A 1,005,331-nucleotide genomic window follows, 5' to 3' on the forward strand; every position below is an offset into this window, starting at 1 on the left:
GCATCTTTCTTCACGGCTCCATAGAGAACAACGACGAACCCCGACACACTTTGGCACCTATGCACCCGCAGCCCGTGGGTGAGGTAACGCGAGTACTTCGGTGCTCCAGTAGGGATTGAGTATCCTAGTGTCCAGATTTCCTAGTTGTTTTCTCCTAGCTAGACCGGAAGTGTCCTAAATCTTCATTTACTTACCTTCTAAGTTCCCATTGACTTAACATTGACTCTCGCGTGAGTGTACTGACACTGCACGCGCCGCCTGTGGGCCTCCCACTCCTAACCTAAGGGTCAGATAGTGTAGCCCCAGCGATTCCCAAGGCCCTAGGCCTTCTCCTTTACCGAGTCGTGGTCCTTATACCACTTACTTAGTATATGGTTTTACGCGCCCCTAGGGCCTAACTGTAAATTGTGCTATTTAAAGTATTTCTAAGTATAACTTGTTATGTGCTTTTGCCTCTGATCTCATAAAGAGTTCAGAGGAGTGTGTTAGTGAATAAATACATATATATTTTATATATATCCTGTGTGGTGTCCTTTCATTTGGTATTCAAGGGGTTACATGTGGTAAAACAGCTGGCTTTACACGCCCTCAAGAGTCTTTTAGCCTAAGACTGTTCTGTCCACGCTACCTCTAGGATAGCTGGTCTATAAGGTTGACTTACAACCATCACCATAAGGGTTGTTTGGACTGGTGCAAGGTAATCACTAGAACTAGTGAGTACCATATATCAGGCCAACTTCTCACAGCGTTGACCTGTTTTGTCATGGAGAGAGTAGAGTCAAGGATGAACCCAAGGTTGCGTGCGTGGCCGGGTAATGTTGGGGCTGTTCCCAGTGCGGTCGGCCACCAGGAATCGTCCCAGGCCGAGGGGGTGGAGCCAAGGAGGAGGACTTCCGTATTGTGCAAGTTTAGCTTCAGTCGGGTTCTTCATCCATTCTGCGACGGCTTTTATTTCTTCGTGAAGGTTGGTTTTGGCGGTGAGGGGGTCCTTGGTGAGGGACAGGAACGGCTGGGTGTCGTCGGCACAGGAGATGATGTTGAGGTCATGCAGTCGGGCGACGTGGGCGAGTGGTGCCATGTAGATGTTGAACAATGTTGGGCTGAGGGATGAGCCCTGGGGTACGAGGCAGATCAACTTGGTGGCTTCAGGGCAGAAAAGGGGGAGGCGGAGGCTCTGGGTTCTGCCGGAGAGGAAGGAGGTGGTCCAGTCAAGAGCCTTGTCTTGGATCCCAGCATTGTGGAGGCGTGTGCGTAGGGTGCACTGGCAGACAGTGTCGAAGGCGGCTGACAGGTCCAGGAGGATGAGGGCCGCGGTTTCTCCGTTGTCCAGCACGGTCCTGATGTCATCGGTGGCGGCAATGAGGGCCGTTTCGGTGCTGTGGTTGCTGCGGAACCCGGACTGGGATGGGTCCAGGATGCTGTTCTCCTCCAGGTAGCGAGTCAGTTGTCTGTTGACGGTCTTCTCAATGATCTTCGCCGGGAACGGGAGCAGGGAGATGGGCCGGAAGTTCTTGAGGTCCTTGGGGTCCGCCTTGTTTTTTTTTAGCAAGGAGTTGATCTCGGCGTGCTTCCAGCTCTCTGGGAAGGTTGCTGTCTCGAAGGAGATGTTGATGGCTTTCCGGAGATGGGGTGCGATGGTGGTGATGGCTTTGTTGAAGATGTGGTGTGGGCATGGGTCTGACAGAGATCCGGAGTGGATGGTGTTAATGATTTTGATGGTGTCGTTGTCTTTTATGTTGGTCCAGGAGAGCAGGGGGTCGGTGCGGATTGTGGCCGTGGGGACGGAGGTCTCGGTGGATTTTGTGGCAGTCGTGATGTTGAAGCTGTTGTGGATGTCTGCGATCTTGCGATGGAAGAGAGTGGCAAGGGAGTCGCACATGTATTGCGAAGGTGGGATGTCGTTGGTGTTGGAGCTGGGGTTGGAGAGTTCCTTCACGATGTTGAAGAGCTCTTTGCTGTTGTGTGCGTTGTTGTCTAGGCGGTCTTTGAATGAGGCCCTTTTGGCGGATCTGATGAGGTGATGGTGTCTGCGGGTGGCGTTCTTGTGTTCAAAATGCGGAAAGGGGCAACGTTGGAGCTATATTTTTGATAACAGTTCTAAATTTCTATTACTTCCTTTAAATATGTTAACACTATTTTCTCTCTTGCATAGAAGAAACCATGTTGACTGCCCAGAATACCACTTAATAAATACCAAACATGATCTTTACATTTCAGCCGTATACATATGCCCCTCTTAACCTCTAAACTACATCTGAAATTAGGCTTTGTGATGGTTGCTTTTATGACACAGTCAGTGGCTGGGTTCCAATTATATGTGGTACTCTTGCACAAGCCACCTAATCTAGAATATATTCATACCTACGTTTTCTCCAGGGACTATAGAGCCAACATTCGGCTATAAAGGCGAATGTTTCACCTGCACATTTAACTACCTGACATAATCCATCATGGCATCCGTTCATTTTCTCAAAGATGAGAATGGAATAGAGTCTTAGATTTTTACAGCTTGGAATGACACCTGCAAAATGGTTTGCAACCGTATGCCTGGTCCAGCTGGTCTTCTGTGCTGCTGCATAATCTCGATTCAGAAAAGGGGGTGGTGATGAACAGAGTGTCTGAATTAAGCAGACCACTCTTACCCAGTCCAAAGATCAGGGCTTGATCCATCACCGTTATTTATCTCACTGCCCCATCCCAGCTCAGAACCTGGCTATATGCAAATTAGTCTGTCCCTGGCCCAGTGCATCATGGGAACAGGGCAGACCAAACTACCAAGCCAATTCTTCACCAGAAAGGAGACAAGCTACCGGGGGCTGCATAATCTCAACATAATGGGCTAGTTTACAAAAATTCTTAAATTGTGTCAAATATTCTTAATTCTATGACTTACATTTGTAATAGTAAAGGTGTACATTTGATTAATTTCAGTGGACTTCCATCCGCCACAAGTATGTCAATACTTTATGTAGAATTTGAGGTAGCACATGCAAACATGCCAAGAGTAATGTGTTAATTTTAAAGTGCTGCTATTGCACAATGTAATAATAATCAGTTTTCGACTTCAGAAAGATGAAAGTCTGAGTCATCGGAGCCAGCATTTTACATTTTGACACGCAGGTCACAACAGATATCAGTGAGAGGTTTCCTCACTAAACCAAGATGAATTTACATATTGCTCATCCCTAATTTCTTTCTGCCTGTCGTTTTTGCTAGCTTTGCATTCTGTAACTTTTTTAATGAAAATGTGCTTTAATATCCTTAAAAGGCTTAACAAATTAATGCAAATACGTACAGAAGTGTAGTGAAAGTTGTTATAAGCATGCTGTTTTTTTTTATTAATTGTCATATTTTTCTATTATGTGTAGAACAACCCGCAGTGACATGTCTAATTAACGTTAAATCAAAACCAACAACCTAGGCCTGAGAAATTATTGGATACATAGATTCTCAATATGACATCAATTCTATACACATAATTCCAGTTCACACCATGCCACATAACTTCTCTAAACAAATCCACGCCACACCACTCAATTCCACAACTAACAATTCCAATACAACCCACATAATTACACTTCACACCACATACAATACACTCCATAAAACATGTTTGTTTTTGTGTACCCTTCATTTTAAGTCTCCTGTTTATCTATGTAATGTTCTATTCTGTAACACTTTTCTCTTGTAACGTAACTGGTGCTATTGTACAGCGCTCTGACACCTTCGGGTAATGTCCGCGCTTTATAAAAATGCACTAACTAAAAATAAATAAAACATGGTTAAAAGACACTGTTATTTACAACACCAATAGCTCTAATTCAAGCAAACGCGAGACCGGTTGCATTTCCAAAACTTGTTTGAGCTGGGGAGTGGATACAACGTTGTGTCGCCATGCATAATCACAACAGGGGTATTACAGGTTTTTCGAAACAAACTCCAGAACTTTGCATTAGATAAAAGGAGCAATGTCTGAAATGCACACGTTTATACGGACGCGACTAACTTATTCAACCTATGCTAAACGAAGGCATGCTGCCACTAAAGGCATTCAAATATCAGACATAAGCAAAAAGAAGACAAATGAAAACCCGGACGAAAGTTGGACAACCCTTCTATTGTTATTCAATGTTGCTTTCTGTAATGCTCCTCTAACTCTAAGCAGATATTCTCCGCTCTCTTTGCAGTCTACTCCCATACTTTATTCCCCACTTTAGTTTACACTGACTGCAACCCATGGCAGAACGAAACATGGGGATGGGCGTGGCTGGGAAGGTGGTCAAAGAGCGGAAGCATAATCTTCTTTCAAGCTCTTGCATGAGCGTCAGCCATCTTGGAATTGTGTTCGTGTAGCTTTTACTCGCAAAAAAGTTTCGACAGGAACTTTAATTATAGAACTTTTTCCCAGTAACTAAACAACAACAAATTAATATATATATATATATATGCTATATCGTTTTTGGAATCTGTTTATTTTTGAGACGTGTACCTGTTTAATTTTATTTAAGAAATGCTTCGAATTTCAACAGTGAAAGTGTTCTTCTAAAATATCGTTGCAACGTTTTAAAGACGTGGAATTTTGCATCGCTGTGCACTTTACCATTGAAATGAATCGTGAGTATAACAGAGACGCTGCATTGTAACATGGCCGCCATATTAAAATGCTCCTCTGCTTCTTTGCCAGGCATGAGACACTTTCAGTTTCAGAGCGGAACCTTCTGTCTGTTTCTTGCTGTCCTGTTAGGAATTGGTTTACGTGTTTGACCCACGTGTTGCTTTGCACCTTATGCCTAGTTTATGTTTCCTTGCTGACTATCTGCTATTTGTGGATGTTGATGTCCCAGGATGGATGTTTTAGCCGCTGAGTTCGGGAACCTGACTGCAGAGCAGATCGTAGCTCCTATAGATACTGTGGAGGTGAGAAACAATCTACAGTTCATTCTGAGCTGGGAGAACAGTATGAAATTATCAAATTTCCATTTACATGCTGTCCCATTTTTGTCATGGATAATTTCTTAGGTGTGTCGTATAACCCCACCACCCCAGTAAGAACCCGTGTCACTCCAAGTACTTGCATTGCAAAACTCTGTCATTTTACAAGGAAGGTTTATGTGCTTTATGATTGGGCCAGTGTGGCATTGAAGGACCCTTGCAGAAGGGATGTCTAAATTATGAAACAAGACGATACAAGGTGTGTGTTACATATTAAGTACCCGTCTTACAGAGGCAAAATAAATGTGAACTGTTTAATATTCCGGTGATTTATTTAAATATTTGCCGCGTTTAGAACATACTGTGAAATAACTACTGCTTTGAGAACAGTGTTTCTTGTGTTTACTCACAATTTAGATTTAACTATATGAAGTGTTTCGTTCCTATTGCTGACACAAGCCTATTTCCCAGTCCTTTCAGTTGGGAATGTTAACAACATCAAGGCGAAGTTGTCACTTCTTAAAATGTCTAAAAACGCAGTGAACAGCTAAAGTCCAACTCGAGGGCGCTGTTTTAAGGGACTGCAGTTATCTAGGCACCACAGATCGCGGAGAAGGCATTAAGGAACAGAGGGTGGCTACAACCTGTGGTGTTTTCCAAACTAAAAACAGATGCTTTGGGCAGCTGTTCTTGTGGTGTTTGAAGCTGTGAGTGACCGCCGGGGCGATTAACCACCACACTGGTGTCATGGGTGCCAGGTTCTGCGGATGCACAGAAACTACATATAGTGGAAGTAGCCAGTCAGCGGTCCGCATAACACGGTAGTAGAGGGTTTCTATGGACTTTGCAAAGGAGAAGAGTGCTGGTAAAGTGAGGTACAGAGGAAAGGAATTAATAATTTGTGGGGCGGCTGCCATGGTCATCTTGGTTGGAGGACAATCAACGTGGGGCCGCAGGAAGTCCGGCTGAGTGGAGAACATTATGACCAGATGTTGGGGGTGAAAAGGGAGAGGAAGGAAGAAGACAACCAGTCCACAATTCTACAACAGAGGGCCAGAGAAGTGCCAATTATGTATTTTAGTAAAAGGGTGAGTGAAGCAGACCATCGAGGAAAAGGACCAGACAAAGGGGGGAATGGTAAATACCCTTCGGTCTCTCTATTGGAAACTCTATGAGGAGAGTACAAGGGATTAGGCGATAAGGGCGAAGGGAGATCGGCCAGAGCAACACGGGGAATATTAGCTGATGGTCTTTCTGTCTCTCCACAGGCAAATGGAAATTACATTGTCACTGCTAGAGCTGCCATCGGATCACAAGGCAATCTTCCAAAAAACTCAGGTTGCTTTAAATAAAATAAACCTGTACCTATAGAGATCACCACCACTGAGTACTATCTATGTGTGAAGGAGGACCATTCAGTGCACCCCTAATATTAGTTATCTTCATCGTACCAAGTTATTTTCGGTGAAAAACACATAAAACGTACTGTAGGAATGTTATAACAATCATTAAAATGTAATCAGGCATATAAAAATATATTGTATACATAGCATTTCACCATGTGGAGCCATGCGGAGATATTCTACCCGTAAACATCTGTTAACAATATATTTTGTATCTTGGAATGAGTGCAATGCTGTACAATTATACAGCTCTATGCTGCCTTTTAGCCAGGTTTGTGCTATAGAAATACCATATACATATGTATAGGAAACACTAGTCTTTGGTGTGCATATTTATAACGCATCACATCTTTCAGAGATTAACTGAATGCTTAACTAGTTAACCTATAAATAAGCTTTGATAATGTAGGGAACTGAGTTTTTGTTGCAGAACCCCCCACAGTTTGCCTGGTATTTGGTGCAACGTTGGCAGAATTGTACTGGGTTCCTGCTAACATGGTCCCCAGTACCAGTGTTCTTTCCCTAAAAACTGTGCAATTGGTCCCCCAATTGGCAAAACCTTTACCCCCCTCTGCGAGTCCCTAGTAAATAGTACCCTGGAACCTAGGGCTTAAGGTACTAAGGCGGGTCCCTAAGGGCTTCAGCATGAATTGTGCAACTCTAAGGGACCCCTCACAAAGCACATGCAAGACTTCCATTGCAGGCCGCGTATCTTGGTGCAGCCAAACGTGAAAACACAAGATGTCACTCATCCACACTCTAAGCCTGATAGAGTATTCATTTTGTAATCATATTGAGTGCTCCCTTGTGTGTGGACACAGCTATGTCTCTCTGGCGAGCTCTAATAGGAGTAAAACTCGTGCCAGTGACTGCTTTTATTTATTGCAGGTTGGCTTGGATAGTATTTTACCAATCCCAAGCTGTAATATTGTACCTGGAGTGGTAAAAGGCTTTTGTCAATTTTCAGCTCAGTGTGCATGGCACTAGCTAATTCTATACTTAAAGACTTTGCTGCAAAAATGTCAAAGGACTTTGTCACTTTTCTGGGTCAGTGTGGATGACACTCTGATAATCCAATGCTTAAAAACAATGTTAGAAAAATAGACATGAGAAGTTTTACAGTGTCGGCGGGGGTGTACAGGGTTCCAAAAAAAGGAAGCTGCTCTCCAACCTAAATCTTGGGAACTACGCAGAGTTCCTTACCTAATTTTTTTTGTGTGTGTATATTATATATGTGTGTATATGTCTTGCATTGTGTGACAGTGACTTTATAACACTTTTGTTCTTTTGAACTTTTTGTTAACAAAGCTGCATTTACATACTGTTAGCTATGGCAGGACTTCCACTCTGTAGCTCCTCACCCCCACTATGTCTCCCCTCTGCGGTGTAACCTCCTCCTGTGCTGTCTGAAAGAAAACAATAAATTACTTAAATTGTTTCAGACTTTATAGGCGCATGTGGAAACTAGAACATGCCCTTTAGGGAGAGGATGTAGCCTTACGGCTAGAGAGGTCAACCTCAAAACTGGGGAACTGGGTTTGAGTCTCTTCAACAACGCTCAACTTCCTGTGATTCTGGGCAAATCACTTAATCTCCCTGTGCCTAACAAAAGCTAATGTGTCCACCTGTAACGAAACTGGTGCTCATGTAAAGTGCTCTGACACCTGATGTCTCGTGTCTAGTTCGTGCTATATAAAATTCCCTCCTCCCCACTCCCCCAAATATAACTTTCAAATTTTGCTTTGCAGGATGACTTGACCTTTGTTCAATTAATCAAGACATGTAGTTAAAATTTAGAAAAATGATGGGTCACTAAGACCGTCTTCTGGACCAGGGGACTGTCCAGGGAAATCCGGGATGTGTGGTAACCCTAAGTAGAATTCTATATTTTATCCAATAAATTAATGCTTCAATACTGATCTTATAGTTGACAGTCTTGTCGAAGTCAATGTAAATTGGTAGGGTTGGGGTGTACTTTGAAGAATCTGTTCATAAGCAGGGGTGTGGAATTTAATAAAATATCTACTTGTCCATGGAGCAGGCTGCTTAATAAATCTATTTGTTCTGTAACAAAATCCACTTGTCCCCTTTGTGCCATGTAATGTGGCAACAAATTACACAGCTATCTCATTATATAAGAGTTCTGATATAGCCTCTCTGATTATGCCATGGTACATATCATAGTAGTGTTTGAATACTAGCAATTCCCTTATGCTGCTATGTTTCTACAGGTATACATCGGGGGCTGAAGGTAGTGGTAAGCAATAGTTCCAGGGTTGGAATGCCCTTTTTAGTCTGTGCAAACCTACTAATGTGCGTGTTTTAAGGGTTTTCGACAATTCTTCTCTAATCATTTCCCATACTGAGAATGGTTGGAAATTTACTACTGACAGTGGCAGAATTAAAACTTCTTCCAGGGTTGGGAAAAAAGTGGTTGGAGGAAAAGTGAACTTGAAAACTTTCAGATTTTCACATAAGCAAATCTACACCTACATATTTGCTCATGCTAAAATGCAGTTCACAAATATTTTCTGGGAGTACTATTTCTTGGCCTACTTCTGTAAATTCTTGTGAATTCTGTACATATGCACTTAATGCAAGGTTATATACCATTGATGCACTTTTGAGAATTTCTTTAACAATTGGGCCTCTAATTAGGCCTGGCATTAACCATGGCCTTTTGTTTTGTTTTTTATTCTGTCTCTCTCTATCTGTCTGTCAGCTGGCGTCCCTGTAAGTGACAGTATTCTGCTCTTTTAGAAGAAGCCTATTGGCACACAAAGTAGTTTTGTTCAGTGCCCAGAACCGCTGTGGCAATGTGTGCTGAGACCAACATTTTTTTTTGCTTTTGCCAATGCTTGTTAGAATGGTGAGGACCCAGCAGCTCCCACACTGTTAAGGTTTTACAAAAACCATGCCTAAACAAGTCACGCCTTGACAAAACCAAAAGGCTGACCACCAATTTCAGACCCACAAGCTTTGCCAATGCTTGTTTATTTTTGTTTAACATATTTGTATTTAAACTGGTTACACAGATTTTCCATTCTGAATATTTTTGGGAAATACTATCATACATCAACATGTTACTAAATGATGCTGCAAAGTTACGGTACCTAAAATCTTACAGTAGTTTAGCTAAATGTTTTCTTTTCTACATGCATTTCTTTGTGAACGTTTTATTTTGAAAGCAAAGAATCATCACTCTTGCTTTCAAGCTTCTGCTAATATTTGCATATAATCAGAGAGCATTCTGGGTGCATTATACAGAGCCTCATATTACTAAACTTTGAAAGTGTGTGTATACTTTTATACTGGAACCACCGTCAGTAGTGTAGGCTGAGCTTAAAACATTTACTTTTAGTGCTCACCCTAATAATGAAGGCTTTGCGTTAATGTACCATATATACAAGTTTGAACAGCAGTAACACACATATTACATATAACACAAATTTTACCTTAATTGTTGAGAATGTCCTTCCCTGATCCACAATGTGCTACTGTAAACTGGCAGCAAAGGGTTTGTGCTGCAGGGGGTTGGGCCTACTTGTCCCAAGGACAAAATGCACATTAAAAAACTTGTTGCCCTTGACCCCAAACAATATGTCCCGGAGTCGGGCTATAGGAATTCCACATCCCTGATAAGTATATTTAATTTGGTAGCTGATATATCCCCTCTTTAGTGTTCCCCATATCTTCACACTATATATTGCTGCACTAACTACCTTTGCGTTGAAGCCCTGTTAGCATACCTTGCCAAATATCTTCTGAAAGCACTGCATCTCTGGCATACAATTGTCACACTCTTGCTAAGCTCCCTATACCATTTTGGGTCTTCCATCATATAAACAGCAAAATAATCACATTTGAGACCTGCTTCTGATTTGTGGAATCTAGAGAAATGTTCTTCTTAAAAGTCTGTGGGGATTTATGCCCACATGCATCAAGCGTTTTTGCATTCGCAAACGGTGCCAATCGCAAAATTCGGCCGTTTGCGAATGCAAAAACCTTTTTTGGGATGCATAATTTTTTTCTCCATTTTTCGCATTTCAGGAATCGCAATTTTTTGCGATTTCTTAAATTGCTATAGCATTTAAGAAATCGCAAATTTTGCTATTTCTTAAATGCTATACATGATTTTTTTTAAATTGCGATTCGCAATTAGGAAGGGGAAAATTACCATGAAGTAAACCTTCATGGTAATTTGCGAAAATATCGAAACGTGCCCTCGAGGTGAGATCCCGGGTCAACGGTCCCTTCACTGAACGCGTAAAGGCAGGATTTACCCGCGTTTACTCGGAGTCCCGAGACATCAGCAAACGTGTGCAGTAGCTGGGCTAGCTGCTCCGGTATGCGCCCCACATCCCTCACAAACACCAACAGGTCGTCTGCGTAAAGCGATACCTGATGGACGGGGTCTCCCATCGGGATGCCATCACCGAGAGTCTGCCGTATGGCCACAACCAGGGGCTCGATGGCCAACGCGAACAGTAGTGGGGACAGAGGGCACCCCTGCTGGGTGCCTCGGCTCACCACTACCGCCTCTGAGATGTAAGGGCCCAAGCGCACTCGAACTACGGGGTTCCAGTATAAAAGATCAACCATGTGCAGGAATTCCATGTCAAACCCATAGCGCCGCAGCACTGCCGACAGGTAACCCCATTCTAGGCAATCGAACGCCTTCTCCAGGTCTAATATCAGGCACCCTGCCCTAGACTACTCCCGCGAGGCCTCAGCCGCCACCCTAAAGTATCTCCTAAGGTTTAAGGACGTGGTTCTTGCTGGTACAAACCCATTTTGGTCTGTGTGTATTAAATGGGGGACCACCGGTGCCAACCGTTCCGCGAGCACCTTAGCGAAGACCTTATAGTCCACGTTAAGCATCGCCAATGGCCTATATGAGCCCAGGGCTGTGGGGTCCCTATCGGCTTAGGCGTGGAAACCAGAAACGCCTCCCGCATAGAGAGTGGCAATGAGCCGTCCTCTACCGCTGTAATGTACAACTTGTGAAGTAATGGTGTCAGGATTTCCCTGTGCGCTTTATAGTATTCAGCAGGCAGGCCATCCGGCCCCAGAGTCTTCTCGGATGCCATAGACTGAATCGCCTCTCCGACCTCTTCCAATGAGAGAGGCACACAGAGTGTCTCCCTCTGCTCTTCGGAGGCCACGGGTAAGTGGACAGAGTCCAGGTATCCCTCCAAAACGTGCCTTGGGCCGACGCCCCGGGCCCTGTACAGCTGCGTATAAAGATCAGTCAAGGCATGGTGAATTTCGCGCTGCGTGTACACCATTTCTCCCCTTGCCGTGCGGAGAGCTCCTATTCAGACCCTCCAGCATTTCGCGATTTCGCGATTTTACCGCGAAATCGGCTAAGGAGAGCAATGACCGCAATATTTCCCAATATGGCCGCGAAAAATGCTCTCTTAGCAGATAGCAAAACACGAGGAGTGCCTATTGGCAGTAAGTACACACGTCATTACGTGCGGCAGTACAGCCTTAATAGCAGCTCCCTGAAACATTACAGCCAATAACAACTAAAGTACACGTACTTTGAACATGAGTTTGTGATGTATAAGGATGTTGTTAGAATACAAAAAGAAGGGCCCAAAGGGAAGCTGAGGCGAAAGAAGGGGCAGAGTGGGTACGAAAAACACGTCTCCCCTGTCCAGGTGTTTCTCAGGCATGTCTTGGGCGCGGAAGAGTTTGAGACCTTTAAATAAAAGGGTCAGTGCGCACGCGTTCATCAGCAAACCCAGGCTGTGAGAATGTGAATGGGAGAGGGAAGGGGCAGGGAGGAGGCCTCGAATCGTCACAGACGAGCGCTTACATTTTCTTATCACGTCCTACCGGTGCTTGTATTTTGGGTCTTTTTTTTAGGGCGGGGGAGGGGGGGTCGACTTTCTTTATATTTCTCTGGCCATCTGCCCTATCGGTCCAATTTGTTACAGCATAAAACCACAACAACACATAAAACGAGCAAACACATGACCACCACCTGAAAATGCAATACGAAATGTGAAAATATTCTATCCACACATTGCTACCCCCACAAATCTTCTTTGCTTATGCGGTGGTAAAATGTGCTCGCACCAAGCACTGCTTTACCTCAAGGATTTGGAATAGAGCCAGACTCGTTTTTTTGTGATCTGCCCCTTTTCTCTTAGCACACACCAACAGGTGGTGTATCTGCACTGCACAAACCAGCACATATAATATTTTATTTCTATTGCCCACAGCCGTAAAATAAGCAGGGTATCCCACCGCAAAAGGAGCTTTTCTTTCTTCCAGGTGGTCTATTGTTTTAATAAACATTTATATTGCGTTGTCCTTTTTAGGATCAGTGTGCATTTTTATGATCGTTTAAGTTCCCTTTGACATCTTGATGCTGGAGCAAGCTGGCATTCATTCTTTAAAACTTGTTGCCTCTCTCTATTTTTGCTCATATCTATCAGGGTGATATGGTGTGCCATTGCTCCAGTACCACAGCGCTAGCACCAGGCAGCAGATTAAGGGCCTGATTACTGATGGACCGCAAAATGCAGATGCAAATTGTACACCTGTTAATTTGAGTTATCTCGGGGTGCACATATTAGTGAGTGTGCAGTTTGCTTCCAATTAAAGTTTGCATTTTCAGGATTGTGGATTAGCATACAGTTTGTACAAGATTCTAACAATTAGTGGGTGTGCTAAGTGTCATTTTTGAGAAATCTGCTCCTGCAGTCTATACCATTCTTATCCTGATGCAAATTGCAGACACAAACTCTTGAGTTGAATGCGATTAGTCCCTAATTTATAATTGCATTTTGGGTGCAAACATAAGTCCCCCCCCAAAAGAGGATTTTAAGCATGATCGTGATCGGATCCTCCATAGGTGGTGTTCCTAACTTTTTTTATTCCACTGGTAGTTCCAAACTGCCATAGGTACAATGTGTGATACTCCACAAGTATGGGTGTGACACAAAATGAACGTAAATGTCTGAATCATTATGTTTAAAAAGCACTCTCAGATACTTTATACATACCTATTTCAAAGTTAAATACTCTGTTAAATCAGTTTACATTGACTTAAGGCTGAAAAGTAATGATTAAGAGTAAAATAAAGTGCCGCAATAATGCCGCAAAATTTCAATTTTTGTGCCGCTAAATTTCTAATTTTGTGCCGCAAAATTTGCAACTCTATGCCGCAATATCCTGGGGGGTCTGCCTATTGGAGCACCGCGACCCTCCCGCTGTATCAACCAGACCAGTAGTCGGCCTGCTCTGTCCGCCCTGGCATGAGTTTTGGCCGTGTACGCTGCGTAGATGTGACACCTCAACCTCTCCAAAAGCACTGCATGCCTGGCGCGAAGGTCTCCCAGCCTGTGCGAGTGCCCTCCCTCACCTTCCCCCTCCCACTCATATTGTAAGAGCTCAGCCTCCAGGCGCACCAGAGAGGTGGAGAGCGTTCTGCGTATATTCCACGTGGCACCCATACAGTGCCCCTGTACAGCCACTTTGTGTGCATCCCACTCTACCATTGCATTACTCGCAGTCCCTTCATTGGCATCAAAGTATGTGAGGATGGCTGTGCCCAGCGATGAGCGGAACTCCGCATCCTCCAGCGCAGCAGGCTGTAGCCTCCACATAGGGACAAGTGGGCGGTCCGCCTCCCAGCTAATCTGGAACCACAGGGGGTTATGATCGGAGTGGGTTCTCCCCAGATACTCTGATTTTGCAATAAGTGGGAGCAGAGACTGGGAGCCCACCATCCTATCTAACCGGACATGCAAGGTCCTTTATCGCCCAGTGGGATAGCCAGTTCTGGAACGCTTGCGCATTGGATGCTACCGCTGCAGCTCGGACGGGGGGAAAAGATCGGTCCAGGTGTACATTCAGCACCACATTGAAGTCCCCGCCAAGCAGCCAGGGGAGGCCAGCATACGGGTGGAGGACCTGGGTCAACTGCGCTAGGAAGGAGGGTTGGTCGATGTTCGGGGCGTAAAGTGATTCTAGGAGGACCTCCTGGCCATTCAGCTGCCCCCCCACTAGGGAGTACCTGCTGTCCTGGTCCACCCTCGTTTCCTTGCAAATGAAGGGGACTCCCACCCTTACCCATATCAGGGTGCAGCGTGCATGTGCAGAGAAGACCGTATCGTATATTTGCCCCCTGCGAGTTTATCAAGTTCTGTCTGGGTCATGTGGGTCTCCTGCAGGAGGGCAATCCCAACCGCGTGCCTCTGTAGGTAGGAAAAGGCAGAGTAGCGTTTTGATGGTGTGTGCATACCACGTATGTAAATGTAAATGTAAATGTAGTTGAGCTTATATAGCGCACAGCTACCCGCAGTGGGTTTCCCGGCGCTTGCTTAGGGAACCCTTCCTGGTATTCCCCTGTGAGATAGCAGGGTATCCACAAGGTGAAAGTCAGGCATCCCGCCGCGAGGGGCCGTTGTGGAGATTAAGCAAGCTATTGCCCAGAGTCGCAGAGTGTGAACCCGTGAGTCGAGGAGGCACCGGGGCGAGAATTATCGAGTCCGTGGAATTTTTAGCCCAAGACCCCGCCAAGGCGGGGAATTGAACCCTGGTCCAGGACCGATCTCAGCTTCCGGGTCTGCTGCCTCTAACCCCTGAGCCACACTTCTCCACAGTTCCAAGTCACTATGTTAGTGTGTGTCTGGATGCGTCGCACTAGCACAGGTCAGAGGGGTCGCCTGGGGGAGGGGGGCAGTAAGTGCTGTCCAAGGGGGGAGTATCAGTGTGCCGCAACTTAAACATAACAACAACTGCAAATAATGCAACTAGTGGGGCGAATCCCTGAAGGGGCATACGTCCAAACCTCAAAGTGAACCACTAATGGTGAAGTGCTAGTCCAGTGTAGTAGCTAGTGGGGTGCGTGTAATGTCAGCAACTAATCTACACTACGCCCCTATCTCAAGCCTCCTGTGCTCTCGAGGTGTGCAGTGAATCACAGGCTGGTCAATCGCGCAGGTTCGGTGCGGACCACAGCTGCGGGAGCTTGCGAGCGCAACATCTGCGCGGCGCATCCCACCCTCTGACCAGAAAGGCAAGGCTCAGAAATTCACATGCAGCACATCAAATAACAGAAAACGCACTCCGCATATGACACAATTCAACAGCGTGTGCGTAGACACATTAAAGAGATACGATGTACGGAGCACCCTGGGGCATGGGCCATGAGAGGGCGTATCACATGATCTGGTCCGCCGTTTGAGGCGTCACTACTGGCATGTTCAAGTCTTCGGAGAACACGGTGGATGGGGACGACGAACCACTGGTTCCTGGGTCGCTGCGTGCCTGGATCTCCAGGTGGGTATTATTGTTTGCTGTCCCAAGGGTCGCCACTGCCTCAAGAGCTTCCTGTCGTTCCATTCTTATCTTTTCTGGACTAGGCGCAACTGGGCCGAGGCCTGTGTCCCGGCGAGCCCCCCGCCCTCTGCGTCGCCTCGATCTCCTCTCCTGCCAGCCACCTTCCTGTGGGTCTTGTTCCTTTCCATTGCCCCGTCTCCTCCAGCCAGTCCCAAAACATCCAATGGGGCATCGAAGGTACCCTCCTTCGAGACCACACAGAGGCAAGAGGGGAACAACAGAGAGTAAGGCAGCTCTAGCTCCCGCAATTGTCGTTTCACCGCCATGTAGGTGCCCCTCCGTCTCTGAACCACTGCTGTATAGTCTGGGAAGAACATCACCCGACCATTTCCCACCGTGAAGTCGCCCAGGTTCCTGGTTTCGCGGAGCACCACGTCGCGATCTCGATAATTAGGGAGTTTGAAGAGGAACGGGCGAGGCCGAGCCCCCGGCCGAGGCTTCTGCGCTGGCACTCTGTGCGCCCTCTCCACCACAAATAGTGGCTCCAGCACCCCATGAGGCAGGAGTTCGTTCTCAATGTACTGCTCCGGGTTTTTGCTCTCCTCGCCCTCCGGAAGGCCCACCACACAGACATTGTTTGCGCCGAGAGCGCCCTTCCGCGTCCTCTATGCGGTCTTCAAGCACGTGGACCCGGTCAATCATGTCCTGGAGCGCTACAGTGTGGTGTTGCACCACGGGCTGGAGCTCTTGGAGTGTTTGACTCTGCACGGCAACCAAATCCGCTAACTTACGATGGTCGGCATGGAGGAGAGTGAAGTCCGACGTGACTTTGTCAATCCGTGCCTCTAAGGACACTTTTGTTTGCTCCAGGGTGGTGCCGATCCGCTCCACCGCCGCCAGCACAGAGTCCATCTTGACCGCAAGGGCCGCCGCCTGAGGCTCCATGTTGTCACTCTGGTGCCCCATGGGAGGGCCAAGACCATCAGCTTTCTGTTGTCTATTTTGTGATTTGTATTTGTCCCTTAACCGGCCCATCACCAGTTGTTGCGCTGTAGGCATCCGCAGAAGTTCGTTGAGTTGGGCAAGCGCAGCCAGCCACAGGCCCCCTGGTTCCAGGCCTCCTCTCAAAGGCTGAGGAGTGAGGGGTTGGCCTAACGGCTAAGGCGCTCGACCTCGGACCTGGGGATCTGGGTTCGAGTCTCGGTAACGACGCCAAAAACCCCCTGTGATTCTGGGCAAATCACTTAATCTCCCCGTGCCTAAAATGAAAGTGTGTCCTCATGTAACGTAACTGGTGCTATGTAAAGCGCTCTGATAACTGATTCAGTTCGGTTCTAGTTCGCGCTATATACAACTCCGCAAAAAAAAAAAAAAAAAAAAAAAAAGTCTCTGCACCAGTCCTATGGCAACGCCAGCAGCAGGAGGGGAACCCCATCCTCCCTGGAGTTGTCGCCGCTGCTGTCAGGGGTCTTGTTGCGATTTGTTAGTTGCCGACTCTGGGGATAGCTTAGGTTGCGGCCCTTCTTCTCGGCACAGCACAGTGGTTTTCACTTCCTCCGCCGTCACTAGGCGCTACCCCTCTGGTTTCACCTCATCGTTAAACACCTTCCTACCCCCCCACTGGCGCCTCCAATCAGTGAGCGCTTCAGTTCCGCAGAAGGATGAGCTCAACACGCCCAAGGATACCTTCGGCCGCCCAGTGCCCCCACTACATGCAGTGCAGTTCTCGCACTAGGGGATATGTCGCTCCCTCTACAGTTTGTCCAAGATGGTGCTGTCTCCAAGATGGCGCCCAGGTCCCAATGTACCAGGTCACAGCCACTCAATCCTTGCCAGCAGGCCTCACCCCAGCACCTCCGAGTACTATCCACACATCAGAGTCTCAATCCCTTGCACTAGCATGCTGCCCCTTCAATCACAGCTCCAGGCGCAGTACGACGCCTCGCTTACGTGCCTGCCATTAGAGCCCCTAACTGCTTCCAGCTTGTGAGGGCAGCCGCCGCAGTCTTTCCCAGTCACCAGCTCGGTCTCTCTCCGCAGCTCCACCGCGTCATCCACCAGCAGCGGCAGCAGTCACAGGCCGCATCTCCACATCGGGCTAGGTCAGATTCTAGACCCGAGCTGCCTTCAAGCTGGCTGGCGCCGGGACCTCAGACAGCGGGAGTAGCAGCCACGCCCTGTGTCCCCAAGCTCACCACCGCTGCTCGCTTCGTTCGTCGCCCCAGGCCACAGCACTGCACCGTCCGACCGACTGCAGAGTGTTGTAGTTCTATCTAGGACTCTAAATTCGATAGTCCTGATTTATGCCCTTATGTGGTTATAATAAATAATATCCTTATAAAGGCATAAGAATCATATCCATATTTAGTCCTAGCCCATGCTGTCCAAATTAAGCAAGGCTACTTCCCCAGGCTCCTAGAAAGTACAACGAGTTCTGTAAACAAACCAAACCTCCAGCAACCTGGGAATTCCCCATTGCTTTTGTTTTGATTTCGTCCTAGAACTCCTGTGAGCACTCTAAGAACGGCCAGTTCTTAGTGACATCTTCATTGATGTCTTATGTCCAACCTTACGTCAAAACCCGGCACCTTTCAGGTATAAATATACCAACGTTGCCTTAAGCAAAGACACGGTGGTGGTTTTGGAGCAGAGCGGCTATCTACTTGCCCGAGAGCCCAGCTGATGCGAGAGCCCACGGAAGCCGCCCCTCCTCTTTGACGCACTGAGAGAGACGCTGTCTTTTCTCCTGCCGAGAAATCCAGCTCCGGTGTTTCCAGATACCCTCGCGGGTTACTGGGATATCGAGTCCTGAGAGAGAGATACCAGACCTCCTGCTTTCTAATATCCAGGTACGGAGCTGACTATACCCTTAAAGAGAATTCTTGATTCAGATTCCTTGGCAAAACCAACTTAACTTAAACTGCTACTTACTTACTCCTTCCCACGTATTAGGCTTAGGTCAGGTACACCGGGGTAGGCGTATTTAGAAGCACCAGTTGAGTAATGTATATTTGTATGTATATATTTTATCCATTTTAAAGAAACATATGGCTAAGAAACCATATCAATGCTTTTACAGTATTATTTTATAATACTCCTTTTACTGTACGCACTTTACTTTATGCTAAGTATTGCAATTATGGCAATTCATTTCTCTTGCATGAGAAAGAAGACTGCTCAATAAATAACACCTTTTATTGAAAACGCCCGTCTCTCTTTTCTCTGCACTCTGGTGAAACTAAGTATGCACACTTGACTGAGTGAAATAGCTGTCTATTGTTTTCACACAACTCTAGAGATACTCTCTTATTCTGAGGGAGCAAAGTTGTCATGTTATATGGTTGTCAGAAGCTAATCCCTTCTTGTCTATCCAGGGAGGTTAAACTCCTCCTCGTTTATTCGAGAAAGTTCCTAGTGACCTCTGAGCTAGCTGGCAAACCTTAAGTCTAATATAGTCAGTAGAGACCTAGGCGACCTCAGTCCTACGTCTACACTGCTGAATATATCATTCCAATGCGCAGAGCCTATTGGGAATATAGGAACTACACTACATGGCGCCCAACGTTTGGTAAGGCGATAAATCTAACGCAAGACGTTAGAGTAACTCAGTCGTGCTTTTTCACACAGACCCCTTTTCCCGTAAATACTCCAAAAGACGTCTGGAGTGGGTAAAAGGTTAAAATCCGCCGGAACTTAGTAGGAAGAGATTCCTATGTAAAGTTTTTGGTTTAGTTAACGTTGAAGGATACAGTGTTCCAAAATATTGTGCACCTAATCTTTGTTTCCTTGAAGCCTGATCTGCAACAAAAAAACTTTGTCAGTAAAATGCCTGACGGAGACGAAGAAAGAGATGCTACAGCGTCTCACCAGTTGTTGGATGACACAACTATCCAACAGAATGACCCGGATACTATAATCATCCCGACAAATATAAGAAGAACTATAACTCTTAAACTTATAGAAAATGGACTAACATCACAAGGTGGTATAGTCATATTCGTGATAGTGGCCCATGAATATCGGCAGACAGAGGTATTCTATTCATGGATACACTTTCCAGAAGCAAAGGCTGTAACACACGACTTCCACTATTACAAAATAGAGGAACCTCCGGATGAATACACTCCTTTCGAGGAGTTTGAAATCCCACTAATTTACCAAGAGCACCTGCTCTGGTTTAAAGGCGCCCTAAAACATAACAATCACATCACCAGGCTCGGTCCACTAGGCAGACCAGGAGCAACGTGGCCGGTTCTAGCCAGCTACACACCACATCCAGACATCGAAAAAATGTCAGTACCAGAACTTTTAGCACAGCTAAAACAACTGATTAAAATACATAGACAATTAGTCCAATATGTAATGTGGACTACAACAGTCCAACCAGCAATTAACATTCCACAGCTGACCCCTCATCAGGGGAACACAAACAAAATTACACCACAAAACATACAATCATGTCTTGGTAAAACACCCGCAAAACGGGAACAAATTCCATTCTGGTTAGCACAAAAAATCACTCAAATAGAGGCAGTATTTCCTGATACTACACCTACTGAGAAACACAGAATTCTGACTATCTGTCTTCCAATGGGGATCGCACCACATGTGGAGGACTGTGACATTTGGGGCTCAGTCTTTGCTTCCATTTACACAAAAACACGTGGTGTTCAGTCCATGGCGGTAATACCAGATGTGCTAAGACAGATTCAAAATGAATACGGTCCAGAACCTGCTTTGTCTCTGGGTATGAAATTACTGAAAGACTTCAAGCAGGTCTCGGCTATATTATTAGCCAACATAAAAGGTGAAGCAGCATCTGCGGCGGTCCGCCAGAAATTGAAAGAAACAGATATAGCAGAACAGCCATTTGAACTAGCCAGAATGATAGAAAAATCCCATGAAGAACTAGGTAGAGATAGTTTGGGTGGGAAACCAGTAAAACCCCAACTAACTGAAAATCCTGAAAAGATATTTATTAAAAATAATCTAAACACTCCAAAAAAGAGTTGGGATGGAAATAAACAATCCACTCCCAAAGAAAAAAGATTCCAGTCCAGAGGAAGGTCTCCTCAACGAAGAGAAAGATCTCCGGAACGAGGAAACAAGTCTCCCCAGAGGGAGCCCTCTGAGAAAAGATATAACCTTAGAGATAGGGATAAATTAAGAAAACCTGACAGATATCAAGATATTGATACACGTCCCTCTCGATCTTTTCAGACTTCCTCGCAGAAATCGGAAAGAAGAGGACGGTCAGAACACAGGGAAGAGCACGTCAAGTCCAAAGACAAGGAACCTGCTCATCAAAGTAAAAAATTACAATTTCCAAGAAAGAAGGTAGCCAGTATTAAAATAATTAAACATGCCGAGGATACTGAGGACACAACTGAAAAACGGAGAGTGGGCTCAGGCAATGCTAGACAGCGCAGCAGAAGTGACCATAGCTTGCAAGATCTTGATGAATCTTCTGGAGACAGTGGACACGAATTAATACATTCAGGTGGAAACTGCAGATACCAGGGTTCGCAAACCTCATAAAATATACGAAATAACTTTACGTATAGAGGGAGATAAGACTAGGAAAGTAAGAGGTCTCTTTTGGGATAACCTTTCAAAAGCCTATGACATCCTTTTAGCTGAGAAAGACTGGCCACCAGAGTTTGTCAGGGAGTGCCCTCATGGCGAAGAAATGATTATGCCTGCCTTCTCAAATCATATTCCAATTCATAGAAAATATACATATGCAAGAAAATGGGCAGTAGCCCAAGCTCCTGCATTATATAAAAATCATGTAGGATGGGATGAGGACTCTCCTCCTCACAAAATCCAGTTAAAATGTCAACCAACTGCACAAAGTCAGTACCCAATTAAAAAAGAAGCTAAAAAGCAAGTCAGGGAGGTCTTAGACCAACTTGAATACCAGGGGGTGATTAAAACATGCACCTCTCAAATGAACAATCCTTTGTTTCCTGTTTCCAAGCCAGACGATTCATATTGTCTAGTTTTGGACTACAGACACCTTAACTCATGTTGCAAAACATTTGCAGTACAAAACTCACACAGTGCGGCACTAATGAATAACATTGTGCGCAAAAAATACAAAACGACATTAGACATCTCTAATGGATTCTTTTGTCAAAACATAGCACCTGAAAGCAGGTATTTGACCGCTTTCTCAATAATGGGGTCACAGAAAAATTTCTGTCGACTCCCACAGGGAATCAAGAATAGCCTAGGATTATTATCAGCAAGAGTAACAGAGTTACTACAAATATATGATGATGAGGCATTATCCTATGTTGATGACATCTATCTCACAGATGATGACCTGGATACTCACTTGAAAAGAGTGAACACCATAATACTTGGGTTCGCAGCTGAGGGTTACAAATTCAACTTTAAAAAGTCACGAATTGCCTATCTAACTGTCCTGTTTTTAGGATATGAATTATCAAGTGAAGGCAAAAGCCTAGCAGACAACGTCTTAGAGAAGTGCGCTGTACTCCAAGCACCAAAAACGCTGAAGAACTTACAATCAATACTAGGTTTCCTGAATTTCGGAAAAACATACATTCTAAATTATGCAGAGAGGGTTAAACCTCTCTATGAATTAATAAAACCTGATTTCAAACCAATCAATTGGACTCAGAAACACACAGAAATTTTAAGATCATTGCAAACAGACATGTTAGCTAAAACAAAATTACAAACTCGCGAAAACATAGGCAACCTTGTAATCCGAATCATCCCAGGAAGATGCGGATCCACGTACCTAACCTCTAATGAGGGAGAAACGGTACCAATAGCATACAAATCACACTTGTACACACAAGCTGAAAAGAAATTCAGTCTTACTGAAAATATTGTAAATGCGGTTCAAACTGCTGTAGCAAAAGAAAGAGCCCAAGCCCAAGAGAGAAGGATAACTGTTTTTACAGCAGAATCGGCCTTTGAGGCATTAACAAGCCCACGCAATTTGACTAATGTGGCATTAGATCCAAAATGGATACAATGGGAAAATTCTCTTGCTGCAGAAGACGTGAAATACTATTTTGACCCGGAAGTGAAAAAATTAAAAAATATAAAATATGAATTAGAATATCCTCTGCCAATCGAGATTCTGCCTCTACAACATTACGCCTGTGTAATATATACAGACGGATCAGCACAACCCGCAGTTGGGGGTAACCAAGCTTACAGTGCTGCGTGCGCAGTTGTTAAATGCCGGTGGCACGAAGGAAAATTGAGACCACTGGTAACTATGACTCAACCTGTAAAAGATAGTTCGGCTCAACAAACTGAACTACTAGCTTTAAAGATGGCGCTCGATATTGCCGATCGCGAATTCCCCGCACTAATAGTGTGCGATTCGCATTACTGCGTCAAATCTTACAATAATGACTTGCAGAACTGGGTTCAAAACGATTACAAAGATGACACAGGTGCCACAATAAAGCATAAAAAGCTTTGGGAACAAGTAGTTCTTTTGCAGAAAGAACTACAAAAGACTCACGTGATACATACACTGAGTCATCAACGTGATGGCGTTCACGTTGCAGGGAATTCATTGGCTCACAGAGCCACAGCGGAAGCAACTAATCCGGCTTCCGTAGCCACAAAAAAGCGTTCAGAAAAATACATAGACGGGAAACAATGCTGGCGGTAAAAACGTCGTCAAAAGGCGAATGTGCAGCATTACCTCTGAACTATCCACTCAATTATACATACATAATTGATGCAAACTCCGTTCCTTTTGCTCAAATCCCTGGAGTGGGGGATAGAGTAATTCCAAACACGAACAGGAGAGTCTTACTAATAGCAGACACACACATGGGTGAAGGTCTAGGGCATCGAGAGATCTTGAAATCTCTAAAAGAATTACAATCAGAATACTGGTGGCCGGGGATGAGCCTGCATAACTACAAATTTGCAATGGACTGTCCAGACTGCAACAGAGATCGCAGTGGCGAACCGACCGGAGTATTGCCAGGACCCTTCTTTTAGAAAGCATAAGGCTATCTATACGCAAAAATCAAGCAGGAGAAATGCGTCCCATTAATGTTTAAGACTAGATTCACTTAAAATGCAGACACCAGCGCTCGGCTGACGCCAGAACTGTTATAAAAGATTTGCGAGTCTTTATCGGCACATACGCAATTGGCATGCTACATTCTGACCAGGGGCCTGCTTTTAGCTCTCGAGTTTATAAGTAGGCAATGACCAGCATGGGCATTGCATTGCGGTACTCTTGTCCCTTCCATCCTGAAGGAAATGGGATAGTGGAAAGAAAAAACCGGGACATAAAGCAATCTATAACGGCGAGGGTATTAGGTTCGGGTGATGGGTGGGTCCAACATTTAACAAGTGTCCAACGTAGTCTTAATAATCTGCCAAGAAATTCTCTGAAAGGTTTCAGTCCGTACGAACTATTGTTCGGGACTAGAATGCATATTCAGGACCTCGATAGTCAGACTTCAGTGGTAGAAGAAAAATGCTTTGATATCAAAGTTCGTTTGGCTATTTTACAGGACTTAAATGAAACAAGAAAAGGCCTGAGCAACGTAAAGTTAAAACGGCAGCCTACAGCCACTGAAGATAAACCACCTGTCCCAGCAAGGCCTGCCTGGATTCCAAAGATTGGGGATCTGGTCAGAGAGAAGATCGCGGTGAAGAAGGAATTTGGGCCTTCTTACAGAAAAGCAGTACCTGTCTTAGCTGTCAGCGGAACAAGATCAGTTGTACTACCGCCTCTTGCTGGCAAAAAGGAGAACCGAGTTGTATCCATCGACCTGGTAAAACCACAATCATGTGGCCAATAAGAAGTAGTAGGCACAGTGGACTCCCAAGAAATAGCAGAAGACCAAATCTTGCTACAATCCAAGAGGTTCAAACTGAGAGACTAATCACTTTTGATAAACCTGCAGTGAATAAAAAAGGACTATGCAACAAAGCCATGAAACTTATGCCTCTTGAACCCCAAATTGCAACAGTTCGTCAAGAAACACCTGTCTACAATGATGTAGCCTCAGACTATGCTAATGAAACAAAAAATGCAAAAGCAACTGAAAATCCGGAAGCAATTCCAACAATTGACAGAACTGCATCTGGCTACTTCATCAATTTTGATAACTTTTCTGAAGATCCAAGCAAACCTGAAGAAACGCCAGCAACAAAAACTTTCAAAGATAAAGTAACAGAACTTCTACATCAACTCAAAGAAACCTACCTGATTTCTCCATGGATTGAATTTTGGATTGTGTTAGGTGTACTTTTCCTCCTGCTTTGGCTCACCATGGTTCTTTGTTTGGGAAAATTCATTGAAGGAAAATATAGTACAATGGACACAGCAAGTCAGAACATCAACTTGGTCCTAAAGCCACACAAGTCATCTCACATCGAGAAAAGAGAACTATCAGTGAATGTCACAGCCAATCCAATACCCGGTGGGGTAGCATGGGACAAAACGGATTATGAAATCTATGGCCCGGTTGAGCTCTTGAAATATCCACATCAGTTCAAGGTTTCATTAAGTGACTTTGTAAAACCGAGTACATTCTCTGATGATTGGGATTTTGAAAGTATTAATGATATGATGTCAGATTTAGTAATGTCAGCAAAATTTACAGAACATGATTACTTACAGGGTTCATCAAATTATGAAGAAATGTATTGTTACAATCACTTTGCACATCACTATTTGCATAAATCTGCTCAACCTAGAAATATTTTTAATTATAATCAATGGGAACATTGTGCAACTCCACCTAAAAGCAGTTCGAAAACATTTTACGAGAAATTCCCATATTTCTCAGGGTTTAACACAAGTGATGCAGAAACGTTTTATTTCAAACTGTTAAATAAGACGGGTAAAAACAATGCTGACAAATACTAAATTGATCTATTCGGAAACATTTTATGAAAAAATTATTACGTTTGGTTTTGATTTCTGGAAAAACAACATTGAAACAAAAACCATCTGGGGTCCCAAAGATTGGCAGGTACAAGGTTTAGAAGCATTATTTAGAGCCTGCATGATCCCCGAACAAATAATATTCTTGAATGATACCATTCAACAGACTACTTGTCTTGGCCTAGCCAAGATAAAAGATTTAAACAAACTGTCTATTCCAAAGCCAACACCTGACAGTAATAGCACTACAGATGTTGAGATAGACGTATCCCATATTTTTAACCAAAACAGAACACATCCTGATTGGAAAAAATGGTTGATCTGGCCCACAGACACAAATAACTGTCAAGATAGATTCCTGAACAAATTACAGGGGTTAAAAATGACCAGGCCAGACCCTAGATACTCCCAGAGACAACATCCAGGGATAGTTACAACATACAGTGTAGGCAAACTATGCCTTGAGTGGCTACAAAAATCCACACTGGCTGAAATTAAGCAACACTTGACTTTACTTAAAGACGGTGCTGACTTGCGTGATTTTATAATGGGACCACGCAAACAGCATCAAAAACGTTTCATAGCGGCCGGTATATACGCTGCGTACAACGAAGCTTGGAAAGTAATGCAAATTGAAACAGCAGAAAAAATATGAGAAATTGATCGTATTAATTTGGAAAAATCACTTTCTGTTGTGGACAATGGGTTAATGACTCTGGACTCACTGGACAGGATTGTATCATCTGCTATTGATATAATCGAGCAGGACTTACTAATGTTACAACACGGTCAGTCCCAATTACGTTCTATTGTACAGCTTGGCTGGATGTTGCAAAATATGCGTTCATGCTACGTGCCCTGGCGTTTAATCAACACAACGTCATTATTCTCTATCTTTAACCTTACTGATAAACAAATCAGTTTGGCACAAAAAGGAGCAGACTATACGATTCTGAGCATTGAAAAACTTGAGAGATTACCATTGACAATGTCCGAAAGACCTGTCATTGAATGGATAATACTCTGAATAATTACAATTCCGATAACAACTTTCCAATTTGAATACTGCCAAGAGTATATACCAGCGGGCCAGTATGAAAGGTTGGGTAAAGGGTACATCAAGTCATCATGGAAATGACCTTACACACACACGTTACAGTGAAAAGAAACAGAATGTATTTCTTAGTGGTAACAATTGTAAACGATCACTAAGCGGTATACTTCTGTGTCAAGGTATTAACCTGCATGGGGCCTGTGAGGGGACTTCAAATAACCTTTCATGTCACCAACACGGCACACCTGCAACACGAATAGAGCCATTCTTTAGACGGCTTTCTAACGGGAGCTATATTCTAATAGTGGACCACAGCTGTTGTGGCATGATGCCAGGGAAAGCCTATCTCGTCAGCGTGAGTTCCATGGTCACTTGCTGTATGCAAGTATTGTATCCAAACAGCACTCCAGATACGGAGGCAACAATTTGGCATTCTTTGAATATCTCTTCTATCCGAATTGATACTTTAAGCAGAATAAAGTCTGTTCTTTTACAGACAACTTTGCCCTTAACGTCATCAAAAGAAACGTATGATCTGCAAGTTGCAAGGACACCGGCAGAGATACATAGCCTTTTATCAACAAATTGCCCCGTGCATTTCGCAGAAATGCTAAGTCAAATCCTAAATATGTCAGATACCAGTGGCATCCCACATGTATTTAAGACAATTTTTTCGGGACTGTTAACACCCTTCAAAACAGTTCTGGGCATTTTTCCTAATTTTGTCCATTCTGTCTTTGGCGGCCTACCACTTCTTTTGGGACTCGTAGCAGGAATTCTATTTTTGATCCTTCTGCTCCGATATGGCAAGCCAAGTCGCAGACAAGACTCCAGCAACAATGGAAGAAACGATCCTAGCTATACGCTATCGGGACCGCATAACTAAAGTCCTTGGATTAGCCCGGCTAAGAGATCTGAATATGACCTGGTTTCTTTCATTCAGACCCATCTGGCAGAATTGCATCTTACCTGTGCTTCGATGTATGCTATGCGGAGAAGAATGCGTGTTGGACGTCTGTCTTACACTACCATCAGCAGTACCATTGGATACAGATACTTTGCTAAATCCTGGAACGGCTCATGCATCGTGTTGTCCCCAGCGGCTACCCATTCTGATGACGGCATTTGTTGAGACTTCACCACTACGATTAGGGGGTAGTGAAGTACGAGATGAGAGCAGTATCACCCAGGTACGACCTTCTGTGGGCATTGCTGATCCTGACATCGATGATGGCGATCATTCTCACGACTGTACTGTTGCGGCATTTTCAAACTTGGTCGAACTTTCACCTGAAGCCGTAGACCAATTTTTTGAAATGATGTTCTCCCCTGAACAGAAAGAATAACTTTTTTAAGCAACGAGCACACAGCGTTCCCTGAACTCTGAATTCGGCCTTCAGCTTTGATAAACAAAAGCTACTGAAAATATTTGGAACTGTTTTTTCCCGTGAAAGCAAAAGTATTTTTTCTCACTTCCAAAATATTTACTTTTTTTAGGCACAAAGTACTCTGCTTAAAGTAGAACTATTCTTAGAGAACATAGCTTCTATTTTAGGAACTCTAGAGACAATATATTACCTCAGCCTCTAGCATATTTACAGAATTTGTATTATTATGTGATGGAATGGTCTCGACCTTCTTTTCTGTATTAAGAGCCATTTCATGGGTACAGTACCACTACTCATTCTCGTGTATTACCATATACCATTTCAATATGCAAATTTATGTTTTTTGGGGTGGGTTGGAAAACACATGCATCATTATATGTTTATATGTTTACTATTGCTTAGTTTTAAGTAATGTGGGACATTAGATCGTGGAGTGGGTGTTGTAGTTCTATTTAGGACCCTAAATTCGATAGTCCTGATCTATGCCCTTATGTGGTTATAATAAATAATATCCTTATAAAGGCATAAGAATCATATCCATATTTAGTCATAGCCCATGCTGTCCAAATTAAGCAAGGCTACTTCCCCAGGCTCCTAGAAAGTACAACGAGTTCTGTAAACAAACCAAACCTCCAGCGACCTGGGAATTCCCCATTGCTTTTGTTTTGATTTCGTCCTAGAACTCCTGTGAGCACTCTAAGAACGGCCAGTTCTTAGTGACATCTTCATTGATGTCTTATGTCCAACCTTACGTCAAAACGCGGCACCTTTCAGGTATAAATATACCAACGTTGCCGTAAGCAAAGACACGGTGGTGGTTTTGGAGCAGAGCGGCTATCTACTTGCCCGAGAGCCCAGCTGATGCGAGAGCCCACGGAAGCCGCCCCTCCTCTTTGACGCACTGAGAGAGACGCTGTCGTTTCTCCTGCCGAGAAATCCAGCTCCGGTGTTTCCGGATACCCTCGCGGGTTACTGGGATATCGAGTCCAGAGAGAGAGATACCAGACCTCCTGCTTTCTAATATCCAGGTACGGAGCTGACTAAACCCTTAAAGAGAATTCTTGATTCAGATTCCTTGGCAAAACCAACTTAACTTAAACTGCTACTTACTTACTCCTTCCCACGTATTAGGCTTAGGTCAGGTGCACCGGGGTAGGCGTATTTAGAAGCACCAGTTGAGTACGTTAGTCAATGTATATTTGTATGTATATATTTTATCCATTTTAAAGAAACATATGGCTAAGAAACCATATCAATGCTTTTACAGTATTATTTTATAATACTCCTTTTACTGTACACACTTTACTTTATGCTAAGTATTGCAATTATGGCAATTCATTTCTCTTGCATGAGAAAGAAGACTGCTCAATAAATAACACCTTTTATTGAAAACGCCCGTCTCTCTTTTCTCTGCACTCTGGTGAAACTAAGTATGCACACTTGACTGAGTGAAATAGCTGTCTATTGTTTTCACACGACTCTAGAGATACACTCTTATTCTGAGGGAGCAAAGTTGTCATGTTATATGGTTGTCAGAAGCTAATCCCTTCTTGTCTATCCAGGGAGGTTAAACTCCTCCTCGTTTATTCGAGAAAGCTCCTAGTGACCTCTGAGCTAGCTGGCAAACCTTAAGTCTAATATAGTCAGTAGAGACCTAGTCGACCTCAGTCCTACGTCTACACTGCTGAATATATTATTCCAATGCGGAGAGCCTATTGGGAATATAGGAACTACACTACAAGAGGGCCTCCTTGCTCCACCGCAGCTGTCGCAGGCCTCGTGGGTCGCCAACCGAGACGCCTCCCCCAGCGCCTCGGCACCTCCGCAGGCCCTTCTTCTTCGCCCCGGGTCCCGCTCCTCACCGTGGGGTACAGGCACTGCAGCAGATAGGGCGGGCCCGTGGGTCCCAGCGGGTCGCAGGCCTCCAGCGATGCAGGGCCCAGTCCTCGGTGAGTTTCGAGGGCCGCCGTGTCCTTTACCGGCACCTTCCTGCTCTCCTACACTGCTCCTTGGGTTCCCTTGTAGCGATTTGCGTCAGTCCGCCCAGGCCGCAGGTCCTGGCCTCTTCAGTGGCACTCTGCTGCCTTCTCGCGTCAGCCTCCTGCTTCGGGCCGCGCCTCGTCCCACAGTGCCCGGCGGCAGCCGTAAGTAGCTCAGGACTGCGGAGTCCGCCGATCCCAGAGGGGGCACCACTCGATTAGGCTCACAGGGGCGCCAGACTCCAGGGCCCCGCCCGGCGCCTTCAGCAGTGTCCCGGCCTCACTATGGGCCGCGTCAACGGTCGTCGGGTCCTTGGGTACTTTTTGCGCCTTCTCCCTTCAGAGCCGCTCTGCCGCAGCCGGCCCTCGGTCTCCGCTGCCACAACACCGATCCAGGAACCACCGAGCCCCACAGGCTCCACGCTGCGCCCTCTCACCGTTCCCGCACAGTGTAGGTACGGAAGACACCTCAGAAGGATATACTGCAGGAGAATTAGGGGTCTGAGGACAGAGCGTTAGCAGATCGCGTCCGCCATGATGGCTGGCTGGCCACGCCCCCTCTCTTGTGCACTTTTAGAGTGTCAACTAATTCAAAATATAGGACTGAGGGCAAACGTGTGTATATATAGATAAAATAAGACTAGTGCTGGCACCAGTATTGCCAGAGTCCACTTAGGACTTGAACGCCCATAGTGGTTTATTTACCAGGATCCCACCAGCCCTAGCATGGTTGTCTTTATAAACCACTTTGATTACCTCAAGTTGGACTTGAGCACCAATATGCCGTAAAAAAGCCTTTAGCTTTAATTTTGGTACACTATCGAAGGCATACTTGATATTAAAAATGCAGAATAAATGGATTCCTTCCCTAAACTGCAATATTTATCTGAGCGAGTTTACCTGAAAACCTGGTCGACAACTATTTTATTCTGAAAGCCTGCATGGGAAAGGGGTGATACAATCATTGTCCCTCACCAATTCCTCTAGTGTGCTAAGGAGGAGCATGCATACTTTTTTTGTAATAGTCGTTCAGGCCAGTTGGGCAATAATTTGCCTTACTGTTGATGTTCCCTGCTTAAAAACCTGAACTATCTCAGTTCCACACAATGCAGGCATAGAGTCTAAGGAATCGACCAAATGTTACCTCTTCTACACTTTGTTGGCCGTTTTTCTGCTGTGTGCAGCATTTTCATGAGCTTGTGATCCATTTGCGCTAGAAACACTTTTTTTGTTGAAATGTACAAATTCATTTATGTAGCAAGAACTGCAAAGCCATGTGTATGAGAAAATATAATGACTGCAGAAAGGCATAATGCCTTCAGTTGTTTGATGGTACAGTGCACAAACATTAGTATTATCTGTCATGGGTTACTATGTCTAGAGTCTGCAGCATTGCTGTCTTTCAAGTCTATGGTGTTATAATTAGCCTTTTCTTGTGGCAGGAGGGGTTAGTTATGTTTGTGACAAATAATTAATTAATATCAAGGAGCCCCCACCCCCTTGTGGCTACGTTTGGGAGTTTGAAACGCTTGTTGCTCTAGAACGAGTGGAAATTCTCTTTTATGTGAGATTCTCTATGCTTAAAATTTTGTTAAGTTAGTGAAATTATCAGCATACCACTTTGCAGTTAACCATGTCTAGACCAAAAACTCACCTGTAGGTGATTGGGACAAACTGACAAATATAAAGACTGACAAAAGCAAAACACAAGATGATATTGGATGGTTTGGCGTAAAGACCGATCTCCCACTTGGAGCCTATGTGTGCCATCATGTAGAGAAATTGCCTACTATGTTAGTCCACAGTTCTTTTCTGCCATCGCCATCTATTTATTTTATTTATTCAAAGTTTTATATAGCGCGAACAAGATCCTTACAGATATCAGAGCGCTTCACAGAGACAGGGGTAGGGGCAGCAGGAATGAACAGAGATAATGGGAGCAGTATAATAGTCACTAACATAAAAGGATAACAGTAACGTACAGAAAACATATCAATATACAATCAGGTAAACAAGTAATATAAGACGGCAGAAGTCATTGATCCCACTACAGAAGGGTTCAGGTAAACCTTGGATGTGTGGATGGCTTATACCAATTTCTTAGGATAGAGAGAACACTGGGTGGGGGCATCGGGAGGGTGATTCAATAAACCAAAGTGTATCATATATTGGTCGGTAGTAAGAGAGTAGCGTAGTAATGTCACCATCAAGTAGGAGTATAGTGCCAAAGGACAAGGTGATCAGTGATACAAAGCAATGCAGAGTCTCTGATCCAGCACCTATAAAGTTCAGGAGATCTTGGCCAGAAGGATGGTTTTCACCTCTTTCTTGAAGAGTGCAGTGGAGGAGATAAGCCTGGTTTCAGGAGGGAGCGCATTCCAGATCCTGGGTGCCATTCCTGAGAAGGAGCGTTTGTATGTTTTTTCTTTCCGGAATCTACGAGGTTTCAGGAGTAGATTTTTTGTACTTCTATTGGATCTCGAACCTCCTGATATAGACAACTTTTGAGCGAGGTAGTTGGGTGCATTGTGGTGCACGGCCGAGTGTGTCATAACTGCAATTTTTAGCTGTATTCTGGCTTCAAAAGGCAGCCATTTTAGAGACTTTAAGTCTGGGGATATATGCGAATGTTTTCTTGAGCCAGTAATGAGTCTCGCGGCAGCGTTCAGGGAGGCTCTTAGGGGTGCTGTTGTGGATAGCGGGAGTCCGCTGAGGGCCACAATTCCGTAGTCTATGCGAGGGATGACTAAAGCTTGTACAGCAGTTTGGAAGTCTTTGGCAGGGAGGAAGGGTTTAAGTTTCCTCAGTGTGTTGATTTGCAAATTAGCTCCTTTTGTGGCTTTGCTAACGTGCTGTTGCATGTTGAGCTTGGCGTCGAGTGTGATGCCTAGGGATTTCGCAGAATCCACGATGGTAGGTTGGACATTGAGTGCTGTTAGGTTATTGAGCCAGGTTTGGGTGGTGGAAATTTTCGCCGGGGGTGAGATGAGTAGGAACTCAGTTTTCAGAGCATTTAGTTTGAGGTGATTATCGGCCAACCAAGATTGAGTGTTACTAAGTGTGTAATTCAGAAGTTTGATATCTTCCGGGGATTGTAGCTTTAGGTAAAGTTGTGTGTCATCGGCGTACATATGGAATTGAACATTGGATGCTTGGAGCAAGGTGGCGAGCGGTTCCATGACGAGGTTGAACAGTGTGGGGGAGAGGGAGGATCCTTGTGGAACACCTAGATCTGCAGGCACAGGTGTAGATAGCACATTGTCGATCTTGAACTTCTGAGACCGGTTATGAAGGAAGGAAGAAAACCATTTGAGAACAGTTCCCGATAGACCCATTCTAGTGCTTAGCAACTCCAGTAAGTTCTCATGTTTGACCGTGTCAAATGCTGAAGAGAGGTCAAGAAGGATGAGGAGGCAGGACTCATTGCGATCAAGAATTTGGAGGGCGTCATCAATTAGGTGTGTCATAGCTGTTTCCGTGCTATGTTTCGCTCGGAAGCCTGATTGATGAGGGTTGAGGAGGTCAAATTGGTCAATGTGTTTTGTTAGTTGGAGTTGGACACATTTCTCCAGCAGTTTGGCCAGGGTGGGGATATTGGTGATAGGACGGTAATTGTTCAGGTCAGATGGGTCAGCTGTAGGTTTCTTGAGTATAGGCGTGACTTGCCCCACCTTGAGGGAGTCTGGAATGAGACCTTGTTGAAGGGAGCTGTTGATGATTTTGGTCCAAAGAGGGAGGAGCAAGGGGACGAAGTCTTTTACAGCATTAGCAGGTAGGGGGTCTATGAGGTGATTAGAGGGCTTCAAGGTGCAGAGCAGTTTGTGTATTGCTTCTTCCGAGTAGGTGTCGAAGTACAGCCATGATGCCTTGTTTTTAGGTTGAGTGTTAGACATTCTAGTGTGGTTGGGGAATCGGCTTACATCCATGATGAGGTCATTTCTTATGTTGTCGGTCTTTAGCTTAAAGAAAGCAGAGAAGGCTTCACAGTGTGGGGTGTCGCTTGTTGTGCTGTTTGATTGTAAGGGTTGTGTCTTTGTTTGAGTCTTGATTAGTTCGAACAGCTTTCTTGGCCTGTTTTTTGCTTGGTCCAACTGGCGGCTAAAGAAGTCCGACTTTGTGCGCTTTATTTTCCTAAAGTAGGCATTTCTCTTGTTCTTAAGCGTTTTGAGATGCAGTGATGAGGGGTCAGATCTCCAGGTACGCTCTGCCATTCGCATAGTACGCCTGTCGTCATTGAGTCTGCCGTCATACCAGGGGTTAGAAGTTTTGGTGGAGACTCTCTTCAGTTGCAATGGGGCGACTTCATTGACTATTGAATTCATAGAGTCAAGGTAGTGGTCGGTCAGTGATTGAACATCCGAGGCACCTTAAGGGGGAAGGAGGAGACTGCCGATGTGGGGAGGCAGGGTAGTGGGGTTAAGATTCTTCATGTCCCTTTTCCAGGTTTTGGATTTGGTTGGTTGAGCCGGGTTAGATTTAACTTTTTCGTTGATAAAGAAGGTGATAATGTGGTGATCTGACCAGTCGCAGGGTTGGATCGCCTCCAGTTGGGTAGAGTCCTCTTTGGCGATGATGAGATCAAGTATCAAGCCTTTGTCGTGTGTTGGTCTATCGCATATTTGGGTGAGGTCAAGCGCATTAAGGAAAGTTTTGAGACTATTCACCACTGTGTCAATCTGATCGTTCCAGTGGAGATTAAAGTCACCCAGGTAGACTTGGGTGGTCTGCCGACCGTCATTTGATGTGATCGTGTCCATGAGTTGTTGGGTGAATATGAGGTTGTCACCAGGCGGGTGATAGATGAGATGTAAAGCACAAACTTGTTTGCCCTCGCTGGTGATATCGAGGCAGAGGAGTTCACAGGAAGTAAGGGAGGGGGAGGTGGCTTTAGTAACGGAGAGGTTGCTCCTAAAAATGCATGCAATTCCCCCGCCCGTCTTGCCAGGCCTGTCCAGTCTAATGATGTGATAATTGGGGGGAACTAGTATGTCCATTATCGGGGTAGAGGCTTCAGTAAGCCACGTTTCAGTCAGAATGGCTAGGTCCAGATCCATTGCTGAGACGAGATCAGCGATGTCGGAGGAGTGTCTCTGGGCAGATCTGCAATTGAGTAGGATGCATTTGAGTTTGGGAGTGAGAAGGGTGGTCGAGCCTTCTAGAGAGAGGGGGACTTTTCTGAGGTTGTTAGGGACGGAACCTCTGTTGCTAAGGGTTGGGAGCCTCAGAGGATTTGTGAGAATTGTGGGTATGGGGATGTGTGTGTTGGATATGTGTTTTACCGGACCTGGGCCATAAGAGCGTAGGAGAGAGCATAGGTCGCGGTCCGACAGTGAGTTGAGGACACGACGGGGGCGGTGGGAGTTATTGCGAACGGGGATAGTCGGCCAGCGCGGGGGTCGTTGGAGGCGAGGGTATGTAGGGAGGGTGCGTCGTTTGTAGTGTAGTGGGATGGTGGGAGGTAGACTGGGCTGTGAGAAGAGAAGGTCTTTGATTGCGTGGAGATCTTTTTTGATTTGTAGGAGATCCTCTTTGACTTGTTGGAGGGTGGATAAAGTCAGGTCAGGAGGTGGATTGGAGATGGGGTTGGTGGTGAGAGCCATTGGTGAATGGTTGAGTAGTGAGCTGGAAAGCGGGCAGGGTATCGAGGGGGGGGATATGCTAGCGTTGTTGGAAGGTTCTACGGTGATAATGAGTGGGATGGCATTCGAAGTGTGGGCGGGTTTGTGGGCGAGGGGTGTGGGTGAAGTAGGGGGAGGGTGGGAGGCATAGGTAGTGACGTCAGTGGGAGACGGTGCCAGTGAGTTGAAGAGTGAGTGAAGGCTAAAGACAGTGGGGGTGGCAGGAAGGTAGTGGGGGCTGAGAATGGGAGGGGAGAGAGGGGGGATGCTAAGGTAAGGGAGGCAGTATGTTCTGTGGGACTGGTTGGGAGGGTGGGAGTGTCGTGAGTGAGAGTGGGGAGGGAGCTGTGGAGGGAGAGGGATCTGCCGTGGGGGGGAGGCAAGGGGGGGAGATAAACTCCGGACGGTGGTGTGTTCAGAAGCGTTCGTGGGGGGTGTAGCGTGGGGGGAAGGGGGTGTGGGGGTATCGAGGATGTGGGTGTATCGAGGATGTATGGGGGGAGTGTACTCACATGGGGACTGAGAGTGGGGGGGAACAAAGGGTGGGATTTGTCATTGTGCGTGCCGTTCTGGTGCTGATCTAGGTAGGAGGTGTTGTGGGTGGGAGTTGTCAGGGGAGATAGGGATGGGAGAGGTATGAGTGGGGGTCAAAGGGGTAGTGTTAGAGGGGCGGCTAGTGTATGAGGGGGAGAGATTTGTGTCTGCGCTTGGGGAGTGTGGGGCGGTAACAGCAGGTGGGCGATTGACTAGGGTGCTGGGGGTAGAGGTGAGGTGCGTGTGGATCCGACGCTGAGCTATGTTATAAGTGTTGTGGGTGGGGGCTGCGACGTCAGGGGTGATAGTGCTGGTGAAGTTCTGGGTGGAGGTCTGCAGCTTGGAAAGGTGCCCTTTGAACTTGGGGAACAGGTTGTCTAGTAGTTCCAGGTTCTTGTCCGTGGATTGATTTAGGACAATCCCGTTATTGTAGATAGTAATGGTGGTTCTGCCAGGGAAGAGTTGGGAAGGTGTGATAGAAAGAGCTAGGCCATGAGCTGTTTTCCTGGTGGTGGAGACGGTGAGTAGGGTTAGGAACGCTTTTCTCCATTGGGCTCTGCGTGAGGTGTGGAAGATGATATCAATGTTCAGGGCTCCATTGCCCGGTGAGAAGTAGGTGTCGGCAAAGGGTGTTTCAGGGTGCGACCTCAAGAAGTTAAGTTTAAAGCGTTTAGCGGCTTTTTTGGTGAGAGTGGAAGGGTAGTTGATTCTATATGTGTGCTTACTGATGAGATCCATGTTAGGATGGCTGTAACGTTGGGTGTGGGAGAAAAGACGACAATAAAACTGTCAGCCGTTGGTTACAGGGCACAGGAGTGACACTAGAGAGTGACCAAAAGTAGCCAAAAATATAAGAGGTAGCAGTCGGTGCAATCCAGGAACAAACAGTGCGTAGGTGCAGCTTACACAATGTACAATATATGAGAGGTAGCAATCAGCTTACACCATGTAAAATATATGAGAGGTAGCAACCAGTTAGGTGGAGCCAAATTGACACATCATAATGTAAGAGGTAGTAACGGTGTAATCCAGGTGTAGAAAGTGGCTGGGTGCAGCTTACATGACTAAACGAAGTAAATGAGGTAGTAATCAGTGCATCATAGTGGTAAAGTGAGATGGAAGTAGCTTACAATAATGAACCAAATAAATGAGGTAGCGATCAGTGAATGAAAGGGATAAAAGTGAGATAGGTGCAGCTTACAACATATACAGTATACAAATAGGGCTAAACTACTAATGAATTACTAGATCCAATATAGGTGCAAACAAATTACTGCAATAACAAGTATGGCACTAGTGAGCAGCCGGTAAAATATGAGGTAGCAATCAGTGCACTGTCGGTGAGGAAAAGTGAAAATGGGTGTAGGTTACATAAGGTGTAGAATACCAATAGTAATATAATACTGCAGTAAAAGGCAGACACTTAAGCACACCAAGAACACCAGGTTACATAAAGTGTAAAATACCAATAGTAATATAATACTGCAGTAAAAGGCAGACACTTATTTAAATACAGAGCTATGTAAAGTATGTGGTACCGATAGTAAATAGTAGTCAGAAAGACTAGTCCATGATGGCCGCCGAAGAGAGAAAGAGTAGTCTAAAAATGGCCGCCAAGTAGGGAGGATAGAATCATTAGTCCTCTTTTAGTTGTTGCTGTTTTCATAGCAGGGAGGAGCAGTTTCAGATTCTATTCCGGCTGGCTCAGGATCTTGCATGCCATGGGGAGTCTTATCTCAGTTTTGTTATCTTAAGTGGAGCTGCTGAGGGGCCTCGTGGGTTCAGGCGGTACAGGAGGGGATTAAGTGCTCAGTTTATGTCTCCGGCCATTTTGAACAAAAGAGGTTTTTTTCAAAACGAAAACGAGTGGGGCAAAATAAGTAACTTATCCAGCAAAAACGATTGGGGCACAGTAAATACCTTTATCAACCTTCACTTCAGCATGCGTTCTGCAGACCCAGCCTCAGGGGCAAATACGATCTTTTGCCAGCGTTTGCATATCACGGTGGCAGTGGCGCCCAGATCGACAGGCTCACCTCCGAGCCGAAGGGGGCCGCCTCTGCTCCTGTGTATTACAACTGTGCATCACATCCCAAAAAGAAACGTGAGCGCGCGCAGGATCGTGCAGTCCAGGGCAAACCATTCCCAGGGCAAACCATTTCTTCTTGCCGGGCTCACCCCCAGAAGTTGGATGTTCGGCGTGTGAAAAACCGTGGCAGACCCCTCAACCCTCTCCTCCACTCCTAGAACGACGGCGGCTGCAGGCGGAGGACGAGCTGCCAGGCACACAGCCCACCCGGCCGGGCAGGACGCGCCGAGCCCAGCCCGCAGTGATCAACCAGGCGGGGAAGCCCTCACTTGCCCGCACTCCGCCAGTCCGCCACGTCCCACGCCTCCTCCGGCTCCACTACCTCCGGGCGCCCACCTCCCCTGGTGTCGTCGCAGTGAGGCGCAGGAGTCAGACCGGAGCAAGCAGCCAGGCGCAGAGCCCAGCGGACGAGACAGGGTGCACAGCTCCCAGCAGGACAACGGAGGTCCCAGCAGCAACCACCGGCGGGCAGCACCACTCCGCAACAACGTGTCCGTCGCACTCCAGGCGCCAGCAACGGTCCAGGTCCACTTCAGCGACGTCCCGCAGGCAACCACCGACCCCGCCAGGCACACCAGGCAGCAGGCATCCGCAAGTTGGTCAGCGGGGAGCCCAAGGTCCGAGGAGGAAGGCGGGAGTGTCTCTGGAGTGTCTCGGTCACAGTCCTCGGTCAGATCGGGGATCCTCAGCAGACTTCATCCAGCAGGTAAGGAAATCCAGTTACTTGTTGTAATCCTGTTACTTGTAGCTCCAGTTACTTTAGCGTTGCTCCAGACGGTGCAGCTCGGAGCTAATGGGGATAAAAACCAAAAAAACTGGATCCCCAGCACAGGAGCTCTTACAGGGAGCTCTTATCCGGCGGCCATCTTGGAGGCCTGTTTATTATTTCCTCAGATTCAGTGTTCATTAGTTAATATTGTGAAATTGGTTAATATTGTGAAATTGGTTTTGAGTGACTTTATCATTACGTTGGGATGGAAAAGTCCTCTGCATGGTTATGGACATGCATCCCTTTCCTAAGTGCCCCAACAGTACTGATGTCTGGGTCCTTAATGCTGATTTTGTTGTCGTAGGCTAGCATGGATCATCTGTGCGTTAATTATGACTTATGCCTTTCTCATGGATTGCAGTCTTGTTGGACTGGAGTGGGTGCACCTAAAGCGCTACCCTCATAGTGGTGAAGGTCACTGTGGTGAAGGCCACAGCCTTTACCAGGAGTTAAGCAGCACAAGTGGGGTTGCAGCATAAAGTGTAGTGATCAGTCGAAGTGAACAGGTCCTTGTTAACCTGTGTCACTGTAGTGAGCCCTGCAGCCTCACTCATTCAAAGTTCTGCTGCTGTTTGCTTACCTCACATGTTGGTCTACATTGGGTTGTTGCACAGTGCTGTGCAGCACCAGAGTGGTGTATCTGCTCTGGGTGTAAATGTGCCTGGGAAGGGCACAATACATTGATAATGCAGTACTGTCAGCGAGACCCATAAACCAGGGCGGGCTACTGGACAGGCATCTGCTGTGCTGAGAGGGTCTATGGCTGTGTATAGCAAAGGTGTGGTGACCCTGTATGTCGGGGGAGGGGGCACTGGATCTGGTAATAGATGCAACCTGAGCAGGAGCGTCGCTGGAGGAGTGAGATCGTCGTGGGATCCCCCCATGCACCTACATCCACATGAGGGACCGGCATTTAAAACTTTGCATCACATTCTCTCAATCAAGGGAAGGACTGAAAGACTTAACCTGCCAGGAGGAGCTGTGAGAAACCTCTGGTCTCTGTGGAAGCTCGACCATGTATGAGGAGCTCAGTGTTTGCTGAATGCAGCCTGTCTGGGCCGCATGCAGCAAGCTCACTTGAAAGAGCCATTATTACTCTGGCGCCTGCCGAGGGGGCATTCTCAGGAACTCTGAAGGCTCTGATGCTGCAGGTGTGGGTAAGACTAAATTCAGGCACGATTACCCTGGGGAACTTGCTTGCTAGGTAGCGCTTTGGCAATGGAATACTTTTAACTTTACCATAGAGTCGGAGTGGACTCTTGAGACTCAGACTACAAGTGGGGTTTACTCTGGATGTTGCCTAAAGTGAATGGGGAATAACCATGATCGCTAGTGCGAGGAGGGAGTGGGACACATGAATTTGCCTACGAAACATTAGAAACCTGACCTGAGGGACACGTTGTAGTTGTTTGTGAACGTTTGTGTCAGTAGGGGTAAAATAAAATAGCTCTTTTTTTCCTTTTCATAAAAGTTAGTATTTGGCTGGACAATAATTGATTGCTGCTGCTATGTGTATTTTGAGTTCTGAGCCTGTGTTCTCACCCTCTATCTACCATCCTCCCCTACAAGGGAATCTTGGACTGTTCAAATCACGCTAACCCTGAGAGTGAAGTGCTGAATGGGTACTTGGCCCATTTGATCAGAATCCATAGTAAGTTACACACCCGGACATCAGGAGTAAAATACTTCCACCCCGCTTAGTTGTGTCAAGGTCCGAGAAATTTTAAGGCATGGACAAAGTGGGCTCTGGCCCCACCTTTCACGGGGCCCCCTCTTTTAGTGATGGCAAAAGGCCTGCCTTTCATTTAAAACCAATTTTACTTCTTGCTTTATATCATTTTTTTGCTTATCATTCTTATCAGCCAATGCCTCTCTTATCCTTGTAAAAATGCACAGCACGGGTTACTGAGAACGTTGTTAAAGTAGCAGTCATGTCGTGGGTGGCTGGGCATGCACATTGAGCTTCAGTTGGGCATGCCCAACCCAATTACATTTGCCTGTTCAATCTAAAGACAGCAGAATCAGTTAATGAAGGAGGGGACTATTACCTTGCTGTATGGTGTCTTGTGCATCCAACACATGCCAGTACAATCTCTCTGGGAGTACATAAATGAATGACCACTGTTAGAAGGGGTGATCCCAGAGGGACAGGATATGCTCTCCCGACCACTCCGTGACCCACCTCTCCCAAGAATACTGCAGAGTCTTAACGTGAGGTCCCCGCCGGGGAGGACTTCGGGTCTAGGATCGTACACACTGAGCTCACACCACACTTATGAACGGACACCACACCGTGGATTTCAGTAAACCAGTTCTATATCAACAGTAAAGATTTAAGCAAAAGGAACACGTATTTACAAGCGATCGAGGGATCGTAAAGTCTCAGTGGTAAGGAGGAGGTAAGCGGGACAGTCTCAGTATTAGGCCAGTACGAAGCGTACCCTGCGCACAACTCTCAATCCTCGAGCCGGGGGATACGGAAGATGGAGGTCGTACTGGCTGCTCCACTCACTGCTTCTTGAACAAGGTCGTGTTGGTAGCGTCGATGGTCCAGCCGGACCAGAGTACTCCTCCAGCCGCGACGAGGTCAGCAGGGCTCGATCCGGAGCGAACAGAGTGTCTGTCAGTTCTGAGGAGCCGCGACCACGTCCGCAGGGCTCAGGATGTTCAACGATGTCCATAGAGTTTCAAGGATGAGCCGCGACGAGGTCAGCAGGGCTCCGAGGTTCCAGTTCCTTCTCCACGAGGATGAGCGGCGACCGCGTCAGCAGGGCTCAGGGTGTTTCAACGAATGTTCCTTGGCTCTCAAGGACGAGCCGCAACGAGGTCAGCAGGGCTCCGAGGTTCCAGTTTCTTCACGAGGATGAGCCGCAATCAGATCAGCAGGGCTCTCTTGTCCAGGATACAACTGCCCGCTAGTTCTTGGGCGGGCCTTGATATAGTGCAGTGGCCCTTTGATGTCCGGACCCTCGCAGGCGGAGATCTCATGCCTCGGGGCTGGTCGTCGGAGTGTTTCGTCGGCTGGCCCTTTGATCCTTTAGAAGATGCGTCTGGGAATTCCCAGACGCCCAGCAGGGTCTGGAGCCAGCTCTCGGGGAGGCCAGCGGTGCGATCGAAACCAGCCCACAGGGGAAGGCCAGAGGTGTGAGAGAAACCAGTCTCCCAGGGGAGGCCTGAGGGCAATCGAAACACTTTGGTCTTATCTCCCTCAGGAAGCTATCTACCCCCCAGCCGGGCATGGCGCGTCTGGAGCCTAAGTTTCGCTGGGGCCGGGGTCAGGCAAGGCCTAGGGAGTCAGGGACCTCGGGAAGGGTAATGGCGGCTGGTGGCTCTGTGGGGCGATGCAGGTTCTGGGTGCCCGGGGCCGGGAAGTGGGATGGCGGAATGCGGGGATGGTTGTCCGTTGGTAGGGTCATGTAGGGAGCGGGGCGGACAGAGGACGGGACGACCAGGTGTTTCTGGGTGCAGGGCTGTGCTAACTGGGTGCGGAGGAAAGGGGAGAACCACGCCACGAGGCCAGGTCCAACACGCGTCCCCCCCCCCCCCAGCTGAAAGGCAGAGAGAACTACCCATCCCCTTGGGGGGTTCTCTTTACTGAGGCGGAAGAACCGGGACAGGCCATCCGCGTTGGCGTGGTCAGCACCAGGCCGGTGTTCAACAGTGAAATCCATCCCCTGGAGGGAGATGGACCATCGTAACAGTTTGGGGTTCTCCCCTCTCATCTGCATTAGCCACCGGAGGGGCCGGTGGTCAGTTTGGACCCAGAAGTAAGTACCGAACAGGTAGGGCCTCAACTTCTTCAGGGCCCAAACCACCGCGAAGGCCTCCCGCTTGATGGTGCTCCACCTTTGTTCTCGAGGGAGTAACCTCCGGATAATGAAGGCCCCTGGCTGGTCTAGGCCCTTTTCATTCATCTGAGTCAGGACTGCTCTGATGCCATGCTCGGACGCGTCCGTTTGGACCACAAACTCTCGGAAGTAGTCGGAGGCCTGCAGCACGGGGGCAGTGCACATGGCGCCTTTCAAGGCTTCAAACGCCTCCTGGCAGGCGGGGGTCCAGCTAACTCTCTTTGGCTGCTTTTTGGAGGTCAATTCTGTGAGGGGGACTACGATGCTGCTATACCCCTTTATGAATCTTCGGTAGTACTCCGTGAACCCCAGGAAAGCCCTAATTTCCGTCTGGGTCGTGGGGGCCTCCCAGGCAACGATGGCATCGATTTTGGGTTGGAGGGGGGCCACTAGGCCGCTCCCGACTTGGTGCCCCAGGTAGATCATGGACCCTTGTCCGATCTCACATTTACTGGCTTTGATGGTGAGGCCCTCTCAACGCAGGGCCGTCAACACCTCCCAGAGGTGTTGGAGGTGCTCGGTCCAGTGGGAGCTGAATACCGCGATATCGTCCAGATAGGCGGCGCTGAACCCCTCCAACCCAGCCAGTACCTGGTTAACCAGCCTCTGGAAGGTGGCGGGGGCATTTTTCATTCCGAAGGGCATCACCCGGAAGTGGTAGTGGCCATCCGGGGTGGAGAAAGCGGACCTCTCATTGGCCCACTCCGTGAGCGCAATTTGCCAGTACCCGCAGGTCAAGTCGAAGGTGCTGAGATAGAGACCCGGTCAATAAGCTCGTCTGCTCGGGGAATGGGGTGTGCGTCGGTTCTAGTGACTGCGTTGAGCCCGCGGTAGTCCACACAGAACCTCAGCTCGGGTACAGCGCCGGGGGCGGCCGCCTTCGGAACCAGGACCACGGGGCTGGCCCATGGGCTGTCAGAGGCGTCAACCACTCCCATGGCTAGCATCTTGGAGTCTTCGGCCTTGATGCAGGCACGGACTCGGTCAGGGACGCGGTAGGCTCTGTGCCGTACCGGAGGGCTGTCCCCGGTGTCCACATCGTGGACGCACCATCCGGTGACGCCGGGGACGAGAGAGAAAAGATCAGAGAACTGTCCCAGTAATTGGCGACAGTCTTCGCGCTGCTCGGGGGTGAGGGAGGAGGAGAGACTCACTCCTTCTACGGAGCCATCTTTTTCCTTCGCACACAGGAGATCGGGGAGAGGACCGCACGAAATGGGGTTTGAGGCGGTTCACATGGAGGACCCTCAAGTGGTTCCTGGGGGACTGCACATCTATGAGATAGGTAACTTGGCTCTTGCGTTCCACCACTTTGAAGGGCCCGGTCCACTTGTCCTGAAGGGCACAAGGTTCCACCGGGGCCATCACCCAAACCTGCTGGCCGGGCTGAAACTCGACCAGAGTGGCATTCTGGTCATACCAACGTTTCATTTCTTCTTGGCTCGCCTCGAGGTTTGCCTCGGCAAGCACGCGGAACTTCAGAGTCTGGTTCCGGAGTGCCAGAATGTATCGAAACACATCTGGGGGTGGATCCTGGGGTGCCTCTTCCCAACCTTCCTTGACCATGTTGAGGTGTCCCCGGACGGGGTGCCCATAGAGCAGCTCGAAGGGGCTGAACCCCAAGGATTTCTGGGGGACTTCTCGGTAGGCGAACAGGAGGCAGGGTAGGAGGATGTCCCACTTGCGCCTCAGGGGCTCCTCGAGACCCATGATCATTCCCTTGAGGGTACGGTTGAATCGCTCAACCAGGCCGTTACCTTGAGGGTGGTATGGGGTGGTGAACTTGTACGTCACCCCACACTGTTGCCATAGGGACTTCATGTACTAGGAGATAAAGTTCGTTCCTCGGTCGCTCACCACTTCTCGCAGGAATCCCACCCGGGAGAAGATCCCCATGAGGGCCCGCCCCACTACGGGGGCCGTCACCGTTCGGAGGGGAATGGCCTTGGGGTACCGGGTGGCATGATCTACCAGGGCGAGGATGAACCGGTGGCCTAAGGAGGTCCGGGGGTCTAGAGGCCCCACAATGTCTATTCCCACTCGTTCAAAGGGGGTACTGACAACGGGGAAGGGTTGGAGCAGAGCCATGCGCTTCCCGCCGCTCTTCCCGCTGGCCTGGCACGTGGGGCAGGACTTGCAGTGGGTCTCCACATCTGCACGCATACGGGGCCAATAGAAATGAGTGACTAGGCGGTGATAGGTTTTGTCTTGTCCCAGGTGTCCCGCCAGGGGCACATCATGGGCCAGGTTCAGGAGGAAGCCGCGGGCTGACCCTAGTTTGGCGGACTTCTGTTCACTATATAAAAGGCCGTTTTCCCAATAGATAAAGTGGGAGCCGGACTGGTCACCGGCAGCCTGGGCGGCGGCCTTCTGCCGCGGTCCGACTAGAGAAGGACAGGAGGTCTGTTCCAGGCAGAATTCCTCTCGGGAAGGTCCTCCTGCCTGGCGCCACTGGGCTAACTCAGGGAGGTCGTGCAAGTCTGGGGTCTGCTCGACGGGAGGGCCTAGGGGACCTGCGTCGGGGTCAATTTCTCCGCTGGGGGGTAGTTCGAGGACCTCGGGTCGCTCGCTACCTTCCGGGTCTTCAGAGACCGGCCTAGGGGTCTCTGGTTCCACCCCACCGGGGGCGGACATTCGGGCAGTCATGGCTCGGGTGCTCACGCAGGCCCATTCGGGCAGGCCCACCATCTCTAGGTGAGTCCTTCGCTCCACCTGCTTCCACGGGGAGCTCTCTACATCGTTGCCCAGGAGACAGTCCACGGGCATGTCGGTGCGGACTGCTACCCGCAAGTCACCGGAGACTCCCTCTTACTCAAACGGAACCTGAGCTATTCGGCAGGTGCGGACGGAATTGTCGGCTGAGATCACCCGGCAGGAGGCGTGGGATATAATTTGGTCATCTGTGACCAGGTGACAGCGCACTGCGGTGATGCTGGCTCCTGTGTCTCGGAGGGCCCCTCTGCGGTGCCCGTTGACGGTCACCTGTTGTCGGTACTTCTCAGTGTTGTCGGGCAGGGGGGCTCCCAGGACCATTTCCCTATCCCCAAGGGAGACTAATGACATGGCTGCTGGCTCCCACCCCTCTGTGTCTTCTATCTCTTCCTCTTCTAGGGCCACTGTAGCTATCGGGCGTGCGGGGGGACCCGCAGCAGCGGATTTCCTGTTCAGGGGACACTGGGGATCACTGGCATAATGCCCTGGTTGCTGACATCTGTAGCAGGCTGTGCTGACTCTGGGTCCCTGTCTACCTGAGGGGGGCCCTGCTCTAGTCATGGGAGGAGAGCTTCCGGACTGGTTTCGGGGGGGGGGCTACGCTGGGGCCCGGACTAGGACCCTCGCTGCCTCCCTTGACCTCCCCTTCCTCTCTGGCGGGAGGATTCTTGTTCGTGTCGGCCATATTCTCCCACGGGCCCCCGAGGGACTCGGGTGGCCACCCAATGATCTGCCTCGACAGCCAGCTTCCGGGGGTCGGCCAATTTGCTATCCAGAAGGTGCTGTCTCAGTTCCACAAAGCAGTTTGTGGATAGGTGTTCATAGGCGATGAGGTCTAATAGTCCTTCAAAGGTGGTCACCTGGCTGCCCTTGATCCACCCTTCCAAAGCCCGGCTGTAGAAATTCACGTATTCTACCCATGTGGTGCCGGGGAGCTTTTTGCAGTCTCGGAACCGCTGCTGAAACATCTCCGGAGTGAGCCCATATCGGGATAGCAGAGCGTCCTTCAGATGGGTGTAGGAATTCATGACGGTGGAGGGCAGGTCCAGCATGGTGTCTCTTCGTTCACTGAGGAAGCGCCCCCACAATCCGGCCCCCCAATCTTTCTCGGGCACCCGGTGGGAGGTCATGGATGGCGACCTCGTACGCTTTGAACCATTGTTGGATGTCGTCTCCCTTGTAGTACTCTTTCACCACATCCTTGGGGATGTGTACCCGGGCCTCCACCGGGGAAGGGGCTTCTCGGTTCCCCGGGGGTCGGGTCTCTTCACTTCTTGCTTTCAGTTCAAGTTCCTTTAAGCTGCACTCATGCTCGAGCTGGAGTTTCTTTCCTTCATGCTCCCTCTGGAGCTTCTTTTCTTCGATTTCCCCTTGTACCCGTAATTGTTTCGACGGCCAACTTTTTCTCGGCCAGCTTGAGCTCTCCTTCTATCTTGAGGCGCGCTAGCTCTAGCTCGTGGATTCGGGTTCGCTCTCGGTCTGTCATCTCCTCTTGCGACAGACCCCTTTCCGTGCTGGGACTCCGTGCCAGGGAGTCGTTTCTCTCACCTTCCTGGGCGCTTGGTTCGGTCTGCGGTTCTCCCTCTCCGCCGTCTCCTTCTGGTGGGGGGAGGGAGGCCCCGGAGTCTACCCAGGCTGTCGGGGCTTCCTGGAAGTCTTCTTTGGTGCTTAAACCAGTGGTAGCGATGTGAAGCTCTTTGCAGAATTGTTTCAGTTCTCTGTGGGTATAATCCCCCAAAAGATCCTTTTGGAATGTGGGTTTCTCGCTCGTTCCGGTGGAACTCATGCTTGCTCTTTTCTTCTGTTGTTCTTGTGTCTTCGTTCAGGTAGTGTGTCAGTTGTTTTACTGTACGATCTCTAGACGTGGACTCTTATCCCGTTGCTTGCCACCAATGTTAGAAGGGGCGATCCCAGAGGGACAGGATATGCTCTCCCGACCACTCCGTGACCCACCTCTCCCAAGAATACTGCAGAGTCTTAACGTGAGGTCCCTGCTGGGGAGGATTTCGGGTCTAGGATCGTACACACTGAGCTCACACCACATTTATGAACGGACACCACACCGTGGATTTCAGTAAAGCAGTTCTTTATCAACAGTAAAGATTTAAGCAAAAGGAACACGTATTTACAAGCGATCAAGGGATCGTAAAGTCTCAGTGGTAAGGAGGAGGGAAGCGGGACAGTCTCAGTATTAGGCCAGTACGAAGTGTACCCTGCGCACAACTCTCAATCCTCGAGCCGGGGGATACGGAAGATGGAGGTCGTACTGGCTGCTCCACTCACTGCTTCTCGAACCAGGTCGTGTTGGTAGCGTCGATGGTCCAGCCGGACCAGAGTACTCCTCGAGCCGCGACGAGGTCAGCAGGGCTCGATCCGGAGCGAACAGAGTGTCTGTCAGGTCTTGAGGAGCCGCGACCACGTCAGCAGGGCTCAGGATGTTCAACGATGTCCTTAGAGTTTCAAGGATGAGCCGCGACGAGGTCAGCAGGGCTCCGAGGTTCCAGTTCCTTCTCCACGAGGATGAGCCGCGACAGCGTCAGCAGGGCTCAGGGTGTTTCAACGTATGTTCCTTAGCGTTACGTTACGTTAAAAATATTTGTACCGCGCACGTTCACCAACGGTTTCATGGCGCTCTTGACATAAACGGTTACCAGGAAGGAAGGGTTAATCGAAAGCTGACTGGAATACCAGAGTTTTTAGCAATGTGCGAAAGCAGGCATAGCGATTCACTGAGAGGCTGCTAGTTGAGCGCTCGTTGTTTTAGCTTGAAAAACTGTCTTAATTTTTCCTTTGTGTCCGATTCCCCCCCCCTGCATTTGCACTACATTTTAGGACTTAAGATACGGAATTTTAAAAATATCTTTTAGAATCTTTTTACTGAACGCTCCTACCCTCGTTTGGGCTGAGAATTCATTAAGGCATTTCCCTCGGTCCCCGATCCCTGGGTTCTGTATTTCGATCAGGTCTCGGACTCGAGCCGGTTTTGGCGGCCATCTTAGGTGGGGGCACATTCGCCGAGCGGTCTAGTCGCCCTATAAAAGGAGGGCCTAGCGACCAGACCAGGAGATAGAGATTCACTGAGAGGCTGCTAGTTGAGCGCTCAGTCGTTGTTTTAGCTTGAAAAACTGTCTTGATTTTTCCTTTGTGTCCGATCCCCCCCCCTGCATTTGCACTACATTTTAGGACTTAAGATACGGAATTTTAAAAATATCTTTTAGAATCTTTTTACTGAACGCTCCTACCCTCGTTTGGGCTGAGAATTCATTAAGGCATTTCCCTCGGTCCACGATCCCTGGGTGCTGTATTTCGATCTGGTCCCGGGCTCGAGCCGGTTTTGGCGGCCATCTTAGGTGGGGGCACATTCGCCGAGCGGTCTAGTCGCCCTATAAAAACAGTCCCTTATGGCTCCGCGCAGCGGACGCGGGCAGCGGACGCACCGGGTTCGCGCCGGAGTTTCGCCAGAGTCAAGCCCGTCTGTGCCCGTCTGTGCCCGTCTGTGCCCGTCTGTGCCCGTCCGGGCCCAGACGGGACCAGGGCCAGTTGCTATGCCCGATGCGAGTCCCCAACAAGCTACTAGGATCAGGTACACGAAGGATGAGCTTTTATCTTATAGAATACCGACGTATGACACATGCTGCTATATTGCCAAAGGGGGAAAGCGCTTTAGGGGATGTAGAGTTTGTCAACCAGAACTAGGAGAAACTACCCCCACCACCCTGCGTCGTCTCGCACTGCTGAATTGCAGGTCTCTCCCCTGCCATGCTACGGAGATTAACTCCCTACTCCTGGACCACAAGCTTGATGCCTTGCTTCTCACTGAGACTTGGCTATCTGACACCTCGGGCCCGGACGTGGTTACAGCGTTGGCACCGGGATATTTGATTTACCATCTTGATAGAGGCGTAGGGAGGGGGGGGTCTGGCCATTATTTATAGGGAGTCACTGGGCTATAAGGCACGGGAGGCAGGTGTCAAAGACTGTGAGAGCTGCCAATTCTCCCTTCAATTCTCCCCTACCTGCACGCTGACAGGCCTCCTAGTCTACCGGCCACCTGGGAGTGTGGGTGATTTTTCATCTTCACTAATGGAAATTACCACGCTCCTGCCCTCGGCCTCGTCAAATTTCCTTCTGTTGGGAGATCTCAACTGCCATTTTGATGAAGCAACTGACCCACTGGCAACTAATTTGATGAGCGAGTTGAGCGCCCTGCAGATGAAATTGATAAACACTGGGGCCACACATGTTAAAGGTCATCTTTTGGACCCCTTCTTCGCGAATATGGCGGGTATATCAGCTATGGCCCCCCTCGCTCTTCCTTGGTCCGACCACTCATTGATCATGGCTAATTGGGAGGTAAAGTGTGATGACACTCTCCCACTCAGGAAATTCAGAATAGACAGGGCATGGTCAAGGCTCCATGTAGAGGCCTGGAGTGCCCGGTTGGAGGGCACCCAGCCTGAGAAGGGTCGGGATCCGGTGACTGCAGATGCTAAGGTGAGGAACTGGCTGACCAACGCAGTGGACCATGTGCTTCCACTCAAGAAGATGCTTATCAGGGATAAGAGAGTGGGGTCCGCCCCATGGTATACCCTAGAGCTCAGAACCTTAAGAAAGAATTGTAAACGGGCGGAGAGATTATGGAGGAGGAATTTGGAGACAGATAGCAGGGAAAAATATCGGATGGAATTAAGGACATACAAACTTGCAATACGTGCTGCAAAGGCCTCCTTTTACGGGGAGAGAGTGAAGCACGCTGCGTCCTCATCCAGGGAAGCCTTTCTAGTGATGAAGGAGCTTCTTAAACTGCCTGATCCCATTTTTGTCCATGACAGACCACAGGAAAAATGTCTGGAATTGGCCACTTACTTTAAAGATAAAATTGATATCATTGTTAGTTCTCTCCCCCCGGTGATGGGGACCTTGGTCTTCTTGGAGGACTTGAGCATCTTGGAAAAACTATTAACGTCATTTGGCCCGGTAACCCCAGGCAAAGTACTGAAGGTCCTCGGGAGCTTGAAAAGTGGCTCACCTCGGGACCCAGTCCCAATGCGGTACTTAAAGCAGGCCGCCTTGTCGATAGGAGAGCCCCTGACCGATCTGGTCAATCTCTCCTTCGCTCATGGGACTGGGCCGCCGGACTGGAAAAGGGCGGTTGTTAAAGCGCTTCTGAAGAAGCCTGGCTTGGACCCGCAGAACCTGGCCAATTTCAGGCCCATTTCCTTGCTACCAGGGGTTAGTAAGGTTGCCGAGAGGTTGGTAAACCGTCAGCTATCCAACTTTCTTGAGGAGAATGGCCGGTTGAGGGACTCCCAGACGGGATTCCGACCGGGTCATGGAACTGACACGGCTCTGCTAGCAGTGGTAGAGGAGGCCAGAAGCACTTTGGACGCGGGGGGGGGTCAGTGGCAGTGATCCTCCTGGACCTTAGTGCGGCCTTCGATACCGTCAATCATGGAGTGCTGATACAACGTCTAGCTGAGTCGGGTGTCACAGGAGTGGCCCTGGAATGGTTGGCCTCTTTCCTGAAGGGGCGTACCTTCGAGGTTTGGGAAGGAAACGCAAAATCCCCTCACCTCCCACTTCATTGCGGGGTGCCCCAGGGCTCATCCCTGAGCCCCACGTTATTTAACGTGTATATGGCACCCCTGGAGGGTGTGGTGTCTCCGTTTGGCTTTAAGACCATAAGCTATGCGGATGACACCCAGCTAGTGGTGGGTCTGACACAGCTGGAGAAACAGCCCGAGACTCTCCATTCATGCTTGAGAGAGGTGTTTGACTGGATGTCCAGGTCATCGCTCAAATTGAATGGCTCAAAAACTGAGCTGATGATCTTGGGCCAGTCAAGTTTTGCCCTCTCGCCGAGCAGCTGGCCCAATTGCATGGGCACCCCGCCCGACCCAAAGAAGGAGATTAAGAGCCTGGGGGTCTGGCTGGAGCCGGATTTGTCCTTTAGGACACACGCCAAGAAGACCGCTGGCGTGTGTTATGGAATGCTCCGGTCGGCCCGTAAGGTTCTTCCCCTGTTACCAGAACTCTCCCGGAAGCTGTTAGTCCAAGGTCTAATCATCTCACGCCTGGACTACAGTAATGCGCTCTTTCTCGGAGCCCCGGAGTCAACGTTCAAGATCCTGCAACAAGTGCAGAACGCGGCAGCAAGGCTGCTGCGGAACGTTCCGGCCAGGCAGTCAGCCAGGCCCGCGCTAAAAGCACTCCACTGGCTCCCCGTCAGAGAGAGAGAGTGACCTTCAAGGCTCTCTGCATTGCCCATAAGAGCATACAGGGGAAAGGACCAGCCATTCTGAAGGACATGATTTGGCCCTACAAGCCCACAAGAGCTTTACGCTCTTGACAACAAACACCTCCTTCAGACAAAGAGAATTAGGAGAGCCCGTTCAGGTGGCAGGAGTTTTTCCATCCATACAGCGCGCGCCTGGAACTCTCTCCCATTCTCACTACGTTCTGAATCAAATCTTCTTAGGTTCCGGAAACTTCTGAAAACTCACCTATTTCCAGAATAAGTGTAGCTCTTTCTGCTCTGTTTTAGCAGCTTGCTCTAGGTCTCTATAGGCGCTGGGATGCCCCTGGGTAACCGTGCGCGGTACAAAATGTGTTAATAATAATAATAATAATAATAATAATAATAGCTGGGGCAGAGACGAAGAGCCATTGGGAGAGTATTCCAAGTGGAGGAGGCCAAATAAGAGAAGCTCAGTCCTCCGTGCTTTTTCCGTCTGTATTTGGGTACCTCAAGGTAATTGAGAGAGGTGGAACGGAGAGCTCTGTGGGGGATGTATCGTGTCAAGCAAGATGAGATGAAGGCAGGGGCTGAGTCGGAGAGGGCCTTGAAGACGGTACATCCAAGTTTAAAAATACAGCGTTTGGGGACGGGGAGCCAGTGAAGATTGCGGAGAAGGGGAGTAACGTGCTGATGTTTAGGCTGACGAAAAATCAGGCGAGCGGCCTGATTCTGCACTAGTTGCAACCGGTGAAGGTTGTAGGCCGGAATCCCTGCATACAGAATGTTAGCATAATCGAGTCTGGAGGTGATGAGAGCGATGATGACAAGAATCAGGGCCTCTCTGGAGAGAAACCTACTGATCTTGCGAATCCGCCTGAGGTGAAAAAAACAGGATGAGGTGACAGAGTTAATTTGTGGTCTCATTGACAGATCTTCAGAGATGACCACCCCCAGACTCTTCACTGTGCTCACAGGAGTGGGTGCCGTCCCAAGAGATGGAGGCCAAAAGGCGGAGTTCCACGGATTAGTGGAGCTACCCACCAATACTAGCTCTGTTTTTGTAGGGTTCAATTTCAATTGACTATGATACATCCATTCTGCAATGGCCAACATGGTGGACTGAAAATTAAGACAGGAGGAGGGAAGGGAGTCAATGGGGAACATTAACTGAAGATCATCTGCATAATTAAAGATTGTAACCGGGGTATTTCGGAGGGAAGCTAATAGGGGTTGCAGATACAAATTAAATAATAAAGGTGACAGCGCAGAGCCCTGAGGGACCCCGCAGGTTAGAGATAAAAGGGGTGCAGCAAAAGTGGATAAATGAACTGCCTGAGAGCGGTTGTCTAGGAAAGATCCAAGCCAATCGAGGGCTACCCCCTGGATGCCAGCGTTGTTGACACGGTCGATCAGAATCACATGATCGACCGTGTCAAATGCTGCCGACAGGTCCAACAGGACAAGGGCCTGAGAGATGTTTTTGTCGGCACCTTTCCTGAGGGAATCCATGACGGCTACTATGACCGCCTCGGTGGAGTGGAGGGGTCTGAAACCAGCTTGTTGGGCATTCAGGAAGGAGGAGCTCTCGATGAATGTACTAAGGCAGCGGGTGACATACGTCTCCAGGATCTTTCCTAGATAGGGAAGAAGGGAGATGGGTCTGTAATTACTTAAAATAGTAGGATCTGCATTAGTCTTTTTCAAGATAGGCAGAACCGCTGCCTGTTTAAAGGAGCGGGGTACTTCTCCAGTGGCTATGGAGTTATTGAGCAAGGCTAGTGGGGGACCAGGGCAGGCCAAAAAGGCCTCTCTCAGAATCTGAGGGGGACATACGTCATTGGGAGAGCCTGAGCTGACTTTGTGGAGCAAAGAAGAGAATTCTTGTAGTGATATTGGCGGAAACTCTGTCAGCCGGCTGGTGTTCATAGGGGGAAGAGGAAGGGGTAAAGGGGATGAAGGAGGAGGAATATTCTTCTTGATGAGAGCAATTTTTTCAGAAAAGTAAGCGTTAAGGGAATCGCATAAGAATTGGGTTGGTTGGGGTTGGGGTGTAACCCTATCAGGGAGGGAGAGCTCATTGACAATGGCAAAGATGTCTTTAGTTTTATTCTTAGAAGCCATTATCTTATGAGAGAAATAGGCGGTTTTTGCTGCCAGAATCGAATTTTTGTAAGAATTAAGAGAGTCTACAAAAAAGATTCTAAGCTGGGAATCGTAATTGCGTCTCCAGCGGCGCTCAGCTTGACGGAGAGCCAGTTTATCCGCTTTAAGTTGGTCAGAGAACCATCGCTGGGCGTCGTGAGGACGCTTAGCTTTAATTGTTTTAAGAGGGGCAACTTTGTCACATGCACAAAGTAGCCATTCTTCGAGATGAGCCGCCTGATCGGCTATCAAGGTCGAAGGGGTAGGTGGAGAAGAGGCAAGTGCAGCGTGAAAGTCAGCCGGATTTGCTCTTTTCCAGTTGCGAGCCACAAGATTCTTGACCGGGGGGGGAAGGCAAACAATATGAAGATAAAGATGAAAGGAGATGGAACAATGATCGGACCAGGAACAGGGAAGGACGGAGGGAGGGGAAAGGTCAAGGTTAGACGTCCAAATTTGGTCCAAGATGTGACCCTTGTGATGAGTGGGAGTATGAACGTGCTGGAAAAAGTTCATACTGGTTAGAAGCTCAGTAAACTCCGTAGAGGGCAGACTTTCGCGGGCATCAGATGGCCAGTAGTTAAAATCGCCAACAATCATAATGTGAGCATGATTAATGGCGAGTTGTGAGATAAAATCACCGAATAGTTTAGGAAAAAGAGGCATGTGTTCAGGAGGCCTGTAAACGAGAACACACACAAAAGCTGATTTAGCTGAAGAAAATTTGAGAGAGAGGCAGTCCGTTTTGGGGAGAAGAGTCGCAGACAGCTCTGTGAATTTAAATTCAGAGCGGATAATGGCCGCCACACCTCCACCGGTATTTCCGGCAGGGCGGTTGGCCTGCATGATGTAATATCCAGCGGGAATTGCTGCGAGGATGTCGGGGCAGAGTCCTCTGTAATCCACGTTTCAGTAAGGAGGAGAATATCAATAGCACTCTGGTGTAATAGTTGGAAAATCTCCAACTGATGGCGTACTAAGGAGCGAGTATTCAGGTAGTGCACTGATAGTGAACAGGATTTCTGAGAGGGAGAGGGGGAAGGGACTGGGAAGGAATCGTGGAGGGGAAGGGTATCTGGAACAAGGGTGACAGAAGGGATCTCAAGATGCCACAATCGTGGGCAGCCCTCGCAGTGCGGGCAGGAATAGGCCGTGAGGAGTTAAATCTCTTAAGGTCGGCGGAAGAATAAGATAAGAAATGGGCATTACGACAGGGCCCTGGGCCTGGTCGGCCGCGGACGGGCGCAGACGGGCTTGACTTGTGCGCGACTTTGGCGCGAAGTCGGCGCTCCCGCTGCGCTCGTCCGCTGCGCTCGTCCGCTGCGCTTCCGCCATGCCGCCATTATATACTAGTGGTGAGGAAACACTAGACCGCTCACCTGCAATGAGTAGGTGCAGGGCGGAAGTGTTGTCGCCAGCAGGAAGTGACGCTCCTCGAACTGACCCTCCGCACAAACTGCACAAGCCGGGGCGGAACGGGGCCACGAGCGAGTAAAGTGCAGGTAGGAATGCGCTTGCAATAGTCGCAGCGTAACACAGCAAATAAAGTTTTAAAAATGACGATTTCCAAAGTGCTCTTAAATCAACATTTTGTTTTTAAAATTCAACAGCATCCTGTTTTAAAAAGACGATTTTCAAAGTGCTCTTAGATCAGCAATTTGTTTTTAAGATTCAGCAGCACCCTTACACACACACATCCGCAGCCTAGATAGGCGCGTTTGTCCACGTGTAGCGTTCAAGGATGAGCCGCGACGAGGTCAGCAGGGCTCCGAGGTTCCAGTTTCTTCACGAGGATGAGCCGCGATCAGATCAGCAGGGCTCTCTTGTCCAGGATACAACTGCCCACTAGTTCTTGGGCGGGCCTTGATATAGTGCAGTGGCCCTTTGATGTCCGGACCCTCGCAGGCGGAGATCTCATGCCTCGGGGCTGGTCGTCGGAGTGTTCCGTCGGCTGGCCCTTTGATCCTTTAGAAGATGTGTCCGGGAATTCCCAGACGCCCAGCAGGGTCTGGAGCCAGCTCTCGGGGAGGCCGGAGGTGCTATAGAAACCAGCCCACAGGGGAAGGCCAGAGGTGTGAGAGAAACCAGTCTCCCAGGGGAGGCCGGAGGGCAATCGGAACTCTTTGGTCTTATCTCCCTCAGGAAGCTCTCTACCCCCCAGCCGGGCATGGCGCGTCTGGAGCCTAAGTTTCGCTGGGGCCGGGGTCAGGCAAGGCCTAGGGAGTCAGGGACCTCGGGAAGGGTAATGGTGGCTCTGTGGGGCGATGCAGGTTCTGGGCGCCCGGGGCCGGGAAGTGGGATGGCGGAATGCGGGGATGGTTGTCCGTTGGTAGGGTCGTGTAGGGAGCGGGGCGGACAGGGGACGGGACGTCCAGGGGTTTCTGGGTGCAGGGCTGTGCTAATGGGGTGCGGAGGAACGGGGAGTACCACGCCACAAGGCCAGGTCCAACAACCACACATAATTCTCCTTTCATATTTATACTATACTTAAAACAAGTTTGCCTACATCCCTTCACTTCCCTCCCCCCAAATCCATTGGAAAATTCCTTCCAGCTATACATACAAAAAGAATAGCTAACCACACTACATATTTAAGATAAGGGATCACAAGCCATTGCTTAATTGCAAATTGAATGGAAAAAGATCAGCATGACTTTCCATCTGAGAAACACAAATGATTAACAAAGTGTAATTATTCTAACAGCCACTCTGTACTTTTCCGAGGAAACAGAGAGAAAAAAATGAAAGAATGTACAATGTCAGAAGTGCTTGGAAAATTCCTCAAACAATCGTACAAAGTCAGGTTGATTTAAAAAAATGTCTGCACTCGTGTTCATATTATATAAACTTTTCTTCATATGGTCCTAGAACATGAGTTAAACATTTACCAATTGCCTTCTATCAGTAATAGATAATTTAATTTGGCCCCTCATGTTATGACAGTACTTCATTTTCAGATGTTCAATATTATAGGATTGTTAACAGAGAAAATAGGAAACATGGGTTTTTGTAAGAAAGCTAATCTGTAAGGGCACTAACACTAATGTTCATTCAATCCCATATTTCTGCTTCTCGCATCATAAACGTATTCTGTTGTGGAACAGAAACTGAATGGGGCTTGCAGGCTGAAAGGAGCATACTGCAACACATGGGTAGACAACTGACCCATAGACAGCACCCTAAAATAATCCCTCCTATAACCAAGGCTATCACTAATAGTTTCCACCCCATGTGAGCAGTACTTCTCTAAACCAATCTGACCAAGTCCAGTATCCTGATGTATTTCAGCAGCAATTTTGTGAAGTTTTTAAATGGTCAAATTCAGATTTGGAGCGTTATCTGGAATATATACGCAGCAGGAACTGCCAATCAATTTGCATACCCACCCATTCTCTGCTAAAAGAATGTCTAATACAATCCGGTTTTGAAGGGGAAACACGGTGGGTAGCTTTAATTTCTACTGTAATGTTACTGAGTGCACCGGTAGTCTCATTAATAACAGCTTCAACTACTCTGATCAATTGGCGCACCTGTACACTATTGGCCATAGGACCCCAAAAAGACACTATATCCTTCATTGCATCAATAATTTGCTGCAGCATGGTATCTGTCTGGTCAACCTGTACTTCCTGTTGATTAAGTTGATGTGTCCTGTGATAATCAGATGGTGGAAGGTAAGTGGGAGGAAGAATAAATACAATATAGATCTACCTGACCATCCTTTAGGGAGCCAGACATATGCCTGATGACCGCAAACAAAAAAGGTGTTTTGTGAAGCCACAAATGATGGCGAACTAGTGCAATTTAATATCATTGTATGGGAGCAAACACTATTCCCAACAGCAAGGGGCCCTTCACCTTGAACACAAAAGGGGGCGTTATGGTCATGCACAGGTATGGGGATCATTGCCAACTTGGAGAGTTTGCTCTCATTAAAGGATAATAACATAGAAGAGTTATCATAGCCTTTAAATTCCTCCTTCTCCTCCATAGTGCCATAGATTATAATAGATACTAACAGCATCTGGCCAGCATAGATAATAAAGGTGATCCCTAAGCTGACTCAGTACTGCGTTATTAGTAACTTTGATCTAAGAAGCAAATTTCAATTCCCACCAGGCACTACAAGACCCATTATAGGATAACGGTAGATGAATAAGAGGTGACTTCCTTTTGACTTGAAGATCGCAGAAAACCACAAATCCAACAATCTGTAGCATTATATCCAAGATGGGCTTTATGTAAAACCTGAATGAATGTATTATTCAGATATTGCAAGCGGTGTGCTTGTTTATGAGGGGCAAGAGTTGTGTACTCATGCTCTGGTACTGGTGTGGTGACTGATGTCACTGATTTAGAGACTGGGTGGTTTTCTTCTAACCATGAGAACAATCCTAGCATTCCTACTGTTATTATTAAAAGACACAGAAGCACAATAATTGTCACCTTCTTGTTCCAAAATTGTTGTATACCAGACACTGGAGTCATTTCCTCAGAAATCAGAGGGTGATTTCCCAAACGGTCTCAGTTCAATACTCCTAGTCTTACCCACATTGCATTATTTGTGTGTTATGTACAAATACTTGTTCTTGATGAGTATAGCTTCTCTTAATATGTTGTCTTTATGCTAAAACCATTCTCCTTTTCTTTCTCTTCTTTTCCAAAAAGAGATCCAAATCAAAAACACCTAACCGCCAAAAGCAAAGTAACGTGGCTAAGACCTCCTAAAAACAAAATCCTTATCTATTCTACCAAAGAACATCAAAAGTTCCCAGTGTCCTTTACTTCAAAGCCTCACTGGCAAGTTTATGTACAAGTCCAGACATTGGCGGTCTTGACCACCGGCATGGGTTGCTATCTCTCCAGAGATAGTTTTTTCATTCAAATTCTATCATTTGTGACAGTTCCGGGTCTCAAAATATACCTAGGCGAATCACAATCCGGATGCTCAAATAGAGGTATTGGTATCAATTTGGGCTCCACAGGAGTGAAGTTGACCAGTGGATGTTCTACTGCTCCTTCTTCAATCAATAAACGATACTTGCTGTGGAATTTGTTCATTTTCCAATTTTGAGGTTTCTTGCATCACACATTGATCATAAAACAAAGCTGATGGAGCTTTCTTAACATGGTGGGCATGCAGCCAATGTTTGTGTCCCATGCACTTTACAGCAGTCTGAGTGGCAAGGAGCACTTGCACTGGTCCTTTCCAGCGTGGCTCAAGACTGGATTTCCTCTGAAAGTGACGGGTTAAGACCCAGGCTTCAAATTATGACCTGAACCTTCAAGATGAAGAGGGAGACTGGCCTTAACCTGTGAATGAATCAAACACAATTCTTTAGTCAATTGGTCATAATAATCAACAAGCAGATGATATTCAATTTCACTAAATTTCCTAGGTCTAGGTACACCCCATACATTTGCAGGCCTCCCCATTACTACTTCGAATGGGGGATAAACCCATTTTCGAGTGTTCAGTATTTTTTATTGACAACAAAGCTATGGGCAAAGCATCAGGCCATTTTAGTTTTGTTTCAGCACATATCTTTCCCAGTTTTCCTTTCAAGATACCATTGTATCTTTCCACTAGACCTGCAGCCTGTGGATGGTGGGCAGCATGACACTTTTGCCTTATCTGCTAGCCTTTGCAGACCAGATTCATCACTTGGCCAATGAAGTGTGACTCATTGTTGCTCCAGAGCACTCTGGGCATACCAAATCTTGAGAAGTACTCCTTTAGGAGTATTTTTGCATTACTTAGGGCTGAGTTCTCTCGTAGAGGGTAAGCCTCCACCCACCTACTAAAGATGCAAACCACCACTAAGACATACTTAAGCTTGCCCACTCGTTCCATTTGTATGAAATCCATTTGCAGGACCTCAAAGGGCAAATCTGGAGGTGCAAAATGCCTGTTGGGACTGGATTATAAATAGCACACATCATGCATCTTTTGACATGGGACTCTGCCACCCTGGGAATCAGTTTGTTGAACCATACATGGTCTAATGTTGCCACATTTCCTTTGGCACCAATGTGAGCTGGGCTATGTGCCATAGTAACAATAGCGTTAACATAACTATTAGGAAGCATCCATCTTTGTCTCTTTCTGACAGATCTAGCCAACATCCATTATCATCTAACCTACCATACATCTGCCATGCCTCTTTCACTTCCATGGTAGCTTCCTGTTGTATCTCTCTAACACTTGCTAAGGTATTGTTAAACATTGGTACTTCAGAGACCCTCTAGCTGGTCCTGTAACATACATTAAACTATATTCAGTTCAGGCTGTTTTCTTGGCTGGTTCATCTGCAAAACAATTTCCCTGACCTACCTCATCAATAACTTTTTTATTGGCACTGCATTTAACAATGGCAAATCTTTTTGGTAACATCAGAGCATCCAATAATTTTACTATTACCTCCCCATATTTTATCTTACTACCATGTGAGGTAAAAAAGCCTCTTTCTTTCCATAATCGCCCAAATGAGTGGGCAACGCCAAAGGCATACTGATTATCCGTATAAATATTTACACTCAGATCTTTACTCAATTCACATGCCCGCGTAAGCGCAATTACTTCTGGTGCTTGTGCTGATATTTGCGGTATTTTACCTGACTCTACCACTGTTTTCAAAGTGGTGATGGCATATGCAGCAGTGTTTGTACCATCTGGTAATTTGAAACATAAACCATCCACAAACATCTCTCCCTGTGGGTCAGATATGGGAGTATCTGTTAGGTCTACCCATCCCTTGGTCTCTTCTTCAGTGGTGAACACACAATCATGGTGTTCTTCCCCCTGAATCACTGGGGAGGGGTGCATTGTGGCTGGGTTCAAAACATTGCAACGTTTCAGAATGATATTTGGAGCAAAAAGTGTTAACTCATACCCTGTTAAACGTGCACTGGTCAGGTGCTGGGTCTAAGTTTTGTTTAGTAGCACATCCACAGCGTGCGGTACCATAACCGTCAAATTGTAACCTAGAAAGTATATTTCAGATTGTTTGTCTGCAACAGCAGCAGCTGCTACTGAGCGCAAACAATTTGGCAAAGCCTTAGATACTGGATCCAATGTGGAGGAAAAATAAGCACAGGGTTTATTCCTCCCCTCATGTGATTGTGTTAAAACCGATAGACCACAGCCATCTTTCTCATGGACAAACAAAAAAATATCCTTACAATAATCAGGGTTACCCAAAGCAGGAGCATTACATAAAGCGTTTTTTAGTTGTTAAAAAGCATGTTCACACTCATCTGTCCTAGGGAGTGGCTTACTAATATTCTTACATGTTAGTGCAATCAAAGGTTTTGCAATTAAAGAGAAATTAGGTATCCACTGCCTGCAAAAGGAAGTCATACCTATAAAGGCGCGGACATCAGATTGAGTCTGGGGACGTTTCATTTTCTGTTCCAAATCAATTCTTTGTCGGTGCAGTCTTCTACCACCTTTTGACAGGAGGTGACCTAAATAGCCAACCTTCTGTTGACAATATTGCTTTTCAGATAATTACACTTTATGTTCTAGGAGTACTAAATGATGTAACAAATTAACTGTTGTTTCCTTACAACCTTCCTCTGTGTCTAAGGCAATTAATAGATCATCAATGGTAAAACCTGCAAGAAAAATAATTTCTAGTCATAAAAACAGGCTAACACATCAGACCAAAATTCATTTTAACACATTTGTTTTTATGCCAAAATATAACAATATTATCAAATGCCTATTATAGTCTACAGTAAGCCTGATGACAAAAGCGTTGAAGCATTTCGGCGGATGTTGCCGCTTGAGCACCACCTTCTTCAAGACTAAAGACGATATCTCCCAATAAACAATGTTTTGAATCTGTACACAATTACATAGACAAAGACATAATGAAATGTGGTCTGATGGGTTAGCCTGTTTTTATGACGAGAAATTATTTTTCTTGCAGGTTCTCCCATTGTTGTGTATATCTGTGTAGTTTTTAACTTTGGGACAACAGCTGTCCTTGTTGGTTTTTAATGTGTTTCTCGCTTTTTATATTTCAATAAAATACCCAAGTATTGATTGAGCACTTGACCTTTGATAGTGTTCATATCATGTTCTGGTGATGTAACTAAAATTCGGAGTGTATGTGGTATGGTTCTGCTTTCAAAGTAAACCAAAGAGGAACTCTTTTTTTACCCTGGTCTATTTGGTGCCGTACCCCTTTGGGACTAAGGGGCCCCTCTCTGTTTTTGTACAAAAATAGAATTGATGTCAGGAACAACAGGATATTGAGGTACTACAATTTTATTTATAGCTCAAAGATCAGTCACTAATCTATATTTATGAGGGGTTCCCTCTGTAGTTTTTTTAAGAACAGGAAGTATAGGACTATTACATGGACCGCCTTCTGGTTCTTTTATTATCCCCTTATGTATTAAATCGGAGATAACCTCTTTGAGACCTTGCTATCACTCCGGGACATTTTGTACTGAGGAATGTGAGGTAAGGGAACACCTTTTTTTAACAGTGATTACTATGGGATCTATGTCCATTTTACCAACATCCTTATTGCCTGATGCCCAGACTGTTCCATCAATTACCTGTCATTCAGGTGGTAGGTGAGTAACATCTATCATTGTAAAACATTTGCTAAAATTATCAGAAGCTATTGATATAAAGACACCATCAGGCGAACAATAAATGTTGTCTTTCAGTCTTTTTAATAGGTCCAGACCTAATTAGTTCTCAGCACAATTTTTGGTAAGCACAAATGGGAAAGAGGTGGTGAAGGGACATAAAGTAACATCTAGGGGTTTGGAGCTGGGGCTATGGATGGGGATACATGAGAATCCCACTGATGTATTCATTCTGCTGGAGAGGGGAGCCCCTGGAAATTGGTCATGAGCCACAGAGGTGCGAGTGGCACCTGTATCAACAAGGCAGTCGCGTACTTCCCCTTCTATATCCATGATATATGGACCTGCTTAATTAACTGGAATCATAAACCTATTTCCACCCTTTCCATTGCTGTCCTATTGTGAATACTCAAAGGTATTGAAATCAATGTCCGCAAAATCTTCAGTATAAAAACTTCTGTTAACTTGTTGACTATCAAAATTATTCTAACGTCTGTCATTCTGACGCTGGATGAAAATTGTGCCACCTCTCCCTGTACCCCTTCGCTCTGAACTACCTCTTGCCACAGTTGCTTGGCCCTTGTATCCTAGGGCATTCATTCTTCCAGTGAGCCTCTTGAAAGCAATAAGCACACTGATTTTGGCCTAATCCTGCGCTGTGTTGCTGCGCAAGAGTTGATGAGGCTCTGCCAGCCCTTCTTCCACGTCCACCTCCCCTCACATTTCCCTACCCCTTTATCTTCCACTGTTTGGGAATGCTTGCTGTAGCAAAACCTTTGTCTTTAATTCGTTCAGTTTCTTATCAATCTTTTCTTTAACTATTTTCTGGTAATTCTCATAATATGTAGCCATTACCAAAAGATCTGCAGGTTCTTTTGTTGGCCAGGTGCTCTCTGATACTTTAATCAACTCTCCTAATTATTTCATCAAAATTGTCAGTAAACGAGGGGCGTGGCTGGCCGGGCAGCGGAATGGCCGCTTAGACAGCGAGCTCTGCTGCCCGCATCGTTCATCCTGTTTAAATCCTGCCTGCTCCCGCTCGCACAGGCTCGTGGATGACACGACACGACACCGGATGATCTGGGGCATGACTGACGGCAACTCCGGTGTCCTGGCATAAGCGGGAACCCCGTCTTGGACTCCTCCCTGCCCGGGCCGTGGCGGAGTCGGGCTGCGTGCGGAGGTGCTGGAGGTCGGCGCCGGCTGCCGCTGCTAAGTGAGGACGTGGCGGTGCGGGCCTGAACGATTGCCAGACGGAACTGCGAGGGACGGCGCTGTACCCGCGCTGGTGGAGGTGGGGTAAGAGCGCTGTCCCGGCCACGGCTGATATACTTCGGGAATCCCCCGTTGTGCGCCCGCACGATTTTCTCCTGTTTTTCGATTCGGCTGGTGTGGATCGGTAGAGAAAAGGGGCCGCCATATTGGGCTGGGCACGGCGCCACCGTTAATGTCGGACTTGGAACAGACTTGTGAACCCTGCCTCTCCAGTTAACAGTGCAGCGGAGGTTATTGATTTTACACGCGCTTGGAGGGTTCACCACTTAAACAGTCTCCTGTGCCACTCGGCGCAACTTTTGCCAGCGCCTCGCATAAGGCGTCCGGGACTGTGTGGTCTGTGCATGTTCATGGTGGCTATGGCAGCTTGCCCTTATTTCTCTAGGATAGTGACGGCCCCTGCCTAATGGATCTACCGTGGTTTGCCTACCAGCTGCAATTGACCGGGCCTCTGATGCCGTTCTGAGTGAGGAGCTGCACCCCGAGAGACAGAGAGTGTCCCAGAAACACATGATGGAGCCCACGGTTCGTGACCTCTTTGTTGTTCTTGGCTCCCTCCATGCTGCCTGGGTGGGAGGAGTCGGAGTGCTTGGACTAAAGCTGGACGCCATTGTTGCCCCTCCGACCGATGGGAGTCAAGATGATCCTGTGATTGTTCGTGCCGCTCGCGACTTTGCGCCAACACCAGGGTTTACTGTTGCCCGCCTAGAGATGGTTAATTGTGGGGCTCCGTCAGGTGTGGAATATGCGTCCCGCACGGCCGATTACATGAGTGGCGCTGGGGGGCCTGGAACTACACTACGGGCGGAACACTTCCACGGAACAGCATCTTTGCCCATTCGTGATGCACCGCCTTTGCGCCCGGCGGAAATGCCCTTCTATTCTTTATTGCCCTGGCGGCATCGTGACTTGGAAGGCTGGCTTGGTACTTTGTTGCTGCACTCAGACGATCGTTGGTTGTGTCTTGATGGTTTCCTGATGCAGGACTCTCGCATGGTGTTGGCTTTGCCTTGCTTGCCTGTTAACTCTGATCATTGGACATTGTACTGTGGGGCGGATGTTCGGTTGCCACGCGCCAACGGGCGTGTTAAAGCGGGGCAGGGTTGAATTTTTTCGTGTGATGTGGAACGGATTCCCCGGCCAGCTATTGATAGGGAGTTGCTTTAATGCTCTGTCTTTCTAATGCCACATTCGATTGTCAGTTCGTGGACCTGCTTGTATTCGATTTTATGCTGCTTTGTGCGAGCGGGGCGGGGGAAGTTGCATTCTCCTCCATCTTTTTCCCTTCCTTGGGGTGTAGTTTAGGGGGCGACAGACATACTGCTAGTGGGGTTGGGTCGTAGCCATCGGCAGGGATGTAGGGTGGGGGGGGGGGGGTTTATTTTTCTTTGTTATTTTCTATGGCCTTCTATTCCCCTTTCCTCTCTTCACAAGAGCTGTTGCGTACTCTCCTGATTCTTGTTTATAGCATATTCGGGTGTCCATGTTTGCCTTGTGTATCCTGTACATCTGGTGGGCGGGTGTAGGTGGGTGGTGATTGCTGTCATTACTCTCTACTTGCTTATTTTTGATTCTCGCTACATTTAGATCACTGTGGCTTATTCTGTGTATTGAAGAAAAAAAAAAATTGTCAGTAAACATTCTTTTCCCCATCACAGTTGCCAAATCCTGACCACTATGAGCCCTGAATAATTCCTCCATCCTAGTAAAATAGTCTGAGACGTCTTTTGTATGTTTTTGTTTACAAGCTGCTATTTTATCCCAATTTACATCTTCCCTTGGTATCATTTGTAGCAATTTAGCAATAATAAGATCAGGTAAATCAAGTATAAGTTGATCTGGTCTGTCGCCTGGTCTTCTCTGTATGTCAATATTTTCAAAATGTATCCAAGCATGTCTAAAGTGCGCTACATGATATTCTCTACGTATTCCATTCCATATTTCTCTGGGGAGTAAGGCATCAAAAAAATAGATCCAAGTCCTTGAATGTCATACACGTAATTTAGTGGCTGATTCTAAGGTTTCATAAAACCCCGTTGGGTTTTTCCTAAAGTCTGGCAAATATTTCTTTATTGACATTAATTCATACCTACTATGAAAACTTGAGGAATGGGGTTCTGAACAGGAACACCTACAGCAGTAGGGGGTGCAGGAAGGGGGTGTATTTCCCTCATGGGATATTCCCCATTCATTTTGTGATATTTTCTTCTAACCTTAACACCCCAATGCAAACAATTTTCAACAGCCCATTGAACATATGGGGAAGGGATCATATGACCTTGTGCATCATGCCACAATTGTAACACCTCTTGTGGGGTATTTTTATTACACCATGTCCACCAGTCCTCTATCCTTTCAGTCATATATTGAATGAGTAATGTTTTCTGAAAAACATCAAACCTATTTACATTTGGCATAACAGTATTCATGGTGGCATTATTTATGTCATCCATCCATCTATGGGCTATCCTTTTGAACCCTTCTGGATCAGCTCTCTGTGATCCATATCTAGTATTACGTCTGTCCCTCCAATTCCCACTCCTATTTCTCAAATTACCACTATGCTTGTGAACCAAAAGTGGGGTACCTGCAGGCGTATTTCCAGCAGTTTAGGCTACAGAAGGGGTTTGTCCAGTCACCATACTTGGTAAACAATGTACCTGAGGAGTAGTCGATATATGCTGCTTGCCCTGCTTGTGACTGCTGTTGAACAGCAGACGGATTAAGTATTGGTCTGGGCAGGAAAGGTATTTGCTGACCTGGCAATGGTGCAGGAAGGATTGGTACATTTAAAATGGGTACTAGAGGTGCATGTCCCTGCTGACCCATCTGTAGTGGTTTATTTTGTGCCTGTGCGGCAGGTGTGGGAACCTGTGGGACATATGGTGGGGGATTCTCCAATAGTCTCTATAATACTTCATCCTTGTCCACATGTTTTTTTCTTTTGTGTCACGTATGTCTTGTTAGTTATGTTATATAAATTTATGGCGTGCACAGCTACTCGGAGTGTCCCGGCGCGAACCTAACCAGGTCGAGGGGTACTGCTTAAAATAGATAAGTTTTTAACTTTTTCTTAAAAGTCCCAGAATCGAGAATGCTGCGTAAGGCCAACGGCAAGGTGTTCCACGCCAAGGAGGCAGTCCGAACAAGGGAGCTTCTGCCCAGCCTTTGGCGGGTAAACCGCAAAGGCAGGGCCAGAAGTTGGGAGGAGGAGCACAGTTGTCTCGCCGGAACGTAGAAGGAAAAACTCCTCTGTAAGTAGTACGTCCCCAAACCGTAAAGAGCGCAGTGGGCAATAGTCAAGATCTTGAATTTTACCCGCGTCTCAACAGGGAGCCAATGCAACAATCGCAAGAGCGGGTGCACGTTACTTCTCCTTGGGAGATCAGCACAAGCCTGGCTGCTGAATTTTGCACTACCTGGAGCTTTCTCTGAAGATAACTCTGAATACCAGCGTACAGTGCATTTGCATAATCCAGTCGAGAAAGGATCAGAGCGCGGATGACTGTTTCCTTCGCAGATTTTGGCAAGAGACGGAGAAGCTTCCTCAGAGTTTTTAAAATACCGAAGTAGGTCCCAGGCAATTTCTTGACCTGGATGGAGAACGTTACATTCTCCTCGAACCACCCCCCCAGGTTTCTTGCACAGTTCCCCAGCGAGTTCGGCAGGGGGAAATCTGGGGGCCACATCAACTCTCTGAAATTGAATGGAAATTTGCCGTACAGAAGGATCTCAGATTTCTCCTCGTTGCACTTGAGCTGCGCATGAGCCAGCCAGTGAAAGACTGAGGTGAGACACTGTTGGGCCGCGGAGACTGAGACATCATTCTTACCCCATGTAAACGAAAGCTGGGTGTCATCCGCGTAGACTATCACCCTAGCCCCTATCTCTTCCGCTAAGTATATCAGCGGGGTAACATAGATATTAAAAAGAAGGGGGCTAAGGAACGACCCCTGCGGGACACCTGTGAGCACCGGTTGAAGTACGGAAGCACACGGAGGCAACCATACCTGCTTCAACCGACCCTCGAGAAAGGATGTAAAGCAACCCAATGCAGAACCGGAGACACCAATCTCCGAGAGGCGGGCGAGAAGCATGGAGTGGGGCACCGTATCGAATGCCGCAGAGAGGTCCAGCATAACCAAATCGCCCTCCCGCTGCCATCCAGACACTCCCGAATCAACACAGACACCTCAACTAGAGCGGACTCCGTACTATATAAAGCACGAAATCCTGACTGAGCTGGGTGCAGCAAGCCTGTGCCTTCCAAAAACTCAGTGAGTTGCCTAGTGAGCACCTTCTCACATACTTTAGCCAAACTAGGCAGGAGTGAGTTTGGGCGATAGTTTCCAGGATCCAAAGGGTCTAGTGAAGGCTTTTTCAAAAGGGGGAGAACTTCGGCCTGCTTCCACACCGCCGGAATAAAAGCGTCCTACATGGAGGCATTAACAATCCTATTAAATTCTGGATTCATGATGTCAGCAGTAGAGGCCAAAAGTCTGGCTGCACACTGGTCAGAGGGTGAGCCTGACTTAAGGCCCTTCAGAATTTTAAGAGTACTAGGCAAATCTGCTTGTGCAAAGGGAAACAGATTATGGGTAGGAGCAACTGAAGGACGGGCAGGAAATGAGAGAACCGTGGAACCAATCGTATATGAGGAAAACGACACCTGAATGAAACAGATCTTATCAAGGATAAACTTAGAAAGAACATTACACCATGTCCCAGAGGCTGGAAGCACGTGAGCCTGAGCACTGGGGGACACAAAGCTCTGAGCAATATAGAAAAGTTCTTTAGCATTATTCTTTGCCTGATCAATGCGTAAAGAAAAATAACGACTTTTAGCCACGGTTATAGCAGCGTGCTAACTTTTTTGCTTACTTCTCAATGTTTGTTTAGCCAAAGGGCCACCCCCTCTCAAATCTTACATTTGTGCTTCAATAATTTGAGCTCCGGCGAAAACCAGGGCTTAGAAGGAGACTCTCTGGCAAGCCTTTTCACAGACGGAGAAGAAAGCCCGGCTGCTGAGTCAGAAATCCACTTAGTAAACCCTGTCAGGCACCCTTCAAGATTCTGCTGGGGGGTTGGCCGAGAAGCTGCCAGAACATTATTGAACCGTAGGTGATCAATTTTGCCAAAAGCCGGAGGGTGAAGACGACAGGCCGGTCGAGCATGCTGGGTGCGCTCCCATGAGAAACAGAGAAGGAAATGCTCAGACCAAGAGACTGTGAGGGGCTGGTCAACCTGAATGGGAAATCTGGCGCAAATGGGGTCTAAAATATGACCCCCTTGGTGAGTGGGATTACAAACCCATTGGGAGTGCTGGGCCAATTGAAGCGAATCATGATAATCAAGAGAATCCTTGCCCTCTCGCTGGTCAAGATGGAGATTAACATCTCCTAGGACCAAGTAGTAGGAAAAGCGTAGAGCCTGCTCAGCCATAGCATCACCACAGGATTTAAGAAAACTGCTGTGAGGGCCGGGGGGACGATAAATGAGAGAACCACCTAGCGTGAAATGAGCAGAAAGGTGGATACTAAAATCCTAAGCCTCACAGTCGTCCAAAGGCTAGTAGCTTCATTAGTGGTCATTCTAAACATTCAATACTTTCTGTTCGTTTTAATTGATGATATGCTTTGGCTTTCTGCAATACTCCCTTTTTCTGTTCTCGTTCCTTCTCTTTTTGTTTTTATTAAAAACATTGTAGCATGTTTCTCCCATTTATAAAAACTGTCCCACATTGCTTGTCTGACCTTTTTCTCAAACCAACATTGCTGCAAATATTGAATTTTCTCTAGATCAAATGAACTGTCTATCGGCCATCTGAAATCCCTTAGTATATCAATGCCATAGACTGTTCCACAAGTTCACACCTGTCCCTAATTTTGCCATCATCTTCAATGCAGGACTACCCTCAACTGGGACTAGTTGGGACTCATCCAGGCGTGGACCCATGAAACAGCAACAACGACGCCATTAAATATATTTCATTAGTTTGCTCATTGTGCCTTAAAGTCAAAGATCATCTAAATAAGATAACTTACCAATACAATCAATACAGACCTATTTATCAGGTCCAACCTGAAACCCAACCTATATAATGCAATAAAATTCCCAATACCAATAACTAATCAATAATTCAAAACGCCTTCTACAAAATATCTCAGAACAATCTCACCAGGTATTTAGTCAAGACGTCCGGCTCTCTGTACTCTGCAATTCTGCCAATTTTCACTTGACCAGTTTGGAACCTCTGCCGGGGAGATCCTGTTGCTGAGGGACAGCAGTTCCGGATTTCAGATGGCAGCTGCGAGAAACTAGTCTCATTAGCAGCGATCCTTCTGCCTCTGTTCGTGTCACCTCAGCCACAGACATAAATGCTGTTGGATTTCCCACATAGAGGCTCCACGTTCGGGCGGCATTTGAGAAAACGCAACTCTTGTCCGCTTTACTTTAAAATGAGTATAGGAAGTTGGAGATAAAGCATTTGGTTTATTCAAGCCTGAACAGATGCACGACCCACAAGGAAAAGTTATTCAGTGTAGGTAATGAATGACCACACAGAATTCTCCTTTCATATTTATACTATACTTACAACAAGTCTGCCTACACCCCTTCACTTCCCTCCCATAACACATTGGAAAATTCCTTCTAGCTATACGTACAAAAAGAATAGCTAACCACACTACATTTTCAAGATAAGGGATCACAAGCCGTTGCTTAATTGCAAATTGAATGGAAAAAGACCAGTGTGATTTTCCATCTCAGAGAAGCACAAATGATTAACAAAGTGTAAATATTCTAACAGCCACTCTGTACTTTTCCAAGGACACAGTGAGCAAAAAATAAAAGAATGTACAATGTCAGACGTGCATGGACAATCCCTCAACCAATCATTGTACAAAGTCAGGTTGATTTAAAAAAATGTCTGTACTCATGTTCTTATTATATAAACTTTTCTTCACTTTCAATATGTGATGATGTAAGGCTGCCACCCAAGATCTACAAACTGAGATGGGTTTTCTTTACTGTGGTCAATATAGTTGGGTGTGTGCAGCGTTTTAGCTGAAAGTGGTTGTGGTGTGAGTGCCACTCAAAGCCTACTCTGATGTGTACATAATCTTATCTCCTCTGTGATTGGTGTCTTAGAGTGCTCTGAATCACTTGTAAGTAGATCTCTTTAGCATTATATAAAAGGGCAAACACAAGATTGGTGTGCAGAGTTAACACACTTTACTCTTCATGTTTAAGCCACATTAAAGCATACACTTAAAAGCAGCATTATACATTCACCTGCTTGTTGGATGTTTATTTCTCAGCTGATTGTTGTAGCTAGTCCACATCCTCATTGATTTGTGCTTTTCAGTAATTGTTAGTGAATAAAAAATGTGCCCCATTTATTCTTTTCTTATGCTTCTGCATGTACTGTCTCTTCTCTAAGTCTCCTTCACACTTTGGACCAGTCCATATGCATGGATGTGGAATTTAATAAAATACTTGTCCATGGGGCAGGTTGCTTCATAAATCTACTTGTCCTGTAACAAAATCCACTTGTCCCTTAGGTGTCATGTATTGTGGCGACAAATTAGGGCAGCAATTCCATTATACAAGAGCTCTTATTTAGCCTCTCTGCTTATGCTAGGGCTTCTACCATAGTCATGTTTGAATACATGCAATCCCCTTATGTTGCCACGTTTCTGCAGATCTGCATACTGGGGCTGAAGGTAATGGTAAGCAATTTTTCCAGGGTTAGAATGCCCTTTTGAATCTGGGCAAACCTACTAACTTGCATGTTTTAAGGGTTTTCAACAACTCTTCTCTAATGTTACTGAGAAATGTTGGAAATTTACTCCTGACAATGGCAGACATGAACCTTCTTCCAGAGTTAGGAAAAAAGTGGTTTGAGGGAAAGTGAATTTGCAAACACTCAGATTTCGCATGAGCAACTCTAGACATGCATATTTGCTCTTGCTAAAAGTAACCCTGCGCGTAGAACTATGCTACGCTCGCATAGTTTGCACAACTACGTGCTACACCAATCGCACGTAGCACAGTGCAAAAACGCGTAGCTGTCATTTTTTGCTTGCTCACGATCCTCAACGTCAAGTTGGCGACCTTGAGCGGGCAAAATAACCTTCGGGCGAGATTCTCAAAGCTGGGTGGTCAGATTTCTCATTGCAAGTGGTCGCGTATGCTTGCGAGCGCTCACAATGAGAAACTACCAGTCCGCGTTTAGATAGCTACTGCTCGAGTACAAATCTACTTGAGCGGCAGAAAATGACCGCTTGCACTGTGCAAGATGCTGTTTGCAATGAATGCACAGTGCGGACAAGCATCCGACACTATGCAATCAGTGCGAACTGCATTTTTCGCAGTTAGCGTAGTGCGAGGTGCACTTTGCGTTGTTACGCGTAGCGCTACTACGTGAGTTACGCCCAGGGGTAGATCAAATGCAGTTCCCAGATACTTTCTCGGAGTACTATTTCTTGTCCTACTTCTATACATTCTTTGGAATTCATGAAAGCCGGATAGCTGCACTTAATGCAAGGACATATATGTCATCAGTGCACTTTTGAGACTTTCTTTAATAATTGGGCCCCTAATTTGGTCAGACATTGAAAGAGACCTCTTGTGTTTACTAAAATTCTGTCTCTCTCTCTGTATCGGCTGGCTTCACTGTGAGTGACCGCATTCTGCTCTTTCACAAGGAGCATATTGGCACACAAAATAGTTTTGTTCAGTGCCAGTAACAACTGTGCCAGTGTGTGCTTTTTGAGACCAAAAACAATTTTTGCTTTTACCAATGTTTGTTATTATGGTGAGGGCCCAGCAGCGCCCACACCAATAGGGTTTTACAAAAACCATGCCAAAACAATTCACAAATTGACCAAACTAAAAAGCTGACCACCAATTTCAGACCTACTGGCTTTGCCAATGCTTGTTTATTTGTGTTCCCCATAAGCTTATTGAAACTAGTTACATTGATTTTCCATTAAGAATATTTTTAGGAAATACTAGCATGAATAAACACATGTTTCTAAATGATGCTGCAAAGAAATGGTACCTGTAATTTTACAGTAGTTTAGCAAAATGTTTTTAGGTCTCGTGAATGCGCATGCGCATTGAGAGAAGCGAGACTATAGGGCTTTAAACAAAGTTTACCTAACTGTGGCGATTTGGTGCTGTGCCCGTGGCTTTTAGGTCAATGCGCAAGCGCATTGACCTAAAATGCGCGTGCACATCACCAAATCGCCGTCTGTTCCCTCAGCCGCACTCCTCCCACACCTTTGAAGTGAAGCTTAGCTTCACTTCAAAGGCCCCGGCTGCTTCACACCCTCATGCCGCTCTCCCCGCTCCGCCCCCTCCCCTGCCCGCCGTGTGCATTTCTCCTCCCCCCCCCCTCCCCACAGCAATGCCCTCCGTCTTGTTTCCTTTCTTGTTTTTCTTTCAGGTGAGATATCTTTTCCATCATTTGCGATAATACAGTTCTCATATGCTCTAAATCACAGTTGCCATTTGACCTGTGGTTTACCAGGAATCTGGAGAAATGGACTGGGTTAATGATTAAATAACTTATTTGAAGCCATACTTTAACAAGTCAAATAATTTTCACAATGAAACAAGCAGAGGAAACACACCTCAAAGCTAGTTAAGTCTTGAAAGTTGCCTCAATGCGTTCCTGCATATAAGCTTCTGTTGCAATAATAAACTGTGTGAGCAGTGAAAGGTTGTCTATATTTAGCGCACTCTACTCAAGCACATTATACTGAGCGTGTGTGACATTCCAAGCATGCACGGAGAAAACGTCACACAACCATGACGGCACGCATTGGTACACAAATGTCTCAGGAGGCTGACGTGCACAGCTTGGAACAGCGCGCGCAATAGACTCAAGGCAGTAGGATGTGGGGTTCAAAATCTGCACATGAAGCACGTAACGATGTAGTGATTTTTTTGTTTGAATCTGTTATTTGAGTTTTTCAAGATTTCCAAAATAGTACAACATGCACATAGCTCATATAATTGTTCGAGGTTCGTGTCAGACAGTTACAGGGAAATTAACTCGTGATTCAAATACTGCTAAAAATAAAACAGAAAACTGTAATAATAAAACAAGCACTGGCATAGCCAATAGGCCTCGCCTTTGGAACCTTATATGAACCCATCTCAACCCCTCACCCTCACACCCTCAACCCCTCACCCTCACCCCCTCACCCTCAACCCCTCAACCCCTCACTCACCCCCTCACCCCCTCACCCCTCACCCCCTCACTCCCTCACTCACCCTCAACCCCTCACCCCCTCACCCCCACCCTCACACTCACTCACACTCACCCTCAACCCCTCACCCTCACTCACCCTCAACCCCTCACTCACCCTCAACCCCTCACCCTCACCCACCCTCAACCTCTCACCCTCACCCACCCTCAACCCCTCACCCACCCTCAACCCCTCACCCTCACCCTCAACCCCTCACCCTCACTCACCCTCACTCACCCTCAACCCCTCACCCTCACTCACCCTCAACCACCCTCAACCCCTCACCCTCACTCACCCTCAACCCCTCACCCTCACTCACCCTCACTCACCCTCACTCACCCTCACTCACCCTCACTCACCCTCACTCACCCTCAACCCCACTCACCCTCAACCCCTCACCCTCACCCTCACTCACCCACCCTCACCCTCACTCACCCTCACCCTCACCCTCACTCACCCTCACCCTCACCCTCACCCTCACTCACCCTCACCCTCACTCACCCTCACCCTCACCCTCACTCACCCTCACCCTCACTCACCCTCACCCTCACTCACCCTCATTCACCCTCACCCTCACCCTCACTCACCCTCAACCCCTCACCCTCACTCACCCTCACTCACCCTCACTCACCCTCACTCACCCTCACCACCCTCACTCACCCTCACTCACCCTCACTCACCCTCACTCACCCTCACCCTTACCCTCAACCCCTCACCCTCACTCACTCACCCTCACCCTTACCCTCAACCCCTCACCCTCACTCACTCACCCTCACTCACCCTCAACCCCTCACCCTCAACCCCTCACCCTCACTCACCCTCAACCCCTCACCCTCACTCACCCTCAACCCCTCACCCTCACTCACCCTCAACCCCTCACCCTCACCCCTCACCCTCACCCTCAACCCCTCACCCTCACTCACCCTCACCCCCTCACCTTCACCCTCACTCACCCTCAACCCCTCACCCTCACTCACCCTCACCCCCTCACCTTCACCCTCACTCACCCTCAACCCCTCACCCTCACTCACCCTCAACCCCTCACCCTCACTCACCCTCACCCCCTCACCCTCACTCACCCTCACCCTCACTCACCCTCACTCACCCTCAACCCCTCACCCTCACTCACCCTCAACCCCTCACCCTCACTCACCCTCAACCCCTCACCCTCACTCACCCTCACCCTCACTCACCCTCACTCACCCTCACCCTCACTCACCCTCACTCACCCTCACTCACCCTCACTCACCCTCACTCACCCTCACTCACCCTCACTCACCCTCACCCACCCTCACTCACCCTCACCCACCCTCACTCACCCTCACTCACCCTCACTCACCCTCACTCACCCTCAACCCCTCACCCTCACTCACCCTCAACCCCTCACCCTCACTCACCCTCAACCCCTCACCCTCACTCACCCTCAACCCCTCACCCTCACTCACCCTCAACCCCTCACCCTCACTCAACCTCAACCCCTCACCCTCACTCAACCTCAACCCCTCACCCTCACTCACCCTCAACCCCTCACCCTCAACCACTCACCCTCACTCACCCTCAACCCCTCACTCACCCTCAACCCCTCACCCTCAACCCCTCACCCTCACTCACCCTCACAACACATATTGTGTTACAATAGGTGTCACATTTGCGAAAGATAAAACTATTGGCATTGTAAATAACAAAGCTATTAATTTCGCTATTTTCAAAACAAGCACATAAATAAAAAATGTGTCCTTTACAATACCAATAGCTCAAACTTTCCTAATGCGAGACCTATTGCATTGCTGTGCTTCTCTCCCCTGCTGCACTCTCCTGCTCTCTAGAGATGTGGCCTAACGACCAGAGCTGCCATCTAAGTCACGTAAATACAAAACATGTTGCATTCCAAATGCTATAGGTGTCACATTCGCGAAAGTTATAACTATTGGCATTGTAAATGACAAAGCCATCAATTTAGCAATTTTAAAAACCAACAAATAAATAAAATATGTCATTTACAAGACCAATAACTCCAACTTTTCTAATGCGAGACCTATTGCATTTCCAATGCTTGTTTTTCCTGCTTTCATTTTTTTATGAACATTTTATTTTGAAAGCAAAGAATCATCAATCTTGCTTTCACACGTCTGCAAATATTTGCATCAAATCAGAAAGCATTCTGGGACCATTATACATAGTCTCATATTGCTAAACTTTGAAAACGTGTTACACATTTTTATACTGGAACCACTGTCGGTGCATTCAGAGCTTATAACATTTACTTAGAGAGCTCACCCTAATGATAAAGGCTTTCAATTAATGAACCATAAAAACAAGTTTGAACAGCATTAACATATGGCCAAAATATTACCTTAATTGCAGCCAGTGCCCTTGCCTGATCCATAATGTGATACTGCAAACTGGCAGCCAAAGGGTTTGTGCTGCAGGGGGTTCGGCCTCCTTGTCCCAAGGACAAAATACACATGAAAACATATTGCCCTTGACCCCAAACAATATGTCCTGGGCGTTGGGCTATAGGAATTCCACTACCCTGGTCCGTTTGGGTTTTAAGAAAACCTGTGGGGACATTTCTGCAGTCTGTTTTTTTTAAAAATCAATCATTTTTATTATTATGCGGAAATCAGGATCAATGTATGCAGCTTCCTGCCTACATCTCAAGGCCGGCAGAGCGAAAGATGAGCACCTGCACATAGCTTTCAAACATACCGCTCGCAGGTCTATCGCATAAAGGGCTGACGTATAGGACTTCTGTACTGACTTCCAATTTAAGGACCTTATAACAGAAGTAAATCAAATAAGGAACAACCTAAACAAACGCCCCCCCCCCTGTCCCTCCCACCTCTGCACCAGTTCCATCAATGGTTGGAGACCCTCCACCTAAGGCATCACTCCATCACACATACCGGGTATCTGCGCAGCCCACCTGCGTTTGCATGGAACCCAAGGGCTCCAGGGGCAAAAGCTTGAGAATCTGTAAATATTTCGGGCATGTTACTTCTCTCATGTCTTTTGTGAGGAGGTGTGTAAAGGGGGCCCACAGTTTCACAAAATCTTTATCTTTCCCATCCACACTTAGTGACATGCGCTCCATAACTAGGAGATGCCACAGGGGATGTATCCATGCAAGTACTTCAGGTGTCTTTGTGGTCCCCCACAAAGCCAGGATAACCTGGCGGACCGCCAGCACCGCCAGGGCAATCGGTCTTCCCCTGAGGGATCACAATTGGAAGGGCTTGGGGTGGGAGAGGCCTAGCAGAGTATATTCTGGGGAGCGAGGTAGTGTAATCTGAAATGCAGTATCAATATCGTCTAAGACAATTGTACGGTAGTGTTCCAGTTTTGGGCAGTGCCACAGTAGGTGTGCTAGGGTTCCAGTTAATCCACATCCCCTCCAGCAGAGATCAGTTTTGGTTTTATCCCAACCGTGCACGCTGGCAGGTGTGTAACACCAATACGTGGTTACTTTGAAAGCGGACTCCACCCCAGCAGTGTTATGTGCGGTATGATGTGCCCTGTTTAGGACGTGTTCCCACTCTTTGTGTTAAGGGCCTGCAAAGTTCAGTTTCCCAGCGTACCTGTGCTTTCATTCGCTGTCCCGATGGATGCGCCATAAGCATGGAATATAATTCAGAAATAAGCCGGCGGTCATCTGCCTTGCGTACTAGCCACTTTTCAAATGAGCTCAGGGGCCTTGACATGAGGGCATAGTTGGCGGGGCTAGTCACCCAGTGACCGACCTGGCCATAAGGATATGCATCCGTTGCTAAAAGATCGTAGTCCTTTAGAAGCTGACTAAATGGTATCAGCCCTTCCGTATCAAAGAGAAACCGCACCTACTTACAGCCTTCCTCTCTCCACCTCAGAAACACTGCCGACGCCTGTCCCGGCGGAAAATCAGGGTTGTCTACAATAGGGGACATGGGGGATGGGAACCATGTCCAACCTTTCTGCAACACTAACCTATCCCAGACCTTGAGGGTAGGGGCGGTGACAGGAGATGAATATAGGCCCCATTCTCTGTTTACGGGGTAACCATAGTTCCCTCCAGATATTCACCCCAGCGACTGCCTGATCCATAAAATTCCAGTGTTTACTGGATAGCGGCCTATTCCATTCCACTAAGTAATGTAGGCACGCCGCTTGGTAATATCCGCCGATAAGCGGAAGACCCAGTCCACCCTGAGCTTTTGTGCGTGTCATTTGAGCAAGAGAGAGTTGTGGCTTTTTCCCCCTCCCATACGAATCTGTTGATAAGGGACTGCAGTTTCTCGAGCGTTCCAGGTGGTGGGGTCATTGGTAACAGCTGAAAGATGTAGAGAATACGTGGGAGAACGAACATTTTTACCGCCTCTATCCTCCCAAACCAAGCCAATCGAAGACGCGACCAGGCGTCCAGCGCCTTGGTCGTATGTTCCAGCAGCCTGGCATAGTTGAGCGTGACCGTCCTCTCGATGGTCGGCACCAACTGAACCCCTAGGTATGTTATGTCCCTGTGGGTCCAATGGAACATGAAATCCCTTTGTAGGGCCTCCACATTATCAGAACAAATGGAAAGGTTCAGGATCAAACATTTCCCTAGGTTAACTTTAAAGCCCAATGCTTACCCGAAGGCAGCAATTTCATTGAGCAAAGCTGGGAAAGTTCTCTGAGGCTGAGTGAGCGCTAGGATCGCATCATCGGTGTACAGACTAATTTTAAGAATGTGTGCCGCAAATTTAAGTCCCACCACGTTTTGATTAGCCCGAATCCGTTGAGCGAAAGGCTCGATATATAGCGCAAATAAAAGCGGGGACAGGGGGCATCCCTGCCGTGTCCCCCGCGCAATGGAAAAAAAGGCCGACCTGCATCCATTGACCCGCATAAATGCCTTAGGTATATGATATGTGCACCTAATCCAGTTCAGGAAGTTATCCCGAACCCATAGCAGCGCAACACCGCGAATAAATAGCCCCAGCTTATGCGATCAAAGGCCTTTTCGGCGTCTATGGCTAAAAGAAAGGCCTGTCGTCGTGACCACCATGTGCTGTCAATGAGGTGTAACAGTCGTTTGGTGTTGTCCCCTCCCTGTCTGGATGGAATAAACCCCGATTGGTCCGGGTCAACGATGTCCGCCATAAGGGGGTTAAGTCGCACCGCCAAAATTCCCGCATAGAGCTTTGCGTCAATGTTAAGAAGCGAAATGATGGGCCTGTAGGACCCGCATGCCTGTGCATCTTTACCAGGTTTCAAAATAACCGAAATCCCGGCTTCCGACATAGAGGGCGTCACCCTCCCTGTCTCAAGGAAAAAATTAAATAGTCGAGTTAAAAATGGAGCCAGCTCCACACAGAACGTTTTGTAAAAGGACGCCGGGAATCCATCCGACCCCGGTGCCTTGGCTGACTTCAATCTGGAGATAGCTGATATCACTTCTTCGATGCAAATTGACGAATCAAGTTCCTCTGCTACGGCTCTAGGAAGAGGTGTTATGCCACAGGAGTTTAGATATGCACTGGGGTCTGTCGGTGATGGGACCTGCTCAGAATAAAGAAGTTGATAAAAACTGTGGAAGGCGGCAACAATCTGCTCATCTGCTGTCTGGACTACCCCTGCGTGATCCCAGACCACCTGAATCAAGGACGACTGGGTCTTGGCACGCAGCCTCTGGGCCAACATCTTCCTGCACCTATCACTGCTAAGATAAAATTTGTGTTGCAGGCTTAGGAGGGTATGCTCCGCTCTGTCCAGGTCTAAGTGCTTCAGCGCGCGCCTGCGATTCTCTAGCTTGCGCCACACCCTTGGGGCCCCCGTTTGCTTTATATTTATTTTTATTTTTTTAAATATAAACAATGGTTCTGTCGGGTATGAACCTAGTTGCCTTAAATCATGTATAAATCTGAAATCTCTTAAAACCAGTGCTTCATCATATTTTGCATCAGATGAGATTATTTACATAAACTAGTACATACAAATCCAAACAAGAACAAGCATTTACAATGCAATGGTCTCGGCATTGTTAATGTTAAAGCTATTGGCATTGCTCATGACATTTTTTTTATTAATGTTTTTTTTTCAAAACATAAATAAATGGCATTGTCATCGGTGCCTGGCCACGAGCTCCGAGCCGCGCGCACAGATACGAGTGCCTTGCCTGGCCACGAGCCCTTCACGAGATCCAAGCCTCGCGCGAAGTACGAGTGGCTGCCCTCGGCACGAGCCCCTTCAGCGCTCCACGCCGTGCGCGCAGCTACCAGTGACTGCCCTTTAGAACTAGTGCTGAAAGACTATCAGTCGCCCAGCCAGTGCTGCGGGAGGAGGAGACGTCATCTGGTAACACGGGGCTGCAGACAAACAGCCTCTGACAGAACTTGGATGCAAAGGGAAAATCATGCTAACTCTTTATTGGCTGAGCCAGACACAGCATCTGAAATGACAGCAACTAATTGGAAAATACACTTACAAAGCGGACTTCTCATTTAAAAAAAGGAAAAAATTAGGTTGCATGTGCAAACCTCCCACGCGACTGCATGCATACAAGGGAGTATCGAACAACAGAAAAAAATGACAGGATAAGATGAAGAGATTTACTCTTGTTAAATTATATTCACTAGAGAAGGCATGCATTACAAACATTGAAAGAAATGTGAGTGATTCTGAATGTGAAGCGATGGTTAAAAAGGGGTTTCCATTGAGAACAGTGTGAAGGAGGAGCATAGGCGCATGCACTCAGCCTCACCGGAAGTCAGGCAAAGTCGCCTGAGAAGGGGGAGGGGCTTCGTCTGGACCGGAAAAGAAGGCAGGCGGAGTGAAAGGGTCTCGCGACGCCAGAAGGAGAGCGGAGTCCCTCTAAATTGACCTGGTAAGTTGAAAAGGGCTTGTGTGTTTGTGTGTGTATGCATGTGTGCGACGGCGGGGGAGATGGGTGGTGCACTCGTGTGTGTGTGCGCACGTGTGTGTATGTGTGGGGGGGTGGTCGTCTCTGTATGTATGTGCGTGCGTGGGCGCTTGTGTGTGTGTCTGTGTGTGTGTGTATGCGCATGTGTATGTGGTGTTTTGAGCTTCCTAGGAGACAGCGCCTGGCCACAGCGCTCGTTCGCGTGCGCATGTGAGTTTGAAATCGCCTCCAAGGCGATGCGCGCGGCCAGGATTGTCTCCTGGGAAGCTCACACGCCGACAAAAGGTTCTCGGTGGAGACGCGCTTCGCGCGGCTAGCCGAGACCTAAAAAGGAGGGTCATAGAGGTTTTAATCACCAAGTCTACTTATTCATAAATTATTTCTTGTCAAGACCCAATATAACTGCATAGAAAAGTCAATCTTCACATGTTACTTTACAATAAACGGCGCAAGTGAGTGAATTGTGACAATTTGTGCATAGGTGATACAAAAATAGGTGATTTATATACAAGTGAGTGAAAATGGGAGTGAGGGTAGAAAGCAATTCAATAGGCCAGCTATTTCCTAAGTTCAAAAATCATGTAGTCCAGTGTGCTAAGTTATTTAGCTTTTGTATCCTGGATTCAATCTACTGGTCCTATAGTCTAATATCGTCGACGTTTCGACCCTATTGACGCCTGATTTGCAGGTCTGTGCGGGTCTTTCTCAGGACAGGAACATGGGTAGGGGTGTAGGCGCCTATTAATCCAGTGGTGGATTAATATTCAGACCGTGTCTATCGAGTTGTCATCAAACCAGAAGATTAATCCTGAATGATTATTTCCAAAGAATCAAGCTCGCGTTAGTTGGCATGATTCGCCGTATAAGTAGGCACTTGGAATTATTGGGGGAGAGCCGATCGCTTTTTATCTGGCCTTCGAATCCCTCTCGGTGTCTGTTAGCATATCGCTAGTTATGGATCAGCCGCATTGTATTCGGCGATCGATTCAGGTAATTTTTTCGACCGCTAGTGAGCCCACTCGCGGTCAAGGTCCATCGAGGTCTCCGGCTATGATTAAAGACCCGGTAGTCTGAAAGCCGGTATATACCAGCCGAACCAGCCCGTTCGCTTATGGATAGCCTCAAGCTCCCCTACCTCCCTCTCTAACTCAGCACGTTTTTCCCTATGGATAGAGTTGTAGGTTGCCGCAATGGCGATAAACTCCCCGCGCCCCACCAGCTTCAGGGCCTCCCACACCGATGATAATGACATAGTCCCCACATCGTTCACCTGGAGGTAGTGTGCTATAGTGTCTCGCATGCGCATTACCACATCCTCAGAATGCAACAGATTCTCCCTAAGCTGCCAACCCGGAAGACTTGTTTGTGTTCTCTTCGCGGGCAAAAGGACAGAATTGAGGGCGTGATCAGAAAGAGAACAGGGAGTAATGGCAGAGGAATGGAGTCTAGGAATGAGTGAGGTGGAGGCCAAAAAATGGTCAAGGTGCATGTATGTTTTATGCGCGGCAGATCGCTCGGTGGGATGCTTAGCCAGCCACACATATGGAGACCACTATCAACCAGCCTGTCCCTGCCCGCCGGTGAAAGAGCTCTTGCTTGGTGCCTGCGCTGCCCTGATCTGTCCATCCCTCCATCCATCACCAGGTTCATATCCCCTCCCAGTAGAATCGCTGCATCTGTAGAAGCGAGGACGTCCGAGAGGGCGGTGAGAAGGAAGGGTTCTTGTTTCCCATTTGGCGCATAGAGAGACCCAATAGTGTTCCCCACTCCCCCCACTGCACCCTAATTACTAACAAGCTTCCCTTTATTTCCGCCGCAGTTGAGAGTATCTTACAGGGGCAACGGGCTCCCAGCAAGATAGCCACCTCATTCCTCTTGGACGGCCCTGCTGACCCCACCTGTTGCGGGAACCGCCTATCATCTTTGGAGAGCAGATACGTCTCCTGGAGGAGGCCAATATCGCTATCGGCGTTTTCAAGGAGGGAAAGTACTGCAGCCCGTTTTACCGGATTATTTAGCCGGCGTACATTCAGACTTACCACCTTAAAATCTCTACCCATGTAACCACCAGGACTGCGCTCTGCGTGGCAGGCTCCGGTATCTGCCCCTTAAACGGGTCCTAGCAGAAACCCTGAGTCACCTCTTGACAGGTCACCTTGGTGCAAGAACTGGTGCAGAGGACCCCAACTGTATGCCAAATAAACCCCAACTCCACAAAAACAAAGACAGATTTGCAGCTAATGAAGAAAAGGTTAACAAGAAAAACATGAAAAAAGTTTGTCACTTTAAAGTTCAGGGGATCTTGGCTGCAACTAACGTCCAGCCTGAGGAAAGTTCGACCAGTGTCCACCTAGACGATGAAAAGTTGACAAAACAATGAACCGGACCCTGCTCCCCGTCTCCCCGATGCCCCTCTGTGATCCACTCCCGTACCATCCGGTGTCCTCTTCATGGGGTGACTGAGTGATCTGTAGCCTGTGATATGGAAGAAAGCGCTGCCTCTTTCTCTTGGTCTCTCGTGGCCTGGTCAGGTTTATTGATGGGAGAGGATCTGCACACCCGCTGCCATTCAGAAGTGCGACGTGCACGCCGCAAACTCGGTTGCTCTGCGCCATCCGTAGGAGCGGTATGTTCAAGGCCCAGGTTCCCCAGTGCTTCCTCCAGCGATCTGAGCTGCAGCAACTGGCCCTGATGCTTGAATACCAGGCAGAATGGGTGGCCCCATGAGTATGGTATATTGTTCTCCCGCAGGTGCGTGGTCACAGGCTTGAAAGCCCGTCTCTTTATAAGAGTGGGGCCGCCAGGTCCTGAAAGATAGCTGGTTGATGTCCCCGAAATTGTATGGTTTGGGCCTCACGTGCTTTCGGTGTAATGCTCTCCTTTCATTGAAAATCGTGCACGCACACTAGTATGTCCGCAGGAGGTTCTTTATTACCTCGAGTGTGGCCCACCGTATGGACCCGCTCCATTTGAATGTCCGAGATCTCCTTGTCCTCTAGGATTTGCTGAAATAGCGCAGTGACATAGGCCCTGAGATCGTCACCTTCCTCCTTCCATGGGACTGCCCTGATTCTCACATTGTTCCACCTGGAGCGGTTCTCCAGGTCCTCTGCATGGGCCTGGAGGTCTACGTTCTGCTCTCTGAGGCGCAGCATATCTTGTTGTAGGTGGTGGAGCTCTAGGTCCCTGTTAAGGTCGTGCTCCTCGAGGGTCTCCACCCGCTCCCCGATCTCATCACGCCGAACCTCTTTTAAATCCGAGGCCAATTGGGATCTTAGGTCTTGTATGTCCTCTTTTATGGCTGAGAAGAGTTCCACCATGAAGGCTTTGGTTGCGGGGGAAACATCGCCCTCCAGTGTGCTGGCGCCTCTGCCCCCTTGGGGCATGGAGTTTCCGGACTGCTTCAGTAGAAACTCCTTTAGAGATGTTTCTTTGCGCGCTCGTGCTGCAGCCAAGGCGTGCACCTCTCCTCCCAAGCCCAGCAGATCACAGCAACCACTCATAGTCGCAGCGTCGATGTCAGTGCACAGACCGCTGAGTCTCAACTCAGGGCCCCTTCCTCTACAGTTAAGAGAGCACCACAGCGTTCACTCACCACTGTGTCTGTGCTTTGTCTCTTGGGAGCCGAGACCACCGCATGCAGAGCTCCAGACTATCACGACTAACAGGCTTGCCTCCCAGGCGCGCGCTGTCTGCCGATCCGCGGACCGACCAGGCCCGCCCCAGACCCGGCCTTGCTCTGGTGTGTCTCCATTGCTGCCGCACTCTATCGAGGCCTCCCACACGGAGCGCTCTTTGCCGGGGCTCCCCTCAAATTACCACCTGGAAGACTCTTGCCCCCCTCCCCGAATCACTGCACCACCAGATGAGCACAAGGGAGCACCAGGTCCGCATGCTCCACAGTCTACGCTGAGTCCCTGAACAGCGTACTCTCAGCCCGCAGCACTACCAGACCTCAATGCACTCAGAATCTCAGCCGGGGAAGGAGGGGGCCTCCTCCTTTCGCTGGTGAACAGGCACACCATGCAGTTAGGCCCCCTGCGGCTCACGGAAGCACAGCAGTCCAAACACAGCAGGGGGGACCTCCAATAACAGCCCCTCTGTCGCCTCTGGTGCAACTCCTCAGCCCCAGCTGTATTCAGGTGCGCAGACCGCTCCGCCCTCCAGCGCTCACCGTCCGCCGACCTGCAGACCGGGAGCGGCTCCAGAAAGCTGCGCCGTGCCCACTAGGCCCGCTCGCCTCTCACCTCCGTCTCCTTGGGTTGTCGGTGATCTCCCCCATCTTGTCGTGGTCCGGGTCTGAGCTCGGCACCACCACTGCTTCTGTGCCCACAGGGGTCTGCATCGCTCTCTGCAGCTGGGGAGTCGATCAAGAGCAGGCCCCTCACTCCGCTCTGGCCCCAGCACTTCTACACCGCATCCCGCCCCGAACGCAGACAGCGGCAGGAGAGCCCCAAGATGGCGTCGGTGCGGTTCTCCTCACCACTGCGGCAACACCGGCTGCGTTGTCTTCCCTCTTCTAGACCGCTTATAGGAGGGCACCCCACTGGTCCGCGACCCAGATCGCACCACAGGGCAGCACTTCCAGGAAGCTGCTAAGAGAGCTCCGACGGGGCCGCGCACATCCACAGGCCCGATAGTCCGCTGCGACACCTCACCGCAGAAGACCGCATATAGAAGGTTGCGGCTGGAAAGAATCGGCCCGTTGGCGCAGGACCGGCTGCCAGGGTCACCCCGTCTCTGTAGATCGTCGGATGGCACCAGAAGTGGGTGATATGCCAAAGCTAAAACTTGGCGGCACCGGAGAGACAGGATTCCACGTCCTATCTTGCTGCCATCTTAGCCACGCCCCCAGTCTGTTTTTTTATAAATGCTGGGAGGGTAAAGTTAAAGTCAGTTTAATATCAGGCTTTTCTAAGTTGCACCTGTCGACTATTCACCATTCCGATCTGCTTTTGAGGAAAATCACATCTGTGGGAAAATCTCCTATAGGAATAGGCCAGCACACCTCTGTATTTAATGTTTCTGGCTGTTCACTGGAAACTGCACTAACCTTGTCCACCTCGCTACACATGTGAAAAACATTTCCTTCTTGTCAAAAATACCATTTGCACTCCAGAGACTGAATCTTCTCATTGAGGGCTTGTACGATTTAATTATTAATACTCCAAATCAAAAATAGTAACAATTGTTGGAAAAAAGAAAGTGAAAATATATTATTTCATTCTGACGAATGGATAGTCACGTTTCATGGCTATTTGGAGAGTTCCGTTAAGCCCACCTTTGGAGAGAATGCTTGTAAGTACAATAGATTTGCGAGACAACTGTGCAGCAAAACACTAATGCATAAACCTAGATTAAGGAAAAAGGTGTGGTAGCCCAGGCTCATGTTTTGCTAGAAACTGATATGAAGGTATGAGAGGTTAAATATTTAATGCAAAAAAAGGTTTTGCAGAATCGGTTTATAGAGTCAAACATTGCCTAGAAAATACTCAATATAGATGTGTTGTATTTTATGTACATAGGATCTGAAGCGGGATGTAGTAGAATAACAGCTTTATTGCAATACAGAGTAGACAGGTCTAACCCCTGCCTGGCCAGAGCTCCAACTGCCAACAGGGCAGAAGGAAACTCCAGAACAAGGAACGCCATGGTGTTCTAGAGCACAGGTCAGGGAAGCATATCAAGGAAGCAGAAGAAGTACTGTACAACATATCTACCCCCCTTAGCTAATAAAACACAGAGCAATGAACTTAATACAGCACAGCAAAGAATAAACATGTGTAATCGTCAAAAGAATCAATGTATATAATCATCTAAGTAAGTGGGTGGGCGCCGAGGGCGAGAACTCCTTCCAGAGATCTCTCTGGAAGGCGTCCAAGAAATAGAAGAAGGAACCACACCACTCAGGACATCTCCACGTACTGACATGGAAGCCGGAGCATCGCCACCACCCACCTCCTCCCCTCCAACAGAAACAGAAGGGAGAACAGACCTACCATCAGGAGCTAACAAATAGCCATTACAGCTCCCAGAACTTTCACCCTCTGGACACACAGGAGAATCACCCTCCTTTCTTTGAAACAAAGCCACCCTCCTGTAGTTCCAAGTTTCCCCATTGTCTAATACAACATAATGTGAGGAAGCTTTCTTGACTCTAAAATGACCTCTAAATTTGTTAAGACCCTTGGAAAACCTTCCCGGTTTGACCTTGACCAAATCACCTGCCGCAATGGGCAGGGGATCATCGGAAGAAGGTAAAACCACACTTCCTTCACGTCTCAACCATGCAGGAGTCAACTTTGAAATAGGTGTGCGTCCACGCATCAATTCGAATGGAGATTTCTCTCCATTTCTATGAGGTGTTGATCGGTAGGCCCACACTAGCTCTTGTACCCGTTCATGTGAAAAACAACCACTTTGCACAAACATCTGAATCACCCCCTTCACCAGACGATTCACCCTCTCGCAGAGGCCATTCCCTTGTGGGTTGTATAAACTTGTCTTCTGATGCCTGATACCGCAATCCCGCATAAACGATGCCATCTTCATAGACGTCAATTGCGTGCCGTTGTCAGAAATGAGAATAGATGGATAACCTTCATTTAAAAACACACTCTTCAAAAAACTAATGGTGGTATCAGTATCAATCTCTTTCACAAATTGCACACAGAGCCATTTAGAGAAACAATCAATCACCACAATGGCGAAGCGTTGATTCACAGGCAACTCATTCATGGGACCTATGAAATCTAGGCAAATGCTATGCCAAGGTAAGTTCTCAAATCCAATATTTTGAGGTGAATGTGATCCCACAACTTTCAATCGTTTTTCTCCCTCCTTGCAGTAAGTGCACCTCACCACACAGTCTACAGCATCATTGTCTATTGTTGGCCACCAAAAATTTTCCTTGACACGACGCTGCGTGAGCGTTTGACCCAAATGGCCCTCATGAGCCAACTTGAGGATTCTACTCCGCAAAGAACTGGGAGGAATAAAACGGTCACCTCGCACTAACACATTCTCACTCTCTAGAGAAATCTCATCTAAAATTCTCAGAAAAGGTCTAACAGCAGGCAAAACAGTGCTCTCTCTTCTAGTTCCTTTAGAGATTAAATCAACAACAGACTGCAATACTCGATCTTCTTGCATACCCTTTATCCAATCATCACGGGTGAAAGAGCCATCTCCTATGGACAGTACATCTTCCATTATCAAGGCTACAGGATAATCATCCAAAACCACACCATCTTTTTTGTTACATTCTTTGGAATGTGCTGGAAGTCGGGACAAGCAATCTGCCTGGATGTTCTTCCAACCATGGACAAATTCAATTTCGTATTGGTAATCTTGCAAACGAGAAGCTAGCCTCGCCAACCTGGGAGACCCCTTCCCAGTGCCACCCGGGGCCAACACATTAACCAGTGGTTTATGATCGGTGCGCAGAATGAATTTGTAACCCCATAAATATGTTCGAAAATAGTTTGTGCCCCAAACTGCTGCAAGAGCTTCACGTTCTATGACTGAATAATTAGACTCAGAAATAGACAGGGGTCTGGAAGCAAACGCTATAGTCTTCTCTTCCCCCCCATGTTTTTGTAATAACACTGCACCAAGTCCCACACCGCTCGCATCAACCATCAGCACAGATGATCGACCGGTATCAAAAGGAGCTAACACACCAGCAGACTTCAGTTCCTTTTTTATCAGATTAATGCACGACTCATGCTCAGCAGTCCAAGTAAATCTGACACCTTTTTTCAACAAACATCTCAAAGGTGCAGTCTTAGATGAGAAATCTCTCACAAATTTTGAATAAAATTCAACTAAGCCCATGAAGGACCGAAGTTGATCCTTGTCAACTGGTGAGGGAGCCAATTCTATAGCTTCCAGTAGATTCCTTTTAGGCTTTATGCCCTTCTCGGACAAAGAAAACCCCAAATATTCAATCTCCTCCAAAAGGAAAGCACACTTTTCTTTCCTCAATGTGAGTCCAGCATCATCAATTCTACGCAATACACTTTGCAATATACTATTATGTTCTTCAAGTGAAACCCCATAAATTAAGACATCATCTTGAAAATACAAGACTTTGGTTAGACCCTTAAATACCTCCGAAACCAGTCTCTGGAACACGCTGGCTGCCGAGACTAGGCCGAACGGTAAACGTGTGAACTGGAATGTTCCTTCGCTAGTGATGAAGGCAGTTAAGGGTTTTGAGTCATCATCGAGACATATCTGATGGTAAGCGTGTTTTAGGTCCAATTTGCTAAAGTATTTTGCCCCTTTAAGTGTTGACACCAGTTCGCCGATATTTGGCAGTGGAAACACATCCGCCACTACGCATTTATTCAGTGAACGCAGGTCTACACAAAACCTAATCTTATTATCAGGTTTCTGAGAAATCACCACAGGCGAAATCCAAGGAGACGCCTCAATAGGCTCGATGACACCTCCCTGGAGCATTTCTTCCAATGTGGCTTTAACTTCTTCTCTCAACGCGAAAGGGACACGTCTGACTTTGTGTTGGACGGGTGTACTGCCTTCCTTGAGAATTATGTGGTGGGAGTAGCCTACTAGTTCTCCTAACTGATCCCTAAAAACATTTTTGAAACTCTCCAGAATTTCATGTATTGAAGAATTCTCAACAATTGCAATGGGATCATTCGCTCTGGGATTGACAACTATATGTAGGTCGTATTGTTGATAGCGTCCTAGAATGGCTGGTCCCTCAGTGGATATATATATCTTGCCTAATGCAGACCTATTTCCAAATTCAATTTTCCCGTCAAAATAGCCCAACAGATTTATTTTTTTCGCCCTGGTAGCCAGAGGGAAAAATGTCACATTTGCTCAAAGTCCTGTCACCCCACACACTCTTCATCAAGGACTTAGGGACTATGGTCCACTTAGAACCTGTATCAACCATTAGATTGACTGACCTTCCATCTATGGTAAAGTTTGCTTTCAAAATCTTTCCTCTCCGTTCTTCACACGTACATATGGAGTCACACAAAACTAAAATCTTATTTACATCCCGCCTTAGTTCACCATATTCACTAACCACTGTTACTTTTGAGTTATTTTTGTTTTTACACATTTTCGCGAAATGCCCTAGTTTGCCACAAGATAAACATTCCTTATTTTTAGCAAAACAAAATTTTGCGTCAGAATTGTGTGAATAGCTCCCACATCTCGTACACATTCTAGAGTTATTAGTTTTGCTGCTAGGTTGCATGTTCTTTTTCTGTAGTACATAACCCTTTTTCCTAACAATGGCAATGGCTGCTGCTTCTTCGTCACTATTGTCACTATTTGTGGCCTTGTTGGAGATTTCTGCAACTCTTGGTTCTAATCCACTCTTTTGTAATTCCTTCATACATTTTTCACTTTCTTCGACGACTTTGGCTAAATCTATGGCTACTTTCAATGTTGGATTCTTCGCTGCCCATAGACGTTCTTGGACTTTCCTGTTGTTAGTTTGAACAATGAGTTGATCCCTTATAAGTTCGTCAGTCATCTGACCAAAACTGCACTTTACAGACAGTTCACGTAACCTTGCCACAAAGTCATCAATACTCTCACCTTCCAACTGCTTGTTTTTATAAAACTTATATCTCTGCAAAACTAGATTTTCTTCTTTTCCAAACCTAGTTTCCAGTCTCGTTATTGCCTCTTTGAATTCATCAACTTGTGACGTGGATCCTGACGATAGGACTTATGGTATAAATTTGAACACGCGTTGTCCCTCTTTTCCTAATGTAGTCATTAGTAGGGCCTTTTTCTTTTTCGGTGAAAATTCCTCTCCGTCTAGAGCCTCTATATAATTATGGAACATGACGATCCAATCTTCCCATGCCATAGAGGGGTTCCCTGGTTCAGGAAGAAATTGGGGAGGTAGGGCAACATTGATCGGTTGTGACATGTTGGCGGTTGTTAATTATGATGAGGAAATATATGGTTTAAGTTCAATGCGTTCAATATTATTGTTGTAATATAATACGGCGGTTTATAACTTTCCTTATATAAGTTTATAAATGGCTACTCGAGAATTAACGTTCTTCCAAAGTTTACTGCGTGTCACTCTTGTCACTTATAATGCACATTGCCCAGATGAGTTTATAAATAGCTACTTCCCTCAACGCTTACCGCATGTGTCACTCTTGTCAATTATGACGCTCACTGCTCAAACGAGTGCTGCTCACTGCTCAAACGAGTGCTGATACTTCCAAGTCGTATACGCGAACAGCCGAATCATTAATTATATCGTGTTTAGGGTCGCGTCTGCTGCGCAGCAACCGTTGTTAGGGACTTACGCAAAATGGCCGACAACGTCCTGCGTCAGTGCGTCTTTATCTGTGGTGACGTTTCTGGACGTCGGCTCACCTCAGGACAGCGCGTAGTCTTGTGCTGGGTTTCTTCTACGTCACCTTATGGAACGTTACACGCTCCAGCCGCTACCGTTTCTTCATGAGGCCTTCGAGTCTTCTAAACCACAGTCATACCCTTGTTCGATGGTACTGGGGAAGATCTCGGGATTGGTCTCGTCGTGGAGTAATGACGGGTTGTAGACACACCTCGCCTCGTCTGCACGCCGCATAGGGTTCGGGTTGATGAGATCGCTGCCTCTCTGTTGTTTCTTCCTCTGCAATACTGCTAAGCTGTGGCCAAGCAAGACATCCGCGTCCAAGTCGCCAATTGTTGTATTTTATGTACATAGGATCTGAAGCGGGATGTAGTAGAATAACAGCTTTATTGCAGTACAGAGTAGACAGGTCTAACCCCTGCCTGGCCAGAGCTCCAACTGCCAACAGGGCAGAAGGAAACTCCAGAACAAGGAACGCCATGGTGTTCTAGAGCACAGGTCAGGGAAGCATATCAAGGAAGCAGAAGAAGTACTGTACAACAAGATGCTTAAAGAAGCTGCTTGAGGTTCTCCAATGTACTTAACGTAATAAGAAACAGCAGTAGATTGCCCAGGTAATGAAAACCTGTAATTGGGGTTTCTCATAAATCTGATACAGATAAGGTATTTAAAAAAATTCCAGAGGTTGACACTGTTTAATACAATCAAAAATCATTAGTAGGATTTTGTATGCTTGGTTCCATTATTCAAAACAGTGCTGAAAGGTTTAAAAGCAGTACTTGTAGGAAAATGCAACCCTCATAGGACGATGGACATTGTGTTAAAAAAGCACTGCCATAGCCAATAGCTCTCGCTTTTGGGACCTTATAAGTATTTAGTTCTGCAGCACAATATCCTTGGTGCAACAACATCAATTGTTGTATGGCTAAACACTTCTAAGGTCTTAAAGGCGAAACCTATTGGCTACGCCAATGCTTGTTTAAAAAAGTAATTCGATACGGGTCGGTCTGCGAACTGCCGACTTTTCAGAAATGTTGTGGGAAGTTTTAAAAGGACGAGTTTGGTATTTTCTGCCGGTTCGAAATGGCCAACTGCTGCCCGTACGTGGGAGAGCACCGCTCCTTCCAGAGGCAGGGGAGTGTGGCACGGACTGTGCCAGTCACACAAGGAGGGCACAGGGTGGCCTCCGAGACAGGTGGCTGCTTCTGATGAGCACCCGCTGCCGAGGGGGCACGTGCAGCTCCCAGGTCTGAACTCAGTCCGAGCCAACTCACCTTTCATCCTTTTGCCAATGATGAAATGAGTGCCGCTAAAAATAATGTACACTTGAGGGCAATGGGTCAATTCATTGGGTCTGGCTCCTGCAATAAACCATTGTGTTATTTCCCTGAAGCGCCTACATGTGCTGAAGTTCTGCAGTGTGCGTTCGGAAGGGTGGTATCCATTTATATATAAATCTCACACTAAATATAGGGTAGCATTGTGATGTGCTGTATGAAAACGAAGAAAGGGGGTGGAAAAACGGGCACAACCTAGTTGTGGACGAAAACCCTCACTCACCCGAGGGTGACATGCTTCATCATTGGGTTTCTCAAACACACTGGGACCGCATGGTACCCCGTGTGGGCTACGACTTAACCCAAGAGGGAAGGAGCTGGAGTGCAAAGCACTTGTTGGTTCTACCAACTAGACATGGTAAGGAGGGGCAGAGTGCAAACAATAAGTGTAAAAAGTATGTTTAAAAACTACCTATTTAGGGGTTACAAGTTTATTCTTCCATCCTAAGTGGTAGTGATTAAAAATGTGATTGAATGTACAGTTATGGATGTATACCCTATCTGTAGATCAACATGTTTCTGCCATAATGACAAAAAAGTTCAGGGCATTCATCAGGATCAAACAACAGTCACTCTGCTATATCAAGTGTGTAAATAAAGAGTGATACTTGGGCCTCTATTTCTTGACTGTCAAACATTTAAATTGAACACGATGATCAGTCAGTGGGCTCTAAGTGTAGTGTATGGGTGCCAACTCAACCTTCTACCAGTATCACACCTGGTCGTTGATCTGGTCGAAGTTTAAAATAGTTATGTAAGCACATAACATGATATATTGTATAGCTTACAAAAGACACCTCAGCATAACACTTCCTAGATATAGCTGTCACTTAAAAATGTAGGACACAGTTGTGATTATATATTTATAATACATGTTTAAACAATGTAATGTGCCACAGCAGTATACCTTAAGAAGAGTGTACCCCTCAATGAATTTAAATGGAGGCAACCTTCAAAAAGAACCGACCTTCGTTTGTGAGAAGCACATTGAATAAAATGAACTCAACAATAAAGACACGCAAGACCCACTACATCAGTGTCATGTGATCGCGGCCAACGGTATCCATGGTAACGGGATAAACGTATACAATTACAGTCCTGGCCGTATTTGCCTACGTTTATCTGTAATGTCACCCACCAATATTATTAGTAAACAGTATTCATCTCCCTAAAAATAGAATAAGGCTGATCAATGTAAGGTATAAATTGCAGTGATCAGTACTCTGCCCTGTATGTACACCACGTATTACGTGGTTCAAAATCTGTCTACTAATGCTGGTATCAGGAAAGTTGTCTTAAAGGCCACAGTACTTCTCGTTGTGACTGAGTCTATAATCATGTACTCTAAGAACCTATGTCAACCAGTGAGTTATTAAGGTAATCACTATTATTTAACCATGTGCCACAAAAGGACAAGTATCACAAGAGAACCACCATGCAGCACGCGTGGTGTAACATCTATTGCTTGTATAAATAGGTCTTATTGAGAGCTCACAGCACACCAGGGTGTATCGTCATTAAGGCCTTTCTGGTGGCTACCCAATCTGGACACCCATCTTAGTTCTATATGGAATAACAGGGATTCCAAGGGTCCCATGTCTCTATGATAGTAAGGAGTGTTCAATTCCACCCATTTGAGGTCTCCTTCTGTATGTACCACATCCAGGAAATGTCTAGTGAGTTTCGTGTTGGATTTTTTCCGTTTGATAGAACTCTTGTGTTCTATCATCCTGGTTTTAACTTTTCTAGTAGTCATACCTACATAGTACAACTTACAAGGGCATTGCATCAAGTATATAACTGCCTCTGAGTTGCAATTAGTATGGTTAGTTAGTACCCAGGGAGTTTTTAATCCCAGTTCTAGTTGGACTGTCCATGTGGTTAAGTGACAGACCACACACGACCCACAAGGAAAATGACCCTGGACAGGTGCCCCAGTACGTATAGTCCGTAGCTGGTTGATATTATGTACCAATCTCGGTCGAGAGTGTACCAAAATGTTGCCAAGATTACTGCTTCGTTTGAAAGCGAAAAGAGATCTCTCATTGGTTATTGTACCCTTATTTAAAATATGCCAGTTGGAATTAATGGCTTTCTTGATCGTAGTGCTGAGATGGCTGAAAGTGCTGACAAACACAAAGAGATTATTAGGAGGTTTCTCATACGTCTCTAGCAGTGCCTCACGGTTGGTATTCTTGGCTCTTTTCTTAGCATTCTGTATTAGCCGTGTAGGATATTGACGGGTGCGAAGATGTATACCAAGGGTATTCGCATGTTTGTGATACATACTAAGTTCCGTACAATTTCTCCTTAGCCGTAAAAATTGTCCTATGGGTAGATTGTCACGAAGAGCGCGAGGATGGAAGCTGGTGTAGTTGAGGAGTGCATTGCATGCCATTGTTTTTTTTTTTTATAATTCTTTTTTTTATTGAAAATATAAAAACAGCAAGGTAAGAATATATTACACAAAGTGTCAATTCAAATGGGGAAAGAATAGTCATTACAAATGAATCGGCACTCCATATACAAAAGGGGTAGGGGGGAGGACAAAAGGAAATTCAATACACATATAAATAGGCAGTAAGAATGCGTGGTCAGGGAGAAGGTGGGACATCAGTATTATTTGCAATAGGTGGTGCACAAATATCTCCACGGTTGGTATTCCAGGGTCCCCATATTCTACACCACTTCCGGGGCCGACCCCGGGCCAAATACACCGTTTTTTCTCGGAACATGCACCAGTCCATATTTTCCTTCCATAATGCGACTGTAGGTGGCTTTTGGGATCCTCACAATTGAGCTATATCGTGCTTGGCGATCATGGCCCCCAGGGTCATCATTGTGTCTGAGCTACGTTTATAATCCGTGGGTTCCCAGACATTCAATAGACATCGCTAGCCTCTGGTAAGAGGGCAACCCCCGTTACTTCCTTCATCACATCATGTACCCCACTCCAGTAGGCGGCAACCTCACGACATTCCCAGATAATATGAAGAAACGTCCCCATCTGGCCGCATCCTCGCTTGCACAAACCCTCTACAGAAAAGCCCTTGTGTACCAATCGGGGGCCCGTGACATATACCCTGTGAAGAATCTTAAGTTGAACCAGTCTGAGTCGAGCCGTTATCGCAACCTCCTTGGGAGAGGAGATCGCAGATTGCCAGTCCTCGTCATCCAGTTCAAGGCTGTCACGGGTCCACAAGTCACGAAGACGCAAAAGGAGATCCGACCTATCATTTATTAGTTTTTTTTTTAGAACCTTTATTAGCACTTCACATAAATACAAGCATGGGCCTACAACCATCCCGGCCGGCCGCTAGGCAATCCGAAAGATCAGCAAAGCAATATAAAAAGATACAGCAGCCCATAATTCGGGGTCAGATAAGCATCCAGGATATAACTCGTATTCAAGCGTACAGCGTGACAATCAGGATTCAAGAGGGTTCATTTTACAGTGAAGAAAAAATTAAAAAAGAAAAATATCAGAATAATTGCCATACGGTCATACATGGTCCTACAGTAGCAACATGAAACAGAAATCTGCAAAGAGTGCGAAAACACTTAAATACATAGGGGCAAGGCATACGAGTCAGGATAAATGTAAATAGCACATACAGGCCTTGTCGAACAGCACCCCAGCCCTTAAAACAAAACAGACTGTAGGAAACATGAAAAACGACGACACCGAAAAGAAGAAAAGACAAAGGGCCATAGAGACAAAGAAAGAACAAATAAACAACCCCCTTCCCCCTACCCCCCACCCTGCACCCCTGCAGAAGGCTACGGCCTACCCCCCCCCCCCAGCAGCGTGCCTATCGCCCTAAATGAGAACCCGAAATATCGAATAATAGAAAAAGGAAAAAGAAGGAAAAAATGAGAAGGGCCCTCGATCAAACCACCCGCCCCCCCCACCCATTGCGCACAATTACCATCATAAAAGCACGGTCAGTATAGCCACAGCCAGCAATAATTATCAATTCAATCAATGACATCCCCGTTGAATTTCCCTCTAGTCACCGTCAGCCAACAATGCGTTCCACTATGTCCTATACGGTCTCACCCCTGGCCTTTCCTATCAATAGTACCCACATGCGGCCATTCAGCAGTCTGCATACAGAGCAGTGTGGTGGGTCCAACCGATCCGGGCGGACCGGGCAGCGCCATTACGCCATGGGACTGTAGCCCCCAAAACCCAGCCGAATACGGTTGGCGAAAGTCCATCTGTGTCAGTATCGATACCGGAAACATCCCCCAGTCCGAATACAGTCTCACCAGCCAGGAAGAGAGGGTCACACAATCCGGTAATCGTTGAAACGCCGCCGGGGCAGCCCAAACTATGGATCGATGTTGTTTCTTCTGCCGCCGCACAGATAAGGGCCCCGACGAGTCACTCACACATACAACGGTGCAATTGAAAAGCGGTATCAAGGACCGGGTCTATCGGCGTCTCCACGAACGTAGGTGCAGCTGGAACATTCATCACTGACGCAGAAGCGGGCACATCGGCACTTCCTCGAGATTGAACCATGCCCATGTGGAGCGGCGGGACAACAATGGCTGCCATCCTTCTTCCCAGATCCCGAGCGTCCCGGATCAGGGTTATATGCAGAGTTGTTAATGCAGCCAATACATCTCTGGACGTGGGCTCTTTCTCGTGGCGCCAGATCCCAGGACTCTCCCGCACAACGGCTTCTCTGCCCGGATGAGGTGTACGTAAGAGGGTGCTATCCGCCATCTTAGCTGATCCGGCCTCGTCCTTCTCCACCTCACCTCTGGATCGGGCCCCACACCAGGGAGGGACAGGATTCACAGCGGGAATCTCAAATGTCAAGGCAGGGTTCTCAGCGGAGAGTCACCAAAAGGCTAAAAACTCCGCCTCTCCCCGGGGGCCGCACGTTGACTCCGGGAAAAGTCGTTAGTGTGCCCGGACACAACACCGGAATGGGGGCCAAGTACCATGCACGCCCCTCAATGCAGCTGTATCGCACTCCCCAGATGGTGCTCCTCTCGGTGGGCTGGGTCGGCACTGTCGCCATCGGCCATCAGGTCTTCAGTCCCCTCCGGCCGACTCCTCCCCATCACCAGAGGCCGCTGTTGTTGCAGTCGCGGCCGGCCGCTCTTCGCACTCAAGACCCCGGTCCCAGCGCCGTGAAGGCCGCAAAGCATTCGGGGACATTTCAACGGGTCAGCAGCAAGCAGGAGCCTCGGGAGCGAACGGTAAGTGAAAGTTATCCTTCGCCTACATAAATACTCCGTTACGGCCCAGGATAAGTGCCAGGATGTATGCGCGGGGTGAGAAGGCTCACGGAGCCGAGCGTTTACGCAGCCATCTCGGTCGCCATCTTGGCTCCTCCTCATTTATTAGTTTTTTATAGACTAAGGAAATAGTACTATCGGGCACATGACCGTCTAACAATCTATCTTCGAGCGGGGACGACTCCGGAATTACCTCTCCCACTGGAAAAACCGACCTCAAAGCATGTCGAACTTGAACGTAACGGAAGTACTCTGAATCAGCTAGTTCACACTCCTTCTTTAGTAGTTCAAACGATTTAATCTGGCCCTTCACCCAGAGGTCTCCCACCTTGCTGATACCAATGAGATCCCACTTATCAAATCCCTTGGTCTTCCACAGTTTACCCAGTTTATCAGAGCCAAAGAACGGGGTCGCCCGAGTCAAGCGGTCTGTCCACCCCATGGAACTATTTGCATCCCGCCACAAACGCACTGCTGTCTTGGTAGGTCCCGACAAGTCCTTAATCACCGAGCTAGAATATAGTGCCCTGTAGCAGTTGCCCCCAGGTAACAGCCCTCTATCCATTGCAAAGGCAGGATTCAATTCGGGACCATACGTAGCATGATTGATGGCTCCCAATTGAGACGCCCAATAGTAACGTTTTATATCGGGGAGAGCAATCCCTCCATCATACCATGGGAGCGTCAGTTTGGCAAGTGCAATACGAGGTCTACCATCCCAAATCAACTTCCTTTGAAGCCCCTCGACTGCGCGGAAATAGGTGGCCGGAACTACATCAAGAGTATTTTGGAGTGCATAGAGAAAACGAGTCCGAGACATCATTTTAAAGAGAGCCGCGCGACCCAACGGTGAAAGAGGAAGCTTACGCCAACCTGCGACATATTGTTTCAATCTAGACAAGGGAGGGAGGAGGTTATGCTCATACCGAGTCGTGGGGTCCAATGAAATGTAGATACCGAGGTATTTAAACCCCGTGTGTGCTATCTGGATGGGACAATTATTTGGGAGAAGTGGGACATCACCTGAAAGGACGTATAGATAGGATTTGGTCCAGTTAATGATTAGACCTGAGTTTCTGCCGAATGAATTCAGAACATCGCCCAATACCATCAGGGACTTCCGGGGCGAAGTCAAATACAATAAGATATCATCTGCATAAAGCGAGATGCGATCTTCAAATTCTGGGGCCCACCGAATACCCTTCATCAAGGGCTCCCACCGGATCCACGCGGCGAGGGGTTCAAGAGCTAAAGCGAACAAAAGCGGTGACAGAGGACAACCCTGACGAGTTCCCCTCCCAAGACCAAACGGAGCTGAGGCTCGGCCATTTACAACAATTTGCGCAAGGGGGTCCTCGTAGAGCAGCCGCACCCAGCCGATAAAACCGGGTCCGAACCCAAACTTAGCCAACACGGCCCATAAATACGGCCACTCCACAGTATCGAAAGCCATCGTGGCATCCAACGACGCCAAGATGGCCGGCTCACACAGCGTCGCAGCTCTCGCGAGAACACCATGAAGTCGCCGAAGATTCAGGGCAGTATTTCTATGCGGGATAAAACCGGATTGATCCGGATGTATCAAGTCGCTAATTACCGTGATCAGTCGGTTAGCCAATACTTTCGCAAGAATCTTAGGTTCCGCATTTAAAAGGGATATAGGTCGATACGACGCACACTTGTCTCTCGGCTTCCCTTCCTTATGAATCACCACAATAGTCGCTAAACGCTGATCACGGGGGAGAGAGCCACATTCCCGAGACTCCAGAAACATATCCCGGAGATAGGGAGTCATCTTGTCAGGGCGTAACTTGTAAAGTTCGATAGGCAGGCCATTGGGACCCATTGCTTTCCCTGAACGCAAGGAACGAATCGCAAGCGCCACTTCATCAGGTGTTATAGCGGCGTCCATTTGGTCTCTATCAATGTCAGAGAGACGCGGCAAAGCAATGTCTCGCAATAATAGATGTGAGTCCTCCTCTGGTCTGTCAGACACAGAGGAGTACACAGATTTAAAGTGATCTGCAAAACACTGAACTATCTCCTTAGGATCAGAGATCCGAACACCAGCATCTGTCTCAATCACAGGCACCACCCGATTAGCTCGATCTTTCTTATCCGACCACGCAATCAATTTGCCCGCTTTGTCGCCCACGTCATACAGACGTCCCTGCTGCTTCCTACTCATGGCCTTAGCCGCGTCGGTAACCAATGTCTTGTACTCAAGTTGTTTGAGTCGCAAAACATGGGTCTTAGCACGGGTGACCCCCCGCTCAAGGTCAAGCTCCATGTCAGCGATCTCTGTTTCAAGCCTAACCACATCCTCATCTCTCCGTTTCTTAGCACCCGCAATCAACGAGAGGGCCTGACCCCTAAGGACGGTCTTGAAGGCCTCCCAAAGCGATACCGCTGATGAAACAGAACCCTCGTTTTCCCAAAAATACAGTTCAAGAGATTTGACCAGGGCAGCGCGAGTCGTAGGGTTCCGGAAATACCAAGGATTAATCGGGGCAACCCGTCCCTCGGACCCGGAATCTAAATCCATCTGTAGCCATAGTGGAGAATGATCTGAAATTCCCCGAGCTAAATGCTTGACCACGGTGACAGAAGGAGCCTGCGCAGCCGGAACTAAAACATAGTCGATCCTGGAGAGGCTACCATGAGCGCCCGAATGAAACGTATACTGCCGTTGAGTAGGATGTAACAACCTCCAACAATCTACTAGACTCAAAGTGTCAAGGAATCCATGGAGCCAGTTCTGTGATCCCTTTAGATCTCTGGGCGGGTGTCGATCGAACACTCCGGAAACTACTGCGTTAAAATTACCACCCAGAAGCAGGGACCCCTCAGGGAGAGCCAGAACGATCCGCCCCAAGTCCGCGAAAGTAGTTGATTGCAGGCCAGGGGGGACATACACCAAAACCAGAGAGAGGGTGCGGCCCTCCCATCTTCCCGTAAGAGCGACGTAGCGCCCTCTATCATAAAGAACAACGGAGTCAATCTCCAGCGGGAGAGAATTCTTAATGAGGATTCCAACCCCTCTATAGCCGGAGGAAAACCCAGCATGTGCAACCAGACGATAACCCCTCCTATTCATAGCATGACAAGTATTACCAATCAAGTGTGTCTCTTGAAGAAGGACCACATCAGGGGAGAGACGTTTCAACAATTGCAACACCACCCCACGTTTTATCCTATCCCCCAGTCCATTCACATTCCAACTCATTAGTTTCAGCCCTCTACCCCCCATCCCGAAGAAGAAAGAAAACCCAACCCCAGTAAGAACTCAAGACCTCGATGAAACGATGTAAGGATACAGTACCTTGCAAAAAAACATAACACACCCCAACAGAACCTCCCCCCCCCAAACATCCCGTTACGAAGCCCCCCACCCTGCACCCCTCCGTTAGACTAAAAAGCCACCCAAACTTGCAGTGTGCCTGTCGCCCCCACATTTAACTAAACTACAAAAAGACCCTCAGAGGAGGAAAAAGACTCGCCAATAGCCCCGCAACCCCCTAAATGTACGTTTAATCACATATCAGGATTATCCAACCACAGTCCAAGGTCCACGAAAATATCCCAGGAACCAAGCAACCGGCGACTATTCTTGTTCCGCTTGTCCGCCCTCTGCTCCACCAGATCGCTCCTCCGATGGATGTTGATTAGGTAGAGTGTCCAGCCAGTTGGCCACCACCTCTGGTCGATCAAAGAAATAAGTTCGCTCAGCGTGTTCAATCCTCAATTTGGCCGGGAACAGCATGGCATATTTGAGTCCCATATCACACAGTCTTCGTTTCACCCCCAGGAAACCGAGTCGCTGCTTCTGGACAGATTGAGTGAAGTCCGGGTAGAAGCTAATATTTGTGTTTTCGTACTTTGTAGGTCCACCCAACCTTGAGGCCTGCAGGATAGCGTCTCTATCATGAAAATTAAAAATTCTCGCAATAATAAACCACGGTGGGGCACCCAGTTTCGGTTTGCCACCCGGAACTCTGTGGGCCCGTTCCACTGTAAAGAACTTACTCAATCCTTTAGGTGCGAGGTGTCCAACAATAAGGTTCTCAACAAAGAGGTCAGGTGCAGGATCCTCCGCCTTCTCCGGGACACCAATAATACGGACATTGTTCCGTCTGGCCCGTCCTTCATAATCCTCCAGACGACGTGTGAGGAGATCACTAGTGGTCTTTAGGTGACGGACCTCCGTCTGTAGGTCAGCGACATCACCCGTCAGACTAGAAGTCTTGATATCCAGTGATTTGACCTTCTCGTTAGTTTTTGCCAGGTCTGTGCGGATCAGGTTGACCTCTATGGCCACAGTATCGAGCTTATGGGCGAGAGTCTCCATTTGTTGCCCTAATGAGGATTTAATCCCGTCAATGGCGGCCATGACATCTTGCAGGGTCAGTTCATTGGCCGGAGTAGGTGGATCTCTAGTGTCCTCCTGCGACCTACCAGATCCGCCGGGAGATCCCTTAGCTTGGGCATATCGATCCATGATGTTAGTCTGGGTATAGCCACCCCACCGAGTGGTCTCAAGTTTCTGCTTTTCGCCCTCTGGTTTCCCCGTCATTGTGGGGTATAAGTTAAATTAAATAGGAGAGACGAGTCAGGAAGATGGCGGCCCCTGGTCCCCTCGGGCGGAGGCAGCCCCGGCCAGGGGGCACGAGCCAAATGTCCCCCGGATTCGGCAAGTCGACGAGAAATCACACTTGTGGGTGTCGCTGGGTGGCCGTCTTCAGGCTCAGGGGTGGGCTCGGTTCCAGTCACAGCTTACCTTGAAAGCAAAACTGAAAGTGAAAGCAACCGGATCGGACGTTCCAGCACCCTCAAGCCGATGTTGTTCAACTACGACCCGGGCACCATGCCAACTCCACAGCCGGGCATCACAGGGATGTAGGCCGCAATCTTTGAATCGCCGTAACTCCGGCTCCCAGGGTTCGATTCAAAATCTGAAAGCAGATTTCACCTCAGTCGTGGTTCGCCTTCAAAAAACATCAATGAAGGACAGGATAAACGACAGGATAGATGCGGGAGGTTGCGAGGGTCTCGGGAGCCCTAACCATCTTGGTTGCGCGCTAAGCTCCTCCCCCCCCATGCCATTGGTTTTTGATATAGTTCTGTAAATATCTTCCCGTCCTTTGGATACAATTTCAGATCAAGAAAGGGCAGGCTCTCATTACTTGCTTCACAAGTGAAATTCAAGTGTATGTTGAGGGTGTTAAGCCAACTAGAAAATTCCAGTAGCGTATTTTTGTCTCCTTCCCAGATGACTAGAATGTCATCTATATAACGCTTCCACAGGAGTAATTTGCTGTGGAAGGAATTGTCATCTGGGTAGATATAAGTAACTTCAAACCCGTGCATGAAGAGATTAGCCATACTAGGGGCACAGGTGCTGCCCATCGAAGTGCCCATTACTTGCCAATACAGTTGATCTTCATAGGGAAATAATTCTCTCTTATAGCCAAATGGCACACTTCATTACAAAAGACGTCGGCGTCTGGTCACTACGAGGATTCTCTTCTAGCAGATCTTGGATAGTCCGAAGTGTTTCTTCTTGAGGGATATTTGTATACAACGCCTCAACATAAAATGAGGCCATAAGATGAATCACCGGATAGAAATCAATTGTAGTCAAGAAGGACAAGACTTGTTTAGTGTCCTGCAGGTATGACTGCATCGTCGCCACCAAAGGTCGGAGGAACCAATCAACAAATTGTGACAATGGTTCTAAAATTGATCCAATGCCAGAAACTATTGGCTGGCCAGAAGGAGGCCTTTGATGTTTGTGTATCTTCGGCAAAATGTAAAATGCCGGGAGCTTAGGATGGGTAGGTCTCAAGAATTCTGCTTCATTTCTGGTAATCCATCCAGCTTCAAGAGCTTCTGTGACTAGAATACGAGGGTGAAGATGAGACGACGCCTGTGAGTTCGACAAACTTTTTCTGAATAGAATCACCTGAGTGTCAAAGCTTGAGATGTTTTACTGGCAGGATGAGGGAGATGGGGGTGCACAGAACACCCCCACTTCAGTAACAGTGGGGTGGATGTACGCTCTAAACTATGTGTGCGGCCCCCTTCTATCACGAGAACAATACTCTGATCACTCGCTCGTGGGTTCACGAACTAATGGGTTCATTGCACTTCTGTTGTTATTAACAAAATATGGTTCATGTTACCCTGACAATAATTGTAAAGCAGCAAAACATGGGAGAATGTTGTCAGCAGGAAGTCGAGCAAACCCGACTTCCAGTCCCAGCTTTCCCTGTTTACACAAATGCATGTTCCTGGGCAAATTGCATTCATGTACGGGCTTCATCTGCAACAATTGAGGGTGTTTAGAAACAAAGCTGGGTTCGCTGTTGAGCGCAACGTGTAACTAAAACCATTAGCTCAGCGCATAGAAGCACAGTTACTTAAAGAAGCAAGGTATGCAGGTGCTGGAATGTCCAGTGGGAATTAAATAGTCCACGCAAAATACTTGTTTCTGTTGATTTGGTAATGAATTTATGAGCGTTTCTGTAGCGCATGAGCACCATTAATTTACTCTCACGGGATACATTTTATCTGCTGCCTTTTTAAATTACGCACTGAATATGTAAGCACTGTATCTACACACATTGCAGTGTTAGTGAAGAATTTGGTTAATTTCATTAAAAGTTGGTGTGTTTGTTAAAGCGCCACTTGCCAGCGAGGCTGCTTCCGAGCGCTGAAGTGCCCTGGCACAAGTTACGGAGAGAACACCACATAGAGAAGGTGCCCATGGTGCAGAACTACCTGGCGGGCATACGCCTTTTGGTGCACAGGGATTTACATTCTTTAGGTGTATTTATTTGCGAGGGACGGGTAGTCCGCACAGCTTAGCAGCCCTTTCGGCGCTCTGGGCACATGCAGCGGGTTTGGAGAAGTGCCTTTGTCTGCTAGCCCCAAACTAGTTATAATAGGTCCTGTCCAGTGGACTACCCGCAGCAAGCAGCGGGTGCTGGTGAGATGCAGCGGTGGGCATGCCTGACACAGGAAGGGGATGGAGGAGAGCGTGGGAGAACAATGGGCATAGAGGAAGCGTCTGCACGGGGTAAGGGGGAAACAAACTTGGAGCATATTTAAAAGTTATAGGTCGACCCCCATAAAGCGGAGGCTGCGCTGAGTTGGAAAAACAAGACAGAAGAGAGCGGGAAAGTGTTTGCAATACCCGCGCTGCATAAATGAAAGTACACAAAAAAAACTAAACTTTTTAGCGCAAAGTTTATAAAGCGGGTGCCGCGCTGCAGACAGGAGGGAGTGGCAAAGAGTTTACAGTACCCGCGTGCCCAAAGGAAAGTAAACAAATAAAAAACATTATAGCGCGAATACCGCAGCGCCGTAAAGGAAAGTAAACAAACCTACAACAAACCAAGCAGAAAAGGGAAACAAGCACGGCCGCTAAAGTGAAAGCGACCGCGCTGTGTTTAATTATCCATGACGACGGAGGAATGCAGCTGCCACACCGCAGCCCGCTGTTCCCTCCCGAGACCCAAACGCCGTGGGGGTGAACGTTTAGGGAAAAGGCGGGCCATTCACCCATCTTTGGCCAATTGCGTGCTTTTATTATTGAAAGCCACACACAAAGGCCAATAGAATGTGTGGGAATTGCCAGACCCACACGGAGAAGTCTAGGGGAAAGTTTGGAGTGCTTACATGAATCCTCCCATAGAGCAGCGCATGAGCGCTGCGCTAGCTCGACCTAAAAACTGCATAGCAAGGCTTTTTCAGTTTGTTTCTAATGTAACACTAGCTTGAAAATGGACAAAATATAGATCCTGATCTTCGGAAATATGAACTCCCTTTGGGACTCCTCCTGGCAGCCACCTGACCTGGGTTCCACACCCAGCGCCTCAGACCACGCCAGAAACCTCTGCATCATCCTTGACGACAAGCTTTCTATGAACAAACCAGTCCGCTCCGTGATTGTATCCTGCTGCTACATCCTCAGTATGCTTCACAAAATCTTCAAAGGTCAGTCCGGTCGCTCCTCCTGCCGCGTGGCCACCCCGAGTGTGCCCGTTCTCCTCCCGCTGCCGCCGCCGCTGCTGAGCCGAGTCAAGACTGCCCCTGCCTTGGTTTTGCCCCTGTCCCTGACTGTCCCTGTGTTGCAAGCAGTATCTCTGCTGCCGCTTCTCGTTGTTTTCGCGTTTCCTCGGTTCTCGTGTTGCCCTGTAACTTGTATGCTGTAAGTTGTCCCTGACTGTCCCTGTGCCTGCTTGTTGTCCCTGACTGTCCCTGTGCCTGCTTGTTCCTCATTGTTTCATTTTTCTGCCGTTTCTCGCTCTCTCGTGTGTGCCCTGTAAGTTCCTGCACCATCGTCCACCGTTGTTCCCCGCCCCACCCCGCTCCCTGCCGCTGGTTCCCCGCGGCCCCACCCCCGCTCCCTCCAGCATCCCCGCCCGCTCCCCCCCACTCGCCACCCTGCTCCCGCCTCACAGCTGCTCCTCCCTCCCACTAAGGCATATAAGGAGAGCCTCACGGGTCAAGGAGCTTTACCTGACCTGACCTGGTCAGTCCGGTCGCTCCTCCTGCCGCGTGGCCACCTCGAGTGTGCCCGTTCTCCTCCCGCTGCCGCCACTGCTGCTGAGCCGAGTCAAGACTGCCCCTGCCTTGGTTTTGCCCCTGTCCCTGACTGTCCCTGTGTTGCAAGCGGTATCTCTGCTGTCGCTTCTCGTTGTTTTTGCGTTTCCTTGGTTCTCGTGTTGCCCTGTAACTAATATGCTGTAAGTTGTCCCTGACTGTCCCTGTGCCTGCTTGTTGTCCCTGACTGTCCCTGTGCCTGCTTGTTCCTCATTGTTTCATTTTACTGCCGTTTCTCGCTCTCTCGTGTGTGCCCTGTAAGTTCCTGCACCATCGTCCACCGTTGTTCCCTGCCCCACCCCGCTCCCTGCCGCTGCTCCCCCGCGGCCCCACCCCCGCTCCCTCCAGCATCCCCGCACGCTCCCCCCCCACTCGCCACCCCGCTCCCGCCTCCCAGCTGCTCCTCCCTCGCCCCGCCCCCCCCACTCTCCACTTATGGCAGAGTCCGCGCGTGCACGCAGCCGATTGTGCGCCGAAGGCGCGCCAAAGGCAAGCCCGTCTGCGCCCGTCTGCGCCTGGCCCGCGCCCAGCGCTAGGACCCCTGGCCCCCGACGGACCTACGACGCCGCCACCCTCATCGCCCTCAAACCCGACCGAACAAGAGCCTGCTACCGAGCCACCCCGAGACGCAACCATGGACCCTTCACCTGTCAAGCCTGCAAGTTCACCTGCCTCCGGACCTGCACCACAGCCACCAAGACGAGCACCAACAACAGCCACCTCAAGTGCATCCTGCTCAACACCCGCTCCATCCACAGACACGCCAATGAACTTTGGAACCTGCTCGACACAACCTCACCAGACGTCGCCTTCCTCACAGAAACCTGGATGAACGCCTCCTCCGCACCCGACTTCTCCATCGCCATCCCAGACGGATACAAGATCATCCGGAGAGACCGCGTCAACCAGACTGGAGGAGGCATCGCCATCGTACACAAGAACACCATCTACATCACGACCGACTCCAACGACACCTTCGCCACCCCTGAGCACCTCCACTTCCAGATACACACCGACCCAAAGACGACCCTCAGAGGCACCCTCGTCTACAGACCCCGGGACCACGCACACAATTCAGCGAAGACATCACGGACTTCATCAGCCCGCAAGCCCTACGCTCCGCTGACTACATCCTCCTTGGGGATCTGAACTTCCACCTGGAGAACAACAAGGACCGCAACACCGCCGCCCTGCTGGACAACTTCGCCAACCTCGGACTCAAGCAACTGGTCAACACCCCCACCCACTACGCCGGCCACACGCTTGACCCCGTCTTCTCATCCAGCAAGCACATCACCTTCAGCCACTCCACCGGACTTCACTGGACCGACCATAGCTGCGTCCACTTCAGCTTCAGAAGAACCACGACCCACCACCACCCGCAACAGGTTCCTCACAGGAGCTGGAGCAAGATCACCGCCGAGCAGCTCACCACCTCCCTCAGCCAGAACCCACCCGCCAGCACAACGAACCCCAACGAAGCAGCTCACAACCTCACGCAGTGGCTGACCGCCTGCGCCGACGACCTCGCGCCACTAAAGAACCCTCCCAGCAGACCCAGAAGCAAGAAAGCCTCCTGGTTCACGGACGAACTCAAGGACTCCGAGAAAAACTGCCGCACCCTCGAGAAAGCCTGGCTCCTGGAACAGACCACAGACAACATGACCGCCCTCAAACACGCCACCCGCAAGCACCACCAGCTTATCCGCACCACCAAGAAGGAACGACTGGACAACAACGCCCACGACAGCAAGGAATTCTTCAGCATCATCAAGGAGTTCTCCAACCCCAGCACCGGCAACGACGACATCACTCCTTCACAAGATCTCGGCGACTCTCTCGCCTCGTTCTTCCACCGCAAGATCGCCGACATCCACAACAGCTTCAGCGCACCATCCACGCACCCAACCGTCGAACCAACGCACCCCACCGCCACCCTCCGCACCTGGACCACGGTGACCACCGAAGACACAGCCCGCACGATGAACACCATCCACTCCGGATCTCCAACCGACCCCTGCCCCCACCACGTCTTCAACAAGGCCGACTCCATCATAGCACCCCAACTCCGGGACGTCATCAACACCTCCTTCAACACCGCCACCTTCCCGGAGAGCTGGAAGCATGCCGAGCTCAACGCCCTACTGAAGAAACCAACAGCGGACCCCACCGACCTCAAGAACTTCCGCCCCATCTCGCTCCTCCCTTTTCCTGCCAAAGTCATCGAGAAGACCGTCAACAGACAGCTTACAGCCTTCCTCGAGACGAACGGATCCCTCGACCCCTCGCAGTCCGGCTTCCGAGCCAACCACAGCACCGAGACCGCCCTCATCGCAGCCACCGACGACATCAGAACCCTGCTCGACAACGGGGAAACAGCGGCCCTCATCCTCCTGGACTTCTCTGCAGCGTTCGACACTGTATGCCACCGCACCCTAGTTCAACGCCTCAGCAACATCGGTATCCAAGAGAAGGCACTGGAGGGGATCATCTCGTTCCTCGCCGGAAGAACACAGAGTCCGCCTCACCCGTTTCGATCCGAGGCCACCGAAGTCATCTGTGGCGTACCGCAAGGATCATCACTCAGCCCCACCCTCTTTAACGTCTACATGAGACCTCTTGCTGCCATCGCACGCCAACACAACCTCAACATCATCTCCTATGCCGACGACACCAAACTGATCCTCTCCCTCACCAGAGACCCCGCCACCGCCAGAACGAGCCTACACGAAGGGATGAAAGACGTCGCCGAGTGGATGAAGAACAGCCGCCTGAAACTGAACTCCGACAAGACGGAAGTCCTCATCCTGGGACCATCGCCCTCCGCCTGGGACGACTCCTGGTGGCTCCCCGCCCTGGGCACCACTCCCAAGCCAACAGACCACGCACGCAACCCGGGCTTCATCCTGGACTCCTCCCTCTCGATGACCAGACCAGTCAACGCCGTCTCCTCATCATGCTTCAACACCCTACGCATGCTCCGCAAGATCTTCCGATGGATCCCGACCGAAACCAGGAAGACGGTCACCCAGGCCCTCGTCACCAGCCGACTGGACTACGGAAACACCCTCTACGCCGGAACCACAGCCAAGCTACAGAAAAGACTCCAACGCATCCAGAACGCCTCCGCCCGACTCATCCTGGACATCCCCCAGCCACATCTCCAGCCACCTGAGGGACCTGCACTGGCTCCCCGTCAGCAAGAGGATCACGTTCAGGCTCCTCACCCACGCACACAAGTCTCTCCACGACCCGGGCCCCAAGACCTCAACGACCGCCTGACCTTCTACACGCCCACCCGCCAGCTACGTTCTACAAGCCTCGCCGCCGTACCACGCATCCGAAGAGCCACCGCCGGAGGTAGATCCTTCTCCTACCTGGCGGCCAAGACATGGAACTCCCTCCCCATCCATCTCCGACTGACCCAGGACCATCTCGCCTTCAGGAGACAACTCAAGACCTGGCTGTTCGAGCAATAGCGGACCCCTTCCCCCAAGCGCCTTGAGACCCTGCCGGGTGAGTAGTGCGCTATATAAATGTTATGATTGATTGATTGATTGATTGATTGATTGATTGAAATGGCTCCCCACATACACATAAGACGCAGTACAAAGATCACCTGCCCTGGAAACATGGAGCACCAGTGCCAGCCTGCTTGCCAAGACTAGTTGGAGGAATCGAGATCCAGTGGAGAGGATTCCCTGAGCGAGGTATGAGGGAACGACTGTACACTGATCTGGTCGTTGCCCATGTGCAAGAGCGTTCTGATCACTCACCCCGTATGCAAGAAGAGGGCTGCCGTGACCTGAGTGGTGTAGCACGCTCTGTGCGGAAAGTGCCAGGCCCGCACCTCCTGGCTGCGGTAACCCCATATGCAAGAGAGGGCCACCTTTGAATTTATTGTTGCCAAAGAATAAAAACCATAAACCAGGAGCGACCGCTGTTGTGTGGACAGTTGCACTGGAGAAGCCTACACTTATGCCAGAAAGTACGCAGCAACCCTGTATGCCAGAAGAGGCTGGCTGCCGGTACCAACATTGATAGAAGTTCGGGTCGTTGCCCAGAAATATTTTGGAGTTGCTTAAGAGGGAATGAAAGGACCCAGATAAAATCATTTTGCCTTGATTCATAGTGAAACTATATACTCTTAAGGACATGCATTTGAGTTTGTCCGAGTCCATCATGATTGACTCTTTTGTTGCCAGTCTGGTGGGCAGGACCTCCTTGACTGAGACTGCCATTATCAAGGATATGACAGATTTAAAATGGTGGTCTCAGCTCTCAGAAAGGTTTATTTCTGGTTCGATTTTGGTGTTGGGTTTTATGGCTCTTATGTTTCCGAATCATTAAAACATTGTTCAGTGCAGTGGAGGATTCCTCTGAATGTTCTTCTTTGTTAGACCATATTGAACGCCCGGTTGAATTCTTGTCCGACATTGTCTTTTTAAAAAAAAAAAAAAAACTTTATTGTCAATAAGGCATATAAGACATTTACAGTCACAGCAACGATTTTCAGTTGTCCGACATTGTCTTTGATGTGGTTCGAGCCTCGGCTTCTATAGCTGCAAGGTGTAACCTTGTTCTAAAAGATTGATGCACAGATTTAGTGCAGAATGCCTCTGTGTTGAGCTCGTCTTTCCAGGGGGTCTCAGATATTTAGATCAGAGTTAGAGGAGAAGCTCTATAAGTTATTCAAAGAGAAGAAGCACTCCACTTCATTGAAGCAGTCGCATGTGAACAAACAAGGTGCCAAAAAGTTCATTTTTTCACCAGTCTTCTCGTCTTCGTCGTCAGCAACAGCCTACCCCTCAAAGTAATTTTCCCATAAGAGTTTGGGTAACAGAAGAAGGCAACATCTCCTATGAAGCCTTGCTCCTGACTATATGAACACTCCCTCAGGATTTGTGATTGGAGGCAGACTTCTCATGGGAATTAATGTTGGTGCTGAAGGTTCTGGTTTCCCATCCTTTTGAGTCCTTGGAAGCTATTGATGTCATCTTTTTTTTCTTTATTTAGAAATCTTAACGTGAAATAAACAACCTTGGACAGCCACTGTAGCCCCCACTTTTGCAAGCATAAGAAGTCCCACATCCTTGAGAATGGAGTCACATTTCCTTCCCCGCCCACATCTAACCAACAGGCGTGTCCGCACTCTCCCACCGGTACTCTGATTAGTCTACCCATCTAACCCCGATATCTCTTCCATGGGTTACATAACTTGTCCAATTTTTTGGGGCACCCCGCCCTGCATATACCTGCTTTTCTGCCAACAAGCACTTATCCATGTCCTCTATCCAGGCTTGAAAGTCTTCTGCTTCTCGCGTCCCCCAACTTCTGGCAATGTTCCTCTTCGCTACTGCAAGTCCCATCATTAGCCGCAGTTTGGTATACCACAGTGAATCTTCATTCCCCCACACATTAGGAATCAGCATTTTTGCATTATTGTCCACTTTTGTTCCAGTAGCATTTTAGACACCGTGGCCAACCGCTACTCCAGTAGGGCTGTATTCTCAAAATACCCCACTGTGTGCAGAAAGTCTCCTAACTCCCTGGATCTCCTACTGCACCCACAGGAGTCCACCCGTCCCACTTTATAAAGGAGCACCCTGGTATAGTATGCCTGTGCAACAAACTGAGTTGTATCAGACGGAACCTGGCCCTTATTTCTACCGTCCTCTGAGCCTGGAGCACCTCCTCCCACTCTGTCTTCGATGGGATCGACAGCTCTTTCCTAGTCGGTCCTTAGCTTTGTCAGCCTCTGCAGGGAATAGGACATTATTATATTAGTTATATTATATTAATGAGGGATTGATAGCTCTTTCCCAGGCGGTCCTTAGCTTTGTCAGCCTCTGCAGGGAATAGTACTTGTAGAAATTACAATGGTTTTGATGGCCTCAACGAGGTCCTGAGGGAAATATTGCAAATTATGAAGTTAATTCATAAAATTAAATCTGGAAGAAGGTCTCGGTAGAATACCATATAGGTCAATTTTATTACAGTTTAAACAAAGAATATATACACAAAATTAGCAATAACGATAATGAATTTCTTATCAGGTGCTCACATATGTGACAAAAAGTGCTCAAAGTGACTTTAGTGAATATAATAAAAAGCATTTATATACATTTATATACAAAGATGTCACCACAAGGGTATTCCCACACAAATTATATACAGTAAAAAAAGGGGGAGTTTTCCTTGAGTTTGTCGACGGCGTTTCGATCTAATTTGATTTAGATCATCATCAGGACGTGAGCTTCCCTGAAATTCGAGAGTTATCACTTTGGTTCCTAGGCGGCAAGCAAATTAATTGGGCCGATGTCGTGAAAAGTACCTTTACGTAATTTGTGCAGTAAGCGCCAGAGATTGCACAGTCTAATGTTGTTTGTATTTAGGGTCTTCGATTCCAAAACGTTATCTCTTCACGTTTAAGAGTAGAGGAGCCCGTTTATTCCCAGGGCCAGGTATAGTTTCCGTGGCAGGAAATTGTTTGCTGGATGTGAGAATTCAATTTGCTCGCATCAGTTGCTCAAGGGCTTCGTCAAAACGGGAGTTAAACACCGCTAAGTTCTGTCCCCTCCGGCACCGCAAATAGTTTCAGCTATCTGGCGTTCTTTCTGCAGGGAATAGGACATTATTTTCCTATATATTAGTGAGCTTTCCTTCTAAGTCAACAGTTCCCTCCAGTACCCTATCCTACAGGGGCGCGGAGCCCTCACATCGCCGCTAGTGATGCGACATGCCCTTGTGAGGCACATCTTCAGGTTGTGGAACACCTCTGTTTCCTCCAAGCTATATTCCTACCGAGTGAGTCCTGGTACGTCAGTCCAGCTCGTCCCAGACATTGTCCAGTGGGGATATTCCGATTGTCTCCCATGGGCTAGGGCCTACCAGTCTGGCCACCTCCTTTAGAGTGTAGCTATTCCACAATGGAGTGCGCCGGGTCAGGTTTTTCCACCAGCCTAGATGTTTCGTGGCTTGTGCCAAGGCCCTGGCGACGGTGTGTGTGTGAGCACTGTGAGAGTCGGCTCCACTGTTTATTTAGAAGTTTTATATAGTGCTAGGTAGACCCGAGGGTATCTGAGCGCTTTACATGTTATGTGAATACGATAATTTACATCCGTAGGTAGTGAGTTTCAAATCCAAAGAGCATTTCCTGAGAAAGCACATGCCAGGGATGATTTCTTCTTCATTTTTGGAGGTATGAGTAAGAGTAAGAGTGAGTTGGAGTTTCCCAGTAACCAGCCTTTTCCTGCTCTCGATCGTTTAGCTTCTAGGTATTTAGGGTTCTTTGTATGAAGGGCTTTGTGAGTGATATACACTGTCTTGAAGGTGCATCCTTCTTCAATGAGGTTCCTGTGAGGTGTCAGGCCGCTGCATTGCGAATTGCTCTTAGGGGCGCAAAAAGATTTTTGTAGTTCTCTTTGTTAAGGTCTGAGTTTGACCATGGTCTAGATTGGGTTTGCCTAAATATCTTTACTTTGAGTGGGCCACTGAGTGAAGAACATCTATCATTGCAGAGTTAGAGTGGGCGGTGTGGTCGTTTACGATGTGAGGCAGAGGATGAAATTGGTATTGGGTGCTGATCCTGGATTCCAGCTCAGTTTGTGGGATTTGTTTAATGTTCCCAGCCCAGTGCGTGAGATTCTTAGATGGAGCTGGTTCGGATCTGGGGCTGTTCCTTGAGGTTGAACAGTATTAGATAGTGGTCCGACCAGTTGATGGGCATGATGGATCAGAGGGAGATGTTGATGTCTGTAAAGCGCTACTAGGCATCCCCTGCTGCCCATTGCAGGGCTGTCAGCCTGCAATATGGGCTCTGCAAGCTGTGCATTTACCTAGTAATTTGCAACCCCCCAGCTGTGCCACCAAATAATACTACTGGACATCTGGTAGGGCTATCCCTCCATCATATGCCTGCCATATCACTTTTGCAGCGCTATATGGGGTGCCTTGCCATTCCACAACAGGAACTGCACACTCCAAACGGTGGAAGAAGGCATCCGGCACCCTGTCTGGTGTTTTCTGGAGCACATGTACCAGTCCCATCAGTGTGATCATTTTATAAATTGCCACCCTTCCCAGTCAGAAAATGGACACAGTCCTCCAGAACTTTACATCATTCCTGTACTCATCGAGGAGGCCATACAGATTATCTCTAAAGAATTGTTCCTCATTTCTCGTTACTCTGATGCCCAGGTCCCAGAAAGCCCTCAAGTGTTGTCTGAAGTGGGAGGCCTTCGGTAACTGTCCCCTCTCCACTGGACCTCAGGTAGTGGTGTTGATGGTGTGGCCAGAATACAAGCTGAAAAGCTGGAATATATGGTAGAGTTGCAGGATCGCGGAGTCCGGCTGGGCCTCGTAGAGAAGGACATCATCTGAATATATAGCGAGATTCTCTCCGCCTAAGATGCATCACACCTCAGCCCTCACACCAGTCTATCTTTCCTGATCCAGGCCGCAAGCAGCTACAGGGCTAATGTAAAAAGCATTGGTGAGAGCGGACAACCTTATCTCGTCCCCTTGTGTAGCTGAAAAGCCTCTGACTGCTGCCCATTTACTTTGACCCACGCCATGGGTTGACTATACTGTAAGCGGACCCTTTTCCGGGATTTTGGGCCAATCCCCATTCGTTATGGCATGCTGAACATGAAGGTCTACTCTAGGGAGGCAAGAGGCATTTTGCATCAAAGGAGAGCACCACCGTTGGTTCTATTGTGCTCTCCGTATAGGCTACAGAGCTGGAGATCCTGCGCAGGTTCAGTCTAGGCCACCTGTTTGGCATGAACCCTGACAGGTTGGACCAAATCTACCACCACCCATCCAATCTGTTGGCCTACAGCTTTGCCAGTATTTCTGCTGCAGCATTTAACAGTAAAATTGGGTGATAGGATCCGCATCTATGTGGTGGTTTGCTCTCCTTCTGAATAGCCTCTATAGTGACCAGCCACTGATCGAAAGGAAGGATTCCCCACTGCCCATCTTCCAGGAACATGCTTAGTAGGTGTGTGGCCACTTTCCCGCCAGCCTTTTGTACAGCTCAACCAGGAGCCCGTTCGGTCCCGCTGCTTTACAGAATTGTAGTTCCCTGATTGCCTGCTCTATCTCAACTGTGGAGAGGTTAGAGTCCAGCATTTGCCTGTCTTGTGGCGATAGCAGCCGGAGTTCTATGTCCTCCAGAAACTCTCTTATGTCTGCCGGTGATCTTCCATGGGAGGAGACTGCCATAGAACTCAGCAAAGTCTCTGCTATGTATCAATTCGTCGTGGCTTTCTCGCCAGTTTCAGATTCCACCGCCGCCACCCAAGTCCACTCATGATCCCACTGCCCCAACCAGAGTAGAAGCCTACCGGATCTGTTCCCCCTGCCTCCTTGAGCCAGCCCTGGGTGTCTAAGAAACCCATCTTGGCCTCATTTTCAGCCACAATTGATGTAAATTTCTGGACTATGAAAGTTGTCTTTAATGTGGCCATCACTGCCCCTAGGGGAATTGGGTGCTCTGTCGGTGAAGGAACCCTTTCTTTCCTTCTGTGAGGATGGAGTTGCGCTACGCTTTGAACCCCTCCATTTATTTTCTCTAAAATCTCTTCCTAATTTCACAGGAATCTAGAAATTATTCTGCCTGCCTTGGTTGGGTACAATGATTCCCTTGTTGATTTTCAGTGGTATTTGTTGGAAGTCAAGAGGATCCTTTGGGTTGATGTGAATGGGTCTAAATACTTTTGCTGCTCTGATTCTTTGTTTGTGTCCTTTTGGACTTCAAACAAAGGGGGAAAAACATAACTGTTACCCCTCAGTCGCTCGATTTAGCAGGTGATTTCTGTGGCATACTTTTTGCAAGGTGCTCCTCCTCCCTAGGGGGTGCAGAAGCGTTTCACCAGAGGTTGTGTCGGCCTCTTGGGCTGCGATTCGTGACGTTTCTGTTGCTGAAATTTGTTCAGCAGCCACTTGGGCCACGCCTAATACCTTTATTGTTGCACAATGTGTTGTGTGTTGTTTGGTGTGCTACATTCTGTCTTGTCCTTAGTCTCTCAGATTTCTTCTAAATCACTGTTGGGTGTTCATAGTTGCTTATGTCTTATTCTGTTGTGTTTAACTGCGCTTGAAGGCAAGCTTGTGTGATGCATTGGTATTCATCATAAGTGGTGAGTGGGATGAGGACAAGGGGGGGCCTAGGTGGTAATGTCTTATTGCTTACTGGGAATCTTCATTATTCCTCGTCCTCTTGTCTTCATCACAGTCACCACGGTCCTTCCTCCCTCCCTTTCTCCCTCCCTCCCTCCCTCCCCTCTCTCCCGTTGACCCAGCCTTCAGTATTGGAGACTTAGAATTTCAGGAAGGATGTTAAGTAAGTATTGCTTATATAAGCATCAGCCTTATGGGAGGGGCATATACTTCTCAAATACTTCTCGTTTTTTTTTTCTATCTTCTGGAATCACCTCATTAGTGATAAATGGGATGAGGACAACGGGATCAGTAGTAATAAAGATTATCCATAAGTAATCTGGCGTTATATATAGAATAACTGTTCATCTCTTGTATTCAGGGATAGCGGATATCCTGTTTCAAGATACGAGGCACCATTTTCATAAAGATTATACACAGCGTATACCACCATTTAACTGAAAGGATCCCGTGTGGAACTGCTTTCACACTGTAGCTGCTCTCCCGCTATCCCTGTGACCAGGAACCCTGACTTGTACCACTGACAGCGGCTGCACCCGCCCGCCAGTCTCCAGCTGCCCGGCCGCTCGAAATACCACCAAGAGCGGGGGCGCCAGGAGGAGACCGGTGAGGGGCTAAACTTCAAGAACCAGAAGCCCTTGCGTGTGTGCAGCGACGTCATTGAGCGCCAGGCGGCGCTTTAAATCACCATCAACCCCATCGAGTGGGCGATCCCGTGTGGAACTGCTTTCACACTGTAGCTGCTCTCCCGCTATCCCTGTGACCAGGAACCCTGACTTGTACCACTGACAGCGGCTGCACCCGCCCGCCAGTCTCCAGCTGCCCGGCCGCTCGAAATACCACCAAGAGCGGGGGCGCCAGGAGGAGACCGGCGAGGGGCTAAACTTCAAGAACCAGAAGGCCTTGCATGTGTGCAGCGACGTCACTGAGCGCCAGGCGGCGCTTTAAATCACCATCAAACCCGTCTCGCGGGACGCGAGCGGGACGCTGGGCGAAGCCTGGGCCAAGGGTGGGCCCGTCTTAGCCCGTCACAGACCGGAGGAGACTGGGCTGGGCCCACCCCCCTAAGATCATCTCCAAAACAAGATTCTGACCTGTAAGTAATTCGTGTACGCTAAGTCATCAATGCGTTGATCTGAAATAACTTCTTCTCTACTGCCTCTCCTGTTTATTAGCGCATAAATGTCCACTAGAGGCTCTAGGAGCAAAACCCGGAAAAACATGACATCTACTGTTGGTCCTATCGATCTTTTCATTACTAAAGTGAATCAAACCATCGACCAAACGGTAATGTTGATCGATCGATGAGTATCCTACGAATTAGACCAGGCCAGACGCTCGTCAATGGGATTAATAGCACAAGCACAAACCCCAAATGCCCCAATGCAAAAAACTACCAATTTGGAAACAAATGCGGACATCCACGTAATTCCAAACACTGTTGATCTTTCCGTATCACTACAACTCTCAGACTCACAATTGAGTCAAGGTCTGGAACGGACCCCTGACATTTTTGCTAGTCCGCAGCGAAAATCTGTTGAACTCATACAACGTGAGTCAAGAGGGATAAGGGAAGGAGCAATTTCGAAAACACAACATCACAAAGAAAAACTCCAAAAAAATTCAATTAACAAAGATGCAGTAAACTCAAACTCAGATTCACTTATTAAAACGCATGATCCAAACAACGCTCTACATTCACACAACGACAAAATTACTGTCACTTCGGACTTCAATAGTAACACCAATTCCGAGGTATTGTTAGTCGAAGACCACAATGAAAGATCTAACTCTAAACTAACTCACAAGAAGCCGGTGGCTTGTACTATTACGGAAAACGTACTTAACAACAAAACACAAGCTTCTCTACTAAAAGAAATAACTGAAATGGTCAAGCACCAGCTCCAACCGCTTCAAAAAAGCATACAAATCATAGAAAAGCAATTAGCAATCCTGGTCGAAAATTCAAAAATAATCTCTAATCCGAGAAATAAAGATCATTTAAATCTACCAGGACCTAAGGTCTCATCAAGTATTGTACAATCCACAGACAACTCAAAACAACCAGTTAGTAGTATGGTCATCATAAACAATACAAATACTAAACCAGCAGAGACAAAAAAAACAACCACTAACAATCAAATACTTTCACCAAAGAACAAGACTACTCAAGAAATTTCCAATACACTCACAGGCACTCAAAATAAATCACCAGGAAAACTCCCTAGTGCAGATAGTGCGGACAAAAAAGCTCCTCCAGTTAAAACCCCTTCTACAGTTCCCACTTCGAATACCTTTGGTTATGATCAGACACAGAGACAATTCAACAAATCAGAACGGTCGAACAAAAAACGGCCAAAACTGGTAAATCTTCCACCGGAAGCAGCACCTTTTGTTTTCATCCTAACAGGTGTTCCAGAATTAAATAATGACACAGAAGAACCAACTTGGTCATTATTTAATAAAACTCGACCTAACCATCCAAACAACATCACCAGTATCTCAACTGTGAAAAGCGTTTCATGGATAGGCCATCAACCTAAAACAATATCCGGAGACTGTATAATTGTCAATCTTGAAAATCCCAAGGCAGTGGAATACATATGCTCATGGGATCAATCAGATAATACAGGAGGAATAAAGGTTAAGCGTCTATCCTTCTTCTACCCACAACAAAATCGCCGCCCTGATGACTTCAACTGCCCCCCAGAAAGGTCCTGGAACCATCATGGTCATGAACAGAGAAACCAAAATCAGAGATACTGGGACCAAGGATACAATCAAAGAAACCGGAACCAGGGACACTGGGGCCAACTAAACAACCAGAGAAACTGGAATCAGGGAGACTGGGATCAAGGAAACAATTATCCAAGCTGGCACCAGGAAGACTGGGGCCATGACTACAACGACCGGGGCGATTGGAACAATTATGGCAGAAGGCCACGACAACCACCTCACAGAGACACGTGGGCTGGAATACCAACATCAAATAGTTATAGCTGCCTGGATATGGTCGACTGACCACCATCAAACCCCTGTACCGTGACCAACTCGCACTACATTAGAGCAAGCTTTGAAAGACCAGCTGAACACCCGGTGACCACGATCTCAAATAAAATTCAAGGTTCACCAAAAGCGAGACAACTGGAACCAAAAGTAACGACAAAATTCCTACCTATGGGAAAACAGGCTGAAGGCCCTCCGTGTATAACGAAGGCCAGTAACAGACCAACAACCTCGCAACAAACTATCCCAAGGTCACCTGTCAATTCTATTAAATACCATGACAGGAACTTAATATCCTGGAACGTGGCGGGATTAGCAACCAAAAACACGGAAAGTAGCTTCTTAGATTTGGTCCACTCAAGCGACATAGTCTGTCTACAAGAGACATGGCTAAATAATTCAATCCATCTCGTGGGGTATAGAACATACTTCTCCCAGGCAACAAAATCAATCTCTGGGAGAAGTAAAGGAGGTTTAACTACATATATCTCCAACCTTTGGCCATGTCGTGAAGTAACTCCTGTTATACTCCATCAGAATTACCAGATTATTAGCTTTAAAGGAACGAATCAGGAGGTTTTTTCCCTCATAAATTTCTACAATAACATGACCACAAGTGAACTGTCCAAAGCCTTAAATGAAATTTTAGAGGAGAGCAACGAATTAAAGAGAAAATATGCAAGAATTCCACATACAATAATATGGGCAGGTGATTTCAATCTTCATTTATGCAAATACAGCAATGCCTCCATTTGCGGGATCACAGATGAATACGGAACCCCGTTACCTCACTTTTCTCACACCCCTGAAGGTACCAACATGCAGGCCATCATGGCTGAATTAGACTTAGGGTTCGCAAATATGTTAAAAACCCCTACAACGCAGTTTCTTTCAACCTTTCATGGCAGAGGCTGTGAATCAGTAATTGATTATATTCTGATATCTAGCAGCAAAGCCAAGTGCATAAAATCATTCAAAGTGGAGAGCATTGCACTCAGCGACCACTTCCCACTCAGAATAATACTCCAAGAATTAGATCCTCAAAAGAGCTCTGAAAAGAATCTGCCTGGTTTACTTCACCAAGAAGTATTAACATTGAACAAGAAAAATGGGTACACCCTAAAATGGGGCAATCTAGATCAAGATTTTATCAATGAGAAAATAATAAAAACAAGTAAGAACGAAATTGATAAATGCTTGGACCCTCTTTCTATTGCTGTAGAGATTATGAGTAGCTACTATGCAATAGCGAACACAGTAAGCCAAGAATTAACCAGACCAAGCAAAAAAAATAATAATACCTTGAGAAATGGGTGGTTCGATACAAAATGTACAAAATCATATTCAAATTTAAAGAAAGCCCTGACAAAACAACCAAGAAACAGAGCAGAGGTAACTGGATTAAGGAAAACTTATGCACAGGCAATCAAACAAAGGAAAAAGGAGTTACAAACAAACCTTTGGACACAACTCCTGAAAAACAGTGCCCTCAAAGACAGCACAGCCTTCTGGGAAACAGTTAAAACTCCATTCCTAACTGATAACAATGCTGGCCCCTCTCTGGATGTTGCCATAATCGCAGAAGACTGGGTACAGCACTTCTCAGGGGTTTTTGGAGAGGTTGAGCCTGAAGACACAGCTTCTCAAGATTCTCTTCCGTCGGTGCAATACCCAATAAAGATACAGTTTACACTTAAAGAAACAACGTATGCCATAAAATCTGCAAAAAATGGCAAAGCACCGGGACCAGACTCTATTCCCATGGACCTTTTTAAATCCCTACCTGAATTATGGGCTCCCCTTCTGACTAAAGTGTTAAACGCAGCAAAAGAAACTGGCCTTCCTGACTCCTGGTCAACATCGATCCTGGTCCCCATTTTCAAAAAAGGGAACAGAGATAGTCCAACGTGCTACCGCCCCATATCCCTCTTGGATTCAACTGGAAAGATGCTAGGGCGCATACTTTTAAATCGACTCCAGGAGTGGTCTAAAGAGCAAGGGGTGCTCTCAGACCTCCAATATGGCTTCAGGGCCGGACTAAGCACCGTGGATCAAGTCCTAAATTTAACATTACTTGTAGGGAAATATGTAACAGCGAAGAAATCTTGCCTACACATGGTGTATGTCGATTTAACAGCGGCCTTCGACTGCGTGAAACACTCAAAGCTCTGGACAATAATGCTACAAATGGGGATAGAACCCCCTATAGTAGACATCCTCCGTGAGCTATACTCCGGTGCTACGGGAAAGGTCAGATATGGAATAACAGGACAACTAACTAACAGCTTCCCAATTCAAAAAGGGGTAAGGCAGGGGTGTGTGCTGGCTCCGTTCCTATTCACACTCTACACGAACGGCTTAGAGGCTGCACTGCTAAAAGGCGTCAAAGATCTGCCGGAAGCCGGAGGTCGACAGATTCCAGCGTTACTATACGCCGACGACGCGGTAATCCTGGCAAGAACACCCGTCCAGCTTCAGAGGGCCCTAAATAATTATTGTACCTTCATGACCAGTCTTGATCTAAAAGTGAACATAAAGAAAACTTATGTTATGCACGTCGGCAACAGAGGGAAAAAAGAGAAAAAAATCTTCGTGAATAACCTACCACTTGAAAGAGCTAACACCTATCCTTACCTTGGTATATCTATTGATGAGGCGTTTAACTGGAGAGAGGCAATCAATTCCAAAAAGTTAGCCCTCATAAGAACAGTCGGCGCCCTAAAAGCATTTTCACTCCGTTTGGGAAAAAGACCACCTAACGAAATGATTAAGATATATAATGCAAAATCCATCAGCACAGCACAGCTACCTTTGGAGCAGGAGTATGGGGCACGACGAATGTGGAGCCACTCCAAAGAATTGAAAACTCCTTCCTAAAGTTTTTATTAGCTGTTCCTAAAAGCACCACCACTTTCGGCTGTCACCTCGAACTCGGAGTACATCATATATCGGACATCATTAAGATTCAGCCAATCATGCTATGGCGTAGAATATGGGCCACGGAAGAATGCCACCTCACTAGAACAATAATAGAGGACTGTATGAAATTAGATCATATGAAAAGGATCAAATGGCTGGCATATGTAAAATCTTTTTTCATTGATATTGGCCGTCCGAGTTTCTTCGAAGATCCACCATCCGTAACAGACATCTCAAAAAAAGACTTAAAAACACTTTGTCTGTCACACCTGTCTGAAATCCGAATGTTGTGCGAAATAGGTAAACCCTCAGTACAACAATGCTTAATGATACAGCTGGTCCCATCCATCCAACCTTATTTACAGTTTGATTTGTCGCAATACGAAAAGTTACTCCTTACCCGTTTCAGGTTTAATATATATCATTTCTTGGTCTTATTTCCCACACAAAATGTATGGACTCACAACATTGTAGTGTGTCCGTGTGATTCTATGTCCCCACAGTCTACAATTCATGTCATATTTTTTTGTAAATTTTACACGCAACTACGCAGGAGGTGGATACTACCACTATTAAAAGTTCTGAACATTCGTAGATGTCGCCCTGCCTATTTAGCATTGCAATTTCTGGAAAACTTTTTGATGACAAAATCTGTGGCACAGTATCTAAAACTATGTATTAGACACCGCACAAATTTATAATGACGTAGAACAGTTTTTATAATTCTTTTACAACGAATGAATAATGACTTTTTAAATATTTTATTGTGTTTTTATGTACTTTTATGGTTTTCACATATGGAATCCGAATAAAGATATTTTGATTTGATTTGAACTGAAAGGATGCTTAAACTTTCATACAGAGCATTGGAAGTGCTGTTTCGACAAAGCACGGATGTGTTAGAAATTCTGCTTGTAAAGCGCAAATATTGTAATATACGTCGTCAATAGTTCTACCCCAGCAGCACAAACTATGCCAAAACATTTTAAAAAACAGACCCAGTTGCACACTCGACCACAACCCGTCTCCTGTGTTTGCATTGTTCTACATAAGCCACTATTGATCCTATTTGCATACCTTTAAGTGGTCTCTGCATATTGACTTAAAAGAGCAAGCATACTATCTCACCCCATACCAAAATATTGTAGCATACTGAAGTGTCCTCTTTACCAGTTCTGGAATGCTTGGCTTAGGTGTTCTGTAAGAGCATTCCATTTAGAGCGTTTGTTCAAATATTTAGTCAGTTGACTGCTGTCTTGCCCTGTGTGATCTCGCTGCTGCGCAGCACCTGCTTATGATAAGAATAAACTTCTCTTCAAGTTATCTTTGCGCGTCTTCGCAATTACTACACATACCTATTCTGGGTTATACTCATAACCCCTCCCACTAAACCAGCTCTCGAAACAAAGGGATTACCATTTGTTATTCTTAATTTGTATCTTGTCTCTTTACTCATAGAGGACAGTAGGGAAAATAAAAATGCTGCAAAAGAATCTATATATACATATGTATATTCCTAATTAAATATGATCATAACTTGACTTAACCAGGAATACACATTATTTCGCCCTGTTCTCGAGCTGCGCAGCACCTGCTTATGATAAGAATAAACTTCTCTTCAAGTTATCTTTGCGTGTCTTCGCAATTACTACATTTATTATGGCGATGATCGCAGGTGTCTGCTGAACTCACTGTGTATTGAAGGAAGAAGGAACAGTTCATACTGCTACGATCCCCACCTTGTCATCTGCAAGCGCGGAGTTGGAGTTGCGAAGGAGTTTTGCTTCACCACATTTAACTCCCATTTCTCCCGACGGAGCAAGGCTGTGAGGTACAATTTTAATTTATTCATAGCAGCAGCGAAGAGCGTCACACCGGCATACGTCGCGAGGGTTGGCGTTTCAGTTTGTTTTCAAACGCCATTTTGGACAGGTTATTTGGCAATCGTTCATTGGCTATTTGCGCTGTCACGTTCCACAACGTTGCGCGATGAACGACGCAGATGCCATTTTGTCCAACGCTGTGAGCATCTCAGAAGTTTGGGGTGATTCATGCATTACAATTGGTTGAAGCAGTGACGTCACAGCGACTGTCATTTTGGATCAGGGAAAGCAGTCGGATTCACTTCACACATTACTCATGAAGGAGTAATTTCAAGGCAGCATGAGTAATTCTTTTTTTTCCAGGAAGATTAAACGCTGTAATGATCGCTTAAACGCGATAAGAGCTGTGGAGGTATTGTTAAAATCGGAACTGTTGTGGAAGAATTGGTGAAGTTGAACGTACTTATTTTACAAGACGGTGAGGTCGTTTCCAGCATTCTTTGTAAACACGGATAGTACTGTAAAAGTCAAGCAGTTACAGCTTCATTTAGAGTATTCTGGACTGGATGGACTTCCAACATTATTTTTTTTTATTTTTTTGTCCAAGCTGCAATTGGAACTGCTTCATATTGACTTCTCTGTGTGTTAATTTTCTATGACACACGTCTCTACCGTCATTAAGACTGAATTAGTAACGTTTACATTTATTATTGGTTTTTTTTTAGGTGGTTTCAAAGGAAGTTTTAAAAAAAAATTTGTTTTCAAAATGCAGTCTGCCTCCCCACCCCCATGTTTCTTAGAAACGCCAGGAGATCCACCAATACAATGGAAAAAATGGTATGATGCTTTCATTACTTACATCGGTGCTATAGGGGGATCACGCTATAGGGCGGAAAGAAAAAAATGTCTTTTATTGAATGCATTGGGGTTTGAAGGGAGAGAGATTTTTAAACATTTACCCGCCTTAGTACGTGCAGCTGGTGATGAGGAGTTAGATGAGTTTACTGAAACTGTAAAGAAATTGGAATTACGTTTTGACTTCCAACCTAGTTTAGTAGTGTTAAGGCACACGTTCTTTAAGAGAGAACAGAAAGTAGGAGAAAAAGTAGAAGATTTTATTTCAGCATTGCGAGTATTAAGTGCTGAATGTCAATTTGAAGGTTTCAGAGATCAGCTCATAAGGGACCAGTATATTTGTAAGTGTACTGACAAGAGTGTTCAGCAAAAACTTTTGTCTTTAGGTAACCCTACTGTGGAGGAAACTATTAAGATAGCTAAGAGTATTGAACTTTCAAAGGTTTCTGTGAGAGAATTGGATGAAAAAGGATCATCCACTCCTACAAAGGAAGAGTCTATTAATGTTGTAAGATCTAAGGATCTTAAATCTTCTCCAAATTTTGGTCGTAATGAAATAAGTTTTTCAAACAAACAAATATTTGTTTTAAATGTGGAAATACACCCCATTTTAGGTCAGGACACCCATGTCCTGCTAGAAACGTCACATGCAGAATGTGTGGTAAATTTGGACATTTTTCTAAAGTTTGTCAAAATGTGAAAAAGGGTCCTTAATTTCATCAAGATTCAAAACAATTTACAAGATCCTCTTCCTCAGTTGCTAATGTGTTTGTATCTGAATCTACATGTGATGGTTTTGATAAAATTCAAGATGATTTGAAAGATATGGTGGTTGTGGTGAGTGATGTAAGTGTAGTTTCAAACCAACCTTCTGAATGCGTTGATCTGTATGTGGAAGTTGGGGTTGGAACAAAGATTTTCTGCTTGCTGGTTGATTCAGGGGCGAGAATCACTATGATTACCCAAGAAAAGTTCCATGAAGTTTGGGGTTCACGTCCATTACTACCTCTGGATAGATCTCCTGTTTCATACGAGGGAAGAACAATTGAGTTGGCAGGTTATTTTGAAGATACTTTGGAGTTTAGAGGTAGGAACATTTTGGGAAAAATATATGTGACCATCAAGGAGCTAAATATCCCTGGTTGGTTTCTTCAAGGACTTTTCGAGATTATACTTAGACCTGGCACAAAGGATCAAGTTTCTATTCTTAAATCAGAAGATTTTGTAGATATGTTGTGTTGAAGATATCCTTCTGTTTTTAGCAACAATCTTGGACAGATTAGAGGGTTCACTCATTGCATTAAGGTTAAAGCAGATGCCATACCTGTGAAACATAAACTCAGGAATGTACCTTTTAGTGTGAGAGAACAACTGGAAAAGGAACTTAAGGGTCTTTGTGAAAAGGGGATAATCGAACCGATTGAGTCTTCTCTATGGCTCAGTCCTTTGGTTGTAGTTAAAAAGATAAATGGCGAGCTTCCTGTCTGCATAGACTTACGCAGTCTAAACAAAAACATATGGATTGATTCACATCCCCCGCCAAAAATTTCAGACATGCCTTTAATTAGTGGGTCAAAGTGTTTTTCAAAATTAGATCTAGCTTCAGCATATCACCAGGTGGTGTTGGATTCATCATCAAGGCATTTGACTGCTTTTGTGTCACCCATTGGAACCTTTCAATACTGCCGCATGCCATTTGGGTTGGCCTCTGCGGCAGCGGTTTTTCAAAGATTCATGTCAAATTTACTTAAGAACATAAAGGGAGTTGTCGTTTTTCAAGATGACGTTTTGGTCCATAGTGCAACATCTGAGTCACATGATGATACGGTCTTTTGTGTTTTGGAGACTTTGCGTGAAGCGGGTGTGGTCTTAAAAAAGGAAAAATGTGTCTTCAAGGTACAAAAGATAGAGTATCTGGGTCACGTCCTATCTGAACATGGTGTGGAACCTAGACCAGGATTGGTTAAAACTATTGTTGATTCTCCAGCTCCTTGTGCTAAGGTGAGTCTCAAATCGTTCATTGGTTTGTGCGAGTTTTATTCTCGATTTTTACCGGACTATGCCTCTAGGGTTCAACCGCTTTCTAATATGCTTAAGAAAAGTGTTCCGTTCATTTGGGGCAAAGAATGCGGTGATGTTTTTAATTGGATCAAAGAGTGTTTGGTTAGTCCCACTATACTCAAGCCTTTCAATCCCAATGTAATGTGTACCATCACTGTGGACGCTAGTGGAGTGGGTTGGGGTGCAATTCTCACTCAAAATGATAAGGGACATGAACACACTTTGGGTTATGCTTCAAGAGTTTTGCATGGTTCTGAATTGAATTTTTCAGTAATTGAAAGAGAACTGCTGGCATGTTGGTGGGCCATAAGAAAATGTACTCCTTATATTTGGGGTAAACATTTTAAGTTATGCACTGATCACAACCCACTTGTTTCCATTCTGTCCGGTGATAGAATGAAAAAACATACTCCTAGAATTGCACGGTTAACAACTAAACTTTTACAATATGACTTTGAAGTTTCTTATATTCCGGGAGGCAAAAATATTAGGGCGGATTATTTCTCAAGACATCCTGTCGAATGTGAAGATCAAAATGATGAGTATGATGAGTGAAATTGTTTTGTGGCCCCTGTGTTTTTGGATGACGTGTGCAATCAGTGAAGCAGAATGGAGGGAAAAATTGGCTGCAGACATACTACTTACAGAAGTCATCAAGTGTGTGAAAAGTGGTTGGCCGAAAGAGAAGAATGCTCACCTGTCCTTGCAGACTTTTGTTAAAATAGCAAATGAAGTTTCTATTGAGGACGGTTTACTCATGCGCAGTGATAGGTTGATTTCCCCAGAGTCATTAAGGCTCAGACTAATCTAGGGTGCGCATGAAGGCCATCTAGGTAAAACTTTGACAAAGAAAAGATTGCGTGAACCCATGTGGTGGCCACAGATGGATAAAGATGTCGAAATCTTTGTGGGGGAATGTGTTGTGTGTTCTAGTTCAGAGAAAAGTTTGAAAAAACGTACACCACCTCTACAACCTATTGAATTTACAAATAAGCCGTGGGAGAAAATTGGATTTGACCTGGTGGGATCTTTTAATACCCTTCCCTCCAATGCAAGGTTTGCCATTGTGGCAATTGATTATTACTCAGTGTCCAGAGGTTCGTTTTATCAGTGAACCTAATTCCAATAATGTTATTGATTTTCTGAAAGATATTTTTTACGAGGTTTCCCGGCTACCTTTTGTAAACGATAATGGTGTACAATTTGTCAGTCAAGATTTTGAAAATTTTGTGCACCAAAGCGGGATTTTACATTTAAGAAGTGCGCTCTATCATCCACAAACCAATGGTTTGATGGAGCGTATGTTATGTTATGTTATGGGTGTCTTATATAGCGCTCGGCTACTCCGAAGAGTGTCCCGGCGCTTTCAAACCCACAACAAACTGCATAGGGCAAGCACAGGGAGAGAAAAGAGCAAATTACTGACCATAAAGCCACGTCTTCAGACCCTTTATGAACAGGGTCATAAATAATTGTGTGCAATGGGCCTTAGATGGAAAATGTAATGTTCAAAATGCTGTTAGATCCATGCTTTGGTTCTACCGTACAACACCCCATTCCTCCACGAAATTTTCCCCTTTTGAGCTTCTTCGAGGAAGGAAACCATGTTCAAAGATATGTCCTGGGTGGATGGCTAAATGGGTAAAGATGAACACTGTGAATAACACAGACAATGTTGTTAGATCTAATGTTCTACAAGCTCAATATCAACAAAAGTATTATTTTGATTCGAGGAAAAGATCTGTTTTCCAGGATATTAAAATTGGTGATATTGTTCAAGTCAAGTTGCCTACTCATGCGAAGAAAGGTTGTTCAAAATTCTCTGAACCTTTTACGGTTGACAAAGTGTGTGGTAATGCGGTAAAAGTCAATTTGAAAAATTGGTGGAATTTGTCTAGAATTGTAAAAGTCACTGGTGTTTCAAGACAGATTTCTCCTTCTTGTTCTAATGAGTCCGACAACAGGTTTCGTCCTGTTTCTCCGGGTGCAGTGGCTTTGCGGAGGAGTTTTCGTCAACGTGATATTCCAGTCAGATATCGTAACTAGAAATGTACATTATTTCTAATGTTATATTTAGCTTCATTTGTAATTGTTATATTGGTGTTTGTTTTGTTTATTTTCTTGTCTTTTATTTTTTTTGTTTATTTTGTTTTCTTTTGTTTTTTATGTTGAAAGGAGGAGGATAAGGTAGTGTCCTCTTTACCAGTTCTGGAATGCTTGGCTTAGGTGTTCTGTAAGAGCATTCCATTTAGAGCGTTTGTTCAAATATTTAGTCAGTTGACTGCTGTCTTGCCCTGTGTGATCTCGCTGCTGCGCAGCACCTGCTTATGATAAGAATAAACTTCTCTTCAAGTTATCTTTGCGCGTCTTCGCAATTACTACACATACCTATTCTGGGTTATACTCATAACCCCTCCCACCAAACCAGCTCTCGAAACAAAGGGATTACCATTTGTTATTCTTAATTTGTATCTTGTTTCTTTACTCATAGAGGACAGTAGGAAAAATAAAAATGCTGCAAAAGAATCTATATATACATATGTATATTCCTAATTAAATATGATCATAACTTGACTTAACCAGGAATACACATTATTTCGCCCTGTTCTCGAGCAACTGATTCCCATTAGAAAGAAGCAGTCAGATTACTCAATTATAATTATAACAGCAGCAGTATGAAATGCTCCATTCCGGTCAGCCCTTCACGTGTCAGTGCAACAGTTAGCTGCTTCATAACTGGGTTAGATATGGCTAGTGCATCTCTTTGCTGACATGGAAAAAATGTTTTTCAATATAACGCAATAAACACATAAAGGTCGCTAAATCTTAAATGGAGGCTGATGTTGGTGAGAGATGGGTTACCTTATAATTGTGCTGGTGGATTATCCTGTCATGCCTTAGCCCTCATTTCAGTTTCTATCACGAGTATATTTACACCAACAGGCGTTCCTTTTACCTGCAGGAAATATGGCAACCTTCCTGAGAACAGTTTTATACTACCTGTTAGCATCTTTACATGGCAGTAGTACTCCACAGCTGCCCTAGAGGCTGTATTAAAAAACAAATGCTAACCTCAAATATTTGAGCATGATGCGGTATATACACTGTTGATGGCTTCAATTATTCATGCTTTTTTACGGACCACAGGAAGGTGGTAGATTCCTTCATAAATTGACACAGTACTAATTAATCCTCCAGTGTAGATATTACTAATTGTTATGAGTGTGGAGCCAGAGGCACATCTTCAGTCACTGCCTTAGAGCAGACTGTTAGGAAGAGAGAATGGATGCACGGGTTGTCAGGCCTGGATATTTTTTTAGCTGTCAGTGGATTTTTACCTTTACTCCCAGGTCACTGCCCGAATGAGTCAGTTGCGGTAGTTGTGGCTGTTTTAGCATTATGGGGAAATTATCCAATACATTTTCTTTATAGGTTTTATTTTGATTTCCCAGAAAAGCGACAGATCAAAATTAATTGTTTCTTTTACAATTCAAAGTAAAAAACAAGGAGGAGTAAAAGGAAATAAAATGTAACATTACAATTATTTCTGATGGATATAAATGTTGAACCGTAAACTATATAGTGTCTCATCCACCATGTTCCTTTGTTCTGTCTGATTGATTCACAACTCCCTTTGATCTCCAACTCAAATCATGTAATATAATATGTGTATCCTTAACAACTGTTTCTGGTGTAACTGTGAAATGCAGTACATATATCCGATTTAAAACTCATCTGTTGTAGTGGCTCTCACTTATATAATGGTCTTGTTATTTACTTTCTTTGCATGCATTTACTTTAGCTCCGCCTCACCAAATGACTCCTTATCAGTACTAACATTAAATAGGTCCAGTAACCTAAGGGTCTGCTCTGCTGCCTTCTTGGTGTGCAGATGTTCATCCGTACACCTGACCTTTATTAGGTCGAGCCTCAGGCATTGCTTTAGCAATGCTTGTTGGCGAGATATTTAGTAAGGGGCACCAGAAAATGCTGCCAAAGACCTTTGGAATGCGGTTTAGGGCCAGTGCATGTGAGGCATGTGAGGCATTCAAGCGCGAAGCTGGCATCGGACTTGAAAGCAGCAGACTGCTTTCGCCAGCGCGTGCTCTGCCTCACTTCCTGCTCCCCCTCTTACTTTCGTTATCGCTCACACCCCATATGCTCGTTCCCTCCCACCCTTCCTTTGATGTCCGCTTTTCACTCCATGAGACTGCATGCGGTCTCCCTCGTGTGCTTTTATTCCTCCTCACTCTCAGTCCATGTTGTCTCTTCACCCCGCCCACTTCTGCAACCAGCTCAACCATTATTTTTTAAAGCGCTTCGAACAACATTTTACAACAGTGCCTTCATGCTACTTTTTAACTGTACTAATCCATCTATAAATAGAAAGACAAAACAGTGCCTTTTACAAGTGCGTGCATTGTTGTTGAACGCATGTGAGTGCTTATAAAATGACACAACAGTTGTATCATTAGGAAATTTTTTCGCCTGAGGGCACAGCATACACAATGTTGTTTAACATGGCTAAAAACATTAACAAAGCCAATAAGTCTGATATACGCGATTTGATGCTTTGCCAAGGCTTGTTTAACTAGTGCTGCTTATGCTTCCTGAGAACGGTACTGTACTCTGATATCTTAGGTGACTTGCAGAGTTCGAGGCCCATGACTTCGACACCTCTACATACTATACCTAGCAACAGCAAGGATATTTTTCTCACTGAAATGCAGATGTTTTAGTGTTTGTATGCTATTCGGGTTGTTAATTCTGTTTCAGATATGCTGGGACATAACCTTGCAATTTATTACACAGGTTGGCCAATGCTTTTAGGTACACCAGGTTCTCAATATAAAGTTTCCTTTACATTTGTTGGGGGTGGGGATTCACCAAATTGCAGTCTTCTCTAAATCTCTTCTCCGCCTCCAGTCCACTACAGGCCTTTAACTTTGTCGAAATCTTAAAAGCTCTCTAGTCCCTGGTCTCCCCTCTGCTAATGATTTAAAAAGAAAAGCCAAATAACATGCCTTTTTATTGTGCTCTAACAATGGGAAGAGCAAGCTCCAATACTCCATTATCAAGAGATCTAAAGAAGGATCTAAAGAAGGATAGACTCATTATTGGAAATGCCCTCACTCTACCGCCCTCACTCTACCACTCTACCGCCCTCACTCTACCACTCTACCACCCTCACTCTACCACTCTCACTCTACCGTCCTCACTCTACCACTCTACCGCCCTCACTCTACCACTCTACCGCCCTCACTCTACCACTCTACCGCCCTCACTCTACCGCCCTCACTCCACCACTCTACCGCCCTCACTCTACCGCCCTCATGCCCTCACTCTACCGCCCTCACTCTACCACCACCACGCCCTCACTCTACCACTCTACCGCCCTCACTCTACCGCCCTCACTCTACCACTCTACCGCCCTCACTCTACCATTATATCTAATTTACGCTCTTTTTTCGACACACTTGTGTCCTCTTGTTTGTTCTCTCTAGCATCACCCTCATCACACTCTCCTAACGAGTCTTCCTTCTCCCGCATGTGACCCTACTTGCACCCTCTTGGATCCATCTTCATTCTTTTCTGCTTTTCCCTGTTTCCGCCACACACTCCACTCCTTTGTGTCTCCTTTCTGGCCTCTTTCCTACTTAAGTTTTCATCCTTTCTCCTTTAATCCCATTTCCACCTTCTCACAACCCCTTCGAGCACTGTTATCTTAACATTTGTGTTTCTTTCTATCTTATGATGTCTGCCCTGCCACCATTTACTTCGGACCTTCACCCTCACACCTCCTCACCCTCACACCTCCTCACCCTCACACACCCTCACTCACCCTCACACCCTCACCCACCCTCACACCCTCACCCACCCTCACCCACCCTCACTCACCCTCACTCACCCTCACCCCCTCACCCTCACACACCCTCACCCCCCCTCACCCTCACACCCCCTCACCCTCACCCCCCCTCACCCTCACCCCCCCTCACCCTCACACCCCCTCACCCTCACACCCCCTCACCCTCACACCCCCTCACCCTCACACCCCCTCACCCTCCCTCACCCTCCCTCACTCACCCTCACTCACCCTCACTCACCCACCCTCACTCACCCTCACTCTCACTCACCCTCACTCACCCTCACTCACCCTCACTCACCCTCACTCACCCTCACTCACCCTCACACACCCTCACCAGCATAGCATAACAAAGCATAACAAAAAAAGCATAGGATAGCAAAACATAGCATAGCATGACAAAACAAAGCATAGGACTGCAAACCAAAACATAGCATAACAGAACAAAACATAGCATAGCAACACACAACAAAGCATAGCATAGCATAGCATAGCATAACAAAACACAACAAAACATAGCGTAGCATAACAAAACATAGCATAACAAAACATAGCATAGCATAACAAAACATAGCATAACATAACATAGCAGAACATAACAAAACAAAGCATAGCATAACAAAACATAGCAGAACATAACAAAACAAAGCATAGCATAACAAAACATAGCAGAACATAACAAAGCATAGTATATCAAAACATAGCAGAAGAAAACCTAGCATAGCATAACACAACACAACACAGCATAGCATAGCATAGCAAAACAAAGCTTAGCATAGCATAACGAAACATAGCATAACAAAACATAGCATAGCATAACAAAGCATAGCATAACAAAGCATAGCATAGCAAAACACAACAAACATAGCATTGCATAACAAAACACAACAAAACATAGCATAGCATAACAAAACGCAACAAAACATAGCATAGCATAACAAAACAAAGCATAGGATAGCAAAACAAAACATAGCATAGCATAACAAAACATAGCATAGCAAAACATAGCATAACAAAACATAGAAAAACACAACAAAACATAGCAAAACACTACACAACATAGCATAGCTTAACACCCACCCTCACACCCTCACCCTCACTCACCCTCACCCCCTCACCCTCACTCACCCTCACCCCCTCACCCTCACTCACCCTCACCCCCTCACCCTCACAACCCTCTCACCCTCACTCACCCTCTCACCCACCCTCACCCTCTCACCCACCCTCACACCCACTCACCCCCCTCACCCCCCCTCACCCTCACACCCCCTCACCCTCACACCCCCTCACCCTCACACCCCCTCACACCCCCTCACCCTCACACCCCCTACCCTCCCTTACCCTCACTCACCCTCACACACCCTCACCAGCATAGCATAACAAAGCATAGCAAAGCATAACAAAAAAAGCATAGGATAGCAAAACATAGCATAGCATGACAAAACAAAGCATAGGACTGCAAACCAAAACATAGCATACCAGAACAAAACATAGCATAGCAACACACAACAAAGCATAGCATAGCATAGCATAACAAAACACAACAAAACATAGCGTAGCATAACAAAACATAGCATAACAAAACATAGCATAGCATAACAAAACATAGCATAACATAACAAAACATAGCAGAACATAACAAAACAAAGCATAGCATAACAAAACATAGCAGAACATAACAAAACTAAGCATAGCATAACAAAACATAGCAGAACATAACAAAGCATAGTATAACAGAACATAGCAGAAGAAAACCTAGCATAGCATAACAAAACACAACACAGCATAGCATAGCATAGCAAAACAAAGCTTAGCATAGCATAACGAAACATAGCATAACAAAGCATAGCATAGCAAAACAAAGCATAGCATAATAAAACACAACAAAACATAGCATAGCATAACAAAACATAGCATAGCATAACAAAGCATAGCATAGCAAAACACAACGAAACATAGCATTGCATAACAAAACGCAACAAAACATAGCATAGCATAACAAAACGCAACAAAACATAGCATAGCATAACAAAACAAAGCATAGGATAGCAAAACAAAACATAGCATAGCATAACAAAACATAGCATAGCATAACAAAACATAGCATAACAAAACATAGAAAAACACAACAAAGCATAGCAAAACACTACACAACATAGCATAGCTTAACACAACAAAACATAGCATAGCAAAAGAAAACATATAATAGCATAGCAAAACATAGCATACCAAACACAACAAAACATAGCATAGCATAACAAAACAAAGCATAGGATAGCAAAACAAAACATAGCATAGCAAAACAAAGCATAGCAAAATAAAGCATAGCATAATAAAACACAACAAAACATAGCATAGCATAACAAAACAAACCATAGGATAGCAAAACAAAACATAGCATAACAAAACATAGCAGGACATAACAAAACATAGCATAACAAAATACAACACATAGCATAACAAAACATAGCAAAACACAACAAAGCATAGCATAGCTTAACAAAACACAACAAAACATAGCATAGCAAAACATAGCATAACCAAACATAGCATAGCATAACAAAACATAGCATAGCATAACAAAACACAGCATAGCATACAGCATCACTCAGCACTACCACAGCATCACTCAGGGGCACCACAACATCACTATGCGCTACCACAGCATCACTGAACGCCACAGCATCACTCGTTCGCCACCACAACATCACTCCGCGCCATCACAGCATCAATCTGTGCAACCATTCAACAACACCTGGTTCAAATATGTTCTCTCAATGTTTCAAGCTTTATTACAAATGTAACAAAAAGATGTTAATATTTCACTTCTGTTCTTGGATTTTCGTCACAATAAAATACACTGAACCTAATCTTCACAAAAGTTATTTACAAAAGTTTAAGATATTGCCATTATAAATTGCAATAACTTTTATTTAAGTATTAATTATTTAAAAAAATTAAAAGCCATTGTTAATTGTAATATCAATACATGTAAGTCACATAAATACAACACATATTGCATTACAAATGCTATAGGTGTCACATTTGCGAAAGTTATAACTATTGGCATTGTAAATGACAAAGCTATTAATTTTTTCAAAAACAAAACATAAATAAAAAGTGTCATTTACAATACCAATAGCTCAAACTTTCCTAATGCGAGACCTATTGCATTGCAAATGCTTGTTTATTGTATGTCTAGATTGTTCGATTTTCTTTTTCCTCGAGTAGGGAGTGATTCCAGATGTTTCAAAGATGTGAAAGCATGATATATCGCCTTAACAACTCGGTTCACATCTTTGAAAGAAGAGATTTGTTATTATTGTGCTTTGAAAGAAGAGGTTTGTTATTATTGTGCCATACAGTCCAGACCCTGCGTTTTCAAATATTTCCGAATTGGCAACATTGATATTTCTACATAGTGGCAGGCCAGGGGGGATGAGGGGGCAACGGCGTAGGATTATTTTGAGACCAGTTTGCCAGTCGGCTTTTTCTACAAATCTGAAAGATTATTTGTTTGTATTCTTCCTGGCTTTCTTGAAATGCCTTGATTCTGTTGTGCAAAAATCAGGCCGTCAGATTTGTTTATCCCTGCTATTGAGCATTCTTGGCAGTGCATTGTTCTATGCCCAACTCTTATTTTCGAGTTTCTTCAAAGAGGTGCCTAAGGGTGCATGTATGAAGTAACATAATGATTCTGAATTGAGAGTCAAACCAGGTATGTTGAATGCCTGATTGGGTTCGCCACCTCTGAAATATCTTTTGGAGAACAGAATAAAAAATGAGTCTGTTCCTGGAGTTTAATGACTTTGGGCCGGATGTAGGTCGGTCGGTAACGGCCGAAAATCGGTATTTTCGGCCGTTACCGACCGAGATTCACAAAATGGTATGTAGGGCCACATATTTTACAGATTCGGTAAATTTACCGATCGGTAAATTTACCGAATCTGTAAAATACCGAATCGGTATTTTTACCGATTCGGTAACAATGAGATGTAGGTGGGACTCTTCTGAGTCCCACAAGCCTTACAGAATCGGTATTTTACCATGAAATCCAACTTCATGGCAAAAAACCGATTCCGGTGTGCATGCACATGTGTGCATGCACACCTGTGGCATATGACAGGCAGACCTGCCCTTAGGGCAGGTATGCCTGCCACATGGCCCCCGAATCTTTTTTGGGGGTGCTAGAGGGTGTCAAAGTGACACCCCCTGCACCCTTGTCAAAATCGGTATTTACCGAATCGGTAAATACCGACCGGTAATGCCCCATTCATTCCTATGGGCTTCAAAGCCCATAGGAATGAATGGGGCATTACCGGTCGGTATTTACCGAATCGGTAAATACAGATATTTACCGATTCGGTAAAAGGAACATCTGGATGTTCCTACATATCCACCCCTTAGATTTACCGATTTTTAATTACCGAATCGGTAGGATTCGGTAATTAAAAATCGGTAAATTTATTTTACCTACATCTGGGCCTTTGTTCTCAGGTAATCTATGAGGGTGTTTGGTTGCAGTTAGGCAGCACCTTTACAATGCTGGTCAGCAGACTGTGTGCTGAGTAGCATGAGGCCTTGTGTGTTATCCAAGTCATCCCACTGATGTTTCAGCATACAACGTTGCTGCTTTTGGTCTTGATTTAGCCAAGTCCCATTCATAATGGCTAATATCTCTGTCCAGGGCATACACTTCATGAGTAGCACACTAAATATGTAGCTGAAGTTTGGGGCAGTGTTCATTTTTATGACGACTTGAACTCCTCCCCAAAATGAGTTTTAGACCAGACCATCCATGGAAATCAGCGGCCATCGTGTGCCAGAATAAATTTAGGTTATCTTGCACCTTATGTATCAAACCTGGGTAGACTAGAATATCTAGATATTTTGGTCCTGAAGTTCACCATTTAAAGTTAATGTCCTACTCAATTTTATTCTGCATCCTGAAAAGGCAGTACATCTCGAAATTATAGAAAGAAATTAGTTATTGAGGAGGCAGGCTCTTCCAGGGTAAGTAGAATATCAGTCATCAATAATTCTTCCTCTTGCTTACAGGCAACTATATTTTTTTGTTTTTGTTTGAGAACTTTATGGCAATGAATACATTTTTCACCCGTCTGCCTCGTGTGCTCCACCTTATCACTGTCTGCCCATGTGTTTCTCCTCCCACCTTCCTGCACCCGTACTGCTCTCTCTTGCCCTTCTGGTTTGCCCCAGAATCCAGGTTTCTCCCTTTTGCCCGTGTGCTTCTCCCTTCGTCCCGTATTGTTCTCTTTCTCATGTGCGTCTTCCCCCAAGCTTCCTCCCTCGTTTCCTTATTTTCCCTTCTTCACCACCCGCTACGCCCACACCCTGTTGCCGTCTCCACTACCCCTAGCTCCCCCCCTCATCCCCTTAATTCTTGGTAGCTTCTCAGCAACTTTCAGTTGTGGAAGCATATATCATTTTATGGTGCTTTTATTTCCACCTAAACACTCTGTGTCTCCTCATAAGCATCTGCAGGATTACAATGTTTCCACATTTTTATGTAAATCATGTCTAAGCCGGCATGTCAAAGAGCTTTTTTTGCCTTTTACATCATAAGCGCAAGCTTTCCCTCATCTTTGCCCTCGGTCATTTGCTGTCATACAAGATCCTTTCCACCACTCGCCCTTCTGCATTATTTTTCTCATTGCCTGCATGGCTTCTTCCTTTGACAATATTTTTATTTATTCATTAAGTATACTGATTTCGCATGCTTTATGTGCAAACATAAACATGTGCATCATTGGTTTTGTGCAAGTATGTGCGTTTCAAAGTCACTGTATTTGGAAAACGTACTGTTTCTTCTTGCGCCAGTATACCCCTCATTGCTCTTTTGATCCTTAATTTGCTCAGATTTACACAGCCTGTGTGTTACAGCCCCATCCACCACCTTCCTCATTACTGTATATGATCCTTGGTTGCTTTTCTGCAAGATTTTATTGTGAATGTGTGTGTGATTTTTGCAGGGGGGTTACTGTCCTTTTATCAATCTTGGACACTCCTTATAAGTTACTGCGCGATTATAACGATTTCATATTTTTATTATACATAAAAATAAACTCAGTTGGCATAGCAAAAGTCTTTTCCTGCCTCTTTACATGATAATCACCCTAGTTCTCTGTAGCTCTCCCTCATCCTTTAAAAACGAGCATTTTTAATGTAATAGGCCTTGCTTAACTGAAAGCTTGAACTATTGGCGTTGTACTATTATTAGCAACACCGATAATGTGAGACCTATTCCATTGCAAATGCTTGTTTAATCTTGATCTTAACTTCGGGATCCTATGATGTTCTTCAGCAGGCCAGTGGCCTGTAGGAAAGGGCATAAATGTTCCCCCTTCAGATAACAACATGGATGGACGCTGCATTTGCCATGACAGGAGGGTGTGTGAGCCAAGAGTCAAGAAATGGCCAGAGCTGGCCAACCAAAAGAATCAATTAGTGATGTCCGCTGGGAGGGAATCACGCACCGAAAGGCAGGACAGATGAACAAACTTAACCAAGGAGAGGAGGGCATTGCCTGCTCAGATGGCCGAGTATATGTGTCTATGGGCGCTCCCATCAGCAGAAGAGATATCCAGCAGTAGCGGGGGATTTATGGTATCATTCATTACCCCAAAGTAGTGGTCTTTCTCATCTAGTGAGTTTTAAATAGATTTGTTGGGAGAACGAGAGAAGGTGTAATATCTCGCCCCTTCTTTTTTGTGGATACATATTTGGCAGTATCCTGCAGTGTCTCGCTGACACCGACCCTGTAAAATAGGTCTGGACCTTGGCGGACCTCTCATGGGATCCTGAGTCGGCGACGACAGCCGCCCAGAGTGGCCGACGAGCTCATGGAAAGTGGTGGCCCAGCAGACCGGTGGTGCCATCTTGCTGCGCATGTGGAGGACGGCATGAGAGGGCCGCCGGGGTTCTGAATGACAGCTGACGCTTGTAGATGAGAAGGCGGTGTGGATGATATGCCGCGGCGGTGGGAACAGCTTACGGTGGAGAAACAAACGGTGCTTTGACATGCTTCAGAAGCGTATCCCCCAAAGAGAGTGCCAGGGGCGGAAGCCCTCCCACGGGTAGACTGCAGCTGCGGGGTGGAGCGGGCAGCGGCTCGAGAAAACTGAAGGTGCAGAGCTGGGTGGCTGGACTCCCTGCGGTTGCGCGAGCGGCATCGATTGAGGGTGAAGAGTGTCACCGAAGACCCCTCAGGCTCTCGAGGATGAGATCAGGTTAAGCAAACGGGTCTGAAAGGTAAACGGTGACTGGCCTGGAGCGTGGAGCGGGTTCCGCCCCGGGGGGGGGGGTGGGGTGTCGTGCCTCGTTGGCCCTGTGGCAGTGTGGGACCGCTGTTTCTGCCTCTATGCTGCACTGATCAATTTTTAATCCACTTTTTGTTAGCACTACCTAGAGCGAATAGTAAAATGACTCACACTGGGAATCTCCGACAGGGAAGGGAATTGACCAACTTATTAAAAAGTAAAGAAATTCCACTATTAATGGAGAAAAATCTATTTGACTCCAATAAGTCAGTGGAAGAAAACTATCATACCCTCTTTGCTCAGATAAACAAAACTCTGGATCAGAGAATACCATTAAAGAGCCTAAAGAATAGAGATAAACCGTCTGCCCCCTGGTATAGTGAGGATCTGAGAACACAGCGGAAGGAATGTAAACAGGCAGAAAGAAAATGGAGGAGGCTCTATGATGAAATAGATACAACAACCTTCAAAACTCAATTGAGCATATATGAGGAAGCAATTGCTAGATCAAAAGCCCGAATATTATGCAAAAACCATCTTGCAAGCACCAAATAGGGCTAGAACTAATTTTAACATAGTAAAGTAACTATCTAAGCCGGCATGTGTAAGTAATGAGATCACAGCTACGCAGAAGCTATGTGACGATCCGGCAATTTATTTTGATGAAAAGATCAATAAAATCATTGGCGGCCTTAATCTAAAGAACCAGATTGGGGCGGATGATGAAAACAACTTACCTATGAATGAGGAGAATGATCCATCAGCGCTAATTATGTTAGAGAAACAGGATGAGGGCATAGACAGAGACGGTCAGCCTACTCTGTAGTGGTTTCAGATTCCCACAGAGGAAATGTTCACTAAAATGGCCTTGACTGTTTCTTCTGGGTCACCGTTGGACCCCTTCCCGCAGAGGATTTGGAAGGAATCCAAGTTGGAACTCTTTCCTTGGCTGCGTCAAATCTGCTGCCAATCATTGAATAATGGAGAGGTCCCAGAATGCTGGAAACAGGCAATAGTGACCTCATTACTCAAGAAACCAACACTTGATCCTCTCTGCCCGTCTATATGTAGACCTATCTCCGATCTTGAGCGATTAGTTAGTAAATCCTTATCTCATTATTTAGAGGATAATCATCTACTGGATGAGCAGCAATTCGGGTTCTGTCCTGAGCACGGAACAGAAACCGCCCTAGTGACTGTGTTTTGACGATTTGAGAATGCGAGCTGACAATGAACAATCTGTCGTATTAGTGCTGCTGGACATGTCGGCTGCATTTGATACGATAAACCACAGCATTCTGCTAAAAGGACTTAGAAACATTGGAGGCACTATAATGTCTTCAGTCCTTTATATCGGACAGGACACAGGCAGTGAGTATTCAACCTTTCACATCCACGAAGACATCCGTCCAAAATGGGGTCCTTCAGGGATCAGCAATTAGTCTGATTTTTTTTTCTTAAAATCTTTTTATTAACATATATAAAACAAAGTCATCAGGTAACAGGCAATACAATCTCAAAAGGTACATATCCATGTATCAGAGTGGACATCCAGGATTCACTCTGGGATCATTGAGATTCCAACACTACAGTATCTTCATTTACCGTAGGAGGAGTACATATATCCCCTTGTGGTTCTGAAATTCTGGACCCTACCGTTGTCCCGGTATCGAGGTCCAATACCCGTGTCCCGAAACATCAACGTACCATGACGAATTTGGTGTCGACGAACCAATAATGATTAGGACATCATTCCTATGCATTTGCGTCATGATCGAGGCATGCTAACATCCCTGAATCGTAGTTTCCGTCCCGACCCCTCAGACTCCATTTTGTAAACGGTATCCATCTTGTGTCTTGCCCTCATGATAAGTCAATTAAAGGTCGAGCTTGATCTAAAAGGACACGTCCACCTTCCCTGACTCCCCCCTGACCTGTCCCAACTGACTCCCTTGCCTCCAGCCAAACCTGTTTGGGCAGCTCCTCGCCCAGTGGCCAAACACAATAGCATCAATGCACAACATACCACAAACCATTCACCGCGTACAGATCATGTTTTCTACACACATACACACCTGTCCACGCTCCTTGTTTATGGCCAGTTTTATGACTAGGAGGTGCCTTCTTTTATTGGGGCTTCACTGATATCTGATGGGAGTTCCGGGCCTGGCTAGGTAATCTATCACGAATTGGACATCTAAAATACGGGCTTGCCTACATGACTTCGCTCTTTTGTATTATTGTAGAAATATGTGTATAGCCATATCATAAACTCAAGAATTCTTGCTTGCAGCTATTATTTTTGTATATAAGGAGAAGGCTGGTTCTGTAAAAACGAACAGTCTCCTGAGAACACATGACCCGTGTTTGTCGTGCTTCTAGGACACCTGTTACTTGGTAGCTGCCAATAAAACTTGATCTCTGACTGCGACTAGAAGACTCCGTGTTTCTGTGGTCCGGAACAGGGAGAACTCAGAGGTCTTCGGGTGTTATCCCCTGGCACCAAACGGGTTCCTAAAAACCCGTTACCTCAGTTGGCGCCCAACTCGGGGCGGTATCAAGCGGCGACGGTCCAAGCCAGATGTTCGTGAGGAGCTTCGTGTGAAAATTCCAGAGGACGGCCAGCCACTTCAGCGACCCCTGTATGTCGACGTGGTTCCGAAGGTCTTTGCTGCGAGGTTCCCCGCGTCCCGACGGCTACGAAGGACTGCTGCCCTGACTATCGCCTTGTTTTGGACCCAGTGATCCTTGGTAGAGCGAAACGATAGACGAGTCTTCTAGCGACCTCACCGATCTTCAAATACTTCAGTTAAGTATAAGTGAAGCGTCTCCCAGTCCTTAGTTTGTCCTTAGTTTTTGGTATCCTTGAGATACGCCCCAAAGCCGAAGGACTTGTGTATTCACGAGAAATATCGTAACAGATAATCCTTTGAAGTTTGAAGCTAGACTAGTGAGCAAAGATGCCTGGTTTTAGCAGACTTGGAAACTTGTTTTGTCTTGGTTATAGTAAGGACTCCCGATTAGAGGATTCCTGTCCGGTTCCTCCGATTGGAACTCCAACATATGAGCTCTATGTAAAGGACGGCATAGGTCCTATCACATATAATGAAGTGTGGATAAAATACACCCGCAAGGATGGTGTTTTAAAATGGCCCCAATATGGTAGTTTCGACTCAGAAATATTAGATAACCTAGAGGTCAAATTATTTAAGAGAAAAGCCCGGCCGGCGATGTTTGACTCTTTCCGCTTATGGCGCAAAGAAGCCAAACAGAAAGAAATAAAATTAGCAAAAAGGAATAAAAGAGGTATGTCAATGGTGCAAGCTGCCGTTGCATACAGGGATAACGAGGAAGAGCAAGAAAGCGAACAAATACTTAGGAGCAAGAAACTAGCAGTAGATAAATGCTACCCGATGTTACCGAATAAGGGACAAGGTCAAGAGGAGAGATCCGAGAAAGATCCATTAATGTCCCACTTATTAAGCTCACCTCCACCGTATGCGTTAGACGCTACTACAACGCCAAAGCATTTTACTATACCGCGCCCCGGCGCACGTAACCCAGCTCTTGCACGAACGCCAGCTCCTCTTCAGTTGGTTTCTACTTCTCCGGCGCAGCCTTCTCAAGGGCCGCCATCTTTGCTACATACTCCATCTACTTCTACGACTTTGCCTACAGCTCCAGCTATTGTCTATGATACTACGTCTGCTACTACTTCAACTTCCTCTGCTATTGCCTCTACTTCTTCTTTGCCTCAGCCTGTTTTTTCCGATGCACTTGCTTCTCCGCAAGGTTCTCCTTCTATTAGACAAAGAGTGACAGGTACCGTCACTAGTCTGTTTTCACCTTTCTTTGGATCGCCTAAAACAACGCCAAAAACAGAACATAGACAGTCCCGAAGTCAACTGCCTGATTACGAGGAAAGAAAAGTGCTGAATGAACTAGCACGCCAATGGATTACGGATACTGTTAGATATGATGTTCAGTCTGTTATGGAAGTTTTCCGTCAATGGAATGCACCCACTGAGAGATACGTATTCGAAGAAATGTGTGTATATCTGGGCGAAGATGTGAAGACAAATGATCCCAAATACACAATGAACGAACTATGGCGTACACGCTTTAAGTTCTATGAAGGTATGATTATAGGTGCAGATGTTGAGAAAGCGATAGAGTTATTGCTCTCTTATAGGAGTAAGGGAAACGTCTCTAGATCATGTCACGAAGACGATGTATCAGACGGGAAAAGAGCGAGACAGTACCCCATGAGAGAGGTTCCTCCGGTTTGGAGGGAAGGTGATGCGAATGCGAATCCACCGATTCTGCCTCATTTCCAGCGTGTATGGGTACATGTCCCCTGGAAAAGATCCGATGTCTTAGCACTCAAGCAGACACTGCCTGATCCTCGTAAAAACCCGACTGGGTATTATAAGGAGTTATCGCAAACTGCAAGCTCATGTATAATGAATTTAGCGGATATAGACATGTTGTTTGGGAACGTTGTTCCACATCCTCTATGGAGCAAAATACGTCATACGAACCATGACCAAGAACTAGGTGACTCATGGGCGAACATTGCCGCTATAGATGCTAGACAAATTGGTGGTTCTAAACCTGAGCCGTTAATAGCTGAACTTCCCGGTAGAATTATCGCGTACATGAAAACGATAATGCCTGAAGTACGCGTAAACTGGGACAAGCTATCTGCGTGCAAGCAGAAGAAAGATGAGAATGTGTCTGACTTTTTCACAAGATTTGAGGAGACTTTCACCGATCATAGTGGTCAGGATATGGCTACCGAGGGTGGCCAAAGATTGTTTGTAGACAAATTCGTACATAATTTAATCCCTGAACTGTGTAATAAACTGAAAGATTCAGAGAGTGCTTGGGCTGTCTCTACGTCAGCTCAAATTTTAGCTACAGCCCAGTACTATGAAAATAGGCGCAAAGACGAGCTAGATAAAGTCGACAAAAAGACAAAAGATTTAAAAACTAAAGTTCTTCTCCAGCAAGCCTATCCGCCTCATACGGCTAGTCAGCCCAATTATCAACCACAACAGCAGTATTCGAGAAACGCGCAAGGAAACGAGTTTTCCCATCAGCGTATTGCTTATGGCCCGAATCAATGTGCGTATTGCAAGGAAGAGGGTCACTTTAAAGGTAATTGTCCGGCTCTTGCGTGACGTTTGAGCGGTGCTTCAGGTGTAAGGGGAAGAGGTGTTCAACATGCCCCTAGAGGTAGGGGCCGTGGAAATTTCACGCAAAATACAACTTCTTTTCCGCCTCAGAATTTGATGAACAGCTTTGACCAACAGAATAATGCGTCGTCCAGGTCAGCTCAGTACTATGCTGACGACTATTACACTGAACACGAAAATGAGGGTAACGATTGCTAGGACAGCCATGGACAAAGAGAGGGAGTTGTTTCAGTTCCAGTAGATCAGAATGGACCTTATGTCAAGGTAATTACCTCAGGAGTGTCAGAGCCATTTCTGCTGGATACTGGTGCTACAAAAAGGTCTATCATGCACTCGAAACTTCCTGGCGCACCTTTGTCTGGCGAAATGAATGTTTCAGTAGGTTTCTCTGGCGCCCCTGTTAGAAACCCGATCTCCAGTCCTATATCTCTTTCTATTGGCCCCTGCGAATTAGAAGCACCCCTCATTCTTACAACAGGTTGCGGTGAAAATTTGTTAGGCTTGGATTTGCTAAAAAGATTATATGCGACTTTATACTGTTCCCCCTTGGGAGTACAACTTACTTTAGGTAAGAAAGTCATTTCTCCAATGTATTTGTCAAAGGACAATATTCCGACTGAATTGTCATCACTTCCTGATATACTTTGGGCTAATGGCTCTAATGATGTAGGTCGTTTGGAGATAGCACCGTATGTCATAACATTGAAAGCCAACGTTAGGTTGCCACGTATTCCCCCAATACAAAATATCTAGCGAATGCGAAAATGCATTATTGACGATCGTTTATGACTTGTTTGATAAAGACGTCATCGAAGAAACAACAGGAAATGTTTGTAACAGTCCAGTTCTGCCCGTCTTAAAGCGTACTGATCCTTTACAACCGCCTGTGTACAGATTCGTGATCGACCTCAGAGAAGTGAACAAGATAGTTATCCCACAGTTTCCAGTTGTCCCCGACATTACTGCTTTATTGACGATGGTTCCAGCTTCAGCAAATTGGTTCTCGGTGATTGACCTGAAGAACGCTTTCTTCAGCATCCCGATTGCTGAGGAGAGTAGAGATATTTTTGGATTCAATTTAGGAGGACGAAGCTTCCGCTTCAAGTGCGCTCCTCAAGGCTACTGCGAAACCCCATCAGTATTCAGTCAGGCCCTAAAAACACAACTAGACACGATTGTTCTACCGAATGGTTCAACTCTGATTCAGTACGTAGACGATCTGCTGATCGCTGCAGACACTGAAGAGATTTGCAAGAAAGCTATGTTATCATTATTACGTAACTTATGTGACATGAAGCACAAAGTCTCTCTTTCCAAACTACAATTTTGCCGACAAGAAGTAACCTACTTAGGTCACATCTTGTCGAAGGAGGGAAGGAGACTGACACCAGAAAGAATACAGGCAATTGCAGAACTGAGTGCCCCAAGGACACAGAGAGAGGTTCGAGCCTTCTTGGGCATTACATCGTACTGTAGACAATGGATACCGAATTTCTCACTACTAGCCAAACCCTTGCTGGCACTACTCTGCAAAGACACGCCAAATCCTATGCCCTGGTCTGAAGGTTGTCAGACGAGTTTCCACGAGTTGCGTGATGCATTATGTTCGGCTCCTGTGTTGGGAAACCCCAACTACAGTAAGCCTTTTACATTATATGTCCATGAGAAGGAAGGTTGTGCATTATCAGTTTTAACACAACCTTTTGGGGACAGACAGCGCCCATGCGCGTATTTTTCGGCAACTCTAGACCCTGTGGCTAAAGCCCTACCAAGTTGTCTGAGGGCTACCGCCGCAGCAGCTGTCTGCATTCGACAATCCGCTGGATTAGTCATGAATAATACTCTGATCGTTATGGTTCCGCATGCAGTAGACATTTTACTAAACAGGACGAAGACACAACACCTTACTAGCGCTCGACTATCCAGTTACGAACTTACACTGCTAGCAAGTCACATCCACATAAAGAGGTGCGATACACGAATCCCGCAACGTTATTACCCATTCCGACAGAAACAGACAAGATTGATAACCATGACTGCTGTTTTAGGACAGAAGAAGAGACAAAAGGGAGAGTAGACTTACAGGACACTCCCCTTCCTGAATGCAACGATACTTTATGGGTTGATGGTTCATGTTTCAAGCTGCCGAATGGTGATACGACTGCAGCATATGCCGTAACGACATTACACACCATTATAGAGACCGCGCGCATTTCCCATAATTCTGCACAAGCTGCAGAGCTAATTGCGCTTACCAGAGCATGTGTGTTAGCGAAAGGAAAGCGAGTGAATGTGTACACTGACAGCCAATACGCCTTTGGTGTGGCTCACAGTTTTGGGAGATTCTGGCGTGAACGTGGGTTTCTTACGTCACATGGTGCAAAGATACAACATGTTCAGCTAGTTAATGAGCTCCTCCAGTCACTGACCTTGCCACTACAAGTTGCCATTGTAAAATGCAGTGCACACAAAAAGATTCAGGATGATGTTGGCCGCGGGAATGCATTTGCAGACGAGGTTGCGAAAGAGACTGCAAGGAACACAATGAGTCGGACGTATGTTGTTGGTCCCGCTAGATGGATTACTGATGTGGGAATGTGTGAGGACACCATTGAAAGCGTAAAATCTATACAAGCCGAGGCAACTGAGAAAGAGGTGAATGAATGGAGAGAAAGTAAGGGTAGGTTAGATGCGAATGGTTGTTGGGTCGAATTGTCAGAACACCAGCGATGGCTATTACGTAACGCCTATGTACTTGCAGTAGTAACAATGGCTCATGGATTTGTGCACATCAGTTCGAAAGGAATCTGTAAAATATTGGCCCCAGTATGGCAAAATAGCAATATCCCGAAATATGCAGAGAATGTGGTCAGAAACTGTATGGTGTGTTTGAAGTACAATCCCGGTAGGGGAACCCCAACTCCAGCTGGTCATTTTGCGCCTCCAACGTATCCGTTCGAGGTTTTGCAGCTCGATTTCATTCACATGGAGAGATGCAACAATCTGAAGTATGTGCTCGTTGTTGTTTGCGCTTTCTCCAGGTGGGTGGAAGCATACCCCCTTAAGGACAATACTGCCTTGTCAACTGCCAAAGCCCTTGTCAAAGAGTTCTTCCCGAGATTCGGCATGCCTAGAATCGTCTGGAGTGATAATGGAAGTGAATTCGTAGGACGCGTGATGAAGAGAGTGTGTGAGTGTTTAGGCATACAACAAAAGTTTCACTCTGCGAATCACCCCCAATCAGCTGGATTAGTAGAGTGCTACAATGGCACTTTAAAGCTCAAATTAGCCAAGATCCAAGCCTGTACAGGTCTTAAATGGCCTGACGCCTTGCCCCTAGCACTCTTGTCAACCAGAATGACAGTCCATTCCAGGTTAGGACTTAGCCCCCATGAGATAGTGTTTGGCCGCCCAGCCAACGTCTGGGGCGTGCCAAGGCCAAAGAAACTCAGCGAAATAGAGCACCCCGTACTGCTTGACTATTTGTGCGAATTGACAACTAAATTGCGTGTTTTACACCAACAGGTTCACAGCTCCTCTCCGCCAGCCTCTGACGATCCAGGTCACTCCATCGCACCCGGCACATGGGTCTTGGTGCGGAATTTCCAGCGCACAAACAACGGACAGCCGAGGTGGACCTGACCATACCTGGTACTTCTTTCCACGAGATCCGCTGTTCGGGTGGAAGGCAAAAAGAACTGGGTGCACGGGACCCATTGTAAACGGGTCCCTCTGCCCCTTCCATACGACCGGTGGGTCAACGAAGGAATTGCCGACTCCGAGACAGAATCCATACCTCGCTTCATCCCTTTCAGCAATGCACGTTTAAAAGAAACTAGTACCGAAAAGGAGAGTGATCATATTTTACAAGGACTTGTGCCACCGTCTATGCAGTTGGACACTACCGAACCTGAGACATTGTTTGAAGACCACACCGTACCTGGGAAACAACAATATAATCTAAGGTCAAGACAAAGAGACTAATAAAAAGTGAACCAATGTGATTTCCCTTCCCCCAAGAACTATTTTTGATTTTTCAGCTCTCACTCTCAGGAAACTTGCTCATTTTTGATTTTCGAACCGCCATCCGGTTCTGCTGCTAGGGTCGCGGTTGAAGTCTGGGGAGTGCAACTGGGGACGTCTAGGTCAACGGTTCTGGTCGGTCCAAGGGAGTTACCCCGGACTGAACAGAGCGCACTCCCTGGCAGAACCAACCTACCACCGCGGGCAGCAACTAGAGGATGGAGTTTCCTAGGGTAAAGAGACCTACCAGACTCCCGAACATTGAAAGACAATTATGCACTGTACTGGCCAAAAGAAGGTTTTTGATAACATGTATTTTAATGTTGTGTAGCATAACGATGTTTTTGACTGGTTATACTCTATTCGTATTCCAAGTTACTTTTTCAAATGACACCCGGCCACCGCCTCCTCCTACTATCTCTCCACACTACTTTCACCCTCTACCTGAACACGAGTCTGCCAGAAGACTCGAATTTGTAAATAACTCATTCATTCAACTTCTACACCAACACCAGTCCATAATGAACACATCGAACTGTTGGGTATGCGGACTCATGCCACACACGACTGATAAGGGTATCCCATACTTTATCCTGCCTTTCAGTTATTATGGTTCTCTGTGGGCTTTCCAGACCATGTTCCTATTCGCCAACACCAGTCCATAATGAACACATCGAACTGTTGGGTATGCGGACTCATGCCACACACGACTGATAAGGGTATCCCATACTTCATCCTGCCTTTCAGTTATTATGGTTCTCTGTGGGCTTTCCAGACCATGTTCCTATTCGCCCTAGAACCATACCCGACCCGTTCTACTGAGAGTGATTCCAGTAACAAGGCACTAGTAGCAGGGATAAGAAATATGAGTAGAGAGTTCGACACCTATCTTACGATTCCCAAAGATGAACTCACTCCGTACACTCGTTGGAACGTAACTAAATATGGGGTTTACCTGAGTAAGAGGCAGACAGCAAAGAAATCCCGCCCAGTTTGGATAGTACCCAACCGAGGTCACTTATGTTTACAAGGTATCGGCAGGGATCCCAAAGCACAATTAGGAAAAAGTATATGCACGGAAACCTATGTGTTCGCTTCCCGAACTTCCCCTATACTATTAGCAGCCAAAGGCACGTATTTCGTCTGCCATGACCAAGCTTACACCTGGTTGCCCCCTGACTTCTCAGGTACATGTTTTATCTCATTTCTGCTGCCTCCCACCTACACGGCCAGAGCAGATTACCATCGGACAAGGACAGCTAGAGGGGTCGTGAGTAAAGACGACACCGCGGGTCAGGAATTCGCTGACTTCGCAAAGGGTTTTCTGCCATTTTGGGGGCCTATGGTGAACAGCAGGAATATTCGCCAGTTATCGAGGATAGTTGAATCCGCCGTGATTACAACGGCCGGAGCCCTTGGCAATTTGACGACCGAACTTCAGTCGGATCGACTTATGACACTTCAGAACCGAGTTGCCCTAGATATCATACTCGCCGATCGTGGTGGTGTGTGTAGAGTGATCCAATCCAGTTGTTGCATTTTCATCCCTGATAACGCACCGACAGTGTACCAGGCCATCTCTAAGCTACACGAGATATCTGGTTCCCTTCACGTAGAAAAAGGGGACTGGTCTTTACTAGGGTGGTTCTGGGAACTGATCGCTACATGGGGATGGAAAACACTGATCTTCATTGGGATGATCTTAGCAGTTCTGTTTATGTTCTGCCTGTGTGTACAGTGCGCTCCTGCACTATGTGGCCTCTGTGCTACCTCATGTGTACGGAAGCCTGTGTCAAGGGACGAACTGAGCAACAGAATGATGCTACAGCAGCATCTCCACGAATTCCTTCATACAGATTTAGACTCAGATTAACATGAATTATTGCCTTATATGAGGGCAAAAGGAGGGTCTGTGGTTCTGAAATTCTGGACCCTACCGTTGTCCCGGTATCGAGGTCCAATACCCGTGTCCCGAAACATCAACGTACCATGACGAATTTGGTGTCGACGAACCGATAATGATTAGGACATCATTCCTATGCATTTGCGTCATGATTGAGGCATGCTAACACCCCTGAATCGTAGTCTCCGTCCCGACCCCTCAGACTCCATTTTGTAAACAGTATCCATCTTGTGTCTTGCCCTCATGATAAGTCAATTAAAGGTCGAGCTTGATCTAAAAGGACACGTCCACCTTCCCTGACTCCCCCCTGACCTGTCCCAACTGACTCCCTTGCCTCCAGCCAAACCTGTTTGGGCAGCTCCTCGCCCAGTGGCCAAACACGATAGCATCAATGCACAACATACCACAAACCATTCACCGCGTACAGATCATGTTTTCTACACACATACACACCTGTCCACGCTCCCTGTTTATGGCCAGTTTTATGACTAGGAGGTGCCTTCTTTTATTGGGGCTTCACCGATATCTGATGGGAGTTCCGGGCCTGGCTAGGTAATCTATCACGAATTGGACATCTAAAATACGGGCTTGCCTACATGACTTCGCTCTTTTGTATTATTGTAGAAATATGTGTATAGCCATATCATAAACTCAAGAATTCTTGCTTGCAGCTATTATTTTTGTATATAAGGAGAAGGCTGGTTCTGTAAAAACGAACAGTCTCCTGAGAACACATGACCCGCGTTTGTCGTGCTTCTAGGACACCTGTTACTTGGTAGCTGCCAATAAAACTTGATCTCTGACTGCGACTAGAAGACTCCGTGTTTCTGTGGTCCGGAACAGGGAGAACTCAGAGGTCTTCGGGTGTTATCCCCTGGCACCAAACGGGTTCCTAAAAACCCGTTACCTCACCCTCTATATCTATTCCACGCACCCCAAATTTCCCCCCACTTCTCGGGTCGACCCCTGGCCACATACACTGACCTCTCTCTGAACATGCACCAGTCTAAATCTTCCATCCATTTTCCCATCTGCGGCGCTTGACCGGCGCCCCACAGCTGTGCAATATTACGCTTAGCTATCATACATGCCAGAGTCACCCATTGCTTCCCATTCACATTCAGGTCAGTCAGCTCCCAGACATTCAGGACACAAAGTCGGGCCTCCAACAACAATTCCACTCCCATCACTTCTCAAATCTTTTCGTGGATCTTGACCCAGTAATTCTGCATTTCGGTACAGTGACATGCATAAACGTTCCAGTCTCCCCACAACCTCTCCGACACTTCTCATCCTCCGCCAAGCCCTTCCATGCAAGCCGAGGTCCTGTGATATAGGATCGGTGCAGGATCTTCAGTTGCACCAGCCTAAGTCTCATTTGGATGGCTACTACTTTCGGGGAAGAGACTGCCTCCCTCCAGTCCTCATCATCCAGTACTAGACCGTCAGCACCCCATTGTGGAAGAGGTGTGGCGCCACGGCCAGGGCGACTGACTCCGGAATCTGGGGATCACGGTTCGATCCCCAGCTCCGGCGGCAGGTTAGCCCAGCACCATGTGACTCTGGGCAATAGCTTGCTTAATCTTCCCGACGGCCCCCAGCGCCTAGAGACCCTTACGGGTGATTGTGCGCTTTACAAATGTGGATTATTATTTTATTGCTCTATAAGTATTACCAGCGGGTCCTCCGTGTGATTGATCAGTTTTTTATAGATCAGAGAAATAGTTTTGGTTGGGAGATGGCCGTCCAGCACACGGTCCTCCAGTGGGGAGGGCTCCGGGGGCACAGTACCTCGGGGAATATTTGCCAATAAAGCATGTCTGACCTGGAGATATTGGTGCCTCTCACTCTCCTGCAGCTGGTACCCTTCATGCAAGGCGTCAAACGTAAGAATTCCATCTTTCCCCCACATATCCTTGACCTGAGAGATCCCAATGAGATGCCATCTGTCAAAACCTTTTGTTTTCTACAGGCTACCCAGGCCCTCCGAACTCCACAACGGGGTAGCTAATGTAATTCTCCCGTCCCACAATTAGTCTGATTTTATCCAATATATACCTGTGTGCACTTATTCCTATCATTAAGTCCTTTGGAGTAGAATTAGTCAACTATGCTGACGATACACACCTTGTGTTTTCGCTGGAAGGGAATCAAACGATCTCCATGGATAAGTTTCATAAGTGCATTCTAAGTACTGCAAACTGGCTTGGAAATAACTTCCTCCAATTCAATGGAGATAAAACAGAAGTTGTATACTGCACTACGAGAAAAATAGCTCGCCCCCTTCCCATTGACTTCCGGCTCACATCTACAGATACACCGTTAATTCCAGCAATCTGGGGGTGTTGATGAATAACCATTTTCAACTGGACTCACAAGTAAACAAAACAGTTGGTACCTGTTTTTCTTTTATTAGAGCTCTACGAAAGATTCTCACTATTGCCAATTTCTGCCAGAATACAAGTTGTGAGGAGCGTTATTCTGAGCAGGTTGGACTACTGAACTCCCTGTATCTTGGAGCTCCAAATTCCTTGATACTGAAGCTGCAAAGAATCCAAACAATAGCACCAAAGTTAGCGTTGAACCGGCAGCGTAGGTCCTCTGCATTTCAGGCCCTAAGAGATCTTCATTGGCTGCCGATTCGGCAGAGGATACACTTTAAATCTCTCTGCATCATTTTTAAGGCATTAATGGTCTGGGTCCTAGACCACTGCAGAGAAAATGCACGTGGTATACTCCCCCAAGAAACCTTAGTTTGTCAACAGCAAACTTGGTGAACACTACAAAATTTAAAAGATCCAGGACCGGAGGGAGAACCTTTAGCTCCCCTGCCTCACAGCTGTGGAATGAACTTCCAATTGACAGCAGGCAAAGCGAGAATCTAATGCAATTCAGGAAGAGGCTGAAAACCTGGCTGTTCCCGAGGGAGGGGTAATACACAGATGTATTGTCATTGACCCATCTTGCTGTCTTATTTTGTTTCGCTCCCTCCCTTAACTTTGAACTGTATGCCTTATCTTAGGGTGGCCGATCAATTATGCTCTATAACAACAAATGTACTCTCTCAGCGCCAGGATACCCGTTGGGTGACAGCGCGCTATACAAATCTAGTTTACATTACATTACTTTACAAGGGGAACCGGGTGCAAACCAAAAAAATCCTGTACTATGTGCAGCTCTCCCCCTGCCCCCCCATCCCCCAGGGCCCGAACCGCAAGAGGCAGGTGCGAAGGAGCAGGTGGAGGGGGCACTGCAACACATGGATTCGGACCCCTCCCTAGCAGGTATACTGTGGCGATCCAGACCACCCAGGATGAAATGGTGCACAGAATAAACGCTATAGCCATTGACATCAATCTGCTGCAATGCGACCTGCATAAGGTATCTGACAGAGTGACTACCACCGAACAGAATGTGGATACATGCAAACGGAGGTCCATTCCCTCAGAGAAACAGTCATTGATCTGATGAAAAGAGTGGTGAAACTCGACGACTGAGCGGAGGATTCAGAAGAGAGATCGCAGAGAAATAATTTTAAGATTTGTGGGGTTCCCTGAGAGAGCCGAGAAGCCCTCTGCCGAACTGTTCTTGGAGGACTGGATTGCTAATTACCTAGCCCCTAAATGACACTCAAAATGTTTTAATGTGGAAAGAGCGCATAGAACGCTGGTTCCCCCCTCCTCAACCCGGTGCACTGCTGTGGGCTATTATTGCCCGTTCTTTTAAAATTTTATTTTATTTATTTAAATTATTGGGACAGAGATGTTATCCAGCTGGCCACCCGCACCAAAGGGCTGCTATTATTTGAAGGCCACCCCATAGCAATCTACCCTGACTACACACAGTGGGTACAAGACCAATGGAAAACGTTCCTGGAAGTTAAGCGACGTCTGCGAAACCTCGGTGTAAAGTGCATCCTCCTCTTCCCGGCCAAACTATGTGTCAAATACAAAGGAAAAACCCTGTTCTTTTTCTCTGCGACGGAAGTGAGCGACTGGTTGGATGCCACTGGGCAACCTGAAGCCTGCCTGGTGCCCCCTACAGAGTCTTCCCGGTCATCGACAGTGGGCGGTTCTGTCTAGGTCGAAGGCGACAGAATCAAAAGAAGCTCTGCAATGTTGATGGAAGCCTGGGGCAGATCCAGGAAATGATAAGTAGCTCCTAATCAGTTGATTACATGTTCCTGACTGAAAGATAGCGTTTAAGCTTCTGGTGTAAGTAGCTATGTCCTTTCCCCACTAAAGCTTTATGGGTAAGGAAACAGATCTTAAATGTAATTCCAATTCAGTTCGCAGGGTGTGGGTCATTTAGTTGGTTTGGAAGTTAAGAGTCTTTTTTGAACTATGCTGTCCATCTTCTCCCAGCTCACCCTGTGATTGAAAGATAGCAGATTAGCTCCATAAATGGTCTGTGGAAGTAATTTTCTCAATATTGCTTTCTTTAAAGGTTCTACTGATAAGCCTTCTTAACGTGACTTGGGTCTTTTAGGGGTATTGGCTGTCACAGTTAAAGGTTGATGAGTCCTCTAAATGCTATCCCATTTCAAGTTGTTAGGAAAATGTTACCCTTACTCGGTCTAATGGTGCATTACATAGAAACCAAACACACTTTTTGATTTTTTTTTAAAAGATCATGGACTTTGTTTTATCAGTGCTAAATATGAAACTATTTGTTTCACAGTAGTCTATCAGCGCTTTTAATTCCCGTTGTAGATCTAATGGTGTGTAGTCTAATTATACTAAATCGTTCATGTACATTAGGCAAGAGATGTGTGATTCACCAATTTTTAGTTGTAAACACATTTGTCATTGCTAATTTTTTTTAGAAGAACGGAGATGAAAATTCTGAATAACAAAGTTGCTAAGATGCAACCTTGTTTCAAACCATTATAAACTCAGAATTATTTCAGTCAGATTTCCATACCCAGATAAATTAATCGGGACCCAATTATTGGCGTGTAGCTGTTGTACCATGTTCAGAAGTGCTGGCGGCATGCTAAATGCCGCAGTTTTTTCCATAATGGCTCCCTGTCAGTTAGATCACATGCGATTCTCAAGTCCATGAAGCAGCAGCATAGTTTGCCCAATGACTTCATGACTTTCATTTCTGCCACCCATAGAACCATACATACAGTGGTTGATTATCTTGTAATTAGGGCTAAAACTGCCTTGTTCTTTTGGGATTATTCCTGGAGAAAAAGCCCAATTCTCCCGATGGAGAAGTGCATTTTTGCGTAAATCTTAGACGGTAAGTCAAATAGCAGAATTCTATACTGTGGAAAAACGTTTCAGTGGCCGCCTTCTGGATTACTGAGGCAACTAGCCTTGCATTAAATTTCACCCAAATAACCTCACACCCACTGTTCTTGGCAAACCCCACCAAAACCTTATGGAGAGGTTGTGGTGGAAAAAGTAGTTAAAAGTGTACATTGATTTAGCAGCCTAATTTTCGATTTCCTCTTTCCCTTCTTCAGAGGTTTGAAGAACAACACATCCGTGTTATTCACTTAATGCAAACTGGATCTCTGTCCTGCTTCTATACTGTCCGTGTCATCCTCCTTAACTCAGCAGGTTTTCTCCGTTGCCTTTGCGCACTTTGACCTTCTGCAAGAAGTATTATTACTTTGATGGTGCTTTAAAGGTCTCAAATCAGAGCCTGTGCAAGTTTCAGCAGATCTACAAACTCTGGGAAATAGAGTTGTTGTCGTAGACTGCCACTTTTCCCTTGGCGTTATTCGACTTTGCTGGCACCTCCTTGGACACCCTCCATTCCTCAAATAATTGGATCCTCTTCTTCTTGTCTTGACTTTGAATATCTCTTTCCTAGGGCCTTGCTTTCTGCTTTTCCCAGCTTTCTTTTTAAGAGCCCTTTATCCTGTTTCGAAAAGATTGCAGCATGCTAATTTTCTACATCTTCTGTATCTCTCAGAGATTAAAAAATATATATATATATTTTCTATACCAACGCAGGTATACAACACACTAAAACCTTTCCAGATTCTGGATTTTCAATAGGTGCATGTTGTTTTCATCTCTTCTCCACTATGGTGATCTTCCTGTAGCCCCATAGATTGCGTCATTGGCTTTTCTAAGTTACTAGTTAAAATTAACATTATAGTTTCAAGAAGAGGGATTTGTTTTGCTTTCTGAGTGTTTGACAAAATTAGGGCCTGCAAAATGCTTAAAGTGTTCTTTGAATAAGTGAAAGCATGTTCGGCATAGATAACACTGGTGAACCTTTGGCTTCAAGTCATCTAAGGAATGAACCAGGCTGAAGGCTGTTAACATGGTTTGAGAATGCATCGTTTGTCTGAAGAGCTGCAGTGAGCGAAAACAATATGTCTTCTCGTATATGCCCCATATGTAATCTAATACTAGGGGAATAATAAGGGGAGTCGATCATATGAGTAACTCAGGCACTTAATTTCTCCCAGAATCTTCTTGAGACTCCAGCTGGGTATCTGCAACTGAACTAGGAAGTTGCTCCCGAACCCCTCTCCCTCTGTATCTGCTGAATTTGATGGACCTTAATTTGCATCTATGTACTATGAACTGAACTGAGGAAGTACTCCTTTTATCACACCTGCCAAGTGGTCGTGAGAAGATAGACCCTGAATGCAAGGGCTCTGGAATGTGCTGACCCAAAACTAAAGCATCTTTAGAAGATGTATTTGACGTGGATACTGTGGGGTAAGAGAATTCGAAGTGCTTGGTAACAAAATCTCTCAAGCCAACCTTGATGCACTGGATCCAGGCAACTATAGGCCCATCTCTCGCCTTCCAGTTCCAGCAACACTGACTGAAAAGGTTATGAACAACCAGCTTAAATTAATATTTTCAAGAGCATAACCTACTGAATGAGGCACAATTTGGATTCAGGTCAGAGTACAGCCTTGAAACAGTGCTAATGAAGCCACTGATGAAATAAGAACAGTAATGGAAACTGGGGGCGCTGCAGCCCTTGTCCTGCTTGACTTGACGGCGGCCTTCGACATGGTAGACCACAAAACCTTGCTTAAAATTTTTAATTCTTTAGGCATTTCTTGAAAGGCATTGATAGCCTCCTTCCTAGAGGACAGGATACAATCGGTGGCTTTAGGTAACCCGACTTCTCCGTCCTTCACACTTCCTTGTGGAGTTCCACAGGGCTCTTCCTTTAGTCCTACACTTTTCAATGTTTATGTTATCGGAACTGGCAGCCTTTATTAGATCTTTTGGGATGTCTCTAACATCGTACGCAGATGATACCCAAATCGTGGTAACCATTAGCAAAAATACATCACCGCCAGGAAATAGATTTAGGGACTGCATGCAGCAGTTAGCTCATGGATGAGTTTGCACTGCCTCGAATTAAAATCCAGGAAAACCGAGGTGATTCTGTTAGGTAATTTTTCCCCTTCATGGTTCCAGATTTGGTGGCCAAATGACCTGGGAACAGCAACTATCCCGGTCCCATTAAGTAAAAAACCGGGGTGTGATTATAGACCAGAGACTGGACTTTGAAGCAAAGTTAAGTCAGTTTAGTCATCAAGTTTCTTTATGCTTAAAGCCTTTAAGAAAATCCTACCTCTGATTCCAACAGAAAGTAGGAAAACGGTAGTCACATCCTTAGCTCTTTCCAGACTAGATTACTGTAATGGGTTATATCTTGGCATGCTGATGAAGCAACTTCATAGGCTCCAGATGATCCAAAACGCGGCTGCAAGACTTCTCCTGGGGATTCCCAAATTTCAGTCAGTGGGAATCCAACTCCAAAGTCTGCATTGGCTGCCAATTAAAAATCTGATCAAGTTTAAAACCATGTGTATTACATACAAGGCACTTCACGGGGCCGGCCCTCAGTTCCTGAGCACTGGTACTCTCCAAATAGATGTCTGAGATCACAAGAAGCAAAAGTGATACTTTCTCAGAAAGTTTTCAAATCATACTGGGGTGGTTGAAGATTTGTGGTGGGAGCAACAAGGCTCTGGTACTCCCTCCCGTTTAACATCAGAAATCATCCCTCTCTGACTTCGTTCGGGAAAGCCATCAAGACTTGGCTGTTCTTTGATTAATGCTTCTGCTTGCTTCTCGGTTTGCTAGCGCCAAGACACAATTGGTAATTGTGCGCTGTGTAAATTTATAATATGACATAAGGCCGTGGGATGGGTAAACAAACTCGAATTCTGAGCCTGTGAAGCTCCACTTCTCTCAGATGGTCAGTCTGCCCTACACACAATTGGTGTGTTTAGAACGTACGGCCCTACTGGACTTAAAATCTTTGACATAGCTGTCAATGGCAGTAAAAGGGGTTTATACACTTGAATGAAAAAAAATGATGCCCTACAAACAAAGTGATCCCTTGGACAGCTTTCTGACTTTTTGACTATTTTATGTCTGTACAACTTTTATATATTTATAACTTAGAAGATTACGGTGCTCTACGCCATCAGGAATGGGTGGTTCAAGGAGTGCACCAAAAACAAACTATCCAACTTAGCCAATTGCCTGGTCCGCCAAGATTCTAGAACTCCGATGTGTCAACAGCTATAATGGATGCCTTCTGCCGGGAGTCTCTAGCTGGTCCTGCCCAGGGCTGCCTCACCAATTACAGGTCTCCACAAGGTCTCACACCTAAGCCATGTCCACCTCCTAGGTAACCTCAAGACCACAGGTCATCTCCCCAGCACTCACCTGGCAGAGGCTGTATGGAAGTGCAGGCCCCTCTAGTGACACAACACAGTGTTGTGTATTCTTACTTGGTGTCTGTAGTCCTTTCTTAGTGTTCCTACCTTCTCTATCTCCTAATAAACCTATCTTAATATCCTGAAGACGTGTCTTGCTGCCTACTTAACCTATTTACAACACACAGCACCTACCTTTGGCACAAGCACCCGGCCTCCTCTGCCTCGTCCATCTCTTCCTTAACCTTTCAGTAAAGGCTCCTAGTATTGGTGGCAGTAGCCAAAGCTTTTGTCTGCATTCAGAGCTGGATAAAATAATGAAAGCAGCCCCAACTGGACCGTACCGATCCAGGTAAGTCGCACCATCAGTACCAGCTGTAATCTACCACTGTACAACCCCGAGCCTCGGAACTACACACCTCATGAATACACTTCCAACGTCATGCCTGAAGTGACTCCTAAGGCACTCGGCTCTCAGCTCTTGCTTTTCCCCACCTACTCCGATCTTTTACAATCTCATGGGTTCAGCGTCTTGCATCCTCATAATCGCCATAATGTGTCCACCGCAACCTCGTCCGCTCAGCGTGATTGAAGCCCGTCCTGCTTCCTTATTAGTTTAAAATGTAAGTGTTATCCGTTAAGTAGGTGAAAAGCGGCAATCTGTTAATACCATAAATATTGCGTCTTTCCGATATACTAGTGTGATAAATATGCTGCAAAGGACACAACTTTTTTAATACATTGCAGACTTTGTTTTGAGATATATAGCTATATCTATCTCCTCCTTCTGGCCAGCCTTTTACATAAACTAACATGTTTGATTTTACATAATACGTTTACATTTCACTGCTCTTCTACCTCTGTTATCAGTACGGGTGAGTGGAACTCGCAGAGTTTAACTCTACGGAGTTACATAAAAACTCAACGAGATTCTGAGGTGTACCGCCAATAGGCGGAAAATATGCAGCTCGTGCTGCTCGCACTGCAGTTTAGCCCCAGTAGCGTTAATAGTGCTGAAAAAGCGGTGCAAATGGTATCTTGCGTTTTACAAGAGTGCGTGGCTATTCGTGTTCATCTTGCTGCCTCTTGAATACAAAACCAACTTGTGCGGCAGAATATCTACTCAAGAGGCAGCCCACTAACTGCCTGCGTTAGAAAATCACGCTTAGGAAAACCAAATCGTGCTTGCATTTATCAGCTTGCATTTTCTGGAGCCTCAAAGGAGGGAAATTCCACCAAGCGGCAATTGGTAGAATTTGGCCAGAACTCTGCGTTAAACAGTAACACAGAGTGACCAAAATGTTGCCAATTCCACGGTCGGAACGAAACATTCCATCCACCCCGAGTTATCACAAGTAACTGACAGTCTGTTAAGTTAGGTACAGTATTATTCCCTTAACCTTTAACATTAGTCTTTATAAAGCCTTAAATATTCATTAAGTATCACAAATTCACGGTTCATGTGGAAAATTGCAGATTACCTACCGCATGCCTTTGACACCACTTGTGATGCTTACGGCTGTGTGGTCCTAGTGCGCTCTGTCACGCGTTCCTTCATTAAGTTGTTCATTTGATGCCTTTCATTTTCAAACATGGCTCTTACATAGGCGTTTCAGTCTTATAACTACAAATGTTTTCACGGATGACTTCTAAAACTTTTCGGTAATCAAAGTTATGCTTTAAAGCATTTCCTATGATGTAAATGAACTTTATTGCAGGCTTTAATAAAACCTTTGCATACACAGCAAATACAAATATCACAGTATTTAATTTGTTAAAAGAACCCCGGTTCCTGTAGATAAAAGCACCCGACATCGCAATTTGTAAAACTCTCTTGTAAGTACACTGTCCATAAATCCTATAACGGTGTTCCCTTAAGGGAAAACTGTAGTCCTGGGTGAAGTAGCGCTTGAGTCCCAGTTATAGCTTGCCTGTGAGCCGCTCCCCTTCTGATGGCCATTTTGTTTTGTTTTTTTCAACAAACTGTTCATGTGCCTGACTGCCCTGCAAGAAGAGTTTGTTCAACGACTATTGCGGTGAGCCAGGGGTCCGAGTCTCAGGCAGAGGAAACGTTAAGCAATTCCCCTCTGCTAGTTTTTTTGCCGCACAGTCCATAAACCTAACCAGTGCACAATTTAGGCTGGTGTTCCGGGGATTGAAGCAGGCCAACACTGCGCCTCTACACAAACTGACCTCCTTGTCATTCCCTCCCCTCCGTAGAAGAGCCCTTCTTTCATTCAAGAGGTAAGGGCACAAACATAGTACATGCATTTCCTATGCATATTTTCACATTTTGCCAAGGGACTGTTCAGCAACATGTTTACCTTTTTTTTTTTTTTTTTTTTTTAAGCAAGCACGGTCTTAGTATTCTTCGTTATGAACACTTCAGTAGTGTGGGAGATTGATTCTAAAAGAACTTCTGTTGTGAGTCATCATAATCCATTTTTGTTTATACACTCATCCTTATTTACAGTATTGTCACTTTACACTGTGCTGCTTCATGTTTTGTGTCCTTGTGAAGAGTTAAAGTACATTCATAGGATTTCTTATGGCGATGCCTCCATTACAACGTACATTGATACATTTTTACAATGCTCTTTCGTGCATTTTTAAATTATTATTTTGTATTTATTACTCCAAGTGGTATCTGCCATATCAGAACAGGTACATTAAAAAAAGAAAAAAATGGCGGCTGCATCATGCTGTTTTAAAAGACGTAATTGTTAGGTTACGCCTGAACAGTGCTTGCGCTGTGTTTGAGAGATCTATTGTTTTTAATATAAACTTAAAAGTGACTTACTTACATCCCGCCTCCTCTTTCCTGGCTTCTCATTGGTTCTTGTGGGTGCCACTTACCTTTCCTCCATTTCTATTTGCTCGTGCATATTTTCCTGCATTTACCAATGCTTGTTTATCGTCTGCTGCCGAAATACTATTAGCATCTGCTTTAGTGGAACTATATTTTCATAAAGTTTTGCCTTTTACTCTTGCAGCATATTTATATAACAATTTATCACCCGGAGAGATTAAGTGATTTGCATAGACTCACAGGATGATGTGCGGCGCCGTCGAGACTCGAACCTGGAACGCTAGCTCTTGAGGCAGCTGCTCTGGCCTCTGCACCACATCCTCTTCAGTCAGTGATGATTGATGAAAACAGTTCTTATTACATACCAAAACCAGTGCATTACCAATGTTCTTTTATTTATTTTTTTGCCAATATTGCAGAGCATCAGCAACAATCATTGACAAAGCCAGTAGATTGAGAAGGTGAGACACATTGGCTTTGTCAATGCTTGGTTCACGAGGGTTTAATCACTCATCGAGGTACCCTTCATGAATGCCTTACCCCCTGCCCACAGTGTTTGGTCATTCACTACAGATCTTTAGCTCTCCCTGAGCTATTATGATAGCTGATCTTGTAACTTCTTTTTTTCATCTGGGTATTTGTATTGAAATGTAGTAATTTTTCCTAGTTGAACTGGCGGGCTATAAAATCTAATGAGATCTATAATCTTATGAGAAAATGGTCAAAAAGGAGCCCTTCAGTATTTACTATCCAAAATAACAGAGGAGTATCTTGGTCTCTAGGACGCGTTAGTCGCCATACATCGATTAATGCATCATCTAACCTCGTGTCCGTTCGTGTTGGTCATGTCTGGCTTGCCAAACTGATCTATCATAGCTTCTAATAGCAGGTGGAAAAATTCTGTTACGTTTCTGGAGAGCATTGAGAAAAAAACAGTCTTTGAGGCATTTGCACACAGATAGAGGCAATTATCAATGCCCCGTAGTGCAAATTAATATTCGCAAATGCCTACCTAGTGGGTCGGTCCACCTGCTGTTGATGCATACTGGTATTGATCTCTTGTTAAGAATGGCTATTCACCCTGTCTTGTATAACGTGTTACCCGTACTATACATCATGGTAGTGTTATTTGCAATAATTACTCTACCTACCCAGTCTCTCGTACATATTTCAGCTTCCCCAGGGGATCGGTGCATCTCTTGTAATACAATTACGTCTGTGTTTTTGGAAGCTAGAAAAGAAAGGGTCTATTCATCTCTTAATATAGCGTGTTAACCTATTCACATTCATTGAGATTAGCGTCATGTATCTGCTTTTATTGCAAGATATGTCATAGTTGTCATGGTAATGGGTGTCTTGTTATCCAGATTAATCTACTGCCTATTATGCATCAGGGGACACTATCCACCACAGCAGAAATTATTCCGGCGGGTTAGGCTTTGCATGTATTTTCGATGTGGTGTATTTGGGGGTTGAATGACGTTACAACGCATTCCGTTGCAACGCATGCCTTTACCACCATGCGTTACAACACGACTGCCATTACCACGCATAACCTTTACCACGAAAATGCTGGCCAGTGTCCTTTTCACAGAAGTGTCCTAATTGTTGTGGGTGTTAGCTGTACTTCCTCCAACTTTTACTTCACTGTCTAATTGATGGAAAAAACAGGGAATTTTCCTTTGAGCATTATATTTCCCTGTGCTTTTTAATCGCTATATGGTGAGCAGTAAAGTTATTTGAGTGGTTAATGAATGATGCTAGTTTAAGTCCCTTCGGTTCAGTTTTTCAAAGGCAATCTAGATTTGTCACTGCCCATACTACGACCTTGATCGCTACGTTTCGTTTATCTTCCTTTAAACTATTTCTTCAAGGCTGATTCCATTCTTTCTCTTTTATTTTTGTTGATCAGAGCCTGTGTTGTCTCCAATAGGCATGATTACAGATGTTATTGGTTCCCCAGATGTCCCTTCGGGTTAGTGACCTTTGTTTTCCATTGTAGAGCTTTCCAACTATTCCCAGAACCCCTCCAGCTCTTCTTGGTCACAAAACCTGCCTGTGTTTGCCAACCATTGTTTTGAGCAGAGAAGCTGAATCTTTCAAACCCAGTGGTCAGGTTGTAAAATAACTATTGTGAACTGACAGTAGGCTTACAGCCTGCCCATTGCTCACCATTGTTTGGTTTTATTGTCACTCTTATTTTCTTGCTTCTTATTCAGTGCTTGCTTTTGTCTGTTCCTTCTCTAGAGCATAGTCTCTTTACCATCCATTTCATTGGCTGACTTGAATCCTGCCACTGCTCACTTTTAGAGAACACCTTTTTTCAGTTTGATTAGGCATTCCATGAGAGCACATTTGTTTCCCAGTTTTTTCTCCCTCATGTGCTTCTCTCCTGCCAAATTCCAGCTCCCAAACTCTGTGTTGCTCTCTCCCTTGTATGTTGTTCTCTCTCACTCCTGGTAAACCTCTGCTCACCCATACTCCGTGTTGCTCTTTCACTCAGTCAGTCAGTCAGTCAGTCAAAAACACTTTATTCGATTATTTGAAATCATAAAAGCAAATATAAACAGTTCATACCTCAAAATCCATACAATCATAAGTGCAAATTGTCATACATTATACACAGTGTAATAAAATTCCATGATAAAAAGTTATATACTATCTTAAAAAGATAAAGATCAGACAGGGAGATTACGAGCAGCTGTACTTTTAGCATTATTCCGTACAGCAGCCACCAAGAAACTAGCAACCCCAAAAATTACACTAGTACTACTTAACAGTTGTAGATGGATGAGAGCGGGCCTAACTCTCTTAGTAATGGTACTAAAAACTTTTTCATAATATCGACGTAGTGCTCACAAAACATAATAAAGTGCATCGTGTATTGGATAGAAAAGTTATCACAACTACAAGGGATGGAAGTTTCAGGTTTGCCCCAGACTGGAAAATAACCCAGAGAGAAATGAATTATATTGAACCTAAATCTAATTAAGAGATGACGATGAAAAGGGATTGTAACAATTTTTAGGTATGGCTCATGGAGCAATGAAGTTAATAGAACATAGTTAGCTCTAACGCAAGGTTTCTTCAGCTCCAGTTCCTCACAATCCTATGATAACATACCCAAAAAGTTTTTCTTAGTCCAACTTAAATCCTCCTTTTTAATAAGATCAGGTGACAAATACATTTCTGGGCGTCCAAGTTTTAAAAACATTTCTTCGATGTAAACTAACCAGGGTACCCTATCGACCTTCTCCATGGATATACCATCTCTTAAAATAAGGTGATTCAGTGTAATCTCATGGTTCAACCAGGTTTTTATGCAGTAAATCAAAGGGGCAACTTTCAGTTGATCAATATCGTAACCCAGCCCCAGTTCGGAGTGCAAAGAAAATGTGGGGGTAGATTGGGGAACCATCAAGAGGGATCTTAAAAATTTGTTTTCTACAACCTGTATCTTTTCTTGAGGTAAGAAGCCCCATAATGAGGCACCATACGTGGCTATGGTCAGACATTTGGATTTATAAACATTTAAAAGTGCCTCCATAGGTCTCGACCCCAACCGCTTCGCAAAGCCCAATAACGCCGCCGTTGACCTAGCTACAGCGTTACATTTAATCTTCTGCTGAGGTCCCCATGTACCTCTTTCGTCAAAGAGGACCCCAAGATATGTAAAAACAGGTACCCTTGATACCTCTGCGCCATTGCATAAAAAGCGTTTTAATTTTAGGCCCCTGGGGCGTCTACCAGCAACCATGACGTGTGACTTTTTTTATTATTAATCTGCAGATCTAAGGATACCATAAAATCCCCAAAGGAATCCAGCAGCCTCTGGAGACCCAGGCCAGTTCGGGCCAATAACACTGCGTCATCCGCGTAAAGGAGAACTGGAATTACGGAATCTCCTACAAGCAGAACAACTAATGATGCCCCCTCTAAAGACTTATCTAGAACATTAATGTATAAAGTAAAAAGAAGGGGCGCCAGATGGCAACCCTGCCTAACACCACGCTTAGAGTTAAAGTGACTAGTGCATCCCCCCTCCCTTGTAACCCTGACTGATGCTAAAAGCCCCTGGTGAAGAGCAGTTAAAAAGTTTACTAAAGATGGATCAATCCCTATACTCAGTAAAATTGCCCACAGCAGCTTTTCCCGGTTAACCAGGTCAAAGGCCGATGAAAGGTCCATAAATCCCATGTAGAGCAACCCTTCCTTGGCCCGAGTATATTTACTTATTAAAAGATGCAAATTTAAGCATTGATCTAGGGAGCTTCTCTTCTCCCTGAACCCGTATTGGAGATTAGAGAGGACCCCCTCTCTCCTCCAGCCAATCCCTAAGCTTATGCAAAATGACTCTGCCCAAGATTTTAACAGCAGAGTCTATCGGAGAGATAGGTCTGTAGCAGGAGGGGTCACTCCCCAGGCCCTTTTTAAAAACTGGGATTATTATTGAAGTTGCCCAAGATGCCGGGAACCCATTTATACTAGACGCATTAAAAACGTTAGTTAAAATCTTTGCCCAGAATTTGGGTAAGGTGCCATATAGGTCCGCTGGAACACCATCCGGGCCTAGGGCTTTATTTTTGGACATCTCCAGAATCGCTCTATGAACCTCGTCCTCAATAAATTTGAGAGGTGATGCTGGTTGCGTGGGCATGTGAACAAACTCTTGGGAGGCACTACCCTCACTGCCATAGATCTCACTAAAGTGTGAGAGCCATTTTTCGTCTGGGATCACACAGTCTAGAATTGAGTTATCCTGCCCTGAGAAGAAGGGATGGTTGATGGTTGCCCAAAATTTGCTGCTATCCCTTAGAACAGGGGTACTCATAGTACGGCCCGCGGGCCTCCAGCGGCCCGGCAAGCCTTCCCTGGCGACCCGCGGACCGTCCACACATCGTACCCTTTTTAATATATATATATATATTTTAATAGTGTCAGCAAACACCCCTGCGGCAGCGCGAGTCAAGAGACTGCTGCTCTGTGGGGGCCGGGCACGGGTGATTCCGTGGAGCTGCAGGGGCCTACGAGGTGAACAAAGCCTCATTAACATGGAAATGGTCTTTTAAAGACCTGTGATTGCTCGGGTGCGGCTGTGTGTGTGTGTGCCCGGAAGCTGTCTCAGCCCAGGCACACACAGGCAGGATTTGAAGACAGAGGTGTGCATAAATCTGGTAGGCTTTGTGCTTTAATAAAGGGGAAATCTAGTTGAGATTGATGCTAGCTATACCAGCTATAGTTTGGCTTCTGAATCTAAAAACATCTATATTTGGTATTTTTGAGCAAACCGGCACCAGGGGGAGGATGGATGGCTACCTGGTCTTAAAGAGGTACCATTCATCCCCGTCTGCCAACCTATCAAATGGCGCCATTTGAAAGTCAGGGGGCACTAGGGTAGAACCAGTCACAGGTCAGCCTTGCATCTCAAAGGGAATGAGGGCTTTGGACGAGTGAGACACTGTAAGGCCCACGGGGCTGGGCCAGCGTCAGCCACACTTGTGCAGCTAAACGATGAAGAAAGACTACTAGGCTGGTCACTGCATTTTAAAAGTGCAGAAAGGCAGATGTATGCAGCAACATTATATCTAGCGTCTCACCTTTAACACCTCGGTTTTTACTGATAAATGACAACTCAGCCGCACTGTTTTTGTTATAGACATGCACGGACGATTTTCTCAGTTTAGGTCCTATCTGGAAATCAAATGAGGCGGGGCGGAGTCAGTCACGTCATGTTATTAGGTTGGCATAGAAGGGTTTGTCATTCTGTTTGTATCTGGAAGAAAATGAAACACTATTTAAAAAGGGAAAAAGTGTTCCAAGAAATGGCACACGTTTTTAAGGGAAGACAAAAGCAAATATATGTTATATTAAAATGTCTATATATGGAGAGGAATTTGAGTTTGATCCTTAGTCTAGATGGGGCTAATGAGTTTTAATTAAGGGTCTCAGTTAAGGTTTAACGGGTTGGGCACCAAACCATTGGACTGGGGCTTAGGACAGATACACACCTACTTTCCCCTGACATACACTGGGGTGAGTGTTGGGGGTGCTTAGGACAGACACACATCTCCCTCCCTGAGGGAGAGCGAGGGAGAGGCAGACAGAGGGAGAGTGAGGGAGAGGCAGACAGAGGGAGAGCGAGGGAGAGGCAGACAGAGGGAGAGCGAGGGAGAGGCAGGCAGAGGGAGAGCGAGGGAGAGGCAGACAGAGGGAGAGCGAGGGAGAGGCAGACAGAGGGAGAGCGAGGGAGAGGCAGACAGAGGGAGAGCGAGGGAGAGGCAGACAGAGGGAGAGCGAGGGAGAGGCAGACAGAGGGAGAGCGAGGGAGAGGCAGACAGAGGGAGAGCGAGGGAGAGGCAGACAGGGAGAGCAAGGGAGAGGCAGACGGAGAGGGAGAGGCAGACAGAGGGAGAGCGAGGGAGAGGCAGACAGAGGGAGAGCGAGGGAGAGGCAGACAGAGGGAGAGAGAGGGAGAGCGAGGGAGAGCACGGGAGAGTGATGGAGAGCGAGGGAGGGAGACAGAGGCAGACAGAGGGAGAGCGAGGGAGGGAGACATAGGCCGAGGGAGACAGAGGCAGACAGAGGAAGAGCGAGGGAGGGAGACAGAGGCAGACAGAGGGAGGGAGAGGCAGACAGAGGGAGAGCGAGGGAGAGGCAGACAGAGGGAGAGCGAGGGAGAGGGAGAGCACGGGAGAGTGATGGAGAGCGAGGGAGGGAGACAGAGGCAGACAGAGGGAGAGCGAGGGAGGGAGACATAGGCCGAGGGAGGGAGACAGAGGCAGACAGAGGAAGAGCGTGGGAGGAAGACAGAGGGAGACAGAGGGAGAGCGAGGGAGAGCGAGGGAGGGCGAGGGAGAGCAAGGGAGAGTAAGGGAGGGAGACAGAGTCAGAGGGAGAGCGAGGGAGGGAGGCAGAGGCAGACAGGGGGAGAGCGAGGGAGGGAGGCAGAGCGAGGGAGGGAGACGGAGCAAGGGAGGGAGACAGAGCGAGGGAGGGAGACCTCAGAGTGAGGGAGGGGGAAGGAGAGAGAGGGAGACAGAGGGAAGGAGGGAGAGGGAAATAGTGAGGAGAGGGAAACAGGGAGAGGGTAAAAGAGAGAGGGAGAGGGTAACAGGGAGAGGGAAACAGAGAGACGGAGACAGAGAGAGAGTGAGACAGTCAGAGTGAGTGAGACAGAGTGAGACAGTCAGAGTGAGTGAGACAGAGGAAGAGCGGGAGTGAGAGAAAGTGAGACAGTCAGAGTGAGTGAGACAGACGGAGACAGAGAGACAGAGGGAGAGAGAGGTAGAGAGAGGGAGGGAGAGTGAGGGAGAGGGAGGGAGACAGAAAGACAGGGAGAGAGACAGAGAGAGAGACAGAGAGAGAGAGAGAGAGAGAGAAAGAACGAGAGAGAGAGAGAGAGGTGTGTATGTCGGGTCTTGTGGCTCAGTGGACGAAGGCATCCGCTGCAGGGACCAGTGATCAACCTAACAGTTTTTTTTGTTGCGCAAGCCCCACCCCCTTCCCCACTGACCCCGCCCCCACCGGTGCGGCCCTCGGCCACAAACCACACTGTAAATTTGGCCCCCGAGAGAAAGTTTGTGAGTGCCCATGCCTTAGAACATCTGTTGACAAAAGATTGTTCCGGGCCTCAGATTTAATATCCTTTTTCCAGTTAGCAATTGCCAATTTATATGTCTTCCTTAAATTAGCGACTAGCTCTCTATCTCTAGGTTTTTGTTTTAGTGCTTGAAGGAGAGCACCGTGAGCTTTGGTGCAACTGCCATCAAACCATCTATATTGGTTATTGAATTTCTCTTTGGTTTTTACCTTTCGGTCCTTTCCAATCTGAGTGCAAATGGAGACCTAAGCACCAATGATTTCCCTACTTGGGGCAGAACTGTCTAGACGTACGGCCAGATTTACATCAGCCTTAATAAAAAGGTCCTCCATAAAGGCATCTGGGACCACCCTAGCCCAATTAAGCCTCCTTCCTTGATCTTTTGGGGTTAAGTGGTTAGTCTCTGTAGAAATCCTGTTCCTGATATCAGTAACCTCTCGTAGATCCAATTCCAGGGTTACTGGGTTATGGTCACTATACACAGAGGCAACTACTTCATAGAGGGTTGCCCTAGCTAGCACATCAGACGATACAAAAATATAATCAATGACAGTGTTGGATTCTTTGCCCTTGAATGTAGGGACCCTCCCCTCCCCCAGATCACATGCTACCTCGAAGAGGTTCATGTTAGCTAAGAGGTCCTCCAGGGCCTCTCCCTGCCTACTGTGTTCGAAATGTGGGACCACAGAGCCTGGGGGCCCTTGATGGCTATCTAAAAAACAATCCCAGCTACAGGGATAAATATTAAAATCCCCCATGAAAATAATTTCGAATAAAGTGTCATGTACTAGTTTATAATCAGTCAAGAAACCCACCAGGGAACCTAAATGTTGATTCCTCAAGTCCTTCTCACTGGCGTTATAAAAGTTAATTAATAGAATAGTAGGGAGATCTGGACCAGTCCACTCAAGAATTAATATATTATTGGAGCCAGACTCCCAACATTTCAAGGGACCACTAAGTTTTAAAGATATAAGCAAAAGTTGGCCTCCTTTTGGTCTACCCCATAAACCATGAGTTGCTCCAACAACAAAGCTAGAATACCCATCCAGACTAAAGCTTTTAGATATGTCCCATGTTTCTTGTAGGGCGATAATATCGTACTGTCTAACAAAATCAACCCAGATGTCGTCATTTCGTTTTTGTCTAATGCCAGCCACGTTCCAGCGAAGTATTTTACAAGTAAGAACACCCTGGTAGGTTCCACTAAGTGTTGATTTTTATCCTGTAGTCAATCATTATCATCCATAATGGATAATGGGGAAAAGTGATTTACCAGAGCTATATCTGTACCCCATTCAGTTAGTGGATTGCCAAAAAGACAAGGAGAAGTTGATACTAGTCCCTCCTCTCTCTGAGTGGGCTCTCTTGCTAGATTACTTTGGGAGGTATCGTAAGGCTGAATCAGGCTAGGGGCTAGGATTTTCTGTGCAGACAGTGAGGGTTGTGTATCGGCTACCGGCGGATAAAAGTAGCCCAATGGGAGTGGCCTGATACCAGAACCTCCGATATCTGAGGCATCCCAAAACAATCTATTCGCAACATTGCGCCTATTGAAATTGACCACCACACAGTCCCCCAATATGCTCTTATTACGCTTCCCGACTCACCCGACCCGTCTCGCCATAATAATATGGGATGAGATATCTAAGCCACCACTGCTAAGCTGGGTACACCAGGTTTTTGCCTTTCCAATCAGATCCTGCGTAGACTCTACCATATCGCTACTTAGGGGGGACACCCCAGTTAAAACAGCCACCAAGAGAGCAGCTCCTGGTGGGAGATCTAAGGTAAATCCCCTAAAGGGAATAAGCCTGTTACTGCTAAGGCGTGTCCTGGAAGGTTTCACCCCCCCCAGCAACCATAGTTCTTGCCTCAGCCGTATTATTTGGGTGCAGGTTTCCCTTTATCATATTAGTAACCCCCGCCCTCTCACAATTAAATGCAGTTATAGGGCGCACTTCAGGAAGGGTGATTTCAGTGGGGGCCTGATGCCTCCTCTTAGACCCATTGCAATGAAGCTCCACACATGGTTCTTTGGTCAAGCATTGTCGATCCCTATACTCTTTTTATAAATGTATCAATATGTTCACATTTCTTCAGTAAACTAGCAACGCAAGTGTTAAGTGTGTCCACAATGTCCTTGGCTATGCCTGTAAGAACAGGCTCCAGCGGTGAATCAAACATTTCTTCCACGAGAGCCGCCAGTTGAACAGGGAGACTTGAGTCAAGGGTTTGCGGGACAGCTCCTGCTTTTGGCTTTTTAGTGGTCTTCTTAGACCGCCTTCGTTTCCCCTCGATGCCCGAAAATACCTGGCCGGAGGGTTTCCCCCCTTTGTCATTAATCAAACCTTCATTTACAGCTTTACAGCTGTTAGTCACATGTGATGGATTCTTAATCACCACTACAGGATCTAGAGGGATAATAGATACCGGAACCGGCACAGGCATATTTATTGAGTCCTCACGTATAGTGGCGGGGATATCCAGGCCAAGTTCCTTCTCAGCATTGGCAATTTCAATGCTTAGAACCCCCACCGCCGATGTTAATTACGAAATAATGGACTCAGATTTCCTCGGGACCTTGGCCTTCTTACCTTCTCCTTCCCCAATTGCTGTCCTGCTTATGCTTCCCCGTCACTGGAACCAAGGGGGGTGGCCCGGCCCGGCCTCTTCTGGCCCCTGATGGCCCGCCCTTTGCCCGGGCTTAGCCCGGCGCCCGCCCACGCGCGTCCCGCGGGGCGGGAAGGGGCCTCTGAATTAATACCCCACTGGTGTCATGGGGGAGGGGCTGCTGGTCTCGCTGGCCGCCTCGTCGTGATTCTGGGCAGTGTAGTCCCCGCTGCACTGCTGCCACACGCCAAGTCCTGTGAAGCGTCTCCATGTTGCTCTTTCACTCATGCGCTTCTCCCCCATGTAGATTTGCCCGCCCCCCTGTTGCTCTATTCCCGTGTTCCACTCATTTTCTCATGGGCCCCTAAATCCCTTGCCAACCTCTTCTATGTGGTGTGGTCTCTATCATGTTTCTCTCTTTGTCTGTATTTTTTTATTTTCAATTTGCACTTTTGAGCTAAAAAACCTTTTTTAAATTTACTGATCCATGTGGCATCCACCATCTTGGATTGGCAAATAAAAAGGAAAAAAATGGCTGCCACGTCATTCTGTAGGCGCACACGTTCATATGTTAATAGAATAATGTGGCCCGTGGGATCAGTTGCACTATCTGTTTATTTTGTACAGCATCTGCAAACTGCATTGGCAAAGTCAGTGGGTCTAAAATACAAGACCTATTCGTTTGACAATGCTTGTTTCTTTTTACAATAATAGACATATGATTTGGGGTTATTGGAAGTTAACAAGCCATTCTTGTCTTTTGCTGCCGTTAGGTTTAGTTTGCTGGTGAATAAAGAAATAAGTAATAATTGGTGTTTTCTTGATTTTGATGGGTTTCATGTCTGTTATTTCATGGTTTAGAAAAAGGGGTATTGAGAAGCCCATAGGATGAACTTGTGGAGAGAGTAAATATCAGTATTTGGGCAGATTGGATAATACATGTATCTTCAGTGTGATCATGGTAGTGGGATATGTCTTTGTGTCCCCATGAATTCAGGTGATTGGGATCATTTCTTCTTTCGGCGTACTTGCGCAGGTTCTGAGTAGAAACAGTCTGAAGAAACCATCTAGCTATTAAGCTGTTTTATACTGTTAATACTTATTATATTTTTTTTACACCGTCAATACTTATTACATATTTTTTCAAATCATCTTAAATGGCATGTTTAAAAATTTCCCGTACTTGTCACTGATCAATTTAGGAGGAGGGCAGAGTATCCACTACAGATTAAGGAGTGGCATTGCTTAAAAGTATAACAGGTTGTAAAAGCATCAGAGGTATTGCAAGCGTCTACATGGGAATGGTGTTAATACACGGTTTGTTTACACACACAAATTCTATTCGCTCCAGAGATTAACGTGTCTGGGAAAAACAGGAACCATAGTCTAGAAGTTGTGACGGCATACTTTAACTTCAAACCAGGAAACTTAACTGTGGTTGAGAAGCAAGTGGGAAATGAAAACAATGAGCGATAGGTACTAATATAGAGGATTACAGATAGATGAGTGTGGCTCGGAAAGTTGATATCCGGTTGAGGTGCAGTGCCTTTGTGTAGAAGAAACTAGAGGGAATTGTTATTTCAATATGGTTGGTGTGAGTGAGGAAATTGACAGGGGAGTCAGTTAGGTGCGAAGTACCTTCATCACTAGCCACCACCTAGGAGTGTGGTCTCTACAGGGGCCCATGTTCGAGCGAGCCACAGGGGCTCAAAAAGATGATATAGAGAAATCTATAGAGGTAGAATATCGTCCTTGAATGACTCCTTAAAACTTTATAACATGCTATCCCAGTACCTAGTAGGTGGGTATTTGTGCAAGCCTTTAGCTTCCTCTCTGTGCTGGTCCTTCAAATTGGCTTCAGCCCATTTTATTACGACTTGACACCATACCCTGTTTGTTGAGGGAATGTCTTCTTTCCAGCTTATGGTTATTGTACGTTTCGCTAAGAGCAGTGAGAGGTTGGGCAGCCACCTAGTTATTTGGGTCTTCTTTATGTACCTGGGGCACAGGTTTCCCACTCATAGGTAAAGGTTGCATTCTGTATGGTAAATATTTTGTGTAAATGCTGTTTCCGATAATAAATGCCAACTACTCCAATGTCCATGTGTTCAGGTTTGACTAGTTAGGAACAATTCTGAGTTGAGTGTCCGCATTCAACGTACTTGTAACATTGAGGACTGCTTTGAGGAACACTCCCGCGTCTCGTGATATGTTCTGCTGCTGTCTCTTTGGACCGACTGCGGCTTCCTCCCCTCACTTTAGCTCCAAGAAGCAGGAACTTCTGCACACCTGACATAAGAATCTCAGGGACTTTCCCTGTAGGCTCCATTCCTGATGGCTTTGCAAAACTTGGCCAATAGTATGGGTTAGACAGGTCGGCTACCCCTCACAAAGTAAAATTTGAGTGTTGTCTGACACCCTTCTCTATTCCTGTTGTAATATCCTCAATATATTATTCCAAAACAACTTTACTCTGCATTATGTCCTTGATAGCAGTGACTGTATGAACCTATTTCTCAACACCGTCCTTAGCTTGGAAATACAATTGTCTGGGTGTCTCATTTGATTTGAGCTGTATGTAACGGAATTGCTGTCTGTTGGTCTGGTCATTGTTTCTCAACTCCTAAAGATCACTTTCTTTAGGTCTACAGTTTCGGTTGTGCCGTCAGGGTTAACAGTTTGGAAAGCTCTTTAATTAGCTCCACCTAAGAGGGGTGCTATAGTGCAATATCCAGGATCATTTCTCACTATACGTTTACAGAATATTGGATGGCATAATAGGATGTACTTTGATGGGTCAAATGATGATGGATTAAACCCAGATCAGTTGACTGGGGTGAGTGTTTGATTAGCTCAAGCGCTCCGTCCATCATCCCATTTGGTATCAAATGATATGGGCCAGCTGCACCAAAACATTTTGGTATCTTGGCATCTGATTGTTGGCAGCTTATTGGTGAGCCCCCTGTAATTGCAGGACCTGCTGGAAAGTTTGACAATTTTCTTGTGCCTGCTTCTTTATAATTGAAAGGCTTAATCAAGAAGTTGTAGTTTTTCTGTCAGTTTTCAGGTCTCTCCTGAGACCGCATGTGTGCAGTTGCTTGCGAAAGATTTGGAGAAGTGTGGCTCAATGGTTAGAAGAGGCAGACCATGAAGCAGAGGTCAGACCCGGGACCAGGGTTCAATTCCCGACGCGGCAGGGTCTTGAGCCCAAAATGTCCACGGACTCTATAATTCTCGCTTCGGTGCCTGCTCGAATCACGGGTTCACACTCTGCAACTCCGGCTATAGCTTGCTTAATCTCCACTATGGCCCCCCGCGGCGGGATGCCTGGCTTTCACCTTGGGGGTGCCCAGTACGGGTTATCTCACAGGGAAAAACCAGGACGGGTTCCCAAAGCAAGCGCTTGGAGACCGTTGGTGATAATGCGCTATATAAATATAAATTACAATTACAATTTTGTTTGCAATGAGCTTGCAGTCCAGTCAGCCCATTACTTAACATACGTAGGTAGTATTCATTGTCATTCTTATTTGCTGCTTTCTTATTTGTCCGCAAGTTCTAGCTACACTTCCTCTTTCGGTTGGAGCATGGACCATGTACTGATTGCTTCAGTGGGATTTCTGTCCTTCCACTGATCGCGCTGTGATTGAGGTACTACTTTTATTTTTACTTCTTCCCTGTCATCCTTGTTATTTGTAGCTATGTTTTATTATTCCACACACACACTTTGAAGAAACCCCTTTCTCTTCTGAAATTGAAGTTACAATAAAGGCAAATAACAACTGTTGTCACTAAAAACATCAAATGTCATGTAATTGTAAATGTATTAATATAGCACTTATCAACCCTGATGAGGCATTGAAACACTTTTTCAGTGAGTGGCACTCTACTCAAGAACCCAAGATTCTTTTTTCTTGTAAATTAGTTGTGTTTGGTTTGTTCTCTTGATTTCTTGTGTGTTTAGTAGAGTTTGAGGCAGGATAGAATGATCAGAGTGGATTTGAAAAGGTGACGTAGTAAGTTGTTTTTAGGTCAAGGCATGTTGTTTACACTCTGTGGGCTTACAGCCCGCCCATTGTTTTTTATTTGTTTAGTATGATCGTCATTAATAATTCCTTGCTTGTATGCAGTCATTCTCTTGTAAATGTCTTTCCTTTTCGGCTGTTATTCCCTCCCACAGTGCATGGTCCAATTGCTTGTAGCCTAATACAATTTTGTTTTTAGGTTTGTGTAGGAGGCTGGATCTCTATATAGTGTACTTAAAAGAAGTACACTGTGCAGAGAGGCCAATCGGTCCCAGATTGGTATACAGATAATACTAAGTCTCCATGTGTGGTAGTGTGGGCGAGCAGTTAGGCTTATCAGAGGATAGTGCTAAGCATTTGTTGTACTCACAGAGGCAATAAATGACACACACACTCAAGAATAAATCCTAGACCAATTAGCAAAAATCACACATTTTTTGTATAATTTTTATGACCAAAAACTTCATCCACAGCTAAGTATTTATTTTGTTATTAATTTTCGAAGTTCGAAAAATAATTCACTGTTGTGCGCAATTATGTGCAATTAATCTCTATGGAAAAAAATAGCAAAATGTATATAAAATCATATAGTTGGTTCTCTGGGTTGTATTTCGGGTTTTATAGTAATAGCAAGGTCAGGTCCAAATGTTCCACCAGTAGACCAATAGCATTCATTCTTAGCTCGAGCACACATATTATCTCAATCGGGGAACCGCCTGCCTCTTTTGCACACACACTATCCATTCGGTTCCCTTTGAGATAAGAAAATGTGCTTCTCACCTTTTTACTTGCGATGACACGGGTGAAGTTTTTTTTTACATGTAGTTGCATGTTACGGGGGAAATGTTTTACATGTGCACGTTAATTAATGTGCACCATAATCACATTAATTTCCAACAATTTAAATTACATTATTGCTTAAATTAAACTGTCCTTTCCACTAAACGTGATGCGTATTAAGTATCGTACCACCCATTATCCACAGTACTTATTACCTACCACTACCTATCCCATTCTCTATATTAAGCACCCCATCCCCATAAAAAAGCGCAGTGTTTGTGTTGCTCCTTTTCATATTTTAATTCAAAACTCGTACCATCCTGCATGCATTAATGAATTACAAAATAATAATGCCTCTTCCTTAGCAATTTAGAACTAAACTTTAAACATACTGTACAACCACAGTGCTGTACAGCACACCTAAAACAAAATAAACCAATAGCTCTCACAGAGGCGAACTTTTGGCTTTGCCAATGCTTGTGTAAATAGTGGGTATGCGTGCTTGTTCATTGGGTGGCATGGCTAAAAAGGAGGGCTGAAAGTTTGAAAGCGATATTTGGGAAGTCCTAGGAGGGGGTGGGGAGTATGGGAAGAACAAGGTTTGAAAAATAAATAAAATATAAATAATGTATACATATACAAGATGCTTGGTAGAGGTTTGTTTGCTTGATTAGGCTCCCTCGATATAAATACACATATATTCTTTGAAGCAGTAATATTTACATGGTCGTGTGCTGCCCACATTATCATGTGGATGTTAAACGACAAGTCATCGAGTGCTACGCACTATTGCCAAAAATGCAAGGACTGGCCACTGCACAAGACTTGGAGGCACTTGTTATCATGCACGTTTATTAACACCCACACCGATGTGTAACTAATATGCCTGCACCTGCATGTACCGACAGGCACACGTGCAAAACATTAACCTAGGCAGTGTCTTGTCCCACCATAGGCAGGCAACGTCTGTGCGCAGGAAATTAACCTTTCGCGTTTTCATTGGTTACCCGGGCGCGTGGGTGGAGGAGTCCTAAGAAATGGTTATGAAGAGGTCATGGGGTAAATAAACTCCCTTGCTCAGTGCATTGCTTTACGCTCCAGCGTGCGCTCCCGGCCCTTTACATTACCATCCACTCGGCTGAATGAATCTGAAGAGTTCTGTTACTCAGTAGAACTAACAGTAAAACCATGTAGTGATACTATATATGTTATAATCTTATATTCCTTCCTCTCATGCATGCTAAATATGGGATTGTCAGATACATATTAACAACATAATGCGTGTATGAGAGCCTGTCGTAGTGAAATGTTGGCCCTGTGGTATTGGTGGTAATTATTGTCAGCTATGTTTTTCCATTAATGATTCCCATCCCTGGTAAAATGCTGATTTTAGCACAAAAGCAGTAATTTTAGGTATACTGTGGCCAGTCATAATGGGTCCTGCACAATGTTCGACATCCATGGCACAGAGGTGTACACACCTTGTATTGTGCTGCCCTTCGTTATGGGGATCATTTGTTACATATTGTGGGCATTCGTGGCACCATGATACCCATCCCAGCATGTTAGTAGTAATTCCTCGTAATTAGTGGGCATCCACAAAGTACAAGTGAAGCATCACGCATGGACAATTTGGAACTTTGAAACTTTTGGGCATCCATGGAGCAATTGTGCCTCTCTCTGGCATCATGCTGGCCCTGGCAGAATGCTGGCCATTCTTGAAATATTACGACTATTCATCCCACAGTGGTGTTCACCTCGTGCATCATTATGACCCTGGCACTATTGTGGTAGTTCTTGGCATATCTCGGGTATCCATGACGCAATGGTTCCCACATGTGATATAATGCTGGCCTCTGGATTATGGTGGTAATTCTTGACATACTGTGGGCATGCATATCATGATGACACCCAGTCCTGGCATAATGCTGGCCGTGGTAATACCTGGCATGTTGTGTCTATATTATGGGGCCAAAGCAAGAATATAAATCATTTAGAACACATTAGAATATAAGCGGGCGCTAAAAAGAGTATGAGCATAAATTCCTTATACATTAATGTCCTTGCTTATCGAACCTCCTTTCCAAATTCCAGAACAATACGTCTTTGGTGATGCTCAGGTCGTAAATGCTTGTTTTCTAAAACGTTAATTTTTTGTTCAAGGGAAAGCCTATGTGGATTTGATTAAATGTAATGTACATTGTTTCGCCTCCTTTGTGTGCGGAGAGTACGCTTAGAAAATGAAATATCACTTTTATTTCGATGTATATTTTCCGGCTTGGGTAGTCCCTGAAGAGTATGTACACTAAGAAAGCAGTCGAAATTGAATTTGAAGGTTGAAAGTTTATACTGCAGTATCAAAATCTGCAACAAAATTGTTTTGTTCCAGCTACGTCATTTTTCTGTTTACTATGAGGGTGAAACCGTCCACATGATGGCGCTGATGGTCTACAGAAATGTACAAGATCTGCGAATAACTTGTAATGATGTGCCGTTAATCTTTCACTTTTGAGTGCCGACTGATCAAAGTTGTATTTTCGAAATTATAGTGGAGTTACCTCCGAGGCATACATTACTGAAGCCCCAGATCGACTATAATGTATTGCATTCCAAATATTATAGAACATCATGCATACATTGATACGTTAAGCCTATTTAAAGTGTTGAAATCTAGTTAAAATGCGTTCGTTTGTTTTCATTATTTACTTGAGGGACAGTTATGGTCCAATGTGATCTGTGATGCAGTATCACGCAATGGTTTAGATTGGCGACGCGTCTTCTGGTGAGTAGACTAGCTGCAATCCGAATTATCACCCATGAAACGCGACGTTGTTTGATTTTGCTGCAGCAGGAGAGGTTTCATAGGACTTGTAAGTAGACATTCTAGAAGTAAGGAGGCTTTTCCCGAGGGTTCCTATTTATCACCTAATTTATTCACCTCTTTCAAAGAACCCCTAAACAAGAACCCCCAAATATCACTCTGTCTCGCAATTTTTATTTTTAGATCTGGCGTTAGCCCAGCACGCTTGATTTTAGTAAAACTATTATACAGCAGTGCTTGCTACTGTTTTCATAGGAATAGTGTTTTTTTCTTCTCTAATAACTGTGACGCCATTTGATAAATCTGCACGAAACTAACCCCCCCAAAAAGTTCATCCACCTCTGCTCCATCATGGAAAGATTTTTGTGCCGACCCCTCAACCATGGCCTGGAAATAAAAGTGGGAAGCTGTCAAAACCATTCCCCATGTTAATTCCCATAGGGAAACTTTGCTTTTCGATACAGGAAAAAAACGGATTGAAATTACACAAATTTTTGCAGAAAGTTAGAATTGTACTCGTAAAGCACGCTTTTCGTTATCTATATATATAAAAAACAAATGTGTGTCTGTCTGTCTGTCTATCTGTTTGTCCTTTATGCATTACTACACCATTCATCCGATCGCTATGAAACTTTGGGAAGTTGTTGAGTACACTCCAGCGAAGGTTTCTGGCATAACATTTTTTTAAATATCGAAGCAAGATTAGGAGCTGTTCGAATACAAACTGATCAAGCCCGTTCTTCTCAAACGATCGACCATCGAGAATCACTCCGAAGGTGAATTCCTCTAATGTAACTACGCGCGTTGAGGGGGCCGGAGAAGCTGCCCAAACATGTCGAATCAGTCTTCGTTGTGCCGAGACGGAGTGTTGGCGAGACGGTGCGGGGTCGGGAATGAACCCGAGTCGTGATGGGGGCGCACGGTATGAGTGTGTAAGCGCTGTGCTCTTGCGCTCGCGTTCAAAAGTATACCAAATGCGATGAGGCCTGATCCGGTTCGAAATAGAACCGGAGGGGAAGTAGTATAGGGTGAAAGACACAGGGGCCAATATCGAGTGAAAGACACAAGCATCATTAGAAAGCGTACACAAACCAGAGAAAAAAGTTAAAATTTCACCTTAAAAGGCCATTCTGAGGTATTCAAAAGATATAGGCCAATCCCAGAAAACGTAGGAAACTGAGATAATTATCTTTCTGAGCAGCAGCAACATTCTTTTCTTCTGAGATCGCAGCAACATGTGACGAGTAAGCTAGTTTGGTATAAATCTGTGCAACCATTTTTTTTTTATTTGGATTTAAAGATGTTCTTGAGTTGGGTAGGTGGGGTTAAAAAGGTAGGCAAATCTGGGCAGTTAGTCCCCCTAGACCGATTTTTTTTTAATAGCCTTTGATTGACGGTGGGAGATGTTCTCCCCTCTGCCCTTTTAGTACCCCAGGAAAAAGTAGTCTTATTGACTGGCCACAACTCTGAAGAAAGTGTTGTAGCATCCATTACAGGACTCAGACTTGGTCTGCGTGCCCTGAAAACTTCCCTCTCTGGCATTTGTGGTGGGAACCCAGAGGGACCCCCCCCTCACGCCCATTTCCTTCCAGCCTGCGGGCAACATTTAAAAAAAGAAAAATGTGTGCTGAACATACCACGGTTCTCCCACTGGGACCCAGCGCAGCCCTCCATTGTGAGGTACAACAGTACTGCAGAATGAGTCATTGGTCAAGTTTCAGCCCCACAGAACTACAGTACTGTGCAAGGGGTTGCTGGCTGCCTGCAGTGGTGCTAGGCGTAGGGCTTGGTGTTTAGGTGTGCGCAGAAGGTGGTAAACTCCCCGCTGCACACAACCAAAGCGGGTTTAGTGAAGTCTTTAAGAGGGTAATTCCATTAATGTGAAATAGAATAGTGTACTGTGTTGAATTACTTTAAGTCCTCAAACCCTACAGGATGTCATCAATAATGTTATTTGTGATGTCGATGTAATCAATGATGCCATTTAATATTTCATGAGTGCTGTAAAATGTGATGTCATAAGCCGTGCTTGGCAGAGGTTCAAGTTGTATTTAGCTCACTAAACTATAACTGCATTCCAGTATCGGGTTACTTTTCCCGCCACTGTGACAGAAGCCAGACATAGCACCCCTCCTCCATTCCTCTTTCCCCTCAGCCGATCCCTTTGTTTACGAACAGTTGCTATCACTTCCTTATCTCCCTCTGCCTCTCCTCTGCCAGCCCCTGTAGTACACTCCTTTCAAGGGGGCTTCATTTCTGCCAGAGTCTGGCTGAACGCACATCACAAAATTCTACTAAAACATGACAGTTTACACAACACACAAATATAAACTGTGGTCTGTAACTTCACCTTCATGCTTCCCATCATATAATGCATACTGTATACTCTGAAATGTACAGCGCTCCGAAGCCCACTGGGTCAGTATCGCGCTTTATAAAACAAAGTTTAAATAGATAACTAAAACATACATCACCTATCATTACAACATTAGACAATAAAACATAGAATAGGATCGCTGTTAAGGACTCCTAGTCCCCTCCAGGATAACCATTTGCCCCTCGACACTGATGCACACTTTAGATTGCATGTAGTTACATCACTGCCGTCTAAATGCGTTGTGTTTCTACCACTGCCAATAGAACATCCCAAAGGCGAGACCTATTAGCTGTGCCAATGCTTGTTTTGCCCATCACACATTACAAAGATGGCTTACAGAGGCCGCTGACATTTGTCTCCCAATGACAAATCAAAAATAACAACCACCGTCCACCAGCGCCATGGTACGATGAGTCATTAAAAATAATAAAAACTAATTGCAAGATCTTGGAAAGGAAATGGAGAAGGGACTACGCCCAAGCATCCAAACAGGTCTATAAAATTGCTTTGAATTAATACCATAAATGTTGTAAACAGGCCCGAGTTAATTTTGTCAATATGACTATTTCCAATGCGACGAATTGCGCTAAAACTCTTTTTAACACAGTAAAAGAATTAGCGGGATCGGACACTTCAATGAAGTCCGGTGCACTGACTCAGTCTAAATGTGAGGAACTAGCTTCCTTTTTTATCCATAAAGTAGATAAAATCTATCAAGAGATTGTTTCGGAACAAGAAGTACAGGATACCATAACCCAACCTTCACCACTCTTTTCCAACATGTCGTACTCCTCCGCTAAGCAAGCAGAAAATCGAAACGAGTCAGATTGTCCCCTAAAAACTTAGCCCCATCTCACAACAGATAGTGTAGCCCTACTTCTAAACAACATTAAATCAGGATCGCCGAAAGATCCTCTACCGGCCACTAGTTTTAAACAGTTAAACAACTCTGTGCTATCTGGGGTAACACATCTTCTCAATACTTCAATAGATGAATCTGTTATTCCATTGACATGGAAACACGCAATGATACATCCCCTGCTGAAAAAGCCAAACGCGGACCTAGGGTTATCCAATAACTATCATCCCATATCACTACTCCCGATACTGTCGAACATTTTAGAAAAACATATTCACACGCATTTGACTCATTATGTCACAACACACCACCTACTTCATTCCTCGCAATCAGGTTTTAGAGCGGCCTTTTCAACCGAGACCACCCTCCTAGGAGTCACTGAAGGCATTCACCACCATCTCGACAATAGGGAAACAGTGGCGCTCATTCTGTTAGATTTGAGCGCCGCGTTCGATACTATATCCCAATCAATCAATCAAAGCATTTGTATAGCGCACTACTCACCCGGAGGGTCTCAAGGCGCTTAGGGGAGGGGGGTCCGCTACTGTTCGAACAGCCAGGTCTTGAGCTGCTTCCTGAAGGCGAGGTGGTCCTGGGTCAGGCGGAGGTGGGTCGGGAGGGAGTTCCAGGTCTTGGCGGCGAGGTAGGAGAAGGACCTTTCCCCTGTGGTGGCTCTTCGGATGTGGGGGACGGCGGCGAGGGCGTGGCCGGTCGATCGAAGCTGGCGTTTGGGAGCGTAGAAGTTGAGGCGGCTGTTGAGGTATCCTGGGCCATGGTTGTGCAGGGCTTTGTGTGCGTGGGTGAGGAGACGGAAGGTGATTCTCTTGTTGACCGGGAGCCAGTGCAGGTCTTTCAGGTGTCCGGAGATGTGGTTGCGACGGGGGATGTCCAGGATGAGTCGTGCTGAGGCATTCTGGATCCGCTGGAGTCTCTTCTGGAGTTTGGCGGTGGTTCCGGCGTAGAGGGAGTTGCTGTAGTCCAGTCGGCTGGTGACGAGGGCCTGGGTGACGGTCTTCCTGGTCTCGGTGGGGATCCACCGGAAGATCTTGCGTAGCATGTGTAGGGTGTTGAAGCACGACGAGGAGACGGCGTTGACTTGTCTGGTCATGGAGAGGGAGGAGTCCAGGATGAAGCCCAGGTTGCGTGCGTGGTCTGTTGGTTTGGGTGCGCTGCCTATGGCGGGGGGCCACCAGGAGTCGTCCCAGGCGGAGGATGAGGATCCCAGGATGAGGACTTCCGTCTTGTCTGAGTTTAGTTTCAGGCGGCTGTTCTTCATCCATTCGGCTACCTCTTTCATCCCTTCGTGTAGGTTGGCTCTGGCGGTGGCGGGGTCGTTGGTGAGGGAGAGGATCAGCTGGGTGTCGTCGGCGTAGAAGATGATGTTGAGGTTGTGCTGGCGTGCGATGGCTGCGAGGGGACTCATGTAGACGTTGAAGAGGGTTGGGCTGAGCGAGGAGCCTTGAGGAATGCCGCAGATGACTTCGGTGGCTTCAGATCTGAACGGGGAAGGCGGACTCTCTGTGTCCTTCCGGCGAGGAAGGAGGTGATCCACTCCAGTGCCTTCTCCTGGATCCCGACGTTGCTGAGGCGCTGTACTAGGGTACGGTGGCAGACAGTGTCGAAGGCCGCGGAGAGGTCTAGGAGGATGAGGGCCGCTGTTTCTCCGTTGTCGAGCAGGGCTCGGATGTCATCAGTTGCTGCGATCAGGGCGGTCTCGGTGCTATGGTTGGGCCGGAAGCCAGACTGCGAGAGGTCGAGGGATCCGTTCGTCTCGAGGAAGGCGGCCAGCTGCTTGTTGACGGTCTTCTCGATGACTTTTGCCGGAAACGGGAGCAGCGAGATGGGTCGGTAGTTCTTGAGGTCGGCTGATGGCTTCTTTAGTAGGGCGCTGAGTTCGGCGTGCTTCCAGCTCTCCGGGAAGGTAGCGGTGTTGAAGGAGGTGTTGATGATGTCCCACAGGTGGGGTGCAATGACAGCGTCGGACTTGTTGAAGACGTGGTGAGGGCAAGGGTCGGTCGGGGATCCAGAGTGGATGGAGTTCATCGTGCGAATGGTGTCTTCGGTGCTGATCGGGATCCATGCGCGGAGGGTGGTGGTGGGGGGCGGTGGCTCGCTCGTGGCGTGCGTTGGTTGAGTGCTGAAGCTGTTGTGTATGTCCGTGATCTTGTTGTGGAAGTAGGAGGCGAGGGCGTTGCAGAGGTCTTGCGAAGGGGTGATGTCGTTGTTTCCGGCGTTGGGGTTGGAGAGCTCTCTAACGATGTTGAAGAGTTCTTTGCTGTTGTGTGCGTTGTTGTCCAGTCGTTCCTTGAATGCAGTTTTCTTGGTGGCGTGGATCAGTTGGTGGTGTTTGCGGGTGGCGATCTTGAGGGCAGTCATGTTGTCCGGTGTTGGGTCTCTGCACCAGGCTTTCTCCAGGGCTCTGCAGTCTTTCTTGGAGCTCTTGAGTTCGTCGGTGAACCATGGGGCTTTCTTGCTGCCGGGTCTGCTAGGCGGGGTCCTCAGAGGGGCGAGGTCGTCTGCGCAGTCGCTGATCCACTTCGTGAGGTTGGTGGCCGCTTGGCTGGGGTTCGTTGCGCTGGTGGGTGGGTTCTTGCTCAGGGAAGTTGCGAGCTGGTCGGCTGTGATCTTGTTCCAGCTTCTGCGTGGAACCTGTTGCTGTTGGTGGTGGATCGTGGTCCTTTTGAAGCTGAAGTGGACGCAGCTGTGGTCCGTCCAGTGGAGTCCGGTGGCGTGGCTGAAGGCAATGTCCTTGCTGGATGAGAAGACGGGGTCGAGTGTGTGTCCGGCGTAGTGGGTGGGGGTGGTCACCAGTTGCTTGAGTCCGAGGTTGGCGAGGTTGTCCAGCAGGGTGGTGGTGTTGCGGTCGTTGTTGTTTTCCAGGTGGAAGTTGAGGTCCCTGAGGAGGATGTAGTCAGCAGAGGGGAGGGCATGCGGGCTGACGAAGTCGGCGATGTCCTCGCTGAATTGTGTGCGTGGTCCCGGGGGTCTGTAGAGGAGGGTCCCATACTGTACTCCTCAATACACTGAGCTCACAGGGTATAGGTGGAGCGGCTTTGAACTGGATAAGAGCCGTCCTCTCAAACAGAACCTTTCAAGTTTTCTCTCAGAATGCCTGTTGAAAGTCCACTCTTGTGCCCAGTGTGCCACAAGGGTCCATTCTCAGCCTGCTGTTATTCAATCTCTACGTAAGACCACTTGCTGAGTTGGCTGAGAAATCGGGACTATTTACTCTTATGCAGGCGATTTACAAATCATATTCTCGTTATCTGCTCATAACACTACTACCACCTCTGTACTCAAAACAGGACTAAATAACATAGTAGCTTGGATGCAATCTAATTTTTTGAAATTGAATGAAGAGAAAACAGAGATACTGGTACTAGGAAAACAGAACAATCTCTGGAGCCAGCAACATTGGCTGTGCAAACTGGGTGTTCTTCCATCTCCCTCATCGCAAGTACGCAATTTAGGTGTGCTAATTGATAAGACCCTCAGTATGCATTCCCAGTCAGTTAAAGTCGCGGCCACTTGTTTTACCATCATCAAATGGCTGCGAAAAGTCTGCTGGATGCTACCAGAAGCGACAAGAAAAACCGTAGTCAATGCCTTGATCACATCAAGGCTGGACTACGGTAATGTGCTTTAGGTGGGAACAAACAAATCTGTAATCCATAGATTACAGGTGGCACAAAATGCTGCAGTCAGGCTACTATGTAGAGTTCCTAAGACCTCATCTATTTCAACACACCAACGTAAACTTCACTGGCTGAAAATTGAGAGCCAAGTAAAATTTAAGACATTCACCTATATGAATAAAATAAAATCAGGAATGGCCCCTAGTTACCTTCTCGCTCAGGCTAAATCATATATCCCATCTCGTACTCTACGATCAGCCACCCAAGGAAGATTTGTCTCCCCAAATTCAAACTGGCCCGGATGGGGGGAAAATCCTTTGCACATTTAGGGCCCGCACTCTGGAATTTACTCCCGGTCACGCTCCGAAATGAGACTAATTACATCACCTTCAGCAAGTCACTTAAAACCTGGTTGTTTGATAAATCAAATTCTCTGGTTTTCTGCTGCCTCTACTATTCTGTCTGCGCCAGGAAACCCTTTTTGGGTAGCTGTCGAGCAATACAAATTCCAAAAACTAACAAACTATTCAGCACGAATGTATAACGTTACTACGACCTACATTACCATGCAGTAGGTCACAACACGAACGTTACATCGTCTGCGTTGTTACCACGCATGGCTTTAAATCGCAAGTCGTTTCTACGACTTGCACTAGATGGCGCGCTGGACTTAAGAATAGTATAAGTTACTATTTCTACTCCAGTTAGCTGAACAGTAGGGAATGTGTTGGATTTAAAATCCAACACATTCCTTGGTGTTGCTCGCCATCTAGCGCAAGTCATAGAAACGACTTGCGATGTAATGCCATGCGTGGTAACAACGCAGACGATGTAACGTCCGCGTTGTTACCTACCAGTGTGGTATTGACAGTGTTAGAAAACGCTGTTTCCCATTCAGCACAGGTGCAGGGTGAGCAAACTTCAGCCATTGGTTTATCTTGTTATCAGTGGTGGCAATGTGCACTTATTCAGAAAGAGTATTCTTAACTAATGGCACAATGCAAGCGTTTTCTTAATGCCCGAGCCTTTTTAGGTCTTGCCTACTGGACAGCGCAAGCTTTTTGATTGAGAAAGGCCTAGTATGAGCTTCGAGCCCACCTGTTGCTTACCATTGGTTGGCCTTATTGTTGATCTCTTTAGATTGCGTTTTATTTGTTTGTGTGGGCTTGCTCCCTCTTCTGCATTTGTCCCTCCCATGGAGATCGCACCAATACACGGGTCTTCGACTACTTAACCGCTGCGGTGCGGCGGAATTTGACGCGTGCGCAGAACGGACGTCCCCCTGCTGTCTGAGGCACACGCCCACCGTTGCGTCAGACAGCCGGGGGCCGTCCAACGCATCAAAGAGGTTAATGTTTGGGAATTAAATTTTTGTTTTGGTTAAGCAGTCCATGAGAGGGTCTTTGTTTTTCAGCTCTATTCCTCGTGTACTTCTCTCACCCTCCTGCTCCCCACTGTGGTCCATGTTACTTTCTCTCACCTGTGCGCTTCTCACCTTCCCCTGCTGTGTTGTGGTCATCCTCGTATACTTCTAATCCCACTTTGCTTACTCGCTCGTATGCTTCTCCCTCGAGTGCTGCTTTTCATCCATAACCCTCCCTCTCACTGTTGCTGCCCCATCCCACCACCTGTGATCTTTTAAAAAAAATATTTGCATGTATGTTTGACTATTTTGTTTTGTAGCAGACCATCCAGCAAATTGCTGCCTGCCATCAGCCTTAAAAGCGCTTATGCTCTACTTCTGTGTTCTGATTTTTTTTTTAATTTACTGAGTCTTTGCAGATCATTTAAAAAAAGAAATGGAGCCCATGTCATTTTTGAAGGTGTATATTGATATTCGAGCATGCTCTCACGCAGCCGCACATTTGTGCCTTTTTATCACCATCCTGCACAGCATTTTGCTGTTGCAGTACAGCATGGATAGTAGGCATTGGTAAAGCCAATGGGTCCTGAAGGTGAGACCTATTTGCTTTGCCATTGCTGTTTTTAGGAGTGGGTGAAGAATTCTGCTCTGCCGGCAGAGTTCATTGAGTTTTGTCCATTACACGCAGAGTTCCCAAAAACTCTGCAAAGTTACACGGAGCTGAATTTTTTTTCTCGAGGGGCTCACCAACATGGTGGTGCGCTTGCAAGAAAATATCACGCGCTAGACCTCCTTCCGGTGAGATTTCTTAACTGTGGGTTTGAGGCCGGTCACTACCGCTTGCGTTGATAAATCTGCCGCTCATGTTGAGGAACCTGCCGCTAGACTAGAATGTCTATTGCAGCAGCAGAAAGCAGCAGCGCCCTCTGGCGTAACGTATTGTGCTGTTCGTATAGATTTTTACAGCGCAGGACAAACTCCCGGAGCTGGAAATCAGTGCGAGCAGCGCAACTTGAAAGACTCTGCTTCTGGCAGAACTCCGTGGAGTAAAGCAGAGTTTTTCTGCACTTTGCAGAGTTCCGTGGAGTAAAACTCTGCAAACTCTGCTCAGGCCTACTTTTTTTCCAGTGCCTGGCTGCTGCTCCACCACTGCTACCAAGTTGCTTACATCACAAGCATAATTAAGTAATATTTCATGAAAATAAAATGTAAAATGGGTGCCTAGGAGCAATAATACATCCACACACATGGCTTATCATCTTTGATTGGTTTTTCCTTTAATAAAACACATCCAAAGATGAGGACATTTGCGTGCCCATGCAGGAACATAAGAATAAATCTTTTAGTGGTTTAAGAAAAAAACCTGAAATCATTCAAAGATGGATGCTGGTGCATGAACTTGCAGGGGCATACACATGAATAGGAAGGTATCTTAAAATAGTTTTCAGAAAACTTTATTAAATAAACATTTTAAGATGGCTGCCCCTGCATGTGCATGCATAACCAGCCATCTTTGAATACTTTTTGTAATAAACTCTGACTAAAACCGTTAACAAGCAAAACCAGCACTGGCAAAGTCAAAAGGTGAGCAGCGAATGCCAGACCTACTACCTCTGCCAAAGCTGGTTATATGTATGTGTACAACATTTGCATCCTTTAGCGATTGTGAGAGTGGGCTGAGAGGTAATGTGGATGTCATTGTTTATTAGTGAGTGCCTGTGGGGTTTGAAGTGCTTTACAGCACTATCATTGTGCAAGAAGATCCTTGCATCACCTTGGAAGAGCTAGTCTACATTAGTATGTAATATATTAATGGGGAATGGATCAATTGTACCTGACTAACCAGGGTTCTGCGTTCTTACCGTCTTACAATAGAAAACCCTCATTCACGTTTCAGGTCGTGAGGCAGTATATCTTGTTCTCCGCCCAAAGAACTTGACAGCACCATCATTGGGTTTCTTTTTTGCATGCTAACCTCCACCTGGAGGAGAAACCACTGGCTATTACAGTAGTGATCAGTTATAAAAAGTGGGGTGCTCAAGTGGTGTGAGTTCTGGTGAATTGAATTAAAAATGGCCATGTATTACCTGAACTGTACCTTTATTCAGTGCTGTAAAGCGGCAAGTAAAAACAGTGGTGTTCGTGAGAAGACATGTTAACAGTCTAGCACACTAAAGTGTCCATGTGTAAGGTCGACATGTTTCATCCCCTTTACGTTGCCCTAACGGGTCAGTGGGGCCTTTTTCAGGACCATATCGAGTAAAGGCTGCAAGTTGTAGCAGTCTCGGTGAGTTCGTTTACAATTTACCTATTATGAATGAAGGTCAAAAAGTACCTTATTGTCCGTAACTATGGACTTCCTTGGGGTGCCGGCGGGCTTTTGCGGCCTGTTTGTATGTCCGTGCTGAACAACTTGTGCTCGCTCTTCCTACGGGACCCTGGGTGGCTGACCCGTTAGGGCAACATAAAGGGGCTGAAACATGTCGACATGCCACTTTAACGCATAATTCTACTGGCCTTGCATACAGGCCAAACCACAAAGTACACCCTTCCAACCACTAAAAATACAATACACGCAGAACTCCTTACTGTCTGTAAATAAAATTCTGTGAATAATGTTAGCAATTAGCAAACCTGTGTTTAAAAAAAAGTAGTGCATTGATTTAAAATCATACTATCATTTTACCATTTACAAATTATGGAGGGCAGATATTGCTTAAGAATCTGTGCACTATTTTTTTAACAAATCTTTTTATTGAGTATAAAACTTATGCAGTATACAATACAATGACCATGGGAAATGGATGATAAAAACATGATACAGTTCAGTTTCACAAACAGTTGGTACATTAGATTGTGAAACTTACATCTCTAGCCGCACTCATGTGAAAACTCTAGCACCATCCGGCGTCAGTCCCGCCCTCTACCCTCCCTCCCCTTTCAGCTTTACAAACCCCTATAGACAATCCATTGGCTCCATACTTTCTCCCATTTCTTAGTGCAACTTCTGCCCTCATACACTACTTTTTCTGCAGTACAACACCAGTCTAAGTCAGTCTTCCATTGTTCCACCCTCTGTGGTCAGGCAGCTCCCCATGCCCGGGCTATATTTCTCTTAGCCACCATTAGCCAGAGTTTATGGTATTTCGGCCATATCTGTTCCCCCGTTACACACAGTATGTGCCATCTGACATCTATGTGAATTTCTTGTCCGAGGACCTCGGACATCACCCGTATTACCTTCCCCCAGTAATGATGTAGAAGAGGGCACTCCCAGAGGATGTGAAAAAAGGTACCCTTTCGGTTGCAGCCCCAAATGCAGAATCTGTGTGGAGGTGTCCAAGTTTGTACATGAGTGTACTCGTAGAGTAGGACCTGTGGAGGATCCGTATCTGTACAAGCCTGAATCTTACCCTGATAGCTACCTATCTCCGGCTTTGTATGGCCTCTACCCAATCATCGTCTTCCAGTAACCCAATGTTGGTTTCCCAGGCCTCCCGTAGCACCCCAAAGGGATCGGTTGAATTACTGACAACCTTTTTGTAGGTGAGGGATAATGTATTTTCCGGGATAGGGTCCTAAAGGAGCCAAACCTCCAGGGGACTAGATTCCGGAATACGTTCCCCCTCTCGGATATGTGTACAGAGTGCATGCCCTAGCTGCTTGTATCTGTATCATTCCGCTTCCGCTAGTTGGAACTCAGACTATAGGGCTTCAAACGGTCTGATCGCCGAGCCCCACCATACATCATCTAGGTGGGCTATATCTAGCAACTTTCATTTGCCAAAGCCCTGCAATTTCTAGACCTCTTCTAACATATCACTGTCCCACAGCGGAGTACGTTCGGTCAATTTATTATCCCACCCGAAGAATTTATTAGCCCCTTTCCATGCATCTAACACCACTTTTGTATGGAGGCGGGTATAGACTTCCCAACTCGTTTGCGATACAGAGCGGTTGGATAGACTCTGGTGCCCATCATAAGATGGTCAACACGATATGCTGGGTCGCTCCTATCCCCGAAGATCCAATCATTTATAGCCATCAGCTGCGACGCCCAGTAGTACTTCCTATGGTCTGGCACTGCCAGGCCTCCCTCATATACGCCTCGCTGGAGTTTGACCAGTGCTATTCTTGCACCACCCCCGTCCCATAATAACTTCCGCGATTCGCTATCGACCTCTTTAAAGAATCCATCAGGTATCTTATACGGGTGTTCAGGAGTACATATATCATTTGTGGCAGCGACATCATTTTAAACAGGACTGCTTTCCCCATCAGGGAAATTGACAACGTCCTCCAGTGCGCCACGTCTCTTTTCAGACGTTCCAGTTGGGGCAACAAATTATGGGCCATGAATTCTGCTTCCGTCTTAGTTACAATGATGCCCAGGTATTTAAAGTGATTGTGTACTTGAAGTTGTATCCCTTTGAGGAGAACAGGTGGTGGGCTGTCCGAAAGCATAAATAGAAGGGACTTATCCCAGTTGATTTGATAACCGGAGTACCCCCCGAATAAGTGAAAGATTTGCAGGAGTCTACTGATTGTAAAACAGGGTCTAGTCACATATAAGAGGACGTCGTCCGCATATAGGGACATTTTCTCTTTCCATTGCCCACCCCCTATGATACCGGAGGCCACTGGGTCTGCCCGCACCCACGCCGCGAGAGGCTCCAGAGCCAGCGTGAATAAGAATATGTGCAATGTTAATGTTCTGATTTTGACCTGATGAAACTTACATCTGGGATGAAATAAAGGGCGGTTAGTAGATACAAAATTTGAAATTCCACGTTGTGATCATGTAATGGTCTACTCCCTGCACGACTGCCTTTAAACCAGCAAAATGTAATTGTATTTATATAGTGCTTACTACCCCTGACAAGGAGTCAAAGTGCTTTTTGGTGATCAGCACACTACTCCGGAACGCAAAAGGATTGGTAGTGGATAAACATTTTTCTGGCTATCGTATCAAGAATTTTCAACTCCATTAAGGACACGGAGGCGAAGATTATCCTTCTCTTTCCTTTACTACGTAATATGCAGCAGCCAATCACATTTCACAAAGTGAAAAACTACATTTCCCATTAGCCCCAGTAGTTCCGGGTCCACCAGTCATTGGGGCATACTACATAAAAATATAATGCCATGTAACGATATTACTTCCTCTTTCTTTGATATTGGTCATCAACAGTAATTCCCAACAGTTCTTGTAACAAAACTCAACTTGAATCCTCTTGGAACCCAGATTCATATTTTCAACTTGGAACCATAGAAACTTTGAAGGTTCAACCTTTCCTTTGTTAATCCTTTGTCCTGAGCCAAAGTTTCCTCTGACCTTCAAGATGTTTTAGCCTCTGTACCTGAAACAAAAATATGAAGTGGTAATACGTGCTTCCTCATACCACAACATATTACACAAGGTGGGAAAAACATAACTATTTACACAAAATCCAACTTAATATAAAGGATGAACCTTAAATCATAATCATTAAGAAACCATCCGTTCTGATTCACAATCGGCCGGGATAATCCTCGCCTCTGTGTCCTTAATAAAATTGAAAATTCTTGACATGATAGCTAGAATTGTTTTTATTCTATGTCAGGAGACGGAGGCTTCGGATTATGATTGTTTGAAGCTGCGCCCCAATATTAGAGGCTACATCCACCACTGGTTTATGATAAAACACTTTAAAAGTGGAATCAGATGACCAGTCTGCTGCGGCCATAATGTCTTCCTGGCGAGAGCCAGTAGAGAACGCCTTAGTGGCCATGGCTAAACTGACTGAATGTGCTCCAAAACAAGACACATCAATTTTTCGCTTCCGTGAGGATCCATCTGAGCCAACAAACCAGTGTTGCAGACGTGACCCGGTGAAAAGTTTTCTGTAAAGAAATAAGTAGTTGACCTGCTTGGTCCGTTCTCAACACTTGTAACATTTTAAACATTTAACCATACATAACTTTTGATGGTGAGGGAAAGCTGGATACATAATACATTTTGAATCCATTTTCATACATTTTGATATGGAAAATGAGACCCCGAAGGAGGGAATACTCTACCTGCTATGCCCAAGGCCCTTACGTCCGATACCCTTCTACATGATACGCACAACAATATCGTAAGTTTCGCCAGCAGTGGTTTGCGCGTAAGATCTTCGTAAGCTGGCCAAGCCTTAAGAAAATGCAAGACCACATCTAAATCCCATAGAGTAGAATATTTTGACTGTGGAGGTCACACCATCCTTATACTTCTTAAAACTTTGCATACCAAGGGATGTTCCCCCACTGGTCGACCCTTCACATGAGGGTGACCTGCCGAAATAGCTAAATGGAAAATATTCAAGGTTTGGTAGGCCAAACCTTGCTTTGCCAGATTCAACAAAAAAATAATGATCATTTGGATATCGGATCCCAAGGAATCCACCTCACGTTCACTTCACCAAGCTACCCATGTATGCCATGCGCAGTCATATAGTTTGGGGGTGGAGGGGCCCAGGATTGGGATAAGAACAACATGTCCTCTGAAATTCCTGGCACCTGCTGACGTCTCCTGAAAGTCGCAACACCATGAGACACAACCGCTCCTTACTCATCAGGGGTTGGAGACAACCTACAGGGTCTCTTAAGAGGTCCGTTCGAGGTTGAGTGTGAATTGGAAGTTAGCAGGTTAATTCCATCACCATTGGAAACCGGGATTGCACTTTTAATAAAGGTGTAACCTAAAAAAGCCACCTCTACTTTTTGCCTGCTCACTTGTGCTAGGACCCTTAGAATCATTGAAAAAGGGGGAAAAGCATATGACAGGTCCCCTGAACAATTCTGTAGAAATACATCCGAACTCGATTCTCTCGGAAACGGTCTCCAGCTGTAGAACCGTGGGAGCGGAGTATTGAGTCGATATGCAAATAGATCTACTGAGCAGGGAACCCAGCGAATATTCAGGGTCTGAAAAACCTGTGGGTGTAGTTTCCAATCGCTGGAGTCCCGAAGAAAGCGGGAGTTCCAGTCTGCTCTCACATTGGCCAAACCCGGAATGTACTCCGCTGTCACTCAAATTTGGTTCTGGAGGCAAAAGTGGCAAAAGTCTTGGGTGATCTCTGCCAGAAGGCGAGACCTGGTTCCTCCCAAGTGGTTGATATAGCGAACCGCCGACACGTCCATCCTTAAGAAGATGCAACAACTCGTCTTCTGTGGTGATAGGTTCCAGACAATTGATGTGTAGTGAAAGTTCTCACGGGGCCCACCAACCTCCCCTTCCACCCTCCAACTCCACTGAGCCGCAACGGTCTCCCCAGCCCCATCGCCTGGCATCCGATTCTATCACTACTTCCGGTACTGAAGTGAAAATGCCTCTGCCATTCCAGGCGTCCATGTGGTCCAGCCACCAATTCATCTCTGTCCAGACCTCTTCTGTCAGATGAATCTGTCCAGAATTGGACAGACCTTAGCAAAGATGCAAAATTTTCAATTGTTGAAGGGCTCGATAATGTAATGGGCCCGGAACAATTGCCTGTATGGATGACGTTAGTAGGCCTAGAAGGTGAACCAAGGTCCTCAGTGATATAGTCAAAGAGGCAAGCGCTCTCATCAACTCCTTCTTGATTAACAACCTCTTCCGTAATGGTAAGTGAAGTTGGGCTCTGATGGAGTCTACCTGAAAGCCCAGAAATTCCAGAACTTGTGCTGGTACCATGTTTAGTACAAAGCCCAGGTCTTGAAGAAGGCGACCTGTCCAAGTAGGTGTAGAAGTACTGTGTCCTTGTCTTGCGCCATGACAAGAATATCGTCCAGGTAGATAATTAAACGCACCCCTCGTTCTCTTAGTTATTGAACTACCGGGTGAAGAAGTTTGGTGAAACACCAAGGGGCTGAGGACAGACCGAATGGCATGGCGGTGAATTTGTACAATCGATGACGCCATTGAAATTTCAGAAATCTGCGGTGAGGGGCAAAGATGGGAACCGCCAGTTATGCATCTTTTGAGTGTAACCAAAACCAGCTGTCATATAGCTCCTAGGAGTCCCCCCACCCCCAGGACCTGCACCTTTGGATGACCTAAACTGAGGGCTTGGTGTCCCAACCACTTACGGACACCCCCACAGGTAATGTCAGCCGTTAGACCAGCTAGCTCTACAGTGCCACTACCACCCCCCTGTTTTCTACAGTGGTGTAGGTAGTCTCTGGCAACCACTGAACATAACAACCCTGATTCCTCAGGGATCGTGGAAAACAGTCCAGTACTTTTTGCTCAGACACTCGTGCTTGCTTTCTCTCAGAAAAAGTACACAGGATGGCGTTTAGACATTTCAATAAATATTTATTGGTCGAGCGACAGTCTTGTGTAGAACATGTGTGCTGTGACAATCAGGAGACAGAGCATACGAAAGAGATTGCTAGTACCAATATAGTGAATAGTAGATACATTTCTACCATAGTGCTAATAAGATGAACAGAAACATTTCAGATACAAACAATAGCACATGCATATTCCTAAAATGCGCGCCCAAAGTAATTTGCTAAAATGTACCTAGCCTAGTGTAGGTTTGTATTTGTATAGCAATGTATCTGTTGACAAGAAACCCTCAGGGAAGAGCCAGCCCTCATCTGATTGTTTAGAACAAAGGACCCCGTCTCGGCGTCGAGGATCACAACCTGCAAGGGATGTCAGACCGCTGTGTGTCGAAGATTCAGCATACAGGACCCCTGTGTCAGCCTGGCAGGAATTCTCATCTAAATTGTAGGGGGGGGTGAGGTTCTTTTATACTAAAGTGGTCACTGCAGGCTTTTTCTAGAATCAATCTATTTTTAAAACAATCATGGATGATTTGCAAACAATCATAAATGTGTTGAAAATAATCACCAGTGCTTTTCTAAACAAGTGCGGTCATGCACAGCTGGCTGTTGGCCAAGGATGGAAAAAAGTGGCCCTTATACAGAATAAATCTGCCAAGCCTGGGGATATGTTTATGTACATCAGGTACAGGGATTCTGATAGAAGACTAAGATCCTGGTGTCGAAGAGACAGGAGCAAGCTATGAGGTAAAAGGACACCTGTTTAGAATGAATATAGTCGTGTGGATGAGATAATGTCTGTAAAATGGGGTGTACATGAGGGGACTATCCTAAAAGACATGACACAGTCAATCGCCTTCCTGGAGTAGGTCTCGTAATAAGTGTATGCCTTCCATTTTGAAGTGGCGATACACGATCCAGGCCTTGAGTTCTTTTAGATTGAGTACGAGTTGGTAACACTGGTCTGTTTTGGGAACCAAAAATATTGTACTGGTGAATCCCTTGGGGTGTAAAAATGTCAAGGTCATTGTTCCTTTGGTTATAGGTGACTGAACCTCGTTATCTATAAAGACATCTCTGCGTGGGAAAAATGGAGAGGGAACGGTTGGATGTTCTGGTAGGGAGTTAAATAAAACTCCAGGTGAAATCCCTGAACTGTCTGTAAAACCTAAGGATCCTGAGAAATTATCGCCCAGTTGTGCAAAAATAATTGAATCCACCTCTCTACCCTGACCTCTGATTGAGGCAGAAGGCTCACTTGCGTAAGTGGTATCAGCTCTGTTTTCTCCGCCTCAGTAGCCTCCACTGCGGCCACAACCCCTGCCGCCTCGATTCTTGGTAGGGTAGAAGTTTGACTGTCTTTGGGGAGGCTCCTCCCCCCCTGAGAGCGTATCCACTTGCGGCCTATTGAAAGCAGCAGCCTGTTGAAAGCCATGGCCTGGAGTCTGCCATCATAGCTTCCGGTCCTGACAAAAAGGACCCTGTTAAAGACCTTTTTCAGACATGTTTGTGCCTTGTCTAGGGCTGCAAATGTCAGCACGTACTTACCCAATTATTTGACAAATTGATCAGCAAAAAGTAGGCCATTGGCCAAAGTGCCTGCTTTGCTGGAGGCCAGATCAGCCAATTGAGGGTCTATGCGCATCAAAACTGACTTACGGCATTCAGTAGATAGAGCGCAGTTAGCGTTGCCTAGGAGGCAAAGGGTCCTCTGCGTCTACTCTAGTATCTCCCCCGGGTCCAGTTGGGTTTCAGCATCTTTAGCTTGTAGAGCCAAATCAAGGATTTTCGTGAGGGGTCTGGAAATAACTAGCACCTTGTCCTGACATCCCCCCCCATGCTCTGTCTAAACCCTTCATGGGATCATTAGAAAATGTCTTCATCAATGTGGCCATGTTCGGGTCGAGTTCCGGATTGTCCGCCGCCTTCCCTAGTAGTGAGGGGCGTGTTATGTTATGTTATAACAATTTGTAAAGCGCACTAATGCCCTTAGGTGTCTAGGCACTTATGGCCTGCATACTGTCCGAGCTAAACTAATTTTTAAAAAGCCAAATCTTAAGGTGTTTCCTAAATTCAAACAGGGATGGGATTTTCGGGAGAAAAAGCGGAAGAGAGTTCCATATCCTGATAGTACTATATCTGACTCCCCCACCCCGTTCATCCTTTTGACCTTGGAGGTGGGCATTAGGAAAGCATTGGCTGAATGTAGTGATCTGCTAGGAGAGTACCAGATAAAAGCGTGCCATAGAAATTGTTGACCTTCTCTGTAAAGTGCCTTGTTTGCGATACAAATGGCCTCGAATTTCATGCGCTGGCCAACTGGCAACCAATGTAACTCTTGAATCCCAGCCCTAATGGACTGGTGTTTAGGAACATCTAGCACTAATCTGGCGGCGGCATTCTGTACCGATTGTAATCATCTGAGTTGATTGGACTGGAAGTTTATATAGAAGGCATTACAGTAGTCCAACTGTGATAAAACCAGGGAGGTTAAAACTGTTTCTCTGGTCTTTTTAGAATTGAACGGGAGAATTTTAGGCACGATTCTGATAGTAAAAAATGCAGAAGACACCGCTTTTGAAATCTCAGATTTAAAGTTAAGCTTCTCCTCTATTATGATCGCCACATTTTTAGCTTTTACTACTGGTGTAGGAAGGGGCCCAGTGTACTTGGCCTACCTGACTGGTGACCATAGAGAAAAAAGCTTTCCAAATAGCACCACCTCGGTTTTACTTGAGTTTAACTTCAAGCAATAACTACTCATCCAACTGCTTAAGGAGACCAAACAATCATGAAGTTTGATGGAGTAGTTAACATCCTTGTCTATGGTTGAAATAACCCATTGGATGTTGTCTTCATACGAGGTCGGGATTAGATCAAAGCTTCTGATCAAAGGTGCTAATTCGGACACATAAATATTAAAAAGGGTAGGGCTCAATGAAGAGCCCTGCGGTACCCCAAAAGGCAGGATAAAAGGTGCAGGTTTAAAATCGCCTAGTTGCACTGTCTGAGTTCTATCTCCTAAAAAGGATGGAAGAGTTGTGGCGCAGTGGCCAGGGTGCCTGACTTCACGGTTCGGTCCCCGGCGCCGGCGGCAGGTCAGCCCAGCACCATGTGACTCTGGGCAATAGCTCACTTAGTCTTCCTGAGGATCCCCAGCTCCGGAAATCCACTTTGGAGGTAGCTGTGCGCTTTACAAATTCAAGGTTATATTATGTTATGTTATGATGTTAAAAGCGAAAGGGCCTTTTCTCCCAAACCTATGGTCTTTAAGCTTTCTATCAGCAAGGTGTGGTCCACGGTATCAAATGCTGCGGACAGGTCAAGGAGGATAAGAGCCGCGTTGACTTTTGGAGCTCAACGTGTTGCGTACCTACTGCTCAAAGCTTTGGCGCAGGTTTGCTTGTATATAGTGCGCCACCTCCATACACGGAACCCATTCAGTAGCCCTTCTCAATGTTTATATTGCCCGTCGGGTGTTCTCCAGGGACAGTCTTGGCTTGTCTGCTCACTCGTGCGGTCACGCTGTGAGCTGGTCGGAAGTTCCGATTTCAGCCTCACTGCTGATGCGCTGGTCGGCCGCAACGAGAGAGGACAAGGCCGAGTAGCGCATCGACCGCGCATCCCTCCCCTGCTCCGTGGCAACTAATTTGCAGGTGACAGCACCCCCGCGTACTGGTCGCTGTTGACCAAAAACTGCACCACAATCACTATATACAATCGCGTAGCAAGCACATTCAATAATAATGATGAAATTACTTAACTGCAGCAGCAAAGAAAGTGAAAGTTATATCGTTACATGGCATTATATATATGTGGTATGCCCGGATGATTGGTGGGCACTGGACTAGTGGGGCTTATGGGAAATGTAGTTTTTCACTTTGTAAAAATTTCATTGGCTGCTGTGTATAACGTAGTAAAGGAAAGAGAAGCATAATCTGAAGCCTCCGTCTCCTGACATAGAATTAGTATAGGGAAGTATTGAGTTAATATGAGCAGTGGACGTTAGTCTGTTCGTATGATTGATAAGGATAATGAAGGGATAGAAGAGGGAAGAGTATAGAGTGTTATTTGGGAGATCATAGTAGTAAGATGAGGTATGTGATTAGTAAAAAGGAGAGATGGAGGAAGGAAGAGTCTGTAGAAAGGGATGAAGGAGATCATAGTAGTAAAAGGAAGTTTGGGTTGAGTCAAGGGAGGGATACATGAGGGAAATATTAAGAAAGGGTTGTTTGGGAGATCATAGTAATAAAATGAGCTTTGGGATGATTTGAGGAGCGAAGAGTCTAGAAAGGGTTATTTTGGAGATGATAATAGTAAAACGAGGCATTTGATGATAGCCATGTTTTCACAAGAGGCAGACAGGAGTTGAAATTGTGCCAGCAGAGGCTGGGTGGAGTTCTTCTTAGGCAACTGACTCCCCCAATAACAGTTGATAAGTGCAAACAGAGCCATTAGGCCATGCTTATTAAGGGCACAGCAAACCAAGTTTGCATCACAGCACTGATCCCCGCTATGTGAAATGAGGCACTGACCACATACCTTAATGGACTTACGTTTATAAGGAACAGGGCACAACTCTTTGTTCCAGACCATGGAAAATGGATATACGGTCTATGTAAGTGATTTATAAAGCTGGACTGTTACTCCAAGGAGTGTCCTGGCGCTGTAGCATAGTAGTCGTCAGGAGGCAAAGAGTAGAGAGGGAGACTAGGTGCCTCAAAAGTTTTTTCTAGAACACCAGTGTCTCCTTGATGCACCTGACAGTCAGCGTCAGCTTGTTCCAAAGAGAGTGGCCCAGGAAGGAGAAAGATCTGCCCCCTGCCCTCGACTTTCTAATCCGTGGAACTGTGGCTAGACAGAGATCTTTAGAGCGTAGGTTTCTCTGGGGAGTGTAGGGCTTGATTTTGTCTTGAATTTAACCTGGGCCGGTACCGTAAAGTACTTTTTGGGTTAGGAGCAATATTTTAAAAGTGATCCTCTTCCTGACCCGAAGCCAGTGTAGGCTATGAAGGAGGGTAGAGACATGGAAGTAGCGTGGGAGCCCAAAGATGGTACGTGCTGCTGCATTCTGAACTAACTGCAGCCTGTCTTATCAGGTACTTGGGCATCCCTGCATATAGGTAATTTCCATAATCCAATCATGAGATTATCAAGGCCTGCGTCACCTGTTGTCTAGCCTGAAAGGAAAGGAGATAAAAAAAATCCTAAGTACACGAAGGAGGGTATAACCAGTGCCCACCACAGATTTGATTTGGGAGCGAAATGAGAGTTCCTCATCAAATTGAAAGCCTAGGGTTTTTACCACTTGACTTTTTAATACGGGCGGGGGGCATCCTTAGGCTAGAAGGTTTCCCATGACGTTTTGGCCTCTGCATCAAAGAAAAGGAATTCTGTCTTTTCCAGCATTACATTTGAGTTGGTAACCATCTGAATGTTGCTTTCAGGCACTTACTGATTTTCTCTCAAGAGAAAGCCTCTCCCTTTCCCCAGGAGAATAGTTGGGTTTCATCTGCATATGATGCTATTTTTGCACCCCAAAGTTCTACTAAAGAGACCAAAGGAGAGAAATGGATGTTACTGCCAGGTTGCCAGTTGCTATTTATTTCCAGTTTGTAAGTTGCTAAGTCTCATTGGCTGGGACAAACTTGGAAAAACTAGAAGTTCACTATAAATAAGCACCTGGACATACTTTAATATTTTAGCCAAGGTAGTTTTGATAAAGGTAATAATATCACTACAATGGTTCTAGCTTCTTTGTTAGACTGATCCTCAATGCACAGCCACGGCTGCAGTGGCGTTCACATGGCTGAGTGCAGGTCAGAAATAGATGTCTACGACATCCAGAGACAGGCGAGAGAGATCCTGTGTCTTCTTTTCCAGTTTGGGCGAGTGACAAAATCAGCATTTAAAATTTGACTGATACAATGTTGTCCCTTTACAGTTACATGACTGTGGCACCAAGCCCCTTTACCACTCATTTATACAAATATGCCTCTGGAAATACTATAAGGGCAGAGTGATAACTTTCCAGGATACCAGCGATCTATCTGTTCCATTTCTTACCTTACTGCAATTTTCAAAGCATATAAAATTCATTAAACAAGGATCCATTCTACATCTACCTTTCACAGCATTTAAAACAGGTAATTTTGAAGATGGCCATAATCCATGACATAAAACCTGGTTCACAAAAAAGACAAGGCCCTAAACACACAGCATTAATGGTCTTCCACAGAACGAGGCTCCGGCACAGAGCTCCATAACCAGACTCAAGGAGAGCAGGGTACGGGCACAAGGTGAAAAACCCATGGCCAGTTTCACAAAGGATAGAACCCTGACCCAGGGTGCAAAATAGTATTCATGGCGACCTGATGCAAGCTGAATAACTTTGCTCATAAAACAGGGCCACTGCCCATTCTGCATAACCAAGCAAACAAAGGTGTGGGCTCTCAGACACGCGACATAACCAGTATCAGAAAAAGCAGGGCCCTGGTCGAAGGTGTATAACATAGGCTCACATAGAACCAGTCCTTAATCCATACTTTAAAACCAAAAATGTATATAATAGTGCCTTGGCTATCCATGCCATATATCAGTGCTTAGCTGCATAGAACACAGATTTAATTCATGCTACAAACACTGTATGTGGGACACAAATCTGTGTCAGACACCTTAGCTCACACTCCTAAGGGGCACTGGTCCGTGCTTCATACTCTAGCTTCACCCACAGAACTGGCCTATGCTGCGTAGTAATGATCAGGGGGACAAAATAACAATAAACAGTGCCATGTTTTTTGCATCACGGTCACATAGGCAACCCTGATACTAGGAGCAGGGGCTAGTGGAGTTACAGCAAGCCAGCATCACAATACAAGAGCTTACTTTTTGCTTTCATACACACTTCTTCCAATATAAAAATCATTATTTGGGGCAGCTTCTTGACAAGTCCCAACAGCACTAGCACGGACGCTTGCCAGGCAGCAATATTTAAATACCACAGTGCATAAAATGTATCTATAACATCCCCAAGGTACCGGACACAAAACAATCTGCACTGACCTGTGATGCCTCTGCTTTGGGTTACATGGAGGAGGAGGCAAGGGCCGCAGGAGTTAACAATAAAAAAGGGGCAAGTGAAATAGACTCCATGAAGTCATCTCACCGACTCTTCTTAAGCCCTCACATGCATAGCTGTCTTGGCAACAAGAGGAATGGTACTACTGGCGCAAAATAATCTGTAACAACCTTAACTCATGTGAGCACAAGTTCCTCTTTAGCTCACTATTAGAGCACAACTTGATTTTTAGAAAAAAGTCATATCACAACCTGAAGAGGTTCAGAGTGAGCAGCCAATATTCGGTGATACATTTAGCTCGCAGGCGATCAGCAAATTGATGATATTCTAAACTGCGTGCGCTTTTCCCATGCGGACATAGATTTACAAACAAGTATGCACTTTATTATAAAAACACTTTACTCTGCCGCTTATATGTTGGGTGGCCATAATGTTTTTACGCTGCTTGCTCCTGTAGAGGGGTCTGAAATGCTCAATCAGAAATAGAAACAAGGGTTTCCTCCTATCACTCAGTGAGGTTGCATGGGAATTTCATTGACACCCATGCAATGCTTTAGTCTTCACAGCCTGTTTCCTCAGTGATGAATTTGTATTATTTTTGTCTTTGTATTATATTTGTAGAGCGCATAAATCACCCGTAGGTCTCATAGCGCTAGCAGAGCTCAGATGAGAAGACAGATAGCCAGGCAGAACTAGAAAAGCCAGGTTTTTAAGTTTCTTCGGAATTTCTGGTGGTTGGGTTCTGTCCTGATGTGCAGAGGCAGAGTATTCCAGGTTTCTGGGGCTATTTTAGGAAAGGATCTGCCGCCATTTCTAACTGTGCAGACTTTGGGAACAGTTAGGAGACGCTTGCTGGTGGAACGGAGGGTTCTGGTCGGGCGATAGTCCGTAAGATTTTTTTCTAGATATTTTGGCCCTTGACCGTTGATGGTCTTATGGACTAGACAACATAATTTGAAATTAATGCGTTTTTTTAAGGGAAGCCAGTGTATTGGCCTGCCTGTACATGGCGACCTTTAAGAAAGAGGTCATCATGAACCCCAACAATCCATACAGAGAAAACCTCAAATTGTGGAGGCGATATATAGATGATATCCTTATATTGTGGAAAGGGGACACATTGACCTGTGAGGCCTTTTGCAATTGGATTAATACACATAACTTTTTTTAAAAATTTACCATATCCAGCAGTGATTAAGAATAAGAATAAGTTTATTTAGCATAGTTAATTAAAACCACTGCACTGTAAATCATAATTTTTATTTTATTTTATTTAAAACAGCCTTTTGGTTGATAGACATTAAAAAGCCCTTATGCAAACGATTCTGTACAGTAAAACTCAAGATAATATATGGACTTAAAGGTAGCCCTCAGTGGCTTAGTGCTATAGCAGTTCGGTCACAGCCCAGTTCTTAGTCGGGGTGTAGTTCAGAGTGTATTTGCATGTTGCAAGCATTGTTCCGGTGCGGTTAGGGGTTGAGTCCGTAGAGTGGTCATTATTAGGACATGTTCCCATCAGATGTAATTTTTTGTTCGGCTATCGTTAGGAATTTTACTAGTCGGCTGTTTAGCTGGGTGTTTTCTGAGTTTAGACCGGCTAACACAGCTTGCCTCCTAGTACGAATATCCAGCAGTGACGTTCCCTTTCTGGATCTAAGGATTTGGCTTACAGACACTGCTCTGCACACTACCCTATACCAAAAGGCGACTGACAGGAACAGCCTCCTCCTTTACGACAGTCATCACCCCAAGTCACGCAGGAATAACCTGCCCTTTGGTCAGTTTCTCCGCAGTAGAAGAGACTGCTCCTCAATGGCTAATTATAGGTCAGAGGCCCAGTACTTGCAACATAACCTACGAGACAGGGGGTATCCAGCCCTACAGATCAAGCGATTTTACAAAAGGGCTATGAACACCCGAGAGAGGCGCTGCTACAAGGTAGAGTCAAAGAGGTTACTGACATGCTCACCTGTGTCACCTCCTTCACACGTAACTCGACACTCATTAAAAAAACAATAAACAAACATTGGGGTATAGTGAACATGGGGGACCTTAACATCCCATATCCCAGGTTTGCTTTCAAACGTAGGCACAACCTCAAGGACACACTAGTGCATACCTCACCTAGGACAAAGGAACCAAGTGTCCAGAGAACTCTCTGGGACTTTCCGCCGGTCATCAGCCTCAACCCGTGCAGGGGTTGCTCAGTCTGTAACCAGACTAGTATCTGCAAGGAGGTCCAACTCTCTGACACTTCACTGGGCACATCAAGAGGCACACGAACTGCAACACAGCAAGATGCAACAACCTCCTTACTTGTCCTTGTGACAAAAAGTATATAGGAATGACAATGAGACAGGTCAAACTACGGATCACTGATCATAAGGGTAATGTAGATGCATGAAGACCACCACCAAATCATATACACATTGCAAGGAGCTCCAACATAAAGCAGACAGCCTCAAGTCGATGGTGCTTGAGGCACACCTGAACATCACACAGCAAGAACTGTTCAGAATTGAGCAGCGATGGGTGCACCGCCTTGCGACGGACATGGGTGGCCTCAATGACAACATACCCTGGGCAGCCTTAACTAGTAACTAGCATCTGGAACTCACTGATACACAGATGATCCCTGAGTACATCCCACCACTGACCTCCTTGGTTTATGTTACTTACTAGTCTACATTTGGCCTGCAACTACTTCTCTCTCTCCCCCCACCCCCCAGGCACCCCTTTGTTGTGTAGTTCTACGGGGGCATTTCATCTTTACACCCCGAGATCCTGCTCTACGTTCCCCCCCTAGGGTATTTTTACTGAGGTAATTTTTCCTCTGGCCCGCCGCAAACACTGACTACTACCCGCTCCAATGCCAGGCGCCCCCCCTATGCTCCACTTAAGCACCCATCTTAGCTACTTTAAATCCCTATTTCATTGCCTTGGGATTCGTTTTTAACCGCAATGCCGTACCCTCTAAGATGGCCGCAAGCGTAGCGGGCCGCACTCTAACGCACACAGCGTCCTAACGTCATACACCATGTGACCTTTGTTTGCTTATGCATACGTCATTCCGCTGGAGATGGCGCGGATACCATTCTGTACTTATTCACTATGGCTCTGACAACGAAGTGAACCGGCTTCCCGGCTACAGCGCAGGGGGTAGTTTTCCAGCGCTCGTTCTAACGAGGACTGGTGAGTGAATGGGCATGGTCTGTTTGTTGTGCGGGAGTAGTCGGGACGATACTACGAGCATTAGGCGTTCTGCCTGTGTGCCCAGACTGCTTGCAGTTCAGCAGAGCGGGCTGTTTAACTTTCCGTCGGGTCCCCACTGATAACCTATGGAGTCAGTTACTGGGGGCCCCTTCTGTTGTTGGCATTTGGCGTGGCGGGAGTCAGAGGGTCGCGCACCTCAGGCTTTGACTGGGTGGCTCGTCATGCAGGTCTCTTGGTTCCATTCCGACACTGCATTTAGGGACATCTTCCCTAGGCTACTACAGCAGGCCATTCAGTGTGTGTACCAGGTCGACTAGTCGCCCACCTGCAGGCTGCCTCCCTCACTAGGGCCTCCACAGACCCAGACGCGGTTGCGATGGGCACTGCGGCCCCCTACACATAGTGGGCTCTATTCATTTTTTTGTCCCCCCCCCCCATTTTCCCCCTCTCCCCCCCACTCCAGGACAACCAAATTGAGGTGTCTTTTGCCGGGGAGATCGCTGAAGCAAGCGCTTTCAGGTAGTCGAGTGAGACATTTCATACCATCGTTTGTCACTTGTATTTCATTTGTGTTTTCCACCAGTCATTTGGCTATTAAACCTTTTAACCTTTTCCTCTCACATTTATTTAGAGTTTAGAGCGTGTACCTTGACCTCTCTTGCTATTGTTAGATGAACCACACTTTGTGAGTTTTCCGTGATGACATACTGACTACTTTTGCCTATGTTGGTGTTTGTGTCATCCCTTTTAGGTTCCACTAGCCTTGGCGGGACACTGTTCTCGCACACTATTTTAGTGGTGGGTAGGAACGCTCCGTCCAGACCACCAAGTGTAGATTGTTTTTTGCTCCTGATGAAATGCACTGTATCGCTTAGAACACATTGCGTGAAACATGTCGACCACTGATATAGAGAAGAGTCTTGCTCCCCTGGACCCTTGAGCCAGAGAGCCGCCACTCTTTTTGCTTTTAGTAAGGTGGATTACCACTCTATTAAAGTTCTTCTGTGGACAACACAACCTTTTTTTAACCACTCACACACATCTACACGCCCCTTCCCTAGGGCCCTCACACCCACTGTATAATACGGCAGGAACAGAAGATCTCAGCCCCTTTATGGGTGCCCGTCCGGTATTGCACCGCCGACCCGACGAGGAGCGAGCCCATATGATGAAGCATGACACCTAGCTTGCTGGGTGTGTGAGGACTCTAGTTCCAACAAGGAGTGTTCCCCTCCACTGTGCCTTCACTCACTTTGGTTCATCTGTCCTTTTTAGGTCTCGCCTAGCTATCGCGTAAGCGATCGCTATGCGAGAGATTTAGTAAGGGGCACCTGAAAATGCTCCCAAAGACCTTTGAAATGCGGTTTATGGCCAGTGCATGTGAGGCATTCAAGCGCGAAGCTGGCATCTGGCATCGGACTTGAAAGCAGCAGACTGCTTTCGCTAGCGCGCGCTCTGCCTCACTTCCTGCTCCCCCTCTTACAACAATTAACTTTCATTATCGCTCACACCCCATATGCTCGTTCCCTCCCACCCTTCCTTTGATGCCCGTTTGCTGTTTACAAACCATTGCGTTGGTTCACTCGCTCACAATTTCCGAAAACACGCACGCCCCGCATGACTGCCCTTCTTCCTGTTTTCATCTTTCATACTGTTTGTGACTTAGAACCCGAAACGCACTCACCCTGAGAATGGAACGCGCACACAGTCGCAGCAGAACGTGCGCGCACTGATACGAGAGCATGCATACTCTAGTATCAAAGCACTCACACTGCTGCACGCCTCACACTGCTGCACACCTCACACTGCTGCATTACTCACACTGCTGCACACTGCTGCACGCCTTACACTGCTGCACGCCTCACACTGCTGCACGCCTCACACTGCTGCACGCCTCACACTGCTGCACGCCTCACACTGCTGCACGCCTCACACTGCTGCACGCCTCACACTGCTGCACGCCGCACACTGCTGCACGCTGCACACTGCTGCATTCCTCACACTGCTGCACACTGCTGCACGCCTCACACTGCTGCACGCCTCACACTGCTGCATGCCTCACACTTCTGCATGCCTCACACTTCTGCACACTGCTGCATGCCACACTGCTGCACACCTCACACTGCTGCACACCTCACACCGCTGCACACCTCACACCGCTGCACACCTCACACTGCTGTACGCCTCACACTGCTGCACGCCTCACACTGCTGCACGCCTCACACTGCTGCACGCCTCACACTGCTGCACGTTGCACCCTGCTGCATTACTCACACTGCTGCACGGCACACTGCTGCATGCCTCACACTGCTGCATGCCTCACACTGCTGTATGCCTCACACTGCTGTATGCCTCACACTGCTGCATGCCTCACACTGCTGCACGCCTCACACTGCTGCACGCCTCACACTGCTGCATGCCTCACACTGCTGCACGCCTCTCACTGCTGCACGCCTCTCACTGCTGCATTACTCACACTGCCACACACCACCACATCACTCGGACACCCCCATATCACTCTCTAGGACACCCCCATATCACTCTCTAGGACACCCCCATATCACTCTCTAGGACACCCCCATATCACTCTCTAGGACACCCCCATATCACTCTAGGACACCCCCATATCACTCTAGGACACCACCATATCACTCTAGGACACCACCATATCACTCTAGGACACCACCATATCACTCTAGGGCACCACCACCTCACTCTAGGACACCACCACCTCACTCTAGGACACCACCACCTCACTCTAGGACACCACCACCTCACTCTAGGACACCACCACCTCACTCTAGGACACCACCACATCACTCTAGGACACCACCACATCACTCTAGGACACCACCACAACACCACCACATCACTCGGGGGCACCACCACATCACTCGGGGGCACCACCACATCACTCGGGGGCACCACCACATCACTCGGGGACACCAGCACATCACGACGCCACCACATCACTCTAGGACGCCACCACATCACTCGGGGGCACCACCACATCACTCGGGGGCACTACCACATCACTCGGGGGCACTACCACATCACTCGGGGGCACCACCACATCACTCGGGGGCACCACCACATCACTCGGGGGCACCACCACATCACTCGGGGGCACCACCACATCACTTGGGGGCACCACCACATCACTAAGCCCAACCACATCATCACTCCGCACCACAACAGCACTGTCCTTGCTTGCTACCAACAAGCTTTGCTATACCCAATAGGACTCGCAATAGGAAAGTGTAAGCTATTGGTTTGTGAGTAACAATGCTATTAATTTATATATTTTCAAAGCCAACACATATTAAAAAAAATTGTCATTTACAATACTAATAGCTCACACTTTCCTAATGCGAGACCTATTGCATTGCAAATGCTTGTTAAACTGGGGAACTGCGTACTCTCTTTTTGGTCTACTGAAATCAGTGTAGTGTCCTGAGGCAAGGCACAGAGAGGGTGCGGGGAGGTTGAGTACCATCCTGGCTGCGGTGTTTTGCAGGACCTGAAGCTTTTTCAAAAGGCTTTCGTTTGTGGAGGCAAGCAATGCATTGCCATAATCCATACGGCTTATGATTAAGCCTTGGTCCTTCAGTAGTAAGTCGGACGGTTAAGAGACATTTTTGGATATCTGCCTTTTAGCTGTATGGCAGTTGAGAGGGAAGAAAAGCCTCGCCTGGCGCATGCTATTATACAGTCTTGCGCCTTCAAGGTTGTACTAGCAGTGGAGAGAGAGTGGAGGACGCATTGGTCGGAGCACTTCAAGCAACATTTTTAGGTCTCGCCTAGGCAGTGCGTATGTGCAGCTCTAGGAGGAACTTTAGCCGTAGGTCTGCTCCTTTTCAAGCACACTCGTGCTTGTGCTGGCATCCACCTTGCGGGAGTGAGCAGCGGCATGCGTGGTAATTGAAAACATATTTCAACAAGGTGGCTGCCAGCACAAGCATGAGTGCATTTGCCTGCTCTTGCGGGGCCGCGCCACGCTCCCTCACGCTTGTTCTGTTAATCCTGGGTGACTACACAGGCCTCTAATGCTTAGAACCTCACGAGAAATGTAATCTTTTAATATGTAATAGAGAAGCACTACCAACAAGTGTCCAATGTGATGAACTGCACTGAGCGCAATTACTTTTACCTGATGTGACCAAAGCAGGCCGACCCTGCCACCTACAGTTTATCTCATGAAGTTTGTATGTGTAATGTACTAGCACTGTAGACGCTTTACCTACTGAGCTAAGACAAGCGTTTGCCCCACTACGTCATAACTTTAGGTTTACCTGTCCATAAAGTAATGCATTTTACACAGAAGAGGAGGATACACCGATCCTAAAACTAAGTGACCTTCCTGCTCTAGTCCAGGATGGGAGATGGTGAACCCCAACATTGCCTGAGGAAAAACCATACAGTGCTGAGCTGACCTTGTCATCAGAATTAAGTAGGTCACGATTTCACCTGTCCTGTCTGCTAATGTGCTGTATAGACTAATGAGATCTTCAGAGATAACGAGACGAACGGTAGCAGGAGGGGTCCAGCCTGAACATATATTATCATTACAGCCTGTTTGTGGCAACGTCTGATTTTTATTTCATGTTTTCAAAGTGATAACAGTGGCCGAGTACAATTTACTCGAAAGGTTGTGTTTAATGAAAAGTGTGATAGGAGCATAATTTCCTGGTATTACATGTCAGAATCAGCGTTGCCTCTTCCTTGAAAAGAAGCCAACCTGGCTGGTGTGGGAGTAACCTTTGCAGTTATTATGTTCCTGAAGTCTTATCTGACGATCTGTATGACTATCAGGAACATTGCCAAATTCCACTGATCCTTATCTCATCTGGATAACTTTATATTTCATGTTATTTTACAGAGGAGTTGCATAGTGCAGCAGTCCCCATTTTCATCAGGTTTTTGTTAGCAGCCTAGCAATGGACTGCTCCACAGGGACTATACGTCCATCAGGGATTCGGTCGTGTCATTTCTGTCTGTATTACAAATGCTTGGATTGTCTTTTCTTTACCTAGAAAGGTAGGTCTCAACAACATTTGCAAAACAAGACACTAAAGCAGTAAACAGTAGTCCGCTTATACGGTCCCAAAGGCGAGACCTATTGGCTATGCCAATGCTTGTTAAGAGTAACCACAACCCTTGAGTGCACAAATTAAATTGTCCCACAGAGGAGTTACTGATTGTAAGAAAAGTAAAAAAGATTAAGGTAAAGAGGTTAGGAAACGCTGGCTGCTGCCCCCTCTAGGAGTCTTACTTTGGTAAGCATGCCTCTTGGCTTGTGCAATTTAAAGGGTAAATTGTCTTGCGTTTGCTTTATAAATGTATTTAACTGTGCGCTTCCTCTCCTCTGCAACAGCTAAAACAAGCTTTTTAGTGGTTGCACTTATTATGTTTACCTAATGTGTGCATACGAAGGGCATGGTCTTTAGATGCGGCTGGTCTCTCCCAACGTCCGTTGCTGCCTGCTGTGGAGGAAAGAAAAGGGCTAGGAAGGAAGGAGGCAATGTGTGCGCTCAATTACTTGCAAAGTTTGTTTACACACTGATTGGCAAATGCAATCTAAACCAGAAACGTGGCAATGTGAAGAGGGCAGAAAGCAACACATCTTTTGTCAGTGAGGGGCAAAAGATGACTGTTGCAGGGGCTGTGTGTGCTTGGAGGGTGGGGGGAGGGCTTATAACCTGAAGCAGCGTGTTTGCTTAGAGTTCAGCGGGTTCAGGTTATGAATGCTGCATTTGTGTTGCAGGACAACATTGAAAATAAGCAGCGACAGGTGAAACAAGCATTTACAATGCAATGGTTTTGCCTTTGTTAAAGTTAGAGCTATTGGCATTGCTCTTGACATTATATTTATTTATGTTTTTTTAACATAAATAAATGGCATTGCCATTTACAATGCCACTAGCTTTATCTCTCGCAAATGACACACACAAACACACACAGAGCCCCCCCACACACACACCCATACAGAGCCCCCCCACACACACCCACACAGCCCCCCACACACACAGCCACACAAAGCTTCCCACACACACAGCCACACAAAGCTTCCCACACACACAGCTACACAGAGCCCTCCACACACACCCACACAGCACAAGCAGGCAACAGGGGCACACGGAGGCACAAGCAGTGGGTGCATCGGTGGAGCTGAGTGGTGGGTGCATCGGTGGAGCTGTGTCGGTGGAGCTGTGTGGTGGGTGCATCGGTGGAGCTGTGTGGTGGGTGCATCGGTGGAGCTGTGTGGTGGGTGCATCGGTGGAACTGTGTCGGTGGAGCTGTGTGGTGGGTGCATCGGTGGAGCTTGAGTGCTACCTCCTGCACCATCAGTAGCAGACATATTAAAATGGCACAGATGGTCGCTTTGGATCAGCCAATCTGTGGTGGACATTTTTGAGTTTCTTAAAGCATAAGAAAATTAATTCAAAGATAACCATCAAGGATGCGCTCGCCATCGCGGATCCATCTGGGAGAGAGAAAAAACCATTGGCAAAGTCCAACAGATTTCACAAGCAAGACCTACGGGCTTTGTCAATGCCTGTTGACAGAAATATAGGCTTTGAAGTCAAGACATGTTAAATGATGTTGGTTTATAAACCAGTTCTGAGTGTAACATACTTGACTTGGGACCACTTAGCAGAGTTGTAACTAACTGCTCCCCTACCCAACATATGTCAGAGGCAAGTTATACATCGGTAGTCTTAAATGTAATAAATACAAAGTTTGATAATGGCAATATCATACTGGAAAATGTGGACTAAATAACAATACGGATTACTAAATTAAAACACCAAAGCTTTTATTGGCAGTTTATTTCCTTGAAGTTTGTCCACATCTGATTTACTTCCTTACAAGCACTTTAAATGAACTCACCTACAAACGGTCTGGAGAAGGTCTTTAACAATAGTGCTCTCAAGGATGCAGCGTTTCTATAGGTTCAAAGGGACACAGTTACTGACAACTGAGTGAAGTAAAGACGACGGCAAGCGTTTCAACATTGACTTCATTCTGGTTGCCAATGACAAGGAAAATTTTCAAGGCCTGCCTCTGCATAATGTGATCAGGTCCTGACAACGTTTTCCATACAACTCACCATTCATAGAACGGACACACAGAGACATAAGACCAGAGGATGAGTGTAACCCGCAAAACACTTGTAAAGTGTTGTCGTGGAAATGAATGAAAGTAATTGGGCGACCAAAATAAAATAAAATACAAAGTATGTCATTGATAATGTTCTTTTGATGCGGGTTCTACCGGAATAGAAATTCTTAAGGATTTGTTGAGAGCAAGAGCACGAGGAATCTTCACAGACGGAATGTCCATTCTAAACATGCAAAGGGTGCTTCCATTAACTCCAGCACATGCTTTGCAAAACTTTAAAGCAGAAGCTCCAACTCGCAAGCATAGAGTTTCACTTTTACCTCTGCCCCTCCTTGCTCAATGACAATCAACGCTCTCTAAAGTCAGCCTGCTTAAACCGAAGTACGGCCGCCGGGGTCAGGTCTGCGGGAGGACATGACGAGCGACGAGTGAAGGTAGGAGACAGGGGGAGAGAGGTTGGGGCAGGAAGGCAGGGGAAGAGAGGAGGGAAAAAAAACCAAAAACAAATCGACTCACCTGCACCTTGCGACGGCGGCACTTCTCCGGTCTCCCTCTTCGGCATGGGAGACCGGCAACGTCGACAATCTCTCTGGCACTTCTCCGGTCTCCCTCTTCGGCATGGGAGACCGGCAACGTCCTCCGCATCTCCCGGGGTTCCCTCCAGGCCACGGGAGCCCCGCGGGCGCCGCCATACTTCTTGCCGTCTTCCTTCTTCCCCCGGGCTGCGGGGGGCGGGCACTTCCGGCCGGCCGCGCTAGGATTGGCCGGCCGGCCAGTCACGGGGCGGGAAACGGGGGAGGAGAGACGCAGAAGTGCCGGCAATGCCGGACCAGACTCGGGGGCGTTCCCGGCGTCGCGTGACGTCGGCAAAAGCCAAAGAATGTCAGGAACGCCCCCGTGTCTGGTCCGGCATTGACGGACAGGCCCCTCATCCAATGGCTAGGCTCCATTTACGGAGCCAGCCAATGAATGACGACGGCCGACCCAAAGCACACTACAGTTCTCATCAGGTTTTCGCCTGCGCGAAAAAGATGCGCAGAGCGCATCTTTTTGGCGAGGCAAAACCTAAAAACGACTGCTGCAGGGGCTGTGTGGACTCTGGGGGTGGGGGGAAGGCTTATAATGCAAAGCAGAAGGGGAATGAAAGATGTGTCCTCGGAAAGTGGTGTGCTTGGTCACCACCTAATTTCAGGCTGGGGATACCTGCCTGTGAATAGCTAGTCTGTTGGCTGGGCACAGGCTGGTCAAAGCTGCCTCAAAATGCCCCTTTACAGACTTATGATTCTCCTTCTTGCGTGAACAGTCTGTTCAACCTCTGCTCGCTGAATGAAGACACTCTGTAGAGGAGACATGTAGCGAGCCCGCATGAAATTGACATGGAATGACAGCATATGCTGAACTTAGAAATGCGTGTGTACGCGAATGTGCGCAGTGTGACGCTTTCAGGAAAGATGAACGTTTGTGGGAAGGACGAAGTTGAGCGGTGCGCGCCTGCCCACCTTTTTCAGATTCGTTGGTCACTGAAATATCGGCTTCCATGTAAGCACAAGATGATTTCATTATCACAGACCTCTCAAATTCCAAGGAATCCATTGCCTTCAATTTAAACAAAACCTCGACTCATTGCAATTTATTTTACTTCTGTTACTACAAGACTCATGAAAAACATTATCGAATATACTCAACATCAAGTTGACAAGGATGTTAAAAGCGTTTCATAAATACCGTTGACATAAATTACAAATGCAGTGCCTCTAATTTGTCATTAAAAATGGCCTCTCCTCTCCCGCACCACTGATGACTGTCCCACAGCTTTGAAATTAATCTTCCGAACGCAAAGTTAAACCACTTAAATGTTTAGCACTTAATGTTTTGCCCACGTGTGGAATGCAATAGTCTTTTATATGTTTGAAGAATATAGTTTCTTGAATACATGATGCTAGCAGTAAGTAGTGGTGTGGATGTAGCTCATTTACAGCCTGCAGTTCTGAAATGTCAGCAGGAAATAACAAGCCTAACCCCCCTTAAAAGGAAGCCCACAACCAACCGAACATCTTACCAAAAGAAACCCACCTGACATTCGACATCCAAAATTGCAAAAAAAAAGGCTAAAAATAATAAAAGCCATGGGGCAGGAGGCGGCAGTAACACCACTGTGGCATTAAGGGGCAGTGGTGGGAAGAATGCTATATTTAAATGTAATTAGCTAGGGCGCTGAAGCTGAACGCAGACAAACAGTAACGCAGAAAGCCAAGAAGAAAATAGTCCCCCCTCCCCCTCTAAGAACAGATAAAGAAGCATAGCAGAATGATACAGTACTAAGTCCCTACTCTGTGGGAGGAACAGAGGAGAGAAAAGAGAGACTAAGAGGCAGGACTGACCACTAGAAAGCTAGGATTTTTAAAATTCATTGACATAGACAAGTGAAAAGCAATGGCAAGAAGGGGGATGAACTTGAATCCCTCAGACTGATTACAGCAGGTCTTGAAGAGACCGCGCATGCGCTGTCTAGCTCGACCTAATAAGGGCCTTCATAAACTTATAGCCTGATCATTGATAACCTGAAGTTTTCTTTTAGGTGGTGACTTCTATCGCAAACATGCTGCTACAGGGTTGCCACATGGATGTCACATATAAATTGTTTGTACTGACTTAGACCACCCTGTAATACTTTTCACTTTTTTCACAAGACGTTTCTGAAGGAGGGAAACAAAAGTGATTTTGTATGAAACAAAATAAACGTGCACAATACGACTTGAGTGTATTTCACAAGCACATTATGAGCATCTTGCCCTCCAGTTATGCCAGAACCAGCTTAAATAATTGAATACCCTAAACAAAAGTCAGTTATTTGAGCTGAGATCAAATCATTATTCTGACACGAAGGCCACTCAAATATACATTTAGGGAGGTGTTTCTGTGTGTTTGTGAAGATATTTCTGCACTGTATGTACATATGTATGTTGGTACCCACACTAGAATGAGAGAGCTATTTTTTTTATATTGGCGAAAATAAATACTATCGCTAAACACAAACTCTTTGTACATATGCCACGTTATATAAGCAACCAAGCACCACTGATGGAGAAGCCTTTTACTCATGATCCCAGAAGCTTTTTGAATATTAATGAAAGTTAATCGCTGGTATATGAATATACTTTACAATTCAATACAATATTAACTAGATGCCTACACCATATACACTTCCTATTTATTTATTTTATTTAAAAAGGTTTTATATAGCGCTGGCTATCATTTGATTTAAGAAATCACATCTGTTAATGCTGTTGGGCTTTAGCAGCCAGATGCACTCCTCTTTGAAATGCTGTCCGTTACTCGTCCTTCAGTGACCATGGGGAAAGGCAACACCCTAACTATAATACAGCTTCTAGTTTACAAGTGATCTTGGCAATTTAATTACACTGTAAATACAGCACAAGCACTACAGACTAGCTCGGTTCATTCATGTTTAAGTTCCACTGTAACAAAGTTTTACTCTTATCATTTCAATTGAACATATCTATAGTTTTGTGTTATGCTTTTATATGTTAAAACAGTGGTTCACCTGGAACTAAATTAGAGTAAACTCATTTTTTTCAGTTGACTCAATCCTTGAACACGCTACACGTAGGCAAACCTCATACTGTCTGAGCCATAGAATCTCATTATTAACACATTGTCATAAATCACATACAGGTTTTATTTCCACGTATTACATTTCATGTTTGACACAGAACAGATGACTATAACAGTCTTTTTAACTCCTGTGGTCATACACGGAGAAGAGGAAGAGATGTGCCAAGAGAACATATAGAGTGTGTGTAAACCAAAACAACAACCATGGGCTATTATTTTACTACGTTTCTTGAAGCTTGGTTTAGGAATATCAGTTCTTTAGGTTTGTGTGCAATATTTTGTCGACCTTGTTTAGTTATCGTTTGGATTGTTGATGTCTCATCGAGCCTATTAAAAATATGACACACCTAAATGGAGAGATCATACCAAACAATATTAGAAATTGGTGAATGGAGAGGTATGTAGGGCTAGATGAGATGAAGGTCGGTATGCAGCTAAGTTAAACGGTTGAGCGGGCACGTGCTCAATTTGATGGCCCTTTATGATGGCTAAAATATTGTGAAAACCATAGTTACTGGATTTGTTGCAAAACCTTATACTGAAGACACATGGATTTACTACTCGACTTGCTTGGTGGGGATCAAAAGGTGTAGCACCAAGTGAGAATATTAAAATATAACTTACCCTCTTGGTTAATTACTGCAACCTGTTAGTAGAACATGTCTATTTATAACCATGAAATGATGTTAAGCCTATATGCATAAGAAAGCAAATATTTTGTGTAGTGGGTTATAGCTTTTCTAGCATGCATAAAATGTGAGGTTCACCAGTGGTAGTATTGAAACAGATCTGATGTGAATGTACATAACCTGTACTCCTAATCACACATCTAAGATAACTTGTGAATTGCTACTTATAGCAAGGTCATTTAAGTTGTGTTTTAACAGACACATGTGTAATTAGTTTTCTACAAAAACAAAAAAAGGGAATCAAAGCATAAGGTGCCAGCACTAGTCTAAAAAGTCCCTATTGGTTTTAACGAACAGAAAAGGTGCAAACAAAGGGCTGGGAGCACAATTCCCTATACTCCCTCAATTTAAGGCTGATCCAATGAACCTAACCTTCAGCAATTTAACACATAGTAGCCCAGCACACTTTAAGCACAATTTATTACCGACAATAAGTCAAAGAAAGTTTGATTTCACGAACAAGCCGATGTTTTCAGTTTCAATTGTTCTTTATTGTTCAATCTTTAAATACTTTTGACAGCATCACTTTTGGAACCGCGGTAACATCTGCATCTGCTTTCTGGTTCGCTGAGATCACACAGGTTCTGATTTCAGTCAAAGCCAAGATTGACATTATTAACTTTCAGAAAAATAAGTGGTAATTCTGCCCTACGTGAAGGTTGGTATAGCCAGCATATGAAGCTACAAGAGTACAGGCCTCAAACCACTAGTTACATGTAAGTAACCTTTTCCTACTCTTTTCCCTGTTTGCAGACATCCCCATATCCTACATGTAGGGCATGTTTACTATCTAAATGATAATTATTCTCTTTTGTTTTACAGAGAGTGCAGAGGTGAGTTGTTTGGAGCTTGCTTTAAGCTTCAAGATAATATACATTATACATCCAGGAACAATGTCAGTTGCAAGTAACATAGGTTTACCTCGCTTATCAGATTAGATGCAGTATGTCAATGGCTTAATATATCACTAGACGGAAATAAAGGTGTTGGGCACTGTGGATTGTATCCAGGAATGCATCCTCACTAATTGCAAGTAAGTAATGTCGTTGAGAAATTAACATGATCGTATACAACAAAGTGCATTAGGGATGTCACTGATGGATGGAATGGACAATGTACATATTACTGCAATTCATATGCTAATATTAATTTTGTGAACCAACTTGAAGCAAGTGCGCCATTTATAATGTACAAAAGCCTTTACGTGAGGCAGGGATTCAGATTTAGAGTGATGTGAAGATTGAGATAAATAAGCAGTCCAGCATATGGCATGCTGATGAATATCCGCACTTTAAATACAAGTCCATTTTGCATGTGAGACAATTAAGAAACAGTTTATAACTAGAAGTGTAGAAGTAGGTGTTTACATTCGAATCAGTTTTGCACTTGTTTTTATTCAAACATTGATATGATGTATACCAGTATTCTTCTACAAAGTACAATAGTGACTGTTGCTGTAGATAAAATAATATTTTAAAGAAAGGCAGCCATTTAGAAGTCTCACTTTCCTCTTGAACAAAGAGTGATATTAATGTTTTTTATTTCCTTTATCAACAGGAAAAATGGAAGCTTCTACCAGCCTTTCTAAAGGTACTATAATGATGAACTAATAGATTCTAACATTTTTTTTTAAATAGTTATTGAGCTACTTAACTTTTCCAAAAATATAATTTTGATGTTTTAGTAAGTACCTGTCCATCCAAAACTTTGTTGTTAGAATTGTTCTTTTGCTTTTCATATTGTGATTACTTGAGGGTAAATTGACTGGGAGAGCTCCTTTTAGATAATCATTAATCATCAACTCATTTTTGGGGATCTCTATTGAATTTTCCAAAAACATGTTGTTATTTTATTGTGTAGCCATCTTATTTTCTCGCCTCTTAAACATTGGTCATCCGTTGGAGGGCGTTCCCACTAAGGACTCAAATAGAACATATATACCTGCTGATGTTGGACTGTCTTACTAACCATGATCCTGAATTGTGGTTATTAAGTCATTGTTTGTTTGTGAATATAACTGTTTCTTTTGACAGCTGATTTTTTTTAATGAGGAATGATAAATGTTCTTACTGTCTAAAGCTGAATACAAGCCCAGTCACACATACTAGAACAGTACATTGGTAGAAACTCTATGCACAGTGGACCTCAGTCTAATTAATTTACTTGTGAGTAAAAGGTTTATACAGCAGTAGTAGCAAATTTCTATACGCTGCTATTAAAAGATGCTACCAGAACTCCTTTATTGAGCCTTTCCAAGCGTAATCTTTTTATGGTCAGGTTCAAGAGCACCTCTGTTCCAGACAAATATGTGAAAAGCACCAGATGAAGATCTTTGGCTCTGTCCACATGTTGTAAGCCAGGATACATGTTTTGGTTGAGCAGAAGTGTGCTTCAACATAAAGTCATCCCTTTCTTTATTTATCCAGCTGCCTGAGCATGAACTTTCAGAGACACATACATGACCTTGTAATCCTATTAAAGTGTCTTCGATAACTAGACATTTTTTTTTTCCCGGCAGCAGCAGCACAGATGATAGTCAATAACCTACATGGATTTTTAGCTCTGGTTTGACAGTGCAACTCTCGCCAGACGTTATGTGATTCACTAAAAAGAGCTTTCAGAGTTCTACTGAGATAGAGGCTTAGACTCCACTCACATGTTGATCCCCTGAGTACAGACTTTGATTGTGCCGAGTTTCTTTGCTTCCACCAAAAAGATAGCATATATTGCAATTGTTTGGCAATGTTTATACGCCATGCAGCAGGACTGAATTGGTTATGATGGCAATCCAGTGATCAAGGCCTAAAAGCCTGACCAGTTTATTATAAATGTGTATTTAATGTGAACATCATATGTTAAAGTTGATATACATTTGTAGTAACGAAATCTAGACGTGTAGAGGATCTTCAGATGTTTATTTGTAGATAGTTACTGCAGTTAAGTCCAATACAAGACCCCACCAGGAGCAGCCAGCATCCTGCTCAGCCCTTCTCAACTGACATCTGTGGCTCCCAACATTCTGTAACACATCACTCATGCGACATTCCACTGGCAGAGCAAAGTCAGACCCCCAGGATATAGCGGCATGGATTAGCAAATTTAGCGGCACAAATATGGAAATTTAGCGGCACAAATATGGAAATTTAGCGGCATTTTTGCGGCACTTTATATTACTCATAATCATTCATTTTCAGCTTTAAAACAATGGAAACTGTTTTAGCAGAGTATTCCACTTTGAAATAGACCCTGATGTGATGTTATTTCCTGTGATGTCCCTTCCACGAACTCCTAGCATTTTAGTGAATTGACGCCCATGCTCATGTTGCTGCCAAGACCTGGAACGACCTACCCCCTACCCCCTCCCCAGCTCTCTACAGCCCCCTCGCCTGCCAGACTTCAGTCTTCAATAGAGACCATGTGCCCAGATACCCCTACGGTTTACAGTGTTGTGGTTTACAAATGCTGTTTGACTGTAACTATCAGACCACATATTTGAATTCAGTCTTCGGTTAACCTAGCCTATATTCACCTACTCTCCAATTGTGTACAGATGCAGGATCGGTCTGTCTAGAAGAGCAACCTGGTGTTATGTACCAAAGTGCCCAGTGTGTAGAATATTCAGGTACAGCTCAGTTTGCGATCAGATCATGCCTCTATGTCTACTGTTAAAAGAGAGGAGTGTGAATTGGGATTTGTCAATCCACAAAACTGTGTTGCCTGAGTCCGAGCTGGTTCAACCCCCAAATCTAATCTAATCTATCTTGAATTTGGATTTATGAAAAGACGTAGCTCTTGAACTAATTACAGTCACTGTACGTGCAATTAAATATAATACTATACAATATATAATAATCTTGAGGTTGTTCTGTCCTTAAGCATTTAGGGGCATATTTACACTGAAGTGGCAAAGCACGTTGTTAGCCTCCTTGGCTTAACGCCGCGCGCTTCGCCACTTCTGGGGAACTGGACTGCACCGTATTTACAAGGATACTGTGCAGCCCTGTGTTCCCCCCTGTGCCGGCGCTACTTGCAGATGCTCAGCGCCAATGCAGGCACCCCTGCACCATAGTGCAAGAGTGCCTGGGCTGCAAGGGGAAGATTTTTTATGTGCAGGAAGGTGTCCCTTCCTGCACATAAACAATCTTTAAATGGCGTTTTGTAACTTCTATGTGGCCTGCTTAATGCAGCACACATAGAAGGTACAAAACGTCATTTTTTAAAATTATTGTTTATGTGCAGGAAGGGACACCTCCCAGCAAATAAACAATCCATTGCTTTTTGCTGTTTCTATGCGTACTGCACAACGCAGCACACATGGGAACAGCAAAAACGAGGAGAAAGTAAACATTTCTCCTTATTGCGCCAGGGTAAGACCAGGTTTTCCCTGGTCTTAATTTTGGCGCTGCCCCATCTGTACGCCATCCTTGTAAATATGGGGCAGCTTAAAAATCAATGGGTGTTGCAGTAGAACACCCAATGTAACACCCATTGCCCTCCCATTTCACGCTAAGTATAGCGTGAAAGGGTGCCTTATTTACAAGGCAGCGTTAAGCCACGTGCCTTGGAAATAAGGCGAAGCCCCTATCGTCACCACAACGTCGTGAAAAGTGAAGCTGTGGTGGCGATAGGGGCTTGTAAATAAGCCCCTTAGTTTGCAGGAAATGTCTTATCTCTGCCTAATAAATTCGAGGAGAGCTGCAAAAAAACTATTCGTCCCAACATTAGCAACAAAATGACGAAGATCATTATGGTGATTATTGTTAATATTAATAATTATTGTTCATAATCTATCAGCTCCAGGTGTTTAGCAACAAATTGTACTTTTAAAAAAAAAAAATCACAAAAGCTTTTTCTCTCCTGTGCAGTCCCACATTTACTCTTCTAATGCAGTTGTTGTCGGTCCATACCAATTCCTCTTTTGTTAAGAGTTCTCATTCAGCAGTTACTACAGAGACACTTTTATTTTAACAACAATAAATCACACGCATGATAGCAGCAGTCGATACAAATTAAGAGTTTGGGAATAAAAGTGAAAGCTTGGGTGGGGTGGGGGGCTAGAATGTAAAGGCATTGAAGGGCCATGTGAGAATACTATAATGTGACTTCTGAGGTGGGCATCTTGGTGAAGGAGTGTCCAGATGGCAGTCTTGCAAGAGATAGTGGCGCTACCTTGCTAGATGTTCAACGGCTGCTGGGGGGGCTCTCCCATGGAGATGTTAATGCCCTGAGAGCGGATTTTTTCAAAAGTGCTGATTTCGCGGGCACTTTTGAAAAAATGCCGCGATTTTTACAAAAGTGCCGATTTCGCGGGCACTTTTGTAAAAATCGCGGCATTTTTTCAAAAGTGCCGATTTCGCTGCAAATCGCGAAATCCTGGAGGGTCTGAAGAGTTTATATGAATAACATCAAAACCAGGATACTACATATCCCCTTTCCTTCCATATATAAAAAATAATTAATGAAAACAGAAAGAAAACCAAGTAAGAGGAAAGACAAAGAGTAAATCAGAACCATCGCAAATCAATGAGAAAAGAGAGCAACAAAAGAAAGTGCGGAGATATACATGAGGAAAACAGAGAAGTAACAGGTGAGGAAAACAGATAAAAAGGACGGCAAAAGGTGAGAATACCATCCTCCTTTCCAACACAGCAACAGGAACGAAAAGAGAAAACACCAACAACTACCTCAAAACATACTTGCTGGCCAGGCATGTATAAAAAGAAACAAGTCATAGCACACCACAATGACCAACAGACCAAAACCAGACACTAACAAAGAGTAGGTGAAGAAAACCTTCAATGGAAAAGAGAACACAACGGTAAGAGAAAGACAGAGAAAAACTAAGAAGAATAGAATCCAGAAGCCACAGATGACATCAATAAAAGATATCCAAAGGAAAACTGCGCTGTAACAGGAAATAGTGAGATAATTAAAATAAATCACTCATACTACCCATTAAATTAAAAATCTAATCATAATTAAAACATGACATTGAATACCAATTGGAGTGGAACATTCCACTGGCACAGCAAGAGTTTATATGAATAACATAAAAGCCAAGATACTACAGCATTTAGGTGTGTATTGTTGTTAAAGGCCTACAGATAAGTATTTTTTTGATTTGAGTAAGCAAGGGTTTTGAGGTTGGCCACTCTGACAAACCCTGGAAGGTTTCCCTGTGATGATTCTTGTTAAATCCTATAGAGGGGGGTTGCATTTTGTTTTGCAAGTTTTATTTTTTTAACATATTTCTAATTTTATAGCTGTATACATGAAGGTTGCCCGTTTATCTGTACTTGAATAGCCTGGTGTTGGGTAATGTGTAAAGGCTTCATCAGTTCATAGGGAAAACTATGCCAGATTTCATAGGTTTTTAATTATGAAAAGTTATGATAAACCGTTTAGGCCTGAATTACTTATTATTAAAGCATGCATTAAAGCCAATAGGCTCAAAGATGGTTTGTTATTACACTGTGCTAAAACCTGTGGGCAGGTTTTTTGTTTTATAGCATTTCACTGATTACTGTAGTGGGCAAGGGTTCTGCTGCTAGTGATTTATTTGAACAAACTGAGGTTAGAAGATATGCACTACTATACTGCAATCCCTAATAGCCTTTCTTAGGAGATATAGTATGCTGCTTACCAACTGCAATTTTGTTTACATTTTTAGGGTTCGGCTGAATAGAAAAATCTATTTTTTTTAAATGAGGGCCTTCTCTTTGGTTCCTGTACTTCCCACTTACCTTTCCTCCATTTCAATTTTCTGTAGCATATTTTCCTGCATTTACCAATGCTTGTTCCTGGTCTGCTTCCCTTTTCAGTTTTCTGCTGCTGAAATACTGTTAATATCTGTTTTTGGTGGAACTATAGTTTCATAAAGTTTTATCTCTTACTCTTGCAGCACATTGATACAACAATTTATCACAGGGAGAGATTAAGTGATTTGCATAGAATCACAGTATGTTGTGCGGCACAGCCGAGACTCGAACCGGAATCCCCAGCTCTCGAGCCCACACCTCTGGCTGCTGCCCCACATCCTATCCACTCCCGTGGTATCTGTCAGGGAGCTGTTTCCTTCTTCCCGACATTGATTGATGAAAACATCTGTTTATTCATTACATGGCGGCGAAACCGATGCATTACCAATGCTTGTTACTTTTATTACTATGCTGGATGGTCGCCTTGTGGGAAAGCTTATGCTCTGTACAGTAGGCTTGAATTGGTTATGGTCATAAGCTAATGATAAAAGCTATAGTATTGATTGGTGTACAGGGAAATGGTATGCCTGAAGCCATAGGAATGGCCCGTTTATTATGAAAAGTTATTATAAAGTCAGCAGGCTTCTAATAGAGGATTGTTGTCTTCTAATGTTACAGGCCATGGAGAGGCATTTGGTTTCATGTAATTTAACAAATTACCATTGTAGGCAAATGTTATGGTGTTGGTCTATCACTCTGACAAACCCTGAGAGCAAAATTTCAATATGATGATTGTATTTTGGCCCTATTGAGAGGGACTGGATATTGTTTTATAAACTGTAATTTTGCATATATTTGATTTTTTTTAATGTATGCCTGACAGGTGCCAGCTTTGGTGCCTTTCTCTAGACATGGGTTGCATATAGTTACAAGCTACTGGGGAGGGTAAGAGGCCTTATCAGTTCACTGTGCAAAGTTGTTAGATTCCCTAGGTGGGATCCGTTTTTATAATGAAAAGTTATGATAAAACAAGTAGGCCATACTTATTTATTGTGAGAAGTATGCGTTAAAGGCAAGCAGCTTTTAGGATAGGCTTGTTATTACACTGTGCTAAAGCCTGAAGGCAAGCATTTTGTTACATGGAATTTCACAGATTACTGTAACAGACAATGGGCTTTTGTGTTAGTGACTCAACTGAACAAACAATGGGGACAGCCTATTTGCACTATAGTGATCTTTATGTGGCACTATATCAGTAGGGACTATGTATTGTTTTTTTATTTTTTATATAAACAGGTTTTATTGAAATTCAAGTACATCCAGGCCAAAAAAAGGCCCACACATTGCAGTATAATTTACAGCACAGCACACCTCAATTTCCCCAAAGAACTATGCCCGTTAGGGGCGGTGTATTGTTTTGAAAACTTTATTTTTGTACATATTTGTAATTTTGGTATAGTATTCCTGATGGTTGCCTTGTGGGAAGGCTTATGAACCAATACAGGTCAATAGTTCCAAATTAGTTATGGTGACAAGTCTATGATAAACGCTATAGGCTTGATTGATTATAATGAAAAGTTACGATAAATGCAGCAGGCCTGTCAAATTGATTGAGAAAAGCTTTTGTCAAAGTCAATAGGCCTTTAAGTGCGATTGTTATTAGTCTGTATTAAAACCTATGGACCGGTATTTTTTTACATGGAACCTCACAGATTACCATAGTAGTCCAGCATTTTGATGCTGGATACCCCCTCTAACAAACTTTGGGTATAGAAGATTTGTGATTGTCAAAATCATTGCTAGATCCTCCTAGGAGGGGTAGTATTTTGCAATGACAACTGTAATTTTTTAGCTATTTAATTGTATGACTGTATGCCTGATGGTTGTCTTGTGGGAAAGCTTATGATCAATATGGGAGGCCTCCGTTGGTTATGGTGTTATAACAGCTACAGTCCTGATTGGTTCGCTAGGAAAAATATTTCCATTGCCATAGGTCTAATCTGTTTTTCATGAGAAGTTATAATAAATACATTAGGCTTGACATATTAATTGTGAGAAGCATTGGTTTAAATTAACAGGCATTTAAGGGTGGATTGTTAAAGACTGCATATAGGTATTTAATTACACAAAATGTCAAAGCACCGTTGTATGGGAATGATTTTGATGTTGGTTACTGCCTCTGACATATCCTAAGGGAAGAACATTTGCATTGCAGTATTTCGTGCTAGAATATCTTCTTAGATGTCTACCAAGATCCTGTAATACAAAAGTCATTAAAAAAATATAACCATATCTATCGATCTATCGATCTATCTATCTATCTATCTATCTATCTATCTATCTATCTATCTATCTATCTATCTATCGATCTATCGATCTATCTATCGATCTATCTATCGATCGATCTATCGATCTATCTATCGATCGATCTATCGATCTATCGATCTGTCTATCTATCGATCTATCTTTCGATCGATCTATCGATCTATCTATCTATCTATCTATCTATCGATCTATCTATCTATCTATCTATCTATCGATCTATCGATCTATCGATCTATCGATCTATCGATCTATCGATCGATCTATCGATCTATCTATCGATCGATCTATCGATCTATCTATCGATCTATCTATCGATCTATCGATCTATCTATCTATCTATCTATCTATCTATCTATCTATCTATCTATCTATCTATCTATCTATCTATCTATCTATCTATCTATCTATCTATCTATCTATCTATCTATCTATCTATCTATCTAGCTATCTAGCTATCTATCTATCTATCTATCTATCTATCTATCTATCTATCTATCTATCTCTATACAGATACATAGAGAGCATTTGAGTCCGCCCTCTTCTGCCCTTGGTCTGTCAGTCATTTACAATCTCCATCCATGACCGCAAACTGCATGGGGTAATGGTTCTGTCTGCATCAGCCATTGGCTCTTTTTCCTTTTGAATGATGGCATTTTCTGAACAATTGTGTACATCCACCATCAAATGAGTTTGCTTCAGTATCAGGGCTGGTTGGCCCATCCTTTTGAATTTTCCTTTTTTTTGTAGTACCCCTTTCGCTGCTTCTTGTTTTATTGTCATGTTTAAGCATATAATAAAGCTCTCCTGGTAGTGCTAAAGGGTTACTTGCTCACAACTCAATCTCATCTGCTGTGCCACACATTCTACGTGGCCTCTTCCTATAAACCAAAAGATCATTATGGAATGCTGTTGTCCTTAGTATATCATTGTGTTACCATTCCAAGATTGCCAACATGTTGGTTCTAAATGTGGCAGCCATGCTTGAATTTTCAAACAAAGTTAGACTAATTGCAATACCTTTGCAAGACAGACACCTGCTGTGTTTTTTTATTATTGCAAACATATACCTGCCGTGCTTAGAAGTGAGTATGCCTTCTTTTTTTCTATTTACATTCTTTTTATTTACCGTGTACATGTTGTTGAGTTTGTGTATTTGTGTCAGAGGGTGAATGAAAAGATAAGTCTGTGGATTGATGAATGAATGCATAAACGCAAATATGAGTGACTGAGTGCGTGTATGATAACATATTGAGTGTCTACACTCACAAAAGGCACATTAATTCATAAGTACCAAGAAAGAGGGGGGTGGACCAGAAACTAATGGTGGTCCAGTACCCGTGCTCCTTGTGTTAATTCAAACTAAGGGTAACTGTTCCAAATCTGGGCGCAATCGTCACCCACAAAAAGGAGAAAGGGAAAAGAAGTGGAAAGTAAGAGCCTAGGTCTAAACCCCACAGAGTAGAGGCAAGTGCAAGTCTTGTTTCTTGCTGCCCTTTCACATCCCGAGGGGTGTCATGCTTCATCATCTGGCGTTGCTCCTCGTCGGGCCGGCGCTGCAGTGCCCTACGTGTCCCCCGAAGGGTCGCTTTGGCAGAGATCTTTTATTTGTATTGCCGTATGATGAGTGAGAGTGTGAGATAAAGGGTTCTGAGAGAAGAGTGAGTGAATGATAATTCACCCTGGTATCCCTTAGCTGGTTTTAAGTTTACTATATAGGTTCTATTGCCAGGTTAAAAAATCCATAGTTTGTGTGTTACTGATGGGGCATAATGTGCCTCAGTAACTTTCGGTCAACATGTTTCGCGCCGTTTGACTGGTCAGAACGATCCCTGGCACTTCTTCAGGACCAATGAAGTGAGTAGAAAGTAGGTAACAAAAGACCGTGAGTGGGTCAAGAACCCTTATCAGAAGGAACTGTCCATCCTTGTGCACAACTACAAGGTGGCTACAGCTTTGATTGGCTGCTCCTGTTGCAGCCTAGTCTAGAACAGTTAATTGCTCCATAGGCTAGTGCATGTAATTGCCCGCACCGTAATGGAGGTTGCCGTCGGGTGCTCTGTCTGCCAGCACCTTCCCCTTACAAGCCTGCCTGCTCATTGTCTTTTTTTTTACCCACTTTTTACTCACTTCATTGGTCCAGAAGAAGTGCCAGAGATCATTCTGACCAGTCAGACAGTGCTAACATGTTGACCAAAAGTTACTGAGACACATTATGCCCCATCTGTAATATACGACCTATGGGTTTTTTAACCTGGCAAGCGAACCTATATATTAAACTTAATTCACCCTGGTATCCATTAGCTGGTTTTATCATTCACTCACTCACCCTTCTCTCAGAACCCTTTATCTCACACCCTCACTCATCATAGCAGGACCAATAAAAGATCTCCGCTAAAGCGACCCCTCGGGGGACCCGTTGGGCATTGCAGTACCGGGCCTACGAGTAGAAACGCCTGATGATGAAGCATGAGGGCATCAAGAGACAAGACTTGCGCTTGCCTCTAGTCTGTGGGGTTTAGACCTACTTTCCACTTCTTTTCCCTTTCTCTTTTTTGTGAGTGACGATTGCACCCAGATTTGGAACAGTTACCCTTTGTTTGAATTAACATTAATTCATAAGCCAGACCTATTGGCATTGCCAATACATATTTTACCTTTCCTTCAGGAAGTCAGGAGCATTTTCTTCTTGCTTGAAAAGGAGCATCCTCAAATAATTTGTCTTGTGTGGTACAACTGATAACTCTCGATCACCAGTTCAACACATTAGTTTTTATTAAATGTAAAGCTCCTCAATTGTTTCTCTTACTACAAGTCTTTGACTAGGAATAAATCTTTGTTTCCCATTTTGATCTACGTCTTCCTGACAGTTTCTTTGATACGTGCAGTTGTTTTCTGCAAGAGTTAATATTATGGTACCACCATAATTCTGACCTCATCTACGTCTATTGGTGAGGATCCTACATCCTCATTCTATTTCTATTACAAACGTAGCAGCAGTGGAGAGATGTGACCAGCACAAAAACCTTCCCACAAGTGTGATCAGTAAGAAGAGCAGTATGTAAAATGTGCTACCACAGACTGCAGCCCTGCTGCAAAGAGGTTCAGCAGAGTACACTTCTAAAGCAATGACTTTTCCAATATCCAACAAGTGTCTGGAGCACAAAACTATTACAGTGGATACAATCACAACCTAATCTAATGGCTAAGAAAGCTTATTTATTGATAACAATGTCATGACTTTAGAACATGGCAGATACGATTTTTACAGCAAATGTAGTTCAGTAGTTACGAATGTGAAGATCATGTGAGTGGTACAAATATAGTAAAGCAACAGACAATGTAACTTGTACCTGTCCCTAATACAGGATAAGGGATATCAGAATGTAACCACAAAAAACAATGGTCCAGATATGACCAGCACAGCCAACATGTGTTTCGTCTTTCAATAAGACTTCCTCGGGCTAACTGATGCATAGTATAAATGTCTACTGGCTTGCAATTAGTTCGTCCACTAATATGATGTACATAAATTATATTAAGTCCATTACATTTCCAGAGAATAGGCCACCAGTGTTGAGGAGTATGAAGTCAATCAAACGTCTGCCACAATAAATATGGAAGATGCGATCAGTTTACGGGCAATGTGCAAGAACCCCCTTAACAAGAGGTAATATTTTCGAAGTCAGGATCCACGTCCGGGGCTTGTTTGCAATTCACAAAAACACCTTCAGGAAGGCAGGAATGAACATTGTCGTCCAGCTTGAAATAGGGCACCCTCAAAAAATTTGTCTTGGGTGGTACAACTGATGACTCTTGATCACCAGTTCAACACATTAGTTTTTATTATATTTAAAGTACTTCTGGTTGATTCTCTTACTACAAGTCTGAGAATAAGAATAAATCTTTGCCTCCCATTTTGATCTCCGTCTAAGTGATTGTCTGCTTTGATATGTGCCATCTCCAGTCATTTTCTGCAAGGGTTAATATAATGGTACCACCAAAATTTTGACCTCTTATACGACTTTTGGTGAGGATCTTACAACCTCATTCTATTTACAGGGGGTGATGCATGGGAGTCATTCTCAAAAGCTCTATGAAATATCTCCCCTATTTTAGACCGTAGGTCTCTCACTCTGCCTCCGAGATCTGTAAAGCCTTTATATGTGCAGCTTTTCCCTGTGCTCAAACCTTTTTAATTCCAAGGTGCAGATCTCCATGATGGTGCAGTTTGGGAAGCTTGGGTGTTGCACTGGGTCTGGGTTGTGTAATTTGTATTCACTGTGTGTAGTGTCAATGTATTTTCTATCATTGCTATTTCTGTTGTAGGTAAACCTCACTGCCAGTCCACTGATCTCTGTGACTGCCATGATTTTGCTGTTTGAATCCTCTCTTTTGTGTAAGCTTTTCTTTATATCGTGGTTGTTTGCCTTGTAACAAATCGTTTGATAAATCTTCGTTTGAAGCCATGAACTTCCTTTTCTAATCATTTCCTTCTTGTTCTCATGCTATACAAGTACTTTATGCCTCACCGCTCCTATAGCCTATCATATTTGTTGTTTCTCTTTTGGGTTTTCCCAGAACTTTCAGCCCTGCAAGCTTCTGTCGTGTTCTATCCTTTAAGCTTCAATATTAATGTTACAACTTTGCAAGTTCCAGTGCTGTTTGTTGGCTTCTGATTAGTAATAAGAAATTAGCACTAAATCTTCTATTTACATTTGGCATTATTTACCTTTTTATGCTTTTAACGCTTAGTTACAGAGAGCACCTGTCTTGTTGGGACTGAGAGTGTCTCTCTATACATCTATAAAGCCGCAAACAGTCATTATTTCCTTAAGTACCACTGACGTCCCCCTTGGGGGGTGTGGAGGACAGGCTGGTGGTGGGAGCACCTCATGTGCTTTGTCCATTGCGTTATTGAAATCCCTACCCCCATATCACCACCTGGAGGAACAGTTACAGATATTCAAATATTTGGATAGGAGTCCGCGTCATTTACATTGGGACCATATATGTTAATAAAGGTGTCTTGTTTACCATGCAGTATGCTCTGTACAGCTGGGAATCTGCCTGTGTCGTCTTTTAACAATCTGAGTAGAGTGAAGGGGACTCCTTTTTAGGTCTCGTGGCGATTACAGCGCACAGCGCTGTCTCGCCAGAGATCTATTGTTACTGACACAGCTTTCCAGGAGACAGCACCTGGCCGCGTGCATTTCCTCTCCGAGGAGGCGATGGGAGCGGGCCACGCGCACGCGAACGCGCTCGCTGTGGCCAGCTGCTGTCTCCTGGGAAGCTCCAACACCACACACGCATGCGCATACAGAGACACACACACACGAGCGCCCATGCACGCACGCACGCACATACAGACACCCCCCCACACATGCACACACACGCGCACACACACACGAGTGCACCGCCCCCCCCGCCGTCGCACACATACACACACACACGAGTGCACCGACCCCCCCCCCCCCCAGCTCTTTTGAACTTACCGGGCCAATCTCGGGGGACTCCGCTCTCAGCACGCCGCAGGGGCAGGCACCGGGCATGTGCCTCGTTCCCCCTCCGCAGAGTTCACGCTGCGGCTCTTGCCAGCTCCTTTCCCGGGGCTCCCTCTTATTATTATTATTATGCGTTCTTATATAGCGCTCGATTACCCGTAGGCATCTCGGCGCTTGCCTTGGGAACCCGTCCTGGCTTCCCCCAAGGTGAAAGCCAGGCATCCCGCCGCAGGGGGGCCGTAGTGGAGATTAAGCAGGCTAATGCCCAGAGCTGCAGAGTGTGAACCCATGATTCGAGTAGGCACCGAAACGAGAATTATCGAGTCCGTGGATATTTGGGCTCAAGACCCTGCCGCGTCGGGAATTGAACCCTGGTCCCGGGTCTGACCTCTGCTTCAGGGTCTGCCTCCTCTAACCAGTGAGCCACACTTCTCCCACTTCTCTTGGTCAAGGGAGCCCCGCAACACTTGCGCAACCTCCTGCTGGCGGCCCCGGGTCTCTCTACCGCGCACAGGAACCCCGGGCCGCGATACGCATTTACTCCGCCTGCCTCCTCTTCCGGTCCGGACGCGGCCCCGCCCCCGTCACAGGCGACATTGCCTGACTTCCGGTGCGTGCGCGGCGGGATTCCGGGGGCATTTTCTGCCACACAAACCTTGCCAATTTTTCACTCTCTACCCCGCCCGCTGCCCACGAAGGAGGCCCGGCCCCCAGTAGCGGGACCGGGTGCCAGAGTCCCGCTGCCCTGGGAGCGGAGACGCTGCCGACGGAGCCCCGGAGCAGCACGGAGACAGAGTGAAGTCCCCAAAAGGCCCGGTGAGTGCGGGCGTCTCGAGGCGGGGGCCCCAGTGTTCTTTAGAGGCCCCGTGGGGGCCCGGGCATACTCCTGGAGCGGCCCTGGAAGGCAGCGGGCCGCTCCCCCTTTAATTCCAGCAGCTCTGCGGGCACTGTTATTTCGAGTCCCCACAAGGGGGACTCCAACGTTTGGGGCATATTGGTTCAAAGCCCCGCAGGGGCTCCTGGCGCCATTATCATTTCGAGTCCCCCGAGCGGGACTCCAGCATCACGGGGGCAGTTGTGTTTGCTTTCTTAGCCCACAAGGGCTCCGTGGGCCATCATTGTACGAGGGGTGCGTCGGGGCACATTTCCGGTGCCCGCCCCCCTCCTGCTAAAGTGGTAGTGGCATTTGGTTATTTTAGAGCCCAGAGAGGCTCACAGCCCACCGTGCCTGAGGTGCTTCATCAGAGCTGTGTGAATAATAACAGCTGTGAGCCCGTGCCTGAGGTGCATCATCAGAGCTGTGTAGAGCTGTGTGAATAATAACAGCTGTGAGAGCAAGGAAAAGTCCTCCAGCCTCCAAGTCCAGCAGGCATCCAGGCAGCCAGGGTTGCAATTAGTGTTGCAATATTTAGCAATGCCAAAAGCTCAAACTTAATTACTGCGAGACCTATTGCATTGCAAATGCTTGTTTCATTAGAAGTACCCTACGGCTTAGGTTTAGTATAACGCTGCACATCTAAACAAGGCCATCTCTTTGCAATTAACTTTCTCCTTGGTTGGGATAGGTGCGTTTTTGCAGCATAGCGATCTCTATCTTAATTCTGTCTAGATATGCCACTACTTTACGTTTTACATGTGAGTTCAATCCCCCTTACATTGCTCATACGAAATCCAGTCTCATATGCTCATATTTGTATATTGCGTTTGTATAGGGTTGTAACAATGCTATGATTTTTTTTTTAAACCTATTTTATTTGTCAAGTTGCGCATGCATCGCAGGGCTCTGCGCACCAGAGACATCTGCAGAATCAAACCATATAGACATAGAGGCAATCGCCTTTTTCGATTAAGATACCTAAAGAAAACATACGAACAATACAAAATAATATAGAAAAAACCTCCCCAATTCCCTCGTCCCTTCTCCCCCTTTGATCGGACAAAGTCAGTATAGTCCTGTCCACAGCCTATATATATAACAAAAGAATCTTAGAATACTAGAATACACCCCACCTACCCCCCTCACACAGCATCTCCACAGGCCAATTATATACAAAGAAATCACCCCAATGGATGAGCCTCTGCTACAGCTGGCGGGTCCAACCACAGGCCCGATAATCTGCCACCGTTTCCAAATTTGGTAATGCTTGCGTGGGCACCCCCTGGCTACAAAAATAGGTTGTTTTAGCCCCATACAGAAGTCTAATCCATTCTTCCATGCGGCCACTGAAGGGGCCCGCGGCGCCTTCCACGCCTTGGCGATGTCCCGTTTCGCCAGTGTGAAACCCAGTTGCATGAGGTGTCGTTTGTAGACATTACCCCCTATCCCCTCCATAACATGAAGCAGGGCCAGCTGTGGCGTACGGGGAAGCCCCCACCCCAGGACCTCTGAGAGGCCGTGCAAATACCCCCCTCCAAAAGCGATCCAGGGTAGGGCACCGCCAAACGGTATGTATGAATGTGCCCTCCTCCCGACCGCATCGAAGACATTCTGGGGGAGCGATCAGCCCCGCCCGCCATAAGCACACCCGGGTAAAGTAGACCCTGTGTAGGTACTTAAATTGGACGAGGCGGAGTCGCATCGCTATGGCCACTCCCCGTGGAGCTGCCAAGGCCTCCGTCCAGTCCTCCTCCTCCAGTGCACCCACATCCTCTTCCCAGTCCCCCTGAATCTTCTGAAGCTTGGGGGAGCAATGAGTAACCAGGGATTGATAGATTCGGGAAATTTTCTTTTCCTTCAGGACCCCCCATAAAGACTTTCGATTCCAGCGTACTAAATTCGGGGAGAGACTCCAGACCCTCTAAGCTAGGGGACATGGTATGACGAAATTGAAGGTAACGATAAACTGTGACCATGGCATAAGGAATTCCCTCTGGAGGTCTTGGAAAGACTTGAGCGTTGAGCCCCTCATAACATCCCCCAGAACTGAAATAACGATTTCGGCCCATCCTCGGAAACCCTGCAAAGCCGCCAACTGGGGTAGGCGCCCATTATTCCAGAGGGGAGTTTTCCAAGTCAGGGTATTCCACCATCCCATTCGTCGTAATGCCTGTCTCCAAATCAGGAACACTACTAGCGTGGCCAAAGGCAATGCACCCCGCAACGGCGCTGAATACAAAATTGCATGTAGCGAGTGGCACCCCATTAGTTGCCCCTCAAGCGCATATGCCGGGTCTCCCCTATCGCCATACCACCACTCATTAAGGACCAGCAGGTGCGAGGCCTGGTATTACGAGAGAATGTCAGAGGACGCAAGCCCTCCACAGTAGGTGGACAGAAAGCATGTTCATAGAGCTACTCGCACCTTTCCCCCTCTCCCACAAAAATTGCCCGTGCGCAGCATTCACCAGCCGGACCCATCAGAGCGGGATCGGGTATGGGTGATTCTGTAACTGATAGAGGAGCCGGGGAAGTGCCACCATCTTGAATATCGCCGATCTACCATACAATGTCAGGGGCATAGGGGACCAGGACTTGAGGTCTGCATGAGCCCGCTCCCACACTGGGGCCAAGTTACGCTTCCAGGAGACTGCCGGCATGTCTGAGAGAAACACGCCCAAATATTTCAGTCCCTCCACCGCCAACTGAACCGAGGAAACCCACGTGCCCATTCTCGTCCGATCCCCTAGAGCCCATAATGTGGATTTGCGGCGGTTCATGTAAAGCCCCGATGTCTCCCGAAAGATCTGAATGATGCGCAGGGGCCGTGGCCCCGTCTTGTCAACTGCTGTAAGGAAGAAGAGAACACCGTCCACGTATAACGCGATCCTGTCGGACACGCCCGGAGCCCACTCGAAACCATGGACCTGCTCATCAGTGCGCACCCATGCCGCCAACGGCTCCATGACTACTGCGAACAAATATGGAGACAGGGACAGCCCTGCCGCGTGCCCCGTCCTATAGAAAAGGTGTATGAGGTCACACCTGCTACCCGCACGGAGGCCGTCAGATCCATGTACAGGAGTGTTGGATAAGAGAGGAAGCGCGGGCCAAGGTTAAGTCTGCGCAGCAATGCAAATAAGTATACCCAGCTCAGGGAATCAAACGTCCTATCTATGTCGGCCAAGAGAAGTGCACTTGCTGCCCCCATCTGCTGAATAGCCGCCACCGCCACGTGTGCCCGCCTAATGTTGTGTCTGGTTGCCCTCTGGGGCATAAATCTAGCCTGATCGGGGTGTACGAGGGCAGAAATGTGGGGCAGAAGGCGATTGGTCAATGCTTTGGCCAAGATTTTTGCCTCTACATTTAAGGGAGAGATGGGGCGATACGATGCATGTTGCTCAGGGGGCCGGCCGGGCTTATGAAACACCACCACCTCCGCATGCCTCCAGTTTGGGGGGAGCAAACCCCTCTCTGAGCCTCTTCCACCACCGCCCGATAGTGAGGGGCCAGCTGCACAGAGTAGCATCGGAAAAATTCACTTGGGAACCCATTGGGTCCCGGCGCCTTCCCGGGATTGAGCTCTCCCAGGGCCGTGCCCAACTCCTCGTCTGTCAGAGGCAGCTCCAACTGATCCCGCATCTCAGAGGACACTGTTTTGGGTGGTAAGTCAGTTATGAATTTATCTATGGTGGGCTCTGACGAGCATTCCTGGGGGGGCATAAAGATCCGCATCATATGCGGCGAAGCTGTCTGCTATGGCCGGGGGATCCGTGATCGGCGTTCCTGCCCGGTCCAGAATACCCGGAAGGGCCTGGGAATCGAAGGTGCCCTGACAAAGTCAGTGCAGCATCTTGCTGGACTTGTCCCCACATTAGTAGACCCAGCTACGCGTCGCCAGCCAGACTTGACGGGCTTCGTCCATCAGAAGAGCCTCACAAGTCTGTTGAGCCAGGAGTAGTTGTCTCCTAAGCTGACCCCCTACCGCCTCCCGACTCCGACGCTCGAGTGCCTCTATGTCTGCTTCTGCACGATTCAGTTCCTCCCTGCGCTTCCCACGCGCTGCCGCGCACCAGGAGATGTCTACCCCCCTCAGTGTGGGTTTCAGCGCCTCCCATAGAGTCTCGACTCTAGAGACAGACCCCACATTAAACGTTAAGTAATGATCAATTGCTTCGCTTATATGTGCCCCGTAGTCATCATTCTGTAAATGCCAAACAGAGAGGCGCCTCCGGAACGGTTGCCTCCCCCTGCCTATATGGAGCTCAAGAGACACCAGGAAATGATCCGAGACGCCGCGGGGCAGAATCTCCGCCGACACCACCCTACCAACCGCCAAGAGGTAGTCGATTCTGGAAAATGACTTGTGAACCGCCAAAAGGTAGGTGAATTCCCAGCTATCACCATGAAAGCACCACCATACATCAACCCAGTCAAGACCTGTCACCAATGAATGCAGTTTCGTGAGATGGCTACTCTCGGAGCTACCCCTAGCTCTACACCTATCCCTGGCCAGATCCATAACATTATTCCAGTCCTCACCCACCACGAATAGCACATCCGGTATATCTGCCCATAGGGTGAGGAGTCTCTCTACCAGAGTCCATTGTAGGGGGGGAGCATAGACACTGCCCAACAACAGGGGGTCCTCCCCAATCTTGCCCCGGATAAACAAATAGCGCCCCTGTGTGTCGGTCCACTGTTGTACATGTGTATAGGGGACCCTGCGGTGCACCAGGATCGCTACCCCCGTGAACCCCTCCTAAAGCTGGCATGAAAGACCTGTTGAATCCCATATCGCTGCAAGCAGAGGGCCTTCGTACCCATAAGGTGTGTTTCTTGCAACATAAGGATATCGGCCCAGACCGCTTGGCCTGGTGGAGTATGGCCCACGTTTGATTTTGTCCAGAGCCCTGCGCACATTCCAGCTAAGAATGCGGAGTACCCGGGGTTATCTGTCCTCTGTTGTGCATACTAGCCATGAGGGAGCGCATCTACTAGCATAACAGGCAGTAGGCTGTGTCGGTGTATATGTGGAGAGCAACGGACCCTTAGTGGAAGTGCGACTTGTGAACATAAACAACCCCACCCAACAAACACCCCACCCCATACCTCAAGAACACTGAAGCATCTGTTGCAGCGGATCTGGCCCTCAATCCCCAACAGGGGACGGCAACCGCCCTGATCAGTGGATCCCCAACTTACAGCCCATGTCCTCTGGGCGCGTCTCCCGCCAGCATGGGCCTGGTGTAAAAATCAGCCCACATTAGGACTCCCCAGATGAACATTCAACAGTCCAAGACTCTGTTACCCTTCTGCTGCTGTCCCCGGGGACATCTCTGGGACATCTCGCTCGATGAGGAGTCAGACTCTATTCCAGGCGGCATGTGCGCCCTCACCCTTACTGTTTCATCCGTCCATTTGAAGACCTCCTCCGGGGTGTCAAAGAAGTGAGTGCAGGAACGATACACCACCCGCAGGTGGGCTGGAAACAGGAGGGCGTATGGGAGCTTGAGGTCCCTCAGGCGGGCCTTCGCAGCGATGAATGATTGGCGCTGTTGCTGCACTTGCCGCGTGTAATCAGGGAAGATGAGAATGCGTACATTGTCATAGAGCAGGGGTTCTTTGGCCCGGGCCTGCTTCAATATTGCGTCGCAATCAAGGTAATTAAAAAGTTTTGGTATAACTGGCCGCGGGCGAGCCCCCGGCGGGGGCTTCAGCATGAGCGCCCTGTGGGCCCGCTCCTCAACAAAACACCGGGACATGGCCTCCAGAGGAAGCCAGCTCTCCAGCTATTGTGTAAGGAAGGGTTCTATGTTGCCCTCCTCGCAGCCCTCCTGAAACCCAACAAATCAAAGATTATTGCATCGGGCCCGTCCCTCCGTATCCTCCACTCATAGTGCAAGCCCCTTCTGAACAGACTCAATAGTAGCCACCTTCTGCTACAATAAAATGACATCATTCTCTAGTTCAGAGATACGGGTCTCAGCTTCGGTGATGCGTGACACTGCGTTGCGCAAATCTTGCCGCAACAGCATGACGTCTGACCCCACTGCCCCAATTTTGGCATCCAACATGTTCTTGGATTGGATGATAGCAGCCATGAGCGCTGCATTGTCTGGTACAGCCCCGACTGGCCCCCGGAAGCCCCAGCCGCCGCTCCCTGACCAGTGAATTTATCTATGGAGTCTTGCTTTGTTGAGCCACTGCCACCTTTGTGCCTCATCATGACTGCCACTGGACTCCCCACGCAGACCTGGGATGAACAGGGGAAGGTGCAAGAGCGGAAATCACCCAGCGATGAGCTTTCACGGTCCGACCTGACCGCCGAACAGGAGCCTGTGAGGAGCTGCCCCGGGACCAGGGCCAGCGAGCCACCCCAGGTGCCACGCCTTGCCAGACCTCACTAGAGGCTCTCAGCAGCTCACACGCGGTCCGACTGACCAACGAAGCAACAGCGCTCTGGGTCAATATGAAGGGCCCTCACACGCCCGCGGTCCCCCAAGTCCGCGACCTCTGCGGGGCACGCTTTCCCCAGGCTGCGCACCCCGCGGCGTGTAACGAAAATCACCCGTCTCAGGGACCTGGGAGGCACCCACGCGGTCCGATCGGCCACCGATATGGACACCCCCTAAGGCCCGGGAGGATTCGGGGGGGGAGGGAAGAAAGCTCATATCCACTGAGGCCCCAGGCGGGTCTAGAGGCCCCCCAGCCAACACCCTGACACCTTGCTGCTCACTCAGCCTCCCCCCCCGCGCGGCCCGATTGTGCCGCGGATCCCCCACTGCAGTACAGGAGAGCAAATCCGGCCGTATCCAATCCACAGGCCACCCTCGCTACCGGCCGCCACCGCTGCCAAAGCACTCACCGTCGGAGCAACATGAAGTGGGCGCGTGCCAGGGGACCCGATCACGGGCCGCAGGTCCCACTCCCCAGCACAACACCTCACCTTCGCGGCCCGATCTAGCCGCCGGGCCTCCCAGTCGGGCTCCGTTGCAGGTCGCGTCTCGGAGCGGCGGTCAATTCCCCACCATCTATCTCAGCCCTTCAGATGTTTCCGGGGCACGTCGTTCCACTCTCCACACTGGTAGACAGGGCCAAGGCCGCCCCTCTCACTTCGGCCACTTCCAGCAGTCTCGAGCGCGACGTCCCGGCTCCACCGCCGGCAGCTAGGCCGCTCCCCCTCAAGGCCTCGCACCGGCCGAGGCTCGATCACTTTGTCACCAACCATCGTAGGTGCCCTAAAACTACGCAGGTGCGACACTGCGGATATCCCGATGCTGCAGAGTCGTCGCAGTGGTCACTCGAGCATGGGGGGAATCAGGATAATTGAAGGATATATGGCGGGCTGGACATAGCTCGCTCAGCACACGTCCGCCATGCTGGCTTGCCAAGCCACGCCCCACAATGCTATGATTTTGACAAAAATACACTCAGCTCATGCCTTAAATGTACACGTGTGTAATAAAGACGCATGTGTGTCTGCACATTTAACTAGTGTAGAACAGTAACAAAATTACTGTTAAGTTGCCCCTCACCTGTACTAGAATCCCGATCACGTCATAACTTATTTAGCAGAAACCCTTAACAGAGCATCAATATGACCTTTTGGGTATTTTCCTGGGGATGCAAGTCTGGGCACTCTGCCTAAGAGTACAAGGGGTCAGAAGGTTCGTTATATAGCCTGCAGTCCGTATTTTTTGGGCATAGTGACCATATAGGACATGTTGAGGGAAGCTCTCAAGTGCCTGACACAAATTGGCACTGTAACTGGCAGGGTCTTCTGTGTTTGTCAAGTAGTCTAAAACACTAGAGACCAGGGTGCCTGAATAAATATGAACACGGGAAGAATGAGTTTATGGCCTCAGTCACAAGTTCACAACAGTTCATCAGCTTTACTAAAGGAAGGAGTGTTCTTACTTCACACTGCTCAGTTGTTCAGTTGCGGAGTAAGCATTGCTGTCTCCTGACCAGTCCTATTTGAGTAGTTTCTCTTTTTTACACACTTTCCATAGTCTGCATTTTGTTTTGATTGAGATATGCTCAGTCCAGGCCTACTGTACTAGAAGTGTAAAATCTGGCAAAATGAAAATACTATTGCATTTACTTAAGAGTTCTTTATTCTCCCTTGATATCTTTAGCAAAGTATCTAGGTCACGGACGATGGCAAGGTGGGAACTTATAGGCCAGGCATGAGCTCTAACAACTACAGACCAGTGAGCTCTTTCCACTGTGCATTGGCAGGAGATATTGTATGCCTCAAATAGAGTTATTAACATTTTCTCCACATAGGACTCACGCCTACTGGTGTTTATTGATTCGTGCAGCTCAAGGATATGGAGATTATTTGGTTGTAACCTTGTTCTTGAACAGATGGAGAATTTGCTCCATGTCATACAGCTTCCCCACTTTTTCATTTCTGTCATCTGCCACATCTAATATACGCTGCACCGCATCTGTTAGGCAATGTTCCTGTTTGGCTGTTTTAGAGTTCGTGAGATCCATCCTGGTGATGACAGAATCAACTTTGGAGTCTTTGGAGGATAAATCAAATGTCAAGCGTGACCCTTAATTGAGTGACGTCCCCTAGTCACAGCAAAGTCCCAAAACTTGGGTTAACAAATTCAAAAAGTTCCAAAGAAAACGGTTCAAATTAGATGAAGATTCAAAATGCGTTTATTCGCATTATAACGTTTGTGGAATTAATTCACAACAGCATTCAAAATAATCCAATCTTTGAATTAGTACTTCATTTTCCAAATCAATACTTTGTTGTCCAATGCATTTCGGCTAGGGTAGCCTTCATCGGGGACCGGATTCTACTAATTAAATGATCACAATCAGTGTACATCAGGGACCAATTCTCAAGTGCATTCTCAAATACATTCTCAAATCAATCTCAAATTATCAGGTAAAGTTGCATTTATCAATTGAATGAATGAAATGTACATGTAGCTAAAACTAAAAAAACGAAAAAACGATGATTTTAACCCTCCACCACAGTGAACTTTCGAAATGCGTGCGCCCTCTTCTCATTGAACCCGAAAGGATTTTAATACTCACTTCGTGAAGCAATGTGTGATCTCTTAGTTAGAATCCCCGCTCACGGGCAAACACGGTATATTCAACCGGCATGTCGGAAACAGTTAGTCCTCTGTTTGGTAAACAGTGAAAGTGGACTTATGCTTATCGTGTTATGGCGGCCATATTGAAATGGTTTAAAAACGAAAAACGGATCTTAGATAACTTATGGTAGGTAATATACCTGAACGTGGTGTATTGTGTGTAACACTTGGTAATATGCAAAGGTAATTATGTGAGCTTAAAGGAGGTGGATATAATCGCAAGCCTGTGAGAAATCTATGTTGAACCTCCTGAAGTTAATGAAAAGTGAAAACAGACTAAAATGACTCTGGCTTACATTCTACTCATCTCAATTGTGTGAGGAAAGTTAAACAAAATAACAATGATAATAATAATAAAGGTAAATCATCATTCTACACATGAATAATATGTATTCAATACAAAATGTTCGAATGTGGCAAGAGAAGAAACATCATGCTCAGTATCATATGGTACTTAATAGTGTTCATCATAAGTAACAATTAAACTCAATCCGGTCATTCATCCCGGTGGGTTTTAAAGTTTCCAATTTGAAAATCCAAAAGTTCTCACGTTGCAACAGGTTCTTGTGGTTGTCAATTCCCTCTCGTTTTTTCACTATTTCTAGGACCGTGAACCTCAGTTGGCTAATGTTATGAGAAGCTTCACCAAAGTGGGAAGCAACAGTTGATTTCAATTGTTTGTTGTGAATGTTTGATTTGTGTTCGTATAATCTTGTTTTGATTTTTCTCTCAGTTTTTCCCACGTAGCCCTGACCACAGGGACATTTCAACAGATATATAACGTTCATAGAGTCACAAGTAGCTGACACACGTAGTTTTATTTTGTATCCTTTACTCGGATGGGTGATGATGTTCCCTCTGATGATACAATTACAGTGGCTGCAATTGTGGCAAGGTAATGTGCCATGGAATGTTTGTTCTGTATCATCTAACCTTTGTTTGATCATGTGTCCCAAGTTTATTCCCCTTTGGTAGGCAAATAATGGTGTCTCTTTGAAGATATTGTTAAAGTCAATTTCTTGTGATAGTATTGACCAGTGTCGTTTGATTATACTTTTGAATGTTTTACTCTTGGTCGAGTATTTTGACACAACAACCATTCTGGTGTTTTCCTTTTTAGGTGTTTGAATTAATAAATCATTCCTTTTTTTTAGGGCACATCTCTGTTTGGCTTCATCCAATATATTCTGTGGATAACCTCTGTTTTTGAATCTTAATTCCATCTCTTGTATTCTCGTTTCTAGTGTCTCAGGGGATGACACAATCCTTTTTACCCTGATCATCTGCGAGTATGGTAGATGAATTTTCAAAGAGTTATTGTGAAAGCTGTTGTGATGTAATAGGTTGTTTCGATCTGTCATTTTCCGGTAAACGTCTGTAATGAACTGTGATCCCTTTCTCTGTATTTCTACATCCAAAAATGTAATCTTGTTAGCATCGATTTCCGATGTAAATTGGATGCGCTCATCACGTCTATTGAGTTCATGTATGGCTGCTTTGAGTTCAAGTTCTGATCCAGTCCATATGATGAACATGTCATCTATATATCTCAGAATTAATTTGGTGTTAGATCTCCATGGTTCTTGGTTCAATATGTATTTAGTCTCGAAGCTCTCCATGTATATGTTTGCATAGGAAGGTGCTGCCGAATTTCCCATGGCAGTCCCAGTCAGCTGTAGGTAAAACTTATCCTTCCATTTGAAATAACTGTAGAAGAGGGTGAAATGGAGTATTTCCATCAGGAAAACTTTAAAATCCAGATCTATGTCTGTGTTGAGCAAGGTCTGTTCAATTGCCTCAATACCATCGTGATGAGGTATCGATGTGTACAATGATTTAACATCCATACTACATAGCGTAATCTGTTCGTCTTCCTCGATTTTTACCATTCTCAATTTCTCTAAAAAGTGGGTCGTGTCCTTCGTAAATGTTTTCATCCTCACCACACTGTGTTGTAGATATCTGTCCAACAGTTGACCTATTGGTTGATGTATGCTCCCGACTGTTGACACAATGGGTCGAAAAGGAGGGTGTTCCAAATCCTTATGTATTTTAGGTAACATATGTATTACCGGGCTTCTAGGATTGTTTGTAATCAAGAATTTCCTTGTCCTGTCATTGATCACTCCATCGTTATATGCTTTGTTAATGATCTCGTTGAGATCCTTTACAAATTGATCAGTTGGATTATGATCCAAAAGTTGGTAGACCTGTTCATCTCCTAGGTGATTCTCCACCTCTTGTTCATAGTGTGAAATGTTCATTATAACTATGGCTCCTCCTTTATCAGCTTTCTGACAAATGATGTGTGGGTTCTTGGCTATTTTCTGAAGATCATCCATTTGATTCTTTGTGAGATTGTTTCGCCTGGAGTTTCTTTTATAACTCAGTTTTGATAGTTCCATTTTCACAAGATTTTCAAACGTATCTAATGTCTTATGTGACATGGGTGACTCATATGTGCTATGTGGAGTTAGTCCCAACAGTTGATCCGTTTTTGTTCCACTTTTGTCGGTCACTACATTATCAAAAAAATGTCTCAAGCGTAATTTTCTCATCAGTTTATAAAAGCTGACCTCCAATTCAAGTCTATCTGTTTCAGTTGTTGGTACAAAAGCCATTCCTTTCTGTAACGTCTCCATGGAAATGTAATCCAATTTAACATCAGAGATGTTAATCACCAAGTTATTTAGGTCATGGTTTTCTTGGGTTTGTCCTTCTTCCTTTCTGCCGCTACACTCCTGGTATTTGGTGGATCTGTTTCTCTTCCCTTTGCCCCTCCTGGGTCTTCTTTTTCTCGTTGGCCCTCCTCTAAAAAAGGCTCCTCTCTATTTCTTTGTGTCAAATTTTGACCAGATCCCGAACTTTCTGGGAATTGTTCTTGTTGTGGTTGTTGTTGCCGGGGTCGGCCGGTGGTTTTTGGTCTTGTTGATTGGTCACTGCCAGTTGATGACGTATCCGTGCTTTGAGTGTATGGTTTGTTTTGTCTACGGCGGGCATACACCTCTGCCCAGGTGTATACCTCCCCGAGCTTGTAGTCCACGGTATCACGTCGAAGTTTTCTGATTTTCCTGTCGTTGACCTCCTGGGTGTGTTTGTTCAATTGAACATTGATATTGTCCAAAATCTTTTTCCAATTCTCTGGAGGTGTGTTCTTACTCAGTTCCTCGGTTACAGTTTCAATTTCTTTTTGTAACTCCTCTAAGATAGTTGACAATTCTTCTATAATTAATAGGATGAGGTCCAAAGAACATTTATTCAGGATGGCGAACCACTTATCTTTGAATTTCAGTGAATTTTTACAAAGTGAGGGCTTGAGAGCTATCCTCAAACCCCGAGGAATTCGAAGTGCTCGGTGATATTTCACCAGTGTGCTGGCATGGAGTCTTTGATTGATTGCCTTTTTCGAAAGGTAAAGTAATTGCCTGATATTTTGTTCCTTGTTCTTGGGGGAAGTAGTCTCTGATGTATCCTCTTGGATCAAAGAATAAATACGACTCGCTTCGCTGGCTGTGAAACCAAATGTTTCGGCTCGTTGATCAGTGATATTCAATATTTCATCATATTGCATTTTGTTGTAGGTGCTAAGCGAATGGATCAGGAGAATTATGAAAGCAAAATGGATTGTTTCGCTTGCACACTGTTTTGTGCTTATTAAACCAGTTGTGGCGTGCTCTAGGGTGTACCCTCCTTCAAGGTACTAGTAAATCAAATGTCAAGCGTGACCCTTAATTGAGTGACGTCCCCTTGTCACAGCAAAGTCCCAAAACTTGGGTTAACAAATTCAAAAAGTTCCAAAGAAAACGGTTCAAATTAGATGAAGATTCAAAATGCGTTTATTCGCATTATAACGTTTGTGGAATTAATTCACAACAGCATTCAAAATAATCCAATCTTTGAATTAGTACTTCATTTTCCAAATCAATACTTTGTTGTCCAATGCATTTCGGCTAGGGTAGCCTTCATCGGGGACCGGATTCTACAAATTAAATGATCACAATCAGTGTACATCAGGGACCAATTCTCAAGTGCATTCTCAAATACATTCTCAAATCAATCTCAAATTATCAGGTAAAGCACGCCACAACTGGTTTAATAAGCACAAAACAGTGTGCAAGCGAAACAATCCATTTTGTCTTTGTAGGATAAACAACTCTGCAGTGTTTTCAGGAGCGTTTTAACATTGTGATCCTTTTCCTGCAACACTGTGTCCGTATTCCCAATGCTCATCATTAGCAATCATTTATCTGTCCTCTTTGTGATTCATAGTTATCTTGGATTGCTTATTCTCATTCTTGCCCGTGTTCACTTTCGAAGTCCGGACCGGAGAAGCACGTATATTGATTTTTATCACCCCATGTGTTAGAAGAACGGTTGCGAAATTGACCCTTCCCCCGACCCCCCTCCCCCCACCACCACTTGTCTTGTCTTCCCAGGCAGGCAATATTGAGTTCTCATCCACACCAATGATGTCAGGGTCATCACCTTATACCTCCATTTTACAGGTGCTTGGGAAGATTGTGTGTCACAGTGATTTTTTTTCAGGTAATGGTGGCATGTAGCAGGGGCAGCCCATTTATTTGGAGGTGATGGAGGTCCCACCTTCATCCTCATCCTCATCCCACCTCGTGGGGGTGGGATGGGATTGTGGGAAGAGCATGTTTAAAAGCATTTACAAAATCATATAGTTTACTGTGGGAAGTGCCTTACTGTAGATCATTGTCGTATCTCACTTGAGTTGTGCTGACCTCAGTATCCTGCTACAGTGTCTCCTGTAGCCTTCTCCTCAACTCTTCCCCAGCCAGTCTCCCAGATCCATGGGTCCCCTTTCTTCGGCAGCGGGCCATAACCCCACCACTCTACAGGGCGATTGATATGGTAGCTGGCCCCTGGTCGAAGAGCCAGGTCCTGAGTCTGTCGTAGATTGGTTGGGAGAGTGTTCTTGGCGGCAAGGTAGGAGAAGGATCTTCCGCCGGCTGTGGTTTTCCGGATCCGAGGGACTGTGGCGAGGGTGAGGTTGGCGGAGCAGAGGTTTCGGGTGGGGGTGTGGAAGTTGAGTCGGTTGTTGAGGTAGGTGGGTCCGGTGTTGTGTAGTGCTTTGTGTGCATGGATGAGGAGTTTGAAGGTGATCCTCTTGTTGACGGGGAGCCAGTGCAGGCCTCTCAGGTGGGGTGTCATGTGGCTGCGGCGGGGGACGTCAAGGATCATTCGAACCGAGGCTTTCTGGATTCGTTGTAGTCGTCTCAGGAGCTTGTTTGTAGTTCCTGAGTAGAGGGCGTTCCCGTAGTCTAGTCTGCTGGTGATGAGGGCCTGGGTGACGGTTTTTCTAGTGCCGGTGGGGATCCATTTGAAGATTCTGCGGAGCATTCGGATGGTGTTGAAGCAGGACGCGGAGACGGCGCTGACTTGCCTGGTCATGGAGATGGTGGAGTCGAGGATGACCCCCAGGTTGCGTGCGTGGTCTGTGGGTTCCAGGGCTGCGCCTAGCGATGTGGGCCACCAGGAGTCGTCCCAGGCTGTTGGGGTGGGTCCGAGGATGAGGACCTCCGTCTTGTCTGAGTTCAGCTTCAGTCTGCTGTCCTTCATCCAGTCGGCTGCGGCCTTCATTCCTCTGTGGAGGTTGGCTTTGGCGGTGTGGGGGTCTTCGGTGAGGGATATGATCAGCTGGGTGTCTTCGGCGTAGATGATGTTGAGGTTATGTTGTCGTGCGATGTGGGCGAGTGGTGCCATGTAGATAATGAACAGCGTCAGGCTGTGGGAGGATCCCTGTGGGACGCCGCAGATGATCTCAGTGGATTTTGAGCGGAAGGGTGGGAGGCGGACGCTCTGGGTTCTGCCGGAGAGGAAGGATGTGGTCCAGGCCAGGGTCTTCTCTTGAATTCCGGCGTCATGGAGGCGTGCTGATACGGTGTGGTGGCAGACTGTGTCAAAGGCTGCTAATAGGTTCAGGAGGATGAGGGCGGCTGTTTCTCCTTTGTCCATCAGGATCCTGATGTCGTCAGTAGCGGCGATAAGGACGGTCTCGGTGCTGTGGTTGCTGCGAAAACTGGATTGGGAGGGGTCCAGGATGTTGTTGTCTTCGAGGTAGTAGGTTAGCTGTTTGTTGACAATCTTCTCTGTCACTTTTGCCAGGAACGGGAGCAGAGAGATGGGCCAGAAGTTCTTGAGGTCCTTGGCTTCTTCAAAAGGGTGTTGATCTCGGCGTGCTTCCAGCTTTCCAGGAAGGTTGCTGTCTCGAAGGAACTGTTGATTGTTTTTCGGAGTTGGGGCACGATGGTTGTGCTGGCTTTGTTGAAGACGTGGTGAGGGCAGAGGTCAGATGGGGATCCGGAGTGGATGGAGTTCATGGTTTTGATGGTGTCTTCGTTGCTGACGTTGGACCAGGCGGTCAGGCGGCTGGTGCGGGTGGTGGTCGCAGGGGTGGTGGACTCGGTGGTGGGTGCGGGGGTGTCGGAGTTGAAGCTGACGTGGATGTCTGTAATCTTGCGATGAAAGAAGGCAGCCAGGGAGTCGCTCAGGTCTTGTGATGGTGGGATGTCGTTAGTGTTGGAGCTGGGGCTGAAGAGCTCTTTGGTGTTGTGCACATTGTTGTCTAGGCAGTCCTTGAAGGCGGTCCTCTTGGCGGTCCTGATGAGTTGGTGGTCCTGCGGGTGGCGCTTTTGAAGGCTTTGTGGTTTTCTGGTGTTCGGTCGTGGAGCCATTTCTTCTCCAGCTTCCGACAGGTGTGCTTGGAGATCCGGAGGTCTTCGGTGAACCAGGTGACTTTCTTGTTGGTGTGGCTAGTTATGGCGGTCTTGAGAGGGGCGAGGGTGTTGGAGCAGTTGTTGATCCACTGTGTGAGGTTGGTTGCGGCGGTGTCCGGGTCGGTGGGTGGTCTCCGGGCGAGGGTGGTCGTTAGTTGGTCCTCGGTAACCTTGCCCCAGCAGCGGCGCGGCAGCAGTTGGGTGCGGTGGTGTGTGGTGGGTTTCCTGAAGGTGAAGTGGACGCATCTGTGGTCGGTCCAGTGGGGTTTGGAGGTGTAGTTGAAGGAGACGTGGGGACTTGCGGAGAAGATGGGGTCAAGTGTGTGTCCAGCGGCGTGGGTGGGTGTCGTCACGAGCTGTTTGAGTCTGAGGTTGGCGACGTTGTCGATCAGGGCGGTGGAGTTGGCGTCGTTGTTGTTCTCGAGGTGGAAGTTAGGTCCCCGAGGAGGATGTGGAGGCGAGGGCGTGGGTGCTGATGAGGTCGGTGATGGGGTCGCTGAACTGTGGCCGTGGTCCGGGAGATCTGTGGATGAGTGTTCCTCTGAGGTGGTGTTCAGCCAGGTCTCTGTCAGGAAGGCGACATCGGGGTCGGTGGAGTCTAGGAGGTCCCAGAGTTCGATGGCGTGTTTGCGAGCGGAGCGAGTGTTGAGGAGGATGCAGCGGAGGTGGTTGGGTTCTTTGGCTGGTGTTTTGGTGGGCTGGATGCTGGTGTAGCTGCAGTTCCGGCAGGCGAGGGCCCTTGGGTGCGATTCGGGGTGGCTCGGTAGCAGGGGTGGTCTCGTTCGGTGTTGAGTGCGTGGCGGGTGCTGGAGTCGTAGCGCAGTCTGGAGTTGCGGGTGGGGCGGGGTCCAGGGGTTCTGGTGCTGGGCGTGGACCAGGCGCAGACGGGCTCAGACGGGCTTGCCTTTGGCCTGCCAGCGGCGCCACCGCTGCGCGCGTCCGCTGTGCTTCCGCGCGGCGCCCTCCATAAGAGGCGAAGTGGGAGGTAGGAGCAGCTGGGAGGCGGGAGCGGGGCGGCCAATGGGCGAGGGCAGTGGGCACAGAAGTCAAAAGGGAGCGGGGCCGCAGGGGAGCAGCGGCGGAAAGCGGAGAGCCGCAAACGGAGGGGAAAAGAACAAAAAATGATACAGCTAGGAATGGGGGAGAACAGAGCAACCAACCAAAAAACAACATAACAGGTGCCAGGGGCTCACCAGCGGAGAACCCTTGGCAGCAGCAGTAGAGGGACAGTCACTGGCCACCAGGAGGAGCCGTGCAGCGTGGGGAGCGACCAGAGGTCAGGTCGCACTCACTGCCGCGCGGCGCCCTCCATAAGAGGCCAAGTGGGAGGGAGGAGCAGCTGTGAGGCAGGAGCGGGGTGGCCAATGGGCGAGGGCAGTGGGTACAGAAGGCAAAAGGGGGCGGGCCGCAGGGGGGCAGCGGTGGGAAGCGGAGGGGGCACAGGGGGCACAGGGGGCAAGGGCGAAAACGAGCGGCAAACAGAGGGGAAATGAACACAAAATTATACAGCCAGGAATGGGGGAGAACTGAGCAACAAACCAAAAAACAACAGAACAGGCGCCAGGGGCTCACCAGCGGAGAACCCTTGGCAGCAGCAGCAGAGGGGCAGTCACGGGCCACCAGGAGGAGTTGTGCGGCGTGGGGAGCGACCAGAGGTCAGATAACATAATATACACAGTGTATTTGTGCTTTAAACATTAACCTTACAATCATCTGCACAGAGACTATACTTACTATACAGGCAAGTGTTACCAATCAGTGCAGCTGTGTTGTGTGCTTATTTATTTATTTATTTCATTTATAAAGCGCTCTATCACCTAGCAGGCATCCTGGCGCTAGCATACTCAGAATACAGTTTATAAGTGTGCTGACAACCAAATTATTTAGACTTTGGGGAACAACCAAGTTTTTAGTCTCTTTCTAAAAGGAAGGAGATCGCTGACTTGTCTCAGTTCTAGTGGAAGTTCATTCCAGAGTCTGGCAGCCGCTACGCCGAAAGTTCTGCCGCCCGATTTTGCTTTCCTGACTCTCGGTATTTTCACCAGTCTCGCCGATGAGGAGCGAAGGCTTCTTGCTGGAACATACCATTCAAACTTTATCCGCATGGCAGCAGGTCCAGACCCATGCAGAGCTTTGAACACTAGACAGAGAGACTTAAACTGAATTCTCTGTCTCAGTGGAAGCCAATGCAGCTCCGCTAAGGCCGATGAGGAAGAAGAACCTCTAAGCCATCCTAGGGCAAGCTTGGCTGCCGTTGACTGAATCCTCTGAAGACTATCCAGAAGATATTTCGGAGACTCTTAACAGTAAAGCATTACAGCAGTCTAACCTGCTTAAAATGGTACTTTGTACCACTAGCACATGTGCGTGAAGAGGCAGCAGGGGGAAGATTTTTCCGTAAGGTCCTAATAATGGCAAAACAGCCTCCCACCGTTTTGGTAACCTGAGCCTCCATTGTGAGTTTGTTGTTGAACATAACGCCCAGGTTAGGAACCTTCTCTACCGGACTCACTGCCGTCAATGTATCTGGTGGCCAGAAGTTACCAGGCAGCACAGAACGAACCTTACCCAATGAGCAGTAGAGCACCTCGATCTTTCTCACATTAAACTGCAGAGAGTTTTGCCTCAACCAAAGGGCCATGGTACGCAGGCAGCCATGAAACTCTTCCAAAGATGTCGACTGATCTCCCTCTAAGGAGAGAATCAGCTGTGTGTCATCTGCATAATTTACGATGTCAGTGGCGGTTTTACCATTAGGGCGGTGGGGTGTTGCCCCACCTATTATTATTGGTACGATTTAAACTTTCAAGCTTTTTAAAAAAAGAACATATTTTAGAAGTTTGAAAGTTGAAAATATTGCCAAATTCATAAATTATTTATTTATTTATTTTTCTCGTGCGAGTCCCATGGCTGAGGCGCGTCATGTCACGTGACACGAGCTGAGCGGCGCGCACTGTCAGGAATGAGTGATTGCGGCTATGGGACGACAGCAGTGCGCATGTTGGGTTTGACCGGCTGTTGGAACCCAACATGCGCAGCAATGCTTTTCTGCCAGAAACATATTGTGACAGGGGGCTGGGCCGAAATCGCCGTCCCCAGTAGTAAGAAAATGAGCGGCGAGTTTGCCTGCTCCCACATGCCAATCCAGGCGCTCTCTAGCGTCTGTATTGGCTGCCGCTGCTCGTGTAGAGCGCAATTTAGTTACAGAGCCAGTAGGCACTGCGGGAGGGGGGAGGGCGTAACAACAGACTGCCAATAACTGTAATGGCTTAGTGTTAAGCCATTTCTTCTGTTAATGCTGGGCAAATAAGAAGTCACCCTTGACCCTAGTCTAGTCTGCCCTGGGCACGCACGAGTAGTCTAGTCTAGTCGAGACGAGACGGGAGAGAGGAGAGACTCAGACAGGCTAACTGTGAGGCACAGCCCAGGTCCGTGACACGACACGAGCCATAATCATCACCAGCAACTCGATCACCAGATCTCAGCATTTCGTACAGATAGTAGGGTACTACTACTACTCACTCAGTCAGTGCTCCAGTCCCCATTTTTATTGCGTAAGTAAGTTAGCACTCAGGTTTGTTGTGGCAGTTCATAATCTTAACAGGTGCTAGGAGGGCCTCCGATCCGATCGCTTATTAATATGCTGCTTTTAAATGCACGCGCTCCCAGAGTGAGAAAGCCACACTGTACATCCTCTAGCAGTTTATTCTGTTCCAGATGATTAGAAAGAGTACTGCTGACCACTCGTTTTACAATTTTAGCTGAAAAAGGCAAAAGGGAGATTGGCCTGTAATTTTTAGGACAGGCCGGGTCCAGTGTGGGCTTTTTTTAACAGAGGTGTCACCAATGCCTTTTTCCAGTGGAACAGGACCACTCCACTAGAAAGAGATTGATGGCAAATTAGCCGAAGTGTATGAAACAGCTCTGCCTCAAACTTCTTCCAGATTTTTTGTGGCACCGAAACTAAAGGGGTTCCGTAAGGGATGCCAAAGGCTACCCTACTAAAGTCCTCCACTGACAGTGGCACGAAATTTGTTAAATTGTTAATGGCCAAGCTCTCTAAACTGTTGATAGAGGCATTGGTACCACTCTCAACAATACCACTAGGACCCATAGTGTCTATGATCACAGACTCAGGTTGCTGATGGTCCCCACCCAGGTCATCAATAATAGTTTTAATTTTATCAAAAACCTAGCCAGGATATCACAAAGATCTTGAGATGGGGGATCTGATTCTTAGTGCAATCAGGACTAGTTAGGCTATTCAAAATGTTAAAAATACTTCTAGAACTATTGGAAGCATTAAGAATAGTGTTGGAGAAGTATTCTGCTTTGGCCCTATTAATCTATTTCTTATAACACACAATCTTGGTTTTCCAGATGTGTTTATCCTTATCCTCATACCCGCTCCTCCACTTTCTCTCCACCTGTTTACAATCAGATTTCAGGTTTTTTAGTTTATTGTTAAACCAAGGGGCCGATCGTCTAACCCTTCTTCCGTGACTTTTTTTTTTTTTTTAAGTTTGAAGTTTATTAAGGTATAAAGAGGAAATAACAGGGCATGAAGAGACAATCAGAAGTTATAAAAAGCAATAAAACTCTCTTACATCAGAAAAATATTTGATCAAAAAAGGATGTGAAACAAAACCAATGGAATTCAAAATTGCAGAAATATTGAGGGTGGGGAAAAAACATGAGAGGCATACATCATAGAAGTGATAACAAAGAAAAAGAAATTAAGATGCATTAATAAATTTACAAATATTGAGATAAAACAATTCACGGTGGTTTTTGAACTTCAACAGAACGCGGTGGAGAAAGGGGGGAGGGCCTGGTAATTCTAGATAAATATTCGGTGAGGGGAAGCCATAAAAGGTCACGTTTAATTGCTAAAGAAATAGGGGAGACAAAATTAGTGTCTAGGCGGTGATTGAAACAAACTGCGTTCCACCATGCAGAAAAAGAAACATCCTTAGCTTGTTTCCAATGTGTTGTAATATGATGGAAAGCGATGGCTATCAGGAGATCAAGTAATTTGTGTTTATGGTGGGATCCAGAAAGGTCAGGGGAAAGGGAGCCTAGGAAAATCTGAAGGACAGAATAGGGGATAGTGAGTTGAAAAAGTTTTTGTATTTGAGACCAAACTAGATGCCAGAAATGGAGAATGGGAGGGCATTCAAAGAGCATGTGTTTCAAATCAGCCAAAGGGCAGGGACAGGACCAACAAGTGGGAGAAGTGTCTGGAGAAAAAGAAGACAAAATTGCGGGAGTGTATAATGTACGATTATAGATAAAAAATAAGGTTTGGGTAGTATTGGCAGCTCTAGATGTACTTAGAATTTTAGACCAAACTTTATCCCAGAGACTAGGGGGCCATGTTTGAGACAAATCCTCCTCCCACGCCAACTCAACCTTGGATTTAGTGCGATCTATAGGTGTTTGAAGGGATTTATAAAGAAAAGATGCAGAAGGGGATTGGTCGAGAGCATTTGAAATGGAAAAATGGAGTTTAGGAATAGTGTTGGTGGCGGGGAGAGAGGAAAGATATTGGGTAAGGGAGGGAAGAAGAGATAGATATTGTTTGCGAGACGAGGAAGGTAATGAAAATTGGGTTTGAAGTAAGTGGAAGGAGAGAGGGGAGGAGTCAGAGATGAGTTGAGATATCCATTTTAAACCACGAGAGTGCCAAGATTTCCAGTAGATTGAACGATTTTTAATTTTAAGAAGTTTATTATGCCAAATAGGTTGGGAAGAAGTAGAAGAAGCGGAGGGGTAGGTGGATATTAAATATGGCTGAAGAAGAGAACGAGTATGAGAAATGATGGGAGATCGAAGAGAGGTGACGCCAGAGGAAAAGGAAAGAACTTCATTAAAGTCATAAGGGTGAAGGAAAGATGATTCCAATGTCAGCCAAAGCGGAGGATAATATGGAGTATCCGAAGAAATCCAACGTAAGGCTTGTTTCAAGGAGAAAGCAGTATGATATGATTTAAAATTGGGGAATTTGACTCCGCCTAAAGATTTGTCTTTCTTTAAAGCAGAGAGGGCTATTCTGGATTTTTTGTCTTTCCATAAAAACTTCAATAAGATAGAATCTATTGATTTAAAATGATGATTGGGGATGCGAATGGGAATCATAGAAATAGTGTATAGGACCAAAGGGGCTAGCATCATTTTTATGGAATCCAGACGACCCCACCAGGAAAGAAAGAGAGGGTTCCAACGATTGATGGAAGAAGTGAGCTTAGTAGAAAGGGATTCAAAATTAAATTTGAGGGTGTCAGAGAGACGAGGGGCGAACCAAACACCTAGGTATTTAATCTTAGAGGGTTGCCAGGAAAACCCGGAAGAATCAAATAGATGTTTAAGACATAAGGGATTCAGGGGTAGTATTTCACATTTGTCCGTGTTAAGCTTATAGCCAGATACATTAGAAAAAGCGGAGACTTGGTTTAGGAAGGAAGGTAGGGTTGTTTGAGGGTCGGAGCAGTAAAATAAAATATCGTCAGCGTACACCGATAGTTTAATTTGTTGTTGTTGGGGGCCATATTGGAAACCGGAAATGTTCTCGTCACGTCTAATTTTGGTTAAAAAGGGTTCTAAAGCTAGAATAAACAAAAGAGGAGATAGAGGGCATCCTTGACGAACTCCCCTTTGGAGGGGAAAATAATCAGAAGTGAAGCCGTTGGCAAAGATGGAGGCATGGGGACTAGAGTAAAGTAAAGAGATAAGGGAAATGAATTTAGGTGGGAAACCGAACCAACGAAGAGCTTGGAACATAAAATCCCAGTTGATTCTGTCGAAAGCCTTCTCGGCATCAAGAGAAATGGCAGCCAATGGGGAAGTAAGGGAAGAGGCTCTACTTAAAATGTTAAAGAAAACACGAGAATTGTCTGTTGACAGACGACCTTTAACGAACCCAGATTGTTCCGGACCTATAAGTTCTGGCAATAGAGGATCTAATCTAAGAGCTATGATTTTGGCAAAAATTTTATAATCTGTGTTGACCAGGGAGATAGGGCGATAATTTTTGCATAAAGTATGATCTTTGTCTGGTTTGGGTATTAAACAGATTAAGGCTTCTTGGAAAGTTCCTCGAGAGGAACCAGAATCAGCAAATGACTGAAATAACAGGAAAAGTTTAGGGAGGAGGAGGGAAGAGAAATGATTATAGAATTCAATGGTGAAACCGTCAGGACCTGGGGCTTTACCTTTACGTAGGATTGAAACGGCATGAGAGATTTCAGAGGGGGAGATGTCTAGATTTAGTGGTTGAAAGTCAACATGTGCAGATTGTGGGGAAGGAATATCTCGAAAATAAGCAAGGAGGTCATCAGGAGCAGGGATAGATTCAGGAGTGTATAGGTTTTGGTAGAAGGAGACAAATTGAGCTAATATGTCCTTATCTTTGAAGAAGGAAGTACCGGTTGGACCCTGTAATGATTCAATCTTTGTTCTTTCTTTGCGTATTTTAAGGTAATTAGCTAACAGTTTACCCATTTTGTTCTGTCCCCCGTAATAACGGGAATTACATTTAAGGAGAGTGTTTGATGCCGCATTAGTGGTAAATTTATTGAATTCAATTTTGGCAGAGATAAGTTCGTTAAGTGAGGAGTCAGAGGAAGAGTTATAGTAGGAGTATTCAAGTTTTTTAATTTTATCTAAAAGTTGAGTTGATTTGGTGATTGATTGTTTTTTCTTTTGAGAGACAAAATCAATGATAAAACCTCTAGCAGCTGCTTTGAAGGAATCCCACACCGTAACAAAGGAAGACCCAGGGAGATGATTGAGAGTAAAAAATTCAGAGGTAAAAGCTGTAAATTTAGTGGAGAAAATGGGGTCTAGGAGTAAGGAGTTATTAAATCTCCAACGTCCTGAGTGAGGAGAGAAGGGAATAAGGTCAATATCAACAAAAACGGGAGCATGGTCTGAGATTAGAATGGAACCGATGTCCGAATGTGTGACCAGTTGTGCTAGGGGTTTGCTAAGGAAAAGGTAATCAATACGGGATTGGGAATGATGGGTGGGGGAATAGAACGTGTACTCTTTAAGGTCAGGGTTACATAGTCTCCAAATGTCTACTAAAGCATAATTCTGAAGAGAGGCAATAAACTGAGAGTGCATCTTAGAGGGAATAAACTTAACTTTGGAATTCCTGTCAAGAAAGGGGTCCAGAACTTGATTGCAATCACCACCAAAAATAACATATTTCTCATTAATTGTTACTAATTTGTCAGAAATAGCAGGCCAAAATAATTTATCAATACCTGTAGGAGCATATACATTGAAGATAACAATAGGAATTTTATCAATAAGAAGGTTAGTAACAACCCAACGGCCATTGTCATCATTTTCATGGGAGACAACTGAAACATTTAACTTTTTATGACATAAAATAACAGTGCCATTTTTCTTACCTAAAGCAGGAGAATGAAAGACATGTCCTACCCAGCAACGCTTAAGTTTATTAGCCTCCTTATCAGAAAGGTGAGATTCTTGGAGGAGAGCTATATCAGCTTTGAGGCGTGTCAAGTGGGTTAGGACACGTTGACGTTTAATGGGGTTATTTAACCCCTTAACATTCCAAGTAACTACTCGGAATTTGTAACTTCAGTAGAATGGTGTGAAAGAAGATATAATGAAAAGTGAATATGAAAAGAAAGAGAACAGTAATAGGCATGTAAGAAACATGAAGTGGAAGAGAAAGAGAGCAAAAGAGAGGAAAGAGAATGGAGGAAAGAGACAGAAGAGAAAGAGGTGAAAAAGGGGAAAGAGAAAGAGAACAGTAAAGAATAGAGAACAAAGCGTGTAGAAAGAGTAATAGCATAACAGATAAAAAGAGATCAAAAAAGGACTGAGGGATGACGACGCCAGAAGAGGACGACATCAACAACGGAGACTCACATCGTCGAACACTTGAGGAACCAGCGAAGGAACGAAGTGGAGGGAAATACGAATACACCGGGATGAGGAAACACGGGAAAAGGATCTGTAAGAAGGTAAAAAAGAGGAAGAAAATATTAAAATACACATGGTAAAAGTAATAAAAAGTAACATAAGAATATGGATGAGATAGACAGGGGTGGAGAGCACTTAGTCAGACACGGGGATCAGAAACAATGAGAAAACATGGCAAAAAACAGACAAAACAGATCAAAATGGTCAGACGGGTCTTGCAGTGTCCATGCTTTCGGCTTCATAGCGACGCAGGAACTCTTCAAGGACGAGTGGATCTTCAAATGTAGTAGTTCGTTCTTTGTAGGTGACCTTGAAGAGGCATGGATGTAATAGCCCATATCTGGCGCCAAGGGCTCTCAAACGAGGTCTCAAATCCAGGAACTGCTTCCGACGGTCGGCTGTGATCTTGGCAACATCTTGAGAAAGGTATAATCTGCGGCCTTCCCACATAACTTGTTTTTTAGCCTTTACTGCAGAAAGTACTTGGAGGAGATCAGTGTATTGAAGGAACAGCATGATGACACCTCGAGGTTTATCAGAAACTTTCGGGCCAAGTCTGTGCGCACGTTGAATATTTAGAGAGGTGGAAGGAGGAAGGTCTAAGATTTTTGGTAGAAAAGTTTGAAAGAAGACTGTTGGATTAGACCCCTCTGTAAGTTCCGGAAGATTATAAAGGCGTAGGTTGTTCCTCCGGTTGCGATTTTCCAACTCCTCCGACTGTCGTTTTAGGAGGGAGACATCTTTTTCCAAGAGCGAAATTTTTGCATGTGAGGTATGAAGAGTCTCAGTCGATTGTTCCACCAAAAGAACCCTAGATTCCAACGTGGACCACTTGTCATGGAGAAATTGTAAGGTTTTAGTAGTTTCGGCCATGAAGGGTTTAAGTGCTCGAAGTTCCTCCAGAATAAGATCCATTGAAGCAGAATTTGATGATGAACCTGGAGATGGAGGATCTTTTTTTAAACGCTTCGTTGAACCAGGTTGTAAAAGCTTACTAGTTGAAGTATTTTTAGGAATAGCGCCGTGAGTAGCGTTAGGTTTGAGAGAAGTGGGATCATCCATATTAGGAGTTGTGGAATCAGAGTCTGAGGAAAGTTGTGGCTTGTTTTTTGATGCTGTGAGCTTGAGAGTACGGAGTTTCCCCATAGAAGGCAGGAGAAGTAAATACAATGTCACCACAATGTGTTGATGAGAAAAATGTTGTAAATAGGAAGCAAAAGGTGATTTTTATAATGGAAGGCACCAAAAAACGTGTATTTGCTGCACGAAAAATGAGGAAATGCAAGAAAAACAGTTAATTAGAGCAGTCAATAAAATATAGAACCTTTCCTCAGGTATAGCCAATAGATTTTCGTGGATATAAACTATCACCTCATGTCATGTCAGAAAGTTTGACAAGGAGGCGCTGAATGCAGCTGGAAAGTTCAATGAGCGTTATGCAAAGCAGCGCTCCGCCTTATTATGAGGAGATTATCATCTTCAGTCATGAGGAAACATCGATGAAAAATGAGGAGTGAAAACTGATATTAAAGCCAAGAACCAGCATGAAAGTTACAGACTGTATGTATCAGAGCAGGAAAGGGCGTTTTAAAGGTAATTGGCCGGTGTAAATAGCAACCGCATTGCACATGCTGAGGTAGAGAAGCGGCGCTCGTTGTAAAGGAAGCGCGCGGCAAGTGCAGAAAATGGCGGCCGCCGGGGAGCTGAAGAGCGTCACTTACGGAAGATATGCATTCCGTCGGAGTAGAGAAATGCTGCTCGGTTCTCCTTGTTCAGCTCACGTTCCGACGCACAAAAATATCATTTGCGCTCACCAAGGACCGGTGGGAGCGGAGAAAGTCGCCGGCTCCGGTGCTCGACTTGCGGAGCTCCGGTGCTAAGCCGCCATCTTGTGCGGCGTTCAAGCCACGCCCCCCTTCCGTGACTTTTTAATGGAGCCATAGAGTTTTAAACCGCCATAATCTTCGAGCAGAGGGATACATAGTTCTCCTCCACCTGCTTATCTACAGAAAAGCAGTCCTCTACCTGGAACATAGGGGCTAAGCCCCTCTTACGCAGGAGAGCCTTCCAATCTCTGCTAACATAGTTACTCATAATACATGCTGCCTGATTATTATGAGTAGCGATATCCACATGCACCTGATAAAAGAAGCACTCGGGTCTGTCGGGCTCATCGCAATGAGCATGGATGAAGCACTGATGCAGCATATAAGACAGCAGGGGACCCATCTTATAATAAAGAAGCTACAGAGACCAGTTCAGTAGCAGGAGCAACAGCAGAGGCCGCTAAAAGAAGAAGGGTGCAGATGAGGACCTAGGTTGATAAGAATTTGTATCAACCCATTAAACATGCCCAGTGCATACATTCTCAGAGAGTACCATTTACATGAATACTACATGTGGCCTATTGGATGCAACTTTCATTGTCTTACATGCCAACATAGCTAGCGGGCAGCTGTACCCCCAATGTAAATACCGGCTGGACTGCATATTTGTTTTCCAACTGATGGCTTTCAGGGCCCAGTTGGATCGCTGATTGCATGTCACAGTCCACATTTTGTTAAATACTAAAGCGGGTAATGGATGCTTTCCTGAGACTGGCCCCACAGTGCATTACATGTAAAAAGAAAAAAAGACAGACACGTAAACTGTGGATGCTGTGAAGGCAAAACTCTGTGCCATTTTAGGTTTTGTGAATGTCATAGGTGCAATGGATTGTGCCCGTGTGGCTTAACTTACCCATAGCAAGCAACCGATCAAGTGTAGTGCAATCACACCATGCAACACACTTTCAGTGTGCAAATGGTATGTGATGCAGACCTCCTCATCACTCAGTTGTTCCGTGCGGTTTATGGGTTCCACCCGACTCATTGAATTTAAAGCAGCAGTATCCTTCCACAAACCATGGCATAACACCACCCACCTATGACATAGTGATAGAGCGCGCGAGGCCACCCGGCCAATAGTTTTCGCCGTTTCCGGCTTCAGGGCCCATATACTTTCCAAATCACCATATACATCGATCGGGTGACTTCACGAGCTCTACCAGGTTGATGTGTGTGTGTGTTCCCTGCTACCAATTTTCGGTGCACCCGACTTACCATCCACCGATGCGAGTGCCTAATGACCACAATGAATCAGGGAGCTAGCTGTAAAGGAAAGGCAGCAAAATACAAACCCAACCAATAACATTCAAATACTGTTTAAAATGACCACGGACAACTGGAAGTTTTAAAATGTTTATCTAAATTCAATATTTTCTTGCATGAGGTACAATAAAACAAGGCAATCAATAACCAAGATAACGTAAATCACATAGGCAGAAAGAAATAATGACAGAGTAATCATCAAGGTACTAAATAAAACGTAGCGAGAAAATACTATGCAAGTCAGTATTATCTAAACAGGGATAGACTAAGTGTGGGTGACTATAGGAGAGTTTATAATGAATAGCACGCTTCACTTAAGGTGAAGGGGCCTTTGAACAATCTAGGCAACGAAGTTCTAGACCATATCAGGAAATGACACACTGCTATGCAAAATATAATTTCTAACAAATGAGAAGACATAGGAATAACTTTGCAAAATTATAAATGACTTTCAATAGTTGCAGAAAGGCATGGAAAATATCACATATGCAATGTTGAACTTTATTAAAGCAAAAGTTAGAAATTCAGAAGGTGCAAGAATTTCAAGAGGTTCAGAGCAATATTTACCTAGAAAAGTGTGGAAACCAAACCCTGGCCACGGGTCAGTTAAGGACAGGAAACCCTCAAGGAAGGATACCCCTCAAAGGACAGCAGGTGCAGAATGGACACCCAGGACAGGACAGGATACCCTCGGAAACGAATCAGGACAGGACCCTCAGGACAGGACAGCAAACCCTCAGGACAGGACCCTCTTCAGGACAGGACCGGAACCCACAGTTCGGAAGCAACGCCTGCGCTCCACCCGCTCTGCAGCTATCGATCAAGACCCCGATTGGGTTAGCGAACTCCCAGCTAAGTGCCTTGCCAGCACTTTAAGGTTCAGTAGAACCTTAGTCTATGGTCAAATTCGGACAGAGTGCTCCGCAGCGCTCTGTATCTTCAGTCACCTATTGAGTGCGTTGGGTCAGTGACAGGTCAGCTAAACCAGACAAGTCGGACGGTTCACTAGGTGAACCCAGGGTAGATATACAGTTTGGGGACAGTGTACCACCCCCCAATGTTGCAAAGTGTCAGAATCCCTCAATTTCGATTGGTCCTAAGGTAGGGTTTGGGTAACACACCAATCACAATACACGAATTGAAGCCTTCATTAACATATTTGGGTACCGCCTAGCAGGTTTGGGGTTCCCATGAGAAGTTACACGGCAAACAGTAGCGCAACATTACAATGTATCATATAAGGAGCCACATTCGCTGTTCTTGCAGGGCAGAGGTGACTTTCTCAGGAGCATCTCGCCCATCACTGCCAACTGGCTATGTTCCATCAGCCAAGGTCCCTCGTGCTGCCGAATGTCGCACAGGCGCAGAAGGGACCTCCAATATGGCTCTCCTCTCACTCAGACCCCCATTTCCCGCGGTACATGAAAAGTAAGCGAAAACAAATTAATACATAATAATGTCATTATGAAAACACATCACAGGGTTTGTACTTTTAAATCATCATCAAGAAATAAACTTATTGCATAAAATGTTAGCTACATTGACACGGACACAAGAGCAGTGGCACGAGCAGTACCACATGATAAGCACAGCTATGAATTACGCATGCGCATAACTTTCCCTCCACTTCTGCAGACGCGTCAGGACACGTGAGTGTGGCTGACGCATGCGCAGTAACTAAAATACAAGCGGCGGCCATTTTTTAGGGACACGGATTAATTCATTAGAAATACACATAGGCAAGCTTCGGGAATTTTACTTAACCCCTTTAGAGCTTGTAAACAAACCTCCCCAGTGCTGCGCTGTCCATTATCCAGTGCTGAACTGGACGTCCAACGGTCGTGCGCAGCACTGGGGAGGTAGTGGCCGTGACGACCGTTGGCCGACGGCAGCAATTAAGGGGTTAAACTAAATATAAACGTTAGTAAAACATACACGGGTTACCTTATTACACATAAACGAGGTTCTTGATTTCGGCAAGCCGCAAAATATGCGAAGCTTTGCTTCATCAATCCCCTCTTTGATGATATCTACTATCATCACAAATTATAATGGAACCAGATGCCAACTTTCTTTCACACCTTATAAAGTTCTATTTCTTCCAGCAACCGTTCTAACTTTTCTCTTTCAGTTTTAGCAGGGTGAGAAGTCTTCACCTTTTTGTATATCTGATCATTCACTTCCTCTAATTCCATCTCATCCACACTTCGTTTCACTCCTCTTGCATTTATCTCGTGCTTTTTGGTGCGCTTGCGGTATTTACAGCATAAGAAAATGGAAAGTATAATAAGACCTATAATACCAATTGGCATCAGAATTTTGAATAATAAGCTTTTACCTATGCCAGCAAGCCAATGACCTACATTTGAGAGACCATCTACCAGTCTCTTCCAGGCACTATCAACCTCGAGTGGTTTGAGTTCCTTTGCCAAATTAGTAATGTTTTTCACATATCTTTTGATCTGCACACTTTTATCCGGAATATAAGTGCAACAATGTTGCGCCTTCAACATCCGGCAGACTCCGCCCTCTTTCGCTAATAAGGTGTCAAGAGCAAGTCGATTTTGTAAAACCATTGATCTGATCGCAACCATTTCGGTATTGACCAGCAGAAATCCATGAGCTGTTTCAGTAGACAGCACATCTACTATAGTAGACAATTTGCAAATTCTGTGAGTATTCAGAACCACTCCCACTCCAGGTATCAGTGCACTGAAAATACTACCCATAATTTCACCTATACTTTCTCTTTTACTACGCACTAAGCCATTAGTATCTTCATTGCTTCCAGCTTTCCCATTCACATGGTATATTTTCGGGAAGACAATGCCAAAGTAGCAGCTTCCATACCAGTGATCCGGCAATTTGAAATAAGCCTTGTCCCCACAAATGTAATAAATTCCAGGAAACACAGGCTCTGACCCATTTTTGAAACCCCAACCTCCAATTACCTTGTAATTATGTTCGCATTCACTGGAACCAATGAAAACATTATTATAATAGCTAGTCTTCTCGCGGTGAAGACATAGCTTGCCTTTCTTTTCAAAATCCAGCAACAGAGCAGGACCCGCTCCACCAGATGAGGTGCCTTCCATGTTTTCTGCCCACTTTGGCTTTTTCTGACTTTCGTCATTAGCCTTCTTCTGAATTTTAATTCTCCTTTTCTCTGCCATGTTCAGGAACATCTTTTCCTGCTCACGCAAAGAACAAGTCAAGTTATCTCTGTGTGCGTCTGCTATGTCAATGTTCCCTATAGTCAGAAAGTAGTCTCCCATATATCTTATGGTGTCAGTTTTGGTATGTACAGGATTCAAGTTCCCACGTATAGGAAGTTCAGAAAAAATCACGTCATTGTTAGAGTAATAATACTGTAACGGTCCCCTTTTGTAAAATAAACTAGCTAAAATGCTACAGGAAATTCCATATGTCAATGGCAGATGATGGTATGTCACGCCTTCAGCCACAGAAGTAGGTAGCTTCATGCAGACATAGCAATCTTCAATTTCCATAGTCTCTACATAGTGTATTAACAAATTTGCGAAAACATTTAAATGTGTCTTGTTCTTAACTCCATGATAATGTAGTCCTCCCTCATCTGATGCTTCTAAGTTCTGTTTTGTTTGTCTCAAAGCTCTTTCATGTCTTTCTACACTCTGTGTTGTCAACTCCTCACTGTCAGTATTTACAGTTTCAGTAGGGACAATGTTAGTATCTTTACTTACAGCAAAGGGAATGAAAATTGTTAATCCTATCCAGATAACTATCAGTACTACTACACTACATATACACACCTTGCAACACGTCTTAAAACGGCTGCAACTAGGTCTACCATTCACTGACCAATCAGACATTTTGGCTCAGAAGGAGTGTTCTCACCCCTCTTTTTGGCTTTTTACACAACTAGCTTACTTTGTGCAAATTCACGGTGGTTCGTCTTCCTCTTCAGCTGAATACTCTGGGACAGGCTCCCCGTCGCTCACGTCAGTTATATCAAGATCTTCAAGTTCCTCCAAAACCAGTGTCCATTCAGGAGACTTGTACTTTTTGTTTTGCCTTTTTATTCGTTCACTCCTTCTTTTGGAAGAGTCTTCTTCTCGCTCTGCTATCCGAGCACTTCTTCTTGCCTCTGCACGTTTTTCTTCCACTGTTTTTATCCTAAGTCTCAATCTTTTTACAAACCTAGGCTCAAGGTTGTTTCTTTTCTTTAGTCTCTTAGTCGGTACTTGGACTTCACTTTCTTTTCTTATCTTTTTGTTCTCTTTATCTTGTGGTAATTCTTCTCCACTTTCTTCTCCTACTTCCCTTATCTGGCTAGTTCCAGGGCTAGCATCAAATTCTTCTGCCTGGTTGTTAATCTGGCCTTGTTCAGGAATATTTTGTTTTTGGCTTTCGATTGTCTTTATTTCTGTTTCTGTTTCCTGAACCCGTTCTTCTAACCCTCTCTGATCCTGTTCAAGCACTTCGATCTCTTGATTTTCTTCTGCTCGAACTATCACTCTTTTTCTAGTCTCTCCCTTATCTGCATCAGGTGTGCGCGGTGGTGTATCAAATACCTGCTCTGTCCCTGTCTGACCTTCTCCTTCCTCAGTTTTGATGTGAATCTCAAGCGGCTGAGGTTCTTCGCCTGTGCCTTGCTTTTCCTGACTAGTCCACTCTCTACCTTCACTAAGTCGTTCTCTTGTTCTGATAGGATCTTCGGTCAGATCAATCATCGGTATCCATTCTTCTGGCCATATGCTTGGCAGCTCGTCTTCAGCTACTCCTGGCTCAGTTTCCTGGACCTCTTCAGCAGGCTGGATTCTTGGCAGTTCGTAGTCAACTACTCCTGGGCCAACGTCTGCTGTTCCTGCAACCTGACTGGTGCTGGGCTGCTCGTTGTCAGTTGCTTCTGGTCTGGCTCCTTCAGGGTCCTCTGCTGGTTGCCCTTCTTCTTCAAATCCTCTGTCTGGCAATACCTTCTGGGTGTGTCCAGCGTGGATCCACTGAGGAACACCTGCGACCTTCACTGCAGTGGTTGTCACCAGGATTACTTGGCGTTTCTTTCCCCACCTTGGTGCCAGACAGCTTGATCGAGTGTGCTTCTTTATTTTGACCCAATCTCCTGGAACCAAGCTGTGGAGAGGAGTCGTTGGATTGAGGATGCCGTCGTCTCCAATCTGGCGAGAGATAGAACGCACTTGGTCACCCAATCTTCTGCAGTATTCAAGCACCAAATCATCAGTAATACTCAACAGTTTGCTTCCTGGCACCCATGCTTGTCTCATCACTCTTCCCATAATGATTTCATGGGGACTTAGGCCTGTCTTGCGGTCTGGAACACTTCTCAGTCCCATCAGGACCAGGGGCAGGGCCTTCACCCAGGTCATGCCAGTAGCGTCTGTCAGCTTTGCTAGTCTGTTTTTGATAGTTCCATTTACTTGTTCCACTATTCCAGAAGCCTCTGGGTGGTATGCACAATGGAGTTTCTGCCTTATTCCAAAGGCCTTACAAAGTTCAGCCAGTATGTCATTCTGGAAATGTCCACCCTTATCTGATTCAATAATGCATGGTATTCCGAACCTAGGTATCAGTTCTTTTAGTAAACACTTCGCTACTGTCAGTGCGTCACTTTGAGGAGTAGGGTAAGCTTCTACCCATTTTGAAAATACGCAAACAATGACAAGGACATATCGCTTTCCTTCACAACGGGGCATGGTGATGAAATCAATCTGTATTTTTATAAAGGGACCCCCTGATCTCCCAATCTTGCTCAGTTCAACCATTGTCCTCTTGCCTGGGTTCATCTGTTGACATGACAGGCACCTCTGGCAAAGGGACTCTGCTACCTTCCTGAACTTTTTACTGTACCAAGTCTGTTGAAATACCAGAATCATGGCATCCCTACCAATGTGTGATCCTTCATGTATTAATCTAGCCATTGTGCCAAGCAAGTGTCGGGGTAACACAGGCATACCAGTTGGGCCCAAGATGACACCATCCACACGTCTCGGTCTACATCCATCCTCCTTCCATTTCTCTCTTTCTTGCCAAGGAGCCGACTCCTGCCACTCTCTCACCTCATCCCATGTAGGCACTTCCTCAAACACCTGAAGCTGGCAGCTGGTTCCTGGCCCCCCTCGTTTTGGATTTACAATATACCGATCTTTGGCACACCATTGAGCCACTCGATCAGCATAATCGTTTCCCAGTGATACTCTGTCCATGCTCCTTTGATGAGCGGTACATTTTACCACTGCCAGTTCTTTGGGCAACTGGATGGCCTCTAAAAGGTCATGAACAACTTTTGCATTCCGAATGGGAGTACCTGAGGAAGTCATGAATTCCCTCTGTAGCCATAATTGGCCAAAGTCATGCACAACGCCATAACAGTACTGACTGTCAGTATACACTGTTATGCGTAAGTCCTTCCCAATTTTGCAAGCCATTATCATGGCTATCAATTCGGCTACTTGTGCAGACTTGATGTTATATAGGTAACCTGCTTGTTCAATTTTTGTGAAAGACACTACTGCATAAGCAGCACTCAAGCCTCCTAATTCATGTCTTAGACAGGAACCATCCACAAATAGTTCTTTATCATGCTCAGGCAATGGTACTTCTTTTATGTCTGGGCGTGGCTTAGTACTGAACTCTGTCAGGTCAATACAATCATGTTCATCATCATCCCCACCTTCCATTTCCAAGGGGTCGGGGAGTAAGGTGGCAGGGTTCAGAATACCGCACCTAACAATGCTTACATTTGCTGCACCCACAAGAATCCTCTCGTATTTAGTCAGCCGACTAGGGGTGAGATACTGTGTTTTAGTTCTGGTCAATAGAATTACCACTCCATGTGAAACATACACGGTCACAGGATGTCCCATGACAATGGACTCACTCTGTTCCAAACTTGCACAGGTAGCAGCTACTGCTTTCAGACAGCCTGGTAACCCAGCAGCTACTGGGTCCAGTGTGGCAGAGAAATAAGCCACAGGCCTTCTGGTCGTGCCATGTTCTTGAGTCAGGACAGACAATGCGCAATTATCGCGAGTGTCACAGAAAAGGGCAAACTCTTTGGAATAATCTGGCATTCCCAACGCAGGGGCTGTACACAGACAGTTTTTCAGTCTTGTGAAAGCCATTAGACTTTCATCGTCCCACTGTACAACATCTGGCATTCCTCTCGTGGTCATTTTTATCAAGGGCCTGGCTAAGGCTGCAAATCCCAGAATCCACTGCCTGCAGTACCCTAATACACCCAGGAACATTCTGACATCTTTTTGAGTACGGGGCAACTGCATTTTTTGAATTATTCTCACTCTTTCTGATGTGACTTTTCTGACACCCTTTTCTATTTGGTGTCCCAGATATTTTACAGATTTCGCACAGAACTGTAGTTTGTCAGGGGCTACTTTATGCCCTTTCTCACACAGATGATTCAGGAGGGCAATGGTGTCAACTACACAGTCCCGGTGACTTTTAGACGCCAGTAGAAGGTCGTCTATGTACTGCACTAACACAGAGTTCCCAGGTAAGATCAAAGTCTCTAGACATTTTTTCAAGATCTGATTAAAGATAGAGGGGCTCTCTGTATACCCCTGAGGGACCCTGTTCCAACAATACACGTGACCCTCGAAAGCAAATGAGAAAAGAAATTTGCTGTCGGGGTGCAGGGGTATCGAAAAGAATGCATGACACAAATCAATCACAGTGAACCATTCAGCATCCCAAGGAATCTGGTACAATATCACTGCAGGGTTTGGGACAATAGGGCAGCAAGGAACTACAATTTTGTTAACCTTTCTTAGGTCCTGCACTACCCTATACTTGCCACTAGGCTTTTTGATGCCCATAATCGGTGAGTTGCATGGGCTGCTCATCACTTCCTGTATGATGTTTCCTTCCAATAATTTTTGTATTTCCAGAGTGACACCTGCTTTCACTTCAGCATTCATTCGGTAGGGCCTAGTGTTAGGATATACTGCATTGTCCTTGATGGCTATTTGTATGGGGTCCACATCTTTCATCAACCCCACATCCTTTCCAGTGAAATCCCACACCTCTGGCTTTACAGCTTCCTGTAGTTCTTGGGGCAAGTCCTGCAGGGTCAATCTTTTAATTTCTGAGTCAGGTCTAAGCAACAATAATTTATAAATGCCGTCTTCATCTGGGGTCTGTATTTCAACACCTTTTGGTGTGCAAAAGATGGTACAGTTCATTTTGCACAGCAAATCACGTCCCAGTAGATTCACTGGACTGGTGTCACAGACGACAAATCTATGCATCTGTTTAAAATTTCCAATTGAAATCTCCATTGGTTCGGTAACAGGAGTACTAATCAATTGATTAGATACACCTACTACTTGGATATTTTCTCCCGAGAGGGGTAGGTTTGGAACGTCCACTGTTCTTACAGTAGAACGGGTAGCGCCAGTGTCCAACAGGAAGGTGACATCATTTCCGTCAACCTTTCCTTCAATATATGGTCCAGACTGGTCTACCGGCAAGGAAGCGCCAAGTACGCACTCCTCGTCCTCCCCTCTCAGGCCCCGTCAGTCCTGATCGTTACAAAGGAAGGTATCATTTAGCAGATACTGCGAAGTTGCTGTATTTCTGTTCTCCCCGCTTTCCCAAACCTCTATCTCTTCATTTTCTGCCTGTCTTCCCCTGTATACCTGCTTGGGTGCTCGAGGCACCTGAACTGTTTTTACCTGGGGTTGAGTCTTTCTTGGTCTTTCTTTCTGCGTCTGTGGAGTTAAATCAGGAGTTTTTTCATTAACATCGACTAATTGGGGACACTCGTTTCGCCAGTGTCCAATTTCGCCGCACTGATGGCAGGGAAATTTTTTCATAGCCTCTTCCCTGCTAAATTTGGGCCGGGGCTTTCCTCCACCCCCTCCCCCAGGACCTTTGTTCTCAGCATTTTTAACCATGTTACTCAATTGTTTTTCCTGTTGTTCTGCGAGCTTCACCTGAGCCCACATAACCTTCTCCTTAAGGGCCTTTTTCTTTTCTGCCATCTCGTCCTCGCAGTACTTAGCGTACCGCAGGACCTCATCCATTTTCTTAGTATGCCAACAGATTTTATTGTCTTTTATCCACTGACAAATTTCAGGTCTTAAACCATTTACAAACCTGTAAATAAAGTGCGTCATATCTTTCAGGTCGATGTTGTCAATACCACTGTATGTTTTAAATACCTGCAATAACCTTTCATAGAAGGAGTGCACTGTCTCGTCCCTTTCCTGTGTTGTTCTATCTATTTTTGTCCAATCGGTTTCCTTTGCGGGCACCTTTTCTTTCAAATGCTGAATTACCTGCTCATACTTTCGCATGACATCCTTTGATGGCTCCCCTGTTTCTTTATTTCTTGGGTATTCCTCACTCGGCCAGTCTATGTTTATTTTACACTGGGTCCATAAATCTACTGGAACCACAATGTCGAAAAACCCATCCAGGTCTTTCCACAGACATTTCTGTACCTTCACGAACCTCTCCACCTGCCTGTACCAGTCAACTGGTTTCTCTCGTAATTTTGGGAAATCGTTCGTGAAGGACACAATATCCTGCCTAGACCAGGGGACATGCACATATTTTCCCCCTGGAACTTCGCGCATGGGGCATAACTGCTCAGGCTTTTCTACCTCTCTTAAAGCAAACTCGGGAGTCACTTGTCGGGAGCGAACCTCTTCCCTCTTTTTCGCCCACCTGCTTCTCCATTTTTCCACATCTCCCCATTTCTGCAGTACCCCCATTAATTCTTTAATCTGCAACTTCTTCCCTGCCACATTCAGGTGTTCTATATCTTTGTCTGAGAAGTCTGCTCTGTACGGTTTCTGTAAGGGCTTGGATTTTGAGATATCTACCCCCATACTAACTGCTGTTTCGGTCAGTTTTTCATGGAGCACTCTGGTGTTCCTAGTAAAGCTTTTACATATGAACGACAATTCTTCCTCAGAGTAGGTATTCAATCGATCCAACCCCACATTTCCTGCCATTAATTCTTCTATTTCGACCCTCAGCTTGTAGAGGTCTAAAGGTTTTGTTTGCGGAGTCTGCTTCTCTAATTCACGACTCCAACTCTCAATTTCATCCGGAGTTACCAGAGAGACATTCCTAGTACCTGTTGCTGTCTCTAATTTAATTTCTTTTGTATTAAAAGGGTTATATCTCTGCTGCAATCCCTTTCCGGTCGGTTTGTTTGGCAAGTCCAAGAACGCAACTTCAGACTCGCACTCACTGGACTGATCATCTATGATTATCGGTTCCTGTCTCGGGGGTGCCATGACTGGGGTCATAACTGGAGTAATTGGATTTCCCTGACCATTTCCGTATAACGGGACCACCGGTCCAATAGTTACTGGAATAGTCAATGCCTCAGGACTGGTATTTAACTGGGAAATTTTCTGAATTATTTCTGTTCTTTGTCTAGCTAGAGCCTCTTGCTCCTTTTCCACTAGTACCCTTCTTAAAGTTGTGTCATGTAATATCTGTGGGGTCAATGGAGGAGTAAAACTCGGGGCAGTAGGATGCGTTTCACTTGGTCCTCCCCCATAATTTGGTTTCGGGAATAAAGTTCCAGTATTAAAGGACCTGCGCTCTTCCCCATATGGAGGTTGAACAAAAGGCAGTCCTGAATTCGATGGTTTCTCTTCGCTTTCATACAAGGGTCGGGGGAAAAAGGTTTTCGTACGTGAATATTTTTCTTCCTGGCTTGTGGGCATTTTGGGATATATATCCCTTGTTTCCGTCGGTTCGGGTTTTTCAGGATAGGGCAATACTTGACCACCCCCTCCCAGTCCCAGGGACCTGTCTTCTTCCTTTTGGAAGTGGCGTCGGGGAACATCTCCTACACTGGAAGGTCGGGTTCCCTCATTGTAAGGTGGCGGACTTCTGGTACAGATGTCATCTATTAATTCATCATCTGAATCCCCCAGGGCCCCCCAATGCTTACATTTTTCAGTACTTTTCTCACCCGCTCCAATGTTATGACATGCCGGCATCATGGGAAACAGACCCTCAACAATCATGCTCTGTCTCCACTGTTTCATCCTTTTATCCCTGGACTCCTGTTTCTGCCTGGGGTACCACTTGGTCAAACCCTTGTCCATTCGGGGTCTTTCTCTTTCAAAAGCCTCAATCTCCCATTCCTCTAATGCCTCATACTGCGTTAGTCTTGGTCTGGGATGCAGTTCATTCATTCGGGTTCTTAAATTAAATAAGATCCTACCATTGAAAGTACCATCTAACGGAAAAGCCAATACTCCGTCATCTTTTGTGTACTTCACCCAATTCTCCAACCACACACAGGTATTGTACCCTCGGTCAAACATCATGAATGAGGCGGGAGTATTGGGTGCTGGGACAAGAACACCTTCTCTAGATTTAATCGGTTTGTCCGTTTTAAAATAATTTTTCACCTTACTTACAAGGGACATTTTTCTCTTGGTTCCGTACATAATATCGTATCTGTTAGCCTTCCACTGATCCCTTTCAAACCCTAAATGCCTTGGATCAGGTCGAGTCTCTGTAGTCCGCGAGTGCCACATACGACTTCTGCGCTAACTTTGTTTACAAACTACCTCCAATCAGAACGCGCTTCAAAAAATTCGTGCAACCAATGGGTGCGCGACACAAAATAAGCTCCGCCAATGGGTGCGCGGCCCCTTCGTGAGACAGTTCCCACGCTCCGGCGCTCACCCCTCCTTTACAATTTCAGCTCCGCTACCCGCCCGCTGCTTCTACCAATCCCAGCGCGGCACAGAGTGACGTCAGAGGCGCTTCGCGACTGACTCCCTCCCTTCACAAGGTAACGGAAACTTTCTTTCTTTTAAAGTGCTCAGTGCTTGGTTATTTTACAACAAATACACATTCGCCACAGTGCTCAAGTGTCTAGACAGAAAAAGAATTCTTTTACTGCAAGTAAACTACTTCCATTTACTTTTCACTCGCTGCGGGCAGATCTCTTCCGCCTACCCTTCACTCTAGCATCGGTGAACCTGTTATTCCCCTAAACTCATCCACTTCTTTCCGGGATATATTCCGAGTTTAAGGTTTCTCAGCGGACCCCTCTGCTTTCACGCTAGCTCCGAGGAACCTGCTACTTTTCCGATGTGACCCTTACTAGGTTACGCCACTATGGGAATTTTGCCAATGAACCCCGTTACTGTCATTTATTCACACATGTATTCAGAAAACCCTAGTTAGTGCTTCCCGGTTATCCTAACCTGCACCTAACTTTCCTCGAACCTGTGACCTCAGGACAATGGATTCTATTCACCACTTGCCCTTTCAATTCCCCGGGGAGTTCGGACAACACTTAACTAAACGATTGACAATTGCATGGATTAGTACATATAACAATATAAGAACAAGAATAATGGCAATACAAAAATTCATGAATTATTTTTACAAGATATTATTCGTGCGTATTCACAAGAGATTGATCAGGTCTCTTAGAACAGCCACTCTTATAGCAGCATTAATATAATAGCAGCTTCCGACTTAACTAGTCCAACTAATCCCTGCCTTACTCTCAACTAGTCCCTAACCATCCTCTAGCTACCAGAAAACTGATAGAGCGCGCGAGGCCACCCGGCCAATAGTTTTCGCCGTTTCCGGCTTCAGGGCCCATATACTTTCCAAATCACCATATACATCGATCGGGTGACTTCACGAGCTCTACCAGGTTGATGTGTGTGTGTGTTCCCTGCTACCAATTTTCGGTGCACCCGACTTACCATCCACCGATGCGAGTGCCTAATGACCACAATGAATCAGGGAGCTAGCTGTAAAGGAAAGGCAGCAAAATACAAACCCAACCAATAACATTCAAATACTGTTTAAAATGACCACGGACAACTGGAAGTTTTAAAATGTTTATCTAAATTCAATATTTTCTTGCATGAGGTACAATAAAACAAGGCAATCAATAACCAAGATAACGTAAATCACATAGGCAGAAAGAAATAATGACAGAGTAATCATCAAGGTACTAAATAAAACGTAGCGAGAAAATACTATGCAAGTCAGTATTATCTAAACAGGGATAGACTAAGTGTGGGTGACTATAGGAGAGTTTATAATGAATAGCACGCTTCACTTAAGGTGAAGGGGCCTTTGAACAATCTAGGCAACGAAGTTCTAGACCATATCAGGAAATGACACACTGCTATGCAAAATATAATTTCTAACAAATGAGAAGACATAGGAATAACTTTGCAAAATTATAAATGACTTTCAATAGTTGCAGAAAGGCATGGAAAATATCACATATGCAATGTTGAACTTTATTAAAGCAAAAGTTAGAAATTCAGAAGGTGCAAGAATTTCAAGAGGTTCAGAGCAATATTTACCTAGAAAAGTGTGGAAACCAAACCCTGGCCACGGGTCAGTTAAGGACAGGAAACCCTCAAGGAAGGATACCCCTCAAAGGACAGCAGGTGCAGAATGGACACCCAGGACAGGACAGGATACCCTCGGAAACGAATCAGGACAGGACCCTCAGGACAGGACAGCAAACCCTCAGGACAGGACCCTCTTCAGGACAGGACCGGAACCCACAGTTCGGAAGCAACGCCTGCGCTCCACCCGCTCTGCAGCTATCGATCAAGACCCCGATTGGGTTAGCGAACTCCCAGCTAAGTGCCTTGCCAGCACTTTAAGGTTCAGTAGAACCTTAGTCTATGGTCAAATTCGGACAGAGTGCTCCGCAGCGCTCTGTATCTTCAGTCACCTATTGAGTGCGTTGGGTCAGTGACAGGTCAGCTAAACCAGACAAGTCGGACGGTTCACTAGGTGAACCCAGGGTAGATATACAGTTTGGGGACAGTGTACCACCCCCCAATGTTGCAAAGTGTCAGAATCCCTCAATTTCGATTGGTCCTAAGGTAGGGTTTGGGTAACACACCAATCACAATACACGAATTGAAGCCTTCATTAACATATTTGGGTACCGCCTAGCAGGTTTAGGGTTCCCATGAGAAGTTACACGGCAAACAGTAGCGCAACATTACAATGTATCATATAAGGAGCCACATTCGCTGTTCTTGCAGGGCAGAGGTGACTTTCTCAGGAGCATCTCGCCCATCACTGCCAACTGGCTATGTTCCATCAGCCAAGGTCCCTCGTGCTGCCGAATGTCGCACAGGCGCAGAAGGGACCTCCAATATGGCTCTCCTCTCACTCAGACCCCCATTTCCCGCGGTACATGAAAAGTAAGCGAAAACAAATTAATACATAATAATGTCATTATGAAAACACATCACAGGGTTTGTACTTTTAAATCATCATCAAGAAATAAACTTATTGCATAAAATGTTAGCTACATTGACACGGACACAAGAGCAGTGGCACGAGCAGTACCACATGATAAGCACAGCTATGAATTACGCATGCGCATAACTTTCCCTCCACTTCTGCAGACGCGTCAGGACACGTGAGTGTGGCTGACGCATGCGCAGTAACTAAAATACAAGCGGCGGCCATTTTTTAGGGACACGGATTAATTCATTAGAAATACACATAGGCAAGCTTCGGGAATTTTACTTAAACTAAATATAAACGTTAGTAAAACATACACGGGTTACCTTATTACACATAAACGAGGTTCTTGATTTCGGCAAGCCGCAAAATATGCGAAGCTTTGCTTCATCAATAGCACTTGATAAGTACAGATAATAATCACTCATTCATTTAATATTTGCATACAATGTATATCTCACTTTCCTAATTGTTGTGGGCGATTCTGAATCTCCTTTTAAGGAGTTGGCTATTAAAACCCATAACACGATGCCCAAACGCAACCTGAACTTGCATACAGTAATGCACACATTAAAATGTGAAGTCTAATAGAATGCACATTTGGATTAGTGAAAGGATGGTTCAGGTCCCTTAGTTTATGCACCTTGATAAGACTTGGAAACATTACGGTTTTGTGTCGTATATCCCGCAATTTGGCTATAAGATGTAGAGTGCCCATGTCTGTAGATATGCAGGATGCAGATGTTGATACCAGCAGATGATTGTCTGCCACATGTCCAGCTAATGCAACATAAACATGAAGGAGATGGTTCAGCCATCAGAAACCAGCTCATTCACCTTTATTTTTTAATACATCTTCTTACGCTTGTACCTTATTTTTGTATTATACTTTCGTAAAAATGTAGTTTAAAAAAAAAGTTTTATGCCAAAAATGTACTCTGTAATGGCAATACAATTGTATAATGGTAAAGAATATTTAGATTTTTCCCGATAATACAACAAAATCAAGTGCTATACTTTTCATCTTTCAAACTACAGTTTTGCAAATTTTTTATCATAAGTGGTAACAATAGTAAACTAAGTGGACCACCTTAAATGAAACCTTCACAGCCCATATATTTTATACAAGAATCACTCTGATTCAATAAATATTGAAAATACCCCTTTGTGTATTTTTTATCTATTTCTCTGAGCAAAAGAAAGCACAAGTGACTGATCGAAAGTTTGAAGTCTGTCACCAGGGTTTCTGATGAACAGAATTGTCATGTTCGATAGTTGGCAGAACTATTTGCTCCCTGTTCAGGTTTAGGGTGGCCAACTATGGCACTGCAAGCTAGCTGGTCCAAGGGATAGCATATCCTACAGGGGTCCATGGAATCAGTCTGGCACCATCTTCAGTTTGTCGCCTGCAAATGTGCAGTTCTTACTGATTGGTGGTAACTACACGACATGGCTAGCTCTGTTTCCACCACCCACATGAGGTGGGTACAATAGAGGGTGTAGACACCCCAGGTAAAGGGTCCATTGACCACTACCTGTCACGCCCTTGTAAAGCCCCTAAATCCAGTATTTACATGGCATCCGCAGACCCTGAACTTCAGTGCTGGACACCACAGAGTCTCACCAGCAGAGAAGACTGCAGAGAACTACTGAGAGCCCCAGCCATACCAGCCTGTCTACAGCCCTCAACAATCCTGCGCCAGAAGACGACTCGTCCTGCAGCCCATCGACCTCCAAAACCATGGGAGACTGCCTGCCTAAGACAAAAATCAAGATCTCCCGAGAACAGCGGATCTGTTCACCAGAGACAAGCTCCAAGTAAAAGCCTCTGTGACCTGAAGAACCATGAAACCCTGCTCCTGGTTCCACCTCTGTACCCGTGGCTCGAGTCCAAGAGTCCGTGAGATTCCCCAGCGCTCCAGAGCCCGAGTCCATCATGGGTTGACCACTTCCGAACTCCTCAACATCACCTGCAGCCTCGGCACGGAGACCTCCTCAAGCGCGACCTACTCCAGTAAGCTTTTTCTGACACCAAAAGACACCCCTGCACCCGAAGGCCCTGGGACTTGGTGAAGCAGACCAGAAGTGGTGTGGTGTGGCTCACTGGTTAGAGGCGGCAGACCCGGAAGCAGAGGACGGCCCGGAACCAGGGTTCAATTCCCGACGCGGCAGGGTCGTGGACCAGGGTCAGCGGACTCGATAATTCTCGCCTCAGTGCCTACTCTAACCAGGGATCACACTCTGCAACTCTGGGCATTAGCTTGCTTCATCTCCACAACTGCCCCCCACATAAGCTGGGGATGCCTGGTTTCACCTTGGAGATACCCAGTAGGGACCATCTCACAGGGAAAGCCAGGACGGGTTCCCCAGCAGTCTACAGCGCAGAGATACTCCTTCGGGAGTCGATTCTAGCGCTTTAGAAACCCGCAATTAAATTAAATAAGTTCTGGGTGTGATTGCCAGACCTCAGTTCAAAATCCTGGCATGGTGAATTCAGTATTTTATCCTCCTTAGGCCGCTAAAATGAGTATCCAATCCAGCTGGATAAAAAAAATTTGCATACACAAAGGTTCTATAAAACACTGGATAAAAGTGCTATATAAAGAAAACATAGACATTATAAAAGAATGTTCTTTTCTTCACTAGTTGTAAATGGGTGGTATCTTACTGATAGCTTTTCTTGTCAAGACATAAAAGAAATATATATACCCATCTACGTAATTCCCAAGTTCCACAAACTTGGTCATAAAATGTTAGGTTGCATTGCTGATGGCATTGCAGAACGGGACATCACAAGACTACTCACCTACGTTATGTCGCGGAAAGTCATGTAACGCATATAATTTCACTGTGATGCATAATAAATACTACACAAATAGATCCCTATCATCAGATTGCAATTTGATAAAAGTAGCAGAGTTGAAGACTTTCACTGTGCTGCAATGCTCCTTTGGGCAGTAGCTAACTTGATCCCTAATTTAATGGTTGCTGTCAGTTAGAGTGGTAGGGCAGAACAATGGTAACATTACCACATTATTTAGCAGATTGATCTGAAAGATGGGGAATAACCAGCTGTAACCTGGTTACTACAGGTTAATTTGTTTTACCTTTTCACCAACTTCAAATACAGTGAGGTGAACCCTTCGTCTCTTCCACCTTTACTGACACACTGCATTTCCTCCCCACATACGGCTCCATCTTTCGATATTTTCTAACGTTGATCTGTCTGTGGAGTTATGAGCACCTTGATTTTTGTAAGACCTAGTGAGTTGACCACTCCCTGTTGATATCTTTTGAAATCTGTGTTCAGACTTTGAATGCTGGCTAGGACACTCATCCTGCTGAACTGGATAGAGTAATATAACATTAGGTAATGGAAATACTTATAAAATATATCACACAATCACCCAAAATCGAATTTAGCCTGTGCTTTAAACAAGAACACACTCGCTGAAACAGGAGATGTCACTGAATTGTTTTTACTATATTACATACACTGCTAAATTTACATGTCACTGTTGTTAACTTGAATGATGAAGGTTTTCGTCTATTTGTTAAAATCGACTAGCAGCTGTTAGTACTGCATGTTTTCTGAAGGCCTTTGTATTTCAAGAGGACTGTTTTGCTTAATGCTGTGTACCTCCATCTCTCCTCAGCCTCACCTCTCCTTATCAGGGCTGCTGATTGTCCCGCAGCCATGTTTCAAACTGAACCCCCTTAGATTCTCTTTCTCCACCATTCTGAACTTCATCCTCATTCTTTTGGCCACAGCTTGCCCTCTTTCCCTCATCCTAGAGCATTCTTATCCTCAAACAGCACCAGGTATCACTCCCTTCTGCCTCACGTCTCACCATCCCAGCCTTTCTCCTCACTTCGGCCTTCCATTCTCATTCCTCTCCCATCGTCCTCCTCACAGTACTTCTTTCATACCTTATCTTTCTCTTCTGTGCCCTTTCTCGCCACTTATCTTTCACTCCTCAGTCTTCCCTCTCTGTCCTTCTCCCTACTCTACACTACAAAGCCAGTATTCTCATGTTCCTCCCTACAGTCCTTCCTCTCCCCTCGCAGCCCTTCTCTTCCCATCATCTTTCCTCCCTCTTTATCCTTCTCCCTCTTTATCATCTCTTCTCTCTCGTTCACTTTCCCTCAGCTTTATAAGTGCTCTGCTTTGAAATCTGCGCTTTACCTGAAGCTCACAAGTGGCCATCCTACCGTAGCTTCTTGACCCGTCCTGCTTCCAATATTACTATATTGAATTCTGTTACATTGGCTACTTGTAAGACTTGTTATTATTAGTGCTATAAATGGTAAACGGTGGCAGGAACCGCGAATATATTCGTTACTATCCTCCTACTCGCAGACCTTCCTCCCATTCTCCTCCGGATTCCGCCACCCATCATCCCTCTCACTCTATCTCGTTTGACATTCTTACATCAGGATGCGTCATTATTAATCTGCCCTCCGCTACTTTTCTAGTCCACATTATTTCTCTGATGTTCATCCTCTAATCTCTGAATGTCCTGTCATAATTTCTCCCTCTAATTCCTGTGGTTAGTCATTGTCTCTCTCTTTCTTCTTACCCATCCTTTTGCCCCCCTTGCAATTCTCGCCCTGTTTCCTTTAGTCACCGGTTCGCTCTACTTTTCCTTCACTGAGCGCTTCTTTTCCTCCCCTTTATTTTCTCCTTCCCTCTCCTCAGCCAGTCTCTCACCTTTTTCATTCCAGTAACCATTCTGCTTCTTTATCAAAAGCTCCGTACAAACTTTGTTTTCTGCAGGTTGGAAACTGTTCAATGTCTGAAGTTTGTGCAGTAAACGTGTGAATCTAAAGTTAAACATACATTTGAGAAGAGTTTGATGAAAACGGAAAGCACCCACAAGGCTTCATATGGGTTAGTGAAGGTTAGGCTGTGCCCAAACGCCCCTCGCATCATGTGATCAGTCAAGGATAGGTTTCTCAGTTGCATGGATGCACTCGGTTGATGTGACTTCCTGTAGTTGCTTGGTCTTCCCCTCTCTAGGGTTGGACATACTAGGTGTCTGTGTTTCATAATCTGTTGGCCTGTCCCTCGCCATGGCACTACAGCAGGAATGCCAGCTTCTTCTACGCGACCGGTGGCAGTGAAATGTTTCTTCACAGCTCCTACCACAAGCAATGTTATAGGATGCATTTGTTACTGCAACACCGCCTCTCTGGGGCCCTGCATCACCTTTGCGCATTCGGCTCAACCTCCTATCATCCTTTCAAGTTAAGACATGCGATGGCCATCCAATCTAAGTCTCCTAGGACCTTGCCACCTAACCTTCCTTTTCAATCTGACACATTGTGAGTCTGTCTGGCTCTCGTCTTCATTACTTTCACAATCAAAAGAGCAATGTGGCAAGATTCTGGCTGGCATATCCGAGAGCCTGACTGGAATACTGAAGATCCTAGGGCCCTTAGCTGAGATCCAAACTAGCATATTACTCATCGAGGCATAAAGGAGATTATCCTGGCCACTTGAATGATTTAACAATGCAGCGCACTGTGAATCCAGTCAACATGGCTAAAAATATTGATAATTTAGTGTTTTATTCTTGATGCTTAACCCACCCTAGTTCTGCATGAAAAAACACGAATTAGCATTTTGCATGAGAAGTATAGTGCTCAAAGCAGAAGAAAGCAAAAACAAAGCAGTCGAGTTTGGGTGAAGATTAGAAATCCATCCGTGAAAGATGACCAGCATTTGTTTTGATTGGATAAAGGAGGATAGGGTTGACAGCAGTCTGTTTCCCCTTCTTGTGTTAAATTAGAATTGACAAAGCATTTAGGCCTCACCTTTGAACGACAGTAGCCCATCAGAGATAATCAATGGACTGATCCAAGCCCTTAAAGTATTAGTTTTAGATACCACGTGCCTCAACTACAGATGTAGATGAGAACTAAAAAGTGTGCTTTCAAAATCGTGTTCTCTTGCCGGTGTCACACCCCCACTCACTTTCTCTCTCACCACCCCATGCCCCCTTCAAAAATCCCTTTCTCTTACACACACACACCACACCACACACACCCACCACACACACCCACCACACACACCCACCACACACACCCACCACACACACCACCCACACACAGCACCCACACACACATAAACACCACACACACACACACACACACACACCCCCTTCAACCCCATGCCACCCTTAAGAAATCCCGTTCTCTTGCTGGTTACACACACACACACACACACTCACTCACCATGCCCCCGCCACCCACTGTAACGTGCTATTTTCAGCGTCTGAAATTACCAGTTTTCTAAATATTGATATTATAATATCAAACAACTGGGAGCATGGAACTGCCAACGTGGCTGAGGAGACCGTGGCCCTGGTTGAATAATCTGTTTGACCGCGATAACAGAGATAGATGTTTTTGGCTGTGGCGACTGAGACTACAGTCTGACTTTACCGTGGCTCCTTGGGCTGGCACACCATATAATTATGCCGGCTGCCAGGGGAGATATTGCTATAATTATCCTCACTAGTATGACTAAACCCAAGTTTTTTTTAATTTTTGTAAAATATTTTTTTCCCATTTGGAAGGCTGCTCGTGCATTCTGAATCCAACCTCGATCATTCCTCTTAAGAATTACACCTCACCACACATGTACACCTCATTTTCGGTGTGTGTTTCTGTAGAGGTTTATTAAGTAATTGCACAGAAACATGGATGATGGAGTATGGCTTTGCACTTATACTTAGTAAGTCATGTTAACATAGATCATTTAAACACGCATTTTATAGGTGTATTTGCAATGGTGGTTTGGTCTCAAAATGTGAGATGTATGCAGTTATGATCTACTGCCACCTACCATGTTATTCATAGCGCATATTCATTTCTGTACATTGGATTGTGAAGTAAATAACCGATTGTGAAAATTATACGCAAACTCCTTGTAGGCCTGAACTTCTTGATGATTTACTTTTGCTGCATATTTCAGTGACAAAAATACAGCTCTTCTGCGTGACCTTGGTGTTATGTGCCTAGAAATTGAGCATTTGAGTACAGTGCTGATTACCTAATTTGCAAGGATTTTAATGTTTTCATTTTGAGAAAATGCTGAGCTTTATGTGGATTTGTATAGCCTCTGCCTCGTAAAAATCATTTTCATTTTCCTCTTTAACTTCAGGTGAAAGGTCTTGTGAAGCAGCACATAGACTCCTTCAACTATTTCATCAATGTGGAGGTATGTGTCTTTATAATCCCGCGTGTAAGGGTTAAAGGTCAGTCAGCGATTCAATTCAACCGCTTACTTCTAACAAGGTATTTTTTTCCCTTTTTAGATAAAGAAAATCATGAAAGCTAATGAAAAAGTGACCAGTGATGCCGACCCGATGTGGTATTTAAAGTACGTAGCCTTGTTTGTTCTCTGGTATTTGTTAAGGGAAATGAGTCTCAAGCTTTTCTTTCTTAGGTCTCTCCTACGCAGTGTGCATGCGTTGCATAGGAGACCTTTAGCCATCTTGCAGCTCTTTTTCAAAGCACATACTTGTGCTTGTGGCGGCAAACAGCTTGCGGGAGTGAGCAGCGGCGCGCCACAAGCCTAAGTATGTGCTTTGAAAAAAAGCAGACTGGTCTCCCCAGCGTGCGCGCACCACTCACGGGTGCACCCCTCCGCCTCTCTCTCCCGATGTAGCCTGCACGCTTTAAAAAAAACCAAAAACTTTCAGTGCGAGGCGCGCGCTTGTCTGCTTTACAATAATGATCCCTTCCTTTTCCACCGCAGTGGGAAGTCCTATCTTTGCAGTGTGTTTGAGTACCAGAGGTTGTTCCAGATATGTATTATCACTCTTTATTATAGTGGTCTGACTACAAGGTCCTGAATGCACTAGTTAGGACTCTCTTGTCTTCCATCAGTGTGCTGCACCTCTGCTATTTTTTCTCACACCGGTCTTGCTTTTAGTTTGCTTGCAAATAGGTGTCACTCTTTGTTGCCCCTACTGTCCTGACACTTCCTCAGGGACCCCACATACGATGAGTTATTTTTATCTTGTATGATTTCGTCTTAAAATAACCTCAATTCCACACTGCTCAAATTGTTCTTTTATCAATCACCAACACAATTCATGAAACATATAATTTCAGACCGGGCCACAATTACAAACTTGTACTCACACGTGTTATCTTGCACATCTTCACTATCTTACATCGCCTTCACTGGCAAATGGCCCCAAATCTTTTTTTTTTTTAAATTTGTTTTTATTGCAGATTCACTGTAAATCGGTGACTAACACTCAGATATTTCTGACGTGAGACACACGTAGTGCCTCACCCTATCGTAATGTGGACACACGGCCATTCAGCCCACATCCCGGAGGTTGGGCGGCAAAGTTTGATAAGGTGTCACTGACATGCCCCCCATACATTTCTGAGCAATCAAAGAGCATTCCAAGCCTCTGCTTTTTTCGTGAACTAAACTCCCCCCCTCCCCCCCTTAAACAGCAAGAAAACACGTTTTAACCTTCCTTCAGATTATGAACCTAGAACCGAGCAGCAGCTGCCCCTTCCCACCCACTCCCCCTCTCACCCACGCCACTAGCACACTACATTGTTCCACGTGACAAGTCTCCCTTGCCCCCTGCCGGCCCATTAACACAATAATGAATTGCAGCTTGTCAATGTTGATGTCCTGTGTACCCCAGTGGCCCATCCCGCTCCCGGCAAAGAAGGCCCACCCTCACAACCCCCCATCCAACCAGTGGTATTGTCTCCATTTGGACCAAACTCTGCGGAATTTTGTGGGACAGCCCCTGGCTTTATAAGTCACCCTTTCAGCTGCCATGTAGAGGTCAAGCCCTCTCCTCCATTCCTCAAGGGTCGGTGAGTCCGGCGCCCCCCAGTGTTTTGCGATGTCTCTTTTCGCCACCACCAATGCTAGGACCAGGAAAATGAGGAGGGGGCGCGTCAGATCTACCTCATTGGTCATGCCCAATAGCGCTAACTTGGGGTCGTGTAAGATTGAGGCCTCTAGGACCTCCTCCAGTTCTTTGAATATCTGGGTCCAATATGTTTGTATGACACTACAGGACCATATCGTGTGAAAGAAGTCGCCCACCTGGCCTTGACACCTAAGACACCCTGGATCCTCTATTTTCCCCATTCTACAAAGCCGTTGTCTGTCGTAGTAAGTTCTATGGAGTACATTGAACTGAATCAGACGTAACCGGGACTTGACCGCCACCTCCCGGGGATGCATCAGAACCGTGTCCCAGTCCAGATCCTCCATCATTCCCACATCTGCCTCCCAAGTAGCCCTCAACTTTGCTAAGTCCCCCAACATATGGTTGGTTAGTGTTTTATATGTCAGGGAGACCACCTTTTCCGACATCTGTTCCTGAAGGAGCCGCCCTTCCAGAGGGGCGTACTCGGGAATGTCTGTGAGTGAAATGTGTTGGGCATTCCATGCGTGGCGTAGTTGTATATATTTAAAGTGTTGCGTGTTATGGAGCCCAAATTCCGACTTAAGTACCTGGAACGATTTGAGCTCTCCCCTGGCAATTACGTCCCCTATCGTGGAAATGCCTATGTCGTCCCATCTCTGGAAGCCCCGTAATTTGTTGAGGTCCACTAGCCACTGGCAGTGCCACAGTGGAGTCTGTCGTGTAGGCCTTTTATCCCATCCCATACGACGGTTGGCCTTCGTCCAGGCAGCTATAGTTAAGGCTGTCGCCGGGAGGAGTGAGGTGCTACGAGAGGGTCCATATAGATATGAGAGTAAGTGTTTGAGTGACATTTTCGCTCTTTCCAGAGCGTAGGTTGGGTGATCAGCTGGGGCATGGAGCCAATCATTTATCGGTATGAGATGTTCAGCCCAGTAGTAAGCCTCTAGATTGGAAAGTGAGATCCCCCCACTGTATTGATGCCTCTGTAGCGTCGATAGGGCCACTCTAGCATGCTTGCCCAGCCAGAGGAAGGAGCGCATGTCCGCATGGATCCTACGGAAGACCGCTGCCGGTAACGGGTAATATTCATTTTGCAGAGCATATAGGTATTTCGGCAGTGTGACCATTTTAAACATGGCCGCCCTGCCTAGGAGTGTCAACGGGAGCTGCCTCCACCGATTCATATCCGCCGCTAGTATGATCCGTTCTAAATTCCTACTGAAGGAAAGAGGCTCATCCGCAGTTATATATATCCCGAGATATTGGAAACCCTCTGAGGTTGGCTGGAGAGCGGCAGGTATAGGGCCCCAGTGGTTCAGGCCCCTCGGGTCGTAGAGTACCGATTTATGCCAGTTTATTTTGTGTCCCGCCATATTACCATATCGTTCTATTTCTCGGAAGAGCTCCGGGATCGAGGTGTCCGGCTCGGTGACATAAAGCAGAACATCGTCTGCGTTGAATGAGATTTTTTCAGACTGCGGGTCCGTGGCACTGCCCATAAAGCCGTGAATTGCCACGTTATGCCGCACCCTGGCGGCAAGCACCTCTATCGTAAGGGTAAACAAGAGGGGGGACAGGGGGCATCCTTGTCGAGTGCCTCTCTGAATCTGGAACTCGCGTGATAGCGTCCCGTTCACCCGTACCCTGGCTTTCGGGGCAGTGTAGAGGAGTCGCACCCATTGGATGAAATTCGGCCCAAAGCCAAACCGGCATAGAACTGCAAAGAGGAAGGGCCAATGTACTGCGTCGAACGCCTTTTCAGCGTCCAGGGAAAGGAACCAGTGAGGGTCACTACGGCCTCTGACTAACTGGAGCCAATTATGGGTCCGTCTGAGATTCAATTTAGTGGCTCTGTCAGGTAGGAAACCCGACTGGTCCATATGTACCAGACCCGTAATAACTGTCCTCAGGCGGGCTGCCAAGATGGTGGCTAGGACCTTCACCTCCGTATTCAGGAGGGAAATCGGTCGGTATGAGGCGCATTCATCCCGAGGTCTGCCGTCTTTATAGATCGGGACAATGGTGGCCCTAGTTAAGTCTGGGGGGAGTTCTCCTTCTCCAAGGGCACCAACAAAGAGGCTCTTAAGGTGCCGCGTTAGTAGGTCCGCCGTACGCTTAAAGAATTCCGCCGGGAAACCATTGGGGCCCGGGGTTTTCCCTGGCCTCACTCTAGCGAGAGCCTCTGTAATGTCATCCACCGAAATGTCCGCCTCCAGGGCGTCCATGGATTCGGGTGGCAGGGTCGGTAGGAGCGTTCCATCGAGATACCGGAGCGCCTCTTCTGGAGTTGCAAGGTCGCGGGCTGCATAGAATGCCTCGAAATGTGTAGCGAAAGTTTCGGCTATCTCCGTGTCAGTGTTGACCTTGTCGCCCCCAAGGGTTCTAACACTATCTATCCATCTCTCCGCACTTTCGTTCCTGCTAAGCCAAGCCAGTAGCTTCCCTGACTTGTCCCCCACGTCATATAATCTGTGTAGCGTGGCGAGGGATTGGGTCTTTGCTTCGTCAGTCACTAGTTCCCTGTATTGTTTCTGTACGTCTAGAAGCCTCCTAAGGGTCTCGGTGTTTGCCCGCGCCAAGTGGTCTCTTTCCCTCTCTAGAATGTCCTGTTCCAATGCGGCCACGTCAACCTGAAGTTTCCGTCTTTCCTCACCTAACCTGGCGTTTATCCTATCCCTAAGTACCGGCTTCATGGCTTCCCATAGGGTAACGCTGGAATCCACCGTGCCCATGTTTTCGGCCAGGTATACCTTAATGTCGGCCCGTATGCCTCTGAGTATGTTCGTGTTCTGTAAGTCCCACGCCGCCAGGCGCCACGATCCAGGATGCCTACCCCGGGCCTGTCCCACACCAACGTACAGTGGAGAGTGATCCGATATACCCCTGGCTCTGTATTCTGCAATGTCGTCCGCTTTCAGGTATTGACGGGACATAAAGACGTAGTCAAGTCTCAAACACCCCATGTGCCCCAGAGTAGTGTGAGTACGCCTGTTGTGTTGGGTGGAGCCACCGCCAGACGTCCGTGAGACCTATGGCTGACATCTTGCTGCAGAGTGTAGTTTGGTGTCCGCTCCTAGCCACAGCACCAGTTCTGTCGCTACCAGTGTGCATGACATCGTTGAAGTCCCCTCCCACTATTTGTACCGTATCAGAGGTTTCTAGGAGTATATGTGTAAGCGCCGTGAGTGTATGGGGTTGTAGTTTGGGCGGTGCATAGACCGAGATAAGCGTAAAGGTACGTCTGTTCCAAGTACCCTGCACTCCCGCGTAAGTCCCCTGGGGGTCTAGCCATGTGCGTGTGACGCAGAATGGCGATGATTTTTTAGCTATGACTGCCACCCCTCTAGAGTCCGAAGTGTATCCCGCATGTGCTAACACCCTGTGCCTCCCCCGCGCGATAAAAGCACACTGAGTGCCCTTGAGGTGAGTTTCTTGCAAAAAAGTGAAGTCTGGGTCCACCCTTTTAATGTAGGCATTCACTAGGCCTCTTTTTGATTTTGGAGCCCAACCCATTGACATTCCACTTCAGGATGCTCAATCTCCTATCACCCCTTGTGGAGTGACTACGGTACTCGCCATTGGAACGCATGGGATCTACCATCGCCTGGACCCCGGCATGTATAGGTGAAGCGTGTGTTCAGTGCGTGCTGCTGGCTGCGTTCAGTGAAAACGTGTTTCCCCCAACTTTCCCCCCCTGGACCCTCGTCCCAACAAACAAGAGAACTCCCTTTCTTCCCCCCCTCCCCACCTCCCTCCCCTTCCAGTACTATCCCTATACAGGACATGACTTTCCGCAGGAGTAGGCCTGTCGCCCACCCACAAACACCTTCCCTGTCAAGTACCCAGGGAACAAAGAGTCAAATAACTAGTAAACTTGTGTAACAAAGAAGCGTGTCAACTTGCGTGCTCTCCACTCCTCTGGCCAGATGCCAATCCCACGACCCGTATACAGCATTGTTCAAAGGACTTGGCAGATAGGGGACGTCTGCGCCTCACTAGTGGCAATCACTGTTTCGTGTCCCTGTGGTTCACGATTTAGAGTCATGTGTCTCCGATTCCGGTGCGCTCAATTGTCCAGAAATGTCCTGTTCCATCACACGAATCTCCTCCACAAGCGGATGCGCGGATAAGCTTCCTCCCCCTAGGTCCTCTTCTGCAGACGTGTGGCCTGCCAGGTCGTCCTCCTCGCCGTCCTTCGATCGGGCGTGTGATCGTAGCCTCGCAGATAGGGAGTCTGTCCTGGCCGTCCCCACCGGCGAGGCCGAGCGTCCTCTTCTCGTGGGTCCCACATCCCGGCCATAGTAGGGCGTCGCCTGAAATTGCCTCCTCGACTTCCTCGCAATTCTCTGTCTTTGCGCCTTAGGAGGGTCCCATTGGGCTGCGCCATGTTGGGATCTCTCCGATACGTCTCTGCTGGCTCTTTCCCTGCTGTTCAGAATCGGATGTTCCTCCAGCTATTGCCATGCGTCTTCCGGGTGAGTGAAGAAAAGCGACTGGTCTTTATAGATCACCTTGAGCTTGGCTGGGAAAAGGAGCATATATGTGATCCGTAGATCTCTGAGCTTCGCTTTGACGGAGTCGAAGGCGCGGCGTTGTTTTTGCACCTCCTGGCTGTAGTCCGGGAAGACCATAATATGAGCGCTTTCCAATCGTATCTCTCCCATCTTTCTTGCCTCTCTGAGGATGAGGTCCCTGTCGGCGAAGTTAAGAAAGCGTGCAATGACTGGTCGTGGTCGAGCTCCCTCCGGAGGTTTCGCCAGAAGAGCCCTATGCGCCCTCTCAATGATGAAGCAGGGGGAGAATTGCACCGCAGGGAAGGTCTCCAGGAGCCACGTGCGTAGGAAGGACACCATGTCCATTTTCTCGATCCCTTCCCTAAAGCCGACGAAGCGGAGGTTGTTCCGACGTGCTCTATTTTCAGCATCATCGACCTTCCACAGTAGTTGGCGGTGAGACGCTTTCAGTTCCGCAATGTCCTTGCGTAGGGTGGTGATGGAGTCCTCCGCCTCACCTACTCGCGTCTCAGCAGAGCTGACCCTGTCAGAAAGGTTCCGAAAGTCCTGCCGCAGAAGTGTCACCTCCGAGCATACCTCCCCTATTTTCACTTCCAGTGCGGCCCTCGATTCCTGAATGTCTGTTTGGGACGCTTGAATGGCCTCCATTAGTAGCGCGGTGTCGGAGCGCGCACCAGACGTGTCGCTGGGGCCTACTGCGGCCGTACGCGGAGCTGTGAAGCTGTCCATTGTCCCCTGCTTGGGCACTTTAGGTGGTATGTCTCTTTTCCCCATGGTTTGCCGGGTCCGGTCGAATAACCTGAGGGGTTCCCGAGGCCCCACCAGTCGCAGGTCCCACCCGGCCACCGGGGGTGGTATCGTTGGTGTCCCACCCCCCCAGGAAAGTCAGGCGGCCGGCCGCGGCCTGAAGGACTGGCCGTCTACAGCGTCTTCGGTCGGTGGCCCAACTGCAGGACACAGAAGCCTGACAAAGCACGAGGACGGGCCGGCGTGCCACACCCCAGAGAGTCACCTCGGGAACCAGGAGCCCTCACTCACGCGGGGCAGTGATGCACCCAGTAGGTCTGTCCAGTGTCTCCGGTCGCTCTCCCTCCGCGCCCCCCAAGGCGTCCTCCGCCCGGTTCTTAGACTCTCCCAGCGCCTCCACTCGTTAACAGTATGTTCCCCTCTGCGCAGTGAGTGTAGGTGCCCCTCAATAGCGGCGGGGACTTCGTCTGGGCAGCAGCCGCCGAGGGGCCCACACTACCTGATGTGGATGGCCGCCATGTTAGTAAGGTCGGCGAATCACCAGGGCAGTCAGGGGGGTCCACCTCCTCAGTGTCTGCGGGCTCCAGTTGCCGCCCAGCCCTTCCTTTTCCGCGCCTCAGGATTGTCGCAGGGTGAGGGCTCTCGGCGAGCTCCGGGACAATTTTAGTCTTGCGTCTCCGGAGCCGCCGCCATCTTGGTGAAGTATCGGTATCTTCCACGGGGCTCCCTGTTCCCTCCTGCGGCCTCTGACGGGGGTCAGCTCCGTGCATGCACCCCCTCGGGCAGACTGAGGAGCCGCGCCACCGACCTGCAGGATGTCCGCGTGTCCAGGGGTAGGTCCCGGTCAGCTCCACTCGCGGCTCTGCCGTCACGCTGCCATCTTGCGGATCGCCGGGGCGCCAGGGGGGTCACTGTCCGGCCAGCGCTGCTCCGTCCACCGTGACCGGATTCGTTGTCCGGCGTGCCCGCCAAGGTCAGGGCAGTCGGGGGCACCTCCGATCTCGGTTTTGATGCCGTGTGGGTAGTTTAGTAGGTCGGATTACGAGGCATCCAGCAGGAGCTCCGGAGAAGCACGACTTAGCTCGTCATGCTGCTGGCCACGCCTCCCAAATGGCCCCAAATCTAGCTCCATTCAGAATCCAGCGTGTCTTCTCAGTACCTTTTTACTCTGTTCATGTCCCATATATTTCTTCTACCAATTGCTTGCTTAAAGACAGCTTGTAAAACTAGCATTGGCACAACCAATAGGTTTTACCTTTTCAACATCTATGGCTTAAATAAACAAACATTGGCATAGCCAATAGGTCTCGCCTTTGGGATCTTATAAGTGTTAGTTATCCAGCACAATATCCTTGGTCCAACAACAGCAACTGTTGCATGGCTAAACACTTATACGGTCCCAAAGGCGAGACCTATTGGCTATGCTAATGCTTGTTATCTCGTATACTGATTTTGTGGCAGATTTGCACGTAGATGATTATTGGTCCAAACTGAAATACAAGCTGCATTCAAGCGGATAGACCTTCAGTTGCAGACTGAGGCGTACCACAACAAATCAAATACATTTAAATAACAAGATGCACATTTGGCCCAAAAGTAATGATGCAGAGTTGAAAAAATGCAAATCATGAAAGTTTATTTGAAGATTAGTAAAGTTACAAATTCAAATCAATTGAAAATGAATAATCTGAACATGAATGTATTAATCAATATGATCCAAAGCAATCCAGAATCCCAAATACAGATACAAACCGTTTAAATAGTTCATAAAGTAAATCAAAGCAGACTCATTTTCCATGAAGGGAAGTTCCCTACCATACTAAGCTAGAGAAATCTGGAAATTGGTGAGTAGTCCGACAGAAGGTGTCGGCTAGTAAAACCTCTAAAGGCAGAATAAAAAAAATGATTTGGTCATGTAAATAAGAATGGAGTCTGCCCAGGAGTCTAGCTCATTCGGGCAAGTGCAAAGAAAGCGTCTCCTGTGTGGAGAATGGAAAGGGCACCTGAACTGACTAACTCAGCAATGCAAAATACAGTCATCTCTTCTATGATAAGTTTGACTCCCTATGATTCCCATGAAGAAAGCCAATCTGGATTAAACATAACATGTTGCATTAACAAAGTCTAGGACTTCTTCCCAGCTGCCAAATGGAGTCTCTGCGGAATAACCTTCGGCTGGATATCTTTATCAGATTGATACAGTTTGATCTGAACATTCTCACTTACAGGTGCGGGACTCATTATTCTGGCTTGTAGGTAACATACACAGATAAACATTCACACAGAAACTAAAACAATGTGATGCATTTGAATTATTGTTGATCTGTGCAGCTTGGCTCCTTTAAAGGAGAATGAGGAAAAATCCACAGCAGACAGAAAACATTACAACTAACATAAGACATTTTAGATTGAGCCCTTCATTAACTATGGTCAACTTTAACATGAATATCACAGTGTATGGAGCAGATTTTGTAAATGTTTGTGAAAAGCGTTAATGATATATCTCCACTACTGACTTTGCTTGATTGCTATTGTGTTAATTTGTGGGAAAGTGGCTGCTTGGGGACAGATAAACCTCATTTAGCTATGTCCTTTTCCAGCGTTTCTAATTTCTGTTTTGCATGCGAGGTAACTGAAGTTTGCCAATTGTACCAAAACAGTAATTGAAATATGAGCCTTTTACCACCTTGAAAGAAGTGAAATCTCTCATCATTCTGGGGTGCAAAGGGTACATGTTGAATGATGTCGCGGTTTCACACATGGTTCCCTATTGCTCATCCAACACTACATCAGCCGCGGAGGGGGGAATGTGCACTAGACTGCAGCTCTGATCCCTGTCTCTACAGCAATACAGAAATATTGGCCCTTACCCAATTCACAAGTGCCTCATGGTTATTTATTGCACACTTTGTCACTTCGGATGATTAGGTTTAGCTGGCTAAGGCAGCTACAACTCCGACTTAGGCCAGTGTCCGTTGACTAGTTGCAGCTGAGAGACCTGCAGTCCTGTGTTATCTTGCAATCCCTATTATAGTGATCCAGCTGTGCCTGTACATTTCTGACACTTCAAAACCAATTTTATGGGGTCTATTATGGACTCTATTAAGTAGAATGGTTCTGCTTTTTTAATCACCCCTCTACCAAACACTCTTTCATATTGAAAAAAGAACCAGTTGGAGTGGTAGAGTTATCTACCCTTTGAATTTTTTACCCCACCTCCTATGTTTCTTACACTCCCTGTCAGGAAATCTTGCATAAGCTCCTGTAGATCCACTGGATGAAAGGGTATTTTGTGATCAAGTAATTGGGAGTGACCCTAGCCCTCTTTATCCCCTCATCTGTCTTCAGTGTTACCTAGAGCCATCCAAAGGTCCAGTATAATCACTCTATTCTTGGAGCTCATCGGCCCTGTTTGCCATTAAATGACCAGGGAGTGTGTTAAAAGTGGCTGATCTATCCCGTAACACAAGACTATTGCTTTTGACTCTCATTCTTTTTATGGAAATATTATGTTATGCATTATGCAATGGTGGGATTGCAAACTCCTCATAAAAAGTTAAATAAAGTGCATTAAGAACTGGTAGCTCTTAGGCATTAATGCACCTCAGTCAACATGCTCCACTCCTCATGTATTCCCTGGTTGGCCTAGCCTGTTTACTTTTTTTCTGCTAAACTCTGGATTGGACCCTTTACTTGCATGCTCAGCAATTTAATTTTCTTTACATCATGATGATGAATGTATCCAGCCATCCAGACCAGGAGTAGCTGCCAAGGCCCTCCTAAGTATCCCAAGGACCGGCTTCAGGTTTTGCCTCCATACAGTGATCAACACTCCGCTCAGACTCCTTCTTAGATGCTCTTAGCACCCCTTGTGTCCAGCCCTTGTGTCACAAAGCAGTTCCCAGATTCCTCAGTGCAGACCCAGACAACATGGAACTAGTTTAATCAACAATCATCGCAATTCAACTGGGAAGCTAGACCCAATGCAGCAACCGGTTGTGACTTTGGTTTCTGCTACATCAGTTGATCAACGAGGGATGAACAATTCGCAAGGCCCTCTCTTCACAATAATGGTCACCTAGAGATGCGGGACACTTCTACAAATGCTAGTCCAGAGCGCAGTAGTGGTTACCATAAGGATCTGCACACAATGAGGTACTTGCAGTATTGTCATGGCCAAGATCTTGAGACCCCATCACCCCCAATGTATAATGAGTAAATCCATTACTTTGTTGCCTGAGACAACGCTCTCACTAAAAGTCTCACTAGTCATGCAAAGTTATGTCAAGCAGGCTCAGGAGATCTGGTGGGTACCTACCTCCTAGCTTGCCATCTAAAAGTCTCTATTTAATGTTCTTGTATAGATCACCTGGACTCTAAGGAATTAGGGGGCATCACATAAAACTTGATGATACATAAAAGCTTGTCTATGTAGTTTAACAACTAGTAGCATACAAAGTAGAATACATTAAATTATTGTATTGGAAACACAGCGAGCTTTTATCCGATGTAATGGGGCTTGTTCGGGAACTGGGAAGATGGGTGAATTTTGAGGTACTTCTTGAAGAGAAAAGGGCGAGAGTAACTGCTGTCCTCTTGCTGGTTTGAGAAATGCCCAAAGCAAAAAATTGGTTCCCTTTGGGACTGATAATGTGTACGATGTGAGGCTGGAATTAATCCACTTCTCAACAGAATCAGTTATGGTATATTTACAATACATTGATAGTATTGCCAAAAAATAAAGGACACACGTCATCCTAATTGTTATAAATCTTGTTCTTGGAATGATTTGCACATAATTATATTGTTAGAAGGGCCGATCCCCGAGGGTCAGGATATGCTCTCCCGACCACCCCGTTACCCACCACTCCCAAGAATACTGCAGAGTCTTAACGTGAGGTCCTCGCCGGGGAGGACTTCGGGTCTAGGATCGTACACACTGAGGTCACACCACACTTATGAACGGACACCACACCGTGGATTTCAATAAGCAAGTTCTTTATCACACAGTAGGGATTTAGGCAAAAGGAACACGTATTTACAAGCAATCAAGGGATCGTAAAGTCTCAGTGGTAAGGAGTAGGGAAGCGGGACAGTCTCGGTATTAGGCCAGTACGAAGCGTACCCTGCGCACAGCTCTCAATCCTCGAACCGGGGGATACGGAAGATGGAGGTCGTACTGGCTGCTCCACTCACTGCTTCTCGAACCAGGTCGTGTTGGTAGCGTCGATGGTCCAGCTGGACCAGAGTACTCCTCGAGCCGCGACGAGTTCAGCAGGGCTCGATCCGGAGTGAACAGAGTGTCTGTCAGTTCTTGAGGAGCCGCGACCACGTCAGCAGGGCTCAGGGTGTTCAACGAATGTCCTTAGAGGTCAAGGATGAGCCGCGACGAGGTCAGCAGGGCTCCGAGGTTCCAGTTCCTTCTTCACAAGGATGAGCCGCGACAGCGTCAGCAGAGATCAGGGTGTTCAACGAATGTTCTTAGAGTTCAAGGATGAGCCGGGACGAGGTCAGCAGGGCTCCGAGGTCCTAGTTTCTTCTTCACGAGGATGAGCCGCGATCAGATCAGCAGGGCTCTCTTGTCCAGGATACAACTGCCCGCTAGTTCTTGGGCGGGCCTTGATATAGTGCTGGGGCCCTTTGATGTCCGGACCCTCGCAGGCGGAGATCTCATGCCTCGGGGCTGATCATCGGAGTCTTCCGTCGGCTGGCCCTTTGATCCTTTTGAAGATGCGTCCGGGGATTCCCAGACGCCCAGCAGGGTCTGGAGCCAGCTCTCGGGGAGGCCAGGGGTGCGATCGAAACCAGTTCACAGGGGAAGGCCAGAGGTGTGAGAGAAACCAGTCTCCCAGGGGAGGCCGGAGGTGCAATCAAAACGCCTTAGTCTTATCTCACTCCGGAAACCCTCTACCCCCCAGCCGGGCATGGCGCGCCTGAAGCCTAAGTTTCGCTGGGGCCGGGGTCAGGCAAGGCCTAGGGAGTCGGGGACCTCGGAAGGGTAATGGCGGCCAGTGGCCCTGTGGGGTGATGCAGGTTCTGGGCGCTCGGTGCCGGGAAGTGGGATGGCGGAATGCGGGGATGGTCGTCCGTTTGTAGGGCCGTGTAGGGAGCGTGGCGGACAGGGGACGGGACGACCAGGGGTTTCTGGGTGCAGGGCTAGGCTAACGGGGTGCTGAGGAACGGGGGGAACCACGCCACGAGGCCAGGTCCAACACGCGTCCCCCCCCAGCTGAAAGGCAGAGAGAACTACCCACCCCCTTGGGAGTTCTCTTCACTAAGGTGGAAGAACCGGGACAGGCCGTCCGCGTTGGCGTGGTCAGCACCAGGCCGGTGCTCAACAGTGAAATCCAGAGAGGTGTGGCGCCGCGGCCAGGGCGACTGACGCTGGAATCTGGGGACCACGGTTCGATCCCCGGCTCCGGCGGCAGGGTAGCCCAGCACCATGTGACTCTGGGCAATAGCTCGCTTAATCTTCCCGACGGCCCCCAGCGCCTAGAGACCCTTACGGGTGATTGTGCGCTTTACAAATGTGGACTTTACTTTACTTTACTTTTATCCCCTGGAGGGAGATGGACCAGCGTAACAGTTTGGGGTTCTCCCCTGTCATCTGCATTAGCCACCGGAGGGGCCGGTGGTCGGTTTGGACCCAGAAGTGAGTACCGAACAGGTAGGGCCCCAACTTCATCAGGGCCCAAACCACCGCGAAGGCCTCCCGCTCGATGGTGCTCCACCTTTGCTCTCGAGGGAGTAACCTCTGGCTAATGAAGGCCACTGGCTGGTCTAGGCCCTTTTCATTCATCTGAGACAGGACTGCTCCGATGCCATGCTCGGACGCGTCCGTTTGGACCGCAAACTCTCAGGAGTAGTCGGGGGCCTGCAGTACGGGGGCAGTGCACATGGCGACTTTCAATGCTTCAAACGCCTCCTGGCAGGCGGGGGTCCAGCTAACTCTCTTGGGCTGCTCTTTGAGGTCAATTCTGTGAGGGGGACTACGATGCTGCCATTCCCCTTTATGAATTTACGGTAGTTCCCAGTGAGCCCCAGGAAAGCCCGCACTTCCGTCTGGGTCGTGGGGGCCTCCCAGGCAACGATCGCATTGATCTTGGGTTGGAGGGGCTCCCGACCTTGTGCCCCAGGTAGACCACGGACCCTTGTCCGATCTGACATTTACTGGCTTTGATGGTGAGACCCGCTCGACGCAGGGCCATCAACACCTCCCAGAGGTGTTGGAGGTGTTCGGTCCAGTGGGAGCTGAATACCGCGATATCATCTAGATAGGCGGCGCTGAATCCCTCCAACCCAGCCAGTACCTGGTTAACTAGCCTCTGGAAGGTGGCGGGGGCATTTTTCATTCCGAAGGGCATCACGCGGAAGTGGTAGTGGCCATCCGGGGTGGAGAAAGCGGATCTCTCCCTGGCCCCCTCCGTGAGGGCGATTTGCCAGTACCCGCAGGTCAAGTCGAAGGTGTTGAGCTAGTGAGCAGACCCTAGGCGGTCAATGAGCTCATCTGTGCGGGGAATGGGGTGTGCGTCGGTTCTGGTGACTGCGTTGAGCCCACGGTAGTCCACACAGAACCTCAGCTCGGGAACAGCGCCGGGGGCGGCGGCCTTCGGAACCAGGACCACGGGGCTGGTCCATGGACTGTCAGAGGCCTCGACCACTCCCAGGGCTAGCATCTTGGAGACTTCGGCCTTGATACAGGCACGAGCTCGGTCAGGGACGCGGTAGGCTCTGTGCCGTACCGGAGGCTGTCCCCGGTGTCCACATCGTGGACGCACCAACTGGTGACTCCAGGGACGAGAGAGAAAAGGTCCGAGAACTGTCCCAGTAACTGGCGGCAGTCCTCGCGTTGCTCAGGGGTGAGGGAGGAGGAGAGACTCACTCTCTACGGAGCCATCTTTTTCCTTCGCACACTGGAGATCGGGGAGAGGCTCCGTGTCCTCTTCCGCTCCGTCGTTGGTGGCGAGGAGAAAACTCAACTCGGACCACACAAACTGTGGTTTGAGGCGGTTCACATGGAGGACCCTCAAGGGGTTCCTGGGGGACTGCACATCTATGAGATAGGTAACTTGGCTCTTGCGTTCCACCACTTTGAAGGGTCTGGTCCATTTATCCTGAAGGGCACAAGGTTCCACTGGGGCCATCACCCAAACCTGCTGGCCGAGCTGAAATTCGACCAGAGTGGCATTCTGGTCATACCAACGTTTCATTTCTTCCTGGCTCGCCTCGAGGTTGGCCTCGGCAAGCTCCCGGAACCTCCAAGTCTGGTTCCGGAGGGCCAGAATGTATCGAAACACATCTGGGGGTGGATCCTGGGGTGCCGCTTCCCAACCTTCCTTGACCAGGCTGAGGGATCCCCGGACGGGGTGCCCGTAGAGCAGCTCGAATGAGCTGAACCCCAAGGATTTCTGGGGGACCTCCCGGTAGGTGAACAGAAGGCAGGGTAGGAGGATGTCCCACTTGCGCCTCAGGGGCTCCTCGAGACCCATGATCATTCCCTTGAGGGTACGCTAAAATCGCTCAACCAGGCAGTTATCTTGAGGGTGGTAGGGGGTGGTGAACTTGTACGTCACCCAACACTGTTGCCACAGGGACTTCATGTATTTGGAGATAAAGTTCGTTCCTCGGTCGCTCACCACTTCTCGCGGGAATCCCACCCGGGAGAAGATCCCCATGAGGGCCTGCCCCACTACGGGGGTCGTCACCGTTCGGAGGGGAATGGCCTCTGGGTACCGGGTGGCATGATCTACCAGGACGAGGATGAACCTGTGGCCTAAGGAGGTCCGGGGGTCCAGAGGCCCCACGATGTCTATTCCCACCCGTTCAAAGGGGGTACTGACAACGGGGAAGGATTGGAGCGGAGCCTTGAGCTTCCCTCCGCTCTTCCCGCTGGCCTGGCACGTGGGGCAGGACTTGCAGTGGGTCTCCACATGGGCGCGTATACTGGGCCAATAGAAATGAGTGACTAGACGGTGATCGGTTTTGTCTTGTCCCAGGTGTCCCTCCAGGGGCACATCACGGGCCAGGTTCAGGAGGAAGCCGTGGAAATGTAGGGGTACCACCAGCACCTGGGCTGACCCTAGTTTGGCTGACTTCTGTTCACTATATAAAAGGCCGTTTTCCCAATAGACATAGTGGGAGCCGGACTGGTCACCGGCAGCCTGGACGGCGGCCTGCCACCGCAGTCCGACTAGAGAAGGACAGGAGGTCTGTTCTAGGCAGAATTCCTCTCCGGAAGGTCCTCCTTCCTGGCGCCACTGGGCTAACTCAGGGAGGTCGTCCAAGTCTGGGGTCTGCTCGACGGGAGGGCCTAGGGGACCTGCGTCGGGGTCAATTTCTTCGCCGGGGGGTAGTTCGAGGTCCTCGGGTCGCTCGCTGCCCTCCGGGTCGTCAGAGACCGGGCTAGGGGTCTCTGGTTCCACCCCCCCGGGGGCGGACATTCTGGCGGTCGTGGCTCGTGTGCTTACGCAGGCCCATTCGGGTAGGCCCACCATCTCTAGGTGAGTCCTTCGCTCCACCTGCTTCCATGGGGAGCTCTCCAGATTGTTGCCCAGGAGACAGTCCACGGGCATGTCGGTGCGGACGGCTACCCGTAAGTCACCGGAGAATTTCCCCCCACTCAAACGGGACCTGAGCTATTCGGCAGGTGCGGACGGAATTGTCGGCTGTGATCATCCTGCAGGAGGCGTGGGGTATAATTTGGTCTTCTGTGACCAGGTGACAGCGCACTGCGGTGATGCTGGCTCCTGTGTCTCGGAGGGCCCCTATGCGGTGCCCGTTGACGGTCACCTGTTGTCGGTAGTTCTCAGTGTTGTCGGGCAGGGCGGCTCCCGGGACCATTTCCCTATCCACAAGGGAGACTAATGGCATGACTGCTGGCTCCCACCCCTCTGTGTCTTCTATCTCTTCCTCTTCTAGGGCCACTGTGGCTATCTGGCGCGCGGGGGGACTCGCAGCAGCGGGGTTCTTGTTCATGGGGCAATGGGCATCACTGGCATAATGCCCTGGTTGCTGACATCTGTAGCAGGCTGTGCTGACTCGGGGTCCCGGTCTACCTGAGGGGGGCCCTGCTCTAGTCACCGGAGGGGAACTTCCGGACTGGTTTCGGGGGGAGGGGGGGCTGCGCTGGGGCCGGACTGGGATCCCACCGCTGCCTAGTAGCACAAGAGGGGTACAAAGTTCCCCGATGAGAATGTGAAAGGACAGGTGTGTGTAACATAGAGGAAGGAAAAAAGGGAAAAGGGCATTTCCCTTTTTGGAACTAAAACCCTCACACGCCTAGCAAGCTAGATGTCATGCTTCATCATATGGGTTCTGCTCCTCGTCGGACTGGCGCTGCAATGTCTGACGGGCACCCGTAAAGGGACTCTTTATCGGAGATCTTGGGTGAGAGGGCGGGTGAAAGTGTAGTCGTGAAGTGGTGGTGAATAAAAAAGGTGGGTCAGTCCACAGGAACTTTATTAGCATGGCTGACTCCCTTGGTTAAAATAGGTGGGAGGGGAGATGTGTGCTGGGGAGATCACAGCAGAACATCTACAACCCCCAGGTCAGGTCAACATGTTTCTTGCCGACATGGAAATTCTTCAGGACCTAAGTGCTCAGTACTACACAGTGAAAAATGGAAATAAATATAAAAATTAAATGTAAAGGTGAATTACAACCTTATTCCTGGAGGTCAATAAGTAGGCAGGCCAGCAGGTCCTGCTATTGTAATGCGACCCTAAGTGAGTCCCTAAGGTGCATCGCAGTCAGCTCCCGTGAGACCTGCACAATGTGTCAGATACCCGATACGTGCGCTGTCCAAGCCGTCAACAGCTACCCCCACAAGTCTGGTCAGGACGATGGAGCGACTGGTGAGTTCTTCGCTCCACCTGCTTCCATGGGGAGCTCTCCAGATTGTTGCCCAGGAGACAGTCCACGGGCATGTCGGTGCGGACGGCTACCCGTAAGTCACCGGAGAATTCCCCCCCACTCAAACGGGACCTGAGCTATTCGGCAGGTGCGGAAGGAATTGTCGGCTGTGATCACCCTGCTGGAGGCGTGGGGTATAATTTGGTCTTCTGTGACCAGGTGACAGCGCACTGCGGTGATGCTGGCTCCTGTGTCTCGGAGGGCCCCTATGCGGTGCCCGTTGACGGACACCTGTTGTCGGTACTTCTCAGTGTTGTCGGGCAGGGCGGCTCCCGGGACCATTTCCCTATCCCCAAGGGAGACTAATGACATGGCTGCTGGCTCCCACCCCTCTGCGTCTTCTATCTCTTCCTCTTCTAGGGCCACTGTGGCTATCTGGCGCACGGGGGGACTCGCAGCAGCGGGTTTCTTGTTGATGGGGCAATGGGCATCACTGGCATAATGCCCTGGTTGCTGACATCTGTAGCAGGCTGTGCTGACTCGGGGTCCCTGTCTACCTGAGGGGGGCCCTGCTCTAGTCACGGGAGGGGAACTTCTGGACTGGTTTCGGGGGGGGGGGGCTACGCTGGGGCCCGGACTGGGATCCCACCGCTGCCACCAATGTTAGAAGGGCCAATCCCCGAGGGTCAGGATATGCTCTCCCGACCACCCCATGACCCACCACTCCCAAGAATACTGCCGAGTCTTAACGTGAGGTCCTCGCCGGGGAGGACTTTGGGTCTAGGATCGTACACACTGAGCTCACACCACACTTATGAACGGACACCACACCGTGGATTTCAATAAGTAAGTTCTTTATCACACAGTAGAGATTTAGGCAAAAGGAACACGTATTTACAAGCGATCAAGGGATCGTAAAGTCTCAGTGGTAAGGAGTAGGGAAGCGGGACACTCTCGGTATTAGGCCAGTACGAAGCGTACCCTGCGCACAGCTCTCAATCCTCGAGCCGGGGGATACGGATGATGGAGGTTGTACTGGCTGCTCCACTCACTGCTTCTCGAACCAGGTCGTGTTGGTAGCGTCGATGGTCCAGCCGGACCAGAGTATTCCTCAAGCCGCGACGAGGTCAGCAGGGCTCGATCCGGAGTGAACAGAGTGTATGTCAGTTCTTGAGGAGCCGCGACCACGTCAGCAGGGCTCAGGGTGTTCAACGAATGTCCTTAGAGGTCAAGGATGAGCTGCGATGAGGTCAGCAAGGCTCCGAGGTTCCAGTTCCTTCTTCACGAGGATGAACCGCGACAGCGTCAGCAGGGCTCAGGGTGTTCAACGAATGTTCTTAGAGTTCAAGGATGAGCCGCGACGAGGTCAGCAGGGCTCCGAGGTTCCAGTTTCTTCTTCACGAGGATGAGCCGCGATCAGATCAGCAGGGCTCTCTTGTCCAGGATACAACTGTCCGCTAGTTCTTGGGCGGGCCTTGATAAGGTGCTGGGGCCCTTTGATGTCCGGACCCTCACAGGCGGAGATCTCATGCCTCGGGGCTGGTCGTCGGAGTCTTCCGTCGGCTGGCCCTTTGATCCTTTTGAAGATGCGTCCGGGGATTCCCAGACGTCCAGCAGGGTCTGGAGCCAGCTCTCGGGGAGGCCAGGGATGCGATCGAAAAAAGTCCACAGGGGAAGGCCAGAGGTGTGAGAGAAACCAGTCTCCCAGGGGAGGCCGGAGGTGCAATCGAAACTCCTTAGTCTTATCTCACTCAGGAAACCCTCTACCCCCCAGCCAGGCATGGGGCGCCTGAAGCCTAAGTTTCGCTGGGGCCGGGGTCAGGCAAGGCCTAGCGAGTCGGGGACCTCGGGAAGGGTAATGGCGGCCGGTGGCCCTGTGGGGTGATGCGGGTTCTGGGCGCCCGGTGCCGGGAAGTGGCATGGCGGAATGCGGGGATGGTCGTCCGTTGGTAGGGCCGTGTAGGGAGCGGGGCGGACAGGGGACGGGACGACCAGGGGTTTCTGGGTGCAGGGCTAGGCTAACGGGGTGCTGAGGAATGGGGGAACCACGCCATGAGGCCAGGTCCAACATATATCTAAACAGAATATATACACTATAGGTTACTAATAAGTGCTACAAATGTGAAGAAGTGGCTCAGTGTTTGTGGTGAATCACTCATGAATGGTAGTACAAGGGAAGTAAAGATCGTAAATGTTCATGACGGTGGCTGTAAGTGGGTATTTATGAACCGGGGATGGTACTGCTATTCCCTATAGCTGTAATAGATCAGTAATGTAAGCTGTCCATGTTTTATAATATGTTACTGTTTCAACCCCTCAGAAAGGACTTAATGGGAGTGGTTGGCAAACTGAACAAATGTTAACAATAGGTTGTTCTGGGGAAACTTTGGATTTCAAAGGGAGTCAAAAGGCCGGCTTCTGCTTTGGTATGTTGGATGGGCTGCTAGGGCACAAGCATTCTGGAGGGCGAGCCCCATGCGAGTTGGGAGGCGTTCAGGGTATGTTTCTGTCCCAGGTATGGAAATCAGAAGGTACACTGGCTTGGGTCTCAGTGGGTCAGCGGATGGCAAAAGAAAGGACACAAGTAACGTTCTTCAACAGGTATACACTTGTGATGTCTGATACCTCAAATGTTGCATCAAGACTACAATGGGATCGAAAAGCAGAAACAAACAGTGCATCTTCTGCTGATTCACGGTGAAGAAGGTGGGTGCATCATATCATAGCGTCCTAGTGTAAGTGGCCGCATTAGAAGCATCCTGTCTTACGAGTAAGATGTTAGAAGAGTCTAACCAAGAGATTAACATTTTGAAGAAAATCTAATTAGAAAACCATTCTAAGATTGAAAAGAAATGTGCCCAGTTATGACAAAATATGGATGTGTCGCGTTTTATTACAGGATCGCTATGTGTAAGAAGAATAACTAGGAAAAAAACAAGTTGACATTATGGGAACGTACAAAAAGAAATGGGTTATTTTTTCGGAGAGCTCAAATAGTTTGGAAGAACAAGATGGAGAACTACCAGGGACATCTGCACATGCAGTAGAAGGAGATAGTTTTAAAGCTAATGAATACTATAGTAAAATACATTTCTTTTATAGACCCTGGGAGGAAGTGAAGAGGGATGGAGGGAGGAAAAGGAAGATGCACCTACTAGGAACTAACAAGAGAAGGAACTTAAATACAAATGTAAAATTACAAATAATAAAGCCGTGTAGCAAAATGTCGCATATTGAAGAAATGAAGGTTTCTGAGAGAGGATTGTTCTGTAGTCCAGCTTCAAATCCATTTAGATATGCAAATATTGTTCAGGAAAATATGTTTAAAGGTTTTTTTTTAAAAGGGCAAAGACAATCCTATATGTTTCTGTTGTTATTGGCTGAAGAGCTAAATCTAGATTCTAGTCTCCAAAACCAACAAGCATTGGCATAGCCAATAGGGCTCGCCTTTGGGACCTTCTAAGTATTTAGTTATGCAGCACAATATCCTTGGTGCAACAACATCAACTGTTGCGTGGCTAAACACTTATGAGGTCCCAAAGGCGAGACCTATTGGCTATGCCAATGTTTGTTATTTTTTGTTCTTGGGGAAACCGGGCTAGTGCCAGGAGAGTTAAGGGTGAGTGGCAGGGTGGTGAGGAGTGAATGCCAAGAGGGACAAGGGTGACTGTCAGGCCATGGGGGTGAAGGGTGAGTGCCAGAGAGGTGAGGAGTGAGTGCCAGGGAGATGAGACGTAAGAGTCAGGAGGGTCAAGGGTGAGTGCCAGGGAGGGGAAGGGTGAGTGCAGAGAATGGGGAAGTATGAGTGCCAGGGGTGAAGGGTAGCTGCCAGGTCAGGGGGATGAAGGGTGAGTACCAGGGAGATGAAGTTTGAGCGCCATGGAGGTGAGACGTAAGAGTCAGGAGGGTCATGGGTGAGTGCCAGGGAGTGGAAGGGTGAGTGCAAAGGGTGAAGGGTAGCTGCCAGGCCAGGGGGATGAAGGGCTCGTGCCATGGAGGTGAAGGGTGAGTGCCAAGGGGGCGAGTAGTTAATGCCAGGAGGGACATGGGTGAGTGTCAGGGAGGTGACAGTTGAGTGTCACGCTGAGTCAATGCTGAGTGGCAGAGAGGGAGAAGGGTGAGTGCCAGGTGCGAGGAGTGACTGACAGGCCTGAGGGGTGAAGGGTGAGTGCCAGGGAGGTGAGCAGTGAGTGACAGACTGCAAACAGTAGTGAGCTGGGGTCTAGAAGGAGGTGCGGAGATCACCCTGTGCCAGGCTGGGACGCACCAGTGCCAGGCCAGACTTGGGTGGATGCAAAAACCTCTGAAAGGTGGGTGCCAGGTCACTCGTAACCTTAGTAAAGGAGTGGGGTGCGCAGGAGAGAGTAACGTCTTCAAACAAGGAACTATTCAAAATCCTGGATACTGCACTTTATGGTCTTGCAACCTTATGTGGAAAATAATTAGCAAAGGAATGGGCTTCCGTAGTGGACTTTCAGCTTGTTATAGCAACTTATAGAAATAAAGTTTCCATTGCAAATAAGCCAAAGCTAACACAATTTGAATTAGTAACGGTACGATTCACAATGAACTAGAGACAAGTTAAACAAGCATTTGCAATGCAATAGGTCTCGCATTTATGTGAGTTTGAGCTATTGGCATTGTAAAGGGTAATGCCTTTTACTTATGTTTTAGTTTATTAAAACATAAATAAAAGGCATTGTCATTTACAATAGCTTAAACTTGCGTAAATGCGAGACCTATTGCATTGCAAATGCTTGTTTTCTAAAGTCACCGATGTGCATGCTGCAGAACCTACGCAAGAAATATGGAGGTTTTACAAATTGTTTCTAAAGTTACCGATATACATGGTGCAGAACCTACGCAAGAAACATGGAGGTTTCACAAATTAGCCATCCTGCTGTTTGTTTCTCTCAAGTTACTAACTGCATTTCACACATACTGCTGAAGAAAAGATATGGATCTTTACAACTAGGAGCTGTATTGCCTAACAATTCACTCGTCTTGGTTTCCTTTCGCAACTGTCGGGGGTATGGAGAATTCTAACACTAGTGCAGACATTTAGGCTCCCTTACTTTCAACAAAGCAAAGGCCACTGATTTAACTACATGAGTTAGCGTACAAACTACGTACTTAGTAACAAAATGATAAGACTATTTTTATTATTTCCATTTTGGGTAACACCAAAAATTACGAGTAACGTGGCTCCAGCTGCATTCTTAATACTTAATTGGTACATATTTAACTGCCGCGTCTCTAATTACGCGTGACTTTTAAAAACCCTTGTATTAACTCTTGCACTGTTCGAACGCTTTTATTATAATCCTGTTTGCAGGCAATTTCTACCCAGTGCCACTTTTCACTTACACGGGAGGCATTTGTTTCACTTTGGTACCCTGTTAATATTTATCGGCTATAAATGCTGTTTGTTTTGTTACTAAACAACAAATCTCACGGGAACCATGCGGGTTTAAAACGCTTATGCTTTACTTTCGTTTTTATGGCTTATTTCGTCTATGGCAATTTTCAACAATAAGGGAAGGATTTCAGTACCAAAACTTTACTATCCCATAACTATTGATCGGGTATCTATGCAGTTCACTGCTTACTCAACAGCTAATCTCACGTGAAGGGAACGATCTTGACATGCTTCAAGCCGAATCACGGGTTAAGTGCAATTGGAGCCTGGGTCGCATTTACTTAAAGTGAAGGCTTCCAGTACCAGGGCAGTGGTAACCCGTAAATATTAGTTGGCAAATTTATGTTAATACTCTGTGGTTTTTTAATGCACTTTTACAAAAAAAATTTCATCAGCCCCCATTTTGTTCTATATGGTATGTAGGTTCAGTATTCTCTCCAAAAATGTTTATTAAAGCAACATGTTTAGAAATTCATTTAACCTCTGGGCAATCCGACTGCTTTTGGGGCCCAGCGTTTTACACTACCATGAAAATGGCATGTCAAACAAGTTAACGCGGAGGGTTACAATACGAATCTAAATAAGTACCGATACCAAAAGAAGAAAAGCAGTAACCCACTTTACCCAGCTACATAAAATAAAAATTGCATAAATAAATAACGAAGACGGAAATGTACGCACCCACCGGAAGTCAGGCAATGTCGCCTGTGACGGGGGCGGGGCCGCGTCAGGACCGGAAGAGGAGGCATGCGTATCGCGGCCCGGGGCTCCTGTGAGCAGTGGAGAACCCCGGGCCCGCCAGCAGGAGGTTAGGCGACTGTTGCGGGGCTCCCTTGACCAAGAGGGAGCCCTGTGAAAGGAGCTGGCAAGAGCTGCAGCGGCGGAGTCCCCCGAGATTGCCCCGGTAAGTTAGAAAGGGCTGGGGGGTGCGGTGTGCGGTGTGCGGGGTGCGGGGGCGAGGGGGGCAGCACTCGTGTGTCTGTGTGCGTGCGCGTGTGTATGTGTGTGGGGGAGGCTGTATGTGCGTGCGTGCATGCATGGGCGCTTCTGTGTGTGTGTGCGAGAGAATGCAGCGAGCGTTCGCGTGCGCGTTTGAAATCGCCTCCAAGGCGATGCGCGCGGCCAGGAGTGTCTCCTGGAAAGGAGACACGGCCACAATAGGTTGTCGGCGGACACGCGCTTCCGCGCGTGCAGCCGAGACCTAAAAAGCACCCCAGAATTGAACCGAGGATACAGAATAATAAAAATGGGGCCAATATTGGTCTCTTTTTTATAGCTGACAGCCAAAAAAACAGGGTGTTGTGGAGGTCTCAGATTCTGGTGGAATCAGAATTTTTAAAAGTCCATTTTTCATAAAACCTTTTGTTGTGTGGGTGTGGGTGTGTGTGGTTGTGTGTGGGTGTGTGGTTCTCGGCGTGGTTGTGTGTGTGTGGTTGTGATTGTGTGTGTTTGTATGTGTGTGGTTGTGTGTGTCGTGTGCGTCGTGATTGTGTGTCGTTGTGGTTGTGTGTGGTTGTGGTTGTGTGTGTCTGGTTGTGTGTGTGGTTGGGTGTGGGTCTAATTGTGTGTGTGGTTGTGTGGTTGTGAGTGTGTGGTTGTGTTGTGTGTGTGGTTGTGTTATTGTGTGTGTGTGTGTGGTTGTGTTGTGTGTGGTTGTGTGTGTGGTTGTGTGTGTGGTTGTGTGTGTGGTTGTGTGTGTGGTTGTGTGTGTGTGGTTGTGTGTGCGTGTGTGTGTGTGGTGTGTGTGTGGGGTTGTTTGTGTGTGGTATGTGTGTGTGGTGGTGTGTGTGTATGGTTGTGTGTGTGGTTGTGTGTGTGGTGGTGTGTGTCTGGTTGTGTGTATGTGGTTGTATGGTGTGTGTGTATGTGGTTGTGTGGTGTGGGTGTATGTGGCTGTGTAGTGTGGGTGTGTGTGGTTGTGTAGTGTGGGTGTGTGTGGTTGGTTGTGTGTGTGGTTGTGTGTTGTTTGGGTGTGGTTGTGTGGGTGTGTGTCGTGTGCGTGTGTATGTGTGGGTGTGTGTGGTTGTGTGTGTGGTTGTGGTGTGTGTGTGGTTGTGGGTGTGGTTGTGTGTGTGGTTGTGTGTGTGGTGGTGTGTGTGTATGGTTGTGTGTGGGTGTGTATGGTTGGTTGTGTGTGTGGTTGTGTGGTGGTGTGTGTGTGTGGGTGTGGTTGTGTGTGTGTTTGTGTGTGGTTGTGGTGTGTGTGGTTGTGTGTGGTTGTGGTGTTGGTGTGTGTGTGGTTGTGTGTGTTGGTGGTTGTGTGTGTGGTTGTGTGTGTGGTGTGTGTGGTTGTGGTTGTGTGTGTGGTTGTGTGTGGGTGCTTGTGTGTAGTTGTGTGTGTGGTGTGTGGGTGTGGTGTGTGGTTGTGGTGTTTTGTGGTTGTGTGTGGTGTGTGGTTGTGTGATTTGTGTGTGTGGTTGTGTGTGGTGTTTGTGGTTGTGTGTGTGGTGTGTGTGGTTGTGGTTGTGTGTGGTTGTGTGTGTGGTGTGTGTATGGTTGTGTGTGGTTGTGTCTGTGTGGTTCTGTGTGGTTGTGTCTGTGTGGTTGTGCCTGTGTGGTTGTGTGTGTGTGTGTGGTTGTGTGTGTGTGGTTGTGTGTGTGTGGTTGTGTGTGTGTGGTTGTGTGTGTGTGGTTGTGTGTGTGTGGTTGTGTGTGTGTGGTTGTTTGTTTGTGTGTGTGGTGGTGTGTGGGTGTGGGTGTGGTTGTGTGTGTGTGGGGGGGTGTGGTTGTGTGGTGTGTGTGTGTGGTGGTGTGTGGGGGGTGCGGTTGTGTATGTGGTTGTGTGAGCGACCTATGACCCTGCTCGCAGGCAGGTCGCTCCCCACGCTACTGCACGGCTCTGCCTGCATTGTTTTTGCCTAATCTTGTATTTTTCCCCTGTGCCTAACTTGCTTTCTTGCCCAGACTTGTTTTTATTCCCCTGTACCTGTACTTGCTTTTTTGCCCAGACTAGTTTTTATTCCCCTGTGCCTGTACTTGCTTTCTTGCCCAGACCTGTTTTTATTCCCCTGTGCCTGTACTTGCTTTCTTGCCCAGACTTGTTTTTATTCCCCTGTGCCTAACTTGCTTTCTTGCCCAGACTTGTTTTTATTCCCCTGTACCTGTACTTGCTTTTTTGCCCAGACTAGTTTGTATTCCCCTGTGCCTGTACTTGCTTTCTTGCCCAGACCTGTTTTTATTCCCCTGTGCCTGTACTTGTTTTCTTGCCTAAACTTGTTTTTCCTTCCTGCGCCCAGTTCTCCCGCGCCCCCGCCCATTTTTCCTGCGGCTGCGTCCCTGCGGCCCCACCCACCTGCAATCCCATTCGCCGCCCCGCTCCGGCTTCCCAGCTGCTCCTCCCTCCCACATCCCCTCATATGGAAGCCACTACGCGTCCGTGCAGCGGGCGCGCTCAGCGGGTGCGCCACACCTAAGGCAAGCCCATCTGTGCCCATCCGTGCCTGGACTGCGCCCAGTGCCAGGACCCCTGGACACCACGAACGCCACAACGCCCGACACCACTACGATGCCAGACATCTCCACGCACTCAACACCGGACGATCACACACCTGCTGTCTGGCCGCCACGAAGTGCACCCACGGAGCTTTCACCTGCCGGAACTGCAGCTTCACAAGCATCCGCCCCACCATGCTGCCGACCAGGAAAGAACCCAACCACCTCAGATGCATCCTTCCCATCACCCGCTCCACCCGAAAACATGCCGTTGACTCTGGGGCCTACTCGACTCAACCTCCCCAGACGTCGCCTTCCTGACGGAGACCTGGCTGAACCCCACCTCGGCACCCGACATAGCCATAGCCGTCCCAGAAGGCTACAAGATCACCCGCAAGGACCGCACCAACAGAGCGGGAGGAGGAATCGCCATCGTCCACAGGAACACTCTCAGAGTCTCGACCAACACCGACGACACCCTCAGCACCGCCGAACACCTGCACTTCCAGATCCACACCGACCCCAACACCACCCTCAGAGGAACCCTCATCTACAGACCGCTCAGACCCCGACCACAGTTCAGCGACTCCATCGCCGACTTCGTCAGCACACACGCCCTCGCCTCCACGGACTACATTCTCCTCGGGGACCTGAACTTCCACCTCAAAAACAATGAGGACACCAACTCCACCAACCTGATCGACAACCTAGCCAACCTCGGACTCGGACAACTCGTCACAACACCCACCCACTCCGCCGGTCACACGCTTGACCCCATCTTTTCCGCAAGCCCCCACATCTCCTTCAACCATACCACCGAACTCCACTGGACCGACCACTTCTGCATCCACTTCACCTTCAAGAAACCCACCACGTACCACCGCACCCAACAGATGCCGCACCGCTGCTGGAGCAAAGTCACCGAAGACCAGCTAACCACCACCCTCGCCCAGAGCCCACCCGCCGACCATACCGACCCCAACACTGCCGCCCGCAACCTCAGACAGTGGATCAATGACTGCGCCAACACCCTCGCCCCGATCAAGAAACCCTCCAACAATCATACCTACAAGAAAGCCAGTTGGTTCACTGAAGACCTCCGGGCCTCCTAGCAAACCTGCCGAAAGCTGGAGAAGATCTGGCTCCGTGAACGAACACCGGACAGCCACGCCGCCCACAAAAATGCCACCCGCAGACACCATCACCTCATCAGATATGCCGAAAGGGCCTCCTTCAAAGACCACCTTGACAACAACCCGCACAACAGCAAAGAGCTCTTCAACATCGTGAAGGAACTCTCCAACCCCAGCCCCAACACCAACGACGTTCCACCCTCGCAAGACCTGTGCGACTCGCTGGCCACCTTCTTCCACCGCAAGATCACAGACATCCACAACAGTTTCAACGCCACAACCGCCCCAACAACCACTGAGACCTCTGCCCCCACGACCACCATCCGCACCAACCGCCTGCTCTACTGGACCAACATCGACGACGATGACACCATCAAGATCATGAACACCATCCACTCCGGATCTCCGTCAGATCCATGCCCACACCACATCTTCAACAAAGCCAGCACATCCATCGCACCCCATCTCTGGAAAGTCATCAACACCTCCTTCGAGATAGCAACCTTCCCGGACAGAGCTGGAAGCACGCCGAGATCAACGCCTTACTCAAGAAACCCAAGGCGGACCCCAAGGACCTCAAGAACTTCCGGCGCATCTCCCTGCTCCCGTTGCCGGCAAAGGTCATTGAGAAGACAGTCAACGAACAACTGACCCGCTACCTCGAGGAGAACAACATCCTGGACCCTTCCCAGTCCGGGTTCCACAGCAACCACAGCACCGAGACTGCCCTCATCGCCGCCACCGATGACATCAAGTCCCTGCTGGACAACGGAGAAACGGCGGCCCTCATCCTCCTGGACCTGTCAGCCGCCTTCGACACGGTCTGTCACCACACACTACGAACACGCCTCCACAACGCTGGGATCCAAGAGAAGGCCCTGGACTGGACCACCTCTTTCCTGTCCGGCAGATCACAGAGTGTCCGCCTTCCCCCCTTCCACTCCGAAGCCACCGAGATCATCTGCTGTGTACCCCAGGGCTCATCCGTCAGCCCAACTCTGTTTAACATCTGCATGGCACCGCTCGCCCACGTCGCCCATCGGCACAACCTCAACATCCTCTCCTACGCCGATGACACCCAGCTGATACTCTCCCTCACCAAGGACCCCCACATCGCCAAAACCAACCTTCACGAAGGAATGAAGGCCGTTGCTGAATGGATGAGGAACAGCCGACTGAAGCTGAACTCGGACAAGACGGAGGTCCTCATCCTCGGATCCAACCCTTCGGCCTGGGATGACTCCTGGTGGCCGCCCGCACTGGGAACCCACCGACCACGCACGCAACCTAGGGGTCATCCTCGACTCCACCCTCTCCATGACTAAACAGGTCAACGCCGTCTCCTTCTCCTGCTTCAACACCCTCCGTATGCTCCGTAGGATCTACAAGTGGATCCCCACTTTAACGAGAAGAACAGTCACCCAGGCCCTTTTCAGAAGCAGGTTGTACTATGGAAACGCCCTCTACGCAGGAGCCTCGGCCAAACTCCTCAGCCGGCTCCAACGCCTCCAGAACGCCTCTACACGCCTGATCCTCGACATCCCTCGCGGCAGCCACATCACACCCCACCTGAGAGACCTGCACTTGCTCCCGGTCAACAAGAGGATAATCTTCCAGCTCCTCACCCACACACACAAAGCACTCCACAACACCGGACCAACTTACCTCAACAGATGACTCAGCTTCTACACCCCCACCCGCCACCTCCGCTCTGCCGACCTCGCCCTCGCTACAGTCCCCCGCTTCCGAAGAGCGACCTCAGGCGGCAGATCGTTCTCCCACCTCGCCGCCAAGACCTGGAACACCCTCCCCATCCACCTACGGCAGACCCAAGACCTGCTGACCTTCAGAAAACTCCTCAAGACCTTGCTTTTTGAGCAGTAGCAGCATTCTTCCCCACCCCAGCACCTTGAGACCCTCACGGGTGAGTAGTGCGCTTTACAAATGATATGATTGATTGATTGTGTGTGGTGGTGTGTAGGTGTGGTTGTGTGTGTGTGTAGTTGTGTGGTGGTGGTGAGTGTGGTGGTGTGTGTGTGTGTGTGTGTGTGTGTGTCGTGCGTGGGTGTGGTTGTGTGGGTGTGGTTGTGTGTGTGTTGTTGTGTGGTTGTGTGTGTGTGTGGTTGTGTGTGTGTGTCATGCGTGTAGTTGTATGTGTGGTTATGTGTGTGGTTGTGTGTGTGGTTGGGTGTGGTTGTGTGTGTGGTTGGGTGTAATTGTGTGTGTGGTTGGGCTTGGTTGTGGTTGTGTGTGTGGTTGGGCGTGGTTGTGTGTGTGGTTGGGCTTGGTTGTGGTTGTGTGTGTGGTTGGGCGTGGTTGTGTGTGTGGTTGGGCGTGGTTGTGTGTGTGGTTGTTTGTGTGGTTATAGTTTTGCGTGTGTGTGTGATTGTGTTGTGTGTAGTTGTGGGTGGTTGTGGTTGTAGTTGTGGGTGTGGTAGTGGTTGTGGTTGTGTGTGTGGCTGTGTGTGTGTGGTTGTGTGTAATTGTGTGTGGTTGTGTAATTGTGTGTGTGGTTGAGTGTGTGGTGTGTGTGTGTGGGTGTGGGTGTAATAATGGGGGTGTGGTTGTGGTTCTGTGTGTGTGGCTGTGTGTGTGGTGGTTTGTGTGTGTGGTTCTGTGTGTGTGGTTGTGTGTAGTTGTGTGTGTGGTGGTGGTGATGTGTGGTGGTGTGTGTGTGTGTGTCATGCGTGGTTGTGTGTGTGGTTGTGTGTGTGTGTGGTTGTGTGTGTGTTGTGTGTGTGTGTGGTTGTGTGTGTGGTTGTGTGTGTGGTTGTGTGTGTGTGTGGTTGTGTGTGTGTGGGGGTGTGTGGTTGTGTGTGTGTGTGGTGTGTGGTTGTGTGGTGTGTGTATGGTTGTGTGTGGGGGTGGGGTTGTGTGTGTGGTTGTGTGTGGTGGTGTGTGTGGGGGGTGGGGTTGTGTGTATGGGGGTGTGGTGTGTGTGGGTGTGTGGTGTGTGTCTATGGTGGTGTGTGGGGGGTGGGGTTGTGTGTGTGTGGTTGTGTGTGTGTGATGGTATGTGTGTGTGGTGGTATGTGTGTGTGGTGTGTGTGCTTGGTTGTGTGTGTAGTTGTGGTTGTGTGTGGTGTGTGTGGTATATGGTTGTGAGTGTGGTTGTGTGAGTGTGTGGTTGTGTGTGTGTGGTTGTGTGTGTGTGTGTGGTTGTGTTTGTGGTGTGTGTGGTTGTGTGTGGTTGTGTGTGGTTGTGTGTGGTTGTGTGTGTGTGGGGTTGTGTGTGGGGTTGTGTGTGGGGTTGTGTGTGTGGTTGTGTGTGTGGTTGTGTCTGTGTGGTTGTGTCTGTGTGGTTGTGTGTTGTGTATGTGTGGCTGTGTGTGTGGTTGTATGTGTGTGGGTGTGTGTGTAGTTGTGTGTAGTTGTGTGTGTGGTTGTGGGTGTGTGTGGTGTGTGTGTGTATGGTTGTGTGTGTGTGGTGTGTATGGTTGTGTGTGTGTGGTGTGTATGGTTGTGTGTGTGTGGTGTGTATGTGGTTGTGTGGTGGTGTGTGTGTGGGTGGTTGTTTGTGTGGGTGGGTGTGGTTGTGTGTGGGTGTGGGGTTGTGGTTGTGTGTGTGTAGTTGTGGTGTGTGGTTGTGTGTGTGGCTGTGTGTGTGGTGTGTGTGGGTGGTTGGTTGTGTGCGTGGTATGTGTGGTTGTGTGTGTGGTTGTGGTTGTGTGTGTGGTTGTGTGTGTGTGGTTGTGTGGTGTTGTGTGTGTGGGTGGGTGTCGTGTGTGGGTGTGTGGTTGTGGTTGTTTGTGTGGTTTGTGTGGGTGTGGGTGGCTTTGTGTGGGTGGGTGTGGTGTGTGGGTGTGGTGTGTGGTTGTGGTGTGTGGGTGTGTGTGGTGTGTGTGGTGTGTGTGTATGTAGTTGTGTGTGGTTGTGTGTGTGTGTGTGATTGTGGTTGTGTGTGTCGTTGTGTGTGTGTGGTTGTGTGTGTGGTTGTGTGTGTGGTTGTGGTTGTGTGTGTGTATAGTTGGTAGGCATTGACAAGCAGAGTAAATACATGGTCGTGCATGGAAGAGAGTACAAAGGATTAGACCAATACGTTCATTCATAAGACTAATAATAATAAGACTATTTTGATGCAACTCAAAAAAGTTTTCACACCGTGGTAATTTACATTAGGATTCAAACAAAAGTGAAAGTGATTGGACGCAGAGGGGAAAGCACGGGAAATAAAAACAAGCAACTTAATGAGACCGATAGCGGCTGCGCGCGTGCACGCTCGCATGAATGCAAGCGTGTAGCAGGGCAGTAGCACTTTGAAAACTCACCTACTAAATGTCTCGGTCCGAGCAGGGCATGCGCTATATCAGGCGAGACCTAAAAACTCTGCTAATAACAAAATTGTTAAATGATGAGGGAAGGTGAGTAAGCCAAATATGAATATGAAGCCCTGAAATATGTACAACAAAATATAGATTTAACAAATGAACAGGCACTTAAAGGTGGAGCATGGGCCTTAAAGACGAATTTAAATATGAAGATGAAGTTATTAAATTGTTACAGGATACAGATAATTATGCACTACTTAGACAGGGTCCAAAAACAAGAATGAGAAAGCCCACTGAAGATCTAGTAGAGTCGGGAACAGACATTGAATGGATAAATCCACAAATTCCAACAACATATGCCCTACATAAGGCACATGAATGAATATAACATTTATAGAGCGCTAACTTAGCCCAAGGGCGTCAAGGTGCTATCAGCAGAACACTATGCAAGCAGGACGCACATTCAGGCAAACCTTTAAGGAAACAGCCAGGTCTTTAAAACCTTTCGAAAAAGAGTGTGTGATCGTTGTCCCGGAATTTCCTCAGGAAGGGAAATCTACAATTTGGACGCGGCTATTGAAAAGGCTATCCCATCCCATCTCACCCTTTTATACCTACGAACAGTAAGATGTTTGATTGCTGACCTGAGTTTCCTAGTGGGAGCATAGTGTTGAAATAAAGCTTTAATGCCATCAGGACCCAGGCCATAGTAAGCACTGTGAGTGAGGCAGAGGGTTTTAAACATAATTCTGCGGTCCATAGGGAGCCAATACAAAGAAAGAAGAGAAGCTGAGACTGAGTGGTATTTAGGCAAGTCCATCACCAGCCTGGCAGCGGCGTTCTGCACCAGCTGCAGGCGCCGCAACTGTCCCTTGTTAATGCCCAAATAATGGGTATTACAATAGGGTAATCTGGACAATATTAGCGCCACGACAACTTGTTTGCGTGAGGCAAGTGAGAGAAACTGCGAGATCTTCCTTATAAGCCTGATTAGCCCAAAACAGGTAGCCACCGTCCTGCTAATCTGCAGATTCAAAGAAAGGGAATTGTCCACCAAAACTCCCAAGTTTTTTCCATGGGAGACGAGACTTGGGAGAGTGCCCAGAGGCAGGCCATCACTCCCCAGGCCAAATGTCCAACTTGTCCCCAAAAACAAGAGCCTCCGTCTTCTCGTCATTTAATTTCAGATAGACTTGCACCATCCATGACGAGACTGCTTGCATGCAATTTTTAAAATTGCGAGTTGAGTCACTGATGTTATGAGTGATGAACACCATTATTTGCGTGTCATCCGCATACGAGAACACATCCAAACCAAAAGATTTTACCACCTTTGCCAGCGGGGCAACATAGATCTTAAATAGCGTAGGGCTCAGGGAAGAGCCCTGAGGCACTCCGCATGATAGGGGAGTTGGATCTAAATAGAAATTTCCCAATTTCACTGTTTGAGTCCGCTCACTAAGGAAAGAAGCGAGAAGCCCTAAAGCCGAGCCCCCAATCCCTATCTCCCTGAGACGCGCCACAAGTCTCAGTGGGGATAAGCTATAAAAAGCTGTGGTAAGATCAAGTAAAATTAGTAAGGTGGTATGACCTGCATCCACCTGTGTACGAATGTTGTCAAAGACCGCAGTGAGAGCAGTTTCTGTGCTATGACAGCTTCTGAACCCGTGTTGTGCACCATCAAGAATTGGTGGGAGTTCAAGTGAGAAATCTTCGCTGGGACCTGCAAGAGGGAAATGGGACGATAATTTTTCAGTTCCATCGGGTCCAGTGAGGGCTTTTTTAGAAGTGGCCTAACTACTGCCGACTTCCATATCAGGGGATATTGCCCCTCCGAGATGGCTAGGTTTAGGACAATGGTAGGATGCAGTATAATAGCATCTTTAGCACTTTTTAGGACCTTCAAGGGACAAGGATCTATAGGAGATCCAGACTTAACTCCTTCTATTAGATGGTCTATAATCACATACTCAGAAAAGCAAGTAAACTAGGCGTCACCTTCCTGCTGGAACTTTCCGTTGATGAATTACAGGGTGGGCATCTAAGTCCTTATTTAAATTTAGAGCTTCCAACTGGGCATAGATATCTGAGATCTTCGTGCAAAAGAAAGCTGAACGCCTATCGCAGAACTACTGTGAAGACTCCACTGGGTCAGTAACCGAGGGAGAGATAAGGGAGTTAACAATGTTAAAGAGCTCTTTGGAGGATTTAAACGACTGAGATTTTTACATAGTACCTTCACTTTTCCTCCATGATAGCTGCTTTGTATACTTTCAAGCATTGTTTATGCAGTTATCTGCCTGAAGGTGCTAGGTCAATGCGCCTTAGTCTTTCCTGCTTTCTACACTCCTGTCTCAACTTATGCAGTCTATCGGAGAAGCAAGGTGAAGAAAGCCTTTTTCCTGCTGAGTAATGCCATTTTGCGGGTGCTAAGGTACCCATAACTGCTAATAATGTTTTAGATAGCTCGTCTCCAGTTAAGTTACCGCTTAAATGTCCTGGAAGCTGAACATTTGTGAGAAAATTAGCGAAAGCCTCATTACTAATCAGATTAAGATTCCATTTGTCAGCCACTTTCCTATTTTCAGGTCGAATATTCCAGGATGCCGAGACCCTTAAATTAAAGGGAATAGCAAAGTGATCTGACCAGGTTAGCGGAAAGGGCTCTCCCACCCTAATACGATGATCGTTAGAAAAGATCTCATCTAGGGTGTGGCCCGCCGCATGTGTGGCGGATGTAACCAGTTGTGAAAAGTTACAGCAATTCATACTTTCCAGGAGGGTTTGTGTGTCGTGGCTTAAGCTATTATCTAAGTGAAAATTAAAATCACCAAGAAGTGTGAAGTTTGTTCTTTCTAGGTAGGGCTCCAGAAGATTACAAAAACCCTGACTGAAGGATGTCCTTGGGCCAGGTTGTCGGTAACAGAGAACACCAGAAAAACTTTCTGTAGGATGCATATTTATAGAGAAGTATAAAACCTGGTACTGGTCGAGAGGTGAGGTGAGTGGTTCAGAGCAACAGGTAAAAGAATTCCTGAACAAAATACCCAGTTTCCACCCATGTCGTCATACCCTGTCTAATCTGGTAAGGCAGTATCCCAAAATGATAGCCTCTACAAGGTCCGACCTGAGAAATCATTAGCCTATGTTTCAGTTACGAATAACCAGTCCGGTTTTCACAAAAAATCTTTAAAAGCCACTTTGTTTTTAATCGGGGATCTAGCATTAATGAGGAAGCCCTGAACTGACTTCTCAGTAACTGAGGGAGTACCTATCGCCTTAGTAATAACAGAACTCTCCTTTCCTCAACCTATAGTCAAAAAATCACAAAACACACAAGAAGACCCTTTCCTAGCAAGGGTTTCTGGATCTAAAGTGTGTTTGCAATGAGCCTTAACCTTGCACAGATCCATGAGTTCCTCTCTTGAATACCTGATCCCTACCTTTAAACCTGGCAGAGAAGAACCAGCATCCCTGGCGCCTGGCGTGGTCTTTGCGTGGACGGGCGCAGAAGGGCTTGCCTTTGGCGCGCCTTCGGCGTGCCGGCGGCGCACCCGCTGCGTACGTGCGCTGCGCGGCGGGTAGGGCATGCTGTTTTATACACATAAAAATAATCCCTCTTACTGCTCAATAATGTCGGGTATAAATTAATGACTAGAACTTTTGAAACAATATACTGATTTTATTTTAGAATGTGAAAAATTGGTTTTAATGCAAAATATTTTATGTTTAAAAATAGCAACAATAAATAGAACAAGCATTTGCAATGAAATAGGTCTCGCATTAGCAAGAGTTTAGGCTATTGGCATTGTAAGTGACAATTCCTTTTATTTATCTGTTATGAAAATTAACACATAACTAAAAGGCATTGTAATTTATAATGCTAATAGCTCTGAGGCTGTAGTAGACATTTATAGAGCATTTAAGACTATTGTTGCTAGGAATAAATGGGACCGAGGATGTTTCCCTTAATGATTATGGCCGTAGAGTTACTATTTAAAGAAGTTTCTAGAATTAATTGAGTTCCAGTGAGACTGTCTGTAGTGGAGATTTGCTGTAGCAGCACACACTTTTAATATGACAGCAGAGGATGGCACCAGGACTAACATCAGGAAATCTTTATTCTCTAATGGATTTAGTGTCACTGGATCGAATGAGACAACTGGATTCACTGACATTCCTTGTAATGCACTGTATATAGCCTGGGATTTTTGCCTTGGTACCACTGCACGCGCACACACAGAACATCACCAACCACCATGGCTCTGGGTGTGTGCCCACTCCTACTCAGGCGACAGCCTCATTATGCTCTGCGCATACAGAAGGATACCAACAGGGAGGGGCCAAGGGCTACACAGCTAATATGTAATATACTCATTGTGGATTAATTTTCCACACCAGAAACTTGTGCATAAAGTCTCTTGGTAAGACTACAATTTGGCGCCTTTCAACCATTTGAGTCTACACAGCACTGTCCAGCACACACACCTTAACTGAGAACACTTTAGACAAGCTGCCTTTTTAAGGGCAGAATTTTGGAAATACAAGACAACATGCTTCCATCAGTCTGCTAAGACACGCCCACACACACACACACACACACACAAACACACAGACTCGCACTTGGATCACCCAACTAGACACAAGAGAGAAAGAAAAAGATGACCTGCACTAAAAACATTTCAATATCTCCCCAATGACGTTCAAACTGAAACAGGCTGAGAGTATGTTCTTCGGGAGGTAGAAGCATGTACAGAAACGGAAGTTGATGTTACGGACTATGAAATCACACACAAAGACAAAGCAAGAGTAAGTTTCTGTGTGTACTTTTAAAAATGAAAGTGTAAGCGAATTATCTTGAAATGTACACTTAGTCACGTGTCATTCTTGGCACGCTGCAGCAGCGACGCGGTCTATCAACTTCTTGGCACTCACTGCACGTCTTCCTTGCCGCACCTCTAAACATGGCAGGTTGCCACATTGGGGACACGGGGTGGTAGTTTAGCGGCTTCAGATGTTGTAAAATGCTCTCTAGATGCTGAATTAATGAGAAACTGCCAAAGTGATTTACACTGTTCTCCCGTTCCACTTGTGAAATTGGGGATGGGAGGGTATTCAGTATGCAAGAGAAAGCAGCTCGTGAACAGTGCAACCCTCTCCACCTACTTTAAAACGTGAGAGCGGAGGCACTGTAAAGACGGAGTGACTCCATGTTACTCACACCCCCAGGTGAGTCCGTATCTGTGGGTACCTCGCCTGATCTATGGGCACCGGGCCAGCAGACCGTAAAAGACTGAACAATGCCAGCAAGCCAATTTAGAGGATCGAGCACCCGTTGTGTCCTGGATTCTAGCAGCAAATTGTACAAGGAGGGCTAAGCCACCACCGTTGTGTCTGGCCCTATTATTAGCAGACTCCAGTCGGACATAGACTGACTGCGCTTGTGAGGACGCCATGACACCGGCACTCCTCGCCGCTTAAGCTCTGGTAACTTCTCCAGCAATTTATCTGTTGCTAGGCTTGCACTTGTTGGAATGACGGGTTCCTCTTGGGGTGGTGGGGGTGGGAGGGAACGGGGGTGTTGAAGCAAGGAAAGGCTCACAGAGCGGCAATAACATGCATACAAAGTAAAGCTAGACGCTCGGCCGCCATAAATAAGTGTTAAAAAAAAACATTCACTCCGGAATAAATTAAATCTGAAGTTCTCCTCAGCTTCAGCTATACTCGCTTCACAAATGAAACTACTCGTGAATGCAGCGGCTTCCATGTTGCACATATGAAAGCGGGGGCCGTGCTAACATATAAGGTGCGTCGCCCGTGCATGTAAAATTTATGTACATGGTGGCCTAGGAGAAACTCAATGAAGAAAAGAGTACACCTACCGTGTAACAACCAAGTAAAGGGGCTAGTATCCATTGGAGAATACAAATGACAACATGTCCTTACAAAGGAGGGAGTAACAAGTCTATTTAGCAATCAAAAGCCAGCAGTTACAAAGGATAGAGACACAACTCATTGAAAAATATGGGCGGGGGAGTGGGCGGGGCTTCTCTGTCATACTGAACTACAAAAGATCATCGCCAGAGCAGCGCTTGCGCGCCGGCTCAGACTCGACCTGAGAAGGGAACAAGCATAGGCGCTACTTTTGCCCCCAGCATAGCTTCACTTTATGTTGCAGTTTTGTAACAGAAATATATCTAACATTACTCCAACTCTTTTGACAAATCCATACAAATTGCATTGGGTTCATAAATGATATTGTCTTTATTTTATTTATTATTTCTAATAGATTAAATTTGCAATCTATTGAATTTTTGGACTTCTGAATACATGATCATCTGGGACATCTGAAAATGCACCTTATGCAAAGGAAACTGACTATAACACATTACTCCAGTTTGATGGAGGCCATAAACATGGTCTTAAATTAAATTTACCCTATGTCCAATTTCTACGTATTTGTAGGAATTGCTCAGTGAGGTAGGAGTATGAAAAGGCGCAGAGATACTGACAATCAAACTAATCTTTAGAATGTAACCTAAAATGGTGAGGCTAGCTTACATATTTCACAAAAAATACTCTAACAAGATTGCACCAGGACAGAATGTCTGGTGGTGTGTAATCTGCAATGTTATGGGAAAGATTCCACCATGAGTGGTAGTAAAGATATTACAAACAGCCACTCGAGGCAAGAGGACCATGCTACTCATATCCGTGTGCCTAGAAGGGAAAAAACACGATTTCTTTTTAATTACCCTCACACAACCTAGTGGTGTCATGCTTCATCATTGGGTCACCCCGACTCCTAAAAGTCGGGGTGGGCACAACCACAGTGTTGGGTAGCTCTTTGAATAGATGAAGGAAGGGGGCTTAAAGATTAAAAGACCAGTCAGATCCCTGGTATCCCTTTATTCTTGGGTCTGGCTGGGTCAGTAAAATTCTAAAAAACGGGTCTTTATTGGATATTTATGGTCCTAAGACCCTGGTGCCGACATGTTTCAGTCCAAAAAGGAGCCGTAAAGGCCCAGGACTTTCTTCAGGGCTGGAAATGGACCCCCTTCTATGTGTGGGGAGATAATGGAAGGGAAGTCCCTATCCTATCCATGTAGCGAGGGAAGGCGCAGAGATACTGACAATCAAACTAATCTTTAGAATTTAACCTAAAATGGTGAGGCTAGCTTACAAACAGTTAAGCTTAACTTAGAGAACACTTACTGAAACCAGAAAACAAAGAAGTAAAAGACAGATGTAGCAGTTTTTACATTCGATCGTATAAATAACAATATCTTTATTGTTGATAACACACAGCTCAATACTGAAATATGGAGTTTCGTACGGATAAAAGACCATAGAAAATATGGCACCTGTAGTGCCTCTAAATATACATTGCACACACATGTCAAAAGTAAACAAATTTACTTCACACTTTTAATATAATTTTTTATTAGATTTTGCACTTTCAAATGTCAAAGCTTACAACGACTGCTTCTTCATCTCACATGAATTTGGTAAAAACGTATACAGCCAGACTAATGTGTAATGCTTACAATGCTTCTAATAACTTGATAATAGTGCAACAATTTTGAATTTACCAGACACTTGATTGACCATACTAATTGTAAATTGGGAAATGTAAGTTACAGGATTTTCTTCCTATCTAAGAGGATTTACATTGGCTTTAGAGAAGGACATAATGACAATCAATTTAGATGGTTAATATTAGAAAAAAATAACATTAATCCCGGATAAGATATCAGGGAAGGTCTTATGTTCATGCAAGGAAAATATTTTCACTTATCTGAAAGACATGAAACGGGACTGAATGAAGAACTTAATGGAGTATATAAGATGATGCATAACTTAATCAGTATACCACCAAATGAGGAACTGAATTGGTTTCCACTTATTATAATTTAATCACTAGTGGGGGGAATGCACAAATAAATGATTATTCTACCATTAAGTTATCTTCTTCTGATATGCTCTGTAATAATATGGAGTCACCCGAGCATACCACATAACAAATAGAAAATATGACCTGCTCTTTTACAGATGTTATGTGCTCCCCTTAATACAGCTAACAAAAATATTTTATACCAAAAAGGCTAAATCCCGCACCCAATTTGCTATCTAATAAAGAGTTATCCGAATATTGTAACAAAAATGGGATAATATAATAAAGAGGTCACAAACTTCTTCAATATATCAAACGTCAAATAAAAAGGTTTTTTTTAAGAGACCTATGTCTCCGTTATTAATGTTGGGTCAGCTGATAATCAGATTACCTGGACTGATATTATATTTAATACATTACATTTCATAAAAGTTTAACTGAAGAAACAGTTTCCTTTCATTAATACAGTGAAGTGATGAATCATTTAATAATTTACTTAATATATAAATCTAGAAATCTAAAACAGTGAACAGATTTAAATAGTCCACTTTACTTTGAATAATGATTATGGCCTATTCATTGTAACATAGACATTACTGAGTCATAACGTTGATCTAATTTATTAAGGCTATCTTACCTTAAAATTGCCTTCACTTCTAATGAACTAAATTGAAAGTGCTGAACGCAAGAATGATTTAAATTTCTTATGGGACTATATTGCTGTATAGGTTGGTCCCTCTCAGTGACAAAATAGTTTGAGCTAAGATCTCATCAGACTAGGAATTACAACAGACTATGTGTTAGTACATCTGTTTTTAGGGTAGCTGGATGGTTACAACCCCATTTTCATGAAACAATGAATCCATAAAAGTTAGTGAAGTAACCCAGAACCTTGGTTAAAACCAGGGTGGTAAGATAATTGAGAATTTAGAAAGAAAATGAATACTATTTTTTTATGATAGAAGAATCCGTAAATGTTATTATTGTACATTTTCAGAAGCATTTGTTTAGATGAATATTGTAAAACATATACAGCCACACTAATGTGTAATGATCCAATGAGGGCTACGACAAAAAACACCCAAAACTATGTGTCCTTTGTCGATAACTTCTTCAAATATTAGCTGAATGAAGAGAAGCTGGAGTACTTGAATGCATAATTGATAATGAAATAAAAGATTACATTATCTTTAGATGTTTCATTTTAGGTCTGATGGATAGAGGATGAGTGGGTAGCATGCTTGGATAGGAGTTTTTAATGCTTATATTTTTACTATGGATGTGCTATGTAATTAAACTCATTGCAAGTGATTTAGATATTGTCTGATATATATTGATAGATTAATGGGAAGTTTGAACTGCAACTTAAAAATATGATGAAGAATAGGGAATCTCTTATTAAATCTAGAGTTAAATAGTGGTATAATGTTGGTATCGATTTCATGTCATAATTGCTTTAAAGTAGTAATGTACCCCGATAGCGATTATGCCTACCCTATTTATAAAAGCATGCTACTTGGTTGTACATGATTGTTAGAGGCAGTAACAAAAATGATACGCAAGAGAGCGAACTGTGATAGCGAAAAGTCTGTCAAAGTAAACTACGGACAAATCAAAAAGTGTAAGAAACCTTTTAATAAACTGTCTTTAAATAATATAATAATAGTTATAGTTAATTTATATCGTACAGCATATATATATATATATATATATATATGTATATATATATATTTTGTTGTTGTTGTAAGGAATGGATTGTATGTCTGTGGTAAGATTGTATATCAGTGTGTCATGACACCTTATAGAATTTTGTTTTCTGAAACACATTACTATTTTAATTGATCATTTTTAGACATTAAAGTTTAAGGTCAGTTTTGTTTTATGTTTCAGATATCTCAACATATATGTTGGTGTACCAGATGTTGAAGAAAGCTTTAATGTTACAAGACCAGTAGCGCCTCATGAGGTGAACATTTTGAATATCTGATTTCTTAACATGCTTAAATATTGCATTTCTTGCTTGTTTCCTGCTCAATCACATCTAGGTTCTGAGCATCTATGGTTAAACCAGATCATTCCAGATTCCCGTTCATACAATCCATTGTTACATAGTCTAGTTGTGAGTTGAGCAGAGTTCGTCCTTTGATTAATAATAAGTCCCTAAGTTGACACTATTTCTAATATAATGTGTATATTGAAACTGAACTCCTGGGTTTACATGGGTGCTCCATTTTGTCAATTTTATGTTTTGCCTACGGAGCACATGCACTGTGCTGAGAGACGTATTGCTTACAACTTTGCAGGCTTACAGCCTGTCCACAGAAAACCAGGAGTTGTTTTCGTTAGCAATTTTTCGATAGCTTAGCTCTTGTAGGCTTCCCTTCCTTTTTAGGTCTCGGCTCGAGACAGCATGCATGCACTGTTTCGAAGAGACATGTTGTATCTACTGTTGTGGGCTTCACCCCGCCGGTAGGTTTGCCATTTGCTGGCACCCACGTTGCTTCTTTATTCCTTCTCCCTATTGGTACATGGAATGCATGCGTCATACCTCTTCCGTAGTTTAGCCCTATCTGAGAACAGCAACCAAGTACTGCTAAACATATGCAGCGTTTTTCACAAGCGCTACTGTTTTTATTCACACTTCACTATTCTTTGTTTCCTGCTCATTTTCTCATTTCTCAGATGACTGGGAAACATGAGAGTTCTTGAGAGAAGCTTAAAGTAACACTGTACTTCTAATCTTGGTTTGTTACGCTGCTTATTCTCATAGCGAAGTAATGCAAACAGCTGATTACTATTGCATATTAATGGCATTGAGCCATGCTCAAAACGCCAAGTACTGTTCTCAGAGCATGCTCAGTAACCACGGCGCATGTGCCGGCCTCGGCAGGCTGTTTCATTTATTTGCTGCTTATTCCCATCCTCTGCCCCCCAGTCCCCTCCACAACACTTTCAAAATATCACATCAGGTGCTTTGTCATATACTGCGCGACGGCTGCAGCTTTCCCACTGGCACCCACCGTGCTGCAAAGATCCGGAAATAAGGAATGCATGCGCCACCTGGTCCAAGTCTATTTTCTGCTCGCCGCCTTCCATCCCCCCCAGAAGGAAATAAGTAAAGCAAAAGCATCTAAACCAGGAAGAGAAAGAGTTGACATTAATCACAGCAACAAACGCTTTAGGCATAGTGGGGGTGTAACCCATGGCAACATTGAAGTGCAATACCCATGGCTCTGTTCAAGAACTGCATCGAAACATTAACTTGCATCGAAGTGTGGCATTTTTGAAGCAGGAGAATGCTTAACTAAAACTTGTACCTCCTTTTAAGTGGGTAACACAAATGCGAGTTGCCAGTGTTGCAGATACACAAAAGAGACTCTGTCCTAAGATTCTAGAGGGGTGTCTTATCCGTTGATATTAGATTGGAAAGGGGGGGGAGTGTCGTATGAGGGAAGCCATCCTTAATGGAAGAAGTCTCACACACATATTAGTGTCATGCTTCATCATAGACATCCTTTCCCCACCCAAGTAAGATGATACTACTAGGGCGAACTCAAACCTCCACGAAGACCACAAAGACTTGGTGGAAGGAGGGAATTCTTACATAAAAGTTCCTGGATAGAACTGGGATCCTGATACTCTAAAAAAAAATAAAAAAAATAAATAACTCCAAGTTCCTCGGTTGTCACCTTTATTCATGAGTACTTTAGATTAATTAAAAACAGATCGTGAACGGGTTACGCGGCAGGGATGCCCCCTCTCCCCGATCCTTTCCTCTCTGGCAATGGAGCCGTTCGCGTGCCTTGTCCGCAGTGACCATTCCCTGACTAGCTGGAGGTGGCCCGGCCTAGCGGAGGATAAAATCTCGTTATATGCGGATTATGTGTTGCTGTTCCTGGCGGACCCAGCCTGATCGGGACCTCGCTGCCTTCGGGCATTGGCTACTCTTGAACGAGCCTCCGGCTTGCGGCTTAACCCAGCCAAGTCCGTCCTTATCCCCTTACACTTATCACGCGAGTGCTTTGACTGGCAGTTGTCGATTCCGCTTCGGCAGCTGTCTTTCAAGTATTTGGGGACCTGGGTCTCCCTACTCCTTAGCCTTGCATGGGAACTCAATGTCATCCCGCTGACTAGGCGCGTCCGCGCCAACCTCCTTAAAAGGCGCACGTTGCCTCTCAACCCTCTGGGCAGGATTGCCCTGTACAAAATGATGATCTTGTCCCGTTTTTTGTACATGCTCCAGAACACTCACCTCTCCTTTTCCAGTTCTTGGTTCCGGGACATGGACGGCATGGCCACTAAATTCATTTGCGGGCGTCGGAGGTCCAGGCTGGCCCTGGCCCAATGCCAAGTCGAACCTTTTGACGGAGGTCTCGGAATGACGAACCTCTACCTCTACTACTTAGCGACTCGTCTCCTCATGATTCACGACTGGTTTAATGGCGGCTGGTCCGGCCCGGCGTATCGCTTGGAACTTCACATCTTTGGCTTCTCCTCTATCCAGGGGATGCTTTATGAGACCACAGTTCCCCGGGCTCTTCCCGAGGTCATGTGCGGCATATTCCTGGCATGGCATGCATCACTTCATCATACTCAATGGGCAGGCAGGCTGACTCGCTACACTCCCTTGTGGCGTGGCACTAGTCTTTGTGAAGTTGCTTTCCTGTCAGGGTTCTGGCAGTGGGATCTCATTGACCTTGTTGGACGACGTCTGGAACGGTACTCACATCCGATCCTTTCAAGACTTACAGGCCAGACACTCCCTCCATCCCTCTCAATTCTTTCGATAATTGCAACTACGCCACGCCCTTCACTCCCAAATTACAGATGGCACGTCCCTGCCCAAATATGAGGACGAGGACTGGCGGGACGCCCTGATGGCCCCACAGGACGATTGCAGTATCGGCAAGACTCTGCCTGGTCCAAGTCTATTTTCTGCTCGCCGCCTTCCTTACACCCCTGTGTCTCCACTGCACTGGGCTCTGGCCTGACGCCCACTGCCCCCGCTGCTCCCACCCCTACGCATATTTCTACCATATGGTTTGGTTGTGTACTGTGATACAGAGATATTGGGAATCTTTAACGCAAGAGATGACAGTGGTTCTGGGCTGGGAGGTGCCTCTTGATCCCATCCATGTTCTGCTGGGCGTCACCGATGGATTGGACGGCTCCAGGGTGGAGAAGCTCTTCCTCAACACGGCATTGGCGGTCGCTAAGAGTGACTTTGCTGCGCATTGGCTAGACACTGTTCCTCCCACTCTAGGACGCTGGCTCCGGGGGGTGGATTGGTGCGCTGCGCAGGAGCGGCCTCTATATGTAGCCAGGGGGTGCCCTGAGAAATTTCACCGCATGTGGGGTAAATGGGTCGGGGTACTCGATGATTGAGAAGGAGTGGTCCGCCCTTCGGATTTGTTTTTTATTTTTTATTTTTATTTTAGCAGTTTTGTATAGCGCTAGCTGGACCAAAGGGTATCAGAGCGCTTCACAACATATACAGCAAATAAAATAGTGAGCAGACTGAAAATCAAACATTCAGAATCTGATGATAGAATGTTTGTATCCAGAAGATATCATCGTCTGCGACCTTGTTGTCAGACTCGGAATTTTGGTAAAGCTAGAGTGACAGAATAGGGGGCAGTCCAGGGTCTTTCAGATCCCTCGAGTACGGTCGAGGAAGAAGTCTTTGAGGAGCCTCTTGAATTTTGAAAATGAGGAGATTGTTCTAATGTGGGGAGGAATGGAGTTCCATATTTTGGGAGCGTTACCAGCAAAAGATTTGGCTGTAGTTCTGTGCTTGCGAGATTTGGGCGGGATGAGCAGTGGAGAGCTGGAGCTCCTGAGGTTTCTGGACTGGCCTGCCCTATTGAGTTTGGCGGCCAGGTATTCTGGTTCACCTGTATGCAGGGCTTTCTGCGTGATGCAGGCTGTTCTGAAACTGGCTCGCAACTCCACTGGGAGCCATCTGAGTTCTTTGAGGGCTGGAGAGATGTGCTCAAATTTCTTAATTCCGGAGACCATTCTTGCTGCTGCGTTGAGTGTCGTCTTCAATGGGGCAAGGTGGGATTTTGCTGTCCCTGTCAAGGTCGCAATTCCATAGTCTATTCTGGAGAGGACTAGAGCCTGGGTGGCTTGTTGAAGGTCCTTGGGTGGGAGGAAGGGTTTTATTTTGTATAGTAGTTTAAGGTTGAGAAAGGCACTTTTAGCAAATCTTGAGATGTGTTTCTTCATGTCGAGTTTTGGGTCTAGGGTGATCCCTAGAGATTTCACCGAGTCTGCTAGGGAAAGGTTACCATGAGGGCATCCATGGCTTTGAGCCATTCTTTGATTTGAGGGTTATCATCTTTTTTTTTTTTAACTTTATTTTTTCAGCAAAATAAACAATACAGTCCCCCCAAAATTGGCATCAGTATAGATAGATACAGGCGTATACAGTTCACAGTCCTAGTATGGCTCCAACAGTTACAGATATAACAGGAGATGCAAGATTTAAATCCTCGGGATACAATGCTAGTATAGACACTGACAATAAGTGACTTGTGCGCAGTCAACAGGGTATTACTCCACCACCTACTCTCCCTCACCCCCTCCCACCGCCCCTTCCCCAGGTCCTGATTCCTCAGAGGAGAACAATGCTGCACTAGTTGCATCGGAGTCGCTGTCAGCCGACCCCACAGCGCACATCATACGCCATGCAAGTAAGTCCTCCGGTAACCGTTCATCTCTACGCGTATGCTGCATGTGCGTTTCTTCAGCCAATGTCCATTCCCCCACATCTCGAAGCCACAGTGTCACATCTGGCGCCCTTTGCCCCATCCAGGTAATAGCCACCCTCCTTCTAGCCAGTACCAAGAGCAGCTGTAGCATTTTATATGACAGATTCCTCTTCCTAGGTCTGGGGACCAGGGCTAACAAACAATGGAGCGGGGTTAGGTCAAGACTCAGACCTTCCGGATATGTACCACTACTACTCTCCAAAAGACTCCTACCAGTGGGCACTCCCAGGCCAAATGGAAAAATCCAGCTCCGACTGAACCACACCTAGGACAGGCATCCGATTTATCCGCAGCAATGCGGTGCAAACCAACTGGGGTTACATAAGTGCGGTGCATGAAATTAAAATGGATCAGTTTAAAAGGTGCATTACACGACACCTTCTTGGTAATCGCCCCTATCCGCTTCCGCTGTCCCGGGTCTAAGGCAACCCCTAGATCCGCCTCCCACGCCGCCCAGGACGGGGATATCGGGGGGGCCGAGTCACATCGTAATGCCGTATATAACAGCGTTATCAGTCTCCGTCCTGTGCCGGACGACAGCAGGATATTCAGAGTATGGGACACCGGGGGCGCCTCAGGAAACTGTGGCCAGGTCGCTCTTGCCATGTCCTGCAGGCCTCTATAGTGAAGGTATTGACCCCCAGTAAGACTGAAGACCTCCGTAGCTCTCTCCATGGTCACGAAGGACTCGTCTGGATACAGATCTGCCAAGGTGTCACAGCCGCCCTTACGCCATTCCCGAAATGACATGTGCTCCTCCATTAGTGTGACCAGTGCTAATATCCATACTGGTAGCTCCCTATGAAAAGGGGCCCGTCTCAGCACCCTCTCCACAACTCGTTGCCAAAGTCCCGCAGTGTGTCGGACAATGTACGGCAGCGCGTCATCCGCTCCTCTGCCACGCATTAGAGCCACTTGCAACGCCTTCTCATCCGCGCTACCAGCCAGGAGTCGCAACTCCCAATTGTCCGCCCCCGCGAACCAGCGCGCAGCAGGTAGAAGCTGGGCCGCGTAATAATATAAATCAAAGCACGGGGCTTCCAGTCCCCCCTCCTCCCAGCGTCCGACCACCGTGCGCAAGGCAACTCTGCTGCGCCTGCCCGCCCATAGCAGGGAGGTGAGCATCGTATTAAGCTTGTGCAAAATACAAGGGGGAAGAGGACAGAGGGTGTTCTGAAGGATATACAATACTCTAGGCAGCATCACCATCTTCGAGATGGCCAGCCGTCCCATGAGAGAGAGCGGAAGCGTATTCCAGAAGGCTACCGATTGTTGTAGGGAAGTAGGGACACGGTTGGCGTTCCGGGCAAGCAACTGTTCATCAGAGACTGCTACCTGGACACCCAGATAGCGGAAGGCCTCCATCTCCCACCGCAGTCCCAGGGGCGGGAAACCCACGCTGGGGTCCTCACCGCAGCCTGCAAGGGGAAAGATCAGGGACTTCTCAGGATTAAGGCGTAGCCCAGAAGCTGCACCAAAGCGCTCTAGGTGGCGTAACAGGAGCGGCAGCGACTCCCGAGGGGAGGTCAGATAGAACTGCGCATCGTCCCCGTAAAGCGAGACCAAGTGTACCCCATCTCCTACACGTATTCCCCAGGGCGCCATCTCCGCACGGAGTGACACCGCTAGGGGCTCAATCGCCAGAGCAAATAGGAGCGGAGACAGGGGACACCCCTGTCGAGTGCCCCTGCCCAACTGCCACTCCTCCGAGCGGGCCGCTCCAAGTCTGACCCTGGCTGTGGGTGCACTGTACAGAATACGGATCCAGGCGCAGAAAAGGGGCCCCACCCCCGCCAACCGGAGCACCTCCAACAGGTACCCCCAACAAACTGTATCGAAGGCTTTAGCCAGGTCTATCGAGACCAGGACCTGAGGCTCCTCCCTGTTGCGCACTTCATGTAGAACGTGGTTCAGGCGCCGGAGATTCATGGCGGTATTGCGGCCCGGGATGAACCCGCACTGATCATGATGAACTAAGCGCGCCATATGTGGCCAAGATCTTAGTAAGGATTTTCGCGTCGGTATTGATTAAAGTAATTGGCCGGTAGGCCGCGGGGTCACAGCTATCCCCACCCGGTTTCAAGAGCATGCAGACTTCACCCTGCTGCATGGTGGGCGGGAGCATGCCTCGCTCCAATGCCTCATGGTAAACCTGCTGGAGGTGAGGCGCGAGGGTATCCACAAATGCCTGGTAAAACTCCGGGGGGAAACCGTCGCCACCCGGTGTCTTAGCCCTCGGCAGGGCGGCCAACGCCACCTTGACCTCGTGAAGCGTCAGCGGAACGTCCATCTCCTCAGCATCCTCCTTAGAGAGGGCCTGAAGAGGCAAGTCACGGAGGTATGGCTGATATGATGCCTCCGTTACCAGGGGGTCGGCGGTATAGACCTTCTGTAGATGGGTACGAAGCACCACAAGGAGGTCTCGTTCCGAGTGCACCAGGTCCCCAGCGGGGTTTCTCAGTGCCACGATCCGTGCAGGGGCCGATTCCCTGCGGAGAATCCAGGCCAGCAATCGGCCCGACTTGTCCCCCTCACGGTGGAGACGTTGTCGATAGCGGCCAGGAGTGAATCTATCCAGCCGGTCCAGGATATCATGAACGCCCTCACGGGCCGTCCGTTCAGAGTCCAGGTTCAGCCCATCCGGGTCCGGTAAGGACTGGCAGCGGCTGAGGCGCTCCTCAGCACACGTGAGTTCACGGAGCAGCTGTTTGCGTACACCATATGTCAGCCCCATACATGCGCCCCGCACGACTGCCTTCAGGGCATCCCATTTGATCGCAAAAGGAACATCACCCACTCCCCAATTCAAGTCTAGATAGTTACGCAGGGACGTCTCCACATGGTCCCGGCCCACCAGATCTTGTAAAAGATCCCCTGGCATCCGCCAGGTCCTCGGACGGGAGGACCGGTCCACCCATTGTACCATACACGTCACGGGCGAGTGGTCGGATAAAAACCGGGCCTGATGCGTGACCGATAAGACAAGGGACGCACTAAGATTGGCAGCAAGGACCCTGTCGAGGCGACTATGTGTGTTGTGCGTGGGGGTATAGCAAGTGTAAATCTTCAATCCCGGGTTACTGAGGCGCCAGACATCGACAGCACCCAGATTATCCATCACCTCCCGGAGACGTGCCGTCATCCGAGGCTTCGTACCCGCGCGGGGGGGATGCCTGTCCAATAGTGGATCCAGTACACAATTAAAATCTCCAAACCAGAGGAGGGGAGCATCTAAGTCTGACACTATAAGCTCCTGCAAGCTGGTAAAGAAACCCGGGTCATCCATATTAGGTGCATAAGAGTTCACCAGCAGGAAGTCCTTCCCATCAAGCTTCACTCGTATAAGAATATATCTGCCCTCGACATCCGCCTCGACATACTGAACCGCCAGGGGAACCCCGGGCGCCACCCAAATCAGGACCCCCCTAGCATAGGTAGAGAAGGAGGAATGGAACAACTGACCCCTCCATTTCTTCGCCAACTTAAGAGCACCCTCCTCATTCATATGCGTTTCCTGCAAACACGCCACTGAAACACCATGGCGGCGAAGGAAGGACAGCACCCTGTGTCGTTTGGAGCAAGTACCCAGGCCACGCACATTCCAGGTTAAAAATTTGAATCCCATAAGCTTTGGTCCTGCCCATCCGGGCACCCAAGTTCAACCTCTGCAAGCAGCCTCCCAGGAGCGCGAACCGCAGTACACTCTATGCCAAAAACAAATCCCCCCCACAACTCACCCCAACCCCACATCGCCCCCAACCACACAACCCCTGAAAAAATCCCCCCCCTCCCCCACCCATGAGCAGGGATGGTGCAACAAGAAACCACTCTATCCCGCCTTCCCCGTGCCAACGCCATTCAAAAACAGTGGGGCTCAACACCCCGTCAGAAACAGTCCCCCCACCCCCACCCGCGAGCAAAAGGACAGCAACAACCAAAAAAGCTACCTTGCCCTCCCCCTGCCAGTGCCAGGACGTGCACAGCCACCCCATACAACCCACTCACCCCACACTCACACACAACCAACCAAAACCACCCACCCTCCCCCCCCCAACTCCCCGAGGACCCAATGTTCCAGGACAGTCTCCGGGAATGTCCATGAAAAACAGTTTCAATGCTGGGCGACGGTACTCCATAAACTCTCGGACCCAGTGTCATGTCACCCCGTCCAACGGAACATCAATCCTCTGCACAATCAACCAACCAGGGTTCCCAGCGCCGGGCAGATAGCCGTGGTCTGACAATAACCAAGAAGGGAGGCCCACCCAACCTCCGAGGGCAACAACATTTTAACAAGACAGTACCTCATGACAGAGCTCACTCAGGACGTGTTACGGAGAGGGCAGTTTCCGGGATCACCGGCGGAGCGGGGTGTGCGTCTGGGAAAGTTTCCTGCAAGGTATCCGGGACCAGCATCTCACCAGGGGCAGGCGCCTCAGGTGACTCTGGAGCGGCTTCCGCCGACGGTACTCTCACGTGAAGTGCTCCATCTTCCCCCACGGTAATCCGAGGCTCGGCAGAACCCCGAGATCCAGATCTGCGTCTCCCTCTGCCTCGTCGGCGCCTCGGGGGCCTTGTCCCCCAGGTCTCACGGGGGCCGCCTCGCTCACCAGGGGGTAGGTCGTCTCCTCGTATCTCGAGCCACTCCCACACCTCCGCCGGGGATTCGAAGAAGTGAGCGCGTCCCTGGGAGAGCACTTTGAGTTTGGCTGGGTAAAGGAGCATGTATTGGAGCTTCATGTCCCGAAGTTTCTGCTTCACTCCCAGGTAGGACTTCCGTGGTTCCTGCACCTGTTCGGTATAGTCCGGATAGATGGAAATCCGGCTATTTTCAATGGTGATGGACTCCCTTTCCCTCGCGGCCCGCAGAATACAATCACGATCTTTATAGTTCAGGATCTTTGCAATGAGGGCTCTAGGGGGGATCGCCCGGGCGTGGAGGGGGGACCAGGGCCCTGTGCGCCCTCTCAATGACAAAGACACTGGACAGGCCGGTCGGGCACAGGTGGGTTCGGATCCATGTCTCCAGGAATCGTTCAGCGTTTCCCGCCTCAAGGCGTTCCGGGACGCCCAGGACCCTGATGTTACTCCGACGGGCCCTGCCCTCCGCATCCTCAGCCCTTCTCTCCAGTGCGCGGGCAGCGGATGTCAGGTGTGTGACCGATTTTTGCAAGGAAGCCACTTCAGTCTGTAGTTGCGCGATGTTGCCCTCCGCATCCGAAACCTTGTCCGCCACCTTGCGGAGATCCGTCCGGAGGAGGTTCACATCTATCGACACAGTCTCGATCTGCCTCTCCAAGGCAGAATGGGATCCCTGGATAGCCTCCGCCCGGGAAGGCTCATGCGGGTCATCCCCCCCATCCTCCGGTCCCGTCTGCCTCGTGATCCTCTGCAACGGCAGCCGTGGAGTGGTATACTGCACAATGGTGTTGGGCTGGGAGGACTTCGCAGTCCTATCCTTGCGGGTCGTCATCGTGGCGGGCAGGACGTCAGCCCCCCCGAAGCGTCCCGGCCAGGTCACGGCGAGCCCCACCGGTCAGGTACAGGGTCCAGCGACAAAGCTAAGAAAGGACAGTTAGCAGGTGGCGGCAGGCAGACACGGTCCAGGCGGTGACTCCCACCACGAAAGAAAAAAAAGGGGGGGGGAAATGTGGACTTCAGGATGCACTCTCCGGGCCGGGTGGGAGGATCTCCGGTGATCAAGTCTAGAACAGCCAACCAACCGCTACCCCCGCAACCAGTGCAATGTTCGAGCTTCCAGGGGTAAGGCACGGGCCAGGGGCACCACAGGCCGTATGCCACTGCCACGCGGGGATGCAGCTGCCCCGGCCGCCGGGCAAGACGGTGCGTAGTCCAGAGGGTGGCACCAAGCCGTCAGGGTCCTCCGTAGGTCAGCACGGCAGACCACCGCAGGTCCCGGCCCCACCGCAGGCCCCACTTGCAAATGCCGCCACAGTCACTGTAGAGGGGGCGGAGGCCACAGACCCCACAGCCGCAAGGAAACCAGAAGTGGCGCTCCGTGCAGGCCCCAGGCCAACAGCTCCGGCCAGGCCAGCCCCGAGCCCACGGCATCCACACTGCCCCAGGACTCCAATAGTTCCGCAAAGCCCCAGGGACCAGGAAAACACTCACCCGGGGCTGCGCGCCGCAACCGGGAGCTCCGGCGCAGCGGAGGATCGATGGGGGGAGGGGCGGGCACCACAACCCCTCTCACGGGTCAGCGGGAGTCACCGGACTTCGGAGCGGCCCTCCACCAGCCTGTCTGGACACTCGCTCCTCCTCGCCAACAACCGGGGGATCAGCCGCGGACGCGATCAACCCCGGATCCGCAGGACGCCTTCTCCGAGCGGGCTGCATGCACCGCTACTCCCTCGCGCAGGCCCAGTCCGCGGTCTCGCGTAGATGCAGGCGGAGCCCCTAGATCGCCGCTTCAGTCTTCGGCGGCGTTGCCGGGTCGCCGGAGGTTCTCACTGCACTGTAGGGGTCCCAGGCTCATCAAGAGAGGATTCGGACCATCAGCACTTCTTTGGAGGGTCCAGCAAGGATCTTTAATGCAGGATTTAGTGGGTCCTCGGACGGAGCTGGTGAAGCTCACGTCCTGTCGGCCATGCTGCTTCACACAAATCCGAGGGTTATCATCTTTGTTGGAAATAAGTAGTATTTCTGTTTTATCTTGGTTCAGTTTCAAGTGATTGGTTGAGAGCCAGTCTTGTACCTCCTTGAGCGTGTTGTTTAGTTTCTGGATGTCCTCAATTAAGGTCGTTTCCAGATACAGCTCCGTGTCGTCCGCATATAGGTGAAAGGGGATGTTGGATTTTCTGAGTAGAGATGTGAGGCGTTCGATATAGATGTTGAAGAGCTCTGGGGAAGAGTACAGACCCTTGAGGAACACCGGGTGACCGGGTGGAGGTCGGATTCGAAGTTTTTGATTTTTATTCTCTGTGATCGGTTGTGGAGAAAGGAGGAGAACCGTTGAACGACTGTCTCTTGTAGACCAGCTCTTTCTTGAAGGACCCTTGGCAGTAGATTGTGGTTGACTGTATCGAATGCAGCCGATAGGTCTAGGAGGATGAGAAGGCAGCATTGATCTGAGTCGAGTGATTTGCGTAGGTCGTCTATGACGTTGAGGATTGCAGATTCAGTGCTGCATCCCTTTCTGAATCCCGGTAGTGGGGATCTAGAAGTTTGATGTTTTCAAGGTGAAGGGTTAGCTGAGGGAGAACACATCTATCCATGATTTTAGCCAAAAAAGGAAGGTTCGAGACGGTCTGTAATTGTTTAAATCTTCTGTGTCTAGACCTGGCTTCTTTAATAGTGGTGTGACTTGCCCTACCTTGAGGCAGTCTGGAACGGATCCAGAGCTCAAAGAGCTATTGAGGATCTTGCACCATATTGGAGCTAGGTCTCGCTTTAGGTCTTTGGTCAGAAGAGGCGGTAGCTGGTCCAGGGTGTGTGCTGAGGGCTTGGCTTTGGAGATTAGATTGACTATCTCTGCTTCCTGGATGGGAGTAAATGATGACCACTGTTGTGGAGATTTCATGGAAGCGTTGACATGGTTTTTGGGCGTATTGATCTCATTGAGGGAGGTGGGGGTTAAGCCCAACACTAGGTCTATCTTGACGATTTTGTCGTTAAAGAAGGTTGCGAAGCTGTCGCACCGAGCTTTGGATGCTTGAGTTAAGGGGGGTATAGGTTTGGAGGTCTGATTCCTGATGATGTTGAAAAGCTCTTTAGGCCGGTATTTTGCGTTATCTAATGCAGAGCAGACGAAAGCTGACTTTTTATTCTTGATATGATTTTTGTACATCCTGCGGGCTGCTTGGAGTATCCTGCGGGCTGCTTGGAGTTGATCAAGGTGGAGGGTTTAGGGATCATTCCTCCATGTTCTTTCTGCGGCTCTTAACCTCTTCCATGCTCATGACGAGCTGAGCTCGTCATGAGCCACCGCGCTCCGGTGCTCATGATGAGCTCAGCTCAGCTTACTAATTCTAGTAAATCAAAATGATCTGCTCATTTGTTTGCCTTCTGGAAGGCAGTCACTGCACAGTGCTGTGTAGTGTAATTTGCTGTCTCGATGTTACTGCCCCTCAGATAATAAAAAAAACTTCTAAACGCGGCAACAAAATATGCAGGAATTGAGTTGTAGGAAGCTACCTCTGTATATACTATACCAAAGTAAGGTATAGTTGCACAGAGTCCAGTGGATCCCCAGAGGCTTTACAAAGGCTAAAGTAGATAATATTAAATTCTCCCTTTTGTGGTAGTTTGGTCGAGAAGTTAGGCTTATCAGAGGGGCTGTGTTAAGCATTTGTTGTACACACTCAGGCAAGAAATGATAGCACACACACAACGAAAAAAATATATTACTTTTTGTATGTTTATTACTTATAACCAAAGATACTTAGTTGCAGCAAAATACGTTTTGTGAAGTCACAGTTTTTAAGTATAAAAAGTAGACAATTGGTGCATGGAAGGAAAACAATCATGCAATTTCACAGGTAAGTACACGACAAACAATTCCAGACTTCGTGTTTTAGGACCAGCACTGTGCAAGGGTCAGGTATATTTAGATACTACACCACCAGCGGCACTAGTGCAGCCGGGTGCAGAGGTCAACTTCGGTAGCTGGGGCTCAATATTAGTCAACGGTGACTGGGGGCACGCAAAGAGGTGCCAGTTGCAGGTAGGTAAAATCTGCGTTTGGGCTCATTCCCTGGGGGTTAGAACCAGCACTGGGGAATAGAGGGGGCACGAGGCAGCACCAAACACACACCATCAGCGGCACAGAGGCGGTATGGTGCAGAGTGCCAACACTGCGTTGGGTGCTCAATGCAAAGCAATGGAGACTGAGGATTTCCAACAAAGGCTGCAGACTTGTACCAGGAGGTGGGATGAAGGAAATCAGTGGTTCTGGAGGTAAGTTGGGATGCTGGGGACACCTGGGCACCATTGATCGGGCTCCCCAAGGCCTGGAGGCATGCGGGTCCTGGGGTGTCCTTTGAGGTCGAAAGATCCTTACCGTAGCAGGAGGCTGCAGGCGTCGTCATGGAGTCCAGGAGATGTCACTCTGGGGTAGACTCAAGCTCAGCTGGGGAACCTTCTTGGGACAAGTGGGCCACTTGGACTCTGGCCGGAGGCGTCTGGTGCAGAGGTAGGTCCGGAGGTCTGGTTGTGCGGTTCAGCAGGGCACTGAAACTGGTTTCTTTGTGGACAGGGCCGCTTTCCTCAGGAGTTCTTGCTCTTTAGGGAAGGCAGGCAGTTCTCCTAGGGTTGTGAAGGTCACTGGGCTGCAGGACGAGTTGCTTTTTGGAGCAGATTTCTTTGAGGGCTCAGACAGCCGATAGGGCTGGGGTCAAGTCAGTTGTCCTCTGGAGTCTTCACTGCTGCTCAACTCTTCGGCCCTTCTTCTTTAGGTTGTTAGGAATCTGAGAATCAAGGTTCAGGGGTGCCCCTAAATACTCAATTTAGGGCTAATACAGGTGCTGGCAGGTAGTAGCCAATTGGCTACTTACCTTTATGGTGACTACACCCTTTGTATGTCCACTCTATTTGGGGACGGGGCATACCCCTAATTCTACTGGCTAACATCCTCACAACCAATATGGAGCATTTTCAAAGGAGGTGGTCACGTCAGCTCAGGACACCTTAGGGGTGGTCCTGGCTGAGAGGGGACACACCTCTCCTTCTTACTAATTTTTCTGCTGACCTTGCTGCCAAGTGGTGCTTGGTCGGGCGAGGGTATCTCCGCTAGCTGGAGAAGCCCTGGCTAGCATAAGAAAGGAAAGGAAGCCTTTGAGGCTCACTGCCCTTTGAATGCTGTTCCTGTTTGGGGGTAGGTGTAAAGCGCCTCCACCCAGAGCTGGCTTTGTTTCTGACCCATGAGAGCACAAGGCTCTCACCTCCGGGGGTCAGTAACATGTTTCAAAGTGGCAGGCTGGTGCATACTAGTCCGCTACACTCTACCGGTTGGTTAGGTATTCAGGGGGCACCTCTGAGGTACACTCTGAGTGCATTCATTAATATCAGTGTGGGTGCATTAATCTGAGATATTTAGTACCAAATATTTTGGGATTCTGTGAAGCCATCATGGAGCTTTGGAACTCGTTCTGACAAGCTCCTAGCCCATGTACTCGGTATGGCTTCATCTTACACTTATACTGTCTAAGAATAAACTACGACCCTATAGGGGCATATCTGCTCATGCTGTTATGTCCTCACAAGAGTTACAGTACACCTTACCTCAGGGCTCTAAGGTCTGCTGTAGTGGTGACTTACCTATGCCTATGGGAGTGCTGGCAGGCCTGGCACGCAGGGAAGTGTTCCAGGTTGACTCTTGACTTTTAGTTGCACCAAAACACGCATGCTGCAGTGGCAGTGTGCATGTGTTTGGTGAGGGGTCTCTTAGGGTGGCATAATACATGCTGTAATACATGCTGTAGCCGTTAGAGACCCTCTCTGGTCATAGTGCTCTTAGTACCACTGGTACCTTTTGGAAGGGGCTTATATGTGGGCCAGAGGTGTGCCAATAGTGGAAACAAAGGTATAGTTTTAGGAAAGAACACATGCAGTGGGAACCAACTTAGCTGGGACCCAGTGCACATTCAGTCAAAGCTTCATTCAGAGTCAGGCAAAAAGTGGGGGCAACCATGCTAAAAGGAGCCCTTTCCTACATGAGTCCTTTGATTTCATGTTAAATGTTACATTTTGATTGTTCATTTTATATGTATAACATACAAATTAAGTTGAGCACGTCATCAATATACTAATAATGAATGTGCAGTTTGTTGCTAGGCTTTAGTACCCTCAATATGATGAGAAGCATACATATTTCACTGATTTGTATGTGTGTTGAAATGTGTTTCTCTTAGTGTCGCCTTCGAGACATGACCTACTCTGCTCCAATCACAGTGGATATAGAATACACCAGAGGAAGCCAGAGAATTATTCGCAATGCACTGCCAATTGGGAGGTAAGAATAGATATAGCCCCTTTGTGTTTCTAATTGTGTGCCATTTTGTTTGGCTGCAAAGAAAAGGTTGTTTACATCTAAATATGTTCTGCTTTTTAATTCACCTATAATGAATTAATAGCCTTTCAGACTTGAATGTGATAAACTTCAAATTTCACACGAATCACTGTAGTTTTAAAAAAAGTGCTACAAAGTAAACTTAGCTTGTTACCTAATCCATTACTCAATTATAACTCATTTTAAATAAGTAGTTTGAGAGTACCCTGATAAAGGCCTCAAAAAATCATGAAAATGTTATTAGACCTGCAGGTGTAGAAACTTGAATAGTCTATTCGACCTAACTGTAATGTACTTGACCCGTAAACCGGTCTCAAATTGTCTGATCCTAGGCAAATACCTTATTTTCTGGGGCCGCCTTTTTCTTCATTATCACATATCAGAGCACCATCAAATATGCAAGTTCATCATATCTGCTGTACGAAAAAACTTTTTTATTTATTTGATCGACTAAACATTTGTTCCGTGTTTAATATAAATCTGGCCCACAAATAAGGTCCACATGACCCCTGATTTGCCTCTAAGTTCACTAATAGCATTGTACTCAGGCCCGAGGCAGGAATATTTCTCAGTTCATGTTTAAAAAGTCACTTTTAATAACTATATTACTAAAGCATGATGTGGTAGTGCACGGTCATTCACAGACATTACATTTCCCTTTGAAATGGCCACAAACTTTCCCAAATGCATGCAGTTTTACTTTAAAAACTATATAGCGTATTAACAATGTTTGGCATTTGCACATCACCATGTAAAGTGTTCTGATTTGTTTTCATCTTATAAACATATTTTTTTTCATTGCAGAAGAAGATGGCCCACACCCAAGCCAATTCTTATTGCAGAATTCGCCTTGTGGTGGGGCGGGGGAATGGGGGAACATGACGAATGAGCCTTGAACACATCTGGCCATCCTTTATTTACATGTTGTGGGACAGGGAAGACATTTCACTAAATGGTTTGCCATCTCACTGCGGCATCACACATCAGTGTCACCATTGCCCCTGAGGCAAAGCTGGGAGGCAGACATGCGTCGTCCCTACACTGACAAAGAATGGGCTGCAATACTAGAAAGCACCAATCGCAACCCCCGCAACCCTCGTTTCCGCCTTGTTCAATTCTACATTTGCAGATAGCATACCTCAACCCCATACAAAATCAATAGGTACTTCCACCGCACAGATGCTGCCTGCCCAAGATGTTGTCACTGATGCTGTCTTCTTCCACATGCTGTGGGCCTGCCCGATCCTGGACATATACTGGCAGTCAGTCATCTCCGCATTATCCAACTGCACAGGGCGCACTGTGCCACACATGTGGGAATTATGTGTCCTACACCTCTTTCGTAGAAATAAACGGTAAAGTGTCACTTCCTGCTTTCTTGATCTAGGTATACTACTGGCCAAGCGATTGTTCACAAGACTGTGGAGATCACCAGAACTGCCTCACCCTGCAGACTTGCGACACTCACTACTGGTGTGTCCCAGTACTGAAAGTGTTGCATTGAGTACAGAAAACACACCGGGCCCCCGTAAAATGCCTTTAGCTGCTAATTGAGACGCTATACTGGACGATTTCCGGAACAACTGCCAATAGAACTAGAACCCCCCTGGCACCATAACCCTAACAGAGATGAGAGTAGAAGACACACGACTACTTCCTACATAACTGATGTGAAAGTGCTGAGCTTGGAGTTACGTGTTTGCCTCCCATAATAGATTTAACACCTAAAGTCCACAGTCTTGAAGATGTAAACTGCACTTACACCTGTCTTACATGAGGGCCAGGAGCATTCGAGTTGGGTCAAGATCCTCCCTTTATTACTGATTTGTCTAAATCCTTTCCCCTCCATCTCCTGTTACTCGTGAGTTAAAATGGGAATAATGTACTGCTAGTACCACACAGAGACAAACCCAAAGCATATCTACTGCCATCGCTTGCTACTCGCTATTGATATGTTTTGAAATGTTTCTGCAGTTCACTTATTCGCTATTTAAATGTTGTGTTAGAAAAAAAGCCTTTCATCTTACAGCCTTTAATTTCGCAGACTTTACACAGGCAGTTCACTTTACAAAATCGTATAAGTTCGCAGTCCGAGAAAGAAAAGTAAATGTAAGAAGACAAAATGACGTTTGACCTCTGTCTTCCAATGCAGAGCAAATGTTAGAAGATAAAAACAAGATTTAAAGGCATCTTTATTGCTCATTTGCTTTGCGATTGAACAGAACATCTTTTATTTGTCTGCTTGTCAGATTGGGCAAGTAGATTTCTCGAAGCTGGCAATGCGCATGGAGAGTTCTTTCTTTTCACTGGGGTCTTACATGCGGGTTCCGGCCAGAGGAATCTAGTGATTGTTGCCCTGGATAGGGCATATGTCATGTTAACCTGACTGCCTATTTGCAGACAGGCCAGTAAAGCCAGCTGATGCTTCAGATGTATCAATATCAACCCAGCAGTAACCCAGACTCTAAATAGAGCGGGGCAACAGCTAGTTTGGTGGGACTGGAGCATCACCGAATTACATGTGCTCCCATTCGACCGAGCTCTAAAGGAGACCAAAAGACTGTTGGTTCCTCAGATAAACTTCTCATACTATTCTGCAAAACAGGCCTTTAAGACTTTAGTCAGTCAATGAGTTATGTCTGCAGTCCTGTGTGCATATGTACCACAAGTATTACTGCCTTGACAGCCAGATCCACAGGGAGGGCCATTGTGTCTACTCAGTTCTGCAAGACATCTTGGTTTGAGTCTGCATCTCAGACCCCCAACCTTTTGATAAGTACTGCTTTGCTATCTATTCTAAAGGTGAGATACTCGATCTAACCACTGATTCCCCACCGCCGTCTCGCCTACTTGTTCTTTGGAGTGTACATCTGCACATCATATAAAGGTCCCAAGTTCTATATCGGGATGCTGTGACCAACACATTGTTTAGGCTTTTCTACGTCTCAGGATGCGAAGTAAGTGAAGAAATTGACATGTGTGCACGGGTGGCACCCAAATACAGCTTTGCTCTCTCACTTACTGGGTGGTGCGAGTTCTACATGGATGCTCATGGTGCCACAAAGAGGCACGTAGGAGTCATTACTGGGATAATTCTCTGGGTCCAATATGGTACCTGGTAATCTGTAGCTTGCACTATGCCCTAGAAGGAGTGATATTGATCTCCCCGCAGCCCCCAGGGCATGTCAACTTGTCAGGAAGATGTTTTACAATGGGAGGAAACAGAAAGAGGTGCACTCCATAGAGAAAAATAAAGAGGATTACGGATAACATCAATAGCTATGGAATGGGATGCCTTATTCAAATCCTTTAAAACCCTAGACATGCTGATCACCTAATCACCACTTGCAATGCCCCTGAGTTGGCTGGACACTATGTGGCCACCAGTAGATTATTGACGGTGTAACACCCAAATAATGCGCAATAGATATCGTATGTATATCTTTACAAAATTGGTACTACCCCGGATATTCCCATATACCATACCGTATTAAGGTTACTGTCCAAGTTTGAATCCATCAGGAGGGTACTGACAATATAACTGAGTTTGCCCATGTCCCGACTCTGAATGTTGATTGCCGACAGTGGGGGGGCGGGGATGGGAGGAAGTTTGAAGTTTACCATATTTAGGGATAATAATGTATTGTATACAAGCTCCTCACAGCACGAGTTTTGAATTCTGTACTGGTTAAATGTCTGCTATTGAACTACATTCGACATTACGCAAGATACATGTAAACAACAGAATATTTGGTCATACTGAAAGTGCAGTACCATAATCACATCTTGCATTGTATGTACTATGAAAACCCAATAAAGTTTGTGACAAAAAATAGAATGATAATGACTATATTATGCAAACACCTTTCTTTACCATAGACTTTCTAGAGTCAGTTTTTTTTTACTTGAGTAAGTTGAGTTGTCTTACAACCGTATTCATAGTTACCTAGAACTTCCTTAGATCTGTTTAGAGGTCTATATAACTTAAAGTTTACGGTTCACATTCTTATGGACTCGACTTATTTTTAAATCCATCTATATTGAATATGAAATAGAGATTTATGTAGTCCTAGGGGTTATATAAAAACACAGGCTTTTTATCATGACTTCCTAGAAGAAGCTTGTATGGGATACTATTAGGCTGAAAAAATAACTTGTGGATATGTCTGAGTGTTGTACTGTTATTTGGAATTCCGTTGGCTGTAAAAATATAATAACTGCATTCATGCTTAAATTATACTTTTTGATTATTTCTGTTTCTGTTCCAGAATGCCCATAATGCTTCGAAGTTCTAACTGTGTTCTGATGGGGAAAACTCCAGCTGAGTTTGCTAAACTTAACGAGTGCCCTTTAGATCCAGGTACAGAATTAATGTTGTGAAATGTAGTTTATTGCCGTTTAGCAATTTCATCAGTTCTATTTATTTACATTTTGAAAGGAACCTCAAAAAGATTACACAAAATTATTACTTTTGGTTTGTGTCCTTATTACTGGTTTCCATCTAACGAGCGATTTTTATTTTTTAAGATTATTAAATGCAGTGCAATTGTAGCTAAAAACAGAACATTTCTTATGCAGTTTGTAATGTCCAACCATGTACAATTATCTCCTCCACTCTGACCAGTGCGGGAAATCCTCCAGTAAGTGCCTTGTTATTTGTATTTTTTTTTTTTGGAGTGCATAGGAACACAAATGGATGTAACATATAACACAATTGCTCATTTCTTTTTCCATTGTGTTTTGAAATTAAATAACAAAACACACAAGATGATGGACGGAATGTTGCACAATGGCAAAACATTCACCCCCAGTCACAGATCTGGGTTTAATCCATTGTTATTTTGCTCACCAAGCCACCCCAGTTCAGACATATGCAAATCAGTCTTGACCCTGTGCCTCATGGGAACAGTCCAGACCGAACTGCCAAGCCATGTCTTCCCTGGACAGGAATCAAGCATCCTTTGCCCGGTTTCTGGCTATCAGCCTTCATCAGCCAGTATAGCTTGACTCCAGTGGCTTAGTGAATTTAAATAAGGCATAATTCCACCAATTAGTATGCAATTGTAAAAATGGGCCATCCAATGTTCTAAATTTGCTTGACTTGCATGAAGTGAGTCTTCATTTAATAACAGGGCACTTTACTGCTCATTGTATAGTACTATAAAATTCTGTTCACTCAAGTTTGGTGTGAAATGAAATTGTACAGTCTCAATTTAAAGATTGAGATGATTAGGAACAATTCACCCATAATTTACGCGAGCAAATTTTCGCACCTCGGCAACTATGTTCCTGCTTTTCATGATTGTAATCAAGTGAGTAACTGCGTAAGAACAGCATAGCTCTTGGTTCTGTAGGGTGCTTCAGGATGCAGGCTTGAATCGTGGTTCCAAGTCAGAAATATCGGAAGACATTAAGTGAGTTCATGTTGCCTAGTGCTTTAAACTTGGATAGAGTCCGGGTGCACATCACTCCTATGATTGAGCTAGCTGGAGATGTGCCTCTGGTTCTGATGTCAGTATATGTGTGACAGTGTGTAATATTTACTAAGAGACATTCAGGTAAGTACAGTATTGTGTCTCCAACACGTCCATACACTTCCGAAGTCTTGGGAGGAGGCTGGACAAATATTTATTTTAGACATGTGGATCCATATCCCCTCTCTCATAATCAAAATGAAGAACATATTCTGCTTGTCATTATTGTAACAGGTCTGATTTTAGATAGCCTGGAGGTCCTTCAAGCCTCTGTGCTTCTTGGTTCAATTTTTTGTAGTTCTGACAAATACATCTTTTAGGAGTCCTTTGATGTATGCACTTATTAAGCTGCTGCTTTAAAAGTTCTTCACATCTCTCCTCCACCAATGAATGTCCAGATATTCTACAAGTGGGGGTAGGTTGCTTGGAGAACTTTTCAATGAATCCTACTTACTTCTCTTAAAGCTACAACTTAAGACACCTGGCTCATAAAGTACACTTTTTACAAGTGGCTTAGCACTGTTTAGTTCGCAGCATAACATTTCTTAAGTTCTTGTTATCTGCAATATGTCTTCAGACTCACATTTTTTTTAATTTTCAGTATTTTTATCTTAACTTCATGCCACAATATTTATTGCTAGCTTGTTTTGACTTTAGTGAGGCTTGTGAATCATAACGCCTTGTCTAGTATTGTCTATGACCGCATTCATTTGAAAAACCTTTAAAACCCATTCACTTTACTATGCCTTTTCTACTGATTTCCTTGTTTTTATTTGGGCAACCTCATGAAGGTGTTTTTTATCACCTTAAATGCTCTGAAGGCCTGGCATGTGGCACGTTACAGATGTAGAAATAAAATCAGTGATTGGTTTGCCAAATTTAGCATTTGTTTTTAAACTTTTTCCTAGTTTCCTAGTTCGGTTTATGCTTTATACTTACACATATGTAGATATTTTGTAAACACTTGCTCATTCCTTTATCTTCAGACAAGTGATGATTATGGTTAAAATGATTATGACTCCCCATGCATGTATAGCATTTTGTTGCAGAATGTATGCATTACCTCGAATCACTATCAAGGCTGCATACCCATCCAATAGCGATTGTCCAACCTGACTGCCCTTTCCAAGTGCATTGTAGGATAGGTGTGGGTTTGTAGTGTGGCTTTTGTTGGAAGCATTGTGTATAGTGTGTGAGGTTAGAGAAATGGCTCCTCAAGTTGAGACAAACATTTTGTTTTTCTTAATCATCAGTTCGTGCAGAACAGTGGGAGTTAAGGCGCTGTTGAGCATGCCATGAGAGCTGAAATTTGTTTGTTTTGATGAGTTTGTATAAAAGGGAGCATCCGATATGGGTTGATGCAGGGAAAGATCTTTTTGGTTGGACCTTGTTTCCTTAGAATAGGTTTATGTTGCGGATCATGAGGTCTTTAGGATGCATTTTAATACTAGGGAGTATTTGATGATAGCTCCTGTTGGAACAGGAGTTCTGGTATAAACAAGGATGTCCTTGGATAGGTGTGCTGGTCGTGGGTATGTTGGTGAATCTGCTGCGCCTCAAGCCATGATGAGATTGGTAAGATTGTTGCTAGAAAGGTAGTTGAATGTGAAAAATCATGGTTATTTTTATGAGAAAGATTTGAGAGCTGGTGTGGGTTTGAATTTGGTTTTTTTCTTCTTTGTTTTTCGAGTTAAGGCAGTTTTTCAGATATTTGACTATTGAGATGAAATGATTTGCTAGTGTCTTGGGTAGTTTTTGGAAGTAAATGGCTCTGGATGCAATGCATTTATGCTTGTTAAATCAGGAAGTTATTCTGAAAAATGTATTTGACGTCAACTAACTCATGGGATGTGACCGGAGAATGAGTCTTTTTTTCTTTCTTTTTTGATAGTATCGATTTGTAATTAGGAGTATCCTTGGAGCAGATGATTGTAATTTGTCATTATGGTATTTGTTTTTTCTAGTGTCTCTCCAGCATTCTGGCTTCTGTTTTTAGTGGTGTGTATGTGTCAGCCTACTTGCTTTTTGCTGGCGTTTTATATTTGAGCATTACCTGAATGAGATAATGTTGTCGAGGGCAGTTGGGTGCCACACGTGGAACTGTTTGGCTGTTGTCCCGGCGATAGTAAGAAGTAGAGATGAAAGGGTAAGTAGAGCTAGTTTCTTTTGAGAACTTTTGTGAATTTTGGGGATTTTAAAATTTGATTGGATTGTATTTGGAAGGATGGACGGAAAGGTGAAGTGGAAGTACATAATGTGACGGTCTGTCAAAAGGGTGTCAAGCAAAAAGTCAGTGATGCCAGGCTTATACAATGAAGGTCTGTAAATCAGTAAGAAAAAACATGTAATGATAGGAGATGTATGCATAAGGATTCACATTGTAAGGCAGTGAATGTTGTATGATTGTGGTTGGAAGAAAGTTTTTGAAGACCATGGGATGTGAGGCTGTATATAGAGGGTGAAGAAGAGAGATTAAAGGGAGGGTTGAAGGAATAGTAGCGTGACGGTTACATTCCTACATACAGAGCAGTGCCTTCACATAGATGGTCAGAGAGGGTTGGGAGAGGTAAATAGGTTAGTAGCAGAGCTAATGGAGATCCTACAAAGCTCGTATAAGATTAAAATGACATATGGTAACACCGGAGATTTTTATCACCAACCTTATCTGTACAAATATGTTCGATTTCCTGACATGTCTTTCATTAGGTGTGGAACCACAAAACAATACATAAGTTGAAATAATATTAGTGCATCAGCCCGAGAATTAATAACCACGAAACTACATACAGTTGAGATGAAGCCTTTTAGACCGTTTGATTCTGACTGCACAGCTGCTCGCATACAGTTAAAGGCTGCCATTCACACTAATCTTAGATACCCGTCAGAGGTTAAACAAGCCTGCAGCAACTTCAAAGCTGTTTTGATGGTGCGTAAGGCCAAATCTGAAGGAGACACATTAGTGATAGATTCCTTACCTTAGAATTACCCCCAGACGTCAGACTGGATCTAGAAAGTTTTCGTCAGAAAGTACCCCTGCGTGTCAGAAGTGGCGTAGTGCAGCTCCGTGTACGTTGTAGGCGTTGTGATCGCCGGGATGACGTTGCGGCAGCTACTTAGACGCCGCCCTCGGGCGCTGACGTCAGTTCTTTCTTTTTCCGCGCCAGCAAGCGCAGATCCGGAGATAGCATTACCTCCAGTCAATTTTTGACCGAGTTTTTTGGGACTTTTGTATCTGTCTTTTTGAGTCTTTGACTCCTGGTGTTATAGGGATGTCCGGTTTCAAGTCTTGCGAGGTTTGTCTCTGCATGATGTCAGTGACGAACCCGCACCACGAGTATCTCTATTGCCTGGGGCACAACCACAATCTCACGTCGTGCCCTGACTACCGGGCCATGGCTCCCAAAACTTTGCGAGAACTGTCCCGAAAGTTGCTTGAGGCCTGGGAGTCGGCTCCGGGTCGTTCAAGGTCCTGGTCCCGTGGGAGGTCGAGGGACCGGTCGTGGAGCCGCCACCATCGTTCAACGAAGTCTTCGCACTTGGGGTCAGGTAAGACGAAGCACAATAAGTCGAAGAAGTGGCGTCGCTCTTTGCCTTCCCTTAGCCTGTCACGTGACATGGCTGAGGTTGCGGGTGGTGCCACTCCGTGGCTCCGACGGAGCCTACGCTATTGCCGGCGGCCTACCCGCCTTTCCTGGGTCAGTTGGCGACTCCGGCGCAGCTGCAGGAATTCCTGTCAGCCATGGCCCTCCTCTTTGGCCCGTCGGGCCCCGCGGGTCCGATTGGGGGTCCTCGCCCTTCTTCGTCGATGGCTCCGGTCCCTACGTCGTCGATGGCTCTGGCCTCGGCGCCGCGGGACCCCCATGGATCCATGCATGGATCCAAGCCGATGTCGGTTGACCTCGTACGACCTCCACCGACGTCTATGGCACCGCCGCCGGCAATGGCCGGCTCCCGGGCCGATGTCGCCCCCGGCTTCCACCCTGACATGGAGACGGTGCCGAACCGGTGTCGATCGATGCTGATTCCGACGCCGATGGGGAATTTTGATCCCTTTCTCCATCCTCCTCCTTTCCCACCTGCCCAGCATGTTACGGAGGATGTGCAGGACTGGGAGGGGTCTGAAGACCCTCTTGCAGTCCAATGTGAGGTAGACCTGGACTGGGCAGAGGATTTTGAGGACGCCGGTGATATGGGTTTCTCTCCTGAACCTGGCGCACTGTCTCCTTCTACTGTGGCTATGGAGGAGGGTGGTACTTATTCAGTGGTGTTGCGTTGGGCAGCAGAGGCTCTCCACCTCAAGCTCTCTACAGTGGCCGTCATGACTAACCTCCTGACAGAAGAACTTGAGGCCTGGACCGTGCTCTCCCAAGTTATTACTGAGGGAAGAGATGCAGCCAAGTTCACTATTTGTTGTTGCCTTGGCACACCGGACTAGGAAGGTTTGGAGGCAGTGGTGGCAGGGGAGGTGGTGGACTGACCCACCTTGGCAGGTCCCACATCTGCGGCTGCGCTGAGACTGTTGCTATGCAGGCCTGTGGCTCTGAAACTAATGTGTTTGGGCGCCCCCTCCTTGACCACGAAAGGAGCGAAAAGCAGAAGTCGAAGGAATGCGCGTGGCCGAAAGGTCCAAGGACTTGACCATAGCCCACGCGTCCTTAATGCGCTCCAACGCACTATCTGCCTTGTCGCCAAAAAGGTGAGTACTGTCAGGAAACACAGTGTTGCTAGCATTTGCGCTCCCAAGTGGAAATCCAGATCACGAACATTTGTAAAACCCAGCCGGGTTAATATTTGGTATCCTTCATATTAAGTTATCTTTACCTCCTAAGATGGCCGCCGAAGTTGCCATCAGGTTCTCTTAATGGTCAGCGGCAGTCTAGTGTAGGAAGGAAGTGCGCAGCTTTAGAACTGCGCACTTCAACGACGTTCGTTCAAGAGAAGCACCTGAGTTTCGCCGCTCCGCGTCTCTTTGTCCTGACGGGAGTCGGCATTAGTTAGCGGTTAGAAAGTTCCGAGTTTATTCACTCCACGTCTATTATCCAGACGGGAGTAACGTATTTCCCTGTAAATTTAATATTTCAGTCAGAAAGGACTTATTAAGGTTCACAGTCTTTCCTTTAGTATTCTGTACCTGTGTAGTCCAAAGAGTGAAGTAGCTGGTTCCAGGACAGCAGAGAGTTGGATATCGTCCGAAGCGGAGAGAAGCATCTTCATTCTAGACTTGGAGTCCTCCGTCGACGGTTGAGAGTTTGAAGCCGTACAGACAGTAAGACAATTATCCAGCAGTTGTTCAGCAGCGTTTGATGGCCTCATCTTCCTTCCCTTTGCGCTTGCCCTTTTGCTTTCCTTTTACCCCTGTTCCTCCCTTGTACCTTTTTGCGCGCTGCCAGGAGGTCTCCTGTCCCTGCTGCGAACTGTAAAACCAGGACAGTACTTTTGTGCATCGGACCTTCACTGAACCCCATTATAAGTTGGCTACAGGAAGTCTATCAGGTACTTATAGTAGGGATAGTTAAAGGTTTTAGAGGTAGAACGAGGTGGGCATAAAATTAATCGCATTATCTCTTTCCTCAGTAAGAAAGCTTCCTGCAACAGCATTATCCAACACTGAAACGTAGCAATACTTCTGGAAGCAGCTGGTAGGATAAGCTTTAATTAAGTCCATAGAGTCAAGTAGAAAAGTAGGTCTGTTGTTTATTTCTTCCCTCTCCACCTGTGCATTAGGTACCCTCAGGAAGTACGGAAGAATTCTGCAGAAGATTCCTACCATCTAGAGGGTTGACCAGCAGCTTTCGGAGTGTCTCTTCTTTTATCCACTTCCCCTTTTCCCCCTTTCTGGTTACTCAGCTCGTGTAGCGGAGTCACTGGAGAGGTGGAGATTGGGACTAGCATCATCCTGCCTCTGCGAAGGGACTGGAGCCTTCTGACAGTTTGAAGTGCCCAAGAATTTACTTCGCCCAGGCAGAATGGCTGAGGGGATGGATCTTAAGGCCTTAGGTGCAATATTAGAAGGAATTCAAATGGATATCGGGGCTGTCCGAGAGGAGAATAAGAGTTTAAAACAGGAATTAGTGGCCTCCGTCAAGAGACGAGAGTACTCCCTCTCAAGGTTGATGGTCTTGCCATGGGAAACCCTGTCCTGAGTACCCCAACTTCTAGTACCAGTACTCCAAGTGTAGACCCCAAGGCAGTTGCGCAGGTTATCCATTCGGTCTCTCCCTTAATTCCCTTAGCAGCCCCTGAAAGATTTTTAGGAGACCCACAAAAGGCGCAAAATTTCTTAATGCAGTTTTCTTTACATTTCATGTGCAGTCCCACACTCTTCCCTGATGCTCAGTCCCGAGTAGCCTTTATATTATCTTATCTAGGTGGGGATGCGGCCAATTGGGCTATGCCATTAGTCACAGAAGATGATCCCTTACTTTCTGATTTTGCCCGGTTTAAGAGTGAGTGTCTCAGAATTTTTGACAGGAGAAGGATTTCTCAGGCTACCGACAATGAGTTGCTAGAACTACGCCAAGGGTCCAAAGACTCAATTACTTATCTCACTCAATTCAATAAATTAATTATCGAAACGAATTGGCCTGAAGAGAAAAGAGCAGCGCTGTTCTATCGAGGATTGGCAGATGACATCAAAGACCCCTTAGCGCAAGTTCCTAACCGTCCTAAAGAGTTAACTGCTTTGGTGGAAAAAGAAGATAAGTTGACTCCAGAAACACATTTGATTTTAAATACCCTACAGTCTATGACCCCGCATGTGATTCTACATATGACCTTAAAGTTTCGAGATCATAAGATTCTGGGAGTTGCAATCATGCTTGACTCTGGAGCTACGGGGAATTTTTGCGATATTAAATACGCTCAGAGAATGGGTATTTAAGCCATCCGAAAAGAAAGAAAAGAACCAGTTCGTGCTGTGGATGGAACTAATTTGTCTTCAGGACCAATCACCTGTCATACGGAAGTTTTGGAGCTTATTCAGTCTGATGGCCGTCGAGAGGCGTTACAATTTAACTTAATCGATGCCCCACAATTTCAATTGATTTTGGGACTTCCATGGTTATATACACACAATCCAGTCATTGATTGGGAGAATCGTACCGTGAAGATGCAGTCTTCTTATTGCTTAGAACATTGTTACTGCACTGACGATAGATTGGAAGAACCTTCTCAAGCGTCATTCCTTTCATTGGGAAGTCAGTCTATAGGAGTCATAGATTCCGGGTGTGTACATACTGAATATCAGGATTTTGAGACCGTGTTCAGTGAACAAGAAGCAGAACTGCTGCCGCCTCATCGTACTTATGATTGTACTATTGATTTGGAGCCTGGGGCAGTTCTTCCTTGCAGCCACATTTATGCACTAACTGAAGCAGAGAATGACCATCTCAAGGATTACATAGACCGCTATCTAGCCAATGGGTTCATCAGGCCGTCGCAGTCTCCAGTATCCTTTCCCCTGTTTTTCCTACTGAAGAAGCAGGAAGGCAGTTTGAGGACTTGTATCGATTATCGAGCCTTGAATCAGATAACTATTAAGAACCGTTACCCACTGCCCTTGATCTCGGTATTGTTGGATCAAATCAAGGAAGCTCAGATTTATACCAAACTTGATTTGCGGGGAGCTTATCACCTTAGTCGCATGAAAGAAGGTCATGAATGGAAAACAGCCTTCCGCACCAAGTTTGGCCTTTTTGAATATTGTGTCATGCCTTTTGGGTTGTGAAATGCACCAGCAGTGTTTCAACATTTCATTAATGATGTTATGGGAGATCTAATCGACCAGATAGCCATCATTTACTTGGATGACATTTTGAATTACTCCAAGAACCCCCAAGAGCATACTGTACATGTTCGTTTGCTTTTGGAACGATTAAGGGCCCACCGGTTGTTCCTCAATCTGGAGAAGTGTGTCTTCAATGCGACAAAAGTGGAATTTTTGGGCTTCGTCATTTCCTCTCAAGGAATCACAATGGATCCAGGGAAGGTGCAAGCGGTGGAGAATTGGCCTGCTCCTCGAACTATCAAGGAAATTCAAAGATTTTTGGGGTTCGCCAATTTCTACAGGCGTTTTATTCAGGGGTTCTCACAGCTAATTGCTCCAATTACTAGACTGCTGAAGAAAGGAGTTAAGTTTAATTGGTCAACTGATGCAGAACAAGCTTTTCTTGTTCTTAAAAGTAAATTTGTCTCTGCCCCCATACTGTTGCATGCGGATCCAGCTGAACCTTTCTTCGTGGAAGCAGATGCATCTGATCAAGCTATAGGTGGGGTACTCTCGCAACGACATCAGCAGACCGGGCAACTTCATCCGGTGGCTTACCGCTCCAGGAAACTAAACTCTGCAGAGTTGAACTACACCATAGCCGAAAAGGAACTGTTGGCGGTGAAAGACGCTTTTGAAGATTGGAGGCATTACCTGTTGGGAGCCAAACATACTGTCACCGTCTTCTCAGACCATAGGAATCTTCAATTTTTGAAGTCCGCAAAGACTCTGACACCTCGGCAGTTGCGATGGTCCCTATACTTTGCAGATTTTGATTTTGAGATCACTTATCGTCCTGGTGCAAGAAACGGGAAAGCAGATGCGCTATCCTGTCTGAATACTGAAGAAGAAGAAGAACACCTTGTGAACCCGCAGCCAATTATTCCTAAACAAAGATTATCTGTACAATTTCCCTAGATAATTTCCAAGAAGAAGTTTTGAAGAGTTTGTCCAAAGAAGAGATTCAAGAGTGGGTGGCTCAAGGAGAAGAAAGACGAGTACTTCAGCAACTACCTTATTACAAAGACGCCTTATACCTTCCCACGTCAACTCTCCAACAGAGGGCTTTGCAAAGTTGTCATGACCACCCATTGGCAGGTCATAAAGGAATCTCTAAGACCCTGGATTTGGTGCAACGTTATTTCTGGTGGCCTGGGTTGTCCTCATGTCAAACAATATGTGCAGTCTTGTGAGTTATGTGCCCGAGAAAAGCCAAGTAGACAAGCTCCACAGGGGTTGTTACAACCACTCCCCACTCCGACTCATCCATGGCATACCATGTCTATGGATTTAATTGTGGATCTTCCCATCAGCAGAGGTTTTGATACTATTTTGGTGATGGTGGATCTGTTCACCAAGATGAGTCATTTCATTCCAATGACAGGTACCCCTACTACCCCTGAGTTAGCGCGAGCATTTGGTGAAAATATAGTGAAGATTCACGGAGTCCCTAAGGTAGTGGTTTCTGATCGGGGCCCTCAGTTTATCTCACACTTCTGGCAGGCTTATCTTCGAGGTTTGGGAATTGAGAGCAGACTGTCCACCAGTTACCATCCTGAATCCGATGGTCAAACGGAGAGAATTAATCAGGAACTTGAACAGTACCTCCGTTTGTTTCTCATTGATCAGGGTGGTGAATGGTCAGATCGATTATGGATGGCTGAGTTTGCTTGTAACAATGCAAAGAGTACCTCTACAGGTTACTCCCCATTTTACTTGAATTTCGGACGCCATCCTAATCTCTTTCAAACTCAGGAAGATTTGGAAGTACCTGCAGTCAGGGATTTGATGAAAGATATAGCCTCCTTACACAAATCTGCAGAACAGAATTTACTCAAGGCCAAAAAGTATTACAAAAAGTGTGCAGACAAACATAGACAACCTGCTCCTCCTTATCAGGTAGGGGATTTGGTATGGCTTTCTACCAAGAATTTACGTTTAAAGGGGAATAGAAAGTTCCAACCAAGGTTTGTGGGCCCTATCCAGTTGAGAAAGTAATGGGACCAGTTACAGTGAAATTGAAGTTACCAGCTAAGGTTAAGATTCACCCAGTCTTCCATGTGTCGTTATTAAAGAAAATCAAGCCACAATTGAGATTGAGTAGACCACCAGAACCACTTGACATTCAAGGTCATTCAGAGTATGAAGTAAAAGACCTCTTAGACTCTAAATTCAAGAAGGGGAAACTCTATTATCTTGTGGATTGGAAGGGGTATGGCCCAGAAGAAAGATCTTGGGAACCTGTGACTAACATTCATGCTCCACAATTGTTAAGGCGCTTTCATGCATCTAAACCATTCAAACCAGGACCGATAAATCGGTCATTGAGAGGAGGTCTTGTCAGGAAACACAGTGTTGCTAGCATTTGCGCTCCCAAGTGGAAATCCAGATCACGAACATTTGTAAAACCCAGCCGGGTTAATATTTGGTATCCTTCATATTAAGTTATCTTTACCTCCTAAGATGGCCGCCGAAGTTGCCATCAGGTTCTCTTAATGGTCAGCGGCAGTCTAGTGTAGGAAGGAAGTGCGCAGCTTTAGAACTGCGCACTTCAACGACGTTCGTTCAAGAGAAGCACCCGAGTTTCGCCGCTCCGCGTCTATTTGTCCTGACGGGAGTCGGCATTAGTTAGCGGTTAGAAAGTTCCGAGTTTATTCACTCCGCGTCTATTATCCAGACGGGAGTAACGTATTTCCCTGTAAATTTAATATTTCAGTCAGAAAGGACTTATTTAGGTTCACAGTCTTTCCTTTAGTATTCTGTACCTGCGTAGTCCAAAGAGTGAAGTAGCTGGTTCCAGGACAGCAGAGAGTTGGATATCGTCAGAAGCGGAGAGAAGCATCTTCATTCTAGACTTGGAGTCTACCGTCGACGGTTGAGAGTTTGAAGCCGTACAGACAGTAAGACAATTATCCAGCAGTTGTTCAGCAGCGTTTGATGGCCTCATCTTCCTTCCCTTTGCGCTTGCCCTTTTGCTTTCCTTTTCCTCCTGTTCCTCCCTTGTACCTTTTTGCGCGCTGCCAGGAGGTCTCCTGTCCCTGCTGCGAACTGTAAAACCAGGACAGTACTTTTGTGCATCGGACCTTCACTGAACCCCATTATAAGTTGGCTACAGGAAGTCTATCAGGTACTTATAGTAGGGATAGTTAAGAAAGGTTTTAGAGGTAGAAAGAGGTGGACATAAAATTAATCGCATTATCTCTTTCCTCAGTAAGAAAGCTTCCTGCAACAGCTTTATCCAACACTGAAGAGTAGCAATACTTCTGGAAGCAGCTGGTAGGATAAGCTTTAATTAAGTCCATAGAGTCAAGTAGAAAAGTAGTTCTGTTGTTTATTCCTTCCCTCTCCACCTGTGCATTAGGTACCCTCAGGAAGTACGGAAGAATTCTGCAGAAGATTCCTACCATCTAGAGGGTTGACCAGCAGCTTTCGAAGTGTCTCTTCTTTTATCCACTTCCCCTTTTCCCCCTTTCTGGTTACTCAGCTCCTGTAGCGGAGTCACTGGAGAGGTGGAGATTGGGACTAGCATCATCCTGCCTCTGCGAAGGGACTGGAGCCTTCAGACAAGTACCATCAAAAAGCATGTCCATCATAGTGTTCTGGACATCACCTGAAAAGCCTGTCGTCCTCAGCCAGGCGTCCTAGCGTAGCGCCACTGTCATGGAAACCGCTCTGCCCAGCGAGTCAGCGGTTTCAGGCCCATCAAATGTCAGTGGGTGGCAGGATTTGTCATCACCTCCCCCACTGGCTCACCATCACTTCGGACAGGTGGGTTTTACAGATAGTCCGAAGGGGCTACTCCCTCCCCTTCGAGACTACCCCTCAAGCCATGCCACCTCAGTACCACCGCATGTCAGGGGATCACTTACACTTCTCCAGCAGGAAGTTGTGGCCCTCTTGGCCAAGGGGGTCATCGAGCGCGTTCCGACGCCAGAAGTAGGTCGTGGTTGTTACTCCCACTACTTCCTGGTTCCAAAGAAGGACAAGGGCCTGCGTCCTATCTTAGACCTTCGGAACGCCAATCTCTTCCTCCTGAAGGAGAGGTTCAAGATGCTCACACTTGCTCAGGTCTTGTCTGCCCTAGACCAGCAAGACTGGATGGTAGCGTTAGACTTGCAGGACGTTTACTGTCATATCCCTGTCCTGCCGGCCCACCGGTGTTACCTGTGATTCACGGTAGGCCACGACCACTTTCAGTTCACTGTGCTCCCTTTTGGCCTTACCAGCGCCTCTCGGGTGTTCATGAAAGTGATGGCGGTGGTTGCAGCTCATCTGCCGAAGTCACACCTGATCCCCTCTCAGAAGCTCTTCTTCATCGGAGCGGTTCTGGACACGGCGTACTTTCGGGTCTATCCTCCCAAGCAGCAAGTCCGGGACATTCGTGCTATGATTCAGATCTTTCAGCCCTTGTCCTGGGTTTCATTTAGGATAACCTTGAGGCTGCTGGGCCTCATGGCCTCCTGCATCAAGCTGATCAATAATGCCAGATGGCATATTCGGGCTCTACAGTGGGACTTGAAGTTCCAGTGAGCGCAGCATCAGGGGAACCTGTCCGAGTACGTCCAGATCTCGGAGGGCACTGCACGACAATTGCAGTGGTGGCTCAGGAACCAGCATTGGGTCAGATGCACATCCCTCTCCCTTCCCCAACCAGAGCACACAGTGGTGACGGATGCGTCCCTCCTGGGATGGGGCGGCCACATGGGAGAGGCGGAGATCAGAGGCTTCTGGTCTCCGGCGGAGTCCAGGCTCCATATCAACCTTCTGGAGCTCCGGGTGATCCTACTTGCACTGAAGGCATTCCTTCCCTGTGTCAAGGGGAGAGTAGTGCAGGTGTTCACAGACAACACCACCGCCATGTGGTATTGCAATAAGCAAGGCGGGGTGGGGTCGTGGACCCTTTGTCAGGAGGCTCTGCGCCTCTGGACGTGGCTGGAACAACAGGGCATATTCCTGGTGGTTCAACTCTTGGCGGGTTCTTTGAACACCAGGGCGGACAAACTCAGCTGCAGGTGCCTGATGGATCACAAATGGCATCTGAACTCGGAGGTGGCGCAAGGTCTCTCTCAACAGTGGGGAGAGCCTTGGTTACATCTATTTGCCACTGAAGAGAACGCGCAATGTCAGCGGTTCTGCACGTTGGAATTTCCAAGGTGTCACTAGCTCGGCGACACTTTTCGTCGCGAGTGGAGTTGCGGTCTATTGTACGCCTTTGCGCCTATACCACTTCTACCCAGAGTGCTGAAGATCAAGCGCGACCTGGCCCAAGTCATTCTTGTGGCTCCGGACTCGGCTTGAAGGGTTTGGTATCCCAAGCTACTCAGTATCCACGTGGATCCCCCGATCCTATTGCCTCTTCGGGAGGATCTTCTGTTGCAGCAGCAGGGGACGGTCCTCCACCCGAATCTGTCGAGCTTCTACCTCCTTGCGTGGAGATTGAGGGCCAACAGTTGATTCCATTTGATTTGCCTCCTGAAGTCTGTGATATCATTCTGGCAGCCAGGCGTCCATCCACTAAATCGGTATACGCATGCAGGTGGAACAAATTTGTGGCATGGTGCACAGCAAAGGCTGTGGATACCCTTTTTGCCCCTCTTTCAGAAGTACTTTTGTTCCTTCTTTATTTAGACCAGCAGGGCTCTGCTCTGAGCACTATTAAGAGCTACCTTTCTGCAATTTCAGCCTTTCTCAGGCTCCCTGATAAGCCCTCTCTTTTCAAGTCCCCAGTTGTAAATTGATTTCTCAAAGGCATTAGTCCCCTTTTCCCTCCTATTCGGTTTGTGATGCCGCAGTGGGACTTGAATCTGGTTCTTACTTATTGGATGTGAGCTCCTTTTGAGCCGCTTCACAACTGTCCTCTTCGTTTACTGACTTTAAAGACTGCTTTCCTTGTTGCCATCACCTCCGCTAGGCGCGTGAGTGAGCTCCAGGCTCTTTCCTGTAAACCTCCTTTTCTGTCTGTTCATCCAGACAAAGTTGTGCTCTGCACTCGTCCGTCCTTCTTGCCAGAGGTTGTTACTGCCTTCCACTTCGGGCAAACTGTCACCCTGCCCACTTTCTTTCCGCCTCCGCACCCTTCGGGAGAGGAAGAGTAGCTCCATCGTCTGGACCCAAAACGTGCGCTCTCATTTTACCTGAATCGCACACAACAGTTCTGGGTGAATGACCAGCTCTTTGTTGGGAACGTAGGCGACAAGAAAGGCCGGGCTGTACACAAGAGGACTATCCCCTGCTTAGTCATCTTGTGTATTAAAGCCTGCTATTCTTTGGCTAGAAAGGAACCTCCGGTGGGTGCCCCCCTGCAAGGCATCTGTCAGACAGCCACATGGGCCTCGCTGCACACTTTTACTAAGCATTATTGCCTCAACAGCCAAGTCCAGAGAGACAGCTTCTTTGGCCGTTCTCCGTGACTTTCTGGTGTGATCTTCGTTCGCAAACCCACCACTGGTGTTGGTATTGCTGGGGTATTTAGTCTAAGGTAAGGAATCTATCACTAACATGTCTCTTTCAGATGCACAAGTTACTTTCCTTTGGTAATGCTATATCTGTAAGTTAGTTAGTGATAGATTCCTTACCGCCCCACCCATCCTCCTCGTTCTGCACACTGAGTTCTAGGGTTAAGGTCATTCCTTTCAGGGCCCTAGTTTCAATGCGCCAGTGGTCAGTATCTTGCATGGCTCTGCGTTCCTGGCGCGGAAAGTCGTGTACAGAACTAACGTCTGCGCACGAGGGTGGCGTCTAAGTAGCTGCTGAGACGTCATCCCGGCGATCACGACGCCTACTATGGACACGGAGCCGCACGACGCCACCTTCCGACACGCAGGAGTACTGCTGACGAAAACTTTCCTGATCCAGTCTGACACCTGGGGGTAATTCTAAGGTAAGGAATCCATCACTAACTTATGTTTCTTACAGATATATCGTTACCGAAGGAAAGTAACTTGTGCTACAAGACAAAAGCCCTGAAGAACTTTGTGGAAGGCGGTAGAATGAAAGACTGTAGAAATTTTTAGAAGGTAGTGAACTGCCCATTTTTTGCAGACTCTGATGTGTCTAAGATGGTGTTCCTGATCCCTGACGTCATCTGTGTTCACCATTATACTAATGTCTTCCACATGGAGGAGGAAGATCTAATTCTAAAAGTTATGGAGATACCTTTAGTGGCAGATGTGAGAGTCCTTAGTGACAATATATGTGGAGGAATTGCGAGAGGCGATATCCAGGAGTGCCGCAGGGAAGGCACCTGGGCCCGATGGGGGTCCCTGTGAATCTTTATGAATCCAATATACCTCTTCGGGCTCTGCTTTAGTTAATGTATTTAAATCCATCATATTGGAACAACTCCCTGAATCTTGGAATAATGCTATCATACCAGTTTTCAAGAAGGGCTACAGAAGTCAGCGCACCTGTTACCACCAAATTTCTTTATTAGATTCTAGTGTTAAGATCCTTAGGCAGGTTATTTTGGCACTGCTTGAAACATGGTTAGAAGAAAAAGATTGTTTCAGAAGTCCAGTTTCGTGTACAATGTTTAATTTTGTACCTTGTGGTGGGGAAATACATGTATGCAAAGAATGGCGCGCTCCACTAAACATTTATGGACCTTTCAAGCTCCTTTGGCCTGGTAAATTGAACAAAGTTTTGGGACATATTGGCTCACTTGGGGCTAGAAATAGATCTCCTAATACTAATAAAACAATTGCATGCTGACAAAGTGCTGCAGAAGAGCTAACCTCACCCATTAGGACCCATAGAGGAGTTTGACAGGGATGTATTATAGCACCTTTCCTTTTCCTATTATACATAAATAATGAAAGCTAATATCTGCTCGAGAAGGGCACTGATATGCCGGAAATTGGCTATCGCTTCATCCCAATTTTGTTACACCCCGATGATGCTGTGCTCATCTCGAGAACAGCGAATGGCAATCAGTTTTTATTAGATTACTTTTGTGTCATTTATGATGGGTAGATGTAGAAGTAAACTTCCCTAAATCCTTGTTATTGACGTGGGTCATCTTAAACAAAAATTAGGAATCACTGGTTAGAAAGGACGACCTTGGGCAGAACAAATACTTTTTATTATTAGGGATTTTATGTAATTCCTCCTTGCCTTGGTCACCCATGATAACGCTAAGAAACCAAAAATGTAATAAATCAAATGACGTAGTGTTTAGATTTGCTCACAAACTCCGACAGAAACCATTTAATGAAATAATTACTATTTATAAAAGTAAGCCTTTATCTGTGGGGACTTATGGGGCAGGAATCTAGGGTTACTCAAACTCAGACATTTAGCAACGCACGGAAAATAGTTTTATTTAAAGATTATCTGAACCACGAAATACTGCATCTATTATTGGGCATGAAAATTAGGTCCAGTTTATATGGCGGATATGCTTAAGCTGACACCTTTGATTTTATGGACAAAATGCTTGCCCAAGCAGGAAGCAGGCTTGTTTGGATCCTTTTTAGCAGACTGTCTCTCATTAGACAATGTGCGTTATATTCCATGGCTTGCATATATTAAGAAAGCGTTTTATCAAGTGCGAATGACAGAAATGTTTGATAATTCAGGGGCAGTTGACTTGATCTGTAAGGAAAAAATGTAACTATTATTTTTAGAAGCACGCATAGAGTCAAGTAGGGAATGAGCACTAACTATGCCTCGTGTTGCTGAATATGCTCTTGTTTGCATAACTATAGGCCCTGAACCTTATTTATCACATGTAACGGATTGTAGCCAGCGTTTCTATTTGACCCTTTTTAGAAAGATTTAAGACTCCAACTGCTGGTTGAGAATACCACATCCTGTGATCTGCTCTCCTCCCTCTGGTTGGGCAAACAGTTAATTATGGATAATTTCGTCACAGTTTCCAAGTTATCACTCTCACCCCTTCCCTTCAATGTATTGCCATTGATGAGAGATCTTAACTTCTTGTTTAACATGTGCCATGTGACAATTGGGAAAAAGACTAAATGCTGCTTTACCCACAAAACCCGCCATGTCTTTTATCTACTTGCTTTTCTATCTTGAATGACACTTAGTCTGGATTTATAACTGAAAACGACTCATGTAAACGGTGCATAATTGTTAGCATTTTGACATGGCAGAGGCACGGCAATTTGAAAAGCTTTATCACGGTTATTTGTTGAATCCTTTTACCATTGCAGTGTTAAAAAACAAATACATCTGAAGTTTGATTGGCGTGCGTAAAGTACTGGATTTAGAAATGGACCGGTACTATTTTTCACCAGTTTACATATGCTTAATAATAAAACACTTGATTTGGAATGTAAAAGGTTTGTTGATAGTGCTTACTTAAACATTTTTAAAGAAGTTTTTTTTTTTTAATTGGTTTTCATAATTAAGAAAGAGAAATACAATACATACATTTGAATCCAAATAAAGAGGAAAAGAAGAAAAATAAAAAGGGTAAAAGATTACATCAGAAAAACAGTAACCGCGATCATGAATGTACATCACTTTTCGTTACTGGGAGGGCATTTCATCAAACACTGATAATCAAATATAGGAGACCTTTGTATATGCTTCAAACTAATTTAAAACTAGATAACCCGCCAATAAGTTCCCTCATTTCTGGGTTTCTAAGTAGCTTTTATATAAGCTCCAGAAGTTTCAAGGACGGCTCCTAGGGGAAATCTGTTCACTGTATGATTCAGTTTGCGTATTGCAAAACAGCATATCTCTAGACCAGTGTTTCCCAAACTGGGGTCCGCAGACCCCCAGGGGTCCTTGACTCTTTCCAAGGGGGTCCGTAGGCAGCAGTTTTAAAAGCACAGCAAAGTTTCTTGTATAATTAGCAGCTTTCAAGCAACAATAAAGGTGTCAAGATAATGCCAGTGATTAATGTACCTGCTAGGCAAAGAGGAGAGTTTTGTTCAGTGGCTGCTTTGACTTAACTAATATAGCACAGATGTTAATGTGCCTACTGCAAAGAACGTGTAACATGCATTTTAAAAAGCAGTATTTTATTTGCATAGGTCCGTGGTTACTGCTTTTGTCACAGAGATTCTTTTGTTACTGTGCACTTCATAAGTGACAATCGTAATCTAGCAGTGGGACCTATAAACTGTCCTCAAAGAGCTGCTTGCAAACTGCATGGTACCAGTTAGTAACTTATGTTTTTCCCCAGTCATTCATTATCCTGATGCTGCTAAAAAGATGTATTTGGGTGGAAAAACATTTTTAATGTTAGTCAGTGCTAGCCACTGTTATGTTCTGAATCCTGAGTTTGTGCTTTCCCAGACCAAGCACTCTTTAAAAATACTTACCAGTATGAATGACATGTGAATACTGCACCTTGTAGTCCCCTTTACCCTATGTAACATTTTCTATACACTGATTTACATGTATGATTCATTGTGTGTGATGTAAAGTGCTCTGACATCCTACAATGGTATGAGAGATGCTATAAAACAAATGAAACATGTGACAGAGGGGCTATTCCTTCAATATAAAATACTAAGGGCCAGATGTACGACCCGCTTTTATATGCGCAAACGGGTTCTCGAACCCGTTTGCGCAAGAAAAAACCTATTGAGCCATGTGCATAGCCTATTTTGCGAGTCGCAATTATTTTGCGACTCGCTAAATAGGTTTTGCAACTTGCTATTTTGAGGGGGCATTCCCTTCCAAATAGCAAGTCTCAAAACCATGTACAAATGTTTTGTGATTGCAATTGCGGTCACAAAACACTCGCAATTACCACCTACTTCAAGTAGATAGTAATGCATTCGCAAACGGGAAGGGTTCCCCAGGGGACCCCTTCCCCTTTGCAAATGCATGCAAATTTATTTTTTAAGGGCAGGCAATGGTCCAAGGGACCACTGCCTGCCCTTACAAAATGAAACGAAAATGTTGCATTTTCTTTTTTTTTAAATGCATGGAAAACGGCTGCATTTAAAAAAAAAAATATATGCTTTATTTAAAAGCAGTCCCAGACATGGTGGTCTGCTGAGCCTAGCAGGCCACCATCGCTGGGAGGGTTGGCATTTCCAATGGGCTCGCAAATTGCGAGAGGCTCATTAATATTCATGAGCCTCGCAATTTGCGACCCCATTGGGAATCCCAAACAGTGTTAAACACATTTCGTTTAGCGACTCGCAATTTGCCTTTCGCAATGGGTCACCAATTGCAAGGCGCTAAATGAAATGGTCGTACATCTGGCTCCAAAATCCTTAGTACTTTGAGTATTTGTTTTGTGTGCACACATGAGTTTTTTTTCGAATTACTGTTTTAATATTTGAAATTTAACTCATACAAATTGTTTGGGGGTCCCCGGCTTCCAGTGGTGACTCAATGGGGATCCTCAGGAGTCAAAAGTTTGGGAACCACTGCTCTAGACCATTGAGTCAGTGTGGGTGGGGGCCCGCGCGCCCAATGCATTGCCACCACTCGTTTTGCTATCAGGAGGCCCATGTCAAATAGGCGCATTTTTAAAGACGTTCTTTGCCACACTGCTTGCTTTTCTGAGTATAGCCACTCATTCATACTTGTGGGAGCTTTATACCATAGTCAATTCTGGGCTTGAAAATACTGATGTCACAAATGAGAACAAGTTACCAAGTTATGCATAGGATATTCTAAATGGGTACATTTCCAAACTCTCTCTCTCTCTCGCTTCTTTGTTTTTGAATATCCCAGGGACATAAATGCTTCTTTATCATTTTTTCACAGGTGGCTACTTCATTGTTAAAGGTGTTGAAAAAGTAATTCTCATCCAAGAGCAGTTATCTAAAAACAGAATTATTGTGGAAGCTGATCGGAAAGGCGCAGTAGGAGCATCAGTGACGAGGTATGGAAAAGGTGTTTTATGAAAAGCTTTTTTGATATCCAAGGAGCTGCAACTCCCTCTCCCCTAGATGTGGTCAACTCCTTGACTCATTCTACTTGGATAGAAACTGAAGACTCAGCTTTTGAAGCAACACTTAGCCTTGTATGATGCTGTCCAAATGGTGGACCAAGTCTCTGTCCCTTCTATCCCTACCTTCTTATCACCTCCCCCTCAATGACCATATATTCCCTTTATCTTCTTCTACTTAACATTCCTCTCTGATTGTATTTTAGCTCTCTAAACTCTCTAATACTTTTATCTAGGTTTGTGCTATACAACATAAAAAGAAAGATGAATTTGCACTGTATATTTTCTTTTCATCTACTTGTACAGAAGTCCATTACGGGGCTTGAGACCTCCGGATACCATAATTTCTTGTTTTTTTCACTGGCCCACCCTATGGTTTTTTTGTACAGAGAAATCAACAATCTGAAAGTCCGTTGGATGTGGTCATCTTTGGAGGCATGTTCAAAATTTGAGGTTAGCTGGAAAAGGTTGCACCCCTGCCCTCATTCAGGATAACCATTGCCCCCTCTTACTAAGCCGTGAAGGGACTGTTTGTGCTGCTAGCAGACTGTAGTTCTTGTGTTTAGTAGTTTTTAGGTCTTGGCATCAGATAGCTTTAGCATTGTGATGACAGACGGCCTGTTGTTTCCAATACTGAACATATATTTAAAAGGGCCTTCAAACCTGACACTTGATCATAATTTGAAAGGCGTTGTTGCCTAACTCAGTTTTGATTCAATTGCTTCCCTTCTGATTGCTGGGCTTGTCCTCCCCCTTTTCCCGCCAGTGTCATTCCAGTTTCCCTATGCTCTTATTAGATGAATAGTATGCTCCCACTGCAGACCGTATTCAGCACTCCAGGCATGTGTATGTGTTTCTGTGCTCTCTCCCTCACTGCTTCTTTCTCTGCCTCCCCGCGTTACTTACACGCACTCACACACTTTTCCCGATGCTCACAATGCCACTCCATGTGTTTATTTTTTTATTATCTGTATACGGTGTGAATCTTCATGTATGTGTGTGTAGAGGGGATCGATGTGATTATCTTCTTGGGACCCATTGTGCGAGTTGCTCAAGATAGTGGCTACCCATTGGGCTGTTCAGGTCAGAGGTGGATTTGACCTACTGCTTGTTTTTAGACTGTTGCTCCATGTTACTGCAGCTGATGGGCTATGAGAGAATAATCATCACGTACTAGTAAAAACAAGTTTGCCTCTCATCCTAATTTCCCCTCTTCAGTTCGTACTGTGCTGTGCAGGCTTTTGCCTCGCAACCAAAGCGCTGAGGCTCGACCACAAAAGACATTGATGTGGTCTGAGCAGCCTGACCTACAGTATCCACTTTTAATATCTCTGAGAAACACACTTTGAGGTTTAGTGAATGCTGCTCATGTGTCCTGCCAGGAGAAGGAAGAAGCTGTACTCTGCAACAAGGAAAGGAACGAGGATCGAGTCCCCTGACTGTAGTTGTGTTGATGCTTCCCTATCATTCCTGCTTATAGAAGGCTATTTGAGAAATCAAGCTTCATCTAAGGAAACTCCATGGTGGATTCTTTTGGGGAATGACTATGTGGAAAAAAATACTGAAATCATTTCTCCAAGCCTAATTGAATTTGAACTGTATTTTGTGTGACCATGGAGAGGATTCCGGTGAAGTTGTAAAAGCCAATGGAGATTACTTTGGGATATGTTCTTGCACAACAGCTGATGCATTTTTGTAATCAGATTTTCTGTTCCCCCCTTGTAACACCTAGATATCAAATTGCACAGTATCCTTAATATTTCATCTTGATTATAGATGAAAAAAATCTTGTCTAATGCAAGAGACTTATGTTTCACTGGGCTCTGAATTATCACAACTTGATACCCTATGAGAAGGTAACTGATGCAATGATTGAATTATTTATATAAGAGACAAACCATATTTAATAGGTTTATTGACGACTTCCATTTGGGCACTGTCCTCCACAGGACGTTTACCACAATATACAATGAATTTGGATATATGTACTAATGAAAACACATGGTGTATTTTGCGCTTATGTTTGAATTGTTTGCTTTTTTAAAAGGGATTGAAAGGTCCACTACATGGCCCTGGAGAGTATGCATTTTGGACTTGAGTTCCCCATAGTGAGATTCTATTCGTTTTATATTTCTTGATCTTCGTGCACAGGACAATCATGCTTGTACATTGCAGGCCCACTGTGACACGGAATGAGACTCACAGCAGTACTCTCTAGTTTTTGAGGCTGGTTACCTTCAGCTCACCAGGATGTGAAAGATTGATAGTAGTGGCAGGAACAAATTATGGTGGCAGGATAGGCCTTGTTCCTGTCACCTGTCAGGGAAATCTGCCTTTTGGCTACTGCTATGTTTTAAATTGGCCATTCAGTCCTCTACAACTTGGTTTTTCAATCTGTTTGTGTGGGACATGGATTACACATGTGTGTAACTGATACCTTTTCAATCAAATTTGTGTGGAGTGAGTGATCTCCGGGTAAATGTATACACTTTGATTTCCTGAACTACAATGCTACATAGGATAGAGGTTGGTGTAGCACCCAGACAGTAATGTGAAATACAGTGCTTCTCCAAAGTATTCCTGAGGTCCTTGTAGTGGACTGTGTCCTCTCTGGGGTGTGGACAGTAGGAGACAGAGGGTCATTCTGAAATGTGGAGGAAACACCTAGCCCTTTCCTACTGTGTCAGTCCATGGATCTGTTACTCCCCACAGCTTGAATGATAGTTAAGTGGGGAAGCCTCTCCCTTGTGTCCTTTTTTTTCGTCTTCTGACAAGTAGATCCTAGTTCTACTCCTCCTTCCTGCTGACACTGCAAGGCAAAGAGTATGACTAGACCAGCCTGGGATGAATTCCTAAAAGTCGGATACTAACGGAAATTATTTCCAACTGGCTTCTATGGCAGGCTCCAATGCAAGCTTTATGCTTTCGAGCCATGAGTCCTTTGTAGTTCCACTGATAGATTGGAATCCCTTCATAAGATCTAGCACAAGATTGAGGACGATTCCAGAATCCGATCATAAAGACACTAAATACATGAGTAAGAAAAAGGGACAGGGTGGTGATTGAGTGTATGTCTTAACATAAGTAACTAAATTAAACCCATGGTACAGGAGAGACTACTTATCCCCAAGGACATAAATTACATTCAGACACATCTCCGGAAACTTGGATAAGAATGTTATATAAACCTCCTTATGTATAACAGTGCCACAACCTGCAATAGCCACCAAACAGCCTTTGTTAGTAACACATTTTGAACAGGATATCAAGAAAGACACAAACCGGTCCTGGAAAGCCTGAAAGGCATGCTCCACAACCTGGCCAGCCAAGATGTCAGAGATCTAAGTGTTAACATTACCTTAACAATGTTGTGGATCAACATTCTACATATGTTGCCTGTTATGTGCCCCACAATGGCATGTTGGAAATTAATCTTGAAAAACCTGTAACAAAAACAATCCATTAAAAACTGTAGTAATCTCCCACAACTGAGCAACTGATATGCTAGTCCAATCATGTTGCCCTCTGCCCTGTGCTTTCTTTGCCAGCTCCTGTGTTCCCATTCCAGTGCACTTGCTCCTTGCCACACCCATGTTCTCTTCTTTTAATTTCTTCTCTTGGTCTGTGGGTGCAGATAGTCAAATGCCCCTGCAATGAGGTCTTCTTCCTAGTGTTGCAAGAAGCCCTCAGTTAGGGTGTCATATATATAATTAATATACTCCAGCACATCAAAACAGGCATGACAGTATGCATCAGCTGATATGAGTAGCACATCATCTTCTCTACCTCTTTTAATGTGAGGGAGGCAGATGTGGATATAACTCTTCCTTCCCCCGATACCTTCAAGTCCGTTGTGCAAGCATTAGTCATCTCAGGATTGAAATATGGCAGTGAAATCCTTTGCGGTCAACCTAGTTACAGATTAGCGCTTCTTAGGGCTTCTTTGAACTTCGCATCTAAGCTCATCACAGGTTCCAAAAAAAGCAACCACATCTCTCCGGTCTTGCAATCCCTCAATTGGCTCCCTTATGAGGCCATGATACAACTAGAAATTACCTGTATGACCCATAAAGCCCTTCATTTCAACAACCCTCTGTACCTCACTCAAAAGCCATAACTTTCTGGTGGTGCTCGATCCTCCAGGAACTCCAACACCCCGCTGCTTAAACCAAAAAATGAAAACGTATAATCTGACCTTCTCTGGTATTGCTCCGAGAATCTGTAACTCCCTACCTACAGAAACCAGATTGAATCCTTCAACCGTGTTCTTCAAAAAAGAAGTGAAAACTTTGATGAATACTTTTCTGAATGAGACTTTAGCCTCCGCCCACTGTTTTGTCAATCAGGCTTTGTTAGGACCACCTAGACCAATGGGTTTCTTTACATCCTTTATCGTTCCTGATCATGTTGCTGTACTCAACACCCATGTTCTTATGCTTACTTATGCTATTTTGTATTTATGTTCTACTAATCCCCTCCATTAGTTTGGAGATCATGTTATGATCATTTTGCTGTTTGCCTCATTTGTCTCCTCACATGTGCTCCACAGACTTTGTAAAGCGCTCGGATACCCTCTTGGGTCATGTTCGCGCTATATAAAATTTTAAATAAATAAGCAGGCTATAGTAGAAAGAGGATTATCTAACAAAGGAATTAGGTTAAAATGGCGATGTGAGCGGGCATGTCGGCGCATTCTTCCACACCTGGCACAAAACACCGGTACCAGCAGCACATGAGGACGGCTTAGGGCCAGGGAGAAGCAGTGCCTGCCCTTTAAAGGTTGGATATCGGCGGACCTAATTTTGAATTCTGAAGGCCACAGCAGAAGCCATGTCTAGACAGAAGAGAAAGAGTATGGGCACTGCTAAGATGCAGTGGTCACCCTGTGGCACTCCCCTGGGCATGATAATATAATGACCCCGATGCCTAAGATCCTGAAATGAGGCCGAGCTTTTTCCTGGTCGACCTACTGGATAGCTAAAAATGCATACGGCCCTCTGATCGGTGGGGCACCGATAACCTCTAAAGTGTCCTGCTTATTCCATGCATAAGAATGCTGCTAGCGGAGCAAAGAAATTTAATTTCTGTGATTATCTCAGTGAAAGCACATACCGTGCAGGATCCACATGGATAGTGTAATGTCACTTTAAGGACATACTCGTACATACCAGACCACCACTTTCTACCCAATGTGACCAAAGATCCCTGTGGGATCTCCCCCCAGTGAGGGGACACTACGGATGTGGATCTGGCACAGTATGTGCTTTCACTGAGATTACGAAAGAAATAACATTTTCCAACACGTTCAAATGGGTGCAGAAAAAACACACCAACTGCAACACCAGCAACTGTATATACACACTCGCATGCCCTTGTAATTTACAATACATGGATATGACATCCAGGACGGCTCAACCGCGCATCATGGAACACTGCAGCAACATTCGTTGTCACAAGTTCCTTACTAAGTTGTGCACACACTTCGAACAGATGGGACATACACCAGACAGCTTACGATGGACAATAATTGAGGCACATCCCCGATTAGCAAAAAAGCCCCCTACAGGAGAGCGCAAAATTGGATTTTTTGACTCTCCACTGACAAACAGGGTCTCATTGAGGACATCCCTTGGAGCGAACTGGTCAGATAGACCTCAACTCTCCTTTGTGGATGCCTCCATGTAGCTCCTCTTGAACTAGGAGATCCTTCCACATATATTGACACATATGTCTATAGTTCCGCATATATCAATATGGAATAACCCTATTCTACAATTGCTGCATTGCCCTTTTCGCCTTCTCAACCTTAAGACGCTGTTGTACCAGGTTCCCTTGCCCCAGGAAACTGTGTGTCATACTTTGGCCACATTAAAACCATAGTGAGATGGCCCTTGACATTATACATCCATCTGGTATTCACATACGACATCCCTGTCTCTTTGATATCCAGGGTACCCAACATCAAACTTGCGGTATGCAATGTTCCATTTCACTGTACCATCCCATGCTGCTTAATTTGCCGTTATTCCTTTTGTAGCACATCACTTATACACTACCTGTCCACCGAGGCCTGATCTACATTGTTACTACAAACCTTCAATGAACAACGCACTACCTGTCCACCGTGACCTTTCGAGTGGCCTGGTTTGCATTACAAAGCGGTTGCCACATGTTCACTGATACATTTGTGGTAAACACGTTGTTTCTGCCTTTTTAGTCTTGTTTTTATTAAACTCTAGCAAATGCCCTTACATCCCCCATCATACCCACTCAAATATGGCGTCCACACTGTTCTCAGATTTCTAGCGCATTTATGAACCTAATGAGGCCCACACGCTGTTTTAGCCTTAAATACAACCATGTCATTGCCATCACATACTCAGCCCCCTTGCCGGCTGCTATTTGCCTTTTTGACAGTAACTTAGTCTCTAGCGCTTAAGCACCATTCCAATATGGTGCCCATTTTTGTCATTCTTTGACTGGAGATCCAGATGTGTCACTTTTACACGCCTTAATAAAACAGGGTTTTTTTTTGGGTCTCGGGGATTATTTTTTATGACCACTCAGCACTATACTCCCCGGGGGTAACTGAACAAAATACAAATAATAGTGGAGGGTCAGGAACGAGTTTCTGGATAATCGACTATGTGTGAGAACAAGTGACAATAGTCCACTAGTCAGGATACATCATTCGTGGTTGATGAAAATACCCATCAGTAGCTCTTCCTTGGCGCCCTTTTCATCATGTGGGTTCCTTCTAACCATGAAGGATGGTTTTTTTCTCCAGTATGATCAATTTCGACTGGACAAGGAACAGTGATAGTCTATCTGGGTCACAGGGAGCTACTGAAAAGCAGTGCGTGGGGGTGTGGTAAAGTGCAAAAAGTGCAGGACAGTGGTGTATAAAATTAGATAACCATGAGGAAAAATTATTTATTACAGACCTCAGTGTTTCTAAGAATTAAAAGAGTAGTGCGAGATTGGTAGTTTCACCTAATAGCTACCAACAGGTTGGTCGACATGTTTCAGCAGATTTGAGGATCACAGAGGTATCCACTGCATTCCTCAGGACCTGTATCGCTACTGCTTGTGATGTGTGGAAAAATAAAAAGGAAATATTTCACCTGGGTTCTATTGAAGATTCATTCTCCCAGCATTTAATGCAGGAGAGTACCGCCTCACCTCACCTGGCTCACGGCGCAGGTAATTGAAGCACCGCTCTGTCCGTCGGTACTTCCAGCGTCCCTCTGGCTGTAAGGGGAGAAACAACATGCCATCAGTTACTGCACGTAGTAGAAACATGTCACATTGGTGGTACAGTAATAATAATGCCAGTGCAATCATATCCGCTCATTCGCCACTAGACGTCGCCTCCTGTTTCACACTACACTTTACATAATGTTTGCTGTTGACATTAGGTTGTGAGTGGGCCCAAAATATCCGCCACCACCCCCTTGCCGGCCGTGCCCCTCATGCATGGGCAATCCTCTCCAAACTGGCTGCCACCCTGATTAGCTCTGCTGGTGTGCATATTTAACCTTGCCCGATAGGGTTTCCCATACTCTGCCGAGCTGGTGGAGTGAAGGTAGGTTGACCAGCTACTGAGCCGCTGCTCAACTGTAAATACTTCATAATTGCGGTTATTATGTGGTGAACATCGGCCCCCACCCCAAACCCCGGTTTGTTGGCAGTACTTCTTCTGATTTGGTATTCTATCTGTAACAACTCCTTTTTTACACACTAGGACGTTAAAAATTCTTAACGTTCCCTCTACCAGCAATCGATGCAGCTGGTGAGCCACCCCAGTTGGGTGAGCTAACACAGTTTTCCTATATACCATGGTGGTTGACAAGCCACCCCGCCTGCTTTATCCCTTCGATGTGCCACCTGCCTGCCACTTATTTCTTCCTTTTCACTGCGCCTATCACAGATGATTTTTTACTAAGAGCTTGACTAATATTCTAATGCATGCTGTCTTTTCAGAGGATTTTTAATAATGTGTATCATTATGTTTTCTAGGTTGATATTACTACAAAGAACCTCACTGTTAGGTTGCTTGAGTGTTTGGTTTACACTGTGTAGATAGTTATTTTATTCTTGGTCCTGAAGAATTGCCATATGATTGCTTTCACAACCTAGGCAAGACACACGTTGACCTTTATGCTGTAGCCACCACTGAACATCCCATCCGTGGTGTGCCATTAAAATTTTTAACTGTGACTACACCACGAGGACCCATAATCGCAACGCACCATACGGCTTTGGCAATAAAAGATCTCCGACAAAGAGCCCCTCATAGAATGCCCGTCAGGCCTTGCAGCGCTGACAAGGAGCATGCCCTATGATGAAGCATGACACTCAGCCGGGTGTGTAGGAGTCCTAGTTCCTAAAGTGAGAGACACCCTCTTCCCCTTTTGGACATTTATGTGCACAGACCAGTCATCTACCTCTCTCTTTATTATCTTCAAGGAACTGCATAGTTTTGTTCAAATACTTAAAATTAAATTACTCAAGCATCCTGTAGTTTCTATTAAAAGAATACTTGCTCACAGCAGGCATTTGCTTTTTCATTACAGTCGTCCCAGATTCCTTTACAATTTTTAAAGACAGTGAAGTATTTTTATTACTGGAGTTTTATTATTTTAAAATACAATTGTGACTGACATTCGACACAATCGACCACCATGCACTGATTCACACTGTGGAAACTTGCCTGGGGTTTGCACCCTCTGAGTAGTTCTCTCAGATTCATAATCACAACAATGGCATCAAGATTCATCAATACCCAGACAGCACCTCCAACTGTCCTTTTCCAGTGACATTCAGTGAGTCAAAACCTCCATTATGTTAACCCAGACATTGTTGTCAAGCATCTACGAACTCGACAGAGACTGAATTCTTCTTGTTTGACAACACTTACAAGCAATAGCAGGTTGGGTGGGGTTGAACCTATTTATTAAAGATATTTGTATAGTACAGACCTAGCCAGACATATGACCAGAACATACACATTATAGCCTCTGAGTAAGTGAAAATAGTCCATGAGCTAAGGGAAATAGCATTATAACGTTATACATAAGAGCTTTATGAATGTGAGAAAATAACAGTTGAATTAGATTGTGTCTTGATCTTTTTGATTTTCTGGATCTCGAGAAGGAGGCTATATTTATCTCTAGTCTATCTCACACATTTTCAGGTACATGGGACTGTTGAGGGACAGAGATTTATGTGTGGTGCAGCCCAGTTTAAAGTCATTTCTGACTTCTAGAGGGAGCCTGCAAAGTTCACCCAAGCCAGAAGTGGTGTCACATCCCTGCTGATAAACAGTGCAAAATCCCAGCCTCGTTGGAGGCCTCAGGTTTAAAGAACACGTCACAAACAAAATCAAAACAGCATTGTGAAGGCTTTCATCATAAACAAAGTTAAAGACCTTCTTTGTGAAAACAACTTAAAAACAACAGTGCAACATATTATCTACTTCAAATACTTGCAGCAGATGTATTGCACTCCTGTTAGACTGTTCCGATATGGGCTGCAGGTTGACACTAACTGTTTGAGATGTGGGGCACTAAAGGCATACTTCCATCATTTGGCCTGGCTGTGCACCCGGGTCAGCAGTTCTGGATATAGGTGAAACAGACCTGTCAGCCATGGTACTGGAACACGTAGACTGCACCCCCCCCCCCAGATATGTTTACTTGGCTTAGTTAAATAGATGCGACCAACAAATCATAAATGTATAGCCGTGGCACTGCTATTGGCAAAATGTAGAGTGGCCATGCACTGGGGTAAAAGATCGGTGCCTAAGCCCAAACAATGGTAAATGAATATATCTTACTGTAAGGAACAATTAGACATATTTGTTGAGGAACTACCACTGCCGTCGCGCCCAAGGGATATTTTGGGCCCACTCACAACCTAATGTCAACAGCAAACATTATGTAAAGTGTAGTGTGAAACAGGAGGCGACGTCTAGTGGCGAATGAGCGGATATGATTGCACTGGCATTATTATTACTGTACCACCAATGTGACATGTTTCTACTACGTGCAGTAACTGATGGCATGTTGTTTTGTATCTGTTTATGTGCTGAAAACCTGAATAAAAAATAAAAACAGTGCAAGTCTGTGCTTGTCTTCCACCTGGGTGTAGGCACGTCGGTTCAGTGGCCTTCCAGACACCATTCTGGCACACCTAAAAGGGATCATATATGCTGTGGCACGCCCCATCATGGGCTTGAAGAAGACGGATTACATTATCCCTACTCAAGTAACTACATTAGCTTTCCCGCCAGGCCCTTATCATTGCAAGACCAGCTGCACTACCTAACGTGCAGTCAAAAACAACATCCCTTCCTACCTGGCCAAGGAACTCTCCGTCCCAGGTAACCACCAGGAGCTAGCATATTGCAAGAGACAATGACATTGGGGAAAACTCTCAAAACATACTTTCTCCATCTGATGGATACTTCTAACCACAGATTCATCAACTTTAGAATATTGCCAGGCACTAGACTGGATCCGTAAGATTTTTTAGGATAGCTCCTGCACACCGATAACAGGTGTCGTGCGACCCCGCTACTCCCTATAAGTGACAGCTGGACCTGCATATAAGCACCACCCAAGCGTGCTTATGTCAGTTTCTTTGTTTAAGTGCATACATGCATTGATCCAGAGCAAACTCTCACCTTTATTATCAATTGACGAGTGCTTTCTGAAAAAAAAACAATTCTCTCCAGTATGCGAGGGAACATGAAGTTAAAAACTATGGAGTTAAAATCTTTAGGGACTGTCGCAAGGAGATGTCTGTGACAGATCCCCACATGGTATGTCTCTGGTGTTTAGGTTTGGGCCATGACTCCAGTTTGTATGAGGTTTATGCCCTGATGTATCCTAGTGCCATCTGGGAGAGTAAAGCCAGGCTGGATGTTGACAAAGTCCCACTCAAAGTCAAGGACATGGACCCATTCTCACTTCCTGGGCCGCACCCTCAACAGTTCGTTGTTGCGGTCCATATCTTTGGATAAGTCGAAATCTCCCCCCAAAAAATAAGAAGTCCAAGCGAGCCTTGCCCCAGCCTCGCCGCTCTCCTTCTGAGAAGTCACACTGAATTCAGGGAGCCCCTCAGTCTCGCTCCAGAACAGGGCCGGACTGGCCGTAGCAGGCACCAGGCGTTTCCCCGGTGGGTTGCCAGGGTGGGGGCCGTTTTTGTTACTGAGGATCGGCTAGATCTGCCCCCTGCAACAAAATCGGCCGAAACCGGCCCTCGCAATCAGCTCGGCTGCACCCCCCATCCCACCAGTGGGGGCTGGCCCAGCAGTTTGCCAGGTCCGGTTTCGGTTCCCAGTCTGGCCCTGCTCCAGAGCCACGAGGACCTGATTCTGCACTTGATCCCAATGTACCCTGAATTTCTAGGGCCGTTAACGACCCCACAAGAGGCGTATAAGGAAACCATGCTTAATCTTTGGCACCCTTCTGGCTGTCTCTGTTCCGCGTTCGTGCCTCACAGTATGTGGAGACCTTCACTCTAGTTACCACCAGCAGCTCTGCCCTTGGCACTAAGCCTCCTGAACTCGCCTCCGGTTTACTTTTGAATTTAGAACCAAATACATGTCTAACACCACGATTTGTGCCGGTTCCTGCCACGTCGATGACGCCCCGTCACCGAAGGAAGATGCTGATCATATTGGCCTGTCCTGTCTGATTCTGGACCAAATCTGTTTCAACTTCGGATGAACTTGTCCCCTGGGACAGTACATTTTGACTCTGATAAAACAGTGCTGTTGCCTATGTGACGCCCTCCAATGTTCCAACAACTCTTTGGAACAGATTCAGACCAGAGTCATTTGGCTTTTGGGATGATGGGGATGATGGTGATGAAATCCCTCCCACAATATGTTGATGACAATTTTTATTTAGATCTTCAAGATGCCAGTGGATTGGACTCTTCCCCTGACGAGTGACTGGGTTCTTCAATGGAAGAGTCGGCCTCAATCACCGTATTCATCAGATGAGCAGCTAAATGTCTGGACTTCATAGGCTGAGGTGAAATCTAGCACCCTTGTTGAGGTCCTGCATCCCAAACAGACCTCGTCTGAACCTTCGCTGTCTTTCAACAAAGCTCTCACTGACCCCTTCATGGGTACTTAGGCTAAACCCTGCTCTTGCCAATCTGTGGATAGACAGGTGGCACAATGCCACAGACCTGCTCTGTGTGACCCTGCCTTTTCAATATAGCACCCTAATACTGAGCGCCACATAGTTCAGGCATCTACTAGCAGCGTTAATTACACGCAGGAAGAGGATGTTCTCATCAGCTAACCCCGTCCTTAGGTCAGTACACAAGCTGCTTGCTGGGTAGGTACTCCTGTGCATTATGGGACATGGTCACGGAGATCTTGCCAACAACCCTCCCAAAGGAATTCTGCTCCAACTTTGTACAGACTTTTCAGGATGGCCAAGATGTGGCCAAATATGTAATTCGTTAATGGATTGGACACCAACAACGGTTTAGGCTGCGTTGTCTTAACTAGCATGGCCATTCATGGATGAGATTCACTGGCGGCTTTTTGGGTGACGCCCAGGCATCCCTTATGGATGTCCCTTTTGATGGGTCTCGCTTTTTTGACGAGAAGTTTGACTTCGCCATTAAGCAAAAAAGTAGAGCAGTTGCATGCTCCCTTGGTCTTTCCACACATGCAAGGCAGGATCCAAACAGGTTTGCTGCTTTTGTTGTACCACTAGAGGTTTTGCATACAGGCAGCATGAAGGCCTGCGGACCCATCCCCAGTCCTTTTCAGGTCTTCAGTGATGGCAAAGCTCCCAGTCCTAAGCCACACCAATAGCAACCTCCAAGCTGCTTTAGTTTCCCCTCAAAGCTGCTTTAGTGCAGGACTGATGTGTGGGAGGCAGAATCAGTCCTTTTCTCCACTGGGGAAAGGCAGAACATCCAAGCGATAGGTCCTGCAGAAACTCAAACATGGCTGCGTCCTGTCTTTACTTTCTGTCCCACTCTCTCTTCCACCTATACCGGAGCAGCTTTCAGAGGAGCATTTGTCCATTTTGATGCAGTAAGTTCTGGCTATTGCGGTGAAAGGGGCTTCTTAAATCAGATCTGGGTGTTACTCCCATTGTTTTCTAGGGCAGAAAAAGGGTGAAGACTTTTGTCCTATTTTAGATCATTGACCTCTCAATTTTTCCCTGCGTAAGAGCAAATTCAACCTGCTCACGCTGACCCAAGTTCTATCTGCCCTGGATCCCCGAGACCGGATGGTAGAGTTGGACCCACAGGTGCTACTTGCGGTTCAAGGGGGGCCACATGCATTGTTAGTTTCCAAGGTGGGCTTTTGTCTCACCTGTGCCTCTCAGGTGTTAACAAAGGTGATGGTGGTGATCGTAGCATACCTTTGGAAGTTGGGTACACCAGTTTTCCCCTACCTCAACGACTGGATGTTGGAGACAGACTTGCCACTGCAGTCGTAGACCACCTCCAGATGACAGCGAATCTTCTTACATCTCTGAAGTTCACAATCAACGTGCAGAAGTCACGCCTGAGTCCTTTGCTGAGGTTCCTTTTCATCGTAGCCATCCAGATACAGTAAGTTTTCTGGCTTTTCCACTGGACAAAAGGAGTCCAGGACTTTCTGGCTATGATCCCAATGTTTCTTCCTTGGTCCTCGGTCATAGTAAGGGCGACTCTGATACTTCTTGGCTTATGGGCTGACTGCATTCTGCTTATCTACGATGCCAGATGGCATATGCGGGCTCTGCAGTGGGTCTGAAGCCTCAGTGGGCCTAGCACCAAGAGAACCTGTCAGATTCCATCCATGTGTTTAAGGAGATTGCAAATGATCTGCAATGGTAGCTGCTTAACTGCATTTAGACTTGCAGCAGACCCCTGTCCCTACCCCACCCTGAGCTAATAGTGGTAATAGATGTGTCACTACTGGGATGGAAAGGTAATCTATGAAAGGTGGAGATTAGAGAATTCTTGTCTGTATCGGAGACCGATTTCCATATCAATCTGTTGGTTTTGCGGGATGTCCTCTTGAAGTTGAAAATCTTCCTTCCATCCATCAAGGAATGGCTGATTCCCATCTTCAGAGATAATACCACCAACATAGCGGTAGTGCAACAAACATAGTGTTGTGGGGTCCAGTGCCCCGTACAAGCAAGCACTGCATGTCTGGAACTGGCTGAATCGTCATAGCATTTCCTTTATTATACAACACCTGGCAGGATCTTTGAGCATCAAGGCGGATGAAGTCAGCCGGCCATGTGTAGTGGACCGCCAATGGTAGTTACACCCGAAGGTGGCACAGGGTGTCTTCCAGCAATGGGGAGAAACCTGGGACGATCTTTGTCGCAGTTGAGAGTGTGCAGTGTCAACACTTTTGTGCATTGGAGTTTACAACACACTCTCTTGCTGCTTCAGGGCGATCTTCTGCCGCAGAAGAAGCTCAGTCTATATCTCCATGCATGAAAATTGAACGGCAGCAGTTGACTGCGTTTTGATCTTCCTTCTTTAGTAGTCAATGCCATTCTTGTAGCCATGCATCCTTACACAAAGTCTGCTTACGCTGGATGCTAGGGCAAATTTGTGGCTTGGCCTGGCACCCGTAAGGCAGACTAATTGCAGACCAAACTGTCAGATTTCTTGTTGTTTGAAATCTTACCAGCAAGGACTTCCGGTGGGCAAAGTTGAAAGTTGTCTGTTGGCTCCTTCGGCATTTTGCGTGTACTGTACCACCCGTTCGTGTTCAAAACAACTGTTGTTATTCAATTTCTCAAAGAATTGATCCTCATGCTTCCTCCTAAACCCTTTGTAATGCCAAACTGGGATCTAAATTTGGTCCTTACTTTTCTTGTGTGCACTTCTTTTGAACCTTTTCACAGCTGCTCTCTATGTCTCTTGATGCTGAAGACGGTCTTTCTCATTGCAATAACTTCATCTTGTCATCTGAGTGAGCTTCAGGCTCTGTCGGTCCCGCTGCCCTGTATCACCTGCCTAACCCCTCAAAAGAGGAGGCGAAACTTCGTTTGATCCTCAAAAGGGTACCGAGTTGTCATATTGCTGTGACTAGAGACCATCAGGTGGACGGCCATCTCTTTGTGGGGTTATCTGGGGCAAAGAAAGGTATGGCACACCAGAAGAGGACTTTATTCTGGTGGATAGTCCTCTGCATTAAGATTAGCATTGTGCTGGTCAGGAAGCAGCCTCCAGAAGGATTAAAGGCCCATACCACCAGGGCCAAGACTGCTACCATTATGCTGTCATGTGGAGTGCTTGCCCTGGATATTTGTCAAATGTTCACGAATCATTATTGTCTTGACAGCCAAGTCTGCTGGGAAGGGCCTCTCGATCCTGCAGGACTTTTTAGTCATTCCACAGACTTATTACCAGAAGGAGGTTCTGATTTGGTATCTTGTCCAATAGAAAAGAAATTTGCAGTTAGAAATATCCGTCAGACTAGCAAGTTACTTACCTACATTAACGTTCTTTCTGGTGGATACTACATCTAACTGCAGATTCCTCACCATCCACCCACCTTCACGTTTTGAGGAATTCTTTTTTTTCCCCATCTGAAAGGTCCCAGATTAGAGATCTGCACACAGGCACAATAATTGGTTTTGAGCTCCTTGAAGGCGCAGACCATGTCAAGAAAGAAACTGACGTCAGTGCGCTGGGTTGACACTAACATGAGGCTCCAGCTGTCACTTCCAGGTTGCAATGAATGCCGGAGCCTCACAATGCCACCTACCAAAGCGCAGGAACTATGCTGAAAATGTTTTCAGATCAAGCTTGGTGTTTGGGGATTTTTGAAAGGTGAGGAATCTGTAGTTGGATAGAGTATTCACCAGAAAGAGCATTGTTGAAGGTAATTAACCTGTCCATCTTTCCCCCAGGTGCTGGAACAACATACCCACTGACATCAGAAATTTAAAAACCCACATGCTTACAGCAAGAAGCTGAAGATGCATTTTTCGAGCAACATTATAACCCCGCTCTGCACATTAATATCTACCAGCTACCTGGGCTACATACGTAAATGCGCAAAATGCTTTCACAACAGTTATCGTATGGGGAGTAGTGCATTGTGATCGTTTTTATACATTGTAGATGACACCGTATTAATTAATATATTATGCTATACTAATAGAATGGCATAAAGGTGTGTTGGAAAGCGGGGTGAATTGGTGTTCTGTGCCCTGACTATTGTTTCTTACCTTCTTTTCTGTCTTCAAAGTTAACTCAGTCTTGGCCTCTGTGCTTTCATAAATAGAGGAATTAGAACACAAAAAGTGCTGGTGAGTAGGAATTGTGAACGCAGAACTAGGAAAAGTAGGTTAATCAGCAATAATTGGATTAAATGTTGTTAGAATATAAAAGGTTACACCAAAAAGTTCAGCTTGGAAAGACTGAAAAGGGAAAAAAGATTGTCCGAAAAAGAAGAGTGATTAAAGCATCTCCTTGTCTTCGTGTGGTGCTTTAGTTGTGACCAAGAGCCTACACTAACAAACCAATGTGGACCACGTACTAGATAGGCAAAGGTAATAAGTGGAATTTGTTCCACTGAGAGGCAGTTCTTTAGTCTTCATCTACCGCTGATGTCTTCGTGGTAATGGAGATGTGCACGCAGGCACAATCTATTGCTGTTATGTTGCATCAGCTGCAATCTCAAAACAGTGTCACTATTTGTAGCATTTCATCATGATCATCAGGATAATTGTGCAACTTTTTATTAGCATTGAAGGGTCTTGTATGGTTTTTGATAACTGCATAAAACGAATTTGTTTCTACTTCTTTGACTAAGCCCTCGGTTCATAACACATGTACTGAATGTCATACATGGACATCTTAGTTTTTGATGTTGATTGCCCATAAATGAATTCCTTAAGTTTGGTCGACCATTGCTTAGGAGGTAGACCACTGGCTTATGTGCTACATGTTTGAAATCTCATCTGAAATGACATAACTCTTGGCTATTGCTACTGCTTTTAGCTGCACTTTAAGTACATTTTCAAAATGTTTTAGTGGCTATAGGAAAATCCTGTCTAGTGATTTTCATAATGTAAGCAGGGACCCCCAACTCTCATTTGTTAAGAACTCACATAGATGATCGCTTTATTGATTTGTAAATGTAGTATTGCGTATTTTGCAAGTCTATGGTATAAATGCCTGAGTTAATGTCTGGAGTACAATTGAGGTTGACTTTTTGTTTAAAATGCTTTTCTTCCTTAGTTCTACACACGAGAAAAAGAGCAGAACTAATATTGCTGTGAAACAAGGAAGATTTTATCTGAGGCATAATACCTTATCAGAAGATATACCAATTGCAATCATATTCAAGGTACTCTTTTTATTATTAATCTATGGAATTGTAGTTTAGCAAACTAATTAATGGAATGACCCATATCTCCTTGAGAATTACAGATTGTCTGATTCAGTTACTCCGCTCTATAATTTCCCATTTAAAATGTGTTATTGTGATCAAAATTATGTTAATTATGTACTGGGTATTGGGAAATTGTTCCATTGAACAACAAAACAATTGTTAAAGGTCTCTGCAGGCTCATGGAAAAATGTCCACACCATGACGGATGGGTTACCCATAGAAGGGGTATTGGGATGTTTGTGAAAAAAATACTAAAGAGATATGCATTTATCATTAATTGAGTCTTCACTTTAAGATGAAATATATATTTATTTACATATGTAATGCAGCTTCAGCCTTCTTTTGGGTTTAGAAGGCAAGCTCTTCTCATTTAACTCCTCACTGAGCCGGTGACATGTGAGCACATTCTTCTTGAAAGGATGTAAGATAATTTAGTTCCTTATTCACAAGGCTTTTTCCTTGAGAGGCTGCGACTTATGCTTGAAAATTCAAGTGTAGTAGCACCTTTGTCAGAAATAAGTCCCACGCCTAACTTACAATGAAAACACTTTGTGAATCAGACCATAGCCCTTAGCAGTAATCATTTCACCTACGTTTTCAATGCCTCAACAAGAAAGTGGCTCATATTTAATCACCCTGCCTGATTTCGCTACTCTTTCTGAATCCCTCTTACCTGCATATCTGCTCTTGTCACAATAGAACATGTTAGAGTCCACTCTTTGTTTGCTAAGCCTTCTGACTCCAGGTATCTTGCACAGTAGTGTCTCTAATTAGCCCCTTCATCCTACACTAATGGGCATACATTCACCCCCTTTTGAGCTCAATCACAGTATGTTGAGATCACAAGAGAAATTTGTTCTGTCTGCTTGGATATTGGGATAGGTTGCCTTGAATCTCTGTACACATAGGGGTCGATTCCGATCCGGTAAAATGCGCTCCGAATCGTCGTACGGGGCGTTTTTCCCCCGTACGAATCGTACTCGTAGACGTCCCGTACGTACGATGAAGTACGATCCGTACTAGGTGCCGAACTCCGTACGAGTCGTACAGGACTCCGTACGACTCAAATCTCCGTACGAGTCTCACTCGGAACCCGCTGTACGCGACATCACTACGGTTCGCGGCTGGTTTTTACGACCCAGCAAGTACGATTCGTATCGGGTACGCACCGTACGACCCTTTTCCTACGGGAGCTGAAAACAGTCGTAAACGCACAGTTCGCGCCGAAACAGGTACGGAACGCCCCCCCCCCCCCCCCCGGGTACGGCACGTACCCCCCATGATCGCAGGGGTACGGCGCGTACCCCTGCGATCATGGGGCGTACGTGCCGTACACCCAGCGTACATTGGGTACGCACCGTACCCCATGTACGGTGGGTGTACGGCGTGTACCCCATGTACGCTGGGTGTACGGCACGTACCCCCCATGATCGCAGGGGTACGCGCCGTACCCCTGCGATCATGGGGCATAAGCGCCGTACGGTGTGTAGGTGATTGTGCGCTTTTCCGTACGAATCGACGTGGACCGTACGAATCGCGTCCGGGTCGCCCGATCGGAATCGGAATCGGCCGGTCGTACGGCGTCCGTACGAGTCGTACGGAAACGCCTCCGGATACGAATCGTACGGACCGGGATTTTACCGGATCGGAATCGACCCCTTACTCTGCTGAGCAGCTTACCTCTTTTTTTTTTTTTTAAGTCCCTCTATTTCTTGCTTTATATAGAATCCCCCAGGGGTCCCAGTCCATATTCAATCCCCTATCGCCTTACATTTGTATTTTAAAATATTATCGAGTAGGTCCGGAGTAGGAGTATGGACCGCCCATCGACTCAATGCGGGACTGCCTGCAGTATTACGACTGCGACAGTCGCACTACCGCGACCAACAGGGATCCAGGATCCTATGGCGTTCGCTCAGCTGTCCGAGGCAGAAATTTGCTGACAGAGCCGCAGCGGCACAACCGAGCATTTTCCGGGTTGCCTCACCACCACCCTTTTCATGGCAGTGAGGCTTATTGCTTTGTGTTTCATTTTTTTGAGGCACTAAATAAGTGCACTGTGTGAAATGTTTCCAGGCTTTGCATGTTTCTAATGGACTGATGGTATTAGTGTTTGGGAAGCATGATGTCTTAATGCAGAAGCTATAATGAAAACCAGAGCACCCAGCCTTGGCCAGGGCACTGAGACCATTTGCTCCACGTAGGTAAAAGTCTTTATCATTGTCATCATTTTTAGTAAATTCATCCACTCACTTGTCACCAGCCAACTATTTATTTATTATTATGGAGGCACAAAGCCCTATCGCCAATGTCCATCCATCCAGTCAGTGATTAAACAAGGTTCTATAACAAAAATGTTTTGCAAAACCTCCTTTGATTGGTCAGTTTTGCTCACTATGTTAAGTGTAGGGGCTGGTTTGACGCAATTTGCCAGGCTGCTGCTTTTAGTCTCAGTCGGGACCTGTGGGTTAGCCTTTCATATGCCATTTAGTGCTTTAAAACAGATGTACGTGTCATTGACTCAGTAACTATTAATCTAGTTACAGTTGGCGATCCGTTGGAAGGGCTGGGCATGAAATTATTCCCTCTAAGTAAGGCCTAGTGAAGTAAAAAGGGGACTACTAATAATCTCCACCCTGGGGCAGTGTGGGGGAAAGGGGTATAAAATGAATCCATTCCCTTGGGTAAGGTATGTGAGCACAAAATCCCTCCCCATAGTTTGGGGGAAGGTAGAGGAGACCCCAAATAATCCTCCCCATGACAGACTTGGCTTTTATTTTTATTAGTCTCTCCTGGTGATCGTGAACGGTAGGAATGTTTTTTTTCTTCATTATTCAGTGGTACTGTAGCATGTTGACCTTTTGCAATCCCTCCCAATGTTTGCCAACATTAGAAAAAAAAGTCCAAATTACGGCTGCTTCATGACATGGGTGTGCATATGTCCTCAAAGGAGTGCATCTGTAGTGTCATGACACATTACTTACCATTGGTTGGTGTGTTCGTCACTCTTACTACTTTTGTCTTCATTGGTCCTATACCGCTGGACTGCTCTAATTTTGGGAGGATTGGGGTTTCACTTGTTTAGATCACACACACCACATACCCCTTTGGCCACTTTATGACATTGCTTTAGCTCACACTGTCGGTACAAACTGCACCACACTGCATCAGTTTTCTTTGCTTTAGACCATGCTGTCAATCCATTTTACACTACTCTACGCTACACTACTCTACTCTAACACTCTACGCTACTTCATACTCTTCCACAACACTCTCCGCCTCTCCACAACATTCTCCGCTCCACCACTCCTCTCCAAAACACTCTATGCTACTCCACGCCCCTCCACAACACTCTACGCCCCTCCACAACACTCTACTCCCCTCTGTGGTACTCCATGATACTCTACTCCACGACACTCTATGCTACGACACGCCACTCTGCAACGCTCTACGCTACTTCATACTCTTCCACAACACTCTCCGCCTCTCCACAACATTCTCCGCTCCACCACTCCTCTCCAAAACACTCTATGCTACTCCACGCCCCTCCACAACACTCTACGCCCCTCCACAACACTCTACTCCCCTCTGTGGTACTCCATGATACTCTACTCCACGACACTCTATGCTACGACACGCCACTCTGCAACGCTCTACGCTACTTCATACTCTTCCACAACACTCTCCGCCTCTCCACAACATTCTCCGCTCCACCACTCCTCTCCAAAACACTCTATGCTACTCCACGCCCCTCCACAACACTCTACGCCCCTCCACAGCACTCTACTCCTCTCTGTGCAACTCCACGACACTCTACTCCACGACACTCTACTCCACGACACTCTACTCCACGACACTCTACTCCACGACACTCTGCTCCACGACACTCTGCTCCACGACACTCTGCTCCACGACACTCTGCTCCACGACACTCTGCTCCACGACACTCTGCTCCACGACACTCTGCTCCACGACACTCTGCTCCACGACACTCTGCTCCACGACACTCTGCTCCACGACACTCTACTCCACGACACTCTACTCCACGACACTCTACTCCACGACACTCTACTCCACGACACTCTACTCCACGACACTCTACTCCACGACACTCTACTCCACGACACTCTACTCCACGACACTCTACTCCACGACACTCTACCCTGCAACGCTCTACCCTGCAACGCTCTACCCTGCAACACTCTACCCTGCAACACTCTACTCTACGCCTCTCCATGACGCCAAACTCCACTCAACTCTAGGACACTCTGTTGAACTCCAGTCTGTTACGCTTCACTCGGTGACACTCTACTCCTCTCTATACAACTTCACTTCACTCCACTACAGTCTATGCCACTCTTCTACACTCTACGCTGCTCTACTTTAGTCCACTTCAGTCTACTTCGCTGTACGCTACTTTGACACTCTACTCAGTTCTACTCACTCAACTCTGTCAGTCCACTCTCACGCACTCCTTCACTCTGCACCACTTAACTCTACAACACTCTATTCCAGTGTACGCCATACTACTCCACTCCACGCGACACTACTATACGCCACTCTGCTATATTCCTCTCTACTCTGTGACACTTCACTCCATTCTCCGACACTCCACTCCGACACTTCACTCCTCTACGGCACTCTATTTCACTGTACACCACTCCCCTCTGACACTCTACTCCACTCCGCTCTGCAGTACTTTACTCCACTCTAGGCCTCTCCACTCCACGACACTCCATGCTATGCAGCTCCGTTCTATTGCATTACACTCCACGACACTGACCTCTACACCACACTCAGTGACATTTTAGTCCACTTTACAACACTCGGTAACACTCCACTCTGACACCTTGCTCCAATCAACTATACAGTACACCACTCTGTTACTCTGCTATATTAGCTGCACCACGCTACGCCACATCACTCTTCGCCACATCACTCTTCGCCACAACATGCTATGCCACTTTACACCACACCACACCATTCTACGCTACTCCACTCTACGCTATTCCACTCTATTCTACTCTGCACTGCACTACGCCACTCTGCGCTGCACCGCTCTACGCCACTCTGCGCTGCACCGCTCTACGCCACTCTGCGCTGCACTGCTCAACGCCACTCTGCTTGGTTTGGTTTATTGCCATTGCCAATGCTCTTTTTCTATTTAATCTGTCTTTTTCATCTATTTTTCTTTTCTTTTTCGTTTTCAAATATTTTTTTTCCAAAAAAGTGCAAAAGGTTCAACTACTTTCGAAAAGAAATGAGATTGTAAAATGAAAATATGGGAGTTTTTGAGGTTGGGCCTGACAGCGGTAGTTATTCTAAGATTATGTATCTCGCAAATATTCCCTCCCAGGAGAACTGTTGTTACAGACAAGTGACATTTTTCCAGTTGGATACATTTTGCTCCAAAGCCTTCTTTGTAACTCTTTTTCATACTGTTTAATAATTTTAGGATTTTTGTAAAAATGTAGCGTAAGAGAGTACAAAGGCTGGCGTAGAGCTCTGCTCACAGAAGTCTAGCGTCTATCCCCCTAATATAGAACATTCTCTTAAAAGATGTAATCTTAGCATTGTTTATTCTTGCTTTCTGAAGCAGTTGCTGATCAGTAGCCACTGTCAAAGTATTTTCCGAACAGTTAAAGTTCCTGGCCTCTGTTTTTTTCTAGCCTGCCTGTAGTGCATCATTTTTCATCTAATTTAGGATTCATGATATTGGTATTTATGATGTGGCAAGATGCCAGGCAGCTTTGTTCAGGCCAGGACATTGGCACCATCTGGAAACCACAAAAGGTTGCACTGTTGGCGGCAGCCTTGAAACACTTATTTGCAAAGCGTTCTCTAAACCTATTAAGTGCTTTCTTAGCTGGTTCAGCTATTTTCCAGTGTGACCTATAGAACGAAAAGTTTAGAAAAATCTACAAAATAACAGATGCAATACTTTTAAGATCTGATTCTATCAACTTTCTTACACAGAGCAAATAAATCTGTAATGATCATTAATTCACCGTGAATCATTCGAGACACCCACATAACAGCTGTTTTTTCCATTCTATAAAACATTAACCGACAGTTGCTAAATAGTCAACGTTTTCATTTGACTCATTAGGGCAAAATATAAACTCTTGTAAATGGAATGTGTAAATGTTTGCATTCTCCATATCGTTTGCCTTCCCTGTTAATTTTCACGCTTGCAGTTGTGATCTCTTCTTGGCCGGCTTGAGCATGGCCTGCCAGTGCCAGATGGCACCGAATCCGTGGGCGAGCTCGCATGGGGCGAAGCAATACTGGCACACAATGGTGAATTAGCATAAGCAAATGTCAGTGGGCGAACACAAAGCCATTTGCAATGTCTGTGTTTCTTCTTCCACCGATAGGCCATGGGTGTCGAGAGTGACCAGGAGATCGTGCAGATGATCGGGACGGAGGAAAATGTGATGGCTGCATTTGGACCCAGCATGGAAGAGTGCCAGAAGGCTCAGATTTTCACACAAATGCAGGTGTGTTCTCACTTTAGCCCGATGGATAGGAAAATGAACCTATTACACACAGCACAGAGTACTTGTCTCTGTTTACTTTGAATAATTGTGCAAACTGAATGTTCTTGATTTGTGGTCTGGCATGTCGTAAATTGTAAGTGTGGAAATTCATCCATAAATGACCCCTCTACTCTCTCTCATGCTTGTATTTGTCAGAGATGCATACGTTCCGGAGCCACCACACTCTTCCCCCTTCCCTCAGCAATGGAAGCAAATGGGGAAGACCTTCTCTTGAGAGCTAAGCTAGTTCCAAGCTCGCGCTTGATACTCTTAGTCCACTGGCCACGTCCCATTATCAACCAATCTTGACAATCCTTCAGCCAACCAATCTTGATAACCCTTCAGCCATTGGTTTAACATCACTCACCAATCATTTTTTTGTCTTAATCCACTTCATCATGCTGTCTGTAACTTATGCATGCGTACGTGGTAGGGGTGTGGAAAACTGGCTATAAGACACCACAGAAAGCTTTTTCTCTCCCGGCCGTTTCATGATTATACCCACAAGCTGAGAATGATAAAGAGTAATCGATTCACCATGAAGGTAATTTTATCCATTTGACTTGTGGATCACTTTTGTCAGTCAATGCTCCTGACATTTTATAATCTGTGATGATGTACTGAGGGGAAGACTTGCTATTATTGTCATTCTTAATTAGACCTTTTGTGGCGCTCAATCTGCTATTAGTAAGGCTTTGCAGCACTTTGGTCACTTTATGTTAAAGTATTTCTGCCTGGATGTACGGGACTGCTCCGTGGTGTCTGTCAGAGTAGTAGTTTGTTTTCCAAGTCAGCTAGGTGCAATCACTTCCTATTATCATAATATCACTACATGTTGTGGAGTTGTGCTGTAACGTGCCAGTTTTTGTAGTCCTTTCTTTTTGCAGTTCTCGATTATAAAGAAGGCTTAGGGCGGTGTACTGCCGCTCAGTGTATGCATAGCACCTTCTAGTACTGTACATAGACTATTAGTTTACAACTTGGGAATAATGCACTTCGAGTTACTTTGCCTTTTTTAAATCTGTTCATGATCAAGCTGGTCCTTATCCAGACTGCAGCATCTATTGTGGCACATTGGAGTCGCTTATACCATTTTCTGAACTAACAGCATTAAGTACAAGTAAGTCGGACTTCCCCTTGGTATCATTATTTAATGCAGATGTCCCAAAGTGTACAGAAAGTAACAGATACAGTGCATTGTTGAATTTCATGTTACATAAGCTTTTTCTTTTATAAAAATGGATGCTAATGCTGTTCATTGCATAGGAAATAAGTGAGATTACTTTTGTGTTTTTTGTTACAACAAATCACCTCTCTTCGAATCTTCCCAGCTAACAGTGTTTACTTGGAAAAAAGGCTAAAAGTTAGTTTTTTTTCACTCTTATAGTTCTGCAAAAATATTTGCATTATTAAGTTAAATCACTTCCGCCGCTTCAGTTAAATCCTAAGAGCCAGTCTCTTACTTTTGCTGCTGTAGATGGATTTTTACCAGTTTGCTAGAGCTTGGTCTTTTAAGTCATGGCTAAGCCTTCACACTTCTACACTTCCATAAATCCTAGATCACGCTTCTCTATGTTCTCACACTTTAGCACAACATCCGATTCAGACTTTGTCCCGTAAACAAATCTGCCAGTCCATAAGTGCTCCTCCTGATACTTGCAGCCCTCAAACTATTAAACCTTTCTTTCTCCTAGGTCCTTCTCTGCTTAACCTCTCTCATCATTCTCTCATCTCTAATCATTCTCTCATACTTGGCTCCCACCCTCCACACTTTAAATCTGCAGTGGAAATATTGTTGGACAAGCCTACAGCCAATTCTTCCACTCTTATCAAGCTATTACCAAGTGCCCCAACAATTTTTTTTCTCTACACAATACTGAAGCCCATAGTTCTGATAGATACGTCTTACCTCAGATTCCTCATCTGAATGAATGAAATAATCTGAGACTTTGAGTGTGAACTTAGCCCAAGGGCATCAAGGTGCTAGCACCGATAACATACAGGCAGAACCGATTACTACTCCAACCCGACTTTCAGGGAACAACCATGTCTTCAGGGCTTTACTAAAGATTGAGTGTACATGTTGCCCCGAGAGAGAGTCTGGGAGAGTTTTCCAAACATTTGCAGCTGCAAATGAAAAGGCCCTTTTGCCCCATCTCATCTTTTTGACCCTGGGAACAGCAAGGAGATTCTTTTTTGCTGACCTCAGGTTTCTGGAGGGCACATACTGTTGATCTCTATAATATATCCAGGGTCCAGACTGGATCCAGAAGACACATTGTTGCTGCCGTAACAGAAATATTAAACTGTGAATACCTATTCAAACTCTGAGGCCCCTCCATTCTACAAGTTAAGAAAAGAGCTACCGCAAGGTCCCATATCAAAGTCTCTGCTGCCGTTGGGTCATCCATCTTGGAGCTTCGGGCATTAGTGATCTACACATGGAGGTCAGCCCCTGCCGAAGACCGCTCCAGGTTTATATCTTTCTGCTTTAGAGGCCCTTGGGGTGACTGCACTGTTAGTGTGATCTCTTTTGTCTTTGTGGCCTACCTCCATGACTCCATGACCGCATCCTGGCTGGGTGATCCATCCAGTGGGCTGGGATTACATCCTAGGGTTTTCTGTTCCTTTGTCCAATCGTAGTAGTGCAGAAAGACAATATTATGGCCCCACCTCTTCTTTGGATTACATCTCTGACTCTGTAGTTCAGCAACTTGGCAATTATAGGAAGAGAAGGGCAACTGGAGGTCTCCTATACACCAATGATCTGTGAGCCTTTACATTATAAAGCATAATGACAATTTATCCACAGACATCCAGGAGGTGATCCAAGACTCCAGAAATTTCACAGCGACTAGTCTTTTATCCATCCGGGAAGCCAGTAAACTGAAGATTGCTCCTGTTTACCCTGTTTTCTACATCCTCTACTGCCTCATCCAGGATCTTTGACATTGCAGTTAAGCCTTATACAGTTTTCTTGAGCTCCTGGACAGTGGCTTCAAGTTCAGCTATATGCCCCTCCATCTCTTGACCACACTGAGTAGGTGTTGATGAAAGGGAATTACATCCATACCCACTTCGCCAACCTACATCTCCATTGCCATTCTCAAGGCTTGTATGGCTTGCAGGATGGCACGTCTGTGGTGTTGGGGAGCTGCTGAATGGAATGGAATCCCCTTCGCCTGTTACTTTGGCTGCTTCAGATTCTGGGCTGTAAATCTGTCCATCTTAGCTGATGAGGCCTCAGCCGGTGACAGCCAGGCTGTCCGTTTAGGAAGAAGCAGTCAGCCCCTATCTCAGGACCTCCCCTTCACAACAGGTACTCCAATCCACCTAGCCTCACATCCCTCTCCACAGACAGTGTCTTCCAAGGATAAAAGCGACTCTGCCAAAATATCTTGTTTGGTCACGTCTGGCAGTTAAAAGAAAATTCATCACAGGATTACAGCCTTCCCACTGCACGGATTCTAGCTCCCACCATGCCCGGAAATCATCCACACTCAAAGTGATCCTGAAAGCGTTGAAAGAACTGAGAACAGACTCCTGCCTGCTTGCACTGCTGCCATCCTGGATAGTAACGTGCAGCGGGGGCGGCACTCTGCACAGCCCACAAGTGTAGCAGCTTCACTTGGTCAGTGGTCCAGTAATGCATGGGGTGGGGTTTGTTGAGCTGCACTCTCTTTGTCCGTTATGCACAGTCCCAGGGCCCCCTGCTTTGGCAGTCCCCCTAGCCTCTTATGCTTATCTGCAGGAGTCCATATCAGCAGAACAGGTTCCAAGGGCGCCACACTACCCCATTAAGTATTAGCTCAGGGCCATACATTGCCTGCCAACAGGTCTCTGAATGTTCGCAGGCAGCAAAAAAGGAAGGTGGGGGATAATATAGTGATCTCGTCACCGGCATTCACCATCCAAGTCTCAGGACTGGCCCTGTATTTACCCAAAGCTCACTACCACACCACACCAGGGATTTTAGGGCCATTCTCTTGTAGGGCCCTTGCTTCATCTCACAGTCTTTGTGGGTTTCAGGATTAGCCCATCTGATACCCCACGGGTGGTGGTTAGCATTGAGCATCCAAACCGCTTCTCCCCTCCTCTTCCCCATGCTTCTCCAGTCCATCAAGGACACCCGCAGCAGGGGCATCAACCTGGGCCTGTAGGGGGCTGCCTCAGCAGAGGCTGACAAGATCAATTAACGCCCATTGCCATCCTCAAGTGAACCCTACCAGCCCCAGTGCTTTTGAGCACCCACGCTGGTTCAAAGCTCTTACCGCCTGATTTGGGGCAGGGGTGTAATAGCACAACATGCCCCCCTTCTATGCTGCGGATCCCGTCCTGTTCTCTTGCTAAAGGCTCCACAGGGCTTTGTGTCAATGCCGGGCAGGTGTACAGTGCGGGGTCCGGCCTCCTCATGGGTCCTGTAATTCTGAGGTACTTCCCAGTCACCGTCAGCTCAGGATCGCCGGCCGCCAGCTGCCATTTTGGTCGAGCATACACAAGCGGGGTCCAGGCTGTGAGGATCCAATTTGTAGGCCAACCTGCCAAAAATGTGCTTCGATTTTCATTCAGGGCTGCCCCAGTACATGAATATCTTTGGGGGAAGGTGAAGGGGGGTTTACCTTACGCCACCAACCAGGATCATCCTCGTTTCTTAGGGGAGTGACCACTATCTTGGCTGACAAGGCCACCCCTCTCAAGCCTTTCACTTTTTAAACAGTTTCCTGCTACTAATCAGACTTTAGAATCATATATGTGGTATTACATTAATGTTTGGTAAAGCCAAACCGCCAACCAAGATACCCAACTACCTCAACTGCATCCTCCTCAATACTCGCGCCACCCGCAAACACGCAGTCGAACTCTGGGACTTTCTCGACTCCACCACCCCGGATGTCGCCTTCCTGACAGAGACCTGGCTGAACCCCACCTCAGCACCTGACATCGCCATAGCCATCCCGGAAGGCTACAAGATCACCCGCCGAGACCGTTCCAACGGAGTGGGAGGAGGAATCGCCATTGTCCATAGGAACACTCTCAGAGTCTCGACCAACACCGATGACACCCTCAGCACCGCCGAACACATGCACTTCCAGATCTACACCGACCCCAACACCACCCTCAGAGGAACCTTCATCTACAGGCCCCCCGGACCCGGACCGCAGTTCAGCAACTCCATCGCCGACTTCATCAGCACGCACGCCCTCGCCTCCACTGACTACATCCTCCTAGGAGACCTAAACTTCCACCTCGAGAACAACAACGACGCCAACTCCACCACCCTGATCGCCAACCTCGCCAACCTCGGACTCAGACAGCTCGTGAGAACACCCACCCACGCCGCCGGCCACACTCTCGATCCCATCTTCACCGCAAGCCCTCACATCTCCTTCAACCACACCACCGAACCCCACTGGACAGACCACAACTGCATTCACTTCGCCTTCAGGAAGCCCACCACGCACCAACGCACTCAACAGAGGCCTCAACGCTGCTGGAGCAAAGTCACTGAAGACCAGCTAACCGCTACCCTCACCCAGAACCTGCCCGCCGACTCCACCGATCCCAACACCGCCGCCCACAACCTCAGACAATGGATCGACGACTGCGCCAACACCCTCGCCCCGCTCAAGACACCCTCCAACAGCCGCACCAGCAAGAAAGCCACCTGGTTCACGAAGACCTCCAGGCCTCCAAACGAACATGCCGAAAATTGGAGAAGAACTGGCTCCACGAACAATAACCGGACAGCTACACAGCCCACAAGAACGCCACCCGCAGACACCATCAACTCATCAGAGCCGCCAAGAGGGCCTCCTTCAAGGACCACCTAGATAACGCACACAACAGCAAAGAGCTCTTCAACATCGTGAAGGAACTCTCCAACCCCAGCTCCAACACCAACGACATCCCGCCTTCGCAAGACCTGTGCGACTCACTGGCCACCTTCTTTCACCGCAAGATCGCTGACATTTACGACAGCTTCAGCACCACGACCACCCCGGCAACCACCACCCCACGGCCATCACCCGCCCCAACCGCCTGCTATCCTGGACCAGCGTCAATGACAAGGACACCAGCAAAATCATGAATACCATTCACTCCGTATCACCATTAGACCCATGCCCTCACCACATATTCAACAAAGCCAGCATAGCCATCGCACCCCATCTCCGAAGAATAATCAACATCTCCTTCGAGACAGCAACCTTCCCGGAGAGCTGGAAGCACGCCGAGATCAACGCCTTACTCAAGAAACCCAAGGCGGACCCCAAGGACCTCAAGAACTTCCGACCCATCTCCCTGCTCCCATTCCCGGCGAAGGTCACCGAGAAAATCGTCAACAAACAACTGACCCGCTACCTCGAGGAGAACAACATCTTGGACCCATCCCAGTCCGGTTTCCGCAGCAACCACAGCGCCAAAACCGCCCTCATCGCTGCCACCGATGGCATCAGCACCCTGCTTGACAACGGAGAAACAGCGGCCCTCATCCTCCTGGACCTGTCATCCGCCTTCGACACGGTCTGTCACAACACACTACGAACACGCTTACATGACGCCGGAATCCAAGAGAAGGCCCTGGACTGGACCACATCGTTCCTCTCCGGCAGAACTCAGAGCGCCCGCCTTCCCCCCCTTCCGCTCCAAAGCCACAGAGATCATCTGCGGCGTACCCCAGGGCTCTTCCCTCAGCCCGACGCTGTTCAACATCTACATGGCACCCCTCGCCCACGTCGCCCGACAGCACATCCTCAACATCATCTCCCACGCCGACGACACCCAGCTGATCATCTCCCTCACTAAAGACCCTCACACCACCAAAACCAACCTCCACGAAGGAATGAAGGACGTCGCTGAATGGATGAAGAACAGCTAACTGAAGCTGAACTCAGACAAGACGGAGGTCCTCATCCTCGGCCCCACCCCCTCAGCCTGGGAAGACTCCTGGTGGCCGACAACACTGGAACAGCTGCAACACTCCCTCATGACCTATAGATAATTTTATAACGGGAGTTACCTCTCAAACACAGGGCCGACAACACTGGAAACAGTACCGACACCCACCGACCACGCACGCAACCTAGGGGTCATCCTCGCCGCCACCCTCTCCATGACTAAGCAGGTCAACGCCGTCTCCTCATCCTGCTTCAACACCCTCCGAATGCTCCGCAGGATCTTCAAGTGGATCCCCACCGAAACGAGAAAAACATTCACCGAGGCCCTCGTCACCAGCAGGCTGGACTACGGAAACGCCCTCTATGCAGGAACGTCGGCCAAGCTCCTAAGACGGCTGCAATGCATCCAGAACGCCTCAGCATGCCTGATCCTTGACATCCCCCGCCGCAGCCACATCACCCCCCACCTGAGAGACCTGCACTGGCTCACCGTCAACAAGAGGGTCACTTTCAAGCTCCTCCTCCACGCGCACAAAGCTCTCTACAACACCGGCCAAGCATACCTCAACAGACGACTCAGCTTCTACATCCCCACCCGCGAGCTCCGCTCCGCAGGCCTCGCCCTCGCCACAGTCACTCGCATCCGAAGAACGACCGCCGGCGGCAGATCCTTCTCCCACCTCGCCGCCAAGACCTGAAACACTGTCCCCACAAAACTACGGCAGACCCAAGACCTACTGGCCTTCAGAAGACTCCTCAAGACCTGGCTCTTCGATCAGTAGCAGCACCCCTCCCCCCAGCACCTTGGGACCCTAACGGGTATGTAGTGCGCTTTATAAGTGTCTTGATTGATTGTCTTGATTGATTGAATGTTATCCAAGATAATTGGCCTGAGAATTTTCCTATAGCAGGGTTTGCTTACAACCATGTCACTTATTCTGCAACCAAGAAGTCTTCTCCATTTTTCTGTCTTCAAGTCTTCCATTCACCAAGTCTTCCTACTACTCCTCAGATAATTCCTTTGGTACCAGCAGCAGAAAATGTCTTTACTCATTTGAGTAAATAGAGAGAATTATTAGCCAAGATTCTTCAGCAGTGTAAGCTTACTATGGAAGATAAGGTCAACCCTTATTATAGGTTGCCCTTAATTTGTAAAAGAAAAAGTGTCAGTGCCCTTATTTTTCTCATAAGCCCTTCACTGCCAAATGTCGAGTTCCAAATTAGAAGGCTGCCTAGTTTCAGTTCCACCTTATGCCTCTTACACCCATCAATATGGCACCTTGCCCTATATATTACTCTTGTTCATTCCGTTCATCCGTGCTTTCTCCTCTTTGTCATTGTTTTTTCGTCTTCTTTGTCTTCATTTCCCTTCATGTTCCTAAAAAAAGAGTGCCAGTGGACCCCACCTGCAACCACTGACTCAAATTGAGTACTAATGATAGACCATCACCTGAATTCCAACCTGGAGATAATTGTTTTTCAGCCGAGTTCTTACCTACCCACCATCTTGACCAAATATTTTAGATTTTTTGTCATCTTCAAACAGATCAATCCAATAGCCGTTCATTTGAAACTACCTTCTTCCTGGAAAATCAATCCAACTTTCCATGTGTCGTAGTTGAAACCATATGATGCAGAACTGTATCATCGCAGCCCTCCACCACCAGTTCTTGTTCATAGAAACTCAGTGTTTGAGATCACTGATGTTTGTGGTTCTCGATTTTCCAAAGGTCAATTAGAATATCTAATACATTGGGAAAGGTACCCTCTCACTGAAATATCTTTGGTTTCCTCTTTTTCTGTTCATGCCCCAGTCTTGGTTCATCATTTTAATCGAGCTAATCCAGATAAACCAGGGTCTTTGAGGAGGGGGGTGTATGCTTATTATAGCACTGTTGCCGCTGAAGTTGTTTTAGGCCAATATGGACATACCCAACATCGCATCCCCGCTGTGACTGTTTGCCTCACAAGAGTCTTCTTTAGCTCGCTGCCCTCTGGCTACGTACTCCTTACCGTTGGGTGGCGGGAGACTGTGGCATAGCACACAGGGTTTCTCTTAAGCCTCTACATTGCATGTCTTGGCTGGCAGCCGGCTTTCAGGAAAGTTCTGTAAGCCAACCAGCCTTATGGCAGTATGCCAACAGGCTTTAATCAGTTACAGTACATTGCAAGCCATGTTTTATAATTTTCTTGTTTGGTGCTCCGAGCATGTTTTTCATAGGCCATTCCCAATATAAATGAGAATCTACCTCTGGTTTCTGGTGGTCATTTCCTGCTTTTTCAGATTTTAAGGCTGCAGAACTATTTGCGGCTTGCGTCAAACGCAATCAGAGTCTCTTACTCAGTTTGCACCAGTTTCTAGCCCCAGTTAATTCTGTATTTCAGTCCTGTGCTGGCATCTAGTACTAGTCTTTCTTGAGACCAGTCATAAATCAACATCTTTAGAGGAGTTTCTTTTTTATACATTGTCGCTTTTTCCTCCAATCATACGATTTCTACCATAGTTAGCTGGGCCTTCTAATGTTGTTCTTCTGAAGGATCATGGGTTTCTAGAGAGCTTCTCCCATACCTCTGATTCAACAAAACAAGGATATCACTGAAGACTGAGGATCAAGCCTTTTACACTTGTGCCTTAAAGTTGTGTTTTATTTTTAAAGACAATGGTATAAAGGTTCTTTCTTTGAAAGATATTTGCACTTGATTTCACCTGGGTGACTATTGACTCTGTATTAATGATGTTTCTTTTAAACAGCATTCTTTGTAGTACTGGAGATTTCCCCCAAAATATGTTCTGTGTTTTGCTTCTGTGACCTTTGTAAAAGAGCAGCAAGCCCCCTTCGTCCATTATTTCTAACACTGGAAATGTGGAAGTTATTCCTACTGCCTAAGGCTAAACAAAACATTTTTGAATGATTAGATAGGTTTCTTATGTGATTAGTCATGGTTTTGTCTAATAGAAAACTGGTATTATAGCGTGCTGATTTCTGTTAGTAAAGAGCATTTGAACCTGGGTTGTTTGGATCTTGGTTCTCTGAAAACTGCTCTATTGATGTACCAACTTATATGTAAGTGCTTTCTGTGCATTCTGGTTAGTTTAGACGTGTTTAGTGCATGTGAATGGTCTAATCATTGAATTACCAATATTCCTGTTTCTGTCTTTCAAAATGTATTGCATTTCTCTCATAGGCATTAAAATACATTGGCAATAAGGTGCGGAGGCAGAGGATGTGGGGAGGAGGACCCAAGAAAACAAAGATTGAGGAAGCTCGTGAACTGTTGGCATCCACCATCCTGACCCATGTTCCTGTGAGTGATTTTGTGTTTAGGGAGGATGTTTTTGATTAAGAAAGCTTGCTTCTGAGCTATGAATTGTGTTTTATGATCAGTTCAGATGTATTCTACAACTTTTTAAAGCTACAAGTTCGAGAATCAACCTGCTTAGAAACTGTCTTATCAAAGTAAGTTGAGTCGAAAAGGAAAAAAAGAAAGAAAGGGAAAACTTTTTTTTTTCATACCAATTGTTTTGTATAACCTGTAGATATCTTACTATTACATTTGAATGATTTATGAAAATACCCATGCCTAGACCTTTTTTTATCCAGGTTGCAAATATTACCTTGAACAGTCCAATTTAATGTTTTCAAGTTTACGTTTTGTGTCCCATGCTTTACTAAAATTGATGTAGGCCAAGTCATCTCAACCCTCCAAGTCCATCCATAGGGATCCAAAGACACAATTCAGAGAGTCCATCAGAGTTCAATACATTGTCGGAAATACATTTTTCGGGGACGGGGAGGGGGGTTGTGGTGAGAGAGGGTTTGGGGGGGGGCCGGGGGTCAAGGGGAAAAAACAGTAAAAAAAGCAACCAAAATTGTACAAATAAAATCTATATGTTAGGCATCATTTTTTCACATGGTAACACCAGAATTCATAATAAGTCTTCTAGATTTAAGCCAAAAAATAAAATATCATGGATAAGCTGAAATGATGCTCCTGGAATGTGGCGGGACTCAACGATAGGGAAAAAAGGGCACGGTTGTATGGGATATTTAGTCGAAACCCATTTGATGTACTCTGTCTCCAGGAGACCTATATCCCATGGGTAGAAAGAGATTTATTAAAGGTCCCTGGGTTTAATTTGTTGGCAACTACAACACATACATCTAGAACCCGGGGTGTTGCCATATTAGCCAGACCCTTTCTGGGACAGGCCATACGTAAGTCAGTTGATCCCCTGGGAAGGGGGGTTATCGTAGAGCTAAAAATTGGCATTACAATTTGTACAGTATATGCCTCTAATCAGGATGACCCCTCGATATTTGAGGTGCTTGAACTGGAGTTAGCCTCTTGGCCCAGAACACTGATTGATTTTTTGTGGGGATTTCAATATTTCTCTGAGGCGTAATGGGGCAAGACAAAATCAAGACACTTATACATACGCCGGACGTAAACCAAAAGTGTTTAGAGCCATTTCCCAGCTCAAAGAGAGTTTAGATCTAACAGATATATGGGACGTAAAACGACACTCAGACCCCGGATATACCTACTTCTCATATCCTCATAATAAATATGTTCGGATCGACTACATATGGTCAACCAGAGATTGCTCTGATAAGGCACAAAGTAGCAAATTCCCAAAGACTATCTCAGACCATAATCTTCTAGCACTCACACTTGATATCACCAATCTTAATAGGCCACGTTCCGTATGGACTTTTGATAGAAAACTGCTTGTAAATAAAGATTATATTGAATATTTTAAGATATGGACTCAGGTCTATTTTGACTGTAACCGATATAGCGCATCCAGGGGCATAGTCTGGGATTGCTTCAAGGCCGCTTTAAGGGAAGAGACAGTTAGTTTCGTGGCTAAGCGCAGGAAAGATGCAGATAATGCTAATAAGCTACAGATTCAAGAGTTAGGTAAAATAGAGGAAAAGCATACCACTCTAATAATGTGAGGCGAGGATGGGGGATCGACTCTAAGGAAAATGCTTATTCTTAAAACTGAGCTAAATAGTCGGCTTACCCAGAAAGCGGCAGAGACCTTCCAGGCAAATCGTAATAAAATCTACGAAGATGGGGAGAGAGTCGGGAAGCAGCTTGCTCTACGCACTCGCCTTAAGCAGTCTCATAATACAATTACCACCATTCAAGTAGAGGGTCAGGAATATACAACACCGGAAGATATATTAGAAACTTTTAGACAATACTATCAAAAACTATATCAAAATGAGGATATGCTCGATCATGAAGCAATCAAAGAGGCCCTGATTAGATGGCTAACCGAGTCTCGACTAAATAAGGTCATAGATGATACCACTAGAGAAGACCTGGAAAAGAATATTACGTATATTGAAGTACAACTCGCCCTGTCAGAACTGGCCTCGGGTAAAGCTGCGGGCTCTGACAAACTTCCTTTAGAACTATACAAAATTCTGGGAGAATTTATAACACCCTATCTGCTAGACCTATTTGTAGGGATTCAAGGGAGCGGCATCCCTCCGGATTCATGGAAAGAGACACATATAGTCATTTTTCCGAAAAAGGGAAAGCCCCCAAAACTACCTTCATCAAACCGCCCAATTTCTTTAATAAATTCAGATTCGAAGCTATATTCAAAGATCTTGGCTAATCGGCTTAGGAGGATCGTCGAACATCTGGTCTCCCCGTGGCAACATGGCTTTATTCCTGGTAAGTCTACCACGGATCATACTCGTAGGGTCATAACGCTATTTGATATCATGAATGCGGCGGGGGGCCAGATGTCGATGATCCTCCTCGATGCCGAGAAGGCTTTCAATCGAGTTTCTTGGGAATTCTTATGGGCAGTGCTGGATAAGAACAACTTTGGGCCCTGTCTCTCAAAGTCAATTAGGGCAATGTACCATTATCCAAAATTTGGGCCAGGGTACTAGTGATGGGCCACGAATCTAGGCTATTTGATATATTAAGAGGAACAAGGCAGGGATGTCCTTGCTCCCCGATCTTATTAGTTATGTACATAAATCCCCTGATTTTGAAGCTAATAGCAAGCGATGTAATTAAACCAATCGCGGTTGGCCCCCATGATACTAAGATACTGGCTTACACGATGACGTGGTGGTAGTAACACCTAACCCCACCGAGGCAATAGCCGAAATAGAGTTAATCACTCAAGCTTTCGGTCAGATCTCTGGGTATTCTCTCAACCGAGATAAAACGGTTATTTGTACTGACAATATTCGGTTTGAAGATCCAAAGAAGGTAGATAATGCATTTTATCTAGGAATATGTATATCCCCCAAGATAGGGAGTATCATTGAATTAAACTATGAACCCCTACTCAAAACCATTAAGAAAGACCTAAAGAGGGTTGACAGTCTGCACCTCTCAATCATTGGGAGAGGTAACTTTCTGAAAATAAACATCCTCCCCAGGTTGTTGTATTTTTTTCGCGCTGTCCCATTAATAGTGGAAGACAAAGTTATTAAAGCAATTGAATCTCAAATGAGTAAGTTTATCTGGAATTATGGGAAAGTAAGGAGGGCTCTGAATTACCTGTCCCTTTCTTCACACAGAGGTGACTTAGCAATCCCTAATGTAATGTTCTACTTGTGGGCCACTTTACTCCAGCAAATGTCACCGCTATTTAATATAAAAACAGCAGAGCTAACCATAGAAGAGAATCCCATACCATCGATTTACGAACTAGCGTTAGGTAACAATGCAAAGGGCCTCCTGCTAAAACAGGTAGAACCATCATATTATAAGAAGATTACGTTTAAGATTATAAATAGCGCCTGGAGAATCTGGAAGAAAACCGCGAGACAGCTCAATATTCTAAAATTTAATAAATATACACCATTATGGCACTCTTCCCTGTTGCCAAGACAAGTCAATGATGACATTTCTAGGAAGTGGGAAAACCTGGGGGTCCTAACTTTAGGGAACTTCCTACATCCTGTCCCAGCTATTAGGTTTCTGTACCTTCAAAATAACTTTTTAATTCCGAACACAGATATTTTTAAATTTATTCAAGTCAATACGATCCTCAACCTAAAAATTCCAAATATATCTCTGACAAACACCCCCTTACTGGATTGCATAGGAAAATCCTCAACCAGGATAGGTACCCTCTATGACATATTAATAGAAAGCCAGAAGGATGTTTTGGAGAATATTGAAGCTGCTTGGGCAAATAAACTCAACAATCCTAATGTCGATATCGACATGTCACTGCGGCTGTTATCTAAGCTATTTGTTTCCACTAACTTAAAGGCACAGTTGTATAAAACGATATATAACTTATACTATACACCAGCCAAGCTGTACTCTTGGGGGGAAAAGAGCGACTGCAGAATGTCCAAGATGTGGAACAAGCCCTGCGCATTTGATTCATATGTTCTATGAATGTGATAAACTAACACCTTTCAGACAAATGCTAGCTGGTTTTTGGCAAGAAGTGTTCGGCCATACAGTAGCCGAATCATCCACTCTATATCTACTAGGATACGACAATACTCTAAGGCACAGTAAGGAAGAGGAAACATGCCTTTTCTTGGGTACTGCAGTATATGGAATAATCCTCGCAGCTCGATGGAAGGAGGCGGATCCTCCTAATTTTCAAATATGGTTGACACGTTATTTGGGGATCTTTAACCAAGAAAAGGCAATATATGCGTGTAGAGGGAAAAAAGCTAGATCGCAAGGATATAAAATTTGGGAGCCCATTGAGGCTTGGAAGAATGCTATTAGATATGCAGAATGAATGATCATTTTTAGGGCTTGCCTGGCGTTGGAGCGCGAAGCGCTCCCGCCAGCGAGTTCTATAGTCGCCTTCCTCCCTGTCAAGGGAGTAGCAGCCCGACACAGAGCTGTGAACGCGCCGACTCAGGTCCGTGAACGCGCGGGAACGTCAACGTGCACGTTCACGCGCGTCACGCTCCTGTCCTCCCGCTTCTCTGCCGAGGCGCGCTCCAGGCCGACTTGCTGGTGCGCGTCACAGCGTGTTCCAGCGGCCGGAGGTAGGTAAGTGAGGGACGGGGGGCGGCGGGATTTTTTGCTTTGTTGCTAGCTTGTTGGATTCCCCTTTCTATTCCTTGCCTGTACTCATCCCATTGGCCTGCTTACTTCTTTGTTGTCATTACTTCCAGTTCTCCATTTCTTAGCTCCATCTCTTGACCTTCTGTTGCATTTGCTGATTCCCCGTTCTGTTTATTGCATGTGCTCTTCCGTTTGCCGGACTCTTTCCTTATGTTGCGTTTTCTCCCCATTATCCATTTCTTGACTCCGTGTCCTCGTTCTATTGCTTCTTCCTTGGATCTCTTTCTGTTTCTTGTCAGTATTTTTCCTTTGTTGGCCTTCTTCCTATCTTTGTTGCTATCACGCCTTGTTAATTTCACCTGCAGCATCGGGTGACGTGCGACGCTTGATTATTATCGGTAACGTCAAGCCTTATGTTAGTAATTTGTATAGGTGCCTCTGTAATTAAATCCTGGGTGGAGGAGAGTGAGTGACAACTAAAACGGGACAGGACAGAGCTCGCCCTCCTTGCCTTTCCCTGCCGTCCATGGTCCCAGCCAAACCATTAGAACGAGTTCACCTCACGCCCTTACTCTTGAACACCCTTCCATTGCAGGCCTGGATGTTGGATAATAGTTTGACCTTTTTGCAAGCTTTGAAAACCTTTATAGCACTCTGACTTTGTCTCTGCTGTGTGTTTCTTTGCTGCTAATTTAGCACAAGGAAACCATTAGATGTTGGTGCTCTTTACAAATAATAAAATTAATTAAGACAAATAATATAACGAACCTGGGGGCCTGTTTTTAGACTTTAGGTTTTGAATAAACTTCAAAATCTTACTTAATCTCTCGCCCCAATGAAAAATATTTACACCTTATCTCTACAAATCTGCAGTCCACTGTTATTGGGGCCTTGGTGAATTTTTAAATGCATTATTGAAATCGGCTCCTGCAGCACATCACTAAAGGGAGCCTAGCCCATTTCCTGGAGCTCAAAATGAAGTGTCTCAGTTGGCCGTGCGGCTAAAGATAAGAGCTCATGTGAATATAATATAGCCAGGAGAGCTCTCCATTGGCTGATGTCAGTGTGTAACAAATAAGGATACATTTTCAAAAATTCACTCGTATTCCAGCAGATCACTGAAATATCAAAAAATGTGATATCAAAAGTGGCATATTCTCCCTGAATTGGTGTGCTCAGTAATTGCAGTGCCCATTTCACACCAATAGGGTCCTTGCTGGGGCACGGATTCTGTATGTGTTCATTGGTACTGCAGCAGAACCTGCTTGTTTAAATGGAGTAAACATAAGTGACTTAATTACCACTTTTCTCTAGTGTTTAAACTGGATTAAATCCCGTAAGGACAAAAATTGAAAATGGTACGCCTGTTGAATTAAATGATGCTGCTGAGGGACACTTTAAAGCTCAGATATCATTCTAGTAAAATCAGAAGCATACCAAATCAACCAGGTACAGCAGTAAAACTAACATGCATCTGATGTGGTTACCACCATTGTGATGTAGAAGTAATTCCAGCCATATTATTAAGTAGTTAATGTGCTCCTTATGCATGTGTAACATTTGATTGTCCTTCCAGTGTTATGTTTTGTGTGGTGCCTGTACTTCAAATTTCGATTAATTGGTAATCCTGATTTTGTGTTCATGTTACTGTTGGTAGGTTTTTGTGCTGATGTGTTACACTCATTCATGTTCATCTGATTGTCCCATGTGGTGGTGTTTCGATGTGGCTGGATCCATTTCAACATCTGTAATATTTTTTGTTGTGGTCAACAAAGGGATTTAGCATTTTCTCTTCGGCACCTGGGCATAGGTTTTATATTGCATGAATGGTTTTGGTGGAATATATCATCGTCAATCTGGTGTTTCTAAGCTGTTGGCATAAATCCTTTGCTTGTTTTTTTGTTGTAGCAATTTCGACTCAACAGTTACTCAAAACTCTCTTTGTTTTGAATTGTTTCATGTTTTCCATGGTGATGTGCTATGCATTTTCAGTGCTCGCTTACAAGCCACTCTTTGACTCTGTGTTGCTATGCCTTTCAGATGTGAAGTTTTGACCAGGTGTAGGATTCCTGCTTTTATTGTCAGAAGCATAGGAAGTGGGTCAGTATTTCTATAGGGTAGATGCCACCGGGACAGATGATACCCACAATACCCGTGCAGGGGCCAGTCGCTCATCTTTGTATCCCACCAGGATAGAGTTGGCCAGGCCTGTCCTTAGTGACAGACGTGCACCGACCATTGGGCTGAGACGGCTTTAGCACCCCTGTCAAACTCCTTGGCCTGGGCTGGCAGGGCTGATTCTACTTGCTTGGCCTTCAGTTACATCTAAAGAGTTCCCTACAATGACAGTTTAGAGCCCAGACAAGCCGCTAGGTGTTTTTATTACTTTCCAAAATCGCTGCTACCTTCCTGTTTCATATTATATATTTGATTGTTTGAATGCCATAACAAAAAACAAGCATTAAAAATGCAACAGGTATCGCCTTTTATTAAGTTAAAGCCAGTTGCTTTGCTATACAATACCCTTAGCAAAGCAAATGGCTTTAACTTAACCAAAGGCGAGACCTGTTGCATTTTCAATGCTTGTTTATCTAGTCTTTTAATATCCGTATCCCATAATTAGTTTAAAATTTTAAAATCAATAGTATTGTCAAAAATCTCTAGTCGACGTGCTTGTATATTTCTTGATAACGTGAGGTGTTATCCATCCGACTGGTATTTATTTTACGAAATATTTATGCTGATATATATTATATTTGTTATATGCTCTCTTTTTTGTACAATTTTTCCAAGTGTTGCTTAATAAAATATTTTTTTTAAAAAGGAAATAAATTGTGCTTGCACCAGTGGACTTAACAGTGCATACTTTGTACTCCGTATTTTAAGCAGGCATTGAGAAAGACAAAAAGTCTCACCTAAACAAGATCTATTGGTATTGTCAATGTATTTTTAGCTATGTTGCACAGCAGTGCTGCCACTTTGCCACATGGCTGAAAGTAAAGATAAAACTATGACTCTGCTATAGCGTTTTTTTCAGGTGTGAGGGGGTGGTGGGGAAGGGGCAAGCAATAACGGGCATCAAAAGGGGGACGTTGAGCCAAGCAAAGACATGGTGAGTGGGTGGGCTACGGTTCATGCTATGACGGGGCATCTGAAAGAAACAGCTTAGTATTAGATTCCTTACCTCAGAATATCCCCAGGTGTAGCAGTACCCATGCGCTTCGGTAGGCGTCGTCTGCGGCTCCGCGTCTGTCGTTGGCGCCGGGATGATGTCGCCGGAGTCCTTAGACGCCGCCCTCGCGCGCTGACGTCAGTTCTTCTTTTTTCCGCGCCAGCAAGTGCAGATCCAGAAAAAGTGGTACCCTTTATGCATTTTTTGACTAAACTTTTTCGATCCTTCTGATCTGTTTTTCGAGTCGAACGACTCCATCTGTGCCGGTAGGGATGCCCGGGTTCAAGCCCTGCGCCAACTGATGTCGATTACCGGCCCTCATCGCCGGTGCCTGTATTGCTTAGGGGACGACCACGATGACAAGTCGTGCCCCGACTGCCGGGCCTTGACGTCGAAAGCTGGGCGGGAGCGGTCCCGTAAGCGCCTTGAGCTCCGGCAGTCGGCCCCGCGCCGCTCGATGTCCAGGAGGTGGTCGAGGGACCGGTCGCGGGGCCGGAGTCATCACAGCTCAGCGAGTCAACACCACTCGTCGGGCTCCAAGTCCTCAGGTAAGAGGCACAAGAAGTCGAAGAAGCGATACCGCTCTTCTGACTCACCCTCCCCCCCCCCCGACACCGCAGGGCCCCACTGGATCCGTCGGATCCGAGTCGCCACTGGTCGACCTAACAACCCCTCTGCTGGCACCGACCCCTAGGGTGCCGCCCCCGACGCCGTCCCCGGACGACGTCGTCCCCGATCCCCTCCCTCGATCCGAGAGAAGAGCAATTCTTCTATGATCCGGCCCCATCATTTGAATCTGCGTACCAGGAGATGGAGGGCGAAGCTGTTTGGGAGTGGTCTGAGGACCCTCTGGCATGGGAGTGCCAGTCTTTTCAGGACTGGGCAGATGAACTAGGGGAGGCCAGTGGTTTGGACACTTCTCCCGACACTGGATTTGTCTCCCCTCCTACCGTGGTTATGGAGGAGGGGGCTGCCTACAGTGTGGTGTTGACGCGGGCAGCCAAGGCCTTTGGCTCTTGAGCTCCCTGTCACGGCCGTGAGGACTAACATCCTCACTGAGGTCCTCAAACTGCAGGCAAGCTCTTCGGAGCCTCTACTGCCGTTCAATGAGGCCTTAACTGACGTTCTGTTGGGCACTTGGTCCAGGCCCGCTACAGGTCCCCCTGTAGATAGGAACGTGGCCAGATGCCACCGCCCGGCCCCAGGCGACCCTAGTTTCCTGTCCACCCACCCTACCCCCGAGAGCCTGGTTATCCAGGCCTCTAATTCCAAGACTGCATTCCAGACAGCTCACCAGTCCACATCCACCCCCGCAGCATCCGCCTCAAAGCCTTCCTAGTCCGAGCTTTCAGGCCCTTTTAACGCCAGTGGGGGGCAGGGTTCGACATCACCTCCACCACTGGCACGACATCACCTCCACCACTGGCACGACATCACATCGGACAGGTGGGTGCTGCAAATCGTCCGAAGGGGCTACTCCCTCCCCTTCGAGGTGACCCCTTCAGCCATGCCACCGCAATACCTCCACGTGTCGGGGGGTCACTTGCAACTTCTGCAAGAGGAAGTTACGGCCCTCTTGGCCAAGGGGGCCATTGAGCGCGTTCCCTGGGCCAGAAGTAGGGTGTGGTTGTTACTCCCACTACTTTCTGGTTCCCAAGAAGGGCAAAGGGGGCCTGCGCCCTATCTTGGATCTGCGGAACATCAACGGCTTCCTCCGGAAGGAGAAGTTCAAGATGCTGACTCTGTCTCAGGTTTTAGCTGCCCTAGACCCGGGAGACTGGATGGTAGCGTTGGACTTGCAGGACGCTTATTTTCACATCCCCGTCCTGTCGGCCCACCAGCGCTACCTGCGGTTCACGGTAGGCCACGAGCCCTTTCAGTTTACCGTGCTCCCCTTCGGCCTTACTAACGCCCCTTGGGTGTTCACAAAAGTGATGGCGGTGGTCGCAGCTCATCTGCGCAGATTAGGGGTGTCCGTCTTCCCCTATCTCGATGACTGGTTGTTGAAGGCTGGCTCGCCCCAGACAGTCGTCAGCCACCTCCAGACTACGGCCGACCTCCTGCACCTGCTGGGGTTCTCCATCAATGTGGCGAAGTCACACCTGTGTCCCTCTCAGAAGCTCCTCTTCATCATGGCGGTTCTACACTCGGTGCAGTTTCAGGTTTATCCTCCCGAACAGAGGGTGCGGGATATTGAGGCTCTGATACCGATCTTTCATCCTTTATCCCGAGTCTCGGTCAGGTTAATGCAGCAGGCTTCTGGGGCTGATGGCCTTCTGCATCCTTCTGGTGCACCACGCCAGGTGGCGGATGCGGGCTCTGCAGTGGGACCTAAAGTTTCAGTGGACCTAGCTTCAGGGCAACTCGTCCGACCATGTCTTGATCTCGGAGGGCACTGCAAGACAGTTGCAGAGGTGGCTCACGGACCGCGATTGGGTCAGCGGCAGATCCCTCTCGCTATTCCAACCGGAGCACGTAGTTGTGACGGACGCGTCCCTCCTGGGCTGGTGGGGCCTACAGAGATTACAAGCGGGGGAAAGACAATCACAGAAATACAAAATACACGGAGTTTACATGGGGAAAAAAGAATAACAGCATAGTGGAGCAGGCAGCAGCCTCGAACTTGCAGCAGCAGCTTCTGAGATCGGAGCATGGGTCAGGTCTGGTGGAGCTGCACAGCATGGGGAGCGACCTGCCTGGCAGCAGGGTCAAGGGTCGCCTAACATTTGTTGGATTCTGGAGAGGCAGCCACCTGCTCCGAGGGCCGAGGGGAACTCGGGGGCAAGCCCTAAGTCCCGGCGACCTCCTGCGACGCCACAGGGAGCCCCGTAGGACCACCCCTCGTCGACACCACCCTCTCACAACCTGAAGCCGAAACCTTCTGTGCCGGGGCGGAAGCCGCCGGCGACTCCGCGGAAGGCCCCGTGCGAGGCAAGGGATCCGTGGACGTCTCAGTAGGTGGAGGAGGGGCCAAAGAAGCCTGCAGTGCCGCAGCGTAGGATGTCATTTGGGCCCTAGTCGCCTGATGCCGGGAAACGGCGGATAGGGTGGCAACTGGCGGGGGCGCACGACCCAGGGGAATCCGCGCCATCTGCAGAACGAGGACAAGACCTCGGAGATAAACTACAGGACCTACCAGCTGGCGAGGGACGCCCTTGGCCCCATGGCCCGGGGCGATACCGCAGACAGAATCTGCGGTTCCTGGCCTCCGAGGTAGGAGATTGACGCTGAGACGACACCGGCCAGGACAAGCGGGCCGACAGCAATTTCATCCGACGCTCCTGCCGGGACTTAAGGTGCTAATAATTTACAACAAGAGGTGGTGATGGACAGAGTCTCTGAATTAAGCAGAGTACTTAAGGTGCTGACAGGTTTCGCAGTCCGTCGAGTCATGGTGCTCGTCCAGACACCACATACATATCGGGTGAGGGTTCGTCGCCAAAATTTGGCGCACAAACTCCGTACATGACCTAAAGCCCGAAGGCTTGAGGCCTGAAAACAGGTAAGGACACGATCTGGATCCGCGTTGCACGCGGAAAAGAGAAAATTTTACATCAGCGCGCCGAGGTGGGGCTTATGGGACCTCGCTGACGTAACGCCCGCGGGCGTTGTCAGGGCAGGGTCTCATGGTATACCTCTCCCGGGCACGCAGAGATGCTGTGGCAAAAGAGAATGTTCCGGATCCAGTCTCACGCCTGGGGATAATTCTACGTTAAGGAATCTGTGGCTAGTAGTCTCTATCAGATCATTATTTCTCACACCTAACACAAACTTATCTTCCTCTATCACACAATTCACACCTTGTTATTTAGACCCTCTGCACACAAAAGCATAATGCCCTTTTTGACAACTTTTTTGCTTGACCTCACTCGGGCAGAGGTTCTCCACCAGGGCTCTGGTGGACGGGAGCTGTTCCTTCCTTTTGAAGCGTCGCTCCACAATTCTCTTCTGGGGGCTTGAGGGCGTCCTGCCATCGGTGATCCGGTGCCTCAGGCTCTCCTGCATCACCATCGTCCTGCGCCGCATGACCCATTCTGCCTTTCCTTTCACCCTTCTACTCAAGGCTCTCTTCTGCGAACAGCTTTTCCATCCTTGCCTGTGGTGTTGTTTTTTCCCCATCTAGGGAGGCCCGGTGGTTGGATTCATGGGGGCGTAACGTCTTCGCTTCATCCAGTGTGGCCTTGTGGGCGCTCAACATTCTTTGTGTGTTAACCAGGGCTACCTCCAGCCTGTGGAATTCTTTAGAGTCCCTTCTTTCTCAGGTTTCCCACGAGGTTGCCCGCAATGACCTGCGGCATCATGTGTTGGACAGTCGAGAACTGGCCGCGTTCATTCTCTGTGCGGCCTTGGATGTGGCCGATGCTCGGGGCCTTGGATGTGGCCGCTACTGTGGCTTTCTGTCGCCATGCTTGGCTGCAGGATGCTGTGTTTCCTGAGAACATTAGGGAGCGTCTGGTTGACCTGCCCATTGATGGGGTCATTCTGTTTAATACTCATGCGGACTCCGCCATTCAGCGTCTCCTTGCGGGGCTCCGTCCTCCTCCCCCTCCGTAGACTGGCTTGTTGTTGTTACTCCGGGTCTTGATGGGTGGTGCTCTCCCACCTGCTCCTAGACTCTGGCGTTTTGAGTGGCCTGTTTATATGTTTTGCATGGTTTGACGTGCCTTTGGTGTCCCTTTGTTGGCCCTTCTCTTTTGTTGGCTGCTGGTTCAGCCCTTTGACAAGTGTGTATTTTTTGGCTGACTAATAAGCCATCTGTGGTTCTCACCGCAGGTCCTTATGTTCTTGTTCTCTTCTGCGGGATTCTTTCCCTAAGTGTGGTTCCCATGTTTTCTTTGGGACGTGTCTTACCCTAAGTGGGGTACTGGTAGCTATTGTATAGCTTTCAGTCGTTCCCTTTACTGTGTGTTCTTCCTTTGTGGAGGGCTTTGCCTCCTTTCTACCTCTTCTCCTGGGAGTTTGGGATGCTTCCCTTCTTCTTCGGTGCTCCTCTGCCGTTGTCTGTCCCTCCGGGGCTTTCTGGCATTTGTCCCTGGTACCTTGGTTGGGCTTGGGGTATCCTGGCCTCCCTCCACCTCGTCCTTGCTTCCTTCTGCTTGGTGGGGCTGGGCAGGCCTTCTTGCCCCCCTTTACACATTTCCTGCTGGGGCCCTGTGTTTCTTCCTACTGGGAGGCTCTCTCGCAGGCCCTCCTCCTCCCTTCTGGGTATGGCTAGGGTATCTATTCTACATTAAGGAATCTGCAGTTAGTAGTCTCTATCCGATGTACGAGTTGCTTACCTTCGGTAACGATGTATCTGGTAGATACGATTCTAGCCGCAGATTCCTTCACGACCAGCCCTTCCTCCCCCTTCTGCGAGGACCCTTAGCTTGGTCTTCTGCACTCGCCTGCCTTTGGGTGGTTTATCTTCTGCAAGTGCCCTCTTTCATTTCCTCCCTGGCGGGATGCTTTGTTCTGTGTGTTTGCATCCACTCCTTCATTTCTGGTACTTGAATGGTAGGTGCGTGTGTACCTTTGCATCCCTACACCCTGGTGTTTCCATTGTGGGGCCTTCTCATTCTTTCCCTTCGTCCTTGCTGAAATTTCTGCCTCATCTGCAGTCCTCTGAGTTGCGGGTCCCTTGGCTGCGCCTCTGCCCTTAGCTCCTTTCAGGGGACGCGACTCTCCTTGTTGGTTTTGTCTTAGGGTAATTTGTTGTTGCTCTTCTGTTATGGACTTCTGGTCCTTCACTGTTAATGGACTGTGGTTGCAGGCTTCTTTCGTCTGCTGCAACATTTTCATATGTCTTTTTCTGTCTCCGGGGGAAAATGTTGTATTTGCTTGCTCAGTTGCTTTGCAGTAGCTGTGCCTGGCTCTTTCCTTCTATGACTTTCGGTGCCACAGTGCCTGGCACTTCCCCGAATGGTGCTGTTCCTCTCCATTAGCTTCTTTCCTTACTGTTTATCGGCTGTTTCGCACACTGTTCCCATATTCTCACAGTTTTGTTTGTGATGACTCCGCGTTGTGGCGTGGAAAAGTTCTCCGAAGAAAACTGATGTCAGCGCGCCGGGGTGGGGCTTATGTGACCTCTCTGACGTCACGCCCGCGGATGACATCAGGACGGGGTGGCGTGGTACTGCCCCCCGGCGCGCAGAGGTGCTGTGGCAAAGAAAATTTTCCGGATCCATTCTCACGCCTGGGTATAATTCTACGTTCAGGAATCTGCAGCTAGAGTAGTCTCTACCAGATACATCGTTACCAAAGGTAAGTAACTCGTACGATTGATTGATGCTGATCCAATGTAGATGCTGGAATGTGACATTGTGGTTGATTGGAAAAGTGTATCGGTACTTGGTGACTTGGTTCACCATATACTATGTTTGGTGTAGGATAATAAATAACTTTAGTTCTGCAAATTAATGCCATAAAAGCTTTGGATGAAGTATAACATATTGTTACAAATGATTAAAACATGCAACAATATCATAAAAATCATCGTACAGTTTGTCCAATTATCAAACTCCTGAACTGCTCATTAAATGTCATAGGAATGTTCTCTATAGGGCTATCACAGCGAACCTCTAAATTCCTCAATTACACAGATCGTAATAGACCCAAAGTGCTATACCATCCACAATTCGACATATAAAAGGATCCTTAATATATACAATTTAAAGTTAAAAATCAATAGATTAATACTTTAAAAACGTCCTCCAAATACTCCACATATGCCCTAAGTAAGTGTAGGTCTTGGATTTGATCCGAGTATCTGCAGGGCAGTTGCATGGTTATAAGTGCCCAACAGTCTGCACATTGGTTTTATCCAGTTCATACTAGGAACCACATATGGTGTATAGGCAAATAACACATGGGTAACAGACTTTGCAGCTTAGACATATCACAGATACAGAAGTCTTTTTTTTGCCAGATACTGGTAAATACTTTGAGTGGGAGAGTGTCCAACCTAATCTGAACATACAATTTCCTGTCAGTTGGGACCAAAATAATGTCTACGTTGTCCATTAACTCACCGGTTAGCCTACCATCGGTATGGGCCAGGAACTCGGACTACCTTATCCATTTCCAATAACGAGATTGCACACATTCCTTTGATGGGAATGTTTGAGATTAAGTCTAATCCTAAATCTCATGCATACCGATCGCAACCAACAACCTCTTCACATTGCATATCCAGACTACCTATTCAAAGTGCAGACTTCCTGGAGCGCATTGGCATATCATGATACTTTGCATGTAGACCTAATATGCTTCCCGAATAACCAGGGTCGCAATTGGCCTTGCCACCGATAGATCTTCTTCCCATGTCTAGCATGAGAGGCTAGAGCGAGGCACTCGGGTTTACAAGCACCAGGTTGCTCAAAAACATGTTGTTAGTTTTGGTCAGCTCAAAACTTTTTACACAAACCCAAAGTTCCGCCCCATAAAGAGCACCTCCAATGGCTTTTAGATCATAAATCTACAAGGCTGTAGCAAAAGGCTTACTTTATAATATATGGTGTTCTTTCGAAAGATCGCCTGCTGCCTGTCTAAACTTCAAGCACATCTTATTGATAGGCAATTTCCATGTCCTACTTCCTGTCAGTTTAATGCCCAAATACTCAAATGTATCGACCCTTTCCAGTGCAACCTTGCCTAAGGTAGGCCTCCGCCCTATAAGCTTTATTGCCATGAATTTGGTCTTTGTTGTGTTAATTTCAAGACCTTACATGGCACACATCAAACCGATTTAAAAGCACTTGTAGACCCCCTTCCATAGAGTTTTAGACACCAATACTTACTTTTATTGGCTCTGTGAGTTGCCCTTGCTCGCCCCATCACACTCTGGTGTGATGAAGACCATGATGATCTGTGGCTTCGTCTGTTGCCTTTGGGACCTGCTGTTTGCTGCTTTTGGTTCCCAGAGGGGAGAAATCTTCAGCAGGAACTGTCATACGCTGTGATATCCGCACATCTATTTAGCACAGGAGTCCTGTGTGCTGCAGGGGGAGAGCTGCTGCGAAGTGCAGTCACTGGGGCACTGTAACGCCCATAATCCCCTGCAGGGATTACAGCTGACTGCAATCAGCCCTACTTAAGGGCTTCAGAGTACCGCAGAGCAGGATGTGCACAGGCCGCTCCCGGGTCAAGGGAGGGCTCATCTACTCCCGTCGGAGCCTGGACTGGGCCACCCCTCTAACATCCCATGTTTAAAGACTAAGATACTGTGCTTGCCCCCTCAGTGCTCTCCTTCGCCACTACCGAGTGGAGCTGCCCGTCGGTCAATTAGACGTAGGATATATCAATTGTTATTGTAGTGTTTTCTCTAGGCCTCTATTTCCCTACTTCCTACTCCAGAAATATCCTCTCTACTTGTGGTTGCTTTGGTTGCTGTATGGGGAAGAGGAAGGCAATTCAACGGCGGAGCCCAAAAAGAAAGTAAAAAGAGATTCTGAAACACGCAGGAATCAACTGTGTGTTAGACAGAATAGACAATCTCTTAATTGATTGCAAAGATATGTTAGCCCCTGGCGCTGATGAGCTGCACCCTAATAATATGAGGCCATCTGCAGGTTCAAGTGCAAATAAGTCGAAATGTATTCCTAAAATGCTTGAGAGACCTAGTAAACAGCCTTAGGGAAAAGCTACCACTGAAGTATATCATTATTAAGTTGGAGTGGTGGTCCACTGGCCAAATCCCCCTCAGACCAGGTTGTTCTTTGTAGTCACCGGTTCTCTCCACTCCAATCACTACTTGATAGATCTACGATTTGTGAGGCGATTAAGGGCGAGGGGAGTTAACCTGTACAGCCAATTAGATGTACCCCTAAACAAGTTGATATCTGTGAACACTCTACAGAACTTAGTGTGGAAAATGATGCCCTTAGCGCCATGGTACATGATTTAATGGCTATGGTGAAACAGCTCCTAGACGGTCTAAAAGTCTCCCTACTAAATCCACAGATGTGTGTCCAAACAAAGCGATGGCATCTAGTTCTAGTGTGAGCCTTGGGAAAACTCACGATGAAGAAGGAACTGCAAAAACGTTGCATTCCAGCATGAATGGGGATCTAAAGAAGGGCAGTGCACGCCATATTTCTCTGAAAAGACCTGAAACTTTGAATAGAGTAGGGACAGGGAGCGTGACAAAGCACCAATAAATATCCTCAGGGAGGATGGATAATTTTGCCCTTTGTAAGATTTATATGGACAATGTCCCAGATATACCCCAAACTTGGGCTGGGAGGGAAAGGGCTCACTTAAGAATAAAGCTATCCAGTGGATCCACCACATTATAGGTTGCAGATCCATAATTCGGGACTATCTAGTCAGGGCTACATGATGTGAGTCTCCAAATTGTTCCACTGATTGAATCGAACTGCTGTTGGTGGAAAGGAGCCTGGCTGACACCTTGGTGGCATTGAATGCAAACCCTAACCCCCCTTTGGGGGTTAAACATTCCATGTAAGTATTAGTCATAACCAAGTGGGTCAGTATTGCCTTCCCGGATTCCATCGACCTAATTTGGGGATATCCTGGTTACCGGCATGATTGATTTACTGCAGAACCAACCATGATGGGTGATGAACCCTTCCACACTTCATTTGTATCTGCCACCATGCCAGAAGAAAAAGAGGGAGGTACTACCTCTTTGGTCCACTCAAATGATTTTGAAGGTACAGCTATTCTGACTATCCAGGCTTATACAGCTTCCTGTCCTACTTATGGCTACCTAAGAAAGTGGAAATTCCTGAGATCTATTTGGTCTCTTGGACTATCACTGGAATATAGTCCAAATTATCGCTCCCACATTGGAAGCCATAGATGTTTGTATTCTCCAGGAAACCAGAAGCGCTGAGCCCGTCTATAGGTCAGGTTATCTTAACTTTTATCTCCCTGCCACACCAAATAGGGATTGGCGCCCTGCTGAGGACTGTTGATTTGGGTGAACATTTCACTTAGGTGCAGTGTCACACCATTACACTCTGACAGTATGGATATTTTGGGGAATCCGAAGTAAGGGGCACTCTTACATCACTATTGATATTTATAACAAATATGCGAGAGGCATTAAGGGGGGTAGACAATCATATACTCTACACTAACCTGAGAAACTTTTAGATAATGGACACCCTAAGCACTATCTGATTCTAGCAGGTGACTTTAATGTTACTTTCGAACCACTGGACAGAGATTATGTGTGTGGAGTGTCAGAGGAAGATGACTTATGGTCAATCCATAGTTTGGAGTTAGCACCTATAAAAAAAATGGACATGCTGCAATTCAACTGCAAACTCTCTTACATGAATTTGGTTTAGGGCTGTCAATGGCAGAACAAAGTCAGATAGGTCTGGGGCCTGTACTTAGACTAGAACTAACAGCACAAGCCGAATAGACTATATTTTGATAGATTTGAGGCTATGGTACTTGATGGAAGACCTGGAATGACCGGAGCCGAAAGTGACCATAACAAACTCAACTGTGTCTTAGTCTGCTGTCACCATGGGGTTTTAAGTACAAAAAGGCCAAGCAGACCTTTCCAACATGTGAGCTGATACCTTCCAATGATAAATGCCGCCTTAAGTGATGTTATTTAGCCCCCAGGAAGAAAAATTGCAGCTAATAAATCTGGAATTAATAGAATGCATGTCTGATATTTCTGTCCAGACTGAGGAAGTGGGGGGGTGGGTAGGTGTAGCTACAGCCGCCCATTCTAGGTTCTTTGGGCGGTTCTTCCAGTGTTTTTTGATCCCTGCACCAAGCCCATCCCTGGAAAGAAACAAATGGACTGCAACCCATGGTTCACTAAGAAGTATAGGCATGCAGGAACCCAACTAACCCTGGCTATAAAAGCTAAAGGTGCGGCTTTTGTCAGAATACAGAGAAAGGCCTTTAAGCAGCCTCAGATCAAGGCTCAAAGAGAATGGGGCGAAAAAAGGTAGTGTCTCATTTGAGAAGCTTGTGACTGCAACGATTCCAAAAAGTTTGAGTTTTTGGACTCTAGGGCTGGATCCAGGGATGCCTCCCTGATTGAGAATCACATTGCAGTATTGGATTGTTATGCCCACTTCAAGTCATTATACTCGGATGATAGCCAGATCGACCACCCAGTGCCTTTCTCATTGGAATATGATGCCAATCTATTCGATTTGGGAGACATACAAGTTTCCATTAATTCAATAGTTTGTGCAAAGGCCACAGGCCCGAATGGTATCCCCAGTGATCTATTTCTCCAAGAGAAGGCCAATTGATCTCACTATAGACTGAAAGTTTCCAGTGTCAAAGCAGGTGTTGCCCCAATCCCAGGGTCTTGGAAAGAAGCAGAGGTGATACCTATATATCAGAAGGGCTATAGGAATGCACCCATAAACTATAGGCCCATTAGTCTCATTGACTTAATTCAGAAGGCTGTTTCTTGAGCCTTATTTGCCAAGATTCAGGATTGGATCAGTGATGACGTTATTATGCTTAAATGCTTAAAGCTTAACACAAAGACTGAGGTCTTATTCTTCAACCAGTGGGCACCTACACCTTCTAAGCTTTGGTGGCCCTCAGAGCTGAACCCTCCAACAATCCTGGTGGATTCGGCCAGAAATCTGAGGTCTAAATTTGATAATGACCTCTCATGTAAGACCCAGGTTCGCCATGTCTCCCCTTCATGCTTCTTGAAGTTAGGAGCTTTGAGAAAATTCTCACACTTCCTTCCGCTTGATTTCAGGAAGACAGTGGTTCATGTATTGGTCATGTCCAGGCTGGACTACTCGAACAGTCTCTATCTAGGGCTGCCAGCTTATCTGGTCCACAGGCTGCAGATAATACAAAATGCTGCGGCAAGATTAATTGGGAATGTGCCGTTTCGCCATCGCATCTCCCCGCATTTGTGGCACCTCCATTGGCTGACCATCAAAAGGAGGATCGAGTTCAAGGCACTCACTCTGGCCTACAGAGCCACCAGAGATCAGGCCCCGGGCTATCTGAGGCAGAGACTGCACAGTTACCATCCAGACCGGGTCCTGAGATCAAACCATCTGAAACTGCTCAGGGTTCCTCGCTTCCTTAAGGCCAGCATAGGCGGCATAGCATTCGCGGTGAGAGCTGCGAAACTCTGAAGTGCTATGCCCCTCCATCTCCACATGACGGAGCCAGAACAGGCCTTTAGAAGAGCACTAAAAACGTGGCTTTTTAACCTTCCGTAGCTCCATCCTCCTGTTTTTTCCTCACTGTGAATCTGCAACCCAGCACCGGGACACCACTGTTGGAGGTAGCTGTGCGCTTTATAAACCACATTTATTATTATTTATTATTATTATATCACTCTTCCAAGCTGGTTTTAGAAGAAAAAAACTGCACTGTTGACAAAGTGTTTAGTTTTTTACTTCTATACTGGAAAGTTGTGGTAATAGGGAATGGAAGCCTTTATGTTGCTTTAATTGATTTGAAATTGGTATTCAACTTAGTACCTAGATGTAAACTGTGGTGTGAGCTGCGTGAAATTGGCTTGCCAACTGTGCTTTTCACTTTAATTGTGGTAAAAACTGGGAGCTAATATTTGGTAGTGAAGTAATTGCATTTACAAACTCCGGATATAAACCTGGTGGGGTATGGAGGTATAAAATAGATGTGCTGGGTTATCTGTAATGAAAATTCAATTTGCTGATTGTGAAACGGTGGGGAAGGTGTATGTGGTGAGAAGTTCCCCAAAGTGTTCAGTAATGAGTTGGGATTACTGAAGAATTTTGAACACAAGATTGTGCTGAAGAATGGTGTGCTACCATGTGTGCCTAGAGTCAGGAAGGTTCCTCATATGATGATGGTTCCATTGGAACAAGAGATTAAGAAATTCGCCGAGTGGTGAAGCGGCTCAATCTTCAGGGCTTCGCTCCCAAAGGCAGTGAGATGGTTGGTTGGTTCCTTCCGCATCTAAGGGACGTCTGTCGGGCAGATGAGGATAAAAAAAAAAAAAAAAGAGATTAAGAAATTAAAGAAAAAATGTGTGATTGAAAATATAGAGGGGTTGGCTCCGTAGTCTTGGCACACAAAGATGGTGATAAAGAAATTTGCATGTGTGCAGACTTGAGGGGATTGAACAAACACATTTGTGTGGACAGGCAGGCAACCTTTGCCAAACATTTTAGAAACATTGCCACTAATTAAAGATGCGCAGATATTCAGTGTGATACACTCTGCTTACCACCAGGTTATGCTTCATCATGATTCAAGACGTTTGTAGTAGTTTGTAACCACCCTGGGAGCATTCCGATTCATACGCATGCCTTTTGGTCTTGCTTCAGCTGCCGCATGTTTCCAGAGGGTCATGAAGAAGGTGTTAGATGGTCTAGATAAAATGTTATATTTTCAGGGGGACATACTGATTTATGGAAAAAAGCAAAGGGAGCATGATGAGGTCTTATGGAATGTGTTGGAGCGGTTGCAACATGCTGGATTGGTCATTAAAAAGGAGAAATGTTAATTCAGGGTATCATCTGTAAATTAATTATTTGTGTTTCACTATTTCAGATGAAGGCATAAGCCCTAAGATTGACTTGGCAAACAGCATAATTCAAGCTCTTAAACAAGAGAACAAACACAAGATGCGCTCATTTCAGGGGATGGAGAAATGTTGTTCAAAATTAATTCAGAATTTCGCCAGCATTTCTCAGTTTTGGAAATTGGCCCTTTTTTGCAGGGTTATTCCCAAACTTTTTGCTTCTTCCTCCTAGTTTTTCCTGACCGGCTTTTGTTGGCCTTAGGACTCTGGGCATTTTACTACTGCTAATCAGTGCTAAAGTTCGTATGCTCTCTGTATAAATTGTGTTTATGGATTGTGCGTTTCCCCTGATTCGCATATTTGAATTACTGGTAAGCCCCTAGTAATGTGCACTACGTGTGCCAGGGTCTGTAAATCAAATGCTGCTAGTGGGCCTGCAGCACTGATTGCGCCACCCTCATAAGCTGATTGTAAATGTAGCTCAGGCCTGCTATTGCAGTGCCTGTGTGCAGTCTAGTACTGCCATGTCAACCTAGAATGTGCACCCACTTGCCAGGCCCTAACCTTCTCTTTTCTTACATGTTAGTCACCCCTAAGTTAGGCCCAAGGTACCCCTATGGGCAGGGTGCAGTGTATGTGAAAGCAGCCGCGGTTCGTGCAGGTAACAGCGGTGGGGCTGGGTAAGGGGGGATTTAGAGGAATGATGCAGATCGAAAATTAAATAAATAGTTAATTTTCGCTCAGCAAAGTCCCTCGAAATCCCCCTTACCCGGCCCCACCACCCCACCGTTGTTACCTGCACGGACCGCGGCTGTGTGAAAGGTAGGACATGCCCTAATGTGTGTGGCCTGTCCTGATAGTGAAATACTGCCAATTTCGTTTTTCACTATTGTAAGGTTATCTGTCCCCATAGGCTAGATAGAAGGAGTTTGCTCATAACATCTTATGAGCATTACTGCCCATGGGAACAAGATAGGAAAATAAAGTTTGATGTGCCTGAACTCAGAATGTTAAGATGCATCTTTTAGTTATGTGATTTTTACCTTCTGTGTTTGAAAATAACACTTTTTAAAGCAGGTATTTTCTTGCTTATCCATCCAGAGTGCCTCTGCTATGATGTGGATTGATCTGGCTTTGGAGTAACAGGGGCTAGGGTGGTGCAGTGGCTCCAGAGTGTCTGGATGAGTCGGGCTGGGCTGAATAGACCTGGGCTGCATTTAGAGTAGAGGGAGAAGATTTCCTTTCACCTGAATGCGCATGGTCTACCTTCCACAATGCTGTCTCCATCTCCTGCCAGCAAGCTGCACCAGATAGGACAGAACTGTTTTTGACTGGGCAACGGGCTTCTCTGCCACCAGAGAACAAAGGATTTTGCTGTATAAATATTGGGGCCCAGACTCCAGAACTTTAGATCATCCCTGGAATTTAAGAGGACCCTTTGCCAAGGAGAAGAGTTGGAGGTACTGAGGAGAAGTACTGCCCCTTTGCTGTGTGGGGTTGGCCTGCAGTTGCTGTTTCTGCCAAGGAAAGGAGAAGGACTTTGCTGTGTGCTGTGTCCCCTGCTGGAAGGAGATCTCCAAGGGTGTTTGTGTGCCAGTCTCCTGTTCTGAAGTCTCAGGGACACAGTCTTCACCCCCAGCTCCCCCGAACTCTGCTGTTGTGAGTTCTGACCTGCCAAGAGGTACCTGTGCCAGTTTTGGAGCTCTGGATGTTGTTGCTGCTGTTTGAGAGCTGGAAGAAAGAAGAAACTTGAACTACAAAAATTGACGCATGGCTCTTCTTACGGCTGTTTTTCTGGCGCATCTCCACGGCACGAGAAGAATTTCCACACATTGCCGTGCCACTGCAAAAACCGACGCAACGCCTGTCGCCACTGCAAGAACCAACACATCGAGGGATCGAGGCTGAAGAAAACAGACGCAGTGGCGCACGGCGCCACTGCATCGATCACCGACGCATCCCAGATTTCCACGCATGGTCTCAGTGCAGCAAGTATTCCCGATGCATAACTTGTGGACCGGAACCGTCACGAAGAATCGACGCATCACTCCCCATACAGACCAGACTCGATGCAACATCTTGCTCTGGGTGCAGGAGGACTGTTGCATCGCCTACCCAATATCTCGATCACCGACGCATCCCGAATTTCCACGCATCGTCTCAGTGCAGCAAGTATTCCCGATGCATAACTTGTGGACCGGAACCGTCACGAAGAATCAACGCATCACTCCCCACACAGACCAGACTCGACGCAACATCTTGCTCTGCGTGCAGGAGGACTGTTGCATCGCCTACCCAATATCTCAGGAGTGACGCATCTCTGTTTCTGACACTGCGGCTGTTTGGCCTTGCGAATTTTGACACAACTATAGGTACTTTGTGTAAAAGTCACGCATCCATAGTTTTCTATGGTACAAGTTCTTGAAAACTTTTGAAAGTCATATTTTTAACTGTCTGTGTTGGATTTTTGTCGTTTTGGTGTTAATTTTAGATAAAGGTATTTTATTTTTCTAAACTGATGTGGTGTTCATTTATGGTATTTTCACTGTCTTACTGTGAGTGTTGGTACAAATACTTTACACATTGCCTATGGGATAAGCCTGCCTGCTCTTGCCAAGCTACCAAGGGGGTGAGCAGGGGTTATCTAGAGTGTGTATTCCCCTTACCCTGACTAGAAGCAAAGGTACCTATTTGGACAAAGGTACCTACCTCTGCCAACTAGAGACCCCCGCTTCTAACACTCAGCTTTTGACGAGTACTGTTAAAAAAGGGTTTTATGTTGAGTTGGACTGAAGAATGTGATTGAGCTTTCAAGAGCATAAAAGGCAGTATTGGAAAATTACCAACTTAATACTAAAACAGTTTTGGAGTTCTCAAAGGACGGTATTCCAAAAATTCTTGTCATGGACAATGGAGTACAATTTGTGTCCCAAGAAATGGGAAGTTTCCTGAAAGAACTGTCTGTATTACACTTTAAGATAGTTCTTTATTTACCTCAAGCTAATGGTCTAGCAGAGGGTATGAATAAGGTAGTGAAGAGTTTTGCGTAGCATGCACTTCTTAATAATAAGTCCTTGAAATATAGATTTTAGGCTGGTATGAACCGATGCACAATACCAACCTCTTCTATTCATGGACGTTTGTGTTCTTCTTACAGGTGCTTAAATGAAGATGGCCCTCTGTTTATCAGCTGTATAAATCCTCTATGTCACACTCTTCTGTGTAATGCAGTTTCCATGCATGAAATGTGTAGTGCTTTGATGACAGGGGTTAAGTTGTTTCCTATCTATTACTTCTACTGCATCCATCCCCATGCACCATGAACTACTGAATAATGGTTTTCATTTAATGTTAACCAGCAGCAGTTGTTGCGGGTAAAATTCTGGCCAACTTTGTGAATACAGTTCCTAAAACAATACAATGCTGTAGAAGAACCTTGTATCCACCGCATCAACATGTAATCAAAAGTGTCCCTTAGCCTAGTATTGAGATGAGGCATATGTTTGGACGAAATTATCAAATTGGTTGCTCTGTTACTACAAAAAACAATCCCTTTGACTGCGGCAGAAACGCATGACTTGCAGACATCCAGAATTGCTTTGGCGATTTAGAGGCTGTTTCAGACGCAATACTCAACTCACTTTGCTGGTATTGCTCATATGATTTGTAATTTCTCAGCAACGACTGGTTTAAGCACTTGTTTAAGAACATTGGATCTGGTCTTTTTACTGGATTTAAATCTGTCTTCCAGCTGATACCATTACTTTTCACTCTTTATTTTCTAGTCTTTTTGGAGGATTTCCAACCATTCTCCTGCTCATCAGCTGTGGTATTTTCATCTTCCTTCTGATCTGAAGAGGGGATATAGAACCTGGAGTACACGTATCCAGCTGAACATAAATGCAGAGAAACTCTAGCACGCTATCTGGGACATGCTTGGCTCTCTGAACATAGCGAAAACTAGGTGCTTTCCTTTCGCAAAATGGACGCTATACAAGTAAAACCTATGTTCTGAACTGTCAAGTTGAAATCATCTTGGAACTACATCTGGAGAAGCTAACGGTGGTTTCCTAAAAGTGGAAATGCTCTTATAACCGTTGCAATCATGCCAGAGACAATCCCAAGGCATGCATCTGACCCTATTTCAAGATGCTAATTATAATGGATAATTGTCACCACGTCACTCTTCAGTAAGTTGCCTGAGGATTGGCTTGAGTGACTGTTGTCATACAAGCCTCCAAATGAAATACTCTTCATCACTTAGTGCTTTATAATGGCAACTACTTCATGATCCATCTAATGTGCAAGCTAATGACTACAAGCATGTATTGTCTGTTTTTCTACATGACCACACCTAATGATATCAAAATGTCCTCGGAAGAGGATTAAAAACAACTTTAGATTCAACAAGAAACGTGCAAAGGATTTGAAACCTTCCACAAAGACTGTTGTGTAGCTGAAAATTTGAGTGAACTATTTTTTTTAATTGTAAGCAGCATTATTTTAATTGGCATATTAAGTATCATACTTGATCTGTTTGTTTCCCATCACGCATATCTCCTAAGCTGACAATGCTTTAGTATGCTTTTTATAGTAAGGTCTTTTTTAACGCTTTTCCTATATTGTAACATTTTGAATATTTTATTTCTGGAAATATACAAGGTCTAATTTATGTTATAATGCCTTTTGTGAAGTTCTATTTATGTATTCTTATTTTATGCTTTATATGTGCGTGACAGATTTTATGACATTATGTTAGATATAGTGTTTTATATCTTAATGTCCTGAGAGCACGAATATCCCTATAAATTAGATGCATCTCTATACAAATCTCCACCCACTCCACAATTCAGACCTAAAAGCTGGCGATGACCTAAAGTCTACAAGGTCAGACTCTATCTTGTGCAGTCAGAGACTCCATCTTTTCTATTTTTGCAGTATTATTGACATGTCTGCATTTGACGCTGATGTTGTCTGTCCTAATCTGTCCAAGAACCTGTGAAAGTGTTAACTCATTCACACTATGACATTGGAAAGACACCTGATGCAACAACATTCTAGGACATGTGATCTGTTATCTCTATTTCAAGGTCAGGTAATAAAATAACATACACAGTGCAGTCTGAATTGTCGTGTTTTTATCTTTTGTTTATAAGGATGCATTTAAGACTAGCATATTGATGCACCCAGCTTATGTCCGACATTCCTATGGGTATGTCAGAAATTCCTTTCTCAGGTAAGATATAGTATAAAACGTTCTCCAACTGAGTATTTGGTAGGATACGTCCTTCGCCCAGATTATCCCACAAGATACTGCAAGATTGCCTTGATGCTGCTGTAGGAGAGTAGGGTCTGCTTCCTATGGTCACCCCCACTTTTTGCTCTGATTCACTGGTTTTTCGACTCTAGTGTGGCTGTGGGCCTGCTAATCAGACCCACAGCCCAGCTGTTCTCTCTCTAAATTCCTACCATGTATTTTAGGTACATATCCATTTGGGTAATGGGTCACCTTTGTGAGCCCCTGTATAGTGTACCATAGGTACCAAGGGGCATAGGTGCATCCAAGGCCTACCAGGGGCTGCATCATGTATTATGCGACCGCTGGCTGGCCATCCAAACTGACACAACTGGCTGATCACTCAGCTTGGACAAGGTTGTGTAATCACCCCTTGCTTAGGTATAGTATTCCTATACCTACCATTATATATAGACACATATATACCTATAAGTCACTCCTGTGGCAGGCCTTAACAATCCTGGAGGCAGAGTGCTTGGTTTTATGCGAGATGGTGCTCTAGCATGAGCTGAGCCTGTCTGCAGCTTTCGGAACCATGTCCTTATAGCTGTTCTATGATATAGCCATACCATATACTCCTAAGTGCATTATAATCCTCGCGGTTATTGCTAACTTTGGTTTGGCTTTATCAAAACATGTTGTGTAAGGTGTCATATGCTTTGGAATACTACCCCCCCCCCCCCCCCCCGCCAGTTCTGGCAGTGGGGGTAGCATTCCACCCTTCTAGAGGGAGAAGACATGTAGTTGTAGCTTTACCCGGTTAAAGTTAAACAGAGCCTCAGCATCACAAAATGGATGATGCTGCCACAGACACGAGTCTGACCTCCTGCTGCTGGACGAAACTCCGGCAGGGGAGGCCTGGATATTAGGTTTCCTGTGTTGGGAGGTGCTCGCACCTCCCCAGACAGCCTGTAGTGTATTGGGGCAGGGTGGGTTGAATGAAATGAGACACTGCCTGGGGCACACAAGGTGCTCCATGCATAGCCTTGTTCAAACACGTTGCTGGGGCACTCCCGCCCCAGCCCTGGAGCAAAACTGGACAAAAGGAAAGGGGTGTAACCACCCCCTTCCCAGGTTCCACCCAAAGGAGGGACCTAGCAGATAATCCAGCCCCTTTGCTCAGTATAAAGTTAGGAGATGAGTCTAGAGAATTTAGATTATCCTGAACTGAAACTCTGAAACGAAACTCTGGACCTTCGACATTCTACTGCAACTAGAAGACTGAAGAATCTCCCTTGTGGTCAAGGAGTGACCACCCTGTGCAAACAGGCACCACCAGTAACTTGCCGGTTTGCTACGTCGACGCTCCAGTCGGATCCCGACGACTTAGCGACACAGCCTCTGGACTTCCAGACTTCTCTGACTCCGACCCACATCCACAGCAAAGCTGAGACCCGTGGCGGACACGAGAGACGTGGGACCGGACATCCTGCAGTACCTGCTTTTTGCTAATTGTGCAGCTTCTGAGGCGTCCTCGAAGTTGTGCATTGGGGTTTGAGAAGCCCCAACCCCAAGCAGTAAGTGCACAGAAGCTCAGCCCTCCACACTCCACGAGTGCCGCTTGGGGCCTGTGCCTACATTTCTCCTCTGCGCGTCTTCGCGGTTGGTAGCCCGTTGGCTAGTGGCCCTCCTGAAGACATCACCTTGAATCAACACCGCTTGCCTGGTTGCTCTGGGCGTGCTCCTGCTTTCCTGCAAAGGGGAAGCTCCACAGACCTTGCTGGTCGGAACAGAAGCCAATCTTCCTTTCCTGCGTGGGTTGCCTTTGCCAAGGCTTGTTGACTCCAATCCGGCAGCTGGCACCGCCAACAGCGAGATCCTTCGTGGGACAGTCCGTATCCAGCTCCTGGTCATCGTCAAGTCAAGTCAAGTCAAGTCATGAAATTTGTATAGCGCACTACATACCCAGAGGGTTTCAAGGCGCTTAGGAAGGGGAGGAAGATTATTTGTCAAATATCCATGTTTTAAGCTGCTTTCTGAACGCTAGGTGGTTCTGGGTGAGGCGAAGGTAAGCGGGGAGTGAGTTCCATGTTTTAGCGGCCAGGTAAGAAAAGGATCTGCCTCCCATGGTGGTCTTGTTGATGCGAGGTACAGTGGCGAGGGCTTGGCTGGAAGAGCGTAGTTGGCGGGGGGGGGTGTAGAAGGATAGTCGAGAGTTGAGGCAATCTGGTCCGATGTCGTAGAGTGATTTGTGTGCGTGGGTAAGCAGTCGGAAAGTGATCCTTTTATTGACGGGTAGCCAGTGGAGGTCTTTAAGGTGACCAGAAATGTGTTCGTTGCGTGGAATGTCTAATATGAGCCTGGCTGAGGCGTTTTGGATTCGTTGGAGTTTCTTCTGGAGTTTGGCGGTGGTACCTGCGTAGAGGGTGTTACCGTAGTCCAGTCGGCTCGTGACCAGAGCGTGGGTGACTGTTTTCCTTGTCTCGGAGGGGATCCAGCGAAATGTTTTTCTGAGCATGCGAAGAATGTTGAAGCAGGAAGAGGATACGGCGCTGACTTGTCTGTTCATTGAGAGTGAAGAGTCCAGGATGACGCCCAGGTTCCGTGCGTGGTCTGTCGGGATGGGTGCTTTTCCGAGGGCTTCCGGCCACCAGGAGTCGTCCCAGGCAGAGGGGGATGTACCTAAGATGAGGACTTCTGTTTTGTCTGAGTTCAGTTTTAGACGGCTTTGTTTCATCCATTCGGCGACTTCTTTCATTCCTTCGTGTAGGTTGGTTTTGGCGGTGCTGGGGTCGTTGGTAAGAGAAAGGATCAGTTGAGTGTCGTCCGCGTAGGAGATGATGTTGAGGTTGTGTTTGCGTGCGATGGCCGCGAGGGGGCTCATGTATACGTTGAAGAGGGTGGGGCTGAGTGAGGATCCTTGAGGTACTCCGCATATGAGTTCAGAGGCTTCTGACTTGAATGGAGGAAGGCGGACTCTCTGGGTTCTTCCGGTGAGGAACGAGGTGATCCATTCAAGTGCTTTTCCTTGGATTCCGATGTTATTGAGGCGTTGTAGAAGGGTGCTGTGGCAGACTGTATCGAATGCTGCAGAGAGGTCGAGGAGGATGAGGGCGACTGTGTCTCCATTGTCCAGTAGAGTTCGAATGTCGTCTGTTGCTGCGATGAGGGCGGTCTCAGTGCTGTGTTTTGCTCGGAAGCCAGATTGTGAGGGGTCGAGGGATTTGTTGGCTTCGAGGAAGGCGGCGAGCTGGTTGTTGACGGCTTTCTCGATGACTTTGGCCGGGAATGGAAGAAGCGAGATGGGGCGGTAATTTTTGAGTTCGGTGGGGTCGGCTGTTGGTTTTTTCAGAAGGGCGGTGAGTTCAGCGTGTTTCCAGCTTTCTGGGAAGGTAGCGGAGTTGAAGGAAGAGTTGATGACGTCTCTGAGGTGCGGTGCTATGACGGAGTCTGCTTTGTTGAAGATGTGATGAGGGCATGGGTCTGTGGGGGATCCTGAATGGATGGAGTTCATCAGGCGGATGGTGTCCTCAGAGGAGATTGGGTTCCAGGCGTTAAGGGTGTTCACGGGGGGAAGATGGTCAGCAGATGGTAGGGTGGGTTGGTTTCCGGGTTGGTTGTCAAAGCTGTTGTGGATGTCTGCAATCTTGTTGTGGAAGAATGAGGCTAGGGAGTCGCAGAGGGTTTGAGAAGGGGTGATGTCGTTGGAGTTGGCCGAGGGATTGGAAAATTCCTTGACGATGTTGAAAAGTTCCTTGCTGTTGTGGGCGTTGTTGTCAAGTCGATCCTTGAATGCTGTTTTCTTGGCTTTTCGGATCAATTGGTGGTGGGTGCGGGTGGCGCTTTTGAATGCGTCCTTGGAGCTGGTGGTTGGGTCTTTTTTCCAGGCCTTTTCAAGGGAGCGGCGGAGTTTCTTGGACTTCTTGAGATCATCGTTGAACCAAGAGGCTTTCTTGCTGCCAGGTTTGCTTTGACGTTTTTTCAGTGGGGCTAATGAGTCGGCGGTGTTGGATAGCCATAGGGAGAAGTTGGCGGCGGCTTCGTTGGCGTTAGAAGAGAGGGCTGGGGAGTTTCGAAGTAGCGATGCGGAGATTTGGTCCGTGGTGATTTTGTTCCAGTTTCTTTGCAGCGTTGGTTGGAGGTGGTTGATGGGTTTCGGCTTGTTGTAGGTGAAGTGAACGCAGCTGTGGTCGGTCCATAGGAGATCCGTAGTGTGGCTGAAAGAGACATGATTGCTGGAGGTGAAGATGGGGTCGAGTGTGTGACCTGCGATGTGGGTGGGGGAAGTGACTAGTTGTTTAAGTCCGAGGTTGGCGAGGTTGTCCACGAGGGTGGTGGTGTTGTGGTCGTTTATCTTTTCAAGGTGAAAGTTGAGGTCTCCCAGAAGAATATAGTCTTTGGAGGGGAGCGCGTGTGGAGAGATGAAGTCCGTGATGTCTTCACTGAATTTTGCGCGAGGTCCTGGTGGTCTGTAGAGGAGAGTGCCTCTGAGTGTTGTTTTGGGGTCGATGTGGATTTGGAAGTGAAGGTGTTCGGAGTTGGCGAGGTTGGCGTCAGAGCTTGTTGAGATGCGGATGGATTTCTTATGAACGATAGCGATTCCTCCTCCTGTGTGGGTGGTACGGTCTTTGCGGGTGATCTTGTAGTCTTCAGGGATGGCAATGGTGATGTCTGGTGCGGAGGAAGCGTTCATCCATGTTTCTGTTAGGAAGGCGACGTCTGGAGAGAAGGAGTCTAGTAAGTTCCATAGGTCAATGGCGTGCCTGTGCACCGATCGGGTGTTGAGAAGGATGCATTGAAGGTGGTTGGGGTCGGGAATCTGTGGAGTGGTCGTAGCGGAGGTGTTGTCGGTGCCGCTGAATTTGCAGGAGTAGCAGGAGAGAGGTCCATGGGTGTGTCCAGGGGCGGCTTGGACGCAGTTGGGGGCGCGACCGGGGTTAAGGGCTAGGAGGGTGGCGGCATCGTAGGTAAAGCGGGAGGGCTGGGCAGTGCGAGGGGCAGGGGGTCTGGCGCTGGGCGCGGGCCAGGCGCGGACGGGCGTAGACGGGCTTACCTTTGGCGCACCTTCGGCGCGGATTGGGCGCGGTCGCTGCGCGTGAACGCTGCGCGCGGGAAGAACTGTCATATATGGATAGTGGAGGGGGAGGGGCGAGGGCGTCACAGCTGGGAGGCGGGGCGGGCACACGAGGACAACAACAAATAAAATGGAGGCGGAGGGGGGGGCACAGCGTAGCGCTACAGTCTAACGCGCTAACAGGATTGAAGCACTGTGGAAATAATCAATAAAGCGCTAACGAATCAAAGCGGCAATATTCAACACAGCAGAAGAAGTGTGTCCAAATTAAATTACACAATTAGAGCAGTTCAGTCAAGTCAGCGCTACGGAATAGTTAATACAGCAGGCGGAATGTCACAAAGCAGTTCAAACAGGCAGCGCTAATAAATAATTAATACAGCAGGCGATATGAAAGCAAATGAAAGGCGCTTTTTAAACTCAAACTTCTAGCAATGCAGCGCGATAAAACCAGATGCCTGCAAGAGACACTGGGAGCGACCACTCAGCTTGTAGGCGAGGAGCGAGTCGCGGCGCCTGTAGGGAGTGGAGCGCTCTTTCTATTCTGTGGGAGGGCGTCACAGCTGGGAGGCGGGGCGGGCACACGAGGACAACAACAAACAAAATGGAGGCGGAGGGGGGGGCACAGCGTAGCGCTACAGTCTAACGCGCTAACAGGATTGAAGCACTGTGGAAATAATCAATAAAGCGCTAACGAATCAAAGCGGCAATATTCAACACAGCAGAAGAAGTGTGTCCAAATTAAATTACACAATTAGAGCAGTTCAGTCAAGTCAGCGCTACGGAATAGTTAATACAGCAGGCGGAATGTCACAAAGCAGTTCAAACAGGCAGCGCTAATAAATAATTAATACAGCAGGCGATATGAAAGCAAATGAAAGGCGCTTTTTAAACTCAAACTTCTAGCAATGCAGCGCGATAAAACCAGATGCCTGCAAGAGACACTGGGAGCGACCACTCAGCTTGTAGGCGAGGAGCGAGTCACGCCTCCTGGTCCACGTGGCTGCAGAGACAAGCTTTGCATCCTCACCTGATTGCATCTTGACATCGCCTGGTTCCTTCCTGGTTCCTTCCTTGTCACTGGCTAGTGACCCAGACTCTGTCCCCTCTGCTTTCAGGTTCTTCTCGACTCCGATCCACCCTTGGATCCACCCGGACATCTTCCTCCTGGTCGCCTGCAGCATCTTCTTGCAGCTCTCCATAGGATTCGACGACGAAACCCGGCATAAAACAACACCTATGCATCCGGCTTCCCTGGGTGAGGTAACTCGAGTACTCCGGTGCTCCCGTGGGTAACAACTATCCAAGTGTCCTAGTTTAACTGGGTTTTCCTGTAGTCCACCCGGAAGTGTCTGAAATCAACTACTTTGTAAACTTTACGTTCCCATTGAAAGTCCATGGTAACTCACGTGTGTGTTTAGACACTGCTCACGCATCCTGTGGGTCTCCTACTTCCAGTCCTTTGGTTGATCAGTGTAGCCTCAGCGATTTCCTAGGCCCTAGGCCTATTCACCTTTCCTGAAGTGGTTCTTATACCACTTCTTTAGTATATGGTTCGTGAGGCCCCTAGGGCAGAATTGTATTTGTGCAACTTATAGTATGCTTATTGAGTAACTTGTGCTGTATCTCGAACTCTGACCTCACAAAGAGTGCAGAGGGGTTGTGTTAGTAGTAAATACATATATATTTGATATATACCTTGTGTGGTGTCCTTTCATGTGGTATTCAAGGGGTTATTATTGGTAAAACAATTGGCTTCACATGCTCTCTGAAGTGTTAGCCTAAGACTGCTTTGTCCATGCTACCACTAGGATAGCTGGTCTATAAGGTTGTCTTTACAACCATCACCATAAGGGTTGTTTGGACTGGTGCAAGGGGCTCACTAGAATAGTGAACATCATATACCAGGCCAACTTCTCACATTGGTGTGCAGCGGTTGGGATAAGAGCTTGCTGATTGTTTTACCATAATATTTTGAGATATCATTTGAAAGATCACATTAAGGTACCTAGAGGTACATATAAATGAAGTCTTAAATACTTAATTTCTACTAAACTTAGTTGTTGTAGAGTAAAGGGCCTAGCACACCCCGACTACAACTCCTAGAGATGTTTAGTAGATAACACTTAGTGTAGGTAGGTGCACACACCACACCTCACTAGATCATGTCTCTGAGAGCAGAACCAAGTGGATCTCTCCCAGTGGAGGTAGATACTTTAAGGCTACCTTCCAGATATGATACCCTAACCTTCCATGATTTGAGGCACTTGTACACAACTAGGAGGTTAAAACAGGGTTCCAACCCTACACTCAAGCACCTGATAGAACTCATGGAAGAATATGATGCTAAGAAAGCAGCTAACCCAGGTCCTACAGGCAATGCAGAAGAGGGTCCGCCCTCAGCAGAGGATTCTCCTGATCACAATCTAGTGAAGTAGAGTAGGACTCTGAGGAGGATGACAATAGCCAGGTCCAAGTGGGAGTACTTAGCCAGGCTAACCTAAGCCTACATGGGACTGGAGAGGGCATAGTACCTTACAGACCCCCAAGCAAGCTTAACTCTGAGCACAGAAGGAGGAGATCCCTATCCAGGGAATCTCATCACTCTGGTGTCTCAATAGGGTCAGATGCTATCAGGAGAATGTCTTCCCCTGAGAGAAGAGAACATCAGGCCAGAATAAATGAAGTCAATCTGAGGATTGAGAGGCAAGAACTTGCCCTAGCCAAGGAGAGACTTGCTCTTGCAAGAGAGCAAATGTTTAGTGGGTCAGAACCCACTGGTGGCAGCATTATCACTAAGGATAAGGATAGGTCCTATGATACTAGAAACCTAAGTAAGATTGTCCCCCCCCACCCCCCTACAAGAAAGGGGATGACATCCACAAGTGGATAACTGCTTTGGAGAGGGCTTGCAAAGTACAGTAGGTACCCCAATGTCAGTGGGCAGCAATCTTATGGCTCTCCTTTTCAGAAAAAGGTAGAGACAAGCTCCTCACAGTCAGTGATGAGGATGCTAACAACTACACAGTCCTGAAGAGTGCTCTGATTGATGGGTATGGCCTAACCACTGAACAGTATAGGTTGCTGTTCAGGGATACCCAGAAGACACAGACTCAGGACTAGACTGATTTCGTAGATTGTGCCACTAAGGCTCTGGAAGGCTGGTTCTGGGCAGTAAAGTTAAGGACTGTACAGGATTGTATAATTTGATCATGAGAGAACAAATACTTAATAATTGTCAGAACCAGTTGTTGCATCAGCACCTGATTGACTCTGATCTGACCTCTCCCCAAGAATTGTGAAAGGAAGCAGACAAATGGGTCAGAACCAGGGTGAAGCAGAAAAACCAGAACCAAGGTGGTGATCAGAAGAAGCCAGGCCAAAAGGGTGGGGATCACGAAAGTAAAAGATCAGAAGTCTTCAACAGGTCCCCAAAAAGCTTCTACTGAGGGGTGTTCCAAGAAATCCAAGAAGAAAGAAGGCCAAAGAAAACCCTAGTGCAATATCTGTAAAGTTAATACTCACTGGACCAGTGATTGCACCAAAAAGGAGGCAGCTCCAACCACCATTGCCCCTAAGGCAACTGTTCCCCCTAGTGCAGCTAATAGTGGTGGTTCTCAACAGAAGGGTGTACTAGGGTTAACCCTTGGAACTGAGATGGACTCTGGCCTAGTCAGATTACCAACTCAAGCTGTCCTTGTCTGTGATGTGGACATGGCTATGTCCTCTACTGTGAGCCCCAGTAACCTGGGCAAGTACAGACAGACACCTTTAATCAATGATAAAGTGGCTCAGGCCTACAGGGACACATGTGCCAGTGTCACCATGGTGACGCCTAACTTTGTGGACCCTGGACAGATCATACTAGGTGATAATTACCTAGTGACCAATGCTAGCAATGTCACTACCACCCATACTATGGCAGTTGTTATTTCTTCTGGGGAGGGGTAGCTGGCCTCAAGAAGGTTGTAAGTTCAGACCTTCCTGTAGAATGTTTGTTGGGCAGTGATATAGAATCTTCAGTCTGGTCAAGTGGAGTATAGGACTCATGCAGAGATGCTGGGCATATCAGCACATGTCCTTGCTGTGACCAGGTCACAGGCCAATAAGTGCCAAACTGAACAGGCTCTCGATCCAGAAATTATGGACCTGTTACCTACCAAGAGAAAGAGCAGTAGGGTTAAGGCAGTGCCTTCCCCCCTGCCTCAGAGTGAAGATCAGCCTTCTGAGGAAGCTGGTTGTGAGACCCAAGAAGGAACTGTCCTAGAAGAGCTTGAGCCTGATCAGGTTAAGTTTCTTGGGACAGTGGGACCTTCAAGGGCAGACCTGAGGCAGGCAAAGCTGGACTGCCCCTCTCTTGAACCCCTCAGACAGCAAGCTGCTGGGAATGCTACAGGTACCCATAAAGTGTATTGGGATGAAGGGCTCCTTTATTCAGAGGCTAGAGACCCCAAGCCTGGTGCTTCCAGGAGGTTGGTCATACATTTGACATTTAGGGGCTTCCTTCTTACCATAGCCCATGATATTCCCCTAGCAGGACATCTTGGCCAGAACAAGACTTGGGACAGGCTTGTCCCTCACTTTCACTGGCCACACATGTCAGATACCAAGGAGTTTTGTCGCTCCTGTGTCACCTGCCAAGCCAGTGGCAAATCAGGTGGCACCACAAAGGCCCCCCTAATAACACTACCTGTGGTGGGGGTTCCCTTGGAAAGAGCTGGGATTGACATTGTTGGTCCAATGGATCCCCAAACAGCATCTGGGCACAGATTTATTCTGGTGGTAGTGGATCATGCTACCAGATACCCAGAAGCTATTCCCTTAAGGACAACAACAGCTCCTGTTGTGGCAAGAGCCCTCCTGGGAGTTTTCTCAAGATTGGGCTTTCTGGAAAGAGGTTGTCTCAGATAGAGGTGCAAACCTCATGTCTGGATATTTGACTGCTATGTGGAAAGAGTGTGGTGTAAACTATGAGTTCACCACACCCTACACTCCTCAGTGCAATGGTCTAGTTGAAAGATTCAACAAGACATTTAAGGGCATGTTCAAGGGACTCCCTGAAAAGCTTAGGCGAAGATGGGATATCTTGCTGCCCTGCCTTTTATTCGCTTATAGAGAGGTCCCACAAAAGGGGGTTGGCTACAGCCCTTTTGAACTTTTGTTTGGGCATCCTGTAAAAGGACCCCTGTTTCTTGTGAAGGAAGGATGGGAGTTATCTCTCAAAAAGCCTAAGCATGACATAGTGGACTATGTACTTGGTCTCCGCTCTAGGATGGCCGAATACATGAAAAAGGCTTCTAAAAACCTCGAGGCTAGCCAGGAACTTCAAAAAGCCTGGCACGACCAAAAGTCTGTGCTGACTGTGTACCAGCCAGGACAGAAAGTGTGGGTGTTGGAGCCAGTGGCCCCAGCAGCACTCCAAGACAAATGGTCTGGACCCCACACTATTGTTGAGCAAAAGGGAGAGGTAACCTCCTTGGTTGATCTTGGGACTCCCAGAAGCCCCCACAGGGTGCTTCATGTCAACAGACTGAAGGCATATGTTGACAGGGCAGACATGGGCTTGCTCATACCTACAGATGAGGGACAGGAGGAGTAGAGTGACCCTCTCCCAGACCTGCTTTCTCAGAACCCTGATGATGGTTCAGTTGATGGAGTGGCCTTGGCAGGCAGCCTCATTGGCCAGCAGCAACATGACTGCAGCCAAGTTCTACAGGCCTATAGGCATATGCTTTCCCTGACCCCAAGTCAGACAAACTGGTGCACCCATGAGGTGGACACTGGTGACAGTCTGCCAGTGAAGAGTAAAATCTACAGGCAACCTGACTGTTAGACCGGACATCATTGGCGTGAGTCTCCCTTCCATTTTTGACAGATTGCCTCCTCTGTTTTGACATATTTTTGCTGGTTGTACGTTTTGGCCTTGTGCCACTGCTAATCAGTGCCACAGTGCAAGTGCTCCCTATGTTAAATTGATATACTGATTGGATTCCATGATTGGCTTATTTGATCTACTATCAGCCCCTAGTACAGTGCACCATGTGTGCCCAGGGCTTGTAGAGCAAATGCTGCTGGTGGGCTTGCAGCACTGGTTGTGCCACCCACAGAAGCGGCTTGTAAAGTGTGTCTCAGGCCTGCCATTGCAAGGCCTGTGTGTAGTCTGTGACTACCATGTCGACTTGGCCAAGTGCACCCACTTGCCAGTCCCTAAACCTTCCCTTTACTTCATATTAGACACCCCTATGGTAGGCCCAAGGGCAGGGTGTATTGTAAGTATAAGGTAGAACATGCTCTGATGTGTGTAGCATGTTCTAGTAGTGAATTACAGCCATTTTCGTTTTTCACTATTGAAGGCTACCTGTTCTCATAGATTAGAATGGCAGTGAAGATTGTTACATCCCTACAATCCTAACTGACTCAGGGAACATGGTAGAATTTCGAGTTTAGTATGCCTGAACTCAGAATAATAAAATACATCTTTTAGTAAAGTTTATTTTAATATTCTGTGTTTGCAAATACCACTTTTAGAAAGTAGGTATTTGCGTGCCTAACCATTTGAGCCCGCCTCTGCTGACTTATGTTTTCCTTGTCGGGGTTTGTGTGTGACAGGGCTGGGGAAATTCCAGGAGACAGTCTGGGACAGCCCAGTGGTGATTAGGGAGATTTACCTCCAGATGGGCGGGGGAGAGTGCACCTGGGACCTGAATAGGGCTGGGCCTTCCCTCCACAATGCTGGCTCCACTTCCTGTGGCTTGTCTGATGTCTCTGCCCTGCACAGTGAAAGGAGAAGGGGAATCTTGTCAACGCACTCCAGAGCTGCATCTTCCCTCCCCTGTGCTGGCTCCACCTCCTGTGGGGCGTCTGATGTTTCTGCCCTGCACAGTGAAAGGAAGAGAGGAGTCATATAAACACAGTGCTCAGGAACTGGTTGGAACTAGGCAGAGGCCTCTCTGCCTTCAGAGAACAAAGGATTTTTTGGTATAAATATTGGGACCCAGTCCCACAGACTTTAGATCACTTCTGGAACAAGAAACCTTTCTGCCAAGGAGAAGAACCAAGGAAGCTGCAGGAGTTCGACTGCCCCTCTGCCAGTGTGCTGTTTGCTGGTTTGGCCTGCAGTGGTTGCTTCATTGCCAAGGGAAAGGAGAAGGAACTTTGTAAGGACTTTCATCTACAGAATATTCTCCAAGGGCTTGAACTGTGCTTGCCGCCTGCTGAAGTCTCAGGGCCAAAAGACTTCATCTCCAGCTTCCTCCTGAATTTCCTTCCTGGGAATTCTGACTCCAGTCACTTGCGTGCCGCTGGGAGCTGGAAGCACGACGCATCGAGAAGAAGTGTGTCGCCGCCGCAGCTGAAATCATTGCAACGCCGGAGAAGCGAGAGTTCGTTGCATCTCCCTGGAAGCGTGTGTTCATCGAAGCTGTCTGCTGTCGCATCGCCGGAGAAGCGCGACGCATCGAGAGAGCTGTCATCGCATCGCCGGAGAAGCGCATCGCAGGGCCTGTCGCGGCTCCAAGGTACAGAGTCGTCGCAAGGCTGCCAGGTCGTCATCGCATCGCCGCATCAAGGGCGCCATCTTCTCACAGTGCAACTGGATCATCGCATCGGCATCGCATCGCATCAAGGCGCCATCTTGCGCACCGCAACAGGTCGAGAATCTACGCATCACCTCCGCACCGGTAAGGCTCACGACGAGTCCCCTACTCTGCGCAAGCATTGAGGAAGGACGCAACCGTTCCCCCGGGTCACGGAACCGTCGCATCTCCCCTTTTGCGAGCCTTTTGTTCACTTTGAGTGTCGCATCCAAGAACTTTGTTGAGAACTTTGTCGGATTTACCATCAACTTGAATTAAGAGACTTTTATCATCTTTAAAGTAACCTTTAGTATAGTATTCTGGATTTTTGTCATTTGTGGTCTTGTGTTTAAGTCTATATAAAGAATACCTATTTTTATAAAACCTGTGTTGTGTCCATCTGTAGTGCTATCACTGTATTACTTCACAAATGCTTAACACAATGCCTCTGAGATAGCCTGTCTGCTCGTGCCAAGCTATCAAGGGGGTGAGCAGGGGTTATTAAAGAGAGTAATCCCCTTGTCCTGACTTAGAAGTAAGGGTCCCTATTTGGACAAAGGTGATAACCATTGCCAACTAGAGACCCCCAGATCTAACACTGACCATGTCGGGGACTGTATCAGGGCAGAGGTCCAAAAGATTTTGGAACTGGGAGTTATTGAGCTCTCAGAGAGCCCCTGGGCCAGTCCAGTAGTCCTTGTGCCAAAGCCTCACACCCAAGGTGGTAAGAGAGAGATGAGGTTTTGTGTGGACTACAGAGGTCTCAATGCTGTCACTAGGACAGATGCCCATCCAATACCCAGGGCAGATGAGCTCATTGACAGATTGGCTTCTGACAAGTTTTTGAGCACATTTGACCTGACAGCAGGCTACTGGCAAATCAGGCTAGCTGATGAGGCAAAAGCCAAAACAGCATTTTCAACCCCAGGAGGTCATTACCAAGTTGTGGTGATGCCTTTTGGCTTGAAGAATGCACCTAAAGTCCTCTCGGGTCTGGATGACTTTTGTGCAGCTTATCTAGATGATATTGATGTCTTCAGCTCCACCTGGGAAGATCACCTGATCCACCTGAAGAAGGTTTTGGAGGCCCTGCAGAAGGCAGGCCTAACTATCAAGGCTACTAAGTGCCAGATAGGGCAGAGTAAGGTTGTGTACCTGGGCCACCTTGTAGGTGGAGGTCCGGTTCAACCACTGGAGAGCAAGATCCAGACCATAAAGGACTGGACTCCTCAAACACCCAGACACAGGTCAGAGCTTTCTTGGGCCTGTCTGGTTATTACAGAAAGTTTGTTAAGAATTATGGGCCCATTGTGACACCACGTAATGACTTAACCTCAAAGAAAATGCCAAAGAAAGTTCAGTGGACAGTCAGCTGTCAAAAAGCATTTGATGACCTGAAGCAGGCCATGTGCTCTGCACCTATTCTGAAAAGTCCAGATTACTCCAAGGAATTAATTGTCCAAACAGATGCTTCTGAGTTGGGTGTGGGAGCTGTTCTTTCACAATTGAATAAAGATGGTCAAGACCAGCCCATGGCTTTTATTAGCAGAAGGCTGAACCCTAGAGAGAAACGTTGGTCAGCTATTGAGAGGGAGGCCTTTGCTGTGGTTTGGGCCCTGAAGACGCTGAGGCCATACTTGTTTGGTACTCACTTCAAGATTCAGACAGACCATAAGCCCCTCTTGTGGCTAAATCAGATGAAGGGTGAAAATCCCAAACTACTCAGGTGGTCCATTTCCCTACAGGGTATGGACTTTACAGTGGAATATAGACCTGGAACTGACCATGGCAATGCAGATGGACTCCCCAGATATTTCCACTTAGAACATGAAGACTCAACTGGTCAAGGTTAGTTTAATGTCCCTGCGTTTGGGGGGGAGGGGTTGTGTAGGAGAGTAGGGTCTGCTTCCTATGGTCACCCCCACTTTTTGCTCTGATTCACTGGTTTTTCGACTCTAGTGTGGCTGTGGGCCTGCTAATAAGACCCACAGCCTAGCTGTTATCTCTCTAAATTCCTACCATGTACTTTAGGTACATATCCAATTGGGTATTGGGTCACCTTTGTAAGCCCCTGTATAGTGTACCATAGGTACCCAGGGCATAGGTGCACCCAAGGCCTACCAGGGGCTGCAGCATATATTATGCCAACCCTGGCTGGCCATCCAAACTGACACAACTGGCTGATCACTCTGCTGGGGCAAGGTCGTGTAATCACCCCTTGCTTAGGTATAGTATTCCTATACCTACCATTATATATAGACACATATATACCTTTAAGTCACTCCTAAGGCAGGCCTTAACAATCCTGGAGGCAGAGTGCTTGGTTTTATGTGAGATGGTGCTCTAGCATGAGCTGAGCCTGTCTGCAGCTTTCGTAACCATGTCCTTATAGCTGTTCTATGATATAGCCATACCATATACTCCTAAGTGCATTATAATCCTCGCGGTTATTGCTAACTTTGGTTTGGCTTTATCAAAACATGTCGTGTAAGGTGCCAGTTCTGGCAGTGGGGGTAGCATTTAACCCTTCTAGAGGGAGAAGACATGTAGTTGTAGCTTTACCCGGTTAAAGTTAAACAGAGCCTCAGCATCACAAAATGGATGCCTCTGCCACAGACACGAGTCTCACCTCCTGCTGCTGGACGAAACTCCGGCAGGGGAAGCCTGGATATTAGGTTTCCTGTGTTGGGAGGTACTCGCACCTCCCCAGACAGCCTGTAGTGTATTGGGGCAGGGTGGGTTGAATGAAATGAGACACTGCCTGGGGCACACAAGGTGCTCCAAGCATAGCCCGGTTCAAACCAGTTGCTGGGGCACTCCAGCCCCAGATCTGGCGCGAAACTGGACAAAGGGAAAGGGGTGTAACCACCCCCTTCCCAGGTTCCACCCATAGGAGGGACCTAGCAGATAATCCAGCCCCTTAGATTAGTATAAAGCTAGGAGCTGAGTTTAGAGACTTTAGATTATCCTGAACTGAAACTCTGAAACGAAACTCTGGACCTTCGACATTCTACTGCAACTAGAAGACTGAAGAATCTCCCTTGTGGTCAAGGAGGGACCACCCTGTGCAAACCGGCACCACCAGTAACTTGCCGGTTTGCTTAGTCGACGCTCCAGCCGGATCCCGACAACTTAGCGATGCAGCCTCTGGACTTCCAGACTTCTCCGACTCACATCCACAGCAAAGCTGAGACCCGTGGCGGACACGAGAGACGTGGGACCGGACATCCTGCAGTACCTGCCTTTTGCTAATTGTGCAGCTTCTGAGGCGTCCTCGAAGTTGCGCATTGGGGTTTGAGAAGCCCCGACCCCCAGCAGTAAGTGCACCGAAGCTCAGCCCTCCACACTCCACGAGTGCCGCGTGGGGCCTGTGCCTGCATTTCTCCTTCGCGGTTGCTAGCCCGTTGGCTAGTGGCCCTCCTGAAGACATCACCTTGAATCAACACCGCTTGCCTGGTTGCTCTGGGCTTGCTCCTGCTTTCCTGTAAAGGGGAAGCTCCACAGACCAGGCTGGTCTGAACATAAGCCGATCTTCCTTTCCTGCGATGGTTGCATTTGCCAAGGCTTGTTGACTCCAATTCGGAAGCCGACACCGCCAACAGCGAGATCCTTCGTTGTACAGTCCGCATCCAGCTCCTGGTCGTCGTCGTCGACGCCTCCTGGTCCACGTGGCTGCAGAGACAAGCTTTGCATCCTCACCTGATTGCATCTTGACATCGCCTGGTTCCTTCCTGGTCACTGGCTAGTGACCCAGACTCTGTCCCCTCTGCTTTCAGGTTCTTCTCGACTCCGATCCACCCTTGGATCCACCTGGACATCTTCCTCCTAGTCGCCTGCAGCATCTTCTTGCAGCTCTCCATAGGATTCGACGACGAAACCCGACACAAAGAAACACCTATGCACCCGGCTTCCCTCGGTGAGGTAACTCGAGTACTCCGGTGCTCCCGTGAGTAACAACTATCAGAGTGTCCTAGTTTAACGGGGTTTTCCCATAATCCACCCGGAAGTGTCCAAAATCAACTACTTAGTAAACTTTACGTTCCCATTGAAAGTCTATGGTAACTCGCTTGTGTGTTTAGAAACTGCACACGCATCCTGTGGATCTCCTACTTCCAGTCCTTTGGTTGATCAGTGTAGCCCCAGCGATTTCCTAGGCCCTGGGCCTATTCACCTTTCCTGAAGTGGTTCTTATACCACTTCTTTAGTATATGGTTCGTGAGGTCCCTAGGGCAAAATTGTATTTGTGCAACTTATAGTATGCTTATTGAGTAACTTGTGCTGTATCTCGAACTCTGACCTCATAAAGAGTGCAGAGGGGTTGTGTTAGTAATAAATACATATATATTTGATATATACCTTGTGTGGTGTCCTTTCATGTGGTATTCAAGGGGTTATTATTGGTAAAACAATTGGCTTCATATGCTCTCTGAAGTGTTAGCCTAAGACTGCTTTGACCATGCTACCACTAGGATAGCTGGTCTATAAGGTTGACTTTACAACCATCACCATAAGGGTTGTTTGGACTGGTGCAAGGCGCTCACTAGAATAGTGAACATCATATACCAGGCCAACTTCTCACAGCTGCTGCATCTCGTTCTGTACTGACAAATGATACCGAACCAAGTCCGGGAGAAGAGATGCTACAGCTGATATGCGTTTTCCCCTTGAGGGAGCACTTGCACCAGACTGCTGATAACTTCTGTTTTTTGCAGTAAACCAGTACGCAGTGCGTTGATTCTCCCTAAGGCACTCTAGATGGAAGTTACGCTGCCCCATGCTCTCCTAGTGTAGCGCATAGAACTAAGTTATAGGGTGTTAGGTTTCTAGATTACATTTGAACTGTTATTGTCGTTGGGTTGCAGCATGCATTTGTACTGTTTTAATAATATTATGTGGGATTTTTTTAGATTTAATAATCAACTAGAGGTCGAGACTGTTGAAATAACAGCTATTTAGTTAGTTTCTTATTAGAGTCGTTTTTGTGTGAGATATTGTAAAGAGCAAAACTGGGATTCTCAAAATACCACTGCATCCCTGAATTCATCCCTGTCTTTCACATTCAGTCGCTGGTGCATTGACCTAAGTTCATTCATGTCACCCATGGATGTGAAAACATATTTTGTAGAACTAAGCCAGAGTCTTACTTTACGCACCACCTCAGCTCTGTGGAGAGAGAAACGTGCCTATTTAAGTTGAACTGCCTGCTCTACATGACTTTTCATGTTCATTCAAACCAAATTTAGCATAAGATTACAAATCTGAAGTCTATTTCTCCCACCATGTAAAGGAAGGCACCACAGTGCCTCAGACTGAGTGCTTGCAATACTAAAGTAAACCGGGAGATTCCGAGGTACCTTTGCTTAAAAGGTTGAACTTGTTTCACAGGTAAGAAAGCTATCAATATCTTCGGCGTCTTGGGGTACCTCACCTCCCCCAAACCACAGTCCTCCATCATTTCAATACCTCTGTGTAACCTTAGTCAATGCTATGGTCAAATTTACCAATCATTTAGTTCTAGCTATTCAGCAGTTAAAGAGATGTAAACTTCACCATATTTAAGGTGTCTGCATGTGGAAAGCCACACAGGTTTAGCATGAGTGCATTACATATCAAAATGTATTCCCCATGGTTCACCTGCAGTTGGACTTTTGGGGACACTTAAATAGAACATCTTATTGTGATTGTATGCATATCTCCTAAGTAACACCAGTTGTTTGCTTTGGATAATTGGATAATTGATGGGCCAATAAATAGCTCATGTTAAGTCAAATTGGTCATGAGATGCTTATGTCCAGGTATTAGTCTACATTGGGTTCATTTTGTGCAAAGCACTTGGATGTAGATGATATTTGGTCAAATGTTTGTACTTGTACAGTAGGTGTCTTCCTTGTTGATCCTCAAAACGTTCCTGCTATTGGGAATATTTATATACCATCCCATTGTATCTACTTTCGCTTACAAAATTAAAAAATGATATAACAGCTGAATTAAACATTTGAATGCTCTATTTTAGGTAAAAGAATTTCATTTTCGTGCAAAGTGTATCTATACAGCTGTAATGGTTCGAAGAGTAATACTCGCACAAGGAGAGCACAAAGTGGACGATAGAGATTATTATGGAAATAAGCGTTTGGAATTGGCAGGGCAGGTAAGTCATCAATTCAATATTGTAATATTAATTTTTTATAACAGGGAATTTTTTTATCCTTTTTTCTTAGGTTAGGAGGAAGATGGGGTTAATACTTCCCGTTAGCATACACCACCAGCATTAAAATTGCTACAGTTAGGCTTTGTCAAAACATTTGTTTTGAAAAGTAGGACACTCTTTCAACATGTGCATCAGGACATCCTACAATGAAAAGTACGTGAAGTATTTTGCTTTTCTCCTCCTAATAAAAATATTTGATTCCTGTAAATAATGTTATTTAAATCAGGTGGCCACCCAGTTGCAGATCATTGTGTTCTCACAGGTCAGGATGTCATGTCAGAAAGTTACTTGTGTTTGTTGATTTGTCAAGGTACAACCATAGATCCAGCCCATTTGTCTTCTAAGTAAAGTATTGAGGACGGGTGTTATCTTCGGCAATAAATAATAGCTGTGAAACCATTTCTTGTCCGTGTAATCACGTTAACAGTTTCACTTTTTTGCCCACTGAAAATCAAAATGCTATTGCTACATACTCTAAGATTGTCTCTATTATTTATTTAGTATTCTTTGTCTTTTTATTTATTTTCCATAATACATAAATGATCAGATTCACTTAATAAGACATAACATACACTTTATAGTTCAGCCTCATTCAAAAACCATTGTAGCTTAAATACGTATTTGTCTCCATGCAGCAATCATTGGCATGTCTCATTCCTGTTATTCCTTAATTAATGGGAAAAAAAGTAATACTGTTTTATTTTGCTACAAAAATATTTCAGCATTTTAAAACAGAAAAAAAACATAACATTGCAATCAAGTACAGAACGCTTTTGGACATTTTCCTGCTCCTGCTCTTCACTTTCATTTAGTGAAGTGATGCGTCAAGAGTTGTATAGTTTAAAAAACTACCCCACTTAACTCAGGGGCGGCTCTATGCTCATGGCGGCCCTGGGCAGGGAGCGTAGGTAGGGGGCCCGGAGGAACCCATGCGCCCTGAAGAGGGGGGAGGTGGGGGGTCAGGGTGTTTGGAAGTGGAACAGAGCCGGAGGCCGCCAAATCCCTGCCAGGGGCCCCAAGCAAATATGTATCCATCCTCAGAAGATTATTATATTAATGATATATATTGGCGTGGCGGCCCCTGGGGTTTGGCGGCCCTGTGCAGGTGCACAGCTTGCACATGTCTAAGGCCGCCCCTGCTTAACTAAAAACAAACTCATACCATGCCAGATGAACCCCTTTTCACAACTAAGAATTGCATCAAAATCCTATCACTATATATAGCAATACAACTTTTATGCTAAACAGACGCTCACTGTAGTGTACATAGATGTACCCTCACAGTTCATGCTTTGGGTCACTATGGCACCATATGGAAGGTACAACCTTCTACAGAAGTACAATATCTTCCCTGAGGCACCAAACAACCCCATGCATGTACCACAAGAACAGGTTTAGTTTATTTTACAGACTACCAATATGTACAGTTTGGAACCCAGGATTTTATAGCAAATAACCATATAGAACAACTTACAAAAAAAAAATGCTTGAAACATTTTTAAATGCTTTGTTACACCAACAGCAAAAGTGCGGAGGTAGGAGATCACTAGCGCGCCTTATTTATTCCCCCACCCTCTCCATTTTAAAAAAGTTTGGAAATATTTACAACTTTGATACAGTTTCAGGATGCTCATACACCCATTTCCACTTAGTAAACCAGTTTCAACTAGAAGAGCATTTTCGAAACTATAAAGAGCATAATCCAATTTTGTAATTAAACTTAATAAGGGCAGTAACTCCATGTTGAGTCTTTTGTAGCAATTCCCCACTATAAGTTATTCACAAACATTTATTCATCATCTTCCTCTTCTTCCTAGTCCTCATCCTCGTCCTCGTCCTCATCTTCTTCATCCTTTTCAACCTTCTTCCGGGCAACAGGCTTTGCAGCTACTTTGGCACCATCAAATTTGCCTTTCGACTTGTAATCTGCAACATCCTTTTCATATTTCTCCTTCAGTTTTCCCGCCTTTATGTTGTACGGTTGTTTTTCGCCATCACTGAGATTATTCCACATCTCACCCAATTTTTTTGCTATGTCCCCAATGGAAATGCCAGGATTTGTAGATTTGATTTTGGGACGGAAATCGGAGCAGAACAGGAAGAAACCAGACGGGGGCCTTTTGGGAGCATTAGGGTCCTCCTTTTTCTTGCATCCCTTGGTTGGGCCACAGTCTTTCATTCCTCTGTCATATCGCACTTTGTCAGCCTTTTCCGGGTCATCAAACTTGGATTTCTCTTTGCCAGGCATGGTCTTCCACCGTTCTGAACACTTCTTGGAAAACTCCGCAAAGTTAACCAGAATTTCGGAGCTCTTCTTTTTGTGCTCGTCGCGGCACGTTTGCACAAAGTAGGCATACACAGACATCTTGCCTTTGGGCTTCTTGGGGTCTCCTTTTGCCATCTTTCTGATCTGTGCTGTTCACTTCGTATTGATAACATAGGGTATACGGCTCGAGCTCTACAACAGCATGGGTCTTCTCCAGCAGCCTCGCGCTAGCTTCAAAGGGCATATCAACCAAACTTTAAATACTTCATCCAAGACAGGACACACGATCCCACATGTAGCTGCATTTCAAAATCATGTTTGTCATAACAGCATATTCCCTATCAAAATATAGCTTACGATTACAGGTCTGAAGTGTATTGATTTCTTCCACCATGTGAAGGGAGGCACTATTTGGCGTCAGACTGAATGTTTGTCAATTACGAGATTCAGAGGGTACTTCTACCTAAAAAGGTTAAACGTGTGTCACAAGTAAGGAAGCTGTCAATATCCATGGCATCCTAGGCTACCTCCTCTCCCACCTTCTCCCACACCCAGTCCTTCCTCAGTACCTCTATGTGAGTGTCCCCCAATGGAGCCACCTCAAATGAGTACTTGGCAGCTTCACTCCCAGCCTCGCCTTGGCCTCTGTGCAGATATCTCCTACTTCGAAGGTGCTTCTGAAGTCGTGTTAGGGTCCTGCCCCCCTTCCATCCGGCTCTTTGGTCACAGACATGTTGGCGCGGTTACATCATCAGGACTGAATTCTTCAAACCTCTTTTCAACTGCTAAAGTTGCATTTAGTTGGAATAAAAACAGGATTATGTCCACGAGACAAAGGTGCCTCAGATGCCTAATTTTACCAGACGAGACCTTCAGGAGTTTACCCTACCTTTTGGGGTCTGATTCAGATGTTTTGACTTTTCTTGTCCAGAACCAAATCATGTGGGGCATGGTGAAAATCTCCTGTTTTGTTTTGTTTTGCTTTGAGTGAATCAGGGGGCTTCTTCCCAGGCATATACTCATTTGAGCTTGCTAGATATCCAGACGCCAAAAATTAAATGTGCTGTATTTTCACATATTTCTCTGCTGCTCATAACATGCTGTAGAATGCATTCTTGCACTCTTTGCAGCACTCCGCATTACATGGTAGCTAGACACTCTCTTTAACATAAAATGACCTTATGCAGTTCCTCTAACATGAAACCAAAGAAGCGACAGAAAATAGCAGTTTCCGTGTGCTTTCTGACGCTAAACCGGAGGCATTGTCCAACTGTCCTGTCTAACAAGTGCTCTAGCTGAGCAGAAAGCCCTCCTTGCTTCATAGAGCACTATTCATTAATTTGGAATACAATATACTGATGTCTGGGGTGCAACAGAGCAGGTGGACTAGTTTTTAAAATGTATGCTGCGATTCTCTGACTACTGGCCTAATGGCATAACGTGTGGTTTACTGTTAGTGACTCACATATACTTATAGAAATATAATATTTAGTAATGTAGATAGGGTCATTGTGTAGGTGTATGAGAACATTTGATTGGACTGTTGCAATATTCGCTTTGTTCTCCAAGTTCTTGATCATTTTTAACATAATTACTCATACATTTACTATTATTGTAAATAATGAGATTATCGAAAAATACCTATACTTCTGTATGTGTAATAATGTCAGGGTCTGGGGAGGGGCAATGTAAAATGAATGCATATAAGACATTGCTGACTGGCCTCTTTAACGCCTAACACTCCCAAACAAATTAGCATCATTCAGAGGGTAGTATGAGAGACACTTGCCAGTTTTTCTTTTCTCTGAAAAGGTTGCAGTTTCCTTTTGAGTGTTATGAAATCTTATTATTATTTTGGACAAGGTGACAGTAGAAGCCTTCTCTTAAAATGTAAAGCAATGTACAATCCCGCAGTCTCTCCGGGTAGGAAATCCAAACGTATTGATTTTACTAGTCACAAGATTTTTGGATCATTCAGTAGTGCACTTAATGGTTTTAATACTACATGTTTCTTGGCAAGATAACACCATACCTGGTGGGAAGTGGCTGGCCTGGCATTCGTTAACCTGCCAGAGTCACATAGAAAGCCGACCTCTGCCCTACTTTAGCACAATATGGCAGCTGTCAAATGAGCAAAGCAAACTGAGCTAGAGACAGTTGATGTGGTCTAACGATATTTGAGTTCAACTGTTGGCACGCCTTTAAGGTAGTCGCTGTTCTGATGGATACTTCTAACTGCATATTCCTCACCTCTAGAATATTGCCAGGGGGTATCTGGAGAGTTTTTCAGCAATGCTTCCCACATGCAGGTAGGTGGCACCAAATGGCTCAGTGGTGACTTTATGTTGAAACCTGTGTCGGGTCGGGGACAATCGATATTTGCCCGGCGGTATTGCCTCTGTGACCCTCTAGTTATTTAATCAATGAAGAGGCAGGCGCTGGAGACTGGAAAGCAGGAAACAAGGTTTTTATTCTCTCCGGAGGAGAACACAGCAAAACGGACAGAAGGTATCGTTCTGAGGTGCTCTAACTTACGTTTTGGGGCATGGCCCCTTATATACAGTGTTTGTGGTTTTTATTACAGTTTACATACATATGATAAAGCTTTGATGTACGAAAAGACATTCCAGGAATCCCCCTTCGGGCCCGTTCCCACACATATCTACAGTAGAAATCCCCACCCTGGTCACAGCAGGTGATGACTATCGCGCAGCTGGATATTCCGCCAATTCATGGAATGCGGGGTACGATCGGATCTCATGGGGTGGGGGGGCTTTGATCAACTCGGGGGTCCTTTGAGGAGGGAAGCTTTCTATTGTACGGGGAGGGGCAAGGGATAGTATCGGCCGAGCTGGGTGTCGGCCTGGGAACGGGGAAGACAAACGGGCACACGGGGAAAAGGGGGTTTGCATCTAAGGGCCGGGGATCATGAAAGGGAAGAAGGGAGGTGTCGCGCTGGGAACAGGATGAGGGCCTGGGGCAGAGCAGCGCCGAAGAGGGGTTTATGATTCAAGGCAGGTGCAAGCAGGGGGGGTGGTCAGCGTGCAGGCTCAGTGAAGGCGAAGGGCTATGTCAGGGGCCAGCGGCATGCAAAAGGGTTCGTTCTGATCGGGGCGTCTTAAAATGGCGGGTGCGCACGACAAAAGTGTGGCATCAGGGGAAGAGGCAAGATGGCGCGGATAATGTTCACCAAAACGTACTAATTTTCAACAGTCCTCCCTTTAACATATTCAAGACATCTTGCTGGTTCATTTTCTACTTGGTTCTATTGCGGTGGGCATGAGAAAGAAAACGGTAGGAACCCTAGATGAAAGAGTTGTAAACAATACATTTTGAGATTTCTAGTTTTTAGGAGCTGGACCTATTGGATAAACTTTGATAAACTTGTTCAGCAGGAAAGTCATAGGAATGTAATACAAAAAACGGTTCTGTAGCGAGAGCAGCAAGTACATATCGTAACGTGAACTGGCAGGTTATTACATATCTCAGATTCGGATTGGAGCAGGATCAATACAATGGCGGCTGGGAGAGAAATGAGGCATAGCAGAAACGGTGATTGAGGATGTCAGATGTTCGAAGTTAACGAGTTCTCATTATTCTTTGTGGTCTTTCGTTGGCGCTGTGGAGCACCGGCGATGGAGCTACGGGTCCAGCTCTATTCTAAGTTCTGCGTTGCAGGGCACGACCCTTTCCTCGCGTTTCTGGTCGGAAAGGTCCCTTTCGCCCTGTGTCCTTTGAGGTGATTGTCAGAAAGTTCAGATGGAAGAAGAGCGTACAAAACAGTCCATAGGGTAGGTCGGAGAAAAAGGGGGATGGAGCAAGGCCAAATTAGGAACAGACTAGGGGAACGAGAGACTTCAGATAGGCGGGCGTGTGACCGAATTCAGAGAGCGGGGACTTGTCGGCAAACACTGGACATCGAGCAGGGGCATCAGGTCGGCCCTTTCTTCTCATGTTGTCGAAAACAGTGCCTCGTCCTGCAGCTCTTTTCTGTCGTGGTCTCGCCTTGGCTAATGTCGCAGGTGTTCCTTAGTCTGCAGTCAGGCCTCGTGCTCCCACATCCGGTCCTTCTCTCCTCCAACAGCAGTACCCTTAAACAAGTTTGAAAAGACAGTCTTTAGAGAATTTGCAGATGAAGATAATCAAAAAGTCTATTTCTCTCCCAGCTCCAGGCAAAGAATGAAAATGCCCGTTATATTAGTGTTCACAACTGGCATATGAATGACCGGTGACGGGCCTGTTGGATCTACTATGACTTTCCTTCACAATTATTTATTACAGTCACGACAGTTCATCTGATGGTGACCCACCTTCGTGAGACGAACCTGGCAAAGATATGCCGTTCTCTAGAGTTTTACATTTACAAAGGGTACTGTGAGTTGTCAACATGGTACTACACAGGCATTTTGCTGAGAGACGAACATGGCTAAACATTTCTTTTCTATCGATGCATCCTGCTTTTCAACTACTACGGGGTTCATTTCGATGATTCACCTTGGACTAGTCAGTTAACCTTGTAAAACATCATTCTGGGTCCTACGTAACTTCCTACGGCCTGAGTACTTAATCAGAAAAGACAGGGGTTTTGTGGGAGACGACTAGGGACATAGAAACTTGTGGTAAGGGCGTAAATCGACCCATCTCTCACAACCGGAAATGAGGGGTAGTTTCATAACTCCCGTTTTTGGGAGGCTGATACAGGGGATGTAACAGGGGTGATCATTTTTCCTGTTTGGGTATTGCGACAAGTCGGGGTGGGGAGGGTCGCGTATTCTGAGGTCCTTTCTTATACCATAGGAGCCGTTGACATGTAGTTCCCTTATTACGGGCCAGATTAGGGAACCTCTGTCGTCTTTCCTGTCCTTTCCCTTACGGCCCAACCTCGGTTCATTGACTTCTAGCGGAAAAGGAGAGGTAATGACGCGGTCTCGGGGTGATTGTATTAAAGACAAGTTTTTGTGCAAATACTGACGGTATTTGAAGCCAATTAGGTGGTGCGCTAGGGGTGGCAGTCTGCCAATTTCGGGGCTAATCGCTCGGAAGAGTGGGAGTGCAAAAATAGAGAGAGAGAGAGAAAGAGAGAGAGAGAGAGAGAGAGAGAGAGAGCGAGAGAGAGAGAGAGAGAGAGAGAGAGAGAGAGAGAGTGCAACGGCAGGCTAAATAGTACACGTGCAATCAGAGAGGGTGGCAGTGTATTCAAGAAAGGCTATTTAGTGCATTACACAGTAAAGGACATTCACGGGTCTGCATTAGAATCTTGTTATCATGCAGTTTGAGCATTAGACAGGGTAGAGGGGACGTGCTTTGAGAAAGGGAAAGAAGAAAGGAGGTACCATTTTGTCGCACTTTCTCGCATTCTCGGTCCTTCGACCAGTTGGGTCAACGCCTCAGTCACACACACACATTCTCTCATAGTTTCGCATCATATGTGACATGGGTTCATTCGTCCGGTCTGGTTTAAGGGTGATCACTTTTTATCAGGTTGTGCTAATTTTTCGGGTTTGTTCGATACGTGAGTAGTTTGCAGGCGTGCTTAGGCACCACCTTGCGGTGCTAGTCTGCTCCGTGTATTAGACATGGCAAGGCTTCGGATCTTCGCCACACCTCGGCTGTAATCTCTGATGTAACCTGCAGAGGGAAGGAAAAAGGGGGTGGGGGAGACAGCATTCGCGCATATTTAAATACATGTATTCAAGAGTCCTTTTTACTCACCTCTTACTCGTCTTCCCTCCTCGGGGCAGAGTCCCCGGGGATATGGTTTCTGGAGTCAGGGGGGGGGGCAGTGTGCCCTTATAGGTCGTGTGCGGGGAAAACGTAAAAAGGAAACCAGAGGTGCCTAGTACGAGGTATCTAGTCAAAAGGATGTATCTCACTATCGGGATCCTTAAACCTCTTTCAACGCTGTGGCGTTCTAAGGTTCTTCGGTTCTTGGGTCAGCTCCGTTCCCTGATACCTTGGAACGTTGTACTTTATAACATTTACACCATTTCATTTTACCCTCCTTTAACATTCCCTCATTTACACCGTTCGTTTTACCCATCCTTGGAAGTCAAGGCCTTCCTCTACGCGAGAGTTCATGGGTCAGTCGCGTACTTTTGAAGGCGGGGTGTCGTGTTGTCGATCCGACCCGTCCTCCAGGGCTGGGCAACCATCTTCTTTTAACCTTAAAGAGAGAGCAGAGTAGGGTGCACAGAAAAGAACTTTCCCACCGATCCCACATTTTTAAAATAAAGCATGCAATACCCGTCCATAGTTTCAAAAAACGTTATTTTGCAAAATCATTTCAGCACGTGGATTATGAGGGTGCGGTCGTATTTGGCCGGTCGTGGCAATGGCTAAAGTGCGTACAGTGGGGGGTGTCGTTTGCAGCAATAAAAACATCGGAAAGTTTTATTCATTCATTTGTAAGAAACTAAAACGTCTATTAATTGGCTGGGGGTTCGGGGGGGCATTTATTTTCATAATTTAGAAGCATAATCATAATAGTTGCAATCAGATTTCCTATATGTATACCGTATGTGTGCGTCGTAGATGAGGTTATACATCAGCTATAAAAAAATATAATACATTGTACATTTGTAATCAGCATTTGTAACGCGATCCTTTCATACTGTTCGTCGAGTGAGCTCTCCTTGTCTTTTCTAGCCAAGTGTACAAAGGATCATATAAAGTCTCAGAACATCAAGTTTATATTAGTGCGAAGGAACACCACGAGGTGTTCGTAAGTTCCGATGGATACCAGCGCCATCTTGGGCGGGGCCGGCTCAGTCCGGAGGCAGCATCAGGGGGAAATGTTCCCATTACTGGCAGTTGGACCAGAGTCCTTTTCGGCAGTTCTAGAATTCATGCTAACAGAGGGAGTGGCAATGTCACGTTTATTTCGTTGGCGATCAAGGCAGCCGTCCCTTACCGGAAACCTGCAGAGGCCGAAGGTTCCGCCGGGGACCTTTGTAGGATCTTCAAGGCTGCGGAGATGCTGTCGGAGATGGGGGGCTCGTGCCCCAGCGGGCAAATGTTTGAGTTATATTGCTGGTCAAAGTTACTCTAGTGGCCGGGGCCCGCCTTCCAGCGGACCCAGACGCCATTTTGAGGCCCTACAGGGGCCACTCTCGTCGAGTTTTGCAAGAGTGGGAGAGATCCTTCGGAGTGAAAGGAAGAGGTCCCTGTTGTGTGAAAGCGGGACGTTCAGCTGGGGTGCAGCTGTGATGCCCCCACCTGGGGGGGGCGAGGGAGACTCGTTCGCGCCGTCTCCTTCTCCCGGTGCACTCCATGCTGTTCTTTTTCATCGCCCCGCATGAAGGTCTCTCCACATCCGGTGTTCCCCAAGTCTTGTGCTCAGTGCTGTGGGAGTATGGCCACCTGTGGCGCGCATTCGGCGCGGCACGAGTATCAGTGCAGTCATTGCTGGTTCGGTGTTCCGAAAATATGGCCACCATTGCACGTTCGGTGCTGCGCAAGTACTGGGGTGCCACCATGGTGTGTTCGGTGCTGTGGAAGTATTGGCACCATCGCCTGACTGGGGGTGTTCGGCGTCGGGCCGGGGGCTGGGAGACCTCCTATCGGTGGAGGTGGGAGAGGCTCGTCCGCGTCGCCTCTCCCTCCCAGCCCAACTTGGACAAATTGTTGTGGAGGTACGTGCAGGACATCCCGCCGTCCAGAGCTGCTGCGGCTGTTACGGAAGGGAAAAGAAAGAGGTGCCTCGTTCTTCTCTGGACATGTGGCGGGACTACCTACAACTGCCCAGGCTGCTGGCTCCTGCCTCTCCTCCGGCTCCCCCATACGTTAAGATTTCCTGACCAAGAGTTGGCAGCGGGGCCCGCCTTATATGGGTTGTCGCTGGTTGGGCGTAGCCGCAACCCTGCCCTACCTTGGAAGGTTCCAGAATGGGGGGGTGAATGTTCTGTTTGACTTTCATTTTCTACAGTTTTACCGTTATTATTCCTTGTTTGTTGTGCTAAATTAAAAGTTCAAGTTCATCAATGGTCTACGGATTTTGTTTTGCCATTTCTTTCTTTCCAGGTTGCTTTTATGCTAAGTTTCTGCTAACAGAGGTCGAGTAACACGGAAACACGTGTAGAGGGATGACGCAGATTCGTACATTACATACACACAAACTCAGACGGGGGACAGTACAAGTACGACATACAAAGACCCAAGACGAATATAAAACAGTTATTGGTCATGATTATCTCTTTCCGTCTGTGAATTTTAAAGCGAGGCTGGGTTCCCGTCTTGACGTTGCCCGACCTAGGAGAACTTGAGCATGCCGCTGAAATTGTCCTGGCGAAATCTGTGCCATCGGGCATAATCAAACGTGGTGGTTCTATCTGGTCTGCCTATGTAAGTCGGGTTCTTCTTTGTCTCGCGCTTTTTCTCGTACTGCCGGTCTGTCGTTCCTGTCGGCCCTTTGCCTTTACTCACGCTCAGTAGAGTCGGGCATTGGGCTTTCCAGTGTCCGACATATCTACAAAAAGCGCATTGGTCTGGCCCTAAGTCTGGTCGTCTTTTGCATAGTGTCGGGGGATAAGTTGTGGGTAGCGGTGTCCTGGGGTTGTCCTGTCGGTATATTTCTCTACTTGGTTTGTCCTCGTCTTTTCTCTGTCGTTGCATAGCCTCTCTGCGCCACATACCGAGACTGTCGAGCATAATAGGCGTAGTCTTATTATTTCGAAGGGCTATTTCTAACGTTTCTATTTTATCAAGGTCAAAGGATCCTGCCAGTGGCCACTGTTTGTCTTGACTTTCTTTGGTATACCTGTGCCACAATTTATTATAGGCTATGGTAACTAATCCATAGTTTATGAACATGTCCTTATTAGGGGTGCCTTCTAGTGGAGCTATATGGTCCACCTCTAATACACGGTCCGGGCTGAACCAATTATCAATCAATGGGGAGAAGACAGACATGACGGCTCGTAACGAGGGACTAATAAGTCAGCAGTGCCTATCTTATCACTAGGTGCAAAGACTAGACAGAATATTCCTATTCTACGTTGTTTGCAGGCAGTGAATACCTCATGAACAAAAATAAAAAAGAGTAACCAAGAACGCGGAACAATCAAGCAATTAATAAATAAATAAATAGGATAGAAAAAGGACAATGGGGAGAGTAAGTAGGGTGCAAAAGTCTGCGTCCTCTACCCTTTCACTAACCGCAAAGAGGAAGCTGTTGTTTCCGGTTTGCAGACAGAGAATCTCCAGAAGACAATCTGTGAACAGTAGTTCGGGGTTAAAGAACCCAGTTAATCAGTGAGGGAGTGGGGAGTCTCCCAATAACCGTTGAGAAATAATAGAGTCAGTGGGGGAGAAAGATAGGCGCGACGGTTACGTTACCTATCCTTCACCGTTTGCAAAAGAGAAGGAGCCTACTGTTTCTCCGTGTGCAGACAGTGAATCTCCAATTAGGTCAAACAAAGAGTAATACTAGTATTTTATAAATAATCAAGCAATCAAACAATCAAGCAATCATTTCGCACCTTGTCGTGATTACACGACCTTACACGGACCATGTGGACAGTTTCTTGTCTTCCGAATCCAGCGCCCGATCGTCCTCTTTTTCTCGTAATTCTCACGGCACTCCTAATGGTCCCCAGTCAGGACCGTAGATCACTCGAGAGAGGTCTGTTCGGAACTAGTGAAGTTCGGATGATCGGCTGCCAGACGAGGGTCTATTGGGCAAGAGCTCTCCCGATCGTTGCAGTCGTTCACTCTGTCGTCGGGACCTCTCCCACTGGATCCACGAGTCCCTGATGGGCCCCACGCTTGGGACGCCAATTGTTGAAACCTGTGTCGGGTCGGGGACAATCGATATTTGCCCGGCGGTATTGCCTCTGTGACCCTCTAGTTATTTAATCAATGAAGAGGCAGGCGCTGGAGACTGGAAAGCAGGAAACAAGGTTTTTATTCTCTCCGGAGGAGAACACAGCAAAACGGACAGAAGGTATCGTTCTGAGGTGCTCTAACTTACGTTTTGGGGCATGGCCCCTTATATACAGTGTTTGTGGTTTTTATTACAGTTTACATACATATGATAAAGCTTTGATGTACGAAAAGACATTCCAGGAATCCCCCTTCGGGCCCGTTCCCACACATATCTACAGTAGAAATCCCCACCCTGGTCACAGCAGGTGATGACTATCGCGCAGCTGGATATTCCGCCAATTCATGGAATGCGGGGTACGATCGGATCTCATGGGGTGGGGGGGCTTTGATCAACTCGGGGGTCCTTTGAGGAGGGAAGCTTTCTATTGTACGGGGAGGGGCAAGGGATAGTATCGGCCGAGCTGGGTGTCGGCCTGGGAACGGGGAAGACAAACGGGCACACGGGGAAAAGGGGGTTTGCATCTAAGGGCCGGGGATCATGAAAGGGAAGAAGGGAGGTGTCGCGCTGGGAACAGGATGAGGGCCTGGGGCAGAGCAGCGCCGAAGAGGGGTTTATGATTCAAGGCAGGTGCAAGCAGGGGGGGTGGTCAGCGTGCAGGCTTAGTGAAGGCGAAGGGCTATGTCAGGGGCCAGCGGCATGCAAAAGGGTTCGTTCTGATCGGGGCGTCTTAAAATGGCGGGTGCGCACGACAAAAGTGTGGCATCAGGGGAAGAGGCAAGATGGCGCGGATAATGTTCACCAAAACGTACTAATTTTCAACATTTATACCACCCCTGATGTGCCACATTTATAAGTGCCACCCCTGTGTGCTGATGTCGGCTCCTTTCTTTCTGCACCCTTTGGTGCAGCCTCACATCTCCACTCTCAACTTTTAGTTTTCCAATGACTCCAAATTTTGTTTCAGAGACATTGTGCAAGGAAATATATCTCCCTTGAAACCTGTATGATTCAACAATTCCGTGACTGCAGGAAGCAGATGTCAGTCATGGACCCACAAGACATGTGCCTCCAGGGGCTTGGGCTGCAGTCACGACTTGAAGTCATACAATATGTGTGCCCTCATGCACCCAAGGCAATTAAGGAGTGGGAGGTGAAGCTTTACATAGCTGAGCATAAGAAGAGGTCTTGTTCGATTCAGAGGCCCACTCCATTCCAAGTCGCTGAAACCATTATCGATCAAAATCATGAGGTCAGTCCAGCACAAAGTCCTGTTACTGATTGAAGCCCTCTGGTAAGTTAAAGTCTAAATCACTCCATTAGTGCAAAATGCCAAGTTGGGCTCCTCCTCATTCCACCGCTCATAGTCTCGCTAGAAACTGCAATGGCATCACTTAGAGGGTTCGGTGATTTTTGACAGAGTATGTCCCGCATTTGGTCCCAGCATGCACTGAATTCACCAGGATGTCGCCGATTCCGCAGGAGACAGAGGCCTTCAATGAAGCAATTCTGAAAGTTTTCCTGATGCTACCAGATCTCTTGCTGCTCCAACCGGATCAAATGAGCCACAGGTGTCCTCAGTTGGGCCTCTGCAGGTGGGCTCTCCCCGAAGCCAACTGCCTGCGAGTAGCCATTCCAGACTCATTCTAGACTTCCACTAGGGGCTCTTATTCCATGCCAGTTCCTTCCATGCCTTGCTGATTCCCCCGGTACCAGATTCAGTTGTGATACACTGATGAAGAGGAGGAGGTAGGCAGTCTGCCCCCTATTACACCAATGAAGGACTGTATTCAGACATTTAAGGAACCAGTGGACTAGTTCCTCACCAGGGACAGAGCTGGTCTTCACACCTGGCCCAACCAACAGAAGAAAGTGCCTCCTTTGCTATATTAGTGTGAAGATGATCATAAGTGCCAGACATGTAATTGCCTACTTTGGAAGCAAAAAACAGTTTATTTACTGAAATTCTACAACCAGATCTAACTTATATCTGAACCACTAAGGCCATTTAAAGAGGTTCTTACAGATATGCTCATATTCACTTGGTCTAGGCCATGTCCATCCCTCGGGTTAGCCAGCCTGTGGCTAGACAGCACAGACCTGTCCCAGTCTTTTTGACAAAACACCCAACACCTTAAAAAGCCTGTGTTGCAGCTGTCCACAAGTGAAGTTAATCCAAAACCTTTTTCTTTGAACCCCTTGGATAGGGAGTCAATGCCCTTGGAAAATAAATGTTTTCCATAGCCAGCATGGCTTTACACTCTAATGCAGTATGCTTTATGGGCACATACACTCTTGCCTAATGGGACAAGGCCAATGAAATCTTTACTGCCCCTCCGCAGGATCTCTAGAGCTCACTGGCCAACAAGAAACAAGATGGACATGATGCAGCAAAATATGTGTTGCGTGGAGGGCTGAACCCAACTAGCTGCAAAGGCTTTGTTATTGCCACTAGAGTAGTGCTTACAAGCTATGCCTGGATGCAATCAACCTGGTTATCCTGGGTATGTCAGAACATAGCTTATGGATATGCCTTTTGATGGATTTAGACTGTTTGGTGAGAAGGTTGACTTGTCTTTTTAGTTTTTTTTTCCTTTTAGATTATTTTATTGGTTTTCAGAAGACAGTTCATAACAATACACAGTGCATGATAAGCAACATACATATCTTAACCCATTAACCAACAATAGCCACTGATTCTTTTTACAATGGGGTGAATTATCGCTCTAATAAAGGAGAGTAGGATATTACAATCTAACATGCCAATATTGCAGTCTATGTAACCTGCCAATTGAGGTACAACTAGCTGTCACCTGTAGCTTGCACCCAGCATGGTCAGAGAAGGTTGACTTGTTGCCCGAGCGATTCAAATGTAGTTGCGCCACAGCTCAGTACTGGGGGTTATTGTCCCCAATCCGATAATTCCACCAGCTATACAGAAAGTTTAGGGGCTATTCTGCAAGTCGAGCTTACCAGCAGTGCTAACTCTCCAAGTTGGTGCAGCAGTAAACACAGCCCTTTCGTGGCAAGGGACAAGATGGCTGCAGAGTATGTTCACACCAGTAAGGACAGCTCTCCTCCAACTTTTCCCCGCCCCGGTGCAGCAGTTTCCAGGCCAACATCAAGGATACAATATTTCCCTCCCTGGTGGTGTCTTGCAAATTGCTTAAAAGGACTACGTACCGACTTACGTTTCATCTCAGCCTCTTTTTCCTCCCACGTCAGAGTAAATTTCGGCAGACCACGTCACTATCTTGGTACTAGAAGCCATGCTCCAAGTTTTATGTTAACAAGTTGAAGTTCCACCTGATCCCGGCGCAGACGATTCCCTTTATAGGGGCTATCCTGAACGTTGTAGTGCTCAATGTCATTCTACCTCTTCAGTGAGTCCAGGCTCAGTCCTTGGTCCTGAGGATGGTTCAGAAGGCTCTTGAGCTCCTGACCTTGTGTTTCCTCCTTGTCCTGTACATTAGGTTTCAATGGGCCAAACACCAAAATTGTGCCTCCAACGCTGTCCAAATCTCACAATAGATGGCTCAGAACCTCGTGCTGGCAGACAGGCCACTCTCCCATTTCCGACCAGATTTCACTGTTATGATGGACACATCACTGATGGGGTGGTGGGGCCAGCTGGGGGAAGTGGAGATCAGAGATCTGTCATCTCCAGCAGAGAGACAGTTCTACATCAACCCTTGAGGAGGTTCATGTGATCCATTTAGCCCTGAAGGCCTTCCTGCTGACCATCAAGGGAAGACTGGTCTAGGTCCTGATGGACAACATGACCTCCATATGGTTCTGTGACATTCAAGGTGGGGCTTTGTCCAGGATCCAGTGCCAGGAAGCACTAAGTTTCTGGAGGTACTTGATCAGAAGATGTTTCTGGTAGCCAGCCACCTAGTGAGGTCCCTGAACTCCAGAGCAGACGAACTGAGCATAAATCCATTGGCAGACCACAAGTGGCATATCAATACCATGGTGCAACATGGAATCTTGGATCACTGGGATGTGTCCTGGCTATATCGGTTTGTCGCCTTCAAATGTGCAATGTTGAATTTCCTCCAAAGAGGTAATTGGGAGACACTTTCAGTCTGGAATGGACATGGTTTTTTTTGTTCGTGCTCACACCACTGTCCCTCTTGTGTGAATTCTGAGAAAGTCAGGTCAGACCAGACCCAGTTCATCTTAAAGCCCCAGGCTGGGGAAGGAGAGGGTTGCGCCAAGAGCTCCTGAGTAATTTACCATCCAATCTGACTGCCTATTCAGAGCACCGAATATCTCAGCAGGAGTGGGAGGGTCCTGCACCCACATTTGCGCAATCTACAGTTCCATATGTGGAGATGGAGCTGCGACAGCTATATTAGTTTGTCTTTCTGCTAGGGTGGGAGATGTTATTTTTGTACATAGACGCCCATCTGCAAAGTATATGCAGACCCTCCAAGATGTCGCGATTTGCAAAAAATTACGAAATCGACAATTTTGTAAAAATGCAGTGATTTTTACAAATTTGACGGCGAAATCCAGACCCCCCTTCTATTGGCCCGGTGGCTCTCGCCACAGGTCCAATAGGAGGGTCCTCACAGCAGGCAGGTGAGGTGGTGTATATTTGCTCTCCTCACCTGCCTTGCTGTGCTGTTCCCTCCCATTTTCTAAGGACTGCTCACCTCACCGTTGGCCAGGTAAGGATTTGGAAGCTGTTTGGGGGGGGGGGGGGCGCCGCGTGCCCAGTGTGTGGCGGACCCTGGGGCCATTGCTTTTGGGGCCTTTTGCATTGTAGCCAATGGGAAAAATGGTAGTGACAGATCGAGTTGTGTGGAACCCAAGGAGGGTAAAGGTGATGCGAATTCCAGGACAAAGCCACAACAGTACAGTCAGTTCAAGTTTGCCTGGCCTGTGGATCCTGGGTGCAGAGTTGTCCTGGCTGTTCGTGGTGCTGAATGGGAGCAGAAGGAGAGCTGCTTTTATCGCTTACTCGTGCTGCGGGGGAACAGAGTGCAACATCTCAACAACGGGCCGCTGCTGATGTCAGATGAAAGTTGTATGGAGTTCCCTCAATGCAGCGTCGAGTGAAGAGATCAGTTGCCGGACTGGCGACCAACAAGCCGGTGCAGCGGTAAGTACAGCAGATCGGTACTTTGACATCCGGTGGTCTCGGGGAACACAGTAGTTGGCTGAAATGTCATGGAGGGCAGTACTACAGTTTCCACAATGCACTAGACGATCTGGATTTGGGCTATCCCTCAGAGGGCTGATGGCCAGCGATTCTTTGGATTCAAAGTGTTGGTTTACCTGCAAATTGTGGGGGGCTAGTGTCACTAGTACAGGGGAGTCTGAAGTTGCTTCTGGCTCTTAGAGGCGTCCCTCTGTCTGGGCGAACCAATCCTTAGCCTATGAAAAGCCTTGATCATTGTAGTGAAAGAGGCACTCTTGTGGTTTGGCACCCTATGATGACCTTCAACTGCCATCATTTTAACTGACTTTAGTGTGTTATTTTACCCTAGCCTTAATGTAGGATAATCCTGCATATGCCTGTTTCTCTTCTTTCTTGTAATTTTTCTGTCTTTCAGTAGGAGCTGTCACGGAGTAGAACAGTCTTGCCAAGAGTAGAGTGTGTGGGATGTGCATTTGAAAGCATGAGAGGGAGAGAGAGGTGTGGAATGTAGTTTTTATACATTGATTAATTCTTACTATTGGCTTTGATATGGCCTCATGTCATCTTGTTTTCTAGCTTTGACTTGCTGCTCGCACGTAGCTGCAAAGTGGGATGGGCAGGTTTCTGCTCTTCACTTGTTTTTCGCTCTTCACTCACCAGAGTGAACTGGATATTATCTGTAGAATGTGCAACTCTGCCTCTAAGTCAAAATAAGGGAGCTTGGCCAGCCTCCGTCTTGGCCTTGACGCAGACTGGTACAGCCAGCTCGGTTCTTTCTCATGAGAAGGGGGCGAGGTTTTCTAGAAGCTTCGCCTCACATTTAGTAATGGTATTTAAGCTGGGAACCTTCGCGGGCCAGGTGGAAGCTTGCCAAGAAATAGACATATTTCTGTGGAGGTGACGGTATTTGAGTCCTGATCGAACTCCATCCTGGGCTGGTGATAGGCTCCCCCGGCTTGAGCTGGCAAGGATATTGCTTAATCGATCAGTGAGTTGTTCCTAACCATTTTGTATATATTTTCTACTCTTTGCTCCCTGTATATAGTGCATTTTATTCTAATTGTTCATTGTTGTTAATTGATACTTTAGAATCTGCATTTATTGATATATTTGGCATACTGTTCTAAACATTGCATTAATAAACTAGTGTATGTTATTTTAAATGCACCTGAATTTGTTTTCTTGTCTCACCTAAAGGGAGTGCTGCGTTGTTTCCTATTCTTTAGGGAGTGCTACTTAGTGTATTATTTAAAGGTGCAGTGGTATATTTGCCTCCAAAGTGGGAGTGCTGGGTTTGAGTGTGTCCTTTTAGTAAAAAGCACATTCATTACAATCATTCAGTTCCAAGAGTGTTGCCACTGATGCAGAGTGGCCCTCTTTTGGTTTGTACAAGTACTGTTGTCGTAGACTTGGGTCTCTTTGTCCTCTTTGATGCAAGTTGGATGAGAACTAAGGTTCTGGTGCCAGGGTTAGCCTTAAATCCTAGATTTAGGTGAGTTAGGAGTGAGAGTGCAAGTGGTCAATGGGCTACTTGCCCCGGTGGCTAACTGCCCCTGCAACCACATTATTGGTGTAGGTCACTTTTTCCACCCAGAACCAACTATTCTACCACTTTTAAAAATGGCAGAAGTCTTCCTCAGCTGTACAGACCAGGCAGCCCACCCTAGAGGTGTGGCTAGCTTTCTGAAGGTGTACACCTCCTGTCTATCTAAGTGTCCCGTCTGCCCTGGTGCAAATGTGCCTGGGGGCCAGTGGAGGGCTGTTTAATCCTTTGTGAGGCAGCCTGGTTGCGTATCACTGGCGGTGCAGCCTTTGAAGCTCCACTGCCTTGATGTGCCACTTCACTAGCTAGCCTGTCAGGCAGGTGTGACCTCGTTCCTGTCCAGGCCATTGTTTCTGACTCCTGGGAGAGTTCACACCTCCTGGCAGGGGGTCCAATTCCTGTCTTGTCAGGAGCAAGTGCGGGCTGCTAGCCAGAACACAGTAAAGGCTGGGGCAACCAGCTGGCCAACCTCTAAGGTAGCCACCTTGGTGCATGCCACATCGTCTTCGACACAAGATTCACGTCAGGGGTGATGAGGCACGTTGTGTGATACCAAACACAACATATTTAGATGGTACCATAATGGAGCTGCCAACCTCAGGTTTGCCATGGTGCCAGTCCCAGTTAGCCTATGGACCTTCTATCACTTGTAGGGTCCTTTAATGGTAAAGGCCACTGTAGGAACATATAAGCTTGCACTAATATGTCCACACCTTTCATATAATGCACCCTGCCTCCTGGGCTTTAGGTGGCCTTCCTTAGGGGTGACTGGCTTATATTAAAAATAGTGCATTGACTTTGCCACACTTGGTGAGGACAAAGTTGAGATGAAGAAGTTTACACTGCTCCTGCAGTCTGCAATGGCAGACCTGCTGTCAGTAGGTTACTTGGGTCACTCAGGGTGGCACAAACAATGCTGTAGGGCCTGGTGACCCCTTTAACACCCATGCCCTGGGTATCACTGGTACCATATGCTAGGGACTTATAAGGGGTTAAAGTCCTTTGCCATTTGGGTTACACATTCACACATATCGGTTTTAGGGAGAGAGCACTAGGGCATGGTTAGCAGCCTGTCAGTCAAAAACCAGCATCTAGTAGTCCAAATGGGGGAAAAGTTGGAGGGCATCTGCAAAAAGGCCTGGTTTCTTACAGTGCTCTTGAGAATAGCCAGCAAGACCAAGAAAACTCCCTCATGTCTTTGTTTTCTGAAGCCCCTAATGCCGCAAAACAGACATGCAAAACATGTGTGCGTTTGTGGTGTGAAGACTATACTGACTGTATTAATTATAGACCAGGGATTGAAAAATACAAGAATGCACCAAAATTAGCAAAGGCAGAGTTGTATGCCTCCAACATCTCTGTGGAGAAAAATATCACTCATTAGATGTTTAATCTACTAAAAGAAATGAACTGAACCTGAAGCCTACAGCAACTGCCCTACTCCTTTTCAGGAATTCTGTGAGACACTATCTTCTTACTGTGATAATATTGACACAATTTGTTTTGAATTTAATTCTAAGGCTACTAGACAATTATCAGTAGGTATGGAAAATACTCTGCTTTTGGCACACAAAACAATGCCTCACTTACAACAGTTTTGCAGATCTTAGAACATTATAATAGTGAGCAGGACTGTCAAATCAAGCTCTGCACTAGAACCATACGCTGGCAGAATATTCCATGTCATTATTGAGTCCATATTGTTTCCATCAGTACTTTGTTAGACTTGTAAAAAGCCCGTAGTTATTCTGTGTAAGGGAATGCCTCTTTTTGCATGGTCACCCCCAAGTTTTTCGATTGATGCTGCTGATTTTTTGACTCTGCGAGTGTATTGAGGCCTGCTTACCAGACCTCAGTGCCCGGACCCTAAAGTGTATGTCGAATAGGACATGCCTAATTGGAAATGGCCACCTTACCTGTAGGTGCCTAGTAAATGGTACCCTGTTACTCAGGTCATGTAAGTTAGAGGGGTACCCGAGGGCTTGCAGCACTGATTGTGCCACTCTTGAGCTCCCCCAAGTAAAACAAGTCCCCCAGTCCGCCACTGCAGACTGGTAGAGCAGTCATGTACTGCTAGTCTGACTTAGCCATTGACAGCAATGGCAAAGCCTCCACTTTCACTGGACATGTGTGCAAGTCATCCATCTGGCAGGCCTTCCGAGCCCAAAAGGCAGGGTGCCACATATGACACAGGCAGGACATGTACTTTACATGTCCTGACAGTAACCACGCGAAACAACCGTTTTTATTGTGGAAAGACGTGGTCCCCCAATTGAAAAGTACAAGGTTACACGCTGACTCCTCAGCTGTGCTAACTCCTGATCCGTACGACCAAAGTGTTCACACCAAGGTATCAAACAACTTGTTAAATTAAGCCTGACTTGTATCTGAAGTTGAAATTAATGTAACTTGTTGCAGTGTGCAGCTTTAGCAAAGCTGCCTCTTTCTTGCCTTTAAAATTTCTGTGCCTTCCTGAGCACACATGAAGGCTGTTCCGCGATTCTACTTTTTGCCCACCTGGAGAGACGTACCCAACGACTCAGGAAGGAGAACAATGAGGGATTGCAGGCCAGGGAGGTGTCCTCTCCCTCCTGCGGGAATCCACTTAAGTGTTAGTGCCCCAAAAGTTAGGCTTCAAAGGTGAAGCTGCCTCTGAAGAGCAGATGTGGGACACCAAGAGGGAGGACTGCCCCATTATTGAGGTAGACAAGCTGGCATGGGTAGCAGAGAGAGGACACCAGTTGCCAAACCGGTTTCTTTAGGGGCGTGTAGCCCTGAGGTAACCACACCCTAGGGGGTGGTCAGAATAGTGCATTCTGGGATAGCTAGATGCCAGATTAAACCGCCAATGGTCACCAAGTGGAAGGGAACCTGGTGGCCCATTAGCTACCAACCGCATATTGCATTGACAGCATTTTACAAGCTTTAAAGGGGCACCCCTGGCACCCAGCCTCCGATCTCAAGCAGGACCAAAGGAGACCTGCCCGGCTACACCAAGGGACCAGCAAAGAGAGGCTGCACAGACGAGGGCTGCACCTGCTGCATCTGGTGGCTAGCGAAGAGAGGGACTGTGCCTCTCATGTCCTGCTCCAGGAAAAGCTGTCTCCAGAGCACAGTCAAGCCAAGAGAACTCCAAGGGCCAACTGACTCTCCTCCTGTTAGAAGCACAGGGACACAGCAGCTGAAGAAGCCTGCTGGGTCACGTTGGTAGCCCAAAGTCTACAAGCGACTTCCACCGCTGCCGTGTAACACCAAGGATCAAGACCTGATGCACAGAGTTGCAACTATGTTTGCTGAGCCCAGGAGTGCTAATGGAGAGTTGCTGGGACCCTCTGAAGGAAAGTTATCGACCCAGGAAGGATTGGCATGTGACTGCGACATCAGGCAACTGGTAGTCCAGTGGCGACTGGAGTTCAGACAGACCTGAGAGGACTTTGTGGGTTATCGACCCTGCAAACTGGACCTCCTCACCATCTTTGTGGACTGAGGAATCCCTGCAGGAAGACCCCTGTCGACCGTGTCACATCCACCGCATCCCTAAAGCATCTTCAGCATCCTTCATCCCTTGCATCAGGACCACTTCATAGGAATCCTTTGCAATGCTGCTAAAGAGCCGAGAACTGCTGACAGACTGCTTAACCTATAAAGGTAACTTCTTGAGGGACCTTGCTGGTCCCCCTGACTAGCTTCCTGTCAGAGTTAGTCACCCCAAATACTTCTAACAGACCGCAGTGACATTTACCTATATTTTTCTTGAAAAAGGTTCCAAGTGTCCAATTCACTGACTTCGCTAAAGCTTGTTTGTGGTTGAGTGAAATTGCACTGATTTATTATTGCTTGTAAAATCGATATCTCTGGACCTGTTTGGTGGATCTTTTTTTATTCTGGTGTTTTGGTGCTGTTCAAATGCTTAACACTTGTTCCTGTGGGGGAGGGCGGGAGGTTGTGCTAGTGAAGATTTCTACTTTTGCCGTCCCTGCGGAAAATGCATGTAAGAGTGTGTGTGTTTGGGGGGGGGGGTATGATGCGCTGCCTCCAAAACTCGTGCCGCTCGGGCGCACATTACACGCTCCCCTTCCCCCTTGCTACGCCACTGGTTGAGCTGAGGGTTTTACAAACTAAACCTTTTGGGCCTAAAGGGGTTAAGAAGTGTATTGCACAGCGAGGTCACACAACCACACCATATAATGCACTCCAGTTCCTCATATTCTGTTATTGAAAAAAGCATCTTTGTGGAATCTGCAGAAAGAGTAGTACGCACATATCTCCATTTGTCGAGGCTATTAATATTCTGGAAAAGGCACAGGCGAGGTTCAGAGCCTATCATGGCACAGAGACCGCCATGGTCTATGTTATGAATCGGCTCCGGATGGTGCAGGAAAGGGGAGATGTTGCTCCCTCATGAATTCAGTCTCTTAAGACATTGGAATATCGTGCGAAGCTCGTAAGGGGCTTATGCCGTATTTGCGCAGTTCCAGTTGGGTAGTCGCCATTCAACATCTGTGTGGCAGTTCCTATTAAATGGATAGCTTTTGCTGCTTGGAGGTGATATCCTACGTGGACGACACCCAAATAATATGAAGTTTGGACGGAGCGAGTGCTATGTTTAATTTGTGTGTGTCAGCAGTAGTGGATGATTGGATGCAGAGAAACTTCGTACAGCTGAGCTCAGATAAGTGTGAAGTTCTAAACCTGAAGAAAGCTTCCAAGGTGTCTCTAGTGACTGGTCAACGGAGATGGACAGCTTTGGTGGAGTAGGTGTGTTCCGCTGGCTTTGTCTTAAGTATTCAGCTTGACTGCTCTGAACGAATAGCCCAATGCGCCTTTAGCGCAAGATGATTCCTTTTTTATCCATTGAGAAACTCGTAGATGTTAACGCCTGCTCCTACATTCTACCACCAGTGTAGGTGCCATCCCCAAGATGGTGGCCGTTCCACTCTCAGTGTAAAACGTTAAACCTTTCTCACCGCTCCTGAATTTTCACCAGGTGAACTAATTTACCTGTTTGGACGAGCAGCGTCATCATCTCTAAACAATCTCGGAATATATCCAGGCTTTTCATTAAAAAAAATGATAATAACATTGCTTGCTAGAGGCTTGTTATAAAATCTAACGTTATATTATGTTTTTGAGCCAGTTGTTTAACGCTGCAGCTGTGAACAAAACCATCCCCATGCGATGAGAAGATGTAGCCGTGGAATCAATAGGAGGACATAAAAGGCATTATACTCATGAAAATGCGTGAAAACAATAGTCGCTAATTTCATACCTCATGGGAAACAGGAGTGTTGGATGTGCTTTAGCTTAAGATAACAGATTTCTACTCAGTCGCCAACTGGTTTACATAGCGGTTTCCTGGTCCTCTAACCACTAGAGACTTGGTAGGCCGTCCGCCAATTGAGGTGTTAGCAAAACCTACCGATTTCAGGATTAATCTTTTCACCTACCTTCTCTCTGGCGGTGATGTGTTTATTATTTGCCGAGCATTACCCCGGCCTTTGTTCTCCGGTTTTTGTTTCCCGCGCAGCTTGCTTTGTATGACGGAGATATGAAACGCCACCAAATCCGGCACCCTGGAAAGCAAGGGATTTCCAGTGTCTGACAAAAGAATACCGCCTTGACTTCGGAGATTGCCTAATCCCAGTTGTTTTGATAATGTAATTAAGGCTGTCTAATGTCTTTAGTTTTGCCACCAGTCTGTGTGAAAAGGAGAATTTGGCACTCGGGCGGCTTAGTCTAAATAGCGTTCTCAAGGCGCCTAATTAGAATTCTCTCACGTTAGGCTAATTGGGAAATTTTATTTCTACAGCTTATTTTTCATTTTTTCCCATAGCATTACCATTATAAAGGTGTTTCACGTGCTGTCAGTATATTATAAACCGAGTCATGATTTGTTGTTCAAGGCTTTCGCGTAAGAACTGAAAAGCCGAGTGCAATTTGTGAAATTTATTCTGGTACTGCCTTTTCATAATTTCATTTTGAATACGCAGGTCTTCAGCTTCACATTGTGGCTGATATGAACATTTTATGCACAACAGCTGCTTCTTCTGATTATATGAATTATATTTTTCTTTGTACACACATATGATCGAACATAACAAATGAATGATTGTAAATGAGCTCTAATTTAGGAGAAGACTGTCTAGTTAGAAGTTGCTAAATACCGTTGAACATTGTCAGTGCTTGTGCGACTAGAACTGAACTTAGAACAACTGGGATGACCATTCGATTGTGCAGCTGGAAAAGTAAAGTTCTTGTGGTTGTTGCACAATGATTAATGGCTATTTGAATTGCAAAACAGTTTTTAGTTATCGCATCCTGTTTTTTATACTGAGTGTTTCTTAGACTGATCTTAACTTTTTGGTATGGGGGAGGGAGCTGAGCGTTTTCATTGTTTTGATTTTAAATTGCTTGGGTGACACTCATTATGATTGGAAGTCTGTTATTATTAGCAGTGACTCTTAACTCCTGGACCTACCTTCTTATCCGTGGCCGCCATTTTCTAGAGGTTGCAGTCCATCCGATGGTCCGAGTATAGGCAAGGGCCTGCAGCCCCACCTAAGCATGGCCAATGCATAGAGGGGAAGCGGGCGCACCACTGGAGTCATGCTATCCAGGCTGATGAAGGCTGATAGCCAGAAACCGGTCCTTGGATGCTTGATTCCGGTCTGGAAAAGACATGGCTTGGTAGTTCGGACTGGACTGTTCCCATGAGGCACAGGGTCAGAGCTGATTTGCATATAGCCAGTGTCTAACCCAGGGTGGTGTGGAGTGCAAAAAAACGATGGATTTAGGCCCAGATCCTTGTACTGGGGTGAATGTATGACATTGTTCTACATTCTGTCCATCAACTGTGTTTTTTGCAATTTCACCCCGAGTGGGCTGGGGATGCTCAGACGTGAGTCCCAGGCTCTCCACACCACTGGAGTCATGCTATCCAGGCTGATGAAGGCTGATAGCCAGAAACCGGTCCTTGGATGCTTGATTCCGGTCTGGGAAAGACATGGCTTGGTAGTTCGGACTGGACTGTTCCCATGAGGCACAGGGTCAGAGCTGATTTGCATATAGCCAGTGTCTAACCCAGGGTGGTGTGGAGTGCAAAAAAACGATGGATTTAGGCCCAGATCCTTGTACTGGGGTGAATGTATGACATTGTTCTACATTCTATCCATCAACTGTGTTTTTTGCAATTTCACCCCGAGTGGGCTGGGGATGCTCAGACGTGAGTCCCAGGCTCTCCACACCACTGGAGTCATGCTATCCAGGCTGATGAAGGCTGATAGCCAGAAACCGGTCCTTGGATGCTTGATTCCGGTCTGGGAAAGACATGGCTTGGTAGTTCGGACTGGACAGTTCCCATGAGGCACAGGGTCAGAGCTGATTTGCATATAGCCAGTGTCTAACCCAGGGTGGTGTGGAGTGCAAATAAACGATGGATTTAGGCCCAGATCCTTGTACTGGGGTGAATGTATGACATTGTTCTACATTCTGTCCATCAACTATGTTTTTTGCAATTTCACCCCGAGTGGGCTGGGGATGCTCAGACGTGAGTCCCAGGCTCTCCACACCACTGGAGTCATGCTATCCAGGCTGATGAAGGCTGATAGCCAGAAACCGGTCCTTGGATGCTTGATTCCGGTCTGGGAAAGACATGGCTTGGTAGTTCGGACTGGACTGTTCCCATGAGGCACAGGGTCAGAGCTGATTTGCATATAGCCAGTGTCTAACCCAGGGTGGTGTGGAGTGCAAAAAAACGATGGATTTAGGCCCAGATCCTTGTACTGGGGTGAATGTATGACATTGTTCTACATTCTGTCCATCAACTGTGTTTTTTGAAGTTCTCATGAAGGCTCTCTCTTGCAGACACATTACAGCTAGAGTTGAGCCCAGGACTCCTGTATGCTTTCCCCATCACTATCTCTCCTGCACTGAATTCTGAAGACGATGAGGAACGACCAGACCCTAGTCATTCTAGTGGCTCTGAATTGGGTCAGGGAGTTTTGTACCTGGACATTCTAGGCTTGCACGTCAGTCCTCCGATTAGGCTGCCACTTCGGGAGGATGTCCTGTTTCAACAATATGAGCTGCAAGCCGACACCTCCATGCATCGAGATTGAGAAGTGACAAGTTGATTCCCTTCGACCTTCCTCTTGAAGTAGTTGATGTAATCTTGGCAGGCAGGTGCCCTTCAAATTTTTTTGTTTTCGAAATCATTTTTATTGCCATTTCTTAATTTTCCAAACAGTGCATACAGTGTATTTACTTTAGGCTTAGTCCTCTCATACATAGTAATACATGTCGTGTTTCAAAGTCATGTTCCAGTTTTTGATTCTATCAACAGTTATTCCTTAAAACAAGAAACATGGGATAGTCTACAAGTGAGAGACATGCGTCTGCAGGCGATTGCCTATAGTATGTGCTGTGATCTAAGCGTTGGGCGCTAGTACCGTGATCAACATCTGAGTATATGCGTGATGCCACGTGTCCTTCAATGAAGCCTGTGTATGATGGACGCTAGGACAAGTTTTTTTTACTTGGTGCTGTGCCAGTCAGTTGAATACGTTGCATGAAAAACCACGGGATATATTGTTTGTATTTGATAGAGACTTCTAGCCGCAGATTCCTTAACTTAGAATTATCCCCAAGCATCCGACTGGATCGGAATTCTTTTCGTGAGTAGTACACCTGCACGGCAGAGGTGGCACCGTTCGCTCCAAGTGGTTACATTAGCATCAGTTGCTCAGTAAATGACGTTCACGTTGCCTCTATGGGCGCCACCCAGGTGTACGGACGCCTGTTCTTTTCTTTTCTTCACCAGCCAGCACAGATTCGTGAAGAGCTACCACATAGTAATTTAGTTTTTTCGACTTTTTATCAGTCTTTTTGAGGTCTTATTTTATTTTATGTATTTATTTATAAAGTTTTATATAGCGCTAACAAGATCCCAAGGGATATCAGAGCGCTTTACAATAGGATGGGAGGAAGGAAGGACATAAATGCAAAATCGACAACAGGTAGGAGTAAAAAAAAACAGGAATGGTAGCATATTCCGGGACAGTTGCATAAAAAGGAACCATAACAAATGATTGTCCAATGGAAGTAAGAGCGATTGTCTTCGAGCAGGTGCGCCTAGCATACTTACGGTAAGAATTTATTCGTAAATAATTTTTTGCCTTCCAATTTGAATGCTGTCGTTGAAGAGATTTGGCGTACGTCTGGTGGAAGGGAGTTCCATAGCTTTAGGGCAGCGCCGGAAAAGGCTCTGTGACAAGTTTTGTTTTTCCTAAAGATGAGGTGTTGCAAGAGGAAAGTCTTGGCGCTTCTTGAGGCTCTTACACCACAAGAGAGCTCCAGTTTTTGCGCCAGGTACTTGGGAGTATTGAAGTGATGGGCTTTGTGCGTCAGAACGACAATCTTTAACTGAATACGTGCTTCATAAGGTAACCATTTGAGGAATTTTAGAACTGGGGAAATGTGCTAGTTTCGCTTGGTGCCTGTAACCAATCCAGCCGCTGTATTCAGTGATGCTCTTAGTGGAGCCAGGGAGTATTTGGGAAAGCCACAAAGGGTCGCGCTGCCGTAGTCCAGCCTAGGCAGGACAAGCGCTTGCACCTTCAGCTTGGAAGTCGTTTTGTGGAAGGAATGGTTTGATATTTCTGATTGTCCTCATCAAGTGGTTTGCACCCTTACATACCTTACTGATGTGATTTTTCATATTCAGGTGCTTTTCCAAGGTGACTCCAAGTGATTTGGCAGAGTCTATGATGAGAGGGGTGCAGTTGAAGGCAGTGAGGTAATTCAACCAGAGCTCAAGCTTGGGGGTGTGGTTCAGAGGGAAGATGACCAGGAATTCCTTTTTTGGAGGTGTTGGGCAGAAGATTGTTCTGAGTTAACCAATTTTGAGTAGACGTTAGGGTCGAGTTGAGAGAGATAATGTTTTCGGGGGGAAGAGATTTTCAAATAGAGTTGCGTATCGTCCACATACATATGGAAGAGAGTGTTTGAAGAGTTTAAAGAGTTAGCTAAAGGTTCCAGTAACATATTGAATAGAATCGGTGATAAGGCGGATCCTTGGGGGACCCCCATGAGGACTGGAGAGGGCTCGGAGGGAGAGTGGTTTGCCGTGATCCTTTGAGATCCGTGGTGGAGGAAAGACGAGAACCATTGTAGCACCTGACCAGAAAAACCCATCCTATTTTTCAGAGTGGCGAGGAGGTTGTCATGATTAACCGTGTCAAATGAGGAAGAAAGGTCAAGGAGGATCAGGAGGCAGGATTAATTTTGGTCAAGCATTTTTAACAGACCATCCATTACGTGAGTCAGTGCCGACTCGGTGCTATGACCCTTCCGAAAGCCTGATTGATGTTGGTCAAGAAGTTGGAAATTCTCTATATGCGCACAAAGTTGGGCTTGTACGCATTTTTCTATGAGTTTCGCTAATATGGGGAGGTTGGAGATAGGCCGGAAGTTATTGAGATCCGATTTGTCAGCGTTAGGTTTTTTCAGTATAGGTGATACCTGAGCTGCTTTAAGGCTGTCCGGGATCGTACCTTGTGAAAGCGATGCATTTACAATCCTTGTCCAGGTGGGGATGAGTACATTCTTGATTTCTTTGAAGATGGCTGGGGGTAACGGGTCACTGAAGTGGTTGGATGGGTTGATATTCAAAAGGATCTTGTAGATGTCTTTTTCACTAAATGGAGTAAAGGTGCACCATGACGCATTATTCTTGGTGATCAGGCTGGTAGATCTGCCATTTCCTGGGAGGTCATGGGATGGTATGTCCCTGGAGGAAGGCAATAGAGCCTTCTTAGATGAGAGGTCAATGGAGATGAGTCTTGCTTTGTCCGTGAAGAAAGCAGCAAGTTCGTCGCAAGAGGGAGGGGTGCCACCAGAGTCAGAGTGGTTGAGACCTAATACGGACTGCTGTTTGACCAACTCAAAGAGTTTCTTGGGGCGGTTTGCTGCTTGTTCCAGTTGGTGTCTAAAGTAGTCGGACTTAGCCCTCTTGATTTGTTTTTTGTAGTCTCCTAGCCTCTCTAAGGAGTTTTAGTTATTCCGAGGAAGGGTTGGATCGCCAGGAACGTTCGGGTGCTCTAAAGTGGCGGCGTTCGGTGTTTAAGTTATCATTATACCGGTGTTTGGATATTTTTATTGAGGCATTTTTTTGTTGGATTGGTGCAATGCCATCCATGATGTGGAGATGGTTGAATTGTAGGAGTCGGTTAGTGACTGCACCTCAACCATCCGCTAGGGAGGCAAGGGCCAAATTACAGTGGGCCGCTATTTCACCGGAGTCTATTAATCTGAGGTCCCTTTTCCATATCCTTAATTTCATTGGATGAGCCAACCTCATCGACATCTTCCTTTTGATATAAAAGAGGATGCAGTGGTGGTCGGACCAGTCACACGGGGAAATGGAATCCATGATGATGGTCTTTTCCTTGGAGATATTGAGGTCTAAATTTTCTCCTTTAATATGAGCTAGTTGGTCACAGTGCTGAGTCAGATCTAGATCATTTAAGAAAGACTTAAGGCAGGATATAGCGAGGTCATTGGATTTAGACCAGTGAAGGTTGAAATCACTGAGGAAGATTTGGGCCGTGGTTGAATCAACATTAGCAAAGATGATTTCCATTAGTTGCTCCATGTAGGGGAGCTTGTCTCCTGGGAGATGGTAGGAGTCAAGTTTACAGACCGGTAGGCTCTTGCTTGAGATGCTGAGACAAAGGTATTCAAAGGAGGAAGGCGTAGAGGACTCTACTTGAGAGATCGAAAGTGTGTTTCTGTGAATACAAGCTAGGCCACCGTCCAACTTCTCGGTTCTGTCGAGCCTAATTATTTCGTCAGTGGGAGGAACTAAGAGGTCTAAGATAGGAATGGAAGAGTGGTTTAGGCAAGTTTCAGTTAGGATAATAATGTCTAAGTCCTTGTGTTGGATGAGGTCGAAGGTATCCGAGGCATGTTTACTTGCTGATCTGCAGTTGAGTAGTGCACATTTAAGATGTAACGGATTTGGGGAGGAAGGCATCTGGGTGACTTTCACGTGAGTGAGGTTGTCAATATTACTGCCTCTAAAAGTGCGTGGAGGTTCTCTGTTTGGATTTGAATGGATGGATTGTATTTGTCTCGGCGAGGTCATGTTTGGGTTGGACCAGGTAGGGTAAGAGTTGTGTGGGTCCTGGAGATCATTGGACGTCGGGAGGGTCAGACATCATCTGGGCCCGGAGGGATCGTTAGGAAGGGGAACGGATTTCATGATGGAGGGAGCTAGGGGCTGACCAATGGACGGCGGGTGGGTCACACAACTTTTTGGCCGGGAGGGATCTTTCGGTAGAGGAATGGGTTTCAGAATGGCGGGGGCTAGAGGCGGATTCCTGTGTTCATTAACGCTTGAGGAAGCGCTGGGCAAATTCGTAATTGTGAGGAGAGAGCTGATCACGGGGGAAAAATAATTATAGAGGGCTTTCAGGTCATGTATATCAGAGATGAGAAGGTGCAACTGGAGAAAATGTAATCTAGGCGCGCTGCCAAGTCAGGGTGTTAGTCTGGAGGGGTTGTAGGGAAAGCGAGTAGGGAAGAGGGATCTTGATGTAGGACTGAGGGTACCTCAGAGGTGATGAATGGTTCCTGTCGAGGATGGGGGTTAGGTACAGACCGTGCCGAAATTGGTGGAGATGATGGAGCATAATCAGTGGTGGGCGATTGCCTGGGTTCCAGCCTAGTATGGGTCGTAGGGAGAAGGCTGAGGGACGGGGGATCAAGCAATGGAGGTAGTGTTATTACGTCCCACTGGGGTCTCTTCGGTGGAGGAACAGATAGGATCGGACTGGCTGGATGTGCGCCTAGTAAGTTCAAGGAGACTCTCGTCCTTTGAGTCGAAGGTCTAGCAGGTTGGGGCAGGTCAACAGGGGACAAAACAGATCTGTGAAGATCTAGAGGCGAGGAGTGGTTTAGATGGAGAGAGGGCCTTCCTGGTTGGGGCACCTCAATAGGGGACAGGACCGCTCTTTGATGGTCTTGTGGCGAGGGGTGATTTAGCTGGAATGAGGGCCCTCCTGAAGAGGAGGGGGGTGGCATGTCCTGAGAGATGGTAGCGAGAGAGTGAGTGTCAATGGATTTCGCTGAAGCCACATTTTTGAGTAAAGGGAAAATAGTGTCTAATTTAACTAGATTGATGTAAGACTCTTGGATTAGGATGATACCATTGTTATATAGGGTGATGGTGGTATTAGCATTGAGTGTGGGTGAGGGTGCTGTTGTGAGCTTGAGACCGCGGGGTGTTTTCCTAATACCAACTATTCGTAACATGGAATAGAAGACATTTCACCAGCATGCTCTTTTCCTGGTGTAAAAGATAATATCATTGACTCTAGTACCATTGTTAATACAATAGTAGACATCAGAGATTAACGTTTCAGGCCTGGTCCTGAGAAGGTGATGCCTGTGTTTCTTGGTAGCGTTTTTTGAAAGGTTGGGTGGGTAGTTGATGATGAAAGCATTGGATCCTGAAGGATCAGGGATTAGCTCCATTGAGGTGGTGTCCCTATTACCCGATAGTAATGCCTTGACAGCAGCGGCAGGAAGCTGTTAAAGTGAGAAATTCCAGGCACTGGGATGTGGGAGTAGAGTCTTCATGACTAAGGTGTGGGGGATATTGACCAATCTTCCCATACACCAAGATGGCCACCAATAAGGCCCACAACGGTAGGGGGGGTAACAGTCCTTTTCTCTGACAAAGCCCTGCCTAGGTGATGATATCCACAAGCCAGATCCAATATATAGACCCCATAAGCAGGGGGTTAAAACAGACCTTGTCCCCTTCAACAGCCAACCCAGAAGTGAAAGTTAAAGAACCCTAATCCCATTCCAAGATGTCCACCAAAGGAAGAATGAGATGCCAGCCCCTTTCTATTCCTATGCCCAACTGTGGGAGGGACGTCCAGCTTTGAGCCCATAGGAAACAAAATGGATGCAGAGATCATCAAGGAAGCTGACGAAAACAAAATGGGTGATCACGACTGCAAACCCCAGAAGTTGAGCAGAGGCCCCTCGCACCGATATAACCACAAACAAAGACATCCAGACAGGCCATTGCAGGCAATTCACAAAGGGAGGTCTGTCCATTTGTGAGACAGTATGCCCACCTAGTAGGAAGGCTCAGAGAACTCCCAACATCAGAGAGAGGAGGAGAGAAACTAGCCCAAGCTCAAGAGCCAGACCTCGGGCCATGCGCGCAGTCAGATGCAAAGCAAGGAACAGAACCAAAATAAGATTGTGCAACCTGGGGGGGTCTGGCCCGTAGAAACTCACCATCGGCGTATAGCTTATAGCGGATCAACTGAATGGTGAAGCGATGTGAGGCCAAAAAGACAACAATTCCACGAAAGGAACCAACCTTGATCCCATCAAGATGCACAGCCTGACATCATTTGAATCAAATAAATCAAATTTATGTATATGTTTCTGTATTTTACTTTTTTTTTTGCTTTTCATTGCCTTTTCATCCATTAGTCTTGTCTATTTTTTCGATTCATTTTACTCAATTTCTGTTCCACATTCAAACAGGCGCAGGAGTCGACAATGGGTTCCACATGCCATGCTTTATTATCCACATCCCAATGCATTTCGGGAACATTTTCCCTTCATCAGGGGCATCTATAAGTGCAAACATAATTGTATGTTTATATTAGCCACCCTGAATAACACTACATGATTTCAAATATAAATATGAAAGACATTGACTCAACATTTTATATCCATAATTTCCTACTAAAATCTAAACATTGCGTGTCAAACTCAAAAAGATGACTGTACTTTTGCCTGCAATCTTTGCTTTCACTACCCTCTTCCACCATCGTTATCAATCCCGGTCCAACAATTCTGCATACGGCCTTCCCCTCAAAAGTGGCAAGGATACTTCAATTTAAAAAAAAAAAAATATACATAAATTTGATTTATTTGATTCAAATGATGTCAGGCTTTGCAGCTTGATGGGATCAAGGTTGGTTCCTTTCGTGGACTTATGTTGCAGCGCAATGAGGCGGGGCGCGGAGCAAGTTTTGCACGCTGTTAAAAAATGAAAGGAGGAATTTAATGTTTATAATTGAATAAGGAGAAAGGTGTGCATCTCATTCCATTACCTCATTAACGCCAAAGAAACAATGCCAGCAATAGGCTCATAGGAGTTAGGAGAGGAGCCAGGAGTCAGAGCAGAAAGGAAGGCGAAGTATCATCCTTGTAGTCTGGATAGCGTCTGCGGCCATGACATGGAGGGTGGCGGCGGGGTCCGAAGTGATGGCTCAAGGAGGTAGAGGCAATGAGGTGGCTTGGAGGAAGTGATGTCGGTGAAATTGGAGGGCCTGCGTCCCATTTAGCGGGACAATTGAAGGTGATCTCCATAATGCTGGCCCAGGGTGGGTGGTAGGGTGGGCGACCGGGATGCACTGCGCCGAGTCGATGGCAGAGGACTAATCACAAACAAGGCTGGAGTCCCGCTGAGAGTCTAAGTGACAACAGGCTGCATAGGCAAGACCAAAGGCAATCAAATCCCCCTGAACACATTGAGGGTCTTAACTACTGGTGTGGCAGAAATGTCATCTAAGAAGGCTGGCTTCAAGCAATGTAGCGCCTGTCACCAACAGATATTGTTGACGACCCTGCATCTTGCTTGCTTTTAGTGCATCAAGCGAAACCATGCCCCTAAAGCCTGCCCCAATGGCTGTGCCTTGCACCTGAAGAACTTAAGGGAGCGACTCCTTTAGCTTCTGGTGGCGCGTTGTGCGATCCACAACGATCGAGGTCCCGATCAAGAGGAAAGTCCCAAGAGCAGTTGCGGATCCCAGGGTCGTCGTCGTCACACTTCAAGTCATCGAGCCATTCGGCCAAGTCGAAGTCCCACAAGAAGAAGAAGTTCTCGAAGGACGCTTCGACTTCGCCTCATCCGTCATTCGACAAGACGAGGGAGCGTCGCCACCCGATGCCTAGCTCTGCAGTTGAGCCTGCACCTGGGCCGGCTCCACGCCTCCCGGAGTTTCCAGCAGCCTAAGCGAACCCCGCCCAACTCAGAATTCTGTGAAGCCATGCACCTCTTATTTGTGTGGCCCTTTCCTTCCACCGCGCCATCGGGCCCCACTTGTTCTGGAGCGTCTCCTCCTGGTTTCACGCTGGTTGCTCTGGTGACAGTCGACCTCAAGAATCCACTGATAGATCCGGACTGGCACCGGTCATACCATCCTGACCTTCCCCGGTAACAATCCCCGGCCGGCACCCACCGGTGGCTGTCTCTAGGCCGGCTACCACCGGCTGCCCCGACTCCAACATAGAGCCAGAGGTGCTTCGTCTGACTCTGGCTCCAACTGGACTCATGCCACCCAAGTGCTGCAACCGGGAGTATCCCCCACAGAACCACAACTCCTGTTTAATGAAGCCCTCACAAACGTCCTACTTGGGACCTGGGCCAAGTCGATACAGGAGCTTGGACAAAGGTTTCGAGTTGGGCCTTCGGGTCCTTCTGGTCGTGCGGGTTGCTTGGCTTCGGCGTTGGCTTCTCGGATGTGTCCTCTGTTGCCGTTTTTTGCCCTGGGGGTTCGTCCCCTGCGCGTGCCCTGCCTTGGGTCTTGCCGGGCTGTCGGGTTTGGTTCGCTTGTGCGTTCCTCCCTGGCTTCTGTTTGCTTCTATGATCCCTCTCCCCTGGTGGGTTGGGGTTCCGTGCTGTGATGTTTGGGCCTGTCCCGCTCCTTTGGGTCCTCTGGGGTTGTTGGCCCTCGGTCTCGCTGGCCTCTGTGTTTTGCCCCGGCCTTCTGCTCCGGCTGTTTGGGGTCTTCTCTGCCTGGCCTGTCTTTTTTTGGGCTTGGCTGTGGTTGGTGTTGGCTCCCTTTGGGTTCCCTTGCTTTGGTCTTGTGTTCTCTGGGTCGTTTTTCCGTCTGGTTGCACTCCTTCTCTGATGTTCGGGGTGTGCCTTCTTCGGCTGTTGCTTCCTGCTCCGGTTTCCTCTGGTTTGGCTGGGGCTGTGTTCTCGGGTTCCTCTTGTTCTCTTTTCCGCTTTGTTTTTTCAGGTCTCTTTGTCCTGGTTGGTTGCCCTTGTTGGTTTTTGCTGCTCGGGTTTCCTGGAGGTGCTGGGTCCTTTGGTGCTGGGTCCCTTGGTGCTGTGGTTTTCCCTCTTTCCCTGTCCGTGGGCTCTGTCTCGCCTTCTGTGCTGGGTGCTGGTGGTCTCTCGGCTGTTGCTGGCCCTTTTCTGTTAGGCCTGCTGCTCTTTTGTGAGGTTCCGTTTTTTTTCCCTCTGGTCTCTCTGGGGTCGTGTCTTTTGCTTCCCTTCTCTTCTGGTTTGGTCCGGACCTTGGTGGGATTCTCGCCCCTTGTTTCCCGGGGACGGCTTTGTTTTTTTTTTTGGTTGGGGCTTTGCGTTCCTCTGGCCCTCTTGTCCCCTGGGTGTTTCTTTTCTTTCCGGGGCCTGGGTTTGGCTGGCATGGGTTCTCTGTGCCTGGGTTTGGCTCCTATTGCCCGGTTCTGTCTTGCTGGCCTGGTGGTTCTTGGCCTTTTAATTTAGGTGGCCTCCTCGCTGTTGTTTCTTCTTGCCTCGGTTGGCTTGTGTGTCCATCCTCTCCTCTGGTTGGCTGTGGGGTGTTCCTGCTGTGGGCTGGTTGACCTCTGTGGTGGTCGGTCTGGTCGTCTGGATGTTCTCCCGTCTTTTTTTCGTTTTGTTGGGTGCGTCCTGGTTTGGTGGGGCTCCCTCTTGTCGGGGGCCCTGCAATGGGTTTCGCCGGTTCTGCGTTTTGCTTCCTGCAGTTGCTGCCTTGAGGTGTTTCCTGGGTTGGCTTCTGTTTGGTTTGGGAAGGCTGGCTTTTCTGCTTTGGTATTCTCCACATTGTAATGAATGGGACGAGGAAATAAGGGACCTGGGGGTAATGCTATATTACTTACTGGTAATCTTCATTACTCCGGGTCCCGTTGTCCTCGTCCCATTCATACGACCCGCCCACCCTCCCGGACGGCCGGCCTTCCTGTTTTGGGCTTGGTTGTTCAGGAGGACTGCAGGGTAAGTTCCCTTATGTACTCCCGGTGGGAGGGGCGGGGTTAGTGTCCCAGCATTCTTATGATCCTTTTTTTTTCTGTCGGGAGATGGTTATCTCCACATTGTAATGAATGGGACGAGGACAACGGGACCCGGAGTGATGAAGATTACCGGTAAGTAATAGAGCAAACCCAAGGTGCTCTTCTTCTCTGGAGGGCTAGGGGACCAATCTGGCACTGTTGGCCCACTTTAACCCGGGCTTGGAGCGACCGGTACTGTTGTGCTGGCCAGTGTCTGGCATACGCGGTCTGGAGTCTCCACATTTCTTTCTTTGGTACCTTCACTGTGCAGGGAAGCAGCTTTGATGCTCCACAGGAGTTCCTGAGTCTTGACAGAAGTGCTGGTCATCCACCCAGGCTTAAGGAGGCACACCGCTTACAGGATGAGTCGACTTTGGCACAATCGTTGGGAACAGCGAATTGGTCGGCAGGGTCTGCACCAAGTCACTTGCTTCTTCCACAGTTCTTGCTTTTCACAGCCCTTTAGTCCTTCTTCTTTTAGGTCAGCAGACTCTGATTTCCTGGTGCCAGGGATTCTCCTAAATACTAGATTCAGCTGTGTGAAGAGAATTAGGATAGTAGTGAATGGGTTACTGACCACAGGGGTCACTACACCCCTTATATGACCACTTCCTGTGAGAAGTGAGCATAACTGTGTCCCAGAGCTCCTAAGTTTGCTTCACAAAAATATCGGACTTCTGATTTTTTTTTTGCTTCACTTCAGGTAGCCCTGAAGCCTAAAGTTGAACACGCCTCTCTGCCTACTAATTTTCCCACCTGTCCAGGTAATGTTATCATATGGAGGACAGACATACGCTGCATACAGGTACTTCACAGCGACTTGCAAATGGTTCTCAGAGGGAAGCCAGATTTGCATACCAAAGTGTTTGGCTCTTTGAAGCCCCCTGCCTTGGAATGCTAAATCGCAGGTCATCCTGTGGGAGGGGGTGTAAACACGCTCTGCCTGAGCAGGCTTTGTTCCTGACCTCCTGAGAGCAAAGGCCCTCACCACGGGGGCACAGAGTCTGGGGTGTAAAGTCTGGTATTGCGAGCTGTTGATTATGGCCATCGGTCCTTAACCTCCACTTAAGAAGGCAGAGCGTCTGTGGTGGCAGGCTGGCTAGGACAGTCGGTCATCACACTAGTTGTTGGTAGGATCTCAGAGGGTACCTCTAAGGTGCCCTCTTGATGCTTGTATTAATAAATCCATCATTGGAACCAGTGTGGGTTTATTAATACAAGATGTTTGATGCACAACATCTCTAGTTTCAGCGAAGCCATCATGTAGCTGGCAAACTAGTTTTTGACCAGTGTCCCACACGTACTTCAAAATGGCTTCCCTGATCACTTGTACTGGCAGTACTTGAACTGGCTTGCACTGGGGCATATCTGCTCATGTAGATATGTCCACACATGTAATATAATGCCTAAGAGCTGTAAGGCCTGCTGTAGGGGTGACTTAAAAATATTACATGCAGTGTTCAGGGCACGGCACACAGGTGTGTGGCATGTCGTGTTTTCACCTTTTAGACCACCTTGTCATGCAGCCTGCAGTGGCAGACTGTATGAGTTTGGTGCTATGTCCCTTACAGTGGCACAAGATATAATGCATCTCTAATGGGACCCCCTTTAGTACCTATGCCCTAGGTACCAGAGGTACCACTTACTAGGGACTTACAGAGGTGCTTAGAGCTTGGTCACATGGGGATTCCAGTTGTCTTCTTTTGAAGAAAGAACACTGCCACTGGGGACCTTTTGAGCAGGAACCCAGTGCTTTCCAGTTGTATCAATTGCCAGACAAAACGTGGGTGGACTACTGAACAAAACCCCAGTTTCCTATAGCATGGTGCACAGAAAAACACATTGATCCCCTTTATGCCCCCCTTTCTCAGGTTCTCCTGCTTGTTTAGCAGAGCTCTTCTCTGGGCACTCTTCAGGGAAACCTTTCTAGATTATCTGTTTTTCTTCGGTTGCCTGACCACCCGTCCTTTTTCAATCTCCTATTGTACCTAGGTTTTTGAAAGGTGTGTAAAAAATGTTTTTCCCACTCCTTTTGTTATGCCCCAGTGATACCTCAATCTAGTCTTCACTTTCTGTATGAGCCTCTGCACTATTGTCCGCTCTGGCTCTTTATTATCAAGACGGCCTTTCTCATGGCTATATCCTATGCCCGGAGGAGCAGAGAACGTCAGGCCTTGTCCTCCAAGACTCCTTGTCTTAAAATCTACCCAGACAAACTGATGCTTTGTACTAGAGCTTCCTTTGTTCTGAATGTGGTCACTCCATCACTCTGCATACTTTTAATGCTCCACCTCATCACTCCAAGGAAGAGGAGCCACTTCACCGCCTGGACCCCAAAAGAGCATTGAGGTTCTACCTATACTGCACGAGAGAATTCCAAGTGGATGATCAACTCTCCATGAGGTATGTCGGAGCGAAGAGAGGGCGGGCAGTACAGAAGAGGACCATCTCATAATTGACTGTACTCTGTATAAAAATCTGCTATACATTGGCTAAGAAGGAACCCCTTGAGGGTTTGCCTGCTCATTCCACCAGATCTAAAGTTACTACTACTGTGTTAGCACACCGAGTTCCGGACCTGGACATCTGCCAGGCAGCAATGTGGGCTTCCCTGCGCACGTTTACCAAACTCTCCAGTCTGGATAGTAAGGTCCGTAGGGATGGAGACATTGTGCATGAGTGTAGTTGTGATGACGGTTTTGTGTTGAAGTCTGGTCAAAAGAATTTTGTGTTGGTGTGATGTATGGTTCCAATTGCCAGATGAGTTTTGTTTTGTATCTTGAATGTGTAGACTTGGGCATGGCTGGGAAACCTTTGTCAAAACCAGATGGGCTCTATGCCCTGGCTGTCCTGTGAGTGAGCATCTGTCACTACATGTTCTGCATGCATAAATGTTGAGGTCAGTGTGCAGTCATGTGGTGGCAGGTCCTAATGTCTATGGAGTTCTTAAGACTTGCATGCCTTGGACTATTGTGTGATGGTAGTTACAACCTAGTTGTTTTCTTATTTCTTAGTTTGATATAAAGTTTGGTGAGCATCATGTCTTGACAAGTTGCAGAGTTACTTTGGCTGCTAATTATTGTATTTGTGTATCTTTGTGGGAACTGGAGAAAGTAGCAGGTTGTTGTTGGGCGAATGGGTAAGCTAGACATATTGAAGACTGAGTAATTGTGAATGATTATCCTGTACTTTATATGCAAGAGACTAGGCTGTTCTTTGTTTCGTTGTTTGTAAGTTAGGAAGGTATCTAGTATCCTGTGTCTTGCCTTTCCCTGTAGGTCTGAGGTCTGAGTTAGTCTCTGGAAAGCTGAGAGTCAGTGATGTCAAAAAATGGTGGTGTAGAGTGGAAGATACGATATAGGGACAGATGGATTGAGAATGGAGCCCTGACCGGACCTACCCACTGTTGCTTTAACCTAAGGGCCTTATATGAAATAAGCAACGTGCCTCCTACCTCAATGGCTCCAGACTCTTGTATGAAGACCCTGCCCTATTACTTAATCAACTTGCCCCCGTTCTTCGTCATATTGCTTTGCTTTACTGCTGTCTCCCTAAGGGAGGTTTCTGTGGTGGAAGTATTTTGAAAATATATAAGCAAAATTGTGTAAACGTTAAATCACTTTCACATTAGTTAATTTGGAAAATAGACATATTTAAAACATTTTAAAAATACTTGTTAAGATTTCAAAGTACTCTTTGCCACCAGATTATGCTTGGTGTAACAAATGGCAATTCCAAGCTTAGAGGTAAACATTAATCAGGTTTTAAAGACAGTTGCTGTGAGCACTGAATGAATCATGCATAAAGAATGTTCTGGTGCATGTGAATTTGTTTTGTAATAGTTCTCCTGTACTGGATGCAGAGCTGGTGTGACACCACTGGAGCCATGTAGCATCACTCTGGCACCCTTATGTTTGTTCCCTCTTTTATGTGTCCTTCAATGCGGACTTGGAGCTGTTCTCAATGATTTTTCATGTTTTTAAGTGAGCTTTTTTTTCAAATTCTTTAACTGCGTAATGCTTTAGGGATGTCTTTGCTAAAGAAATCAGGATTCAAGCCTTGCTGCTTATGTCACGTCTCACACATAGTAAGACCCTCAACGAGCCGGAGGCCAAACTCTTCATTGTGCACGCACGAGATGGGTGAGAACCAAGGGGCGCTCTTCTTCTTCCTCTGAGTCATTGAAAGAGAAGGAAGCACAAAAAGAAGACAAGAAAGAGAAGGGACGATGCCTCACCTCGATGTCTCTCACGAGGTAGGTCACTTAGTCATTCTCCACCTCCAGTGGAGTCTTATGCAGAGCCATGCTAGTGGATTTCACTGCAGCCAAAGAGTCTCTGATGGCAGTTCCAGTACTTCCTCCAGCATCCTCTACAATTGCTGCGCTGTCGTCTTTGCCAGTCACACCGCCAGCGCCACTGTTGGCGCCAGCCTCAGTGCCTTTCCCGGCCTCAGTGCCAATTCCAACCTACCCAGAGTTTCTGGTGCAGGGTGATGACTCAGTGGAGTTCCTGCACACCATGATGGCTATTTTCGGAAATGCAGTGGTCTTCTCTGCTGTGCCCGATGGCCCCTTTGTACCGTTTAGGGCTGTGTTTGGTTTACCACCGACCGGTTCCCCCTCCATGCTATTGAACCCCAGAGACCTCCTATAGGGTACACTGGACCCATCTTCATCTCCAGCTATACCCTAGGAACGGCCCTGACAACAAATGCCACCCTAATGAAATCTAAGAGAGACACAAAGACTACCAGAAGAGTGCTGGTACAGGGAGGGATCCCGTCATGGGTCTACATTGTGCCAAAAATACTGGCAAATTATTGACATCATCCTTGGGTCAGATTCAGTCCATATCCAGATGCCAGAGGTGAATCTCAAGACATCTTGCTGCTGCAAACTGCCAGTAACCTTGATATGGTCCCGGAGATGGAGTATCTCTGTGAACCAGCTTCTCTTGAAGTAGCCTCCTTCCATTTGTTGATGGTTGCAAACTGCTTCTTCTTTTCAGAGGCCCTACTCAACCTCGTCAAGTTGAACGTGTATAAACCACCTTCTGCTCCAGCTTTGAACTTGCTAATTGCCTGTAGACATTCCCCAGAGGATCCTACCTTTCCGTCACCACATTTCTCACCACTAAGCCTGTTGGTGCAAGCATCCCCCTTAACAAAGTAGAAGCCTGTAGCTTTTCTCCTGCTCCCCCAGATAGGAAGTCTAAGAAATAAGAGGCAGTAGGAAAAAAGGTCTTTTTGGCTGGTTGTCGGCCGAAGGCATCTTCGTGCTTCACCCCCATTCACTGAATGCCACGTCTGCTGGCTAGATACTTTTTATTTTTTATTTACTTACTATATTTTTCTGTAGCGCTGCTTTATCAAGTGGTATTAGAGTGCTTTACAATGTTAACGACATTTACATATTCCTGTACACTATGCTTACAAGTTACATGAATTTAAACAAAACAAGAACCAAGAAACAGGAGCAAGGAGTTAAAGGTTATGGGCAAGGGAGTGAATACTAGCACTGTGAAGAAAACATTAAGGGGCGGTTGATGCATCTACTGTGTGAAAGGGAAGGAAATAACAGGGAAGTGGGTAGTTCTGTTACATATTGGACGATGAGTTTTTAAATAGAAAAGGCTTAAGTCCAAAGATACGTCCATGCTTTGCTGGAATGTCAGAGATGGTCATGCCTAGCTTACCAGATCACATGCTGGAGCGCTTAGGATGTCTCTAAGGGCAAACCTTCTGGCAGGCCTGGTCAGAGTATACTCAGTGTCCTTGGTCTTCTGTAGCTCTAAGGAGGCATCCTTGACTGAGGTCTATTGAGTTCGTCTTCAATGATGTGCAGGTGAGTGTGTAGGTTAGCCTGGTGGATATGCCTTTTTTTTTAAAATAATTCTTTTTATTAAACAATAGCATCAGCAAAAATCACATTACAGAGGTCACCGTCATGTTGCAAATAGTATACCAGGGGGTACAAGGATAAATGAAATCGCAAATGAAAGGGAACTTCACGGGGATGGGGGTCATCTAAAACAGCATGTCTAGGTGGCGTACAAATTTCTCCTCTGTAACGCTTCAAGGGTCCCCACACCAGTGACCATTTTCGAGGGCGTCCCCTCGCAATGTATATCGTTTTTACCCTAAACATACACCAATCTAAGTTGTTTTCCGACATTTCCAGGTGGATATGCCTTTTGATGGAGGTCACCTGATCGGTGACAAAGCCAGGTCAGCCCTTGAGCTGGCAGGGCTACTGCATGGTCCTTGGTTTTGGGATCCCCAGCCCGGCACAACAAGTCATTCAGGAAGTTTGGGGGCATATCAAAAGGTTTCCATTTCACGAGCATTAGCCCTCCCAGCCCGTCCAACCGCCAAACTAATTCCTGCAGCTATTCAGGGCAGTGGTAAAAGGAAAGGCAGGTAGGTCAAGCAACCCTTCTGTTCCTCATCCTTCCCTGCACCACTTGGCAAGCTATTTTAGTTCCCCCTTAAGGGAACACGCACAGCCAGTTGGAGGGAGGATATCAGCCTTTCTGCTGGCCTTCAGGGCCATAACATTGGATAACAATGGACCAGTGGGACTTACACATTATAGAAAGGTGATATGCCCTACCCTGCTAACAGACCCCTACACCTCTGTCACTTAAGTCAGAGACTCACCTTTGGATTCTGCAGCAAGACATTGTAGCCCTGTTGTAAAAAAGGAATGTGGATGTGGTCTAGGAGCAGGATATTGGATAGGGGATCTGTTACTTCTTGGTACCCAAGAATGAAGGCGGTATGCATCAGCTCCTAGATTCAGACCCTTTAACTTTTACCTTCACAAGAAGATGTTCAAGATGCTGTACCAACTGGATGGTGTCCCTCCATGTGCAGGACGCTTATTTCCACATACTGTTCCTGCAGAGATACAGGTCGTATCTGCGATTGTGGTAGGTTCCACCCACTACTAGTTTTCAGTCATCCCAATTGGTCTGACATTGCCAAGGTAAAGGTGGTTGCGGCGCATCTGCTGAGGTAGAGGATGACAGTGTTCACATGTCATGGTAATTGGCTCCTCAAGACCTACTTGCCACAGTTGATGTCGGACCAAATGAATGCCAAAACATCCCTGCTGTTTGACTTTGGGATGTCCAGTCTATTGTCATAGTCCCATCTAGAGCTTTTTTAGCACCTCCTGTTAATAGGGGCCGTATTGGACACCGCATATCCACTAGCTTTCTTTCTTCCCCAGAGGATCCTGGGGCATTTTCGATAGGATTCTGTTATTTTGGGAGAGAGTGTATGCTCCAGTCTTATGGTTATATGCCTGCTAGGTCTACTGGTTTCCTGCATTCTGCTGGGCAACATGCAGGCAGATGGGGGCTCCCCCAGTGGTACCTCTGTCTGAATTGATTCCAAAACGAGGTGAGCTGTCGAACTCCATCATAATCGCCAGCAGACAATGCGATGGAGCTGCTCTGGTGCATTATATAGGAGAACGTTGATGTCCTTTTACTCAACACTGGAGGTGGCCACAGTAGTGGCGCACTCCTTTACCTTCGGGTGGGGGCACATTTGGAGGAGCTGGAGAATAGAGGAAGTTCTGCACATCAACCTGTTTGAGCTGTAGGCAGTTCACCTGACCCTGAAAGCTTTCCTACTCTCCTTACCGATGTAGTATGTCAATTAGCAGCGAGACATTTAGTCTCATCTTTTCTGTCTTGAAGCTCTGTCAATCTAGGTTTGGGTGCATGCACAGTGGATCTGGCTGGTCGCCAACCAACTTGGCAAGCTCTCTGAACATTAAGGCTGACAGCCTGAGTTGACGTCATCTTTCTGACCATGAGTGTTGTCTCCCCCTCCAGTGGTGGTTCAGGACATTATCACTTTGTGGGATGCTCATCAGGTGAACCTCTTTGTATCTCCTGAGTATGGGCATTGCTCACACCTCTGCACCCTCCAGTTTCCTTTGCACGGAGTCTAGAGGGATGTGTTCTGGATAATCTAAAATTATTTCGTTTATTACCCCTTCCCCCCCCTGCCCTTGATTCCTCATGTTTTGAAGTCACCCCTGGTCTGGGCTCAAGCCATTTTGATCCTCCAGACTGGCCAAGAAAAACTTGTGGGGTTTTCCATGTGTCTCCTGCTCCATCTACACCTCAGAGTGGAGTTCTTTCCCCAGTTGGAAGGGCAGTTTCTCCCCAACTTCCAAAACCCCCACCATCATGCCTAGAGATTGAGGGGGGACACCTGAGCTCCTTTCACCCCTCCACAAAGTCTGTCTATATCAGACGGTGGAATTGTTTTGTGGTGTGGAGTGCAGATCAAAATGTAGATTGCCTGAAGGCACACCTATCAGATATGTGACATTTTCCCCATTCTTTGGCTCAGAAAGATTGTGCAGTGAGTACAGAGAAATGTTACATTGCAGACCGTTTTGTGTTTATTAGTGTTCCCAATCAGCCATCTTTGTTCAAGTTCCCAATTGTTTTAAGATTTTTGTAAGGGTATCACGCATATATTTCCTCTCACACCTTTTGTGATGCCCCAGTGGGTTCTAAATTTCGTTCTCACTTCAAGGGGATTCCGTTTGAACTTCTACACCGTCGCCATTTGTGGCTACTGACCCTAAAACCTTTGTTCGAGGCATGTGGGCTGCTAAATTCATATCTTAGCATTAGATCGCCGCCTAGTGTTGGGTCCGGATGATCGCACATTGTTGTCCTGGAAGAGTCTTCGAAGTATCCTGAGATAGGTGGCTCCTCCCCTGGACTACAGTGCGCATGGGCATCGGCTCCATCCTCAGATTGTTTTTTTCCGCCATTGGGTTCGGATGCGGTCTCGACTTCTCTCTGTCGGAACCGAGTAAAACTTACTTTTTAAGACCAAAAGGTCTTATATTTTATAGCGTCGGTATTGTTTGCGCACGGTCTCGAGTTCTTCCAACTCTTGGAGTCGGATTCAGCGGAGTTTTTCACTCTTCGGACGTCGAGGCCTTCTCATCGCGACACGACCGCTACTTTCAAGCATGGAGCGGAGTCCGTTTAAGTACTGTCCGCTCTGTGGGTCTAAGTACCCACATATAGACCTGCACCCGGTCTGTAACAAATGCCTTTCACCGGACCATGACGACGGCAAGTGCAAGGCCTGCGCTCAGTTCCGGTCAAAGAAAACTCTTAAGCTCCGGCGCGCGGTGCGCCTGGAGGCCAGACAAGCGGCCCCCGATCCAGAAAACATCTTCGGCGACCAAGAAGAAGATGAACAGGGTCATCATCTCCAGATATCCCCACCCGAAACGGAGGTCGAGGCGGATCCGGCGGACGACGACGGAGTCGCGGGTCAAGGCCTTGAATACGTCGACGAGGTAGGGGACGTCGAAGAAATTTATGGGGCCGCGGAAGATAGCTCAGGGGACGAGCTATGCCCCGAAGGTTTCGAAGATCACGATCGGGTCACGGGATCGCCAGTCGGCCTTACCCAAGACCCCGTGCCGCAAGCCACGGCCCGCCATCAGGCCCGGCCACGGACATACTTGCTGAGCAGGCCACATCGAAACCGAAACCTACAGTGTCGACTACACCTAAAATGGCCGACCCGAAAACGAAACCGAAACTTATGGACTCGAGCGTCCCTAAAATGGCGGCCGGCACACAGAAAACTACTGCACCCGCCGCCGCATCGGCTCCGTCGACCTCCGGTCCGCAGAAGTCGAAGAAGCCGGTCGATTCCAAAGGGTCAAAATCGGCGCAAGAGGAGGGATCCTCTTCAAAAGGTGGTCGGCACGGATCGACCGCGGCGACACCGTCTAAGCACGCCAAGGCCAGCGGCACGGCTCCGGTTACGCCTGGGACTCCGTTGGTCGGTCGCGTAGTGGACGCGGAACCGACGAAGGCGCACGGATCGACAGCTGGCACATCTGCGCATCGATCCAAGGACTCTGGGTCGGCGACAACTGCATCGGCGTCCAAACCTAAAAAAGGCCACCATGACGTCGGATCCGAGGGGAAGGTCAAGACACCCTCGTCAGCGCCAAAGGACACTGTGAGTGAAGCGTCCCCCATCGCCGCTTCGCTACAGAGAATCAGGGCCAAGGCCGCTGCTATGTCGGCTCCGTTGCCGTCGCCTCAGACGCCGACGGACGCTCCGGCAAAGCCTAAGAGTAAGCTTCTCTTCCTTCTGCCGCCGAAAGAGGCTCCGAAGGCTTTTTCCACGAAATAGACGCCAAAGAAGTCGGATTCTTCTACGGCAGGTGCACCTTCAGGTCGAGAACTCGAATCAGAGGACGATTCGGAGCACTTCATCGACGCCAACACAGGCAAATTAACCCTATACAAGAGGAGGATCACTTCGGAGCCTCTGGACTCCTATGTCATCCCACTAAAGAAGAAAAGGGTGCCTCTGGACGCTTCTAACCTGATAGAGCCTATCCAGCCTCCTCCTAGAAGAAGCCCTACTCCCTCACCAGACCAATCTGAGGGTGAGGGATATGATGAACAGGACCAATACACCTTCCCCATCAATGAACCAGATGCACATCCAGATGCATATGATGACATTGGTGACCAAGGCACCCAGAGTGTGGGGCAAGATCCACAACCATTCAGTGCACGTGCATCCCCAACAGAGGATTCTGCAGGTTTTCATGCACTAATTGAGAGGGCAGCTGCTAATCATGATGTGGACATGCATGCTGACCCGGTTGAAGAAGACTTTCTCTTTGACACGTTTTCAGTCTCTGAGAGGACTGTAAAGACACTGCCTATGCTCAAGGGAGTCCTCAAACATGCTGCGGACATCTTTAAGGAACCCACTAGGGCGAGAGTGGTCAATCCACGTATTGAAAAAAAGTACAGACCAGCACCTGCAGACCCTGCATACATTCGAGGACAGTTGCCGCTGGACTCCCTGGTGGTCGCCAATGCCCGCAAACGGGCCAACTCCCAGACAACGGGTGAAGCTCCTCCCCCGGATAAGGAGTCCAAAGTGCTAGAGGCAGGGGGCAAAAGAGTAGCTGCACAGGCTGCCAACTTTTGGCGTATTTCTAATACACAAGCACTCTTAGCACGTTACGATAGGGCGCATTATGACACCCTAGAACAGATTGTACAACACCTGCCTCCAAAGTTTCAAGAGGGCACAAAACTGCTTATAGAGGAAGGAAAATTGATCTCCAACGCAGCCATCAAGTGTGCACTTGACGCCGCAGACACAGCAGCTAGGGCGATCAACACTAGCGTCATGCTAAGACGACAGGCTTGGCTCCGCATATCTGGGTTTAAACCTGATATTCAGACAACCATCCTTAATCAGCCAGTCAATCCTGATCGACTGTTTGGTCCAGATGTTGACACCACCCTCGAAAAGATAAAAAAGGACACAGAAACTGCTAAGTCCATGGGGGCCCTACAGTCACAACAGTTTCGTGGCAACAATTTTCGTTGCTCAGGTGCACGTGGAGTCACCAGAGGGCAAATGGGTCAACAATCTCAATTCTCAAAAGGTGGAGCACAATCCTCGTTCACAAAACAGAACAAGGGAGGTTACAGAAATAACAGCAACAGAGGTCGCGGCAGAGGAAACAACAGCTCCCGCTCCTCTACCCCAAGCAAACAGTGACTCTCTGTCACTGCCCCCCGACCACTTAACACCTGTCGGGGGGAGACTGCAGCAGTTCCTGCCCGTCTGGAGAAACATCACCACAGACAGGTGGGTGCGTCAACTAGTCCAGTATGGTTATTGCCTAGAGTTGAAATCCACTCCACCCAACATCCCGCCAAGGCAAAGGCCTATGTCCGCAGAGCACTTGCACTTATTGCAGCAGGAGGTAGTGGTGATGCTGCAAAAAGGCGCAATCGAGCTCGTGCCAGTGGAGGAGGAAGGCACAGGAGTGTATTCCCTGTACTTCCTTATCCCAAAGAAGGACGGATCTCTCAGACCCATTCTGGATCTACGTCCCCTAAACCTGTATATACTGTCAGAACATTTCCATATGCTCACACTGCAACAGATTCTTCCCTTATTAAACCAGGGGGACTTCTTAGCAACCTTAGACCTCAAGGATGCTTATTTCCACATACCACTACACCCGTCCCACAGAAAATACCTCAGGTTCACTATCCAAGGCAAACATTATCAGTTCAAAGTCCTACCCTTCGGAGTCACCACAGCCCCAAGGGTGTTTACAAAGTGTCTGGCGACAGTAGCGGCGCACCTCAGGAGGCAGGGCATCCATGTCTACCCCTACCTGGACGACTGGCTCGTTCAAGCGAAGTCAGAACAACGGTGTGCCGCGGACATGTCGACTACCATTCACCTCCTTCACGATCTAGGTTTCTCGTTGAACTACCCAAAGTCGCACCTTCAACCGGCGCATGTCCGGCAGTTTCTAGGCGCGACGATCAATACCCTGACAGCCGTGGCTCAACCAAACCAAGTCAGGATAGACAGCATGCAGTCTCTGATCCAGAAGTTCAGATCACAACACTCACTTCCAGCGAGAGTGTTCATGCAGTTGATAGGCATGATGGCCTCCTGCATCTTCATAGTCCCTCACGCACGGCTACATATGCGCCCGCTCCAGGAGTGCTTAGCAAATCAGTGGACACAGGCTCAGGGACAATTAACAGACCTAGTGTTGGTTACCAGTCGGGCATACGACTCTCTGCATTGGTGGACTCCACACAACCTTTGCAAGGGCCGACTGTTCCAGGAGCCAGTGCCACAGATTACCCTGACAACGGACGCATCTCTCCAGGGATGGGGAGCTCATCTGCTCAATTACACTGTGCAGGGACTATGGACGACGCAGCAACAGAAGATGCACATCAACTATCTGGAACTGATGGCAATCTTCATGGCACTCAAGTCCTTCATTGTACATCTGTGCAACAAGGTAGTGTTGGTCCGGACGGACAACATGACCGCGATGTACTACATTCAAAAGCAGGGGGGCACCCACTCGCCACAGCTGTCTCATCTGGCTCAGGGCATGTGGAAGTGGGCCATTCAGAGGAACATCTTCCTCATGGCAGAACACCTCCCGGGCAAGGACAATCTAATGGCGGATCTGCTCAGCAGACACAGCCATCAAATGCACGAGTGGGAGTTACACCCATCTGTACTCCACCCGTACTTCCAGCAGTGGGGTCATCCGGAGATAGACCTGTTTGCAACAAAAGAAAACGCAAAATGCCAACACTTTGCCGCCAGGTTCCCTCACCCACAGTCGCAGGGGAATGCGATATGGATGAACTGGTCAGGCAAATTTGCGTACGCTTTTCCGCCAGCCCCTCTGATACCGCTGGTGGCAAGAAAGCTAAGGCAGCACGCGATGACTCTCATCCTAGTTGCTCCAACGTGGGCGCGCCAAGCATGGTACACCACGTTCCTCGAACTGTCAGTGGTGCCGCATCAAAGACTGCGCCTCACGCCCAGACTTTTGACGCAGAACCATGGAGAAATTCAGCATCCAGATCCGCAACAGCTCAACCTGGCGATCTGGCTCCTGAAGTCCTAGAGTTCGGATACCTTAACTTACCTCCAGAATGCATGAACATCATCAAGGAGGCAAGGAAGCCAACTACCAGAGCATGCTATGCTGCAAAATGGAAGCGTTTTGTCATTTACTGTACGGCTAATGACATCACCCCGCTAGATGCATCTATCCCTAACATCATTTGTTATCTGCTACATCTGTACAAGTGCAATCTAGCGTACACTTCCATTCGGATACATCTATCCGCCATCGCAGCATATCTTCAGAATAGGCAGCACCTCTCTGTCTTCAGAGTGCCGGCCATCAAAGCTTTCCTTGAAGGTCTGAAACGAGTCATTCCCCCAAGAACACCGCCAGCTCCGGTGTGGAACCTCAATGTGGTCCTCACCAGACTGATGGGACCACCATTTGAACCACTGCACTCGTGTGAACTCCAGTTCCTAACGTGGAAAGTGGCTTTCCTAATTGCTATTACGTCACTGAGGCGTGTTAGTGAGCTGCAAGCGCTCACAATCCAAGAGCCATTCATTCAGATTCATCCAAATAGGGTAGTACTACGTACTAACCCCAAATTCCTTCCGAAGGTGGTGTCACAGTTTCATCTCAACCAAACTATTGACTTACCGGCATTCTTCCAAAACCCACAAACGGTGGCGGAAAGAATGCTCCATACGTTAGACGTACGGAGGGCGTTGATGTACTACATTGACAGAACACAACACTTTAGGAAAACAAAACAACTTTTTGTTGCCTTCTCACCACAACACAAAGGCAACCCTATTTCCAAAGCAGGAATAGCCAGGTGGATTGTTAAGTGCATCCAAATATGTTATCAAAAGGCCAAGCGCACTTTAACGATACCCCCAAGGGCGCACTCTACACGCAAATTGGGGGCATCCATGGCTTTCCTAGGAAACATTCCTTTAGAGGATATTTGCAGAGCAGCCACGTGGATTACACCACATACCTTTACAAAACACTACTGTGTTGATGTACATTCCAAGCAGCAAGCTGCTGTAGGACAGGCTGTTCTCAAGACACTTTTTCAAGTTTCTGCAGCTGGCACGGGCAACCGCCACTGATGGAGGGACTGCTATGTATTCTATGCTAAGATATGAATTTAGCAGCCCACATGCCTCGAACTGAATATGCTACTTACCAGTATGCATCTGTTCTTGGCATGTAGGGCTGCTAACATTCATATCGCCCACCCTCCTCCCCGGTGCCTGTCGCAGCTGCAGATATACTATTGTATTCAATCATTAGCATGGACATCCTTTACACTTTTCACTCCATCTTCTGCCACAATGGCGAAAAACAATCTGAGGATGGAGCCGATGCCCATGCGCACTGTAGTCCAGGGGAGGAGCCACCTATCTCAGGATACTTCGAAGACTCTTCCAGGACAACAATGTGCGATCATCCGGACCCAACACTAGGCGGCGATCTAATGCTAAGATATGAATGTTAGCAGCCCTACATGCCAAGAACAGATGCATACTGGTAAGTAGCATATTCATTTCTTGTGGCCATCACTTGAGTGGCACTCATCAGCAAGCTGCAAAAGTTGTGTGTCAATTTCCCTTTCACCTTTTTTTTATAGAGATAAACTGGCCTTGAGCACTAAAGCAGGTTTCCTGCCAAAGGTGGTGACCCCCCCCCATTTCATATGGGGCAGTCTATTACACTGCCCACCTTCTATCCTCCGCCCCATTCCACCAATGAGGAGGAGAGATTACATTGACTGGACGAAAGAGATCAAGTCAGATTACTGCTCTTTTTGGGTTTGTAAGCAATAAAATGGGCAGGGCAGTCCGGAAGAAGACCTTGTCATGTTGAATTGTTCTCTGCATTAAAATCTTGTATACCCCTGCTAAAAATAAACCAGCAGAAGGGATCTGTGCTTATTCCACCAGAACTAAGGCTTCAACATCTGCATTAGTCAGGGGTGATCCCGCAGTGGAAATTTGCCGCGCGGCACTTTCGCAAAGAATTACTGCTTAGACTCGGAAGTGAGACGAAATGGCCATTTTGCTAATTCATTATTGTATACTGCTGGCAGAGTGTTGGCCATGCACAGTGGTTTTAGGTGTGGGCCCTTTTTAGGGAAAATGGCAAACCATTCTAGAACAGGGGATAAGGTGGCAAACCATCTTGCTAGCGAATCCTTGCCTGAGGTTGCCGAGTTCCTATGACCTGAGGCTGCTATGTCAATTCAACACAAGAGAGGTGGTGATGGACTGTTTTTACAGAAGAGAGCAGAGATTTAACATCCCACCCTTTTACCAATCAAGTCACAGAAAGAGATGTATGTGGAAATCTTTGAGCCGAACAAGGTGTAGGGTGGAGCCACCAACAGGGTGTTTACTAGCATTCCATGTATGTGAGGAAGGAGAAAATGCAGTGAGATGACCACCTAATGAGTAGATGGAGGATGAGACTGCTGCCTTCTCTTTTCCTAAGAATGAGAGTACCACCCAAAGCCTGAATCCTTCATTGAGGGTACTTGTGGATTGTGCTATTTCCTAAAGAAGGAAAGAGAATGTCATTCCTTCAGATTATGGACTCCTAAACTAACACTTGAGAAATATGTAAGAAAAGGTTATGAAACCATACTAAAATACTCATTGTTGTCATTTGTCGTGACCCTAAAATCTGTTGTTTCACAGTGTTGTCAGAAGTGGGATAATAAAAGCAATCAACACTATGGAATATTTATTTAAAACGCTGGCAGTGAATTACCAATAACTGAACTTGGCACTGCAGATCCTCCACCAGCAGCAGGCCTTGCAGGTACAAGGGGTTCTGCAGATAATTGCTCATGAGAAGCAACAGAAGGTGATGATTGAGCTAATGCATACCATTACTGCAGCCTGTGTGCATCCTAAGATACCTAGGTGTTACAGAAATGCGCACTTGGTGACTACCCCTATTGTGCTACCTTCCGGGTAGCTCGTGGCACTACTTGGCCACCAGAAAGATTGAATCACTCACTATTGTGTCCCCCTTCTAACTGGTGACATGCAGGTGGCCTATGAGGTCACACATCCTGCTAAAAAAAACCAGATATGAAGAAAGCCATATTTTAACTTGTAGGATGTGATGAAGAGACATGCAAGCTCCAGTTTAGGGGGCCTCTGTAAAAGTATTTCTATACCCTGCCCGTTAAAATACTGGATGTACAACACACGAAACACAGGGGGTCTGCCAGCCAAATTGAGAGGCTGCACTGTCGATACTGAGTCCACAGGATCTCAAAATAACTTTATCACACAAAATCAACGTATTAATAAGACAAGAAGGGAAAAAGGTGAACTCTGCATGCATAGAGGAGACCGATACATCATAGATTATTCGTATATGGCTGATTAATCCACAACAGATTGTAAAGGGTTTCCATCAAAATAGACTCAATGATCAGTCCTACCATTTGGCCAAACCCTGGTGCAAATGAGGCTGGTCCCCTGATCAGTGGGACACTCAGCTCCGCACCTTATTGTTGTATTAGGATTTGGTCCACCAAAATACACAAACCATCCATGATGACTGATCTTTTGATGGTAAAATGGAAAGAACTAGTGCAACAAACAATAAGTGATATAAAATAGGATGGAATGTCCTCCTTCTGACTACTTTATTTTGCGGACCAGATACGCCTCCTAATTAAAAAATAGAACAGTGCAAGAAAAGACAGTAACAAATATCTGTCTACAAAAGGGCCAACATGTTTCTGCCTAACGGGTATTTAATCCCTTGGCATTCGTCAGGGCCTCTGCTCTTATAATAGTTGCACTCCTAATAGTGGAATAGAGAAATCCCCACCATCACCAAAACAAATTATAATAAAACTGGTTAGAAACGGTACAACCTGTAACAACCATGGACATTAACCCTCCGATTCACAATGGTTACTGTGAATTCTGTGAAGGAAAACGTTGCATCATTAGTACTGTATCAGATGTGTCAGTCTCATGTGCATAGTGTGTCACCAACAAACCAATTATGTGAATAGAAAAATTAACATTTATATGCTTACCCTTAATGGTAGGGCAATAGACCTCACCTCACCTGGACTCTGCTCAGGTACTACGAGGCCCCGCACTACAAAGATATAGGGAAGAAAAAGGAATGTGGCAAATTGCTGCAATTTTTTTTTAAGCTTAACACCATGCCTACAATCATTCCTATGACCAAGTGCCCTATATCTAGAGGCAAAACATGTGAGGTAGGTCAGCACCCCAGACCTAGTGTACTAAGCCTCAAAACGACCCAGAAACTCGACTAAGACACCAAACTCTTGAAACTCTTAAAACTCCTTTATGTGCTGTTTCAGGAAGTTCTTGAACATGATAAACTTAAAATAATATAATTACCAAGGCTTTCAACCTAGTATAGCTGAAGCACTCTGTAATACTGATGTCTGCTCACCTTTCCGTCGGTACCTCAAGCTCCCATCTGAGACTTGGGGGAGGCACCGATCTGTGGGCGATCCTAGTATTAGTAGTCTAGTGAGGGTTTGTTGATGTGGTATCCCTCCACCTGTGTGATGTATACTAACTTGTAGCACTCTTGTCATGTATCCCTATATTTCTTTCAATTACTATTATGTATCAGGGAAGGCCACTTTTATCAAAAATAGCTGTCAAGTAGGGTTAGTTGATCTATTTTACTTAGAAAACTGAGTGCACTACTTTGCGCTCGAAACGGCGCGAGAAGACGCACTCAGAACTACTATGTGACGTCATTTCGGCCATTTTTGTAGTTCGATGACTACGACCTGTTTGTAATGGGTCCCCGAGTGTCCATTGTGCTCGAATGTTGTTATAAAGAAGCCTCAAGTGCTACGAGCAAGTGCCTGAAGTGTCTTCCGTTAGTCTAGTGACTAATATCTATGGAGGAGGCTTAGTAGCTCTGTTTCCATTAAAAAACCAAGCGCACTACTTCGCGCTCGAAAAAGCGCGAGAAGACGCGTTCAAAACTACTGATTGGCGTCATATCGGCCATTTTTGTAGTTCTGTTACTCGAACCAAGTTGTAATGTACCACCGAGTGTCTTAATGACAGATTGTTCAAAGGACATGACTGTGAAGCAGCTCCAAATTGCTACAATATGAAAACCATCGTAATATTAATTGATAGCTGTGTGTTATCCTCCAGTTTTGATCAAAAGACACCAACAGTCATACACGTATATAATTATATTAAATTAGTGTGAGCAAGGAAAATTGTGCGCAAAACAATATGTACAAGGTGTATAGATCATATGAGCACACCCAATTACACTCAGTACATCATGATTAATGCTCCCTGGTGCTGCCTACCGTGGACACTGGGACAGAGTGCTACAGAGAGGTCCAAGGGATATCATCATTTAATCCTCCTGTGTCAGTCCGAAGCTTATAAATCCATTTTTGTTCCTTTCTGAAGCGGTAACCCGACACATCGCTTATGTGACTAGGTATGTATGGCTTCTCCAGGACAGTCCATAGGAAGTCCGTTTCAAGATGTGCATGCTCCAGGAAATGTCTCGTAAGTTTAGTGTGGCTTTTCCTACACCGGAAAGAGCTCTTATGTTCCAACATCCTGGTACGGACTTTCCGGGTCGTCATGCCCACATATCGTGTGCAACACGGGCATGTCAACATATAGATCAAGTTGGCACTGTTGCAATTACTAAAATTGCACTGCAACCAAGGTCTCGTAGTACCTATATCTACCTCCTTCGTGTGTTTAGTCTGAGGGCAGACCGAACAAGTGCCACAAGGGTGATGCCCTACAGCTGGCGGGAGGTTCCATAGGGTTTCACCAAGTTTTCTGGGGAACTCTTTTGGGCATGTGTGAACAAGTCGATCACGGATACTACTAGCCCTTTTGAACGCGAACAAAGGTTGCTCGATTTTCTCTCTCCCATGGTTCAGAAGGCGCCAGTGTCTTTTAACGATTTTCTGGATGGCATTACTTCTAGTGTTGAAGGTGCTCACAAACGTGAGTCTCGTCAGAGATGGTTTAGGGATTGGAGCTTCAAGGAGAGCCTCCCTTTTGTTATTAAACGCTCTCTTCTTTGATCTTTTTATAAGTGAGTTTGGATAATGTCTGTCCCTTAATTGTGCACAAAGGTTCCTAGCATGTACCTCAAAGTCCTCTCTATTGGAGCAATTTCTACGGACCCGTAGAAACTGGCCATAAGGTAAATTCTGGCGCAGGGACTTAGGATGGTAACTCTCGTAAAGGAGGAGTGAGTTCCGCGCCATGGGTTTCCTATACAGTTCACTCTGCAATCCTGCAGGAGTGACATAGATCGACAAATCTAGGAATGCAATTCTTTCTTTGTGTAGTTCGACCCATATCGTTTACCATTGTTTCTGTATACAGGAGGTGTGTACGTATCGCTCGTGTAGGGGTACACACGTTCATGTGGGTCGAACTACTCTAGCTCAGGGTCTGACAGTAGTGATCCAGACAATACCAACACGGGCTTACCCATTTTTCCCCAACGTGGCAGAGGTAGGTGGAATAGACCCTACCAATATGGCAACCAACATATTGATCCATACCAGCAGTGGTGGCCACCCACCCCTTGGGGCTTTACACCCCACTCAGTTTTCTAAGTAAAATAGATCAACCAAGCCTACTTGACAGCTATTTTTGATAAAAGTGCCCTTCCCTGATACATAATAGTAATTGAAAGAAATATAGGGATACATGACAAGAGTGCTACAAGTTAGTATACATCACACAGGTGGAGGGATACCACATCAACAAACCCTCAATAGACTACTAATACTAGGATCTCCCACAGATCGGTGCCTCCCCCAAGTCTCAGATGGGAGCTTGAGGTACCGACGGAAAGGTGAGCAGACATCAGTATTACAGAGTGCTTCAGCTATACTAGGTTGAAAGCCGTGGTAATTATATTATTTTAAGTTTATCATGTTCAAGAACTTCCTGAAACAGCACATAAAGGAGTTTTAAGAGTTTCAAGAGTTTGGTGTCTTAGTCGAGTTTCTGGGTCGTTTTGAGGCTTAGTACACTAGGTCTGGGGTGCTGACCTACCTCACATGTTTTGCTTCTAGATATAGGGCACTTGGTCGTAGGAATGATTGTAGGCATGGTGTTAAGCTAAAAAAAATTTGCAGCAATTTGCCACATTCCTTTTTCTTCCCTATATCTTTGTAGTGCGGGGCCTCGTAGTACCTGAGCAGAGTCCAGGTGAGGTGAGGTCTATTGCCCTACCATTAAGGGTAAGCATATAAATGTTAATTTTTCTATTCACATAATTGGTTTGTTGGTGACACACTATGCACATGAGACTGACACATCTGATACAGTACTAATGATGCAACGTTTTACTTCACAGAATTCACAGTAACCATTGTGAATCGGAGGGTTAATGTCAATGGTTGTTACAGGTTGTACCGTTTCTAACCAGTTTTATTATAATTTGTTTTGGTGATGGTGGTGATTTCTCTATTCCACTATTAGGAGTGCAACTATTATAAGAGCAGAGGCCCTGACGAATGCCAAGGGATTAAATACCCGTTAGGCAGAAACATGTTGGCCCTTTTGTAGACAGATATTTGTTACTGTCTTTTCTTGCACTGTTCTATTTTTTCATTAGGAGGCGTGTCTGGTCCGCAGAATAAAGTAGTCAGAAGGAGGACATTCCATCCTATTTTATATCACTTATTGTTTGTTGCACTAGTTCCTTCCATTTTACCATCAAAAGATCAGTCATCATGGATGGTTTGTGTGTTTTGGTGGACCAAATCCTAATACAACAATAAGGTGGGGAGCGGAGTGTCCCACTGATCAGGGGACCAGCCTCATTTGCACCAGGGTTTGGCCAAATGATAGGACTGATCATTGAGTCTATTTTGATGGAAACCCTTTACAATCTGTTGTGGATTAATCAGCCATATACGAATAATCGATGATGTACCGGTCTACTCTATGCATGCAGTGTTCACCTTTTTCCCTTCTTGTCTTATTAATACGTTGATTTTGTGTGATAAAGTTATTTTGAGATCCTGTGGACTCCGTATCGACAGTGCAGCCTCTCAATTTGGCTGGCAGACCCCCTGTGTTTCGTGTGTTGTACATTCAGTTGGTGCTGGGGATAAAATCAGGTGTGGGTCTTTAAAATATATATCCCTTGGACACTTTTTCTAAATGGTTTTGTTTTGTCCGTTAAAATACTGGACCATGGATGCTGCTGGAAAAAAACTCCTCATCAAATATAGTCGATATCCATGAATTTTCTTTTAATAGAATGATCAATTAAGGCATTAATCACCCCTATCATCTCCCCCAGGCCTGCCCTCCCCACCACTCAGGTTAACAGAAGAAAGAGTTGGAAGGAGACGAAGGAAGACTGGGGTCTGTGGTTTGGGGACTTCAGTTTATGACTCTAGTGAGTTGGGGCACATAGCCCAAATGTGCCCCCAAAAGGCAGAACCATAACCTATGGTTTAACATTGCGGTTCTACACTTTAGTGAAAATCATAAGGCCCTTAGTTAAATAAGTGTAAATGGGATCCCCACTAGAGGGCTAGTACGCATTGGTTGTTTGCTGGCAATAGTTTTTGAACCAGGCACTCAGAGTAGGGACTGGCCTCCCATCCCACTCATTTGCATACAATGCACATCAAGATAATCCCATTGCAGATTAAATTACAAATAGGGTAAAATGTGATTAGCTTTTAGTGCAGGTGTTTTACCTTGCCACCATAGTCAATAGTTTTATGGACTAGTATTCCACATTTTATGAAGTTATTTTATGGATCTGATGCTGATCATTGATGGCTCTAAAGAAGTAATACTGCCTTCCAAATGCTGAATTGTGAGGAACTAAAACCAAGTATGCTGGGGAAAGCAAATGGCTTCCTTTTCTCAGCAGCAGAAAGCCAGACCCCTTGAAAAGTGGAATGTGCAAAACGTAAAACATTTATACAAGAGTAAGTAAACAATGACAGCCTGATGTAATCTTTATTATGGGCCAGAGAAGTCACCGACCAGACTCCATTACCCACGTCCCTTATTTTGAAAATAACAAGTGTTTGATTTAGCTGATTGTTCCCCAAGTAGAACATCACATAAAATGGCAACTATTAGTATTACAGGTACATCAACAAATGTTCCTTTGTTTGGCCCATAGCAATTTATTTGGAGGACAAAAAAAGGTAGATAAAACCCAACAACTTATATAGTGCTGCAGTTCTTTTGGCATGGAGTCTATGTGAAGGTAGCAAATTGCTCTAAAATGTATCCCATATACCTACTAGGAAACAAATGGTTGACCCATTAGGCTCTGCTGATGACTATACGTATAATTAACGTGCTGTTTCATTTAATAGCTATGTGATCCATTAGAACTATGGAGCCCTCAGGTGAGTTTATGGATATATACTAGTGATGGTATACAACGCCACACTATAACCTGAAGTGTTTTTTGTAAGAGTCACAACAGCTTCTGTTTTATGTGAAAAGTTCATATAATTTTTACGCCTCAATGGGCCTGCCTGCTGAAATTATCACAGATAAAGGCACACTCTGTATTTAGCAACTGATAGCTCAAGTACTATCAGATTCTGACACAGTAAAACCTTTATCATCCTCCGTTTGATGGGGTCAGAGAAGGCTGAAAAACACAATCAAACAAATACTAAGAAAAACAACCAGGCCGGAGGCTAAAGATTGAGATAAGATATTACTTTTACTTTTGTTTCCCTTCATAATACCCCAACGTCTTCAATGGAATTCATTCCCTTTGAGGTTGTCTTCGGACAGCAGTCTGGATCCATTCCTGACATAGCCTGTAAAACCGTGTTTTGGAAGACGAGGCCACCACCATTCTGGTAGACCACATCTTGAGCTCCTATGAACTGTTACATGCCAAGACACAACCACTAATCTGGAGACAGCTAATGTCCCACACGAACAACAATGTATAAAAAGAAAACAACAAATAACTTTTTAACTCATGGATCAAGTGTCCGAACTTGTGCATTGTTTATAAATCACTATTTGTATGAGCCTTAGGGATTCTCTAAAGAAATTCCAAAGGGCCGTCAACTTGAGCACCAGTGTGATAGTGAAGGTGTTATAAAATTTGCTTGAGAATCTGTGTGGACCTAGAGCTTTTTTCTACCTTACATCTTCAATGCCCAACTGACATCTTATACTGTGAGATTAGAAATAACAGGCATTCCGTATAATTTTGAATATGTTAAGGAACTGAAGTTTAATCAAGGATTGCTCAAACTTATCTTGTCCACATCAGAGTACAAAGCAGTATAAAAGTAGTTATGCAGCTCTACCTTGAGTCTTCCGACATATATCACTTCCCCTTAAAATACCTTCATCGCCTGGATAAACCCCCTCTCAATCTTTGCCTCCAGCATGTGTGTTAATGGCGCTTGCGATGGATCATATTAATTTGTTAACCGTGACCATATTATAACTGGATATCCCACCTCCTCATAGCCTTGTAGACTTTTTGAGACCCCGAACAGTGTGCCATTTTAAAACACTTCTAACCAAGACCATTGGCAACATTTCAAGGGGTGGGGGTGGGGTTTAGAGTAGAAATAAAGATTCTGCTTAAAGATTGTTTGCAAAAAAGGCGAAAGCACGCTACTGATCGGTTTGAATTGTATGTATAAATATAATTGGTCTGATTTCACTGTAAGATGTCCGTTCTTTATTTTCAGTTACTTTCCCTACTGTTTGAAGACTTGTTTAAAAAGTTCAACTCTGAAATGAAAAAGATTGCTGACCAGGTCATTCCCAAGCAAAGAGCAGCTCAGTTTGATGTAGTGAAACACATGCGCCAAGATCAAATCACAAACGGCATGGTAAACGCCATCTCTACTGTAAGTATTGCCTGAGGCCCAACATGGTTGTGTTTATGCATAGTTCTGGTCTAGTATGAACTGTGCTAGGGATGCTGTTTGAGCAAACTTGAACCTGTTGATGAATTCTTCTATTGATTATTTCAAATTGCTTTTTGTTGTAATCGCTGACTTAAAATTTGCTTGATTTAGTTTGTTAGTGATGTGTGTACTCTAAATCAAGGCAGCATAAAACACATCCCTCAATTTTGACCCTTAGCACAACAGAAGGCTTTATTTCACCCAAGGAGAAGTACAATATCCATTTCTATGTAGGTACTCCTGGCCAGTCAGCTTACTAATGTCCAGAGGTTTGTTTTGTGCATCAATAGCTTGATCAAACTGTTTTCCAAAGGATTGGGGTATTCTCCAATTGTTGCTGCAGCTTCTGTTCGGAGTTGCATTAGCTCTACGCTGCATGCTTGTCCATGTGTTATCTAAACGCTTTTACACTTGGCTTTGGCCATCAAGATGAATTAAGGTGTGAAAGTCGGCTCAACTTAGGAGCAGATCCTATTGGGACATACTTCAAGAGCCTTTGCAGATGACATAGGTATTTTATCAAATATCTAGGGTCTTACGGGGAAGGAAAAGGAACCCTTTCTAGTGTTTTGGTGTTATGCCATGTTGGAATCTTTTCCTTCTGTGAGGCTAGTGCACATGTGATTTAGCCTGTGTTCTGAGTGCCTTTCACCCATTTTTATGTCTCGCCTAGCGTTGCTGCGCACATGCGCAGCTTGCTCGGCGAGATTTATTGCAGATAAGTACTTTCTGAAAAGGGCTTGAAGCTCCGCCCCTTATTCCCAATGGCTCACGACACTGTTTGTTAAACAGTGCGCTACCATTGGAAATAAGGATTCCGAGGTGCCTCCTTTTCGCTTTTTTGGCCGGCCCACCCGGACTGGCTCGCCTGCATTACGGCTGCCCTGCACGCGCCAGTCCGGCTCTCTGATTGGGACGGAAAAAAAAGGAGACATGGCGCCTGTGTTTATTTTTGCATCTCGCTTTAACTTTAAAGTGAAAGCACGATGCAAAAATAAACAGCGGATGCCTGGGGAGCACTTGTTTTTAAAGGTATCATTTTCAAAGTTTCTCAGTTTTAATTATATTTAATGGATGTATTTAATTCCCTGAGTTTTTTCCTAACTCTTCAGCTTACCTGCTTGAAAAGACGGCATGCCAGGTTCACAGAGAATTCCTGTCTGTCAATTACTTATTTAAGGATGCCCTCCCCCCCCCTACCGAGAGCTTCGCGCGGACCCCTTCTCAATCAGGGCTTTGCCTCCCATGGCTGCTGCCCTCCCCTCGAGGACAATGACTCAGAGTAAAAACAGAAGAAAGCGTGTGAAGATTGGAGCCATGCTGGGGACAGAACCATCACCGGAGGCGTGATGTGTTGTTGGAGACTTCTTATTAACTGCCCATCCCCGGTTGATATTTTTGCAACTTTTCCCCTACCTCTAAACGGAAAATTAAAAAATCTACGTTTGTGTTGCAAATTCATCATCTTCTGTGATGCCCCCATACACCCTCCCCTGCTCTCTAAAACTTCACAGGACTCACACAAGCAAAGCTATCAGTTGGCCAAACATTGTGCGTTAGTCGTGATTTAGAGGAAGTTGCAAAAGTACTAACACATTTGTGGTCCACTCTAAATGATGGAGAAACAAAGTGAAGATACAAGCCTTAAAGCAAATATTTGCTGAAAGCGACCCAGAGGTTCTGCACAAGACATCACGCATACATGGGACTGAATGTCAGTAAGGCATACAATTTCGTCAAAACAACTGCGCTGTGGTAGTTGTAGCCTTGTTTTCTGCAGGTGAACCCCACTAACGCCCCGGACAGCAATTTGTTTTAAAAGAGAGTGCATACACAGAAATACCCGATTATAAATATTTCTGCCCACCCTGTGCACTTTCCATCACATCTTGAACTCTATAAATCTTTTTTAACCCGAAGGAACCAGAGCTCTTTCCATAAGCACCAGTTGCATTGCAAACAAACACGTTTTTTTAGTCACAAGTGATTTGCCCAGAATCAAATGCTTTAGCTGGTTCTCCAGCTCAAGGCCAGCCGCTCTAGCCGTTAGGCCACCAGACCCTTGAGTTTTGTCTAGTTATGATTTTTGCCTTCGCTCTATTATGCGCACTATGCTCTCTACAGCGCTCTGACGCCTCTGCTGAGCATGGTCTGTGCAGTGTGTCAACCTCAACAAACAAATATTCACAAACAAAAGCCATTTGCCTTTCGAAATGTCACCTCAGTCAGGATTAGTGAATACTTAAAACGACAGCGAGACGTCTGTAGGAGGGGTGAGGTCCGTGGGGCTCGCACCACCATAAATTAAGGGTTAAGTGAATGAAAGAGGGGCTGTCGTATTACACAAAGGTGCTCTGTGAGATGCAGTAAACACCCAAAATGTGCAGTTTTTTGTGTGAAAGAAGGGATATCGTATCGCAAACTTTTTGAAGCTATGTTGCAACCCCGCAAGCACACATACAAGGAAAGAGCGAAAGCTGTAAGGGGGGGCCGGACGGGACAGAGACAGAACCCCGCCCCCTGGAATTCCCTGGAGTGTAAAAGAATTTTCTCAACGGGGATAAACATTTTCCCAGTGAAGAAACACAAAGTTACGGGGGCAAATGTACATTATGCAAAATGCCAGTGTGGCGTTGTACATTACTTTTTTAGAGCAAAATGCATTCTTGCCCATTTTGGCTGAAAGAAAGCGCTTCGAAAACAAAAATAGCACACTATCGCATGCGAAGCGAACAGCATCTTGTCTCAATTACATGATGTTGAGTAAGTACGAGCCTCTGGATCGACTTCACATCCTGTGATTCTGGGCAAATCACTTATAATCTCCCTGTGCCTACCAAAACAAGCATTTGCAATGCAAAAGGTCTCGCATTTACACGAGTTTAAGCTATTTGCATTGTAAATGGCAATACCTTTTTATTTATGTTTTAAAAAACAAATCATACAAAAAGGCATTATCATTTACACTGCCAACAGCTCAAACTTGCGTAAATGCGAGACCTATTGCATTGCAAATGCTTTTTATAGATGCCCAATAGAGTCATATTCATGTCGGACCTCAATACTATAATGTGCCTTGTGCTTGTAACACCTGCTTGTAGCCTCTGAAATATTTTTAACTTGTATTTAGGTCTTTTTTCCACTGTCTCTATGACACAAATAGAAGATGCTGTCCCATATATATAGTGGGGCGAAATGCCATTTCGAAAACACGTATGTTACCTTTCTGCGAGGCAATTTGTTTCTAATGTTAATTTCATTGGAAGAAAAACCAGTTCCGGGAAATACCAGGAAGGTGGTTTGCAAGCCAAAGTCCAAGTTGTTACTTGGAAAGCTCTTGATGAAACATGGTACAGTAATTTATTAGAGGTTTGTTATCGTCAGTATAGAGATAAACTTGTTATTATGTAGAAACTAATCTTTTCAGTAAAGTGCTTGTTGTCATTTCTATCTCAATACATGCTCCCAGCTACCCTGTAAATAATGAAAGTATGCATCTGCTATGAATGAGTGGCACTGGGCTGCATTGTGAAAGGAAAATGTCTCTGGAGAGAAACCCGTACCTGGCCTGGTCGCCACACCTGGAGCTAAAATTGACTGAAGGAAAAGTACGATTTAAACAAGCTCATGCTGACGATAGTCATTTTGAGGGTCTCCGATATGTCCCCCATCCAGTGGTATGCCTCGCTCTTTATTTTGTCTGTTATTTTCTCACAGCAGGAGCAGTCCCTGCTGTTACATTTTCAAGGCTGACAAGGCCTCAAGCAGCGGTGGCACAATGCTAAAGGGGGCCTACCTTCAAGCAGCACAAAATCCCTGAATTTTCCACTCAAGGAACAGAGAGTTTGAGAGGCCAAATGAGAACAAGGGGTTGGGGACCGAAATGGCTGGGAAGGTGACGTGAAGCAACAAAATAAATATTTTTTTGCATATATCCTTCCCTCCCCCATGCACCTTTGAGCGTTATTTCCCAGTGCACCTTAAAAACAGTAAATTATCTCTTTTGGAGAAAGCCTTTGAGTTATAATTATCTCTCTTAGCCGTCTTGCTGCACCATACAAATATTAAATAAAATGACTGAAATCACAGAAATCAAGTTATCGTTACATATTACTTTCTTTAGATTGTATTGATGCAAGACATCATTTTCTTTTACCTCCTGACAAGACTTTTACTTTTTCATTCAGTGTTCCATTTGTTTTCCACAAGGTTCCTTCACTTTTGTTTATCTTTATCACTGTATTTTACTAGAAAATAATTATTTACAGGGTTTCCTTGCCATTGACTGAGGGTGCAGTAAAAATATCACTAGCCACACATTGCAAAGTTCTTTTGTCCTGTCTTATTAAACTTAAGTCTTAATTGAGTTAAATTTTATATTGTCCTTGAACGATATTCAATTCTCTCACTTTTATTCCTGTTGGCCATCCATGCTCCGCCTACCTGGATTCCCCTTAACAACGCACCGGCCGTCACGTAGCCTTCTTGGAGTTGTACTGCAAGCTCTGCCAAATTGCCCTATTTCCAACTGAAACTGCCAACATTAGTAATTTTATTTCATGAATTCTAGTCTTTCAAGACCACTACTAATGACTCACAGAGGCTGTTATATGGTTTGTAACAGTCCTTCCTTCTCAAAGCAGCCATTCCTTCCCTCGAAGCTGCTACCACCAGCGATGGTTCAACATCCAACACCTCCCCCTACACTGCGACCAATTCCACCAGCTCGAGCTCTGGCATCAATGCCAGAGGTGGAGACAACACTTATTGGACTCTGAAACCCATTCCTTACCACCCAGACTAATCCAAACACAGATATGCACACTTCTCCCCAAGAGATTAAGAGGAGGCAGATGACCACACTTATGGGGACCTTGATGATGGCAATCTTTTTGATGCCCTGCAAGATGCCAGTGGTCTGGCCACCTCTCCAGATATTCGTCTAATCTCCCCACATCCATCTATGGGAATTGAGGATTCCTCCTCCTTAGTAATAGTAATTAGGAGGACTGCAGAGGTGTTGGACCTCACTCTCCCCACAACAGAAGTAAAGAGTTATGTCCTCACTGGGGTCCTTAACCAGGGCTGGACAGGGAACGCAAACTGGCCCAGGCAATTAAGTCAGGCTGGCCGCCGGGGTGGGTGGGGCTTTCTGGTGGGAAACACTGCTTCTGCTTTTGGTACAGAGGGCCAATATTGTAGCACTGCTGCCAAACCGACCCCATGTACCAAAACCGGCCCCCACCCTTCTGGCCCACTGGGAAACGCCTGGAGCTCGATACGGCCAGTTTGGCCCTGTCCTTAACCCGGGGCAAACCAACCATGAACCTCTGTTGTCCTTCTATGAGGCTCTAACTGATATGCTGAGGGACACCTGAGCGAAGCCAGGATTATGCCGCCCCAGGTAACAGACAGGTGGAAAGGTGGCATTGACCTGTAGTGTAGTTCCTATATTCCCAATAGGCTCTGCGCATTGGAATAATATATCCTTACAGCTTAGACGTAGGACTTATGTCGACTAGGTCTCTGCCGAATATATTAGACTTAATTGTGAGTGCCAGCTAGCTCAGAGGTCACTAGAAACTTTCTCGAAAGTACAAGAAGGAATAAGTCTCTGACAACCATATAACATGACAACTTTGTTTCCCCAGAATGAAACGTATCTCTAGAGTCGCGGAAACAATAGACGGCTATTTCACTCAGCCAGATGTGCATGCTTCGTTTCACCAGAGTTGCTTAGAAATAGAGAGACGGGCGTTTTCAATAAAGGTATTTATTGAACAGTCTTATTTCTTAAGCATAAGAAATGCACTGCTACAATTGAAATGCTAGTTGAGAAGTACAATGCATATAATACGAATAGTATTATAAAATAGTACTGTAAGAGCATGATATGGTTTCTAAGCCATAAACATAGAATACATAAAATGCATACAGTGATAAAATAGTGGCTAAAAGTACTCAACTGGTGATTCTAAAATACGCCTACCCCGGTGTACCTAACCTAAGTCTAGTACAAGGAAGGAGTAAGTGTGGTGCAGCTTAAGTCTAGTAATTTTCTGCCAAGAATCTGTTCCAAGAATTCTCTACGGGTCTAATCAGCTCCGTAACTTGGTTTTAGAATGATAGAGGTCTTGCATCTCTCTCTCAGGACTCGATCTCCCAGCAACCCACAAGGGTAGCTTGGAAACACCGGAGCTGGATTTCTCGGCAAGAGAAAAGACAGCGTCTTCTCAGTGCGTCAGTTGGAGGGTCGGCTTCCTTCGGCACTTGCAGCAGCAGGGCGTCTGGCAAGTAGTTAGTCGATCTGCTCCTAAACCACCGTGTGTTTGACTGGGCAAATGTAGGCGTATTTATACTTTGAAGGTTCTGAGTTTGACGTAAGATTGGACATAACGTCACTAGTGCCTCAGTTCCTTGAAAACTCCAGGAGTTCTTGGATAAATTAGTATTCAAGCAGGGGGAAGTCCCTGACTTCTGAAGGCTGGTTTTTCCAAGAAATCATTGTGAATTCTCAGGGTTTAGTGGAAGTAGCCATGCCGTATTTGGGCTGCACAGGCTAAGACTAAATAAGGCAATGATTCCTATGCCTATATAAGGATTGGGTGATTTATACCTATATATGGGCATCAATCGGGAAAATTACACTAGGGTACTAGATTCCCACATAACACCCACTCCACGATTATTAAGTTCAATAACATCTAAGCACTGAACATATTTAAAGCAAATTCTTCACAATACCACCCCAAAATACAAAACTGCATTTGAATAGGCTTGTTCACATGAAATGAGTATAAACTGTATGCAAAAGTTATAGGCGTCATCTGAAATCAAGCATAAATCATGAGCATATTTTCTCTCATTAAATAAAACGAAAGTACATTCATCAATTGATACCTAAAATCTGTCCCATAGCATACGTTTTTAACTGTGTTTGTTTTCGAGGTTGAAGCCAAATATTGTCAATTAGGAAGTTTAAACACGAAATCTTGTTCTCTAAGAATAGTTCTACTTTAAGCAGATTACGCTGTGCCATTTCTATTTTGGAAAAAGTTCAAAATAGTGGATTGTTTTGAAAAGTTCAAGGCCGAATTGCAGAGTTCAGGGAACGCTGTGTGAAATAAACAAAAGTTATTCTCAAGAGTGTCAGGAGAAAACATCAGATAATCTAGGCTCGCAAAGAAAACCGTCTACCGTGGTAGGTGAAAGTGGAACCAATTCAGTTAGCAGATCAAAAGTGCAGAAGTGTGGATCATTGCCGTCAGCGTTTGATGCATTAGTAATGTCCGTAGTAGATGGTACCTGTATGCCTGCAGTTTCTCGTATCTCACCCTCAGTTAGACTTGCCGGTGAGACCTCAATGAATGCCGTCATCAGAATTGGCAGCCGTTGGGGACAACACGATGCATGAGCCGTTACTGGACCTAGCAAAGCGTCAACATCCGATGGCAGTACTGATGGAAGTGTAAGACAAATGTCCAACACGCATTCCTGTCCGCAAATCAGGCATCGAAGAACAGGTAAGATGCAATCTTGCCAGATTGGTCTGAACGATAGAAACCAGGTTGTGTTCAGATCTCTTAAACGAGCCATGCCAAGAATCTGTGAAATCCTTTCACGATACCTCATGGCAAGGAGGCATTGTTCCATGGTAGTCTGGGTGTTGCTGGTGACCGGACTTGCCAAATGGGAGCAGAAGGAATAAAAATAGAATTCCTGCTACTAGTCCCAAGATGAGAGGCAGGCCGCTGAATACAGAGTGCACGAAATTTGGAAAAATGCAGAGGACTGCTTCAAATGGTGTTAATAGTCCAGAAAAAATCGTCTTAAATACATGTGCGATGCCGCTGGTATCAGACATGTTTAAGATTTGACTTAACATTTCTGCGAAATGTACTGGGCAGTTTGTTGATAATAATGCATGTATCTCTGCAGGAGACCTTGCTACTTGCAGATCATACGTTTCTCTAGACGAGGTCAGTGGCACATTTTTATGTAAAAGAATGGCTTTCATTCTGCTTAAAGTATCAATTCGTATAGAAGAGATATTCAGTGAAGGCCATAGAGCCGTCTCCCTTCCTGTCTCACTTTTTGGATACAATACTTGCATACAACAAATGACCGTGGATGACACAGTTACGAGATAACTTTTTCCTGGCAACATGCCACAACAGCTGTGATCCTTGAGCATAACGTAGCTGCCATTGAATAGCTGCCTGAAAATCGGTACTATCGCTGTGGAGGGGGAACCGTGCAGGTGGCACGAGAGGTTATTTGTAGAACCGTCGCAGGCTCCGTGCAAATTAATACCCTGGCACAAAAGTGTACCACTCAGTGAGTTTTTACAATTCTTACCACTAAGGAATACTTCATGTCCCCCATTCCCACATCTGTGTGTGTATGGTAAAACCCAGGTCGACTTAATGTATTCTTTACCCAACCTTTCATACAGGCCCGCTGGTATATGCTCCAGACAATACTGAAACAGGAAAAACGTCACTGGTATCGTAATGGTGCCATGAATTATCCATTCATTGACAGATTTCTCAGAAACTGTTAATTGTAATCTTTCGAGTTTTTCAATGCTCAGCACCGTATAGTCTGCTCCTCTTTGTGTCAAAGAGATTTGTTTATCTGTAAGGTTAAATACAGCAAACAATGACGTGGTATTGATTAGATGCCATGGCACATAGCCTGAACGCAGATTTTGCAACGTACAGCCTGGCAGCATGATAGAACGTAATTGAAACTGGCCATGTTGTAACATCAACAAGTCTTGCTCTATGATGTCAATGGCAGATGACACGATGCTGTCCAAAGAATAAATTCTGGAGGACAGAGTCATTAACCCATTGTCCACTACAGAGAGGCTTTTTTTCTAAATTTATACGATCAATTTCTCGTATTCTTTCTGCAGTTTCCATTTGCGTCACTTTCCATATTTCGTTGTATGCCGCATATATTCCGGCATATATGAAACGTTTTTGCTGTGGTTTGCGAGGCCCCATTAAGAAATCTCGCAAATTATTGCATTCTTTAAGTAAAGATAAGTGTTGTTTAATTTCTGGAAGTGTAGATTTCTGAAGCCACTCAAGGCACAGCTTCCCTACACTGTAAGTGGTTACTATCCCTGGATGTTGTCTCTGGGAATATCTTGGATCTGCCCTATTCATTTTGAACCCCTGTGTCTTGTTCAGGAATCTATCTTGGCAGTTATTTGTGTCTGTGGGCCAGATTAACCATTTTTTCGAATCAGGATTAGTTCTGTTCTGTTTTAAAATATATGGTACGTCCACCTCCTCTTCTGTAGCATTATCACTGTCAGATGTGGGTTTAGGTATAGACGGTTTATTTAAATCTTTTATCTTAGCTAGGCCAAGACAAGAAGTTTGTTGAACAGTGTCATTTAAAAACATAATTTGTTCTGGAATGATGCAGGCTCTAAATAAGGCTTCTATGCCCTGTACCTGCCAATCTTTAGTGCCCCAGACGGTTTTCGTCTCAATGTTGTCTTTCCAAAAGTTAAAACCTAATGCAGACAATTGAGCATAAAAGTTTGCTGAATAAATTTGTTTAGTATTGGTCAACATTGTTTTCATTCCTGTCTTATTTATATTTTTAAAATAAAACGTTTCTGGATTGGTAACATTAAACCCTGAGAAGTACGAACACTTTTATTGAAATGTTTTATAGCTGCCTTTTGGCGCGTTGGACAATATTCCCATTGATTGTAGTGAAACACATTTCTAGGGCTTGCAGGTTTATGCAAATAATGGTCACCATAATGATACATTTGTTCATAATCTGATGAACCTTCTAAGTAGTCATGTTCTGTAAATTTAGCTGACATTTCTAAATCTTTCATCATGTTGTTAACAGTGTTAAAGTCCCAATCATCAGAAAATTTACTGGGTGCGACAAAGTCCCTCAAAGAAACCTTAAACTGATGTGAAATATTCAATAATTCCACCGGACCATAGATGTCATAATCAGTTCTGTCCCATGCTATACCCCCAGGTATAGGAACGGCTGTGATGTTCACTGCTGACAGGCCTCTTCTTTCACGATGAGATGATTTGTAAGGTTTCAAGACCAAGTTGATTTTCTTACTTGCTGTATCCATAGTACTATATTTTCCATCAATCATCCTTCCCAAGCTTAACACTAGTACGAGCCAGAGCAGGAGGAAAAATATACCTAATCCAAAATTCAACCCATGGTGAAACCAGATATGTTTTTTCCAGTAGATAAAGGAGTTCTGTTATTTTTTCCTTTAAGTTTTTCTTTGCTGGCTTATCCTCAGGTTCACTGGGATCCTCAGAAAAGTTATCGAGGTTGATAAAGTAGCCAGAAGAAGTTCTGTCAATTGTTGGGATTGCATCAGGATTACTTGAAATCACTGCAGCTGCTTCTTCTTTCGCCATGTTTGTATAGTCAGATCTCACATCATTGTAGACAGGCGTGTCTTGACGAACTGTTATTTGGGTTTCAAGAGGCACAAGTTCCATGGCTTTGTTGCATAGTCCTTCTTTATTCACTGCAGGTTTATGAAATGTGATTAGTCTCTCAGTTTGAACCTTTTGAATTGTAGCAAGGTTTGATCCTCTGCTACATCTTGGGAGTCCACTGGGCCTACTACTTATTATTGGCCACATGATTGCGGTTTTACCAGGTCGATTGATACAACTCTGTTTTCCTTTTTACCAGCAAGGGGCGGTAGTACTACTGATCTTGTTCCGCTGATCGCTAAGACAGGTACTGCTTTTCTGTAAGAAGGCCCAAATTCCTTCTTCACCGCAATCTTTTCTCTGACCAGATCCCCAATCTTTGGAATCCAGACAGGTCTTGCTGGGAAAGGTGGTTTTTCTTCAGTGGCCGTTGGCTTTAGCTTTGTGTTACTTAGACTTCTTCTTGTCTCATTTAAGTCCTGTAAAACAGCCAAACGATCCTTGATATCAAAGGTTTTTTGTTCCACCACTGAAGTCTGACTATCGAGGTCTTCGATTATCATTCTTGTACGAAACAAAAGTTCATATGGAGTGATTCCACCCAGAGAATGTCTTGGCAGATTATTAAGACTACGTTGGACACTTATTAGATGTTTGACCCACCCATCACCCGAACCTAATACTCTCGCTGTTATAGATTGCTTTATGTCACGGTTCTTTCTCTCCACTACCGCATTTCCCTCAGGATGGAATGGACTAGAGTACCGCAATGCAATGCCCCAGCTGGTCATGGCCTCCTTGTAAGCTCGAGGGCTAAACGCAGGACCCTGGTCAGAATGTAGCATGCCAATTGCGTATGTGCCGATAAAGACTCGCAAATCTTTTATAACAGTTCTGGCGTCAGCTGAGCGCTGGGGCCACATCCAAATGAATCTCGTGCAGGATTCCACTGCGACCATGATATATTTATAGTTGCCATCCCTTTGTAAAGGGCCACAGTGGTCCAGGTAAACACATGCTAATGGTTTATCGGAGATTAGAAGGGGCGTCTGTGCAGGTCGTTTCACTGTGGATACCTTCATTTCTTGGCATATTTCACATTCTAAAACATAGTTTCTAGTCTGTTTTCTCATGCGTGGCCACCAATATCTCTGTTTTAATAACGATACTGTGTCGGAAACACCAGCATGTGCAGAAGCGAGCCCTTCATGTGCTACTAAAATTAGTCCTAACCTATGTTCCATGTTTGGAATTGCCCTATCCCCCACTCCAGGGATTACAGCAAAAGGAACATTATTTGCATCAGTTTTGTATGAGTACTTTACTGGAAAGCTTTTCGAGAGTGTCTTACCACTGTTTTTTACTGAAGCACTGACAGCTTGTATTATCTTGCTGTCTATTTTTGTTTTTGACCGAGTAATCGCAGCTACGGAAGCCGTTTGCACAGCTGCCTTCGCGGCCTCATCAGCCAATGAATTTCCTGAAACGTGAACGCCATCACGTTGATGACTCAGTGTATGTATCACGTGAGTCTTTTGTAGTTCTTTCTGTAAAAGAACTACTTGTTCCCAAAGCATTTTATGCTTGATTGTGCCACCTTTCGCATCTTTGAAACCGTTTTGAACCCAGTTCTGCAAGTATTCATTGTAAGACTGGACGCAATAATACGAATCGCACACTATTAGTGTGGTGAATTCGCGATCGGTATTTTCCAGCGCCATTTTAAAAGCCTGTAGTTCAGCTCGCTGAGCTGTACAGTCTCCGAGTGATTGAGTTTTAGTGACCAGTGGTCTAAATTTTCCTTCGTGCCAACGACCTTTAACAATCGCGCACGCAGCACTATATGCTTGTTTACCCCCAACTGCGGGTTGTGCTGAACCGTCTGTATATATTATACAGCCGTAATGTTCTAGAGGCATGATCTCAGTCGGCAGAGGACATTCATATTCGTATTGGAGAAATTCTTGTGTTTTTAAGTTAGGGTCAAATTTGTATACTACGTCTGATGCAGCAAGCGAATTAACCCATTGTATCCATCTCGGATGTAAAGGTTTAGCATTCGGAATGCTGGCTCTTGTTACTCCCTCTAGGGCAGGTACCGGTGTAACGATTATTATACGTTTACCTTGTGCGAGGGCTCTTTCTTTTGCTACAGCAGTTTGGACCGCAGTCAGAATTTTTTCAGTAGAACTGAATTTCATTTCAGCTTGTGTGTACAAGTGTGATTTATAAGTTATTGGTACCGTTTCTCCCTCATTAGAGGTCAGGTACGTAAATCCGCATCTTCCTGGGATGACTCGGATTACAAGGTTGCGTTCGTTTGCGCGTGTTTGCAGTTTTGTTTTAGTTAACATGTCTGTTTGTATTGATAGTAAAATTTTTGTGTGTTTCTGAGTCCAATTAATTGGTTTGAAATCAGGTTTTTATTAAGTCGTAGAGGGGTTTAACCCTCTCTGCGTAGTTTAGAATGTAAGTTCTTCCAAAATTCAGGAAACCTAGAATTGATTGCAAGTTTTTCAGCATTTTTGTAGCTTGGAGTACTGCACACTTCTCTAAGAAGTTGTCTGCTAGGCTTTTGCCTTCACTTGATAACTCATATCCTAAGAGTAGGACAGTGAGGTGGGCAATTCGTGACTTATTAAAGTTGAATTTGTACCCTTCAGATGCGAACCCAAGTATAATGGTGTTCACTCTTTTCAAGTGTGTCTCCAGGTCATCGTCTGTAAGATAGATGTCATCGACATAAGATAATGCCTCATCATCATACATTTGTATTAATTCTGTTACCCTGGCTGAAAATAATCCTGGGCTGTTCTTGAATCCCTGGGGGAGACGACAAAATTGCCGCTGGGCCCCCATACTGGAGAAAGCGGTCAAATACCTGCTTTCTGGTGCAATGTTTTGACAGAAGAAACCATTTGAAATATCTAATGTCGTTTTATATTTTTTGCGCACGATGTTATTCATTAATGCTGCACTGTGTGAGTTTTGTACTGCAAATGTTTTGCAACAAGAGTTTAGGTGTCTGTAGTCCAAAACTAGACGATATGAATTGTCTGGTTTGGAGACAGGAAACAAAGGGTTGTTCATTTGTGAGGTGCATATTTCAATCACCCCCTGGTATTCAAGTTGATCTAAGATCTCCCTGACCTGTTTTTTAGCTTCTTGCTTAACAGGATACTGCCTCTGTGCAGTAGGTTGATTTTTTAACTGAATTTTATGGTGAGGAGAATCCTCATCCCATCCTACATGATTTTTATATAATGCAGGGGCTTGGGCCACTGCCCATTTTCTAGCATATGTGTGTTTTTTATGAATTGGAATGTGATTTGAGAAGGCAGGCATAATCATTTCTTCGCCATGTGGGCACTCCCTGACAAACTCTGGTGGCCAGTCTTTCTCTGCTAGGAGGATATCATAGCCTTTAGATAGATTTTCCCAAAACAGACTTCTTATTTTCCTAGTTGTGTCCCCTTCTATACGTAATGTTATTTCATATAATTTATGGGGTACACTAACTCTGGTATCTGCAGTTTCCACCTGAATGTATTCATTTGTGTCCTCTGTCCCCTGAAGATGCATCAGGATCTTGCGAGCTATGGTCACTTCTGCTGCGCTGTCTAGCATTGTCTGAGCCCATTCTCCGTTCTTGAGTTGTGTCCTCAGAATCCTCGACATGTTTTATTTTAATACTAGCTACCTTCTTTTTGGGAAATTGTAATTTTTTACTGTGATGAGCAGGTTCCTTGTCTTTGGACTTGACGTGCTCTTCTTTATGTTCTGACCGTCCTCTTCTTTCCGATTTGTGTGAGGAAGTCTGAAAAGATCGAGAGGGACGTGTATCATTATCTTGATATCTGTCTGATTTTTTTTGTTAAATTGTCCCTATTTCTAAGGTTGTATCTTTTTTCAGAGGGTTCCCGTTGTGGAGACCTGTCCCCTCATCCTGGAGATCTATTTCTCCGTTGGGGAGACCTTCCTTTGGACTGAAATTGTTTACCCTCCCACTTATTTTTTGGAGTAATAAGATTATTCTTAATAAAGGTTTTTTCAGGATTTTCAGTTAGTTGTGGTTTTAGTGGTTTCCCACCCAAACTATCTCTACCTAATTCTTCATAACACTTTTCAATTATTCTGGCAAGTTCAAAAGGTTGTTCTGTTATTTCTGTTTCTTTTAATTTTTGGCGTATCGCCATGGATGCTGCTTCTCCTTTTATGTTGGCTAGTAGTATAGCCGAGACTGGCTTAAAGTCTTTCAGTAATTTCATACCTAGATTTAAAGCAGGCTCTGGACCGTATTCATTTTGAATCTGTCTTAGTAAGTCTGGTATAACCGCCATAGACGGAACACATGTGTTTTTGTGTATATTGAAGCAAAGACTGTTTCCCAAGTGTCACAGTCCTCCATATGTGGTGCAATCCCCATTGGTAGACAGATTGTCAGAATTCTGTGTTTTTCATGAGGTGTAGTATCAGGAAATACTGCCTCTATTTGAGTAATTTTTTGAGCTAACCAGAACGGAATTTGTTCCCGTTTTGCGGGGAAATTTGCCAATGACTGATTGTATAGTCTGTGGTGTAATTTTATTTGTGTTCCCCTGGTGAGGGGTGTGCTGTGGAATTTTTATTGCTGGTTGGACTGTTAAAGTCCGCATGACATATTGGAACAATTGTCTATGTATTTTAATTAATTGTTTTAGCTGAACTAAAAGTTCTCTGTCTGACATTTCTTCAATGTCAGGATGTGGTGTATAGCTAGCTAGAACCGGCCATGTGGCTCCTGGTCTACTTAGTGGACCGAGCCTGGTAATGTGATTTTGATGTTTTAGGGTGCCATTAAACCAGAGCTGATGCTCTTGGTAAGTTATTGGAATTTCAACGTCCTCGAAGGGAATGTATTCCTCCGGAGGTTCCTCTGTTTTGTAGTAGTGGAACTCGTGTGTCACAGCATTTTCTGCTGGAAAAGTTATCCATGAATAGAATACCTCTGTCTGCCGATATTCATTGTCCTCTACCACAAATATGACTGTACCACCTCTTGATGATACTCCATTTTCTGTAAGTTTTATAGTTATGGCTTTCCTTATATTTACCGAGATGAATATAGCATCCGGTTCATTTTGTTGGAGAGCTGTGTCATCTAAGACTGCTTGAGCTGCTATTCCAGCTCTTTCCCTTTCGTCGTCACTTTCCGTCATTTTTACTTACAGAAAGTTTGCAGAGCAAGTTTCAAGGAAACAAAGATTAGGTGCACAATATTTTGGAACACTGTATCCTTCAACGTTGACTAAACCAAAAACTAATTCATAGGATTCTCATCCTACTAAGTTTTGGCGGATATTAACCTTTCACCCACTCCAGACGTCTATTGGAGTTTTTACGGGAAAAAGGGGTCTGTGTGAAAAGCACGACTGAGTTACTCTAGTATCTAGCGTTAAATTATCGCCTTACCAAACGTTGGGCGCCATTGTAGTGTAGTTCCTATATTCCCAATAGGCTCTGCGCATTGGAATAACATAAACGATAGTTTAGATGTAGGACTGAGGTCGACTAGGTCTCTATTGAATATGTCAGACTTAATTATGAATGCCAGCTAGCTCAGAGGTCACTAGAAACTTTCTCGAATTCACAAGAAGGGATTATTTTCTGACAACCGCATAAACATGACAACTTTGCTCCCCTAGAACAAGGAGTATATCTCCAGAGTCGCGGAAACAATAGATAGCTATTTTACTCAGTCAATCGTGCATGCTTAGTTTCACCAGAAGTGCAGAGAAACAGAGAGACGAGCGTTTTCAATAAAAGAGGTTATTTATTGAACAGTCTTCTTTCTCATGCAAGAGAAGTGAATTGCTACAATCGCAATACTTGTCATAAAGTAAAGTGCGTACAGTAAAAGGAGTATTATCAAATAATACTGTAAAAGCATGGTATGGTTTCTAAGCCATACGGTGTTTAAAATAGATCACATACATACAATGATAAAATCATGACTAAACGTACTCAACTGGTGCTTCTAAGATACGCCTACCCTGGTGTAACCTAACCTAAGCCTAGTACAGGGAAGGAGTAAGTGAGATGTAGTTTGAGTTAAGATAGTTTCTGCCAAGAATCTAAATCAAGAATTCTCTAAAGGTCTAATCAGCTCCGTACCTTGGTTATAGAATGAAGGAGGTCTTGTATCTCTCTCTCAGGACTCGATCTCCCAGCAACCCGCAAGGGTGACCGGGAAACACTGGAGCTGGATTTCTCGGCAGGAGAAAAGACAGCGTCTCTCTCAGTGCGTCAACGGGAGGGTCGGCTTCCTTCGGCACTTGCTACAGCAGGGCGTCGGGCAAGTAGATAGTCGATCTGCTCCAAACTACTGTGTGTTTTGCTAGGGCAGATGCTGGTATATTTATTCCTGGAAGGTGCCGAGTTTGACGTAAGGTTGGACATAAGACGTCACTAAGAACTCGCAGTTCTTTCAGGACTCCGGGAGTTCTAGCACAAATCAATACAGAAGCAGGGGGGATACCCGGGTTGCTGGAGGCTTGGTTTGTTTAAGAACACGTTGTGCTTTCTAGGAGTCTATGGGAATATCCTTGCCGTATTTGGACTGCATTGGCTATGTCTTAATATGGGTATGATTCTTATGCCTATATAAGGATATGATTTGATATACCCACATAAGGGCATGAATCGGGAATATTTAACTAGAGTCCTAGATTCGTTTACAACACTCCTGGCAGGGTATTTAAACGCTAGGGATGGTGTAATTTTGGCAGCCAGGCCTCCTATCACCAAGACTGCATATGCAGGCCACTGGGAGAATTTCGTTTTTTGGTGTTTCTCCTACAACATCCAACACTTGAATGCAAAGTTGTCTGATATTCTCATGTTCTGCCTTTCTTTAGCCCTGCCAAGGTCTGTTGTGAAAACAGTTCAAAGTTACCTTTGTGCCCTTCAGCCTTTTTATGGGTGCCACGTCACACTCTCTCCAAGTCGTCAGCGCTTTCGTTTTTGAAGGGGCTGTTCCATATATCCTCACCAACACTATTGATCATGCTGCACTGGAACCCTATTTTGGTACTCATGTACCTGATGTGTACTCCCTCCAAGCTCATGATCAGTTGTACTCTCCTTCTGCTGACCTTTTCATTTTTGTCTTTGATTGTGTGTGGGCTACTGACCTTTCTTTTGTAAAATGTCACTGTTATGTGATTTCGAACCATCGTCTGCTTGTCAAGTGCATACGTGCGTATATAATACGTCTGTGACATTGGTGGTAGTAGGACTGTGTGTGTGTACGGGAGAGAGAGACAGAGTACTGCAGCCAATGGGATCCAGTTTGGATGGCCCTGGTTGTAGTATTGCACAAGATTGAGAATGAAGATAGCTTCACCAGATAGTGAAAGTGATTTTTCTGCATTGCTGTGGCAGGATGAAAGAGATCCAAACACTGAAGTGAGTAGGGTGGAAATGGGGCTACCAGTAGAAATTCCATATTTATGTTGTCAGCAAGGAGCTGCTGATTAGTTTTTTCTAAGCACTGCGATTTGGTAGATGGTAGGGGTGAAGCATGTAGTTGCAGTTAAAAGGTGAGGAGATTTCTAGGCCAGGCATGTCTTTTTCCCTGTATCTAATTACTGCTTTAGGAAGGCTGATAACAGCCAGGTGTGGTAAGCTCATTCCTAATTTTATCTATGTTTTGGGTCTCCTGCTTGGCACCATCCCCAATTTGTCCTCTTTTGAGAATAATCACTTTAAGCAAAGACTCTGGAGAGCAGCCCGAGGAGTACACTTGAAAGTGAACCAACCCAAATCACTTTTGAACCTTAAGATAGTGGATCCTTATCCTTTGTCTGGAAAATCATTATAAAATTAAGATCTAAACCACCCACTTTGTTTCAGTACCACGAACTTCTTGACCAAGGAATGAAGTGCTCTGCAGAGTACTGGAAGAGCTGCTGTGCAACAGTGGCTGGTGTCTACCTGACAGAGTCTACCAGAAGTGAGGTAGCATCACTTGTAGTCCTTACTCTCTGTTAGCGGAACTGAGCATCAGCTTAAGGATCTTAGAATCTTTTCTGGCCCTGTAGGAGGAGAGACTTTCCAGGAGGTGATGCCTATTGAAGTTCCTGTCAAGTGGAATCCCAGAAACGAGTCTCAAGAAAGTCGGCCAGCCCTCTCTGTTCACTTCTTGCAGTGAGCTGTGCCAAGTGTCTGCCAGAAGCGTATCACCCTCCGACTGGCCGTGGGTTTGATCATATGGTGCTGCCACCGGTGATGAAGAGTGAGAGGAATGCACCACAGCTGAATGGAGAACTCCATCTGTTCAGGGGGTTGCCGATGACCAAGAGTTTATAGCCAGAAAATACAACCTTGTGGCCGCTGCTTCCCCCACTGCTTCTCCACTGAGCGCCTACCTGTAGCCACCTTTAAGAGCTCTCGATGGTAGGTCCCGCCCCCCCAGCCACCACTCAGCCCCCCTGTGTGCTTCTGCGCTATTTTCAGGTTTCTCCGCTCCTTTTGTACTGCGTTCACTCTGCCTGCTGTTGCCCCGTCTCTGTGCCCCTTTTTTTGTTACTGTGATCCGTGACTATCTGTGCTTACAGTTGTTTACTGCTGATTGTGACCCTTGATGACTCTCTCCCCCTCCCCCCTGTACCCCCCTTTTGCCTTCTGTGCCACTTTCCCGCCGATGCATCCCCTGCAGCCCCACCCCCTTGTCTCCCATTTGCTGCCCCGCTCCCGCCTCCCAGCTGCTCCTCCCTCCCTCAGCCCCTCATATGGAGGCCGCGCCAAAGGCAAGCCCATCTGCGCCCGTCCACGCCTGGACCGCGCCCAGCGCCAGAACCCCTGGCCCCCACCGAAGCCTGGAAATCTGACTGAGATACGACACCGCCACCCTCCACGCACTCAACACCGGCCGGCCGACCAGCCGCCTGCTACCGAGCCACCCCAAAGCACACCCACGGACCCTTCTCCTGCCAAGTCTGCAAATTCACCTGCCTCCGAACCTGCACGCCACCCTCCGGACCAGGCAACAACAACAACCACCTCAAGTGCATCCTACTCAACACCGGCTCCGTCCACAAGCACGCCATCAAACTCTGGGACCTCCTCGACACAACAGCGCCGGACGTTGCCTTCCTCACGGAAACGTAGATGAACACCTCCGCAGCCCCCGACATCGCCATAGCCATCCCGGACGGCTGCAAGATCACCCTGACCAAACCGGAGGAGGAATCACCATCATCTACAGGAACACCATCAGCGTCACGACCAACTCCGAAGATACCCTCACCGTCCAGTATCTTCTGATTGGTGGGCAGAACCAAGACCGGTGCAGGAAGTCTGTGGCTGGTGTGGAACTTCTTTATCATCTTGCATCTTCCTGCAAACTTATGGATTTTGTGCAAAAAAAAATGTTGTTCATCTTCCTGCAAACTTATGGACTTTATGCAAAAATGCTGCTTGCACTGAAGGCCCAGGAAGCGGTGCTTCCTCAAACAAAGTGGAGGGTCAAACAGGTTGGAAAGGTTCATGTATTCACCAGCATGGAGGTAGTCTAATCATCATACATCTATAAACTCACCATGCTGCGCGGATTCCATGTGGCTTGCAATTACAATATATAACATTTTACAATATACAGAATAAAAGAAATGAATACACAACCCTTCATTCCTTATTGAGAAACCTTATTTGTTAGGGTTTGGTTGGGCATTGATCAGGTTTTGAGAATGCGAGAACTAACCAACCAACATTATGCTAAACGAAACAAATTTGCCCTTGTGACGCTCTCGACGAAGTCTCGCTTTCAAAATAGTCCATGTTTTTAAGCTGTCTTCTTTGTATATGTATTAGAAAGGCACACACCACTATTCAGAAGTTGTATAGCATTGGTATGAAGTATCTCTTTGTTTTATGGTATTCTGATGTGGAATTATTGAAATTGATTACCATGAGGATTACAAATGAGAATATGTAGCAAATATTTTTGTTTTTTTCTAGGGCAACTGGTCACTGAAAAGATTCAAAATGGACCGCCAAGGTGTGACCCAAGTGTTGTCCCGTTTATCCTTTATATCTGCTCTTGGTATGATGACAAGGATCTCATCTCAGTTTGAAAAAACAAGGAAAGTCAGTGGTCCCCGATCTCTACAGCCATCACAGTGGGGTATGCTCTGCCCATCTGACACCCCTGAAGGAGAGGTAAGCAATAATGGTGCATTGCTTGCTATCTGTGAATCATAAGAAATAGGTTGTCTGAAAACATATTAAGGTCCGTGACATAATGTCTCAAACAGAGCTGTAAATTGAGTCCTGAGAGGTGGTAGATTGACAGTTGAGTATACTGATTTATTTATTTTGATGTTTTATATTGGCATGAATGTGGTGAAAGGGATGTCAGAAATCCTATCAAGAGTTTCACGATTTGCTTGTATCTCAGTTACAAAAATTAAAATACCTGGGAGACTTACTCTTAACTGAAGTAGTTAAACAAGAAAAAGTTGACCGATTTATGGTTAAAATCCTTTTATGGATTTTATATTAACACATACATCCAACTACACTGAAGTCCAGAGGGAAACAAATAACTGAAGAAAACTCATTCCCCTCCCTTGTCTATGCCCCCTTCCTACTGCCACAATTCCCATTGATGTATCTTTGATTCAGCAAATGAAACCCAAGAGCATGTGCTTATTAACTCCATTCACACAGGCTTCAGGAATATGTGCCTGAGACTTTAATGAGTTCCCGTCCCTAGTTCAGCTTTTTGTATTCCTTTGCCCCTCTGTGATGCGGAGTAGTGTTAAGTACCTGGGACACATTATCTCCTTAAACCTCTGTACCACAGACTGTGTACAAAACACGCATGTCACCTCAAACTACTCCACCCTATTCTCCAAGGTGGCAGTATGTTTTGCCATGCCTATTAAGTCCCAGTTCTGATGGATACTTCCAACTGTTTATTTCTCACCTTGTGAATATCCCCAGGTGCCAGACTAGCTCGTGAATATTTTCATAGCAACTCCCTTGTGTGTCTTGGTTAAATTCCAGAGTGTGGATGCGCTCCTGAGACCGATCTTTTGAACGATCATCCTTGAAATCAGTCTTATGATAAGTTAAAGAAATTGAAGCACGACTTCCTTTTGTCCCACTGTTCCTACTGTTAGAAGCTGTGTGACACCCCGGCTACCTCTAATCAGCAAATCAGTCATTGGAACAGATTCTGACCCTCATTCTCATTAATCCAGTTTACCCTAGTCCAGCGGTGACGCCACAGCAACTCTGCAAATTCAAGGAGGCCATGGACAGACTTTTTGGTAATGGTTTAGGTCCCTGTGTAGCACCTTTGGACCCTAAAGATACAAGGTGGTCTCCTGTCGGATAAGCACCTGCAGATTCATCGCCAACGCCAACTGTGTCACTCAAGTTTGCTCCAAGGTCAGCCTCGACTCTGGGCATCGACCTTCTTACTGCGCCACAACCGATGTTTCAACCTTATGCCTTGGCGCCTACACCAATGACACTGACCCCAGAGGCAGAGCTTATAGTCCCCTCTGATTCGAACGGGCACCCAAAGTGACCTCCATTGAAATTGCACTGACCTCAAATTTCGTTTCACTCCAAACCCGAAACTCAGTATCATCACTGACACTGACAAGGTAGCGTACTGCTGCTGTAGCGCTTCGTGCGCTTTTGCTGATATTTCTATTTTAAAAGCCTTTTTTACTATTTGCTTTCTTTTTAGTTCGTTATCCCCTGGTTTTAAATCCCCCTCACCTGCATAATAATCGGTAGTTCACCGCCGCTTGTGCGGGTCCGGTTCTTGGGGTGGGTCTCCTTTTTTGGTCGCCATCTTGGAGTGGGGTGAGTGTTGGTGTAGGCGCCACTATCTGCCTGCGCTTTAGTGCGCAGGAGCCAGCGAGGGAACACCTACTTAAGGCGAGTCCCATTGTAGCCTCGCCCTGACAAGGTAGCGTACTGCTGCTGTAGCGCTTCGTGCGCTTTTGCTGATATTTCTATTTTAAAAGCCTTTTTTTACTATTTGCTTTCTTTTTAGTTCGTTATCCCCTGGTTTTAAATCCCCCTCACCTGCATAATAATCGGTAGTTCACCGCCGCTTGTGCGGGTCCGGTTCTTGGGGTGGGTCTCCTTTTTTGGTCGCCATCTTGGAGTGGGGTGAGTGTTGGTGTTGGCGCCACTATCTGCCTGCGCTTTAGTGCGCAGGAGCCAGCGAGGGAACACCTACTTAATGCTCCTCCCCTAGCGCAGCAGGATCGCGCAGCGGGCGTGCCTTCGCGTGGCCGGAGTCGTGCCAGAGTCCTGCCCGTCTGCGCCCGTCCGCGCCAGGACGCGCAGTACAGGGCAGGACCATGGCCCTTACCGCTGGATGATCCGAGGTACATAATGCTGTGTTACACCAGGGACACGTTGCTGGCCATTGGCCAACGATACAGGACCTGTGATGCTCCGCGGGTCGGGCCGCTGTGTGGTCCTCACTCATGTGTTTGCGGGACGTTGGACCTCCCCGCCCCTTTAACATGTGTGAGCAATGACTCTGCTGCGGCGGTAGACAGCGCTAGTCCATCTTTCAGCATTTGGAACCTGAATGTCAGGTCGATGGTCAAACATCATCAAGACATTTCCGACCTGATAGGTAAGGAGTCGCCGGATGTTTTCTGCCTGACGGAGACCTGGCTGCAAGACGCTGACACGGCCGTCATTAACTTGGCCTTCCCGCCCGAGTACTCAGTGTACACTCTTAACCGAGCCTCTAGAGGTGGGGGAATAGCGCTTGCGGTTAAGTCCTGCTACCCGTGCGTCTGGCAAGGGCAAAAAATCACTGGCTGTGAAAGCGCGCTGTTTAAGATCGCTATTACGCCTAACTTTGCTTTCTCGGGCCTTTTGATTTACCGCCCCCCTGGTAGTGAAGTGGCCTTCAGGAAGGCCCTCCCAGATGCTATCAGCACCTTGGCAGCAAGTTGCTCCAATTTTTCCATCCTCGGCGACTTAAACTTCCATTATGACAATATGTCTATTCCAGCAGTATATAGCTCTGTTGCTGATCTTGAGGCTCTTCAGCTTGTTCAGTTGGTGTCGCAGCCTACTCATGTAGGTGGTCACACCCTAGATCCTTTCTTCACCAATCTAGCGGAAGTCAGTATTTCCACTCCATCCCCGCTGGCCTGGACCGATCACTACCTGGTGTGCATCCAGTGCCCCCTGTAAGAGCCGCAACTCAAACCCATGGTGAGCTCTATTCCTAGACGGCGTTGGAATAAATTGAAACTTGATGACTTTTTCCATCTTTTGTCTACCGACCCGCTAGGTCCAATTGAGACTGTGGATGTGGGCTACGATCGCTTTTGTGAGTGGGTTACTAGGGCCCTTGATTCCCTTATTCCAATAGCCTCGTGTAAATGTGGGGCAAGGGATCCAAGCCCGTGGTACGATGATTCGCTGCGGGTGCTTAAAAGCACCTGTAGGCGCGCTGAGCGGGAATGGCGCAAAACTTATAACAGCGACAAAAAAGTTTTGTACTTGGCCACTGTAAAACTTTACCATCGTGCAGTTTGCAGAACCCGCGCGGCTTTCTACGCCTTGCAATTTCGCACCAGCACTAACCCCTCCAAAACCATTTTTAAGGCCCTGAAAGACCTTATTGCTAAAAAGGTGGCAGCGACTCATCAGAGCTCTATTGCACACTGTGAAACCTTGGCGGCTTTCTTTTTGGAAAAGGTTCATGCCATCTATAGAGCCTTTCCCTCGGTTGTACCCCCTGTCGGTAGACCTCTCAAGCCCCTAGCTCTGGATGTTTTACATTCCTTCCCGAGCTTAACATCAGAAAGTTTCAGTAAACTGGCCCAGCAGGTTAAGTCAGGGTCACCGGCTGATCCTCTACGGCCAGCTCTGTTTAAAGATCTAGCATCCCACGGTCTCTCGCCGGTTTGCTCTTTGATCAACATCTCATTAACATCCGGCGTGGTCCCACTGAAGTGGAAGCAGGCAGTGGTCATGCCCATTCTTAAGAAACCGTCTCTGGACGTCGGCAAGCCCGAGAACTACCGTCCAATTTCACTTCTCCCGTGGCCTGCTAAAGTGGCGGAGGCGCATGTCAACTCTGTCCTCTCGGACCATCTTCTTCAGGCAAACATCTTAGACAGAACGCAGAATGGATTCCGGGCTGGGCACAGCCGGGAGACTGCTCTACTGTACATGGTGGAGCATTTACGCTCCGTGCTAGATGCGGGGCAAACGGCGGCGCTGGTGCTATTAGACCTGAGCGCCGCCTTTGACACCGTGTCCCACCCTATCCTTCTGCTTCGTCTGGAGGAAGCTGGTGTCACTGGCCTTGCTCTCCAGTGGTTCCGTTCTTTTCTAGCCAACCGCTCCTTTTGCGTAGCCGTCCCGCCTTATCAGTCCAAACTCCATCCTCTGGATCTGGGGGTCCCCCAGGGCTCCTCGCTGAGTCCCACGTTATTCAATCTATACGTGAGACCGCTGGCTGAGGTGGTCAGGCATTGGGGTATGACCATGGTGTCCTATGCCGATGACACCCAGTTAGCGGTCATGATCAGCGGGGATGCGGATGTGGATGCCCCCAGATTCCAGAAAGGACTTCGGGCGGTCGCCAGCTAGATGACCTCCAACTGTCTCCAGCTGAACGCAAGCAAGACGGAGGTCATGATCTTTGGCAAACAAACAGAACTCTGGGGAGACAGGTGGTGGCCGTCGGATCTGGGTCCTACGCCAACCCCGGTCGCTGAGTTAAAAAACCTTGGGGTATGGCTCGATCCAACTCTCACCTTTGTCTGCCATACCAAGCGCACGGCGGCCTGCTGCTTTGGCATTTTGCGTGGACTACGGCCTGTACTAAAAAAATTTGATGCCACCACCAGGAAACTTGTGATTCAAGCAACCGTGATCTCTAGGCTTGATTACGCCAGTTCCCTTCTAGCGGGATTAAATCAATCGGAAATCACCCGCCTGCAGCGCATCCAGAATGCCGCAGCGAGAGCTGTTGTGGGACAACCCAGATCTTGCCCAATTGTTAACACCTTGCGTACGCTGCATTGGCTTCCGATTGCGCAAAGGATCCAGTTCAAGACCCTCTGTGTAGCCTACAAAATTCTCAAGGGATCCCCTGCTATGATCCTTTCCAATCTTCTGTCCCGCTATGTTCCGGTCCGGGCTTTAAGATCTTCCGACCTAGAACTTGCGGTCGTCCCCCGCTTTAAGCGTTGCAGGGCAGGCGGCCGCTCTTTTCAAGTTCGCGCCGCAGTGTTGTGGAACTCCCTTCCCCCGGCGATTCGCGCCCTTAGGGATCTGCTTTCTTTCCGTCGAGCAGTAAAAACTTTTTTGTTTCCTTAAATTTTCCCTGCTCTGTTCTGTCCAGTTGTGTTGTGTTGCTACCTTGTCGGGCGCCAGGACGCTCCTTCGCTGGAGCATCTGTGCGCTTAATAAATGAGCCTAACATAACATAACATCAATATGATTACGATGATGACGAAAGTAACTTACATGATGAGAAGAATCTATTTTTGACTTGCAGGACACCAGTGGACTTGAGTCTTCTAACACTGCTGTCTAGTTATCTTTGCCGACCGTGACTACCAAACGATTTTCCTCCTTTTCTATAGTCTTTAGGAGGGCAACAGAGGTGATAGACCTCAAGTTACCCTCTACTGAAGGTCAAGACAAACCTCTTCACAAAGGTGCTCCATCCAGGACATACCACGAGGATCCTCTTCTCCATTTTAATGAGGCCCTCACAGATCCGCTGCTGGACACCTGGGCTAATCAATGATCTTGCCCTCCTGTAAACAGGCAGATTTCAAGGAGGCACAAGCCTAATCTGTGGGAACCTGCCCTCCTCCTCAAACATCTTCTCCAGAAAGTCTTGTGGTGCAGGCATTCACTAGTCGATTAAACCCCAAAGCGTGTGTGTATATGTATAAATATGTGTATATGTATGTATATGTGTATATGTATGTATATGTGTATATGCATGCATATGTGTATATGTATGTATATGTGTATATATGTATATGTATGCATATGTGTGCATATGTGTGCATGTATGCATATGTGTGCATGTATGCATGTGTGTGCATGTATGCATGTGTGTATATGTATGCATGTGTGTATATGTATTCATGTGTGTATATATATATATGTATATGTGTGTGTGTGTATATATATGTGTTCGAGGCATGTGGGCTGCTAAATTCATATCTTTTGCATAGATCGCCGCCTAGTGTTGGGTCCGGATGATCGCACATTGTTGTCCTGGAAGAGTCTTCGAAGTATCCTGAGATAGGTGGCTCCTCCCCTGGACTACAGTGCGCATGGGCATCGGCTCCATCCCCAGATTGTTTTTTCCCGGCATTGGGTTCAGATGCGGTCTCGACGTCTCTCTGTCGGAACCGAGAAAACTTACTTCTTTAAGGCCAAAAGGCCTTCGTTACCTACGTCGGTATTGTTTGCGTACGGTCTCGAGTTTCTCCCGTCTCTTTGAGGCGGAATCTGCGGAGTCGAGTTACTCTTCGGACATCGAGGCCTTCTCATCGCGGCAAGACCACGACTTTTTCAACATGGACCGGAGCCCGTTTAAATACTGTCCCGTCTGTGGGTCCAAATACCCACATATCGACGTGCACCCGGTCTGTAATAAATGCCTCTCGCCAGACCATAACGAGGAGAACTGCATGGCCTGCTCCAAGTTCAGGTCGAAGAAAACGCTCAAGCTTCGGCGCGCGGTGCGCCTCGAGGCCCGGCGGGCGGCCCCGGCACCCGATAACATCTTCGACGGCCCAGAAGAAGAGAGCCTAAGCCATCATCTTCAAATCTCACCACCTGCGACGGAGGTCGAGGCCGATCCCGAAGAAGACGACGGGGTCATGGACCAAGACCTTGAATACGTCGACGAGGTAGGGGACAACGAAGAAGTTTATGGGGCCGCGGATGATAGCTCAGGGTATGAGCTATGCCCCGACAGTTACACGGTTCAGGCTCAGGTCACGGGATCGCCACTCGGCCTTACCCAAGACCCTGCACCGCAAGCCACGGCCCCGCCTTCAGGCCCGGCCACGGACATACCTGCGGGGGCTACGCAGCCCGTATCGAAACCGAAACTGAAACCATCGGTATCGACTGCACCTAAAATGGCCGACGCCAAATCGAAACTGAAACTACCAGATTCGAGTGCACCTAAGATGGCGGACGTTCCATCTAAAACACCGAAGCCTGCTACCTCATCGGCTCCGTCGACCTCCGGGCCACAGAAGTCGAAGAAGACTGTCGACTCCACAGTGCCGAAGTCATCGGCGGGGGATGCGTCCTCTAAGAAGGTCGTCCGTCAAGGGTCGACCGGGGCGACGCCGGCAAAGTCCACAAAAGTCGTCGACAAACATTCGGTGCCGACAGGGGCACCGTTAGACGGACGCGGGGTCGAAGCGGAGTCTACAAAATCCCTCGGGTCAAAGAGCGGAGGCTCTACTCATAGGTCCAAAGACTCCGTGTCTAAAGCTGCGGCGTCGACGTCTAAGCCTCCAAAGGATCCACAGAACGTCGGAGGCGAAGGCCCGTTGGTGGCCTCCTCGTCGGCGCCAGGTGCCTCGGTGGGTGGCGCGTCTCACATCGCTAGTTCACTGCAAAGAATTCGTGAGAAGGCTACTGCGACGTCGGCTCCCGCGCCGTCGCACCAGAAGACGCTGGAAGTGCCTGCAAAGCCTACTGCCAAGCTTCTATACATTCTGCCGCCGAAGGAGGCACCGAAAGCCTTTGCACCAAAGACGGCGCCAAAGACATCAGAATCTTCCACGTATGGTGGAATATTGGGTCGACAACACGACTCAGGAGAAGAATCTGAGCGTTATGTCGACGCAGACACTGGCAAGTTGACCCTTTATAAGCGGAAAATCACTTCCCAACCAGTGGACTCCTATGTTATTCCACTAAAAAAGAAAAGGCCTGCACAGGACATTCCTGCCCTGGTTGAACCTATCCAGCCTCCGCCTAGGAGGAGTCCAACACCTTCCCCCGACCACTCTGGGGGAGAGGAGGGGGGACAAGATGACCAGTACAATTTCCCCATCAATTACCCTGATGCACAACAGGATTCCTATGATGACACAGGTGACCAGGGAAACCAACAAGTGGGGCAAGACCCACAGCTTTTCAGTGCACGTGCATCCCCAACAGAGAATTCTGCAGGATTTCATGCACTAATTGAACGGGCAGCTGCTAATCATGACGTGGACATGCATGCTGACCCAGTGGAGGAAGATTTTCTATTTGACACTTTTTCTGTCTCTGAAAGAACAGTCAAGACACTTCCTATGCTCAAAGGTGTCCTTAAACATGCTGCGGAGATCTTTAAGGAGCCTACCAGAGCGAGAGTGGTCAACCCACGCATCGAGAAGAAATACAGGCCGGCACCTGCAGACCCAGCATATATTCGGGGACAGTTGCCTCTTGACTCTCTTGTAGTCGCAAATGCCCGCAAACGGGCGAACTCCCAAACGACGGGTGAAGCTCCTCCCCCAGACAAGGAGTCTAAAGTGCTTGAGGCAGTGGGCAAAAGAATAGCTGCGCAGGCTGCCAATTTCTGGCGTATAGCAAACACACAAGCGCTATTGGCACGTTATGATAGGGCGCATTACGACACCCTAGAGCAACTTCTTCAACACCTGCCTACGCAGTTTCAAGAGGGTACCAAACTGCTCATAGAGGAGGGAAAACTCATCTCCAACGCAGCAATAAAGTGTGCACTTGATGCCGCAGACACAGCAGCTAGGGCTATTAACACTAGCGTCATGCTAAAACGACAAGCGTGGCTACGCATATCAGGGTTTAAACCAGACATTCAAACAACCATACTCAACCAGCCCGTCAATCCTGATAGACTGTTTGGTCCTGATGTTGACACCACCCTCGAAAAGATTAAAAAAGACAACGAAACAGCTAAGTCTATGGGGGCCCTTCAGTCACAACAATTCCGGGGAAACACTTTTCGTCGCTCAGGTGCACGTGGTGTTACCCGAGGACAGATGGGTCAACAATCACAGTTCACTAGAGGTGGAGCACAGTCCTCGTACCCCAAACAGAATAAAGGGGGATATCGAGGAAACAGCACCAGGGGACGTGGTAGAGGAAACAACAACTCCCGTTCCTCTGCCCCGAACAAACAGTGACTCTCTGTCACTGCCCCCCGACCATTTAACACCTGTCGGGGGGAGACTCCAGCAGTTCCTGCCAGTCTGGACAAACATCACCACAGACAGGTGGGTAAGACAACTTGTCCAGTACGGTTATTGTCTAGAGTTAACGTCCACTCCACCCAACATTCCACCAAGGTAACGTCCTATGTCCGCAGAGCACTTGCACTTATTGCAGCAAGAAGTAGTGGTGATGCTGCAAAAAGGCGCAATCGAGCTCGTGCCAGTGGAGGAGGAAGGCACAGGGGTCTATTCCCTGTACTTCCTTATTCCAAAGAAGGACGGATCCCTCAGACCCATTCTAGATCTGCGCCCCCTCAACCTGTATATACTGTCAGAACATTTCCATATGCTTACACTGCAACATATTCTTCCCTTGCTGAACCAAGGGGACTTCCTAGCAACCTTAGACCTCAAGGATGCTTATTTCCACATACCACTACACCCGTCCCACAGAAAGTATCTCAGGTTCACTATCCAAGGCAGGCATTATCAGTTCAAAGTCCTACCCTTCGGAGTGACCACCGCCCCCACAGTGTTTACCAAGTGTCTGGCGACGGTAGCGGCGCACCTCAGGAGGCAGAACATACATGTCTACCCCTACCTGGACGACTGGCTCGTTCAAGCAAAGTCGGAACAACAGTGCGCCGCGGACATGTCGACCACCATTCACCTCCTTCACAATCTGGGCTTCTCGTTGAACTACCCAAAGTCGCACCTTCAACCAGCACATGTGCGGCAGTTTCTGGGTGCGACAATAAATACCCTGACTGCTATGGCTCAGCCAAACAAGGTCAGGATAGACAGCATACAGTCTCTAATCCAAAGGTTCAGACCGCAACACTCGCTTCCAGCGAGAGTGTTCATGCAGTTGATAGGCATGATGGCCTCCTGCATCTTCATAGTCCCTCACGCAAGGTTACATATGCGTCCGCTCCAGGAATGTTTAGCAAATCAGTGGACACAGGCTCGGGGACAAATGACAGACCTAGTGTTGGTTACCGGTCGGGCGTACAACTCTCTGCATTGGTGGAATCCACACAACCTTTGCAAGGGCCGACCGTTCCAGGAGCCAGTGCCACAGATTATCCTGACAACGGACGCATCTCTCCAGGGATGGGGAGCTCATGTGCTCAATTACACAGTGCAGGGACTATGGACGACGCAGCAACAAAAGATGCACATCAACTATCTAGAACTGATGGCAATCTTCATGGCGCTCAAGTCCTTCAATGTACATCTGTGCAACAAGGTAGTGTTAGTCCGGACGGACAACATGACAGCGATGTACTACATTCAAAAACAGGGAGGCACCCACTCGCCACAGCTGTCTCATCTGGCTCAGAGCATGTGGAAGTGGGCCATTCAAAGGAACATTTTCCTCATGGCAGAACACCTCCCGGGCAAGGACAATCAGATGGCGGATCTGCTCAGCAGATACAGCAATCAGATGCACGAGTGGGAGTTACATCCATCAGTACTCCGCCCGTACTTCCAGCAGTGGGGTCATCCAGAGATAGACCTGTTTGCCACAAGGGAAAATGCAAAATGCCAACACTTTGCCGCCAGGTTCCCTCACCCACAGTCGCAGGGGAATGCGATATGGATGAACTGGTCAGGCAGATTTGCGTACGCTTTTCCCCCAGCACCTCTAATACCGCTGGTGGCAAGAAAGCTAAGGCAGCACTCGATGACACTCATCCTAGTTGCTCCAACGTGGGCACGCCAACCATGGTACACCACGTTTCTGGAACTCTCAGTGGTGCCGCATCAAAGGCTGCGCCTAACACCCAGGCTCTTGACGCAGAACCATGGAGACATTCAGCATCCAGATCCGCAACAGCTCAACCTGGCGATCTGGCTCCTGAAGTCCTAGAGTTTGGCTACCTTCGCTTACCTCCAGAATGCATGGACATCATCAAAGAGGCAAGGAAGCCCACTACCAGAGCATGCTATGCTGCAAAATGGAAGCGTTTCGTCATTCACTGTACAGCCAATAACATAAACCCGCTAGATGCATCTATCCCTAACATCATTTGCTATCTGTTACATCTTTACAAGTGCAATCTAGCGTACACTTCCATTCGGATCCATCTATCCGCCATAGCAGCTTATCTTCAGAACAGGCAACATCTCTCTGTCTTCAGAGTGCCTGCCATTAAAGCCTTCCTAGAGGGTCTGAAACGAGTCATTCCCCCAAGAACACCGCCAGCTCCGGTGTGGAACCTCAATGTGGTCCTCACCAGGCTGATGGGCCCACCTTTTGAGCCACTGCACTCATGTGGACTCCAGTTCCTAACATGGAAAGTGGCTTTTCTTATTGCTATTACGTCACTAAGACGTGTCAGTGAGCTGCAAGCGCTCACAATCCAGGAGCCATTCATACAAATTCATCCAAATAGGGTGGTACTACGCACTAACCCCAAATTCCTTCCGAAGGTGGTGTCACAGTTTCATCTCAACCAAACTATTGACCTGCCCGCATTCTTCCAAAACCCACAAACGGTGGCAGAAAGAATGCTCCATACATTGGACGTTAGGAGGGCGTTGATGTACTACATTGACAGGACACAACACTTTAGGAAAACCAAACAACTTTTTGTTGCCTTCGCGCCACAGCACAAAGGCAACCCTATTTCCAAAGCAGGAATAGCCAGGTGGATTGTTAAGTGCATCCAAATCTGTTATCAAAAAGCTAAACGTACCTTAACAATACCCCCAAGGGCGCACTCCACACGCAAATTGGGGGCATCCATGGCTTTCCTGGGGAACATTCCTTTGGAAGACATTTGCAGAGCAGCCACATGGGTTACACCGCACACCTTTACAAAACACTACTGTGTTGATGTGCATTCCAAGCAGCAAGCAGCTGTAGGACAGGCTGTTCTCAAGACACTTTTTCAGGTTTCTGCAGCTGGCACGGGCAACCGCCGCTAATGGAGGGACTGCTATATATTCTATGCAAAAGATATGAATTTAGCAGCCCACATGCCTCGAACTGAATATGCTACTTACCAGTATGCATCTGTTCTTGGCATGTAGGGCTGCTAACATTCATATCGCCCACCCTCCTCCCCGGTGCCTGTCGCAGCTGCAGATATACTCTTGCATTCAATCATTAGCATGGACATCCTTTACACTTTTCACTCCATCTCTGCCACAATGGCTAAAAACAATCTGGGGATGGAGCCGATGCCCATGCGCACTGTAGTCCAGGGGAGGAGCCACCTATCTCAGGATACTTCGAAGACTCTTCCAGGACAACAATGTGCGATCATCCGGACCCAACACTAGGCGGCGATCTATGCAAAAGATATGAATGTTAGCAGCCCTACATGCCAAGAACAGATGCATACTGGTAAGTAGCATATTCAATGTGTGTGTATATATATATATGTGTGTGTGTGTATATATGCATGTATATGTGTGTATATATATATATATATGCATGTATATGTATGTATATATATATGTGTATATATATATGTGTGTGTATATATATATGTGTGTGTATATATATATATATGTGTGTATATATATATATGCATGTATATGTGTGTGTATATATATATATATGCATGTATATGTGTGTATATATATATATATATATATATATATATATATGCATGTATGTGTATATATATATATATATATATATATGCATGTATATGTGTGTATATATATGCATGTATATGTGTTTATATGTATTTGTGTATATATGTATGTATATGTGTATATATGTATGTGTATGTATATGTGTATATATATATATATATATATATGTATGTATATGTGTGTATATATATATATATATATGTATGAGAGGGACGGGCAAACGGAGAAACTAGGAAGCTGAATTTGGGGCTCAATGTTGACAAGATCTTTATTGATAATAGCAAAAACCAAAAGTCAGCATAGTCAAGTGGTATATGCTTCTCTTCCTCTTCATATCTTCGGCCATGATCTTCCAAGGTGGCTCGTCTTTTCCCTTGTTAAAGGGATACCTCAGGAGGCTCAAGAAAGAGAAAAGAGAATGGCGGTGAGTTATACTGGTCCTTTTTTATGCTTGTGTCCGGATAGGGCCCTCCACCATCCCCAAAGTGAGAGGTATGCATGCAGCAGCAAAAGAAAAGAGTGACTGTATATGAACTGCATGTAAGACATCCCAAAACGCCAACACTACTGACGCGTTATCCCATTCTAACAGTCCCTTAGCTACAGGGCACTGAAGATGCCCTGGTATCCGGCCCCTTTGATATTCAGTCACCGACGGATAAAGGAGGCAAAAGTAGGGGGTTTAAAGCTGTTCATCTATCAGCGTCTATGCGGATCAGGAGGAATGGGCAAATGTGGGATAATTGCCGAGGGATTGTGAGGGTTTAAATAAAGTGCAGGAGGCTAGTGGCAATATAACAACACACAGTGCACATAGTGGCATAGCCCACTCCCCGGTTCCCTCACTTCACTCCCTCCCCCTCCCGATTCACGTACCGCAATAGCCACAACTCTCCGGAGTTGCCGCAGCTCGCAGGTATCCTCCGGGGGTATCCACCACTCCTCAGACCAGGTCTCCCGACAGTCTTCGCTGTATTGGTCTGGAGGGGCGATGGCTTCTGGAGTCTCCGCTTCGTCGGTCCAGACAGTCTTTCTCTCTTCCTGGACAGTATCCCTTGGTGCAGCGTCCTCGTTCCCTCCCCTGGTTCCTCTGGATTCAGCGCGCCTTCCAGGTTCTTCAGGTCCTCCTTACATGGCGATGGCCTTGCCTCTCCTTGCTCCCATTGGTCCAGGCTTTCCGGTCACAGGACTCTCTCCTGCACGTAAGAGGTATCAGGAATAGTTACCCCCTTCTCTCCTGGCCCCATGGAAGCCTTGTTCGGATGTATATGCCCCCTAGGGCATAAAGGAAGGAGAGGTATAGCGGACATCGAGTCGGCCCCCCACATCCCCCTTCCCTAACTTTCTTGCTAGCCAGAAAAGAGTCGGGGGCGGGAGGAGGAGAGGTATCAGCATTTGACTGTTCTTTCCCTTTTCGATGAAGAGTGTGAAAATGAAAGGGTTGTGGAGCTAAAAACCACCTGAGAGTCCTGTCAATATGTCCTTTGTTGCGGGAGAGCCATTCTAATGGGGCATGGTCGCTATACAAGGTGAATTCACACCCTTCAAAATAATAAGAGGTTTTCGATCGCCCATTTTATTGCCAAAGCCTCCTTCTCTATCACTGAATACCATTTTTCGCAGGGAAAGAGTTTCCGGCTTATGTACAATATAGGCCGTTCTTGTCCTTGTGGATCAGTTTGAGACAGGACAGTGCCTAGTCAGGGCTCGAAAAATCATAAAAAATGCACTAGACCTGCTGGTCTAGTAACCTCCAAAATCTCCTCGACTAAGTGAAATGCACTTGACCTCTGACTCTGAAAGCAGAGCAAATGTGACAAGTTAACAAGATTTAAAAGCATTTTTATTGCTCATTTACTTTGTGAGCAATAAAGATGCCTTTAAATCTTGCTATCTTGTCACATTTCCTCTGCTTTCAGAGGCAGAGATCAAATGTCAGTTTGTCTTCCTACTCGCCAGAAAGGGCGAGAAGGACCTAAAACTAGCTCGTCCTGAATTAATCTAACTCGCAAATGCGAGCGGTCGAGTGAATTTTTCGAGCCCTGCTAGTCCTTGATCAGAGGCGTCTGTTTGTAGTATGAATGGTTTCCTGTAATCTGGGCTAAGTCACATGGGCTTAGAGGTGAGGGCAGTCTTTAGGTTTTGAAAGGCGAGTTGTAGCATAGCTGAGGTTTGTTGTAACTCTTTTTCTGCGTTCACGTGCTTTTGAAGGAGGCCTGTCAAGGGGGCTACCTTTTGGGAAAAATCAGGAATGAACAATCTGTAGTAACCCAAGATGCTTAGGAAGGCTCTGAGGTCCTTTTTTTGTCTGGGAAAAGGGAATGTCAGCTATGGCGGCAACGTTCTCTTTCTGGGGTTTTATGAGTCCCTCCCCAAGAAGATACCCTAGGTATTTTACGGACCTGGCTGCTAACTTGCTTTTGGCAGGTTGATAGTTAAGCCACTCTTTCCCAGTGCTTGGATGACTGTGGTAAGGTGGTCAAGATGCTGTTCCCAGGTAGCGCTGTGCATCACTATGTCATCTATATAGGCTGCAGCGTAGTCGGCACAGGGTCTGAGCACGGTGTTCATCAACCTCTGAAACGTTGCGGGCCCCGTGTAACCCAAAGGGAATTACGGTAAAATTATATAAAACTCCTGGAGTCGAGAAAGCTGTCTTCTCCCCATCTTGCTTTCTCAAGGGGACCTGCCAATACCCTTTACATAGATCTAATGTAATAATGTATTGAGCTTTACCCAGCCTCTCGATCATCTCATCGATGACCGGGCGGGAGCCGCGCGGCTCCCGCCCTGTCATTGCACACAGCAGTGTCCCGATGGTGGGCACCCCGGGACACTGCAGGAGCCAGCCCTCAGGGGCGGCCCTCCCCAGGGCCATCAAGGGCTCAGGGAGGGGGACTGAGCGGCCCCTCCTTCCAACGTTCCCCGGGGAGATGGTGGTCCCTGTGGCACGGGGGTCCGTAACATACTCCCTTATTTAAATACAAAATGCCCCGGGGAGTTGGTGGTCCCTGGGGCCTGTGGGGGGGCTCGAGCTCCCCACACCCCTTATTCTTTTTTTTCCAAAACTGAGGCCCGGGGAGGTGGCGGTCTCGGGGCAGCGCGGGGGGATTGGGACGCACCATGCTTTTTTTTTTTTTTTTTTTTTTTTTTTTTTACAGCCCCGGGGAGGTGGCTGTCCCCGCCATTAAATTTTCGAGTGCCCCCGGGACCTGGCCCTTCCAGGGGCTTTTTCAAAACGAAGGCAGCAAATCAGAGTGAAGCTCGTGCCTGGGAGGGTTCGCGAACCCACTTCTGCCCGAGATATCAAAACTTTATCTTTTTCAAATTTCTCAGGAACTACTGAACGGATTTACACCGTTAAAAAATAAGGTCGCTTTCCGAACCATGACCTACCTTTTTGCCAATTTTGGTGTAATTCCGTTCAGCTTTGTGTAAAGTTTTCTATGGAAAATAACAGAGAAAACGCCTTTTGGGACCCCCACTTTTTTCTTGGCCCCGCAGGACGAATCACCCCAAAACTTTCAAGACCGGGGCTGACCGGATTCGGAGTAAGCGGGTTCTCTGGCCTGTTTTCAGGCCCTTTTTTGACGCTTCGCGTCTGGAACAGTGTGTGATGCCTTCGGGCTTTAAAATGTGTACACCTTATCTGTATGTGGTGTCTGGGCGAATTACCACGACTCAGCGGATTGCGACGCCTGCCAACACCTGAAGCCGAAGTCCCGGCAGGAGCGCAGAATGAAGCTGCTTTTGGCTCGCCTGTCCCGTTCAGAGTCGTCTCAGCCCCCGGCCTCCTCATCTGCGGCAGGTCCTTCTGGCAGTGGGTTCCATTTGCGGAGTCGTTCGCCTCGCTTGGGTAAGTCACGGCGCATGTCGACGAGGTCCTCGGCCTCTCTTATTTCTGTTGTCGGGGGCACTAGTTCCCAGAATCCTCCGGAAGTACACCCCCGGGAGTCGCCCCTCCCTTATCCACCTTACCCTGGTGTGGCGGGGGACTCGGACCCAAATGGAGGCCTATGCCACGGCCCTGCAGGCCTCCCTTGGGTCCCCTCCTCTCCTTGGGGTGTCCTTGGAGCCTCTTTTACGTGCGGGGTCTCCGGCGGACTCGCCTGCAGGTTCGCCCCTGGCGCGGACTGAGCCCCTTGACTCTAGGGATGATGGAGATATGGCGTCATCAGGGCGTGGCCCGGCTGGGTCTCCCTGCTTGACCCATAGCACCCCAGCCGCGCCGCATAACCCAGTGGGGCTGCCTGTGGCGCCGCAGGTGGTTTCTGGTGCTCGCAGCCTTGCTTCGAGCATGCATCCGCCTTCCGGACAGGTGGCTGCCTGTCCAGAGGCGGGGTCAGCGCGGGTCCGGCGCCGTAGACTTGCCTTCCCGGCTCTGACTCCATTCCTTACTTTGGAGTCGGAGCCTGGTGTGGTTGAGGCTGAGTCGGCGCTGATACGGACCCATAGGCTTGCCTCCCCGGCTCCGGTGCCGTCCCCTTCTTCGGAAGCAGAGCTTGTCGTGGTTGACGTGGAATCGGCGTCGGACGAAGCCGACTTGGTGCCGGATGGGGCCGAGTCGGCCCCGGGCGGGGAAGGGTCGGCGCCAACCGAAGTCGCCCTGGCGCCTCCCCGACACTGGATTATTGACTCCTCTCTGGAGGTTTCCGGGGGGAGTTCGGCGTCGCCTCAACACCGGATCTGTCCTTGCCTCTTCCCCCCCTTGGAATTTGTGGCCCCGGCAGACTCCCTGCATCCTCAGGAGCCCCATGAGGACCCTCATTCGTCAGTTGGGCTTCATTCTTTTGGGCATTGGTCACATCCTCAGTTCATTGGTCAACCTCCTTGGGGTGGGAGACTTAGTTTACAGCCCTCACCCACGGATGAGTTGCTATCCCCTCCTCGGAGGGCTACCGAGGCCGGTGTGGCGTTCATTAGGGTCGTCTCCTTAGCCGCTTGTGTTCTGAGTATGCGTCCCCCTGCCAGTTGACCCTCTGTTGGATGTCCTCCACCACCGTTCGGGGAATGTAGAGCCGCTTCTACCCTTTGAGGCCTCTCTTTATGATGCCCTTTTGGGCACCTGGGCTCAGCCAGCTTCCGGTGATCCGGTGGCTCGTTCTATCTTGCACCGCCACACAACTGCTCCACATGATCAAGTTTCCTTATTTGTTCACCCAGACGTCAAGGGTTTTGTCCTGCAAACTGATTTCCCTTCCTAGCCTCAGCTGCTGCAAACTGATTTCCCTTCCTAGCCTCAGCTGCTGCTTCCTCCCTTGAGTCCATCTGGCTGGAGTCGTGGGGCCGTAACATTTTCGTCTCCACTAGCACAGCTCTTCAATCACTAAATACAGTGTGTGTCTTGGCTCGGGTTACTTCTGCCCCTTGGGACTCGGCCGCGTCTCTTTTATCGGCCACTTCTGAGGGCACTCGATTTGACCTTCTTCATCTCCTCTGTGATGGTTGTGATTTGGCAGAATTTAAAATCCGCTCGGCCTTGGATACTGCGGATTCCTTTGGCCGTGCTATGGCTGGTTCGATTGCCCTACGGCGCCATGCTTGGTTGTGGGATGGCGCCTTTCCGGAGAATATCCGGGAATGCCTTGTTGACCTACCCTTTTATGGGGTCCTTTTGTTTGATGCCCATGCCGATTCAGCTGTGCTGCGCCTCCTTGCGGGCTTTCGTCCTCCCTCATAGGTCTGTATTTCGCAGGTCTGCATTTGACATGTTCTGGGGTGGTCCTTTTATTCAGCATCCACCAGTTGCACTATGTGTTTTTTAGGCTGGCGGTAAGCCTATTGTGGCGGTGTTCCACAGGTTGTTTGTATTCAGTCCTCGGAGTATGGTTTGCCCTTAGAGGCGTTCCCCCGTGGTTCTTGGGGTTGTGCCATACTCCAAGTGGGGTACCTGTATGCTATTGTGTAGCTCAGCTATGCGTCAGGCAGGCATAGAGGCCCCTTTGGGCTCTCTACGTTCAATGACGCCATTGTCTTACCGTTGCACAGTGTTCAGTGTTGTGCCTTTTGGCGCTATCTCCTATACGCCATGGGTCTCGCCTTGCATCTGTGCCTCATTCTCCCTCTTTGGAGGTTTTCAATATATTTCAACACGCTTCAAAATGCGGCTACCTTCTGCCATGGGTGCACTAGGTGGGTTCCTCCTACGGCACCCTTAGTTGCGTGGTCGTATTTCATCCCCTTTTGTTAGCTACATTATATCTGCAAATTGCCATGGGGTATCCCCTTTCTACATCTCCACCTCTTTTCGCTACTGCGAAGTCTGGTCCTATGTCTCCGTGTTTCATGGAGCAATTCAGTGCGTGTACTTGAGCTTGCCTCGTTCTGCACTGCGGTGTCTTTTCTAGTACGTTTAATTGCTCTTCGGTGCCTTTTCCTGCATCTTCTTGCATTACACTCCCTGGGGTGGTCCCCCCGCTTCACGATGCTTCTTTCTTGGTGTTCATATACTAAACAGTCCCAATCTTCCATGGGGGGGTGTATTTCTCCTCACAGTCGGAGGAAGTGGTCTGGAGATCTGAGGTTCTTCTCAACAGTTATGCGTGTTCCTATTGGCACTTTCGGTGCCTCTGCGGCCACTCACTTCGGATGTGTCTTTTTCACTGGGTGTCACCCTACTCTGTCCCCTGTGCCTGCGGTACAGCTCCTCTGATGCAGGTCGTCCCAGGTGCTGCACCCTGCTTCTCTGTATTTCGTGGGTGAGTTCTCACCTCGGCATTCAAGCTGTCTGGTTGGGCAGTTCTATGCTTATTTTAGCTTAGCCGCCTTGTTGCCTCCGTGGCTGTCTGCTCTGCATGTTTTATTTGTGGTCCACTTCAGCGTGCCTCCGAGTGATGCGGTTTGCCCCTGCCACCCCTTTTGGTGACTAGGTGTGCACTTGGCATGTCTTTTGTTCCCGCCTGTACTTCTAAGATGTGGCTCAGTTCCTGCCTCTTGCGCTTCGCTTCCTGGATGTGGCATCTCCGACCTCCCTTGCGAGGGCTAGCCTGGTAGGCTCGTGTTACATTTCTTCATGTCACCCTCTATCTTTCGTTGGTGTACACTTACTGCACCATTGAGTTGGGAGTAGTCCTTCTTTCTCCTTCGTCCTGGACTCTCTCTTCTGTTCTGGGATATGGCTAGTGCTGTTTATGCATCTCATACTCATACGGGTATGGTTTTGCCATTCTGGAAGTTTTGGATGCCTTGTCTTTTGCTCTTCAAGCTACTTGGGTTGGGGTATGGCTGTGGTATCTATTTTAAGTTAAGGAATCTGCGGCTAGATGTCTCTATCAGATGTACGAGTTACTTACCTTCGGTAACTATGTATCTGGTAGAGACGTTGTCTAACCGCATATTCCTTAATGTGCACCCATCGTCCCCGTCCTGCCAGGACCTTGCCAGGTGGGCTTCTCTTTGCCTCCTTTCAGTTGCCATTGGTTTTCTTACAGAGTGCTCACATGGTTACTCCCTTTTTAGAAATTGCCATATGCGGCTGCCTCCCTCCAGGTGGCTTCTTTCCTGTAAAATGGTGCCTTTTGATACACCATCATCAGGAGATTCTTCTTCTCCTGTTGCCTTTTCTCCCGCCTTCTCCATTGACTTAGAGCTATTGTCTCCTCTGTAGTCGCCTTCTAGGGGATCTGCTGGACTGTGTTTCGACCTTTCTCTTTGTACAGGGGAGGTACTATTCTTTCATACCTTCTCGCATTAGACTGTTGTTCTTCCTGTGCCCTGTCCTTATTCGTCGGCACAGTTCTACGTGGTAATAACAATCTACGTTTGTCTGTTGAGATATTCTTCCCTTGTTACTCAGCCTGTGGGGAGGGTCCATGCTTCGCTTTGCAGGGTTCTTTGTCAGAGCTTGCTCTGTCCTTACTTCTTCACTTATATGAGACAGTGGCAAATACTGTCTTTTATGATGGTGTTTTGCACCATCCTCCTTCTTTCTTTTAAGCATTTGTCATCCTTCACACACTGTTCCCATACTTTCACAGTTTTGTTGGTGGGTCCGCGTTGTAAAGCGGAAAAGTTTCTCCGATGAAAACTGACGTCGGCGCGCCGGGAGGGACTTGTATGACCTCGCTGACGTTACGTCCTTGGACGATCTCTGGGCGGGGTGGTGAGGCGCCGTCCCCCTGCGCGCAAAGGTGCTGCTGCAAAGCAAATTCCGGATCCAGTCAGATACCTGGGGATATTCTAAGTTAAGGAATCTGCGGCTAGACAACGTCTCTACCAGATACATTGTTACCGAAGGTAAGTAACTCGTACGACACTTGCTGACAACCTCGCCCTTCTCTCTACAGTGCCTCTTTCCCAGCAGTCGCAGCCGGCATGACTCGCGGTTGGGGTTCGTGGGGGTAGGCAGGACGGGTATCATTAAAAAAAATTAAAACTTACCTTCCCGGCCGGGTGCCGCTTTTTCCTGCTCCTCTCCTGAACAGGAAACAGTCATAGGCAGCCTCCCTCCCCTCCCATAAGCCAATCACAATGCTGCAATGGCAGCGTTGTGCTTGGTGGGGACAGCGCCCACCTGGGCGCCTATGGAGAGGTCATTGTCTCTTTGTAGGCTGCATGCAGCTACGTAGAGAAACAGCAGAGTGCGCATGACTGGTTTGGTCGGCCCAAGAGGGGCGACCAAACAGTCAGGGCCCACATCATTGGGCAAGTCACTCCTCCCCGACTCACCCACCCGCTTGCCCCCAACCAGGCATACTCTTCAGCTTTCTAGCTGTGCGAGAAGCAGAAATATAAAATTTGAATTTGAATTTAAAATTATTTATTAAGCGCACGTTCACCAGCGGTTTCATGGCGCTGCAACTAGCAGATAACAGGGCAGGAATGGTAAAAACTAAGCTAAGGGAATTAGAACTGCAGGAGGACTAATTGAAAACTTTGGTGAACAAATGAGCTTTAAGCTGTTTCCTGAATTGCGGATAAAGAGTCGAGGCTCTGAGCTCTGGAGGCAGGGAGTTCCAAAAAAGTGGAGCAAGGGTCGCAAATTTCGATCCTCCCCATTTCTTCCTCCGGAACCGCGGGACTGTGAGAAGGGATTTGGTGGATGAACGTTGTTCCCTGGTAGGAACGTAGGGGATGATCTCAGATGAGATAAAAACCGGTGCCGTGCCCAGTCGAGCTTGGAAGGTGATGGAAGCGAGCTTGAACTGGACACGCTCACGGACTGGTAGCCAATGCAGAGATTTGAGGAGGGGGGTGACATGGTGAAACTTTCGCAATTTAAACACCAAGCGCGCCGCCTGGTTCTGAATCTGCTGCAACCGCCTTAGACTATATGCAGGTATACTAGCATATAGGGCGTTGCCGTAATCCAGGCGGGAGATGACCATTGCCAGGGTAATCAGTTTCAGAGCGTCAAAAGAAAAGAAACGGACACCTTGCGTATAGTGCGCAGTGAAAGAAAGGAAGAGGACACCACAGAACTAACCTGGGAGTGAAGGGTGAGCTGGAAATTGAGTTTGATGCCTAATGTTTTTACTGAGGTAGAGGGGACAGGTGGTGAACCTAGGGAGTGGGGCCAAAACAGAGAAGACCAGGGACTGGATGAACCACCCGTCAACACCAGCTCAGTCTTGTCTGGGTTGAGTTTCAGATGGTTGTGGTTCATCCAGTCTCGGATGTGAATCATAATAGATTGAAAATTAGAAACAGAAGAAGGGGAAGAAGACAGATTAAAGACAAGTTGGAGGTCATCCGCATAATTATACACGGAGACCTCCATCTGCTGCAATGAGAAAATAAGAGGGGTGATGTAAAGGTTAAACAGAAGGGGTGAAAGGGAGGAACCTTGGGGGACCCCGCACTGAACTTTCCGGAAGTCCGCAGAAAAGTCACCCAGGCGAACCGCCTGGGTGCGGTCCCTCAGGAAGGAGGATAACCATACCAGGGCGGTACCCCCGATCCCCGCCGCCTTGACACGGGAAAGTAAGATGGTGTGATCAACCGTGTCAAAGGCGGCTGAGAGATCGAGGAGGACCAGGGCCTGGGTCTGGTTGGTATCCATTCCCTCCCTGAGGTTGTCAAGGACCGAAAGTACTACGGACTCCGTAGAGTGTGCGGGGCGGAAACCGGCCTGACGGGGGCTAAGACCCCATGCATCTCCACAAAAGAGCTCAAAGTGCAGGTGACATGGCGCTCGAGTACTTTTGCCAAGAATGGCAAGAGGGAGATGGGGCGATAGTTGGCGGGGACCGAGGGATCCGCGCCCGGTTTCTTTAGGATAGGGACAATGATTGCTGTTTTCAATGGGGCGGGTACAACGCCCTGAGAGAGAGAGCTGTTGAGAAGATGAAGGGGGGGGTCAGGGCAAGAGGAAAAAATGTGACGGAGAATGTGGGAAGGGCAAGGGTCTAGGGGGGAACCAGATTTAACTAAAGGGATTATTGAAGTCAGGGATTCCTTGGTCAAAAGGGGAAGGACACCAAGTTGTCCCTTGGGGGGGGGGGGGCACTGAGGATCCACAAAAGTAGGGGAAGGAGGAGGAATGTTGGCTTTGATGGTAGCAATTTTCTGGATAAAGAAGTTGTTAAGGGAGTGACAGAGTTCCGGAGAGGGGGTGGGCTTCAGAGTGGTTCTGTCGGAGAATGCCAGGTTGTGCACAATCGAGAAAATTTCCCTCGATTGGTTCTCCGCAGCGAGGACTTTGGAGGAGAAATAGGTTGTTTTCGCCGCCAAGATGGCCTGTTTATATTGGGTCAAGATGTTAGTGAACTCCAATCGGAGTAAGGGGCAGTAGTTTCTCCTCCAGGCACGCTCCGCTCTGCGTACCGCTAATTTGATGGTCTTAAGGTCCTCATTAAACCACAGGTTTGCATCCTTCTCCCGCTTTGAAGTGACCCGCTTCAGGGGAGCGATGAAATCGCAACCTGAGGTGAGCCATTGATCAATGGACGTGACCTGGGAGAGAGTAGACAGACCTTGTAGGAGGGGGTAAGAAGCGGTGAGTAGGGCAGATAAGTTGTCGGGGTCTACTCGCCCCCAAGCCCGGACCCAGACATTTTTAGGAAGTGGGGGCTTGACCGGGGGATGGGTAGGGAGGGTAAATAAGATCAGGTGATGGTCCGACCACGTGCAAGGTGAGATGGATAAGGACTTTACAGGGCAATTCAAGGACCAGATCTGGTCTAAGATATGTCCTTTAACATAAGTAGGGGAGTGGATATGGGATGTGAAATTAAGTGATTGGAGGATTTCTGAAAATTCCTTTGAGGAAGGGCATTCTGCGGGGTCAGAAGGCCAGAAATTGAAATCACCCAGGAGCAGAATGGAGGAGTTATTAATCGTGATCGTAGCTAGTACTTCCAGAAAGCTAGGGAGAAACAATAAGGGCGATTGGGGAGGGTGTTAGATAAGTACACAGGTGAGAGGGGGGGTAATGGAGGTGGTACGGATAGCCAGGTACTCCGTGGTGGCAATATCTGGCAAAGAGAGAATTTGGAAAGGGAAGTCGGCTCGAGCGATGACCGCTACGCCTCCCCCGGCCCTGCCATTAGGGCGATCTAAACGTAAAGCATAGTATGGGGCTGGTAAAGTGGCCAATAGGACGGGGAGGGAGTCGTCGCAAAACCAGGTTTCTGTAAGAAACAGAATATCTGGTGAATGGAGGTCCAGCAGCACCGACAGTTCATGCGAGTGGGCTACAGCGGACCGGGTGTTCAAATAATAGGCCGAAAGGGTTTTAGTGGGTCCAGGATTGACAGCACCCCCAGAAGAGTTAGGGGGAATGTGATGAGGGGGAGGAATGACGAAAGCAGGAGACAAACCGAGGCAGGAGATATGGGAACAGGTGGTGGCAGCTAGAGGCCATGGGCCCTGGAGACTGAGAAGTTTTGCCGGGGAATAGATGATACATTGGGCAGAATGACGTGCCCCTCGCCCCGGCCGGGCGCAGACGGGCTTGACTTATGCGCAACTTCGGCGCAAAGTCGGCGCTCCCGCTGCGCTCGTCCGCTGCGCTTGCTCCAGGTCACCATTTATGTCCAGTTGCTGTGAACCACTAGACCGCTGACCTGCACGGTGGAGAGGCAGGGCGGAAGTGGTGCAGGACCAGGCAGGAAGTGTCGCTCATGGGCTGACCCTCCGCTCAAACGGCACACAGCCGGGGCGGACCGGGGTCGGGAGCGAAGAAAATGAAGGTAAGTTGGAATCAGTTACCAATCATCTAAATCAATGTGCCGGCGCGATGCTTTTAGTCAGCAAACAACAATTTTAGGAACACACAAAATGCGCGATGCCATTAGTCAGGACAGAACAGTTTTAAAAGACACAAAGTGCGCGATGCTTTTAATCAGCATAAAACAGTTTTAAAAGACCCAGAGTGCGCAGCACAGCTATCAATCAGCTGGGTTGTGCAATTTAAAAAAATGAATGTATTCAGCGTGAGAGCGCGCCAATAGCCAGCCCACCGCTGCAGTCTGCCGTGTTGTTTAAAATACCATTTTATCTTTCTGCTTCTCGCTCTGCGAGAAAGCAGCGGGGCGACACTCCTCTGCCCTAATGGATAGTCTGCATGCGCCATGAGACTCTTTTGGACGTGATATGTGCGCAATACAAATATCCTGACTTGACTTGACTTGAGGAGCCACCCCTGTTTACCTTAGTGCAGTCTTTCCTCGACTAACACAACTGTAGCTATCTGGGTCTCCTGGAGAAGCTCATCAGGCGTCAGCTGGTGCAGAATGCTGCAGAAGGGCTTATCACCAGCACCCACTGTCATGATGTATCTAGAATGCTTCATCCTTGGTGTCCTCTCCACCTTAAAGTTTTCATTTTCTAAGTGATTTATACAACAGAAAACTGTTTATATCTACAACAGTCTTATCAGATAAAGAGTTACTCCGTGGAAGAAGTGGTGTTTTGTTTTTCTCAGGAACACTTTTTTCCTTGTCTATAGCTATTGTGACATAATGAAAAAGGTTTGTGCTTCTGGGGGACTCTTTTCTGCTCCTAATGTGGTGGATCCAGGCGACATCTGCTGAAATAGAAAAGCTCATTTTCAACCCCTGCAATTCTTGTGGGCCAAAGAATGATTTTATTAGTGACCCTCTTATGAAATACAACTACATCTTCAACACATACCCTAAGGAGCACCTGTGAGACCTTGTCCTCAAATACACACCGAGACAGAAAGTGTAGTCTGTTTTTGCTATTAATGATGGTGCTTTGCTTTTCTCTGGAGAAGAATCTATGAGGGATACTTCTATTCACTTGTTGAGGGACTCTGATGCTAAAGGCAGAATCATTAACTTTTTTTTCTTGAGTAGAAAAGGGAAAAAAAGCTCTGCCCATCTGGCCCAGGAAAAATATTGCACAGCCCTCCATTATTTCTGCTTCTATACCATCAACGACTTGCTTGTTGACAATAAGAGGGACTTCAAAATCTTTGCTGATAGCTGCCTCCAGACAAGCTCGTAGGTGATCCTCGCCTTGAAGATGTCTCTTGGCAAATGAAAGGAGAGCTATAATCATCCCATCTCCATTCAGTAAAAAGCTACAAATTGCTTCTTGCTTGCCATTGGTTCAGTGACAACTGTTTACACAGTGGTCATACATCTGAATTTCTACTGGAATCTTTGCATTTTAATCTGATTTACAATGTTGATCATAATTTTGCTGATGGTACCTTGGATTTATTTTCATGAGAAAGCGGTGCCGTTTCCTGTAGTTCAAGAATTTCAGCCATATACTTCTTCTCACAGAGCACGTTGAGCTCATCATGCTGTGAACTTCACGGCATATCCTGTGCCAGACCATAGTGTTAGGGAAAGAAATCTTTATCAGATCATGAATATGACAGAAATTTTTCATTATTCCGGTATGTTTTAAAAACATCCCTGAAGTACGTTATAATTCGTGTGCCGTTTCATGGGACCTAACCGCTGTCAAATGTTGGTTAGAGTTAGTCTCCTAGGTTAATTCATCAATACCTGTTTTATTTTCATCATTATGGAAACCATTACATTTGCAGATATAACAGCCGCTAAGAAATATATATGTTCGAGGCATATGAGGTGCAGATACTACACTTTTGCATTAGATCGCCACCTGGTGTTGGGCTCGGATGATTGCATGTTGTTGTCATCTTGGAAGAAGTCTTTTGTAGTCACGAGATAGGTGACTTCTCCCTTGGACGATAGTGCGCATGGGCATCGACTCCATCTTTAGATTGTTTTTTTCCGCCACTGGGTTCGGATGAACTTTTTCCGCTCTGCCCCGAAATCTACTTTTCAAGTACTTTTGAAGCGCAAAAAATTATTAAAACTTTACTTGACTATCTTCGACAGCGACTAACATCATTTTGACTCCATCAGCTCGATTCCGGTCGTCGACGCAGGACGTTGGCCCTATCCACGCCGTGAGGCCTACACCTCATGGAAAGGACGCCATTTAAAAAATGCCCCAGTGTGGAGCAAAGTTTCCACACAGTGACCACCACGAGGTCTGCAACCTGTGCTTATTGCCAGAACACGACGGATCCAGCTGTACAGCCTGCGCGTCCTTTCGATCCAAGAAAACCATCCGAGAACGGAGGTCAACACTCTGCCTCCGGGGCCCAGTCGCGACCAAAAAACCACTTCAAAAGCCCCACCATCTACGCCGGTTCCGAAGAAAGCAGTTAAGCCTTCCGGTAGCTCTTTACCGAGCAAGCCGCATATGCCGATCTCACCAGCTCCCCCGGCACCAAAACCGAAAGACCAGCTTCCACTCCGAAGACATCGTCTTCGGTACCAAAACCGACAAGGCCTGATACCAATGCGCCCAAGTCCTCGAAACAGCCTACGACACCGAATACAACACCTTCGGTGGCGAAAACTACGCCAAAGGACAATGTAACACCTACCAAGGCTAATGATAAGCAGCAACCTCGTCCGAAACCGAAAAAATCGGCGCCGACAAAGGTTCCACAAGGAGAAGAACTTTTCCAACCAGATCCTCTGCAAAAGAAGATCTACATTGACCCAAAAACAGGTGCTGTATTCACTATACCACACAAGAAGAGGAAGGCAGATACAACACACACACCTGTAGTACCTGCCAAGAAGGACTCTGCCACATCTCCTATGCACCCTTCTTCTCCTATACTTCCTTCTCCTTCATCCCCTGTTCCTCTTAACATTTCACCACAGATTTCTCCTCCACATTCTCCTACTCTGTCTTCACACTCACCTCAAAACGATGATGAGTATAGCCTAGGGAGAGGGATAGACCCATATGAGCCTTTCCCATACCCGGTTAGATGATACAGACTTGGGAGTACCCAAACCCACAAGATGTACCAGATAATCCTGACCCACAGTCATACCACTCAAAACCTTCTCCCCAGAAGATAACATTGGTTTTGAGCACCTATTGAACAGAGCTGCCATTTACCATGGGGTCACTATGCATTCTGATGAGGCAGAGAAGGATTTTCTATTAGACACATTTGAACAATCGCAAAGGTCGGTTCAAATTCTTCCTATGCTCAAAGGGGTCATCAAACATGCTCCAGAGGTATTTAAAGACCCTGTACGTACTAGGATCCTAAACCCTAGAATTGAGAAAAAATATAGGCCTGCACCTGCGGATCCAGCCTACGTTAAAGGACAACTACCTTTAGTTTCACTAGTTGTATCAAATGCTAGGAAAAGGGCAAACTCACAAACGTCAGGTGAGGCACCCCCACCTGACAAAGAATCTAGAGTTATAGATGCTTCAGGCAAAAGAATAGCTGCGTAAGCTACTAACATATGGCGTATAGCTAACACACAAGCCCTCCTTTCAAGATATGACAGAGCTCATTATGATCGGTTGGAGAAACTATTAGAAAATCTACCTGACAAATATAAAACGCAGGCAAACAACCTTATACAAGAAGGCAAGCTAATTTCCAATGCCTCAATCAAGTATGCACTTGATGTGGCAGACACTGAGTCTAGAACTTTGAACACTAGTGTCCTACTTAGAAGACATGCGTTGCTACGCATTTCAGGATTTAAACAGGAAGTGCAAACTACCATTTTAAATCAACCATTTAATTAAAATCAATTGTTTGGACCAGAGGTAGACACAGCACTTGAAAAGATGAAGAAGGATACAAAGACTGCCAAAACTATGGGAGCTTTACAGTCCACACAAGCTAAAATTCCTTTTGTGGCTACTTCTATAGAGGAGGCTCCAAACAGACTGGAGTTGAGAATACAACATCCTTCAAATCTAACGTACAAACATCCTCTAACAAAAGTTATTTTAGAGGAGGATATAGAGGAAACAACAACAAAGGAAGAGGTCGGGGTAGCAACAATATTCGAACCTCTTCCACCACAAAACAGTGACTTTCCTCTGCTCCCCCAATAGCATTCCACTCCTGTGGGGAGCAGATTAACACAGTTCCTACCTGTCTGGAATTCCATTACCACAGACAAGTGGGTAAGTCAAATTATCCAATAGGGCTACTGCCTGGAACTAACAGCAGCCCCTCCATACATACCACCCAGGCAGCGTCCAATGTCTGCAGAACATCTTACTCTGCTCAAACAAGAAGTCCTGTCACTTCTTCAAAAGGACGCAATAGAAATAGTTCCTTTACAACACCAAGGAACAGGGGTTTACTCGATGTATTTTCTAATACCCAAGAAGGACGGGACACTAAGACCAATTCTCGACCTCGGACCCCTCAATCATTACATACAATCAGATCATTTTCATATGATCACTTTACAACAAGTGCTTCCACTGCTGCAACAAGGTGATTTCCTTACAACACTAGATCTAAAGGACGCCTACTTTGACATTCCTATACATCCTGCTCACAGGAAGTATGTAAGGTTTGTACTAGAAGGACAACATTATCAATTCAAAGTCCTTCCATTCGGAGTTAAAACAGCACCAAGAGTATTCACCAAGTGCCTAGCAGTAGTAGCAGCACATCTCAGGAGACAACAAATACATGTCTTCCCTTATCTAGACGATTGGCTCATAAAAGCCAAGCCATTCAATCAGTGTGTTCAACACACACATCAGACAATTCAAACATTGCACGACTTAGGGTACACAATAAACTACACCAAGTCGCACCTGCAACCCTCTCATACACATCAGTATCTAGGGGCTACAATAAACACGTCTACAGCTCTAGCGTATCCCAGTCCAGCAAGGATACAGAGCATTCAGGCCTTAATCAAAAGCTTCCAACATCAACACTCTCTTCAAGCCAGAGTGTTTCTGAGACTAATAGGCATGATGGCATCTTGCATCTTCATAGTACCATATGCAAGACTGCAGATGCGTCCGTTAAAGGAGTGTCTAGCACAACAGTGGAATCAGGCTCACGGGCAACTAACAGACCTCGTGTTGGTAAACAGCTGCACACATCGCTCTCTGCAGTGGTGGAACACGAAAAAATTGACAAAGGGGCGGCCGTTCCTCGAAACTGTTCCACAAATAGTGCTCACAGCAGACGCATCTCTCACAGGATGGGGAGCCCATCTCCTACATCATACAACTCAAAGACAATAGAACATTCAACAAAGATTGTTCCATATCAACCATCTAGAGCTGCTAGCAATATTCTTAGCACTCAAAACATTCCAAGTACAAAACAAAGCTGTGTTAATCCGGACAGACAACATGACAGCTATGTACTATATACAAAAACTGGGGGACACACTCTCTACAACTGTCCCAGCTGCACAGAACATTTGTAGATGGGCCATTCCACAAAATATATATCTGCTAGCAGAGCACCTTCCAGGAGATCACAATCAGATAGCAGATCTGTTGAGTCGGCAGACACAACAAATTCACAAATGGGAACTACATCCGCATGTTTTTCAACCATTTTTCCACAAGTGGGGTCATCCAGACATAGATCTGTTCGCCACACACAAAAACGCAAAATGCCCAACTTTCGCCGCCAGGTTCCAAACCCACTGTCCAAGGGCAATGCGATATGGATGAACTGGTCAGGCAGATTTGCGTACCCTTTTCAGCCACTACCACTAATACCATTAGTAGTACGCAAGCTCGGACAACTGTCTCTCAAATTAGTCCTGGTAGCTCCCACATGGGCACGCCAACCGTGGTTCACAACATTGCTAGACCGGTCTCTAGTTCCACACCAAAAGTTACGACTAACACCTTCCCAGCTAACGCAGAACCATGGAGACATCAGACATCCAGACCCAAATCAACTGAATTTGGCGATATGGCTCCTGAAGTCTTAGAGTTTGGTTATCTTAACCTACCACCAGACTGTATGAACATCATTAAAGAAGCCAGGAGACCTACTACCAGAGTTTGTTATGCTGCTAAATGGAAGAGATTTGCAATTTATTGCAACAATAACCAAATTGATCCCCTGGATGCTTCTATCCATAATATCATTTGCTACCTTTTACATTTACAAAGATGTAACTTGGCATATTCATCCATACGCTTGCACCTTGCAGCAATTGCAGAATATTTACAAAGCAGACAACATCTGCCTCTTTTTAGAGTACCTGCTATTAAAGCATTTATGGAAGGATTAAAAAGAATCATTCCACCCATGTTACCACCTTCTCCAGTATGGAACCTAAACATTGTTCTTACAAGACTCATGGGTCCCCCTTTTGAACCTTTACACAAATGTGAACTGCAATTCCTCACATGGAAAAAAGCTTTCCTTATTGCTATTACCTCTCTTAGAAGAGTAAGTGAGATACAAGCTTTTACAATACAAGAACCATTTTTACATCTACATCGTAACAAGGTGGTTCTAAGAACTAATCCTACATTCCTTCCAAAAGTCATTAGTCCTTTTCATTTAAACCAATCTGTAGAGTTACCTGTGCTTTTCCAAAACCCTGACTCTGTAGCAGAAAGAGCTCTACATACACTAGATGTTAAAAGAGCTCTTCTCTACTATATAGATAGGACTAAATCTTTTCGAAAAACATCTTTCTTTCCACCACATAAAGGCAACCCCATCTCTAAGGGTGGAATTGCAAGGTGGATTGTAAAATGTATACAATTATGCTATCAGAAAGCAAAACGTACATTAACAGTTCCTCCTAGAGCGCATTCCACACGTAAACTAGGAGCCTCTATGGCTTTCTTAGGGAACATCCTCCTAGAAGACATATGCAAGGCAGCAACATGGTCTACAACACACACCTTCACTAAAAACTACTGTGTTGATGTGCAAGCCAAGCAGCAAGCTGCAGTAGGCCAAACTGTCCTTAAAACTCTTTCAAACTACTGCAACGGATACAGGTAACCACCGCTGAGGGAGACACTGCTGCACAATCGATGCAAAAGTGTAGTATCTGCAGCTCATATAACTCGAACGGAAAATGCTACTTACCAGTTTGCATCTGTTCTTGGCATGTAGAGCTGCAGATCACTACACGCCCTCCCGCTTCCCCGGGACTTGTGTCTGTTCCAGTTCTATCTTACTTAGATGCACACGCATGGACATCCTTTCTTTACTTCTACTAACTCCATAATTTCCCATCATGGCGAAAAACAATCTACGGATGGAGTCGATGCCCATGCGCACTATCGTCCAAGGGAGGAGTCACCTATCTCGTGACTACAAAAAACTTCTTCCAAGGCGAGTGCCGCTCTCAGCCATTGTTACTGGGCGCAGATTTCTCCCTTTACCTGACATTGCTGGAACACTATCGTTGTTGTCTGCGGGACGTTTGGAACGCCGATTCGGGCGAGTGCGGGAAAGCGAGGATCAGAATCCTGTGCGTGGTGTCATTACATGCAGCTGGCCCTCTTCCCGCCCACCACCTCCCTGCAAGCTAAATATGGCTCGCGCCCGTTGTTACTGGGTGCAGATTTCTCCCTTTACCTGACATTGCTGGAACACTATCGTTGTTGCCTGCGGGACGTTTGGAACACCGATTGGGGCAAGTGCGGGACTGCGAGGACCAGAATCCTGTGCGTGGTGTCATTACACGCAGCTGGCCCTCTTCCCGCCCAGTACCTCCTCCTATTTAGTAACGCTCGCCCCCGCGTATCGCGGGACGCGCGCGGGCAAAGCCCGGGCCAAGGGCGGGCCCGTTCTAGACCGAGTAAGATAGGACCGGGCCACCCCTTTTGGTTCCTGCTGGTTTGATTTTGTGCCCATCAGGCACCTGCTCATCTGCAAGGACCAGAATCCTGTGCATGGTGTCATTACACGCAGCTGGCCCTCTTCCCGCCCACCACCTCCCTGCAAGCTAAATACGGCTCGCGGCCGTTGTTACTGGGTGCAGATTTCTCCCTTTACCTGACATTGCTGGAACACTATCGATGTTGCCTGCGGGACGTTTGGAAGACCGGACCGGGCCACCCCTCTTGGTTCCTGCTTGTTTGATTTTGTGCCCATCAGGCACCTGCTCATCTTCGGCTGGAGGATCTTCGTGGACCTAGGACTATGTCAACCCGGGAAACCAGAAGCAGAGCCACGGCGTCGAGTACCATGGTGGCAGGTACTTTGGACAATTTTTTGCTCAAAACAAACTCACTCGTGACTAATGAATTAACTATCCCAGAAAGACGGCTTTCGCAGGGAATTGAAAATGTTAGAAGATCTTCATTGGGCCTAATTGCTAATGCTAAAACCCCTGAAAAGCCTGGGGATTCCCCTATTGCTCTCCTTAGTACTATTGATCAAACAATAACATCTGTACTCCAAGAGCTTAGGTGTAGCCCCGTTATGCATAGAGACTCCCTCGCGGCTATCCCTGAGGTTATTTCTGTGCAATCAAATGATAATAGCGTGTCACCAGGAGATAGGCACGATTCCAACACTCTACACCTATAAGGAATTCGGGAAGGGGCTGTCCCAAAAAAGAAAACTCGGGTTGCAGGCAAGGGGTGGAAAAAAGGCGAAATTAGACAAATGTCCCACCAACAAAGATTCTTTAGGTCCCACAGAAGCCAGCGTGGTCCTTCAAGCAACTAGTGCTATTACTAACCCACCACCCAAAATTGTGCCTATTGCACAGCCCACCGCATTCAGATTTGGGGAGGTAGCGCATGCTGGGGGTGATCAGTTTACTCTCGCCCTCGGAAATAATCTGAAAATTTTGATTGACCCCCTCGTTGCCAGACTCTATCATATTGATCTTAGGCTGCAAACTATAGAAACGGCCACTGAGGCTATGGTAGACCATTTGAAGTCTTTGGTAAATACGCAGAGGGACCCTGACGCTACTAGGGGGGTGCTTTAACATTTAACCCCCCCCTTCAGCAAATATTCCTGCTCAAGTAATCCCCACCATTGTAGTACAGAACATCGAGTCTGCTACATCGATTAACTCCCACAGATTGGTCAGCAAATCTACTGCGCATGATGAGCGGTCTAATGTTGATGGTAATAGAGCGAGGCAAAAAAAGTAGTTAATTTACCCCCTGAGGCTGCTCCTCATGTAGTGGTCCTTACTGGTGTCCCTGAGCTTAGTAATTCTGCAGTAGAATCATTTCCATCTCTGAGGAATAAAGTTGCTAGCTGGTTGAATATCTTTAGAGCCCTTCCCCCCCATACCTCAAGTGATATTCTAATGGTTAGAAGGGTTCCATGGGTGGGCCATACCAACAAAACAATCAAGGGTGACTGCATCCCGGTACATTTTAGGAACCCAGGGATTGTTTCGCATATCTGCAACTGGCCGGGCAGTATGGCAGACACTGCAATCCAGGCCCTCCCATTGTCGTTCTTTTACCCGCCTGTTAATATTCAACCTGAACCTGGGCTCGAAGAGGGCTGGACAAGGGTGGGACCTAGGGGCCACACTAGAGGGTTCAGGACCAATCTGTATGAGCCTTTTGTGCCCACCCATTACTCTCACACCAACAGGTATAGCTGCTTGGACCAGGTAGACTGACTACACCATGAAGCCAGTTTAGGGGGTCGACCTGGGGGGAGGGGTGTCTTGAATCATCATAGCAGCCGGTAAGAAGGCAGTGTGAGGAACACTCAACCAGGGATATCGGTGGCCGTACCATCTGAGCCTTTTACCGACAGGCAAGCTACGGGGCAAGCAAACTCCGATAGAGTCCCTACTCTAGCCATCGATGCTGAAGCCACCTCGCATGCCCAAGGATTGCGATCTGACTTTAACCCACTAAAAATCCTTTCCTGGAATGTGGCAGGTCTTTGCAACAAAGTGGCCTGAACCCCCCTGAGTGGCGTTCTTTTATAGATACGAATGACGTATGCCTCTTACAGGAAACCTGGGCTAGGGAAGAACAATTCCGATCTGGCTTTGCCTCATTCTCAGTCCCAGCAAGGTGGGGGGGAAAGGGCAGACCGTCGGGTGGGCTAACAATCTGGGTGGGAGCCCATTTGGGCTGTAGCGCGAGGGTTATGGATACTAGATCAGAGGATGTGCAATGTGTGGTCCTAGAGTGGCAGAATGGATCTAGACTAGCTTTGGTCAATATCTACTTTAGACCTGTGAGTATTACATCTGAGTCTAGAACCATCGAAGAGCTCTCCTCTTTTTTAAATAAGATCCCCGAGGGAATTACAGTTGTGATAGGGGGTGATCTCAATTCTCATTTTGAGCCACTTGCGGGCCTGTTGGATGGTGTAAGCCAGGAGGAGGATGAGCACTGGAAAATCCCTCAAGTGGTAAGTCCCCCCCCCCCCCCCCGTCATGGGCGCCATTGGCTGTACAGATTATGGCCCTGACTTTGAACCATTCAATCGGGGACTGTAATGGCCGCGTAAAATCAGATATCCCCTCAAAGTGCACTTTTAATAAACCGGGGCAAGAATCACGCCTGGATTATGTTTTTGTTGAAAGCTGTGCTTGGCACAAGGTCCTTGATTTTAGGGTGGTACCTAGGGGTGAAAGTGATCAAAATGCGCTGATCCTAGACTTTCCATCCCCCAGTATCCCCAAAGATAGCTGCAGCTCAGAGTGCGGACCAGGTAACAGGGTTCTTCTATCAAACAATAGGCGCAGGGTTAGATGGGAGAGACTGGTTACCCATCCGGAGCTAGTGGCAGAGCTATATGCTCGGATAATTCCGGTATTGGAAGCCGCTGGCGCCATAAAGCTGCAGCACCCCCCGCCTGAAGTATACGTAAAGCTAGGAGAACTTAACAAGAACCTAGTCGAAAGTCTAGCAGAGATTCCTAACCCCCCAGGATCTAGAGGGAGAAGAGCCGGTAATAAACCTACCTGGTACAATAAGGCCTGTAGAATGGCGAAAACAGAACTCCTCGAGGCCCTGAAACAAAACAATAACAGGGCACTGATAAAACAAAGGAGGGTAGTATATCGGCAGCTAATTCATCATGCCAAGGTTGAGTGGGGCAATGAGAACTGGGCTAACTTAACATCGGCTCTGTCAACAAGAGATGCTCGGAAGTTCTGGCTAATTGTGAACACGGGGTCGGTTGACCCCGTATTGGCTGTAGCACCTAACATCTCTACGGATGTGTGGGAAGAACATTTTCACACTCCGTACCAGGGGGACAATTTTACTGAGGACCTGGCACAAGGTGGATTAGCTCCTTGTTCTACTCCTGAAACGATTGAGCTTGAATTCACAGAGGGAGAAGTGAGGGCTGCTATTTCCAAACTCTCGCCTGGCAAAGCCCCTGGGCTGGATAAGGTGCCTGGCGATCTTTTAAAGCATGAACCCAGGGTCTGGGCCCCTTACCTAACGGCTATTTTTAATGCTATTCTAGGAGGCATGGCGGTCCCTAGTACTTGGATAGGAGCAGAGATAGTCCCTATCTTCAAGAAGGGCTCACCTCTGCTCCTAGCCAACTACAGGCCAATCAGCCTCTTTGACGTGTCGCAAAAGCTATTCACGAGGTTGATTTTAGATCGCCTTTCAGATTGGATGGAGAAATTTGACATCTTAAGCCCCTATCAAGCTGGGTTCAGAAAGAATGTATCCACTACGGAGCAGATTTTTCGCTTAACCCTGCTTTATTGGAAAACTGTCAAGATCGAGGGCGGCTCACTTTACACTGTCTTTGTGGACCTTCGTGCGGCTTCGATCTAGTCCCACGTCGGAAACTGTGGAGTGTGCTTTCGGAATTGGGCATTCCTCCCTCTCTTCTGAATATAATAATCCGACTGCACACTGAGAATTTCGCACAGGTCAGGTGTGGGAAAAATGGTTCTTTGTCATCTAGATTCCCTGTTGGCGCCCACCCTGTTTTGCCTTTATGTCAACGGGGTAATCTCCCACCTGAATGCAGTCCCCAATAGTGATGCTCCAAAACTTGCTGGGTTCGGTAGCTCTGCGATTATGTTAGCGGATTATGCCTTATTGCTCTCCAAGACCCCTATGGGCATCCAGCGAATCCTGGATGGTTTTGTGCTTTTCTGCCAGGGGGTTGGAAATAAACACCCTGAAAACGAAATATATGATTTTTAACCCTCAAATAACAACCCGTCCGAGCCCTGTGATAGGTGGAGTCCGCCTTGAAAGAGTTCAGACGTTTGAGTATCTGGGTCTCACACTAAACGAAAATATGACATGGGGGCAACATCAAATAAAATTGCAACTGAAGTTGTCCCAAAAAGCGGGGGCCATTATCAAGCTCTTAAATAAATCCTCTGTTAAACCAATTGGCCCACCACTGGAAATTTATAAATTGCAGGCACGGGGGGGTTGTAATCCATGGTGGCGAACTGTGGGGTCACAAGTGTGCACCCGCGATTGCCGTCGTGGAGAAAAGATTTCTAAGACAGTTGGTAGCACTACCGCCTAGTACACCATTGCTGCCGCTCAGGCTGGACCTGGGCCTTAGACCCATAAATGAGGAACTGGGCCTCAAACCTTTAACTTTCTGGAGGAGACTCTGGGTTACCCCAGAGTTAAAGAACTACAGGCAAGAGCTTTCGGATGTTCTAAGACTTCCGAATGCGCAGAAACTTCCATGGTTGAAGTATATAAGAGAGGAATTTGAGAGACTAGGTCTCGCGCCCATGTGGTCCGACCCGGAGCACGCTTGCAGAAATCTATCGTGCAAGTATCTGGTCAATCTGTACCATGAAAGTAACTTAACTGCTCGTTTAGCGAATGTCCAAACTGGTACTCTCTCCGGCACGTTCTTAATGACTAAAGATTTTTATAAATTTGAGTCTGTCTTCGACGATGTTTGTCCAGTTGCTTTTAGGAAGTTGTATTTTCAATGGAGGCACGGATCTCTGCCAATCAGATATTTTACGAGTAAGTGGTGTCCATCCTCACCCAAAAATTGTCCTGGTTGCACCTCGGAGCTCGAAAATGAATTGCATGTTGTGTTTTTCTGCCCTGTTTATCAAAAAGCCAGAAACAAGTGGATTATTCCACTGTGTAAAAATCTGGGGATCATGCATTGTTTGCAAGCACACAGAATACTTAAAACGGATCTTTCTCCTCTAATTGTTTTTGCTGTAACAAAATTTCTAGCAGCCATGTGGACCATTAGAAGGAAATATGTGAACTTTGTTTGAAATAGGATCCAGTAGATACGACTGTATAGTTGCTAGGGAGCCTGATCTCTGTTTCTAGATGGGCAGGGGATTTTAGTTGACCATGCATTTATTTAGGTTTACTGTCATCTACTAGGCTGTGATGAAATAGCTCCCTGGACATGTGATGATGTAGGTTTTTTTTACTGTGTATTTGAATGTAATGTATCAATTCTTTTAAACTGTCCAATCAAATGTGATTTCTTTTATGACAACATTGTCGAAATAAAGATGAAATGATGATACTATCCAATGCACTTTTGAGGTTGCCCCAAAACGAAGCTACGCATTGAATTTATGGAATATAATTCTCAGGCTTCAGTATACATTAACCCAGTAGAATTTGTCAATGTGGTACTTTACTTTTAAATGTTTTGTCTTCGTGTAGTTTAGAGCTAATATCAGGGGTACCACTCAACTTCTTGTCCCACACAATAAGATACCTTTGTGTAAGCATTGTATAATTAACAGATTGTGATAGAATGAGCATGGCCTGAAAAATTTCGATACCAAAGTAACTGCTATTGATTTATGTTTTTTTTAAATATGTGTTTGTGATTTTTTGGTTTTAAATTGTTCATTTTCTTCTTTAGGCTTGTGGATTAGTAAAGAACCTAGCTCTGATGACTCATATCACTACCGATATGGAAGATGGCCCCATTATCAAATTAGCCAGTAATTTGGGAGTAGAAGATGTAAATCTGCTGTGTGGAGAAGAGCTTTCGTATCCAAATGTATTTCTTGTTTTTCTCAATGGTATGAGTTTTTGCTATTCATCAATGCATGTGTACACTGAATTTGTATTTTATAAGGTCATGTTATACATAACAATTGGCTGTAGATTTACATACAATTGAGAGACATGATTGACAGATGCCGCAATAATTGATAGCAGCTCGTTGTCTGTTGTCATAAGTGGTACTTGTACATCATCACTCTCTTAGGTAAAAAGTCTACTGGAAAAATAATGAGTTTGGGGGGTCTCTCACTATGGTAGTGCAATGTGATTGTGATCAGCATGGAATATACCTGTGGCTTATGTTTTCTTGTTAAGCTTTTTCACCCAAGCAGGTTGAGAAAGAGACTGTTTAACTTGGATAAATAGTAGTTGAGCAGAAGTTTCTAATATCTCAAGATCTTCCTGTAACTAATGTACACCTGAATCTTCATTTAACATAGCACAAATAAAGTCTGCCAATCTGAAGTAGGAGGATGCTAACAAACACAGTGATCCTTTGTCTGTTAAGAAGAGTTTTTTTGATTCCTCTGACCGTTCAAATGCTTCAACAGTATATAGCAGGCATGGTCATGACCCACTAGGTGAGCTCCAGTGACCTACCAGACCCACAATTTCACTCCAGTTGGTCAATGCATCTCAGTCTTCAGAGGGAAGGTCTTCCTTTTGTTCCAAGCATATAGCTGACACCTAACAGATAGGACTACCACATCCCACACCTACACAGAAAGAAGATCTGAATGCTCCTCTCTCTGGGGAGGAAACACGAGATGGCATATTCTCATTATCCAATGGGAAGTCGCCGGGGCCGGACGGATTGCCAGCCGAATTTTATAAAGCCTATGCGTATATTTTAGTGCCACAGTTGCTGAAGATGTATGAGACCGCTCTAGATCTGTCTACATGCATGAATACGTAGAATGAGGCATTATTGGTCTCTCTCTTGAAACCTGACAAAAACCCTGAATCCCTGGGGTCCTATCGACCGCTGGCGCTACTTAACACTGACTATAAAGTGTTTGCGTCACTGCTGGCTCGACGGCTCTCACCTTTAGTGAAAACATTGGTGCATCAAGATCAGAACGGTTTTGTTCCCACCAGGAATACCTCACTAAACCTCCGTCTGTTTTTTCGGGTACAGCAATACGCACGCCATGGATGGCCTCGCTCTGGTTGCCTGGTGCTCGATCTGGAAAAGGCCTTTGACTCTTTGGAATGGTCCTACCTGGCGGCAGTGCTCGATAAGTATGAGCTCGGGGACCATTACCTCAGTATGATCCAGTTGCTGTGCAACCCCCTACTGTCCGGATCCATACTGGAAGGCTCCTATCAGATCCTGTCAAAGTAAGGTGGGGTACGCGCCAGGGCCGCCAGCTGTCCCCGCTGCTCTTTGCCCTGGCCATGGAACCGCTAGCGATGCTACTCCGTAGCAGTGGTAAAGACTGGGTTATACCGCTACGGGACGGGACACATGCTGTGTCCCTGTACGCCAACGGTTTATCGTTGTACGTCCGTGATATTGCTGCCATCCCCGCATCCATAGAGGGCGTGTTGAAGGCCTTTGAGGCGATGGCGAGCCTTCGGGTTAACTGGGCTAAATCGGGAGAGTACCCCTTTCATGCGTTAATGGAGGAGACGGACGTGTGTATCAATGGCTCACGCCTCCGGTGGTATCCTACCACCTTCCGATACCTAGAACTATTTATTTATCGGACACCTGATTTGCTGGAAGGCAACTTAATGAGGGCAGGGCGGTCTCAGCGGTGCGAGCCCAAGTGCAGTTTTGGAAAACACTCCCGCTGAATGTTATGAGTCGTGTCACCCTAGTGAAGATGATAGCCCTTCCCAAGTTGTTATATTACTTTTCGAATCTCCCGGTCTATGTGCAAGCCAAAATCTTCAGAGACTTAGAGAGCATGTCTTGAGACTTCATATGGAATAAGGGCAGGCCACGTGTTGCGCTGTGGAAATGACATGCACCTACCAGTCAGGGGGGGGTTAGCAATTCCTAATATGGAACTGTACTATGTAGCCGCCCAGCTGCAATGGTTAACAAAGTGGCTTATCGGCAGCAATTTGGATGACATAGCAACCTTGCAACAGCCATGGACTCGCACTGAAATATATCATCTGTTTCGTCCTGCGGCCAATTCCCCAAGACCGTCCCAGCTAAATTTAGGGTTAGCATACAGATGTTACAGGAGGAGCCTGCATCTCACCCGAGCGACTCTTCCGTACGCCCCGATAATACCACTCCTAGGGACACTAAGGGGGAGAGCTGGTACTTCTGAAGAGGCCCTCACACATTTGCGTGCGGCAGGCATGGACACTCTAGGCGACCTCTATAGGGACAGTGCGCTATTAACTTTCGAGGCTCTGGCGAATGACATAGACTTACCTGTAGGACAATTCTTACTACACACCTCCTTAGTGAGAGCCTTGTCGACTCTTCGGGGAGATCTAGCGACTGAGCCCCCAATGCATTTATTAATACAGTACTTATATGTCATGGGGGCAGGGCCACACATAGTACATTGGCTGGTGACAGCCTTACTTACGCACACGTTGAAACCAATGATGTCCCTCACGGCCCGCTGGGAGGCGGACCGTGGCCAAACGTGGACCGACAAGGAATGAGGTAATATCCTGGCCTGCCCCATTTATATACAGAGAAGCTCCAAATACAAATGAATCCAACCTTACATCTTGCACACGGCCTATCTCTCCCCCGATAAAATTAACAGATACTTCAAAATTACTACTTCTGAGTGCCCGCGCTGGAGACGGTCTGACGCAGACCTACTGCATATGTTATGGTCCTGTGGTTCCCTCCAAAGCTATTGGCGCGAAGTCACCACATCCGTAGCGCTCTGCACAGACTCGTCCTTGCCGCTCTCATGGGAGGTTTGCATACTGGGAATTTATGTACCGACCAAGAAAGACAAAGTTACGTCACGGTTTAGAGATTTGGGGTTGATAGTTGCAAAGCTCTTGATTACAAAAAGATAGAAACACTCAGACCCCCCCCCTGAACTGATTAGCTGGAAGAGATCTCTTACTAACTGGGCTCAGGCAGAAAGCACAGCACTACACATGGAGGAAACAGCAGGGCGACAGAAATTCCCCATTGCGCAGTACTGGGACACTATACTCTCAGCATTTAACAACGAGGGCAATGGCAATGCGGATGACACCCACCCGGTTGACACATAATGCGCATGCTAGCGGTCCCGAATCACGGGGGATACAATATCAGTGGAAGGGAATTACCAACTGTTAGGAACTGCAGCATAGTAATAATTTGATGTGGAGGACCCCACACCATTTACCTGCCAGAGCATCCACCGACACAATACTGCCCCTCAGAATTTTTATGAGTTAGAGTCCCGCCCTGACGCACTCCCTCACTACGAGGGTGGCAGCACACCGTCCTGCACACAGTTCAGCGAAGATCATTATAATCCTTAATCAATGACAGCCCACTTATTTCTTTGCTTTAAGTATGTTCTTAAGAGACGTTTATTGGATAATATATGTCTTATTTGGTGCACCCCATCTTCTCTCCTTCCTTCCTATTGCGAAACACTACAGTTTAGTATTGAAGCGACTGTACATAGATTTCCACTACGTCTACTGACGGCGTATATGTTGTGTGTAATCATATTTTTTAATCATGCATGGAGCTAGTGACCTCAATTGCAAACTGTTAACAGCGCTGCAGAACCGTGAGCAGGCGATCATGACATTGCATGGTTTACCATTTGCTGATGCTACATGTGAGAACTATGACAAGCATTGATTATGCCTCTGCAATGTATAGCACTAATCTGCACATTGATTTCACACGGTTGTACTATACGGATCTGCATGTTGCTTTTGACTATTCTGTATTTACATGCAAAATGTAATGAGAAGGAGAACAATTACAGTAAGAAAAGAAAAAAAGAAAACAAATCAAGATATTTTTAAAAAAGCATATAGCTGACACCTAATCCGCCTCCTAGTTTTTACAATCTAAGAGAAAGCTCTTTAGAGGAAAGACTGAGTATCTCACCAAGAGAGGAAGCATCAAATAAATAGTTGAAACGTGAACGTAAAAAAAGAAAGCTGAAGATGAAAATGAAGATTGAGATGAAACTGAGCAATGTAAGAGGTAGACGAAAGGAAAATATGAAAAAGTATTATTAAAGAAACCCTGTGGGAAAGAGGAGGGAAACAAGGGAGAACATGAACGTCAGAGGCACAGCCTAAAAGTGGGAAGAAAGAGGTGAACTTTGAAAAAACGAAGAGAAGGAAAAAGAAAATAATTGGATGGTGGTACGAAAGATGTAGAAAGAAAGATGTAAATAATTTTAAAAAATGCACCTGGGATTTTATATTGTCAACCAATATGCCTTCGCACTCTAAAAGCCTAGAAGAGAAAGGAGTAGCAGCTTCTACTGCTGCATAATAAAATGTGTAAAATACACCTGTGGCCAGAGTCACAGAAGTACAGCCCTGTTAAGGATACCTAGATAGATTTGATAATAAAAGAGAAGTAATCACATATTTTCCAAGACGTCGTTCAGTAGGGCTTGATCCTAAACGTATCATTAATAGACAGTATTTCTGTGAGAGACACAAAAAATAAGTTAGAAAATGTGATTTATTTTGTAGCAAAACAGAAATTATTTAAAGAAACAGACGTCCTCATCATTTGGTTAGGCTAATTAATGATAACATGGTTATTGATTACGAGCACGCATTAAAGTATCTTCCAATCACAAGGGATTCTCAGCCATAAAGTGGGGAGTGTCCAAGAGTCAGAAATATTGCTCAGCCTTTCTGTTTTTATCCATCCTTCGTTTCTTCTTCAGTGTGATGGCACTTGATTTTCCATAAAATGTCGAATCGACATCAGGGCTAAAATAATGTGCTCATTGAAATATGACATGCAAAATAATGACACAGCGAGAATTTAATGCAATGTGACCGTAATAATGGTAGCAATGGCACCCAACCTAGAATACAGCTGACCGTATTGCATATATTTTCTAAAAACGAAGTAATGGGTTGTTCAGTGTTTCGTAGTACGCTTTTGATGCTGATAGGTTTTGTGTAGGTTTCTGGTTAAGGTCGCAGCCTCCCCTTGTCAGCCTGTTTTGCTTGGAAAGTCATTTTATAAGAATCTTTTTACACATAAATCTTTTAACTCACAAAAATAATGCCCTTCGGATTAAAAGACAGAGATTTCCTCCAGTGCAAAATAATGCACTACCTTTTACGTTCAACATGTTGTTGTGGCTGTGGGGTGGGCCTCTGCATTCTGAGGAATACCTGTCTGAATACAAATCACTCCAGGAATTCGCTACACGGCTCTTATCGTTTCAGCAGTCAGCTATACCATTACTCCTGAGGCGGAAGCCGGGAGCGTCATTGTATTACCTGTTTGTGTATTTTTTTAAAACTATCACTTGCGAGTCACCTTTATTGTTGTTGATTTTAAAAACTCACCCTGTGCTTGACGCTCGGATTAGGGCAGAGACCTTCATTATACCTAGTCGCACAGCGGAGCTTAGCGCTGCCGCGACACACTCGCATCCAGAAACAGCTGACGCCATTACCGGCGTACACTGAGGCCACGCCCCCTCGAGGCCACGCCCCCTCCCATCTCTTTCATTTCTATAAAGCATGTGTATTTGGAGGAAGCGCAGCGGACGAGCGCAGCGGGAGCGCCTAAGGCAAGCCCGTCTGCGCCCGTCATCGCCAGGACATCGCCTCTCGCCTGTCCCCCTGCACAAATTACACAGCATAGAATTCATTATGAAAGAGAACGTCTCCTCGCACTTAACCCTGATATAAGATGCGACAAGCTTGGAGGCTGCCTTGGACAAACAGGTCTGTATTGTGAGTCCTGTAGCTTTACTACACCTATACCCAGTCTATCTAGTTGTAGAACTACTGCCCAAAAATACTCCCCCCCTTTTGGTCCTCCAGCTGAATGTTAGATCCCTTGCTAAACATCACGCTGAAGTGCACACCCTTTTAATGGATGAAAGCCCAGATATTTTGTTTTTATGCGAAACCTGGCTCCATGATGACCAGACTAGCATCCAGACCTCACGCTGCCCGAGGGCTTCTCTATGAAAATCATAAATAGAGATTCAAGGGGTGGTGGGATAGCTGTTGTATATCGAACAGTATATAACTGCTCCTTTACGAAGGAAAACATCTGGGGGTGCGAAAGCGCACGGTTTAAGATCACTACTAGTCCCCAGTTTGCCCTCTCTGGGCTATATATCTACCGTCTGCCCGGCCCAGCCTCTAGGTTCATTGAAGAACTTCTAGAAGTAGCTCACACTTTTGTAGTGTCTTCCCCCAACTTCACCATATTGGGAGATCTTAACCTCCATTTTGACTCCGTGTCTGACCCCACCATCAAAAACTTGTTGGCGGATCTGATAGCCCTACAGCTCAACCCTCTCATTCATACCCCCACTCATTCTGCCGGGCACTTACTAGATCCCGTCTTTACCAACATCTTAGAGGCCACGGCTGACCTTCCCAAACCCATGGGTTGGACTGACCATTTCCTTATTAGATGTACCATGAGGGTTAGAGAACCGCTCATTAAAAATACTTCTAGTCCCTGTTATAAGAGGCCATGGCATAAACTTTTACCTGGTGATCTTATCTTAAATCTAGGAAATCTCCACTCTAATGCCAAGAACAGTGACATCAATGCAGCTTATGCTGCTTTCCATGAGTGGATTACCACAGGGCTTGATACCCTAATCCCAGCCAAATGGACTAAAACCCGCAGTTTCCCTACTAACCCATGGTACAATGAGATTCTTAAAACCATGCGGAAAGAATGTAAAAGAGCTGAACGCTGCTGGAGAAAGGAGTATAAGGACCATGATAAAGCCCTCTACTTGTCAAAGCTAAGGACGTACCATAAGGCGATACGTACTACTCGTGCATCCTTTTATGCTAAGGAAATTGACTCAAGTTCCAACCCCACCAAAACTATTTTCAAATTGGTACAAAATCTCCAAAATAGCTCTAACCCGGTATCATGTATTACCTCCTCACAACAATGTGAGGACCTCGCTATTTTCTTTATAGAAAAAGTGAGGAAAATCTACAACACTTTTCCACAGGATTTTCCTGAGCTCCCAAACCCTCTTAACCCTTTGGCCGACAATTCTAGGCTGTCACTTATACCTAACATAACCCACGACGACCTAGCCAAACTATGTAAAAAGGTTAAGTCCGGTTCTCCCACAGATCCTATGAGACCAGCCAAATTTCTAGAATCACTAGATTTTTTTCTCCCTCCCCTGGCCACTCTGCTTAATCTCTCCTTCTCCTCGGCTGTGGTTCCCACCTGCTGGAAGCAAGCATGGGTATCCCCTATTATTAAAAAGCCTACGATAGACCCCACAAAGCCGGAAAACTTTAGACCCATTTTGCTGCTTCCATGGGCATCTAAATTGGCAGAAGCCCATGTGAATAAAGTATTATCCCATCACATGGTCCAAAACAATATTCTAGATCCATCCCAGAATGGCTTCAGGCCAGGATTCAGCACTGAGTCCGCCCTGCTGACTACCATTGAATACCTCCGGAACATACTGGACGCCGGTCAGAGTGCTGCGCTGATTCTACTTGATCTCAGCGCAGCCTTTGATACGGTCTCCCATAATATCCTGTTAAAACGTCTCGAGGCTATAGGGATCTGTGATCTGGCCCTTGAGTGGTTTCGGTCCTTTTTGATGGATAGGTCCTTCCGGGTTTCAGCCCCCCCATTTATTTCCCAGCCCCATTCCATCGAACAAGGAGTTCCCCAGGGATCGGCGCTTAGCCCATCCCTTTTTAATCTCTATGTCCAGCCTCTCGCAGTAGTGGCAAAAGAGTGGGACCTTATGCTGGTGTCGTACGCTGACGACACGCAGCTGGTCATCACTCTGACTGAGGGCCCCTCAATTTCAGCTGCGAAATTTAGGGATGGCCTAGCGGCAGTTGCGCAATGGATGACGCGTAACTGCTTACAACTGAACGCCGGGAAAACAGAGGTGCTGCTCCTTGGAAAGAATCCCTGCTACTGGAGCGAACGCTGGTGGCCGTCCTTGCTTGGCCCCACTCCATCGCCAAAAACTGTGGTGAAGAATCTGGGTGTCTGGCTGGACTCCTCGCTCAATTTTCAGACCCACACAAAGAAAGTGGCAGCTACTTGTGTGGGTCTGCTGAGGAGCCTCAATCCGATACTTGGCTTCTTCGACTCCAAAACGCGCCAACTGATCGTTCAATCCACCATCCTTGCTCGGTTGGACTATGCCAATTGTGTTTGCAATGCCCTATTCATAGGCACCAATAAAGCAGAAACGGCACGGCTGCAACGGGTTCAAAACTCAGCAGCAAGAGCAGTGGTGGGCCTTCCCCGTAGGTGCTCTGCTAGAGCTACCATCCGGAAACTACATTGGCTGCCGATTGAGTCTCGAATTCAATTGAAGACTCTCACCACTGCCTTTTAAATTCTCAGATCAGAATGTCCTGGACTCCTACGCCCACTCCTAATACCCTACACTCCCCAGCGTGCCCTGCGCTCCTTAGGACAGCACCTTGTGTCTGTCCCTCGAACTAGGCTTAGCAGAATGGGTGGCCGATCTTTCAAGGTTTTGGGGGCTAAACTTTGGAACTCCCTACCGCTACACATTCGCTCCATGACCAACCTGACGGTCTTTCGCAAGGCAATTAAAACCCATCTGTTTTCCCTGATCTAAACTCCTGTTGTTTCTCCCTCTTCCCTCAGGTGTTTTTTATGGTTCAGCGCCGGGACGCCCCGTTGCCGGGGCAGCTGTTTTGCGCTATAACAAATTTTTAACATAACAACATTCCCACCAGACCCCAACTATGATCAGCTTCAAACATGTATTTTCGTTTCCCTTTTTCCTCCTGTTTAACTCTTTGTCTGCTATTTGAGTTCACTCATCACATACTCGGAATGTAAGCCAACATTTGCGATTACAAAATATTTTCTAAATTTGCATCTGCCTTAGATACAGCCGTGAAACATTATAACGAATGTCACAGTTTATCCAAAATAATTATTCGATTTTGCCTAAATAGTCATTTTGTATCTATTATTTTTTTTTGCGTGCCACATAAACCAAGCAAATGTTGGCAACTTTTTGGCGGTTTTAGTCTAGCTTCACCGAAGATATTTGTGATTTGAGCCACAACAACCCCCGAAAACGTTGTATTCCGATCTGCTTCTACTGCCACCACGACCAGCTCTTTAATTAACAAGCAAGTGGCCTAATGGCCAAATATTCTAGTAAAAGGGGTTGTGACTAGTGAATCTGTACCCCTGATCTATTATATCGGACATCAAACGCTTCTACACAACATGTAATCAGACCATGATATTTAAAAAAAAAAAAAAAAAAATCAAATTACCAACTGAGAGAGGCTGGAAGACATACAGGACTCTCAGTACAATATTCATCTTAACATTCGTGTGCCCCAGCCAGGAAATATAGAGAAGGCACCACTGATCATCATCTTTGGTCGTCATAAATAGGTCTCCTGAGATTTGGCAGTTATGCTCTTTCCAACTTTCTATTCTGTATGTTATGTGCAGTCCTCGTTATCTAATCAAGTGTGGATCCTAAGTAAAACGTACAGTAAGTTTCCGGCTGAACATTCTAAGCATGGAGTATCAGATTCTAACCCACTGATTTTGGCTTTTTAATTTTGAAGAACAAGACTCCCTCAAACTGTTCTGACGCTTTGATCACTACTGGGAGAGTTTGCTCCAGAGTGTAAGATATCATTGGCTAACAGAAACAAATTGTATCTTCCCAGCAAATGGGATAAAGCCCCTTAATGTCAGTCCTGGCCCTGATCTACATAGCTAGTGGCTGTACCACCAATGCGGATAGAAGTGGGGAGAGCAAGCAACCATGCCTAGTGCCTCTGTAGTGAGAACCCATGGGTCCTTTGAGCATTCAACCTGAAGGATGCTGTCAGGCTTTTATACCCAGTCAGATCTTATCTAAGGCGGCTTTGAGGAACTCCCAACTCACCCGATAAATTTCTTCTCCTTATTTAACAATCGTATCAAGGAGTTAATACTGAAACCACCCATCTTCCGGAAGAAGAAAACCTATGATAGAGCTTTCTCAGGAGCAGCACCCAGAATCTGGAACTCTCTCCCACCAAACATTAGAAAAATAACACACACAGAATCATTCAAGAGGGAATTAAAAACTTTTCTAACTTAGCAAATACCTTCCATAGACGAGTCTATTCGTTTTGAAGCTCCACGTTTGACCATGGTAACTGTGTATTCTGTTTTACTGAGCTGTACTTTGTGACGTTACTTAACCAGACATAGCTCTATTGTAGAAAACTGTATCTGTTGGAATATGCTTGATTGTATCTCATCTACCTCACTCATTGTAAAGCGCTGCGATACCCAAGGGTCTTGTTCGCGCTATACAAAAACTTTTTAAATAAATAAAGTATCATCACCAGGAGTCTCTTTCTGCTCACCTTCTCCACGAGGTGTGCTACTCTCCTAATGTTGTCTCTTCACTGTCTATACTGTATAATGCAAATTTAATCAGGATAACAGCTTTTCTAACCCGTTAGTATAGATTTTAGTGAATATTTTCACAACTGCATTCAAGAGGGCAATCCCCCAATGCCTGTATTTGAGTTATTTCAGCCTTACATGTGGTGGAGTGACACTTCAGTGGTATGTGAAGGTGTTGAAAAGGGCTTTGAGAGGAAGGTTTTGTAGGAGGCTATTGGGAGGCTTCTGGCCCCAGAGTCTTATTATCTCATTAAAGTGCCCGACCTGCAGACCTCCTGTATTTTAGCTTTGTTTGTTATTTTTCATCTCTTCAGGGAAATCTCTTACCTCATCTATAAGCAGCCAAGCACAGATCTGCAGGTATGCCCGGACGTCCAGCAGGCGGCCTTTAATAAACATTGTATAGATTGTTTCATAGAAGTCTCTCACAACCTTGTTTATCTTGTCCCCGGGTTTCCCAAGAGCTGTCCTGCTTTCTGTTCTACGCAATATGTGTTCTCGTTGGTTGGAACTTCAGTCTTTTAGCCTGAAGGGAGCCTATTATATTTCCTGTCATGGAAGCAGTGTCCTGTTACATTTGAAATTTGTATGTAATACGCCTATTACCATATGGCTCTGGTTAATGGTGCTCACATAACTTGAGAACAGAGCTAGAAGATAAACAGAAAGCCTTTAACTATTTTCTGAATGATAGGAGATATGATATTAAGTGTTGTGTTATGTGTGTTTGTAAAGTGCTCTATCGCCTGTGAGGGTGTGCTGGCACTTAGCATAGTGGAGCATAATGGGCAGCGAATTCCAATGTTAGTACTGATCCAGCGCCCCTATAGAAAAACTGTCTCAACAACTCTACCCAACACCAAGATACTCGCCATTAATCACAAATCACTCACAAGGCCCATAAACCAACAAGACAATTTTGGGCAACTGAATCATGTGACCTAATTAATCAGAATCTATTCACAAACTATTAACACATTTATATACATCTGCAGTTTATCATCTCTTACCATGGTTTTCAAGCAAATAACATTTTAATTAAGTCACTAAGGTAAATGGATCAGCTAATGGTAACTAGATCATGAATAAACAAGACCAGCTTGTCGTTCCAAAAATCTAATGTATTCATTTTATTCTTCAAAGGAAAAGCATTTTCTTTAATAAATCATTATTTTATTAGCAATTAAGCAGCATTTAATGAGGAAAGAACAATTAATCTGTCATTTTAAAGCAAATCAATAAACATGTTTAAGGCAAAATAACAGTTTTCAATCCCTCAATCTATTTCCCTAACTATTCTTTGCTCCACCTGTAAGGGAAAAATCATTTGGGCCTATTATCCTTACGTGCGCCAAGAGTCCAGCACGACACGCCCTTCTGGAATCGGAAAGCGAGAAACTCCCTCCTGTCAAAGGGGCCAAGTTTTATACCTTTTCTGTCTAGATAATCTGACTAAAATGTATTCTTTCTTTTGCCATCCAGAGTTCTTATTGGCTGACAGATGTCAGTCCATGTCAGCTCATCACGTTTTCAACCCAAAACCAAGCCTTTTCTTTGGCTCCATTGTCCAACTAAATACATGTCTTTAGCTTCCTCGGAAATGCAACATTCTTCAAGTAACAGACCGTTACTTCCTCAGCTTGGCAGATTTGCCGCATCCTGTCCTTGATTTTGTTACACTCAGAGCACGTCCTGCACAAAAGTCATTCATCAGTATTTCTTTGACAACTGTCGATGTGGTAAAAGTTTTCCACTTCAGAATACGTGCAGGGCTCCACTCTGGACAGGATTCTAAACACCATCTTTAAACGCTAGGCCTTAAGCCTTTCTCTTGGTAACTAGTATTCAAACAAACACAAGACATTAATTAATTAGAGAATTGAGACCCATTCTGTTACCCACCCCCTTTGCTAATTATTAACCCGTTAATTAATGTTACCTAGCTTAAGCACAAGCCACAGAACTTTCCACAAACTTATGCCACATAAAAGACGCAAAGACATAACATAGGCACACAAATAAGCACATGCCATTAATTAAACAGCAGCATTTAATACTGACAAAGACAATAGACAAGGTTAGTCTATTATTTTCAACGCACTTGCAAATGCAACAAAGAGCACATGTATTAGTCCCACGTGTCATGTTATGCATTTTAATCTAGGTTGGTTAATAATTCACCACAAATCAATTAATACGGTTATTTATTATGGAAGTTTAACTTTGCGAGTCAAAACAAAATTTTATTCTGAATCTCGCTCCATCAACTCCCTCATCTGGTGATTTCAAAATCACCAAACTACACCCAAAATGTTAGCAAAAATTTTAAACCCTTGAACATGTTTTGACTTTCACTGTATTAGTGTCTCAAAAGTTTTGTTTCTGCTGTCTGCTTGTAACTCTCATATTGTGATCTACGAAACTCTTCTAGTTCTATTTCCTTATCTTGTTCTTTTCTGAGCTTATAAATCCTCTTCTTTTCCCTAAGATACTTCTTTCTTTTGTGTAGCATACAACTAATTTTCAACAAAAGTATCACAAAAACTATAAACTACTTTCTAACAGCTTTCTAACAGCTTTTCTTCGACCTTACGTCTTACAACAATGTGTTTTTCCAGCTAACACAATTTCTTCGACCTTGTGTCACCGAACACATTTTCTTCAGCCTTATGCCAAGAACAAAAACAAAATCAATCAATGTCACTGATATCATCCAAATCTTTCTGACTACTACTATTCACCTCCACCACAGGTGGGATGATTATATATGTCCACTCAGGGGACTTGTACTTCTGGTTAGGTTTCACTACTCTCTTTGCTCTACTACTAATCACTTCTATTTTCTTTCCTGTTTGAGTTTTCTTATCAGAATCTCCTTTCTGACTTGAGATTTCATTAACCTGCTCTTTTGATCTGTTTACCAATTTGAATTTCAGACATTCTTTTTCAATTGGAGTCAGACAATTATCTCCTTTTCTCAATATTTTCTTCTTTGGTTCAGATTGATTACACTCTGCTCTCCAAGCTCTTTTTCTAAAATTTCTTATTTCAGAATCTTCATCACTTTCATCTGATTCAGTATCTGAGATTTCAATTCGAAATCTAGGTTCTTCTTTACTCGGCAGTTTCACTCTGTTAGGAACATCATCCTTATAACTGGTACTTGGAATTTCGTCTTCTCCTTCTTCTTCAATCACTTCCAACTTCCCAGTTTCAGAATTTTCGTTCCTGCTTTCAGAGCTTCCAATCTGCTTTTCAATACTCTCTTGATCTTGAATCACCACTTGATCAGACTCTTTTCCTGCTTCTTTTTCTAGAAGATCTTCATCATCTTCAGAGTCTTGTATCACAACTTCTTCAATTTCTTCATTCAATGCCTCATTCACATTTGAATCTTCCAGATGTCGACTTTCCTGTCGATTTTCAGTATCTGGATCTTTTTCAGGTTCTTCTTCAGAATCTGAATCAGCTGTAGTATCACCTTCATCAGGATTTTCAGGTGGAGGTACACGAATGGTGTGACTTACATGAATCCACCTCTTCAATCCTTTGCACTTTACTGCATTAGTTGTAACAAGTATCACCTGTCTTGCCTTTTGCCACCTGGGTACTAGGCAGTTTCTTCTTCGATGTACTTTTGTCCTCACCCAGTCACCGGGGAACAGATCATGAGCTTGTTCCTTTTCTCTTGTTAACACTTCAGTTCCTACCTGATGGAACACAGAAGTCACGACGGCAGAGAGGTTTTTGCAATAATCCAAAATGACGCTATCATTAATGCTCATTATTTTACCAACTGGTACAAAAGCTTGTCTCATGACTCTGCCCATGAGTATTTCATGAGGGCTTAAACCTGTCTTTTTATCTGGAGTACTTCTCAGTGACATCAAAACAAGTGGTAGTGCATCTGTCCACTTCATTCCTGTCGCTAAACACATTTTGGCTAATCTATTTTTGATTGTGCTATTCACTTGCTCAACAACACCTGATGCTTCTGGTCTGTATGCACAATGCAACTTTTGCTCAATATTCAGTGCTTCACAAACCATTTGTAACAATCTGTTTTCAAAATGTGTTCCGCGATCAGTCTCGACCGTCACTGGAAAACCGTACCTTGGTATGATTTCCCTTAAAAGCAATTTAGCCACAGTAACTGAATCATTGTGACGTGTTGGGAACGCTTCTACCCATTTTGAAAACAGATCGATAATCACTAGGACGTATCTTAATCCATTGTGGCGTGGCATGTCAATGAAATCCATTTGCAATCTGGTAAAAGGACCACCCTCCCGTCCTATGGTTCCCATGCTCACAACTGTTTTTCTGTTTGTGTTGATCTGTTGGCAGATCAAGCATCTCTGACAAAAAGATTCTGCAATTAGTCTGAACTTTGGATTGTACCATGTCTGCCTAAACAACCTAATCATAGAGTCTCTTCCAATGTGTCCTTGACCATGATACATTCTAGCCATGTCAGCAATCATGCTATCTGGCATAACTGGTCTGTCATCTTTGTAAACCCAAATTTCATCTTCTTCCCTCTGTCTGCAACCTGCTTTTAACCATCTGTCTTTTTCCTCATCATCTGCCTCATCTTGTAAATCTTTTACTCCTTGCCATGTCTCAACTATAGATGTTAGCATAAGTGAATTCAAAACATGTTCATTGTTTTTTTCCCGATTGATTGACATATTATTTTTCGCACAGAACTTTACTATCTCGTCAGCGTAAGCATTTCCCTTCGTAATATAGTCCTCGCCTCTTTTATGTGCTGTACATTTCACGACAACAATTTTCTTTGGTAACTGAATTCCGTCAATTAACCTTTTAATCAAATCGGCGTTCCTTATTGGATTTCCCGCCGAAGTTAAATAACCTCTTTGAGACCAAAGCTGACCATAATCATGGACAACGCCATATCCATATTGACTATCAGTCACTATGGTAACTTTTAAGTTTTGATCTCTTTCACATGCACGAATCAAAGCAATCAATTCTGCTACTTGAGCTGAACGAATTCCTTCGAGACAAGAGGCTTCCACTACATCTGCAACTGTGCAGATAGAATATGCTGCTCTCAAAACACCTCCATCTGTTCTCAAACATGAACCATCAACAAAATAAACAAAATCTGATTCTGCTAACAGGACATTTTAATGTCCTGTCTGGGTTTAGTATAATATTCTAAAACATCTAAGCACTCATGATCAATGTCATTCTCATTTCTGATTTCTGTTACAGTAGCATCAGGCAATAATGTGGAAGGATTTAAATTCACACACCTCGCAATCGAGACATTATCTGATCCCAGAATAATTTTCTCATATTTAGTTAACCTGTTACTTGTCAAATGCTGTGTTTTGCTTCTGGTAAGGAGAATTTCAACTGAATGGGGTACATACACTTTTACAGGGTATCCCATTATTATTCCCTCGCTCTGTTCAAGGCTTACACTTGTTGCAGCTACTGCTTTTAAGCAGCCTGGTAATGCTTTTGCAACAGGATCAAGAACTGCTGAGAAATAAGCTATTGGCTTTCTCAGTTTTCCATGTCTTTGAATCAAAACTGACAATGCACATCCTTCCCTTTCACTGCAATACAGCTCAAACTCCTTTTCATAATCTGGCATACCTAAAGCAGGTGCTTCACACAGACCCCTTTTTAGCTGTTCAAAAGCTTCTAGCTCAGTTTCTGTTAAGATGATCGGGTCTTTTATGTCTGCTTTTGTCAGTCTCTGCAGTGGTTTTGCAATTACTGAAAATCCACTAATCCATTGACGACAATAACCAACCATTCCTAGAAACATTCTGACCTGTCTCTGTGTTCTTGGACGTTGCATTACCTGAATCATTTTAATTTTCTCAGTTGTCACTTGCCTGATTCCTTTTGCAATTCTGTGACCAAGGCATTTTACTTCTTGTTTGCAAAACTGTAATTTTGCAGGAGACACTTTATGTCCTTCATCTGCCAAATGATTTAAAAGAGTAATAGTATCTGTTACACAGTTATCTCTTGTTTTTGCAGCCACAAGGAGGTCATCTATGTATTGCACTAATGTCGTTTTTCCAGGTAAATCTAGATTCTCTAAGGATTTCTTTAGCAACTGATTAAAAATAGATGGACTCTCTGTATACCCATGTGGGATACGACACCATGCTAAGATACGGTCCTGGAACGTGAACGCAAACATTTGCTGGCTTTCTGGATGCAATGGAACAGTAAAGAATGCGTTGCAAAGGTCTATAACTGTATACCATTCTGCATCATGCAGAATCTGATAAAGAATTACCGCTGGGTTTGGAACAACTGGGCAACATGGAACAACTATCTGATTAACCTTTCTCAGGTCTTGAACAATCCTGAAAGTTCCGTTTGGCTTTTTAATTCCCATGATCGGTGAATTGCATGGACTACTTTCAATTTCTTTTAGAACACCTTGTTTTATGAATTTCTCAATTACGGGTATAACACCTTCAATAGTTTCTGCCTTCATTTTATACTGAGGAATGTTTGGAAAATCTACTCCTTGTTTCACTGTAATTTTAACTGGCTCCACATTTTTCATCAAACCCATTTCACTTCCTGTAAGATCCCAAATTTTAGCATTGATTGTTTCTTTTAATTCTTCAGGAAGATTGTTTTTATCAAATGCAGGAAATAATTACCTTTTCTCTGCTTCAACCATTAACATTGTTAACCTGTAAAGCCCATCTTCCTCTTGAGTTTGGAGCTCAATATTATCCGGTGAGCAATATATTTTACAATTCATCTTGCATAAAATGTCCCTCCCTAACAAGTTTACAGGACTGCTGTTACAAACTACAAATCTATGTTTGTCTTTAAATTGACCAATTTCAACTTTGACAGGTTCTGTTAAATCTGTTTTAATTTGTTGATTAGCTACACCAACTACTTGGATGGTATCACCAGAGAGAGGCAGGTTTTCTATTTCCACTGATCTAACAGTAGAACGGGTAGCACCTATGTCCACAAGAAAAGTGATTTCTACATCATTCACATTACCATTAACAAATGGACCTGATTGGTCTACCTCAAGAGTGGCTCCAAGCACACACTCTTCCCCCTCTCTCAGGCACCGTCATAAGTAATCCTCAGACTCACTTCCCCCATTTTCATTCAACAAATACTGTTGAGAAACATTTTGCACATTCACTATTTGCGATCTGTTTACCTGCTCTCCTCCGCAGAATCCCGTTTCTGTATTATATCCCTGCACATTTACACAATTTGGAAGTGGTGGTTGTGGAATCTGACTCTGCTGATTCACTACCTGTCGCTGTAGCTGTAGCTGTTGCTGTAGCTGTTGCTGCAGATTTATCTCATTCTGCATCTGCGGATTTAATGATGTATTTTTTAAATTTCTGGGCGGATTTTTACATTCGCACTTCCAGTGTCCAATTTCGCCGCAATTAAAACATGGGATTTTTTGCTTTAAATCTTCAATATTACCCATCAATCTAGGCTTATTACCCTTAAATTTTCCTTGATTCTGATTTACATTTTTGTTTTCCAGAGTTGCTATTTGCTGTTCAGCTACCTTCACCTGTGCCCACATTGCCTTTTCTTTCAGCTCCTTTTGCTTTGCGTCTATCTCATCACTACAATATTTTGCTTTTCTCAAAATGTCATCAACTGATAGTGATTGCCAACCAACAATTCCGTTCCTAATCATTTCACCAATTTCAGGTCTTAAGCCATAAACAAACCTGTATATAAAGTGGCTCATATCCTTTTCACTTAATTTTTCATAGCCACTGTATTGTTTAAAAACCAACAGTAACCTTTCATAAAATGAATGTACTGATTCTTTTGGCTCTTGATTTGTTCGGTCTATTTTAACCCAACCAACTTCTTTTGGGGCAATCTTGTTTTTCAACCACACAATTACTTTGTCATAAAGATTCATAACATCTGCTGATGGAGCACCTGTTATTCTATCTCGAGCAGGTTCTTCTTTGGGCCAACTTACAGAAATCTTACATTCTGTCCAAAGATCCGATGGGACAACAATGTCAAAGAATCCATCAACATCAATCCACAGAACTTTTGAAACCTTAATAAATCTATCCAATTCCACAGGCTTTTCTCTCAGCCGAGGGAAATCATTGGTGAACAATAAAATGTCCTGCCTTGTCCAAGGAACATGCACATATCCACCACCAGCAATTTCTCTCATTGGAAACTGACCAGCTACTTCTCCTCCTTTCTCTCATTTCTTCCTCTCTTTTCTTTGTTCATTTTACGCTCCATTTACTTAATTCACCCATTCTTTTTAGGAACACAATTAATTCTTTTATGTGAATAATTCTTCCAGTGGTATTCATGCTTTCAATGTCTTTCTCAGAGAAATCCACTCTGTAACTCTTTCCCAAATGTTTCTGTCTATTCAAATCAATTTCAATTCAACAGCTAATTCCTCTAATTGATCATACTTTGTTTTCGTTTTCTATTGTATGCTTTTGCAAATAAACAATAATTCATCATCCTGATATTGCTTTAAATTGTCATGTCCAATTGTGCCAATAATTAATTCCTCCAAATCTGCTTTCAATTTTGCAACATCAAGTAATTTAATTTCTGGAGTCTTTGGGGTATGCGATAAATCTATTTTATTTATGCTCTTTTCTGGCGAATCAGCATCAGATTCTGCACCAGTTGGTGTTCTACATTACGGACTTTGATTAAAAGTTAAATCTGGCATCATTGTTTTTTCTCGGTGAATTTCTGATAAATCTGAATAAAATGTTCTGCCACTTTCTGGATTTCTGCATTTAATGGAATAGTTAAAGCTGAATGTCTAACTTCTCTTTGATCAAATACTGGCTGAACAGGTCCAATCGTTACTGGTACCGTTACTGCTTCCATGCTTTGAGTTAACTGCTGTATTAATTCTTCTTTTGTTCGAAAATATTCTGAAGTATTTGGCATTTCCCCACATCCTTCTGTTCTCATTACATTTCTCGGGGTTTCATTTCTGCGAACTGGAGTTTCAGCATAATTTCTGTTTTCTCCAGATATACTGGAGCTAGATCTTGTTTCTACTCTTTCAGGAAATTATGCATTATTTGAATTTAATCTGGGAGATGCCTCATCAAAAATTTCTCTAGGAGGTGCTCTTGGAGTAGTTCCTGGAGGAACTCTCGGGGAAGAAAATGAACAAACTGGTTGATATGGAGACTGTCTCTGTTTAGTAATATAAATTTCTTCTAAGACTGGATCTTCTAATTCACTTTCTTCAGCATTATTATTTTTCTTTCGGACATTGTTTTGAGTAGTTGCCTCACCAAATCTTGCCGGATACAGACCATCACATGCACTACGTATCCATCGACGCATTCTATCCTCATGAGTTTCCCTATTTATGTCTAATCTGGTACCTCTTGTTATGCCTTTATTCTCTCGTTCCAATTCAAACATCTCATCCTCCCATTCAGCTAAAGCCTCAAATTGTGTAGGTCTAGGTTTGGTTCAAATGTCATCATCTTGTCTCTTAAATTTTTCATTACCTTAATGTTAAAGGAACCATCTTCCGGCCATGCTAAAACACCATCATTCTTGGTATAATCCATCCAATTTTCAAACCATAGGCAAGTATGATAACCATATTCACCTTCCATATAAGCTGCAGGTGTTTTATACTTATGAAGTAACTTTCCACCTCGCGTTTCAATTTTCTTGTCAGATTTCAATTTATTTTTCAATTTCTGAAACCATGAAAGTTTCTTTTTCTGCTTAATATAATAATAATCCATGTTTTTAAACGATTCCGCTTACTCTAGAATAGATCGTAAATGTTTCCTGGTTGTTCCGCAAAACCAACCAATCCGTGCGCGAAACACACCAACAAGCCAATCAGGTTAAGCTACGTCACCACCTTGCTCAACCAATAGAATTACTGCTTTCAGGATAAACCAATCAGCTGTCAGCTCGTCTTAGTCACGTGAACCAATCAGTGCGCTTGCTGTGACGTATGCTAGCCAATCACAGCGCGGACCCTGTGACGTATACTGTCGCTGCAGCTTCTCGTCTCTCGCTCCTTGAGCTCACCCCTCCTTCACAAAATATTTTCACAGCGCCATTTTAACACAACTTTTCAATAAAAATCAGTTAGTAACTTCAGTAACTTCAGAAAAACAAACCACTTGTCTGTTTCGCTAAAATAAAGTGATAGCTTTTACAGACACTCAGATATTCTTTTGCGTGGAATAGACAACGCTATTCTCACAGAATATTTAAATTCGTTGGTAAAGTAAGTAGCCTTACTCCACCCTTCTAACAGGTAATAACGAACTCGTTTCCCTCTGAATGCACATAAAGTGACGATTCAAAGTTTGACTCGATCATATATTACAAAATCATTTACGCACATTCAAACGGAAAAAACCCTAACCATACATACATGATTCTTGGTAGGACTTTAACCAACAAATGAAATCCTCACTCACTAATAAGAATAGGCGACGCTACCTTACCCTTCACTCAAGCTTGGATAAAATCTACTACTCTTTTCACAGTGAGTTTTAAAACAGGCACCAAGTCCCTATACTCAAAAGCTACAATTTCATAGACAATCCTCACTATACATTTTACCTTACACACCTAGAATCCCTAAACTTGTGCTGTACGTCCACAACACTAGTGATATATGACAATACCACTATTTTGAAACAGAACAAATGCACTGTGCAACTCCACCTGTTACACTACTCTTATGCCGGCACAAAACCAGGAATTTTCACACTGCTGGGAAAAAACTTTCGACCACATATAACAACTGAACAAACTCAACATATGTTAAACATCGATCCTATGTAATTACCATGTAGCATGACAGTTACCATAGCAACCGTAACTCTGCTACCAAGGAATTGATCCAGCGCCCCTATAGAAAAACTGTCTCAACAACTCTACCCAACACCAAGATACTCACCATTAATCACAAATCACTCACAAGGCCTATAAACCAACAAGACAATTTTAAGCAACTGAATCATGTGACCTAATTAATCAGAACCTATTCACAAACTATTTACACATTTATATACATCTGTGGTTTATCATCTCTTACCATGGTTTTCATGCACATAACATTTTAATTAAGTCACTAAGGTAAATGGATCAGCTAATGGTAACTAGATCATGAATAAACAAGACCAGCTTGTCGTTCCAAAAATCTAATTTATTAATTTTATTCTTCAAAGGAAAAGCATTTTCTTTAATAAATCATTATTTTATTAGCAATTAAGCAGTATTTAATGAGGAAAGAACAATTAATCTGTCATTTTAAAGCAAATCAGTACGCATGTTTAAGGCAAAATAACAGTTTTCAATCCCTCAAGCTATTTCCCTAACTATTCTTTGCTCCACCTGTAAGGGAAAAATCATTTGGGCCTATTATCCTTACGTGCGCTAAGAGTCCAGCACGACACGCCCTTCTGGAATCGGAAAGCAAGAAACGCCCTCCTGTCAAAGGGGCCAAGTTTTATACCTTTTCTGTCTAGCTAATCTCACTAAAATGTATTCTTTCTTTTGCCATCCAGAGTTCTTATTGGCTGACGGATGTCAGTCCATGTCAGCTCATCACGTTTTCAACCCAATACCGAGCCTTTTCTTTGGCTCCATTGTCCGACTAAATACATGTCTTTAGCTTCCACGGAAATGCAACATTCTTCAAGTAATAGACCGTTACTTCCTCAGCTTGGCAGATTTGCCGCATCCTGTCCTTGATTTTGTCACACTCAGAGCACGTCCTGCACAAAAGTCATTCATCAGTATTTCTTTGACAACTGTCGATGTGGTAAAAGTTTTCCTCTTCAGAATACGTGCAGGGCTCCACTCTGGACAGGATTCTAAACACCATCTTTAAACGCTAGGCCTTAAGCCTTTCCCTGGGTAACTAGTATTCAAACAAACACAAGACATTAATTAATTAGAGAATTGAGACCCATTCTGTTACCCACCCCCTTTGCTAATTATTAACCCGTTAATTAATGTTACCTAGCTTAAGCACAAGCCACAGAACTTTCCACAAACTTATGCCACATAAAAGACGCAAAGACATAACATAAGCACACAAATAAGCACATGCCATTAATTAAACAGCCGCATTTAATACTGACAAAGACAATAGACAAGGTTAGTCTAATATTTTCAACACACTTGCAAATGCAACAAAGAGCACATGTATTAGTCCCACGTGTCATGTAATGCATTTTATTCTAGGTTGGTTAATAATTCACCACAAATCAATTAATACGGTTATTTATTATGGAAGTTTAACTTTGCGAGTCAAAACAAAATTTTATTCTGAATCAATACAAATAAGAAAACCATGTATTTTTGTTCTTAGGAACCAATAAGACTTCATAGGAACTCGAGCAAATATGATGGCACGGTCAGTGCTTGGAAAGCATTTCATGGAGGTAAACCAGTTCAGTGTAATAGTATTCACGATGAGTAAGGCCTAGAGTTAAAAAAAAATTTTTTTTCCAACTGGTAGCCAGTGACGTTTAACGAAAATCTCTGCTTGAGACTAAAAATAAGTCTGTCTGTCATGTTCTACACAATCTATAAACGACGAATCAAGTGTTTGGGAAGATGCAAATAAAGGACATTGGCATATGTCAAGTGTAAGAAGAAATCAAAGCTTGTACCAAAGTATGTTTGGTGTTGAGTTCCAAAAAGGGAGAAACTTCCTAAGTGCCCCAGGCAGTATAAAACAGGTCGAGAAAATCTTAGTGACTTAAGGCATAAACAATAATTTGTTGTAAAATTGGTAGCCAAGATTCTTCATTGTAGGTGTGAGGAAGAGCCACGTTACTCTGGCCACCAAGCCGACGTACAGGCAGACGGGATGCTGCCACACATTGGGATCTCTGTTTTGTCAGAGTTAAATGTCTTCATGGTGATATTCTCCCATTTTCAGACAGCTATAAGGCCTTCCTGAAGAGTGGTGGGTGGGTTGCATGGGTTTGGGGCCAGTTACACTGATCACACGTTGTGCATCATAGGCATTGACAGATAAACTAAAAACACCCTACTAATGCACGCTAGAGGGTCAATATAAACATTTAAAAGAGTAAGATTCGAGCCTGAGTCCTGAGGAACAAAGTATTAGAATCCGAGCAAAATGGGGTGAGTAAAAGAGTCCAAAGTATAATCTGAAATGAAAGAAAATATATTGTCTCTTTTCTTTAATTTCCAATTAAAAGCTGTGGATGAAATATCTACTTTCATAAGTCTTAGCATTAATGTTGCATGGGAAGCAGTGTCAGAGGCAGCAAACAGGCCTAACAAATTCATTGTAATGACACTGCTGCCATCCAGTGCAATGCAAATATCTTCAAATTCTGTCCCATGCAGACATCCGAAACCTGATTGAACTGTATCAAAGGCTAGGAAGGACTCAAAGATTTTACTTAGCTGTGTCTTAATAGCTTTACTGTTATTTAACCCCTTCGCTGCTAGGCCTTTTCCCCCTCCTGTGCTAAGGCTTTTTTTGGTGTTTTGGGGTAGTGCGCGCTTAGGCCCTTGTAACTTTTTGACCACATAAGGGATCCGCGCCAAATTTGCGTCCTTTTCTTCCAACATCATGGGGATTCTAAAGGCGCCCAGGGTTTGTGGATTCCCTTGGAGGGGGCCCAGAAATTAACCAAAATATAGTGTTTTTTTTGTTTTTTTCAGAAAAATGGGAAAAACGGGCTGCAAATGAAAGCCTCTGGCTTTTTCCCTGAATATGGTATCAAAAAAGGGTTTGTGGGGCTGAATTCTCCATTTTCTCAGCTTTTAGGGAATGACAGTGTTTTGTCAGAGAACCAAAATTTTTCACTCAGTTTTGGCATTTTTCTGGGACATAGCCTATTTTTGCTATTTTTAGAGCTTTCCACCTCCTTCCAGTTAATGGTAGAAATGAGTTTGAAAGCAATAATGGATCCTGGAAAGCTTTACATTTCCGAAATATAGACAAAATTCTGAATTCAGAAAGGGGTCATTTGTCTAAATCCATGAAGGTTTCGTTATAGAAACTAACAGTTAGATATTGGAATATTTGAAAATTTGTTGAAAACAACGGCCTTTTGTCTCAACGTTTTCACCTATAACTTTCTCTAATTTTGACAGCTCTTGGAAAGCAATATACCGTTACATCCGTTAGACCTTCCTGGTTGTGGGGATATATGGGACTTGTAGTTTCACCAAGAACCCGACGAACCCAGATCCAAAAACTGAGCAGCAACTTGCAATGGTATTTTTTCATTTACTGGGTATAGTGCACTTTGTCTTGGAAAATGTACACATGGAATAATCTGCATGAAAGACACCTATGTATGTATGAATTGGGTACAAATTATAGAGTTCAGAAACAGTATATAATTGCACATTTTCAAAGTTGGGAATACTCATACTAGCATGAGAATTATTGGTCATTTTTCATAAAGTTTTTTTTTCTACACAATATCTTTCATTCAAAGGGAGAAATGCAAGAAAGCTCAATTGGTAATAACAGTTGATTTACAAATCTGAATTACCCCAAGTGTCCCGATAAAAACGGTACCTCACTTGTGTGGGTCGGCCTTGTGCCTGCGACAGGAAACGGCGCAAAATGCAACGTGGTCACACCTAAATTTTGCAGTTACAAATTGACCCTTTTTTGGCAAAGTGCCTACCTGTAGTTTTTGCACCCTAGTTCTTCCGGCACCTAGGGAAACCTAGCAAACCTATACATTTTTGAAAAGTAGACACCCAGGGGAATTCAGGATGGGATGACTCGACTGCCTACCACCAGGTTTTGTTACCCAGAATCCCTTGCAAAGCTCAGATTTTGACAAAAAAAACACATTTTCCTCACATTTCTGTGGTGGAAAGTTCTGGAATCTGCGTGGATCAACAAATTTCCACCCACCCAGCGTGCCCCCAGGTCTCCCGAAAACAATGGTACCTCACTTGTGTGGGTCGGCCTTGTGCCTACGACGGGAAACGGCACAAAATGCAACGTGGTCGCTCCTCAATTTCCCAGTGAAATCTTAAGCTCATTGGACAAAGAGACTACCTTTTGTTTTTGAGCCGTAGCTCAACCAGCACCTAGGGAAACCTAGCAAACCTATACATTTTTGAAAACTAGACACCCAGGGCAATTCAGGATGGGGTGACTCGTCTGCCTACCCCCAGGTTTTGTTACCCAGAGTCCCTTGCAAACATAAATATTTGACCAAAAAAACACATTTTCCTCACATTTCTGTGGTGGAAAGTTCTGTAATCTGCGTGGATCAACAAATTTCCACCCACCCAGCGTGCCCCTAGGTCTCCCGAAAAAAATGGTACCTCACTTGCGTGGGTAGGCATAGTGGCTGCGACATGAAACCGCGCAAAACGCAGCATGGTCGCATCTCAATTTCCCAGTGAAATTTAGCACACTTCGGACAAAAAGACTACCTTTTGTTTTTGCGCCGTAGCTCTGCCAGCACCTAGGGAAACCTAGCAACCCTATACATTTTTGAAAACTAGACAACCAGGGCAATTCAGGATGGGGTGACTCGTCTGCCTACCCCCAGGTTTTGTTACCCAGAATCCCTTTCAAACAAAAAAATTTGACCAAAAAAACACATTTTCCTCACATTTCTGTGGTGGAAAGTTCTGGAATCTGCGTGGATCAACAAATTTCCACCCACCCAGTGTGCCCCCAGGTCTCCCGAAAAAAATGGTACCCCACTTGCGTGGGTAGGCATAGTGGCTGCGACATGAAACAGCGCAAAACGCAGCATGGTCGCACCTCAATTTCCCAGTGAAATTTTGCACGATTTGGACAAAAAGACTACCTTTTGTTTTTGCGCCGTAGCTCTGCCAGCACCTAGGGAAACCTAGCAAACCTATACATTCCTGAAAACTAGACACCCAGGGCAATTCAGGATGGGGTGACTCGTCTGCCTACCCCCAGGTTTTGTTACCCAGAATCCCTTTCAAACAAAAAAATTTGTCCAAAAAAACACATTTTCCTCACATTTCTGTGGTGGAAAGTTCTGGAATCTGCGTGGATCAACAAATTTCCATCCATCCAGTGTGCCCCCAGGTCTCCCGAAAAAAATGGTACCTCACTTGCGTGGGTAGGCATAGTGGCTGCGACATGAAACAGCGCAAAACGCAGCATGGTCGCACCTCAATTTCCCAGTGAAATTTAGCACGATTCAGACAAAAAGACTACCTTTTGTTTTTGCGCCGTAGCTCTGCCAGCACCTAGGGAAACCTAGCAAACCTATACATTTCTGAAAACTAGACACCCAGGGCAATTCAGGATGGGGTGACTCGTCTGCCTACCCCCAGGTTTTGTTACCCAGAATCCCTTTCAAACAAAACAATTTAACCAAAAAAACACATTTTCCTCACATTTCTGTGGTGGAAAGTTCTGGAATCTGCGTGGATCAACAAATTTCCATCCACCCAGTGTGCCCCCAGGTCTCCCGAAAAAAATGGTACCTCACTTGCGTGGGTAGGCATAGTGGCTGCGACATGAAACAGCGCAAAACGCAGCATGGTCGCACCTCAATTTCCCAGTGAAATTTTGCACGATTCGGACAAAAAGACTACCTTTTGTTTTTGCGCCGTAGCTCTGCCAGCACCTAGGGAAACCTTGCAAACCTATACATTTCTGAAAACTAGACACCCAGGGCAATTCAGGATGGGGTGACTCGTCTGCCTACCCCCAGGTTTTGTTACCCAGAATCCCTTTCAAACAAAAAAATTTGACCAAAAAAACACATTTTCCTCACATTTCTGTGGTGGAAAGTTCTGGAATCTGCGTGGATCAACAAATTTCCATCCATCCAGTGTGCCCCCAGGTCTCCCGAAAAAAATGGTACCTCACTTGCGTGGGTAGGCATAGTGGCTGCGACATGAAACAGCGCAAAACGCAGCATGGTCGCACCTCAATTTCCCAGTGAAATTTTGCACGATTCGGACAAAAAGACTACCTTTTGTTTTTGCGCCGTAGCTCTGCCAGCACCTAGGGAAACCTAGCAAACCTATACATTTCTGAAAACTAGACACCCAGGGCAATTCAGGATGGGGTGACTCGTCTGCCTACCCCCAGGTTTTGTTACCCAGAATCCCTTTCAAACAAAAAAATTTGACCAAAAAAACACATTTTCCTCACATTTCTGTGGTGGAAAGTTCTGGAATCTGCGTGGATCAACAAATTTCCATCCATCCAGTGTGCCCTCAGGTCTCCCGAAAAAAATGGTACCTCACTTGCGTGGGTAGGCATAGTGGCTGCGACATGACACAGCGCAAAACGCAGCATGATCGCACCTCAATTTCCCAGTGAAATTTAGCACGATTCAGACAAAAAGACTACCTTTTGTTTTTGCGCCGTAGCTCTGCCAGCACCTAGGGAAACCTAGCAAACCTATACATTTCTGAAAACTAGACACCCAGGGCAATTCAGGATGGGGTGACTCGTCTGCCTACCCCTAGGTTTTGTTACCCAGAATCCCTTACAAACATAAAAATTTGACCAAAAAAACACATTTTCCTCACATTTCTGTGGTGGAAAGTTCTGGAATCTGCGTGGATCAACAAATTTCCACCCACCCAGCGTGCCCCCAGGTCTCCCGAAAAAAATGGTACCTCACTTGCGTGGGTAGGCATAGTGGCTGCGACATGAAACCGCGCAAAACGCAGCATGGTCGCACCTCAATTTCCCAGTGAAATTTTGCACAATTCGGACAAAAAGACTACCTTTTGTTTTTGCGCCGTAGCTCTGCCAGCACCTAGGGAAAACTAGCAAACCTATACATTTCTGAAAACTAGACACCCAGGGCAATTCAGGATGGGGTGACTCGTCTGCCTACCCCCAGGTTTTGTTACCCAGAATCCCTTACAAACATAAAAATTTGACCAAAAAAACACATTTTCCTCACATTTCTGTGGTGGAAAGTTCTGGAATCTGCATGGATCAACAAATTTCCACCCACCCAGCGTGCCCCCAGGTCTCCCGAAAAAAATGGTACCTCACTTGCGTGGGTAGGCATAGTGGCTGCGACATGAAACAGCGCAAAACGCAGCATGGTCGCACCTCAATTTCCCAGTGAAATTTTGCACGATTCGGACAAAAAGACTACCTTTTGTTTTTGCGCCGTAGCTCTGCCAGCACCTAAGGAAACCTAGCAAACCTATACATTTTTGAAACTAGACACCCAGGGCAATTCAGGATGGGGTGACTCGTCTGCCTACCCCCAGGTTTTGTTACCCAGAATCCCTTGAAAACATAAATATTTGACCAAAAAAACACATTTTCCTCACATTTCTGTGGTGGAAAGTTCTGGAATCTGCGTGGATCAACAAATTTCCACCCACCCAGCGTGCCCCCAGGTCTCCCGAAAAAAATGGTACCTCACTTGCGTGGGTAGGCATAGTGGCTGCGACATGAAACAGCGCAAAACGCAGCATGGTCGCACCTCAATTTCCCAGTGAAATTTTGCACGATTCGGACAAAAAGACTACCTTTTGTTTTTGCGCCGTAGCTCTGCCAGCACCTAAGGAAACCTAGCAAACCTATACATTTTTGAAAACTAGACACCCAGGGCAATTCAGGATAGGGTGACTCGTCTGCCTACCCCCAGGTTTTGTTACCCAGAATCCCTTGAAAACATAAATATTTGACCAAAAAAACACATTTTCCTCACATTTCTGTAGTGGAAAGTTCTGGAATCTGCGTGGATCAACAAATTTCCACTCACCCAGCGTGCCCCCAGGTCTCCCGAAAAAAATGGTACCTCACTTGCGTGGGTAGGCATAGTGGCTGCGACATAAAACAGCGCAAAACGCAGCATGGTCGCACCTCAATTTCCCAGTGAAATTTAGCACGATTCGGACAAAAAGACTACCTTTTGTTTTTGCGCCGTAGCTCTGCCAGCACCTAGGGAAAACTAGCAAACCTATACATTTCTGAAAACTAGACACCCAGGGCAATTCAGGATGGGGTGACTCGTCTGCCTACCCCCAGGTTTTGTTACCCAGAATCCCTTACAAACATAAAAATGTGACCAAAAAAACACTTTTTCCTCACATTTCTGTGGTGGAAAGTTCTGGAATCTGCGTGGATCAACAAATTTCCACCCACCCAGCGTGCCCCCAGGTCTCCCGAAAAAAATGGTACCTCACTTGCGTGGGTAGGCATAGTGGCTGCGACATGAAACAGCGCAAAACGCAGCATGGTCGCACCTCAATTTCCCAGTGAAATTTTGCACGATTCGGACAAAAAGACTACCTTTTGTTTTTGCGCCGTAGCTCTGCCAGCACCTAAGGAAACCTAGCAAACCTATACATTTTTGAAAACTAGACACCCAGGGGAATTCAGGATGGGGTGACTCGTCTGCCTACCCCCAGGTTTTGTTACCCAGAATCCCTTGAAAACATAAATATTTGACCAAAAAAACACATTTTCCTCACATTTCTGTGGTGGAAAGTTCTGGAATCTGCGTGGATCAACAAATTTCCACCCACCCAGCGTGCCCCCAGGTCTCCCGAAAAAAACGGTACCTCACTTGCGTGGGTAGACATAGTGGCTGCAACAGGAAACGGTTCAAATCGTACGGTGGTGAATTTACATTACCTTATTGCAAAATTACCTTGATTTTGGGGGGGGGGGATCTGAATTTGTGGCCCGGGGCTCGGTGGTATTCTTTGCAAAGTAGCAAACCCAAACAGTTCTGAAAACTAGACACCCGGGGGAGTCCAGGGAGGTATGGCATGCATGGGTCCCCCAATGTTTTCCTACCCAGAACTCTCTGCAAACCTTAAAATTAGGTAAAAATTGCACTTTTCCAAACTTTTTGGCGTGGGATCGCCGTGCCGGCAAAAAAGTCATACCACCCTGCGTTCCCCTTGTTCTCCCGAGTAAAAGGATACCTCACTTGTGTGGGTGCCCCAAAGTAGAACACCCCAAAAATGAATTTTGAAAAAGGTAGTTTTTACTCATATTTACGTTTTACAAATTAAGCACCCCAGCCTAAGTCACTTGCCTTTGGCCCACCCACACAAGTGAGGTATCATTTTACTCGGGAGAACAAGGGAAACGCTGGGTGGTAGGACATTTGTTCCGGCAGCGAGATCCCACCCAAAAAAGTATGGAAAAGTTGGTTTTTGGACCAAAATTTCAGGTTTGCAGGGGTTTCTGGGTAGGAAAACATTGGGGGACTCACGCATGCCATACCACCCTGGACTCCCCCGGGTGTCTAGTTCTCAGAACTGTTTGGGTTTGGTAGTTTCCAAAGATGCCTGCCAAGCCCCGGGCCAAAAGCTCAGGTGACCCCCTCAAAAAATAAGATTATTTGGCTAAAGGTAATGTTTTCGTCTCCACAGTATGAATTGGGCCTTTTCCTAAAGCAGCCGCTATGCCTACCCACGCAAGTGAGGTACCATTTTTATCGGGAGACCTTGGGGAACGCTGGGTGGGAGGTAATTTGTGTGAGCCCAGTGATGCCACGCTTTCCCACACTAAAACGTGTGAAAAAAAATGATTATTTCCAAGCAAAAAATGAGGTTTGCAAGGGATTCTGGGTAAAGGAACGTTGGAGGATCCACGCAAGCCATACCTCCTTGGAAGCCCCCGGGTGTCTACTTTTCAGAAATGTGTGGGTTTGGTAGGTTTCCCTAGATGGCTGTCTCGCACGGGGCCAAAAACCCGGGTAACCCCTCTTGCAAAAGCTGGTGGACATGAATTCTCCAGCTTTTGCAAGAGGGGTTACCTGGGTTTCTGGCCCCGTGCGAGACAGCCATCTAGGGAAACCTACCAAACCCACACATTTCTGAAAAGTAGACACCCGGGGGAGTCCAGGGAGGTATGGCATGCGTGGGTCCCCCAATGTTTTCCTACCCAGAACTCCTTGCAAACCTTAATTAGGTAAAAATAGCACTTTTCCAAAAATTTTGCCGTGGGATCGCCGTGCCGGCAAAAATGTCCTACCACCCAGCGTTTCCCTTGTTCTCCCGAGTAAAAGGGTACCTCACCTTAACAGAGTTACTCAAAAGACAAACATTCAAGCACGGCTATCTGTTCCTCAAAGACACACACATACAGGTTGGATTTGGCACGAGGGCGAGTGATGGTTCAGTATATAAAATTTTATTAACAAGATATTTCAAAAAAATGAAATGCTCTGTCAATAAATAAATGCATAAAAACCGAACCAGTGACTCGCAACTCATGAGCTGTAAAGCCACGACAAGGCACCAACCGTTTTACAGGCCATTCACGCACCTTTCATACCTGATACAAACAAGACCACTGACACCATCTGGAATAAAAGCAACACATTACAACAATCACAATAAGGGACAAGGTACACCCTAATGCAGAAAGAGAAAAAAAACAATTATTACTGCACACCCATCTAATCCGCAAGCACACACACATACTGGTTGGATTTGGCACGAGGGTGAGTGATGATTCAGTACATACAATTGTATACGCAAGTAATTTCACAAAAATTAAATACACTGTGTATAATTGCAAGTATGATAAACTGAACCACTGACTCACAGCTCGTGAGCTGTAAAGCCACGTCAAGGCACCAACCTCTTTACAGGCCATTCATACACCTTTCGTACGTGTGACACATTCAAAACATTCACACCGCCAGCCGCGGACCCATCACATTTCAACACTCACACCAGCAAACAGCGCCATTCAAGGGCCCATCACTTTCACACGCCCACATTTCTGACACTGGAACTACACAAATTGATGGACTGCGTGGAGTGTCACTCAACAAGCAGTGTGTGCAGTGACCAACAGAAAGTAACTACTCACACACCGCCAGCCGAGCGCCAGTCCACCCACACCACCAGCCAAGCACCAGACCATGCACACCGCCAGCCAAACACTCAGCGCACACCACCAGCCAAGCGCCTCTCCACGCACACCGCCAGCCAAGCACCACTCCGTGCACAGACAGCTAAACACCGCTCCACGCACACCCTCCAGCCAAGTACCACTCCACAAACACCACCAGCCAAGCGCCACTCCACACACACTGCCAGCCAAGCACCATTCCACACACACTGCCAGCCAAGCACCACTCCACACACACCGCCAGCCAAGCAGCACTCCACACACACCGCCAGCCAAGCACCACTCCACACACACCGCCAGCCAAGCACCACTCCACACACACCGCCAGCCAAGCACCACTCCACACACACCGCCAGCCAAGCACCACTCCACACACACCGCCAGCCAAGCACCACTCCACACACACCATCAGCCAAACACCACTCCATGCACAGACAGCCAAGTACCACTCCACGAACACCACCAGCCAAGCGCCACTCCACACACACCGCCAGCAAAGCACCACTCCGTGCACAGACAGCCAAGCACCACTCCACACACACCGCCAGCCAAGCACCACTCCACACACACCGCCAGCCAAGCACCACTCCACACACACCGCCAGCCAAGCGCAACTCCACACACACCGCCAGCCAAGCACCAGCCGGCACACACCACAAACACATTTAGAATTCTTTTTTTGAAAATGACACTAAACAAATGGAAATACCTACAAATCAGGTAACACAAATTCTTAAAATAAAAACTTTGCACTAATGCCAATCCTTGAAACAAACTAAAAATGTTTTACAGAATGCAGACCAAGCAATTCACTTTACAGCTCAATCAAACTCCCAATAGTTCTTTTGCGTGTGGTACGATTTAAAACAAGCTGACATACACAATGCAGGCTTAGAAGGACAGTCAGGACAGTATATACGAGACTCCTTCCGCACGCCTCTTCGCCAACAGACTCTGCATCTTCTAGTCGGAAAGTCTCTAGCAGTAGTGGAAGGAATAGATTCAGGAAAGTGGCGATCTTGCAATCTAGCCACTTCCTCCACCACTCCAAATCTAGGAACACTTGCCTGCTGCACAAGTACAAGGCTGCCTATTATAGACTCCTGAAACTTAAGAAAAGTCATCTTCGTCCCAGGACAAGACTTCTGGTACACAACGAAAGCATTAAATGATGCCAAGTGGAACAGATGGATAGCCAACTTCTTGTACCAAACGTAAGCCTTTCGAAGAGCAGCATAAGGTTCCAACCTCTGATCTACTCTGTCAACACCACCCATGAACTTATTGTAAGCTAGAATGCACACAGGTTTGCGCACTTCAGCACCCTGACCCCAAACAGGCACAGGTACAGTACTTTCATCGTGGATAGTAGTCAGCATGTACACATCTCTCTTGTCTGAATACTTCACAGCTAAAAGCTCCCCACATCGCAATGCCGTAGACTGTCCCCGCACAAGCCTTTTGCAAACAAGTTCCTTTGGGAAACCTTTACGGTTACTGCGCATTGTGCCACAAGCAACAGTGCCCACTTTGGCCAACTCCTTGAACAACTGCACACCAGTGTAGAAGTTATCTACATATAAATGATGGCCTTTGTTAAATAATCCTCTACCTAGTTCCCACACAATTTTCTCAGTTACTCCAAAAGTAGAAGGACATCCAGGAGGGTTAATGCGGGACTCCTTACCAGTGTACACCCTGAAATTGTAGACATATCCAGTCTCACTGTCACACAGCATATACAGTTTGATTCCATAGCGTGACCTCTTACTAGGAATGTATTGCCTAAAAACCAAGCGGCCCTTGAACAACACCAAAGACTCATCCACTGCAATTTCTTTACCAGGGACAAAAATCTCAGAAAAACGATCAACAAAGTGATCAAGGACAGGCCGATTTTAAACAAACGGTCACAATCAGGGTGATCGCGTGACAACGCTAAACTATTATCAGCAAAATGCATCATCCGAAGAAGAAGCGTATACCGATCACGACTTATGACTGCTGGAAATATAGCTGTTACCATCAAGGGACTAGTGGACCAATATGAAGTAATTGATGACTTCCTTATCAAGCCCATCAAAAAAGTTAATCCCAGAAACTTCTTCATCTCTTCAACATTGGTGGGAGTCCACCGGATTGCTCTACAATATGGCTTAAGGCTGGCACTGTTGGCCCTCAAATATTGTTCTGCATATAAATTGGTTTGCTCAACAATCTCTTGCAAAAACACATCGTCAAAAAACAACTGAAAAAAATTAATTGGCAGAAAATTCTCTGTATTCACTCTACACCCAGGAACACCAGTGAACTCTGGCAATGCCGGCTGCACCAAGCCAGGGGGAACCCAGAGGCCATCCCTATCAACGGGGGGAGCAGCCACCCCAGCCTGCAGCACCGAAACATCTTGCTGCTGTTCTCCAACGGGAAGCCTAACAGCCACAGATACTTCAGGCTGCACAACACCAACAGAAGACGTAGCATCCCCAGAGGGCTCTTCCTGCACTACACCAACGGGAAGCCCAGCAGCCTGAGATGCTTCTTGCTGCACTACACCACCGGGAAACCCAGCAGGCCCAGATGCCTCTTGCCGCTCTACACCAATGGGAAGCCTAACAGCCCCAGATGCCTCTTGCTGCACTACACGAGCAGGAAGACGAAAAGCACCAGATGCCCCTTTGCGCACCACAGCAATGTGAAGCCTTTTGGGTGCAGGCTCCAGCCCACATGCCTCTTGCCGACGTAAAAAGAAAGGAAACCTTGCGGCCCTAGGCAGCAGCACAGGTGCCTCTTGGCCCACTACCGGCAACACAATGTCCTCCTGTACCATAGGCCCTTCATCAGCACTAGAAGAAGAGTCATCATCCGATGATGATGATTCCATGCGAAGAGAAAACTCACTGCCTGAATCTTCTGCCGCTTCCTGGGAGTCCGAATCGGACTCAGACTCTGAACCATGGTCCGAGGAAGACTCAAAAAGCAAACCAAGAACCTGCTGAGCAGTAATCCTGCGACTAGCCATTATCCTTACAAAGCAAGAAGACTGCACACACAAGTGAACAACAACCTACACTGTGCAAAGTAAGAAGTAAACAAGGTAAGGCTTTCACTAAAAGATAAATACAATCCAAAACAATTTCACTCTTACAAAATATAGCTACACTCACCAGCACCTACTCTGTTGAGACACAGCGAAAAGAAATGAAATCCCACTAGAAAGAAAAAAATAAATGACATTAGAAAACAAAGTGCACATCAAACACTAATGCTGAAAAAAAAAACACAGAGCCACACAAACTGCTAGAAGTACAACCTTTTTCAAAAAGACAAACATCAAGGAGAAGTAGTACAAAATACATTCACTTACCAAGCACAAGCAACTACACAAGCTGCAAACAGACACGCAACCTACAACAATCCAAACAGCAAAAGCCTGGAACAAGACAAAAATAGAGAAGAAAAAAAAATTACTACCACATTTCACAAACAATATAACAATTAAAAAAACAACACACAAATTTGCCCCCCAAATTAAAATTCGGCCAGATGGGCCATCAATTAGGGCTTAGACCAAATGAGATTAGATGAGGTTTAACATCAAGACACTGGATAATTTTTTGAATTTTTGTAAAGTGCCTGACCGGTGCCAGTCAGTCTTTTGCTACTACCAGTACCCATATCACACAGGGGCAGTAAGGACATTCATACACCTTTTGTACGTGTGACACATACAAAACATTCACACCGCCAGCCGCCCATCACTTTCACACGCCCACATATCTGACATAGCAACTACAGAAAATGATGGACTGCGTAGAGTGTCACTCAACTAGCAGTGTGTGTAGTGACCAACAGAAAGTAACTACTCACACACCGCCAGCAGAGTTCCAGTCCACCCACACCACCATCCAAGCACCAGACCATGCACACCGCCAGCCAAACCCCACTCAGCGCACACCGACAGCCAAGTACCACTCCACGCACACCATCCAGCCAAGTACCACTCCCCACACACCGCCAGCCAAACACCACTCCCCACACACCGCCAGCCAAACACCACTCCACACACACCGCCAGCCAAGCAGCACTCCGTGCACAGACAGCAAAGTAGCACTCCAGCACACCACCAGCCAAGCGCCACTCCACACACACCGCCAGCCAAGCAGCACTCCGTGCACAGACAGCAAAGTAGCACTCCACGCACACCACCAGCCAAGCGCCACTCAACACACACCTCCAGCCAAGCAGCACTCCACGCACACCACCAGCCAAGCGCCACTCCACACACACCTCCAGCCAAGCAGCACTCCGTGCACAGACAGCAAAGTAGCACTCCACGCACACTAACAGCCAAGCGCCACTCCACACACACCGCCAGCCAAGCACCACTCCGTGCACTGACAGCAAAGTAGCACTCCACGCACACCACCTGCCAAGCGCCACTCCACAAGCACCACCAGCCAAGCACCACTCACCGCCAGCCAAGCACCATCCAGCCAAGCGCCACTCCACACACACCGCCAGCCAAGCGCCACTCCACACACACCGCCAGCCAAGCAGCACTCCGTGCACAGACAGCAAAGTAGCACTCCACGCACACCACCAGCCAAGCGCCACTCCACACACACCGCCAGCCAAGCAGCACTCCGTGCACAGACAGCAAAGTAGCACTCCACGCACACCACCAGCCAAGCGCCACTCCACACACACCGCCAGCCAAGCAGCACTCCGTGCACAGACAGCAAAGTAGCACTCCACGCACACCACCAGCCAAGCGCCACTCCACACACACCGCCAGCCAAGCAGCACTCCGTGCACAGACAGCAAAGTAGCACTCCACGCACACTAACAGCCAAGCGCCACTCCACACACACCGCCAGCCAAGCACCACTCCGTGCACAGACAGCAAAGTAGCACTCCACGCACACCACCTGCCAGGCGCCACTCCACAAGCACCACCAGCCAAGCACCACTCACCGCCAGCCAAGCACCATCCAGCCAAGCGCCACTCCACACACACCGCCAGCCAAGCAGCACTCCGTGCACAGACAGCAAAGTAGCACTCCACGCACACCACCAGCCAAGCGCCACTCCACACACACCGCCAGCCAAGCAGCACTCCGTGCACAGACAGCAAAGTAGCACTCCACGCACACTAACAGCCAAGCGCCACTCCACACACACCGCCAGCCAAGCACCACTCCGTGCACTGACAGCAAAGTAGCACTCCACGCACACCACCTGCCAAGCGCCACTCCACAAGCACCACCAGCCAAGCACCACTCACCGCCAGCCAAGCACCATCCAGCCAAGCGCCACTCCACACACACCGCCAGCCAAGCGCCACTCCACACACACCGCCAGCCAAGCAGCACTCCGTGCACAGACAGCAAAGTAGCACTCCACGCACACCACCAGCCAAGCGCCACTCCACACACACCGCCAGCCAAGCAGCACTCCGTGCACAGACAGCAAAGTAGCACTCCACGCACACCACCAGCCAAGCGCCACTCCACACACACCGCCAGCCAAGCAGCACTCCGTGCACAGACAGCAAAGTAGCACTCCACGCACACCACCAGCCAAGCGCCACTCCACACACACCACCAGCCAAGCAGCACTCCGTGCACAGACAGCAAAGTAGCACTCCACGCACACCACCAGCCAAGCGCCACTCCACACACACCACCAGCCAAGCAGCACTCCGTGCACAGACAGCAAAGTAGCACTCCACGCACACCACCAGCCAAGCGCCACTCCACACACACCGCCAGCCAAGCACCACTCCGTGCACAGACAGCCAAGTACCACTCTACACACACCACCAGCCAAGCGCCACTCCACACACACCGCCAGCCAAGCACCACTCCGTGCATAGATAGCCAAGTACCCCTCCACGCACACCGCCAGCCAAACACCACTCAGCGCACACCGACAGCCAAGTACCACTCCACACACACCGCCAGCCAAGCACCGCTCCACGCACACCATCCAGCCAAGTACCACTCCCCACACACACCACCAGCAAACATGCCCAAGGGGTCGCTTCCTAAAAACTTTGTGTTAGTGGGCATTTTCCGCCCCCCCTGGGGGCAAAACGGCAAAAAAAACAGGCCGATTTGCCCCCAGGGTGGACAGAAAAACAAAAACACAATCATGTCCACCTGGAAGCGACCCTTACCCAAGGGGTCGCTTCCCAAAACAAACACATTGCCCCAACAAAAATCCCTGGTTCTAGTGGGTAATTTCTGCCCCCCCCTGGGGGCAAAACGGCCGAAAAACGGGCCGATTTCCCCCCAGGGGGGGCAGAAAAACGAAAACATACTCAGACCCCACCTGGAAGCGACCCTTGCCCAAGGGGTCGCTTCCTAAAAACTAAAATTACATCCCTGGTGTCTAGTGGGCATTTTCTGTCCCCCCTGGGGGCAAAACGGCAAAAAAAAACGGGCCGATTTGCCCCCAGGGGGGACAGAAAAACGTAAACAAAATCAATGGCCGCCATCTTTGTAAATATCTATATCCCTGGTGCTAGTGGGGAATTTCTGCCCCCCCCTGGGGGCAAAACGGCCGAAAAAACGGGCCGATTTCCCCCCAGGGGGGGCAGAAAAACGAAAACATATTGCCAGCCAGCCTGGAAGCGACCCTTGCCCAAGGGGTCACTTCCTAAAAACTAGAAGTATATCCCTGGTGTCTAGTGGGGGCATTTCCGCCGCACAATCGCGACGCTGTGCGCGATCGTGAGGCAGAAATGCCCTGCAAAGAGACATCAGGGGAAAGGAAAATCTCTTTCCTCTCCCCTGATGCCTCTTCGCTGCCCCCAAACCCCTGCCAGCCTCGAGAAACCTACCTTCTTTCCCAGCGCGCAGGAAGCAAATGGCTTCCCGAGCGCTGGGAATCCCTGATGATGTCAGCGCGCGCTGTGCGCGCTGACGTCATCAGGGATTACCATGGGGGGGGGGCGGGGGCGGGGGCGGCAGCGGAAGCTCTTCCACTGCCGCCCCCAGCAAAACAACGACGATCAGAGAGCCTCGGGGGGAGCGCCAGCGCTTCCCCCGAGGGTGGGGCTGATGACGAGCTGGCCTTGTCATCCGCGCAGGACAGGTAAGCGCGATGACGAGCCCAGCTCGTCATTAGCCCCGAAGGGGTTAAGATGCAATTGCAAGATCGGCCTAAAGTGTTTGAGGTCCAAGGGATCGTGATAGTTTTTTTTTTATATGTAATGGCACCACAACTGCTTACTTGAAGCAACCAGGAAATCTACCCATAGATATAGAAAGTTTATAAACGTCACAAAGGAGGTATGCTTGACGCCTGATTCATGTTTTGGAGGAAAATAATCGAAGGACGAGTGAGACTTCTTAGAACTTATGCTAGCTACCGAACCTTCCAGAAGCTAATGCTGTTAGAGAGATAGACTGATGCTGATTCAAAGATTCTTTCTTGGGTGACTTTTTGTCCATGCCAATAAATTATCTGATAGGATCAATATTGTAATAAAAGCAGCAAAATAATAAATTGGAGTTCTTGAGACACGATCATAGAGGTGGATAATGCTTTAGGTTGGCACAAATTTTATGCAAAATAAAAAGTTGCTTTAGAAGTATTAGAAGATATCCTCATTTATAATCATAGTATGTATATTGGGCATCATGCGGTGGTATTTGACAAGCCTTTAACTCATTTTTGTGTACTTCCCTGTGGTGTCCCCCAGGGGTCCTCTTTAAGCCCAACCCTTTTCAATGTGTATGTCTCTACCCTCGCCCCGGTAATTCGATCGTTCGGCTTTCAACTCACGGCATACGCCGATGATACACAGATTGTGGTGTCCCTTCTTCCCGGCAACACTGAAAACACCGCAGACAGATTTAGAAACTGCATGTCTGAAGTAGGCCGTTGGATGGCTCAAAGCTGCCTTAAGCTAAACTCCTCAAAGACCGAGGTTCTGCTCTTTGGTGCCAAAGATAACTTCTGGTCCCCGAGATGGTGGCCAGACGAAATGGGACCTCTCCCAGAGCCGGTGGATAAAGTGAAGAATCTTGGGATTCTGGTGGACTCCACCCTGACCTTCAAATCCCAGGTGAATGCCCTCTCCTCCTCTCTCCACTTTACACTTAAAACCATAAGAAAAATTCTACCATATTTGGAGAAGAAACATAGGAAAACCATTGTCACAGGTCTAGTGCTTTCACGCCTAGACTATTGCAACAGTCTGATGCTAAACGCCCAGCAGAGCGTACTCAACAAACTCCAACTACTGCAAAATGCAGCCGCCCGCCTAATCACTGACACACCCAAATTTTCCTCGGTATCCCAAGATCTGGTAAAATTACACTGGCTACCCATCCGTAAAAGAATCACTTTCAAGGCGGTATGCATGGTTTTCAAGGCCCTCCACGATACAGGTCCCAGGCACCTGAAATCTCTTTTCCGCTGGCATAAACCAGCAAGAACTCTGAGGTCAGGACAACTGGCCCTGGTTACAGTCCCCAGAACTAAAAAAGCTCGCTGGGGTGGTAGGAGTTTTTCCCTTGGAGCGGCAGAGGCCTGGAATAAACTCCCTCTGGTGCTCAGACAAACTCAGGACCTGATGGTCTTCCGAAGAGGACTTAAAACATGGCTCTTTACTCTATAAGCGCGTTCCTTCACACCAGCCTATCCTTTCAGCGCCAGGACACCTCCGGGTAACAGAGCGCTCTACAAATGTGTAAAATAAATAAATAAATAAATAAATAAGATTGCTATTTAGAGGATACTGAAAGGCTGAATCCGATTTTTTTTAAAACTTTTTCTTAGGGAAGTGGGGGCAACGAGTGTACAAGCTTTGGGAATCCAGTCATTATTGGTAATAGCTGAATTCAAGAAAGTTTTCAAAATCTTTAGATAGTTGCTTTGCCAAAACCTCCAGTGGTAGAAAGAAGAGATGTTGGATTGCTCATCTGGGAGGAAGTTGCCAAATGATATGGCCAAGTAGTGGACCGACCAAAAGGAGCAGAAAAAATAAGGTCTAAACGATGGCCTCCTAAATCAGAAGGGTTGGCCACATGGTGCCTGTGTTGGAGCACAGATAGCTAGTCCAACAGCTGCAACGTCTCTGGGCAATTAGTGCAGTATTATATATTATAACCACCTCATAGTATCACTTGAGTGATTTAAAATAGAAGGAAAAATTAGTTTGCATTTCACCAAAAGATGAAGATTAGTTTAGGTAGCCATATGTATGAGAACTCTAAAGAGAGAAAAAAATAGGAGAGAGGCTATTTGAACAGGCAATCACCTCATCATAACTGTAAGATCTTCCTTTAAAACAATAGTCACTCCATCTCGTCTGGAATCAGAGCAGTCGACATAAAGAATTTTATATTGTAGAGGAAGAGATTAAAAAAACATATCCAGTGCAGCGTTCAAATTAAGCCAGATTTTTGTTAACATTATTAAATCAAGGTCATTAAGCACGTAAAGAAAGGATCTAATATTTAATAGCATGCTTTTAAATGAAATATGTAGGTCTATGGAGCCTCTAATCTGACTGCAGACTTTACCAACAGGTGAGTTGATGAGCCGTATTTATAGCCCCATCATAGGTGTATTTTCTCAGACTGTGAAAAGTTGTTGCCTAGTTCAAATGATGTGTGGCTGATTGATAGCAGGCGGCTGAGAAGCAGGAAAAAGGTAGCGTTTTTGTAGCAGGAAGTCGTCAGATAGGTTTAAATTTGGCGCACCTACTGCAAAGGCATGTCCCTGCAGCTGTAAAATAAATGACTGGAGTGATGTCGTCAGGAGGCGGGCTCAGTTGTGGTCTTTGAGTTGGGAGCTGAAATAAAAATAAAAGTAGACTGCGGGGAAGGAAAATAAAATCAAACTGGTGTCAAGCAGCTCCGTTTTGGGTCTTGGGATTTCTTCTTGACCTGAAACTACATGGAACAAAAAAAGAGCTAAAATAATTGGGGGAAAAGGTAAATGAATGAACTGAAAGTAACTAAAATAATAAAGCAAACAGCATCAGTGCTAACATAAGAAACTAAAACAAGAATAGATGATAGATGGGACAATATCCTTACATAAGAGACAATGTAACAGTGGGCCTGATCTCAAAAGGGCACTTTCTGCCCTCTTCAAACTTTGACTCTTAATTGACCCCAATCACTATTCTTTCCAGAGGGTTTCAGCTTCCAGATGGAGCTTCTCTGTGAGTTTGTCCTCAACCAGCCTTTGTATTTTGCCACCCCAACTGTCATACTTATGGACACCCCTGTCATTATTGCTTTACTAGGGCAACAGCTGGAGGCATGTTGTTCTTTATCAATACATTTATTTCTCTCACCATTTCCTTGTTTACCTGAAGACTCTACTCTCAACCCCCAGGGACAGTTACTCCTTCTGGAGTAACTGTAATTCCGCCCATTGTTTACCATTGGCTTAGTAACAGGCATTTGCTTGCTTTATTTGTTTCGGGCTGTCCAGCATGTTGTTGTCCCTCCCATGGAGCAAAGCATGTTTACCACCTGAGTTGTATTCTTTCACAAGTGCTCGCTTTCTGTAAACAAACCTGGTCTGTACATAGAGCTAGGTCGGGTGGCTTAGTGGACTAACGCGTCCACTGAAGGGGCCTGTGTTTGACCTCAGGATCCCAGGTTCGAATTCCAGCGGGTCCACTCAGGTTTTCATCCTTCCGAGGGCCCTAAAATGAGTACCATTGAGTTGAGTGACAATAAACATCTGTTATTCAGTGCCAAGATAACCATCTGGGTGAACGTGCTCTTTACAAATACAAATGTTATGTTATGTTTAAATTAAATTATGTTCTCATCTTTTGACATTTGCTGTTCATTCAAAGACAGAAGTTAAATGCTCTGTTTTCTGAGGGAGCTTGGTGTTTACTTTTCTTTCTCTGACTTCAAAGTGAAAGGATTTATGTGACAATCTTGCTGGATACTGCGAGTAAGAAAGGAAAGGTTTTTTTCTAGCACACAACAAACATTTAATGTCTGTAAATGAACTGTGCAAATATTTCATAATTAGCAAAGCATAAATGAAGCACAATTTTTTGTAATTCAGAAGTGTGGTGGAAACAAATATTTTAATACGATTAAAACAAATCAATACACTAGGTGATGTAATTTCCACATATTTACGTTTGTGCGCTGTATAAAACAGTATGTGCAAATGTAACTGTCATTTCAATTGAAAATGTGTCGCCTGTAATGCCAGTACGCTACCACACCATGCATACTCAACTCTATGCCACTGGACTCTATGCCACTCTTTTCTATCCTACTCCGCTCTGTGCCACTCTACTCCGCTCTATCCCACTCCACTCCGCTCTATCCCACTCCACTGTACGACACTCCATTTGGCTCTATGAGGCTAGGCTCTGCTCCACTCAGCTCTACAACACGAAACACTACTCCATGCCACTTAACTCTAGGCCGCACTAGTCCACTCTATGCCACTTCACTCTAGGCCACACTAGTCCACTCTATGCCACTTCACTGTAAGACACTCTATACGGTTCCACTCTGACACTCTGCGCCCCTCCACTCTACACCACTCCACTATACTCCCATACACACTACACCACTCCAATGAACAACACTTTACTCCTTTCCACTGTACGCCACTCCACTCTACAACTCTACTCCTCTCTACACAACTCTGTGACACTCTGACTTTCAACAACACTCCACCCCACTTCACACCAGTCCACTCTCAACACTTTAGTCCACTCTAATTTACGCCACTCCAATATACGGCACTCCACTGAACGGCACTCCACTTTACAACACTTTACTTCCCTCTATGCCCCTCCATTCTTTGCCCCTCCCCTCCACTCCACGCCACTCTAAGATACTCCTCTCTACTCTACAACCCTCCTCTCCACCCCACGATCCTCCTCTCCACCCCACGATCCTCCTCTACACTCTATGACCCTCCTCTCCACTCTACGACCCTCCTCCACTCTACGACCCTCCTCTCCACTCTACGACCCTCCTTCTCCACTCTGCGACCCTCCTTCTCCACTCTGTGACCCTCCTTCTCCACTCTGTGACCCTCCTTCTCCACTCTGTGACCCTCCTTCTCCACTCTGTGACCCTCCTTCTCCACTCTGCGACCCTCCTTCTCCACTCTGCGACCCTCCTTCTCCACTCTGCGACCCTCCTTCTCCACTCTGCGACCCTCCTTCTCCACTCTGCGACCCTCCTTCTCCACTCTGCGACCCTCCTTCTCCACTCTGCGACCCTCCTTCTCCACTCTGCGACCCTCCTTCTCCACTCTGCGACCCTCCTTCTCCACTCTGCGACCCTCCTTCTCCACTCTGCGACCCTCCTTCTCCACTCTGCGACCCTCCTTCTCCACTCTGCGACCCTCCTTCTCCACTCTGCGACCCTCCTTCTCCACTCTGCGACCCTCCTTCTCCACTCTGCGACCCTCCTTCTCCACTCTGCGACCCTCCTTCTCCACTCTGCGACCCTCCTTCTCCACTCTGCGACCCTCCTTCTCCACTCTGCGACCCTCCTCTCCACTCTACGACCCTCCTCAACACTTCGTTCACTCTGCTCCACACTGTTCTACTCCCCTCTGCAACTCCACTCAACTGTGCTATTCCACTCCACTGTGCTATTCCACTCCACTGTGCCACTCCACTCTGGCACAACAAGCCACTCCACTCTACGCCACTCCTCGCCACTCCACTCTCCTCCAGCCTACATAACGCGCTCTATGACACTTTATTGCACTCTACTGTATGACACACTTGTCCACTCTACTCTACGCACTCCACTGTACGCCACTCTATGCCCCGCCTCTCTACAACACTGTATGCCCCTCCACTATAGGAAACTCCACTCCACTCTACAGCACTCTCCTCCACTCTACATAGCTCCATGTAAGCTAATTTACTTACTCTAAGTCATTTCGTTAAATGCCACTCCTCTCCACGACACACTACTCCACTTTACATCATACCACTCTTGCCACCCAAAGCCACTCCACTCCACTCCACGGCACTCTAAGAATTTACATCACCCTACATCACTCTTCTCCACTCCACTCTACTCTACTTTACTCTACACCATTCCACTCTACAACACTGCCCAAAAATTCACTCTTCACCCCTCCAGTCTGACACTCTACACCATTCTCCTCTATGCCACTAACTTTTAGCCATTCTGAACAGCACCCATGCTTATATACAACATGGCTAAAACACATTGACAAAGACAATAGCTTGTGCGTAGGCGGGACATATTGGCTTTTTGAGGACCTGTGTAGTCAAAATGAGGGTTCCTAATGCAAATTTTGCATTGTTTTCTCAACATATATTTTGTCAAATAGATGGCAGAAAAACGTAATATTTCAAGTTTGGCGACTTTGAACTGGGGGAAATATGCGCTGCTGTCTCATTATGTTCAATTCAGAAATGTGGCACTCTCACATGGGTGTCAAAACAGCTCCTGGTAAAAACTACAGCTTGCAATATCCATATTTAAATGGGCGATTCTAAATGTGGGGGTCATAGCTTTTAATATTCCGAAATCTAAAGACTGAACTGAACTGAAAGAGAATAAAATACAAATCTAGATCTAGAATGCTTGGAAAATGGAGAAATAGTATATTAAAAAAAGATTTTTGTTGGAATAAAGACTGATTATTTCAATTGTGTTTTTCCTAATTTCATTAGGTAACATTCTTGGTGTAATTCGAGACCATCGTAAACTAGTGAACACATTTCGACTAATGCGAAGAGCGGGATACATCAATGAGTTTGTCTCCATCTCAACAAACCTTGCTGATAGATGTGTGTATATTTCCTCGGATGGTGGAAGATTATGCAGGTACATTATCATTTATATTGATATCACAGTTTTTAAGGATTTGATAACTAATCAAATGCATTATTGGCTGTCTTCTCAGTATAGACTATGCATCCCCACAACAGTGCCAAACTTGGGAAATATAACTAAAACAATTACATGCAGTGCAAAACAGTCTGTAAGAAAGTAGGATCTGCTTTTATGGTTACCCCCACTTTTTGCTTGATGTAATGCTGTTTCTGACTAGTCTGAGACCCTGCTAATCCGGACCAAGTGAGATTGGACACTGGTGTAACGTTATTAGTCTCTAGTATATGGTACTAAGGTACCCAGGGCATAGGTACACCAGGGGCCCCCACGGGCTGAAGCATGTATTATACCACCCATGGGAGACCACTCAATTTGTAAGTACAGGCCTGCCATTGCAGCCTGTGTAAGTTGGTGCTAACACCACTTTACGAAAGATATAGGTTTACCTATATCTAGGGTCACTGCACTTAAAATCTAAAAGTAACCCCTAAGGCAGGCCTTACAATCCTGAAGGCAGGGCGCGTGTTTCTAAGTGTGAGGGTGCCCTTGCATGAGCAGGACACCCCTATAGCTCATGGAGTCCATTCTCCCGGATTGTAAGGGAGACAGCCAAATGAAATATAGAGGAGCACCGTGTCATTACGTGATGACCATCTCAAAACTGGCTGTAACGACTCCTATCATGTTTGGTATCAAACATATTGGAATCATACCTCCACACTGTAAACTGTGTGGGAGGTATGATGCACCGTAAAGCTCCTTTGGAATGCCGTCGGTGCTCCCTGTACCAGTCTTCCAGATCCGGACATCAAGCTAGGGCTGCTGCCAGCTAGAGACCCGTTTCTGCACTCCTGCTACTGAGCTCGGGCAGGGGAAGGCAGAACAATAGGTATCCTGTCACAGGGAGGTGTGACCACCTCCCAGACAGGGTTTAGTGTATTGAGGCAGGGTGAGGGTGCTTTCCAGCGCCACATAGTCTGCGTGCAGGGCATACTTGGTGGCGTCCATGCATAGACCAGTTCAAACCAGTTCAGGGAGCCGTTTGCTCCTGCTCTGGCATGAAAATGGACAAAGGACAGGGGAGTATCCTCCCCCTTGTCCAGCCCCTCCTTAGGGAGGTACCTAACCCTTTCCTTTGGGTATTTAAGGGCTTACCTGAGGGTGTGTCCCTGGATTCGTCATGGGATAAAATACATTTCAGACACCACTTCTTCAACTGTATGGGCACTCTGGACTAAGCTCTGGGCATCACGGCTGCTACTAGGAAGACTCTTTCTGCTCCTGATTTCGTCACCCCCTGCTTGTCTACTGCAACGTCCATGCCTGTGCGCCATACAGGAACATTCCAAGTCCTGTGGGCATCCAAGACACCTGAAGGAATCTCCCTTGAAGTGAAGGAGTCACTTCCCTACATTTGCAGGCACCCCAACTAAGCTGACCGGTCTGCTCTTCCTGGACTCCCACGGACTCCGAAAGGCTCAGCAACACAGGTGGTGGTTCATTACATCCCTCGAGGCCTGCCCTGTCCCCTCACCAAGTTTGAGGCCAGTATCCCTCGTCGGAGCCGCAGGAACCGAACCCATGTGCACCCTCTCAATTTGCAGTTGGAAAGGCTTGTTGGCTTCTTTCCACCAAGATCTTCCGGCTCCAAGTAGCCCCAACCTCAAGCATCACCAGTGATCAAGATATTCATCCTCACCGCATCACTTGCACAGTGGGCTTGCATCTTTGGTGAGCTGCTCGAGGTCCTCGCGCAACTCCAGTGCCTCTGGCCTGTGGGTCCTCTTGAGTCATCTTTGAATTCCTTGGGCTCCCCTGATTGCTCTGGGCCTGCCTTGACCTTGCTGGTCCCGATATTGCACCTTCTTCAACTTCCATGCAGGTTGCAGTTTCCAAGGCTTGTTGGTGCTCCCGACGGACACTGACCCCTCAATCTTGACATCTGATGTGGGACAGCTTGTATCCAGCTCCTGGTCATCCACAGCGTCTCCTGGTCCGCACAGCTGCAGTTTCAAGGTCACCGTCTGCTTCCCTGCACACTCGATATTGATGGGCATTCGTCTTCCATTCCTCCTGGTCACTCCTGAGTGGCATAGACTCTGTCCCCTCTGCTTACAGGTTATTCACATCTTGAATCCACCTTTGGGTTCCACCGGACAATTCCACCTTCTCCAGCAGCGGCATCTTCCTGAAGTCCTCGATTGGGTGCGACTGTGGTTTCCGATGACACTTCACACCTATGCACCCGGCTTCCCTGGTGTAGGTATCCTGGTTCCTAAGGGATCCACAGGTGGGGAGGCTCTCCAACCTTCTGCCTTCCTAAGGGGTTTCTTCAGATCCACTGGGAAGGGTCCTTCTTCTTTAAAATTGCAACAGCGACTTATCCATTGACTTGCATTGATTCCGTGGTTGTGTTCCCACTCTGCACACAGCTTCTGTGGGGCTCCTGGTTAGGAGATATATACAATGCACATATCTCCAGAAGGCAGTAATGTTGGCCCTCATTGGGTCGAAGCTAGAATACTGCAATGCGCTTCATCTCCGTACCTCGAAATACCTGATAAAAAAATTGCACTCTCTTCAAAATGCGGGGGCCAGAACACTCTTGAACATCCTCAAGTGTCACGCCTACTACATGGCCTTCACTGGCTACCAGTAGAGAGGAGAATTTCTTTTAAAATATTGTGCTTAATGCACAAGGCACTTCACGGTACTAGCCCCCTCTATTTCCAGGAGCTATTTACATGGTATACACCCATTAGAACGCTTAGACCTATCACGGAGCAGAAGGTTCAGATTCCCAAAATAAATCGAGCAAAATGGGGCAGTAGGACACTGACATTCCAGGGTGGAAAGTTATGGAATTCACTCCCTCTGGTCCTCCGAACCCAACACAGCCTACAGCTGTTCAGAAAGCAGATAAAGACCTGGCTGTGTCTGCCTGCTTAGAGCAAGTGTTCGCTGATTTATTTTTGGCCTGCGTCCCTCTTCCGTCCTTGATTCGCCTAGCGCTAAGACACCTTCAGGTATTGAGCGCTTTACAAAATGATTTCATTCATTCATATCTGTATGTGTTAGTGAGTGCCTTATAGTAAATACATATTTTTTATAAATACACTGTGTGGTTTTTTCCCACTAATCTATGTGAGAAGTTGGCCTGATATATGATGCTCAATAGTTCTAGTGATCACCTTGTATCAGTCCAAACAACCCTTATCGTGATTGGTTGTAAGTCAACCTTATAGACCAGCTATCCTAATGGTAGCATGGACAAAGCAGTCTTAGGCTAAACTCTTTTGGCATGTGAAGCCAGCTGTTTTACCACAATATAACCCCTTGAATACCAGACGAAAGGACACCACACAGGTTGTTATGAAAATAAACAGTATATTTATTAATAACAACACCTCTGAACTCTTTATGAGGTCAGAGGGCTAAGCACATGACAATCTCTTACGAAAAATACGTCAAGTTGCACAAAATTACAATGGTGCCCTAGGGGCACGACAAACCATATACTAAGTAAGTGGAATGTGAAAGTCGATAAAAGGAATGGAGCTGTCCAGAGGCTGTAGGATCGATGGGACCACGCTACACTAACTTCAGGTAAGTAATAGGAGGCCCACGGAACGCGTGTGCAGAGTGTGAACTCACACGCGAGATGCGTAACAACGTCTATGGACAGTACAGTTCAAGTAAAAGGTAAGTACGGACAATCCTGACTGGTTAGGACAACAACGACTGTGGAATTGGACACTAGGACAGTTAGACTACCCTTGAGCACCGAAATGCTCTCGTTACCTCACCCACGGGCTGCGGGTGCATAGGTGCCAAAGTGTGTCGGGTTCTCGCGTTGAAGTCAATGGAGCCTGAAAGAAAAGATGCTGCAGGCGACCAGGAGGAAGATGTCCGGTGCGATCCAAGGATGGATCGGTGAAGAAGAGGACCTGCAAGCAGAGGGGACAGTGTTCAAAGTCACTAGCCAGTGACCGGTGTGGAACCAGGAAGGAACCAGGTGCTGTCGTCGCGATCAGGTGAAGAGTGGACGCTTGACTCTGCAGCCACGTGGACCAGGAGGTGTCTTCGACGACCAGGATGGAGGCACGAGCTGTCCCACGCAGGCTCTCGCTGTCGGCGGTGTTGGATTCGGGATTGGAGTCAACAGGCCTTGGCAAAGGCAACCCACGCGGTGAAGGGAAAAGACGTCTGGTGCAGACTAGGAGAGTCCGGGGTGCCCCTCTTTTGGAAGGGAGCAAGGGCCAGTCTGGAGCAACCAGACCAGCAGCAAAGATTCAAAGGTTCGTCGTCTAGGAGGCCACTAGCCAGCCGGCAAGTGACCAGACAACGCGTCGAGCAGCAAACAAGCAGAAGGGCCCCACGCAGATCTCGTGGATGCTGGAGGGCTGATCTTCGGTGCAGGGGCTGCTCGGGGCTGGGGCTTCTCAGTCCCCAAAGCACTTGGTTGAGTTTACCTCGGGAGTCGTGCTGGAAGCGAAGTGCAGGTTCGTTCAAGATGGCCAGTCCCACGTGTCTCGTCGCACCCACGGGTCTCAGCTTTGCTGCAGATGTGAGTTGAGGTCGGAGAGGTCTGGGAATCCGGATCTCGTCGGGCTCTGAAGTCTGGATCCTCGAGGGAAGACGACAAAGTGAAGCCGCTGGACGCTTGATGGTGCCTGCAGTTGCAGGGTGGACACTCCTTGTCCACAAGGGAGATTCTTCAGTCTTCTGTGGAGCAGAACGTCGAAGTCCAGAGTTTCTTCTTGAAGAATTGTTCAGGATAATCTAATTTGGAATGGGACCAGCTCCTACCTTTATTCTCCCAAAGGGGGCTGCACTACTGACTAGGTCCCTCCCCTGGGTGGGACCAGGAAGGGGGGTGGTTACACCCCCTATCCTTTGTCCGGTTTCCCGCCAGAGCTGGGGCTGGGATGCCCCAGCAACTGGTTTGAACAGGTGTATGCACAGGGCACCTTGTGTGCCCCAGGCATGTCTCATTCCTTTCAGGTCTATCCTCCCCAATACACAAAATCCTGTCTGGGGTGGTGCTAGCACCTCCCAAGGCAGGAAACCTTTTGTCCAAGCCATCCTCGCTGGAAGGACTCCCAGCAGCAGGAGGTCAGACTTGTGTCTGTGGTGGCAGCATCCATTTTGTGATGCTGTGGCTCGAGTTAACTTTAACCGGGGTTCACAGTTACATACATGTCGTGCCCCTCTAGAAGGGTGGAATGCTACACCCTGCGTATGCTTCGCAAGATCTTCCGCTGGATCCCGACCGAGACCAGGAAGACTGTCACCCAGGCACTCGTCACCAGCCGACTGGACTACGGAAACGCCCTCTACGCCAGAACCACAGCCAAGCTATAGAAAAGACTCCAGCGCATCCAGAACGCCTCCGCCCGACTCATCCTGGATGTCCCCCGACGCAGCCACATCTCCAGCCACCTGAGGAACCTGCACTGGCTCCCCGTCGACAAGAGGATCACGTTCCGGCTCCTCACCCACGCACACAAGTCTCTCCACGACCTGGGCCCCAAGTACCTCAACGACCGCCTGACCTTCTACACGCCCACCCGCCAGCTACGGTCCACCAGCCTCGCCCTCGCAGCCGTACCACGCATCCAAAGAGCCACCGCCGGAGGAAGATCCTTCTCTTACCTGGCTGCCAAGACTTGGAACTCCCTCCCCATCCACCTTCGGCTGACCTAGGACCATCTCGCCTTCAGGAAACAACTCAAGACCTGGCTGTTCGAGCAGTAGCATACCCCTCCCCCCAAGCGCCTTGAGACCCTCCCGGGTGAGTAGTGCGCTATACAAATGGCATGATTCATTGATTGATTGACCCCCGTCGCCAGAATTGGCGAGGGGGTAGTATTCCAATTCGTATGACACCTTACTCGACATGTTTTGATAATGTTATACCAGAGTTGGCATTTAACCGTGAGGTTGATAATGCACTTAAGAGTATATGGTATACCGTTATCATGGAAACAGCTACAGGACTTGGTTCCGAAAGCTGCAGACATGCTCAGCTCATGCTAGAGCACCATCTCACATAATTCCAAGAACTCTGCCTTCAGGATTGATAAGGCCTGCTATAGGAGTGACTGATAGGAGGATATGTGTCCATTTTAGGGTTAGATATAGGTATACTATATCTACAGCAAAGGGTGATTACACCACCTTGCCCCAGCTGTCGTGCAGCCAGTTGTCAGTTTTAGATGGCCAACCAGGGGTGGCATAATACATGCTTCAGCCCCTGGTAGGCCCTGGGTACACCTATGCCCTGGATACCTAAGGTATACTGTACAGGGACTGATAAGGTGGCCCAGTACCAATTGGTAAATGCACCTAAAGTACATGGGTGTCAATTTAGAGAGAGAACAGCTAGGCTGTGGGTCTGATTAGCAGGCCCACAGCCAGGGAAAGTCGTAAACCAGTGAAGCAAAAAGCAAAAATCTGGGGTGACCATAGGATTGCAGACCCCACTCTCCTACAATCTATACCTATCAGATGATGATCTGGTAAAACAAGCTGCTTTACAGTCCTTCTGGACTAAGCCTGAAGGCTGCTCTCTACAGCTAACACACTAAGACCACTGAAATCACTATGAGGGTTTTCTGGATTGGAGCAAGTTACCCACTTACATAAGTGTACACCATATACCAAGCCACCTTCTCACACAGTTTAGTAACTATAATTGTTACATTAAGTATAAAAATGAAATGAAATAACATTTAAGTGATGGAAAGAATAAAATTGCAGATAAAATGAATACAAATATGTTGCAAACTTAGTTTGAAAAGGGCATGACTTGGATATTCTTCCTGCTCCCTGCATTAGGATTCAAAGGCTGGGATTGTTTTGCTGTTCTATCAGCAGAGAAGCTCAATAAGGGTTTCCAATTCCTTGGTTAGCAAGTCAATACTCACCTTTAATGGTAGGTTGTCTTTGCTGCCCCTCAGGCCTGAACTTAGATATTTAATGAGGATTGGAATCTCAAACTCCCAGCTGAAATATTTAATGGTGAGTTTGAATTCCCATCTGAGATCTTAAGCCAGGAGCCGGTATCAGCCTCATATGTTCCGTTGTTTTTGCCCTGAAACCTGCAGAAAGGATAGTGACAATGGGAACTGTGGTTTCTATTAAAGTGTGAGAGTAGCTTTGCATGAATCATGGCAGTGCTTATAAACCCAAGAACACTCTGCATGAAATAGATCAGCTTATAGGCAACTCTTAGAAGGTACAAAACACTTAGCTGACCTAGAAAAGACAACTGAAAGGTGCTGTGTTATACTGTCTTCTATATTTGTATGAAGGCATGTGTGTATTTTGGTCCTTATGTTGGACTACAATTGTAGAGCATTAAGATCAAAGCTTTGTTAGTCAAGAGGGCACCAAGGATGTCCTGGAAACACTGCGCAAGATGGAAGTTATTTCCTCATGATCTCTTACTTGGAGCTACATGGACTTCTTTTCTTGGTGGGTTAAACAAATGGTTTTAACAATTTAAGTACTCAATATCGCTGATCACCTAATTTATCTGGTGAACCAGGTTTTACAGATTCATGACTTATTGAATTCTTGAGAAAGAAAGTCAGTTTTCATAGCATAATTTAGATTTAAGCTTGGAAGCTTTTTCAAAGTGTCTTGTGAAATTATATGTACTCTGAACAAAATGTGAGAATATAAGAAATAGTTTCTAGGTTGTAGGACTTTAAGGATAGCTATGAGATAATGTTGATAAAGGACAAGGATCCGTTCTGGATATGCAGAAAACAATTACTATCAACCCCTTCTTTAAAACCCACCTAAGGCTAGACAGAGCGTACAGGTTAGTTGCCAAAATTCTTTTTCCAAAAGACATTTCAAGGAAAGTGATTTAAGTGCAGTTCCAAAAGCACTTAAATAGTTTGACAAAGTGTAGAGCGACACTGCTAGACGCCTCTACCATCATACCCCTCCCCATGATCTCTGTATCCTAGGAAACAGAAATTGGTTATGTTGTCAGACCACAATCTGTTGCACTTCTTATTGTTCACTTCTATTTCATTTCAATTAAGCACCTCAAAGAAAGAATTACTGAAAATACGACCAGTTTCCCAGAATTAAAGGACCAATTGTCTTTTATCCCTCCCGACTAGCCAAATAACTCTCCCTCAACTCCCAAGAAAAAAAGCAAATTTAAAGTAGGGATGGCTTTGTTGCAGACTTCTAGACTCTGTGTTCAGCTCCTAAATGAAGACAATCAAGAAAATACTACCTTGAAGCACCCTACTTCCACAATTGTGCAAATTGCATTCTAAGTAACTCGGCTCCATATGGCAGTGTTTGCAGGGTAGAGCATGTTCTTGAGTCCAATATCTCACAGGAATTATGGTTATTAATGGGTTCAGTTCCTGTTGAACCAAAACAGCCAGCTAGGAGTGTGAAAGCTTGTGACTATGAATGAATATTTTGGATGTCGCAGAATAGTCCTATTTTTCCCCTTCCGGTTTTAGTTCAAATAGACCAAAACTGACATAGTTCCTAATGCTTACTTTAAAGACGACTGCCGCCGGGCCCTAATATATTGATATATATTACAACTATTTCAAATAACCAAAATGTCTGACAATGCACATAGGGTCACATTTGTTCACTTTCCTGTGCTATTCAAATCTTCAAAATAGATGCTAAAGTTTGAGTTACATGACAAAGTAAAATGTATTATGCAATAAGGCCAATGTCTATACTTACCTAAAGCAGCCCTTGATAAAGTCTGTGCTTGCTGACTCTGTAGAATGCTATTCAGGTGGCAGAAAAGACAAGAAATTAAGAAACATTTCTGGCTCTGTATGCCTTTCATCAAGTGGTTAATTGATTAATGTTAGACTTTCCTTCCTGAAAGGCAATGTCTACCCTAGAGATGACATTCCTTTCCTCTAGAAAGAATGCCAGTCTTGTGAGATATACTTTGATGAGTAGTTTAGATATTACATCCTGGAAGCTGATTGGTCAGTACTTTGCATGTCTGACAGGATGCCTTTTTAAACAATTAGAACCCCAGCACTTCCTCTAGAAAGAATGCCAGTCTTGTGAGATATACTTTGATGAGTAGTTTAGATATTACAACCTGGAAGCTGATTGGTCAGTACTTTACATGTCTGATAGGATGCCTTTTTAAACAATTAGAACCCCAGCACTTCTCACCCGGTGGGCTGGAGATTGTTTAATGTTAACAACAGCATTTATCAAGATCCCATGACTGATGACAATATTGAAATATCCTTGAAGACACTATTTCCTGAAATCTTTTTCCGGTGTAGGAGTCTTCTTCCTGTGAAGAGAAAAATGACTATTCTCTACTTCAGGAATTGTGAGTGGTCCCAAATAGAGAGGGAAACTTTTCTAAAAGCACAGCATTTAGTATGTGATTGAAGGAAATGTGTAGAAATTACCGTATTGTGTGTGGTGTACCAGCAGATGTTGGCCTTGACTGTTTTGTTATCTGTAGAACTATGTGCACTTCACTGCTGCTAACCAGATGTAAAGTGTCTGTTCTTCTCCTTTCAACATGAGGAAATTAGTATACAGCTGACCGGCATATTTAACTTGCATATAAGTCCCTAGTATATGGTGCAAAGAGTACCCAGGCCATTAAAGTTAAATGCCACCAGTGGACTACAGTACTTTATTGTGCCATCAACAACAGTGGCATGTCAAACATGACTTGGTTTCAGGCCTACCAGTGTAGCCTGACTGTAGCAGTGAAAACAAAATACACTTCAACCTCTCAAAATAAACCCTTTTGACTAGTCAGAAACTCCCATTTAAAAATGAATAATCCACCCACAAGGCAGAGTGCATGACATGTAGAAATTTAATGTTAAGATGTTATGACAGTGACTAGTACCAGTAAGCTATTTTCCATGGTGGCAGGCCTAGCAGCTCTAGGTAGGAAACCAGGGAATAGATTAAAACTCCAATTCTGTATCTCTGGAATGGAACTAGCTAGAAAAATAATGAAACAAGTATTTTAGTAGTTATTAAAAATCCAATTAGATGGTGAATTCAGATTTTTAATAAATGTTATGGAAACATAACCTTTGGAAAGTTACCTTTTCTCTGCCAGAAGTTCATAGAGGCTACTTTTATATTTGCTGTCCCACTTCTGCCAGCCGGTAATTAACAGTTGAAGATGTGTGAAAACTGCTCCCAGAGTGAAAACAAATGCCTGGATGTGGGGACTTGACAGGCTGACCAGTGGTGCTGGGCCCAGGAACTGTATTAACTTCAAAGAGGCATCCCCTGTTATCGGCAAATGTTACCTGGCACCTGGGTAGGGCCCTTCCTTTGTACCCTCAACCAGGCAGGCTCCAATAACAGTTGGCCTCTTTTTTTTTTTTTAACATGTCAGTGTCAAATCCTGATGGGTGTCAAATCCTGGCTAACAGGTCTGCTGGATTTTTACATATAAACACTATGGGCTGCACATTAAAGGATGAGAAACTGGATAACAAAGCAGTTCTTGTGTATCCACTGTCCATTTGCTGGAAAACCTTGCTTTGTTCTACCAGACATATGCCTTGAGGTTTATTGTGGCTACAGTGACAGCGCCGAACTGGATTTTAGTGTTGGATGAGGGTCCCAGACACCACCCCCACCCCCAGTCCTCAGAGCCCAGGTTTAGTGTGACCGAAGACTTTCACCATCTTGAAAATGCCCAAAGTAGGTAGGTCGTGGCCAGGAGTCCTTCCCAACCACTAGCTTGTGTTAGACATAAATGTTAGACATAAATGTGGCACCTTCAGGTACCCACTTCATAGCACTCCTGAACCTGAGGAAGATCAGAAGAGGACTAAACCTGCTGTCTGCAAACTGAGAAGAGCCCTGAAGGACAGGACCTCCTCTCCCTTCTACCCAGACAAAGACGTGGACTCCAAGAGCCATATGGCTGACCTCTGCATAAAGCTAGAGGGACAAAACAAGTTATAAGATGCCTTTTCCTGCAACCGCTCAGCTGACCAGTGGCAACTGTACCTGATATGGACCCTTCTGTTGGAATCTGCCTGCCACCCTGTGAGTCTCTAAGTGCCTCCCCTGAGGTCCTGGGGGATTGTAACTTAGAGGACTAGCGTCACGGAGGTTAAATCTTTGACCACGACAATCCTAGTTGGTGTATCTGACCCTCACTCCATCACGGTCAGCATCAAATTGTGCCTAGATCATGGTTTACTGTGACCATTGACCATCATTGCACTTTGTTTCTTGGTGCTATTCTGCGTAAACCTTCAACATTTCTGATCTCCAGTTCCCTTTATTGGATGTTTGTCATTTTGGCGTCATTTTGTTTAATACATTTTACTCTCGTTTTCTAATTTTTATTGTGTTGCATTTCAGCTTTATTACTGTTTTGGTCATGGTTTGTGATTATTCTTTGGGGTGGGTAGTCACTTACCCCAGATAATCATCAATTCCTTACAAGATGATATTAATGTTTTGTGTTATATGTAGATAAGGATTATCTTTTCTTGTTTCCGAATGTAGCATTTAAGATTAAATGCTTATGGTGGTAAGGGGTCTGGCTGTGTCCCTCTCCCATTCGACCAATAATAGTTGTTAAATGGTGTCAACTTGTGACCATTATGCGGCAGGATGGGGGTGGGGGGATAGGGGGTTTAGAAATAGGAAGAGCAAAAGTACAGAAAGTGACAAGAGTAAGTAGAGTCAAACTAATTTTCATGGGGGTCATCCGTATTCAATGAATGCTTTGTGAGAACTTTTTGAGTCAGGGTCCTGCTATGAGTATTTACATTGTCATCATTATGACACGTTTGCATTTATTTCAGTCAGTAAGTAAACGATAAACATTCAACAAAAGCAACGGGAACAATGATAGCACCAGCTAAGTAAGAGAGCAGCAGGTGAAGTGTATCTCTGCACCCAGTCTTTTGTTAGCATTGAGCACTAGTTGTTTCTAGGTATTGTTAAAATCCTCTTCCTGGGCATTGCTTAGTGCTCATTAGGCCGGCTTCTGACATGAGGCTTTCACAGGCGAGCGCGCGAGCCTCCTGCCGCTCGTGTGGTTGCAGTGTTCATTGCTAACTGCTTCTGAAAACAGGAGAAGCTTCTGACGGTAGGTGTTGCATACCTTCCTTTGTATTCGTGTTTCCACTTGGATGTCACAGTGTGCCAGCACAGCCTGTCAAAGGCTACGCCATGTCCTTCAGAAGCTTTTGTACCTTTTAGCTTTTTAATCAGCTGCAGTAGCATGCCAGCTGTTCTTGGAAAAAGTGCAAAAATGATGTAGTGCCACAAGAGGTGCTAAAGAGTGTTAATTGCCTCAGTTAATAATTCGGCCAAATAAAATACCACTTAATTGGCAAGTAATAATGTATTTGATACTTCCTCTCAACTTTGCGGGAAAAAAAAAAAATACTAATGCATATTGCTCTTTTAAATCGCCCAGAAATACCAGGGTTCTCCTGGTTATGGTTGTAAGTCGGAGACTTTGTCACACTTTTTTAAGAGGGGTATTTTAAAAATGGTAAGGTTTTGGCATGTATTTTCCGCAACGATATCTGGTAACTCTATTCAGGTATGGCGATCACAACAATATTTTGAGGAAGTTGATAAATAATGAAGGTTGAAAACTAATGGCTGCAGACACAGGTGAATGTATACAGTTATGGACAGAGGGAACCAATTCGAGAGTTAGGCCATAGTTTTATCAAAGGGGTTGGTTCCACAAACTTCTTTGCTTTGTGACCTTATTTTATGCAGTACTGTTGCAATTACGCAATTTGGCGTAAAAGTAACATATCTTTTAGACAAGCTGCTCAGGCTGCCAATTGATGGCACTGGAGACTAACACCTCTGACTCTGGCCATGTACCCAAAGCTTTTTTCTGGAGGTCGAAAAAGTGCTGCAAAGAGATGGTGGCAAGATGAGAATAGTTGAAGGCAGCTGCCTTTCATGAAGCTAGTTGCAGAAGATCCTAAACTTCCTTCCGGATTGTTGAGATGATGCAGTAACCCACAAGCCTTAAAGGCACTTATACATTTTAGGGACAACTGTTGAGATCTTTCACTATCTTATGAGGAATCTGTGTACTGTTGGAGATAGACTCTCTGATGTTTAACATAATTTTATTCTGTAGCAGATGTGCTGTCTCGATCTGTGTCACCTACAGTTGAAATGGTGTCATCTGCTATAGATTTTTCTTTTAAATACTCCAACTAATACATGTTCCCATTAAAAATTGTTTTATGAAAGAAAAGTAAAGATCTTGAAGACTCCTAAAAAGTCTTGAGCGTTTGTTGCATTCTACCAGATTCCGATCGTGTCCAAACAAAGTACTGTCTTGTGACGAGCTAACCTTAGCATTCACATTGCGTGTGTGCTCTGCTCAAATATACATCTCACAAGCCCCTAAACATATTCCTCCTGCGTCCTCCTGTAGAAATAAAAACCTTTTCAGGGGTTCACCGATACACCTGGTCCTTAAACCAACAAAGAAGCGATTGGCACGGAAGCTGTAATATCAAAAAGAAGTATTTATTAACCTCACATGAGGGACACTGCATCATACAGGACCCTCAGGCCGCTGTATGAGACAGTCTAAGGAGTACAGAGAACAGGGGCCTTTTATGGCCAGTTTATTGCTGAGTTAGCATGAAGACTCAAAAAGAGGCAGTACAAGTGTGCACAGAAATACATGTATAGATACATAAGAATTACTTAGTCAACAGATTGGGAGGAGAGACTAAACTGCTTACATCAATAAGAATAGTCTGACAGTTATACACTAGGAGCAGGTGCATTCTGGCAGCTACAGGTCTTTCTGAGCATGTGCAAGGCTCTGGAAGAAGGAGAAAGCACATGGCGAGCACATGGCTAACTAAAATGGCTGCCAAGAACAAAATTGCTTTAGCTCATGCTAACAGCGATTCCTGCAAACTTTAACACTCCAGGTAAACATCGCTCTGAAAGCATCTTTCTTTGTGTTGTGTAGAAGCTGCCCTCTTTGTCATGAAACATTTTTAAGGATAATTTCTGTTACTTGCAGTGGATGCTTTCCAGTTCCTTGCATTCCCTGTCCAGATCTACAAATTCCGAGTTGTTTGATACCACAACCGATTGGAATTGGTCTCATCCTAATATCTGAGATTTCCACACATCCTATAGTCCTGCCAGGTGTTTCTCACATAGAGTAAATTATTTTGGTGATTTCACCTGTATTATAGAAGCTCTGTAAACAGTCGCTTAAGGGACTTAAAACTTGTATTCCTTAGACGGTCACTGGCTGAAAAATGCCTAACACCAGGTAGGGCAAATGACACAGCAGGCAAGGACACAGGGTTTATGGCATGGACCACGTACCAGACCTACCGAGGCAAGAGAGATCCTGGTCTTCTTGATGGATCCCCACCATCTTCCTTCTAAAATAGTTCTCTTTAATGGTTGGTCACGAAGACCACAGATAAACGTCTGGTTGCTAATCTGTATAGCATGCTGCAACCTGCTGCCTCCCACACAAAAATCGCAGGACAGAGGAGATGGAAATTGGAATTAGGGCAACAGCTGACACTGATGGAATGGGAGGATATTTATTATAGGGCCCGACACACTGCCCGGAACACGGCGAGCATTGAGATCAATACTAAACCCACTCCTGTATGCCTCATTTGAAAGAAACCCATAGTGCTAGATTCCTTACCTTAGCATTACCCCCAGGCGTCAGACTTATTAAAGGCAACCCCACTAGAAGTGCTGATTGCTGAGGGGGTGCGGATCCCCTGCAACACTCCTTCATCTGCTTTGGGAGTGTCAGAAACTCACTACATATTGGGCAACAATTTCTCGGGGACTCAGATACACATCTTCACAATCTGCTCCCATGTATCCCTGCATATGTTCTCTTGGGCCTTCCCAGTGCCCTAAAATTTCCTTTGAAATCCCATAGGGGGAGACAGATAGGTCTAGCTCTGGGTGTAGTCCAGCAGAATATTTTGTTGGTATATCTGGGGTATGGAGAGAGACTCACACTAACGGCCAGTGATTACTCCTACATGGAGCTCTGGGGTCCATTTATAGCTCTGCAGTCCATTGAATTCCAGGAGTTGACATGCCTGAAGTACTTACACGTACTGCGACTCATGGATACAGACACTAGTCCACCAGTCAGTGCCAGCGGGTGAAGGTATTTCTCTAGTGAGGTGTAGGCCAGAGGGATTATGTTGAACTCAGTTGCATACTCCTGGGGGAGGGCAGGGAGGGTGGGGTTGTAGGGGAGTGGTTTATTTTGAAGAGTACATGCCTTCTGAGCTTCAAAATTAACTCTCTTCAGGCATGCTCTGATATGTTTTTTTATGTCTAACTGGAAAGCAATAAAGAGATTTAAACCATAAAATGTTTTTCTATTTGGCAAAATCTATGGGTGTACGTGTCTGTTAAGTAATTCATTAGTTACATCTTGGTGATAAAAGGCCAAGTTATGAAGATCACAATTCTAAAAACCCAAGTGTTTATCTCATATGGTACAGTGGAGCTCTGCGAGATCTGGGCAACACCAAAATCTGTCCTTGTAAAAAGTAAAAAATGTGCTACATTTAGCCCCATGTAAAAGAATATACAGAGTGAACTGCTCGAGTGATTCTGGGAAGCTCTTTACATCAATTAGCCTTTTGGAACAAAAGATGAAAATACTGTATGTACGTAGAAATATTCGATTTCTTCATGGTCTGCCAGAGTTCCCAAATGCTATATTTATACAAAACAGTGTATGTGCCTACAGTGAGTAGGTGCACCAGATTCAAAAGCCCTGGATTCACACTAGGCAAATAATAATGCCAAGAGAGATACACTGCCTTTATAATACAGTCCTTCCACTGAGTACTAACCCGTTCATTAAAATATGCCAAGAGAAATAACTCTAGTTTCTAATTCTCTATTATCATTGTGCCTTTAACTGTTCAAGAACCCATGCTCTAGTCCTCATGCCACTAACATGCAGGGGCTTCTCTGAGAATGCCCTTCAATAGTTTATTTTCTATTTCAGCAACTACCACCAATTTGTATAGTTGGGCACTTCAAGATCCCAAAAACTACCCATCTCCCTTAAAGTGTCCCAGGATCATTGTCATCGCCAACCTCTGTAGGGAGCTTTGGAACCGCCACAAACCATCATTATCACCCAAAACGCCAATGACACGCAAGTCTATCTGGAAAATCTCCACCACTCACAACATCTTTCAGATTCAGAATTAGATGCCCAGTGTGCCCCTCAAAGACTGTCTGCCCAACCTAGAATTCTTTGTTGGTAACAGAAGCAAACAATGGACAATTCAAGCCTGGTTTTGTGGTTTTTGACTTGGATGGTTCATCCTCCAGCTGACAATGAACACCAAATCACTTGGTTTCACCTTTTGCTCCAAATATTTCTCCAAAGAACTTGTTTCCAAAAAACCAAGACCGTGTTCTGACTTAAGTGAAAAGCTGCATCCTGGAAACTAACTTAAGAACAACAATCCACACCTTATTCCTCTTGCACCTAGATGGTGACAGTGGTCTGCGCAGTGTCCTCCCTGGCAACACAGCGGCTCTAAAAGACTTCCTACATGTAACATCTCATCAAAGGCACAGAGACGTTTGAGTGCATCACTTCAAAAATGTTAGTGCTGCTCATTTTAATAAGAGACAGCTCACTGTGTCTATGGACTGTTGAGAGTACCAAGCCACTTGTACATGGTTTTATCTGGGGCACATATTATATATTGTACAGATTGGTATCTCAGAAATTAACATTATTCAATAGGTTCTTTCATAATGCCAGCCATTGCCCCAGTATGAAAAGCACACCCTGCCATAGGAGTGTATACATGGCCCCATATTTAATGACACTGCCATGGGAGACACCACATTCGTGGCTTATTTTAAGCAGCATTGTCATGACCCCATTTTTAGAGAACCATATTGCTTCACATGTAAAGTACTCTGACAAATCCAGAATCTACGTTTACCTGGCATATAATGTTTCATTTCAGTGCTAGCATCCACATTGTAAAGGTGTATGTATCACTTTAAGATTCAGCAAACCATACTTGTCCATTAATCGACATACCCAACATATAGCCATTTTTTCATGAATTTAGAGTTTTCTGAAACTGCAAACATCGATCTATACATCAAGATCAACTTAGCGAGTGTCTTTTGGGCTCACATGTTTATCCTACTTCGGGTCACTCCACTTTGTCTCATTGTGTTGTATTTAATGTGACATACTTGCGAGAAGAGCTAGGGGTAAGCTCGAAACATGTTGGCACTCTACTAGGACTCCTGACTCATTGCCAACCAGGCAGACCTAGAGATCCACCCCATTTTTGATATGCCAACTAGGAGCAAGAATAAAGTAATTCCGCCCACTGGTTACGTATTTTTAGAAATCACTCCACTCCACACACATCACTGCACCACACATAGTTCCTTACTACAAGTGCTCCTACATATTTTCGCAAGTCGTAGCACGCCTCAACGTGCAGCGGTTTGGGATGGCCCCTATAATGTTGGCACTCTACTAGGACTCCTGACTCATTGCCAACCAGGCAGACCTAGAGATCCACCCCATTTTTGATATGCCAACTAGGAGCAAGAATAAAGTAATTCCGCCCACTGGTTACGTATTTTTAGAAATCACTCCACTCCACACACATCACTGCACCACACATAGTTCCTTACTACAAGTGCTCCTACATATTTTTGCAAGTCGTAGCACGCCTCAACGTGCAGCGGTTTGGGATGGCCCCTATAATGAAGCATGTCACCGTGAGGAAACTCCGGTGAGTGAGGGGACTCAAGAAAGGACATTTTTCCTTTCTGGATTACATCTATCACTGATGACAATCTACCTTACCAGCTAGGTTCCTTATCCGAGACTTCCGATTTTTTGTTTCTGACACTAGAATAGGAGGGTGGACCTAGCGTATCCCTCTACCTCCCCCCCTCTTTTGTCTTTAGATATCCACTATTAGACATTTTGATAGGCCACCTTTCTGCAAATAAAAATGGATCCCTTGTACTTCTGCTAATCTTTGAGGAACCATTGAGACTAGCCGGGCTACCTTATCCGTTTTATACTGTATTTGAAACCTTTAAAAACACAGTGATCCTTTGGGCCCTGCGGAGTGCCTTTTGCAGGAAGGGTGGATGAGGTCTCTCCTGAAAGGGGTTGAAAATGACCATTTCACTTTTATGGTTTAACTCTTTTTTATTGATTTTAAGAAAGCATAGGTTAACATTAGCTGCCACCTAGATCCCAAGGCCGCTGGGGAGCAATAAGAGATTGAGCTTTTCAAGGAAAATGAGAGAGGAAAAAGATGAAAATAGAGAAGAAGAGAGATTAGAGATTATGGTACCTAAAGGAGGTCTCTGATCCGTGTTATGAGCAGGTGGTCACATGGAGGATTATCTTCCTTCCTGGGGATTTTCGTCTGGATGGGGGTGTATAGAGGGAGTCTGAGTATTCGGAGGTATCTTGGGCAGGTGAATTCCCTAAATTCAGAAGAGAGGAATTCGACGGTGGTAAGTAATGCTGCTGGAAAGTGTGTAGTGGGTGTTCTGGGACCACACGGCCTAACGTAGGTGTTTTAATGCCAGCTCATCGACAGATGAAGCAGCAGTGGGTAATCAAGATGATGATGCCTGCTGTTCAATAGATCGCCACACTCTACCCCATTCAAAATAGCAGCATGCCGAAAAATGGCATCATTAAAAATACTGAGAAACAAGAACTCGATCATACCTGTTAAAACTCGATCCTTGTGAGATCGCCTTCATTTGGTGTGCCCGTGAATAAACAAAATGGCGCTTCTGACTCCGTAACAACTTGTTACAAGCTAGAACCCAGCTAGCTCCCAACACAACAGCCGTGATACGGTACGCACTTGCAAGAAAACAAGCGATTAACACAGACGTTCTCATAAGGTGACAGTGAGATCCCCATTCATGGTGCAGTGACTTTGTGATCCCCCAGCACTCCTTCATATCAGTCTTGAGCACACGAGGAACTCTGAAACTGTATTGAGTCAGCGCAGTAAGTTTGCGGATGCCGCTCACTGCTGTTAGCCACCCGGACTTCACCAAGGAAGTCTGAAACATAATCCAAGACTTATGTAGGCGTCTCTGGCACCATATTGGGCCCAACCCCTCCAATGGTACTTTCAACCTCTAACAAGAGCATGCTCAATTTTTGCCAAACTTGAAGCCCTCTACTCTAATGCCTCAAGCCATACGAGTGTCCAAGTAGTCCCTTAGGCCTGCCCAGCTTCGATCTATGCAGTTGTTACTGAATCATAGAGGGTAGAGGTTCCCAAGAAATTGTCTCCTTAAATCACACCATGGTCTGATCATGCTATTGTATTGATCTCCTTCATCATATTCTGGCAGCGGTTACTCATGAAAGAGCAACATCCAAGTCCCTTAAGTACGTTCTGAAACCTTTTTATTATTTCTATATTCACATCTGCCTATTAGTGGTTTATCTGTCGAAGATCACATGTTTTAAAGCAAGCTTGAAAAGAACGAAACCATATCCCTTCCCCATTCTGGAATCCCCAGTAAAGGATAAGACTGATTGTACCACTACGTTGAAAACTATTCTAAAGAAAACTATTCAAAAGAAGTTGAATAAGGTGCACAGTATAACTCAGAGCACAAAAAAAATACTGATCTTCTACAGGGGAAATGGTGGGGATTAGGAAGGACTTAAATTCAAGCTTGCCAACGCAGAATTTCGAAGACTCTACCAACCTTCAGTCTAAGCACCGGAGTAAAACAGGCATAATAGTGGTCAAAATATCTCAAGGGAGAAGCCTCCAAGAGTGGTGATTCGGGCTATGATGCAGCGACAAATTGGGAAAGAGCGGACCTGCTGTCTTGGACCAGGGCGTGAGAAGGGTGGCCCCTGCATCTGAGGCACTGATCTCTCCCCAAGAGGCCGGGACTGCGGGTGAACCCCAGACAACCCCTGTTCAATAGCGGTGAGTGGCTGGGCAGACCAGCGCACCATCTTGTAGGCCCTGAGGCTTGAGCGGGCCCCACCCGCTGATCGGCTGATTAAGACAGACTTCCCCACTAAAGGCTGTGACGGACTCCTCTGGGGCCCAAGCGCAGGCCCTGACCCTGACCCTGGAGTCTGGACGAGGCCCACTGCACAGCGATGGGCCCAAACCTTCCTGGTGCCCTATCGACCAGAGCCTGTGGCGCCATTTTGCAGGCCCAGAAAACGGGGTTTGATACTTCCTAGCGCCAAAAGATCGGAGATCCGTAGCGGGGTCCTGATGGTGGCGACCTGAACTAACCTCCCTCCTACAAATCACGACGGCCCCCGGGGTCCCGGCACGCTCCTCCCCTGCTAACGTGGGGCCCGACTCCTTCGTGGGAGGCCCAGGCGAACTTGAGGCACACCCCGGGCCCCGGTGCAGCATCCCGAGAATAGCGCGCCAACCCCCCCAGTCGGAGGGATCCATCGCTGATTACACGGGAAGAGGAACAGTTTTCACCCACCTGAAGGCCCTCCCTACATTCAACCACCGCGGAGGCCCCTCGCGGGAAAACACAAGACGTAGGTGAACGCTAGGGCGAGCGTGAGCGCAGCGCAGGGACTGTCATCGGAGCTGACAGGGGCGGGGGAGAGCAATCTGCTGCACGGTTGGGCAGCGGGCTTATCCCCCGCTTCCTCTCCCCACACTCTCCTGTTGCCCGTGCCAATTCTCTACTAGGCCGCTGTGCGCGGGAGGGGGAATTGATCAGCTGCATTATTGAGTAGCAGCAAGCGCCGCCCCTCCTCCGCCCTCAAGTGTACCATGAATCACCACATGGCCCTGGGAACCCCCTTGGAAGGGTTCAGAAGTGTGGAACACTCATAGGCCCCTAGAGCTGGCGCCTCTGGGCTGAGCTCCTCGACCCCCGCCGTCCAGTGCCCTGTGACTGTGAGTATTACGGGGCCTAACACCGGCGTGCACACCACATGGTTGGAGCAGCGGGTGTACATCCCCCTCCAAGCCCACCTACAGAAAGCATGGGCAAAATAGGCTAAGCTTCCCCCCAAGACCCTGGCATGGGACGCCCCGGGCTCTACTAAACTAGGGGCCTACTAGAGACATACATTTTCCAAATGACCCTAGGCCACCTCTGCTAAGCTCTTCGGCCCAAAGGCTCACCATGTGCCCAACAGAACCAGCCCCTGTGGTACTCCTACCATCGTCTCGGGGCCAGCAACCTGGGACTTGGTCCCCCACATTGGACACACTGACGGGGGGGCTGGAGAAGAACATGCCCCGTACCAAAGCAGGCAAGGAACCATGCCCTCACCACATATTCAACAAAGCCGACACCATCATCCCTTCCCACCTACGGAACATCATAAACAACTCCCTCGCGTCCGCCACCTTCCCAGAGAGCTGGAAGCACGCGGAGATCACCGCCCTACTGAAGAAACCCACAGCGAACCCTAAAGACCTCAAAAACGTCCGCCCCATCTCTCTTCTCCCCTTCCCGGCGAAAGTGATCGAGAAGATCGTCAATAAACAGCTGACCACATTCCTCGAGGCGAATGGCTCCCTCGACCAATCCCAGTCCGGATTTCGAGCCAACCACAGCACCGAGACCGCCCTCATCGCAGCCACCGATGACATCAGGACCCTACTCGACAACAGGGAAACCACCGCCCTCATCCTCCTAGACCTCTCAGCCACCTTTGACACAGTCTGCCATCGCACCCTAACAACCCGCCTCCACAACGCCGGGGTCCAAGGCAAAGCCCTGGACTAGATCACCTCATTCCTCTCCAACTGAACCCAGAGAATCCGCCTCCCTCCCTTCTGCTCCGCGGCCACCAAGATCATGTGCGGCTTACCCCAAGGCTCATCGCTCAGCCCAACCCTCTTCAATATCTACATGAGCCCCCACGCCACCATCGCACGCAAACACAACCTCAACATCATCTCATACTCCGACGACACCCAACTGATACTCTTCCTCACCAAAGACCCAGCCACCGCCAAACTCCACCTCCAGGAAGGAATGAAAAACGTAGCTGAATGGATGAAACTCAGCCATCTGAAACTGAACTCTGACAAGATGGAGGTCCTCATCCTCGGACCATCCCTATCCGCCTGGGACGACTCCTGGTGGCCCACAGAACTGGGCACTGCACCGACACCCACTGACCACGCACGCAACCTGGGATTCATTCTGGACTCCTCTCTCACGATGACCAAGCAAGTCAACGCCATCTCATCTTCATGCTTCAACACCCTGCGCATGCTCCGTAAGATCTTCCAGTGGATCCCTACCGGAACTAGAAAGACGGTCACCCAGGCCCTCGTCCCCAGCCGACTAGACTACGGGAACGCCCTATACGCAGGAACCACAATCAAACTTCAGAAAAGACTCCAACGCATACAGAACGCATCCGCACGACTCATCCTCGACATCCCCCGCCATAGTCACATATCAGCCCACCCGAGAGACCTGCACTGGCTCCCCGTCAACAAAAGGATAACGTTCAGGCTCCTCACCCACACACACACACAAAGCACTCCACGGCATAGGTCCCTACACTCCAACACGCAAACTCCGCTCCGCAAGCCTCGCCCTCGCCACCGTCCCACGGATCCGCAGAACCACCGCAGGAGGAAGATCATTCTCCTACCTGGCGGCCAAGACGTGGAACTCCCTCCCCGCCCACCTACGACTGACCCAGGACCACCTCACATTCAGGAAACACCTCAAGACCTGGCTCTTCGGGCAGTAGCGGCACTTCCCCCCTCCTGCCCACCCAGCGCCTTGAGACCCTCACGGGTGAGTAGCGTGCTCTACAAGTGTATTGATTGATTGATTGATTGATTGAGGAAGCCTCCTAAGCACCCACTAAAGAAGCTCAGTCCAATCTATGTGGCTAAACTCATCCTCTGCCACAGCGACCCTGCCGGACCCTCCGATGACAGCTGCCCCTGAGGGACCCGTTATAAGCCCCCTCACGTAGGCCTTCATGACCAACTTCCTGCAAGAAAGCAAGGCAGAAATAGGCTCTCTCAAAACTAACTTTAAAACATGCAAGGTCACAGGCGCGATGTGACAGAAATCGGGGGCAGAGTTGATGACCTTGAGCAAACACTCGATATGCGGATGGAAGACCAAGTACACCTGTGGCGCAGAATGTCGGCGCTCGAAGAACAGCACATAGAGCTTCAAATAAAACAGGAGGACCTGGAAAATAGGTGCTGGAGGAACAACCTCCACTTTAGGGAGATCCCCAGGGGCGCGGAAGGGCGGGAAATCATGTCCTACACGGCGGATCTCCTTCAGGCTATCAGAGGTGACGATGATGCTTCCCCTCTGGCTCTAGACAGGGCCCATCTGGTTGCAGTCCCACATGGGAACTCAAACCATGTCCCAGACATCCTCACCAGGGTGTACATCTTCACTGAAAAGGAGGCAATCCTGCACGCTGCTATAGAAAAAAACTATCTGACCTACCGAAGGCATCGCATCCAAATCTTTCAAGACTTCGCCCCTGTCACGATGCGACGGCGCATGATATTCAAACCTATCACAGATAAATTGAGAGAATTGAATGTGAAATACCAGTGGGCCATCCATTTGCTTTGATCGTCACGTGGGAAGGCAAGCGCAAGTCACTCGGAACCCTACGGGAGGCCCAGCAACTCCTCCAACTGTCAACAGAATCCCGTCCCTCTAGTCCTATTTTAATTTAATAATCATTAAAAAAAAAGTACTTACCTTCCCGCCGGCCAGGTCCCACGTCGTCTCTGCTCCTCTCCTACCAGGCTCCCAGTCCCACCCCAAAACCAATCACAACTGCATTCCAGCCTGCATGGAGAAGGCCAGAGTGTGCATTACTGGTGTGGTCCTCCCCTCCCCTGCCCAGCCCTGCTCACAGAGCTGCATTGTCTGCCCTCCCGCCAGCAACCAAACCCTTCTGCTTTCTTGCTGTGCGAGAAGCAGAAACATAATATGGTAGTTATTACCAATTCGAGCGCCGACATTCTGCGCCTCAGGTGTACTTTGTCTTCCACCCTGCGCTCTTCCAGTTCTTAACTAATCGAAACCTCCATTTTTAAGAAAACCAGTTGGGGAGGCAGAAGTTTTTTCCACTGCGCCTCCAAGGCATGGAATGAACTCCCATTCCATCTCAGAAATGCTCTAGACCTCATCTCTTTTCGCAAGGGCTTAAAAACATGGTTCTTCTCTCACTAAGCGGCTCAATGCTTCCCAGGTCATCAGTACTCAGCACCAGGACAACTCAGGGTAGCAGTGCGCTTTATAAGTACAAATAACATAACATAACAATTTATGTTTCTGCTACTCGCACTGTGAGAAAGCAGTGAGGCGACGCTCCTCTGCTCTAGTGGATGAGCTGCCCCTGGCGGGCTATAATAAGTCACCAAGAATGTGGCCCAATTGGGCCTTGCCACTTTGACCAAGGTCCCAGCATCGCTCCTGTCATCAGTCTGCATGGTTTGATCCAACTTAATGAAATCCTGGATCTCAAGTGGTATTTCACCCCCACTTCGATGTTAAGGGCCGGCTGCCAGGTAGAGAGACCTCGGCTTGCAGTGAGACCATCATGGCCCCCCACTCCATTGAACTGGTCCCCAGGAGGAGTGACTTCCTTAGAGTGACTCTGGTCAACACCAAAGGGATGCTCCAGTACTGGAATGGACTGTTATGGCCCGGTTGGCATTATTTTCCTTATTGTTGTTTGCTTGCCTCTTTTCCCTTACCCCCACTTCCCTGAAAACCCTGGGGGTTTTGAACAGCTTACCTTACCACAATTACACTGCTCCAACGTGGGATGCACACTAACTTACACTGGGTGAGATAAGTAGGACTGTTCTTACTAGCACCCCTTTTTCATTATGCACAACCGTACGCTGCAAATCCCCCGATGACACAGACACTTCACCTCTAGCAGACGGTCGAGGCATACGTATGACTTCTCACCCTCCCCTAAACAAATAGTCATGACTCAGGTTAAATGTCCCTCACTTAACGTGAAAGATCTGAATGCCCCCAACAAGTGACTGCAGGTATCGCGCTATCCTAGATCCGGACATTATTTTCCTCCAAGAAACTCATCTCCCACACACGGATACATGCCAAATGACACATCCCAAATACCCGACTCAATACTGGGTGTCCTCTTTACCCAAGACAGCAAGTGTGGCTATTCTTCTCACAGCGGGCCTTCACTTACAGGGGGACACAAATAACACGGGACAAAGAGGAACACTACTTAAAACTTAAATTACTACTCAATGGCAGACCCCTTATTCTAATTAATGTATATGCCCCTAATCACTCACAAGACACATCTCAGGAACTTCCTCAAGGAACTCGCCTCACAGGAGGCGGACCCAATGCTCATTGGGGGAGACTTTAATCTGGTGTGGGACCCTCAATTGGATCGCAGTGCGACCACCTTCCAGGGCACCGGGGCGATGTCCGCAGCGCTAAAGAATGATATCTGATAGAGACATCTGGCTGCAGATTCCTTAACTTAGAATATCTCCCCAGGCGTCAGACTGGAACCGAAAAAACGTTTTTCCCAGCCATACCTCTGCATGCCGAGAGGCGGCGTCGTCCGACTCCGTCCTGACGGCATCCACGGAAGTGATGTCAATGGAACCATATATGCTCCTCCCGGCGTGCTGATGTCTGTTTTCTTCTTATCCGCTTACTAACGCGGATCCGGGAAAGGCATACCTCTGGCCTTTTTTTCTTATCTTCAGGCCTTCTCTACGCCTTTTTGCATCAAGGAACAGTGAATTCGAAGCCTGCGGTCGTTAAGCCGTGCCAGTCCTGCGCGCGACAGATGTCAGCGACGGACCCTCATGAAATCTGTATCTGGTGCTTGGGCGAGCTCCACGACTCCGTGGAGTGCAACACTTGCCGCCAGCTGTGTCTGAAATCCCTTTGGGAACGCCGCATGAAGCTGCTGTCTACCCGGATGTCCTGAACGGACCCCTTGCGACATCGGGCTCCTTCTCCAGCGGAGACGTCCACGCGGCGCTGGTCCTCACAAGAGGACGTTCCTGTTCGGGGCAGGTCTTGGGACCGTTGCCATCATTCGCCTGCCTCCGGCAAGCACAAACGGAAGTCACAGAAGTCGTCGGTTTCGCGTCAACATCATGTCGAGGCCCACGGCTCCCGGTATTTGCCGGACTTGGACCCCCAGGAGTTATGCCCTACATATCCCCAGTTTCTGGGTGCTGGGGCGACTCGACCTCAGATGGAGGACTACTGCAGGGCCCTGCAGTCCATTCTTGCTTTGCCCCCCCTCCCTGGTGCGCCTTCAGGCCCCACAGTGGGGGTTGGGACTCAGGTCGGGACTCCGCCGGCGGGTTTACCCTCAGCACCGACCGAGTGCCCTGACTCCTACTCCGGAGTCGCCGCAATGTCTTGACACGGCACGGAGGGGCATCCCACCACGTCTAGCCTTTCCACACCTCCGTCGCACAGCCTTCCGAGGCTCCCTGCGGCATCGCTGGAGGTGGCTGCGGCGCGGTGCGCAACATCGCTTCGGCACAATCTCTCACCGTAGGTTTCCACATTGGGAGATGTTGAGTCATGGCTAGTCTGACTCTGGTCGGTCACGGCCTTTCCCGAGGTCGCCGACACCGGCTCGACTCTGCCAGTCGAGGCCTTTTTGGAGGTTGTCGACGCCGGCTCGACTTGAGCCTCTGTTACGTGACCGAATTAGCTTGCGTCCGTCACCTACTGATGACTTGCTGTCACCACCTCCCGGGGCCACGGAGGTTAGTGGGACGTTTATCAGGGCTGTTTGCAGAACTGCAGACATTGTGAGGATGCAGCTGCCCTCAGTCTCTGTGCTATGTGGCACATCGCCATCGCCCAGCTCCCTATGACCCCGCCTGTTTGACCTTCCATCCTGTGGCTGGTGGATTTGTGATTCAGACAGCTCTCTCAACTACTCCTGTTCTGTTGCATCCTCCCACTCGGGAGTCTCGGTGGTTGGTGTCATGTGGCCGCGATGTGTGTGCCTCAGCCAGCGCGGAACTCCGGTCCCTAAACATGTTGTGTGTGTTTGCTTGGGCTACATTTGCCCTTTGGGACCCTGTCGAGCAGCTCCTCCCCTCCTTGCCCGAGAACTCTCGTGCCCATCTGGCCCGCATAATCCGTGATGGCCATGATATGCCGCAATATTCGATTCGATCTGCCATGGACACCACTGACTCCGTGGCTCGGACTATGGACAGGTTGGTTGTCATGCGTCGCCATGCGTGGTTGCGCGATGGCGTTTTCTCAAAGCATGTTCAGGAGCGGCTTAAAGATCTACCATTTGATGGGGTCACTCTTTTTGACGCCCATGCTGATTCGACGGTCAGGCGCCTCCTGTCTATGTTTGCTTGTCTTCCAAGGTTTTAATCCTCGTGGAGGATATTTGGTTTTGTGATGGTGCCGTCACTTTCTTCTCTGTTACCCGTTCTGGGTTACAGCTGTTCTGAGCTGTATGGCTGTTCAGCCGTGTTATTTCCTTATTCTGGTACAGCTGGTTTAGCTGTGTTTACCTTTCTTTTGAGCCTCTGCCCACAAGCTTGTCTCAAGAGGAACCCTTGTTTTGTAGGGTTGTGCCTTACCCTATGTGGGGTATTTGTTGTCAGTTAAATTGCTACTCTTCCTTACTCAGGAAGTTTTGCCGCAAGTTGACTCTTCCTACTGTTGTAGTATGTCTCCTATGGTGAGATCCATGGGGTTGGTCTTTCTCTGGGGGTTGCCATGGGTCATCTACGCTTGGTCTGTAGTACATCCATCCACGCCTCAGTAGGGGTGTCCTTCCCTGCTGTTTGGTTTGGGTTTTGTCACGCCTGTTTTTTTCCTGGCGTGTTCTTGCAGACTCACTGTGTCTGTCTTGCCTCTCTACAGGTGGACATGCGCCCCTGGGAGGCAGGCCCCTCTGCTCCGTTCTGGAACAGTCTTTTCTGTATTCTGTGAATACTCGCCGTATTGGTGCACACAGGTTGTGCTCTACGTTCTTTCTTGTGGCTCAAGCACTGTCTGGGTTCTTGTCTATGGTGAGGGGAGTTCCTGCCGGCTCAGTCTCAGCTGTGTGTTGCCTCCTATCCCACTTCCCTAGCCGGTTCTCTGGACCCTTGCTTCTTGCAAGACAGGGGGTTCGGTTTTTTCGGCTCCTGCCCTGTGCATATATCTTCAAAGAGTGGCTCTTATCTATAACTTTCTGCCACCGAATCTGTGCTCCACCCCAGCTGTTTCTCCGGGTGTGGGTTCTTACTCACATTTGTAGCACTGGTGTTGAGCTCCCCACCAGCTGTTTTTCTGGGGGTGAGTTTTCACTCCTATTTCTGGCACAGTTGCTTCTTAGGTAGCATTACTGTGCATGTCTTCTCCTTGGCATTCTCCTTGTTGGTAGACGATGTCGGTCTATGGCGATGTGTGCTTCTGCCGACAGGCTTCTCTCTGTGCCTTTTCTCAATCCCTTACTGACAGTGTCGTGGTCTAGGTTCCCACCTGCATTCTGTGACTGTTCTGCCGCACACCGGTACAGTGGTACCAATTGAACAACTCCCCTGTTTAGGGTTTCGTCCCTTCACGTATGTGTGGCAACATTCCTGTCTCTTTGTGTATATGTCGTAGGTTGTACACTCCACGGGGGTGCTCGCATACTAGGTTCTTTTTGCCCTAGTATCATGCCTTCTTGCTCACTCTCTCCTTCGGGATAGAGTCCCATATGTGTTCCTGGCTTGCAGGTTGTCCCCTCATGGTGGTACCTTTTGGTACGTTTGTCTGCATGTCTACCTACTGAGCTTTTGCTCCATGGTGACTCTTTTGTCTCTGTTGGCAATCCACTCTGGGTGCGGCCCTGCCACTGTTGTCGCATGTCCTAGGAGGTACACATTTGATATGTGTTTTTTCTTACACACACGGGCCTCCTGTTGCAGCTCCAGTTCTTGGCCGGACAGTCTTCGGACTGTCCCCTGTATCGTTTTGGCATCTGCTATGGTGTATGTTCAGGCGGTATGCTCAACCGTTGTCATGTTCCTTACAGAGTTTTCTGGGTCTAATGTCAGTTGCCCTGACATTGCGGCTCCCACCGTGTTTCTTCCAGCCTTTTGACAAATATATTCTCCTCGAACTTGGTGGTTGTTTCGCAGACCCTCCTCCTATGGGGTATGGCTTTGGTATCTATTCTAAGTTAAGGAATCTGCAGCTAGATGTCTCTATCAGATGGAAGAGTTACTTACCTTTGGTAACGATATATCTGGTAGAGACACAGCCTAGCCACAGGTTCCTTAATGCCCGCCCATCCTCCCACCGTGTTTCTTCCAGCCTTTTGACAAATATATTCTCCTCGAACTTGGTGGTTGTTTCGCAGACCCTCCTCCTATGGGGTATGGCTTTGGTATCTATTCTAAGTTAAGGAATCTGCAGCTAGATGTCTCTATCAGATGGAAGAGTTACTTACCTTTGGTAACGATATATCTGGTAGAGACACAGCCTAGCCACAGGTTCCTTAATGCCCGCCCATCCTGCCTGCTCTGCGAAAGCCTTTTCAAATGGTGTTTTTTCACCTACCCCCACCTTTTTTGGTGGGCTTGGTCTTTCAGAGGTGTGCTCTCGCACCTCACACTGTGGTAGGGTGTGTTGTTCTGCGTGGGGCCTTTCGGTCTCCCCTCCGTCCTAGTGTTTGGTTGGTGGCGTGTTCTCGCACCTTCCATTTGGCGCAGGGGGTGTTGTTCGGTTTTTGAGCCCTATGGCTCTCCACTCTGTCCATGTTTTTAGGTGGTTGAGGTCTATGCTTTTCACTGCCTTCTCATGTTGCTCCAACTGTGTTCCTCACGCGTGGAGTTATTTTGTTTTTAATTTCCACCCGCCGTCCACACCTGTGCCTCCATCTTTCAATGGCAGTCTGTTGGGTTAGGTTCTCTTTGGTGTTACACTCCTTCAATCTCTGGAGGGTGTGTGTAGTGAACTTTCTGGTGGTCGTTCACTTCTAGTCACTTGTTTTGCAACATGTTGCTTCAGTACATGTTGCTTCAGTATGGTGGTTCTTTTAATTTCCCTCTGGTGGGGACACGCTGTGTCTGGCTTGTCCTATCTTTTGTGCTGCGGGCGTTACCCCCTCGAGGTGGGACACGGCTTGGCAATTTGTTGGGCCCTTGCTTGTAGCAAGGGCTCTGTGAGCTACCTTTAGTCCCTACGGGTACAGGGTGCTTTTTCAACTTTCTATTGTTTCTCTTTTTTATGTTACTTGTCGTTGTTAACGATTTTGCTCTTTAACACACACTGTTCCTATGGCTCCGCGTTTTGGCGTGGAAAAGTTTTCTGTAGAAAACTGACATTAGCACGCCGGGAGGGGCATATGTGGCTCCATTGACGTCACTTCCATGGGCGACGTCAGGGCGGAGCCGGACGCCACCGCCTCCCCGCGTGCAGAGGTATTGCTGGGAAAAAAGATTTCCGGATCCAGTCTGACACCTGGGGAAATATTTATTTTAAGTTAAGGAATCTGCGGCTAGACTGTGTCTCTACCAAATATATCGTTATCGAAGGTAAATAACTCTTCCATCACTGCCTTGGGCCTAGTAGACGTATGGCTATATGGCACCAGTGCATAGACATTTTTTTCCTATCCCAGACACTCATGCGATCCCTAGAGGCGGCGAGTATCTCAGACATCTCTAGCTCAGACCACGCACCTCTTGAGATTTCCCTGGGAGGTGTAGGCGTGCTGCTCTCCACGTTGGAGGCCCCACACACATATTACGAGATCAGGTTAATGTGGCAGAAATACGGCAATCAATTCAAAATTACTTAGAAATAAATGATCTTCCTGATACTAATTTTACACACGTAAGGCAACTACTGATGCAACACTTGTCTAAACTGGAACACTGCCGCTCTCTCACTCCTTGCCTACGCGCCTTGTACCTCTTTGAAGACACTTTGCAACCGCAAGGGGCTGAACTCACAGAATGAAGCAGACCACATCATTGTAGACATTTCCCCACTACTTAATTACACCACCCGTTTATTTCATTACTCTTACCTCTCTTGGTGCTGCTGGAAGCGCCCACGATAAATGGTGGCTATGGTATAACTTCAAGTGGTACGGTGACCTTCTCGGACCCTTTCCTCCCCCTTCCCTCCCTCCTTCCCCATGTTCTCCCAAGATCTACTTTATTGTTAACACTGGTTGTTAGAAATGGGATTTTTGGTAGGCTAGGGCGCGGGCCAAAGCAAGGCAAAAACCACCACTCTAGTCAGGATAAGGGAGTTACATTTCTAAAATAACCCCTCCTCACCCGCTTGGTAGCTCGGCATGAGCAGCCAGGCTTATCTCAGAGGCAGTGTGTAAAGCATTTGCACATAACCAACAGTAATAAAGTGGACGCACTACAAAAGGACACCACACCAGTTTAGAAAAATATCCAATATTTTTATATAATTAAGACAAGACCAAAAATAATAAAAATCCACACTATTATACTTAAAAGTTCACAGTTCCAAAAATACATTGATTAAAAAGAGTTCCTTGTGTGGATATCCCTGTCTGGGCCTCCATGGCGTAGTGAGCACACAAATCCAAAAACAGTTCTGGCTGACCGCGGGGTCGCAGGCCAATTACGGTGTCCGTAAGACCCGCAAACAGTACCTTTCAGAGATGCAGGGTGATGAGGCCCTTGAAGTCACTCGCGTTGCAGGTCGAGCTCTTTGCTGATGGGATCCCGAACGTGGGCGCCAACAGGTGTCGGGTGCTGCAGAGTGAAGCGCAGCGGTGCCCCAGTTCTCGGTGCAAGCAGCGGCTCGGTGGCGGCGTCAGATGGTGTTGTCGGTGAGACCAGGGTCACGGAGCGAGATGGAGGCGGTGCTCGTCACGTTGCTAGCACGTTATGGTGCAAACAGCAGCGTTGTCGTTGCTGAAGTGCTGTCGTCTGCGGACGAACTAGAGTCGTTGACACCGGCGTCGGTGGGCCAAGGCTCCGGTGTGGGATGAGGGCCGTGCTTCGTGCAACTTGCGAGTTGTGCCCCCGAACCATTGTGCGAGCAGCGTCGTCTATTTCAACGGGAAGTGGCGGCGTCAGGAAGGCCTCACCGTCGTCGTGTAGCGAGGCAGTGCAGATTGCGGGCCCACATGTTCCGGTGCGAGCAGCGGCTCGGTGATGGCATCAGCGGGCGTCGTCAGTGAGACCAGGGTCGCGATGCGGCGTGGCGACGGTGCCCTTTGCCGTGCCAAAGCTTCGGCGTGAAGCAAGGCGGTGCGGAGTGCGGTGCCCATAGGTCGCGGTGCGAGCAGCGGCTCGGTGATTGTGTCAGCAGGCGTCGTCTGTGAGACCAGGGTCGCGGTGCGGCATTGCAGCGGTGCCCTCTGCGGTGCCTTCCGGACACGGGTTCGGCAGGGTCGTTGGAGACGTCGTCGAGTGGCGTTCTTCGGGTTGCAGCACAAAACACACAGTCCTCAGTGCTGCGGGTCGAAGAACCTGAAGCCTTTGCTGTTCCTGAGACTTCGTGAACAGGGGACAAGCTCTACGTCAAGCCCCTTGGAGAGTCTCACCAATTCGGTTGCAGAAAGTCTAGTCCAGGCCTTTCACTGCCCAAGACAGAAGCAGCCACTGCAGGTCAGCCCAGCAAAGCACATAATAAACTGGTTGTTTCTTTTAGCAGCTTCTCCGGCTCTTCTTCTGTGCAGTCTTCTTGATCCAGATGAGTTCAAAAGTTCAGGGGTCCGGGACCCAGTATTTGTACAGAAAAATCCTTTGAACTTCCAGGGAGAGGGTGTCGGTGTCCGGCCAGAACCAGTTGGGCCTACTCTGGCGGGAATTCCTGGCAGGAGGTGGAGACGGCTTTGTAAGAGGCAGACCAGGCCCTTTTAGGTGCAAGGAAATCTTCTCCTCCCCCCATTCCCCCCCTCCCACCCATCGTAACCCAGGTCTATTTAGCCCTTTCCTGACCTACCTAGACTATCGGAAGCTACCCTGCTTCCCAGCCATCTGTCGTCCAAAAACAAGACAGGCAATCCACATTCCAGCAGAGGTACACGGGATGACCGAGCAAAATAATACCCAGTTTCTAAAAGTGGCCTCTATGAACTCAGAATGAAAAGGGCACCCTCGATAAAGGTTGCGTCTTTAGATGCTGTGTTCAGGCATACCAAACTTCATTCACTTATACCTTTTTCGGGCTACATACGTGGGTGGCACAATCCGTGCTGCAGGCCCATGAGTAGTGATTGACCTACAGGCCGAGGCACCCGCAGTGCCCTTTACTGGGGACTGACAAGTAAGTCACACATCCAATCATAACACAATTTACCACAGGAGCACCAGTGCTTTACCACTGATTAGCAGTGCGAAAAGCACGCAGAAACCTTATACCAGCAAAAACAGAGTCAAAACCGGGAGGGCAGAAAGCAAAAAACTCGGGGGAAACACGCCAAAAGATGCCAAGTCTAACACGGGTGGAAATGTATCTCTGTGGCAAAATTCTCTCTCTTACCTGACCCACCTAATTCTGCCATGGAAGCTCCACTACAAACTATTTTCTCTTGAGTAAAGCCAAAAGGGTACTCGCTGATCCACCGGGATGTTATTTGTTTGTATGGATATCAATAACATTGTGTGTGTAATAAATATGTAGGCAGCTCTCTGGGAAATAATAAAACGTATTTAAAAAAAAAATATCTCAAGGGAAAGTGCCAAGATTTCAATAATTCAAGACTTTGCCCGGGACACTAATACAAATGAAAGGCTTGGGTAAAAACGATCTGATAAGTCTATCCCACATTCCTTTGTCGGCCCTTTAAAGTTTACGATCCCCCCTAAAAAAAAGTCATATTCACATATTGCTTGAACCCTCTGAACTAGAGACTTTTATCCCAAATAAATAAGAATAAGGCATGGAAACAAGAACTTAAATAATCCTCTTATTCCCTAAAGTTAACAGGGACCCCTATATTTGTGTATACCTCGATGCTCGTTTAGGCGGTATGCTCACACTATTTTCATTATCATATTTGCATCAGTGCGTAAATATTGTCCACCCAAGTTTCCAGTTAGGTTGTCAATACTTACACAAAAACATACTTTTGCAACATCTCACTCATCATTAAATTACTCCACTCTCTTGAACTCTTTGGTTCAATTTACCATACATCATACTCCATCAGTCATCATCTTTAACATAAGCTCAGATTCACCTACCTACAATTCTACTAGGCATCCTGTAATGCCGACGTGCTCTATACTCATCATTTCTAGTCGTTCTCATTATGATAATTAACATCTATAATAAATACCACATGCTGGCCTCAAGGCAGTATACACCCATAGCCATCCATGGGTCTCAGGACACCACACTATACAAAATTAATCTTCTGGTCGACAACATCAGGTAGTAGGTTATCCTGTTTAGTTTATAGGTTTGGTCTTATTCAAGGAATGTGCAAGTATGCTCTTGTTTATACAAATGTTCTACAAATGTGTTATACATGTGTGGTAATTATTGTGCGTAAACTATGTTTTACAAAGATTTTGCTCAGTTCACCAACATCCTTTTTATGACTTACACTAGTGTTAACCAGTTAGGTCTATTTCTTAAGATGTAACTAGTATGTTGTGTACGTTTTGTTCAACTTTAAACATTATTCACAGGCTAAACGTTGTACTAATTAATATTACAAAAATATTTTACTGTATTACCATGTTGCCAGTTTTGATTTAGCTTTTTTTAATTATCATTTCAATATTTGATCAGAGGGGAGGCCCGCTCCCCCGTTTGTTCCATCTTACCTTGGTTCTCCACCAGTGCCCTAAGGTATAGTATTATGAAGCCACTGGTATCCCAGAAGGCGGTTATCCAAGTGGGATTGTGGGAGGGTTGTGTGCTCTTTTTACGGTCTGTTTCCGTCTTCTCTTTCCTGCTATGTACTCTGCCCTGCAACATCCCACTTTTAAACTACCCTTTTCCCTTGATCTCTGGTTTCACTCAAGGCCTACAATTGTTCATAACGGTTCTGGCGGCCTATCCCAACTGTAAGAAGAGTCACATTACACATGAGCTTAGGTTACCTTTATGTTCAAAGGTATGTACTTGCCATTCCCTGATACACTCTTTAACTCCTACATATTTTCATTCAGTCACGTACAAATACTCGAACACTATGGTCAGATAACGTTTGCCACTAAATCAATTTCCTTAAACAGCAAAGGTCTAAACCGCCCAGTCAAAAGAAAGAAGATTCTAGATTGCGGCGCTAAATTAAAAGCAGACATAGCCTTCCTTCAAGAATCTAGAACTAGTTACTGTGAAGCCTTGTCTATGAAAAAGGTATGAGTTAACAATGAATCTTGCTCTGATGTCAAAGGTAAAAAGAATTGGGTGGTTACATTAATATCTAAACCCTGCAGATCCAAAATAGATGATGGATAATGGACTATTACCAAGTTTGCCAATGGGGAGAAAGATTTATTTGCTATGAATGCTTATGCCCCGAATATTGACAGTTTTGACAATCATTGACAAAAAATTGGCACGTCTGTCGCAAGATTGTCTTAACCAATGATTTTAACCTCCTGATGGACGGCATACTAGATAGGCAATCAAAATATAAATTTAGACCTTCTACAGCGATCAAACAGATTTGCAGCCTTTGAGTAATTCACAAACTCTGTGATATCTGGACACTTCACCATCCGGTGGGTGGCGAATTCACCGCCTTTTCATCCTTACACCAGAGGTACTCACGTTTTGATTATCTTCTTGTACACCCTAGTTTACTAAAATTTATGGCCGAGACTACGATAGATTCCGTGGCGATTACAGATTATGCATGCATTACCCTATCCATTCAAATTAAGTGAATCACTGCTATTAAGAGATCATTGCGTATGACTCCAGAACTACTATAATAAAGGAATATCATATCTAAACTCCGTGAGGCAGAGGTAGCGAGACCTGGGCATCCCGAATGGCAAGGGGAAGTTGGCGCCGCCAGAGAGGCGGTAGCAGTGGAAATGGAAAGGTTGCGCAGCTTCGACTATAAGGCGTACGCGATGAGAGCGCATGCGGAGGGCGACAAGGGAGGGACTCTGCTGGCTTGGCTGGCCAACCCTACGAAGAGGGGCTCCCCTATTTTAGCTTTGCGAACAGAGGAGGAGAACGTGGTCCATACTCAGAATGAGATTCTGCATGCTTCAAGGTCTATTATGAGGCGCTTTATAAAAGTAAACTAGAGGCCGGAGACCCTGCCGTTGACACCTTTATGGAGAAACTGTGTTTACCAAGACTAGAGGAGGAACAAGCGAAAGACTTGGGCAAGGATATAGAGCTTGGGGAAATCAGAGGTGCGATTAAGCGTATGGCCCATAATAAGACTCCGGGGCTGGATGGTCTACCCATAGAATTCTATGGGAAGTATGTTGACTTGCTGGCACCCCGACTCCAAGAAGTCTATAAGGAGGCCAAGGAGACGGGACGGCTGCCCCAATCAATGCGCGAAGCGCTGGTGATCCCACTGCTGAAACCGGGGAGGGAAAGTGAGGCCACGGCCTCATATAGACCACTCTCGATTTTGACCACCGACTACAAGGTATTGAGCAGTAATCTAGCAGCCCGATTATTACCTTACATGACCACGTTAGTCCATGAAGACCAGGCTGGGTTTATACCAACTCGGAATACTTCAGCAAATGTCAGGAGGCTAGTGAGATTATTGGACGATGATCACCCAGAGACGCACAAACCAATGATACTGTCAGTAGATATCGAAAAAGCCTTCGATAGTCTTGAATGGAAATGTTTATTTAAAATCTTGGGTCGTTTTGGGTTGGGAGAGGGCTATTTACAGTGAAAAAGGGTGCTGTACACATCCGCGGTGGCCAGGGTGAGGACTGGTTCGTTAATATCATCACAATACCCAGTGGAGCGAGGGACGAGGCAGGGATGCTCGCTATCCCCATTACTGTTCGCCCTGGCGGTGGAACCCCTGGCGGTTGACCTTAGAACAGGGAACCACTATAGAGGCCTGGAGAGCAGAGATGGACAACATTACGTGTCACTCTACGTGGACGACCTACTGCTCTTTCTGGAAGATGCGGATAGAGCGGTGGCGGGGGCAGAGGGTCTGCTCTCGAGATTTGGAGAAGTCTTGGGCTTGAATGTAAATTGGTCCAAGACATGTCTGTTCCCGGTAAGACGAGGAGAGGCCAAACCACGCTTAACCCAAATGGTGAGTTGGGAACCCACGTGCTTAAAGTATTTAGGCGTGCACATTTACCACACGGCGACCGACATGCTGGACGGAAATGTTGGCCGGGGCGTGAGGGCATTAAAGGGTAACATGGCCTTCTGGTCCATGCTCCCGTTGTCGGTAATGGGCCACATATCCCTCTTAAAAATGGTGGTGCTCCCCCGTTTCTTGTATTATTTTTGAACGCTACCAGTGTGGAAACCTGGTTCCACTTTCAGGTTATTGAAGTCCTTGATAGTATCTTTTCTCTGGGGTACGGGTAGGCGTAGAGTAGCACAGGCGACGCTTATAAGACCCAAGTCTGAGGGTGGACTAGCGGTCCCAGACTTTGAGCTATACTATCTAGCGGCTCAGCTACAGGTCTTCACCCAAGAAATAGCATGAGAATTCAGGGGTCCGGAACGTGCAGGAGGTAGGGGAGTGCCGCGCCACGTTCTTTCGTACATAGCGTTGCAACAGAAACTTGACCTCGGGACCTTCTCACAGAGGAGAAAACAATCAGACTCTGTTGGAATCGTTCTCAACGCAGAGCAGGAGTGCTACACCCGTACGCACCCGAGATACCGCTTGGGATGGTTACGGCGATGCCTCATGGCGGGGACTGGTCGCGACTAAAGATTTGGGAGGAGGCCGGGGTGCAAATGTTAGGTGACCTTTATGAGGATGGAGCTATGCTACCCTATCAGACCCTCCTGGAGCGATTTGACTTACCGAGTGGAGATTTCTTACTACATTTAGCGGTGACTAGAGCGATACAGGCGCACTGCAAGGAAGGGTTAGTAGAACCTAAAACGTCGATGGCCTGCCAATACACTATGATGGCAGCAGGGACCTTTAAAGCGGTCACGTGCTTGTACTCTAGAATGCTCACTGAGAGCTTGCAGCCCCTAGATGCATTGAAAGGGAAATGGGAGGCGGATCTAGGCAAGGATATCCCTGAGACGACTTGGAAACAGATAGTGCGACGAGCCTGGAAGAGCATGAGAAATGCCAGGTTCCAACTGGTGCATTTCTATATACTTCACAGAGCATACCTGACGCCAGGGAAGATCCGGAAATATTTCAAGGTGGAAGAAGCGGCATGCCCCAGATGTGCAAGGGCGGGGGCAGAATTAGACAATATGCTTTGGTCTTGCCCAGCAATGGGGCTTTATTGGAAGGAGGTGGGTGATACCCGAAATGAGATCACAGAGAGAAGATTGGAGTTTGACAGGGCCGTTTGTATACTACATTGGTTCCCCCATACATCCAAGAATAAAACAACGAGTACATTTATAGATATGGGTCTCATATTGGCAACGGAGAAATCACGAGACATTGGAAGGCAACGGTAGGTCCCACCAGCAACAGATGGAAGGGGGTATTCCTGAAATGGGCATCCGGCGAAAGCGCACTGAAATATCAATTAGCGCGTAGGCGTAATGATGACAAGGAGCTAGAAGCTGCGACGGCATGGGAAGCATTAGTACAGGCGCTGCGAGACTGCGACTTACATGATGATTGACGGGGGCAGATCACCGGCAGGGTGGGCACCCCACACCATGACAGGCGAAATACAAAGGCCAACCCATGGCAGTTCCCAGGAACACTTTTCAGTGGAAAAGACATAAGTATGGCCGCGTCAGGGATGGGAAATTGGGGAGGGGGGAGGGTATTATAGTTTTTTATGGTGATATGAGGAACAGAGTTATGTTGCGGAAGATTGTATTATATCTGGAGCATTGCCACTGAGGTTCCATTATGGAGGTATAGCATGTACTGTACTACTTCAATGCTGGGGGGTTTTCTTTTAATTACCTCTTTGCGATTGTGATGGCTATTATTGTGTGAAGATTCATGTGTGTTTTGTACAAAACCAATAAACTACGTTTTGAAAAAAAAATAAAGGAATATCATTAATGGCCTTAAAAGCCAAATTGAGCTGTTCATCATTAACATTAAGGACTCTGTTTCTTTGTCCACCATAAGCGTGGAAGGGTATACTCAGATGTGAGTCCCTTGCTCATTGCACCATCAGGATTCAAGCAAGCCGGGCCGACGACGCCTGAAATGGCAGAAACCGGTCCCCGGAAGCTTGTTTCCTTCCCAGTATGAGAATTGGCTTGGAAGTTGGGTTTGCCCTGTTCCCATCATGCACTGGGACAGGAACAGACTAATTTGCATATAGCCAAGTTCTGAGCTGGGATGGTGCAGTGAGCTAAAAAACGGTGATGGATCAAGCCCTGATCTTTGGACTGGGTAAGAGTGGTCTGCTTAATTCAGGCACTCTGTTCATCACCACCCCCTTTTCTGAATCATTTTGTCCACCATGAGCGTGGAAGGGTATACTCAGATGTGAGTCCCTTGCTCATTGCACCATCAGGATTCAAGCAAGCCGGGCCGACGGCGCCTGAAATGGCAGAAACCGGTCCCCGGAAGCTTGTTTCCTTCCCAGTATAAGAATTGGCTTGGTAGTTTGGTTTGCCCTGTTCCCATCATGCACTGGGACAGGAACAGACTAATTTGCATATAGCCAAGTTCTGAGCTGGGATGGTGCAGTGAGCTAAAAAACGGTGATGGATCAAGCCCTGATCTTTGGACTGGGTAAGAGTGGTCTGCTTAATTCAGGCACTCTGTTCATCACCACCCCCTTTTCTGAATCATTTTGTCCACCATAAGCGTGGAAGGGTATACTTAGATGTGAGTCCCTTGCTCATTGCACCATCAGGATTCAAGCAAGCCGGGCCGACGACGCCTGAAATGGCAGAAACCGGTCCCCGGAAGCTTGTTTCCTTCCCAGTATAAGAATTGGCTTGGTAGTTTGGTTTGCCCTGTTCCCATCATGCACTGGGACAGGAACAGACTAATTTGCATATAGCCAAGTTCTGAGCTGGGATGGTGCAGTGGGCTAAAAAACGGTGATGGATCAAGCCCTGATCTTTGGACTGGGTAAGAGTGGTCTGCTTAATTCAGGCACTCTGTTCATCACCACCCCCTTTTCTGAATCTGTTTCCTCTCGAGCAGTCAAATGGGGCACTCTAAAATATTACAACAAATGTCTAATGATTAGAAATACTGAGAGGTCAATCTGTAATTGGATAAAGTAGCAAAAGACTTGAAAGAAATGGAACAGAAGCAGTGGAACACCAAAAACATGTCCTACCAGGACGTTCTGAAAAAGTGAAAATATGAGTACAATAAGATAGTTAGTACTAGAGCCCACCTATGGATGCAAGCTCAAAAATGTTAAAACAATACCAATTCAATGAAGCATGGAAGACCCTTGCTGCTTATTTAAAATTTTAAAATAATAAAACCACACCCACCTGCATTAGGGATAAATATGGAAAAAACCTGACCTAATATACAGATGTAATAAATGTCTTCATAGATTTCTTTGCCAACCCATACAAAGCCAATTGTTCCATAACAAAAGCGAAATGCTGGGAATTCCTGGAAAAGGTCTCTGCTAACAAACCCTAAAAATCGGATAAATGAAATTTAAAGAGGCCCTTTGATGAAAAATAAGTCCTAGACCCCATCAAATCCATTCACTTAGGCTGGGTGCCAGGCCCCAATGGATTCATAATTAGCTTCAATAGGAAATTTTGCGACAGGATCTCTGACCCCTCCTAACAGAGCTCAAGCAATACGCATCTACAAGAAAAATCTCACTCACTCCAGCCGAAGCTAACATTGTTGTAATTCCAAAAGAAGGAAAAGATCACCAAAATCCCCAAAACTTCAGGCCTATATCCTTAATAATGATATGAAAATATATGCAAAAATCTTAGCCAAATGCCTAGAGAAAGTAATGACTATCCTCATCCCTAAATCACAGGCTGGCTTTGTCAAAGGGAAAACTGACCAGTGACAATACTAGCACCTTTTGTCACATCATTGATACGGCCTGCCTTTCCAAATCTCAAGCCACCGATTTCGCTATAGCTGTGGACAAGGCTTTTTAAAAAGTTGCCTGGCCTTATCAAGAGGCAGTTCTCCATCACCATGATTTAGGGACACAATTCATTAAGATGACTGTAACTCAACCAAGAGGAAGAATAAGAACCCATGACTATTTATCTGACCCTATTGCCTTAGGTCAGGGTTGACCCGTTCACTTAACTCGCCTTCTTCAGTCCATACATAGTTGGTAAAAAAAATGAAACGTTTCCAATTTAAATTTGACAAGTTTGAAGATAGATGCATATGCGGATGATATCTTGATTTTTGCGTCGGTAGCTGCCTCTGCAATCACAGCTCTCTAGAACATTTCCTCAAGTTCTTTACAGTTTCAGGTTACACGTTTAAGAAAAAATCGGAAGCTCTACTTCTAAATTCACTATGTCTACCAGAATGTATAATGGGTTAGTGGCCTGCCTTGGCAATCCAAATATATCAAATACCTAGATGTGTGGTTCACAAAAGATATACCAGAATCTCTGAAACAGAACAATCAAAAACTAAAGACCTCTTGGAAACTTGTGCTCCTAAACATATATCATGTTGGAATAGATTTGAAACCCTAAAATTCATGATCTCCCCTATCATTAAGTTGTTACCAATTAGGTTCTCAAGCAATTTCCTTAAATCCATTGACAACAGTACAGCCACATTTCTGTGGAACTTCAAAAAAAAAGGACAGCTCACAAAAACCTACGACTAGATTGATTCCAGGAGGTTTGTAACTTCCCCAATTCAACATCTTTTTGGTCAAGTGATGGTTCTCCGAGTCAAGCGACAATCACCCATGTTGTATATTATCAATAAAGATCTAGCTTATCTCCATCACATTATCACTCTCTTAACAAGGTATCTGATCAGCACTCCCCACTTCAAAGAGATATTGGTGGATACAAGAGTAATCTTGGAAATAGACAAAATAAGTAACCAACAAACGATATAATTAAAAACTAGAAGCACTATGGAACAACAAGAACACCCACATAGACACAACTTCTGCATTAATGCACTCATGGACCAGTAAGGGGTTAACCCTAATCTATACATTTATGATTTGTACTCTTCTTATGGACCGTTATCTTTGGAGGAACTCCAAACTCCATACAGCCTTCCAAATATTGAAATCTAGAATTCACATACGTAGCAAGCTGAAGAAGCTGGACATCTCCCCCCCAGCCCTCCCCCCCCCCCCCCCCCCAATAGTAGGCTAAATTCTTCTGGCCTTGCAATCTCCAGAATCTATAAAATCGTAAAGTACTGAAGCCTCAACCCTGCTAGTAAAGAAATGGGAGATGGTCTTTGAAGGTACGATCTGACCCCTCCATACACTACCCGGGGTAAAATTTGCAATGCAGCCATCAAAAACAAACTCATCACCCCCGTGATGAAACCTAAACTTTTATTGCTTTGCAAATTATTCTGGGTTCCAATCAGAATAGCGATGGTCAAGTAAATTAACTAAAACTTATGTTGGAACTCAAAGGTGGTCATAGAAGACGCTGAACAAGTGTTCTTTAGCCACATACATATTAAACCAAATGGGGAACAAATCTCCAATTGCCTTAATAGCATTTTTAAAGGCCATGTAATGTTGGACTTTCCGATTGTAAAACTTGACTTCGCTTGCAGCTTCTTCTTCTCTATATCTTAACTATAATGAACAACACTTTTTTAATCTACTTCTCACTAAAACATTCAAAAGCGTTTTGTGCATATCGAAATCTGCATATAACGTATCGTTTCACACAGTGTCCATGGATTGATTTTAATTGTCGCACTCATACTATGCACATGAACCCGCTAGACAGTCTGACGTTCTCCCCTAAGATGTGGAACAGTTTAGACGCTTTTATAGTTTTTACTGATTCTAGGTGTTTTACATAACTTGTATTAAGTTGCATTAGTGTAGCCTTAATACATGTATTTTCCCTTCTCCTCCAGCCTTCTTCCTTTCTACTGCTGATTCTTCCTGTTCATAAACAAGATACCACAGTGGCACTACTGGTTCTTATATGTAATTAAACTCCATACAGTTTGTACTGCTTGTTGTAAGCTTAACTTCTGACCAGTCGTATATACCCCAACCCGATTATACCCCAGTATTCTGACATCCAGTCAACATGTAAAATAGTAGCTTTGTGAAGTACACGGAGGACACTATGTTTAGGACGTATGGCATTCAACCCAATATGTTGCACCATCTTTCTATTTTCCAGGTATGTTGCGTCTGTATTTCTGTTCTTGTTTTTGTAAAACGTAAAAAAAATTCTGAACAGAAAAAAGTTTGTCTTCAGGCTACTCCTCAAACACACCTCATGCTTTAGCATGTCTGTAAACATGGTTCTACAGTAATGTTAGTGCCTGAAGCGTTGCAAGTGCTTTTTGTGGTATTCTGCCTTGAATGTACATGGAAATTATTTTAATTTGTCGAACATTTTAATCTTACAGGCCCTATATAATTGTGAAGAATCAGAGGCCTGCAGTTACAAAAAAACATATTGAAGAACTTACCCAAGGCTACAGGTAAAAAACATGTACGAAGTTGTCAGGCCTCTTATTGCTGTACTTGAAAACTGGTATATTTCTCTCCCTTGATTAGAATACCTTTTATAAACGGATAAAGGTGCCCTAGTTTTTTATGTGAACTATCTATATAGTGCCCCGGAGAGATTTAAGTAAGATAACCTCGTTGTTTTCTCATTTTCAGGAGTTTTGAAGATTTTCTGCACGAGAGCCTTGTTGAATATTTAGATGTGAATGAGGAAAATGACTGTAACATAGCACTTTATGAGCACTCAATTAATAAGTAAGTATTCACCTAGTTACCAGATTTAGACTGATTGGTTCAAGATTTACTCTATTGACCACAAAAAAATCTACAACTAGTGCATACTATGTTTATGATTGGGTTAACTGAAAGGAAATCCGCCATGTTTCTTTGCATGGTAAGGATTGGTCTAATCGGGTATATGAAATATCAACAAGAGCCTAGTGTCACATACTGCTTATAATTATGACCTCTTGTATGGTGTTGAGTTGAGATTCTGGATAATCAAGGAATAAACTGCTGCAGCTAAATTGTCCACCATCCACAGTCGAAGTTGCGTGCCCCAAGCCTTACAGTGAAGCATTTACCAATGAGATACAGGCTGTGCTGGGTTGACATACGGAGATGGTGTTGGCAATCTCATTTCATTTTGCATAGTTTGCCTAGTTTGAAACCTATAGCTTCTGTCATCAAGTCCTTGATAATAAATATAGCAGTGAAACAATTGCACTTTGTGGAAAGTTTTGAATTTCTACCCAACATTGTTTTTCCCGCTTTATTTCAGACACACCACACACTTGGAAATTGAACCTTTCACTCTTCTTGGCGTTTGTGCAGGACTAATACCATATCCCCATCATAACCAGTCGCCAAGAAACACATACCAATGTGCTATGGGGAAACAAGCAATGGGTAAGATTAAAACCATTTTTGTTATTCATTATTTTGAGATGGTATAAAACGGCGGGCATAGCATCAGCAAAGGTTCACAAAATATATCAACATTAATTAACAACACTATGTGAAAACAACTTGGGTTAATGGATTTTAAATATGCTTTACAGTGCTACACTGTGAGCAAGTCATGCTTGGATCACTTTCTTCCTCTGCTCCGTGTTCCCCATTAATTGCTGCTCAGCTTTTCCAGGTGACCCTAAATTTAGGCTAAACCTCATCGGGTTTTTTATCTTTTTTTAAATAGATCAGATTATCTTCATCATTCGCATATATTATATCAGTGTTCAGTTTTTTTATCTCACTGATCAAGTTATCCAGCATTCAGCTATCTTTTTCTGGACCTTAATAAATTCCACTCTAAAAATGTAGCTTGCATAGCTAAGTTCCAAGTAATTATGCCCAGGTGGAATGAAAGTGGACCAGCGTAGATTGGAACACTAACTACCCTTCATACAGTTTGTACCACTCCACACCAGAATGCCTGGACTACAGAGCATAGCCAACCCAGAAGGTAGAGCAGCATAGCATCTTGTACTTGAGTTAGAGAAGCTTCATTCTTTTCCATGCAATTTGACATGCATCGTACAGCTTATGCCCACATTCGTAGTGTATAATGTGCACCTGTGAACTCAGTGATATATTGATAGTCAGCGCAGAAGTTTTACTGTGTTAATCAGCATTGACTGACATTTTGATTCTGTAGCTACCTCATTAGATACTACCCAATAGACCACACCATGTTAAGGATTTTAATAATGTCCTTTAACATACAACTGACATGACCGTTTCTTAAATATTCAAGCAATAGACCTATGTTACCTAGACCTATTTTGTCCTTATGAATGCATGTGACCGATGCAGTGATTCACAGAACGCAGTAACATGTTTACCCAGTAAGACTGAAAGGCCTTCATACACACATTGTTGAGTTTTGTTTTAATGTTGTGGATGGTAGGATGCAATACATTTCCAAATGCATTTCATTTTGTTTATTGGGTACTTTCACTCTGCCATTGTCATAAACATACTTCTTGGGAGAGGTGTGAGCTTCTTTTCTACCCCCTATCCCACTTATGGCAATATTTTATTTTGTTCTCTAAAAGACTGGAAAGTGGCGTACTGCCTACTTTGATGTGTCCAGCTTAGGGTCCGCCTGAAATTGGCTCACGTGAGAATTCAGAAGTAAACATCCTTTTTTAGGTTATAGGCTAGGGATTTCAGGTGAGCCGCCATGTTGGCAACCACGGATTTTTGAAAGAAATGTCAGATATTAATAATTAAATTGAGTATGACTCGATTTAAGCTTAATCTCGCTGCCCACTGCCACAGTTGGCTTCAAGTGAAGCAGCAACAGTGCAGCTCATTGGAAGTGCGGTCCACTCTTTATAAAGCTTCCACTCACCTCGATGATGTAAAGTCAAGTTTAGGAAAAAGTATGATTAGATCACAGGCCATCTTTCTAACTTGTTGAGCTCTGCCTTAGCCACACATGTTGAAACCCTTCTATAGTACATCACTAACGTTTGTGAAGCAATTCTTAGTTGATAAGGTATGATTTATTTTGGTTTGTCATGTAAGCTGTAGGCCTAGATAATGAGAAGGCGAGGGTGCTCATTTTACCAAACAATGATTTTATTTATTTAGTGTTTTGTATAGTGCGAACAAGACCCAGAAATGGGTATCAGAGCGCTTCACATATTTATAGCATTGTAGATTTAAACAGTAAAATTGATACCTATAAACAGTGGCCAGGTATCAAAATAAAGAATTTTTAAACAAAGAAACATTTGTACAATCAATAATACAGTTAGAAAGAGCCTAGGTTAGTAACTTATGATGCATTCGTACTTGTTCTAGGTATTCACAATGGTGACATTTAGATGTAGCTGTCCTCAAAAGGATATCTCAGTGCCAAATAAGGACAAGAGGATTGCGCCTAACTATAGAATGAAGAGCTCCATCTGGAGTCTGGTGAAATCACAGAGTGTATCAGTCAGCAGGCTGGAGTAGGTCGAGTGATTGTTTGTTGGGGTTTCTAGAACATGGTGTGAACGGGCTGCTGCGGATTAAGGGAGGAATTTGCTCAATAGGAAGGACCGTTTCTTTTTTGAATATTGAAGTACATGAGATTTTTCTGATGCTCGGAGTGAGCGAGTTCCATATTCAATGCCATCAATGATTTGTTTCTGCTTGCCAGAATGAAGGACATAAGCCTTGAGAAACTTGCTCTGAAATGGTTTGTCATTCCTCTCAGGCCATCTTCCTTCTACTTTTCAAGCCCAAGGCATGTTGCATGTGGTGTACCGCAGAGATGTGTATTTACTCTTTAACATCTATATCGTACCGCTGGCTGTCCTTTTGCCAGCAAGTCGATAACAGTTTGATGTGTACACTGAAGACAAAAAAACATTATTTAAACTGCCAGCTCAACAGTCAAATCAACCACATTTTCATATTTAAGTTGAATCTCTATCTTAGATGAAACTTCAGTTAATTATAACATTCTTTTTTATGTTAGTTATTTACAGCTATATTACACATATGTTTTGCTAGTAATCCTATACTTTCTCAAACAGTGGAAGGATCAATTCTGGGTATGGTACGAGTCATGTGTTGAATGCATGCCGTGTCTGGTTGTCTTCATTGTCATTATACTCAACCATGAATGCAAAACCTGCAAAAACAAAACCGAAAAAAAAATATTTATATATATTTTTTACATTACAGTGTGGTGGTAGCGACCGTGTACATATAGTTGGGATTCCGAGAGACTGGAATTCCTTGGATTTTTGATCGGTAATAACTTTGTGCCCATTTCAGGAATCTCCATGAAACTTTACCGACCTATTAAATTTTTTACATTGGTGGATGATTACAAATTTTGTGGGGATTCGAATTAAAAAGTGGGGCCCCAGAACGCATTTTTCTCCCAATGCATTTTCCCAAAAAGTATAAGGGCTTTAAACTTAATGGTATCTGAGGCCGCAAAATACCACAAAATTCCTGACCTATTTTGCCGTACATGCTCATGACAAGGCAGTATATGCTTAGGTAAATGGTTGCCTTTACAAAAGTAAAAGCCAGCCATGATCTTTTACCCACACTTTGGCTTTGTTCTGGGTTAGGGCCTTAGATATAGGTAGTAGTAGGTTTTATATTTTTTCCCTCCCTATTACCACCTTATTACAGTGGTAATAGGGAAAATTCTTCATAAGTTTCTATATATATATATATTTTTTTTTAAGTTCACAGAGCACCACAATACCACCCAGGAAGTACCGCAGTACTTAAAAAACGTAAAAAGTAATAAAAAAAATTAAATATGTAAGAACGTTTATAAAGCACTGTACCACACTATAATTAACAAATATAGTGCAGTAAAGTGTATTTTCAATTTCTTTTTTACATATATATATATTTTTTTTAAATAAGTAAAGACAGTACTGCAGTACTACGTTGAAAGTTCTGTCCAATTTTGCCAAAATATAAAATAAAAATATTAATTTGTAAAACAAAAAATTCACTGAATTTCACAAATATATTGTACTTCTGTGTTTTTTTTACATATTTCTTTTTAAAAATACCCTCTAACTATCCCAGTACTTTGTAGGTTCTAGCAAGGTACACCACTAAGTTTCCACAGTACAAAGTGGTCCAATATATAACTACAGGTTTTACCAGTCATAACTTTAATAGTACTTAACCTATTTAGATCTAACACCAAAAGTTACCCTTTACGCCCCATAATATATATATTAGGGCAAAAAATGTATCTCCTTCCATTCAGCCACTTTCACACTACGTCGCTTTAAACTACACTCTACTACACCACATGCCACTCCAGTCTACGCTACTACTCTACACTTTGACTCTACGCCATTCCACTCTACGACACTCCAGTCTATGCCACTTCACTCTGCGCTGCGCCACTCCATACCATGATACTCCACTGTATGCCGCAACAGTCTGTGCTACTCCACTCTATGGCACGCTACTCCAGTGTATGCAACTCCACTCTTATGGCACTCCACTCCACTGTATGCCATGCCAGTGTATGACACTTCACTATATGCCACTTCACTCCATGCTATAATGCCACATCACGGTACGCCACTCCACTCTGCACCACTCCACGGTATGCTATTCTGCTCTATTCTGTTTCACTTTATGCCACTGTACCGTGCAGAGTCCACTTTATGGCACTCCACTATATGGTACGCTATGGCACTTCACTCTACACCAACCCACATTTCCGCCACCCCGCTCTGCATCACCCCACCATGCGCCACCCCACTCTGCACCACCCCACTCCACGCTACCCCACCCGACTCCACGGTGCGCCGTTCCACTCCACACTGTGCGCCGTTCCACTCCACACTGTGCGCCGTTCCACTCCACACTGTGCGCCGTTCCACTCCACACGGTGCGCCGTTCCACTCCACACGGTGCGCCGTTCCACTCCACACTGTGCGCCGTTCCACTCCACACTGTGCGCCGTTCCACTCCACACTGTGCGCCGTTCCACTCCACACTGTGCGCCGTTCCACTCCACACTGTGCGCCGTTCCACTCCACACTGTGCGCCGTTCCACTCCACACTGTGCGCCGTTCCACTCCACACTGTGCGCCGTTCCACTCCACACTGTGCGCCGTTCCACTCTACACTGTGCGCCGTTCCACTTCACACTGTGCGCCGTTCCACTCCACATTGTGCTCCGTTCCACTCCCCTCTGCGCTCCGTTCCACTCCCCTCTGCGCTGTTCCACTCTGCTCTACGCTGTTCCACTCTGCTCTACGCTGTTCCACTCTGCTCTACGCTGTTCCACTCTGCTCTACGCTGTTCCACTCTGCTCTACGCTGTTCCACTCTGCTCTACGCTGTTCCACTCTGCTCTACGCTGTTCCACTCTGCTCTACGCTGTTCCACTCTGCTCTACGCTGTTCCACTCTGCTCTACGCTGTTCCACTCCGCTCTACGCTGTTCCACTCCGCTCTACGCTGTTCCACTCCGCTCTACGCTGTTCCACTCCGCTCTACGCTGTTCCACTCCGCTCTACGCTGTTCCACTCCGCTCTACGCTGTTCCACTCCGCTCTACGCTGTTCCACTCCGCTCTACGCTGTTCCACTCCGCTCTACGCTGTTCCACTCTGCTCTACACTGTTCCACTCCGCTGTTCCACTCTACGCTGTTCCAATCCGCTCTTCGCTGTTTCACTTCACCCGACTCCACTTACTCTATTCCACTCTGTGCCATTCCATTCACGCCACTCCACCTTAAACCACTATACTGCATGCCATTCATTTGTACACCATTGCACACTGCCACTCCACTCTACAATATTGCACTGTACGACACTCAACTCCACTACACTCTATGCCACTCCACTGTTTGTTTCTTCACTCACTGCTACTACACTCTATGCCATTATGCGACTCCACTCAACTGAATACTATTCCACTCTATGCCACTCCACTCTATGCTACGCTATTCCATGCTAGGCAATTCCACTCTACACTGTTCCACTCAATGCCTTTGAACTTTATGCCACTCTGTGCCACTCCACGCTATGCCACTCCACTCTATTCCACTCCATGCCAAGACACTGTATGCTATCCACTCTACCCCACTCCACTCTATGCCACTCCACTCTACCCCACTTTACCCCACTCTAGTCCACTCTACTTTAGTCCGCTCTTCGCCACTCCACTCTACGTTATTTGACCATATGCAACTCCTATGTACGCCACTCCTCTCTACGGCACTCCGCTCTGGTTTTTGACTCCACGCCACTCCATGCCACTTGATTGTACACCACTACACTTTACACCACTCCACATTATTCCATTGAAGGACACTTGAGTCTATGCCACTGTGCTTCTTCGCAACTTCACTGTGCACCACTCCACTCTACCTAACACCTCTCTCCACTATTCCATTCTGCGCCACTCCACTGTACGCCACTCTAGGCACTGCTCCAAGCCACTCGACTGTACTCTATTCCACTCTACACCTCACCATGCTAAACCACTATACTGTATGCTACCCCACTCCAGGCTGTTCCACTGTACGCTGTTCCACTCATTGCCAATCGACTGTATGCCACTCTGCACCACTCCACTCTATTGTACGACACTCCACTGTACGCTATTCCACTCTATGCCACTCCCCTATATGCTGTTGTACTCTACGCAATTGTGGTCTTCGCCACTCCACTTTGCATCACCCTACTGTACGCCACTCAACTCATTGCCACTTCACTCTACCCAACTCCACTCTACAGTGTTCCATTCTACGACACTCCACTTTGCGGCATTTCACTCTATGCTAATCCACTCTATGCTATTTCACTCTACCCTATCCTATTCCACACAATTTCACTCTACGCTGTTCCATTCTATGCTATTCTATCCACGCAATTCCACTCTACGCTATTGCACTGTACTGGACTCAACACCACTCTGCTCTATCCCACTCTACACCGCTGCACCCTACACCACTATACGGTACCCCACTGTCCTCTATGCCACACCACTCTAGGTCATTCCATTTTACAGTACAACACTTTAGTCTACACCAATACACTCTACTCCCCTCCATTCTACCCCACTCGTCTGTACAGCACTCACTCAATTCCACTACACACGATTCCATGCTGCACCACTCCACACCACTGTAGGCTATTCCACTGTAGGCCATTGCACTGTATGCTATTCTACTCTATGCCAATCTACTGTGCGACACTCCACTGTATGCAATTCCACTCTTCGACACTCAATGCCACTCTACGCTATTGTACTCTACATTATTGTACTCTACGCCACTCGACTCAACTCGTTGCCAAGTCACTCTACCCAACTCCACGCTAGGCGTCTCCACTCTCCCCAAATCCACGCTAGGCCTCTCCACTTTTCCTTTCTGCGCCACTCTAGCCTATTACACTGTATGCCACTCTACAATATGCCACTCCACAATATGCCACTCCGTTGTACGCCTGACTGTACTCCACTCCACTATATGCTTTTTGACTCTGCGCCCTTCTATGCCACTGCACTCTACGCTACTATGTCACTCAATTCTGTGCTTTTTAATTTTACGCCACTCTAGTCCTCTACACTCCATGTTATTCCATTGTACAATACTTGTCTCTATTCCACTAAAAGCCACTGCACTCTATGCCACTCCACTCTGCTTTTCGACTCTGTGCCACTCTACTCTACACCTCTACACTTCACACCACTCCTCTTTACTTTATTCCATTGTACGGTACTTGATTCTATGCTGTATGCCACTCCACTCTACCCAACTCCACTCTATTCCATTCTACACCACTACACTCTGTGCCACTTCACGCCACTCTTGGCCTTTCCGCTCCATGCCACCCCGCTCCAATCCACCCCACTCCAAGCCACTCCACTCTACACCACTCCATTTCACTCTACACCACTCTATTATATGAGACTCCATTGTATGCTTTTCCACTGTATGCTATTGTACTCTAGACTATTGTAGTCTACGCTACTTCACTTTACGGCACTCTACTGTACGCCACTCAACTCATTGCCACTTCACTCTACCCAACTCCTCTTTATGCCTCTCCGCTCTGTTCCATTCTGTGCAACGCCACTCTGCTCTATCCCACGCTGATCCACTCTACTCCACTCCCCTCTATTTCACTCTATGCCACTTGACCCTATGCTATTCCACTCTACACTATTCCACTGTACTCCACTGGACTCTTCACCACTCTACTCTATTCCACTCTACACCTCACCATGCTAAACCACTGTACTGTATGCAACTGCACTCCGTCACTACACTCTACGTTATTCCATTGTACAAAACTTGACTCTACGCCACTATGCGCCAGTACACTCTATGCATTACACTCTACACCACTCCATTCTCCGCCACTCTGCTCTACACCACTCCACTCTACACCCCTCCACTCCACACTACACTGTTCCATTCAGCTCTACTCCACTTTATGCCACTGTAGGCCATTCCGCTCTACGGTATTCTACTCTATGCAACCCTACTGTTCGATACTCCACTGCACGCTATTCCACTCTATGCAACACCAAACCACTCTACGCTATTGTACTCTACATTATTTTAGTCTACACCACTCCACTTTACTGGACGCAACTCAACTTGTTACCACTCTACCCAAATCCACGTTATGCCTCTCCACTCTACACTATTCCATTCTGCGCCACTCCACTATATGTAACTTTAGGTTATTACACTCTAGTCCACTCTACTGTACACCACTCGACTGTATGCTCTTCCACTGTATGCCCTTCCACTGTATGCCACTCCACTCTTAGCTTTTCGAGTCTGTCACCCCACTGTACGTCACTGCACTCTACCCCACTCTACTATACACCACTCCACTGTACACCACTCCACTGTATGCTTTTTGACTCTATACCACTCTACTGTACGCCTCTACACTCCACTCTACATTATTCCATTGTACAACCCTTGACTCTATGCCACTATATTCCATTACAGTCTAAGCCTCTCCATTCTGTGCCCCTCTGCTGTACACAACTCCAGTGTACACCACTATACTCTACACTATTCCATTCTGCGCCACTCCACTGTACGCCACTCTGCTCTAGACTACTCTGCTCTACGTAGTCAGGACTCAGTCCGGGACACTGGCATGTGTCAGGGACTCCGGCTAGGACTGGTGGCCGGGAACACAAAGTAGACCGAATACTGGCTGCAGAGCTACTCAAGATCACACAACATTAACAATAAAGGAAATGTGGGGGAAAGCACTCTGGAGCTCCACATGGTTAGACTGAAACTAAGTAAGTTCCTCACCCACAATTGCTATTACAGATACTGACTGTAAATACCCACATTTAGGATATTCAAGGAAAAGGCAGGGCCTGTGGAGCAGATACCTATGGTGATGTTATAAATGTAACTCAAAGACAATATTCACAGCGAACAAGAAACACACCTAGCTTGTCAGCTGTACCCACGGGACCTGGTAATCAGACAGGAACACGCAAGGCAGTAACACAAAGGGTGTAGAACTAAACACAAGCACAATAAACAAGGAGCTAGCAAGGAGGAGTGCTTAACAGAAAAGGAAGGAAATCACAGGGCACACTTGGCAGAAAGCAAGTCACAAACATACAAGGAAACAATAAGCAAAACAGCGGGAATAGAAAGACTGCAAACTAGGAACTGGAACCAAGAAAATGGGAAGAAGGGCAGAGACTGGAAAATGATACACAGAAGAAGAGGCTACAAAGATATACTAGAATAGTGCTGTTTAGAGAATCAAGGGAACAAGTAGTACTGAAGGCAGTACTGGTTCAGGAACAAGAATTTAGCTAATGCACAGGAGTCAAGCTAGCACTGCAGGCAGTGCTAGTTCAGGAACAATGAATTAGCTACAGCTCGGGAATCAGGGTTGCACTGAAGGCAGTGCTAATTCAGGAACAAGGAAAACCGGTACAGCTTAGGAACAAGGAATAACTATAGCTCAAAAACTCTGGGAATAAGGCTATCAATCGCTCAGGAAACAAGAGTCGGTCTCACCGGTACACAGCTACAATCAATCAATCAATCAGTGGTTTATAAAGCGTGCTACTCACCCGTGAGTGTCTCAAGGCGCGGGGGGAGGGAGAGCAGCTCCGGATCAGTCGAAGAGCCAGTTCTTGAGGGTTTTCCTGAATGAGTGTAGGGTAGAGGAGCGTCTGATGTTCACAGGGAGCTCGTTCCAGGTTTTTGCTGCGATGTAGGTGAAGGATCTCCCGCCTGTTCTGTTTCTGCTGATGTGGGGAACCTCCACCAGGGCGAGGTCGGCGGAGCGGATGTTCCTCTTGGGCACGTGGAAGGATACTCTCTCGTTGAGGTATTTGGGTCCGATGTTGAGGGATTTGTAGGTATGGGTGAGGTGTTTAAAGGTGACCCTCTTCTCGACAGGGAGCCAGTGGAGGTCTCACAGGTGTTGGGTCATGTGTTTGTGACGCAGTGCCCCGGGGACGAGTCTAGCCACAGCGTTCTAAATGGTCTGGAGTCTGTGCAAGAGTTCTGTTGATTCCAGCGTATAGGGCGTTTCCCTAGTCCAGTCTGCTGGTTATGAGTGCGTGGGTGACGGTCCTTCTGCAATCAAGGGGGATCCATTTGAAGGTCTTGCGGAGGATGCGTAGGCAGTTGAAACTGGTGGAAGCGACGGGCTTGATCTGGCGGGTCATGGAAAGGGAGGAGTCGAGGATGATGTCGAGGTTTCATGCGTGGTCTGTAGGGGTGGGAGGACTCCCGAGGGTGGACAGCCAAGAGGTGTTGTCCCAGGCGGAAGTGCAGGGTCCGAGGATGAGGACCTTGGTCTTCTCTGAGTTGAGCTTCAAAGAGCTGTCTTTCATCCAGGCTGCCACGTTCTTCATCCCTTCCTGGAAACAGTCTGATGTCCTCGGGAGTCTTTGTGAGTGAGAGGATGAGCTGGGTGTCATCGGCGTCGGATACAATGCTGAACCCATGCTGTCTGACGATGTCGGCGAAGGGGGCCATGTAGATGTTGAAGAGCGAGAGGCTGAGCGTTGATCCTTGGGATACTCCGCAGTTGATGTCTGTGGGTTCGGGGAGGAAGAGAGGGAGTCTGACCCTCTGGGTTCTGCCGGGTAAAAGGATTGGATCCAGTCGAGGGCAGCTCCTTGTATCTCCACATCGAGAAGTCTGGCTGCGAGCGTGCGATGTGAAACAAATTCGAAGGCTGCGGAGAGGTCTAGGAGGATGAGGGCAGCAGTGTGTCTCTGGTCGAGTAGCATGTGGATGTCCGTGACGGCGAGGAGGGCAGTCTCGGTGCTGTGGTTGCTACGGAATCCAGACTATGAGGCGTCTAGGAAGGAGTTATCTTCGATGAAGGCAGTCAGCTGGGCATTTATGAGTCTCTCTGTGACTTTGGCAGCGAAGGGGAGGAGAGATATGGGCGGGTAAGTTTTCAGGTCCGTTGGGTCAGCCGTTGGTTTCTTGAGGAGGGGTTTAACCTCCACCCGCTTCCAGTCCTCTGGGCAGATGACAGATCTGAAGAAGGCGTTTATGGTCCATTCTAGTTTGAGTGCGATGGTGGCCCTGTGGATTATGTGCGGTGAGCAGGGGTCCGTTGGGGCTCCTGAGTGGGTTTTCATCATGGTCGCGGTGATTTGTTTGGCGCTGGCGGGGTCCCAGGTTGTGATGGCTGGCTTACTGGTGGCGGTGGGTAGGGGGGTGGTGGTGTCCGGTGTTGGTTCGCTGAATTTGTCGTAGAGGACCTTGATCTTCAGATGGAAGAAGGGGCTGAGCTTGTCGCAGAGTTCCTGGAAAGGTGAGATGTCTGTGGCTTTGCTGGAGGGTTTTGCGAACTACTTTATGACATTGAACAGTTCCTTGGTGTTGGTCGAATTGGTCTGGATTTTGTCTCTTATGAAGGTCCGTTTGGTTTCTCTTATGCTCTAGTGGGATTTCTTCAGGGCGCTCCTGTGGTTGTTCCTTGCTACCATGGTTTTCTGGTTCCGCCAGGTTTTCTCTAGGTGTCTGCAGGATCTTTTGGCTTCTTGTATATCTGTGGTGAACCAGGTGGCCTTCGGAAGGCGTTGTTTGGCAGGGTGGCGGAGGGGTGCGAGCTTGTCGACGCAGCAGGAGATCCATCGGTGAAATTCTATGGCTGTGGAGTTGGTGTTGGTTGCGGCGCTGGGGGGGGGTTTAGAGGAGGGTGGTATTGAGGAGTTTCTCTGTGACCTTGCTCCAGTACCGTTGTGGAGGGCGCGGGGCGGGTTTGGGTGCAGAGGTGGTGTTGAAGGTGAAATCGACGTAGTGGTGATCCGTCCAGAGGGGGTGGGTGGTGTGGCTAAAGCGGATATTTGTCCCTCCCGCTGAGATAGGGTCAAGGGTTAAATGTAGTCCGTGGAGGTGATGGCGTGGGGTGCGGCGAGTTCGGCGATGGTAGTAGCGAGCTGGGTGCGTGGTCCTGGCGGTCTGTAGATGAGGGTGCCGCGTAGCGTGGTCTTGGGGCTGGTCTGGATTTGGAAGTGGAGGTGCTCAGTGTTGGAGTGGGGGTCACTCGTGCTGGATGTGGAGAGTCGGAGGGGGGTCTTGTGTGCGATCGCGAGTCCTCCTCCTGGGCAAAGGGGCTGGTCCTTTCTCTGGATCTTGTAGCCATCGGGGATGGCTGTGGCGATGTCGGGCCGGAGGTGGCGTTTATCCAGGTTTCCGTGAAGAAGGTGACGTCGGGCGAGAGGGTGTCGATCAGGTCCTAGATTTCTATGGCGTGTCGGTGCGGGGAACACACGTTGAGGAGGATGCATGAATAAGGCTAGACAGAAGGGAGCTGGAGCTTAAAAGAGCTTACAGCAATCATGTGCACTGGGTGTTAGCAGGCCAGCAGCAGCCAGCCACAAATGAGCTGAATTCCTCCACCCATCCTTGGCCTGCAGGGGTTGAGATGGAGCAGTGAGCTGGGGATTATAGGCAATTGAGTTTCCAGCATAAGCCAACTGGCTTCCACAAAACCCAGCATGGATTTGGAATAGATGTCAATTCCCAAATAGTGTCTAAATGGCTGGAAGTCAGGATATGCATTCAGGGGAGTGTCTGGAAGCTCTTCCACTCTACACAACTCCACACTTCACAACTCCACTCCACACCACTCCACTCTACCCCACTCCACTTTATGACACTGCACTGTAGGCTAGTCCACTCTATGCCATTCCACACCACTCCATTGTACTCTGCACTATTGTAGTCTACACCACTTCACTTTATGACACTCTACTGTACGCCACTCCACTCTACACTGTTCCATTCTGTGCCACTCTGCTGTTCACCACTCTGCTGAACGACACTCTATGCTATTGTACTCTACACTATAGTAGTCTACTGTAATCCACTGTATGCTACTGTACTCCACTCAACTCGTTACCACTTCACTCTACCCAACTCCACTCCACGCCACTCAACTCTACACTGTTCCATTCTGCGCCACTCAACTCTGCTCTACGCCACTCCACTTTATGCCACTCCACATCGCTTCCATTCCGATGTTCCACGTTATGCCAATTAACTCATTGCTATTCTACTCTATGCTATTCGACTGTATGCTGTCTCTCTGTACGACACTGGACTCTACGCCACTCTACTCTGTTCCACTCTGTCACTCCACCTCACTCCACTCCACCCTAAACCACTATACTGTACACCCTTCAACTGTATGCCACTGCACTCTGCCACTCCACGCTAGTTCGCTGTACAGCACCTGACTCTGCTCCACAACACTCTTTGCTATTACACTCTGGCGCTCCATTGTACGCCACTACTCTACACTCTGCTATTCCACTTTATGCCACACCACTGGACTATATACCATTCCACTCCACTCCACTGTATTGTACACTACTCCATGCTACACTGTTCCACTCTACACCATTCCTTTCTGCGCCACTCCACTGTAGGCCAAGACACTATCTGCTGTTCCAATCTACACCCCTCCACTCTACTCATGTCCACTTGACACCACTCTAAGCCATTCGACTCTATGGCACTCAACACCACCATACTGTATGCCCCTATACTTCACACCACTCTACGTTATTCCACTCTGTGCCCCTCCACTCTTTGCCCCTCCACTCTTTGCCCCTCCACTCTTTGCCCCTCCACTCTTTGCCCCTCCACTCTTTGCCCCTCCACTCTGTGCCCCTCCACTCTGTGCCCCTCCACTCTGTGCCCCTCCACTCTGTGCCCCTCCACTCTGTGCCCCTCCACTCTGTGCCCCTCCACTCTGTGCCCCTCCACTCTGTGCCCCTCCACTCTGTGCCCCTCCACTCTGTGCCCCTCCACTCTGTGCCACTCCACTCTGTGCCCCTCCACTCAGTGCCACTCCACTCCACTCTGTGCCACTCCACTCTGTGCCACTCCACTCCACTCTGTGCCACTCCACTCTGTGCCACTCCACTCTGTGCCACTCCACTCTGTGCCACTCCACTCTGTGCCACTCCACTCTATTCTATCTCACTCTACGCCACTTAACTCTACTCCACTCCACCCTATGCTATTGTCACTTCACTTCACTTTGCCTTACTGTACGCCACTCGACTCCACTCTACTTTATGCTGTTCCACTGTTTGCAACTGGACTCTACGCCACTCTACTTGAATCCACTCTACGCTGTAATGCTCTATGGCACTCCATTCTTTGCTACCTCATGCTACCCCATTCCACTCTACCACTCCACTCTACACCACTATACTGTACTCCACTGCACTCTATGCCACTCCAATCATTCAATCAATCTGCATTTGTAGGGGACACTACTGTCACCCCTTGGGGTATCTGGGTGCTGGGGTGCGAGGTCTCCGGCGAAAAGCCAGGTCTTGCAGAAACGACAGCAAGAGGGAAGCAACGAGCAAAAAAGGCAAAACAGTGCACAAAAATGAGTAGAAAAGGCAAAACAGAGGTCCAAAAAATTTGCAAAAAAAGGCAGAACACAGGGCAGGAACACAACCAGAATAGGCAACACAGAGCAGAAGAGGATAACAGTACGCAGAAAAACGAGCTGAAAAGGCACAATGGAGGACAGAAAAATTAGCAGAAGAAGGCAAAAAAGAGGGCAGCACACGAGTAGAAAAAGGCAGAACAGAAGGGCAGAAAAACAATCAGAAAAGGCACAAACAGAGTTCAGCAGGCAGCAGAGGGTAGCGGACTGCGGGCAAGCTGGACGGGGTAGCTGGCACGAAGACCTGCTCAATGGGGTAGTGCTGTGGCCTCCATTAAGTTGGTCCTGGGGTAGGGCGGGCCCCTGGGTGGTGGGAGGAAGGAAACTGCAAGAAGAGGGAAGAAATGAGCACATAAGGCAAAACACATAGCAGAAAAACAAGCTGGAATGGAAAACAGAAGAGGGCGGAAAAACAAGCAGAAAATGAGACAGGGGGCAGAAAAACTTGCAGAAAAGGCAAAACCGAGCGGGAAATGAGCAGAATGCCAAAACAGAGGAGAAGAGGGTAGAAAAAAGAGCAGAGTAGGCAGAACAGAGCAGAAAATGAGCAAAAAAGGCAAAACAGGTTAGAAAAATGAGTAGAAAGGCAAAACAAAGGGCATAAAACGATCAGAAAAGGTAAAACAGAGCAAAAGAGGGCAAAGTAGAGGGCAGAAAAAAGCAAAACGGAGGGCAGAAAAACTAGCAGATAAGGGAAAACAGACCAAGAAACGAGCAGTGGAGGCACAGAGGGCAGCAGGTAGACAGGCAATATAGGGTTGCAGACTGCGGTAAAACTGGATAGAGGACAACTGTCTCAGGGGGAGCTGACACAAGGATCTGGTCAACGGGCCTCGATGTGGCCTCTATTAAGTAGTTCCTGTTGGGAAGGTGGGGCACAGGGTGGAGGGAAGAGGGAAACGGCAGTAAGAGAGAAGAAACAAGCAGAAAAGGCAAAAAAGAGGGCAGAAAAACAAGCAGAAAAGGCAGAAGAGGGCAAAACCGAGGGCAGAAAAACGTGCAGAAAAGGCAAAATAGACCAAGAAAGAAGCAGCGGAGGCACAAACAGGCGGCAGCAGGTAGCCAGGCAGCAAAGGGTAGCGGACTGCGGGCAAACTGGGCAGGAGAACTGTCACAGTGGGAGCTGCCACCAGGACCTGCTCCACTCTATGCTATTCCACTGTACGACACTCCACGCCTCTCTACTACGCTCCACTTTATGACACTCCACTCACTGTGACTACACTGTAGACCAGTAATCTCATTGTTATTCCACTCTATACCACTCCACTGTAAGCCATTTGACTGTTCTCTACGTCACTGCACTCTATGATGCTCCATTGTACGTCACTCCACTCTAAATCACTCCACTCTAAACCACGCCGCTGCACAATTACACTGAACGCTAATACAGTCTACTACACTGAACTCTGACATTCCACTCTACACCATTCCACTCTATGCCACTCCACTATATGCCATTCCAGTCTGTTAATCTACTCCTCGCCACTACACCATACCTCACTCCACATTAGGCTATACCACTCTACTCTACTCCACTCCATGCTGTTCCACTGTACACCAGTCATTCTACCAAACTCCACTCTTCGCCACTGTACACCACTCCACTCTATTCCACTGTGTGCCACCCTACTGTTTGACACTCTGGTCTACACTACTACACTGTTTGCCAATCCACTCTACACTATTCAGCTGTATGAAACTGCACTCTATGCCACTCCAGTCTACTCCTCTCTACGTCACTCCAGTATATGCTATCTCCCCACTATGCTACTCCACTGTGTGCTATTGCTCTCTACTGCACTCTATTCGGCATCCCTCCACTTTTTGCCTCTCCACTGTACACTATTCTACTGTTTACCACTCCACTCTATGCCACTACCCTCTACTACACTCCATTATAAATGATTCCACTCTACGCCACTCCACTGTACGCCAGTTCATTTTACGCCACTCCACTATACAGTATTCCACTGTACCCAACAACACTACGCCAATAAATTCAACTTCATGCCACTCCACTGTATGCCACCCCATTGTATGCTATGCTATGCTACTTTAAGCTACTCCACTGTACCCCACTCCATGCTACTCTACTGTATGCCATTCCAATCTACACCACTTTAGTGTGCGCCACTCCACTGTATACCACTCCACTGACGCTATTCGACTGGACGCTCTTTTAGCATATGGTAGTGTACTGTACACTATTCCACTGTATGCCACTCTACACCACTTCTCTGTATGCCACTCGAGTGTACGCTATTGCACAGTATGGCATTCCACTCGACCACACTCCACTCTCTGCCACTCCCCTGTGCCCCACTTCAATTTATGCTGTTCCACTGTACTCCTCTCCATGCCACTCCACACTAATCCACTGTATGCATCTCCAGTCTGCGACACTCCGCTGTACTCTACTCAACCCTGCACCAATTTATAATACACTATTCTTCTGGGTGCAACTCCACTCTATGCTATTTCACTCTATCCTACTGTACTGTACGCCACTACAGTGTATGCCACTACAGTGTGCACCACTCAACTGCATGCTTCTCCACTGTCTGCTATTCCACTGTATGGCACTCCACTCAACTCTACTCCACTATGCCACTTCTCTCACCGCCACTCCATTGTGCGCTACTTAAGTTTATGCTATTCCACTCTACTCCACTCCAGGCTACTCCACTGTATGCTAATCCACTGTACACCTCTCCAGTCTGACACTCCGCTGTACACTACTCCATCTACACCAATATACCATACACTTTTCCACTGTATGCATCTCCACTCTATGCTGCTCCACTCTATACTGTTTAGCGCTATCCTACTCTACGCACTCCACTATGCCACTTCTCTCACCGCCACTCCATTGTGCGCTACTTAAGTTTATGCTATTCCACTCTACTCCACTCCAGGCTACTCCACTGTATGCTAATCCACTGTACACCTCTCCAGTCTGACACTCCGCTGTACACTACTCCATCTACACCAATATACCATACACTTTTCCACTGTATGCATCTCCACTCTATGCTGCTCCACTCTATACTGTTTCGCGCTATCCTACTCTACGCCACTCCAATGTGTGCCACTACAGTGTTCTCCACTCAACTGTACCCTATTCGACAATTCAGCAATGTACTGTACGCCACTCCAGTTTATGCTAGTCCACTCCACTGTAAGCCACTCCACTCCACTGTTCCCTTTTCCACTTTATAGAACTCCACTGTACACTAGTTCACTGTATGCTATTCCACACTAGTCCCATCCACTTTATGCCAGTCCAGTCAATGACACTCCACTGTACCAACTCCTCTGTACGCTACTACACTCTGCAGCACTTCATTGTACGCCACTAGAATGTATGGCAGTCCACACTTTGCTATTCCATTAGACGCCACTACACTCAACAAAACTAGACTCTACACTATTCCATTGTAAACACTCCACTCTACGCCGCTCCACTGAAAGGCAGTTTTTGCAACTACACTTAACAACACAATATGCCGTCCACTGTACCACCCTCTCGTGCACTCTGCCTCACCTCCATGTACAATAATGTACTCCACTCTATGCCAAACACTGTACTCCAATCTACTACAGGTTCACACACTCTACAACATGGCATACCAGCTCACTGTACAACACGCCACTCCAATCTATAACACTTGAGTCCACTCTACGCTATGCCAGTCCACTCAACTACACTGTGCGACAGTTTAGCCTACTGTACACCAATGTACGCTGCTCCACTCTTCAACACTGTATAGTACTCTCTACAACACTGTACTGCAATCTGTGCCTGTGTTCAACACCATACTACACTGTATGCCTCACACTGAGCTGTACAACACTCTACTCCACTCTGTGCCATTCTACAACACTCTACTCAACTGTATGCCACTAGAGACACTGGACTCCGCAACCCTACAGGCGACGATACTCCACTGTTCGACATTCAGCTGTACGCCACCCCACTCCACTGTACAACATGGCATTACACTCTATCATTCTCCACTCCACTATATAACACTTTACTCCACTTTAGGCAACACCAGTCTACTCTACTCCACTGTATTTCACTTCACAAAACTAAACTCTGACAGTACACACCACTGTCCTTTACTGTACTCTACGATACTGCATTTAGCAACACTCATTCAAATGACACTCAACACTATGATTTGATAAACACATTTTTATTAAAAAATAAAAAACATTTAAGTGTAATGAAAAAACAAAAGGTTAAAGCTAAGTTAAAGGTAGTGTTGACTATAACTTGCCACTCCACCATGCCCTGTATTCTGAGAAATGATTTATAATATGCAAGGGTATTATTAGTGCATGTAGAAAGGGCGAGTTATAGTTAATGTAGTTTGGCGAGTAATTTGAGAAGAATGCTTTCGGAGGTGTGCGATGTACAGTAAATGGAAGATGGTGTGTAAATTCTGAATGTAAGTTATAACTAGTGGTGCGTAAATTAGAAATGTAAGTTATAAGTGTAACTACTTAATTTCTCCTCTTTGTATAGTTTAGGTTGTGTTTATAAGCAAAGAAGAAATAAAGTTTTCCTAACTATAACTTAGCTTTAACCTTTAGTTTTAATATATACATGTGGAGAAGTGTGGCTCACTGGTTAGAAGCAGCAGACCCTGAAGCTGAGGTCAGCCCGGGACCAGGGTTCAATTCCCGACGCGGCAGGGTCTTGGGTCAATGTCCGCGGACTCGATAATTCTCGCTTAGGTCCCTACGCTAACCATGGGTCCCACTCTGCAACTCTGGGCAATAGCTTGCTTAATCTCCACAACGGCCCTAGCAACGCTGGGGATGCCTGGCTTCACCTTGGGGTGCCCTCTCACAGAGAAAGCCAGGACGGGTTCCCCAGCGGTATACAGCGCCAGGACACCACGTAACGAGGTAACAGTGCGCTTTACAAGTATACATACATGTGTGTATGTCTACACACACAAACCTCCCCCCCCATCGACCGCCACTAGGAGATATATATATATATATTACCTACTGGCGGTCGCCAGTAGGTATATATAGTTAGGATTTTTTCTCTATGGGATTTTTGAAAATTCTATGTCTAATAACTTTGGCGTTTGTGGACGGAATTGGCTGAAATTTTCAGGAAAATGGCACATTTTGTTTCTGAGCAGCCCTTGAAAATTTGGGGGGGGGTCGTCAAGGGGGGGCCGAGAAAAAAGGGGGGTCCCAAAACGTGTTTTTAACATTGAGTTTTCCATAGGGCGGTTGGCCTCACTTTTAGCCCGAACGGCTGAATGGATTTGCACGAAACTTGGCAAAATTGTAGGGACTGGTAGCCCGATGTGCCTTTTGTAGGTCTCAATATATGTGCTCCAGTGGATTTTGAGAAATTAACGTTTAAAAAAAGATATATATCTGTAACAGCGGACCTGGCAGCGTCCCAGGACGCGTACTTTACGCACAACGGAGCTTTGTGAAGCGAAGCTGATTGGTTCTCCGGCGTCTGTCAACATTCCAAAAAGTCCGTAGCGGCCGCCATCTTGTCTCTCGGTAGGATCGAGAGACAAGAGGAGGTCAAAACAAAGGGGGAAATAACTATAAGGGGGCATAGTAGATCCTCGCTGACCCCCTAGGTTTGATGTGGAGGTTTTAAAAGGGCCCCGCGGGGCAAAAAAAAAACAAAATAATAATAATCGAACGGCTGAATGGATTTGCACGAAACTTGGCAAAATATTAGGGACTGGTAGCCCGATGTGCCTTTGCTAGGTCTCAATATATGTGCTCCAGTGGATTTTGAGAAATTAACGTTCAAAAAAAGATATATATCTGTAACAGCGCTCCGCTTCGCGTACTTTTCGCGTTACGGAGCTTTGCGAAGCTGATTGGTTCTCCGGCGTCTGTCAACATTCCAAACAGTCCGTAGCGGCCGCCATCTTGTCTCTCGGTAGGATTGAGAGACAAGAGGAGGCCAAAGCGAAGGGGGAAATGACCATAAGGGGGCATAGTAGATCCTTCCTGACCTCTTAGGTTTGATGTACCATTTTGCCAAGTTTGGTGTAATTCCGTTCAGCCATTCAGGCTGTAGACGTATGTAAATGTCCTATGGAAAATTGCATGGGGAAAACACATTTGAAAGTGTTGAAATTTAGAACCAATTAAAATGTTACTTTGGTTTTGTATTTGTGTGTGATGAAAGTTAATTGGTTATGTATATATGTCAAATGAGAGGAAACCACAGCCATTTTGTGATACTACTGTCTGAGGTACATTTGTGAGGAATTTTTGGTGGTGAATTTCTGGTGTTTGATTTACACAGTACTAACACTTCTGCTACTTTTAAAAAGGTGAGTTGTTAATTTGTAAGGGGAACTATGTTGTACACTTGAAGATAATTTGAAAAATGTTTTCTGTTATTTATTTGCAGTCCTTCTTTTATACTAAATACTTGATAAAGTTAGTTTTATATTATGTATTACTAAAAACGATAAATGAAAGTGATTATTTTTTTCTGCAATTTACAGCAAGCAATTTCAAAATAAAATGGCTCACAATGAAGAGACCGTGGCAATTTCTTTTGAATTGTCCAACACATTGATTGAAATTGAGAGCACCAATAATGAAATATTGTCACAAGGAGGACATGACTTGTATGATTCCATTAGATTGATTGAAATGGACAGCACCAAGAATGAAATATTGTCACAAGGAGATGACTTGAATGATTCCACTACATTGATTGAAATTGAGAGCACCAATAATGAAATATTGTCACAAGGAGGAGATGACTTGTATGATTCCATTAGATTGATTGAAATGGACAGCACCAATAATGAAATATTGTCACAAGGAGGAGATGACTTGAATGATTCCACTACATTGATTGAAATTGAGAGCACCAATAATGAAATATTGTCACGAGGAGATGACTTGAATGATTCCACTACATTGATTGAAATTGACAGCACCAATAATGAAATATTGTCACAAGGAGGAGATGACTTGAATGATTTTTTTGATCAATCTCTTGATGGCGAATTTATCGAGTGTTTGGAGACCATAGAGTTACAAGAATCATCATTGGAGACTTTTAATGAGGACATTGCTGATGAGGACATGTTACTAGTTCTTTCAAATTTAGAAAATTCTGAAGAATAAATTTATATTTAGAAATCAAAAATTGTTTGAGACATTATTCATTTTTATTTTTAATTTATGAGGTTGTAGCGAAGTGATTGTAGTATAAAATGAGACTTATAGTATAGAGTGCAACATTTTTATGTTACATGGTAAGTTTACTCATATTTACTTCCCTTCTGCCACTATATTATCTCCAATGTGTATTTGACATCTCTTCTTCATCTCCGGCCTCCTTTCTCTCACTGTGTGTCTCCGATGCATCTTATCGCTGCTATTTTGTGTAATTACAGAAGAGAGTAAAATAAAATAGTTCGGAACGTGAAAAGGGGGCAAAGTAGAGTACTCCTCACCCCCTAGGCCTTTTTAGGCGGTCCCAAAAGGATCAGTTTCTGCTTTCCTGAGAGATTATGGTATGAGTTCCATATACCACAATAACTTGCATTACAACATGCAAGATATCTATCTCCTATTACCAACTTTTGGAGATATTCGCGCTAAGCGCGAATATCTCCAAAAAGTAACACCTGCCCTGAGCAGTTCTTAGCCATGTTATCCAATGGGAGGTGGATAACATGGCTAAGAGCATTAGCTCGGTAATGCATGAATATCGCTGAGTTTTTAGCGATATTCATGCATTGCGGCCGTTTATTATCGCATTTGCGATAAACCTTGATAATAGCAAGGTTTATCTTCGATAATTTCTGACGATGCTTAGTGGTAAAAAATAGTTTGGTAAGCATCGTTAGCGATAAATATCGCTTAACTTTGGTAATATGCCCCAACGTCTGTTAACGTTCGATTCGAAGGAAATGAGGAAGTGTTGAAAAACATTGTCTGCGCCATCTTGCCTTTTTTGAAATGCCACACTTTTGTCGTGCACGGCAGCCATTTTAGATGTCTTGACCAGACCCACTCTCTGCACGCTGTCGATTCGTAGCATGGCTCCTCACCCACGCAAGCATCTTCCCTAGGCACTGGTCACCACCGCTCTCTGTCTTATGCATGGGCAATAAACCTCCCCCCATCTGCGCTGCTCTTTCCTGAGAATCACACTCTGTGCCCGCCCGACACCTCCCTTTCGCCCTATTCACTACCGCACCCTCTGACACTCCTCTTTCTCTGTGTCCGATTGTCCAGGCTATCAGCTAGCCCTGCAGATGTAGTTTATGGCCCCAGCTGTAAAGAATCACCCCTCTTCAAAGGAGTTATAGTAGATCAAGGCCCACACCCGATGAGATCCGTCACACCACACGTGTTCCTACTATCTGAAAACCATCCTGTATTGTGATTGGGGAGGGGACCGAGCCTGAAGCGGAAGATTCCAGGAATGACTCTTTGTACATCAAAGTTTTTACAATTATGTGTCACATTAAAAATATATAGCACTCCAACAAAGTAGTAGGAATATAAAACTTTAATAACATATAAATATATACAAGAAAACAAAAACAGTAAAAACATTTAAACAACGAAGAGACCGTGGCAATTTCTTTTGAATTATCCAATAGATTTATTGAAATTGACAGCACCAATAATGAAATATTCTTGTCAGTAGCGGTCTGTTGTGCGAATAGTTCCAAGGCAGCAGAACGCGCTGAAATCTAGATGGCACGAAAGTGATGTCTAGTAAGTTGCCGCCCAGCAAAAAACGGCGTGGGGCGCCGCGGGGGTGAGTGAGTCCAGTAGGCACCACAGCTATTCTTACCGGCATTGCAGAATTACTGCTGGGGACAATGCCTGTGCTGTAGCAGGGTCACAGCAGAAACAAAAAGGATTCTGTTGAAGATGTTGTTGGTTTTCAATTTGAAAACAGTTCTGGTGTCAACTGCTATGCTAATGTAGTGGTTAATGTTTTGTTTTCTCTAGAAAATGTAAAAGAGGGGGAGGCAGTCCAAAGTTCCGTTAAAAGGGCAAAGGAAAGGATCGGTGGTTTGAACTATCAGTCAAAAAGGGGAGGGGGTGCAATAATTTTTCCTACCGGGTCACACTGTGCTTTCACCGGAAGTGAGGTCTGCAGGATTCTAGTAATTCAAAGTGAGGCTGGCGCCAGCATGGGAGCGCCGACGTCCCGCGGATACAGTTTCGTCACTCCACGGGCGATCATGGCAGTCATTCCCCATCGGGGGTCGGAGACTCCCGCGGCTCCTCTAGAATCTTCAAGGTCGTGGAGGACTACGGTGGTGGAGTCAACCAGTGACCGGGCCATTTCTTTATGCTGGGCCCGCTCTTGCCAGGTCGACCGCCATTTTGAGAGTTCGGCAGCTACCGGCGATCGCGGGGTCACATGAGCGGACGGGCTCCACCCTGCCGGGCGAGACGTTGCAGCATGGCCACAGTGGAAGAACCCTTTTCCGGGCGCCTGGAGCGCTGAGGGTGCAGCTGGGAAGCCTCCACCTGGGGAGGCGGGAGAGGCCTGTTCGCACCGTCTCTCCCTCCCAGTGCACCCCACGGCGTCTCGCTTGAGATTTGTTATGGCCGGACCAGGCGATGAGGACGAGGGGGGGGGGGTCGGAGGCATGTGCAAGACATCCCCCCCCAGTGTTGTCGCAGCCATTATAAAAGAAAGAAGTGTCCCGTCCGTCTTCGGGCCGGGCTTCCGGTGGATGTCGGCCGGACGCCCCTGGCTCTGGCCCCATGAACGGGTTTCTTGGTTTATCGGCTGCAGCCGGATCCCGTCGGCCTCGGCCCCCCGACCGTTGGTGGTCGGACCGGAAGAGCATGTGGCGGGACTACCTGCAACTCTCAAGGGCCACCGCGGCCGGACTGGGAGAGAGAGGGGAGGGTCGAGGAGACATTCCCCCCCCCTGCAACTGTTCAGCGTTGTAAAGGCAATCCCCTGGCCGGGTCCCGCTGGCCTCGGCCTCTCCTCCGGCTACACCCTACGTTAGGATCTCCTGGCCGAGGCGTGGCAGCAGGACCTGCCTTATATGGGCTGCTCCCGGCTGGGCGTAGCCGGAACCCTGCCCCACCTTGGAAGTTTCCAGAGTGGGGGTGGATGTTCTACTGACTTGCATTTTCCCTAGTCTATCGATTTTTTTGGCGTGGCAGGCGGTGGGACAGCGAGGGGTGATTTGGTTTCTCTTACTGTTTTTCTGGTCTCTCACCACTGGCATATTTTAACGTTTTCTTGTTTCTAGGACATTAATAGGTTTTATCATTACGTTATGTTATCGTTTCTTTGTTCGTTGTTTAATAAAAGTTCATGTTCATCAGTGGCCTACTGATTTTCGTTTTCCTATTTTTTTCTTTCCTGGTTGTTTCATGGTAAAGTTTCTGTTAACAGGATACAGTGATCACTTCGTTATTATTGCATATGTCCTTTTCACTAGGGGTGCTCTCTGGTCGGGCCAGATGACGTATCTCTAGTAAATGGTCCGGGTGAAAAAGGTGCATCAATCAGTGGGGAGTAGATAGGCATGACAGATTACAACGGGGGAGAACGGTCCGCATTACGTACCCTTTCACTACTTGCAAAGATTTTCCTACGTTTATTTGCAAACAGGGAATACCTCCAAAAAGAACTAATTCCCAAACAGTCAATGTTCGGACAATCAATCAATCAATCAATCAATGAGGAATGAAATAGGTACGACGTGTTAAAGGCTTGCGTTACCTACCCTTCACTATCTGCAAAGGGAGAGAGAATATTCCTATTCTTCCTCGTTTGCAGGTAGAGAAGATCCTTAAGAGAATTAACTTCGAACAATTCAATGCTCGATTGAAACAATCAACAAGGGGTACTGTGAACACAAATGAACGCCGCTTATATACATACGCATTGCTATTTTCAACAGGTTGTTCCTAATGTTTCTATTTTAGCGAGGTCAAAAAGAGATCCCATTAGTGGCCTACTGATTTTGCTCGATTCCTTTTGTTTTTTTACACGATTTTTCGCTATCTGCAAAGACTAAACAGAGTATTGCGACTCTGTGCTTGTTTGTAAATAGAGAATGAACCAAAGAGAACAATCAATCAAATGGAGAGAGAAGCAGGCACGACGGATTACAAAGGGGGCAAAGGGCTGCGTTAACTACCCTTCACTATCTGCAAAGAGAGAGTACTCCTAATAGAAATGAGGGGTGGGGGGCAGCATTCAAAGCAGATCAGTGTGCATAAACACGAAAATGTTTTTACTTACCACGTACTTGACATTCGACAGCTTATGATATTTGCTATTAAAAAACCATTGAAATTCACTGAAAAAACCATAGGTTATAGACCATATATAGTTAGGAATTAGCATTTACAAAACCTTGAAAATTCACTGAAAAAACCATAGGTTATAGACCATATATAGTTAGGAATTAGCATTTACAAAACCTTGAAAATTCACTGAAAAAACCATAGGTTATAGACCATATATAGTTAGGAATTAGCATTTAAAAAACCTTATTTTACTCACACAAAACCATTGAAATTCCATATATAGTTAGTTGCACTAACTATATATCGCGCACCCGCAATCCACTGCTGATGATGTCACATATTACATCATTCATGACATGGTCAGTGACATCACTGATGACACTGATGGCGTCATAAATACGATCCAGTGGAGAAAATAAAGTATCGTGATGCCATAAAACACTACCATAAAGATATTGCCGAAGCCAAAAAGGAATACCTTGAGCACAGGATAGATCGAGCGGATAATACGAGCAGGGAACTCTTTAGAATTGTTAAGGAGTTTGTGGATCCTGCTGTAGGTGCCCTCTCACACTCTCATACTGAAGCTTGCTGACTTTTTCGTCACTAAGATTAAAACTATTCAGGATTCCTTTCCTCCTGTGGACACCTCCGGGGTAGTTGACGATTTCGTCAGCAATGTGCCGGTACCATCTTTAGAGGCAGAACCTGAGCCCACACTATCGGTCTTCCCGCAACTGTCCTGTGCAACATCCCTGGAGCTACTGTCCCGGCTTCAATCCGGCTCACCCCTGGATGCATGTCCAGCAAGGTGTTTGGGCAGGGTGGCACCGGCAGTAAAAAGCTTGCTGAACCCCCTGCTTAACTTGTCCTTGAGCTCCGGAGTGGTGCCGCGGGATTGGAAACACGCTCTCATACTGCCGCTGATCAGAAAGCCTCAGTTAGATCCTTTGCTGCTGGCCAACTACAGACCGATCTCCCTCCTCCCTGCTCTGGAGAAGGTGGTTGAGAAGCATGTCCAGCACACACTTACCACCTTTATTGAGAACAACAACATTCTCCATGACTCTCAATCCGGTTTCCGTGCAAATTATAGCACGGAGACGGCCCTCGTGGAGGTGACCGACGCCATCAGGGAGACGCTCGATCGAGGGGGAAAGGCTATGTTGGTCATGTTGGACTTGTCGGCGGCTTTCGACACCGTCCCTCATGCTGGTCTCCTTTTAAGACTCAGGGAGATCGGTCTGCGGGGGACGGTGTTAGATTGGTTTCAATCCTTTTTATCTGGCCGCCGACAGGTGATCTGGGCTCCTCCGTTCTCCGCCGAAATGCCATCGCTAGAGGTTGGGGTTCCCCAAGGGTCCATTCTGAGCCCCACCATATTTAACATCTATATGGCCCCTCTGGCGGTGGTAGCGGAGGCTTATGGGGCCCGGGTCATCTCATATGCTGATGACACCCAGCTTCTGTTCACATGCAGCAAAGGAGAGGCTTTTGACGGCGATAGGATTAAAGACTGTCTGAGTGCAGTCTTTGCGTGGTTTCAACGCCACAGCCTGAAATGCAACTCGGATAAGTCTGAGTTGCTTTTCTTTGGCTGTGCTCCCGATCCGGGCTGGAAGTCCTGGTGGCCCCAGGATATGTTCCCCCCTGAGGGATCATCTTCCCAAGTGAAAAATCTTGGAGTGGTGTTTGATGATGCCCTCTCCTTCCGCCCCCATAATATGGGGATTTCCGGGAAATGCTTCGGCATCCTCAAGATGCTGAGGAAGTTTCTTCCTTTGCTCTCTCTACAATATCGGAAGACAGTAGTTCAGGCGCTAGTGGGATCTAGGTTAGATTACGCTAATGCGCTTTTTGCGGGTTTGCCTGGGTACCTCTTGGCCAGACTGCAAATTGTCCAGAATTCGGCGGCCAGAGCTATTTTCGGCCTGCCTAGGAGAGCCAGCGCTCAACTGCTTCTGAATAGGTTGCATTGGCTGCCTATTTCCAAGAGAATCAGGTTTAAAATCCTCACGCTGGCCTTCAAAGCCCTGCACTCTGTCGGTCCTAACTATATTAGAAAGCGGATTGCTTTCTATGTGCCGCGGAGGATGTTGTGGTCAGCCGATTTGGCGTAAGTGGAGGTGCCTACTGCCAAACGAGTCCGGATGGGAGGACGGTCCTTTCAATCTGTGGCAGCTCGCTTCTGGAACGAGCTCCCTCTCTCCCTCCGCAAAGCCAAGAGTCTTTTGGCTTTTAGGAAAGAGCTGAAGACCATGCTCTTCTCCGCGTAATCACTGTGACTGCGGCGCTGCTGCCTTTGTGTTTTTAGGTTTCAGGTCTCTTTGCCAAAGCGCCGGGACACCCCTTTGGGTAGCCGTGCGCTCTAAAAGTACAGCCTTAACATAACAACAAGCTGGATCAGTTTGCCAAGAAACTGTTTTCATCTGCCAGCTTATGGCTGCGGTCACTGAACACCCCATGCGTCTTGGGCCTTCATACCCACGCTCTGTGGGACACGGTTGCGCAGATGCTGCCTAACTGCCCGGAGGAGGCCCAGGCAGTCCTCTCCAAAGCGATTGCGGCTGGGAGAGACGCAGCGAAGTTCACCATCCGTTGTGGGCCAGATGCCGCCGACTCACTGAGAAGATCGATTTCCACGACGGTGGCGCTTCGGCACCACGCCTGGTTGAGGACAACTGGCTTTTCAGGGGATGTCCAGAACACCTTGATGGACATGCCCTTTGATGGCATTCGCCTTTTTGGCAACAAGGCAGACAGTGCGTTGGAGCGCTTCAAGGACTCCAGGGCAATGGCCAAGTCCTTGGGTCTGTCGGCCGCTCAGCCTCCTCCACCTTCTGCCTTTCGCTCCTTTCGTGGCCACGGAAGGGGCGCCCCGCAGCCTTCGCAGAGCCACAGGCCACAGCAGCAACAACCTCAGCGTGGCCGCGGATGTGGGAACCGTCGAGGCGGTTTAGGGGGCCAGTGGGCAGGCCAGTCCACTTCCACCCCTGCAGCATCCGCTTCCAAGCCCTACTAGTCCGACCTTTCAGGCCCATCTGACCCCAGTGGGTGAATACGCCATCCCCTCGGACAAGTGGGTGCTGCAAATTGTCCGAAGGGGCTACTCCCTCCCCTTCGAGGCAACCCCTCTAGCCATGCCACCTCCGTACAACCGTATGTCGGGGGATCGCTTGGCGCTTCTCCAGCAGGAAGTTGTGGCCCTCTTGGCCAAGGGGGCCTTCGAGTGCGTTCCGACGCCAGAAGTAGGGCGTGGTTGTTATTCCCACTACTTTCTGGTTCCAAAGAAGGACAAAGGGGGCCTGTGTCCTTTCTTAGACCATCGGAACGTCAATCGATTCCTCTGGAAGGAGAAGTTCAAGATGCTTACGCTGGCTCAGGTCTGGTCTGCCATCGCAAGACTGGATGGTGGCGTTGGACTTGCAGGATGCCTATTTCCATGTCCCTGTCCTGCCTGCTCACAGACGCTACCTGAGATTCACGGTAGGCCATGAGCATTTTCAGTTCACCGTGCTCCCCTTTGGCCTTTCACGAAAGTGATGGCGGTGGTCGCAGCTCATCTGCGCAGATCAGAGGTTTCAGTCTTCCCCTATCTCGACGACTGGTTGAAGGCGGGCTCGCCCCAGTCAGTAGTCTCCCATCTCCAGACGACGGCCGCCCTCCTGCATTCGCTGGGTTTCTCCATCAACGTGCCGAGTCGCATATGATTCCCTCGCAGAAGCTCCTTTTCATTGGAGCGGTTCTGGTTTATTCTCCCGAGCAGCGAGTCTGGGACATTCAGGCTATGATTCCGATCTTTCAGCCTCTGTCCCGGGTTTCGGTCAGGATGACCCTTTGGCTGCTGGGGTTGATGACCTCCTGCATCCTGCTTGTGGATCATGCCAGATGGCATATGCGGGCTCTGCAGTGGGACCTGAAGTTCCAGTGGGCACAACATCAGGGCAACCTTTCCGATCATGTCCAGATCTCGGAGGGCACTGCATGGAAATTGCATTGGTGGCTCACGAATCGCGATTGGGTCAAGATCCCTCTCCCTTCCCCAACCGAAGCAGACAGTTAAGACGGACGCGTCCCTTCTGGGAAGGCGCGGCCACATGGGGGAGGCGGAGATCAGAGGCCTCTGGTCTCCGGCGGAGTCCCAGCTCCACATCAACCTGTTGGAGCTTCGGGCGATCCGACTGGCACTAAAGGCATTCCTTCCCTCTGTCCGGGGAAGTGTAGTCCAGGTGTTCACAGACAACACCACCGCCATGTGGTACTGCAACAAACAGGGCGGGTGGGGTCGTGGACCCTATGCCAAGAGGGTCAGCGTCTCTGGGCTTGGCTGGAACATCAGGGCATGTCCCTGGTGGTTCAACACCTGGCAGGTTCTCTGAGCGCCAGGGCGGACGAACTCAGCCGTTGGTGCATGTTGGATCACGAATGGCGTATGAACTCGGACGTGGCGCAAGGTCTCTTTCAGCAGTGGGGAGAGCTTGGTTAGATATGTTCGCCACCAAAGAGAACGTGCAATGTCATCAGTTCTGCGTGTTGGAATTTCCAAGGCGGCACTCGCTCGGCGACGCTTTTCATCGCAAGTGGAGTTGCAGTCTGTTGTACGCCTTTCCACCTATACCACTTCTGCCCAGAGTGCTGAAGAAGACCAGACGCACCCGGCCCAAGTTATTCTTGTGGCTCCGGACTGGGCTCGAAGAGTATGGTATCCCGAGCTACTCAGTATGAGCATCGATCCTCCGATCCGTCTGCCTCTTCGGGAGGATCTTCTGTCACAGCAACTGGGGGCGGTCCTCCACCCGAACCTGTCCAGCCTCCACCTCCTTCCATGGAGATTGAGCGGCGGCAGTTGGCGTCTTTCGACCTGCCTCCTGAAGTTTGCGAAATACGTGCCCTCTGTAGAATATCGGACTTTGTCCGAGAATTGGCATTCACATTCTTGCTCCCACCGCAACCTGGCCAGAGAACGCAGTTCTCTTGATGTGTTGCTTAGAAATGAGTAGATATCTGATAGTCTCTAGCCGGGATCCACTCGAAAGGAGACCTCAGACTGTCTATCGGCCGAGTATTATGTGGGGTGCCACTTGGCTGAAGAGAGGTAATTGGAAGATTTTGAACAGTTTTGGGGTCTGAAGAAGGCCTGGACTAAACCATTCTTATACTTAAGAAACAAGCAGCAGCAAAAGCCGTGAGGGAAACGGCTTTTACCCTCCCCACTCTTCCCACCACTCCCGCCGTGAGGGGAACGCCACTTACAAAGAACTCCAACTCCCAGCGGGCACTGGCCGACGCCTGCAGATCGCGTCAGTGCAGCGCCAGGAGGCAATTCAAATAGCATGCAGCCCTCCCGCAGCACGGGAGGGGCGCGGGCAAAGCTCGGGCCAAGGGCGGGCCCGTCTGAGACTGGAAGCGGCTGGACTCGGCAAAACCTCTTGGCGGCTCCCCAGGGACACAAGCTTCTTGGCCCCAAGGCAAAAGAACTGGACCTGAAAGTGGTTGGAGGTTAAGGCGGTGAGTCTCAATCAATACCTCCCTTCACATCTTTATTCTTTTTCCTTGTTGTTGTTTTTTTTTTTTTTATTCATTCCTCTGGTTACTGCTATATTGTCTCCACGAAACCTGCACAGTACACTTCAGACAGTGGAGGCAAACCTCTATCTGGGGGTTGTCCGACCGAAATTGTTAAATAAGGTTTTATGTTTTTAACTATCTATTAAGTGTTAATGAGCAACTACTGGTTTGCATATTTTAGTTTTAAAACATATTTGAGCAAGTTTGACAGCTGTGCTAAATGCCCCATTGATTGGGTGACAGACAGCGCCTTTTTATCATAGGCCCCTCCATCTGGTAGCCCCGACAACCCTACGTTGATTGATAACGGGGCCCCTTCCATCTGCTCTCTGTACTTGCACTACTGTTTTCTTTACGTTTTCTGGGCCTGTAACACTGTAGACTGTACTTGCTCTTTCGAATTTTTGTATGGAGCACTTATGCACTTGGTCGCCTGAATTAGCTATAGCCAAGTAGCTGCCCCCCTATTTTGAGCTCTAAGACTATTACTAGTGCACAAACTAAAGCCACCTACAGTACCAAAGATAATCGACCCAAACTAAATAGAATGGGGAAACGAGCTTGCACAGAAAAGAAATTAAAGGCCCCTCCTATCCCTACACTTAAAACTAAGTCAACCTCTATAAATAGGATGCTGGAAAAGGCTTTAGGTGCAGTTGCTACTAAAATTGAATGGACAGAGAGGCGATTATCCCTCACCCCAAACTTGGAAATTCACATGATAGACACTCACACCTCGCAAACACCAGGAACCCCGGGAGTCCCGATAAATGATTCGCCCAGGGCTCAAACTTCAATAGTTGAAGTAAGTATTCCCGACCAAAGCAAGGTGGAATCTCCTATTCAATCTGTCACAAAGGGGAGACCTAAACCACTAGTAAAAACGGCGGCAAGAAGGAAGAAAGCCATGGTAGAGAAGAAAGGCAATAGGAACACTGGGACTGTCGAGCTAGTCAATAGCATTGAAACAGCCAATGAACAGCCAGTGTGGTTACCAAGCTAGTGATGGATCTTCAAATCCAAATGAGGGATATAGTTAAGGACGAACTTAAATTACTTGTGGGAAGGGTTGACAAACTGACTTCGCTCAGTAACAACTGGACAAGCAACAGGGGGGCAGCTGACGGGACTGTTGGAATGGACACTGATCCTGGAGACCAGGTTATTGTGAACTCCACAAAAACTATTCCAAGCCGTAAACACAATGCCCGCCCAGCTGCTCAAGCACTGAATTTAGAGAGACAACAACCATTAGACCCCATTAGAGCCAACAAAGAGAGGACATCTATCGCCACCACTAGTAGAGCAAGCCCACCCCCCTTACTCAAACATCCCACCAGGCCTTGGCAACTGAATAATCCAAGGGTAGGGGTAGACCTACCACCATGTCCGGAAGCCTCCAAGGAACATGGCCCACTCCCAGTTATTAATCTACCACCAGCCACAACCCCATATGTCCTTATCCTGGCTGGCATGCCTGAGCTTGGAAAAGGTCAACTAGAATAACACCAAGAACTTAAACACAAATGCATGCTTTGGCTAGCGAATCACAGGCATTTTCGGTATAACGACGCCGAAGAGATTTTAACCACCCGTAGAGTGGGATGGCTAGGTTGGAGGCGCAAGGACAAGAAAGGTGATTGCATAGTGATTCATTTTAGAAATCCCTGTGTTGTGCAAGAAATTCTAAATCGAGAGGATGGGAGACAAATGGGTACTATTTTTCTATTTTAGCCCTCCCATTGGGTTATTTTTATCCCCCTGAGAGGGTCCACCAAGACACAAGACACTACGGGTGGGATCGGAGACACGAAAACTATAGTCACAACAAAGCTGCCGTGGAATATTATTGGCCCAGGCAGCAAATGTACAATATTCCTACAGCTAACAGATTTAGTAGCCTAGAAGGAGTGTATTGACTTGAGGCCCAAGCTACCGGCCCGAAGTCCAGTTGGGCGAAACTTTGTTGGTAACCGAGTCCCGTGAGCACGATGCAGGCGATCGTACGATCCTTGGGGAAGGGGAATCCAGTGTGAGCATGAGCGGCTCACCAGGGAATACCCTTGAATGCCCAAACATAACCTTGACTTATAATCAACTACCTCCATCGCTCTGTGGGTCTCCCCCTCAATTCGCCCTACTAGTTGCCAAAACCAACTGTCCTGATCACCCAATGCTACGTGTTTTATCCTGGAACCTAGCAGGCCCGAACAGCAAGATTGATAACCCCGAATGGGGCTATTTCATTGACCATCATGAGATCCAGGAAACGTGGGCAAGAGGGGAAGTTTCAAAATCAGGTTATGCCACATTCAACATCCCTGCAACTTCATGTGGGAAAGGGAGACCTTCAGGAGGTCTGAGCACTTGGGTGGCAGCCCACCTAGGTTGCTCGGTAGAATGGATAGAATCATCCTCAAACGACATTCTCTGTGTCCTTCTGCATTCCCCCCCCAAGATCTCCATTGCCTCTTAGATGTGTACTCTAGACCAGTTAGCCAGGGCAAGGAGTCAAAAACTTTAAGGGAACTAACGTCATTTCTAGCCACTATTGCAGATAATTATATGGTGATTGTAGGAGAGTACTTCAATTGTCAGTTTGAGATACTAGATGGCTTGCAAAAGGATAGCCTTTGTGAAGAAGACAAATATTGGGCAATCCCAGAGTCTTCATGCCCTCCAGTTAAAATTTGGTCCCCTCTGGTTATCCAGATTAATGGCTTTGTTTTAAACTATTCCTTAAGGGCCTGTAACGGAAGAACACAATCCGATTCTTCCAGTAATTATACCTTCACCAGAAATGGGCGAGGCTCCTTACTGGATTACAATCTAATAGACTCCAAATCCTGGCATAGGGTTATTGATTTTAAAGTTATGGCACGACAAGATAGCGACCATAACGCCCTTGTGCTAGAACTACTGGAGCCCAATCCCGGGAGTGCAGCAAGTGTCAATTCCCTTATTGATGATCGGCTGACCCTCTCAAATTGTAGGAGGAGAGTATGTTGGGCAGACATAAACCAGTCCCAAGGTAAATTAGGCTCCCTTATGAAGCCCTTATCCCGGTGCTCCTGACCGCAACTAATTCCGTACCTACTAGTGGTGACAGAACAAATCTTCAGATGGTCACCGAGAATCACACTAGGTTATTGGCTATTTCGGTAGACTTCTTTTTTCCTATAAAAAATCTTAGGCCTAATAGGAAACATTCCCACCCTTGGTATAATGTTGAATGTCGCAAGGCCAAAACAGCTTTAATTGCCTTTATTAAGGTTAATGATCGCCCCTTAATTAAAACATCTAGAGCAGCCTATAAGGTCAGTGTTAGTGAGGCAAAAAAAGGTAGGAAATCAACAAGTGGGATACTTTAAGAAGCTCTCTGGGCGCTCGGGACATGAGGACCTTCTGGAAAGTGGTCAACACAGGCAGTTGTGAGGCTAAATCTCCGATCATGCCAAATCTGGAGGCAGGCGTATGGCAGGAGCACTTCGAGTCCCTATACTCCAGGGTGGAGACATTGGGAGAACCAGCAGTTGGGGCCAGTTCTGTGGGGATGGACCTTTCGACTGCACTCACGTTTACCCCCACAAGATTGGATGACACCCCTGTGATATCCTTTAATGAGATAACTGGCGCCCTTTCTAAAATAGCACCGGGTAAGGCTCCCAGACTGGATAAGATCCCCAGGGACCTATTCCGTTGCAAACCCATTGTCTGGATGCCTTATCTCTGGGTGCTATTCAGTGCTATACTTTGGAAACACAGGGAATCCCGCTTTTGCGGAACTAGGGTTCTCACACACCCAGCAAGCTAGGTGTCATGCTTCATCATCTGGACCTGCTCCTCGTTGGGTCGGCGCTGCAATACCCAACAGGCACCCTTGAAAGGGCTCTTCGTCGGAGATCTTTTGTTCCTTTGACGTTTGTTGAAGTGGGGGGGTGTGGCCCGTGAGAGTGTAGATACAGTGAGGTGTGGTGAGTGCGTTCTTTAAAAAGCTTGGATATTCCAAAGAATAATTTTATTCAGGTCGGTTATCCGCCTTATTAAAAATATGTGAAGAGTGGCACCTCCCCTGACATGAGGGTTCAGTTGAAGCTATGCTCCTATTTCTGTGGTCAACATGTTTCTTGCCTCGTGGTTATGGAATACCGTGGCAGTTCGTCAGGACCTAAGAAGTGAAAATATATCTACACTACGTGGTGCTGCTAAATGTTAACTACCGCTAGGTAAGGGCACTACTTCCAGTTTCTCCAGTAGTGCTTGATGAGGACCTAGGGTGAAATAAAATGAAAGGGGAAAGAGCATGAGGTTGTCACAACATATGTGTGACTATCCCTAAAAAAGGTCACTCTATGTGTTTATCCGGCCTCCTTAAAGAATGTTAAAAACAGAAATGAAGTGAAGAGAAAACACGGCCACTGCCTGCCTGTAAGTGTACCGTGATGAACGTGAAAAAGGGGCAAGGATTATACCCCAAGTGCAGATTAAAATATATAAACAGGTGGTTCACCTGTGCATCAGGCAATCCTGGTGGTAATCCACTGTACAACAGAGGACTCATCTCTTTTTCACTGAATTAGGTTCAAAGTGCTTGGTTAGTGGGTTAAAGCAAACAACCCATCCACACAAGCAGGCACTCATGTGTGAGGCATGCTGAGGCCATGGGTCAAGTGCCTAAAGGGTGGTGGTGGGCGTTTTTGTAAAGCCACGGAGAAACTCACCTCCCTGAAGACAGAGTAATGCCTCAGCCGGTGCGTGGAATCAATAAGACACGTCAGGAGATGGTGTCGTGTGGATTAAAATAAAATGGAGAGCGCGCATGGCATGGGTAGCGTGTTGAACCCTGGACCTCCATCTATTTCAAAAAGGCCTGCCGTGCGGGCTGCTGTCGAAAAAGTTACACAGCGAAGACCGGCCACATTTCACCCACAGGTCTGGCGGTACCCCAGTGCCATGTGCGTGTGACGCCATTCGCCGGGGTCTAGTGGCAGCCCTCGTATTCACACAGCATGGCATCTGGGGATTCAACCAAGTGCAGGGGGCCGGCGTATGGCAATGGTAGTGCGTGGCCGTGAAGACAAGAAGTTAAACGCACACAGATTGGTGTGTCCTGTCGAAACTCTAGTCGGCCCTGGAATCAACAGTAGCCCTCCATGACGAGTACTTACATGTCCGTCGCGGGATCGTGGTGGTCCTACCCTCTGCAGCTGCACAGGGATGGTGGAGAGTGACTCCTGGGCAGGAATAAAACCTGTTTCTGGGTCACGTGCAGGCTGCTGGGGGCAGGCGGAAAGTGGACCACAGGACCTATGGGTCGTACACAATAAACTAGAGCACCCTTTGCGGCACGTCGTGGCGGCCATGTTGGGGTGAGTCAGGTTCTCTCGTGAGTGATTAAAGCTGGTGTCCTTGGCCTCGAGCAAGTGTGCAGCAGGGCGTAAACCATAGAGGTGGTGCTCCAGCGTGGGTGGGTCTGGTGAACTAATGCTCGCAATAAGTAAAGCAAATCGTGACGCTGAACTTGCAGCATACAGAGATGAATTAAGGGAGGTGATGAGCCTTTCGGGGGGGCAAATTACCCTGGCTCTCCTATGTTCGACATATGCTAATGAGTCTGGGACGGGTCATTCTTTGGGATGACCCGGAGTTTGCTTGTGCCTCAATCTCTAGGAAATTGCTTCGGGGAATTTAAATTGGCCCAACTCCCATGCAACCCTTTAGCAAGTAAGCTGACTGTCATCTTCCTAGAGTCCAAGGACAGATATAGTTTAGAGGCGGTCTTGAATGACATCAAGCCGGCAACTGCAAGAAAGATCTTTTTGCAGTTTAGATACAGGGTTTTGCCACTTCAGTCCTTTACAAACAATTGGGGCTTATACAAACGTTGGGGTGCCCAGCATGTGATTGCCCAATAGAATCTGATCTTCATGTATTTTAGCTGTCCTGGGTACCACAAAGTGAGGAAACGGTGGCTGGTCCAGATCTGTAGAAACTTGGGGACCAGACGCTGTTGTGAGGTCTTCAGGATATTTAAACACGATACCAGCCTCCCGATAGTTTTCTCGGTAGCAGGTTTCCTATTCTCCATGTGGTGCACTCCTAGAGCCCTTTTAAAAACAAAACTATAGAAACAAACAAGGGGTACAGCCTCTCTCAAAAGAAAACGTGAAATTCTATTGGGCCACCTATTATTATTGTTTAATTGTGATCACCTGTATTGATATACCTAATCCATATCTGGCCCTCTTTGCTACATCGGTCTCCTGTCCCTGAATCGGGACCTAGTGTTCAAGACCAAATCCTGACCTTGTATACCTGGTCCTGTTATCTGCTTTATACCTCACCCTGTTGTTCATGTACTTGGTATTGTCAGAACTGTCCCCAGCTTTGACCAATCAATTGTTTTACATAAGATCCCTTTATATGTGGAACTAGTAGAATAGATTATACCACACATCTGTGATAGGCGATACTTGTGCAGGCTTTACCCAATTGTGTTTATTTTATGTATTCAGCTTTGCTCTATCTATTTTATCTTTTCTAACTGCAATTGATTTTAAAAGTAAATGAATTGTATATAATTTTAGCTGTACTTTTGAGGTCAAACTGACCGAAATAAAGTTATTACTGACTGACTGATAGTAACCGTCTATCGTCCGGCCTTGACAACAGCCACCGTTCGAACAGGGTGAGCTGTCTGCTAGTGTGGGGGCGTGTTAACAGGTGTGTTACCCAGTGCCATATCATTAAATAATGCCAATGCTCTGAGTCCGGCAACCCAAAGTCCGGCTGCACTTGTCAGTATTCCAGAAGACCCCGCACATGAAACAGGTCCCCGAAATGTTTGCAGTTTGAGTCTTGCCAGGGGTGGAAAGCCTTTCCATACTGCACCAGGGAGAAATCTGTGTTCCCTATAATTGAAGTAAGGGGAGAAAAGGGATTAGTAAGTTGCTTGGGAACACATAGCCCATCCCATACTCCCATTGTAGCCTGGACTACCAAAGAAATATACACCTATATAGGGCGATTCCTTCGTGCGAGCCAAGGAATTTTCCAAATATGAATCCCCACAACCGCCTGATTGAGGAAGCACCAGTGTTTATCCATGTACGCTTATTGTCATTCCACCAGGAAGCGCAGTTGAGCTGCTTGATAGTAATGTAAGAGATTGGGTATTTCAAGCCCATCCTTTTTTAACGGAAGGTAGGTCTGTTCCCGCAGAATTCTTGCACGTTTACAACACCAAATGAAGGTTTCTAGGGATTGTTACACTTTATGCAGTACGGACTGGGGGGGTTGCAGCGGTATTGCCTGCATATAGAATAAGATCTTAGGAAGTAGGGACATTATAACAGTCGCTATTAGTCCCACCCAAGAGAGTAGTCCTACATGCCATGATTGTATCAAGGCATGTGTTGTGACAAGGAGGGTGGTGTAGTTATATGACACTGCCTTCTCAATTGTTGGGAATAATTGAATGCCTAGATAGTGATTTCCTCGTGTGGCCCAGGTGAACCGAAATGTCTTGGCTAGAATCCCTTGGTCGTCTTGTGAGATTGAGAGCCTGAGATTTACTTGTGTTCACTTTGAACCCTGATGCCCCCCCAAATCGCTCCAGTTCCTCCAGCATCGGAGGCAAGTACTAGAGTGGATTGATGATGGCTCGAAGCACTTCGGCAGTGTATAATATTATTTTATGTGATTGACCTATCATTCAAACCCCTCTATAAGGGCGTGGCCCCGTATGCGCTCTGCTAGCAGTTCCATATAGAGCACGAACAGAAGCGGTGAGAGCAGGCACCCTTGCCTTATACCCCTTGAAATGGGGAAGGATGGAGATGTCGTGCCATTAACACGGTCCACTGCCACTGAGTTAGAGTAACTGGCCCACACCCATCTCTGACACCGGGGTCCCAGGTCCGTGGCCTCTAGAACCATCCGTAGAAAGGCGCCAATGCCCGTGGTCGAATGCTTTTTCAGCATCTAGGAATAGCAGCATTGTGGGAACCTAAGATCTCCCTGATTTTTGTATTAAGTGGAATATGCAGTTAGTAGTGTCACAACACATGCGTCCAGGGATAAAACCTGATTGATCCCGATCTATCAAACCTGATATGAGATGTCTCAATATAGTTGCCAGTATCCCAGTGAATAGTTTTGAGTGCACTTTCAACAAAGATATGGGGCGGTAGGAGGTGCAAAGTTGGGGGTCTTTCCTAGGTTTTGGCAAGACTACTATAGTGGCAGATTTCATGGATTGGGTGAGAGCTCCCGCTAAATTAAAATAGTTGTACAGGCGGGACAGCACGGGGGACAGCCTGGTGGCAAAAATTTGGGAAAATGCAGCTGTGAACCTGTCGTGTCCTGGGGCTTTATCTAGCTTAAGCTTCCCTGTGGCGTCAAGCACATCTTGGGATGTGATGTCTAATTCCATTGTACCTGCTATACGATCCGGGAGCTTCGTGATGGGGGCCTGCTCTAAATATGTGACACAGTCGAAATAAGAGAGTGGGTCTGCACTATAGAGCTGTGCTTAAAAGTGTCTGAGTTCCAATGCTATTTCGGAGTCTCTTACGAAGGGGATGAGAAGCGTGGTCTAGTACCTGAAAGATACGCTGTTTATGTGACTGTACTCGTAGCTTATGTGCCATCATTCTTCCCGCCTCATTTACCCCTGCTTAATATCTTTGTTTCGTATGGAGTAAGGCATATTCTGCCAGGTTCATATCTAATGCACTAAGGGGTTTTCTAAGCGTTGTGAGTTGGCGATGTCTCTTGTGTGAGCCCACCCATCTGTGTGTCTCCTCTAATTCCCTCACCTGTAACTCTAACTCTACGCACTTAGCTTTTCTGTCCCTGTTTAGTCGTGCGGCTGTTACTATGCAAGTTACCCTTACAACTGCCTTGATAGCGTCCCAGAGCGTTGCTATCTTGGTGTCTGGAATATCATTAATCTCCAAGTAGTCTGGTATTGATTGTTCTATCACCTGGGCAGCTGGGGCATAGGATAGAAATTTAGGGTTGAGGCACCACGTCCTGGGTCTAGGTCTTGAATGGGGTATGTGTAATGCAATCGTAATGGGTGAATGAGCCGAAATAGAGGCTACCTCAATATCCGCGTGGATTACACCTGCCAAAGGTGTGCAGATAACAGAAAGTAATCAATTCTTACATAGGACTGATGTGCAGCCGAGAAAAAGAAGTACGTTCTCGTATCGGGGTTCAGCGATCTCCATATATCGGATAGCCCAGCATCTGCCATCCACTGCAGCCCCTGTGGGGAAATTGTGCCCGACAGGCTTGCTCTAAAGGGGTATCGATCAAGCTGTGTGTCTGGTACCAGGTTAAAGTCTCCACCTATGAGGACCTTAACATCCGGACGGGTGAGGACCATCCCTACTGCGCAGTGGATAAAGGGCTCTTGGTGGTCATTGGATGCGTAAATGCATGCAACAGTTAATGTGTGATGATGAAATGAAACCCTCAAGGCTAGCATGCGACCTGCTATTTCGAACTGTCACTGTAGCACTTACCCCTGGAAATGAGTGGAAAGTAAGATTGCCACCCCTGCCTTTTTCCCTGGGCTAGAGGACCAGTATTGGCGGTCAAACTACCTTGCCCACACCCGACCCCAATCCTTTTTAAGCAGGTGTGTCTCTTGTAAAAGATATATATCGCATTGCGCAGTGCTCAGTTGGGAAAGCAACGCTATCCTCTTTGCTGAGGTGTTCAAACCTCCAAAGCTGAATCTGGTCAAGATAGTGAGTCTCAATGTTAGAGAGCATAGCTACCTCATGCTCTTTGGGGTTTTCTGCCCCGCCTCACCAACTGCACTGCTCCTTCCTCGGATTTGGTTGAGCTGTCCTGAACTGCTAGCCTTAGCCGGGAACCCAGCAATTTGGCTGCTGAGGCCGCAGTGCCCACCATCCACACGGCCAAGCACAATGGACCACCTAGTAAACTGGTATACCTACAGCCCTACTTGCTAAATCCCTTTAGCTGCCCATGTGTGAGCACAGCCACCCAGTGAGAGGCAGGATCGAATGATTCTTCCTGAGTTGGCAGGCTATAACATCAGACAGGTGGGTCTCTCCATTTTCTGGCAGAAGTGTAAGCCTTTTTGGCCAAAGAGGCTGTTGAGAGGTTTCCAGCGCCACAAGTAGGACATGGCTGATATTCCTGCTACTTTCTGGTGCCCAGGAAGGACTATGGCATTCACCCTGTTCTAGACCTGTTCTAGACCTGTACCTTCTCAATGCCTTCCTACGGAAGGAGAAATTCAAGATGCTCGCCCAGGTCTTGTCTGCCCTCTACCCCTGGAGACTGGATGGTGGAGTTGGACCTGCAGAGCGCTATTTCAATATATCTGTACTGCCGGCCCATCTGCACTTCCTGCAGTTCATGCTGGTATAGGAACATTTTCAGTTCCTTGTGATTTACTTTAGTATCAACAGCACCACTCAGTGTCTCCGAAAGTGAGGGCAGAGGACGCAGCACACATTTGGCAGTCAGGGGTGCCAGTCTTCCGTCATACTGCGCCAAACCTCCTATCATCTTTGGAGTTCACTATCAACGTTCCGAAGTTACATGGAATACTGCGGAGCCTGTGCAAGGTTTTTCAATGGATTCCATCTGAATTAAGAAAAACAATTGTTCAGGGCCTAATAATCAGTCGGCTCAACTATGGCAATGCCCTTATGGCCTCCATAAATGAAGAACTTCTCACTAAACTTCAGGTTCTACAGAACACTGCTGCCAAACTTTTTCTAAATTTACCATTGTGATCTCCGTTGGACCCCAGTCTGAGAGCCCTCCACTGGGTTTCCGTCAGGAAACAAATCCAGTTTAAGATCATTACACTGGTACACAAAACTATCTCTGGGAACAGCCCCAGTTATTGATCAAAAAATCTTGTACCAGCCCAGTAGAACCTTGAGATCAGGAACCAGTTATCTCCTAACTCCACGAAGGATACGTACTTCCAGGCATGGTGGGAAATCCTTCTCACATCTTTCACCTACTCCGTGGAATGCTGTCCCCTTTTATCTACGCATGGTCTCTGACCACCGCCAGTTCCGTAAAATGCTAAAAACCTGGCTTTTCCCCCTTGCTGTTGCTCTTTACCTTCCCTCCATGGTTTTGTCCAGCGCTGTGAGACCCTCGGATGATATGCGCTTAATAAAATCTTGTAACATCATAAAGTAACACCAGACTCCTTCTCAGACGCTTCCCTTCATCTGAGCCATTCTGGACACAGTTTGGTTTTGTTCAGGCTATTATCCCGATCTTTCAGCCTTCGTTCCTGGATTTCAGTGAGGTTGACTCTGATGCTGCTGGGTCTGATAGCCTCTTGCATGCTGCTGATCGGACTCAACAGGTGACATATGCTCCTCAGTGGGATCTGAACTTTGTGGACCCAACATCTAGAGGACCTCTCTGACCATGTTCATATTTTAGAGGACCCTGTAACAGATCTGCAGTGCTGATTCCTGAACCACGAATGGATCTGAGGCTTACCCCTCTCTTCACCACCTAAGGCTATAAGTGGTGACTGAGCCATCGCTTCTGGGTTGGGGCGGCCATTTGGGAAAGGTGGAAATCAGAGACCATCAGTCTACGGCAGCGTCCCGGCTTCATATATATTTTCTGGAGCTGAAGGAAATTGAAAGCTTATCTATCGGTCAAGGGGTGGCTATTACAGGTGCTCACGGATAACACCACAGCCATACGGTACTGCAACAAACAGGATTGGGTGGGGGTCACTGACCTGTCCAGGAGGCCCTGCACCATTGGAAATGGCTAGACTGCCGTGGGATATTTTTGCTGGTGAGCCACCTGGCAGGCAAGGAGAGTATGGTATCCAGAAATCCCGAGCTTGTGAATCTGTCCTCTGATCAGGCTGCCTCTCAGGGAGGATCTGTTGTTGCAGCAGTAGGGCCAGGTTCTCCACCCCGGCCTTCACAGTTTCCACCTTCAGATTAAGTGGTGACAGCTGAACACCATTGACCTTCCTCTGTAGGTGGTTGATGTCATCTTGGCAGCAGGTGGCCCTCCACTAAAACTGTATATACCTGTTGTTGGGACACATTTGTAGTATGGTACGACACTCGCTAGGTAGACCGCATTAAGGCAAAGTTATCTGACTTTTTGTTATTTGTTTCGGCCCTCGCCCTGTAAAGTCTTGCTATGGGCAGTGTTAAAGGGTATCGTTCTGCTGTTGCCAGATCAGCCTTCGTTGTTTAAGTCCTCAGTTATTATGCAATTTCTAAAAAGGTTACAACATCTGTTTCCTTCCTCCCTCTTTGTCATGCCACAGTGGGACATTAACTGGTAATTACATTTCTGATGTGTAGTCCCTTTGAGCAGCTTCACAGCTGCCCCTTGTGGGTTCTCACCCTCATGACTGTGTTTCTCGTCGCCATTACATCAGCATGGTAGGTGAGTGAGCTTCAGGCTTTCTGTGTCAACCTGCCGTACATCACTTTATTTTCCCATGCAAGCTGGTTCTGCAGACACGATCTTCCTTCTTACCAAAAGTTGTGACGCCATTCAAGGTCGGTCAAACCATCACCCTGCTCCAAAGAAGAAGAGAGACTCCATCGCTTCAACCCCAAGAGACCGCTGAGCTTTTGCATAGATTTTACCAAGAATACCAGGTGGACAATCAGCTCTTTGTGGGGTTTTCTGGAGTGAAAAGGGCAAGGCTGTGAAGAAGAGAACCATCTACCACTGTATCGAGATCTGCATTAAAATCTACTATGCATTGACCTGTTACTTGAACATGAAATACCTTGAAAAGCACTAGAGACAAGAGGCGTTTAGCAAAATAGGAACAGGTTGTTTAATTAAACAGAGGGGTTGGGAGAACAGTTACAGGCGCAGGAGGTCTGAGGACTGTCTCAATTTATAATTGGTCTGTGGCCTTCTTTTATACAGTTCATCGTAGGTAATAAAAAATTTCCAGTGATCCATGTATGGTGAGGAATGTAAGTTGTTGCCCTTAGAGTCATAAATTAATTGTCTAATGGAAACTACTGCTGGGCCTCGTCCTTGCGTGGACACACTGTGGTCACTGAGTAACGTGTCCAGATGTCCGGCATGGGGCGCTTGTGATCACTGCGTGTGATGTGTCGTGGTTGGATACATGTTCCTCACTCATGTGGCAACGGACTTGATGGTGTTTTAGGAGTGCGCATACCCCTCCGGCTTTGTGTGCTTAATTGGGGCCAATCTCCCTTGGCCATTCTAGTGTTGCTGCATCTATCATTGGGATTGATCGAAGGTTTTCTTTTCATGTGTTTGTCTGCTGGCTGCGTACCACCCCATCTGTGACCTATCAGTCAGTGACCTTGGGCCTAGGTCTCAGAGCTTGCCTGACTACGCATTTGCGAGTTGGGGTTGATATGGAGTTCACAAGGAGCGGATTTGTTAATAAAGACACAATTTCATTCTCAGAAATGTGTTGTTTTTCATATTAGCATCGACTTTTTCCATATTAACTGACAAAAGGATAGCCTCCGGAAGGACTGCGAGCACATTTTACCCGAACCAAAGCTGCTAGCGCTGCATTGACATGCTGAGGTCCTGTCCTGGACATTTGACAGGCTGTTACATGGGTGTCCTGCCGTACATTCACAAATCACTATTGTCTTGACAGTTGAGTTTGCAGAGAGGGTAATTTTGCCAACTCTGTCCCGTAGATCTTTCTGGTTTGAGTGTTTTCACACCGCACCTCTAAATAGGTACTGCTTTGATATCTATTGAAAATGTGAAGAATCTGTGGCTAGAGGTTTCTCTGAGAAGATCAAGTTGCTTACCTTCAGTAACGCTCTTTCTGATAGAGACTCTAGGATAGGATAGGATAGGATATAAGCTTATATAGCGCTCAAATGCCGTGGCGTCTTGGCGCTGATGTAAGTGGAGATGGTGCGATCTACGTTATCTGATTATATTGAGAAAAACAGCCATGTCTACAATTCCTTCCTAAAGAGTCGTCTATTAGATTGAAACCGAATAGATGTAGGCAGTTCGTTCCATAACTTTGCAGCACAGTGCGAAAAGGTCTGTCCCGTCCATCTTACTCTCCTGATTCTGCCAATCTGTAAGAGGCCTAGCTTATTGGATCTTAAGGGACGGGCTGGGAGGTAAGGCCTAAACATTTGTTGAATGTCTTTAGCACCTCCCCCATAAGTAGCTTTATGGACCAAGCACAGCGCCTTAAATTTCACCCGCTGCTGTACGGGAAGCCAATGAAGTGCTCTTATTCCGGCAGAGGTTGATTGGCCTCTTGGTATATTCAGGAGAAGCCTGGCAGCAGCATTTTGTAAGGATTGCAGCCTACTCATCAGTGTTTTGTTTATTCCTAACAGCAGGCCATTGCAGTAATCTAGCTTGGAGAGTAGTAAAGTTACTACTACTGTCTTTTGCAATTCCTGTCCTATAAAAGGAAAGATTTTTCTGAGCGTTTTTATAAGAAAAAAGCAGGACGAGGTAAGGCTATTTACCTGGGCGGAAAACTTTAACTGACTGTCAAAAATGACCCCGAGGTTTTGACCTTAGGGACTGGGCTGGGACATATTCCTGCTCTCACTGGCCACCAGGAATCATTCCACATAAATGGCCTTTTACCAAACTCAATGATCTCGGTCTTGTCAGTGTTGATCTTTAAAAAGCTATGGTTCATCCATGTGATGATTTCATCCAGACATGTATGGAACCTAATAGCCGTGTCTTCGGGTGGGTTGTTTATTGCGATTATCAGTTGGGAATCATCTGCATATGAATCCAACGCAAATCCGTGTTTCTTGACTAGTTTCGCCAGGGGCATACCATAAATATTGAACATGGGTGGTGACAGTGCTGACCCCTGTGGAACCCCACAGGGCAGGTGAAAACTCTCTAACTGCATGCCCTCCCAGTAAAAACTCTGTTCTCTATCCTCCAAAAATGATGAAAGGAGAGACAGAGCTGAACCATCTATGCCAACCTCCCGCAGCCTTCGCACTAACACCGCATGGTTCACGGTGTCGAAGGCTGCCGACAGATCCAATAAAACCAGAACTGCCTTGCCTCCTCCTTCCACCACACCTCGGATCTCCTCCGTTGTGACAATCAGAGCAGATTCCGTAGAATGGTGCGATCGAAAGCCGTGCTGAGTAGAATCCAGCAAATTATTAGTGTCTAAATACTCAGTTAGTGCCTTATTTACTCTAGCTGTATGTTCCTCACTGATCCTCTCCATTCTGTGATTGGACTCTATCCGTTAATAAATTCCAAGGTGTAGGAATCCTCACACAGGGCACACCAATTTGCTTTTGGGGCTCTGCATCTTGGGGCGCGGACAGACTCAAAAGCAACTGATGTCAGTGCATGGGAGCGGTACCTGTATAGGCTACACACGTCATTTCCAGAGCTACACAACTTCTGTGTGGAGCCCCATGGGGCCATCTGCTGGTGCACAGTGGTACTGCTGAAATTTCTGGATCCAGCCTCATGCTTGAGGATTATTCAAAAGGTGCAGAATCTGCTGTAAGATAGTCTCTACCAGAAGAGCAAACCGACTTATTTCTGATTATCTTCTGAACTTCACATGGTTTTAGTGCAAAAAGTCAAAGGTGGTTTGACTTTGGTCTTGTTCAAGCCAGTATTAACATTCCTATTGCCAAGTGTAGTAGTCGTTACTTCCTCTTTATCAAATCATTTTACACAATTTTGGTTTTGAATTTTGATATGTAGTGTGTTTTCTGAGCAAAGGACACTTGGAGCGTGTCTTTAAAAACAGGTGACACTGATTTTGTTTCAGTTGGTATAGCAATATAATAATACTAACCAAGAGACCAAGTGACAGAAAATAGTTGGAAATTGTAATGTGGCTCAGTGCCATATGTTGTAGTCCTACTCGCATTGAGTAGTTTTGTTTCACTGATTTTGGTCATACTAACATTTTCCCCAAATGCTGGTGCAGACGGACTAAAAGTGCACTCCATAAACTACCAAGAATCTCTGCTCGGATACTATAGACAGTGGTACCCAACTGAGATTTAATTTTAGATTTTGGACAAATCCTGTTTATGGGACGTCCTTTGAGGAACGCTGTGACTGAGCATCTAGTGCAGCATGAGTCACTCTCGAGGAAATCATTACAGCGATTGCTGACCCCTTGATGGGCTAGGCAAACAGGCGCTGCAGCCTTCAATGTTTGTTTATGACTTCCAGCATTTGAGAATTCCTCTTTGGTCAGTAGAAAGACAGTTCTTCGTAATCCATCGGTGTAATTAAGCTACGAAGACTCAAATGAAAGAGTGCAGTATCCTCCGCCCCCCCCACCCCCAAAAAAAAATCAGGCATGTATGGATTCCTTATTATCTGGCAACATCAAGCGGGATTATTGCTGTTGGGTTGCGTGGTTATTTCCGATCTGAGCCAAAACATACAGATAATCTCCCTATTTTATTATTTCATTTCAAATCTATCTGCTGTCTATGATGGTCTTGGCATGAGTTATATTTCTTAAGCAGTGGAACATCACATGAACAACTAGATTTATTGGAGGTACTTTTTATGTCGGTATTGTCTCGGCTCATGGTGTATTCTACAGTTCTGCTCCTTGTGGGCTGTTTCAATATGTGGTTTACGTAGCAAGGTTCTAGTCCTAAAGCGCTGGGCGCCTTGAACCTGCCACTGGTTATATTGGGACCTTTTAAAGTAGCACCGATAGATCAAGCTAACATATTTAAAGGAATTCTCCCAAAACATCTTCTTGTAACATGTTGGAAAAAATATAATATAATGTCAAAATCAGTAAAAGTCATTTTATGTATAATAAAATTTACGTTTCAGTGTACAAACAACCATTTGACATTTACTAGACTAGGAAACACTTTTGGATATAACTTATTTTCTAAAATGGGGATTTGGCAGGCCTGCTCTGAAACCGCTCTGTTAGTTACCACACACAGTTAAGCAGGATCAGTGTGTACAGAAAGGCAGTTCAGGCTCCGCAGTGTTCTTTTGTAGTTTTCTGTGTGGAGGGCTTTTTTCTTGTTTTGTTGCGGGTGTCATTTGCAATTCATTGTCTGCGTTTCGGAGGTTGGTGTATTCAGCTGCTTTGACCCGGGGTCCTGAACATTTAGCTCCCTGGATACAATCCTCGACGCTGCCGCTGATGCTCGCCAGACAAAAGCCACTGAATATCTTAAGCAATAAAATTGCCTTTGTTTCTATTTGCTGCTGCACAACACCTGACTCTGAAGAATACGCCGTCGCATAAAAGGCTCATTCGAAAGTTGGCACCTGACACTGCCCTGTCTCTGCTGAACCATGAAATGGTCTAAATCAAGTTTAACATTAAGAATTCGTGTGATCGTTCGAGCCCTGGGTCTGTTAGTTGTAATATTCCCACTTCTAGCAGTTCCAGTCGTCTGTGTGCCGCTACCCTTTGGTTCCTGTTTGTGTCTCTTTGGGGTCGTGGTTGGACGTGCTTTTTCGAATCCCTGACTGGTTGTCCTGGAGAGCAAAGCTGCATACCTTGAACATAGACACGAGGGCTCTTAAATTAAACCAAGTGCCCAGGCGTTTACCGAGCGCCTTGTTACTGAAGATCAGCACTCAAATTAGCTTCACATTAAGGTACAAATAAGTTCTATAGGTTTTCTTTTTACACGTGATTTCATTGATGTCAATGAGCTCTATCAAGTGCTGTTGTTTTACAACTGTTACTTCTCTGTTGTGGTAATCATTTTAACCCTTGCAACATTTTGAGGGTAGGTAAAGAAAGCCAATTCCTATTCCTTCCACTGTTTGTTTTATTCCTGAAGTAGTGGGTAACGAGAGCATTTAAATGGGTAGCGAAGATCGGCAGCTGTTTTGGGAGACAACCAACATAGCAGGGGAGGGCTGGGCATTTACGTCACATGTGATAGTAGTTGAAGTAGTGTATCCCCGAAGCCTGGCCTAATTTTTCAGAAGGCTTTAGTGGAAAAGAAGGTGTCTGGCCGTGATAAGATGAAGGGTGTGGAAAACAGGCACTGAAGAGATTGGCTATCTGAGATATAACCGCCCTTTTAATGAAAACAGCACCCATATCATGTACATAGTTGCAGGGTTTGTGTGACCATTCCCATAATGCCTTATGAACCCACTGTGTAAAACACTATGTAAAACATATGTATCTTCTACCATCGGTAATGTAAGCCAAAAACACAACGCTCTCCAATCAGAAATGTGAAAATGTTTTTAAGCTCACATGTTTGAGGAATTGATATCCTTCTGACATTTTAGGAGGGATAAATACATTGAAAAGTCAGGTAGCATTCAACGCATTGGGGTAGTCTCAGATTTGTTGTTTATAAAAGAGTGATGTCTGAACCCAGGTGCTGTGGAAGTGTGCGCTGAACTGGGTTCAAACATTTGTTTTTGTACAGAAATGATACACAGACTTCTGGCTAGCTGCAGGTAATTGTTTCCAATTTCACCATATGCCGAGCAGTTATTATTTATTAAATGTTTGCTCCCTCCCCTGGTTTAACCCATATATTATGTGTATCAATTAAGTTTGGAAGGCCTTCTTGAAATGAATGCTCCCTCTGCATTATAACATAAAGACAAATGGTGCAGGGTGTGTGTGTGTGTGTGTGTGTGGTAGTGTTTTGTGGGACTTAGCTGCTGTGGTGCGGTGTGCGACACTTGTGCTGCCCTGAGGTAGTGGTGCTGTTTACGGCCATGGTGGTGCGTGAGGTTACATGTGTTGGGTTTGAGGCTGCTGTTTGTGGCGAAATTGCTGTGTGTGGAAGGGCTAGTGGATGTGTAGATGTCCGTCTATCCTCCAGCCCTGTCACTCTTGACGAATTCCCGTGGTAAGTCATAGGGCAGTGTGGAGCTCTCCTTCCCCTGCTGGCCCATGGCTGCTCGGATACTGGGCACAACCAGCAGGGAGAGATGTTCTCGGCAACAACTCCCTTGGGCCGGTCTGGTTTAGGAATCGAGGGCCAGATGCACAACCCCTTACATTTTGCGACTCACAAATTGCGTTGTTTTGTGACTCACAAAATGCAGTTTACAACAGTGTCTCAGACACTGTTAGCGATTCCTAATGGGGTTGCAAATTACCTGCCTCATTAATATCCATGTGGCAGGTGCTATTTGCGACCGCCTTAGGAATGGCCAGCACTCATAGACATGGTGGCCCGCTGGGGTCAGCTGACCACCATGTCTGTGACTGCTTTTTTAATAAAGCCGTTTTCTTTTTTTAAATGCAGCAAGTTTTCCTTAAAGGAAAGCGGTCTGCATTTAAAGAAGAAAAATGAAACGTTTCTGTTTACCAGGCAGTGGTCTCTGGGACCACTGCCTGCTCTTAAAAAGTATTTTTAGACCCCTACCTCTTTGGGAGTGGCATACCACCTACTTGAAGTAGGTGGTTAACCGCGAGTGTTTTGCGACCGTAAATTCGGTCGCAAAACAACCGTACATTGAAGTTTGAGTCACTATTAGGAAGGGGCACCCTTGGGATGCACCTTCCTAATAGCGAGTCGCTAACCCTATTTGGCGAGTCAGTAATAGTTTACTGGCTCGCAATATATGGTTTGTACATGGGGTAGACTAATTTTACGGTCGCAAACGGGCCAATTTGCCATTAGCAACTGCAAAAAATGGTTGTACATCTGGCCCGAGTCTGGCGGCTCGAAGGGCCATGGCAATGGCTGAGACCCCAGTTATCTGGACCCTGCACAGAGATAGGAGTGTGTACCTGCTGGGATCTTCCCTTTATGCCCTCTCTTTCCTCCCCTTTGCTAGTAGAACATTCCCCAGCAGTCCACAAGGTATTCCGCCATCCGGCCTCAGAATGGAGAGGGGTTTGGAGTAAATATATACTGAGTACCACTGAAAAGGCAACGTAAAATATTTTTTTGATAGTACGGGTGATGAGTTTATAGGTAAAAAAAAAGATAGGCTGTGTTGTTATCCCTTTCGAAATAATCAAATGTCTTTTCCTTGCAGCAATGCATTTCCATGCAGCATAACCGTGATGTTTGCAGTCCTTTTGTAATAGTAATTTCCTATTAATAATGCTTCTTTGGATTTACAAATGTTCTCGTTAAATAAAATTAGTGCTCCATGTGCGATTTCACCAATCAGGCAAAATGTATGTAAAGAAACTAATGTCTGAACATCTTCTTCTACTGAGAGAATATAGAATATGTATCAGTCTTGCAGCAAATTATTTGTAGTGTATTCTTCACATTCAAAGATTAGCTTTGTGGAAGCTGTTTCCTTAAAAAAAAAATGAAGCAAAGGACTGGCCTTCCAGTCCTATCTCAGCAGACTAAATGAAACTCTGGCAAATGCCCCCCGGATACTGATATGTAGGTGCCAGTCTTGCCAGAGAATGTCAAGGTAATGGCAAGCATGTTCAAGTAGACACTTTTACATTATCCAAAATGGGAGGTACTATGCCGTCTGCAGCTCTAGTGTTGAGCAACGTAAATGATACTCCACGTGTGATGGCTGCAGTGCTGTCTGCAGCCTCACCCCTAGTGGCAGCCTAGAAGCTCCAAGTTCCCTGGTGGGCTGTAATGCGGATGTCTGGCCTCTCAAACACCAAATCTCTATCATTTGGGTCGATTCAAAATGTGACTGACACTTCAAAAAACAAATTGGCTGATGGAAGATGACCCATTACCCTCATCACTGCATTGTTTTTTGTTATTAGTTATTTTGTAATGGTGTCTCTACCGTAGACCTTAAAGATGCATAACAGGATTTCTTCTTTTACTCTCTGGTTTCTCAGAGCTACGAACGCCTGTAAAATGCTCTGGAAAGAGAATGGTTTTGTGAGTGCAAAGAGGGCAGTGCTGTAATGATATAAGCTCTATGAGGAGTAGTAGGTCGAGCTGCTGCTAATTGAACTTAGTGTAGACACTGAATGACATCATTGAGGTAAGTGACCATGTGGCATATAGCATTGTTAAGTCTTGACGTGACCCTAGCCTTGGCGACTATCACTCTCTGAGGAAAGTTCCATGCTGGCAAATATGTGCTTTTAGGATTCAAAGAAACCAAGCTTGCCATATAGGTTGTTTACTGGACAGATTTCAGCTTCCCTCTTTATCTCCTCCGTGCCACTTCTCCTTGCCCTTTCAATGAAGGCTAGAATTCTTACAGTCTGAGGGACTCGTGAGTCGATCTCTGAGTGCTGGAGCAGCTTAATATTGGCTAATTTCCAATTTGCACCTGCAGCTTCAAACCCTGCCTCAGTATGAGGTCCTCTCATAGATTAAATATGCTTCAGAATGAATACACACAGCGACACACCATTGGTCTGTAAGGGTCCATCTACTCGGTAGTGTAATACTGGCATACTCCTTCATCTGAAGGTGATTCCCAAATGCTGAGCCAGCTGTACCACACACAATTACTGGAAGAGTCAGTACGAATTTGGTGTCTCTTCGAAGAGATGATACACTGCAGCCTCCCAGCGTCTGAAGAGTAAGAATAAGAGCAATACTTCAGGCTGAGGAGGGATGCCGAAACTCGTTCAGGTCTGTTTTCTCCGGGTTCTCAGGAGCTTGCTCCTCAAACTCCAGGGAGGACTCTTGCATCAACCAGTCAGTCCTGTGCTCCACTCCTCAACATCATTGAAGGTCCCTGCTCACCTTGGCACTGATGCAATTCTCCTCTTGCGAGCAGTCCCCTTTTTGTGATAAGTGCCTTGAATCTCTGGGGACAGGATGCATTGCTACACTATTTCTGCCATCCTGTAAGACTGGACCATGGGAAGAGTTCTGCTGGTGATCTTTAAGAGGCTTTCCTGAAGGACAAATATCCAGACCTCTCCCAAGACGTGGCCTTGTGGCAGGTGTGGCCGAATACTGAGAAGGAAAGACCTGCTCTGTTGAAAGTCCTACAAGTGGTGGTGCAGATTCAGTGATACAAACGGAAAAAGTCAACCCTACAAAGGCTTATAGAATGGGTGTTGTTAATCACATTGCATATTTCAAAGTAAAATGGAGGTACAATGTCAAAAATAATGATTGAAATAATGCTAACGAGAGAATTGGGATCCGCTGGGATGTGCATCAGGCAAATACAGCGAGACACAGATGAGAGGAACTATCACTAATTCTCCAGGCAGAATTTGGACGAAGAAATAAGCAGCTGCCAGTGAGTTGGATCTGAAATCTGTGGCTTCCACACCCAGACAGCCCCGGACTGAATGCACAGATGCTGCTTCAAGAGGCCGCTCCAGCCAACACAAACAAACACGCTTTGTGGCACTGGAAGGGAAGTAGGAATCTTCCAGAGAGAGTATAAGACAGCTGTGTCCCAGCGAAAAGTTACAATGCGACGAACAATACCTTCTGAAAATGTAATATACCGTGGAAAATAGTGATGAAAGCCTGCAGCAAAACATCAGTGTGGCTTCTGCAGCTGAAGAGGGAGACATGGCCGTGTTGGTCTTCCAGAGCACAGCAGGGTTCGAACGAGCACACGGAATGGAGGAGGAAACCAGCCTACTATAGGTGAACACGGAGGGCCTGACAGTGCCAGATGATCCAAAGGACAGAGCGATGCATGCATTAGAGCAGGGGCCTTGTAAGTGTCCTCAAAGAGAGAGAGTGTAATATTTATGCATACTAGTCGCATGTAATTGTAAAAACTGCTGAGGTTTGCACACTGATTCCATTTGGGAATGTCTGAATGAACTTTTTGGGCTGTTGTAGCAAATAATTGCACCAGTTATGTTTTTCATCTTTTAAAGTGATGAACTTAGAAAACAGTACTAGGTGATGAAAAAGTGACCACAGGTGTGACAGAATTATTATTTTCACCTTTACACATTTCTTCTTTTTTCTAGGTACTATTGGTTACAACCAGAGAAATAGAATTGATACCCTTATGTACCTGCTAGCATACCCGCAAAAACCTATGGTTAAAACGAGAACCATAGAACTGATCGAATTTGAAAAACTACCAGCGGGACAAAATGCTACGGTGGCAGTAATGAGTTACAGTGGTTATGATATTGAAGATGCTCTTGTGCTCAACAAAGCCTCGTTGGACAGAGGTAAGGAGTGGTTTTGCAAAACAGGTTCCTTCGTTTTCTTTTCAAACTGCAGTTTTTAATTGAGAGGACCGTGGCTGCTGTTATCTATAACGTGCAGTAAGTAGGAAGTGAAACCGGTCCGGTCCTCGGATGCTTGATTCCGTTCTGGGAAGGACATGGCTTTTGTAGTTCGGACTGGACTGTTCCCATGGGGCAACAGGGTCAGAGCTGATTTGCATATCGCCATTGTCTAACCCAGGGTTAGTGCAAAAAAACGATGGATTTGGGCCCAGATCTTTTGACTGGGGGAGTGTGTGACATTGATCCACATTCAGTCCATCACTTGTTGTTTTTGTAAGTAGGAAGTGGGCATAACTGACATGGGGAGTTTGGAAAGACGCTTATATTCAATCAGGATTCGAGACTTGTAGACTGACATATGGGGGATACTGCGCTCTGTTGTGAGGTACATTTGTACACTTTGTTAACGCTCTTTCACAGGTTTCTAACTTTTTCCCTATGCATTTGCTCACGGGCTTCATTGAGGTTAAGCCTGTCTAATACTCTGCATGAAACAACCTTTCATATTATTATTGTTTACTTTTATTACTGTAAGCAAAATTATTACAGAAATATTTAATACATGGATAATGATCTTCGAATAGAATTTTATTTGTCATTATTGTGCATCTTTTTCTGAATGTCTAAGCTGTTTTCAGACACGTGAATTTACCTGAGTATCGGTCTGAAAAACAGTTCTCTTGAATCTCTGGCCTCCTTTTCAGAAGTCTTAAATCCAACTTTCTTCATACTAAAAACGTCAGAACATTAGGGACAGGGTCAGACTGATTTGCATATGGCCATGTCGCCTTAAGTTGGCTGGGTATGCCCAGACGTGGGTCCCTTGCTCACTTTGCCACTGGATTCAAGATAGCCTACAGGGTCAGACTGATTTGCATATTATGTCTGAACTGGGGTGGTAGGGGGAACTAAAGAATGATGATGGATTAAACCCAGATCAGTTGACTGGGGGTGAGTGTTTGATTTGCTCAAACGCTCCATCCATCATCCCCTTTGGTATCGCTTTGTTCGCCTTAAGCTGGCAGGGTATGCCCAGACGTGGGTCCCTTGTTCACTTTGCCACTGGATTCAAAATAGCCTGGCTGATGAGGGTTATGAACCTGAAACCGGTCCCAGGATGATTGTTTCCGGTCCAGAGAAGACATGGCTTGGCAGTTCGGGCTGGACTGTTCCCATGAGGCACAGGGTCAGACTGATTTGCATATGGCCATGTCTGAACAGGGTGGTGGAGTGAGCTAAAGAATGATGATGGATTAACCCAGATCAGTTGACTGGGGGTGAGTGTTTGATTTGCTCAAACGCTCCGTCCATCATCCCCTTTGGTATCGCTTTCTACCAAACCAGTCACACGAGGCGCAAAAGTCCAAGTTAACTAAGGAGCAGCTATCTGCCCTTATTCAAAATAGTATAGGGAAATTCTCTTACTATTCCTTGTTCCAGGGGGTAACCATTCCCTCCCTGAAGAAAGTCCAGCACCCTTCATGGGGCAGCAGCGGACTGAAAGTTGTTGGCAATAGGGCCTTAGAACCATAATATCCCTTCTGACCCATTTTTTCAGTTTTTAATGTCTTTGGCAAATCCAAGAATAAAGGGAAACTGGGATCTGACAGTGGATTTTTAATCTTTATCTCCCTGGCCCAAAACATCTTACTAAGTGCTCCCTGAAAGATGGTCGAGCCCACACTGACTTCTAGGAGTCAGGGAGTCAGGGTGTCCCGATGATGAAGCATGACACCATAGGGTGTGTAATGGAATATAAAACAAAAGGACGTGCCTCCTTTCCCACTCTGTAAAGGTGTAAAATTCATAGCTTCACATAGGATTCTCCACCAAGTGTTAGTTCAGGAACTGTTCCAAGAAACGTAACCATTTAATCAATTCCTCCTTCACATCAGACTCTAGATATTGTTCATTAGCTTCTGGAGAGTTGCCAGTCATATGCAGTGGTCTGAGTACCCTGCAGAGTACCCGGACCTCTGTTAAACAGAGCGAGTAACTGGATTATGAAGTGGTCAGCACCTTCTATTTTTTTTTTAATGTTTTTTTTTTTAAGTCTGAGGATGTGCATTCCAAAGCTGCATTCATTGAATTGATGTGGGTCTGTTTCTTTTTCATGTGTGTCAGCCAATCCATCTTCCTGATCCAGCCTTTATCTCAAGTGATGCTCTTAACAGAAGGACAGCCTCCAGATGGAACACCCACCTCAAATGTACAAAAGAGGTGTGCACTTACTGCACCCTGGCTATTTATGACCATTTCTGACAGAGGTCCGAAGAGAAACGTCTGCCCCTCGTCAAGGGGACGCTTCCTCTCTCCAATTCAAATCTCCTGGTTAAAAAGGCCTAGTCAATATAATCATTTACAAAACACAATATGTGCCACCTCTTGCTTTGTGCGCCCCTCCAGGTTTAGGATGAGTCCGAAATCTGTGGTATTCAAGGGCAGGCCTGGATCTTCGTGCACACGCTAAACTAATCTGCGGAGTGCCAAAAGCGAAAAACTAGGATCATAGATTCTCGTTTAGGCATGCAGGATAGGGGCCACAACTATCCTGCGTGCAGTGGACATTCCCATCACTTTGGAACAGCATCTCCGGCATTAATGGAATGAGCATCCACAAGGATCCGAGTGATCCCTAGCAACTAGGCAACTTGACTAATGGGGTTCTCCCTTTTTACCCACCCATGCATTGGTGGCACACATGGTTGGATGATGTTTTTGTACTGCACTCCTGCATTCATCTGTAATTCAAACTAAACAAGCATTTGCAATGCAATAGGTCTCGCATTTGCAAGAGTTTGAGCTATTGGCATTGTAAATGACAAAGCATTTTTTTATGTTTTGGTTTTAAAAACATAAATAAAAGGCATTGTCATTTACAATGCCAATAGCTCAAACTCAAGTAAATGCAAGACCTATTGTATTACACACAACCTACTCCTCAGGGACCGACTCCAAAATGTGTTCCATCGGATATCTCACTGCTAAAATACATCAGCAAGTTCAACGGTCTCTGCTGACATCAGCTGTGATGGTATAGTTTCCCAAATCCAACAAAATGTACGGACCAAAGAGAGTCCGTGAAATAACAGAAAATAAAAGGAAGCAAGCACTGGGCTTTACCGTTACGCTGTTTTGTTCTGTGCCGCCTGCAGAATAAAGTTAAGAACTTGTGCCGCCTGCAAAATGAAGTAAGCATTTGGCCACCATAATCATTACTTGATCTCCCTGTGCCTGAATGTGTCCATGTGTAACGTAATCCGCGCTCATTTAAAGCGCTCCACTACGTTATAAATAAACCCAGGAGAGTCTGTGATGCTCACTGCTGAGATCAGCTGTGATGGTATAGTTTCCCAAATCCAATAAAATGTACGGACGCAGGAGAGTCCGTGACGCTCGCTGCTGACATCAGCTGTGATGGTATAGTTTCCCAAATCCAACGAAAAGTACGGACCCAAGAGAGTCCGTGACGCTCCCTGCTAACATCAGCTGTGATAGCATAGTTTCCCAAATCCAACAAAATGTACGGACCAAAGAGAGTCCGTGAAATAACAGAAAATAAAAGGAAGCAAGCACTGGGCTTTACCGTTACGCTGTTTTGTTCTGTGCCGCCTGCAGAAAAAAGTTAAGTACTTGTGCCGCCTGCAATATGAAGTAAGCATTTGGCCACCATAATCATTACTTAATCTCCCTGTGCCTGAATGTGTCCTTGTGTAACGTAATCCGTGCTCATTTAAAGCGCTCCAATACGTTATAAATAAAACCTAATAGCACTTATTTGAGGGAGAGTAACATGTAACAACCTATGCAAGTACATATTCTTAAAACTGAATGAATTCCGAATCAGATAGCTGCTAGCTTATATTTCTGCTTTGTCGCAGTTACTACAATCACCTTTACAGCAGTATTATGAAAGTGTGTCACTCCTCTGTATATTAACAAGTGTCTTCTTGAGCACGGCGTCCAAGTCAAAAACTTTCTTGTATCCAGCGGGATATGGAGTCCGTGCAATGCCAAGGTCCGGACAGCCTCCCCTGGAAGCAACACAGGAGACATACAAGTGATTTTAAACATAGGGGTTGTTTAGGAATGTAGCTCGCTTAAATTAGAAGTCTATTTGGAGGATTATAGTTGGAAAGGGCTAGGTTGGTTGCCAGACAACAGACGTAGTGCTCTCTGCTGGCCTAATTACAAATCTTTGTTGGCCGGATCTACTAACTTCATGGAAACGTGCCTCTTTGTTGATGCTCTATTGAAGTCGTGAAGAAAACTGGCTGTGCTCCTGTCAATAGCCCAGCCCGTAACAGTGTCTGGTGTCTTCGAGCCCAGAATTAGCAAATCCAAAGATTGCAGACCGGATCATTCCGGACCCGAAGGCACTCGGAATTGCGGGCTGAATTCTGCCCGGAGCTTTAGCTCTGCCTGACATTCTGCAATGGGTAATGAGGGCTAAATAACTAAAATCCAAATGTGTTTTCTATTATAAAACAATGCCGATCTGACATGAAATTGTGACGCTGCTTTTAATACTGAATTTGTTTATTTCATTAAGACGTTCAGAGACAGGCTGTTCGAAATACAACTTAAACTGTGCTTTTTCTAAACTCAACGCCCCCTGCGTCTTAAAACAGAGGAGTTCTCATTCAATGTCTTCCCTAAAAGCAAGCACTATAGCCCCACAAGCTTAAGAAACTGTGAATAGCGGGAGTCAGAACAAGCCAAGCCACGAAAGCAAAAGTTAAAGTGATCCGATGGAGACAGAAAGGAAAGCAAATTATTGACCGTGACTTGGAGGGGGTGGGGCGGGAGCGAATTGGCGGGGAGCAGCAGCCGTTGATGTGTGAGCGAGTGGGAGGGAACACCATATGGGGTGTGATTGAGAAGTGAGGCCAAGCTCGCGCTGGGGAAGCGTCGCGCTTGAGTACCTCACATGCATTGGGGACAATCCTCACTGGTTTCAAGAGTTTGTTTTGCCTACTATACTCTCGCAGAACAACGCATGCGTGTTGGTGCAGCGAGACCTAAAAATCTTCGCAAAACTATGATGACAATTACCTGATGGAGGAAATAGTATGGGACAGAACTAAAAACATCAACTCTTCTTTGTAACTCCAGGCTACCTCATTAGATGACCCCACATTTAGAGCCACAATAAGAGAAGGGATACATAATTGTTTAATTGAAAATGGTGGAGCTGCTGTAGAGTCCCTGGTGGAGTGAAAGACGTTGGAGCTATTTATTAGGGGCCATCACATCAGAACATGGACGGAATTCACAGGGAACTAGAGGAGCCGATGAGTACATTAGAGGAAAACATCTATTGCAGTGACCCTACACTCAGAGAGGAGTATAATCAGGAGATGGAACGGTATTCACCACTGCTGGAACTAATGAGATGTTTGGACTACATGGACGTACTTGGTTAAGAAACACATAGTGATGCTAGACTGAGAACATAATGACCGGGCCTATCGGACTGAATTTCTCAAGAATCCCTAAATACCAACATTAAAAAAAAAGATGGGTGAGATAGTTTATAACCAGTATGAGGTGAAATTTTTTTTGACTTTCAGTAGAAGATATATTAAGAAAGCTGGGATTTGGAGACAATATAATGAAATAGATCACTTTGTTATAACTTTAACCATTGGCACGGCCTTAAAATGGATTTCATCTTTCTTGTCTAACTGGACTCAGGCAGTGTTTACCCCCCCATTCACTTCAGAAATTCGTCCGCTCCGGTGGGGAGTCCCTCAGGGCTCCTCGCTGAGCCCTCTTTTATTTAATGTTTACTTTTCCCCCCTCTTCGATATCATCGCCCAAACTGGTATAAAGGTCACCTCTTATGCTGATGATATCCAGCTTCTGTTTTTATTTAATAGCATTACTCCCACAACCTTCGACTCCTTAAAAAACTGCCTCCGTACAATTGCCCAGTGGATGGACAATAATTTCCTACGGCTGAATGCAGGAAAAACGGAGGTTCTCTTCTTCCACCAGCCATCCCCACTTGACCCTAACATCTGGTGGCCTCTTGATTTGAGTGCTCCCCCTTCCCCAAAAGACTCTGTGAAAAATCTAGAAATTAGATGGGACTCCAACCTCACATTCCACCATCAAGTTCACACAGTCTCCGCAGCATGTCTAGCCAAGATCAGAATGATAAAAAAGTTCATTCATTTCTTGCCCAGTAACACCAGGAAGATCGTAGTACAGGCGTTAATTACTTCGCACCTGGACTACGCCAATGGCCTTTATACAGGTCTGTCTGTGGGGCTTTGTCATCGCCTTCAGACAGTCCAGAATGCTGCGGTGCGACTGGTGGGCGGTATCCCCTTACGTGAGCAAATTGCTCCCCATCGTCGTGAACTTCACTGGCTACCACTGCACAAAAGGGCAGAATTCAAAGCTCTGGTATTAGCACATCGGGCGTTGCGAGGCAAGGGCTCTGCCTATCTCTCCACCTGCTTGATCCCTTATAACAACATCAGGACCCTACGCTCCTCCTCTAAAAACCTCCTTACTGTTCCCAGATTCAGGAAAACCCGCTCAGGCAGGAAAACTTTCCCAGTGTTGACTGCGGCCCTCTGGAACAAACTACCAAATGCCATTCGGCTGATCAAGGATGAACAACCTTTCCGGAGAGCCCTAAAAACTTACCTGTTTCCTTCTCTTTAAATAAACAGCTTAGGCAGCATGTAGTCACCCAGGAGCGCCGGGACACCCCGTTGGGGTAGCTGTGCGCGATACCAAAATACACTAAATAAATAAATAAATTGGCAACTATTCACTCAGCAGAATTGTATTGGGGCCATACAATATAGACAGATAACATGACAAGGGTGCCTCCTGTCTCTCTGACATTTGTGTTGGCAACAAAACTCCTTCCCCAACATCTCAATATCTTCCACAACATTTGTCTTATCGCTAACTGCTGACAATATTTTAATATACCCATATTTTGTAGTGGAGAATTTGGCCCCCTCAGTAGGCATTTGAAGGTCTTTGGGGAGATTGGTGAACTGCAGATAAATTTGTTGAAATCTTCCATATTCTTAATCACTGTTGGCATTGAGGAATTTGTACAAAGTAATAACCTGTGCATTCTCTTAAGGGAACTCAACATGTTCTGTAAGAATACAGATCTGGTGATGCGCAAGAATGACACAATAGAGTTGAAAATAGGAATACCAGTACTCCAAACTTGTAGTTTCTATACGCATTCAGAGGAAGGAAAGGCTGGCTTTGCACGTGGAGCATTAACGCTGCATGGAGAGAGACATCATGTGTTTGAAGTTCGCCAGTCAGTCAGTCATAATAACTTTATTTCGATTCGTAGAAACAAATCATAAAAGTTCAGACATTTACACAGTTTAAAAACATGATGCCATTGTATTTACAAGCTTAAACATTATTATGTTACCGCTGAATATTTTACAAGTACAAAAAAAGTCACATATATAAAAACACATAAAATTTTAGTTGATACAATACAATTCATATCAATGGTAATCTATACGATATTTTGTCAGTCAACTTGTGTACCATGAAAATAATTAATATCGATTTCTGATAGTAAGTGCCACTCGAATAAAATTAAGCACAGCATTACATATTGCTGGGGTTGATAGTGAGAGTAAATGGTCATATCCCTCTTTATAGTAACGGGTTCCAAGGGATATCAAAACCGGCCTGATAAAACGGTTTCTTGGATCTTTGTACAGGGTGCAAAATAGTACAAGATGAAGAGTGTTTTGAGAAACATTGTTATTACAGGCACAGGGGGGTAAACTCTCACACCATCCCGCTTGTTTTGGAAAAGCAAATAAGAAATGCAGTGTATTAAGGCGAAACCTAGTCAAGTAAAAGCGCCATTGTACATGTCCTATATATGAAAGGTAAGGTTGACGCTGCAACCTTCTCTTGTGATAAACCGCACTCTCACTGTTTCTCAGAGCCCCTAACCTGGTGCGGTACGCCTCTTTAATTAATAACTTTGTCTCACTACCAAGTTCGCACTATGCAGGGCACCTAAATGTAATTCAGGAAACTACATTTCCCAGGAAGCTACACAACTCTCACAGTGTTTTAAAAGGGTGGCGACCATTTTGGGGTTATCAAATATAGGTTTGTTATGGTCCAGAGTGTAGATGCTAGGCAATTGAGATACTTAGTTTCTGCAGCCAGGATTTCCTTACCAGAACTCAAGGAAATGATCATTGGAGATTGTTTGATTATTTCGGTTTTTGAAGCATGCTTGACATCCGAACCATTTACACAGAAGTATTCTTATGAATCCAGTCGCACTCTGGAAAGAAATAGCCACTGTTAAAATACTGTTTCAGAGATCACATTAAAGGAGTATACCCTCATATTCTCTTTTGCATATGTTTTGCTCATGTACGGGAGACATAGGAATGGTTCTCTGCTCTTTGAAATACTTTTGATACATTTTTGATAGCACTTATATTATATTAGTATAATTATATACTATATATATATATATATATATATATATATATATATATATATATATATAAATATATATATATATATATATATAATAGTGAGGTAGTTATAATAGACTAGAGAATGTGATTCGCTGGTTTCAGTGTGAACTATATAATCCTGATGAATGTTTGTGATATCACAGTTGTATTAAGACAGGAGACTTCCTCTGTCACAGAGCTTCCCTCGGGTGCTCCACCGAATGTTAGGTTCTAACAATGATCAGTGTCAGGCAACCTTCAGAGATGTCAATGGAGATGACTTGCCCCCTTCCTATGATGACGACAATCTCTACATGGACTTGCAGGAGGCCAGTGGGCCGGATACTTCTCCTTATACTCCTTACTTGTCCACCCCTTACTTCTCCACCCCTACTCCTCCACTTCTGACCAGCAATAGAGGAAAGTGTTTTATTTTCTTTAGTGAGTGGATGTTTTGGACCTACAATTTCCTCCTGTGGAGGTATTTTTTTAATTTGTTTTTTATTTAAAGAGTCTTATATAGCGCGGACAAGAACACAGGGGGGTGTCAGAGCGCCTCACAGAAAGGTAGTTACATAGGTACAACAAACATGTACGACATTAGCACAGAAAGGACTGGAAAAGTACATCGGTCACAACAGTAGAACATTTCAAAAGGAGGGAAGAGTAAGAGAGCAAGGGTGAGACTGAAGGACTGACCAAAGAATTCTTTCAGCATAACCCTTTTCTTAAAAAGGGAACAAGAGTTAATATCACAGCTGAACAGGAGAGGACAAAACTAAATGACAATAACAATCATTGCAGTATATTCGCGACAAGGGTAATGCAGCACCTTCTCTGGTAGGCTGTGGGACTAGCCCAGACATTTTTTAATCACAATCAATTTGACTTCCCTTTTGAAGAAAGCTGTGGAATTATTCAGTCTTCATTCTAGTGGTAAGGAGGTCCAAATTTTAGGTGCAATACCTGAGAATGCACGATTGGACGTTTTAATTTTATGGAAATTCTGAGGTAAAGACTAATGTCCTCACAGAGGTATTAAGGCCTGGACAGGCTTCTTCTGGGGCTTTGCTACCATTCAATGAAGCTCTTACTGACATACATGATTGGCACTTAGGCAAAGCCTTGGTATTGCCTTCCTGCTTGCTAGGTTTAGTTTTTTTTACAAACCCATTGTAAAATATGAAATCTACATATGTGACGTAAAAGGCTAGCTTTTTTATACCTTTTCTGGAACTATTATGTCCATACATAGAATTTGATTTAAACTTTACACCTAAATGAGTACACTGAATGAGTCCCAAATAACCCTTGTATCTTTAACATTGTATGTATTACCCAAGTTCCTTTGGGCTTATTGGATCACTCTAGTTTCCTCTTGTTTCCTCTACTTGTCCTATAAACGCACACTGTTTAGGACATGGTCTGTGAGATCTTACCAGATGTCCTGGCAGATGTGAGCAGTCTGGGCCTCCCTGGCTCAAACCAATCACAATGGTCAGGATGTGGTTGTGCTCTGACTTGCCAGGCTATGATTCCTAAGTCTTTGCGGTAGCTGTCCTGAAAGCTCTTGGAGGCCCGGCATTACTGCCTGGACAGCCAAGTCCGGAGGGACGGCTTCTTTGCCCGTTCAGTCCTCCAGGACTTTCCGATGTGGACTTGGTTTGCACACCCTCCTCCTGGGTTGGTATTGCTTGGTTTCTATTCTCAGGTAAGGAATCTATAACTAACTGTCTTTTTCAGAGGAACAAGTTACTTACCTTAGGTAACGATGTATCTGTAAGAGACATATGTTAGTTATAGATTCCTTACTGCCCCACCCATCCTCCCCGCTCTGCAAACTGACTTCTAGGGATAGGGACTCCCTTGCAGTGCCTTAGTTCTTGTGCACCAGTCGTCAGTGTCTTTCACGGCTCTGTGCTTCTGGAATGTAGTGTCAGAACTGAAGTCAGTGCGCAGGGGTGGCGCCTAAGTATACACTGCAACATCATCCCGGCGACCATGATGACGACGACGGATGCTGTGTCGACCGATCCGAAGGGGTACTGCTAAGAAAAAATTATCCGGATCCAGTCTGATGCCTGGGGATAATTCTAAGGTAAGGAATCTATAACGAACATATGTCTCTTACAGAAGCGTTGTTACCAAAGGTAAGTAACTTGTTCTACAATGATGACTGAAATTATTCGAGCTTCAGTTTAACCTGAGCTAGTTGAATTGTAAAGTAGCGTAGTTCACCTTCTTACTTGCTTTACTTTCACAAGATCACCAGATTCACCTTCTGATAATGTCTGCTACAGAATTGTTCATTTTCATTGGTAACAATCTGTTAAGTAACATTGGCAATTATACTTGCAGACTTTGATGTAGTTCTGAGTTCTTAGATGTTCATCCTAGTGTGGAGTGTTTGTGTCAAGTGCTTAAAATTTTAAATTCACAGTTTTAAACAAATGTTTTTAATGCAAATTGTGCATGTGCGTTGTTACTAGTCTGTGTTGACTTAAGTATAGCTACAAGTCGTGTCATTGTCAATTGCAGGTTTTGGGAGATGCCTTGTGTATAAGAATGCCAAATGCACTTTAAAACGCTACACTAATCAAACATTTGATAAAGTGATGGGTCCAATGTTGGATGCAGCTACACGCAAACCAATTTGGCGTCATGAAATTTTAGATGCTGATGGAATATGTTCTCCAGGTAATAAGACATTTCTTAAAGTGATTGGTTTCCATGTTGGGTGTAGTCATGTGTAACGCTGCCACCCTCAATTAAAATGTTGATTTAAGGTGCCTTTCTAGTCAACAATGTGTCTATTTAGGGTCATGCTTGTTTTTCAGCCTGAGCTTAAAAAACGTAGTCATAACCTAACGTAAATGTTTCCCAACGCACATGCTCCTTTCATAATTAAAGAAGAGCAGGTGCACTTTCCCATGGGCAGGCATGATGTTGTGAGCTCCCCATCGAGTGTTTTTGGTGGCAGTAACAGCCAAAAATAATGTTAATGATAGTTGAATGCCCACGTGCATAGCGGCTTTGAACTGTAACCGAAGGTTGACCCTCTTTACACTGTTTGCCCTAATAATGCTCTTGTTTGCCCTTTGCCCATGCTATAATGATTTGTACTGTCATGGTTTGAATTCGGAGTTTATTTTCCGTTTCTATTATCGTCAATTCAAAGATGTATTCAGATAAAATTATTTTATTATTGTATTTAGGCAAAGGCAATATCACATTTTTAAATAGAGCGATACTTTACTTATTTTGGCGAAATATGTTGAATAAACTTCAGTACATTGAGACATGGGTGAGTGGGGGGAAGAGGAAGTAAATACTGAAGACATTTTTGTGTTTCTTTTTCGGTTTTCGTACATCTTCAGAAACCAAAGAGAAAATAATCCTAAATCGTTTCCTGTACAAATATCACATTCCAACCTTGGATGTGAAGGTACACCGAAATATGGTTTCCAGTTGGAAGGTATTCACTCATTACCAATAGAGATTAACTTATCAAATAGTTTATACTCATTTTAATGTAGGTGGGACTTGACACTAATGGTTTTTTATATTAGTTGAGAATACATTAAATCTTCAGTGGGTAAGATTGCACACATTATTCTCAAAGCTTCCTTCCAGATTACAAGGACATTTATACAGTAGCGAAAAGAATCACATGCAAAATATTGGAATCTTCTTTGTTACATTTCCAACATTTTGAAAAATTTAATTAATTCATTTTCAACATTCTACTGGTAGTCAATAATACTTCAAGTAGTAAAATATACTTTGCGAAACGGAAGCAGGAACCTTTTTTCTTAGATGTAAATTCATGATACGGGCCCATTCCTCTTTCTTAGTTAGGCATTGTAAATAAATCATACCAGTTATGATGTATATGTTGTTTAAAAAAAAACTTTTACTTTGCATTTGATATAGTTCAGCACAACATAAAGTGCATGGTCATAGGTGTCAGTATATTAATCAGAAAATACAAGTGTAAAATCCTCCCTCCCGCAGATTGAAGCAAGTGCACCGATTCCCAATACGGAATGCATTGTTCAGCGGAATGAGTCACAACCCAGGTTCACTATAATTTTCAGTCAAGTACCTACAGCAAATGTCAATGTTCCATTCATTTCTGGTCTTCCTGATCTAAAGCCCTGTCAGCTGCAAGATATTCGTTAAAGGGAAGCAACATTGCCCCCCATGCTTCCAAATCCTCAACCACTTTATCATCTGTACGGGAGAGTTTCATATGCTGTTCCTCAGCAATTCCCCATTCCAACACATCTTTTATCCACAAGCCCTCACTTGGGATTCCTGGACCCATCCAGCCCATTGCACCAATAAGCTTCGCAAGGAGCAACGCCAACTGGAATAGCTTGTATGATGTTTATGCCCCTGATGTTTTTTGACTCCCCTCCAACAAACAAGCACTAGGGGTCAAGGGGACAACTATGCCCACTGCAGCCGAGACACGGGGTACCACTAGTTGCCGAAAATTATGGAAATCCTCACAGTGCCAAGCCAGGTGTAAGAATGTGGCCCCATCTTCCCCACAACGTGGACAACTTGCTCCCCTGCTCTGGTTAATACTATAGAGCTTCGTTGGTGTTATGTAGGTACGGTAGAGTTGGAGGACACCTTCTTCACTAAGGCACATGCATGCTTCCAGTCTGTGTCCTCTAATACATCCCCTAGTTACAAATCCCATGCAGCCCTCACCTTATGATCCCTATTTGTTTGTTTGGTTTTCACGAAGTGCCCCATAAAAGAGGGAAATCAGATGTCTACGGCCCCCATCGGAGTAAATCCTCCTAGCTTTTGTGAAGGCCACACTGGATATATGTTCCAGAGTTCCTTCACCGTGTTGTCTATTTTGGCATATTGTAGAAATTGCCCCTGTCCCACCTTGAATGTGTCCTGAGCTCACTGGAATGTAATGAAGGTTTCCACTGGATACAGATCCCCTGCCACTTCACATCCGCTCTTCCTCCATCTGGCCATGGACAGATCTCGATCAATAGAATAGAAGGGCTCTAAGTCCTATTTAAGTAGTTCCCTATCAAATGGGGCTGTACGTAGTTACTTTTTCACTGTGGTTTCCCACAGACTTGCCATGTGGCGAATTATGTAGCGTATGCGTCCCTCCGCCCAGCCCCCTGCATCAGAAGGCGTGGCAGCGTTGTCCTCTCCATCACCCCCCAGAGGAGGTGCTTCTCCCAATTGTCTCCAACTGTGAGCCAGCGTACCGCATGTTGGGGATGTTGGGGACGTGCCTCAAAATAATATAGACAGATGTATAGGGTTAGCTTGACCGCCCTCCTCCATATCCCTTGAGCCCTGCTACGCTTCCTTGCCCACATCAGTGAGATAAAGATACTATCCAGAGTCCAAAGGAAGGACTCTTGTAAAGGAAAGAGCGCATTTTCTACGAACACCGTGGAAGGAAGACCATTATTGCCACTGCCGCCTGTCCCATAACTGACAGGGAGAGCGTAATTTTTTATATATATACTAGTTATCTTTAATGTGAATGGGATTTAAGTTATTTATAAACTTTTGGGGGCTGAATGGGAAATACCTAGAAAAGATTTCACATTGATTACTAATAGAGGTGCTTGGAAATTAGAGATATAGGGTATTGAATTTGAAATGTAATATTCTTTCATATATATTATAACGGCAGAGTAAAATATGAATTCCATAGGAGTATAAGAAAATTAATAAGTATCAATGATATCAATATTAAATATTCTGGGGTGCAGTCCTGCTAATATTGACCATTTAATTTGAACATTTAATAAGGGAACATGCTAAATAGAGATGAGGTCAGATTTTTTTAATGTTAGTGGGTATTATCATTAGAATGGTCTAATTTAATAATTGATTATCTGGTGGAAATTTCATAATTGTTTTCAGTGTGGAAAAAATTATCATATTATGATACTTTATACTGGCGTTTCCCAAACCTTGGGTCACACCCTACTGGTGGTTTGCAACCCATTGTTTTTAGGGTTGCAAATGTCCAAGCAATAAATATAAAGATCATTTTAAATTCTGTCTTTCTCTTGTCAGATTTGGTGTGCTTCAAAGACAGAGGCCAAATGGCAGGCTATGCCTTCTGACAAATTGCTGCTTATGGTTTTTCCCATGGAGACTGGTGTTTAGAAACTCTTCTCAATTTGCAGTCAGAGGAAGAAAAGTAAACTGAATTATGTGACAATTGTCCTGGGGTAAATGGGGTGTGAAAGAAAAAGCTAAAGGATGTAATGTTTTGTAACACACAACAAAATGTAAATACCTTTAAATGAACTGTACACATACAACAGTTGGTAAATAAAAATGGAAAAAATGAAGCACGTTTTATTATGATTATGGAGTGTGATGGAAACAAAGATTTTAATAAGATCAAAACAAGGCCCTTTACTTGGTGATGGGCAAATGATAAATATTCACCTAAACCCAATTTCCACACACTATCATTTGTGTGCTATATCGTTTTATCACAAAAACTGTATGTCTGTGTATATATAGTGGCAATTTCAATTGAAAAGGTGCTGGTTGTAAGTGAAAGTGCTCTACCACTTGGTGCTTTAGTTACATTTAAAAAAATCGCCCAGCCATTAACGCTAACTAGGTTGCGAAAGTTTGCTGTTCTACTATAATTATATGCATACATAATATTAAATAAAAATCCCCAAGGACCTGAATCAAATGCTTTACAACTCATGCTAGATAAGATTCTTGTAATACCCGAGGATTGATTTGTATAAAAAACAGATTTATCAATATTCATCCATTTTAAAATCTATTGACTACATTTGCCGCCAAAAAATGATTTCAATATTGTTTGGGGATATGAATAACGAATGCTTTTTCAAAACGTTCCAAACTGATCAAATATAATTTTGATGCAGAATTACAATGTTGGAGAGGATTTAAAAGAATTTTCTTAGTAACCCATCTCGACGATTTCATGTATTGGAAGAAATTAGAAGATTTAGAAATAGAAATATTGAAGTCCAATAGTACCTTATCTTCCTGGCTTAACCTTGGAAGGCTCAATTTAGAGAGAATTTTTTTTAACTCTTCTCTGGATTTATTTTCCAAATCAGTGTACAGTGAGGACAGAAAACTCCCAAATCCTTCCAAAAGTTTGTTTTTAAGATATAAGTAAATTAATACATTCTCTTTTAATAAAGGGAATACCATTCCATTTTTATCAATTTTTTAATAAATAGCAAGTAGACAACCAGATCTATTTGAACCAAGAACGTTTGTTATCATTCGTAGGAGAATAACCACCTCTCTTACTTAATATACAATTACAGTGTCTAATTCAGTGTTTGACAGACAGCACTATGTCCGATAGGGTTGCTTACCTCTGTCTCCCTTGGAGTAATAGAGATGCCCGCTGGCCCATTGGTCTTCTCTGTACATCGGAAAGACCTGCCTGTGCGGTTCTTTTCAATGTACTAAAAGCTTGGTGATCAGCCACCATTAATTTTGACGGACATTCACTAAACATATTTTTTGTAAATGTTTTCCAGAAACAAACTCCCACAGCTTGCGCCTTCCAGTCTTTTCCAGCACTGGAGCTACTCTGGCTCCCATGAGAGCATAGGATTTCTCCCTCCATTCCATTCTTGGCTCTCAACCTCCCTGTGGTGCGCTTCTTGACCCCAGGTAGATCTGTGAGGACTCGACTGACTCCAAACTGGCAGTCCACCCTTGGTGTCAGCGGGCTCTCCGAAGTTGTTATCGACTCCATCTCAGCTCTGGTGCACAGCCTCTTGGGATTCCCACCTGCGACGCCTGTGTTGGATCTACTGGTGTCGACCCTGCTCCTTCTTTGTCTCCCCTCCCCAACACCAAGGCTTTGCCTTCCCGGGGCGGATCCATATTCTCTTGGGTGATTAGGCTAAACCCGTTTCAAGGGCCTCAGTGCACCGTTCTATAGCTCATAGGCACCATCCTGCCCCTGGAAACCCACTGTGCCTTTCCCGTCAGCCTACTCCACACAGTTTTGTGGTTCAGACTGTCCCTGCCTCCCCCATCATTGGCGCCATGCCTGATGTCCCTCCGGACAGGAAGCCTATAGGTCTGGGTGGTTTGTGTCGTTATCTTTTGATACCAGCTCCACCTTTCTGTCCCTAAACACAGCTTGTGTTCTAGGCCGTCTGTGCTGCGGGATTCAATATCGCGCCTTCTCCCCTCCGTCCCCGACACTGGGGACACTATTGCTCAGCTGATCCAGAATGGCCAGCAGGTGACTAAATTACTGATTAGTTGTGGCATGAATACCACAGATTCTGTCGGAATCAGCCATGACCCTTTCGGTGGCTCTTCGCCGGCATGCCTGGATGTGTACGTCTGGTTTTTCTGAGGCTGTTCACTCCACCTTTGTGGGCATGCCTTTCGATGTTCAATATCATGTTTGGCTCTCAAGCTGACTACGCTTTACGCTGTTTCCCGGATAGTCTGGAGTGGAACGAAACCTTGAAATCTGATTGCCAGTCTTCTTTTTGCCCACGTACTCAGTCCGGCTGGGAATGGTCTCCTGTATTTCCCATCTGTGTGGACTGTTATAGGACTATGCCACTTGGTTTCTTCTTTTCAATTATCCCTCTAAGTATCATCCATGTGGTTTCCTGCTCTGGCAGGAATTTTCTTTCAGCATTTTACCCTGTTGGTGACAGGTTGTGGTCCCTGGTTGTTTTCTGGGGCATGTCTTACTTTCTGACCCTGTTGATGTCTATACCTGTGGCTGCATGGCCTTCTTTACTTTCTACCAGGTTCTGATTGAGTTGGTTTCATAGTACTGTGCAGATGCACCATTGCCTTGTTCCCTGTCTGACAGGGTATTTAGACTGTATGCCTTAGAGGTATTCCTCAATATGTTTCTGATGCCATTGTCCCCCTTATAGGGCACTCCACTTGAAGTGCACTGGTGCAGGTCGGCAGATGATGCACGGGGTCCTTCTTGCCATCGCCCACATTTAGTAAGGGTTTTTCTGAACTGGCCAGGGGGTTCTTCCTTCCACTCTGTCGATGCCCTTCTTTTCTAGCAGATACAAGGGAAGGGGCATGGTTCTTGGACTACTGTTCTTTGGTTCCACCTTGAGTGGTGTTCCTTCTTTCTCTCTTCAGGTGTTGCCACTTCTTATGCTAGTTCTCGCTATACATGGGCGTGACGGGCCCCTGTCTGACCCTTTTTCCCCTCTCGGATTCCTTGTGACCATCCCTTGTCCGTATCTTAGCATGAGTGGGCCACTCGGCCTCCCAACCTCTTCTAGGCCTCTGCATTGCCTATTTTTCCTCTGCTTCTTCCTTGAGCGAAGCTGCGGTTGCTTTCACTTTTTGTTTATAGCCATTTCATGACATGTTTCATTACTGGCCTGGCTGTTCTTTAGCTGTGCCTTCTGGTTAGTCGGAAAGGAATCTGCAGCTAGATCTAGTCTCTACTAGGTAAGGTGTTACCAAAGGTAAGTAGCTTAAGCATTAGAACTGTTTTATTTCTCTGTGCAAGTCCCAAAAAAACTATTACCTTAAAAGCCAGAATTTCAGATGTTCTGTTTTTTTGTTCTTTCAACAGCCAAGCAAGGACTTGCGGTGGACACAATGATAGACTAGTTGCCAATCCTTTCATCCTTTATTAATGCCTGATCAACTAGCAGTATCTAAGTTGTTTTGTGTTTCATAAAAGTTTTGATTCACGTTTCCCCCCACAAAGCCATTCATTGTGCCGCTACGGGATGTGAGCTTGGTCCTATCTTTCTTCTTTTGCACACTCTGGGCCAATGCACATATGTTCATTACATCTCTTGACAGAAAAAAGGCATTTTCCTCATTGTGATTACTTCAAAACATTTCATGAATGAATTAATGGATTGGAAGTGCTCTCAGTGCAACAACCCTTCACCACCTTCTTTCTCTATCAATTGGTACTGAGACAAGGTTGGCCTTCCTTGCGAAGATTGTGCCTCCTTTCCATGTTGGCCAGTCAGTTCCGCTACCAGTGTTTTTTCTCTGCCCCGCTCCTCAAGAAGAGAGACTTAGTTGACTTCACTCTAAGAGGACTTTTATATCAAGCACAAACAAGAACTTTGCATGGATGTTTCTGGGGCAAAGAAAGGGAAAGTCCTGAAGAGGACCCTGTTATGGTGGATAGTCCACTGTAACCAAATCTGATGTGCACTAGCCAAGGAACAAACTCCTGAAGGGTGCGAATACAGTTCAATCAGAGTCAATGCCGCTGCAACAGCATTGGCGTAAGGGGTACCTTTTACATCATTCTGGATGCACCATGGGTGTTGGTGCATATGTTCAAGAAGCACCATTGCCTTGACCGGTCTGATGGGAAGGTCTATTGCCCTGCTCGGTCTGTGGGACTTTTTTTTGTCTGAATCCACTCTCTAGATCGTCCAACTTGGGAGGTACTGTTATGGTATTGCTACTTCAGGTGAGGTATCCGCGGTAAGAAGTATCTGACAGATGAAACAGTTAATTACTTTTCCTAACTCATTTTCTGGTTGAAATTCTGTGGTTTGTCTTGAAGGTATATTTGGCAAAAAAATAGTTTTGATCCAAAACCTCTCAAAGAAGTACGAGTGAGGACAGTCACAGAATTTGTTTTCATGTAATTACCCAAAACTTGATGAAGATTGCATGGAATTCCGCGTTATTAAATAAAATACAAATCTATAATTTTTCCCATTTTCCATCTGCACAGTACGTGACATCACTGGACTTTCCATCATACTTCTGCACAGGAAGTGACATGACTCGGTTCCCGACAAAGCTGGCTTCACTTAATGGTTTCCACAGCGCGAAGGCACAGCAGGTGCACACCTGGCACACCAAAGGCAAGCCCTTCTGTACCCAGCGCCAGGAACCCTGTTCAGCGACCTCTACTATCACCTGGAGAGTCCACCGATACCAACACGCCCTACCTCTTTGAGTACCTGTTTATCACTGTTTGACACTTACTGGTCCCCAACTTCACCAGTTTCAACAATCTCACAGTAGAAAAGCCCACACCTATCACCTGGTCTGACCACGCCCTCGTTTCAGCATATCCATCCCACACCACCGCCGAATCACTATCTCCAAATCTTCATGACAAGACTGGAACAAGATCTCAGAAGCTTTCTGGTCTTCGGAACTCTTACATTGCCGGCCTTAACACACTAACCTCCCTAAATGTATTTCTAACTTCAATGCCTGGGATTACCACCTTCGTGGACACTAAGCTCCTCTCAAAGCCAAAAATGGCACGAGAATCAGACCACAATGAAGTTTGTACACAAAAGAGCTAAGGCTCACCAAAAAACACTGCAAGCAACTTGAACACAGATTAAGACAGTCAAGATGACAATGACAAGAGGACCTACACCTCTGCCCTCAGAAGCTACCATCCGCAAGTCAGCCACCAAACACTCTGCGCTCACTGACCACATTTACAGCTGCACCAATGTAACTAAGACAATCTTTGCCATAATGAAAGACTTAACCTCTCTGGCAGCAAGCTCCACCATTGTAACCCCCTCTCAGGTCCTCTGCACCCATCTGTCCGTATTTTTCAGCAACAAGATCAAGCCCAAACTGAACCCTTCTTTCCTCGCAACACCCCTGCCCCTTCAACCAGACCCAGAGGACCACCCTGACCATGTGGCCCACCATCACCACTCAAGGAGCAGCAACAATCATTCATCTCATACACTCCAGCACCCCTGCCCTCCTCACGTTTTCATCAAAGGTCAGAACCCCATCAGCACAGCCCACATTATCCCGAACGACTCTATCATAGCAGCCACATGCCTGGACACATGAGAAACATGCCACAGTACTTCCCCCTCCTCAAGAAACCCTCAGCAGATCCAAAGACGCTGGGCAACTACTAGCCTATCCCTCTGCTACCCTACCCGGCAAAAGTCTTGGTAAAGATGATAAACACCTAGCCACCTACCTTGATAACAACAAACTCCTCCACACACCTCCATCCGGTTTCAAGCCCACTCACAGAGACCACTCTCCTCACCACCATCCACAGCATTCCGGTGATTATGGCTAGAGGTGACACTGAGGCGCTCATCCTAGTGGATCTTTCTTGGGCCTTCAACACCGTCTCCCACCCCATGCTTATCCAATGCCCTAAGGCGCAAACACCTTGTATAATATGAGAGTTGTGTGAAAATTATGAATATGTCTGAAACCTGAGTTAGTGAGTGTGATTGTTGCTCACACAGATCATAGCCATAACACAGCATGCACCTCTGGAAGTCCACCCGTGGAAGGGTTTCTGTTTGTGAACACCAGGATCGCTTTCTGGTGGCTTGCGTTTCAAGAACACTTAAAAAATACATTACCTGCTAATGACTATAGACAAGAGCAATAGGAGGAGGAAAATAGAGGAGGAAAATAGGTATGTTTCTAAATGAATACTTTTTTTAGTATGTACTGTGAAATATTTAACTAAAGTCTAGCATATCTTAGTTGAGTTTCCAATTAGACGGTGTCTAATAGTAATTTAGCCAAAAATATCCAGGAATTATGCTTAGCTCATTCTACATTGCTGTAAAATCATATGTAGATTATTATTTTTTTATTGCACTTTTTATATTTTCCGCAGGTGAAAAGGTCGAAAACAAGCAGGTGCTTGTTAATAAATCCATGCCGACTGTAACCCAAACTCCTCTGGAAGGAAGCAGTCAACCCCAACAGCCACAGTATAAAGATGTACCAATCACGTATGTTGCATTCTTATGCCTTTCAAATGTAAAGTGGTTATGGTGGCCCGAAAAGATACTGAATCATTGCTTGTCTTTCGAAGAATTTTTTATATCTTAATAGTTTTGTATAAGTTTTTATTGAATGTTTCCCTTGGCATGTGGATACACTTTGTAGCCTCGAAAATGATTCTTAGTCTGTTTCGCAGAGCAGAATCCACTTTCTAAATGTAGTGCATAAACGTTTGAAAGCAGAGATACACCAACTTTAGTGCAGTTTTTGGTCTTAAATGGTCCTATGCAGAGGTATTTGTATAGTGCAAACCTAGCAAAAAGCCAGCGAAGAATTGTACCGTGTTAATGGAAAAGATACTGTCATCTAGAGATTCAAGTATAAGCTGGGTTATAGAAGAATTTGACTGTTACTGCTTTACAACATAGTGTTCTTTCAAGAGATCTGCCTGACGGCTGGTGACAGAAGCTGGCTACTGGAGTCTTTTCCTTTCACTGGGCATATTATTTCTCTGTTTGTATTGCGTTCTTGGGGGACACCCTCAGATTCAGGCTGCCAAGGACTCTGCAAGTTTGCTGGAGAATCAGCTTGGTCTGGTGCATGCCGGCATCAGCAGAACTATCTCACCTGTTGTGGAGGATAGGAAATCTGAATGTCACCTATGCTACCTAAGAGCACTTTTGGGTGATTACTCCTATTAAAGACCCTGAGGGCTCACCTGACTCCTGTGTTAGCCTCTCGTTCTTAAACCCTTCAAGCCATTTACACAGGGCAATGTAGAACTTTCCTAGTCTGCCCAGATTGCACAGTGTGGAGGAATGGATTAGCAGCTTTGTCGTTTCCTCGACTCCTACTTAATCTGAGTCCTCACAGCTGTACTACATGAGCATAGTCACATCTAAATTGCTGAGTGGAGTCCAAGCAGTACTCCAATATCGCTTCACCACTTCAAGACATTGATGGACTTGTAGTCTTTCAAGGCTTGGGGATCCTTTCCTCCAAGCCCCTAGCTTTAGAATCTTCTTCTCCAGGAGACCAGCCGTCAAAGAACAGATGCTCCGAAGAGAGTAAAATGTTTGCTCCCTCCGTGTTCAACTGAAGCTGCAAAATGCTAGTGACTTCTCATACAACCTGCTTGACAGTATCTCAAAAAGCCCACTTCCCTCAAAAGCGGGAAACCTTTTCACTCCACTGCCACCATTTGACCCAGATAACCACTGATGCATAGGTCCTTTCTAGGGTGAGGAATGGCCATGAACAATAATATGCCCAGCTACTGCTGTTCAAGCCACATCTGCCTAAAAGCACATCCTTATCTACCCTAGCTAGGAACAATAGCTAATCATCGTCCAAGAAATTGGCATTGGGATACTATCTATAAATTCTTGTAAGAAAAAGAGCTATAGGTCTCTGCCCAATTTTAGACCAATCCAATCTAAACCACTTACTTCTCCTGCAAAGGTTTAAGTTGCTAGCTTTGTGTCAGATACTGGGAACACAAGGTCAGTGCTATCTACGTGGATGATTGCTTCATCTGAGTAATGCAGGTGAGGAATAAGAGCAAGGCCTAGGCCAAGGTCTGCTGGCTCCTCAGTAAACTGTCCTAAATGCTCTTTTATCCCATCGAAAAGGATGCAGTCCCTAATGGCCAATGTAAATTCCATCCTGGTGATAGCCTTCCCTCTTCTAGACAGTAAAGTGGCTATCAGCCAGAAACTATATCACTTCTTTACCAAAAAGACTGTCAAAGTTTGGTGTTCCAGAGGCTTCCGTGGCAACGCCAATGCGGAAACCTTGATTGACCATGTTTCTTCACTCACCACATGAATAGAAAATTCTCAAAGAAGTACACAATCACAACTTTAAGAGCTGTGATAATCAAACTGTAGATACCTTTACCAATCACCTGAAGTCCTTGTGGTACCCATTTACCTACTGAATAGGCTGGTGGCCACTCTGCCCAAATGATGGCATGATGTTGGCTTGGATGGGCACCTTCCTGTGTACATTTACTTCAACAACTCTGATCCAAAATTCCAAAATGCACAGTCATCCTAATGGCCCCATTTTGTCTTGTCCAAGCCTGACTTTAGGCCCTGCTCCATGTACACATTTGCCTCCTGAAGAGGAAAGAGGTACTTTCATGGAGGGAGGAAGAGTTCAGTGCCTCTCTGTTATCACTCCGCTTGAGTGCATGGTACCTGAGGAGCTAAATCCTGCACACTTCGACCCTACTTTAGAGAACGTGAGGTCTTAGCAGCAGTCACTAACTCCTCCACTAGGAGGACAAATGATTGTACAGATGTAGAACATCAACTTGTCTGGCTGGTCAGACAGGGATTCAGAAGAACACCAGCAAGAATTACCTATTGAACACTGGGATACTGGGGAAACCTTTGTGGCCTTGAAGGCAGTTAGGAAACATCTGATGGGCCTAATACATCTTTTTCCTCCCATAAGAAATTCACCGTCTCCTGAGACTGGAGCCCAGCAACTACTGGGACACGCTGATGCTTAAACCTCTTGTGCGATTTGTTTCCTATGACTTAAAGCTTCCTGCACAAACAACTTGTCTCTTGATGCATAAGTGAAATGCAAACTATTTGTACCTTGGAAGATTCCACAGTTTTCACAGACAAAAAGTAGGTATGAGGACCCTTCCCATCATGTCTGTTCACTAGTTCCCCTGAATACAACGGTCCTGAGGACATTGAGTTTGGTCAGTAAACCATGAGCCTTAAAGTCTATTCCTGAGGAAGGGTTGACCTGTTAGATTTCACTGACAAATCTGAGTTGCGATGGGAGTGTGTCAAATCCTCAACCAAAACTCAGTGAGTCATCATCTTCATGCTTGGCTGTCAAGTGGCTTAGGTACCATGAATGAGATCTTTTAAATGGCGTGTTGCAAATGCCACTATATGCATGCAGACCTTTGGCTAGAGCTGTTTTTATAGCCATTAGATAACAGTTTCATGGTTTTTAAAAGTCCGTTATTATGCTCCGTGACCACAGATTTCTATCTTTTTCCCCCAGTATGATTGTTTATTATCTTCTGTGGCTTATAAATATGTTTGCTACTAAATAGTGTGCAGATCTGTATTTGGCTCTTTCTGGTGCTGAATTATTTTTTGTGAGCGAGTGTGTTGTAACTCACTCACTTCTGTGACTTTGCAGTGTCTAACAATCAGCAGAAATGTCATTATGACTTGCGGAGTGAGTGGTGGCATTGTATAGAAGCTATATTCCCGTTCTCAATGTTCAAGCTATTCTGTGATTCATGCCATCTTTCAATTCTAAGGTTTTATTGAAACTGCCAGTCACAGAATATTAACTTGTCTGTAAAAGTCCACTTCTTATAACCTCCAAGCCCCACCCCCCCAAATGTATTTAAGACAGAGGAACACTTCCGTTAGCTGGGCATATTTTCCCCACACAAAGTATGGTTTGATGACAACCTCTTTGTGGGGTTTCAGGCTTCAAAAGGGAAAATCAACTTCTTACCAGCCTGTGTAATGATTAATTCTAATGGATACTTCCAACCAAATAGTCCTCATCTTTAGAATATCTTCAGGTGCTATACTGGATCCGGAACGTTTAAACAGCTATGCTCTATACGCTGATAGTGAAGCTGTGTGGCTCTGGTGTTGACTTTGTTCCAATCTCAGAAGCGACAATAGAGCTTCATACAAGCACATCGACGTCAGTTTCTTTCTGCCCCTTTTTGCTGGGATTCATCAAACAGATGTCTGTGACAGATCCCAATGAGATGTACCTCTGGTGTATGGGATTGAGGGCATGACTCCAAGTCCTGTTAGGAGTGTGCCTTAATGAATCAATCGGAAGGTGATCCAGGAACGCAAAGCAAAGCTGCATGTTGCCGAACACTGAAAGAAGTCTTGGAGATCTTGCTCAAAGTTGCGTACCAGCTTCCACTCTTGGGGCCAGTTCTTTGTCAGGTCCTCTTCGTGGTCCAAGTCCTCCGTTAAGTTGAAGCCAAAGCACATGAAGGCCAAAAGAGATTCGTCCCAGTCCCTCCACTCTCAGCCTGAGAGAAGTTGTGAGAACATCAGGGTCTCACTCTCTGTCCCCCCACCAAGGAGTTGTAACTGACTCCGATGCACCATAGGTTTCCAGGTTCAAGGGGGACATCGTAACAGACGGAGGCTTTTAGAGAAGCTCTGTTGCACATTTTTAATTCTCTTCTGGCTCCCTCTGTTATGCCTTCTGGCCTCAGTCATCGACAGAGGCCTCCAGTCAGAGAACTACTAGAGGGGCCGTCATCAGTGCAGACTATGCCTTTAGAACCCACCTCGGGGTTCCACTTCGACACTCGTGCCTACTTCCAAATTGGCACTAAAATCAACTCCAGTACCTGTGAAATCGACACTGCCAGATGACCCTGTTCCTCTAGTACTCTCCGAATCCATCTCTGCCCTGCCTGAAGTTACGACCCAGAAACAAACCGACGCACTAGGCCCCAGTTAAATCCGACTCGGGTAGCTGAGAAGTCGCACGCCAACGTTTGAAAAATGTTTCGTTCAGACTCTGACCAGAGTCAACCAACTTTTGGAAATGGCAGTGGAGGTGACAGGGATTATTTCCCCTAACACTATGATGATGGCAGCCTACATTTGGACTTGCAGGAGGCCAGCAGGTTAGGCACTTCCCAGGCACTGGGTTATGTTCTCTGCTTGGGCTATCAATGGAAGAGTGTGCTACCTTTGCTGAGACAGGCAGTGGAGGTATTGGACTTGCAGCTTACAACTATGGATCAACACTAACATCTTGACTGAAGTTTTGCAAGCAAGGCAGACTTCCACTGAGCATCTGTTAGCCTTCAGTGAAGCCCTGATAAATACCTTGAGGGGCACATGGGCTAAGCCTTGTTCCTCTGTCAGTGAACAGGCAGGTTGGTAGGCACCACAAACCTGTGCAATTACCCCAACTTCTTAACACAGCACCCAACATCAGAAGGTTTGGTGCTTCATGTAGGAAAGTGGGTTTCTACTGCGGTATAAGTGAAAGGTGAAGCCATACTGAGTACATGGGCTGGGAGTTTGTCACTACTATATTCATAGCTCCATGATGGCTCCCCTGAATTCCAAGATGTTGGATACCAAACATATCAGCTTAGTAAACCCACACAGATGCCAGTGTTAGATGTATTAAGAAATGCACTCAGAGGGCACTTCATGTAAATGTGTAAATGTAAATGTAGTTGAGCTTATATAGCGCACAGCTACCCGCAGTGGGTTTCCCGGCGCTTGCTTAGGGAACCCTTCCTGGTATTCCCCTGTGAGATAGCAGGGTATCCACAAGGTGAAAGTCAGGCATCCCGCCGCGAGGGGCCTTTGTGGAGGTTAAGCAAGCTATTGCCCAGAGTCGCAGAGTGTGAACCCGTGAGTCGAGGAGGCACCGGGGCGAGAATTATCGAGTCCGTGGAATTTTTAGCCCAAGACCCCGCCGAGGCGGGGAATTGAACCCTGGTCCAGGACCGATCTCAGCTTCCGGGTCTGCTGCCTCTAACCCCTGAGCCACACTTCTCCACAATCATAGGTGCCTTCTGAAAACCTCCCAACCCACTAGTGTGTGCATGACTGGTCTGCACCAGCCTGCCACTTCTAGACATGTTTCTGACCCCTGAGGTGGGAACCTTTTGCTCTCATGGGTCAGAAACAAAACCTGCTGTAGATGGAGGTGCTTCACACCTAACCCAAAGCAGGAATAGCATAGAACAGCGATGAGCGTCAAAGGCTTCCTGCCCTTTGTTATGCTAACCAGGCCTCTTCAGTTAGTGGAGATGCCTGCCCCCTGACAAAGCCCCACTTCTGGCGGCATGGTCGGTGGGAAAATTAGTAAACAGGAGAGGTGTGTCCCCTCTTAGCCAGGACCACCCCTAAGGTGCCTTGAGTTGAAGTTCACCCCTCCTTTGAAAATCCTCCAAATTGTATTGGAGGAATTCTAGCCAAAAGGATGACGGATATGCCTCCTTCCCAGAGGGAGTGAACATGCAAAAGGTATAGGCACTCTAAAGGTAAGTAGCTCATTGGTTACTACCTACTGACCACTGAAACGTCTCCAAAATTAATATTTAGGGGCACTCCTGAACCTTAATTCTCAGATTACCACCGATTTACGAAGAAGAGGACAAAGACGAGCCATGCAGCAGCGAAGACTAAAGACACCAACTAACTTGGCCCCAGCCCTATTGACCTGTCTGCAGCCCTCAAAGATCCTGCTATAGAAGAGCGACTCATCCTGCAGCCCAGCGACCTCCAGAACCCTGGGAGAACTGCCTGCCTTCTAAAAAGACTCCTTATCTCCTGTGAATAGCGGATCGGTCCAGATGAAAAACAAGTTTAAAGCCCGAAGCTCTGCCTTTGGAACAGCGAAGTCAACCACCTCTGCACCAGACCCCCCCGGCCCAAATCGACGAGGCCCACCAGTCTAGAAAAGGTACCTGTAGGAAAGTGCCCCTTTTTGCATGGTTACCCCCCCACTTTTTGACTGACATCTGATGCAACCTGACTTGATGTGCCCTGGGTCCCTGCCAACCAGGTTCCCAGGGCCTGTGTTCTTTCCCAAGACTGTACCATTGTACCCACAGTTGGGACATCCCTGGCCACAGGTAAGCCCCTTGTAAAAGGTACCATGGGTATCAAGGCGACTATGACCAGGGAAGGCCTCTAGGGCTGCAGAACCGATTGTGCCACACGAGGCCCTGCACCTGCAGGCTGTGTGTTTTGGTACAGAGAAAAGTGAAGAGTTGACATGGCACGCATCCCTGTGTGCCATGCCTGCAATCCACTGCCTAAGGCCTAGGTAAGCCACCCCTCTAGCAGGGCGCACTAACCCTAATGTGAGGGGAGGGTATAGAGGCATGAGCACTATACCCCTACAGTGTCTAAGTTCATTCTTAGAAATTGTAAGTGTAGGTGAATCCATAAAAGAGTATATAGTCTTGGAGTTGGTCACTAGGAACTCCACAGCTCCATAATGAATTTACTAAAATCTAGTTTGGTATCAAACTTCTCAGCACATTAAACCCATACTGATGCCAGTGTGGGATTTAATTTAAAATGCACTCAGAGGGCATCTTAGAGATGCCCCTTGAAAATCGACCAGCCCTAGTGTCGTTCCTGAGTGGTTGCCCGCCATTTGCCACCACCTGACAGGTTTCTGGACCCCTTTTCAAGAGAGCCTCCAGTCTCTGGGTCCAGAAACAAAGCCCATCCTGGGCAGTAGTGTCATTCCTCCTGTTTCAGGATGGGTTGGGTCCACGAAAGGGGACGCTTCAAATGCCTGCCGCCTTTAGACGCTGTCCCTGCACTTTGCTGCCCCCAGCAACTGGCTCCCACTGGTTCTGGCCCCCACATTGGGCGGGAGAATAGTCTGGAAACCCAAGCTAGGAAGAGAGGTGTGTCCACCTTTGCCACTCCCACCTGAGGGGTAGGGAGGTGAAGCACACATCTCAGTCCCCTCCATCTTGAATATATGAGGACATAGCCAATTAGGAAGAGGACCATGCCCCCTCCCTCTGGAGAGTGGCATAACAGTGGGTGTACCCACCTACAAGGAAGGGCCCCTTGGTCCCGACCTACACACCCCTTTAACACCCCTAAATTTAGTAATTAGGGGTGAGCCTGAACCTTTCCTCCTCAGATTTGAGCAAGAAAAAAGGACTGAATAGCCGCGCCGACCCAGAAAGAAGATTACACCTACTGCTTTGGCCCCAGCCCTACCGACCTGACCTGACTCTGACCCGCCTACAGTAGAAAAACTGGCATGTCCAGCAGCCCCCCCAGAGCCCGGAGGACCTGTACTACACTCACCTTATAGACTCTGCCTCCCGTGAGCACTAGACTTGCTCAACCAAGACTCCAAGACCTGTACCCAGACCCAGGCGGCTCTGCGGTTCTACACCACTTTGCACTCAACGCCTCCGGACCAAGTTAGAATGGCCCAGCACCACTAGGAGGTCCTCCCAGCAATCCTGACCTGGTATCTCCGACCTCCTTCAAGCCTCAAGATGATGCCTGCAGCTTCAACCTAAAGGGCCCCTCCCTCTGACCTCGCCCAGAGCTGGTGAAGAAATCCGATGCCAAAAGACACCTCTGCACCCAACGCCCCATGGCCTTGGGTGGCCCAACCAATGGTGTTCAGGGATCCCCCAAGAATTCAACTTACTGCTGAAGCCGGTGGTTGCCTTCAGGAAGTCTACCTGCCCCAGCCTGCAACAACTTTGCAGAACTGAAGGTCTGCATTGGAAACCACAGGGCCCCCGGCGTCTTGTTGGCACCCTGCACCTGGCCGCCCCTGTGCCACTAGTGGTGCAGCTTTGGTGCTGATCTTTGACCCCTTCATTGCTGACCTTCAACCAAGGAGCTTTGCTCCCACAACCGAGTGGCCTGCTCCTAAGCAGTCCCTAACTGAAGGCCCCCTTATCCCTATTGGCTAACATTCGGCCCCTGCGCTCTGCACCCGGCCGACATTGGGGAACCTTGGTCCCAACCTCCAAAAATCCCCCTCGTAAGACGTTTACTTAACTGTGAAACCGACAGCCCTGTTTCTCCAATTGGAACCCATGTTATGAGTTTTTGTGCCAATAATTTTCTAAATGTTGAAGTATATTTGTATGGAGAAAGGGTAACTAAACTGCAAAGCTTTAAAAGTCATACTTACTGTGTATTTTGAGATCCCTCAGTGTGGTATCTAGCATACCACCCCAATTGGTCGATGAAATCTGAAAGTAATCAAAAAGTATTCTCAAAGTAATTACTGTGTCATTTAAATTGCTTTTGGAAACCATTCTAACCTGTAACAATCGCAAATCCATTCCCAATTGCATTTCTGTGTAAAGGTTTACAATTGAAAGTACATTTTACCAACCTGCATCAATTCCTGCTTGGTTCTAGAAATAAAATATAAGTATACCTTTTTTATACTTACCAAATTGATCTGGATTCTGTCTCTCAGTGTGTGTAATCAGTCCTTGAGGGAGTGAATACAATAATGCTTACCACGCCCTCTGGATTAGCCTAACTGCTTGCCCACACTATCACAAAGAGAGCTGTTAGTACTTACCTTATTTAGCCTTTGCTGTGCCAGGGCCAGAATATCTGAAACGTCAATTTCAATGGCACTTCCCTAAAAGAGCCCACCGGTCCTTAGGAGCTAAGAGGGTGTCAGTGCCCTCCATTAAAAAAGTCAACTGGGAAGGGAGAAGTTTTGTCACCTGTGCTGCAACCGCCTAGAACGAACTCCTTCTCCATATTAGAACTGCCACTGATCTAATGGCTGTTAGGAAGGGATTGAAAACCTGGCTTTTCAGCATATAGGATTCCCATGTCAACCTCTGTTCAGATGGCAGTAGCTAGAGCCAGGACACCCTCGGGTAATCCTGACCTGGTATCTCCGACCTCCTTCAAGCCTCAAGATAATGCCTGCAGCTTCAACCTAAAGGACCCCTCCCTCTGACCTCGCCCAGAGCTGGTGAAGAAATCCGATGCCAAAAGACACCTCTGTACCCAACGCCCCATGGCCTTCGGTGGCCCAACCAATGGTGTTCAGGGATCCCCCAAGAATTCAACTTACCGCTGAAGCCGGTGGTTGCCTTCAGGAAGTCTACCTGCCCCAGCCTGCAACAACTTTGCAGAACTGAAGGTCTGCATTGGAAACCACAGGGCCCCCGGCGTCTTGTTGGCACCCTGCAACTGGCCGCCCCTGTGCCACTAGTGGTGCAGCTTGGTGCTGATCTTTGACCCCTTCATTGCTGACCTTCAACCAAGGAGCTTTGCTCCCACAACCGAGTGGCCTGCTCGTAAGCAGTCCCTAACCGAAGGCCCCCTTATCCCTATTGGCTAACATTCGCCCCCTGCGCTCTGCACCCGGCTGACCCTGTGCCGCTTGTGGTGCACCTGGAGTGCCTGTCTAGACATTGGGGAACCTTGGTCCCAACCTCCAAAAATCCCCCTCGTAAGACGTTTACTTAACTGTGAAACTGACAGCCCTGTTTTTCTCATTGGAACCCATGTTATGAGTTTTTGTGCCAATAATTTTCTAAATGTTGAAGTATATTTGTATGGAGAAAGGGTAACTAAAGTGCAAAGCTTTAAAAGTCATACTTACTGTGTATTTTGAGATCCCTCAGTGTGGTATCTAGCATACCACCCCAATTGGTCGATGAAATCTGAAAGTAATCAAAAAGTATTCTCAAAGTAATTACTGTGTCATTTAAATTGCTTTTGGAAACCATTCTAACCTGTAACAATCGCAAATCCATTCCCAATTGCATTTCTGTGTAAAGGTTTACAATTGAAAGTACATTTTGCCAACCTGCATCAATTCCTGCTGGGTTCTAGAAATAAAATATAAGTATACCTTTTTTATACTTACCAAATTGATCTGGATTCTGTCTCTCAGTGTGTGTAATCAGTCCTTGAGGGAGTGAATACAATAATGCTTAACACGCCCTCTGGATTAGCCTAACTGCTTGCCCACACTATCACAAAGAGAGCTGTTAGTACTTACCAGGGCCAGAATATCTGAAACGTCCATTTCAATGGTACATCCCTAAAAGAGCCTACCGGTCCTTAGGAGCTAAGAGGGTGTCAGTGCCCTCCATTAAAAAAGTCAACTGGGAAGGGAGACGTTTTGTCACCTGTGCTGCAACTGCCTAGAACGAACTCCATCTCCATATTAGAACTGCCACTGATCTAATGGCGGTTAGGAAGGGATTGAAAACCTGGCTTTTCAGCATATAGGATTCCCATGTCAACCTCTGTTCAGATGGCAGTAGCTAGAGCCAGGACACCCTCGGGTAACTGCTGCGCAACTCCCTGGACTCTTTGCATACTATACCTTACTTTGGTATAGTATATACAGAGCCAGCTTCTTACACCAACCACCCCACCCCGAGAGTTTGTTGATCCATTTTCTGCTTTTTAGGGTGTGTTCCCTTCCACACCCCCAGACAGGGAATCCAAGCGGCGGGACAGTTGGGGTAAGAAAATGTTTTCGTCTGCCAGCCTTGCATTGCGGTAAATGAACACTGCATACCATTACTTCCACTCCTTGTGGGAAACAGTTGTCCAAGTGCTGCCACAGTTCCCGGATGAGGCCCTGGCCGTCCTTTCCCAAGCAGTTTCAGATGGAGGAGATGCAATAAAGTTTGCCATCCGTTATGGTCTCGACACGACCAACTCACTGTGCAGAGTGATTGCATCAACGGTAGTCGTTCAATCCCTGGTTGAGGATTATTGACTTTTCAGGGGATGTCCAGGCCTCTCCTATGGACGTGCCCTTTAATGGCAGTCGGCTCTTCGAAGACAAGTCAGACATGGCCCTGGAGCGCTTTAAGGGCTCACGAGCTACGTCCAAGTCCTTGGGCCTCTCAGTGGCCACACGTCCCCTATCTGCCTTTCACTGCTTTCGTGGCTACGGAAGGGGCTTTTGGCCCCGCCATGCACATCCCAGCCACATGACCGCGCAAGATAAAAAACCTCTGCTCTGCCGTGGAAGGGACTCGTTCAGACCCTGTGGGTCGGGCAGCCAGAGGTCGGGTCAGTCCACCACACCCCCCTGCAACCTCAGCCTCCAAACCTTCCTAGTCCGGCCCTTCCAGATAATAGGCGGCCAGCCAACACCTCAACCACCGGCAGAACATCATTTCAGACAAGTTGGTTCTCCAGATAGTCAGAAGGGGCTACTCCCTTCAAGACTACCCGTCCTTCCATGCCTCCAACTAACAACCTGCTGACGGAAGATCACCTTACTTTGCTTCAGGAGGAAGTCTTGACTCTGTTGGTCAAGACAGCCATAGAGAGGGTTCCGATGCCAGCAGTAGGCTGTGGTTGTTATTCCCGCTACATTCTGGTCCCGAAAAAGGACGAGGGTCTTCGTCCTATATTAGACCTACGCGCCCTCAACGACTTCCTCAAATCCCTGGACCCAGGAGACTGTATGGTGTGTTAGACTTGCAGGATGACTGTTTCAACATCCCCTTCCTGCCTGCCCATTAGCACTCCCTGCGGTTTTTGGTGGGTCACGGGCATTTTCAGTTCACCATGATTCCCTTTAACCTTGCCTGCGCCCCTCGGGTGTTCACCAAGGTGATGGAAGTGGTTGCAGCTCATCTGCGCAGATCAGGGGTGCCAGTCTTTCCCTATCTTGATGACTGGCTGATGAAGGGGGCTTGCCACAGGCTGACGTCTCCCGCACCCAGACTCCAGCGCCCCTCCTGCATCCGCTGGGGTTCACTATCAACGTGACAAAGTCACACATGACTCCCACTCAGACACTCCCTTTCATCTGAGATGTTCTGGACAAAATGCAGTTTCAGGCCTATTCTCCGGAACGGCAAGTCCAGGATATTCAGACTATGATAACAATGTTTCAGCCTCTATCTGGATTTCGGTGAGAATGGCTCTTGAGGCTGCTGGGCCTCAAGGCCTCCTGCATCCTGCTAGTGACAACATGCCAGATGGCATATGCGGGCTCTGCAGTGGGACCTAAAAATCAAGTGGGTGCAGCATCAAGGAAATCTCTCCAGCATGGTCCAGATCTCGGAGGAACTGCACGAGGCCTGCAGTGGTGGCTAATGACTGGGTCAGAGGCAGACCCCTCTCCCTGCCCCAAAAGATTTCACAGTAGTGACAGATGCGTCTCATCTGGGATGGGGCAGCCATCTGGGAGAGGTGGAGATCAGAGGACTCTAGTCTCCGGCTGAATCTTTACTCCACATCAAAATGCGGGAGCTCCGAGCGATCTGATTGATGAAGGGTAGAAAAGCTGTCAATGCCAAAGGAAGGCTGGTTCAAGCGTCAATAGAACATGTCTGGACCAGCAGGGCATATCCCTGGTGGATCAACACCTGACAGGTTACCTGAATGCCTGGGCAGACAAACTCAGCTGTTGATGCCTAGTGGATCATGAATGGCATCTCCATCAGCAGTGGGAAGAGCCTTTGTTAGATCCGTTCGCCTTTGCAGAGAACGCACATAGTCAGCAGTTTTGTGCGCTGGAGTTTCCTAGGCGGCTCTCTTTTAGAGACGCTTTTCGTCTCGAGCGGAGCTCTGACCTCCTGTACTCCTTTTGACCATACCACTTCTGCCCAGAGTTCTCAAGAAGATCATGAATGACCGGGTCCAAGTCATCCTTGTGGCTCTGGACTGGGCACAGAGAGTGTGGCATTCCGAGCTTCACAGGATGAGCATTGATCCGCCGATCACACTGCCATTTCGGGAGGATCTTCTGTCGCAGCAGCAGGGGAGGGTCCTCTACCCGAACCTGTCAACTCTACGCCTTCTTACATGGAGAATAAGCGGCGACAGTTGACAGCATCCATTCATCCCGAAGTCTGTAATGTTATTTTGGCACTCAGGCGTCTCTCCACTAAGTAGTTATATGCCTGCCGATGGAACACATTTTTAATATAGTGTACAGAAATGTCTATCTACCCTCGTTCTGCTTCCCTTTCTGATTTTTTTATTTTAACCCTTGCCCAGAAGGGCTCTGCTCTGGGCGCTTTAAAAGGGTATCTTTCAGTCTTGTCTGCCTTTCTGCAGTTGTCAGACCAACCCTTGTTACTTAAATCCCCCATTGCGAATAGATTCCTCAAAGACATGTACATATGTTCCCACCTTCCCCATTTATTATGCCTCAGTGGGACCTTAATTTGATTCTCACATTCCTGATGCATGCTCCTTTTGAACCTCTGCACAATTGCTCCCTCTGGCTGCTTACTATCAAAACAGCCTTTTTGGTGGCAGTCACATCTGCCAGAAGGGTGAGTGAATTGCAGGTTTCGTCATCCAAGCTTCCATACCTGACAATATTCCCTGATAAATTGGTGATTGGCACTAAGGCTTCTTTCCTTGGGAACATGGTTACACCTTTCCACGTGGGACAATCTGTCACCTTGCCCATTCTCTGTGGTCCACAGCATTCCTTCTAATGAAGAGGAGCGACTTCACCGTCTGTATCCAAAAAGAGCTTTGTACCTTGACCGCACAAAAGAATTCTGGGTGGACAATCCACTCTTTGTAGGCTATGCTAGGGCTAAGAAAAGTTGTAAAGCACAGATGAGGACTATCTCACGGTGGGTCGTGCTCTGCATCATAATTTGCTATGGTCTGACGAAGAAACAGCCTCTTGAAGGCTTAAGAGCTCATTTTACCACAGCTAAGCAACGTGGAGTTACAGTCCTTGACATTTGTCAGGCAGCAGTGTGGGCATCCCTGCACACGTTTACCAAACATTACTGCGTCGACGTTCAGGTCTGTAGGTAACGCCTCTTTGGCTTTACTGTCTTGCAGGACTTTCTGGTCTAAACTTGTCCGCAGTCCCTCCTCCATGGATGGTATTGCTTGGATATCTATTCAAAGATAGAGACTCTGCGCCTAGTTGTCAGATAAACAAGTACTTACCTTTGTTAACACCTTATCTGGTATAGACATCATCTAGCTGCAGATTCCTTAATGACCCGCCCATCATTCTCACATTGCAGACAGGTTTATATGGTCAGGGCTGTTATCTTTCAGGGCTGCAATTGTTCAAAACACTTCACTGTCCGCCCACTTCATGAGGAGCACATGTCCATCTTCCTCCAAGACGTGCATGCACTTTTGGCCATAGGAGTCCTAGAGAGGGTCTTGGAACCAAAAATAAGGACAGACTGTTACTCCTGTTATTTCCTTGTGCCAAGGAAGGGTGGAAAAAGTCTTCCTGTTTTAGATTTCCACCCTATGAATGCCCTCTTTGCGGACAAAGTCAAGATACTCATGCTGGTCAAAGTTCTGTTTGCCCTGGATCCAGGTGACTGGATAGTGGCTTTGGATCTGCAGCACACTTACCTTCATGTGCTCATCTTGCAGTCAGCTTGCAGTCCAACAAATGCTATTTGTGGTTCAAGGTTGGCCAGGATCCTTTTTAGTTTGCTGTGCTCCCCCTTGGCCTCACTAGTGTACTGAAATGTTCACGAAAGTGATGGAGAAGGCTGCTGAACACCTTCAGAGGTCCAGGACTTTCAGGCTTTGATCCTGATGCTTCTGCTCAGTCCTTGTCTCACTTAAGAGTTGTTATGAGGCTTTTGAGCCTCTTGGCATCCTTCATCCCACTTATCGGCTATGCCAAGTGGCATTTTCGGACTCTGCAGTGGAACCTGAAGTCTCAGTGGGAACAGCACCAGGCGAACCTCTCGGATTCCATCCAGATTTTGGAGGGGACTACAAAAGACGTACAGTGGTGGCTACTCGTCCATAGTTGGATTGTGGCTAACCCCTCTCCCTGCCCCACCCAGAGCTGATGGTGGCGACAGATGTATTGCTGCTGGGTTGATGAGGTGGAGATCAGAAAACTCTTGTCTCCAAGAGAGACCCAGCTCCATATCCGACTGTTTGAGTTATGGATAATTCGCCTAGCGCTGACCACTTCGTACTGTCCATCAGGGACAAGCGGGTTAGGTTTCTCATGGACATTTATTCTTTGGCAAGTTCCGGACTGCGCTCTGTGAAAACTGCCTGTCTCTTGGGCCGCTATTCCCATTCTGTATGGGATGTTGTTGAGCAGGTGCTGCCTCAGTGTCCGGAGGGGTCCCGGACAGTTCTCTCCTGCTCTATTACGGAGGGGAGAGATGCGGCTAAGTTCACTATACGTTGTGCGCTTGATACCGCTGATTCACTGGGTAGAGCAATTTCCCCAACATTGGCGCTACGCCGCCATGCCTGTTTGAGGACGACTGTTTTTTCTGCGGATGACGAAAGTGATGGCGGTGGTCGTAGCTCATCTGCGCAGATCAGGGGTTTCAGTCTTCCCCTATCTCGACGACTGGTTGTGGAAGGTTGGCTCGCCCTAGGCAGCCGTCTCCCACCTCCAGACTACGGCCGACCTCCTTTATTTGCTAGGGTTCTCCATCAACGTGCCGAAGTCGCACCTGATTCCCTCCCAGAAGCTCCTCTTCATCGGAGCGGTTCTAGACACGGCGCAGTTTCGGGTTTATCCTCCCGAACAGCGAGTCCAGGACATTCGGGCTATGATTTCGATCTTTCAGCCCTTGTCCTAAGTTTCGGTCAGGACAACCTTGAGGCTGCTGGGACTCTTGGCCTCCTGCATCCTGTTGACCAACCATTCCAGGTGGCATATGCGGGCTCTGCAGTGGGACCTGAAGTTCCAGTGGGCGCAGCTCCGGGGGAACCTGTCCGACTACGTCCAGATCTCTGAGGGCACTGCTCAGCAATTGCAGTGGTGGCTCACGAATCAACATTTGGTCAGCGGCAGATCCCTCTCCCTTCCCCAACCGAAGCACACAGTGGTGACGGATGCGTCCCTCCCAGGATGGGGTAGCCACATGGGAGAGGCGGAGATCAGAGACCTGTGGTCTCCGGTGAAGTCCGGGCTCCATATCATCCTTCTGGAGCTTCGAGCAATCCTTCTTTCACTGAAGTCATTCCTTCCCTCTGCCACCACCACCATGTGGTATTGCAATAAACAGGGCGGGGTCCTGGACCCACGTCAGAAGGCTCTGCGCCTCTGGACATGGCTGGAACGTCACGGCATTTCCTTGACGGTTCAACACCTGGCAGGTTCTTTGAACGCCAGGGCGGACGTACTCAGCCGCCGGTATCTGATGGATCAGAAATGGCGTCTTCACTCAGAGGTGGCGCAAGGTCTCTTTCGACAGTAGGGAGAGCCTTGGTTAGATATATTCGCCACATAAGAGAACGCACAATGTCTGCACTTCTGTGCGTTGGAATTTCCAAGGCGGCGCTCGCTTGGCGGCGGTTTTTGTCGCGATTGGAGCTGCAGTCTGTTGTACGCCTTTCTGCCTACACCTCTTCTACCCAGAGTGTTGAAAAAAATTAGGCACAACCGGGCCCTAGTCCTCCTGTGGCTCCGTACTGGGCTTAAAGAGTTTGGTATCCTGAGCTACTCAGTATGAGCCTGGATCCCCCGATCCGAGCCTCTGCGGGAGGATCTTCTGTCGCAGCAGCAGGGGACGGTTCTCCACCCGAACTTGTCCAGCCTCCACCTACATGTGTGGCGATTGAGCAGCGACAGTTGATTCCATTTGACTTGCCTCCCGAAGTCTGTGATGTCATTCTGGCAGCCAGGCGTCCCTCCACTAAATCGGTATGCGCCCGCAGGTGGAACAAATTTGTGGCATGGTGCACAGCCAAGGCTATGGATCCTCTTTCTGTCCCTCTTTCTGAGGTCCTTTTGTTCCTCCTTTCTCTGGCTCGGCAGGGCTCTGCTCTGGGTACTATCAAGGACTGTCTTTCGGCCATCTCAGCCTTTCTGAGACTTCCAGATCAGCCTTCTCTTTTCAAGTCCCCTGTTGTACATAGGTTCTTAAAAGGCATTACGCATATGCTCCCTTCTTTTCCTTTCATAGTGCCTCAATGGGACTTGAATCTTGTTTTGACATCTCATGTGCTCTCCCTTTGAGCCGCTTCACAATTGTCTTTTACGTGTTCTAACTTTGAAAACTGCCTTCCAGGTGGCTATCACTTCTGCCACTTCTTCTAAGCTTCCTTTTCTGACAGTTCATCCGGACAAGGTTGTACTTCACACTCGTCCTTCCTTCTTGCCAAAGGCTGTCACTGTCTTCCACATCGGGCAGACTATCACCTTGCCCTCTTTCTTCCCACCTCCGCACCCTTCCAGAGAGGAAGAGAGGCTCCACCGTCTGGACCCAAAATGTGCGCTTTCCTTTTACCTTAATCGCATACAAGCATTCCGGGTAGATGACCAGCTTGTTGGATACGCAGGCGCCAAGAAAGGCCGGGCTGTTCACAAGAGGACTATCTCCCGCTGGGTCGTCTTGTGTATCAAGGCCTGTTATTCTCTGGCTAAAAACAAACCTCCAGTGGAGCTACGCGCCCATTCTACCAGGGCAACAGCAGCTACTAGGGCTTTTGGGAAGTGGTCTCCCTCTACACAACATCTGTCAAGCTGCCACGTGGGCTTCACTGCACACTTTTACAAAGCATTATTGCCTTGACAGTCAAGTCCGGAGAGACGTCTTCTTTAGCCATTCTGTTCTCTGGGACTTTCTGGTGAGATTGTAGTCCGCAGACCCACCACCGGGGTTGGTATTGCTGGGGTATCTATTCTAAGATAAGGAATCTAAGACTAACGTGTTTCTTTCAGATGAACAAGTTACTTATCTTCGGTAACAATATATCTGTAAGAAACTTTAGTTAGTGATAGAGTCCTTACCGCCCCACCCATCCTCCCCGTTCAACGAACTGATTTGTAGGGTTAAGGTCATCCTTTCGGGCCCTAGTTTCTATGCACCAGTGGTCAGTATCTAGCATGGCTCTGTGTTCCTGATGCAGAAAGTTGTGTACAGAACTGACGGCAGCGCACGTGGGTGCGTTTAAGTAGCTCCAGTGACGTCATCTCGGCGAATACAATGCCGACCACGCACGCCGAGCCGTACGACGACGCTTATCGACACGCAGGGGTACTGCTGACGAAAGTTTTCCAGATCCAGCCTGATGCCTGGGGATATTCTAAGGTAAGGAATCTATCACTAACTAATGATTCTTACAGATATATCGTTACCGAAGGTAAGTAACTTATTAGTATCATTTTCTCTTCTTCCCACCTCCCATTAACTAATATTCAGCTGTTTTTGCTAAGTTTCAGAAAATTAGAAATCTAGACATGAAAAAATTCATAAGAGTTATTTACCCTCTGCAAAGTGATTTTATGATTGATACGTTCTTCCTTCTACAGGATCCTCATCGCCCTCCCATTCCCAACTGCGGAACGATTAAGCCTAGTATTAGTTTTGCTATAGTTCGACCGTTCTTTGTCCCTTGTGGCAGTCAGATCTGAGATAAAGGGGCACCAAGAATCTCTGTACATTCTGTTCATGATGATGTTTCCAGTTCTGTTGCCAAAGAGATATGTCCGAGGGGAGCCACTCGTATGACTTAAAGTGGCCAAGCAAAGCTGTCCACTTGGAAGCTTTTTCATAATATGAGCATTTTGCAATAGGAAGAACCGATCAGTCAAAAAGTGTTACCAACGTTAGGTAACTTGTTGACTTCTATGACATGTTGAGGTGGGTTGTGTTAGCTGAACCTGAAGTTTCTAATAATATAATGTAGTGTACGGTAGAAGGAATGGTCATGACAGTGGTGTTGATTAAATGGGGAAAAATGAATGTCCAGGCATTTGAACGTCAGGGTCAAGATAATCTTCCTTAAGTAATACAGTTGTGTTTTGCTTTCTGTAAGTACCTGTATTATCAACCTTTCAATTATGAGATGTATTGTTAGCTATTTGAAAATGTACAAATAAATTAAGAAAAAGAATTGTTTTGCTTAAGGATATATACTTGCATGACTGAGCATCTGTGACTTGAATGGGATAAAGGCAAATGTCTTGGGTTATACTTGAGTCTATTGACGCATGCATGCATACCTGCATTGGCTGGAAGACAGCAAAAGCACTTTGAGCCTATTTCTACCTATGAAGGTACTAGCACTTCACTTGGATGCCTTCAACATTAGTCCATTTACATGCTTAACTAAAGATTAGTTTATTGCTCTTTTTCCTTACATCGGAAAATAGAATGACTCATTATTTTTCCATAATTAGGTACAAGGGATCAACTGATTCTTACATTGAAAAAGTAATGATATCTTCAAATGCTGAAGATGCTTTTCTGATCAAGATTTTGTTGAGACAGACAAGACGACCAGAAATTGGAGATAAATTTAGCAGTCGTCATGGGCAAAAAGGTACTGTGTTTTCAAGTGTTTTGTTAAGCTCAGAACCTTGCATTGGTGTTTTGGTTTATTCTGAACAGTGCTGTGGTGTGCTGGGATTCTTGAGGGAGAAAGGATGTTAATATAAAACAAATGTTCAAATCCTGTAAGTATTTTTTTAACATTTGTTTTATGAGCAATAGAAAGAAGGTAATGCAAATGGCATCTCACAAACAAAAGGACATTTGTAGAAAAACTATAACCTCTAAGTCACAAGTTCAATCATGTAATAAAAATCTCCATTCTTTGAAGTACGCTCCATGGGCAAAGTCCAACACTTTGAAATAAACAGAAGAAGGAAACTTCTGACTCACATATAAAGTGATGGGAAGCCGTACAAATAACTCTCCTCGCAGAAGAAAAACCTTAGTGCCCATTGGCAATACTTGGATACATTTTGTATTTTGCTGCCCATTCTTTTGAGCAAGCTTACTTACAAAAGGGGGTGAGCAATATAATTGATATTAAAGAAATTGCAAGACTTTAACCAATAAGTGAGTCAGGAAAGAAAGAACATTAGTGTTCAGGTTTTGGTATACTTTTTGTGTGATTTTGTTTTTAAACATTAGTTTTTTTCCATGGTGGTGGAAAGAAATGTGAGGGCTTAGCCATGATGGACAATTTGGAGGTCTCGCTGTCTGAAATAATAGACTGCCACCCCTGGAGCAAATGTTGAATCCTGCCTCCAACAGAGTAGCTGTGTGCTGAAAAGAACACACTAAAGACGTTTTTGGCTGTGGTTGTGGAGGAGTGGGGACCTGAGCTGCATGTTGTTCCTAATGCCCTGGGCATTGTTTTTGTGATCTGCAAACTCAGCACCAAATAGGTTGGAAGCCCTAATGGGCTAGTGGTGGGAACTGGCGTTTGCAGAACTGAGCCCCCTGCCATATCCACATAGGGGGTGAACTTGCTGGTGGGGCTGTCTGATGGGGGGGCAGATTCACCCAAGGAATGTGATGTGGCCCTGCTTTCCTTAAACCATTCTAGGTATAAATTTGCTTTCTCACCAAAAAGGTGATAGTCATTGTGAGGGAATGTGTTTTCGTATATGGTGTGGTTCTGAGATCTCACTGTGGTCTAAAGTCCAGTCAGGCTAGTTTGTCAAACTTCAGCTCAACCCTAGAAAGCTGTTGAAGTTTTAACAAAGGAACAAGTATAAAGCATTTGAATAGCATCAAAACAATTGGACAAGAAAGAAACACGGCTCTCAAGAAATCCGACTCCCGTTTATACGAATAGGCTGTATTTTTGCAAATGTTTAGATACCAGAATTAAAAAGATCCACTGGAGTGTTCCGGAGATAGAAATACTTAAAGAAACAGTAAATTACAAATATTCACTTAGTGCAAATAAGAATTGGCAAATTCAACGAATTTGACACTCAAACTTTATCAAGAAAACGTTGGTCAAAGTTAAATGCAGTCACTTCCACTTACTTTGGATGACCAGCTCCGGCAGGGAGCAGGTCAGGGGAACTAACAAAGACACAAAGAACAGTTACCGCATAGGAGAAGCAGTCTCCAGTCTAGTTACAGCGTTAATGGCAACTTGCCATTGACTTCTATGTAGTAGTCGTGATGCAAGGAATACAGGATGCCCTAGGATCAACAGGTCAACAGGACTTTTTCAGAGATTACCCCTCAGTCCACGGTGCTGGTGGGCTGATTTTGACTACAGGAGTCGAAGTCCCTTGAAGTTCTTTATGGTTCAGCAAAAGTCCAGTTACCACTGGATTACTGGTCTCCAGACACAATTAAAGCAGCAGTTCCCTTTTTCTGGCGATAGCTTGCCTTCTGGATGACCAAACTGCACTCCGATGACTCTTCTGGGTCAAGCAGACTCGGGAGCCCATTTTTGAGCTTTGGATCACAGCCTTTCAGGCTGCACTGCGGCGAGAATCAATGATCCGGTGATCTGGGCTACCAACTCGCCCAAGCAGACTTCCTCAGCTTTTATGGCCTTATGCTGTGAACAGGAAATCCCCCAGCTGACTCTTGGTGTTCTCCTCTTTTGGCTGGGGTTTAGGGATGACCTTTCCTCGAGACAAATGCAAAAAGAACAATTGATGGAGGGAGTGCAGAACAATGTCATACATTCACCCCAGTACAGAGATCTGGGCCTAAATCCATCGTTTTTTTGCTCACCATGCTATTCCAGTTTGGACCCAGCCATATGCAAATCAGTCTTGACCCTGCGCCCAATGGGAGCAGTCCAGCCAGAACTGCTAGGCCAGGTCCTCCCTGGACTGAAAACAAGCATCCTAGGACCGGTTTCGGGCTTTCAGCCCTCTTCAGCCAGGATAGCTTGACTCCAGTGGCATGGAGAGCACGGGACTCACGTCTGAGCATACCCGTCCCACTCGGGGTGACAAATGCCTTTTGTATCGCTTTGCTTTTCTCGAGACAGGCGCCTTCCTCTGTTCGCTGGCCTTAGGTGCAGCAGGCACATTCCAGTCTAAGGTGCAGCCTCTCTTTGCTGACACCAGGGCAGGCCTTCTTCGATCCTCTCTCCAGTCCAGACATGATCTGAGTTCCGGTGTCAGGGGTGCCTCTTTTATGCATAGAAAGTGCCCTTAGGGGAGGTCATGGTCACTAGCCAAGGGGCTACTTGCATTCTTCCTGCCTGATGAGAGCTCCCTGTGGCACCTAGCTGTCCCAGAGTGCTCTTATCTGCCAACTCCAAAGATGGCTTAACCCCCTTTTGTGTGTGAAGCTTGGTAGCCCAACCTAGAGGTGTGGCTACCTCCAGGCTACACACCCATGGGGAAAACCAGTCTGACCAGTGTTTTCCCTTTGCTGTCCTTGACGCCCTTATGTCTAACTAGACAAAGGAGCAACCTCTCTTGTGTGTGCTTGCCATTTGCCCACCAAAGGCAGCTCCGTCTTTGAAGCTCGCCGTTTAGGCTCACACCCTGTGTGGATTGTCCTGCCAGGAGGAGATAAAATATCTTCCCCCAGGAGATGCTATGTAGGCTTTCCTGGGAGTCACTTACACTTCTCCCCGGGAGGCCAGAACCCTGTGCTGAGGACAGATCTTTGTGTGCAACCGTAAAAGGGCACATGAAACTGTGGGCAGCAAAGGAACAAATTCCTAAAGCTGCACTTTACCCACCAGTGGCATTAAATTCAATTTAATCATTAATTTATTGCCTTGATTCTTTTGATACCTTCAAGTACCAACTTTAGCAGTCCCAGTCAGAAGTTAGCAGGGCTGAGATGTCAGCCTGCAACTTAATTCACCAATGAAGCTAGCCTTCCAAAAGTAAAAACAACAATTATGGTTTTTACTGTTAGGACCTTAAAAACAGTAACTACAGGTCCAACCTTTTAATGTAATCAAATCAGGGACATTTGTACAGCGCACATATCACTCAGAAGTCTCCTTCCCTTTAATGCTCAATGGCCTGCTTTAGGTGTGACTTACAAATGCTAAATAGGAAGGCTTTGGCTTTGTCATTGCTTGAAATGGCAAAGTTTAGTTAGCAGTTTAAAACTGCTCTGCCAGCCAGCAGTGGCAGGCTGGAAGTCATGATTTTGCCTTTTCACACTTGTGATGGCACAAGTAGTGCTACAGTCCACGATAGGCACCTTAACTTAGGCACTAGGTACTCTTGGTACTGTATACTAGGGACTTCCAGGCAAGCAAAGTTATGCCGATCAATCAATCAATCAAGGGTTTTGTAAAGCGCAATCTACTCACCTGAAAGGCTCTCAAGGTGCTGAGGGGTGGGAGAAAAAAAGGGGGAGGGGGATCCCGCAGTTCTCGGGAGGTTCACGTAGTTCCATTGAAGAGCCAGGTCCTTTAAGAACTTAGGGAGTGATGGAGTCTGTCGGAGGTGGAGGGGGAGGGAGTTCCATTTGTATTTCTTCAACACAGTGTTGTTCATTAGTGCGGCACTGTGTGCATTCAGTACTGCGAATGTGGAAGTAGATGTGTTTAAATGCCGGTAGTCCAAAACTAGACTGTATCAAGTGCCTGTTTTCATTTGGAGAAACAAGGGATTATTCATTGATGAGGTGCAATTTTCTATTTCACCTTGGTATTCAAGTTGTTTTAGGATGTCCCAAACTTGTTTTTTAGTCTCATGTTTAATGGGTATTGTCTCTGTGGTTGAGGAATGGGATTTCGTGATGAGGTGACTCATTGTCCCACCCAACATTATTGCAGTATAGTACAGGAGCTAGCACTAACGCCTACTCATTGGTGTACGAATTTTTAATTGATTCCTGAACGAGCTCAGAGAAAGCAGGTAAAATTACTGTTTCCCCCATTGGGCATTCCATTACGCACTCAGGTGGCCAGTCTTTTTCAGCCAAAAGAATGCCATAACCATATGTCAGGTTCTTCCAGAACAGAGCTGTGATGTTCTTGTGTATATCACCCTTCAACTGAATTGTTATTTTTATATAAACGATGGGGGGCACTTACCCTTGTTTCAGGTGTTTCCACCGTGATATGCTGACTCAGTGATACTGCCGCCAGATAATTCATCAGGTTCTGGTGAGGTATTGTGACTTCTGCTGCGCAGTCCAGCATCGTCACTGCCCATCCCCCGTTCAGAAGCAGAGTCCTCAGTAGCAGCGTCCTCAGTAGCAGCGTCCTCAGTAGCCCAGCTACCTTCTTCTTTTTTAGAATTGAGGTTTAACGCCTTCCCTGCGGGGCTCATTCCCCTGCTGTGCTGGGGGGGTGGGGGGTCGCTCGCAGCGCCGCGGTGCTCCTGACGAGCTCGGCTCGTCAAGCAGCACGGTGGCGCTCTGTTCATTACGAGCTGAGCTCGTCATGACCACGCCCGTTCCAATGGAATGCCCAGCACAGCAGGGGAATTATCCCCGCGTGGGCGCGGCTCAACGGCTCAATGGTCAATGGTCATGAGCTCGTCATGACCGTGCCTCATGACGAGCTGAGCTCGTCATGAGCCCAGAATGGGTTAATGGTCTTTGGTTTGTCTTCTTTTTTGAATGATGGAGTCTGATGAGCGCTGTGATTCCTTCTTTGGTTTCATGTGCTCTTCTGATCTGCGCTCTAACCATCCACCTCTCTCCAAACTTGTAGAGGATTAATCCTGAAAGCAGCAGGAGGAAAGTGTATCAGTATCCTAATACCTGTCAGGCTTTCTAATGTTATCATGGTTTCTAAAATGGTATATCTTTTAAGTGGGTGGTCTCCTGTTGAGGTGACCCATCCCGTGATTGTGTTTTTTTTGTTTTTGTTTATTGTACCATTTCTTCTTGGAAGAATGTGGTGCTTGCTTAGTTATCCTTTTCAGAATTACTCTTTACTTGTGATTTCTCAGGTCTGGCTCCCAAATTATCTCTACTTAGCTTTGCATAGGTTTCTTCGATAATTTTAGGTAATTCCCGCTCCTTTTGTGCAGGAGTGAAATCCCTCAAGAGTTGGCATATAGCTAACGCAGCTGCCTCCCCTTTTATGTTACTCGACATAATGGTGAATAATGTGGCAAAACTGCCCATCACTTCCATCCCTAAGTCCAGGACAGGTGCTGCCCCGTACTCATTCAAAAGCTGTTTCAATACATTAGGTAAGACAGCCAGTGAAGGGGTACAGACAGCCAGTGAGTTCAGGTGTAAACGGCAGCGAAGACTGTACCCGAAGTGACGTGCAGTTCCCACTAATCCGTAGGATTGCACCTTTGCTGGACAACATAAACTTTGGGTGAGGTGCCTAGACTGATTCCAAGCACCCCTGTATGATATGTTGGCCTAGAGACCAGCTAACTAACTCACAGTACTGCCATAAGTCCCTCTAACCCTACCAGGGAGCGAACAGTTTCTGGAAACCACTGAACAGGACAACCACGACCCCTGAGGGGTCGTGGTAACAGATCAGTACCTCAATTTCAGTCACTCGTATACAGAGAATACACACTAGGACTGGGATGTTTTAAACATATTTATTGAACCAACTTTGTTCTTGTGTAAAATAAATGTGATGCGATATTCAGTAGACAGAAACAGATGAAAGTGATTACAAGCACCAAAAGGGTAAATAGTAGATATAGTTCTACCATGGTGCTAAGGCAGTGTATATATGTAGGCATATAAAACAAGGTAGTAGTTTGGTGTACTCCTACTATATGAACCCTACCTAGAGTGTGTGTGAAGCCAAGAATCCCCCCAAGGGATGTTCTAACCCCATATCCTGGTGGGAGAGAATGTAGGACTCTGGCTTGGTCACAAACTGAACACCCATCAAGGAGATGTCAGATCGCTGCGTGGTGAAGGTTCCGCATGCAGGGACCCTAGGTGTTAGCTGAAGTGCTTCCTCTGATAATCCTTTGGAATTCTGATTATTTATGATAAAAATCATCCTTGCAATGTACGTATAGATTAGCAATGTTAAGCATATGTAGATAGCCCTGTTGCCCCGTGGATGAAGATAGAACGACATCTGTATATCTGTGCGTAAAGGCACTTGTACTTAGGGTTTGAGGGATTGTGATAATGTTATGTGAAGTCAAATGAGTAAACAAAAGTAGTTTCAGAGAAACTAATCCAACATTGTAATGCACGCAGATATGTGCAAAGGGTTACAGCAGAAATGTTATTGTGAAAAAGAGGACAATGTAAGAAATGATCAGCTCGCTACATGGACCTAACCCAGGCTCATATCACCAGGCTGTCCCCGCTGATGGAGCAAATTATATCCCCTGTTCCCTCAGGTTTTGTCCCTCTTCGCAGTGCTAAACAGGATCTCCCCCACAACACCCGCTGTAGTTGCCCTATTAGATGCTGGGAAGGCGGTCTACTCCTTGAAGTGGCCCTTCTTGAAAGCTAGTCTGATTAAACTGGGACTCTCCACCTGGTTCATCTCCCTGATGATGTTCTTATACTCTAGTTCGGTGGCATGCCTCCGAGTAAACAGTTTCCTTGTAGATGCGTTCCCTATCACAACGGGGACCAGGCAGAGCTGACCCCTATCGCACCTCTTTATCATCACAATGGATTCCTTACTCCATCACCTCCAGGAATGTCATATGCACCATGTCCTTCAGCTCACCCATGGCCCCCTTCCTCATTTCCCTGTATGCAGACGGCATCTTGTTGTTTGTTAGTCATCCCTTAGATAACCTTCCGCTTCTTATTCAGGAAATTATGCTCTTCTGTAACCTTTCTGGGCTTTAGATTAATTGGACTAAATCTGAACTTTTTTCCCTTACGGACATCTCCCTCCCCATCTCCGTGACTATCCCCTAACTTGGGCTGTGGTTCGCACCAGATACCTTGGTATCTGTCTCCATACAGGGATGACTATTGATGCCCTCGCAACTCAAGTAGAGCATTGGATTAAACTCTACCTATCTATAGCGGGACGAGTAGCAATAATTAAAATGATGGTCTTCCAACATTTTTTGTACATTTTTTGGCTATCCCTATACCACTTACACTTTTGCAGTACCCTACACAGTCACTTAATGCGCCTTTTCTATGTTGGGCTCCGCCCCACATCCAGTGGGATAACCTTACCCTGACCATGGCAGTTTCAGAGTTCCGGACCTCCATCTTTACTATCTTGCAGCCCAGTGCCATTACACACATCGTTTGTACCACCTAGATGCCTGCATCCTTTACCTAAAATCCGAGAGGGGCTAGCTGGTGGACCTGCTACACTCTTCTATTCTCCCAAAGGGCCTGCCATTTGACTCAGCGGACGTTCAAACCATCTCTGCAATGTGCTGGGCCTGGTGGACACACCAACGGGTATTGGGCGGAGGCCACCTCCAATCGCCTGTCCTTCCTCTAGCTGACAGCCCCTGGCTACCACTCACATGTGAAAAGCTAATACAACGTACCCTTCAATGCCATGATCTCCTCAAAATAAATGATATTTCCCTGATGTCCATGTCCTGACACGTGCCGATGATAGCCACTTTCAGAATGCCTCATACATGGATCACTTCCTGATTCAGCGACTACACAATACCCTGCGCTCCCTTATACCCTCCTGCTCCCTGGCCCTGGTTGACTTTCCCCACTTGTCATCTCGGATACTGAGAAAGACCAGTTGGGGTTCAGGTTATAACGACTCTGCACTGCCATAAACCCTGACACCACAGCTCAAGTCAGAGAGGCCTGTGGTGTGGACCTGGTCTCCCCCCCTCACAGACAAGGTGTGGTCCTACTGTTGTTCACAGACTCAATGTATCACAGTCAATCACAGACTTAAACCTCTCCATTTTAAATGTCTCCATCAAGCATACCACTCCTTTTCCAACATTGCAAAATTCGACCCTACAAGATTCGACCAATGCCCCAAATGTTCAGCCCCGACTACAGATTTTGCACTCTTCTCCGACATCTCAGCCATGAACGAAGTAGTGATGCACCTGTCCCCCTTTTAGCACTCCAAGGCTACACCGGCGATATTCCTAAGTCTGCTCGCCGGCTCATGTCATTGCACTTCTGCTTGCTAAGTGAGAAATTGGAATACATTGAGGTAGCGGGCGGGTCCCTACTGCCGCAGCACGGCTCAGAAGTGTGACGCATTGCGATGGGGTCAGCGGGGACTTCGCACAGCTACAGCCCCCCACATGCTGGCCTAAAGATTTTTGGCAGCTCCTACGGGTCCGTAAAAGCAGCCAAGTCGAGTCCCTGTGTTGCTCATCTCCTCCTTCCTTAGTGTTCACACTCAAAGTATAACTGTTGATAGACCCAGGAGCCCATGGTAAGCTCTCATAAAAGCGGCCGAGCTAAGTCCCTGTGTGTCTAAGGAGGAGCTGAGCAACTCCGCGACTCAGCTCGGCTGCTTTTACAGGAGCTTACCATGGACTCCTAGGTCTGATATCAACTGTTGTACTTTGAGTGTGAACACTAAGGAGGAGCTGAGTAACACAGGGATGCGGTTCAGCTGCTTTTACGGGAGCTAACCACGGACTCCTGGGGATGATATCAACAGTTGTACTTTGAGTGCTACTCGGCCTATTTCTCGTCTCTTCACCACATGCACTCATCCTACTCTACTATTCCGAAACAGTGGGTTACTAGCTCTCTGGTCTGATCTCCCTCGATAAGAACACTCTTTTTGTGTACCGACTGTGATCATTCGACGACTTACTCCTGGACTATGCTATCTACAAAGGAATGACTAACCACATAAATTCCCAAAAGCCTTGAACAAGTTACGTGGTGATGAAACCTGTGTTCGCTGTTCATCCCATAGAACATAAAGTTGTACATCATCTGTATCAGAAGACTTATCTGTTTGTTTATATTTTACAATAAACAGGAACAGTGCTCCTTACTAGTCCTTACTGTTTGGACAGTGTATCTTTAATACCATACCGCTTTGAGTGCTTTGGTTTATAAACATTATATGATTCGACTGACTGGACTTTTCCAGTTTGTCAGTAGTCACCTTTGGTAATAAGGTGCCCAAACCATTGTAGCACCATCAAACAAACTCTCTTTATGCTCTGCATTAGCAATACTCTCTGTACGTAGGGTCAAACGATGTGCGATACCTGAAATCACTGCTATTGATTCTTATAAAGTAAAGGCAAGGCAAGGTATCTGAACCTGAGGGGTTGCCAGAATGATGCTCCCCAATAGGATCAGGACATGGTCTTGGTCAAGGTCAGGACGCGTTTGTCTCCAAGTCAAGAGCAGGATGGGTTGTACCTCCAGCTCCAGCAGCAAATGATGCAAAAGGAAACTGCTTGGGGAGGGAGCCAGGACCGAAGTCAGCACCTGAGCCAGTGCAGAACCTAAAACTGGTTTGGCGGGTACAGATCGTGCTGAGTGTGGGCCCACCAGCTGAAGTCTAACTGGAGGCCCTCCTGTATTCTTGGGGCCCGAAGGTGCACCAGAGGAAATCAGTAAAGAGCGAAGAGCCGCGGTATGGCCTCTTGAATGGGCTAAACCTGCTGCGATGTTGTTGGCAGACCTAAAAATACTGGATGTGTTAGACCTGTCAGCCTTAGGGTGGTCTTCCCTCAAACTTTTTGCCTTCTTGCCCTGGTTTTTCCTGATTTTGTTTTTGCCAGCCTTGGGACTCTGCACCCTTTACCTCTGCTAAGCAGTGCTAAAGTGCATGAGTGTACTCTTAAAACATTGTTATACTAGCTTATCCTCAATTAGCATATGTAATATACTTGTAAGTCCCTAGTAAAGTGACACTACCTGTGCCCACGGCCTGTAAATTGAATGCACTAATTGTGCCACCCACTTATTTAACACTTTAAACATGTCTCAGGCCTGCAATTGCTGCCTGCCTTTGCAGGTTTAAATTGCCATTTCGGCCTGGCAAAATAAACCGTTTGCTGGCCCAAACCTTCCTTTTTATTAATACAAATGTCACCTCTTGGGTAGACCCTGGACAGTCCAGATGGCAGGGTGCCATGTATTTAAAAAGTATGACATGTATTTTCAAGTTTTTATATCCTTGGAGTGAAAACTCTTAAATTTGTTTTTCACTACTGCAAGGCCTACCTCTCCTACAGGCTAACATTGGAGTACCTTATTACATTTAATAAGCTGTCATGTCCAAATGAGAGCAGGTAATCAGTTCATGTTTGGTGTCTTGGGAATTGTAATAAAAAATCCTAACTTATCATGAAGTCGTATTTTAAATTACAATTTTGAACATGTCAGTATTAGAAAGTTACAAAAATAGCAATTGATGGACGGATTGCTGAACAATGTCAAATATTCCCCCCAGTACAGAGATCTGGGCCAGTTCAGAACCACCAATAGGCCAATCAGTCTTGATTCTGCTCCCTATGGGAACAGTCAAGCCTGAACTCCCAGGCGAGGTCCTCCTTGGACCAGAAACTAACAACCTGGTACTATTAGAAAGTTGGCATTTTACTGCTTAGCCATTTAGTGCCTGTAGCCTGTCTCTGGGTCGCATGACTGGGTGTTGCGGACATTTGGACTTTGTGTTATCCTTCTATACAGCCTCAGACAATAGAGAGCTTAGGTGTGCCTTAACCACTTAACCACAGCGGCAATTACGCCGCGGTGTGGCGGTTTAGCAGAGTGGGCGGGGCCGCGGCCAACGGACGTCCGCAGCACTACGGAGGTAGTGCTCGCGATGGCCTTTGGCCGACAAACGCATGGAAGGGGTTAAGGGCCATCATTGGCAGGATGGGATGGCGGAGCTAGGCCCATTCCTACTTACACTTGAGTAGACTGTATCCTGCCTCCACACAAAGGGCTGCATAGCTTGTTAGTTTGACTGGAGCCAGGGCAGGGAAGGCAAGAAGTCTGTGCACTTCAAAGAGAATTAGTAGAATATTCTCCCACCCTCTAGAGGAAGGGCACCAGATATAAACATTGGACCTTAGACACCACCTATTACTCTGCCAGGAAGAAGGACTACTATGCTGCTACAAGGACTGCCACTGTGCTGGAGTGCTGCTGTGAAGACCCGCTGCCCTGCTGTGCTGACCTGCTGACCTCCTGCCTGGGTGAGAAGTACTGAACCTGCATCTCTTGAACCCAAAACCCCTGAGTGACTCCAAGGCTAGGTGGCTGGCCTTCTGATCTGAATCCTCCGGTACATAACAGGCATCCAACAACCTTGCACCTGGAGCCTACCTTCTGTAAGTCTACCCTGCCAAGTGGTGCCACCCCAGTCCTGGACCCTTGAAAGTGGGCTTACGGTGCTCTGCCATCCTCCGTGGATATCTCCGATTCAAATGATTGGATTTCTGTCGTTTTGGGCTTCTTTTATTTAATAAAAATACGTCTATTTTTCTAACTTGGTGTGGGATGCTTTTTGTGTGGTGTTTTTCAGTTAATTACTGTTTGAAGTGTTGCGAAATACTTTACACGTTGCCTCTAAGTTAAGCCTGACTGCTCTGCACCAAGCTAACAGTGGCTTGAACACAGGTTAATGTAGGGTTTGCTTGTGCCTCACCCTAACTAGGATTTTGGTTGCTTTTTGACCAGGGCTTACACCCCAGTCAACCATAACCCAAGTTCTTTCAGGTTCCTTCAGGATAAAGTTCAGAATTGGCTCCAGTAAGGAATGGGAGCGAGGCCTTGAGGCACGTTGATGCACTCTGGAGTTCGAGAGTGCAGATAAGGGGCAGAATTCAGCTTAGACTTCTTATGTTTTATAAGACTTAGCAGATTACTTTGACCTCTCCAAAGATCTGCGGGAACTGGAACTTCCTTTAGACTTCAACCGGTTACAGCTTGGAGTATTTCGGTGTTTGGCAACGTAATGTTTTGCATTGTGGTCCTGTATGGTATTCAGGTATATCTGGGTGCTCTTGTCGTAGGTCCTGGACTCGTGTTCCGATTCCAGGCATCACAGGCATACCTCATGGTCACAGACATCTGTTTGCAAAAGTCCCTATAATGCTTAAACCGTGTAGTTTTGGGAGGATACATCTCTTGCCCTCTGTATAAATGTAGAAAAACTTGTCAAAGGAGGAAGAAATAGCTTTAGATTTTTGTCTGAAGGTATGAAAAGAAAGGAACTGTCATCGGATGGGTGGCGATTATATGGGGCTCCGCTCGCCACTTTCGGAGTAGACCGACATCAGCATGGAGCAACACAATGCTACCTACAGGCGCGCATGATTATACTTTGAACTTTACAGATATAGTCGGATGCCTAGGGAATATTCACAAAGTGAAGAATCTGCAGTTAAATAGAGTATCCACTCGAAAGAATATTACCGGAGGTAAGTAACTTTCTATATCTAGCAAATGGTGTAGTAGACGATTTACTCAGATTACTCGATAATGAGACACTCGATCTAAAATCAAAAGAAACAAATATCAAAAATAGATATCAAATCAATCGTTGACCCATGTAAAATCATGTTGGTAGTGCCTATAAAAAAACATGCCATTGGGCTTACTCGTCCGCTGCTAATCGTTCAGGTACAAATAACTGTGTACTCATGAACCGTAGTCTAACAAATGGGTGCTGCTGTTGAAGGAGAAATCTAAAACATATGAAAGACTGAGGTGAGCATGCAAACAATTGAGGAAACAATCATGCCAAACATGTCTGTGTATAAGTGAGAAACTACGCTTAATAGGTCATGCATGTGTGCAAGATACAATATGGGCAAAAGTGACTTAAGTAAGCATAAATCATAAACCGATATGAGCCACAAGAAGTCAGGAAAAACTTCTACTGAAGGTGGAAGGCAGGCAACATGCTTTACCTTACCTACAAGACTTAAACCGCAAAGCTGTACATGCGGGCAGTGCCCATGGTGCCATCCAGGTCTCGGTTCTCAGTCTCAAGGCAAGTACGAGATGCCCAGATGGAAAGCCTGAGGCATCCACCTAAGCCTATTTAGAGCCTGTTCAGCACTCTTATGGCTACTGGAGATGTGACCGTGGTAGAGGACTGGATCACCAGCAAGGTCAGTCATCCTCTTTACCCACCACTATAATTTCCCCGTCTGAGTCATTGGCAGTCAATAGGGAGAAGTATGCAGTTTTATCTGCCCAGCTGGTGCACAATTATCTTGAAACAGTGGATTGTGCTGGTACTTTGTTATGGGTTCTCTCTTGCTTTTCTGTCATCCCCCGCCAGTTCCTCTTATTTTTGCTCAGATATTGGAAGTAAATACCTCTATCCCTGCCAAAGAGGTTGTCCTTGCTGGCCAAAGGGTCAATAGAAAGGGACCCCTTGCACCTCTCCCCAAAGTGGAGAGGTGCAAGGGGTCCCAGTCTAATTACTTTTTGGTGCCCAAGAAAGATAGCGAGCTCAGGTTTATTTTGGACCATCTGAACACCTTCCTTCAGAAGGAAAAAATCTGAAGAAAGGTGTGCAGGATGCTGGCTCTGGCCCAGTCTCTATCCTAGATCCTGGGAACTGGATGGTGACTTTGGACTTGCAGGATACTTGCTTTCATGTACCCATCCTACAGTCCAACTGGCCTCCACTTCGCTGTGGTATTGAAACACTTTTAGTTTACTGTCATACCTTTTGGCCTCACCTCTCCAGGTATTTACAAAGGCGATGGCAGTGGTCGCATACCATCTTTACAGGTCAGGGATATTCATATTTACATACCTTGATGACTGGCATGCTCTTCACAGTCAGTCCGGGACCACCTGTGGATGATCACCTTGCTACTTTCTGCCATGGGGTTCTCCATCAAAAAGTAAAAATCATAAATTTGACCAGTTGATAGGATTCCCTTTATAGGGGCCGTTATGGACACAGTGGAATTCAAAGCCTTTCCGCCACCACATCCAAAGTCCTGAACATTTGGGCTACAATCGGGCTTGGTTCTCTGCTCAGATCGGGACAGTCCTATCTATCCTAAGGTATCTGTGGCTCGAACAGATGAACAAGTTACTTACTTTTGGTAATGCCTTAACTGTTAGAGACTATCTAGTTGCAGATTCCTTACTGACCCTCCCATCTTCCCCTCTGCAAACAGATTTCTCCATCTATGTGACACTTGTAGGTCCTTAGTGTCTGCACACTGCCCATCAGAATTCTGGTGGCTTAGTGATTCTGACACAGAAAAGAAACTGAAGTCACTGGGGTAGTGTCTACATATCCACCATGCATGTCACTTCTGATACTGATGACGCAGAGTGAACGACACTACCTACTGGTGCGCAGATGTACTGCTCAAAATGTTCCAAATCCAGTCTGAAGCCTGGGGAATTTTCTAAGGTAAAGAATCTCTCACGAGATAGTCTCTACCAAATAAGGCGTTACCAAAAGGTAAATAACTTGTTCATCTAGTAGTGCAGTAAGTCAGGGGACATGGGGTGAAGAGTAGGGTCTTGTGTGTTGTGACAGGAGGTGATAAAACTGTCGCTGGCAGGACCTTCAGGAGATTTCTCTGACTATCAACCTCCTAGAAGGCTTCCAGAATGTCAGGGCAGACAAGCTCAGAAGATGTCATTTAGCCAGCCACAAGTGGTGTCTGCACTCCGATCTAGTCTTCGCTTAACGTGGTGTTCCTTGGCTAAATATCTTTGTTACCATCAAGAATGCTCATTGTCGAGCCTTTTGTGCTCTGTAGAACTCTGCTTGGGGTTCTCTGGAAGACATGTTCTAGTTTCCAAGGGATTCTGGTCTCCTTATGCCTCTCCACTTTGGAGTCTGGTGCTCCTAGCTACTGAGTGAGCAGCAGCCCTTCTCCATTTATCTCTTCGGGAGCATCTACTGTCTCAAAAACACCCGAACGTTCGCAACATACACCTCCATGTGTGCAGATTGAGCGGAACCAGCCGTGTGGCTTTAACCTACTTGCGGAAGCGATTGATGGGATTTTGGTTGCTCGCTGTACGTCCATGAAGTCAATGTATTTTGGCTATTGGGCAAATATTGTGAGCTGGTGTGAGTTTCGTCGGGCCAGTTTATTTCAGGCTAAGCTTTCAGATGTATATCTGTTTATTCTGTCTTTGGTCTGGCAAAAGCTACTTGTCTGCCATTTCGGCCTTTCAGCTTTAACCTTATCAGCCCTCTTCGTTCGAATCACCTGTTGGGATGCTTTTTTTTAAATGGCTTAGTTACACATTCAGTCTTGCTCCCTTTATTATGCCACAAGGATACCTTCATTTGGTCCTTAAGTATTTGATCCCATGCACAGTTATGCTTTCAGATTGCTGATTCCTCCTCGCTCCGGCATGCTGTGTCAGTGAGCTGCAGGCACTGCCAGTGCAGCCTGTGTATAGCACCTTTTTGCCTAGAGATGTCGGTGCCTAGGACTCGGACACCGTTTCTTCTGACGTGGGGCAGTCTATCACGCTCCTCATTTCTTCGACTTTTGCATGGGTTTCAAATGAATATTGCTGCCATTTCAGGACACCTTTACAGCTTGTTGAGGCACAGCACTTTGAAAGGGATCTTCTGAGATCAGAAGTTGAGGCGTGAAAAGTTTTTGATGATGCAGGGCCATTTTGTAGCAGGGGAGGTGGGCACCCAGGCCTGCTACTGCTGTAGAGAGTGAACATCAGAGAGGCATTCATTTTGGTTAGGTGATGGATGTGGCCACTGCATTGTTGCAGAGTCTGTTCCACTGTGTCAGATAGACTGCTGAGAGTTAAGTTCTGTGTCCACGTATGTGCTTGCTCTATAAAGGGCTTTCTGCAGGAGAACTGTCAGGAATAAAGCGTGTCGGACTGTGGGTTTACGTGTCCCACGCCAGAGAGGAGGTTGGGTACAGTTGCTTGTTTCCTGAAGTAGTTATTGTATTCTTGCACTGTTATGCTACATGTTACTTCATTTTCACCATCTGTGCGCATCTGTAGTGTGTGATGTGATGGTAGGGTAGTTTTTGGGTACTTCCAAATCATGCTATTCGGATTTTTTTTGTTGGGTGTGTGTTGTACAGTAGACAGGGTGAGGGAAGTGTCTTATTAAAGTGCCCAGGAACACCTAGAACCCTGGCCATGTGTTCTGCCGATGTGTACAGGTGGTACATGTGATACCTGTGTGCACTAGAGTGCAGATGAGCTGTGCCTTGATCCAGTGTGCAGCAAAGGGCGTTGTAGAGTATTGTTGTTTCACTGAATGTGGTCTTCTCTCCACAGTTGATTGTAAATAATTCATGTGGCTGAGTTGTCTTCAACCACGGTGTGTCGTTGTTGCCCAACTAGTCTTAGCTAGAGTCTGTCTCTTACAAATTCGTCATTTCTCACCTTATGAAGATCATCAAAATAAGACTACCAGAAACGTTTTCGCCAGCAGTCGACTTTGTTAAATATAATTGTGATTCCTGCACAAGCTATCACAGTATAATGGGCCACTTCTACTCAGTCCCTATCTTTGTCCTGCCAACAAATATATATAGACATGGATTGAACTAATAAACAGGTTGGTTTGCACAAAAGCACGGTTCTATTGTTTGTGGAAGTTGTTGTTAGTTATCACATTGGGATTTAATAGAAAATCTAGCACAGCTGGGCAAAGACGCTGGCGCTATAGGTGTAAATAATTCTGGTGGCAACCAGGATCCTTATGAGGTGTATAGTTTTCATGCCATGACGGCATTAGAAAGAGGTATTTGAGGCGGCCTTCTGAATATATGAAACATTTCGGCTTGGCATGAATACGCCTTTTGTTATATTCCAAATAACAAGAGTTGGCAAAACCAGTAGGTCTGGCTGTTGCAAGCTAGTGTGATAGTTATATTTATTTTATTCTCAGCATGTGCCACAAAATAAAGACTATAAAAAAGAAAAGATACTGCTGCCTAAACATGGCGGCCACATACTGTCAATAAGACATTTACATAAAAAAAACACACATCATTTCATTGGAATAGCAGATGTGTTTCTTAGCAGACAGGGTACTTAGAAAAAGAACAGAAATGAGTTTTATTTTTAGTACACATCCATATAGGCTCAAAGAGAAAGTACAATTGGCTTTGATTTACTGTAATTTGACAACAGAGTTTACACACTGGGGTATGACAAAGAAAAGTAGAATGTAAAACATTTTTAAAAAGCATTGGTAAAGTATGACCCAACTAGCATTTTCACTCAAGTACAATTTTTTCTAGGCGGTTGGGCGTATGTGACCAAACCCATTGTTGTCACTCACAATGCAAGAGAGCTAATGTCTGAAGTAGGCTGGCCCATTGCCCCCTGCTGTATGCTGTGGTGAGAGAAAAAATGTGAATGTCAGTTAAAAAGTCTAATGGATGAAATATGCTGACCCACGGCCTGTCTACACACACACACACACATGCATGCAGAACTATTAAATTAAACAAGCATTTCCACGGCTAATAGGTTTTGCCTACGCAAGAGCTGTTGGCTTTGCCAGTGTCTTGTAGCCATGTTGTACAGCAGCATAGAGTGGAGAAGAGTGGCATGGAGTTGTGTAGAGTAGAGTGAAGTGGCATAGGGTTGAGTGGATTAGATTTGAGTACAGTAGAGTGGGGTAGACTAGAGTAGCATGGGGTAGAGTGGCATAGAGCAGAGTGGCGTAAAATGGCTTTGAGTGGAGTGGGATAGAGTAGAGTGGCATGGAGTAGAGTGCCATGACATACAGTAGAGTGGCGTAGAGCGGACTGGCGTCGAGTGCAGTGGCCTAGAATAGGGGGGTGTAGAGTAGAGTGGGGCATAGTAGAATGCAATGGCGTAGAAAGGTGCAGAATAGAGTAAATTAGCGTAGAGTTGCGCATTGCACTATGCAGTATCAGGCAGTGGTGTACAGTGCATTGGCGTACAGTGGTGGCGAGTGGCGTAGACTAGAGTGCAGTGGCATAGAGTGGTGTTCAGTAGAGTGTAATAGCGTAGAGTACAGTGGTGTAGAGTAGTGTAGAGTGCAGTGGCACATGGTGCAATGGCGCACAGTTGACTACAGTGGTGTAGAGTGGTGCAGAGTAGAGTACAGTTGCTTAGAGTGTATTGGCTTAGAGTAGAGGGGTGTACAGTGCAGTGCAGAGAGTGAAGTGGCATAGAGTAGAGTGGTGCAGAGAAAAGCAGAGTGGCATAGAGTGCAGTTGTGTAGAATGCAGGGTAATTGAGTAGAGTGCAGTGGTGCAGAGTCATAGAGTGTTGCAGACTAGAGTGTAGTGGCCCAGAGTAGAGTGGTGTGGCATAAAGTGCAGTGTTGTAGAGGTATGTGGTGGAGAGTAGGGTGTTGTACACTACAGTGGCATAAAGTGCAGTTATGTGGTGTGGTGCAGAGTGCAGTGGTGTAGAGTGGTGCCGCTTAGAGTATAGTCTTACAGAGTGCAGTGGCTAGAGCAGAGTGTTGTAGAGACGAGCAAAGTGGCGTAGAGTGGTGCAGAGTGGCGTGTTGTAGAGTGCAGTGACAGAAAGTGCAGTGGCATGGAGTTATGTATAGTAGAGTGGCATAGAGTGCAGTGCCCTAGAGCAAAATGGTGCAGCATAGATTGCAGTGGCATAAAGTGCAGTGGTGCAGAGTAGAGTGGCATAGAGTGCGGTGGTGCAAATTAGAGTACCAAGGCGTAGTGTACAGTGACGTAGAGTGGTGCCGAGTATAGACTGCAGTAGCGTACAGTGCAATGGTGTGTAGTGGTGCAGAGTAGAGTTCAGTGGCATAGAGTGCAGTGGAGCAGAGTGGAGTGCAGTGGGATAGAGTGCAGTGGCATAGAGTCCTCAATCTCACTTGCCTGGGAGTGAGAGTGGCCTGTTCCCAATTCAAAGAAGGGATGAGACCGAAAGACCACCCTACTCCTTGGCCTATAGAGTTCTTTAAATCAATGACAGTAGGATTTTTGATTATTGATTTGAATAAGACTAATATCTGTCGGCCCTGTTTTTATGTTTTGTATGTTTGATAATATGAAGCTCTTAATGGCTGTTTTGATTGTATATGGCCTTGTGATACTGTGATGTTAATTCTTTATGATTTGCATTTTTGTAAATTTTTTGTGACTAATGGTTGTTTTACAATAGTATATCAGCAAAATACAAGTGCATTATCACCAAATCCTTTTCTGACCATTACAAAAAAGGAGTTCCCTTGTGGGCCGTAGGAAGGGTTTTAAAGTTGTTATAACTACCTGAATTTATATACCCAGAGTACGAATGTGGTATATTGAAATGATTTGGATTCATTTGTGGTTGTATGTATCCGGTATTTGTAAAGCGCAAACTAATCACCCATTTGGGTCTCAAGGTGCTGGGAGCTATCGGGGAGATAATAAGTAAGCTATTGCCCATAGTCACAGGGTGCTGAGCTGTCGCCAGGGTTTGAACCGTGAGCCCCGTGCTCCGGAGTCGACCGCTCTGGCTGCTGCACCACACCTCTCCCCTGGCTTTTGGGGGCACTTAGAAGTTTCATGGGATCTCAGGCCCCAATTCCTGAACTGGATGAAACTCTGCATTGTATTTGACGTGTAGAATGCAGTGGTGTAGAGCCCTGTAGAGTAGAGTGGCATAAGGTGGTGCAGTGTAGTGTGGCATAGAGTGAAGTGGCGTAGAGTGGTGCAGAGAAGATCAGAGTGGCTTAGAGGGCAGAGTAGGGAGTGGGAGGGAAAAGAAGCAACATGGAAAGAGGGACGGGTAGGAGGGAATGGAATCTACATGGACGGGGATATATGATAGACTGACACATGTATGGATATGGGGTGCTTGAACACAAAGAAGAAAAGTAGCTCCAAAAATGGGAGCAGTGGATGGGCACAATCCAGGGAAGGGCCAAACACAAAAAAAGGACATGATGCCTTCATGTTGTGACAAACTGGAGCAAAGCAAATGGTAGCGACACTGAAGCTAACAAATGGTAATCTATGGGCGGGCTGTAAGCCCACCGTATGTAAACAAAAGACAAAACTTAAAAACCTCACTTTGATACCTTTACTGTTCCAGAATAAAGGATAATGTATCACCCTATTTCTGTTCAGCCCTGTGGGCATTGTATCACCTCTTACCTATGGCGCCATCAATTCACTGTTGATTAGTGGGTTAAGATCAATACTGCATCGTTACTGTTACAGTAATAGCTTTATAATGAGGGTTTAATGTTCGTCAAACCTCATCTCATGGCAGGTTCATCAAACCTCATCTCATGGCAAATCTTTGCTACAATTGCTCCCCACTGGGCCTATCAAGCTGTATTTATAAGTATCCCTTCTTAAATGTCTCAGCTAGGAGGTTACAAGGGGACCCAAAGTTTAAAACCAATCACCAAACACAAAATAAACCAAAATTAAAAATTATGATAAAGAGAAAACAAATATTCCTATTATTAATCATTAATTTAATCTTCCTATATACACAAAAATCATGCTTAATATTATGAGTAAATCAATTTCAATAAATGAATTTAGAATTCTACTCAACCAACCAAACAGTGCTATTCAGTTGTGCTATATCAGTGGTAAATGATGATGTCACGTATGTCTGAATCCAACCGGAACTGTCTCAAGTCAAAAGGTTACCACTGACATAGCACCATTGAATAGCATCTTTGAGTGGTCCTGTGAAATTCTAAATTGGAAACAGTTATGCCTTGTATGTCATCATTGCAGTTAATAAGGCACCATCATATAAAGGATGTTTTAGTGCGTACATCGTATTTTGGTTGCCCCACTTCCAGCCTTTGGATGGTCTTCTACACTATACTGTAAAAAGCCCTGAGGAAGTCTAGTAGAAAAAACACGTGTTGGCTGTGTACTTTGATTGGACATGACATAGAAAAAGACTAATTTCTTTTCTTTTTGTTCCACATCTCATGTCCGATCATTGCACTAACTGCATATACATTGTAAAAAAGTTTTGCATATTGATGTTACATTTGCTTGTATCCAATAGATCGGCACAATGGTCCAATGCCTTTTTTGTGCTGTATTTGGAATACCAATTCTTATTTTTGCACTTTATATTGAGTCTTGTATGTACAATCAATAATTAATTCATGCTCGATAGATTGTAATACCTTTTGTAATTTTTTGTGTGATTTGCTTAATTTGGAGTGCTCCAGTTGAGCTTGAAATATCACACAAACAGATCGCTCAGCCGAAATATATTTAATCTGTAAACAGTGTTGCAGGTCATAATGAAAGCTTCGGATTTTGGCGTACTTTGATAAGCTGCATTTTAGAGCTCCGCTAGTTAGAAAGGATAACACCTCATCACTTGTGCCATCTGTTGTAAAATGTAAGTATAAACAGCCCCAAATGTGTGAGTCCTTTTATTGTCCCTTGCGAGTTACCACCAGATTACTTTTGTATTTTTTGAACTCCTGAATAATTGAAAAAACAAATTACTTGGCAGTAAGCTTGAAAATGTATACCCATCAAACCCAGCTGAGGACGTATCATTTGAATCGACCTGGCAGAGCTTACACCAAGATATTGTTTCCATAAAATGGATTGAACATTGGAAATAAAGTTGAACTAGAAGTGCGGCCTTGCCTCTACACCAACAGTGCAACAGGAATGACATTAGCAATATACACTTTGAAGAGTGATTGAACATCTTCATGTGTGTCAATAAATAGTAAAACGCCAGTTCCTGTAGACCTTGTGTAGTGGTTGCTTTTTGCTGTAATCTCTGTTTGGAACGCTCACGCTATGGCTGTTCTTCATGTGAGCATTCCACTTCAGAACTTGTAGTTCTTCTTGTTTGAATACTGGACCGTTGCTGTTTTATGTCTCAACTGAGCCGGTTGCTGCGCAGTCCCTGTCAGCAATAAAGTTTACTTGTCAGTAAAACTCACCGACTGGCGCTTGAAGCGACTACATTATTGTTGGCGGCGATCGACAGGTGACTGCAGAACCCACAAACTTCATCGGGAGCTGTGTTGGTGTTGTGCTGCTTTCCCGATGGTCGGAAAAAACCTTGTCAGGTGAAAAATTCCTTCTGGCTACATCCATCCGGAGTATCTTCTCCTGCCTCAGAGGTACTGTTAGGGCTAAGCGCGTAATTTGCAGCAGCGGCATATAAAGAGATCAAGTTGCCTCTGTGACGTTGGTATTACATCATCCAGGAAACCATTATGGGGCCAGGTGAAGCTCTACTTGTTTGTCAACGCAATCTACGCATAATATTAATTAAACTCTAGAATCTCGCCCCATAATGCTTTGCTGGGCCTTTGGTTGGCATTGTATTTTTGCCCATAACTTTGTGTGGGGTGGTCCTAGGAGGATGGGACCACCACTGAATCATTCAGCGTGATATGCTCTTTGTGTTCAATGTATCTGGTTGCCCTCCCCCTAGGTAAGGGGTGACCCCAAAATCATCACCTTTCTCATTGCCTGATGTTTTTCAAAGTTCATTTTTGTGAATTAGTTATATGCTTTTTTTAGCATGTAAAGGTAAAGTTGATTTACCAAAGGGTTTTGGGTACAGTAGGTAACTCCATTGCATAGCAGAGTGGGAACTCTTGCATGAATTCCGTGTTTTCAATGAAATGCGTAATAACCCAATCTCCGCAACTTCTGCTAGCAGAGTTCTTTGCCCAGGGTTATTAGAGACTAGTTGAAACGCGAACTCAACTGTTTGTGTCAGAAAGGTATAATTGAGCCGATTGAGTCTTCTCTGTGGCTCTATCCATTGGTTGTGGCCAAGAAGAAGAATGGAGAAATTTGCGTTTGCTTTGATTTACGCAGCCTCAATAAAAACATCTGGGTAGATTCTCACCCTCTTCCTAAAATTTCTGATATGTTGTCCATGATAAATGGATCCAAATGGTTCAGTAAGTTTGAATTAGCATCGGCTTACCACCAAGTGGTCTTGGATCCTTCCTCAAGGCATCTCACAGCTTTTGTGTTGCCCATTGGCTCTTTTCAATTCTGCCAGATGCCTTTCGGACTTACCTCTGCAGCGGCAGTGTTTCAAAGGATCATGTGCTTAATGCTTAAAGGGATCAACGGTGTTGACGTTTTCCAAGACGATGTCTTGATTTACTGTGAGTCTAGTGAGTCTCATGACGAATCTCTGTATCATCTCCTGGACATCATGCAAGAGAAAGGTGTTGTTCTAAAAAAAAGAAAAAGCAACCACTACACTGTGATTTTGAGAGCTGAAGGGAATATTGTGGTTTCCATGACAAATTATAAGAGATGCTTACACCTAGTATGAGTATTCTTTTACCACCTCTATTTTGAGAAACCAAGATCTAGGAGACTCAATACTCTGGCACACATCATAATCAGACGTATATAATAAAATAACAGTGGTACTGAAATACAACCTTGTTTGAGTCACTTATCTACTGTCATTTTAAAAGAATATTCCTTTCCGGTACTCAGAAGAGCGTTCATCCAATCATCAGAGAGAAAAGATCTGAATGGGAGTAAGAGGTCAGATGGGATGCCCAGTCTCACAAGTTTATGCCGTAGTGTTATATGGTCAACGGAGTCGAAGGCACTACTAAACTCAATAAATGCTATATATACCTTCATTTTACACAACCTCACATACTTTTCACGAATCATATATAAGCATGTGGTGTTTTCAATTGTAGAACAAGCATTCCGGAAGCCTGACTGCTGTCAAAAATCTTCTTGGTCACATCTGAAAGTGCAATTGGACAATCATTTTTTGGGAGTTTGCAATCCCCTTTCCTATAAACGGGAATGATATTACTACCTTGCCAAAATTTGGGAACTGTACCTGCCTTTAAAGAAAAATCACACAGCAGCTTCAGGATACCCGCGCATAAATAAGGGTAAACTTTAAAACAACAGGTGGGTATTGCATCCAGTCCCTGTGCACGATTATTATTTTATTTTAAATCGTACAGGCAATTTCATCCACAGTAAATTCGAGACTACCATTGCCTTTATTTCCTTTATTTAAAAATGACTGTCTCAGATAAAAAAAGTCAGAGGAAGTTGATGCATACAGCACACAAAAATAAGAACGCCAATTATCTTCATCAACTGTAGTGGGCGTTCTTTTGGTATCTCTACCTAAACATGTGGCTATTGTACTCTGGTACTTGATCAAGCCAAAAGTAGGGCAATTTTATGTGACCATTATCTTCTCACCCCTTCCTCTTCCCTTTCCGTAAGTTATGAAGAAAGGTGTTGCCCTTTAAACTCATTATTCTCCTATTCAAACTACAATCTTTGCATTTTTCTTTCTTGAAACCATATGTGCCTCCTTTGATAAAGGACCGGTATTCTTGCGTCAACATTGGTCCATTTCCCTCAATACATGGGGTACTGAGGTGACGATATCTGCGTATCGCTACATCATTATATGATTGAAGGATGGGTATAATTTATTTTAAACAAAAAATCATGGTGGTGGTGCTGAGATCCGACTACAATGTTCAGTGAGTCTGAAGAAATCTTGATGATAATGATTTCTTTACAGTATATATGCCCTACGAAATCCAGCAGAATGAAACACGTTGGCTGTGGCTGTAATTGATTTTATGCAGCAACAAGAACATTTCTGGAATCTAATAAAGAAGAAATAAGAAACATTACTGCCAGGATTGGACTTTTCAGTTATTGTACACTTTTGGGGGTGCCCTGTTTTTCATTACAATCTTCTCTGTGTATGTACCTGGACTTGGGTCCACCCGTAGGAAGGTGGATACCTGACTATGGTTACCCCATATTTTTTGCCTTGTGTTTAGCTGGTTTTCGACTTAGTTGGCCTGGGATCCTGCTAATCAGGGCCCCAGGCTATCTGCTCTCTATGTAAAATGGACCCAATGTCTTGTAGGTACATACCAAATTGGATATTGGGTCACCTTTGTGAGTCCCTGTATAGTGTACCATAGGTACCCAGGTCATAGGTGCGCCCCAGGCCTACCAGGGGCTGCAGCACATATTATGCCACCCCTGGCTGGCCACCTATATTGACACAAATGGCTGATCACTCAGCTGGGGCAAGGTCGTGTAATCACCCCTTGCTTAGGTATAGTATCCCTATACCTACCTTATATATAGACACATAGTAACCTATAAGTCACTCCTATGGCAGGCCTTAACAATGCTGGAGGCAGAGTGTTTGGTTATGTGTGAGATGGTGCTCTAGCATGAGCTTAGCCTGTCTGCAGCTTTCGGAACCATGTCCTTATAGCTGTTCTATGATATTGCCATACCATATACTCTTTAGTGCATTATAATCCTCGCGGTTAGTGCTAACTTTGGTTTGGCTTTATCCAAACATGTCGTGTAAGGTGTCATATGCTTTGGAATACTACCCCCTCGCCAATTCTGGCAACGGGGGTAGCATTCCACCCTTCTAGAGGGAGAAGACATGTTAAAACTACTGTACCCGGTTAAAGTTAACCAGAGCCCCAGCATCACAAAATGGATGCTGCTGCCACAGACACAAGTCTGACCTCCTGCTGCTGGGAGTCCTTCCAGTCAGGGAGGTTTGGACAATAGGTTTCCTGCCTGGAGAGGTGCGAGTACCACCCCAGACAGGACTTTGTGTATTGGGACAGGGAGGGCTGAATAGAATGAGACACTGCCTGGGGCACACTAGGTGCTCCATGCATAGTCCAGTTCAAACCGGTGCTGGGGCACTCCAGCCCCAGCTCTGGCACGAAACTGGACAAAGGAAAGGGGGTGTAACCACCCCCCTTCCTGGTCCCACCCATAGGAGGGACCTAGAAAGTAATCCAGCCCCTTTTAGTTGTATAAAGGTAGGAGCTGCGCCCCAGGACCTTAGATTTGATCCTGAACTGAAACTTGAAACGAAAATCTGGACCTTCGACGTTCTGCTGAAGACTGAAGAATCTCCCTTGTGGCCAAGGAGTGACCACCCTGTGCAACCAGGCACCATCCAGCAAAATCAACGGCTTGCTTTGTCGACGTTTCCCGCCGGAACCCGAGCACAAAGCCTGACAAGACCCAGACTTCCAGACCTCTCTGACCCTCTCTTCACGTCTGCAGCATAGCTGAGATCCGTGGAGGCAACGAGACACGTGGGAACACCAATCTTGAAAAGTCCACGACTTGCTAACTGTGCACCTCCTGAGGTATCCTCGAAGCTGTGCACTGGGGATTGAGAAGCCCTGAATCCGAGCTCCACCTGCACAGAAGACCAGCCCTCCACACTCCACGAGTTGTGCATGGGGCCCTTCTGCTTGTGTTTTGCTCGACGCGTTGTCCGGCTGCTGGCCCGTTGGCTAGTAGCCTCTGTGACGACAATCCTTTGAAACCAACTCGCTGGTCTGGTGGCTCTAGACTGGCCCTTGCCTCCCTGCAAAGGTGAGGCACCTCAGACCTTGCTGGTCTGCATCAGAAGCCTTCTTTGAATCCTGCGTGGGTTGCCTTTGCCAAGGCTTGTTGACTCCAATCCGGCATCTGCGAGAACCTTCGTGGGACAGCTCCTCTCCAGCATCTGGTCGTCCTCGACGCCTCCTGGTCCGCATGGATGAAGAGACAAGCTTCACGACAGCACCTGATTGCTCCTCGACGTCGCCGGGTTCCTTCCTGGTTCCACCCGGTCACTGGCTAGTGACCCAGACTCTGTCCCCTCTGCTTTCAGGTCTTGTTCATCCTCGATCCACCCTTGGATCCATCCGGACATCTTCCTCCTGGTCGCCTGCAGCATCTTTCTTCACAGGCTCCATTGACTTCAACGGCGAAACCCGACACATCTTCACACCTATGCACCCGCTTCCTGTGGGTGAGGTAACGCGAGTACTTTGGTGCTCCCAAGGGTATTGACTATCCAAGTGTCTAGGTTTTTAGTTGTGTCCTTCTAGCTAGACCGGAAGTGTCCTAAATCCTTCTTTTTCTAAACTCTAAGTTCCCATTGACTTAACATTGACTTTCGCGTGTGTGTAAAGACACTGCACGCGCCGCCTGTGGGCCTCCTACTCCTAGCCTAAGGGTCAGATAGTGTAGCCCCAGCGATTCTCTAGGCCCTAGGCCTTTCCTTTTCTACAGTCGTGGTTCTTATACCACTTACTTAGTATATGGTTTTACGCGCCCCTAGGGCCTAACTGTAAATTGTGCTATTTAAAGTATTTCTAAGAGTAACTTGTTATGTGCTTTTGCCTCTGACCTCATAAAGAGTTCAGAGGAGTGTGTTAGTAAATAAATACATATATATTTTATATATATATATATATATCCTGTGTGGTGTCCTTTCATTTGGTATTCAAAGGGTTACATATGGTAAAACAGCTGGCTTTACATGCCCTCAAGAGTCTTTTAGCCTAAGACTGTTCTGTCCACGCTACCACTAGGATAGCTGGTCTATAAGGTTGACTTACAACCATCACCATAAGGATTGTTTGGACTGGTGCAAGGTGTTCACTAGAATAGTGGACATCATATACCAGGCCAACTTCTCACACACCTTTTCTCCTTTATAGGCTTCCTATGCGTATACCGTATCCTGTTTTCATTTTGTGTGAGCCTTTACTTTCGCATTCAGTATTTAACCTGGAGCCGCTGCACTGTCACAGCTCATTGAGGAAATGATCAAGGAGATATGTGGTGTATTGGCCCATGTTTATATATGTTATTAGTCTATATTTTATGGCTATAACATTGTATCTGATAGAGACTACTAGCCGCAGATTCCTTAACGTAGAATTATCCCCAGCCGTGAGTCTGGATCTAGAAAATGTTCTTTGCCACAGCATCTCCGCGTGCCGGGGGCGGAACCAGGTGACTCCGCCTTGATGTCCGCGGGGTGACGTCAGCGAGGTGGAGTGTGGCTCACCGGTTAGAGGAGGCAGACCCTGATGCAGAGGTCAGACCCGGGGACCAGGGTTCAATTCCCGACGCGGCAGGGTCTTGAGCTCATAATGTCCACGGACTCGATAATTCTCGCCTCGGTGCCTACTCGAATCGTGGGTTCAAACTCTGGGCAATAGCCTGCTTAATCTCCACGACGGCCCCACCGCGATGGGATGCCTGGTCTTCGCCTTGGGGATGCCCAGTAGGGGTAATCTTGCAGGGAAAGACCAGGACGGGTTCCCAAAGCAAGCGCCTTGAGACCTTACGCTGATAAGGCGCTATACAAGAGCGTATGATTACGATAAGCCCCACCCCGGCGCGCGGACATCAGTTTTTCTCTTTTCCGTGTGCAATGTGGATCCGGATCATGTCCTGGCCTGTTTTCAGGCTTTCTCTTTCACGCTTTGTGTTTCGAAACAGTGTGCGAATGCCTTCGGGCTTCAAGATGTGTACCTCCTGTGCACGTCAGATGTCGGCGACGGACCCTCACCTGATTTGTATGTGGTGCCTGGGCGAGCACCATGACTCAATGCACTGCGACGCCTGTCAGCACCTCAAACCGTCACTGCGGGAGCGCCAGATTAAATTGCTGTTGACCCGCTTGTCCAGGTCGGTGTAGTCCCAGCGTCTGCCCCCCACCTCGGAATCCAGGAGCCGCCGGTTTCGGCTGCGACATCGCCCTTCAATGAGACTTCAAGTGTGCCGCTCCCCGACTAGTAGGTCCTGCAGCTTGTCTCTGAGGCCCTGTCCTCCTTCGGCGGAGGGCGCGGGTTCAACCCAGGACGTGCGCCCTCGCCTGTTGCCACCCTATCCGCCTTTTCCGGGCGTCGGCCGACTAGGGCCCAAATGACAGCCTATGCTGCAGCTCTGCAGGCTTCTTTGGCCTCTCCTCCTCCTGAGACGTCCACGGATCCCTTGCCTCGCGCGGGGCCTTCCGCGGAGTCGCCAGCGGCTTCAGCTCCAGCGACGAAGGTTTCAGCTTCAGGCTGTATGAGGGTGGTGTCGTCGACGGATAGTCCTTCGGGGCTCCACTCTTCGACACGTGGCGTCCCTGCCGCGCTGCAAATCCCTACAGGCTCCCCATGGCGTCGCAGGAGGTTGCCGGGACTCAGGGTTCGTACCCAAGTTCCCCTCGGCCCTCTGAGCAGGCGGCTGCCTCACCAGAGGCTTTCCGCCCCGGCGGTGCCGCGGGTGGAGGCCGGGGCCTGGGGTGCTTTCCCGAGTCCCTCTCGGTCCTCTACGCGGGCGGCTGCCCCGTGTGAGGTCGAGCTAGCGCCTTTTCGGCACCGCTCCTTAGCCGACCCGGCTCCGATCTCGTCCCATCCTCCTGGGGAGCCCGTGATGGTGGAGGTCATCTTGGCATCGCCAATGCCCACTCCGGTGCCGCTAGACGTCGAGCCAGCGCCTGTGGCAGATTCCACGACGCCGTGCCGGCGTCGGGTCCTCGAGTAGTCTCCTGAAGAGGTTCCCTCCTATCCGGAGGTTTGTCAGCTGCTGGTTTCTTCCTCTCTGGAGACAGGGCGCCGCATTGTTGCTTTTTCACCGGCATCTTCCAGGGAGGGTTACTCGCCGTCCCTGCGGCCTAAGTCATCGGACCCTCTTTTCCGCAGTTCGTGGTTGGTTCCTCCACCGGCTTCTCCGTTCTCTCCGGGGGGCCCTCAGGTTCCCCACTCGTCCGTGGATCCTGGGGCTGGCCGCTTTCCTCTATAGCTGGACTTGGGGACGGATGGCTCAGCTTGCAGCCGTCGCCCACGGAGGAATTGCTTTCTCCCCCGCTGCGCCCTACGAAGGCCAGTGTTTGCTTTGTTCGAGCTGTTTACACGGCCACTGGCATTTTGCGATGTGTGAACCTGTCACCCCATTCCCTACAGATAATCTTCTGGAAGTTCTCCACCAGGGCGCTGGTGGACGGGAGCTGTTCCTTCCTTTTGAAGCGTCGCTCCATAATTCTCTTCTGCGGGCTTGGGGGCGCCCTGCCTCGGTGATCAGGTGCCTCAGCCACTCCTGCATCGCCACCGTCCTGCTCCGCATGATCCGGTTTGCCTTTCTTTCCACCCTTCTACTCAAGGCTGTCTTCTGCGGATTGCCTTTCCGTCCTTGCCTGTGGTGCTGTTTCCTTCGTCTCAGGAGGCCCAGTGGTTAGATTCCTGGGGGCGTAACATCTTCGCTTACATCCAGTGCTGCCTTGCGGGCTCTCAACACTCTTTGTGTGTTGGCTAGGGCTACCTCCAGCCTGTGGGATTCTGTGGAGTCCCTTCTTTCTCATGTCTCCCATGAGGTTTCCCATGCTGATCTACGGCACCATGTGTTGGATGGTCGGGAGTTGGCCACGTTTATTCTCCGTGCAGCCTTGGATGTTGCCGATGCTCTTGGCTGTGCTATGGCCACTCTCCGTCACCATGCTTGGCTACGGGATGCTGTTTTTCCTGAGAATATTAGGGAGCGTCTGGTTGACCTGCCCTTTGATGGGGTCCTTTTGTTTAACACTCATGCGGACTACACCATTCAGCATCTCCTTGCGGGACTCCGTCCGCCTCCCCCTCCGTAGGCTGGCTTGTTGATCCTCCGGGGCTTGAAAGGAGGCTCCTGGAATCTGGTGTTTTTGAGTGGGCCGTTTATATATTCTGTGTGCTTTGACGTGCCTTCGGGGTTACTTGGTTGGCCCGTCTCTTCTGTTGGCTGCTGGTTCAGCCCTTTTGGCAAGTTGGAATTTTTGGATGATTGCTAAGCCATCCGTGGTTCCTACCGCAGGTTTTATGTTCTTGTTCTCTAATGCTGGATTTTTCCCTAAGAGTGGTTCCCATGTTTTCTTTGGGACATGTCATACCCTAAGTGGGGTATTTGTAGCTATTGTATAGCTCTGTTCTGCCCTGGGTGGGTGTGGACTCCTTTTTGCCGGTTCCTCACCTCTCCTAGCGTTCTTGTATTCCGCTGGTGCGGTTTCTTTGAGCTTGTCTGGGCGGAGCTTGTGCTGCTCCAAGTTCTGTCATTCTCAATATCCACTGCATCGCTAGACCAGCTTTGGCATGCCGTCTGCCGCATTGTGCTATGGTTCCACCCCCTGTTTTGTCTGGCGTTTCGGCCAATTTGTCTGGTGTTCCGGGGGGGGGGGAAGGGGGTATTTTCCTGTGTTATGGTTGACGGCTTGGTTCGTCTTCCTCTTCTCCTTTTCTAGATGGTCCCGCTTTTTTTCGTGGGTCGGTTTCTGTCCGGAACGGTCTCCTTAGCGTAGTTCGGGATTTCCCTGGCCTTGCTTTCATCTTGAGCTCGATATGGTCTGGGTGCTCGGCTTCGTGGGGCTTGCCAACTGCCAGCTGCGGCCGCCTGCTCTTTCTGGTCCACGGCTGGGGTTCCTGGCGTGGATCTTTGTACTCCTACTTCTTGTTCTGCTGGAGCCTTGCGCGACTGCGTCATTCTTCTCCCGCTTGCCTTCCTTGGATGTGGGGCCCTTCAGCCTGGTCCATTGTCTCAAGGCTGTGGCCGGTTCAGCTGTCCCCTTCACTATGTGTGTGTGTTTTCCAGTGGAGGGCTTTGCCTCCGTTTCTACCTCTTCTCCTTGGAGTCTTGGGGTGATTATTTCTTCCTCGGGTACTCCTCTGCAGTTGTCTGTCCCTTCGGGGCTCTCTGGCAGATGTTCTAGGTGTCTTGGCTAAGCTTGGGGTGTCCGGACCTCCCTTCGCCTCGTCCTTGCTTCCTTCTGCTTGGTGGGGGTTTGACCGTCCTTCCTGTCCCCTTTATACATCCCCTGCTGGGGCTTTGTGTTTCTACCTACTGGGAGGCTTCTCGCAGGCCCTCCTCCTCCCTTCTGAGTATGGCTAGGGTATCTATTCTACGTTAAGGAATCTGCGGCTAGTAGTCTCTATCAGATGTACGAGCTACTTACCTTCAGTAACAATGTATCTGGTAGAATCAATTCTAGCCGCAGATTCCTTCACGACTCGCCTTTCCTCCCTGTTCTGCGAGGACCCTTAGCTTGGTCTTCTGCACTCGCCTGCCTCTGGGTGGTTTGTCTTCTGCGAGTGCCCTCCTTCACTTCCTCCCTAGCGGGATGCTTTGTTCTGTTTGTTTGCATCCACTCCTTCATTTCTGGTAATTGATTGGTAGGTTGATGTGTACTTCTGCATCCCTACATCCTGGTGTTTCCAGTGTGGCGCCTACTCATACTTTCTCCCTTTTTCATTGCTTGAAATTTCTGAATCATGTGCAGTCTTCTGAGTTGGGATCTCTTGGCTGTGCCTCAGCCCTTAGCTCTTTTCAGGGGATGCGACTCTCCTTGATGGTGTTGTCTTAGGGTAATTTGTTGTTACTCTTCTGTTCTGAACCTCTTGTCCTTCACTGTTAATGGACTGTGGTTGCAGGCTTCTTTTGTCGGCTGCAACATTTTTCACATGTTTTTTCTGTCTCCAGGAAAAATGTTGTATTTGCTTGCAAGGTTGCTTTGCAGTAACTGTGCTCTGCTCTTCCCTTCTATGACTTTCAGTGCCACAGGGCCTGGCACTTCCCCGAATGGTGCTGTTCCTCACCTTTCACTTTTTTCCTTTCTGTTTATCTGATTTTTTGCACACTATTCACATATTCTCACAGTTTTTGTTTGTGATGGCTCCGCGTTGTGGCGCTGAAAGGTTCTCTGAAGGAAACTGATGTCAGCGCGCCAGGGTGGGTCTTATGTGACCTGGCTGACGTCACGCCCGCGGACGACGTCAGGGCAGAGTCACGTGGTACCGCCCCCGGCGGGCAGAGATGCTGTGGCAAAGAACATTTTCCGGATCCAGTCTCACGCCTGTAGATAATTCTGCATTAAGGAATCTGCGGCTAGAATCGTCTCTACCAGATACATCGTTACCGAAGGTGAGTAACTCGTACGTTAGTAAAAGACACACACATGATGGACCAAATGCAGAATAAATCAAATATTCACCCCCAGTCAAGAGATCTGGATTAAGTCCATTGTTCTTTTGCTCACCATGCCACCCCATTTTAGACCCAGCCATAACCAAGTGAGTGTCGACCCTACTCCTCATGGGAACAGTCCAGTTCGAACTGCCAACCCAGGTCCTCTCTGGACTAAAAACAAGCATTCGGGGTATCAGCAAGGCTAGCTTGAATCCAGTGGCACAGTGAGCTTTGAAAATTGTGTTGGCCCATAAGAAGATGCTTAAAATTTAGTTTGCCAAATCTCAGTGGTGTACTTGCATGCTTTTATTGTGAGAGGCTTTAACTTAGGCAGCGTGCTGGCCTAACTATGTGTTATTATAGCAGTGCTCAGGCCTGCATTTATTTAGAACATGCTATATCATGGTCAGCGCATCAGTATGCATTTGTTCTACCGTGGTGCAGTGCTGGCCTGCCCGGCTTTGTGCTTTTAGGTATCGCCTAAGGCAGCGCATGTGCTGTCTGTTGCGTGATATATTGTTAGTTTACTGTGGGCTAAGATCCTGTCCATTGCTTACCTTTGGCTGGCTTTATTGTCACTCTTATTTGCGTTCTTCTTATTCCTTATCAGCTTCCCTGGTCTTTGCTTCCTTTTCTTTTTTTTTTTTTCAAAACCTTTATTGACATTTCAACCAAATACAAGTATGGGCCTACAACCCCTGGGGCTGGCCGCTAAGCAGTTAGATTAACAGAGAGCAATTTTTAATCACATGCAGCACCTCGGGGAGCAGAATCACCATGCTAGCGTACTCTTGGTCACTGAACAGCACAATTAGAAAAACAGGATGTAAAAGGTTTTCATTTTATAGTATAGGATGGAAGGATCAGGTGCCGAACAATTTCCCAGCAGCGAAAAACGGTAGGCAGAATAGTAAACGTGTCAACAGTAAACAGTAATCGGTCAAATCAATGGCGCTGGAACAGGCGGTTCAGGATGTGAGGGAATATTACGGTCAATTCGCGCCTGCTAGTCACCTGCCCTAAGACCCAAAGAACCCCACGAAAATTGAGGCACAGATGAAAAAGCAGTAATTGATACCAAAGGAAACCCACTGCACTGACCCAGAAAAAGAAAAAGACAAAGAAAGATAAGAAAAGAGAAAAAAGGCCATAGAAACAAAAATAAAAACGAAAAGTCCCCTCCCCCAACCCCCCACCCTGCACCCCTGCAGATGACTACGGCCCCCCCCCAGCAGTGTGCCTGTCGCCCGAGAACCAAACCCGAAATATAGAAGAAACAGAGAAAAAGGAGAAAGAAAGGAAACCCCACCCAACGGGGAAGTGGAGGAGGGCGATAGCCTATGCGCTCCCGGTCTCTCCCCCCCGCCCTAACAAAGGGGGCCCCCCTAAGCCTGCACGAATAAAGTTGTCCACCATACAAAAATGCCCCGGGGGAAACCACAAACCCCCCGCCCCGGAATCCGTCTGTTAATGAAGCAGTCCCGTTACCAATAGATCCATCGTAAACAATTCAACCCACAATCTCAGCCTTGGCCCCGTCTATCAAAGTTGCCGAGTGCCTCGGATAAGTAAAGACCCATCCCCGGGAAGTCAAAAGTCACACAGAAGCAGCCGGAGCTTGGGCCAGCAAACGGGAGAGGAATAGCAGGTCCCAACGCACACGGCTTGCACAAACGATGTCCCTCCCCGTCTCCGAAGCCAAGCATCGTTACATCCGCCATGTTGGGAGACCGATTGGGGAGGGGGTGCGACTCGTTCCGATACAGATTATAGTGTGGGCCAACAGTGTCCAGGATGAGGGAAGCAGTGAAATGTTCCGATAACTGTAGGACCGATGTTTCCGAGAACGTAAGAGAGTCACCAATCTCAGCACACACGATGAGTTCCATTTCTTCGGGGGCAGGCACAGCTTCCAGCACCGGGTCCAAACGCGCCACTAGGGCGCCCAACAGGAGGCAGGTCGGCTGCCAGGTCTCAAAAATCAAGTCAGGGCTTGCTCCCGGTCCTATAATCCCATCTGCTGCCGACAGTAAATGATTGACCTGGGCCCTCACCGTCCCGTGAAGCGCCGCAAGTTCCGCCATTACCACCAGCAAGGAAGGGCCACATTGGGTCAGTTCCGCCAAGTTCCATGCGTCCGCAGACATAACGATCCCCACGGAGAGGCGCCTTCTCCGGGGCAGGATCCGCCGGAGCAGAAACAAGCCGTGAGGGACGGGCCAGCAGCACGCAGCAACGTGCGGCGGGACCCCCACCCCGGGGCACCAGCGGTGCTAGTGCCGGGCCTCCGGGCCGGGGGCCCCCGCGACGCAGCACCGCGCGCCACCCGTCACCTCACCTCAGGTACAGCACCAGGCAGCAGATGGTTGCAAAGTAGTCCAGAGAAATTTTCAAAAGATCCAAGGACCGGACCCAACCACTCTCCTCAGTCCGTTGTTGTTCACTTTGGACCCGGGTAGACCAGCAATCGAGTCCCCGGCTTCCAGTCTGGGTTAGGCCTCAAAACATTTTCGATGTTACTTCACCCCAGAACATCAGAAAAATTCCGTGGTCACACCATCGGGGTGCCGACTAGTTCACCCACACGAATCCGGGGCAGGAGATCAGGATATTCGACAGGATAAGCGAGCGTAAGACGGAGGTCAGCGGAGCCGGGAGACTATGCGGCCATCTTGGTTGGTGTCGTAGCTCCTCCTTGCTTCCTTTTCTTGTGTTTGACCCTCCTCTGAAGCATGGACCTATTACTTGTGTCCTTCCACTGTTCCTTTTCAGGTGCCACTTCTTTCTTTTTGATGAGGCACTCCAGAGTACATAAGGGTTCGAACCTTCGCCATCATGTTCTTCTTTCTGCCCTTGCCCTGCCTCCCTCAGATGACGTTCTTGATTCCTTCCCTCGCACAAACCTTCAGTTGCTGTTCTTGTTTCCCCACCCATCTCGGTTGTCCATTTGCTTCCCCATCCCTGCCCACTCTCTGTGTTCCTTATGCCTCCTCATCACAACCTGCCCATCCTCTGTTGTCTATGTGCTTTAACCCTCGCCAACATCGTCCGATCGCACAACCTCAACATCATCTCATACGCCGACGACACCCAGCTGATCCTCTCCCTCACCAAAGACCCCACCACCGCCAAAACAACTTCCACGAGAGAATGAAGGCCGTCGCTGAATGGATGAAGAACATCATCGCCTGAAACTGAACTAGGACAAGACGGAGGTCCTAATCCTCGGCTCCCCCCCTCCGCCTGGGACGACTCCTGGTGGCGACCTCGCTGGGAGCTGCGCCGACACCCACTGACCATGCACGCAACCTGGGGTTCATCCTGGACTCATCACTGTCAATGACCCAGCAAGTCAACGCCGTCTCCTCCTCCTGCTTCAACACCCTCCGTATGCTTTGCAAGGTCTATAGATGGATTCCCACCGGTTCCAGAAGGAAGGTCACCTAGGCCCTAGTCTCCAGCATGCAGGACTATAGCAATGCCCTCTACGCGGTAACCACGGCCAAACTCCAGAAGAGACTTCAACGCATACAGAACGCCTCCGCACGCCTCATCCTCGACAGCCACATCACTGCCCATCTGAGGGACCTGCACTGGCTCTCCGTCAACAAGAGGATCACCTTCAAGCTCCTCACCCACGCTCACAAAGCACTCCATGACACCAGACAAGCATACCTCAACAAATGACTCACCTTCTACACTCCCAACCGCCAGCTTCGCTCCACTGACCTCGACCTCGCCAGCGTTCCACGCATCCACCAAACGACCACCGGAGGCAGTTCTTTCTCCCACCTCACCGCCAAGACATGGAACACCCTCCCCGTTCACCTGCGACAGACCCAGGACCTGCTGACCTTCAGGAGACTCCTCAAGACCTGGTTGTTCAAACATAGCTGCTCCCCCCTCCTCCCCCCTCTCTCAGCGCCTTGAGACCCTCACTGGTGAGTAATGCGCTCTACAAATGGTTGATTGGTTGTTTGTTTGTCTGTGTGCTTCCCCATGCCCACTCACCTTGCTTTGTGTACTTCTACATAATGAGTGCTTCTCCATCCTCACCCACCCTCTGTTGTTTGCTTCAACTGATACATGTTCTATTGCTAGAATAATAGGTTCTGTTTTCTAGAGCCCCTGTCAACAAGGGCTTAGTAAATGTGCAAACCCAAATCAGAAAACCAGTTTGATTGCAACCAGTATACTACTCACTAAGCAATGTTTAAAAAAATGAATAATCTTGCATGGGGGGTGGTTGATGTCAATAGATCTTTAAGATGTGTATTTCCATATTTTAATCAGAAAGTAACCAGAGATTTCTGAAGTTTTGTGTACAGGATTAGCTGAATTGTGCTCCTAATAGGGGGAGTACTTCCAAATGTTGAAGTTTTTTGGGGGTGGCACAAATATGTTCTATCAATGGATCTAAAATGTACTCCGCACCGAGACAAAAAGGTTGTTCCTCATTTGTTTGATACATTTAAACGTTCTCCTTTTTTGAAAACTTGGACCTCGTCTTTTTTAACAACTGAATGTACAAATCTGACCTCCCATGTTTACTTCTTTCCTTAAACTCACCGCTTACGCTGCTGAAGCAGTAGTGTAGTGGAGCTTTTGATGCAGGTGCCAGATCATTTTACTGAACGCATAAGTTAAAACGTTTTAAAGCCACATTAGACCCACTTGTTAATATGCATGTGAGATTGCTACCATGACCTATCCTTAGATTCCCTACTTTATGTTGTGCTAATTATGAGGATTCTTTATGTGTAGGAGTGATTGTTTTTAAACATGTTGGTACCAATTCTCTCAACTTTTTTGATCATTATCTCCATCCTGAGTACATGAAAACTCGACAATACGCCTTCCTTTTAAATGGTTTCCAGATTGTCACCTTTCCTTGCACTCTTGCTAGTGGAAATTCTTGTTGACTTGTCTTCAGATGGTTCCATCTGGATCCGTCTGGCATGTGGGTTTTTGGATATAGAGAACTGAACTGCATCATAGTTAACCAGCAAATAATCAAAAAGAAAATCTTTTAAAAGCAATTGAAACTGATTGACACCAGTGAGGAAGGATAGTATGTCAAGGCCTTTAGAGAAACTGATAAGAGCACTGATTCCGCCCGAGTCAGTCAGTCAGTCAAAATACTTTATTTCGATAATTCAATATCATAAAAAGACGGTGATACATACAATACAATACAATCAAATACACTATTAAAAACAGTTACAAATTCATGTAATTAAAAAATATTCCACAAATTTCATAAAAATTTAAAAAGGAAACCATTTTACAATAAAATGTACCTGCCATGTTACATTGCATAGTTAAAAGAACAATATATACAGTTTAACATTCTCTGGTTCCTAACCCTAACAGCACCCACCAGATAACTGGCAACATGAAAAATAACTCTAAGGCTGTTTAATAGTTGTAGGTATAGGAGAGCAGATTTAACTTGAAAAAATCCTACCTCCTTAAGTATAGGAACAAGAAACTTCGTCCTTACAGCCGTGTAATGATCACAAAACATCAAGAAATGCATTGTGTCCTGCGTTGAAAAATTATCGCAGGAACACGGTGGGGCCTGTTCAGGACTGCCCCATTCAGAGAAGTAACCTAAAGTCAAATGAATCATATTAAAACGAAAACGTGTTAAAAGAAACCTGTGGTAAGGGCGATTAACTAAAACAAGGTAAAGTTCAGGTCCTGGAGGATTGGAAACAATGAGGTTAGCCCTTACAGTGGGTTTTCTGAGCTCAATTTCCTCTCTGTTTAAGGACAATGTCTGTAGCATCGCCCCCTTTATTAATGCTATGTCCTTGCGAGTTATTTTATCTGGTGCGAAAAAGAGCTCCGGTCTCCCTAGTTTATAAAACCACTGTTTAACATAGGATAACCACTTGATTTTATTTACATTGTCCAGTGTGAGGCAGTCTTTAAGGATGGCATGATTCAGGGAGAGTTCATCATTCAACCAGGTCTTCAGCCAAAATATTAAGGGGGCCACTCTTATCATATCTGTAATAAAACCGGCCCCTAACTCAGAGTGAATCGTATAAGATGGGGTAGACTGTGGCACTGATAAAATCGATCTCATAAATTTGTTTTCAGTGACTTGTAGACAGTCTATAGTGCTATAACCCCATAATGAGCTGCCATAGGTGGCTACTGTCAGACATTTGGCTTTATAAATATTCAACAGAGCCACGATGGGCCTAGCCCCCAGTTTTTTGCTAAAGCCCATAATTGCTGAGGATTTTCTAACAAAAGCAGTATTTCTATTTTTAATCTGTGGTCCCCAGTTTCCCTTCTCCTCAAAGGTAATCCCCAAGTACGGGAATATAGGGACTCTGCAAAGTTCCTCCTCACAACAAAAAAAGTTTTCAAGTTTTTCTTTCTGGAACCTCTTCCCATAATCATGATTTGAGATTTTTTGACATTTATTTTAAGGTCCAGGGAAGTCATAAAAAGGCCAAAAGCAACCAGCAAAAGTTGGAGCCCAACCCCAGTCCGTGCCAGGAGGACCGCATCATCCGCATATAGGAGAACCGGTATACCGAGTTCCCCTATATGCGGGATGTCCGGCGCAGCCTCCCTAAGCACGGATTCAAGGGCGTTTATGTAAACTGTAAAGAGAAGGGGGGCCATGATACACCCCTGCCTGACCCCCCTTTCTGATTTGAAGTGGCTAGAGCAACGCCCCTCAGTGTTCACCCTAACAGAGGCCAAGAGGCCAGAATGGAGGTCCCCTAAAAAGTTTACCAAAGCATGGTCAAGACCTAGATCAATTAAGATCCACCAAAGTTTTGCGCGATTTACAAGGTCGAAGGCCGAGGACAGGTCCATAAACCCCAGGTATAGTGACCCAACCTTGGCCTTGGTGTATTTTTCGGCCAGCAATTGGAGGTTAAGGCATTGATCCATAGTACCTCTTCTGGATCTAAATCCATATTGCACATTTGACAATATCCCTTTATCGTCAAGCCACTCCTGTAATTTGTGCAAAATGACCCGTCCCAAGATTTTCACGGATGAGTCTATTAGGGAGATCGGTCGGTAACAGGCTGGGTCTGCTCTGTTGCCCTTCTTAAAGACTGGGACAATGATGGAATCTTTCCACGATGCTGGGATGTTATTTTGATTTAATGTGTTAAAAACCTTGCATAGGATCTTCGACCACAGTTTAGGGGCGTGTTTAAAAATATCAGCAGAGACCCCATCAGGACCAGGTGCCTTATTTGTCAAGGTCTGGTCTATCGCCCTTTCCACTTCTAGGACCTCAAAGGTAACACGTGGACCCTCCCTGCTATTGATGGTGTTATTTATAGATTCTTGCTTGGCAGAGTTAGAGTATATATTCCCAAAATGTTTAATCCATGCATCATCAGGAATATTAGACTCGAGGGCATGATTCTCTTCGTTTGAGAGAAATGGCTGGTTTACTACTTCCCAGAATTTACTACTATTTTTTAATGTCTCCGGTTCAAGTAGCTTTAACCAAGCCTTTTCCTTTATCTCTTTCTTCCTATTTTGCATAGCGTTTTTATAGCGTGCTCTTAACATAGCTATTTGGGCACGATCTTTTGGGGTGGTTTTCAGGGCCTTAAGTAAATCAGCATGTGCCCTTGAGCATAAGTGATCAAACCATCTCTTGATGTTTGGGGGGCCCCTTAGCTCAAGTTAATCTTTGATTGATCTGTTTGCAGATGTTATCAAACGCCATGACTACTTGAGTACCTAATGCCCCTGTGTCTAAACATATAGCTACATCATCCTCTGCCCTAGCCAAAACATCCTGTACAACACTTTCAGTGTTAATATTTGACCATTTTAACCTGCGACCTTGGTCTGTAGAGATCACATTTTGGCCTCCCATATGTGACACTGGTTTCATAGTTAGAAAGTCTCTGGACAATACCTCTACTAGGACCGGGTTGTGGTCGCTAAAAACTGAGACCACTGTTTTATATCTAACAACTTTACCTAATACATAACAGGACAAAAAGATAATATCAATAAGTGTACCATCACCAAGTCCTTTAAAAGTAGGGACCTTGTTTTCACCCTCCCCGCATCCAGATTCATACAAATTCCACTCCGCTAAGAAGTCCTCAAGTGCTGCACCTCTTTTTGAATGTTCAAAATGTGTAACTGTAGAACAGGGAGGTCCCTTTTCTACTGAGTTGGCACAGGGATGAATATTAAAATCACCTAAGAGAATTATATCAAAGCAATTTACTTTGGTTCTATAGACTGACAAAAAATTATCAAGATGGTCCAGATTATATCTGGTACTATCGTTAGCATTAGCATTATAAAAATTAATGAACAAAATGTTAGATGAATCGGGGGAATTCAACTCAACAATTAAACAATTTTGACAACCTGACTCAAGCTGGGTTAATACTCCTTTTAAATCAAGTTTGAACAGACTTAATAGTCCACCTTTGGATCTACCTGCCACACTACTTGTGGCAGGAATAGAAAAATGACTGTAACCATCCAAGGAAAAACTATTCACTGTATCCCAGGTTTCCTGAAAAGCCAAGATGTCAAACGATTTCAAAAAGTCAATCCATATTTCATTTTCACCTTTGCCCCTAATCCCGGCAATGTTCCAGGTCATGATTCTGCAGGATTGTGAGTTGGGCCTTGTATTATTTAATAGACAATCATTTTCCTCCAGTGATGCCAAAGGCGCAAACCGATTACACAATGGAAGAATTTGTTCAGACTGAGAGTTTGGCGCACACAAATTGTAACAGTAAGAATCTAATGGTAGGGTGTTTCGATAGCCAAGAGGGGCACATGACACAGAGCTCTACATGGATGGGGATGTAAGTGGTTTCTGTTGAGCTGTATGGAGTTTAGAGGTGTGACTAAGGTGATTATAGAAAAACCCAAGGGGCCGCGCACATATAAAATCATCTGTGATTGGTAAGGAAGCAGCCGTCAGCTGAACAGTAGCTACATGCTGTGGATGCTTGAAGTTTACGATGATGCAATCCCCCTCCATTGTTTTTCTTGAATTACCTTTCCAGCTCACTCTACGTGTCGATATAATATCATTAAAAAATGTAACAGGGAAACCACAATATTTACTCAGCCATGCTACTACTTTATAATTCAAGGAATCAATCGTTTCGCCCCTTGTGTCATTTGCCCACGAGTCTACCCCGGGAACATTGGTTAACACTACTATATACGGGGCACAGTCTGGTGGAAGATTGACTAAAGGTCTTTGCCTTCCTGCCTTCAAACCCAAATTGGTCCCAGCAACAGTGGGTTAAGAATTAGTCTTTAAGATGGATGTGGGAACAGTTTGAATGCTAGGGGGTTGAACAGGTGTTACAGCTGGCATACTATATGTTGCCTTGTGACCCCCACTGCAGGAACTTGTCACCCCCTCATTTACTGCCGTGCCCATATTAGTGGCCCAAGGTGTTTTAGATGAAAACAAATGTGCAGATAGAAGAACTCCCAACCTCGAAACCTCCTTTGATACCTGGTCCATTTTGTCCACAACCCCTTTACTAGGAACAACAGAACCCTTAAATTCTTTAGGGTTAACATTTGGTTTTTGGGAGTTTTGTGTGGCGGCCAGGTGAGAAGCTAGAAGAGTACCCAATCTGGATACCTCTTTTGTGACCTGTTCAACTCTGTCTGCCAGTGGTTTAATCATAGTCTCTATTTTCAGCGCAAACATGTCAATTAGCGAGTCGATTTGATCATTGTTCAATTTAGTCGTAACCCCCTCATTTGATTTATCATGGGGGACTTCTACTTCGTCATCCAGTATGATGGCTGCCTTCTTAACTCTCTTGTGCCCTCCCCGATTGTTTTGTGACCCTCTGCAGGCTCTCACTCTAAATTTTCTTCGTGAGTGTGGTGGAGAGGATTCTGGGGATGATGTTGGTGGAGGTTGGGTTATGGAAGGCAATGAATTATCTAATATTGCCACGGTAGGTGCTGAGATGACAGATGTGTCTATGTCGACTGCTATTTGAGTACATTGTGTATCCCCTGAAACTAGGTCACAGAACTCGGGTGGTAATGATCCATTTGTTGGTGAAGCAGGTGGGCTAATTCGGCTTAGAGAAATACGGCGTGCTGTGTTGATTTTGCTCACAACTTTGACCATGTAGTTATCTAGTGGCCCTGTTAACGACGGCATTTTGGAAGAACGCAGTTTGGCCATTTCCGGCCGACTCATTTAGCAGCCTATTACAAACACACAACAAAGGAAAAACTCACGCTTCTCAGAGGTCGCGTGGAAAATAACCAAGGTCAGTGGCCCAGTCCGGCCTCCTCCGGCCCCGGACGGCCACAGAAGGCCCGCCCTCTGCCCGCCCTCTGCCCGGCACCGCCCGCGCGCGTCTGCGACGCGGAGGGAGCGTCCGTTGTTTAAGCGCCTCCGGGCGCGTTGCAGGGCGGAAGTGGGCGGAGCAGTGTTGCTGCCTGGGAGCTGTAGTCGCCCCCTGCGGCGGCCGTTCAGCGGTGATGAATACGGCGGCAGGGAGACCAACAGCGTGAGCAGCCCAGGGAACAGTGCAGGTAAGGGTGTCCTCCGCTAGCTGCCCCGTGAGATATGGCCCCCGCTCCACCGAGGGAGCGTCCGTTGTTTAAGCGCCTCCGGGCGCGTTGCAGGGCGGAAGTGGGCGGAGCAGTGTTGCTGCCTGGGAGCTGTAGTCTCCCCCTGCGGCGGCCGTTCAGCGGTGATGAATACGGCGGCAGGGAGACCAACAGCGTGAGCAGCCCAGGGAACAGTGCAGGTAAGGGTGTCCTCCGCTAGCTGCCCCGTGAGATATGGCCCCCCGAGTCCTTGTCATGCTGTTAGGCAGCTACAAAGGGAGGCAGCCTACCTTCTTTATGTGACATTAGGCGCGATTTCTAAATCTCATGGGAGTTTTCTTCAGACAGGCGAGTTCTGTCTTCTGGCAGTGGTGTAAAGAGCAAGTTGCCACCTCAGCTCTATAGGAAAGCTCTCCCCTGAGATACCCTGACCTGGCTGGTAAGTGACAGTCATCCAGGGATTCCCGATCACAAGGTAGGAGCGGGCCTATGCTATCACAGTTTGCTTTCACCATCCAATGCACTATCTTCTAAACTAGATTTTATATTCTGTTGCCTTGCGCAGGGATTGGCGGGGGAGGGGTTTGGCAGGTGGTGCTGTGTAGGTGGACCCAGCACTTGGCCTGCGTTGGCTACACTCCACCCCTTTTTATGTCCTGAGTTAGCCAAGACCTTTTGAGTTTCCTATAATTATGTGTAATATACTCATATTTAGGGTATTTCAGTCAGCCCTCTTCATCCATTGGTCTGTTATTGTGTCATTAACGTTTATTCTGCCCACTACAGCACATACGTTGGGGCTGTGAGTTGGACCCTTCAGCCATTGGCTACTTGCACAGAGAGTGACGGCATTCAGTCCTTTCCGGAGAAGCACCTCTGCACACACAGTAGCTCCTGTCAGGGCTGCAAACTACTATGGCAATGTGTGCTTTTTGAGAATAAAATATAATTATTTTTCTAATTTCTGTCTCTAGACTGACAAGGGTGCGGCAGCTTCCACAATAATAAAGTTTAGCAAACGTAATCAATTACGTTCTTTTTGGGGACAGCCCTTAAAACACATAGAGAGAAATAAGCCCACCACAAATTGAGCCATGCAGTATAAAGGTAACAAGCTTTGTAAAAATCATGACAAAACAAGCACTGACAAAGACAAAAGGGTGAACAACCAATGCTAACCTATTGGCCTTGCCAGTGTGTCTTTAAATAATCTTGTGGCAAGAGGACGAAGCATAGCCTCTTACTGTAACTGTTATCAGCACCCACTCAACAGCAGACTTTCGAACCAGCAGATCTGACTTACAAGTCTTTCTTCCTCTTGCCTATATTATGTCCTCCTGGGCAATCCAGTCTCCGCTCTCTTTTGTGCGCTTCCTGCATTGCCGCATTTGTAGTCAACTAATACAAACACATTTTCACTATTAGAAAAGAGTTTACAATGATACCACAAAAATGTCCAGCAGGGTTGTTACTGGAAAGTTAGATTTCCCTTAATTTGACATTCATGGAAGACAGAGCAGATGAGGATAAAAACATGAAGGAATAAGCAAAACAGTGCTTTCAGATGTTTCATTTCCATTTTTGATAAAAAAAAAAAGCCTATTTAGTTTTGTATGCTAAAGATTTGCGGGTTAGCGTACAGTACTCGTACAGTTACAATAGTGCGCTGCCTCAAGTTAACTCATAGCGTGCTCTACAGAGAGACTGTGCTTTTCCCACAAGTTCCTGCCAGGGCTTCAGACCAGTTTAGCACCTTCTGAAGGATGGCGTTACAATACGAAAACACCGTTTGTTTGAGATCATCGGATTCTGTCTAAATATTTTCTTTTAACTCGTCCTAAGCTCATTATGTCCCTTTTGTGCGGGTTTGTATTAAAATCTGTCAGCTATGACTGGTCTCATAAGCAGGGCCAGCGGAGCAGAATAAGTTAATTATTTACTTGTGTCACTAGTGCTCTCCATCTAATGAAATGCACAGCTGTGTTGGATCTGCGCCGGCCTGTGCAGCCGCCATTGTTCCGCGAGGCAGCAGAGGGGAGAAGCCGCGATGATGGAGGGCCCTCGCTCCTTTCTGCTGTTCGCCCTTTCTCTGGCGATTTCATGGATCTTTTATCATTCACTTTCACACAAAACAAACAACACAGCGGCTGTCTGCTATGGGAACCGGCCGAGCGCACGAGGGGGGCTCAACTCATTTCACTCGGCGGCCATTTCACTTTCCCACTTAGCGCCGAGGCTTGCGGTAGTCGCAGCGCTCGGCAAACTCTATGTCCGGCCAAATAATTAAGACAATGTGTTTGAGATAGCACATATTATAGCCGTTTTTACCGTTCTAAGCGTCTGTGTAACAGGTGTTGGCAAATTAAGTCTACTCCATTTATCGACATCTGAGGGATAAACTATCGAGTTGGCGCAACAGGTCACACCTTTCAGTGGTGAGACGGTATCTCGCCCAACCGTGTTGCTTCATAAAAAAAAATTCTATGAATCGTGGTGGTGTATATTTTCTTCGAGTAGAAATATTTGCCAACTGAAATGGGCTGGAGAAAATGTGTGCTGAAGGTGTTGAAAGGCTAGCGTGCTCCTGTCTCTGGGGTTTCTGTTCTCTGACTTTGCATGTGCCCTTAATTGCTTTTCAGCTCTTGTTCATTTGGCTGCCTTCAGAAGCCCACAGATCACTCTTGCTGGGAGGGGGGCGGCCTGCGGCAAGTAAGCAAAGTGGATAAACCTCCCCCTCCTGTGGTGACCTCGGTGTGCTCTTGAGGGGTGATCTGCTCAGAGCTACGACACGCAGCGTTCGGCCGAAATGTTGTCTCTTCGTGCATTGTCACACACCGCGCTGCTCCGTCCCCCACACCAGGAAGATCATTTTCCCTCTAACGGAACTCTACCTTTAAACCACTTTGTAACGCCCATTGAGCCATTCAAGCGCATGCTATTATAAGTAAAATGCCAGCAGTAGAAACAGAACTGCCCCAACTCATCATCCCCTCATTAGATAAAAAGGCTTTTGGTACTAGTGACAAATCTTTGGAACTCATTGCCAGACAGAATAAGTGTGCCACACCATCTAAAAGTTAAGGATTGAAAGGAACACCTGCTTTTTCCAGAGATATGGAGGTAAACTCGGTACCACAACAGGACACACTGCAAAAGTGTCAAATTGGAATAGAAATATTAAAACTGGACCATGCTCTAGTCTGCTGAGACCAACGCATGTTGCATGACACTGATTCCCTATAAGGCCTAGCAGTCACAGAAACACCCCAGGCTGGAACAGTTGCAGACTGGATTATGGACAGAGCCACTGAAATTATGTGGCAAGGGAGGACCAAATTATGTGGCAGGGTTTACTAAATTATACAGCAAGAAAATGCTATTTAAGTGGCCCATTTTATGATGCTATTTTATTATTTTGACATTTTTACTAACTGTCTGGACAAAGGTATCAGCTCATTAATACTAGTGTAACACCAAAATACAGCAATATGCAACTGAAAGGAGAACAGTCAACCTTTTTGAAATGCCATCTTCTGCGCAGCAACACGTCACAACAAATTTAGGAACTTTTCATCCGTTTGTGCGCAAAACCTTTTTTGTTATCTGCAAATTATGCAGCAGATGATGAATCCTGTGGCAAATGCAGTAAATCCATAACTATGCGAATAGATGCCGCTGCCACAGAATAGCACATTTCCAGTGGTCCTGATTATGGGTTGTCAAATGTTGTTGATGCCAACCACAATTAGGATCCTAATTTTCAGACAGTAATCCGAACAGGCTGAATGAATAGTGCCCATATTGTAATTGCTTATAGATTTATTTAGTGCTTGCTGCCTAAGATGAGACGTTAAAGTTAATTTCGATGAGAAGCAAGTTACTTGCCTACGGTAACGCTTTTTTTGGTACAGTCTCTACCTAGTCACTGATTCATCACCTTCTGAATACTCCCCAGCTGTCAGACGGGATCCAGAAACTTTCTTTTAGCACCTCTGTGCCCTGGAAGGTGGTGCATTGTGGCTCTGCATTGATGTCATACCTCTCTGGAAATCTGCGGGCTTATATAGGCGCCACTGCTGCACGCTGACGTCAGTTGCTTTCGAGACTGACTGCACCCCATGATGCAGAGCCACAAAAGCAAATTTGTAGATAGTTTGCAGATTGCTTGTGTAAGAAAGTAGGATCTGCTTTCATAGTTACCCACACTTTTTGCTTGGTGTCAGATGTTTTTGACCTAGTCTGACTGGGATCCTGCTTATCAGGACCCCATTCCTTGTGCTTTCTCCCTAAATTGACCATGGCAAGTATTTTTGTACCTCGACAATTGGCTACTGGTGTACCCTTGTAAGTCCCTAGTATATGGTACTAAGGTACCCAGGTCATAGGAACCCCAAGGGTCTCCCATGGGCTGCAGCATGTATTGAGCCACCTATGGGAGCCCACTTAAACTGTGACTGCAGGCCTGCCATTGCAGCCTGTGTGAGTTGGTACTTGCACCTCTCACAACGGATATACGTTTGCTTATATCTGACGTCACTACACTTAACCTATAGGTCACTCCTAAGGGCAGGGTGCTTGGTTAGAAGTGTGAGGCTGCCCCTGCATAAGTAAGACACCCCTACAAACTCTGGAGCCGATTCTCCAGGCTTTTTAAGTGCAGTCATCCATTTGATACATATAGTGGACATCGTTCATTGCGAGATGTCTAACTATATAGTGTCTACACTGGTCATGTTTGGGATTAAACATGTTGGAATCATAGCCCAACACCGATTCCAGTGTTAGAAGTATGATCCCATGTACTGTGGAGCCCCCTTGGGCTCCCGGTAACAGCCTTTCAGGGTCTGCCAGCAAGCTACTGCTGCTGTCGACCCCAGACACCATTTTACCCTCCTGCTGCTGAGTCAAGCTTGAGTAGGTGGAGGTAGAACAATAGGTTTCCTGTCACAGGAAGGTCTGACCACCTCAGACAGGACATAGTGTATTGGGAAGGGGTGGGGGTGCTTGCCAGCATCACCAGACTGATTTGAAGGGCACATTTGGTGCTCTCTTTGCATACTCGAATTTGAGCCAGTTCAGGTAGCCACTGGTTCCTGCTCTGGTGCACAACTGGACAAAGGGCATGGGAGTATTCTCCCCTCTGTCCAGCCCCTCCTCTGGGAGGGACCTCTGAGTTGTTCCTTAGGGTACTTAAAGGCTAACATGTGGGTGAGTATTTAGATTTGTCGTGGGACAAGACTGAAACCACGCCACTCTTTGACCGTTAGGACACTTGGACTTCGCATGTAACCGAGACTGCACCAAGGAAGACTCATGTTGCTCCTGGTCTCGCTGTCGCTGCAAGTCTTCTTCTTTGTCTGTGCTTCTTCCATGTTGTTCGACAGACCTGTGGGCATCAAGGACACCTGAAGTAATCACCTTTGGAGTGAAGGAAGGAGTCACTTCCCTGCATCAGCAGGCACCGCAACAAAAGCTGACAGGTCTGCAGGTCCTGTCGTCCTACGGACTTTCCGTGGCTCAGCAACACAGGTGGTGGTTCTTCAACTCCCTCGGGCCTAACCTGTCCTCTCTGCAATTTTGAGGCCAGTATCCCTCGTCAGAACTGCTGGGACAGAACCCATGTGCAGCGCATCGACTTGTCGTTGCCAAGGCTTGTTGGCTCTGCACCCCAGAGATCTTCGAGCTACAAAAAGCTCCAGCCTTCAGCATTTCTTCCCTCCAAGCTCAACGTCCTCACCGCATCCTCTGCATCGTGGGCCTTCGTTCTTGGTGAGCTGCTCGAGGTCCTTTTGCAACTCTTGTGCCTTTGGCCTGTGGGTCCTCCTGAGGGTCTCCTACTGCGTCAGTGGGCTCCCCTGGTTGCTTGGGACATGCTCAGACTCTCTTGCTGTTGGTGAGTCCCTTGGACATTGCTGGTCCGAACTTTGCTCCTTCATCGTTCTCCACGTCTGTTGCTGCTACCAAGGCTTGTTAGTGCTTCCGCCAGATATTGACCCCCTGGTTCTTGACTTCCAGCTTGGGACATCTTGTGCACAGACTCTGTTCTTCCTCAGCTTCGCCTGGTCCTTAAAGCTGCAGTGACAAAGTCACTGTCCACTCTTCTGAACCTCCCAATATCGGTGGACATTGTGTCTGCATGCCTCCTGGTCACTTCCTATTGGCATAGACTGTCACCTCTGCTTGCAGGTTCTTCACTTCCAGAATCCACCCTTGTATTTCATCGGACATCTTCTCCAGAGGCATTTTCTTCCAAGTCTTCCATGGATGTTTCTGACGTCACTTTACCCCTATGCACCTGGCTTCCCTGGTGTAGGTAAACTGATTCCTGGGGCATTCACTGGTGGAGTGGCTTTCAACCTTCCGTCCTCCAAGGGAATTCTTCGGGGTCCTTGAGTAGGGTTCTTCTTTTGCAAAACTACAACCACGACTTCTCCATTGACTTCATTGGTCACACGGCTGTGTTCGCACTCTGCACACAGCCTCTGTGGGTTTCCTGGGTACTTGAGACAGAAAACACATTCGAACAGAGGGGTGAGAGGATATATACCCCTTCGACCTCCCACTCAGACTTATATCACAAAAAGAAGGGGAAACAATAGTGAAACAGGAAGAAAAAGTGACTAAGGGTGTGTCAAGGAAAAAGCACCTTGCTTTTAAAACTGCCCTCACACACAGCAAGCTGTGTCATGCTTCATCATAGGGCTGCTAACACACCTCTGTGTTTAGTCATCAATGGAGCGCACACCGCTAGCCCCTCCTCCGGATCGCCCCTCGGGACTCTGGTACTTGTTGTTCTTTAGTGGATCACCCAGGTGGGTGCAAGTCGGTACTTGTTGGACTGATGAATCTCTAGACCCGATACATGTCCCGGGTTTTAGGATATCGCCCGAGACATGTCTCGGGTTTTGGGATAACTTCCCTCATCAGTAGAGAAAGATCGTTAGGGGTGGAAGAGAAGGCCGCCACACAACCGTCAAAGGCCTCGATGCCAGAACCGGCACGCAGGTGCGTCGTCCAAGAGCCCGTCGGCCCAAAGCTCAAGGGAGCCATATTGTGTTTAGTCATCAATGGAGCGCACACCGCTAGCCCCTCCTCCGGATCGCCCCTCGGTACTCTGGTACTTGTCGTTCTTTAGTGGATCACTCAGGTGTGTGCAAGTCGGTACTTGTTGGACTGATGAATCTCTAGACCCGATACATGTCCCGGGTTTTAGGATATCGCCCGAGACATGTCTCGGGTTTCGGGATAACTTCCCTCATCAGTAGAGAAAGATCGTTAGGGGTGGAAGAGAAGGCCGCCACACAACCGTCAAAGGCCTCGATGCCAGAACCGGCACGCAGGTGCGTCGTCCAAGAGCCCGTCGGCCCAAAGCTCAAGGGAGCCATATTGTGTTTAGTCATCAATGGAGCGCACACCGCTAGCCCCTCCTCCGGATCGCCCCTCGGGACTCTGGTACTTGTCGTTCTTTATTGGATCACCCAGGTGGGTGCAAGTCGGTACTTGTTGGACTGATGAATCTCTAGACCCGATACATGTCCCGGGTTTTAGGATATTGCCTGAGACATGTCTCGGGTTTCGGGATAACTTCCCTCATCAGTAGAGAAAGATCGTTAGGGGTGGAAGAGAAGGCCGCCACACAACCGTCAAAGGCCTCGATGCCAGAACCGGCACGCAGGTGCGTCGTTCAAGAGCCCGTCGGCCCAAAGCTCAAGGGACTGGAGGTGGAGCAATAGGGAGGGGAAGACAATACAACATACAGTGCAGAGTTAGTGAGAACTCAGAGGTGAGAAAATATAGTGCAGGATCAGTGGAATTAAAAGCTGGTCCCAGGGGATCCTTATTACAGTTTTAATATCAGGTCCCCTGTTCAAGGTTTAAAAGGAAAAAACGTGGATGCTGGGTGGAAGAACTTAATATGACATTCCATCAGCTCCACCCTGCTTGAGTGTCGACATGTTTCATCCGGCAAATGACAGTGCCCCGGCTTTCTTCAGGATTTTCACCTTTGTGAACCTGGGTGACACCCCTTATCCTTCTACCACCTTTGTGAACCTGGGTATACTTCTACCAAATCAGAAGTGAGAAAAGGGGAAAATCACCTTTCAGAAGAGCCCTTCTCTATGTGAAGGGGAACCTAAACTGATAAGAACAAAAACAAAAAACAAAGAACAGTACAATACGCTGTCAGTGGCCTTTGTTCATATTCATAAACAACGTGACAACTGGCAGACATTAATCTTAAAGCACAAGTTATTTCGTGCCCAGAAAATCCCATCATTCATGACACGCTGTAAAAAACCTTAGCGGTACAAAAGGGGGTGGTGATGGACGGAGCATCTGAGCCAATGAAACACTCACACCCAGTCAAAAGATCTGGGTTTGATCCATCACCGTTCTTTAGCCCACTCTGCCACCCCAGTTCAGACATGGCTATATGCAAATCAGTCGGACCCTGTGCCTCATGGGAACAGTCCAGCCCCGGAAACAAGCTTCCGAGGACCGGTTTCTGGCATTCCAGCCGTCTTCAGCCCGGCTTGCTTGAATCCAGTGGCAAAGTGAGCAAGGGACTCACGTCTGAGCATACCCTGCCACACTTATGGCGGCCAAAGCGGTACAAAAGGGGGTGGTGATGGACGAAGCATCTGAGCCAATCAAACACTCACACCCAGTCAAAAGATCTGGGTTTGATCCATCACCGTTCTTTAGCCCACTCTGCCACCCCAGTTCAGACATGGCTATATGCAAATCAGTCTGACCCTGTGCCTCATGGGAACAGTCCAGCCCGAACTGCCAAGCCATGCCTTCCCTGGACCGGAAACAAGCTTCCGAGGACCGGTTTCTGGCATTCCAGCCGTCTTCAGCCCGGCTTGCTTGAATCCAGTGGCAAAGTGAGCAAGGGACTCACGTCTGAGCATACCCTGCCACACTGGCTGATGAGGATTATGAATCCGAAACCGGTCCCAGGATGCTTGTTTCCGGTCCATGGAAGACATGGCTTGGCAGTTCGGGCTGGACTGTTCCCATGAGGCACAGGGTCAGACTGATTTGCATATAGCCATGTCTGAAATGGGGTGGCTGAGTGGGCTAAAGAATGGTGATGGATTAAACCCAGATCAGTTGACTGGGGGTGAGTGTTTGATTTGCTCAAACGCTCCGTCCATCATCCCCTTTTGTATCGCTTTGTTCGCCCTAAGTGTGGCAGGGTATGCTCAGACGTGAGTCCCTTGCTCACTTGGCCACTGGATTCAAGATAGCCTGGCTGATGAGGATTATGAATCCGAAACCGGTCCCAGGATGCTTGTTTCCGGTCCATGGAAGACATGGCTTGGCAGTTCGGGCTGGACTGTTCCCATGAGGCACAGGGTCAGACTGATTTGCATATAGCCATGTCTGAAATGGGGTGGCTGAGTGGGCTAAAGAATGGTGATGGATTAAACCCAGATCAGTTGACTGGGGGTGAGCGTTTGATTTGCTCAAACGCTCCGTCCATCATCCCCTTTTGTATCGTAAAAAACCTTAGGACTGACCTCACCCCCTTCAGAATTCATGGTTATGGGGGGAGGGGGACTTTGCCTGATTAATTGTCCCTAATCACCAATTCGCAAAAGATACTGGATAAATATCACACTCAATATCTTCACCTCCAAGATGAACATGGGCCAAGTAAATACCCATTGGACACCACTGCCCTTCAAGCTGTCAAGACCAAACACTTACCGAGTTTATATTAGTAAAAAACTCGAAATGGCGGGTGAGGGGAACAGCTTCCTATTAGCACTCTCTACAAGGGAAGCAAACAATTTTCTATTGTTACAAACACACCAAATACCGATTACATTAGTGTCATTCTGTTCCTTGTTTGGTGTTTAAATAAGGAAGCATGAAGGTCTAACTTTTCCCTATGGCATTTTGTCTCATCACTCATATGCTTCAAAAATACCTGTGTAACGAGTACGCATCCCTGAGGTGTCCTGAACCCTCACATACTTCTCTTTTTTCCAGAGCTTTCTCTGCTCTATTCTCATATCTATTGTTCCTCATGGGGCATGTCCTTGTTGTTGAAATAACAGGAACATAACATTCTGTCTGCTTGAGTTACCGTAAAAATATCGGAAAAGGTAGTACATGCGCAGATCTCTCTGCCCCAGTGCCGGTCACTATGCCTTTTCGAGAGAAACCCCTGGCTCACTCCCAAAATACATCGATGCTTGTATAGCCCCTATGGTCTGTTCGCGCGTTTTCTCACCCGTCTTCAGAGTGACTTACTGCTTGCGAGGTAAGCTGTTGGCCGACTTAATAGTCTCTCCACTCCGCCGTGAAGCTTACTATCCCTCTGTCCGGTCGTCTCTCATCAAGGTGTATTGCCACGCCTCTGGACAACGTCGGACATTACGTGGGGAGCGTCAATCTGTCAGGCTCTTCGAAACGCTAGAGCGCTGACTCTTGAATGCCTGTAGCCCGATCTAGCCTCCATTTTAACACACTCTCGTTGTGTAATGTGTGTTTAGTAGTGTCCTCTTAGCCCCATCAATACACGAAGTTTGTTAATCAGGGCTTTTTGATGATTTAGTCCACCCTGTGTTGTCAAAGAGCATTCCGGTTCCATTATGGAGTGCTCCCATATATTATCCAAACACCCTCAGGTGTCCACGGGGGATTTGAACAGAATCCTTACCTCCCAATGCTAAGAATCCAGGGGAGGAGAAGGAGAGAGAGGGGAGGGGAGGGGGTGGTGATTGGAGGGTTGAATAAAAAGGGTTCATAATCGGGGGAAGAAAAATCTTTTTATACGTTTTTTAAGATGGTTACTTATAGGTGAAAAAACGGGTAGGGCACAGGGATGCTGAAACAGCTACCCAAAGTCCTGGACCCTATTGATTGTGAAGGGAGGTGCTATCACTAGCTATTCTGCTGTTAAGACATAGGCTAGTATCTTAAATGCAGCCACCTTACTCATTCCTTAGGGATTCCTTTTTAGAGATTATTCAAAGTTTTCCAGGGGATGTCATCGTTCAGCCCCCTGGAAAAACTCTGTGCACTTACCTTGGGTGGTTCCTCATGTCCTCGGCTCCTCTGGGTCTTCTGGTCCAAGTCCTGTCCTCCTTTGCAGTTCGCATTCCACTTTCTTAGTATATGGTTTGGCCTCCCTCTGGAGACCACTGTATATTGTGCTACTTACCTGATTGCATTTGAAGAATTCTTGTGTATTGTGTTGATATCTCAGCATAGGAGATATACCAATTTGTTAGTGAGTGTTGTGTTATAAATAGAAGTATTTTTATATAAAAAATGTGTGGTTCTTTTTCATTTTACCTACTCTATAAGATTAAACAGTTAAAACAAGCTGCTTAACACCCTTCAAGAGAAGCTTGAAGGCTGCCCTCCACAGCTACCACTTTGAGAGCTTTCTATGATTATCAAAGAACACTAACATCACCATAAGGGTTGCCTGGATTAGTGCAAGGTGCATCTCTTAAATAAATGGTTCATTTACTAAACCAGCCTCCTACAGCTAGACTTAGTACTGGATAGAGTTCAGTTGCAGGACAGGTAGCATGGGAGGGTTGGTGAGGAATCTGGCTAGTTAGAGTCTCAACCAGAAACAGCATTACGGAAGGTAAGTACCATATTCTTCTGATAGACAGCTAACAGCAGTTTCCTCACCTTTGGAATAGATACCTAAATAATATATTTTAGGAGATGGGTTTGTGAATGGACTCACAGGACTCACACCAGAGTCCTGCAGGACCGAGTGGGCAAAATGCCCCTCTTCGAATACCTGACTGCCCAAACAGTGCTTTGTGAACGTATGAAGAGACGCCTATGTAGCTGCCTGGCATATGTCTAGGACAGGGAATCTGTGTGTGCCAAATTAGTTGTAGCAGTTTTGGCCCTGGTAGAATGAACAAACAATCCTTCCGGAAGCTGCTTTTTAGCTAACGCAAATTCCAGCTGGAGATGGTTCTCTTCTGCACCGCCTTGCCATTTTACGCTCCAGGGAAACCCACTAACAGCTGATTGTCCTCATGAACTAAGTAGAAGCTCAGTGCTCTCTTGAGGTTCAAGCAATGGAGTCTCCCCTCCTCCTTAGAGAGGTGAGGTGGAGCATAATAGGATGATGGTTTGACTAACATGGAATGGCATCACAATTTCACCAATGGTTCCGGAGTCCACAGAACCAGTTTATCTGGGAAGAAGGAAGTGTATTGTGGATTGTCACAAAGTGCCTGAAGCTTAATCACACTCCGTGCCGAGGTGATGGCGATAAGGAACACAGTCTTTATTGTCAGAAGCCGCAAAGGACAGCTGGTAAGTGAATTGAATGGGGAGAGGCACAATAGATAAGTAAGGACTAGATTAAGGTCTCATTGGGTGTCACAAGAGGAGAAGGGAGAAACTTGTTTGCAGCCCTTTCAAAAATCTCATCACAGACTGTGATTGTCAGGATCCTTGGGAGGTTCCCTGCCAACCATTCAATAATAGCAAAACACACAAGATGATGGACAGAATGTTGCACAATGGCAAAACATTCACCCCCAGTCACAGATCTGGGTTTAATCCATCGTTATTTTGCTCACCAAGCCACCCCAGTTCAGACATGGCATATGCAAATCAGTCTTGACGCTGTGCCTCATGGGAACAGTCCAGCCCGAACTGCCAACCATGTCTTCCCTGGACCGGAATCAAGCATCCAAGGACTGGTTTCTGGCTATCAGCCGTCTTCAGCCAGGATAGCTTGACTCCAGTGGCTTAGTGAGCACGGGACCCACGTCTGGGCATACCCTTCCCACATAGGGTGAAGAGCAAAACACACAAGATGATGGACTGAATGTTGCACAATGGCAAAACATTCACCCCCAGTCACAGATCTGGGTTTAATCCATCGTTATTTTACTCACCAAGCCACCCCGGTTCAGACATGGACATATGCAAATCTGTCTTGACCCTGTGCCTCATGGGAACAGTCCAGCCCGAACTGCCAACCATGTCTTCCCTGGACCGGAATCAAGCATCCAAGGACCGGTTTCTGGCTATCAGCCGTCTTCAGCCAGGATAGCTTGACTCCAGTGGCTTAGTGAGCACGGGACCCACGTCTGGGCATACCCTTCCCACATAGGGTGAACAGCAAAACACACAAGATGATGGACAGAATGTTGGATTAAACCCATATCTGTGACGGGGGTGAATGTTTTGCCATTGTGCAACATTCCCTCAATCATCTTGTGTGTTTAATCATTCAATAATAGCCAGTATCTCTTTGGGCAAAACTAACAGGAAGTGGCAGAACCCTACTAAGAGTAATAACTGGAGGTTGAGCTGGCAACGCTGGAAGCTCAAGAAGTCTGCCAGCTCAGCCTCTCCTACAGCATACTAGTTTTTCCTACTAGTCACGAATGGAATGTGAAGCGCGCGCAGACTAATAAATGCGCTCTTCACCTGACTAAATTCCTGAGGAAGCTGCAATTCAAGAGTTCTCTATCGCACTAGATAGAAATGGTAGGGCGTCTGTTTTCGTCGTTAAGATTCTTCGGTTGAGGCCCAGTAAGGGCTTATTTCCTGACCTTCATTTTCCTTTCAAAGCAAGTGTGAAGTATTTCAGAGTAGCGTCTCAACCCAGAGTCTGTCAATCACACCCCCTCACGTCGAGAGGGAGCGGTACACAAATAAAGTGTATCTATGCGGCGCAATTTGTATTGAGGGGACAGTGTCTCGTCAAAGGTTGTCAACCGTGCCTTTCCATGCAACCCAGAGAGGGAGCCGGTCGTAATTAAATAGTGTTCTTCGTGCATGTTGAAAAGGAAGAACAGTTCCTATCTCTCAAATCACCATCCACGTCTAAGTAATTTGCTTTTAAACAAACAATTAAAGAAAAGATACTAAGCGAAAACTAAGATAGACAATCCGCAAACCATGAACAAATTAAAAAAAAGACTTCAAAGGAGAAATATTTCCAAAAGCAATTACCTGAAAGAACAGCTGTTCCAGTTCCTTTCCTGCCGGATTATTCAGACACGCAAGTATTTCCTCTAGAAGGAAAGGGAAACAAATGAATGTTGTCTAATTCAAGAAAATTGCATGAATGATTCGCTAACTCTAACGTATAACAAATGACAAGAAGAAATACATTCATAAGAGCATAGAAGAGGAGCAATAGCCATAAAATTGTTTGGGTACGAAATAGATGTTTGTGAATAACATTAGAATGTTTAAACTAGGGTAGGATTATACATGTTCTGTTTCTTTCTTACAGTTCAAAATGTCGCCAGAAGGGTACTGAAAGAGAAAACATAAGTAAGGACAGGAAAAAATATTTCGTGGAGTAGAACCACAATTGCTTGGCTGGCTCTCCTTCTCTCCCCATCCCCTTTCCCCTTTGGAACTCAGCTGAGCTTAAGTGTATTTGGACTGAGTGGTTGATGTTCCTGGAGGGACATTGGGAACCAACGTCTTTCTGCTCCCACGCAAGTCATTCATATGGAGATCTTGACAGAGTGAAGTGCCCACATGGTTACTTGCACCTGAGCAGAATGGCTTAGGGAATTGAACTTAAGAACTTAAGAGAGATCTTGGGGTGTATTCAGAAGGAGCTAGTAGAGGTAAGGGAAGATATAAAACCTTGAGACAAGAAATAGTGAGTTCAAGAAGGGAAACCTCAGATTAAGCCACTCGAAGAATTTGCATCAAGGTCTACTTTAAAAATTTCTACATCTGAAACCTCTACTCCAACCACTGCTTCAATGTCTTTGGCACCTACTCAGGTCATCCACTCACTATCTCCCGTGATTTCCTTGGCCCCCTGAGCATTTTAGTGGAGAGCCGCAAAAAAAATCAAATTTTTCTGACACGATGTCCATTTAATTTTATGTGCCGTCCAATGATTTTCCCTGATGCACAGTTTGAGTAGCCTTCATCTTGTCCTATCTTAGTCAAGATGCAGCATCGGTGTCTGTGCCTCTAGTAACAAAAGATGATCCAATCTTATAGGACTTTGAGGATTTCAAGAAAGAATGTTGTTGAATATTTGACAGAAGAAAGGCATCTCAAGTGACCAGTGAGTTGTTGGAACTGAAACAAGGGAATCAAGAGTTGGTTACTTATCTGGCTCAATTTAGCAAATTAGTAGTAGAGTCAAAATGGCCTGAGAATAATAAAAGAGCAGCGGTTTTCTATCAAGGTCTGAAGGATGAATTAAAGGATGCCTTAGCACAAATCCCTAATTGACCATATGAAATTCAGCGTTAGTAGATTTGTTGCTTGGAAGAGACTTTCGTCAGAATGAAAGACTAGGAGAAAAGAAAAAATCATTGAGATCCAGTGTGCCTAGGTTCGATAGAATAAAGGTAGACACGGCAAGAACCACAGATGGTCCGTCAGGCGTGGAACCGATGCAAATAGGTACCATTAGAGATCCGTTATCAAAAGAAGTGAAAGAAAAAAGATGAACAAATTGTGGCTCTACTGCGAAGGCGGTGATCACTTTGTAAAGATGTGTCAGAGGTGCTGGTGAAGGAAAACTCGCAGCAAAACCAGTAAATGGAGTTGGACTGGTGAGTGCTGATCAGGAAACAACTCCAACAAACCATCTGGTGGCAAATACCTTTCAGGTATCTTCACCTCATTTGGTCCTTTTGATGACACTAAAATTTCAACATTTGGTTTTCAAGGATGTCTCTGTGATGATTAACTATCGGGCTACTGGAAATTTTTGTGACTTGAAATTTGCAGATCACATAGCCTTAAAGGCTTTTAGAAAAGACAAAAGCGAGACAGTTAGAGCTGTCGATGGCACCAATCTTTCATTGGGCCCTTTGTAAGTAACACAGTAGTAGAGCAATTACTATGCTTTGAAGGACATCTAGAAGTGTTACAATTTATTTTAATTGATGCTCCACAGTTCCATCTTATAGTAGGACTTCCCTGGTTGACTGAAAACAATCCTGCTATAAAGTGGAGTGCCAGAACCATTGAAATGAATTCAGAATATTGCAGAGAAAATTATTCTGCTAAAAATTAACCGCATCAAGAATTAAATGCAGCAACTCAACGTTGCAAAAATGGAGTATCGGTTTGTGGGATGCAAAAAAATAAGATTCCGGACGAGTACAAAGATTATGCAGATGTATTCAGTGAAGTCAAAGCAGAGAGACTTCCCCCTCATAGGTTGTATGACTGCGAGATCGAACTTGGGCCTGGGTCAAATTTACCCTGCAGTCATATCTATGCACAGAGAGAAAATGGAGAACCAGCATTTAAAAGATTATCTTAAGAAATATTTAGACTACGGATTTCCAGTTTCAGCACCACTTTTCTTTGTACACGAGAAAGGAGGGGACCTGAGGACATGTATCGACTATAGAGCAATCATTCGGATCACAATCAAAAATCGCTATCCACTGCCTCTCATTTCAGTGCTCCTAGACCAAGTGAAGGGGCAAGAATTTACACCAAAATGGATCTCACAAGCACTTGATTAGACTACATGGAGGAGATGAATGGAAGACTGCATTTAGGACCAATTATGGTCTGTTTGAATACCAAGTAATGCCATATGGGCTATGAAACGCTTCTGCTGCATTCCAGCATTTCATATACGACGTCTTATGTGACTTCATAGATCAATGTACGATTGTCTACAGAGATGATATTCTAATTTACTCAGCTACTTAAGAGCAACATCAGAAGCTAGTAAGAGCATTACTTTGATGACTGAGAGAAAATACTTTATATGCCAAGTTGGAGAAATACTCTTTCACTGCAACTACAGTGGAAATTTTAGGATTCGTCCTCTCACCTGCAGGCATAACTATGGATGAACAAAAGGTAAAGGCCGTCACAGATTGGAAATCACCAACAACAGCAAAAGAAGTCCAAAGTTTAATTGGTTTCACCAATTTCTATAGGAGGTTCATCCATGAGTTTCCAAGAAGATCATTCATCTTACTCGATTATTGAAAAAAGGTGTACCCTTCAAATGAGCAGAAGCTTTTAATTCACTGAAGAAAAGTTTCACATCAGCTCCAGTATTACTTCATGCTGATCCTTAGAGCCATTTTATCTTGAGACTGATTTGTCGGAATTGGCCATTGGGGGTATCCTTTCGTAAAGGCACAAGGTAACCGGGCAATTACATCCATTGGCATATCGATCCCGCCAGTTAAAGCCAGTGGATGTGAATTATACAGTAACTGAGAAAGAACTATTGGCCATAAAAGATGCCGTTAGGGAGTGGAGACTTCATTTAATGGAAGCAACACACACGTGACCGTTTTCACCGACCATAAAAATTAGAAATTTTTAAGATCCACAAGAACCATAACTCCCTGACAACTTCGAAGGTCGTTGTACTTTGCTGACTTCGATTTCATAATCGCTTACAGACCCGGAACTAAGAATGGGAAAGCGGATGCCTTATTGAGGTTAGATACTGAAAATGAGAAAAATTCAATTGAAAATCAGGAGATGATTCCTCAAGGAAAGATTGTGGAAGCTGTCTCCAATGAGACCTTTGAAAAATAAGTAATTTAATCCCTTGGTGCTAAGGAGATGGAGGAATGGGCAGCTCAGGATTCCAAGAGAGAAATCCGCGACCAGTCACCCTATTAAGATAGAGCCTTGTATTTACCCACAGGATAAGGCACTACATAAATATCTTGATAGCCCTTTGGCAGGGCATATAGGAATTTAAAAAAAACGGCAGACTTGATTAAAAGAAAGTTCTGGTGGCCACAAATGAATCAAGACATACATCAATATGTGACTAGCTGTGGGATTTGTGCTTGGGGAAAGTCTGAAAGGCAAGCCGTAAAAGGTTTTCTGTGCCCTTTACCCACTCCCCCATGCCCCTGCCACACTGTGTGCTTAGATCTCATAGTACACATACCCTCTAGACAAGGTCATAACACAGTTCTAGTCTGTGTAGACCCATTCACTAATATGCTGCATTTTATTGCCTTAAAATTATTCCCACAGCTAAACATCTAACACAACATTTCAATCAACACATAATCCGAATTCACGGTATACCAAAGGTTATTAGCACAGACGGGGTCCCCATTTTGTATCCAAATTCGGAAGGGCTACACTAGTGGGCTACATATTAAGACCCGATATTAAACCAGTTTCCATCCATAGACAGACGGACAAACAGTGAGAACTATTCAGGAGTTAGCACAATACCATAGCCTATTCTTATTGGATCTGGCAGGGGATTGGCCAGAATATCTGTGGACAGCAGAATTTGCTCACAACAATGCAAAAAGTGTCTCTAAAGGCTTCTCACGCTTCTAATATAAATTATGGCCGGACACCCAAACTCCTTGATAGAGTGTGGGAATGTAGAGCTACCAGCCGTGAAAGATATTGTCCAACATCTGGCCCAAGTTCATCAATCTGCAGTGCAAAATCTCTCTCACACACTCTAAAGATCACTGGAAATATTTTGCTGATAAGAAAAGAAGGAAGGAACCAACTTTCAAGTTGTAGACAAGGTTTGGCTCGGCACAAAAAATTGAAATTAAAAGCAGATTGCAAGTTTCAGCCACGTTTTGTTGGTCCATACCCTATAGAAAACATCATCAATCCTGTGACATATTGTTTGACACTCCTTGAAAGTATTAAAATGCACCCTGTTTTACATGTCTCTCTGTAAAAAGGGTTCAGCCGGGGTTGGGACTCTCTGCTCCTCCTGAACCATTGTTAATGGAAGGAGGAATTGAATACGAGGTTTAAAGAATTCTTGATTCCAAAAGGTAAAGAATGAATTTCACTACTTGATTGATTGGATGGGTTTTGAACCAGATGAAAGATCCTGGGAAAAAACATAGTGATGTTTACGCTCCGCATTTGGTCAAGTCCTTCAATAGGACATTTTCAACCAAACAACGATTGGAGGAACTCTCCATGAGAGGGGTACTGTCCGAATCCTTATGAGGTTTCCTGCAAACCATTCAATAATAGCCAGTATCTCTTTGGACAAAACTAACTGGAAGTGGCAGAACCCTACTAAGAGTAATAATTGGAGGTTATACTAGCAGCGCTGGCAGCTCAAGATGTCTGCCAGGCTCTGCCTCTTCTGCAGTGTACTAGTTGTTCCTACCCGTCATAAGTGGAATGTGAAGCGCGTGCAGACTAATAAACGCCCACTTCACTGACTAGAATCCCGAGGAAGCTGTAATTAGAGAGTTCTCCGTCGAGCTAGATAGAAAGGGCAGGGCATCTGTTTTCGTCGTTTAGATTCTTCGGTTGCAGTCCGGTAAGGGCTAATTTTCTGACCTTCGTTTTCCTTTCAGAGCAAGTGTGAAATATTTTGGAATAGCATCTCAACCCAGAGTCTGTCTATCGTACCCCCTCAAGCACGTCAGAGAGGGAGCCGTACACAAATACAGTGTCTCTATGCGGCACAACTCGTATTAAGAGAACAGTGACTTTTGTCACTTTGTCAACTGCGCCCTTCCTTGCAAGCTAGAGAGGGAGCTGGTTCGTAATTAAATAGTGTTCTTGGCGCCTAGTTGAAAAGAACGGTTCCTATCCCTCAACTCACAATCCATGTCTCAGTATTTTGATTTACAACAAATAATTAAAGAAAAGATACTTAGCGAAAGGGCCACAGAAGGTTGATGTGGAGCCAGGACTCTCCCAGAGACCCAATGCCTCTGATCTCCACCGCTTTCAGATGGCTGCCCCAACCACCCCAACCCAGAAGCGGTGCATCGGTCACCAGGTCAACTCCAGGTGGGGAAGGGAGAGGAGTCTGACACTGACCCAGTTGTGGTCCAGTAACCACCACTGCAGATTTTTCATAGTCTCCTCCAAGATCGGAGTGTGGTCAGAAAGGCCCCCTTGATGTTGGGCCCATGGAACTATAGAAAACAACTGGAAATATTTGTAAACAAATGTCTATGACAGATCCCTAACGGGTGTACCTGTGGTGCCTGGGGTCGGGCCACAACTCCAAGGCCTGCAATGACTGCACATTAATAAACCTAAAAGCCATACTAGACCATGAGGCAAAGCTTTACATCGCCAAGTATAAAAAGATTCCTTGCATAGACCGCTCCAACTCGCTTTTTGCGTCCAAAGTTCGATCCCGATCCGGTTCTCATTCCCATAGTTGAAGAAGCAGCATGGCTTATCGCGGTAAAAACAGTCCGGTAAGTGAAAAAGAAACACAAGAAATCGAAGTCGGAATGCGCTCTCTCACACTGCTCACATTTGCAGGGAACAGCATCACAACTCTCAATCTCACTGCCGTATTCAGCCAACTTTGGAGCCAATCCCGGTTCTGGCTCCGGTGTAAACAGTTTCCGGGGTCTACAACCACACTACATTAGATCAAAGAGTTCTGGTCAGCCATGCTCTGGCTCTTCTGGATCCTTACTGACGTCCTCTGGCATGGCTTCAGGCCTCAAGCAGCTACTAAGTTCCTCATCTGAATTACCACTAACAGGTTAACCCTCTGTGTCAATTTGTCCCTCTGAGCCTTTTTTTGCCTCTGGCTCTACTCCTGACCCCGCTTTTGGCACCAGAACCTAGTCGAGTCCCAGGCACTTTGATGTCAATGCCAACTCCATTAACGCCAGAGGAGGAGGCCCCCGATAGTTTTTTCTGACGCTTGTCCAACCTCATTCAAGGAGCCACTTACCCCACTTGATTTACGACCTCCACAAATGAGAACACATACGTTGCATTCCATTTTTGGTTAGGACTCCGTAACAAAATTGGTTCTGCCAATGTAATCCGCCCAGGTTTTTCACTCTTTGATAATCTGGTTTTGGACTTTTTCATTTATTTATTTATTTATAAAGGTTTACTCAGGGTAAACAGACTGCATGTTTACCGCCAGTGTCCACCTTTTTAAGATAAGCCCGCAGAGACTCAGCAATGGTCAGAGGGATTTGGCTGGTTACACGTGAACCTGTGTGCAAGTGTAAGAGCTGCTCCTGTGAGATTACCATTGTGCGCAGCATGGTAACTGTGCTCAGATAGCTTGGTGCAAAAGGGACTCCGCAGAGTTAGTATTTGACCTGGCGTAGGCCTTATAATAACAGTGGATACTCATAGGGAAAGTCAGTGTGGTTTACTGTTTTTTTTTTTGCAGTAACTTTTATTACATACATAGGGTGAAATCTGCCTTAGAGGGCAGTTGTGTTTCTCTTTGGCCTACAAAGTCTAGCGAGTTATGGAATTGGGGTGAAAAGCATGCGCCAAGATCAAATATGCAAGTCTCAAGGAGCATTATTTGTAAATCTTATGGGCCATCCAGAATTATCATATTTTTCTGGCTCGGATCAGGGCTCAGGCTTTTTTTCACCTTGCTGGGCCAAGTAAATTACATTGCTCTCCGGTAGAAGGAACAATGGTCTCCCCACACAACGGGAGCACGTAACAGTGTTTAACTTAGCTCCAGAGGAGGAAGGGGTGTGGATGAAAATCTGCATCTGTTAATTAACTGTCGCATTGTACCAGGGTTGGGACAGCCCAGGCCCAGTGAAGGAAGGAGCCCATACCACTGGAGACAACATAAGAGAGGGCTCTTCTTTAAAGGTTTGGTGGGAAAGGCCCTGGTAGTAATGTCAGTGGGGGTGGAACTGATGCACCCAGATGAGATGCAGGAGGGTTGGGACAGGTGTGGAGAAGTGATGTGGCACCCTGATTTTTGGCCAGGGGAGCCTGGCTTCTAGAACGTTCTACCCCCGCTTAAAAACTCTTGCACAAGGGGAGAGGGTTTTTTGTTAGAGATGGACACACTAAATAGATGACGGAAGCCATTGACAACTGAAAGGAGGAACCCCCTGATGCCTTTTTGGGCTAAAGACTGTCAATAAATATGCATAAATACAAAATTAACTGTCAAAATAATAAATACCATAAAACCAGAAGCCCTAATTACAATGTGTGCAGATGATTGCAATGCTTTATCACTTATAATGTTTGCAGAGTTTTATATAGCGCGAACTAGACCTGAGACATCGGATATCAGAGCGCTTTACAGGAGCACGAGTTTCGTTACACGAGGACACATTCATTTTTGTTAGGCACGGGGAGATTAAGTGATTTGCCCAGAATCGCAGGATGTTGAGTCGTTGCCGAGACTCTAACCCGGTTCCTCAGCTTCGAGGTCAACCGCTCTAGCCGTAAGGCTACATCCTCTCCCCATTGACCTGATGTAAAGTGACACCCCCTCCCTATATGGTTATGTACTGTATTGTACCGGGGTGCACTGGGATGTTTGGGGTCATTCGGGCCTCGAAAAATCCTAAAAATGTACTAGACCTGCAGGTCTAGTTACTTAAATAATCAATTATAATGTTCTTGACCCAGAAACTGGTTTCAAATTATGTGATCCTGGGCAAGTATTTTAATTCACTGAGACGCCATTTTCTTCTTTATCACATATGAGAGTACCTTCAAATACATGAGTTCAGAATTTCTCCTGTACAGAAAACTCTTTTGTTTGATTTAATAGACTTAACTTTTGCTCTGTATGTAATACAAATCTAGCCACATATAGGATACACATGACTGCTGACTTGCCTCAATTGATTAACTGCATTGTCATCAGTGCGGGGGCAGAAATGTGTCTCAACTTATGTTTAAAAACTGTCACTTTTAATAAATACAGAACTAAAGCATAAAGTAGCAGCGCACTATAATTTGCAATCAGCGGATTTTACATTGAAATGCCCACTAACATGTGGTTTTAAAACTACAAGTCTACAATGTTTGGAACTCAGTTTTCTGCTAACATGTGTCATTTGCACATTACCAAGTAAAGTGTTCTGATTTGTTTTGCTCCTATGTAAATCTTTGTTTGCATCACACTTCTAATCTCTAATCTAATAGTCTACTACGTGTCTCTCAGACGGGGTTTCGTCCTCAGCATGGTACTGAGACTGCCCTTCTGGCAGTAACGGAGGCAGCTAGAGCCATAATGGACCAGGGAGGAAAAACAGCCATTATTCTGCTCGATCTAAGTGCCGCGTTCGACACAGTTAACCATGCCACATTATTACATCGTTTGAAGAGCATGGGTGTGTCGGGCGCGGCCCTTGCGTGGCTGACCTCCTTCCTGGACGAGCGATCTTTTCGGGTGTTTGAGGGCGAGGTGGTTTCATCTAAGCATCCGCTCAGCTGTGGTGTTCCTCAGGGCTCCTCCCTGAGCCCCACCCTCTTTAACATTTACATGCAGCCTCTAGAGGGGATAGTCCACCCGTTTGGTGTGCGGATTATTACATACGCCGATGATACCCAACTGGTGGTCTCCCTGGACCAGTCGGAGGGTTCATCTAACATCTTGGGCCCCTGTCTAGAGGCTGTTGCTAAGTGGATGCAATCTTCCCACCTTAAACTCAATGGGGAGAAAACCGAGATCATGTTATTGGGCAATTCTTCTCTGACCAACTTAATTTCCATCTGGCCCTCATGTCTCGGTGCCCCCCCTCCCCCTAAACCCCTGATAAAGAGCTTGGGAATTTGGCTCGACAAAGCACTGGATTTCTCAGCTCAAGCCAGTAAAACTGCCTCCACCTGCGTTGGGTTGATGAAAATGCTCCGCATAGTGCTCCCTCTGCTCCCAATCCAGGCGAGGAGGGTCATGGTGCAGGCCCTTATACTCTCTCGCCTGGACTATGGAAATGTGTTATATCTGGGAGCCCCTGCGGCAGTGGTCTCAACAGGCTCCAGGTCACCCAAAACTGTGCCGCCCGATTGTTGTTCAACATCCCTCGCTGGCAATCTGCCAGGAAGGCGCTAAAAGAACTCCACTGGCTCCCGGTGGCTGCTCGAACGCAGTTTAAAGCCATGTGCATTTTGCACAAATCTTTCCATCGAACTGGCCCTGCTATTCTGCATTCTCTAGTTTCACCTTACACCCCCTCCAGAGCTCTTCGCTCTGGTACACTACATCTGGCAACCTCGTCCAAAGTTAAAAGGGCCAGATGGGGCGGCCGCTCCTTTACCCACACAGCGGCAAGGCTTTGGAACTCTCTGCCTCTTACCCTGAGAGAAAACAGCAACCTACAGTCCTTCAGGAAGGCCTTGAAGACCCACCTGTTTGCAAAAGCGTATTAGGTACCCGTTGGCCCGACACAGTAATCAGTCTAAAGCGCTGCGAGGCCTCCGGGTAGTTATGCGCTATAGAAATGTAATTTTTCATTTCATTTTCATTTCACTTCTGAATTACAAAACAAAGTTATTTCATAATTCCAGATATATTTTTAAATACTTTTACTATTCATTTACAAACTGTTTAAATGTTGTGTTAGATAAAAAACTGACATTTTGCACCCTTTTGTTAAACAATTATTGTCAGATAACTCACTTGACAAAAAGCACTACCTATAATAAGAAAAAGAGAACTAAACACCATTTTCCAGGAACAGATAAGCAACAATTAATCAAAAGACAAACTGACATTCGACCTCTGTCCTTGAACAGCAGAAAATGTGTCAAGACAAAAATCAGATTTAAAGGAGTCTTTGTTGCTCATTCACTTTCTGAATGAACAGAATACCTGTTCCTTCCAGTTTAAGTTAACTCCCCAGCAAGGATGAGTAAATGCTAAAAATAGCCGATTTTCAAGGATGGTAATGTTGCCAAAGGTATTTCCACCAGCCTTATGTATGCTTGAATATTACTGCATAGAATTACGTAGTGTGTGTGTGTAATAAATATACTTTTCCTATTCTAAAAAAAAAGTACAAACTGGACAGTCACTTAGTGAGTGTTTTTAACATGTGCCAGTGAATGCTTATCACTAGCCAACACCACTTCCCCTGAGTAGGCCTTGGACTGCTCTGCTTCGCTACCCTGAAAGAGTCAATGGCTATAATGGGGTGTTTGGTACCTAGTGAAGGGTTGAATGTGGACCCTTTACTTGTGAAGGCTACACAACTAATGGCCCATAGCCTTTCAGACTCTGACAAGGATTATGACCCATGTGAGGAGTTCGCTCAACCCTACCAGAATGATAATTGGTACGAAGACTTACAGCAGGCTTGTTGTCTCAATACATTCCTGAAACTGGTCTACTTGTCCAGCCACAGAGAAATCCCCTGGTTCAGACACAGAGAAATCCACTTCTACGCCCTGGTGATGCATAGAGCGTCTGAAGTACTTGTCCTGCAGTTCCACACCTTGGGGATTCCTGCAGCTCCACACTTTGGAGGTTAAGACTAATGTCCTGACAGAAGTCCTCCTACCACGGTAAACGTCTTCTGGGTCCCTTCTTCCATATAACAAGGCGCTGACCGATACCTTATTGGGTGCTTGGGACAAACCTTGTTCTGGTCCTCCAGTCAATCAACAAATTGCCAGGTGCAATTGCCCTGCCCTAGGTGACCCTGCTTTTCTCTTGCAGCACCAGTAACCTAAAGAGCCTGGCGGTGCAAGCTTTCACCAGCAGAACTAAACCCTCAACACATTTCCTACCTCTCCTCTGTGAGGAAATGGGGTTTATTATATGGTGTGTTTGTGAGACCTCGCTGTGTAATACACTAGCAACCTTCTAGGACCAGTCAGGTTTTGTTTGTTAAAAGGTAGCTCAACCCTGGTTAGCTGTGGCTTAGAGCAGCCGGGTTTTCCCAAAAGAATACGTGGAAACCATTCAAACAGCACCAAAACAACAGAAGAAGCAAGAAACATGACTCTCCAAGAAATCCAACACCAATTATCAGTATACCAAAGATAGGTATATTTTTACGATTTTATGGACACCAAAAAAGAAAAAGATATACCAGAGGGTTCAAGAAATAGAGCTTGGTAAGAAACAATAAATCAAGACTTTTCACCCAGCTGTGAACAAGCATTGCCATATTCAACACATTTTGCCCTTAGAAACTTTTTCAACAAAAAGTTACACCAAAGTTTAAATTCTATTAAGGACGGATAATGCGAAGATTATGCTTATCTCTTTCGTCATTTTATTGCTAAGCGGCCTTAACCAATAACAAAAAAAACTACAAATCCCTTGAGTCTTTTCACAGTGCAAAATAACCATAGAGGCAGCCCCATATACACAACATCAAGGAATATCACTTCCTCTTTTTTCGAGCGAAACACATGATCCGACGTGCTGTAAATACTCTTGTTTCCGATCGGATCCTGAAAATAAAAGAAATAATATCAGCAATTTGATAACTAATTGTTATCCCTGAAATAGAACATCAATGAAGCAGAGTAATCAGCAATCAACACAATAAGAGTTCACTATGTTATATTCTATGTCAGGACCGGTACTCAGATTATGATAGTTCAAAGCTGATCGACAACCATATAAGCCATGCTCAGGATAGGTTTAAAATAAAAGGTCCTAAAGGTGGAGTCCGAGGACCAATCCACTGCTCTGAGGATGTCCTTCGCCCGCCCCTCCCCCCGCCCAGGGCGAAGGCTTTCAAAACCATGGCTCCCCTAGCTGAGTGGGCTTAAAAGGCCAAAGTGTCAATGCCCGCTTCCTGGAGCACCCAGCAGGCAATTGTGGCGGCTATCACAGGTTTGAAAGGTTTTTTTGAGCGAAAGAAATAGTTGTGATACCTCTGCAGGTCATCATCTCGTATGACCTAATACATCGCACAACACACAACTTCCAGTGACCTGGGAAGGCCGGATAGTGAACCACTCTGGTGTTAGACTTTGTACGTTGCGCCACTGTGAACGACATCCCTTCCGGTGTGAACACCCGCCCTGTCACCTCCAAGCCTCGGACATCCGATACTCGCTTGCATGAGATCAGACAAAGGAGCATCGCCAACTTACCTGTCAGCTCCTTACGGGAAAGGTATTGATTGTATTACCATGGTTGTAGAAGACGTAGCACCGTACTAACATCCCACAAGTAGGAGTACTTAGGACGGGGAGGAAATGACAGGCATATGCCCTTCAGCAATCTAAAGACCAGGGGATGGTCCCCCACCGGAACCTAATGAATGGGCAAGTGGCCTGCTGAAATTGCGGATCTACCCGTGTTAATCGAGCGGTATGCTAAGCCCTGATCCACTAACTCCGACAAGTAGTTGACCACATGAATCACATCGGCCCCCACGAGATCCAAACCCTGTCGCACATACTAGCGTGACCACTTCCTCCAAGATGATCTGTAGCGCTTGACCGTAGATTCTGCCCATGCCTTCTTGATAAGGGACAAAGCTCTTGCTGAAAGGTCCGGGACCTCCCAATGTCCCCTGTAATCTTCCAAGCCATGTGATGGAGGCTGCCCTCCCGAACCATAGGGTGCAAGTTGCCCTGAGCATCCGTCAGAAGGTGAGGAGTCTGGGGAAGTTAGATTGGAAAATCCATAGAATGTTCCAGAAGAACTGGATACCAGACTTCTAACACGGCGTCACCAGAATTATCTCCACCTTCTGCCTCCAGACTAAAGCCTGGGAATCATGGCAAATGGGGGAAACACAGAACCCCGTAGCATGGTCCAATCCTGCAAGAAGGTACCCGTCGCCTCCGCTAGGAGATCCGGGCGCCAGCTGAAGAAATAAGGAATCTGGAAGGTGAGACATGATGCAAAGAGGTCCACTTGACATGGACCCCGCCGAATCATCAGGGTCTGGAAGAGAGACGGATCCAGCTTCCAAGCACTGTAATCCTGTAGGTGTCTGGAATACCAATCAGCTGTCTCGTTGAGGGAGCCTGGAAGATATTCCGCCGTGACCGACAGTTTGTGAGTCAGGCAGTATTCCCAGAATTCTTTGGCCAAATCTGCCAAAAGTTTGGACTGAGTGCCTCCTAGCCGATTGATATATTTCACCGTCAAGATATTGTCCATCTTTAGTTAGATGGCGCAGGAGACCTTGTCAGCTGCTAGGCTGCAAATCGCGAAGGACCCGGCCAGGAGCTCAAAGCAATTAATGTGTAACGATTGCTCGTGCTTGTGCTCGGACCAGTGCCCACCTGTGTAACGTCTCCACAACGGGCGCTCCACCCAAGATGACTGGCTTCTGACTCGATCACCAAGTCCAATACTGATCCGAAAATGGCCATCCCATTCCAGGCCTGCATATGTTCGAGCCACCAGTGGAGCACGGTACGCTCCTCTTGAGAGAGGGAGATCTCCTGTGTATACAAGAGACCGCGATGCAGGTGTTGCGTCTTTAAGCGTTGTAGGGCCTGATAATGTATTGAGCCTGGAAAGATTGCTTGTGTCGAAGTTGAGAGTAGGCCGTCGATCCAGGCTAGATGACGTAACGAGAACCTTTCTCTCACCAGGGTCCGGCGCAATTCATTGCGGATCAAACACATCTCTCGTTGGGGTAAACTGAGGCACTGGCGGACCGTATAAACCTCGTAGCCCAAGAAAGACATCTGTTGGGCCGAACATAAACCAATTTCTGGTTGTTCAAGACAAAACCCAGGCTCTGCAGGAGGTTCTGAGCCAGTCGGAGTTTCGAGGCCATAGTGTGTTTCACCTGGTGCATCAAAAGGATATCGTCCAGGTACACGATGTGACGAACACCTTTAGCCCAGAGCCATAGCTGGTCTCAGCACCTTGGTAAAGCACCAAGGAGCTGGTGATAGACCCAACGGCAGACATGTATACTCGTAGATGAGCCGCCCCACTGTAATTTAAGAAATAGTCTGTGGGGGTCGGAAAATAGGTATGGTAAGGTAGTCATCTTTTAAGTCGAGCCTCATGAGCCAGTCGTTGGGGAGCAATTTCATCTCTGAAAAGGTGGATGCCTTCCATTTTGAAATGGCGATACACCACCCATTGATTGAAGTCTCGGAGACTGATCACCGGCCTGAACCCCTTGTCCTTCTTCTCGACAAGTAAGATATTGCTCAAAAGACCTTCTGGTGTAGAGAAGTCTGTACAGTGGACTTTTTGCTTAAGAGTTCCTGATACTTTTTTTTTTCTTTTTTTTTTGCGTTCAACTGTTTATTGGATGTTGCAAACGGTACACTGCTGTTTGCGCCTACAACCCGGAGGCCAGCAGCGTGATATGCCTGATGCCAAGCAGATGGACGATAAGTTGACACAGCCTTGGTACCGACAGCCCGGAGGCCCGGAGGCGTTTGGAAGTAAAGTATACATCGCAGCGCACATCGTGTGCAATATAGACGTGGTGCATCGTCACAGTAGAACGTTTTCTTTTTCAGGAGCATCATGAAACAACATGCAAGTAGAGTAGGCATTTTCATCCAGAAAGAAAAATAGAAAAAACAAAGAAAATAGAGCAGACCAATGCAATATGATTTGATGATTCAAAAGGTGTCACTTCAGTCTCAACAAGTAAGTGCAACACTAACCAACCATGTTCCAAACATGCAGCCAACATAGGAAAAAAGGCCAACGTCAGGGAACTATATCGACATTGAGCATTTAGGGCGACAGACCCACCCAGTTCCACCAAACTGGCGAGCGTGATGAGCCATAACCCAGCAAGGGGCGCACCCATTAAGTGCGGAGATAACAAGTGACCAGCCACAGCGTCCATTCCCACCCTTTAACCAATACCTTCCGGGGCCATCTTGGGGGCAGGCGAAAGTTGAGTACTCTCAGCTGTGCTCGCTATGTATGCCCGATATGGACCCCAGATGTCGACCGGTCTGGATGTCGAGTGGACCATTTCTGAGTATTCAGTGCTGTTGAGGTTGCAATGGGCCATGCTCCGGAGCCAGGAGCCGTGAGAAGGGGGACGCCGGTCACACCATCTCAGCGCAATTTCTCTTTTGGCCAGGAGAAATCCCAGCGCCACCAGCCTGCGCACAGCCCTCGGGAACTCTGCCACATAACCCAGAAGGGCGATTTCAGGGATCGGGACCAGGGTTAAATTGAGCATGGCGCCAAGGGTAGCATGTACACTGGACCAGTAGTCATGTAGCTTAGGACAAGTCCAAGAAAGATGAGCAAAATCAGCGAATTGGCCACTGCATTTGGGACAGTTGTGAGAGCGTGCTGGGTCTATTCTGTGTAGTCGCGCTGGAGTAAAATATAACCTACGTAGGAATTTGAAGTGTAAGAGTTTATGTTTACTATTAATAGACACATTTTTGATAGCTCTGCAGCACCACAACCATTGTTCGTCAGAAATAGAGTATCCCAGATCGGCCTCCCAAGCAGCGCGCACAGTCTGATCTCGGGAGGGGAGGAGATCGCAGCACAGTCGGTACAATTTGGAGACCAGGTGAGTACCCGAAGGGTGCTGAATAACGAAAGTTATGGGTGTCATCTCCTCAGGGGGCAGGGGAAACGAAGGGAAGGAAGCGCGCAGCAGGGAGCGTAGTCTAGTGAGGGCAAAAGAGTCCATGAACGTCCTCTCAGTAAATCTATGATCCTCCGTCAGTGTGAAAGCGTGCCCTTCTGGGAACAGATCCCCGATGGTGTCTAAGTGAAACTTGGCTAACGTTCGGCGCACAGTGGATTCCCCGGTAATCGGGAGCCAAGTGGCGTTTGGAAGTGGGAGGGCTTGGGAATACAGCTGCGGGAGGTCCACCAGACGGGGCAATCTCCCCCACGCCCAGCACGTAGAGGAAACCGTTTGTATGTCAGTCGGATCCCTCGGGAAGCCCGAGTTCCTGAACCTTCACCTTGGCCACCCCCCCTATGGAATTCGGAGAGACTAGGGGGCTTGTGGAAGACCAAGGGATTCGACAAGTGGGATCTTATCGGGATCGCTCAGATTAAGGACATGTGGGGAGGGGGTACAGTGCATACATTCGCCTCTCTCGAGCAGTAGTACAGCCTGCATGATAGTTCTACCGTTACCTCCAGATCAAACACGCCCTCCTCACACACATACCTAAAGACGCCGAACTTCCCAAGGCCTCTCCTCTCGAGGATCGAGTGTTAGACGGATACCTCCCAGAGAAGACAATCTCTTTAATATATAAAAAGCTTATTAATAATATGGAGGACCCGCTGGAACATATTAGGACACAGTGGAGTGCAGATGGGGTGGAGCTAGACTGGACACAGGCTATCTCCTCCCCGAGGGTGGTTGCGATCCAAATGCGACTTCGATTGGTACAATTAAAGATTTTGCATAGGTCGTATGTCACAGGGCCGTGCCTGGTACGAATGGGGCGGATGGAGAGAATGGAGAATGGTGAGTGCCGAAGGGGGTGTGGAGAACTCGGCACCTTTATGCATATTCTTTGGCATTGCACGGAAGTGCAGGAGTATTGGACAAAGATTCATGACGAGATACGAGACGCTTTGGGTGTGGAGATAAGGCCGGAGGCCCGGAGATGTATACTGAATGTGTGGGAACCCACGGTCTTGAATGCATATGGGAAACAATGGGTGACACTGGCGTGTATGGTAGCAAAGCGGAACATCGCTCAGTTGTGGGGAGCCAGTCAGTCAAACAAGAACATCAACTAGAGAGTAAGGGCGTGGACAATCACTCCTGTGCCCCTATCAAATATTTGTTGAAAAACTAAAGAGTGACTTTGTGAAAAATTGAAAAAAAGGATTTGTAGAATATGTAAAAGAGTATCCGCGTATTCTCTTTTCTTTTTAACCCCTAAAAAAACAAACCAAGATGATAAAAACACCCAAAAAGGGCAACCTTAGCCCTTGTGCAAACAAAAAAGAGAAAGAAAATTCTTTCTCTTTTTAAAAGGACCCTCACTCACCACTAGTTTGTGACATGCTCCATCATAGGGTCCCCGCTGGGGTGACCGAGTGCCTCCCCAGCGTGCTACAATGCCTGAATTACAGCGGAGCGGGATGATGGTGTGTGCAACAGTGCTCTAACTGACATGTGAATTAAACTGTGAGTGAAATAAAAAAATACATGGTTGTAACCCATACATTTTTTTTAATAAAGGTCAACCAGTATTGGGTTTAAAATCTGTGTAAGGCGGACAAACCCAGGTTCTGTATTAAGAAACACGTGTCCTGAATTCAATTGGTCAACATGTTTCTGCTGTTAGAATTTCTAGTTCGCTCAGCATTCGTCAGGACCTAAATATAAAAACCTCAAGGGGTCCTCCGGTGGTGTGCGCTCGCTAAGGTGCACCCTCCAGTGAGGATCTCAGTGTGAAAAATAGATTTTTTCAGAAATAATACTCACGGATATTGTCCGTGGTGACTCACTGAACTTCACAGGAGTCAGAAAAGGCCTGCAAAAATCAGGGGAAAACAGGAAACAAACATAATGACATATGAAGACATAAACTGACATGTAACTTGGTTCTTTCTCTGCCAGATAGTCCATAGCAATAAGTTAATTTCACTTTCAATTCATATATCACATGCATTAAACACAATTTTATGTTAACACCCAAAGAGTGATACTATGTTTGCCTTCTTAAAGGATGTGGCCCCCCCTTTTTTTTATATATTCTTTTTTTTGGGAATCCTCTTGCCTTTCTCGGCCATCCAGGCGTCTCTTATGGAAGGCCTGGCACAGCCTCTCAAAGGCATCGGATGAAGTGGTACCCCTGGTAGCCTTGGCCGGGGCTTTGGCCTTTCCCTTACCTTTAGAGGGCTCCTTTGCATTGGGGGGCAAGGTATCAGACCAGTCACCCTCAGTAGAGGAGACCACTCTGCGCCGGATCGTAAGCTCAATGATACGGCGGCTCAGGAGTTCAAGGGCCGAGGAAACCACCCTCACTAACGATGCGTCTATTGCATCCACCAACCTCAAATAATTGGGGAGAAGTGACTGATCCTCCTCCTCTGGTTCCCAAGAATTAAATTCACCCTCCATTATAGGGAAAATTTAGGAGGAGCAGAGAATGAGTTGGCCAATGGAGAAATGACCCAGAAAAACAAATAGGATTGTTAAATTGCTCCAACGCAGGTAACTAGGTGTAATGGCTGTGCCAAGGCTTGTTGCCCAATCGCTATTTGCTCCACGGAAGAACCGCACTGCTGGAGCCCGTTACTACAATATAATTACTGCCTAAAGCTCATCACTATACTGCTCCCCTAAGAAACTGACAGTCTGCTCGACGAGAAACTGTCATCAGCTCTGCCGGAGCGAGGAATTCTAACAATGCAGAGGAGTGCCTCTGCCCTCAGCCTGCACCCGTGCACCGCTTCCTCTGTCGGGGTCAGCGGTGCACCGCGGTATAAGGAGAAAGGAGCGGCACCGCCGCACGTCTGGGTTCGATCCCAGCACACCCACAAATGCGATCTCGCACACCAGAGGAGGCCGCGGATATCGGGCTTTCAGACACGTGCCGAGTCACGACTTCCTGGGAAATCCCCATGCACCCCGCCCCCCCCAGCCCAGGGGGTCGATATCCCTTGAAGTCCTCTTTGATCCAGCAAAAGTCCAGTAGCCACTGGACTATTGGTCACTAGGCACAATGACACCAGTAGTTCTCTTTTTTCTGTGCTAACTTTTCCTCCAAGCAACTAGTCTGTACTCTGACAACTCTCCCGGGTCCGGCAGACTCAAGTGCAACTTTTGAGCAATGGGTCTCGATCTGTGACGAGGAGTGACGATCCACTAATCTGGTCTATTAACTCACTCAGGCAAGCTTCCTCCGTTTTTCGGCCCTCTGCTGCGAACAGGAAGTCGGTCAACTAACTTTTGGAGTATCTGCTTCTGGCTGGGTTCGGTGGACGACTTCTCCATGAGCAAGACCCTACAAGCACATACCTTTCTTCTCTAGCCCTTGGAGCAGCAGGTGCAGTCCAACTTCGGTACAGCCTCTTCATAGCTGGCTCCAGGTTCAGCAGGGCAGTCTCTCTTCTCCAGTCCAAGCGACATCTGAGTTCTGTATGCCAGGGGTGTCCCTTGTATGTTCAATAAAGTGCACCTGGGGGAGGTTGCAGTCACTAGCCAATGTGCTACTTAGTTCCATCCTGCCTGATGACAACATCCTGTGAATTGTGGCATCTAGCTATCCCTGAGTGCTCTATTCTGCCCACTCCCAAGATGTCAGTACCCCTTTCCTGGTGTGTGGAGCTTGGTAGGCCGCCCTACCAGTGTGGCTACCAGGGGGCTACACGCCCATGAAAAAAATGGTTTGGCAACTGTTTTCCTGCTCTCTCTGCTGCCAGCGTGTCTACCTAAACAATAGAGCAGCCCCTCCCATGTGTATGCCCATGTGTATGCCCTTCATAGGCGGCTTTCCCTCTGAAGCTCACCTTTTGGGCCAACTCCCCATGTGGCTTCCAGCCAGGAGGAGGTAACACCTCCTCCAGTGGCAGGTCTCTATTGTTACTTATCCTGGGAGTCGTTCACACATCTCCCCAGGAGAGCAGAAGGCTGGCTTGAAGGACAGTCTTTGTAAGTAATCAGAAACAGACACTGGAAACCATGGGCAACCAAAGTGGCAACCTATCAAAGTTGCACTTTGCCCATCAGTGACATTAAATTCAATTTAAACAATAAATCAAATTTAATACACTGATTCTTTTGATAGCTTGTAGTACCAGCATCAGTAGTCTCAATCAGAAGTTAGTAGGGCTGAGGTGTCATCCTGTAACTATATACTTGTCAAAGGAGCTACCAACCTCATAGTAAAAATGACAATTGCATGTTTGTACTGTTAGAACATGTAAAACATAAATTCTTCTTTCTGCCTTTAGGACCTGGTAGGCCTGCTGTAGGGGTGACTTGTATACATTAAAAGGGGAGGTTTGGGCTTTGCCATTGCTTTCAATGGCAGAGTCGAGTTAGCAGTTTAAACTGCTCAACAAGTCTGCAGTGACCATCTAGGAGACCTGTTTAACTTTGCCATACTCGTGGTGGCACAACTAGTGCTGCAGTCCATGAGCGACACTTAAACTTACAGGCCAAAGGTACCCATGGTACCATATGTTAGGGACTTACAAGTAAGTTAAGCTATGCCAATTAGGTATAATCCGATCAACCATGTACCCTTTTAAGGGCCAAAGCAAATGCACTGATTCCTCATTAGCAGGGCATAGGGCATTTCAGAGCCATTACACTAGTTCTTAGTAGTCAAAATGGTGCAAAACATATTGATTAAACATGCAAAAGGCATGTTTCCTCATACATCCCTACAGCCAATCTAAGCTGGCGGAAGCATTTGGCAAACGCATGTTTTCCTCCATCAGTGTGGCGCTCTACTCTGTTAACTCTACATGGAATTCGATGGCATAAGTCCTCCATAGTGCACCTGAAGATATTCGACCTGTTCTCTCTCTGGAAATTCAAGACCGTTGTCATTCAGCTGAATGTATGATTTGTTGTGGCTTGAACACCACTGATTCCATCAGGCGGGCCAGAGGTACCAGTGTTGCCATTCGCTGCCTTGCGTGGTGTTGATTGACTGGGTTTTCTGACACTGTCCAGTCCTTATTGATGGACATGCCCTTTTATAGGACCCACCTGTTAGGGGGCAAGGCTGATTTCGCTGTAGAGCATTATCAAAAGAATAAGGCTACTGCTCGCTCTCTGGGCCTTTCCACCCTACCTCGCCAACTGCAGCATTTCCACTGCTCTTTTTGTGGCTTTGGCTGAGCTGCCCCATACTGCCACCCTGTCCAGCCTCCATAGGAAACTCAGCAGTTTTGCAGTCAAGGCCGAGGTGCCCACCGCCCTCGCAGCCAAGGTCAACAGACTGTCCAGTCTACCACCCCTCTGCCAAACCTCTTTAGCGTGCCCTTACAGGAGCACAGAAACCTAGGGGTGGGGGCAGAATCCACCTATTTGCCAATGGTTGGCAGGAAATTACTTCGGACATGTGGGTTCTATAGATTGTTTGCCGGGGCTATGCCTTACCCTGACTTTCATCCTCGCCGCTCCTTCCACTGTCCCCCCAGCAACTGATGGAGGACCATCTCTACATTTTGAGGCAGGAAGTGGTAGCCTTTTGGGTCTCAGATGCTATCAAGAGGGTGCTTGTGCCAGAAGCGGGTTGTAGTTGCTATTTACGCTACTTTCTGGTGTCCAAGAAAGATGGAGGCCTTGGTGCAATTTTAGACCTGATCCTCTCAACTCCTTCCTCTGGAAGGCGAAATTCAAACTCTTCACATTAGCCCAGATCTCGTCTGCCCTCGACCCTAGAGACTGAAGGGTGCGGTTGAACTTACAGGAAGCCTATGAACCCCATGTCATCTTTGGGGTTCACTATCAACATCCCGAAGTCACACCTATCTTCTTTTCAGATGCTCCCTTTCATCAGAGCTATTCCGGACACGGTTCGGTTTCATGCCTTCCCCCTGGCAAACAGATTCCAGAACATTCAGGCTATGATCCTGATCTTTCAGCCTAGGTCCTGTATTTCAGTGAGCTCAACTCTGAGGCTACTAGGGTTGCTGGCCTCCTGTATGCTGATCGTAGAGCATGCCAGGCGGCGTATGTGGGCTCTGCAGTGGGATCTGACGTCCTAGTGGGCCCAACATCAAGGGGATCTCTCCAATACTCTCAGATTTCAGAAGAGATTACAAAATACCTGCAATGGTGGTATTAGACCACTACTGGTTCAGCACCAGACCCCTCTGTTGCAAATATTTAAAATGTAAAATGCTTCTAATCCTTCTAATCTGAAATTATGAGACTGTAAATTAAACATACCTATGGCTTGTGGAAAGGGTACTGGTTTTTAGAGTGTCCTAATCATGGATGTTACGTTTACTCTGAGTTAGATAGGTACACCCCTTTTCTCCCCATTTATCCCCCTTCTGCATATCTTACACATCATCTATTTCCTCTTCAGCACCCTGCTCACTGTCTCCTAAATGCATGCCTTGCATTTCCTTCACTTCACCAGTCTACAAATACACAGAGCACCCAGTCACCTGTAAAGACAGGTCTGCACGGATTCGCACATTTACATAGAGTCACAATTGCAACTGGAATACGTGACCATTTCTCGGCGCACTGTGCAGAGAGACAAAGGATTGAATAACTGTATTCTGAATACCTTTCTGACCCACTGGCAGGCACTTTGAGAAACTCACACTGCCTCCAGCCTCAACTCCAGAGCTCGTAATCATAGGCTGTTATGAACACCTAGAGGCAACTTAGTTCAAAGTATGCCCCTTTATAAGGGTAATATGGTACACAAGAAGGAAAAAGACACAACATCCTGGAAATAGCATACACTTTTAGGGAATGCAAAATTAAGTAAAACGTGAAATATAAACAGGAATTAAATCGCTTACATATATAACCGTAACTTTTTTTAAATTAATTAAATCCAACAATGTTTTTGCCTGTAAAATTAAGTACATGAATATACGGTCTGATAGGGACCTGTTTCAATGCCTGCTTATAATTACTAAAAAGGTCTGAGACCTGGAGAAACCTGACCCACTTAAAGCGCTGACGTTCGAAAGAGGTAGAAAGAATCCATCGTTTGGATCCCAATAGACCCGTCAGTTTCTACATTATTCGTACCAGAGACCTTAGAGTGTCAGCTCTTTGTGGGCTTCTAAGGAGCAAAGAATAGCAAGGCAGTTCAGAAAAGACCCATCTCTAGGTAAATAGTCCTCTACATTAAAACCGGCTATATTCTTAAGAGGTAGACACCTGAAGGTTTTGAGGGCTCATTACACTCGACTCAAGGTTACTAATACTGCTGCACTGGCACATGGAGTGCCTGTCTTGGCTATCTGTCAGGTTGTATCATGGGCATCGGTGCACACATTTACGAAGCACTAGTACCTTGACAGCCAGGTCTGTCAAGATCAACGATTTGCCTACTCAGACCTGCAAGAATGTTTAGTCTTGGCCATTTCACAGACCCACCACATTTGAGGGGGCGTGGGATACTTCTTTGGTATCTGATCACAAGGGGAGGAATCTGTAGTTGGAAGTATCAGTCAGAAGAACAAGTTACTTATCTTTGGTAACTTTCTTCCTGGTGGATACTATATCTAACCTCTGATTGCTTACTGCCCTCGCACCTCTCTGTTCTGTGGACTGGTCTCTTTTCCATCGAAAAAGGTCCCACTCTAGAGATCTGCAGACTGGTCGGGCCAGTGTGCGGATGGGCTTTACTAGAATAGCTAATCTTGATTTACATTTGATAGTTTACCACGGTGAAGTGTGTTACCAAGAACACTGTCGAGCCATGGGCATCATGATTGATCATAGACGAATAGTAGATAAGGCTATGGTTTGTCCTTGAACCTTAAAGAGAAGCCAAGACCTAAACCTATTGTGTACTTTTCACCAATGTATTTTATGTCTGGGAGTCGAAATGAATTGCATGAAAGATTGAAGATAGGTGATTAGGCTGTAAAACGAAAAGATAAATGTTGCTCTGTTGGAGGCTGCAGATCGCTCATGTTTCTCAAACTGTGGTTTCACGTGGCACAGGCGTGAATTTGAGTTTCTACTGTAAATCGTACGGTTGTCTTTTCATAACTGAACAGATGCGCCTTTGTCTCCTAGGTGTTTGCGGTTTGATTGTCCCCCAGGAGGATATGCCATTTTGTGACACAGGAATCTGTCCAGACATCATCATGAATCCACACGGCTTCCCATCGCGCATGACGGTCAGTTGATGATAAACCTGCATTTTGGGAAGTTGTGCAATTTGTACTGTGTTTTTTGTGAGGAAAAATCTTTTATCTGCTGCAGTGTGGTGGAGCATTCAGGGTAGGAAAGCGCACAAGTTATAGATGATGCTGCGCGGCGGGTGCTGAACAGAGGCCTCGGATGTTGCAGGGCAGCGAAGGCTCTTCACGGGCCTTTAGACTATTTTATACCTTCTATTCCATACCAGGAAGACGTCCGATTTGAAGGGAGGAAGGCTGGCTGGTTATCAACTGTGGTGATTCACGTGTGAACTATACGTTATGTTTCTCTTGTACACTTTTATTTTTCATACCGGCATTCTACTTCATTTATGCCCCTTAAGTTTTATAGTCTTCCATCCTTTTGCGCCTCTGCTTATTTCATTTATCATTTATAGCTGTTAAAAAAAATTAGCTCTATATTGCTTATACTGCTTTTCAACTTATAAAATCTTATCATTTTTTGCTTATTATTTTTTTCAGCGGCATAGCTGCATTTTTTGTCCAAAAACAACTGGACGCTGTGGCGTTATGTGCGCTTTGTGAATAGCCAAAGTCAGTCGGTCCAAAAGTTATGTTTATTAAGACCTTCGTTTCTGTGGATGTTTCTTTGACAAGATACAGTATTGAAGATTGCAGTATTATACACTATTACCTTGCCAGGTTTCTGTTGTGCTCCATGTGTGTATGCCTGTAGTACGAATCTAAACAAAAGGAAGCAGAGCGCTGTACAGGGTCAAAGGCGAGGGACACGAAAGGTAGTGGGCTGTGGACGGTTGTGATGTGGCGTTTTTTAACGAGGCGAGGCGCATAGTTAGGAAAGACCTGCTGCTTTGGGTTGTTTTCTTCTTTTTTTACACTTCATAGTCTGCAGTGTGGTGGCGTCCCGGCAGCAGTTGTGCCAAGATCCACCAGAGAAGGTGCACTTGTCTGAAAGAAATCAGGGCTGCTGGTCGTAATGGTTTTGTAAATGATCCAGCTTAGTAATGTGCCAGAAATCAAGTCATACATTGTTCTCCAGGCTCCGTAATGGTGCGCTGTCTAATCCTCCTGTGGGAGAGATAGAAGCGATTTAGCGCAATAACATCTTAAAACTGTTATACCAGGGCAGTTGTGCTTGGTGGAAGGTACACCGCCCACGGCTCTTGTTTCATTAAGTTCTACATTAGCATAGCCTGAGGTCATTCTTTGATTCACAGGACTTTCAGTACCTTACAGGTGACCCAAAAGTAATGCGACGCATGCTCATTTTGCTGCTAGTTAAGAGGATTGGTTTTGCACTTGCAACTTCTAGGCAGGCTATTGTTGAGTGTAATTCAGAATTCATGCCCTTGGTTACTATGGAAATTAGCGACTACTGTTCGCAGCCTATCCCAGAATGGGTAGAGCTGGCTTTTCTTACATGTCAGCTTCTCCAGTTTCCCATTTTGCTGAGTCTTCTAAACACCCAGTCAGGATAGCCTTTCATGCGTAGAGAGAGCCATAATGTTAATTGTAGATCTGCACTCCTTGGACCTCTCGTCTCTGCCATTGCATATTAACAATTTAAAGGGATTATTGTCCATCATTGAGACGTTTCACAAGTCTTTTTTTAACAATTGCCCTACGTTGTTGCTAGATAAACCAGTGTCTCTAACTGATTCCACAGTAGGGATGCTAGTCTTTCTACCCAAACGTAGGTTGCTATCTTTCCTCGAGGTCTCTCTCTCACCTTCATTCATATTCCCATTCTTTTTTCCTGGGTATGTGCTCTGTGTATCTGGTGTATTCTGGGTATGAGTCCCCATGATCCTGAGAAGGAATTGGTGAGTTTCTCAACCAATGAAGCACTGTTTGTGACCTAGTGGCTGCTTCTGAACTGGTGGGGGCTAAGGGGTCAGAGGGGGTTGTACAGTACCCGATACCGAAGTTGGTAATACAGTAAACTATCACCACATACGACGTGGTCTCATTTGCACTGAAAAACTGATGTGATCTGCCTCTGGCAGAATAAGTCTGCCAGGATTCTATAGTCTGCCCTCTCAATCACTGGAAGCCGTTACCACCTCCTATGACTCAGTTGAAGTTTGCGTAGTGATGTATGGTTATAAATGGAAATGGGAATGAGGTTAGACCTCACCATTCAGGAACCCAATCTGAAACCTCCAGGGCTGTTTTCACTGTGGTTGTAAGGTATGTATTCCATAGGCATGCCTAATCCCATATAAACCACCCTCTACTGCCCAATCATTAAAGAGCAATTGTGTTTCTTGCTCTCTCTCACAAACCATCTCAATAGGAACCTCAGATATACTGCTCAGTAATATTACAAAAGAATGGGGCAAGTCAGCCCCCGCCCTCATCTCTAAGAGTGTCCGTAAAGGCACTTGTGCTCCCCCCCAACACAAATACACACATTCCATTAGTTCTCTCCAAAGAGATAAATTGTTAGGAGTTTTGATACCGACTGGAAGTGCTTGAAACAGATTCACGACCCTTGGGAGTGCATTTAATTTCAGGACATGAGATGCCCGAGCCAAAAGATAGAGAAGGTCATTTAGCATCTCGGAGATTATCTTCTTTGGTACTCCACCTTCTGAAGACTGGAGATCCTGGTGGCCCCGAAACATGCTTTCACCAACCTCTTCTCAAAATATAGTAAAAAACGTGGGCATCCATATTGACAACTCTTTATCCATGAAACATCAAATCCAAGTGGTGGTAGGCATCTGTTTTGGCCTACTACGAGCTTTGAGTACATTTCTACCTCCTCTGTCTACTGCCATTAGGAAAACAGTAGTCAAGGCCTTAATTACCTCTAGGTTGGATTACGGAAATGTGCAATACTTTGGTTTGCCTGAGTATCTTTTAAACCACCTGCAGATGTTTCTAAATGTAGCAGCAAGATTAGTCCTTAATCTGAACCCCAGGACTCATATGTCCCCACATCTCAGAGCTCTTCACTGGTTGCCAGTGAGAAAAAGGATCACGTTCAAGGCTCTGGTCCTGACACACAAAGCTCTACAAGGCAATGGTGCCAGCTACATCAGGAAGCGAATACTTCACTACACCCACTCTAGAACTTTGAGGTCTTCATTCAACCATCTGGATACCATACCTAGTATCCGCCGGGTCAGAACTGGAGGTAGATCCTTCATGTTTCTGGGAGCCCAAACTTGGAACCAACTTCTGGTGGACCTCAGAGCCACTGTGGAATTGTTAGTTTGCAGGAAGCAATTAACAACATGGCTGTTCTGCAAGTGTGTTCTGGGTGGTAGTAGAGAGTTACTTGTCAGTGCCAAAACACTCTGCTGAGTAGCTGTACGCTTTATAAATGGGCGTTCATTTATTCATTCATTCATCTCGGATCTTCATATATGTGTTTGCAGAGTTGACCAGTTGGCATTTCTCCAGCCTGTTATGTTTAGTGCTAGATACCTGATGGAGTGTGTCACCCACCTGAATGTCGGGTGGGATTCTAGGTCTACTTTCTGTTGTTGGGGGATCATTACTTTCAGCACCTTAGATTTTTGTTTTAGTTTTGCACCTTAATACTTTTACGAAGTGGACCAGTTCCTTACTTTGTCAGGGTTAGTTCCATGGCCTCTGTTACATGGCCCACTTTATGCTCTTCCCAGGAAAAAGGGATTCCCTCGACCCTAGCCTGCTTTCTCATTCTTATAGACCAAAGTTTCATATCTAAGGCAAATAGCAGAGGCAAAAGTGGGCAGGCTTCCCTCTGCATTGATATTACCTCCAATCATTTACTCAAATAGTTGTCGTTGGGCACCTAAACCCTGTCATGATCCACCACAGATCCTCACAGTATCCTGCTATGCACCACTTTCAGGTAGCCCCAGTTCACATAATGAATTGCTTTTTCTGCATCTAAAGACAGCAGAATAACTGGGCTGTGGTCCATCCCGTTGACTTTTTCTAGTAAGTAGCCTAATCTCCAAATGTTATCGCTCTTCTGTTGCTGTCTAACAAAGCCCTCTTGCTCTGGGTCGATACGACCTTGCTAATAAGTTGTCTTTCCTAGAGACCAGGATTTTAGTGAATATTTTGGCACCTGTATTTAAGAGTTCTATTGGTCTTATGGAGTGCATTCTTGTAGGCATTTGCCTTCTTGAATGTCTGCCTCACACATCCTTGCTCTGAGGACTGATGTTCAACTGAATGGTTGAAAAAGCTACAATTAGCTTGCTGAGCTACAGGAAAACATTTTATAGAGAGGCATTGGAAAGCCATCATGCCATGGGGTCTTGTTGTGTGTTGTTTCCCAGTCCTCATTTTCCCATGTTTGAATGGGTTCTAATAAGGATTTCTTGCCTCCCATTGATTGAGTTGGACTGGAACAGTCATCTATTTAGTCTTCCATATCATAATAGTAATCCAGACACAAGTGTACAAGGTTCGAAAGACTTCCCTATTTACCACTTTCCTGTATTGCCCTTGTTTGTTTTATATTGTTATTTTATATTAGCCATGTGGGCCTTCTCCCGTTGGCAGCCCAATATCCAAGAAAAAAACAAATGGGTATCCCCTGCCTACATATGACCCTTTACTTATAACCGGTACCCCTCTAGTAGTGGCATTCTTCATCATTAGTCCCTAAAAACTAGGTTGGGCTCAATCATATTTCAGTTAGCTCTTTTGACATTCTTGTTACCAGTGTGCCTAACAAGATTAAAAAAAATACCTCAAACCTTTCCCTTTTGGGTTTGGTTAAAAACCCTCAGGCATGGGGAAGGATAGTATAGTTCACTGATTCTAACAAGAGTTGGAGAACCATAATATCCTTGCCTCCTTCTTGCGGCTGAAGATTAGTGCTTCACTGGAGTGAAGATTCAAACCAGATGGTGGAACCTGAAATAAGAACACTTGTTTAATTCAAATGTTTATGACTTCGAATGGAAATCGGAAACTTTTTGGACTGACCATCTCTGGCTTCCATCCATTACAATTAATTTGTGTATCTGCAGCTGTTTGACGCAGTCCCTGTTTTTACTCAAAAATTACCCTACGGAACGACTTGCGGTAATTCGATCTGCCTGTCCGCGCTTCTGTTTTCAGTCCTGAGGAAGATCCGCTGTGACGCTTGTTGAATCGCGCATACCCATGGGTCGAAAGTCTACGCTTTTTTGTTTAGTTCGTGTCCATTAGTCTCCTCACCCTAATATCAGAAAAAGGAATTTGTTATGGGAACTGTGAGAATTTATGAGAACAACTGTAAAGAGACAGACCCGCAGTAGTTTATATGATGTACATATGCCTGTAACCTCTATATTTCACTTACAACGCCACCTTTCCACTTCATGTCACTTGACTCACAAAAGTCACGCTATTTATTTCTAAAGTTTTATATAGCGCAAACATGTTCCTGAGGAATATCGGAGCGCTTTACAATAGGATGGAAGGAAGGACATAAATACAATGTCGACATCAGGTAGGAATAGAAAACAAGGATGATCACGTAATTACAGGACCATTTAATCAAGGAAAGTAGTACATAAACCTGGTATATAGCTGATTACGAAGGGAGACATGTGGTAGAGGAGAGCAGTATCAAATGGTTGTACAACGGTTGTAGAATCAATGACTTCGAGCAGGTGAACCTAGTACAGTTAAGGTAAGAATTTATTCATTAAGAATCTTTTGGCTTCCAGTTTGAAAGCAGTCGTTGAGGAGATTCTGCGTACTTCCGGTGGAAGAAAGTTCCATATCTCTGGGGCAGCGCCGGAGAAGGCTCGGTGGCAATTTTTTAATGAATTCGAGGTTCGTAGGGCAACCATTTAAGAGATTTTAGGACTTGGGATATGTGCTCATTTCGTTTGGTGCCTGTAACCAGTCGAGCCGTAGAGTTCAGTGATGCCCTTAGTAGAGCCAGGGTGTATTTGGGAAGGCCACAGAGCGTAGCGCTGCCATAGTCTACCCTCGGCAAGACAAGCGCTTGGACCACCTGCTTCAAATCAAATTTAGGAAGGAATGGTTGTTTTATGTTTTTGAATTCGTATATGTGACGGCCATATACTAAAGGAGTAAATAATACATATGAACAAATGAATAAGTATCTTTGGTGTGTTCCATTTGATGCCTAAGTAGTATTTTCCTAATTTCTTTTCTTTTGTGTTGTATCATTTATTGAAGGTTCTGAGGGACACAGGATTACCCCATTATCTTTAATGGTCCTTCTAACAAGAGTCAGAGGCCCATAATATCCTTATCCCCTTCTGACTGAAGTAGGGAGAGTGTATCATTTGTCCTGTTAATTTAAGGTCTCTCTCCCTCAGTGAGAGTAAGGCCATGGTTGAGCCCGACTTCAGGTTTGTTGGTTTAGAAGCTCAATATTCTAGCCAGTAGAGGTCCAAACTTGTTCCTTTATCTTAACAGTATTGTCTGGATTGCTGTACACTCTCAGCAGGCCTCTGGCCATTCATTCCTAGGCACCTCTCTGTGCTCACAACAGTTTCTGTTTGTCTGCCACCTTGAGTTCTTTTAACGAGAACTGTTGCTTTAAAAGCGTCTCTGGTTGTGGATTGTGATGTTTCTCTTAGTTGGATATTTTGGAATAATTCTTTGACCTCTTTCGCCGGCAATGCTTTTTGGACTGGGTCTCTAAAGTCATTTATTTGGAGCGTCCACTGTCTTTTCCCAGGACATCCTTCTCCATTGCTCCAGGTTATCTCAACATGTGCATGTTATGGGTATATTGGATTTGCATGCCTCTGAGAGAAACATCAGAAGTGAGTGAGACACCAGGACAAATGTGGAGTGTGCATGAGAGTGAAATGATAAATCCTTTATACCTGGATGTAGGTACCTCCAAGCGTACACTATAACCATATCAGTTATCCTCTTCTTTAATTTGCCTGATATTGCTTCTGTGACATTAAGGGTCTGTTGGGGCCTGTCTAACTCTGGGTCCCACACTAGATTGTAATTCCCTTCACCCCACTACAATGGTGCCATCCATGTCCAAGAGCATGTTCTGTAGTCTAGTTAGTAAGAATAAGTCTTGTGCCATATTTGTTGCATTCAGGTTTAATGAAATATAAGCCTTACCTTGCAATGCGAGTTGCACCTTAATGAAATGTCCATCTCTGTCCTTTTTTACCTCCATCTCTCTATGATATGTTTGTATAGGATAGCCACTCCGCCAGTTTACGTGAAAGCTTACTCCAACAAATGGATTGGGTATTGTTTCTGTCTTGTGTAAAATTGGTCTCAGTAATGACATACCTCTTTTTGTATTGTCACCCCCAACTTTTTGGTCTGATGCTGCTGGTTTTCCGACTCTAAAAGTGCACTGAGGCCTGCTAGCCAGACCTCCGTGCCTGTGCCTTAACCTGTCAGTGTGTCTGTTTGATTGGCTTATACCCAGTTGGTATAATCTGACTTACTTACTACATAAGTCCCTAGTATATGGTACCCAAAGCCGGTAAATTAGAGGGTTACCCCAGAGACTGCATCACTGGTTGTGCCACAGATAAGACATGGCTCCTAGTCTGCCATTGCGGTTTGGAATGGCAGTTCTAATCTTCTAACTCAAATTTGCCATTTAAAGTAATGGCATTGCGAAGACCTCCCTTCTTATTAATATATGTAAGTTTCCCCAAAGGTAGGATAGTGAACCCTAAGGCACAGTGCTATATATTAAAAAGTGGATCTGATAGAGACTTCTAGCCGCAGATTCCTTACCTTTGAATTTCCCAGGCATCAGACTGGACCCAGAAGGTTTTTCATGAGCAGTTCTTCTGCGTGCCGGTAGGTGGTGTCGATCGGCTTCACATGCGTTGTTTGTGCCGGAATGTCCACTGCACTTATATCAATGCCACCTAGGTACACTGACATCATTTCTTTTCTTTCCTCCCCAGCCAGCACTGATCCGGAGAAGAGCTACCCCCACAGTTATTTTTTTACTGTATTTTTTCAAAGTTCTGACAAGAGATTGTTCAGGTTTTTTCTCCTGGTGTGGTAGGATATGTCATCCAGGAAGACAGTTTTTAAACCCTGTGGAGCCTGTCGCCGGCTGATGTCTGTGACGGACCCGTACCTCATCTATTTGTGGTGTCTCGACCACGACACAAAGTTGTACTCAGATTGTTGGGCCATGAACCCGAAGGCTTTGAGGAAGCGGTCCCTGAAGCTCATGGTGGCCAGGCATGTGACTCAGCGAAAATTGAGGTCATGGTCGAGGGGAAGGTCCCGGGATGAATATTGGGACCCGAAGTCATCATCATCCCACTCCAAGCCCTCCAAACATTCAGGTAAGAGGCACAAGAAGAAGAGCAAGGAGTCGAAGTGGTCTTTGACTTCTCCTCATCCGCAAGCCAACACGACAAGGGAGCATTGGCATTCGAGGCCTGGTTGCTCGGAGCCTGAGCCGACTCAGAGTTTGCGTGACTTTTCGGGAGCTGGAGCGATCCCCGCCCAACTCAAAAAAGTTTTATGAAGCCATGTACCTTATCTTTGGGAAGCCCGACCCTTCGATGTGCCTTTGGGCCCCTTGGGGTTGAAGGGGGCCCCATCTGCTTCCTCGCTGGCAGCTCCGTAGAGCCCCCAGGGATCCATTCTTGGATCCGAACCGGCGCTGGTTGTCCCATCTCAAGCTTGCCTGGATCCTGTCCTGATGGCAACGCTCCTGGCGTCGCCAACGTTGCCATCCCCATTGTGATCCCCAACTCCGACACAGAACTGGATGGATGTCGCCCGATGCCCCCAGGACCTTTGTTTCCTTACACATACAAGCACGGTGGCGGGGTATGTATTGCTGCACCAACTACCAGTATTTGCTCAAGATGTAATCACAACAGTATCATTATTTCCAAATACAGTTGTAAACAAAAATGCCCACCTCTCGAAACCAGCCACCAACTATGGTCTCGAATACAAACTATGAGTACACAAAATGAGAGGGGCATTAATGTAATAACAACACTCATGGGGTTTAATCCCAAAAACACATAGAGAATGCGATGACAGAAATAAATATTCTCTCTTTAGATAGTATGGTTGATCCTTTTATTCTTTGATTAATGCATAACAGCGCGTTTCACCCTTGCAGGCTTCTTCAGGGCGTCTAGGCGGTCCACAAAGCGAATAAGGGTTTCCACAGGGTATTAGCCCAAATAGTTGGACGATTTCCTTAGTCACAGGATCTGAAAACGAGTATTGTGTGCTATCCGTGTGCTTTACTTGATAAATTGGTGTGACAGGATTTCTCACGATGGCTGCTTAATAGGCCTGTGGCCTAGCGCGTCACATGCGCCCTGGTTCTCGACTTGAATCAGCGTGAACCGTGTACACGGATAGCACAGAATACTCGTTTTCAGATCCTGTGACTAAGGAAATCGCCAAGTATTTGGGCTAATACCTGTGGAAACTCTATTCGTTTTGTGGACCGCCTGTACGCCCTGAAGAAGCCCGCAAGAGTGAAACGCATTGGCTGTTATGCATTACTCAAAGAATAAAAGGTTCAACCATACTATCTAAAGAGAGATTATTTATTTCTGTCATCACATTCTCTGTGTGTTTTTGGGATTAAACCCCATGAGTGTTATTACATCAATGCCTCACTCATTTTGTGTATTCAGAGCCTGAGACCTATTCCCATCGGCTAGTATGTTTACTCCCCCTACTGTGTCTACGGAGGAGGGAGCTTCATATGCAATGGTAGTGAGAAGGGTGACTGAGGTCCTTTACCTTCAGTTGCCTTTGGGGGCAGTCAAGAACAAAATCTTGCAGAGGTGCTCCTACCGGGAGTCTCCTCATCCAAATCCTTACTCCCATTCAATGATGCCCTCACTCCTGTTCAATGATGCCCTCACTGACATCCTATTAGGGACATGGTCCAAACCCAGCACAGGGGCTTATGTGAATAGGTCGATCACCTGCTGCCATCGCCCTGTTCCAGGGGACCTAAACTTCCTCACCCAACTCCCCCTACACCTAAGAGCTTTGTGGTCCAAGCCTTCGCTTCCCAGGGCGCATTCCCTATCGCTCATCCAGACAGGGAATCCAACAGTCTGGACTCTTTGGGGAAGAAAATGCACACTTTGCATCTCGGTGCTTGGAGAGTAAACGTAGATAGTGACCTCCTTTGACTTGTACCCTGTGGCCATTTATGTTATCTTGACGGCGAGGCTTCCCTCCACAAAATCAGTGCATGACAGTTGTTGGGGGAAGATGGTAGATTAGTGCAGCACCTGACAAATTGATGCATTACTGACAATATTGTCTGAAGTTTCATTGTTTGCTCTGACACTAGCCCAGCAATGACTTGTTTTGGGCATGATCAAGGGCTCTTTCTGCGGGTTATAGGATCAGCCTTCATTATTCAAATTGCTTGCTGTGGTGAGGTTTTTGAAAGGTTTGCAACATTTGTTTCCACCAAACTCCTTTGTGATGCCAGAGTGGGACCTGAACTTAGTCCTCACATTCTAGACGTGCACACCTTTTAATCAGTTGCATAGTCATCCCTTGAGACTTCTGACCTTAAAACTGTCATTCTCATCACCATATCGTTGGCTAAACATGTAAGCATACTTCAAACTCTGTGTCAATCCTCCTTACAGCACTTACTTCCCTGATAAGTTAGTTCTGAGGAACCAAGCTTCATTTATACAGAAAATAGTCCTTCTTTTTCATGTCAGCCTGGCTATCACCCTTCCGGCCTTCTTTACTCCACTTATCCCCCTCAGGAGGAAGAAAGACTTCATCGTCCCGACCTTAAAAGAGCATTACATTTCTACATCAATTGTACCCAGGAACACTGAGTGGACAATAAACTTTGTTTTGGGATTTTTCAGAGCAAAGAAGGGTACAGCAGTGCAAAAACGCACCACCTCTCGATGGATTGTTCTCTGCTTAAAGATCTGCAATACTCACAAAGAAGTAGCCCCCAGAACGCCTGCGACTAATTCCACCAGGGCAAAAACTGCTACAACTGCATTAGCATGTGGAACGCATGTCAGGCAGCTACGTGGGTGTCAATACACATGTTCCTGAAGCATTACTGCCTTGACAGTCAGGTTTGGCAAAGGGGTATTTTGCCTGCTAGGTTTGCAGGACTTTTTTGTAAAAGACAATTCACAGACCCACCACCTTGGGAGGTACTGCTATGGTATATATTTACAAGGTAAGTAATCTGTGGTTAGACTTATCTACCAGAAGAATGAGTTACTTTCCTTTGGTAACATTCTTTCTCATGGATACTCTAACCACAGATTTCTCACCTATGCACCTTCCTCCTCGTTCTGTGAACTGTAGTCTTTTTCTATCCTAAAAGGTCCCAGTTCAGAGATCTGCATACTAGTTAATACAATTCTGATGGGCTCTGCAATTGATGGTGCGGTCAGCTTTGAAAGCAACTGACCTCAGCATGCATTGGTGGTGCTTTAAGGTGGCTTTGCTTGTCCCTTTCAGAGCGAAACAAAACTGGCGGGGAGCCGCACAACACCACCTAGCGGTACACAGGAGAACTGCTCCAGAAGTTTCAGAATCCAGTCTGACTTCTGGGGCTTATTCTCAAGGTGAGGTATCTGCGGTTATATAGAGTATCCACCTGAAAGATTGTTGCCGAAAGTAAGTAACCTGTTCTTTACTGCATCACAGTTGTTTCTGCTTCATGACTGGTAGGCTCCTTTCCTTCTCTGTCCACACCACTCACCAGCTCACTCATGTGGGCCTCAGTGCAGTCAGTAGTGATCTTCTCAAGACGGTGCTCACATCCCACCTACACTGCTAGGATCTGTTGCATCAGTTCACTTTTTTTGCTCTCCCAAGGTCCTACAGTGCCATCGGATTTGCTCCTCCTGTTTGTGGCTTGGACCTCTCCTACTCCTGTTGGTTAGTTCATTGCTGACTACTTGGGGACATCCCACACCGAAGCACATATAGGACTTCACTGCTTCAGTCTCAAGTCGGCTCATGTACATAGGTGTCCACTCTAGCTGAAAGAAACAGGTTAGTGTTAGATTCCTTACCTTAGAATATCCCCAGGCGTCAGTCTGGATCCAGAAACGTTTGCGTAGCAGTACCCCTGCGCGTCGCTAGGCGTCGTCTGCGGCTCCGCGTCCGTAGTTGGCGCCGGGATGACGTCGCCAGAGTACTTAGACGCCACCCTCGCACGCTGACGTCAGTTCTTCTTTTTTCCGCACCAGCAAGCGCCGATCCGGAAAAAGTGGTACCCTTTAGTCATTTTTTTATTAAACTTTTTCGATCCTTTTTTATCTGTTTTTCGAGTCGAACGACTCCATCGGTGCCGATAGGGATGCCCGGGTTCAAACCCTGTGCCGACTGCAACCGACTGATGTCGGTTACCGATCCCCATCGCCGGTGCTTGTATTGCTTAGGTGCCAACCACGATGACAAGTCGTGCACCGACTGCCGGGCCTTGACGTCAAAAGCTAGGCGGGAGCGGTCCCATAAGCGCCTCGAGCTCCGGTAGTCGGCCCCGTGCCGCTCGAGGTCCCGGTCCAGGAGGAGGTCGAGGGACCGGTCGCGGGGCTGGAGTCATCACAGCTCGGCGAGTCGCCACCACTCATCGGGCTCCAAGTCCTCAGATAAGAGGCACAAGAAGTCGAAGAAGCGATACCGCTCTTCTGTCTCCCCCTGACGCTCGCGCAACGCGGGCGTTTGGGCGACATCGCCCACGTGGCTCTGCCGGAGCCGCAGGCATCGCGGCCTGCTCCATACCTGCCGGTCCCTGGGTAGAACGCGACGTCGGAGGAGATCGATGCCTTCCTCACGGCCATGAGGTCGCTCACTCCTCCGTCGGGTTCCGCAGCGCCTTCGGGCCCCGCGATCCCAACTGGAGCCCAAGCGGGCCAGGTGCCCCGGCGCCGTCGGCAACTTCGGTCCCTACACCGCAGGGCCCGGCCAGATGCGGGTCGCCACTGGTCGACCTAACGATCCCTCCGCCGGCGTCGACTCCTAGGGTGTCGCCCCCAACGCCATCTCCGGACGATGTCGTCCCAGATCCTCCCCTCGATCCGGTTCCGGCGCCGGAACGGCGTCGCATTAGACGCCGAGAGAAGTGCCTTACTTCTATGATCCGGCCCCATCATTTGAACCTGAGTACCAGGAGATTTAGGACGAGGCGGATTGGGAGGGGTCTGAGGACCCTCTGGCACGGGAGTTCCAGTCTTTTCAGGACTGGGCAGGTGAACTAGGGGAAGCCAGTGGTTTGGACACTTCGCCCAACACTGGATTTGTCTCCCCTCCTAGCGCGGCTACGGAGGAGGGGGCTGCCTACAGTGTGGTGTTGACGAGGGCAGCCAAGGCCTTGTCTCTTGAGCTTCCCGTCGCGGCTGTGAGGACTAACCACCTCACTGAGTTCCTCAAACCGCAGGCAAGCTCTTCAGAGCCTCTACTGCCGTTCAATGAGGCCTTAACTGACGTTCTGTTGGGCACTTGGTCCAGGCCCGCTACAGGTCCCCCTGTAGATAGGAACGTGGCCAGACGCCACCGCCCAGCCCCGGGCGACCCTTGTTTCCTGTCCACCCACCCCACCCCCGAGAGCCTGGTTATCCAGGCCTCCAATTCCCAGACCGCATTCCCGACAGCTCCCCCTGATCGGGAATCCAAAAGGTATGAAAAATATGGTAGAAAGATGTTCTCCTCACTTAGTTTGGGGTTGCGGTCGGTCAAGACCGTTTGCCTTTTGGGCCGTTATACCCACTCTCTGTGGGACACGGTCGCGGACGTGCTGCCACAATGCCCGGAGGAGGCCCGGGTTAAACTCACCCAAGCCCTTGGGGAGGGGCGAGAGGCGGCACGGTATTCTATTCGATGTGGGCTGGATACCACGGACTCGCTAGGCAGGGCGATTGCAATGACGGTGGCAGTTCGCCGCCATGCCTGGCTGAGGTCTGCCAATTTTTCGGCCGATGTCCAGAACACCCTTATGGAAATGCCGTTTGATGGCCATCGCCTCTTTGGCGACAAGGCAGACAGTGCGCTTGAGCGCTTTAAGGACTCCAGGGCTACGGCAAAGTCCTTGGGCCTTTCGCGCCAGCAATCTGCTTCCTTTCGTGGCCAAGGAAGGGGCACCCCCACACGTCCTGCCAGCCACGGGCCACAGACTAACATCCAGCGTGGTGGGGGACGTGGTAACCGCCATGGCGGTGCCAGGGGACAACCGCGAGGCCAGTCCACATCCACCCCCGCAGCATCAGCCTCAAAACCCTCCTAGTCCGAGCTTTCAGGCCCATTTAACGCCAGTGGGGGGCAGGGTTCACCATCACCTCCTCCACTGGCGCAACATCACATCGGACAGGTGGGTGCTGCAAATCTTCCGAAGGGGCTAATCCCTCCCCTTCAAGGCGACCCCTCCAGCCATGCCACCACAATACCACCGCGTGTCGGGGAATCACTTGCAACTTCTGCAAGAGGAAGTTAGGGCCCTCCTGGCCAAGGGGGCCATCGAGTGCATTCCTGGGCCAGAAGTAGGGTGTGGTTGTTACTCCCACTACTTTCTGGTTCCCAAGAAGGGCAAAGGGGGCCTACGTCCTATCTTGGACCTGCGGAACGTCAACGGCTTCCTCCGGAAGGAGAAGTTCAAGATGCTGACTCTGGCTCAGGTCTTGGCTGCCCTAGACCCGGGAGACTGGATGGTAGCGTTGGACTTGCAGGACGCTTATTTCACATCCTGACGGCCCACGGGCGCTACCTGCGGTTCACGGTATGCCACAAGCACTTTGTTTACCGTGCTCCCCTTCGGCCTTACCAGCCCACCCCGGGTGTTCACGAAAGTGATGGCGGTGGTCGCAGCTCATCTGCGCAGATTAGGGGTGTCAGTCTTCCCCTATCTCGACGACTGGTTGTTGAAGATGGGCTCGCCCCAGACAGTCGTCAGCCACCTCCAGACTACGGCCGTCCTCCTGCACCTGCTGGGGTTCTCCATCAATGTGCCGAAGTCACACCTGTGCCCCTCTCAAAAGCTCCTTTTCATCGGAGCGGTTCTAGACTCGGCGCAGTTTTGGGTTTATCCTCCCGAACAGCGGGTTCGGGATATTCAGGCTCTGATTTCGATCTTTCAACCTTTATCCCGGGTCTCGGTCAGGTTGACGCTGCGGCTTCTGGGGCTGATGGCCTCCTGCATCCTTCTGGTGCATCACGCCAGGTGGCAGATGCGGGCTCTGCAGTGGGACCTGAAGTTTCAGTGGGCCCAGCATCAGGGCAACTTGTCCGACCATGTCTTGATCTCGGAGAGCACTGCAAGACAGTTGCAGTGGTGGCTCAAGGACCGCGATTGGGTCAGCGGCAGATCCTCTCCCTTCCCCAACCGGAGCACGTAGTTGTGACGGACGCGTCCCTCCTGGGCTGGGGGGGCCACATGGGAGAGGAGGAGATCAGAGGCCTCTGGTCTCCGGCGGTGTCTTGGCTCCACATCAACTTTCTGGAGCTGCGGGCGATCCGACTTGCACTGAAAGCATTCCTCCCCTCTGTCCGGGGGAGTGTGGTGCAGGTGTTCACAGACAACACCACCTCCATGTGGTACTCCAACAAACAGGGCGGGGTGGGGCCGTGGACCCTATGCCAGTAGGCTCTGCGTCTCTGGCAATGGCTGGAACATCAGGGCGTGACCCTGGTGGTTCAACACCTGGCAGGTTCCCTGAACGCCAGGGCAGACGAACTCAGCCGTTGGTGCATGATGGATCATAAATGGCGTCTGAACTCGGACGTGGCGCAAGGTCTCTTTCAGCAGTGGGGAGAGCCTTGGTTAGATCTATTCGCCACAGAAGAGAATGCGCAATGTCATCAGTTATGCGCGTTGGAATTTCCAAGGCGGCACTCGCTCGGAGATGCTTTTCGTCGCGAGTGGAGCTGTGGTCTATTGTACGCCTTTCCGCCTATACCACTTCTGTCCAGAGTGCTGAAGAAGATCATGCGCGATCGGGCCCAAGTCATCCTTGTGGCTCTGGACTGGGCACGAAGATACTGGTATCCCAAGCTACTCAGCATGTCAGTCGATCCCCGATTCGTTTGCCTCTTCAGGAGGACCTTCTGTCGCAGCAGCAGGGGATGGTCCTCCACCCGAACCTGTCCAGCCTCCACCTCCATGCGTGGAGATTGAGCGGCGACAGTTGAGGCCATTTGACTTGCCTCCTGAAGTCTGCGATGTGATTCTGGCAGCCAGGTGTCCCTCCACAAAATTGGTATACGCCTGCAGGTGGAACACATTTGTGGCATGGTGCACAGCAAAGGCTGTGGATCCACTCTCTGCCCCCCTTTCTGAGGTTCTCCTCTTTCTACTTTCTCTTGCCCAGCAGGGCTCTGCTCTTGGCACTCTTAAGGGCTACCTCTCTGCCATTTCTGCCTTCTTAAGGCTCCCTGATCAGCCCTCTCTTTTTAAGTCCCCAGTTGTAAATAGGTTCTTGAAGGGCATCACTCATATGTTTCCCTCTATTCCTTTCGTGATGCCTCAGTGGGACTTGAATCTTGTTCTGACTTATCTGATGTGCGCTCCCTTGGAGCCACTTAATAACTGTCCTCTTCGGCTTCTCACACTTAAGACTGCATTCCTGGTTGCCATCACCTCTGCCAGGAGAGTGAGTGAGCTCCAGGCTCTTTCTTCTAAACCTCCTTTCCTTTCTGTCCATCCTGACAAAGTTGTCTTACGGACACATCCCTCTTTCCTGCCCAAGGTCGTCACAGCCTTCCACATCGGGCAGTCCATCACCTTGCCCACCTTCTTTCCGCCTCCGCATCCCTCAAAAGAGGAAGAGAGGCTCCACTGTCTGGACCCAAAACGTGTGCTCTCATACTGTCTGGATCGCACACGCCAGTTCCGGGTGGATGACCAACTCTTTGTTGGTTACGTGGGCGCTAAGAAGGGATGGGCGGTGCACAAACGGACCATTTCTCTATGGGTAGTTTTGTGCATCAAGGCTTGTTATTCACTGGCTTAAAAGGAGCCTCCACTCGGGCCACGGCAGCTACTACTGCGCTGGGTAGGGGAGACCCCTTGCAGGACATCTGTCAGGTAGCTACGTGGGCCTCGCTGCACAAGTTCGCAAGACACTACTGCCTGGACAGCCAAGTCCGGAGAGATGGCTTTTTCGGACGTTCCGTTCTCCAGGACTTTCTGGTGTGATTATTGGTTCGCAGACCCACCACCGGGGTTGGTATTGCTGGGGTATCTATTCTAAGGTAAGGAATCTAATACTAACCTGTTTCTTTCAGATGCACAAATTACTTACCTTCGGTAACGATATATCTGTAAGAAACAGTAGTTAGTATTAGATTCCTTACCGCCCCACCCATCCTCCCCATTCTGCGAACCGATATCTAGGGTTAAGGTATATCCCTTTCAGGGTCCTAGTTTCATGGCACCAGTGTTGGTTTTTATCATGGCTCTGCGTTTCTGGCGTGGAAAAGCTGTGTATAAGAACTGACGTCCGCGCGTGAGGGCGGCGTCTAAGTACTCCGGCGACGTCATCCCGGCGTCAACGACGCCGACGACAGACGCGGTGTTGCAGACAACGCCTAGCGATGTGCAGGGGTACTGGTACACAAAAGTTTCTGGATCCAGACTGACGCCTGGGGATATTCTAAGATAAGGAATCTAATACGAACTACTGTTTCTTACAGATATACCGTTACCGAAGGTAAGTAACTTGTGCACTAGCGATTTTCTTTTGTCACTTTAGGTTAGCAGGACACCTCACCCAGATGACTTCATGCTCCCCCACTGCTTTGCACTGGGGTAGGCTCTTGGTCCGCCTGGTGCTACTCCAACAACTTAAAGTAGGTCAGATGGAAGTGGAGGTTGAGGGCTTAACAACCTACTCCCTGCTTAGTTCAAATAGAAGTCTTAGTGTGTCATTTTTTAGCACTTATATTTAAAGCAGTATCCTTGAGAAGACTCAGGTACAGGCGGGGTACCTATGAGCAGCAGTTGTTTGTAGATTCTTGGGGCTGTAGAGTTCGCCATAGTGATCAGCTCTTATAAGTTTAGTTATGTTTTCTAACCACCCTCCTTGCCCCCAACAATGATGTTCAAGTCTTCATAATTGGATTTTTGTAGACATTCAAGTTTCAATCATTCCAAATTGTCTGTTTGGGAATTTTCGGCATAGAGAGCATTAATGTACCTTCAAGCAAATACGTGCTTATTTAGAAGGAAATTCACTTTACTGAAAACTGCGCATATGTCAGTCAACAGATGAATGTACATGCACTCAACTTCTTCTACAGGCCATCACAGCTCAGATTTGTACCTCATGTTGTGTGTAGTGCAGTCCCTTGCAGAGCTCTGCTATCCAATTACAAGTTAGGTTTTCTATAATTTACTTCAGATTTTCAAAGTGAAGTACGGTTTTTGCTGTGTTGCTTCAGGAGTTTTGGTCAAAGGAAGTGCTTTTTGTGACCAGAGTTTGAGTGTTTCCTCACTGAGACCCCATGAAGAAGAAGCGAAGTGGCCTCGAAACGCGTCGGGACATGGAAATAATGACTGGAGTATGTGCATTCGGGCCCCGCAGACTCGGCTAGGGGTTCTAGGCCTTCGATCCCAGCAGCTCCGGCCCCAGCGCCACAGGACCCCCAAGGATCCAGGCCAGGATCCGCGTTGGCGCCAATCGACCTTACAATACCTCCTCTGGCGTCAAATCCACTGATTACCCCTCCGACGCCAGTTAGATCCCCAGCTGGCGTCAACCTCGGCCTCCATCCTGACCTGATCACGGAGCTGGACCGACGCCAGATCAGACGCCGACCAGTATTTTTATACCACTGTTCTGTCCTGGCGTTCCCTATCGCGCTGAGTGGCAGCCAGAGGAGGGTGAGGAGGACTGGGAGGGGTCTGTTGAGCCTTTACCTGACCAGTTAAGTGAATCGAACTGGAGAGAAGAGTTGGGTGATGCCAGTGGTCTGGACACCTCACCAGACCTTGGTATACCTTCTCCCCCTACTGTGGCTGCGGAGGAGGGAGCCTCATACGCAGTGGTGTTGTGTAGGACTGCTGAGGCCTTCAACCTTGATCTTCCTACGGTGGCGGTCAGGGCCAACCTCCTGACCGAGGTGCTTCAACCGGCAGTGGCCTCTTCGGAGCCCCTGCTGCCGTTCAATGAGACCCTTACTTACATCCTTCTGGGCACCTGGCCCAAGCCCAGCAGAAGGGCTCCTGTTGATAGGCTGATTGCCTGACACCACCGCCCGGCCCCGAGCGACCCAATTTTCCTCTCCCAACATCCTACCCATGAGAGCTTGGTGGTCCAAACCTCTACTTCTAAGGGCGCATTCCCTACTGCTCCCCAGATAGGGAATCCAAGAAGCTGGATCATCTTGGGAAGAAGATGTTTTCTTCCTCCCCCTTGGGACTGCGGTCGGTGAACACCGCATGTCTTTTGAGCTGTTATACCCACTCTGTGTGGGACATGGTTGCGCAGGTGCTGCCACAGTGTCCGGAGGAGGCCCGGGCCACTCTCTCCCATGCAGTCGCTGAGGGCAGAGATGCAGCAAAGTTAGATGTGGGCTGGGCACTGCCGACTCGCTAGGGCAGAACAATTTCAACTTTGGTAGCCCTACGACGCTACGCCTGGCTGAGGTCTACTGGCTTTTCGGGCGATGTCCAATCAACTTTTTCGGACAATCCCTGTGATGGCCATCGCTTGTTTGGCGACAAAGCGGACAACGCGCTCCCGCGCTGTAAAGATGCTATGGCTACGGCCAGATCCTTGGGCCTCGCTACCACTTCTCGCACAGTGCAGTCTGCTTTTCGCCCCTTTCGTGGCTATGGAAGGGGTGCCCCACCACTTTCTGCCCAGAGCCACAGGCCTGCGCAAACTGTTCAGCCTCTGCAAAGCCAGGGACGTGGGACCCAGCGTCGTGGGTCAAGAGGCCAGCGGGCGGGACAGTCCACCAGGGCCCCCTCTGCAGTAGCCTCCAACCCTCCAGAGCCACCAGTTCCCAGTGGGTGGCAGGGTTCGCCATCACCTCCCCCACTGGCATTACATCACATCGGAGAGGTGGGTTTTGCAGATAGCCCGAAGGGGCTACTCCCTCCCCTTCGAGACTATCCTCCCATCCATGCCACCTACATTCCATCGCATGTTGGAGGATCACTTGGCCCTTCTCCATCAGGAAGTCACAGCTCTCTTGGCCAAGGGAGCCATTGATCGCATCCCTGTGCCAGCAGTAGGTTGTAGTTGCTACTCCTATTACTTTCTGGTACCCAAGAAGGACAAAGGCCTGCGTCCTATCTTAGATCTCAGGGACGTCAACCGGAAGATGTTGAAGATGTTGAAATTGGCTCAGGTTCTGTCTGCTCTCGACCATGGAGACTGGATGGTAGCGTTGGACTTGCAGGACTCCTATTTCCACATCCCTGTCCTGCCGGCCCATAGACTTTACCTGCAGTTCACAGTAGGCCACGAGCATTTTCAGTTTACCGTGCTTCCCTTTGACCTTACCAGCACCCCTCCGGTGTTCACGAAAGTGATGGCGGTGGTCGCAGCTCATCTGCGCAGATCAGGGGTTCAAGTCTTCCCATATCTCGACGACTGGCTGTTGAAGGCGGGCTCGCGCCAGGCTGTTGTCTCCCACCTCCTGACTACGGCGGACCTCCTGCATTCGCTGGGGTTTACTATCATACCTGATTCCCTCTCAGAAGCTCCATCTAATTGGAGTGGTTCTGGATACAATGCAGTTTTGGGCTTATCCTCCCAAAAAGCGAGTCTGGGATATTCGGGCTATGATTCCGATCTTTCTGCTTTTATCCCGGGTTTGGTCAGAATGACCCTGAGGCTGCTGGGCCTCATGGCCTCCTGCATACTGCTGGTGTATCATGCCAGGTGGCAGACAGAAGTTCTGGTACTTTCCCCAGCCTCCTCTCCCTGGTCAAGTCTTTTCTGGCATCAAGAGTTTGGCACTACTCCAACGCCAGTGCCAGTGGTGAAAAGCCTGGGCATTAAACTGGACTCCGGCTTGACTATGAAGACTCAGGTGTTAGCTGTTGTGGGAAGCTGCATCGGGCTGTTGCGCCAACTCCGGAAACTATCGATTTTGTTGTCCTCCACCACTATGCAGTCGGTGGTGACTGCTCTAATACTATCTCGTTTGGATTACGGCAATGCAGTTTACATCCGTCTGCCTGGCACTGTCCTGAGGAAGCTCCAGGTGGTGATGAATGACGCTGCCAGGTTGATATTCAAACTGCCTCGTAGAGTACATGCCACTCCCTTGCTGCGTCAACTGCATTGGTTGCCTATTAAACAAAGGATCAGTTTCAAGGGTTTGTGTATCGCACAAAATCCCTGTTTGGTGCAGCACCTAAATACATCAAGGACCGTCTGAAGCCTTATGTACCGGCCCGCCAGCTCCGTTCATCACAGGGTAGTCTCCTTGCCTGCCCTCGTGTCAGCATGGCGACTTTTGGCGGCAGAGCCTTTTCAGTTTGTGTCCCCCAGATGTGGAATAAGCTACCTGACGACATGCGCAAGGAAGACATACTGTTTCCATTTAGGAAAAGGCTCAAGACAATGCTGTTTTTAGAGGCATTTGATTAGGTCTATTAGGTTCTTTGTTAGGCTTCAGTGGCACTATGGAATGTGGACGGCCGCTCTATGGCACAGCGCTTAGAGACCTTTGGTGATTAGCGCTCTACAAATGTAATTAAATAAATAAAATAAAATATGCGGGCTCTGCAGTGGGACCTGAAGCATCAGAGCAATCTTTCCGATTGCGTCCAGATCTCGGTGGGCACTGCACTCCAATTTCAGTGGTGGCTAACGAGCCAGGATTGGGTCAACAGCAGATCCCTCTCCCTTCCCCAACCAGAGTTCACATTGGTGACAGATGCATCACTCCCAGGATGGGGCGGCCACATGGGAGAGCTGGAGATCAGAGGCCCCTGGTTTCCAGCGGTATCCGGGCTCCACATCAACCTTCTGGAGCTTCTGGCGATTTGTTTTGTACTGAAGGCATTCCTTCCCTCTGTCCGGGGAAGAGTGGTGCAGGTGTTCACGGACAACAACACCGTCATGTGGTACGGCAACAAACAGGGCTAGGTGGGTTCGTGAACCCTATGTCAAGAGTCTCTCCGCCTTTGGACATTGCTGGAACATCAGGGCATATCTCTGGTGGTTCAACACTTGGCAGGTTCTCTGAACGCCAATGCAGACAAACTCAGCCGCAGGTTCATGAAAGATCACGAATGGCGTCTTCACTCTTAGGAGGTGAAAGGTCTCTTTCAGCAGTGGGGAGAGCCTTGGTTAGATCTATTCGCCACCGAAGAGAATGTGCAATGTCAGCAGCTCTGCGCATTGGGATTTCCATGGCCTCACTCGCTCGGCGACGCTTTTCGTCGCAAGTGGAGTTGCGGTCTTCTATACGCCTTTCCGCCTTTACCTCTTCTGCCCAGAGTGCTGAAGAAGATCAAGCGCGACCGTGCCCAAGTCATTCTTGTGGCTCTGGATTGGGCACGAAGAGTCTGGTATCCCGAGCTCTTGCCCATGACCATCGATCCTCTGATCAGACTGCCTCTTCGGGTGGATCTTCTGTTGCAGCAACAGGGGACAGTCCCCCACCCGAACCTGTCCAGCCTCCTCCTCCTTCCGTGGAGATTGAGCGGCAACAGTTGACAGCTTTCGACCGTCCTCCCAAAATCTGTAATGTTATCTCGGCAGCCAGGCGTCCCTCCACTAAAACGTTATACGCCTGTAGATGGAACAAATTTGTGGCATGGTGCACAGCAAAGGCTGTGGATCCCCTTTCTGCTCCTCTTTCTGAGGTTCTGTTGTTCCTCATCTCTCTGGCCCAGCAGGCTCTGGGCACCCTTAAGGAATATCTATCGCCCAGCCTTTCTTTGGCTTTCTGATCAGCCTTCTCTTTTCAAGTCCCCTATTGTACATAGATTTCTTATGGGCATTACTCACCTTTTTCCTCCTATTGCTTTCGTAATGCCCTAGAGGGACTTGAATCTGGTCTCGACTTACCTTATCTGCGCTCCTTTCGAGCCACTACATAATTGCCCTCTAAGACTCTTGACTTTAAAAACTGCTTTTCTGGTTGTCATCACCTGTGCTCACAGGGTGAGTGAGCTCCAGGCTCTGTATTCTAAGCCTCCTTTCCTTGCTGTTCATCCGGACAAGGTTGTCCTTCAAACTCGACCTTCTTTTCTCCCCAAAGTGGTTACCTCTTTCCAGATTGGACAGACCATTTCTTTGTCCACCTTCTTCCCACTCCCTCACCTTCAAAGGAGGAATAGAGGCTCCACCGTTTGGATCCATAGCGTGCGCTTTCTTTCTATCTGGATCGCACAAAACAATTCCGGGTGGATGACCGGCTCTTTGTTGTCTATGTGGGCGCCAAGAAAGGTCAGGTCGTGCAAAAACGGACCATCTATCTGTGGGTCTGCATCAAAATTTGTTATTCCTTGGCAAAGAAGGAAACTCCGGTGGGACTGCGCGCCCATTCCACCAGGGCGACAGCAGCCTCTACTGCTTTGGGACGTGGAGGCCCCCTCAGTGACATCTGCCAGGCAGCCACATGGGCATGCCTGCACACATTCACAAAACACTACTGCCTGAACAGCCAAGTCCGGAGAGCCGGCTTCTTTGGCTGTTCAGTTCTCCAGGACTTTCTGGTGTGAACTTAGTTCTCAGACCCACCTCTGGGGTTGGTATTGCTGGGGTATCTATTCTAAGGTAAGGAATCAATAACAAATAGTCTCTTACAGATGAACAAGTTACTTACCTTGAGTAACAACACATATATTAGTTATAGATTCCTTACTGCCCCACCCATCCTCCACGTTCTGCGAAATTACTTCTAGGGTAAGGGACTCCCTTTCAGGGTCCCAGTTTTGTGCACCAGTGGTCAGTGTCATGCATGGTTCTGCGCTTCTGGCGTGGAATGTCTTGTAAAGAACTGACGTCAGCACACGAGGGTGGTGTCTGAGTAGATACCGCAATGTCATCCCTGCAATCACGACGCCAATGAAGAAAGCGGAGTCGACAAACGCCACCTACCGACGCGCAGGGGTAATGCAACGAAAATATGTCTCCGCATCTAGTCTGACGCTTGGGGGTAATTCTAAGGTAAGGAATCTATAACTAATATATGTCTCTTACAGATATATCATTACAGAAGGTAAGTAACTTGTTCATCTGGAGATAAACTCACAAGTGATTTTAAGTATATTTACAGTTCGTTGGTGGAATGAAGCATATCAGCCACAATAGAAAAGGTGAATTTTTCTGCTCGCTGAAGTTTACCAAGTTGGTGCTAGAGGCAGTCCTTCTCTTAGATTTTCCTCTAGAAAACAATGCCACCTACAGTGGTGCTATGGATCAGACTGGACAAGGCAGAAATGATTATTACCTTGGAGTGAGTAAGACAAATTCAATACAACAATCTATTGCAAATTAATGTATATCCTTGTTAAAGAGGAACTTCAAGAGAGAATCTATTATCTGTACAGAATGACACGGTTCTACTTCTAAACCTCTGAATGCTCAGCTTTTAGGTCTAACAGTTTAGAGGAGAAGATTTGCTGCTTACCCTTTACCAAAGGATATCATAGAGGCTATTGAAAAAGCCAGAATATCCTCTAATTTTAAATGTACAGAATATTTTCATCTGATAACCACAAAAGCAGTAATTTGTGTCAAACAATGATATCATTGATAGCTTTATAGTTGGATTAGAATTACAGTCTTTGACATACATTTTTTCCGTATATTAATTCTTCTAACATTGCAAAACGGGGGGTCGTTACTTCTGATAGTAGAAGATCCTCTATGATAAACGTTTATGCAGTAATATAGAAAACAGTAATATCAAATGACTCAAGGTTCCCCTTTAAACAGAAATCAATGTGCTCATGCAGTGTGCTTTATCATTTGATCAAGAATAACAATTGGATTGGTCAAGGGATTCTTGGCTGGAAGCTCTTCTGGTTTCAGATTGCCACATCATGTATCATATTTTAGAGTCTCATTATTTAAAATCTTAACAGATCTGTACCCACCAAAGCTGCTTGGAATTTGAACAAGGGTTTGCCCATTTACAGCAGAGCCCCATTTAGCCTAGCCAGTCCTGGCTACTAGCTATGTAAACAATAACACCAATTCTTTAAAAGCCTTGACAATGGCAAGGAGAGTGTCAGAGTTACAGGTATTGTCAATTAGGCTACCATATGCTATCTATTTGTTCAGGCAAGGTGGTTCTTGGAGTGCGCCTGTAGTTTCTCCATAAAGTCATATTGCCTTTTCATGTGAGCTAAGGAAATCACTACGTAGAATCGTTCCTCCTCTGTACCCTTCAAAGTACACAGAAAGGTCACACCCGCTAGAAACGGCAAGGGTGTTTGGTATTTACAAATATAGTACAAATGTTTTTTGAGTTGATGATAAACTTTTCACGGATTTCATCTCTGCAAAGAATGGAAAAGGTTGTGCAAATTATGGTATTTTAAGCAGGGGTATGATTTTCATCAAAAGTTATTATGCTCTTGCTCATAATCAACCCCCTGAAGGTACTAGACCCCACTTCATCAGAGGAAAAGCAGCTATGTCCGCATTGTCCAGTATTGTTCCAATCATATACCTGTTAGACAGCAACCTGGTCATCACTCCACACACTTACCAAACGTTAATCTCTAGGTTCAAACAGGGTTCATAAAGCCCATTCTGTGAGGATGGATATTTTCTAGTCTGATGTGCACTCTTGAGAATGTTCAGATCCACCTCCTGGCATGGGATTGCTGTGGGAGTCTTTCAGTGACTAGGAATCTGCAGGAAGAAGTATCCATTAGATGACCATTTTACCTACCTTCATCAATGCTTTTTCTATAGGATACTTTATTTTCCTGTGAAATCCCCATCACCCTTCCAATTCACAGCTTATGGGGAAGCAATGTAATAATTGTCGATTGTCTTTGTACTTGTAACTTTATTATTATCTCCATCTTTTCTACTTGGAATGGGGCACTTATGGGCAGCTATGCAGAACTGGCATCACTACCATGAGTATCATATTTATAGAACTGTAACGTCACTTCCTATGAGTGTTTTCTCTGCATTCAAACCATTATCAACTAAATAGTCAGGCTATTATCCTTTTTCTAGCTGTAACACATGCATAATTGTCTATGATTTATAAAGCCGACCCAAAGCCAACCAAGAAGTACCTGAACTTTTGGCTGTGGAGAGGGCTAGTATGATAGGACAATACTTCTATCTTCTAATGTATGTGAATTTCTGTGTTGTCCTTTTAAAAGTATGATCATTCTTGCACTCTGTCTTGGGGCATGCTTCTTCTTCTGTCCATTGTCGTCCTGGTCATTCTTTTCATAGTTATTGTTCTGCTCTTTATTTTGCAGGTGGGGAAACTTATTGAGCTCCTGGCAGGCAAAGCTGGTGTTCTCGATGGCAGATTTCACTATGGAACAGCCTTTGGAGGGAGTAAAGTTAAGGATGTGTGTGAAGACCTCATTCGGTATGGCTACAACTACTTGGGAAAGGACTACGTAACATCTGGCATCACTGGGTAGGGATCTGATTTACAGACTTACTAGTGTTCCATTTATTTGTGTCAAGCCTTTTTATTTTTTTTAGTTGGGCAAGTATGTAAAGTTTGAAACATATAGAACCATCTGTTGAATCGCCACCATATGGATATACATTTTATAGACATCACTGACTTTCTCCCACTAGTGATTTATACAGCTGATATTAAAAAAAAAAAAACCTTGAACACTTTAAATTGAAATTATAGACATGGAGGTTTCCAAAAATTCTCTGTGAGTTCCTTGGACTAGGTGGATGCCATAGCTCGCGTCATATATATCCTTCTGTTCTGCCATCCTATGCCCTCTTCCAACATGAATGCTTTTTTGCAAAGCACACAGGTGTTGATTGTGAGCAGTTAAACCATTCTCTTTCCAAGAACTCGATTCATGCTTCTTACACGCTCGAAACATTCAGCTACAGAAACAGTAAAGGCACCCGGCCTTCTTGTCATCTTGTACACTTGCTTTATAAAGATTTCTGTGCAAGGACAAGATAATAATGGTGTTGTTGATCCAGGTACCTCATACTCCCTTAATGTTAGTCTTGTGTCTATGTCAACAGCTGGTTAAGGCACTGCTACACAGGTGTCCTCACAATCGAAGGAGCAGGGTGGCACTATTAGTTCAGTGGTTCCATTGGATTAAACATCAGTGCAAAGGGTTGTCGCCAAATACATTACAATGGCCACATCTGCAGTCACATCTTTTCTTACTGCAGCATCAGCGCTTTAAGGCAGATTTTCGTTTTTGGTAGTCTGCCAATGTAAGTAAATGCCTCTCATTGTATAGTCACCCCCAAGTTTTTGGACTGATACTAATGGTTTTTTGTCTCCGACAGTGCACCGAGGCCTGCTAACCAGACACCAGTGCCTGTGCCATAACCTTAACGTGTGTTTGTTTGAAAGCCTTATACCCAATGGCCCGTACGTTAGAGAGTCACCCAGGGACTGCAGCACTGATTGTGCTACCCGTGTTTGTGTGACAAAGGTAAAACATGGCTCCGAGTCTGCCATTGCAGACTGGAAGGGCAAGTTTTAACTTCTAACTCGACTTTGCTATTTAAAGTGATGGCAAAGCCAGTTCCCCCTATTTAGGTCGAAGCTAGAGTCAGCACGCAAGCGCTGCTGTAGTTCAGTATGTGAGGGAAGCCCCACACATATTTTTCATTGGCTTGTGTCTTTGCCCTTCGTAAATGCTGCCTTCGGATTGGTTCATAGGCTTGTTAGTCCCTCCTTATGACGGCCATGTCATCATTTGTATCCTCTATGCACTGTTGCGAATCCTAATTGGAAATAGTAAACACAATTCAAGAAACATGTCCCATAATCTCGTGAAAAAAAATCAACAACTCAAAAATTGTATTCTTTTGGTTCAATGCTTTTTTTACTAGAATATTTTAGTCCATCAGAACATTATTATAAGTCATAACATTCCATAAACATAGTTACTAAAATGCTTTTCTAGAAATCCATTTTCTTTTTCAAAAAGAAGCCCATGCCCAATGCATTTCGGGCCACACGGCCCTTCATCAGGGGCTGTACCTGCAAAACATAAAAAAATGTACGTATTCACTACATTGAAAAACCTTCAACGTCATAGGTTTACAGTTTATAACCTCGCTGTTTCATAAGAAACTTAAAATCAGTACAAGTGTTTACTTTCAACGTATTCCCGATGTTTTAAACATACAGAAAATAATAATCCTAAAAATCATGAAAAAACCTGAATGACAAGCAAACAGAAACATAACAGTGCATGGTTCAAAATCACTCTTTGATTATGAGATCTACTCACTTATCAATTTAAAGAAATAATGATCCCTATGATGAAAAGAATGGATAAAAATCCTGTTCAAATCCGGAGTGATCCCACTATAGCGTAACCGTTATCTGTGAACAAACAAAAGAATGACTGACTATACTGTTCCATGAAGATTAACATACTGGGGTGGAACGGAAAACCGTCATAACACTGACCTGAGTAAAAGACAGCGTTAATACAACGGGAGATGAGCCAGGTATATTCAGTCACATCTAGAGCCTGGAAAGCATGAAAAAAATGAACTGTGTGATTCTCGTGAATCAAACCCATTAAACTGAAACTTGAGCTGGTCGAAGTTTCACCCAAACTAACCTTCCGTAAAGAGATCTGTAGAACAGAACGGCAGTGTGCCCTGCTCCAAATAACCTTTCCCCGTACAATAATGCGTCTTTACAATTGGTGTAATTTCTGAAAAAACAACAACATGACATTTTAATTTGCGAATAATAATTCGCCCTGTTGAACGATAAATGCGTCAACCCTTTCACAAACTGACCTTCCGTAAGGCAATCAGATGAGCAGATTCACTCTATTCCCTATCCCAAATCCTCTGTCCCCATGCGACGTTGCGTCTTTACTGTTTGTAAACGTTCTGCAGAAATAACAACGTGAAAACATTTAGATTCGGAACCAATATTCCAACCTGTTTAACTTTAAATACAACAGCCCGTTTCTCAAAATTCCGCCGTACCTTGGAAAGAAGTTTACCGACAACGCCCGATAGAGTCAAAACGCCGTAGTTCGTGGTCAAAGGGTTACACCCTTTGTGTTCAACGAAACTGAGTATCGCGCATGCGTATTTGGAGGCGGATGTAGCGATCAAAATAGGACTCTCACTGCTCGAAGAGCAACCTCAATATCGGGTGTGTGCGTGCGCCATGTTGCCGCATGTCAAATACTAATAAGAACTAGCGCTCAAATGTAATTGACATAAGAAGAAAACTATAAAAAAAGTAATAAATGTGAATAATTCAGATGGATATACCTATCAGTTTGCCCTGATGAACAAAATGCATATATGGTCTAAAATCATGTATGCGAACACCATAATACAATGTACAGAAAAAACATCAAAAATTGTAAGTAAACAGTGGTACTGTTCTCATGCATGCCAGAATGGTACAGTAATCACAGGTAACATGATAAATCCACTCTGTCATTGATCCCTTTGGGATCTTGTGTGTCTAAACGCTTGATCCAAAATACCTCCCTTTGGAGTAAAGTCTTTGTTAAACACTTTCCGGGTGTAGATGTAACAACTTCAAGAACTTGAAATTTGACTTGAGCAATTGAATGTCTGTTGACATCCCAATGTACTGCCAAACTGCTATTTGCATTCTTGTTACGGAACGTGCTCTTATGCTCGGAGATGCGAGTCTTGATTTTACGTTCAGTCTTCCCTATGTACAAGAGGCCACAGGGACATTTTATCGCATAAATCACGTTCATGGTGTTACAGTCAGCATTGTGTCTAATTGGAATTGTCTCTCCTGTATGTGGGTGTCTCACTGTATTAGTCACAATAACATTGTTACACTGAACACAATTTTGACATTTCCTCATTCCCCTGTAAGTTACTTCAATACCTCGTGGTTTGGACTTCAGTAACTCCTTGATGTTCATAGATCTTTTGTAAGCAAAAATCGGTTTAATAGCAAACAGATCTTTGAAGTCTGTCTCATTGATCAATAGATCCCAATGTCGATGAATACTTTTCTTGATTTCATTGGAACTCGTGGAATATTTGGAAACAAATACTTGCCGTTTCTCTGTGTCTTTTGTCTTGTTTACCAGCAGAGAGTCTCTGACTTGATTTAGTACTTTCTCTCTTGTCTTGTCCAAGAGTGTTTGGGGATACTTTTTTGATGCATATCTGTTGACAATGGTATCTAAGTTGGTTTCTAAGGTCTCATTCTCTGAACAGATCCTTTTCACTCTCAACATTTGAGAATATGGTAAGTTGTTAATCAGATTCCTCGAATGGAAACTATTGTACATTAATGCCGTGTTCTTGTCAGTGGCCTTGTGATACACTTCAGTGTGAATGACATCATCCTCAATTTTCACCAGAACATCTAAAAATGGAATTGCTTTCATCTCGATGTTTTTAGTAAACTGAATATTCTCATCATGTGTTTAATTGCAATATTTTTTGCTCAAGCATTTCCTTCGAGTTCTGCCATGTCAAGAAAATGTCATCAATGTAACGACAATACAGAATTATATTGTCGACCCATTCCTTATCATTCAAGAGAAACATATCTTCATATCTCGCCATATACGTATTGGCATATGCCGGGGCTCCAGAAAAACCCATTGATGTTCCTTTGTTCTGTAGATAAAAATCTTTGTCCCATTTGAAGTAGCTGTGATGTAGACAAAAGTGTAAGAGTTCCAAAAGAAATATTTTGTTTGCTGGTAGTTCATCTATTTTCAAAAGTGCCCATTCTACCGCCTCTATCCCTGCTACATGGGGGATAGAGGTGTACAAAGCCTTAACATCTAAGGTGCACAAGATCATTTCTGTTCTTGGTTGGGTGTTCATCAATTTCTGCAAGAAGTGTGTGGTGTCTTTTGTATAGGAGTACCATGATTGGACAAAAGGTTGAAGAAATTGATCAATATACTGACCCAGGGGCTCGAAGATGGTGCCACACCCGGTGACAATAGGTCTGAAAGGGGGGTTGGAAAGATCCTTATGAATTTTGGGCAACATGTAGATTCCTGGTTGCTTAGGAAACAGTACAATCAAGAATTGTCTGGTTTTTGTGGTGATCCACTTCATGTTTTCAGCCTGTTCTAGGATGGTTTCCAAGGTGCTTTTCAATTCTTTGATTGGATCCTGATCAAGTTTGAAATAGGTGTCTGTGTCTGATATGTGCTCAACCACTTTAGATTCGTACAATTGTTGATCCATAACGACTATTGCACCACCTTTGTCTGCTTGCTGGATATGTATCCTGGGGTCTTCCGCTAGTTCTTTGAGAACCAGTTTTTCTTGTTTGGAAAGATTCCAATTCCGCTTTTTCCATGTTTGAATGCGCTTGATGTCAGTGAGTACTAGACTTTCAAAAGCATCTGGTATTTTGTGTGAAGTGGGTGCTTGGAATGTTGATTTGGGTTTGAACTCTTGATACTCAGTAGGATTTGAGCTAATGGTTTGGTCAGGAAGATTTGAAAAGAAATATTTCAAGCGCAAAATCCTCATAAATTTAAAGAAATCAATTTCAGACTCCAGTAAATTGGTATGGTAAGTAGGTACAAAATTGAGCCCTTTGTTGAGAACTTTAAGTTGTTGAGCAGTTAACTCGTGTGAAGAAATGTTAACAACTAAATTGGTCTCGTACTCCTCAGGTTTGGTTTTGTTACCTCTTTTACTTCTCCTGATTTTCCTTTTGGTTTCCCTGGTGGCTGGGTTGTCTCCGTGTCCTGAGCGGAAAAAGACGTCTTACTAGAAGAAGCGCTTTCGGCTTGCACTCCATCACTTGTGCCACCGTTTTTTTCTACTCGAGGTGGTGCTCTGTTCACGTTGGTATCGCCATCAGAGGCTACACTCTCCTGTGATGATGTGTTCGGAGTTCTCCTAACGAAGGTTCTTCTCTGGGCATACACCTCTACCCACGTGTACACCTTGTTTAATTTGTAGTCCAACGTGTCTCTCTTGTATTTCCTAAGTTTCCCTTCCTGTATCTCTTTTGTATATTTATCCATTCTGTTATTCATGTCTTCCAAAAATTTAGACCAATCCTCTGAGTCCATTCTGTTTTGTAGATCTGTTTCAATGAGTGTAATTTCCTCAGTAATTTCTTTAATCACCACTAAGCATGGGCGGATCTAGCGGATCTCGCGTACGCGAAATTGCGGATTTACGGATTCGCAATCCGCGAAGATACGCGAACTCTAGCGGATTTGCGGATTTTCCCGTTTTTTGTGTTGGCGCGCGTTCGCGCCGATTTTGGGACAAGTTCGCAATTGCGAACTTACTTTTCGGCTCGCAACGGCCGCGACTATGTTGTTTCTACGTCTGGTTTATCATCACAGGTTCACAGCACCCTCTGTTTCACCACTGCCACCCTCTGGGACACCCATGCCACCCTCTGGTACATCCTCACTGCCACCCATTAGGTTTATTTATCACTGTAGATTATGGTGGTTGAAAAAAGCAAGCACACCTGCCCTTCTTCAACTGCCATCAATTAATTTGTGGGTCATTAATGTGTCAGTAATTTTGAAACTTCCAGTCTGGCTGGCACCTGCTTCCTTCCTTATCTGTAATTTGCTTTTTGTTGCAGTGAAATTTTTTTTCACAGGACCTTTATGGTCTACTTGTATCTATTCTATGAGCCTGCTGTTTGGGTCATAGCAGGGTCATAGAATAGTTGCAAACTCTGGAGGGGCCCCTCAGGAAGCACTACCTTGAATGTTACTAATGTTAAGTTTGAACTTTTGCACCTGCTCATTGCTTTCAGTTTAGCTAAAATCGTTTTTTCTGCAATTTCGCGCGTTTTTTTGGGCTCGAATCCGTGCGAGATCGATTTCGGAAGCCGTGAATACGTGCGAATACAAAATTGTTTTTTGTGCGACGTGTATGTTCGCGTGATCTTGCGCGTGTTCGCGAGGCGCTTCTAGCTATACGTTTGCGAAGTTACCCTATCGGTCGTACACAGGCGCGGCCATCTTGTTTGCGTGACGTAATTCCGTTTCCGGCCGCTATGTGTAATCTCGCAAAGTGTGCTGCTCGCTAGTACAATTTCGCGCGTGCTCGCAAGGAAAATCTCGCGCGAACTTACCCACGCGGTCGTGAACGGGCGCGGCCATCTTGTTTCTCATTCATTGCTATGGTTCTGGGCATGCTTCTCTATCCTCTCTCAATCTCTGCCATCCTTTGCTTGTTTGAAGTTTATTTGATCTAATTTTACTTATCTATCCCTCTATTTTTCTAGCTCTATATTTTTGTGTTTTCTGCTGCTTTTAGTTACTTTTAAACTACTTTTTTAAACTCTTTTCTTTTCTTCTTCACTATTCTATTTCTTGTTTATCATTTAACTGTATTTCTGCCCAGACCATGGTAAAGGGAGCCGGGAAGCACCCTGAGAAGGGAAAGGGTCCCGCACCCCGTGCCCGGCTCCCGTGCGGGCGTTTGAGGGGGGAGCAAGTGGTCCCGTGGGAGATCTTCAGCGCTTAGGAAGTGGCGGCACTCATCTTCCACGTCCAGCGCCGCCTCCCCAAGACGATCCTGGGAGGCGGCAAGATCGCGACTGGCTATGGCATCCGGGAGCGCCGCCAGCGGTGGGAGAAGGTGTGCCGGGCCATGTATAAGCTCTCTGGGGTCCGGCGCACATATAACCAGGCCACCCACCGCTGGACCGATGTTATGGACCGGGAGCGGGACTTGCTGGACGCGCTCGGCGTAGAGGTCCCCGGGCTTGGTGAGTAGTAGTAGCTATTCATTTACTACTCTGTTTTATCCGGCTCTGTTATTTGCAAATCTTTATTCTTTACCAAGAGCAATAATGCTGCCGATTACATTGAGGTAAATTATATTTCAAAATCTTCTATGCATTTCAGGTGCACTGCTCTCCTTCTCAGTAGCCTTGCTTGCTACTATGCTTCTTTTTTTGTATGTTGTGTTCAGAAGCATTTCATTGGCCTGAGAAATTATGTATGAGTGTAGTGTAAAGATAAGAACTGCGTAATGCTAGACACTAAGGGTCATATTTTCAAATACCGGCGCATCCCTGCAAAGTAGCAGGGATGCGGCAGTAATTGTGTGCCATGCCACCACCACCCATTGGCCCAAAACGTCACAGAAGCCTTACGCATCTGTGCCGTAAAGGCAGCGCATTGCTGGAGTTGCGTGCCAACGATGGCGCAGCTCCAGCAATGCTCTGGGGTACCCTATCTCCCCAATGCTGCATCAAGCCGTACGTCGGCTTCAAGCGCGCAGGGTTTGAGTCATGCATCATTGTCCTAAAAGTGACTGATTGACATCTTGTAGATTTCCCTCAGCCACTTTTAGGATTCGTTCCTGCGCAGGTACGCCCTCCCTTCCGCCGGAACGCCCCCTGATGGCGCAGGGCTTTACAACGTGATGCATCGCCCATATGTCCATATGTGTTTTTTTTTTAATATATACGCCGCACCAACACCATGGCGAGTCTTTTGTTCTGCCGCTGCGTCACAAAAGGCACGCAACAATGGAGGAAAATGAGCCGCAAGGGACTTCTAAATCAGCCCCAACAGACTGAAGTCCAGTCCTTCCTTTAGACACATGGCTATAAGAAGAAATAGTGGCGGTGGTGGGTGGATTGATAGTTTGAGTATTCACTGATCTGCAAGCAGGATGGACTTTGTCTGTCATGTCAATTCGCGTGCTGCGGACTGCTGCCTGCAGTGCCAGGCCTAGGCAAACCTCTTTAGTAGTCTGTTTATTGAGTTACATAGGAACTTTCTAAGTCAACGTTCCGCAAATCAGGCAATACGAATAACGTAGTATACCACATGAGATAGATCCCGTGGAATAGTTGTCTATCTATTTGCTATTTCTCCAAAATATTTTGTTATTGTTCTTTTGAAATGTTTGATTTGGTTGGAAAATCTCATCCATGTTTTCTGGTTTTTCTTTCTTTCATGTTGTACATCAGCTCCCCCCAAGGGCAAGAGGACACAGGAGGAGGGTGCTGAGGATGCAGGCCAGGATCGGGCAGGCGAGGGCTCCTTTGCTGGCCCCAGTAAGTTTACATTTTAATAAAGAGTACCTATTTTTTCCTAGCGTTCCTCATTCGATTTTTTCTAAATCGTCTTTGATCTTCTTGTAGACTGGATATAAATTCTTATCCTGCCTCGAATATGACTCCCTGTGGTATTACTAGACTATTCTTATTAGTCTGTCTGTGTAGCTAACTAAGATTGGACATTTGGCAATTCCATTGGACTCCCATTCTATTCAGCAATAGCTCTATGCACTGTCTCCTTACTGACTAGATAGTGTGGCAGAGTCATTCAGCTCCCGAAGTCACCGATTATTGATCCCCAATGATCTCTAGATTATCGTACGCAGGACAAGAGAGTACGGAGTCACAGCACAGTCAAGAAGTGTCAGAGGCACTCATGCTTGCAAAAATTCCAAAACCTTTAGCTCATCCACTCTAGTCTGGAGGAACAAAAACCACAGAGTCTATTTAAGTTTAAAAGCTTTATTAAAACTAAACACATTTATTAAAATCTACTTTGTCATAAAACTATTTAACTGAAAACGGAAAAGTGGTTAGTGCTGACGATTAATTGGACACATTTCTTGTGGTCGAGCCGAGCTCTCACCTGGTTTGAACTTGATCCTGGTCGTGTTCTTAGGAGTCAAGCTTCTGTCTGTTAGGAGAAAAAGTGGTGCGTGTTAAAAATCAAAAGCAAGCATTCATCAGTTGTGCATAAAAGTGCAGCAAGACAACAGCCTTCCCTGGAAAATGGGACATTTTTACTTTGGAGTAGACAGTCACAAATTATTACATTGTATTCAGTTTTTTTAACATTTCTCCTAGACCAAATATTATATAGTAGTGAGTGGTGTATTCTAACATTCTTAAATGTACTTTGTAGGTGTAACATCTGGTGACGGGGCCAGCGCGGAGGTGGCTGTGTTGGGCGAGGACTCGGCGGACTCTGGGGAGGAGGCGGTGCAAGAGCCGGCGGACGGTCCTGTGGGGGTTGAAACGGTGGTGGCGGACACAGGTAAGCTATATATTCCTTACTTATTGAGATTGAAGACTGCATAGTGTGCTTTCTGCACGGGTGTATTACAAATCAACCAGGTAGTAGCCTCCTCGAAATGTACTTCGACTTAGCTGTGAAGTTTTTGGTGAGAAGAATCCCAATAAGTTCTTAGACGAACGTGATGGATGGGATGAACGAAAAGCGAAAGAAGGGTGTAAGTAAGTGGGACGCGAACTTGTATGATGGCTGGCAAAGAAGAACGATATGTGTTTGATTGGCCCCCGAGGTGGCTGGGAAGGAAAGAATATGGTATGGTGCATGGCTGGGTCAATGATGAAGCAAGGATGGGTGGAAGGACAGCAGCCTGGGTGGGTGAAACAGAAACTGTATGTGTGCGTATACTTTGACTGAATGGATGCCTGGAGCATGGTATTCTCTGACTCTTAGATAGCACATGTGTATCTAGAGAGAGTAGATGGTCGCCAGATGAAGTAAGTGTTACCTTGAAGAGCATGTACCACCGCACCCGCACGTCCATTCCAGTGCAGGGAAGGCAAGGAAAAGAAATTGTAAATGTGTCCAATACTACCATGAATAGTAGCAGTACTTTGTATTGCGTCTGCAATCACAGCATATATCTGGTTATTACGGTGGACACTCCGTACCTCTCTTAATAACTTTAGTTTACTTGTAGTACGTCATTCATGTGTGGGTGTATCACTGTTCACTCAATATTAAGCAAAGCACCTAAAGTCATCCCATATGTCATCAAATACGTCCCATGTGAAGTGATAGATAATCAAATTAGTTAGCTTCTTCATTTTCCTTTTCTAGTACTCATTTGCACTGTAGGGTGAAAGGTAAATTAATTAAGCAGTAGCCCTTGTAACAGAGTATTCTCAGTGCCACCCGTAATAGAAAAGTAATAGCTTCACCACCTGCATGTACTGGACCGGTACAGTAACGCAAGTCTGTCTCACTCATCATGGTGTGCAACTTTTTTTCTCGGGTGCAAGTTCACTGTGCTGTCCATGTCATTCTGCCGGCTTGCATAAGATAACGTACCAATTTCCCTAAACAAGAGAGAAGAAGAAGAATAAGACTGGTGTACTGTCATAGTCGACTGTAATGGAAGTCCATAGTGGTCGTAGAATTTGTTCATTAAACTACCACTAATGTTAGAGCAAGGATGCAGAAGTGGGAGGTTACATAGATACTGTCCTCACTAGTTATGTACTGTGCTTTCAATTTGCTACTTGTACTGTGACCCAACTTTCGGCTCAATCACTTTGTGTTATTAATGCTAAGGAGCATTGGTTACAGACTATGTCTTTCTTTCTTCATATAGTTGCTCCTTCCAAATCAACAACACGGAGGGAGCAGGCTAGACTGGCCCGGCAACGGAGGCTGGAGGCCACTGTCGCCGAATATCGGCGGCTGGTGGCCCTGGAGGAGGAGGAGCACACGCAGTCGAGCGGGGCAACAACAACATCCTCGACTGTGACCACTGCATCCTCCTCCGTGACTAAGCCAGCGGGACCGAGCCGGGCTAAGAAAGCCAACCGCCACCGCCAAGCAACAGAAAGACCAGCTGCCCCCCACAGGAGCTGCAAGGAACGCCAACGCCGCCTACGAGTCCGAATGTCCAACCTGGAGCAGGAGGTCCTGAAGTATAAGAACTTGGTTAAGGGCCTCCGCTCCGAGCTTGCCACCCTCCGCAAGGAGTATGATGCCCATGCGGCAAAATGCACCAGCACCCTCCAGTAGTGGAGTGTCCCTTGCCCTTTTTTTATAGACTTTTGGGGGGTGGGATTTGGGAGTTGGGATCGTTTTGGGACGTTTCAAAGACAATCGTTGGGGTTAGGGTGGGTGAGGGAGATTATTTTGTTAGGGCTACATAAATATATTTTTAAACTTTATCTGACCATACCTGTTTTTTACTGCTTTTCAGTCTGGTGGGTGGGGGGCGGGGGTGTAACAGTAACTTTGTTTTCCTGAACAGTCGTAGGACTTTAGTAGTACAACCGTCAATCTCTTGTCTACTCCGAAATAATACTCCATTATACTACCTCCCACCAAACGCTTATCTTACCTGTAATTTGTGTTAGAAATTAGGGCTAGGCCCAGGGCTGGCTCCACGTGAAATGGGGATTAACGTTGTCAATCCTGGGCGGGTGACATTTCCTCATTGCGGTGGTACTAGTGGTGTGACACAGTGGCAGTTGCATGCCTATGGAAAAAAAGAAAACGAAACCTTGTTTGTCCTTACTGTAGCATTACAACGGTTACGGTACGATCGAGAATATAGCAGGTGACAGACAGAACAGTGCCATAATGTAGCCTAACAAATGGTAAAGTATTTGCTTGCAAGTATAACTAGTACTTGCGTTGAATTTATTTGACATTGGCTACTACTACTAGAAGATATAGTACTGAAGCTGAGTAAGTCTAGAAGATATCCTCGTATTCCTTCACCAGCCTGTTGCTATGACCTTATCCTCCCCAGCAAGTGTGTGGAATTATTGATGTCATTTTAGTCCGACATCAAGCAAAACAACACAGCCCGGGGGAAGAGGGTTAGGGTTTGTAAAATGGATGGGAATGGGGGTTTCTTTTTGGGTAGGTTTTGTTGAGAGAAGAAAAAAAAAGCAGAGCATGGACAAACAATAATTGAAGATAAAGACAATCTTTGGTTACAAAGTAAAGCTAAGCACATGCAGTCACACTCATAGAATAATACAATGGATACTGTATCTGTATTGCGTATGTTTTTGGTGTTGTCCTTGAATTTGGTAAGTAAGTTGCATGCAGCAAACAATTCCTCTTATTGGCGGCACTCCTCCATTCCAGCTGACGCTTCGTCCATCAATGTTGGTGACCACTGACAGAAGACACCCTGTCCACTGCCTGCCTGGCGGATGTTGACTGAAACCCGGCCTGTAATTATTGAACGGAAAACAGGAAGTGCTATTACAATACCACTGATAAATAAATAAAAGGTATGTACGCTGTGTGGTTCAAAATGTGACACTTTGATTTCCCTAATAGACAGTACAATATTTTTGAAATTGCGTGCTCTGTCGGACTCACCTTTTTAAAGATAAATAAGTATGGCCAAAATATTATAGCGGATCTTTCCCCTCAATTAAGGTGTAATATAAACTGTGTTTTAGAACAAAATTTGACCTTCCCAGCAATGCTCCCACCAAGACCCTTACTAAAGCCAGTCGCAAAAATGTAGAAGAACCCCAATCAGATCTCCAAAAACGATGCCTAGCAGAAAAATGGTTACAAAACGTACTTTGAAAGTAACAGTAGGCCCAAATACAGACCGTGGATTGTATTCCAACCACTTGCAAGCAAGCAAAAGTATCCATAGCCAGCATCGCTCCAACAGTGCTCTACAACACCAGAACTGCGTTGCAATAGAACCCCCCGAAACACATGCAATCGTGCTGGTAGGGCTAACCCTAACGAACCCTAACTTACAAAAAGTGCCAAAACTGGTGTTTCCTTCAGGATTTTGTCCAAAACACTTCTATCCGGTATTGGACCTTCCCAGGAATGCCCCAGGCAAGACCCGCCAACCCACCCGGAAAAAACCACCCGACAACACCCCCAAACAGCGAAAAAGCTAAATCTCATACTTACAATATCTCTCGGCCTTCGGTCCAAACGCGGCGCTGTGCAGCTAGGTCATCATCATCATCAATCATCATAACTCCTGTTTTCCACCACGGATTTCCTGAAAAGCAAATGCAATCAAGATTAGATTGTCGCAGCAGTGCTTCGACAGAGACCCCGGCCGCAACCCACCCACGAACAGCAGGAAGCCCCCCAAAACGCTACATTGAGCAAGATGACAGAAGAAATAGCAAAAAAAAGGCTGTTCCTTCAGGATTTTGTCCAAAACACTTCTATCCGGTATTAGACCTTCCCAGGAATGCCCCAGGCAAGACCCGCCAACCCACCCGGAAAAAACCACCCGACAACACCCCCAAACAGCGAAAAAGCTAAATCTCATACTTACAATATCTCTCGGCCTTCGGTCCAAACGCGGCGCTGTGCAGCTAGGTCATCATCATCATTAATCATCATAACTCCTGTTTTCCACCACAGATTTCCTGAAAAGCAAATGCAATCAAGATTAGATTGTCGCAGCAGTGCTTCGACAGAGACCCCGGCCGCAACCCACCCACGAACAGCAGGAAGCCCCCCAAAACGCTACATTGAGCAAGATGACAGAAGAAATAGCAAAAAAAAGGCTGTTCCTTCAGGATTTTGTCCAAAACACTTCTATCCGGTATTAGACCTTCCCAGGAATGCCCCAGGCAAGACCCGCCAACCCACCCGGAAAAAACCACCCGACAACACCCCCAAACAGCGAAAAAGCTAAATCTCATACTTACAATATCTCTCGGCCTTCGGTCCAAACGCGGCGCTGTGCAGCTAGGTCATCATCATCATTAATCATCATAACTCCTGTTTTCCACCACAGATTTCCTGAAAAGCAAATGCAATCAAGATTAGATTGTCGCAGCAGTGCTTCGACAGAGACCCCGGCCGCAACCCACCCACGAACAGCAGGAAGCCCCCCAAAACGCTACATTGAGCAAGATGACAGAAGAAATAGCAAAAAAAAGGCTGTTCCTTCAGGATTTTGTCCAAAACACTTCTATCCGGTATTAGACCTTCCCAGGAATGCCCCAGGCAAGACCCGCCAACCCACCCGGAAAAAACCACCCGACAACACCCCCAAACAGCGAAAAAGCTAAATCTCATACTTACAATATCTCTCGGCCTTCGGTCCAAACGCGGCGCTGTGCAGCTAGGTCATCATCATCATCAATCATCATAACTCCTGTTTTCCACCACAGATTTCCTGAAAAGCAAATGCAATCAAGATTAGATTGTCGCAGCAGTGCTTCGACACAGACCCCGGCCGCAACCCACCCACGAACAGCAGGAAGCCCCCCAAAACGCTACATTGAGCAAGATGACAGAAGAAATAGCAAAAAAAAGGCTGTTCCTTCAGGATTTTGTCCAAAACACTTCTATCCGGTATTAGACCTTCCCAGGAATGCCCCAGGCAAGACCCGCCAACCCACCCGGAAAAAACCACCCGACAACACCCCCAAACAGCGAAAAAGCTAAATCTCATACTTACAATATCTCTCGGCCTTCGGTCCAAACGCGGCGCTGTGCAGCTAGGTCATCATTCATCATCATCAATCATCATAACTCCTGTTTTCCACCACGGATTTCCTGAAAAGCAAATGCAATCAAGATTAGACTGTCGCAACAGTGCTCCCAGACACCAAAAATTACCCACAAACACCCGGAACCCCGCCAAAGAGCACCTCAAAGTCAAGCAAGTCAGCAAAAACGGCAAGAAATTTCCACCTCATATTTGGTCCAAAACACTTTTGTCCATTATTAGAGCTTCACAGCAATGGGCCCAAATCCGTCAACTCACCCGCAAAGAAGTACAACACCCCCACAAGTGCTGAGTCTTTCTTCATTGGGCGTAATCCATCACTCTGCTTTGAGGGAAATCAAAGTCTGGAGGAGGAGGATAGAGGAGCATGTTCTTCAGAACTTGTGAACCTGAGGAATGTAGACTGCGGCACCTTCAAATCAATAAGCAAACAAGTGAAGACAGTTCTGATGATGGTCTTGTTTTTGGGATTAGGTGATTAAAGTTTGAATTAAATTAACTGTGCAAAACAAAGAAAGAGAGACACAAAGCACACAGGAATAAAAGTGAATAAGGACGGAAAATAAAGTTCTTGATTGATTGTCTCATTTTCAGGGCTCGGTGTCAGGGAATAAGAACAAGATTTCGTCATCATACTCTGCGAATTCAGGCTGGATGAGGTCAGTGCCACCGAACAGAGAACAAATCCCCTCATCTACGTTGCCGTCCTCCTCGTCTTCATGCGGCGTGCTTTCTCGTACTTTGTAATCTGGTGGTATGAGGTGCTGATTCATCTTGATCATTGTCAGCCGCTCCACATTTTTGGGCGAGAGGCGGCTCCGTTTGGGAGTTACAATGCCACCAGCAGCACTGAAAACACGTTCAGAAGACACACTTGCGAGTGGGCAAGACAAATAGTTTATAGCCAGGTTGAAGAGCTGTGGCCACAATTGTTTTTTGCCATGCCAATACTGCAATGGCTCATCATTAAGAAAGACCTCTGTTGAGTCATTCAGATAGTCCTGCACCATCGACTCAAGGTCATCAACGGTTCCTCCACTTTGCTTACTTTTTGCTGTGGCTGTGACATTTTTTCGAGAACCATACCCAAGCAAACTTAGCCAATCCTCTACAACAGCCACTGTTTTTGTTGTGTGTGGTGCAGATGATCCAGTTGCCGGTGTCTTTAACGGCTGAGAGGTCACTTGTGCCCCAGCCACAGGTGCAGAAGTGGATTCTTGTGACTGGGGATGGCCTGCTGATGCTGATGCTGATGTACTGGCTTCTCCTTCAATAACCTGCCGTTCTTTTTCAAACCTCTTGGCTGACCAGGCTAACCAATGTTTGTACTTTTGAACATCTGCATCAGCAAAAGGAAAGAATGCTTCGCCTGCCAGCGCCTTTTTGTAGCGTGGATCCAGAATAGTAGCACAAATGTAATGCTGATCTGACTTGATCTTTTGAAGACGTTCATCACCACGTAGGCGCTCTAATAATTTCTCAGACAAAATAAAATGGTCTTTTTTTTGTACATCTTTTTCAAACTCGGAAGACACCGCCATCAGTTGGTGCTCCAGCATGCACAACAATGGGATAGCTTTTCCCAAATTACAGTCCTCCTGGCTGACTGCACGCGTGAAGAACTCAAAAGGACGAAGCATGTCTGTCAGGCTTTTAACTATGTCCCATTGCGCCGCACTCATCCGCAGGTCCTCCTTCTGAGATGTACCCTCTGTGAAGAAATAGTGATCGAGTACCGTATACTGCTCATACAGACGCTCAAGCATGTAGAAGGTTGAGTTCCAACGTGTTGCCACCTCCTGGATGAGTGCTTTCACTGGCATTCCACGTTGAAATAGCAGTCTCCGCAGATGCTTCCGGGCCTTAAAAGAATGGCTGAAATGGTTGCACATTTTGCGGCAGGTGGCCATTACCTCGAACGCTGGACTCTGTTTATCAATCAAGAATTTTTGAACTACCAGGTTGATGCAGTGCGCCAAACACGGCACTCTAACATGGTCACCCTTCAACATGGCCTTAACTACATTGGCGCCATTATCCGTGGAAACATAACCAATCTTGCGTTTTAGGGGGGATAGCATTTTCAAGACCTTTTTGTTAAACTCTTCCAAAAGGTTTTCTGCTGTGTGACTTTTCTCCAAGCCAAACATGGCTAGTGTTGCATGTTTCCGAGCAGCTTTGAAAACTTTGTCCGGGTCAACACCTGCGTTTAGCTTTGCTTTAACACCTGAAAAAGAGACCCAGTGTGCAGTGATGCACATGTAATCAGCGCCTGCGCCACTGGTCCACATGTCTGTTGTCAGATGTATTGTGTGAACAGCACTCTTCTGCAAAGCTGCCCCAATCGCCTCCAGCACATCTTCATGTAGTGCTGGAACCGCAACTCTGGCAAAATAGAACCGGCTCGGAACCTTCCATTTAGGGCAGAGCGTTGCCCCTAATTCAAGAAAACCTACCGCTTCTACAAAAGAAAAAGGTAGAAGGTCCACAGCTAGCATTTTAGCCAGCTTAGTGTTATACAGACGCGTCAGTGGGTGGTTGCGTTCATATGGCACGTCTGAAGTAAGCATTGTTCTAATGTTGCCCTGGACCAAGCATTTACGGGCTGATAATGACTTCGTTGACCCAATTTTGCTCGCTGGTGAACTTTTGTGCGTTGGTGTCTCACTCGCTCCAACACTCTTAGTGTGCCTCACATTGGGTGTGCTGCTGACAGGGGTACTGGGTGTAAGGGAAGTGTTTGACACGTCTTCTTCCTGCTCGTCATCATCAGATGAAACATCAACGTTTCCTTGAATTTGGCCTTTCTTGATCGCATCTAGGTGCGCAAACCATTTGACAGTGTGCTGTCTCCTAAGATGACCTCTCTGGCCTCCGGTACCATAGTTGGTACCTGGCTTACCACGACTAACTGCTTGCTTACAAATGGTACAAATGGCAAACTTTGGATTTTTTAGACAAACAGTAAAGAAGTCCCAAACTGGGGACTTGAAGTGTCTGTGGGACATGGAGGAGGCGGCGATACTGGTGGTGGTGGTCATGAAGCTAATGCCAGATGAAGTGGAGGATCTGGATTGCCCAACTTTTGTACGTTTTGCACTTTCACCGCCACTAATTAAGGTCGAGGTTGACGGAGGTCTCTTCTTGCCAGAAAGAAATATGGAAGCGGGACGAGTTGGTGTACTACTTAACTCCAATGATTGTGGTGTTTCCACTGCCTCCTCATCGACAACATCATCATCATCATCACACTCAGCAGCTCTTCGGGCTAGGGTCAAAATGTCTGTTTGCTGCATGCCCGCTGGGGCTGCAGTGACCTTTATGATGACTGGGTCGTCGTTGGCAGAGTCTTCATCAGCAGCAGTATCCGCCACTTCTTGTTGAGACTCATCACACTCCATAACTCTGAGACTTTGGACGAGCTTCCTTTTACGCTTAACTACCTTTGTCGGATCATGGTGTGCCTCACTCTCAGACGGCTGTGGTGCTGGTTCCCAAGTTTGATCCGTATCATCAGAAGGAGGTGTGCTTGAAGAAGATGTAGACACCACCCTTGATCTCTTCCTTGCTAGGGGTGTGGAAGACAATGAAGGATCATCAGGAGGAGTGGCTTCCTCAAATGATACCTCGCCTTGATTGTCGATTTCCTGATGTGCCCCTACTTCGGGAGGAACAACTATTGTGGGCACTTGTGACCCTCCATGCACCTCTGCTTGCGCATCTCCTTGCGCTGCCTCTCCTTCCACATGTACTTGGGCTTGTACTTGCACATGTGATTGTTGTTGCGGCTGTGGTTGTTCAACACTCGTCAGATGAGCTACAACAACCTGTGTTGATTGAGGGACATTGCTGCTGCTTTCTTGCGATGAGCCAACATCACTGGTCGATGGTGATTGAAGAACTATACTGGCTGCCTCTGCAGCACTCAAGGGCTTGGACTTAAGTTGGCGTGGTGGTGGTGGTGGCACTGAGCCCAATGGAGCGGGGGTGCTGCTGCCAGCTTGGTCCCCAGCAGATCCCGCTGCTGCTGCTGCAGGCATACTTTTTTTTTTACTTCCAAAAAAAGGGGCGGGCAGCACACCAGTGTCCTTGGTAACTTGCTTCTTCTGCTCCTTACTGGCACCTTTCTTGCTAGAGGAGCTACGGGTTACTTTTTTTGGGGCCATCTTCTTCAGAGCAGGTCAGCACGGCAGCAGTTGCACGAGTTGCAGAGGGTTCTGTGTCCAGACGTGACGTCGCGTGACGTTATGCTGCACACACACACCGCTGCAGGACTTCTTCCTGGCACTGGTGGTTCTCTTGAGTCTTTTTGTGCACCTAAAAGCAATGGAAGACAGAGGAACATCAGTTCAGTTATACACCCCAAAAAATCGACAAAGCACAGAAAAATGAGCACAATCCCATGCCATCCATGATGTTTACATTGAAGACACCCCACAGAAAGACTAGGAGTGGGACATGCAAGTATGCAACACTCAGTCACTACCCCTGGGCATAATGGATGAAAAGTAGGCAAAATAAGTGCAGGCCTCAGACACTGCCTCTCCTCAAAATGGCCCCTTACACCCCAAGCACATGTTGCCTGTACCAGCCAGCACTCAAGATGGCCACCACCACCACCCACATGGCCAGTCCACATCAACAGTACACCCCCAAAAAACAGAAAAACAGCCAGAAATCACCACAATCCAATGCCATCCATGATGTTTACATTAAAGAGAGTGAGACCACACCACAGGCACACTCAGTCCATGCACCACCACCCCTGGGCAAAAGGCCACACCAGCAGCCCCCCAAAAACGACAAAAAACAATAAAATGAGCACAATCCCAGCCCATCCATGGCCTCAATTATGTTTAAATTCAAGAAGACACCCCACAGAAAGACTAGGCCCATGCAACACTCACCACCCCTGGCCAAAGGGCCCCACCAGCAGGCCCAAAAAAACGACAAAAAACAATAAAATCAGCACAATCCCAGCCCATCCATGGCCTCAATAGTGTTTAAATTCAAGAAGACACCCCTCAGAAACACTAGGCCCATGCAACACTCACTACCCCTGGGCATAATGGATGAAAAGTAGGCAAAATAAGTGCAGGCCTCAGACACTGCCTCTCCTCAAAATGGCCCCTTACACCCCAAGCACATGTTGCCTGTACCAGCCAGCACTCAAGATGGCCACCACCACCACCCACATGGCCAGTCCACATCAACAGTACACCCCCAAAAAACAGAAAAACAGCCAGAAATCACCACAATCCAATGCCATCCATGATGTTTACATTAAAGAGAGTGAGACCACACCACAGGCACACTCAGTCCATGCACCACCACCCCTGGGCAAAAGGCCACACCAGCAGCCCCCCAAAAACGACAAAAAACAATAAAATCAGCACAATCCCAGCCCATCCATGGCCTCAATGGTGTTTAAATTCAAGAAGACACCCCTCAGAAACACTAGGCCCATGCACACTCACTACCCCTGGGCATAATGGATGAAAAGTAGGCAAAATAAGTGCAGGCCTCAGACACTGCCTCTCCTCAAAATGGCCCCTTACACCCCAAGCACATGTTGCCTGTACCAGCCAGCACTCAAGATGGCCACCACCACCACCCACATGGCCAGTCCACATCAACAGTACACCCCCAAAAAACAGAAAAACAGCCAGAAATCACCACAATCCAATGCCATCCATGATGTTTACATTAAAGAGAGTGAGACCACACCAAAGGCACACTCAGTCCATGCACCACCACCCCTGGGCAAAAGGCCACACCAGCAGCCCCCCAAAAACGACAAAAAACAATAAAATCAGCACAATCCCAGCCCATCCATGGCCTCAATGGTGTTTAAATTCAAGAAGACACCCCTCAGAAACACTAGGCCCATGCAACACTCACTACCCCTGGGCATAATGGATGAAAAGTAGGCAAAATAAGTGCAGGCCTCAGACACTGCCTCTCCTCAAAATGGCCCCTTACACCCCAAGCACATGTTGCCTGTACCAGCCAGCACTCAAGATGGCCACCACCACCCACATGGCCAGTCCACATCAACAGTACACCCCCAAAAAACAGAAAAACAGCCAGAAATCACCACAATCCAATGCCATCCATGATGTTTACATTAAAGAGAGTGAGACCACACCAAAGGCACACTCAGTCCATGCACCACCACCCCTGGGCAAAAGGCCACACCAGCAGCCCCCCAAAAACGACAAAAAACAATAAAATCAGCACAATCCCAGCCCATCCATGGCCTCAATGGTGTTTAAATTCAAGAAGACACCCCTCAGAAACACTAGGCCCATGCAACACTCACTACCCCTGGGCATAATGGATGAAAAGTAGGCAAAATAAGTGCAGGCCTCAGACACTGCCTCTCCTCAAAATGGCCCCTTACACCCCAAGCACATGTTGCCTGTACCAGCCAGCACTCAAGATGGCCACCACCACCACCCACATGGCCAGTCCACATCAACAGTACACCCCCAAAAAACAGAAAAACAGCCAGAAATCACCACAATCCAATGCCATCCATGATGTTTACATTAAAGAGAGTGAGACCACACCACAGGCACACTCAGTCCATGCACCACCACCCCTGGGCAAAAGGCCACACCACCAGCCCCCCAAAAACGACAAAAAACAATAAAATAAGCACAATCCCAGCCCATCCATGGCCTCAATTATGTTTAAATTCAAGAAGACACCCCACAGAAAGACTAGGCCCATGCAACACTCACCACCCCTGGCCAAAGGGCCCCACCAGCAGGCCCAAAAAAAGGACAAAAATCAGCACAATCCCAGCCCATCCATGGCCTCAATGGTGTTTAAATTCAACAAAACAGTTGTATCATGCACCCCTAACCAACCCTGGTCCTACTGGATACTGTGGCTACCCACAATATAATTTATTTAATGTTCTGAAAAAGTTCCAAAATTTTACTTGCAGCAACTGTAATGCCCCAAACAAACTTACTTGTGAAAGTTGATTTCTAATCCAAAAGTGATCCAAAGACAGTCAAAAAGGCCTCAAATCCAAATATCCAGCAGCACCCACAAAAAGAAATCCTTCCAGATCCAAATGAAAGTGACCAGGAGATGGACAAAGCACTGGGAGGAGCCTGCTGGACAGGAACAGGAAGTTGGAGACTGTGGGGCACTTCCTTCCCCCCCCCCCCCCAAAATGGACTCCTTGCAAAAAAAAAGGCCATGCAAATGTCAACCTGAGGAGTGATTCTGATAAAAATCATAATTTTCTGAAGGTTTATCCTGTTTGCTGGTGATTTTCTTGTGCGAAATTGCAAAATCTCTATTTCGCAAGTGCGAGATTGTTCCTTTCCGCCGCAACTACGTGTTCGCAATTGCGAACTCTCGCGAGGTGTGCTGTGCAAGGTGGCAAGCCGCGAGTACGTATTCGCGGGCGCCAAACTCCCGCGGGAACACGCAGCAAGATCTAAAATGGCGCGTCACTCGCAAAGAAAAACAACTCGGCAAACGCTAAATGACGGAAAGTGAACGCCGTGCACCACGCCGCGCGCCGCAACCAAGCAAAAAATCCGCCGCGAGCGGATTCACGGATTTTCGACAAATTCGCGAGCGTTCGCGGATTGCGAATTTGCCGAAAATCCGAAAAATCCGCGAGCGGAGCGGATTTTACGCCCATGCTTAATCACCACTGCCAATTCTTCAACTAATAAAAGAATCAGATCCAATGAGCACTTATTCAGCACAGCGTACCATCGGTCCATAAAGTCTTTTTTCATATGAAAGCGGAATAACATAGGTTTGATTGGCATCCTCAAACCTCTAGGAATTCTTTTTGCCCGGTGGTACTGTACTAAAGTGAATGCATGAAGACGTTGGTTCAATTGTCTCTTGGTCAAAAATTCTAATTGCTTCAATTGTTGTGATAAACTGCTTCCCTGTACGTTGAAGGATCTGATGTCATGAATGAGGGTATAAATCTCAGTGGCTTGTTCACTCGTGTAGGCCAAGGTACTGGCCCGATTGTCTGTTAGACCTGTGATTGCGTCAAAAGACATTGTTTCAAAGTGGGTGCTCCCTCCCTATGGACAGGGTACAAAACAAAAATTGTTAGTAGGAGAGTGTAGGAAGGTAGATCCCTGACTATGGTTGCCCCCAACTTTTTGCCTGGTGTTTTGCTGGTTTTCTGACTTAGTTGACCTGGGGCCCTGCTATTCAGGACCCCAGGCCTACTGCTCTCTCTGTAAAATGGATTCCATGTACCCTAGGTACATATCTAATTGGATACTGAGTCACCTTATCAGTCCCTGTACAGTGTACCTTAGGTACCCAGGGCATAGGTGTACCCAGGGCCTACCAGGGGCTGCAGCATGTATTATACCACCCCTGGCTGGCCATCCAGATCTGACACAACTGGCTGCACGACAGCTGGGGCAAGGTGGTGTAATCACCCTTTGCTGTAGATATAGTATACCTATATGTAACCCTAAAATGGACACACAGATCTCCTATCAGTCACTCCTATGGCAGGCCTTAACAATCCTGAAGGCAGAGTGCTTGGAATCGTGTGAGATAGTGCTCTGGCATGAGCTGAGCCTGTCTGCGGCTTTCGGGATCTATCCCTTAGCCGTTTCCATGATATCGCATACCATATACTCTTAAGTGCATTATAATCCTCGCGGTTATGTGCCAACTCTGGTATCGCTTTATCAAAACATGTCGAGTAAGGTGTCATACGAATTGGAATACTAACCCCTCGCCAATTCTGGCGACGGGGTTAGCATTCCACCCTTCTAGAGGGACACGACATGTATGTAACCTGTAACCCCGGTTAAAGTTAGACAGAGCCTTAGCTCCACAAAATGGATGCTGCCACCGAGACACAAGTCTGCCCTCCTGCTGCTGGGAGTCCTCCCAGCCCAGGAGGCAAGGACAAAGGGTTTCCTGCCAGGGGCGGTGCCAGCACCGTCCCAGACAGGATTTTGTGTATTCTAGGTAGGCAGGGCTTTAGAGGAAGGTGACTGCAAGTGGCACCCCGGTGCTCACTGTGCATAGGCCGGCTGAAACCAGTTCCAGGGGCACTCCAGCCCCTGGCCTGGGGAAAGCCCGCCAAAGGAGAGGGGTGTAACCACCCCCCTCCTAGTCCCACCCATAGGGCAGGACTTAGTCGCGTGCCAGCCCCTTTTTGCAGGATAAAGGTAGGAACTGGCCCCCTTCCAAATCAGATCATCTTTGAATCCTGAAACTACTTTCCACGAAAGGAACTCAAGACTTCTTCCCAAGATTCTCCCTTGTGACTAAGGAGTAGTCACCCTGCAGCAGCAGGCACCAACCAAGCATCGCGGTTTGTTGCCAGTCTCTCCTTCGGATCAAGACTGCTCCAGCACGACGAGAACCGGCTTCCCTGGCACCTCTGACCTCAACCTACATCATCAGCCCAGCTGTGATCCGTGGGTGCGACGAGACCTCGAGGGACCGGCCATCTTCAGAACTGCACGACGCTTGTCCAGCACGACTCCCGAGTGACCCTCGACTGAGTGCTTTGGGGTAAGAGAAGCCCCGACCCTGAGCAGCTCCAGCACCGAAGTTCAGCCCCCCTGCATCCACGAGATCTGCGTGGGGCCCTTCTGCTCTTTGCTGCCAACCGCGTTGTCCAGGTCGCTTGCCCGTTTGGCTAGTGACCCCTTCACGACGCTGCACGACGACAAACACTGCTGGTCTGGTTGCTCCAGACTAGCCCTTGCTCCCCTCAAAAGAGGAGCACCCTGGACCCTCCTGGTCCCCTCAAGACGCCATTTTAGGTCCACCGCGTGGGCCTTGCATTTGCCAAGACTTGTTGCCCAATCCTGGGTCCAGCGACGTCGACAGCAAGAACCTTCGTGGGACAGCTCGCACCTCCATCCTGGTCGCCGACAACGCCTCCTGGTCCGAGAGACTGCAGAGCCCAGCAGCGCCCACTCACCTGGCTGAGGTGACTTCGTCCGGTGCCATCCTGGTGCCCACTCAAATCACTGGCTAGTGATTCAGAACTTGGTCCCCTCTGCTTACAGGTTTCTTCTTCCCTGATCCAGGCTTGGATCACTCCGAACTTTCTTCACTGGCCGCCTGCCAGCAACTCTTTCTTCAGGCTCCTGGATCTTCAACGAGGGTTTCCGACGCAACTTCAACCCTATGCAGCCGCAGCCCCTGGGCTAGGTAACCTGAATACTCCGGTGCTCCAGCATAGTCCAACACCCTAAGTGTTCGGATCCACTCTTGTTTTCGACCCACCTAGTCGGGTTCGCCCGAGAACAGTAACTTTGCAACTGCTAGCCCCCATAGACTTTTTCCCGCCTTACGCGTGAGAGTTCCCACTCTGCACACGACGTCCACAGGCCTCCTGCATCTAATCCCAGTGTTTAGAATTGTAGGCCTAGCGATTCCTGAGTCTAGAAAAGTATTACTTACCTGCTAGCAAGTTCGCATTCCACTTACTGTGTATATGGTTTTTCGTGCCCCTAGGGCATTTGTGTAAATTGTGCGACTTAAAGTATTTTCGTAAGAGTTTTGTTGTGTGCTTAGCTCCCTGACTCATAAAGAGTTCAGGGTAGTCTTGTTATAAATAAATATACGTTTATTTTCATAACAACTTGTGTGGTGTCCTTTCAATTGGTGTTCAAGGGGTAATGTGATGGTAAAACAGCTGGCTTAACACGCCCTCTAGAGTCTTAGCCTTCGACTGCTCGTATCCATGCTACTAGGATAGCTGGTCTATAAGGTTGACTTACAACCAATCATCAATAAGGGTTGTTTGGACTGATACATAGTGATCACTAGAATAGTGAGCACTGCATATCAGGCCAACTTCTCACAGAGAGGCACACCTATTTTCTATCAAATTTATCTGACTTTTCAATGCGTGCAACAGAGGTTAGCGCAATGCCCAAACTGCGCCTATCAACATGAAATAATATACCCAAGCGAAACCGCTTGCCCTCTATGCACTGTTGCGAATCCTAATTGGAAATAGTAAACACAATTCAAGAAACATGTCCCATAATCTCGTGAAAAAACATCAACAACTCAAAAATTGTATTCTTTTGGTTCAATGCTTTTTTTACTAGAATATTTTAGTCCATCAGAACATTATTATAAGTCATAACATTCCATAAACATAGTTACTAAAATGCTTTTCTAGAAATCCATTTTCTTTTTCAAAAAGGAGCCCATGCCCAATGCATTTCGGGCCACACGGCCCTTCATCAGGGGCTGTACCTGCAAAACATAAAAAAAGTACGTATTCACTACATTGAAAAACCTTCAACGTCATAGGTTTCCAGTTTATAACCTCGCTGTTTCATAAGAAACTTAAAATCAGTACAAGTGTTTACTTCCAACGTATTCCCGATGTTTTAAACATACAGAAAATAATAATCATAAAAATCATGAAAAAACCTGAATGACAAGCAAACAGAAACAAAGTGGGATCACTCCGGATTTGAACAGGATTTTTATCTATTCTTTTCATCATAGGGATCATTATTTCTTTAAATTGATAAGTGAGTAGATCTCATAATCAAAGAGTGATTTTGAACCATGCACTGTTATGTTTCTGTTTGCTTGTCATTCAGGTTTTTTTTGTACACCTCTATCCCCCATGTAGCAGGGATAGAGGCGGTAGAATGGGCACTTTTGAAAATAGATGAACTACCAGCAAACAAAATATTTCTTTTGGAACTCTTACACTTTTGTCTACATCACAGCTACTTCAAATGGGACAAAGATTTTTATCTACAGAACAAAGGAACATCAATGGGTTTTTCTGGAGCCCCGGCATATGCCAATACGTATATGGCGAGATATGAAGATATGTTTCTCTTGAATGATAAGGAATGGGTCGACAATATAATTCTGTATTGTCGTTACAGCTTCCTGCCCTTCTCAGGAGATGTGCAAACGACTCCCAGACAGGAGACAATAGAAGCCTGTACGGGAGAAAGGTTTTACCTTTCCATTTCAGGAAGCCACACAAGTGTTAGCGCAGAAGCTGAGCTTCAAAGAAGTTATTCCCGAGCCCACACAAAGCTAGATACTCCAAGGGTCAGTTGGTGGTTTTGGTTCGTAGCACAGGGCCACAAGAGCTGAGGAAACCTGCTGAGCGAGTTGGTAGCCCAGATCTTCTGGCTGCGGCTCCTCGCCGCCGTGCAGCACCATGGACTAGTGCCTGACACTCAAAGATGCCCCCGACTCTGCTGAACCCTGGAGAGTTGTTGGGAGCGCAACTTGGTCACCAGAAGGCAACATATTGTCCAATGAAGGATTCTACTGTGACCGCGATACCGGGTGAATGGTAGCCCAGTGGCGACTGAACTTTGGCCAGAACCGAGAGGACTTTGAGGGAGATCGACCCCTGTGGTCAGGATTGCCTCATAAAGCCCGGGGACTAAGGAGTAGCAGTAAGAAGACTCAGTGAACCGCATCACATGCGCATCATCCTTGACCATCTTCGGCATCCTGTATCCCTTGCACCAGTACGACTTCTTTATAAGTCGATGGCAAGGAAATGAAAGCCATATAACACAGGAATGTTTTTGTGTGTTACAGCAAACAGACCAGACTGAAGTTGGTCCTGAGAGCACAATTAAGTATGTTTTTTTGTTTATCACTATGTTAGCAGAGTGACAAGACATTGGTCCTGAAGAATGCCGCAAACCCTTGGTCACCTGGCAGAAACATGTTGACCTAGTCAGATAGGGAAGTTCTGTAGTAGGGGATCTCTGTGTATAGTCATAATCTAGTGAATAGTCCTGCCCATGTGCGTGGACCCCGGAGCAATCAAAAATAATCTCTTACAGTGTCGAAAAATGCAGACCTGCACAGACACTCAAGAGAGAATTAAAGACAGATAATGCAGCCTATAACACAGGCTACACTGTCCAGTACTTCAACTAGAAATTCCACCAAAAAAATCCACAACATCAAAGCCTGTACAGATTTCCCTTCCTTCAGCAGCAAAAACCCTCTGGAATGATAGAGAGGAGGATCTGGACAGACAAGGCCCATAGGCGGCCATTATGTGGCTCAGAACAGGATACTGTGCCTTTAAGAGAACTTTCCAGAACTTCACAGTATCCCAGAATGCACTGCAGGTCCCATTTACTTTCAGTTCTTTTTTCCGGCTCCTGCAAGCAGGACCCTGGAGCATTGAGCTCTCCCTTTTCAAGGGTTTATTGGTGATTTTTCACTATTAATTTCGTTTTGAGTGCTTCTAAAGTACTTTAGTGCTGTTCTTCTTGGGTTTTGCTCCTTTTTATGTCAAATATGCCTGCATTATTTGACAAATGCCTGGAGTGCTCCAGGAAGAAGGCCAAATCGGATTCCCATGAGGTGTGTATCCTCTGCCTTCCCTCTTCCCATGTTCCTGAGGAGTGTGAGATCTGCCAGGGCTTCTCTGGCAGGACCCTGAAGGAAAGAAAGAAGATCAGGCTTCAGGGACTCGAGGAAAGAAGGCTGAAGGCACAAGGTGGGTCTGGAGGGGCTCCTTCTACCCATGCTGAGGCTTCTGGGGGGCTCCCCAGGGGCAGGAAGACCAGCAAATGTGCCCACTCTCCGTCTGGGTCGATTGCAGAGACCACGACGTCGAGAGGAATGACTGCGGTCTGTTCCCCGTCCCCCCAGGGCTCTGGGGCGAAGCGCCGTCGGCGCTCGACGTCGAGGGATGTGCACAGACTGCCGTCGAAGTCTCCAGTGACGATTTCGTCATCATCCTCGTCGGTCTCGACGTCGAGTGATCGACGTCGAAGGGCCCGGCATCGGCGCTCGCCGTCGAAGCGACACCGCCGTTCGCCGTTCCTCGTCGTCGAGGAGTAGTCTGACGTCGAGGAGTGGTCCGACGTCGAGGAAGAGGTCGCCGTCGAGGCGATCGAGGTCGCCGTCGAGGCGGTCGAGGTCGACGTCGAGGCGCAAGAGGTCGTCGTCGAGACACGATAGGTCGACGTCGAGGCGTACGAAGTCGATGTCGAGGCATCGGTCGACGTCTGGACATGGACATGGAAGAGACGCTCGCCGTCGGGGGGCCGACGCTCGCCGTCTGGTCACCGTTCTTCGACGTCGAAGAAGCGGGAGAAGAGGCCTGATGCCATGGGAGGCTCACCAACGTCCCAGGCTGGTGGTGGATCACCGGGCTCGGTGTATTCCGAGGTGTATACGCCTTCGCAAGTTACGCCTCCGCCTCCATTGCCGAGGGGTCTCCCTCCGAGGGCTCCTACCCCTCCTTCTTTGCCTCCGCAACCTGTACCTCGACCTCAGGTGCCAGAGAGGCCGCACCCGGTTCCTCCGAGGTCGGCTTCCTTACCCAGGTTTCCGACCCCTCCCAAAGGGACTCCTAAGCAGGCCCCGGTCAGACCTAAGACGCCCGCTCCGGTGGAACCGGCGGATCGTCCGAGGCCTAGGAAGTCGAGATCACGCTCCGGACGGAGAGGAAGATCTAGGAGTCGGCGCAGATTCTCCACTAGATCTAGGCATCGCCATAGGAGGCGAGGATCCAGGTCCCGCACGGACTCCTCCAGGACACGATCCTATTCGCCGACCTTGTCGGATTCCCCGGGGACAAGGGTGTCTCCGGTGGACGACATCAGCACGTTCCAGGAGGTTCTCCTGAGGGGGGCTACGAAATTGGGCATCACGGTGACGGCTCCTACACCTACGACGTCCGTGATATTCGAGACACTTCACAAGAAGCATCTGTCTCGCCCTTTACTGCCATTGGTGCCAGGGCTGGTCGAACCTGCGAGGAGCTGTTTCTTATGCCCGCGGTGGTGAAGGCCGCTCCCTCCCGACTTCTGAAGAAGTATAGAGCGCCGGATTCGGATGTTATAGTGACGGCGGCCAGGAAGTTACACTCTACCTCCCCGTCCTCCACCGTGCCGCCTGATAAGGAAAGCCGATGGATTGATTCGGCTGGTCGGAAGGCTTGTGGAACTTCTTCCACGACCATGAAAGCCTCCAGCGACTCGGCTTTTCTGGGGCGGTACAGCCGTGCCCTGTGGAACTCCCTGGAACAGTTCACGGACCTTCTGCCACGTGACAAGGAGGACTTCCTAGAAATACTTAAGGAATGGATGCTGGTTTCAAACCAGGTCATCAGCGCGGCTGCGGATATTTCGCTGTTGGCAGCCCATGGTTACTGTCACGGGATCAAGCAGCGCCACCATGCTTGGCTCAGGCTCACGTCACTCAAGCCGGAGGCACAGCAGCGGGTGGCCAATCTGCCCTTTTCCGGAGAAACACTGTTTGGAAAACATGCCGATGATGAGATGGCCTGCATGAAGGCGGAGGCGGAGACCCTGACAGCTGTGGGTTTGGAAAAACCCAAAGAAAAGAAGTCCTACCGCCCGTTCCAGAGACGGTTCGGTGCACAGGGGAAAGGACGAGGCCAGTCTTCGGGACAGCAGCAGCAACAACAGCAGCAGTTCCGGAGACCCTTCCAGAAGCGCCAGAAGGGTAGAGGTGGACAACAGTCCTCTACAGCTTACAAAGGCCCGGCCGGGTCTCGACCCTGAGCGGTTACTTCCCCTTCATCCGTTACCCGCTCCGATGGGGGAAGCGTTAAAATTTTTCTGGCAGAGTGGAGAAAAATTACTCAGGACAAGTGGGTGCTGAATATTGTTTGCAATGGATACAGTCTTCGGTTCATCAGCCCTCCTCCATCGATTCCTCCGGTCAGCTCGCAGTATCAACTGCGCGAGCTCCAGGCGGAGGCCGATATCCTGTTAAGGAAAAGGGCGATAGAAGACGTACCTCTGTCTCAAAGAGGAAGAGGTCTGTACTCCCGGTTCTTCCTGGTCCGCAAGAAGGACAAGAATGAGTTCAGGCCCATTCTGGACTTGCGACAGGCGAACAAATGGATTCGCAGAGAGAAGTTTCGCATGCTGTCGTTGCATCAGATTTATCCTCAGTTGCAACAGGGAGACTGGCTATGTGCAATAGACCTACAGGATGCGTACTTCCATGTGCCCATTGCACACAAACACAGGAAGTTCCTGCGATTTCAAGTCGGCACCAATCACTACCAGTACACAGTACTTCCATTCGTGCTGAAGTCTGCGCCCAGGACTTTCTCGAAGTGCATGGCAGTGGTAGCGGCACACCTGAGGAAGAACAAGGTGTTTGTCTACCCGTACATGGACGATTGGTTGATCAAGGCCTCCTCCTTCTCGGAAGCTCAAGCGCACTTCCAGAAGACGTGCGTTCTCTTGAACAAGCTGGGGTTGCACATCAACATGTCCAAGTCTGTCCCGACTCCGGTCCAGTGCATTCAGTACTTGGGGGCCACCATCGATACGAGGTCAGCAAGCGTGTCTCCTTCGGAGGAGCGACGATTATCGCTTCGTCGGAAGGCTCAGGCTCTTCTGACCACTCCTTCTACAACAGTGAGGACGGTGTCTTCTCTACTGGGATCGATGGCCTCTTGTATCTTCCTGACGCCACATGCGCGGCTGCATATGAGACCGCTGCAGGAGTGCTTGGAGGATCAGTGGGACCAGAGGAGAGGATCTTGGGACGACAAGATACGACTGTCTCTGCATGCTCTTCAGTCTCTGAAGTGGTGGTGTTCAGCGGAGAATCTCCTCAGAGGGGTTCCCTTCCACAAGGACATTCCCACTCAGACTATCGTGACGGATGCGTCTCTCCAGGGCTGGGGAGCGCACTCCGGGGACTTACAGATTCAAGGGACGTGGTCCCCGACAGAGTCCACGTACCACATCAATTTCCTGGAACTCAAAGCTGTTCACTTGGCGCTGAAGGCCTTTCATCCGTCCTTCCAGACCAACTCTCTGCTTGTACAGACGGACAATACAACCACGATGTATTACCTCAACAAGCAGGGGGGCTCGAGATCACGCACCCTGTCGCAGGAGGCGCAGGCGATCTGGCACTGGCTTCTGGCCCGAGGACTGACGATAACGGCCACCCATCTGCCAGGTGTGCAGAATGTTCAGGCAGACACACTGAGCAGACTGATTCAGGAAAACCACGAATGGGTCATAAATGACGAAGTACTAGGAGAAGTCTTCGCAAGGTGGGGAACTCCAGAAGTAGATCTGTTCGCCACCGCAGAAAACAGCAAATGCCGAGACTTCGCCTCCATGTACTACCAGCCGGGGACGCTGGGGAATGCGTTATGGATCAACTGGTCGAACAGCTTTCTGTACGCTTTTCCGCCCATTCCCCTGATTCCGACGGTTCTCATCAAGCTGTCCCAGTCCAGGGCGCGGATGATACTGATTGCCCCGGAATGGCCCAGGCAGTGGTGGTTCACGAACCTGCTTCACCGGTCTCTCCTTCCTCACATGAAGTTGCCGTGCAGGCCGGACCTTCTCACGAAGTTCGGGGGGCGGATGTTGCACCCGAACCTCTCGTCTTTGAGTTTGGCGGCATGGCTCCTGAGATAGTGCAATATGGCCATCTTAATCTCCCGGAAGATTGCATGGACATACTGAAGGAGGCTAAGCAACCTTCCACTAGGACTTCTTATGCTTACAAGTGGAAGAGATTCTGCATCTGGTGCAAGTCCAATAACTATGACCCAACGACGTGTAAGGAAGATGTCATCCTTCCATACCTTCTACATCTGGCGCAGTCTGGCCTTAATGTTCATTCCATTAAGGTCCATCTGGCTGCATTGACTGCCTACAGGAAATGCCCTTCACAGACTTCCTTCTTCCAGATCCCTGTGATCAAAGACTTTTTGGAAGGCTTGAAGAAAGTGTTCCCTCCTGGCAGGCTCCCTTCGCCTTCAAGGGAATTAAATGTGGTGCTGTCCAGATTGATGTAGGAGCCTTTTGAACCTATTCATAAGGCTTCGTTGCAGCACCTGTCCTGGAAGGCGGCGTTCCTCGTGGCCATGACATCGGCCCGCAGGGTGAGTGAAATTCAGGCGTTGTGTTGCCAAGAACCTTATACTGTATTTCATGCTGCTAAGGTTGTTATGCGTACTCACCCTAAGTTTCTTCCCAAGGTTATTTCTGATTTTCATGTCAACCAGACTATAACTTTGCCTATGTTTTTTCAGAATCCTTCATCTCCAGCGGAACGGTCTTTACATTCCCTGGATGTTAGGAGGGTGTTGAAATTTTATCTGGATAAAACCAAAGATATTCGTAGGTCGGACCAATTGTTTATCAATTATGGATCAGTCAGGACAGGTCTTGTTCCTCTAAGCAGTCCATCTCGAGGTGGATTGTGTCCTGCATACAATTGTGTTACCACAAAGCTAATAAGACCTTAGGGGGTAAACCTAAGGCTCATTCCACCAGGGGCAAAGCTGCCACGACTGCTTTGCTCCGTAATGTTCCAATTGCAGAGATCTGCAAGGCCGCCACTTGGAAGTCGGTCCATACCTTTGCTAAGCATTACTGCCTGGACACTGATGCCAGAGCAGACGTTCAGGTTTGGCAGGCTTCGCTGCGAAATCTGTTCGCACAATAGTGGTGTTGTTTCTCGTTTCTCCACCGCCGCTTTGGTGTGGGGATGGGCTTGCCATTCTATTCACTAGATTATGACTATACACAGAGATCCCCTACTACAGAAGGAGTAGTTTCTGTCCTGTAACTCCAGTTCTGTAGTAGGGGTATCTCTGTTATAGTCATAAGCGCCCGCCCTCCTCCCCGGTGGAGAGAGAAAGATATATTCATGTAAGGAATGCTACAGGTCTGGCGTGTTACGCCTTCAAAAAGAACTGAAAGTAAATGGGACCTGCAGTGCATTCTGGGATACTGTGAAGTTCTGGAAAGTTCTCTTAAAGGCACAGTATCCTGTTCTGACCCACATAATGGCAGCCTATGGGGCTTGTCTGTCCAGATCCTCCTCTCTATCATTCCAAAGGGCTTTTGCTGCTGAAGCAAGGGAAATCTGTACAGGCTTTGCTGTTGTGGATTTTTTGGGTGGAATTTCTAGTTGAAGTCCTGGACAGTGTAGCCTGTGTTATAGGCTGCATTATCTGTCTTTAATTCTCTCTTAAGTGTCTGTGCAGGTGTGCATTTTTCGACACTGTAAGAGATTATTTTTGATTGCTCCGGGGTCCACGCACATGGGCGGGACTATTCACTAGATTATAGATTATGACTATAACAGAGATACCCCTACTACAGAACTGGAGTTACAGGACAGAAACTACTCCATCCTTACCCCTATCGTTGCACTGTTTTTTAACTACACCCGTTGGGGATACTCATTAAAATTATTTTCTCCATTTGAGATGGTTTTAATACACTTTTGATATTATTTTTGCACTCTGCCCTCACTCACATATAAGATTGGAGTGAAAAACACCTCACGCTCCTCTCCTGAGAGTTGTAGTCCACACAGTGCACCTTGTGGTCACTGTGTGCAAGAGGGAACCCAATGATGAAGCATGTCACCCAAAGGGTGAGTGAGGGTTCTCGTCTTTAAAAAGCAAATGCCCATTTTTCTTAGTTTTGTTTGTGCACACCTATATTCACATTCCAGTTAAGAAACCAGTGGGTTACCTTTTGTGTTTATTATATAGTGGAGTGGTACCGTGGTTGGTAATAATCTCTCCAATAGAGACCTTGTTGTGAGATAACAAAGGAAATAAAAGTGCCAGGAAATCAACGAAGGCTGCTTGTTCCTCTAAGGTAACTGTTTTTGAGTGCCTTGCTGGTCCCTCTGACTGGCTCCTTTCCCGAGTTGGTCGCCTTAAAGTATCTGAAAGTAACCACATTGAAAAAAGTTTTCAAGTGTCAGATTTGGTAACTTTGCCAAAGCTTGTTTGCAGTTGAGTAAAAAGTGCATATTTACTATACCTTGTAAAGTGTGTATCTCTGGAACCCTATGGTGCAGCTTTTTTGTTTTGCTGTTTAAAACTACATAAAAATACAGTCTATCTTTATAAATTGGTGTCAGATTTCTTGAGTCGCTCGTGTATTTCTTCTTCAATTGTATTGGTGCTGCCTAACAGCTTTACATTTGGTCCTTTATGTAAACCTGACTGATCAGAGCCACAGCTACCCAGGGTTGAGCTAAGGGTTTAACAAATGAAACTCCTTCTGGTTCTAGAGGGTTTGGTAAGTATATTACCCAGTGAGTTTTCCTCTACCTTCTAAGATTGCTAGCTTCCTACTTTTTCAGACGTGCTTTAAAATGTACTTAGTATTTGAGTGTCTGTATTTCTTGGCACCAGCCGTCGGACATCGTGCTGAATATGCTATCCGTAGTTGCAAACTTTGCATTGGTCTGGAATCTGGAAGTATTTTGTTCGGTAGACAACTAGAAGCCAACCATAAAGTGAGGTGATTGATATCACATTTGCCTTCCATTTGAGGTGTGTAGTACACATCTAGAATGTCTGTTAGTGGCCCTTGGAACACAGGAGATATTGCTATATCAACCTTCTTGAGTTCCAGACAGTTCAGCAAGCCCTAGTCACCTTCTTTCCCTTAGTGTAAGCCACAAAGTCTATGTCTTGATGGATACAACCACGGGGGTACATTATATGTTCAGGTGGGCCGTTTCTGCTTATTAGAGCAATGCAACTAATGCCCAGCTCTAAGGTCATGGGTTATGTCCCTTCAGGGTTTTCATCTTGATGACCCATCTGGCTGGTGCAAGCTGTTTTCAAGCAGACCATGAAAAGCATGTGGGAGCTGAATAAGGAGTTGGTGGATATTCTTTTGTTTGCTGGGAGACTTAGGAGATGTACCAAATTGCCTCTAATGTCAATCACAAGTGTGCTCAGTTCAGTGGGAAGATGGGGAATGTTTTGCTCTCTAATTGAGACTTTCTTCTTCACTGTGTATTTCCCTCCATTCCCATTATTGCTCTAGTGAGCATGAAGTTTAGAACTCATCTGGCTGACATGATTGCTGTCACTGCTAGTTGCATAAATATTATATAATACAGAAACCTCCTGGTGCTGAGCCTTTTCTAAATGACATCCTATTGATTTTAGATTTTGCGCTTCCCTTTGTTAATGAATGCCTGGAAGTGGGCACAGTAAAATAATACTTGGCCTTTAGCTTTGGATTTCTGCCCTCTCCAGAGCCAGGCTTGGGGCTCCCTATTCAACCTGCTTCTGGTAAACCCTTTTCATAGCATGTGTGGCCATAGATACACTTGCTTTGCATACTCCTGTACTCTAGTGTTGGGCTCAAACATTACAATCTTTTCTTCAAAGAAGTTTTCAGTCTTAGTATGCTTTGTGACTCTTTCCCTAGTCCACAATGTGCATGGGCATTGACTCCACTGGAGATTTTTTTTTTTCGCCGTTGGGTTCAGACATGTCCAACAACGGCTCTGAGACTAATGTTATTCTCACAGCATTTTCATACCTACTGACTCCACTTTTGGAGACCGAAGGACCAGTTAACAATCACCACGGGGTCAGTGCCTACTCGGCAGCTCTCCCAGTCACCAAACCGCTTGACTTTCTCAACTGACCACTACTGTCTCGCTTAGACATCCTGGCTCCTCAGTCGAGTCCCCTTCAGTTCCTGCTGAGCTCACCTCGGATAATTATACAGGATGGAATGCACACTCTTCCAATTCTGTCCAATGTGTGATGTAAAATATCTTTGGATGGACTAGAATGGCATTTACAACCTGTGCCTCTCCACTGACCACAACAAGTTATCTGCCTCATCTTCCTTTGTAAAAAAAAAAACCCTACGGTATCGAAGTGAACAACAATGGGATATTCCAAGATACAGCAGCAGTCTTGCTCAGAGATGGCAAACATTTTTGGGGACTAGGACACACTCCGTATCGAAGAGGATGAGGTGGGGCTGGTGAACCAACCGACATCCAACCCCGACTTGTCATTGAGCACATCCGAGGGAGAAGAATAAGACAGGGTGTCTGTGGCGTCAGAAATAGCAATGTCCTGAACAAAGAAGAGTCCAAGGGGCATAAGTATGACTCCAGATCAGCAAAGCCAGAAGACAAACCCCCTATTCTACTATACACCCCCATGCCTAGGCTTAGCACTGATTTTATGGGAATTAGGCATTGAGCCTGAGCAGTAGAGAAAGATCCAACCAGCCACTGGTTAACCAAAGCCAGGCACCGGTAAGACTCAAGAAAGCAGCCAATGAAGGGTGTCGAGCTGTGACAGTTGCTGACTCCCCCTGGACCAAAAGGTGCCAAGCACCCTCCTTCAGATCCAAAATAGAAACAGAAAGTGACTCCAAAACCAAGATCAGACGAATCTGAGGCACCCATCCTGCAGAAGCTGGTGGAGGGACTCATTGCACAGAGCCTATTTGTGTAAACAAAAAGGATCTGTATTCATATATCACAGGGAATCAACATTAAATAGACAATAGTGCAGATGACACAGAGTTCAAAATGGTAAATATTCGATAATCTAATCCGCAAGTAGATCCCAGGTTGTCAAACAACAGAAGTCCAGCATGAATTTTCAAATCTCTATTTTGAATAATCAATACACAACCCAAGGTATATTGTTGATGTTTCGACCCAAAGGTATGACTGCGGACCTTATCAGGACTAAAGCCATTTGTCTGTCTACCTCATTCTAGAGTGTAAACTCGTATTCATCAAGTAGAATAAAGCGTATGCTTCCAGAACAGACTGCCGTCATCAATAACGTGTAAAGCGAATGGATACAAAGATGGCTTAGTCACATCTCTAAAAACCTGAGCCATACAGATCACTGTTGGATGTTCAGAGGGCAGTTCACCTACATACGGTTTACATGCATGTCATGGAGGAGGACAACAATTTCCTAGTGTAGACTCTCTCCAAAACTAAATGAACTGTTCAGTTCTTACTCATGATCAAGGACATGCGTACGTTGGTCCCAGATAACTTCAAAGACTCTGTTAAGGCAAAGGTAGTCACACAAGGGTCGAGGAGAAGTTCAAAGCTATATCCGTGGCCAGGTCCTGGCACACTCCTTGGTGGTACATACAACACTGATCACCATGTTGATCAGACACTGAAAACAGTCCTCTTGATGCTGCCCACAAGTACATGGCAGTCACAGCAGTCACCCACTGGCGTATCGCAAATTCTGTTTGCTTATTGTTGAGGTATAGCAGGTTTCATTGGGAAGAAATGGAGGCACTAGTGTAGCTTGTGGCCAAGGTGATTATTCTTATTGCTGAGGTGATTATTTCCCATGCAATTTCCACTGTGCACAGAATCGTTCGGATACTGCTCCCCATAGCATTAACACTAGCCTCTTGTAGCACCACCATAAATGATTATGCACCTGCTCAACATCCACTTTATTAGAGGACATCTCTTTGGCCCCCCCCCAGTAGAAAAATGTTAGAAAAAATGAAGGACACGAGTCTATGGGTACACTATACTCTGCCTCTCCAAGGGGGCCTTTTGCAGGCAACAAGCTAAGGGAAGGGAAAGACCACACCTCCCCAGAAATGTACAAACCTACTACCGCCAGCAGCAGGCCTTTCGTGTGTCACGGTCAGGCGGAGGGTATAAAAGGGGCAGCTCCTGGAGGAACAACAACAAAAACAGGGGCAAAGTATGCTTTGCCAAAGGAGCCTCCTCCACCGCCGAACACTTACTTGCCCATGCTTCCCCGATCACACAACATCTGCCCGGGGATACTAAAGGATTTCCATCCCCACTGGGAGGAAATCACATCAGATCAATAGATTTTAGCAGTAGTTCAGCAGGGTTGTTGCTTAGAATTTACCCTTCGCCATTTCCCTCAGGACCATTATAAATCTGAGACCACTTGCCGGGGCACTTTCATATGGCAATCCTACATGACGTTGTACCGATACTCCCCCAAGGAATCTTCACGATGGATTTAGACATGAAGGATGCAAACATACTGATTACCATCCACACTGTCCATGACTGACTAGCACCTTGAGTTCATGGTCAGTGGATAACACTACCAATTCAAAATTCTATCTTAGATACGGCTTCCAGTGTATTCACCTTGAAGTCAGGCTGCTTAAAAGCAAAAGCAGCGGGGGCATTGCCAAGCTGGTGACCAGGATGGCCCCACAGCATTGAAGCTCCGGTGCTCAATTCCCTTAATTTAACGAAAGGAAATGTCATCCATTTTTCAAAAAATGTCGCCCAGCGGACATCCAACACTGCGGCAACATCACTGAGTGCCAGCTCTGTGTCATCGAGCTGACCAGGGACCCCGCCGGGGCATGAAGCAGGCCCATCCTGCCTCGGAGGGCCCTGCGATGACAGGCCAGAGCTGCGGTGCTCTGCTGGGCCTTCCATCCTCACCAGGCTGCCCTCGGCTGGGAACACTACGGCTTGAATGCCGGTGCCGGAGTTGGAACGAACTGCGACAGCCAGCATCCGGGACCCGGGTGAGTGACAGAAGCCACTCCACGGCCTAACGACATGCATGGCGCGGGAGCCCGCATGTGCTTACACTAACCTGCTGTCCTCTCCTGGCCCGGCACAGCTCCCCAACTAAACAGCACCGGCCTCTTTACCCTCTGGAGATTCCACACGTACAGCCTCTCTCTCTCCGGTTAGGGAAAGAGCAGCCGCAAAGTGAGGCCTCATCCAACTAACCGCTCCAACACTGCAATAACTATTGGCCTAGAGGTAGGCCCAAAGCAAGGCCTCGGCCGATTCTGTTTAGCTCTGGACTCCCCTTGAGTTCACCACTGTCACAGGAACAACACAGTGGATTATCCCCCCTTCTCCTTATACCGGGGGCTAGACACGGCACCACCAAGTGGGAGGGGAGAGGGAAAAACACTTATTAGGCTACAACACCAGGACCTTGCTGTGCCTCATCTACTCTTCTGCCTGCAAACTGGAATCCACTGGCAAGCCGTAATCTGACTCATCATGCAGGGTACGACCGAGCGGCCCCCATAGCCGGAGCGCAGCCTCCAACCACTTGCTCTTAAAAACCCCACCACCCACTTGTTTCTTGGGCCCAGCTCCCTCAAGCCCCAAGCAACTCAAGACTCGGTCGAGTCCCTCTCCAGGGCAGAGACACCCCGGTGCTCTTCTCTCCTTCCACAGGCTGGATCCTCCTCTCTCGGAGCTCAACAGGCTGGCGGCCCCCTGTGTGACATCCCTCCTGTTTTTCACTGCTGCACCCCCGAGAAAACTGCCACAACTTACCTGGCTGCCACCATCTCTCCAACTGACATAATGGGTTGAGGCGATCTGAAACAGCGTATGCTGACATTTGACATGCCTGACACATCAGAACACCCTGGTCAGAACCCCGATACAGAGAGCAAGGTAGAGTCGGATGTACAACCCCCGCACTCGAGGGCACAGTGGCCATCATGGCAGAACTGCTCGCTGAGTTCCGCGCCATCGACTCGATTCGACTCACTCACCTCGCGACTCGACAGAATGGTAGAACACCTTGACAGCCAAAACACCCAGCTTGATGAAGCTGAAGAACTCATCTCCACCTATGAAGACCAAGAAAGGACACCACGCGCCGGTTAGAAAAGACAGAGCGATTGCTGAAGGCCATAGCAATAAAGAATGAAGACTTAGAGGCCAGATCCCAGAGAAATAATATACAAATTCTGTAGTCTACAACCATTGGGCGTCCTGAGGTCTTTGTTGAGACATTGCTTACCAAACTTTTCGGAACAGAACATTTCTGCAAGGTCCTTCTCGTGGAAAGGGCGCACATGTCACTGGGCTCCCGCCCCTCCACGGCCCATAATCGCACGCTTACTCAACTATAGGGACAGGGACACAGTGCTTCGCCTGGCCTGAGAGAATGCACTGTTACATTACCAAGGCTCCACGCTCTCTTTCTACCCAGACCACACAGCCTCAGTTTAAGAAGCTTGTCGCAAATTTACAGATGCGAAAATGCAGCTTCATAAGTTAGGCCTAAAATACAGCATGCTCTACCCTGCACGGTTGAGGGTAACCATAGATGATCCCGTTATTTTGATACCCCGGCCAAAGCTCTGACCTTCTGTAAACTACAAAAGGATAATAATCGCAGAAGCCCTCCTCACTCCTCTGGACACCAATCCCCGGACCGACAGCTGGCGGCACGTGCTGAACTCCCCCTCTCGCTACCTCCCTTTCCACCATGATGGCAAGTATTCTAGGCATCCTGTTTTGACATAAACTGGAGATTGTTGCTCTCTGTTACAGTGCGCTGTGATGCGACGGCAACCTACATTGGAACTAAGTGATGACTACGATGTTTCAAAACATTACAAACGTTTCTGTACTCCTCTTCTACAAGTGGTACATTATATTTATACAGAACTGGCATTAGGCTTCCAAAGCTTTTCCCGCCCCCTGTGGTTGACATCGACCGATTTGACTTTGAGATATAATTTTTTTTAAAGTTAGGATTTTGGGAATTTGCAGGCCTTTGCGCCCTGGTGAGGGTGGTGGGTGGTTTCTTTGGGTATTTGTTCTTTCTTAGTCTGCTCTTTTGCCCCTCTTTTTGTCCTTGTTCCCTCCCTATGTGCCTCCCTCCTCCGCATGCAGTGCACTCCGTAATCACATCATAAACACATACATCCATCTGTCCCAATGGCATTGAATCCTGACGCAAGTGTGGAGGAGAGGCTGCTTACCTGGAACGTGCGGGGACTTAACAACCCCAGGAACCGTAAGCTTGTACTAGCCTACCTCCGTAGACACCACTTTAAGATAGAATTTCTACAAGAAACACACCTACACCCGCAAACCTCCCCCATTTGCTTCCTCATCTGGCCCCATTGATTCTTCTCTGGCTACAGCACTTACTCCTGTGGAGTGAATATCCTAATTTATCGCAGCCTCCCCTTCACCCATCAGCTTACCATCGCCGACGAACACAGGCGATACCTTTTGGTGGTCGGGTTGCTGCTGGACAAAACAACCCTACTCCTCAACATCTACTCTCCTAACATAGATGACTCTGCATTCTTTTCTGATCTCCACGCACTGCTCCACAGGCATGATTGACACACTACTTCTCAGGGGGGATCTGAACCTCTGGCTAGACCCTGGCCAGTATTACTGCAGCTCCAGGCAAAACATAAAGCCCCAAGCTCTACAAGCATTCCAAGACCTTCTGCGCTCCCTAGCCCTGTGTAACGTATGGTGGTCACACCACCCTGATGCACCAGGCTACACATTAAATTCAGCACCGCATTCTACCTGGACACGAACAGATTATTGGTTTTCTAACGCACTTGGCTGCCAATGGATTCGCAACATAGAAACTCAATGCTGTACTTTATCGGACCATGCTCCCGTACTTCTTCAACTGGCTATCCCATACACTACTGGGTTGGAACGTAGATGGACCTTCCCGGCTACAGCTTTGTCAGACACCCTCTTCAAATCCAAGCTGCACAACGCAATTCTCAAATACTTCACATCAAACTCTGGCTCGGTGACACAATACACAGTGTTATGGGACGCATTCAAGGCCTATTTTCATGGCATTTGCATCTCCAAGCAAGCTGGAGTTCTACGCTCAATACGCAATAGCCTTGACCGACTTGAAGCCGAACAACCACATTAGACAACTCGCCCACTTCATCTGACACTTCTCATAAACGCAACGCTCTCATACTCTAATTTGACGAACACGCTGACAGGGAGGCCACACTACTGGTCAAATACTGTCCGGCGAGGGAGAGCGCCCTAACAGGACTCTTGCACGCCTGGTGCGACCCCCCCGGAAAACTAGACACATCACTTCTCTGCAGCATCCCGACAATTCCATTACCACAGACAATACCGACATAATGGCAGAACTAGTTTCCTACTGTCAGTCTCCATATGCAACCAAACTCCCCACTGACTTCACACATCATCACAACTACTTGGAAGAGGTTGCAATGGAATGGCTGACTAAGGGACCAGCACAATTCCTCAATGAACCTTTTACCGCAGAAGAGATCGGCCAGGCCATAGACGCTCTTGACGATCAAAGGCTCCCATCCTTGATGGACTATCCGGAACCTTTTACAAAACATTTAAGCAAACACATATACCACATCTACTGGAGGTTTATGCCAAATCACTTGCTAATGGAGCTCTCCGCCCTTCAATGAGAGAAGCAGCAATCTCTCTTCTGCGGAAACCTGAAAAAGACCCCACTACTTGCAATTCATATCGCCCCCTCTCCTTAATAAACTTCATCAAGAAAATACAAATTCTCCCACCGGTACAACCCGGTTTCATTCCGCATAGATCGACCACCCTGAACCTCTGGACTGTATTTTCAGTAATAAATAGGATGTCACCGACTACCCCAGCAGCGGTGGCCCTTGTCGAAGCCGAGAAGTCCTTCGACTCCCTTGAATGCCTTTTCTCTTTGCCACGCTCCGTAAGCTTCGCATGCCCGCATACATCATCGCATTGATTGCACTTCTATACTCATCCCCCCGGCTAGGCTCCGAGTGAACGGCTGCCTGTCATCCCCCTTTCTGGTTTCTCGCAGCACCCGTCAGGGCTGTACTCTTTCTCCCCTGCTCTTTATAGTAGCAACGAATCCCCTATTCAGGCATCTCCAAGAGAAACATATGCACTGCAGCCACCAATTCTGCCCAGTACCTCTGCTTTTTACTATGTATGCAGATGATATCCTGCTTTTTATCAGAGACCCCTACGTTTGCAACCCCTTATTGCCGAGATCAGCAGCTTTGGAGACCTGTCCGGCCTGCGTATTAACTGGGGCAAGTCGGAGCTATTCTCTCTCACAGACTCGACTAACCTGTCAGGCGGCAATCTCCCTCTCCGGTTGGCGGAGGATACCACAAAGTACCTAGGAATCACCCTGCACAGAAATAAAGAACAGGTTATCCTTCTTAACTATGGACCCGCCATGGAGATGCTCACCTTGCAGGTAGAGCACTGTATCCAGCAACCATTATCCATGGCCGGCAGCATTGCCCTTATTAAAATGAATGTCCTTCCTCGATTCTTCTACTTATTTGTCAATATACCTATCCCATTAACTAAGGCATTCTTTTCGCAACTCTGCGGCCTGCTGATCCGCTTGGTTTGGGCTGGACGGAGGCCGCGGATAGCCTGAAACACTCTAACCCTGCCTTACGAACGAGGAGGATTTGCTGTCCCTGACCTACATCTATATTACCTGGTCGCACAAGCCCATTTCACTTATCACTGGTTCCACCCTGATGCTCGCATACCATACACCAAACCCAAGCCAGACCTGTCCAAACCCACCAATCTACGGGCAATATTTCCACTAGGCATGCGACTAGACCCTAAGGATATACAGCCTTTATCTACCACTTGCTGGGCCTAGCGCAAGCTAAGTCTACTTCTAGGCTCAGGCTCTCTATACTCACCCAACCTCCCATTACTTCAGAACCCACTTATACCATCTACAGCCGAGAAAGTAGTTCAATGTACACTCAGTAAGTTGCAATTACACACTATGGGATCCCTATTTCCGGTTGGCTATGCGTTGTCTAGGGCCGACCTGATTTCGCGGGCAGAGATGTCCCACATGGACTAATTCATTACGACTAGACTACTCAGTGCTCTCTGCTCCACAATCCCCTCCTTTCCCCTCCCACTAGAGGAGTTCGCACCTCTCACACTTCTAATAGATGAGCAGGACGGGTCGCACCTGGTCACTAAGCTATACTGGGCGTGTATGGCGCTCAAACAAGTAAAAGACAGGGGGTGCGGTGCCACTGGGAAGAGGATCTAGGTCAAGCCTTATCTGACAAAGAGTGGGCATGCAGTCATGAACAAATTAAGAGGTTATTCCCTAACCACAGGCATAAACTACTTCGTTTCAAATCCATTCACCGAATATACATCACACGGGTAGAACTGGCTAAATATGACCCAACACCGACTTTGCACATATGACCTGGACCTGTCCACTCATATTTATATACTGGACCACAATATTTCAGGTGCTTTCCGATATGTCTCCTCCCCCAAACTGGACCTTTTGGAGTAGTCAAGGACATCCCACTTAGTCACCCCAGATTCATAGCTATACACCAACTGTTAACTAAAAGGGAACTTGCATTGCATTGGGGCACCAGACTATGTCCCACGAAGGAGACATGGCTCCGCAGTATGACATACTGAGAAAAGCTCCTCAGTTCAACCCACTGCATCACGACCTAAGGATATCTGGCATTAATATCTCCTTTACCTACTCCACATGCAACATGAGTCCCCTGTCCCATCCCATGCGTCTTCAACTGATCACGATAGAACATCACCCACAAGCTTGCCACATACGCACTGAGCATTGCCCCACAGGGATGCACGCCTGCTTCATACTTGCATATTTCTAGTTGCTTATACCATCTCCTCAAAATAGCCTCAGCCTTTCCGGGCCCTATACCTGCCTATCTTGAGTGTTCATGCGGGTAGATCCCCCTCCCCCTTTCTGCACCCACCCCTCTTTCTCTTCTTTCTTAATCTATCCCGCTTTTGGACACACTAAATTCTTGCTGTGTAAAATCTCTTCTTTTCTGGGACCACCCGTTGCCGAAATGGACTAATATCCTCATGTGCTATTGGTATCATGGACACCTATGCTTGACACACCATTGCAAGATGTTATGTACTATAACTGTCCCCCTCGGTATTGCTGCCCCATTTTTCCTCTCCCCCAAAGACAAATATCACTGTAGCCTCTCCCTTTTCTCTGTTCCTCTTTTGCTTTTATGTGTATATAAACAAATATGCGTGTGTGGCATACAAAAATAGAAACATCTGTCTCTCTCTCTCTCCGTAGGTATGTACTTCACCCGCTTTGGCATGGACTGTCTTTGTAATTTAAAACAGATGGCATTAAAGCAAATTATTCCTAAATTCAAATCAATCTTTCTATCATTAGGCGGAATTTGGAACGAACATTTAGCCAGTTCACCTGAACAGGGTGTACAATTTTTAGTGAGTGAAGGAAAGTTTGTGGTAACGGTAAAGAAAAATCAACGCTTTGTGTACCCTGTTCATTATGTGGTAAATTAACTCTGATACTGATACTAGGAGAGGAATGTGTACTTTCACTGCAGGAAATTTGAAAAGGGTGGCTCGCTTTAGTAATTGTGTAATTTAAATAGTATAATCCTGGTTTTGCTTGTATCCATTAGAGAACCTTTGGAAGCCTACATCTATTTTGGGCCCGTTTACTATCAGAAGCTGAAACACATGGTGCTAGACAAGATGCATGCAAGAGCTCGGGGACCTAGAGCGGTCCTGACCAGGTACGAAGTATTAATACTTTATTAAGGTATTGGTACATGCCTAAGTGTATCTCTTTTATTTGACTGGTAGAGAAAAGCTGATGGTCATCTCCCATTGTATTGAATCACATGATATTGTCCCCAGTAAGAAGCTTTTGCCTGCTTTACAGCCATTTTATTGATCAGCACAGTTTTATCAGTTCCCAAGGCATAAATATTGTTCACTTGCGTGTCAAAAGACCTTCATCAGGCACAGAGCAAGAGTCAGTCTTGTAATGACCTTTCTCATGCAAATCATTTACAAAAAATAAAAGCTTCTATCTCTCCATTTCCAGTCTCCACAACTAGCTTGAACTTGATTAAATGATCCAGTGGATCCATGGGGAAACTATTACATTGAATTGAATTTGTAAGGGCAGGCATCACCCCCAAAGCTTTATCTCCATGCTAAAGAATGGTGTAAGTAGGGCTAGGCAGGCCAATTACTGAAACAATTCAGTCTTTAGGAGTTTCCTAAAGTGGTGAGGATTGGTGCGTATTTGGATGGACAGTTGATTCCAGTGCATGGGGGCAAGATACATGCATTTAAAAAAGCTATTCTGTGTTGATGATTAAAATGTTTGTCCTTTTGATGCTAGTGTCAAGTTGGCCATGAGTATGAAATGTTAGGAAATGTTTGCCCTTTTTATACAGGCAGGTCTTGCTAATAATAAAGAGCCCTAGGACAACACTGATTGGGCAATTACATGGTACGCCACTTTGGCCTTTTAGCTTCACCCACGTCCAAGTAGCTCTTTCCTTTTTTGATTCACTGCTGGTCCTTTTGCACGTGATGATGCATAGTTAAGCATTGGGAACATTTTCCCAGACCTGGGCTTGCCAAACATCCTCCAGCATTTGGTTGCTTCAGATTGTGCCTTGACCTTCTGTGCCTTTTATCACTCTCCTGCTCTTTGCCACTAGTTCCTTAAACCCCACACAGAGATAGCTTAGCAATTCATTTTCATGCAATGACAGCATGGACTACAACAGGCTTGAAAAGTTATACGTTTTGGCAACTGTATTTTGGCTAAACCAGACTAAATGCAGTTTCCAGCTATAAAATTTGTCAGACTTTCTTCCAAGCTCTACCTTGGTTAAGCCTAATCTTTATGGCTCAGTCACAGTAGATGCATAAATGTCAAGCATCTCAGCAGCAGGAAAATGCATGATAATAGAATGTTTGTATATATATTTTAATACTGTTCTTTATACTGTTACGTAGGTGTTTCACTTTTATTATTGGAAAACTGACCAGTTTCAGTCTGGCACATAAAAAAAGTGTTCATATAAGAAATCTGCATGTGGCCGACCTTCTGAGTCCCGAGGTGATAGACCTTCTGTGTCCCGAGGTGATTGGCACTTCTTGAATCTCTAAGCTGCTTTCTTTTCCAGCCTTGCAAAGTTGGCAGGTCACCAAGATGCTTCCTGCTCATCTCCAATAGTAGGCGGATGCAGTGGCCCATCTGGAGATCACTCCTTGACATTCCAGGACACTAATGAAACTGAGTAATATGGGACAAAGTTTGCAGTGTATGTTGAGGAGAGCAGGGTGCCCAGTGTACCCTGGCATAGGTAGTGTCATTGGGTGGAGGGGAACTCCTGTAAGATTAATGTGAGGGGTGCCTGAGCTGATACTTCTAGTAGAGTTTGTGGGGCAGATGAAAGGTCAGTACTTCTCTGCCGATAAAAATACAGTACCACTCTAAACCCTTGAGCCAGATGTGAAACCCTTATTATTGCTAGAACTCAGCAAGATTTCCAACCCATTTGTAGACCTGTTGAGAGATTGAGTTCATCTATGTTCTTATATTGCATTATATAAGTCTGTGTCTAAAGTTAGATTCATCCCCATGATAAAGAATCTGAAATAAAAAACAGCTGTTTACTAAATAATGCCCAATAGATACATAAGAAAGGGGACAACTCATCTAAGAAAGATTAAGATCTGCTGCAATTATGTATTTTTAAAATTATGTTTGAAAAGTTTGCCTCCAGCTACTAAATGGAGTCTTGTACGGTTCCTACTAATTAAGTAAGACTGTTCGTTTGGACAACATATGCATCCAAATATGGGACTGAGCCCACTATATTCCTAACTAGCTCACAGTGCACCATCTGGACCCCTAAACCTGACAGGGTACCGGATGGTGTCTGCAACCTCAGAACATGAACTCTTTAATTTCCCCAAGGAAATCGTGGAAACAGATATAGCTTTTCCTTGTTACCTCAGGCATGCCCAAAGGGAGACGTAAGAAATACACAAACTGGCATTTCAATAATTTATTGAAGCAAATGGATTCTTGTGTAAAATACATGAGCTGCAATTATTAGTAGAAGGAAACAAAGTATTGTTACTAGTATTACAAGAATGGTGAATACGATGAACAATTCAACCATTACAATTATTGCTGTGATTATATGAGTATATGAACATATAGCATAATGGTACTTCTACCTAGCACTACCTATAATCTAGAGAGCACAGTATCAATACAATATGCTAGATCACTTGCAGCAGCCTAACTCTCCATTTACCTGTATGTGAAGTATCAGGAAGCCAGGCTTGTGTAGAACAAGCTGCCGTCCTTTGCATGATAGATATGAGAGTCAGCAAGGCTGGAAATGAGTAACAGGTGATTGTACGGGATAATCCATGGAAATGCTCCTCTGGAGAGCCAAAGCTCAGAAGCAGTTTATATAATAGAAACTGGTTCCATTTGCACTCTGTCTGAGGTCCATTGTTAGTGTCATTGTTTGTCTTTCTGATTCAGAACTGTCTCCTAACAGACAACAATATGCAAAGGCAGGGTGCTCAGTGTGCTTTATCGTTTTTTTTTTTTAAATAACTTTATTTACAAGTTTCCACAGATCATTGAATTATGCAATGATAAATACAAAGGTATCTTACAGCAAAACAATACTGGATATGCAGTCCGGGTGTTTAAGCAAAATGATATATTCAAACAACACTGAATATCCAATGAAAAATGTATACTATCCCGGCCCTCATCAGACCTTATCACAATTGTAGTGCAATTAATCTCCTAATATACTGTTTTGTGCCTATGTTTGTGGCCTGGTCCCCTCCGCTTTATCCAGCAGTCAAACAGAGCGTATCTGTATGCAACATGAAACCCAAATATCATACGTCTAGTGTGTCTTACACCACCCCAGTTGGTGGTATGCCCAGCTCTTGTGACGTGGCAGAGTCGTCCTGTTCTGTAGTTAAATATGTTCTGAAAGGTCCCCATATGTCCCTAGGTCTGGAGGAGGGGGGGGGGGGGGTCGTGCTCGCCTACAACTCACTTTTCATAGAACATGATGCTAAACTATTCATCCAGTCCTTAATTGAAGGCTAGGCCTTCCCACCCCAATATATGGCAGCTTCTCTTTTGGCTAACAAAAGTCCATTGGCGACAAACTTCCTGATCTTGGAAGGGAACTGAGCAACATACCCTAGTAGTGCTATTTCTGGTAGGGGCAACATTGGAACATTTACCATACTGCTTATAGTGGCATGCACCTGTTCCCAAAACTTGTGTGAACGCGGGCATGTCCAAGCCATGTGGACGAAGTCCTCATTCGAAGCCTTACATTCAGGACAGTGAAGAGATCTGGATGGATCTATTCTGTGCGTTCTGGATGGGGTTATGTATGTTCTACGCAAACATTTTAAATGTATTAATCTATGACGGCTGTTGAGAGAAACATTTTTTGTAACTGAACAGCAGAAAGACCATTGTTCATCCGTGATTGGGTTGCCTAAGTCCTTCTCCCATGCGGTGCGTACTCCACTGTCATCGACAGGGATAATAGTTGCACATGCTTTATAAAGTCTGGAGATCAGGTGAACGCCTCGTTCCCTTTCTATTACCATGGTCAGTGGTGTGAATGACGGAGGTTTGAGAGGGAAATCAGGGGCTATGGAGCGTAGTGCAGACCGTAATCTCGTAAGAACAAATTTATCCATGAATGTGGCTTCAGGGAATTGGGATACATTGTCGGCCTCAAAGATGTGGCCTTTCGGAAACAGATCAACCATTTTTGCTAGGTTAAATTTAGCACCTGTTCGCTGCACAAGTCTTTTACCCGTGATTGAAAGCAACCTGGCATTCGAGAGAGGTAATACGGAGGAGTAAAGAATTGGAGTGAGAGTAAGTCGTCTCAGTTTCTCCCATGCCCAACTGGTTGTCGATATCGTTTGGGGTCTCTGCGGAAACCGGTAGGCAAAATCGCTGCCAGAGTGTCTGGATGAACCAGATCCGATTCCGGGCGTAAATAGGGAATTCTTGCATCTGGGTGATACCATGCCTGAGCGTAGCTTCACTGGGCTACCAAGTAGTATAGTCGCGTGTCTGGGACACCGTATCCCCCTCTGTCATAAGGTAGTGTCAAGATTTGCCACTTAACACGGGCACCTCTGTTGCCCCATATCAGTCGTATTAAATGAGTGCGTAAAGTCGTAAAGAAACTATTAGGAAGGGGGATTGGAATATTATGAAATAAATAAAAAAATTTAGGAAGCACAACCATTTTAACAAGGGCCACTCTACCTGCCATTAATAATGGGAGCTTTAGCCATTTGTCTATTTGTTCCTCCAGGGTGGAAACAGCCTGTCCATAGTTTCGTCTAACTATTTGTTCAGCCTCCAAATGTATATGGATGCCTAAATACTTAACCAATTCTGTGCACCATTGTAGTGGGAGCTCCAGGTCCCATCGGGCTGTACTAGCCGTGAGGGGAAAAATTACTGACTTTTTCCAGTTTATGCCCAGCCCTGAATATGAACCAAATCTCTGAATTTTAATCAACAGAGGGTCTAGGTTTGCCTGCGTGTCCCGGACGTACAGTATTGTGTCGTCCGCATATAGCGATACCAACAGCGGGCCTGTGTTGAACTGTAGTCCTCTCTGTAGGTGTTTCTCTTGAAAATGTCACAGCAGTGGGTCCATGGCTAAAATAAATAATGGGGGTGAGAGTGAACATCCCTGTCTTGTACCTCGCGAAGGGGTGAAGGGAGCAGACAATGTGCCGTTCAGCCTCAGCCTGGCTGTGGGTTGGCTGTATAATAATGCTGTTGTGGCTATGAATCCTGTTGGCATCCCCATACGTTTCATAATAGATATGACGAATGGCCATTCAACAGAGTCGAATGCCTTCCCGGTGTCTAATAGAATTGCGGCAGCTCAGACATCCGGTTTATTCTATGTAAAGTATTAAATAAGGTTCGCAGATTAAAAGCAGTAGAGCGGTGGGGAATGAAACCTGACTGTGCCGGTGATACTATGAATTCCATTAATAGTGAAAGTCAAGTGGCAAGAACCTTAGCTAATATTTTATAATCTAGGTTCAAGAGCGATAGCGGCCGGTACGAGCCACAGTGAAGGGGGTCTTTACCTGGTTTGGGGAGGAGGATAATGACCGCCTCACGTAGAGTAGGGGGTAAGACTTGCCTCTCCAGGGCTTCAGCGTATACCTCCAACAGCTGCGGAATCATTGAGTAAGAGTGCAAAGTGAGACTTAAATGAGAGTTCAACCATGCCCCGAGCCGGAGAAAAGCACCATGCTAGCGTCTGAGCCACTCTGTGGTGGTGAGTGTCTATGTTCGTTATTAGGGCGAGCGTTGTTGACCTTAAATGCATGGCAGAATTCTTGCACCTCTGTGGGAGAGTCGAAAACGCGGGCTCTGCTGTTGTCCTCGACCCTGAGCCTGGCGGGGTACAACATGCCATATTTCAGTCCGAGATTCCTCAATGTAGCTTTCACTCCATTATATTTCCGTCTGGCCTCCTGTACCATGATAGTGAAATCTGGGAACAGTGAGAGTTTGGAACCTTGTCATATCGTTTCGCAACATTCGCGCAACATGCAAAGGGCAGTGTCTCGGTCTCTGAAGTTCATAATTTGTGCTATATTAGGCCGAGGTGGGCAGCCAGGGTTTGGTCTAGGCCCTAGCGAACAATGGGCACGCTCTACAAAGCCCGCTGTGAATGAGTCCCTTCCATATAGATCTATCAATATTGACTCCACAAAGATGTCCATGTGGCCAGTAGCTGTGGTCTCGGGCACACCCAAAATAAGAATGTTATTTCGGCGACTACGCACCTCCAAATCCTCGTTCTTGGTTGCGACCTCCTTGAGGATTCTTTCAACGCGATCCAGTCTTTTGAGTGTTTGTGCTGTGCCATCTTCGAGGTCAGAGGTGCGGGACTCAACCACATCTAGGCGTCTGTCATGAGCCTGAATCTTGACCCCCATGTCTGCTATATTTTTACTCAATGCGGACATGTAGGGCCTTGAAGCCTGTGCGCATTTCCTGCAGGAGAGAGCTCATCTGGGTGGCGGAGTCTGGTGCAGGTGGTAGCTGCCCTCCCTCTGCCATGTTACCGGGATTGTCCTGGTCAGTGTCTGACACCTTTTCGAATGGTAGTAACCGTTGTTTTGGGTCTTTACAGCCCATGCCGCCCACACGCCGCAAACTCTGGTCACGGGGTCTATTGGTAGCAGAGCTAGACAAAGCAGATAGTAGGGCCTGGTTGAACAACAGGGATAGGAAGGTCCCGCACCCCCTCTACTATGAAGCTCGAAGTGTTGCATTGATAACACACTGCGATCCGGGGCACAGGGGACCTTTGGAACGCCTGCTGGAGCTATATCGGCGCTAGGAGCTGCCTGAGCAGTCTGTAGGCAACAGGGCCACGTGGCACTTGCTGGAGTGGTGGCACAGGAGGGAGCGTGGAGATTACTGAGGAGATGCAGGTAAGGCCCATGCACATGGCCTATAGCTGAAAGGGCGAGCGGCGACAAGGTAGAAGTTCTCCGATGGGGGAGTGACCGGCAGGGGCAAAACCAGGCGCCCGTGTACTAATGTGTGGTATTTCAGAGCGCCCCTGCGGCACTCGGCGCGGCACCAGTAAGCAGACCTAGGCGAATGGCGATGAGCACACGCGGGCCCTATCCCTGTGTGTGTCTGTGTGCATGAGAAACAAATATGAGAGAAAGGGTGTTTAACTGTAGGTAAGGAGGAAACTCCTGGTCCCCTTAATCAATTTTCAACAACAAATGGAGGAGTACCTCCTAGAAGCTTTCCAATGCCTCTATCAGGAGAATATCGAGGTGCACACAGTGCCACACAATAGGGGACCGATTTTGTCCTTTTAGAAGACCCCTCACTCACCAACCTAGTTGGTGACATGCTTCATCATCGGGGTCCCACCCGGACAGCCGAGTGCCATCCGGGTGTGCTGCGACACCTGACTACAGTGGAGCGGGTTTTTTGGTTTTTATATGTACGATATTGCAAGTGAATATTTAAAAGTTGTCCAATACTACTCACTCGTAGAATTTATTCTGGAGTGATTGGGCAATCGGATAAAACAAAGTGGGACACCTTGGCCTGATTAGGTAGGTTGGTGGTGTCAAAAGAGTCGTGTGGGGAGTTAAAATATTGGTCTACATGTTTCAGCCATGATTCAAATATAAGGTTTCAGGAGCAGTGGTGGTAGTCTGGGTGGTATACACACGCTAAGGTGTACCCTGCCCTCGATTACGTGAAAAAAGCAACAAAGACCACAAATTCGTGGTTTATTAAAAGGTGAAGTTCTTCTCCATGATTCTTAGAAAAAAACTCGAAGCGCTTCAAGTGTCCGCTTCATCGGCGTCCTGGTTGCCGCAAATGATCAATGCCACAACTTGTAGAAAGATCGTAGAAGGCCAATTCACCTAGCGTGCAACCTCATCGGAGCCCCTTCTAAAAGGACAAAATCTGTCCCCTGTTGTGTGGCACTGTGTGCACCTCGATATTCTCCTGATAGAGGCATTGAAAAGCTTCTAGGAGGTACTTCTCCATTTGTGTACGTGTGCATGCCTGCGCTCCGTACGGGGGGCTGCCTTAGTTTGCACCTGCAAGAGGCCAATGGGTCTCTCGCTAGTGCCACATCAGCAATTAAACGCACCGGCCCGCCCCTGGCCCACTCACCGCACCCGCTCGATATTGGAACTTACTGCAAGCACCACGGCTGATGTATCTCCGCCGGAGCTCCTCTCCCCCTCAGGGCGCCGCCATGTTTGCTGTGCACGCCGGGTCGATTCTCCGCCGTATGCGCCTCATCTACGCATTTTTATCGGCGCAGCTGGGCATCTTTCGGATCCGGAGCCTTCCGTCCTCATTTGGCAATATGTTTCCCGGCACTAGGTCTCACTGGCGAGTGGGATGCTGGGCGATTGTCAAGGCGGCCAACAGAGCTTCAGAGCAGCGTGGCCATCTTGGTCCGTGGCTTGGTCACGCCCCCAATGTGCTTTATCCTTGAACAGAGTGTACAGTGTTGTGATAAATGGTTACGAAGAAATGTGCTTGCGAGCAGAACACTTTCTGAGTATGTTATCATATACATGCAAATCATGGGAAAAGTGACCGTCTAAAACGTTGTAAAATTTATAAGTGAACTTGTAAAATTTAAGCTTTTGTGCACAGGCCCTGATGAACCTCAATACAGGAGTATCTTAGTTAGATAACACCAGGAGAGTAGCAGGGGTAGCGAGGTTGTGCCACCAGTCTGAGACTCTGATACCCAGTTTTATTTTGTACTAAAGTCACAATGTTTTCCTCTACCGTGGTCGCACTTACTCATAATCTTGACTTTATGCTAGGCATTGAAGACACAGGGTTTAGTAAGAAGAACTCACTTGATCATCCTCAACTGACAGATCTGTTTCAGATGGTTGATTTACTCAACAGGCAACATGTATTGAGAAGTTTGGCGTCACATGCACAGACAAATCCCGCTTGACTCATCTATTACACTGGGAAAGAAGAACAAGATCAATAGAGGAAACAGTAGGTAGAGACAATCTCAAAATAGAGTGAATGTGTTTCAATAGACAATTAAATAGGCTTCTATACCTACATAAATAAGATGTGACGAAACCAAAACATAACTACATGTACACCTAGGAAAGGGGATTAGCTCTGGAAGTTCCAGAGGTGGTCTGGACCACCATACGTAGTGGGTGGTGAAATCGTGTAGTTGAACTCCACATAAAGAAAACTCTTAGAAAATACTATCAGAAAGAGACAGTTCTAGACAGTCAAAGAAAGTCAAAGTTTTTTTTATTGTTTGATTAGTTAAAATCATTACAAAGACCCCCCTAGAAAATGGAATAAAAACTGCCTAGGCGAATAGCATTATCATGCAATAAAAGGATCGCTTACATCACTATTTTATATTACAAAAATGACATTGCAATAAAATTCAATTATTAAAAATATTACGTTACTGGTTTAAAACAAGAGTATCAAAAATTAACAAAATATACCCCTTGAAAAGGGTGTAAGAGTGATTTAACGTGAATTTGTGTTTAGTCTTCGTCAGCTTGCAATAGGAGACTATTGACGGATTTCATGAATTTAACTCCTCGGCAAGCCAGGATACACGACGAGCCCTCTAACCAGCGTATAACTGCTTGTCTGCTGGACCGGATGTTCAATTCATTAAAAATGGATTTCAGATACTGTCTCCTTTGGATTTGGATGGCTGGACAGGCGCATAGTAGATGGATTAGGGTTTCTTTTTTAAATCCGCATAGTCGACAGGATTCTGAATTGAAAGCTGGTTTCCATGAGAGGTATAGGTCCTTAGAGTCATGCACGCCCATTCTAAACTTTATGAAGCTCGTTTTTAGATAAGAGCTGAAATGGGCGGAAAAATAAGCTTGTGGCATTGAAAACCGGTACGAGTTTATAACTGTCCATCCATGCCGCCTCCTGGTGAGCGCCATTTGGTCCTCCAGTAAAGATTTCTTTTTGGCTGCGACATTTATTATTTTGTTGAAAGTTCCTCTATCCATCCCTTTGTCCCATACTGATTGTAATTCCATCTTGACTAGAGAGGTACTCAGGAAGCTCCCCCAGGAGTTTGGCATTTCCTGCTCCCTCTGAGACTTGATTTCGTCCCAACATAGGCTGTTCAGAGTGCCCGGGTCAGAGGAGCGGAGAGTGTGGCAGAATTTTATAAAGCTACTCATTCCCCTGTACTTCTGATGCTGGAGGCCGAATTCCAATCTGACCTGGGCGGGCGAGGCACATTTCGGCAGATCAAAGACAGCTTTGTAAATTTTTGACTGCAACTCATTCTGTAGGTGCGAGTCTTTGCCACACCAAGGGGCCAAACCATAGGACAAACTGGGTTGGATTTCGGCGGCCATTACTTTTAGCAAGTGGGAATAGTTCGGGCAGTCCATTTTTTTATGTATTAGTCTATAAGCATAGATTAGTGATTGTGCCTTCGCTTTGAGTGCCAGTTTATGTTATTCATATGTTGTACCCTGCCCGACTGTTATGCCCAAGTATTTGTATGAGCTTTTTTCTTCAACATTAACCCCATTGACCATCCATTTGAACTTTGATTTTTTGCTATCAACTAGGCGGACAATTTTTGTTTTCTCTTTATTTAGCTCCAGCTGATCCTTGTCCCAGTAGGATACTAGATTATTTATTGATCTCTGTTCTAGATTCCTTACCTTAGAATTTCCCACAGGCTTCAGACTGGATCCAGAGAATTTTTTCTCAGCAATACCTCTGCGCATCGGTAGGTGGAGTCATCGTGGTCGCCAGGATAACTTTGCGGTGCCTACTTAGACGCCGCACCTGCACGTTGATTTCAGTTCTTTCTTTTTCCGTTCCAGCTTAGCACTGATCCGGAGAGAGCTACCCATCTGGTCACTTTTTGATTAAGCTTTTTTTTTCAACATTTTGTCGACTTCTTTTCAAGCCTTAGACTCCGGGTGCGAGAGGGGTGTCCCACCCTCGGACCGGCTTCAAACCCTGCGAGGCCTGTCACAAAACTGATGTCTGTGACAGACCCGCACCTTGTGTGCCTTTGGTGTCTGGAGCGCGACCACGACCTGAAGTTGTGCGCGGACTGCGGGGCCATGAATCCAAAGTCTTTGCGAATGCGGTCCCGAAAGCTCTTGGAGGCCTAGCAGTCGGCTCTGCGTCGCTCCCAGTCACGTTCAAGGGTAAGGTCTCCAGACTGCTCGCGGAGCCACCACACCTCGTCCCATTCCAAGTTTTGGAAGTCCTCGGTTAAGAAGCACTGGTGCTCTTCGCCTTCTTCCCGTCAGTCTGCTGACGCAACGCAGAATCCAGAGCATCATCGCTCTAAGGCTCCGTCTTCAGTGCCTCCTTCGGGGACAACTCCACACCTCCCTCAGTTTCCGGGAGCCTGAAGTTCCAGTGGGCACAGCATATGGGGAAGCTTTCAGACTACATCCAGATCTTGGAGGGAACTGCACAACAACTTCAGTGGTAGTTAACAAACCAAGCTTGGGTCAGAGGCAGATCCTTCTCCCTTCCCCAACCAGACCTCACTGTAGTGACAGATGCGTCACTCCTGGGATGGGGCGGCCTTTTGGAGGAGGCGGAGATCAGAGGCGTATGGTCTCCAGCGGAGTCCGGACTCCATATCAACCAGCTGGAGCTCTGGTCGATCCGCCTGCCACTGAAAGCATTTCTTCCCTCTCTCAGAGGGAAGGTGGTGCAGGTCTTCAAGGACAACACCGCCGTCATGTGGTACTGCAACAAACAGGGCGGGTGGAGTCATGGACCCTATGTCAGGAGGCTCTTCGGCTCTGGAAATGACTGGTCATCAGGCCATGACCCTGGTGGTTCAACACCTGGCAGGTTACCTAAACACCAGGGTGGACAAACTCAGCCGTCGGTGTTTGGTAGATGACGAATGGCGTCTTCACTCGGAGGTGGTGCACGGTCTCTTTCAGCAGTGGGGGAAGACTTGGTTAGATCTGTTTACCACCGAAGAGAATGTGCAATGTCAGTAATTCCGCGCGTTGGAGTTTCCAAGGTGGCACTCGCTCGGCGACACTTTTCGTGATTCGAACTGCAGCCTCCTGTACGCCTATACCACTGCTGCCCTGAGTGCTGAAAAAGATCAAGTGTGACCGGGCACAAGTTATTCTTGTGGCTCCGGACTGGGCCCAAAGAGTCTGGTACCCTGATCTCCTGAGCATGGCCATCGATCCCCCACTCAGGCTGCCCCTTCGGGAGGATCTTCTGTCGCAGCAGAAGGGGACGGTTCTTCACCCGAACCTGTCCAGCAACCACCTCCTTTTGTGGAGATTGAGCGGCGACAGTTGACAGCTTTCGACCCTCTGCCCGAAGTCTGTAATATGATCTTGGCAGTGAGGCGTCCCTCCATTAAATTGGTATACGCCTGTAGATGGAACAAATTTGTGGGATGGTGCACAGCAAAGGCTGTGGGCCCTCTTTCTGTCCCTCTTTCAGAGGTACTCTTGTTTATACTTTCTTTGGCCCAGCAGGGCTCTGCTCTGAGCACTCTTAATGGCTATCTTCCTTCCTTCCTACCTTCGGCTGCCCGATCAGCCTTCCTTGTTCAAGTCCCCTATTGTAAATTGATGTTTTAAGGGCATTACTCATCTCTTTCCTCCATCTCCATGGGACTTGAATCTTGTCTCATGTGTGTTTCCTTCAAGCCCTTCATAACTGTCCTCTCAGGCTCCTCACTTTGAAAACTGCCTTCCTTGTTGCCATCACTTCTGCTTGCAGGGTGAGTGAGCTTCAGACTCTTTTATTCCAAGCCCCCTTTCTTCTCCGTGCAGCCGGACAAAGTGGTGCTGCAAACAAGGCTCTCGTTCCTTCCAAAGGTGGTTACATCTTTTCACGTTGGACAAACTATTACTTTGCCCACCTTTTTCCCACCTCCGCACCCTTCCAAGCATGAGGAGAGACTCCACCATCTAGACCCTAAACGTGCGCTGTCTTTCTACTGTGACTGTACAAAAGATTTCCGGGTGGATGATCAACTCTTCGTTGGCTATGTAGGTGCCAAAAAAGGTAGGGCTGTTCAAAAGCGTACCATATCTAGTGGGTTGTCCTTTGTATCAAAATTTGTTGCGCTTTGGCGAAAAAGGAACCTCCAATGGGGCTGCGTGCTCACTCCACTAGAGCTATGGCAGCCACCACTGCACTGGCACATGGTATGCCACTTCTTGACATCTGTCAGGCAGCCACGTGGGCATCCTTGCACACGTTCAACAGATATTACTGCTGGACAGCCAATTCCAGAGGGATGCCTATTTATCATATTCAGTCCTCCAGGACTTCCTAGTGTGAACTTGGTTTTCAGGCCCTCCTGTGAGGATGGTATTGCTGGGGTTGTCAGTCCAAGGTAAGAAATGTATAACTAACTGTCTCTTTCAGATGAACAAGTTACTTACTTTCGGTAAAGATGCATCTGTAAGAGACATAGGTTAGTTAAAGATTCCTACCCGCCTCACCCATCCTCCCCACTCTGCGAACTGACTTCTAGGGATAGGGACTCCCTTATAGGACGCTAGTTGTGGCGCACCAGTGGTCAGTGTCCTGCATGGCTCTACGCTTCTGGCATGGAAAGTCGTGTCAGAACTGACATCAGCGCGCAGGGGCGGCATCTAAGTAGGCACTGGAACGTTGACAGGCGCCACCTATCGCCATGCAGGGGTACTGCTGAGAAAAAATTGTACGGATTTAGTCTGATGCCTAGGGGAGATTCTAAGGTAAGAAATCTATAACTAACCTATGTCTCTTACAGATACATTGTTACCGAAGGTAAGTAACTTGTTCAACAAGATCTTATTTTACATCAAGACTGAGGGTGATGTTGATCTGCGCCAGCACACACAACAGAAAGGAACTCTTTGCCATGGTAAAAAAAGTCTCCAAACCCAGCACAGAGACTGCAGATGTTCCCCACTCTCAAGACCCCTACGACAACCTCACCACTTTCTTCCACAACGAGATCAAGGAGCTCTACGACAGTTTTAAAACCCAAGACCCACCCACCACACCTGCAACCTCTGCACCCAATAGCTCCAGACCCCAGCCAACCTTGCCAAACTGGACCACCCTCACCCCTGATGACACCCTCAGGATCATGAAGAGCATCCACTCCGGAACCCCCGGAGCCTTGCCTTCACCACATCTTCAACAGAGCCGGCACCTCCATCGCACCAGAACTCTGCTGCACCATCAACTGCTCCATCGAATATGCCACATTCCCGTTAGACTGGAAGCACGTAGAAATCAACCCCCTACTGAAGAAACCCTCTGCCAACCCGACGGACCTCAAGAACTACAGACCAATCTCTTTGCTCCCCGTCTCCGACAAAGTCATTGAGAAAGCCATCAATGCCCAACTCTCCAAGTTCGAGAGGAACCACATCCTGGGCCTCTCCCAATCAGGCTTCAGAAGCAACCACAGCATCGAGACAGCTATCCTCGCCCCTACAGACGACATCCTCCTTGACCGAGGTAAAACTGCCTGCCCTCCTCCTCCTGGACCTCTTGGCCGCCTTCGACACCGTCTCCCACCACACCCTCTGCGCAAGACTCCGCGACCCCGGCATCCGCGAAAAAGCCCTAAAATGGATCCGCTCCTTACTCACCAGCCGAACACAGAGAGTTAGACTTCCACCGTTCAACTCAGAGCCCACATAGATCAGTTGTGTAGTGCCTCAGGGATCCTCCCTGAGCCCCACCCTCTTCAACATCTACATGGTCCCCCTTGAAGCCATCGTCTGAAGCCACGGACTCAACATAGTCTCCTATGTCAATGAGACTCAGCTGATTCTCTCCCTCACAGACGAACCCACTCCTACCAAGAGCAACTTCCACAACAGGATGAAAGCAGTGTCTGCCTGGAGGAAGGACAGCTGCCTCAAGCTTAACTCAGACAAGACCGAAGTCCTTATCCCGGGCTCCACCCCCTCTGCCTGGCACAACACTTGGTGGCCCACAGCACTCGGAATCCCCATCTGCACCCAAAGACCACACACGAAATCTCAACATTGTCCTGGACTCCTCGCTCTCAATGAACTGCCAAATCAATGCAGTTTCATCCTCCTGCTTCCAAGATAAGATCTTCAAGTGGATCCCCACTGAGTCCAGGAAAACGGTTACCCATGCGCTCAGCAGCAGACTCAACTACGGGAACACATACTACGCCAGCACCACCCAGAAACTCCAAAAGAAACTGCAGAACGCCTCCACCAGACTCATCCTGAACATCCCACGCCGCATCCACATCTTTGGCCACCTGAGACCTTCACTGGCTACCCATTAACAAAAGATTTACCTTCAAGTGCCTTACGCACGCATACAAAGCCCTCCACAACGCTAGACCTGCATACCGCAACCACCGCCTCTTCTACACTCTCACCAGACATCTCTGCTCCGTCCAACTGGCCCTATCCTCCATCCCACGGATCAACAAGACCACGGCTGGAGGAAGATCCTTCTCCTACCTTGCAGCGAAGATCTGGAACTTCCTGCCTCTGCAGATCAGGCAATCGCCATTGCTGCAGCAATTCAGTAAACTTGATTGGTTGCTTATTTTATGCAGGATCAGAATAAAAGACTAGACGCCCAATGTGCTTTACTGAGCAGTGTATGTAAATGTGTACCATCTGTGTTGGTTTCTGAAGGTTTTATGTACAACAGCAAACAATGGCCTGTTAGGAGCAGGCAGAAATTATGTTTTTTATCCAGCATTTCAGTGATTGGTCTGTGTGGGTTCAGTCACCCATCTGAACCAACCTGCAGAGACTGTTTACCCCAACTTGGTACTTATGGTGTATTATCAGTCATTACTGGTTAAGAGAGAGCACAAAGGTTTGGGTTCAAAAGCGAGCTATACTGTCCAGGGTTGGTCACAGAGAGAGAGAATGTATTTTAACAGTTGTAGTAAGCTATATACAGGGAAGTCGTTGGAGTCTTACGGCCCAATTACGGGTTGGTCGATACTGAGGGTGAGCAAACTCCACACCGGTAAACACCAGTGCCATGCAGAAACACCCTGCCACTACTTTGTAATTGCAAATTAATTCCCTCAGAATGGGAAATAACAATGCAAACATATTACACATAGAGATTAATGCTCTTCTTTATCACCTGCTTCATTAAGTATTAATGTCTGCATCATCTTAAGAAGAAATAAAAAGTAAGTTGAAAGATTTATGCTACGGATAGGTTAAAAAAAAGCACAACTGAAACGCACTTAGGGACTTGGATTTTACATTACCTCCTGGCTGTGGAAAGTTTTTCTATAATATTTACCCGCAATTCTATCTTTGTGCATTAATAAAGCTGGCTCAATGCAGGATATAACTTCCCAAAAATCATATTTAGTCTGATCCAAATCAGCTAGTAAACACTAGAGAAACATGACCACAGCTAAAACTAGCTTTTTTCTTTGTTCTAAAGGCAGCCGACTGAAGGTCGTTCCCGGGACGGAGGTTTGCGACTTGGAGAAATGGAGCGGGACTGCTTGATAGGCTATGGAGCCAGCATGCTTCTGCTGGAGAGGTTGATGATTTCCAGCGATGCATTCGAAGTTGATGTCTGCGGTCAGTGTGGCCTTCTGGGCTACTCCGGATGGTAAGCATGAACATGTACATCGATGCTTTGCCCAAAACCTTTTCCTGTTATTAGACATCCTTTCAATATTGTAAGTGGTGGAAAATGTACGTCCCCCAATATTCTGTATTCTGTGCTGCCCTTGCATAGCCCTCTATCAGTGGGTTTTACTCCTAGGTCATAGCTGGGCCTGTAAATTCTCATTTGAAAATGCCAGTTTAATGAGGGCAAGCTCTTAAAGTTGGTTGTGATTGAAAGAGTGAATAATATATTTTCCAGTGCAATCAAATAGATCAGTAGCTAACGCCACCATTGACGACAGCTGCATATGGAGAATCCAAGAGGGGATTACCTATCCCCCTTCCAGGTCCTCCCCAATTAGTCGTTGGGTAGAGTCGCAAAAGGACTTGAAAGGAGAACCTTTGCTTCATGTCACATCCACCTTCGGATCTTCAGAATATTTTTCCATCTTGGGAGACACTGCCTCCTCCACCCACATCAACAAAGCTGAGGATTGGGAAATGGGATGGTCACTGCTAACAACCTCTGACTTTACTATCCCCACCTAGTGATTTACAGCTGTTTGTTCTGAGAAAGGGGAATGTGGGATGAAGGGCCTAGAAAGCCCCTCTAATCCTTCTCTTCTCTTATCATCCCTGTATTGCATCAGTAAAGCAGAAGATTGATCAATAACCTGGAAGGAGAGGCACTAGAAGTGGTTGCTCTTAACAACTTGCTTCATGCCACCTACTCACCTGATGTTGGATGAGCAGGCACCATGGGGAGAGGTGCCAGGTAGGATGATGAAACTGAGAGACACATTTTAGGGAAAAGGCAGGGAAAAGAAAATGTAACAGGCACCTCTCAAGAGGTCACAGTTGAGGGAGATTAAAGCCACGGAGAGAAAATAGAAGCAAAAACCATGAGGACAGAAGAGTGGACCACCTACAAAGCACACAAGGGAGTGAGTTTGAGATAAAAACCACAGGGGTGAGAGAGAGAGAGAGATGGGCACTAAGGGGTACGAGAAAAAGAACAAGCTTGCATTGGCAGAGGAACAGATGAGATAGAGGGACGCACAGATGTGTGTTATGAAGCTCAAAGGCACAACAGATGGAAACTATACATAGAGACTGTGGTAGAGATATGGTTTAGAGAGGAAAAAAGTTAGACAGTGAGATGTGTGGGATAATGTAACCCCTATATTTAACAACAGAAAATATCAGAGGGTCAACACACAATGTGAACGCCTAAAGAAACCAAAGAAAGTCACAAAACCATGTCTAGTGTATGTTCTGGAAAGGGTCACCCCTAAAACCAACCCTCAGTGTGGTTTTCAAAGGATGCCCATCAGTCCCAACACGGAACCGCCCTTCATCATTTGGGTTTCCTATCAAGACCACCGTTAAGGATGCCACATGCCGTTCACAGGGAAGGTATAGATGGTAAAAACCTTAGCCTGCTCTGGCAGATCTTCCGTGGTCTTGTTTCTCAATTGAGAGGATGTTAAAGAAATGTTAAGGGGACTGATGTCGCAGTGCAAAAAAAACGAAAGTGTAAATGAAAAAAATGTGAATATAAAATTGGATGAGGAGATACTAGTAAAGACTTTATTCTGGTGCTACCCACTCTACCAAGATTAAAAGAGCAGTTAAAGACAATAACAATATTTTTGTACTGTCTAAAAGTAATCCAAGGTCGACATGTTTCAGCAATAAAGACACTCTGTCATTGCTTTCATCAGGACCAAAATTTTTTTTTAGCTACTGCAAACTAAGTGATAGTGTAACATAAAAGGGTGCATCAAATCATACACTGATACCAAGATCACCTGAGGCCACTAGGTGCTTGAATCATGTTCGCCACCTGTCCAAGTCGTCACAAGTGTCTGGAAGTTATAAAGATATGGATAGTGAGTGCCTATTGGCTAAGAAAAACGTTCACAACATCACATGAGTAAAACCAGGTTCTGTCTTAAACCACTCTGGTGTCTAGTGTTATCAAAAGACATACACTTATAACATTATTTTGTTATCTGCTAATATCTCCACACGAGAAAGAAATGTCGAATTATCGGGGAGAAACCATCTTACCCAACTTGGAAGATGTACAGACCTCACCCTACCTGGCCACGGCTCAGGAAAGGGGAGCACCGCTCTACAGAAGGAAAAAAGTAAAAACAAAGCTAGCTGTAATCACTATCCCTTCTCAGTTTGTTCAAACATAAATAAAACAATGTCGCTCATCACACGTAGCACTCCCCTCCTACTGTTGTAGTCAGACAAGAAACGAGTGAACCAGAGACCAAAGTGGCCTCGTAAGTATTGTTGCCACAGCGTGTATTCGCATACGCATACGCTTAAAGTTTCACAAGTCGCAATACTCAGAACACCCCAAAGTGTCAGCGTTGCCCCTTACCTATCCGTCGGTACTCCGCGCCAACGCGTCTGAGTCGACCGGGGAGGTAAAGGAGTCTGTGAAAGCTGCCATATATCACGCTTGCCGCCATTGGCTGGATGCCGGTCCCGTGATGACAGGCTTGGTCTAACGGGCCAAATGATTGGCTAAGCTTACGTCCAATCCCTGACGTTCGTGACAGGTTGGTAGGCAATGTAAACATTGCACAGCATCACAGCCTAGGAGAGAAATAGAGGGTCTTTCCTAAAGTGCGATGTAAAAAGACTTTGTAAAAGAAAAAAACTTTATCAGCTCGAATGTGTGCACACGCACCCAATCACACAGATATATTTATTATATTTGTTGTTGCTAAATCGTCGCTGCCATATTGTGGTGGCTGAAACAATTTCCCATATAAATGGAGTGTCCCGTTGTTATTACGGTGTTATCGTCACGCAAACCACTGCTATTAACCAAATACTTATAGTTTAAATGGAAAAACCTGTTGTTGATATCACACATATCTCCACTATTCTCCAAATAGGATATAAAGCTTGAAATAGCTATTGTTTTGACTCACTCCTCATGACCACTGTATGGACAAGATCTTATGTCTTATAGGGTGGTCCAAGGTATGTCGTCATTAAGCCCTACAATGTTCGTGCCCATTTTAAACACCCACTTTTGTTCCTTAAGTAGGAGATACTTTGATATGTCGGACACATGTGTGGGAATGTGGGGTTGTTCGATTACTGTCCATTGGAAGGCCGTGGATGGATGACGCGCCTCCAAGAAATGGTTTGTTAATTTAGTGGCTTGCCTCTTGCACCTGATGGTGCTCTTGTGCTCTGATATCCTGATTTTCACCTTTCGGGTGGTCATCCCAATGTACTTGAGCCCGCAGGGACATACAATGAGATAGATTAAGTTGTTACTATTACAATTTGTAAACTTAGTTTGGATCCACGGTTTTGTGGTCCCAATATCTATCTCCATTGACTTCCTAGTCAGTGGACAGGCCTGACAGGATCCACAAGGATGGTGACCCCTGACTGGGGGGAGGTCCCAGAGGGAACCCAGAGCCCTGGGTTCAGTTTGCCGTGGTCTGGTGTGGATCAAACGGTCTTTAAGATTTGGTCCTCTCTTGAAAGAAAAAAGGGGTTGCTGGATTGTAACCTGATCAGAGTTAAGAATCGACCAATGTCGTTTGACCACCTTCTGTATTTTATTGGACAATGTCCCAAAAGTTGTGACAAAAGTCAATCTTTCAAGTGGGGGTTTCGGTATAGATGGCTCCAAAAGGGCCAGACGGTTGTTGTTACTGGCCCTCTTGAGCGACCGCTGAACCATCTTGCTGGATATTTGCGTGCAATTAGTTGTTCTTTCAAAGCCATCGAGTGAATTCTAAAGGCCCTTGCATCCGAGCAATTCCTATGGACCCTGAGAAATTGCCCAAATGGAAGATTCTCTCGTAGGGACTTGGGGTGATGGCTGTCAAAGCACAGTAAAGAATTTTTCGCCAGAGGTTTCCGGTAAAGTTCAGAGTGTAAACCTTCCGAGGTCGCGGTGATCAGTAGATCCAAAAAGGACAACTTGTCGCATCCAATTTCGATTGTGAACCGTAAAAACTCGTTCCTGCTGTTCAACCATTGTAGGAATTCTTGGCACCTCTCGCTCGTACCCCTCCAAACCACTAGAACGTCATCGATGTATCTTCTCCACGTTCTGATACATCCAAGAAAAGGGTTGGTGGTTGCCAAGACATGCTCCTGTTCAAATGAATGAACATACACATTTGCCAGGCTGGGGGCATAAACGCTCCCCATGCTTGTCCCTGACACTTGGAGATATACAGTATCTTCAAATTTGAAATAATTGCGCTTCATAGCTAAAGTGGCGCAGGCCATTATGAAGTGGACTGGAGTGATGCTGTCCAATGTTTGAGACTGTAGTAGGAGTTGGATCACTTCCAAAGTCTCGTCCTGGGGTATCGAAGTATAAAGAGCCTCCACATCGAAAGAGACAAGGAGATCTAGAGAGCTATCAAAATCAATCTCAGGTAACAGGCGTAATACGTCTGTTGTGTCTTTCAGATAGGTCGGCATCGTCAGTACCAAAGGGCGTAGAAAAAAATCTACAAAAGTAGACAAAGGTTCGAGAACCTAACCGATGCCCGAGATAATGGGGCGGCCCGGTGGTGGTCTCTGCTCCTTATGCACCTTGGGAAGGGCATAAAAGTAAGGGATCACTGGATGCGTATTACATAGGAAGCCAGCCTCCTGTGGTGTGATCCACCCTTCTGATAGTGCTTCTTCAGTCATGTGTGCAATTATTGTCTTGAGTTCATTAGTAGGATCTGAATCCAGAGGGCAATAGAACCTCAGATCACTCAATTGACGGAGGCATTCCGCCCGGTAGGTGCTAGTGTCCAGCAGGACAATAGCCCCACCTTTGTCTGCTGATTTAATAGTTAGTTCTTTGTCATTAGTAAGATGTTTCAAAGCCAGTTGTTCATCCTTTGGAAAGTTGTAAAATGTAACCCCTGCCAATCATTATAAGGGTATTGTAAGTCACCAAGGAGTTCCTTGACTATATAAAGGAACGAGGTTGTATCGCATAGTGAACCTACCAGTAGTTTTACCCCTTTTATGGGCTGTATCACCTTTGGGTATGATTAAGTTACTTCTCATTTCAAAAAGAAAACACTGTGCTAGAAGTGTTAATTTGGTTCTTTGTGTAATTTTTGGGGTCTGAGTCTCTGCTTCACACAGTACCTCCCTGAGATACAATGGACTGCCTCTTTGCTACCCGGAAATCTATTAAGGTAGATGTATACTTGGCTCAGTTTGCACTGTCATAGTAGGATGGGTATCAGGACATTAGTGGTGTTAGACCCGTCAGCCTTATGGTGGTCTTACCCCACACTTTTTGCCTTTCTCCTCCATTTTTTGCTGATCTTGTTTTTGCTGGCCTTAGGACTTTGCACACTTTACCACTGCTTACCAGTGCTAAAATGCTTGTACTCTCTCCTTAAAATATCACAACATTGGCTTATCTAAAATTGGCATATTTAATTTACTTGGAAGTACCTAGTAAAGTGAAACTACATGTACCCAGGTCTTGTAAATTAAATACTACTAGTGGGCCTACAGCACAGACTGTGCCACCCATTTATGTAGCCCTTTAAACATGTTTTAGGACTGCCATTGCACCCAGTGTGTGCAGTTTTAAACTGCCATTTCGACCTGGCAAAATAAACCTTTTAACACTAGCTGGTGCCAAGGCATAGCGCCAGACCCAAGGTGCGCAACCGGCAAGTCCATACACGATATTAGTCCGATTTAATAAATCTTTTTCCAGCTTAGTCCAATTTTTTCAATCTACCATATTTTCTTAGAAATATGGTGATCCCAATGTTATATAGTCATGCAAAATGCCATTGCATGGCCTACCTGTTGTGCACATTGGGTCTGGCACTCCGTGTGACAGATCACACACCAGGGTTGCACACCAAAACTTTGCTTTTGAAAATTCAAAAAAGTTTATTGTTGATTTCATGTTTACTATCGGTGTGCATTCTATCCTTAATATTATTAAAATAAACCTTCTGACAGGTCCAAACCTTCCTTTTTAATTAATATGTCACCCCTAGGGTAGGCCATGGACAGCCCAGTGGGCAGGGTGCAGTGTATTTAAAACGTAGGACATGTAATTGTAAGTGTTATATGTCCTGGTACTGGAAAACTCTTAAATTTGTCTTTCACTACTGCAAGGCCTACCTCTCCCACAGGATAACATTGGAGTTACTGTATTACATTTAATAGCTGTAGTTTCCAAATGGGAACAGGTAACCAGTTTGTGTTTGGTATCTTTAGAATTGTAATGGTAACTCCTCTCTTATGGTAAAGTCGGATTTTAGATTACAATTTTGAAAATTCCTCTTTTAGTGCCTGTAGCTAGGTGCTGTGTCGCATGCATGGGTGTAGCTGACAGTTGGGCTTTGTGTATTCTCCTAGACAGCCACACACAATAGAGAGCTTAATGTGTGTCTGGATGAGCCATCACTGGCAGAATGGGAGGGCAAAGCTGGGCACAGCCCTACTTATACTCAAATAGGCTATGTCCTGCCTTCACACAAAGGGCTCCATATCCCCTGTAGATAGTTTGGAGCCTGGACAGGAAAGGCAGGATGCCGGGAACTTCAAAGGGAAACCTTTAGAAGCTTCTCCCACCTTCCAGAGGAAGGGCGGCAGGTATACATATTGGACCTCGGACATCACCTCTTCAGTACACTTCTGGACCTGTGGATACTCTGCCAGGAAGGACTGTTGTGCTCCTGAAATGACTGCCACTCTGCTGGACTGCTGCTCTGAAGGAACTGCTTCCCTTCTATGCTGCCCTGCTGCCAGCTGTCCTCTAGCCTGGGTGAGATGGCCTGGAGCTGCAACTGTTGACTCCCCACGACCCCAAAGTGACTCCAAGGGCTAGTTGGCTAGCCTCTTGACTACAGCCTCAGGAACAGAAGGCTCCAACAACCTTGAACCCAGCACCTGGACTCTGCCACCTGTGAGTCCTACCCTGCCAAATGGTGCCACCCCAGTCCCGAACTCTTCAAAGTGGACCTGCAGGTGCTCTGCCAGCCCATCTGTGGAACTAGCAGGGTTGACACATCTCTTCTCCGCGGAACAACCCCGAGCAGAACCAACACGTCGCCTCTGCTGCAAGGGTTTTCCCTGATGTAAAACATTCTGCATCGACCCCGCAGCCGCATTGGAACCGCCGCCTGTGCAAAGCTTTTTCTACACAGGCCTCTGCATTTGTGGTCAATGGCAGCCTCGATGATGTTGCAGGTTCTCGCATCGCAGCCTCACAGCTCCTTGGAACAGATGCCTCGCCTCAACTGCGCAACACATCTTTGACGCTGGACTTCACATTGAAAGCCCTCAACGGAATCCTCCACCACGAGGCAGGATTTCACAGCGTAGCTCCAGAGAACCTCCGAACTGCTGTATCGCCTCAGCTGCGTGACACATCCTCGGGGCAAATTCTCTCAATGCTCCGGCACCAGGACCTAAGGTACTTTGTTCAGCTGGCTTAAATGTGTTCCCGTAGCCGGCCCGCGCTCCATCATGGGCGGCCTGAACTTCGGACTTTGTCCCAGTCTGGCATGACCTGATATTCACAGTTAGCGCTTTGTGCTTTTTTTGTGCTGTTTACGTTTTGGTCTTGTACAATTTATTAAAACATACTTTTTTTCTAATCTGATGTAGGACCCTTTTGTGGTGTGTGTTCACTGTGTTACTGTTTGAAGTGTTACATTAATACTTTACACATTGTCTCTGAGTTAAGCCTTGTTGCTCTGTACCAAGCTACCCAAGGGCTGAGCACCGGTTATTTTAGGATTTTCTTGTGCCTTCACCCTGACAAGAATTGTGGTTCCTGTGTGAGTAAGGTTTTACCCCCTTCAACCAGTAACCCAATTTCTTACATGTACAAAATGACGCAACCTCAAAGGGTTGTTCCCCAGTAACCTGTGAGTGCTCTGTAGGCACCCAAACTCAGTTTATTGTTCAGAAAACATCATTTCTGTTTTTACTGAAATATACAATTGTTTTATTGGATTTCAAGACAATCGGGGTCTGTGCTTCATTTAATCCATTAAATGCAATATGATATCTGATCGAGACTTCTAGCCGCTGCTTCCCTACCTGAGAATTATCCCCAGGCTTCAGACTAGTTCTAACAGTAGCACTGCGCATCGGAAGGTGGCATTGTTCAGCTCCACATGACATCATTGCTGCTGCCTGCGCTGAAAATGGCGTTTTGTGATGCCTATGTAGGTGCCCCTCAGGCACGGCGACGTCCGTTCTTTATTTTCCGCACCAGGCAGCGCTGATCCGGGAAGATCTACCCTTCAGTCATTTTTTGACTAGGGATGTTTTATGTTTTGTAGACTTTATTATTGAGGATATCCTCCCAGTGTGGCAGGAATACGTCATCTAGGAAGGCCCGCTTTAAGCCATGCAGCGCTTGTCACCGGCAGATGTTGGTGATGGGCCCGCACCTTATATCCCTTTGATGCCTCAAGCAGGCCCATGTCCCGACGACCTGTCCCGACTGCCGCACCATACACCCAAAGGGTGTGGGAGCGATCCATCAAGCTTCTGGCAGCTCGATGTGCAACGTAACGATGATCGGGGTGCCGGTTGAGAGGAAGGTTCTGGGAACGGGGGAGCCATTCGAATAAGTCCAAAACGTAAGAAGTAGTCAAATCATGCTTCACATGCTACTCATCTGTCGGCCAATGAGAAAAGGGAGTGTCGCCACTCAAGGCCTGGCTCCACAGTTGAGTCCACGCCTGGGTCGGCTCCATGCCTCCCCGAGATTCCGGCAGCCAGAGAGACCCCAGCCCAGCTGTGAGAATTTTATACATCCATGCACCTCATATTTGAGCGGCCCGTTCCCGCCAGTGCCACTTCGGGCCCTGCATCTATGGAAGGGGACCTGTGGTAAATGAAGATGTAGGGTATCCTGTATTATTGGTGATAACAGAATGCTTTATTCTTTAGAGTGAGAGTCTCCGGTTACAGGTAGAAGATGGCAAGAAGGTATCAGGAAAGCCCCACCAGGAGCAGCATCCTTGCTGCTCTGCCCATACACTCTAACTGACATTCCTTCAACCAGCCACACATCAACATTCTAATTCCATCACTCTGGCTGAGCAGCAGGGGACATAAACTGAGGACAGAATACATGGCATAGGAATGAAGATACAAAATGTCACTTCTGGATCCCCGCCGGCGGTGTGGCCAGTCAGGCCCCAAGGATTCACTGATGGATCCGGACCGGCACCGATCGTGCCACCTCAACTGTCCCCGGTGCCAGTCCCAAGGCTGACACTGCAGGTGCCGCTATCCGAATCCCTGACATGAAGCCAGAGGGGAGTTGTCCAACACAAACTGGCACCATGCCATCCAGGCCGAAGCTGGAGCCCTACCCTGATGGGCTGGGACTCGAGGAGGAATGGGAGGGGTTGCTTGACACTGAAGAATGCCAGCCTAATGAACACCCTATCGACTAGTGTGAGGATCTGGATGAAGCCATTGGACTGGACACCTCTCCAGATTCTGGTATGCTTTCTCCCCCTTGCATGGCTACGGAGGAGGGAGCTTCATGTTCGAGGCATGTGGGCTGCTAAATTCATATCTGTAGCATAGATCGCCGCCTAGTGTTGGGTCCGGATGATTGCACATTGTTGTCCTGGAAGAGTCTTCGAAGTATCACGAGATAGGTGGCTCCTCCCCTGGACTACAGTGCGCATGGGCATCGACTCCATCCCCAGATTGTTTTTTTCCGCCATTGGGTTCGGATGTGATTTCGACGTCTCCTGTTCGGAATCGTTATAGAACTTTTTCAAGGCCAAAAGGCCTTCTTTGCACCGTCGGTATTGTTCGCGTTCGGTCCCGTCTATCTTCCAGCTCGTGAAGTCGGATATCCGGGGGGTCGTGTGACTCTTCGGTGATCGGGGCCTAGTCGACGCAGCAAGACTTCAACGGCATGGAGGGGAGTCCATTCAAGAAATGTCCCGTGTGTGGATCCAAGTACCCACACATTGACGTCCATCCTGTGTGCAACAAGTGCCTGTCGCCGGACCATGACGAGGCCAACTGTATGGCCTGTTCCAGATTTTGATCGAAAAAAACGATCAAGCTTCGGCGCGTGGCGCGCCTTGAGGCCCAGCGATCGGCTCCAGCACCGGTGGACATCTTTGACGACCCCGCGGAAGACGAACAAGTGCGTCACCTGCAGATTTCCCCTACCCCGATGGAGGTCGAGTCCGAAGACGGAGCTGACGACCACAGTCCCGACATTGAAGAAATCGTCGAGAAGGTAGGGGACGACGACGAAGCATATGGGGCCATGGAAGATAGCTCGGAGGATAAGCTATGCCCCGTTCGTACTCTCACGAAGGCTCAGGTCACGGGATCGCCACGCGGCCTTACCCACGACCTTACACCTCGATCCACGGCCCCGCCTTCCGGCTCGGCTACGGACACCTCCGCGGAGCCGCCATTACAGAAAACGAAACCGAAACCCTCGGTACCGGTGAAAACAAAGATGGCCGACACGCCATCGAAACCGAAGACGTCCGCTCCGGTGCCGACGCCGTCGTCTTCGGGGGCCCCCAAACAGGCGCACGCTGCAGACCAGGCTAAGGTGCCGAAGGTGGTTGCGGAGCCAAGCTCGAAGAAGCCCATCGGGTCGGAGTCTACCAAGGCAGACAAGCCGACGCCCAAGAAGACAGCCGTTCCTGCATTGGAAAAGTCTGTCGCGCCAAAGACCAAGGGGCCTGTCGACGCGAACTCGGTGAAGGCCGCAGAGCCGAGGTCTGGGGCCGTGACCCCTAAAGGGAAACCGATCGATCCGAAGCCATCGGCATCGATGTCTACGGTGGTGGACAGTGTAACGGACGCACCGGTCACGAGTGCTCCTCGACCGGACAACCACAAGTCGGCCATGCTCGGGTCTTCCCCAGGGGGCGGACCACGGACATCAGTCGGATCGACGAAACCGTCAGCTTCCTTTACGAAGCAGGTCTTGGACTCCCTCAAGCGCCTTAAGGTCAAGGCTTCAGCATCGGAACAGAAGACTCCTTCCGCGCCGAAGCTACAAGACGCACCGAAGACCTCATCGGCACCACTCGTCTACACGTTGCCGCCTAAGGTGGCGCCGAAGGCCTTTGCACCGCGGTCGGTGCCCAAAGACACCGTGTCGACGTCCACTCCACCGGCTGGGTCCGTGGGTCCTCGACAACCTTTGGTTGAAGAACGGTCGGAGCATTTCATCGATGCCGACACCGACAAACTCACGCTCTACAAGAGGAAGATTACTTCGCAACCTTTGCAGTCCTTTACAATTCCTCTGAAACGTAAAAAGCCTGCAGCAGACACCCCCGTTCTGGTGGAACAGATTCTTCCACAGCATAGGCGGAGTGCCACACCTTCACCCACGTACTCAGATGGGGATGGAGGGGACCAAGATGAGGAATACAGCTTCCCTGCTCATACAGAGCCTGATGAGCAGCAGGAATCATGGATGGATACTGGTGATCAAGGGGACCAGCAGACGGTCCAGGATCCACAGGTCTTTCACGTGAAACAGTCCCCCACTGAGGACTCTGCGGCGTTTAATGCCTTAATCGAAAGGGCAGCTACAAACCATAAGGTGGAGATGCATGCTGACCCCGTGGAAGTGGACTTCCTTTTTGACACTTTCTCTACTGCTGAAAAAACTGTCAAGACTCTCCCCATGTTGAAAGGGGTCCTTAAGCATGCGGCAGACATTTTCAAGGAACCCACAAGATCCCGGGTGGTAAACCCACGCATCGAGAAGAAATACAGACCGGCACCTGGCGACCCCACCTACATACGGGGCCAGCTGCCTTTGGACTCTTTGGTGGTCTCTAATGCCCGCAAGAGGGCAAACTCCCAGACGACGGGTGAAGCTCCTCCCCCAGACAAAGAGTCAAAAGTGCTGGAGGCATCTGGGAAGAGGGTAGCAGCTCAGGCGGCCAACATATTGCGCATCTCAAACACACAAGCTCTGTTGGCCAGATACGATAGGGCACACTACGACACCCTAGAGCAGCTGTTACAACACCTCCCAGACCAGTTTAAAGAGGGAGCTGAAATGCTTATCCAGGAGGGGAAGCTCATCTCCAACGCTGCTATAAAGTGTGCGCTAGATGTTGCAGACACAGCAGCGAGAGCGATCAACACTAGTGTGATGTTGAGGCGTCAGGCATGGCTCCGCATCTCGGGGTTCAAGCCAGAGATACAAACTACTATCCTCAACCAACCCGTTAATCCAGATAGGTTGTTTGGCCCAGAGGTGGACACCACCCTGGAGAAGATCAAAAAGGATACCGAGACTGCCAAGTCCATGGGAGCTCTCCAGTCACAACAATTTAGAGGGAACACTTTTCGTCGCTCAGGCACTCGAGGTGTTAACAGAGGGCACATGTCGCAGCAGACGCCATTCAATAAAAGTGGCGCACAATCCTCCTACAGCAAGCAGGGCAGAGGTGGATACAGAGGAAACAGTGCCAAGGGTAGAGGCAGAGGCAACAACAGTTCCCGTACCTCTGCCGCCAACAAACAGTGACTCCCTGTCACTGCCCCCCGACCATCCAACACCTGTCGGGGGGGAGACTCCAACAGTTCCTGCCCGTCTGGAAGTCCATCACCACAGACAGGTGGGTCAGGAAACTTATCCAGTTCGGCTATTGTTTAGAACTGACATCCACCCCACCACCCATGCCCCCAAAACACCGTCCTATGTCAGCAGAGCACTTGCACTTATTGCAGCAGGAGGTTCTAGTGATGCTGCAAAAAGGCGCAATAGAGCTCGTGCCGGTGGAGGAGGAAGGCACAGGGGTTTATTCCCTGTACTTCTTAATCCCAAAGAAGGGCGGCTCGCTCAGACCGATTCTGGACCTCCGCCCCTTAAACCAGTACATTCTTTCGGAACACTTTCACATGTTGACACTGCAACAGGTTCTTCCCTTGTTACAACAGGGAGACTTCCTCGCAACCTTGGACCTCAAAGATGCTTACTTTCACATACCACTCCACCCCTCCCACAGAAAGTACCTCAGGTTCACCATCCAAACCAGGCATTACCAGTTCAAGGTGCTCCCCTTCGGAGTGACCACTGCTCCCAGAGTGTTCACAAAATGTCTGGCGACAGTGGCGGCACACCTTCGGAGACAGAGTATACATGTCTACCCTTATCTGGACGACTGGCTCGTGCACGCAAAGTCAGCCCAGCAGTGCGCCGCCGACATGACCCACACCATTCACCTCCTTCACAGTCTAGGATTTACACTGAACTACCCGAAGTCACACCTCCAGCCAGCCCATGTGCGGCAGTATTTAGGCGCGACTATCAATACTCTGGCTGCCACAGCTCAGCCAAACCCAGCGAGGATCGCCAACATCGAGTCGCTGATCCAAAAGTTCAGACCACAACACTCACTCCCAGCGAGAGTGTTCATGCAGTTGATAGGCATGATGGCCTCCTGCATCTTCATAGTCCCGCACGCGAGACTCCATATGCGTCCGCTCCAAGAATGCTTAGCGCATTAGTGGACTCAGGCTCAAGGACAACTAAACGACCTAGTGTTGGTGACTGGTCGGGCATACAACTCTCTGCATTGGTGGAATCCACACAACCTTTGCAAGGGCCGACCGTTCCAGGAGCCTGTGCCACAGATTACTCTAACAACGGACGCGTCTCTCCTAGGATGGGGGGCTCATGTGCTCCACTATACGGTGCAGGGACTATGGACAACGCAACAAAAGAAGATGCACATCAACTACTTGGAACTGATGGCAATCTTCATGGCACTCAAGTCCTTCAAAGTACATCTGTGCAACAAAGTCGTGTTGATCCGGACAGACAACATGACAGCCATGTACTACATTCAAAAGCAGGGAGGTACGCACTCTCCACAGTTGTCTCATCTGGCTCAGAGCATGTGGAAGTGGGCCATTCAGAGGAACATCTTCCTCATGGCGGAACACCTCCCGGGCACGGACAATCAGATGGCGGACCTGCTCAGCAGGTACAGCCACCAAATGCAGGAGTGGGTGATACATCCATCAGTACTCCACCCGTACTTCCAGCAGTGGGGTCATCCAGAGATAGACCTGTTTGCCACGGAGGGAAACGCAAAATGCCAAAGCTTTGCCGCCAGGTTCCCTCACCCACAGTCGCAGGGCAATGCGATATGGATGAACTGGTCAGGCAGATTTGCGTACGCTTTTCCCCCAGCGCCTCTCATTCCGCTGGTAGCAAGAAAGCTAAGGCAACACTCGATGACACTCATCCTAGTTGCTCCAACGTGGGCGCGACAACCGTGGTACACCACGTTCCTCGAACTCTCTGTGGTACCGCATCAAAGACTGCACCTCACACCCCGGCTCTTGACGCAGAACCGTGGAGACATTCACCACCCAGATCCGCAGCAGCTCAATCTGGCGATCTGGCTCCTGAGGTCTTAGAATTTGGCTACCTTGATTTGCCCCCTGAATGCATGGACATCATCCGGGAGGCAAGGAAGCCCACTACCAGAGCTTGCTATGCAGCAAAATGGAAGCGGTTTGTCATCTACTGTACCGAGCACGCTATTAACCCGCTCGATGCCTCCATTCCTAATATCATCTGCTATCTGTTGCATCTTTACAAATGCAATCTAGCATACGCTTCCATTAGGATACACTTATCCGCCATAGCGGCTTACCTCCAAAACAGGCAGCATCTCTCTGTCTTCAGGGTGCCTGCCATTAAAGCATTCCTGGAAGGGCTGAAGCGGGTCATCCCTCCCAGGACCCCGCCAGCTCCTGTGTGGAACCTCAATGTGGTGCTCACCAGATTGATGGGTCCCCCATTTGAACCTCTGCATTCATGTGAACTTCAGTTCCTCACATGGAAAGTGGCTTTTCTCATTGCCATAACGTCTCTACGACGTGTTAGTGAGCTACAGGCGCTCACCATCCAAGAGCCATTTATACAGATTCATTCAAACAGGGTGGTGCTGCGCACTAACCCCAAATTTCTCCCTAAGGTGGTGTCGCAGTTTCATGTCAATCAAACTATCGAACTGCCAGCATTCTTTCCCAACCCAGAAACGGTAGCAGAAAGGATGCTCCATACGCTTGATGTCAAAAGAGCGCTTATGTACTACATTGACAGGACACAACCCTTTAGAAAGACACAGCAACTCTTTGTTGCCTTCGCAGCTCAGCACAAAGGCAACCCCATTTCCAAAGCAGGAATAGCCAGGTGGATCGTTAAGTGTATTCAGATTTGCTATCAGAAGGCTAAGCGCACTTTAACGGTCCCCCCCAGGGCACACTCCACACGCAAGTTGGGGGCCTCCATGGCATTCCTAGGTAACATTCCTTTGGAAGACATTTGTAGGGCAGCCACATGGTCTACACCACATACGTTTACCAAACATTAATGTGTGGATGTGCATTCCAAACAGCAGGCAGCTGTAGGACAGGCTGTTCTTAAAACACTTTTTCAGACTTCTGCAGCTGGCACGGGCGGCCGCCGTTAATGGAGGGACTGCTATGTATTCTATGCTACAGATATGAATTTAGCAGCCCACATGCCTCGAACTGAATATGCTACTTACCAGTATGCATCTGTTCTTGGCATGTAGGGCTGCTAACATTCATATCGCCCGCCCTCCTCCCCGGTGCCCGAAGCGGCTGCAGACTTTATTCTTACACTTTATCTCTAGCATGGCCATCACTTTCACTGTTAAACTCCATCTTTGCCACAATGGCTAAAAACAATCTGGGGATGGAGTCGATGCCCATGCGCACTGTAGTCCAGGGGAGGAGCCACCTATCTCGTGATACTTCGAAGACTCTTCCAGGACAACAATGTGCAATCATCCGGACCCAACACTAGGCGGCGATCTATGCTACAGATATGAATGTTAGCAGCCCTACATGCCAAGAACAGATGCATACTGGTAAGTAGCATATTCATTCCAATGGTGGTGCAAAGGGCCTTCTGTGGCAGTCGTGGCTAACTTGTTAACTGAAGTGCTTCCCTGAGAGTGAGCCCATCAGAATCACTTCTCCCCTTTAACGAAGCACTTACAGACATCCTGCTTAGGACTTGGCCCAAGCCGAGCACAGGAACTCCTCTGAACAGGACTATTGTCTGCTGCCACAGCTCAGCTCAAGTGTACCCAAACTTCCTCACCCACCACACAATCCCGGCGAGCTTGGTGGTCCAAGCCTCCACCTCACAAGTAAACCCTGGTGCATTCCCTATGGCCCGCCGGACCGGGAATCCAAAAAGTCGGATCATTTTGGCAAGAAAATGTTTGCTTCCGCCATCTTGGCTTTGGAGTGGGTGAACACTGCATGTCGTTTGGGCCACTAATGCCATGCTCCGTGAGACATGGTTGCGCAGGTGCTGCCATCAGTTCCAGAGGAGGCCTTGGCTGTGCTCTCCTAGTCTGTTGCCAACGGGAGAGAAGCAGCTAAGTTCACCATTCGATGTGTACCAGATACCATTGATCCCTAGCCAGAACGGTGTAGTGGATGGTGGCTCTGAGACGCTACGCCTGGTTAAGGACTTCTGGTATTTCTGGGGATGTCTAGTCATTACTCATATGCATGCCCTTTAATGGCTCCCGTCTCTTCAGAGACAAGACAAATTCTGTGCTGGAACGCTTTAAGGACAGCAGGGCTACGGCCATATCCTTGGGCCTTTCCTTGGCTCCTTGTCACACTCAATCGGCCTTTCGCTCCTTTTGTGGCAACAGAAGTGACATTCAGCCTCGTCATTCCCTTTCTAGCCACTGCAACGTGCAACCTCACCAGCCTCTGCATAGCCGCACATACATCTCCTACCAGCCCTTGGGTCGGGTGGCCAGCCAGTGGGTCAGTCCACCAACCCTCCTACAGCCGCAGCTTCTAAACCTTACTAATCTGCCTGCTTACCATCATGGGCACCCAGTGGGCGGCAGGATTCACCATCACCTCTGCCACTGACAGGCCATAACATCAGACAGGTGGGTTTTGCAGATTGTCAGAAGGGGCTACTTACTCCCCTTCAAGACTATCCCTCCCTCTATACCACCTACTCAGGGCTCGACAAATCCTCTCGACGCTCGCATTTGCGAGGTAAATTTTATGAGGTCGAGCTATTTTTAGGTCCTACTCGCCCTTTCTGGCGAGTAGGAAAACATACTAACTTTTGTCCTCCGTCTTTGAAAACGGAGCAAATGTGACAAGATAACAAAATGTAAAGGCCTTTTTATTGCTCAGAAAGCAAATGAGCAATAAAGATGCCTTTAAATCTTGTTATCTTGTCACATTTGCTCCGCTTTCAGAGATGGTCAAGTAGGTTACTGTTAGGTGGAGGAGTTTTTTTTTAAGTACTAGTCCTGCAGGACTAGTACCATTTTTAGGATTTCTCGAGCCCTGCTACTTATGACAGGCTGACGGAGGACTACTTATTTCTTCACCGCCAAGAAGTGATGGTTCTTTTGGTCAAAGGAGCCATAAGAATTCCGATGTCAGAAGTGGGTCATAGATGTTATTCCCGCAACTTTCTGGTGCCCAAGAAAGACAGAGGGCTTCGTCCTATCTTTGACCTGTGCTCTCTCAACTTCTTTCTCAAAAAGGAGAAGGTCACAATGCTCTCACTTGCTCAAGTCCTGTCTACCCTGGAGACTGGATGATAGTATTGGACTTGCAGAACGCTTACTTTCACGTATCCATCCTGCCTGCACACAGATGTTACCTGCAGTTCACGGTTGGCCACAAGCACTTTCAGTTCACTGTACTCCCCTGTGGTCTTACCAGCACTCTCAGGTGTTCACCAAGGTGATGGTGGTGGTTGCAGATCCTTTGCAAGGATCAGATGTCCCAGTCTACCCCTATCGCAATGACTGGATGTTCCAAGCAAGCTCGCGCCACGCAGTCGACTCCAATCTTCAGACTACAGCGGACCTCCAGCCTCTATCCTGGATTTTGGTGATACTGACTCTGAGGCTGCTGGGCCTCATGGGCTCCCGCATCCTTCTTCTGACACATGCCCTCTGGCATATGTGCGCTCTGCAGTGGGACCTACCTCACCAAATCTGACAGTAGTCACAGATGCGCCACTCCTGGGCTGGGGCAGCCATCTGGGAGAGGTGGAAACCAGACAACTCTGGTCTCTGTCGGAACTCGGATGGCATTGAAAGACTTTCTACTCTCCATTAAGGGAAGGCTGTTGCAGGTGTTCACAGACAACACCACCGCCATGTGGTACTGCAACAAACAGGGCGGGGATTGTCGATCCTCTGTCAAGAGGCCCTGCGTCTCTGGACCTGGCTGGAACATCAGGACATTTCCCTGGTGGTTCAACACTTGGTGGATCTCTGAACTTCAGAGCGGGCAAACTCAGCCGAAGATGCCTAGCGGATCACAAATGATGCCTTCATCCAGAGGTGGTGTAAGGTCTCTTTCGGTAGTCGGTTTGCCACCCCCGAGAACACGCACTGTCAGCTCTTCTGCGCGCTGGAGTTTCCAAAACGTCTTTTTTGCTCAGCAACTTACTGCTTGTAGCCAGAACCCAGTTTTTTTTTTATCTCAAATTAGTTTGTTTTTATTCTGATTTTCTCTCACTTCAGCTTGGGTAGAATTAAAAGATTTATTGATGTTCAATTAATTTAAATCATTACAGCATGACGCTCATACGAATTAGGAGTTAAAAAGTGCTGTATCGATAAACTAACAAGGCAATACATGCATTCATTTACCATAATCACAGTATTAATGAAACTGCATAATAATACAATTCATGTACCCCTCAGAAACCATGTAAAAAATTTATAAATCATTAAGGGCCAAAGTGCTCCATGGAAAAAAAGTGCATCATGGTCTATTGTTCCAACCAACCGCTCCACGTGATTTAACTATTGGCCAGTCTAGGTCATTTTCATCATTACCCCTGAGTCATCATTGGTATTTATCATTAATCCATGCTGGTCCATCATATCTAATCCAAATGGGCCAATTACGCTTTGTACAGAATAAAAAGGGCTTTGTGTTCTATTGTGAGTGCAAATCTGCTCCAGTTACCTTACGGTTATAATTGGACTTTTTGAATAGCGGTTGCTTCTTTTATAAACTTTAAAAACCGGCCTCTTAACTGGCTGGAATCACCTTTTAGGCAATTTAGTACAGATGTCCTGGAAGTTCTCAAATATAGGGTCCAAAACATTGGGCGGAGCCATCTGCACCTTAGAGATTTTAAGCCTTCACATAAACCGTGCATGTGCATTTATTCCTACCACCCAGCGTTCCCCTCGGTCTCCCGAGGAATATGATATCTCACTTGCGTGGGTGGGCCAAGTGCCTGCGACAGGGAAGGGCCAAAATTGTTTAGCGATTGAGGGGATGTTAGTGTGTTGACACATGTGCTTTTTTTATACATTTTTAGGCTGACTCCTCTTTGAGCACCCAAACAAGTGAGGTATAATTATTATCGGAAACCAAGGAGAACACTGGCTGTTAGGAAATTTGTGCCAGCACAGTGATCCCGTACAGAAATGTGAGGAAAATGCTATTCTTTTTTTTAGCTAAATGTGAGAATTGCAGGGGAATCTGGGAAAGAAAACATTGGGGGATCCACGCAAGCCACACCTCCCTGGACTCTTACAGGTGTCTAGTTTTCAGAAATGTCTGGGTTTGGTAGGTTTCCCTAGATGGCCATCGAGCCTGGGACCAAAAAACTAGGTGTCTCCCTTGCAAAACCAGGTTGTTTTGTGATAGATCATTGTTATGCCTCCACAATATGTGTTGTGCCCTTCCCTGGCACAGGCACTTGGCCCACCCATACAAGTGAGGCACCATTCTTATCGGGAGACCTAGCAAAAAGCTTGGTGGTAGGAAATTTGTGTCAGGCCAGTGATCTTACAACTTTCCCATACAGAAATGGGAAGAAAATGTGATTTTTTTTTTCTAGCTAAATTTAAGGTTTGTAGAGGATTCTGGGTAAGAACATGTTAGGGGATCCACGCAAGCCTCACCTCCCTGGTCTTCCCCAGGTGTATAATTTTCAGAAATTCCCTAGATGGCCGCAAAGCCTGGGATCAAAAACGCAGGTTAATCCCTTGCAAAACTAGGTTGTTATGAGAATTTTAATATATCCAAAGTACATTTTGGGATGTTTTCTGTCCCGGGCGCTAGACCTACCCACACAAGTGATGTACCATTTTTATCGGGAGACTTGGGGGAATGCTGGGTGGCTGGAAATTTGTGGCACACCGCAGTATCCAGAACTTTCCATCACAGTAATTTGAGGAAAATGTGTTTTTTCTTTTTACAAAGTTTGAGGTTTGCAAGGGATTCTGGGTACCAGAACTTGGTGAGAGCCACACAACTCACCTCATCTTGGCTTCCCCAGGGTGTCTAGTTTTCAACAATGTACAGGTTCCCTAGGTGCCGGCTGAGCCAGGGCCCAAAAACCATAGCGAGGCACATCGCAAAAAAAGCAAAGGGATTAAAATATACTGTCTATTTAATATGTCCCGTATTCCTCTTCAGACATACTCTGGCTGTAACGTTATACTTTTTTTGCCTTTGCATGAGACCTTTATTACACTCAGGTTGTTACTCTCCAACGGGCCTTTAAGGGGCTCAAGGGAAATAATGCATAACTTGTAGATAAGAGTATGGGCATGGACAGCACCGTGGGAATGAGAACATCTGATCTCCTTTGGAATACGTGGGCAGGAGGAATGAGGAACCAGAGTTAATACCAGTGCATCATTTCAGCCATGGTTTCTGGTGCTCAGCAGTGGCACTTAATCGTTGACACCAGCGCTTATGACAGCTTATGGCTAATTTAGAGATGACCACAATTATCATTGGCGACAAAAGCAAAAGAACAAATGATTGACGGAATGCTGAACAATGCAAATATTCACCCCCAGTCTCAAAGATCTGGGTTTAATCGATTGTTCTTTTGCTCACCAAGCCACCCCAGTTTGGACCCAGCCATATGCATATCAGTCTTGACCCTGTACCTCATGGGAACAGTAAAGCCCAAACTGCCAAGCCAGGTCCTTCCTGGACCGGAAACCAGCATCCTGGGACAGGTTTCGGAGCATCACCCCTCATCAGCCAGGCTAGCTTGAATCCAGTGACGCAGTGATCACAGGACCCACGTCTGGGCATACCCTTCCCACTTAGGGACGGAATACTGAACAAATGCTATTTGGGCTGAACTGTTCCCATAGGGAGCAGGGTCACGACTGATTTGCATAAGGCTGGCTTCAAACTGCAATGGCATGGGGAGCAAAAAATTATGGATTTAGGCCCAGCTCTGTACTGGGGTGAATGTATGACATTGTTATGCATTCTGTCCAACAATTGTTCTTTTTGCATTCGTCACCCCGAGTGGGATGGGTATGCCCAGATGTGGGTCCCGTGTTCTCCATGCCACTGGAGTCAAGCTAGCCTAGGTGATGAGGGATGAAACCCTGAATCCTGTCCTAGGATGCTTGTTTCGAGTCCAAGGAGGACCTGGCTTGGCAGTTCGGGCTGGACTGTTCCCATAGGTTGCAGGGTCAAGACTGATTTGCATATGGCTGGGTTCAAACTGGAATGGCATGGAGAGCAAATCAAAAAACGATTGATTTAGACCTAGACCTAGATGTCTGTACTGGGGTGAATGTATGACATTGTTCTGCATTCTGTCCATCAATTGTTCTTTTTGAATTTGCTATCATTGGCAGCATGGCAGGGGCAATGTGTGGTGCTAGTTGCAGTGGCCTCCTAACAAGTGCCTTGGCACTTCATTTTGTTTACAAATTAATTACTGGTAATAAAGATAAGATGCTCATGCAATCTGTTTACACTAAGAGGGTATGAACACGCAGACGCGAAATGTGGTGGTGTAGGCATGAGACCAGGCTCCTGCAACAGGACAGTCTACCAGTAGGCGCCTCGAGACACTAAACAGTGCCAGTAGTCCGTGGAAGCAGCTTCTGGAGTGTTATATTAATAAAAGCCTGTGTAATAAATAATATTGTATTGTGAAAGTAATTCAATATACTGGGGTGATAAACTGTATGGAGGACACGTTGAAGACTAGTTTGACTATGCCTATCTACAAGAACTGAGAACACCATGGCCCTCATTACAGTAGTCCCTAGATTCCTCATGGAGATTTATTGCTTTGGAAATCCCAATATACTTGGATGTGGTAATTTCCAGGTAGAGGATTCGTGCACCATTACATCGTTGAATAATCGCAGGAATCGGGGTTCCTGCATGTTGTTCCTCAAGTCTGTGCCATTTGCCCCAGGATTTATTTCCTGGTGAATCGTGCAGTGAAAAATGTCTTTGCAAGGATTGTGATCCAGATTCCTGTAAGGAGGGTCTCTGTGCAGATCCTATTTGCCCAATACCTAGTTCTGTAAACTCAAGTAAAATGGACTGGTTGCTGCAAACTGATCAGCTTGTATCCACCTTGTGGGGAAGCTATCGAGTTTCCTTTGAGATGTTCTACACGTTTACAACGCACTGCGGTGAGCAGCATGCAAAGTGACCCTCCCCGGACACTTGGCGGTATCTTAGTCCTGCAGTATACAGGGAGTCGAGATCCCCTCTGTACATAGTGAAACTGCTTATTACATTCAGATATTCAAGTGCCGGTGCAGGCTACTATTCAGAAAAGGGGGTGGTGATGAACAGAGTGTCTGAATTAAGCAGACCACTCTTACCCAGTCCAAAGATCAGGGCTTGATCCATCACCGTTATTTAGCTCACTAGCCTACAGTTTAAATTAAAACCACTGCAGTGCTGAACTGGAATCAAAAAGTGAGCCACTGTAGTGACCTGATCTACTGACTGCAATAGACGTCCTGATTCCATTCTTCAGAATTGACTGTAGGAAACACTGATGTGTAGCCTAGCAAATGGAGTAGATAAAGCACATTAGTGACTGTATAAACTGGAACGTGTTTCTTACTCTGTTCTGTAAGAAAACAGTGAAGTTGAACGTGAAATTAAAGCAGAAATAAAGTTATGGTTAAGAATTTTCCAAAAACCATGGCAGTGGTATCGAACCGTAGTCTGCCATTGCGTGGTGTTCGCCAAGATTATGCTTACTAATGAGGTGGGTGTTTTTTTGTTTTCGTTTCAGGTGTCATTACTGCAAGTCTTCCTGCCACGTCTCGTCCCTACGCATACCCTATGCTTGTAAACTTCTGTTCCAAGAGCTTCAGTCCATGAACATCATACCTCGACTGAAGCTGTCTAGGTACAACGAATGATGACAGCCTTTCAGGATTATGGAGTGAAGAATTGGCGGGAGACCTGACTGAATTCGTATTTGGTTTATACTTGACAGCATTTCTCCTCATGGGAGCAATTCGTGAAAATGCGTCTGAGTTGTGACAACCTCCAGCAATTGTGGAAATAGTGCCACACATCCAGACTTTCAAAGGACATATTTTGAGTTTCGAAGCCACATAAAAAAAAAAATCTTAAAGGATTTAGAATACATGATCCTTTACCCTTTCTGACATTTGTTTATTAAAAGTATATTGTAGAAAATATACGCATATTATATATGTACAGAACGAGAGCCTGGAATCTAAAAAGAAATGTGCTGGTTCCTTTGTTCGCAGTCCTATGTAAGTATTCTGGGTGCAAGCAACTTTCAAATTTCACAAAAACACGTTTGTAACATTTGACATTTTGTGAAATGAAGGAAAGTACCTGCTTTTCTTTTGAAAGAGACACGTTTGGTGCTTATAACTGTATATAACTTTTGCTGTGGAGTAACTCTTGTAAAATAACTTATTTGTTGGAATGTGGCTCAAATTATAGTGCTGTATACAATGTCTTTCATCGCTTTGTTGCATTTCAGACATATGATCCTTACTTTGTGGTCTTTAAGTCTTCTTGCTACTGCTCCACTTCTTCATCTTAATCTTCTTTAGGAAGGCGTACCCACTTTCTGGATTGCAGAAGATGTAATCTTTCTTGTTATGGGCTAGTCTAGGATTTACCACTTGGAGCTGCTCTGCATTTACTCTTTTCTCCAGGATTTTTTTCTTCCCCTTAATCAGGTGCTCCCTTTTTTTTTTTTATTGTTTTTGGTGCAAGGTCCAGGAACATACAATTCTTTGACCTTCATATTGAAGTGAATTTTTGTAAGTAAGTGGTAAGCGGAAGGTTGTCGTCTGGCTCCGCCTGCAGAGCCTGTTGGGTCAACTCCGGCTTTTCCGGGAGCGGGAGCGACCACTGCCCAGCTTTGCAAGTTTTACAGAGCCTTGCATTCCATCTTCGGGCAGCCCAACTCTACCTGTGCGCCCTCAAGCCCGCATACTCGGTTAGGGGCTCTAGGCCTTTGATACCAGCAGGCCTGGATCCAGAACAGCGCTGGACGACCTCGTAACACCTCCTTCAGTGCCGAATCCAGTGACGACACCCCCGCCACCTCCAACGCTGGTTGAGTCCACAGCCGGCATCGACCCTGGCCTCCCCCTCGATGAGGACATGGAACCAGACCGATGTCATCCGATGTTTTGACCGGCACCCACCGGTACTTTTATACCCCTGTTCTCCCCTGATCTTTCCTACTGCCCTGAGTGGCTACCAGGAGAGGGTGAAGAGGAATGGGAGGGGTCTGTGGACCCTCTTGCAGACCGGTTAGAGGAACCGGCCTGGAGAGAGGAGTTGGGTGAAGCCAATGGTTTGAACACCTCCCCAGACCTTGGCATGCTTGCTACCGTGGCTATGGAGGAGGGTGCATCTTACGCAGTGGTGTAGCGTAGGGCGACCGAGGCCTTAAACCTCGAGCTTCTTACTGTGGCGGTCAGGACCAACCTCCTGTCCGAGGTGCTGTCCGAGGTGCTTCTGCGGGCAGCGGCCTCTTTGGAGCCCCTGCAGACGTTCAATGAAGCCCTCACGGACATCCTCTTGGGCACTTGGTCCAAGCCCAACACAGGGGCTCCTGTGGATAGTATGATTGCCTGACGCCACCGCCCGTGCGACCACATTTTACACTCTCACCATCCCACCCCTGAGAGCTTGGTAGTTCAAGCCTCGCCTTCCAAGAGCTCATTCCCTATCAAACCACCTGAAAGGGAATACAAGAAGCTTGACCACCTTGGGAAGAAGAAGTTTTCTTCCTCGAGCTTGGGACTGTGGTCGGTGAACACGGTATGTCTCTTGGGCTGTTACTCCCACACAATGTGGGACGCAGTTGCGTAGGTGCTACCACAGTGCCCGGAGGAGGCTCTCCCGTACGGTTGCCGAAGGGGGAGACGCAGCAAAGTACACCACCCGATGTGGGTTGGACACCCCCAACTCACTAGGCAGGCCGATTTCCACATCGGTAGCCCTTAGACGCTAAGCCTGGTTGAGGTCTACTGGCTTTTCGGGTGATGTCCAAGCTACGCTTTTGGACATGCCCTTTGATGGCCATCTCTTGTTTGGTGTCAAGGCAGACAACGCGCTTGAGTATTTTAAGGGCTCCAGGGCTACGGCCAGGTCCTTAGGCCTTGCATCCACCTCCCGCCCAGCACAGTGTACCTTTCGCCCCTTTTGTGGCTACGGAAGGGGTGCCCCACCACGTTCTGCCCAGAGCCACAGGCCTGCGGAAGCTCTCCCTCCTCTGCGCGGCCAGGAATGTGGGACCCACCGTCGTGGGTCAGGGGGGCAGCGGGCGGGCCAGCCCACCAGCGCCCCCTCTGCAGCAGCCTCCAAGCCCTCCTAGTCTGACCTTTCAGGGCCACCTTTTGCCAGTGGGCGGCAGGATTCACCATCACCTCCCCCACTGGCTCAACATCACATCAGACAGGTGGGTTTTGCAGATAGTCCGAAGGGGCTACCCCCTCCCCTTCGAGACTACCCCTTCATCCATGCCAACTCAGACCCATCGCATGTCGGAGGATCACTTGCCCCTTCTCTAACAGGCAGTTATGACTCTCTTGGCCAAGGGAGCCATCAAACTCATTCCTGTCCCAGAAGTAGGTCGTGGTTGTTATTCCCACTACTTTCTGGTACCCAAGAAGGACAAGGGCCTGCGTCTTATCTTGGATCTCAGGAACATCAACCGCTTCCTCCGGAAGGAGAAGTTCAAAATGCTGACCCTGGCTCAGGTCCTGTCTGCTCTTGACCCTGGGGACTGGATGGTAGCGTTGGACTTGCAGGATGCTTATTTTCACATTCCCGTCCTGCCGGCCCATCTGCATTACCCACGGTTCACCGTAGGCCGCAAGCACATTCAGTTTACCGTGCTCCCCTTCGGCCTTACCAGCACCCCGCGGGTGTTCACAAAAGTGATGGCGGTGGTCGCAGCTCATCTGCGCAGATCTTCCCCTATCTCGACTACTGGCTATTGAAGGCGGGCTCACCCCAGGCTGTCGTCTCCCACCTCCAGACTATGGCCAACCACCTGCATTCGCAGGGGTACACCATCATTGTTCCGAAGACACACCTGATTTCCTCTCAGAAGTTCCTTTTAATCGGAGCAGTTCTAGACACAGCGCAGTTTCTGGCTTATCCTCCCGAGCAGTGAGTCCAGGATATTCTGGCTATGATTCCGATCTTTTAACCTCTATCCCGGGTTTTGGTCAGAATGACCCTGAGGCTGCTGGGCCTCATGGCCTCCTGCATCCTGCTGGTAGACTATGCCAGGTGACATATGCGGGCTCTGCAGTGGGACCTGAAGTTCCAGTGGACACAGCATCGGAGGAATCTTTCCGATTGTGTCCAGATCTCGGAGGGCACTGCACACCAATTGCAGTGGTGGCTAACGAACCAGGATTGGGTCAATGGCAGATCCTTCTCCCTTCCCCAACCAGAGTTCACAGTGGTGACAGATGCATCACTGCTGATGAGGGGCGGCCACATGGGAGAGGTGGAGATCAGAGGCCTCTGGTCTCTGGCGGAGTCCAGGCTCCATATCAACCTCTGGAGCTTCGGGTGATTCATCTTGCACTAATGGCATTCCTTCCCTCTGTCCGGGGAAGAGTGGTACAGGTGTTCACGGACAACACCACCGCCATGTGATACGGCAACAAACAGGGCGGGGTGGGGTCGTAGTTCCTATGTTATGAGGCTCTCTGTCTGTGGACATGGCTGGAACATCAGTGCATGTCCCTGGTGGTTCAACACCTGGCGGGTTCTCTGAACGCCAGGGCTGACGAACTCAGCCGCTGGTGCATGACGGATCACAAATGGTATCTTCACTCGGAGGTGGTTCAAAGTCTCTTTCAGCAGTGGGGAGAGCCTTGGTTAGATCTATTCGCCACCGAAGAGAGCGTGCAATGTCAGCAGTTCTGCGCTGTAGAATTTCCAAGGCGGCACTCGCTAGGCAATGCTTTTCGTCACAAGTGGAGTTGCGGTCTTCTATACGCCTTTCCGCCTATATCTCTTCTGCCCAGAGTGCTGAAGAAAATCAAGCGTGACCTGGCCCAAGTCATTCTTGAGGCCCCGGATTGGGCACAAACAGTCTGGTAACCCTAGCTCTTACCCATGGCCATCGATCCTCTGATCTGACTGCCTCTTCGGGAGGATCTTCTGTCGCAGGGGACGGTCCTCCACCTAAACCTGTCCAGCCTCCACCTCCTTGCGTGGAGATTGAGCGACGACAGTTGACCGATTTCGACCTTCCTCCCGAAGTCTGTAATGTTATTTAGGCAGTCCGGCCTCCCTCCACTAAAACGGTATAGGCCTGTAGATGGAACAAGTTTGTGGCATGGTGCACAGCAAAGGCTGTGGATCCCCTTTCTGCCTCCCTTTCAGAAGTTCTCCTCTTCATTCTGTCTTTGCCCCAGCAGGGCTCTGCTCTGGGCACTCTCAAAGGCTATCTTTCGACCATTTCGGCCTTCCTCCAGCTGGCTGCCTGACCAGCTTTCTCTTTTCAAGTCACCTATTGTAAATTGCTTCCTTAAGGGCATTACTCACTTATGTCCTCCAACTCCTTTCGTGATGCCCCAGTAGGACTTGAGCCTGATTCTTATTTATCTTATGTGTTCTCCTTTCGAGCCGCTACATAACTGTCCCCTCAGACTCTTAACCATTAAAAATGTCTTTCTGGTTGCCATCACCTGTACTCGCAGGGTGAGTGAGCTACAGGCCCTTTCTTCTAAGCCTCCTTTCCTGGCTGTCATCAAGACAAGGTTGTTCTCCGCACTAAGCCTTCTTCCAGAAGATCCAGCAAAAACATATAGTCCTCTGTATCCATTAGAAGCAGAATTTCCTGGAGCGACAACATTCTGAAAGATTGGGATTTGCTGAACTTGTTCAATGACCCTAAATCCATTATCTGCCTACATTTTCCCGTCTTCTTCTCTATCAAGAAGTGGGAGTAGAACCCCAGATTGTGTTGATTGGGCTGCACTTCTTCGATTGCCTGCTTGGTTAAGAGCAACTGGATCTCCTTCTTGAGAATACGGAAATGACAATGAGAAGTCCTTCGTTGAGGCCTATTCGTAGGCTTTTGAACAAATTCCAGGGTGTGACTGTGTCGAAAAACATCTAACACCCACTTGTCGGAAGATATGAGCTTCCATTGATTGAAGAATTTGGAGCAAACTAGGCCAAATTGAAGTGGGACTATGGTAGCAGGGGCCTGTGGATCTTCATGGTCTCTTGTTAGAGTTGTGAGCCTTACCTCCTGATGGTGGGCGTCGACGTGCTGATGGTCTTGAATAGGCAGGTTTTGAGGTTTGCCGAAAGGGCTGAGAAAAATACTGTGCACGAAAGCCCTGTTGATGATAGGTCTGGAAACGCTGTTAAAGCTGGGGGCGAGAGAGCTATTGACCTCTGCCTCTGCCCCGGAAGGAAGTAAATCTTTTTTTGTTGTAGGTTAGCTAAAGATTTAGCTGTCTCTGTATCCGCTTTTATTGACTACAATGCTTCATCTACATGTTTCCCAAAGAGAAATTCGCCGTCGAATGGCATGTCCAAATTTTTGCCTGAACTTCCGGTCGAAAGGCCATAGCCTTTAGCCACCCTTGCCATCTCAGTATTACTGCTCCCCCCATCTGTCTGAAGGCCTTTGACGAAACGTCCATGGCCACGTCAATCATTTCGGAAGCGGCCTTTTCCCTTCCAACAGCACCTCCTGTGCCTCTTTCTTTTTATCCTCTGGAAGGAATACCAGCAAAGACGAGATGTCGGACCACATCTGGCGGTCATACCTTCCAAGAATAGCCAAAGGCATTGGAGGCTCTAATGGCAGTGGCTGACAAAGTGAAGAACCTTTTGCCGATTTTATCCAATCGGCGCACTTCCTTGTCAGGCGGAGCCATACACGGAGAGGAAGGGTTCAACCTCCTTTGAGCTGCCTGCATAATGACTGAATCAGGCCAGATGCCCAATCCGGCACGCAGGAGAGTCCTCAAGCGCCTTGTATTTTTTGTCTAACTTGGGTACCACCGCAGGAATAGAAGCTGGCGTTTTCATCAATTTTAGGCCTTCTTGCCATAAGAAGTCTACAATGGGACTGTAACGAGAGGAGCGTTCTGTTGTAGGCTTGAAATCGTATAAAAAACACTCCGTCTGCTTGACAGGCATGGGAAGGTCAAAGTGCCTGGAAGTGCGCTCTAGCAGATCAAGAAATCCCACGATATCTGCAGGCAGAGAGTTGGCTGGAGGCAGGGTAGGAGAAGGTGGAGTTGGAACCACACAGTCGTCCCACTGGTCATGGATATCCTGGTCCAACCATAATTCCCTTTCTTCCAAATGCCGGTTGTCATCATCCTGATTTTGTGCAGGAGCCTGCGCAGGAGGCACTACAGTCCTGCTCTTCTGCCATGGAGGTAGTACCCGCAATGCAGGAGTGGTGACTTCCTGAACCAGAGGTGGAGCAGAATTTGCTTCAGGAAATCTCCTATAATAGTCATTCAGTATTAGCCGAAGATCAGACATCAATGACACCGGGATATTTATGGAGGGTTCTTGAGTTTGCTCTTCCTGCTCCTCATAAGGATAGTGTTCTTGGAAAGCGTCCAAACTTTGAGAAGTAGGACGTCCCCTATCCAAAAAAGAATAGTCCCCCTCCAGAAAAGTGGATGGATCATCCATCATCTCTTCCTCCTCTGAGTCCTGGCAATTAACGCGGAGTTGCGAAGGACTCTAAGCAGGACCAAAAGGCCCATCATCTTCAGACTCCTGAAAGTCTAGAAGGCGAGTAGGAGGTAGAGGAGAAACCTTTGAATAATCCTGCACAAGTGAAGGCGTCTTTTCCCTCGTCGACGGGGTCAATGACGGGATCGTTGACGGAACAGACTGCGGTGGTAGAATAGTCACAGACGGTGAACGAACTTGCTGAACCATCGATGGTGAAGCTCTCGCTGCAAAAGATGGCCTAACAGCAGCTGCCAAAAGTGATACCACCACTGCTATCATCTACGCGGCTGCCGCCGTAGTCTTAACCGTCGTCGTAGTAGGTGTCGCTGGTGAAACAGTTTACGGAGCACCTACTGAAGCGGAGCCAGAGGTCGTAGACTGTGTTTCTTAGTCGACGGGCCCATCGACGTGCGTTTTCTGTCACCTGAAGAATCCCTGGAAGGAGAGAGAGGCGTTGACGGAGGGGCAGAACCCGACCTTTGGCAGGACGATGAGGGACCGGGCTGGTCTTTTTTTAACTCTTTTCTCCTCAACCGTCTCCTCACTTTGAGACCAGGACTTTTTAGGGTCTTTAAGCAATGAAGAAGATCCTTCTTCTTTTCTCTTCTTGGAGGAGGTATGGAGCTCCAACAGGATCTTCGACGAAATAGACTGCAGCAGTGGAATAGTCGCTGACGGTGAACGAACTTGCTGCACCGTCGATGGTGAAGCTCTCGCCAAAAAAGATGGCCTAACCACAGCCGCCGACGGTGATACCACCACCACTGCTGCCATGTACGCGGCTGTCGTCGTCATCTTGACTGTCTTCGTACTAGGTATCGCTGACGAAACCGTGGACTGAGCACCTGCTGAAGCACAGACGGAGGTCGTAGACTGTGATTTCTTCGTCGACAGGCCAGTCGACATGCGTTTTCTGTCACCTGAAGAATCCCTGGAAGGAGAGAGAGGCATCGACGGAGGGGCAGAACCCGACCTCTGGCAGGACGATGAGGATGGACAGGGCTAGTCTTTTTTTTTTTTTTTAAACTCGTTTCTCCTCAACGGTCTCCTTACTTTGAGACAAAGACTTTTTAGGGTCTTTAAGCAATGAAGAAGATCCTTCGTCTTTTCTCTTCTAGGAGGAGGTTCGGGGCTTCTAATCGGCCTCAGAGTCAGAGTCCTTTGCTGCTCTTTTGCTTTGCTGCCAGAGAAGCAGTCTACCCCACGGTCCTTGAGGGATTTTGAAGAAAAAGTACCACAGTACTTGCATTCTCTGGGCTTGTGCTCTGGGTATAGACAGTAGAGACACTCTTTATGTGGGTCTTACAGGGCCTAAACTACGCTATTTTAGACTCTGACATTATGAAGAAAAATAGGTACTTATACTACTGACTAGTACCTCAGAGGAAATATGAAGTGCAGTGATGAACAGTTAGCTGGAGTTGAAAAGGGCAACATTAGAAACACTGACTGAGCAGAGCTCAGCGAGACTCCCTAACACACGACGTGCTGTAAGAAATCTGAGGTATGGTGGCCCTGCAGGAGAAGGAGATTCTATGGTCTACGCTCTGATTGGCTAGAGTTTGGGTGTTTTATAACAATGATAATAGGTTGCTAAAGCTAGTGAATTCTTATGGGCATTTCAGTGTTAAGTTTTAAAACTATTTTACTGTTACCGTGGCACTCCCACCATGACGACAGAGAAGATTCAAACATGTGCATCTATAAAAGATACAATACTGGAGAACTTGTTCATCGATATTTAGTGAATATTGTTTCTGTGGGAGCCATTAAAGCAAATGTTCACTTTTAGTCCTCTAATGGACCCATGTTAGTGTCCCATGCCACTCTCAGTTTTTTAAAGTGCCAAAGCCATTCATAATTCGTGATCAATACAGCTCTATGAGGTCTTTTAGGGGCAGCTGGGGCAAAGTGAGTTTGGAAAAAGAACAACTCTCAAGAATACAACACCATGTGGTGGCTAAACACGACCTGGTAAGGGCATGGGGGCTACACCGTGTCCATTACTGGCCGAATGGAGAAGGGGAATGTACATGTACATGTTAGGAGAGAAAACGACCTACATAGCATGGGGCTGCCTCAAAAAGTTCCGGAAAATATGAAAGCCATGGGTAAAAACATTATGGTCTCACGCTCACTGATTCACAGTGATCCCTCAGGGGTGGGTATTGGGTGGGGGGAGAGGGGGTGACTTCTGTTACCCCCTGAGAACATTCAATTGTTGTTTGCCTGTATAATGCTAATACTGACATGTATTGCTTATGTACCACTGAAAGAAATCATGTGCCCAGGATACTCGTACTGTTTTTGAACTGCAATTAAGAAAATGCTAGTAAATACACCCCCCCCCCCAAAAAAAGAATACAACAGCATAAGTGGGAATTCTACGAATAGTTTTTTGATGCCCTCACACACTCCTACGGATGTCATGCTTCATCATTGGGCATTGCTCCTCGCCGATGGTGTAATGTCCTACGGACCCCATGTAGGGTTACTTTCGCTTCAACTAGACAATATTTCTACAACTGATACTTTGTTCTTTCATTTGGTTTCCCTATATTACATATGCCCTCTGTGGGTATTTATACACACATGGCCCAGGTTCATTAACCCACCATGTCATCTATATGGTCCCTTTTCCATATAAGATGATACTTCCAGCCACAGCAGCCATTATCATATACTCAAAGATGGCTACCTATAGTGATAAGGCGCTGAATGCTCTTCCATCCAGACCGGTTACAAATTGACACAATGACTAGCCCCCAGAATGACGTATTTCACGATTATGGAGTGTTTCCTGTGTTTGCTTGCCTCTTATGTGCTTATTCTGCCCCAATATCATTCATACACTAACTAGCTTGCCACTCTAATACCAGGTCCAAGATTGCTGCCACGATTCCTGTACATTGAGACAGCACTCTGTCTATTGCCGCCACAAGGCCATGGCCCGCTTATGCTGCATTAGCCGCACACGTTACCGCCTCCCGCAGCCGGCACGTGATCCATATTCCGGATCACAACACACCTATGAGTGCTTGCCCAGCCATCTACCTTTAAAAACCTGAACGCCCCCTCTGCTCAGGCTCCATACTGACAAGCAGAGGAAGGTAGGTCTCGGGTCCTCCACACACTGGTGTTATGTGAGTACGGCTCCCCGAGGCTCCGATTGTTTCTCTTGTTACTTTTCGCCAAACTTGGCTCCCTAACATGAATTCTGATGCTTATGTTAGCCAGACCTAATTTCTATTTTAGTCAGCAGCAGTGCGCTGACCTCTGTATCAGCCAGAGGTGATCTTTTGAATGTTACACAGGGTAAGAGCCCTTTATGAGATACATAGGAGTCACACGACATCCCACGGTATGATACTAGCATGTGTGTTTTCTCTATGTGTGTTGTGTTTTTCTCTGTCTCACTTAATGATGTATAAGAGATAACAGTTTTCACTGTTCACATCTTACGGTCAACCTTTGAGTGCCACCCACAGCATGTGCATGCCAACATGTGGAAACATTTTTACTCGCCCTTCAAGAATCCAATGAGATATCATATCAGATATGCTGCCTTCTAATTTTCCTTGTTTGCTAATTATTCAATTTTCCAGGTGGACGATCATAACGTATCTACTTCTACACCAGGTACTTTACCACTAAGTAATACCTACATAATATAGCACATCATAGGTGTGGGGTAGGCTCACCACCCACCTTTTAAAGGTCCTGATGAGGTGCCATGGATCTGTTAGGGCCCATTACGAGCAAAACATGTTGACCTGATTACACTACTTCTCACACACAGCTACTTGGGTAGGTTACGCCTTTTTTGGTCATCTTTATACTGGCAGGAGAACCTCCACATTGAAATAGTTACTCGATATATCCTAGACCGTTTAATTCTTTATTCCCTTACTTTTTTACCACCCCACACGCCCTTTACTCCCTTGTACACACACCTTCCATCATACGGTCAAAACAAGAGATCTCCACCAAAGTGACCCTTCGTGGGGCCCATAGGGCAGTGCAGCACCGGCCCGTCGAGACACAATGCCCAATGATTAGGCATGACATCCTTAGGGGTGTGTGAGTGCAACGAGAAACAATCTACACGATTCCCCCTTATGCTCTTGTATTCTTGAGTCGTCCATCTTTTTCTTTAACCTCCTTTTTATAGGAACAGTACCTGTGAGGTTGGCATTATGATTGCCTTCGGAACCTGGGTATCGGACCTTTATTGGCACCTATCCCCCTCCCCTTCTCTTTGTTGTGTGTACAAGGTGAGTTTGACCTCAGGAGTTCTAAAATTGGGACCCATGAGCAATTTGATAAGTATGATGTCATTGTATGTCGCAATTGTAATAAGATTTCTCAAAACTCCTCAAATAGTTCTTCAAAGGTTGTAATCTTGTTAAAAGGAACACAATCTCCCAGGGTTGAAATGCCAAGATAATCCCATCCCATAAAATGCTTCAAAATGGCTACCTGAGGGATTAAGCCCAAAGCAATAGCTGGGTTTCACAAGTGTTCTTATTATCCCATAGTATTTGTATCAATCAATCATTCAGTACATTTATAGAGCGCGCTACTCACCCGTGAGGGTCTCAAGGCGCTGGAGGGAGGGGAGGGGGGTGTCGCTACAGCTCTAAAAGCCAGGTCTTGAGGTGTTTCCTGAAGGTAAGATGGTCCTCGGTCAGTCGTAGGTGTGCGGGGAGGGAGTTCCATGTTTTGGCTGCCAGGTAGGAGAATGATCTTCCTCCGGTGGTGGTTCTGCGGATCCGTGGGACGGTTGCAAGGGCAAGGCTGGCAGAGCGTAGCTGGCGGGTGGTGGGGTGGACGAGAGGTGGTTGTTGAGGTATTCGGGCCATTGTCGTGGAGTGCTTTGTGTGCGTAGGTGAGGAGCCTGAACGTGATCCTCTTGTTGACAGGGAGCCAGTGCAGGTTTCTCAGGTGGGCAAATATGTGGCTGTGGATGAATCCCAGGTTGCGTGCGTGGTCCGTGGGTTTTGGTACTGAGCCCAGAGCTGTGGGCCACCAAGAGTCGTCCCAGGCGGAAGGGGATTGTCCGAGGATGAGGACCTCCGTCTTGTCTGAGTTCAATTTCAGGCGACTGGGTTTCATCCATCCAAAAAAACAGGAAAACAAAGTACCTCGTTCTAATCAGGTAGTACATCTTTGAGGTGGTGGTGCGTGGAAAGTGGTGACTTACAAAGATCATGCACAGTTCTATAGTACATTTCCTTAATGCAATGCTTAACTTCTGATATGACGACTTATACATAACAATTAGTTGCCACATTTCTTTTCTCCAAGAGAAAAGAAATGTGGCAACTAATTGTACTACCTGATTAGAACGAGGTACTTTGTTTTCATGTTTTTTTCCCCGTTTTTCCACAGAACATACTGCTGAATTTTATTCATGTTATAATATGTTTAGATTTTGATTTTGTCACCTTGTCCCCACATGACACACACCATGTGGTTTTCTGCGTCTTGCGTCGCTGCATTACAACTATGATGATTAATACAAATAGCAGCTCACCACGACAACAGATCTCTTTGATCACACTCACTTTGCATTATGAAATGAAATGAAAATGAAATGAAAAAAAGAACTTCTAGAGCGCACTGCGGCCAAGCGGCTTCCTGGCGCTGAGGAACACAACCGTATCTGCCAGGAGTCCAAGGGATTTAGCCAGGGAAAGCCTGAAGAAAAAGGAACGTTTTGAGAGCTTTACGAAAGTGTGAAAAGATAGGAATGGAACGAATAGAGAGAGGGAGGGTATTCCAGATCTGGGGAGCCCGCACCGAGAAGCGGGTGCCTCCGGTGCGGGATTTGCGGAAGCGGGGAACGTGAAGAAGAGAGAGAGAAGACGAACGAAGAGAACGGCAAGGGACGTGAGAAGAGATTAGAGAATTGATAAAGAGAGGAGCAGAGCGGGCATGCGCCCGAAAAGCCAAACAGGCAAGTTTAAATTGGGATCTAAAATGAACGGGGAGCCAGTGAAGGGATTTAAGGACAGGGGTGATGTGGGAAAACTTAGGGAGACGAAGGACAAGACGGGCCGCCTGGTTCTGGATGGCCTGGAGCCGGCGAGTTTCGTAGGCCGGAATGCCTACGTACAGGCCATTTCCATAATCCAGGCGGGATGTAATAAGGGCAGAAATGATGGCTTTGAGGGCATCAACAGAAAAAAAACGGGAAATTTTTCGAATGAGGCGGAGGGAAAGAAAACAAGAGGAGATGACAGAACTGATGTGCGCATGCATGGAGAGATCATTACTGATCTTGATGCCCAAGGTCCGGACAGAAGAAACTGGGGAGGGGGGAGGACCAAAGGAAAGGGGCCAGTGAACAGAGGACCAGGGGTTAGAGGGACCACCGGTGAGAACAAGCTCTGTCTTGTCAGGATTGAGCTTCAAATGATTGAAGCTCATCCATTGCGAGATAAAGACAAGAGTAGAGCTGAGCTTGGGGAGAGAGTGAGTAGGAGAAGATAGGTCAAAGACGAGCTGGAGGTCATCTGCGTAGTTATACACCGAGACCCCCAGCTCAAGAAGAGAGGAAATGAGGGGGCGGATATAGAGATTGAAGAGAAGAGGGGAAAGAGAAGAGCCTTGGGGTACCCCACAAGTGACCGGGAGGGGGGGTGCAGAGAAATCAGAGAGGTGAACTGCCTGTGATCTGCCCTGAAGAAAGGACGCGATCCAAGAGAGGGCGGTGCCCTGGATGCCCGCTGCGCTGACACGGTCGAGAAGAATGGCATGGTCGACCGTATCAAACGCAGCGGACAAATCCAGGAGGACTAAGGCCTGGGGGAGATTGCTGTCAGCCTTCCCTTTCAGTTCATCCAGGACCGCAAGGACCACACTCTCAGTAGAGTGGCCAGGTCGAAAGCCGGCCTGGTGAGAGGCCAGGATGTTATTCTCCTCGATGTAATTGGAGAGACAAGATGTCACGTAGCTCTCAAGAATCTTCCCAAGATAGGGAAGAAGGGAGATCGGCCTGAAATTAGATGGAAGGGAGGGGTCCAGGCCAGCTTTCTTCAGGATAGGAAGCACAATGGCAGTTTTAAAGAGAGAGGGGACAGAACCCAGAGCTAAACAAGAATTGAGAAGGGTTAAGGGAGGGGTAGGGCAGCTGGTGTATAGGGTTCTAAGGATCCGAGCGGGTGCACAATCCGCCGGAGAACCGGACTTGACCTTAACAAGAAGGTTGCGGAAGAGCTCAGGTGAAATAGGCTTGAAGCGATCCAAGACAGAGGAGGAAGAGAGGGAATGATCCGGCAAGTTAGGTAGGAGCACGATCGGAATGTTAGCCTTGATGGTGATTATTTTATTGATAAAATAATCATTAAGAGAATGGCAGAAAGATTTAGAAGGAGCAGGGGAAAGGCTAGCACGGTCGGAGGTGGCAAGACTACGCACCAGTGAGAAAATCTCGCGAGATTTATTGGCCGAGAGGGCTACGCGCTCCGTAAAATATTTGGATTTGGCCGCTAAGATGGCCAGTTTGTAGTTATTTAGAAGAGCCTTGTAGTTAAGGCGGAGGGTGGGGCAGTAGTTACGGCGCCAGCGACGCTCAGAGCGCCTGAGCTCTAATTTCAGGGATCTGAGGTCGTTGGTAAACCACTTGTGAGCATCGTGAGGGCGGGCTGATCTGATCTTTTTTAATGGAGCGGCCCGGTCACAAGCCGAGGAAAGCCAGGTGTTAATGGCAGCCGCCTGATTCTCCACAGAGAGGTCGGTCAGGGTAGGAGCCGATGAGGACAGAGAGGAAGAAAGATCATTAAGATCAGTCTTATTCCAACTCCGAGCCCAGATGTTTTTGGGCAGGGGGGCTTTCTCGGGATGAGCTAGGTGGATAGAAAAAGAGATCAGAAAATGATCTGACCAAACGCAAGGAGAGATCGAATTCACCGAGGGACTGCAACGTAAAGACCAGATCTGGTCCAGGGTGTGGCCATGGGTGTGGGTGGGAACCGAGACGTGAGGCAAAAAGTTAAGACAACGAAGGGTGGCAGAGAAGTCTTTAGAGGAGGAATCCTCCCTCGGGTCACCCGGCCAAAAATTGAAATCCCCGAGCAGGAGTAACGAGGAGTTATCTACAGCCAGGGTGGCCAGGAGATCCTGCAGGGTGGACACAAACGATGGCATGTTTTGAGGGGGGCGGTACAGGAGGATCACCGTGAGGGGAGCCGGGAGATTAAGCGAGCGGGCCACCAGAAAGTCAACACCAGAGATACTGGGATGTGGCAGGAGCTGAAATTGTAAAGAACGACGGACTATCATGGCCACTCCACCTCCAGTTTTTCCGTCGGGGCGGTCAGCACGGAGGGCATAGTGGGTACCAGGGAGAATGGCCAGAAGGTCAGGGAGGGAATCCGAAGAGAACCAAGTCTCAGTGAGGAAAAGGAAATCCGGGGAGGCAGTATCCAAGAGGTTGAAAAGAGCGGTTTGGTTTTTTGCGGCAGAGCGAGTGTTGAGAAGAACAGCAGAGGCAGCAGGGAAACCAGGGGTAGCACAGGTAAGGGGAGGCGTGGAAGGAGTTAAGGAAGGGGGAGTGGGTGGAGCTGGACCAGTATGGGGGAGGACATAGATACCATGCGAGGATAGGTGTTCGACTGTGGAGGGGGAGAGAGGGGTAGAAGCTGAAAGAGAAGATAGTTGGGCAGAAGAGTACATCAGTGGAAGGGCAGAGTCTATGGCCCCTGGTCCCGGCCCGTCGCGGACGGGCGCAGACGGGCTTGCCTTAGGCGCGCCTTCGGCGCGCAAACGGCGCGCCCGCTGCGCCCGTCCGCTGCGCATACGAGGAGCGCACATGATTTATAGGGCAATCAGGGCGTGGCCAGTCGTAAGTGGGCGTGGCTTGTATGGGCGGGACGCCGATGACGGCGAAAGCAGAGCCTCGACCCGCTGCAGCGACCACCTCGGCTGCGCGGAGAGGACTAGGCAGACAAAGTGCTTGCGAGGTGAGAGAGGTAGGACTTGTAATAAAAGCAACACAAATTAAACAGAGGAAAAGGATTTTAAAATCAGAGCGCTACAAACTAGGGCTCCCGCGGAAGGCAAGGGAGTGTCCAGGGACGAGCTAGCAAATCAGCTCCTATTTTATGCCCGGAGGGGGCGTGGCCAGTCGTAAGTGGGCGTGGCTTGTATGGGCAGGACGCCGATGACGGCGAAAGCAGAGCCTCGACCCGCTGCAGCGACCACCTCGGCTGCGCGGAGAGGACTAGGCAGACAAAGTGCTTGCGAGGTGAGAGAGGTAGGACTTGTAATAAAAGCAACACAAATTAAACAGAGGAAAAGGATTTTAAAATCAGAGCGCTACAAACTAGGGCTCCCGCGGAAGGCAAGGGAGTGTCCAGGGACGAGCTAGCAAATCAGCTCCTATTTTATGCCCGGAGGGGGCGTGGCCAGTCGTAAGTGGGCGTGGCTTGTATGGGCGGGACGCCGATGACGGCGAAAGCAGAGCCTCGACCCGCTGCAGCGAGCACCTCGGCTGCGCGGAGAGGACTAGGCAGACAAAGTGCTTGCGAGGTGAGAGAGGTAGGACTTGTAATAAAAGCAACACAAATTAAACAGAGGAAAAGGATTTTTAAATCAGAGCGCTACAAACTCGGGCTCCCGCGGAAGGCAAGGGAGTGTCCAGGGACGAGCTAGCAAATCAGCTCCTATTTTATGCCCGGAGGGGGCGTGGCCAGTCGTAAGTGGGCGTGGCTTGTATGGGCGGGACGCCGATGACGGCGAAAGCAGAGCCTCGACCCGCTGCAGCGACCACCTCGGCTGCGCGGAGAGGACTAGGCAGACAAAGTGCTTGCGAGGTGAGAGAGGTAGGACTTGTAATAAAAGCAACACAAATAAACAGAGGAAAAGGATTTTAAAATCAGAGCGCTACAAACTAGGGCTCCCGCGGAAGGCAAGGGAGTGTCACATTCGGTTATTCACCGCAATATAGATGCACCTTCTGCCCGTCTTTCTGCACCACCTTGGGTCCACAATTCTTAATTATTATTCCGATAGTCTTTCTCCTCCCTAGCACATCCCCCCACTCTGGCCATATATTTTTCACTTACCCACACGTACCCATCTTTCCTCACTCCTTTATCACCATATAAAAAATACAGTTTCTGACTTTACTTTATTTCCCCAGCCCTGAAGAGTCACGGGTCTACCCCGTTTTTGACGAAACACGTGTCGGCTGGTTTTCATGTATAACAAATACTGTCAATGGATAAAATAAATAAGGAAAGGAACAACTAAAGTGAAGTTTGGTCTTATCCTTCCATCAAAAAACATACTACCAACTACTGAACATAATTAGGTTGTGTGCGCTTGACCTTGCACACAGACTTATAGAAGGCAAAGCTCCTCTCCCCCTTCTTTCGCAGAGAATAGGGTTATCTCTGATCAAGCAGCACCAACAACTACCAGCTACACAAATTACCCTATACCCACTATCTGTTGAGCGCCGTGCTATTTCTGAATATTGTAATAACCCTACGCCGAACTTTGAAAATATGTGGCTGTGGCGGGGGATGTCAAGGATGAGTCATGCAGAGGCGTTCTGTATTTGCTGGAGTCGTTTCTGAAGTTTGGTTGTGGTTCCTGCGTATAGGGCGTTTCCGTAGGGATAGTCGGCTGGTGACGAGGGCCTGGGTGACGGTTTTTCTGGTCTCGGTGGGGATCCACCGAAAGATCTTCCGGAGCATGCGCAGGGTGTTGAAGCAAGATGACGAGACTGCGTTGACTTGCTTGGTCATTGTGAGGGAGGAGTCCAGGATGAATCCCAGGTTGCGTGCGTGGTCCGTGGGTTTTGGTACTGAGCCCAGAGCTGTGGGCCACCAAGAGTCGTCCCAGGCGGAAGGGGATTGTCCGAGGATGAGGACCTCCGTCTTGTCTGAGTTCAATTTCAGGCGACTGGGTTTCATCCATTCTGCGATGTCTTTCATTCCTTCCTGGAGGTTGGTTTTGGCGGTGGCTGGGTCTTTGGTGAGGGAGAGTATCAGTTGGGTGTCGTCGGCGTTGGAGATGATGTTGATGTTGTGTTTGCGTGCGATGGTGGCGAGGGGGCTCATGTAGATATTGAAGAGGGTCGGGCTGAGCGAGGAGCCTTGGGGTACGCCGCAGATGATCTCGGTGGCCGCTGAGCGGAAAGGAGGTAGGCTGACTCTCTGGTTTCTGTCGGTGAGGAACGAGGTGATTCAGTCCAGAGTCTTTCCTTGGATCCCTGTGTTGAAGAGGCGGGTTATCAGGGTGCGGTGGCATACGGTGTCGAAGGCGGCCGAGAGGTCTAGGACGATGAGAGTGGTTGTTTCTCCGTTGTCCATCAGGGTCCTGATGTCGTCGGTGACTGCGATGAGGGCGGTCTCGGTGCTGTGGTTGGCTCGAAATCCAGACTGGGACGGGTCGAGCGAGTTGTTTGCCTCGAGGAAAGCAGTCAGCTGTTTATTGACGGTCTTCTCGATGACTTTAGGAAGGGAAGAAGAGAGATGGGGTGGAAGTTCTTGAGGTCTTTGGGGTCCGCTGTGGGTTTCTTCAGAAGGGCATTGATTTCTGCGTGCATCAAGCTCTCAGGGAAGCTGGCTGACGTGAAGGAGTTGTTTATGATGTTCCGGAGGTGGGGTGCGATGATGATGTCGGCTTTGTTGAAGATGTGGTGGGGGCAAGGGTCAGAGGGGGAGCCCGAGTGGATGGTGTTCATGATGTGGGTGGTATCTTCAGTGCTGATGGGGGTCCAGGCGCTGAGGATGGTGGTGGTGATCGGTGGTTCGGTGGCTGGAGGCGGAGTCTGGGGTCCGAAGCTGTCATGTATGTCTGTGATTTTGCGGTGGAAGAACGTGGCTAGGGAGTTGCAGAGGTCTTGTGATGGTGTGATGTCGTTGTTGCTGGTGCTGGGTTTGGAGAGCTCTTTGACGATGCTGAAGAGTTCCTTGCTGTTGTGGGTGTTGCTGTCTAGCCGCTCTTTGAACGATGCCCTTTTGGTGGTGCGGATCAGCTGGTGGTGTTTGCGAGTGGCGTTCTTGAGGGCAGTCGTGTTTTCGGTGGTCTGATCGTGGCGCTAGGTTTTTTCAAGGGTTCGGCAGGATTTCTTTGAGTTTTTGAGGGGGTCGGTGAACCATGAGGATTTCCTGTTGCGGGACTTGCCTGGGGGTTTCTTCAGTGGAGCGAGGTCGTCGGCGCAATTGGTGATCCACTGTGTGAGGTTGCGGGCTGCGTTGGTGGTGTCGGCTGGCGGGTTCTGGCTCAGTGATGAGAGGAGCTGGTCTGTGGTGATTTTGCTCCAGCATCTGCGGGGAATTTGTTGCGTGCGGAGGTGGGATGTAGTCTTTTTGAATGTGAAGTGGATGCATCTGTGGTCGGTCCAGTGTAGCCCGGTGGAGTGGCTGAAGGAGACGTGGTTGCTAGCGGTGAAGATGGGGTTGAGCGTGTGGCCAGCTAGGTGGGTGGGGGTGTTCAACCGCTGCTTGAGTCCGAGGTTGTCGAGCATGGTGGTTGTGTTGTTGTCGTTGTTTTTCTCCAGGTGGAAGTTCAGGTCCCCTAGGAGGATGTATTCTGGTGAGGCTAGGGTGTGCGGGCTGATGAAGTCGGCGATGGTTTCGCTGAATTGTGTGCGCGGGCCCGGGGGTCTGTAGATGAGTGTTCCTCTAAGGGTGGTCTTGGGGTCGGTGTGAATCTGGAAGTGTAGGTGTGTCTTCGTCGTTGGTCGTGATGTTGATGGTGTTCCTGTAGATGATGGCGATTCCTCCTCCGGTTTGGTTGACGCGGTCCTTCCGGGTGATCTTGTAGCCGTCCGGGATGGCTATGGCGATGTCTGGGGCCGAGGAGGCGTTCATCCAGGTTTTCGTGAGGAAGGCGACGTCTGGAGCTGTTGTGTCGAGGAGGTCCCAGAGTTCGATGGTGTGCTTGTGGACGGAGCGGGTGTTGAGGAGGATGCACTTGAGGTGGTTGTTGTTGATGTTCGGTCCGGTGGGAGGTCTGCAGGTTCGGAGGCAGGTGAATTTGCTGGCTTGACAGGTGAAGGGTCCCTGGGTTAGCTTCAGGGTTGCTCTGTAGCAGGCGGGTTGACGTCCGGTGTTGAGTGTGTTGAGAGCGGAGGAGTCGTATCTCAGTCGGGTTCCCTGGCTCTGGCGGGGGCCAGGGGTTCTGGCGCTGGGCGTGGTCCAGGCGCGGACGGGCGCAGACGGGCTTGCCTTCGGCGCTGCGCGCGGCTGCTGTGCGGCCACTTCGCGGCTTCCATAAGAGGGGCTGTGGGAGGGAGGGGCAGCTGGGAGGCGAGAGTGGAGTGGCAAATGGGAACGGCAGGGGGCGGGGCCACAGGGACGCGGCAGCGGGGAGAGGGCACAGAGGGGAGCGGGGGACTAGTATGATTAATGCTAGATTGGGGAGAGGGGAGCGGGGGACTGGGCACGGGCGGCGAAACGGGGCACAAGGGGGCACAGAAGGCAAAGGTGGAACAAGGAACAATCAAGGAATCACAGAATGCAAAAACAAAATACAGTAACACAAGTAAAACAGTGAGCAGCAGAGGGAATCGCGCGGCAGCGTCACAGGAGGACCGTGTGGCGGCTGGGGAGACGACCTACATGAGGACAGGGTCAAAGGTCACTCCCTTCACCGCCGCGCGGGCTCCATAAGAGGGGCTGTGGGAGGGAGGGGCAGCTGGGAGGCGGGAGTGGGGAGGCAAATGGGAACGGCGGGGGCGGGGCCGCAGGGACGCAGCAGCGGGGAGAGGGCACAGAGGGGACCGGGGGAGCGGGGGACTAGTATGATTAATGCTAGATTGGGTTGCAATCCGGGTTGTAGGGCGGTCTATTTGGGGGGTGGGTTTAACTCCATGGATGTAGTACATGGTGAGGTTGTGCCCAAGCCCCATAATTCTACTCTGTATGATGGGTTTGTGTCCACTATATATATATCCAGTCATTAACTTATACCAGATGTGCTGCTCTATTGTAGGGTACAGGATCTACCATGCGCAGCCCACCACATATTATGTCATGTTGATTGATTTGGTATGAACCACTCCAGTCCGTTTGGACCAGGCATGCGATCACATGGAAAAAGCTGTTGAACAGAACTTTGGCCAATATTTTAGCTTCACTATTGATGGGAGACGGGCCTGTATGATGTACACATATCTGCAGGTCAGTCTGATTTTTACGATAACATCATGTGGGACTCTTCCAGGTCTCTCAGTAAGTTAACAGTCCCCTATGCATTTAGAAATAACTTTTGTAGCAATTGGATTGATGTGTTTGAGACGCCTTTAAAGAATTCAACTAAAGGCCTATTGAGTCCTAGTGTTTTATTAGATGCTAGGTGGGTGATGGCGTCTGAGGTCTCAGTTGGTGTCAGAGTTTCGACTAGTACACATCTCTTTTACACAAAGAGGTGGGGAAGACGTAGAACAGGATAAGTATAGTCATATATCTTACTACAGGAGTGTGACAGTGTTAGCAATTTATTCAGGAAAGGTGAAACATCAGCCTCTGTTGAATGCTAAATGGCATATGTCTGGCTTCTTCCTCTCTTTAGGTCAGCTCAGTAACCATTTTACTAATCCAAACTCTAATTAAATAAATGTAATACATTTTCATATTATTTTAGCGTCCCTAACACCATCTTATTTTGAATTCTTTGTAATCATTGTTTATTTAATAGGATTATTTATTATTATTTCAATTATTTGTTTTATTCCAGTTAATTACTAATCCCTTTACTTGGCCCTAAAACATAACATAACCATTGATTACTCATTATATTTTTGTAATTACATAAAATATAATATTTTTGATCTATTAGTGCACACTGTTATCTTTATCACATTGGCAATCCTATCATTGACCCTTATCTTTTTTATTAATAAATAATTGCATTAATTAAACTATATTAATGTATATGTAATTCAGTTAAGCAAAATTGCTTGAATCCATCAATCAGGGATTTGTAAAGCGCTATACTCTATTTGCTAGGGTCTCAAGGCGCGGGGGGTGTAAGCCTCTCCGGTCAGTCGAAGAGCCAGGTCTTCCTGAAAATGTGAAGAGATATGTCTATCGGGAACATGTTCCAGGTCCTGGCCGCGATGTAGGAGAAGGCTCTTCCACCTGTTATGGCTTTGCTGACGCACAGGGTTTTGGCGAGAGCGAGGTCAGCAGATTGGAGGTTTCTCTTTGGTACGTGGAAGATTCTTTCGTTGAGGTATTGGGGTATCGTGTTGTGGAGGCATTTGTAGGCATGGGTCAGTATCTTGAAGGTTGCTCTCTTCGCGATGGGGAGCCAGTGGAGGTCTCGCAGGTGTTTAGAGTAGTGTTCTTGTCGAGGTATGCCGATGACGAGTCTGACTGCGGTGCTCTGTATGGTCTGGAGTTTGCGGAGCAGAGACTTATTGATTCCGGCGTAGAGGGTGTTTCCGTAGGCCAGTCCGCTGGTTATGGGTGATGGTCTTTCTTGATTCCGGGGGGATCCATTTGAAGGTCTTGAGAAGGATGCGGTGAGTGTTGAAGCAGCTGGAGGCGACTGCATGACCTGTCGGGTCATGGAGAGGGAGTAGTCGAGTACGATGCCTAGGTTCTGGGCGTGGTCCGTGGGGGTGGGTGGGCTGCCGAGGGCAGTGGGGCACCATGTGTTTTTTCAAGCGGTGAGAGGGTCCGAGGATGAGGATCTCTGTCTTCTCCGAGTTGAGCTTCAGGCAACTGCTACTCATCCAGGAGGCGACGTCCTTCATTCCTTCCTTGAAGCTGAGTCTGGTGGTGAAGGGCGCCTTGGTGAGGGAGAGGATGAGCTGGGTGTCGTCAGCATTGGATACTATGCTGAGACTGTGGTGCCTGCCGATGGCGGCGAGTGGGGCCATATAGATTTTGAAGGTGTAGGGCTGGGTGATGATTTTTTGGGGTACTTCGCAGGTGATCTCTGTGGGTTGGGAGAGGAAGGGCGGTAGCCTGATTCTTTGGGTTCTGCCGGTTAGTGTTGAAGACTGCAGAGAGGTCGAGTAGGATCAGGGCCGCGCAGTGGCCTTGGTCGAGGATGGTGCGGATGTCGTCTATGGCAGCGAGTAGGACGGTCTTGGTGCTGTTGTTGCTGCGGAATCCGGATTGGGAGGGGTCGAGGACCCCTTTTCCCCCAAACGTTTTAATGAGGAAACATTATCTTCCACCCTTTTGTAGTTATGTGTACTGAAATTGAGTGAATAGCTGCATTCCTTCACAAATATTTCCACAAATCTGATCAACAGCTCATAACCTAAGGCTTTAACCCCTTAGCTGCAAAGGCCTTGCACCCCTTCCCACACATTGCTAAGCCCTTTCTCTTTTTCTGTTTGGGGTACTTTGTGCTTAAGCCTTTGGTTACTGGTTTCCCATAAAATGTAACGATGCCCAATTTGCGCCCTTTTCCCCATGTGTTGGGAATTCTAAATATACCCAGGGGTTGTGGATTATCCAAGAAGGAACTGAGAAAATAGCCAAAATATAGCGAAGGTTTGGTTTTTAAAAAAATGGTGTATAGCAAACTGTGTGTGTATTTCAAAAACTGCATCAACAAAAGCTTTCCTCTGTTAAGAGCACCATCTTTTCAGCTTTCAGAGCAAGCTTCATATTTTGGCCATTATTTTTGCATTTTTCTAAAGTGTAGTCTATTTTTTGTGGATTTAACTTACTAGCAGTTTTTGGTGGGAACAGGTGTGAAACTCGTGTGTAATACAAAAAGTTATACATTTCCGAAAAGTAGTCAAAATTCCAAATTCAGCAAGAGGTAATTTGTGTAGATCTCTCATGGTGTTCACAAAGAAAGGAACAGTTGAAATCGCAAATAAGATAAAAATAAGTGACAAAGTGAATTTTGTGGGTGGGCCTGTTGGCCTTGACAGGTAAGACACAAAAACTCAACATTGATGGATCAAGTTTTTGCCTTGTAAATTTATTGGAAAAAGTGTGGAACACTGGGTGGTAGAAATGTTGTGAATTTCTGCAGATTGTAGAAGTTTGCGTAACAGAAATATGCCGGCAGGCGATGATTATAGCCAAAGCTTGATATGCGCAGGGCATTCTGGTTTGGGTTCATATGGAGGTAAATCCTTCAATCTTCCACTGGTGGCAGGCAGACTGACGACTGGAATTTATGGGCAGGTGGCATAACCTGATGCAGATAGGGCCTTACCCTATTCTTAAAATAAATAATACATCTGTGGGTGTCGAGGACTTCAGCCCTCTTAATGGGGGGTAAACCTCCAATCTGCATTCCAAGGGGGCAGAAACACTGTTGGGTGGATAGAAAGCCTGCTGGGACAGTTACAGGAAAGGGCATGGTCCAATGCCTGGGTGCCCCACCCATTCTTTTTAGTTTTTAAGGTAATTTTCCCTGGTGTCTACTTGACTTTCTGCCCCCCCTCCTCTGCCGCCACCCCACCACCTGCTCCTCAGGAACTGAAGAAAGAACGCTGAGGACAATATTGGGTCTTTATTTCCTTTAATATATTCCTTGGCATCCAGTTGACTTTCTCCCCCTCTGAGGGGAGATGGGAGTGGGGAGAAGGGCAATTGGGGAGAAGAACAATTGGTGGAAACCTACCGATCTTCCCCATCAGATGTGGGAAGACAGAAAGACTGTTTTCTCCTACATGTAGGAGGGGCCCTTACCTATGCCTGGGGGCCGTTCTCCCCCTCCCTGGTGTCTAATAAGTGGATCCCTGCTTGGGGAATCACCCTCCTGCAAGCAGTGATCCACTAGAGAGAGGTACCACTGGAAAGAGGATATGTTGTCCTCCTCCCAGTGGTACCTCTTACACATTGATCGGTGGGTGGGCGGCTGAGATATGTCCCCCAAGCTCTGATTAAGGTTTTATGATAGCACAAATAGTTTTAACATGGAGCCCAACCCACAATTGAGTCTTAACCACGCATTTGCACTCAACCCCGGAAGACACGTCAACTGCGCAATATCCTTACTGAACACCACCCATGGACAGTTCTCATGCAGACCCTGCCACAGATCTTTCACCATCGACAAAACTCTCAAAACCGCTGATTGCCCGCCTGATACCCGCTCCGCAGAAATCCTGACTTCCATACTCGTCAACGTGCGCTCCCTGCATCGACATGCCGTAGAAATCTGGGACCTGATCGACACCCTCTCCCCCGACATCACCTTCTTAACGGAAACCTGGACAAATGCCTCCTCCGGCGCAGACATCGCCACGGCCATCCCCGACGGCTACAAGATCCAGAGAAGGTACCGCCCCCCACCGCCCAGAAGGAGGACTCGCTATCGCACACAAGGCCCCCCCTCCTACTCTCCACATCCAGCATGAGTGACCGCCACTCCAACACAGAACACCTCCATTTCCAGATCCGGACCAGCGCCAGCACCACGCTACGCAGCACGTTCATCTACAGACCACGAGGACCTTGCACCTAGCCCCCAACTACCATCGCCGAGCTCGTCGCACCCCACGTCATCACCTTCATGGACTACGTTCTACTTTGGGATCTGAACTTCTACCTCGCCAATGGCAATGACCCAGACTCCACCACTCTCCTCGACAATCTCGAACGTAAGCAGCTGGTCAACACGCCCACCCACATAGCTGGACGCATTCTCGACCCCATCTTCCCGCGAGAGACAAACATCCGCTTCAGCCACACCACCGAGCCCCTCTGGACGGACCACCACTGCGTCCATTTCACCTTCAACATCACCACCGCACCCAAGCCCGCCCCGCGCCTGCCACGACAGAACTCAAGCAAGGTCACAGAGGGACTCCTCAACACTACACTCCTCCAAAATCCCCCTGGCGCCACCTCCGACACCAACGCCGCAGCCCTAGGATTTCACCGCTGGATCTCCTGCTGCACCGACAAGCTCACTCCCCTCCGCCACCCTGCCAAACAACGTCCTCTGAAGGCCACCTGGTTTACCACAGAACTACAAGAAGCCAGACGCACTTGCAGATGCCTAGAGAAAATCTGGGGAAACCAGAAAACCACGGAAGCACAGAACAACCACAAGAGCGCCCTGAAGGAATACCACCAGCGCATTAGAGACACCAAACGGACCTTCATAAGAGACAAAGTCCAGACCAACGCAATCAACGCCAAGGAACTGTTCAACGTCATAAAACAGTTCGCAAAGCCCGCTAGCGAAGCCACAGACATCGCTCCCTCCCAGGAACTCTGTGACAAACTCAGCTCCTACTTCCATCTGAAGGTCAAGGCCCTCTACGACAATTTCAGCGAACCAGCGCCGGACACCACCTCCCCACCCACCACTGCCGATAAGCCAACCATCATGACCTGGGACCACGCCACCGTCTAACACATCACCGCGACCAAGAAGAAAACCCATTCAGGTGCCCCAAGGGACTCCTGCCCACCACACATATTCCACAGAGCTTCCACCGCCATCGCTCACGAACTAGGACGGACCATCAATGCCTCCTTCAGATCCGGAATCTGCCCTGACGACTGGAAGCGGACAGAGGTAAAACTCCTACTCAAGAAACCAACTGCCGACCCTACAGACCTGAAGAACTACCAGCCTATCTCTCTCCTCCCCTTCGCGGTGAAAGTCGCCGAGAGACTTGTAAACGCCCCACTGACCGTCTTCATCGAAGAGAACTCCATCCTAGACACTTCCCAGTCTGGATTCCGCAGCAACCACAGTACCGAGACCGCCCTCCTCGCCGCCACTGACAACATCCGCTTTCTACTCGACCAGGGACACATCGCAGCCCTCATCCTTCTAGACCTCTCCGCAGCCTTCGACACCCTCTCACATCATACACTCGCAGCCAGACGTCACGACGTGGGGATACAGGGAACTGCCCACCACTGGATCCAATCCTTCCTCACTGGTAGAAAGCAGCGGATCGGACTCCCTCCCTTCCTCTCCAAACCCACCAACATCAACTGCGGAGTACCCCCAAGAATCATCACTCAGCCCAACAGCCTTCAGCATCTACATGGCACCCCTCACCGCCATCATCAGACAGCATGTGCTCAGCATTGTATCCTACGCCGAGGACACCCAGCTCATCCTCTCACTCACGAAAAACCCCGAAGACACAAGACTCTGCTTCCAGGAAGGAATGAAAAACATAGCAGCATGGATGAAAGACAGCTGTTAGAAGCTCAACTCGGAGAAGACCGAGGTCCTCATCCTCAGATCCTGCATGGCATGGGACAACACCTGGCGGCTCTCGGGAACCCACCCACCCCTATGGACCACGCACGAAACCTCGGCATCATCCTTGACTCCTCCCTCTCCATGAACTGCCAGATGAATGCCGTGGCCTCCACTAGTTTTAACTGCCTGGGCATCCTCCACAGGACCTTCGAGTGGATCCCCCCAACTGCAGAAGGACTGCCACCCATGCGCTCATAACCAGCAGACTGGACTACGGCAACGCCCTCTACGCCGGAATCAACAAGACTCTTCTACTCAAACTCCAAACCATCCAGAACGCCGCAGTCAGACTCGTCTTCAGGACCCCGTGTCACCCACACATGACCCAGCACCTACGAGGCCTCCACTGGCTCCCTGTCGAGAAGAGGGTCACCTTCAAGATCCTCACCCATGCCTACAAATCCCTCTACAACATCGGTCGGACCCAAATACCTCAATGAGAGAATATCTTTCCACGTACCCAAGAGAAACCTCTGCTCCGCCGACCTCGCTCTGGCGGAGGTCCCCCGCATCCGCAGAAGCAAAACTGGCGGGCGAGCCTCCTCCTACATCGCAGCCAAGACCTGGAACGAGCTCCCTGTGAACATTAGACGCACCCCGACCCTGCACGCATTCAGACATGACCTCAACACTTGGCTCTTTGACTTATCCGGAGCCGCCCCCACCCCACCTCCCTAGCACCATGAGACCCTCACAGTTGAGGAGCGCGCTATACAAATGCCTGATTGATTGATTTGTTTACCATGAATTCCTTTACCATGCATGCCTTTACCACAAACTTTCATGGTATAGGCATGAATGGTAAAGGGGTATGTGTGGCTACGGTCGCAACTACCCTCCCACTGCCCTTAGGCCTAAAACCCCACACTACCCTGCGCCGTCCCTTAAACTATCCCAACCCCTTCCACTGCCTAAAACCTTCCCAACTCCCCCACCCCAAAAAACTAACCTAACTACCTATTCCCCTCACACTACCTTAAGGCCTAAAAAATGGCACCCTAACTTACACTACCCCGACCCCCTTAACCCCCCTGCACTGTCCCTTAAACTTCCCCAACCACTTCCACTGCCCAAAACCTACCCGATCCCCTCCCAGCCCTAAAAACGACCGCAACTACCCATTTCCCTGCCACTGCCCTAAGGCCTAAAACCCTGCACCCTAACTAACACTACCCCGCCTCCTGCACTGTCTCTTAAACTACCCCAACCTCTTCCACTACCGAAAGCCTACCCTGACCCCCCCAGCCCCACTCACCTCACCATATCTTCCTACTTCCTTACGTCTTCACTGTCTTCCGTACCCACAGCAGCTAGACCGTGCTCTGCCTTAACCACGCATATGCGTAGTTACGGCATATGCGTGGTCAAGGCAAACATGGTAGAGCCTGCGTAGTCGGAACAAGCGTGGTTCAGACTGCGGTATTTTGACTGTGTCCCCTGATTAAAGAGAAATCAGTCTAGGTTGCTGGTCTAATTACAATCGGTGTGATGGCAGTGCGCGCTGCTAGTCACGCTGACAGAAAAAAATCATCTTTTCCCTCGTGTCGCAATTGTTTTTTTTTTTTTTAAGTAAATCCTTCTGGTGTTTGTGCCAAAAGGATTTCATTACTAGTATGTTGGATGAACCATCCATGTCCTCCACACTACAAATGTAGTTTGTGCTGTCCTCCTGCCTTTGGCCATCCGTCCTTCTGCTTCTCGGTTCCTCATTCCCAGGCTGGTCCTCTCAGCGCCCAGTTCTGCAAGACCTTAGGCTGTGTCCAACAGGGTTTTGCTGCAGAGCCTGGTTTGTAGAAAATAATAATAATAATAATAAAAGCCTTTTATATAGCGCCTGGTTACACTAGGAAACAGTGTGTCCCCGCGCTTTTTGAACAAGGACTGAGTGGATATTCCAAAAGTTAGGGGGGAAGTATTATAGAGGGATCAAAGAAGAGGCTCATACCTTCGGGAACAGGTGAGTTTTTAATTTTTGACAATTTTTTTTCTGAAGGTTCCATTCTGAGCTCCGAGGGTAGTGCATTCCATTGTTTGCTGGCCAGGTATTTAAAGGATCTACCGCCCATGCGTGCCGGTGAATTCTGGGCACCTGGAAAAGCATACATCCTTGAGATCTTAAAAGTCGTCTGGGTTGATATTTGGTCAGCAAATTTTGGAGGTATTTTGGCCCTTTTCCTTGGGCGATACGATGAGTCATACACATTGTTTTAAATGTAATGCGCTCACGTATAGGGAGCCAATGAAGTGTGGCTAGGGCACTTTTCCCTGATGATCTTCTTGATAAATTAAGTGCCAGGCAGGCAGCTGCGTTTTGGACGCATTGTAAACGCTGGCGACCTTTTTTACTCAAACCCATATACAATGAGTTGCTATAGTCTAGATGGGGAGTTACTAGAGCATGAATCAGGGTTTTCCTATTTGTGGTGGGGAGGGAATCCAGAGTTTTACGTAAGGTTTTGAGGATTCCGTAGCATTTGCCAGCAATCCCCCTAGTGTGGTGTTCGAGGGATAGAGTAGAATCTAATCTGACTCCTAGATTTTTCACCTGTTCCGAGGGCTTTGGTATGGCGCCAAGTTCAGGTGGCCACCATGCAGACGACCAGATGGATGGATTTTTCCCCAACACAAGAAGCTCTGTTTTATTTGCATTGAGGCATAAACAGTTGGTATTCATCCATCTAGCTAGGTCGCTGAGGCATGCCGAGAAGCTAGTTGAGGCTTCCTCGGGTGGTCGAGACAGTGTCACCACTAACTGGGTGTCATCTGCGTATGACACTATCTCGACCCCATATGCCTCAACTATCCCGGCCAGGGGGGCCATGTAAAGATTGAATAATGTAGGGCTCATGATTGAGCCCTGCGGCACCCCATGCCTGAGTGCTCGGACTTCAGATTTAAACGGGGGCAGTTGATTTGGAATTGTCTATTAGCTAAGAATGTTTGCATCCATTCATAAGCTGAGCCGTCAATTCCAGGTTCGCTGAGACATGATAGTAGTATGGGGTGGGAGACGGTATCAAATGCCGCGCTCAGATCTAATAAAAGGAGCGTGGCTGTCATTCCCTCATCTACTCTACTCCTTAGTAGCTGTGATAATTTCTGAATCCTGACTGCGAGGGATGGAAATGGTGTCCTTCTTCTAGATGTTTTATCAATTGGACATTGACTATCTTTTCTACTACCTTCGCGCAGAATGGTAGAAGCGATATGGGACGATAGTTGTCCAATTGGGTGATGCTGAGATTAGCCTTTATTTTAATAGGAAGGACCTGAGCTGTTTTCCAATCTTGTGGTATGTGGCTCGTTTGAAACGATAGTTTGGCCATATGGCTTATGTGATCTACCAGTAGCTCAGCCTGGTTCTTAAAGATCTTAGGGCGAGCTACATCATTGGGAGAGCCTGATTGTATGCTGCGGATGATTCTTAGCATTTCCGTATTATCCGGCACAGAGAAGTGGCTTAGATGGATGATATCGGTGGGTTCTTCATTAATAGCATGATTGATAGTCATACCATCCATTATCTTCGGAAAAGTTTTGTAGATATTCTCTACTTTTAGGACGAAAAAATCCGCTATTGCTTTGCAAGTTGCTGTAGAATGGGTATCTGGAGCTGTCGTTTTATCAGCTGAGGTAAGCTCTTTATAAATGACAAAGAGTTCTTTAGTAGAATTATCAGCTGATTCAATTCTTCTACTAAAGAAGTTTCTTTGAGCTATTTTAATCATTTTATGATGTTTTTTATACTAATTTTGTATTCACGTTTGGCTGTTTCATCATATTTATTATGCCAGATACGCTCTAGCTTTTTACATTTAGATTTGGCAACTTTTAGCTCAGTATCAAACCATTGTGCCGCTTTAAGATAAATACCTGGCCTGTGCAGCGTCTCTGGCCATGCACCAGTCCCAGGTTCTCCAGATGCCCACGAGACCCCCAGTTTGCTCCCCCTCAGCTGAATCAACAAGTTTCAGAAGTTATGTTTATTGTGGGTACACACTGGCCATGTTTATTACACATCATAAATATAATGCAAAACATAGAAATGTTTGCCTACAAAGGATCATTTCAAAATATTACCACTAAACTCCCTTTTCCCAACCCCGCACACCTGTCTAACACGTCAGCTGTCTACGGATAAAAAACACATGCAGTATGTGCAATTATATGTTACGATTTTTATTCTCTGCAAGTTGTCATAGCACTCAGGTTGAAATCCCCTTCATTCTACACAGACGACACAGGTGAAACCACCTGCATCCCTGAGGGGCAATCCTTTTGAAAAGCGCGAGATTTAGGGAGCGCGCCATTAGGGCCCGGCCGCCTGGATCTACGCCAAGCCCCCCATAACCTTGCCGGGTAGCCCGATTGGTGACCGGCCTTAGGGGAGTACTTCCAGGTCACCCTATGACGTACTTCCGGCGGGGACCGGGGCGGGGAGAGGGGTGGAGCCAATGGCCTACTTAGGCCTCAGAGCCACCAGGCAATTTCTCTTTTCACGCGCTGGGCCCCAGAGGAGTGTTTGTGGCCCAACAATCTCGTCCACCAAGAAATCTGCAAGAACGAACGCCGGAGGACTCTCCATTTGTTTTGCTGCACGTCTCCGAGGTCCACAGAAACCGGATTAACGGACCGGCGCTTTGAGGACCGTCCCCGCAAGATCTGCGGCGGCGCCGGAGCGCAAGAACTGTGCTGCGGCGGTGTCCGGGATTCAGCGCGGGAGGAGCGGGTAGCGGTAGCCAGGGTACTCGCTGTACCACGCATTCCAGCAGGGGGTGCCTCCTATTGAACATTGCAATAATCGATTGTCAGCGCGCATGCATCCCACCGTAGTGTCACAGAAGGTCAGTAAGGAAAAGGGCACTGGGGCGGATTCCCTGATCCCCCGCTGGCGGGTTATGTTTGCTCACCCCTGGGAGTGGTCCCTAAGAAGGAGCCGGGCCACATCAGGATGATACATAAGGGTAGCCTCGGTGAATGATGCCATAGACCCGTCCTTGTGCGGTAGCCAGGGTACTCGCTGTACCACGAGGTAAGACTTGGGAGGACTTGGGGGCACGGGGCAGTCACGGGAGAGTGGTTGTGGTGGGCGCCTGAGCTGAATTAGTGTAAAATTGGTCCTGACTTTACTGTACGCCGTCTGCCCCTGCGGTTGCCAAGTGTCCACAATAGTCGTCGCGCTGTGCAGGTGCGCGCGCGACAATTCGGCACCTTCCTCTTGTGGGCGGCAGTAGATTGAGATCTTCCCAGGCGAAGGCTCATAGAGGGTTAGGGTAGGGAGCATTGGCAGAGCGGCATTTCTAGTGTGCCCGCGTGCCTGATTTCGAAGCTAAGGGACTCCCTCGTGGGAGGGAAAGCGTAAATGAGACATTTAGGCTTTTCCTATACTTGTTCACTAATGTAACCCTGTAGCAATGTACTGAGATCAGAACTGCAGCGCCATCTTTGGTTTACGGTCTACAGCGGATACATTTTTAAAAGTTACGGGAACCCTGGTATAATTGGAAACTAGATGGGTAATAGCTCAGGGTCAGAGCGGAGTAATCTTGAGTTATAGTGCCAGCTCCCATTCCTCTAAGTCCTTTAGTGCCTGAGCAGACGCCAGTTATAGTGCCAGCTCCACAGAATAGGCAGTGGGGAGGATTGCCTACGCAGGCGGGTACGCTGGGGGGGTAGTCCCCCCACCACAGGCCAAGCAGAGGTACCAGCAGGGGAGGGACAAGGCCCCACAGCTAATATATTGGCCTCAGTGGCAATGCTTTTAGCGCAATTTGCAGCGCCGGCGGCAGGGAGTCAAACTAGTGGGGCAACATGGGTGCCACCATAGGCCACAGAAAGTGTGCTCAGTGAGATTAGTAGGCAGGTGGCGAACCCTGTCGACTTTGTGGGAAACACAAAGAAGACATCACATACATCCTATGCCTCTGCCCAAACCTGTTGCACGAAAGACGGTTCCTCTTAAGGAAACTTTGGAACAAAAATATGGTTAGATCATGCAGGGCAGCAGTTCTGGCATGCTTTGATCCCCGGAACACCGAACTGAATTGTGCCCTGGTCAGGTTTTTGGATCAAGCAGAAAAAAAGAGTTTGTGATGTGATCGATCCAAGTGACCTTCCATCAGCATAATATTTGCTACTTTTATTTATACCGGACTGGAATTCGCACTCCTTTTTTTACATATGTACACTCTTAAATATTCTTATCCTTTGTAACTTGCAAAGGTTTTAAGTCTAATCCATTATCTAAAAAAAAGGCAGGTGGCTTTACTGGGCAAAGCGCAAGAAAAAGGTATGAATACGGCCCCTCCGGCGGTGGGTCAAGCACCCCCCTGCCCACCCAGAGACAACAGGTACCGCAACAGCTAAGGTGGTTGAGAGCTCAAGCAAAGGCGCGGACAGCGGGTCTAAAGAAATTGGGGGCCAGGACACAGTATTATCCAAGCACGGTAAATTGGTGGCGCAAGTTCCTCTTGACATAAAGGAAAAGATTTGGAAAGGGGAATTCATATATATATTCTCCTTAATCAGGCCAAAGAAGAGGGAAGTGGCGACTAAAGAAATGGACGGGAAAGAGGGTTCTTTCAAGGATAGGAAACCAAGAGTAGAGGAATCAATTACTAATTGGTTGTTCGCTTTCCACGTCTTTACAACTGTAATGTTAAAAAAGAAGCCTGAATTGGCAATACCATTGATATGCTATGCCAACAAAATTTTGAAAGCTCATACAACGTATGGTAGTATGGCGTGGCTGGACTTTGACAGGGACTTCAGATTGGCCAAGGTTGAGGACCCGGACATGGGGTGGGACCAGATGGAGGTGAATGTATGGTTAGAAAGCATAAATAATAAGACACCCATGAAGCAGCCCTTTCGGACTTTTTGGGGGTGGGGGTGAGAAAAAAGGGACTTGCTGGGTCTTTAACCGGAAAATGTGTACTTGGCCAACAGGGACATGTAAGTTTAAGTACGCCTGCGCGTTCTGTGGTCACCCCGAGTTTAAGTGTATTAAAAAATCAAGAGAGAGAAGTAGGGAGCACAAGCCATCCCAACAGTAAGATACCCACGCCAGTAGAGAGAGGGAAGCTGATGTTCTGGCTGAATCAGTACCCTGACAGGTGTGCAGCCAGGGCATTGTATCAGGGGTTCTCCACAGGCTTTCGCGTTCCAGCAGGGGGGGCCTCCTATTGAACATTGCAATAATCTATTGTCAGCGCGCATGCATCCCACCGTAGTGTCACAGAAGGTCAGTATGGAAAGGGCACTGGGGTGGATAACTGGCCCATTCCCTGCTCCCCCGCTGGCGGGTTATGTTTGCTCACCCCTGGGAGTGGTCCCTAAGAAGGAGCCGGGCTAGTTCAGGATGATACATAACCTATTGGCTCCAAGGGGAGCCTCGGTGAATGATGCTATAGACCCGTCCTTGTGCTCTGGACTTACTCTTCCTTCAACATGGCATTACAGAAGCTGCGTGACTTAGGGCCCAACGCCTTCATGGCAAAAACAGACATTGAGTCAGCTTTCCGTCTCATGCCTGTGCACCCCTAGGATTATCACTTGTTAGGTTTTCAGCTGAATCACCAGTTTTACTATGACAAATGTATGCCGATGGATTGCGTGGTGTCATGCAGGTACTTTGAGATGTTTCGTTCCAGGCTCCAGTGGTTGTTTACATTCAGAACAGGGCACAGGGAAATTGTACATTACTGGGATGACTTTATGGTCATGGGCTCCTCGACATCAGGTGAGTGTGGCCAGGCGTTGAGGGAACTAGTTGCCATGTTTGAAGAATTTGGAATGCCATTGGCTCCCGGTAAGACGGTGGGTCCTGCAACATGCATGTCTTTCCTAGGGATTGAGATAGACACTGGTGGGGGAATGCAGGTTACCGATGCACAAGGTACAGGCATTCACCCAAGCTATAGATTCAGCACTAGCAGGAGCAACAGTGACTATGCACCAACTCTAGGTGCTAGTGGGCCAGTTAAACTTTGCGTTATGAATCATTCCGATGGGGTGCCCCTTCTCAAGGTCAATTCCATGGGCAATGGTGGGACTGACTCAAAAGCACCATCATGTGCGACTGCAGTCGGATGTAAGGGAGGACCTAAGGGTGTGGCAAAGTTTCTTGAGCGATTTTAATGGTAAGGTTGTGTAGCCAGCGCCTACAATCTCTAGCGGACACACTGGTGCAAGGGAGACTGGCCGACAGTTTGGCACGAAAGCAGGTTAACTAGGAACATAGCCTTCTTAGAGTTGTTTCCAGTTGTGGTGGCAGTTACAATTTGGGCTGAATTCTTTGTGAACAAATCTGTGGTCTTCTGGTCGGACAACATGACAATAGTTGAGGCTATCAATAGGCAAGGGGCTACTTGTAAACAGGTTCTGAGGCTACTGAAACATTTGATGTTGGCTTGCTTGAGGCCGATTCTTATTCAAAGCAGCACATATTCCAGGGGTAGAGAATCAGGCTGCTGACACTTTGTCTTGTTCCAAGTTGCAGGGTTTCGGGAGGCACCACCCACAGGCAGAGGATCAGATGACAGTGTTCCCGACATCTCCGTGGAGGATTGGAGCCCCGCTTTAGCGGGGTTGGTGGGTGCCTTGCTGAGCGAGCACACCAGGAGAACTTACCAGCAACATTTCAAGTCATACAGGATGTTTGTGCAGCGCGCAGGGCCATTGGGCCTCTTCTCTCATGAGGCCATGTGCGGTTTTTTGCAGACATTAAGAGATCAGGGCAGGCCAGTTTCCTATGCTAGGGCACACGTGACAGCAGTAGGCTTCTTCGCTAAATTGGCAGGCGAGCGGGATCCAGGTGCTGCATTCGTAGTCAGGAAAGCACTCTCAGGATGGGCCAAATTGGAGGGGGTCAGGAAGGACAGCAGACGGCCACTGGACGTGAATACAACATGAGGGACATTTTTGGGTGCCTTTCAGGCGGTATGCTGCTCAGAATATGAGAGCATCTTATTTGAGGCCGCCTTTTCCCTAGCTTTTTATGGGGCTTTTCAACTGGGGGAATTAGTGGGGGCCTCCAAAGTTGACAAGACGGGGGGTTGCAATGGCGTGACACCAAGGTAGCCCAGGGTGAGCTGATGGTGGTATTGCAGAAATCTAAGACCAACCCATTTGAGAAAGGGACCACGATTCAGATTAGGTCGGCACCCGGGGCAACTATATGCCCAGTAGCCAGGATGGAGGCATACTTGGCGATCTGCCCAATAGGGGGAGAGAGGGGGGGCAGGCCCTGTTCATACATGAGCAATGGGATTGCCTGTCACGACTTCAATTTAGAGCAGTGTTCGGGCGGGCTTTGGCAAGTCTGGGGTTTGATCCTACGAGTAATTCTTCCCACTCGTTCAGGATTGGGGCAGCGACTCTTGCAGCAGGCGCTGGATTACCGGCAGAGGCAGTGAAGAGGGTCGGTCATTGGTCATCAGCTTGTTTCAAATGCTATGTGCGGCCCGAATTACTGGAAGATGACACACAAATATGATAGCATGATCATTCTGACTTTTCCATTTCTCTTCCCGTCAGTAGTATGCCCTCAAAGGTGGCATGGGTGTTGGAGCACTCGTTTCTACGGCGCGCCACGGTCCGGTTACAGCAGTAGCGAGTGCCAAAGCCGCCAATTTTGAAGGGGATGTCGTTCCTATGGCGATGCGTTGGGGGCTTGCGAATACAGCAACTGCGGCGGCTGGTGGAGGAGACAAGAGCACACGAGGGACAGCAGTCCCTGAATTTGGTTATCTTACATTTAGGCGGCAACGACATGGTAGACCTTGGGCACCAGGCGGTCAGGGAGGCATTACTTACGGAGTTCGCCTAGCTGAGACGGGCGTTTACACGGGCATGGATAGCTTTGTCATGTATGATACCACGTCGGGCATGGGGCCCTGGAGTAAGAGCACAAGCGTTGAATGTGTCAGTGAGGCATCTCAACTGTGAATTGGCCAAGCTGTGCACTGAACGGGGCAGCTTATGCCACATACCACACAGATTTATCACAGGGGATCGGATGTTTCACCATGACCGCGTACATTTGTCGGACATTTGTCCAGAACTTGTTCGGTGGTGGGGAGGGTGAAGGACCTGTGGGTCCTGGTCACCCTAGTGGCGGAAAAGAGGCCACAGAACATTGACTCGCAGGTTTAACAGGAGTCCTTCTTACATACTACCTAGGCCAGCACTGGGGGGAAGAGACAGAAACCTCTCCACAGGGAGAATGGGGACACCGGCTGGGGAGGCAATGGTGCCAGGTCACGAACTAGGGCATGGGGCAGCGTCTCCTGATTATTCCCTATGAGCCTCCTTGGCAGCCTGGTGGTAGAGGGGTGGGCCCCATAAATGGCGGACAAGGACCAGAGGGCTGGGGTTCAACTCTCAAGGACGCAGGTGGGTTGCGCCTTGCGCGGTTCTCAGTTAGGTGATGCGAGCCAGAGGGCCCCTTGGTGCTTGAGCAAATTAATATCTGATAACCAATAGTTATGATATTTGATTATGATTGTCAATATTAAGTGTAAATATTGGTTTTATGAATAAATTAAAATATGTAATTACAATTGTCATGTTTATGAGTGTTGATGTTCGAAATTAAACATGGCCGTTTATACCCACATTCTGAAAGTATCTAGTATTGATTGTGGGATCTCAGGAGGACGGGGGCGGGGAGCATCCTAGGCATCCTGGGGTGTCCGGGCTCTAATCTCAGAACCACTGGGTACATGCCAGGGTGGCCATTACCAACACTAGACCATTAGAAGGGGGCTACAAGATGCTGTGATGCTTTGAAGTCTGCCACCAGAGTCTGCTACCACCACAGTGATGGTCACTGAAGGAGGGGGGGAGTAGAGCAAAGTGACTGCTGGAGTGGACATTACCCCCCACACTTACTGGCCAGACTTCCAGTCACCCATCCCTCAAGAAGTCTGGTGAAGCAGATACCTGGAAATCTGCTTGCCCTGGAGCACCCCCCGCAGACTACCCTGCCCCGCTCTGAGAGTTGTGCGAGCAAGGGAGTGGTTAGCAACACACACCCCTTATGGCGTTGTGCTTCTTCTCAAAGCCAGTGTACACAGGCCCTCCTTTTTGTGGGGCACAATGATCAGCCACACTGGCCGAGGGGTTTATCTAGTAGTATTCATCCCTTCCTGGCAGACACAAATGTGAATCCTAGATCCATTCTGTTCTGGGTTTGGCCTATGTTTTGGCATGTGTTGGTGTGTTTCATAAAGGATCTTTTGATCTGCAGAATCAACAATAACAGAGTGGGATTGGAAATGCCCTACCAGGGCATGTAAAAACAGACTCAAAGGAGTACAAACATTCTCCCCCAATCACCACTTACAAATATCGGCAGTACCACCCCTGAGACATGGGAGACATTAAAATAGTAGGGCTACCTTTGCACTTTAAAGGGAGATCATCCTTCAAATACAAGGAACTTGGCACATTTAATAAAGGAGACTGTGGAATGTTCAAGGACCTTCCTTTGATCGACAAATAACCTGAGTGCTATCAACTCCAGCATCCATTTTATCAGCCGTCCACAGACTGTTCAAAATGAATTCCTATCCCCCTCACACAGAAAGCACAACACAAACTACATGCCAATCCTACCCCCTCGATGGACAGAAAATATCACTCACGACCCATGCCTCGTGTGGGTAGAGCAAAGAACCCAGCTGAGGAAGGCGAGGCAGACCTTTTAACAAGAGAGGCTAATATGCATCTCTCCGGCAAAAAGAACTCGTCCATTTCCAAAATTAGGCTACCACCACTACCAGTCCCTCTCATTCTTCTGGTGTCTTCTTGTTTGGTTTTGAGGTGGAAATACAGATTCGCATTCAGAGTTACCTATATTTGCATTGCATATTAGGAAATGTTAGCTCTACTGTGAATCCCTGTGAAATGTTTTGGCTCCTCAGGGAATAACTCTGGGCAATGTCCAGAAACTGATATCGGACTATCATATAAAGAAATCACACCCAACACTGACCTTTTCAGGTTCTTGTAAAAAAGAAGAAAAAAACAACCTAGAGAGGTGTCGTAATTGTCTCGCGTTGCAACGTTCATGGCAAGTTTGCTGCAGGAGCCTACAGCAATTTCACCAGATGGACAACAATTTCTGAGTTAAGAACTCAACTAACTGCAATCCTCAGTCGCACTTTACTTACCTCCAACCACAAAGACTATAAAACTGCACCAGCACTTTATCCTATTACTCTGCGTCTCAAATACAATTTACAAATTGCCTATTTCATTAAACACTCACTCAGCCGCTTCAGATTTTAGGATTGAACAAAGCACATGCACTTTAGTAGAGAGAAAGGACAGTGGACTAACCACTCGCTGGTAAAGGGACAGGGATAAGCAATGGAGATCTGATGAGACACCAACTAGTGTTATGCTCACTGGTAATGAATCGATGTACAACGGGCATCCCCGTACATTAAACCCATGTAGCACCTCTACTTATAAACAAACTTGGAATGCTATGACCGATTGTATAGCTGCAAACAAAATCTTTTATAGGATGACAGAGTAAATGCCTTTTGAATGTAACTGTGGATTTAAGTAACTGTTCTTGTTTGGATTCATGGTTTTATTGGCATGTAATGGTTTTAATTAACTTATGCATATAAATAAACTTACAATACAATACTCTGGGCAGTGGATCTAAGTTCCATTGGAAAGGAAATGTCTCTTGGCTATAGAATCTAAGTACTATGGTGGCTCAAGGCTGTCCCCTTAAAAGATCGGTGTCTTGATTGTAGGGATGACGTTTTCATATTTAATTATATAGAACATATGAGGTTTGGCTAATTAGTCATGGTTGTGTCTGATAAGCAGTGATGTTGTATTATGTTGCTTATCTGGAACGTTAACCCTATACTCAATTGATAATAATAGCCTGTATTCATTTTTATATTTGATTTACTAAGTTTTTGTTTTTTAAGTATCAGCCCAAAATGTTTTGTTTGACTTGTGATGGTTTGCGCTGAAGCTAGGGTTACCGCCTCACTCCAAGTCATTACAGACACTGTCCTGAGCGTTTCACCTACCAATTACTGAGTTCATGTGTTAGTGTAATTAATTCAGTGAAATAAAACAAGACCACTACACCCTGAATGCAATAAGCTAACACACAAAAGCTCAGCACCGTAAACGTCATAATGTTTTGTAGGGGAGGTTGTCATCCTACCTGAACCTTCCTGTCATTGTTACGTCCTTATGTAATATATTAAACATTCCATCTGGTTTATGCAGAGACTTAGCAAGGTGGACATATGCAAAAACACAAATATCATTTGATTCTGGGCTCAACTTTTCAAAGAAAATCTATAGGATTGTTTTAAGTTCTATGATAGTGTTTTGCTCTGGTTTCCCCCACTCGTAAGTGACCTGTTAAAATCATCAATACGAATCATAGTATGCCTCCCACAAAAAGTAATAATTTAACCTCTACATAAATTCATGAACATTTCGGGTCATAGGTGTGTTTTTTTGCGCTTTGTAGGTCTCGCCTGAGCCAGTCCGCATGCGCTGCGAGGCTTTAGTAAGGGCTTTAAAACTCTGAACACCCGCTCGTGCGTGGGCTTTTTTTTTATCACCCGCTATTGGGCTTTGCATGCGTCTTTCTAAGAAAGACTTTAAACACTCTGGGGGTCTTGGCCGTACGGGACCAGGAAGGACAATCAAATTCTAAAAATAAGTGAAAAACTGGTCTCGGATTGATCAAGCTGCTCTTTATTCTGTAGCAGACTGCGCACCTCGATTAATTAATTCTAAGGCACTTATGTTATTGCTCATATCACTACTTCCTTATTACTTTTGAAGAGTTACATCATTTAAGCATGTCAAATTTCAAAACCCCAAAATGCAAATTTCAAAACAAAATTAAATCATAAACAATAAATTGTAGACATTTGATACTGAGACATACATCAGACAAATTATAAATCATTGGCAAGATTACATTGGTACACCAGGATTTTTAGACATAAGTAGTCCTATCTATAATTCGTTTTCAAGTTTTTAGGACTGTTCCCACACTAGGCTTGTTGTTATCCTAATTCTACCATGTCTAATCAAGATAGACAGTGCTAAGTTATTTTCCTTTGGTGAGTGTATGGGATTAATTCCATAAAAATGCCAACAAGTTTCCAAACCCATTCTGTGTTTTCGGGTTTTGCTTCAGGGCAATACTGGGTACCTACCAATAAATAAAAATAATCTATTTAGTGTCTTCTCCTGTTTTTATTAATCTATTTAAGTTTCGCTCTGCAGCGGTCAGGTTACCTTAAACAATTCCAAAACGACTCTTTCGGCTGTACTTTCTTATTTTCTGTGTGGAACCCTTAGTTCTGCATGGGGGGAAGAGACAAGGGGACTGTCAGTTGTCTCATTGTTTTAATAGAACTTCTATTAGACATATTAATATCAAGCAATGCACTTACTGATGCGGAAGTTGTGTAATAGTGTATTCACACGCTGTTTCCTAAATAGCTCATTCACTTCATGGGTGCTTGTTCTAGTATCTGTGAAAGATCGTTAAATGCGGATTTTAGATTATTGTTACTCGAGTTGTAAGCACTATTGGCAAGTAGAATATGGCTTGGGGCTTACTTGCACTCAGTGTGAAGATTTTCTTCGATTTCACGGTTTTCGTGCTTGCTGCACGGGCACGTCTCGGCAGTAGTTCCGCGAGCTTTTATTTATCTGTAATATTTAAACAAACGAGTTGTAACGTATACGCTAATCGTTTTCTTGGGCTTTCCTGTTGGTGCTTTGATGCAGATTTTCGCTCTCACCTTTAGTTTTTCATCATTCTTTTTAGCGTCTACGGCTCCATCTTTCTGCTTACTTCAGTCGCTTGCGCTAGCGTTCTGAAAGCTAATGCGCTTCTAATGGCGTTCGTGAGTTGCCTGAAGTGTGCTGCTGGGTCACATGTTTGCTTAGAATTATGGGAGTTGTAGTGAATCCAATAATTCTTAACACCTAACGATTATTTTACATTTTTTCATATAAAAGTTTTTGGGAAAAGTGGGTTACAGTTGTATGAGTATTAGTGCAGTGTAAACTCTATTTATTTCAATTGTTTTCGGGTAAGGGCATTGCGGGCTCGATGTTAGGTGTGGATTTCTTGAATATTTTAATGATGCCGGGGATCAGTGCAGAGGATTTAGTGGATAGTTCTTTGTAGTTCAGACATTTCATTCATTCCCTCCAACACGCAGTTGAACCTCAGAATTAAATACGCTTCTTTTCTTAACAGCATGGTATCTAAGTCACCCCCACGGGGGGAATGGAGTTTTGATACTTGACTATATTGTCCACTTGAAATCTTTCTCTGTGTGATTCTTCCCTAAAAAATACTGGACCATTGGGGCTGTCAGCACTTTCCGTTTAATTCTAGACTTATGTTGTGCCAGCCTTTGATTTATCTGCTGGTTGGTTTTCCCATTGTATAGTTTTGGGCAAGGGCAGACAATTGCATAAACTACATTGCGGCTTTTGCAATTAGTGAATTCTTTATGGGACCATTTCGTGGAATTGAATTTAAGCATGGCCCCTTCAATTGTATTGATACAAGAAACACAAGTTCCACATTTGTGGTGACCTACAACTGGTTTCATCTTCCAAAGTGTGCGTAACTCTGTTTTGGCTTGAGTGATACCTAGGTCTGCTCGAACAAATTGTTGGCCTTTGCTTTTGTTTTTCTTGAGAGCAAATAAGGGTTTTTCCATTGGGACTTCGAGATTGGAAATTAAGTGCCAGTTTTTAAGAATTATGGCTTTAAATTTGTTCGTGTGTGGCCCGTATGTTGTCACACACACTAGTCTCTCTAAGGGTTCTTTTTCTTTTTTCTTTAGTAGTTCTTCTCTCTGTGTGAACCATGCTCGTTTGATGGAATGTTTCAACATTTTGTTCGGATAGCCCCGTGCTCTCAGCTGGTTACATAAGATCTCAGAATGTGCCAGAAAATCTTCCTTTCTGGAACAATTCCTCCTAATCCGTAACATTTGGCTATAGGGGAGATTGGCTTTTAGACTTTGAGGGTGGTAAATTGTGTAGTGGAGTATTGTGTTTTTATCAGTTGTTTTACGAAATAACGTGGTGGTCAGTTTTTGTTCTTGTGTGGAAAACTTCTACGTCTAGAAACGTTAAGCGCGTTGGACTGTAGGTTAAAGTAAATTTTATATTCGGATGTCGGGTATTAAGCCACTCGTGGAAGCGGATGAGCATTTCTTCCGAACCGTTCCACTGACACCAGATATCGTCAATGTACCGGTACCATGTTGTGATTTGCTGTCGGTAAGGGTTGTTTTGATACACAAAGCGCTCCTCATACAGGGCCATGAAGAGGACCGCCATTTCTGGGGCAGACAGCACGCAATTGGTCCAAGGCGGGTGCATGTCCTGCCTTTTCTGTCCCCAGGCCTAGGGTGCTCGGGAGCGAGCAGCAGCGCCATCTGTTTCCAATTATCATGCCCACGTCTCGCGGTCGCGTTAATTTGAAACAGATGGGCAAACGCGGCGCTATCACTTTCCCTGCCACCTGGCACACGCAGCTGCGCTTGTTTTTATCTAGACATCCTTCTGCCGTCACTTGTCATCGTGCCATGTTCGCAGACAGCAAGCGTCAAGGGTGTGGTTTACATTTTCACTGAAACTTCGACCCTGAACAGTCATGCATCTTGAACGTGAGAATCCTCTCGAAAAAAAAAAGTGTTTTGACTTCTTCAATTAATGGTTATCCGGCTAAGCTGTAGGTTTTTCGGAAACAGGTGCAACCAATTAGGAGCGAATAGTGAGCTTCGGGGTGGTCTGGCTGTTTTGAAAGGCGGTCATGTCTCCTGAGTGCAGACAGCGGTGCACCTATGTCCCTTGCACTTCCCCTGCATGTACCACCACCCTCCAGAGTGTGTGTGGGTGCGTACGTGTGTGGGTGTGGGTGGGGGTGTATATATGTGTGTGTGTGTGTGTGTGTGTTTGCGTGTGTGTCTCCGTGTGTGGGTGTTAGATGTTAGGTGTTTGGCTTAATTAGTGCATCTGCATTTTTGAGTGTTTGTATCTGTAATCTAGCACTGTTCTCTCTGCCCAGGGCTTTCCGGTGGAACACTGGACAATGTAGCAGGTCTCTGTCCTCACAAGCTGCCAGACTCCCAGTGAGTAATGTAGTCGATTTGCATTCTGTGCTCAGTTAGATTAACTTATGGTCAATATACCGAACTTGCATTATAAGGAAAAGTGAGGTACACTAATGAGCCTTTCTTTCCTTATAGGTCTTTGAGATGTTGTAGTGCGGGCATGTTCACATTCCTCATACCAAGTATGGTGTACCAGTGTGCAGTATAGTAAAAGTGTCATCTCTCCAAGCTGTGAGGTGCTCTAGTGAAAGCTGTAGACACTGTCACATATGGGGTGTCAGGTGCTCCACTAGGCAGTGTAGTACCACTGTCTCTTCACAAGGTATTCATGGGCTCCAGTAGCGCTTGTATTCGCCATTCTGAATGAAGTGCATGAATAGGTAGTGTAGTCATGCTGTCTAATCACAGGACTAAAGCAGGCATGAGGTTCTGCCACATCAACTCAATAATATCGTTGGTCGATAATATTGTGGAAGAAATATAATCATGTCAACAATTTCCTTGGAGGAAATATCGAAGGTAAGAATATTATTTTTTTTTACATGCATACATACAAATGTAAATACTTCAAAATTGTTCAATATTATATCTATTTTTGTTTTGCCAGAGTATAATCTTTACTTTTTTAATTATTGTATATAAATGTTTATATAATGTAATATATCTTGTAACTTTTTCCTAATATTTTATGATTTTTGGCGCGTTGTGTGTAGGGGAGTAAGGTGGGACGATTTTTAAATGTATATGTTTTTGTATAGTTTTAAATATTAACTCTTTTTTATGTGCCAGTTGTCAGTCAGTAATACTTTTTTCGGTTTAAAACAACCATGAAAGCATACAAATAAAACAATAAAAACAACCAGTTAATTAATTACACGGATACATCAGCGGAAAATAAATCATAAAATATGTGTCCAGATAAAATGCCACAGTACAAAGTTTAGATGCTCACTCAGAAATTGGTTTCATACAATAATTTAAAACATTTGGCACTGATACAGATCATTGTTATTTCCCCTACTGATTTTCTACATTTAATAACATGAGTTAGAAATGTAAAAACTGTAATACGCACATGATCTGTCTGGAGCAATTGTAAATGCTCTAAAGCATCTTTACATTTCCCAATATTATCAATTCTTAAAATAAGCTTTAAAACAGATTTCTTTGTTCTTTATAGAGATCACAAACAAATGCATTTCGAATTGGGGGGTAATTGCATTGCACGGGCACAATTCCAAATCCTTCTCAGAAAAAAACATTAACGGGGTAGGGCAACATAAACATATGTACACTCCACAAAATAACACTCAGTGCGACATGGTTACGCCACATAATTACACTCTACTCAATGCAACATAAATACATAGCTACGCCACATAATTATATGCTACATAATTACACTGCACTCAATGCAACATACACTCCAAATAATACCTCTCAGTGCCACATAACTACACACCACATAATTACACTCTACTCAGTGCAACATAAATACACTCCACATAATACCACTCAGTGCCACTTAATTATATGCTACATAATTACAATGCACTCAATGCAACATACACTCCAAATAATACCACTCAGTGCCACATAATTCTACCCCACATAATTACCCCCCACATAATTACCCTCTACTGAATGCAGCATAATACCACTCAGTACCACATAATCACACGTCACAATTACATTTTATTCAATGCAACATAAATACTCTCTACATAATACCTCTCAGTGCCACATTATTACACACCACATAATAACATTCTACTCCATGCAATATAAATACACTCTACATAATACCACTCAGTACCACATAACTACATGTCACATAATTACTCTACTCAATCCAACATAAATACACTCCATATACCACCACTCAGCACCACATGATTACAAGCCACATATTTACACTCCACTCAATGCAACATAAATACACTCAATATAATACCACTCAGTACTACATAATTACACATCACATAATTACACTCTATTTAATGCAACATAAATACAATCCACATAAAACCACTGCACCACATTATTACACGCCACATAATTACACTTACTCAATGCAACATAAATACACTCCACAAAATACCACTCAGTGCGACAGTTACACGCCGCATAATTACACTCTGCTCAATGCAACATAAATACACTACACATACCACTCAATACCACATAATTACACTCTACTCAATGCAACATAAATACACTCCACATAATACCACTCAGTGCCACATAATTACACACCACATAATTACATTCTACTCAAAGCAACATAAATACACTCTACATAAATGCACTCTATGCCACATACCACCAATCAATATAATTACTCTACTCAATCCAACATAAATACACTCCATATAATACCACTCAGCACCACATGATTACAAGCCACATATTTACACTCCACTCAATGCAACATAAATACACTCAACATAATACCACTCAGTACTACATAATTACACATCACATAATTACACTCTATTTAATGCAACATAAATACAATCCACATAAAAACCACTGCACCACATTATTACACGCCACATAATTACACTTACTCAATGCAACATAAATACACTCCACAAAATACCACTCAGTGCGACAGTTACACGCCACATAATTACACTCTGCTCAATGCAACATAAATACACTACACATACCACTCAGTACCACATAATTACACTCTACTCAATGCAACATAAATACACTCCACATAATACCACTCAGTGCCACATAATTACACACCACATAATTACATTCTACTCAAAGTAACATAAATACACTACACATAATACCACTCAGTGCCACATATTTATATGCCACATAATTACACTGCACTTAATGCAACATAAATACACTCCACATAATAACACTCAGTGCCACATAATTACACGCCACATAATTGCACTCTACTCCATGCAACATAAATACACTCTACATAAATGCACTCTATGCCACATACCACCAATCAATATAAATGCACTCCACACCATGACACAATTTCACTAGGCATAATTTTCACTCAACACCACAGTACCAGGCCACACAGTTCAACTCCACGCATTACCAATACACACCACATAATTACACACCAAACAACATATTTCAACTCCCCAACTCCACAATCCACAACGTACCTCCAGTCCACACCATATAGTGGCACCACCTGAGCACCTAACATCATTCACCACTGCCATTTTGCATCAGCGCACCACCTAAGCATCACGTCAGTCTGACCTCGGAATCTGGCATCTGTTAATTCTCCCCTAATGTCCGTCCGCTGCTCGTGTTCTAATTAAATTATGGTTTTCCAACCTCCACTCCCCCGTTATTTATGTCCCACTCCCCGATAACAAAAAAAATGATAGCGAACAAGCATGAGAACAGGCAGGAAGAAGTTGCCAGCAGTGCAAGAACAAAAAATCTAGAAGACATTTTTCATGTTAAAATCGTTTTTTAATCGGGCTGTTCAGTTGTATATAATGTCGCCTTGGTTTGTATAAAGGAAGTATGGGGGGTTCCTCAGGGGGTGGTGGAGGGGGGAGAAGGTGGGTGGAGCAAAATAAAAATGAGTTCTGATACAACCAAAAGTAAAAGAAAGCAAAACGTTAGCTTGGGTATGGAGCTTGCTTGTTTGAGAGATTTAATAGATGGCCAGTATTGATAGAATAAAGTTAATACGCTGGAACGTGAATGGCCTGAGGGATAGGAGGAAGTTTCTGAGAGTGAGCGAATTCCTTGATAATTGCAAGGCCCACATTTGTTTCCTACAGGAAACTCATTTAGAGGCTCATGAGTGTAGGCTGGGGTTTGGGAAGCTCAGATGGGTTCAAGAGGGTCTCTACTCCGAACAAAGTGGTAGCTCCAGGGGTGTTGCAATTGTTATTAGAAATAACACAGGCATAAAGGTTGAAAAGTTCGATACTGATCAATCCGGGATATGGCTAGTGGCTACACTTTCTATACGCGGTTTTCCCCTAGTATGCGTAGTTTATTATGGGCCAAACCAAGACAACCCAGGGGCTATGCTAAAGTTAAAGGCGAGCCTCCTGGCCTCATCTGCTCCTATTATCTTTGGGGGGGGGGGGAGGGACTTTAATTTGGTATTTGATGAGTTTTTAGATCGTACTTCCAAGGCCAAATATATTGTCCCTCGCAGGTCTTGCGCTGAGCTGAAATCTATTATTAAGGAATTCAATCTTTTAGATGTATGGAGAGTGAAAAACGGCTCCAAAAGGGATTTTTCTTTCTATAGCAAAAAGTATAGACACCATTCTAGAATTGATTTTTTTTTTTGTTAGATCAGTCCATTTTTTCAGATGTTGACTCAGTGTCCTACATCCCTGCTATTCTCTCCGATCATTCGGCTGCGATATTGGTGGCCAATCTAAAGCAGAATAAATGCCAGAGGAGGTGTACTCTGGATAGATCCCTACTATTATCGGAGGGGGTAAAGGTAGAAGTAGCAGTACAAGCAAAAGAATAATTTAGGTATGATCTGGGCACTACAAATGAGCAGACAGTTTAGGAGGCTTTCAAGGCTTTTTTAAGAGGCCTGTTGAGCTCGCTGATGATCAGTCAAAATAAATCCATGAGACGGTTAGAGGAAGACCGGCTCTGTAAAATCAAAGAGAAAGAGCAGGAACTGCAGCAGGCCTCAGCAGTCGCTCAGAATTTAGTGCTTACAAACTGAGCTCGAGGGCCTCCGGGCAGAATTTCAGGCTAACCTGGATAAGATCTTGAAAGCCAGGTGGGATGCCAGTAAACTACAAAATTTCTCATATGGGGAAAGATGTGGCTCTCTCTTGGCTTGGAAGGCCAGGGCAGACAGGATAAGGAACCAGATAAACTGTCTATCGCAAAGTAGCACAGGGACTACCCTACATGAGGATGAGGAGATCCGAGAGGAAGCTAGAGCTTTTTTTCAGGGCCTGTATAAGGAAGACCTCAATTTTAGATCTCAGGATACAAAAGAGTGGTTAAATCAGATAGACCTTCCCTAGCTGTCGCAAGAGGACAGGGCTTTTCTAGACTCTAGTATAACAGATGGTGAAATAGAATCCCAGCTGAAGAAAATGGCCCGAGGCAAAGCAGCAGGTCCGGATGGCCTTCCCATTGAGGTATATCTGGCCTTATCTGATATAGTAGTGCCTGTCTTAAGAAATCTTTTCAATAAAATATATATTTCCGGTGAGTCTATTCCAAGGTCTTGGTCTGAAGCTACTGTAACTCTAATTCCGAAGGCCAATAAACATCCGTTAAAAATTGAGTCTTATAGACCCATTTCCCTTTTGAACACCGACTATAAAATCTCTGCGGGGGTGTTAGCCACTAGGACTGCGAAAATTATTAAAACCTTAATACATCAAGATCAAAGGGGTTTTATTCCTGGTCAACAGCTGAATGAACTGCCCTTTCTGGCCATTGGCACCATCGATGTGGCGGTGGATAAACAACTTCCCTTAACTTTAGTTGCCATCGATGCCGCCAAGGCTTTTGACCAGGTGAGCTGGTTATATCTTTGGGAGTCTCTTTACAGCTTTGGATTCCCAAGCAACTTTGTTTCAGCTGTCAGATCTCTCTACTCTGCTCCCCGAGCAAAAATCCTAGTTAATGGGGCTCTTTCAGACTGGGTTACTATTTCCCGGGGCACTAGGCAGGGGTGTCCCCGGTCACCCCTTTTATTCAATTTATACATAGAACCTTTTGTGTCCCGGCTCAGGGCAGACTCTTTGATTAGACCTTTTATAATCTCGGACCTGGTGCTAAAATTTGCTTTATATGCAGATGATCTGCTCATGTACACACCTAACCCCGCAGAGGCCATTCCCAGATTAGTAGAGCAGGCAGAATTATTTGGGGAGATGTCAGTCTACAGGATAAACAGGGACAAGACCGATATTATGGAGTGGAATCAAGACAACACCACACAGGGGGCTAAGTCTCGAATGAGATATCTTGGTATTCAATTAGCCCAGAAAATAGAAGACATTCCTAAGATCAATTGGAGTAGGGTTTCCAAAGTTGTCTGTAGTTTCTTCTTCGCTGGTCAAGCCTGCCTCCGAACATATTCGGGAGAGTCAACCTTATAAAAATTATCATTTTGCCCAAGATAACCTTTCTATTCAACTCAATCCCATTATCTTTTAGTGTTCCAGACATTTCAAAATTGCAGGGGAAAATTGGCTCCTTCATTTGGAATACTAAATCCCACTGAATTGCTTGGAAAAAGCTAAGGAGAAACCTTTGTCCCGCTCCCCGATAATTTAACAACAAAGGGGGGCAAAATGAGGACAATATTTAGAGGGGTCCAGTGTACGTGTCCTATGAACTAATAACCAAATAATGTACAAAGTTCCCCAGAAGGTAGTGATTATATGGCTGAGGAAGTCTCTCTCTCACTGAATGGATATGTGTAGGAGTGTCAGGGAATCAAAGTAATCCCTTATCGGAACTTAGGATGCCTCACACAACTAAAAAGCTGGACGACTGTTGTCATCCTACCAGATGGTTGTTTTGTCTCATCATTGGCCTCCTGCTCCAACGACAGGCTGGCGCTGCAATGCCTGACGGGTAGCACGGGGTGCTACACTTTAGTGGAGTTCTTTTGTTCCTGGCCGTTGGTTGAGTGTGTGTGAGGGACCTATAAGGTGGAGTAGTGAGCGTGAAGGGGTAATAAAAAAGGTAAGTATAGTCCACTCAGACAACTTTATTCATGTGGCTAACTGCCTTGTTAAAATGGTGAAGGGAGGGGTACCGAAGCTCAAAAGTAAGGTAGTTTGGCTTCATTCAACCCTCACCTATAGTGTGGTCAACATGTTTCATGCCATATCGGCAATTCTTCAGGACCTAAACGTGCTCATAAACTCATAACAAACCCATCCGGGCTGAAAGGTGTGTTATATACAACCTGCGCGGTCAGTTTACCAAGTCAGGATGGTATCCTGCGTGGAATCCCGCCCCTCAATCCCTGGTAGACGGTCCCCACAGACTGTCCTTGGGTGGCTTGAGCTGCTAGGTAATTACCTTGTGAACTCGAGGCCAATGCTTATAGGCACCTACCCCCACCTCGGCAAAATTCGGTTCGCAGGACAGCCGCTCCCCGATAACAAAAAAAATTATAGCGAACAAGCATGAGAACAGGCAGGAAGAAGTTGCCAGCAGTGCAAGTACAAAAAATCTAGAAGACATTTTTTATGTTAAAATCGTTTTTTAATCAGGTTGTTCAGTTGTGTATATAATGTCGCCTTGGTTTGTATAAAGGTAACAAAAATGCTTAACACTTTTTATTATAACTTTTCAACATGATGCGCAGCTGCCACAATGCTCTACAACATAGCATTAAGTTCTGGCTAAACGCATAAGGTCCCAAAGGCGAGACCTATTGGCTATGCCAATGATTGTTGTTAAATGTAAAAGCTAATCGATACATTGTATGGGCATAGCGCCTCGGAGCGTACTTCGGTCGGCAGTAGGCTCTATAAATTACAAGTGGCGCTATTACCCAATTTAACGGTACCTTATTTTGCAACATTGGTAGCTCCGACTTGAAATGCGTAGGCGGCAGCCCACAGCAGTTTCAGTAGCTAGAGTTAACTTAAGTATAACACACTATGTTACATATGCCATGTCGTTTATTTCGGCCCTGGGGGGGCGCTTGGCGATGACAGGACTGCTGTTAACACGTATACTTGAAAGCCCTGCGTAGCAGCGCGCACACTGCAGCGCTCGCTGCTGACACCTGCCCGAGGGAGCGTGGCCGGTTTGATGTACCTGTCACTACTAATAAGATCCTAATGGGATGAGGCCGCGCTTCAACAACAGGTCATTAGCAGGAAAGTGAGAAGGAGACGGCACGGGGAGGCGCCACAGTGCGCAATCCACAAACCGCCCGCCACCGGCTGCCCTGCGGCCTAGGGTCTGACGAGGGGAGGGGCGGGGCCGGTGCGCACAGGACCGGCGGCAAAAACACGCCAGAGGCGTGACACCATTTTGTAAAACAATAAAGATCGCCAGTGAGGTCCTGAAGTTGAATATATGAATATATGGGGTGGAAATTACGTCCAAAATATAAATGTATTTTTTTTAACGAATAAGCGCTAAAATGACCGCATGCCAGTAAGTCTGTTGTTTTACCAACAAAGACAAGGGTCAAGGGAACAGTTTCAACGGCGTTGCTGTGGAAAAGAACTGCACGTACTGTTTACAGCTTGGACATAGTGTCATTCTACAGCCGAATCCTGGTGGGTTTTCAGGGACTTGTGGGCTTTTCTGCACGAACGTTCCGATTTTGCAAAAGAGCGCAACAGTCTACGCATTTTTTTCATATTTTTTCATGCGTTTAATAGGCCGCTCGCGCCCTAGACCCAGTAAAGTTCTATGCGTTGTGACGCTCGTTTCATCCGGCGACAGGAAAGCGGAGCAAAAACTACACATAGTAGAAAAGCCGACGACTAGTCTCTTATTTACAGTCTACGACAGCAAATCGCCTGTTAGTGATAACAATATCAATTGCACTGTTCAGTTTTATTATTTTAAAAAATGCATTTGTAAGACTGATTAATCGAGGGTGTCTGAAAATATTATTTGAAAAGTTAAGTTCCAAAGAAGCTGTATCTTGTCATAACCTTTTCAGGGATACTAATAAATCGTACTCTGCGCAGCTGCGCACGTATTGTTTATATTATGCAATTGAAAATAAATATCACTTTATAAAACGCGTTATGTTTACTAATACACATACAGTTTTTATTACTACAATGTAAGGTCGAATTCCATTGTAACACAGGGCAATTTAGTTTCAGAACTCTGCTTACTGCCTCACAGATTCCAAGTTACAATCAATTCACAAACGAAAACAACTGAACCCGTTCTTAAAGGATCCATAGAATAACAGTTCACCTCACCTCACTGCTTTGCCCCTGTGCTCTAATTAAAACATATGTATTTATAACTTCTTCACATGACTTAACAGCGTAGAATAAGCCACATATAACCAGCTGGTGGGAGTAGTATGGCATTTATTACCATTGTAGAAACTGGAACGTGGCAGCATGACCCACTGGGGGCTTCCATTCATTGTCATTTTCTGGGTTGACCCCTCCAACTGTCAAGAATTATGCATTATAACTTACTATACTGTACACATTTACGGATACGTTATTTGTGTGTTTATAAAGATATATGTGTGTATATATATATATATATATATGAAAAAACAGTCCTTGTTCCGTCATTGGTCGGCGGAACCCAATAGGTTTGGACCTCCAATAGCCCCTCACAATGCAGCGAAAATCTGACCAAGAAACAGTCACACCTCAAGTGAGTTGCAGGATGGTGATTTATTCAATGAAAGATGACGCGTTTCACTCCACTAGGGAGCTTGTTCACATTATATATATATATGTATATATCACGAGAACATATTTTATGGCACAAAATTCAGTATTATTCTTAACTCCCTCTTCATGTGCCTCATCTTTCGTCTACAAGCAACAAAACAGTATCATCCAACAGTTCACTTATTGTTTTCAATAAACCTTTTCCCATTTGGAGAAAAAAAACACTCTTTCAAGCGAACTGTCCCAAAATGAACATAAAATAAACAATACATAACGATTACCCTGGTTTGTATAGTACTTGACATAGTTTGATTAAAATGCAACAGTTTTGATTTGTTTTAAGTTTTTCGGTAACTTTCCATGACCGCACACATAAGGCACGTATGACATGCAGACATCACGCTGTCATTTAAGCATTAGTCTCGTTTATTGATAAACTGTGTGATTACTTAAAATCTTTACAGTGTAAAATACAATGAATTACAATAAAATGCAGTAAAATGCCCCCCCCCCTTCTCGGTCAAAACCAAGTAAAACCATTAGTGCAACTATATAGTTACAAGACTGACATATTCACTACTATTGTCCAATCAGGGTTCTTTTAAAAGAATGAGATTTATGATTTCACCATGGGACCACGCCTACTAAAGTTTGAGAGACATATAGAAGTTCGACATCCACGCTCACGCTGCGGAGCCAGATGACAACTGTTGGATTCTGCATCATTAAAGCATTAGTACTTTTCTTGCTAGAGAATGTGCAAAACGACAACAAACCACTCCATCCGGCCATCAGTCTGTCTCCATCCCGAGGAGAGTAGGAGCATGAAAGGCTAGCACGGCAGTGCCAAGGAGCGTCATGAAGGGCCGGGCAGAGCCACGGGGGGTCAAGGCATGAGGGGCTGGGCAAGGCAGTGCCACAGAGGGTCAGCTCACGAGGGGCTGGGCCAAGCAGTGCCATGCAAGGTCACCTTCATGAGGGGCTGGGCCAGACAGTGCCATGGAGGCTCACAGCAGGAGGGGCTGGGCAAGGCAGTGCCACGGAGGGTCACCTTCATGAGGGGCTGGGCAAGGCTGTGCCACGGAGGGTCACCTTCATGAGGGGCGGGGTCGGGCAGTGCCACGGAGGGTCACCTTCATGAGGGGCTGGGCCAGGCAGTGCCCCGGATCAATCAATCAGAGCATTTGTATAGCGCACTACTCACCCGGAGGGTCTCAAGGCGCTGGGGGGGGGGTCCGCTACTGCTCGAACAGCCAGGTCTTGAGCTGCTTCCTGAAGGCGAGGCGGTCCTGGGTCAGGCGGAGGTGGGTCGGAAGGGAGTTCCAAGTCTTGGCAGCCAGGTAGGAGAAGGACCTTCCTCCTGTGGTGGCTCTTCGGATGCGGGGGACGGCGGCGAGGGCGTGGCTGGTCGATCGAAGCTGGCGCGTGGGAGCGTAGAAGTTGAGGCGGCTGTTGAGGTATCTTGGTCCTTGGTTGTGTAGGGCTTTGTGTGCGTGGGTGAGGAGCCGGAAGGTGATTCTCTTGTTGACCGGGAGCCAGTGCAGGTCTCTCAGGTGTCCGGAGATGTGGCTGCGGCGGGGGATGTCCAGGATGAGTCGTGCTGAGGTGTTCTGGATCCGCTGGAGTCTCTTCTGGAGTTTGGCGGTGGTTCCGGCGTAGAGGGAGTTACCGTAGTCCAGACGGCTGGTGACGAGGGCCTGGGTGACCGTCTTCCTGGTCTCGGTGGGGATCCATCGGAAGATCTTGCGTAGCATTCGCAGGATGTTGAAGCACGACGAGGAGACGGCGTTGACTTGTCTGGTCATAGAGAGGGTGGAGTCCAGGATGAAGCCCAGGTTGCGTGCGTGGTCAGTTGGTTTGGGTGCGCTGCCCAGGGCGGGGGGCCACCAGGAGTCGTCCCAGGCGAAGGGTGAGGATCCCAGGATGAGGACTTCCGTCTTGTCCGAGTTCAGTTTCAGGCGGCTGTTCGACATCCATTTGGCTACGTCTGTCATCCCTTCGTGCAGGTTGGCTCTGGCGGTGGCGGGGTCGTTGGTGAGGGAGAGGATCAGCTGGGTGTCGTCGGCGTAGGAGATGATGTTCAGGTTGTGCTGGCGTGCGACGTCTGCGAGGGGGCTCATGTAGACGTTGAAGAGAGTTGGGCTGAGCGAGGAGCCTTGGGGAACGCCGCAGATGACTTCGGTGGCCTCCGATCTGAACGGGGGGAGGCGGACTCTGTGTCCTTCCGGCGAGGAAGGAGGTGATCCACTCCAGTGCCTTCTCCCGGAGAGTCACCTTCATGGGGTTCTGGGCAAGGCAGTGCCCCGGAGGATCACCTTCATGAGGGGCTGGGCCAGGCAGTGCCAAGGAGGCTCACAGCAGGAGGGGCTGGGCAAGGCAGTGCCACGGAGGGTCACCTTCATGGGGGTCTGGACAAGGCAGTGCCCCGGAGGGTCACCTTCATGAGGGGCTGGGCACGGCAGTGCCACGCAGGGTCGCGTTCATGAGGGGCTGGGCCAGGCAGTGCCACGGAGGGTCACCTTCATGAGGGGCTGGGTCGCGCAGTGCCACGAAGGGTCACCTTCATGAGGGGCTGGGACAGGCAGTGCCACGGAGGCTCACAGCAGGAGGGGCTGGGCAAGGCAGTGCCACGGAGGGTCAACTTCATGATGGGCTGGGTCGGGCAGTGCCACGGAGGGTCACCTTCATGAGGGGCTGGGACAGGCAGTGCCATGGAGGGTCACCTTCATGAGGGGCTGGGCAAGGCAGTGCCACGGAGGGTCACGGCAAGAGGGGCTGGGCCAAGCAGTGCCACAGAGGGTCACCTTCATGAGGGGCTTGGCCAGGCGGTACCACAGAGGGTCACATCATGAGAGGCTGGAACAGGCAGTGCCACAGAGGGTCACATCACTAGGGGCTAGACAAGGCAGTGCCCCGGAGGGTCACCTTCATGAGGGGCTGGGCACGGCAGTGCCACGCAGGGTCGCCTTCATGAGGGGCTGGGTCGCACAGTGCCACGAAGGGTCACCTTCATGAGGGGCTGGGACAGGCAGTGCCATGGAGGGTCACCTTCAGGAGAGGCTGGGCCAGGCAGTGCCACGGAGGCTCACAGCAGGAGGGGCTGGGCAAGGCAGTGCCACGGAGGGTCAACTTCATGAGGGGCAGGGTCGGGCAGTGCCATGGAGGGTCACCTTCATGAGAGGCTGGGCAAGGCAGTGCCACGGAGGGTCACGGCAAGAGGGGCTGGGCCAAGCAGTGCCACGGAGGGTCACCTTCATGAGGGGCTTGGCCAGGCAGTACCACAGAGGGTCACATCATGAGAGGCTGGAACAGGCAGTGCCACAGAGGGTCACATCACTAGGGGCTAGACAAGGCAGTGCCCCGGAGGGTCACCTTCATGAGGGGCTGGGCCAGGCAGTACCACAGAGGGTCACATCATGAGAGGCTGGAACAGGCAGTGCCACAGAGGGTTACATCACTAGGGGCTAGACAAGGCAGTGCCACAGAGGGTCACATCACTAGGGGCTAGGCAAGGCAGTGCCATGGAGGGTCACCTTCACGAGAGGCTGGGCCAGGCAGTGCCACAGAGGGTCACCTTCATGAGGGGCTGGGCCAGGCAGTGCCACGGAGGGTCACCTTCACGAGGGGCTGGGCCAGGCAATGCCACGGAGACTCACAGCAGGAGGGGCTGGGCAAGGCAGTGCCATGGAGGGTCGCCTTCATAAGGGGCTAAGCCAGGAAGTGCCACGGAGGGTCACAGCAAGAGGGGCTGGGCCAAGCAGTGCCACAGAGGGTCACCTTCATGAGGGGCTGGGCCAGGCAATACCACGGAGGGTCACGGCAGGAGGGGGCCGGGACAGGCAGTGCCACAGAGGGTCGCCTTCATGAGGGTCTGGGCCGGGCAGTGCCATGCAAGGTCACCTTCATGATGGGCTGGGCCAGGCAGTGCCACAGAGGGTCACCTTCACGAGGGGCTGGGCCAGGCAGTACCACGGAGGGTCACATCATGAGGGGTTGGGCCAGGCAGTGCCACGGAGGGTCACATCATGAAGGGCTGGAACAGGCAGTGCCACAGAGGGTTACATCACTAGGGGCTAGGCAAAGCAGTGCCACGGAGGGTAACCT

The 1,005,331-nt window shown here is 46.6% G+C and overlaps 1 protein-coding gene and 1 pseudogene across 1 annotated transcript; one reads left to right on the forward strand and one right to left on the reverse strand.

Moving 5' to 3' along the window:
• The first annotated feature begins 4,709 nt into the window (after positions 1-4,709).
• Positions 4,710-948,300, forward strand: POLR3B (RNA polymerase III subunit B). Its single transcript, XM_078673925.1, has 28 exons — positions 4,710-4,917; positions 220,748-220,780; positions 283,976-284,032; positions 284,130-284,194; positions 325,877-325,952; positions 341,628-341,728; positions 346,054-346,145; positions 366,725-366,842; positions 384,150-384,258; positions 390,681-390,803; positions 400,925-401,044; positions 446,298-446,432; positions 507,549-507,710; positions 528,221-528,421; positions 567,080-567,242; positions 613,348-613,501; positions 657,189-657,263; positions 657,448-657,546; positions 658,073-658,200; positions 712,430-712,639; positions 723,727-723,885; positions 733,820-733,937; positions 753,538-753,680; positions 835,488-835,591; positions 861,921-862,087; positions 907,908-908,021; positions 924,317-924,490; positions 947,600-948,300. The coding sequence occupies exons 1-28, from the start codon at positions 4,846-4,848 to the stop codon at positions 947,727-947,729; spliced, it is 3,402 nt and encodes a 1,133-aa protein (XP_078530051.1). The 5' UTR covers positions 4,710-4,845; the 3' UTR covers positions 947,730-948,300.
• On the reverse strand, positions 448,242-448,978 carry LOC144812286 (high mobility group protein B3 pseudogene; annotated as a pseudogene).
• Positions 948,301-1,005,331: the final 57,031 nt, after the last annotated feature.

Source organism: Lissotriton helveticus, chromosome 1_1, assembly GCF_964261635.1.
Source record: "Lissotriton helveticus chromosome 1_1, aLisHel1.1, whole genome shotgun sequence".
Taxonomy (NCBI): Eukaryota; Metazoa; Chordata; class Amphibia; order Caudata; family Salamandridae; genus Lissotriton; species Lissotriton helveticus.

Coding starts and splice junctions, on each gene's coding strand:
- POLR3B (XM_078673925.1), top strand. CDS start 4,846: ATGGATGTTTTAGCCGCTGAGTTCGGGAACCTGACTGCAGAGCAGATC. Junction 528,422..567,079: donor CTGACACCCCTGAAGGAGAG/GTAAGCAATAAT, acceptor TTTCTTCTTTAG/GCTTGTGGATTAGTAAAGAA. Junction 712,640..723,726: donor CAAAGCCTCGTTGGACAGAG/GTAAGGAGTGGT, acceptor TGTCAATTGCAG/GTTTTGGGAGATGCCTTGTG.